General features: G+C 47.3%; 2 protein-coding genes and 1 non-coding gene across 11 annotated transcripts; all 3 read left to right on the top strand.

Annotated features, from left to right (window-relative positions):
* Positions 1-20,675: 20,675 nt before the first annotated feature.
* On the top strand, positions 20,676-179,212 carry LOC144799582 (cathepsin S-like). The gene is made up of 8 exons (XM_078670965.1): positions 20,676-21,127; positions 63,021-63,147; positions 66,785-66,907; positions 69,541-69,690; positions 100,836-101,060; positions 111,573-111,735; positions 161,995-162,097; positions 178,946-179,212. Exons 2-8 carry the CDS (start codon positions 63,022-63,024, stop codon positions 179,043-179,045), a joined length of 990 nt encoding a protein of 329 aa, XP_078527091.1. The 5' UTR covers positions 20,676-21,127; position 63,021; the 3' UTR covers positions 179,046-179,212.
* Positions 179,213-205,885: 26,673 nt separating this feature from the next.
* HORMAD1 (HORMA domain containing 1) lies at positions 205,886-1,125,990 on the top strand. 9 transcript variants are annotated; one of them, XM_078670958.1, is made up of 17 exons: positions 205,995-206,156; positions 209,010-210,107; positions 217,039-217,141; positions 235,072-235,126; positions 269,439-269,583; positions 274,819-274,882; positions 418,523-418,559; positions 483,119-483,139; positions 483,231-483,257; positions 605,811-605,878; positions 632,025-632,176; positions 792,918-793,165; positions 840,651-840,717; positions 955,059-955,141; positions 965,716-965,796; positions 1,032,043-1,032,123; positions 1,125,360-1,125,990. In XM_078670958.1, exons 4-17 carry the CDS (start codon positions 235,094-235,096, stop codon positions 1,125,444-1,125,446), a joined length of 1,194 nt encoding a protein of 397 aa, XP_078527084.1. In that variant the 5' UTR covers positions 205,995-206,156; positions 209,010-210,107; positions 217,039-217,141; positions 235,072-235,093; the 3' UTR covers positions 1,125,447-1,125,990. The 9 variants fall into 9 exon arrangements, with proteins under 9 accessions (XP_078527083.1, XP_078527085.1, XP_078527084.1 ...); XM_078670961.1 differs by having other exon boundaries at positions 235,069-235,126; XM_078670957.1 differs by lacking the exons at positions 205,995-206,156; positions 209,010-210,107 and adding an exon at positions 205,886-205,988.
* Positions 1,069,071-1,069,169, top strand: LOC144801130 (small nucleolar RNA U13). Its single transcript, XR_013605002.1, has one exon. It is a non-coding gene; the product is annotated as a small nucleolar RNA U13 (small nucleolar RNA).
* Positions 1,125,991-1,136,621: the final 10,631 nt, after the last annotated feature.

Below are 1,136,621 nucleotides of genomic sequence, written 5' to 3'. Positions count from 1 at the left end.
TACCACTAAGGTAGCAGATGTGGTATATAAAATGTCTTTTGAAGGTTTGTCAGGGAAAGGGATTAGGCAAAGACCTAGGTGTCCTCCTTGCCAGTTCCTTGAACTTTGCTTTGTTCGTCATCTTCTTATGACGTCTTGTTTCTTAGACAAACCTGTTTGCAATGGTGTCACAGGAGGCATCAGTGCTGTATTTTGGCGGAGTGCACTCTGGGTTGAACAATTGTGAGAGGAGCCTTTTTAGCTCCTTTGATTTTTTGATTTTTCTTACTTTGGGGAAAACTAAGTCATTAAGACTTTTTAATTCTTGATCCAGGATTTTTAGATCCTGTTACCACTTTAAAGGAGGCACTTCAAAGACTAAGTAATGTTTTTAGGATGTTTTTTTTTTGGGTTTGTCCAAAAGGTTCTATTGCTGTGCTTAGGACACGTGCAAGTCTTCTTGGGTATCAGTCGCTTTAACCCTTTGGTGAGTAAGTTGTTTAACAGTTCGTTTCTGTTATTTGATTGTTAAGAGGGGGCTTGATGAGGTGAGAGCGGATAGGCTGAAATACTTCCATTGTCTGCAAGTAGTTTTGTTTGTCACTGTTGCCACAGAAGTACTTCTGATTAGGAGGGTGAAAAGGAAGAGGAAGTGATTGTTGTTCCAGATTATTTCAATACTTTTTTTATTGCAGAGTCCCGTAGAAGCAAACATTACATCAGATGTTTGCCCAGTTGCAGGTGTTTGTCCACATTCACTAGGAGAAGTCAGGGCCTCTAGGTATTCTGTGCTGCATTTCATCTGGGTGGTCATTCAAATCAGGTGTTCAGTTCTACCAAAAAGCACAGGTGGTTTATTATGATCTTTGATGCAGACACTAGTAAGGAATCGGTTAACGTTCTTTGGCCGTCTAATCACCAACAGAAATAACAAGCATCGGCATAGCCAATAGGTCTCGCCTTTGGGACCTTAAACGTGTTTAGCCATGCAGCACATTATCCTGGGTGGTTCAATTTTAGTTAAGTTCCTTAATATGTGCACCGTTATATCAAGCCTAAATTGGATCCTGTGGAAGCTCACGGCATTGGGAGCAATGTCTGGTAGCTTGCAGTGATGTTGGGGCAGCCGAGGAAAGCTTGCAGAAGTGAGGAACATGTGGAAGATCGCGGCGTTGGAAGCGGTATCAGGTAGCTTGCAGTGGTGTAGGTGCAGTTAAGAGAAGCTTGAAGAAGTAGGGAACGTGTGGAAGCTTACTCCATTGGGTGCAGTGTCCGGGAGCTTGAACTGGTGTAGGGACAGCTGAGGGAAGCTTGCAGACTCAGAACTGATGTTCCTTTAACCAGTGCTTTAACTGTTAAGTAGATGTACTACTATGTTCAGTTATGTTTTTGTGTGCAGATATATAGGGTCTTCCCAACATTTTCTTATGTAAGGCACTAACACCCCAGTGGCTTATGTATGTACTACAAGAGAAGTAATAAACTGACATGGCATTGAATACATTGAGACAATAAACCTTAATTCATAAGGTACGGCAAGAAAGGGGGCCTGCAGTAGCGAGACATGAGATGTCTTCAATGGCCCACGTGGGAAGACCTGATAGAGGGCACAACTGATATATATAATGATAATAAAACACCACACACCTCTGTCGTCCTTACACTGCTTTACCGTTCTGTCTGAGCTACACTGCCACTTCTCCAGCAGGCAGCGAATGAAGTATAAAACCAGGGGCCCCATTTTCAAGACAATAGTTTAACAACAGAGCTTAACTCTGAAAGTCTGAGGCCAGCAGTTCAAACTATCGCCCAAGTGGATGACTGGAACCCAAGAGAAGCAGCATGACATAAACTGCTGCCACTTCCTTATATTCTAGAACACAGCTTCGAAAATGTACAGTCCACGTTTCTGGAGTTGGGCATTCAGGAAAATAGATATAGTAGCCATGGCAAGATTAACAAACTGAGCAGAGGCCATTTGTAAATGGTTGGCTCGAGCTCTGCTGGAAACCTCCTATTTAAGGTGATTACTAAAATGAATGGTTTAATTCCTTACGGGATAGCGGACATTCATCTGCAATGAAGATAAAACATTGGCAAAGCCAGAATGTCTGGCTTTAATGTGTTAACACATGGTTGCATTAGTTAATGTCTAAATTTGCATGTGTAAGCTTTTTCAAGTCAGACCTATTGGCTTTGTTGAAGCTTTTTACATGAAAACATCGATGAGTAAGAAATATGGGTAATGGATTGATGGAGAAAACTATTGGAAAAGTCATACAAAGGAAAACAACAAGGGAATAACAATCCATGCACAGTCTGTGTGAAAGGCACAGTTGTTGAAAAAATTAAGGATAAAACAGACAGGGGAAAACATGCACTGAATCTGGACTAAAACATGAAACAAGAGAGAAAAGGGGGGCAAAAGCAGGGCGTGGCTGCGCTTGTTAAAAGGCAGCCTCGGTTCCTCCTCTTGCTTTGAACCAGCAGTCGCCCAAAGTGCTTGAACATCATCCCAGACCCCATGCTTCTTGGCTATGCTAGAAACTACTGAATGGGAGAACTGGAAAGCGCGTGACTTATTTACGTACTGATAAGGGCAGGAAGGTATCTTCATGGGCAAGCAGCGCAAAAACACACAGTTCACAAAAAACAGACCTGTCGACGTAGGGCCAGAAATACAGGCATGAGGCATCCATACACATACAAGCCTAGACCTTTCAGCTTTCTCTCAGAGGCCTTTATACATTGATATTAAATCTCAGACCACCCGTGCCCAGGTTTACTAAAATTTGGTGCGGACAAAGGGGTGCTATGGGACATAAGACAGCGGAAGCAAAAGCGTCAATCAACTTTAGTGTACAAAAGCATTTTTGCTCCAAAATGTCATGCATTAGCAGTGCTGAAGCAGCACTGTGCAGCGCGTTGGAAAACCCCATATAATTTCTGCAAAGTGGGTGTAACATAAGCACAGCACAAACATCCCTAGGATTCCATCCAAAACTAGTTCAACATACTTTGCGCAAATGTGAAACTACCAGACATAAGGAGGCAGTAGCTAGAGAGGGGGAGAGGCAATGGGTGGAAAACGAGAGCAGAAAGGCTGGCGGGGAGTGCGACTTGTCGAAGGAAAATCAAAGAGGTGAAAGAGTGGGAGAAAAGGACGGGGGTGCAAAGAGAGGCTGCGCGGAGGAAGGCGGAACGCGGAGACGGGGAGAGAGAGAGAGAGAGAAGAAGGCTGAACAGGGAGGGTTTTGGAAAACAGAGTGGCGCTGACTGAAAATACAAAGCCCAGGAGTGGCGCGCGCGTGAGAGGGGGAGCAGGAGGTGAGCCCGGGAGTGGTGCGTGCCTGCGCACGCAGTCTGTTCATTTTCAAGCACTGCACTCGTGGCGCATCCCTGCTCGCTCTCGCAAGGTGGATGCCACCACAAGCACAAGTGTGTGCGTCCAAAAAGAGCAGAGCAACGGCTAAAGGTCCTCCTATGCAGCGCATGCGAGCTGCGTAGGTGAGACCTAAAAAGGGGAATGCAGTGGAGAGCGTGCAATTGCAGAGAAGAGATTCCCATTTTATTATGTTGAATTCTCCATGGTTTGAGGTCTTAAAGATGTTTTTGAAGACAACTGCAAAGCCGCCAGCCCTCTTTCTGAAGTAATTTTGGGTCAGGATTCCACATTCACCATGGTTTCACGGTAGAACAGCAATATGCCAACATCTAGCCAGGCTTTTGTGATGAAAAGGAGGTCTGAGATAGTTTCACAAATTTTTAGTGTGTGGAGAAGGAGACAGCTCAGTTGCTGCTAGGCTGACAGACGAGTATGGTTCATGGTAAGGGGAGCGTTGTGAATTAGCAGTGAAGGAGAGAAGTGGTTGCGGTAGAAGTGAAAAGAATGGAGGTTTGCTCTCATGCTCTAGGGTTGAGGTGGTCCTTCACAGATTAGAGGCGGTAGGAAAAGAAGTGAGAAGACGATGGTTATTAAATGGAGTTTAAGTGGTGGTTAAAAGGGTGTGGAAGCGATAGGGCATTTACTATAAGAACAAAGAAGGTGGAAAAAACAGAGGGTGGGGCAGGCAGCGTTAATTAGATGGAGGGGAAAGTGTGATGGGGGAGTGTGATGGATAGGGTGGTTTTTGATGTCTTTTGTTACCTTATTCTCAAGATAGTGAAGGCTGTGTTTGTTAGTTGTGAGATAGGAGGTAGATAAATGCTCAAGTGATGAAAAGGAGACAGGTAGAATTAATGCATCAAGCATGCAAAGTAGGATGGGAAGCATGAAGGGTAAATTAGGAGACCATGTGTGGGGTAAATTAGGAGAGATTTGTATTTTATTTTATTTAGTGCATTTTTATAAAGCGCGGACATTACCCGAAGGTGTCAGGGCGCTGTACAATACAGTGATGTCAATCCCAATGGAAAGGATGGCTCTGTGATCGAAGGATTAAAGAGCGGAGAGTAGTTACCAAAGAATGGGATTGTAAGGAGATAAGCAAGGTCGAGTGGGCTGAATACGTGAGATTCAGTGCGGTTATACTGTAGAAATGACAGAAGCTTACATGAATGAAGAGGGTTGGAAAGGAATGTGTAGTGTGGGGCGAGATGGTGCGAGAGGGCATGAGGATAGAGTTGTGAGGAAGCAATTCAGGTCTGAATTATCCTCCAAGAAAACATGTAAGCATCTGTGCATACTGAAAAATGAGGATGTGCTTTTCTCTGGTGAAAACAACAGGTGATGGACAGAATGCAGAACAATGTCATACATTCACCCCAGTACAGAGATCTGGGCCTAAATCCATCGTTTTTTTGCTCACCATGCCTTTCCAGTTTGAACCCAGCTATATGCAAATCAGTCTTGACCCTGTGCCCCATGGGAACAGTCCAGCCCGAACTGCCAAGCCAGGTCCTCCCTGGACTGGAAACAAGCATCCAAGGACCGGTTTCGGGGTTTCAGCCCTCATCAGCCTGGATAGCTTGATTCCAGTGGCATGGAGAGCACGGGACTCACGTCTGAGTATACCCATCCCACTCAGGGTGACAAAGCAAAAACAACAGGTGATGGACAGAATGCAGAACAATGTCATATATTTACCCCAGTACAGAGATCTGGGCCTAAATCCATCGTTTATTTGCTCACCATGCCTTTCCAATTTGAACCCAGCTATATGGAAATCAGTCTTGACCTTGTGCCCCATGGGAACAGTCCAGCCCGAACTGCCAATCCAGGTCCTCCCTGGACTGGAAACAAGCATCCAAGGACCGGTTTCGGGCTTTCAGCCCTCATCAGCTTGGATAGCTTGATTCCAGTGGCATGGAGAGCACGGGACTCACGTCTGAGCATACCCGTCCCACTCGGGGTGACATAGCAAAAACAACAGGTGATGGACAGAATGCAGAACAATGTCATACATTCACCCCAGTACAGAGATCTGGGCCTAAATCCATAGTTTTTTTGCTCACCATGCCTTTCCAGTTTGAACCCAGCTATATGCAAATCAGTCTTGACCCTGTGCCCCATGGGAACAGTCCAGCCCGAACTGCCAAGCCAGGTCCTCCCTGGACTGGAAACAAGCATCCAAGGACCGGTTTCGGGCTTTCAGCCCTTATCAGCCTGGATAGCTTGATTCCAGAGGCATGGAGAGCACGAGACTCACGTCTGAGCATACCCGTCCCACTCGGGGTGACAAAGCAAAAACAACAGGTGATGGACAGAATGCAGAACAATGTCATACATTCACCCCAGTACAGAGATCTGGGCCTAAATCCATCGTTTATTTGCTCACCATGCCTTTCCAGTTTTAACCCAGCTATATGCAAATCAGTCTTGACCCTGTGCCCCATGGGAACAGTCCAGCCCGAACTGCCAAGCCAGGTCCTCCCTGGACTGGAAACAAGCATCCAAGGACCGGTTTCGGGCTTTCAGCCCTCATCAGCCTGGATAGCTTGATTCCAGTGACATGGAGAGCACGGACTCATGTCTTTTCTCTGGTGTGCATCTTTCGGTTAGCAGGTACTGTAGATCTGATATTCTGGTAGCTTAAGTTCTTCATGTGCAGTGTATTTATTTGACCCCTCTAGACAAACGGCTGATTGGTTTGAGTTTGAACAGAGGTCGATTTCTGGAGCTGTGATAGTTAATAGAAACCATTTATGACTCTGGGACTCGTGTCTGCATTTTGACCTATATGCGCTCAAACAGCATGTCGTGTGGTCTCTGTGTATGCAGGTGTGGTGGTCTTGAGAGTGCTGGTAACGCTGAACCAGAGACATCGTTTACTTCGCATGTGTTACATCACATGCCATTACAACGCGGTTGTTACAAGGACCATTGTTCCATTGCACACGATTACATCGCAAGTTGTTACAACGACTTGCTGTAGGGGGCAGAAGGTGTTGGAATTACAAGCCAACACCTTCCCTGCTGTAGCACAAACTGGAGTAGGAATAGAGAATTATACTATTCCTAAGTCCAGCGCGCCCCCTAGAACAAGTCGTTATAACGACTTGCGATGTAATCGTATGCAAAGTAACAACGGGGTCGTTGCAACAACCGCGTTGTAATGGCATTCGATGTAACGCTGGCATTTGATGTAACCCATGCGTTATAATTACGTATATTCCGCTGAACATGGGGACCTTTGTGCCCAGCTGCCTGTAGGTCTGTGTGCAAATGTATATTGGCCGCTCGCAGCAGGACATTGGATATTGGCGTTTTTCTTCCCTGCCTGGTGCTGAATTAAATCCCTTGCTGTTTGGATTTCCGTGGACACTGGGAGGCTGTGAGTTCCCCGGAGTTGCCTGATCACGAGGAGCCAGAGCGGGAGCCCGGGACTGCGAGGACCAGCATTCCACCTAACACCCACAGCTGGTGCCTCTTCCCGGGCATGCCCCGCCTTCTTTCTCGTATTCAAACGAATTCCCATCGCGCATCGCGGGACTCAGCCCGGGGCTAAGCCCGGGCAAAGGGCGGGCCGTTTGAGGCCGTTCAAGAACGGTCGAGACCGGCACTGGGCCATCCCCCTTGACTTGACTTAATTATTCATTCGAATTCCCTTTCTTGCAAATATTGGATCTAACTCTGTGTGACGATGACCACGAGGGAAACAAGGAGTAAAAGCACTTTGGCAGCAGCGGGAGCTGCCAAAGGTAAATTGGATAATTATTTTGCTAAAGCAGGGTCACAACTGATCGATGAAATTACGGTCTTGGAGAGGCGCATTTCACAAGAAATAGACTGGGTGCGGAGATCCTCTATGGGTCCCTTGGCACAGGCCAAGACTCCTGACAACAGACCTGAGCATATTGAGCATATCGAATTTAACAATGAGATATCTGGTGCTGGCGATTCTCCCGTGAACCTAGATACAATAAACTCGACCTCACATAGTAGTGCAAAGGACCTCAGCGAATATGTCGACCTGAGCATGTTAAATTTGCCACCGATCCAACTCCACCCTATCCCATTCCTTACTCCTGCCCTCGCCCCCGACGTTGATACCATCAATGGCAGAGATGGCAATCGACTGCAGGGGGTAAGGGAAGGAGCTATCCCCAAAAGGAAAAGAGACGCTGAACTTATTTTACCCTTGCCGTTTTCAGAGGAAGGACCACGCCACACCTTGCGGAACCCGCTTCGCGGGTCCCGCTTCGCCGCTGCTGACACCGGAGCCACAGGAGCTGCAGGCATTTTGCTGGGCGAGTGAGCGCGAGACAGGGCTGCGAGCATAGGAACCGGGACTCTCTTTCCCAGGAGTCCCGGCAATCCTCCGGCCGAGTCACCTGGCCCGCTCTCCCTGACCGCCCCGCCCAGCTCATTCACCTCAAGAGACCCTGCCTCCCATTGCTTGTGGGGACGCTGAACTTACTTTACCCTTGCCGTTTTCAGAGGAAGGACCACGCCACACCTTGCGGAACCCGCTTCGCGGGTCCCGCTTCACCGCTGCTGACACCGGAGCCACAGGAGCTGCAGGCATTTTGCTGGGCGAGTGAGCGCGAGACAGGGCTGCGAGCATAGGAACCGGGACTCTCTTTCCCAGGAGTCCCGGCAATCCTCCGGCCGAGTCACCTGGCCCGCTCTCCCTGACCGCCCCGCCCAGCTTAATCCTGATTCACGTTCACGCTCATAAGAAGCAGTGATCTACGCTGCGCGGGAGCGCCCGGGGCTAAGCCCGGGCAAAGGGCGGGCCCTCTGTGGCCCTCAGAGGCCCGAGGAGACTGGACTGGGCCAGAAATCTAGGTCGTGCATTTATAGCATTCAATTTGTCTCTTATTCATCTTGAATACACGGGTTATGTCCTGCCGTGAAACGAGAAGCATGGCTGCTGCAGGAGCTAAAAAGCTTACAGGGACTTTGGACGACTTCATCACCCGTACTCATGCACTTATTGACGAGGGGATAATACTTATGGACAGGAGAGTCTCTCAAAACCTGGCCACGGCCAGGCGTTCTTCCCTTGGCCTTATTGCCCAGGCTCAGACACCAAAAACTGATTCCCGACCAGAAGTACAGGTCTTAGTACATCATCCCGGAGCTGGCAGGGATTTGGATGTTTCAAATATCATCCAGGACCTGGAGGCTTCACCTAACCTCAACATCTTGATTGAGAGTGGAACACAATGTAGTGAGACAAACACTAGTATCTCTACAGCCAATATAAAAGAAAGGGCTCGGATAGAAGGGGCAATCCCTAAACATAATCGCAAAACTAATACCTCAACTGTTGCGATAGGGAAGAAGGCCATTACTTCATCTAGCCTTCTTAACACTGAAAAACCCTCAGTCGGTTTACCTATCCCCATAGAGGGCTCACTTCCCAACAACTCAGGTGTATTGCTGAGCCTCCCAGACGATACCATAATTGACCAAAGTTTGGAAGAAATTCTGCAACTTAGTGGACCTACAAGTAATTCAATAATAACATCACCACAGGAGGAGTCAGGCTCAAGCACAAATAATACAGTAATCCTTAATATGCTTAAAGCTTTATTGGAACCTTTAGAGGTAAGATTACGCTGCTTGGAAACGGTCCTAAAAAATATACATAAGGACATAAGTGCCCCTAGCTTCACTTTAAATAATAAACCCACCCAGGCCATCAATCTACCTAAACCCGCAAAGACCCTAGTGGTACCCAATAAAATGCCGGAGACAAAGGAATCGAGGGCGAAGACACCCAGCAACAACCTAAACCAAGAAGGCTCCAAACCTAAACCCCCTGTTGTAGAGCAAATTAAGAAAACAGTTACCACACTGATCGCTTCTAAAAACAATATAACCCCCCAGTCTACACCCAGTGATGGTCTACCTCAGGCCCACAAACTTGATACACAGGATAAGGCTAAGGATAGGGCGCGCAGAAATATTCATCTCCCCCCGGATGCTGCACCCTATGTGGTTATCCTGACTGGAGTCACTGAAATTCGTTCGCCAGAAGGAGAATCATATCAGGCTCTCAAAAACAAAGTCTGCCACTGGCTAGCGAATAATTATCCCCTTCCACCAAACATGCCCTCTAACATTTTAATGATAGAGAGGGCCCCCTGGGTAGGAGACAACAGAAAAAACTTGCAAGGGGATTGCGTGGTGGTTACTTTCGAGAACTCGGAGGTGGTAGAGTTTATCTGTAACAGCAGGGCCCCAAGATACCAGGCGAGTACGGTGACCGCCAGACCTCTTTCGTATTTCTATCTTCCCCATAATCAATCGGACAACCGTTGGAGCTGGCTTAAAGGGTCACACGATCGCATTCCTAGACAGAGGTTTAACCCCCCCTGGGACATACAAACCCCTGTCAGAGAGGTGGGCTGGGATGGAGGATGGAATTTGGTGGGGACTAGAGGAGGTAGACCACGTCAAGGTGGCCCCTTTCATGGTTCCCATCTCACCCAGCCTTTTTACTACCAGCAGCCGCTAAATGACCCATCGAATCTTTTGCATTTCCCTATAGCAAATCGTTTTGACTGTTTGTCAACTACAGATTGGGTGGACTGACATACTGAGGGCTCGCCAGGGGAACGGAGCGCATGTGCTAGTCCAACCCGTCCTCGCAAGGATGCCGCCATAGCGGACCTGGTCATAGCTAATTCATCTCCCACACCCGGAATTAGCCCGACGTTGAGTGAGATTCGGGGTGTGGGTGCATCGATTGCCCCTGACACAGACTTAGCACCCTGTAAAGTCCTTACCTGGAATGTGGCAGGATTGCATGCAAAGGCTTTAGATCCAATATGGCAAAGATTTATTAAACAGCATCACATCCTAGGCTTACAAGAAACGTGGGATACCACACCCAGTTTCTCTTTGGATGGTTTCTGTAGCTTCTCCATTCCGGCAGTACCAGGTGTAAGAGGGAGAGCTAAGGGTGGTTTGCTCACATTGTGTTCTTTGGATCTAGTAGGGGTTTTTAAACAATCAGATACCGCATTAACAAATACGCTTGCGGTGGAGTGGACCCTCCCTAATTCAAAGACTTTCTTGTTGATTAATTTTTATAATTCAAAGGAGTCCGCCACTGTAAACGAACATCTGATTTCTTTGTTAAATTTTTTGTCAGACTATAGGCTTGATTGCACTACTCTCCCAGAACTGGTTATTCTGGGGGATTTTAACATTCATCCTTTTGAGGGAGGGTGTTTTAACGATAGATATGGGGGTATACCATCTGAAGCCATTCCTCATTTTGAGCATACAACCGAAGGCGAGTACCTGGAGTCACTGTTAGCTAACCTAAACCTCTACGAATTTCCCCAAGCCATTAGCGAGCCTAGAGCCCCAACCTTTGTTGGGAGAGATGCCAACACTGTTATAGATTATATTTTTGTTTCAAATGGGGCCCTGGCAAAGGCACGTGAGTATAGTGTGGTCGATCTTATCTCAAGTGATCATCATCCGGTCCTCCTGACCTTGGACCTAAACTGTTTCCGTACCGGCAGTCCACTATGCGTGACAGCCTCAAAGGATCTGAAGTCTAAAGACCAGGGTAGGCGTCTAAAATGGGAGATGATTGTCCCAGATGAATTCTTTCATTCACTAGCCCAAGAGTCCGAGGCCAATATGGCAGTGTGTTTGGACCCAACTGCCGAGGGCCCCAAGGTTTTGGCTGCATATGAGGAGATCTGTACAAGGATCAGCAAGAACTTGGAAAGAAGGTCAGTTGGGCAAGGGAAAATAAAGACTCATAAATGGTTCAATAAGGAATGCTCAAGGATACATAGTGCCCTGCTGAAAGCCATTAAACATAAACCCAGAGACAGATCATTAGTGGCCAAGCTAAGGAAGGAATATAAAACCGTAATCCATATGCGTAAAACCCAAATCAAGGAGGAAGCCTGGAATAGCCTTTTATCTGTGGATGTCCTGAGAGACAGTAAAAAGTTTTGGGCCATTGTAAATCAGCCCTTTTTTTCTGATAGCGAGACATCGGATTTAGTCTGTGTCATAGAGGATAACAGATGGCTAGACCATTTTGGCAAAATCTATGATTCTACAGTCCTTGCCTCACCTGCTAATACCCATGACCACTCCAACTTGGTCATGGACTTTAACACCATGGAAGTTGAAAGGGCGATCAGAGATACCAGCAAATACAAGGCCCCAGGGCCCGACGGGGTGCCCGCAGATCTCTATATACAGTACCCACAATTTTGGTCAAAGATTTTAACCAACGTCTTCAATGCGATTCCCACAGCTGGCTTCCCACTTTCTTGGTCCACCTCCATAATTGTGCCTATATTTAAGAAAGGGAATAGGGCGGACCCAGCCTGTTACAGACCTATTTCCCTGTTGGACTCTGCCGTTAAGATCTTAGGCAGAGTCATCTTGCACAGACTGGGGGATTGGCTGGAGGAGAGCGGGATCCTTTCAGATTTGCAGTATGGCTTCAGGGCACATAGAGGGACAATCGACCAATGCTTGAATCTTCACCTTATCATTAGTAAATATACTGTGGTGAAGGGGGGGCTTCTTTATTTGGGGTTTATGGATTTATCTTCCGCTTTTGATTTGGTCAATCGTTAAAACTATGGTTTATCTTACGTAATTTGGGTTTGGACACTACCTTGGTTAGTTTTTTGCATGACCTTCACTTAAATTTGTTTGCGTCCGTTAGGGCAACGAGGGATGGAAGGTGTACAGCAAAGTTTAGATCAGGGAGAGGGGTCAGACAAGGGTGCATCCTGGCCCCTCTCCTCTTTACACTGTACATCAATGCTTTGGGTAAATCTTTGAACCCAGCCACCCCGGACATCCCGCGTATGGGGGGGCTACCTATCCCGGTCCTCCTATACGCGGATGACGCTGTTCTTATAGCACGGACTGGCATAGGTTTGCAAAGACTTTTGGACCATTTCGGCCTCTTCATGGAAGCCCTCGACCTAAAAATTAATACTGCCAAATCCCATGTTATGGTCGTAGGCTCGCGAAAGAAAAATATGAAGATTAGATCCTTCAGCACTAACAACTCATTAATTTCGAGGGTGCCTTCCTTTTGCTATCTGGGCGTCACTTTTGACGAGAGAGGAACTTGGAAGCCACAAATGAAACTCAAGGAAAATGGAGTTAGTAGATCCACCACAGCACTTTTGAGCTTCTCTAAAAGATTGGGCTCGAAACCTATGGAAGCAATGACCAGGATTTATAGAGCCAAATGTGTGGCAATCGCAGCTTATGGGGCAGACATATGGGGTTACATCCCAACTCCAGGCATACAAATTGCTGAAAACAATTTTATACGGGCCCTTCTGACACTTCCGAAATCTTCTCCCATACACTCAATACATAATGAATTAGGTATGGGATATGTCTCTGATCTTCTAAAAATGTCCCCAGTGCTTTGCTGGATCAAAACCTGGACAAATGAGGAAATCAGCCTGAATCACTGCATCCTTAAAGATTGTATATCTCTGGACAAAGCCCACACTATACCATGGCTGGCATATGTTAGAGCGGCATGTGCGAGGCTAGGGCGCCCGGAAATGTACTCTCTACCGCAAAATCTTAAAAAAGAGGATGTAAAGTGGGTAAAGCAGCATTTTCGGACCTTGTTGGAATGTGAAAGAGAAACGGTCCAACTCAGTAAACCTACGGTGAGATTACTTTTTCAACTTTCCACAACTACAGCTATGGAACCTTATTTAAAATATGTTACAAAGCCTTACCATCGCTTCTTGCTCACAAGGTTTAGATTCAACTCGATCCATCTTATCCTGGGCTCGTATACAGTATGGGGTACCCCTGACAATCTTCCCCCTTGTACATGTGACTGTTTTTCAACACAGGACACTCTGCACCTGGTCATGTTCTGTGAGCACTACCGGGTGCCGAGGAAAAAATTTCTTGTTCCTATCTTGAAACCCTTGAATTTCGTCCAGGTACGCCCAGCATTATTATACCTCCAGATGTTGAATTCGGTGCCGGTGGCATATGGTGTAGCCTGTTTTTTAGTAGCAGCCGCCAGACTGAATAAACTAAGAGCTGCCGCACCACTTAATCATCAAATCTGACTTTCTGTATAATCTTTGGCAAAAATGTTTTTAACATTGTGTTCTTAGAAGGAGTAGCAATCAATTTTTTCCACTTGTTAAGTGATCTGTTTAATTTTATTTTATGTATCATGCACTGCTTTTATGGTTTTAATTAACCGAATAAAGTTTTTTGACTGACTGACTGAGAAGTTCAAAACAAAGGGAAAAGGAAGGCAAAAACTCCTAAGCTTAACCCCACCCCTGAGGTTAATAGCCCTGGTCCAACCACTACGGTGAACCTGCCCATCGATACAACTGAGGTTACATCAATTGAGATCCAGCGTGTAGAGACAACAGAACACACTAACATGAACCCCTTTGAAACCTCTGGTGAGGATATTACACTTGTAGACATAGGCGTTCTTCTGAGGTCCCTACTAAGTCCTTTAGAAGCGCGGTTAATCAAGATGGAAGCTAGGCTAGTGTCCATAGAGAAATCGACGGTGCAGCTAGCCGATAGCTTAAAAGCAGATATTAAGAGCGGTAGTGGGGGCCCAGAGACAAAGAACAAAAGAGTGCCCCAGCTACCACTAAAATGGATAATAATGTAGCACCTTTTGTCCAAAAGGCTAAATCAACCCCCTCCCAAAGTACGATCATGCAATCTAAGGTCAATGTAGCTAATCCTAATCAACCCACAACCCAACACGCACAACAACCCCCTTCTCAAACTAAGTCCAAGCAGACTAAGGACAACGCCTTTGTTTCCAACCAGCCCCAGAAATTAGCAGTACCAACAGTTGAGGCATTAGGTAATATCAAGAAGTTCAGAGCAGTGAACTTGCCTCCGGAGGCGAGTCCATACACAGTAATTTTAGCAGGGGTTCCAGAGCTGAAAACCACCTTTAAGGAATCCACTGCTTCTTTAAAGAACAAGGTGGTTAGTTGGCTATCTATGTACAGACCTCTCCCCAAGGTATATCCAGCGATGTTCTTATGGTAAGAAGGGTTCCATGGGTAGGCAGTTCAAAAAAATCCATCAATGGAGATTGCGTCCTGATCAATTTCAGAGATCCTAGGACCGTCTCCCATATTTGTGGATGGTTCCCCGATGATCAAGGGAGCAATATCAAGTCCCTACCCCTTTCATTCTTTTACCCCCCGTTGAATTGTGCATGGGAGGAGGAGAGATGGGGCAGCCTCCCGGAGAGGGGGGGGTGGGTGGGATTTCAGTGGGAGAGAAAATGTTAACTTTCCTAGAAGCCAACATCAAGCGAACTTCACAACAAAGTCTGAGGAGGAGGGTTGGGAAATCTATCATGGGAGGGGAGGCGTTTGGGTGGGAAGAAATAGAGGAGACTATCGCCCCAGAGTCCACCAGCCTATATATTTTCCTACATCCAATAGGTACAGCTACTTAGAAATGGTGGATTGACAGTTCAGGCGTAATGGTATGGAGCATTACTATTGTCACAGAGAGGGTATGGAGGCAATTGCCACACCCCCTAGATCCATAAGGGATGCATTGATAGAGACAGGGCAGTCTGATGATCCGCCGCATAGTAGGGAGGTCAACCAAACCATTGTTGAGCCGCCCTGTAGTAACAGGGAACCAGGAGAAGTATTAGGAGATTCGGCTATAAGAATGACGCCCCTGGGTAACTCAAATGATAACGTTCCTTCTCTTACTCCACTCTTGAACACAAGGCCACCATCTTTGAAGATAATATCATGGAACGTGGCTGGCCTGGGCAATACTGGATCAACAGGAATGGACTTCTTTTATTGGCTCCAAAGATATATGCCTCTTTCAAGAAACCTGGGAGAGGGATGAGCATTCTCCCCATGGTTTTGTGGCATTCTCTATTTCTGCGAAATGGGGAGGCAGGGGCCGCCCGTCTGGAGGCCTCTCAATATGGGTGGCAACCCATCTGGGATGTCAGGCTACACGTCTCCCCCTGGTTTCAGAGGACATACTAGTTGTGCTGCTTGAATGGACAAACTCCCGCAGACTTGCCGTGATAAATGTATACTCTAGACCAGTAAACATATCAAGGGAATCGCCTACCATTGAGGAATTGTCAGCTTTCCTTAACGAAATCCCCAATGGGATCCCATTTGTGGTGGGTAGGGACCTGAATTCACACTTTGAGCCTCTTGCAGGCCTCTTGGATGGGTCCTCCCTAGAGGAGGATGCTAGATGGTCAGTACCCCCCACGGTGGCTCCTCCGCCTAGAGCTTGGACCCCACTTGCGCTACAGATTACCGCCCTGACCCTCAAACATGGACTCAGGGCGTGTAATGGGCGTACCAAATCTGATAATCCCAGCAAACATACCTTCAATAGAGTGGGCAGGGAGTCAAGACTAGATTATGTCCTAGTCCTATTGTCCTCGTGGTCGCATATTATTGATTTTAGGGTGTTAGATAGAGTAGATAGCGACCATAACGCCCTAGAATTGGACTATGCTTTCCCTGGCAAGGAGGTAGGGACCATGTCACGGTGGTGGCAAATTCAGGCCTTCTCCTTGAAAACAACAGAAAGAGAATAAGGTGGGAAAAATTGGTTAGTAGTAGAGAGAAGTTACCCAGCCTTTATACGAGACTCATCCCAATATTAGAAAAAGTTGGTTCCCTTAGCGACGAACCCAGTACACGGGAAACTCATAAATTACTGTGGTTGGTACATGAGGAACTCTTTAGGACCTTGGCGACAGATCTCTTCTCCAAGGGTCATAGTAAAGGTGCCGGATTCCACCGCACCACATGGTACAATGCCGCATGTCGCAAGGCAAAGGGCGATCTCCTGTCTTCTATTAAGGACGGCAAAAGCAGACTGGAGATACAGGTTAGAAGACGGGAATACAAGAAATTGGTCACCAATGCCAAGATGGAATGGGATCAAGATAAATGGGAGGAACTAACTAATTCTTTAGCCATTAGGGATTACCGTAAATTCTGGCGAATTGTTAACACGGGGTCTGAGGACCTAGCATCGGCAATAGAACCTAATATTGCACCAAGTGCATGGCAAGAACACTTTCAGTCCCTCTACACAGAGGAAACTGGGGCCACACGTTATTTACCCCCAACCGCTACTAATCATGTAGAGGGGAACCCCTTTACAGAAAAGGAGGTCAGAGCTGTGATTGCGGGCCTGTCATCGGGCAAAGCGCCGGGGCTGGATGGTCTCCCAGGCGACCTGTTCAAACAAGAGCCCGATGTATGGGCCCCCTACCCTTTGGTAATGTTCAATGCTGTCTTAAAGGGCATGGAGGTGCCCTGTACTTAGCTGGCCGCAGAGGTGGTTCCTATATTTAAGAAGGGTTCGCCTCTGCTCCCAGCCAATTACAGGCCCATCAGCCTCATAGACGTGTCTCAGAAGCTTTTTGGGAGGCTTATATTAGATCGGCTTCAGAACTGGCTTGAGGAAACTGCTACTCTGAGCCCATATCAGGTGGGTTTTAGAAGGGGGGTGTCTACAACTGACCAGATATTCCGCCTAAACCTCATTTATTGGAGGACCGCACTAATCGAGGGGGGCAGCATGTACCCGGTGTTCGTGGACCTGCGAGCCGCCTTCGATTTGGTGCCAAGATCAAAATTACGGAGTGTGCTAGCAGATATAGGTGTCCCGGTAGACATTCTTTCTATTCTGATGAAATTACATCAGAATAATTTTGCGCGTGTCAGGTGTGCCAGGAATGGGAACCTCACGGATAGATTCCCCGTTGACAGAGGGGTGAGACAGGGCTGTGGGCTTGCACCGACCCTGTTCTGCCTCTTTGTGAACGGGGTAATCGCCCACCTGACCGGGATCGGTGATATTGACGCCCCTAAATTGGATGGCAGCAGGGTGCCCGCTATCATGTTCGCGGACGACACCCTGCTGCTGTCGAAATCCCCCATGGGAATACAAAGGGTACTGGATGGGTTTTTGGAATTTTGTACGGAGAGGGGACTTGAGATCAACGCTTCTAAAACAAAATATATGATCCTAAACCCCACCCCCTCAACACCCCCTAATCCCCTGCTTGGCTCATTGCGATTAGAGAGGGTCTCTACATTTGAGTACCTAGGGGTAACCCAAACGAGAAAATGACTTGGGGAACACACAAGACCAAGGTTAACATGAAACTGGTGCAGATAGTGGGTGGTATTTCGAGGATGTTGAAGAACTCAACATATCGTCCACTTGGCCCTGTTATCCAAAGAGCCTAGGTCTATTAGAACTTTGGACTGACCCGGCAAATGCAAGTACCAGGATTACACGCAAAGCACTGTCAAAAGCTTATTACGACCTAAAGCTTACTGTTGCTTTGGATGCTATGCGGGTGGGTTCTCTAACGAAACTATTCATTCAAAGTAAAGACTTTTACTCCCTGGAATGTGTTTTGGATGGTATGACCCCTGTGTTATCCGGGAAGTTATTTCTGCAGTGGCGATATGGCACATTACCCCTAAGGTCATTCACTAGTTCCTGGTCTTTGCCCCCGACTACTGAGTGCTGCCCGGCATGCACGCACTTCCAAGAAAATGACTTACATGTGGCACTTTTCTGCAAAGCCTACCAAAAAATCAGGAAATACTGGCTGGTCCCCCTTCTCAAAAATCTGGGCTTCAGACACTTCCTCCCTGCGTACAGAATCCTAAAGACTGATGTGTCCCCCCCCCCCGATAGTGTTTGCAGTGGCAAAGTATTTAACGGCAATGTGGCACGCACGTTCCCGCTTTTTGAAGGCGGAGGTGGACCTTTAATATTTTTAACAAATCTAGTTTGTTAATGGTTTTAAGCATTACTGAGGATAATCTGATTTATACCTTGTAGTCCAATTTTATAATTATTGTTTTATTGGATTGTTCAAATTTCATATGACTTTGATTGTCTGTGTATCTTTTATGATCTTATTGGTCGAAATAAAGATTTCAAACTGCAAACTGCAAATGTATCAATATAACAGTTAGTGAGTAAGGATGTTTGACGGCATGTCTGATAAAGTGTGCAGATAGGTGCATGGGGGTCACCCAGCACGTGTCTGCCCATGCATGTGGCATTTGTAATTTATGTTAATTTGTGGATGAATGTTGTGTACCTCTCTGATCAGCATGACTTGCACAGGGATCTGATGTGAAGCCAAACCTATAAAGTACACAAGTGCCAGTCTGGTGGCTGGCTATTTCAAAGATACCCTAACATAGTGTAATTGTAAAGTGCAAGTTCACCTAGAAGGGTACTTTGGCGCTGAATTACAGATGTTTATTGTTATCCAACTCAATGGTACTCAAGATGACAATTCTAAAGAGGAAACAAAGTATGCTTTGGAACCAACATTACCAAAGGTATGTCGCCTTCTCTAGTTAGAAATATCGAAAACTGGACAGATGATCTCAGTGTCTACAGCTCTGCATTTTCTGGCTTGTAGATAACATCACTTTGCATTTTGACACCTCTTGTTTTGCTTTTTCCACTGCAAACACAATAGCCACACTGCCAGCCGAGATGGGCTGTTGGATAAAAAGCTGGATATGGCTGAAGGTGCCTGCTACACAAGAAATGGCACTGAGGGCATGGGGGCTCCATCTCAATGAGACTGTCTGTTAAGAAATGTTAGTTCTTATATAATTAATACATTTCAGGAGTTTATTTCCAGTATGAGTTGTAGGCAGGGCTTTAAGTGGGCCTTGTCTCACCGGTGCTGAGCACCAGCAGTTTTTTAAAGGGGGCCTCAAAACGGGTCTCTATCGGGCTCTGTTTTGTGCCCTGGCACAGGCGGTCCGTTTTTTTCCAGACTGCAGTGACAGCAGGCAAGTCGATGTGCAAAATATTTTGAAATTCACGGTTAATTGGATGTCCACCAATTCATTAAAGATAAATCCGGACAAAACCGAGGTGTTGCCGATTGCCGTAGCATCCAGCCTCTGGAATGATCTATTCTGGCCTAATGAACTAGGGCCCTTTCCAGAACCAGTAGTGGCTGTGAAAAGTCTGGACATCTATATAGATGGCAAGCTGTCTATGATAAAACAAGTTTCATCAGTCGTTGGCACTTGTGTAGGTCTACTGAGACAACTGCGGAGAATATCCCGACTTCTGACTTCGGCCACCCTTAGACGCGCGGTATCAGCCATGATCCTGTCGTGCCTAGACTATGGCAACTCATATGCTGGCCTCCCCCAACAACTGCTGACTAGACTACAAACAGTTATGAATGACGCAGCTAGACTAATCTTTAAAAAACCTAGACGGGCGCACGTTACACCTCTGCTACGTGAACTCCACTGGCTGCCAATTAGGCAGAGAATAATTTAAGGGCCTTTGCATCACACACAAAGCCCTGCATGGACAAGCGCCAAGATATATCAAGGAGCGCCTAGTTCCCTATGTCCCCAGTAGGACACTCCGATTGGCAGATCCCACCCTCCTAGTTTGCCCCCGTTTCAGACTATCTGCTATGGGAGGGCGTGCTTTTTCCAATGCGATTCCAGGGGCCTGGAATAATTTGCCAATGCACCTGCGCAAGGAACCGAACCTCCTACTCATCAGGAAGATGCTTAAAACCGTGCTCTTCCGGGAGGCTTGGGGCTCGTCCTAATAGCTCCTCGCCCCGTGATCAAACCAGAATATAGTTCTGGACAAGCGCTTAGAGACCTCTGGGTGACAAGGCGCTTTATACATTTAAATAAATAAATAAATAAAATAAAATGTGAGTTCCCTCACTAGTGGAGAAGTTACGGCATGACGTCATGCCAGGGGAATGTTGTAGGGGAATCCTTTAAAGAGAGTCATTTTCTCTCTGGATTTCCCTTCTCTTTTTGAAACTCAGGAGCAGCAACATTGTCGTGGTGTCACCAGGGCTTTAAGTGGAATCTTTTTCAATATTATAAACAAGCCATAGTTGCTGCTTATTTATCTTATTCAACTAACAACCATTGACAAAGCCAATCGTCGTGACGTGTTGTAGGTATGATGTTATTTGTTGTATTATATCTGTATGCAATGACAGAAACCGCAAAATACAAGTCGGGCGGCACACCATGCTAAGCACAGATTTTTAACTTTCGTGTTCTTAAGCCACGTCCCTAATTACATTGGCCACGCCCCTTCGAGAAACCCCCTAGTTTTTATCCCACTTAAAGCCCTGGTTGTAGGTCACCTAAGGCAGGGCACTCACTGTGCCGCACCCCTACTGGCATTTCAGAATCAGCAGCTCCTTTCCCTACCACTTCCAGGACCCAGCCCTTTATTAACTGAGCATCCCGGCAAGTGACTAACTGCCCCAGCCTCCCTGGTCCCTTAAATGCAAGAGTGTGCGACGCATCTGACTCTGCACCAGCCCTCCTGGCCTTTCAGGGCCCACAGTGCCTTACCCAAGGCCTACCAGCCATACAGAGAGTGTATCAAGGCAGAAACGTCTCGAGTGGCAGTTTTCACCCGGCCTCCCCCCGGTGTGCTGCGCCCTAAACCTGAAACGAAACCACAGTCCCACTTCCTCCTTCTCGCCTCATATTCATAATAGGCAGGAGAAAGGACTTTACTTCCCCCTTCTCGTTGATACTCATATTAGGCAGGACAAAGGACCTTTCATCACTGCTCCCAGTGAGCTGCAGTCTCAGGGCAAGGCGAGATTCTCTGCAGCGTCCTCCCGCCCGTTACAGCGCCAAGATCCCAACATCCAGCCCGGTGCACCTGCAGGTGAGTCCGCCCCACGCCCATCTCCTGGCGCTTGTCCGGCATGCGCGCGCCACGCATGGATCCGAACCTCTGCGAGACTGAGCACTCCCGCTCAGTCACCAAGGCTTCCTAATGTACACACTAGAGAGCAGTCTGTGATTTGCAGCGCCTAGGCCTCTGACCTTTAACAAATCCAGATGTGACCTAACGGCAGATCTGCCAACCTTGGACCCGGGGAGCCGAGTTCGAGTCCAGCAGTCGGCTCAGGGTCCCGTGACACTGCGAAAAGCACTCGGGACGATTTAGTTGGGCAAGGGAGCAAACGCAATCAGGGTGAGGTGAGGACTTTACGTCTCCATCCCGCCTTTACTCTGCCCAGAAAATGTAGAGTTTATTACAGGCACTGTAGGGAACTCTGTATGACCCGCTATCATAGTGGTCATCAGGGCTTTAAGTGGGCCGGGTCCCGCCGGTGCTCAGCACCAGCAGTTCTTAAAAGCAGGTCCCTATCGGGCTCGCCATTTTTTACCTTCAGGGTGGGAATAAGAAAAAAAAAAGCTAAACTCTGCAATAGTACCACCTTCACTGCTTTTGATGTAACTTCGAAGAGACTCATTTTTCAATTTGATACAGTGCAGACGTGGAGCAAAGATGAGCACCGTTTACATTACAGAGGGACATATTCATGTTTTGAATCACAGGATGCTGAGCTGCTATGAGGCTCTAACCTGCTTTCTCAGCTCGAAAGTTGGTAGCTGTAGCCTTAGCCACAGCCTAGCCGGGTCGCCCACAAGAACTGAAGCTTTTCAATATTATATACAACAAAGTCATAGTTGCTTATTTATCTTATGCAATTTACAACCACTGACAAAGCCAATAGTGCTGGCTTGTTGTAGGTGTAATGTTACTTGTGTTATATATCTGAATGAACGGACAGAAGCAGAAAAATGCCAGTCGGACGGCACACTATGCTAAGTACAGATTTTTAGCTTAAGTGTCTGAAGCCACGCCCTTAATTACAGCAAACCCCCCCACACTTTTCATCTGACTTAGCACCTTAAATGCGGCGGCAATTCAGCCGCGGTGCAGGGCGTTCCATTGAGTGGGCAGGGCCGTGTCGGTCAGCGGACGTGCGCTGCACTCCGGAGGTACTGCTCGCGACAGCCGTTGGCCGACGGGCGCAAAGAAGGGGTTAAAGCCCTGGTGGTCATACAAAGACTACTAAAAAGTTTGGAGTGCATCTGTCATTGACAACGGACAAGCGCCAAACTTTTTAAAGATTTTATTTTTCGAGAAACAAACTCCCAAAGCTGAAGATTATTTTTGGAAAAGCAAAAACTAATGCCCGCATCACGATGAGAGTTTTCTCCCACTGTGTTGGAGGCAATTTTTTTCTTTTCATTTTTACTGTCTCTCACTGCCAGGATATGCCTGGCGGTGACTAATTTTTTTTTTTTTTAAAGCCACCTTACTACCCAATCTAAATAGGGCAGGCTGTTGGATGGCTTACCTCTGGAGGCCCTTACTCCCTTGTGGCCACGGGAGCACGGTTTACACCAACAGAGTTCGTTTTGCTCTGCGGGGTATACCTGGCTGTCTGCCAGACCAAGAGTTTGACGGACAGGGCACTTTCAGCCTGATTCATCAAGCCGATTTGCGCTCGCAAATGGCCAGAATCTGGCCCTTTGCGAGCGCAATTTTTGCATTTGGGATTCATCATCCCAAATGCAAAAATCGGTAATTGCTAATTCGCTAAATTGCGAGGAATTACATTTAAGGAATCTCTATTTGAGATTCCTTAAATGCAATTCATCAACCATTTTTAAATTGCGAATTCGCAATTTCGGGCCGCTATTTACCGCGAGGTCAAGCCTCGTGGTAAATACCGAAAACTTAGAAAAATGCTTTTAAAAGCATTTTTCTAAGTTGCATGTTGCACACACACATGTCCTTCAGACATGTGTGTGCGCAACACCACTGTAAATTACATTTCAGGGGTGCTATAGGGTGTCCTTTGGACACCCCTAGCACCCTTGAAATCGCTATCTTATTTGCGATTAGCGAATTGCTAATCGCAAATAAGGAATACTCCCCATTCATTCCTATGGGCCTTTAGGCCTATAGGAATGAATGGGGAGTTATTCCTTATTTGCGATTAGCAATTTGCTAATCGCAAATAAGGAATGTGTAGGAATCGCAATTTATTTAGCGATTCCTACATGAATACCGTTTTGCGAGTCTGTAATAGCGATTCCTTATGAATCGCTATTAAAGACTCGCAAAACACGCCGATGATGAATCAGGCTGTTTGTTACTAGTGCAACAGAGTACCTTGGCTGCCAAACTCTAAACCTATCCCTTAATCTACTGGTGTCTAAAAAAAACTGAAAAAAAACCAAACCTGTTTGTCATGCAAAGCGCTCCAGTACCCTTGGGTTATGTTTACGCTGTATGAAAACTGCAAAAAATATTTTTAAAAACGTCTACGATGTAGAGACACATAGAGGGGCTTTCGGTCAGTCTATTTATCCAGTGACCTGTTCAACAGTCATTCACATTTTGTTTCTGCCCACCACACAACATACCATGGAACACTCAGGAACCTGTTTTCAACCACAGCCAGTCTTCATATATATATTAGCCATTTATTTTGCACATTGTACTTGTTTGTAAAGTAAACAAAATAAATTAGATTGCACTGTTGTCAATGTCAGATTCATTGGCTTTGCCGATGCTTGTCCTCACTTGAAAAACCATTCTTTCTCTATGAAATAAAGTTTTTTTTTTTCCTCTACCAGTTCCAGGAAACACTACACTTTTAATGCCCTTTCCAGGACTAGTTTTCTGCGTGCTTTTCCGGTGTAGAAAGTGACCTGGAACATCTGGAACATATTTGTGCCTAGCCTTAAACTTTCTCAGGAATTGACTGAATCCTACCCCCCATCCCTGGCAAGAAACATTCCAGTGTAAATAGCTGCAGATCCGGATTCTTTAACACAAGATCTGCCATTTAAGCCGGCAGGTAACAATTTCACAAACCAAAGTTCTAAATAGGTGTGCAAAAAAGTTTATGTTTAGAGCCAATAGAGGCTATCTACTGTTGAGGTGAACTCCCCAGCGCTAATGCACATTCCATGTCAGAGGTTGGAAATACCTCTCACAAAAACTCATTTAAGGACGGAATATACACTCCCGGTAAAGAAGATTGCACCACAAAGACAATTGATTTATCATGCTTGCCCCTCAATGGACAATTCCTCCGGACCCTCACTGGCTCAGCTAGGGCCTGATTCACAGAACTAACGTAAGACAAACTCCTAAACGTACTGCCATTTTGGTATTTACCAAAGGCACTTACTCATCAATGAGTATCAGGTACATGCATCATTGTTGCCGTTTGCGATTCCTTAATTGCGAAAATTAAGAAATCGCAATTAAGGAATCGCAAACGGCATTGCATCAAAAAATCGCAATTTTTTTAGCGATTCCTTATTATTCCTTAATTGCGATTCACAATTTGCGAATCGCAATTAAGGAATCCCTTCCCATTGATTCCTATGGGCCAAAAGGCCCATAGGAATGAATGGGAAGACACTTTCAATTTGCGATTCGCAATTAGCTAATCGCAAATTGAGATTGCGATTTCAAGGGTGCCTGTTGCACCCCTGAAATCAATCTATGCACATATGTTGTGCACACACATGCCCTAAGGGCATGTGTGTGCACAACATGACAGTTAGAAAAAAGCAAAAAAATGCAATTTTTGTTTTTTCGCAAATTACCATGCGGTCCTACTCATGGTAATTTTTTCCCTCCTAATTGCGAATGCGCAATTGTTAAAGGTGTCATGCATTGCATTTAAGGAATCGCAAATTGCGATTCCTTAAATGCAATCGCATTTTTAGAAATCGCAAAAAATAGAGATTTCTTGTATTTTTGTTTGATGCATCCCAAATAGTGATTTAGGAATCGCAAACGGCCGATTTTTGCGAATCGCACCGTTTGCGATTCCTAAATCGCTTGATGCATGTGGCTGTAAGTGCCTTCTGTGAATCTCAAAATGAGTAAGTAAGTGCCTTCTGTGAATACCAAAATTGGTAGGTGCCTTCTGTGAATATCAAAATGGTAGTAAGTTTAGGATTTTGTCTTATGTTAGTTCTGTGAATAGGGGCCCCTAGAGTATCCATGCCAGGGACTTCGGGGAATGGGAGGACCCTGGTTTCCATCATTTCATCTAAGAGTCCACACAGGGAGTGAAAGATATCCACGGTTCAAAAGATCCCACCCACTAAGAGACAAAGAGTACCTTTGTGCTCAGTCTCGAAAACAAGGAAAACAAAAAGCATGTATATGGTTGTGTAGTTATGAATAGTATAAGATACTCTTGCAGTGCAATGCTGAAGCAATATTTGAAGATAGCTACCATCGCAAAAAAACACTTTGCCACACCCATATGTTTTTAGGGTTCGGCCTCCGCCCACTGAAAGTGGGAGGAGTTTCGAGATCCTAATGTTAAAGGAAAAAAAAAAGTATCTCCTAGGGCTTTGGCGAGACACATTCCACACATTCCTTAGTCTGGTATCTCATCTGGCCAGTGATTCTTCTTCGTTGTGGTGTCGTTTTAATAGGCTTGAAGTGATAGGGTAAATGTAGTTATCCTCCGCCATGTTGGGCATTTTTCGTTCGTGTGCGCGCAAAGAAGTACATTAATTATAATTAGGAGCTGTCAGGGTGCCTCCGTAAGTGAATCCAGATGGCCGGGCGCGTTTACCATTCAGCAGCGCTCAGCGCGCAGCTGCTCCATGCCAGGCCGGGAAAGGGCTTCATTAGTTCAAGAACAAGAGTCTGACGTTCTGTCATGGGCTGTTCTTTTAATCTCAGTTTCATTTTTTTTCTGGAATGGTCCGTGGCCGGTGTGAATGGAATTGTTCTCTCGAGTTTATTATGTGTTTCTTTGCAGCAGCTTTTGTTTTCGGAGCTGAGGTAATGAATAGCAAGCTGGCAGGCAGCGCCTTTTAGAACTGTTTGCTTTCTGTTTGAGACTCCTGACAATGTTTTACAAAATCTTTTTTCTAAAAGCAAGCATCTATCGGAAGTGGGAGATAGGAACCTTTTGACTGGTTTCATATAGTTCAGAGATTCACTTTCATTCCTCTTTAAATATCACTCTTTAGGTGTTCAAGGTTTGTGTATTTTTTTTTACATATCTTAAGACAATCTAAAAGTATTTTTTCAAGATGAAATGCCAAAGCAGCACTATGCAGAGCAATGACATACTACAAGTGGCATACTATAATATTTTTTTAATAAGGGGCAAGACGTTGAAAGCCTAATAGCATTCTCAAAGTTTATGTGTAGTGTTCATAAAAGCAGCAAATCTGGGATAAGCTGGGGGGAACTGTCTTTCGCTCTAAAGGCTGTCTGTCAACAGGTTTCTGCTTTCAGAAGTCTAACTGGAATTCTTCAGGACTGTTTATATGGAGTAGTTGCACTATTGTAGCAGACAGTAAAGCATCTGATTACAGTGGTCTTGGGGGCAGAAAACATGACCGCCTTGCTCCTGTCACACTCACATACGTGTATATGACAATTGTGAGAGTGCAGTTTGAGAGTTGAGAGTGCAGATTGAGAGTTGAGAGTGCAGATTGAGAGTGCAGTTTGAGAGTGCAGTTTGAGAGTGTAGTTTGAGAGTGCAGTTTGAGAGTGCAGTTTGAGAGTGCAGTTTGAGAGTGCAGTTTGAGAGTGCAGTATGAGAGTGCAGTATGAGAGTGCAGTATGAGAGTGCAGTATGAGAGTGCAGATTGAGAGTGGTGTTTGAGAGTGCAGAGTGGAGATTGAGAGTTGAGAGTGCAGTTTGAGAGTGCAGTTTGAGAGTGCAGAGTGGCGGTGCAGAGTGCAGAGTGGCGGTGCAGAGTGGCGGTGCAGAGTGCAGAGTGGCAGTGCAGAGTGCAGAGTGGCGGTGCAGAGTGGCGGTGCAGAGTGCAGAGTGGCAGTGCAGAGTGGCGGTGCAGAGTGGCGGTGCAGAGTGCAGAGTGGCGGTGCAGAGTGGCGGTGCAGAGTGCAGAGTGGCGGTGCAGAGTGGCGGTGCAGAGTGGCGGTGCAGAGTGGCGGTGCAGAGTGGCGGCGCAGAGTTGTGGTGCAGAGTGGCGGTGCAGAGTGGCGGTGCAGAGTGGCGGTGCAGAGTGGCGGTGCGGCGGTGCAGAGTGGCGGTGCAGAGTGGCGGTGCAGAGTGGCGGTGCAGAGTGGCGGTGCAGAGTGGCGGTGCAGCGGTGCAGAGTGGCGGTGCAGAGTGGCGGTGCAGAGTGGCGTTGCGGCGGTGCAGAGTGGCGGTGCAGAGTGGCGGTGCAGAGTGGCGGTGCAGAGTGGCGTTGCGGCGGTGCAGAGTGCAGAGTGGCGGTGCAGAGTGGCGGTGCAGAGTGGCGGTGCAGAGTGCAGAGTGGCGGTGCAGAGTGGCGGTGCAGAGTGCAGAGTGGCGGTGCAGAGTGGCGGTGCAGAGTGGCGGTGCAGAGTGGCGGTGCAGAGTGCAGAGTGGCGGTGCAGAGTGGCGGTGCAGAGTGGCGGTGCAGAGTGGCGGTGCAGAGTGGCGGTGCAGCGGTGCAGAGTGGCGGTGCAGAGTGCAGAGTGGCGGTGCAGAGTGGCGGTGCAGAGTGCAGAGTGGCGGTGCAGAGTGCAGAGTGGCGGTGCAGAGTGCAGAGTGGCGGTGCAGAGTGCAGAGTGGGGGTGCAGAGTGGGGGTGCAGAGTGGCGGTGCAGAGTGCAGAGTGACGGTGCAGAGTGGCGGTGCAGAGTGGCGGTGCAGAGTGGCGGTGCGGCAGTGCAGAGTGGCGGTGCAGAGTGGCGGTGCAGAGTGCAGAGTGGCGGTGCAGAGTGGCGGTGCAGAGTGGCGGTGCAGAGTGCAGAGTGGCGGTGCAGAGTGCAGAGTGGCGGTGCAGAGTGGCGGTGCAGAGTGCAGAGTGGGGGTGCAGAGTGGGGGTGCAGAGGGGGGGTGCAGAGTGCAGAGTGGCGGTGCAGAGTGGGGATGCAGAGTGGCGGTGCGGCGGTGCAGAGTGGCGGTGCAGAGTGGCGGTGCAGAGTGCAGAGTGGCGGTGCAGAGTGCAGAGTGGCGGTGCAGAGTGGCGGTGCAGAGTGGCGGTGCAGAGTGCAGAGTGGCGGTGCAGAGTGCAGAGTGGCGGTGCAGAGTGGTGGTGCAGAGTGGGGGTGCAGAGTGGCGGTGCAGAGTGGCGGCGCAGAGTGGCGGCGCAGAGTGGCGGTGCAGAGTGGCGGTGCAGAGTGGCGGTGCAGAGTGGCGGTGCGGCGGTGCAGAGTGGCGGTGCAGAGTGGCGGTGCAGAGTGGCGGTGCGGCGGTGCAGAGTGGCGGTGCAGAGTGCAGAGTGGCGGTGCAGAGTGGCGGTGCAGAGTGGCGGTGCAGAGTGCAGAGTGGCGGTGCAGAGTGGCGGTGCAGAGTGCAGAGTGGCGGTGCAGAGTGGCGGTGCAGAGTGCAGAGTGGCGGTGCAGAGTGGCGGTGCAAAGTGGCGGTGCAGAGTGGCGGTGCAGAGTGCAGAGTGGCGGTGCAGAGTGCAGAGTGGCGGTGCAGAGTGGCGGTGCAGAGTGGCGGTGCAGAGTGGCGGTGCAGAGTGGCGGTGCAGAGTGCAGAGTGGCGGTGCAGAGTGCAGAGTGGCGGTGCAGAGTGGCGGTGCAGAGTGGCGGTGCAGAGTGCAGAGTGGGGGTGCAGAGTGGGGGTGCAGAGTGGGGGTGCAGAGTGGGGGTGCAGAGTGCAGAGTGGCATGCAGAGTGGCGGTGCAGAGTGCAGCGTGGCGGTGCAGAGTGGCGGTGCAAAGTGGCGGTGCAGAGTGGCGGTGCAGAGTGCAGATTGGCGGTGCAGAGTGGCGGTGCAGAGTGGCGGTGCAGAGTGGCGGTGCAGAGTGGCGGTGCGGCGGTGTAGAGTGGCGGTGCAGAGTGCAGAGTGGCGGTGCAGAGTGGCGGTGCAGAGTGGCGGTGCAGAGTGGCGGTGCAGAGTGGCGGTGCAGAGTGGCGGTGCAGAGTGCAGAGTGGCGGTGCAGAGTGCAGAGTGGCGGTGCAGAGTGGCGGTGCAGAGTGGCGGTGCAGAGTGGCGGTGAGTGCAGAGTGACAGTGAGTGCAGAGTGACAGTGAGTGCAGAGTGACAGTGAGTGCAGAGTGACAGTGAGTGCAGAGTGACAGTGAGTGCAGAGTGACAGTGAGTGCAGAGTGACAGCAGAGTGACAGTGAGTGCAGAGTGACAGCAGAGTGACAGTGAGTGCAGAGTGACAGCAGAGTGACAGTGAGTGCAGAGTGACAGCAGAGTGACAGTGAGTGCAGAGTGACAGTGAGTGCAGAGTGACAGTGAGTGCAGAGTGACTGTAGAGTGCAGAGTGACTGTAGAGTGCAGAGTGACTGTAGAGTGCAGAGTGACTGTAGAGTGCAGAGTGACTGTAGAGTGCAGAGTGACAGCAGAGTGCAGAGTGACAGCAGAGTGCAGAGTGACAGTGAGTGCAGAGTGACAGTGAGTGCAGAGTGACAGTGAGTGCAGAGTGACAGTGAGTGCAGAGTGACAGTGAGTGCAGAGTGACTGCAGAGACAGTGTGTCAGGGTGCACATTGTGTGAGTGTGCAGAATGAGTGTGCAGGGTAAACAGTGTGTGACTATGCAGGGTGACATTAGGAGTGTGCGGGTGAGCAGTGTGTGAATGTTACGGGGCAGTGTGTGAGTGTGCAGAAAACACCACACACACATACACCACACACACATAACGCACACACAAACCACACACCTCAGTCTCTCAACACCACACACTTGTCACCACTCAACACAACACACTCACCACCACACTCACTCCCCAGGCTCACCCCCACAGACTCACCACCACACACTCACCAGCACACAGAAAACAACACACACAACAACACACCCCCAGCCGTCAATGAATGCTTTCACCATGCACAAACACCAACAACCATCATCCATCTGTGCACGCTTTTACCAAGCACACACCCACCAGCCGTCAGTGCACCCTTCCACCAGGCACACACACCTCCAGCCGGCAGTGCACTTTTCCACCAAGCAATCGCAGTATGGTACACTTTACTTTTAAACATATTCATATAAAGCACTGCATGCCACCATTGGTAAAATTACAATTCAACAAACATACTTCCACTACACACCACATGCACACACTCCATACACATGGCAAAAAGACATTGGCATTTACAATGCCATTAGCTCAAACTCAAATAAATCCGAGCCCGATTGCATTTCTAATGCTTGTTAGGGCTCGGCCTCCGCCCACTGAAAGTGGGAGGAGTTTCGAGATCCTAATGTTAAAGGAAAAAAAAAAGTATCTCCTAGGGCTTTGGCGAGACACATTCCACACATTCCTTAGTCTGGTATCTCATCTGGCCAGTGATTCGTCTTCGTTGTGGTGTCGTTTTAATAGGCTTGAAGTGATAGGGTAAATGTAGTTATCCTCCGCCATGTTGGGCATTTTTCGTTCGTGTGCGCGCAAAGAAGTACATTAATTATAATTAGGAGCTGTCAGGGTGCCTCCGTAAGTGAATCCAGATGGCCGGGCGCGTTCACCATTCAGCAGCGCTCAGCGCGCAGCTGCTCCATGCCAGGCCGGGAAAGGGCTTCATTAGTTCAAGAACAAGAGTCTGACGTTCTGTCATGGGCTGTTCTTTTAATCTCAGTTTCATTTTTTTTCTGGAATGGTCCGTGGCCGGTGTGAATGGAATTGTTCTCTCGAGTTTATTATGTGTTTCTTTGCAGCAGCTTTTGTTTTCGGAGCTGAGGTAATGAATAGCAAGCTGGCAGGCAGCGCCTTTTAGAACTGTTTGCTTTCTGATTGAGACTCCTGACAATGTTTTACAAAATCTTTTTTCTAAAAGCAAGCATCTATCGGAAGTGGGAGATAGGAACCTTTTGACTGGTTTCATATAGTTCAGAGATTCACTTTCATTCCTCTTTAAATATCACTCTTTAGGTGTTCAAGGTTTGTGTATTTTTTTTTTACATATCTTAAGACAATCTAAAAGTATTTTTTCAAGATGAAATGCCAAAGCAGCACTATGCAGAGCAATGACATACTACAAGTGGCATACTATAATATTTTTTTAATAAGGGGCAAGACGTTGAAAGCCTAATAGCATTCTCAAAGTTTATGTGTAGTGTTCATAAAAGCAGCAAATCTGGGATAAGCTGGGGGGAACTGTCTTTCGCTCTAAAGGCTGTCTGTCAACAGGTTTCCGCTTTCAGAAGTCTAACTGGAATTCTTCAGGACTGTTTATATGGAGTAGTTGCACTATTGTAGCAGACAGTAAAGCATCTGATTACAGTGGTCTTGGGGGCAGAAAACATGACCGCCTTGCTCCTGTCACACTCACATACGTGTATATGACAATTGTGAGAGTGCAGTTTGAGAGTTGAGAGTGCAGATTGAGAGTTGATAGTGCAGATTGAGAGTGCAGATTGAGAGTGCAGTTTGAGAGTGCAGTTTGAGAGTGTAGTTTGAGAGTGCAGTTTGAGAGTGCAGTTTGAGAGTGCAGTTTGAGAGTGCAGTATGAGAGTGCAGTATGAGAGTGCAGTATGAGAGTGCAGTATGAGAGTGCAGATTGAGAGTGGTGTTTGAGAGTGCAGAGTGGAGATTGAGAGTTGAGAGTGCAGTTTGAGAGTGCAGAGTGGCGGTGCAGAGTGCAGAGTGGCGGTGCAGAGTGGCGGTGCAGAGTGCGGAGTGGCAGTGCAGAGTGCAGAGTGGCGGTGCAGAGTGGCGGTGTAGAGTGCAGAGTGGCGGTGCAGAGTGGCGGTGCAGAGTGGCGGTGCAGAGTGCAGAGTGGCGGTGCAGAGTGGCGGTGCAGAGTGCAGAGTGGCGGTGCAGAGTGGCGGTGCAGAGTGGCGGTGCAGAGTGGCGGTGCAGAGTGGCGGTGCAGAGTGGCGGTGCAGAGTGGCGGTGCAGAGTGGCGTTGCGGCGGTGCAGAGTGGCGGTGCAGAGTGGCGGTGCAGAGTGGCGTTGCGGCGGTGCAGAGTGGCGGTGCAGAGTGCAGAGTGGCGGTGCAGAGTGGCGGTGCAGAGTGCAGAGTGGCGGTGCAGAGTGGCGGTGCAGAGTGCAGAGTGGCGGTGCAGAGTGGCGGTGCAGAGTGCAGAGTGGCGGTGCAAAGTGGCGGTGCAGAGTGGCGGTGCAGAGTGCAGAGTGGCGGTGCAGAGTGGCGGTGCAGAGTGGCGGTGCAGAGTGGCGGTGCAGAGTGGCGGTGCGGCGGTGCAGAGTGGCGGTGCAGAGTGGCGGTGCAGAGTGCAGAGTGGCGGTGCAGAGTGGCGGTGCAGAGTGGCGGTGCAGAGTGCAGAGTGGCGGTGCAGAGTGGCGGTGCAGAGTGGCGGTGCAGAGTGCAGAGTGGGGGTGCAGAGTGGGGGTGCAGAGTGGCGGTGCAGAGTGCAGAGTGGCGGTGCAGAGTGGCGGTGCAGAGTGGCGGTGCAGAGTGGCGGTGCGGAGTGGTGTTGCAGAGTGGCGGTGCAGAGTGCAGAGTGGCGGTGCAGAGTGGCGGTGCAGAGTGGCGGTGCAGAGTGGCGGTGCAGAGTGCAGAGTGGCGGTGCAGAGTGGCGGTGCAGAGTGCAGAGTGGGGGTGCAGAGTGGCGGTGCAGAGTGCAGAGTGGCGGTGCAGAGTGGCGGTGCAGAGTGGCGGTGCAGAGTGGCGGTGCAGAGTGCAGAGTGGCGGTGCAGAGTGGCGGTGCAGAGTGCAGAGTGGTGGTGCAGAGTGGCGGTGCAGAGTGCAGAGTGGCGGTGCAGAGTGGTGGTGCAGAGTGGGGGTGCAGAGTGGCGGTGCAGAGTGGCGGTGCAGAGTGGCGGTGCAGAGTGGCGGCGCAGAGTGGCGGTGCAGAGTGGCGGTGCAGAGTGGCGCTGCAGAGTGGCGGTGCAGAGTGGCGGTGCAGAGTGGCGGTGCAGAGTGGCGGTGCAGAGTGCAGAGTGGCGGTGCAGAGTGGCGGTGCAGAGTGGCGGTGCAGCGGTGCAGAATGGCGGTGCAGAGTGGCGGTGCAGAGTGGCGGTGCGGCGGTGCAGAGTGGCGGTGCAGAGTGGCGGTGCAGAGTGCAGAGTGGCGGTGCAGAGTGGCGGTGCAGTGTGGCGGTGCAGAGTGGCGGTGCAGAGTGCAGAGTGGCGGTGCAGAGTGGCGGTGCAGAGTGCAGAGTGGCGGTGCAGAGTGGCGGTGCAGAGTGCAGAGTGGCGGTGCAAAGTGGCGGTGCAGAGTGGCGGTGCAGAGTGCAGAGTGGCGGTGCAGAGTGGCGGTGCAGAGTGGCGGTGCAGAGTGGCGGTGCGGCGGTGCAGAGTGGCGGTGCAGAGTGGCGGTGCAGAGTGGCGGTGCAGAGTGGCGGTGCAGAGTGCAGAGTGGCGGTGCAGAGTGGCGGTGCAGAGTGAGGGTGCAGAGTGGGGGTGCAGAGTGGCGGTGCAGAGTGCAGAGTGGCGGTGCAGAGTGCAGAGTGGCGGTGCAGAGTGGCGGTGCAAAGTGGCGGTGCAGAGTGGCGGTGCAGAGTGCAGATTGGCGGTGCAGAGTGGCGGTGCAGAGTGGCGGTGCGGCGGTGCAGAGTGGCGGTGCAGAGTGCAGAGTGGCGGTGCAGAGTGGCGGTGCAGAGTGGCGGTGCAGAGTGCAGAGTGGCGGTGCAGAGTGCAGAGTGGCGGTGCAGAGTGCAGAGTGGCGGTGCAGAGTGGCGGTGCAGAGCGGCGGTGCAGAGTGGCGGTGCAGAGTGGCGGTGAGTGCAGAGTGACAGTGAGTGCAGAGTGACAGTGAGTGCAGAGTGACAGTGAGTGCAGAGTGACAGTGAGTGCAGAGTGACAGTGAGTGCAGAGTGACAGCAGAGTGACAGTGAGTGCAGAGTGACAGCAGAGTGACAGTGAGTGCAGAGTGACAGCAGAGTGACAGTGAGTGCAGAGTGACAGCAGAGTGACAGTGAGTGCAGAGTGACAGTGAGTGCAGAGTGACAGTGAGTGCAGAGTGACTGTAGAGTGCAGAGTGACTGTAGAGTGCAGAGTGACTGTAGAGTGCAGAGTGACTGTAGAGTGCAGAGTGACTGTAGAGTGCAGAGTGACTGTAGAGTGCAGAGTGACTGTAGAGTGCAGAGTGACTGTAGAGTGCAGAGTGACTGTAGAGTGCAGAGTGACTGTAGAGTGCAGAGTGACTGTAGAGTGCAGAGTGACAGCAGAGTGCAGAGTGACAGCAGAGTGCAGAGTGACAGTGAGTGCAGAGTGACAGTGAGTGCAGAGTGACAGTGAGTGCAGAGTGACAGTGAGTGCAGAGTGACTGCAGAGACAGTGTGTCAGGGTGCACATTGTGTGAGTGTGCAGAATGAGTGTGCAGGGTAAACAGTGTGTGACTATGCAGGGTGACATTAGGAGTGTGCGGGTGAGCAGTGTGTGAATGTTACGGGGCAGTGTGTGAGTGTGCAGAAAACACCACACACACATACACCACACACACATAACGCACACACAAACCACACACCTCAGTCTCTCAACACCACACACTTGTCACCACTCAACACAACACACTCACCACCACACTCACTCCCCAGGCTCACCCCCACAGACTCACCACCACACACTCACCAGCACACAGAAAACAACACACACAACAACACACCCCCAGCCGTCAATGAATGCTTTCACCATGCACAAACACCAACAACCATCATCCATCTGTGCACGCTTTTACCAAGCACACACCCACCAGCCGTCAGTGCACCCTTCCACCAGGCACACACACCTCCAGCCGGCAGTGCACTTTTCCACCAAGCAATCGCAGTATGGTACACTTTACTTTTAAACATATTCATATAAAGCACAGCATGCCACCATTGGTAAAATTACAATTCAACAAACATACTTCCACTACACACCACATGCACACACTCCATACACATGGCAAAAAGACATTGGCATTTACAATGCCATTAGCTCAAACTCAAATAAATCCGAGCCCGATTGCATTTCTAATGCTTGTTTTAACATGGCACGGATGAATGTTTTATTCATTCTGGTCTTGAATCAAATTTCTATGTCTTATCCAGGTCATGTTTGCCCTTTAGACTATAAGCGCAGTTCATCTGATATGCAACCTTTCCGGTGTGGGTGTAGGGGGAGTCAATCTTTCTTTATTGTGTATTGTCCTTCTGACTATCTTTCCCAGCATGAAAACACACTTCCTTGTTCTGCTTTTTTTTCGGTTCTGTCATCTATAGGCTATTTTCAAAATATTAAATTGGGTATTTCAAACCATTAACTCGGCAGATTTCATATTCCTTTCTGTAAAATATAAAGACACTAAAAACCTCAACGAGAGTAGAGCAGTAACAGGACATCAACCCAAAAAATATGGTTGCTCCATCTATACTGATCTTACTTCCACCTCCCCCTCCGAAATCAGCTAAATCCTTGTGGTGGACTAGTGAGAACGGTGTTGGAGCAGTTGCCTTATTTTAAGTTTCTACGACTTGCTATTAGCCCAAATGTTAATTTTTAAGTGGGTGATAGTGGGTGACTAAGGGTGGGACCACGGGTAAATCTTGTGATTTATCAATCGGATAAATTGTGTATTATGTCGCCTCTGTTACCCCTGACATGCTGCTGAACCGACATCCATATCCATGGAGAGCCCTCCGAAGAATAAAGCGACTCAGCTCAATTGTCGTCTGAATCAGGGTGTCAGGGCCTGGAGCATCATCCATCATATGCAAAAAGAACAAATGATGGACAGAATGCAGAACAATGTCATACATTCACCCCAGTACAGAGATCTGGGACTAAATCCATCGTATTTTTGCTCACCGCGCCATTCCAGTTTGGACCCAGCCATATGCAAATCAGTCTTGACCCTGCGCCCAATGGGAACAGTCCAGCCCGAACTGCCAGGCCATTGGCATATGGCCAGGTCTAAACTGGGGTGGCATGGTGAGCAAAAGAATGATGGATATAACCCAGATTTCTTGACTGGGGGGTGAATGATTTGATGTGTTCTGCATTCCGTCCATCAATTGTGTGTCTTTTGCTTCCTCGCCCTAAGTGCGCCTGGTATGCCCAGATGTGGGTCCTGGGCTCACTGTGCCACTGGATTCAAGCTATCCTAGCTGAAGAGGGGTGAAACCCTAAAACCGGTCCTAGAATGCTTGTTTCTGGTCCAGGGAGGACCTGGCTTAGCAGTTCGGGCTGGACTGTTCCCATGAGGCACAGGGTCAAGACTAATTTGCCTATGGACTGTTCCCTTGAGGCACAGGGTCAAGAAAGATTTGCATATGGCCAGGTCTAAACTGGGGTTGCATGGTGAGCAAAAGAATGATGAATTTAACCCAGATCTCTGGGGGGGCGTGGTTTAGGCGCCGACCGGGATGGCTGCGTGAGCGAGTTGCTCCGCGCCGAGTCCCGTTTCTTATCCTGATCAACTTGGCCCCGAAGCCCCTGGCGGCATAAATCGAGCTCCGGAGGGGTCGCTGACCCAGAGGGGAGAGTCTGAATCCCGTCGGGACCCTGGAAGACGCACACAGCCGGACCTAGCAGCCTGGCCGGCACGACTGGCGAACAGAGTCAAGATGGCGGCGCTGTCAGAACGGGAGCGCTAGAGGCCGAGCACCGGGGAGCACCGAGAGCGCTGGAGGCTCCTGGGAGGCACTAGCAGGGCAGTACGCCGGGGTGAGGATCGTTGGAGCTGATCCGGAGCGGTGGGGGCGATCGGCGACGGAGAATTGGTAGGAGCGGTGCCCCTCCCCCCCTGCTCCCCGGTCCCTGGCTGGAGGGCCTGGCCCTGAACTGGGCGAGTGACGGCGCTGTAGGCCTGTGAGGCCAGCCCATCGTTGGGACTGCTGCTGCTGTAGCTGGGCTGACAGGGTCGGCACTGTTTGGGGGCCCGAGTGCCTGGCTGAGGACCGCTGCGGAGTGGCGGCGTGCAGCAGGTTGGCGGCGTGTTGGGGGTTCAGCCACCCACGGTTCTTGAGTGCCCCGGGGAGCGGACGGACCGGGAAGTGGACGGCGGATCTGACACCGGAGGCAGGATCGGCCCGGAGGGGAACAGTGGTGCACTGGGCTGGTGAAACAGTGAATGGAGGCCGGCGCGTGCTGGGGCCCGCGTGGTGTGCTACTGCTGTGAGCGGTGAGCTCAGTTTGCCCGGAAATACAGAAATATAGCACTACATCTGCCGATCTTTATAGGAGGGGCGCACTGGGCTTGCTCCCCCGGCCATTGCAGATTCTGGAGGCGCCGTGAGCGTGTTGGTGGAACTACGCAGAGCGCACCTATGGAACGGCGGTAGGCGGCTATACGCAGAAGGGGGCCGGTTGGTACTGCGTGGACAAGCTGGATCTGGGACAAGGAGAGCTACACATATCACGATCTGCCATTGGGCGGAATCAGGTGGGGCCGGGGACGGAACGGCCAGTGGGATTGCCACAGTAAGCTGTAATAGGTGGAGGCTGCTCGAGTGGCATGTTCCCCACAACCAAGATGGCCGCGCTGGGAGCTGGCCTCGCCGCACCACCTGTGCAGGGGGACGGGAATGTGTTGGAAATGGGATCCCCGGCTGGCCAGGGCTTTCGCCAAAGTCAGTCAGAGACCACCACACCCAAGTCAGGGCAAGGGAGTTACACGCCAAGATAACCCCTACTCACCCTCTAGGTAACGTGGCGCGAGCAGCAAGGCTAAACTTGGAGGCGATGTAGGCTAAGTATTTGCGCACGCACCCCAGCAACAACACCCAAAGGCCCACCACAAAGGAAACTCCACACAAGGTTATATAAAAATAGCCTTTGTATTACACCAAAACACATCAGATAAAACACACACTTTACAATGTGCCAGAGGCACGGGCAGAATTTACAAGGGATTATTTACAAGACAGGGCCACCTGGACCACTGTCAGGAATCAGAAGTAGCACTTTCAGAAATAGCACTTAGTACATAGAATGTAGCACAAAATAGCACACAACCAGTAATCACTGGTAACCAGGACCTCACTAGCACCACCTGTACTAGGGAGAAAACAACCACCTATGTATTACAATACCTGTAGGGGTGTAAGAGGAAAACACATGATGCAATGCATAACATTCATTCAGAGGTGTAAAGAGGAAAACACATGATGCATCACAATACATTCAGAGGTGTAAGGCACATGACGCATAATCAATACATTCAGAGGTGCAGAACAAATACCAACTTCCCCAAACTCACCAGTCACCACCTGTGACTGTCCCGGTGTCCCAATGTCAGGGCCTAAACGTGGCAGTTGCCCACAAAGTGCTGGGCAACTGGAGCAGGGAAAGTTAGCGCAAAGTTGGAGCCTCTCTGGGCTCAAAGAACCACCACTGTGGCACTGGTGAGCCTCTCTTAGGCTTTCTCACCAGCAAGGGGGGCTGCTGAGCCTCTCAGGGCTCCAGCAACAGGAAGGTACAGCCTCGCTGGGCTGGGGGGTCCCTCGCTCTGGGGACCCAAAGCAATAATGCTGGCCAAGAGCCTCGCAGGCTCTACGTAAAGAAATGCCCCACTGGTTGGGGCGAGCACACAGGGGGGGGGCGGGCACCGACAATATGCCCCGACGCCCCCCTCTCTCGCAAATGGCCGCCGGAGCCCTTCGTGGACTCAATCCAGAATGCCCCCCAAGAGCCCTGCAGGCTCTAAGAACAAATGCCCCGGTGCCGGCAATCGAGCCTCGCAAGGCTTCAACAGAAAATGCCCCCAGAGCCTCTCTCAGGCTCTAAACACGTGGGCGCGAGGTCGCGCTACAGAGAGGGGGCGGGGCGGACACCGGCAATGTGTCCCGACGCTCCCCCCTCCTCTGCAGGCACCTACCGGGTTCGCGCTGGGCTCTCCAGCGGAGGCGGGTCTCTCCCGCTGGTCCCGGGGCTCTCCTCTTCACACGGGAGCCTCGGGGACCCGGCCGGCAGCTTCTCTCTCCCCGGCTCGTCGGAGGAGGCGGGACTTCCGGTCGGCCTTTCCTGGGCCGCGCTGCGATTGGCCGGTCGGCCCTTCACTTCCGGGTCACCGCGGGCAGCGCGGCGGCCCGATTTAGGCAGGCAGGCGGCTTCCCAGATGATCCGAGGAGTGGGCTCCCTCGTAGATCGATAACCACGCAAATATGCGGCGTGGGCAGCCGCTAGAGCAGGCAAAATGCAGGGTGGGCACCTGCCTTACAAAAGCGCTCCCAAGCGCCTCGTGGTCTATATAAAGCGCTCTCAAGCGCTAGGGGGCACAAACCACAGCGCTCCCAGCGCTAGGACGAAACAAAGCGCTTCCAAGCGCTAGGAGGAAAAGCCAAGCGCTCCTAGCGCTATAAATCAGGAAAAGACCCAGCAAAGTCCTTGTAGGCAGGCAAAGGGGCAAAGCTGGGCCCAGAGCCAGCACACTGGGTCTCCAGGCAGGGAGACACCCCAAGTGGCGGTCCTCTGGCCCAGCAGCAACAGCCCCCTCAGGATCCTGGAAGAGAACAAATTCAGTGGGGACACAGCCCCATTTTTATACAGTGCATTCCTTTGTCTGAGGGTGCAGAGTGGGGGCGGAACCAGTCGCAGCTGGTTCTTGAGTACTCTGTTTACCTCAACCACCCTCTCTATTCACTGGCAGGGCTTGGGTCATTAGACACACCACAGGGGGGCGGAGCCAGCATTGTGTGGGGAAAACCCAGCCCATCCAGGACACAGGTACACTCCTCCCACACATCACTCATGCTAATCTCCCACTCACCACCGGGCAGACCCATCCAGACTTCCTGGAGCCTGGCATGCCAGCCAGCTCCAGCCAATCACACGCCAGCACCCTCACAGCACACGTACAGCCATGTCTAGAAATGGCGCTTCGCTACTAGACACATACAAGCCGCACATACCGTTGCGCAGCATTCATTCTCACGAGTTCACACATACCAGACTCAAGCCTGTACACCCCACGCATCAGGAACTACCAGGGACACATACATTCCCCATGCATTCCTATGGGCGCGCAGACCTAGCTCAGCACATGCACTCAGAGTGCGCACGCACTTTCCACTGGGACACAGTGAAAGTGCGCAGAATCCAAAAATCACCATCTCCAGGTCACCATTTCAAGCAAAAAGTCTCGGGGTGAACCTGCCCTAAGGGCCAAAGTCCAACAGAATGCCACGGCCAAAGATGGCGGTACCCCAGCCCCAGTGGAGGCCTCGCTACTGGAACAGAGGCTGAACCTACGCCTCGACGCTATTTTGGACGCGATTACTGCTACGAAAGAAGAGCTGCACCAGGACATTGCGCAGGTGGCGACGGGGCTGGGCCTACTGAGAGCGGACCACGCCAAGCTCTCTGATAGAGTGAAAACGAACGAACAACTGCTTCAGGAGCTGAAACCGGCGGTGGTCACCGCGGAACATAAACTGACAGACATTATTGGCCGACTGGCGTTACTGGAGCGTCGAGCGGAGGACGCGGAAGGACGTAACCGGAGGAACAACGTGAGGGTGGTGGGGCTTCCAGAGAAAATTGAGAAAGGTGATGCGGTGTCCTATATGGAGGACGGTGGTGGCGCCGGAGGGTCTGTCCCCATTCTTCTCTCTGGAAAGAGCACACAGGGTGCCTGCCAAGCCGCCCCTAGAGGGCCGACCGCCTCGGCCGATGGTAGTCAAATTGTTGCACTATAAAGATCGGGATCTGCTGATACAAAGGGCGAGATCACAAGGTCCCTTCCAGGTGGACAACAGTAGGGTCACGATTTTCCCAGACTACACGCAGGAAGTGCAGCGGAGCAGAGCCTCCTTCTTGTCAGTGAAGAAGGAGCTGAGAGAGGAGGGGGTCCAATACTCCTTGCTTTTTCCCGCCAAGCTGCGGGTGATCGGTGATGACAGGACTCACTTTTTCCAAACACCCGACGAGGCATGGTCCTGGCTGGAACTGTATCGTGCGGGGACAGATCGTGCACACAGAGTCAACAGGGATCGGCAACAACCAGTCAAGATCAGGAAATCCCAGCGCATCCGCTCCCGGAATAAGCGCCAACGGGCTGAGCGAGAGGCACAAATGCTGGCCGACAGGAAGAGTGCGTTGGCGGCCACGGCGACCATCACGGGATCGCAGCAGGAGAAAACATCTAGAGGCTCGGCATCGGAAGAGGAAGGAGAGAAGACCGGAGAAGACGACTCGGATGTGGGGGGCGCACAGGGGCCGGAGGTCACCCCACAGACATCGGATGGCATGTTTAACGAGTGAGGTTCGAGGCTAATGAACAATTCCGGGATGCCTGTCGGTATGAACTCTCCAAACTTATATTGGACTGCCAGGTATGGGGCTGCGTAAGCAGTATGGGACTACGGGCGCGGGGTGGTAGCTCTGCCGACCTGGTTCGGGGCTCCATTGCCCTCTTTAGACCCTTAAGGTCTTCTGTGGTGACGACCACAGGTTAGTGTGATGTGTGGGGTGTTTAAGGTTTGGAACGGGGCTGAAGCTGGGTTATTAGGTCCTGTCCTGGGGAGGGGGTTAAAGGGAGTTTTGGGTAAAGTTTTGAAGGGGCTGTACAATTGCTGCAATGCGGGAGTCATTTATTGGCTAGCGCCACTGAGTGGAACAATGCTTTATGGGGACGTTACCTAACTTGAAATGTGTCACATGGAATGTCCGTGGTATTCGAACAATGGTGAAACGCCACAAGGTACATGCCTACTTGGTGAGACGGGGCGTTCAGATTGCAATGCTTCAGGAGACTCACCTGACACAGAAGGAGTGCGGGGCTTTACAGAGGAGGTGGCCAGGTCAGGTATTTGGCACGAGATACTCGGCATTCGCCAGAGGGGTGTTGATATGGATACGGGCGGGCACGCCATTTCAAGTCACGAGTCAGAAAATAGATCCAGAGGGTCGATATGTGGCAGTTGAGGGACGGCTATATGGTAGGGAGGTGGTGCTATGTAACATATATGCCCCCAACTCTGATCAAGCTCATTTCTTTGAGGATTTATCGCGCTCATTGGCGTATTATTTGGCAGGCCCTATCTTGCTGGCGGGGGATTTTAACTCCATCTCTGATGTGCTGTTAGATAGATCACACCCACCTCTAGTAGACTCCCCAGTACGCCGACTAGCAACTCACAGGCGGGAATGGCAGGACAGGTGGGCTTTGGTGGATGTGTGGAGGGCGCAACATCCCGAGATCAGGGATTACTCTTATTTTTCCACGCTGCACGACCTACACGTTAGACTAGACTCAGTATTGTGTAGCAGCTCCTTGGCGAATGTAGTGACTCATTCTGAGTATCTGTCCAGGACCATTTCGGACCATAATCCCCTGTTGCTTTCCATGCAGTGGCAGCTGACGAGATCGGCAGTTCCATCGTGGCGACTGCGTCCGGATACGCTGGAAGATCCGGCATTCAGCGACACGGTCCGCCAGGGCATAGACAGCTATTTTACAGACAATGCAGGCTCAGCAGCGACTAGATCGATCAAATGGGATGCAATGAAAGTGGTGGTGAGAGGGGTGTGCATGGGAAGGTTTCTGACTGTGAGAGGGACAGTGTTGAATGACCTTACGAAAGCAGAGGAAGCGTTGAGAGGGCTGGAACAGCGCAGACCCGAGAGGCCAGAGTTGCAGGAACGACTGCTGCAAGCTAAAGAGGTGGTGGCGACTGAGACGGAAAGACTGCGGTGTTATGACTATAAGATGTATGCTATTAGGGTGCATGAGGAACGGGATAAAGTGGGCACGCTCCTTGCCAAGCTGGCTGATCCAGAACCTAGAGGGTGCCCGATCATGAGTATAAGACGCGAGGATGGGGAAGTGATCTACTCTCAATCGGCGGTCTTGGGGCGCTTCCAGTCCTACTATATGGGACTGTACGCAAGCCACCTCGAGGCAGAGGCTTCGGAGATAGGTGACTACCTAGGTCGGATCCCCTTACCGTCAATGGATAAAGAGGAGGCGAAGGACCTGGGGGGTCCCATCACCTTAGCAGAGATAAGAGGGGCAATTAAACACATGGCACGAAACAAAACACCAGGGGTGGATGGGTTGCCGATTGAGTTCTACGCTAAATTCGTGGATATCTTGGCGCCCAGACTGCTGATAGTGTACGCGGAGGCGAAACAGGTGGGGTGGTTACCTGACTCTATGAGGGAGGCGCTGGTAGTGCCGCTGTTGAAGCCGGGAAGGGACGCGTTAGACGTATCCTCTTACCGTCCATTGTCTATGTTAACGGTGGATTATAAGATCTTGAGTCGTATCCTGGCTACCAGGCTCCTACCGCAGATGGCCACCTTGGTACATAGGGATCAAGCGGGATTCATCCCGACCAGGAGCACCTCGATGAATATCTGTCGATTAGTCAGGGTCATTGATGATGCTGCCACAGCTGAACTGGACCCTGTGGTATTGGCAGTTGATATCGAAAAGGCGTTCGATAGTTTAGAGTGGGATTACCTGGATGGAGTGCTGCTGAAGTTTGGAGTTGGGGAAGGGTTTCGGAGTTGGACGAGAGTGCTTTATTCCTCAGCTAAGGCGCGGGTGCGGCTGGGACCCATGGTCTCTCCGGCTTATCCGGTCTGTAGAGGCACGCGGCAGGGCTGTTCGCTGTCTCCTCTGTTATTTGCCTTGGCAATGGAGCCGCTGGCAGGGCAGGCAAGATCAGGCACCGTATATGACGGGATAGCACAGGGACCTGAATCGCACTATATATCGCTATACGCCGATGATCTGTTACTGTACCTGGCTGATTCTGGGAGGGCTCTAGAAGGCGCGGTGGACATGCTGGGCAGGTTCGGGAGGCTGTCAGGCCTCAGGGTGAATTGGGCCAAGACCTGTGTATTTCCTTTGCGGAAGACTACGCTCTGCCCACAGCTCACAAGAACGGTGGTGTGGGAACCCTCCTGTTTCGTTTATCTGGGGGTGCGCATCTACCACGACGCAGCGGATCTCCTAGAGGGGAACGTGGAGCGCTGTATTCGTGCGCTGAAGGGCTGCATGGATTTCTGGGCCTCTCTCCCACTGTCCGTGTTGGGTCGGGTGGCACTGTTGAAGATGGTGGCACTCCCGCGGCTACTCTATTATTTCCGAACGCTGCCGGTATGGATCCCGCAGAGAATCTTTAGGGAGTTGAAGTCGTTGGTGACCGGCTTCCTCTGGGGCCATGGACGGCGAAGGGTAGCACTGACTACCTTGACACGGCCCAAGAGCGAGGGGGGGATGGCCGTCCCCGACTTTGAGTTATATTATCTAGCAGCGCAACTCCAGGTTTTGACGCAGAACGTGGCCAGAGAATTCAGGGGACCGGATCGCGACCGGGGGATTGGCATCCAGAGACATGTCTTGTCGTCTATCGTAATGCAACAGAAACTGGATGTGAGAGATCTTACGATAGAGGAAAAGACGCTCAGATTGTGTTGGAATAGGAACCTGAAAAGAGCAAAGAAACACCGGCCGTATGCACCGGAGATACCGCTGGGAATGCTAACCGCACTACCGCACGGGGGCGGTTGGTCCCGATTATTGACGTGGGAAGAACTGGGCTTGCAGATGGTGGGAGACCTCTATATGGACGGGACGCTAGTTCCGTACCGGACTTTACAGGAACAATTTGGCTTGCCAAGTGGAACCTTCTTACTACATGCGGCGGTGGTGACAGCGATACAGCGGCATTGGGGGGGAGGGCTGGTGGAGCCAGAGGTGACCATGGCATGCCAGTATGTGGTAATGGCCGCGGGCACCGTCAAGGCTGTGACTTGCCTCCACACCAGAATGCTAAATGAGGGACTAGCGCCCTTGGTGGCGCTGAAGTCGCGATGGGAGGTCAGCATAGGTAAGCAAATACCAGACACTATCTGGGGCCAAGTGTTGCATAGGACCTGGAAGGGAACGAGGAATGCGCGGTTTCAACAGGTGCATTTTTTCATTGTCCATAGGGCGTATTTGACCCCGGAGAGGTTACGACGGCACCTCCAGGTGCTTGACGCCATGTGCCCGAGATGTTTGGAGCCAGAGGTAGATCTAGACCACATGCTGTGGGGATGCCCGAAGTTAGGGGAATACTGGCCGGAAGTGGGAGAACTCCTGAACGCTGTCACGGACAGGGAGATAGACTTTGATATGGCTGCATGTCTGCTCCTCTGGTTCCCGCATACCAGGAAGACTAAAATAACGAGCAAATTCATTGACTTGGGAATAATACTGGCACAGCGTGAAATAACTTGGCATTGGAAGTCTAGGGAAGGCCCGTCAGTAAGGAGATGGAGGAATGAGCTGTTGAAGTGGTCGGGATGTGAGAGTGTGCTTAGGATGCGTCAGGCGACTAGAACTGGCAACGAGAAATGTTTAGAGCTGGCGCGGTCCTGGGAGCTGGTAGTACAGGCATTACGGGACTATATAACAGACGGCGCGGAGGAAGGTTAGAGATAGGAAGGAATTCCATGTGGATTACATGTTTGTCTGAATATCCTGGTGGATGACATGCCTCAGAGCAGGGAAAGATTCTTGGAGCCCGCATTAGCAGCAGTTGTGGGGGGGGGGGGGGGGAGTGTTCGTGGAGTGGGTGGTTTGACACCGCGAGGCAGTTTACCGGACCCGGATGGCCCAGTGAGGACATAGAGTAGATTTGTAGGGAGCGACAGTGGGTGCAGCCTGGGGCTTGGCGGTGCGGGGGGGAGGTTGGGTGTTATGGGGTAAAAGCAGATACTATACGACATAACTGACCTACGGCCCGGACAGGGCACGCACTGAGGTACCTCCCGAAGAATGGTACATTGAAGCGCCGCCCAGCCTCCGGGATGTGGGCTAAATGGCTGTGTATTGCAATTCTATCATGCTAACTGTTGGGAGCCTTAAGTGTGCAGGTTGGCCTATTGCATGGTTTTATTTCTGATTCTGCAATAAAAATATATTAAAAAAAAAAAAGAATTTAACCCAGATCTCTTGACTAGGGGTGAATGTTTTCATTTGTTCTGCATTCCGTCCATCAATTGTGTGTCTTTTGCTTCCTCGCCCTAAGTGTGCCGGGTATGCCCAGATCTGGGTCCAGGGCTCACTGTGCTACTGGATTCAAGCTATCCTGGCTGAAGAGGGGTGAAACCCCGAAACCGGTTCTAGGATGCTTGCTTCCGGTCCAGAGAGGACCTGGCTTAGCAGTCTGGACTGGACTGGACTGTTCCCATGAGGTACATGGTCAAGACTGATTTGCATATGGACTGTTCCCTTGAGGCACAGGGTCAAGACAGATTTGCATTTAGCCAGGTCTAAACTGGGGTGGCATGGTGAGCAAAAGAATCATGGATTTAACACAGATCTCTTGACTGGGGGTGAATTGATTTGTTCTGCATTCTGTCCACCAATTATGTGTCTTTTGCTTCCTCGCATCATCCATCATAGCCATCAAGTTGCACAGTTGGTTTTTGGGACATCTTCAATCAGTCCTAGATTTCGAACCCTCCTCCTCTTGGATTCAGAAACTCATGCATCCATACCTATGTGAGATGCAAAACAACACATCAAGAATAGAACACACTCCTGGCAAAAAATCCACAGTTGCCTGATGGTGTTACACAGGATACAGGGCCACTCAGGGGCTGTAAGAATGCCGAACACGTTTTTGCACGTAAAGGAAAACATTTAAACATCATACACAAAGTACTCAGTGAGTAGCATGTTCAATACTGAACCAGCAATTACTCTACCACACTGACACAACGAACTGATTGAAAAGCAGTAATAGGATGCATGTGCAATGGTGGGCAATTGAATAGGAGAGGAGTACAGAGTAATATGGCGGCCCAAAAAACCCTCCATTACAAACGTACTTTAATGGTTCCATTGCACTTTTTGCACAGCTGTTATCAAGCATTTAATCCCAAATATGGTAGGTCTGGGGTAGAATAATAAATGGACACTCCTGTAGGATAAGTCAGAACCTACTAGCTACAGAATGTGTCAAAACGACGGAGCGCGCAAGATGGCTGAGTCAGCAGTGAGTAGTTTATGTTGTCTTGTTTTTTAAATTCTCGAAATTGCAGATTTGTTATATAATGGGCAACAAAGAATTATAAGACCCAGAATGCAGAGAAGAAGCCACTGGAAGAGCTACGTCACCCTAAGAAGCCTTGAGGGCTTTGAATAGAATCATGGGAAGATGATAACGGGGAAATGCAGTTATGTTGAATCTTGTGTAAATGAGAGATTTCTGTTATGGGAGTCATGACCCTGAACTGATGGAGCATACTTCAATTCCACACCATCAGTGGACACCACTGTGATGTATCCAGTATATACACTCTACAACATCAACAGGCGAGCATAGGAAGTTGAGTCATCCTTGATGACATGGCTCAGTACAGAATAGGGGCTTCTAGATCTCATTGACACTAAATGACCAGCAATCTACAGAGTAAGATCCCGGATCCACTCATAGTTATTTAATCCCAAAGAGCTTCAGTTTTAAGCTTATCCACACAAGTTGTTATTTCTCTCCTCGCTTACTCCAAGCCTTCCAATAAGCAGGATATCAGATGGCTCCTTGACATTATTGACGACATTTCCAATACAGGGATTTTCTTACCAAAGTATTGCACTCTGTAATTCGAGAAAAGCAAGAGTAGACTTCAGGATTAAGGGGTCAAGACTTGCAAAAGACAAGCCCAGCAGGAACTCTTTGGAAGATTATTAATTGTAATAAACTGGGGCGATAAAGTTTGTGATATCTTATGGAAAAGACTCAGTTAAGTGAACACCTCAGAAACGAAACTGCATGACATCAAGCCAATTACAGCTGCTAAGGTAGTTAGTAATTAATCCCTCCAAAGGAAAGTGAGACGAGAAAAAAAGGCACCCAGAGAGTTTCAATGACTCGATGATATTAAGACAACAAATATTCAATGGGGACACAGGTGGAGTAGATAGTTATTAAGAGAGGAATTAGCTCAGTAGAGGATGTGTTGGAGAAGGTGATAAGAAATGCTAGACGTCCCTTTGGGTTACGAGCAGCTAATTGGCTTGATTAAAGGGAGCAATCAGTTACCTTGGGAGATTTCACTGCTAAGCCTTTTTAGGTCTCGCCTGGAATTAGCATCCGAAGGATGCGTCCAGGCTGGAGACTTATAGCTGCCGGTCTCGGGGGAATGAGGGACAAGAGGGTGTTATGAGCTTTTCTGCCGGATTTGGGTGCGCGAACGCGCACGTCGGCTCCGTACACATTCTGAGCAACATGCGTGCGCACACAGCCAGCCACCACACAGACTGAAACACACGCGCGCTGGTTACTTTCACTTTCCATCCCCCCACCAGTCATCGGCTCTTTTTACACATGCACGCATGCATGCATGTATACATACACACACACAGACACACGCGCACACACAGGCACACACGCGCACAAACACACACACAGACACACTCGCACACACACACACGCGCACATATCCCACCCCTCACACCCCACTCACCGAGTTCTTTTCGTGTGTCCCTCTCTCCCTCGGCAGGCAGCGGGTCATCCTCAGCAGCAGGCGGGGCTCTCCACGAGCACGGGAGCCCCGCTAGCTGACACGCAAATCTTCCGGCTGACGGGCACAGGAGCGCTTCAGCACAGGAGCGCGGGGTAGGCTCCCGTCTGCTTCCTGTCTTTTTGCGGCCCCGCCCCCGTCCCAACACAGGTTGCCTGGCTTCCTGTTCAAGCCGGGCTGCGGCGGTGAGTTTTTATTATTTCATTTTCTGTGGAGCATTCGCAAATTTCCTCCTTTTCTCGGACACCGGAGTTCGTCGCGATGGTGCCCACCTTGGCAGCAGGTTTTCCGAAGTTCAAATTTTACATTTGTTGTCCTCCTTCGCTCGCATACTCCTCGGGATCGTTGTTCTTTTCTCCGATCCGACGGAGGCACTTGTAATTGATGTTACTTTCTCGATATTAACCTGTTATTTGCAGTTAGTAAATCACAGTGAACAATTAAATGGATTCACTTCTGGCAGAGGCTGGTAGACCTGAAGCAGAAACATTCCCCAGTGAAGTGGTTTCTTTCTAGTTTTCCTTTCCTCTCCCCTTTGTACCTTTCGTCTGTTGCATATTGATTTCTTCTCGTTCGAGCGCCGCACTGGTTTTGCTTTTATTCTCATGTCTTTTCCCCCACTGCTCCTCCACCCCTTTCTCTCCCGGCCTCCATTTCACTCAGTCACGGGGGGTGTGCTTGTAGTGAGCGTGTTAACAAGGTTCGGTTTCTGGAAAAGTGCAGGCGCCATTCTTTGAAATACTAAATATTCAGGATTCACAATGTACCCATAGACCACGGGTCTTGATGTCGCCTTCACTAAAGGGCCTCTTTTATCTTGATGCCGGTCCAATTTTCTGCCACATGCCTTAACACAGAGTCTATGTCGTTCTCGTCAATTCCAAGCATGTCACAACCACTCCCTCGACAAACAATGGAGCAGCTCTCGAATTTATGTTTAAATGGGCTTCTGCAGGTATGCTGCCCCGCTTCCCTGCTCCGGCCGGCTCCAATTGAAAGCACTGTTTGAAATAGAGTAAACAGCATTCAGGGCATGGCCAGAGGGCCGCAAAGTCATTTTACTCCAATTCAGCTCATTCGGGTCCCCCTTCCACTTCTGTCTGACGTCATGCACTTGACTCTCTCGTTTGCTAGAACTTTACTTTTTGGGGCTGGGAGTAACTGGAGACAACCAGACGGTGGTTCGACTTTTTATTTTTGGGGCCGAATCCCATGTTATTATGTGTGCAGCATTGGCTTCCCGGTTGTTTCTGTCACTGCATCTTCTCAGCTGACATGGACACCACTTTTATAACAGATTATAGAATGGGTTCAGCATGCTCAGCCCTCTCTCTTTGTCTGTGACTCTATGCTTCTCATCGGAACTGCGATGTTGATACTTGTTTTAAGAAGTGCTAAGGAGGCGATAGATCCGATTATTAGATGGCCTTTCCATATAGTGGTATCTTGGTACTTAAATGCTCATAAGAGTTTTGTGCACGCCGATTAAAGTCACTGTCTCATAAAGCGCCCCTGCTGTAGGTACTAATGTTTAGTGTACTTCATCCCTCGATTTCTTTTCTTTGTTCTCTTTTACTGTTACCATCTGTTTCTGCAGCATGATTAACTCTTTTTGTAGTTCAAGTTAAGTGTAGTTTGTAATATTTAAAATGAGGCAATTACAACCCCTCCACTGCTATTATTAAGTTTGTGTCCAGGCGACCTTGCTTTTAACCTCGCAGCTTGACAGGTAGTAGGATTTTTCGTCAGCTGCTGGTTCGTGTAAATAATCAAATCTGGGAAGGTCAACAGCTTCAGGTTTTACCAAAGTTACTGTAAATTTCTATTTATATAGAAGAATAACATTTCTTAAGAACATCCTTTTAGGAACAACCTTTTACGTGCCAGAATGGTCCTGAAAACGTTTGCCCAGCACCTATCCAGCATCGCCAAGCGGTGACATTAGCACCCCGACTCTGTCCCTCGCACATGAAGAAAAAGTTTTTTCCACCAAGACAATAAAGTACCCAGAAGTGTCAGTGTCGTACCCTTTAATGGAAAAAACCCTGGCATTCATTTTAAAGGTGATCCTAGAGTTTCAGCGTCCATCGGCTAAACATGTGCAGTTTGATGACTTCAGCTGGGGATGCTGAATCTATTCAGAATATCTTCTGTACCCTCTGCCCACTCCCCAGGCTCTCACCCCCAAAACAGCTCCTGCACTTGCTCCAGCACACAAGTAAGACATAGTCAAAGCCTACCTTAGCGCCTAAAGATGGCAGCCATATGCTTGCAATAAAAAAAATGCATTTTAAAATAAATTAGCCATTGCATACAAGTTAAATAAACTAGTACGTTTGATAATTAGCTGAGAGGCATACCTGGACGAGGATTAGAAACCCTTTTTAGTTCTTAATGCACTTCATAGGATCATATTCTGCTTATTGCTACAAAGAAAAGGTACTATTGGCTTTGAATGAGTGCATCCGGAAGACATTGTTTCATCACAAGGATGACAAATAAAAAATCAAAATTGAAAAAAAAAGAAGCATAAAGAATGGAAAGAAAAAATTATTGGTGATCTATGAACCCACCAACCCAGTTACTCAAGTGCACTTTGATTCAGGCAGATGTGCACCTAAAGTTGTATGTCCTGTACCACTATTTTAGATTCCATAATTTGTGATTAGCACAGTTTTGCCTAATATGCATCTGTACCAATATTTCAGATTAAAAAATGTTTAAATACATTTTAACGTTTTTTTTTACAATTATCATTTCAGTTTTTTAACGTTTGAAGTTAGTTTTTCCATTGTCTCACCAATAATTTCATTGCAACTCCCTGTTCTCTTATCCTGTGCTAATCGCCTGCTCTCTTCCACCCCACCTCCTTCTTTAACTCCCTGTTCTCTTCTGCTGTGCTGATCTGCTCCTCTCTTCCACCCGCCTCCTTCTCTAACTCCCTGTTCTCTTCTCTTCTCCCGTGCTCATCTGCTGCTCTCTTCCACTCTGCCTCCTTCTCTAACTCCCTGTTCTCTTCTCTTCTCCTGTGCTGATCTGCTGCTCTCTTCCACCCCGCCTTCTTCTTTAACTCCCTGTTTTCTTCTCCTGTGCTAATCTGCAGTTCTCTTCCACCGCCTCTTTCTCTAACTCCCTGTTCTAATCTCCTGTGCCGATCTGCTGTTCTCTTCCACCCGCCTCCTTTTTAACTCCCTGTTCTCTTTTGCTGTGCTGATCTGCTACTCTCTTCTAAGCCGCCTCCTTCTTTAACACCCTGTTCTATTCTCTTCTCCTGTGCTGATCTGCTGCTCTCATCCACCCCACCTCCTTCTTTAACTCCCTGGTCTCTTCTCTTCTCCTGTGCTGATCTGCTGATCTCGTCCACCCCAACTCCTTCTTTAACTCCTTGTTCGCTTCTCTTCTCCTGTGCTGATCTGCTGTTCTCTTTCACCCTGCCTCCTTCTCTAACTCCCTGTTCTCTTCTCATGTGCTAATATATTGTTCTCTTCCACCTGTTATTTGTAATATCAATACATCTAAGTCACGTAAATACAAAACATGTTGCATTACAAATGCTTTAGGTGTCCCATTTGCAAACGTTAAAAGTCTTGGCATTGTAAATGACAAAGCTATTAATTTCGGTATTTTCAAAACCAACACATAAATAAAAAATGTGTCATTTACAAGACCAATAGCTCAAACTTTCCTAATGCGAGACCTATTGCATTGCAAATGCTTGTTCTTTACCTTGTGGTGTCCCGCAAGAGTCTTCATTGAGTCCCACGTTATTTAATATGTACGTGGCCCCACTTTTTAAACTGATTAGGATGTTTGGCTTTTCGACGGTCTTCTATGCTGATGATACCTAAATTGTAATATCTAGTACTAGCAACATAGATGAGATGGACTTGCATTTTAAGAACTGTATGATTGAGATAGTCAACTGGATGAGCTGCCAGTGTTTAAAACTGAATTCAGAAAATGCGAAGGTGCTCCTTATCAGATGGGACCCACCTCCTTTTGAAATAATTCTTGGTGGCCGCAATCCCTCGCCTCTCTTCTACTACGGTATCGAAAGTAACTTGCGTGGGTGAGTGTGAATGCTGTCATTTATAAAGCTCCTTGCACTGTTTTAAGCAGCAAATGTCAGCATATGTCCAGTATTGGGCAGTGGCTTGAATAAATGAATGTTGGAATTCAATAGGGAGGGGGGGCAAAGTCAGAGATTATAATATCAATTGTGGGACGCAAAGGTAAGGGAGTGTCAGAGAGGATTTGGGAGAACAAGATAGCTATGTTTGGTCTTCAAGTTTAGCTTTCCAAGGAGAGTGAGGGGTGAAATGGACTGAGTATTCCGATAAGGAGTTAAAATAGGGTGACCAGGCATCCTGGATTTGCCCGGACAGTCCCAATTGTTCGCCAGCTGTACCGGCAGATTTCAGGAAATTAAGCTCATGTCCCGGTTTTTAGAGAGAGTCTGCTGAAAACGGTGGGAGGTATCTTTTTATGTTTTTCAAAGCAGGGATACTTAGCTCCTGCTATAAGAAAGCAATTTAACTAACAGGCATGCTACTGGCTCTAAAAATGGCATTTTATATATGTTCTTACTGCTTCTGCTTTAATTCTCTGCTAAGGAGTACTGTCATTCTGTGCGCTAGGTTGAAGGAAAATTGTAGTCCTTCTTCTATTTTTGGGAAATGTCCCGGTTTTTGGCTTTAAAATTCTAGTCACCCTAAGTTAAAATCATCAACAAAGGATTAGATCAGTCTGTGTGGATGGTATACTAATATGTGAGCTAGAAGAGAGGATGTACCAGAAGCAATAAGGTGCTTGAGCGAGGGTAGAGGTGTGAAGTTTAAACCGCAGATTGCTCGCATTGTGAATGGATACCAAAGCAGTATCTCCCAAGTTGGTGGGCCTGTGAAATGGCTCAGACTATAAACTACTGCAGGACTGAGTGGGCAAAATGGCCAACTCCACAGACCTGACTGTTGAGGCAGTAGTGCTTTGTGAACTTATGCATTGATGCCTACATAGCTGCCTGGCATATTGCCAGGACAGGCACTCAGTGTGTCAACAAAGTGGCATCAGCTTTGGTGGAGTGAGCCCACAGGCTTTCTGGAGCCAATCTGCAGATCTTAGTGTAGCAGATCTTAATGTAGAGCACTCTCCATTGGGGTCCTTTTCAGCACCGCTCTGCCGTACCTTAGCCCAGAGATCCACACAAATCGCTGATCATTCGCTCATTGTCCTTTGGTACGATAGAAGTAAAAGCTGAATGCTCTCTCGTGGGTCAAACAATGGAGTCTCTATTACTCTTTTGAAGGAGGAGGCAGAGTAAAGAAGGTCAGACGGCTTATCTGATATAAAAAACAGAAGTCTTCACCTTTAGCAGGAATGCTTCTCGAGTCCTGAGCACCAGTTTGAGCAGGAAAAAGGTGGCATAAGGAGCCTGGACCAAGAGGACCTAAAGTTCACCACGCCTGGGTGCAGATTTTATTGCCACCAGGAAGACGCCTTAAGGTGAGATGGTGCATTGATTTGAAAGGGGTACACATCAGAAAAATGAGGTCTACATTCCAGTCTCACTATGGCATTACAAAGGGTGTTGCAACAAACATATGCTGCAAACGTTTTTATAAAACACAGCAAAATTGATGATTTGAACAAGAACGCCTGAACTCACAAACGTAAAAAGGCCAAAAGAGCAGACATATATCCTTTAAATGTGCTCATAGCAAGGCCTTGCTGGACCAAAAACAAAGTGAACAACACTTCTGAAAGTTTCACCTTTAACTGCTGAGAGTACCACATCAAGCCACAAACTTGTCTCAGCGCTCTGCATACACAAATATCATGGAAGGGTGCCTGGTCGCTAAGATAATATCATCAACTTCAGGAGAAAGAGCAAAATAACTTAATTCCGCACCTCAGTCTTCATGTATGCAGATGCAGATTGGCAGGGTAGGGTGCAAGACCCTACTCTGCTGCTGCAAAGGATAGTCTCCACGCAGTGGAAACCTTATTGAAGGGCAGATCTTCAGGCCCAGAAGTTACGGGTATCACACTCTCCTAGCCCATTACAGTGCCACTAGAAGACTAGGGCCCAGTCAGTCCTGATCCATTTCAGAACTCAGGGCAGGAGAGGTTATGACGGGAAGACATACAGGAGTCATGTGACCAACTGTATATGGAATTGTCTCAGAGAGCGATTTCCTGTTTTCTACAACAAACAAAAGTTACAACACTGTACATTCTTGGCGTCTGTGAACGGTTCTAGCCAGGTTCCTCCGCACTGTCGGAAGATGGTCTGTGACACCTCCAGATGTAATTGATATTCATGATCAACTAGGTGTCGCCGACTGAGTTTTTCCACCCTGGCGTTTAGAGATCACACCAGGTGGTTGAACACCACATTGAAGTGATGTTTGTGATAATGTACACCTGTCCTCCTTTGATGGCTATACAAAAGGGGATGATGGACGGAGCGCTTGAGCAAATCAAACACTCACCCCCAGTCAACTGATCTGGGTTTAATCCATCATCATTCTTTAGCTCACTCAGCCACCCCTGTTCAGACATGGCCATATGCAAATCAGTCTGACCCTGTGCCTCATGGGAACAGTTGACTGGGGGTGAGTGTTTGATTTGTTCAAACGCTCCGTCCATCATCCCCTTTTGTATAGCTTTGTTCGCCCTAAGTGTGGCAGGGTATGCTCAGACGTGAGTCCCTTGCTCACTGGGCCACTGGATTCAAGATAGCCTGGCTGATGAGGATTATGAATCCGAAACCGGTCCCAGGATGCTTGTTTCCGGTCCAGGGAAGACATGGCTTGGCAGTTCGGGCTGGACTGTTCCCATGAGGCACTGGGTCAGACTGATTTGCATATGGCCATGTCTGAACTGGGGTGGCTGAGTGGGCTAAAGAATGGTGATGGATTAAACCCAGATCAGTTGACTGGGGGTGAGTGTTTGATTTGTTCAAACGCTCAGTCCATCATCCCCTTTTGTATCGCTTTGTTCGCCCTAAGTGTGGCAGGGTATGCTCAGACGTGAGTCCCTTGCACACTTGGCCACTGGATTCAAGATAGCCTGGCTGATGAGGATTATGAATCCGAAACCGGTCCCAGGATGCTTGTTTCCGGTCCAGGGAAGACATGGCTTGGCAGTTCGGGCTGGACTGTTCCCATGAGGCACTGGGTCAGCCTGATTTGCATATGGCCATGTCTGAACTGGGGTGGCTGAGTGGGCTAAAGAATGGTGATGGATTAAACCCAGATCAGTTGAATGGGGGTGAGTGTTTGATTTGTTCAAACGCTCAGTCCATCATCCCCTTTTGTACTCCTTTGATGGCTGGTGGAAGATATTTAAATGCCAAGCGAAACACTTGCATGTCCCACATACCTGTGTGGAGGCAGGCCTCCGCTTGAGACCTGAGTCCTCTGATCTCCACTTCTCCCAGATGACCTCTTCAATTTGGTTGTGATGTGTCCATCACCACCATCAGTTTTGTGTGGGGTAGGGAAAAGGGTCTGCAGTTGGTATAGCAGCCACCACTGCAGATCTTTTGCATTCTTCATGACACCTGACTTCAGATCAGCGCTTGCATTCCCCATCTGGCATGACCGGTGAGAAGGATGGAGGAGGCTACTAATAGGGTCAGGTGCCTGAGAGCCATCCTCACAGAGAACCAGGACAGAAGCTGAACCATAACCATCATAGTCCGAAAGTCCTGGACTTGCTTTTCTGGAGGACAAGCTTGAAAGCACACTGCATCTGGGATGGTCTTGAGAATGGTAGGTTGGTCAAGAACCCCAATGATGTCAAGAGGTTCGCCATCGTCAGGAGATAGTCTGCTCCCAATTGTGGGATGTACACTATCAGCATCCAGGTAGTAGAAGACTGGTACACCTGACATCCTTCGATGGGTAGTGACCACTGCCATCACTACAAATGGCTTGTTGCCCCCCTTGAATTGAAGGCAGCCCCTGTGGGCCTGCAGGACGGTATGTGAAAAGAAGCATCCTGCAGGCTCAATACCACCATTCAGTCTCCAAAATGCATGGCAGAATGAACCCGGGCCAAAATAAGCATCTTGAATTTGTATGTGCGCAGTGAGGTAAAGACAGGTCAAAGATCTTCCAACAGGATAGTGGCCTCTGGCCTTTTACGACACCAGGAAGTAACAAGAATAACAACCAGTAGCAACTTCTGATGCTGGAACCCTCACTAAGGCTCCTTTCACCAAAAGAGCCTTTACTTCACTGCACAAGCAGTGGGGACTGGTGCTTCCTTTAAGCCAGGCCCTTGGGATTTCCACTAAAGGTGGCAAAATTGTTGTAGGGATTGCAGGACTGGAGCCAAAAGACTTAGTGAACGTGCTGTGGGTTGACTTCCCTTAAATTGGTTTAGGGTACAAGTCCTCCTTTTAGCCAAATAGGTGTCAAAAGGCATGTCCAGTAGAGACACCTGGATGTCTCTGGAGAAGCGTAGCATGGAAGCACCACAATCGTTCCACAGCCCTCCCTAAACAATCTGTGATGTCCAGACCCACGCGGATGACAAATTTGGCTGCATCCCAACCATCTTGAATGGTTTGGGCGATGGAAGCCATTAGTATTCTCGGACTGCAGGTAAGATCTTACTCACTATGTCCCATTGTACATGTGAATAACGCCCAAGGAGACAGCTTTGATATACTAAACCCAACGCAAACCTAGCTGAAGATAACAAGCTTGCCAACCATATCCACTTGTTTTGGCACGCTAATCGGAGGCATGGTTGGAAAAGAGTTAGGGTTCACACTACTGGTAGATCCTTGCACCACCAAACTTAGTCAGGTTTTGTGTCAGAAAATCCAGGTCACCTGGAGCATGCCTTGGCGACAGTAGACTACTTGGATGACTATGGGACCACAGCATAGTTTAGCCCAAATGACCAACAGGGTGTCAGTTAGAGCCTCATTAAGGGGCAAAAGAGGTTCAGTTGATACTTGGCCAGGCGGTAGGTTCTCGTGAGTACATTTGTTTTAACCCCATAGTGGGGCGGTGGAGATCAAAGATATCAGCATCCACATGGTAACAGTTACAAAAGCAGAGCTTTCTTTATCTGCTAGTCCGGTATCGTAGGAACAATCCCAGAGTCGGCCACACTGGCCACCTGTAACACCATGTACCAACTGATTTCATCATAAGGTGATGCAAATTCGTGTCAATTCTCACCACTGTCATCTTGATATGGCTGGTTCTGATGAGAGTTCGAGCCAAAAACCAGATGAAATCTGTGTACATAGCTTCGCCGCAGTGGAATTGTGTCGGAGTCCGATGCATTCAATACAGGTTAATGCATATCAAGACCTAGATTTTGTCAAGGCCTTGGTGAAGCCGAAGATAGTTCGAAGTAGGACAACACAAGTCCTCATCCAGTGCAGGTGGTGTTGATGACTGTGTCAATGTTTGAGGGGCCAATGTGCATTGTGGCTGTAACAGAGCCTGACGCTAGTGTGGAACTGAAGACAGTTCAAGAGGCCCAGACAGCACAGAGGAGGGAATTGCTGGCTGTAACCCAACTACAGGTGGCCCAGGGAATCCTTGCAGCCCAAAGGCAGCCAGAGGAAGCAGGAAGTGTGCCATAAATGTCCAGCACAGCTTCTCGAAAAGCTTTAACTAGCTACAATATCGCCAATGGACCCAGGAACTCAGGCTACATAGGGATGAAATCGGCTCCTCAGTATAATAGGAGCAAGACCCAGACGCACTATGATGCCCTCGCATCTTTTCTAAGAGTAGTGGGAAGGGGCTCAGTCTCATTTGGACTTTTTACATTTAATCTTTGACTCAACAGAAGACTTTGACCTTGTGAAAGATCTGCCTCGGGAACGACTTCAGGACTGGGTGTGATCCGCGCTTTCAATTTTGACTTTGAGAGGGACCTAGGGGAGCTTTCTGGTGCTTCTCTTTGACATGTCTTGCACACTAGAAAAACATTTCTGAAGAAAAATATCTTCACAGAGTGAAGAAAAAGAGGAGCAGAGTTCCTGATCCAAGTCAGAAGGCTGAGAAAGAAAAAAAAACGGATATCAAAGCACAAAGTTGGAACTTATATGTGGCTCCATTTGCCACTTCTTGAGCAGAAAGCTGTGGATGCGCAGAAGCACTGTGGATCCAGACTGGCACCTGGGGATTTCACAATATGAGGAATCTGTGGTCACAACTATGTATCAGAACTTATATTTTTAAAAGAGAGAGAAACAGAGAGAGAGAGAAAGAGAGTGAGAAAGTGAATATATCTTCTGTTTGTGCGAGCACTGTTGCTGCCTGCACTTTATCCATTCTGTGAGTGCAATGGAAGCTTGCACTGATAATGTGCATGTTGTAATGAAGTTTGAGACTATTTTGTGCCGTTGAAAAAAATCATTTACTTGCTTTGAAATTGTTTTAAAGGAGAGCAATAATATCACATGATTAGGAGCGAAATTAGACAAATAAAAGAGAGAAGTTCAAGTTGAAAAACGAAAATAAATTGTATCGTAATTTCGGTGATTACTAAAATCTAGGGGGATAAATGTCTGCAAATCCCAACCTTCCTCTTACGAAGCACATGGCATTTGATAGCGAGAATGATGGGAATGCTGTAGCCAGGCATGGGCTTGGAATTAAATGCATTTTTCCAGTAGCTCCACGTGCACCAATCGAGCAGGGGAGGAGTCTCAAAACCTCATTTTGAGTTTTCAAATATATTGACTAAAAGTCCACAGGTTGTAAAGGCAGTTTGAAACTGCAATTAAGTAACCCTTACACTGCTTCAGCGTCTGGTAAAACATCTAGTAGGAGCGACATTTCTCCGAAACAGTATAGCATGCGTATGCCTAGAAAAAAATGTAATGTTATGTACAAATGTTGGCAAAACTTATAGGACTTGGCATGTTTTGGATGTTCTTATATTTATTTTTTTACAAACAAATGTAATACGCATTAAACTTTTAAAAGTAATAAAAAGTAACAATCCCAACATCTAGATATGGTGTCGAAATGTTTGAAAAAATAAATAATCCCATTGCGGAAGTGTCTCTAAAAAACATGAAATGAAAGCAGAAATGAAAGCAAGTGTTTAGTACAGCAGCCGCAGTACTAAAGTGAAATACTTTAAATGAAAGCAAGTGTTTAGTACAGCAGCCGCAGTACTAAAGTGAAATACTTTTTAGGCAGAAGTATGTATGTGCACTGGAAAATGTCATCACTCACAGTGAAGATAGACAGGAACTGAATTGTGCTGACCCATGGCTCCAAACTGTATGCTGTAGTGGGGAAAATCGAAATGTGAATAACCCTTGAACAGAAAAATGGGTGAGGATGGTCAGAAGCTGGGTGAGGATGGCTGGTCAGAAGCCCTTGTAATTTTAACATGATTTCTTTTTAGAAAACATAAGGTAGGCAAACACCTAAATCTGTCTCTAGGCCAGACCTAAAACTTCCAGCAGGTAGCCAGCCGTGATACAGGAGTCTATCTAATATGATGCACTGAGCACAAATTGATCAAAGCACAAAAAACACGTATGCAGGAAGAAAAACACTGCTTTGAAATAATTGCCAGAACATGATGTTGCATTACAGTCCGTGTGTCATTTACTCGCCTATCAAAATGTATGTGTCAAGAATATAATGCTGTTGGAATTAAAGCTATTAAATGTCAGGTTGTTGCCATCGCATTAAAGAGTATGTCCAAATTTAGTCCAGGGATGCTGCTCAAGTGGCCATTTTAACTTTGTGGTTTTTTCATGTTATATAACAGTAAAAAGTATTGACAGTTGATTTTACCAGAGGGCAATGCAGATTTCTACCTTCAGACTTAGTCACATTTTTGGAGCCTGGATTCTTCCATCTGGTAAAGGTTATAGACTGTCGCCGAAGAGTGATCCACAACGCCAAAAACCTTCTCTGCAAGGTTTCGCTGAATCGTATTTGCTGCTGTGGAGCAGAACGTAGCGGGAGCTACCTGGCTCATTTGCCCAGCAGTGATGCACCACCGACGGATAGGCTTGGCAAGTTGGTCCCCGTCCCCTGTTGGTTTCAGAGAAACAATTTGGCAAAAAGTTTCTAAGTCCCAGGTTTCAAGAAACTTCAGCAGGAGTATACCCTGATTACAGCTGCCAAGGGCCTATGACCTTCGGGGACAGTTCTTGGGGGTCCAGACTCACTCCAGCGCAGGCCAGCAGTAGGCTCCTGTGCAGGTGCAGTTGGAACTCGTCAGCTGGAAATGCAGAAAAATGTCTCTTGGAGCTTGTTGTGTTCATGAAGCCCAAACAGGAGGTCACCCTTATGATCCTTGCATTCCACTTCTTTGTCCTGGGTACAAGAGGGACAGCAGGTACAGTCTTCAATGCTCTTCTTATGCCACAGACAGCAGGTCCAGTCCTCTGCTAATTTTCCAGAAGTGATCTAGGGAATGGGCTGGCAATGCCACATTTATGTCCAGTGCCGGTCTACGTGTGGGCAAAACTTTTGAACACTCCTTAACCAACTGGGCGAAAGTTCCCTTGTGTGAACTGACATACTTTTGCAACATATCCTGTCATACTTTTGCAACATATCCTGTATGGTTTACTATTAATTATCCCAAAGTGCCACTCTCTAACTAACTCCAACATGGCAGAAACTTTATTTCCCTGGTCAGATCTCCCCGTGCCCAACCAGAAGTGTGGCTATGATAATAGGCAAACCCTTACTTGTGGTCATTCCAAACCAGTTCTAGATCAGCCATCATCCCCCTCACTGGGTTTGTAGCCAAGCTGAACAGAAAGACAAAAGGAGGCAGGCCTGGGTGTGAACTGCATCTGCCAGTGACACAGTAGGCACTCTTTGAAGCTCGGGAAAGGGGCTGGCACAACCACACAGGCCATCTTGCTCAAGAAAAGGAAATATCTCTCCACACCTGAACCTCTTGCCCACTGCCTGGGAGCCATATTTATAACACCACAGGACAGCCATTACACGTTATTGTATAACACCGTACTTCCTTATGACATAACACAGTTTTCCTTATGAAAGAGCTAGCCTTGCTACAGTGAGAACAACTTTGGAGGTTTTTCAATGTTAGTACATGAAAAAGGTTAACTATACATATTTACTTTTTAAATATCATGCGCCCAGCCCTATGGACATTTCGAGCCTACCTTAGGGGGAACATATAGTTAATAAAAAAGATGGTTTAGGCCTTGCAAAAGAGTTATTTTCCCTGGTTGAAATAGCGGTTCAAAAACTGCACAACAAGTTGCAGTGAAAGGCCTGAGACATTTTTTAGATGCCTACTTTAGTGGGTGGCAGAATTAGTGTTGCACGCCCCCTTGTAGAATTTAAGTTACAAGCAGTAAATTAATGTGCCAATTAGGTGTATGCCCATTTACCCATGTTTAGAAGGGAGAACACAGGTACTTTTTCTCTGGTTGGCAGCGATGAAGTGCACAGAGTCCTATGGCCAGCAAAAACCGGTTCAGCAAAAGGTGGCAAAAATCTGGGGTATACCATGCAAAAGATGGTCATCTTCACCACGGGTCCACCCCAGCAGAAGTCAGTAAGAACTACCAACCCTATAGGAGTTCTCTTTGCTAAATAAAAAAAACTGGATAGACCATGAGCAATGGTGCGGTCAGTTCCAAGGCGATGTTCTACCATAAAGTCCATACCCAGTGGGGAGATGGACCACCTCAACATTTTAGGATTCTCACCATGCATTTACATTAACCATCTGTGGGTTTGTGGGCTGCTTGAACCCGGAAATGAGTCCCAAATAGGTATGGTCTCAGTTTCCTCAGAGCCCAAACTACTGTAAAGGCCTACCTCTCAACTGCATTCCACCTCTCTTCTCTGTGAAGTAACCTCCTGCTGGTGGAGGCTACAGGTTGGTTTAAGCCCTCATCATTCAACTGTGAGAGAACAGCCCCAATACCATGCTCTGAAGCTTCTGTCTACACGAGAAACTCTTTTGAGAAGTCAGGTGCGCTGAGTACTTGTGCTGTAAACATGGCTTCTATCAGGGTGTCAGAAACTTTTTGGAATACCTCCGCCCAGAGGAAAGCAGGTTTGTCAAGGGGGCAACAATGATGCCATACCTATTGACACATCTCCCATAGTGTTTAGTGGGGCCTACGAAGGCCTTCACTTTAGTTTGGGTTTTTGGAGCCCCCTAGCCAGGATGGTTTGTGTATTGGGCTATAAAGGTTGTACATGGCCTCCATCAACTTGGTGGCCCAAGTACATATAGCCCTTCTGAAATTTTATGATATCCCAATTTATATATATCAATTATCTACCTAGCCACATCTTATCTGTGCGGCCCATATTAAATCATTTTTATAACAGTGGACTGTAACTATGTGTTTTCGATCTTGGTGCTTTCTTTGACTGCATTAGTTACAGATTGTTTTCTGCGGTTCATTTGTTGTGGTCTTGTGCTGACATAGTTCTTTCTTTCTGGGCACCAGGATGAAGATACTGATTTGCACCGCACTAGCTTTTGCTTCAGTTTCTGCAATGTCCCAGCCGGATCCCACTCTTGATCACCACTGGGAGCTATGGAAGAAAGCCTATGAGAAGCAGTACAACAATGAGGTACGAGCATAGCTGACACATGCAGGCGCACACACATGCACCACACACACAGACCACACACACACTCTCTCTCTCTCTCTCTCATGAGAGGTCCCATCTTCACCACAGCCATCACACTATGTTCCTCAACTGCAAGTGGAGTGCATCGCATCCCTGGATGGTTGCTTTCCCACAATAATAACCTGTCACACTCACACTTACTTGTGTTACAGGGCCCATCTATCACATCCAGTCACCTGGTGTGAATACTTGACTTTACATCTTCTAGCAGAACGCTACATGAGCAACAATAAATGGATGCTTTGTCTACGAGATCACGTCACAAGCACACCGGTGTGAAGAGAAGTGCTTTGTCCACCAAACCCATCAGCCACCCACATGCTGAATAATATCCTATCTACAACTCATTTATCACCACCACTCAGACCATTCAGATGCAACTACCTGATGAGTGATGCCTCAACTATAGAAAACATAGCCCACAAGCAAGCTAATATAATATAGTGACTCACTCACTACAACCCATCTCTTCCCACTGCTGAGAAAACAGGTCCTGGTTACTGTCTCACTGACTCGAAGAAGCAAATCCCTTGAACAAAATGTATATATACTATTGTTACATTTATATTGATGCCTTTTTCCAATTGCCATCCATCAATGGGGGGCCGCTATGGTGATTGTATGTGGGTATGCGACCATTTTCTGTATGGTTCCTGGGACAGTCAGTCATTACTTGGCGTTATCCAAGGTGGGCACCACCACTGGTGTGCCCACCTTGTATTGTACCCAAAATAGATCCCCATGCTACCCTCTTTATATACTTCACTCTCCTTATGTAGCAGAGTGAGTAGTCAAACCATACTCCAAGAGGTGGTAAGGGTTTGGAGCACGGCTTTTTTACTATTTGAGCAATTAAACAAAATAAATTTGATGACCAAAAAGAACTACGCTTTTGAAAAATAAAAAATAAAAATGTTTAATTTACAAGTAGCTCTTAAACAGCAACTCATTCTGCACCATTAGCAGATGCCCAGTATTAAGAGGAATACAGATATTCTTGAAAGTCTTTCTGAAACATTGAGTTTACGGTCTCTCTTCACTACATCCAGTTAATAAGGCATGGGTGGCAGGAGAAAGAATGATTTAATGTATCATGTTGATTTATCACATAGAACTGATCTCGGCAATAGTTTTTCAGCAGCCTCGAAGTCAAACAAGAAAACTCAGTGGGTGTAAAACAAGGTGGCTGCGAATCCAGCAAAAATAGCCCACAAATTCTAATGTCTCAAAATGTCACCACTCAAAATGAACAGCAATCTCAGTAAAGTTCATGCAGATCTTTCTAAAGTGCCTTTTGGGACGCCGATTAGACAGTACACACACTATGTGGGTACTAGTTTGCAGGTTTAGCGGTGGCCAATGGTTGGCATTTTTAGCAAAACTCAGTTCAGTGGCTGACCAGTTGACAAGAAGACTGTTGATGTGAAATTTGGGCTTTTTCTCACAAAAGGTCCGCTTTGGGTACTAAAACTTAAAAGTCCTGTAAATCTAAATGTACTACTTATTGTAAAGATTTTCAGATGGTGGGGTGCCCATGATGCGACGGCCCTTAATGGACCCACAGCCTCACCACTCACCAGATGAGACTGAGGAACTGGGATATAGGATTGGGCCCAATCACACATTGTAATGATATTTTCAGAACCGAAGTCTTCAGTAAAAAAGTAAAATCTTCTCTTCCCTCACATGCTGGAAATGAATAGATATGGGCTCCACAATGGCATAGGATCACCGCACTTTAAGAATCTATGCTGTTTGCAGGTCACCCTCTGATTGCAAAAGAAATTCTATGTAGTTTTTAATAGTTGGGCTGGAAAGTCCTGGTGAGTAGGGTGGCTGAGATTATCCCCATGCATGCAAGTTACACTGAAGTGGTTTTTGCCCTTTGTCCACCAGGTGTCTGCACCTCTCCACACACATGGTAGAACAGTTTTCACTTCTTAAAAAGCAAGGGAAAGCATTATGGCTTCATCCGTGTATATGCCTGTTTCTTACTTTGTTGGGTAAACCGAAACAAATAGTTCCTGGTAAACCATTAAAGGCTGGTTGGAGCCAGTATTTCGAGGGCTCTGACAGGAACCAAAGCCAAAACTTTCCAACAAATCCAAACCCTCCTTTCATTCAGGGCGGAGGGCATCACATTGGGCTATTTTTATATCTCTTGGGCTTCCTAGAATAGCATAGGAAAAGTTGTCATCGGCTGGTAAGGATAGGTGAGGTAGCCTTGAACAGCCCAGACACTGTGCGAAAATTGTAGATTGGTGAGTGGTGCTAAACATAGCCTGAAGAAGCGGAAGGAAGTACAGTTCTGTGACAAGACAAAGGCAGAATGTCTGGCAGCATGCAGATGCATATTCCCACAGATAACTAATCATCTAAACATAAGGGAATAGGTTTACACTGCTTACTCCATGCGACACCAGAGATGCTCACAGTCACACAACATGTATGTAAAAGGACACCAATACCAAGCATTTGCAATGCAATAGGTCTCGCAATTGCGAGTTTTTGAGCTATTGGAATTGTAAATGACAATGCTATGTATTTGTGTTTAAAAAATCGGCAATAATAAAAGGCGTTGTCATGTACAATACCAAAAGGACAAAGTTTCTAAAAAACAAGACATATTGCATTTCAAATGCTTGTTGTTTACAAGTGCCCCATGCCACGCTTTCACGTTAATAGAGGCCATGCCCTTTTCTTTAGACAAGCAGTGTCTAAAGAAAGGTCCGTGGCTGCTATTAAAGTAAAAGCGCGGTATGGGGTGCTTTTACCCAAAAAAGTATTTGTTTGTCACGTTTTCAAAGAAATGCTTTTTTGTGGTAAAAGTGCCCAGTGAAAGCACGCATGGCGCGCTGAACGTTGCATAAAAACATGTAGAGCCTGCAGTAGGAGGAACCATTAAGGAAAATAGTGCTTACAGAGTAATTAAAGCCTACCGTGTAACAACCGAAGTAAAAGGGCCAGTCCTCAAAGGAGGTTACAAATAAAGACAAAGTAGTACTAAGGAGGGACTAATAAGCCTATTAACAAATCAGAAGCCAGCATTTACGAAGGATAATGACACAAGCCAATGACAAATATGGGCGGAGAGTGGGCGGGGCTTCAAGTCCATACTCCAATACAGCATGGCCCCCAGAGCAGCGCATCACTGGCCAGGCTCGACCTAAAAACACATACATTTCTTAGAGCGAGCCAGTAATCACCTCCTCCTAGGAGTCTAGGCAAAAAGCCTGTGCCTCTGCAATAGAACTGGCTGATACAAACTTAAGTTTCATTAGAACTGATGAAAGAGGGACACAGCCACCATCAACAGTTAGAATGGGTTTATTCTACTGCCCCTGTCCAGCAACAGATTAAATACATTAGTTTAGGACACAGGACAGTCCTGCCGTTATCAAAAAATTGGCATGGTGGATCAGCTTTACGAGACATGCTAGGACCTTAGTTCCTGCAGCAAGAGAAACGTTCATGAAATTCTGAAAACTGTAATTAGAACATTCCATAATCTAAATCATTCCACTGACACCTTGTTGCCACTTTAACAGGTAAAATTCGATATCTTTTTTCGCTACAGATAGAGCAAGGATGGAGACGTATAATTTGGGAAAAGAACCTGAGGTTTGTGACGCTGCAAAACCTGGAGGCTTCCTTGGGTCTGCATTCCTATGAGTTAGGCATGAACCATCTGGCCGACATGGTAAGTGTCCTCAACGATATTTGAAAGGGCTGGGTTGAGGGAATCGCACACAGTTGCAGCAGATTATCCCTATTGGGCCCATTGTGTGTATTAATTTAACTGAAAATAAGGACTGTTAAGCAGAAGGGAACTGCCCACTTTTTTGGACGATCACTGGCCCACTGCACGAAAGACTGCTGACAGAGATATTTCACATTATAACTTTCGGAAGAAATTAGACCTCGTGGTTAATTAGAGTAAAGTAGAGGTTGCTGTAGTGTAGGGAGCACCATAAGTGCTAAAAATCAGGGTCTGGGGGACGGGCTAGAGACATAAATGTCATGTTCTTTTTATCTGTCATTCCTTCTGCTAATGTCTCAAAGACAAACTAGTGCGTTAAAAATGTTATGAGTCATGGAACAACCTAAAATAGAACATTTATCCAGAGGGCGTTCACAAGAAATATTCTGCATGAAGAAAGATGCTAAAAAAATGTAATCAGCCTTGCTGCCAAGCGCAACATCGCGGCACGGTAGACGAACGCCATTCCTCCGACTGTCACAAAGTGGCGCTGTGGAGTAGACTGGTGTACCCAGCAAGAGAGAGTAGTGTTTGAGGCAAGGGGCAGTCCCCGCAAGCATGGCCATGTGTAGGGGAAGTGGTTGCACCTCTGACTTGCCCTCCCCATGTCCCAGCTCTAGGGAGGCCATAGAGTGCTGACTCACTTATTTATAGAGATGCACAAATTAGCTGGTTGTAATTTGTTTATGTGATGCTAACTGGATGTATGTCAGTACAACGCGATCTAAAAGATCGCGGTACTTGACAACGCGGGCATTACAACGCAAGTCGTTACAACGACTTGCGTTGGAGGGCGCGGATTTTGGAACCTTATAATTTTATATTCCAACACCAGTCCACGTAACAGTAGGAAAGGTGTTGGAATATACAATTACAACATTCCTTGGCCAACAGCGCCATCCAGCGCAAGTCGTAGTAACGACTTGCATTGTAATGGCAGCGTTATAAAGGCACTGCGGTGTAAACACCGCGTTCTAAACGATGTTTCCCATGCTAACTATTCTACATGTGCCTATTTCTGTTAGCCACCTTGTGGCTGCTAAAACCCAATAAAAGTTTTTATCCCCCCAAAAATGGAATCAGTTATGGATAACTTTTAGAAATAACTTTAGGATTGCTAATCTGTTGAATGGGTAACAGCAAGTCTGGAGAGTGGCCACAGACATTATGCAGCTGCGGAGTGGTGAGCATAATAACTACTTTTTGCTTATTTCTGTGTAAGAGTATATTGTGATATTTTCTAATAAAAACTTAATATTTTTAATTGAATGTTCTAATCGTCTTTATGGCAGCAATTACCTATTATACATAAGTAAAATGAGGATTAGATAGTATAACAAGTCAATAAGATTTGCTAAAATTAGATCTGGAGATCTGAAGCAGAGTTACCACTGTCAATTGGTCATTAAGGGTTCCCTACCGGAGATGAAATACTAGAAAGAAATATAAATATAATAGATCGTCACCTGGGAAAAATGATCAGATGCACTACACAGCACACTGGAACATGATAACTTAAAGAAAGTCGCACAATAAATGATCTAGGATTAAATCTAAATACAATACAAAGACAAAGGAACTATTTTAGAACAGAGGTTCTTAACGTGAGGTCTGTGGGCCCTTGGGCACTGCCAAGCCTAATCAGGGAGTCCGTAACTGCTAAGAACATTAAATAATATTAACAGATTGATGTGTATATAAATAAGGAAGCAAGATTTAAAGATGAACATTTTAAAATGTTCTGTAAATGTGAATGATTTAAAATTGGAGGCTAAAATTAAGCTAGTATCCTCAGCTTGATTTGTGGGAACAATGCACGTACATCAAACAGATTATAGTATGGACAATGAGAGGCCTAAATAGAGTTTAGAAAAACTCCACACTTTCCATTAAAAATTAAAAAAAATGATAATATTGCTTTGGTAATTAAATAAAATATAGCATAATTTGTGTATTTGTTTGCTGAAGGCTTCTTTATTTATTGTGTATTGTTTTGTGGCTCAAATCACCGAAAACGCTTAGGCTGCGGTCCCTGGCTTCCATGGGGATCCATGGAATTGAAAGATTCAATAGGGGTGCCTGGGTTCCAGTAATAAATAAGTGGGGGGTCCACAAAAGTTAAGAAACATTGTTATAGAAGAAAACAGTGTTGGGAAAATGTCAGCGAGACAAAAAATACCAGTGAAATGACATGACAAATTGTTACAGAAGCAACTGCGTAAAATCTGTTGAGTTCGTCTAGAATGAAAGGCAAAGTCAACTTAAAAACCCTCGAAAACCTTTCTAGAAGAACTTCTCAACAAGACACAGCTACGAGTGGAAAAGCTCTGGCAGGAAATGTAAATGCAATATAAAATAACAATGGGCGAACGTTCCATGAGCACACTGGAATGCAATGCACTTACTTTTGTTAGTGTTCCGTGCACACAATGGGAACATCTATTTGAGAAATAAAACGAGAAATGCAGCTGGCCATGTGCCAGATCTGTGGGAGTGTTTCAGGCAAATGCGTATGCAGGGAATCAATGTGAATTAAAGCTCCTGCAAAATACACATTGTCTTACTTTATTTAGACCAGTGAAGAAGTCACTTCGATGCTGACTGGGTTTCGTGTCCCCGACCATCAACCCATAAACAGCAGCAGCTATGTAAGGACATGGGGCTCTCTCCCCGTCACAGTGGACTGGAGGCAGAAAGGTTGCGTCACTGATGTCAAGAATCAGGTAAGAAGCTTTTTCAGAGGGCACGCCCCCTTCCACTGCCCTTCTTTAACAAGTTTGATGGCCTCTATACACCCATCCCTTGACATTTCTCAAAGGTTGTTCTATAACTATATTTAAATGTAGCCCAGCTCTGCCAGATGGCGCCCTACACCATCACACTTCACCTCGCACACCCAGGATGTGACCTCATATAAGATGCCAACTAGTGCGCAGGCACCCTGGTTTTTCCCCAGCACCCCTTTAACGTGTGCAGCGAGGAACTGAGAGAACAGTAGTAAGAAATACAGCAAAGTATATGTTCGCATTGCTTGGGATCTTATTAGCCACAACACTAAATCATTGGGGGGGGGAGAGAGATGGTAGTGGGGAATGTCTGGGATACCGCTGATGCTAAACACCGACTAAGCAGAATGTCTGCAGAGGGCTATTGGCTTAAAGGGACAACTGTCAAACTCTATTGAGATTGGGACAGCTATCACATATTTCTCTGCTCGTGTCCCCCTGTGAAACATGTAGGAATCAGGCATGAAAAAGGTTAAATGGCCCCCACATGCAGGGAAAAAGCCCTATTCGCATCATAGCAAATTATGTTTGTTCAGAGAAATACTCCTGCTTTGGGAGTTTGTTTTCTGTGAACACAAAGCCCAGGTGGATGGGAAGACTGTCAATGTCTGAATATGGCCATAAATGTATACTTTACACAATATAAAACATATATAGTAGTATATAATAGTATGTCGGTGTATCCGTGGTCATGTTCCTTCTTTGGAGGTGAGTGGCAATGTGAACCGCTTGTAGAACAGCAATAATATGGCGATGCGTTTCCCTCAGAGTCTCGAAGTATAACTTTATCGTGATGTGAAACGACAGTTAGTGAGACGAGTTTGGGAAAAGGTACGGTAATCAACAAAAACATTTGTAAACTCCAAATTGCTCGGTGAAGTGATTTATACAAAAAGGAACGCACTGCGAAATCAATTACTATAGAAGCGCGAGCTGCAAAACGCGCAGAGAAAGCTATTAAGATGTTTAAAAGCAAAGAAAATAAAGAGAAAGAAACATCTGGCGCGAGCAATGTAAGCAGCACAAACATGCCAGCAGTTAACATGGCTAAACAACTTTTTAATCAGATTGAAAAACTTTATCGAAAAGAAATTAACAAAAGCTGGGAAATCATTGCACTTGAAAATTATATCGAAGTAAGGAGAATACCAAGAGGGCTCAGGATTTTTACTATGCCCACACACCCAGATACCAAAAAGGAACTTATTGAAGACTGGGTAGAAAATAATACAGAATGTTCGTTAAATATGATGAGAATTCTTATTAAACATGCAAAAATTGACATTTCTGAAATCAAGATAAAAATAGACGAACTAGAAGAGAACATCAAACAAATAAACAAAGATGAGGCAATGAAATTACATAAAGACATGGATGATAGACTTGAAAAATATGAAACAGAAATTGAAGAACGAAAAGAACGCAAATATTTAAGAGATGAGAAAGACTATGCACTAGGCAGGATATTAATATTTGCCAAACGGTTTGATCATCTACAAAAAAACTTCCCTGCTAAAACTGCTCCTGAACTTTCAACGAATATAAGTGGATCAGAATTGAGTGAAACTGAAGGCTCAGACAGTGGCGCAAGTAATACTAGCCGGGATTTTTTAGAAGAGGTGCGACTCTGCTCTGGAACCTGGACAAAACTTTATCCAGAGGAAGGGGTCGCGGAAGAGCAATATCGCAAAATAAGAACCGTGGAAGAGGTTCCAATGTAACAGTAGGAAAACAAGGAAAACCAGAAGAGCCAAAAGAAAAAAGAGCATATTACCTAAGGAAAAGAAAATAGAAAATCTGATAATCAATCTCTCTAATCATGTTCTAACACAAGAAGAACAGTCGTTACTCAACAAAGGTCTATAATTTTGCCCTGAAAAACACTTTAATCCTACTGAAGTGCGAATTGATTGGTATAAATATATACGCAAGCTCAAACTGGCTAAATTTCATTCTCGTCAAACCAACCAAATCCCAAGATTGGAAACCGACAAGTCATTTGGAAATAAATCAAACTGGCAAATTGAAGATATCCCTGATTTACAAAACATATTTGGATTACTGTACGAACCAGCGACAGCAGAAATGTCTGGTACTCAATTACTTGAAGATCTAGAAATTAAGACTGACAAAAGGGTTAACAGCGGATTAAAAAAGAAATCGAGATTTTGTCCCACCCTATCACCTGGCAATCGGATTGAGATGTTCTTGGAAGCAGTAATTGAAGAATTAGAAAAATTAACCAATGTTAAAACCAAAGAACAACGCAGAGAAAATCTGACCCTCGGAGAACGGAATGCTATTAAAACATTAAATGAAGACAGCAACCTAATTATCAAGCCAGCGGACAAGGGCGGGAATATCGTCCTAATGAATACAGAAGATTATCTAAGAGAGGCAAATCGTCAGTTAGAAAACACCACGAATTATAGCAAACTACAGACAGATCCCATCAACCAGATGACATTACAACTAAATCGATTAATCGATACATGGCAAAGTGAAGGATTACTAAGTGAAGAAGAGAAAAAATTCTTGAAAACCGAATTCCCATTGATTCCAACTATATATTTTATGCCCAAAATTCATAAAACATTAATTGATCCACCTGGGAGGCCGATTGTCTCCTCATGTGAAAGCTTGTATGAGAATGTTTCTTTATATGTAGACGTTTTTCTTGCACCAATTGCCAAAAGCATGAGTTCCTACATCAAAGACTCGGGAGATTTCTTGAGAATTTTGCAAAACATCGCATGGAATAACAACTATCTATTGATAACAATTGATGCTGTGTCATTGTACACTTCGATAAGACACAACATAGGACTCAATGCTTGCTCTTACTTCCTTAAGCAACGGAATGTAGAGGAGAAAAAACACACTGAAATGTTAATGCAAATGATTAACTTGTGTCTCACCAATAATGTCTTCATATTCAATCATCAACTATACAAGCAAGAGTGCGGGACATCCATGGGCATGTAATTCTCACCAAATTACGCCAACATCACTATGGGTTGGTGGGAGAAGACAATAGCTTGGGATCCCATCAATCCACAGGATCTTGAGAAAATTATCTTATGGGTTCGTTACATCGACGACCTATTTGTAATTTGGAACGGAACAAGATCTGAATTCAATACTTATTTCTCCAAACTTAACAGCAATGATGTGGGTCTGCAATTTACACATACCATCAATAAAAAGAAAATTGATTTCTTAGACCTTACTATATTTATTGAAGACGATCAAATTCAAACTACTCTCTTTAGGAAAAAAACTGCGACTAACAGTATATTGCACGGTACCAGTTTCCATCCTCAACCCCTCATGTCCAGTATACCATATGGCGAATTTATTCGCATGAAGAGGAACTGCACAAAAGAAAGGGATGCAGAAACAAAAATCATGGAGACAACGGCACGTTTAAATTCTCGAGGGTACAAGGATAAAACATTGAAGAAATGCAAAAAGAGAGTGGACCTAAAAACCAGAACAATGATACTAACTCCACAAGTTAAATAGGAGGAGATTCAAGGACCACCTCGTTTTGTCATGACATACAGCAAGGAAAGTGGCATTATAAGAAATACAATCCAAAAGTACTGGCACCTTATATCAGGGGACCCAGATATAGGGAAGCTGGCAGGAAAAGGCCCACTGATCAGCTATAGAAAAACGAAATCACTAAAGAACTGCCTAATACAGAGCCACTTCAAAGGGAAACAATTGATTGACAAGAATAATTGGCTGACAGAGCAACAAAATGGATTTCGCCGATGTAATGTCTGTAAGGCATGTAAAATTGGCCAAAATAAAACCTCGTATGAAGAACCAAATGGAAAATTAACGACAATAGTAGGAAAAAATGTCATGCATATCAACTTATGTTGTATATGTTATACAATGTAAATGTGGATCCAAATACATCGGAAGTACAACATGTGCACTTAAAAAGCGGATTCTTGAACATATCCGGGCGGTGAAAAACAAAGACATGTCATACGCTACCGCCAAGTACATGGCTATCTGTCAAAACAGTAATTGGAAAGCGATGTCATATTATGGCATCTTCACACTTGAAGTACATGAACGAGGAGGGAACAGACTGAGAAAACTACGGCAAATTGAATCAAAACTTATCATTAGACTCAAAACGAAGGTACCGAGGGGGATGAACTTTGATGAGGAGCTTTACGTACATCTAGAATAGTAAAACATATATTGCAAATGAACTGAACTGAACCTAATACAGTTGGGTGATTATAGATTTAAAAGAACTATAGTTACTTACCTGTAAACTGTGGTTCTCCAGTATTGGTGTCTTTCATAGATTCACATGCTTGAATATCCCCCGTCGTCGAAGTGGGAGTCCCACGGTACATAAAAATAGCAGTCATATATGCATGTATACATGAAAATTATAACAAATAAAAATATACATACATATAGTGCAATAAATTGTAAATTCTAAAAGTACCATAGAACATAATAGGCCCATTGAAAAGCCTAAGGGAGAACTCACTTTAGTAGCCTATCAGTGTCATTATGTGTTGGATCACATTCCAGCCAATCAGGCTGTAGCCTCCTCTAGAACCTTCTCCTCAGAAGCCCAAGTCCTCAGATTTTCGTAGCACAGAGTAAGTAAAAGTGCCTGAGGAGAAGAGAGCCTCTGAGGGGAGGATGGGAGGGTCGCATGTGAATCTATGAAAGACACCAATACTGGAGAACCACAGTTTACAGGTAAGTAACTATAGTTCTTCTCCAGTATTAGGGGTGTCTTTCATAGATTCACATGCTTGAATAGAGTAGAAAGCAGTAAATCATCACATGAGTCATAAAGGTAATACATCAAGCAAAGAAGGTAAATATATATAGCAATATGTACTAAATACCAAAACATTATTAGGTAAAAACCTTTATGACTGGAGGCGGGTAGCAACAGAGGCTCACCTTTATTGGAAAAGATTCCGCAGCACCGCTTGACCTACTGCCGCATCCGCGGCGTCTGTTGATTGCAGGCAGTAGTGCTTAGTAAAAGTATGGCTGCTCGACCAAGTTGCAGCTCTGCAGATCTGTCGTAAGGGTACCCCCGCAAAAAGGGCAGCCGAAGTAGACACTGCTCTAGTTGAATGAGCTCGAACTGGAGCAGGAAGGGGCTTTCCAGCCCGTTGGTGGCAGAAGGATATGGTAGAGGATATCCACCTGGTTATAGTCTGTTTGGTAACAGGTTGTCCTTTGCAAGTTGGACCATATGCCACAAACAATTGATCTGACTTTCTGATAGGTGCAGTTCGTTGAATGTAGAATTTGAGACAACGTTTCACATCTAATGAATGCAATGACCGCTCAGCTGGAGTTTGCGGAGCAGGAAAGAAAGTTTTCAGTATTACAGGTTCGTTGAGATGAAAGTCACTGGGAACCTTTGGGATGAACTTAGGATTAGTTCGTAATGTCACAGCCTCGTTGGAGAATTGCAGGAAAGGAGGCTGTATGGTAAACGCCTGGATGTCACTGACACGTCTTGAGGACGTTAAGGCGAGTAAGAGAGCAACTTTCCACGTGAGAAATTTAAGATTTGCAGAGTGAATAGGCTCAAATGGTGGTAGAAGTAGTTGAGACAAGACCAAATTCAAGCGCCAAGCAGGCGGAGGGCGACGGATAGGTGGAAACATCCTAAAAAGGCCCTTGTAAAATTGCTTAATGATCCTTGAAGAACATAGAGATGTGGAACCATCATGGCGGAAACGGGAAATCGCCGCCAGAAACACTTTAAGAGTTGAGTGTGACAGTCCTGATTTTGCCAGGGATAAAAAGAAAGGTAAAATCTGTTCAGGTTTTGCAGTCATTGGGTCCAGATCCTTAGTGCGGCACCAGACACAGAAACGCTTCCACTTTAATTGGTACGTTTTTATGGTGGAGGGTGCGCGAGCCCGCGCTAACACCTCCCTGCAGTCCCTGTCAATATTTAAACGTGCAAATTCATTGTACTCAGGTTCCAGGCATGGAGTTGAAGATATGCCGGATCCGGGTGACAGATTAGTCCCTGCTGCATCGTGAGGAGGTGCGGTAGATGACGAAGTGGTAACGGGTCGGACTGCGAGAAGAGGAGCAGGTCCGTGAACCATGGACGTCTCGGCCATTTGGGTGCGATCAGGATGATGCGACAAGGTTGGAACCTCATCCTGTGTAACAGGCGAGGGATCAGAGGAAGTGGAGGGAAAGCATAGATGAAGTCGTTCGACCAATCGATCGAAAATGCATTCCCGCTCGACTCTCTGTGGGGATGCCGACTTGCAAAGCGTTGGCATTTCCTGTTGACAGCAGTCGCAAAAAGATCCATCTGTGGCCGGCCCCACCACCGGAAGATGAACTCAACCGTCGGCTGGTGGAGTTCCCACTCGTGATTGTCCGACGATGCTCGGCTGAGTGAATCTGCCAGAACATTGGCCACACCTGGCACCTGAATGGCTGTGAGATGAATTTGACGTTGAATCGCCCAATCCCATATTTCTTGTGCCAGTTGAGAAAGTAGAAGAGACCTCGTGCCGCCCTGCTTGTTGAGGTAGTGCATGCTGGTGGTGTTGTCCGTCCTTACCAGCAAAGTGTGTCCCTGCACTAACCTCTGGAAAGATTTTAGGGCTAAGAAAATCGCCAAGAGTTCCAGACGATTGATGTGCCAAGTTCGTTGGATTGCTGTCCACTTCCCTTTCACAGACATGCCGTCGATATGCGCTCCCCAGCCTTCGAGAGACGCGTCTGTTGTAAGCGTTAGAGTTGGAGGTTCGTCCTGGAATGATCGGCCCGCAGATATGTGCGGAGGGTGAGCCCACCACTCCAGCGCTTTCTGGATGCGAGGTGTTAAAAGGACCTTGTCCTCGAATGACCCCGACACCTGTTTCCACTGCCTGTCCAGTTCCTCCTGTAGAGCCCTCATGTGCAATCTGCAATTTGGGATAAGTTGGATGCACGAAGAAGCCATGCCAAGGAATGATTTGAACATTCGGACAGAAACGTACAGTTTTGATTGGAGGAAGCGCACCATCTTTGCCATGCGGTCCTGTCTTTCCTGGGACACGAACACCTTTCCCTGTCGAGAATCTAGCAAGGCTCCGAGAAAATCTCTCCTTTGCGATGGTTGAAAATGTGACTTCTGGCAATTGATTGAAAGCCCCAAGGCGTGGAAGAGGGAGACGCAGACTTGAGTGTGCTGCTCCGTCAGGTGAAAAGTTCTTGCCTTGATGAGGCAGTCGTCCAGGTATGGGTAAAATTGGATACCTTGGAGACGCAGGAAGGCAGCTACCGGGGCCAAGATCTTGGTAAAGACCCTCGGTGCTGATCGGAGGCCGAATGGTAGGACTTTGAATTGGAAGTGTAGCTGGCCGACTGTGAACCGTAGATACTTCCTGTGTCTGGGGTGAATTGGCACATGGAAATAAGCGTCCTGAAGGTCGATTGTTGAATAGAACTCGTTTGGAATGAGAAAATCCAGAATTTGGAGCAGAGTTAACATCTGAAAAGTTTTTGAAATGATAAATTTGTTTAGGGCTCGCAAATCTAAAATTGGTCGCCATTCCCCCGACTTCTTCTTGACTAAGAAAAAGCGGGAATAAAACCCCTTGCCGCGTTGACCTTGCGGCACGATTTCGATGGCTCCTTTTTTGATCAACAATTTCACCTGGGCCAGAAGTTCTTTGAAATGAGGAGGTGGGGGCCCCGAAGGTGGATGAGAGGGTGGAAATTTTGTGAATTCCAGGGTATGTCCTTTGGATATAACGTCCAGGACCCATTGGTCGGAGGTGATTTCGGACCATTTGTAAAAGTACTTCGAGATGGGACCTCCAAGATTTACGGTCGGCAAAAGGAAGGGTCTGAGGCAGTCACTGCTTTTTGTTGCTTGAGCCACCTCTATAAGTGGATTTCCTCTGGTATGGTCTGGAGGTGGATTGACGATTTTGGGGTTGATAGGAACCCCTCTGTCTGTTATCGTTGTAGGTGTTGTAAGAACGATATTGACTTGATCCACGAAAAGTAGAGGAACCTCCGCCTCTACCTCGTGCACCCCGAAAGGGTCGTTTCTTGTACTGTAGGGTAGCCAAGGACTTCGCAGTGTCGATGTCCTTTTTGATCGCCTCAAGGGCATCATCAACATGTTTGCCAAATAATAATTCTCCGTCATATGGCAAGTCTAGGACTCTTGCTTGTACCTCTGGACGGAAGGTGGTAGATCTCAGCCAGCCTTGACGCCTCAAGACTGCAGCCCCAGCCAATTGTCGAAACCCCGTTGAGGAAATATCGAGTGCACAATCAATGATTTCGGATGAAATCAACTCCCCCTCTTGGATAATTGCCTGTGCTTCTGCACGGATTGCATCAGGTAGCTGAGGGATCAATGCAGCAACCTCGGACCACATCTGGCGGTCATAACGGCCCAGAATAGCCAGAGTGTTTGCCGCCCTCACCGTAGTAGCCGCCATAGTTGGGAATTTCTTTCCTATCGAATCCAACTTGCGGCCTTCCTGATCAGGAGGAGACGTGAGTGGCGTAGCAGGATTGCGCGATTTTTTTTGCGCAGCCTGTGTAATTACCGAATTTGCCTTTGGCTGAGACACCAAGCAGGCCGGGGAGGACGCCGGAGCCTTGTATTTCCTGTCCAATCTGGGCAAAACTGCAGGTACAGAATTTGGACGTTCCATCAATTTAAGGCCCTCCTTCCAAATATAATCCACGATAGGTATAGTGTGGGATTGCCTTTGAGATAGGTCTTTAAAGTCATACAAAAAACATTCACTTTCATGCTGTTGTTGTTCGACCTTGAGATGAAAACGTTTGGTAGCACGGATCATCAAATTGTGGAAATGTGCAATGTCCACTGGGGGCGAATGTAGAGGTGAGGTGGGTGGAGTGGAAGGTGTTTGAGCCCTGTAATTGTCCCACTCAGTCATATCGACGCCATTGTCGTCGTCATCAGTATTGTGAGGATCCGGATCCTCGTCGCCAGTGTCAGGACGAGCACCACCCGGTGACGCGGGTGAAGCTGGTGCAGGTGCCTGAGGAAGTTGAGGTTGAGGCTGCGGAGGAGGCAGTGGTGCTGGAGAAGCAGGTGTAGAAGAAGGAAACCTGCGGTTATAATCATCCAGCATGTGTTGAAGGTTCATAATCAAAGATAGAGGTATCTGTGGAGTCGGTTCTGAAGGCATCGGTTCTGACGCATCAACCGGAAACAATTCAGTCCCATCTTCGACATTGTCCACCACATCACCCTCATCACTATATTCCTGGCACTTAATGTGTAAATCCGAAGGGCTGGTAGCCTGTTAAAAAAATTCTTCCACCTCTGAATCGTTTCCGGATTCCTCCTCACCAGACTGGAACAATTGGTCTGGAAGATGAGTGGCGCTCCGCACCGGACTCAGTTGGATGAGTGGTACTGTCCGCAAAGAAGAAGCAGTAACCACTGTATAGACGGCAGCTGTTTTCGGTAAAGGTCGACACGACGTCAACGAGCCCGTTGGCGTAAATGTGGCAGTGTCAGGCAGAACCTGAGGCGGCTGCGTCGTCAACACAGAGACAATCGGCGTAGAAATGGATGTTTTTTTCTTCGTCGACAATGATTTCTTGTCCGTCGACGAAGCCGTCGACGAGAGTGGAGCTTTGGCCGTCGACGAGATTGGAGCCTTGGTCGTCGACGACCACGTAGACGTCGACGGGATGACAGCCGTCGTCGATGCCGTCGACGATGGAATGCTGGTCGTCGGAGGCGCCGTCGACGAGGCAACCGTCGACGGGCCCGTCGACGAGGTGCTGGTAGAAGGCTTGATCTTCGTCGACGGTGTACGCGTCGACGAAGGAAGCGTCGATGACTTCGTCGTCGACGGTCTCTCTTTGACGGTCGTCGACGAGATCTTCACAACCGAAGAGATGGGTCTCATCTTCGTGGTCGTCGTCGACGAGGTGGTCGTCGTCGACGTAGCGCTGGTCGACATAGTGCATGTCGTCTTCGACGTAGAGATGGCAGACACAGATTTCGTCGACGCTGAAGACGTCGACGAGCCAAAACCATATTTTTTACTGGAAGGCAAGGTTTTGGGCGCAGACGTCAGAGAACCAGGTCCCGTAGACGTGCCCTGAAGCAAATCCTGTGGGGAGACAATCCCAGAGGACTCCAACAGTCTACTCTTCTTAAGAAAAGGAGAAGGAACCTCAGTCTCCGACCCACGATTCTGAGAAGTGTAAAAAGTTCAATCGGGTCAGGGACAATCGATATTTGCCCGGCAGTATTGCCTCTGTGACCCTCTAGTTATTTAAATCAATGAAGAGGCAGGCGCTGGAGACTGGAAAGCAGGAAACAAGGGTTTTTATTCTCTCCGGAGGAGAACACAACGAAACGGACAGAAGGTATCGTTCTGAGGTGCTCTAACTGTATTCCTCAGGCCTGGCCTCTTATACACACATTTATGACTTTATTGTAGATTACACATACATGTTAAAGCTTTGATGTACGGAAAAGACATTCTCGGAACTCCCCTTTGGGCCCGTTCCCACACACATTTACAGTTGAAGTCCCCACCCTAGTCACAACAGGTGATGAGCATCGCGCAGCTGGATAATCCGCCGATTCACGGAATGTGGGGGGTTTGATCGGATCTCATGGGGTGGGGGCTTTGATCAACCCGGGGATTCTTTGATGGGGGAAGCTTTCTATTGTACGGGGAGGGGCAAGGATGGTATCGGCAGAGCTGGGTGTCGGCTTGGGAACGGGGAGGACAAAACGGGCACACGGGGAAAAAGGGTTTTGCATCTAAGGGCCGGGGATCATGAAAGGAAAGCAGGGAGGTGTCGCGCTGGGAACAGGATGAGGGCCTGGGGCAGAGCAGCGCCGAAGAGGGGTTTATGACTCAAGGCAGGTGCAAGCAGGGGGTGGATAGCGTGCAGGCTTAGTGAAGGCGAAGGGCTATGTCAGGGGCCAGCGGCATGCAAAAGGGTTCGTTCTGATCGGGGCATCTTAGAAAATGGCGGGCGCGCACGACAAAAGTGTGGCATCGGGAAGAGGCAAGATGGCGCAGATAATGTTCACCAAAACGTACTAATTTTCAACAGTCCTCCCTTTAACATATTCAAGACATCTTGCTGGTTCATTTTCTACTCGGTTCTATTGTGGTGGGCATGAGAAGGAAAATGGTAGGAACCCTAGATAAAAAGAGTTGTAAACGATACATTTTAACTTTTCTAGTTTTCAGGAGGCGGGCCTATTTGATAAACTTTGATAAACTTGTTCAGCAGGAAAGTCATAGGAATGTAATACAAAAACGGCGAGCAGCAAGTACATATCATAACGTGAACTGGCAGGTTAATACATATTTCAGATTCGGATTGGAGCAGGATCAATACAATGGCGGCTGGGAGAGAAATGAGGCATAAAAAAACGGTGATTGAGGATGTCAAATGTTCGAAGTTTTACGAGTTCTCATTGTTCTTTGTGGTCTTTCGTTGGCGCTGTTGAGCACCGGCGGTGGAGCTACAAGTCCAGCTCTGTTCTAAGTTCTGCGTTGCAGGGCACGACCCTTTCCTCGCGTTTCTGGTCGGAAAGGTCCTTTTCGCCCTGTGTCCTTTGAGGTGATTGTCAGAAAGTTCGGATGGAAGAAGAGCGTACAAAACAGTCCATAGGGTAGGTCAGAGGGAAAGGGGGATGGAGCAAGGCCAAATTAGGAACAAACTAGGGGAACGAGAGACTTCAAATAGGCGGGCGTGTGACCGAATTCAGAGAGCGGGGACTTGTCGACAGGCATTGGACATCGAGCAGGGGCATCAGGTCGACCCTTTCTTCTCATGTTGTCGAAAACAGTGCCTCGTCCTGCAGCTCTTTTCAGTCGTGGTCTCGCCTTGGCTAATGTCGCAGGTGTTCCTTAGTCTGCAGTCGGGCCTCGTGCTCCCACATCCGGTCCTTTTCTCCTCCAACAGCGGTACCCTTAAACAAGTTTGAAAAGACAGTCTTTAGAAAATTTGCAGATGAAGATAATCAAAAAGTCTATTTCTCTCCCAGCTCCAGGCAAAGAATGAAAAATGCCCGTTATTTTAGTGTTCACAACTGGCATATGAATGACCGGTGACGGGTTCTGTTGGATTTACTATGACTTTCCTTCATAATTATTTATTACAGGCATGGCAGTTCATCTGATGGTAACCCACCCTTGTGAGACAAATCTGGCGAAGATATGCCGTTCTCTAGAGTTTTACATTTACAAAAGGGTGCAGTGAGTCGTCAACATGGTACTACACAGGTATTTTGCTGAGAGACGAACATGGCTAAACATTTCCTTTCTATCGGTGCATCCTGTTTTGCAACTACTGCGGGGTTCATTTCGATGATTTCTTTACCTTGAACTAGTCTGTTAACCTTGTAAAACATCATTCTGGGTCCTACGTAACCTTTTACAGCCCGATTACTTAATTAGGAAGGACAGGGGTTTTATGGGAAACAACCAGGGACATATACAGGGGAGGTAACGGGGGTGGTCATTTTTCCGGTTTGGGTATTGCGACAATTCGGGGAGGGGAGGGTCGCGTATTCTGAGGTCCTTGTCTTATACTATAGGAGCCGTTGACATGTAGTTCCCTTATTTTCGGGTCAGATCAGGGAACCTCTGTCGTTTTACCTGTCCTTTCCCTTACGGCCCAACCTGGGTTCATTGACTTCTAGCGGAAAAGGAGAGGTAATGACGCGGTCTCAGGGTGATTGTATTAAAGACAAGTTTTTGTGCAAATACTGACGGTATTTGAAGCCAATTAGGTGGGGTGCTAGGGGTGGCAGTCTGCCAATTTCGGGGCTAACCACTCGGAAGAGTGGGAGTGCAAAAATAGAGGGAGAGAGAGAGAGAGAGAGTGCAACGGCAGGCTAAATAGTACACGTGCAACAGAGAGGGTGGCAGTGTATTCAAGAAAGGCTATTTAGTGCATTACACAGTAAAGGGCATTCACGAGTCTGCGTTAGAATCTTGTAATCATGCAGTTTGAGCATTAGACAGGGTAGAGGGGACGTGCCTTGAGAAAAAGGAAAGAAGAAAGGAGGTACCATGTTGTCGCACTTTCTCGCATTCTCGGTCCTTCGACCAGTTGGGCCAACGCCTCAGTCACACATACACACATTCCCTCATAGTTTCGCATCATACGTGACATGGGTTCATTCGTCCGGTCTGGTTTAAGGGTGATCACTTTTTATCAGGTTGTGCTAATTTTTCGGGTTTGTTCGGTACGTGAGTAGTCTGCAGGCGTGCTTAGACACCACCTTGCGGCGCTAGTCCGCTTCGTGTATTAGACGTGGCAAGGCTTCAGATCTTCGCCACACCTCGGCTGTAATCTCTGATGTAACCTGCAGAAGGAGGAAAAAAGGGGGGGTGGGGGAGACAGCATTCGCGCGCATTCAAATACATGGATTCATAAGTCCTTTACTTACCTCTTACTCGTCTTTCCTCCTTGGGGCAGGGTCCCCGGGGATATGGTTTCTGGAGTCGGGGGGGGGGGGTAGTGTGTTCATGTAGGGCGTGTGCGGGGAAACATAAAAAGGAAACCAGAGGTGCCTAGTGCGAGGTATCTAGTCAAAGGATGTATCTCACTATCGGGGTCCTTAAACCTCTTTCAACGCTGTGGCGTTCTAAGGTTCTTTGGTTCTTGGGTCCCTGCTACTTTGGAACGTTGTACTTTATAATATTTACATTATTTCATTTCACCCTCCTTTTACATTCCCTCATTTACACCATTCGTTTTACCCATCCTTGGAAGTCAAGGTCTTCCTCTACGCGAGAGTTCATGAGTCAGACGCGTACCTTGAAGGCGGAGTGTCGTGTTGTCGATCCGATCCGTCCTCCAGGGCTGGGCAACCATCTTCTTTTAACCTTAAAGAGAGAGCAGAGTAGGGTGCACAGAAAAGAACTTTCCCACCCATCCCATATTTTTTTAAAATAAAGCATGCAATACCCGTCCATAGTTTCAAAGACTTTATTTTGCAAAATCATTTCAGCATATGGATTATGAGGGTGCGGTCGTATTTGGCCGGTCGTGGCAATGGCCAAAGCGCGTACAGTGGGGGGTGTCGTTTGCAGCAATAAAAACATCGGAAAGTTTTACTCATTCATTTGTAAGAGACTAAAACGTCTATTAATTGGCTGGGGGTTCGGGGGCATATATTTTCATAATTTAGAAGCATAATCATAACAGTTGTAATCAGATTTCCTATATGCATACCGTACGTGTGCGTCGTAAATGGGGTTTACATCAGTTATAAAAATATAATACACTGTACATTCGTAATCAACATTTGTAACGGGGATCTTTTCATACTGTTCGTCGAGTAAGTTCTCCTTGTCTTTTCTAGCCAAGTGTACAAAGGATCATATAAAATCTCAGAACATCAAGTTTATATTAGTGCGACGGAACACCACGAGGTGTTCGTAAGTTCCGATTGATACCAGCGCCATTTTGGGCGGGGCCGGCTCAGTCCGGAAGCAGCATCAGGGGGAAATGTTTCCATTACTGGCAGTTTGGACCAGAGTCCTTTTCGGCAGTTCTAGAATTCACGCTAACAGAAGGTGTGGCAATGTCATGTTTGTTTCGTTGGCGATCAAGGCAGCCGTCCCTTACCGGAAACCTGCAAAGGCCGAAGGTTCCGCCGGGGACCCTTGTAGGATCTTCAAGGCTGCGGAGATGCTGTCGGAGATGGGGGCTCGTGCTCCAGAGGGCAAATGTTCGAGTTATATTGCTGGTCAAAGTTACTCTAGTGGCCGGGGCCCACCTTCCAGCGGACCCAGACGCCATTTTGAGGCCCTACCGGGGCCACTCTCGTCGAGTTTGCAAGAGTGGAAGAGACCCTTCGGAGTGAAAGGAAGGGGTCCCTGTTTTGTGAAAGCGGGACGTTCGGCTGGGGTGCGGCTGTGATGCCCCCACCTGGGGGCAAGGGAGACTCGTTCGCCTCGTCTCCTTCTCCCGGTGTACTCCATGCCGCTCCTTTTCATCGCCCCGCATGAAGGCCTCTCCACATCCGGTGTTCCCCAAGTGCCACCATTGTACGTTCGGTGCTGCGCAAGTACTGGGGTGCCACCATTGTACGTTCGGTGCTGCGCAAGTACTGGGGTGCCACCATTGTACGTTCGGTGCTGTGGAAGTATTGGCACCATCGCCTGACTGGGGGTGTTCGGCGTCGGGCTGGGGGCTGGGAAACCTCCTACCGGTGGAGGTGGGAGAGGCTCGTCCGCGTCGCCTCTCCCTCCCAGCCCAACTTGGACAAATTGTTGTGGAGGTACGTGCAGGACATCCCGCCGTCCAGGACTGCTGCGGCTGTGACGGAAGAGAAAAGGAAGAGGTGCCTCGTTCTCCTCTGGACATGTGGCGGGACTACCTTAGTCTTTCCAGGCCCGTTGCGGCCGGCCAAGGAGACATGTGGCGGGACTACCTGCAAATGCCCAGGCTGCGGGCTCCTGCCTCTCCTCCGGCTCCCCCATACGTTAAGATTTCCTGACCAAGAGTTGGCGGCCGGGCTCGCCTTATATGGGTTGCCGTTGGTTGGGCGTAGCCGTAACCCTGCCCTACTTTGGAAGGTTCCAGAATGGGGGGGGGGGGCGAATGTTCTGTTTGACTTTCATTTTCTACAGTTTATCGTTATTATTCCTTGTTTGTTGTGTTAAATTAAAAGTTCAAGTTCATTAATGGTCTACGGATTTTGTTTCACCATTTCTTTCTTTCCAGGTTGCTTTTATGCTAAGTTTCTGCTAACAGAGGTCGAGTAACACGGAAACACGTGTAGAGGGATGACGCAGATTTGCACATTACATACACACAAAGTCAGACGGGGGACAGTACAAGTACGACATACAAAGACCCAAGACAAATATAAAAACAGCTATTGGTCATAATTATCTCTTTCCGTCTGTGAATTTTAAACGAGGCTGGGTTCCCGTCTTGACATTGCCCGACCTAGGAGAACGTGAGCATGCCGCTGAGATTTTCCTGGCGAAATCTGTGCCATCGGGCATAATCAAACGTGGTGGTTCTGTCTGGTCTGTCTATGTAAGTCGGGTTCTTATTTGTCTCGCGCCTTTTCTCGTACTGTCGGTCTGTCGTTCTTGTCGGCCCTTTGTCTTTACTCACGCTCAGTAGAGTCGGGCATTGGGCTTTCCAGTGTCCGACATACCTACAAAAAGCGCATTGGTCTGACCCTAAGTCTGGTCGTCCTTTGCATAGTGTCGGGGGATAAGTTGTGGGTAGCGGTGTCCTGGGGTTGTCCTGTCGGTATATTTCCCTACTTGGTTTATCCTCGTCTTTTCTCTGTCGTTTCGTAGCCTCTCTGCGCCACATACCGAGACTGTCGAGCATAATTGGCGTTGTCTTATTATTTCGAAGGGCTATTTCTAACGTTTCTATTTTATCAAGGTCAAAGGATCCTGCCAGTGGCCACTGTTTGTCTTGACTCTCTTCGGTATACCTGTGCCATAATTTATTATAGGCTATGGTGACTAACCCATAGTTTATGAACATGTCCTTATTAGGGGTGCCTTCTAATGGAGCTATATGGTCCACCTCTAATACGCGGTCCGGACTAAACAGGCTATTTATCAGTGGGGAGAAGACAGACATGACGGCTCGTAACGAGGGACTAAAAAGTCAGCACTGCCTATCTTATCACTAGGTGCAAAGACCGTACAGAATATTTCTATTCAACGTTGTTTGCAGGCAGTGAATACCTCATGGATCAAAAAAAAATATAAAACCAAACGACCAATAAATAACAATGGGGAGAATGAGTAGGTCCGCAAAGATCTGCGTTACCTACCCTTTTCACTATCTGCAAAAAGGGTGGTCTCTTCCCTGCTTGCAGACAGGGAATCTCCAGGAAACAATAGTTTGCGAACAACAGTTCAGTTTCAAGCAATTATTGAGTGGGGGAGAAAAAAAATAAGCACGGCTGCTACCCTACCTATCCTCCACTGTTTGCAAAGAGAGAGAGAGCCTGTTGTTTCTCCGTTTGCAGACAGTGAATCTCCAAATAAAAATAAACAGAGCAATACTAGTATTTTTGAACAAACAAACAATCAAGCAAATTTTTCGCAACTTGTCGTGGTAACACGACCTTACCCGGACCGCATGGACAGTTTCTTGTCTTCCGAATCCAGCGCCCGATCGTCCTCTTTTTCTCGTATTTCTCACGGCACTCCTGATGGTTCCCAGTCAGGACCGTAGATCACTCGAGAGAGGTCTGTTCGGAACTAGTGAAGTTCGGATGATCGGCTGCCAGACGAGGGTCTATTGGGCAAGAGCTCTCCCGATCGTTGCAGTCGTTCACTCTGTCGTCGGGACCTCTCCCACTGGATCCACGAGTCGCTGATGGGCCCCACGCTTGGGACGCCAATTGTAAAAAGTTCAATCGGGTCAGGGACAATCGATATTTGCCCGGCAGTATTGCCTCTGTGACCCTCTAGTTATTTAAATCAATGAAGAGGCAGGCGCTGGAGACTGGAAAGCAGGAAACAAGGGTTTTTATTCTCTCCGGAGGAGAACACAACGAAACGGACAGAAGGTATCGTTCTGAGGTGCTCTAACTGTATTCCTCAGGCCTGGCCTCTTATACACACATTTATGACTTTATTGTAGATTACACATACATGTTAAAGCTTTGATGTACGGAAAAGACATTCTCGGAACTCCCCTTTGGGCCCGTTCCCACACACATTTACAGTTGAAGTCCCCACCCTAGTCACAACAGGTGATGAGCATCGCGCAGCTGGATAATCCGCCGATTCACGGAATGTGGGGGGTTTGATCGGATCTCATGGGGTGGGGGCTTTGATCAACCCGGGGATTCTTTGATGGGGGAAGCTTTCTATTGTACGGGGAGGGGCAAGGATGGTATCGGCAGAGCTGGGTGTCGGCTTGGGAACGGGGAGGACAAAACGGGCACACGGGGAAAAAGGGTTTTGCATCTAAGGGCCGGGGATCATGAAAGGAAAGCAGGGAGGTGTCGCGCTGGGAACAGGATGAGGGCCTGGGGCAGAGCAGCGCCGAAGAGGGGTTTATGACTCAAGGCAGGTGCAAGCAGGGGGTGGATAGCGTGCAGGCTTAGTGAAGGCGAAGGGCTATGTCAGGGGCCAGCGGCATGCAAAAGGGTTCGTTCTGATCGGGGCATCTTAGAAAATGGCGGGCGCGCACGACAAAAGTGTGGCATCAGGGGAAGAGGCAAGATGGCGCAGATAATGTTCACCAAAACGTACTAATTTTCAACAGTAGATCTTGAAAAACCAGAAGATAAACTGCCTACCTCAGAAAGTGCAGTGTCCGAAGTTTTCAACCTCTGTAGCCACAGAAGGAGACGGGCCTCTCTGTCCCTCAGAGTCTTAGGAGGGAAAGTACGACAGTACTTACAGTTTTTGACCTCATGGTCTGGGTAGAGACAGTAAATGCATTTACTGTGTGGATCCTCGTGGAAAAGGCGTAATTTACCACAAGAAGGGCAGGCTTTAAACAAAGATTTCTTGTTTGAAGACATTTTCTGAAGAAAAGAACAGTAAAGTTGAAGAAAACTGAGCAGAGCTCAGGGAGACTCCCTTCACACGACGTGCGGTAGAAAATCTGAGGACTTGGGCTTCTGAGGAGAAGGTTCTAGAGGAGGCTACAGCCTGATTGGCTGGAATGTGATCCAACACATAATGACACTGATATGCTACTAAAGTGAGTTCTCCCTTAGGCTTTTCAATGGGCCTATTATGTTCTATGGTACTTTTAGAATTTACAATTTATTGCACTATATGTATGTATATTTTTATTTGTTATAATTTTCATGTATACATGCATATATGACTGCTATTTTTATGTACCGTGGGACTCCCACTTCGACGACGGGGGATATTCAAGCATGTGAATCTATGAAAGACACCCCTAATACTGGAGAAAGGTTACTTACCTGTAAACTATGAAGTCAATTAATTCTTTTGAGGTGCTATATTAATGTGATAAAGCTCTTGTAATATATGTATCAATCAATTATGGTACATAGATAGATTTTGGTTGGGTACTATACCCATACAACATCCCATTCACAATGGCTGTTAGGCTCATAACGATCAGTTCGAGTGATTTTTACATATGTGATATAAGGCAGCGCAAACATCTATAATGTGACAAAATTAATTCGAAAAGTAACCTATGAAATGTAAATACGTTACATACTATATGGATTAATTGTATCAGTGCGTACTGAATGTATTAGGAATCATGTATTATGTTATACATAAACTGATGAACTACAATTCCCAGAAAGCCTCCTAAATGGCTAAGGGAATATATAGTAGACATAGAAGTTAGCTCACTCACCGTGAACAAAGCCTATGCTAGGCTGAAACGCCTTGGTCCGAGCATGGAGTGAATAAAGATACGTTTTACGATAAACCACCTTACCTGTGTGCCGCATCCTTGGAAAAAAAAGTAAAAAAGAAAAAATAGCTATATATATATATATATGTATATATATACTAGCTTACCCGTCGCGCGTTGCTGCGATCTCCGAAGAAAGGAAATTCAAGGAAACTCGTTATGATAACATTCAATTTACATTGTGTCATTTTTATTGAAACGTATTCATTTTAATATGGAAAACATTTCAAAGTGTCGTTTTAATTCTATTTATTTATTCGAGTGCTTATACACGATTTTTTGTTTTTCCGTTTGGTGCGTACATCAGTATTTGAAAGATTATGAGGGCCCTGGGGGGCAGATATTTAAAAAATGTTATGCCAGAAACCTTCGCGGGAGTGTACTCAACAACGTCCCAAAGTTTCCTGGTGATCGGATAAATGGTGTTTTAATTCTATTTATTTATTAGAGTGCTTGTGGATACACGATTTGTTTTTCCGTCTGGTGCGTACATTAGTATTCGAAAGATTATGAGGGTCCTGGGGGGCCGATATTTAAAAAAAATGTATGCCAGAAACCTTCGCGGGAGTGTACTCAACAACTTCCCAAAGTTTCATGGTGATCGGATGAATGGTGTAGTAATGCATAAAGGACAAACAGACAGACAGACATACATTCGTATATATATATATATATATATGTATGTATGTGTTATTTTGGGACTCATTGAGTGGTGCTTGCATAATAACTATTTTACTTTTGGTAAAGACATCTACAGACAATTAAGAGGAGTAGCGATGGGGGCCTGTTTCTCCCCCAGTTACGCGTGCTTGCACGTCGGCTGGTGGGAGGAGCAGGTCCTCGCCGCACTACATTCTACCTGGATGAATAATCATGTAAAATGTTATCTAAGATATATTGATGATATCTTTATTGCATGGAAAGGAACCAAAGATGAGGCACTACTATTTATTGAAAGTATTAATAACAATTCCATGAATCTTAATTTCACAGCACACATTGATAAACAAACTATGCAGTTCTTGGATGTAGAAGTCTATATTGCTAACTCCAAGTTAAATACTACTTTGCATAGGAAGCTTACAGCCGGGAATGCTACCCTCCATGCGGCTAGCATGCACCCTAAACATACTATTGCAGGGATACCGTATGGAGAGATTCTTAGGCTTAAAAGAATATGTAGTTCTCCCTCTGACTATGAAAACTGCCTAAAGGATCTGTTGGCACGTTTGAATGTCAGGGGTTATTCTGATATCATCTTGAACCAGGCAGTTGAGAAGTCTAAACTCAGATCCAGACAGAGGGGCTCATTAGGATGGCGGTTATTCCGCATCCTCCGGGCCGGCCGAAGTGTCCGCCGGCCTGGAGGATGCGGAAAAACCGCAGCGGAGACTCCAAAGACCCACCGCCAAATTAGGATGGCTGGTGGGTCTGGAATTCCGTCCGCCGCTTTTCCGCCGCGGTCGGCTTCCGACCGCGGCGGAAAAGCTATAACATGGCAGGCGGTGTCTATGAGACACCGTCCGCCATATTATGATGTTTGTGTAAATATGCTTTTCCACGGCGGCTTTTCCGCCATGGAAAAGCATACGGACATTCACTTTGGGGGCCCGTTGCGGGACCCCTGGGTAAATGGGGGGTGCACATGGGGGGTACCTATGGTACCCCCCTGCATTTGCGTACACAAAGCAGCAGGCACCGTGCGGTGCCTGCCGCTTTGTGCATGTAAATGCAACACATGCATTTTTAACATTGCGGCGGGTGCAGCTTGAAGCTGCACCCGCCGCAATGTTAAAAATAGAGGATGTGACCGCCACCCTGGCGGTCACATCCTAATTGCCATGGAGGGACCGCCGCTGCCCATGCGGACGGTCCCTCCTACTCAGGGGTGGCGGACGGACGCAAGTCCGTCCGCCATCCTAATCGGCCCCTATGGGGCTCATTAGGATGGCGGTTATTCCGCATCCTCCGGGCCGGCGGAAGTGTCCGCCGGCCTGGAGGATGCGGAAAAACCGCGGCGGAGACTCCAAAGACCCACCGCCAAATTAGGATGGCTGGTGGGTCTGGAATTCCGTCCGCCGCTTTTCCGTCGCGGTCAGCTTCCGACCGCGGCGGAAAAGCTATAACATGGCAGGCGGTGTCTATGAGACACCGTCCGCCATATTATGATGTTTGTGTAAATATGCTTTTCCACGGCGGCTTTTCCGCCATGGAAAAGCATACGGACATTCACTTTGGGGGCCCGTTGCGGGCCCCCTGGGTGAATGGGGGGTGGGGGGTGCACATGGGGGGTACCTATGGTACCCCCCTGCATTTGCGTACACAAAGCAGCAGGCACCGTGCGGTGCCTGCCGCTTTGTGCATGTAAATGCAACACATGCATTTTTAACATTGCGGCGGGTGCAGCTTGAAGCTGCACCCGCCGCAATGTTAAAAATAGAGGATGTGATCGCCACCCTGGCGGTCACATCCTAATTGCCATGAAGGGACCGCCGCTGCCCATGCGGACGGTCCCTCCTACTCAGGGGTGGCGGACGGACGCAAGTCCGTCCGCCATCCTAATCGGCCCCAGAGTCTTTTTCCCGAAACTCGGTCTGAATTAGATCAAGAGATTAGCTCTGGATCTCGAGAAGATTGCCCTCGTATGATTACTGCTTTTAGTAGTGAGGACAGAAAATTGAAAGCAATATTAAACAAGCATTTACAATGCAACGGTTTCGCCTTTAGAAAAGTTAGAGCTATTGGCATTGTAAATGACAAAATTTGTATTTATGTACAAAAAGTGTGAGTCCCGTTGCTCTAGGGCAAACGTAATATACAGTCCCATATCCAATGGTGATTAAGACATCCACTTTCAATAGATTGTGGAACAAAATAGATCTGACCTGACGTGCATAATGCAAAGTTTGAGTTTACAGAGTACCTAAGCTGTAAGATCCATTAATACCGGCCCTCATATATGTACCCCTCTAACATTACTCAGTAATGAGAGCACAGATTCCACTGTTGCGCAAGAGTGGAATGAAGGAGCCAGGAAGGTCCAATTACTTGAAAGTGCCTACCACTGCTCTTATAAGTATCAACAAATGCCACCTTAATGAAGCCACTGAAGGCTATACCCTTCCTTTAATGAACTCTGGTTGGGCTTCTGGGCCTAGACGCAATCTCGATAGCTTGGTATGCACAAGTGAATCGTCATTTCTATCAATAAACATTGATGATCCTTAACCACGCCCTCCATTTCACTTGCTGGTACGATGAAGCACGCAGAATCCACTAATAAATTCAGTGCAACTCTCAAACTTCAAGTAAAGTGACAAACAAAGGAAGTGGGTGTATAAATAAATGGCAAATCACGCAGACCTTTCTCTCCCAGCCACACTTCTGTAAATGTGTTAAAAGTCAGTTCTCTCGGATTCCATGCTCCCTTTCTATAAACACTTTCTTCCAATTGATTCAATGTACACATAATTTAACTGGCAGCGTTCAAATATAGTTATTTCCAGAATTTGTTTAAGGCCATATCACGACCAAATTGCATTCACTTATGAAAAAAAATGCAAATAAAAAGTGTATGTCAAACTGCAGGCACATGACGTGTGAAGCAAAGTAAACAAGTGGCATTCGTCTGCTTAGACTAGCGAAAGCACAGTTTACATTTAAAAAATCCAGTTCCTCACACTGCAAGCAAACGAAACAGCACTCACATGCACAGAAAAGGCAACCCACAACGTGGCCTGGTCACAGGCAAAGATGACAAGGAGCGTGGTACTCAGATCTAGCGCTTGCTTACAGCACGCACATTTGTTTTCACTATGGCCATTGTCTCTTACGCCTGCATGCGCTATACAGTAATACCCCAGCTTGTACACAGATGCCCACCTGAGACACTGACACATGCCCTCAATACTAAGTGAACAATACATCCGGCTACAACGCACCCATTGTCCATCTTATGTAGCTATACATAACATGTCCCTGCGTGCCAATACCTATATGGCGATGTTCTACTTGGTAACTATTGCATAGTTGCAATAAGGTTCATCTAGCATCACAAAAATGTTCGACCTTGAACGTAACAACAGAACGTTAAACTGGATGACATTTTGTGCCACAGCAAGGGAATATAAAACGAACGTCAAATCCTACAAATGACACTAAAGAGGTAGAGCGTGTACACCGGAACTGTCTACTCACCCGGCTGCTCCAGACGCTCAGCTGGCTGCTGGAGATCACGGCAAAGAGCGCGCGCTGCGGGTTGGGCTGCAGCTGGAAAGGCTGCTCCACGCTCCTTAGCGGGCATAGTAGCCGCTTGGGCCACCCGCTCAAGAAGTACATGTCGCCTCTGCAGGCTGGCGGTTCCAGTCCCCGAGTCCAGCGCACTAGTCCCTTGCCGCCACCTCTTCCACGGTGCGGACCTTTTCTCTCCGTTAGGAGTCGGCAGTGGGCTCCAGTTGCGCCTCCACCCCAGGTGCTCCCCGGCTAGCTTTTCTGACGCCGCTCCAGCCGCCCGTGGCCCGCTGCGCCGCCGCCATCTCCTGCATTCCATGCAGTCCAGCGGCAGCCATGGGGGCGGGCCTGTGACACCAGACACCGGGGCGACACGGAGCCCCACCTCCGGCGGCCATCTTAAGACTGTTTTAGCAATCATAACATCGTATTGTTATTATTTGTCATATGTCGCGATACATGTTTATACTTGTGTTTGAGTACAAATACAAACTACAAATACAAACTACATTTACACTTTCCGCTGACATCCCCTGACAGCATCGAACACGGACGGCGGGCGGGAGGGAGGAGGCACGGACAGTGGGCGGGCGGGAGAGAGACGATTAATAAAAACAAGGGAGAGAGGGAGGGCGAGGACAGGGGAATGAATGGACGGGGGTGGGATGGGAGTGCTGTAGGGATTCGGGGGCGTGTTTTTCGCCCTCTCCCCTTCCCATTGGCTGGAAGGTAAAATTCCAGCCAATGGGAAGAGGAGAGGGCGGTACTTAAAAAAATACACGGAAACGCCCCCGAATCGCGTTTTCACGGGGAAAGCGTGATTGACAGCCACTCTCTTCCAATGGCTAGCCTCCATTTATAGAGCTAGCCAATGGAAGAAGGGGCGGATTCAAGTCCCCCATACTGTAAACAAAAGCTTTCGCCTGGTCGGGGCACTGCTTCGCAGTGCTCCGGCCAGGTCGAAACCTAAAAAGAACTGGCCTATTGTTCTAAGTGACCATGTTTTGAACACTAGGTTACCGGCCATCCCCACTTTCAGACGGGCCAGAAACATGGGCTCCGCTTTGGATAAAGCTGCCCCTGAATTAAAATCTAAAATTCCTTGGTTAAAACCGTCTAGGGTTTTTTTCAAGTGTTCTAGCTGCCGTGCATGTAGGTTCGGCATAAATACTTCGCACTACTCCACTCCTTTTGCTGTGGAGCCTAGATCGATCATTGGCAATTTCAATTGCAAGACCGACCATGCTGTTTATGTCCTGACGTGTACCTGTGGGTTAACATATGTGGGGAGCACCAAGCTCCAGGTGCACGTCAGGATTCTGCAGCATCTACGCGCTATCTTGCACAATGACCCGGCCTACCCTGTGGCTCGCCATTTCAAGAGAATTCACAACAATGATCTCTCTTGTTTGAAATATTTTGTGGTTGGAGCCATACCCCATCTTAAAAGAGGTGGGGACCGGGAATTACTATTAAGACAGCTTGAAACCAAAATGATTCTTGAATTGGATAGTCGTTGGCCCAATGGACTGAATAACATTGAGGAAATGCATCATTTTTTATGATGCTTTGTCTCACTATGTTATTCTTTCCTTATAAGAGACTAGTACACTACATTAACTACTCAATTCCTCTTAGTTATGTTCCCTATTTCGAGGTTGAGTTTGTGTCTGGATACTCTTATATTTACTTCTGTTCTCCTACTCCTACATTAAATACATACAGTACTTCTTGTATCTTTGTTTATCGTATATTTATTCCTCTATGGGTGTGTTTTTAGCTATGTATATGTGTATTTATATATCATTTTATGTATTTTTATACATATATATATTGTAATATGAAATGAGACTTGGGTTAATGGTTCGTATTTATTCCTTGATATTTTTCTATTGACTGTATATTTATTGATGGGATGAATTCGTGATTATTTATTAAAATTTTATTCTTAGGTATATATATATCTTATTGCATATGTATATATATTTTTCTATTACCATTCAGGTGTATTTATTGGGCTTTTAATAACTTTTTGATATTTTTATATTATTTATTGTTAAGAGATTAATTGTATTCATGAATGATATACAGTCTACTGATCTCAGGGATCTGAGAAGTTCCTTATATTGTGATGTCTTTATCTCTTTTATGATGAATGGTATTGCACTTTATTTCTCGCACTCTTTGCACATACATTTTACTCTCACTTAGCACTTTATTGTCTACTGCTGTTTTGAGCTAGATTTGCACATAATGTTAAGCCTATGAATTGCAACAGGCTTACTACAATGAGGCTGTATCAATTGGTACATTGCTTATATCCAAGGTATTTCGCATTAATGATTCTGTATTTATACAGTTAATTTTTTTGAGTTTTATGATGTATATATTTACACATCATTATTACCTTTGTAGGATTTATGCCGAATATTTGGATTTATCCAGAAATATGATTTTGTGCTGTTCAAATTGCATTAACATTCAGTGGTAGTATTTTTTCACTGTTTACTTATCACATGATACATGATGTCACTGTGAGGGGGTGTCTCTCTAACACTGCATAAAAAGTATTTCGTCTATTTCCATGTTGCAGCGTGATCAAGGGCATAACTTGCCAGAAACGCGTAGCTGATCTCTGTGGATAAAATAAACTACTTATGCTGATTCGTTTGTGGTCCGTCTCCCTTGTTTGCTGGTGTGCGAGGCTGTGACCTGAGACGCCTAGAAATTCGAGGAGGAGCTACAATGGTATATACACATATATATATATATATATATATATATATATATATATATATATATGTATATTTTTTTTAAACACAAGATCCCACGGGAATGGAGCACTCATGGGTGATAAACAGCTTTATTTCTTCGGCCAGACGCGTTTCAGCAGGAACTGCCTTTCTCAATGGCGATGTTTACAGGACTGTACACTAAGAGGGAGTAATGCAGTAACAAGGAGTGCATGGGCAGCCGAAGGAAAATTGCTCTTAAGGAAAAAGAAAAAATGCATGATGGCATTTCTTAATCCAACTATCTAAAGGGCCTGAAATCCAACAAGGTTTGAACAACTACTGCAGTGATACATGCCTCCACAGATGCCGTCATCAGAATCGCTGGGTACCAACTGAGATGACGTACATGCCGGCACCTTCACACCGTGAAGGTAGAGGTGTTCGACTCTGCCAGTCACGGACGCGCAGCCAATGGGATCGCGGTAGCTCCCATTTAAAGAGCAATATGACTTTCCGCTTCTAATCTCGCCATTGAGAAAGGCAGATCCTGGTGAAACGCGTCTGGCCAAAGAAATAAAGCTGCTTATCACCCGTGAGTGCTCCATTCCTGTGGGATCTTGTGTTAAAAATGAATACATGAGTTGGGCACCATCACGACAGAGGCACCCCTTCTACTGAGTTCGGCAGACAGTGGTCATTTGTTGGTAAATACATTTGCAAACTGCCAGAACAGGAGAAACAGCAGCCCTCATCTTTCTAGACCTGTCAGCCGCTTTCGACACGGTCTGCCACCACACACTACGAACACGCCTCCACGACGCCGGGATCCAAGAGAAGGCCCAGGACTGGACCACCTCCTTCCTCTCCGGTAGAACATGGAGCGTCCGCCTTCCCCCTTTCCGCTCCGAAGCCACCGAGATCACCTGCGGCGTACCCCAGGGCTCATCACTCAGCACAACGCTGTTTAATATCTACATGGCACCACTCGCCCTCGTCGCTCGACTGCACAACCTCACATCATCTCCTATGCCGACAACACCCAGCGGATCCTCTCCCTCACCAAAGACCGCCAAAACCAACCTCCACGAAGGAATGAAGGCCGTAGCCGAATGGATGAGGAACAGCCGACTGAAGCTGAACTCGGAGGTCCTCATCCTCAGACCCACCCCCTCGGCCTGGGATGACTCCTGGTGGCCGACTGCACTGGGAACAGCCCCTACACCCACCGACCACGCACGCAACCTAGGGGGTCATCCTCGACTCCACTCTCTCCATGACTAAACAGGTCAACGCCGTCTCTTCCTCATGCTTCAACACCCTCCGCATGCTTCGCAGGATCTACAAGTGGATCCCCACCGAAACGAGAAGAACGGTCACCCAGGCCCTCGTCAGCAGCAGACTGGACTACGGAAACGCCCTCTATGCAGGAGCCTCGGCCAAACTCCTGAGACGGCTGCAACGCATCCAGAACGCCTCTGCACGCCTGATCCTCGACATCCCTCGCCGCAGCCACATCACACCCCACCTGAGAGACCTGCACTGGCTCCCCGTCAACAAAAGGATAACCTTCAAGCTCCTCACCCACGCACACAAAAGACCCCACAACACCGGACCAGCGTACCTCAACAGACGACTCAGCTTCTACACCCCCACCCGCCAGCTCCGCCGACCTCGCCACAGTCCCCCGCATCCGAAGAACGACCTCCGGCGGCAGATCGTTCTCCCACCTCGCCACCAAGACCTGGAACGCCCTTCCCCGCCCACCTACGGCAGACCCATGACCTGCTGACCTTCAGAAGACTCCTTAAGACCTGGCTCTTCGAGCAGTAGCGGCTCCCCCTACCACCAGCGCCTTCAGACCCTCACGGCTGTGTAGTGCGCTCTACGAATGTCATGATTGATTGATTGATTGAACCGCCGCAGCCCAGTGAATAAGTGCAATACCTGCCGAGAAGGGACATTACTATAATGTAGAAACAAGAGCTACCAAGCGAGTGTTTCCAGGACTGTACATACATTTGTAAACTGCCAGAACTGCTGCAGCCCAGTGAATAAATGCAATAACTGCCGAGAACGGATATTACTATAATGTAGAAACAAGAGCTACCAAGCATGTGTTTCCAGGACTATACACTGAGCAGGAGTAATGCGGTAACGAGGACTGCATGGGCAGCCGAAGGGAAATCGCTCTTACGGAAAAAGAAAAAAGAAAAATTGTGTGGTGGCATGTCATAATTTAACTTCCTATGGGGCTTGAAAGCCACCACGGTTCGAACAACTACTGCAGTGATACATGCCTCCATAGATGCCGTCATCAGAATTGCTGGGTACCAACTGAGATGACGTACATGCCGGCACCTTCACACCGTGAAGGTAAAGGTGTTCGACTCGGCCAGTCACGAACGCGCAGCCAATGGGATCGCGGTAGCTCCCATTTAAAGAGCAATATGACTTTCCGCTTTTAATCTCGCCATTGAGAAAGGCCGATCCTGGTGAAACGCGTCTGGCCAAAGAAATAAAGCTGCTTATCACCCGTGAGTGCTCCATTCCTGTGGGATCTTGTGTTAAAAATTCATGTATGAGTTGGCCACCATCACGACGGAGGCACCCTTTTTACGGAGTTCGGCAGACAGAGGTAATTTCTGGGTAAAAAAAAAAAATATATATATATTTATATTAAGAAGATGGTTACCATAAGAAATAGATTTTTTGTTTTGCTAATAGCTTTGGCGCTGTTTGACACATCTTCACAAACCTTTCCCAAAAAAAGCTTAAATCACCTCAGCAGGAGCCAAAACAAAGGGGTTCCTAAAGCGCAATTATCTTATGCAATTTCAATACTGTGAGAAGTTGGCCTGATGTATGATGTCCACAATTCTGGGGGCACTTTGTATCAGTCCAAACAATCCCTTATTGTGGTGGTTGTAAGTCAACCTTAAAGACAAGCTATCCTAATGGTAGCATGGACTAAGCAGTCTTAGGCTAAACTCAAGAGGGCATGTGAAGCCAGCTGTTTTACCATATGCAATCCTGTAATATCAAATGAAAGGACACCACACAAGTTATAAATTATAAAAATATATGTATTTATTACTAGAATAAACCTCTGTACTCTTTATAAGTGTAGAGGCACAAGCGTTTAAACAAAAGCACAGTTTTACATATGAAAGTTGCACGTTTATGGTGGCCACTCAAACCATATATTAAATAAGTGGTATAAGAAGCGCTTTTCGAACAGTGGTAAGGCCTAGGGCCTTGGGAATCGCTGGGACTATACTGGACTAACAGTAGTTAGGACGGCAGTAGCCCGCGGGATTCGGGTACAGCGCTAAAAGCACACGCATGCACCAATGCAAAGTCAATGGTGCGTAAAAGTTACAAAGTTACTGTTTTAGGAGTCTTCCGACTGGACTAGAACTTAGCCACTTAAAACTAGGACACTTAAGGTATAAACCACTACAGGAGCACCGGCGTTCAATCGTTACCTCACCCACAGGAAGCGGGTGCATAGGTGCCAAAGTGTGTCGGGTTTCGTCGTGGAGTTCTATGGAGCCTGGAGATGAAGATGCTGCAGGCGGCCAGGAGAGAAGAGTCCGGTTGGATCCAAGGGTGGATCGAAGATGTGAAGTACCTGAAAGCAGAGGGGACAGAGTCTGGGTCACTCAGCAGTGACCAGGATGGAACCAGGAAGGAACCAGGCAATGTCGGGCGCAATCAGGTGGTTGTCGAGAAGCTTGTCTCCGTTGCCACGTGGACTCTGGGACAGCTCGTGATTTACTCCAGGTCACAGTGCTATAGCCAAAATGAACGGAATTACACCAAAGTTGGAAAACAGACTAGATATTTAACAAAAAGCATGCTTTTGTGACTTTGTGTAAATTTGCTCAGTAGTTTTTGAGAAATTACGGTTCAAAATGTATTGATATTTGGATGGTTGGGTTTGCAGGTCTCCTGTGTAAATCCCATGGGCAGGCGCCTTAAAAAAAATATCACTATCCAATTGCCAGAGACGTTTTTTTTCCCCAGTCGGCTGCCTCGTTCCAGTAGGATTGAGAGGTTTCAGCGAGTCCCATAAGAGCTTGCGCTCTGATTGACTTATTGCAACCTGAACGAAAATGTTGCTGCTATTACAGGACTCATGACTCGGTCGTCAAGTTCTGAAAATAATAATTTAAAACAATAAGGTATAAGGGGGCTGGATATGAGTACAGTGAACAACTGGATCTTGTGGGTGGGGCCTAGTGGACCACCCTTTGGATCAATTTATTTATTTTTATTTTTTAAGTTGGGGGGGGGGGTGCCCAGCTTGGAGTAGGGCAATTAAAACTCTGCTTTTACATACACCCATCTTGCAGGTCACTTATGCTTCATGTCTGCAATTGATGCTGTGCCAGTAAGATCACTGTGATCCAAACTTAACATCCGGTTTTCTGACTGTAAACTGTTAATAGGTCTGACAAAGTGGCTGTTGCCAAGCATTTTGTCCCCTTTTAAACGTAACCATTTGTTTGGCAGGGTGGCAAGGAGGAACAGATGACTTCCAATTCTAAGACTACTGACAGTGTTTCTCAGAGGGACACTATGTTCATACAAATTGTCCCCCTTTCGATTTATATAAATGAGCATTTGTCTTTAAATGTGGCCCAAGGCCCTCATGGTAGGTCCATTTTTTAACTATAATACTATGCATTTGTCTTCTAGGGCAGCTGTGGTTCATGTTGGGCGTTCAGCGCTGCGGGAGTCCTTGAAGGACAGTTGAAGCTAAAGAAAGGAATTCTGGAGTCCCTCAGCCCTCAGAACCTGGTTGACTGCTCAGGGAGTTATGGCAACCATGGTTGTAACGGGGGGCTACCTTTGTTGGCCTTCATGTATGTCATTGAGAACAAGGGCATTGACTCTGACATTGCATACCCCTACACTGCCAAGGTTTGTAAGTGCATCCAACACGGCTTCCAATTTGCTCCATGTGATGTATGACACTAGCAGGCAGTTCATGTTTGATAGCCAACTGCAAACTACATTCTGCGACTTATAGATTTGATTTTAACATTGTAAATATTTACAGAAAAATCCCATCCCACAAAGTGCTGTAGTCTTAAAGGCCACAACTGCCTTATGCTACAGTGAGATCAACCGGCTCCATATCGCAGGGGACACAAAATGTCAGTGCTTATACTCATTAGGTCCATAGACCGTGAAGATAGGTTTAATCTTTCATTTCTATTCATGGGCTTTCATTTAACAAAACAATGCACTGTTGGATATCAGTCATGGTCCACAATGAAACACACGGGGTTAGCCAGGATGTGGAATTCTGCCAAGCCCGCCCTCTGACCTCTGTCAAGCTTTATGCAGGAACTTTTCAGGTGAAACAAATCATAGGGAGAAAAAAAAAGATGAAAGACAGAAGGAAGGAGAGTGATGTAATTTACATTTTGTGTAATTATTCAAAAGAGATAGAGGTAGTCTTGTCTAAAGTACAGATATTTTGTTTTTAGGAAGTGTATCAATATATAAGAAATTCTTTGGTGCTAGGGATATCTGTCCAAAAAGTGTTTATGTTTTTTCTGATCTTTTTGAAAACAAGCAAGCAAATGTTAAGGGAAGTGAAAAGTGGATTGGCAAAGAACGAACTCAGAGTGAGCCATCTAGATTGGAGGGTCATGAAGGTAGCGTTCGTGATTCGGGAAGTAGAGGTCTAGCCTGGGTGTAAGCATATGATTACTGTGTCATGCCCTCAGTGAGAGGTCTGGGTATGACACTTGAAACACTGTAAAACGTGGCTCATGCTACCCGAGTTAGATTCCCGAAAAACCTCCAAGTGTCAGCTGAAGTAACATCACATACCCTGTGACCTCAATGACATCAGCGGAACTGACATATAAACTATGACCTGGAATACCAACGAAGTAATGCCACAAGACCTTGATCCTTATGACATCATAATAATCCACGTTTCTGAAACCCAGTGTATATCTCAAACAAAAAATGTATTAGTTAGTCACAATGCCGTGCAAAAAGGAGACCTAAAAAACACAATTGTGGTATTTGTAAGAATCATATAATACATCTTAATTATGGTATTGCCTTACTTTACTCCTTACATTGTTAATAAGTTTTAATGTATGACCACGTATAAGGAACTATCACACTTGTAGAGCACTGAGATGATATTTTGAATCATGGAGCGTGGCAACACATCTATACTTTTTTTTAGGTAGTTTAACTTTATTTTATGTTGTGAAGAGTATGTTTTTGATTTGTAAATTAATTTATTACCAAAAAAACAAAAAAAAGGAATCTCCCAGTCGGAGTCTGGGACCCATAGTGGATTACAGGAAAAGGCACGAAACATTTTGAAACTAGAGAAGGTGTAAAGTCATTATACCCCACTGACATCCCACGTCTGTTTTATCTGTACCATGGACGCTGGTTATTAAAGAGGTATCGTAAGCTCAGACATGGGTCCCTTGCTCACTGTGCCACTGGAAGGAGTAGTTTCTGTCCTGTAACTCCAGTTCTGTAGTAGGGGTATCTCTGTTATAGTCATAATCTAGTGAATAGTCCCGCCCATGTGCGCGGACCCCGGAGCAATAAAAAAAAATCTCTTAAGTTGTCCAAACATGCAGAACTGCACAGACACTTAGGAGAGAATTTAAAGACAGATAATGCAGCCTATATCCACAGGCTACACTGTCCAGTACTTCGACTAGAAATTCCACCAAAAATCCACAAACAGCACAGCCTGTCCAGGGTTTTCCTACAGAGAAAACCTTGCCTGCAACAGCAAAACCCTCTGGAATGATAGAGAGGAAGAAGTGGACAGACAAGCCCCATAGGCTGCCATTATGTGGCTCAAAACAGGATACTGTGCCTTTAAGAGAACTTTCCAGAAGCCTCACAGTATCCCAGAATGCACTGCAGGTCCCTTCTACTTTCAGTTCTTTTTGAAGGCGTAACACGCCAGACCTGTAGTATTTCGTACATGAATATCTCTCTCCACCGGGGAGGAGGGCGGGCGCTTATGACTATAACAGAGATACCCCTACTACAGAATTGGAGTTACAGGACAGAAACTACTCCTTCTGTAGTAGGGGATCTCTGTGTATAGTCATAATCTAGTGAATAGAATGGCAAGCCCATCCCCACACCAAAGCGGCGGTGGAGAAAAGAGAAATAACACCACTACAGTGCGAACAGATTTCGCAGCGAAGCCTGCCCAACCCGAGCATCTGCCCTGGCCTCAGTGTCCAGACAGTAATTCTTAACAAGGTATGGACCGACTTCCAAGTGGCCGCCTTGCAGATTTCTGCAATTGGAACACTATGGAGCAAAGCAGTCGTGGCAGCTTTGCCCCCGGTGGAATAAGCCTTAGGTTTACCCCCTAAGGTCTTATCAGCCTTTTGGTAACACAATTGTATACAGGACACAATCCACCTCCAGATGGACTGTTTAGAGGTAGCAACACCGGTCCTGACTGATCCATAATTGATAAACAATTGGTCTGACCTACTAATATCCTCGGTTTTATCCAGATAAAAATGTCAACACCCTCCTAACATCCAGGGAATGCAAAGACCTTTCCGCTGGGGATGAAGGACTCTGAAAAATCGTAGGCAAAGTTATAGTCTGGTTAACATGGAAGTCAGATATAACCTTTGGAAGAACTTTAGGGCGAGTACGCATAACAACCTTAGCAGCATGAAATACTGTATAAGGTTCGTGGCAACACAACGCCTGAATTTCCCTCACCCTGCGGGCCGATGTAATGGCCATGAGGAACGCCGCCTTCCAGTACAGGTGCTGCAATGAAGCTTTATGAATAGGTTCAAAAAGCTACTTCATCCAACTGGACAGCACCACGTTCAATTCCCATGAAGGCGAAGGAAACCCGGCAGGAGGGAACACTTTCTTCGAGCCTTCCAAAAACCTTAAATCACAGGGATCCGAAAGAAGGAAGTCTGTGAAGGCCATTTCCTGTAGGCAGTCAGCGCAACAAGAGGAACCTTAATGGAATGGACATTAAGGCTAGACTGCGCCAGGTGTAGAAGACATGGAAGGATGACATCTTCCTTACACGTCGTTAGGTCATAGTCCCTGAACTTGCACCGGATGCAAAACCTCATCCACTTGTAAGCATAAGAAGTCCTAGTGGAAGGTCGCCCAACCTCCTCCAGCATGTCCATACAAACTTCTGGTACATTCAAATGGCCAAATTGCCCTAACGCAGGAGCCATGTCGCCAAACTCAAAGACGAGAGGTTGGGGTGCAACATCTGCCCCCCCCGAACTTCGTGAGGAGGCCCGGCCTGCACGGCAGCCGTATGTGAGGAAAGAGAGACCGGTGAAGCAGGTCCGTGAACCACCACTGCCTGGGCCATTCCAGGGCAATCAGGATCATCCGTGCCCTGCACTGGGACAGCTTGATGAGTACCGCCGGAAGCAGGGGAACGGGTGGAAAAGCGTACAGAAAGCTGTTCGACCAGTTAATCCATAACGCATACCCCAGCGTCCCCTGCTGGTAGTACCTGGAGGCAAAGTCTCAGCATTTGCTGTTTTCGGTGGTGGAGAACAGATCTACGTCTGGAGTCCCCCACCTTGCGAAGACTTCTCCTAGTACTTCGTCGTTTATGACCCATTCGTGTTTTTCCTGAATCAGGCTGCTCAGTGCGTCCGCCTGAACATTCTGCACACCTAGCAGATGGATAGCCGTGATCGTCAGTCCTCTGGCTAGAAGCCAGCGCCAGATCGCCTGCGCCTCCTGCGACAGAGTGCGCGATCTCGAACCCCCCTACTTGTTGAGGCAAGACATCGTGGTCGCATTGTCCGTCTGTACAAGCAGAGAGTTGGTCTGGAAGGACGTAACAAACGCCTACAGTGCCAAGTAAACAGCTCTGAGTTCCAGGAAATTTAAGTGATACGTGGACTCCATCGGGGACCACGTTCCTTGTATCTGTCAGTCTCCGGAATGCGCCCCCCCCAGCCGTTGAGAGACACATCCGCCACGATAGTCCGTGCAGGAATGTCCTCGTGAAAGGGAACCCCTCCGAAGAGATTCCCCGCCGAACACCACCACTTCAGAGACTGAAGAGCATGCAGAGACAGTCGTATCTTGTCGTCCCAAGAACCATTCCTCTGATCCCACTGATCCTCCACGCACTCCTGCAAAGGTCTCCTGGGCAGCCGTGCATGTGGAAGATACAAGAGGCCATCAACCCCAATAGAGCAGACACCGTCCCACCGTTGTAGATGGAGGGATCATAAGAGCCTGAGCCTTCCGAAGGAGCGAAAATTGTCTCTCCTCCGAAGGAGGCACGCTTGCTGACAGCGTATTGACGGAGGCTTCTCAAGTACTGTATGCACTGGACCGGAATCGGGACAGCCTTGGACATACTGATGCGCAACCCCAGCTCGTTCAAAAGAACGCACGTCTTCTGGAAGCGTGCTTGAGCTTCTGAGAAAGAGGAGGCCTTGATCAACCAAACGTCCAGGTACGGGTAGACAAACACCTCATTTATCCTCAGGCGTGCAGCTACCACTGCCATGCACTTCGAGAATGTTCTGGGCGCAGACGTCAGTCCGACTGGCAGTACTGTGTACTGATAATGATCGGCGCCGACTTGGAATCGCAGGAACTTCCTGTGTATGTGTGCAAAGGGGCACATGGAAGTACTCATCCTGTAGATCTATGGCACAGAGCCAAACTCCCTGTTGCAGCCGAGGAAAAAACATGATGCAACGATAGCATGCGAGATTCCTCTCTCTGCGAATCCACTAGTTTGCTTGTCGCAAATCCAGAATGGGCCTGAACTCGTCCTTGTCCTTCTTACGAACCAGAAAGAACCGGGAGTACAGACCTCTCCCCCTTTGAGACAGAGGTACGTCTCCTCTCGCCCTTTTCCTCAACAGGGAATCGGCTTCCGCCTGTAGCTTGCGCAGCTGAAACCGCGCGCTGACCGGAGGAATTGCTGGAGAAGGACTGATGAACCGAAGACTGACTTAGACCCGGCCGGCCTTTGTTCGCTGAGGACCATCAAGCTCTCCCGTGTACGCGCACAATATACTTGTGAAGTATTTAAAGGCGGCCCGGGACCACAGACAAACCCTGGGAGGAAAAACGCCGCTAGAAAGGGAAGAAGGCCTCAAGCCGTTCTCCACGCCGCAAACCTACAGCCTTCCAAAAGTCTCCGAGGTAGACTTATGCGGACCACACACTACCCTCATGGTAACCCAAAGGTTGCTCAAAGAACGGGAGAGCAGATGCACACTGCTGAGCCGTAGGCTGCAGAGACGCCCGACGAATACAAGTATGGCAACGTAGGACAAACCCACAATACCTGGGGGTCGGCAGGAGAGAAAAAACTCCGCTCCGACACCGATGCTTAGACCTGAAACCATCAGGTCCATAGACTATCTCTTGTAAGGCTTCCCTCCTGTCTCTCGGCAGGGGAACCAGTAACTCGTGAAGAAAACACCCCCACACAGGGATCTTACCACAACGGCCCAGCAACAGCGGGCCACCGCATGACGCCTACATGCCACCACCCCTGCGACCAAGTCAGGAGCACGTTCGAAGCCAGACCCCCTGGCAGGTGGTAGCGGACCAAAGCTAAGTACCGCCAACCCATAAAGAGTCGGAGAGAGACTCCCCGTACTCATGGAAGACGCATCCCTGGCAACAAGGCACGGGGAATAGCAGACTGAGGGGCCAAAGACCCCTGGGGTGGTGGAAGGGAGAGGGAACCGATAAAAATCCGAAACATCCCCGGTGGTCTCACCAGTGGTGGCAGAGCAGGAGGCGACCTAGCCGATGAGTAGGTATGCGCAAACTCAAAACTAAGCAAGAGGACCAACGTCCCTCGCTTACACGTGGTGAGTAGCCACAGACTCCCCATCAGAAGGGTTCCTCAACGCTGATCAACTGCCCGGCGTCGTGGGTGGACGGTGCCGGGAACACAAAGTCCCCTCCCACGCAGAGGGGGCTCACCACGGAGCGAGGCCTGGAACAAGACCCAGGCCGCAAGCACCGGCAAGTAGACTGCGGCTGTAACCCATGACTTCGACCGCACTACGACGTCACCATCACTAAGACAGTGACTGTCTCTACGCCAACACTCCGACGTCAAAATGTCACTACGGTGTAAACACCGAGACACCGAGCCATCCATAAAGGTGACGTCTGTACCCAAAGGCAGACAGCGGAGCCCAAGCGACCAATGCCCCAAAAGGAGCATCACTGCTCCATGACATCGAGCATCACTTCTCCATGACGTCGAGCATCACTTCTCCATGACGTCGAGCATCACTGCTCCAAGACGTCGAGCATCACTGCTCCATGACGTCGAGCATCACTGCTCCATGACGTCGAGCATCACTGCTCCATGACGTCGAGCATCACTGCTCCATGACGTCGAGCATCACTGCTCCATGACGTCGAGCATCACTGCTCCATGACGTCGAGCATCACTGCTCCATGACGTCGAGCATCACTGCTCCATGACGTCGAGCATCACTGCTCCATGACGTCGAGCATCACTGCTCCATGACGTCGAGCATCACTGCTCCATGACGTCGAGCATCACTGCTCCAAGACGTCGAGCATCACTGCTCCAAGACGTCGAGCATCCATAAAGGTGACGTCTGTACCCAAAGGCAGACAGCGGAGCCCAAGCGACCAATGCCCCAAAAGGAGCATCACTGCTCCATGACGTCGAGCATCACTGCTCCATGACGTCGAGCATCACTGCTCCATGACGTCGAGCATCACTGCTCCATGACGTCGAGCATCACTGCTCCATGACGTCGAGCATCACTGCTCCATCGACGTCGAGCATCACTGCTCCATCGACGTCGAGGCACTCCATCGACGTCGAGCATCACTGCTCCATCGACGTTGAGGCACTCCATCGACGTCGAGGCACTCCATCGACGTCGAGGCACTCCATCGACGTCGAGGCACTTCATCGACGTCGAGGCACTCCATCGACGTCGAGGCACTCCATCGACGTCGAGGCATCGAGGCATCTCCACGACGCCGAGGCATCTCCAAACCGCGTCATAGCTCAGACGTGCCCTTACCGGGGAGAACCCCAGAGGTTACAGCATGGGACTCGGTAGAGGACCCACCCTCTCCCTACCCAGAGGCTGAAGATGCCTTCAAACTCCTCTGTTCTAAACCTGGGAGCCGAAGCTTCCCAGAAAAAAAGTCACAGAGAAGACAGGTGTCAAAAGACACAGGCAAACACAGAATACAAACCCGTGAGCTCCAGCTTTGGTCTTTAGTACAGCTGCAGACAAAGCACTTGTCAGACTAGAAGTAGTATAAGACAAGAATACTGCAGAAATTCTGCCAAAAAAAACCAGCAGAATGTAGCTAAAGGCCAAAGACGTCGAGTGAAGCTGTAAAAATCCAAATTTATCACAAAAATAATATAGAAAAAGCTCAAAAAAGAAGAGCTAATGCTCCAGGGTCCTGCTAGCAGGAGCCGGAAAAAAGAACTGAAAGTAGAAGGGACCTGCAGTGCATTCTGGGATACTGTGAGGCTTCTGGAAAGTTCTCTTAAAGGCACAGTATCCTGTTTTGAGCCACATAATGGCAGCCTATGGGGATTGTCTGTCCACTTCTTCCTCTCTATCATTCCAGAGGGTTTTGCTGTTGCAGGCAAGGTTTTCTCTGTAGGAAAACCCTGGACAGGCTGTGCTGTTTGTGGATTTTTGGTGGAATTTCTAGTCGAAGTACTGGACAGTGTAGCCTGTGGATATAGGCTGCATTATCTGTCTTTAAATTCTCCCTTAAGTGTCTGTGCAGTTCTGCATGTTTGGACAACTTAAGAGATTATTTTTGATTGCTCCGGGGTCCGCGCACATGGGCGGGACTATTCACTAGATTATGACTATACACAGAGATCCCCTACTACAGAACTAAGCTGCACCTGGCTGAATGGGCCCAATAGGCAAAAACTGGTCTTGGAACAATTGTGTTCTGGTTCAGTAAGAACCCGGCTTGGCAGTTTGGGCTGGACTGTTCCTTTTGGAGCATCTTCAAGACTAGTTCAATTTCCTCCTCTCGCTCTTCCTTCATGACTTCATCTTCCTTCTCATATATGTCCAATACCTGATCATTATCAGGGTAACCTTCTTCTACCATCCTAATTAGCGCCAAGGTACTAGGTGTCATCTATTTTATCTAGGCACTTGTTAACCTGAAATTCAGTGTCTGCGTTGAAGATTTGATAAGATACTTGTCACTGAGGTTCCAGCGGAGGTGCCAAAGAGGTTTTGGGCAATGTGGTGGAGGTGATGGTGGTCCTGCTGGAGGATCCTGTGTAGTGTAAAGATGCTGCGGTTTAGAAATCAGTCATTGGAAATTTTCCATCATTTGCTGCAGTGTCATTATCAATGCATTTGACACCTGCATTAGAGGAGGCTCATAGTGCTGACGCCTGGGCTCGTATGATGACCCACAGTCTTGTGCACGGCCTCCGGTTAAAAAAAAAAAGTTTGTTAAATTTCTTCATAACCATGCTGAAAGCATGCTCCTCCTTCCTCCTCTTCATAGTCTCCTTCCTCCGATTCTGTAATTTAGTGCACTTCCAATTGCGCTGGACTAGACACAGTATTTGAGGCCTGATAATTGATTGCCGGCCTCAGTGTCTAGGCCAAACCATACACTGGCAACCAAGCAGAGATCTTTAATGGCTGACCTACTCTTCTTAGTCATTAAGCCCTTAATGAGGACTTTGCTGGCAAGACCGTCGTCTGCACTGATGTCTTTGACAATAGCTTCTTTGTCATCGACGGAAGGGACTTCCTCTTCCTCAACAACAGTTTAGTCATGATTACTGATGTCAGTAGAGCTAGACTTTTTGCTCTATTTTATAAGCAGGCTGGTCTTCACCTCTTTTTGACACTTCTTCTGATGAATAATTAGTCTTACTCTTCGGGGAGGTGGATGAAGGCGCTTCAGTGGTGAACTCCAGCTGAAGATGCTGCCTTTGTGGCAGTGCCTGGAGAAACACCTCATGGAATCATCCGCAGAAAAGGGCTCATCCTCTTTAGGAGGGGGCTTTCTTCTTTTCGAGAGGTGGATGTGTTACTAAATAAAAACTGCTTTAGGCCTATGGCCATTTTAACACAGTTTACTGCATTTGAAGGTTACTAGGGGATTCACAGCCTGACAATGAGGATTATTCAAGCATGTGAAGTTATAAAAGGATTTTTATCACACAAGCCCGTTTTTTCTTAAGTTTTAAAAACAAGTCTATTTTTAATAAGATAATTATAAGTTCCAACTTGTAAAATTCATCCCATGCCTTTTGGCTAAAGAGGGGGTACTTTTTTTGAACAAAAACCTAAAAATATGTATACTATACAAATATTACAGCAACTACTACAAACGATAATAACATTAGTCACCACCATTATCGTGTTTAGTTCTGGTGCCAATAATTCCTCTCCTTTTACAAGGAAATAAAAATGTTTATGAGCCAAGAAAGATAGCAAAGACTGATTTTCAGCAACATTTTTCTTTAAACATCTGGGAGCAAAAAACATTTTCCATACCGTGTGGAAGCTGGCGGGGACATGGGTTCCTAATTTCCACCACGTCTTCCCAACAGTATAAAACTGCCGTGCTCTGGTGCACTAGTCACTTTAAAATTGCTGCATTGATTAATCTTTCAAAATTAAATGTTTGCCAATTTTACAACTTCAGTTCGGGGTTTTAGCACGGACAGAGTAAGAGAAAGCTAAACACGGAGCAATTGTATCCCTAAACAAACTGGTAAGATGTTTTCACCTTCATGTGACTGACTTTGGGTGACTAAACCAAGACCCTTTTAGTTAGCATCTCCAGACAAACACAGCAGGCATTTTTTTAAACTCTGCAGCTCAAGCACAGGTCCAGATCCATTTTGTTTGGAATCCAAATTTAAGCGACCTAAATATCAGCTTAATCTCATGGATAGTTTGTTCAGGTGGTTGCAGGTGATGGGCACCAACACTTATTTTAGGCAACCATAACATTTTCATCATCAGATTTTAGTCCAGAGCATGTTAGAGAAATGCAAAAAATGTTGAGAAAGAAAAAGACGGGTAATGGTGATATAGAGAGAAAGCACGGATGAAACAGAACCTGCAACAATGACACTGTGGGGCGGGAAATGTAGAGTGGTAGAAACAAAAGGCATGAGGTGGAATGGAGACTAGGATGCCTAGGTACTCGCAAACCCTGCATTTGCCAGGGCAGGTAGCGGTCTCCTAAGAAAAACGTTGTGGAGAGTTCTGGAAAATTGGTTTGTCCCAAATTTCTCCCAGAGAAAAGATTCAGAACTTGTTAAAAATGGGAAGCAGTGAAGGCAAGGGAATGGAGTGGCAAGGACTTGCTTAGAAATTAATGAATAATGCAATGATCAGTCTTCCCTTGTGCATATTTTTCCAGGATGGTTTCTGCAAATACGATCCTTCCAGGAAGGCTGCCACCAGCACCAGTGCCAAAAAGCTTCCAAGTAGTGAAGCAGCCCTTCAGGAGGCTGTAGCTAACATCGGACCCATCTCAGTGGCTATCGATGCCTCTCGCCCTTCTTTCTTCTTGTACAAGCAGGGTAGGTTTGCATGGTTTTCCATTGGGATGACAGAACGTACTGGGGTATTTGTACATGATGACCAATTCTTTCATTTTATTTCCTCAGACACGTTTATTTGATTGGTCCTAGTCTTTCGTCATATTGCTATTTAGAGTGACAAACACAAATTTCTTACCATCTGGAATACATCAAATAACAGCTGATACTGGAGCACTGCCCCAATGTACCCTTATTTCAAAGAACTTTAAATGCATACTTTACAAACTGAATTGTCTTGTGGCGCAATTAATACACTACAATTGGAAGATGAGGATTGGCCAAGGGTTCTAGAAAAGCAGAGATTTCCCGAAAGAGATGACTGAAGAATAAGTTTCAGATGCGAAGGGAGTGACCTTGAGAAAGTGGCAGATTGAATGCCAAAAGCAGTGTTGCATCAAGCAAATCTAACATTCATGATTTTTTTATTTTAGTTCTCTAACTCTTTCTGCAAATCGATTAACTATCAAACATAAAATCGGAAGAACAAAATGTAAGGGATGTGTAGCATAAGAAAACACTAGAAGTCAATTAATTATTTGAATGCAAGGAAATGGCCAAGTATTGATTTAAAGTATTGTGTATTCATACCATCACTAAATGTTATGCAGAACAGGAAGGTTATGATTGTGTGCAACATTTGTGGAATAGTCCTAGGCTCAAAACTCAACTAAATCCTGTTCAAGAGTTGAGGCCTTGAATTTTCAAATGACCCTTCCCTTTGTGTGACTGTCCACTGTGCTCTCTCTCATGATTTACCCTATTGGCTAACCAGTGGTATGTTGGAGGAGCTGTTTCCTTCAGCTCTGCAACCTGAGTGGGTGTCAGTAAGGTGATTCTGCAACGAAGAGTGAGTATAATAATAATAAGTGAAATATGCATTTAGGGCAAAATGTGGTTTGCTGGTATCTCGCATAACTTTTTTCACTCAAGCATACACTTCAAGTTAAAAATGTCTTGCAAGATACTGGCAGAAGACTATTTCAAGCAAAATTTACCATTCTGCAAGATATGTTCTGCACTCTCTCGCACACACAAATTATGCTAAATCGGGTAATTCAAAACTTCAATTAATTTAACATAACATGAAAATTCAAAAATTAAGCGGATTTCAAAAGCATAATTAAAATTTCTCCCTGGCCTAGTTCAGACTTATCTGTCAAGTTCCCAGAACAAAAGCAGGTCAAATATTTTCAAATATTATTTCCTTTGGGCCATATGTATGAAAATAGTTTTGCGATTCTCAAATTGCGATTTTCAGCGAATCACAATTTGAGAATCACAAATGCAATGTATGTGGGATTTGCTAATAATTTTGTGAATCCCACATATTCCAAATTTGCGAATCACAAATTGAGATTCGCAAATAAGAAATACCTTCCCATGCATTCCTATGGGCTAAGAGGCCTATAGGAATGAATGGGAAGGCATTCTCAATTTGCGATTAGCAAATAGAGAATCGCAAATTGAGAATGCAATTTCAAGGGTGCCAAAGTGTCAAAAGGACACCCTGTTGCACCCCTGAAATGTACATGTGTGCACATGTGGTACACATACATGCCCTAAGGGCATGTATGTGCGCCACATGGCACTTTAAAAAATGCACAATAGTGCATTTTTAAGTGAAATCGCAAATTACCACCAACTTGAAGTTGGTGGTAATTTGCGATTCCTTAAGGCCAAATCACACTTTCTTATGTGCTTCTTACATTGCATTTAAGGAACCGCAATTTGCGATTCCTCAAATGCAATCACAAAATAGGGAATCGCAAAATTTGCGATTCCTTACTTTGCGAGGGGGTGTTTGTGTGCTACATTGCACACTGCTAATTTGCGATCGCAAACACTGAAATTCTGCGAATTTCAGCTTTTGCGATTGCAAATTGGCTTCATGCATATGGCCCTTTGTCCCTTTCACCCAAACACTGATATTTTAGTGGCACCATTCATACAAGTTACATGCAACTTATTCAGAGTGTTTTTAAATGTGGCATGTCCCTAAGGATAGGTTGGTTACCTCAACACTAATAGAGATACATTTGGAATTGTTTTGGTATCAGAAATGTTAAAGTCGGGACACCCCAGCTCTATAGAATGCTTGAAAACTTAAAAGGGATTCCAAGCAGGGTAATTTTCAGACCTGCGGTTTTCAAAAGTCTAATTCTGCAAATAATCCTTCAGCTCTTTCATCTTCATTTCCCCATGCACAGTTTATCTCAGTTCCCAATGAATATTAACACGTTTTTATGGCTGGACAAATGGTACCTCTGTTTCTATAACTGATATCTGAACACTGAAGGCTCAATAGGCCATTAGCTACGAAAGCAATCATGAACTTTAAACAACTATATCTTTTGAACTATTTGTCATCACCAAGAAAGTCTAATGGAAATTTGGGGCTTTTTGGGGGAAGTCTTTTGTTTGCTTTATGGCCATGGAACCCTAGTTAGTGTCTTAAAGTAATGTTAAGTCGACCCAAAATCTACTATCGAAACCAGACCAAAGGCTCAAAGTTTTTGAAGGTAGCGTCTTGCTGATAAAAGGTTCAGGATGGTTTCTGACACATAGGTACGTGTGACCTCACCCCTGGGACAAAGGACTGGCACAGGACAAAACCTCCCAACATCACAGTTCAAGATTTGGGTGTCAGGTCAAATGAGAGCTTGGGTGATGAATTTCGGAAAATACTTCAAGCATAGCACACTCGTGCCTCTGGAACCCATATTCTGTCACCTCAAATATAGGTGCTAACTTTCTGCTCTCCTTAGACCAGGTAGAGGCTGATGGGTATCAGGAATGGATCAAAGTCGGAATAGCACAAGTCATTACAGTGGTTGTGAATAAAGTGGAGCCTGTTTCCTTGCAGAGTCACTGATCCAGCAGACGCACAAGCACTAACGTAGCAGTTGATTGGGAATCCATTTACCACCCTTGCTTGAGGGGTAAAAAAAGTTTTTGGGCTAGTTTACTAGACTCGTTAGGTTGCCTGGAACCTTCCATTTAAGTACAATAGGTAAAGAAAAAACATTTCGGGCCACATCCTAGCCTTTAGATGATGCTTACCTCACAGATCCAACATTCAGAAAATACAAAGGCAAAGTCCATGGACATCTGGCCATGATTTAGCTTCTCAGTAAGCTGTAAGGCATATATATGGAGTTGAGAGCAGTATCCCACTGCTAATCAAATGGAGTGTATCTCCAAAGTGCAAAATCCCAGATAAAAAGGTTAGGCCCAATTTGTAGACTTTTGCTGCTTTGTTTAGGTCGGTGTGGTACTGGGAAGAACAGGCTGGTCCTACTTCGAAAATGCATAGAAGTCTGAGGTGGACACATTAGCATTCAAGAAAAACTCCACTGGTTGAAAACAAGGTTTGTTCCACTTAAGAGGGAGGAGGATGACGGGGGAAGGGGGTAGAAGGAACCAGTGTTTCTGTTAGCGGCAATAAGCCTCCATTTTCAGCTCAAACTTTAAATAAAGATATGTTAGCAAACATTTATGGTTAACCCAAGAAAGTGACTCCGGTAATCATAGCAACTGCTGCCGCTGTACATTTAGTCAGGTGTTTATTAACAGTGCTCTACTTGCAATGGTTCAATGTTCATGATTGTTCTCACAAAAGAACAGTCTTGTAGCTTCCTGTTGTCTCGGCTTCCTCCCTTAGGAGCACAATCAGGGTACCGGGTCTTAGTTGCACTTGCACGGTCTTGGATTGCGGTGTTGAATAGTCCCTGCCCCTGGCTGATGCACGTCTTCTGCAAAACCACTGGAGTCCGTTAAGTAACCGGTGATGGGAATTTGACGGAACTGTCAGCCTCGCCGTTACTGAGAGACAGTAAGGTGTCGGAGGTGTGCAAATGGGCATTCGCAGTGCTAGACGAGAAAGGGTTTGTTTGCACTAAATGTGTCCTGAACATGGGAAGCTCTCTGATTTGCAATAAGCTTTTGGGCTATTGCATTGCTGAAGCCTTGTTAGAAGATCAGACTTTTTTGCAACCTAATTATTACAAGGCAATTGATCTGAACTTTGTTTAATGACTAATATTTACTAATCGCAAGTACATCAATGTTGATTCTTCCCTTCAATGACAGTTACACAAATTATGCCACAGGTGTTGTGGAGTAGTGTGCAGTCACAATCTATGTTTATGAAAACATCAAAGTCGCCAAAGTTAATTAAAGCAGGCAAATACCAGGATTCTATAACAGATGAAATGGCAAAATATATAGAGTTGAAGGACAAGACTAATATTGCACAATGTAACTCAGTTCTGTTCTAGGGGCCAAATGTATCATTCCAAATTTCGATCCCAAATGCCAAAATTCTGTGAATTTCGGCGTTTGCGATCGCAATTGGGCTTAGTGGTATGCATTAAAGAAAAACTGCCTCGCAAAATAAGGAATTGCAAAATTTGTGATTCCCTATTTTGCGATTGCATTTAAGGAATCACAAATTGCGATTCCTTAAATGCAATGTAAGAAGCACAAAAAAATGCAATTTGGCCTTAAGAAATCGCAAATTACCACCAACTTCAAGTTGGTGGTATTTTGTCATTTATTTGAAAAATTCACTTTTTTGCATTTTTCAAAGTGCCCTTAGGGCATGTATGTGTGCACACATGCACATTTCAGGGGTGCAACAGGGTGTCCTTTTGACACCCTGTCACCCTTGAAATTGCATTCTCAATTTGGGATTCTCTAATTGTGAATCAAAAATTGAGAATGTCTTCCCATTGTCTAGGCCCATAGGAATGAATTGGGAGGTATTCCTTAATTGCGAATCGTAATTTGCGATTCGCAATTAAGGAATACGTAGGATTCGCAAAATAATTTGCAAATCCTACATACATAGCGTTTTGCGATTCTCAAATCGCGATTCGCAAAAAATCACAATTTGAGAATCGCAAAAGAACATTGTGATACATATGGCCCTTAGTCATTTATGGCTAAAACTTTTTGTCTGCCTTTCTTATAGTTTCTGTGCCAAACGGTGTGTGGACTGTGGAAAGGTGTAATGTAACTATGTTCTGATGTGGGAAATCCGTCTGAAAGCATAGAGAGCGGGTTTAGTTGACATTTACAGCCCCTCAGCTCATGCTTCTGATCAGAATGACTTTGTTACTTTAAGATATGAATGTGAATGCTACCAGCCCCAAATATCTGCAGTCCAGTCCGATATGAGTGTGCAGAAAAAACCCTGAAGGAATGTTTTGCCTGTGTTTCAATCACATAAAAGAGCACAAAAAGCTGAATAAGGGGAAAAGGAATCGGATACAGTTTAGTGATCTAGCTTTCCTCTCTCAATTCGATGACAGATGCGTCTCAAGTTTCACCACAATTGCAAGATATGAGTGAGGGCAGCCCAATTCAGTGTCTGCCTGAAAATACTGCACTGTTTACCAAGTTGAGAGTTAGCTTGAATAGAACTGAAAATATGGAAGCAAAGTATTTTCTATTATTAGAAGAGATTTTGGGAGAGCTCAAGTGAATGCAACAACATCAAACAGACACTGCAGCCCAGGTTAACGAGTGTCTAAATAAAATGGATGACACAATGGCTCAGAATATGGACAATATGGTCAAGGTCGAGGAAATTGAGCAGTGCATATCGGACTGTGGATAAACTGTTAAAATAACGGACCAAGCTACACAGTCTGAGAAGGAATTAGTTTCCCAATTAGTTTCCCTTCACAATACGCAAGAAGAGGTGAAAATGATTCGAGACTGTCTAATCTTGAGAATGACAGGAGTCCCAGAGCATAAAGAGGAAAACAATGGCCTTGTCTCTTGTTTCGCCATTAAGGGCACATGTTCTCGCAAAATATACCCAAGATCTCACAATACTGCTGCCACGTGTAGTCCCATCACAATTTGTATCATGTGCCAACTATTCCACAACAATTCCGGTTAACTTTTCTGACTAAAGAATTGATACTTTCTAAAGCAGTATTAAGAAAAAGATTTTGAAGTTTCCAATGAGTATTCATCCCGATTTTTTTCAGAGATTACCATAGAAATAGCCCCAGGCGCAGGGAGTTTGAAAACATGCTATCACACTTTTCTGCAGCAGGTACTCAAGTCTCTATATTGCAGCAAGCCAGAATGAAGGCTTTACAGAAGGGGCAGTTTCATTTAGTTACAGGGGCTAAATAAGCACACGCGCTTGTTAATTATGAGGTTATATTGTTGTCTAGGGATGGAGGGATAGAGACTAAAAGGAATAACGGGAGCAACGCCACTTAGTCACCGTGGCAGATGGATTATTCGAAAGTTTAGTTCTTGGGTTGCAGTGGGACGAACTGTCAGAACAGGCTGGATGAAGGTTAAGGGGTTTACGATTTTAAAAATAGGGAGACGTAGGTGATGCTGTCTAATACACTTTGGTGCGGTAATAGATGGACAGTTTGAGATTTACCATAAGGTATTAAGATACATATTTGCATATCCGCACATTTAGCAAACATTCATTTTTTGTTGATGTCAGATCAAGAGAGTTGCTTATATATTTTTTCCCGATCACCATTTTTTAATGAAATGCCCGTAAAGTACCTGGGGGTCTGAGAATAGGAATTTATTTAAGCACTTTTATATAGTCACTTTACAGCTTCAAATTGTTAATTTATATGCAGTATTCTGCACTTTTCCCATTCCACATAATGGATTAATATGCAAATCGCTTGCAGTTATTAATTATTTTTAAGTGAACTAGTACTGTATTCTTTAATGGTTTTACACGAATGGTTTGGCTTGGATTGAGAGGACAGAAACACTTTTCAATAAATGGGAAACAGGCACATATCCCTTCACACTTACCGATTATTATACTAACTGAATCGCCAATTCAAAGTAATTGGTATAGCACCGTAAAAATATTTCAACATGGTAGTAGATCATTTCAATATAATTGAAGGTGAATGGGCTTAATAATAGGCGAAAATTATGGTCACTGATACTTGAGTTCTTGCACACAATACATCGATTCTGGAGGAGACCCACATCCTAATATGTAGAGCGTTGAATTTTGCTAAGAAGGTATTCATATTCATAGCTAAACGTTTTCAATTCGAAATATACTGCTGGTAAAACAATAAAGAAGGCAGCAGAGTCTGGGTTCACTGTTCCATTGGTAACGAGTTATTGACCACTGCATGTTTTAGGCTCTCATAGAAAATAAGCTGAGGTTGTTAAACTGACCTTTTACAATCCCTTACAACACTACATGGTAAGGTAATCTTCGGCAGAAAATTGTATTTTCTGGAACAGTCAGCTTTGGGATCTACATCACCCAATCAAAGGCAGAATCAAATTAAAAAAGCAAAGGTTTTGGCTTTATAGGAGAATGTGCTGGATTTGGTAGACCTATGGATGTCATGTTTTGAGGCTAAAAAAGAATACACCTGCCCTTCAGCAAGACATAACTCCGTGGCATGTGTAAATGTTTTTATATCTTCAGTTTTTGAGTTTGTGGAAATTTGGGACTATCTAAATGGCTTTTCAGACCATTTAATGCTGATATTTTTAAGAGATGTTGTTAGACAAAGGGGTCTCTAGTTGACAGAGGTAGGTACCTTTGACCGAATAGGGACCCTTGCTTCTAGTCAGGGTAAGGGGGATACACTCCTAAAATAACACCTGCTCACCCCCTTGGTATCTTGGCACGAGCAGACAGGCTTATCTCAGAGGCATTTGTGAACACATACAGTAATACAGTGAAAACACTACAAAGGGACACCGCACCAGTTTAGAAAAATAAGTAATCTTTATCTAAACCAAAACAAGACAAACAACAAAAATCCACTATACAGTATTAAAAATGAGGCTGTCAAATTGTAGAAATAGTTCAGTTCAATGCAAGTTGTAAATGCAACACTTCTCTCACAAAGTGCCTTAGATGTGTCACACAAAACAAACAAAATGGCCGCAGGGAAGGTGCTGCGTTGGTTCCTTACATGCAAAGAAGGTGATGCGTCGGTTCCTTGCTTCGGGGGAGGTGATGCGTCGGTTCCTTACGGCAGCGCAGGGGAGGTGATGCGTCGGTCCATTACGACGTGGGGAGGTAATGCGTCTGTTTCCTATTGCATCCCCCAATGATGCGACAGTCTTGGGGCCTCGATGCGATGCGTTGATCCGGTATGATGTGTGGCTTCATGCAGCCACACAGCAGGCTTGCATTGGGATCGGTGCGGTGATCTCAGACTTCGGAGATCGTTGCACCCGATGCGTCGTGCAGTGATTTCTCGAGACGCTGCAGGCGCTGCATCGGAAACAGGTGCAGGGGCGTCATACTTCTTCGATGTTGCGTCGATTTTCCAGCTCCCAGCGACAAACAGTCTCTAGAGGTCCTAAACAGCAGTAGGCGCCTCTTTGCAGTTTGGAATTCCCAGCAAGGAATTCAGGGGAGCTGGTGGTGAAGTCTTTGTGTCCTTGAGACTTCAGAACAGGAGGCAAGCTCAATTTCAAGCCCTTGGGAGATCTTTTCTTTAGGCAGGTGACAAAGCAAACAGCAAAGTCCTTTTCCTCCTTTCATTAGCAACAAGCAGCCACTGCAGGCCAACCCCAGATAGCAAACGCCACAGGGGCAGTATTCCTTCTCAGCTTATCTGGCTCTTCTCCTGGGCAAAGGTTCCTCTTGATTTCCCAGAAGTGATCTTAAAGTTTGAGGTCTGGGTCCCTCTTCTTATATCCAAAAATCCTTTGTTCTCTGAAGGCAGAGAGTGTCTGTACCCAGCCAAAACCAGTTCTGTGGGGCACTTTGCAAGTGCACAACAACCTCCATTGTCAGTGTAAGCCCTGGCTCCAGATACCCCACAGGGGGGGCGGAGCCATCATTGTGGAAGGCAGACACAGCCCTATTCAGGTGAAGGTTCTACTCCTCCCACCACTCCAAATGCAGACCAGGCCTATTCAGCCCAGCCCTGACTCATCAGAATTCTGGAGCCGCTGCCCCTCTCCAGCCCCTGTCATCCAAAAGCCAGACATGCAATACAGAAACCTAGCAGAGGCACACTGGATGATTAGGCAAGAAAATACCTACTTTCTAAAAGTGGCATTTTCAAACACAGAATGTAAAAATCACCCTCACTAAAAGAGGAACTTTAACATTCTGAGCTCAAGCATACTAAACTTTACTTTTCTATCTTGTTCCCAGAGTCAATTATGTTCATAAGATGTTATAAACAAACTCCCAATTCTGTCATATAGGAACAGATAGCCTTGCAATAGTTAAAAAACGAATTTGGCACTACTTCACTATCAGGACATGCCACACACACCAGGGCATGTCCTACCTTTCACATACATTGCAACCTGCCCACAGGGGTACCTTGGGCCTACCTTAGGGGTGACTAATATGTAGAAAAGGGAAGATTTAGGGACTGGCAAGTGTGTGCACTTGCCAAGTCGACATGGAAGTCCCAGACTGCACACAGGCTATGCAATGGCAGGCCTGAGTCACATTTTACAAGCTGCTTCTGTGGGTGGCACAATCAGTGCTGCAAGCCCACCAGCAGCATTTGATGTACAGGCCCTGGGCACACATAGTGCACTGTATTAGGGTCAAATAGCCAATCATGGAAACGCTAAACCATAACACAATTTACAAAAGAGAGCATATGCACGTTAGCACTGATCAGCAGTGGTAACGTGCCCAGTCATAAAACCACCAACAACATGTCAGAAAAAGTGTGTGTTAGGACTTAAATCAATAATATCCAAATTTTTTTCTAGAATGAAGGCAGAGCCAGTGGCTATGTGGTTAGACGCTTTTAAGGCAGCTTTAAGAGCACAAACCATTGCATGACAAATATTCGATCAGCACAAACCAACCTCTATTAAAAATATTTTGGAAAATCAGCTCAAATATCCATATGAAAAATACTGAAATAAAAAGACTGTTTTAAATTGTGTCGTCAGAAAAGGTAAACCAAGACCGCAGTGAATATGATCATAAGGATGTTTATCTAAGAATGCAGCTTATTTTAAATATTACTATAAAAAAGTGAATTTTCAGGGAGGCTTATAGCTCAGAAAAAAATCAGCTCAAACAGCAATATTGTGCCACCCTGGAATTGCACCATTGTGCGCGCACTGTGTGGCATACACAACATGGTGCATGCCACACCATGCTGTAGGTGCTGTCACTGCAGGATGTATGACGTTACAACGCATACTTTTACCACGCATACCATTACAACGCGGTTTTTACCACGCATACCATTACAACGCATAGCGCTTTGGGGTGCTGGATAGTGAATAGTTTAATTTACCATTCCAACTCCAGTCGCCGTGGACACTAGGGAAGGTTATTGGATAGTAAATTAACCTATTCCCTATCCTAGAGTGCCCCCCAGCGCAATGCAATGTAATGGTATGCGTTGTAATGACCGCGTTGTAATGGTAGTGCGTGGTAAAAATTTCGTTGTAAAGGTTGTATACCGTCACTGCAGCAGTATGCTGTTTAGGCTGTCCAATGAGCTTACCATATCTGCCGCCATGACACCGCCGCCACAGCGCCCGCCTGCCCTGGATTAAACTCATAATCTGGCAGGCGGGTTCACCACGAGCTTGGTAGTGTTTCAGGGACTGCCACAGCGACGGTCCTACAGGAAGCCTGACAAACTCGTAATAAGGCCAATTGTATTTGGAGACCTCATACATATGTCTTCAAGATATGAAAATATATATCTTGCATATAAATGTTTTGATAGTGAGTTGATGATAATGATTTTCTAGGAACAGAGGGTCTGATTACGACGGCGGAGGGATCGCCACCACCAGCCGTGGGGTGGCGGTCCCTCCGCCATCTGAATGCCCTTTTCCCCCGCCAGGATGGCGGGGGGTATCGTTTCGCCAGTGCGGCAGGTGCAAAGAGCGCCCACCACGCTTCTGCCGCAGGCAATTCTTGCGATTGCCTGGTGGAGCGGATCAAACCGGGGATATGGTGGCGCTCGCCCCATCACAATGCTGGCGTCAGCCAGCATTTCCATGGCGGTGGAACCACCATGGAAAGGCTGGCGAAGGCGTCTGGCTTCGGGGGAACCGTTACGTGCCCCCTCTGTTGTAGGGGGGCCAGTTGTGCACTGGGGGGTACCCACATTTCAATGCACAAGGTGGCAGGCACTGCCCGGTGCCTGCCACGTTGTGCAGGGAAATGCACAACATGGCCATTTAACATTGCGGCGGGTGCTGCAGCCAGCAACACCCGCCGCAATGTTAAATTGCCAGATGCGACCGCCGCGATGGCATAGTAATTAGGGGTGCGGGACTGCCGCATTATAGGCGGGCGGTCCTGATCCCGCTACAATGGCGGGCGGACTACAGTCCGCCCGCCATCGTAATCGGCCCCATAGATTCAAAATTAAGACATTAACAAATTCACCTAAGAAACATTTGTAAGGGGTTAAATATATATTTTTTTAATCCGAGACAATTTTTTTTGCCTTTCCTAAGTAAAGTGACGATTTCCAGATGGCCAAATCAATGACTTTTATGAACTGTCAGACTTTTAGTCAATTGTGATAAACTTATTGTTAGAAATGGGATCCCTGGCTGGCCAGGGCTTGCGCCAAAGTCAGTCAGAGACCACCACTCCCAAGTCAGGGCAAAGGAGTTACACGCCAAGATAACCCCTGCTCACCCTCTAGGTAACGTGGCGCGAGCAGCAAGGCTAAACTTGGAGGCGATGTGAGTTAAGTATTTGCGCACGCACCCCAGCAACAACCCCCAAGGCCCACCACAAAGGAAACTCCACACAAGGTTATATAAAAATAGCCTTTGTATTACACCAAAACACATTAGATAAAAACACACACTTTACAATGTGCCAACAGGCATGGGCAGAATTTACAGGGGATATGTACAAGACAGGGCCACCTGGACCACTGTCAGGAATCAGCACTTTTAGAAGTAACACTTTTAGAAATAGCACTTAGAACATAAAATCACAGTAACACAAATTAGCACATAAAGTACACAACCAGTAATCACTGGTAACCAGGACCTCACTAGCACCACCTGCACTAGGAGAAAAACAACCACCTATGTATCACAATACCTGTAGGGGTGTAAGCACATAACACATGATGCATAACATACATCCAGCGGTGTAAGAACATGGCACATGACGCATTAAAACACATTCAGAGGTGCAGGGGAGGAAAACACATTAGCGCAAAAATCACACTAGCCACCACCTGTGGCAGTCCCTAGGCCAACTGGCCTCTCTAGGGCTAGGACGCCCTGTGTCCCAGTGTCAGGGGCCTAAACGTGGCAGCTGCCCACAAAGTGCTGGGCAGCTGTGAAACAATGATGGGGCCACAGGCGGGAGCCTCGCAGGCTCTGAAGAAATAAATTGTCCCCCTGAGCCTCTCTGGGCTCTTCAACAACTGTGGGGCCCCCTCTGAGGCTCTCAGGGCTTTAAATACAAAGGTGTGGCTGCCACTGAGCCTCTCGGGGCTCGCAAACACATCGGGCACCTTGAGCCTCTCTCAGGGCTCTACCACAAATAGAAAGGCACTCAAGAGCCTCGGGGCTCTAAAACAATGTGCCCCTTCGTTGGAGCCCCCCTCCTGGGGACTCGAAGCAACTATGGCCCCCCCAGAGCCTCTCAGGGCTCTGAAGCAAGAATGCCCCCATGAGCCTCTGGGGCTCGTAAACAACGTGCTGCCCCCGGAGCCCCTCTGGACTCGAGCGAAAGGGAGGGGCAAGGTGGGAGCGGCCCGCTGCCTTCGGGGCCGCTCTACTGATGAGGAGGCAGGAGGGGCGGACACCGGCAATGTGCCCCGACGCCCTCCTCTTCTGACAATGCACCCCCGGAGGCCGGGCTACTGAGAGGGGAGGGGGCGGACACCGGCAATGTGTCCCGACGCCCCCTCTCCTCTTTGAAAGCACCGGCACTCACCGGGTTCTGGCGGGGATCGTCTCTGGTGCTCCGGCTGCTCCTCAGTTGCCGCGGGCGGGGCTACCCTCGTCCGGGGCCTCACCGGCGGCCGCGCCTCTGCTCCTTTACTCCGGGGCTCTCCCTACACATGGGAGCCCCGGCAGGCAGCTTCCGGCTTCCCCTCTCTCCAGTCAAGTCCCGGGCCGGCAGCCAATCAGAGCGCGGCCCGGGGAACGATGTCACGGGGTGTCCCGTTAGCTTCCTGGTGTCCCGCTCGTCCCGCCCCCGGCCTGCCTGACTTCCGGCCGGGCGGCGGCAGCGATTCTGGCAAAGAAAAAATGCGGCAAGGAGCGGGGCAATGCCGGGTGGGCACCGGCTGAACAAATAAAGCGCTTCCAGCGCTAGTTGAGAAAAATAAAGCGCTCCCAGGCGCACACCATGCCAGTCTATTACAGAGGAGACAAATCAGTCGCTGCCGGCCCCGTGCAACTAAACTACATGCGCGCCGGCCTCGTTTTGGAAACAAATGTTCAAAACACATGACATTGCAATGAAAACTTCGATATAGCGGTCTATCGTGCATACGCCATCTACTGGTGGAGTGTTTTGTTCACTGCTTTAAGATTATTGGTCCTGAGGAGAACTCCGCATTGGGGAGTTCGAAACGCGTCGACCTGTTATTGGTCTCTTCTGTCAAAATTTGAAAAGTTACCTTAAATAGGGTGCATTAAAAGGATTAATTCCTATGAATCATATTAAGTTTCAACCATAGGATGTGCAATTGCATATATGTACATAGGAACCAAAAAAAAATATATTTCGTTTGACATTAGACCCTGAGGATTAGCGCCGTTGTTTTGTATGACTGTGTATGGATGAATGTTTTGGCCAGTGTGAAAGGTGGATGTATTGTAAATTCTGTAATTGTTTTGTATATGATGAATTATTTGTAAATACTCTATTGTAATTTTCTTTGCTCTAATTGTATATACACTATAATTAAGTTGGTGATTCAAGAAAATAAAGTCTTCCACTAGTGTTAAAATAAATAAATAAACTAGTGACGTAAACCAAAAAAATGGACCTTTATGCTTTTTTTCATATAGGTCATTTCTAAAAATAGTGAAGTAGTATCCGGTATTGGCAGTTGTTTTGTTGTTTAGTAAGCTTGGGCTCAGCCTTACTGGTTCGGAGTCACGACCCTGTGTCGTTGTTTCAGGGATGAGAGAGAAGCGCTTCCAGCGCTAAAAGGCAAATACAGCGCTATAAGCAAAATAAAGCGCTCTTAAGCGCTAAAAGGCAATCAAAAGCGCTCCCAAGCGCTAGGGGCCAACAAGCCCAGCAAAAGTTCTCCTGGAAAAAGCAGCAAGATGGGGGGGGGTCAAGGCTGGGCCCAGAGCCAGCTCACTGGGTCTCCAGGCAGGGAGACAATCCAAGTGGCGGTCCTCTGGCCCAGCAGCAGCCCCCTCAGGCAGGATCCTGGAAGAGAACAACCTCTGTGGGGACACAGCCACATTTTTATACATCACATTCCTTTGTCTTTGTGCAGGGTGGGGGAGAAACCAGTCGCAGCTGTTTGGTGAGCACTCTTGATGTGCTCAATCACCCTTTTCATTCACTGGCAGGGCTAGGGTCATCAGTCGCACCACAGGGGGCGGAGCCAGCATTGTCTGGGGAAAACCCAGCCTCATTTAGGACACAGGTACACTCCTCCCCAGCCATCAGCATGCTAATCTCCCACTCACCACCGGGCAGACCCATCCAGCCTTCCTGGAGCCAGGCTCACCAGCCAGCTCCAGCCAATCACACGCCAGGCAAATTTACACTAATATGCCAACTCCTAGAAGTGGCATTTGTACACAAGACACAATCATGCCACATACATCATTGCGAAGCATTCACTCTCACGAGTTCGCACATACCAAATTCGAGCATGCACACCTCACGCATCAGGAACTACCAGGGACACAGACATTCCCCATGCATTCCTATGGGAGGACAGGCCAACCTCACTACACGCACTCAGAGTGCGCACGCACTTTCCACTGGGACACAGTGAAAGTGCGCAGAAACCAAAAATCACCATCACCAATTCACCATTTAAAGCAAAAAGTTTTAGGGGTGAACCTGCCAGAAGGGCCAAGTCCAACACAACCCCCTTCCAGCCAAAACGCAGGGGAGACCAATCACCACCGTGATGGACTTCCCTGCTTGGGGCGATAGAACACGGACGCGGGCCCGCAACTGCAGGGACACCCTCCTGTTCTACGCCACGGTGAACCCATGGGATTCATTCTAAAACCACTGTCTGGACCAACTGGGCTACCCCACTGGTACTCCCAAGCTGTCTGCGGCCAGGACCAGGCCCTGGGCCACCCAGGTGCCACCGGTCCTTGCCTATTTGCAGAGCAGGGGGTAGTAACCCCTGGCACATAGGAGCCATTCTTCACTCTTCCTGTCTGCAAGACAGGACTAGACTGCCACTGGTTCTCCAGCCTAGGGCCTACACCCTCAGGCGGACCAGGAGTCTCGGTGAAGGCTCTCCTCCCCCTACCTCTTCTTCTAGGGTTCCTCCACCTCCGACGAGGGGTACACCTAGAACCCCATTCCAACCCAGGGCTTATCCACTCAGGTTGCACCGGAGTCAGAGGTGGGCTCTCCCACCCTCTGCACCCCCTTCCAGAGGTCTGCCCTCTCCCAACTGGAGAAGTTCCTCTGGAAGAAGAACCGGTCAGGACACTGGTTACAGTTGTCCTACCCTTCAGGTCAGGCTGATCCTGAACCTGGCCTCCCAACCTCTGGTCTAAAACCTTTGGTGGAACAATTGCCTGGCACTCCAGGACTTCTGGGGATTCACACACCATCCCCCTGAGGCTAACAAATGACACATCTGTTGTGTGACTGTCTGTTTGGCGCAGATCTCCCATCCCCTGTCCACCTGACAGTGCGCGAAGATCCCCCAGACCAGAAGTGGCACCACCCGGGTCCCCCCCAAGAAGATCTAGCCCAACTGGCTAGTCCCTGGTCCACTGGTGCATCCACTGGGAAACTCATCCCCCAATCACTCCTCACGCTGGACTCCTGTACCCTCCCTACCGGAGCGGTACTGCCAGACTCTAGAACCACAGGAGCTCTGGTTACAGACGCTCCAGGTCCTCTACTCACTAGGAGATCCTCCTCAACTGGACTAACAGGACAGCCTAGGTCCCCAACCTGGTGTTCCCTACAGAAACCATCCAAGTCCTGAGGCAGGGCTTCAGGCGTCTGGGGACCCTCGGTCTCCCCCTCACTCCTGCTCCACTGAGCCAGGCAGTGAGCCCCTACACCCTCCTCGCTATCCTGGGACCTAGCTGGGCTACACTGAGCCTCTTCCACCATGCTGGGCTGGAAGATACCTGAACCACTACTTTTGGAGTCACTCACCAATGACTCTAGAGAACCTCTTGCGCTCTCCCAGCGGTCCGCTTCCTCTGCAAGCTCATATGCTTCAGACAATCCACACCCCAACAGGTGTTGGCGCAACCCTGGTGAACAACAACTGAGCACCTGCTCTTTGAGAATCATTCCAAACAATTCATCAAAATCATCGTCCGTGCGAACCTGCACCCAAGCCCACAGTGCTCCACAACATTCCTCCTCAAACTCCTCCCAAGACTGGTGAGACAGTTTCTTACTGTCCCTGAACTTCACCATTAACTCCTCCCCTGGGGAAACAGGTACCATACTCTGGGAACTGGGAGTGGGACTGCTCGCACTGGGCTCTATATAGCTGCCACCACTGGACTCAACCCACCCTGGGGAGTCCAGAAAATAAAAACTGCGCGCAGGGGATAGTCTACCCTCCAGAGCTACCTTGCCTCTGGTGGAAGCCCTCTCAGCCTCCTATATCCTTTCTTGCGCTAAGACCCTCTCAGTCTCTAGCTGTTGCTTTCTAACACCCAGCTGTGCCATAGCCTGGGCATGCTCTAACCTGAGCTTTTCTAAAGCCAGCTGGTGCTCCCTTTCCAGGGCTCGACAAATCCACTCGCCCGCTCGCATTTGCGAGGGAGAATGGATGAGGACGAGCTATTTTTAGGTCCTACTCGCCCTTTCTGGTGAGTAGGAAATCAAACTAACTTTTGTCCTCTGTCTTTAAAAACAGAGCAAAAGTGACAAGATTTAAAGGCATTTTTATTGCTCACAAAGGAAATGAGCAATAAACATGCCTTTAAATCTTGTTATCTTGTCACTTTTGCTCCTTTTTCAGAGACGAAGGTCAAGTGGGTTGGAGTCAGGTCGAGGGGATTTTCCATGGTACTAGACATGCAGGACTAGTACCATTTTTCGGATTTGTCGAGCCCTGCTTTCTCTCCTCCTATCTTCCAGCTCCTCTGGGGACAGGAAAAGGGATGAGGCGCTGCCTCCTACGCTGGACCCAGCAAGGGACTCCCTATCTATGGGGTCCTCACTATCTGCTGGCGTCCCTGTGCTGCCATCTTCTCCCTCCTCTTCTGAATCCTCAGGGCTCCCCAAAGACCCACCACCCTCATGGCGTGAGGCCCGGGCCCTTTCCTCACTGCGCTCAAGATCCCACTGACCCTTTTGCCATAGGATCAGGCTGCTCCTAAGTTCGGACTGAGTGTCTGACTCATCCACCCCTATGTCTCTCTCTTCACAGAACCTTACCAACTTTCCCATACTGTATCTAAACAGATCACAGACATCAAAAGCAGGCTCCATTCTGGCGGACGTTCTAGAGAAAAGATTACACAGGGAACCTAGGGGTCTGAGCTAAGACAGGAGTACACAATTCACAAGGTATTCAGCAAGCTCTCTATTCCAGAGAACTCACACTCACTTGTCTAGTGCCACACACCATTCATCCACACACAACCCTCCCCTCGGACTGGTAAGGCAGTTTCTACCACCCCTGATTCCTCAACCTGACCACACGTGACACAGGTACCGACTCTGGGCGCAGGGCGGGGGAACAAATGTACTTGACACAATTACACAATGATACCTTCAGGAGAAGAAAATAATGGAACTTCAAAAAAAACAATCCCCTAAAATCTGGTCATCTAAAATGCAGAGTTTTGTAGTGTGGCCAGTTGCCACTGTGGTACAACGCAAACACAAATCCTTATCCTCTCGCTGCTGCCAATGTTAGAAATGGGATCCCTGGCTGGCCAGGGCTTGCGCCAAAGTCAGTCAGAGACCACCACTCCCAAGTCAGGGCAAGGGAGTTACACGCCAAGATAACCCCTGCTCACCCTCTAGGTAACGTGGCGCGAGCAGCAAGGCTAAACTTGGAGGCGATGTGAGTTAAGTATTTGCGCACGCACCCCAGCAACAACCCCCAAGGCCCACCACAAAGGAAACTCCACACAAGGTTATATAAAAATAGCCTTTGTATTACACCAAAACACATTAGATAAAAACACACACTTTACAATGTGCCAACAGGCACGGGCAGAATTTACAGGGGATATGTACAAGCCAGGGCCACCTGGACCACTGTCCGGAATCAGCACTTTTAGAAGTAACACTTTTAGAAATAGCACTTAGAACATAAAATCACAGTAACACAAATTAGCACATAAAGTACACAACCAGTAGTCACTGGTAACCAGGACCTCACTAGCACCACCTGCACTAGGAGAAAAACAACCACCTATGTATCACAATACCTGTAGGGGTGTAAGCACATAACACATGATGCATAACATACATTCAGCGGTGTAAGAACATGGCACATGACGCATTAAAACACATTCAGAGGTGCAGGGGAGGAAAACACAATAGCGCAAAAATCACAATAGCCACCACCTGTGGCAGTCCCTAGGCCAACTGGCCTCTCTAGGGCTAGGACGCCCTGTGTCCCAGTGTCAGGGGCCTAAACGTGGCAGCTGCCCACAAAGTGCTGGGCAGCTGTGAAACAATGATGGGGCCACAGGCGGGAGCCTCGCAGGCTCTGAAGAAATAAATTGTCCCCCTGAGCCTCTCTGGGCTCTTCAACAACTGTGGGGCCCCCTCTGAGCCTCTCAGGGCTCTAAATACAAAGGTGTGGCTGCCACTGAGCCTCTCGGGGCTCGCAAACACATCGGGCACCTTGAGCCTCTCTCAGGGCTCTACCACAAATAGAAAGGCACTCAAGAGCCTAGGGGCTCTAAAACAATGTGCCCCTTCATTGGAGCCCCCCTCCTGGGGACTCGAAGCAACTATGGCCCCCCCAGAGCCTCTCAGGGCTCTGAAGCAAGAATGCCCCCATGAGCCTCTGGGGCTCGTAAACAACGTGCTGCCCCCGGAGCCCCTCTGGACTCGAGCGAAAGGGAGGGGCAAGGTGGGAGCGGCCCGCTGCCTTCGGGGCCGCTCTACTGATGAGGAGGCAGGAGGGGCGGACACCGGCAATGTGCCCCGACGCCCTCCTCTTCTGACAATGCACCCCCGGAGGCCGGGCTACTGAGAGGGGAGGTGGCGGACACCGGCAATGTGTCCCGACACCCCCTCTCCTCTTTGAAAGCACCGGCACTCACCGGGTTCTGGCGGGGATCGTCTCTGGTGCTCCGGCTGCTCCTCAGTTGCCGCGGGCGGGGCTACCCTCGTCCGGGGCCTCACCGGCGGCCGCGCCTCTGCTCCTTTACTCCGGGGCTCTCCCTTCACATGGGAGCCCCGGCAGGCAGCTTCCGGCTTCCCCTCTCTCCAGTCAATCAGAGCGCGGCCCGGGGAACGATGTCACGGGGTGTCCCGTCAGCTTCCTGGTGTCCCGCTAGTCCCGCCCCCGGCCTGCCTGACTTCCGGCCGGGGGCGGCGATTCTGGCAAAGAAAAAAATGCGGCAAGGAGCGGGGCAATGCCGGGTGGGCACCGGCTGAACAAATAAAGCGATTCCAGCGCTAGTTGAGAAAAATAAAGCGCTCCCAGGCGCTAGGAATGAGTGAGAAGCGCTCCCAGCGCTAAAAGGCAAATACAGCGCTCCCCAAGCGCTATAAGCAAAATAAAGCGCTCTTAAGCGCTAAAAGGCAATCAAAAGCGCTCCCAAGCGCTAGGGGCCAACAAGCCCAGCAAAAGTCCTCCTGGAAAATGCAGCAAGATGGAGGGGGTCAAGGCTGGGCCCAGAGCCAGCTCACTGGGTCTCCAGGCATGGAGACAATCCAAGTGGCGGTCCTCTGGCCCAGCAGCAGCAGCAGCCCCCTCAGGCAGGATCCTGGAAGAGAACAACCTCTGTGGGGACACAGCCACATTTTTATACATCACATTCCTTTGTCTTTGTGCAGGGTGGGGGAGAAACCAGTCGCAGCTGGTTGGTGAGCACTCTTGATGTGCTCAATCACCCTTTTCATTCACTGTCAGGACTAGGGTCATCAGTCGCACCACAGGGGGCGGAGCCAGCATTGTCTGGGGAAAACCCAGCCTCATTCAGGACACAGGTACACTCCTCCCCAGCCATCAGCATGCTAATCTCCCACTCACCACCGGGCAGACCCATCCAGCCTTCCTGGAGCCAGGCTCACCAGCCAGCTCCAACCAATCACACGCCAGGCATATTTTACACTAATATGCCAACTCCTAGAAGTGGCATTTGTACACAAGACACAATCATGCCACATACATCATTGCGAAGCATTCACTCTCACGAGTTCGCACATACCAAATTCGAGCATGCACACCTCACGCATCAGGAACTACCAGGGACACAGACATTCCCCATGCATTCCTATGGGAGGGCAGGCCAACCTCATTCCACACACTCAGAGTGCGCACGCACTTTCCACTGGGACACAGTGAAAGTGCGCAGAAACCAAAAATCACCATCACCAATTCACCATTTAAAGCAAAAAGTTTTAGGGGTGAACCTGCCAGAAGGGCGAAGTCCAACACTTATTTAGAGGGTGGTCGATGTAGTCATACAGTGAACTATATTGGTTACTATTAGGTACTAATCAAGTAAGTTTGGGCTTGAATATGGATTTAAGAATGGATTTAATAGAAAACCTAGGGCTGATGTCAGCTAGCTCTTAAATAACCTATTTGGTTTGTTTAAAGAAAGTTGATATTTTCCCCCAAATTCTCCAGTAAATGGGAAACAGAGGAAAATGTTATTATAACATCAGATATGTAGACAAAACTAATAAGATGTATTTTACTATTTTAAGAGTGGCCAATTACTGCAGAGTGTAATTTATCATACACCAATGTTTCTGAATGATACTAACTCTGAATACCCAGGAAATTGTTTCAAGTGTGATTCTGGGAAAAGGAGAAATTTGTCCCATATTATTTTTTGTTGTCCTGGATAAGGTTATTTTTTTAAATGCCGTTTTCGAACATTGTGAAAACATATTGAAAACGAAATTATTAAATAACGCTACCCCTATGGTTTTACTCCATTGGACTCAGCACCTAACATTTACTAATTAATACGTTTCCATGCTCATTGCCCAATCATTAATATTGCAAAACTGGAAGACTAAATTAATCTCTACCTTTTCGTAATGGTTGGCCAAAATGCCATGAACAATTATATGCAATTTGAATGAGCTACACATTTTTTAGGTGGTGGAAGAATTTTGTTTAAACTATTGTATTAAAAAGTTGATTATGGTGAAATTTAATATATCTTTTATTTTTTCAATGTTCTATGAATTGTGATTTATGAACATCCTATGATAATATTTTTTCACTCCAAAGCTCTAACAATGTGCCTTGGTTGGTAACTTAAAGAAGTATGCTGTAAAAATGGTAAAAGGCTTTGTCACCTTTCCAGTTTGCAATTGATTGCACTAAGCTAATTCTATGCTTATGATTAAAAACTCTGCAAGTAAAACAGACATTTGAGGGAGCAGATTTGGAGTGTCGGTGGTGTTGTAGAGTGTTCCATATAAAAGATCTGCTCTCCACCTATAATAATAATAATAATAATAATAATAATAAAAACGTGGAAACTATAGAGGGCTCCTGCTTTTTGTTTCTTTATTCTTTCTATGTCCAATTAATTTTATATTTATGAAGAACATATGATATTTCTTATGTATGTCAGTGTATTTATTTGTGTATTGATACATCTTTGAATGTAATTGGTAGATTTTACTATAGCTGCCTGGAAGTGAAAAAATAGAAAAGAACGATCTTGGATTTCTTTTCTTAAGAGAGCCAAGCAATCATCCCCTTTGGCATAGCTTGAAACACCAAAAACTGTTCTGGGACTGACACTAGCAAAGACCTACAGAAATAATTTTCAATGGCCTTAATCCCTTGAGACATAGTGCTTCTGAAAACTGGTTAAGGCTCTTCTCTGGCCAATTAGGCATTACGTGTGTGCAAATGTCAGCGATAAAGCCCGACCTAGCCTTTTAACAAGGAGACCTGGATAGATGGCAAGAACTCTCCAGACGTTGCCATTGCCCTACCAATCAGCTACAAATGATTGAGACAGGACAGAATGGGCCGGAAGTGAGGTGGTATAGCCCTGCTTTTTAAGGACTGCTTCACATGCCTCCCTGAAACAGTGGTTTAGCTGTGGAAGCACGAGATCTTAGCATTCCAAATATTAACCGGTGCCCATAAAAAACTCGGGGGGGGCAATTAGCCATAACCCCCTGGTTATAAACCGGATTTCAACGCTCAACTTCTTACTCAGCTGTTTCCCTCATCCTCAAAACACAAGAACTATGTATTAATAGGAGACTTTTATGTTCACTTTGAAGATGCTGTGCCCGTGTCCCTGACCCACGCTGCTGTTCGCGTGTTCGAGGCCCTCCTCCACCCGCCTACGCCTCATCCCTGGTGTCTAGTGGGCTGCTGGTAAGCGTTCCTAGACTCGTGTATTTGTGCCTTGTTTTATTGTGCCTTTCTTTTACTGTGCTGCTACTGCGATCGTTTTACATTTAGTGCCTTTTTTGTGCCATTTTCGCCCCTTGGGCGCTCCCCTTGCCGGCTCTCAGCCTTCCCACCGCTGCGTCCCTGCCCCCCTAGCGCCCCCATTCGCTTCCCCTCCCGCCTCCCAGCTGCTCCTCCCTCCCTCCTCCCTTCTTAATGGGCAGCGGATGCGCACCGCTGGCGCACCGGAGGCGCGCCAGAGGCAAGTCCGTCTGCGCCCGTCCGCGCCTGGACCGCGCCCAGTGCCAGAACCCCTGGACCCCGAAGCCGCCACAACACCAGACTGCACTACGACTCCAGCACCCTCCACGCACTCAACCCCGGACAAGATCACTCCTACTACCGGGCCACCCCGAAGCGCACCCAAGGGCCCTTCACCAGCTGGAACTGCAGCTTCACCAGCACCCGGCCCGCCAAACCATCAGCAAGAGAACCCAACCACCTCTGATGCATTCTCCTCAACACCCGCTCTGCTCGCAAGCACGTCATTGAACTCTGGGACCTCCTAGACTCAACCACCCCCGACGTCGCCTTCCTGACTGAGACCTGGCTGAACACCACCTCGGCACCAGATATCGCCATAGCCATCCCAGAAGGCTACAAGATCTCCCGCAGAGACCGCACCAACGGAGTAGAAGGGGAATCGCCATCATCCACAAGGACACCCTCAGAGTCTCGAACAACACCGACGACACCCTCACGAACGTCGAGCACATGCACTTCCAGATCCACACCGACCCCAACACCACCCTCAGAGGAACACTCGTCTACAGACCACCCGGACCCCGACCACAGTTCAGCGACTCCATCGCCGACCTCATCAGCACGTATGCCCTCGCCTCCACGGACTACATCCTCCTCGGGGACCTGAACTTCCACCTCGAGAACAACAACGACGCCAACTCCACCGCCCTGATCGCCAACCTCGCACTCAAACAACTCATGACGACATCCACCCACGCCGCTGGACACACACTGGACCCTATCTTCTCCGCAAGTCCCCACTTCTCCTTCAACCACACCACCGAACCCCACTGGACAGACCACAGATGCGTCCACTTCACCTTCAGGAAACCCACCACACACCACCGCACCCAACAGATGCCACGCCGCTGCTGGGGCAAGGTCACCGTGGATCAACTGACCACCACCCTCTCCCTGGGACCACCCGCCGACCCCGACACCGCCATCAACCTCAAACAGTGGATCAACGACTGTGCCGACACCCTCGCCCCACTCAAGACCTCCGCCACCAATCACACCAAAAGAAAGCCGCCTGGTTCACCGAAGACCTCCGGACCTCCAAGCGCACCTGTCGGAAGCTGGAGAAGAGCTGGCTCCGCGACCGAACACCAGACAGCTACACAGCCCACAAGAACGCCACCCGCAGACACCACCAACTCATCAGGACCGCCAAGAGGACCGTCTAGACAGCAACGCACACAACAGCAAAGAGCTCTTCAACATCATGAAAGAACTCTCCAACCCCAGGTCCAACACCAACGACATTCCACCATCACAAGACCTGTGCAACTCACTGGCCACCTTCTTTCACCGCAAGGTCACCGACATCCACGACAGCTTCGACACCGCCATCCTCACATCCACCGCCGAGACCCCCCCCCTGCGACTGCCACCCGCACCAGTCGCCTGACCACTTGGTCCAACGTAGGCAACGAAGACACCATCAAGACCATGAACTCCATCCACTCCGGATCCCCATCTGACCCATGCCCTCACCAAGTTTTCAACAAAGCCAGCACAGCCATCGCACCCCATCTCTGAAAAACAATCAACATCTCCTTCGAGACAGCAACCTTCCCAGAGAGCTGGAAGCACGCCGAGATCAGCGCCCTACTGAAGAAACCCAAGGCGGACCCCAACGACCTCAAGAACTCCTGGCCCATCTCCCTGCTCCCTTTCCCGGCGAAGGTCAGGGAGAAGATCGTCAACAGACAGCTAACCCGCTACCTCCAAGACAACAACATCCTTGACCCATCCCAGTCCGGCTTCCACAGCAACCACAGCACCGAGACCGCCCTCATCGCCGACGACATCAGGATCCTCATGGAGAAAGGAGAAACAGCCGCCCTCATCCTTCTGGGCCTATCAGCAGCCTTTGACACGGTCTGCCACTGCACCCTAAGTGCATCCATGACGCCGGAATCACAGAGAAGACCACATCCTTCCTCTCCGGCAGAACCCAGAGCGTCTGCCTCCCACCCTTTCGCTCCAAGACCACCGAGATCATCTGCGACGTTCCACAGGGATCATCCTTCAGCCCGACGCTGTTCAATATCTACATGGCACCACTCGCCCACGTCGCACGACTACATAGCCTCAACATCATCTCCTACGCCGACGACACCCAGCTGATCATGTCCCTCACCGAAGACCCCCACACCGCCAAAGCCAACCTACAAAGAGGAATGAAGGCCGTCGCCGAATGGATGAAGGACAGCAGGCTGAAGCTGAATTCTGACAAGACGGAGGTCCTCATCCTCGGCCCCACCCCCTCAGCCTGGGACGACTCCTGGTTGCCAACATCGCTAGGAACAGCCCCAGAACCCACCGACCACGCACGCAACCTGGGGGTCATCCTCGACTCCGCCCTCTCCATGACCAAGCAGGTCAACGGAGTCTCCGCTTCCTGCTTCAACACCCTCCGAATGCTCTGCAGTATCTTCAAATGGATCCCCTCCGACACGAGAAAAACAGTCACCCAGGCCCTCGTCACCAGCAGACTGGACTACGGGAACGCCCTTCACGCAGGAACAACAACCAAGCTCCTGAGACGGCTGCAACGCATCCAGAACGCCTCGGCACGACTGATCCTCGACGTCCCCCGACGCAGCCACATCACACCACACCTGAGAGGCCTGCATTGGCTCCCCGTCAACAACAGGATCACCTTCAAGCTCCTCATCCACGCACACAAGGCCCTACACAACGCCGGACCAGCATACCTCAACGACCGACTCAGCTTCTACACCCCCACCCGCAGCCTCCGCTCTACCAACCTCGCCCTCGCCACAGTCCCACGCATCCGGAAAACCACAGCCGGCGGCAGATCCTTCTCCTACCTCGCCAAGACCTGGAACACTCTCCCTACCAGCCTACGACAGACCCAGGACCTGCTGGCCTTCAGAAGACTTCTCAAGACCTGGCTTTTCGATCAGTAGCAGCCCCCCTCCTCCTACCCCCCCCCAAGGCCTTGAGACCCTCACGGGTATGTAGCGCGCTTTACAAATGAATGATTGATTGATTGACAGATTTTGCAAATAAAACAGTGGGTTAGGGAACCTACACATATTGCCCGGCACACCTGGACCTTTTGTTTTCCAATATAGAATACACCAACACACTAGAAGTAAGGTCTCTATCGTGGACAGACCACTTCCTTTACCCTTAGCCTACCAGTAAAATTTATCTGCTCTCAAACACCATCAGCAGCGGTAAAAAGAGCCTGGAGGCTAGTATCCCCTGACACATTTGAGCACCATTTCCCTCTAAATGACCCAAATGCACTGATGTCACAGCTTGTACAAATGAGCACAGAAAGCTTCCAAGAAGAAATCTCCAATACGCTGGACCAATGTGCCCCTAGACTAGGGAACAAATCCCAAGGAAGAACAACATCTGAAAAATGGTACTCAATCGATCTTAAAATACTGAAGAGGAAGTGCAAAGAACTAGGCACAAGTGGAGACTATCCAAACAAGACATGGATAGATTGTCATATGAAGCGGAAATGAGAATCTACAATAATGCTATTAAAAACGCCAAAAAAGACCTGCTTTGCAAAGCGTGTAAACGACAATAGCAATTCACCTAAAGAGCTGTACAAAATAGTTAAAGCGCTATGTAGTCCATCTAGCTTGTCCCAAGTCTTGTCCCCCTCAATAGAGGGCTGTGAGGCAATCAGAAAATGTTTTGCTTATAAAATCTCTGTGATTTATTCTTCATACAGAAATGAGCACCCACCAGATGATACAGACTGGGAAACCTTAGACCCTCACTCTGATGCCCAATCCTAGCTCAGTAACATCAACCCTTTTACAGAGGAGCAGGTTGCAAAAGCAATGGCTGAAGTTAAATCAGAGTCCCCACTAGATCCATGCCCTCACTTTAGCTTCTCCCAAATCATACCAACTACATGCCCTTACGTAACCCACATATTTAACCAATCCTTACACACTGCATCATTTCCAGAGATTTGGAAAAAAGCCACTGTAGTTCCCCTAATTAAAAAAAAGCAGGCACAGATGTTCAAAATCCGGCAAACTATCAACCAATATCTCAGCTTTCATACCTATCTAAAGTGATGGAGAAGTTGGTAAATAAACAACTAACCAACTACCTCGAGACCAATGAGCTCCTGGACTAACCCAAACTGGCTTTAGAGCCACCAATAGAACTGAAACCACCTGCCTGGCAGTACTAGATAACATTAGATCCTTGATCGACCAGGGTAAAGCCTACGCCCTGATCCTGCTGGATTTATCGGCAGCTTTCGACACTGTCTCACACGACCTCCTGTTGAAAACCCTTCATGGAAAGGGTATACATTCTAAAGTCCTTTGGTGGCGTTGCTCCTGTTTAAGCAACAGAACACAGACTATACAATTGGAACTTGTTCCTCTAACCCAAAACCCATTAAGTAAGGTGTCCCACAGGGAGCTTTATTGAATCCTACCCTCTTTAATGTCTACGTGTCTTCGCCAGCTAAGATCAGCAAAAAATGAGGAATCAGTATCTGCTCTTACGCAGACAACAGACAACTGGTGATTGCTCTTGATGGACACGAAGATACGAGGATCAGACTAACCAGCTGCCTCTCGAAAATGGCGGCCTGGATGTCTGACCACTGTCTGAAACTAAATGCAGACAAGTCAGAGATTCTAATCTTTGGAGGAGCACATGTAGTCTGGATCGAAACCTGGTGGCCCTCATCACTGGGTAAGGCACCCGCACTCAAAAAGGTTGCAAAAAACCTAGGCATTCTTTTTGACAATGCACTAATCATGCAGGACCATGTCCGTGCGCTTTGGGGGAAAAGCTTTGCAACACTAAAATTGCTAAAAAGAATCTTTCTATGGTTCCCTCTAGAGTGTAGGAAAACCATCATTCAAGCCTTGCTCATAAACAAATGTGTCTATGGGAATGCACTCTTTGTGGGCATGGCTGACTACCTCTTCACTCGACGGCAGATGGTCCAGAATGCAGCTTCCAAGTTGGTGTGCAACAAGAGCAAGTACAGCTCGGCATCAGAATGCATGAGGATGCTCCATTGGCTCCCTATGCGACAAAGGGCTACATTTAAACTGTTCGGTCATGCGCACAAACTCTTATACCATCTCAGCCCCAGAATTCTTCAAGATAGAGTTGAATTCTACGCACCCACACAGAACTTGAGGTCGAGACTCCAGGCAGGGGCAAAAAATATACGCAAGAAGAAGACCAGGGCAGGGGGTCACTCCATTTCACACCTAGCAGCAACTCATTGGAATGAACTACCACTAGAACTTCGGCTTACCAACTACCTGGCATTCAGGAAAAAATTAATAACACATCTGTTTCCTAAGCTCTGATTATTAACCTAGAGACCCCCCCTCGCAGTACCCCACCCTAACTTAGGATGTGCTCTCTTTAGTGCTGTGATATCCATACGGATGAATGTTGCGCTGTATAAATAAATAAATGTTTTTTAAATGTGTCACTAGTTGATATTCTTTGGGTCCCTTAGATTGAGTTGCTCAAAGACAAACTTTGAAAAAAATGCATGACAATTTATGGTGGCAGTGGAAAAAAGCAAACACTAGGAGATGATGGACGGAGCACTGAAACTTTTCAAACACTCACCCCCAGTCACAGAGTCACAGATCTGGGTTGAGTCCATCATCATTCTTTAGCTCACTACGCCACCCCAGTTCAGACCCAGCTATATGCAAATCAGTCTTGACCCTGTGCTTCATGAGAACAGTCCAGCCTGTACTGCCAAGCCAGGTATTCCTTGGACCGGGAACAAGAATCCTGGGACCGGTTTCGGGGTAACACCCCTCATCAGCCAGGCTAGCTTGAATCCAGGGGCAAAATGAGCAAGGGACCCACATTTGGGCATACCCTGCAAACTTAGGGCGAACAAAGCAAACACAAGGAGATTATGGACAGAGTGCTGAAACTTTTCAGACATTCACCCCCAGTCGCAGACCTGGGTTAAATCCATCATCCTTCTTTAGTTCACTTCCCACCCCAGTTCAGACCCAGCTATATGCAAATCAGTCTTGCCCCTCTGCCTCTTGGGTAAAGTCCAGCCTGAACTGGCAAGCCAGGTCTTCCCTCGATTGGAAACAAGTATCCTGGGACCGGTTTTGGGGTAATACCCCTCATCAGCCAGGCTAGCTTAAATCCAGTGGCAAAGTGAGCAAGGGACCCACGTTTGGGCATACCCTGCCAATTTAGGGCGAACAAAGCAAACACAGTGGAAAAATGTCACAATAGGCTTAGGTGCGGTACAGCAGTGGTTGTTCATTCTTAGAGATATTCCTTAGCCAGAATCTGCAAGTTTGAGGCAAAAACGTAACTTGATGAAATGAACAGAATTATATATTATTATGATCCTTGTAGCATTGTATACATTCCTGTTTGCATCTATAAATGTTAGTTCATTCATATTTTGTGTATGTCAGTGGAACTAGTATTTATGTGGTTTGTGTGAGAGCTGTGTAGATGAGCCTGAACTGAATGAATGAAAGAGGGGTGACAGAAGAAGGAAAGAAGTGTATGTATTATAACATATTAGTGTATGGTTTTATTAGTGGTCATAATATATGTATATACGCTGCTGATAACCAACTTGAATAAATAGTAAAATAATCCGAAAAAGGTATGTGGCAGGCTATTGTTTAATTATGAAGCTTGATCCACTTTGAGATTTGTTCTCTTTTTATAGCAAGATATTTCCACTTTACGCAATCAGAGGCAGGTTTTTCCTTTTTGGGTTTATTTAGATAACTTTCCAAAGCTACCATATATATTTAATTATAATTAACATTAATATAATCTAAAATAAAGATAATTCTTTTTCAAATAAAATTAGCATAATTAACATAATAAAAAATATGCTCCTGTGCAGCTGCTTCCATTTTGCCTGGTGTAGGTTCCTAACAGTGTGGAAATAGCACATTGGAGGTGAATCCACTAGACGTCCCATACAAAATGGGCAGCATATACGCACATCATTTGCAATTTGTTTTCATTTTTCGGTGAAAATGTAACACATTTCAGACACAGATTTTGACAACACAAGTCATAGGTCAGTGCCACAAAAAAGACAAATTGAAGATGAACTTATAGTTGTAGCATTTTCAGCTTTGTAATTCATAACAAGCATCTAATATTAATAACATATAAACGTTATATGTGAACCTTAAAGCTATGAGACTCGCCCATAAATGTTTAAATATATTTTCCATTAATTCATTCTAAGATTCAATGATTAGTGGTGTCAAAGTTTTTCAGTGTCTGAAACTGTCTTCTACACTGTCAGACAGCACATGCAGTCATTAGGTTTCTCCATGCTGGACATATTTAAAACAAATTCATACACTAATCTATTGCAAGGAGGCACAGTATCTATTGCACCCATATTAATTGTATTTGTCATAAACTGACCTCATATTTTGTAGCTAATTATTCTTAAGATTTAATTACAGCCACCTTTTCTTCCTGTAGTGGGCTAATTCCTATTCAAGACCTTGTCTAGTGGGTATACATACATTATTTCAGACACCACATCATTCCACATATAATTAAAAGCATCAGAGCATCTCATCACTGTAAATACAGGATTTAAAAAAGGCCATAATACATTTTCCACAACTTTAAATATAATTAATCATTATGCCTTATGAACAAAGATGTTAAATTTCCAAGCATTCATAAAGGAAAGTTTCAATTCCATTAAGGACACAGAGGCGAGGATTATACTCTACTTTCTTTATTTCCATGATCCAGCCCTTCAAAGTATATAGACAAACTCCCTTTCCCATAACATCCAGGGAAAGGGAAACAGAAAACTTCAGCCAATAAACAGTATCTCCTGTCCTCATAATAGGAAACTCCCCCTGCAAAGTCCTCTTTATTTTATGTGACAGAAGAAAATTTCAACTGATCGCTTATTCTCCTTTAGTGGACTCTGAACCTCGAATACGAGAAAAACCTATTGAAACCAGGACTCAGAGTAAAACACTTGTGGCAATATAGCATTCATATGAACTTTCAGGCATTGGTAGAATTCAATACATACAACCACTGACATCTTATTGTATTCCAAAATAGTTTATACTTAGCCTTATGATGAGGGTAGCTAGTAATGCTTGCTTATACAGTGATGCAATATCCAAAGAAAAGGGTGGGCAGGATCCCCAGAAACAGTGTGAGGGAATAATCCTTGCCTTCGTGTCCTAAATAGAATTGAAACTTTCCTTTACGAATGCTTGGAAAATTGTCATTCTATGTCAGGACCGGAGGAGAGGATTATGTTCGTTCTAAGCTTGTCCACTACTAAGGACGCCATATCAAGAACAGGTTTAAAGTCGAACTTCTTAAACATGGAAATCAGATGACCAATCAGCAGTGTTAAGGATATTCTCCAATCTGGCATCCAAGGTAAATGCCTTTGAAGCAATGGCTCCTCTCACCGAGTGAGCACCAACATTCGACACATCAATGCTGCTTCCTGCATAACCTAAGAACCTACCTGGCATGTGTGGGAGAGGACTCAGCTTTTAAAGGTTTCTTAAGGGATAGCAACAATTGTCTCTCACCAGGAGGATGAAACTCCTTCGTCATGTGCTCATATGCTTTAGAAATCCACAGTACACACAATTTGGCCAACTGATCAAAAGCTGAATAAGAAATAGTTCCAGAATTGGACTTTGTTCTGCGTGAGAAATTGAAAGTAACCCCATCCATGGAATAAATTCTGCCGGTGATGTCCAGAGCTCGTACGTCTGAGACCTTTCGACAAGATATCAAGCACAGCAGCATCGCCAGTTTCCCAGAAAGTTCCTTGCGAGATAGAAACTCACAATAGAAACTCATTCATTGCCAGGATTTGAAGAGATTAAGGACCTGATTCACGTCCAACAAAGTAAAATACCTAGCTTATGGAGGCAGAGACAAGCAGGCATCCCTCATCAGCTTGCAAATCGATAGATGTTCACCGACCTGATAATGCTGAATCGGGGGTGTACAGCCAAAATGGCTGACCTGAATGTATTCACTGCCCTATAGGCCAAGCCCTGGGACACCAGAGAGTCCAAAAAATTAATTAGACAACATCGGCCCCCAAGAGATCACAACCGGTCTGTACACACCAACGGACCCATCTTGTCCATGCTGACCTATAACGCTAGGTACCATCTGCCCATGCAGCGGCAAGAAGCTTTTCAGCATCCTCCAAAAGTCCTGTGACTCTCCATCGTTCCCTGTAATCTGCCATGCGATAAGAGGTAGAGGGCCTTGGAGAAGGAGCGGACAAGGATTCCCCAAGGAATCCCTGAGGAGATTGGGATTGTGGGTTAAAAGTGTTGGAGAATCTCAAGAAAGTTCCAGAAGAACTGGAAACCACACTTGCGACCTCCAAAAAGGTGTTATGCAAACCACTCTTGCTTGTTGCGTTCGCACTTAGGTGAACAGGTGCATTATCATAGCGAAAGGGGGAAGGCGTAGTCCTGATTTCCTGACCAGTCCGGAAGGAAGGCATCTGTTGCCAGTGCCAAGGATTCTGGCTTCCAACTGATGTATTGATTCACCTTGTGATCTAGGCAGGACGCATAGAGGTCCACCATGAAAGGGCCCCAACAAGAGTTGATAAGACTGAATATCTCTGGATCCAACTGCCAGACTATTGTCCCGAGCAGCGCTGCACTACCTAGTTGGCCACTCCCAGGAGGCACTCCCCTGTGACTGATATGTTGCTTGACAGGCAAACCATCCAAAACTCCTTGACCAAATCCACCAGGATTTTGGATAACGGACATCTGAGGTGATTTACGTATCGGACTGGCTAGAGGTTGTGTATTTTTAGGACACAACAGTTCACTCTTTCCTTCATCCAACACTAGACAGCAAAGGAACCTACCATTAGTTCCAGGCAGTTGATATGTAGTTGTTGCTCTTCTGTGGACCATTTTCCACCGTTGAAGGAGGCTCCACATTGCGCTTCCCAACTGGAATTGCTAGCATTGGATTCTATTACGAGATATGGATCAGACAAGAAAATGGCTCTGCCATTTCACACGTCCTTGTGCGCAAGCCACCAACACATTTCGTCCTGAAACTCCTCTGTCAGTGGGACCTGTTCACCATATTGAAGCCCCCTGCGGAAGTAGACTGTTCAGAGCCTCGGAAGTGCCCTGTACTGCAACCAGCCCAAAAAGATTGCCCGTATGGAGAACAATAAAAGACTTAAAATTCAGGGTATCTGGCGTAACAAGGTTGTTGGTTTGGCCAAGGTGTGTGGCAGTTCTCTTAAAATCTTCACCATCTTCCGGGATTGAAGGCTGAGGGTTTTCTCGGTGGAACTGATCACAAACCCCAGAGAGGTAGTCTGTCTGGACGGGATGAAAAGGTACTTATTTATGTTTATGACTAAACCCACGCTTAGCAGCAAATGGATTGTCATCTGCAACTGCTTGGACCGTCTGCCCTGACACTGACTGAGTAGAAGGAGATAGTCTAAATAAACAATCAGACAGAAGCCTAGGGCGCGAAGAAATTCCATTGCCTGTTTGAGCACCTTGGTGAAACACCAAGGGGCGGAAGAAAGCCCAAAAGGAATGGTTCTGAATTCATAAACCTGGTCTCCCAAAGGTACTGCAGGAATCTGTGATGAGGTGGAAAAATGGGGATTGTGAGGTACGTGTCTTTGAGATCGAGATGCACCATCTAGTCCTGTAGCTTCAGCAGATCCTGCAACAGATAGATACCTTCTATCTTGGAATAGTGGTAAATCGCCTACCCATTGAACTTGTGGAGATTGATCACAGGTCGTTGACCTCCATCCTGTTTTTCCACAAGGAAAATATTGCTGAGGAAACCATTGGGTGTAGGGTGGACTGGGCAATTGAATGTATGTGCAACAAGTCCGACACCTTGTGATCTATCATGAGGCACTGGTCCTCATAAAAGATTAACGCACGAGGCTTGAACTCATGCACTGGGGAACCGTAGAACTCTATGTGGAACCCCTGTACCGTTTGAAAAACCCATGCATCTGAGGTTAGCTTTTCCCAGTTGTGACGGAAACATGCCAGTCGACCCTCCAGTCAATCAATCAATCAATACTTTATTTCGCATTTAGAAACAAATGCATAAAAAGTTCAGATAAAAATATACAAACATATCAATAAATTATCATAAAAAGCTGATATCTTAAAGTTTAACCTAAAAACCCTTAAAACAGCGTATACATCTCTACACTAATTAATCTGAATCTTAAAACATTTAGATTTCTTCGGGCTGTGCATATTATGCAGTTTTTTTTAGTTCTAGTTGGGAAGAAACAAACTCTCACCTGTTTGGGTTCTGTAGAACTGGCCCGTGTTGGCTCCTTGTGCACTACAAACTCAGTGCGCTCTCTAGGAGAGGAAGAACTCTCCCACTCGTTCCTGCCAATTGTTCTTGCAGTAGCCTTGACCTCGGGGAGGGCCTTGCGTGTAGAAACAGCCGGTCGAACGCCCACTTCCTCGACCAGCCCCGGCAAAACGTTTTGGGTAAAAACACTTTTTGATGGAGGCCTGAGTCTTATCGAGGGACGTAAAGGTTGAGGTGAATTTCCCCAATTCTTTTATAAATGGTTCACCAAAGAGGAGCCCTCTAGGCAATAGGCCCTGTTCAGAGGAAGCCAGGTCCCACAATTTGGAGTCCACGTTAATCAGGAGGGACCTTCTTCGCTCATAAGATAACGTCAAATTCACATTCCTAAGAAATACTACAGCAAGTTGTGCCCATCTGGAGAGGGCCTCAGGCAGTACCGGTTTACCAGTTGCCTTTGCCTCCTTCGTGAAGTCCAAAATCTTAGACAATGGCCCAATGACATCTAAAAGTTTGCCCTGGCATTACCTCCAGGGTCTATCATGGTCCTTTTTGGGACCGTGAATGTATTTCGCCAAAAAAGTGGCCATCCGGCTGACTGCATCAGGGGTTATAGCCACTTTCCCTGCCAATGAAGGCCTTACAGAGGTGGTATATCACGTACTTAGCTATCTTCGCAGACGTGGACCATTCTGCCGACCTAGGATTAATAACATCATCCGGGTCCAACATGTCAGACTGACTCTCAGAGTTATCTTGGGGAGGTATAGGGTCGGTGGCTGGGGAAAGGTGCCACAGTCTGGATGGACCAGCCTCATCACTAGAGTCCGCTTGAGAGTCTTCATCTCCTCCATCAGTAAATGCGGTGTCAAAAGGTTAGTCAGGCATGTGCTCCAATAGCGCCCCTGGGTTGCCTTTAAGACCGGTAGTTCTGGTAAGAAACAGCCTCTTAAAAGCACTCAAAAGCATTCATATCCACTCCTGCGTCCGCTTTGCATTTGGTTGGATGATTGTCCGCCTAATAATGCGAGTTGAGGGGGAACCTCCATACTAGATGGCATTGGGCCTGAGAAGGAGTAAGCAATCCTAATGAGGTGCTTTTCTAAAGGAACAATCACTGATGCCACTGCCTGGTGGATTGATGCATCCACTGCACCACAAAATTCATCATCCAATAGGAGTACCGTTAGGGACTCCTCTTCCATATATTCTATCTCCATTGTAAGGGCAGGGTCTCTGCACCCAGTTTATGAGCACCTCAAAGGGGCTGTAGATGTGGGACAGGGCGGTACTAGTGTTCTGGGCACGCTAAAGCATGTAATTGGGGTTTCCCCTCTAGCAAAACACCCTGTATTGTTAGGTATGGGTTTAAATTGATATGCGCCTGGGGCGAGCCCCTAGCGGCAGCCAATAGCGCTGTGCACGTAGCAGGGAATGAGGAGAAAGGGAAATGTGTTAATACAGACCCATCAGTACTACGGGCTGTAGAGAGCCACCCGGCCTCTATACAACACTGTATCCACTACATACACGCACGCCTTCACCCTCGGGACGGGCACGCCCCGAGGTATTTAATAAAAGTGCGGAAGACCGCTCGGGGTCTTTCCGGCGTACCCTCCAGCTAGTGTGTGTGCGTCCTTTTACTGTTGCACATAGCCACGCGTGAGGCCCTGACCTCGCGCACTACACTGGCGACGAGGCCGGTTCCGCCCCCGCGCGTGCCTGGCCACCTGTTGGAGCTGCTCGCTCCTTGCCTGCTGGCTGCTGCCGGCCGCAACTGCCTAGTGTCATCTCTGGCCGCGGAGCTCGTCCGCCGGCCTGCTGCCCTCGCTCGAAGCCGGCTCCCGCCCACGCGCCTCCAAGGACGGAGCGTGTTCAGCTGGCGGGAGCTGCCTGGTGAGTGCCTCACTCCCCGCGGCCTTGCCCGGCCCCCCCGCGCTGCGTGCGCTGCTGTCTGGGGGCTCGCCCCGCTCTGCGCGCAGCGCGAGCGCGCTTCTTGAGGCGTGCTGCCCCGGCGGGGAGGGGCGAAGTGGGGAGACGCTGCACGTCAGCCCCGAGGCCCGACCACGCGGTGCCTCCAACACCTGCTCTGCCCTCCGCCCTCACACGCTGCAGTCTGCTCTACGGGGACAGCTTGCTCTGGGACTATAATAAAGCATTGGCAAACCCAACTGCTAACTTGCCTGGGGGAGCAGTTCGGGGAGGTTCCCCGCAGCCACGGTCCACGTCTTTTGTGCCAGAGGACGTCAGGGGTGTCCACCCGCCTACACGGTGTGCAAGTCGCCCACGCAGGCGCCAGCCCTGCCCCACACCGAGCAACGCAGCCCGCGCAAGAGGGGTGATCCTGGGAAAAGGCTATCAGCATGACCGACACCGCCACGGGAGGCGCGACCGCAGCGCCTGCCACGAATGCCGCGGTGCCAGGGCCCGCAGGGCCGCCTCAACGTCGCGACGCGGACACACATGTGGTCAGGCCTGCCCACACTGGCGTGGCCCCCATCCCACCGTTCAGCGAGACTGCAGACCCTGCAACGGCGGCGCCACGATGGAAAGCGTGGCTGGGACGTCTAAACCTATACTTTAGAGGTACCCGTGAGATAGATGACACCGTGAAGAGATCACTCTTGATCCTCTATGGAGGCCCGGAAATATACGACCTCTTCGAGTCTCTCCCGAACACTGGAGAGGATGACGACTACGACGCGGCGGTGGCCGCGCTGAATACCCACTTTGACCCCCAAGTGAACACCGACTATGAGAAGTTCAAATTTAAGCGGGTGTGGCAGACCGAGACCGAATCTGTGGACATGTACTATGCGAGGCTGCGCCGGCTGGCCAGCAGCTGCCCATTTTTTGACCCGCGTGAGGAAATCAGAGATCAAATCATTGTAGGATGCAAATCGAAACTACTCCGAAAGCTCATCCTCAGGCAACCGGGAATCACATTGGACGCCATTCTTATCCTCGCTCGCTCACACGAACTGTCGGACTCCAGAGCAGACGAAATGGAGCTGGCGCTCCGGTCCCCCATAGCTCCGCAGGCCGTGCCCAAGATGGCGCCCATCAAGGAGGAAACCGTCGACGCGATACAAAGAAGACCAACGGGCGGTAGAGCACGACAATGGCAACCCCGGGACGCTCAATGTGCATACTGCGGTGGGGACCATGCAGCGACCGCCGTGTGCAACGCGAAAGGAAAGACCTGCTCGAAGTGTGGCAGGCTCAATCATTTTGCCGCTGTGTGCCAAGGAGGAAGGTACAGGCCCAATGCACAGAGATCGCGAGGCGGATATGGGTCTCGGTCGACGACCTCCAGGGTGAGACAAATATCACTAGAGCAAGAACACCCACCTCCAGACACGCATGCCCAGGACCGGAGGCCGTATTATGAAGACGAGGAGGACGATGAGGTGTATGTAATATCCTACGTCAGCCGGATTGCCACCCGGAAGAGGCCACCACCCATGTGCACGATATCCGTGGAAGGCTCTGAAATCAGAGCACTTATTGACACAGGAGCCTCCGTGAACGTCATGGACTCTGACCAGTATGACCAAATGTCGCCTAAACCCACACTTACCCCGTCGAACGCCCGGATATACACCTATGGGGGCACAGAACCCCTGCCGCTACGCGGTGTCATTAGCACCACCATCAGCAATGGAGAGTACACGACAGAGGCCCGGTTCCACATAACCGAAGGAAAGAAAGGAACATTACTCAGCTGCAACACAGCGGAAGATCTGGGATTGGTTTTCTTCGCCAATCAAGTCCACCAATCACACGCCGACAACATGCTAGAAGAATTCCCTGCGCTTTTCAGTGGCCTTGGAAAGCTCAAAGGCAAGAAAGTCAAACTGCACATAGACACCTCCATCCGTCCTGTCGCCCTGCGACACAGAAGAGTGCCATTTAACCTCCGTCCTCAGGTCGAAGAAGAGCTAAAGAAGCTCGAAGACCTTGACGTCATCGAGAAGGTGTCGGGACCGACTCCATGGGTGTCCCCACTGGTGGTAGCCCCCAAACCCAAACAGCCTGGCGCCATCAGGCTGTGCGTCGACATGAGACTGCCAAACACTGCCGTGAAAAGGGAGCGCCACATCACGCCCACCATGGATGACATCGTCGCCGACCTCAACGGGGCGAAGTGGTTCTCTAAACTTGACCTCAATGCGGGTTACCACCAGTTGGAACTTGAACAAAGCAGCCGGTATATCACGACTTTCTCCACCCATGTCGGACTCCGGCGGTACAAGAGGTTAAGCTTCGGAGTGTCATCAGCGGCCGAGGTGTTTCAGAACGCGATTAAGGAAGTTCTGTCTGGGCTGAGTGGGGTCATCAACTTGAGCGATGACATTCTCATCTACTCGAACACGCTGGAGGAACACCACGCACATCTTAGGGCCACCCTACAAAGACTACAGGAGCACGGACTAACCCTCCACAGAGCGAAGTGCTCCTTCTACCAGGAAGCAGTAGACTTCTTTGGCTACAGATTCACGCGCGAAGGACTCCGGGTCGACCCGAAAAAGGCGGAAGCCATCCAGAATGCCAGCACGCCCAGGAACTCTACCGAAGTGAGAAGCTTCCTCGGGATGGCCACGTACTGTGGCCGATTCATACCCAACCTGGCTGACCTGGCCGAGCCCCTTCGCACACTCACAAGACAGGATCAGGAATGGGAATGGACATGCGCGGCGAACCAGGCCTTCCAGGAAATCAAGGCGAGCCTTCTGGACAAGGCCACGATGGCTTACTTCCAACCGCGCAGGAAAACCGAATTGGTCGTGGACGCCAGCCCGGTAGGTCTCGGCGCAGTCTTACTGCAGGAATATGGCCAGAATGAGTGGAAGCCCGTGGCGTATGCGAGCAAGGCCCTCACAGACACCGAAACGCGGTATGCTCAAATCGAGCGGGAGGCGCTAGCCATCAAGTGGGCCTGCCACCATTTTCACTTATATCTCTGCGGCCAACTCTTCACCATCGTAACCGACCACAAGCCACTCCTACCACTGTTCACCGGATCCTCCAGACTTGCCCCCCCCGCGAATTGAACGATGGGCAGTCCAGCTACAAGGCTACAATTTCACCCTGGTCTTCCGGCCGGGCGCCCACAATCCAGCAGACTATCTGTCCAGACACCCGGATGTGACCAGAAAAGCAACCCCGCTGGCGGATGGGCAAGTAGTGGAAGAGTTCGTCCACATGGTGTCCATGGCCGCTTGCCCAGAGACCCTCACCCTGCCGGAGCTGGGAGAAGCCACCGCTGAAGATGAGACTCTGACCCGAGTCAAGAAAGCCTTGGAGAACGGGAGCTGGACTCGGTTTCTGGATGGATCACAAGGACTTCGACCAGAAGTAAGCCATGCCCGACAACAGCTATGGCAGATCCGCCATGAGTTGAGCGTCGGAGATGAGGGCATTATACTACGAGGACATCTCATTGTGGTACCTGCGAGCCTCCAACAACAAATACTCACGATAGCCCACGCGGGCCACCAAGGAACAGCCAAAACGAAGGCCCGCTTACGCAACAAGGTATGGTTTCCAGCCATGGATCGCATGGTGGACGATATGGTGCGCTCCTGTCACGCCTGCACCATCACGGGGTCAGATCCAGCTCCGGCCCCAGTCATCACCGAAGAAGCGGCGACAGCACCCTGGACTCAGCTGAGCATTGACTTCGGGAGCTTCCCGGATGGTCGACACACGCTGGTGGTTGTGGACTCCTTTTCGAAATTCCCCGTCGTGGAATTGCTGTCTTCAACAGCATTCGGACAAGTCCAGAAAGCGCTGGACCATATCTTTGCCACAATGGGACTCCCAGAAGAAGTGAAATCGGACAATGGGCCCCCTTTTCAAGGGCGAGAGTTCCAAGCATACCTGGAAGGACTAAGGATAAAGCACCGAAGAATCACACCGTTGTGGCCGCAAGCGAATGGCGAAGTGGAGAGGCTCATGCGGACTCTCAACAGGGCACTCCGCATCGCCGTCAACGATGGCAAAGACCCAGAAGCCGCGCTGGACCAATTCTTGAGTGCCTACCGACAGACTCTACATAGCACCACACAATGTGCACCCGCACATGTCCTGTTCAAAAGGGCACCAAGGGTTAACATCCCCACGTCTTCTACGTGGACCCCGGAAGAGAGAGACAGTGCCGCCATCCAGTCAAGGAGAACTGTCACAAACCAGAAAGCAAGCGAGGGGAGACATGCAAAACATCCTGGGTTGGGGGCGTGGCCAAGATGGCGTCGGAGTAGGACGCTTTCTCTGTGCCTCTCCGGCGCCGATCCTTCTTAGCGGCTTATAGCTGGTGTCATCAGCCCGGTTCGGCCACCGGACGGTCGGTCGAGATCAGCGGAGTGGTGCGGCGTTCTCCGGTACCACCAGCGGAGCGCTGCGTCGCTCGCGGAGGCGAGGAGGGCAGAGAGAGTGTGTGGCCTTACAATCCCCGGCCTCGAGTATACAGGTGGCCGACCGGATGTTCGGGACTGTCACGCCGGTGGAGGAGGCCGCGGCCGCCGCTCGAGCTCCCCGCAGGCGCCGGCTGCTGGGCGCGAGCCACGCGAGTGGCGGAAGGTGAGCTCCCTACCGGAGGCCGCTGGAGGCTTCCCGGTCTTACGGGCGGAGGGGCCGGCCCTGAAAGCAACGTGGGACCCGGAGGCGCCGCTTTGGAGGTGTAGTGGAGGCTCCGGGCGCTTCCCGCCGGCAGCGCCCTTCTAGGACACGCAGCGGGGGACAGCATCAACTTGTGGAGCTGTGCGCCGGCCGGGTGAGGAGTGCTTTTGGCCGGCGATCCAGGCGGGACGACACAGGGGGGCAGCTCAGCCTCCTGTGGTGCAGAGGGGTCCTGGGGATTGCGCCCGACGCCGGTCTGCATAGCACATGGGCCTCCGGATTTGCCGCCACCTTGCTGTGCCCGGTCATCGAGTGGGGCAAGGGACTCTACCTGTGCTGGCCCCCCTCATGAGCTGTGGGATTGGGAGTACGGTTCGGATTGACGCCTGATGTCATGGAAGAGGTCGGATTTGCAGACGTGCTGCCGCCATTTTGCCTGCCACATCCGGCCTTCTAGGTGCATTACCCCCACGCTTGACTTCCTGGTGTCTGGGTTACCCGCCGCGCCCTTCCTCGGGGGCTTTCATAGCGGTCTGGGTGCTTGTGCATAGCTGTCCCCTGGGGTTGCGGCGCACGGGGGCTCTCGGGGTGCCACCGGCTGGGAGCAGAGTGGTGGGCACCGAGTCGTGTTGCCCGGCTGGACCTTGGAGGTGACTGGCGCCTCGTCCACCCTGGTGTGGGGTGCCTAGCGGTATGGCTAACCAGGCCCGCAAGGGGCGCGTGGTGAAAGACGGAGCATCTAAATCTTCGCAACAGCCGGCTTCCCCGGGGGCGAGTGGGTCACCAAGGATGTCCGATGACGAGGCCCCGGCCACCAAGGCGTTCATGACCGAACTTTTTGCTTCTATTAAGGAGGACATCTCCGAGCTGCGGGCACAGCTGGCCTCTGATCTCCGAGAAGTGCGGAGAGATGTTGATGGGATTGGGGAAAGAGTGGCGACCTTGGAAGACCATGATTTGAACACGGCCAATGATGTCCACTCACTGCAACAGGATATCCTTCGTCTTACAGAACAGAACTTGGATCTACAGGCACACACGGAGGACCTTGAGAACCGTTCCCGTCGGAATAACATTCGCATTAAAGCGGTGCCTTGGGACGGCGAGGCGGGGGACCTACGTGGCTATGTGACGGGCCTGTTTCTACAGATCTTGGCCGAAGACGATGTGAAGGAAATCCAGATGGATAGGGTTCATCGCGTTGGCTTGCCCAGGCGAGGGGGGGGGCCGCCCCCCGACATCCTGGTCTGTGTTCATGACTTTCAAGTAAAAGAGCGCATCCTCCGTAAAGCCAGGGCCATCGCTTCGCTGCAGTTTCGGGATCATCGCCCTCAACTCTTTCAAGACTTGGCGGCCTCTACACTCCAAAAACTGAGGGATTTCAGACCGGTGACCGCTCTTCTGCGGGAGCGCAACATCGCGTATTCTTGGGGACATCCGTTCAGGATCATCTTCAGATGGCAGAACAGATTAGTACAGACACGCTCCCTCCAGGAAGCAAAGGACATCTTGGGCTTGGAGGATGCTACACCGTCCCAGAGATCGAATGAGTCCCCATCCCGGCGGCGTCGACGATCCTCCTCATGGCACAGAGTGGGGGTTTCTCCGGTTCGGGGGCGCCCGGACCGCAGTTCCAGCCAGCAGGAGAGGGGGAGCGCGGTGGCTTCTGTAGCCTCCGCAACGATGCCGGCGTCTCAGGCCAGCTCTGGAGCAGCGTGAGATGACTTGCTTCGCGTGGGTCGGCGCTGGAGGGGGCACGGACCCCCCCGGTCTGGGTGAATGGATGTACTTTTGGAGAAGACTCCCCAGACCGTGAACTTGGGAGGAACCGGGAAGGTCTCCCTGTCCTGTCTCAGGAGTGGCCGGAGCCCCGCGCACTATGGACCACTGGGACTGATGAGTATTGTTTTCAGTTTGTTAATGTTTTGGGTGGTTGGGGATTTGAGGGTTGGGAGAGGGGTGGGGGTTGGGGGGGGGGGTGCTGGGAAGGTGGTGGCGACCGGGTGCTGTGTGTGCGGGATATGGTCTGCGTTTAGTGTGTCCTCCTCTAAGGCTCATTGCGCAGGGCTGCTTTCTGGAGCATTCTTTGCCTCCTATGGGCCTTTTGGCCCCCTAATTGATTTTGGATACGTGCGGGTGGGAGTACAGCGCCTATTGGACGGGTGGGTCCTTATGCCTCTGGGCTGGACACTAGACTGGCTATTGGTGGCGGGATGCCTCGCTGTTCGGTGCCTGGATTGTTTGTTTGGAGGGCCGCCTGGTATGCTTCGTTGTGGGGGAACTGAATGTGCTGCCCTGATGGGGTGGGGGGGACGTGGGGGTGACTGGAGGGGGATGCTTGGAGTTTGGCCTGGATCGGCTGAGTGTGGAATGGCGATGACCCTGGTAGGGGCGGGGGCGGGGTCCTTGCTGCCACGCTTCCAGAGCGCTGAATCCCGACATTGTCATGCCTATTGGTGTAGGGACCTGGAATGTTAAAGGTCTCAACTCCCCGCAAAAGCGTCAAAAGCTCTGGAAGTACCTGTTTGATCATCATCTGGATGTAGTGGCCCTCCAGGAAACCCACCTTGCTAGGAGGGACGAACTTAGGCTTCGTCACAGGCAGTTTCCCCTCATTTACAGGGCATCTGCGTCCACTAAGCATAGAGGTGTGGCCCTAATGTTCAAGGCGTCCCTCCATTTTCAGCCTCTGGAGGTGAGTGGTGATAAGGAGGGCCGTTGGCTCATGGTGAAGGGGTCCCTGTATGGTCGGCAATGTACCTTTGTAGTTGTGTATGTCCCTAATGCTGGCCAAAACGGGTTCTTGCAGGAGCTGTTGGAGAGGGTGGGGAATTTTGTGGAAGGGCACCTATTCCTCCTAGGGGATTTTAATATGGTTTGGGACAAGAGCATGGACAGTTCAGGTGCGCGGCGGGCGGATTCAGGGGTTTTTTCAGTAGAGTCGCAGCGACAAATAGGGGCTTTGGGTCTCGTGGACAGCTGGCGCTTCCTACATCCACAGACTAAGGACTATACGTTCTTTTCCTCAGTGCATCAGTCTTACTCACGTATTGATCACATTTTTATTAGCCAGGCGCTTAGGGGAGATGCCAAATTCTCTGATACCTTTTCGATCTCCCTCTCCGATCATGGCTTGGTGATTCTTGGCTTGCAATGGCGTATGGGTGGGGACGGTTGGCGGAAATGGTACTTTCCGGCGGCACTCACTCGAGATGAGGAGTCTTGTAAAGCACTTCGGAAGGCAGTCGGAGATTACATGGCGCTTAACCCACCCTCGGATACCTCAGTTTATATGACCTGGGACGCGTGCAAGGCCTCCTTGCGGGGCACCTGCCTCGCTCTCACCGCGCACCTCAACAAACTTAGGAGGACGGAGAGAGAGGCCCTGGAAGCGGAGCTTGCCCTCTTGGAGCAGGCGCACAAGTCCAATCCCTCCAGAGTGACTCTCCGGCCATTGACGGCGGTGAGGGGGAAGTTGAAGGCTCACTATAATAATAGGACTGAATTCACTCTCCTCCGCCTCCGCCGCGTCTCCTACTCCCAGGGGAATAAGGTTGGGCGGCACTTGGCGCGGCAGCTCCGCGACAAACGCGAAAAGGACTACATTGGGGGAATCCGCGACCAGGCAGGCTCTGTACACCATGGTGATGCGGACAAAGCTGGCGTCTTTGGCCGTTTTTACGCCGCTCTTTATGCAGGTGACGCCCTCGACTCGGAGGCTCAATCTGCATTCCTGAGGGATCTCCCATTGCCACAGGTCTCCGCGGAGTGGAACGACATGTTGAGTTCCCCGATTACCAGAGAGGAGGTTCTGGCCTCCATTAAGGCGTTGAAGCTCCACAAGGCCCCGGGCCCGGATGGCTACACCGCTCTGTTTTATAAGACGTTTGCGTCTGAGCTCTGCGACTTCCTGGTCTCCCTCTTTAACTCCATGGCATCGGAGGGCAGGACTTCTGCCACGATGGCCGAAGCGTTGATCACGGTTCTCCCCAAACCCGGGAAGGACCGTGCTGAGTGCGCCTCCTACCGACCGATAGCGCTCCTCAACCTGGACGCTAAACTGTACTCTTCTATTCTTGCGGGGAGGTTGCGGGACTTGATGCCGGCTTTGGTGCAGCCGGACCAGTCCGGCTTCATCAAGGGGCGACAGACCCATGACAACTTGCGGCGCGTAGTCCACCTGATCGAAAAGGCTACTAGATTCCGTATTCCAGCGGTCTTAATAGGTCTTGACGCGGAGAAAGCCTTTGACCGCGTCGACTGGGGCTTCCTGCGTCATACTCTCACGGCTTTTGGGTTTGCCCCTCGCTTCCTCTGGATGCTTGAGGCCAATTTTAGCAACCCTATGTCGAGGGTGTTGGTGAATGGCCACAGGTCTGGCAGTTTCCGTCACTCACGGGGTACGCGTCAGGGATGTCCTCTCTCACCACTCCTCTTCGCTTTCAGTATTGAGCCCTTGGCGCTTGCGATCCGGGAACACGAAGGCATCTTGGGCATCCCCTTCGCCGGGGAACAGCATAAGATCTCGCTGTTTGCTGACGACGTGCTGCTCTCCCTTAAAGACCCGGAACTGTCATTGCCCCATGTTCATACGGTACTCTCTGACTTTGAGAAGGTTGCAGGCTTTAAAGTCAATCTTGCCAAATCATATATATTGAACTTGACTCTTCCGCCCGCAGGGGTGCTACGTTTGCGGGCACTTACCCCCTTGTCCTGGTCGACCTCTTCGCTGCTGTATCTAGGAGTACATCTGACGCCTACTATAGGCGCCTTATTTTCGGCCAATTTTACGCCCATGTTGAGTGTGCTTCGCACTGAACTCGAGAGGTGGAAGCCCAAGTTCATTTCATGGCTGGGTAGGATTCATGCCCTCAAGATGGTCCTCCTTCCTAAGCTTCTTTACCTCTTCCAGGCATTACCTATTCCGGTGGAGTTAGACTATTTTCGTCGACTGAAATCTATGATGCTGAAATATGTGTGGCAGGGTGGCAGGGCGCGACTCTCCTATGCTGTGCTCCGCCGTCCGCGTTCGGAAGGGGGGGTGGGGTTCCCGGATATGGTCCTGTATTATAAGGCAGCGCAGTTGAGGGTCCTTGTTGAATGGTCACAGCGGCTCTCGGAAAAACATTGGCTCCATATGGACCGATGTGTGGCCGGCAGATCCATCTGGGACCTGGCATGGAAACCCAAGGCTGACCGCCCCAGGAATGCGTACATTAGCACCCCTACCAGCACGGTGTTGAAGGTCTGGGATACACTTAGTGGAGACGACCGGTGGACCACCTTCCCCTCTCCCTTTACTCCTATTCATTTTAATCCGGCCTTCCCCCCGGCATTGTCGGGCGGCCCGTTTGAGGTTTGGAGGGAGGGCGGCTGCCGAGCTCTTACTCACCTGTTTCACGGGACGGCGCCACTTACTTTTCATAACTGTATGCGAGATTACGGGGTGCCATCCACGGAACGCTTTCGTCATCTTCAACTCTTGCACTGGGCGACTTCGACTACAGTTGGGGACGCCGCTATTAGACCACTGACGAAATTTGAGGCTTTCATCCTCCGCACATCTGAGATGAAGGGGACGATCTCCTTCTTATATAGGATGCTACTTGATACTGCAGATTCCCCCCGTCCTCGCTACATGGACCACTGGGAGGCTACCCTGGGTAGGGATATCTCTGACACCGAGTGGAGGAACCTCTGGCGGGATGTGACGACGCATAACCACTCCACGCACCTCCGCGAGGCTCATTTTAGACTAATGTTTGACTGGTATCTATACCCATCTAAGCTGCATCGGATATTTCCGACTACTTCAGATCGCTGCTGGCGGGGCTGTGGTGGCTTAGGGGACTTTCGCCACATTTGGTGGGACTGTCCCAGCATTCGTCCCTTCTGGTCCGAGATCCTGTCCCATATTAAAGACATATTGGGCTATCCAATTCCGAATTCCATGGACTATGTCCTGCTGGGGCTAAGAGATCCCTTACTGGAACATCAAACGAGGGCTGATAACCGCATGGTGTGGCTGTGTTTGGGGGCGGCCAAATTGACGCTAGCAACTGCCTGGAAGAGCCCGTCTGCTCCGGCCATTTCATTGTGGCATGCATGGCTGTGGAGCCTTTTGAGTATGGAGAGATTGTCTGATATATTTATGGGAAACTTCAAGAACTTCATATTTACCTGGGGTCCCTTGGTGAGGTTCCTCTCTCGGGGTCTCCCCTCTGCAGTCTGCCCCCCGGCACTTCGTGCACTACACCTATTTCAAGTTTAACCATTCCGTGTGGGTGGTCGTGATGTATGGATGTTGGTCGCCACCTCCAGGGGAAGGGTGTGGGTGGGGGGGGGATGTTGGGGGGTTGTGGTTACTCTTGTTGCGACGTGCCTCCATGTGGGAGTGTCCAGTGGCACTCCTATCTGACATCAGCTTGCCTTGGGGACGCCTCTTCGAGCCCGATGGACAATCGTTATGGACTTGCCGCACTCATTGCTTTGGTGACCACGAACATTGACATGTGAGGCAACATATCTTATTGTATGAGGGCGCTATGGCGGGGTTCTTGGCATCCCCTGTGTGGGTATTGTGGCGTTATGTCGCCTGTTCATCTCCTTCTTCTTCCTTTACTTTTCTATCTTCTCTTTCACTCTTGAGCAAATACCAAAAATAAAACTTTTACAAAAAAACATCCTGGGTTACAGGAAGGAGACACCGTGGTGGTGCAAGATCGACACCCCGGATGGAAATTTGAACCAGAAAGATGGATCGTGGAGAAGATTCGGGGAACAATGGTGACTGCCCGTCTCGGCCAACAGACCGTCACCCGCAACGTATCCTGCTTCAAAAGAGTAGGGAGGCAGGAGGTTGCTCCCAAAGACGCTGAGGAATCAACCAATGATGACTCTGGCTGGCAGGAGGATGCCAGACCGGGGAACCAAAGCTCAGTGCCCCTCCCGAACCAGGACAGGCCGAGTGAGGATGGACGTCAACTCATCAGACCCCGAAGTGAGACATCTGAGCATCCACCGTCCGTCCAGAGTGACGAAACAACCCCGGCCGGGGCTGTTAGATCTCCTGTACGGCACACCCACAGATATCACCTGCGGCCCAACCCTGGGCCCAGCCAAAGACTCCGGGACTTTGTGTGGACTTCCCCTTAGCCATATGTAAGAGCAGTCTGGAAGGTGAACTAAATTGAAGGAGGGATGTAGAGAGCCACCCGGCCTCTATACAACACTGTATCCACTACATACACGCACGCCTTCACCCTCGGGACGGGCACGCCCCGAGGTATTTAATAAAAGTGCGGAAGACTGCTCGGGGTCTTTCCGGCGTACCCTCCAGCTAGTGTGTGTGCGTCCTTTTACTGTTGCACATAGCCACGCGTGAGGCCCTGACCTCGCGCACTACACGGGCGTATTGCCGCTTATTAGAAAGAAACTACAGACGCCGCAGAGTGTCTTGGCTTCCAGGCATCTGGAAAAAACTGTCCAGGCATAGGTTTCGCGTGGCAGGCTTCTCGTCCGCGGTCACTGACCGCGCCGGCCGCAGAGCAGCGTGACATGCATAGTGCACACTACTTGTAAGACGTGCCCTCTATGTCACTCTAAGGCCCACTCCACTCATGCGGTTCCTGGGTCAGATGATTAGCCGCAAATGGAGCACTGAATCGTATTCCTGAGGCGGGGTGCTGTGGGAGAAAGGGCAATATTACACCAAATTATGAAGCATCAGAGAAGAAGCACTCCTCTTTTCGCCGGAGTAGAAAAGAAATAGGAAGTTGCAGGGGGACTTTGCCATTATGAGGACAAGATAGACTGTTCATTGGCTGAAGTTTTCTGGTTCCCTTTCCATGGGTGGTATGGGAAAGGTAGTTTTTTATATACTTGAAGTGCTGGAGCACGGAAATAAAGAAAGCAGAGAGTAATCCTTGCCTCCGGTCCTGACCTAGAATGACATATATAACATATCAGGAGGCAATTCTTTTTTCTTCAAATATGTGCTCCAATCTCTTCAAACACCTTTAGGCCATCAGTACTCTTAGTGCAAGATGTACGTACCTTTAGAATAAAGATTTCCAATCTGAATCGCTATTTGGTAATCGGTATTCGGTAGTCTAAATGTATGAAATGTTTATTTCTTAATTTGCAATTCCTAGTGGGTCGCAAATCGACCTACCTCATGAATATAAATGAGGAAGGTCACAATTTGCGACACATTAGGAATCGCAGCGATGGTGGCCTACTGAGGTCAGCAGACCACCATAGCTCTGGTTGCTTTTTTAAAAACATGCAGACCGTTTTCCTTACAGGAAAACGGGATGGGTTTGTTAAGGAGGAAATTAAACTGTTATTTTTAATTTTTTAAGAGTAGGCATTCGTCCATGGGACCACTGCACGCTCTTAAATTATATTTTATCCCATTCTCAAAGGGGAAGGTGTACCAAGGGGAACTCTTCCCATTTGTAAATAGGTTACCACCACTTTTGAAATGGTGGGAAAGCATTTCTGTTTTGCAACCGTAATTTGGCGCCAAAACAGTGACACATACCGTACCGATTCCGAGATGAAACATGAAACAAGCCTTCTTGTCTCTAGTTCCAACACTGTGGAACTCCACTCCTGATCACATTAGTCTGAATTCTACCTTCCTGCTGACCGAAAGGATCTGACAACACGTCCCCGATTATGTCTTCTTTTCTCACTCTTCTCTAATATGTACTTTCATTCTATGTTGATACGGACTTGATTTATCTGTAAAACGCTTTGTTGTCCTTGGGCTCTAAGTAGCGCTATAGAAATATTGCAACTAATGCATAATCAATCATTCTTTCCTCTAACTCCAACAGTAACAAGATTTATTGATTGTAAAAAAGCATGCAGTAAGCATCAAAACCTTTCATTGCTCAGTATTTCAAGAGAAAAATTGTCTTTCAGCTACGTTAATGGATTTATAGAAAAGCACGATAATAAAACATTAAAGTCAGTGCATTCTAGTCAATTATATATTTTTGGTCCTCAAAAAAAAATAACAAATAACGCATGATTTAAAAACAGCACTAGTATCATATGGCTCTGATATTGTGTAAAATATATATTCAGAGTTGAAATAAAAGGAGATTTGTGAACACCACAGAACTCTACGCATACAGGCCAGAAGTTTTACAACCAACAATAATATTTACTCAGAGATAGTGATTTTCTATCAAATGAAGGGAACAAAAAAGTATGGATGTAGGTTCAAATGTTACTTGTGTTAAAATCATGTTTTGTACATGTATCTGTACCCTAGGTGTCTACAATGATCCCTCGTGTAGCCAAGAAGTAAATCATGCTGTCCTTGCGGTCGGTTATGGCACCCTAAATGGGCAGGACTACTGGCTATTAAAGAACAGGTGAGACAACAAGGTCTGGTGAATCTGCACAATCAATGTTATCTTGAAGAGAGAATTCATTTTTTGCAATGCAGTAACCACTTAAATATTAACCCTTTTTGTTGAAGGTAGGTACATGTTTTTATCTGTTTTACTGGGCCAAATCTTAGCTGGCTCTTCAACTTCTTTGCAAGGCATCATTGAGGACTGTCCTTTGTGTGGAGGTAAAAACTCTTGGAAAGATGAACGAAACCACCGTGTCCTTGATAGAATTGAAAATTCTTGGTGCAAATGCTAGCAAATTATTTATTCTACTGCAGGACCGGAGGCTTCAGATTATTGCTCGTTTAACGCTTATCAAATAACACAGTAGTTATATCACTACCGGTTTATAATACAATTGCATAAGCGCTGACTCTGATGACCAATCAGCAGATTTCATAATGCCTTGAATAGTTGAATCCAACATAAAAGTTTTGAATGCCATGGCACCCCGTACAGAATGTGCCCCAAATATCTGGGTATCATTACCAGCTTCTTTCATGACTGACTTTAACCATCTGGCTATCGCAGCCGCAGATACTGGCTTAAACGGTTTTTGCTAAGCAATCAATAGTTGTGTTGAACCCTCTGGTTGCAAGAACCGTGTGCATTCTTCATAGGCTTTAAGGCATTGCACTACACACAACTTAGCATTACTGGGGAAAGCATTATATTCAATACTACGTGACAATGTTTTCGTCTTGCCAGTAATGTTAAAGGAAACCCCTTCCGGAGTGAATACCCTACCTGTAATGTCCAGAGCTCTCACATCTGCAGAACGTCTGCAGGCAGATAAGCACAAACGCATAGCTAGTTTAGCTGATAACTGTTTCCTGGATAACAAAGCATTATTCGGCCATTTGACAAATAGGGATATGACCAGTGATACATCCCACAAACATGAATATTTAGGTTTTGAAGGATTATCCACGCTAATTCCTTCAGGTAACTTACACACCACTGGGTGCATGCCTACTAGTTTTCCGTCCACCTGTGTATGTCCTGCAGATATGGCTGATCTTAAATTGTCTACTGACCGATATGCCAAACCTTCTCAAGCTTTATCGGACAGGAAATTCACAATATGGGATAACTCTGCCCCCACGGGATCCAGGTGCCGTTCCAAGCACCAACGTTCCAAGCGCAACTCATACCCAATAGTATCGGGAACCAGGGTTGCGACTTCCACAGGGGGGTCACCGAAATCACTTCTGCTTGCTGTCGGGCTATCAGGGTCGTCACTCCGGGAATTAGAATGAAGGTAGGAAAAGCATAATTCAGGTTCATTGACCAATTCTGGGAGAAGGAGTCTGTCGCTCTCTCTAATGGGTCCGGCCTCCAGGTGAAGAACATCTGCAGTTGTTGGTTCACTCTGGATGCAAAAAGGTCTATCTTGCAAGGACCCCACACTGTCTGTAACCATTGGAACAGTAGAGGTTGGAGTTGCCAATCGCTGTAATCCTTTTGAAACCTGGAATTTCAATCCGCAACAGTGTTAGACTGTCCTGGAATGTATTCCGCTATCGCCGATATCTGATGACTCAGGCAAAAGTGCCAAAAATCCTTCGCTATCTCCACAAGCAGGGACGACCTCCTACCTCCCACCTTGTTGATATATCTCCCTGCCGAGATATTGTCCATCCTGAGAAGGATGCAACAAGAGACCTGTTTGGGGGAAAGCGTCTGTATCGCAAATGACCCTGCCAACAACTCCAGACAATTGATGTGGAGGGATAGTTCTCGAAGGGACCATCTTCCTCCTCTGGAGATATCTCTGCAGCATGCTCCCCAGCCTCAACGGCTGGCGTCTGATTCTATAATGACTTCTGGTTGAGAGCCGAAGATAGCTCTGCCGATCCACGCCTCTACGTGGCCCAACCACCATTTCATCTTCCTGTGTCAGAGGGACCAGATCCGTATAAGACAGACCCTTTCAAAGGTGTTAGATTTTTAGTCTCTGAAGGGCCCGGTAATGAAGAGGGCCCGGGAAGATAGCCTGCATTGAGGATGCCAGTAACCCCACTATCCTGGCAACTGTCCTGAAGGAGACCGTCTGTTTGCCTAACACTGATGTGATCTCTTTCTTGAGATCTCGTAATTTCGACCGGAGGATGCTCAGCCGAGCTGTCTGTGAGTCTATGACAAAACCTAGGAAGTCCATCGTCTGAGAGGGACATAGGGCCGACTTGAGTTTGTCTGTAGGGACACTGTCATCTGTAAATGAAGGTTGACTAGGGCTTGAGTCTGAGCCATGATAAGTATATTGTCTAGATACACTATCACGTGAATGCCCTGTTTTCGGAGGTGGGCTATCACCTGCTTCATCACTTTGGGGAAACACCATGGAGCCGAAGAAAGCCTGAAAGGAAGGGCCAAATATTCCAACCACCGGTTCATGCATTGAACCTGTAGGAAACGTCGATGGGGAGGAAAAATAGGAATCGTCAGGTACGCATCCTTTAGGTCCAGTCGGACCATCCAATCTCCCTTTTTTAGAAGATCTGCTAAGAGATGGATACCCTCCATCTTGAAGTGCTTGTAAACCATGAAGTAGTTGAGTTCCCTCAGGTTCAAAACCAACTTGTAATCACCACCTTTCTTCTGCACCAAGAAGACATTGCTGCAAAAACCGCGAGCCCTGTTGTTGCAGTAGGCAATTGCGCCCTTCTGCAGCAATTCCTCTATCTCTGCGTCTATAAAAGCACATTCTTGTTGGGAAAAACAGAGTTGTCTCTGGTATACGGCTTGGTGTGGAGTTTGGTAGAATTCTAGATGAAACCCCTGAATGGTCTGTATATCCATGCACCTTGTGACAACACTCTCCAATTGTGTATAAAAAACTGAGTGCGACTCCCCAAAGGTAACTGAGATATTTCGGTAACTCTTACCAGCAGAATTTTAGGCTTGAAATCGCGCTGTGTCCACCTCTATTGAATCTGCGCTTGTTGAACCTCTGTCTCATGGGGTAAAAGGTGCCGTCTCTGGTAGAGTCCCAGTCACCTCAGCCGCGTCCGTAGTGTCCTCTGCGAGGACCTTGGTAATATCGACAGCCTGGCAAGCGTCCCCTGCCTGTTAAAAAGGCCTGCCTGCAACACTCTCTTTATTCCTGATTGGGCCCTGTCCAAAGACGTGAAGGTACCCACGTACTTTGAGACATCCTTAACAAATCTCTCCCCAAAGAGATTGCCCTCTGCAAGGGGACCTGGTTCGGCTGAGGCTAATTCAGTAAGATAAGAGTCCATCCTCATAAGTAGCGACTTGCGTCTCTCTGTAGAGATGGTGCAATTTGCATTCCCCAGGAGGCATATCGCTCGCTGTGTCCAGCCCGCTAAAATGTCTGGATCCACGGGACCAGCTGATTCCTTAGCAGCTAGGGCTATTTCCAGGATCTTGGCAAGGGGACCTGCCACATCAAATAATTTGTCCTAGCATCCACGCCAGGCGTGATCAATACCTTCTTTAGGGCCCTTAGTAAATTTCTTGAAAAAGGTCAAAAGGCTGGCGTCAATATCTGGTGTTTCCGCCACCTTGTCTGGTATATCTGGCCTGGGACTCTCTGACCACAACCTGTTGCGAATTCCTTGTCGAAGCCATCCCTAAGATTTTCATGCAAGTACTACGCTACCTGGGGGGCCCTAGAGGGCGCAAAGCAAGACGGCCGATCCATAGAGCAGCTTGGCCGGCCGAGACACTAAGCCGCCCATTATCCTGGTCACCTGGCGTCCTCGACCCTCCACTTGCTGCAGACGAGTGGCGGAGAGTGGTGGGAAACCTTTGGAGCGCTGAGCTGTCCTGTTTGTGACCGGGGGGGGGGGGGCGAGAGGGGCTGCCGAACTATCGTGCCTGCTGCACCAAAACGGCGGTCCGGGACGGGCCCTAGACACAGAGTCGCTGTGAGTGCTGCGCTGACAAAGGCCTGAGAATAGCGGGGGGTTTTCGCCGCCTGGCCTGGAGGGCCGTGCAGGCTGTTGCAGGCGCCCTGGTGGGCTCGGGCCTGCATGGCACTCCGGCTGCAGGCTGGAGTTCGGCGGCATTACTCTCCTGCCACTTAGCGCTTCGGCTTTGGCCTGTGGTGGTGCGATCGCGGCATACTGCTCTCAGCGGGCTGGCACGCTGGGCGCGCACTGCGGTGTGTGCCTCCTCCATATCGCGGTTTAACCCGCTGCTGCTTTTTGTGGGGCTCCTCTCCTCTGCACCGATTGGGCCCTCGTTCCTGCCGACTCTGTGGCCTGCCATCTGCTCCCCGGACGTGGAGACTCCTGCTGCGTCCTGGTCTACATTCGCCTGAGACTTGCAACGGCTGCCCGATGTGGCGAGTTCCACCTGGTGACTGGTCGTTTCTGACCGACCCTGCTGACTACCTGGGGGCCCCCCATTCACCTCTACTGTGCCGTGGTGTGAGGCAGGATCCTCCCCTGAGAAACACTGCTGAACTCTAGGGCATCTGTGCTCGCCTGCATCTGGTGGCTCTTCCCTGCCCCGTCCACCTGCTGTCACATATTCGGGGATCCTCGCCTCAATCTCCTGCGAACGGCAGCGCACTCCCCTCGCATACTCCGGGCATAGGCTCTGCTGTGCTGATGCGTCTCTCCCTGTGCCCCACTACGAGTCCGCTCGTCGCCATCTGTACTTCCTGGCCTTGACCACTTCAGGGCCTGGGTCTCGGACCGAGTGCTGGTGAACTGTCCCTGCATGCTTGGTAGCACCAGCGGGGGTGGCTGGCTGCTACAGGGACCACACAACAGACTGTGGGGCGCTCTGCAGACCTGCTGACAGCTTCTTGGGCCACTGCTGTGCGTGTCTCCTTGCTTTCCACGTTTTTGTCCTCCCTCCTGCTCTTTGGTCCCGGCTGCAGAGATTTTGGTGCAAGGGACATGCTTCCCCCGCCAACCTGCATCTTGATCCAGGTGCGTCACTATGGGGAAATCTGAGCGCAGCCAACCGCACCTCACCTTCTAGCCCCGCAGATCCACTAAGACCAGCAGCCCGCTTCAGATTTGGAACTTGATTCACCTGGCGATCATTTGTCTAATATTGACAAAACTCTCCTAGCAGCTCAAACCAGTCTGCAGTTCATCAACGGGAAGATTGACAATTTGTATCTCCGCATGGATCATATGTCGCAGAAACTGGATAAACATGTGCTGTGCCTGGGGGAGACAGAAACATGCATATCAGACGCGGGGGTGGCCTACAACAGGTGACATCCATGGAGAAAGTGCTGGCTGTAATACAAGCTCGTAATGAGGACTTGGAGGCCAGGTCAAGATGCAATAATGTGCGCCTCACTGGTCTGCCGGAATCCGCTAACACTGGCCGCCTGGAGACCTACGTGGAGAACCTTCTCTGCGATATATTCGGCACTGAACACCTGTTTCAAGTACTAATTGTGGAGCAAGCTCATAGATCTCTGACTGCTCGCCGCTCCCCGGGGAGCGTGACACCGTGCCCCATCATTGCCCGTCTGCTAAATTGCCGGGACTGAGATGCTGTCCTCCGTATGGCCGATGAGAAAGGCACTATCACCCATGAGGTCAAAACCCTTGCTTTCTATCCTGATTTCAAGGCAGCTGTGCAGGAAGATCGCAGAGAATACCAGCCTGTTAAGAAACTTCTCAACTTGGCACGGATACCCTATGCCATGCTCTAAACTGCGCGGCTGCGCATCGATGATAATGGGAAGCCTAGGATCTTCACCACTCCTAAATCTGTAAGGGACTTTGTAAAGACTCTGACCAGACGCAGCCGTTCCCTCACTCCGGCGGCGGGCGGTGCCAGTGGGACCACTGGAGAGCTAGTAGATGATGACATTATCAGGTCATGTGAGTTGAGGACTGATGCTCACGCCCCATACTGCGATTTGATTTGTTTTGGTGGTACCCCTGCGTACTTGCTGTGGTGAGACTTGACAAGCGGGTTCTAGAACATTAACAGGGGTTCGACCGATTTCAACACACACTTACATCCTACAAGGGACAGGGCAAGTGGCAGAGGTGGTCAATCTCCTAGGGCAGCCCAGGTAATTAATGAGGGAATATCTGAGCTGGGTTTGCTAGACGCCTTGCAGCAGTGGAATTTAGAGAAGCGAGAGGGCACGCATATTTCCACGGCACAAAACAGCTGGTCTTCGCTAGATTACTGGCTCTTGAGTGAGACGGCGGGAGCTTGGGTATCCCGAATAGCAGGGTTGCCTCGCACACTTTCTGACCACAACCCAGTCTGCATGACGCTACAACTTCCAGACATTGAACGCCGTGCGTTCACCTGGTGCCTCCGCACAGAGGCCCTACTTGACCCTCTCTATGCCACAACCATTCGAGATGCCATCACGCAATACTTTACTCACAACAAGGGCTCGGTGGACAATGTGCTGACCCTCTGGGAGGCCTTCAAGGCCACTATCCGGGGCACTTGCATTAGCACTTCCGCTCGTATTTTGCAGGATTTACGAGGACAGCTCACAAAACTTGAAACCGCATTACATGATCTTGAACGTGATTATTGAACGTGATTATGAGGTCTCACCTTACAGACACTGGCGTCGATCAAAGAGGTTGTACTGGAATACACTGAACTAGCTGAGATGGAGGTTAAATATATTTCTCAACATAATGTTCCCCGCGCGTATGGGGAGGGTGGGCGGCCGGGTCGGCACCTAGCTCACAAGATCAGGGATCGCATGAACCAACACACTATTTCTAAGAGCACTGATGCTGCCGGCCATGACCACTACACTACCCCCGAGATCTTAGAACAGTTTCAAACCACATACGCATCACTATACACTACGCAGGGTGCGGCTGACAGCGATGACTTGGATGCATACCTCGCTGATAAAGTCCCGGGCCCTGATGGCTTCCCTAGCGAATTCTATGAAGAATATGCAGAGGAGATAACTCCCCACCTTCTGGAAATGTACGCCGAGGCCTATGACTCTGGCAAATTGCCGCCCACACTTCGGGAAGTTCTGATTAATACATTACTTAAGAAGGATAAACCGCCCCATCGCTGTGACTCATACCGGCCACTTCGCTTATAAATAGAGACGCCAAGATACTGCACATCGGACCCTATATGCATCACTAGGGGGACGCGTCAGGGATGTTCCCTATTGCCTCTTCTGTTGGCACTAACACTTGAGCCTCTTGCCTGCATCATCAGCCAGCGACAGCGGGCTGCGGCCCTTCGCTTTGCCCACCGCCCAGTCAGCATTTCCATATATGCGGACGACATGTTGCTCTTCATACGAGAACCATACAACTTCATGGCACCAGTACTGCGGGAGTATATTCGCGTCTGCTTTTTCTCAGGCCTACATATCAACTGGGCTAAATCCGTGATAATACCACTAACGGAATGCACCTCGCCTCACAAACTAGAATACCCACTTGAGTGTTCCGTGGACCCCGTGAAATACTTTGGGGTTTTGGTACAAAGAGACCCCGACACGGTTATTCGTGAGAATTATGGCCCTGCATGCGTGAAACTGAAGCGGCAGGAGGACTATTGGGTGAAGCTTCCCCTGTCCTTGGCTGACCGTATCGCAATAATTAAGATGGTTGTGCTGCCTCAATTTTTATATCTTTTAACAACATACCGATCCCGCTCGCTAACCATTTTTTTTAAACTGTGCGCTCTATGCTCCTTAAACTCATCTGGCGGGGGGAAACAGGCCCGTGTGAACTGGGACACACTTACTCTAGATTACAAACATGCAGGCTTACCATGCCCGGCTTTTATTTGTATTACTAATGCTCCCATGCACACTATTTGTTTGGCGCGCATGACTTCATCCTGCATGTAGCGGTAGAGGATGGGGATGCCCACCCTGTCCCACAGAGTTCCATGCTGACGCACTCTAAGAGACAGACCCCCGCTCCGAAATCAACACTGTAGGGGCCTGGCAGGCATTAGGTCGCATGACAGGGAAAATACCATTGTACTCCCCTCTTCTGCCTCTCGCGCTATCCATCAGGTAGGGATCGTTAAAATGCTAAATTTGTTTCCTGAAGGCGTTTTTTAATAAGATAGTGATCACAGTTACATACAGAATAAAACGTCACTGTTAACATTCATCCTCCACAGATTAAAGAAAGCGATACAGGCCCACTATCACACTTTCCCTGCGGAACCCTTACCACTACAAACTCTTCACACCATGCTTGTCAGTCCAACACGATGTAAACTTCTCACCAAGCTGTATAGTTCTGCTAGAGAGGAAAAGCCGCAGCCACACAACAAAAGTTTAGAGACATGGAATGCTCGTTTGGTCCCTCCATTGATGCTGCAGGACTGGGAACATTGTTGCCAACTCACAGGGCCCTTACTTCTAATGCTAATCTTCACATAATTAATTCTAAGTATCTACACCAAGCGTACTATACTCCGCATAAACTATTTAAGTATAGGCTTCGTGACTCTGACACATGTAAGAGATGTGGAGCTGCGGATGCCGACTTTTGGCACTTGTCCTGGGAGTGTCACAGAGTGAAGCAGTTTTGGGAGGGAGTCATTCGCGCACTGTCCAAAATGGTTGATCTAGAATTGCAGTGTTTGCCACATGTATGCTTGCTGGGATTAGTGCCTTCTGTGAAGGGGGTCACAGGTAAACTGGTGAAAGTGGCTTTTCTCATGGCCAAGAGGCGTGTGGCAATGACGTGGGAAAGCATAGCTGCACTGACAACTACACAATGGTTCCAGGATCTGGCGGGCTGCCGGGATCAGTTGGTGCTATATGCGGAAGAACTCCCCTCTTCCTCTAGACCCAACGATATATGGGAACCACTATTACAATACCTGCGATCTGTTGTGCAGGCTGAGCCCCAGGTAATGCAGAATGCTGAATGTATAATGGACATTTTGATAAGCATGATACCCTGTTACACTTTGCAGATTACTGTCACACGGTAACTGATTGATATATATGCCATCGCCACGATTTATTAAATTGTTTACTTGATTTATACATGCTCATTGATGATCTTGCTGTACACTGCATATGCTCAATTAAAAATTGAATTTAAAACAAAAGTACTCCGCTACCTCCGGGGCAGGAGCCCAATCTGAGGAGCGGGGTGAACGATGTCTGTTGGGTTAAAGGTGAACGGGGTATTAGGATTCTAGGGTGCCATATTGGGCACGAGAATAATCGTCTTCCTAGTCTTCTTCTTGGGGGGACCTTTGTTATCCGATTTCATAGAGTCAGAGTCTAAGTACACCTTTTGCTTTGCCTTTCCACCTTCTGTGGTAGGTGTGGTGGAATAACCATGCTTGTCCAGGATCCCTGTGGCAAGCTAGCTAATGCACCTGCATGAGGCCACTGCCTCGACTTAGATTTGCTTTTGCCAAAGGGGGCGTCATCTTGGGGTTTGAGAGGATTCTGAAAACCATGGCGCTTTGTGAAGCTTTCAAGCTGTTCGGTTTCAATGCTGCGGCCTAGGCTTGTTGTACTGTGTTTTGCACAGTGCTCTCAATGGCCTTGTTGACCAACTGCTGGACCGAGGCGTACAGGGTGTCAACTATATTATCCTCTAAAACAGTCTCCTGTTGCCCATCATAATAGGGTTCATCCTCCTCATCCTCATATCTAATCCACTCTTCCATCAGGGGGGAGCCAACCCACATGCACTCACAATACTCAATGTTCACTTAGCTCCTCAGCAGAGCTATATTCCGCAATTATTGCATCCCTCAGTCCCAGGTCGTCAAGAGCCGAAAAACTGACTTTTAAGGGCGTGTGCACACGCTCCCAGGGCCGACTGTTGTTGCAGCCGGTCAGGCGTTCGATCACTCTCACAAACTCCATGATTTCTGAGCACCAGTAATGTATTTGGGAAGCATTCGACATGTGTAGCCCAAACCCGTCCAAATGTAGCCCAACTGGGCTATGCACGTCTGGCTGCATAAGGCTCTGTAAATCAAAGTCGGGCCAAATGAGGGGATGCTTCCGACAACTAGTGCGGGAGATAGCGGTCACACCAGCTGTTAACACCGCTTACCTCGGTGTTTCGCTCTACACTCCTGATACGGGAACTCCGTGTCACGCGCTACCGAGCTTTAAAAGCGTACAACAATCGCGCTAGTAAGCGCAGGCAGAACATGTTTTTAAGTCAATAACAAAGCATGTAAGCGTAATAATCATACCAACAAGCGATCGTTCATAATTCAACAACAAAGCATGTAAGCATACCTAACAAGCGATCACAATCGCAAAAAGCATTACACCACATCGGCAGCTCGCGAACGCGTGTGGGAAACAGCTGTCTCCACATATAACAATTACAATCAAAGTAAGGATATGAGGAAATAGCACCTATCTCTGTTGTGAGCCGCAAAGAAAGAGGCTCATGGAAAGGAGATGGCGACTCTTATAGGGTCTGATGGGATATGATTGGTTGCAAGAACATCATGGGAAATGTAGTTTATTTTTATGCTGAAAAGTTTTCATTGGCTGCTGTGATTTTAACAGTAAAGAAAGAGAAGCAATAATCTGAAGCCCTCGGTCCTGTACTAGAATCCGAACCGGGACAGAGAGAACCAAAACCGGCCCAGAACTTGATCAGAGAGTGGTTCCAAGAGAGAGCCTGAAAGGTACCAAGGGGCATAGGTGTGCTGAATGCTGTATGATATGCATATGTTGTGTATATGCTTTTACCTGTCCCTGAGCCCTAAAACTACCCCCTGACGCAGCCCCCTGCCCCACCCTGAACCCTAAACTGCCCCTGTTCCTGGCCCTGAGCCCTAAAACTGCCCAAACCCTGCCGCAGGCCAGCAGCCCCCTTCCCGGTCCCGAACTCTAAAAGACTTCCCCTAGCCCAGAACTCTAAAATCACCCCCCCTCAAGAGCCTTCAGGGTTTATTACCATGCGTCCAACAAACATGCTTTAACCATGTGTTACCTATTTCGTGGTAAAGGCATGTTTGTGTTAAATGCTTTGTGGTGAAGGCATATGCATGGTAAAGGCAGCGTGGTAACGCATGTGTTCTAATGGCATGTGTGGCTGACACAGAGTAGTAAATGCTGTTTCCTGATAAAAAAGATTGAACATATTTCATGGGTCCCAGCACACAACCTTGCTAGCTTGCACATCTACTATACCCACTTATCACCATCTGTACCAACCAAGTTCGTACATGTATTTTCTCACAGGTTAGGTTGTAGCAGTAAATATGGTCAGTAAGGGGCTATCTGACTGGGTGCCCGGAAGGAGAACGAGTCTAACAGCGCTGTAATCACCAGGAAGGCATTTTTTCATAGTCTTTTCCAGATAGGTGACAAGTTGATTCTACACCCAAAAGAATGGACGGAAGACTATACAATCTCTCATAGATTTGAATTCGACCTGCCCACAGCAGACAATAACCTGGATATATCTGGGATACCGATAATGAGGCACTAAGTGGTATGGGTTTGGTATTTATTCTGTTCAAATTGCCTTAATGCTTCACACCCCTTACCGGCCATCTCTTTAACGGAGATTGTTTGACTTGCCTGCTACTGCTCAAACTTTGTTCTTTTAACGCATGTATATAAGTAAGTATTTTTCTATGTTGTGCAAAGGCCATTGAGGCTATATACAGAAATAGAAATGAAAAGAAAATAACTGCTACTTGAGCATTTTACTTATTGAACTGCAGCATTCAAAGTCAGTATTACCTAATACGGTTATGTTCCTCTGAAGAACATTTATGGAAAAAAATGACATCGAGCATTTATCTCAAAGAAAAATTATAAATTAGACGGCTTTGCTGAAAACTGATCACTATACTAAATGAGGATAACAAAGGGTACTGAAAAATAGGCAGCACGCTGTGAAAACTCTGTGTGCTGCTTTTTCAAAACTGTATTTATCGTTCAGAAATAATGTTTCAGTTAGGATTCCCTACTTAGCTAGATGTGTCTAGAGTCTAAAGACACGAGTTTAAAACTTTTAAGGCAATGGTCAAAAGCACAGGGATGAAAACAAAGAATTTTGCTCTTAAACCGACTGCTAGTCGAGTCTATATTAGCTTCTAGTCAGTACTCCATTCAATAGTAAAAAGTAGGGATTTCCTTAGAAGAACTCTTTCCCCACAAAAGGCAATCACGAATTTCCTCAGGCTGTAGCATGTCCACAACCAAGAGATTTGTCTCTAGGGGATGCTCTCCATCTGAGAGGGAGGTTCCTCTGTGTCTTACTGTGCTACTTTCGAGCATGTTAATTACCCTTCTAACCAGTGACTCCTTCAGATTTCTTGTTAACATTAGAACCAAATGTGGGTGGAGTTAAGGCATTTTCTGTTCCTGCTTCACCTCTGGAATGCTTTGCTCCATAACCTTCAGGCCCAATTGTTCATGCAGATTTACAAAAAACTGATATCTTTTCTTCTGCCTGACTAGTCAATACTTTGTTCCGGGCTGCTCAAGAATGTAAAAAAATCTAACTGTTACATAAGGAACAAATGAAATCAAATCAAAATGTGTATTATTTCAACTGATTGCCCACACCCAAAGTTGGTTCCCGACATACTTCAATGACTATGCATTAGTTTCTCAGTAGACAGGCGCGGGAGTGCAGAAAATGCTTAGCCAGGCTGGAGATCTGGAATTTGGAGATACATCACATAAGTTCAGATCAGAAAACAAGAGCTGTCTTGGCTAGAATGGGGAATCTGTAAAGTCTTCTGTAGTCAACAGGCGCATCTAAGAAAACCCCTTTCTCTAAATATTCAGTAAGGAATGACTGGATGTATGACGTTACAACGCATACTTTTACAACGCCTACCTTTACATCGCAAGTTTTACAACGCATACCATTACAACGCATAATGCTTTTGGGCGCTGGATAGTGAATAGTTTAATTTACTATTCCAACTCCAGTCCCCGTGGATAGTAGGGAAGGTGTTTGATAGTACATTAAACCTATTCCCTATCCTAGAGCGCCCCCCAGCGCTATGCGTTGTAATAGTTTGCGTTGTAAAAGTTGCGTCGTAAAGGTAGTGCGATGTAAAAGTTTTGTTGTATAGGCTGTTCACCGAATGATTGAATCATCTAACATTCAGGAGCAGCATGGTGACATTTACTCTATGTAATGTAGCCAATCAACTGCTTTCTTCAGATAAGTGAACAGAGGAAATTTGTTGTTATGAAGCACTTACATCGATAGCTAAACAGTCAGCTAACAAAGGGAATGATTGTGTATCCCACAATTTGTTCAAACAGAACATGTCTCCTGTTTTATGCGTGACAACAAACTCAACTTTACCTGGAAAAGGGGAAGAAATTATGCCAGTCCTAGTAAAATTGTTATAGACTCCAGGCAGTTTGCTTTAGTGTCATTTCTGAGATTTGCCACAATCTTTAGGAGTCTTATACTGGCAGTGGATTTCCCAGCATGCTGAGGGGAGTGAGTTATCACTATAGTTTGGGAAGTAATGGCTGAAAGTATGAACTACTGACGATATTGCATTCTTTGATCTTGGCCGAGGATGGTGGTGTAAAACTCACATTTTCAAATGTGTCCTGAAAACCACATGAATATGAGAGGCGAAGAAGTACTGAGCTTATAAACTCATGTTGTTGGAGGTCTCAACATGAAGTGACCAATTGTGTGCTTCAGAGCCCCTGCATTTCTGGTAGAGAATAGGTTGTTCTCAGGATTTATCAAGCCCTTTAAACTAATGCGAGGTGTTCACCAGGGTTGCATACGTGAGACATTTTTATTTATTCTCTATATCAATCAATTAGAATCTGTTTTCACAGACCCTCAGCTTGATGCCCCTATGGCAGGTGACCGCAAAATCCCTGCTCTGCTTTATGCAGATGACACAGTTTTAATTGCTCGTACTGCTAGGGGGTTACAGAAACCTTTAGACTTATTTATTGATTTAATGAACACCCTTGATCTGTCTTCTAATTTTCTAAATCACACGTGATGAAGTTTGGCCTACCTAAGACAAAGATAATGATATTCATAGTGGATGGCCATCATATTAGCCAGGTTAACAAGTTTTGCTCTAGGGTGTTCAATTAGACTCTGGTCTCAGCTGGCCTCCTTTAATAAATCCTTTAATAAATCATAACGTTGTGGCTTTTAAAAGGGCAATGTTTGGTATTGGTGACTTCTCCCGGCGTTTGGGACGCACTCACATAAAAACAGTCCTCGATATATTCAAAGCCAAGTGCATCCCAAGAGCCTGTTATGGGTGTGGCATTTGGGGGTATGGGCCAGTTACCCCGATTCAAGTGGCGGAAAACAAATTCCCCAGGGGCCTCTTAGGGGTTCCACAAAGTATACCTTCTGAGGTTGTTCATGAAGAGTTGGGCATGGGCCATATGATCGATTTTATTCAGCTCTGCCCTCTGCTGCTTTGACTTTCAGTCTGATGCAAGGAGGAGCTAGAATAGAAGAGAAACATGTTTATAGAGCGTGTAGCTACCCTAAGACATCCCAGCGCTAATAGCGACTGTAGACAGAAGGAGACAGATTACTGGGCGGGGTTTTGGAAGAACCATGTTTTGAGAAGTTTCCGGAAGGCCAGAAGGTTGAACTCATGACGTACATGAGGGGGAAGGGTGCTCCAAAGCTTGGCGACATTATATGAGAACAACGCCCGCCGCTTCTCACCCTTTTTATTTTGGGAACTGAAGCAAGGCGGAGGTTGGTTGAGCAGAGGCGTCTGTTTGGGTGTTACGGAGAGAAATTAGATAGATTGATAGGCGGTCCCTTCCCCTTGAAGGACTTGTGGGCTTAGGCTTCAACAGGTTGATCATGCAAGACTGTATGAACCTGGATAACTTTTCTCTGATCCCCTAGATGACCTATGTTTCCTCCACAATTAAAAGTTTAGGGAGACCAGAACTTTACCATGATCCAAGTGGTATTGCTCAAACTGATAAAAGATGAGTCACAGAAGCGTTCAGAGCTAAGTTGACAGCTGATCGGGAGGCCTCCTTCCAGATCAAGCTTCTAACACATCACCCACTTTTATTGAGCGACTGTTGACTTCTTTCAGGCTTAACCTATTCTCGTGGCTTGTGCCTTTTAATCATGGTTGCTTTGATGACTCTAGGCTCCCTGTATGTGATTGTGACAATGCTTCCATTAATGATAACTATTTTAACTGATTCATATTTTTAATCAAATGTATTGTTTTGTGTTTGACTATTATGATTTGATCTCTTAAAATCGAATAAAGACGATGAATGAATTGATTGATTGAGTGTGACAACGAATGCAACTTTACTTGGAAAAGGGGAAGAAATTATGCAAGTCCCAGTAAAACTGTTATGAACTCCAGGCAGTTTACTTTAGTGTAACTTCTTAGATTGGCTACAATCTTTAAGAGTCTTATACTAGCAGTAGACTTTCCAGCATGCTGACGGGAGTCAGTTTTCACTATAGTTTGGGAAGTAATGGCTGAAAGTATGAACTATTGACAATGTTGCATTCTTTCATTGAGGTTTTTGACCTTGGCCGAGGATGCTGGTGTAAAACTCACATTTTCAAATGTATCATGAGAACCACATGAATGTGAGAGGCCAAGACGTTCTGAGCTTATAAACTCATGTTGTTGAAGGTCTCAATATGAAGTGACCAACTGTGTGCTTCAGAGACTCTGTCTTTCCGTTAGAGAATAGGCTGTTTTCAGGATTTATCAAGCACCTATATACTAATGTCTTCGACTAGGAACTAAATGAGGCTTCTTGTTGTTTATGGATAAACCTAGACAGTGAAAGGTAATGCATACAACAGTTTTTAGACCCTAACGGTAAGGATAAGATGAACATTCATCAGGCATAGATGAAATGCACTATAGAGAGTACCGCGGAGGACACCCTAGGGACAGAGTTGCAGCCCAACAATAGACATTTGAATTGACAAGGCTGACAGACTATGGTAAATCAAAGGAACTACACAAAGACTGCCTTGATAGGATCCTGAATTTAATCAAAGAGGTCTGCAATTGCTTAGTAGTCCTTTTACGGCAATGCCTCCATAACTTGCTCTAGAAGGAACATGTGAAATGTCCTCTTGATAGAAACGGGTTCAAGTCGACAGACCAGAAGAGTCCCATTCTCGTTTTGGAAACAATTCAATAGACCATAAAAGCAGAAGCTTCTGAGGATGCTCTAGAACCTCTGACATTAACATACTAGCCACATTACATGGGGTGGGTTTTCTTACACAGAAGAGAAATACATTTTAATTTACCTTTTTGACAAAATAAAAGTTAACACTACCCAAAAAAGACGCCTCTCCCAGGGAGAATATCCTCACAAATTCTGAAATGCCAGGAGAATACCTTCTCTGAATCACTCCCATAGGTGAAATAGGGTGTAGAACAGGTGTCAATGTATTTGTGTGGGGTGGGACCCCAGCCTGGGGCAAAAGGAATACTACATTTTCTGTAGAACAGTTTTTAGCAAGCTCTCTGTTGTTCATTTGGCCATTCTCAAACAGTTAGGAAGGAGGGAAAGCTTAAGCAAAGAAGCAACTCAAAATTTGTTTACAATACACATTGATGCATAAATGTCCTCGAGATCAGCCACTCAATAAGTCAACCTTCTAATAAATATTTATTCCAATTTATCACAAACGATAGGGACCCAATGACACATCTTTTCCCACCTAACACATTATTAACATTAAAAACTCCCATCATCAACAGCCTGGAGAGCTTTGGATGCCATTCTATAGCTGCAAGCATATAGGGTTTGGGCCCACCCCATAGGAAATCCCAACTATACTTCTTATTATTATTCTTTAAGCACACCCATACCCTAGAAGTAACACCTGACCGATTGTAATTGTAAATACCTAACTGCATTTTTTTTCTTTTCTTAAGCTGGAGTACTTCATTTGGGGATCAAGGGTACGTCATGTTAGCAAGAAACCAAGGAAACCTTTGTGGAATTTCCAACTATGCCTCCTACGCCCTCATGTGATGACACCCCGGAGCAGCAGTGGTATCTGTACAGAGAATATGCTGATTCTGCGATTTTGCTAAATAGGTTTTGATTGGACCACTGTTACTATAAATGCTAGAGAAGTTGAACTATAATGAAAGAAAAATTTTAATGTTTTAATAAAAACTGTTAACCTTTCTTTGAAATAGCAGAATTCAGGACATCTATTTCTATGACCGCAATCACTGAGCGGTAACAGGTAAATTCATCTTTTGACTTACCACTGAACTAGAAGTCACAGATGGTTTGGACCAAAGGAACCTAATTAATAAAAAAGCATTCCTTGCTCTCCAATTGCAGAAACATTACCCGGCAAGAGAGAATCATGGGTGCTGGCAAGTATTTTTGTTGAGCTTGGTGAAAAGCGTTTTGACATCTCCTGCAACTGCACCTCACATGCCCATTTAGTGTGGCTTGCCCCCTTCCATTCAAGCCCCACCTTTCTCATGACATGATAATGAACACCTTGTACTAACTATATTGTACTGTATCTGCATGTAAAATGCACTTCATACCCCTTGACAATGCAGTCAAGCACATACACCAAAGGGTAGCTTGCTACTTTATGGACATGCCTGGATGGAAGAGTTTGGGGCTGTGGTGTGGCCTACGTGTGACGTTTTTTGATGTTGTGCATGAGTAGAGTTGTACTCTTATAGTAGTATTGTTACTGCACCATAGCATGTATTGAAGCAAATGCAGTGAGAGACAGGGTGCTGAAGTGTAAATTAAAACGCTAGTGTAAGGGGAGAGAAATGGTATATGCATGCAGAGAGGCATATGTGAGAAGTGTTTAATGCCTTGTGTGGATGGAATTTGCTGCTCATATTGTGCTGCTATACGTGGGTTACATCCCAGAGTATATCACTGCACTATGACACAACTGGTTTCCTACACCACGTCAGGCTCCATCAGGTCGTAGAATAGTGACATGGAGTAGAGCAAGTGCCAGTAAGCCTTTAAGGTACTGTGAACAAATGTAATTGATTATTGCACTGCAGCAGTCAATTATAGCACAGTTACCTTCTGCAGGATATGGATTCTAGTTTCATCATGCAGCACAGCAGTATACTGTGGCAGAACTAACAATACCTCCACTTAATGGGCATCAGCGCATGCTCGGTCCCACATTGAAATGCACTTTAGCACAGGACGCCTGAACAATAACATGCCCCTGTTCTGTCTACACATACATACCCTGGGATTAGCTCTTACTTGACCACTTTGCAGTGACAGTGAACTGTCATTCCAACTTGAGCATTCCGATAAAGTATGGTAGACCAGATACTAATTTTGAAACGGTACAGTAGGAAACTAACCTTTTTGCTTTTAAAATGTGTGCAAAATCACGGCATAGATGTCTGAAGTACGGAACGGTGGGCAAGCCACCAAACGGGTGTGGTGGCAGAGGGCCACCAAACGGGTGTGGTGGCAGAGACTCTGCTTGTTCTCGTGCTGCGGAAGCCCACATGGCGTATTTATGATTGGACAGTGGGTAATCTTTTGATGAAAAGTGCTTCTGACAACACAGCAGAAGCTTTTCATCAAAAATGTAAAGCCAAGACGGCTGCCAAGTTATAGACACTCGTTATGCATTTTTTGTCCCACGCAGGGGTTTCTTTGAGCAGAAAAAAATAATGGCCCTGGAGGGACTTTGCTGATATCTCTTCCCTTGCGTGGTGGTTAGGGGTCAGGGGAAGAAAAATTTGCATTGGAAGGTCCACCATAAAAAAGGTCGGAATTTCAAAAGTTCATAGACTGGCAGGTATTTGGATGATAGGCTACTGGTAACAGGTTTCTGAGGCTCTAGTGTCGGAAACCTAGCGGTTCACTCATCTTTAACAGCAAGTCTAGAGGAGTGGGAGGAATACCAATCAAATTCTAAATTTGCCCCCTCGTGTACTGAAGCAATGACTGTGGGACAGAAGTCACTAACACTACTATTAGGCCTACTTCCTACTCGTTTGCAGTTTACAGTGTTGCAGCATCTTATAGCACGGCGAGCATGAGTAATGCAGATGGGCATTAATCCCACACATATACTTGCACCTTGGAGTGCAACTGTGACCTTTAGCACAGTTAGCATTAGTACTGCTGCTCGGCCAGGCGACAAGCTGTGCTCCATCCTAATGTGCAGAGGTGATGGGAAACACAGAGAATACTAGTTCTGTGAACTGGACCTCCACACAATGTCCATCTACACTCTGTGATGCAGTGGTAACCTGTAGGCCAACATGCCACTGCTACTAAGCCCTGGCTCCATCATAAAGATTCTATAAAACAAACAGCACTGCCAATATAACAAAGCACCATGTTTTGCAAACTCCCAGAAAAAGGAAATGGAATATTTGTAATTATATTTCAGTCTGTCTTGCTGTGTGTGTACCACAAACAAGTATTTTTTTTTATATTTGATTGCAGATTTTTTTTGCCGTTCCCTGGAACTGATTCACTGGACTACTTTCTGATAGGATTTAAATTCATTGCTTCCAGTGTTTTTGCCTCACTATTACTTTAGTACCCCATTCTCACTTGCACTGCATTGCGTTCTCACATTCTGTTCATATAACAGTAGCAACATTCTCAGTACATTAGCACTCCTAATCGTAAAGCTGTATTCTACTTAACACACAGTATTTGAGAAGAAAAGTTATACATAGTAAACAAAAATGATCTCATTCCTTAAAGGTTGTCTGGAAAATACAATTCAAACAAGAATTTCTAATAGATGGGAGGTGAGTAAGCTCGCCCACTTCGAGTACGGAGAGGGGGCGGAAAGCCAGAACTGACAGAGTCAAGAATCAAATCAAAGAAATAGAAGATGAAGGCTCTAAGTTATTAACAAGTAAAGAGGAGGAGATGGGAGAGATATTTCACGCATACTTTGAAGGGCTATATAAAGATGAAAGTGACTCTGATTTAAAATCTATCCAAGGCTGGCTAAATACTATCGAGCTACCTGCACTGAGTGTAACCCATCAAGGAAGTATGGAGGCAGGAATATCACATGAAGAGGTAAGGAAGGCTCTTTTGGACAGCAGGAAGGGTAAGGCTGCAGGGCCGGATGGCCTTCCGGTGGAGCTATACAAGGATTTGACCGAGGTAGTTACCCCAGTTTTGGCTGAGGTTTTCAATAAAATTCTGTTAGGAGCCCAACCACCGGCTACCTGGAGGGAAGCAAATATCATCCTAATCCTTAAACCAGGTAAACCTTCTATAAACCGCAGCTCATATAGGCTGATATCCTTATTAAATTCCGATTATAAAATCTTTTTAAAAATCTTGGCGGATAGATTAGGGAGTATAGCAGGGGAAGTGCTCCACACTGACCAGAAGGGATTAATCAAGGGGTGAAATCTCTTTGATCTTACACATGATTTCATCGGATTGATTGATTTTGCATCCACCTTTTCTCTACCCCTAGCAGCAATAATTTTGGATGCAACCAAAGCTTTTGATAGGGTGGATTGGAAGTTTTTGGGGGCAGTTTTGGAAATGTTAAAATTTGGGGTAAAATGTTGCCGCACTATCCGCCTTATCTATAACGAACCATCTGCCAGACTGGTTCTAAATGGTAAAACCATCAGACCATTTAAAATTGAAAGGGGTACGAGACAGGGTTGCCCCCTCTCCCCCCTTCTTTTTGACCTATATATAGAGCCGTTTGCCCAGTGTCTTAGAGAGGACCCAGATATAACATCTTTTAAGAGCGGCTCATGGGAGAGGAAGGTAGCCCTATATGCCGATGACATCCTTATTTTGGCATCAGATCCGGACTCTTCTTTCCCTCGAGTGATTGAACTCGCTAGAGATCTCAGCCGGGTCTCTGGAGGTCAACGAAGACAAAACTGAGATAAGGACTTAGAACTTGCCAGTGTCCAGATACCAAACTAAGAAAGAGCTTCGATATTTAGGAATAAGGATTATTCCAGAGATAGACCAAATACCTAAAATTAATTGTAATAACATTTTGAAGGAATCTCAAGCCCTTATGAAATCTTGGCAACATCTACCTCTGTCTATATTGGGCAGAGTAAGTCTTATAAAGATGTCTATCTTGCCGAAAATCACGTTCCTGTTTAATATCAACCCTTTGAACTTTGAGAAAACATTAATTGACAAATTTCAGAAATCCATTAATTCTTTTGTTTGGGCATCCAAAGCTGTGAGAATATCATGGAAGAAGTTGAGACGGAGGAGGGAGAAAGGAGGTCTGGCTCTTCCGGATATCCAATATTATGCATGGGCCTTTCAGTTGTCATATTCTAGAATGCTGCTAAAAAACCCTGATTCATCAGGAAGAGGTAAAATGTTCCTGGCCATGCTAGAACAACTAGGGCTTCCTCAAGAAGGCTTTATGTTTAAATATGGGGACAAAACATTCTTTAAGAAGGTTAGACTGAAGGTCCTAAGTGGTATGGCCAAAATTGGGCCAAGGTAAAGCAATTAATAGGTCTTGATTATTATTCAAGGCTTGCTCCCATGTGGGACAGCCCGGGAACCCCCAGCTGCTTAAAAGATCAGTTGGCAGCCCCTTTAAAAACTTCCGGAGTAGTAGTATGGGGGGGCCTTGCGGTTGGTGGATCGTTACTGCCATGGGCAACCTTAAATGATAAGCTGGTGGGTGGTTTGTCTAGGTTTAAATACCTGCAGTTATTGAGTTGGTCTCAAAATCCGAAGATTCCATTAGGGCAAGGGAACCCCTTGGAAGACCATCTAGTTAACAAACCAGTAGGGAAGAAAGAAATATCCTTTTACTACTGGGCTATTGAAGAGGCTATTGACGGTGAATTCAAGCTGGCCGAGCAATTATAGGGGGAGGCTATTCCGGATACTGATTGGGAGTCCTTCTGGCTGTCTTCATATAACATCCTTTTCTCTACCGTAAAGCCAGCGTGGCTGAGGAGAAATCACTATTTTACAACACATAGGGCTTACTTCTCCCCGGCAAGGCTCTCTAAAATGTCCAAATGCAATCTGGAAAGTGCTCCGGATATACACATGTTTTGGGATTGTCCTTCACTGGTAGAATTTTGGAGCAAAATCGGAGACTCTTTAACATCAATTCTGGGGTATACGATACATAGCTCCCTAGAATCTATTATTTTTGGTATCTGGAGGTATATCACTGGCCCGGTTAGAGACTTCTTATCTTTCGCAATTCTTTTAGCAAGACGTGAAATCTGTAAGTGATGGGCTGAAGTAATATCTCCCACATATCCGGAGTGGTTGTCTTCCTTATATAAAACCTCTAAAATGGATTTGAGTCGGTTGAAAAACTCAAAGAAAAAGATAATTTGGAACAAACTACTAAACTGGTCAGCAGTCTGAATTTTTTTTTTGTGTGTGTTCTATGATTAAGCCTCAAGGAAGCTCTCAGGCAGTGTCTAAGCTTGTGACGATCGGTGACACTATCCCTGGTTTATTCCTGATGAGAGTGCAACCTCCCCCCTTTGTAACAATGTCAGGCAGCAACTAGGATGAAGTGGGTATGTTGGAGGTGAATGAGGAAAAACAAAATGATCTCATTGGATGACTGCTGCCACACCTTGATTCAAACAATGGAGAGAAGCTCTGAGAATGCATCTGTGGCAGAAGGTTGTTGCTCGGAATCTGGAAGTGATTTTTCAGCTGGTGGAGTTCAAACCCATGATCTTCTTCTAGTGATTATGACAACCATGACCATGAAGCTCAGCAAGACAGTTGTGATATCCCTGTGAAGGTGTAACCTGTGCCACTGAGAAAGATTAGCAGTGTACACGGGAAGAGTGCTCACTCGGTAAGCCCCCCCTAAGATTCTAGTCACTAATTCCTCCTTTCACTGGAGAAAGCTGGATATAAGTTCAATACTGAAAATTTGTTGCTTAACTTTTTTTGGATACGTGTTCCTTGAGAAAATTGTGCATGGGAATATTGTGAAAACTGTCAGTACAGCCCTAATGATTTTCTTGTACGTTTTTGGCAACCCCCAGATTCTCATCTGTCATGAGCCAAGATTTTTTTCCTGGAGCGCATGCTGCATTTCAATGATAATTCTGTAAAATTGCCATGGGACCATCCAGACCATGTCAATGGCATGTCGAGGAATACTTCTCTGCCATGTTTCACAAAAAATCATACTACATACAGGCAAGGATACAGCGGTTGACAAGTCTTTGATCCTCTAAAAAAAGATGGCTGATTTTCAGGCAGTATTTACCAAGCAAAAAAGAGCTCAGTAAGGCATGAAGATTTACATGATGTTTGAGAGTGCCACTAATTATACAATCAGCCCAAGAATCGGCGGGGGTCAGCAAAATATCTATGACTAGGTGTTCTCAAACTCCTCCCGATGAAAACCATATAAAATATAGACATATATGTGTGCCTGGTCTATTGCCTGATTCAAGAACGGACTAAACTAGTGACCACATAGAACATTGACTTCATGTGGTGACAATTTTCATTTGATCCTGTAGTATTGCTACAAAGGCCCAGCCACACATGTGGGGTACCATTTTTATGGTAGAAGTGTGGGAACGCTGGGTGTTAGGAATTTGGAGGATTCCTACACATTGTGTGACTTTCCCACCAAGAAATAAGAGGAAAAGCTGTAATGTGGATGAATTTGAAAGCCAACATTGTGCTATGTCCTTTCCTAGTGTGGGGGCTAGGCCCACCTACACAAGTCTGTTGAAGTATTCATTAGGGCCAGTATTTTATAGCATTTATCAACCATTCAGTTTTTCTCTATTTTTCAAAATACAGCCATGTGCATAAAGGACACATTTTTCAAAAAGCCCTTTGAATCATGATATTTTGGTTAACCCCAAAATTCAGAGTCGTACAATTAACTACTGATCTTACACTCATTATTTTGGCCATACTGTAAAAATGCATAGGTGTCCTTTGTGCTCATTTTTCAGTCATTACTTTTAACATACAAATTGATGTATGGTTGGTACAATGAAAAAAACTGTCGATAGCTCGATATATTGCATGTTTAATGACAACTATCCAACACTTTATATCTCTGAGAACAGAATTATCTGACGGATGTATCGGTATTTCACTTTTGCAAATGAGACATAGTAAAAATAAAATCATAATTGAAAACATTTTTCTATTTTTCCTTACGTTTTCATTGCTTCTTGATTCCAGTGATTAGTTCATTTTGGAACACCATGAAAAATATACCCAAAAAACGACAGAATTTAGTGTACTTTTCATGATCGTTCAACTTTCTGGTTTCACACCTGTTTCCACTACAAACTGCAAATAGGTAGCACCCACCACGAAACAAGGAAAAATCGAGTACCACTTTTAATTTTGCAAAAAGCTCTTGTAAAATGTTTACAACTTTGGCAATCTCTGAAAGCTGTTAAGAAAGCGATCTTAGCACAACAAACCGTTTGTTGATGCCATTAGGAAAAGAAAATTGTACATTTCTAGCACAGCATTAAAAAACAAGCATTTGTAATGCAATAGGTCTCGCATTTACGCGAGTTCAAGCTATTGGCATTGTAAAAGACAATGCCTTTTATTTAGGTTTTAAAAACTAAAATAATAATAAAAGGAATTGTCATTTGCAATGTCAATAACTCAAACGCGTAAATGCGAGACCTATTGCATTGCAAATGCTTGTTGAATCTTAGCTGTGAAATTGCCATGTCCAATGAGGGAAACTCTTTTTTTTCATTAGAATCCTTGGAATCTCGAAGTGTTGCCTGGCAGATAGGGGCGAGTACTGGCAATATCTGCTGTACTGTCTCTGTTCTTCCTGTTACGAATGGGCGAGAGAAGTTTATTTTCCAGATAAGTGGTTGTGCATGATAGGAGTAGCTAGACTGAGCGAAGTCCTTTTGAGTGACTGTGATGGGATCGGAGGTGATGTAGAAAATTAGTATAGTAAACAAAAAAGTGATCACCAACACAGGGCTTCTAAATGAACTGCCAGAATAGCTGGAACTCCTGCCAAAGCTTTTCAATGCCTTTACTGATATTCTTGCACAGAATTTGAGAGAGATTTTTGGGATTTTACATATCTCCGGTCTGCAACAGCCTTTTGCCCCGGATGGACTTTAAGCAAGAGCTTTATAAAAGCTTTGAATGGAACGAAGGGGCTGCTAAGATTTAGTGATGTCAAAATTGATATTTGAGATATTGAGCGGTAACAAGTCCCCGCCGGGCCGCCGCGCTGCCCGCGACGACCCGGAAGCGGTTGGGAAGCCGGCCAATCCCAGCGCGGCCCCAACCGGAAGTTCTGCCCCATCGCGGCGAGAGTCAGAGAGAGCTGCCCGAGGAGCCACGAAGGCTCTGCATTGAGTCCCGGTCCCGAGATGGGGGACCGGGTGAAGAGCGGGCGGGCGCATGGGGAAGGCGGGGCTCTCATGTGGTGAGAGAGCCCCGCAAAGCGCTACCGCCACCCGGGAGAAGGAGCCTCCGCCGTGCACCGCCAGAACAGGTAAGTTGAGTGAGAGGAGGGGTGAGTGGGGGTGGGGTGTACGCGTGTGTGTGTGTGTCTGTTTGAGTGTGTTTGTGCGTGCGTCTGTCTGTCTGTGTGCGCGTGTGTATGTTTAAGGGGGGTGCGTGTGTGTATATGCAGTGTGTGTATGGCTGTCTTTGTGCGCATGCGTGAGTGACGACGTGCGCGCTCACGAGGTCGAATCTCGGCCTGCAAATGCGCGTGGCACTTTGCTGTACTCATTCCCTGAAAAGTAACAACATAAGTTGTCTCGCTAGACGCAAAAGCTTCGCTTTTGCTTACTTCTAGCGAGACCTAAAAATAATAACAATAGACGTTTTGTCTATTTCCTTTGTTCCGGCCCGGCGAGTTCATAAACCCTGGATAACTTTAGAATCCCGAACATAGGCATAGGGGAAAAATGCCACAAATTTTAAATCTATACTTTCTGTAAATATAAAAAATATATAAAATTAGCATGAACTGCTCTAAATATTTATTTTGACTGGCTCTGCACAGTGGGAATGATTAGCGCAAGGCCTCGGCACTTGAGGGGTTAATATTTACTGGGCTGGTTTTGAAAAAGTATAAAGAAACCAGCTTTCAAATTCAGACTTAGAGCTTGATTACGAGTTTGGCAATCTTCCTGCGGGCCGCCACACCAGCCCCTCGCAGGAAGACCGCCAAACTCATCAGACCGCCCGCGGATTACGAGTTGAATCCTGGCGGACGATACATGCTATGACGGTCCCACTGCGGTGCCTTTCTATGGCTCAAAGGAGAACTGTGGAAAGCACTGCCACAGGAGAGCCGCAACATGTTCCTGCACAGGGTGAAATACACCATGTCGTGCATTTCTTCCCGTGCAGGAACAAGGGGTGAAGAAATACAGAAGGGCACACCATGTGTCCCCCTGCACACACCCCCATGCATAGAGCCGATAGGGAGCCTCGCTAGGGCCCCCATAGATTCCTCACCACCACCCTTTCCATGGCGGGCTCGTTCCCATGAAAAGGAGGGTGGTGAGGAAACTCGTAACATGCTCGGTGGTGCTGCAGCAGCACACCTCCAGTATTACTTCCTCAGACCCCTGCGCCACCGCCCTGAGATCGCAGATCCCCGGCTGTAGCAGCATTCCAGTGGCGGTCCAACCTGCCAAAGTCACAATCCAATGGATGGACTTCCAGCCTGGCGGTCACTGGAACGCCACTGCGACTATGTCTGACCAATGGAACTCTGTAGTCATAATCAGGCCCTTAATATAGGCTGGCTGATCGGTCATCCACATTATCTGATCAACTGTCATAATTACCTGAATAAGACTTTTGCTACTTTTTATTCCTTTAATACATCATGTAACATAACAAACATAAAGAGAAAAACCCAAAAGACTATAACGAAATCGGTGACCCTTAACACATCTCACTCATATCTGGAACAAGAATATTACACTGCAAGCCACACCGTATGGTGCCAGGGTCCACTTCACCAGTCCGTCACTCTGCATAACCTTTCCAGCCCCTCTACTGTCCAAATCTCTTTCTGATACTTTGGATCATACTGAGTGTCTATACTCATTCCAAATGTCATACAACTACCTCCCTCAATTGGCTGAAAAGGTAAAGAAATGACACACTCTTCTAGATTTCGCTCAATAGATTCTATCCAATTACGTATTTAATGTACATGCTTTCAACCATTCCAAAAGTTTCTGTGTAAGAGGGAACCCGTTCACCCTTGTATCCTAAATATATTTTTATCACTGGTCTCCCTCACTCAGTGTCATAATTTGTAGAATTAATTCGCACCCTCTAAAAGGGAGGCATTTGAAAAGCTCTCAGCTATGTAATTAAGCTGCCCATCCCTTCAAACATCATTACAACTGCTATATTCCATAAGCAAGTCTGTTCAGAAAGGGCCAGCTAGGTCAGAACTTGTATGATTGTTCTCCTCACTTCTTCCAGTCTGTTCTCAAAATGCATTGATGGACTTTAAAAATCTACTTACCCACTCCTCTATGGCGAGTCAGACTTGATCAGGATGAGCTATTGGTAGGGCCTTCTGGCCTGTTTTCTTCTAGCGAGAGAAATCCTGCTTGCAAAGAACAGGTGTTCTGTTCATTCAGAAAGTGAGTAAGCAATAAAAAAGCCTTTAAACCTTTTTTTTATCTTGTCACATTTGCTGTGTGTTTCAAGACCGAGGTGAAATGTCAGCTATGTTTTCTTACCCGTGTATCCTTATTTTACCCAGAAGATTGGGACTTTTCTTACTCTGCCTGCAAAGTTAGAGTATTTTGTAAAGTGAAGTGTCTGACAATCGTGCTGTGGTAAAGAGATTGTGTGTGAAATGAAAGTCTGTAGCTGTGTAGCATGTCAGTATTTTCCTAACACCACATTTAAAGTGCTTGCATGTGAACTGTACAAATAATTTAAAATATATCAGCAGTCATTAAAGCATTTTGTGAAATTCTTAAGTGTGATGGAAACAGATTTTAATAGGATCATTACATATCAGAACACTTTACATGGGTGCATGCAAATGAAAAATATTTGCTGTAATCCGATTTCCACACATTGTCGTTTGTGTTTTATATATATATTGCGTGCACTGTCACCGCCGCCCCCGTGAACATTTGAGCTGCAACTTCGGGGCTGGAGCGGTAAGGGGACATAAGGAGGCATTTGGTTTACATCACGAACAAGACCTGGGATTCCACTCATGCCACCCTGCTTCGCGCCTTACCATTTGGGTGTTATTCCAACGCACTACCTACCTGGAAGCAAACAGGTGCATTCTGGGAGTTGCAGTTCCTGATGATGCCCGGAACTGCAATAGGTTGGCCTACAACATCGGAGGCGGGGCCTAAGTCACTTGGCAATTAAAGGCAGCAGGACACTACTGGGGCGTGATTGGCAGTTTTCCTGGGACACTTGTGGCGCTGAGGAAGGCTAAGATATAGCCGAAATGCATTCGCCTTGTTGGTGTGATTAAAGGCTTCCACACTGTCCCCTGCTGTGGCTTCTACTTTCTTCTAGGCGAAGGAGGTTCGTTTGATATATATATATATATATATATATATATATATATATATATATATATATATATATATATAGTTTTAGCAGTAAAACGGCATGTCAGTGGGAAAGTGTGCAACCGTAACCTACCGCATCATGCTTTAGTAACAGATTTATTAACCCCTTCCAGGCTGATGACGAGCTCAGCTCGTCATGAGCGTAACCTGCCGTGCGCTCATGACGAGTAACGCGGTATTTTTAAAATTACCGCGCACAGCGGGAAAAGCCGCCGCAGCGATGCGGTTAAAAGTGAGAGTTTTTAAACAAGATATGAGAATTATTCTCACCCCAGCCCTGGTGAGGATGATATTAAGTGAAATAACAGGCAAATCTGGAGTCACATGTAAACTAATTGTGACTAGATTCTTGTTATTTATGGAGTAAATATTTAGCATATTAAATAGAAAAAAGAGTTTTTGTACAGCAGACATGCTGACCTCACATATTTGAAGGTGCTCTCATAAGTGATAATGATCAGATTATCAATCAATCAATCAATCATAGCATTTATAGAGCGCGCTACATACCTGTGAGGGTCTCAAGGCACTAGGGGGGAACTGCGACTGTTCGATTAGCCAGGTCTTGAGGAGTCTCCTGAAGGTTAGAAGGTCTTTGGTCTGCCGCAAGTGGATGGGGAGGGTGTTCCATGTGTTGGCGGCGAGGTAGGAAAAAGATCTGCCGCCGGAGGTCACTCTTTGGATGCGGGGGACGGTGGCTAGGGAGCGATCTGCGGAGCGGAGCTGGCAGGTGGGGGTTTAGAGGCTGAGTCGGCTGTTGAGGTACTTTGGTCGGGTGTTGTGGAGTGCCTTGTGTGCGCGGGTGAGGAGTTTGAAGGTTATCCTCTTGTTGACGGGGAGCCAGTGCAGGTCTCTCAGGTGGGGTGTGATGTGGCTGCGCGAGGGATGTCGAGGATCAGGCATGTGGAGGCGTTCTGGATGTGTTGGAGCAGTTTCAGGAGTTTGGCAGGGGATCCTGCGTAGAGTGCGTTTCCGTAGTCCAGTCTACTGCTGACGAGGGCCTAGGTGACCGTCCTTCTAGTTTCGGTGGGGATCCACTTGAAGATCCTGCAAAGCATGCGTAGGGTGTTGAAGCAGGAGGAGGAGACGGCGTTGACCTGCTTCGTCATGGAAAGGGTGGATTCGAGGATGACCCCTAGGTTGCGTGCGTGGTCGGTGGGTGTAGGGGGTGCTCCTAGCGGCGTCGGCCACCAGGAGTCGTCCCAGGCCGAGGGGGTGGATCCGAGGATGAGGACCTCCGTCTTGTCCGAGTTCAGCTTCAGTCGGCTGTTTCTCATCCAGTCGGCAACGGCCTTCAATCCTTCGCGGAGGTTGGTTTTGGCGGTGTGGGGGTCTTTGGTGAGGGAGAGGATCAGCTGGGTGTCGTCGGCATAGGAGATGATGTTGAGGTTGTGCTGTCGTGCGACGTGGGCGAGCGGTGCCATGTAGACGTTGAAGAGCGTTGGGCTAAGGGATGAGCCCTGGGGTAAGCCACAGATGATCTCGGTGGCTTCGGAGGGGGAGGCGGACGCTCTGTGTTCTGCCAGAGAGGAAGGAGGAGGTCCAGTCCAGGGCCATTTCTTGGATTCCGGCATCGTAGAGGCGTGCTCGTAGTGTGCGGTGGCAGACCATGTCGAAGGCGGCTGACAGGTCCAGGAGGATGAGGGTCACGGTTTCTCCGTTGTCAAGCAGGGTCCTGATGTCATCAGTGGCGGCAATGAGGGCAGTTTCGGTGCTGTGGTTGCTGCGGAACCTGGACTGGGACGGTTCCAGGATGCTGTTCTCCTCGAGGAAGCTGGTCAGTTGTTTGTTGACGGCCTTTTCGATGACCTTCGCCGGGAACGGGAGCAGGGAGATGGGTCGGAGGTTTTTGAGGTCCTTGGGGTCTGCCTTGGGTTTTTTGAGTAGGGCGTTGATCTCTGCGTGTTTCCAGCTCTCCGGGAAGGTCGCTGTCTCGAAGGAGATGTTGATGGTTTCCCGAGGATGGGGTGCGATGGTGCTGCTGGCCTTGTTGAAGATGTGGTGTGGGCAGGGGTCTTCCGGGGATCCGGAGTGGATGGTGTTCATGATCTTGATGGTGTCCTTGTCGGTGATGTTGGTCCAGGCGAGCAGGTGGTTGGTGCGGGTGGTGGTCGTGGTCGTGGGAGCTGGGGTTTCTGTGGTAGCCGGTGTGGTGATGGCGTTGAAGCTGTCGTGGATGTCTGCGATCTTGCGGTGGAAGAAGGTGGCCAGCGATGTGCACAGATCTTGCGACGGTGGGATGTCGTTGGAGTTGGAGCTCGGATTGGAGAGTTTCTTCACGATATTGAAGAGCTCTTTGCTGTTGTGTGCGTTGTTGTCTAGGTGGTCTGTGATGGAGGTCCTTTTGGCGGATCTGATGAGGTGGTGGTGTCTGCGGGTGGCGTTCTTGTGGGCTGTGTAGCTTTCCGGTGTTCGTTCACGGGTCCAGATTTTTTCGAGTTTTCAGCAGGTTTGCTTGGAGGTCTTCGGTGAACCAGCTGGCTCTCTTGCTGGTGTGGGTGTTGGAGGGCTTCTTGATCGGGGCGAGGGTGTTGGCGCAGTCATTGATCCACTGTCTGAGGCTACGGGCTGCGGCGTCGGTCGGTTCTGCGGGTGGGCTCTGGGTGAGGGCAGGGGTTAGCTGGTCCTCTGTGATTTTGCTCCAGCGGCGGCGGGGCACCTGCTGGGTGCGGTGGTGTGTGGTGGGTTTCCGGAAGGTGAAGTGGATGCAGCGGTGGTAGGTCCAGTTGAATTTGGTGGTCTGGGTGAAGAAGACGTGGGAGCTTGCTGTGAAGATGGGGTCAAGCGTGTGGCCAGAGGAGTGGGTGAGTGTTGTGACGAGTTGCCTGAGTCCGAGGTTGTCGATCGGGGCGGAATAGTTGGGGTCATTGTTGTTCTCGAGGTGGAAGTTGAGGTCCCCGAGGAGGATGTAGTCCGTGGAGGCGAGGGCATATGTGCTGATGAAGTCGGCGATGGTGTCACTGAACTGCGGTCGGGGTCAGGGGGCCTGTAGACGAGGGTCCCTCTGAGGGTGGTGTTGGGGTCGGTGTGGGTCTGGAAGTGGAGGTGTTCGGCAGTGCTGAGAGTGTCGTCGGAGTTGGTTGAGACTTTGAGAGTGTTCCTGTGGATGATGGTGATTCCTCCTCCTACTGCATTGGTGCGGTCCCTGTGGATAATCTTATAGCCTTCCGGGATGGCTATGGCGATGTCAGGTGGCGAGGAGGGGTTCAGCCAGGACTCCGTCAGCAAGGCGATATCTGGGGTGTTGGAGTCCAGAAGGTCCCAGAGTTCTACGGCATGTTTGCGTGCGGAGCGGGTGTTGAGAAGGATGCATCTGAGGTAGTTGGGTTCTTTGGTAGGTTGGTTGGCTGGCTGGAATCTAGTGTAGCTGCAGTTCCGGCAGGAGAAGAGACCTTGGGTGCGCTTCGGGGTGGCCAAGCAGCAGATACTTGATCGTCCGACGCTGAGTGCGTGGAGGGTGCTGGAATCGTAGCGGAGGCGGGTGTTGTGGAGTTCATGGGATCCAGGGATCCTGGCACTGGGCGCGGTCCAGGCGCAAACGGGCTTGCCTTGGGCGCGCCTGCGGCGGGCCCGCTGCACGCGTCCACTGCGTGGCATTCATGAGGGGAGGTGGGAGGGAGGAGCACCTGGGAGGCAGGAGCGGGGCAGCGAATGGGCAGCAGGGGGGGGGGGATAAGAATTAACAGGGTGGAAGAAGAACGTTAATGGGGAAAAGCACAGCACAGCGGACAAGTACGATGTACAGATTACAGAGATACAGGGCACAGTGGAATAAGAATTAACAAGGGGGAAGAAGAACGTTAATGGGAAAAAGAAAACAGCACAGCGGTGTAGGAAGGTAGATCCCTGACTATGGTTGCCCCCACCTTTTTGCCTGGTAATTTGTTGGTTTTCTGACTTAGTTGACCTGGGGCCCTGCTATTCAGGACCCCAGGCCCACTGCTCTCTCTGTTAAAATGGATTCCATGTACCCTAGGTACATATCTGATTGGATACTGAGTCACCTTATCAGTCCCTGTACAGTATACCTTAGGTATCCAGGGCATATGTGTACCCAGGGCCTACCAGGGGCTGAAGCATGTATTATGCCACCCCTGGCTGGCCATCCAAAACTGACACAACTGGCTGCTTGACAGCTGGGGCAAGGTGGTGTAATCACCCTTTGCTTTAGATATAGTATACCTATATCTAACCCTAAAATGGACACATATATTCCCATCAGTCACTCCTATGGCAGGCCTTATCAATCCTGAAGGCAGAGTGCTTGGAATAATGTGAAATGGTGCTCTGGCATGAGCTGAGCCCGTTTGCAGCTTGCGGAACCAAGTCCTAATAGCTGTTCCATGATAACGCTATACCATATACTCTTAAGTGCATTATGTACCTCGCGGTCATATGCTAACTTTGGTATAACATTATCAAAACATGTCGAGTAAGGTGTCATACGAATTGGAATACTAACCCCTCGCCAATTCTGGCGACGGGGTTAGCATTCCACCCTTCTAGAGGGACACGGCATGTTGGTAACCTGTAACCCCGGTTAAAGTCAGACATAGCCTCAGCTCCACAAAATGGATGCTGCCACCGAGACACAAGTCTGCCCTCCTGCTGCTGGGAGTCCTTCCAGCAACGGAGGCATGGACAAAGGGTTACCTGTCAGGGGCGGTGCCAGCACCATCCCAGACAGGATTTGGTGTATCCCAGGTAGGCAGGGCTTTAGAGGAAGGTGACTGCAAGTGGCACCCCGGTGCTCACTGTGCATAGGCCGGCTCAAACCAGTTCTGGGGGCACACCCGCCCCTGAGCTGGGGAGAGACCGGACAAAGGAGAGGGGTGTAACCACCCCCCTCCTAGTCCCACCCATAGGGCAGGACTTAGTCGCGTGCCAGCCCCTTTTCTCAGGATAAAGGTAGGAGCAGGCCCCCTTCCAAACTAGATCATCTTTGAATCCTGAAACTACTTTCCACGAAAGGAACTCAAGACTCTTCTCAAGATTTCTCCCTTGTGACTAAGGAGTAGTCACCCTGCAGCAGCAGGCACCAACTAAGTATCTTGCGGTTTGCTGCCAGCCTCTCCTACGGATCAAGACTGCCCAGCTCGACGAGACCCGGACTCCCTGCCCTCAACCTACCTCTACAGCACAGCTGAGAAGCGTGGGTGCGACGAGACCAGAGGACCCGGCGACCATCAGAACCAGCACGACACTGACCTAGCACGACCACCGTGGGACCCTCGAGTGGGTGCACTGGGGTAAGAGAAGCCCCAACCCCAAGCAGCACGAGCCCCGAAGTCCAGCCCCCCAGCATCCTCCAGATCTGCGTGGGGCCCTTTTTGCTCCGGCGCTGCTTGCCACGTTGTCCGGTCACTTGCCCGCCGGCTAGTGACCCTCCAGACGACGTCCTACGTTTGTTTCACCGCTGGTCTAGCTCCTCTAGACTGGCCCTTGTCTCCTCTTGAAGGAGAACTTCCTCGGACCCTCCTGGTCCCCTCCAGACGCCATTTTGTGTCTCCACGTGGGCTTGCCTTAGCCAAGGCTTGTTGCCTCCTCCCACGGATCCAGCATCGCCAGCAGCAGACATCCGACGTGGGACAGCTCACAGACCTCCAGACTGGTCGACATCAGCGCCCTGGTCCGTGCAGCAGCAGAATCCAGTGTCACCTCTTCACCTGGCTGAGTGACCTCGTCCGGTGCCATCCTGGTGCCCACCTAATCACTGGCTAGTGATTCAGAACTTGGTCCCCCTGCTTACAGGTACTCTTCTTCAACTGATCCAGTCCTTGGATCAGCCCGGAACATCTTCACTGGTCGCCTGCCAGCAACTTTTACTTCAGGCTCCTGGTTCGTCAACGAGGGTTTCCGACGACACTTGAACCCTATGCAGCCGCAGCCCCTGGGCTAGGTAAACCGAGTACCACGGTGCTCCAGCGTAGAACAACTCTCTAAGTGTCTAGATCCACTTTCGTTTTTGACCTACCTAGTCGGGTTCGCCCGAGAACACTAACTTTTGCTTTTACTAGCCTCCATAGACTTTGTCCCGCATTACGCGTGAGAGTGCACACTCTGCACCCGATCCCCCTAGGCCTCCTGCTAGTAATCTAAAGGTTCAGTAGTACAGTCCTAGCGATCCCAAAGCCTCTGAGAATAGTTACTTATCTGCTAGTAATTCGCATTCCACTTTCATAGTATATGGTTTTTCGTGCCCCTCGGGCATTTGTGTAAATTGTGCGACTTTCAGTATTTCTTTAAGAGTTTTGTATTGTGCTTAGCGCCCTGTCCTCATAAAGAGTCCAGGGTTGTTGTGTTATAAATAAATATACTTTATTTTCATAACAACTTGTGTGGTGTCCTTTCACTTGGTGTTCAAGGGGTAAATGTGATGGTAAAACAGCTGGCTTAACACGCCCTCCAGAGTCTAGCCTTAGACTGCTCTTGTCCATGCTACTAGGATAGCTGGTCTATCAGGTTGACTTACAACCAATCATCAATAAGGGTTGTTTGGACTGATACATAGTGATCACTAGAATAGTGAGCACTGCATATCAGGCCAACTTCTCACATTGGTGAGCAGCGGTTGGGATTTGAGCTTCCTGTTGTTTTACCACACGTATCCTAAGAATATAATTTGAAAGATCACATAAGTACCAAGGTACATATAACTTAACTTAGAATACTCTGAGTTCTACTGAACCAGCTGTTGTAGTTCAACAGGGCCTAGCACACCCTGACTACAACTCTTAGCAAGGGATCAGTAGGCAAACAAATAGTGTAGGTAAGTGCACCACTTACACCTCACTAGAAAAGCATGTCTACCCATGGAGAGTCTTCAGAGACTCCCCTAGTGGCTAGTGACCCTCCACAGGTCATCTCAAGATATGCAGCTCTCAGTTTCCAGGAGATGAGACAAGTGTGTACCTCCAGGAAACTGAAACAGGGGTCTAACCCCACCATTCCCTTTCTGATAGGTCTCTTAGAGACATATGATGCTAGGAAAGCTTCTCATACAGATGGGAATATGCCAGCCTTAGAGGGTACCCTTGGTGATCCAGACCTCCTTGACACTGACAAAGCAGTTGAGGAGGAGGAAGAAGAGGAACTCTCTGGGGATGAGGCAGACAACAGGCCTGAACTAGTCAGCAGACTTACTAGGGCCAACTTAGACCTACTTAGGGAAGGATCTGGGGGACCCCCAGTACTGACCCTAATGAGGCCTAACCTTGGAGTTAGGAGAGATAGATCTCCTTCTAGGGACTCCAATAGATCTCTGCACTCTAATGCCTCCTCTCAGAGGAGAAGGATATCTCCCCAGTGGAGATTGACTTCCCCTCAGAGAAGAGAACATGAAGCAAGGATGAAACAGGCTAATCTAAGGATTGAAAGGGAAGAACTTGCCCTGGCCAAAGAAAAGCTTGCCTTTGCTAGAGAGCAGCAGATGAGTGGGACAGTTCCCACTGGTGGCAGCAATCTCCCTAGAGATAAAGAAAGGAGTTTAGATACTAAACACCTGAGTAAGATAGTGCCCCCCTTTAAACAAGGGGATGACATCCACAAATGGATGGCTGCTTTGGAGAGGGCCTGCACTGTCCAGTGCATCCCCCAAAGTCAGTGGGCAGCTATACTGTGGCTCTCCTTTGAAGGCAAAGGTAGAGATAAGCTCCTCACTACTAGAGTTGAGGATGCTAACAATTACCAAGTCCTGAAAAATACACTGGTTGATGGGTTTGGCTTAACCACTGAGCAGTACAGGTTGCTGTTCAGGGATACCCAGAAAATTCAGTCTCAGGATTGGTCTGACTTCGTGGATTGTGCCACTAAGGCCTTGGAAGGCTGGCTACTGGGTAGTAAAGTTACTGACTTCACAGGATTGTATAATCTTATTATGAGAGAGCAAGTCTTAAATAATTGTCAGAACCAGTTATTACACCAGCACCTGGTAGACTCTGATCTGACCTCTCCACAGGAATTGGGTAGGAGGGCAGACAAATGGGTCAGAACCAGGATTAGGCCCAAGAACCAAGGTGGTGACCAAAAGAAGGAATCAACCAAGCCTCAAGAGAAGGGTGGGAATAAATCTACAGATCAAACCACATCAGGGCCCCAAAAATCCTCTGACAAGGGTGGGTCCCAGACTCTTTCCAATACCCAAAAGAAACCTTATTGTCATACCTGCAAACAGGTAGGCCACTACAAAACTGATAGCAGTTGCCCACAGGCCAACAACAATAAGGAGAACATACCCCCAAGTAAAACTTCCCAGCCTCCTGTTACTACTAGTAGTAATCCCCCAGGTGGTGGGAGTGCCCCTAAGAATTTGGGTGCATTTACTTTGGGAGTTCCTGGGGACTCTGGCCTAACCAGGTCCCCTGACTTAGATACTCTTGTCTGTGAAAATGGCATGGGGTTTGCCAACTTCACTGCTTGTCCCAACACTTTAAGCAAGTACAGACAGGAGCTCCTCATCAGTGGTATAAAAATTGAGGCCTATAGAGATACAGGGGCTAGCATCACCATGGTGACTGAGAGCCTAGTCCCCTCAAGGCAACTTTTACCTGGAGCCACATACCAGGTGACCAATATTGATGGAGTGCAGAGAGATCATCCCATGGCAGTGGTAAATCTCAGCTGGGGAAGTGTCACTAGCCCCAAGAGAGTGGCAGTGTCATCAAACTTGCCTGTAGATTGCCTACTGGGGAATGATTTAGAGATCTCAGCCTGGGCTGAGGTAGAGCAAGAAACCCATTTCAAAATGGTAAACCTCCATGGTAAGGTTAGTGGGGCAGTGATAGCCACAGCCCCAGTCCAAGATGTCCTCCCTGAACAGGTCAGGAGGGCTGTGCCAGTCACAGCCCAATCTCAGACAAATTCCTTCCCAGAACAGGTTGGCAAGGCTGTGATGGTAACAGCCCATGCCCAAACTGAGTCCCCTCCTGAAAAGGTTGGGAGAGTTGTGATGGCCACAGCTCAAACTCAGACAGATAATAGTGTTGTGAAGCCTGAAACTATGGATCACTCCACTCAGACAGAGAGCATTGAGGAGGAAGAGAAATCTCCCTCCCACCAGACTTTAGGAAAGGATCAGCCTCCTCAGGGAACTGATCTGACCCCTTGTGAAGAAACTGCCCCAGAGGTAGTCCGGCCTAGCCTGGCAGAACCCCTGATGTCAGTGGACCCTTCCAAGGTGGGACCCAGTCTGGAGCAGGTAACCTGCCCCTCTCTACCCTGCCTCAGTCAGCCCAGGGCTGTAGAGGTCAGGGAGGCCAGTGGTGGACCCCAAAGGGTCCCCTGTCCAAAAGAATTCCCCAATCAGCAGATTAAGGGCACTGAAGCTAGTAGTCCTAGCCAAGTGAAAATAAAACAAACTCCTGAGGGATCCCCCTTAAAATTAGCTAGGGACCTCCCCCAGATGGACACTGTTGGGCACAGCCAAACCTGGGACCTAAGGGCCCCAAACCTGACCTGTCCCTCCAGTAAGCCAAACAGAGGGACCCAACCTCCAGCTTTAGGTAGCCAGAGGTTGACCCTGAGAGCTCAACACAACTCAGTCTTGGAAAGAAAGGCCTCTATGGTGGATAATGATTGGAGGAAGCTGAGCCCAAAATTAGTGGAGCCTCACTTCAGTACTCCATCTCAGCACCAGCCTTTTACTTTGCCAAAGCACACCCCAGGTAGAGATTCCCTATGGTGGAGACCCTCAGATACCCTTAGGGTGAGGGATTGCTTAGTGGACCATGAGATAGGGGGTAACCATGCCAGTGCTGGTACTTCCTTATATGGCCACTTAGGCAATATAGGCTTACCTGGTCAAGGATAGCCTTATCTCCTTTCGTTGGGGGGGGGGGGGTTATGTAGGAAGGTAGATCCCTGACTATGGTTGCCCCCAACGTTTTGCCTGGTGTTTTGCTGGTTTTCTGACTTAGTTGACCTGGGGCCCTGGTATTCAGGACCCCAGGCCCACTGCTCTCTCTGTTAAAATGGATTCCATGTACCCTAGGTACATATCGGATTGGATACTGAGTCACCTTATCAGTCCCTGTACAGTATACCTTAGGTATCCAGGGCATAGGTGTACCCAGGGCCTACCAGGGGCTGAAGCATGTATTATGCCACCCCTGGCTGGCCATCCAAAACTGACACAACTGGCTGCTTGACAGCTGGGGCAAGGTGGTGTAATCACCCTTTGCTTTAGATATAGTATACCTATATCTAACCCTAAAATGGACACATATATTCCTATCAGTCACTCCTATGGCAGGCCTTATCAATCCTGAAGGCAGAGTGCTTGGAATAATGTGAAATGGTGCTCTGGCATGAGCTGAGCCCGTTTGCAGCTTGCGGAACCAAGTCCTAATAGCTGTTCCATGATAACGCTATACCATATACTCTTAAGTGCATTATGTACCTCGCGGTCATATGCTAACTTTGGTATAACATTATCAAAACATGTCGAGTAAGGTGTCATACGAATTGGAATACTAACCCCTCGCCAATTCTGGCGACGGGGTTAGCATTCTACCCTTCTAGAGGGACACGACATGTTGGGAACCTGTAACCCCGGTTAAAGTCAGACATAGCCTCAGCTCCACAAAATGGATGCTGCCACCGAGACACAAGTCTGCCCTCCTGCTGCTGGGAGTCCTTCCAGCAACGGAGGCATGGACAAAGGGTTTCCTGTCAGGGGCGGTGCCAGCACCATCCCAGACAGGATTTTGTGTATCCCAGGTAGGCAGGGCTTTAGAGGAAGGTGACTGCAAGTGGCACCCCGGTGCTCACTGTGCATAGGCCGGCTCAAACCAGTTCTGGGGGCACACCAGCCCCTGAGCTGGGGAGAGACCGGACAAAGGAGAGGGGTGTAATCACCTCTCTCCTAGTCCCACCCATAGGGCAGGACTTAGTCGCGTGCCAGCCCCTTTTCTCAGGATAAAGGTAGGAGCAGGCCCCCTTCCAAACTAGATCATCTTTGAATCCTGAAACTACTTTCCACGAAAGGAACTCAAGACTCTTCTCAAGATTTCTCCCTTGTGACTAAGGAGTAGTCACCCTGCAGCAGCAGGCACCAACTAAGTATCTTGCGGTTTGCTGCCAGCCTCTCCTACGGATCAAGACTGCCCAGCTCGACGAGACCCGGACTCCCTGCCCTCTCTGACCTCAACCTACCTCTACAGCACAGCCGAGAAGCGTGGGTGCGACGAGACCAGAGGACCCGGCGACCATCAGAACCAGCACGACACTGACCTAGCACGACCACCGAGGGACCCTCGAGTGGGTGCACTGGGGTAAGAGAAGCCCCAACCCCAAGCAGCACGAGCCCCGAAGTCCAGCCCCCCAGCATCCTCCAGATCTGCGTGGGGCCCTTTTTGCTCCGGCGCTGCTTGCCACGTTGTCCGGTCACTTGCCCGCCGGCTAGTGACCCTCCAGACAACGTCCTACGTTTGTTTCACCGCTGGTCTAGCTCCTCTAGACTGGCCCTTGTCTCCTCTTGAAGGAGAACTTCCTCGGACCCTCCTGGTCCCCTCCAGACGTCATTTTGTGTCTCCACGTGGGCTTGTCTTAGCCAAGGCTTGTTGCCTCCTCCCACGGATCCAGCATCGCCAGCAGCAGACATCCGACGTGGGACAGCTCACAGACCTCCAGCCTGGTCGACATCAGCGCCCTGGTCCGTGCAGCAGCAGAATCCAGTGTCACCTCTTCACCTGGCTGAGTGACCTCGTCCGGTGCCATCCTGGTGCCCACCTAATCACTGGCTAGTGATTCAGAACTTGGTCCCCTCTGCTTACAGGTACTCTTCTTCAACTGATCCAGTCCTTGGATCAGCCCGGAACATCTTCACTGGTCGCCTGCCAGCAACTTTTACTTCAGGCTCCTGGTTCGTCAACGAGGGTTTCCGACGACACTTGAACCCTATGCAGCCGCAGCCCCTGGGCTAGGTAAACCGAGTACCACGGTGCTCCAGCGTAGAACAACTCTCTAAGTGTCTAGATCCACTTTCGTTTTTGACCTACCTAGTCGGGTTCGCCCGAGAACACTAACTTTTGCTTTTACTAGCCTCCATAGACTTTGTCCCGCATTACGCGTGAGAGTGCACACTCTGCACCCGATCCCCCTAGGCCTCCTGCTAGTAATCTAAAGGTTCAGTAGTACAGTCCTAGCGATCCCAAAGCCTCTGAGAATAGTTACTTATCTGCTAGTAATTCGCATTCCACTTTCATAGTATATGGTTTTTCGTGCCCCTCGGGCATTTGTGTAAATTGTGCGACTTTCAGTATTTCTTTAAGAGTTTTGTATTGTGCTTAGCGCCCTGTCCTCATAAAGAGTCCAGGGTTGTTGTGTTATAAATAAATATACTTTATTTTCATAACAACTTGTGTGGTGTCCTTTCACTTGGTGTTCAAGGGGTAAATGTGATGGTAAAACAGCTGGCTTAACACGCCCTCTAGAGTCTAGCCTTAGACTGCTCTTCTCCATGCTACTAGGATAGCTGGTCTATCAGGTTGACTTACAACCAATCATCAATAAGGGTTGTTTGGACTGATACATAGTGATCACTAGAATAGTGAGCACTGCATATCAGGCCAACTTCTCACAAGCGGACAAGTACGATTTATAGATTACAATCAATTAGACACAATGCAGTGGCAGAGAGCGGGCAGATACTGACAAGGGCAGCGCAGTAGCGCGGGGAGCGACCTTCCTGGGCTGTAGGGTCATGGGCCACTCCTTTCACGGCTGCGCGGCCTCCATATGACTGGAGGTGGGAGGGAGGAGCACCTGGGAGGCGGGAGAGGGGCATCGAATGGGCAGCGGTGGGCGGGCCACAGGTACACAGTGGCGGGAAGATCGGCGGCAAGGGGTGGCGAAAAACAGGAAGCAGAGATACAGGGCACAGTGGAATAAGAATTAACAAGGGGGAAGAAGAACGTTAATGGGAAAAGAAAACACAGCACAGCGGACAAGTACGATTTATAGATTACAATCAATTAGACACAATGCAGCGGCAGAGAGCGGGCAGATTATGGGCCAAAGTCACTATAATTAGGTCAAGTAGATTAAGCAAATCATTAGACCATATCTGTTGACGCGTTTATGATTTATTGATACCCATATGAGTACTACAAATTCCTTATATGTGATGCATCTATGGGTAAAGTAATGTTTACTTACCCTTGCACACAATTTTTTTTAGAGGATTAAGCAAAACTACAAGTATTACGGGAACACTTGGTTAGTATCTTGTTAAAAATTGACACTAGGCCATAGCTTGGGAACCAACATCAAGCAAGATACCAACAGAGGTAACATTCATGCAGAACATGCCTAGTGGTCTCAACATCAGTCTCACAGGACATTTTCAATTGGAACCAGTCGACTACGGGAATAAAAAACAAAAAGCTTAAAGGTTTAAAAAAAAAAAAAAAAACTAGAAATTACACAAGTCTGTATTAAGTTGATACTGTGCATGCCTGGGCCTAGTCACCGCACAGTAATTTCAGCCAATGTACTGAAAGAAGTCCCAGAGGACACCAGTCACTTATTTTTACAGTAAAGTTATAGGAAACTTGGATATAGGTATTTAGGTGTGGCCACGCCATTGCATAGTTGACGCTGAGGTTACTGGCCTGTCACTGCAGAGTACTAGTTGGGAGCACGGTGGAGCCCAGAACTGCCCTGGAGGAGTAGGTGCAAAACCCGGTGTGAGCTTGACCCAGGGCTTTAAGTGGGTTGGGTCCTGCCATTAAAAAAAGGTACAGAGACAGGTCGCTATGAGGTTCTCCATTTTTGCCCTTACTTTCAGGGTGGGAAAACAAATCTTAACTCTGCAGCAGTACCACCCTTCACTGCCTTTGATGTAACTTCAAGGAGACTTCTTGTTAAAGTGCTTTCACAGTCTCATAATTTCAGAACCGAGGCATTTTCATATTATATAAAATTAATCCATAGTTGTTGCATATTTATCTTATAACAACCATTGACAGAGCCAAAAATGCTGGCTTGTTGTAGGTGTAATGTTACTTGTATTATATATATATCTGGATGTAATGACAGAGACAGAAAAATACTAGTCGGACGGCGCACTATGCTAAGAATAGATTTCTATCTTAACTTTTCTTAACGGATGTATGACGGTACGAGGCGGGCTATTACCACGCGTACCGTTACAACGTGTGTTTTACATCGCAAGTCGTTACCACGACTTGCGCTGTAGGGTGCGGACTTAGGAATAGTTTAATTTACTATTCCAACACCAGTCCCCGTGGATAGTAGGGAAGGTGTTGGAATAGTAAATTAACTATTCCTTGTCCTTGAGCGCCCTCCAGGGCAAGTCGTGGTTACGACTTGCGTTGTTAGAGACGCGTCGTAATGGTAGCGCGGGGTAACATCCGCGTCGTAAAGGATGTTCCCCGTTCTTAACCCATGCCCTTAATGACATCGGCCAGTTTTTCATCCCACTTAACGCCATGACTTGGCCCATATGAGGTAGATACGGCTGCGCAACGCCCCTAAAATGCCTCCCCACCCGTTGTGTGTCTCAACCCGGGATGCAGCAGCTCCACCTGCAACTACCACCTCAAATTGAGCACTGCTACTAAGTCTAATATTGTGATACCTGTACATAAGAGCAGCCTTACCCATTAATATTTTACATAATGTCATTGGGTAAATTAAAACTGTACCTTCAGCTAACAATGGGGTCAGGAGCATTTTTCAGGACTTGCAATGTGAAGCCTAGGAACAGTGTAAAATATACAAAAAATATTTTTGTTTTTTTAAATTATCAGGTTGGTCCAATATGTTTAACTGCACATTTTGTCATTTCTTTTTCCTCATAAAATGGCAACGAGGTTAGCTCTGATCCCATTTTTGGAAATGCTTGTCCTGCTCCATTGCTGGGAGCAGGGCTAGCTTTAGGTTGGGTCCCTCCCCCCCCACCACTCCCCACTTTGGTGGTGGTGGTGGGTAGGGAGAGGGGGGTTGTTCATCCAGCAGTTTTTGGGCAACAATAAAACATTTCAAGACAAATGTAATGAGTATTGTTCCTACTGGTGAGGGATTCATGGAGAAGGAGGTCATTAGGCGCCCAAAAAGACTGTCGCACCTGAGAGCCAGCGCTAGAGCCGGCTGGGAGTGTTCGAGGAGTTGCACCGCTGGCCCTGGGTAGGAAAGTACAGACAGAGCAGCAGCTCCCTCGCACTCACCGTCCTCACAGCACAACGACTGAGCGCGTCGTCCTCATTGTGGCATAAGACGTCATCATGACCCAACGTCATGTGCACCGCCCTCGCGTCGACGCGTCACGTCACTCACAGTGCTCGCGGGATGTGGGTCCAGGGGGTGAGCTTCTTTTACAACAGGTGCTGAGGAGAGTTCCACCGGCACGCGACCACTAGGCGAACACGTAAGGCGGCACGCGGGCGGTAGAGAAGCGGTGCAAGTTGGGAGGAAGTGTTGGGTTCGGGCGGGGATCCCCGTTAGGAGGCCAACGTGACGCAGTTTATATTTCAAGTCGAAAGGGTCACAGTCCCTGGAATTAGTGAGGCGACGGAAGGCTAGTCAACGGCAGCAGGTACATTATCTTCCTCTCCATGTATTATCTATACATGCCAGTTCAGGCGGGAGAAAAATGGCTATATTTTAGCGGTCTCCCGCCTGAAATTGCCCGTTTTACTACAAGTCAGTTGGGAAAACTTTCCTATTCTAAATTGTAGGCATGTATGATTATAAGTTGCCAACGGGCGAGTATGCAATGTGTTTTATTCTTTGAGGAGCTCCATTAGTGCACAATCTTAAATATGATTAATCCATGGTAAATTAAGTTGAAACAAACCAACTATCTAGAAAAAAATTACAGACTTCACGGAAGGCAGGGTACTCTAGTTTCATATTTTTAGCGCCTGATTTCCTGCATCTGCAATGTTGGGCAGCCCTCCAGAGGGAGGAAAGGGATAGGATGGGCTTGCGATTGCTAAGGCTGTAGTTGGCATAAGTCATATAAAGGCTCTTCGTTTTTGGATTCAAAGTTCTAAGAGGACCTAAAGTTGGTCCAGAGTCAGGCGTCTGGCCTGAGCTTTCAGTGGCTTCTCTACCTTTAAGTGTCTAGCCTAGCGCTTTGATCCCGACTAGGACTGCCTCTTTGGTTACAGGGCTTGTTCCTATGTTCCACATCCTTCTCCAAGAGGTGAGGTGGCGAGCTGTTTAACCTGGCCGCTAGTGTGCTCTCTTGGTCCCTGTCCAAGCCCTCCACGTGGTATTGTGTAGAAAGAGCCAATTGCCTACCTGTAGACGTTAGGGCATGCTATGTAACCAGCACTAGGGCCATAGAGCCCACTGTGTATAGCCTTTATTTAGCCTTTTTCAATGGGATCTGGAGCAGTGCATTTAGGTTTGCGGGAGACTGTGCCCAGAATATTAACTGCAGAATCCGCTTCCATGGCTTAAATCCGTACCCAGGAAGCTCCAGTAGCCAGGTGTAGATCTTGTGTGAGATCTGCAGATCCAATAGGGAGCAGATCGTCTAATGATTTTTTGGGATCATTGGTGCAATGTTTGGAACGTATCTCTGGCACGCATATCAATGCTTTTGGCCAATGAGGAATACTAGCCACCTTCTTTGCAGTTGGTTTTGTGGGTAGTCCATTCAGTAGCTCTGCTCTAGCTCAGTGCCGGATGTTTTGTACCATTATTATACCATTACTATGTTGGAAGATGGAATTTGTCCTTTAAATGGAATACTCCACCTTAGCAAAGCACTTTGACCAGTTCTTTTTTCCCTCTGTCTAGACCCAGGTGTGTGTTTTGTTATTAGTACTGGGGAGTGAACTCTTGCTGGTCTCTAAATCTCCTCTGGCCCTCATTTTGTGTTTTCATAATATATCCATCCCAGAAGTTGCAGATTACAGGCTTTTATGAAATTCATGTTTCCCAAAAATAGTGATAGGCAGTATCCTTATTTAGATGCAAGTAGAACCCATGGCAACACTACTTTCTAAAAAAAAAAAAAAGTAAACTCCACCAAGTGTTGTCCCTTACATATTTGGAGACTACCAGTGAAACAGACTAGAAATTGCTGATACTATTATCAGAGCTATAGAAAAAGATTTCAGTGTAAACACCCCACAATTATTAACAAAATTGTTACATAAGTACATTTAGTTTTTTAACATAAAAGAGAGATGCTTTTCCACTTTAGTATGCTTTTTTCTTTTTGAATGTAGTTAATTTGTTGGGCATGTTACGTTGGTTCCGCAAACACATATATCACCTTGTGTATCAGTAGGCCTATGACTTTCTTCAGATCTAATGTATTTTTTACTGATTGTACGCGGAAGAATCACAAAGAAGCTGACTACTTTTAAAACGTTCACAACTAGATGACTTACGGTCACTTGAAACTCAGTCCTTTTAAATACTAAGTTTCTCTTTATCGCTGCCTCTCATTCAGCCTTACCAGCCTAATGTTCTGGATTGTAAACCTGCCATTGTTCACAGTGCTAAATCCCTAGATTTCATTCTTTAACAAGAGACTCAACCGTCAGACACAAATTAATCTGATGTCCAAGAGTGCACACTTGTCACCTGTGACTTTTTAAAGTGTTTCATCGGTTTGTCCAAGAATAAGACCTCAGGACGCATTTTTTTTTATCATACTACTCCTCTGGTGGAAACACTGCAGCACTCCATCAAAGTCAGAGCCCCCTACAACACTGCATGTACTACTGTAAAGCCTTACAGGTTCACCTCTTGATGTGTTAGCTTTGAAGCTAAAAGTATTAAGTGATATCAGATCTTGACAGAGTAGGCAAATGTTAGAAAGCACTCTGTATTCTTCAGAAGCGAATTACTCTTCCAGCCCTCACCACATTCACAAATGACTACACACAGCATAATATGTGAGGCAGATTGTTGAAAAGGTAATGGGATAAAAGAAAAAAACAGACACTGTACATTTCTCTCTGTCTTTTCACTTTTCTGGGCATGGACGGTTTCAGAGTGATATTGATATCTATGGCAAATAAAAACGCTTTTAGTAAATTGACAGAAAACATCCTGATGTTAATTTCAACAGGTAAATATATATCTTTAGGCAATCCCTGCATAGCCAACACAGTTTTTAGTCTGATGCTGACTTTCATAAAAATGAAATTCAACACAATATAAGTGCCCACTGAAATGTCAATTAAATTCCTTCCCATTGGCAAGATAACTTCCTCTGACTTCATACATATGGGCCTTCTTATATTGAGTACCTTAGTTTCTGTTTTGACATGGATGCAACTGAAAAGTATTTACCTGTCATTGGAACTGTGAGTCCTAATTTTGATGACACATGTATGACATACAAACTGTCACTTGTACTTTAGTTGCACATTATATTGCATTTCGTAATCGTGATTTGACATAGTTTATTTTCTTTCCCTAGCAAAAGAAGGCAATAAAAAAAAGACTTATATAGTCTTCAAAGCTTTGGACTACAAATGTTTGAGTCAAGGAACAGTCCAAAAGCTTGGTTTTCCAAACAACTTGGCTTCCAAGACACTTCTTTCTGGAAATGTATGTCTTCTCAGCAACTCTTTAGGAAGATTTTGTTCCTCAACACAACTCACAAGTCCACGAAGCAAGATTGCTGACTACATCAACATAGTAAATCAATATCATGGCATGGATGGTGTAAACCAGGAGGGAAGTTACCCCAGACAACCAAAGATTGCTACTGCTGTGTTTCTAATTCTTGTGAAAGTTTGGGGCTCCTGATAGCTGTAGTTTCTGTTTGGGCGGCATCGTGTAGAGGGGCCTCCACAAGCAAAGAACCTATCACCAGGCTGCACCAACATCCGATGCACACTACCATCCTTCCTGTGTTCGGACAGCACTCTGCGCTCCTGGAACACAGTGTCTTTGCACTCTCATAATGCCCATGTTTAAGCCCTGCATCGTGACAAGGAAACACATCTATTCGTACCTCCTGCTTTCTGAAACAATGTATAACAAAACCACCCTTTTCTGGCAGTTTTAATAGGACTCTGGAATTCTCTAGCACTGTGTTCACGCACCACCTCAATGTCAATCTTCAAAAATGAGTTGAAACTTCTCTTTCAAAAGAACGTCTTGCTTGGCTGACTCTAAAATCATACTTCTCATTGGCTCCTAGACCACACATTTCTTTGCCTCTTAGTCCCCCACCCCTTCCTCCTCTCCATCTCTGTTATTTTCTTAGTTAAATTAGTGCAAATAAAAGTCAAAAGCACAATCAAACCTAACATGGTTCCCAAAGTCCAGCATGGAGGTCAATAGAAAATAAAAGTCCAGACTTGTCTGAATAAAAAAAAGTGCAGCAGTAATGTTTTCGCCTTCAAATCAATGCAATGGCAGATGGTATGCTGTACATCCTCCACCCACTTAATGGCCTCCTCAAATTTCTCCCCAACTGCAGAGATGAGACTTTGATTGGTGAGGGGGAACACGAAATGACACAGCAGTGTTGGGTTGCAAGGGCATCTTCAAACACATTTTTTCCTGGGTAAGCAGTCTCTGGAAGGAGGAATAAACAGTGGTGGCAACCTCATGCTTTGGTGTTTATGGATCCTGGTTAGAGTTCCTGGTGGTCGCTGCTAGCCTCAATAGTGGAAAGTCCTGCTCAGCTGAAGTCCTGCTCTGCTGAAGTCCCAGGTTCTTCCTATCTGTAGGAACGCCATAATGAGACTCCTTGTGGCATGTGGTGTTAAGTGTTACAGCCTGATTATCTGGGTCTATTAGTGTCAGTCTACTGGTGGGCAGGTCTGACCATTGCTCGAGTTATCCACTTCTCCTCAGTGGATAGTATTCTCCCATGTTTGTCTTCATGCTGAGGTCCTTCTCTCTCCTCCAGGGTCCTACCATTCTAGACCTTGGTCCAGGCTGACTGTTATAGATAAGTAGGAAAAGAGTGAAAACCAATGACTTCATTCGTTTACAACTTTGTTAATCAATGAGCATGCTGTCAAATTCCTTTAGACACTGCAACACTCCACAACCCCCTGTAACACTGGATTCATCACACATATTAGTTGCCAGTGAATACATCTGGCCATTAAAGGAGCTGCTGTAGCACATGCAATAGCATGTTGTCTACCTCGCTGTGTACCTTTGTGCAATTTATTGAAGTCGTGCTGCAAATTAGAATGTGCCACTTAGTGAAACTGTGTCATTGTGAGCGACCCTTGACCCCACCAGGTAGGTCGCTCCCCCTCCGCACAGCACCGCCTGTGTGTCCCCTGCCTCAGCTGCTGCTGCTGATTAAGTTTGAGGCCCTGATGCGCGTTTCTTGGATCCCAAGATTCACAATCACATGAGCACTCCTAAAGACTCCATTCATACGGTTTTTAACCCCTTCCATGCTGGGACGATTCCGCCGCTGTGCGGTAAACAAAAGAACAGGGCGGGGCCGTGACGATCCCCAGCCGTCATCAGCACACGAGCATCGTGGAGCGTGACGGCTGGGTTTCGTCATCAGCATGGAAGGGGTTAAATAAAGTTTTCAATAATGTTTTCAAATAAAGTTTTGAATAAGCTGTTGACACTTCTTTTATTTTTCATGAAAAACTTTTTTATATTCTCAGATCTTTCATGGTTATTCAATCCTCATAACTTTTCAACAATGACCAACTGTTCAAAGTGCCCGATGCATTTCGAGCTAACAGCTCTTCCTCAGGGGACAATTTATCTGAAAAAATACATCACATTAATTGTAGATACACGATACATAATCCCGTGTTTCATTACCACATTACCATGGTGTATATCTCATGCGTGTAACTAATTACGGTGTATCACCTTATATCCCTTCATGGTGAATCAACCTTTGCACGACGTTTGTTGATTGCCCCAAGTGATGTTGTGTGTGACACGAGTGCTTCGCATTGCGTTAACGTTAACTGTTCACTAACCTGGACGGTTTCTGTAATGCCTTATCCACTCTGCTGTAAAAACAAATGTCACCCCACATTATACCAAAAGGTGTATAACACCCAAATATTTCAACAAATACTTTGAATGTTAACGGATATATCTAAGATGTTCGTCTCTTACCATGTACATGTGAATTCGCTCCGTCAATCTAAACTTGCTGCGGCGTGCGACGCTCTATCTGTGTACGTCTCTATGTGGTTTGTAGTCCGATCACGTGGTGTGCGAACTACATGAATATGGAAAACAGACTATTCCCGTAGTGTACCCTGTAGTAACGGTGCTGTTATTCTAATGTGAATGTGTTGTAAGGTGTCGGAAAACTTGTGCGGCACCTACGTACGCTAATACATTTATGTACAGATTCGAACTTGAACACATATTGAATCAACAAATATGGCAAAACAACCTGATTCTTTACAAACGGTACATTGACGATATATTTGTCTTATGGAAGGGAACTGCACACACCTTAGAGAAAGCTTTACAACAACTCAATGAAATCAACGAAAGAATTCAATTCACGTCTACTATCAGCAAAGACAAGATATCATTTTTGGATGTAGCAATATCAAACCATGAAGGAGAGTTGATCACCAGCGTGTTCGCAAAGACTACAGACAGGAATAATCTCTTGCACTACAAAAGCTTCCACCAACCGTCGCTCAAAAAACACTTACCGTTTTCACAACTTGTAAGGATAAAAAGGATAGCATCTACTGAAGAATTATATACCAAACACAAAAAAGAAACACTACTCAAATTCAAAAACAGAGGATATCCTGAATCCATTCTGGAAGCCGCAGCTGAAAGAGCAGACAGGTTACAAAGACAACATCTGTTATCCACAAATGCAAAATCAGAGGAGCCAAGAACTGTATTTGTCTCAAAATTCTCAACACGAAGTCACTCCATCAAAAAAGTTATAACAAAACATTGGCCACTGTTGGCACTTGAGGATGATTTCAAAGGTACATTTTCAGTCACCTATATTCGCATATGAGAGGACAAAAAATCTCAAAGAACTAATCAATAAACCCACACAAAAAGAGAGTGGTACTTATAAAGGAACAGTACCTTGCCACAATTGTGGGAATTGTTCAGCTATCATCAAAGGGAATGTTATCAATCATCCCACTAAAGGAACACCAGTCAAATTAAAAGTTTCGGGAACATGTGACAGCAGTATTTATTTTTATTTATTTATTTATTTAATTTGTATAGCGCGTTATAACCACCGGGGTCTCTAAGCGCTGTTTGTCCAGATTACGTAGTGGGGTTCGGTATTTACTTGATCTTAACACAACGCCTAGAGGCTACTCCATGCTTGCTTGAACAATACGGTTTTTAACTTTTTCCTGAAGGATAACAGATTGCATTCCTTCCTTAGTTCTGGGGCCAGTTTGTTCCATAAAGCTGGGAGTGTGTTGGAGAAAGCACGTCCCCCCACCGTGGCCAGTTTAAAACGGGATTGGGACAAGAGGGTAGCGTCTGACGAGCGCAAAGTCCTGCTCGGTGTATATGGGGACAGGCGGGATTTCAAGTATCTTGGTGCATTACCATACAGCGCCTTATGTACGATACACAATCCTTTAAATACAACCCTCTGCCGAATCGGGAGCCAATGTAGCTCCTGCATCATAGGGGAAGAGTGGGCAGTCCTAGGTTTCTTGTAAATCAGCCGGGCTGCGTCGTTCATGACCCCCTGTAGCATATCCAGCAGCCGCTGGGGTAGACCGATATACAGGGAGTTTCCATAGTCCAGCCTAGCCAGGATTGTGGCTGAAACCACGTGTCTCAAGGTGGAAAATGAGAGTAGTGCAGAGATCTTCCTCAATTGTCGCATCAGGCCTATACAGGTGCCCACTACCGTGGTGACTTGTTTTTTCATGGAGAGTTTATCATCCACGTACAGGCCCAAACTTTTGACTGCAGACGCTGGTTCCGGTGGCACACCCAGCTCCACAGGCCAGAATTTCTCGCTCCAGGGGTTGCCCGTGATGGAAATAGGCCCGTGATGGTAATGTCATATACATGTTGAAATGTCCGTGCGGATTAGCATACGTGGGAAAAACACAGAGAAAAATCAAAACCAGACTTGTTGAACACAAAAGTAACATTAGGTTGAAAAACCTGAAATCCACCGTGGCAATACATTTCAACGAAGCTAAACACAACCCCTCTCAATTAAAAATTTATATCTTGGAAACAGTAGCTATATTGCCTGGACGAGACAATAATAATTATTTCTTAAGAGAAACATTTTGGATTAATTTCTTGTGCACCCTTCACCCGAAAGGGTTAAATGAACGGATGGAACTGAGTTGTTTTTTGTGACACAATTATTTATGCATCTAATTAACAACATGTACTCATGATGTATATTGACATGGTCCGATTTGACCTGTACAGCAATATGATTTTCATTAGCACTGTATTTTTATGTACCATTTCTATACCACGTTTTTTGTTTCACCTTGAATCACCCGCAATTGACGTTTTCCGACACCTTACAACACATTCACAATAGAATAACAGCACCGTTACTACAGGGTACACTACGGGAATAGTCTGTTTTCCATATTCATGTAGTTCGCACACCACGTGATCGGACTACAAACCACATAGAGACGTACACAGATAGTGCGTCGCACGCCGCAGCAAGTTTAGATTGACGGAGCGAATTAACATGTACATGGTAAGAGACGAACATCTTAGATATATCGGTTAACATTCAAAGTATTTGTTGAAATATTTGGGCGTTATACACCTTTTGGTATAATGCTGTAGTGTAGTTCCTATTATCCCAATAGGCTCTGCGCATTGGAATAATACCTTCAATAGTATAGGCCTAGACCAGACGTTAACTAGGTCTACTACTGTCGATATTAGACTTAAAGTTTTGGGTTTGCCAGCTAGCTCAGAGTTCACTAGAAACTTTCTCGAATGTTCAGGAAGGAATTAACTTCCCTGATTAGACAAGAAGGGATTTAGTTTCTGACAACCATAGAACATGACAACTTTGCTCTCCCCTAATCAAGAGTGTATCTCGAGAGTCGTGTGAACAAAAGGCAATTTATTTTACTCAGTCAGTACGTGCATTCTTAGTCTCATCAGAATGTAGAGAAAAGGAAGAGACGGTCGTGTTCAATAAAAAGGTGTTATTTATTGATCAGTCTCTTTTCTCGTACAAGAGAAATGGATCGATATTATTGCAATACTTATGGTTAAGTAAAGTGCATACATTAGAAGCAGGAGTATAAAATAATACTGTAAAAACATTGATATGGTTTCTAAGCCATATGAAGGTTTAAAATGAATAAAATATATTACATACACATATACATTTGACTAGACGTACTCAACTGGTGTTTCTAAATACGCCTACCCCGTGTACCTGACCTAAGTCTAATACGTGGGCGGGAATAGAAAGTTACAGTTTAAGTTAAGTTTGTTTTTGCCAAGTGACTGACTAAAGAATTCTCTGTGAGGGGTTATTCAGTTCTGTACCTGGAAGTTAGGATGAATGAGGGATGGTATCTCTCTTCTCTGCTCTCGATATTCCAGGCTGCCTGCGAGGGCTACCCGGAAACGCCGGTGCTGGATTTCTCGGCAGGAGAAAGCAGCGCGTCTCGTTCTCAGCGCGTCAGGAAGGCGGGGCTGCGCCAGCGGGGTCTGCTCTGCTCTGGGCTTCGGCAAGTATGGCTGCTCCGTCTCGTCACCACCGCGTGTGTTTGCATAGGGCAATATCGGTAATATTTATACCTTTAAGGTGCCGAGATTGACGTAAGGATGGACATAGATACGTCAATAAGGATGTCATACGACCAGGTCGTTAGCACATTCTTTTGCTGAAGTTCTCGGTGAAATCAAAACAATGGCCACAGGGTTTTTCCTAGGTTGTCATAGGTTTGATTTGTTATGAGAACTCCGTATGCCTTATCAGGGGCTGGAGGAATATCGCTTGTCTAATTAGATCGCAAGCGTTATGACCTAATCAGATAACACGTTCCTGTGCCGTAGTGTGGCTTCGTCAGATAACGGTATCTGCATCATGGGGGTTTGCTGCCTCATGGGCCGACTGCTAGTTAACTTGTTGGTTTGTTAACCAGAATAGGGTCAGGAATAGGGGGATCGATTCAGAACCTATAGGAATACATCACAATGCGGGGTGACATTTGTTTTTACAGCAGAGTGGATAAGGCATTACAGAAACCGTCCAGGTTAGTGAACAGTTAACGCAATGCGAAGCACTCGTGTCACACACAACATCACTTGGGGCAATCAACAAACGTCTTGCAAAGGTTGAATCACCATGAAGGGATATAAGGTGATACACCGTAATTAGTTACACGCATGAGATATACACCATGGTAATGTGGTAATGAAACACGGGATTATGTATCGTGTATCTACAATTGATGTGATGTATTTTTTCAGATAAAAAGTCCCCTGAGGAAGAGCTGTTAGCTCGAAATGCATCGGGCACTTTGAACAGTTGGTCATTGTTGAAAAGTTATGAGGATTGAATAACCATGAAAGATTGGAGAATATAAAAAAGTTTTTCATGAAAAATAAATGAAACTAACACACTAAGAAGTCTCAACAGCTTATTCAAAACTTTATTTGAAAACATTATTGAAAACTTTATTTAAAAACCGTATGAATGGAGTCTTTAGGAGTGCTCATGTGATTGTGAATCTTGGGATCCAAGAAACGCGCATCAGTATCTATATTTACCCCTGAGGCTTAGAAGGGGATTCACACAAAGCACCAACTACGCTTCTGTGACATCATCAAAAAACGTACAAAAACTGAATTACACAATTGATTACACACGAGTGCGAAGCCACTTTCCAATTGGTTTTGATATTAAGTTTGAGGCCCTCCACCACCTGCAGGCTACCACCTGCGCCTCATCCCTGTTGGCCAGTGGTAGGCCTTAGGTTTGTTTGTCATTGTCATTCCATTGTATTGCACTCTCTTGGTGTCCGTGACTGTTGTCTGTCTACCCTTCGTTGCCTCCGTGATTCTGTGCCTTTTTAGGTTTTGCCTGGCGAAAAGATGCGCTCTGCGCATCTTTTTCGCGCAGGCGAAATCCTGATGAGAACGGTAGTGTGGCTTTGGGTCGGCCCTCGTCATTCATTGGCTGGCTCCATAAATGGAGCCTAGCCATTGGACGAGGGGCCTGTCCGTCAATGCCGGACCAGATTCGGGGGCGTTCCCGAGATTCTTTGGCTTTTGCCGACGTCACGCGACGTCAGCCGAAAGCCGGGAACGCCCCCGAATCTGGTCCGGCCGGGCCGCAGGCAAGCCGGAAGTCCCGCCGCCGGTCTTTCTATGCCAGGTGGTCGCGCAGAGGGGATGTTTCACTGTTGGCTTTTTGTTGGTCTTGTGTGGGTAAGTACAGGTGGGAATGTAAGCTGCAGGTTCTGACGTGTTTCCCTCCCTCCCTCCCTCCTTTTCCTTGTTGCCGTGTTGCCTCTGCCCCGGACGGGCCTCCGCAGAGCTGTGCCGGGCATCGGTCCGTCGCTGCAGAAGCCGTTCAGCGAGTACCTGGAAGCGCAGCGGAAGAAGCTGCACCACACGGCGGAGAGCGGAGCCCCCCAGGTAAGAGCCTGCTTGCGGCTTCCAGAATGGATGAATGAATGGATGGCGAGGCTTGTTCTCAGCGTGGCACCCAAGATGACACAACTAGTGAGTGTATGTGTTTGCTGGTGGTCCGGTATGACGCGCTGTTACGTGCTGCGATACTGTACATTGCAGTGGATAGAAGGTGTGTGTGTGTTCATGTTCTAGTTGGAGGGCTGGGTGCCTCTGTGACTCGCACTGAGACTTCGCAACTGTGGCTGTCGTGCTTTGGTGTGTCTTTGCTGTCCTCCAGTCGCTTTCTAGAGATTGTACTTGGTCTGGTGGTGGAGCTGGTATTGCAAGGTAAGCAGGTGACGACGTATTCGTGTTTCCGAAAGTCTGCGCATATTGTGTGCCTCGAGTTCTGTTCAGGTGTAGCCAACTCAGCCTTTCACCCTTCTGGGGCCAGTGAAAGGAGGAGCGTTTATGAATGTGCAAGATTGAACATAAAAGTACAAGACGTCATGACAGCTCAGCTAGTTGAGCGCGTGCTCGAGGGTGTGAGCGAGGGAGCTTCGAGTCCAAGCGGAGCAGCATCCGCCTTCAGCCTTCCGGTTTGGATAAATGAGACTCTGAGCTGGGAGATGGTGACTTCTGTTGTTATTGTAATCTTCTTTATACCATAGTGTGTTGGGCGGAGCGTTATTGTAAATAGCACTACGTAGGGGTATCTTGGCGCTATGCAGGCACATACATAATATGATGCTGATACCACAAATGTGGATGAATTAGATCAGTGAAAGGCAGAGTGAGTCAGCGGCTCCAAAAATCTGGGTTTTCAAGGATTTTCTGAAGCAGAGTTCTGAGTGAATGAGGCGGAGATGACTCCATGCTTTTACCCCAAGAACCCTTGTGTGGGTTTCAGTAGATTTGCTGACGAGGAGCCAAGAAGGCATGTGGTGAGTCCATGAACAAGTGTTGCTACAAACATGGGGGCTGTGGGGAGCGAGGCTTTTCCATATGTAGAGCTTCCCCAGCGGATGGAAGTGTATGTCTGAGGGGGTCACGCGCCGGCGCCCGCTGGCAGTAAGTGTCCTGGAAGTCCGCTTTTAGGGAAGACCAGTGTACACCTGTGCCGAGACACTTGTCCGACTGAGCGGCGCGTGTGAGGGCAGCTCACGTGACCCGTGGTGGCAGCGGCCCTCCTCCTGCTGCCTTTTCTTTGGCTTGTAATTGTTTCCCATGATTAGCACGCATATAGTGCCGGTTTACTTAAAGGGAGCTACTCCAGCTTGGACATGTAAAGGGCTTTAGGAAACGCCACTAGCGTTTGCTGTACCATTCCTTAATGCATGTTCTTATACACCACTGGCTACTGCCCAACAAACTTGTTTCTCCCTTGTCCCACATTTTCATGCAAATACCTACTGGCTTTTAGGGACATTTGGAGATATTTGGGATACCCAGAAAATAGGGAAGTTTTTAGGGTTCTGGAAAGTGTATAATGTAAGCCAACACTGCTATTATTTAAAAACTCCCGCCCTGACTGACTCCTTCCCCACCCTGCTGTCATTTTAGAGACACCCTCCTGTTGCGCAGCATCTCAGAGGCACCGTCCTGCCTGATATGTGGTAAACTGTAGTTTCATCAGACGCGCTGGTCTGTCGAGTGGGCTGACAATGGACTCACTGCCTGTGGCACCCATGTGTAGAGAAACTTCTCTCATTTCCTGATGTGACTGACAGCGCCCCAGCCCAAGGGCACCTGCGTGTTTGGAAATGTGCAGATCACCTTTCATGTGCCCGACTCCTTCGCAGCCCTGCTGGTCTCTCAGAATCCCTTGTGTGAAGCCCTACCCTAGCCAGAGCTATCCAGATGTCTTCATGACAGATCTCGAGAGTTCTCGGGGGCGGGGCCCCCTCTACCTCGATCAGAGGAAGCACGTGCCTTGCAGTCATCACTTTTTCTTGCAGCGCTTTACCGGCATCCGGCGCTCCTTCGGGGAAAGCCCGCACATTACTCAGCGCGTCACGTAGCGCCGCTGGAAAGGAAGTGCACTGTATCAGCTCAGCACTTAGACAGTCATCAAGGCGCTGAGCTGAGCCGTCACGTGAGCCGCAGTCACAAGAACAGGCCGTCCATTGAGCGCCTCCCCGGATAAGGCACTACCATATGTATTTCCACCTACAAGCACACACTAACACATACACTGACACATCCATGCACGTCTGTTCATACTGTAACACACCCAGACACATAGCAATACATGTAGTAAGACACTCACACAAGCACTTATTAAAACCCTGATACAGCTATAAAATAATGAGAACATTAACGCAGCTCTTTAAGGAGGATGTGGTGGTTTTTTTGTAGAAAAAATGCTCTATTTTCGATAGTAAATGTGCCGAGTCCCAAATTATTTCTGTATCACAGCACTCACATAACTCTATTAATAAACAAGAGGCGGGCAGTGCTGGGCTACCCATTTGTTTTTGCCATTGGACATTTTCCAGATGGGTGGGAACCCTTAGGGTCAGCTTTTGAAGGCAGATGGCTGCTGCTGGCACCTCTCCTACATTTTCCCAGCTCCCCCAGGTTCACTGTAACTGGCACATCTGTATGACAAATCAAGTTAAGATAAAAAGCAAATGCAATGAAACATTGGTTTGAATATTGTGTGGAGGGCTCTGTGTGGCTGTGTGTGTAGGAAGCTTTGTGTGGCTGTGTGTGTGGGGGGCTTTGTGTGGCTGTGTGTGTGGGGGGCTCTGTGTGTGTGTGTGGGGGGGCTCTGTGTGTGTTTGTGTGTGTCATTTGCGAGAGATAAAGCTAGTGGCATTGTAAATGACAATGCCATTTATTTATGTTAAAAAAACATGAATAAAAATAATGTCAAGAGCAATGCCAATAGCTCTAACTTTAACAAAGGCAAAACCATTGCATTGTAAATGCTTGTTTCTCTTTCTGTCCCCTTCGCTGCCGACATGATTCTGTTCCTTTACCTCCTTCTGTCCCCTTCCGTGCCCCCGTGACTCTGTGCCCTTTTCTCCTCCTGTCCCCTTCGCTGCCCCTGTGATTCTGTACTTTTGTCTCCTTCTGTTCCCTCCGTTGCCCCCGGGATTCTGTGCCCTTGCTTCTGTCCTGCCGACTCCGCCATGGCCATCCCAGACGGCTACAAGATCACCCACAGAGACCGCACCAACGGAGTCGGAGGAGAAATCGCCATCGTCCACAAGAACATCATCAAGGTCTCTAGCAACACCGACGACACTCTCAGCACCGCCGAACACATGCACTTCCAGATCCACACAGACCCCAACACCACCCTCAGAGGTACCCTCATATACAGACCCCCCGGACCCCGACCCCAATTCAGCTAATCCATTTCCCACTTCATCAGCATGCACGCCCTGACCTCCACAGACTACATCCTCCTCGGAGACCTGAACTTTCACCTTGAGAACAACGACGACAGCAACTCCACCATCCTGATCGACAACCTCGGCTGAGGCAGCTCGTCACAATGCCTACCCATTCCGCCGGCCACACGCTCGACCCCATCTTCTCCTCAAGCTCCCACGTCTCCTTCAGCCACACCACCGAACTCCTCTGGACCGACCACCGCTGCATCCACTTCACCTTCCAGAAACCCACCACACACCACCGCACCCAACCGATCCCCCGCCGCTGCTGGAGCAAAATCACGGAAGACCAACTACACGCAAACCTCACTCTCAGCCCACCCACCGACACCTCCAACATCGACGACGCCGCCTTCAACTTCAGACGCTAGATCAACGACTGCGCCAACACCCTCGCCCCGCTGAAGAAACCCACCCACAGAGACACCAGCAAGAGAGCTAGCTGATTCACCCCAGAACTCCTAGCCTCCAAGCGAACCTGCCGGAAACTATAGAAGAAACGGCACGATGAAAAGACACCGGACTGCCTCGTAGCCCACAAAGACGCCATCCGCAAACACCATCAGGTCTTCCAAGAGGACCTCCTTCAAAGACTGCCTCGCAACAACGCACACAACAGCAAGGAGCTCTTCAACATCGTAAAGGAACTCTCCAACCCCAACTCCAACGGCATCCCGCCGTCGCAAGCCCTGTGCGACTCCCTCGCCACCTTGCTCCACCGCAAGATCGCTGACATCCACGACAGCTTCAACGCCTAGACAGCCCCAACAGACATCTACACCCCAGACACCCCGCACACCATCGACTACGACCCCCTGCCAGCCTGGGCCAACGTGAACATAGATGACACCATAAAGACCATGAGCACAATCCACTCCGGCTCCCCGTCAGACCCACTCCTGCATCACATCTTCAACAAAGCCAGCAGCTCCATCGCACCCCACCTGCGCAACGTCATCAATCTCTCCTACGAGACCGCGACCTTCCCAGAGAACTGGAAACACGCTGAGATCAACGCCCTACTCAAAAAACCCAAGGCGGACCCGAGAGACCTCAAGAACTTCCGGCCCATCTCCCTGCTTCCGTTCTCAGCCAAGGTCATCGAGAAGATCGTCAACAGACAGCTAACCCGATACCTCGAAGAAAACAGCATCCTGGACCCATCCCAGTCAGGGTTCCGCAGCAACCACAGCACCGAGACTTCTCCAATCGCCGCCACTGACGACATCAGGACCCTGCTGGACAATGGTGAGACCGCGGCCCTCATCCTCCTGGACCTCTCCGCCGCCTTCGACACCGTCTGCCACCGCACACTATGATGCACACGCCTCCACGACGCAGGGATCCGAGACTAGGCCCTGGAATGGACCACCTCCTTTGTCTCCGGCAGAACCCAGAGCGTCCGCCTCCCCATTCCGATCTGAAGTCTCCAAGATCATCTGCGGCGTACCCAGGGATCATCCCTCAGCCCGACACTGTTCAACATCTACATGGCCCCGCTCGCACAAGTCGCCCGACAGCACGACCTCAACATAATCTCCTATGCAGATGACACTCAACTGATCCTCTCCCTCACTAAGGACCCCCTCACCGTCAAATCCAACCTCCACAAAGGAATGAAGGCCGTCGCCGACTGGATGAAGATCAGCCGACTGAAGCTGAACACGGACAAGACGAAGGTCCTCATCCTCAGCTCCAACCCTTCAGCCTGGGACGACTCCTGGTGGCCTACGGCACTGGGAGCAGCCCCGACACCCACCGACCACGCACGCAACCTTGGTGTCATCCTCGACTCAACACTCTCCATGACCAAGCAAGTCAACGCAGTCTCCTCCTCCTGCTTCAAAACCCTCCGCATGCTCCGCAAGATCTACAGGTGGATCCCGACAGATACAAGAAGAACAGTCACCCAGGCCCTCGTCAGTAGCAAACTCGACTATGGACACGCCCTCTACGCGGGAGCCCCGGCCAAGCTCATCAAACGACTGCAACGCATTCAAAACGCCTCTGCACGCCTGATCCTTGATGTACCACGCCACAGCCACATCACCCCTCACCTGAGAAACCTGCACTGGCTCCCCGTCAACAAGAGGATTTCCTTCAAGCTCCTGACCCACGCACACAAGGCACTCCACAAGACCGGCCCTACCTACCTCAACAGACGACTCTTCTTCTACATCTCCAATCGCCAGCTCCGTTCCGCCGACCTCGCCCTCGCCACCGTCCCTCGCATCCGAAGAACAACCACCGGCGGCAGATCCTTCTCCCACCTCGCTGCCAAGACCTGGAACACCCTCCCACTGAACCTACGACAGACCAAAGACCTGCTGACCTTCAGGAGGCTACTCAAGACCTGGCTGTTCGACCAGTAGCGCCCACAACCCTTTTTTCCCCCAGCGCCTTGAGACCCTCACGGGTAAGTAGTGCGCTCTGCAAATTCTTGATTGATTGATACTGCCATGGCCTTATGATGGCACATTGGAATGTAGGCCTAACAAAAGGTTTGCATGATACATCATATAAGCGGCATGCCGACAGTTGGCTTTACAAGCAGCAGTTGCTACTTTTTGTTTAGTTTAAATATTTGTAATTGATTTGAACAAAATGTAATATATGATTCATGACATTCAATGTTGTATTTATTCAGATAAATTTACTGTTTCTCGTTTTCTTTGGTTTGCGTTTCTTATCTAGCTAAACTACATATTGGCTAGACATATGCATGAACTTGGTGTTTTTTCCACATTATGTGAGTAGTTTACAGGTTATGACGTTATGTGCTTAGTGTGGATGATCAGTGTCTACTTTTTGTTTAGTTTAAATATTTGTAATTGATATGAACAAAATGTAATATATGATTCATGACATTCAATGTTGTATTTATTCAGATAAATTTACTGTTTCTCGTTTTCTTTGGTTTGCGTTTCTTATCTAGCTAACCTACATATTGGCTAGACATATGCATGAACTTGGTGTTTTTTCCACATTATGTGAGTAGTTTACAGGTTATGACGTTATGTGCTTAGTGTGGATGATCAGTGTCTAACCAGACTTCTGAATGAATCAATATCATTCTCAACTGATTTTTCCATTGCCTACTTGGAAGGGCTGTCATTACTATAGTTCATGATATGATGATAATGTTACAGTCAAGACGTATTTTGCTAAACACAATCTCCTGTGTATCAGCATATATGGAATTCATATAAACATAAAAATGGAACAAATTTAACAACACATCTCATGTCATTAGGTAACTCCATGGTTATTCTGACTATCGGAGCATTTGATTCTGGGATCATGTCAAATTAGATATCATATATACATATATACATATAGAACTAGCCACATGAACTGGCCAATCATGCAGCATACAGGTATGGGACCTTAATAAATGCACATACTACTTGCTGTTATTTTACTAATGGTGGTCTTCCAGTTTGCAATGGAGGTCTATAGCTGGTCCGTCTTCCCCATCTGTAATGACTTTTGCGCTGTGGGGCTAATTGGACCTTCTAAGTAGGTCCTGGGCCTTGATATGGCCCAGCCCTATAGGGCCTGCCCAACACTTTGGGCCATACATGCATTCTTCACCAGCTGGCTGCATAACCCTTTCCGCCATCATCCCTCCCATAGAGCTTAGGATAATGCTTCTGATCAACTCAATTGCCACCTGGGTGAAGCGGGCCCTATCTTCTCTCTTGCATCAGCCTCTTTTGGGGCATTGGATTAAAACCTAGCTGCAGGATTGAGATGGAATGTGAACCCCTTCAAGGGCTGAAATGCACACTTTAACTATCTAACTTCCCATTTGTCCCAGGTGCCATACATATCCAACTAGACTGCATAGATATACGTAGCTTAGGAGAGTGCTTTGATAAAGTAGGAGAAGGGACACTTTGGGGATGCATGGGTAGCACAATTGATGCCACATGTCACTAACATATCATGTGCCATTTTGAATTAATTTTCTTTTAGAAGTATAATTCTTAAGCACATAGGTTTATATTTACGTATGTCTACTGTAAATCTGCAAATACAAACAATGGGAGATGATGTGTTTGAAGATGGAAGATGGAAATGTTTCTCCAGCGATTAAGGTGGATTTGACTGTTGTGTTGTTTTTCTTGGTGAAATTGCAAGTTATGTTTGTGTGTTCTCTCTGTGTTGTGTTGTGTGTGTGTTTGTGGGACGTGAAAAGTGCCATTTGAATTTGTTTTTAGACTAATGAGTATCAGTTATGTCTTGTTTTTTATTAATTATGTTCATATATATATTTTTCTAAGTATGCCCATCTGTGATGTGTATATTTTTATATTATGCTTTTAATTGGTTTGTTAATTATAAATTATTTATTAAACGCTCGATTACCCAAGCATGTCTTGGCACTAGAAATAGTGTGGCAGGTAACTCCAGAAAGTAAGTAAACATCATTATGGGGAAATAAAAAGTCAGGTTTTAAGGGATTTTCTGGACATCAGATTGGGGGAATCTTTCATACGAAGAGGAAGCTCATTCCATGCTAGAGAGGCACCCCACACATAGCTGCGGCCGCCCCAAGTTGCACGTTTGAATCTGGGTACAAAGACGTTTTAGCAGAAGAGGATCTAAGTGGCCTGTTAGGCAGGTACCAATTAAAGCTGTTTTTAAGAAATAGGGGCCCTTGCTCTTGTCGGGCTTTATGGACAATACATAAAGCCTTGAGAGTAACTTCCTGCCTGAAAGACAGCCAGTGTAACTCTCTCATGGGTTTAACCACCAAATGATATTTAGGGATTTTAAGTAGGAGTAGTGCAGCTACGTTTTGCATAGGTTGTAGGCTATTTAGCACATGTTGGTGAGCAGTTAGATACAGACTAGTGCAATAGTCTAGTCGGGACAGAGCAAGGGCAGGCACAACCGTCTTCTGAAGCTGAGGAGGGATGAAAGGGAGTATCTTCTTTATGAGCCTGTAGGTATGGAGGACCTTGGAAGAGGCTGCATTGACTTTGTCTGTAAAGGACAGCTTGTTGTTAATTAAAACACCTAAGTTATGGGTTTTGTCAACAAGGTACAGGAAGGTACCAAGTCCTGGGGCCACCAGACGGGCGTCCAGAACAAGGGCTGAGCACCAAAGAGCAGGTCCTCTGTCTTTCCAGAGTTAAGCTGGAGGCAGCTCTCTGCCATCCATTGGTTGATGGCTTGCATAGTTGCAGAAATTGGGTCCTATACCTGGTGTATCATTGGCAAGAGAGACTACAATTTGTGTGTTGTCGGCATAGGAGGTAAGCGCAAAGCCGAACGACTTGAGCTCTGCAAGAGGGGTGATGTCGATGTCAAACAACGTCAGACTGAGTGAAGACCCCTGCGGAACCCCACATGGAAGGGGAAAAAAGTAGGAAACTAATTTGTACAATCGGACCGCTTGTTTGCGGTAATGATGGAAAGAGCTAAGGAGTTTCCAGGCAGTGCCAGTGACACCGACACTTGTTAGACGACCCAAAAGCCTATTATGATGCACGAAATCAAATGCAACTGACAGGTCTAGAAGTATCAGGGTGGCTTTGCTGCCCCGATCAAGGGATTCCCTGGCTTCCTCTTTTGCTTTAATTAGTGTAGTTTCCATGCTATGCCTGGAGCGGAAACCGAATTGGGTAGCAACCAGCAGATAGATATCAGAAAGAAACTTTTTTGTAATTTTTTTTTTAATTGAATTTACATCTTACAATCCCAAAAAAACATACATAATACAAAAGAAACAATGAAAGCAGAAATCGCGCACCTTTATACAATTCCATCGCATATAAACGGATATAGGAGTCGATAGTGCAGCGATTACATAACAGTGACAATAATAGAAACAAATTAAACAAAAATAAACAACAAAAAAATAAGAAAAAAAGGACATATCCCTAATGTACCTAATCGATAGTATGGAGTCAAAACAAATCTCAAGTATTGACACATATCGTTACATCTATACTGTACTCGCAGGCCAGCCGGCGCTCAATCCACCGTCTAGTCCGAGTCAGTCCGTTCAGCCTCAGCAGCCCTACTCTGGAGGAACTGTCGCAGAGGCTCCCATATATCTCTTGGACGTGAAACAGCCGGCATTTCCTCTGCATATGTTTCAATATTATCTTTGCAATATATAAGATCTTTGAGCCAGTGATCAACCTTCGGCGGTCGTCTGCTACCCCACGTGATAGCCACCCTTTGTTTCGCCAGAAGCAGTGCCAGCCTCACAAATCTGCCACACACCCCTTTTAACTGCGGAACACAACACAGCAAACAGACCGTCGGGATATACTGCAGTTCTAACCCGGTCATTTCCCCACGATCTCGTACTACTAGTACCCAATATTCAGCCACTTTGCGACATCCCCAAGCAAGATGGATGAAGTCTGCGCCACATTGCCCACATCTCTCACAGCGATCTGAGTCACGTAGGCCATATCTATGCAGCCTCGATGGTGTATAATAAATTTGGTGTATAAATTTAAAGTGAATGATCCGCAGGTTCCCATTCGTGACTAACGTGTCCGTCAGTCCGCATATGTACCTCCAGTCTTTTTCTAATATCGGGGCGGGTAAGCAGGCATTCCATCTCTCCCAGCTCCCAATAGGTATATCCCCACATTCTGACTTTATCATGCTATATAATCTGGAGACTAATTTCTTGTTGGTGGGAACCGCTAGTGCAAACTGTAATGATAGCAACATAGGAGGCCCAAGGGGGTAAGTTACATAATGCGCTCTGATTGCATGCCTAAGTCTATATATCGCGAATCGAAACAGCAAGGTGGGATTGCTTATGCACTGTAAAGTATCTGGTGTGTGGAACGATCCCTCCGGATACAAGTCCTGCATGAGCTGAAGTCCTGCTTCTTTAGGAAGCCTCATTGAAGGCGTCTCATGTGTCACTGACAGTGCAGCATGGTATTCTATATGCAGAGCCGGTGCATAGAGGGGCAATTTATGTGCTAACCGTCCAATCTCCTGCCAGGCCGCAATCAATGCGTCTACCGCATTAATTTCGGGTTTCGAAATTCCACGGCTCGCGTGTGTTACAATACTATGCAGCGTTATGGGGCTGACATTTCCCTCCTCCACTGCAACATGTGGTGTGTAGGCATGCGGTCTCACCCAATAGTATAGATATTGAGCCTGTGTGCTCAAATAGTACACAGAAAAATCTGGGGCCCCAAACCCTCCCCGCTCATACTCGCTAGTAAAGACTGACCAGTTCACCCTGGCATGCTTCCCTCCCCAGACCAGTCGAAGAAGGGCCTTGCGAAGATTAGTGAAGAATACCTTCGCTAGCACAATCGGGATATTCAAAAATTGATATAGAAAACATGGGAGTACCACCATCTTTCTTAAAGCAATACGATCCGCTAGCGATAATGGCAAGGCCACCCAGGTATCCACCCGCCGATCCAATTTAGTGCATGCCCGACCATAGTTCTCACGTATGACCACGTCCGGGTCACGATGAACCCAGACCCCAAGATATTTCACCGGATCGACAGACCATTCAATTGGGTAGTCCATGTCGGGTGGATGTGTAATCTCTGTCAGAGGTATGACAATGGGCTTTTCCCAATTCACCGCCAGTCCCGACATCCGGCCGAATGGATCATATTCTCGTAGTAACTGTGCTAGATATCGCGACGGCTCTCGTACAACAGTACCATGTCATCCGCATATAATGAGATGGCTACCGGGCGATAATTAAAATTCAGAGCTGTCTCTCTATGCTTCATTCTGATGACACGCCAAAGGTTCAAGCGCCATAGCGAAAAGCAGCAGTGACAAGGGACAGCCCTGACGAGTGCCCCTCTGAATAGGGAATTGGTCCAAAGTGAGGCATCCAACTCGCACTCTAGCCGAGGGTTCAGTGTACAGTAATATAACCCATTGTATAAACACTTGTGGAAAGCCCATGTGCCGTAACACAAAAAACATATATTTCCCCACTCTATGGAGTCAAAGGCCTTGGCTGCGTCTAGTAGGACCGCCGCAGCAGGCAAGCTCGGCTCCAGTACATTCAACATAGAAAAAATTGTTCGCAAATTGTGCGAGGAAGAGCGATCAGGGATGAAACCCGACTGTTCCGGTAACACCAAGCACGACGTCAGCGGTTGTAATTTAATGGCTAAAATTTTTGCAAAAATGTTGGCATCAATATTGATCAGCGACAGAGGTCTGTACGACTCACATCTGTCCGGAACCTTATCTTTTTTAAGCAGTGTTATTATCATTGCCTGTCGAAGCGACGGCGGCAGAATCCCAGACTCGTGGGCTTCCGCAAACATCTCCAGTAGGTAGGGGACCACCTGATCCGCGTAAGCTTTACAAAATTCCACCGTAAGCCCATCTGGACCTGTGGCCTTCCCGTTGGATAGAGCTAATATTGCTGTCTTAATGTCTTCAGCATCAATCGGTAAACTCAAGTATTTCCTGTGAACGTCCGATAGCCAGGCACACACCACGTCCTCTAGGTATCCCCCCATTTCCGACTCCGCGGCCTCCCCCCCAGATGTGTAGAGCTCCGCATAAAAAACACGAAACTGTTCGGTAATAGTAAGTGGATGGTATTGTTCCGTTCCCCTTGAGTCAGTAATCTTGTCGATATGAGGTTGCTCCAGACGGTCTCTTATTTTATTCGCCAACGCGCGACCTGGTCTCCCTCCCTCACCATATCTACGAGCAGTGTATCTGCGTGACATATATCTCACTTCATTGTCAGCAATGGTATCAGATTCCCGTTTTAGCTCGTGCATACGGCAGAGAATATCAGCCGAAGGGGTGATGTTATAAGTATGTTCCAAATCACACAGGGCAGTTTCTATTCCAGCTAATTGTGTCCTAAGATCTTTCAGAATTCCCGCCGTGGTACTGACACACACTCCCCTGATAGTCACCTTAAAGGCTTCCCACAATGTAGGGGCACTATCCACAGACCCTCTATTAAGCTAAAAATATTGTGTTATCGCGTCCCTTATCGTGGTCTCATACACTGGATCTAGTAATGCCTCCGATTGCAGTCACCAAGTGAAGGGACAATGTATCAGTTGGGATGTTTATGTCGAGGAACACCGGGTTATGGTCCGAAAGGGTGCGCGGTAACGTAGTAATCTCTGACACCCAATCAGATCCCCCCTCCCCTAGCAACCAATAGTCCAACCTAGACCAACTATTATATAAAGGTGTAGCATGGGTACCCTCTCTCACCAACGCATTGCAAATTCTCCACACATCTCGTAGTCCGAAATCTAGCATATCATTACGCACAGTCTGAGCCACCCTGGGGGTCCGGTTCGACAGTGGATTGGATTTATCCAAATCCGGGTCTAGATATGTGTTAAGGTCCCCTCCCCAAAGTACTACCACATCTGGCCATTCTCTTAGCTTACCACACATCCTCAAGAAACATTCAGGATCATCTACAATCAGACCATTCATGTTCACAATAGTCACCAGGGTGCCTCCCAATTTACCCTGTACCATGGCACAGCGTCCTTCCGCATCAATATGTGTCAGGAGCGGAGTAAACACAAATCCTCTTTTAATCAATACTCCTCTGGCATAGGACAAGTAGGAAGAAGCAAGTCTATAACCCGCCCATCTGCTAGCAACCTCCCGCTCTATGTATTTCGTTAAATGCGTTTCCTGCAGCAGGGCGACATGGATATCATGACGGGATAAGTAGGCTAGGATCTGTCGAATCTTCTTGGGAGAATTTAGGCCAGCACATTCCAAGTCAATAGTCTATACCGATCACCCATCCACCGTGTCAGCATATGTGGCATACAGAGCAACCGGCATAGCCCGGCACAGCAACGCAACAACACTGTACCACAAAACAAGATAATGATAGATCTCGACTCTCGCTTTAAATGTCAATGATATACAAATCAAACAAACAAAAAACAATTCAACATTCTGCACTCTCCCTCCCTGTACCCCCACCCACTCTAACCTCCCAATTAGGTCGAGAACAATTCCCACCCCCTTCCCCTTCACTATCCCCAACACCCATTCAACCCACAAAAGGGGAACACCCGCTCGGGGGGGGGGGGGAGGGAACGGCAGCGTACATTCACCAGGCGGTGAGGGTGCCAGGCTGACGTTATGTAGCCCACCTATGCAACGGCCTTCATTGATTACCGTGGCATCTAAAATGCCACGTATACCCATGTAGAAACATGGTATAACAAGTCATGATAAATGTAACATTGTTTTATATACATGCCAATAGCAATGTATGACATTACAACGCATACTTTTACAATGCATACCTTTACAACACATTTTTTACAACGCAACATCCATTACAACACATTCCATTACAACGCATGCCATTAAAACAAATTTTTAAAAACTACCTTTACAACGCATTCAATTACAACGCATACTACCTTTACAACGCATACCATTACAACGCATAACATTACATTGCATGTATGGTAAGTATTGGATAGTGAAGGGGTAAAAATTACTATTCTAACTCCAGGCGGTGCAACAGTAGGGTAAGTGTTGGATAGTGTAGGGGTCAAAATTACTATTCTAACTCCAGGGGGGGTGCAACCGTAGGGTAAGTGTTGGATAGTGTAGGGGTAAAAATTACTATTCTAACTCCAGGGGCTGCAACAGTAGGGTAAGTGTTGGATAGTGTAAGGGTACTATGCGTTGTAATATTATGCATTGTAATGGTATGCGTTGTAATGACATGCGTTGTAGTGGTATGCGTGGTAGTGTCATGCGTTGTAATGGTTGCGTTGTAATGGCATGCGATGTAATGGATGTTGCGTTGTAAAAGTTGCATTGTAAAGGTTGTTTCCCGCCAATAGCAATGTTAATTGTATGTTCTTTTACTCACAGTGAACCCCCGAAGAAGGACCCCGTTAACGGTCCGAAATGCATTGGGTATTGCACATTGTAAATCTGAGGATGTTTATTGTATTTATTGCGTGCCCAGAAAAAGGCCCGAATGGGCATATCTGAAGCATGAGAAGCAGTTTTAAATGCGATAGCATTATGCGTGTGGAATAACACCTTAAATAAAGTTCAAATGATGGAATTTATTGGAGTACTTTGAATAATTATCCGAACAAATGGACATAACATTGCATATTTTGGAGCTGGCTGTGCTCTGGATTGGAGTGAAACTTCGCTCCATTTTCGATGAGAGTACATTTGAACCTGTTTGGGTTGTAGTACTACTATAGGAAATGTGAGCATAACATTTCTGAATTATGACTGACTTTACTTGCATGCCCCTCCAAGCTCTTCCTCAATTTTCTATGTTTCCTCCCACTTTATAGTAGCTATTCCTCATTTTGCACCACTCATCCTTGCCACTACCCCCTTTACACCTAGAACTACATGTTCCTAGTGCTATACACACTCGGTGAAAAGGTCCACACAAGAGACAGGGCTAAAATAGGCAGAGATCAGTGTCCTCACCTATGTGATTGAATTAATGTGTATGTAAAGTTGCACTTTAGGAGCAGTACACCACTTGCTAATAAAATGCCTTTGTGAGTTCCCCATATGTTCTGTAAACATTAGAAAAGGACCCTAAAATGTCTTGGAATAAACCTACACCTAAGTGTATAATGTTCCTAGTATGAATGTTATTGTGTCTTGTTCCATTCGCCACATTGTCATTCTCGGCCACCAAAGGTTGCAGCTGCCCTCTTAGTCTCCTAGTGCTTGAATTCTCATTACTATATCCGCTTGCTTGCTCACATTATCTCCCAGTGCTTCTCTGCAGGCAAGGTGGTAGAACTCGATAGACAAGAACAGAACAGTGAGCTTTGCTTGAGTTGATGCCGATGACCAGTGTGTAAAAAAAGAAAACACTACCAACAACGAGAAATAAAGTGGGAGGTAAAACTGAAGGAACTGAGAGGATTAGGGTAAACAGTCAAGCAAAACAGTGCACTATGAATCTTTAGCACAATACTCTGTCCAGCAGGTAAGACATGTGAAGAATGTTCCTTAATTAAGCCATAGTGAAGGAGAACATGTTTGCACATATCTGCTTGGCATTTCTCTTAGGGCTTGCATATTTGTTTTCTCTTGACTCTCTACTTTCAGTCAGAAAGATAGTCAAACAATTGAGCTGGGTTGAAGTCAACGACATACGAGGGCATGCTCCATTCACGGCCAGCAAAACAAAGGCCATAAGTCTTGCTCCAGCTGATAAGGTGACAGCACTCTATTGCAGGCAAAGCCCCTCTGCTTGATCCTCTTGCTGTCCATGGCCCAAAGCACAAGTGAGGTAGGGTATGGGATGTAACAGCTGAGCACTTCTTTCGGAGATTTGGTGATTTTATGGCTTTTCCAGACAGTCTCCAAGAGTAAATTGCTATATCCTCAGGGAAGAAAACTAGTAATACATATCATTTCTGCAGATTAGCACCCAACCCTACATCTCAACAAGATGACTAGATGTCTTCTGTGGCGTATGGCAACAAGTCGAAAGTGTCTACATGGGTGGGTTTCTCACCATCTTCCTGACAGCTCCTCTGAGAATGTTTTCTGTTTGTGGCAAGGGAGTTTGCATTTTACTTCTATCTTCGTGAATATCATGGAAGATCTCATTGTTGACCTACAATCCTAGTTCTCACTCTTTTTTTTTTTGCTGCAGTATTATGTAGCACAAATTTGACCCAAAGGTATTGGAATGCCTTACATTAACACCAGTTAAATTACACTAGGAACAATTCTTTCAACAGGTCCAAAGTCGGCAGTTGAGGCCGTAATGCCACATTCGCTCTCATGGAAATCTGTGAACAACTCCCACCTTCCCTGGGAAGAAGAGAGATTGTTCAGAAATGCAGATGGGACGCACAGGGCCTAAGATGTTTTTATGAAGTACGCAATAACTTTTCAGCAATTTGTCCCGACAGAAAGTAACATTTAGGATTGTTTTAATTCGAACTTGGCCCTGATTGATTGGACTAGGTGACTGCCAAATGTCAGTCCTGATGAAGACCCCTGATGATTGCTCTAATTAGGGGTCGAAACCGTTGACATTTCATAGGCCCACCCATATCATTCACTGTTGGATACTAAAACTCAAATGCTCATATCAGTGTGTTTATAATCGTTTCAGTCTTAAAATCCATGGGTATTGGCCATTTGTAGATATTGTAAATACTTATCTCTCCTTGCTCTTTTTCCATTATTTATTAAGGCTCACTGATTTTCACTTCTCACTGCGTCGTCACTTGGACCACCTTTAGTTTGACTACAGCATGATGATCAGTCTCTTGAATCCAGTGCTTCAAATGCAAAACTGTAACATCTGCATCTCTGGTTGTATGTGTTTCTTTAGTTGATTCAAAAACATTTGTATTCTTTCGTTTCTTTGAAACATATGACTGAACCTCTTTGTAGGGCACTTGTTTATTCGTTGTTCACCATCTCATGGCATTGATCATGTTATGTTCCCAAAAGTGTGACAATTTATCATGAAAATTCACACACAAAAACAAACTTATCACAAGCATAAGCTCAATTGTAAGTAGTAAGTCCAATTTTTAAATCGAGGTAATCAGACATTGGCTTATTTGATTATAATACTTTTTGTATACCTTGTACTAGCCTTCAGGCAGACCCCTCTTATAGTGTCTGATTCGCACTAGCAGATCTCTGCAACCAGCAATTTCATGCTAGTTATAATATTCCCATACGTTAGAGAAGTTGAGGTGGCTTCTAGGAATAAGGGAGGCTTCTATTCCAGTGTTAGTCGTGGTCCCAAATGTAAATTCCTGTTTCTGTCACATATTAACCAACTTGAAATTTCGACGCTTCACAACAGTGTTAATAATTTACAGTGCTCTCATCAGGACAGAGAATGACTTAGATAATAGAATGTAGTGGAAGACATTATACTTGAAAATATGTAAATGGCTACGATTGTCCACTTTGTACTACACTTGATCGCGCAGATTGTCATGTGGAAGGACGTATCAATAATGGTAGGGTCTGCATCTGCTTGCCGATTTTGTCTGCATGATGTTCAGGTGACTGGTAGTCCCTGTGTGTGTGTTGAGGCATTTGTGAAGAAGCTGAGCAGTAGAAATGTGCAAAGCCTTTATGGATTGTAGCTCATTTTCAGGTATATATATATATATATATATATATATATATATATATATATATATATATATATATAATCATTACTGCTTATTTATTTAGCTTTTTCCACCCAGTGGCATTTCAACACGAGCACATTGTGCAAAGTTGGAATCTACAAGCGTTTAAGATTTACACGACTACTCCAGAGATTCGTTATGAATCCAAAAATCAAAATTTCCCACAAGTTCAGACCTAAACTTAAATACGTCGATTACTTTTCCCTACCTGTACTTCAAGAACTTGGCCATGTGTATCTTGTTTAAGTGTAGTCTGATGTGTGACCCCAGTAAGTTAATGTGTTCTTTCATTCTGACGAAAGCAAACATGCACTTTTTTTGTTAAGACATTTTGCTATTTGATATGAAGATTATGGTGTTCAATAATGATTTAGTTGTGTTTGTTTTTGTGAAGCAGGACTAAGAAAAACCGGTTTGCCATGGCGACTGCCCAGATGCAAAGGAATGCTGTGGTATGGTATTGTACATAATGGTTTTAATCACTAATATTGTTAGGCTACGTACAAAGAGTTTTTGTATTTGTTAGAATTGTAACTCTTTACTTGAATGCCAAATAGAATAGGAAATGCAGTGTGGCAAACTACAGTTCTTAGGCTAAAGTTTTATCTTTGCTGAAAACCATTCTACTTCCCTGCATGTTGCCTAACGAAGGTTCTCTAGCCTTGCTTCTTTTATTAACCTGCAAATATTCCTGTAATCATTATACATTTTAACACAGGTTTGGATCTGTTGGTATCATTAACCATAAGCACTAGTTGTCACAACGTTTTACTACGTTTACAAAACATACAGCTAGATTCATGAAGCCAAATTGCGATCGCAATAGCTGTGAATTCGCAATTGCGATCGCAATTTGACGGAAAGGAATTCAAGAAACAGAAAACACCCAATTTGCGTATTTGCTAAATAAAAATTGCGAGTTCGCAAATAAATTCGCAGAATCCTGGAGGATGGGCATTTGCGAATCTGAAATAGCGAAAATCCATGGATTCTGCGAAATCAATTGCGAATTCGCAAATCAGTCGCAATCGCCATTCATGAAAAATCGCTAAATGGGAAAAACGAGAAAATCGCAAATAGCGACGCGCAAATTAAGAAGAACTCAAATCAGGTGGTAACCAGTACCGAAAAAAAAATATTTTCGAAAAACAGTTAAGTTACTCCCAACAGGTGCAGGGCTGACCAAACACATTTAAGGACATGCAGCTGGAGCCTGGGGATTCCCACAATGCCTGGACTCTACATGCTGCTGAGGCGGCGTAGGCTGCAGCGAGCTGCACGCAACAGACGGAGGATACAGGAGCGGATATTCCGCCAGCGAGTCACACTTCTGGGCCAAACCAGGGAGCAAATCTATGCTAAGTACCGCCTGAGTGGGGCAATGATAATCAAGCTCATCCAGGACCTAGACCCCCTGATGCAGCACCCTACAAGGAGGACCAATGCCGTGCCCACACATGTGCAGGTATTGTGCTGCCTGCACCTCCTGGCCTCCGGAAGCTTCCAGGGGATGGTCGCTGTTGCAGGGGGGATATCCCAGCCCACCATGTCCCGCTGCCTAAGGAGTTTCCTGGAGGCTAGGCTGACCCGGCTACACCACTATATATCATTCCCCACCAGCCAACAGGACCTCAATGAGACCAAGCTGCAATTTTACAATGTAGCTCAATTCCCACATGTCATTGGATGTATTGACTGTACGCACATCCACATTTGCCCACCTGCTGAAACGGAGTACATGTACCGCAACCGGAAAAGCTACCACTCCCTCAACATCCAGATGGTGTGCAATGCAAAAACATTCATCACGGACATTGTGGCACAGTACCCGGGGAGCACACATGACTCCTTCATCTTCTGGCACAGCGGCATCCACACATGACTGGCCAGGGGCGACTTTGGGGAAGGACACCTCCTAGGTAAGTACACATGCCTAAAAAATTTACACTGTGACCATGTAGCTGCGCAGAATAGGCACTCACCCTCTGCTCCTTTCATTCAGGTGACAGCGGCTATGCTCTCCGTGAGTACCTCCTCACCCCATACCTCAACCCTGCCACAGCAACGGCGATTTAATGCATCACACATACGCACAAGGAATTGTATTGAGAGGACATTTTGCCTGTTGAAAAGCAGGTTCCACATACTGCACAAGACAGGTGGGGCCATCAAATACGATCCGGAGGTCTGCTGCCGCATCGTGGCCGTGTGTGCTATCCTTCACAACATTGCTACCAAGCACAGGATCCCTGTTGACATCTCTGGCAGTGAGTCGGAAGGGGACAACCAACCACCTGCTCATATGCGTCACGCACGCGGGGAGAATCCTGCAGAAGGACACAGGCGCCGTAACGAAATCTGCATGAACCATTTCTAATGCACCCACAACCATTACTTGACTCATGCATGAGAACATTAATAATGACATGAGTCGGATTAAGGTAGTCAGAACATCTGTATTGTTACAGCACAATAAACTTTGCATTCTGCTAACTTGTACATGAATGTTATATTCCGTCATATGTCTGTTCTTCAGGAGGGGATGCTTGTAGCAGCAGCATGGCCCCTCTTTTAAATGTTTGATTGTTCAATGCCGCCTCCGGGCAGATGCTCCCAGCCTCCTTTCCCCATCGTCCTCCTGAATAGGCCGTGAGGCAGCTGAGGGCCTGCTGCTGCGGCGGGGTGCTACCACCGGAGGTATTGACTGGGTGCTATGGCTGGATGTAGCCTCACTTGTGTCGTCAGCCCCCCCCACCCCTCCCCCCCCGGCCATGGTCGCCAACCTGCATGCCCTGGACTGCAGTAGCCACATGCTCCAGAGCTCTCGCGACGCCCTGGCAGCACTGGACCATTTGGACCTGCATTGCCAAGGAGCGTCGCGAGAGCTGGGAGGTAGCGTTACCTATAATGTAGTTCGACCGCGTGTACGCCGACAGGCGGGTCAGCAGTTGGTGGTGTCTGCGGCGATTGAGATCCTGCTGCCTGTTAATGGCCTGTGTGTTGGCCTCCATGGCAGCTGTCATCCGCTCAGACATCACTGCAACATTTCGGGCGGTCTTGTCCAGTTGCAGGTGGATGGCCCCGAGATGACGTGCCTGTGTCTGATGCACATGGAGCATCCTGCGCTCGATGGATAGCCCACCTGCCTGCACATTACGTCCCCTACCAGCACGGGAATTATTTGTGCGCTGACCCCTCACCAGTCCGCTGGACTGGCTCCTCACAGCCGCAGGGCGGCGGGTTGGTTGGCGTACTGGAGCTGGTGTTGCATGTCCCACTGGGGACTGTGTGACGGGCAGTGCTACTGCAGCGCGTGCTGGCACAGGGGTGCACTGGCCACAGGGGCAGGTGGTGTGATGAGCGCTGGTGCGGCAGCTTGCACAGATGGTCCGGGCTGTGGGCAGAGATTTTTTGTCTCCCTCTGTGTCCTCCGTGATGTCCATGACCAGGCCATCGCTGTCTGTGCTTGGGACTTCGACGCCACCTGTGATGTAAAGTGGACGTTGATTAGTGACATGTTACTTTCACATTTAGGCTTCCTACATGCATGCAGATTACCATTCCCTGAGTCGCTGCAGGATTGACTCTCACTAAACATGTATGGCTTAATGGGGCAAGATGGTAATTGTGGTCAGACTACATGTCCCACAATGCAATAGCGCTTTAGTGGTGTGCTTTGGCTGCATGACTGGGGTTTGATAAGGGAGGCTCTGGAGTCATGGACATTGTTAGGGGTCAGGGGGTCGCAGTCGCATGGCACTTACCTGGTGTGTCTTGTGTGGGTCGGGAGGAGTCAAGCTGTGTCACACCCACGCATGCCTGTGGATTTATTGTGTCCTCCACTCGGTCCTCCAGTGGTGTATTCGGTGGGACAGTGGGCTCCTCTCCACCTGTCGCCACACGCTCCCCCAGCCTCTCCGCTATCTTCTCCTTTGACCTCCCTCTGAGGTCATACCAGTGTTTTTTAAGTTCGTCCACGGAGCGCTGGGTCACCCCCACAGAGTTAACTTTTGCGCGGATGCGCAACCATAGCCGCCTCTTATCGGCCTCGGGCACCCTCCTCGAATCTTTCCCAAACAGCCGATTGTAGTCCTTGCAGACTCCTTCTATCAAGAATTCTAGCTCTTGCTCCGAAAATTTGATTTTTCTTTTCCGCCCACTAGCAGATCCAGCTGCAGCTTCCTCAGTCATGCTTGCCACTGGGGTGTATCCTGCACAACTCCTGTAGGCACACTGGAGGGGACCTCTGAGTGTGATGCTTCCTGTTCAGGCTCTCACTGCTGAATGAGGGTGGAACCTGCCTACTTCCTGGTTGTGATGTCATCACTGTGCTCAAAATGCAACTTCCCGTTTTTGCGATCTCGCACTTAGCGAGATCTCAATTTGCGATCTCGCTATTTGCGAAATCGCAATTTCTTAACGGGTATCGGCCGATTATGCGAATATTTACTGATTTTCGGAAACTCGCAATCGGCGATTGCAGCCGACTGCGAATCACTTTTTTTTCCCGCAAATATTCATGAATGCCAATCTGCGATTCCTTAATTGCGATTCGCTTTTTATCGCAATTTAGGATTCGCAGATTGGGACATTGATGAATCTAGCTGTTAATGCCTGTCAGCAACATTACATGTTTTTTGTCAATAAGTCACCTTGCAAATAAAATGAAATCCCAGGTTTTATATTAAAAAAACTTGAAAGTGCCTCCCTTCCGATAAAAGAATAGCTGGCTTGCCCTCCACTTAATTCAGCAGGTATGCTATTTTAGGATGTATTTGTGGGGATTAGAAATTATTCATGGCACACTCACAAGCCATAAATAGAATTATTTATTATGGATGAAGCAAGTCGAGCATCCAACCACATAGTTAGTTGGCAGTGTTGATTACAAGAAATCCATTCTAAATTATAATACTTTCCAGGGAATAAAAGAAAATATGTACTTGCTCATAGGACACTATGGATTAGAAATCTATTTGTCCCATTAAAAAACACCTGTAGGAAGCTGGGTGTTACTGTTGCAGTACCCCCCCCCCCCCACACCTTTGTAAGACTACAGATGCACAGTGGCCAGGGAAGGCCTCTAAGGGCTGCAACACTTATTGTGCCACCCTTAGAGGCCATAGACCTTTACACACACACACACACACACACACACTGCCTTGCAGGCTGCGTGTTTTGATGCAGAACAAAGTGAAGAGTCGACATGGCACACTTCCCTGTGTGCCACGCCTACAACCCACTGCCCTGGCATAAGTCAGTAACCCCTCTAGCTGGGTACACTATACCAGTGGTGAGGGTACAGGTGCATGCGCCCTGTGCCCCTACAGTGTCTAAGCCAATTCTTAGACATTGTAATTGCAGTAATGTCATTAGGAGTATATGGAACTGGTAGGTTGTCATTACGAACTTCACAGCCCCATGATGGCTTTACTGAAAACTGAGAAGTTTGGTATCAAACGTCTCAGCACATTATACTCACACTGATGCATGTGTGAGATTTAATGAGAAATGCACTCAGAGGGCATCTTAAAAATGTGAGCTCCTTACACTCCTGGCCCCCTATTTAACTGCAGCTGCTTCACTAATGATAACTGTGACCCTGAGATGGAGGCTAACTCCTCTTCTTCTTTCACCCCTTCCACACCATTACTTCAATTTTGAAACGGGCTGTCTGTCCCTTTCCAAAAAGAAAGGAGCTCCTGGATTTTGTCCCCCTCCTTATTTGCGGCCAGGGTTCCCTCTGTTGTAATGCTAGCAAGAATAATGAGCACCCATGCCCCCTATTCAAAGTAAGACCTTCATAATTGTGATGCAGTGGGCCCCAATTCCACTGCAGCTGCTGTACTAATGATAGCTACTGCCACGCAAATCAGGCTATCTCTGCCATCTCGCTCTCAATCTCTCATGTGTTTGATGCCCAAACCAAGGTGTCTCCTTTGCTTCAATGTCCCACTCCTTTGGACTATTGCTCTAAGGCCCAAAGCAATACTGGCTCATCAAGTATTCCCTGGCCCCCTAATGCAAGAAAGGACGGATAGTAAAACAGCCCTAATTTTGCAGCTGCAGCACCAATTCTACCTACAGCTTTACTCATTTTCGAGTCCTTCACACCTAGGCCTGATGCCCAAAGCAGGCTCTATGTTATATATAAAAAGAAATCCCACCACCACCACCCTGTTGCGTAGGCCGTGTTCCAGGTGCCGCATGGGTCGTAATGCTAGCAAGGAAAATTGCACCACGCCCTTTTTCATAGTAGGGCAGGTTGGAGGTGCTCCTGTGATGTGAAACTGAGAGATGGTTAAAAAGTTAAAGAAGACGCATGCCTTCTCACCAGGGTGCCTGCTACCTGACAGAAATGGAAATGTGTGCAATTCGGTAATTTCCCAGTATAAAGGCTGCTTGGGAGCCAGTATAGACTTTAATTGATGGAGTCAAATGAATCTTCATGGTGAGAAATATTTATTCATGTTGAGAGATAGTATAAAGGTGGTATCAGCGGAGTTCTCTCAAGGGAGAGGGTAGGTTGTGGCTTGCGGCCGTGGACGATGAGCAGACACTGAATGAGCTCTCCGCTGGCTGCCCTGTTATTGCTGTTTCCTGATCGCCTGGCGTCCAGAGGGAGCAGCGCAGGGGCAAGCGAGAGGTGCTGCAACACTCTGGATTCAAGCAGGCCCCGAGCGAGATGGTGGGAGGACCGGGACAGCTTCCTGTGGAGATCTGTGGGTCCATGACCAGAAGGGTGGTGCCACACATGCCCAGGGGGAGCCACAGAGAATGCAGCGACCCTCTGAGCAGGCTCACAGTGACACTGTGGCAGCCCCGCTAAGCCAGCGAGAATAGAGGCCCCACCTCCCTCTGATGCTGCACAGGGGCTGTGGCCCTAGCATGATGGAGCAGGCGTGTGTAGACCTACAAGAGAACCCAATCTGAGGTAGCCTTAGCCAGTACGGAGGGCGCTGCTGATGAGACTGTGCTGCAGCACAGCTGGGGTTAACCCCACACCAGATTGGCCACATGAGGAGGTAGCTGCAGTTTATGATCCTGGCTGGTATTGTGAGGGGGGGCAGGCTGCAAAAGATCCATTGCATTGGAGATCTTTGCCGGCGCGCCTGGCATTCAGGACCCTGTTTGCCCTTCCGTATATGGCGGTGACCCCCCTGCCCTGAGGGTCAGTAGAGACTGTGATGATGAGACTGCAGCATCTGCAAGGCTGTGACGCTTGAGGAGGCCTTAGAGTCTGGCTTGATGGAGCCTGCTACCCCACCGAGATCAGTGGCGGCATCTGCCCCTGTGATTGGTCTGCTCTAGAACACAAAAGGAGTCTGCGTTGGGCTCCAGATCCGACCTGGAGTTCACCTCACTGCAGGGCGAACCACTGACCGGGTCAGCAGGAGGCGCTGAGGGGCCCACCCCTGGGGAGCATGAGGCACTAGCCTGGTGCAGATGTTGGAGGCAATTAACAAGTCCAAGGACTTTTTGGAGCACAAAAGTGAGTCGCTTGTGGTGGACGGTGGGATTCTCAGAGATGATCATCGTAAGCTGGAGTGGCTGAGACGGAGGTTTCAGTGGTCCTGAGGAGACTAGAGGCGTTGGAGACCCATGTGCGTGACCTTACTAAGAGGGTGGACACCCTGGATCGTTGAGCAGAGGATGCGGAGGGACGCAGCCAGCAAAACAATGTGCGCATAGTGGGGCTGCCAGAAAAGGTGAAGGGCCTGGACATGATCCAATACCGTCAGACAAGGCGTGAGATGGAGGTGGCCCCGCAGGGTGTGTCTTAATTTTTTGCTTTAGATAGGGTGCACCAGTGGTGGCGTGCCTCCTGCACTATTGTGCTAGAGACCTTATCCTGCAACGCTCCAGAGAACCTGGAGGATTTCAAGTTGAAAATGTGTCAGTGTCCATCTACCCGGATTACACTATGACGGTGCAAAGCGCAGGGCCTCGTTTATGGAAGCGAAGAAGGCACTATATGTTGCGGTTCCCTGCCTGACCTAAACTCATTGTGAACAATAACTCCTTCTTCTTAGATAATCCTGCACCTGTTTGGGAGTGGCTCGAAATGCATGGGGCAGGCGCGACTGATGCGCCGTGGCAGACGCCCCTGGGACCAAAGAGGAAGAGATGACGGAGCTGTAGCTGGCTGCGAGTGGTGGGGCCCTCAGAGGACATGGCCACACATGGCATACTGGAGGCGCTCAAGATGGCCAACTTCTTTGCAGCACTGAGACCATCTGGCGCCAATGGAAGCACGTCTGGGTCTAGCTGGGCTGTTTCGGACACAGAAGGAGACTGGGATGTAGACTTAGCCCCGCCGATGATTACGCTGCACTTGGCTGATGATCTCTAGGTGACTATGCAGTGAGGATTTCCCCTGTGTACTGCCCTGAACTGTGGACTACGTGCCCAGTTTGTGCTACTTACTGACAAATGCGGTAGTTCTCTAGAGCTGCAGACTGGTGATTTAAAGCACCCTATGGACGGCCTAATGCTGCTCCCTGATGCTGATTTTGCAAGTACATGTTTCCCATTGTGCTGTGACAGGGGCAAGGCGGCGGGTGGAGGACGGGTGGTTGGGTGGCGGCAAACTGACCCCCCACCAACTACTTCCTCATGGTGGAGATAATTGCACGTCTGCATAGTTATGATATGCTTGCGATTAGTTTGCTGGGTCTGGATGGGGAGGCTATTGCCTTATTGTCCTGGTGTTGGAGAGATGAAAATGTTTTGACTGCAGGGACTGGGTTTACTGTCACACACTGGACCTGGCATCTGCTGCGTAGCATGAAAGTTCTGCTGGGGAGGGAACCCGGGAGGGGAGGAGGGAGAGCATACAGCATTGCCATGCCGTGAAGCACAACATACACCGCAGTTAGCTGGAATGTGTGGGGCACCGTGGGATATGCTTCAAAAAGGAACAAAATCTTCTCGTATTTACGGCGCGGGGTGGACATAGAGACTAAGATGGAGGAGTAGGGTATTCGCCAAAACTTTATCCTCCTATGCCTGTGGCGCCCTGATCTGGGTAAGTTTGGGAAAGCTCCTGGACGTAGCATCTGAACATATTGACAAGGCAGGGAGATGTGCACCTCAGTTGGATTGAGGTGGTGCTGGATAGCGTGTACGCACCAAATGTTCACCAAACATCTTTTTATGACTCTGACTCCACTTTTGGTATTCGCTCCGGACACACCAACGCTTCGGGTGGGGGGGTATTATGTCATTGCCAACCCGAATCTGGACTGGTCTACCCCGCCCCTGCCAGACTCCCCAACATTGAGATTGGCAGTGGACTTTCAGGGGTGGTGTGCCAACTGGTGGTTTCTAGACACATGGCAGGAGAGACATAGGCACCTGCAGTAATACACATATTACTCGCTGGTTAATGATCTGCAGGTCCGCCTGGATGGCTGGCTGTGTAGCCCGGTGGTCCACAGGGCCGTAGTCTGGGTAGAGCATCTACCGTGCACTCTTTCTGACCACAACCTGGTGCACCTTGACCTAACGCGGGGGAGATACATCTCGGCAATACCAACATAGAATTTGAAAGCCTCCTCCCTACTGGAGCTCACTTTTCGAGAGCCTTTAGCGACTAACATAGAAGACTATTTTAATAAGAATGCAGGCTCCATGGGGAATAGAGCCTTTGAATGGGAAGCGTTCAAGTTAGTGGTGTGGGGATTCCACATAGGCCAGTTGGCTGGACGGCACAGGTCACTCAGACCGGCTAACAGCCTTGGAAACTGAGCTAACAAATGTTAAGCGTTCCCTACCCATGGCTCCAGCGGTTCACCTCAGACTGCTGAAATTGAGGAAGGAGATTGCGCAGATCATTGAACCATTGCTCTCCGTCCCCTGGAGAGAATACCTAGATAACTCGCACACGATGGGAGGGCGGGCGGATAGGCTACTGGCCTGGCTGATCTGCTAGGACCAGCACAGTCATGCTAAAACACAAATAAAAACAGCCAGGACCATTTTGTGTTTTCACAGTCTGACCTACTGGATGTCTTTACATCCTACTACAAAGATCTTTATGGAGCACAACCGGAGCCCACAGCAGCGGTGCTAGATAGGTTCCTGGGTAGAGCGCAGGGAGTGGATGATTAGGAGGCACTTGGGGGCCCCCATCTTGGAGGCTCTATGTGCCCATTTGTGGGAGGTGGAGCGCCTGTCAGACACTACACGGGAGGCCCTTATTGTGTCGGTGCCCAAGACAGGTGGGGAGCACACTAAGGTGCACGTAGACCTCTATCAATGTTAAACATTTACTAAAAGATACTAAGTAAAGTCTTAGCGGGGAGGTTGCATGGTCACTTTCAGCACTGGTCCACCGGGAACAGAATGGCTTTATACCTCTTATAAAATATATTCCAACTGTCTTGTTTCATGGCTGAGACACCAGATGAATAAAACTGGGAAGCCATGGACCTGCCCAAGGCCTTTAACATGCTGGGATGGACCTACCTACAGGAGATAATGCGTAGGATGAACTTAAGACCCTGTGGTGCTGGTGGATGGCCCTCCACTATGCAGACGCACAAGCCTTTCCGAATCCTTTGGTGTCTTAAGGGGTACGCAGCAGGGCTATTTTTTCCCCAGGTGGTGGAGCCTTTCACCTGTATAATGCAGTCCAAGGGGGTTCCGTGGGGGATACTGGTGAGGGATGTAGTGCATGTGGTTTCCCTATATGTGGGTGATCTATTTCAGCGCCCTGACCAGGGAGTACCATCGTGGATGTCCGTACTAGGGGATCTGAGTGCCGCCTTATGACTTACAACTATTTTGGGGAAGGCTTATCCCTTTCCCCTGTTCCCGGACTGGCCGGATGCACCTCTTGCCATATTAGATCATCTTATTCAGTGGGCACCGACTCAGCTGAAATACCTGGGGGTGCATATTCCCCATTATGCGGAAGACACGCAGGAAGCCAACCTGGGGACGGTACTGCGGGCACTTAGGGACAGTGTCAAATCATATCGCTCCCTGAGACTCCTTATTACGACAAGGATGGCCCTTACCAAGATGGTGGTCCTGCTGAGGGTTTTATATTTCTTCACTATTTTGCCAATTTGGATCCCTCTGTCCTGATTCTGGGTGATGGACGCCGTACTCAGTAGCTGATATGGGACAGGGGGCATAATAGGGTGCCACTAGCTACTCTTAGTTGGCATACTAGAAGTGGTGGCATGGGTGTCCGTGGCATGGAACTGCAATTCCTTTCAGTTCAATTACAATGGTGACCTGTTGGTTGGCGGGTAGAGATATGCACATTTTGGGCGGGGGTTTGCAGATCCCCAGCATAAGGAGTGCACTTGTGGCCTGGATACTGGGTCAGGTCACGGGGACGCACTGCCTTCCCAACTCTTGACTTTTGCAGTGCGGTGCTGAAGGACCCTGACTGCAAGACCGCGTCATCTGGTATTTTATGCCCCAGCGATACAACTGGTGGGCAAACCCTACGGAGTACTTAATGGAGCAGTGGCTGGAGGCGGGTATGCAGACAGTCAGGGATTGTTATGAGGAGGGTACTATGTGCACACTGGACTCCATGATAATGGATGGTGGCTTCTCGAGCGCCCAGTTCCTTATATATGGGGCTGTTGGAACGGCCCTGCAGCAATTATGGGCCGGACGTGAGACAGAACCTAGGACGCATGAGTTTCTGCAGACTATCCTGACGTAAGGCCAGGGGTGTCAACTGGTGTCCTGGTTGTACCAGTCCGCTTTGGTAATGGACGCAAATGGCTTGCAGAGTAGACATGAGTGGTGGGTGGCTGCTCTGGGCAGAGGGCTCCAGGATAGGAAATAGAACATAGCGATAGAGTAAGTGCATAAGGTCTTGAGGAATACTCTGTTCAAATTCATGCAATTTAACTACCTTCATACCACCTACTTGACCCCTCAGCAGGATTTATGTAATGCAACAGTCTGAACACATGCAATGTCCCCAATGTACTTTTGGGAGGTGCTGGGTTCCTGCATACAGTTTTGGAAAGACATGATAGCTGATGTGTAGCGGACACTGGGCAGGGGAGATGTGGGAGACATGGCCGAGATGGGACCATGCATATTCACTGACACGCATCCTTGGAGCAGTGGGCCAAAGCTGAGGCTTCAGTGTTGCACAATGAAGAAAGGCGAGGGGTGCAGAGACAGCCTATAGCGGGGTTATGGGTAGAGGTGGTGGAGGCTTTTCATAATGCTGATGGGGGTGCGGCATGCACCCGGGACCATCATAGTGCTTGAGAGTCACAAAGCGGGGTTAGCAAAGACTAGGACTGTAAGTGTTCACGCTTATCAGGTCTGTCAGGTTAATGTTGGGATACGGGGAGTCAGTGAAAGGACCTTAATGCCCCCCCTCCTGACCTTTTTCAGGTGGGTTTCATTGTTTCGTACCACCTTGTTTGCTGAGTTAAGAGTATGAACTGCAACAAGAACCGAAGAAATATGCCTGGTTTTGAGTCATTGTTTACATGTTCATCTTTGCGTTTTTTCTTTCTTTTTTTGTTTTGCATGTACGGATTTTTGTGTGTGAAGAAGTGGTGTGAGTGGTGATGTTTAAAAATATCTCTATCAGATGGATAATTCTCTAGGACTATATTTATGTGTCTGAATTATCCTATAGTCCTAGAGAATTATCTATCTGATATTTGAACCATACCCTGGGCCACTAAGGATAAAGTTTGGCATAGTGAGTCCCCCAGAGGTATTTTTAAACATCACCACTCGCACCACTTCATCACACACAAAAAAGCATCTCCACTGTAATCAGGTGGCCCTCCACTATGCAGACGCACAAGCCTTTCCGAATCCTTTGGTGTCTTAACGGGCACGCAGCAGGGCTATTTTTTTCCCCAGGTGGTGAAGCCTTTAACCTGTATAATGCAGTCCAAGGGGGTTCCGTGGGGGATACCGGTGTGGGATGTAGTGCATGTGGTTTCCCTATATGTGGGTGATCTATTGGAGCGCCCTGACCAGGGAGTACCATCGTGGATGTCCGTACTAGGGGATCTGAGTGCCGCATTATGACTTACAACTATTTTGGGGAAAGCTTATCCCTTTCCCCTGTTCCCGGACTGGCCGGATGCACCTCTTGTCATATTAGATCATCTTATTCAGTGGGCACCGACTCAACTGAAATACTTGGGGGTGCATATTCCCCATTATGCGGAAGACACGCAGGAAGCCAACCTGGGGACGGTACTGCGGGCACTGAGGGACAGTATCAAATCATATCGCTCCCTGAGACTCCTTATTACGACAAGGATGGCCCTTACCAAGATGGTGGTCCTGCTGAGGGTTTTATACTTCTTCACTATTTTGCCAATTTGGATCCCTCTGTCCTGATTCTGGGTGATGGACGCCGTACTCAGTAGCTGATATGGGACAGGGGGCATAATAGGGTGCCACTAGCCACTCTTAGTTGGCATACTAGAAGTGGTCAAATTATGGCGAGTGGTGGCCCACCTAATCATGCACTGTTCACAAAGTGCAATGCACTTTAAATCAAACTCAAAATGTTTTACCACAATAAAATTTGTTTATGGTAAATGGTTGTCACATTTATTAAACAATTTTTTCAAGATAAATTCTCAATAGTGCAATTGTTTGTTATTGTATCATCATAACAATTCACAAATGTATATGCTATTCAATTGTAAAAGCAAAATATACATCATATTAACTACATTTTACATTTCAAATAATTGACATAGAGCCCAATGCATTTCGGCACGCAGACGGTGCCTTCATCAGGGGCAGTTCTAAAGGAAAGAGAAAGGAATGTATGTCAGTATCTGCGTATAATGGGAGACATGGGGGTATGTGAATGTGTTGAATGTAATCATACCTTAATGTTCAACTGTAGATGGTCTAATGTCGATGAAAGCCAATTCTACAACCAAGAAATTATATGTGGTTGGTAACGCTGTGATGTGCTCATTAAATAAATAACCAGCAGTGATTTTTATACAACATACCTGGTGATCTGGTTATCAATAGCTGTAATGATAAACATTAAATATACCTCAGTGTTAAACAATAAATATAACCGGACATGATGATATCATGTACTGTTGGATAATAATGGTGGCCCTACCTTATCTTCGTAATGATGATAATACTGCCCGGAAATAAATAATAATGATAATGAGGCACTATGTAGTTGCCAAATATATAATGAAAAACCTAAACGATGTTATGCGTGATAAGGACAGGTGACGGTCATTTACCTGACTCCAAAATACGGGACGTCTATCTCACAGATTCGCTGCTGATCTCTCGGATCACGTTCACCGGTCTACTAACAAACTCCATTAAAATGTAGCGTGGTACACATGGTAGTGTGGCCCTAAACATAGAAAACGGACTATGGGAATAACAGACTCTGTGGATAACGAAGAGATAGAAGGCTCATGCGCGCCATCTTAGACAGGGGAAATAATATCGTCGTCCCGTGTATATTATGTTACTCAATTATTCACAACATTAAAGATCTATGTGCAAGCTATGCCTGTTGCACCGAAGTTATATGCACGCGCTAAAAATCATCAAAATTGTATCCTGAAATACCCGTAGGTGAATGCGGTATAGGCACAAAGAATAGCGCGAAGTATTATCATCTCAATCCCAAAAGACCGGCAGACAGTTAGATGAGTAAAGCTCTATTTTGAATGGTAAAGAGTGTCCGTCTATATAATGTTGTTAACCTCGCTCGGGCTTTGCCTAACGGCTAGTGAGTGTGTATTCACGTGATGGGTGGTGCATCCTGGGTTATGTGGTGCATATAAATAAAGATTCCATTGTGGAGTGGTTGCTATGCGTGCTGGTGAAAACTTGAAAAAGTGTTATCAGTGTGGATCGTATTGCAACTCAATGTACAATGATAACAAATAAGAGCTATATAACTCGTACATGAGATGTCAACAAAACATGATAAATACCAAAAGTGATGTCAATGTGCATCAGTAATAAGTTTGTCAATCATCAACAGTAATACACAAGATGATCTATTAATGTGAAATAAAAAACATGAATTAAAGATATTTCTTGGTTGTAGAATTGGCTTTCATCGACATTAGACCATCTACAGTTGAACATTAAGGTATGATTACATTCAACACATTCACATACCCCCATGTCTCCCATTATACGCAGATACTGACATACATTCCTTTCTCTTTCCTTTAGAACTGCCCCTGATGAAGGCACCGTCTGCGTGCCGAAATGCATTGGGCTCTATGTCAATTATTTGAAATGTAAAATGTAGTTAATATGATGTATATTTGTTATGCTTTTACAATTGAATAGCATATACATTTGTGAATTGTTATGATGATACAATAACAAACAATTGCACTATTGAGAATTTATCTTGAAAAAATTGTTTAATAAATGTGACAACCATTTACCATAAACAAATTTTATTGTGGTAAAACATTTTGAGTTTGATTTAAAGTGCATTGCACTTTGTGAACAGTGCATGATTAGGTGGGCCACCACTCACCATAATTTGACTATTTAGCACCCAGGATTGACTCCCCTGAGGAATCATAGCACCAGTAAAAGAACTTATATACTTGGTGATAATTATTTTGTTTAAATCGGAGTGCTCCCCACAACCCCCATTACTAATACTAGAAGTGGTGGCATGGGTGTCCCTGGCATGGAACTATAAATTGAAACTGAACCTTCTCGCACTCAAAGTTATTAGTTCAAGTGAAACGGTAATAAAAAGTGGTTAGGTGCTACCTGAGTGCCTTCTTCTGAGCCTTAGAGGAAGAAATAATGCTAGATAGCGTCATCCCAGTCGGGGATGACGTCCCCAGATGCACACTGTGGTGAAAAATTTCCTTTGTACACATCTTGCTTTCAGAATAAAGTTTTATTGAAACATTCAGTTTATCCGGTTGTGATCCTTAATTTTTCACGTAATTTCATAAATCAAGATTATATTTGGCCCAATGCATTTCGGGCAATAATGCCCTTCATCAGGGGAATTGCTTGTCTGTTAAGAAAATGAAACACAACTGTTATCTATTCGTTCTCATGTTAATTCTGGTGGTTACATCCTTCTAAACACATCATTCGAATCTATACATTGATAATAGGGTGAAAATACCATGGAGATAAACGAGCATTTACCAGCATTTGTATACAAACATAAAATCTCTTAGATAAATAAGGTTAATGATATGAAACAGCCTGTACACTTTTAGTCCATGTTGTGATTCAGCACATGTGTGTTATATACACAGCGTAAAAAAGAAGGTGCAATGAACAAAAACAGACACGTACCTTCCACACTGTTGGAAGTTTTTTTTCCCCCAAAAACATATGTTTGAGTAAATTCGATACTCATGATAGTTTAGCCTAAAACGAATAGAAAAGTTTTCAGTCTAGTGCGTGTTGATAACGTGTGATCTTTAGAAACTACATTGATTTACAACGAACGTTCGTACCTGAAAAATTTAAAACGCCACCATCAGGCTTGGAACGTGGGCGGTGTCAATTGCGGTTCACCGACCGTTTTCTGAAAAAAAGAACCCGACAGGTTCAGTGGCGGACTCGCAGCGTTGTGGTGATTACAACACTCACCTAATATCTGAATTTTCGTCATGCGTTTGACTAATCCTGTCGTGGGTTCGGAATAATGTTAGACGGTGTTTTCACCGGCGTCGGATGTATACCACTCCCGACCCGGAAGTAATAAGCAGGGTGACTAACGACATGAAAAACGGACGGTGTGTAGTTTCTAATGAAAAAATGGTACACGTGGTGACTAACAACATAAAAAGCGGACGGTGTGCGGTATCTCTTGGAAGAATGGCAAATTCAGTATAAACTGTTGAACTTAAAAAACGCTGTGTAAACAATTGTGTAGATGAGAGTGTTTAACAGGCAAATCTAAATACAGTGAAAAAAACTGTGAAAAAAACGTAATACATGTCTGGGTCATTGCATGTCAAGTACTAATAATCAATCTGTACACAATACGTGTTACTCTAGAAAAATGACGGAATGTCAATCATAATTCAATATATAAACTGGTCTGGCATGGAACTGTAATTCCTTTCAGTTCAATTACAATGGTGACCTGTTGGTTGGCGGGTAGAGATATGCACGATTTGGGGGGGTTTGCAGATCCCCAGCATAGGAGTGCACTTGTGGCCTGGATACTGGGTCAGGTCTCGGGGACGCACTGCCTTCCCAACTCTTGACTTTTGCAGTGCGGTGCTGGAGGACCCTGACTGCAAGACAGCGTCATCTGGTATTTTATGCCCTAGCGATACAACTGGTGGGCAAACCTACGGAGTACTTAATGGAGCAGTGGCTGGAGGCGGATATGCAGACAGTCAAGAATTGTTATGAGGAGGGTACTATGTGCACACTGGACTCCATGATAATGGATGGTGGCTTCTCGAGCGCCCAGTGCCTTATATATGGGGCTGTTGGAGCGACCCTGCAGCAATTATGGGCCGGACGTGAGACAGAACCTAGGACGCATGAGTTTCTGCAGACTATCCTGACGTAAGGCCAGGGGTTTCAGCTGGTGTCATGGTTGTACCAGTCCGCTTTAGTAATGGACGCGAATGGCTTGCAAAGTAGACATGAGTGGTGGGAGGCTGCTCTGGGCAGAGGGCTCCAGGATAGGGAATAGAACATAGCGATAGAGTAAGTGCATAAGGTCTTGAGGAATACTCTGTTCAAATTCATGCAATTTAACTACTTTCATACCACCTACTTGACCCCTCAGCAGGATTTATGTAATGCAACAGTCTGAACACATGCAATGTCCCCAATGTACTTTTGGGAGGTGCTGGGTTCCTGTATACAGTTTTGGAAAGACATGATAGCTGATGTGTAGCGGACACTGGGCAGGGGAGATATGGGAGACATGGCCGAGATGGGACCATGCCTATTCACTGACATGCATCCTTGGAGCAGTGGGCCAAAGCTGAGGCTGCAGTGTTGCACGATGAAGAAAGGCGAGGGGTGCAGAGACAGCCTATAGCGGGGTTATGGGTAGAGGTGGTGGAGGCTTTTCATAATGCTGATGGGGGTGCGGCATGCACCCGGGACCATCATAGTGCTTGAGAGTCACAAAGCGGGGCTAGTAAAGACTGGGACTGTAGATGTTCACGCTTATCAGGTCTGTCAGGTTAATGTTGGGATACGGGGAGTCAGTGAATGGACCTTAATGCCCCCCTCCTGACCTTTTTCAGGTGGGTTTCATTGTTTGGTACCACCTTGTTTGCTGAGTTAAGAGTATGAACTGCAACAAGAACCGAAGAAATATGCCTGGTTTTGAGTCATGGTTTACATGTTCATCTCTGCGGTTTTTCTTTCTTTTTTTGCTTTGCATGTACGGATTTTTGTGTGTGAAGAAGTGGTGCTAGTGACCTAAGAGTACATTTCCCATCCGTTAGTTAAACTTGCATTTAATGTGTCTGCCAGTTAATTGAAAAGCAAAAAGAAGAAATGATGGACGGAATGCTGAACAAATCAAACATTCACTCCCAGTCTCAGATCTGAGTTTAACCCATTGTGATTTTTGCTCACCACAACACACCCAGTTTGGACCCAGCCACATGCAGATCAGTCTTTTTTTTGTTTTGTTTCTTTTTATTGAAAAAATATATAACAAGCAAGGCAAAGAAATATATTCCACAAAGTACCAATTCAAACGGGGAAAGAAAGACAATACAAAAATCAGCAATCAATGTATGGATGGGGAGGGGGGGAGGACAGGGCAAAATCAATGCACATACAATAGAGTAGTCAGAATGTGGAGTCAGGGGGAAGGTGGGACATCAGTGTTTTCTATTATGGGTGGTGCACATATATCGCCACAATAACCATTCCAAGGTCCCCACACTCTACACCACTTTCGGGGCCGACCCCGGGCCAAATACACTGTTTTTTCCCTAAACATGCACCAGTCCATGTTCTCCTTCCATGCTTCAACCGTAGGTGGACTGTGGGATCCCCACAATTGAGCAATGTCTCGCTTGGCAATCATGGCCCCCAGGGTCGCCCACTGTGTCTGAGCTACTGTATAATCCGTGGGTTCCCAAACATTCAACAAACATCGTCTGGCTTCCGGCAAAAGGGCAACCCCGTCACTTCCCTCATTACATCATGCACCCCGCTCCAGAAGGCAGCAACCCCATGACATTCCCAAATAATATGGAGAAATGTCCCTATCTGCCCACATCCTCTCTTACACAAACCCTGCTCAGAAAAGCCCATGTGAACCAAACGGGGGCCCGTGACGTATACTCTATGAAGAATCTTTTATTTTTTATTTTTTTATTAGAAACCTTTATTTGCAAGAAATAAAATACAGATATATGCCTACAACCCACTGGGCCGGCTAGTGCAGTATCGCAAAACAATGTAATGTTACACAGCTCATCAGCCGACAACCAGGGGTCCGGCAGCCATGATGCACGATATCGGTCAATTCCAGAACGACAGGATATAGAAAGGCTTCATTTTTAAACAACCAAACAAAGAAAAAACGAAGTAAAGAAAAACAAGGCCATGCCCTAATTATTATGTCTGTTCCATATGATGCGGGGAGAGACAGTCCAAAGACAATATGAAAAAACAGGAGAACCTTCAGGAGAATAAAAAGGGGGGGGGAAGGAGGGGGACCCAGAGCCAGTGAACTATCGATAACACAGTACAGGAAGGAGTCGAAACGTACAGTCAAGGGGAACAAGGAGTGTCAGGAGGATCAACGAAAGGGGGGTCGCATATATCCCCACGGAATGAGTTCCATTGGTCCCATACCCTACCCCATTTTTTGGGCCTGCCACGGGAAATATAAACAATCTTCTCCCTGAACATGCACCAGTCCATATTGTCTTCCCACCTGGAGATTGATGGAGCCCTCTGAGATCCCCACAATTGTGCAATGTCCCTCTTCGCAACCATGTTCCCCAGTGTCACCCATTGAGTCTGCGCAACATTACAATCATTCGGTTCCCATACATTCAAGAGACAGCGCCTGGCTTCAGGTAGCAGCTGAACATTCGTAACTTCACTCATCACCGCATGTATTCCATTCCAAAAGGACACAACCTCCGGACACTCCCACACTATGTGGAGGAAGGTAGCAAGCATACCACAGCCCCGCCGACACAGTCCATCCTCAGAGAAACCCATATGCATCAATCGGGGACCTGTGACATAGACCCGGTGCAGAATTTTCAGCTGAACGAGTCGCAAACGCGCCGGAATCGCAACCTCTTTAGGAGAGGATATCGCGGCCTGCCAATCCTCATCATCCAGCTCCAACCCATCGTTAGTCCAGGTACTACGTAGGTTAACAAGCAAGTCCGATCGAGTATTAATAAGCTTCTTATAAATAAGGGAGATAGTGCTGTCTGGAACATGACCGTCCAGCACCCTGTCTTCCAGGGGGGAGCTCTCCGGGATGTCAGAACCGGCCGGAAAAACCGACCCAATGGCATGACGAACCTGAAGGTATCGAAAAAATTCCGAATCATTCAATCCATATTCCTGCTGTAATTCAGCAAAGGTCTTAACTCTATCCTTAACCCAGAAGTCACCCAACTTACTGATCCCGATGAGGACCCATCTATCAAACCCTTTTGAAGTCAATAGTTCACCCAGCCTCTCCGCGGCAAAAAGAGGGGTCGCTCTGTTCAGCCTATCTGTCCATCCAGTAGCCGCGGTCGCGCTGCCCCACACCCGCACCGCCACTCCAGTGGGTCCCGTCAAATTCTTCCTAGCACCTCGAGAATAGAATGCCCTGTAGTAGTCCCCCCCCCGGGTAAGAGCAACTTGTCCATTTCGAAAGCAGGATTAGGAACTGGACCGTACATAGCATGGTTTACCGCACTCAATTGAGATGCCCAATAATATCGTCGTATATCAGGTAACGCAATGCCCCCATCGTACCAGGGCAACGTGAGCTTAGCCAATGCAATACGGGGTCGGCCAGCCCACACTAGCTTCCTCTGGAGGCACTCGATTTCGCGAAAGTAGCTAGCCGGCACTAGATCAAGAGTGTTTTGCACGGCATACAAGAACCGGGGAAGAGACATCATCTTAAACAAGGCCGCCCGTCCCAGGGGGGATAAGGGCAGATTACACCAAGCCGCGACGTCGACCGAAGCCGGGCGAGCGGGGGCAACAAGTTCTCAAGTTCTGGTCATAGCGCAACACAGGGTCAAGTGAAACATAAATCCCCAAATACTTAAAACCTTCAGTACGAACCGGGATCGGGCATACTCGGGGCAAAGAGAGAGGGTCACCGGTGAGCGGGAAGATACAGGATTTGGACCAATTGATAACCAACCCGGAGTTACGTCCAAAGGAGCGCAGAACATCAAAGAGAACTCCCAGTGACTTACGGGGGGACGTCAAATACAACAAAATGTCATCGGCATATAACGATACACGGTCCTCGAAATCAGGGGACCACCGAATACCTTTTAGGGAGGGTTCCCATCGAAGCCAGGCGGCCAGCGGCTCGAGCGCAAGTGCGAACAACAGCGGCGACAAAGGACATCCCTGCCTCGTGCCTCGCCCAAGAGCGAAGGGCTCCGAAGCTCTACCATTTACCACCACCTGCGCCAACGGCTGTTCATACAGGAGTTTAACCCATGCAATCAATCAATCAATCAATCACAGACATTTATAGAGCGCACTACTCACCCGTAGGGTCTCAAGGCGCTTGGGGGGGGGGGGCGTCCCGTTACTGCTCGAACAGCCAGGTCTTGAGCTTCTTCCTGAAGGAGAGGTGGTCCTGGGTCAAGCGCAGGTCGGCCGGGAGGGAGTTCCAGGTCTTGGCGGCCAGGTAGGAGAAGGACCTTCCTCCTGTTGTCGCTCTTCGGATGCGTGGGACGGCGGCGAGGGCGTGGCTGGCTGATCGGAGGTGGCGTTTGGGAGCGTAGAAGTTGATTCGGTTGTTGAGGTAGCTCGGGCCTAGATCGTGTAGGGCTTTGTGTGCGTGGGTGAGGAGACGGAAGGTGATTCTTTTGTTGACGGGAAGCCAATGGAGGTCTCTCAGGTGTCCGGAGATGTGGCTGTTTCGTGGGATGTCGAGGATGAGTCTGGCTGAGGCGTTCTGGATCCGCTGGAGTCTCTTCTGGAGCTTGGCGGTGGTTCCGGCGTAGAGGGCGTTGCCATAGTCCAGTCGGCTGGTGACGAGGGCCTGGGTGACGGTCTTCCTGGTCTCCGTGGGGATCCACCAGAAGATCTTCCGTAGCATGCGCAGGATGTTGAAGCACGACGAGGAGACGGCGTTGACTTGTCTGGTCATGGAGAGGGAGGAGTCCAGGATGAAGCCCAGGTTGCGTGCGTGGTCCGTCGGTTTGGGTGCGGTGCCCAGGGCGGGGGGCCACCAGGAGTCGTCCCAGGCGGAGGGCGAGGAGCCCAGGATGAGGACCTCCGTCTTGTCTGAGTTCAGTTTCAGGCGGCTGGTCGTCATCCACTCGGCTACATCTTTCATCCCTTCGTGCAGGTTGGCTCTGGCGGCGGCGGGGTCGTTGGTCAGGGAGAGGATCAGCTGGGTGTCGGCGTAGGAGATTATGTTGAGGTTGTGTTGGCGTGCGATGGCCGCGAGGGGGCTCATGTAGACGTTGAAGAGGGTGGGGCTCAGTGAGGATCCTTGAGGGACGCCGCAGATGACTTCGGTGGCCTCTGACTTGTACGGTGGTAGGCGGACTCTCTGTGTTCTTCCGTCGAGGAAGGAGATGATCCATTCCAGTGCCTTCTCCTGGATTCCGACGTTGCTGAGGCGCTGCACTAGGGTGCGGTGGCAGACAGTGTCGAATGCCGCGGAGAGGTCTAGGAGGATGAGGGCCGCTGTTTCCCCGTTGTCCATCAGGGCTCGGATGTCGTCGGTGGCGGCGATGAGGGCGGTCTCGGTGCTGTGGTTGGCTCGGAAGCCAGACTGTGAGGGGTCGAGGGATCCGTTCGTCTCGAGGAAGGCGGCCAGCTGTTTGTTGACGGTCTTCTCGATGACTTTGGCTGGGAACGGGAGGAGCGAGATTGGGCGGTAATTCTTGAGTTCGGTGGGGTCCGCTGTAGGTTTCTTGAGTAGAGCGCTGAGTTCGGCGTGCTTCCAGCTCTCGGGGAAGGTGGCGGTGTCGAAGGAGGTGTTGATAATGTCCCGTAGGTGGGGTGCGATGACAGCGTCGGCCTTGTTGAAGACGTGGTGAGGGCAGGGGTCGGTCGGGGATCCGGAGTGGACGGAGTTCATCATGCGGACGGTGTCTTCGGTGCTGATCTGAGTCCAGGCGCGGATGGTGGTGGTGGGCGGCGTTGCTGAGGTTGTGGCGTGCGTCGGTTGGATGCTGAAGCTGTTGTGTATGTCCGCGATCTTGTTGTGGAAGTAGGAGGCGAGGGAGTTGCAGAGGTCTTGCGATGGGGTGATGTCGTTGTTTCCGGCGTTGGGGTTGGAGAGCTCTTTCACGATGTTGAAGAGTTCCTTGCAGTTGTGTGCGTTGTTGTCCAGCCGGTCTTTGAATGCAGTTTTCTTGGCGGCGCGGATCAGTTGGTGGTGCTTCCGGGTGGCATGCTTGAGGGTGGTCAGGTTGTCCGGTGTTGGTTCCCTTCTCCAGACTTTCTCGAGGGCTCTGCAGTTCTTCTTGGAGCTCTTGAGTTCGTCGGTGAACCATGGGGCCTTCATGCTGCCGGGTCTGCTGGGCGGGGTCCTCAGTGGGGCGAGTTCGTCCGCGCATTTGCTGATCCACTTCGTGAGGTTGTCGGCGGCCTGGCTGGGGTTCGCTGAGCTGGCAGGGGGGTGCTGGCTCAGGGAAGCGGCGAGCTGGTCGGCTGTGATCTTGTTCCAGCTTCTTCGGGCAACCTTTGGCTGGTGGTGGTGGATCGTGGTTCTTTTAAAGGTGAAGTGGACGCAGCTGTGGTCCGTCCAGTGGAGTCCTGTGGCGTGGCTGAAGGCGATGTCTTTGCTGGATGAGAAGATGGCGTCGAGTGTGTGTCCGGCGAGGTGGGTGGGGGTGGACACCAGTTGCTTGAGTCCGAGGTTGGCGAGGTTGTCGAGCAGGGTGATGGTGTTGCGGTCGCTGTTGTTTTCCAGGTGGAACCAAGCCGAAGCCGAACTTGGCGAGAGTGGCCCACAAATATGGCCACTCGACCGTATCAAAGGCCATCGAAGCATCAAGAGAAACCAAGATGGCCGGTTCACGAAGAGATCCCGCCCTCGCGAGGACGCCATGCAGACGACGAAGATTGAGTGCAGTATTACGCTGGGGGATAAAACCGGACTGATCAGGGTGAACCAGTCCGCTAATCACCGTGGCCAGTCGATTCGCCAGTATTTTCGCCAATATCTTGAGTTCAGCGTTCAAAAGGGAAATCGGGCGATACGATGAGCAGCGCTCGCGGGGCTTGCCGCCTTTATGAATGACTACAATAGAGGCCAGCCTCTGGTCCCTGGGGAGAAATCCAAGGTCTCGCGACGCCGCAAACATACGTAGCAGATACGGCGCCATTTTGTCTGGGCATAACTTGTACAGCTCAACCGGTATACCGTTAGGGCCCGAAGCCTTCCCTGAACGAAGAGAGCGAATAGCGAGCGCAACCTCATCGATGGAGAAATCAGCCTCCATCAACACCCCGTCCGATTCCGAGAGACTGGGCAACTCAAGATCACGAAGTAGCAAACGCGAGTCCTCCTCCGGCAAGCCCGAAACCGGCGCGTACACGACCCAAAAGTGCTGGGCAAACACCTCGACTATCCCAACCGGGTCTACGACTTGCGCTCCATCAACACTCTCAACCACAGGCACCACACGATTCAATCTATCTCGCCTATCCAGCCAAGCAAGCAACTTCCCCGCTTTATCTCCCACATCATAGAGACGCCCCTGCTGCATACGATGCATTGCCTCAGCCGAGGCAGTCACCAAAGCTCTGTAATCGGATTGCTTGAGAGCCAAAACATGCAGCGTCTCAGGCGTAACCCCAGCCTCCAACCGTTCCTCCAACCCAGTAATCTCAGACTCCAAGCGTACCACCTCTTCTTGTTTACGCCGCTTCTCATCAGCAACCAGGGACAAAGTCTGACCACGGATCACAGTTTTATAGGCCTCCCATAGGGAGACTGGGGAAGATACCGACCCCTCATTTTCGGCAAAATAAAAATTCATGCATTTGACCACCTCAGATCTGATTTTGGGATTCTGAAAGTGCCATGGGTTGATCGGGGCAATTCGGCCCCCAGTCCCCAAACAGATATCTAAGTGGAGCCAAATCGGGGAGTGGTCTGAGATCCCTCTAGCCAAGTGTTTAATTTCACGCACAGAGATCAACTGCACCATCGGCACGAGGATATAGTCAAGTCTCGAGAGACTTCCATGGGCTCCCGAGTGGAAAGTGTACTGAAGCCGGCCAGGGTGCAGTTGTCTCCAACAGTCGGCCAACCCAAAGGCATCCAAGAATTTCCCCAACCATAACTGCGATGTAGGGAGGAGCCTGGGGGGGCTACGATCACTCTCTCCATTCGCCACAGAGTTAAAGTCTCCACCCAACACCAGCAAGCCATCGGGTAAACCCAGAATGAACTCACCCAAGTCGGCGAATGTGGTAGATTGCAGCCCAGGCGGAACATAAATAGACAGTATGGAAATCAATTTCCCTTCCCATCTCCCCGTAATGCCGGCATAGCGGCCTCTGTCATCCAACACTGTACTATCCAATTCCAGGGGAAGGGAGTTCCTGACCAGGATACCAGCCCCTCTCGATCCCGAGGTAAAGCCGGAATGCGCCACCAAACGATAGCCTCTTCTGTTCAGTGCATGACATGTATTGCCCACCAAATGGGTCTCCTGGAGCAAGACCACATCCAGGGAACATCTCTTCAAGTATTGTAGCACAATCCCACGTTTTATTCTGTCCCCAAGACCGTTAACATTCCAGCTCAACACCCTAAGCCCCCCACCCCCCATCCCGGAAGGAGACTGACCGCCCTCCCCATCTCGAAACAGTCACATGAAAGCAAATGTAAAGCAAAGCACAGCCTCGGAACAAGCAAAAAGAAAAGAACCCCCCCACCACCCCCAGTGAACCCCTCAAATTCAAACCCCCCTCCCTGCACCCCTGCGGTAGACCTAAGAGCCACCCCAACTTGCAGTGTGCCTGTCGCCCCATTGAACTAACCTACAGAAAGAGAGAAAAGTCCCCAGAGGAGGAAGATCCCCTGAACCCCCCCCACCCCCGGGCATTCACACCATGCTTGAAACATAGTCTCTAAGCCACTGCAACGGATTCTGGCTCGCCGACATAGACTCACTGCTCCTGGCCCTCCACGCCTCCCTCAGCGCCTCTCGAGTCCTCTGGGCCCTCATGACGCGACGATAAAGTGTCCAACCAGTCACTAACCACCTCAAGGCGGTCAAAGAAGAACGCACGATCAGCATGCTCGATTCTCAGGCGGGCCGGGAAAAGCATAGCATATTTCAGTCCCAGGTCTCTGAGTCGCTTTTTCACACCCGTAAAGCCCATCCTTTGTTTCTGTACTGCCTGGGTGAAGTCCGGGTAAAAACTAATTGAAACGTTCTCAAATTTAGTGGGCCCATTGGTTCGCGAAGCTTGCAAGATACCGTCTCTATCACGAAAATTGAAGAGTCTAGCAATTATGGGCCGCGGAGCGGCCCCCAACCTTGGCTTGCCACCCGGGACACGGTGGGCCCGTTCCACAGCGAAGAATTTACTTAGGCCTTTCGGTACCAGATGCTTCAGCACGAGGTCCTCCACCAGGACATCAACAGGCAGGTCGGCAGAATTCTCCGGGACACCCACAATGCGGACGTTATTGCGTCTGGCCCGGCCCTCAAAATCTTCCAACCGATTGGAAAACAAGTCACAAGTAGACCGAAGATGGCGGACCGTGGTCTGGAGTTCCGAGACATCCGTGGTCAAACTAGCAGTCTTGAGGTCGAGAGATTTGACACGCTCGTTTGTTTTCCCAAGGTCCGCTCTGATGAGGGAGACATCAATCGCCACCGTATCTATCTTAGCCGCCAGAGTTTCATATTGCTGGCCCATGGCGGATTGGACACTCGCAATAGCGCCCATAACGTCTTTCAGCGTTGGCTCCTCGTCATCAGGAGTACCGTCCCCAGCTTCCTCCAGGGCACAACTCGATCCGCCCGGGGAGCCCCTTGGTCGAGTAAATCGATCAATGGTCTGAGATTGGGCGACCCCCCCTCGGGACGAACCTCTAGTGCCGCGTCTCTCAACGACTGTTCTGCCCGTCATGACGTATAAGGAGCCCCAACGGGAATCATAGAATCCAGTCAAAACGATCTTCTCGTGGCAGGCTCGGAATTGCGAGTGGATAGGGACACAGCACTAGCAACAAGCTGGCAGCGATAGCAGAATCGGAACTCCGATCTGGAACTGGGCGTTCACAACAAGGATCAGAAACGAAACCGAAAGTACACCAGGGGCAGAGGGCGTGGCTTATCGGCCGTTGTTGTTCGATTGCCACCTGGGTACCTCGGGGACGCAAGCCCCCGGCTGGCATACGATGTAGGCCTCAAAGTCCAGGGTGCAGTAAGTCCAGCATCCGACGGCCAAATCGATTTTTGAAAGGAACGCTGGCATCAGCAGGGCATCAATAAAAGTACCCGTCGTCATAATCAGGATCATTCACAGGATAGTCGCGGGAGGCGGAAGGGGTCTCGGGAGCCCTTAGCTCACGCGTCCATCTTGGAATCGCGCGAAGCTCCTCCCCCCCTCTATGTAGAATCTTAAGCTGAACCAGTCGTAGTCGAGCTGGAATCGCGACCTCCTTGGGAGAGGAGATCGCCCACTGCCAGTCCTCGTCATCCAGCTCAAGGCCGTCACGGGTCCACAAGTCCCGAAGATGCAAAAGGAGGTCCGACCTATCGTTTATTAATTTTTTATAGACTAGGGAGATAGTACTGTCTGGCACATAACCGTCCAACAGTCTATCTTCGAGCGGGGATGACTCCGGAATTACCTCCCCCACCGGGAAAACCGACCTCAAAGAATGGCGAACTTGAACATAACGGAAGTACTCTGAATCACTTAAATCAAACTCCTTCTTCAACACCTCAAACGATTTTACCTGACCCTTGACCCAGAGGTCTCCTACCTTACTAATACCAATGAGGTCCCATTTATCGAACCCCTTGGTCTTCCACAGTTTACCAAGTTTATCGGAACCAAAAAGCGGGGTCGCTCGAGCCAAGCGGTCCTTCCATCCCATCGAACTAGTTGCGTCCTGCCTCAGACGTACTGCTGTCCTGGTTGGTCCCGACAAATCCTTAAGGACCGTTTTAGAGTACAGCGCCCTGTAGTAGTTACCCCCAGGTAACCGCCATCTATCCATGGCAAAGGCGGGGTTCAATTCGGGACCATACATACCATGATTAATGGCTCCCAATTGAGACGCCCAATAGTAACGTTTTATATCAGGGAGAGCGATACTCCCGTCGTACCACGGGAGCTTCAGTTTAGCAAGCGCAATACGAGGTCTGCCGTCCCATATCAGCTTCCTTTGAAGATCCTCGACCGCACGAAAATAGCTAGCCGGGACTATATCAAGAGTGTTTTGAAGAGCGTAGAGAAAACGAGGCAGAGACATCATTTTAAAGAGGGCCGCACGACCAAGCGGCGAAAGCGGAAGTTTACGCCAACCCGCGACGTCCTGCTTTAATCTAGCTAAGGGTGGGAGGAGATTCTGTTCATACCGAATTGCGGGGTCTAATGAAATATAGATACCGAGATATTTAAACCCCGTTTGCGCAATCTGTATGGGACAATTATTTGGAAGAAGAGGGACGTCACCTGAAAGGACGTATAGATAGGATTTTGTCCAGTTAATAATTAGGCCTGAGTTCCTACCTAACGAGTTCAAACATCGCACAGAACTATCATTGACTTCCGGGGCGAGGTCAAGTACAGTAAGATATCATCTGCATAAAGCGAGATGCGATCTTCAAACTCAGAGGACCACCGAATACCCCTCATCGAGGGCTCCCACCGGATCCAGGCGGCAAGGGGTTCGAGAGCTAGGGCGAACAGGAGCGGCGACAAAGGACAACCCTGACGAGTTCTCCTCCCAAGACCAAACGAAGCAGAGACTCGGCCATTCACAACAATTTGCGCGAGGGGGTCCTCATAGAGAAGCCTCACCCAGCTAATAAAACCGGGTCCAAACCCGAACTTAGCCAACGCGGCCCATTAATACGGCCATTCAGCGGTGTCGAAGGACATCGTGGCATCCAACGACGCCAAGATGGCCGGCTCACTCAACGTCGCGTCTCTCGCGAGAACACCATGCAGATGCCTAAGATTCAGAGCGGTGTTTCTATGCGGGATAAAACCGGATTGATCCGGATGTATCAACTCACTGATAACAGTGATCAATCGGTTAGCTAGCTCTTTCGCAAGAATCTTAGGCTCGGCATTCAAAAGAGATATCGGTCGATACGACGCACATCTATCTCTCGGCTTCCCTTCCTTGTGAATCACCACAATGGTGATCGCGGGGGAGAAAGCCACACTCCAAAGACTCCAAAAACATATCCCGTAGATAGGGAGCCATCTTGTCCGGCCGCAACTTGTAAAGTTCAATAGGCAGGCCGTTGAGACCCACTGCTTTCCCCGAACGCAGGGAACGAATCGCAAGAGCTACCTCATCAGCTGTTATTACGGCGTCCATTTGCTCCCTATCAACATCAGAGAGATGTGGTAAAGCAATATCACGCAACAATAGATGTGAGTCTTCTTCCGGTCTGTCCGACACAGAAGAGTACACTGTTCGGAAGTGATCCGCGAAACACTGAACAATCTCTTTGGGGTCTGAAACCCGAGCACCACCAGCTGTCTCGATCACAGGCACCACCCGACTAGCTCTATCTTTTTTTATCCAGCCACGCAATCAATATACCAGCTTTATCTCCCACATCATAGAGACGTCCCTGCTGTTCCCTACTCATGGCCTTAGCTGCGTCAGTAACCAATGCCCTGTACTCAAGTTGTTTTAGTCGCAGAACATGTGTCTTAGCACGGGTGACCTCCTGCTCCAGGTCAAGCTCCAAATCTGCAATCTCCGTCTCGATCTTAACCACCTCCTCATACCTCCGTTTCTTGACACCCGCAATTAACAACAGGGCCTGATCCCAAAGCGATACCGCGGCCGACACGGAACCCTCGTTTCCCAAAAAATACAGGTCAAGCGATTTTACCAGGACAGCACGAGTTGTAGGATTTCGAAGATACCAAGGGTTAATCGGAGCAATTCGTCCCTCGGTCCCAGAATCCAACTCCACCCGAAGCCACAACGGAGAGTGATCAGAAATTCCCAAAGCCAAATGCTTAACCTCAACGATAGAAAAAGCCTGAGCAGCCGGTACCAAGATATAATCAATCCTAGAGAGGCTACCGTGAGCGCCAGAATGGAACGTATACTGCCGCTGAGCAGGATGTAACAATCTCCAGCAATCTACCAGACCCAAAGTGTCGAGGAAATCATGAAGCCAGTTCTGTGCTCCCCTGAGATCCCTGGGTGGGTGTCGATCAATCATACCGGAAACCACCGCATTAAAATCACCACCTAAAAACAGTGACCCCTCGGGTAGAGCGAGGATAACTCGCCCCAAATCCATGAAAGTAGCCGACTGCAGGCCAGGGGGGACATATTCAGAGATCAGGGAAAGGTACCGGCCCTCCCACCTACCCGTAAGAGCGACATAGCGACCTCTATCATCAAGGACCGTGTTGTCAATCTCCAGCGGGAGAGAATTCTTAATGAGGATACCAACCCCTCTGGAGCCAGAGGAAAACCCAGCATGCGCGACCAAACGATACCCCTTCCTATTCATAGCATGACAAGTATTGCCAATCAAGTGCGTCTCCTGAAGAAGGACCACATCAGGAGCGAAACGCTTCAACAGTTGCAGCACCACCCCACGTTTTATCCTATCCCCCAGCCCATTCACATTCCAACTCATTAGTTTCAGCCCTCTACCCCCCATCCCGAAAAAGAAAGAGGATCCAGCCCCAGGAAGAACTCAGCACTTCGATCAAACGATCTAAGAACACGTTGCCTTGCAAAGAAACAAACACACACCCCAACAAAAACCCCCATCCCCCCACCAAAATCCCGTTACAAAACCCCCCACCCTGCACCCCTGCGTAAGACTAAAAAAACACCCAAACTTGCAGTGTGCCTGTCGCCCCCACATCTAACTAAGCTACAAAAAGAAACTCAGAGGAGGAATAAGACCCTCCAATGGCCCCGCAACCCCCCAAATGTACATCAAATCACATGTCAGGATTATCGAACCACAGTTCGAGGCCTTCAAGAGACCCCAGAAGCCAAGCAGCCGGTGCCTATTCCTGTTCCGTAGGTCCGCCTTCCGCATCGCCAGACCGTTCCTCCGATGGATGCTGGTTCGGCAGAGTGTCCAGCTAGTCGACCACCGCCTCCGGTCGATCAAAAAAATAAGTCCGCTGCGCATGTTCGATCCTCAACTTGGCCGGGAAAAGCATGGCGTATTTAAGGACCATATCACGCAGTCGTCTCTTCACCCCCTGGAAACCAAGTCTTTGCTTCTGGACCGATTGAGTGAAGTCCGGGTAGAAGGTGATAGTAGTGTTCTCAAACTTTGTAGGTCCACCCATCCATGAGGCCTGAAGGATAGCGTCTCTATCACCAAAATTGAAAATTCTCGCGATTATAGGCCGCGGTGGGGCGCCCAACTTCGGTTTACCGCCCAGTACTCTATGAGCCCGTTCGACCGTAAATAACTTACTCAGTCCCTTAGGTGCAAGGGGGCTAACAATGAGATTCTCGACAAAGAGGTCAGCAGCTGGGTCCTCCGCCTTCTCCGGGACCCCTATGATACGAACATTGTTCCGCCTAGCCCTTCCTTCATAATCCTCCAGACGTCGTGTAAGGAGAGCACTGGTAGACCTCAGGTGACGGACCTTCGTCTGTAGGTCAGTGACATCACCCGTCAGGCTGGAAGTCTTAAGGTCCAAAGACTTGACTTTCTCATTAGTTTTCCCCAGGTCCGTACGGATCAGGTTGACCTCAATCGCCACAGTATTGAGCTTATGGGCGAGAGTCTCCATTTGTTGCCCCAGTGAGGATTTAATCCCGTCAATAGCAGCCATAACATCCTGCAAGGCCAGCTCCATCGCCGAAGTCGGTGGATCTTTCATGTCCTCCTGCGACCTACCCGATCCACCGGGAGATCCCCTGGCCTGAGCATATCGATCCATGATGTTAGCCTGGGTATAGCCACCCCGCCGAGTGGGCTTACTTTTCTGCTTTTCACCCTCCGGTTTCCCCGCCATTGCGGGAGATAGGTGGACTTGGATCGATAAGTCGAAGCAGAAGATGGCGGCCTCTGGTCCCCACGGGCGGAGGCAGCCCCAACTAGAGGGCACAGGCCGAATGTCCTCCAGATCCGGCAAGGCAATGAAAAATTACACTCGTGGGTGACACAGGGCGGCAGTCCTCAGGCTCGGGGGCTGGCACGTTCACAGTCACGGGTCTCTCTGAAAGCAAAACCGAAAGTGAAAGCAACCGGACCGGTCGTCCCAGCCCCCACAGGCCGATGTTGTTCAACTACAGCTCGGGCACCATACCAACTCCACAGCCGGGCATCACGGAGACGTAGGCCGCAATCTTCTAAGCACCATAACACCGGCTCCCGGGGTCCGAGTCAAAATCTAAATGCAGGTTTCGCCTCACTCGTGGTTCCCCTTCACGAAGACGTCGATGAGGGACAGGGTGAACGACAGGATAGGTGCGGGAGGTTACGAGGGCCTCGGGAGCCCTAAGCTCACGCGGCCATCTTGGTTGCGCGCGAAGATCCTCCCTGTGCAGATCAGTCTTGACCCTGCTCCCATTGGGAACAGCTCAACCCAAACTGCCTGGCCATGTCCTCCATGGACCGGAAACAAGCATCTTGGGACCGGTTTTGGGGTATGAGGTAACATGATACTTGTTTCTGGTCCAGGGAGGACCTGGCTTGGCAGTTTGGGGTGGACTGTTCCCATGGGGAGCAGAATCATGACTGATTTGCGTATGGCTGGGCCCAAACTGGAGTGGCATGGCAAGAAAAATAATTATGGATTTAACCCAGATCTGTGACTGAGGGTGAATGTTTGATTTGTTCAGCATTCAGTCCACAAAGTGTTCTGTTTGCATTTGTTATTTCAGGTCAGTTAACTGAAGATGAAAACAACAGCCAAATGTAGAATATTTTGTTTTTCTTAGCCACCTCTTTGACCCTGTCTCCACACTCACTGACCCTGCCCCCACAACACGTAATAACAAGTAATACAGTGCCACACTTTCTTTTAACACCTCAACTGCTTGTAAGTGAAGAAAGTCTGAAAGCGCGCCTCCAGGCTGCCTTCATTGTGTGGCATGTGTGAGCCAAGCAGCCACACTAGAGGAGGAGACAGATCCCCTTAACCATTTTGTCACGTCACTTTTCCGGATTGTGTTGGGAGACTTCTAGTGGTATCTGTAAGCCTGAAGAAGGTGGTGGATCAGCCTATACCACCGAAATGCGTCTCTTTGTGTTGATTACCTGGTTCAATTAGGAGAAAAGAATTTGGAGGGACATCAACTCTAGTGTATATGTATTTGAGGTGCTAACTTGATTTAATACGTTTGTGATTTCTTTATTTTGACATACTCTCCCAGGTCGTTTTTAATCTATGTTTTTAATCAATGTGAATATTCAAAGTGTATTGACGATGCATATGATGTTTTGAAACCCGCTTTTTTAAACATTCTTTTTATATTTTGAATCTGATATGGATCCTAAACAATAAAAAATATATTACAATGTTTATATTATTTTTTTTGTTTTTATTTGGTGTTTGTGACTTGGATAGTACATGTATGATATTAATATGTATGCATGACAGCAGTGTGGACGTATATGCTTAAAAGGAGCCCAAAGTGATCTTACTTTTGACAGAAGTGTCTAATCTCCGTGCCCTGTCCCTTTGGTGAGTAGGACCCCTCTCTTATAATTTGGGATCTACTGTTCTTCAACATCTCATTCTTCTATGCTCTTTGAGTTACCCTGATCCTAATGCAGACATTTGCCCAGCTTTAATGGAATATAAAGTCATCATCCATGGACAACTCAATGGACTCCAGGACAGATTTCATCAGTAGTTACTTTTTGGACTGAAAGAGGCTCAAAATCAAATTACTCTAACACACACTAGCTCTAAATACATGCCTTGAAAAAGCTTGCAGTCTTTTGCAACGGTATCAAAACAATCACCCCTACACTCCCATGTGTAGAGTCCGTATTGGATTCTAATTCCTTTTGTATTTTCTTAATTGAAAAGAAAATGTTTGACAGAAAAAGGAAAAAAATTAATACAATTTTGGATCATCTTTTCAATTAATGTAGTAAAGATTGTTAATTTCTCTTCACTTCACAAATGCATTGTATGACTGGGAAGTAGGGTCATTGCCAGTAAAGTCTAAACATCTCCTTAGAAAGAATTTCTGCAAAATCAATTCTTGGGTATTTCTGTAATTCTGTTGTTGAATAAGACTACTGATATTCCTCAGTGTGCAAATGTATTGTAACTCAAAAAATGGAGGACTGGGATTTTGAGTAATTCATTTCCCTTATTTTTAAGGGTAACATTTTTGCTTTCTCCAGTGTCCATGATTTGAAATTAAAATCTGAACGCTAATGCTGCAAATAATGTATTCTTTTTTTCTTTGTTGTATTTCAGAGTGCAGTCACATTTCCAAACAAGGTATCTACACATCAGCAATCCTTAGTTTTAGTCAAAAGACTCTTAGCTGTTTCCGTATCCTGCATAACATATCTCAGAGGACTCTTTCCTGAATGTGCCTACGGCAGTAGATATTTAGACGGTAACATGAAATTCTTTCTTACTTTTGTTGAATGTCATTTACTTATGTCTTATTTCAAGCTGCAGAGGATCTCATTTATGTTTTGATAAATGTACTATTAATAAGTCTCCTGTCATTTATGTTTGAATGAGCTTCGTTTGAATGAACTGGAAACATTAAGTGTCATGTCGGAGGAAGGTTATATGGTGATTCATTTCTATTCCTTGAATAATTATTGAGACGGTGCAAATTGTAATGTTGTCAGCTATACCAAAAATGTATTACCTTCCAAATGAACCAGTTCTAATTTTTAGCCGTTTTTCTCTGAAAACTTTAAAGAAAGTTAGAAGTAAATTATGTGAATACCTTCCACCACAACTCACTACCTAACTATTACAAGAAGAAGCAGAAACAGCCAGTTGTGATGATATTAATAATTATGTTTATCTATCATCATACCTCTGCAAACATGTAGGAACTCCAAATTACTTTTTATTTTATATTTCTTGTGAGAAAAAGCAATAAATAACTGATGGAACATTGGGGAGGAGCTTGCACTCACCCTCCTCATTATCCCTGATATTTCCAGGTTTGAATCTAGTCAGGAGCCTCAGTTTTTTCATCACTAACTTTACTACTCCTGAAAAATTGAGTTTTGAAGTATTCCTTTTTAAGGCATTTGACATCAGGGCACTTAACATCGGTGAGGTCTAGAACTTCACATTCACTCATGAGTACTCTTTGCATTGAAATTCTTCTTGATGTCAGCCGCCTTGGCATCTAGAGGACAGTTTACCAGAGAGAGCAGTTAGCTACTGCTAATTTTAACATTCTGTACCTGATAGGCACATCTGGGATAATGTTTAACTTTGTCAATGTTTATAACACTGACATTTGAGGCAATAACTTTTCTGTGGCATTGTTCTGCCTAAAACGATATTGTTGACCTGAGAAAAAAAAGTTACATTTACAAAAGTATGCAAGATTTAAAGTCGGAGATGGAGATCTTAATGCTCCAGTCACAGAGGATGCGGCTGCTCATGTAGGTAACAACTAGCTTTCAAATCTGGCATCAACACCCCCAGAGTAGTTGGGAATCCCTGTTCGCTCTAAACAGGATTACTTTAAACAGAGAAGCTGGGAGTTGTAATTAGTAGATGCAATTCCGAATGACCGCCTGCTCCTATATTTTGAAACACTTTGGTGCTGTGATAAACATTATGTCTTCATCATTGAGGCATGGTACGTTTCCAGATATTGGAGCAGGACCATGATCCCTAGATTATATTCCTAAAAAAAGGGAATGACTGGCAGGCAGTTTTCAACTCCTATTCTTCTGTCATGGTGCGTTGAGATATCCCCACTTGCCTGGCAGGGATCTATAAATATGCCAGGTATCCTCTACCAGGGGAGAGTTGTGATAATTATCGCATCCCCAGTATTTTTTCCTGACATATTTTGGCATTCCAAACCTACGGAAATTTATCAGGGAAAAAGACACATAAAAATCAAGGCTTATCTAATTTGGTGCTTTAAATACCTCCCATTCATCCAACCCATTTGAAGTCATGATGTTAGGGCCTCATTATGAGTTTTTCAAACTTCAACCAATCTAATAGAGTATTTTTTCAAGTATTGTTCAACACACCACAGGTTGTTATGGCCTTCAGAGGCCCCAAAGTCTATTTAACATTTTTAAATAACATCAAGAATGACTATTAAACCATGTTGTGTTTGTCCACTGTGTTTAGGGGTACCAGTGAATTCTGCCTGTTGATATTTTTTTAACAGAAAAAATTTAATAAAATTAAATTAATTTTGTAGGAAATGGGGGTTACCCAGATCTCCAAAGGGGTAGCATGGCATCAAGCGGGCAGGCCAAACTTCGAGGACATGTGAAGCACTCACGCAGTACCCTCAGTCAACACACCAGGCACACCACAAAAGAGGCAGGACACCAGTTTGAGTTGGAAAAAGATACGTAGTTTAGTAGGGTTTCCAACCTGCAAGGCAAAAGAATGCAAAACAGTAGTGTCACAACAGGACGCCGAATGGCGCCAGAGCCAAGCGAATATTGGGGGGAATTATTTACATAGGAAGTAGTCCATGCTGAAAGGAAGAAAAAGGATGGGATCAAAATGTAATTAGATCTGGGGCCAATCTGGCGGGGCCAACTCAGACTCTCATCCTAAAGGGAAGGCTGTAATTGCAAAATTCTACATTAACATAGAAATACATCATGCACATTAACACCAACCCACCCCTGTTAGGGAAAAACATTAGGGCATCACGGCATAACATGGACAGGAACACCTGTAATAAATTAGCCTGTCTGGCCCATTAATCTGGTACATAAACAAGGGCCTGGAATAACACATCAGGCCAACCCATTGACCAACCTAGGCGGAACATACATCGCCCAGCATAGATATCAGGTAGGGGCCCTTTTCATAAATCAGGAACACCTGTCAGGATTCAACTAGGCTCCCTCTACCATCAAACTAGGGGTATCGAACATCAGGGTGTACACAACAGCCCACCCTTATTAGGCCCCTGACGTCCCAATCCCAAGTAGGGGACGCAGCACGCTAGGCACTATGCTTTAGCATAAGGCTCAGCCCTAACTAGGGAGAACAGGCAGATAGCAGTCACCTAACCACTAGGCCCGTATTGCCTTGAACCTAATGGGGGCCAGCCTCTGGGCCTAAGAACCTCAACCTAGGGCAAACCCTCCTCGGGGCCTACATATATAGGTGGGACACTTCAGGGAAAATTAGGCAACAGGCAAAAAGGTGCATTTCAATGATCCCGGCAACTTATCACCATGAACATTCCACGAAGCCCGCCCCTGCAAGGAATGCCATAAAGAGGTGCTCAATTAACATTTCCTGGCACCAGCACCTGCAAAACATTTCACTAGTCATGAATCAACCAACAGGCAGGGAGCATCCGGTAAGTAGTCACCTTCCCTTACTTACATATTTACAAGCACCAAGCTTCGGGCAACCTTTCTTTAGGCCAGGACACCCACTTCCTCATGACAGGGTACACATTCCCCTAATCAAGAAGAACATTTCCATGGGCATTAGATGAGGACATCGGCACTAACTCATGGGTGGACAGAAGGTGAACCTGGGCGTATGACCACTAAGCCTAACTTAGAGCATCTAGCCTGAAGACATGCTCATCCTGTCCCAGTTCAGGGGGGGGGGGGTTCCTTCTATCCAGGCCCTTACAGTCCTGATTAGTCCCACCACAGGGTTAGTCCGGGCCACCACCGTGGTATCTGGGGCCAACGGGGCCCAACTACAAATGTCCAAGCTAAGGGGAGGGGGGGCGAGCACCGACCCTGTGCCCCGTTGCCCTCTTCACCCCCTCCCCACACAGTTTGCCCAAAGCCCCACTCACCGGGCTCCTGATGCCTCTCCGGCGTCTTCAGGGCTCTTGACGGCACCGCAGCCAATCGCAGGGCGGCGGGCCTCCCAGGCCTAACGTGGCCTTCCTGGGGGCCGCAGCGAGTGGAGGACACCTTCTCCTGCGGGCGGAGGCGGGGTAGGCTCCCGCCCTCCGCTCTCTCCTGACCCAGCGGCGCTCCCAGCCTCCTGCAGGTCCTGACCGGCGGGGTGGCCTCTCGGACCGGTCACTCTGCACAGGGACCCGGGACTTCGGTCCTCCGCTCCTTCCCGGGCTGTCGGGCCGACAACTAATCGCTGCGCGGTCTTCTCGGGGGCTCGGCCGCGCAGCCAATCCGTACGCGGTGTGGCGGGGGCGTGGCCAATGACGCCACCAGGCGCCCCCGTCACATGACACGGGCCTGGACGGCTTCAGGGCCTAGCGCGGCCCTCTCTCACTTCGGCGGCCCCCTCCTGGCATCGGGGGCTGCCGCAACGTTGCACACCCCAGCAGGGGGGTCTCCTCAAGGCGGCGCCTGGCCGCGGCGGTGATTTTCGGCACTGCCACACAGCACGAGGCCAGGACAAGGGGTAGGCTCCCTTTCTTGTTACGAAGTCCCCTCACAGTCTCCTCAGCGCCCGGGCTGCGACGGTGATCTCCGGCTGTGACAAGGGGTAAGCTCCCTTTTATTATTTATTAATCAGGTAGCAAGCGCGCCACAACAAGGGTAGGCTCCTCCAGCGCTACTTCCCCTCACAGTCTCCTCAGCACTATGGCGCTATTCACAGCGCACTGCTTGTAAGGCAGTCCAGGGGCCGGTTGACTGAGGCAGGTCAGCAAGACACAGTTCCTCGCGGGCACAATCCTCCCCGGGCAGCTCCTCCCAGTCCAGCGCTTCCACGGGGGCCACAACTTCCCAAGGGAGCGGACAGTCCCAGTACAGATCCTCAGGGGCACACTCCTCACCTCCTGGGCGCTTCTTCACACAGCGCTGGCGTGATACTCGGTCAAACAGCGTCAGTGACCTGGATAGGGGCCCTCCCTTGTCAGGGGCCCATGGGGACAGCAGAGGGGGGGGGGTCTAGGGGTGCAGGGCCCAGCTCACAGGCCCATGTGGCGGTCGCACCTCACAGCAGGTCCCCTCTCTTCCTTGTCCCAGCGCTGACTGACTCTCTGGTGGCACTTCCCCTTACTTATACCCTCCTCCCAGGCAGTGCCAGGACCTTCTAGAATGTTGGCAAAACTGGCCCAAACTGGCTCAAGGGGAGGGGGTGAGCACCCTGGGTGCCAGGCTTTCCCTCCAAAAGCTAGGGGTAGCTGGGTAATATTATCTAGACCGCTGACCTATGGCAGTCCAGTGGCAAAACCCATGACCATGGCATCCATTTTAAATACAATACTTTTCAGTCAGGTGCAGTTCTAAAATGGGGAAATTTACAAGTGCTCACATTATTACATGTCATTACATTTTCAACAAGGTGTCTCACACCACTCATGGCCTATACAGGTTTAATCCCATGGGGGAGACATCCTAGACAAGGGGGTCAAAAGCGAAAAATTTGGGGGGAAAAGGCCAAGTCCAACAAATTTTAACTTTAGAACCCAGATAACTCTTATGTTGGGGTCATTAGAAAATTCTCATAGTGGCAACATGTATTGGAGAATTGTTTACTGTCTTGCTTTTATCACCTGTATACACATGATGTTTAGTGCCTTATAAATCTCCCTTTATTTCGACTCGATTTCCAGACTTCTGTTTAAAGTGCAGCATCGGTCATTAAATGCCAGAGGTGCTTCTGTCTATAACAGTTGTGATATTTACCTATGATAATTTACAGAAAAGTGATTTTGTTTTTGATTTAGGCCTTTGCATTAAAATTTTGAGAGAAGACAAAAGCTCTCCTGGCTCCACTCAGCTTGTTAAATGGTACGTACTACCCTTTAAATTGGATAAAAGATAGTAATAATTTTCGAGGACAATAATAGTAAATTTTTAATATGGCACAGGCAGAGTGCATATATGTAAAATGTGTAGATGTTGGTTAGTAATATTTATTCCAAAGTATCAGATTGCACAGGTACTGCAATAAATACACTGCTGAATTTGAATTTAGTGATGTAGGTTTTTGATGCATGTACCAATCCTTTGAGTGTCCAGCCCTTTGATTTGTTGATTGTTGAGCCCAATGCTTCATGTACTAGATCTTGGTGTCTTGAGCAAATGAAGCGTAGAAGACTGATCTGCAGGGTGAGATATTATGTGAGGAATGAGAACTGTTTGATATTGCTATGCTCCTTAAAAATACTTATTCAATATTTGATCCTTTATTGTGCTTAATCACCCCAAAGGAGCAAGTAGTCATTCAGGCAGTCCTCTATTATGTCTTTGGAAATAGAGGTGGTTCTTGCTGCTAACACCATAAAACCGTCCGAGTAATATGGTCTGATTTCCCTATGCAAGATGGTGATCCTGCTACTACTTAAAAGAAGCGTACTAACTTAATAGCTGCTGAGACCAATACAGAGGCTTGCCCGGTTTTATCAGAGACGATGCCATGCTCTCATTTCAAAATTCAGAACAAAGTTTCACAGAAAGCAGGAAAATAAAAAGCAAAGGGTAAAAGTGATTATGCTAAGTTGATGTGGATTTGACATGGTTGTCGTTTTCATGAGTTCTACTGCTGCAATAGGCATGTTGGGTACTGTTATTTGTAGAATTAGGTGAACACGTAAGGATAGGGCTTTTGCCATTGGTAGTAAATTCCAGTAATTTAGGTAGCATAAATATGAGGAAATAGTGAATTTAAGGTGGCAATTTAAAGTGGGCGCTGCATTCTTGGTATGAAAATTAGTGCAGGTTATTTTGCTCACCAGTCTTTACAGGAACCTCTTGTCAATTTGTGAGTCCATTGGCCAATCTCCCATTTGACCTGGAGAGGATAGCAACCAACTTGAGTTGGGCTGTGCATCAAAGATGCCATATGCTATCTTTCTACCACAACTTTTTTAAACATGGCACCCCAGAATCCCATCCCAGACCAGGCCTTATCCTCACTCTTAAGACCCCTCAGTTTTCCAAGACAGGTGGTGGTAAGCAGCACAAACCATTCGAGAGATCTGGATGAAAAAAGCAGGTTCCCATGTTTGGTCCCCTGGCCCATACCCCTTCCAATGAGTGAGATACTGTAGCAGTCCACAAATCTGTATGCACATGTATCCACAATAGCAAGGTCTTCATTCTCAAGGATATCACTCATAATTTCCAGAGGTGAGAGACCGAAGCCCAGAATGAAGAGAAAGGTAGGAGCTTTAGCAAAGACGCATATAAAACAGGATGAATTTGCAAGTGAGAAGTATGGTCACTGGACCGATGCCCTTTTCAACAAACGAGCCAACAAAAAGAGGTTTAAACTTCGTATGATATCCAGGCATATTTACATACTGGATGGATAGGCAGTTTACTCCAGTATTGGAACATTCATAGATTCACATGCTTGAATCATTCCCCTTCGTCATGATGGTAGTCCTCGGTACTTTAAATAGTAGTAGTAGTAGTAATAGTACAATGATAGGTATAGACTAGAAAAAGCCTAGGCCTCTCAGTTTATTAATCTATCATAGTCCTTATCAAAAAAGGAATCAACGTTTTGCCTTAACCAGTCAGCATGAATCACCCTCTAGAACAGCTCAGTACCTCAGATTTTCTACCGCACGTGTTCTTCTCCCCTGAGCTCTGCTCAGCTTCCCCATTGGAGGAACATTTCTGGATTTCTTTGCTCAGGAAAGTACTTTCATTGTATTATATATTCATAGACAGATATTTTATCCATCTTGTATATCTATTGGTGGTTACCAAATCTGAGTGGATTATAGCTGATAGGCTTTCGAAAGCTCTCTTCAGGGAGTGTGCCACTTGTTTGTAGAAGAGATTGTATATAGAGGACCCTCATAAAGACTGCATTTATTGTCTGTATCCATCTCAAAAGGCGTCAGACTGCAAGAAATGTCGCACTTTTTGTAACAATAATCCTTAGAGGCCGGGAAGGACGTCTTCTTATCTGACTCCAGAAAATAAAAACCAGGTCTGACCCTGTATCAGACTTTGAGAGTGAGCAGTCCACTTCTTCAAAAATGTCTAAAATTTCTTCAAAGAGGGTGAGAGAATCTTCACGTTGAGATAAAGAGCCTTTTCAGAAAATGTGCTAAGAAGTCCTCTCATTAATTTTCCTCTGAGCACAAAAAAGGTTCTCACAAAATAGAACAGCCATCCAAAGCTGTTTCTAAGCCTAAAAACACCACCTAAAGAGCTCAAATTAATATTCAGAAAGCCTGCTTCTGACAAGCCGTCGGCGAGCTCTCTGTCAGTGAAGAGAAGTGTTTCAGCACTGACGATGACCAGAGGCTGCACTTCAGGTACATCGACAACTTGTTCTATGTCCCTCTCATCTTCGTCGACATCTTTATCATCGTCAACGCAAGGTCCAATCTCCTCAACCATTACTTTCACATCATCATCTAAGGAGGCGGAGCACTCGTCAACGAAGCACTCGTCGTTGCCTTTGAAATTGAAGTTGACAACGGCATAATTCGCATCGGAAAAAGTGCCATCGGCGAAGTCGTCGTCGACAGAGAAGTCGACAAGGTTACATCGGTCGACGACAGCTCAGACACCAGCGTCGGCAAAATCTTTGTCGTCAACGAAGACGTTGTCGCCGACAAAGCCACAGTCAATGACGAGGTCGTCTTCGCCGACAACGTCGCCATCGACGACGAAGTTGAAGGTAGCGGAAGAGAAGACCTTATAGTAGACAAAAATTGTGTCATCGAAGGTCCTTTCACCGGCAAAGACACCGGCAACAGAGATTACTCCAGAACATACCTCACCCAGTAAAATTACACCTCTTTTGCCCACTCATCTTTTGGAGGAGGGAAAGTCTGAAGAAGAGGGAGGCCTTTTCGGGGATGCGTATAGTCCTTCCAAATTGCACATTAACACCTTTGGTGCTCATGACAGCTCCCGGCGTCATTAGTCAGAGTAGGCGGGTGCTCATGAGGGCCGAGAGCCGTCCGAACGATGCCACTCCGCCCATGCACTATTAATTCCCCGCCTGTGCTGGGAATTAATCAGTGGGCGGAGTTCTGACAGATCTCGGCCGCCATGAGCACACACCCACCGTGATTTCTGATGGCCGGGAGCCATCATAAGCACCGCAGCGCCACGACCACCCCTAGACCCGCCCGCACCACGGCAAAATTAACACTGCAGCGAAGGGTTTAAGTGTCAGTCAGATGGTGACGAGGATGAAGATCAACAGTACTACGGTCAGGCATATTTTGTTCGACCTGAACAACAACACCAGCAGTATCAGGAAGATATAGTCAGAATGCCCTCTGCGTTACTATCAGATCTGCAGTTCATGTTACAAGATTACCGGAAGTGCTTCCCGCCTTCAGAACCAGCTACTAGAACTCAGCCTCTTCAGGTGGCATCACCAGTACGAGTGAATATTCCTACACTACTTTCTGTACCAAATACTCTGCAATTTGTTGATCTCCAGGAACCGGTCTCTTCACATGTAGAGGGAGAACGTCATGATACGGCCTCGGAATGGGACGATTACTGAATGTCTGTGCCTGCCTCACCTACACCTCTTCTGGTAGATTCCCCACCAGAGGATATTGGGGGATTTCACAATTTATTGGAGCATGCAGCAAAAAGATTTGTTCTACCAATGCCTTGCAAGCAACCTGACTGTTTCTTATACGATTTTAAAGAGACATTGTGTAAGTCTGTCAGAGCTATTCCCGTAATTAATTATACCTGGGATGAAGGTATTAGGATCATGAAAAACCCAGCCTAGGTGCCGGCGGTGCGTCCACGTCTTGATAATACATATAGAACACAAATGATGCCCCAGAGTGCCTCACAGGCCACCCAAAACTGGACTAGTCGTCATGCAGGCCGCTAAAAGCCGCTCAAAATATCCTGAGGCACCTCTTTCTGCAACTCTGGATAAAGAGGGCAGACGTCTTGATTCCATCAGTAAAAGATTCTCAGCAATGTCAGCACTGACAGTGAAGGTAGCAAACTCCTTGGCGATCTTAGGATGATAGGATCGCCAAATGTGTTCAAACATTGCTTATTAACCAACTGCCGGAAGAGGGTCAAGAAGAAGCAAATAAGATCTTGCATGAAGGGGAGTGAGCATCCAATGAAATAATAGATTTGGCCATGGATGTCGCTGTTACAGGGTTCAGACACCTACCCAGAGCAGCGGTTTTGCGAAGACATGGATGGCTCAAAGCCATTCCATTCCGTCCAGAGGTTCAAAATAAGATGTTGGACCTTCCGTATGATGGGAAAGTTCTTTTTGGCAGCCATGTGGAGGAGGCCTTAAGACCATCAAGGCACATATACCGCTAAGTCATTAGGGATGTTGCAGTTCAAGAAAACTCCTTTTTGAGGATCAAAAGTTAGAGGACATCCATCTTATAGAGGAGGCTATCAGAAATACTGATACCCTGTCTATTCTTCGGGGGTTCCAGTCTTAGCGACCTCAATTTTAGCAGAGACAACCACCTCGTACATCCTATGTCAGAACAAATCGAGGAAAAACGCCACAGGCTGGCAAAGAAACTAGCCGCCAACAATGATATTGCACAGGCTCCGAATTCAACTCTTCTTTCCCCACATTCATCTCATTCGCAAACCCATCCATCCCGCTTGGGAGGCAACATATCCTACTACCTCCACCAATGGCAAACCATTACTACAGGCCAGTAGGTTCAACACCTAGTACAATTTGGACACACACTAGAATTTATCCGAAAACCACCTGCAACCCCTCCTCAAGCCTTTCTCACAGGCATCTCAATGCTCTTCAACAAGAGGTCAAAAACATGCTTCACAAAGTAGCGATAGAGAACCTTTCATTGCCCAGCAGGGGCACAGGTTTCTACTCCCGTTTCTTTTTGATCAGAAAGAAGTTAAGGCAGTGGCGACCAATTTTGGACCTCCAGAACCTCAATCTGTATTTGAAAAAGCAATAATTTCAGATGATAACATTGCAGGAGGTACTGAAGCTCCTAAACCAGCGAGACTTCATGACAACACTAGTCCTCTAGGATGCCTATTTCCATATTCCTATTCACCCAAAACACAGAAAATATATGAGATTTGTGGTAGCCGGATGCCACTAACAATTCAGAGTATTCCCCTTTGGACTCAGATCTGCACCCAGGATTTTTACAAAGTGCCTGGCTCCGGTTGCAGTATTTCTCAGACAACAGCAACATCAAATGTTCCCATATCTGGACGACTGGCTGATCAAGACACCTTCCGTGACAGCAGCAAGAACGTCCAGAATGGCCTGCACAACTCTCTTCAAGAGGTCTTCCTAGGAGCCCAGTTAGACACAGTTTGCTTAAAAGCCTATCCTACACAGGAACACCAGCGGCGGCTTCTCACTCTGGTAAATGCCATCAAAAGAAAAAAGACTCTTTCGGTCCGACTTTACTAATCCCTCTTGGGAATGAGCCCTGGAGTGGTGGATAGAGAAAAGCCATCTGTCAGTAGGCACGTCCCTGCAGCAAGAGGCGGCACCACTAGTAATTGCAATGGATGCTTCCTTAGAAGGATGGGGAGCTTACCTCCAAGAGCTCCAAGTAAGTGGCAAGTGGTATCCGGCTCAGATTCAATCCCACATACCTTTTCTGGAATGGAAGGCGGTGCATCTGACACTACAGGCTTTTCTTCCCAGAATATGAGGTTCATCAGTGCTAGTCCGTATGGACAATACTACAACAATGCTCTATATAAACAAACAGGGCGGCACAAGATCTCGGCATCTTTCCAGGGAAGCCCAGAATTTGTGGGAATAGGTCATAAGTCACAGTATCTGCCTCCTAGCAGAACCTGTTCCGGGACGTCAGAACATGATTGCGGACACTCTCACTGCCACAAATGGGAGCGGCACCAGCAAACACTGCAGAGCATATTCTTACGCTGGGCCACACCAGAATTGGACCTGTTAGCAACTCCCCAGGACCGCAAGTCCCGGTACTATGCAAGTTGGCATCCCCAACAGGGGTCATGGGGGAATACCTTTTCAATTGCATGGTCCGGCATCTTTGCTTTCGCTTTCCCCCCCATTCCTCTTCTTCCAAGAATCCTGAGAAAGATGAAGATAGAACCATGCAAACTAATCCTCATGGCTCCAGCGTGGCCAGGTCAACACTGGTCCACAGAACTGCTGCTTCTGTCACAGGTTCCACACTTCCGACTTCCAGTGGTTCCCAGTCTTCTGCCTATGAACCGGGGCGGATCCTACACCCAAATCCCAGGAACCGACACCTATTGGCAAAGCTCCTGAATTCAAGAGTTCCAGCACTTGAACATTTCTGCTGAGTTTCGAGATATCTTGGCGAGAGCTAGGGCAGACAGTACCAACAAGACGTACCGCCTCAAATGGAAGCGTTTCTGCATCTGGTGCCATCAAGCGGGTATACATCCGCTGTCCTGCTCTCCTGAGCAGGTCTTACCTTACCTTTTGTAGCTAGCAAAATCAGGCTTGGCACATAGCTCGATAAAGGTTCCCTTAGCGGCAATTTCCCATTATAGACAATCACTTTCCACTCCACCTTTGTGGTCTTCTAGAATAATTAAAGAGTTCCTCAAAGGGCTGTTTCATATGTTCCCCCCTATAAGGCCTCCGCCTCCAGCATGGCAGTTGATGAAACCCCCTTTTGAACCAAATCACACAGTAGAGATCAAGTTCCTGTCATGGAATTTGGCATTACTTCTTGCCTTGACCTCAGGTAGACCGGTCAGTGAAATTCAGGCCTTTGTAATAGAGAAACCCTTCTTGCAATTCAAAACGAACGGAATGCTACTCTGCACAAATCCAAAATTCATACCCAAGGTTCCATCTGATTTCCACCTTAATGAGCCTGTGGTACTAAAGACTTTCTTCCCGAATCCAAAAAACAGCTGCAGAGAGGGCTCTTCACTCATTGGATGTCAAGCGTTGCCTAAAGTTTTATCTGCATAGGACTCAACCTTTTTGCAAGATTTCCCAATTATTTGCTGTATACAGTGCGCCAAGGAAAGGTTTCCCGCTCTCCAATCAGAGTATTTATAGATGGATCGTAAGTGCCATAAATGTTGCATTTCAAAGCAGGCAGACCTCTGTTTTCCCGAGTCCGAGCTCATTCCGCAAGAACTGTTTTGTTTGCGGTAGTGTCATTTCCTGAGATTTGTCGTGCAGCAACGTGGAAGAATAGACACACATTTACTCGGCACTACTGCCTGGACTCTGCAGTCCAAAATAACACGGCGGTGGGGCAAACAATACTTCGGCACCTGTTTCATTAAGGTGAGCCACCCCTGTCTACCCCCTGGTTATATCAGACCAAAGTGGGATCTACAACCGGGTCCATATTAAGATAAAAATAGACATTTGGGAGACGCATCGGATTAGGCAGCAGAGCACCTGGGGCCGGGACTGCAAGGCCCACACAGCAGCGGGGCTTCCAGCGGAGAAGCAGCCCCTCCCTCCTTCATCCCAGGGGCATATTAACTTCTCGCGTCTCCCGCTCCGCGGGAGAGGCATCGGATTAGGCAGCAGAGCACCTGGGGCCGGGACTGCAAGGCCCACACAGCAGCGGGGCTTCCAGCGGAGAAGCAGCCCCTCCCTCCTTCATCCCGGGGGCATATTAACTTCTCGCATCTCCCGCTCCGCGGGAGACGCATCGGATTAGGCAGCAGAGCACCTGGGGCCGGGACTGCAAGGACCACACAGCAGCGGGGCTTCCAGCGGAGAAGCAGCCCCTCCCTCCTTCATCCCGGGGGCATATTAACTTCTCGCGTCTCCCGCTCCGCGGGAGACGCATCGGATTAGGCAGCTGAGCACCTGGGGCCGGGACTGCAAGGCCCACACAGCAGCAGGGCTTCCAGCGGAGAAGCAGCCCCTCCCTCCTTCATCCCGGGGGCATATTGACTTCTCGCGTCTCCCGCTCCGCGGGAGACGCATCGGATTAGGCAGCAGAGCACCTGGGGCCGGGACTGCAAGGCCCACACAGCAGCGGGGCTTCCAGCGGAGAAGCAGCCCCTCCCTCATTCAACCCGGGGCTATTTAATTACCCATATAGCACCGCGACGCGGGAACCGCGCGCGGGCCGGCGCCGGGCGAAGCCCGGGCAAAGGGCGGGCCCTCTGTGGCCCTCAGAGGAGGTCGGGTCGGGCAACCTCTCTTGGTTTTGCGGGGCAAAGGATACGTCCTAAGGTATACGCACCTAGAGACTACCTACGAACTCTTTTGGTTTCCTTACAGGGACTAAATACTGGTAACTAAGATACCCACCTGACTATCTCACTGTGTATTGCTCAATAGTCAGTTGCACCATGTCTTTTAAAGGGGCCGCCAAACAACTTTTGTCTCAGAACGGTTCAATCAAGGGGACTTTGGACCACCATCTAACCAGGGTATCATCGGCAATAGAGAAAGCAGAACATAGTCTTGCCACAGAAACTTCACCCAGTATGCGACCCCCCACGATGCCAACAGATTTAGCTAACACCTCCTTAATGAGGGAACTAAATGAAATCTGTAACAGCAGGTACACCTTAATAGAACAGGAAAAGGAGCAATCTGGTGCTCCGGCAAGCCCCATGGAGAATAGAAGCCCCCAGTTTAGTGCATCACCTCAATTAAATAAAAGTCCCCTGGAATTCCACCTCCCAATAACAGACAAAGTTAACAAACAACTGATAGTACTCCCTCAGGTCCCTCTTGTCTACAGAAAGCGTAAAGGTGCGGAAGATACAGGGAGGCTAGCGAAACAACAGAAAATAAACCCAAGTCCCCCACTGGTCATTGCCTCCACTCCAGAAATATCTAAGGCATGTCCAACATTGGAGACTCCTGTATCTATTTTACCATCCGAACTACTGGCCCAGCTCGAACGACTGGTTAAAACCTTAATATCCCCGCTGATAGTAAGGATGGATAGAATAGGGGAAAAGGGCACGATGATAGAACAATCCATCAAGGTAAACATGCTAACAAATAGAATGTCTGAGCATAAGCAAACTCAGAACTTAGCTGCCTCCAATATGCCTAGCAAAATGGCCCAATCCCGACCAGTCGCTACTAGATTATTAGCTTCAAAAGCCAAGGAAGTACCCAAAGAATCAACAAAAGTACTGAGTTCTGCTCCTAGAGCAAGACTGATTAACGCAGCTACGTTTTCTGAGGGTTTTTTTTGCTAATCAGGGTAATAGGCAAAGAAAAATCAATTGTATAAACCTACCTCCAGAGGCAGCACATTTTGTGTGTGTCCTTTTGGGAGTGCCCGAGCTTACAATCGGGAACGTTGAAGGTTATCAGGACCTTAAAAACAAGGTATCATTTTGGTTACCAAAAATAGACCCCTTCCACCAAATATTGATGGTAGTATCCTAAATGTTAGAAGGGTGGGGTGGGTAGGATCCCGTCCCAAGGACTTAGCTGGAGACCTGGTAATTGTAAATTTCAGGGATAACCAGGTCGTCCCATTCCTTTGTAGGTGGCAGCCACAAACAGGAGACGGGCCAATAGCAACAAGGGAACTGTGCGATTTGTATCCCAGAATCGCTTACCCGCCACCCTCAAGATGGAGTGTAGAGGAAAACTACTTAAAGGGTGGGAGAGGTCCCGTACCGAGCAGTTACAGGATACCTACCTTCAACCGTTATGACTTACTCTATGGCTTACACATGCTGAACTGATAGGATAAGGATATCGCCCCAATTACTATCCTTAAAGCACAGACACTTTTTCCCGTATGAAGTACTTCATAGCGATGCCAAATCCAATGAACTCGAATTCTAACTGATGTTGACTTAAAAAAAATTTTTTTTTTACTGTTTTTAAATTGTCAAATTTCTTTTGTTGGATCGATTTCTTATTGCTTGTTCACAAGGAAACCTGATTTGGATAGGGAATTATGTGTAAAAATACGTTATATATGAAATTTTATGCTGTATGCTTTTATGGTTATTAATTTTAACCAAATAAAGTAGAGTAAAGTAAATACATTTGGCATCAGGCCATTTTTCACTGGTTTCAGGAATTGTGTGACTGAGCTTAGGCTGTCTCCATCATATGGTCAGCAGCCAGCACCTTTAAGACCTCCTCATTTTACAGTTCCATTGGAGAACACATTACAGGCTCTATTTAAACCTTGTTTCATTCCATCTGTTCCGGTATTTAAGCCTGTCTTAGTATCATATATCACCAGTAAGGAAGATAATCTTCTACTCCAAGGCATTCACGGTTTTCAGTTCCAACTTTGCTTACACCTCCATCCACTTTTGCTCTGTATGCATGCATAGGACTTGAATTTTGATCAGTGTCCACGTAGCAGTCTACAACATTGGTCTTTGTTACAGCTGATCATGCTAAAGCCGGATACCAAGCTGAATGTTTTTGGCTCAGATCTATTTCACTAACACAGTCAAGAAGAGATTCAGAGGATTTTATATGAGGGGAAGTCATTGAAGGCTGTTGCCTTAGAAGAGAAAGAAAAGTTCCTCAAGACTTAATTAATTATCCACATCAGTTGATTCAGTCCCCTTTGTTGTTTGACAAGCTGCAGCAGCAACAGAAGTTAGAGTCAAAGGTATATGTGTTATCAGAGATGCAGAGCTAAAAGTTCTCCATTATTAGGGTGTCTTTCATAGATTCACATGCCGGAATCATTTCCCGTCATCGGAGTGGGAGTCCCACGGTATATAATAAGCAGTAATATGCAATAATTTCCTTAGAAAAACTTGGTAATCACCAACCAGGAAGTAAAGTAGCCCAAGCTACAAGAGTAAAAACTACCACACTCATGACTATCCTAGTCATTTTGTATAGACCAAACTGCAGCCAATCAGGCGACAGCACCCACCAGAATGTTCTCCCCAGAGGCTCAGGCTCTCAGATTTTCTACCGCACGTCATGTGAAGGGAGTCTCCCTGAGCTCTGCTCAGTTTTCTTCAATTTTCTTCATTTTTCTTCAATTCTTTCTTCATAATATTACAGTTTTGTAATGTCTTCTTACATGAAGTCTACCTTCAGACCCTGCGTCACTTGTGGGAAGCTGAGACCTTTTCCTGTGAACCCTCATGAAGAGTATATGGACCAGCACTCTGCCTGTCTCTGACATGGTAGGAGGAGAAGGGGTTGTTCTTGTGCTTAGACTATACCCCCCTTCTGATGTGGGAGGATTTTTTCGTTTGTCCTGCACATTAAGGTTTTAAAGTGATGTTTCTCCTCTACTTCACCAGCTGAAGTAACATCACAATTAAGGGGTCTCTGGCCTTCTTTGAGTCTGTGCCTCCCACATCTACGCCCACGAGATTTACTCTCAGGCGTCTAGACTCACTCTGTGCACTTTTCTACATAAAAATGTGCCAGCTTGTCGACGATAAGGTTGATGTACTCTCTGACGACAATCTCTGCTGTAAATGTAAATGTAAATGTAAATGTATTTCGATTTATATAGCGCACGAATCACCCAGGGGTCTCAAGGCGCTTGCTTAGGGAACCCGTCCTGGTATTCCCCTGCGAGATACCCCGGCAGGGAATTCACAAGGTGAAAGCCAGGCATCCCACCGCGAGGGGCCGTAGTGGAGATTAAGCAAGCTATTGCCCAGAGTCGCAGAGTGTGACCCCGTGAGTCAAGTAGGCACCGGAGCGAGAATTATCGAGTCCGTGGAATTTTTTGAGCCCGAGACCCGCCGAGGCGGGGAATCAAACCCTGGTCCACGGCTGATCTCAGCTTCCGGGTCTGCCGCCTCTAACCACTGAGCCACGCTTCTCCACACTAGCTGTCACTAGTGCTCTGCAACGACAACGCCTCCTGGCATTCTTTGACGACAGTGAGGACAGTGCCCTCTTGTCGACTGCAGGCTCGTCGACCACTGGGAGTTTCGTCGATGGCAAATTTCTTTCACAGTTGGCCTCGTCGACGGTAGGCTCGTCGACGGTAGGCTCGTCGACGGTAGGCTCGTCGACGGTAGGCTCGTCGACGGTAGGCTCGTCGACGATAGGCTTGTCGACGGTGGCCTCGTCGACGGTAGGCTCGTCGACGGTGGCCTCGTCGACGGTAGGCTCGTCGACGGTAGGCTCGTCGACGGTAGGCTCGTCGACGGTAGCTCCGTAGACGGTGAGCTCCGTAGACGGTGAGCTCCGTAGACGGTGAGCTCCGTAGACGGTGAGCTCCGTAGATGGTGAGCTCCGTAGATGGTGAGCTCCATAGACTGGGGGCTCCGTAGACTGTGAGCCGCGTAGACTGTGAGCTCTGTAGACGGTGGTCTCTGTAGACGGTGGTCTCTGTAGACGGTGGGCTCGGTAGACGGTGGGCTCCGTAGACGGTGAGCTCCGTAGACGGTGAGCTCCGTAGACGGTGAGCTCCGTAGACGGTGAGCTCCGTACCGTAGACGGTGAGCTCTGTAGCCGGTGAGCTCTGTAGACGGTGAGCTCTGTAAACTGTGAGCTCTGTAAACTGTGAGCTCTGTAAACTGTGAGCTCTGTAAACTGTGAGCTCTGTAAACTGTGAGCTCTGTAAACGGTGAGCTCTGTAAACTGTGAGCTCCGTAGACGGTGAGCTCCGTAGACGGTGAGCTTCGTCAACATTCAGCTTCAACGCCAGTTGACTTCGTTGACGGATGACCCGTTGACAGTTGGTTTCACACACTGTTGACTTTTATGCACAGTGCTTTTGTAGACGATTTATTTCGTTGACGGCAGCTTTCCTCTACATACACGTGATGGCGTGAGGGCTTTTTACTTCCGCCATTATTCTTCTTGGACAGCACATAGCCGTATGAGCATGTATTTTCTTCAGATCAGAATTATGTATTTCTGAAAGCAAGGCTGCCACGGCCTGTACCATGGGGGGATTACGTCTTCTCTTACAACTGGAGTTCTATTGCATTCACCTTCGGTGAATATTGGAGTTTTCCCCTCCCTATGAATAGAGCGGCAAATCGTTTTCCCCTTTCCCCTCGTCCTGGGGAAACCACAGAAACAAGTTCGTTCAGTTCCTATCATAGACTTTATTTAGAAAGAAGGTGTAAAACTCATGCAAGGCCAAACTCTGTGCCGGCGTTTTTTCCACGCCTCGACAAGAAATGTGAAGCTCCCCACTATTCACCTGCTTTTCTAGCCTCTCAGCCTACCCTGACTCAGTCATTACTCAGGCGGCACAGCGATTGTCTTGCAAGCCAGTTGGGTAGGTATGCCGCCAGATGTGCCCTGACATGTTGGCGCTAGTAGAACTTATTCCAGAATCCTCCAAGCCTCACGCTTTGAAGATCCTGCAGGAGGGAGAGAGAGAGAGAAGTGCATCAGAAATAATACACTGTGCAGCGGACATTGCGTGTACAGGTTTTCGACAGCTCGCAATAGGGGCAGTCTGGCAAAGACATTTTTGCTTCATTGCTACGTCTTTCGCAAGGAGGTTCAGACTTCAATACTTCACTTGCCTTTTGATTGAGGATAACCTTCTGGCCAGCATGTTGATGAGGCACTGCAGACCATCTTAAAGGACACAGATACTGCCCGCACCCTCTGGATATAGAATCGCAGCCTTTTCGTGGTGCTGAGGACGTAGATCCACGTCCTTTTTTTCAAGGGAGTTCCATCCAGTATTGGCTCCTACAATCAGAACCAACTGCGTTACTCAAATCAAGCGCAGTCACATGGGCAAGGTACCAACAGGTCCTACATAGAAAATCATCGTACAGCCGAGGCAACTCTTCTAAGAAACAATGCATTACCTTGAACCCACCTTTATTCCCTCCAAAGATGTCGGAGGTCTAATATCTCACTTTTATTCCAATTGGTCAAAGGTGACAGAGGACCGTTGGGTTTTTAAACGTCATGCCCAAGGGCACACTCTAGAATTTGTCAAATTCCCTCTTTCTACACCTCCAAAGGGACCTCCACCTTCTCATCTACGAGAGTCGTTTGCACAAGTGTCTATATGGATACAAACAGGGACCGTTGGAGTGGTTCCGAATCTCCAACAGCGTTAGGGTTTACTCTCAGTTCCTCATCAACAAGCAAATCAGGAAAGTAGTGCATGATTTTGGATCTTTGCGCAAACTTTACAAATGTTGTACCTCAAGAAAGTCCTAAAGTTCTTATGCTAGAACGACTTTATAACTACTCTCAACCTCCAGGATGTCTATTTTCATGTGCCAATCCTTCCTAAGCACAGGAAGTGGCTACGCTTTGCAATAGGTACAAAACATTTTCAATTAAAGTCCTACCTTTTGGATTTAGGTCCGCTTCACATGTCTTTACGTAGATCCTGGCACCAGTGGCAGCCTATCTACGTCTGCAAGGCATACAAATTTATCATTACTGAGACAACTGTATAATAAGGGCTCGCTCTTATTTACAAGCAGTCCAGCACACCCAGACTTGTCAGTCACTGTTTCAAAACCTGGTTTTCAATAAATCATGACAAGTCCCAACTAGTACTAGCTCCGCTATGAACGTTTCTCGGAGCAACAATCAATACAAACCTAGCAAGGGTTTTTGTCCCACCGAACGACGGGCCTGCAGCTCCCACTTGGTGGTTCTTCTACGTAAAAAAAGTCTGTTTCTCCAGTATTTGGGGTGTCTTTCATAGATTCACATGCCTGAATCATTCCCCGTCGTCGGAGTAGGAGTCCCACGGTATATAAAAAAGCAGTAATAAGCCATTTGTACATAGCAAATAACAGTTACAATAAACCAGGAAGTGAAGTAGCCTCAGCTACCAATGAAAAAACTTCCACATTAGTGACCATCCAAGTCATTATGTTAGACCAAACTGCAGCCAATCAGGCCACAGCTCCCACCTAGGTATTCTCCCCAGAGACCCAGGCTGTCAGATTTTTTACCGCACGTCGTGTGATAGGGAGTCTCTCTGAGCTCTGCTCAGTTTTTTCTTCTTCTACTTTGAAATTTGAAAGTTTGTTCTTTCCAACATGTCCACATCTAAGTCCCTTTTCAGGGCTTGTGACTCTTGTGGCAAGGCAAGGCTCTTCAAGGAAGACCCTCATTCTCTCTGCATTTACTGCTTGTATCCAGACCATCAGGCTAAGGAATGCAAGATTTGTCGCACTTTTCCAACTAAAACCCTCAGGGACAGAGAGGGTCGCCTCCTACTATGGATACAACGGAATAAGGACAAGGACTTGCCACTCTCTGAGGTAGGAAGTTTGGCCTCTATGTCTTCTATGGGATCTAGGAAGAGAATAGCTGAGGGTACAGTAACTACCCCCAAGGCTAAGGTGGCGAAACAGGCCCAGCACGCTGCTGAGGAACCTTCAACTTCTAAGGTGAAGAAAGCCTGTCAAAAATCTGTCAAACAGCCTGTCATTAAAAAGACTGTCCCTTTATTGTCACCTCAGAGGCCTACAACCAAGGCAGCACCTTCTCTGCCGGTTTCCTGTCAGACTGCCACTACAGTCACTTCTACTGTGACCTACTCCTCACCAAAACCCTCTTTAGTGGTGTCCTCGGTGTCCTCACCTACTTATGTGCATGTTCAAATTCGTCCCATCTCGTCGACGAAGAAAATTTCACCTACCGTCGACGAGCCTCCGTCGACGAAGCCCTCCTCAGCGTCGAAAAATCCCATCCCGTCGACGACGACACTACCGTCGACGAAGAAAGCCTTGCCGTCGACGGCTTCACCGTCGCCGAAGCACCCGTCGACGGACTCATCGTCGACGAGGAAGACTCCGTCGACGATCCAACCGTCGACGAAGAAGACACCGTCGACGGCCCCGTCGACGAAGTCGTCGTCGACGACGGCCTCGTCGACGAAGAAGATAACGCCGTCGACGGCCCCGTCGACGGTCCCGTCGACGGCCCCGTCGACGAAGAAAATTGTTCCGTCGACGACGAAAGTTGTTCCGTCGACGACAACGTCGTCGACATCGAAAAATGGATCGTCGACGAGACCTCTCCAGCCACAGTCGTCGACGACGGCGAGTTCGTCCCTCACAGCAAAGTCAATGCCACAGGACTTCTCGATGGCCCAAGGGAATCCAATGACGCCAAAACTGTCAACTTGCACAGATCTTCAAGTATGGTCTGCAAAGAGCAGCACCATATCGTTGCCTTCTCCAGCCACCACTGCGGCGATTTCACAACGCCCATCAGAGTCTACATGTATGTCGCCACTCACGATGCCAGACAGGCTGTTGGATTCCGACGAGGACTCTGGTGGAGACTTGTTTCCGGCGGCTACAAGTCCATCTGACTTGCTCATACACGTTAAGGAACAGGAGGAAGAAGAGCAGGTGACGCAACACACAGGGTTGGATCCTGCACCCCCGTCAGGGACACAAATGCCCATGGAATTATTTAGAAATTTGATGTCCATGTTGGATGATTATTATCAACGATTTCCGCCCTCGGAATCGGGCGAATCACACATCACTTCCCCCCCGCCTAGAGGTACTCCGCATTCGGTCCCTCCTAACAGGGAAGAATCGGTACATGCCCCATCCATGCCGGTACCATCTACTCAACCGGTGGACGACAACTCTGAAGAGGAGGCTCAGGAAGAAGGAGAATTGGATGACTCGGATTCGTCGGAGTATGAAGATTATCAGGCTGACTCCCCTGCTCCAGATGAACAGCCGAAGGCTGAATCACCACCGGTGGATATTGCAAATTTCCATAGAATTATGGATAACGCTACCAAACGATTTCTCATTACCATGGAGACAAAACAGGATGATTGTTTCCTGTATGATTTCAAGAATCTCTCCCAAAGACAGAGCTGGTCGATACCGATCATAGAGTTTATTTGGAAAGAAGGTCTAAAGATCATGGCCACTCCAAACTCTTTACCTCCAGTTTTGCCACGAGTGGATAAAAAATACAGAGCGCCTGCTTCTTCACCGGCTTGCCTGATTGGACAGGCCAAGACAGACTCAGTCATTGCGCAAGCAGCTCAAAAGAGGGCGAAAAACCCATCATCTCAAATCTCCACGCCTACAGATAGAGACGGAAGACGACTCGATACCATTGGCAAAAAAGTCTCCACGATTGCAGCAACCACAGTCAGAGTTGCTAATTCTATGGCGATTCTTGGCCGATACGATAGGCAAATGTGGTCTGACATTTCGCCTTATATTAAGAAACTGCCTGAACCGGACCGGTCTGAGGCGATCAAAATTCTACAAGAAGGGGAGTGTGCATCGTCAGAGATCATTGACGCCGCAGTGGATGTAGCAGCTACAGGCTTCAGACAATTGGCAGGAGCCGCAGTCCTTCGGAGAGAGGGATGGTTGAAATCTACATCTTTTAGACACGAAGTACAGTCCAAGGTCTTAAATATGCCTTATGATGGCGAGTTCCTATTCGGCTCGCACGTGGATGAAGCTTTGCAGGCCATCAAAAAGGATACTGAAACTGCACGATCTTTGGGCACTCTGCAGTTTCATAAATCTTCCTTTCGTGGCGCAAGAGGAAGGGGAAATTTCTCCAATAGGGGAGGATATTACCAACAGCGTAACTACACCACTTCTCAAAACACACAGAGGTACCAGCCATATAAGCAACAGCCTTATGGCCAAAGACGTAACTCTTACACACAGCCCCGAGGAAAACCAACATATCGTGGAAGAGATAACACCAACAAGAAGTGAAGTTCACTTCCTGCCGCCAAAGTGTCCCCGCCAAAAACAAATTGGAGGAAGAATATCCCAACATTACTCAAAATGGTCCAAGATTACTACAGACAAATGGGTGCTGGATGTGGTATCCAAGGGACACATTTTAGAATTTGTAAAAACCCCTCCAAATTCTCCTCCAAAAGGGCCGCCCCCAGCACATCTCAAGGAACTCTTCATCCAAATCAATTCCATGATTCGAAAAGGGGCAATCGAGAGAGTACCTCGACACCAGAGAGGGACAGGTTTCTACTCTCGTTTTTTCTTGATACGCAAAAAATCAGGGGAATGGCGCCCAATCCTCGATTTGCGTGCCCTGAACAAATTCATAAAAAAATTGACGTTCAGAATGTTAACACTCCAGGAGATCCTACAGTTTTTGGCAGAAGGGGACCACTTGGCAACACTCGACCTTCAGGATGCCTACTTCCACGTCCCTATCTTCCCCAGACACAGGAAGTTCCTAAGGTTCAGAGTAGCTGGCAGGGATTTCCAATTCAAGGTGCTTCCCTTTGGACTACGTTCAGCCCCGAGAGTATTCACGAAAATGCTTGCACCCGTAGCGGCGCACCTACGATTACAGGGAATTCAAATATACCCTTATCTGGACGATTGCCTTATCAAGGCCAATTCCTACGCCACAGCAAACGACCATGTCCAAAAATGCCTTTGCCTCTTTCAAAGCCTGGGGTTTTCAGTGAACTTCGAGAAGTCAGATCTAATTCCATCTCAAAGAAAGTCCTTCTTAGGAGCAACACTGGATTCCAAGCTCGCCCAGGTCTTCATTTCAAACGAAAGGCAGCAAAAGATCAGAACGATGGCAACCACACTCCTCAGAAAAGAGTACGTTTCTGTTCGGAGATTCAAATCTTTCCTAGGGATGATCTCTTCGTGCATCCCTCTCACTCCAAACTGTCGTCTGAGGATGAGACCATTACAAGAGGAACTCAGTCACCAATGGGTGCAGGTATCGGGGTCCTTCGAGGATCTCATTACACTGACGCCTCGAATGAAGGACACAATCCTGTGGTGGAGTCAGGCACGCAACCTACAAATCGGCTGTGCCTTCCTCGCAGAAGTCCCAAGATTCATCTTGACCACGGATGCCTCCCTAGAAGGTTGGGGCGCTCACCTTCAAGGGATGACGATCAGCGGCAAATGGGACGCTCAACAGAAGAAATGGCACATCAATCTGCTGGAGTTACGAGCCATTTTCCTCGCCCTAAAATCCTTTCTGGCAATCCTACAAGGCTCCACAGTGTTGATTCGAACAGACAACACAACGAGCATGCATTACCTGAACAAGCAGGGGGGCACAAGATCAGCCCGGTTGTCTCAACAGGCTCAAGAGATCTGGACTTGGGCTCTGGATCACGACATCAACTTGTCAGCGGTGCATGTTCCGGGAGTAGCCAATGTATTGGCAGATTCGCTGAGCAGATCCAAGAACAGCACTCACGAATGGGAACTGCATCAGCCGGCGCTGGATCGGATCTTCCAGAGATGGGGTCTCCCCGATCTGGACCTGTTTGCAACTTATCAGAACAAGAAATGTACTCACTTTGCGAGCTGGATTCCCCACAGGGACTCTTGCGGGGACGCTCTCTCACTCAATTGGGAACGGATCTTTGCCTACGCCTTCCCGCCAATTCCGCTCATACCCAAAGTCATCAAGAAAATGAGAAAGCAACCGTGTCGACTTATCCTGATTGCTCCACGGTGGCCACGACAATATTGGTTCACGCAGCTTCTCCTTCTATCAGAATGCGAGCCAATTCAACTGCCCAGAATTCCACACCTTCTAACAATCCAAGAAGGCAAGGTGTTTCATCCAGACCCTCAATCTCTGAAATTATCGGCTTGGCTCCTCAACACCACGAGTTTGCGCACTTGAACATTCCACAAGACTGTCAGGAAGTCCTAGCCAATGCTAGGGCGCCTTCCACAATCAAAACTTACAAACTAAAGTGGAAACGTTTCTGTGTTTGGTGCCAAACTATGAATTTGCATCCAATGACTGCGAAGCCAGAAGCGATATTACCCTTCTTTTTGCAGCTCGCTAAATCAGGTTTGGCGCACTCAACACTTAAAGTGTTCTTGGCCGCCATATCACGTTACCGTCAAGACGGTAAGACTTCTCTATACTCCTCAAGGATAATACAACAATTCTTTAAAGGCTTATTTCGTATGTTTCCACCTGTACGCCGGCCACCTCCATCTTGGCATTTAAATATAGTCCTAGCACAGCTTCTTCGCCATCCCTTTGAGCCTATTCATAAGGTCGATCTCAAGTTCATCACTTGGAAGGTTGCATTGCTGCTGGCACTAACATCGGCCAGACGAGTGAGTGACATGCAAGCATTCACCATTAAGCCACCATTCTTGCAATTCACACCTGACTCTGTGATACTACGCACCAACCCGAAGTACATGCCCAAAGTACCATCGGATTTTCATCTCAATGAGCCTGTGATACTTAAGACATTTTTTCCCAATCCGCAGTCACCAGCTGAGCGGACTTTACACACATTAGACATTAAGAGATGCCTTAAATTTTATCTTTCAAGAACAGCTGCCATCAGGAAGACGGATCAGCTATTTGTGGCATATGGCAGACCAAGACAAGGGTGTGCTGTTTCAAAACAGACTATCGCCAGGTGGGTCTCATCCACGATAGGGTTATGCCATCAACAAGCAGGTAAACCCTTACAGACCTTACCTAGAGCCCATTCTACAAGAGCAGTCTCCTCTTCAACTGCGTTATTTGCTGGTGTGCCTCTCCCGCATATTTGCAGAGCAGCAACATGGTCCAGCAGGCACACATTCACGAGGCATTACTGTCTGGATTCTTCAAGCGACACCGATGCCTCGGTGGGGAGAGCAGTCCTGCGAAATCTGTTTCAGTAAGGTGAGCCTCTGGTGTTCTCTCCCACCTCCTTTCCACTCTTTACGCTTTCTTATGATGTTGCATTGCTTTTTGTTTATGCATGATAACTATGTTTTGGCGTATAAGAGCGAGATATTGTATTACTGCTAACTACTCGGATTCAGGCATGTGAATCTATGAAAGACACCCCAAATACTGGAGAAGAACAATAGTTACTTACCTGTAATCTGTGGTTCTCCAGTATTGGTGTCTTTCATAGATTCACATGCACCCACCCACCTCCCCTCAGAGTCTCACCCAGACTGTTATGATATAGCTGTATATACTCTGGTACACTCCAGTGCTACAAAAATCTGACAGCCTGGGTCTCTGGGGAGAATACCTAGGTGGGAGCTGTGGCCTGATTGGCTGCAGTTTGGTCTAACATAATGACTTGGATGGTCACTAATGTGGAAGTTTTTTCATTGGTAGCTGAGGCTACTTCACTTCCTGGTTTATTGTAACTGTTATTTGCTATGTACAAATGGCTTATTACTGCTTTTTTATATACCGTGGGACTCCTACTCCGACGACGGGGAATGATTCAGGCATGTGAATCTATGAAAGACACCAATACTGGAGAACCACAGATTACAGGTAAGTAACTATTGTTCTTCAGTAGATCCTCAAAGACATTCCTGGCCACAGCCTCCACCTGCATCCCGTTGGTTCCCAACTACAGATTACACATGAGAAAGTTGCTAGAGGAGCTAGACAAGCAGTGGTTGCAGGTCTCCAGTTCAATCGAAGATCTCATTCAAATCACTCCTCGGATGCAAGAGGCCTTTTTGTTTGGTGGGTCCAAGAAAGAAATTTGTAGAAGGTGTGTGCGTTTCCTTCAAGAAGCGCCAAATTACACAATCACCACAGACGCATCCCTCGAGGGTTGGGGAGCATATCTTCAAGGGCTGAAGGTCAGAGGGAAATGGAACCCTCAACAAAAGGCTTGGCACATCAATCTGCTAGAGCTAGGTGCCATCTTCTTATCCCTCAAATCCTTTCGTGCAATCATTCAAGGGGCCACAGTATTGGTTCGCACAGACAATACTTCAAGTATGCATTACTTAAACAAACAGGGAAGAACGAGGTTGGTTCTTCTATCTCAGGAAGCCCATGAGATATGGGCTTGAGGATTACGACACAGGATTAATCTCTTGGCTGTTCATGTGCCGTGAGTTGCAAATGTGCTGGCGGACACCCTCAGCAGGTCAACGGTGTCCAACCACGAATAGGAACTGCATCAGCCAACGGCGGATCGAATCTTCCAGCAGTGGGGTCATCCCGATCTGGACCTCTTTGCGACAAAAAAGAACAACAAATGCCTGTTTCTTTGTAAGCTGGCATCCCCACAGGGACTCGCAAGGGAAGAGCATTTTCGATAAACTGGTCTCAAATATATGCTTACGCCTTTTCTCCGATACCGGTGGTTCCGAGAGTTCTCCTGAAGATGAAGAAAGAGCTGTGTCGCTTGATTCTCATCGCCCCCAGGTGGCCTCGCCAATACTGGTTCACCGAACTTCTTCTCCTCTCAGAGTGCGATCCAATACAGTTTCGACCAATACCGAATCTCCTCTCTATTCAGAATGGTCAAATTTGCCATCCGGATCCGGCTTCTCTAAAATTAGCAGCTTGGCGTCTGAGCACCTTGAATTAGCTCATCTGAATATCTCGGTGGATTTTGAAGAGGTACTGGCTTACGTGAGAGCACCTACTTAAATAAAGACATACAGACTTTAATGGAAAATAATCTGCATTTGGCGTTAATCTGCTGGGGTTCACCCATTTCATGCAACGCCGGACCAGATATTACCTTTTTTCTTGCACTTGGCAAGATCAGGCTTATTTCATGCAACGTTGAAGGTCTTTTTGGCAGCCATTTCAAGGTGACGTCAGGATGGGTCCACCTCTCTTTATTCTTCAAGAATACAACAGTTTTTTAAGGGACTATTCAGAATGTTTCCTCCTGTACGTCGTACGCCTGCATCATGGCATTTTAATGTAGTATTAGCGCAGCTCATGCGCCACCCATTTGAGCTAATTCACAGGGTGTATTTCAAATTCCTAGCATAGAACGTTTCTCTTTTGCTAGCATTAACTTCATCTAGAAGAGTCAGTGATGTTCAAACTTTCACCGTCAATTCACCTTTCTTACAATTCATGTCCTATTCTGTGGTGCTACGTACAAACCCAAGGTTTATGCCTAAGGTGCCTTCGGATTTTCACCTGAGCGAACCAGTCATCTTAAAGACGTTTTTTCCTAATCCGCAATCCCCTGCGGAGAGGGCATTACATACCCATGACATCGGAAGAAGTTTAAAATTCTAATTGCAAAGGACCTCTGCCATTCGCAAATCCGATCAACTGTTTATTGCCTATGGAAAGATACGGCAAGGACAAGCAGTGTCTAAACAAACCATAGCTAGATGGATTTCTGCAGCTATTGACTTTTGCCATCTTCAAGCTGGAAGACCTTTACAGACAATTCCAAGAGCTCACTCTGCAAGAGCTGTTTCTTCCTCGACTGCTCTTTTCGCTGGAGTTCCTGGTCAGCAAATCTGCAGAGCAGCGCCTTGGTCCAGCAGACATACTTTCACCAGGCATTATTGTTTGGACGCTGCCAGTGAGGCTGATACGTCAGTGGGTCAAGCGGTTTCTACGCAATCTTTTCATATAAGATGAGCCTCTGTTTTCCCTCCTCCTCTGTACTGCTTTCCAGACGCTTATTCCATGCCTAATTTGGGTGTATTCTCATGTGATTGCAAGTTTTTTCATGCATATATGAATGTTGGCATTTTATTATGTGAATGTATATACTTGCTATGTACAAACTTATGTTACAAATAGCGTCTTCCAAGCATTATTTCGGTACTGCTATCTACTCTGATTCAGGCATGTGAATCTATGAAAGACACCCTAATACTGGAGAAGAATCTGTGGTTCTCCAGTATTTGTGTTTTTCATAGATTCACATGCCTGAATCATTCCCCGTCGTCGGAGTGGGAGTCCCACGGTATATAAAAAGCAGTAATATGCAATAATTTCCTTAGAAAAACTTGGTAATAACCAACCAGGAAGTAAAGTAGCCCAAGCTACAAGAGTAAAAACTACCACACTCATGACTATCCTAGTCATTTTGTATAGACCAAACTGCAGCCAATCAGGTGACAGCACCCACCAGAATGTTCTCCCCAGAGGCTCAGGCTCTCAGATTTTCTCGCACAGGAGTGAAGCTAAAAACATCCTAGCCTAAAGAGCCTCAGAGGGGAGGTGGGCGGGTTGCGTGTGAATCTATGAAAGACATCAATACTGGAGAACCACAGATTACAGGTAAGTAACTATTGTTACAGGTAAGTAACTATTGTTCATATGTGTTATTGAAGTAGACCTTAGTCTCTTTTTTTGTTTAAATCTTTTTATTAGGGTTTTACATTTCCAAAAATCCCTTGTGGGACAGAAGACAGGTCACATATCAATCAGCATATATGCAAACATTACATAACAAATGCAATCATGGTTCGATAACAACAGATTGGCTCCAGTCTTTTGAGTGTGGCAGTTGTGTAATTTGTCCCCTGAATCCGTTAGTGGGCTATCTCGTCGCAGGATGCCGTGTCTGAGTGTGCCTGATCCCTCGGGTGATATGATTATGGGGCCGGGTGAAACTGCTACCCCTCCGTCAGTGTACTACCCTACTTGATGTGTGCAGGCGTCAACGTTTATGTAAATGCGTCGGACTTCAACCTGCCGACTAAAAACTGAACTGGTAACCACGAGAGGGGATGCCTCCCGAGGAAAGGAGAAGAAGGGGGGAGTGGGGGGGGGGGGGGTTACGGAAAGGGGAGGGACTCGCAGCTGTGGCAGATGATCAAACTGGCAGGATTGACTACCCGTGGCACATCAACCTCCCTCCAGGGGCGCTATTAGACCTTAGTCTCGGTTGTTCTCAATCCAGCTATCAATGACTCTTTTGTCCTCCAACCCATTGTTTCATTCCAGTGGAGGGCTCTTTAACCATTTAAAAGAGTAGTAAAACATCTCGGCCAACTGATGGTTGCCAACAATCGTCAAAATGGCTACTCGCTTTCCTTTAAGGCACTTCCATCTTCAATTCCACTGGAGTGGATGTCATAGTATTATCTAGACAGTTTTCGCAAGGAATCAGCATCCCTACTCCACACTACTGGTAGCATAGAAGCACAGGAAGATTTAGCCTTTTATGATGCGGCACTAATTTACTTGTACGCTGAGCTACCCTTTGGCATGAAGTGTGCACTTTTCACCTTTCTCAAAAGTATTTCAGTAGTTGCAGCCCATGTTCGTTGCCAAATAATTCTTTACTTCTACAACTTGCTTGTAAAGGTATACTGCTTAGAGAAAGCGAAGACAAGAATGATGTTGTGGCTTGGCCCCTTATCAAAGGCTGGGCGGGCTTGAACCTTCTGTAAACAGTTGATGAAGGCTGCTGAGCTGCATAGTCTATTTGGTGGTGTACTCTTGTACAAGCAAAGATTCTCTTGGGATTGCCTGGCCTGTATCAAATGCAACAGGGCACAGTAGGTGGTGATAAGTTGACCTATGAAGGGGACAGTTTTTATCCAACACCCAACTGTGATGCTAAAACAGAGTAGGGGGTGAGACTCATCAGGAGGGAACATATGCAATGTTTTAACTCATTGAGAGAAGCAAGATATGCCAACAGTTCATTGTCTGGTAAGAATTTGATGAACTGTATGGTACCCCTTAATTGAACTAGGTGGTTGGCAGCCAAAGTGCTAACAACCTTATTGTCACGCAAGCATAATACCTTGCATTTGTTTTAGAAAATGCGCGTTTTCGGAATTTCCATCTTTCTGTGATGTAGTTCATTATGGCTGTCAAGCACGGACCTCTTTTCTGATTTCCAGATTACCACAGAAGAGAAGGACTACACTCTGAAGTGAATCAGAATGGAGGTGTTAGGCCCTCATGAGTGTAGTACTAGAGTTTGTCAAATAAATGAAGGTAAAATGAGTTTTTAATCTAAGTGCAAGAAAGACCACAAGGAAAGAAAGTGCTCTAGTTTCTGAATTGAAATGTGCAGTATCTCCTCTTTTCGCAAGGAGGGCTTTGAGAGCGACTCAGGCCGTACATCATCGTCAACAAGTTTTAACATGTTGTTTAAGCTTGATATTTTATTTTTTGTTTGATTAACTAACACTAAGTACTGTGTTATTGTTTCCAAACTGTCGTTCTACTTCAAAGGAGGACCAAATATTGCAGATAGTTATCTTTCTCAAAAGCCAAGGTGCTTTTATTCCCAGAGAAATATGGGAAAATACTTTTGACTTTTACCTGACACCATCAAAGATGAGAAGCTCTCCACAGCCAAGAAAGTGTTTCACTGCCCAGTCTCGAGATTTGTTGCAGAAACCTTTTTATGTGCATATGGAGGAAATTATTATGGGCTGTAGAGTGGGGGAGCCTAGGGATTTGTAGGAAATGTCAGTAAAACGTTTGAACAGCATTTTGGGGCTCACATTAATGTGGTACTAGATAGACAAAACTTCTGTGCAGAACAATGGAAACTGGAACAGTGGGGATTTGTTTGGTCAAACTAAAAATATGGCCAGAACTCGTGAATTTTGTGTTTTAACTTAGTAAATACAAATATAAATAATCCAGTAATAAAATAGAACCTTTGGCTGAGTGTCTACATTTGAAAGACGGCATGGCCATAATAGAGAGGATAAAATACACTTCAGTATGAGTGAAAGAGCTGAGAAATTAAGACGTTGGAGTTGCAGAAATTGCCAGAGTGAAACTGTTTAGAAGTGATGATACCTTTAAATTGAAAACAGTTGTAACTGAACCACAAAAACTTTGGGAGGAAGTAGGTAGAGATGCTACAGATGTGGTAGTGAGTTTATTGCCAAGTTAAAAAAGCCTCAACTGCTGTGCTAAAACCTCTACATGCAGGAAATCCGGAAAAGGGAGACTATACAAGAGCGTATAATAGCATGGGTAGCAGGGAAGAGTGACAGTGAAATGATGCAGTAACTTGAAGTTGCCCCAGAGGGTATGAAGACGATTGTTTTGTCGATCACACAAGTATGTGGGGTGAAAGAAAAATTTGACAAGAAATTTTCAATGTATTGAGTGTAAAATTATGAAGGGTAACAGGGAAGTTATTGTACTGGCTGATTTATGGTTACCCCGTACCCGTATTGGTCATGAAATTTGGGAGAGGGTGTTTAGAGACTGTAGAGTAGTCCTGCAGGAGCAGATATCATTCCTTTTGAATACGGAAAAAACTGAATCAACCTGATCAAGTTCTGTTGCTATGAGGATTGCATTTAGAGGCAGAGAGACTGCGAGCAAAGTTTGTGTCACGAAGATGAGAGATAACCTGCTTGGTTGGCGATAACATCGGACTCCGGGGAGCATGTTGAATCCGAGACCACGGAGCAGGTTGTGGTGGTCACACAACTGATTGAGGCTAAAGACCCTGAAATGTTTGGTGACAAACTTGATCTGCTCAAAGACTTTGACCACAGAATTCTCTTGAAAAATGAGTGAGTGCCTTGAAGTAATGAAAGAGATGTAAAAATTGTCAAATCAGGGTCTCCATTAGACCTCATTCCAGCTAAAACGGCCTCCATACTATCCAAACAACTAGCCAGCCCTATCTGTTCTATCTTAAACAGCTCCATGAAGGAAGGCACTCTCCCACTAGAATGGAAAGCCGCACATATTCTCCCAATTAGGAAAAATCCCAAAGTCCCCATGGAAGATGTAACCAATTACCGCCCTATCTCTCTGCTTCCCTTGCAAAGCAAACTTTTGGAAAAGCACATCAACAAGCACTTGTCCGAATTTGTTAATCCTCGATCTGTTTGGATTCCTCTCAATCCAGATTGCGATCCAGACATAGTACATAGTCTGCGTTGGTGGTAGTCACTGATAACATCAGATTGCTGTTGGATAATGGTCAAGCAGTACTTTTGGTGCTGCTTGACCTGTCCGCAGCATTCGATACCATCTCCCACCAGACTCTACTCAGGAGACTCGGGGACATTGGCCTTAAAGGGAATGCCTTGAAGTGGATGGCTAACTTTCTGTCTGACAGAACTCAGGCCATTAACCTGGGCCCCTTTCGCTCGCAGACCACCAGGGTGTCCCAAGGGAGTACCACAGGGCTCATGTTTGAGCCCTACTTTATTCAACATTTATGTAACTCCTTTGGCCAGATTGCTGAGAAAGTTAGCCTTTATTCATATATCCTACGCTGATGACACCCAACTTCTACTCTCCTTCGACAAAGCCAATTCCAGCATTCAGTCCACCTTTTCGGAGGGTATGAAATTCATCGCAGACTGGATGAAAGATCATTTTCTTCAGCTAAATGCAGGAAAGTCAGAGATAATGCTTTTTGGAGAAGCAACAGTAAAGTGGTCCCCTAGCTGGTGGCCAGAGGAACTAGGTTCTGCCCTAAGTCCGAAACAGGTGGTAAAAAACCTTGGAGTCCTAATAGACCACAAACTTACATTGGGGGAGCATAGCACCTCTACCGCTGGAACATGCTTCCACAGCCTTAGTCTTCTCAGAAGAGTCTTCCCATTCTTACCACTTTCCACATGGAAATCCTTGATTCAGGCATTAGTACTAAGTCATCTGGATTACTGCAACACTTTGCTGATTTGGACGTCCTGACTGGCTCAGAAGCGGTTGCTCCCTGGTATCGTAGCGCTTCACTGCGTGTGCTCCTCAGACCTGAATTGTATTTTTAACCCTTCAGCTATTAGCTCAGTTTCACCGTAGCGCTTCTCTGCTTGTGCATCGGAATATCTAATTGCAGTTTGTTTTGACCGTAGCGCTTCTCTGCTTGTGCACAGGAATATTTTAATTGCAGCTTGTTTGGACCGTAGCGCTTCTCTGCTTGTGCACAGGAATAATTGATTGCAGCTTGATTTGATCGTAGCGCCTCTCTGCTCGTGCATATAAACATTAAAGTGCAGCCTGATTTGTTCGTAGCGCTTCTCTGCTCCTAACTGCCCACTCTGCTTAACTTGTTTTAGTAACTGCATTTGAAGCTAGCGCTGACTGTAAAGACCTCATTGTTTGTTTATTCCTGCATAGCCCTGCTTGTGTTGTTGCTGCTGTTGTTTTCGTGGTCGAGCTTTTGCTGCCACCATTTTGTTGTTCTGCCTCTCAGCCCCTCTTCCCACCCCGCCCCCGCCTCCCAGCTGACCCCACCTCGCCCCTCCCCCGTATCCATCATCCATATAAGTCAAACACCTTAACGCGCAGCGGTTACGCGCAGCGATCGCGCCCCATGCGCGCCGAAGGTGCGCCAAAGGTAAGCCCGTCTGCGCCCGTCCGCGCCTGGATCGCGTCCAGCGCCTATCCCCCTGGTCCACACCGCTCCCATCCCTCTAGAATCACCTATGATGCCTCTACTCTCCTTGCCCTCAATCCCGGACGTATACCACTCTGCTGCGAAGCTACTCCTAGACGCACTCACGGCCCTTTCGCCTGCCTTTCCTGCAAGTTCAATTGCTTCAGGACCCTCTCCAAATCCACTCCCTCCAAACATAGCTCCGACTCTAACCGACTGAAATGCATCCTGCTCAACACACGCTCGGTCCACAGACACGCAACGGAACTCTGGGACCTAATCGATTCTGCGTCACCTGACATCGCCTTCCTTACTGAAACATGGATGAACACATCATCAGCCCCCGACATCGCCATAGCCATACCAGACACTTACAAGATTATCCGAAAAGACCGCACCAATCAAACAGGAGGAGGCATCGCCGTCATCCACAGGAACACCATCAAAATCACAACCAGCTCCGACGACAATCTTGCTACCACCGAACATCTCCACTTTCAGATCCACACCGACCCCAGGACCACACTGAGAGGCACCCTCATCTACAGGCCTCCAGGCTCCCGCACCCAATTCAGCGACGACATCACGGACTTCATCAGCCCACACGCCCTAGCCTCCGAGAACTACATTCTTCTAGGAGACCTCAACTACCACCTTGAAAACAAACACGACAGCAACTCCAACACCATCCTGGACAACCTGGCCAACCTCGGACTCAAACAACTTGTGGACACCCCCACCCATGTAGCCGGACACACGCTCGACCCTATCTTCACATCCAGCAAGCACATCTCCTTCGATCGCACCACAACTCTCCACTGGACGGACAACAGCTGTGTACACTTCAGCTACAAAACCTCCCTTACCCACAATCGTCCTCAACCTATTCCTCGGAGAAACTGGAACAAAATCACCTCCGACCAACTCCTCACATCACTCAACAAAAACCCTCCCACCCTCTCATTGGACCCAGACCAAGTGGCCACCAAACTCAAGCAATGGATCACCCACAGCGCTGACGAATTAGCACCCCTGAAAAAGCACCAGATCAATTCAGCCAGCAAAAAGGCTCCCTGGTTCAATGACGACCTTAAAAATTCCAAGAAGCTATGCCGCACTCTGGAGAAGATATGGAGAAAAAACCCAACCTCAGACAACATGGCCTCCCTCAAGTCAGCCACCCGCAAACACCACCAACTGATTCAATCTGCTAAGAAATCAGCATTCAAGGACCGTCTAGACAACAACACTCACAACAGCAAGGAACTCTTCAACATCGTCAAAGAATTTACCAACCCCACCGCAGCATCTAACGACATCACCCCCTCCCAAGACCTCTGCGACGCGTTATCCTCCTTCTTCTACAACAAAATTGCCGACATCCACAATAGCTTCGAGAATTCTCCCAACGATCAACCCTCCCCACCCCCCCCAGATCCTACTCCGCCAACTAACATCCTCAGCGCCTGGAACCCAATTACCACTGAAGACACCATTCGCCTCATGAACTCAATCCACTCTGGATCACCCACTGACCCCTGCCCCCACCACATCTTCAACAAAGCTGACTCCATCATCGCACCCCATCTCCGTGATGTCATCAACTGCTCGTTCAACTCCGTCACCTTTCCAGAAAGCTGGAAACGCGCCGAACTCAGCGCCCTTCTAAAGAAACCCACAGCAGACCCCTCTGAACTTAAAAACTACAGACCCATATCCCTCCTCCCATTCCCGGCCAAAGTCATCGAGAAAACCGTCAACAGCCAACTCGCCGCCTTCCTTGAATCCAACAACTCCCTTGATCCATCTCAATCTGGATTCCGAGCCAAACACAGCACCGAAACCGCCCTCATTGCAGCGACCGACGACATCCAAACACTCCTGGACAACGGAGAAACAGTGGCCCTCATCCTACTCGACCTATCCGCCGCTTTCGACACAGTCTGCCACAGCACCCTCATACATCGCCTCAGCAGCATCGGCATAAAAGAAAAAGCCTTGAACTGGATCACCTCATTCCTTGCTGGGAGAACTCAAAGAGTCCGACTTCCCCCATTCTACTCAGAGGCCACCGAAGTAATCTGCGGCGTACCTCAAGGATCCTCACTCAGCCCCACCCTCTTCAACGTCTACATGAGTCCTCTCGCCTCCATCGCGCGTCAACACAACCTCAACATCATCTCTTATGCCGACGACACCCAGTTAATCCTCTCCCTCACCAAAGACCCCAACACCGTCAAAACCAATCTTCACGAAGGCATGAAAGAAGTAGCCGATTGGATGAAACTTAGCCGCCTAAAACTCAACTCAGACAAGACGGAGGTACTCATCCTGGGATCTTCCCCCTCGGCTTGGGACGACTCCTGGTGGCCTTCCGCGCTGGGCACAGCACCCACACCCACTGACAATGCTCGTAACCTTGGCTTCATCCTGGACTCCTCTCTCTCGATGTCCAGACAAGTCAACGCCGTCTCGTCCTCCTGCTTCAACGTACTTCGCATTCTCAAAAAGATCTTCCGCTGGATCCCCCTTGAGACAAGAAAGACTGTCACCCACGCACTGGTCACGAGTCGACTGGATTATGGCAACACACTTTACGCCGGAATCACAGCAAAATTACAGAAAAAACTCCAGCGCATCCAAAATGCGTCAGCGAGGCTCACATTAGACATCCCACGCCAAGATCACATCACCGAACATCTAAAAGACCTCCATTGGCTCCCCGTTAACAAAAGAATTACTTTCCGCCTTCTCACCCATGCACACAAGGCCCTCTACAATCTAGGTCCCGAATGCCTCAACACTCGACTGTCCTTCTACAAACCCACCCGCCAACTTAGATCGTCCAATCATGCCCTCGCCGCAGTCCCGCGCATCGGGAAATCCACCATGGGTGGCAGATCCTTCTCCTTCCTGGCCGCCAAGACCTGGAACTCACTCCCCACCTACCTCCGCCTTATTCAGAACCACATCTCTTTCAGAAAAGAACTCAAAACCTGGCTCTTCGACAAATAGCGAACCCCTTCCCATAGCGCCTTGAGACCCTCTGGGTGAGTAGTGCGCTCTACAAATGCCTGAACTTGAACTTGAACTTGAATTCAGCTAATGAAAGCTCCATAAACAAATTGCAGGTAGTCCAGAACACGGCGGCTCACCCTATGGCCAATTCCCCCCATAACCGCATTTCTCCCCTTCTTCAAAAACTGCAGTGGTTACTGGTGCGGAAGAGGTTCAAATTTAAGATCTGTTGTAATGTTTATAAATCTATAAACAACTTAGGCTCCAGCTACCTAAACAACAAAGTCATCAGTTATCTGCCTTCCAGGCCCCTCCGTTCTGGAGCTAAAACACTTCTCCAAGTCCGCGTTTAAAAAAAAACCCGTGTGGGCGGCAAAGCCTTTTACCACCTAGCCCACGCTACTGAAATCAACTACCCATCCACTACAATCAATATACAGACTACCTGGGGGTTAGAAACTTGCTAAATACTACACTGTTCTGATTTATCCATCCTTGGTTGATTTTGGCAGTCTTAGTGCGGAGATACCCTGATGGGGTGATTCTTGCGCTTCATAAATAAATAAATAAAGGTGAGGAGGGTCTCACATCTGATGTTATAACTGTTGAAAGCCAAACTCCTAAAGCTGAAAGAGTTGGGGGGGGGGATAACTGAGGAGATAGAGCACTCTGAGTGGATTGCCCCCACAGTTCTAGCCCCAAAATATGAAGACTAGAGTATCCAATATATGTGGCTTCCAAGACATGTGCTGGTAAATCTGGAACAACAGACAGTCATTGCCTAATATTGCAGAGGGGATATAAATTCTTAGTGGGGCACCAGTGTGCAGCACAATAGATTTGTCCTCAGTATATCCTCAGGTAATGTTTCTGTCTACCAAAATACCATTCAGACTAGTGTATTCTGTGGCATGTTTCCTGCGTATGATGAAGTTATTGGAATGTGTCAAACATGTAGTATTTTTCAGGATGACATACTGTTTTCAGCAAAGAAAGGAAGGTGCATAAGGTACTGTTAGAGTTTTGGAAAAACAACTGGTAGTTGTCTGGTAATCACAGGAGAGAAGCATCCATTTGGAGTTGCAACAGTATTGTTCCTGGGATACATAGTCTGGGGAAGGTATATCTCATAAGACAGATTTGACGTAGTCGATATTGAAAGAATTGGTACTTGAATAAGTACCAATAGCGTTCCTTACTTGGGGAGCTGAATTCTATTGGATGTTTATCAGGAACATTGGCAGTCGAATCCACCCCTTGGGAGCACTTGTGGAAAAAAGTGAGACAGTTGTATGGACAGATGATTGATGCTTTTTGCTTAGGTAAAGATCTTGCATGGAAGTTGGCATATTTTGGGGCATTTTAAAGTGCATCACACGATGGTATTGGCAACGGATGTCAATCTAATGGACCTGGATGCTCAGTTATCCTAGGTGGGGAATGGAGAGGAAAGAGCTGTGGTATTCACCTCCCAATTACAAAACAATCTAGAGGCGAGCTATTCAGTCATTGAACTTGAAGCGATAGCATGCACATGGGTAATACAACATTGACGTTTTTTATGGAGTTTACCAGTCTTAGTTAGGAGTGATCATAACATTTGTTTTTGTGCAACCATAGTGACAGAGCAACTCTACTGGAAATTACATTACCAAATACAGTACCTTCCTGTTTGCAAGAATGATGCAGTCGATTGCCTGTCCTGAATTCCCAAAGCCATGGGCCAGGATGGTGCTAAACCTTTGTTATGTAGGTTCCTTAAAGTGGTGTGGTGAGATAGAAATTGGAAGTCGTGGAGGCCGTGGATTTGGTGTTGAGGTAGTAAGGTAGTATGTACTCCTTGGTGGGCCCCACACGAGTTCCCTCTTTGATGCGGAGAAACTGTATTTGGTTGTTAGGGATGAATTGTTCCAGGAGGGCAAGTCGATAAGCAGATTCCACCAGAGGAGGATCATGATAGACACTTAGGCAGGAACCCGACAAAGGCTAGGGAGCAGCATAGCTGGCCCAACATGGGTATGATGGTGGAGGGCGTTGTGAAAGACTGTCTCCTGTGTGCATGCTATGTTATTAGTAAAGAGGTGTGGAAGTCTACTTTGTCCACGGTAGAGCTGCCTGCTGAATCTTGGCACAAATTAGGTATAGACACTCTTTTGATGTATTATAACTAGGGCTCCTGGTTTTACTGTATTTATTTTGTTAACAATTCCATCTGTATTTATCCATATTTATGTTTTGCCAGTCTTGTCAGTATTTATCCATATTTATTTTGTATTCCCTGAATAGATGAAGTTCTAATATGGTATATTTCTACATTTATTTCCTTATAAATATGAAAACACAACTTTGTACCCGAGCAATTATGCACAATATTTGAAAAAGAAATTTCAGTCCAAGAAGAATCCTCCAGATAATGCCATTCCAATGAAAAAGTCTTTATTTTCTTTTTAGATAAGCAGATTCCAATAGTTGATCCAGTATAGTTGAGATCATCCAATGTAGCCAAACAAACAAACAGCCAACACGTGTTTCGTCTTAGGGTCCAATTACCCAATGACTTCCTCAGGGCCAATAGCTTCTATAGAGTTCTCATCATAGGGGCTTCAATGTATGTAATACAGTCCCAAGATATCAATAGTCTAAAAAAACACTACGTTTTTTACCTACTGACGGCGTTCGAATGATGGCGGGAGTACTCTCCAGGACCTGAACTAGAACTTGTTATACCATCGTTCAGACTGTGGGCCTGTAATTCCAGTCCACTAAAGATTTAAATGAATTTGGTCTGATAAATTGATTGGACCTGAACAAATTAGTCCATTTTAAGAATTTCCGTTGGATCTGTTTAGGCGCTACTTGAAACATTACATGTACGACGGAATCTTAGTCTTAGTCTTAGCCTGTCGTGTTTTAGCAAACTAAGCCGCCAAATATAACATAACAATACCACCAATGGTAAGTATTGACATTCTACTACAAATGGATGTTGACATATGTCGATATTTAATTAAACCTCGTCCTGTTTTTAACTCTCCATGCCATCTAACTGTTCAGCTGTTAGGCCGGAATTAATGAAAGACAGTATGGAAAGGCTCTCAAAAGAAGCCCAATTTCATTTATTTTTCAATTTATTTTTAAATAAATGCAGACCGGAGGCAAACTGTTTTCTGTCTGTATTTATCTGTAAAAATCAGTAAAAACGATTAACTGGGAGCCCTAATTATAACGTGGAAAGATATGGTTTTTTTTAGGTTTTTTTTTTACTTTATTCACAGCTGCAGAATCTTACATTGCACATTACAATACATTGCATCAATTGTCAGCTGGTGTTTTGTATTTTCACCCCATGCAGGTCCCCAACTTTTCGGTACAACATCACAACCAAGAGTCAGCAGCATCAGTACTAAACATTACTGTTGTATGTCAGCCTCACGAGATTAGACAGGGATAATATCTAAACTTCCATCTCCCACCCACCTCCCCCCACCCTCTGTTGTAAATAAACTTCCCATCTCCCGGCGGTAAAGCACTTCTCCTATCTAAAGTGTGACCGGGCGCTTCCGGCTGGCGCATACGGCAGTGTATGTTGCAACATGGGGTAATATAGTTACATGGCGAGAAGAGGCTGGGGCCCACCATCACTCCCTTTATTCCGTGTGACTCTCCCCGTCTAGGTCCCCGGCCCGGCACTCGCTCCCTGTGTTAGGTCCTCACTCTCCAGTGTAATGAGCATAGCCTCCCACTCTTGGGAGATGGGGACTTTACGGAGACCACGTGTTTCCTCCCTCCTAAGTGTTGTCCCCTCTGCCCTCCCCCATTTGAGTACTTCTGCCTGCCAGAGGTGCAACCCAGGCGATCTAGAGGACTTCCATCTCATTGTGATTGTCCTGAGTGCCCACCCCTTTTGTGTGTACAATATAGGCCTTCGGGGGTTCGGGGTGGCAGAGTCTAAACTTATCTGACCCTCGCCCCTCTTTTGTGATTGAATGCCAATAGCAGTGCCAGGTCTAACAGTTTCAATTGGGCCTTCAGTGCCTTAGGCCTCCTGCGCAGTCCCAGCAGACAGTACAACGCCTCCTCTGGTACCGGCAGGTTCGTGACTGTCCGCAGTGTCTGGCACACCCCTAGCCAGTATTCCTGAAGTCGTGGACACAACCACAGCATATGTAAGAACCCGGCCTGTTCCTCACCACAGCGCGAACAATTATGGGGAGAATTCGGGAACATCCTATGGAGCCTCATAGGGGTCAGGTATGCCCTGTGTAAGATCATCCATTGTATAAATCTAAACCGGACATTACGAGACACCCGCCTGGGATGTTCCAGTATCGTGGCCCAGTCCTTTTCGGACAGCTCTTGGCTCGTGTCATGCGCCCACGTGTGCTGAAGCGCGGTGAGTGAAACTGCTGCATGCGCCCTGACCCACGTGTACAACCATCTCACTAAGTGTCCTCCCGGTCCCATGTAGTACAGTAAGTGTACTAGTTCATGTTGTGGGGGTTGTAGGCGTTGGGGCGCCCACCTGTGCTGTATGTAGTGCGCGACAGCGACGTGTAATAGGAATAGTCTGGGGGGGCACCAGTGGCCCGTACAAAGGCCTCATGAGTAAGAAGGTGGTCATCTCCAAAAAAATCTCCATCTTTTCCCACGCCCGCCTCCCGCCATGGGTGAAGCGCTCTTTCCGTAAGCCTGCCTTGTGACGTCGGAACACCCAGCAAGGGAATGTTAGCTGCGTACGCCTCCGCTGATGACGTATATGCTAAAGCTTTCCGCCAACAGCACAGAGCCGTGCGCAGGAGCGGGTGGCACTCCGCGGGTATGCGGCACTTCGGGAGTAGCAGGGCATGCAGCTCTCCCCGCCTTAGTCTGTCAGTTGTATATTCTATTTCGTGCAGGTTCCGTCCTGCCGTCCAATAGGACAGCCATTGAAGTTGGCTGGCATAATAGTAGCCCCTAAAATCTGGGGCCCCCAGCCCGCCGGCCCTGGTACCCAGTTGTAACTTAAGGAGTCCAATCCGTCGTCTTCCCGTCCCCCAGATCAGAGTAGTCAGGAGCGAATTGAGGGTGTCAAAGATAGATTGTGGCAGAATTACCGGTATATTAACGAAGAAATAGAGCAAGCGGGGGAGCATGACTATTTTGGAAAGTGCGATTCTTCCCATGGTCAAAAGTGGCAGCGTCGTCTAAAATCCCACCGAGGCGCGGAGACGTGATATAGCTTTTGTAATATTTCCCTCTATTTGGTCCTCCTATCGCCTATAAACCTGAATCCCCAGGTATTTAAATGTGGCGGGAGCCACCGGGATGCGGTGAGCCCCAAATGATATGGATCCGGGATTCGGAGTGTCTCGGAAGTAGAAACCTATGGACTTTTCAGGGTTAATGGCCAGGCCCGAGATTGCGGAGAAGTTCTCGAAGATCTCATATATATCCTCATGGTCCGCCTCCAGGTCGCGGAGGAACAACATTATATCTTCCGCGTATGTCGAAATCAAGTGCAGGACTCCACTGCTTGGGATACCCCTCCGTTCCATCCTGGACCGTAGGGCCACGGCCAGAGGCTCCAGGGCGAGGACAAAGAGCAGTGGGGACAAGGGGCAGCCTTGCCCAGTGCCGCGATGGATCTCATACGCGTCGGAGATGTGTCTCCCAGTACGTGCCCTCGCTGACGGAGCAGTATAAAGCAATCTGATCCACGCCAAGAGGGGGGCAGGGAGCCCAAATTAATCCAGAGCCGGAAACATATACGACCAGGCCAGTGAGTCAAAGGCCTAACGGAGATCTAAGGCTATACAACCTGCTCTAGGAAGGGCCGGCGGGGTGGATGCCATGAGTGCATGCAATCGTCTAGTGTTCATGGAGGTGCTCCTTCCCGGAAGGAACCCGCATTGGTCCCTGTGGATCAGGGTGGGAAGATGTGGCTGCAACCTCAAAGCTATCGCCTTGCTGAGTATTTTGTATTCCGAAGAGAGCATCGACAACGGCCTGTAATTTGCCGTATCTAATGCATCTCTCCCGGGTTTAGGCAGCGAGACAACTAGTGCTTGCATCGTGGTTTCAGGTAAGCGGCCTTTCGCCAGTGCCTCGCGGTAGATTTTCTCTAGGACAGGCACCAGAATATCTGAATAGGTCGCATAGAACTCCACTGGGAGTCCATCCATGCCCATCGTCTTTCCGCGGTTCAGAGATTTGATGGCCACCCGTATTTCATGTTGCGTAATAGGCCCCCCCAAGGTCCTTTTGGGCCTCGGCGGGCAGTACTGGGAATTGGAGCCCAGACAAAAAGGCAGAAATCCGATCTGGGTCGACGCGTGTAGGCTGCTCGTATAATGCCGTCAGGTGGTCGTGGAACGCCCTGTTGATACCAGTTTGCGTGTCCACCAGGTGGCCGTCCCGCGTCCTAATCTTAGTTATCACCGGGAAGTCCGGGTGCTCCCGGACCAAATGGGCCAGCAGTGCACCCGATCTGTCCGCCTCCGCGTGTTGCCGACGGAGGTAGTCTTTATGGTCAATGACGCGTAACGTGTCGAGGGTATCCGCGTGTTCTATGTTTACTAGTTGTAGGTCCTCCCTCTTGGTGGGATCAACCCCCACCTCTCGCTCCAACCGTTTAAGCCTGTCCTCTATGAAGTGGAAAGATATGTTATTTTATTAGTGCCTTATCCCACCAAGTAGAATGCTGCCAAATATGTGATTTCTGTAACAACCTGTACTGTGTGGAATAGCTGACCTTGCCAGAGAAGGAATGCTGAAGTTTCTACTGATAATGAGGTGCAGTTTGGATCACATGAGATGCGTGAAATCCTCAATAATACAGTAATCACCCGGCTTGGCCCTGTATCTAGCCCAAGCAAGTTGATTGGTTATGTGTATAATAGACTGGTCAAGATTCGTCTGTGATAGGTAGTGCAGCTGAAGTGTACAATGAGAAAAGCATTTTAGGCCCATAGAACCACACATCTCAGTGTGACTTGGGTGTCACCTTTTCAAAGTTTGAGGGAATACTTATCTCTGCCAAAACTGAATCCATTGTGGTTGAAATTAAGTGTGGGCAAATGTGTTTCTTGAGAAATCTAGTGTGAGTCAGAGAATTGGGGAACATCAGGAGAAATTTAAAGAATGATATATCGGTTACATGTGGTCAGGAAGAGAGACTGGATCACTGGTGTTGAGGTTTAGGAGAAAAAAAAACTATCAACATGAAGGAAGGGTCCTCAAGTGTAGGGAAAATTAAAGGAATGCTGTTGTGGTGGACCCAGGGGATATTGAAGTATGCCCAGCTTGGCGAAGTACATGCTTAGAGATTTGCAGGGTAATAGTGCCGGTGGTTGCAGCTGTGAGGTTTCCCCACTACTGAGGAGTTTGAGAAACCTATGTAAACCTGGTTCAGAGCTAATTTGCCTATAACTGAGTATAATCATCAGCCTATGGTCACATCGACAATCATACATGCACTCTCATAGAGAGGCCAAGAGTCGTCCTGCTCATTAAATGTCTATATCTATATCTGTGCATTGTGGTAGAGAGTAACAGCTGATTCATTTGCATTTGGTTGCCTCTTTAGTAGGCACTAAAAGTCGTAATTTGACGTCAAACACCGATTTCTTTTTATCTAGAGGTGCCTGCTAGTTGCTCTGACAGTTGTCAGTAAAATAAACCTGTGAGATATGATGAGACATGTCAAGACAGACTGGCTAAGGGACAGAGAAAATATTAGGCATGGGGTTGTCAATTTTCAGTTTACAAGTCATCTTCCTATGAAAACGAGAGATACATTTCTACAAATGGTCAAGGAGATTCTTTTGCTGTCTAACCAAGTTATACATTTGGATCTCTGTTATCATGAACTTGCCCTAAGATGCTCTGCTTGACTGAATGCTGTATGTCTTAATCCAGAGAAACAGATTAGGATCTTAATTACTGTTTTGTTGGCTCAGCTTTCTTTGTTTTTCTAGTAGATGTAGAAACAAAGGATTTTTGGAAGTTCATTGGTTACATCATTTAAAAAATGTATGGGGTAGCTCTAGAGTTGGGGGGACTGGGTTCTCTGTCTCAAACGCAACAGAGTTGCTAGTCTGCCCACCCTAATTAGGATCCAGAGGATTGCCTGCTTCCTGTTTAATGGAGCCGTTTATTGTTCTGTCCGTAGAAGCTGTCCTCAAATGGCCCGCGTATAAGCTGACGGAGGAAGCCATTTCACCACCTGTCCTAACTATGGTGGACAGTGTGGTATCCTTTGTTCCTTCTATCACCAGCAGGTAAAACCTGGCAGTGAGAGACAGAAAAAAAACACCAACCCCCAGGGGAAAAAAACTGTCTTGATGTGGGGGTCATTCGTTTTTTGGTTTTCATTAACAAACTCCCACTTTGGGAGTTTGTTTTACATAAATGAGCATAACTATGCTTAATTTTATGTGAACCGATATATTTATTTTCCTTCTTATATATTCATATATTGCACAGAGGTCAGAAGTATTACATGTTATGCCCGTAGTTACCAGAGTGATTCAGGTCTATCTTCTTCACGTGCTTTAACACTTGTATTACCCAATTTTGTATTTCATTAGACTGGATTAGAAGGTATGCATACACCTATAATTATGTTGTGTTTGTAGGTATGTGTATTTTGCAAGAATTTATATTTCTCCACTATTGGATATTTCATACAGTCACATGCTTGAATCATTCGCCGTCGTTGAAGTGGGAGTTCCACAGTAACATAGTAAGCAGTACATAACATTACCGTAGGCTATAATGAAAACACAGATATTTTGCAAAAAGAGAGCTTGTCATAGAGCTTTCTCCGGCTCCGCACCACTGATCTGGAACTCTCTCCCTCCTGAAATTCACAGACTCACCGTCACGGTTGCCTTCAAAATGGAAGTAAAACGATTCCTTATGTGCAAGTTCTTACCCTAATTGGGTTCTGATCATTTGCTCGAAGATACTGGACTTACACCCTCATCTCTTGTGCTGATGTATTATATCCCCTTACCTAATCTTTTCTTCTCCCAGTCCCGATATTTTTTTCAACTATTGTGATGCTGTGTTGCACCCTTTGTAACTGTTTCCATTGATATGTATTTGACGCCTGCCTAACCCTGACCATCCTTAATTGTGAAGCGCTCTGATATCCTTCGGTATCATGTTTGCGCTATATAAAACTTTATAAATAAGTAAATAAAATGAAACACTCACTTTAATATCTTATCCATAGCATTTAAAAGGATCCAAACTCCAGCTAGTCAAAAGAAAGAACCCTCTGGTGTACTCCCCACAGAAACTGATTCTCTCAGATTTTCTACCGCACATCGTTGAAAGGGAGTCCACCTGAGTTCTGGGAAGTTTTTCTCAACCAGTTTGGAAAACATGTATCAATTTATACTACCATGTCAGTCATTTAAGAAAGGCCTTTTCAAGCCTGTGGGAAGAAAAGACTTCATTCTGAAAACCCCCACTAGGACTGTATCTACTGCCTCTACCCTGCACACAAGGTAAAATACTGCAAGATCTGTTGTACCTTTTCTACTAAGACCCTAAAGGATAGGGGTGGGAGGCCTCTTCTTTGGCTTCAAAAATTTACATCTAAACAGTCTTGTCTTTCTGAGGACAGTGACACCTAATTAGCCTCTTACAAAAGGTCTCACAGGAGGGAAAGATCAGCGACTATCGGACAGCAGAGGAGTCTAAGAAGGCCTTGAGGAAGACTCACCATGAGTCTGTCAGAGACAGTTCCCAAAAGGAGAAAAAAAGAGAAAATCTCCTCAGCAACTTTAAGGTCTGACCCCACCACTCCATCCGCTAAGTTTGGAGTGCGTCCAGAGAAGTCCTCCTCAGCACCGTCGATGATGAAGCCTAAGATCGCTTTGAAAATCTTGACCTCGCTGTCGAGAACACCAGCGTCAATGATGATAGTAACTCCAGTGACACTGACATTGACGATGGCTACATCATCTACACCATCCATTTCCTCGTAGGCATCGATACCGTCTACAAAGGTATTGTCGACAAAAGCTCCATCTACCCCACCTGAACAGCAGTCGAAAACTACACAACAGGATTAGTTTGTCGATGATGAAGGTCACGAAAAAGCCATTGCAACTGCAAATGACGATGACACCGTCGATGAGAGTAAAAAGTGCAAAAATATTTCTCGTACCTGAACATACTTCCCCAAGCAAAGTATCTCCTCTCTCAAAGTCTCCTTCTTGATGTTGAAGTCAGATGATGATGGCATGTTCGGTGTTCCACGTCAAATATCAGGTTGAGGATGATGACCAGTACTATGACGAACTTTATGATCCTCAGGAGGCAAGCATTTCCACCATTGTGGCCAATCTCCTTCACAATAAGTATGGTGCAGGTACCTTTGACCTTGTTTCAATACCTCCAAGGGATGTTGCAGGGCACTATTAAAGGTTTCCAGAGCCCACTAAACATCCACCACCAAAGCAGCCTAGTGCTCTCCCTCCGAAGACACAGAGGCCTATTCTGTGACTCTTGACACCCAGGATGACCCCTACATCTAATATGCACCTCCTAAGGATGATCCCTCATCATCAGACGATAACAGAGAGGACAGAGAAATAGCAGATAATCTGTCCATACTAAAAAAAGGGAAGCAGAGAGAGCAGCAAAGATTTCAACTGCCAATGACAGTGTGAGAAGTTGGCCTGATGTGCAGTGGTCACTATTCTAGTGATCACTATATATCAGTCCAAACAACCCTTATTGATGATTGGTTGTAAGTCAACCTTATAGACCAGCTATCCTAGTAGCATGGATACGAGCAGTCTAAGGCTAAGACTCTAGAGGGCGTGTTAAGCCAGCTGTTTTACCATCACATTACCCCTTGAACACCCAGTGAAAGGACACCACACAAGTGTTATGAAAATAAACAATGTATTTATTAGAATCACAACAACCCTGTACTCTTTATGAGGACAGGGTGCTAAGCACACAACAAAACTCTTATGAAAATACTTAAGTTAGCACGTTATACACAAATGCCAGAGGGGCACGAAAAACCATATACTTAAAAGTGGAATGCGAATTACTAGCAGGTAAGTAACGATTCTCAGAGGCTTTGGGATCGCTAGGACTGGACTACTGAACCTTTAGATTACTAGCAGGAGGCCTAGGGAACTCGGGTGCAGAGTGTGCACTCTCACGCGGGATGCGGGACAAAGTCTATGGAAGCTAGAATTCACAAAGTTAGTGTTCACGGGCGAACCCGACCTGATAGGGAGAAAACGACAGTGGATCCTGACCCTTGGATAGTGAGGCTATGCTGGGGCACCGAAATGCCGAAGTTACCTAGCCCAGGGGCTGCAGCTGCATAGGTCTGAAAAGACGTCGGGAATCCTCGTGCCGGACCAGGAGCCTGGAAGAAGGAAGTTGCTGGCAGGCGACCAGTGAAGAAAAGTTTGATGGATCCAAGCCTGGATCAAGGAAGAAGAAAACCTGAAAGCAGAGGGGACCAAGTTCTTGAATCACTAGCCAGTGATTAAGTGGGCACCAGGATGGCACCGGGCGAAGTCACCGCAGTCAGGTGAGTGGGCGCTGCTGGGCTCTGCAGTCTCTCGGACCAGGAGGCGTTGTCGGCGACCAGGATGGAGGTGCGAGCTGTCCCACGAAGGTTCTTGCTGTCGACGTCGCTGGACCCAGGATTGGGCAACAAGTCTTGGCAAATGCAAGGCCCACGCGGTGGACCTAAAATGGCGTCTTAACCGGACCAGGAGGGTCCAGGGTACTCCTCCGATGGAGGGAAGCAAGGGCCAGTCTGGAGCAACCAGACTAGCAGCAGTATTGTCGTCGGGCGTCGTTCGGAAGGCCACAAGCCGGCGGGCTAGTAGCCAAACAACGCGGTGAGCAGCAACAAGCAGAAGGGCCCCACGCCGATCGTGGAGATGCTGGGGGGCTGCTCTTCGGTGCTGGAGCTGCTCAGGGTGGGGGCTTCTCGGACCCCAAAGCACTCACCAGGAAATTACTCGGTGGGCTTGCTGTGCAGAGTCGTGCAGTCTTGGCGATGGCCGGTCCCTCGAGGTCTCGTCGCACCCACGGTTCTCAGCTGTGCTGTAGAGGTGGGTAGAGGTCAGAGGTGCCAGGGAAGCCGGGTCTCGTCGAGCTGGGCAGTCGGATTCCGGAGGAAGGACGTGCAGCAGACCGCAGTGTTCTTAGATGGTGCCTGCGGATGCAGGGTGACTACTCCTTAGCCACAAGGGAGAATCTTGAAGAAGAAATCGTGAAGTCCTTTCGTGGAAAGTGGTATCTTGATTCCAAAGATGATCTGATTTGGAAGGGGGCCAGTCCCTACCTTTATCTGGGAAAAGGGGGCTGGCACGCGACTAAGTCCTGCCCTAGGGGTGGGACCAGGAGGGGGGTGGTTACACCCACTTCCTTGGCGGGCTTTTCCCCAGCACAGGGTCTGGAGTGTCCCTGGAACTGGTTCAAGCCAGCCTATGCACAATGAGCACCGGGGTGCCACGTGCAGTCACCTTCCTCTGAAGCCCTGCCTACCTACAATACACAAAATCCTGTCTGGGACGGTGCTGGCACCGCCCCTGGCAGGAAACCCTTTGTCCTTATCTCCTGCTCTGGGAGGACTCCCAGCAGCAGGAGGGCAGACTTGTGTCTCGGTGGCAGCATCCATTTTGTGGAGCTGAGGCTCTGTTTGACTTTAACCGGGGTTACAGGTTACATACATGTCGTGTCCCTCTAGAAGGGTGGAATGCTAACCCCGTCGCCAGAATTGGCGAGGGGTTAGTATTCCAATTCGTATGACACCTTACTCGACATGTTTTGATAAAGCGATACCAGAGTTGGCATATAACCGCGAGGATTATAATGCACTTAAGAGTATATGGTATGCGATATCATGGAAACGGCTAAGGGATGGATCCCGAAAGCCGCAGACAGGCTCAGCTCATGCCAGAGCACTATCTCACACGATTCCAAGCACTCTGCCTTCAGGATTGTCAAGGCCTGCCATAGGAGTGACTGATAGGAGATCTGTGTGTCCATTTTAGGGTTAGATATAGGTATACTATATCTAAAGCAAAGGGTGATTACACCACCTTGCCCCAGCTGTCGTGCAGCCAGTTGTGTCAGATTTGGATGGCCAGCCAGGGGTGGCATAATACATGCTGCAGCCCCTGGTAGGCCCTGGGTACACCTATGCCCTGGGTACCTAAGGTACACTGTACAGGGACTGATAAGGTGACTCAGTATCCAATTAGATATGTACCTAGGGTACATGGAATCCATTTTACAGAGAGAGCAGTAGGCCTGAGGTCCTGAATAGCAGGGCCTCAGGTCAACTAAGTCAGAAAACCAGCAAAACACCAGGCAAAAAGTTGGGGGCAACCATAGTCAGGGATCTACCTTCCTACATAACCCCCCCCCAAACGAAAGGAGATAAGGCTAGCCTTGCCAGGTAAGCCTATATTGCCTGAGTGGCCATATAAGGAAGTACCAGCACTGGCATGGTTACCCCCTATCTCATGGTCCACTAAGCAATCCCTCACCCTAAGGGTGTCTGAGGGTCTTCACCATAGGGAATCTCTACCTGTGGTGTGTTTTGTCAAAGAAAAAGGCTGGTGCTGAGATGGAGTACTGAAGTGAGGCTCCACTAATTTTGGGCTCAGCTTCCTCCAATCATCATCCACCAAAGAGGCCTTTCTTTCCAAGACTGAGTTGTTTTGGGCTCTCAGGGTCAACCTCTGGCTACCTACAGCTGGAGGTTGGGTCCCTCTGTTTGGCTTACTGGAGGGACAGGTCAGGTCTGGGGCCCTCAGGTCCCAAGTTTGGCTGTGCCCAGCAGTGTCCATCTGGGGGAGGTCCCTAACTAATTTTAAGGGGGATCCCTCAGGAGTGTGTTTTATTTTCACTTGGCTAGGACTACTAGCTTCAGTGCCCTTAATCTGTTGATTGGGAGATTCTTTTGGACAGGGGGCCCTTTGGGGTCCAACACTGGCCTCCCTGACCTCTACAGCCCTGGGCTGACTGAGGCAGGGGAGAGAGGGGCAGGTTACCTGCTCCAGACTGGGTCCCATCTTGGAAGGGTCCACTGACATCAGGGGTTCTGCCAGGCTAGGCCTGACTACCTCTGTGGCAGTTTCTTCACAAGGGGTCAGATCAGTTCCCTGAGGAGGCTGATCTTTTCCTAAAGTCTGGTGGGAGGGAGATTTCTCTTCCTCCTCAATGCTCTCTGTCTGAGTGGAGTGATCCATAGTTTCAGGCTTCACAACACTATCATCTGTCTGAGTTTGAGCTGTGGCCATCACAACTCTCCCAACCTTTTCAGGAGGGGGCTCAGTTTGGGTGTGGGCTGTGACCATGACAGCCTTGACAACCTGTTCTGGGAAGGAAGTTGTCTGAGATTGGGTTGTGACTGGCACAACCCTCCTGACCTGTTCAGGGAGGACATCTTGGACTGGGGCTGTGGCTATCACTGCCCCACTAACCTTACCATGGGTGTTTACCATTCTAGAATGGGTTTCTTGCTCTACCTCAGCCCAGGCTGAGGTCTCTAAATCATTCCCCAGTAGGAAATCTACAGGCAAGTTGGATGACACTGCCACTCTCTTGGGGCCAGTGACACTTCCCCAGCTGAGATTTACTACTGCCATGGGATGAGTTTTCTTCACTCCATCAATGTTTACCACCTGGTATGTGGCACCAGGTAAAAGTTGCCTTGAGGGGACTAGACTCTCAGTCACCATGGTGATGCTAGCCCCTGTATCTCTATAGGCCTCAACTTTCATTCCATTGATGAGGGGCTCCTGTCTGTACTTGCCCAAAGTGTTGGGACAAGTTGTGAAGTTGGCAAACCCCATGCCAGTCTCACAGACAAGAGTATCTGAGTTTGGGGACCTGGTTAGGCCAGAGTCCCCAGGAACTCCCAAAGTAAATGCACCCAAATTCTTGGGGGCACTCCCACCACCTGGGGGATTACTACTAGTAGTAACAGGAGGTTTGGGAATGTTTCCTGGGGGTATGTTCTCCTTATTGTTATTCTTTGGGCAACTGCTGTCAGTTTTTAAATGACCCACCTGTTTACAGGGATAACAATAAGGTTTCTTCTGGTTATTAGAAGGATTCTGGGACCCACCCCCCTCAGAGGATTTTTGGGGCCCTGATGTGGTTTGATCTGGAGATTTATTCCCACCCTTCTCTTGAGGCTTGGTTGATTCCTTTTTTTGGTCACCACCTGGGTTCTTGGGCCTAATCCTGGTTCTGACCCATTTGTCTGCCCTCTTACCCAATTCTTGTGGAGAGGTCAGATCAGAGTCTACCAGGTGCTGGTGTAATAACTGGTTCTGACAATTATTTAAGACTTGCTCTCTCATAATAAGATTATACAATCCTGTGAAGTCAGTAACCTTGCTACCCAGTAGCCAGCCTTCCAAAGCCTTAGTGGCACAATCAACAAAGTCAGACCAGTCCTGAGACTGAGTTTTCTGGGTGTCTCTGAACAGCAACCTGTACTGCTCAGTGGTTAAGCCAAACCCATCAACCAGTGCATTTTTCAGGACCTGGTAATTGTTAGCATCCTCAACTCTAGTAGTGAGGAGCTTATCTCTACCTTTGCCATCAAAGGAGAGCCACAGTATAGCTGCCCACTGACTTCGGGGAATGCACTGCACAGTGCAGGCCCTCTCCAAAGCAGCCATCCATTTCTGGATATCATCCCCTTGCTTAAAGGGGGGCACTATTTTAGTCAGGTGTTTAGTATCTAAACCCTTCTCTCTATCTCTTGGGAGATTGCTGCCACCAGTGGGAGCTAACCCACTCATCTGCTGCTCTCTTGCCAGGGCAAGCTTCTCTTTGGCCAGGGCAATTTCTTCCCTTTCAATCCTCAGAGTAGCCTGTCTCATCCTAGCTTCATGCTCCATTCTCTGAGGGGAAGTCAATCTCCTCTGGGGAGAGTTCCTTCTCCTCTGAGAAGAGGCATTAGAGTGCAGAGATCTGTTGGAGTCCCTAGAAAGAGATCTATCTCTCCCAACTCCAAGGTTAGGCCTACTTAGGGTCAGTACTGGGGGCCCCACAGATCCTAGCCCAAGCAAGTCTAAGTTGGCCCTAGTTAGCCTTCTGACTACCTCAAGACCTTTGTCTACCTCGTCCCCAGAGAGTTCCCCCTGATCCTCCTCCTCAACTGCATTGGCAATGTTGGGGAGGTCTGGATCCTCAGAGGTTCCCTCTAAGGCTGGCATGTTCTCATGTAACTGAGAAAGCTTTCTGGCATCATATGTCTCTAAGAGACCTATCAGAAAGGGAGTGGTGGGGTTAGACCCCTGCTTCAGTTTCCTGGAGACACAGATTTGTCTCATCTCCTGAAAACTGAGAGCTGCATATCTTGAAGTGACCTGTGGAGGGTCAACACTGACCAGGGGAGTCTCAGTAGATTCTCCCTGGGTAGACATGCTTTTCTAGTGAGGTGTAAGTGGTGCACTTACCTACACTATATGTTTGCCTACTGATCCCTTGCTAGAGTTGTAGTTTAGGGTGTGCTAGGCCCTAGGAGCTACAACAGCTGGTTCAGTAGAACTCAGAGTATTCTAAGCTAAGTTATATGTACCTTTAGTACTTATGTGATCTTTCACAAGATATTCTTAGGGCATGTGTGGTAAAACAACAGCAAGCTCAAATCCCAACCGCTGCTCACCAATGTGAGAAGTTGGCCTGATGTGCAGTGGTCACTATTCTAGTGATCACTATATATCAGTCCAAACAACCCTTATTGATGATTGGTTGTAAGTCAACCTTATAGACCAGCTATCCTAGTAGCATGGATACGAGCAGTCTAAGGCTAAGACTCTAGATAGAGGGCGTGTTAAGCCAGCTGTTTTACCATCACATTACCCCTTGAACACCCAGTGAAAGGACACCACACAAGTGTTATGAAAATAAACAATGTATTTATTAGAATCACAACAACCCTGTACTCTTTATGAGGACAGGGTGCTAAGCACACAACAAAACTCTTATGAAAATACTTAAGTTAGCACGTTATACACAAATGCCCGAGGGGCACGAAAAACCATATACTCTAAAAGTGGAATGCGAATTACTAGCAGGTAAGTAACGATTCTCAGAGGCTTTGGGATCGCTAGGACTGGACTACTGAACCTTTAGATTACTAGCAGGAGGCCTAGGGAACTCGGGTGCAGAGTGTGCACTCTCACGCGGGATGCGGGACAAAGTCTATGGAAGCTAGAATTCACAAAGTTAGTGTTCACGGGCGAACCCGACCTGATAGGGAGAAAACGACAGTGGATCCTGACCCTTGGATAGTGAGGCTATGCTGGGGCACCGAAATGCCGAAGTTACCTAGCCCAGGGGCTGCAGCTGCATAGGTCTGAAAAGACGTCGGGAATCCTCGTGCCGGACCAGGAGCCTGGAAGAAGGAAGTTGCTGGCAGGCGACCAGTGAAGAAAAGTTTGATGGATCCAAGCCTGGATCAAGGAAGAAGAAAACCTGAAAGCAGAGGGGACCAAGTTCTTGAATCACTAGCCAGTGATTAAGTGGGCACCAGGATGGCACCGGGCGAAGTCACCGCAGTCAGGTGAGTGGGCGCTGCTGGGCTCTGCAGTCTCTCGGACCAGGAGGCGTTGTCGGCGACCAGGATGGAGGTGCGAGCTGTCCCACGAAGGTTCTTGCTGTCGACGTCGCTGGACCCAGGATTGGGCAACAAGTCTTGGCAAATGCAAGGCCCACGCGGTGGACCTAAAATGGCGTCTTAACCGGACCAGGAGGGTCCAGGGTACTCCTCCGATGGAGGGAAGCAAGGGCCAGTCTGGAGCAACCAGACTAGCAGCAGTATTGTCGTCGGGCGTCGTTCGGAAGGCCACAAGCCGGCGGGCTAGTAGCCAAACAACGCGGTGAGCAGCAACAAGCAGAAGGGCCCCACGCCGATCGTGGAGATGCTGGGGGGCTGCTCTTCGGTGCTGGAGCTGCTCAGGGTGGGGGCTTCTCGGACCCCAAAGCACTCACCAGGAAATTACTCGGTGGGCTTGCTGTGCAGAGTCGTGCAGTCTTGGCGATGGCCGGTCCCTCGAGGTCTCGTCGCACCCACGGTTCTCAGCTGTGCTGTAGAGGTGGGTAGAGGTCAGAGGTGCCAGGGAAGCCGGGTCTCGTCGAGCTGGGCAGTCGGATTCCGGAGGAAGGACGTGCAGCAGACCGCAGTGTTCTTAGATGGTGCCTGCGGATGCAGGGTGACTACTCCTTAGCCACAAGGGAGAATCTTGAAGAAGAAATCGTGAAGTCCTTTCGTGGAAAGTGGTATCTTGATTCCAAAGATGATCTGATTTGGAAGGGGGCCAGTCCCTACCTTTATCTGGGAAAAGGGGGCTGGCACGCGACTAAGTCCTGCCCTAGGGGTGGGACCAGGAGGGGGGTGGTTACACCCACTTCCTTGGCGGGCTTTTCCCCAGCACAGGGTCTGGAGTGTCCCTGGAACTGGTTCAAGCCAGCCTATGCACAGTGAGCACCGGGGTGCCACGTGCAGTCACCTTCCTCTGAAGCCCTGCCTACCTACAATACACAAAATCCTGTCTGGGACGGTGCTGGCACCGCCCCTGGCAGGAAACCCTTTGTCCTTATCTCCTGCTCTGGGAGGACTCCCAGCAGCAGGAGGGCAGACTTGTGTCTCGGTGGCAGCATCCATTTTGTGGAGCTGAGGCTCTGTTTGACTTTAACCGGGGTTACAGGTTACATACATGTCGTGTCCCTCTAGAAGGGTGGAATGCTAACCCCGTCGCCAGAATTGGCGAGGGGTTAGTATTCCAATTCGTATGACACCTTACTCGACATGTTTTGATAAAGCGATACCAGAGTTGGCATATAACCGCGAGGATTATAATGCACTTAAGAGTATATGGTATGCGATATCATGGAAACGGCTAAGGGATGGATCCCGAAAGCCGCAGACAGGCTCAGCTCATGCCAGAGCACTATCTCACACGATTCCAAGCACTCTGCCTTCAGGATTGTCAAGGCCTGCCATAGGAGTGACTGATAGGAGATCTGTGTGTCCATTTTAGGGTTAGATATAGGTATACTATATCTAAAGCAAAGGGTGATTACACCACCTTGCCCCAGCTGTCGTGCAGCCAGTTGTGTCAGAATTGGATGGCCAGCCAGGGGTGGCATAATACATGCTGCAGCCCCTGGTAGGCCCTGGGTACACCTATGCCCTGGGTACCTAAGGTACACTGTACAGGGACTGATAAGGTGACTCAGTATCCAATTAGATATGTACCTAGGGTACATGGAATCCATTTTACAGAGAGAGCAGTAGGCCTGAGGTCCTGAATAGCAGGGCCTCAGGTCAACTAAGTCAGAAAACCAGCAAAACACCAGGCAAAAAGTTGGGGGCAACCATAGTCAGGGATCTACCTTCCTACAGACAGTTAAACAGTTAAACTGTTTTCTCTACGATTTCAAAGAGCCTGCCAAAAGATCTGTGCGAGCAATCCCAATAGTGGATTACATCTGGGAAGAAGACACAAAGATCTTGAAGTTTCCTACAACCATCGCAGCCGTTTTACCACGGATTGACAAAAAATACATGGTGCCAGAAGATTCACCTCCTTGTTTAGGGGGGCACCCCAAGCCAAACTCAGTCATCTACTAGATGGCTCATCACTGGTCCAATACTCCATCCACACCTATCTCTGCTCCACCGAATAGGGAAGGCAGGCGCCTTGACAACATCGGTAAAAGATTCTCCTCTGTCACCAAACACGAGTTGTGCTGACCTTTCCCTGCCTATATTGGGCCGGTACGACCGGCAAATGTGGTCTGACATTAGTGCTTTCATAGATCTCGTGCCAAAAGACAAAAAAGCCGAAGTAAAGATAATCCTACAAGAGGGGGAAGAACATCTTCAAAGATCATTGATTGTGCTATGGATATGGCCACCCCTGGATTTCGCCAGTTGGCAGAAGCTGCAGTTTTAAGATGGCAGCAATGGTTGAAGGCAACGCCTTTCCAGCCTGAAGTATAGAGTAAAATTCTGGGCCTGTGTTATGATGGGAAAGCTCTCTTTGGAAAGTACATGGATGCCTTGCAGGCCGTTAAAGCAGATACCAGCACTGCGAAATCACTGGGCACTCTGCAGTTTCGTAAAGTGCCCTTTCGAGGAGCAAGAGGAAGTGGTTTTATATCCTACAGAGGAAGTTATCAGCATTTTTATCAATATCAACCTTACCAGCAACAGTATAAGTCATCCTACCAGGAGCAATCCTATTAAACACCACCTGCGGCGACCTATGCCAAGCAGGGGCCTAAGCGAAAGCAGATTCCCCAGGGAACAGTCACTAACAGAAAACAGTGACCACCCTCAAGTGCTGGTTACTCCCAATACTACCCTACCTGTGGGAGCAAATATGTCCAACGTCTCCCACCTATAGCGGGAAATAACATCAGACAGATGGGCATTGGACCTCATCACCTAAAGTCATACTCTGGAATTCATCAAGAGACCGCCTAGCACTCCACCAAAAGGACTGCACCCACCTCGTCTTCACTTACTTCGGAAAGAAGCCCTCACCATGTTAAACAAAAGGGCAATAGAAAACGTTCCTCATTCCTAAAAGAGAATGGGTTTCTACTTCCAGTTTTTCCTCGCAAAAAAAGGGGAGTGGAACCCTTTTTGGATCTCGGAAAATTGAACAAATATCTACAAAAGCAATCCTTTCGCATGGTAACCCTTCCAGATATCCTGCATCTCTTCAACCACGGAGGTTACATGACAACCCTGGGCATGCAGGATGCATATTTGCATGTCCCATTATATCCCATGCATCGTAAATGTCTCAGAATCACTTTAGCCGGCTCCCACTATCAGTTCAACGTCCTCCTATTCAGTCTCAAATAATCTCCCTGCATCTTCACAAAATGCCTAGCTCCTGTGGCGATACCAAAGGGGAGGATGGACGGAGCGTTGGAGCAAATCAAACACTCACCCCCAGTCAACTGATCTGGGTTTAATCCATCATCATTCTTTAGCTCACTCCACCACCCCAGTTCAGACATGGCCATATGCAAATCAGTCTGACCCTGTGCCTCATGGGAACAGTCCAGCCCGAACTGCCAAGCCATGTCTTCCCTGGACCAGAAACAAGCATGCTGGGACCAGTTTCTGTGGCAGCATCCCTAAGAAAAGAGGGTTACCAGGTATTACCATACCTTGACAACTAGTTGATAAAAGCACCAACGGCCCATTAAGAGCCACAGGAGCTTGCCTAGCATTGTTCAACTACCTAGGGCTCGCCTTGTGCAGCTCAACATTCATCATTGGTCTTACTTTGACGACATTGGTCAAAATGGATAATACAGATTCGGCACTGTGCCTCAAGAAATGTGGTCATGAGGGAGACTTTTTTCATATGATATGGAGCTGCCTAGCACTCAAATGATATTGGGAGGCTGTTATTGATTGTCTTAATAGTGTCTGTGGGAGTGACATGGTACCATCAGCGAAATGGTACCTCCTAACTCTCCAGTATTGGATCTTTCATAGATTCACATGCTTGAATCATCCCTGCTGTCGTAGGGGGAGTCCCATGGTATACTTATAAAAGCAGTAGTTAATGCTACCATAGGCTACCATGCAATGAACAGTCACTGCAATAGCCGACCCATTTTCTTTTGTTAAAAAAAAAGCAAACTCAAGAAGGTGCCAGTCAGTATCCTGTAGAACACTCCCAAGAGAGGCTAGGTTCCTCAGATTTTCTACCGCACGTCGCATGAAAGGGAGTCTCCCTGAGCTATGCTCAGTTTCTTCTTCAGTTTACCAGATTTCTACTCAAAATGTCGGATTTTTCAAAGAAAGGTCTCTTCAGGTCGTGTGGAACATGCGGTAAGAAGAGAATGCATGCTGAAGATCCCCATAAGAACTGTATCTGCCCCCAACATAAGGTAAACGACTGCAAGATTTGTAGGACTTTTTCAACCAAAACCCTTAAAGATAGAGAGGGTAGATTTTTTATTTGGCTTCAAAGACTGAAAAATACATCTGATGTCATCTCTGAGAATGAGGAGAGCTCTACCTCACAGACTTCTCAGGAAATATCTAAAAGGAGAGAAAGATCCCATGAATCTCCTGAAGTTTCCAAGAAAAAGGCTTCCAAAAAGTCTTGTCATAAAAGTGCAGGCACCTCACAAAAAGGAAACCATTCATTTCCTACTGAGGAGAAAAGCCACCTGTCGTCTAAACAAGAAAAACAATCTTCAGAACCATCCATGAAGATTAGAGTCTCTAAGAAGCTTATATCATCGATGCAAAAATCACCATCTGAACACATTTCTCCTGTGTCGTCATCGAAAACTGCATTGTTGCTTCCGAATACGACTGCGCCGTTGACGGCTTCCAGTGACGTCGAAGACTCCAACACCACCGACGACTTCCCTGTCGACAATGACTCGAACCACAACAACTACTTCCTCGTCAACAACTTTGGTTCCGTCAACGACCTCTTCTTCGTCATCTTCGACCGCGTCAGCATAGTTGATGATAGTGACGACAATTTCTACATCTGCTCCTATCATGTTCTCGTTGACGACACGGACACTGCTGCCGTCGACGAAGCTGACGACGCTGTATCCCACGCCTGGCCGTAAATGACCGTCGACGTTGCTACTAACGCCTTTATGTCCCATCTACGACATTCTCGTTGACGACACCGTCGATGAGGCGTTTTTTCCAGAATCCTGCAGTTGTCTCACCTTTGCCACCTTCAATATTTTTGGAGGAATCTGATGATGATGGAATGTTTAGTCCTGCTCATAGTCCCTCTCAGCTTCATGTCAAATAACAGGACGATGATGAGGATGACTATTAAAGTTACTATCATCTCGAATATCACCCTCCACATGCAAAAATGCAATACATGGAGCTTGTTGGTGAGCCCATGGTCCACCTTCCTCTGGCTTTTGTTCAAGAATTACAATATATGCTACATGATTACAGCACTCGCTTTCCTTCATCAAGTGCTCCTCAGCTGCCTCCATCACTGGCATCTCCTCCACGTAGGTCTGAGCCCTCTCCTACAACATCCCCTAATCAATACCACCCCATCTTCAATTGCTAAAGAAGGAGGCATTGATCATGCTCCAGAAAGGAGCAATAGAATGTGTGCCACACTCTCAGAGAGGAAGGGGCTTCTAATCCCGTTTTTACCTTGTAAAGAAAAAATCGGGAGAATGACACCCCATTCTGGACCTCAGAAAGCTCAACAAATACCTGCAGAAAAACATCCTTTTGCATGGTAACTCTCCAGGAGATATTACAGCTTCTGAACCATTCGGGTTTTCTGGCCAGCCTAGATTTGCAGGATGCATATTTCCATATCCCTATCCACCCCAAACATAGAAAATGTCTCTGTTTCACTGTGGTAGACGCGCACTGTCAATTCAAAGTGCGTCACTTCGGGCTCCGCTCAGCTCCTCTGGTTTTTACCAAGTGTCTTGCTCCCATGGCGGCATACCTACGATTAGGAGGCCTGCAGATCTTTTCATATCTCGACGATTGGTTAGTGAAGGCTCCTTCTCTTCATCAAGCTTCGGAGGTCATCCCCCTCTCCCTACACGTGTTCTGCTCTCTATGGCGTGCAGTCAATTATCAAAAGTCCATTCTCACACCTTCACAGTTAATGATGTTTCACGGAGCAACATTGGATATACCTTCCAAAACTAAGCATTCTTATCCACAGAAAGGCAGGACACCATACTATCTCTGTCTCACAATCTCTACAAAAGAGAGTGTGCTTCCGTTCAACTCCATAAGGGCTGTTATAGCCCCAACGCTCCTTTCTTTGCCCTCACCTGCAGTCCGTAGCGGGGACTCCAACGCTCGCCATCCAAGGCCCCTACCCAGCATCAAGTCGGCCTCTAGCACCCTCGTCTCGACCGTGCATTGCTGGGGAGGGACTTGGTTCCCCAGCAGACTGCGCACGACGCGGAAGCTGACGTTTCCCTTCCGGCACCTTAATCACCTGCGCACTCCCGCAGCGTGGGACACCACAAGGGCTGTTCTAGCCACAATGCTGGCTAGAACACTGCATTGTTGCTTCCGGATACACTGCGCTGTTGACGGCTTCCAGCAACGTTGAAGACTCCAACACCGCCGCCGCCGACATCCTTGTCGACGATGACTCGAACGACAACAACTACTTCCTCATCGACAACGTTGGTTCTGTCAACGACCTCTTCTTCGTCATCTTCGACCGTGTCGTCAATCGCTTCAGCATAGTCGATGATAGTGAAGTCGATTTCTACATCTGCTCCTATCATGTCCTCGTTGACGACACAGACACTGCTGCCGTTGACGAAGCTGGCGACGCTGTATCCCACGCCTGGCCGTAAATGACCGTCGACGTTGCAACTAACGCCTTTATGCCCATCTACGACATTCTCGTTGACGACACCGTAGATGAGGCGTTTTTACCAGAATCCTGCAGTGGTCTCACCTTTGCCACCTTCAACATTTTTGGAGGAATCTGATGAGGAAATGTTTAGTACTGCTCATAGTCCCTCCCAGCTTCATGTCAAATACCAGGACGATGATGAGGATGACTATGAAAGTTACTATCATCAAGAATATCACCCTCCACATGCAAAAATGCAATACATGGCACCTGTTGGTGAGCCCATGGTCCACCTTCCTCTGGCTTTTGTTCAAGAATTACAAGATATGCTACATGACTACAGCACTCGCTTTCCTTCATCAAGTGCTCCTCGGCTGCCTCCATCACTGGCATCTCCTCCAAGTTGGTCTGAGCCCTCTCCTACAACATCCCCTATGACCGATACTGTTTTGCCATCACAACAACATGATTCTTCTGATGATGGAGAAATTGAGGAGGGTGAACCTCAGAGCGAAAGGCAACCAGGTAATGAATGGGAAGATTATGTTATTTCAACGCCTGCTTCTCCATCTCCTCAAACTGCGTATCCTCTGCTGGAAGACATTGGCGGCTTCCATGAATTAATGGAAAGGGCAGCTTCTTGCTTTCAATTGTCAGTCAGTCAGTCAAATTCACTTTATTCTGTTAATTAAAACCATAAAAGCATACTACAAAAATACATAAAATATTACAATTACACAACATCAAAAGGTACAGAGGAGAAATGGTGTGATCATATACAAAACACGTCATGATAAAAAAAGTAAAACCTTTCTCAAGGCTAAAAATGATGTAATTCCTAGTAATCCTTTTTTTCTTTATTCTGACCGCTGCAGTCAGAAAACTAGCAATGTTGAAAATTTCCCACACATTTGTCAGCATCTGTAAATACATAAAAGCGGGTCTAGCCTGTAAAAATCCTTTGCCCCTTAAAATAGGTAAAACAAACCACCTCCGGATATGGATAAAGTGTTCACAAAATAAGGTACAATGCAGAGTCCTGGGTCGAAAAACTATCGCATGAACAAACACCCAGGTCCTCAAACTTTTTCCATCCCTTCGGTTCGGCCAGAAGTAAATGTCAATGACAGTCAAGCAGTCTGACTGTTTTCTTTATGATTTCAAGGATCTATCTAGAAAGACTGTGAGAGCGATACCCATTATAGATCACATCTGGGAGGAAGGTGTGAAAGTTAGGAAGACACCATCCACGATTATCCCAGTCTTGCCCAGGGTTGACAAGAAATATATTACTCCTGATGGTGCTACTACTTGTCTGGTAGGGCATCCTAAGCCAGATTCTGTTATCTCTCAGGCTGCCCAAAGAAGATCAAGAAATCCTTCAGCTCATATCACTGCACCACATGACAAGGAAGGAAGGCACCTTGATCAAATTAGCAAGAGATTTACCAACACCTCAGGTACTACTGTACGCGCGACTAATGCTCCAGCGATATTAGCAAGATACCACCCCTAAATGTGGACCGATATTGCTCCGTATATGAATATCCTACTGGAGGACAAAAGACTAGAAGCAAGAAAGATTATTTTTGGGGGAGAAAGATCTACTTCTGAGATAATAGGTACTTCAATAGATGTGGCTTCCCTATCCTTTCGTCAGCTCATTGGAGCTGCTGTCCTTAGGCGTCAGGGGCGGATAAAGGCAACAACATTCCGCCCTAAAGTGCAAAGCAAAATACTGGATATGCCGTTTGATGGTGATGCGCTTCTTGGCAAACATATTGGTGACGCCTTACAAACCATTATGGCGGACACCGAAACAGCTAAAGCTTTGGGCATGCTCCTATACAGGAAGAACCCCTTTCGTTGATCACTTGATAGAGGTGCCTATTCTTTTCGTGGTGGGTCCCCGAAGTACCAACCTCAGGCTTACACCTCATTTCACCCTTCCTACCAGCAGCAGCAACAATATCATTCACCACCGCAGGCTGCTTACTCCAGACAGCCCAGGCAGAAATAACAAGGTCACTCCAGGGATACTGTCAGAAAACAGTGACGAGGTCTTGCCACCTGTCACTCTTACCACAATTATTTCATCCAAGAAAACTCCTCTTTCTCGTTATCTAGGTCAATAGCAGAAAATAACCACAGACAGATGGGTTCTGAATCTAATAAAATATGGCCATACCCTAGAGTTTGTCACAACATCACCACCTCATCCGCCTAAAAAATCAATACCACCCCATCTTCAATTGCTAAAGAAGGAGGCATTGATCATGCTCCAGAAAGGAGCAATAGAATGTGTGCCACACTCTCAGAGAGGAAGGGGCTTCTACTCCCGTTTTTTTCTTGTGAAGAAAAAATCGGGAGAATGACACCCAATTCTGGACCTCAGAAAGCTCAGCAAATACCTGCAGAAAAAATCCTTTTGCATGGTAACTCTCCAGGAGATATTACAGCTTCTGAACCATTCGGGTTTTCTGGCCAGCCTAGATTTGCAGGATGCATATTTCCCTATCCCTGTCCACCCCAAGCATAGAAAATGTCTCTGTTTCACTGTGGTAGACGCGCACTGTCAATTCAAAGTGCGTCACTTCGGGCTCCGCTCAGCTCCTCTGGTTTTTACCAAGTGTCTTGCTCCCATGGCAGCATACCTACGATTAAGAGGCCTGCAGATCTTCCCATATTTTGACGATTGGTTAGTAAAGGCTCCTTCTCTTCATCAAGCTTCGGAGGTCATCCCCCTCTGCCTACACGTGTTCTGCTCTCTTTGGCTTGCAGTCAATTATCAAAAGTCCATTCTCACACCTTCACAGTTGATGATGTTTCACGGAGCAACATTGGATATACCCTCCTAAACAAAGCATTCTTATCCACAGAAAGGCAGGACACCATAATATCTCTGTCTCACAATCTCTACAAAAGAGTTTGCTTCCGTTCAACTCCATAAGGCAAAGCATTCTTAGCCACAGAAAGACAGGACACCATAATATCTCTGTCTCACAATCTCTACAAAAGAGAGTTTGCTTCCGTTCAACTCCATAAGGGCTGTTATAGCCCCAACGCTGCTTTCTTTGCCCTCATCTGCAGTCCGTAGCGGGGACTCCAACGCAGGCCATCCAAGGCCCCTACCCAGCATCAAGGCGGCCTCTAGCACACTGGTCTCATCTTTGCATTGCTGGGGGGGAACTTGGTTCCCCAGCAGGCTGCGCACGACGCGGGAGCTAACGTTTCCCTTCCGGCACCTAAATCACCTGTGCACTCCCGCAGCGCGGGACACCACAAGGGCTGTTCTAGCCACAACGCTGCTTTATTTGCCCTCACCTACAGTCCGGAGTGGGGACTCCAAAGCGGGCCGTCCGAGGCCCCTGGCCAGAATCAAGGTGGCCTCTAGCACCCTCGTCTCTTCAGTGCATCGCTGGGGTAGGACCCTGCGCACGACGCGGGAGGTGACGTTTCCCTCCTGGCGCCTAAATCATCTGCTCACTAACACAGCGCGGGACACCACAAGGGCTGTTCTAGCCCCAACGCTGCTTTCTTTGCCCTTCACCTGCAGTCCGGACCGGGGACTCCAGCACGGGCCATCCGAGGCCCCTGCCCAGAATGAAAGCGGCCTCTAGCACCCTCGTCTCCTTGGTGCATCGCTGGGGGGGACTCTGCCCTCCAACAGACGTTGTGCACAGCGCAGGAGGTGACGTTTCCCTCCCAGCTCCTAAATCACCTGCGCACTCCAGTGGCAGAGCCCGGGCCAAGGGTGGGCCCATCTGCGCCCGAATGAGGCTGGGTTGGGTCACCCCTCTTGGTTTTACGATTCAGGTACTACCTAGACATCTTCTGTCCCTGCTACATTAATGCTCTGGGCCCCGGCAAAACATACAGAAATCATTGCAAGCAATAGTAAGGCAAGGACCAAAAGTGATTAGCGGAATAATGGTGCAGAAGAAAGTAAATCAAGACTGAACTATTGCTTTTGAAATACATACGGTAAGAGGACGGTGGCAGTGTTCCCCGACCCGCTGACGCTGTATGCTGCGAGCGATTGATGCAATATATCAATTTTAAAATTGTAACTCTTGAATGACTTTTTAAAGAGCCGTATTTTAATAGGCTTGTAGCAAAATCTCTGTGTACTAGCGCTACAATCGGGCTCACACGCTTTAAGTAAATTTACTGTTGACACAGCCTGGGCTCGATCTCTCGTCCTGCCCGCCCCGGTCCGACTCGGCAACCAGTGCCGTTGAGCGGAGGGCGGGGCAGGCAGAGCCAGGTGACTTCCGCCCACTCTGAGCGGTCAGCGCTCTAGCTGCTGCACACAGAGGGGTATTTAGGCAGCGAGGAGCAGGCGGCGAATGCGGTAAGAGGACGGTGGCAGTGTTCCCCGACCCGCTGACGCTGTAGGCTGCGAGCGATTGATGCAATATATCAATTTTAAAATTGTAACTCTTGAATGACTTTTTAAAGCGCCGTATTTTAATAGGCTTGTAGCAAAATCTCTGTGTACTAGCGCTACAATCAGGGGCTTGTAGCAAAATCTCTGTGTACTAGCGCTACAATCAGGGGCTCACACGCTTTAAGTAAATTTACTGTTGACACAGCCTGGGCTCGATCTCTCGTCCTGCCCGCCCCGGTCCGACTCGGCAACCAGTGCCGTTGAGCGGAGGGCGGGGCAGGCAGAGCCAGGTGACTTCCGCCCACTCTGAGCGGTCAGCGCTCTAGCTGCTGCACACAGAGGGGTATTTAGGCAGCGAGGAGCAGGCGGCGAATGCGGTAAGAGGACGGTGGCAGTGTTCCCCGACCCGCTGACGCTGTAGGCTGCGAGCGATTGATGCAATATATCAATTTTAAAATTGTAACTCTTGAATGACTTTTTAAAGCGCCGTATTTTAATAGGCTTGTAGCAAAATCTCTGTGTACTAGCGCTACAATCAGGGGCTCACACACTTTAAGTAAATTTACTGTTGACACAGCCTGGGCTCGATCTCTCGTCCTGCCCGCCCCGGTCCGACTCGGCAACCAGTGCCGTTGAGCGGAGGGCGGGTCAGGCAGAGCCAGGTGACTTCCGCCCACTCTGAGCGGTCAGCGCTCTAGCTGCTGCACACAGAGGGGTATTTAGGCAGCGAGGAGCAGGCGGCGAATGCGGTAAGAGGACGGTGGCAGTGTTCCCCGACCCGCTGACGCTGTATGCTGCGAGCGATTGATGCAATATATCAATTTTAAAATTGTAACTCTTGAATGACTTTTTAAAGCGCCGTATTTTAATAGGCTTGTAGCAAAATCTCTGTGTACTAGCGCTACAATCAGGGGCTCACACGCTTTAAGTAAATTTACTGTTGACACAGCCTGGGCTCGATCTCTCGTCCTGCCCGCCCCGGTCCGACTCGGCAACCAGTGCCGTTGAGCGGAGGGCGGGTCAGGCAGAGCCAGGTGACTTCCGCCCACTCTGAGCGGTCAGCGCTCTAGCTGCTGCACACAGAGGGGTATTTAGCCCCCTCGTCACAGAAAGCGCACAGCGGTTGCGTGCAGCGAAGCGCCTGAGACGCGCCAGAGAGAAGCCCGTCTGCGCCCGTCCGCGTCCGGACGAGGCCAGGGGCCATGGCAGTAAACTCCGGGGATCTAAAGGTATTTAGGACGATCTACTCTTCACGAGCTTTAAAGTGTTTACGCTTTAACCCTTTTACAAACAATAATACTTGTAAGTATTCACACAATTTTGCACCTGAAGGACCTTTTTCGTGTATATCTTGCCATACGCAATTTCAGATAGAAAAAGATACATCCCCCCAACAACAACACACTGTTAATATCTCCACGGTCACAGCCCAGGGTGGAAAGAACCTACTATGTAATATAAGATTGTGAGAAGTTGGCCTGATGTGCAGTGTTCACTATTCTAGTGATCACTATATATCAGTCCAAACAACCCTTATTGATGATTGGTTGTAAGTCAACCTTATAGACCAGCTATCCTAGTAGCATGGATACGAGCAGTCTAAGGCTAAGACTCTAGAGGGCGTGTTAAGCCAGCTGTTTTACCATCACATTACCCCTTGAACACCCAGTGAAACGACACCACACAAGTGTTATGAAAATAAACAGTGTATTTATTAGAATCACAACAACCCTGTACTCTTTATGAGGACAGGGTGCTAGGCACACAACAAAACTCTTACGAAAATACTTAAGTTAGCACGGTATACACAAATGCCCGAGGGGCACGAAAAACCATATACTTTAAAAGTGGAATGCGAAATTACTAGCAGGTAAGTACAGTACTAATAGGCTTTGGAATCGCTAGGACTTGACTAGAGAATCGTTAGATTACTTCTAGGAGACCTAGGGGACTCGGGTGCAGAGTGTGCACTCTCACGCGGGATGCGGGACAAAGTCTATGGAAGCTAGTAACGCTAAAGTTAGTGTTCACGGGCGAACCCGACCTGGTAGGGAGAAAACGACAGTGGATCCTGACCCTTGGATAGTGAGGCTATGCTGGGGCACCGAAATGCCGAAGTTACCTAGCCCAGGGGCTGCAGCTGCATAGGTCTCAAAAGACGTCGGGAATCCTCGTTGCCGGACCAGGAGCCTGGAAGAAAGATGCTGGCAGGCGACCAGTGAAGATTGTTCGAAGTGATCCAAGCCTGGATCTGGAAGATGGATGACACTTGAAAGCAGAGGGGACCAAGTTCGTGACTACTAGCCAGTAGTCAGTGGGCACCAGGAGGGCACCGGATGGTAGTCACCTCGACTAGGTGAGTGGGCGACGCTGGCTCTGCAGATCTCACGGACCAGGAGGCGTTGTCGGCGACCAGGATGGAGAGGCGAGCTGTCCCACGATGGATGAAGCTGTCGGCGTCGAAGAACCCAGGATTGGGCAACAAAGCCTTGGCTAATTCAAGCCCACGCGGTGGACTCAAAATGGCGTCTTGAGTGGACCAGGAGGGTCCGGGGTGCTCCTCTTCTGGAAGGGAGCAAGGGCCAGTCTGGAGCAACCAGACCAGCAGCAGTGATGTCGTCGGGCGTCGTTCAGAAGGCCACAAGCCAGCGGGCTAGTAGCCAAACAACGCGGTGAGCAGCAAAAAGCAGAAGGGCCCCACGCCGATCGTGGAGATGCTGGGGGGCTGATCTTCGGTGCTGGAGCTGCTCAGGGTCGGGGCTTCTCGGACCCCAAAGCACTCACCAGGAAATTACTCGGCGGGCTTGCTGTGCAGAAGTCGTGCAGTCTTGGCAATAGTCGGTCCCTTGAGGTCTCGTCGCACTCACGGTTCTCAGCTTGGCTGTAGAGGTGAGTAGAGGTCGGAGGTGCCAGGGAAGCCGGGTCTTGTCGAGCTGGGCAGTCGGATTCCGGAGGAAGGACTTACAGCAGACCGCAGTGTTCTTGCGATGGTGCCTGCGGATGCAGGGTGACTACTCCTTAGTCACAAGGGAGAATCTTGAAGAAGGAAATCTTGAAGTCCTTTCGCAGAAAGTCGTATCTTGATTCCAAAGATGATCTAATTTGGAAGGGGGCCTGCTCCTACCTTTATCTGAGAAAAGGGGGCTGGCACGCGACTAAGTCCTGCCCTATGGGTGGGACCAGGAGGGGGGTGGTTACACCCACTTCCTTGGCGGGCTTTTCCCCAGCTCAGGGTCTGGAGTGTCCCTGGAACTGGTTCAAGCCGGCCTATGCATAGTGAGCACCGGGGTGCCACTTGCAGTCACCTTCCTCTGAAGCCCTGCCTACCTAGGATACACAAAATCCTGTCTGGGACGGTGCTGGCACCGCCCCTGGCAGGAAACCCTTTGTCCTTATCTCCTGCTCTGGGAGGACTCCCAGCAGCAGGAGGGCAGACTTGTGTCTCGGTGGCAGCATCCATTTTGTGGAGCTGAGGCTCTGTTGGACTTTAACCGGGGTTAGGGGTTACATACATGTCGTGTCCCTCTAGAAGGGTGGAATGCTAACCCCGTCGCCAGAATTGGCGAGGGGTTAGTATTCCAATTCGTATGACACCTTACTCGACATGTTTTGATAAAGCGATACCAGAGTTGGCATATAACCGCGAGGATTATAATGCACTTAAGAGTATATGGTATGCGATATCATGGAAACGGCTAAGGGATAGATCCCGAAAGCCGCAGACAGGCTCAGCTCATGCCAGAGCACCATCTCACACGATTCCAAGCACTCTGCCTTCAGGATTGTTAAGGCCTGCCATAGGAGTGACTGATAGGAGATCTGTGTGTCCATTTTAGGGTTAGATATAGGTATACTATATCTAAAGCAAAGGGTGATTACACCACCTTGCCCCAGCTGTCAAGCAGCCAGTTGTGTCAGATTTGGATGGCCAGCCAGGGGTGGCATAATACATGCTGCAGCCCCTGGTAGGCCCTGGGTACACCTATGCCCTGGGTACCTAAGGTACACTGTACAGGGACTGATAAGGTGACTCAGTATCCAATTTAGATATGTACCTAAGGTACATGGAATCCATTTTACAGAGAGAGCAGTAGGCCTGGGGCCCTGAATAGCAGGGTCCCAGGTCAACTAAGTCAGAAAACCAGCAAAACACCAGGCAAAAAGTTGGGGGCAACCATAGTCAGGGATCTACCTTCCTACATAACCCCCCCCCCCCAAACGAAAGGAGATAAGGCTAGCCTTGCCAGGTAAGCCTATATTGCCTGAGTGGCCATATAAGGAAGTACCAGCACTGGCATGGTTACCCCCTATCTCATGGTCCACTAAGCAATCCCTCACCCTAAGGGTGTCTGAGGGTCTCCACCATAGGGAATCTCTACCTGTGGTGTGTTTTGGCAAAGTAAAAGGCTGGTGCTGAAATGGAGTACTGAAGTGAGGCTCCACTAATTTTGGGCTCAGCTTCCTCCAATCATTTTCCACCATAGAGGCCTTTCTTTCCAAGACTGAGTTGTTTTGGGCTCTCAGGGTCAACCTCTGGCTACCTACAGCTGGAGGTTGGGTCCCTCTGTTTGGCTTACTGGAGGGACAGGTCAGGTTTGGGGCCCTCAGGTCCCAGGTTTGGCTGTGCCCAACAGTGTCCTTCTGTGGGAGGTCCCTAACTAAATTTAAGGGGGATCCCTCAGGAGTTGGTTTTATTTTCACTTGGCTAGGACTACTAGCTTCAGTGCCCTTAATCTGCTGATTGGGGAATTCTTTTGGACAGGGGGCCCTTTGGGGTCCACCACTGGCCTCCCTGACCTCTACAGCCCTGGGCTGACTGAGGCAGGGTAGAGAGGGGCAGGTTACCTGCTCCAGACTGGGTCCCATCTTGGAAGGGTCCACTGACATCAGGGGTTCTGCCAGGCTAGGCCTGACTACCTCTGTGGCAGTTTCTTCACAAGGGGTCAGATCAGTTCCCTGAGGAGGCTGATCTTTTCCTAAAGTCTGGTGGGAGGGAGATTTCTCTTCCTCCTCAATGCTCTCCGTCTGAGTGGAGTGATCCATAGTTTCAGGCTTCACAACACTATCATCTGTCTGAGTTTGAGCTGTGGCCATCACAACTCTCCCAACCTTTTCAGGAGGGGGCTCAGTTTGGGTGTGGGCTGTTACCATGACAGCCTTGACAACCTGTTCTGGGAAGGAAGTTGTCTGAGATTGGGTTGTGACTGGCACAACCCTCCTGACCTGTTCAGGGAGGACATCTTGGACTGGGGATGTGGCTATCACTGCCCCACTAACCGTACCATGGGTATTTACCTTTTTAGAATGGGTTTCTTGCTCAACTTCAGCCCAGGCTGAGAGCTCTAAATCATTCCCCAGTAGGCAATCTACAGGCAAGTTTGGTGACACTGCCACTCTCTTGTGGCCAGTGACACCTCCCCAGCTGAGATTGACCACTGCCATGGGATGATCTCTCTGTACTCCATCAATATTGGTCACCTGGTATGTGGCACCAGGTAAAAGTTGCCTTGAGGGGACTAGACTCTCAGTCACCATAGTGATGCTAGCCCCTGTATCTCTATAGGCCTCAACTTTTATACCATTGATGAGGGGCTCCTGTCTGTACTTGCCCAAAGTGTTGGGACAAGTTGTGAAGTTGGCAAACCCCATGCCAGTCTCACAGACAAGAGTATCTAAGTCAGGGGACCTGGTTAGGCCAGAGTCCCCAGGAACTCCCAAAGTAAATGCACCCAAATTCTTGGGGGCACTCCCACCACCTGGGGGATTACTACTAGTAGTAACAGGAGGTTTGGGAATGTTACTTGGGGGTATGTTTTCCTTATTGTTATTCTTTGGGCAACTGCTGTCAGTTTTTAAATGACCCACCTGTTTACAGGGATAACAATAAGGTTTCTTCTGGTTGTTGGAAGGATTCTGGGACCCACCCCCCTCAGAGGATTTTTTGGGGCCCTGATGTGGTTTGATCTGTAGATTTATTCCCACCCTTCTCTTGAGGCTTGGTTGATTCCTTTTTCTGGTCACCACCTTGGTTCTTGGGCCTAATCCTGGTTCTGACCCATTTGTCTGCCCTCTTACCCAATTCTTGTGGAGAGGTCAGATCAGAGTCTACCAGGTGCTGGTGTAATAACTGGTTCTGACAATTATTTAAGACTTGCTCTCTCATAATAAGAATCCTGTGAAGTCAGTAACCTTGCTACCCAGTAGCCAGCCTTCCAAAGCCTTAGTGGCACAATCAACAAAGTCAGACCAGTCCTGAGACTGAGTTTTCTGGGTGTCTCTGAACAGCAACCTGTACTGCTCAGTGGTTAAGCCAAACCCATCAACCAGTGCATTTTTCAGGACCTGGTAATCATTAGCATCCTCCACTCTTGTAGTGAGGAGCTTATCTCTACCTTTACCATCAAAGGAGAGCCACAGTATAGCTGCCCACTGACTTTGGGGAATGCCCTGCACAGTGCAGGCCCTCTCCAAAGCAGCCATCCATTTCTGGATGTCATCCCCTTGCTTAAAGGGGGGCACTATTTTTGTCAGGTGTTTAGTGTCTAAACCCTTCTCTCTATCTCTTGGGAGATTGCTGCCACCAGTGGGAGCTAACCCACTCATCTGCTGCTCTCTAGCAAATGCAAGCTTTTCCTTGGCCAGGGCAAGTTCTTCCCTTTCAATCCTCAGTCTAGCTTGTCTCATCCTTGCTTCATGCTCTCTTCTCTGAGGGGAAGTCAATCTCCTCTGGGGAGAGTTCCTTCTCCCCTGAGAAGAGGCATTAGAGTGCAGAGATCTAATGGAGTCCCTAGAAGGAGATCTATCTCTCCTAACTCCAAGGTTAGGCCTCATTAGGGTCAGTACTGGGGGTCCCCCAGATCCTTCCCCAAGTAGGTCTAAGTTGGCCCTAGTTAGCCTTCTGACTACCTCAAGACCTTTGTCTACCTCATCCCCAGAGAGTTCCTCTTGATCCTCCTCCTCAACTACAGTAGCAGTGTTGGGGAGGTCTGGATCCCCAGAGGTTCCCTCTAAGGCTGGCATATTCTCATGTAACTGAGAAATCTTTCTGGCATCATATGTCTCTAAGAGACCTATCAGAAAGGGAATGGTGGGGTTAGACCCCTGCTTCAGTTTCCTGGAGGTACAGACTTGTCTCATCTCCTGGAAACTGAGAGCTGCATATCTGGAAGTGACCTGTGGAGGGTCAACACTTACCAGGGGAGTCTCAGTGGACTCTCCATGGTTAGACATGCTTTTCTAGTGAGGTGTAAGTGGTGCACTTACCTACACTATGTGTTTGCCTACTGATCCCTTGCTAGAGTTGTAGTTTAGGGTGTGCTAGGCCCTAGGAGCTACAACAGCTGGTTCAGTAGAACTCAGAGTATTCTAAGCTAAGTTATATGTACCTTTAGTACTTATGTGATCTTTCACAAGATATTCTTAGGGCATGTGTGGTAAAACAACAGCAAGCTCAAATCCCAACCGCTGCTCACCAATGTGAGAAGTTGGCCTGATGTGCAGTGTTCACTATTCTAGTGATCACTATATATCAGTCCAAACAACCCTTATTGATGATTGGTTGTAAGTCAACCTTATAGACCAGCTATCCTAGTAGCATGGATACGAGCAGTCTAAGGCTAAGACTCTAGAGGGCGTGTTAAGCCAGCTGTTTTACCATCACATTACCCCTTGAACACCCAGTAAAAGGACACCACACAAGTGTTATGAAAATAAACAGTGTATTTATTAGAATCACAACAACCCTGTACTCTTTATGAGAACAGGGTGCTAGGCACACAACAAAACTCTTACGAAAATATTTAAGTTAGCACGGTATACACAAATGCCCGAGGGGCACGAAAAACCATATACTTTAAAAGTGGAATGCGAAATTACTAGCAGGTAAGTACAGTACTAATAGGCTTTGGAATCGCTAGGACTTGACTAGGGAATCGTTAGATTACTTCTAGGAGACCTAGGGGACTCGGGTGCAGAGTGTGCACTCTCACGCGGGATGCGGGACAAAGTCTATGGAAGCTAATAACGCTAAAGTTAGTGTTCACGGGCGAACCCGACCTGGTAGGGAGAAAACGACAGTGGATCCTGACCCTTGGATAGTGAGGCTATGCTGGGGCACCGAAATGCCGAAGTTACCTAGCCCAGGGGCTGCAGCTGCATAGGTCTCAAAAGACGTCGGGAATCCTCGTTGCCGGACCAGGAGCCTGGAAGAAAGATGCTGGCAGGCGACCAGTGAAGATTGTTCGAAGTGATCCAATCCTGGATCTGGAAGATGGATGACACCTGAAAGCAGAGGGGACCAAGTTCGTGACTACTAGCCAGTAGTCAGTGGGCACCAGGAGGGCACCGGATGGTAGTCACCTCGACTAGGTGAGTGGGCGACGCTGGCTCTGCAGATCTCACGGACCAGGAGGCGTTGTCGGCGACCAGGATGGAGAGGCGAGCTGTCCCACGATGGATGAAGCTGTCGGCGTCGAAGAACCCAGGATTGGGCAACAAAGCCTTGGCTAATTCAAGCCCACGCGGTGGACTCAAAATGGCGTCTTGAGTGGACCAGGAGGGTCCGGGGTGCTCCTCTTCTGGAAGGGAGCAAGGGCCAGTCTGGAGCAACAAGACCAGCAGCAGTGATGTCGTCGGGCGTCGTTCAGAAGGCCACAAGCCAGCGGGCTAGTAGCCAAACAACGCGGTGAGCAGCAAAAAGCAGAAGGGCCCCACGCCGATCGTGGAGATGCTGGGGGGCTGATCTTCGGTGCTGGAGCTGCTCAGGGTCGGGGCTTCTTGGACCCCAAAGCACTCACCAGGAAATTACTCGGCGGGCTTGCTGTGCAGAAGTCGTGCAGTCTTGGCAATAGTCGGTCCCTTGAGGTCTCGTCGCACTCACGGTTCTCAGCTTGGCTGTAGAGGTGAGTAGAGGTCGGAGGTGCCAGGGAAGCCGGGTCTTGTCGAGCTGGGCAGTCGGATTCCGGAGGAAGGACTTACAGCAGACCGCAGTGTTCTTGCGATGGTGCCTGCGGATGCAGGGTGACTACTCCTTAGTCACAAGGGAGAATCTTGAAGAAGGAAATCTTGAAGTCCTTTCGCAGAAAGTCGTATCTTGATTCCAAAGATGATCTAATTTGGAAGGGGGCCTGCTCCTACCTTTATCTGAGAAAAGGGGGCTGGCACGCGACTAAGTCCTGCCCTATGGGTGGGACCAGGAGGGGGGTGGTTACACCCACTTCCTTGGCGGGCTTTTCCCCAGCTCAGGGTCTGGAGTGTCCCTGGAACTGGTTCAAGCCGGCCTATGCATAGTGAGCACCGGGGTGCCACTTGCAGTCACCTTCCTCTGAAGCCCTGCCTACCTAGGATACACAAAATCCTGTCTGGGACGGTGCTGGCACCGCCCCTGGCAGGAAACCCTTTGTCCTTATCTCCTGCTCTGGGAGGACTCCCAGCAGCAGGAGGGCAGACTTGTGTCTCGGTGGCAGCATCCATTTTGTGGAGCTGAGGCTCTGTTGGACTTTAACCGGGGTTAGGGGTTACATACATGTCGTGTCCCTCTAGAAGGGTGGAATGCTAACCCCGTCGCCAGAATTGGCGAGGGGTTAGTATTCCAATTCGTATGACACCTTACTCGACATGTTTTGATAAAGCGATACCAGAGTTGGCATATAACCGCGAGGATTATAATGCACTTAAGAGTATATGGTATGCGATATCATGGAAACGGCTAAGGGATAGATCCCGAAAGCCGCAGACAGGCTCAGCTCATGCCAGAGCACCATCTCACACGATTCCAAGCACTCTGCCTTCAGGATTGTTAAGGCCTGCCATAGGAGTGACTGATAGGAGATCTGTGTGTCCATTTTAGGGTTAGATATAGGTATACTATATCTAAAGCAAAGGGTGATTACACCACCTTGCCCCAGCTGTCAAGCAGCCAGTTGTGTCAGATTTGGATGGCCAGCCAGGGGTGGCATAATACATGCTGCAGCCCCTGGTAGGCCCTGGGTACACCTATGCCCTGGGTACCTAAGGTACACTGTACAGGGACTGATAAGGTGACTCAGTATCCAATTTAGATATGTACCTAAGGTACATGGAATCCATTTTACAGAGAGAGCAGTAGGCCTGGGGCCCTGAATAGCAGGGTCCCAGGTCAACTAAGTCAGAAAACCAGCAAAACACCAGGCAAAAAGTTGGGGGCAACCATAGTCAGGGATCTACCTTCCTCCAAAGATCCTTAGCAAAACATCATACTGAAGTCTGGGATCTTATCTCTACATATAAACCCGATCTGTGTTTCCTAACAGAGACATGGCTTAAGCCTCATTCCATTCCAGCTATCACCCTTGGTATACCGGAGGGTTATAAGATTGTTAGAATGGATCGACCCAAAAAAGTTGGTGGGGGAATAGCTATTGTATTTAAAGATAGCATTTCGGTTTCGGTTCTTGATCAATGTTGTCATCCAGATCTCGAAATATTGATCTTTAGGATCGGTTTTTCAGCTAAACATAGTAGAAGAGGAGCTCTGGTTTATCGCCCTCCAGGCCCCATAAAAGGTATTTCTAAACTGTTAGTGGAAACATTAGCACCTCATGTACGTCCACACAGTGATTTTTTGTTGCTTGGTGATTTTAACATTCATAGCGAGGAAAAAAAAATAGTGAGGTACAATTCTTCTTGGCAGATCTATCCTTATTAGGACTAAAACAATGTAATACGGGACCTACACATCAAGCAGGACACACTTTGGATATGATAATATCCAATTTTTCTGGTATCAAATGTTATGCACCTAAACAGTACCACTGGACAGACCATTTTGTGCTTGAGTTTTCTATGCCGGAGGAAAATGCATATGCTATTCCTCCTGCTCAAATTCCATCTAAACGAAGACAATGGCATAAAATTATGAATACTAATTTTGAACAGGAATATGTTTCCCCTCTTATTTTGCTTACAGATGATATCAATACTGCTCTTTCCAAATGGGATTTAGCCATAAACAATGCGGTTCAACAAATTGCTCCACTAAAAACTTTTAAAAAATTCCCTGCAAGGAAACAAGAGGTTTGGTTTTCGGAAGAACTGCGCAGTCTCAAACGCAGGGCTAGAAAGTCCGAAAAGATTTGGAGAAAGACCCACATAGAGGAAGATAAAACTAACTACCATAAGGCTCTTAATATATATCACAAAGCTATAAGATCTGCACGTAAGAACCATGTTACTGTACAGTTAGAGGCAGCTGGTAACGATTCTAAGGTATTGTACCAGATTGTCAATACTTTTTTAAAACCTACAGCATGTGAAAGCGCAGATATGGCATCACAACACCTTTGCGATAGTATTTCAACCTTCTTTATTGATAAAATTGATGCCATTTATGAAAAGATAGAGGCATCTATTCCAACTTTGACAAGCCTAGATAATCAAACTATGGTACAACCTACGTCTACCAACTTCCACTCCTTTAATGATTTCCCTCAAATTTCCTTATTAGAGGTCCAGAAGCTGCTTACTGACATCAAAAGTGGGAGCCCAGCTGATTCTCTCCCAGCCAGGCTTATGGGTCCTTTAGGGAGAACACTTGGTCCCGACATTCAGAGATTGGTGAATCTCTCTCTTACAACAGCTAATGTCCCTCAGAAATGGAAAACGGCCCTAGTTAGACCTATTAGGAAAAATACATCATCTCCTTGGACCAACATGTCTAATCTTAGGCCGATATCCTTGTTACCATTTGTGGGGAAAATTATTGAGAAGCATACCAATAAACATCTCTCCAGCTACTTTGAACATTCAGGCAGCCTTGATCCATCACAGTCAGGTTTCAGGCCAAAATACAGCACCGAAGCGGCCTTGCTGTCGATAACAGACGATCTACGTATGTACCAGGACGATGGTTATTCCGTCATCATGGTACTGCTGGATTTATCGGCAGCGTTCGATACCATCTCTCATAACATCTTGATCGAACGACTGTCTGTGAGTGGAATCGGCGGTAGGGCACTGGACTGGATCAAAAGCTTCCTCTCCAACCGCACCCAATGTGTCACCATGGGTGAGTTTAGGTCGGAAGAGGTTAAGATTACCAAGGGGGTCCCGCAGGGATCGTGTTTGAGCCCGACCCTGTTTAACACCTATGTGGCTCCCTTGGCAGAAATAACTAGAGCATTTGGTTTCTGTCCAGTGTCCTATGCTGACGATACACAGCTGCTCTTCCCTTTTAAACAACTAACATCGGAGATTATACAATCTTTCTCCGATGGGATGAAGGCAAACGCGAGTTGGATGTCTTCCAACTTTCTTCAATGTAATGTTGGAAAGACCGAGGTGATGCTTTTTGGCAAAGCCAATGTCCAATGGTCCCCTGACTGGTGGCCATTGGACTTAGGCCCAGTTCCTGAACCTACATCAATAGTCAAGAACCTGGGGGTTCGGTTGGAACCGGAGTTGACCATGAAACAGCATGTTAATATTACTGTGGGATATTGTTTTCATGTGATAGGTCTCCTTCGCAGGATTTTTCCATTTCTTCCTGACACCCATAGGAGAACCTTAGTTCAGGCTCTGGTGATCAGCCGCCTTGACTATTGTAATGGGCTCCTGGCAGGTGCAAATGATGAGGTTTTAGATCGTCTGCAGGTAGTGCAGAATACAGCAGCCAGGTTGGTGCTAAATGCCCCCCCTAGATCTCCATCGAAACCTTTATTACACAAACTTCATTGGCTGCCTATACGTCTTCGAGTAAAGTTTAAGACCTGCTGTGTCATTCATAAGGGTCTCCATGATTTGGGACCAGAATACTTGGCAAGAAAATTTGTTCCATATGTTCCTGCCCGTTCCCTTAGGTCCAGTGAACAGCTGCTTCTGAATGTACCTAAAATTAGCAAAACTAGGTTAGGTGGCAGGGCCTTGTCTGTGTTGGGCCCTCTTGTTTGGAATGCGCCCCCACTTTATTTAAGACAATGTCCCAACCACCTTCGCTTTAGAAAGGACCTGAAATCTTTTCTGTTTAGTCTATTTTAGCTAATCTCCTTATTCCGGATCTTGATCATTTATTTATTGCAAATAATAAAAAATAAAACAGAAACTAATACTTTTATTACTCGCATCACTCTGTAATGCAGCTGTCATAAGCGCGGAGATACTCCTCCGGGAGTTTATTCATAGCGCTATACAAACCAGCAAATAAATAAAATAAATAAAATAAATAAATACTATTGCACATGCAACTAGGTGGACTTGAACCTGGGATGACCCGAACTTCTAACCAATTTTATTTAGATATACCTTAATAATGATATTTTATTACAAACAAACTCTCTAAAGTTCAACTAAATCAATTTGGTTTTAACAATTGAATTATTTTATTGGATTTGTTTTATTAGCATTTACTAGCACTTATTAACACTTACCAACACTTTGTACCTAGCCCATGCACCTTGCACTTTGAGTCTAACTCCTTATATTTTGCACTTGGTACTTTGTGCCCCAATTCATCCTAATTTTATTCTAAATAATTTACCTGGCTGTCCGCTATCCTAAGATACTTCTGGGTAAGACTTTATATATCAGTTAAGGGTCGAAATCAGTTTAGCACAAGATGCAAAAATCTGAAACCAACAATCGACGCATTATCATCGACTCTTTCTTAGTAAGAGCGGTTAGTGCGATTAATGAAAAAATAGAACAGAACGCCATCTATCCATGGGACCAGGCATGGTAATAGAAGGGCTGGCAGGTGATGGTAGCAGATTAGCACATGAAGGGAGTGCACGATTAAGGGAAATAACTGATACTGAGCAACAAAGACCCCCTAGGACTACTGAAATTATAATAGAATGTGTCCCAGAACTCCACATACAAACTGACCCCACTTGCATGCATACACCTATGGATCACCAGCCCGAAAAGAAAGAGAGGGTGTAAGAAGAGTCACGCAATGGTGGGGAGTAACAAAGTCAGTAATAGAGTGAGAAAAGGACCTCTGCAGAACCTAATAGACCAAACCCGTGATAGCCCAATAGAACAAGGCAGTCTCATAAATACACAAACTAAACAAAGTTTAGCTCTTATAGCAACTAAGGTTGAGGAGTTACTAATGCCGCTTCGCAACAAACTTGATACATTGACAAGTGAAGTGTCCAAGATTAGTGGCCTGTTTATGAATACAAACACCAGCGTTGGGGCAAAGAGGGATACAGTAAAGAGGGGGCCAATCGAACGTCAGCTCCAGGTAAAAACTACCATTTATTTATTTATAAAGTTTTATATAGCGAGATCTTGATCCCAAGGGATATCAAAGCGCTTTACAATTTGAGGGTTAAGGAAGGTAATAGTTCAGTACATGAGTCAAATGGGAATATAAAACAGACAGTGAATCAAATAGGGCTCACATAATAAGGCAAGTTACAAATCCTAGGGGTCAGCAAAGAATGGGCTAGTAACTGATCCATAGCGACATAGGGGGGAGCAAATGATTCAACAAGAGAAGAAGAAGAGAAAAAAAATACATAATTAGCATCCAGCTCTAGGCTTAAAGAAGTAACTCCAATGCATTAGAGCAGACGATCGCGCACCCTATTAAGGTAAGAACTTGTTCATGAGGAATCTTTTTACTTCCAATTTGAAAGAGTTCCAGATTATCGGTGGAGAGCCGGAGAAAGCTCGTTGGCATGTTCTCTTTTTGAGAAAGATCTAAGGTTTCAGGAGGAGAGAGTTAGCACTCCTAGACGGTCTACCCCTTCTGGATAGTTCTAGCTATCTAGTAAGTTCCTTTTGTTGTGGTAAACGTTTACACTGAGGTAATGAAAGGTTTCAAAATTGCAGAGGAGGCGCCCTGCTCCCGGTTCCTCTCTATGCTCCAGCTCAAACCAGCGTAAAGGGAAGATACAAGACTTAACCCAGTTCACCTTGAGGCCTGCTATCACTCCAAAGAGATCAAGCTGGTCATAGATGGACGGTAGTGAGCGAGTATGGCCTCTTAGAAACACTAACACATCGTCTGCATATAGTGACACAGTGTGCCAGTCCAGTCCCACCTTGATACTTCAGACATGGGCCTTGGTGCGCAGGATGGCAGTGAATATCTCCATAGCAAGCGTGAAGATCACTGGTGATAAAGAGCACCCTTGGTGGTTCCCTCTATCTATAGAGAAAGAACACAAAATCCAAAGGTCAGTGCGGACCCATGCCGACGGGACAGCATACAAGAGCTTGACCCAACCCAGAAAGTTTGGACCCCGCCTAACCAACGCCAATACCTGTAGCAGATAAGACCAACTAAGCATGCTGAAGCTATTTTGAAAATAAAGGATACCTTGAGAAGGTAACAAGCAAGGAGTTAGGTAGTGCTCTACCTGGGGGATCCCATAACATGGTAAATGCAGGTAGTAATAATGTAAGTAGCAAGTTAGTAAATTCAATCCCTCCTAGACAACAGCCCCCGCTTAATCAATTCCATCAAACCTGAGGGGATGGGCCTGAGTTGGGCCAACCAACTGTGAAATACAGGAAGCTGAAGGAGCCTTCACTAACACTAAGCTAAGAGATAACATGGCTAACGAGGGAAAAGTTGATGTATACATACATTTACCACCTCAATGCTGCCCATATGTTGCAGCAAACACAACAATGATGGACAGAATGTGGATCAATGTCACACATTCACCCCAGTCCAAAGATCTGGGCCCAAATCCATCGTTTTTCCACTCCACACCACCCTGGGTTAGACAATGGCGATATGCAAATCAGCGCTGACCCTGTGCCCCATGGGAACAGTCCAGTCCGAACTACAAAAGCCATGTCCTTCCCAGAACGGAAACAAGCATCCGAGGACCGGCCCGGTTTCGAGGTAACACCTCTCTTCAGCCCGGCTAGCTTGATTCCAGTGGTGTGGAGTGCCTGGGACTCACGTCTGAGCATCCCCAGTACACTTAGAGCGGTAACTGCAAACACAACAATGATGGACAGAATGTGGATCAATGTCACACATTCACCCCAGTCCAAAGATCTGGGCCCAAATCCATCGTTTTTCCACTCCACACCACCCTGGGTTAGACAATGGCGATATGCAAATCAGCGCTGACCCTGTGCCCCATGGGAACAGTCCAGTCCGAACTACAAAAGCCATGTCCTTCCCAGAACGGAAACAAGCATCCGAGGACTGGCCCGGTTTCGAGGTAACACCTCTCTTCAGCCCGGCTAGCTTGATTCCATATGTTGCAGGCCTGGTTAATGTGCCCCACCTACAGCCTGGCCAAAATGAGACACATGATACCCTAAAAAACAAAGTGGTACATTGACTAGCTAATAACTGTGGTTATCCGGTTGTAGGAGCAAGTCAGATACTCCTAATGAGAAGAGTGAGCTGGATCGACCCCTTACCTAAGAGCCTCCAAGGAGATTCCATAATTATTAATTTTAGATATCCAAGCTGGTCCAGAATTACCCTGGATAGAGCGTCCCCACCATTGCAATTTGATCAGAATATGTCTTTACAACCACTTAGTTTTTTCTATAGACATCTAAGGCCGACACATCAAAGGGAAGTTGATCCAGGCCATTTTTGTACAATCCCCAACCTGGCAACCTACCCCCAATACGCATTATCAGTGTTGAATAGATACCAAACCTTGAGTACTCTACAAGATAATGATTGACAATTGGGTGCACGTCCCTCCAGCATGGAGCCCCTTTTTACTGGAGACGAGATAGTTGATTATGGAGCTGGGGGACAAATTGCTATTAATCTACTAGAAAATGAACCACACGTTGTCAAAAGCATCGAGAGCATGTATGTAGAGACCCCATATAAAAGCACAGATAAAGCAAGTAAATGTGAGTACCTTAGTGTCAATCCAGGACAGATGCTGGAAAATGGGTATACAATTGCAACCTGGAGCATCGCCGGCTTAGTGAGCAAACAGGACTCACTTGGATGTTTAGATTTTATTAACGAACATGACATAAATCTGTATGCAAGAAACCTGGTGTACTGATCCTGTTTATGTAGAAGGGTTTACATCATACTGGCTCCAGCAAGTGCCATCCCCTGCAGGAAGAGCGAAAGGGGGGCGAAAGGGGGGCTCCTGATCCTTATTTCAAATAAGCTTCCAGCTGTTGTTAAAAGAGTTGTTACAATTGGAGCACACTCAGATTGTGGTTGCATTGGAAAGATGGCAGGGATGTAGATATTTTAACTACTATAATAATGTGTTTGATCTTACTCGCAGTAATATTGTATTTGAGCTGGACAAAGGGCTTGATAACTTGTTAAACACGATCAACACTAACATCGCAATCATATGGGTTGGAGATTTTAATAAGCAAACATGTCCATTATCTATGACCAAAGTTTGTGGACATAGGAACGATGAGGACGATGATTGTGTACATTTCCCACATAAAGACTATGGAGGAGCTTTAAACTTTATGATGGCTAAATAAAACCTTGAATTGCTACAATGTGCCTGTGACACTAGTGGTGGTTTAATACCGACTTTTATAGGTAGGAATTCCTGCATCCGTTATTGATCATGTCTTAATTTCAACAAGTATAAATCATATGTGTTTCACTCCAAGGATCGCCCAGTTAGCACTTAGCGACCACAACTGCATTATTATGTCAGCACTCGTCTGGGGCCCAAAAGCTGTATTACCCTAAAACATTATACCAACATTGCCCCTATTAGACCGAATGGGACACAAATCAAATGGGAGGGGATGGATCCGACAAAAGTATTGCATGAAATTGTTACTAAATGTGGTGTAGAGATTTCCTACTGCCTTAACGAGGATGTTGGCCCGCCTCAGTTGTTAGCAAATTTCAGTAAAATTAACAACGTTATTGAAGGTGTATATTGACTGCCCCTCTCAGGGATAAAAGTAAACAGCATAGGGGCTGGTTTGATCACACCTGTAACCAGGCTTCAAAACAACTGAAACGGGTCTTACATAACAAAGCTAGAAATAATCAATTAATTGAAAATGTAAATTTTAACTACAAATCTGCCCTGAGAGGAAGGAAAAGGCAGTTACAGGAGTCAGCGTGGGGCAAGTTATCCATGGCAGCAGATACAGCTAACAGTCAGTTATTTTGGGAAACTGTGAACTCGCTGTTTGGAAAGTGGGACTCATTCCCTGAATTACTATCCCATATTAATTGCGAAGCATGGGTGATACAATTTTCAAGTATTTTTAATCCTTCGGACTATGAAGTACCTAGGCCCCAAAGTCCAACACAGAGAAGGTGGCCGGTTTTACCTCTAAATATTTCAATAGACGAGGTTCAGGTAGGATTGACCAGAAGCAAGGGAGGGAAAGAACCGGGTCCAGATGGGGTCCCAGTAGACGTCTTTAAAGCAGTAACAGATTTATGGGTCCCCATCCTTGGCAGAGTTTTCAAGACTGCAGTGACAGAATCTATACCATCGACATGGGGTCAGCCAGTTATATTCCCTGTTTTTAAAAAAGGCAATAAATCGCAAGCTAAAAAATATTGCCTCATTTCGCTCCTTGACTCATCAGTAAAGGTGATGAGTAAAGTATTACTGGTGAAACTAGAAGAGTAGGCCAATGACAATGAGATACTCTCCTCAGTGCAATATGGTTTTAGGAAAGGGCTAGGAACAGTAGAGAAATGTTTTAATGTAGAACTTTTAATAGGTAAATATACCTGTGCAATGCAGGGGAGATTATATTTATGCTTTGCAGATCTTATCAGTGCCTTTGATCTTGTTGATCATACTATTTTGTGGCCAATCATGCTTAACCTTGGAGCACCCAAACCTATCATTTTCTTTTTCGCAAGGTTATATGAAACACTGTCATGTAAAGTCCAATACGGGTAGCGTGGTGAGCGTACACCAAACTGTGCAGTCAAATGAGGTATCCGCCAGGGCTGCGTCTTAGCACTATTGCTTTTTTCATTATTTATAAATGAGGTCGACAAAGCCCTTCATGTGGTGCAGGCGGATGCCCCTCAAATTGCTGACACACCGATACAGTTTCTGCTTTACGCAAATGATGCTGTGTTACTCTCTAGAACCCCTGTTAGCCTACAACGATTAATAGACAAGTTTAGGACTTTTATTGCTAGTAGGAAATTGCTAATTAATAAAACAAAAACTTTTACTATGGTGTGTGGGCCAAAACCCAAGAAATACAAACATTTTTACATCGTAACACCCCAGTGGAAATCGTTAATAATTTGACTGGACGCATAAATTAACTAACGTGTGTTAAAAAATTATTAAGAGTGCACATGGGAATTTTCGATTTGCATCAAAGCTAGGCGACCGCCGTACAAAAGTTATGGTAGATTTATATAAGGCAAGAAGAGTCGCCACTGCTTTGTACGGTGCAGGTGTTTGGGGGTCACAATTGTAGCAAGATTTTACAACAAAAAGAAAACTCTTTTTTAAAACGTCTTTTAAGTTTACCTTCCTCTGCATCTACTGAAATAATTCATCAAGAAGTATGTATAGATTAGTTATCCGATCTGATTGCTATGCTACCACTATTGTTATGGAGATCAATTTGGGTCAAACTATTATTAAGGACTGCCTTCTCCTGGATAGAAGTTTACATATACCCTGGTTAAAATATATTATTGATTCCTATAGTGAAAATTCAGGCCAGGTGATAAATCTATCTAAACATAAAGCAGCTTGTTTTACCAGATCAGAACCTCCTCAATAACCAAATGAAAGGAAAACCACGCAAGAGATATATAAAATATATGTATTTATTACTAAACACTCTCTACTAACCTCTATACGAATTTAGAGCACAAGGCACACATTCCTTAATCAATAGAATGACAGTAAATAGCACAATACACAGTGGGCTCCAGGGGGAGACCGAACCATATACTAAAGAAATGGTATAACAACAACGACTTGACTAGACATTGCCTAGAGCACGTAGAATCGCTGGAAGCCCATGGAACCACCCAAAGTAGTGACACAGGGGACTCACGGAGGACGGGTGCAGTGTGAGAACACAGGCGCGAGCTCCGTAGAACTCTATGGGAAAGTCGCGGTTGGAAAATTACAGTTTAAGGACACTTGGGGGAGGACATCAAGCAAACCCTTTGGAACAAAGAAGGTTCCAAGGCCAGCACCCGTGTTACCTATCCTAGGGGAGCCGGGTGCATAGGTGTCAAGTGGTGTCGGAAACCTTTGTCATTTTCAATGGCGTGACTCAAAGAAGTGCTGCTGCCGAGAAGATGAAAGTGTCTGGGGGAATTCAAGCCTGGATCCGAGGTGAGAAGAGCCTGAAAGCAGAGGGGACAGAGTCTGGGTCACTTCAGGGAGACTTGGGGCTCGATAGACGAATGCCCACCAATGTCGGATGCTTCAGGTGAGATGACTGGATGCTTGACTCTGCAGCCACGGGGACCGGGAGACGTCGATGATGACCAAAGTCCGGAGCTGAGCTGTCCCACGAAGGATGTTGAGTGCTGAGGAGTCAGTGTCTGGATTGAACACCAACAAGCCATGGCAAATGCAACCCACGCGGGCAGAGGAAACCAGTCACGGTGAGGACCAGCAAGGTCCTGGAGACTCTCCAAGTTATGCGGAGTCAGGGCACGTCTGGAGCAACCAGGGAAGCCCGAGAGAAATGAAAGTTACCTTCACCGGGACCCACAGGCCAACAGACCAGGGATCGAGAAGGAATCTCGAGCTGAATCACGAAGTACAGGCCCACGGAGCACTTGTGGAGTGGAGGCTGGAAATCTTTGGTGGAAATACTGCTCGGGGTCAGGACTACACCTAGCCCGAAGCACAGCCTCAGCGATCACCAAAAAGCATATGCTGATGCAAAAGTACATGGTGCACAGGGGTTCGGGTTACACGGTCCCCACGAGGGATACTGGTCTCAGAATTGCTGAGAGCAGATCGACCTCAGAGATGCTTAGCAACCAATCTACTGTGTTTCAGAAATCTTCGAAGTCCTCAGGAGCTCGGGAGATGCAAACCGGTCAGATGCGTTAAGGTGCCTGCTTGAGCAGGGGATTAACTCCTTTACTCAAAGTGAGATTCTTCTGTTGTCTAGCGTAGTGTAGATCGTCAAAGTACTTGGTTTATGCTTGCAGAGTTTAGTCCAGGTAAAATCTAAAGTCCTGTAGTCAAGTTTCCTACTTTATACCCAAGGAAGGGGTTGGATAAACTCTGGGGACCCACCGATGGGAGGGTCAGGACACCAATGTCCATTGTCCAGATTCACGCCAGAGCAGGAGCAAATGGCTCCTGCAACCAGTATGAGCTGGACTATGCACAGGGTCACCAAATGTGCCCTCAGTGAGGACTTTCAGGCACTCTCGGAATACACCCACCCAGCCCCAATACACTAAATCCTGTCTGGGAGGTGGTTACACCTCCCTGTGACAGGAAACCTATTGTCAAGCCTTCCCCTGCTCAAGCTCTGCTCAGCAGCAGGATGGCAGACGCGTGTCTGTGGTTGGCAGCATCCATTTTGTGATGCCCAGGTCGAGAAAGCTGGTACCGGGTAGACCCGTGACCCACATTTCGTGGTTCTACAAGGGAGGAATCATACCTCCCACACCAGTTACTGGTGTGGAGGTATAATTCCAAGGTGTTTGGCACCAAACACAACATGTTTCTAAGCAGCCGTTTTAAAGTTAGCATTTACCGCGAAGTTATAATGCACTTAAGTATATATGGTTTGGCTGCATCACAGACAACCCCAGGGAATAGATTCGGAAGGCTGCAGAGTGGCTCTGCTCATGTAGGGGCACCTTCTCACACAAAACCCAGCATCCTGCCTTCAGGCTTGATAAGGCCTGCCATAGGGGTGACTGGTAGGTTTATATGTGCAGCATAGGGCGTCCCTGCGTAGTGTAGTTCCTATATTCCCATTAGGCTCTGCGCATTGGAATAATATATCCTATAGATACGACGTAGGACTTAGGTCAGTAGGTCTCTATCGAATTTACTAAACTTAATAGTGAGTGCCAGCTAGCTCAGAGGTCACTAGAAACTTTCTTGAATTCACAAGAAGGGATTAGTTTCTGACAACCACATAAACATGACAACTTTGTTTCCCTAGGACTGGAATAACTATCTTCAGAGTCGTGGAAACAATAGATAAGTATTTCACTAAGTCAATCGTGCATGCTTCGTTTCTACAGAGTGGTACAAAAGGGGGTGGTGATGGACGGAGCATCTGACCCAATCAAACACTCACACCCAGTCAACAGATCTGGGTTTAATCCAACACCGTTCTTTAGCCCACTCTGCCAGCCCAGTTCAGATATATCTCAGTATAATGTGTACAGCTAGAATAATATTATAAAATAATACTGTAATCGCATTGTATGGTTTCCAAGCCATAGAAAAATACATGCATAAATAACACAGGCTAAAATACTCAACTGGTGCTTCTAAAATACGCCTACCCCAATGTACCTAACCTAGGTCTAGTACAAGGGAAGAAGTAAGTATGGTCTTTTGCATAGGTTTAGTTTTGCTAATAATCTACCAAAGGTTTCTCTAGGTTCTTATCAGCTCCATACCTTAGAATGAAGGAGGTCTGGTATCTCTGTCTCGGAACTTGATTTCCCAACACCCCGCAAGGGGAGTCAGAAACATTGGAGCTGAATTTCTCTCGGGAGAGGATGGCAGCTTCCTGATCAGTGCGTCAGCTGGAGAGTCGGCTACCTTCGGCACTTGCTGTAGCGAGCTGCGTCGGGCAAGTAGGTCGTCAAACTACTCTGAACCACTATGCTTTGCCATAGCAAGTGAAGGTATATTTATACCTTGAAGGTTTTTAGGAATGCCATGTTTGACATAAAGTTGGGCATATGAACGTCATGAATGTACCCCTGGGGAATAGTTGTTCATTGTAAAGTAACTGAGTTCTTGGAGAAATCAATATTCAAGCAAGGGGAAGTCCCTAACGGCTTAAGCTGGTTTTCCAAGAAATGGTTGTGACGTTTGGTGAACGGAGGGAAGTAGCCCTGCCTGTATTTGAGTTGCATGGGCTACGCCTAAATAAGGGCTTGATTTCTATGCCTATATAAGGGCAACGTGAATTGTACCTATATAAGGGAATGAATCGGGAAAATCCATTCGGAATCTAAAATGCCATACAACACCCACTCCACTTTCTTTTGTACGACTTTTACTAAATACTAAGTTCTAAACATGTATAAACGTATCTAAAAACTATCTATACAAGTGTTTAAAACCCACCCAAAATACATAAAAATGCAATGGTACTGGTTGTACACGAAAAGAGCATTTGTGCTGAATGCATTTAAAGCAATGTTTCATTCAAATCATATAGTTGACATTCGAAAATGCTGTCTGAATGAATCACGAAAATACATTGATGAAGTGGCTCGTAAATACAGAAAAGAAAAGGTGCCAAAACCATTTCATGTCATAGTACATATAACTGTTGGTATGAGGACAAGGTCAAATATTGTCTCTTGTTTCAAAGAATTCTAGTTCTCTGAATAGTTCTACTTTAAGCAGATTACTGTGTGCCAAAAAACAAAAAATACAAATTTGGAAAAATAATAATCATAGGAAAAAAAAGAATTCCAAAGTTAGAACTTTGTTTTGAAAAAAATGAAGATCGAATTCAGGGTCTCTCAGAACACTGAGTGCCAAATCAAAAGTCAGTGTTATTGTTTGGAGAAAACATCAACTGGCTAATGCATCAACGTAGCCTTTTGCTATTCCTAAATAGCGATTTTTAAGGAATCACTATTTAGGAATAGCAAAAGCCTATGCATGTAGGAATCGCTATTAAAATAGCGATTCCTTAACATTCCTTAATTGCTACTCGCAAATTGCTAGTCGCAATTAAGGAATGCTGTCCCATTCATTCCTATTGGCCTACAGGCCCATAGGAATGTATTGGAGATTGCATGAGCAATTAGCGAGTACCAGTAGGTACTCGCAAATTGCTCATGCAATTTCAAGGCTGCAAGGGTGTCAAAATGACACCCTGTTTTACCCCTGAAATTGATCTATGCACATATGTTGCACACACACATGCCCTAAGGGCATGTGTGTGTGCAACATGAAACTTTGAAAAATGCACAAAAGTGCTTTTTTCAAAGTTTTAGCAAATTACCATGAAGTCCAACTTCATGGTAATTTGCTCCCCCTATTAGCGAATTCGCTATTTTTTTTACTTTCATGCATTGCATTTAAGGAATCTCAATTTGGGATTCCTTAAATGCAATCGCAATTTAAGGAATCTCAATTTAAAGATTCCTTAAATTGCGATTTTTGCATTTGGGATGATGCATCCCAAATGCAAAAATACCGGGAGCAAAGGTGTAGATTCTGAGAATCTGCCCATTTGCTCCCGGTATTTACTTTGATGCATCTGCCAGCAAATCTTCTAAGTCTGTAAAAAAGTCATCTACCATTGTAGGTGAGAGTTGGATTACCTCCTTAAGAAGATCAACCGCACATAGATGTGAGGCATCGCCGTCAGCATTGGTCTCATTAGCAATGTTCGTATTAGATGGTACCTGTGTGCCTGTTGTTTCTCGTACCTCAGCAGTAGCATTTTGCATCTGTGAGATCTCAATGAATGCCGTCATCAGAATTGGTAGCCGCTGGGGACAACACAGTGCATGGGCCGTTACTGGTTCAAGCAAAGTATCAACATCATTTGGCATGACTGATGGGAGTGTTAGACAGGTGTCTAGCACGCATTCTTCTCCGCATAGCAGGCATCGCAGAACAGGTCAAATGCAATCTTGCCAAATTGGTCTGAATGATGGAAACCATGTGGTATTTAATTCTCTTAGACGAGGTAGTCCTAAAATTTGGACGATGCTCTCACGACACTTCATCGCCAGTAGAGTTGTCTCCGTGGTGAACTGGGTGTCACCTGTGGATTGACTTGCCATATCGCAGCAATAGGAGCAAAAATAGTATCCCTGCAGAGAGTCCCAAAATTAGAGGCAATCCGCCAAACACGAAGTTTGGAAATATTCCTCGGACTGCTTCAAAAGGTGCTTACAGACCTGAAAAAACTGTCTTAAATACATGTACAATACCACTCGTATCAGACATGTTTAAGATACGACTTAACATTTCCGAGAAATGTATAGGGCAATTTGTAGTTAAGAGGGCATGTATCTCTGCAGAAGTCCTTGCGACTTGCAGATCATACTTTTCTTTGGCCGAGGTCAGTGGCACAGTGTTTTGTAAAAGAATGGCTTACATTCTGCTTAAAGTATCAATTCGTATAGAAGAGATGTTCAGTGAAGGCCATAACGGCGACTCCCGGTCTATCTTGGTTTTTGGAAACAATACTTGCATACAGCAAGTGACCCTGACTGACACAGTTACTAGATAGGGTAAACCTGGCAACATGCCACAGCAGCTGTGATCGTTCAACATGAGGTAACTTCCATTTGAAAGTTGTCCAAAAATTGGATCAATCACCGAAGCTGGTGATCCTTGCAGGTGACAGGATAAGTTTTTAGAGGAACCATCGCAGGCCCGTGTAAATTAATACCCTGACAAAGGAGGGAACAGTTTAGTGCGTTTTCACAGTTTTTCTCACTAAGAAACACTTCACGACCCCCACTCCAACATCTGTAAGTGTATGGTACTTCCCAGGATGTCTTGATGTATTCTTTACTCAACCTTTCATATGTGCCTGCTGGTATGTGTTTTAGGCAATACTGAAAATGGAAAATTGTAACCGGCAGAGTGATTGTTCCATTTATAATCCATTCTGTAGCTGGTTTTTCAGCGACAGTAAATGGCAATCTTTCCAGTTTTTCAATGCTCAGCACCGTATAGTCTGCTCCCCTCTGTGCCAGTTAAATATGTTTATCAGTGAGATTAAATTCTGAAAACAGTGACGTAGTATTGATTAAACGCCAAGGCACATAGCCTGAACGAAGGTTTTATAACATCCAGCCTAATATCATTATAGAACTTAATTGCGACTGATCATGTTGCAACATGACCAAGTCCTGTTCAATGATTTCTATGGCAGAGGATACTATGCTGTCCAAAGAATATATCTTGGACGACAGAGTCGTTAACCCATTGTCAACAGAGAGAGATTTCTCTAAGTTAATACGATCAATTTCTCGTATTCTTTCTGCAGTCTCTGCTTGTGTAATCTTCCATATTTCATTATATGCAGCATATATACCAGCATATAGAAAACGTTTATTACGCGGTGTTCTTGGTCCTAATTCCCTAAGATCAGCGCCATCTTTAAGTAAAGATAAGTGTTATTTTACATCCTTGAGTGTAGATCTTTGTAACCATTCAAGGCACAGTTTCCCTACACTGTATGTTGTTAGTATTCCTGGATGCTGTCTCTGAACATATCTCGGATCTGGCCTGTTGAATTTGTACCCTGTGTTTTATTCAGGAATCTATCTTGACAGGTGTTTGTGTCTGTGGGCCAGATTAACCATTTTTTACAATCTGGATCTGTTCTTTTGTGATTCAAAATAGTATGTACGTCAACCTCCCCCTCCGAAGTGTTATCACTAATTTGTGTAGGTGCAGGTATGGACAGTTTGTTTAGTTCCTTTTTCTTGGCTAACCCAAGACAAGATATCTGTTGGAGAGTGTCATTCAAAAACATAATTTGCTCAGGGATGATACAGGCTCTAAATAAAGCTTCTATCCCCTGTACTTGCCAATCTTTTGTGCCCCAGACAGATTTTGTCTCAATGTTGTCTTTCCAAAAGTCAAAACCTAGTGAAGACAGCTGAGCATAAAAGGTTGCAGAATAAATTTGCTTGTGATTTGTCAACATACTTTTCATTCCTGTCCTATTAACATTTTTAAAGTAAAATGATTCTGTGTTGGATACAAAACCTGAAAAGTATGGAAATTTTCCCAAAAATGTTTTCATGCTACCCTTTGGTGGCATAGGACAATGCTCCCATTGGTTATACATCAATACATTTCTAGGGTTTGCAGATGTGTGCAAGAAATGATGACCATAGTGATTATAACAATACATTGGTTCATAATCTGATGAACCTTCTAAGTATTCATGATTTGTAAATACAGCAGACAGTTCTAAGTCTGACATCATATTATTAACAGTCTCGAAGTCCCAATGTTAAGAAAAGGTACTAGATGAAACAAAGTAATTCAAGGAAATCTTGAACTGGTTTGGAATCTTCCACAGCTCCGCAGAGCTAAAAATTTCATAAACAGTTCTGTCCCAATCTTTACCCCCCCGGTATAGGAACGGCTGTGATGTTCAGGGATGACAAGTCTCTTTGTTCACGATGAGATGATTTGTGTGGCTTGAGTAGTAAGTTGATGTTCTTACTTGCTGTGTCCTTTTGAACATATCTTCCATTTATCAGCATACCCAAAGTTATTACCAAAGTCAACCAAAGTAGAAGAAAAAGCACACCAACACAATTCAAAGTTCAATCCACGGTGAAACCAGATAAGTCTTTTCCAGGTGATGAAAATGTTCTGTTGCTTGTTCTTTCAAAGTTCTTTTTACTGGCGTTGTTTCAGGTTCGCTGGGATCCTCGGAAAACGTGTCAAAGTTAATGAAATAGCCAGAGGCCGTTCTGTCAATTGTAGGGATTCATCAGGATTCGTTGAAATCGCTGGAACCACTTGATCACGTGTTACATTTGTGTAGTCAGATGCTACTTCATTGTAGACAGGTGTTTCTTGACGAACTGTTATTTGTGTCTCAAGAGGTACAAGATCCATAGCTTTATTGCCTAGCCCTTTTTGCACTGCAGATTCTTCAAAGGTGATGAGTCTCTCAGTTTGAACCTCTTGGATAGTAGCCAGATTAGGGCATCTGCTATATTGGCGGAGTCCACTTGGCCTACTGCTTATGATTAGCCACATGATATGGTTTGACCAGGTCGATGGACACAAACCTGTACTCCTTTTTACCAGCAAGGGGCGGCAGTAATACTGTTCTTGATCCGTGGATTGGTAGGACAGGTACTGGTTGTCTGTAAGAAGGCCCAAATTCCTTCTTGATCGCGATCTTCTCTCTGACTAGATCCCTAATCTTTGGGATCCAGACAGGCCTTGCTGGGACGGTCGGTTTTTCTTCAGTGGTGGTTGGCTTCAGGAACACGTTACTTTGTTTTGTTCTTATTTCATTTAAGTCCTGTAAAACAGCCAAACGATCTTTGATATCAAAGGGTTTTTGGTCTACTACTGAAGTCTGACAATCGAGATCCGCTATTATCATTCTGGTCCCAAAAAGGACTTCATATGGAGTGATACCCCCTAGAGAACTTCTTGGCAGATTGTTAAGATTACGTTGGACTTTTACTAGATGTTTGACCCACCCGTCACCCAAATCTAATACCCTAGCTGGTATAGATTGCTTTATATCCCGTTTTTTTCTCTCCACTACCAAATTTCCCTCAGGATGTAATGGACTAGACTACTGCAATGCAACGCCCAAAGCTCGAGAGCTAAACGCAGGACCCTGGTCAGACTGTAGCGTGCCGACTGCGTATGTGCCGATAGAGACTCACAAATCTTTTATAACAGTTCGAGCGTCAGCCGAGCGCTGAGGCCACATCCAAATGAATCTTGTCTTAATAGTTGTGGGACCGCATTTGTCCACAAGGACGTCGGCGTGTAGATAGTCTAATGCTGTGTAACAATGGTGTCTGTACTGGGGTGGCTATTACATAGTCAGGTATCTGGCAGCGTTCTGTGCTGTGATCCCTATTGCAGTCTATACAGTCAATGACAAACATGTGAATGTGAGCATTCATTCCTGGTCACCAGTACGTCTCTTTAACAGTTAATATTGTTTTAGAGATTCCTTGATGTATCAGACCCTCTCCCAAATGTGCTTATTATGTCAAAGCTACTCTACGTTTCCTGTTTGGAATCACACTACCCCCACTTCAGGAATTCGAGCAAAAGGAACGGAGTTTGCATCAATTATATATGAGTATTCAAGTGGAAACTTATTAGGTAACGCTGCACCACTGCCTTTGCATGAAGCATTAACAGCTAGCATTATTTCGCCATCTATTTTCGTTTTTGAACGAGTGATTGCAGCTACGGAAACCGTTTGCACAGCAGCCTTTGCGGCTTCATCAGCCAATTAATTCCTTGCAACGTGAACGCCATTACGTTGATGACTCAGTGTATGTATCATGTGAGTCTTTTGTAGTCCTTGTCGTAACTGAACTACTTTTTCCCAAAGCAACTTATGCTTGATTGTGCCACCTTTTACATCTTTGTAACCGTTTTGAATCCAGTTCTGCAAGTATTCATTGTAAGATTGAACACAATAATACGAATCACACACTATGAGTGTGGGGAATTCGCGATCTGTATTTTCAAGCGCCATCTTGAATGCTTGTAGTTCAGCTCGCTGAGCTGTACAAATTTCCTAGAGATTGAGTTTTAGTGACCATTGGTCGGAATTTGCCATCACGCCAACAACCTTTAACGATCGCGCACGCCGCACTATAGGCTTGTTTACCCCCGTAGCGGGTTGAGCTGATCTGTCAGTATAAATTATACATTCATACTGCTCTAGAGGCAGAATTTCAGTAGGCAGAGGACATTCTTCTTTGTATTGTGGAAATGCTTGTCTTTTCAAATATGGATCAAAAACGTATTCAACGTCTGTTGCAGCAACAGAATTAACCCATTGTATCCATCTTGGATGTAAAGCTTTAGCATTTGGAATGCTCGCTTTTGTCACTGCCTCTAAGAGGGGTACAGGTGTAACGACCATAATACGCTTACCTTGTGCGAATGCTCTCTCTTTTGCTACAGCAGTTTGAACCTCTGTCAGTATTTTTTCTGTTGAAGTAAACTTTATTTCTGCTTGTGTATACAAGTGTGATTTGTAAGCTATTGGTACTTTTTCACCTTCATTAAAAGTTAAGTACGTGAATGCGCATTGTCCTGGAATGATTCGGATCACTAAGTTGAGTACGTTTACGCGTGTTTGCAAATGTTTTGTTGCTAACATGTCTGTTTGTATTGAACGCAAAATTTCTGTGTGTTTTGGTGTCCAAGTAACTGTTTAAATTCGTAGAGGGGTTTAACCGTTTCTGCGTAATTTAGAACGTATGTTCTTCCGAAATTTAGGAAACCTAGAATCGACTGTAAGGTTTTCAGTGTTTTTGGAGGTTGGAGCAGCGCACACTTCTCTAAAAAGTTCGCTGCCAGGCTTTTGACTTCACTTGATAGTTCATATCCCAGAAAAAGGACGTTGAGGTGGGCAATTCTCTATTTCTTAAAATTGAATTTATACCCTTCAGAGGCGAAGCCAAGTATGATGGTGTTCACCCTGTTCAAGTGCCTGTCCAAGTCATCATCTGTTAGATAGATGTCATCTACATATGACAAGGCTTCATCATCATATGTCTGTAGTAACTCTGTTACTCTAGCTGAAAATAACCCTGGACTATTTCTGAATCCCTGAGGGAGACGACAGAATTGACGCTGTGTCCCCATAATTGAGAAAGCGGTCAAATACCTACTTTCTGTTGCAATGTTTTGAGTGAAAAAAACGTTAGAAATATCTAATGTGGTTTTGTATTTTTTACGCTCAATGTTATTCATTAATGCTGCACTATGTGCATTTTGTACTGCAAAAGTTTTGCAACAAGAGCTTAAATGTCTGTAATCCAATACTAGACGATATGTATTGCCTGGTTTGGAGACAGGAAATAAAGGATTGTTCATGGACGAGGTACATGTTTCAATCACCCCTTGGTATTCAAGTTGATCTAAGATCTTCCTGACCTATTTGTTAGCTTCTTGCTTAACTGGGTACTGCCTTTGTGCAGTTGGTTGATTTTTTAATTGGATTTTATGGTGAGGAGAATCCTCATCCCATCCTACATGATTTTTATATAATGCAGGAGCCTGGGGTACTGCCCATTTCCTGTGATACGTATATTTTAAATGAATTGGAATGTGGTTGGAGAATGCTGGCATAATGATTTCTACGCCATGTGGGCACTCCCTGACATATTCTGGTGGCCAGTCTTTTTCAGCTAGAAAAATGTCATAACCCTTAGAAAGTCGCTCCCAAAAGAGTGCTCTCACTTTTCTTGGTGTGTCCCCCTCCATCCGGAGTGTTACTTCATATAACTTATGTGGACAACTAACCCTGGTTTCTGCAGTTTCAACTTGAATGAATTCATTCAAGTCCACTGTCTCGAGATGATCCTTCAAGTTCCTGCGAGCTATGGTGACTTCTGCTGCGCTGTCCAACATCGTCTGAGCCCATTCCCTGTTCTTGAGTTGTGTCCTCAAGATCCTCGGCATGTCTGATTTTTAGACCTGCTACCTTCTTTTTGGTGAATTGAGGTTTCTTGTTTTTCTGAACGTGTTGATCGTCTTCGAACTTCACGCGTTCTTTCTTGTGTTCTAACTGTCCTCTTCTTTCGGATTTCTGTGACGAAGTCTAAAAGGTACGAGAGGAACGTGTATCAGTATCTTGATATCTATCAGGTTTTTTCAAATTATCCCTATTCCTGAGGTTGTACCTCCTTTCAGAGGGCTCCTTTTGAGGAGACCTAGCCCTGGAATGAGAACGCTTCTCTTTAGAAGTCTGTTTGCTATTTTCCTACTTCTTTTTAGGAGGAGGAGGAGGAGGAGGAGTGTTTTTAGTAAAGACCTTTAACTGTGTAATTCTATTAAATTTTGTATATTACTAAGTAATTGTTCATCCATATTGATTCAATGTCTGGGTCAGGTCTGTAGTTGGCTAAAGCTAGCCATGTTGCTCCCGGTCTACCTAGTGGACCGAGCCTTGTAATGTGATTTATATGTTTTAGGGCGCCTTTAAACCAGAGCGCATGCTCCTGGTATGTGAGTGAAATTTCAATATCCTCGAAAGGAATATATTCCCTTGGTGGTTCATCTTCTTTGTAGAAGTGAAACACATGTGTTACTGGATTTGCTTCAGGGAAGATTATCAATGAGTAGAATACCTCTGTCTGGTGATATTCATGTGCCTCTCTCACAAAAACTATTCTACCACCTCTCGATGTTAGGCCATGTTTTATAAGTTTTATAGTGATGGCTTTCCTTAAATTCATAGGAATGCATATAGTATCCTCGTCGGTTTCTTGGAAACCTGTTATGTTAAAAGCTGCTGGATCAGCTGCAGCTCCACCGTTCTCTGTGCTGTTGTCGCTATCCGGCATTTTGTTGATTGAAAGTTTGCAGAGCAAGTTTCAAGGAAACAAAGATAAGGTGTGTGAGAAGTTGGCCTGATGTGCAGTGTTCACTATTCTAGTGATCACTATATATCAGTCCAAACAACCCTTATTGATGATTGGTTGTAAGTCAACCTTATAGACCAGCTATCCTAGTAGCATGGATACGAGCAGTCTAAGGCTAAGACTCTAGAGGGCGTGTTAAGCCAGCTGTTTTACCATCACATTACCCCTTGAACACCCAGTGAAAGGACACCACACAAGTGTTATGAAAATAAACAATGTATTTATTAGAATCACAACAACCCTGTACTCTTTATGAGGACAGAGTGCTAAGCACACAACAAAACTCTTATGAAAATACTTAAGTTAGCACGTTATACACAAATGCCCGAGGGGCACGAAAAACCATATACTCTAAAAGTGGAATGCGAATTACTAGCAGGTAAGTAACGATTCTCAGAGGCTTTGGGATCGCTAGGACTGGACTACTGAACCTTTAGATTACTAGCAGGAGGCCTAGGGAACTCGGGTGCAGAGTGTGCACTCTCACGCGGGATGCGGGACAAAGTCTATGGAAGCTAGAATTCACAAAGTTAGTGTTCACGGGCGAACCCGACCTGGTAGGGAGAAAACGACAGTGGATCCTGACCCTTGGATAGTGAGGCTATGCTGGGGCACCGAAATGCCGAAGTTACCTAGCCCAGGGGCTGCAGCTGCATAGGTCTGAAAAGACGTCGGGAATCCTCGTGCCGGACCAGGAGCCTGGAAGAAGGAAGTTGCTGGCAGGCGACCAGTGAAGAAAAGTTCGATGGATCCAAGCCTGGATCAAGGAAGAAGAAAACCTGAAAGCAGAGGGGACCAAGTTCTTGAATCACTAGCCAGTGATTAAGTGGGCACCAGGATGGCACCGGGCGAAGTCACCGCAGTCAGGTGAGTGGGCGCTGCTGGGCTCTGCAGTCTCTCGGACCAGGAGGCGTTGTCGGCGACCAGGATGGAGGTGCGAGCTGTCCCACGAAGGTTCTTGCTGTCGACGTCGCTGGACCCAGGATTGGGCAACAAGTCTTGGCAAATGCAAGGCCCACGCGGTGGACCTAAAATGACGTCTTAGCCGGACCAGGAGGGTCCAGGGTACTTCTCCGATGGAGGGAAGCAAGGGCCAGTCTGGAGCAACCAGACCAGCAGCAGTGTTGTCGTCGGGCGTCGTTCGGAAGGCCACAAGCCAGCGGGCTAGTAGCCAAACAACGCGGTGAGCAGCAAAAAGCTGAAGGGCCCCACGCCGATCGTGGAGATGCTGGGGGGCTGCTCTTCGGTGCTGGAGCTGCTCAGGGTGGGGGCTTCTCGGACCCCAAAGCACTCACCAGGAAATTACTCGGTGGGCTTGCTGTGCAGAAGTCGTGCAGTCTTGGCGATGGCCGGTCCCTCGAGGTCTCGTCGCACCCACGGTTCTCAGCTGTGCTGTAGAGGTGGGTAGAGGTCAGAGGTGCCAGGGAAGCCGGGTCTCGTCGAGCTGGGCAGTCGGATTCCGGAGGAAGGACGTGCAGCAGACCGCAGTGTTCTTGGATGGTGCCTGCGGATGCAGGGTGTGAGAAGTTGGCCTGATGTGCAGTGCTCACTATTCTAGTGATCACTATATATCAGTCCAAACAACCCTTATTGATGATTGGTTGTAAGTCAACCTTATAGACCAGCTATCCTAGTAGCATGGATACGAGCAGTCTAAGGCTAAGACTCTAGAGGGCGTGTTAAGCCAGCTGTTTTACCATCACATTACCCCTTGAACACCCAGTGAAAGGACACCACACAAGTGTTATGAAAATAAACAATGTATTTATTAGAATCACAACAACCCTGTACTCTTTATGAGGACAGGGTGCTAAGCACACAACAAAACTCTTACGAAAATACTTTTAAGTTAGCACGTTACACAAATGCCCGAGGGGCACGAAAAACCATATACACTAAAAGTGGAATGCGAATTACTAGCAGGTAAGTAACAGTTCTAATAGGCTTTGGAATCGCTAGGACTGGACTAGGGAATCGTTAGATTACTACTAGGAGGCCTAGGGGACTCGGGTGCAGAGTGTGCACTCTCACGCGGGATGCGGGACAAAGTCTATGGAAGCTAGAATTCACAAAGTTAGTGTTCACGGGCGAACCCGACCTGGTAGGAAGAAAATGACAGTGGATCCTGACCCTTGGATAGTGAGGCTATGCTGGGACACCGGAGTGCCGAAGTTACCTAGCCCAGGGGCTGCAGCTGCATAGGTCTGAAAAGACGTCGGGGATCTCGTTGCCGGACCGGGAGCCTGGAAGGAAGAAGTTGCTGGCAGGCGACCAGTGAAGGAAAGTTCGATGGATCCAAGCCTGGATCAAGGAAGAAGAAACCTGAAAGCAGAGGGGACCAAGTTCTTGAATCACTAGCCAGTGATTAAGTGGGCACCAGGATGGCACCGGGCGAAGTCACCGCAGTCAGGTGAGTGGGCGCTGCTGGGCTCTGCAGTCTCTCGGACCAGGAGGCGTTGTCGGCGACCAGGATGGAGGTGCGAGCTGTCCCACGGAGGATGAAGTCGTTGGCGTCGAAGTTACCCAGGATTGGGCAACAAGCCTTGGCTAATTCAAGCCCACGCGGTGGACTCAAAATGGCGTCTTGAGTGGACCAGGAGGGTCCGGGGTGCTCCTCTTCTGGAAGGGAGCAAGGGCCAGTCTGGAGCAACCAGACCAGCAGCAGAAATGTCGTCGGGCGTCGTCAGGAAGGCCACAAGCCAACGGGCTAGTAGCCAAACAACGCGGTGAGCAGCGGAAAGCAGAAGGGCCCCACGCAGATCGTGGAGATGCTGGGGGGCTGCACTTCGGAGCTGGAGCTGCTCAGAGTCGGGGCTTCTCGGACCCCAAAGCACTCACCAGTAGATTACTCGGCGGGCTTGCTGGAAAGAAGTCGTGCAGTCTTGCAGATGGCCGGTCCCTTGAGGTCTCGTCGCACCCACGGTTCTCAGCTGGGCTGTAGAGGTGGGTAGAGGTCAGAGGTGCCAGGGAAGCCGGTTCTCGTCGAGCTGGGCAGTCGGATTCCGGAGGAAGGACTTACAGCAGACCGCAGTGTTCTTAGATGGTGCCTGCGGATGCAGGGTGACTACTCCTTAGTCACAAGGGAGAATCTTGAGGAAGAAATCGTGAAGTCCTTTCGTGGAAAGTGGTATCTTGATTCCAAAGATGATCTGATTTGGAAGGGGGCCAGTCTCTACCTTTATCTGGGAAAAAGGGGCTGGCACGCGACTAGGTCCTGCCCTATGGGTGGGACCAGGAGGGGGGTGGTTACACCCACTTCCTTGGCGGGCTTTTCCCCAGCACAGGGTCTGGAGTGACCCTGGAACTGGTTCCAGCCAGCCTATGCACAGTGAGCACCGGGGTGCCACGTGCAGTCACCTTCCTCTAAAGCCCTGCCTACCTACAATACACAAAACCCTGTCTGGGACGGTGCTGGCACCGCCCCTGGCAGGAAACCCTTTGTCCTTGTCTCCTGCTCTGGGAGGACTCCCAGCAGCAGGAGGGCAGACTTGTGTCTCGGTGGCAGCATCCATTTTGTGGATGCTAAGGCTCTGTCTGACTTTTAACCGGGTTATAGGTTACAGGCATGTCGTGTCCCTCTAGAAGGGTGGAATGCTAACCCCGTCGCCAGAATTGGCGAGGGGTTAGTATTCCAATTCGTATGACACCTTACTCGACATGTTTTGATAAAGCGATACCAGAGTTGGCACATAACCGCGAGGATTATAATGCACTTAAGAGTATATGGTATGCGATATCATGGAAACGGCTAAGGGATAGATCCCGAAAGCCGCAGACAGGCTCAGCTCATGCCAGAGCACCCTCTCACACGATTCCAAGCACTCTGCCTTCAGGATTGTTAAGGCCTGCCATAGGAGTGACTGATAGGAGATCTGTGTGTCCATTTTAGGGTTAGATATAGGTATACTATATCTAAAGCAAAGGGTGAGTACACCACCTTGCCCCAGCTGTCGTGCAGCCAGTTGTGTCAGTTTTAGTTAGTCAATCCAGGGGTGGCATAATACATGCTTCAGCCCCTGGGAGACTTCTGGGTACACCTCAGCCCTGGGTACAGGGACTTGGAGAGGGCCCAGTGCCAATTCAGTACCTGAGTACAATTTGGATAGAGAGAACAGCTAGGCTGTGGGTCTGATTAGCAGGCCCACAGCCAGGGAAAGTCGTAAACCAGTGCAGCAAAACGCAAAAATCTGGGTGATCATAGGATTGCAGACCCTACTCTCCTACATGACCCCCCCCAAACTTTGGGACAATAAACTAACCTTGACCAGGTGAGTCTTCTTGCTCTAAGTGGAAATACCTGGAGAGCCCATCAGCATTGCTGTGATCAGTCCCAGGTCTATGCTCCACTGTAAAATCCATCCCCTGTAGGGAAATGGACCACCTAAGCAGTTTGGGGTTTTCACCCTTCATCTGATTTAGCCACAAGAGGGGCTTATGGTCTGTCTGAATGGTGAAGTGAGTGCCAAACAAGTAGGCCCTCAGCTTCTTCAGGGCCCAGACCACAGCAAAGGCCTCCCTCTCAATAGCTGACCAATTTTTCTCTCTGGGTGTCAACCTCCTGCTAATGAAAGCAATAGGCTGATCATTACCATCAAAATTCAGTTGAGACAGAACAGCTCCCACACCCAACTCAGAAGCATCTGTTTGGACAATGAATGGCTTGGAGTAATCTGGACTCTTGAGGATAGGTGCTGTGCACATGGCCTGCTTTAGGTCATTGAATGCTTTCTGACAGCTTGCTGTCCACTGAACTTTCTTTGGCATCTTTTTGCTTGTCAGGTCATTAAGGGGGGTCACTATGGACCCATAATTTCTGACAAACTTCCTATAGTACCCAGTCAGGCCCAAGAAAGCTCGAACCTGAGTCTGGGTGATTGGAGGAGTCCAGTCCTTGATGGCCTGTATCTTACTCTCCAGTGGCTGAACCTGGCCTCCACCTACAAGGTGGCCCAGGTATACAACCTGTGACTGCCCTATCTGGCACTTGGTGGCCTTGATAGTGAGGCCTGCCTTTTGCAGGGCCTCTAACACTTTCCTCAGGTGGACCAGGTGATCCTCCCAGGTGGAGCTAAAGACAGCAATATCGTCAAGATAAGCTGCACAGAAGTCATCCAGCCCAGTGAGGACTTGATTCACCAACCTTTGGAAGGTGGCAGGTGCATTTTTCAGTCCAAAGGGCATTACCACAAATTGATAATGCCCTCCAGGGGTAGAAAATGCTGTCTTAGGTTTGGCTTCCTCAGCTAACCTGATTTGCCAATACCCAGCTGTCAAATCAAATGTGCTTAAGAAGTTGGCAGAAGCCAATCTATCTATAAGCTCATCTGCTCTTGGTATTGGGTGGGCATCAGTCTTAGTGACTGCATTGAGGCCTCTGTAGTCTACGCAAAACCTCATCTCTCTCTTACCACCCTGGGTGTGAGGCTTTGGCACTAGAACTACTGGGCTAGCCCAAGGGCTATCTGAGGGCTCAATGACTCCCAGTTCCAACATTTTCTGCACTTCAGTTTTTATGCAGTCTCTAACATGATCAGGCTGTCTGTAGATTTTACTCTTGACAGGCAGACTGTCTCCAGTGTCAACATCATGGGTACACCAATCAGTTTGGCTGGGTGTCAGAGAGAACATATGTCGAAAGGATTGCAGAACTTGCCTGCAATCCTGTTGCTGATGTTCAGTGAGGCTGCCACAAAAGACAACACCATCAACTGACCCATCATCAGGATTCTGAGTGAGCAGGTCTGGGAGAGGGTCACTCTCTTCCTCCTGTCCCTCATCTGTGGCCATGAGCAAGCTCATGTCCTTCCTGTCAACATATGCTTTGAGCCTGTTAACATGGAGCACTCTGAGAGGGCTCCTGGGAGTTCCAAGGTCCACCAAGTAGGTAACCTCTCCCTTTTGCTCAATGATGGTGTGGGGCCCAGACCATTTGTCTTTCAGAGCTGCTGGGGCCACTGGCTCCAGCACCCACACCTTCTGTCCTGGCTGGTACACAGTCAGTACAGCCTTTTGGTCATGCCAAGCTTTTTGAAGTTCCTGGCTGGCCTCAAGGTTTTTAGATGCCTTTGCCATATACTCAGCCATCCTGGAGCGGAGACCAAGTACATAGTCCACTATGTTGGTTGCAGGCTTTTTGAGAGGTCTCTCCCATCCTTCCTTCACCAAACACAGGGGTCCTCTTACAGGATGCCCATACAGAAGCTCAAAAGGGCTGTAGCCAACCCCCTTCTGTGGGACCTCTCTGTAAGCAAACAAGAGGCAGGGGATCAGGACATCCCATCTTCTCCTAAGAGGTTCAGGTAGTCCATGAATCATCCCTTTCAGGGTCCTGTTGAATCTCTCAACAAGCCCATTGCATTGTGGATGATAGGGTGTGGTGAACTTGTAGTTCACACCACACTCTTTCCACATGGCAGTCAGATATCCTGACATGAAGTTTGTACCTCTGTCAGAAACGACCTCCTTAGGGAAACCCACTCTGGAGAACACTCCAACTAGGGCTCTTGCCACTACAGGGGCTGTAGTGGTCCTAAGGGGAATAGCCTCAGGATACCTGGTGGCATGGTCCACCACCACCAGTATAAACTTGTGTCCTGATGCTGTCTGGGGTTCCATTGGACCAACAATGTCAATCCCCACTCTTTCAAAGGGAACCCCCACCACAGGTAGTGGTATGAGGGGGGCCTTTGTTGTGCCACCTGACTTACCACTGGCTTGGCAAGTGACACATGAGCGACAAAACTCCTTGGTATTCTCATTCATATGTGGCCAGTGAAAGTGTGAGACAAGCCTGTCCCAAGTCTTTGTCTGACCTAAATGACCTGCAAGGGGAATCTCATGGGCCAAGGTGAGAAGGAAACCTCTCAGAGACAAGGGGATGACCAGCCTCCTGGTTGCACCAGGCTTGGGGTCTCTTGACTCAGAGTACAGGAGTCCATCTTCCCAGTATACCCTGTGGGCACCTGTGGCATTCCCTGCAGCCTCAGCAGCAGCCTGCTGTCTGAGGGGTTCAAGGGAAGGGCAGCTCAACTGTTCCTTCCCCAGGTCTGCTCTGGAGGGTCCCCCTGAGCCCAGAAACTCAACTTGATCAAGTTCAAGCTCTTTAGGCTCAGTTTCCCTCAGCTCTGCTAGATCAGCCTCCTCAGAGACTTGATCCTCAACCTGGGGCAAGGGGGAAGGCAAAGCCTTACCCTTACTGCTCTTCTTCTTGGGAGGTGTCTGGTCCATAATTTCAGGATCCAGCACCTGTTCAGTGGGGCATCTTCTGGCCTGTGACCTAGTCACAGCAAGCACATGTGCTGGCAAGCCTAACATCTCCATGTGAGTCCTCTGCTCCACTTCTGACCATTGTGATGACTCCAAATCATTGCCCAACAAACAATCAACTGGGAGGTCTGAACTGACTACAACTTTCTTTTGTCCCTTCACTCCACCCCAGGAGAAAGCTACAATTGCCACACTATGACTAGTAGTGACATTGCTGGCATTGGTCACCAGGAAATCAGTACCTGGCATGATCTGTCCAGGGTCCACAAAGTTAGGTGTCACCATGGTGACACTGGCACAAGTGTCCCTATAGGCCTGAGCCATTTTGCCATTAATCAAAGGTGTCTGCCTGTATTTGCCCAAAGTATTGGGACTTATTTCAGGGGACATATCCACATCCCCTGTACAGACAAGGACAGCCTGAGTGAGTGTGCCAACTAAGTTGTCAGACCCCTCAGTACCCAAGGTTAACCCAACTAATGCCTTGGGAGCGACACTACCACTACTGACTGTACTAGGGGGTGCAGTTGCTTTAGGAGCTGTAGTGGTAGGAGTTTGTCCTCCTCCTCTTTTGGTGCACTCACTAAACCAGTGAGATTTACTTTTGCAGTACTGGCACCACCTTTTTGACTGGCCTTCCTGAGTCTTCTTTTTCTGGGAAGCCTGACCCCCACCCTCTTTGGTTTGTTGGGGACCTGGTGAAGACTTCTGGTCATTTTGCTCATTCTTAACATTACCCTTCTGGTCTGCTTTCTTCTGACCACCCTGGTTCTGGTTCTGGTTCTGCTTGATCCTTGTCCTGACCCATTTGTCTGCCTTCTTTCCCAATTCTTGGGGAGAGGTCAGATCTGAATCAACAAGGTGCTGGTGCAGCAACTGGTTCTGACAATTGTTTAAAATTTGTTCTCTCATCATTAGATTATACAATCCTGTGTAATCTGTAACCTTGCTACCCAGCAACCAGCCCTCCAAAGCCTTAGTGGCACAATCCACAAAATCAGACCAGTCCTGAGACTGAGTTTTCTGGGTGTCTCTGAACAGCAACCTGTACTGCTCAGTGGTTAAACCAAACCCATCAACCAGTGTATTCTTCAGGACCTGGTAATTGTTAGCATCCTCCACTCTTGTAGTGAGGAGCTTATCTCTACCTTTACCATCAAAGGAGAGCCACAGTATAGCTGCCCACTGACTCTGGGGAATGTTCTGCACAGTGCAGGCCCTCTCCAGAGCAGCCATCCATTTCTGGATGTCATCCCCTTGCTTAAAGGGGGGCACTATTTTAGTCAGGTGTTTAGTATCTAAACCCTTCTCTCTATCTCTTGGGAGATTGCTGCCACCAGTGGGAGCTAGCCCACTCATCTGCTGCTCTCTTGCCAGGGCAAGCTTCTCTTTGGCCAGGGCAATTTCTTCCCTTTCAATCCTCAGTTCAGCTTGTCTCATCCTAGCCTCATGCTCCCTTCTCTGAGGGGAAGTAAATCTCCTCTGTGGAGGATTCCTTCTCCCCTGAGAAGAGGCATTAGAGTGCAGAGATCTATTGGAGTCCCTAGAAAGAGATCTATCTCTCCTAACTCCAAGGTTAGGCCCACTTCGGGTTAGTACTGGGGGGCCCCCAGATCCTAGCCCAAGTAAGTCTAAGTTGGTCCTAGTTAGCCTTCTGACTACCTCAAGACCCTTGTCTACCTCATCCCCAGAGAGTACCTCCTCATCCTCCTCCTCAACTGCTGAATCAGTGTTGGGGAGGTCTGGATCCCCAGAGGTTCCCTCTAAGGCTGGCATGCTCTCATGTAACTGAGAGAGCTTTCTGGCATCATATGTCTCTAAGAGACCTATCAGAAAGGGAAGGGTGGGGTTAGACCCCTGCTTCAGTTTCCTGGAGACACAGAGTTGCCTCATCTCCTGAAAATTGAGAGCTGCATATCTTGAAGTGACCTGTGGAGGGTCAACACTGACCAGGGGAGTCTCAGTAGAGTCCCCCTGAGTCGACATGCTTTTCTAGTGAGGTGTAAGTGGTGCACTTACCTACACTATATGTTTGCCTACTGATCCCTTGCTAGAGTTGTAGTTTAGGGTGTGCTAGGCCCTAGGAGCTACAACAGCTGGTTCAGTAGAACTCAGAGTATTCTAAGCTAAGTTATATGTACCTTTAGTACTTATGTGATCTTTCACAAGATATTCTTAGGGCATGTGTGGTAAAACAACAGCAAGCTCAAATCCCAACCGCTGCTCACCAATGTGAGAAGTTGGCCTGATGTGCAGTGCTCACTATTCTAGTGATCACTATATATCAGTCCAAACAACCCTTATTGATGATTGGTTGTAAGTCAACCTTATAGACCAGCTATCCTAGTAGCATGGATACGAGCAGTCTAAGGCTAAGACTCTAGAGGGCGTGTTAAGCCAGCTGTTTTACCATCACATTACCCCTTGAACACCCAGTGAAAGGACACCACACAAGTGTTATGAAAATAAACAATGTATTTATTAGAATCACAACAACCCTGTACTCTTTATGAGGACAGGGTGCTAAGCACACAACAAAACTCTTACGAAAATACTTTTAAGTTAGCACGTTACACAAATGCCCGAGGGGCACGAAAAACCATATACACTAAAAGTGGAATGCGAATTACTAGCAGGTAAGTAACAGTTCTAATAGGCTTTGGAATCGCTAGGACTGGACTAGGGAATCGTTAGATTACTACTAGGAGGCCTAGGGGACTCGGGTGCAGAGTGTGCACTCTCACGCGGGATGCGGGACAAAGTCTATGGAAGCTAGAATTCACAAAGTTAGTGTTCACGGGCGAACCCGACCTGGTAGGAAGAAAATGACAGTGGATCCTGACCCTTGGATAGTGAGGCTATGCTGGGACACCGGAGTGCCGAAGTTACCTAGCCCAGGGGCTGCAGCTGCATAGGTCTGAAAAGACGTCGGGGATCTCGTTGCCGGACCGGGAGCCTGGAAGGAAGAAGTTGCTGGCAGGCGACCAGTGAAGGAAAGTTCGATGGATCCAAGCCTGGATCAAGGAAGAAGAAACCTGAAAGCAGAGGGGACCAAGTTCTTGAATCACTAGCCAGTGATTAAGTGGGCACCAGGATGGCACCGGGCGAAGTCACCGCAGTCAGGTGAGTGGGCGCTGCTGGGCTCTGCAGTCTCTCGGACCAGGAGGCGTTGTCGGCGACCAGGATGGAGGTGCGAGCTGTCCCACGGAGGATGAAGTCGTTGGCGTCGAAGTTACCCAGGATTGGGCAACAAGCCTTGGCTAATTCAAGCCCACGCGGTGGACTCAAAATGGCGTCTTGAGTGGACCAGGAGGGTCCGGGGTGCTCCTCTTCTGGAAGGGAGCAAGGGCCAGTCTGGAGCAACCAGACCAGCAGCAGAAATGTCGTCGGGCGTCGTCAGGAAGGCCACAAGCCAACGGGCTAGTAGCCAAACAACGCGGTGAGCAGCGGAAAGCAGAAGGGCCCCACGCAGATCGTGGAGATGCTGGGGGGCTGCACTTCGGAGCTGGAGCTGCTCAGAGTCGGGGCTTCTCGGACCCCAAAGCACTCACCAGTAGATTACTCGGCGGGCTTGCTGGAAAGAAGTCGTGCAGTCTTGCAGATGGCCGGTCCCTTGAGGTCTCGTCGCACCCACGGTTCTCAGCTGGGCTGTAGAGGTGGGTAGAGGTCAGAGGTGCCAGGGAAGCCGGTTCTCGTCGAGCTGGGCAGTCGGATTCCGGAGGAAGGACTTACAGCAGACCGCAGTGTTCTTAGATGGTGCCTGCGGATGCAGGGTGACTACTCCTTAGTCACAAGGGAGAATCTTGAGGAAGAAATCGTGAAGTCCTTTCGTGGAAAGTGGTATCTTGATTCCAAAGATGATCTGATTTGGAAGGGGGCCAGTCTCTACCTTTATCTGGGAAAAAGGGGCTGGCACGCGACTAGGTCCTGCCCTATGGGTGGGACCAGGAGGGGGGTGGTTACACCCACTTCCTTGGCGGGCTTTTCCCCAGCACAGGGTCTGGAGTGACCCTGGAACTGGTTCCAGCCAGCCTATGCACAGTGAGCACCGGGGTGCCACGTGCAGTCACCTTCCTCTAAAGCCCTGCCTACCTACAATACACAAAACCCTGTCTGGGACGGTGCTGGCACCGCCCCTGGCAGGAAACCCTTTGTCCTTGTCTCCTGCTCTGGGAGGACTCCCAGCAGCAGGAGGGCAGACTTGTGTCTCGGTGGCAGCATCCATTTTGTGGATGCTAAGGCTCTGTCTGACTTTTAACCGGGTTATAGGTTACAGGCATGTCGTGTCCCTCTAGAAGGGTGGAATGCTAACCCCGTCGCCAGAATTGGCGAGGGGTTAGTATTCCAATTCGTATGACACCTTACTCGACATGTTTTGATAAAGCGATACCAGAGTTGGCACATAACCGCGAGGATTATAATGCACTTAAGAGTATATGGTATGCGATATCATGGAAACGGCTAAGGGATAGATCCCGAAAGCCGCAGACAGGCTCAGCTCATGCCAGAGCACCCTCTCACACGATTCCAAGCACTCTGCCTTCAGGATTGTTAAGGCCTGCCATAGGAGTGACTGATAGGAGATCTGTGTGTCCATTTTAGGGTTAGATATAGGTATACTATATCTAAAGCAAAGGGTGAGTACACCACCTTGCCCCAGCTGTCGTGCAGCCAGTTGTGTCAGTTTTAGTTAGTCAATCCAGGGGTGGCATAATACATGCTTCAGCCCCTGGGAGACTTCTGGGTACACCTCAGCCCTGGGTACAGGGACTTGGAGAGGGCCCAGTGCCAATTCAGTACCTGAGTACAATTTGGATAGAGAGAACAGCTAGGCTGTGGGTCTGATTAGCAGGCCCACAGCCAGGGAAAGTCGTAAACCAGTGCAGCAAAACGCAAAAATCTGGGTGATCATAGGATTGCAGACCCTACTCTCCTACACAGGGTGACTACTCCTTAGCCACAAGGGAGAATCTTGAGGAAGAAATCGTGAAGTCCTTTCGTGGAAAGTGGTATCTTGATTCCAAAGATGATCTGATTTGGAAGGGGGCCAGTCCCTACCTTTATCTGGGAAAAGGGGGCTGGCACGCGACTAAGTCCTGCCCTAGGGGTGGGACCAGGAGGGGGGTGGTTACACCCACTTCCTTGGCGGGCTTTCTCCAGGCCAGGGGCTGGAGTGCCCCTGGAACTGGTTTCAGCCGGCCTATGCACAGTGAGCACCGGGGTGCCACTTGCAGTCACCTTCCTCTGTAGCCCTGCCTACCTGGAATACACAAAACCCTGTCTGGGACGGTGCTGGCACCGCCCCTGGCAGGAAACCCTTTGTCCTTGCCTCCTGCTCTGGGAGGACTCCCAGCAGCAGGAGGGCAGACTTGTGTCTCGGTGGCAGCATCCATTTTGTGGAGCTGAGGCTATGTCTGACTTTAACCGGGGTTACAGGTTACATACATGTCGTGTCCCTCTAGAAGGGTGGAATGCTAACCCCGTCGCCAGAATTGGCGAGGGGTTAGTATTCCAATTCGTATGACACCTTACTCGACATGTTTTGATAAAGCGATACCAGAGTTGGCATATAACCGCGAGGATTATAATGCACTTAAGAGTATATGGTATGCGATATCCTGGAAACGGCTAAGGGATAGATCCCGAAAGCCGCAGACAGGCTCAGCTCATGCCAGAGCACCATCTAACACGATTCCAAGCACTCTGCCTTCAGGATTGTTAAGGCCTGCCATAGGAGTGACTGATAGGAGATCTGTGTGTCCATTTTAGGGTTAGATATAGGTATACTATATCTAAAGCAAAGGGTGATTACACCACCTTGCCCCAGCTGTCAAGCAGCCAGTTGTGTCAGATTTGGATGGCCAGCCAGGGGTGGCATAATACATGCTGCAGCCCCTGGTAGGCCCTGGGTACACCTATGCCCTGGGTACCTAAGGTACAATGTACAGGGACTGATAAGGTGACTCAGTATCCAATTTAGATATGTACCTAAGGTACATGGAATCCATTTTACAGAGAGAGCAGTAGGCCTGGGGCCCTGAATAGCAGGGTCCCAGGTCAACTAAGTCAGAAAACCAGCAAAACACCAGGCAAAAAGTTGGGGGCAACCATAGTCAGGGATCTACCTTCCTACATAACCCCCCCCCAAACGAAAGGAGATAAGGCTAGCCTTGCCAGGTAAGCCTATATTGCCTGAGTGGCCATATAAGGAAGTACCAGCACTGGCATGGTTACCCCCTATCTCATGGTCCACTAAGCAATCCCTCACCCTAAGGGTGTCTGAGGGTCTCCACCATAGGGAATCTCTACCTGTGGTGTGTTTTGGCAAAGTAAAAGGCTGGTGCTGAAATGGAGTACTGAAGTGAGGCTCCACTAATTTTGGGCTCAGCTTCCTCCAATCATTTTCCACCATAGAGGCCTTTCTTTCCAAGACTGAGTTGTTTTGGGCTCTCAGGGTCAACCTCTGGCTACCTACAGCTGGAGGATGGGTCCCTCTGTTTGGCTTACTGGAGGGACAGGTCAGGTTTGGGGCCCTCAGGTCCCAGGTTTGGCTGTGCCCAACAGTGTCCATCTGTGGGAGGTCCCTAACTAAATTTAAGGGGGATCCCTCAGGAGTTGGTTTTATTTTCACTTGGCTAGGACTACTAGCTTCAGTGCCCTTAATCTGCTGATTGGGGAATTCTTTTGGACAGGGGGCCCATTGGGGTCCACCACTGGCCTCCCTGACCTCTACAGCCCTGGGCTGACTGAGGCAGGGTAGAGAGGGGCAGTTTACCTGCTCCAGACTGGGTCCCATCTTGGAAGGGTCCACTGACATCAGGGGTTCTGCCAGGCTAGGCCTGACTACCTCTGTGGCAGTTTCTTCACAAGGGGTCAGATCAGTTCCCTGAGGAGGCTGATCTTTTCCTAAAGTCTGGTGGGAGGGAGATTTCTCTTCCTCCTCAATGCTCTCTGTCTGGGTGGAGTGATCCATAGTTTCAGGCTTCACAACACTATCATCTGTCTGAGTTTGAGCTGTGGCCATCACAACTCTCCCAACCTTTTCAGGAGGGGGCTCAGTTTGGGTGTGGGCTGTTACCATGACAGCCTTGACAACCTGTTCTGGGAAGGAAGTTGTCTGAGATTGGGTTGTGACTGGCACAACCCTCCTGACCTGTTCAGGGAGGACATCTTGGACTGGGACTGTGGCTATCACTGCCCCACTAACCTTACCATGGGTATTTACCATTTTAGAATGGGTTTCTTGCTCAACTTCAGCCCAGGCTGAGAGCTCTAAATCATTCCCCAGTAGGCAATCTACAGGCAAGTTTGGTGACACTGCCACTCTCTTGTGGCCAGTGACACCTCCCCAGCTGAGATTGACCACTGCCATGGGATGATCTCTCTGTATTCCATCAATATTGGTCACCTGGTATGTGGCACCAGGTAAAAGTTGCCTTGAGGGGACTAGACTCTCAGTCACCATAGTGATGCTAGCCCCTGTATCTCTATAGGCCTCAACTTTTATACCATTGATGAGGGGCTCCTGTCTGTACTTGCCCAAAGTGTTGGGACAAGTTGTGAAGTTTGGCAAACCCCATGCCAGTCTCACAGACAAGAGTTTCTAAGTCAGGGGACCTGGTTAGGCCAGAGTCCCCAGGAACTCCCAAAGTAAATGCACCCAAATTCTTGGGGGCACTCCCACCACCTGGGGGATTACTACTAGTAGTAACAGGAGGTTTGGGAATGTTACTTGGGGGTATGTTTTCCTTATTGTTATTCTTTGGGCAACTGCTGTCAGTTTTTAAATGACCCACCTGTTTACAGGGATAACAATAAGGTTTCTTCTGGTTGTTGGAAGGATTCTGGGACCCACCCCCCTCAGAGGATTTTTGGGGCCCTGATGTGGTTTGATCTGTAGATTTATTCCCACCCTTCTCTTGAGGCTTGGTTGATTCCTTTTTCTGGTCACCACCTTGGTTCTTGGGCCTAATCCTGGTTCTGACCCATTTGTCTGCCCTCTTACCCAATTCTTGTGGAGAGGTCAGATCAGAGTCTACCAGGTGCTGGTGTAATAACTGGTTCTGACAATTATTTAAGACTTGCTCTCTCATAATAAGATTATACAATCCTGTGAAGTCAGTAACCTTGCTACCCAGTAGCCAGCCTTCCAAAGCCTTAGTGGCACCATCAACAAAGTCAGACCAGTCCTGAGACTGAGTTTTCTGGGTGTCTCTGAACAGCAACCTGTACTGCTCAGTGGTTAAGCCAAACCCATCAACCAGTGCATTTTTCAGGACCTGGTAATCATTAGCATCCTCCACTCTTGTAGTGAGGAGCTTATCTCTACCTTTACCATCAAAGGAGAGCCACAGTATAGCTGCCCACTGACTCTGGGGAATGCACTGCACAGTGCAGGCCCTCTCCAAAGCAGCCATCCATTTCTGGATGTCATCTCCTTGTTTAAAGGGGGGCACTATCTTAGTCAGGTGTTTAGTATCTAAACCCTTCTCTCTATCTCTTGGGAGATTGCTGCCACCAGTGGGAGCTAACCCTCTCATCTGCTGCTCTCTTGCCAGGGCAAGCTTCTCTTTGGCCAGGGCAATTTCTTCCCTTTCAATCCTCAGAGTAGCCTGTCTCATCCTAGCTTCATGCTCCATTCTCTGAGGGGAAGTCAATCTCCTCTGGGGAGAGTTCCTTCTCCTCTGAGAAGAGGCATTAGAGTGCAGAGATCTATTGGAGTCCCTAGAAAGAGATCTATCTCTCCTAACTCCAAGGTTAGGCCTACTTAGGGTCAGTACTGGGGGTCCCCCAGATCCTAGCCCAAGCAAGTCTAAGTTGGCCCTAGTTAGCCTTCTGACTTCCTTTAAGACCTTTGTCTACCTCGTCCCCAGAGAGTTCCCCTTGATCCTCCTCCTCAACTGCAGTAGCAATGTTGGGGAGATCTGGATCCTCAGAGGTTCCCTCTAAGGCTGGCATGTTCTCATGTAACTGAGAAAGCTTTCTGGCATCATATGTCTCTAAGAGACCTATCAGAAAGGGAGTGGTGGGGTTAGACCCCTGCTTCAGTTTCCTGGAGACACAGATTTGTCTCATCTCCTGAAAACTGAGAGCTGCATATCTTGAAGTGACCTGTGGAGGGTCAACACTGACCAGGGGAGTCTCAGTAGATTCTCCCTGGGTAGACATGCTTTTCTAGTGAGGTGTAAGTGGTGCACTTACCTACACTATATGTTTGCCTACTGATCCCTTGCTAGAGTTGTAGTTTAGGGTGTGCTAGGCCCTAGGAGCTACAACAGCTGGTTCAGTAGAACTCAGAGTATTCTAAGCTAAGTTATATGTACCTTTAGTACTTATGTGATCTTTCACAAGATATTCTTAGGGCATGTGTGGTAAAACAACAGCAAGCTCAAATCCCACCGCTGCCACCAATGTGAGAAGTTGGCCTGATGTGCAGTGTTCACTATTCTAGTGATCACTATATATCAGTCCAAACAACCCTTATTGATGATTGGTTGTAAGTCAACCTTATAGACCAGCTATCCTAGTAGCATGGATACGAGCAGTCTAAGGCTAAGACTCTAGAGGGCGTGTTAAGCCAGCTGTTTTACCATCACATTACCCCTTGAACACCCAGTGAAAGGACACCACACAAGTGTTATGAAAATAAACAATGTATTTATTAGAATCACAACAACCCTGTACTCTTTATGAGGACAGGGTGCTAAGCACACAACAAAACTCTTATGAAAATACTTAAGTTAGCACGTTATACACAAATGCCCGAGGGGCACGAAAAACCATATACTCTAAAAGTGGAATGCGAATTACTAGCAGGTAAGTAACGATTCGCAGAGGCTTTGGGATCGCTAGGACTGGACTACTGAACCTTTAGATTACTAGCAGGAGGCCTAGGGAACTCGGGTGCAGAGTGTGCACTCTCACGCGGGATGCGGGACAAAGTCTATGGAAGCTAGAATTCACAAAGTTAGTGTTCACGGGCGAACCCGACCTGGTAGGGAGAAAACGACAGTGGATCCTGACCCTTGGATAGTGAGGCTATGCTGGGGCACCGAAATGCCGAAGTTACCTAGCCCAGGGGCTGCAGCTGCATAGGTCTGAAAAGACGTCGGGAATCCTCGTGCCGGACCAGGAGCCTGGAAGAAGGAAGTTGCTGGCAGGCGACCAGTGAAGAAAAGTTCGATGGATCCAAGCCTGGATCAAGGAAGAAGAAAACCTGAAAGCAGAGGGGACCAAGTTCTTGAATCACTAGCCAGTGATTAAGTGGGCACCAGGATGGCACCGGGCGAAGTCACCGCAGTCAGGTGAGTGGGCGCTGCTGGGCTCTGCAGTCTCTCGGACCAGGAGGCGTTGTCGGCGACCAGGATGGAGGTGCGAGCTGTCCCATGAAGGTTCTTGCTGTCGACGTCGCTGGACCCAGGATTGGGCAACAAGTCTTGGCAAATGCAAGGCCCACGCGGTGGACCTAAAATGGCGTCTTAGCCGGACCAGGAGGGTCCAGGGTACTTCTCCGATGGAGGGAAGCAAGGGCCAGTCTGGAGCAACCAGACCAGCAGCAGTGTTGTCGTCGGGCGTCGTTCGGAAGGCCACAAGCCAGCGGGCTAGTAGCCAAACAACGCGGTGAGCAGCAAAAAGTAGAAGGGCCCCACGCCGATCGTGGAGATGCTGGGGGGCTGCTCTTCGGTGCTGGAGCTGCTCAGGGTGGGGGCTTCTCGGACCCCAAAGCACTCACCAGGAAATTACTCGGTGGGCTTGCTGTGCAGAAGTCGTGCAGTCTTGGCGATGGCCGGTCCCTCGAGGTCTCGTCGCACCCACGGTTCTCAGCTGTGCTGTAGAGGTGGGTAGAGGTCAGAGGTGCCAGGGAAGCCGGGTCTCGTCGAGCTGGGCAGTCGGATTCCGGAGGAAGGACGTGCAGCAGACCGCAGTGTTCTTGGATGGTGCCTGCGGATGCAGGGTGACTACTCCTTAGCCACAAGGGAGAATCTTGAGGAAGAAATCGTGAAGTCCTTTCGTGGAAAGTGGTATCTTGATTCCAAAGATGATCTGATTTGGAAGGGGGCCAGTCCCTACCTTTATCTGGGAAAAGGGGGCTGGCACGCGACTAAGTCCTGCCCTAGGGGTGGGACCAGGAGGGGGGTGGTTACACCCACTTCCTTGGCGGGCTTTCTCCAGGCCAGGGGCTGGAGTGCCCCTGGAACTGGTTTCAGCCGGCCTATGCACAGTGAGCACCGGGGTGCCACTTGCAGTCACCTTCCTCTGTAGCCCTGCCTACCTGGAATACACAAAACCCTGTCTGGGACGGTGCTGGCACCGCCCCTGGCAGGAAACCCTTTGTCCTTGCCTCCTGCTCTGGGAGGACTCCCAGCAGCAGGAGGGCAGACTTGTGTCTCGGTGGCAGCATCCATTTTGTGGAGCTGAGGCTATGTCTGACTTTAACCGATGTTACAGGTTACACACATGTCGTGTCCCTCTAGAAGGGTGGAATGCTAACCCCGTCGCCAGAATTGGCGAGGGGTTAGTATTCCAATTCGTATGACACCTTACTCGACATGTTTTGATAAAGCGATACCAGAGTTGGCATATAACCGCGAGGATTATAATGCACTTAAGAGTATATGGTATGCGATATCCTGGAAACGGCTAAGGGATAGATCCCGAAAGCCGCAGACAGGCTCAGCTCATGCCAGAGCACCATCTCACACGATTCCAAGCACTCTGCCTTCAGGATTGTTAAGGCCTGCCATAGGAGTGACTGATAGGAGATCTGTGTGTCCATTTTAGGGTTAGATATAGGTATACTATATCTAAAGCAAAGGGTGATTACACCACCTTGCCCCAGCTGTCAAGCAGCCAGTTGTGTCAGATTTGGATGGCCAGCCAGGGGTGGCATAATACATGCTGCAGCCCCTGGTAGGCCCTGGGTACACCTATGCCCTGGGTACCTAAGGTACACTGTACAGGGACTGATAAGGTGACTCAGTATCCAATTTAGATATGTACCTAAGGTACATGGAATCCATTTTACAGAGAGAGCAGTAGGCCTGGGGCCCTGAATAGCAGGGTCCCAGGTCAACTAAGTCAGAAAACCAGCAAAACACCAGGCAAAAAGTTGGGGGCAACCATAGTCAGGGATCTACCTTCCTACAAGGTGCACAATATTTTGGAACACTGTATCCTTCAACGTTGAACAAACCAAAAAGCTAATACATAGTTTTTTTCGTCCTACTCAGCTATGGTGGATATTATCCCTTTACCCACTCCAGACGTCTATTGGAGTTTTTACGGAAAAAGGGGTCTCTGAGAAAAGCACAACTGAGTTACTTTAGTATCTGGCATTAAATTAGTGCCTTACCAAATGTTGGGCGACATGTAGTGTAGTTCCTATATTCCCAATAGGCTCTGCGCATTGGAATAATATATCAATCAATCAATCAGGACACTTGTAAAGCGCACTACCCACCCTTGAGGGGGGGGTGAACGCTGCTACTGATCGAAGAGCCAGGTTTTGAGTAGTCTTCTGAAGGCCAGTAGGTCTTGGGTCTGCCGTAGGTTGGTGGGGAGGGTGTTCCAGGTCTTGGTGGCGAGCTGGGAGAAGGATCTGCCTCCGGCTGTCGTTCTTCGGATGCGGAGGACAGCAGCGAGGGCGAGGTCGGCAGAGCGGAGCTTGCGGGTGGGGGTGTAGAAGCTGAATCGTCTTTTGAGGTACGCTGGGCCAGTGTCGTGGAGGGTATTGTGCGCGTGAAGGTCGAGGATCAGACGTGTCGAGGCGTTTTGGATACGTTACAGCCGTCTTAGGAGTTTGGCCAATGCTCCTGCATAGAGGGCGTTACCGTAGTCCACAATGCTGGTGACGAGTTCCTGGGTGACTGTTCTTCTTGTTTCAATGGGGATCCATTTGAAGATCCTGCGTAGCATTTGGAGGGTGTTGAAGCAGGAGGAGGAGATGGCGTTGACCTGCTTAGTCATGGTGAGGGTGGAGTTGAGGTCGACCCCCAGGTTATGTGAGTGGTCTGTGGGAGTCGGAGCGGTTCCCAGTGCTGTCGGCCACCAGGAGTCATCCCAGGCTGAAGGGGTGGACCCAAGGATGAGGACCTCCGTCTTGTCCGAGTTCAACTTCAGTCGACTGATCCTCATCCAGTCGGCGACGGCCTTCATTCCTTCGTGGATTTGGTTTTGGCTGTGTTAGGGTCTTTGGTGAGGGAGATGATCAGCTGGGTGTCGTCGGAGTAGGAGATGATGTTGAGGTCATGTTGACGGGCGACGTGGGCGAGGGGTGCCATGTAGATGTTGAACAGCGTCGGGCTGAGGGACGAGCCCTGGGATACGCCGCAGATGATCTTGGTGGCATTGGAGCGGAAGAGGGGGAGGCGGATGCTCTGGGTTCTGCCGGAGAGGAAGGATGTGGTCCAGTCCAGGGCCTTCCCTTGGATTCCGGCGTTGTGTAGGCGTGTGCATAGGGTGCGGTGGCAGACTGTGTCGAAGGCAGCTGATAGGTCCAGGAGGGTGAGGGCTGCTGTTTCTCCGTTGTCTAGCAGGGTCCTGATGTCATCCGTGGCGGCGATGAGGGCGGTTTCGGTGCTGTGGTTGCTGCGAAAACTGGACTGGGATGGGTCCAGGATGTTGTTGTCTTTGAGGTAGCGGGTCAGCTGTTTGTTGACTATTTTCTCTGTGACCTTAGCCGGAAATGGGAGCAGGGAGATGGGCCGGAAGTTCTTGAGGTCCTTGGGGTCCGCCTTTGGTTTCTTGAGCAAGGCGTTGATCTTGGCGTGTTTCCAGCTTTCCGGGAAGGTTTCTGTCTCGAAGGAGATGTTGATGGCCTTGCTGAGATGGGGTGCGATGGATGCGCTGGATTTGTTGAAGAAGTGGTGGGGGCATGGGTCTAGCGTTGAGCCGGAGTGGATGGTCTTCATGATATCGCTGGTGTCCTTGACGTTGACGCTTGTCCAGGAGAGTAGATGGTTGGTGCGTGTGGTGGTGGTGGGGGCAGTGGTCGTCGGGGCGGTCGTGGCGTTGAAGCTGTCGTGGATGTCTGTGATCTTGCGGTGGAAGAAGGTAGCCAGAGAGTCGCATAGGTCTTGTGACGGCGGGATGTCGTTGGCGTTGGAGAGTTCCTTCACGATGTTGAAGAGCTCCTTGCTATTGTGTGCTTTGTTGTCTAGGCGGTCCTTGAATGAGGCCCTCTTGGCGACTCTAATGAGTTGGTGATGTCTGCGGGTGGCGTTCTTGTGGGCGGTGTAACTGTCTGGTGATCGTTCGCGGAGGCAGTTCTTCTCCAGTTTTCGGCATGTTCTTTTGGAGGCCTGGAGGTCTTTGGTGAACCAGGTGGCTTTCTTGCTGGTGTGGCTGTTGGAGGGTGTCTTGAGCAGGGCGAGAGTGTTGGCGCAGTCGTCGATCCGTTGTCTGAGGTTGCCGGCGGCGGGGTCGGTGGTGTCGGCGGGTGGGTTCTGGGCGAGGGCGGTGGTGAGCTGTTCATCGGTGACTTTGCTCCAGCCTCGTCGAGGCAGTAGTTGGGTGCGGTGCTGCTTGGTGGGCTTCCTGAAGGTGAAGTGGATGCAGTAGTGGTCGGTCCAGTGGGGTTCGGTGGTGTGGTTGAAGGAGACGTGGGGGCTTGCGGTGAAGATGGAGTCGAGCGTGTGGCTGGCGATGTGGGTGGGTGTTGTCACGAGCTGTCTGAGGTCAAGATTGTCGAACAGGGTGGTGGGGTTGGTGTCGTTGTTGTTCTCGAGATGAAAGTTCAGGTCTCCTAGGAGGATGTAGTCCGTGGAGGCGAGGGCGTGCATGCTGATAAAGTCTGTGATGGAGTCACTGAACTGTGGTCAGGGTCCGGGGGGTCTGTAGATGAGGGTTCCTCTGAGGGTGGTGTTGGGATCGGTGTGGATCTGGAAGTGCATGTGTTCGGCGGTGTTGAGGGTGTCGTCAGTGTTGGTCGATACTTTGAGGGTGTTCCTGTGGACGATGGCGATTCCTCCTGTTCCGTTGGTGCGGTCCCTACTCGTGATCTTGTTTCTTTCCGGGATGACGATGTCGGGTGTGGAGGCAGAGTTCAGCCAGGTCTCTGTCAGGAAGGCAACGTCAGGGGAGGTGGAGTCGAGGAGGTCCCAGAGCTCGACAGCGTGTTTGCGGGCGGAGGAAACCAGTCACGGTGAGGACCAGCAAGGTCCTGGAGACTCTCCAAGCTATGGGGAGTCAGGGCACGGCCCGAGAGAAATCAAAGTTACCTTCACAGGGACCCACAGGCCAACAGACCGGGGATCGAGAAGGGACCTCGAGCGGACTCACGAAGTACAGGCCCACGGAGCACTTGTGGAGTGGAGGCTGGAAATCTTTGTTGGAAATACTGCTCGGGGTCAGGACTTCACCTAGCCCGAAGCACAGCCTCAGCGATCACCAAAAAGCATTTGCTGCTGTAAAAGGACACGGTGCACAGGGGTTCGGGTTACACCGTCCCCACGAGGGATACTGGTCTCAGAATTTATGAGAGAGCAGATGGACCTCAGAGACGCTCAGGAACCCATCTCCTGTGTTGCAGAAATCTTCAAAGTCCTCAGGAGCTCGGGAGATGCAAACCGGTCAGATGCGTTAAGGTGCCTGCTTGAGCAGGGGAGTAACTCCTTTACTCCAAGTGAGATTCTTCTGTCGTCTAGCGTAGTGTAGATCGTCGAAGTACTTGGTTTATGCTTGCAGAGTTTGGTCCAGGTAAAATCTAAAGTCCTGTAGTCAAGTTTCCTACTTTATACCCAAGGAAGGGGTTGGATAAACTCTAAGGACCCACCGATGGGAGGGTCAGGACAAAGGGGTGGTTACACCCATATCCATTGTTCAGTTTCACGCCAGAGCAGGAGCAAATGGCTCCTGCAACTGGTCTGAGCTGGACTATACACAGGGACACCAAATGTGCCCCCAGTGCAGACTTTCAGGCACTCTGTGAGTGCACCCACCGAGCCCCAATGCACTAAATCCTGTCTGGGAGGTGGTTACACCTCCCTGCGACAGGAAACCTATTGTCAAGCCTTCCCCTGCTCAAGCTCAGCTCAGCAGCAGGAGGGCAGACGCATATCTGTGGCTGGCAGCATCCATTTTGTGATGCCCAGGTCGAGAAAGCTGGTACCGGATAGACCCGTGACCCACAGTAGTGGTTCTACAAGGGAGGAATCATACCTCCCACACCAGTTACTGGTGTTGAGGTATGATTCCAAGGTGTTTCACACCAAACATAACATGTTTCTAAGCAGCCGTTTTAAAGTTAGCATTTACCATGAGTTTATAATGCACTTAAGTATATATGGTTTGGCTGCATCACAGACAACCCCGGGGAATAGATTCCGAAGGCTGCAGAGGGGCTCTGCTCATGTAGGGGCACCTTCTCACACAAAACCCAGCACCCTGCCTTCAGGCTTGATAAGGCCTGCCATAGGGGTGACTGGTAGGTTTATATGTGCAGTATAGGGCGTCCCTGTGTAGTGTAGTTCCTATATTCCCATTAGGCTCTGCGCATTGGAATAATATATCCTATAGCTATGATGTAGGACTTAGGTCAGTAGGTCTCTATCGAATATACTAAACTTAATAGTGAGTGCCAGCTAGCTCAGAGGTCACTAGAAAGTTTCTTGAATTCAAAAGAAGGGATTAATAATAATAATAATAATAAGACATTTTTAAAGCGCCTGGCTGCACAAAACAGTGTCCCCGCGCTAAATGCTACTAAATCGTCGAGAGGCAGTGGTAGGGGGAGAGGCCAAGGCCTTAGCAGAAGAAATTAAGTATGAGGGAAGAGGAGCGTTTTAAGTTTACCGCGGAATCTGGCTTCCGAGGGTTCCATACGGAGATCCAACGGGAGCGCATTCCAATGTTTGGAAGCCAAATGCCTAAACGAACGCCCGCCCATCCTGGCACGTGTAATACGAGGGGGCTTGAACAGCATTGTTCCGGACGATCTCAGGTTCCGGATGGGACGGTGGATAACAAGAAGGTTTTGCAGATAGCCTGGGCATTTGCCATAGGCTATGCGATGCGCAAAGCAGAGAACCTTGAATTTAATGCGCTCCCTAACTGGGAGCCAGTGAAGTTTGGTTAGAGCAGTCTTCCCAGAGCCACTGCGTGGAAGGTTGAGCACCAAGCGTGCAGCTGCGTTTTGAACGCATTGCAGTTGGTGGAGGTGCTTTTGACTCAGGCCCGCTAGTGTAACATTACCGTAGTCAAGATGGGGTGTGACTAGGGCATGAACAATAGTCAGATTAGTTTCTGACAACCGCATAAACATGACAACTTTGTTTCCCTAGGAACGGAATAACTATCTTCAGAGTCGTGGAAACAATATATAAGTATTTCACTCAGTCAATCGTGCATGCTTCGTTTCTACAGAGTTGCAGAGAAATAGAGAGACGGGCGTTTTCAATAAAAGGTTTATTGAACAGTCTTCTTTTTCGTGCGAGAGAGGTGAATTGCTACAATCGTTAGACAGAATGCAAAGTATAATGTGTACAGCGAGAATAGAATTATAAAATAAAACTGTTCGAGGCATGTGGGCTGCTGAATTCATATCTATAGCATAGATCGCCGCCTAGTGTTGGGTCCGGATGATTGCACATTGTTGTCCTGGAAGAGTCTTCGAAGTATCACGAGATAGGTGGCTCCTCCCCTGGTCTACAGTGCGCATGGGCATCTACTCCATCCCCAGATTGTTTTTTTCCGCCATTGGGTTCGGATGTATATTCGACATCTCCAGTTCGGAATCGATATAGACTTTTCTTAAGGCCTGAAGGCCTTTGCTTATACCGTCGGTATTGTTTGCGTTCGGTGCCCAGCCCTGTTCCGGCTCAGTTCCCGAGTCGGACGTCCAGAGGAGTCGCGTGGCTCTTCGGTGCTCGAGGCCCAGTCGACGCAGCAAGACTTTCGACGACACATCATGGAACGGAGTCCGTTCAAGAAATATCCCGTGTGCGGATCTAAGTACCCCCACATCGACGTCCACCCGGTGTGCAACAAGTGCCTGTCGCCTGACCACGATGAAGCCAACTGTATGGCTTGTTCCAGGTTTCGATTGTAGGAAGGTGGCTACCTGACTATGGTTACCCCAGATTTTTTGCCTGTGTTTAGCTGTTTTTTTTGACTTAGTTGACCTGGTTCCCTGCTAATCAGGGCCCCAGGCCATCTGCTCTCTCTGTAAAATGGATTCCATGTACCCTAGGTACATACCACAATTGGAAATGGACTCCTTGTCAGCCCCTGTATAATGCACTATAGGTGCCCAGGGCATAGGAGCCACCAAGGCCTACCAGGGGCTGCAGCATATCTTTTGCCACCCCTGGCTGGTTCTTAAATTGACACAACTGGCTGATCACTCAGCTGGGGTAAGGTGGTGTAATCACCCCTTGCTTAGATATAGTATACCTATATCTAAACCTATATCTGGACACATATTAACCTGTGAGCCACTCCTATGGAAAGGCCTCATCAATCCTGGAGGCTGAGTGCGTGGTTTTATGTGAGATGGAGCTCTAGCATGAGCTGAGCCTGTCTGCAGCTGTCGGGAACAACTCCCTAGGCTGTTTCAGGATAATGCCATACCATATACTCTAAAGTGCCTTATAATCCTCGCGGTTAAATAGCAACTTTGGTTTGGCTTTATCAAAACATGTCGTGTAAGGTGTCATACGATTTGGAATACCATCCCCTCGCCAGTTCTGGCGACGGGGATGGCATTCCACCCCTCTAGAGGGGTAAGACATTTTCCTTTACTAAATGCGGTTAATTTCTCCAAAGACCTTAAGATCCACAAAATGGATGCCTCTGCCACAGACAAATGTCTGGACCCCTGCAGTTGACCGAAACTCGACCAAATGGGTCCTGGACAAAGGGTTTCCTGTCACAGGAGGGTGTCACCGCCCTCCAGACAGGAGATAGTGTATTGTAGCAGGGAGGTTTGAAAGAAACCAGACAGTGCCTGGGGAGCACAAGGCTTCCCCTTGCATAATCCGGTCAAACCGGTTCTGGGGCAGCCCAGCCCCAGCTCCAGTGAGACCTGGACAAAGGAAAGGGGGTGTAACCACCCCCCTTCCTGGTCCCACCCATAGGGAGGGACCTAGCAGGAGATCCACCCCTCAGATTGGAATAAGAGTGGGAGCAGTGCCCTAGCACAGCAGATCATCCTGAAATCACCTTTAAACTAAGAAGACGACTGGACTTCGACATTCTGATGATAGAAGACTGAAGAGAATCTCCCTTGTGGCCTAGGAGGGGCCACCCTGTGAACACAGGCACCACCCAGCACCTCGACGTCTGCTTTGCCGCCGCCTCCCGCCGGAGCCCGAGTGCAGAGCCTGACAAGACCCAGTTTCCCAGACTTCTCCCAGCCCGATCCACAGTCCCTGCAAAGAAGGGACCCGTGGAGGCACCGAGAGACGTGGGAGCGGACATCTTGAAAGACCCCCGAGACGCTGACTGCGCAGCACCCGAGGCACCCTCGACTCTGTGCTTTGGGGTTTGAGAAGCCCCACAATCGAGCAGCATTTGCACCAAAGATCAGCCCTCCAGCATCTCCACGATCTGCGTGGGGCCCTTTTGCTTTGTGCCACTCGACTCGCCATCCCGGCCGCTTGTCACGTGGTCAGCGGCCATCTTGGCGACGAAACCTACGATTTACACTGTGGGTCTGGTTGCTCCAGACCTGCCCTCGCTCCTGTAGAAAGGAGTACCCGCTCTGACCTTGCTGGTCCGAGTAATAAGCCTTTTTCACTTTCCCCGTGGCTTGCATTAGCCAAGGCTTGTTTGCTTCAATCGAGTTGCCGACACCGCCATCAGCTAGAGCCTTCGAGGGACAGCTCGTGATCGACTCCTGGACGTCCTTGACCTCTTCGTGTCCACGTGGCTGCAGAGAGAAGCAACCCCTCATCACCTGTTTGCACCCGACTTTGCCTGGTTCCAATCTGGTTCCACGGTGGTCACTGGCCAGTGACTTTGAACACTGTCCCCTCTGCTTTCAGGTCTTCACCACTTCAGATCCACCCTTGGATCCACCGGACACTTCTCCTTCACATCGCCTGCAGCGTCTTCAGCTTCAAGCGCCAAGAACCTGCGTGTCAAAACCCGACGCCACTTCGACCCTGTGCACCCGCTTCCTGTGGGTGAGGTAACTTTGCTCCGCCGGTGTTCCCACACTGGTGCACACCTCTAGGGTCTGTGTGTTAAGTTTTGTTCCTCTAGGTTCAGCGGAAGTGTCCTTAAACTTTAACTTTATGACTTTTACGCACCATTGGTTAACATTGGTGCATGCGTGCGCTTTCCGCACATCTCCCGAATCCCGAGGGCCATTCCCGACTTCAGCATTGCTTGTCCTGACTGCTCCCAGCGATTCCCTAGGCCCTAGGCCTAACCACTGTTCGAGTGGCCTCTCTTATACCACTTGTTTAGTATATGGTTTGAGTGGCCACCCGCCCTCATCCATAATTGTGCAACTTGTATGTTTAAACAGTGCTTTTGATTTAACGCTTGTGCCCCTTTATTCATAAAGAATACTGGGGATTGTTTTTAGTAATAAATACATATATTTTTATAATATATGCTTGTGTGGTGTCCTTTCATTTGATATTACAGGATTGTATGTGGTAAAACAGCTCGCTTAACACGACCTCTTAAGTTAAGCCTTTAGGCTGCTTAGTCCATGCTACCCCTAGGATAGCTTGTCTAATAAGGTTGACTTACAACCAGACACCATAAGGGATTGTTTGGTCAGGTAGTAGGTGGTTCCAGAATTGGAAACATCCCCTACCAGGCCAACTTCTCACATCGATCAAAGAAGACGATTCGACTTCGGCGCGGGGCGCGTCAGGAGGCCCGGCAGTCGGCCCCGGCACCGGTGGACATCTTCGACAGAGAAGAAGCAGACGAACAAGAAGTTCAGATTTCCCCTCCGGCGGAGGAGACCGACTACGAATACGACACGGACGTCGAGGTGGTCGATGCAGAAGAAGTCATCGACGAGGTAGGAGACGACAATAAGGCCTATGGGGCCACGGAAGATAGCTCATGTGAAGAGCTAAGCCCCAATCACACAATCACTACGGCTCAGGTCGAGGGATCGCCACATGGCCTTACCCAAGACCTTCCACCCAGATCCACGGCCTCGCCTACGGGCCCGGCTACGGACACTTCTGCGGAGCCGCCGTTGGTCAAACCGAAACCGAAACTGAAACCTTCGGTGTCGACGAAAACGAAAGTGATGGAGACGCCGTCGAAACAGAAGACGTCTGCCCCTTCGACCGCCTCCTCGTCTTCCAATATGTCGGGGCAGCCGAAGAAGGCTGTCGACCCGGGGAAGTCTACCAAGGGCGCCGAGCCGAAGTCGGTCAAGGGCGCCGAGTCAAAGTCGGTCAAGGGCGTCGAGTCAAAATCAACCAAGGGCGTCGAACCAAAGACTGGGACTCCACACCCGGTAGTCAAGGCCCCCGACAGGAAAACGTCGGCGCCGAAGGCCGTCGACACGAAAGAAGGGCACAGCGCGCCGAAAAGGGCTGATCCTGTACCTCAGCCAGACAAGAACAAGGCATCGACGCTCGAGTCTTCACTCGCTGGTGGACCGAAAACGTCTGTCGGGTCGACGAAACCGACCGCTTCCTTTACGAAGCAGGTCTCTGACTCTCTACAACGCATCAGGAACAAGGCTTCCGCGGCCGCTCCGAAGGATGCTTCCGCGCCGAAGCCGGCTGCTGCAACGCCAAAGTCTTCGACGCCACTCCTGTTTACGTTGCCGCCGAAGGTGGCACCGAAGGCCTTCGCACCACGCTCGGTCGCCGAAGCGCCCGTGCCAGTGTCTACAGCGTCAAAGCATTCTCAGCCGCTTGGGAGCTTAAAGCATCGACAACCCTCAGTGGAGGAGCAGTCGGAACACTTTATCGACGCCGACACTGGGAAACTTACCCTCTACAAGAGGAAAATCACGGCAACCCAGCCTCTAGAGTCCTACACGATTCCTTTGAAGCGCAAAAAACCTGCTACAGACTCCCCAATTCTAATGGAGCCGCTTGCTCCGCGGACCCCAAGAGTGGCTACACCCTCACCCACTTATTCAGAGGTGGAGGGTGGAGAAGGTGATGACGAGGAGTATAACTTTCCTGCCAACACTGATCCTGAGGATCAGCAAGACTCATGGGCAGATGCAGGTGACCCAGTGGATCAGCATACTGCCCAGGACCCTCAGGTCTACAATGTCAAGCCCTCTCCTACTGAGGATTCAGCTGCATTTAATGCTCTAATTGAGAGGGCGGCTAAAAACCACGACGTGGAGCTCCACGCTGACCCTATCGAAGTGGACTTCCTCTTTGATACCTTTTCAACAGCAGAGAAGACTGTCAAGACTCTCCCAATGCTGAAAGGGATTCTGAAACATGCTGCAGACATTTTTAAGGAACCCACACGGGCCAGGGTGATCAATCCTAGGATTGAAAAGAAATATAAGCCGGCACCTGGCGACCCTACCTACATCAAGGGCCAGTTGCCATTGGACTCTCTGGTAGTTTCTAATGCCCGGAAGAGGGCGAACTCCCAGACCACTGGTGATGCTCCTCCCCCTGACAAGGAATCTAAAGTGCTGGAGGCATCAGGGAAGAGGGTGGCGGCTCAAGCGGCCAATATCTGGCGTATTTCGAACACTCAAGCACTCCTAGCCAGATATGACAGGGCCCACTATGACACGCTAGAGACCCTGTTACAACATCTTCCAGACCAGTATAAAGAGGCAGCTGAGATGCTTATTCAGGAAGGGAAGCTTATCTCCAACGCTTCTATTAAATGTGCACTGGACGTGGCGGACACCGCGGCCAGAGCCATTAACACCAGTGTCATGTTGAGACGTCAGGCCTGGCTCAGAATCTCCGGTTTCAAGCCGGAGATACAAACCACCATCCTCAACCAGCCAGTAAACCCAGATAGGTTATTTGGTCCACAGGTGGATACCACCTTAGAAAAGATAAAGAAGGATACCGAGACTGCGAAGTCCATGGGGGCTCTACAGTCCCAGCAGTTTCGGGGCAGTACTTTTCGTCGCTCAGGCAATAGAGGTGTTTCCAGAGGCCAGATGTCCCAGCAAACGCAATACAATAAAGGTGGGGCGCAGTCCTCTTACTCCAAGCAGAGTAGAGGCGGCTATCGAGGCAACGGTGCCAAGGGCAGAGGTCGCGGAAACAACAACTCCCGCTCCTCCGCCACCAACAAACAGTGACGCCCTGTCACTGCCCCCCGACCATCCTACGCCTGTCGGGGGGAGACTCCAGCAGTTCCTGCCAGTCTGGAAATCCATCACCACAGACAGGTGGGTCAGGAAACTTATCCGCTTCGGTTATTGTCTGGAGTTAACATCCACTCCACCCAACATGCCACCAAAACACCCTTCTATGTCCACAGAGCATTTGCACTTATTGCAGCAGGAGGTACTCGTCATGCTGCAAAAAGGGGCAATCGAGCTCGTGCCGGTGGAGGAAGAAGGCACGGGAGTGTACTCCCTGTACTTCTTAATCCCAAAGAAGGACGGGTCCCTCAGACCCATACTGGACCTCAGACCCCTGAATCAGTACATTCTATCAGAACACTTTCATATGCTCACACTGCAGCAGGTTCTACCGTTGCTCAATCAGGGAGACTTCCTCGCAACCTTGGATCTCAAGGATGCCTATTTCCACATTCCACTGCATCCATCACACAGGAAATACCTCAGGTTCACCATTCAGGGTCGGCATTATCAGTTCAAGGTCCTCCCTTTCGGGGTGACCACAGCGCCCAGGGTGTTCACGAAATGCCTGGCGACGGTGGCGGCGCACCTCAGGAGGCAGAACGTTCACGTTTACCCTTATCTGGACGACTGGCTTGTCCAAGCAAAGTCGGCCCAGCAGTGCGCCGCCAACATGTCCCACACCATTCACCTTCTTCACAACCTGGGATTCTTACTAAATTACCCGAAGTCGCACCTTCAGCCAGCCCATGTGCGGCAGTACCTGGGCGCGACTATAAATACTCTGGCAGCCACGGCTCAGCCAAATCCTGTGAGGATCTACAGCATTCAGTCACTGATCCAAAGGTTCAGACCGCAACACTCGCTTCCAGCAAGAGTGTTCATGCAGTTGATAGGCATGATGGCCTCCTGCATCTTCATAGTCCCGCACGCGAGGCTACATATGCGTCCGCTCCAAGAATGCTTGGCTCATCAGTGGACTCAGGCTCAAGGACAGTTGAACTACCTAGTGTTGGTGACCGGTCGGGCATACAACTCTCTGCATTGGTGGAATCCACACAACCTTTGCAAGGGCCGACCGTTCCAAGAGCCTGTGCCGCAGATTATCCTGACGACGGACGCATCTCTCCAGGGATGGGGAGCTCATGTACTCCACTACACGGTGCAGGGACTGTGGACAACGCAGCAAAAGAAGATGCACATCAACTACCTAGAACTGATGGCAATCTTCATGGCATTGAAGTCATTCAAAGTACATCTGTGCAACAAAGTCGTGTTGATCCGGACGGACAACATGACGGCCATGTACTACATTCAAAAGCAGGGAGGAACACACTCTCCACAGTTGTCTCATCTGGCTCAGAGCATGTGGAAGTGGGCCTTTCAGAGGAACATCTTCCTCATGGCGGAACACCTCCCGGGCAAGGACAATCAGATGGCGGATCTGCTCAGCAGATACAGCCACCAAATGCACGAGTGGGAGATACACCCATCAGTACTCCACCCGTACTTCCAGCAGTGGGGTAATCCGGAGATAGACCTGTTTGCCACAAGGGAAAACGCAAAATGCCAAAGCTTTGCCGCCAGGTTCCCTCACCCACAGTCGCAGGGCAATGCGATATGGATGAACTGGTCAGGCAGATTTGCGTACGCTTTTCCCCCAGCACCTCTCATACCGCTGGTGGCACGAAAGCTAAAGCAACACTCGATGACACTCATTCTAGTTGCTCCAACGTGGGCACGCCAACCATGGTACACCACGTTTCTAGAACTATTCGTGGTACCGCATCAAAGGCTGCACCTCACACCCAGGCTTTTGACGCAGAACCGTGGCGACATTCAGCATCCAGATCGCAACAGCTCAACCTGGCGATCTGGCTCCTGAAGTCTTAGAGTTTGGCTACCTTGACTTGCCTCCTGAATGCATGGATATCATACGGGAAGCGAGAAAGCCCACCACCAGAGCTTGCTATGCAGCAAAATGGAAGCGGTTTGTCATTTACTGTACTGAACACAACATCAACCCGCTAGATGCATCCACTCCCAACATCATCTGTTATTTGTTACATCTTTACAAATGCAACCTAGCATATGCTTCCATTCGGATACACTTATCCGCCATAGCGGCTTATCTCCAAAACAGGCAGCATCTCTCCGTTTTCAGAGTGCCTGCCATTAAAGCCTTCCTAGAAGGACTGAAGCGGGTCATCCCTCCCAGGACCCCGCCAGCTCCTGTATGGAACCTCAATGTGGTCCTCACCAGGTTGATGGGCCCACCTTTTGAGCCTCTACATTCATGTGAGATTCAGTTCTTAACGTGGAAAGTGGCTTTTCTCATTGCCATTACGTCTCTACGACGTGTTAGTAAGCTACAGGCGCTCACTGTACAAGAGCCATTCATTCAAATTCACTCCAACAGGGTGGTTCTGCGCACTAACCCTAAATTTCTTCCTAAAGTGGTTTCGCAGTTCCATGTCAATCAGGCCATTGAACTGCCCGCGTTCTTTCAAAACCCGGAGACAGTAGCCGAAAGAATGCTCCACACTCTTGATGTCAAACGAGCTTTGATGTACTACATCGATAGGACCAAAGAATTTAGGAAGACACAACAACTCTTTGTTGCCTTTTCAGCCCAGCACAAGGGCAACCCCATTTCCAAAGCAGGTATAGCCAGGTGGATCGTTAAGTGTATTCAGATTTGCTATCACAAAGCTAAGCGCACTTTAACGGTCCCCCCCAGAGCCCACTCCACCCGCAAGTTGGGGGCCTCCATGGCTTTCCTTGATAATATCCCTTTGGAAGATATTTGTAGAGCAGCCACATGGTCTACACCACACACATTTACTAAACACTACTGTGTAGATGTGCACTCCAAGCAGCAAGCAGCTGTAGGGCAGGCTGTTCTTAAGACACTTTTTCAAACGTCTGCAGCTGGCACAGGCGGCCGCCGTTAATGGAGGGACTGCTATTTATTCTATGCTATAGATATGAACTCAGCAGCCCACATGCCTCGAACTGAATATGCTACTTACCAGTATGCATCTGTTCTTGGCATGTAGGGCTGCTGACATTCATATCGCCCGCCCTCCTCCCCGGCACCTGTAGCGGCTGCAGAATTTACACTTACTCTTAGCATGGTCATCGCTCACACTGTTACACTCCATCTTCGCCACAATGGCTAAAAACAATCTGGGGATGGAGTCGATGCCCATGCGCACTGTAGTCCAGGGGAGGAGCCACCTATCTCGTGATACTTCGAAGACTCTTCCAGGACAACAATGTGCAATCATCCGGACCCAACACTAGGCGGCGATCTATGCTATAGATATGAATGTCAGCAGCCCTACATGCCAAGAACAGATGCATACAGGTAAGTAGCATATTCAGTAATAGCATTGTATGGTTTCTAAGACATAAAAATACATACATAAATAACACAGGCTAAAATACTCAACTGGTGCTTCTAAAATATGCCTACCCCAATGTACCTAACCTAGGCCTAGTACGAGGGAAGAAGTAAGTATGGTCTTTTGCATAGGTTTAGTTTTGCCAAGAATCTACCAAAGATTTCTCTAGGTTCTTATCAGCTCCATACCTTAGAATGAAGGAGGTCTGGTATCTCTGTCTTGGGACTCGATGTCCCAACACCCCGCAAGAGGAGTCAGAAACACTGGAGCTGGATTTCTCTCGGGAGATGAGGGCAGCTTCCTGATCAGTGCATCAGCTGGAGAGTCGGCTTCCTTCGGCACTTGCTGTAGCGAGCTGCATCGGGCAAGAAGGTCGTCAAACTGCTCCGAACCACCGTGCTTTGCCATAGCAAGTGAAGGTATATTTATACCTTGGTGTTTAGGAATGCCATGTTTGATGTAAAGTCGGGCATATGAACGTCATGAATGAACCCCTGGGGAATAGTTGTTCTTTGTAAAGTAACTGCATTCTTGGAGAAATCAATATTCAAGCAAGGGGAAGTCCCTAACGGCTTAAGCTGGTTTTCCAAGAAATCGTTGTGACGTTTGGTGAACGGATGGAAGTAGCCATGCCGGTATTTGGGTTGCATGGGCTATGCCTAAATAAGGGCTTGATTTCTATGCCTATATAAGGGCAACGTGAATTGTACCTATATAAGGGCATGAATCTGGAAAATCCATTTGAATCTAAAACGCCATACAACACCTGATAAGCTAGATAAATTGTCTATTCTGAGAGTCAAAGAGAAGCAAATAACCAAGTCTTCAAAAAATGTCTGTGCTAAAGTTCATTATTGATAATAACAAGGGATATGGGGAAGCTTTTGCTGCTAAAAAGGAGATCCTCCTCCCTTTCTTTTATGTTTAAAAGTTGGCAACTTTCAAATCACGACCTTACTGTTTCTTAATGAAGGCTTGCTCACACCCATTAAGGCTGCTTGGAACTAAATGTCCACTTCCTCAGCCTGTTGGTTGCTGGGTGCTCTCATCCAAAAAGCTACCTCCCTCAGTTAAGAAAATGTTCTCCCTACTCTAGAGAATCCTTGGTGATATCGATCACAATTTGGGTGTCATAAGCATATGATCACTCCTTGCTGATCACAAATCACTGTGCACATATTTTCACAAATAGCCCAGAATGCCACAGCTCCGTTACTACTGGAGTACCCAGTTGTCAGCTTGTTGTGCAGGAGCTGAAGAATTTACACTAGGTAGAGGTTCATCAGCATATGATGATACCCTAAAATTGTAGGAGTACACTATCTCTGCCAACTGAACCATATACAGGTTAAAAAGTGTTGGGCTAGGTACAGAACCCTGATGAACACCACAGGGAAGTACAGATGATTGCCACTTAAATGTTGTTCAAATCTCTGATTGTATTCTTCCTGTAAGGAAAGAGGACAGGAGCCTAACAGCTTGATCTTTTATGGACAACTTAGAGAGTCATGCCACTATCACAAAGTGTGCTACGGTGTCAAAAGCCTCAGATAAGTCTAGTAGAATTAGGGCCATCGCTGCTCCAATATCTAGAATGTTTTTAATCTCCTTCGAAACAGATATCTACTCCATGTTGTGTCCCCTTCTGAAGCCCGCCTGTGAACTATCCAACAAATTATGGCTTTCCATCCTTAGCACTAGTTCTCAGTTAAGTGCTTTCTCCAATATTTTTGCTGGTAGTCGTAAAAGTGGGATAGGTCTATAGTTTTTCAACGTCTTAAGGTCAGCATTAGTTTTTTTTTCTCGAGTGGAATGGTGGTTGTTTCTTTCTTTAATTTAGGAAAGGGGGTGACTCAATGGCCAGATTGCAAAGTAGTGTGAGGTTTTTAACAACAATATCCAGCACTAACGGCAAGATATGTGGAGGGCATGGAATTGATGGAAAACCAGAATTAGAAGTGATGGGGAGCTCTTTCACTAAAGTCTCTGCTCAAAGGTCAGAATTTACATGAAACCACGCTCCGCTTTGCTAGAATCTCCATTAGAAAATCTTAGTAGATATCTTTTTTTAAAATTTATGTTTATTGCGGAAACCAGGAATATGAGAAAGAAACATATACCAGTCCCCTCCATAACACAGGCAGTTCGATTCAGATTTGACCAAAATCAACAATCAGGAGAAGACACAGCCTTTTGGCCCACATCCCGGAGGTCGGGCGGCGTTACACGGAGGGATGGCACAAACAAAGAAGGAAAAACACAATCAATTATATGGGCACGCCAGGAGTTCTAACAACTACGGAGACCGTTTTTGATTTTCCTGTATTATCCCTCCTCATTCGCATCATTCATTCCCTTGTCTATGTCTTCCACATAGCCCAGCTACCACCCATCTGCACAGGTGGTTGCGATACGGACCTTAACAAACACTCAATAACTAAACACTCCCCCCCCAAAACGCGGCATCATCAGAAGAGTACAAGTAACAGTCAGGTAATGTACGTATGGCCCTATAGGGTGCAGACCCTTCACTCCCTGTCATGTCTCTGGGACATAGGACCACTTGTATGGTCACAATATACGGAACGTACGTGCGCGTCTATCAGGGCACTACCCCAATGCAGGTCCCCCCCGTCGTGCCTCTCACAACATCTCCCGCGGAATCAGAGCCCTCAGGGGTGAATAGTTCGGCGCTAGTGGCATCCGAATCATTATCCAGTAGCCCTTCAGTACACATCCCTCTCCAGGCCAGGAGGTCGTCTTGAAGTTTCACATCTTGTCTCGTGCGCATCATGTGCGTTTCTTCGGCCAGGGACCACTCGCGGACATCTTTAAGCCATAGGGACAGTGTAGGGGCCCTCTGCCCCATCCAGGTGATAGCCACGCATCGTCGAGCCAGCACCAGCAGCAGCTGCAGGAACTTGTAGGACAAGTTCCTGTGTTTGGGCTTGGGGACCAGCGCCACAAGACAATGAAGCGGTTCGAGGCTAATCCGGAGGCCCGTGACACGGCCTATGTGTTCCACTACCTCCGTCCAAAAGCGCCTTATTTGTGGGCATTCCCATGCCAGGTGAAAGAACCCAGCCCTTAGCGTCCCACATCTAGGGCAGTCATCTCGCCTGTCTGCAGAAATACGCTGCAAGGATGTCGGGGTCATGTAGGTGCGATGCATAAAGTTGAAGTGGATCAACTTGAACCGCGCGTTACACGAGACCTTCCGGGTCAAAAGCCCGATACGCCTGCGCTGCCCCGGGTCCAAAGCCCTCCCCAGATCCACCTCCCATGCCGCCCAGGAAGGCGCCGTTGGTGGAGCTTAGTCTCTCCGCATGGCAGAATACAGTAGGGATATCAATCTCTTGCCCCTACCACAGGAGAGGAGAATATTAAGGGTGTGCTTCAGCGGGGGCGCCTCCGGGAACTGGGGCCAGGTTGTCCTCGCTACCTCCTGGAGTCCCCTATTTTTTTTTGAAAATCTGTTTTTATTGCCACATGTCACAAAAGAAGACGTAGTACATCTCATTGCATTTTGTCACAAGTAATTCACATTCCTTGTACATATCTGTATCATATGAGGATATAACATTTTCTCTTTAATTTGAACAACCCTACGAACATCCCCCCCTCCCCGTACCTCCCCCCTTCCGGCACTTCTAATTCCTGCACTCCAAACATTCGTAAATAAATCAAAAAGAAAACCTGGTCTATCCCATAACGGTCAGCATACATTGTGTGTTTATCGCATCCGCCCTGGGAGCCACATTGAAGTCCCTGCTAGTAAGATCGTCACACTGTGTACCTAGAACTACATATGCCCCCCTAGACATGAGGCAGTGCCTTCTAAACTGCGCGTCACTCTCAACCATCAGGGCACATCACATCTTAAGTGGCAGTCATCGAGTCATCAGATGTGTATCCTTCCCCGGACTCAAAGGACCCCAGCAGTGTGTTCCACTCCAAAGATATCAGGTTTTTCCTAAGTCCCTTGCGTTCCTCGCGCTGCAATGTCGCGCCTTCAGCCTTCCCCCATCGTATCATCTCCGCCCTCTATACTTCCGGGTCTGGTGGTCTAGCGGATTTCCACTTCATTGTGATGGTGCGTTTAGCAAGTAGCAGTGCCAGGCCAATGAAACGTGTGGTCACACTCTTCTTACGTTCCGCTGGTCCCAATCCCAGTATGACATATTCCCATGCTGCGTGGGGCTTGGAGGGGGCCAGCTTAGTTAAAGTATCCTGCACCGACTTCCAATAATATCCTAGTTTTTGGCAATCCCACATCATATGTAGCAAGCGCGCAGCCTCCACTCCACAGCGGGGCACGTGTCAGCTGTGTTGGGAAACATGGCGTGTAAGCGATGCGGTGTCAGGTACGCTCTATGTAATAGCATAAGCTGTATAAATTTAAATTTGGGGTTTTTCGACACTGCCTTCGGGAATTTAAGAATCCTCTCCCATTGCTTGTCCCTGAGTGGTCTCCCCAGATCTTCCTCCCACCTATCTTGTAACGGTCGTAATGTTATCGCTCTCCCTTCTCTAATGCCACTCGTGAGCCACTTAGTCAGGTGACTGCCAGCGGCCATCAGATATTGCATTGTCAGGAGCGGGTTCGTATCAGGTTCCTCCCCCTGTGGCGCCCAGGTCAGTTCTATATAACGGCATATCTTTGCATGCGTTTAAAACGTCCCCCTTGGGGTGTGGTGCATGTTTCTAAAGTCGTCAAAGGACATAACACAACCCTCTGCGAAGAAGTCCCCTATAATGCGACACCCCTGCCTCATGCCACGCGGTGAGTGCCCTGCTTGATAGCGTTCCCGATCTTAGGGGGAGTCCCAGAAGCGGTATCGTAGGTGCATAGGAAGTCGCAGACGAGGTGTACCTCACTGCTTTCTTCCAATGGGCGATCGCTAGTTTCAGCAGTGGGGGTGCTGCATCTGGCACCTCCGCCCTCGGCAGCAACAAAGTATGAACCTTTCCTTTATTCCATTCCACCTCTGACATGTCAATTTCATGTAAATTGCGGCCCGCCAACCAGTACGCCAGCCACTGTAGTTGACAAGCGTAGCTGTACGCCCGCATGTCCGGGACCCCCATTCCACCCGCCGACGTGGGAAGCTGCAGCTTCGCTAGGCTAATTCGTCGCCTCCCCGTGCCCCACACCAGTTCCGTTAGCAAAGTATTTAACCTCGTTAACAATGAGGCCGGTACCCTGAATGGCAAGCTTGTAAAATAATAAATAAGGCGGGGTAGGACCACCATTTTAGAGATGGCCACTCTGCCCGCCACTGACAGTGGCAACGCAGTCCAGAACTGTATTTGCGACTTCAGTGTCGATATTGCCCTACCCAGGTTCCCGTCTATCATGTCCCTCTCCTCCCTGTACACTTGGATGCCCAGGTAGCGGAACGTTGTCTCTGCCATCTGGAAGGCGTGTGGCTCGAAGGGCAGTTGGGTGTTCGCTCCAGAGGCGGCGAAACAGAACCCGTATGATTTACTCTGATTAATGGTGAGACCCGACAGTGCCCTAAAGCTTTCAAATAGTGCAGGTATGGGATGCAGATCTCCTCTTAAGTCATGCAGGTAAAGAATGATATCATCCGCATATGCCGATACAACGTGACTTGTCCCAGCCCTACGGATGCCTCTATGTTGTGCCGAGTTGCGGAGTTTGCATAGCAGTGGCTCTAGTGCTAGAATAAACAATAGCGGAGACAGCGGACATCCCTGCCTCGTCCCTTTCGCTATGTCCAACGATTCTGAAATGCATCTGTTTGTACGGACCCGGGCCGCCGGTCGGGTATAGAGTAACCGGACCCATGTGATGAACTCGGGTGGAATACCAAATTTCCGGAACGTCGCTAGCATATCCCATCTAAGGGAGTCAAATGCCTGCCTCAAATCCAGAGAGATACAGCCCTCCGTACCGGACTGTACCCGCTCGCCTAGCATGAGTTGGCTAAGCCTCCGCAGGTTCATAGCCGTACTCCTGCCGGGCACAAAGCCACATTGGTCAGGGTGAATCAGTTGTGGGATATACTGAGCCAGTCTCGCCGCAAGAATTTTACTCAAAATCTTAAAATCCGTGTTGAGCAATGACAGGGGCCTATAGTTTGCAAGGTGCATGCCGTTCCTTCCCGGCTTCAACATTGAGACTATTAGGGCCTGCAACGTCGTTTCTCTTCCAGGGGATACTCATTAATAGTCATAAGCACTGAATTATCTCCGCCCATGAGCGGGAACCCGGAACACTTAACAATATACATATATATGTGTAAATATATCAAAAAGTACATAGTACTAAACTAATTATACACATATACATGTATAATAACCATAATATGCAGCCTAACATATATACATAGGCTAATAAAGCCAACATTACACACGTTCTGAAGCATGAAAATATGCTGTATATAAATGCAATAAACAGGCATGAGCCCAAAATGCATTTCATAACCATGAAAAAACTTTTATTTTCATCAAAGAACCTGTTGTAAACAGTTATTAGCCTAAAAGGCTGCATATGAAAAATTGTCTGTGTGCAGAAAATCAGACTGGCACCCTGCCTTTAAGGCCCCAGAGAATCTGCACACTTTGCCTTTAAGGCCTCTAGGAGAACTCTGTTCCCATCATGCACCACAGGTGACAGTTAGGTCAGTTCTTTTTTCCGGCTTGTTCTGTGAGGAACCTGGAACTTGAGCTCTGCTCATTTGTAGTATTTTTCTGTCAGAAGTTGGTTTTTCTTACCTTTTTTTGGCAAAAGATTGTTTTGGTGGTGTTTAATATATTGTTCTGACTAACTGTTGGTGATTTCTTAGTCAGAATGCCACCTTTATTTTTACAAATGTCCTTCCTGTGGGAAGAAAATGTCAAAAACGGATCCACAGTCTGTTTGTGTGGTGTGTCTTCCAGCTTCTCATAAGGTGGAAGATTGTTATCACTGCCTCAACCTTTCTAGTAGAACTTTAAGAGAAAGAGAGAAAATGAAGTTGCTGGGCCTTCTGGAGAGAGAAAACCGTGGTGAGAAGAGTTCCAAGGGCTTATTATCATCTGCTAAGCCATCTTCTTATCCTAAACGTCGAAGATCGGCGTCTCCAGAAGGTAGAACTAAGAAAAATCGACTCCAGGGAGCGTCGCCGTCAAAAAAGGTGCGGTCGACGTCGAGATCCAGATCGCCGTCAGCATTGTCAGCGTCGAAGAGGGCTCCGTCGACGTCGAGAACTTCGCCGGTGAGGCAAGGTTCAGCGTCTCGACATTCGCCATCGAAATCCTTCTCGACGTCGAGACATCTGGTGTCGGTTGCGGTAAAGACGACGTCGGGGGCGCCACGTTCGACGTCGAAGACTCGTGAGAAATCGACGTCGAGGGAAGAGAGGCGCCCGACGTCGAAGGATGGTGTGTCGACGTCGAAGGATGGTGTTTCGACGTCGAAGAAAGTGTCGACGTCGAAGGATAGACCGAGGTCAAAAGAGAGACTTACGTCGTCGTCGAAGAAGAGGTCGACGTTGAGAGAAAGGACGGCGTCAAAGGATTCGATGTCGAGACCTAAAAAGAGAAGATCAAGGTCTCCATCGCGACATAAGTCGATGTCGAAGCTTGCTTCGGGCTCGAAGCATGGAGTGTCTAGGTCTCCCCCACCTGAACACAGGTCGGCGTCAAGACTATCAAGACCGGCCTCTCGGACCTCAATTAGGTCTTTGTCGAGGTCAGACATCAGTCCAGAACATATGTCTTCTCCGCGAGACCAGCAAGACGACAGGTCTGCGGTGGAGCAAGAGATAGTGCACCAGGACTCTTCTGTGGTGGCTCATTCGGGCTCAACCTCAGGGCAGGTGTCGGATGACAGACAATTGGTGCCCAGACAACGGACTCCATCTGGCTCATTGGTTTCTGAGCACAGTGTAGTTTCCAGAGCCTCCAAGTCTTCCACAGGACTGAATATTGTGCAGGTGTCACCTGAGGCTTCACCTGAGCGTGTAGGGCGGCCTATTAACTTGTCACCGAGGTGGCTGGAAAGCCTGAGACATTGGAAGATGCGTCCAGATGCCGGACTGATGGGGATGAGGGCTCCGGTCCCTCAGACGGAGCTTCATCGAAGGTCACGCTCGAGGTCCTTAGTGAGAGAGAAATCACGTTCAAGGGAACGAAGGAGGCAGCGATCGGCAACTCCTAGGTGGAGTAGAACTCCTTCACCATCTTCTACGTCATCTAAGTCTTCTTTAAGATCTTCATATAGAGACTATTCGCCCACTATTTCATCTGCTCCTCCGTCCAGAGTGTCTCCAGTGGATGATTTGGGCACATTTAATGATGTGTTGTGTCGTGGGGCGAATAAGTTCAAGATCAAGATGGCAGTTCCCCAAATAGCAACGTCAGTCATCTTTGAAACCCTGCATCACAAGACGACTGGTAGGCCTCTTCTGCCATTAGTGCCCGGGTTGATAGAACCAGCAATGAGAACATTCTTAACTCCGGCCACAGTGGGTTCAGGTCCTTCTAGGATTGCAAAGAAGTACAGGGCTCCAGCAGAAGATCATTTGTTTTTGCGTTCTGACCCTCCTCCAGATTCACTTATTGTGGCGGCAGTCAGAAAAGCACATTCTGCAGCATCTACCTCTTCTGCTCCACCTGAAAAGGATAGTAAGAGTATTGATTCCTTGGGGAGAAGAATGTGCAACACCTCAGGTTCGGTCATGAGAGTGGCCAGTGCGTCAGCCTTATTGGGCCGCTATGATCGTCTGCTCTGGGACTCAGTGGCTCGTTTTGCAGATAAACTCCCTAAGGAGGATCAGAAAGACTTCCTGGAAATAGTGGAAGAAGGAGGATTGGTGGCTAACCAGAGTATTAGTGCGGCTGCTGATGCGGCGGATCTGTCAGCTCATGGTTATGCACATGGTGTTTGTGCTAGACGTACGGCTTGGCTTCGCCTTACGGGGCTAAAGCCGGAGGCTCAGAGGAAAATGGTAAATTTACCTTTTAATGGTTCGACTCTGTTTGGATCTCACGCCGACGACGAAATGTCTAAAATGAAAGTGGAGTTGGACACTCTGAAGGCCGTCGGTCTTGAAAAGAAAAAAGAATTTAGACGTCGGGGTAATTTTCGTCCCTTTGACAAAAGATCTTTTCAGCAGAGGGGCCAACAGACGAATTGGTCCTCGCAAAATCAAGGCCAGAATCAACAGAGGTCGCAATTCCAACAGCGGCGACCTGGACGAGGCAGAGGCAATGGAAGCAGGCAGCAATCATCTGCTACCAAGCAGCCTCAAAAACAATGAACGGATGCTTCCTCCACAACCGTGTGCCACTCCGGTTGGAGGAAGTATTGTGTGGTATCTGGACGAGTGGAAGCAGATCACAAAGGACAGATGGGTGCTGAGTATCATTCAGAGCGGGTACCTTTTGAGATTCAAGAAGCCACCTCCTGTCATACGTCCTCTAAAGATGGTTCAGTGGAATATAAAGCGATTGCATCAGGAAGCGAACGTCCTTCTGAAGAAGAACGCCATAGAACCAGTACCATCTCAGCAAAGATGTCAAGGCCTGTACTCTCGATTTTTTCTCGTAAAGAAAAAAAGTCCAGCTACGGAGTTCAGACCCATTCTGGATTTGAGACGATTGAACAAATTCATTCGGAAGGAGAGATTTCGAATGCTGGCTCTTCATCAGATCTTCCCTCAATTACACCAAGGGGATTGGATGTGCTCCATCGATCTGAAAGATGCTTACTTTCATATTCCGGTATCCAGAAAACAACGCAAGTTCCTCAGGTTCCAAGTAGGGGCTCATCATTACCAGTACTCAGTACTCCCTTTTGGCCTGAGATCAGCTCCCAGAACATTTTCAAAATGTATGGCGGTAGTTGCGGCTTGTCTTCGAAAGAGACGGATTTTCATATATCCGTACTTAGACGACTGGCTTCTGAAGAGTTCATCCCCATCGCTACCAGTACTCAGTACTCCCTTTTGGCCTGAGATCAGCTCCCAGAACATTTTCAAAATGTATGGCGGTAGTTGCGGCTTGTCTTCGAAAGAGACGGATTTTCATATATCCGTACTTAGACGACTGGCTTCTGAAGAGTTCATCCCCATCGCTACTAGAAGAGCATCTATCGATATGCCTCCAACTCATGTGTAAGTTGGGTCTGCAAGTCAACTACAAGAAGTCCATAATGAATCCCACCCAGAAGATCCACTACCTGGGTGCACAACTGGACACAGAAAAAGAAAACGTGTGTCCTTCGGAGGAGAGATGGTCATCTATCAAGGCGAAGTGCGTGCTTCTCCTCCAGTATGCACGTCCGACAGTTCGGCAAGTATCCTCTCTCCTGGGGTCCATGGCATCGTGCATATTCGTCGTGCCAAACGCACGTTTGCAGATGCGTCCTCTGCAGCAGTGTCTGGAAGACCAGCGGAAACAGAGGACGGGATGCTGGGAGGATCGAATTCATCTCCAACAGTCGGCAAGAGATTCCATTCGGTGGTGGATGAAGAAGGCACACTTAATGAAGGGAGTTCCTTTTCACCAGGACCCACCAACGCAGACTCTAATTACAGATGCCTCTCTCCAAGGTTGGGGGGCACATATGGGCCCTCTACAGGTACAAGGGCTATGGTCAGACTTCGAGAAAGGATATCACATCAATCTACTCGAACTCAGAGCGGTCCATCTTGCTCTCAAGTCCCTGGCTCCATCTCTACAGACTCGGTCCCTCCTGGTGCAAACAGACAATACAACTACCATGTATTACCTAAACAAGCAGGGGGGTACCAGATCCAGGACTCTGTCCATAGAAGCCCAGACCATCTGGCATTGGTTACTTGCACGAAACCTGTCCATAACAGCAGTTCACCTACCAGGGAGTCTCAACTCAGAGGCGGACGGCCTCAGCAGAGACTTCGTCGAAGCGCACGACTGGGTTCTCAACAAAGACGTCGCGCACAGCATTTTCCAGGCTTGGGGAACACCAGACATCGATCTGTTCGCAGACGCGGCAAACACAAAATGCCCCGTCTTCGCGTCCAGGTTCTCCCAGAAAGGGTCTCAAGGGAATGCCCTTTTGATAGACTGGTGTCAAAATTTGCTGTACGCCTTTCCACCGACACCGTTGATACCAGCAGTGATCAACCGGATGTACAAGACCGACTCCAGAATGATACTGATTTGCCCGGAGTGGCCACGCCAGTGGTGGTTCCCAGATCTCCTCCAGTTGTCAATCAGGCCACACAGGAGATTGCCTTGTCGCCCGGATCTTCTGTCCAAACAGGAGGGGCGAGTGTTTCATCCCAATCTGCCCTCCCTGCGCTTGGCAGCATGGCTCCTGAAGTCATCCAGTACGGGCATTTACAGCTGAATCCGGAATGTATGAACATTCTTAAGGAGGCAAAGCGGCCTTCTACAAGACAATCCTACGGATTTAAGTGGAAACGCTTTTACCTTTGGTGTCAGAGTAAAGGTCTTGACCCTATTCATGGTCAAGAACAGGTGATCTTGCCTTATCTTCTTTACCTTGCTGAGTCTGGTTTGCAGTTTAGTTCTATCAAAGTCCATCTTGCTGCAATAACTGCTTATAGAAAATCGCCAACACAGATATCGTTTTTTCGGATGCCTGTGGTGAAGGATTTTCTAGAGGGGTTAAGGAAGGTGTTTCCTCCAGTCAGGTCTCCTTCTCCACCTTGGGAGCTTAATGTGGTGTTGACTAAGTTGATGGGTCCACCCTTTGAGCCCATACATAAAGCGTCTTTGCAACACTTATCTTGGAAAGTAGCATTCCTGGTGGCCATCACTTCTGCTCGTAGAGTGAGCGAAATTCAGGCTCTGTGTTGCAAGGAACCGTACATAGTTTTTCATGGAAACCGAGTGGTGCTCAGGACTCATCCTGCTTTTCTGCCTAAGGTGGTGTCGGATTTTCATATTAACCAATCCATAACATTGCCTACTTTCTTTCCAAACCCTTCGAGTCCGGCTGAGCGGACTTTGCATTCATTAGATCTAAAGAGGGTTTTGAAATTTTACTTAGATAAAACGAAGTCGTTGAGACACACGGACCGTTTGTTTGTGATCTATGGTCCTACAAATACTGGTTTGGCAGCATCCAAGAGATTCATTTCTAGATGGATAGTGTCATGTATCTTACTGGCTTATCAGCTAGCCCACAAGTCTTTATCAGGTAGACCTAGGGCTCATTCTACGAGAGGGAAAGCTTCTACCACAGCTCTCCTTAGGAATGTGGCTATGTCAGAGATATGTAAAGCAGCTACTTGGCGTTCAGTGCATACGTTTACATGCCATTACTGCTTGGATTCTGATGCGCAGACTGATGCACAAGTGGGACAAGCATCACTCAGAAATTTGTTTGCTGTTTCTAGTTAAACACTGTATTTTTAAAAGTGCAGCTATGCATTTATCTGTTCGCCCGCTTCTAGTGGGTATGAGCTTGCTACTCTATTGAGTGCTTATGACTATTAATGAGTATCCCCTGGAAGAGAAGGATTAGTTACTTACCTGTAATCCTAGTTCTCTTCCAGGGGTATACTCATTAAAGTCATAACCACCCTCCCGCCTCCCCGGGCGAGCAGTAGCATTTTTTCAATATGTATTATGAAGTTTTTAAGTGCAGATTCCTGCTAATAGTTTACTGTACCGTACAAAAGAACTGACCTAACTGTCACCTGTGGTGCATGATGGGAACAGAGTTCTCCTAGAGGCCTTAAAGGCAAAGTGTGCAGATTCTCTGGGGCCTTAAAGGCAGGGTGCCAGTCTGATTTTCTGTACACAGACAATTTTTCATATGCAGCCTTTTAGGCTAATAACTGTTCACAACAGGTTCTTTGATGAAAATAAAAGTTTTTTCATGGTTATGAAATGCATTTTGGGCTCATGCCTGTTTATTGCATTTATATACAGCATATTTTCATGCTTCAGAACGTGTGTAATGTTGGCTTTATCAGCATATTATGGTTAGTATACATGTATATGTGTATAATTAGTTTAGTACTATGTACTTTTTGATATATTTACACATATATATGTATATTGTTATGTGTTCCGGGTTCCCGCTCATGGGCGGAGATAATTCAGTGCTTATGACTTTAATGAGTATACCCCTGGAAGAGAACTAGGATTACAGGTAAGTAACTAATCCTTGTGGTAGACCCCCCGACTTCAGTGCTTCCTGATACATTACCTGTAAACGTGGGGCTAGCAAATCAATATAGGCCCCGTAGGCCATCTGTCCCAGGGGTTTTAGTACGTGGGAGTGCAGTCATGGCCTGACGTATCTCCGCAATGGAGATAGGGCGCGCTAGTTCTTTACTCTGTTGTTCCTTAAGCCTCAGTATATTTAGCCCCTCCATGAACTCTTCAAATTCTGGTTCAGATAGTGGTGGATGTGGGCCATACAGTGTTGCATAATAATCCCTGAAGGCATTAATAATGTCTAGTTGTGTCTCAACATGTGCTCCCTCTTTATCAAGAACCTCCATAATAGGCACCGGTACCGGGTCGTCCCGAACCATCCGGGCTAGTAGGGGTCCCGACCTCTCCGCCTGCGCATGCTGTCTGCTCGTGTATTCTCTATAGTCCAGCACCCTCAGCTCTTCCAGCAATTCAGCGTGCTGTATGTGCGCCTGCTGTAGTGGTGTAAAGGGTATGTTCGTACCTGCAGCTTCGTTTTCAAGCAGTGCCAGACGCCCCTCTATGTCTCGAAGCCTGTCCATCACAATATGTCTCATGCCCACTTTAGTGCTCATTGCTTCCCCTCTGATGTACACCTTGAAGGCGTCCCACTCTATTTGTCTTGAGCTCGCTGTGCCTGCATTTGAGTGAAAATAATTCGTGATTGCGTCAGCTATGGATGTTCGGAATACCGGGTCCTCCAGCAGCTCCGGCTGGATTCGCCATGTCGGGATAGGTGTCGGGCCTTCCCCCACTGTAGTGTAACCTCTACCGGATTGTGATCCGAAAGAGTCTTGCCCATATGCTCCGCTAGTTCTATTGCCCCAAGTGGTGGTGTAGTACAGAAGACGTGATCAATTCTGATGTGCAGTCTATGGGGTGGGGAGTAGAGTGTGTATTCCCTATTCCTCAGATGTTTGCAGCGCCAAGCATCCACCAAGTCCCACCCCTCCGACCACCTCGCAAGCGCTTCTGCCTGCCTTCTGCTCTCAGTGTTGTGCATAGGTGGGTGCGATCTGTCTATAGAAACGTCCAACACTGCATTGAAGTCCCCGCTTATAATCCAACGGTAATCAATCCAATCCGCCAAAACCCCATTTATTACAGTCAGAAAGTCTGATTGGCCCGTGTTCGGGGCATAAACACTACCAATTACCACGGGGGAGCCATCCAGCAACCCGTACACAAATGCATATCTGCCGTTTTTGTCCAACCTCTCCTCCAACAACTTAAACGGTACTGAGTTCCTGATCCATACCGCCGCCCCTCTAGAGAATACAGAGTAAGAGGTAGCAAACAGCTGTCTCTTCCATTTCTTAAGGAGTTTTGTACCCTCTGCACTGTTCAGGTGGGTTTCCTGGAGGCAGGCTATCATTACGTTCCTCCTGTTGAGCTGTGCTAAAATCCTGTGCCTCTTATGTATTGACCCCATACCCCGGACATTCCAGGTGCACAGTTTGTATTTGTTAAGCGTCCCCATTGCGGTCTGCGGGAATTACATGTGTTGGGCGCCAGACCAGTACTTAAGTGTTTTGGAAAGCCGGTAACTGTAGTGCCTGAACTATTCGCAACCCCTTAACATCAAGGTCCCCAAGTGTAACCTCTTGAGGTCCAAACAGTAGTGCCCAACAGGGGCTCCTGGAGTCCCCTATAGTGTAGAAACTGTCCCCTGCTTAGGCCAAATGCCTCAGTGGCTCTCTCAAAGGATACGAAGGAGTCATCCGGATAAAGGTCTGCCAAAGTCTCACAGCCTCCATCCCTCCACTCCCGGAAGGACACACTTTTCTCCATCAGCAACACTGGGGCTAATATCCACAGCGGCATCTCTCTATGAAAGGGGGCCCGTTTCAAGATTTTTTCTACAAATCGCTGCCAGATTCCCGCCGTGTGGCGTACTACATAGGGTACTTAATAGATATCTTTGATTTTTTTCTTGAAAGAAATCAGCTAATTCATTGCACATCTCCTGAGGCGACGAATGGTTCAGCTTTGCATTGGGTGGCTACAATTGTTGATGACTTCAAATAGCTCTTTCGTTGTGTTTTTCGAGCTTTCTACAATCTGAGAGTAATAGGTTGCTTTCTTTGAAAATTGCCCTTTTATAATCTCAAATGGATTTTTTGTATACCACTTTATCATCCTCTAGATTTTGTTTCCTCCATATCTGTTCTAGCCATCTTGATTTCTGCCCCAGAAACCCCACCGACTTCATTGAGGATTCCAGCAATGCAGAACTACAATTACAAGTAAGTAACATTTCCTTCTGCATCCTTGAATCCTCATTGATAGTCATAAACTTAGAATATTTCCCCCAGTGTGTGGGGATATTCAACATTTGATACAGAATTATAACAATGCAGAGCTGGAATTAGAGGTAAGTAAAATTGCCCTTCTTGAGTTCAGTAACAATCTTTTTGCTGGAAACTATTCTTGCAGACTCCTCTCTGATCCGGCCACTTCCTCATTCTGAAGGAGGGTCATAGTTTCTGATACAAATAAAGATCCAGCATAGATTTTTACACTGCACATCCACATTTGATCTTTTGCTAATCCTCAGCTCTGCTTCTAAGGGTTCAGATGAAAAAAGTCAGAGGAACTCATGTTAGTGTGCCGAGATGGCACTGTTTTGCTACAGTGATTTGACACCTCACTGCTTTGTGTGCTAACACAGAGCTAGCGCCACTTGCCAGTGGAGAGCTGTAACAAAAGTTTTCAGAAGCAGTCTGGCACCTGGGGTTATGCAAAAGATGAGGAATCTGCAGATAGATTATTCCCAGGAAGATTCTTATTAAAGTTAAGTAACTATTTCATCTACGTCACAGGTTACTTTTTAAAGTCATTGGAAGTTCAAATGTTGCTGGGTTCCATGGTATTCTTCCAAGGATCAATGGAGTAACTGTCAGTACAAGGCATTATGAGATTTGGAATCCTGTGTATTCATAAAGGATCAGTTTTTTCAGCCTGTCAATGATCGCTACCTGTGCTTCTCTCCATTGTGTACTTGTTTTGTCTCATTTTCCCTCATCAGCAAAATTGTAGTTTCAGGCTGTAGTGTGGATTGGTGTACGTTGCTTGTTGTAAGTGGAACATTTGAAAAATGGTTGGATAAATGTGGCAGCTGTTTGATGAAAGGCCACAGATGTACCATTTAACTTAAGGTGTATGAACTGCAGAATTGTTGTGTGCATGCAGGCAGTAGCATACTTCTGTGTATGACTTTTATGAAGATTCCTTTGATGTAGAAATAGAATTAAATGTAGGTATCCTTTCCTTTTAAGATATGCTATAAATTAAATGTTCAGTAATATTAGTTTGTTCCTTATATGGATGAGTACTTTCAAATATTTGTATTGTACTTAATTTCATGCATACTTGCTTATAAATTACTGTGTTAGCTTGCTAACATGCATTATGTTAGTAAGGAAGTGATTTGATTGAGAATAACTTAGACAAACATTCTTATACCAGGTAAAATACTATTGGTTGTTTCAGGATGCTTGGATGCTACGATGCTTTGCAGAAGAAATATGTAAGTCAAACTATTATAAACAAGTAGAAAGATTGCATTTTATGTTTAATGGCTAACAAATCCCATGTTTATGTCACCATTACTGAGTACCACTAATTGATAATAATGTTAAAACTCAGGAGTTATCTACATAGCAATGCTCTGCTAAAAAATATTACCTAAATCAAAGAAATCATTACAATGGTGGTAAAAACACAGATCTTATTGTTACGACGTGTCCCTGCAAAATTAAGGAGGACCTTCAACACTGGTTTTGTCTCTCCCACAGAAATAAGCTTGTATTCAAAACTGATGGAATTCATATCTGTCCAACTTGCTCTGGAAGCCTTTCTTGTGCTAATTCCGATAGGCGAGTTGACAGCAGTACACCAGGGAAACAGGGAACAGATGGATGAGGTATCAGTCTCTGTCCAGTGACATACTGTCGGCTTGAAAATGGGTTCCTCAGCATTATATCAGTTTCAACCAACCATGTCAAGATTAATGACACCACCAAAGGCGGAATCAAGATCTCCACAAGCCTTGTGAAGTCCTATGAGTCAATGGGACTATTTTTCAGAGGTCCTGCTCGCAGAAGAGCATAGAGAAATACTATCCAATACCATGGGCCTGTTTTGGACCTTGCTTGATGATCAAGTGCCCACTCAGAGAAACCGCACCAATACCTCAGTGAACACCATTTACATATTGAGACTCCTTGGAATGTTACATTTTGGACTTCTGATATTTAGGGTGTCAAAATTGAAGAAATCAGCACACCAGCATAGCGTGTAATATCATTTTTAGGTCTCGCCTAGCGACACAGCTCATGCGGTGCTCGCCTTGGCGAGACCTATTGTCGACGGTTTGGTGGGCAAAGGGGGACAGCCGATGTGCACGCTCACGGCGTCTCTATCAGCTTGCCCCCGGACAGCAGATGGGCACGCGCAGGCCGTCTCTTCACTTTCGAGCGCTCCCACCGAGGGCTTTCACTTTTGCGCGCTCGAGCTCACGGCGTCTCTATCAGCTTGCCCCGACAGCAGATGGGCACGCGCACAGCTTCACTTTCGAACACTCCCACCACGCGCTTTCACTTTAAGCTTTTTCACCTGGCGCCTGGCTGCACCTCCCGGGATGAGCCATGGGGTTTTGCAGCGCCTGGTGCGCGCTTGTCTTCCTCTGCAGCATGCAGCTGGTAAGTGACACCCCCATGCTATCCCTCGCTGTGTTTGAAAGTATGCCCTTTGAACAGGGAGCCGGAAAAACAGGTACATCTTGCTGCAAACTGCATGTTTTAATACGCAGCTTTCCTAAAGTTACATCATGTACCTCTACCTTCCCAATTCACAAAGCACTTCTCCGTGGCCACTCGAGTATGCTGAAAATGTTAGCTTTACTCAAATACGTCCCCTCTCTCACATGCACTATTTTACTAAGAGGTGTGGCGCCGCGGCTAGGGCGACTGACTCTGGAATTTGGGGATCACGGTTCGATCCCCGGCACCAGCGGCAGATTAGCCCAACACCATGTGACTCTGGGCAATAGCTTGCTTAATCTTCCCGCCGTCCCCCAGCGCCTAGAGACCCTTACGGGTGATTGTGCACTTTACAAATGTGGATTATTATTATATTATCTGAAAGAAACACGTTAGTTAGATTCCTTACCTTAGAATTACCCCCAGGCGTCAGACTGGATCCGGAAAATTATGCGTAGCAGTACCCTTGCACGTCAGTAGGCTTCGTCTGCGGCTCCGCGTCCGTCGTTGGCGCTGGGATGACGTCGTCGGAGTACTTAGATGCCGCCTTTGCGCGCTGACGTCAGTTCTTCTTTTTTCCTCGCCAGCAAGCGCAGGTCCGGTGAAAGCAGTACCTTAGTCATTTTTTGACTAAACTTTTTTGATCTCTTCTCGAGTCGTTTCGACTCTACGGTGTCGGTAGGGATGCCCGGTTTCAAGCACTGTTCCAGCTGCAACCGACTGATGTCGGTCACCGATCCCCATCGCCGGTGTCTGTATTGCCTTGGGGTCGACCATGATGACCGGTCGTGCCCCGACTGCCGGGCTTTGACGTTGAAGGCTAGGCGGGAGCGGTCCCGTAAGTGCCTCGAGCTCCGGCAGTCGGCCCCGCGCCGTTCGAGGTCCCGGTCCAGGAGGGGGTCGAGGGACCAGTCGCGGGGCCACAGTCATCGAAGCTCGACGAGTCGACACCATTCGTCGGGCTCCAAGTCCTCAGGTAAGAGGCACAAGAAGTCGAAGAGACAACATCGCTCTTCCGACTCGCCCTGACGCTCGTGCGATGCGGCCGGGGGTTCGGGCGACACCGGCTCCGCTGGAGCCGCAGGCGCCGCAGCCAGCTCCACACCCGCCGGGCCCTGGGCTGAACGCGACGCCGGAGGAGATCGAGGCCTTCCTCATGGCCATGAGGTCCCTCCCTCCTCCGTCGGGTCCCGCGGAAGCGCCTCCCGGTCCCGCAGCCCCGACTGGGAGTCCTAGCGGGCCGGGTGCTTCGGCCCCGGCGCCGTCGGCGACTTCAGTCCCAACGCCGCAGGCCCCTGCCGGATCCGGGTCGCCGCTGGTCGACTTTACGACCCCGCCGGCGTTGACTCCGATGGTGTCGCTCCCGGCGCCGTCTCCGCACTACGCCGTCCCCGATCCCTCCCTCGGTCCGGATCCGGAGTCGGATCGGCGTCGTCTGACGCCACATTCGACGTCGGCCAAAGTACCTTACTTCTTTGATCCGGCTCCATCCTTTGAACCTGACTGTCAGGAGATGGAGGACGAGGGGGGTTGGGAGGGATCTGAGGACCCTCTGACATGGGAGTGTTAATCCTATCAGGACTGGGTGGAGGATCTAGGGGAGGCCAGTGATCTCGATACATCATCGTAGGGGGCTGCTTATAGTGTGGTGCTGATGCGGGCAGCCAAGGCCCTGGCGCTTACGCTCCCTGGCGCTACCGTGAGGTCTAACATCCTCAGTGAGGTCCTTAGACCGTAGACAGGCTCCCCGGACCCATTGCTGCCTTTTAATGAGGCTCTCATGGACGTCCTGTCGGGCACCTGGTCCAGGCCCGCTACAGGTCCCCCTGTAGATAGGCACGTTGCAAGGCGCCACCGCCTTGCTGCGGGCGACCCTAGTTTTCTCTCCACCCACCCCACCCCCGAGAGCCTGGTAATCCAGGCCTCTACCTCCCAATCTGCATTCCCGACTGTACCCCCAGATCGGGAATCCAAGAGCTATGAACAGTTTGGGAAGAAGCTGTTCTCGTCCCTTAGCTGCTGACTGCGGTCAGTCAACACCGCTTGCCTCTTGGGCTGTTATACCCACTCTCTGTGGGATACGGTGGCGGACGTGCTGCCAGAGTGCCCGGAGGGGGCCCGGGCGAAACTCGCTCAAGCCCTCGCAGAGGGAAGAGATGCGGTGTGTTATTCCATTCGATGTGGACTGGATACCACAGACTCGCTGGGCAGGGCGATGCCGACGACAGTGGCGGTTCGCCGCCACGCCTGGCTGAGGTCTGCCAATTTCTCGCCCGATGTCCAGAACACCCTCATGGACATGCCGTTTGATGGCAGCCACCTCTTTTGTGGCAATCAGATCATGCGCTTGAACGTTTCAAGGACTCCAGGGCTACGGCCAAGTACTTGGGGCTCTCGGGCCCACGTCAGCAGCAGACTGCCTTTCGCTCCTTTCGTGGCCAAGGAAGGGGCGCCCCCACACGTTCTGCCAGCCACTGGACGCAGACTAACATTCAGCATGGTGGCGGACGTGGTAACCGCCGTGGTGGTGCCCGCGGACAGCGGCGAGGCCAGTCCACATCCACCCCTGTAGCATCCGCCTCAAAGCCCTCCTAGTCCAAGCTTTCAGGCCCATTTAACGCCAGTGGGGGCAGGGTCCGCCATCACCTCCTTATCTGGCGCAACATCACATCGGACAGGTGAGTGCTGCAGATCGTCCGAAGGGGCTACTCCCTCCCTTTCGAGGTGATCCCTCCAGCCATGCCACCGCAATACCACCGCGTGTCGGGGGATTACTTGAATCTTCTGCGGGAGAAAGTTGCAGCCCTCTTGGCCAAGGGGGCCATCGAGCGCGTTCCTGGGCCAGAAGTAGGGTGTGGCTGCTATTCCCACTACTTTTCGGTTCCCAAGAAGGGCAAAGGGGGCCTACACCCTATCTTTGACCTCCGGAACGTCAACGGCTTCCTCCCGAAGAAGTTCAAGATGCTGACGTTGGCTCAGGTCTTGGCTGCCCTACCCCCGGGAGACTGGATGGTAGCGTTGGACTTGCAGGATGCGTATTTCCACATCCCCGCCCTGCCGGCCCACCGGCGCTACCTGCGGTTCACGGTATGCCACGAGCACCTTCAGTTTACCGTGCTCCCCTTCGGCCTTACCAGCGCCCCTCGGGTATTCACGAAAGTGATGGCGGTGATCGCAGCTCATCTGCGTAGGTTAGGGGTTTCAGTCTTCCCCTACCTCGACGACTGGTTGTTGAAGGCGGGCTCACCCCAGACAGTCGTCAGCCACCTCCAGACTACGGCCGACCTTCTGCACCAGCTGGGGTTTCCCATCAATGTGCCGAAGTCGCACCTGTGTCCCTCTCAGAAGCTCCTCTTCATCGGAGCGGTTCTAGGCTCGGCGCAGTTTCGGGTTTATCCTCCCCAACAGCGGGTTCGGGATATTCAGGCTCTGATTCCGATTTTTCAGCCGTTATCCCAAGTCTTGGTCAGGTTGACGCTGCGGCTTCTGGGGCTGATGGCCTCCTGCATCCTTCTGGTGCATCACGCCAGGTGGCGGATGCGGGCTCTGCAGTGGGACCTGAAGTTTCAGTGGGCCCAGCATCAGGGTAATTTGTCCGACCATGTCTTGATCTCGGAGGGCACTGCAAGACAGTTGCAGTAGTGGCTCACGGACCGCGATTGGGCCGGCGGCAGATCCCTCTCCCTTCCCCAGCCGGAACACGTAGTTGTGACAGACTCGTCCCTCCTGGGCTGGGGGGGGCCACATGGGAGAGGCTGAGATCAGAGGCCTCTGGTCTCCGGCAGAGTCCCGGCTCCACATCAACCTGCTGGAGTTGCGGGCGATCCGTCTTGCACTGAAGGCATTCCTTCCCTCTGTCCGGGGAAGTTTAGTGCAGGTGTTCACGGACAACACCACCGCCATGTGGTATTGCAACAAACAGGGCGGGTGGGGTCATGGACCCTTTGCCAGGAGGCTCTGCGCCTCTGGCAATGACTGGAACATCAGGGCATGTCCCTGGTGGTTCAACACCTGGCAGGTTCTCTGAACGCCAGGGCGGACGAACTCAGCCGTCGGTGTATGATGGATCACGAATGGCGTCTGAACTCGGACGTGGCGGAAGGCCTCTTTCAGCAGTGGGAAAAGCCTTGGTTAGATCTATTCGCCACCGAAGAGAACGCGCAATGTCATCAGTTCTGCACGTTGGAATTTCCAAGGCGGCACTCGCTCAGAGACGCTTTTCGTCGCGAGTGGAGTTGCGGTCTGTTGGACGCCTTTCCGCCTATACCACTTCTGCCCAGAGTGCTGAAGAAGATCAGGCGCGACCGGGCCCAAGTTATTCTTGTGACTTCGGACTGGGCACGAAGATACTGGTATCCCGAGCTACTCAGCATGTCAGTCGATCCCCGGATTCGTCTGCCTCTACAGGAGGACCTTCTGTCGCAGCAGCAGGGGACGGTCCTCCACCCGAACCTGTCCAGTCTCCACCTCCATGCGCGGAGTTTGAGCGGCGACAGTGGAGGCCATTTGACTTGTCTCCTGAAGTCTGCGATGTGATTCTGTCAGCCAGGCGTCCCTCCTCAAAATCGGTATACGCCTGCAGGTGGAACAAATTTGTGGCATGGTGCACAGCAAAGGCTGTGGATCCTCTCTCTGCCCCTCTTTCTGAGGTTCTCCTCTTTCTCCTTTCTCTTGCCTAGCAGGGCTCTGCTCTGGGCACTATCAAGGGCTACCTCTCTGCCATTTCCGCCTTCTTAAGGCTACCTGATCAGCCCTCTCTTTTCAAGTCCCCGGTTGTAAATAGGTTCTTGAAGGGCATCACTCATATGTTTCCTCCTGTCCCTTTCGTGATGCCTCAGTGGGACTTGAACCTTGTTCTTACTTATTTGATGTGCGCTCCTTTCGAGCCACTTCACAACTGTCCTCTTCATCTTCTTACTCTTAAGACTGCCTTCCTGGTTGCCATCACCTCTGCCAGGAGAGTGAGTGAGCTCCAGGCTCTTTCTTCAAAACCTCCTTTCCTTTCTGTCCATCCGGACAAGGTTGTGTTGCGTACACGCCCCTCTTTCCTGCTCAAGGTAATCACAGCCTTCCACATCGGGCAGTCTATCACCTTGCCCACCTTCTTTCCGCCTCCGCATCCCTCGAAAGAGGAAGAGAGGCTCCACCGTCTGGATCCAAAACGTGCGCTCTTCTTCTATCTTGATCGCACACGCCAATTCCGGGTGGATGACCAACTCTATGTTGGTTACGTGGGCGCTAAGAAGGGTCGGGGGGGACACAAACGGACCATCTCTCGGTGGGTCGTGTTGTGAATCAAGGCCTGCTACTCTTTGGCTAAAAAGGAGCCTCCTGTTGGGCTGAGGGCCCATTCTACTCAGGCCACGGCGGCTACTACTGCCCTGGGTCGGGGAGTCCCCTTGCAGGACATTTGTCAGGCAGCTACGTGGGCCTCGCTGCACACGTTCGCACGACACTACTGCCTGGACAGCCAAGTCCGGAGAGATGGCTTATTTGGCTGTTCCGTTCTCCAGGACTTTCTGGTGTGATCTTTGTGAGAAGTTGGCCTGGTATATGATGTTCACTATTCTAGTGAACACCTTGCACCAGTCCAATCAACCCTTATGGTGATGGTTGTAAAGTCAACCTTATAGATCAGCTATCCTAGAGGTAGTGTGGACAGAACAGTCTTAGGCTAAAAGACTCTTGAGGGCGTGTAAAGCCAGCTGTTTTACCATATGTAACCCCTTGAATACCAAATGAAAGGACACCACACAGGATATATATAAAATATATATGTATTTATTCACTAACACACTCCTCTGAACTCTTTATGAGATCAGAGGCAAAAGCACATAACAAGTTACACTTAGAAATACTTTAAATAGCACAATTTACAGTTAGGCCCTAGGGGCGCGTAAAACCATATACTAAGTAAGTGGTATAAGAACCACGACTTAAGAAAGGAGAAGGCCTAGGGCCTAGGAAATCGCTGGGGCTACACTATCTGACCCTTAGGTTAGGAGTGGGAGGCCCACAGACGGCGTGTGCAGTGTCAGTACACTCACGCGAGAGTCAATAGAAAGTCAATGGGAACTTTAAAGGTAAGTAATCGAAGATTTAGGACACTTCCGGTCTAACTAGGAACTAACAAAACTAGACACTAGGATAGTCAATCCCTACAGGAGCACCGAAGTACTCGCGTTACCTCACCCACGGGCTGCGGGTGCATAGGTGTCAAAGTGTGTCGGGTTTTCTCGTTGATTCCTATGGAGCCTTGGAAGAAGATGCTGCAGGCGACCAGGAGGAAAATGTCCGGGTGGATCCAAGGGTGGATCTAGGATGAAGAGGACCTGAAAGCAGAGGGGACAGAGTCTGGGTCACTAGCCAGTTACCGGGTGGAACCAGGGAGGAACCAAACGTCGTTGAGGAGCAATCAGGTGCGGATGTGAAGCTTGTCGTTGCAGCCACGCGGTCCAGGAGGCTTTGAGGACGACCAGGTGCTGGAGAGGAGCTGTCCCAGGAAGGTTCTCGCAGATGGAGGGGTCGACTTCAAGATTAGAGCCAACAAGCCTAAGCAAAGGCAACCCACACAGGATACACAAGGAGCTTCTGGTGCAGACCAGGAGGGTCTGGGATACTTCACCTCTGCAGGGAAGCAAGTGCCAGTCTGGAGCAACCAGACCAGCGATGGATTTTCAAAGGAATCGTCGTCATAGGGCTACTAGCCAACTGGACAGCAACCGGGACAACGCGTCGAGCAGAACACAAGCAGAAGGGCCCCACGCAGATCTCGTGGAGTGTGGAGGGCTGGTCTTCGGTGCAAGTATAGCTCGGTGTCGGGGTGTCTCAGTCCCCAGTGCACAACTTCGAGGATGCCTCAGGAGCTGCGCTGTTAGCAAGTTGAAGACTTTCCAAGTTGCCTGGTTCCACGGATTCCGACGCCTTCCACGGAGCTCAGCTGGGCTGGAGTCGTGCAGTGGGGTCAGAGGAGTCCTGGAGTCGCGGTCTTATCAAGCTCTGCGCTCGAGTACCGGCGGGAACGGGGACAAAGCAAGCCGTCGAGTCACTGGATGGTGCCTGGTTTCCCAGGGTTGTCACTCCTTGGCCACAAGGGAGATTCTTCAGTCTTCAAGTCGGTTGAATGTCGAAGGGTCCAGAGTTTCGTTTCAAGTTTCAGTTCAGGATCAAATCTTAAGTCTCCTGTGTCAGCTCCTATCTTTATACTACAAAAGGGGGCTGGGTTACTCACTAGGTCCCTCCTATGGGTGGGACCAGGAAGGGGGTGGTTACACTGCCTTTCCTTTGTGCAGTTTCGTGCCAGAGCTGGGGCTGGAGTGCCCCAGCAACCGGTTTGAACTGGGGTATGCATGGAGCACCTAGTGTGCCCCAGGCATGTCTCATTCTATTCAGCCCTCCCTGTCCCAATACACAAAATCCTGTCTGGGGTGGTGCTCGCACCTCTCCAGGCAGGAAACCTATTGTCCAGGCCTCCCTCGCTGGAAGGACTCCCAGCAGCAGGAGGTCAGACTTGTGTCTGTGGCAGCAGCATCCATTTTGTGACGCTGGGGCTCTGGTTAACTTTAACCGGGATAGTCAGCAACAACATGTCTTCTCCCTCTAGAAGGGTGGAATGCTGCCCCCATCGCCAGAATTGGCGAGGGGATAGTATTCCAAAGCGTATGACACCTTACACGACATGTTTAGATAAAGCCAAACCAAAGTTAGCATTCAACCGCGAGGATTATAATGCACTTAAGAGTATATGGTATGGCAATATCATAGAACAGCTATAAGGACATGGTTCCGAAAGCTGCAGACAGGCTCAGCTCATGCTAGAGCACCATCTCACACATAACCAAGCACTCTGCCTCCAGGATTGTTAAGGCCTGCCATAGGAGTGACTTATAGGTTACTGTGTGTCTATATTTAAGGGTAGATATAGGAATACTATACTTAAGCAAGGGGTGATTACACGACCTTGCCCCAGCTGAGTGATCAGCCAGTTGTGTCGGTTAAAGTGGCCGGCCAGGGGTGGCATAATACATGCTGCAGCCCCTGGTAGGCCTTGGTTACAGCTATGCCCTGAGTACCTAGGGTACACTTCTACAGGGGCTGATAGGGTGAGCCAATTCCCAATTGTGGATGTACGTATGGTACATGGTGTGAATTTAGAGCGAGTGCATCTGGGCTGTGGGTCTGATTGGCAGGCCCACAGCCACATCTAAGTCGAAAACCAGTAAAGCAAAAGCAAAAAGTGGGGGTGACCATAGGAAGCAGACCCATCTCTCCTACAATCTTGGTTCACAGACCCACCACCGGGGTTGGTATTGCTGGGGTATCTATTCTAAGGTAAGGAATCTAACTAACGTGTTTCTTTCAGATGAACAAGTTACTTACCTTCGGTAACGATATATCTGTAAGAAACATTAGTTAGTTAGATTCCTTACCGCCCCACCCATCCTCCCCTTTCTGCGAACCGATATCTAGGGTTAAGGACATTCCTTTCAGGGCCCTAGTTTCATGGCACCAGTGTTGGTTTTTATCATGGCTCTGTGTTTCTGGTGCGGAAAAGCTGTGTATAAGAACTGACGTCAGCGTGCGAAGGCGGCGTCTAAGTACTCCGACGCCGATGACGGACGCGGAGCCGCAGACGACACCTACCGGCGCGCAAGGGTACTGCTAAGCAAAATTTTCCGGATCCAGTCTGACGCCTGGGGGTAATTCTAAGGTAAGGAATCTAACTAACTAATGTTTCTTACAGATATATTGTTACCGAAGGTAAGTAACTTGTTCATGACTACATCATGATAGAGTGTAATGAGCTTTCACTCACGCAAACCTCACATGCACCCCTCTGTCAAGACGAATGGGACTGCTGCACAGTGCGCGAGAAATTATGCATTGAAAAGGAAGAGTCGGAAAGCTGAATACTAGTTCTGCACTTCTGAATATAATTACAAAAGTACAATTGATTTTTATCATTTAACTTTCTTTGGTGATGGAAACCAAGTGGTTAAATAGAGTTACATGCTCTTGAACAATCCACTTACGCCCTGTATTGTTTATTTTGCAACTTAGTTGCCCACCTGTCTTCCTTGTTAAAGAACGTGGTTGAGTGATGTCTTGAGCAGAATGAATATCAATGATATTGTGCCTGGTAAGACAATGGCGATGTCGTAACTGTTGACAAGTGCAGAGGAACTGTTATTTAAGTAAACTCCAGTCGGGTCCACTGATGCTACGAAGCACCACACATTGGCAGGCGTCAGCCTCGTCCTTCAAGGAATGACGTCAACGCCATACTCCACATTTTCCCTCGTCTGTTAATAGACTTTTCTTTGTTTGACATGTGCCTCCCGGTGTTTTTAGGTCTCGCCTGGTCATTTTCAGGGTCACACACATTTTACACTTTTTTTTTTTTTTTTTTAAAACCTTTATTATCACGTTCAATGAAAATACAAGCTTGGGCCTACAACCACTTGGGCCGGCCGCTAGACAACAAAACGAGCAACTACGTCATGGCATAGCACCGCTCATCAGCCGACGACCCATGGTCCGGCAGCGAATCAGGATGATACTTGTATCGGAACGCATAATTCAGTCACAGGATGAGACAGAGGTTTCATTTTATAATATTAAATGAACGGATCAGGTGCCATATAATCAGACAAAATAGTACGAAGGACAGGTCGAGAAGCAGGATATACATCGTAAAAACTGCTATCACCGGGACGCTGGCGCTAATGCATATGCATCAATACAGACAGCAACACAGTGTATATTCTACGTTATGCGCCAGTTCTCTGGGCCCGCCCACCGAAAGTAAGATGATATAGAAAGCAGAGGCACTAAATACCATAGAATGATAAGAATCAGGATGATTAGTCAACAACACTGATCCAAGAGGAAAGAAAAAGAAGGAAAGAAGAAAAAAAAAGAAAGGGCCATAGAAATTAATAAAGACAAAATAACCCCCCCCCCCCCTCCTACCCCCCACCCTGCACCCCTGCAGATGGCTACAGCCTAATCAGACTAGCAGCGTGCCTGTCGCCCCAACGAAACTAAAACCCTAATAGTAGGAAAAATGGAGGAGGGCATCTCCATACATGCCCCCAGTCTCTCCCCCCCCCCGCCAGAACCAAGAATCCCCAAATATGGTCAAAAAACTATTGGTACAAAATACGTAATGCTACAGGGGAAACTTAAAAAACATCGCCCAGCCTTCCGGTAATGGTATACTAGCAAACCCCATGCCCAGCAAGACTCGGTGCCGTCGACGGTTACTCCATCTCATCCTTGACCCTACCGCACTGATATACGAACCCCTTCCGGACGAGTCATCACTTCCGCAGGATAATCAGAACACCGCAGAGCCATAGCAGAGTTCGAACCAAAACTTAGTAGGGAGATGAAATGCAGAAAACGCCATCAGGTGCAGAGATACAGTCCCCCACTATAGTCTCACAATGGTGTGTCACCAACCATCTTGGTGGTATCGATGTGTGGGGGAGATCTGCAGTCCCCCGCAAGTCGCAGTTCCCATCGAAAGGCTCCGGAAAGGGAGTATCCAGTGTTCTTCCCACAATAATCGACGATCGTGGGCCGAACGAACAAAATGTGGCACCAAGCTCACTACTGTCACACCAAACTCTTGTTAGGGGTTTCGAAACTTCCCACAGTGCGGAATCTGCTTCCTCCATCGATGCGGCCATCTTGTGTGTCACAAGTCTGTCCCCTTCTCTTAGTGGAGCAGGGTCCGGCCTGACTTGCACAAATTCGGGCAGTCTGTCCATCACACCTTGAAAGCGGGCTTCCAGACAAACATGAAGCGATCGTAAAGCCGCCAGTACAGTTCTTAGTGACGGTTCGGTCTCGGTCTGTTCCACCATGTCTTGATCGGTCTCAGGCCAATTCACGTCCCCCGAGAGCATGGTCTCCCCGTGGGAAACAGGTAACTGTGGAACGGAGCACTGTCGAGAGGGACTAAGCATTTGTGACTGTGGGTTTCCGGGCGTCGCCACAGCAAATCAGAGATCCCAGCCCAGCAAGCACCAGTGGGGGCCGTTCCGGGCCACCGGGCCAGGGACCTCCGTCCACCACTCCAGTTGTGTACCGTCACCCCTCCGTTGATAGTCGCCAAGAATACAGACCGTCAATCACAATGATGCGACATTTTTTTTTGCTTCAGCAGACCGGACCCCGCCACCCCACCACAGCCGATGTTGTCCAACTGAACCCTGGCTGGGCCAGTAATTGAGACCCAGGCTTCAAAGTTGGATTAGGCCACAAACTTCCACACACCGTATCTTTGTACTCCGAACCGGTAGAAAGCTCGGGATAGCAGCGTTCCGTTCTAGACCGGTTCATAGACGCGAAGGCAGGGCGAGAAATCAGGATTAAAGACAGGATCTTCAGGCTGGAATCGGAGGTCGGAGGAGCCGGGAGCCTATGCGGCCATCTTGGTTGCTAGCGTAGCTCCTCCATTTTACACTTTTTTAAAGAGAAAACCTTTTTTTGTTTCCTAAGTTAGGTTATTTCATGTCTTCATGCTAATGGCGTTTTGCAAAGTTATCAATACATTAGGATCGCAGTGACATAATGGGGCGGAAGAGTAAGGCAGCTGCTTACTCTTCTATCAGTACAAAGTCCCTGTCCCACCCATTTACTTTTTTTCTTTAGGAAAATTTCTCTTTCTTAACATTCTATGTGCAACCGGCGCCAGCGCAGTAACTCCTAACTCTTCAGCCTACGCTTTATGCAGCTTTATTGCATTAATATTGATTTACTTTAAATTTATTTTCTCAATTTATATGTTATGAGTTTATGAAATATTAGGTACCACAGTGGCAGTTCTTCAGACTGAAGTCCTATATAGACAGAAAGACAAACGAGCCCTCGCCCGCAAAACGGGTAAACACTGAGAGAAGCGTAAGCCAAATCCGCACACAGAAACAGAGAAACACGTATAAATCCTGCACAAGTTTCACTCACACATACAGCAAAAACAGCTGTAGATGCAGAATTGCAAGCTACACTGTCATCGAAGAATGCATCAGCAGAGCAAGCTTTCTTTACACACCAAAAAGATACTATGCCATGGGCTGCAGCTGCGCAAGGCATTGTCATTAGCAATGCTAATAGTTTAAACTCTCGCTAATGCGAGACCTATTGCATTTCCAATGCTTGTTTAAAACTTGTTTACAAAACTTGTTTGAATTGCATCTCTTACATTAACCTTGTTTTCTCATATATACACCCCCAAAATATATTTATACAGGACTGGAGATCTGGAAGGTGTACAACAGACTTTGTGACTGCTCACACCTTCGCTTTAGGTTTAGAGTTGTGATAAGGGATTGAGTTGTGATAAGGGATTGAGGTCGTTTTTTAGGTCTCGCCTTGCGACGCAGCGCATGCGCTGCTTTACCTTTGCGAGACCTATTGTCGTCGGTTTGTGTTTGGAAGGGAGACAGGAGCTGTGCATGCGCCCGGACAGGGGATGTGCACGTGTCCCGGCATGCGGCGTTTCAGTATAACGAGCACTTTCACTTTCCTCCCCCCAAATAGACCTAAAAACTGCAGGGCTATCCCAGCAGAGCTGGCAGGGGATCCCGGGCCGCAATGTGTGCAGCAGCAGCATCCCCTGTCGCCGCCTCCTGAATGCCTGCAATAAGATGCAGCAGGTGGCAGTGTGGGCGGAAGAGCACTCTCATCCCTCCCTGATCCCTCTTCCTCTCCACAGATCATGCCGTGAGCTGCCGATCGCACTCTTGATCATGATGCCCCCAATGAGTCTCCATGCACGGCTGCAGCACGCTCGGCCCTTTGTCCCCAAGCACTGCCCGTGCCTCGGCAGCCCCGGCTTCGGCTCAGTGCCCCGCGGGCCTGCGCAGACGGCGATCGGCTGCAGAATGAATGACTGGGCTGCAGCAGGCCAGGGCCTAGTTCTGCCGGCTTAGACACTGGAGCCTTTACTGGCTCAGGGGGTAGAGCTGGATACCGGGGCCTGAGGGCTCAGCTGCCGGGGCCTGACCTCGCCTCCCCCGAGCCGGGCCTTTCCCGCGCCAGTAGCTGATTGTCGCACGTTCCGGTGCGATGCTTTCAGATTAATGCTTTCTTTTCTAAGCTCTCAAATTCAGTCGAAATCTAGCAGATTTTACCTTTGGTCTTAGAGAAGGGGGGGTGGGGGTCTCTTTCATTGTTTTAACACTGGGATCCGATAAATACTCCTCAAGTAGACTGTATGCCATTGTTGTGCACTGTATGGCTAAACTTCTTGGGTCACACCGAGTACCCCTTTATAATTTACCTACTCGTGTTTTTGCACCCATTCCAACCTACTCCGTAAATGGATTTATGTGGGGGGTTTAAGCTCCAAAGAAACCAGCCAGGCAGTCTTAAAATTGCCTTCTAGCGTTAAACATTTGTACAGTGTTTTGAAAATGATCTGCACACATTCCTTGTGCACGCAGACTTGTGTGCTGCCATGCTACTAACTTTGCTGTCTGTGGTAGGGGCCAGCATTTTCCATGTAGCATGAATTTACGTTCCTTTGCATGGGATATGTTTCTGCTGAGCAGCGGGGATAGCCGGGAAGCTTGGGGACATCATTTTAAATAAGGAGCCTGGCCGGTTTGCTTTTCTGGTAGTGTTTTCTCGTTCTTCAAAGAGGTACTTTCAGTTTCAAAAGTTTCTTCAAAAAAATCTTGTAGGAAGTACTGCTGATAGTAGAGTGTGATGAAACCACAGAGTAGCAACAGTAAACTTACAAAAGTATAGCTGGAAAATAAAGGGCGGGGTGGTGGATGGACCAGAGCTGCTCATTGAAAAGGGGCCATGGGTTGGGAGAGGTGGAATTATCATTCACAGCGCTGCCCCAGAAGTTAGACCTTTCAAAGTGTTTTACGTTTTTTACGTGAGCTTCTTGCCTCATTGGAAAAGGAACACAGTTTGACTTGAGTGCTTTTAGTTGGGAACTGATCAGATATGTTCAACAACCCTTAAGTTAGTGGTTTACTTTATGTTAAGTCAGCTTTGCTAACAGTACCCATCATAAATGGTATAGTGTGCTGGAAATTCAAAATAAATGTTCCAAAAATCAGTAGCTCTTGTTTTTCTTTCCAAATATACTTTGGAAGTGGCAGAGGAGGGAGACAGGAGTTACCTAGCAATTTCATAAAAGCCCACCAGGTCCAGTCAGTCTTGCAGTTTAATTGTGTACGAGAGAGCCCATTGAGTTTAATTAAGTTCTGCTAAGTCTTGTTCATCCCCCTGGGGGGTGGTGCGGGGGACTATAAATTTGTTAACATTAAGTTTCAAGACTTAGGCCCTCATTGTGAACATCCAGTTAATTGTATTATGCATGGTAGCTACTATTCTTATCCATCATTGGTGTTTTGGGATAAATATAGGTGAAAACCAAGCATATTTTATTTAGGGGTGGCTGGATATTTACTGGAGCGTGCAGATTGTTATGTGGACGTGTGTGTTATTCCCCCATACCTCGTAATCAAGTGATGTTCATCGCACCTGATACATTTCAACTCCGCAGATGCTGATTTTATCTGGTGCAATACATATCACACTAATTTTTGGTAATGAGAACTTTAGTCTTTGGTTATAGCTTAGATCTAACTACCCTTATTTTGAGCAAAGCAAACAACTACTCTTGTGCTACTACACTTATCGCAAGCCTCACATTCTGAAGCAGCCCAACTGAGCGAAGGGGCTATCCTGGAACTTAAGGCAATATTGTTTCCATTAAGTGTCCTTTTGGCTGGAGTATTTTTATTGGTAACAGTGTATCTTCGAGCTGGATCTTTTGGGTGGTTGTCTGGATAAATATTCTTTTAGACCATGGTTCTCCAACCTTTTCTGTAATAAGAGCTACTTATGTTCAGTAAAATTCCTCCCAAGCTAATATTACTAGAGGTGTATTGTTGCCTCATGTGGTTACTATTGCAATAGTGGCCACCAAATGCACAATTACCATTAGTGATTACTTCAGTGCATCAGGCTTGGTTGCCAGAAGTAATGTAAAAAGTATTTGTCTATGTACAATGCAACTACATTGGTAATGCATAATAGCCACATCTGCAATGCCCCCACACCAAGCTAATATTAATAGTAAGTCTCCCCAAAACCATATGATTTTTATCACTCCAATACTAGCTTTAAATATATTTTGGAAATCCAACTATTTTTCCCTCAAAGATCAACCTATGATTCCTGAAGATACACATCAAATATATGTTTTTCAATATTGCCGTATAAAGTTGGAGAAGCATGTTTTAGGCTAAATGCCTTTTGAGATCACCGGGGTATTCGCAAGTGTTAGATGTTTTTGGTCTTCTAAAAGGCACATTGTCTCTTTTATTATTTTCTGTGTGCTACGATTTTTACCTAAATATTTTTCGATGGCAAAATATTTTTTAGGTCTCATCCATACTGGTCTTTTGTCTAGAGACCTATTGTATACAGTAACAATACTGAGAGTGGGCTTTGTGTCAACTTGTTGCTCATCATTGAACAGTTTTCTTGGCAATCTGATTTTCTTACTTCCTATTGGTTTGCTTTCCTTCCATTGCAGTCCCCTGGAGGTTAGTTTCCTTACCATCCTTTAGAGTGGATGCATTTTTTCTCTTCCAGGGGATACTCATCAATAGTCATAAGCACTGAATAGTCCCGCCCACGTGCGGGGACCCTGAAGCAATAGCCAATAATATGCATATATCTACATATCTACATATCTATATATACATATATATATATATATCTATATATCTATATATATATATATATATATATATATATATATATATATATATATATATATATATATATATATATATATATATATATATATATACATATACATATATATATATATATATATATATATATATATATATATATATATATATACATATATATATATATATGCAGACCAGGCTCCCTTCAGGTAAGAACAGAGTGCGACACAGCTCCGGGATAAACTGGAAATGGCTTTATTGAAATTAAAACGCTCTAAGTGCAAAGTCCAAAGAAACGCTCGGCAGACGCGTTTCTGCTTTCTGTTTAGCTTCATCAGTGCCTGTTTCTGTGGATTTTTCATTTTCTTGGGGGGGTCAGTTGATTTATAGATGTTTGCTTATGACCGCTTTCCATCAGGTGATTTCTTGCCCCTCCTCCATCTTTAGGGACTACTAGGCACTTCGCGCTCCTCCCTCCAAGCTGCTGCATTGTGGGTGTTAGAGTCCACTGTGAGAGCCCATTCAGTGACGGGGGCCTCTCAGCACACCAAGTGATGTCTCAAACCAAGCTGGCAGCTTCCCCCACACCCCACCGTTGCTTAGCAAAAATGAATTTGAATTCCTAAAGACTGATTACCCCGTCACAGCGCAACTGTATCTGATCCCCAAGATACACAAGAATGAAAACATACCACCCGGAAGACCAATAATTTCGGCAATAGGGAGCCTATTCGAGAACACAAGTGTGTTCATTGATCATTTCCTTCAACCAGAGGTCAGAAAATTACCGGCGTACATAAAGGACACAGGAGACTTCTTGAGAATGATCTATGACACAAAGTGGAAAGAGAACTACATTTTTTTGACTCTTGATGTCCAAGCTCTTTACACCAGCATTAGGCATAAGGACGGTCTCAATGCCATAAAATATTTCTTGGGAAAAAGACCTATAAACCAATATGAACACACTAAAATGCTGTTGGAGATGTGTGAGTGGTGCCTTACGAATAATACATTTATATTCGACAAACTGTTTTACAAACAAATCCAAGGTTCGGCGATGGGCACTTGCTTCTCTCCCAGCTATGCAAATCTGCATATGGGCTGGTGGGAGGAGCAGGTGCTACTGAAACTATATGGACAAACAATGAACCACAATGTTGTTATCTATAAACGTTTCATTGACGACATCTTTATTTTGTGGGAGGGCAGTGAGGAGAGTGCGAGGAGTTTCACTGAACAGTTGAACGAAAATTCATTGAATCTCAAATTTACCTGTAATGCAAACAAAGAAAGTATACAATTCCTGGATGTAGAACTGTTTGTTATGAAAGACACAATACAGACACGCACGTACAGAAAGCCCACTGCGGGCAATACAATCCTCCATGCTAACAGTTTCCACCCGACACCTCTAAAACAGTCTATCCCATACGCAGAATGTCTTAGGATGACTCGAAACTGCAGTACCAAGGAAGGGTTAACTGAAGCAAAAACCAATCTCTTTACGAGATTAAAGCACAGAGGGTACACTGATAAAACATGCAAAATTGCGGAAGTCAAATGTAGCGCCAAAAACAGACGGGAGCTACTATTCCCTGATGTGACAAAATCTGGACCCAATCAACAGGAAAGGCAACCCCCGAGGCTAATTACGGGCTACAATCGCCACCATGCCAACCTTCGAAGAATACTCAGAAGGCACTGGCCATTGATCCGTAATGACGCAATCATAGGGGATAAAGTGGGTGACAAACCATTGGTATCCTTCAGGAAGGCCCGATCAATGCGTCAACAGTTGGTCAACAATGCCCCAGCCATCCAAAAACAGAAAAACTGGTTCCAGTCGCAAAAGGGTTTCAAAAAATGTCCCAAATGTAAAGCTTGTACCCATGGGAAAAACACTACAAGTGTCATAGTACCCTTTCGCAAGCAACCCTATGTCATTAGGCAACACTTCACGTGCAAAACGGAATACGCCGTTTATGTACTTGTATGTGAATGTGGTAAACAATATGTAGGGTCGACTATACATCAAGTGCATGTAAGAATCTTACAACACCTGAGAGCTATCACCAACAAGGACCCAGCCTACCCAGTAGCGAGACATATCCATGAGATGCATGGAGGGGACGCAAAAGGTCTGACATACTTCGTCATAGACAGCATCCCAAGAAATGTAAGAGGCGGCAATCGCAAGCTTGCGCTACGCCGTCTGGAATCCAGATACATTATTCTGTTGAATTCCAAGATCCCCGCAGGGCTGAACGCTGATGAAGCCCTCAGTGTACACATTTAAATAGCCTACCCTTACAGTACCTGAGTACCTATGTAACAAAGACCCAGATGGCGCGATCAGTATACTAATTTCAGTACAAGTCACATGGAATCCGCACCCACTTACCACACCAAAAACTTCACTTCATATTGTAAGTTTAATACCCGTAAAATATGTGAAATCGGTTGAACCTTAACGTAGTGTGATATGCACAATACCGAACACATAGGGTGCGCACTAGCGCGTAATCTGCCGCTCATTGAGGCTAACATGAATATGTGCGCTCACAATAAGAATGTGAACGCGGATAATCACACGCTTCACTTACCAGACGCACGAGGAGGGACTGGGAAGGCTGTAACATGTTCTGACTCTGCCACCAGGCCAGCAAACCGATCCCCGGTGTTACCGAGCCCCTTTGTAGGTCTTCGCACAAAAACCAATCACCGGCCTGGGCAGTGACACACACCCCTCCATCAATCACGCCCAAGAGCTGTGACGGAATCAAAGGAATTTAACGAAGGGCGCAATTTTGAATGCCTCAACGCAATGTGGTGAATTAAATAAGTTTAACACAGGGTTTTTTGATTATATGAAATACGAAGCAATGTCAGCATATTGTTTAAACATGACGATAATGTTTAGTCAAACATGATCATATGTATGCTGTTGTGTAATAGCAATGTTATATTCGTGGAAGTGGTCACGTAGACATGTGGGTGTAACCAGAATCACCATGGCAACACTAAACCAATTAGAAAATTACAATTATGACTCATGTGATTGTGTAACATGTGTATGTGTATATATAGCGCAGATTCAATGGGTCTGATGTTAGTGAGCAAGGCGGGAAGAGCCGCCGAAACGCGTCTGAGCAGAAGCTGTTGTAACAAATAAACCCTTGAACTGAGATACACGGAGTCAGCGCCTCTTTTGATGATGAAAGTTTGGTTGGTGGTAATATATATATATATATATATATATATATATATATATATATATATATATATACATATACATATATATATATATATATATATATATATATATATATATATATATACATATATATATATATATGCAGACCAGGCTCCCTTCAGGTAAGAACAGAGTGCGACACAGCTCCGGGATAAACTGGAAATGGCTTTATTGAAATTAAAACGCTCTAAGTGCAAAGTCCAAAGAAACGCTCGGCAGACGCGTTTCTGCTTTCTGTTTAGCTTCATCAGTGCCTGTTTCTGTGGATTTTTCATTTTCTTGGGGGGGTCAGTTGATTTATAGATGTTTGCTTATGACCGCTTTCCATCAGGTGATTTCTTGCCCCTCCTCCATCTTTAGGGACTACTAGGCACTTCGCGCTCCTCCCTCCAAGCTGCTGCATTGTGGGTGTTAGAGTCCACTGTGAGAGCCCATTCAGTGACGGGGGCCTCTCAGCACACCAAGTGATGTCTCAAACCAAGCTGGCAGCTTCCCCCACACCCCACCGTTGCTTGGGGGGGTTTCTAAGCCACTTCCAGTCTCCCTTCTTAGGCAATTCGATATTGCCTCCTCTCTCCCCATGTGCCAATTACCTCCATATGGAAATCAGTAGCACCAGGGGGGGCGACGCGTTTGCAGACAGTGCTCCGACCAAACGATGCAGGTATCCCGCGTAGCTCCAAACCGAGAGGACGTGTCGCTTAGCCAGCACCTGCAGGCTGGCAAAACCTGCAGACCAGGCTCCCTTCAGGTAAGAACAGAGTGCGACACAGCTCCGGGATAAACTGGAAATGGCTTTATTGAAATTAAAACGCTCTATGTGCAAAGTCCAAAGAAACGCTCGGCAGACGCGTTTCTGCTTTCTGTTTAGCTTCATCAGTGCCTGTTTCTGTGGATTTTTCATTTTCTTGGGGGGTCAGTGGATTTATAGATGTTTGGTTATGACCGCTTCCCATCAGGTGATTTCTTGCCCCTCCTCCATCTTTAGGGACTACTAGGCACTTCGCGCTCCTCCCTCCAAGCTGCTGCATTGTGGGTGTTGGAGTCCTCTGTGAGAGCCCATTCAGTGACTGGGGCCTCTCAGCACACCAAGTGATGTCCCAAACCAAGCTGGCAGCTTCCCCCACACCCCGCCATTGCTTGGGAAGGTTTCTAAGCCACTTCCAGTCTCCCTTCTCAGGCAATTCGATATTGCCTCCTCTCTTCCCATGTGCCAATTACCTCCATGTGGAAATCAGTATCACCGGGGGGGCGACGCGTTTGCAGACAGTGCAAATATATAGATAATATGCATAAACATATACATATGCAGCCTGAAAACATTACTAGGCTCAAAAACTGCCATCATTGCATGTAAATCTTTTACATTTGAAAAAATAAAGACATATAAGTCATAATATACATATGATATATATATAAAGAATACTGCCCTGAGTTTGCTTTGAAACATACAACCTTTATTTTCAAAGGTAAAAAGGCAAGATCATAGAGGAAGATTAGCCTAGAAAGGCTGCATAGAAAACAATTGGAAAATTGGTGCCATGCCTTTAAGACCTTAAGGAACCCCCAGGTTCCCATCATGCACCACAGGTGACAGTTAGGTCAGTTCTTTTTTCCGGCTCCTTCTGTGAGGATCCTGGAGCATTGAGCTCGCCGGTTAGTGATTTTTTATCATTTTTTTCTGGTTTAAAGTGAATTTTGTTTTGTTTCACTTGACGTCCCTAGTACTTAGCTTACTAATACTACTATTTTTTCTGACTTTTGGCTATTTTTTCCTGTCAAAATGCCAGCCTTATTTAATAAGTGCCCGGCCTGTGGACAAAAGATGGCTAAGTCAGACCTTCACTCGGTCTCTATTGCTTGTCTACCTTCATCTCACAAGCCAGACCAGTGTTACCACTGCAGCAAGTTTTCAAAAAGAACCCTTAGGGAAAGGGAGAAGATTAAGCTGCACCCCATGCAGGAAAGAGGAAAAGAAACAGTAAGTGGGCGAGAAGAACATCCCTCAAGGAAGCTCTCCTCTCAATCAAGTTTGGAGCGCAAAGAAAAAGGTGAGAAAAGGAGTAATTGGTCTAATACGCCGTCGAGGAACAGATCAACATCAAAAATACCTTTGTGCTTCCGAGTCGGCGTCGAAATTGACGTCGAGAAGTCCTTCGTCGTCAAGACAAGGTGAGAAGACCCATAAGACATCAACGCTTAGGCGGTCCAAGTGTGGCTCGCCTACGACGTCAAGAGGCCAGGGCTCAACATCAACACATCAGGGCCGAAGCCCGCCGCCGAGAGGGACCGCGGCGACGTCGAGATCGCCTCCGACGTTGAGAGGTCCAGTTGCATCTACGTCGAGCGAACACCTAGGGCTTTGACACTGGAGAGACACAGGCATTCGACGTCGAGACACATGACGTTGACACATCCGGCGCCGAGGAGGTCGACGTCGAGGAGGTCGCCGTCGAGGAGATTCACGTCGAGTTCTCGAAAAACGTCTAGAAGAAGATCGCGATCTAGGTCGACGCCGAGGAGATCACACTCAATTCATGGGTCTCCGCCTGCAAAGAGACCTAGGGCGACATTGAGGGATCAATCGGCGCGGGACGCCCAGGTGGTGATTTCAAGGAGTGCTTCTTCATCCCCATGACTACAGATAAAGCAAGTCACTCCTGAACCCTCACCAGTACCATCTCCAGCCCCGCCAACTAATATCTCACCGAGATGGCTAGGGGACATAGAGATGTGATCAGCAGGATTACAAGATTGCCATATTTCCCTATAACATCCAGCTCACCTATAATTCAGTCAGTACACTCTTCTGAAAGACACGAGCGACATGCCACTCCACAAAGATCCCTATCTTTAAGAAGGTGCTCATCACGTTCTCCCAGGAGTCGGCATCAAGATCTCGACACCGCTCTCCTGGAGGACGGAGCCATAGATCTTCTTCATGGCCTTCCGACTCGAAGGCTATTATTCTCCTACTCTGTCTTCCTCTCCTCCGAGTAGAATATCGCCCATTGTTGATATCCTGACTTTCAATGAGGTTCTCTGTCGAGGGGCTGCGAAACTTCACATTGAAATTCCTGTCTCCACTACCAAGACATCAGTCATCTTTGAAACACTACACCAAAGTTTTTCCTCTTGACCATTGCTTCCCCTAGTGCCTGGCTTGCTGGAGCCTGCTCTGAAAAAATTCCTTACTCCAGCATCGGTGGGGGCGGCCCTATCTTCGAACACTAAAAAGTATAAGGCTCCTGAGAACGACCCCTTCTTTCTGAGGGCTGGCCCTCCACCGGACCCGGTTATTGTTTCAGCGGCACAGAAGAATCAGATGGGGGCAGCATCGTCTGTGGTACCCCCAGATAGAGACAGTAAGGCCATGGATTCTGTTGGCAAGAGAATGTGTACTACCTCAGCCTCTTACATGAAGGTAGCCAGTGCTTTGGCCTTACTGGGTCGGTATGACTGTTCTTTGTGGGACTCTCTTCCACGCTTCACTGAGAAGCTCCCAAAAGAAGACAAGCAAGATGTCCTAGAAATCCTGCATGAAGGTGGCTTGGTAGCCAATCAAGTTAATAGTGCAGCGGCTGATGCCTCTGATCTTGCTGCCCATGGTTATGCACATGGGATTTGTGCCTGTCGCTCTGCCTGGCTAAGATGGACGGGTTTGAAGCCAGAGGCGCAACATCGCATTCCCAATCTCCCCTTAAATGGCACATTGCTCTTCGGCTCTCATGCTGATGACGAAATGTCCAGGGTGAAGACCGAACTGGACACAGTGAAGGCGGTTGGGCTAGAGAAGAGCAAGGACTTCAAGCTTCGCCACTGCCCTTACGATTGACGACAATACTAGCAGAGGGTTCAAACCCCTCAGTGGTTCTCCCAGCAAAATCAAGAAGATCTCAATCCTACCAGCGTCGTCCTGGTATAGGACGAGGAGGGAACTCCAGACAGTCCACACCTGCTGCTAAGCAACAATATAAGCAGTGAGTTCTTGCTTCTCCTAACTCCGTTACCCACTCCGGTGGGGGGAAGTGTCCGTTTCTACCTGGAAGAGTGGACCAAAATTACAGTAGAAAGTGGGTGCTGAATATTGTAAAGAATGGGTATTCCATCAGGTTCAAGTCCCCTCCACCTTTTATTCCTCCTCAAAAGACTGTCATCCATCCCATAAATCTTCTGAGTGAAGAGTTGTCCGCTCTACTCTTAAAGGAGGCCACCAAAGAGGTCCCAAGGCATCAACTTCGGCAGGGGATCTACTCCCGATATTTTTTGGTCCCAAAGAAAAGTCCAAACAAGGAGTTCAGGCTTATACTAGATCTCATGCATCTCAACAAGTTCATTCTGAGAAAGAGGTTCAGAATAATGGCATTACATCAAATAATCCTGCATCTACATCAAGGGGACTGGATGTGTTCCATAGATCTTCAAGATGCCTATTTCCACATCCCAATCTCTCCAAAGCATGGGAAGTTTCTACGGTTTTGCATCCAGTCAGACCACTTCCAGTTTACTGTCTTGCCCTTGAGTCTGAAGTTGGCTCCTCGCACTTTCTCAAAGTGCATGGCAGTAGTAGCTGCTTTTTGATGAAAAAGCAAATTTCCGTCTACCTTTACCTAGTCTACTGGCTTCTCAAGAGTTCGTCTCCAATTCTTCTACAGCTGCACCCCTCGTACTGCATTCAACAACTACATCGGCTCGGTCTGCACGTAAATTTAAAAAAATCCATCCTCAATCCAACACAGAGGATACACTACCTGGGTGCAACTTTGGACACAGTAAACGCAAGAGCTTATCCTTCGGAGGAGAGACTATCATCCATTCTCCACAAGTGTCAAACTCTCCTGAAGATACCTCAGCCCACGGCCAGGCAGATCTCATCTCTGCTGGGTTTGATGGCCTCATGCATTTTTCTAGTTCCAAACACCACATGAGACCTCTACAGCAGACTCTGGAGGATCAGTGGTCCCAAATCTCCAATCGTTGGGAGGACATTTTAACTCTACCTGTCTGTCTGGCTCTACATCAAATGGTGGATGCGACGGACTCATCTCATCGTAGGAGGCCCTTTTCAACAGGAACTGCCCAAGCAGACTCTGGTGACGGATGCGTCCCTTCAGGGCTGAGGCGCTCATATGGGACCAGTACAGATCCAAGGAATGTGGTCAGAGAAAGAGCAACTATACCACATAAACATGCTGGAACTCAGAGCGGTACATCTAGCGCTCAAGGCGTTTTTTTCCTTCCATCAAATCGACTACTCTGCTTGTTCAGACGGACACTATAACAACGATGTACTACCTGAACAAGCAGGGGGGCACCAGGTCCAGACCCCTGTCACTGGAAGCACGGGCGATTTGGAAGTGGCTTCTGGCACGAGACATGAAAATCTCTGCAATTCACTGACCTGGCGTCCTCAACGTCCAAGCGGACGGTCTAAGCTGGCATTTCGCAGAAGCACACGACTGGGTGCTAAAACAAGAAGTGGCGCAAGACATCTTCCACAACTGGGGAACACCAGACATTGATCTCTTCGTGGATGCAGAAAACGCAAAATGCTGCTTCTTTGCCTCCAGGTACCCGCAACCAGGTTCCAGGGGGAATGCTCTGTTGATAGACTGGTCAGAGACATTACTCTACGCCTTTACACCAATTCCCCTCATTCCCATGGAGAACAGGAAACTGTACAATTCCAAGACAGAGATGATCCTGGGCGCTCCTGAGTGGCATTGCCAGTGGTGGTACCCGGACCTTCTTCACCTGTCCAAGCTACCGCACAGGAGGCTGCCATGTCATCCGGATCTGCTGACCAGGGCGGGCCGCAAGGTGTTCCATCCCAACCTGCTCTCCCTGAGGTTAGCAGCATGGCTCCTGAGTTCATCCACGATGGACATTGAAGTCTCTCTCAAGACTGCATGCAGATCTTGAAGGTGGCTAGGAGACCTTCTACAAGGAACTCTTACGCTTTTAAGTGGAAGCGTTTTTACATGTGGTGTACTGTTGAAGGCCATGACCCTATTCGAGGTCAGGACAGGTACTGTTACCATACTTACTGTATTTGGCCAAAGCAGGTTTGCAATACTCCTCCATAAAGGTTCACCTGGCAGCGATACCATCATATAGAAAGTCTCCCACTCAGGCTTCGTTCTTTCAAATTCCAGTTGTTAAGGATTTCCTGGAGGGTCTCAAGAAAGTCTATCATCCCGTTAGGGCTCCATCTCCTCCCTGAGAGCTGAATGTAGTCCTCTCTAAACTAATGGGTCCCCCATTCAAACCCATTCACAAAGCTTCCCTTCAGCATCTTTCCTGGAAGACTGCTTTTCTCGTGGCTATCACATCTGCTCGCAGGGTAAGCGATATACAAGCCTTATGCTCCACAGAGCCTTATCTCGTTTTACACGTGAACAGAGTGGTGTTACGTACTCACCCAAGGTTCCTTCCTAAGGTGGTCTTGGATTTTCACATCAACCAGTCAGTTACTCTTCCTACTTTCTTTGCAAACCCTGTTACTCCTGCTGAGAGAGCTCTGCACTCTCTAGATCTGAAAAGAGTGTTAAAATTCTATCTTGATAAAACAAAAAATATACGAAGGTCTGACCAACTGTTTGTGAATTATGTTCCGCTAAACACTGGTTTCCCTGCCTCTAAAAGGTCAATTTCTAGATGGATAGTGTAATTTATCATGTTATCTTATCAACTGGCACATAAGCAGCTCCTGGGCCAGCCAAGAGCGCATTCTACAAGAGGCAAAGCTGCTACGATAGCGATGCTTAGGAATGTACCTATTCAAGAAATTTGTAAAGCAGCCACATGGCGTTCGGTTCATACTTTCGCACGCCATTACTGCCTTGATTCTGACACTCAAGCGAATGCTCAGAACGGTCAAGCATTCTTGAGAAATTTGTTTGGGTAATATATGTTGGTAAAATGGTTTTGATATGCTGGTATTCGTCCACAGGGTACGGGGATGGGCTTGCTACTCTATTCAGTGCTTATGACTATTGATGATTATCCCCTGGAAGAGAAGGATAAGTTACTTACCTGTAATCCTAGTTCTCTTCCAGGGGTATACTCATCAAAGTCTAAAGCCACTCCCTCCTCCCCGGACGAATACCATGCCCATATTTATGTACCTGTTTCCCATACTGTGATTGCACTGTTATACGCCGTCCAAAAAGAACTGACCTAACTGTCACCTGTGGTGCATGATGGGAGCTTGGGGGTTCCTGGAGGTCTTAAAGGCATGGCGCCAATTTTCCAATTTTTCTCTATGCAGCCTTTCTAGGCTAATCTGCCTCTATGATCTTGCCTTTTTACATTTGAAAATAAAGGTTGTGTGTTTCAAAGCAAACTCAAGGCAGTTTTCTTTATAAATATCATATGTATATTATGACTTATGTCTTTATTTTTTCAAATGTAAAAGATTTATATGCAATGATGGCAGTTTTTGAGCCTAGTAATATGTTTTCAGGCTGCATATTTGTATGTTTATGCATATTATCTATATATATGGGTATTTATGTATATATATATATGTAGATATATGCATATTATTGGCTATTGCTCCAGGGCCCCCGCACGTGGGCAGGACTTTTCAGTGCTTATGACTATTGAGGAGTATACCCCTGGAAGAGAACTAGGTTTACAGGTAAGTAACTTATCTATCTGTCCCCTGCTTACATTCAAGGAACTGCTTTTTAGGTCGAGCCTAAGGGCAGCGTGCATGCGCTGCTCGCTCTTGCAGGCATGCTGTACTGGAGTATGCTATTGAAGCCCCTCCAATTCTCCACCCATATTTGTCATTGGCTTATGTCATTGCCCTTCGTAACGTCTGGCTTCTGGTTCGTACATAGGCTTGTTAGTCTGTCCTTAGTACCACCTTGTCTTCACTTGAAACCTCCCATGAGGACTGGCTTGTTTACTACAGTTGTTACACGGTACGCTTTATAAGTTGGTGAGCACTATTTTCTTTAATGCTCTTTCCCATTTCACCCATTGCATCGGAGCACCCGCCCGCTTTGATGTCAATTGTAATTTAGTTTATTTAAATTGCAGTGTGGTCCGTTTTATAGCGGCCACGCTTATTTAATATACAGCACTGTTCACATTCACTTTAGCGGCCGCTCCTATTTCATAATTTAATCTGCAGCGTCGGATGCTTTCACTTTAGCGGCCGCTCCTATTTCATAATTTAATCTGCATCGTCGGATGCTTTCACTTTAGCGGGCGCTACAAAGTTTTTTAATATACTTTTATTTAATATAAACTTGCGGTGAAAGCACCGTACGTGCTTTCGAGCTAATGGTGAGCAGGCCCCTTTGTTTAGACGCTGCTCACGGTAACCTGAACAGGGGAGGAGCATCTAAAAAAGGGGCGTGGTCACCATTATAGTGTTCTCGCATTTGCGAGAGTTTGAGCTCTTGGCATTAAAAACTACAATGCCTTTTATATGTATTCCTTTTAAAAACACATAAATAAAAGGCATTTGCCGTTTCAATGCCAATAGCTTAAACACCTGCAAATGCGAGACCTGTTGCATTGAAAAGGCTTGTTTTGTTTGCGCTTCGATGTTAATTTTGACTTACTGAAGGTCTTCCAGTGAATAGTTGACCACTTGCGGGCATGTTCTTCAGAACGGGATCAAGTCTGCAAATTGGTGAAAGACTTCTGTGAAGACACCAACTTTTTCTTGTGTTCAGTGACATGCAATTTTGCCTCACGGTCCCAGAGTGCTTTTCAGTCATGTGGGCACATTTATCGTGCTCATTTGAGTCGTGACCCAAGCCCAGACACCAGAGAAGTACCTCATGTGAGTGAATGACCAACATCTGTTTCCTGCTTTTGCGGCATGATGTGAAACCTGTTGTTTTTCGTGGGGATATTGTTCCGTAGCACACTAAAATTTGTTTCTTGAGTTGTGGCAAACTGAACAAGATTGGCAGCAGAGCTCCAGCTCCCTGTCAGAAGGAGCAGAAAGAGAAGAACGGACGCCAGCGCAATGTTAATATGCAGCCGTACTTTGTTACTTCAAGGGCAGTGTGAAGCAAGTGCAGAGCCCTTGCCACCACCTAGTGACATGCGAGAGCCCTGCTGAAGAAAAGTTTCCATATCCAGGTTGGACCTGGGCAGTATTCCCAGGGGAGGAATCTGTAGTTAGACGTATTCGTCAAAATAAGATACATACAGTAGACTTGCCCTACTTTTAGCCAGATCTATGTGCCTGTGGAGATACTAATGTCCATGCTACAGTTCATCCTGCAAGCATTTCATGTATGCCTTCGTTTCACTTCCCTCAATCTTTGATCTTTTTTTTTTGTTTTTTGTTTTTTGGTTCTCATTTTCCACTATGATTTCAAGAGTTGAAGCCAACAGAGAGCGACACGCTGCCACAGAAATCCTGGTAGGGACCGCTAGATAGCATAAGCGACTCCCAACAGCAATGTCAATTTCTCCAAGCCCCACACTCAAAAGAAACCACAAAAATGTGAAGTTACTGCCATCGTAGTCCAGCCTCAAGAGATCGGATCGGAACACCAGACAAAGCAGGGAAATTAAAACCACAGCAGTAAAATCATTGAACCATGGGGGGGGGGAACCCCACAGTCAATGTCCTTGTTGATCCCATTTTAACAAGTTCCAGAAAGCTCTTTTCTCCCGGTTTCTAGACCTAACCAAGTCCAATTTTGACACCTTTAACACGGAGACGCGCCAGTCCAGGAGGGAAGGTGGTATTGGATCCTTCCACTTTTTACAAATTTCCCTTCTAGCCAGTAGAATGGAATAAAAAAGAAGATTTTTGGCTGGACATCGGGCCTCCCCCGTGACCCCAAAGATAACAAGAGGGAGGCTAATCGAAACTTGAAAACCCAAAGAGGCCGTAAGTAGAGCTCCAATATCGTCCCAAAATGAGGACAAAAAGGGACACTCAAAACATATGGACATCAGAGGCGGCTATCAAACCACATCTGGCGCATGCAACTGGGGAGTCTTTGGAAAATTTAGATAGTCTAAGAGGAGAATAGTAGGCTCTATGAAGAGTGAAGATATGATTCCTCCGAAGCCAAGCGGGCTTGACAATATCCCACAACACCTTGCATGATGCAACCCACTGATTTTCTGGGTTATAGCCATCCACTTCATCAAGGATGAAGTTGTACCATAAAGAAATCTCCTTTCTAACCGGTGGTTTATCGAGTAGTAGGGACTTAAGCTGACTAACCCCTCCCGAGGGGAGGCTGCTCCTAAGTGAGGTGTATGAATGAGCCCAACTAGCAATCTGGAGATATTTAAACCTAGAAAGGTTTAAGCCAGCTTTATCCTTTAGAGATTCCCATGGTAACAAGATACCTTCCATAAACAGGTCCCCCCAAACTTCCAATCCTACCACTCTCAAGGGCGCAACCAGCCCATCAGCCAGCCACCCTGGGGCTCTAGGGGAATCCCATAATGGTGACCTGCTGGAAAAATACCCCAATTTTATGAAGCCCCTGAGTTTGGCCCATGTTTTTGCCAGCCCCTGCAATACCTTCAGCTTAACTTTTTTAAAGAATTTGGGGTCACCAAATTTAAACAGGAAGCCGGTATGTGCTACATTCTCCCCCCTCAGCAATGCTGAAAACATACATCCAATACCAAGGTCTGTAGGAATCTTTAATAACATTCGGGCATGAGATAGTTGAAATGCCCTTGCATATAATTGTAGGTCTGGAGCTGCTAGGCCACCCTCGGCGCCTAAGTTTTTTCCAGGCAATTCTTGGGATGTGTTTATCCCAAATAAAAGCACTAATATCACTCTGTAATTTTGATAAAAGTAATGGTTCAAAATAAAGAGGGATGGTATTAAACAAAAAAGAAACCTTAGGTAAAATAGTCATTTTAATCAGATTTATTCTTCCCAAAATAGACAAAGGAAGCTGTGCCCACGATCGCATTAATCTACGGCAATCCTTTGCTACATTAGAAAAGTTAATGGAAGCAATATTATTTATGTCCTTAACAATATTAAGTCCGAGGTAACGAAGATTTAGGCTAGGCTGGACCCCTGTCCCAAGATCGTTATCGTTCCAAACCATCATCTCCGTTTTTGAGGCATTAACCTCGTAACCAGAAACCTCCCCGAAATCCAAGGCTAACTTAATCACAGCAGGGAGGGCTGTACCTATTTCTGAGGAGAAAATTAAGATGTCATCAGCGTACAGGGCCACCTTCTCTCAACCCCTATACCTGAAAGACTTGATGTTACTATCCTCCCTCAATCGTTGGTCGAAAGGTTCAATATATAAGTCGAATAGAAGAGGGGAGAGAGGGCATGACCAATTCACCCTGTCGAAGGCCTTGGTAGCGTCGAGCGTCAGAACAGCTAAAGGGAGAGCATCGGTTGTTGCCATATCAGTAGCCCCTATCAAATCATAAGAAAATTCATAAAGCTGCCGGCCCTTGATAAACCCTTTCTGATCTTGATGTAGAATATCAGTTGCTACTCCCCCTAATCTTTTTGCCAAGATAGTCGCAAAGATCTTATAATCGACATTTAAGATCGAAATTGGTCTATATGACCCACAACACGAGGCTGGTTTACCTGGATTTAATATCAGAGTTATGGATGTACTATCCCAAGAAGTAGGGGGTGACAAACCTTCCTGAAAAATCTGATTGATCAATGTGGTGAGAAAGGGGACAATTGCCGGTTGCAGAGCTCTATAAATTTCGGCTGGGAGACCATCGGGTCCAGCTGCCTTCCCCTTCTTGCTACTTAAGATAGCTACTCTGACCTCCTCTTCCGTAATGATTTTATCAAGAGAGGTACGTTGTTTTACGGTCAATGAGGGGAGGGTAATCGCACTCAGCCAATCCTCAATACGGGCTGATTCTATTTGCTTATCTTCACGATAGATGGTTTGAAAGAATTCTTGAAAAATTCTTCTAATGTCAACTCCTGCAGTGTAAGGCACATTATTATAAGTAATTGAATCTATGTTGTTTCGGACCTGGTCAGTTTTGGCCTTCCAGGCCAATAACTTCCCCGCCCCTTCACCATACTGAAAGTGGGCTATTTTACTAGCCTCCCACTTTTCGAGAATACGAGCATTCAGGACTGAGCCCAACTGCCCCTTTAATGAGAGTAATTTGTTCTGCCAAACCTGATGGACATCAGAGGACGAGGTTGTATTCAGATCGATTTCAGCTTGTATTTTAGTCAATTCCGCCTCAATGGATGCTACATCTTCTCCATAAAGTTTCCTCCTGTATGAAACTTTATTGGTGATAAGGGCCCTTAAGAAGGCCGTAAATGCATCCCATACACTCCCTGATGGGGCAGATCCGATATCTGTAAGACCCAGTCACATAGAAGGTATACTATAAATCGAGCATTATTATTGGAGCAAAATATAATCGATAGGTTGAAAGCAGAAACTAAAGAGTTTTTTTATCTAAACTTAAATACCGCATCAATTCAAACTGTATGTGATACATATAAAGCAGTTCTGAGGGGGGTTTTAACAAGTATATCCTGGGCACAAGCAAAGAAAATAAAAGAGGAGACCAAAAAAAATGGAAAACGAGATACAAAGACTGTCTAATAGTTTGGAGGGGGACAGGGAGAATTTGATTATTAGAAACAACTTAACATCCGCTAAATATAAAATAGATAACTATCTAGAAGCTATACTTAAAAAAAATGGGATGCCAGTAAACTGGCACTCCATGAGTACGGTGAAGGGTGTAGCAAGCTTCTTGCGTGGAAAACAAAGACAGAACAAACGAGAAACTCGATAAAAGACCTACGACTTCCTAATAATGGTAGGGTAGTCACAGAAAGTAATGAAATTGAAGAAGCTTTTGTCCAGTTTTTTAACAAACTGTATACAGAAGAGGAGATCATAGATGAAGCCTGCATGGAAGAATTTCTATCAGAGATGGATCTCCCCACTCTCCGACAAGTAGACAGGGATGTTATAAATGGTCCCTTTACAATGGAGGAAATACACCAAGTAATTAACTCCTTAAAAAAGGGGAAAGCTGCTGGCCCAGACTCTATCCCAAATTAGATCTATAAGATCTTAAAGGATGAATTAACACCTTTCCTAGTACAATTATTTCACTCCTCTTTCATAGAAGGAAATGGCCCCTCAGTATCTTGGGAGGAAGCAACAATAATAATCCTTTTAAAACCTAACAAAAATCCGCGAGACTGTGAATCTTACCGTCCAATCTCGCTGTTGAACTGCGACCATGAAATCTACACGCAGGCTATAACACAACGATTAAATAAAGTGTTAGGGTCACTTATACATTCGGTCAAAAAGGATTTATGAAGGGGAGACAATTAAGCGAGTTGACTCAGGAGCTATAGATGTGTCACAAACGTATAAGTCCCCTCTGGCGGTAATGACATTCGATGCCGCCAAGGCTTTTGATCGAGTTAATTGGAACTTTTTATTTAAAGTAATACAGCGTTTTGATTTGGGGGAAAATTGCTTAGCAACAATTAAAGACATCTACAAAAACCCCTCCGCTAAAATCCTGGTTAATGGTAATTTGACTCGAGCAATACAAATTAAAAGAGGGACCAGACAGGGGTGTCCTCTTTCCCCGTTACTTTTTAACATGTATATTGAGCCCTTAGCTCAGTGGTTCCCAACCTTTTTTGACCTGTGGCTCCCCTGACCTAATCGGCAGTTGGCCGTAGCTCCCCACCATTTTTTTTACCGGTGGGTGGGTGGGTGGTGTGTACCTCCTGTTATCTTCCTTAAAGTATTTGGGACGCAAGGAAGGTATTATATTGGTTGGAATGCTTGAATTATTAATCTCATCCACTGGCAATCACTTTGGCTGCATCCCAATCCATCGTTTTTTTCCCCAACAGAGTGCCTGGTCCCAAACCCTTATTTATGCCAGCTGCTGCTTTCAGTAGCTTTTGGTACTGAGACCTGCTCTGAGAAAATTGAAAATTGAGTTTGGTCTGTCATAATCAGTATCCCCAGCCTTATTTTTACACTAAAAAGGTCTGTCCTTCCATCTGTGTGCCCATCTATATCCAAACATATTCAACCATTTGCACACCTATCCACCATATATCCTTCCGTCCATCATTTCACTCATCCATCCCTCCATCCACCCTTTCACTCACCCATCCATTATTCATCTACCCACCCTTTCACCCCATCCATCTGTACAATCATCCATGCATCCACTCTTCCACCCAGCCATCCATTCACTTACTCATCCATCCACCCATTCACTTACTCATCCATTCACCCAGTCATTTATCCTTCCACCCATTCACCCTTTCAGTCATTCATCCTCCCTTTCTCTCTCCATCCCCCTTTCACTTATCCATCCATCTACCCACCCATTCGCTCATCCATTCATGAATCCATCCATTGATCCTATTACTTATCCATTCTTTCACTCATCCAACCATCCGTTCACTCATCCAGCCATCTGTTCTCTCATCCATCCACCCTGTCACTTCACTCATCTATCCATCCTTTTGTCCATCTACCCCCTTTCACTAACTCATCAATCCTTACATCCACCCTTTCACTCATCCATCCATTCACCATTTCACTTATCAATTCATCCATCCACCCATTCACTTGCCCATCATCTACCCTTTCATTCATCCACCCATCCATCCTTTCACACACCCATCCACCAATTTACTCGCCCATCAGCTGTCCTTTCACTCATCCATCCATCCTTTCACACACCCATCCACACTTTTACCCATCCATCTACCCTTCCACCCATACATCTACCATTCCACCCATACATCCATCTATTTACCTTTTCTCTCATCCATACTTCCATTCATTCACTCATCCATCCATCCTTTCATTATCTATCCATTCCCCCTTTCATTCATGCATGCATCCTTTCAGTAATCCATCCAGCCATTCAGACATTCCTTCACTTATTTACTCACCCACATTTTCACATTATGAGCTGAGCCTTTGTTTGCAGGCAGAAGAGTCCCATCAAGAACGAACTACAGCAAGGGGTGGGGTGCGGTGGGGGAGAGTTCACTATGCCCCTGCACATAGACAGACTGAAAACGTAGAAGTCATGCATGATGCACAGTGCCAGGATGTGAGGTGACTGTAACATGGTGTTGTTTCCAGGGCTTTAAGCAGTGTAAAAAACTGGGGGGTCTCTTCAAAGGGGGTGTTGGATGTAATTAAGAGCGCAGCTTAAAACACCTAGGCTAAAAATCTGCGCTTAGCATAGTGTTGCGCCCGACTGGTGTTATGTTGTTTCTGTCATTGCATCCAGATATATAATACAGCAAGTATCATTACACCAACAACAGGCCAGGACTATTGGCTTTGTCAATGGTTGCTAGTTCCTTAAAAAAAAAATAGGAGCAACCATGGCTTTGTTGAATACAATATTGAAAATACTTCAGTTCTAAAATGACAGGACAGTGAGAGAACGATAACCTGTTCTTTTAAACTTATTTTACAGGCTTCTTTGAATGAAGTGTTTTCTAACGTTGCAGCTGGGCGTTTTACTTTTTATCGTACAGAATACCCTTCTGTATACTGAGGCAGGAGGAGGCTGCCACATGGTGTCACACCCCCAGACTGCCCCATTGTCATTCAGTAAGTGGCAATCAGCGGCATACTGAATGACAATGGGCGGGAGGGGCTGCTCTTGTGCTCGAGGAAGCGTGCGAGGCGCCTCCAGCAGCGGGGGTGAGGCCTCTCACAGGGGAGCAGCGCTGCTCCCTGTGATGGCCAGAATGACAGATAAAAGGCCCGTGGAATTTACGGACGGTTGGTCACCCTAGTGTGCGCGGCGCCCCTGGCACCTCATTACGGCGCACCAGGGCGCCGCGGCGCACAGTTTGGGAACCACAGCCTTAGCTTATAATTTAAGAACAACGCAGAAAATCATCCAGTTTAGTTATAACGGATGGGAAAAAAAATAGGGTTGTATGCTGACGACCTTATGGTATACACTGGGAATATAGAAAAATCTTACCCAGAAATATGGCTGGAGATAGAGAGGTTCGGAAAGGTCTCAGGATATCTGTTAAACCAACAAAAAACAGAGTTAATGAAATGGAATACAGAGTTCGTAAGCACCTATGAAAAGAAAGAGATAAGATACCTGGGAATTCAAATAACCCAAAACGTAGATAAAATTGCGCAAGTTAATTTCGACAAGGTTACAAAAAAAGTAAGCTCACTCCTAAAATCTTGGGGGGCTATATCTCTTTCTTTTCTGGGCAAATCCAATTTAAAAAAATGTCAATTCTCCCTAAATACACCTTTTTATTTAAAACTATTCCCCTTGAGTTCCCAAAAATTTGGTTTAAGAAGGCGCAGGGTCTTTTTACAAAGTTTATATGGGGAAATAAGAGTCCTAGTATTTCCCAGAAAAAACTTAAAAAGAAAAAAGAGTACGGTGGGATTGCTAGCCCGGATCTTTATTTGTATATGTTTGCATTTCAGTTAAAAAATTTCCGACTATTAATGCTGGAACACAGTGCATTTTCACCCCTTTTTAAAGCACTTACACGGGCATTATTTCAACAAGCCGATGGTTTTCTTCTAAAATTTGGCAAACCTAAATTTTAAAAAAAAGTTACATTGAAGATTCTGCTGACATCTGTGAAAAACTTTGGTTGCAAGTAAGCCGCCTCTTAAAAATTCCATATTATAATGATATTACCCCGATCTGGAATTCTCCGGGGATACCAGCGTGTTTGACAGACGCATTGCGTTACCTCTGAGAAACTGTGGAATTTTCTCTTGGGGCCAATTGTTAACTGACGGAGATCTTATATCTTGGCCGCATTTATCAGTTGTAACTGGAAACTTGATCTCAAAGTTTAAATATTACCAATTAACAAGCTGGACAAAAGCAGTTCGAAAAGATCTGAAAGGGAATTCGTATTTACCATTAAAAATTTGCTCTAAAAGCAATAAGGGAAAGGAGGTGGCGGATTGGTACTGGCTATTGGTACAAAATGGGAAAGAGGAGCAGGCCTCATTTATGGAAATTTGGAAGAAGGACCTGCCAGATGAAGATCTCGAATCTATGGTGCGAGTATCAATGTCACTTCTTTGGTCATGTATAAATGCCACACCATTAAAAAAGAATCACCTTTTTACAGCTCATAAAGCATATTGGACCCCGCCGAGAATCTCAAAGATGGGAAATCGTGAGATCAAGAAATGCCCTAAATGTGGAGAAGATAACGCTAACGAGGTCCATATGTTTTGGAGCTATCCGGTAATATATGAATTCTGGAACAAAGTGGGTAAGACCATATCAGATGTTATGGGGACGGAAATAAAATTAACTTCTAAATCAGTAATTTTTGGGATACCTCCTTGGGGGGGGGGGGGATTTAATACTAACAAAGAAGCATAAAGCTTTGTTTTTTACCCTGATTCTCCTAGTTCTAAGGGAATTTTGTATTAAATGGATATTAGCATGCCCTCCCACAGAGAACGAATGGATTTATTCCATTCAGAGGACAGCACGTCTAGACCAAGCAGGCAATTTCACAAAGAAGACCAAATATTGGGAAATCGGGGATAATTGGGTTGAGACAGCGGCTCGACATATACTATGAGGAACTGGGTTTTAAAGATTCTAGTTTATTGGTTTACGTTTCTTTAATTGTTATGTAGATCTTGGTGTTTCTGGGTCCTATGATTAATAATATGCTTCAGACACGGTCCTGGGGACTAGTCTGAAAAGGGCCACTCACTGGTAAGTGAGAATATATGGGCCGCTTTCCTTTTCAAGATTGTGGTTTTGAAACCCTAAAGAAGTGGTCGAAGGTGCGGCTCTGGAGATACATAGTATCCTTTCTCCTCTGTGGGGGTGAAACCGGACCGGTAATCAAAAGTTCATCCTTCAGACACTAGAAGGGGTCAGAAAAGAACCATCTTTCTTGTTTCTTTTTATGGAAGGATATTATCTTTAAATGAGGACGCAAACCCCCCCCCCAAAAAAACAATTATATGAAATGCGCATAGTATAAAAATATATTAAAAAGTAAAATCATCATCACTAGAAGGAAAACTGTGCCCTAAGAACCTGGATGCCATATGGCGTATGGACCATTCGCCTGGTCATCCAATGCTTTATTCAATTTCTCATGTTGCCGTACACTTGAATGAGTGTATCCATAGGATTAAAACCCTGTCAACTTTAACAACTCCCATAAATGTATTATACTTCACTCAAATAACTAATGCACTTGTGTTAACCATATTACTTAGTAGTGGTTAGTGACTTAGTCCTAATGTGACTTGTGTAAAAGCAAGTATCTAGTTAAAGCGAACACTAGCCATTTTGTGTGTCTTATCTTAACATTCGCAAAGCTTCTGCAGGTTGCATGAAGGATAGAAGACGATATGCCAGGATTATTCACTTTGTCTTAACCTGAACATAAATGGGACAAAAAAAGATAAAATGGTCTACAGTTTCAGGACTGAAGTCAAAATGTTCATTCACACTCCTTAACATTTACAAGTAGGCTAGATAATAGAAACATTCCCAACAGTGTTATACCACTGCCTGCTGTCAGATTCCATAAAAGAGTTGCAGAGTTATCATGTAACTGAGTGGCTTCAGAAAACTTTTCAATAGCTCTGGCATGGCGGCAGGTGGCACCATCAGCCTACATCGTCACTCTCTCCTACTTCCAGACATGACAACATGGAGCCACCCATAGGTGCCAGCTCTGCACACTGGCATCAGTTTACTTAGTAACCATTTTCTTATCCCTCAGATGAGGTGCATGTCTGGCAAATTGAGAATTTACTGTCAGTTAAAGTTAAATTCCCTTTGGAAATGTTTACAAAACCTAGTTACAATTTATCTACCATTCATACTAGATTATAATTAATATCACCAAGGGTGGTGTGCCGACTTAACAGGTGAAAAGCCAAGTTTTTACGGCTTTTCTGAAATACAAAAGCGAAGGCCTGCATTTTATCGTGATAGGGAGGAGGTTCCAGTTTTTGGCTGTCTGCAACAGAAAGCTTCTCCCTCCCCACCTCACCTGCTTAAACTTAGGAACTTGTAGAAGTTTTGTGTGGGCTGATCTCAAACTTCTAGCCGGCACATACCATTTCAGGTGTGTTCTCAGAAACTGTGGTCCTGAACCATTCAGGGCCTTATAAGCCAGGCACAGTGATTTAAACATAATCCTTTTTTCCAGCGGTAACCAGTGGAGGGCCCTCAGTCTGGGTGCAACTGGCTCTGATCTAGGAATCTCCAGCAATAACCTTGCAGCCGCATTCTGCAGACGCTGGAGTTTTGATAAATGTTGAACTTGAATACCTACATACTGGGCTATGCGGTAATCCATTCTGGACAGGGCCAATGCGGTAACCAACGTTTTACGTGAATCAAGGGGAATAAATGGGCATACTCTTGTAATCATTTTTAAACTGTACCAGATGGTCGAAGAGAGGTTGTTTATCTGAGCGTTAAAAGTCAATTTATCGTCAAATATGACTCCCAGGTTTTTAACTTTGCCCACTGGTTTTGGACAGTCGCCCAAACTTGCTGGCCACCATTTAGGAGACCAAAAGTCTGCGTCTGAACCCAATAGCATAACTTCGGTTTCATCACCGTTCAGCTTCAAGCAGTTAAGCTGCATCCATTGATCAACTTGCGTCATACAGTCATCAAAGCGCTCAGCTGTTTCCTCTACATTGCTTGCAACTGACACCACTATTTGGGTATCATCCGCATACGATACCGGCAGAAACCCACAGTGCCTGATAATCGCTGCCAGCGGAGCAACATAAACATTAAAAATCGTGGGGCTCAGGCAGGAGCGCTGAGGCACTCCACAAGGTGATTTGAAAGATTTAGATGTAAATTCTCCCAGTTTGACCGAAAAGGATCTGTCCATTAAAAAAGATGCCATCAACTTGAGTGCAGAATCTTGGACCCCCAATTCTGCTAAACGAGTGTAAAGTATCTTGTGATTCACAGTGTCCAAAGCCGCCGAAAGATCCAATAGAAACAGAGCGGCCTTCCCTCCTGCATCTATCAATCAATCAATCAGGGGTTTATATAGCGTGCTACTCACCCGTGAGGGTCTCAAAGCGCTGGGGGGAGGGGGAGAGCTCCGGATCAGTCGAAGAGCCACGTCTTGAGGTCCTTCCTCTAATAAGGGTTGGAAAGCATCCTATGGTCAGGGGAAGCTCATTCCAGGTCTTGGCTGCGATGTGGGAGAAGGCTCTCCTGCCTGTTGTTCTACTTCTGTGTATGCTGGGGACCTCTCCCAGCGTGAGGTCGGTGGAGCAGAGGTTCCTCCTGGGTACCTGGAAGGATAGTTTCTCTTAGAGGTATTTCTGCAGTGGGGGGGATCCATTTGAAGGTCTTTCGGAGGATGTGCAGGCAGTTGAAGCTGGTGGAAGCGACGGCGTTGACCTGTCGGTTCATGGAGAGGGAAGAGTTGAGGATGATGCCGAGGTTGTGTGTGTGGTCTGTAGGAGTGGGTGGGTTCCCGAGGGTGGGAGGCCACCAGGTGTTGTCCCAGGTGGAGTTGCAGGGTCCGAGGAGGAGGACATCGGTCTTCTCTGAGTTGAGCTTAAGTCAGCTGTTGTTCATCCAGGTTAACACGTTCTTCATTCCCTCTTGGAAGCTGTCTGGTGTCTCCGGATGAGTTGAGTGTCATCTGCGTAGGATACGATGCTGAGCCCATGCTGTCTGACGATGGCGGCAAGGGAGGCCATGTAGATGTTGAAGAGCATGGGGCTTAGTGATGAACCTTGGGGCACTCCGCAGTTGATTTTGGTGGGTTCGGAGAGGAAGGGAGGGAGTCTGATCCTGTGGGTTCTGCAGAAGAGAAAGGATCGGATCCAGTCGAGGGTAGCTCCTTGTATCCCGGCGTCATGAAGTCTGGCTGCAAAGGTGCGATGGGAGACGGTGTCAAGTGACGGTGATCTAGTATCTAGGATCAAAGTTCAATATATAATTTTATTCTTTCGTTAGCAACCAGTTAAAAATGATCAAATATACAAATTGTACATTTAATATGACAATAAAAATATATACAGCAAATCTTGGGCCAGATGTAGGTGGCCATTTACCGGCCGGTAACGGCCGATTTTGGCCGTTATCGACCGGTAGATGGGTTTTTGGGATGTAGGGGGCCAATTTTACCGATTCTGTAAATTTACCGATTCGGTAAAATACCGAATCGGTATTTTTACTGATTCGGTAACTTCTAGATGTAGGTGGGACTCTTCTGAGTCCCAAAGGCCTTTCATATTCGGTATTTTACCACCCAATCCAATTGGGTGGTAAAATACCGAATCCAGGTGTGCTTGCACATGTGTGCATGCACACCTATGCCATGTGACAGACAGACATGCCCTTAGGGCATGTCTGTGTGCCACATGGCACAAATGCCTGTATTTGGGGTGCTAGAGGGTGTCAAAGTGACACCCCCTGCACCCTTGCTGGAATCGGTATTTACAGAATCTGTAAATACCGATTCGGTAATGCCCATTGATTCCTATGGGCTTCAATGCCCATAGGAATCAATGGGCATTACCGAATCGGTATTTACAGAATCGGTAAATACCGAATCTTAACGATTCGGTATTTACAGAATCTGTAATACCTACATCCCCCCCTCTATTTTACCACTTCTTAAATACCGAATCGGTAAAATTCGGTATTTAAGAAGTGGTAAAATAAAATTACCTACATCTAGGCCCTTGTTCTTAACAACCTCAAATACCACACCAATCAATCATTCCAAGAACTTGAAAAGTTCATGTTGCAAAAAAGGGGAGAATATCATAGAAATAAATAATTTGTCATTATAGGGCACTATTCAAACCCAACAATCCTTGGTCAAACCACTATGATGAAAAAAATCTCTTTGTTCAATAAAAGCTAAGTAGATTTAATGCTTTAGTAATTCGGCATTGACGCATTTCGGTGGGTTTTAGTGATCCAACCACCTTCTTCAGGAACACGGATAGATGTCTCCCAAAACTTCAAATCAGCAATACTTATTCCTCCATATAAAACTACTACGTTCTCCATGTCGTTTTTTAAACCATACTGGATTGAAATATAAATGGAGAGAGTGAAAAGAAAAAGTACATTTTGGAAGGGTCATTTTTTAAATTATGTTGTATCTTCCTTAAATCGAAATCTGGACAGGAGCCCAGCGATGCAGGAGTTTTTTGTCTCATTCATTAGCTTGTTGAAGTTGATAAATGTCATTTTTTCCAAGTCCTTCATTACTCGAATTCCTAGGTATCTGATTTCTTTTTTATCTATGTAATTGAGGGTGGGTCTGTTCCAGGTCATAGTCTCTGTTTTGTCTTTGTTGACTAAATAGCCCGAGGTTTTCCCAAAATGTACCGCCACTTCTATTATTACCGGCAGGGACACCATGAGGTCGCCTATATAAATATTTAAATCATCTGCATATAGAGCTTCTTTTTTAGATCAACACGCATAACAAAATGGGGGAATTCTTTGTTCTACTCCGATTTTCCTCACCAAGGGTTCTATATATACAGATTTAAATAGTAGAGGTGAGAGAGGGCAACCTGCCGTCTACCTCTGTTTACACGAAATCTTGAGGTTAGTGCGCCATTGACCAATATCCTTGCCGTAGGGATGGAGTATATGCTTCTAATTACCATAAGGAAATTACCTCTCAAACCATTCTGTTCCATTACTTCGTACAAATAAGGCCAGCTGACTCTATCAAAGGCCTTAGCGGGGTCTACCATTATTATAGATAAAGGGACTCCCGTCACAGTGACTGCATCTATTGCACAGATCAAGTCCGGAGTCAAATCGGAGAGCTATCTTCCCTTCATAAAGCCTTTCTGATTTTCTTGTATGATCTCACCCAAAACCTTGTCCAGCCTTTTGGCAAGGATCTGTTGTATATTTTATAATCTGAGTTAAGCAGGGATATCGGTCTGTACGGTTCACATTTTTTAGGGTCTTTCTCAGGTTTGAGTATTAGAGTTAGGACTGCCCAATTCCATGATAGGGGAGGATGTATGTGATTTGTAAATATATTGTTCAATAGCTTACCCAGAAAGGGAGTGAATTCCTCCCTCAAGGCCATATACACTTCAGTAGGTAAACCATCGGGACCTGGAGCATTTCCATTTTTCAGATTTTCAATAATATTCTCTATTTCCAGGATGATAATCTCTTGGTTAAGGGATGCCTGCTGATCTATATCCAGGCAGGGGAGTTTATGCTGTTGTAGCCACTTCCTAATTTCTGATTGTGTAGTTGTTGTATCATCAGTTTATAGATCTTAACAAAAAACAAAAAAAATGCCTCCCCAATCATCCGATCTTCTGTGCATCTGGTTTTTGTTGTATTATTTACCACTTCCTTAATTTCATTCCTAACATAATCTTGCCTCACCTCCCAAGCTGTAACTGCAAACACAACAATGATGGACAGAATGTGGATCAATGTCACACATTCACCCCAGTCCAAAGATCTGGGCCCAAATCCATCGTTTTTCCACTCCACACCACCCTGGGTTAGACAATGGCGATATGCAAATCAGCGCTGACCCTGTGCCCCATGGGAACAGTCCAGTCCAAACTACAAAAGCCATGTCTTTCCCAGAACGGAAACAAGCATCCGAGGACCGGCCCGGTTTCGAGGTAACACCTCTCTTCAGCCCGGCTAGCTTGAATCCAGTGGTGTGGAGTGCCTGGGACTCACGTCTGAGCATCCCCAGTACACTTAGAGCGGTAACTGCAAACACAACAATGATGCCGTCAGTCACCTCCCAAGCTAGCATCTTCCCACACCCTTCACCATACTCGTAATGTGCCAACTTGCTAGCCTCCCATCTCTTTTTAACATTCCCTTCTAGATAGTCTAATACAGTCTCCTTCACCTCTCTGTGTACTATGAAGTGCGTCATTTGTAGACTCTTGCACATGGAGACCATTTGTTATCTCCTCCTGTAGTTCCTTAGTAATCGTTTCATGTTTTCTTAATTTGTTCTTCCCTACCCTTCTTTTATAGGCTACAAGGCTGATTAATTTTCCACTGATAGGATCTTTGTATGCATCCCATACAGTATGCGGGGCTGACAATTATTTTTTTTTAAAAACGAGCACAGTGTCAGCTTTTAAGGCCCTCACAACATGTGGATCTCCTAGGAGGGTTCTATCTGAAGTCCATCTATTTTGCAAGGGAAGATTCTCTAAGGAGGTATTTAAATCTTTAATAAAATTCCTTGTTAAGACCAGGATGATCCTTATCGCACCAGAGTGGGCTTGCGAGTAGTGGTATCCCGAACTTCTTCACCAATCTGAGACCCAACGCAGGAAGTTGCCATGTCATCCGGATCTAGTCTTCAAACTCAAGAGGAGGGTGTTCCACCCCATCCTCCCCTACCTGAGCTTGGTGGCATGGCTCCTGGGCTCGGTGGCATGGCTCCTGAGCTCCTCGAATATGGACATCTAAGTTTTTCACCAGACTTAACATTCTGAAAGAATCGAGGAGGCCTTCAAATTAAAGTGTTTCTACTTGTGGTGGACCAGCAACAACCGTTATGCCATCCTAGGGCACAAACAGGTTATCCTTCTCTACTTATTGTATTTGACTAAATCTGGTCTTCAGTTTGCCTCGATAAAGGTTCACCTAGCGACCATTACAGCATATCGGAAATCACTCTTGCATGTTTCCTTTTTTGAATGCCTGTATTTAAAGACTTCCTTGAAGGGTTGAAGCAGGTCTACCCCCCGGTTAGGTCTCCCTCCCTTGTTGGGAGCTTAATGTAGTCCTTTCTAAATGGATGTGTCCTCCCTCGAAACCCATATGTCAAGCGTCCCTGCAGCACCTGGCTTGGAAGGCCGCTTTTTTAGTGGCAATTACCTCTGCTCACAGGGTTAGCAAGATCCAGGCTCTGGGTTCTAAGGAGCCTTATCTGATTTTCCAGTCCCAAAGGGTGGTCCTGAAAACACACCCTAGTTTTTTACCAAAGGTTATTTCATATTATTCAGTCAATTACCCTTCCTACTTTCCTTCCGAACCCGTCTGCCCCTCCAGAGAGGGCACTGCATTCTCAAAAGGGTTTCCTAAATTTCATCTTGATAATGCCAAAGACATAAGAAAATCGGACCGTTTATTTGTAAATTATGGTCCTATGCACACTGGTTTCTCTTCCTCTAAACTAACCATCTCTAGAAGGAGAGTCTCTTGCCTTTACTTCGTTTACCTGTTAGCTAACAAACAACTCCTTGGTAAGCCACAGGCTCAGTCCACAAGGGAAATGGCTTTCACTACGGCTCTTCTCAGAAATGTACCCATTGCAGAAAGCTGTAAAGCTGCCACATGGCGATCAGTACACAACTTTGCTCACCAGTATTGCTTAGATTTTGACACACTGGCAGATGCCCAGTTTGCGCAAACCTCGTTAAGGAACCTGTTTGGGTAAATTTGCCTTAGGGTGTGTTAACTGTTCTGGTGTTCGTCTGCAGGATTCTGGGGATGGGTTTGCTATTCTGTTCAGCACTAATGACTATTGATGAGTACCCCCTGGAAGAGAAGGATAAATTACTTACCTGTAATCCTAATTCTCTTCCAGGGGAATACTCATCAAAGTCATAAGGAACCCACCCGCCTCCCCTGACAAATACTATTTACAGTAGCACTCGCATTCCTTACTATCATTCTACATTTTGATACATAGTAAAAAAGATCTGACCTAACTGTCACCTGTGAGGGCATGATAAGAGCATGAAGGTCTTGGAGGTCTTAAAGGCACAGCACCAGTTTTATACTGTTGTGGTTTATCCTTGCAGCCTATGGGCTAACATGCCTTCTATTACTTTGCCTTTTCTTTGAAAATAAAGGCTATGTCTAAACAGTTAAAGCATGGATGTTCTATGTTACAGAAATGCTTTCACCAATGTATAGTTAAGGGTACTTCATATTTTTATTTCCTTAAACATATATATATATGTGTAATGTGTGTGTATATATGCATTTTTGTATGCTCCGGGGTCCGCGCACGTGGGCAGGACTAGTCAGTGCTTATGACTTTGAGTATACCCCTGGAAGAGAACTAGGATTACAGGTAAGTAACTTTTTGTAATGAAACGAACATCATGCTCAAATTTGAGAAGGTGTAGTCAAAATTATTTAAAAAATAGCAAATCAGACTATATTTCTGTATTGACAAGGTTTTTTAGGTCTCGCACCTGTGACGCATCGCGAAGCGATGTCGCAGCGAGACCTATAGTCGTGGAGTGAGCTTCCCAGGAGACAAGAGGTGGGCACGCGCAGCATGCCGGAATCGGATCAGGTCGCGCGCGTGAACACGCGCTCCGATTCCGGCATGCTGTTGACACAATGGATCAGGACGCGCAGACACACGCACACACAGACACACACGCGCACACACAGACACACTCGCACACACACAGACACACGCGCACAGACACACGTGCACACACCACCTCCCCCCCACTCACCGGGCTCTTTCCGCTACAGGCTCCGTCACTCCGCCACATCACCTGAGCGTCTCTGCGAGAGGGCTCCATGCCTCCATCGAACGGGCTACAACACGCGGGCGCCCTCAGCTCACGGGAGCCCCGGACACTGCCGCGCGCTCCATGCCCCAGGCAAAGTTGGCTGCACGCATGTGCAGTGCATAAGGACTGTGTGTGTATTCCTGTGAGGTTGCATGCTTTCGCTTTCACTTTCCTTACCCCCTTTGGCTAAACCCGTCTTCTGTTCCTGTCTCTAAAGAACACTCATCTCCACCCTCAGTGCTCCAAGCTTCTCAACACGACCCACAAGCTTGTTTTATAGGGAAGTACTGGTTTTCTTAATTTACTGGGAGTTCAATTAGCATTATGTTATATAACAAATACCTCGAGAGGGGCAAACAGCAGTCAAAATAGCGGCTGACATGGGGCAGGGGGTTGTTGGTGTGAGGCTGAAGACCAGGGACCTACACCTGTCCCTTAGCCCATTTCTTGAGGAACTCATCATAAATGTATTATTTCAAGGGGTACAACTTTGCAGGCGTTAAACATTTCCTAGCAGACACGCCTGTCCTCCCTTTATTCAGATGTCACCCCTGGCCCGTCTGTAGCACCCTGACACGTTGTTTTCTCAGAAGCCGCGCCCCGAGGCCGTTAAATTAGCAGTGTGAGCTATATCTCCCGGCACTGAAGTAGTTTCACGCCCGGGAAGGAGCCCTCCCTGCAGGTGACTGAGAGAGAGCCTTTCATATGTTCAAATCCGGGGACTCAAAGGACTTTTGTTAGTTTACTCCCGGGGAACCCATCCCCCCCCCCCCACTCCGGGGAGGGGGGGCGTGGCACGTTCGCGGACCGGGTTGCCACGCCACCGTCTCCTTACCCCGCCCTCCTCACACACCTTACCGGTCTACCTCTGAGACTCTACATCCTGCAGCTGAAATATCTTTGGCTGTGCAGTTGTTCTCCGATGGGATGTGACTATCCTTAGTTGGGTGAGCAGGGAATGTTGGATATTGCGGTTCTTTTTTGCTAAAAGTACTCCTTTTGCGGTGCCTGCCGTAAATATATGTTAAGGCTTTGATTGGCTCTACCCCTAACATCACTGCTATCACAGAACCCCACGTGCCCCTTTGCTGTATACTCGCTATCACTACTATCACACTACTACACCGTGCCCCTCACCTCTACCCTCGCCATCACTGCTATCACATCACAACACCGTACCCGTCTGCGTTATCCCCGCCATTACTGCTAACACAGTAGGACCCCGTGCCAATTTGCTCTACTATTTAATCTTATCAGTTACACTTTATACTAATTTAAATGAACAAACTAACGTGAGGAACACACTATATATGCATTGCTTTGTTATTGTTGCTTTGCCACTCACACAAGCAATGCTTTTTTGTCCTTTAAATGTCTCAATAAAGTTTTTCAGGACAATACAAAGTAGTTTAATTACTGTTTTCATAACTTCCCAAGATTTACTTGCTTTGCATCTATTTACCAGTTTCATAAACTTTGTTTAGACGTACTTTGTTTACCTTGCACGCCCGATATTTTTAACTGCTTATTCATAACATTTCATGTAGTTACTGCGCAAAACATGGTAGTTAGCACATAATTCTAGCTTCTACAGTACATCATTTGAATAATACTGCACAGTATAGCTTACACCAAGATTGTGTTTAAATATTTTTTTAACAATATGCTAAATACATATAAATAGTATGTGCATGTTTTATGCTTTATTAATAAAAAAACGAGAATGTTAAGGTGTACACTCACTATTACTACTATCACAGTACCACACTGTGCCCCTCCGTTGTATCCTTGCCATCACTGCTATCACACTACTACACCATGCCCCTCAGCTCTACTCAGATCATTACTATTATTATACTACAACACCATGTCCCTCCGCTGTATTCCCACTGTCACTGCTATCACACTACGACCACGTGCCCCTCTGCTGTGTCCCCGTTATCACTGCTATTACAGTGCAACACTGTGCCTCTTCGCTCTACCCTGCCATCACTGCTATTACACTACAACACCGTGCTCTCCGCTGTACCTCCGCCATCACTACTATTACACTATAACATCGTGCCCCTTTGCTCTACCCTTAGCTCTATATTATGTCATCACTGGCATGTACAAATATAGAAATTAACGTGCTCCGTAGTTGCCAAGACTGCTGCTTTGTGGTGCCTGCCGTAGTGGTCATAAAGACGGCTAGCATCTAGTGTTAAACAACAGCACGTGTTTAATTGGCGCCTGGCGCCATGCCGCGTTAATTAGCTTCTTGCTTTGTTATTTAACAATTGGGGTGTTTACAACTCCCAATAGTGGACATGTGATATGTTAAAGCTTCATTTTGTCTACTTTATTAATACATTAAGCAAATTTACAGTGTTGTCCGTATTGTTGGTGCTTGTTTTATTAGTCATTATTTTGTGAACAAAAAAAAGTGCCTGTGTTCATATTATTTTGAAGCTTAATGCAATGTATTCAGCTTCACAGATTCTCTTCCTTTTGTCAGGTTATGTTATGGAGGGCACATAAAGTATACACAATGTGGCTTTAATCTAAATAAAAATATTGTTACAATATCGGCTAAACTACAACTAAATACTGGCTTTGTTACATCTGCTAGCAGAGATCTTATTAGGAGCATGGGCATAGTTTAGAGTTCAGATTGAAGCGTATGGATTAGTGGCGCAGAAGGTGCAGTGACACCAAGGCACAAAGGACAGAGTGGTCTGCCAAACAGTGTACATATGCATTTTAAGTACCAGCCCAACACCTACAGTCGAATTAGACTACTGCGCTCCTTGAAACATGTTATTACCAGATTTATTTATGCATTTTTATAAAGCGCAGACTTTACCCAAAGGTGTCAGAGCGCTGTCCTTTCCTAGGGCTTAATTTGAAACACATCTATTGCCCTCTATCTATCGCCCTCACCCTATCGCCCTCGCTCTATCTGTCTATCGCCCTCTATCTATCTATCTATCTATCTATCTATCTATCTATCTATCTATCTATCTATCTATCTATCTATCTATCTATAGTCCTCACTCTATCTATAGCCCTCACTCTATCTATGACCCTCACTCTATCTATGGCCCTCACTCTATCTATGGCCCTCAATCTATCTATGGCCCTCACTCTATAGCCCTCACTCTATCTTTAACCCTCACTCTATCTTTAGCCCTCACTCTATCTTTAGCCCTCACTCTATCTTTAGCCCTCACTCTATCTATCGCCCTCACTCTATCTATAGCCCTCTATCTATCTATCTATCGCCCTCACTCTATCGCCTCACTCTATCTATCTATCTGTCTATCTATCTATCGCACTCACTCTATCCTATCTGTCTATCTATCTCCCTCACTCTATCTATCTGTCTATCTATCGCCCTCACTCTATCTGTCTATCTATCGCCCTCACTCTATCTATCGCCCTCACTCTATCTATCGCCCTCACTCTATCTATCACACTCACTCTATCTCTCGCCCTCACTCTATCTGTCTATCTATCGCACTCACTCTATCTATCGCCCTCTATCGTCCTCACTCTATCTATCTATCGACCTCCCTCTATCTGTCGCCCTCACTCTATCTATCTATCTATCGCATCACCACAGCATCACTCAGCACCACCACAGCATCCCTCAAGGGCACCACAACATCACTATGCGCTACCACAACATCACTGAACGCCACAGCATGACTCGTCGCCACCAACACATCACTCGTCGCCACCACAACATCACTCAGCGCCACCACATCACTCAGAGCCACCACAGCATCAATCTGTGCAACCATTCAACAACAACTGGTTCAAATATGTTCTCTCAATGTTTCAAGCTTTATTACAAATGTCACAAAAAGATGTTAATATTTCACTTCTGTTCTTGGATTTTCGTCACAATAAAATACACTGAACATAATCTTCACAAAAGTTATTTACAAAAGTTTAAGCTATTGCCATTATAAATTACAATAACTCTTATTTATGTATTAATTATTTAAAAAAATTAAAAGCCATTGGTATTTGTAATATCAATACATCTAAGTCACGTAAATACAACACATATTGCATTACAAATGCTATAGGTGTCACATTTGCGAAAGTTAAAACTATTGGCATTGTAAATGACAAAGCTATTAATTTTGCTATTTTCAAAACCCAACACATACATAAAAAAAAGTGTCATTTACAATACCAATAGCTCAAACGTTCCTAATGCGAGACCTATTGCATTGCAAATGCTTGTTTTATTAAAGTTAAACTAAAAGGCAAGTCAGTTGTTATGTGTGCATTTAAAGGTGTTCTAATGAACCAAATGAACAAAAAAGAGGCACTGTGAAATAAAGTATTTGCCTAGGATTTGGTCAAGCAGAGAAACTGGGATTGATCCCAAATTTTCCAGTTTCATTGTGTGCAATTCAGCCACCAGTTGGGTATCTCTTTGAGCCATGAAAGGTTAATGAATGTCCCTTAATTCTTTCTGAATACGATTAGAGCATCAGTGATCGGCTGAATCTATATTATAATTTTGAGAGAGTTAAACAGCACAAACCTTGGTCAAGGATATAAGAATCACCAAATTAAAGAGAGTGGCTCCTTATAGACCCAAAGGGAATAGAGCTCAAATACTGCAAATAAACAACAAAGGTTCCCTTGGGGTGTACTTACTATTCAAATACTGAAATGCTCGACACTTTCCTCATACATACTTCACATGACACCAGTGGTAACAACTATAATGAAACTTTTGCAAAGGTAGACATAAGCTCAACAATATGTTATGTTATGTTATGGGTGTCTTATATAGCGCTCGGCTACTCCGAAGAGTGTCCCGGCGCTTTCTAACCCACAACAAACTGCAGAGGGCAAGCACGAAGGAGAAAGAGAGCAAACAAATTACTGACCATAGAGCCACGTCTTCAGACCCTTTCTGAAGGCCAGCAGATTAGATGTACTGCGAAGCGGCAAAGGCAGGGCATTCCAAAGCTGGGGCGCCAAACGTTTAAAGGAGCGTCCCCCCACCTTGCTTTCCTGACAGCAGGGACAACGGCAAGGCAGAGAGATTCCGATCTTAAGGCTCTAACCGGTTTGTAGAAGGGAAGCCGTTTCTGAATATATTCAGCTCCCACAGCATGAAATGCTTTATGCGCCAGCGTAAGTGCTTTAAAAACAATCCGCTTCCGAATAGGCAGCCAATGTAAAGAATGTAAAAGGTCCAAAACTCTCGCTCGGCGATGCAGGCCATAAATGGCCCGAGCCGCCGAGTTCTGGACCACCTGTAGTCTTTGGAGAAGGTATTCGGGCAAACCCAAATATAAGACGTTTGAATAGTCCAGCCTCGAACCAATGAGGGCCTGGACCGTAATTTCCTATGCGCCATCGGGAGCAGGAGGAGGAACTTACGTAACATTTTAAGGTGGCCATAACAGGTGCCGGCCAATCCAAGGATCTGGGACTTAAGCGTCAAGCCGTTGTCAATCTTGACCCCCAAGTTCTTGGCAATCAGAGAAGATGACATGGGAGGGAACATATTCACCGGCCACCACTCCTGCTAGCTCGGGTCAGACTGACACCCGAAGAAGAGCACCTCCGATTTATCTGGGTTGCACTTGAGGCTGTTTCGCTGAAACCATTCGAAAACAGCCCCAAGACACCCACGGATGCTCTCTTCGTCAAACTCAGTCCCCTTCCCACAAATGAGATATAGAATTATATAAAAAACGACTGTTTTATTAATGAAAAAAGACAATAAAATCACACTAATTTAGTGCATGACGTACATCACATGTATATAAGAACAATTAATAAAAAACCCATGTGCATACAATTTGTGAACAAAGGTACAGGAGAGATATGTAAACAAAGACAGCCCCCTATGTCTTTTGGATAGTCAATTCATAAACGTTTGGATCAACTGGGAGTTAGAGTATCCTATTTCTCCGGAAAAGTTGACCAATCAGAATTTGACTTAGCGAAAAGAGCGTCGACGCGTTTCGGCAGTATAGTTCACTTAATAACCGCCTTCTTCAGGACATAAACGAATGAATTTCTCCTTGCAATTAAAAACAGCATCACCTATTGTGAAAAAAACATCATTTTATAAAACTATTCATAATACATAATTTAAAACAGTTGAGAATATACAATTGATAAACAGCAAAAACTCGAAATCTATATATGGCCACCAAAGTACATCTATATTGCTATCTTAGTCACCCATTGTTTTTAAACTCTACTATAAACCACCCTCGATGATATGGTGACTAAATATCCATTTATGACACATTTAAAAAAAAAAAGAATTTTACAAAAAGGGAAGATGACAACCTAATCACATTTGCAACTGTTTCATCATAGTTCTAAAAAACTATCATTCCTCATGCACACTGTAACATTCATACGCCTTCAAACATGATATAGAGGTCTCACCTATGCCTCAGCATATGGATGAAGAGAATTTTAATGCTTGTGCAGCGCTCGCTTTAATGATTCAGAGCTGCTGGAGTACACTGTCAATATCAGAGAGATTATTGAAACTTAAATGGAGGAAAAACCTCCAAAGTTGGCACACTAAATTCTTCAAATGAGTGCCAAAAAGGCTAATAATTCTACTAATTGTAGAGTTATGTAACACATACCTGCTGAGCTTGGTATTCAGTTTGCTAGCTCGCGTTCTGGAAAAACGCACTCTCACACTTCTGGGATCGTGTAACTTCTAAAATGCCTAAAAGGACATATATATATCTATTTGGTATAGTCCCTCTGGTTTCTCATCACTTTATTTAGTTAATCGGTAATCACATATATACCTTAGATTTGTTCTTGGGATCTTTCCCTGCTTCTGTTTCCTAGCCGTAATGTTTAGATCACTGCTCCTAATCAAAGTTCTTGGTAGCTAATGGATAATAAAAAGATATTGTATTTATTCAGAAAGAGTTTTATGTGAAGGCTAGATCATAACATATCTCTCTGTCAAGTACTCTTAAGCTCTGTGTGTAGTATTCCACACAGAGATAGGTGTTAAACGAACTCTCACCTTATGATTCTTGTTCCAAGAAGATTTTGAGGTGTGCAAGCCTCAGCCTGGGGTAAGTTTGCTCGTAGCTACATGTTACCACCCATCACAACAGGCACATGGAAAAGAAGTGGGAAGATAGTTTCAGAAAAAAACTTTTTAATTACATGTGTTTATTTAATCCATATTTCCCTGTTATCTTATAAACCTCTCTCTACCATTAGGTTTACCAAGTCATTTATCATGCTTTGTGTTGTCGCCAAATTCACGTAGAGGCCCGAATCAGAAGAGAAGATACTGATAGCCTCTGCTATTTGAAGCTAAACCCACATGCCCTTCAAGGGGGCTACGATTTATACATTCACAGACTCGTATATATTCACGAGTGTTTGAACAATATTATATTTAAAGAAGTATCCATTTTTAAGACACTTATCTTTAGCAGAAGCGTTATTCTTAATAGACGCTCGCAGTCGCTAAAACAAAGTCTCTGTTATCACCCACTGGTTTAATTTAAGGTCTGGGTGACCCATATGCAATACTGTCCTTCCACTATCCTGGCGCCGCATAAATCTAGCGTACTGTCACCCATTTAAGTCTAATCCGCATAGAGAATGTGTGATTATCCTATCAAATGTGACCCGTACCTTTTAAAGTCTGACGAAAAGCTTCCCCACAAGGCGTTCCTCGGCACTAGTTCCGCGATACAATCTTCGGAAACCAACAAAGGACTAGATTTGATGCACCGGCTCTTTTAAAGCGCATCATATCCATGACGTCAATATTGCGGGCCCATGTTCCCTAGGAAACGTCTTAGTAAACCGCATCGGCAACTTTTTTTCTTATTAAAGAGAGTTTCTCGAAAAAACTTTACGTTTAAAGTAAATAGTTGACACTACCTGCCGGTAATCTAGCCAAGACCTTTAATTATACATAGATGGCAGGCGGGCATGATTGTGTTCTCAAAACTAAAAGAAGGGCGTTATTGCACTGGGTTTGAATGACCCTCGGTGCTATTAAAGCTTACAGTGCTTTCTGCTTCATGTTTCAGAAAGCCGTAGTAAAGACTCGTTGCGACTCATTAGGAAACACCAAGACTACGATTAACGTAGTTAAACATTGATATTTTAAACATTCATGGTGCAACCTGCATAGTGTATAATTTTAGTAACGGGCGCCGTCACACTGATTTTAGATGGCTTGAGTACTATTAAAATCGCAAGGATTTCTACGAGATGTTAAAAATGTTGTCCTAAACAATCGTTCCGACTGACATAAGTGGACCAACACTACAATATGCAATAAGGTGTTAAGGTTATACACATCAGTGGTGCAGCCTGCATAATGTTTAAATCATTTAGATAGTCGTGGTCACATATGATGATCTACCCCTATGGTATATAATCACTCCAAGCAATAAGCTATGTATTAACATTTTAGTTGTTTAATGGAACACCACAGCACAAGAGGGATTCCATTACTTTTCTATCTTCACTAAATAGTTACTCAATTACAGCTTGTACAGAAAGATGTATCCTTCCACTAGCTTAATACTAGACAGCTCAATACTAGGCATCATCACAGGGTTATTCTCATCCATTCCTCTTTGTTATTCAGTCCCCTATTTACAGTATCTAGCTTAGATATATACCACTGTTCTCTGTTCTTACGTTTCATCTCTATGTTACCTCCTCTCCTTGATCATGAGATTTTCTCAATCACGAACCAGATGAACTCCTCTGGTTTGTGCTTAAGTTTGCTGTAATGATCGACCAGGCGTGCATTGATTGTACCCGTTCTTAATGCTGACTTGTGCTCAAGCAGGCGCAGTCGCAATTCTCGACCGGTCTCGCCAACATAAGCAAGTCCGCATGGGCAACGGATAAGATATACCACATTGCTACTTCTACAGTTGTTTAGGGTTCTAGCCATAATGTGATAGTTGTTGTGAGCAAAAGTTTTTGCCACACAGCAATTTTCACAGATAGAGCAGTTTCCACATTTATAGTTCCCCACTGCTTTGGTACCCGTAATGGTTTTTTGGGTGGTAGGTTCAAGTTCCCTATAGGTATGTACCAGATTGTTACGTATATTCTCATTCCGCCTAAATGCAAAGATGGGTCTAGGCATTTTCACCCCTCTGTCCTCATTCAGAATATTCCAATTTGCATGGATTACATTTTTGAGTTTGTTGCTGATATTCGAAAATTGACTCACAAATACCAGTTGTTGATCTACCTTGGTTTTGGTTGTTCTGGTCGCCTGGTTAAAATCTAACATGCTGTCACGGTTATAGAACCGTGCACGTGTCCAAGAATTTCTGATTAACTTCTTGGGATAGCCTCTGTCGGCCAATCCGATTTTTAGTATTTCAGCGCGTTTTAAATAGTCATCCATCTGGGTGCAGTTCCTTCTTAATCGAAGAAACTGTCCGAAAGGAACATTATCTCGTTGGGACTTAGGATGGTAGCTTTTGTAGTGCAAAAAGGTGTTCTTATCGGTCTTTTTAGTATATAGCTCCACCTGCAACACTCCATCTGTATCTTTAATCGTAATGTCCAAGAAATGTACAGAGTGGACATTATATTCAGCTGTGAATCTCAGATTCTCATCCCCCAAATTTAACCATAGTAGGAATTCTTCTAGGGTCTCCAGATTTCCTTCCCAGATATAGAAGATATCATCAATGAAGCGACGCCATAATTTGATGTTTCCGGAAAATGGCGCGGCCTCATTGAAGACATGCCTCTCCTCAAATTTGGCAACGTAAAGGCATGCCAAGCTTGGGGCACAAGTGGCTCCCATGCTGGTACCCTTGTGTTGAATGAACAATTCATCTTTAAACAAAAACATATTGTTTTTGAGGACTAATTTGATACATTGCAGTATAAATATTTGACTCGCTCCCTTCAAGTCAGCAGACTCAAGGATCTCCTCAATAACTCCTATCGTACTGTCTTGAGGTATGTTTGTGTACAATGCCTCTATGTCGAGGGTCACCAGAATCTGGCTGTCAGCATGGTATGGTATTCCCTCTATCATAGAGATAATGTGGGCTGCGTCGCGAACAAACGATTTCTGAAGGGTTACTAATGGTTTAAGAAAATGTGTCAGCGTACTGACTGAGTGGCTCTAATAGAGACCCAATACAGCTGACAATAGGTCTCATGGGGGGGGGTCTTTTGGATTTTTATGAACTTTTGGAAGGCCATAAATGGCTGGTATCCTAGCATTATCATTATAGAGAAATTTCTGTTCTGCCTGGCAGATCCATCCTTCCTCAAAAGCCTTATTAATTTTTTTGTAATACTTCTCTCTTTAATCCCTCCAGTTTGACAAAAGATACTTTTAAATAGTGCTCTTTGACTTCCAATAAAGAATACATTTTCTTGTCATAATCCCCTGTGTTGAATACAACCACCCCACCGCCTTTGTCTGCGGGCTTGATGGTTAGGGCCAAGTTGTTCGTAAGGCCTATCATGGCTTCCCTCATCTCTTTCGACATGTTGTTAGTGTCTTGGTGGGCTACTCTAGTGATGTGTCGTATTTTGGATTCTACCACCCGTTCAAAAATTTCTATGTTTTTACTGACTTGTATGATGGCTGGGGTAAAGGTAGATTTTTCACGAAGACCTGATATATTTTCTGTTGGAGTGTACTCCCTGTTTTCAAAGAAGTATTTAAGTCTAATCTTGCAAAAGAATGCTTTCAAATCTTTTTCTAGGTTAAATTTGTTAACACTGGTGGTTGGGGCGAAGGTGAACCCCTTTTCTAATACTTCTAGTTCTATTTGGCTAAGAGTATAGGAGGACAACTTAATAATGGGAAATGTATAAGTCTCAACTGTGTCTATCGTCGGTACCCTTTGCTCCGCGTGTTTGGATACTCCTGAGGTGCTTGGTTGTGCTGGTAGTTCCCTCTCTGACCTGATTGATATTCTTGATGCTGGTTTCTCTGATATTGACCCCTGTATTGATATGGCGTCCGATCCTGTCTGCCTCCTCTTTTCGGGCGGTTCTCTAAAAAAGCGGATGAAGAAGCCTGTGGGCCACCATGTCCCCCTGTCTGTATTCCACCACTTAAATGGGTGACAGTACGCTAGATTTATGCTGCGCCAGGATAGTGGAAGGACAGTATTGCATATGGGTCACCCATACCTTAATTTAAGTCACTGGGTGATAACAGAGACTTTGTTTTAGCGACTGCGAGTGTCTATTAAGAATAACGCTTCTGCTAAAGATAAGTGTCTAAAAAATGGATACTTCTTTAAATATAATATTGTTCAAACACTCGTGAATATATACGAGTCTGTGAATGTATAAATCGTAGCCCCCTTGAAGGGCATGTGAGTTTAGCTTCAAATAGTAGAGGCTATCAGTATCTTCCCTTCTGATTCGGGCCTCTACGTGAATATGGCGACAACACAAAGCATGATAAATGACTTGGTAAACCTAATGGTAGAGAGAGGTTTATAAGATAACAGGGAAATACGGATTAAATAAACACATGTAATTAAAAAGTTTTTTTCTGAAACTATCTTCCCACTTCTTTTCCATGTGCCTGTTGTGATGGGTGGTAACATGTAGCTACGAGCAAACTTACCCCAGGCTGAGGCTTGCACACCTCAAAATCTTCTTGGAACAAGAATCATAAGGTGAGAATTCGTTTAACACCTATCTCTGTGTGGAATACTACACACAGAGCTTAAGAGTACTTGACAGAGAGATATGTTATGATCTAGCCTTCACATAAAACTCTTTCTGAATAAATACAATATCTTTTTAATATCCATTAGCTACCAAGAAATTTGATTAGGAGCAGTGATCTAAACATTACGGCTAGGAAACAGAAGCAGGGAAAGATCCCAAGAACAAATCTAAGGTATATATGTGACTACCGATTAACTAAATAAAGTGATGAGAAACCAGAGGGACTATACCAAATAGATATATATATGTCCTTTCAGGCATTTTAGAAGTTACACTATCCCAGAAGTGTGAGAGTGCATTTTTCCAGAACGCGAGCTCGCAAACTGAATACCAAGCTCAGCAGGTATGTGTTACATAACTCTACAATTAGTAGAATTATTAGCCTTTTTGGCACTCATTTGAAGAATTTAGTGTGCCAACTTTGGAGGTTTTTCCTCCATTTAAGTTTCAATAATCTCTCTGATATTGACAGTGTACTCCAGCAGCTCTGAATCATTGAAGCGAGCGCTGCACAAGCATTAAAATTCTCTTCATCCATATGCTGAGGCATAGGTGAGACCTCTATATCATGTTTGAAGGCGTATGCATGTTACAGTGTGCATGAGGAATGATAGTTTTTTAGAACTATGATGAAACAGTTGCAAATGTGATTAGGTTGTCATCTTCCCTTTTTGTAAAATTCTTTTTTTTTTTATTTGTCATAAATGGATATTTAGTCACCATATCATCGAGGGTGGTTTATAGTAGAGTTTAAAAACAATGGGTGACTAAGATAGCAATATAGATGTGCTTTGGTGGCCATATATAGATTTCGAGTTTTTGCTGTTTATCAATTGTATATTCTCAACTGTTTTAAATTATGTATTATGAATAGTTTTATAAAATGATGTTTTTTTCACAATAGGTGATGCTGTTTTTAATTGCAAGGAGAAATTCATTCGTTTATGTCCTGAAGAAGGCGGTTATTAAGTGAACTATACTGCCGAAACGCGTCGACGCTCTTTTCGCTAAGTCAAATTCTGATTGGTCAACTTTTCCGGAGAAATAGGATACTCTAACTCCCAGTTGATCCAAACGTTTATGAATTGACTATCCAAAAGACATAGGGGGCTGTCTTTAAAATCCACATTTGTAAAGCGCACAATCACCCGTAAGGGTCTCTAGGCGCTGGGGGCCGTCGGGAAGATTAAGCAAGCTATTGCCCAGAGTCACATGGTGCTGGGCTAACCTGCCGCCGGTGCCGGGGATCGAACCGTGATCCCCAGATTCCGGAGTCAGTCGCCCTGGCCGCGGCGCCACACCTCTTCCTCGTTTGTTTACATATTTCTCCTGTACCTTTGTTCACAAATTTTCTGCACATGGGTTTTTTATTAATTGTTCTTATACACATGTGATGTACGTCATGCACTAAATTAGTGTGGTGTTATTGTCTTTTTTCATGAATAAAACAGGCGTTTTTTATATAATTCTATATTGTTGAGCTTATGTCTACCTTTGCAAAAGTTTCATTATAGTTGTTACCACTGGTGTCATGTGAAGTATGTATAAGGAAAGTGTCGAGCATTTCAGTATTTGAATAGTAAGTACACCCCAAGGGACCCTTTGTTGTTTACTTGCAAGGATATAAGAACACTTCACAACAGACACCGACTACGTTAGCCTTTTTTTCGACAAGGAGATTTACCAAGTTTTACAGGATGCTCAGATAAGGGCATATTGCATCCGGTGAAACTCGACTTGTTTTGAGGTCAATCGTCCAAGAGGACCCCGAGCTGTGCCAGAGCCACGCTTCTGGCTTAAGCTTTTGGTGCCCCCCCCCCCAAGGCGAACTGTAATAAATACAACAAGCATTTACAATGCAATAGGTCTCGCAACTGTGAGTTTTGGAGTTATTGGCATTGTAAATGGCACTGCCTTTTGCCAATGTTATGTACAATACCAAAAGCAACACCTATTGCTTTGCGTAGCACGGTGTCCGTGAAGACGGCCCGGGCTCATTAAAGTGAAAAAAAGAAAGAAAAACAAGTATTCTTTGATGCCAAGCTATTTGCTGTAACACTGTTTATATAAGAGCAACTCCTCCATCAACCTGCACAGTCTATGGTGTTCTACAGACGTAAATAAAAAACAATAACATCAGAAAAAATGCCAATTCTATACATGCTGACCGGACCCAGGGGCCTAAAATGGGAGTTATCTCCTCGAAATGTCGGTGGGGAGTGGAGACGTTAGCATGTGTTCACTGCTGTGAGAGAAACACGAAATACTCTTTCACATTTTGCCTTTAAAACCTGCAAGAAAATCTTACAGCTGGGGAAACTCCATGCTTTTCACGGAGGTGTGCAAATGACCCATTCACATTGCTGTGGGCCAAGATGAAAAGGAGCCATTTAAACAGTTTGCTGGCTTTACAGCACAATGGCACCTTCACAGAAGTCTGAAAGTGCCCCTGCTCAGCTGTTCCGGTTTTATATGTGCTTCTTCCACGTGGCAGCTTTACAAACCCACCTGGGAGGACAGCGCTTGACCTATGACCTTGTGACTCTGGCTCTAGAGCGGACCTGTTGACCTGGTTCTCTGGCTCTAAAGCAGCTCTGCTGACCTGGTTCTTTGGCGCTAGAGCAGCTCTGATGACCTGGTTCCCTGGCTCTACAACGGATCTGCTGACCTGGTTCTCTGGCTCTACAGCAGCTCTGCTGACCTGGTTCCATGGCTCTACAACGGCTCTGCTGGTTTTCTGGTTCTACCGCGGCTCTGCTGACCTGGTTTTCTGGCTCTAAAGCAGCTCTGGGGACCTGGTTCTCTGGCTCTACTGCAGCTCTGCTGACCGGGTTCTGTGGCTCTACAGCGGCTGCTGACCTTGTTTTCTGGCTCTGAAGCAGCTCTGCTGACCTGGTTCTCTGGCTCTAGAGCGGCTCTGCTGACCTGGTTCTCTGGCTCTAGAGCAGCTCTGCTGACGTGGTTCTTTGGCTTTGAAGCAGCTCTGCTGACCCGGTTCTCCGGCTCTACAGCAGCTCTGCTGATCTTGTTCTCTGGCTCTTGAGCGGCTATGCTGACCTGGTTCTCTGGTTCTAGAGCTCTCTGCTGACCTGGTTCTCTGGCTCTAAAGCAGATCTGCTGACCTGGTTCTCTGGCTCTAGAGTGGCTCTGCTGACCTGGTTCTCTATCTCTGGGGTGGTCTTTCAGAGGGTAGTTCGCTAGGTTGTTTTAGGGGGTTAATACAATGTAAATAAGTTTATACTAAAATGGCTGATAGAAATGCAGGTGTTCAAGTAGAATTTTGATGGAAAGCATGTACAAAATACTAATAAAAAGCATTTGGTAAACAAAAGGTGAGTCAGAACTTTATGGCAGGAAGGTATACATGAAATGTAAAAGTCAGATAGGTGGTGTGTGCCGATAATTTAATTTGGTTTCGATTTACGGACCTCGTAGCAAACATTCAGTGTCTCATAAAGATGCGTGAGAAAGCAAAAACTGCCTTGCCTTGTCAAGAGTTCTGAGCAAAATGGTTAACTACCTTTTCTCAGCTTGCTGCATCTTGAAATATGACAATCCTCTAGACTGATGATGACATTACGCAAATTTGAATCTGGCTTGGGCTCTGTATAGTGTGCTCCGAGGGGGTGGGCTGCCCGTGCAAAACACAGAGTCTGCCGGGATCCCCCTGTCCTTCCCGTGACCCTGTGCGCCTCTGCGCTCCGTGCCTGCTTCACAGCTGTCCTGACGACTTTTCTTATCTGCTTGTTAAATAAACCAACAGATAAGAAAAGTCTTCGAGGCAGCCGCAAAGCAGGCGATGGTGTCCGGAGGGGCCGTCCAAAAAACGGACAGGGCGGCAACCAAAAACACTGTTTTCCAATGGGAAGCCAGCGTTTATCATAAATGCTGACGCTACCCAATGGAAAAGAGATGGGGGGGGCTTAGAGTCCCCTTTAGAATTTTTTTTCTAACAATATCTCTCGCAGAGCGCTTTGCGCTCCAATGCCCACGAGACCTAAAAATTAACTAGTAAGACAGGAAGCACTACATATAGTATTGTGGAGTTTTTTTTTCTTTTTTATCCCATGCAAGCCTTTGAGGAAGTGGAAACACTTGAAGTAGTGGGGGGTAGTTAGTCTTATTTTTTGTAATTGGCAAACTATTATAAAATGAGATGATCACTACCGCTGCATCTTTCATTAATTTTCAATGAATTGTTGCAGTTTGATGTAGGCTGTGGCTAACTCTGAGACAGCTGATGATATGAGTGCAGCAGTTTTTTATCACAGTGTTTTGAAAACTTTACTTTGAAATAATTAAGGCAACATTGCTTTCAAGCACGGACCAAAGATGTTTCAATAAGTATATTTACTTTTAGCGGTTTTTTAGAGGTGTGGTAACAAGACATTTGCAAAAATCACAATTTCCCATATTCATTCCTTGTAGTTCAACGTCCTCATTAAGTGGCATGGGACCTCCTAAGTTTCTAATGACAGAGCCTCAGCCAGCAATGCATTTGGAAACACCTTGTCAGCAGTTGTAAAATAATTTTTAAAAAAGGGGCACCCCAGATTTAGATAGTAGGAAGGGGATTCAAAGACAAACGATTAGAAGCCGTAACAATAAATAATATGTGGTCTGTAACAAAATACATTACATAGCTTGAGCACAGCTCGTTTTCAATACCTCGAATGGGAAATGAACACCATCAGCAGCCACTTATTTCATCATATTTTATTTTAATCACGATTTGTCTTTCTTTTTTTATTGCGTGTGTATGTGTGTGTGTAAGTGCAATATTGGGAGAGGGGTATCACGACATGCTACTGTAGATGTAACTAAATATAGTGGTTTATATTTTTTCCTAAATGTTTTTGCAAATGCTAACTTTTAAAAATAACATTGTAGATCTGCATCTATTGGCGGTGTTAATTTGTCATTTGCGGTTTTGAAGCTAAGCTGCATTTGAGCTATGTAGTGGATTATGTTACAGACCACACCGTTTTATCTGGTTAGCTGCTGCAGGACCACATCTCCACGATGTTGGAAGCCACACCCAAATTAAGATAGAGCTTCCCCCACTGTTTCTCCTTCTTGGACATTCTATGTAGGCTGTGGTGGGCCCAAGCTGGAAATATATAGCGATGGCAACACTTTTCTCTTTTGGGGCTTGTTCCTGATAAATAAACAAATGCAGACCCAGCCAACTTGCCTGGAGGAAATGGCATTGACCATTTTGACCTAAGGTGCTCCCAGTTTGTCAAGCAGAACAATCTTAGACAAAATAATCCCATCTGATGGAGATCTTTATTTATGGTAAATAGGTAATTGCACGGCCGCGGAGATAGCCCTCCTCCATCACAACAGTTTGGCCTCCAGATCCTAAAAGGGTGTCCTTAATCCTTAAGACCCTTTGGTCAAACTACTGTCTATCCATTCTCACCATGATGATATTTCCATAATGCATGTCCACTTATAGGCACAGAAGAGTAGAACTGGGTTTACTAGGCGTTTCTAGATGTGTTGGGACTGGAACTGCGTGTAATGAGGGTGTGTGTGTGTGTGTGCTCTCGTGCGTGTGAATAAAAAATGACACTGGCCCTAAAATACTCTCCAATGTTTGGACAACCTATGCACATGAGTGAAGTGGCTGAAGAAGCAAGAGTGAGTGAAGTGGCTGAAGAAGCAAGAGTATAGGATTTATGGGGAGCAAACCTTTTGGTAACTTTTGGTAACTCGGTGGGTTATCCTCACTCGATCCGTAATCTGACTAGCCATGGGATTATGCTAGGCAATACATCACATAGAATTTAAAGAGTTTTAAGTTTTAATGCCAATGTTTGGACAACCTATGCACATGAGTGAAGTGGCTGATGAAGCAAGAGTGAGTGAAGTGGCTGAAGAAGCAAGAGTATAGGATTTATGGGGAGCAAACCTTTTGGTAACTTTTGGTAACTCGGTGGGTTATCCTCACTCGATCCGTAATCTGACTACCCATGGGATTATGCTAGGCAATACATCACATAGAATGTAAAGAGTTTTAATGTAAAAAAAAATATTTGTAATGAAAATTAAAACCTTTCCATTATTCTTTTGTGTTGTCATAGCTCCGGATGGTTGTTTTGGCGGTAAGTGTGCTTAAAATGCTTGATTCAGAACATTTTTCCAAAATATTGAATTAGCTAGCACTAATAATCAAATTCCCTTTAAAACTATTAGATATACACCAATCCAGAAGATCCACAGGTATGCATTCATTCTTTGAATATATGAATATATTGAGGCCTGTATATTGTTTTTCTTACATTCATGAATTGCTTTTGTCAAACCTGTTGTTTTGTAAGCACCGATTTTGTAAAGAACATGTCATATGTTTATCTAGAACATTTTTTTTTTTATGTGAGTAGATATGCAATTTTAGCATACTATTGTTTACGAAAAATTAGAACTAGGCTATGTTGCTAAATTCTACTAAGACTTTTGTGCTTCCTGTTTGAGAAAGGTAGTTTTTGATTAAATTGGTCTATTTGGCACAACCATGCATCCAAATACTGCAACATAAGCAGGATGTTCTCTTCTAAGACCATGAAAGAGGGCCACCGCCTCATATGGGGATGTATGTCATTACAACGCATACTTTTACAACGCATGCCATTACAACGAAACTTTTACAGCGCATCATCCATTACAACGCATTCCATTACAACGCATGCCATTACAACGCATTTCACAAAACTACCATTACAACGCATTCCATTACGACGCATACTACCTTTACAACGCATACCATTACAACGCATACCATTACATAGCATGTATGGTAAGTATTGGATAGTGTAGGGGTAACATTTACTATTCTAACTCCAGGGGGTGCAACAGTAGGGTAAGTGTTGAATAGTGTAGGGGTAACATTTACTATTCTAACTCCAGGGGGTGCAACAGTAGGGTAAGTGTTGGATAGTGTAGGGGTAGAAATTACTATTCTAACTCCAGGGGGTGCAACAGTAGGGTAAGTGTTGGATAGTGTAGGGGTAAAAATTACTATTCTAACTCCAGGGGGTGCAACAGTAGGGTAAGTGTTGGATAGTGTAAGGGTACTATGCGTTGTAATGGTATGCGTTGGGATGACTGCGTTGTAATGACATGCGTTGTAGTGGTATGCGTTGTAGTGTCATGCGTTGTAATGGTTGCGTTGTAATGGCATGCATTGTAATGGATGTTGCGTTGTAAAAGTTTCGTTGTAATGGTAGTGCGTTGTAAAAGTTGCGTTGTAAAGGTTGTTTCCCTCATATGGGTGCAAAGGGCCAAGGCCATGGGAACAAGACTATTACAATTCTCCGATGATGAGAAGATACTGCTCTTTCAGCTTTCTATAAAAGGTGCACTAAAAAAGAACATTCATATTTAACAAAGGTGTTAGATACTGCACTTTTCTCCTGACATGATCTAAACAATGTAGTGGTTCCAACAAGAATGAATCATCATTGATGGCTGCATCAAGAGCTAAAACATTGTCAATCTTTGCATCTACCTTGTCAACTTGAACAGCGGTGTCTTTGCAAAGTTGGCCACTTAAACACCATTGACAAAGAAACAATCAGTGACACCCCTGCCAGTGACCTTTACAGGATAGATTGTTCCGCCGGCAGATAATTAGCATTAGTGGCAGTTTCTCATCGATTGCCCAAATATCCATAGTCAATGCTGGCTGCTCCTTGACCGTGATGCCGTCAGAAGCACCTTCATAACTGATAGTTCGGTCGATAAATACACTATTGACAGCACCTTCAGAAAAGTCCCTCAAGACCAGAATCACTTTTGTGTTCACCAAGAGCATTAATATAGTTGTGTTGCCACAACTGACTTCACTGAGAATGGTATCATCTCAACCACTGCCAAAAATCTCCAACTCTGAACCTACAGCCTGACACAGCTGAGGACCAAATGCCAAGAGGCTGTTGAAGAAGAGACAAAACCCATCCGAGGCCTTCAAGACAAAGATTATCAAGAGATCACCAAATGACTGATCTTCAATGTCCATACTACGAGCATGAAGAGGGTAACAGATGTTAGTATACCCATCCCCATTATGATTGTTATTATGATCCTTACTTTGATGATGATACAACTGCCTGTGCTTTAGATTTCCCCTATCTTGTAGAGGACTTTCAACAAATCACTTGTACTCCAGGTTTCCCTGTCAGCCTTGACCAGTGGTCCAGGTTACTCTACCGCTGCCACCACTACCACTGCAAAAAGTACCCCTGCTCCACAGCTGTCCCCATGTTAGCCACAGCAACCTCAACTGAAGCAAACCCCCCAATCATAGCTACCTCAACAACTGCTGTCATTGACTCATGGCCTCTCAATGTGACTATCAGAAGACATGATGGAAGAAGATAAGGAGAAATTAAAAATGGATTGTGAAGTTCTGCATTACTTTGCTTGCAGGTTTGGTGGAGAATAGAACGACTGTGTCTTTCCATTGACCATCCCCTTTGTCCGCGCTACTAATGTACTTGGCACCGGATGACCTCACAGAGTTTCATTCATTAGTTGAAGTGGCTTCTGAAAGTTTAAAACTGCCATTGGCAAACAGAGGCAGATTTATTTTTGTATGATATTTACAAATCACCAAACAAAATTAACTGAGAGTGATTCCGATCATTGATCTTGCATTCTGGCGATGGTGGTCACAATGGTCCTGTGGCTAGGCAAGAAGCAGATTGCCTCCCCCCCACCTTCCCCTGAAGCAAACACACAACACTTTCCCTATCTCATTGGTCATCCTAGAGCAGATCCACTAATGACCTAGTCGGCACACTAGGGATCGCTTTTCTTGCAATCTACCTTCCTGGAATTTTCCAGTACACACTATAACTTTATTTCATGTAGTTACCAACTGAGAAGCCAAAAATCATCACGTGCCATGTTCTACGCTGAAGCAATTAAAGCTAGTTCCAATCCCACTAAATGTATTTTTAAAATTGTTCAGGAGCTCAAGAGAAACAGAGCCACTGCATCCAGTATAACATCTGTTCAACAGTGTGAGGAACTCGCGATTTTCTTTGTGGAAAAAGTGCAAACAATCTACAAGTCCTTTCCGCAGTGTCCCCCAGGCTTATCTGCCCCTGTTAGCACTAAGGCTGGCGGTTCCATCTTGGCAGCTATACCAGAGATCTCTGGTGAAGAGTTGGCCAGACTGTGCAGGAAAGTCAAATCTGTCTCTCCGTCGGACCCTATGAGGCTGGCACAATTCATCGAGTCTCTGGCGCTTTTTCAGCAGCCTCTAGGTCATATGCTCAACCTGTCTTTTTCCATGGCCAGAGTTCCTATGGCCTGGAAGCAGGCGTGGGTATCCCCCATCATCAAAAAACCCATGCTGGACCCATCAAAGTCAGAAAACTTCAGACCAATCTCCCTTCTCCCGTGGGTAGCGAAGATTGCGGAGGCTCATGTAAACAATGTTCTATCTCAATACATGAACCTTAATGATATTCTAGATCCGTCCCAAAATGGCTTCAGACTAGGCCACAGCACCGAGTCCGCCCTACTAGCCACAACTGAACATCTACGGACGATCCTTGACGCCGGTCAGAGTGCAGCGCTGATCTTATTAGATCTTAGCACTGCCTTTGATACGGTGTCTCATGACATCCTTCTGTATCGTCTGGAGACAGTAGGAATCACGGGAACCGCCTTAGAGTGCTTCAGATCTTTTCTGCAGGATAGATCTTTCCGGGTATCGGCGCCGCCGTTCCTTTCTCAATCCCATCCCATCGGTCAGGGGGTTCCTCAAGGCTCTGCACTAAGCCTGTCTCTGTTTAATCTATATGTGCAGCCTCTCGTGGCTGTGGCAAAGGCATGGGACCTAACGTTGGTATCATATGCTGACGATACCCAGCTTGTTATCACCTTAGCTGAAGGGCCATCCACATCGGCCACGAGGTTCAGAGACGGGATGGCTGCAGTAGCCCAATGGATGGCTGACAACTGTCTACAGCTTAATGCAAGCAAAACCGAGGTCCTACTGGCAGGGAAGAACATCTCCCTTTGGAACGAGCATTGGTGGCCGGCCTCGCTCGGTACTATGCCTGTGCCAAAGACTCTTGTTAAGAACTTAGGAGTCTGGATGGATTCATCACTTAGCTCTCAGACCCACACGAAGAGAGTGGCAGCCACATGTGTCGGCCTGCTTAGAGGCTTAAATCTTCTTCTGAAGTTCTTTGATTCAGCAGTTTGGCAGCTTATTGTCCAATCCACGATACTATCGCGTCTGGACCATGCCAGTGTGTTTCTCTTGGGGGCTAATAAAGCCGAGATACAGCGACTCCAACGAGTCCAAAATTCGGCTGCCAGAACCTTGGTAGGACTTCCTCGCCGGCGTTCTGTTAGAGCCACGATCAGTAGGCTGCACTGGCTTCCGATTAATTCTCGGATCCAGTTTAAAGCTCTCTGTCTGGCGTTTAAGATCTTAAAATCCGGGGGCCCGGAACTATTGCGCCCACTTCTGATCCCGTATGCTCCCAAGCGTAGCCTGCGCTCGCTGGGACAGCATCTGGTGATCGTACCACGGACTAAACTCTGCCGTATTGGCGGTCGCTCTACCCGGGTCATGGCAGCCAAGCTATGGAACTCCTTACCGGTCCATATCCGTGGAATGGAGGATCTGCTGGCATTCCGGAAAGCCATTAAAACCTTCCTCTTTCCGTTATCATAGGGCTTGCGACTATGGTGGGCTGGCTCTTAATTGAATCTGTATCGTTTAGATCTAGTAGATTCCTCTTTCCATCGGCGGCAGAAGCCTGGAAAAACTCTACCATATTGCCTCTGACTACTGCGCATAAATATTCCTTTACACCTGAGGCGGAAGCCGGGTGATAGCCTGTTCGTGTTTTTAAAAATTATTGTGTTATTGATTGCTTTTTTTTGCGGCGCAATTTGTGTTTTAATACTGCCCATTTGTTAAATCACATACCGCATTGACAGCGCGTGTCCCTCCGAGCTCACAGACGATTAGGTGCTGTGGCCGGAGACGCGTGATCAGCCCCCTCACGTTTTCAGGTCAGAACTACAAGTCCCAGCGCCCTTGCGCTATCGAAGGGACTACAAAGGAAGATGGCCACTGCGTCGCGCAGCGACCGCGAGCAGCGACCGCGCCATAGTCGCGCCGGAGTCGAGCCAGAGTCCAGCCCGACTGCGCTCGTCCGTGCCGAGGACGGGCCAAGGGCCAACCACTATGCACAGGTGACTCATCTATCTAGAGATACTATCTTAGCCTTGAACAAATCTTATACCAACTGCAATCATGTTCTCAACGTAGATAAGTGGGCAGGCCCCATTAGCTGTCCTGCCTGTAAACACACATTAAAACCCTACGATCCCATTGGTAAGCAAGAGAAACCCATCTATCTGAAAGGCGGTCTGATAAATGCACGCTTAATGTGCAAAAACTCTCTTCATATATTTGATCTGGTCAACGAAAATGAGTTAGATTGCCTATTTATCACAGAAACTTGGCTTCGTGAGTGGTCTAACCCAGACATAGTTCATGCTGTACCCCGTGGTTATTCTATCTGCAGACAAGATCGTGTAGAACAGCGTGGAGGTGGTCTGGCCATCATTTATAGAGACACCTTTAAATGTTCAATTAGGGAACTTCCAGACATTGAAGAAGCTGAGAGCCTATATTTTTGCATACAAGTGCATGACACCTTTACCTTTTCGGGAGCATTGCTTTATCGTCCTCCCCGCCAACCCACTCAGTTTCTTGCTAGCGTGGGGGAAGTGTTGAGTGACCTGATCCTCAGATACGCCAACTTTACTATTGTTGGTGATCTGAACCTCCATTTAGACGACCCCAATGACAATTACGCCTCTAGTTTCAAAGAAAACTTGCAAGTGCTGGGATTAACGCTCAGGACTTTTGAAGCTACTCACAAGGCGGGACACTCCCTTGACTGTATAAGTTCCAATCTAGATAAAATGACGGTAAATAACCCCATACCACAGACTTGGACGGACCATTACTTTATAGAATTTAATATTGAATTAACAGGGAGTCAAATTATGTCAAAGGAGGTAGCAAATAAAGGGAAAACTTTACCTAGTTTGGGGAAAAATTATGAAACATCCTGATCTTAGTAGCTGGGCCAAGGAAAGTAAACCTACCCTTTCAGGGAACACTACCATAGACTACCAAAGGTTTTTAGAAATAGATGACAAGAGATCGGAAATAAAATTAGAAATCCTGAAAGAACTAGAGATTCCATAGGAAAAAGGAGATTTTCCGCTCCCTGGTTCCTAGACACACTAAAAGAACAATTGGTAGAAGTTAAACTTTTAGAACATAAATGACGACGGAACTATGAGAATGACGCAAAGGAGAGATATAAGAAGGCTAGGAGATCATATCATGCTTCTATTAAAGCTGCAAAAATTAAGTACTTCACTTCTCGCATTGAAGCAGCTAACAACAAACAAAAAGAAATTTTTAAAATTGTTAATAGCTTCACTAAGCCTAAAACCGTAACCCAAGAGATTCCCCCGTCTCAGACTTTGTGTAACGACATAGCCAACTACTTCACCCAAAAAATAGATACGCTCACAAAAGACTTTCCCCAATTCGTGAAAGTAGAGTCTGCAAGCGAAATTGACCTGAACCCCCATCATCCCAGATGGGAAAAATTTGGCCATATTAGTCTAGATGAATCTCTTCAGGGAATCTCTGCCCTGCAATCTGGATCCCCTTCGGACCCTTGCCCCCCTACGCTCCTTCAATCCATAATACAGGAGGTTAACCCTTGTATTAATTCCATCATTAACCCTTGCCCCCCTACGCTCCTTCAATCCATAATACAGGAGGTTAACCCTTGTATTAATTCCATCATTAATTCGTCCCTCCAATCAGGGGAGATTCCCCCACAGTGGAAGGTAGCGATGGTGAAACCGTTACAGAAAAAGACGCTACCAGACCCCACAACTTTGTCCAACCTACGTCCCATCTCTCTTCTCCCTGCCATTTGCAAGATTACAGAATCCTATGCTAACAAACAACTGATGGCATTTCTAGAAGAAAACGACATTCTGCATCCCTGTCAAGCAGGTTTCAGGACCCACCATTCCACCGAATCTGCACTCCTGTCATCCACCGAAACCATCCGTGCTGCATTGGATCAGGGCAAACTGGTTGTCCTGATCCTGTTAGATCTTTCTGCAGCATTCGACACGGTATCCCATGCTATCCTTTTACATCGCCTTGCCAATGCAGGCATAGCAGGAACCATGCTCGAATGGTTTAAAAACTACCTGGCACATAGGCGCCAGATTGTTATGTTGGGCGACTTCTCTTCAGAAGAAAAAACTATTAAAACAGGGGTTCCGCAGGGCTCTAGTTTGAGCCCCACTCTATTCAACCTATATATGGTTCCCCTACTAAAACTAATCTCTTCCTACAACATCAGTACTATCGCCTACGCTGATGATACCCAGCTTGTTCTGACCCTTGATAAAAATCAATCCAATGCAGAACTAACACTGAAAGAATGCCTGTCAGCAACTTTTAAGTGGATGTCACACAACCATCTAAAATGCAACTCGGCAAAAACTGAGATTATCCCTTTTGGTCCTAATAACTGTTTCTCGCCACAAGATTGGTGGCCCGAAAAAGTAGAAGCCCCCCCAAGGACCATCAATGCTGCTCGAAATTTAGGCATTAAGTTTGACAATACCCTGTCATTCAACCAACAAGCCAAAGAAGTAGCAGGGGTATGTTTTGGTATCATCAAGAGCCTCAGGAAATTTTTGGATCTTCTCCCTCTGAGTGCCAGACGTACGGTAGCTGTAGCTCTAATAACATCCAGGCTGGACTATTGTAACAGTCTGTATGCAGGGCTAAATAAATCAGCCCTGCACCGACTTCAAATGGTCCAGCTTGCAGCCGCCAGGCTGGTCCTTAGACTGCCTAGGAAATCTTCGGCCTCTACAGCTTTGGATGCCTTACATTGGCTCCCAGTACAAAAGCGCATCCTGTTCAAGGTTCTTACCATCACATACAGAGCCTTCCACCATCATGGCCCACTGTATCTGGCAAAGTACTTCAGACAATATCATCCGTCACGAGCACTCAAGTCCTCCACAGCTAACTTGCTCTGTGTCCCCAGGTTCAAAATGACGACTAGAGGAGGGAAATCCATTGCAGTCATTGGAGCGAAGGCATGGAATAAGTTACCTCCATTCCTGCGTCAATCTGCAACTGAGCAAAAATTTAGAAAATCATTAAAAACATGGATTTATTCCCTGCCAAACTCCGAATGCATGGGGTTCCTATGATCCTCCATGTAGACAGGTAGTCTGACCACAATGCCTTACTGCTTATCCAGTATTATGGGTGTCTTTCATAGATTCACATGCCTGAATCATTCCCCGTCGTCGAGATGGGAGCCCCGGTAATAGAAAAGTAATGTCCTATAGACATACATAGAGAAAAGTAGGCCTAAGAGTCTTGCCTTAGTAGCCTATCTATGTCCTTTTGTAAAAAGGACCAAAATCCTGAAGGTAGCCAATCAGCTACCACCTCCCTCTAGAACCTTCCTGCCAGGAGCCTCAGTCTCTCAGATTTTCTACCGCACCTTGTGCTAGGGAGTCCCCACCTGAGCTCTCCTCAGGTTTCTTGGATTTATCACTTTTCAACTGAAAATTTGGATTATTCACTTCTACTATGGCTGAACAACAGAAAAAAGGACTATTTCGAGCCTGCTCCTCTTGTGGCAAGAAGAGACTGCACAATGATGACAAGCATGAGACTTGTCTCTACTGCCTTTATCCGGATCATTCTGTCAAGGAATGTAGGATTTGTAGAACATTCTCTACCAAAACTCTTAAGGATAGAGAAGGAAGACTGCTCCTCTGGTTAAACAGGCTTAAGACCAGAGATGATGATGTGCTTTCCTCGGCAGGCAGTGACATGGCTTCAGTTTCTTCGAAACTGTCCTTGAAGAGGCCAAGGGAGGCTTCCCCTGGCCATTCAGACGTCCCTCACAAAAAGACTACTTCCAAGTCTTCTGAGGTAAGATTAGACACGTCTGTGAAGGAACCGGCAACCTTCAAAAAGCCATCGCAGTCTTCGTCGACGACTTCGTCGACGTTTTCTTCAAGAACAACTACATATGTCTCCACGTCGACGACGACGGTTTCAACGACGATGGCATCGTCCGCCTTTGCTTCAATGACGACGACCACCCAATCGTCGACGATGGGTAAGCCACTGTCGTCAATTGTACTGATTAAAAAGCAACAGTCATTTGTTAAAGCTTCGTCGACGTCGCCATCGACGACGACGACATCGACGACGACGACGATTAAACAAAAGTCGACGACGCCTTTACCGTCGACGATGAAATCGCCACCGACGTCGAAAACACCGTCGACGACTAAAACATCGTCGTCGGCGAAAGCATCCTCGACGACGAAAGTACCGTCGACGACCGCATCGACGACGGCGAAGATTGCGCCGACGGCCACACCGTCGACGACCACATCGCCGACGACAGCGACGACGACAAAAGAACAGTCGACGCTCGACAAAAGACCGTCATCAATACCGTCGACGACAGCGTCGACGACCTCATCGTCGACGACAACATCGTCGACACCATGGAAAAAAGCGGAGTTGATTCACTCAAAAATAATCACCAAACTCCCTATAACACAGGCTTTACCATCACCCAGTAGGGTTCAAAAACTACCACCAGCTTGCTTATTCCAAACTGATGAATCTGATGACGACCACTTTGAACAGGCTACCAGTCCATCGGACCTCAATGTCAAATGCCAGTGTACTGACGATGACGGAGATGATGTCATCTTTACGGAGGAAACTACGCACGTGCAAGAACATACTCGAGTAACTCCGATGATATGCCTACCAGCTGAAATAGTCTCTGATTTACAACTCTTAATCACAGACTACAAAAAACGATTCCCAGAACCACCAGAGGCCTCTTCCAAAGAGAAGCCTTACGAGTCATCCAGACCGCAACACTCCCCAAAGGCACGACCACCACCTTTGGTTCTTCCACATGGAAGTGAAGCGGTACATAACATTCAATCTTCTGAGGAAGAAGAAGAGGAAGGAGAGGTTCGAGACGACCTTTCACATAACAGAGATGGCGAGGATTACGTCGCTCATTCTCCAGCCACGCCAGAACCCAACACTTCAGACTCTCCACCAGTGGATATCGGCGGATTCCACAATTTGATTGAGAGAGCGGCCATCAGATTCCACATGACCATGGAATCTCAGGAAACGGATTGTTTTCTCTACGACTTTAAGGATCATATAAAAAAGTCGACGAGGTCAGTTCCCATAATAGACTACATCTGGGAACAAGGTCAACAGCTCATGAAAACGCCTGCTTCTGTTTCAATAGTGGTGCCTAGATTGGATAAAAAGTATAAGGCACCAACATCTGCACCTATTTGCCTTAATACGCATCCCAAGCCGGATTCTGTAGTCACTCAAGCCGCCCAAAAGAATTCCAGAAATCCATCCTCTCCACTGTCAGCACCACCAGACAAGGAGGGCAGAAAATTGGATGGCATCGGCAAACGCTTTTCCACAACGTCAGCCATGACTGTAAAGGTGGCCAACGCCATTGCTCTGCTAGGCAGATACAATAGACAATTATGGGAAGATATCGTTCCATATCTGGCGGAGGTACCCGAAGATCTGAAGGATGAAGTCCAGTCACTCCTTAAAGAAGGACAGATGTCCGCCTCGGAGATAATTGATTCAGCTGTGGATGTCGCCATGACAGGCTTTAGACAGCTGGCTGGCGCAGCTGTTTTGCGCAGACAAGGATGGCTCAAAGCGACGTCCTTCCGTCAAGAGGTCCAAACCAAGGTTTTGGACATGCCCTACGACGGACAACATCTATTTGGGGCAAAAATAGATGAAGCCTTGCAGACGATCAAAAAGGACACTGACACTGCAAGAGCTCTCGGGACTTTACAATTCAAAAATCAGTCCTTTCGAGGGCACAGAGGACGAGGTCAATCCACATACAGAGGATCATATCAGGGAAAATCCTCTTACTCCTACGGTCAAAATCGCTCACAATACCAACAACGACAGCAACAACAAGGTCGTCAGACCTCCTACGGGAGAGCGAACTTCAGGGGCAAATCCCAGAAGAAAACGACCGGTGGACGACAATGACCACTTCCCGCAGACACTCCCCACATCGTTGTGTCCTCTCAGGATTGGAGGAAAATTGACACACTTCCTCTACAACTGGCGATCGATAACGACGGATCGGTGGGTTCTGCAATTAATCCAGCACGGTCACACATTGGAATTCAACTCCATTCCACCATTAACTCCTCCTCGCAAACTTCCACACAGGCACCTTCGTTTGCTTCTACAAGAAATCTCTTGTATGCTGAAGAAGGGAGCAATAGAACGAGTTCCATCCGCCCAGAAAGGGAAGGGATTTTATTCCCGCTTCTTTTTGATTCAGCAGAAAAAGAAGAAATGGAGGCCCATTCTCGATCTCAGGGCACTCAATGCCTTTCTAAAGAGCCAATCGTTCCGAATGGTGACGATCCAGGAAATCTTAGGATCCTTAGAGGAAGGAGACAATATGACGTCTTTGGACCTACAAGACGCATATTACCATATCCCAATTCACAATCGCCACAAAAAAATTCTTCGCTTCGAAGTGGCAGGTCAACACTACCAATTCTGTGTCCTACCGTTTGGCCTCAAATCAGCGCCTCGCATTTTTACCTGGCTCCGGTGGCAGCTTTTCTGAGACAGCAGAATCACCAGGTCTTCCCCTACCTAGACGACTGGCTGGTGAAAGCACCATCTCTCACAGACGCGCAGCTGTCTTCAACCGCCTGTCTCGATATTTTCAAGCACCTAGGTTCAACTCTCAACTTAGAGAAGTCAACCTTACAACCCACCAGAATTTTAACATTCCTGGGGGCAACTCTAAACACAGTTTCTTCAAAAGCCTTCCCATCTCAGGAACGAAAACAAAAACTGATGGCTCTGGCTACCGCAGTGTCTTCAAAAAAGTCCATCAAAGTCAGAACTTTCAAATCCCTTCTAGGGATAATGTCTTCTTGCATTCTTCTCATCCCTCACTGTCGGCTCAGAATGCGCCCCCTTCAGGAGGCTCTGAACAAACAATGGACCCAATATACAGGCTCTTTCGAGGATCACATAGTCATCACTCGACAAATAACAGAGGCTTTGCTGTGGTGGACGACGAACAAAAACGTATCCAAAGGTCTAACGTTCTTGATACCAACAACTCCTCACGTCATAACAACAGACGCTTCTCTGGAGGGATGGTGTGCAGTCCTGCAGGATCTGAAAACCAGTGGCAAATGGACAGACAGAGAGAAGACTCTACATATCAACCTCCTAGAACTGAGAGCAGTTCTTCACTCTCTTCAGGCATTCCTCCCTCGCATAAAAAACTCAGCAGTGCTTGTGCGAACGGACAACACAACCACAATGCACTACTTGAACAAGCAGGGAGGGACGCGTTCACTGACACTGTCTCGAGAATCGCAAACCATCTGGAACTGGCTACTGCTCAACAACATCACATTATCAGCAGAGTATGTCCCAGGAAAGGACAACGTAATAGCCGACGCTCTCAGCAGACAGAAATCTCTGTCCCACGAATGGGAACTGGATCAACAAGTTCTCAACGACATCTTCTCGGCATGGGGGAAACCACGCATAGACCTCTTTGCCACCAGGGAGAACGCAAAATGCCACAGCTTCGCAAGCTGGCATCCCCAACCGAGGTCACTAGGAAATGCATTTTCCATCGCATGGCGCAACGTGTTTGCGTACGCATTTCCGCCATTTCCCCTGATCACCAGAGTCATTCGGAAAATGAAAATGGAACACTGCACCCTGATTCTCATTGCCCCATACTGGCCGAGACAACATTGGTTTACGGACCTCAGTCGCCTGTCTGTTCGACCATCAATCCAACTACGTCAACATCCAACTCTTCTCTCAATGTACAAAGGCCAAGTACTCCACCCAAATCTGAAATCTCTCAGATTATCGGCATGGCTCCTGAGTACAGAGAATTCTGTCACCTAAACATCCCGCAGGAGTGCAAGGATGTCTTGGCTAAAGCAAGAGCTGCCAGTACAAACAAAACATATTCCTTGAAATGGAAACGCTTTTGTGTTTGGTGTTCAGACAACAATATCCATCCTTTCAGAATAACTCCAGAGCAAATACTACCTTATTTACTACATCTGGCACAAACAGGGCTTGCACATGCCTCCATTAGAGTCCATCTAGCAGCAATCTCACGCTTTACGAGGACTTCAAGAGGCCCCTCACTATGGTCCAACAGGCTGATAAAACAATTCCTTAAAGGACTCTATAGATCCTTTCCAAGGCCAAGACGTATACCACCAACGTGGCACCTTAATATAGTACTCAACCAATTGATGAAGCATCCATTTGAGCCCATACATAGGGCTGATCTAAAATACATCTCATGGAAAACTGCACTTCTTTTGGCCTTAACATCAGCAAGAAGGGTCAGTGAGTTACAAGCACTTTCTATACAAGAGCCTTTCATGCAATTCAGAGAGGACAGAGTCATTCTAAGAACCAATCCTCGCTTCATTCCTAAAGTCCCCTCGGACTTCCATCTCAATGAACCACTTGTTCTTCGCTCATTCTTCCCGAACCCCAGTACGGTGGCTGAAAGATCTCTCCATTCTTTAGACCTCAAAAGATGTCTAAAATTTTATCTGGACAAAACGAAGCATTTTAGAAAAACAAATCAACTTTTCATTGCCTTCAGCAGACCTAGAAAAGGCATGCCAATCTCTAAGCAAAGCATTTCCCGATGGATATCAGCGGCAATTGCCTTTTGCCACGACAAAGCCGGACGCCCATTGCATTCCACGGTCCGAGCACATTCCACGAGGGCTGTGTCCACATCGGCAGCATTATTCGCTGGAGTACCGATTCTGGACATTTGCAGAGCAGTGACCTGGAAATCGCCGCATACCTTTACCAGGCACTACTGCCTGGATACGGAACTGATGCAGGATGCAGCTGTGGGCCAGGCTGTACTTCGCCATCTATTCCAGTGAGATGAGCCTTCCTTCTTCCTACCGTCCTACAATGGTATGCACATTTATTTCCTTTATTTATTGTATTGCTGATGGTATATAGTCGCATGATATGTTTCATCTCAGACTACTTCTTATCTTCCATCGCAAATGTGCATAATGTATTGCTTGCTATTCTGATTCAGGCATGTGAATCTATGAAAGACACCCATAATACTGGATAAGAAATGCGTTACTTACCTGTAACAGCAGTTATCCAGTATTGGTGTCTTTCATAGATTCACATGCAACCCTCCCACCTCCCCAGGAAGTACTCATCTCTCAATACAGCACATATATTACGTCTACCTAGCTTGGTGCGTACGAAAATCTGAGAGACTGAGGCTCCTGGCAGGAAGGTTCTAGAGGGAGGTGGTAGCTGATTGGCTACCTTCAGGATTTTGGTCCTTTTTACAAAAGGACATAGATAGGCTACTAAGACAAGACTCTTAGGCCTACTTTTCTCTATGTATGTCTATAGGACATTACTTTTCTATTACCGGGGCTCCCATCTCGATGACGGGGAATGATTCAGGCATGTGAATCTATGAAAGACACCAATACTGGATAACTGCTGTTACAGGTAAGTAACGCATTTCCTACTGTCACTCAGGAATCTAAGCGCCAAGATACTCCCTGGAGTGGTAGCGCACTATACAAGTGCCCTCTCACATCACATCACATCACATCTAGTAGCGCCGGGACGCCTCTTGGCTGGGGCAGCTGTGCGCTTAGAAATCATTTAACATAACATAACATAACATAACATAACATTACTCATTCTATTAACTTCTCAGTAATATTTGATACAGTTATAAAAAACCTTAGAAATTCTTGTCTTTCTGTTTGTTGCAGGACTACTTGACCCTACAATACACATATTTTTGGCTTCCTATAAAGACTAGTATAGGGGATTCTGTCTAATATATATACATCTGTGTTATCAGATCATTGCTTTTTGTGCGATTCATCGCCACTGGATCCACTGAGTTTTGACTTAATAATCCATAAGGGACCATTTCAGCCATTGAAAGTGGGTGAAGGATTGAGGAGGTGGTACTTTCGTGTACTTCTACCTAAAACCACACAAAGGGCTTTCCACCTGCTTAATTAAATTAAATAAACTGTTATGTCTGCAAAAATCTTTTGCATTTGGACAGTTGATCTTTTTGGTTTTTTCTCCGAAGGTTACATTATTTTCCCAATTACAAAACTCCTTCTTCCTACACCCTCACCAGTTTTTGAAGTTTTCCAGTCCCAAACTAGACCGAGGTTTAATTCTGCCCATGACATAAGTAACTCTCACTGTTTCCAGGGTGGAAAATATTGATTGAATAAATGCTCACAGACTCACTAGTTAGTGGTTATTCCCAAAGTTTGAGGTGATCCCAGTTCTGGAATGTCCCTCCAAGCCCCTGCAGTAGGATTTACGTAGGCATCATATTACACCTCCATCTGGTATATAATGTATGTGTAAGTTCCTTCAGATATGCAAAGTTGAGTTTGTGAATATCAAACATAGATTTGTGCTTTTAAAAAAAGCCTAACCTCTAAGTTAGACTTACACGTGGAAATGTTTGAAACATTTGAGAATTTCACCCCAGTCTCTAGCAAGATGAATACCCCATTCAGTTGTGCCAGATCCAGGGCTGCGGCTTTCAGTAGAGTAGAGTCTCCCTGCCTGCCAGGAGAAGCAAAACTGAGCATATTAAGACCTGCCGAATACTTGATATGGATGAGTGTAGGAGAGTAGGGTCTGCAATCCTATGATCACCCAGATTTTTGCTTTTTGCTGCACTGGTTTACGACTTTCCCTGGCTGTGGGCCTGCTAATCAGACCCACAGCCTAGCTGTTCTCTCTATCCAAATTGTACTCAGGTACTGAATTGGCACTGGGCCCTCTCCAAGTCCCTGTACCCAGGGCTGAGGTGTACCCAGAAGTCTCCCAGGGGCTGAAGCATGTATTATGCCACCCCTGGGCTGACTAACTAAACTGACACAACTGGCTGCACGACAGCTGGGGCAAGGTGGTGTACTCACCCTTTGCTTTAGATATAGTATACCTATATCTAACCCTAAAATGGACACACAGATCTCCTATCAGTCACTCCTATGGCAGGCCTTAACAATCCTGAAGGCAGAGTGCTTGGAATCGTGTGAGATGGTGCTCTGGCATGAGCTGAGCCTGTCTGCGGCTTTCGGGATCCATCCCTTAGCCGTTTCCATGATATCGCATACCATATACTCTTAAGTGCATTATAATCCTCGCGGTTATATGCCAACTCTGGTATCGCTTTATCAAAACATGTCGAGTAAGGTGTCATACGAATTGGAATACTAACCCCTCGCCAATTCTGGCGACGGGGTTAGCATTCCACCCTTCTAGAGGGACACGACATGTATGTAACCCCTAACCCCGGTTAAAGTCAAACAGAGCCTCAGCTCCACAAAATGGATGCTGCCACCGAGACACAAGTCTGCCCTCCTGCTGCTGGGAGTCCTCCCAGAGCAGGAGATAAGGACAAAGGGTTTCCTGCCAGGGGCGGTGCCAGCACCGTCCCAGACAGGGTTTTGTGTATTGTAGGTAGGCAGGGCTTTAGAGGAAGGTGACTGCACGTGGCACCCCGGTGCTCACTGTGCATAGGCTGGCTGGAACCAGTTCCAGGGTCACTCCAGACCCTGTGCTGGGGAAAAGCCCGCCAAGGAAGTGGGTGTAACCACCCCCCTCCTAGTCCCACCCCTAGGGCAGGACTTAGTCGCGTGCCAGCCCCTTTTTACAGGATAAAGGTAGGAACTGGCCGCCTTCCAAATTAGATCATCTTTGAATCCTGAAACTACTTTCCACGAAAGGAACTCAAGACTTCTTCCTAAGATTTCTCCCTTGTGACTAAGGAGTAGTCACCCTGCATCCGCAGGCACCATCTAAAGAACACTGCGGTCTGCTGCAAGTCCTTCCTCCGGAATCCGACTGCCCAGCTCGACGAGAACCGGCTTCCCTGGCACCTCTGACCTCTACCCACCTCTACAGCCCAGCTGAGAACCGTGGGTGCGACGAGACCTCGAGGGACCGGCCATCGCCAAGACTGCACGACTTCTGCACAGCAAGCCCACCGAGTAATTTCCTGGTGAGTGCTTTGGGGTCCGAGAAGCCCCCACCCTGAGCAGCTCCAGCACCGAAGAGCAGCCCCCCAGCATCTCCACGATCGGCGTGGGGCCCTTCTGCTTTTTGCTGCTCACCGCGTTGTTTGGCTACTAGCCCGCTGGCTTGTGGCCTTCCGAACGACGCCCGACGACAATACTGCTGCTAGTCTGGTTGCTCCAGACTGGCCCTTGCTTCCCTCCATCAGAGAAGTACCCTGGACCCTCCTGGTCCGGCTAAGACGCCATTTTAGGTCCACCGCGTGGGCCTTGCATTTGCCAAGACTTGTTGCCCAATCCTGGGTCCAGCGACGTCGACAGCAAGAACCTTCGTGGGACAGCTCGCACCTCCATCCTGGTCGCCGACAACGCCTCCTGGTCCGAGAGACTGCAGAGCCCAGCAGCGCCCACTCACCTGACTGCGGTGACTTCGCCCGGTGCCATCCTGGTGCCCACTTAATCACTGGCTAGTGATTCAAGAACTTGGTCCCCTCTGCTTTCAGGTTTTCTTCTTCCTTGATCCAGGCTTGGATCCATCGAACTTTCCTTCACTGGTCGCCTGCCAGCAACTTCCTTCTTCCAGGCTCCTGGTCCGGCAACGAGATTCCCGACGTCTTTTCAGACCTATGCAGCTGCAGCCCCTGGGCTAGGTAACTTCGGCACTTCGGTGTCCCAGCATAGCCTCACTATCCTAGGGTCAGGATCCACTGTCGTTTTCTTCCTACCAGGTCGGGTTCGCCCGTAAACACTAACTTTGTGAAATCTAGCTTCCATAGACTTTGTCCCGCATCCCGCGTGAGAGTGCACACTCTGCACCCGAGTCCCCTAGGCCTCCTAGAAGTAATCTAACGATTCTATAGTCAAGTCCTAGCGATTCCAAAGCCTATTAGTACTGTACTTACCTGCTAGTAATTTCGCATTCCACTTTTAGAGTATATGGTTTTTCGTGCCTCTCGGGCATTTGTGTATAACGTGCTAACTTAAGTATTTTCGTAAGAGTTTTGTTGTGTGCCTAGCACCCTGTCCTCATAAAGAGTACAGGGTTGTTGTGATTCTAATAAATACACTGTTTATTTTCATAACACTTGTGTGGTGTCCTTTCACTGGGTGTTCAAGGGGTAATGTGATGGTAAAACAGCTGGCTTAACACGCCCTCTAGAGTCTTAGCCTTAGACTGCTCGTATCCATGCTACTAGGATAGCTGGTCTATAAGGTTGACTTACAACCAATCATCAATAAGGGTTGTTTGGACTGATATATAGTGATCACTAGAATAGTGAACACTGCACATCAGGCCAACTTCTCACATTGGTGAGCAGCGGTTGGGATTTGAGCTTGCTGTTGTTTTACCACACATGCCCTAAGAATATCTTGTGAAAGATCACATAAGTACTAAAGGTACATATAACTTAGCTTAGAATACTCTGAGTTCTACTGAACCAGCTGTTGTAGCTCCTAGGGCCTAGCACACCCTAAACTACAACTCTAGCAAGGGATCAGTAGGCCAACATATAGTGTAGGTAAGTGCACCACTTACACCTCACTAGAAAAGCATGTCTACCCAGGGAGAATCTACTGAGACTCCCCTGGTCAGTGTTGACCCTCCACAGGTCACTTCAAGATATGCAGCTCTCAGTTTCCAGGAGATGAGACAAATCTGTGTCTCCAGAAAACTGAAGCAGGGGTCTAACCCCACCATTCCCTTTCTGATAGGTCTCTTAGAGACATATCATGCCAGAAAGCTTTCTCAGTTACATGAGAACATGCCAGCCTTAGAGGGAACCTCTGGGGATCCAGATCTCCCCAACATTGCTACTGCAGTTGAGGAGGAGGATCAAGAGGAACTCTCTGGGGATGAGGTAGACAAAGGTCTTGAGGTAGTCAGAAGGCTAACCAGGGCCAACTTAGACTTACTTGGGCTAGGATCTGGGGGACCCCCAGTACTAACCCGAAGTGGGCCTAACCTTGGAGTTAGGAGAGATAGATCTCTTTCTAGGGACTCCAATAGATCTCTGCACTCTAATGCCTCTTCTCAGGGGAGAAGGAATCCTCCACAGAGGAGATTTACTTCCCCTCAGAGAAGGGAGCATGAAGCTAGGATGAGACAAGCTGAACTGAGGATTGAAAGGGAAGAAATTGCCCTGGCCAAAGAGAAGCTTGCCCTGGCAAGAGAGCAGCAGATGAGTGGGTTAGCTCCCACTGGTGGCAGCAATCTCCCAAGAGATAGAGAGAAGGGTTTAGATACTAAACACCTGACTAAAATAGTGCTCCCCTTTAAGCAAGGGGATGATATCCAGAAATGGATGGCTGCTCTGGAGAGGGCCTGCACTGTGCAGTGCATTCCCCAGAGTCAGTGGGCAGCTATACTGTGGCTCTCCTTTGATGGTAAAGGTAGAGATAAGCTCCTCACTACAAGAGTAGAGGATGCTAACAATTACCAGGTCCTGAAGAATACACTGGTTGATGGGTTTGGTTAAACCACTGAGCAGTACAGGTTGCTGTTCAGAGACACCCAGAAAACTCAGTCTCAGGACTGGTCTGACTTTGTGGATTGTGCCACTAAGGCTTTGGAGGGCTGGTTGCTGGGTAGCAAGGTTACAGATTACACAGGATTGTATAATCTAATGATGAGAGAACAAATTTTAAACAATTGTCAGAACCAGTTGTTGCACCAGCACCTTGTTGATTCAGATCTGACCTCTCCCCAAGAATTGGGAAAGAAGGCAGACAAATGGGTCAGGACAAGGATCAAGCAGAACCAGAACCAGGGTGGTCAGAAGAAAGCAGACCAGAAGGGTAATGTTAAGAATGAGCAAAATGACCAGAAGTCTTCACCAGGTCCCCAACAAACCAAAGAGGGTGGGGGTCAGGCTTCCCAGAAGAAGAAGACTCAAGAAGGCCAGTCAAAAAGGTGGTGCCAGTACTGTAAAAGTAAATCTCACTGGTTTAGTGAGTGCACCAAAAGAGGAGGACAAACTCCTGCCACTACAGCCCCTAAGGCAACTGCACCCCCTAGTACAGTCAGTAGTGGTAGTGTACCTCCCAAGGCATTAGTTGGGTTAACCTTGGGTACTGAGGGGTCTGATAACTTAGTTGGCACACTCACTCAGGCTGTCCTTGTCTGTACAGGGGATATGGATATGTCCCCTGAAATAAGTCCCAATACTTTGGGCAAATACAGGCAGACACCTTTGATAAATGGCAAAATGGCTCAGGCCTATAGGGACACTTGTGCCAGTGTCACCATGGTGACACCTAACTTTGTGGACCCTGGACAGATCATGCCAGGTACTGATTTCCTGGTGACCAATGCCAGCAATGTCACTACTAGTCATAGTGTGGCAATTGTGGCTTTCTCCTGGGGTGGAGTGAAGGGACAAAAGAAAGTTGTAGTCAGTTCAGACCTCCCAGTTGATTGTTTGTTGGGCAATGATTTGGAGTCATCACAATGGTCAGAAGTGGAGCAGAGGACTCACATGGAAATGTTAGGCTTGCCAGCACATGTGCTTGCTGTGACTAGGTCACAGGCCAGAAAATGCCCCACTGAACAGGTGCTGGATCCTGAAATGATGGACCAGACACCTTCCAAGAAGAAGAGCAGTAAGGGTAAGGCTTTGCCTTCCCCCTTACCCCAGGTTGAGGATCAAGTCTCTGAGGAGGCTGATCTGAGAGAACTGAGGGAAACTGAGCCTAAAGAGTTTGAACTTGATCAAGTTGAGTTTCTGGGCTCAGGGGGACCCTCCAGAGCAGACCTGGGGAAGGAACAGTTGAGCTGCCCTTCCCTTGAACCCCTCAGACAGCAGGCTGCTGCTGAGGCTGCAGGGAATGCCACAGGTGCCCACAGGGTATACTGGGAAGATGGACTCCTGTACTCTGAGTCAAGAGACCCCAAGCCTGGTGCAACCAGGAGGCTGGTCATCCCCTTGTCTCTGAGAGGTTTCCTTCTCACCTTGGCCCATGAGATTCCCCTTGCAGGTCACTTAGGTCAGACAAAGACTTGGGACAGGCTTGTCTCACACTTTCACTGGCCCCATATGAATGAGAATACCAAGGAGTTTTGTCGCTCCTGTGTCACTTGCCAAGCCAGTGGTAAGTCAGGTGGCACAACAAAGGCCCCCCTCATACCACTACCTGTGGTGGGGGTTCCCTTTGAAAGAGTGGGGATTGACATTGTTGGTCCAATGGAACCCCAGACAGCATCAGGGCACAAGTTTATACTGGTGGTGGTGGATCATGCCACCAGGTATCCTGAAGCTATTCCCCTTAGGACCACTACAGCACCTGTAGTGGCAAGAGCCCTAGTTGGAGTATTCTCCAGAGTGGGTTTCCCTAAGGAGGTCGTTTCTGACAGAGGTACAAACTTCATGTCAGGATATCTGACTGCAATGTGGAAGGAGTGTGGTGTGAACTACAAGTTCACCACACCCTACCACCCACAATGCAATGGGCTTGTTGAGAGATTCAACAGGACCCTGAAAGGGATGATTCATGGACTACCTGAAACTCTTAGGAGAAGATGGGATGTCCTGATCCCCTGCCTCTTGTTTGCTTACAGAGAGGTCCCACAGAAGGGGGTTGGCTACAGCCCTTTTGAGCTTCTGTATAGGCATCCTGTAAGAGGACCCCTGTGTTTGGTGAAGGAAGGATGGGAGAGACCTCTCAAAAAGCCTGCAACCAACATAGTGGACTATGTACTTGGTCTCCGCTCCAGGATGGCCGAGTACATGGAAAAGGCATCTAAAAACCTTGAGGCCAGCCAGGAACTTCAAAAAGCTTGGCATGACCAAAAGGCTGTTCTGACTGTGTACCAGCCAGGGCAGAAGGTGTGGGTGCTGGAGCCAGTGGCCCCAGCAGCTCTGAAAGACAAATGGTCTGGGCCCCACACCATCATTGAGCAAAAGGGAGAGGTTACCTACTTGGTGGACCTTGGAACTCCCAGGAGCCCTCTCAGAGTGCTCCATGTTAACAGGCTCAAGGCATATGTTGACAGGAAGGACATGAGCTTGCTCATGGCCACAGATGAGGGACAGGAGGAAGAGAGTGACCCTCTCCCAGACCTGCTCACTCAGAATCCTGATGATGGATCAGTTGATGGTGTTGTCTTTTGTGGCAGCCTCACTGAACATCAGCAACAGGATTGCAGGCAAGTTCTGCAATCCTTCAGACATATGTTCTCTCTGACACCCAGCCAAACTGATTGGTGTACCCATGATGTTGACACTGGGGACAGTCTGCCTGTCAAGAGTAAAATCTACAGACAGCCTGATCATGTTAGAGACTGCATCAAAACTGAAGTGCAGAAAATGTTGGAGCTGGGAGTCATTGAGCCCTCAGATAGCCCTTGGGCTAGCCCAGTAGTTCTAGTGCCAAAACCTCACACCCAGGGTGGTAAGAAAGAGATGAGGTTTTGCGTAGACTACAGAGGCCTCAATGCAGTCACTAAGACTGATGCCCACCCAATACCAAGAGCAGATGAACTTATAGATAAATTGGCTTCTGCCAACTTCTTAAGTACATTTGATTTGACAGCTGGGTATTGGCAAATCAGGTTAGCTGAGGAGGCCAAACCCAAGACAGCATTTTCTACCCCTGGAGGGCATTATCAATTTGTGGTAATGCCCTTTGGACTGAAAAATGCACCTGCCACCTTCCAAAGGTTGGTGAATCAAGTCCTCACTGGGCTGGATGACTTCTGTGCAGCATATCTAGACGATATTGCTGTCTTTAGCTCCACCTGGGAGGATCACCTGGTCCACCTGAGGAAAGTGTTAGAGGCCCTGCAAAAGGCAGGCCTCACTATCAAGGCCACCAAGTGCCAGATAGGGCAGACACAGGTTGTATACCTGGGCCACCTTGTAGGTGGAGGCAAGGTTCAGCCACTGGAGAGTAAGATACAGGCCATCAAGGACTGGACTCCTCCAATCACCCAGACTCAGGTTCGAGCTTTCTTGGGCCTGACTGGGTACTATAGGAAGTTTGTCAGAAATTATGGGTCCATAGTGACCCCTCTTAATGACCTGACAAGCAAAAAGATGCCAAAGAAAGTTCAGTGGACAGCAAGCTGTCAGAAAGCATTCAATGACCTAAAGCAGGCCATGTGCACAGCACCTATCCTAAAGAGTCCAGATTACTCCAAGCCATTCATTGTCCAAACAGATGCTTCTGAGTTGGGTGTGGGGGCTGTTCTGTCTCAACTGAATTTTGATGGTAATGATCAGCCTATTGCTTTCATTAGTAGAAGGTTGACACCCAGAGAGAAAAATTGGTCAGCTATTGAGAGGGAGGCCTTTGCTGTGGTCTGGGCCCTGAAGAAGCTGAGGGCCTACTTGTTTGGCACTCACTTCACCATTCAGACAGACCATAAGCCCCTCTTGTGGCTAAATCAGATGAAGGGTGAAAACCCCAAACTGCTTAGGTGGTCCATTTCCCTACAGGGGATGGATTTTACAGTGGAGCATAGACCTGGTACTGATCACAGCAATGCTGATGGGCTCTCCAGGTATTTCCACTTAGAGCAAGAAGACTCACCTGGTCAAGGTTAGTTTATTGTCCCAAAGTTTGGGGGGGGGTCATGTAGGAGAGTAGGGTCTGCAATCCTATGATCACCCAGATTTTTGCTTTTTGCTGCACTGGTTTACGACTTTCCCTGGCTGTGGGCCTGCTAATCAGACCCACAGCCTAGCTGTTCTCTCTATCCAAATTGTACTCAGGTACTGAATTGGCACTGGGCCCTCTCCAAGTCCCTGTACCCAGGGCTGAGGTGTACCCAGAAGTCTCCCAGGGGCTGAAGCATGTATTATGCCACCCCTGGGCTGACTAACTAAACTGACACAACTGGCTGCACGACAGCTGGGGCAAGGTGGTGTACTCACCCTTTGCTTTAGATATAGTATACCTATATCTAACCCTAAAATGGACACACAGATCTCCTATCAGTCACTCCTATGGCAGGCCTTAACAATCCTGAAGGCAGAGTGCTTGGAATCGTGTGAGATGGTGCTCTGGCATGAGCTGAGCCTGTCTGCGGCTTTCGGGATCCATCCCTTAGCCGTTTCCATGATATCGCATACCATATACTCTTAAGTGCATTATAATCCTCGCGGTTATATGCCAACTCTGGTATCGCTTTATCAAAACATGTCGAGTAAGGTGTCATACGAATTGGAATACTAACCCCTCGCCAATTCTGGCGACGGGGTTAGCATTCCACCCTTCTAGAGGGACACGACATGTATGTAACCCCTAACCCCGGTTAAAGTCAAACAGAGCCTCAGCTCCACAAAATGGATGCTGCCACCGAGACACAAGTCTGCCCTCCTGCTGCTGGGAGTCCTCCCAGAGCAGGAGATAAGGACAAAGGGTTTCCTGCCAGGGGCGGTGCCAGCACCGTCCCAGACAGGGTTTTGTGTATTGTAGGTAGGCAGGGCTTTAGAGGAAGGTGACTGCACGTGGCACCCCGGTGCTCACTGTGCATAGGCTGGCTGGAACCAGTTCCAGGGTCACTCCAGACCCTGTGCTGGGGAAAAGCCCGCCAAGGAAGTGGGTGTAACCACCCCCCTCCTAGTCCCACCCCTAGGGCAGGACTTAGTCGCGTGCCAGCCCCTTTTTACAGGATAAAGGTAGGAACTGGCCCCCTTCCAAATTAGATCATCTTTGAATCCTGAAACTACTTTCCACGAAAGGAACTCAAGACTTCTTCCTAAGATTTCTCCCTTGTGACTAAGGAGTAGTCACCCTGCATCCGCAGGCACCATCTAAAGAACACTGCGGTCTGCTGCAAGTCCTTCCTCCGGAATCCGACTGCCCAGCTCGACGAGAACCGGCTTCCCTGGCACCTCTGACCTCTACCCACCTCTACAGCCCAGCTGAGAACCGTGGGTGCGACGAGACCTCGAGGGACCGGCCATCGCCAAGACTGCACGACTTCTGCACAGCAAGCCCACCGAGTAATTTCCTGGTGAGTGCTTTGGGGTCCGAGAAGCCCCCACCCTGAGCAGCTCCAGCACCGAAGAGCAGCCCCCCAGCATCTCCACGATCGGCGTGGGGCCCTTCTGCTTTTTGCTGCTCACCGCGTTGTTTGGCTACTAGCCCGCTGGCTTGTGGCCTTCCGAACGACGCCCGACGACAATACTGCTGCTAGTCTGGTTGCTCCAGACTGGCCCTTGCTTCCCTCCATCAGAGAAGTACCCTGGACCCTCCTGGTCCGGCTAAGACGCCATTTTAGGTCCACCGCGTGGGCCTTGCATTTGCCAAGACTTGTTGCCCAATCCTGGGTCCAGCGACGTCGACAGCAAGAACCTTCGTGGGACAGCTCGCACCTCCATCCTGGTCGCCGACAACGCCTCCTGGTCCGAGAGACTGCAGAGCCCAGCAGCGCCCACTCACCTGACTGCGGTGACTTCGCCCGGTGCCATCCTGGTGCCCACTTAATCACTGGCTAGTGATTCAAGAACTTGGTCCCCTCTGCTTTCAGGTTTTCTTCTTCCTTGATCCAGGCTTGGATCCATCGAACTTTCCTTCACTGGTCGCCTGCCAGCAACTTCCTTCTTCCAGGCTCCTGGTCCGGCAACGAGATTCCCGACGTCTTTTCAGACCTATGCAGCTGCAGCCCCTGGGCTAGGTAACTTCGGCACTTCGGTGTCCCAGCATAGCCTCACTATCCTAGGGTCAGGATCCACTGTCGTTTTCTTCCTACCAGGTCGGGTTCGCCCGTAAACACTAACTTTGTGAAATCTAGCTTCCATAGACTTTGTCCCGCATCCCGCGTGAGAGTGCACACTCTGCACCCGAGTCCCCTAGGCCTCCTAGAAGTAATCTAACGATTCTATAGTCAAGTCCTAGCGATTCCAAAGCCTATTAGTACTGTACTTACCTGCTAGTAATTTCGCATTCCACTTTTAGAGTATATGGTTTTTCGTGCCCCTCGGGCATTTGTGTTTAACGTGCTAACTGAAGTATTTTCGTAAGAGTTTTGTTGTGTGCCTAGCACCCTGTCCTCATAAAGAGTACAGGGTTGTTGTGATTCTAATAAATACACTGTTTATTTTCATAACACTTGTGTGGTGTCCTTTCACTGGGTGTTCAAGGGGTAATGTGATGGTAAAACAGCTGGCTTAACACGCCCTCTAGAGTCTTAGCCTTAGACTGCTCGTATCCATGCTACTAGGATAGCTGGTCTATAAGGTTGACTTACAACCAATCATCAATAAGGGTTGTTTGGACTGATATATAGTGATCACTAGAATAGTGAACACTGCACATCAGGCCAACTTCTCACAATGAGAAAAATGTCTAAGAAATATTAATCTTTGTTGTGGTGCTGCAACTCTGCCAGTTTTTGTCAAACCAACATTATGCAATTTATAACTACAATTATGTCAAGATGGCCTGCAGATGGGTGTCACTATGGACACTACTGTCCACTGGGCCCTTGGCACACGTAGTACTATACACTAGGGACTTATAGGTAAGTTAAAGGTGCCAATCAAGTGGGCACCAGTTTCATCATGTTTAAAAGATACGCACAGGCATTTGACCACTGTTTATCAGGGGTAAAGTGCATTGTTCTAAGGTCAACAAAACCAGTTAAAGCAAAAATCCATTAGACTACCACACAAAAGATGGTCATTTCCAACAGACAGCATTGAGTTGGCCTTTTTCAGCCTCCAAACAAACGAGGCTAAGCAGGGCCAGGACAGGTGACAAATTCCAAGAGACTGCTGGATGGGTCCTGCATATATATATATACATCTATGGGCCATAGTGTCCCTGGGAATTTATATTTGTTTTACAGAAACAAGTCTATTAAGCTGAGATTTCTTCCTGCAAATCACAAAACGGGGCCCCTGATGAGCAGTAATTTTCCTTTCTTAGCTTCGTCAGAGACTGCTTTTTCTTGTTCCCAATAGTCTTACCTATGATCGCACTCACAATATAGTAAAACGTGTATGTGGGCTGCCAACCCTAAATAGGGCACAAATCCCATCTCTGTGTGCTGTAAGTCCAGAGGCAGATGGGACAAAGGATTCTAAGGCTCTTCCTTAGGAAACTGTCATGACCCAGGAATGGTGGGAGACGTGAAAGAAACTGGCTCCAGTACAAATCAACCTCTCAACCAACAAGCATTTGCAATGCAATAGGTCTCGCATTAATTAAGTTTGAGCTATTGGCATTGCTAAATATTCTAACATCAATTGCAACAAAAGTCTATAAATTGTAGGCCAAAAAAATGTGTTTGTATTTTTGTAGCAATGGTGGCATGCTGCGCTTTAGATGAATATGTTTAAAAGTAAAGTGCTCCATACTGCGATTGCTACAATAGTAAATTGTGTATGTGTTAACAATTGATGTATGTACTGATGGCTGGTGGTGTGTGTGCCTGTAGAAATTGTGCACTGATGGCTGGTGGTGTGTGTGCCTGGTGGAAGTGTGCACTGCCGGCTGGTGGTGTGTGTGCCTGGTGGAAGTGTGCACTGCCGGCTGGTGGTGTGTGTGCCTGGTGGAAGCGTGCACTGACGGCTGGTGGTGTGTGTGCCTGATGGAAGTGTGCACTCCCGGCTGGTGGTGTGTGTGCCTGGTGGAAGTGTGCACTGCCAGCTGGTGGTGTGTGTGCCTGGTGGAAGCATGCACTGACGGCTGGTGGTGTTTGTGCCCGGTGAAAGCGTGCACTGATGGTGTCTGTGCCTGGTGAAAGTGTGCACTGATGGTGTGGTTGTGTGTGTGTTTGTGAGTGTGGGGTTGTGTGTGTGTCTGGGTGTGTGTGGTTGTGTGTGTGTGGTTGTGTGGTGTGTGTGTGGTTGTGGTTGTGTGTGTGTGGTTGTGTGTGTGTGTGTGGGTGTATGTGTTGCTAGATCCATTCTTGCACTGGTGCATGCAATGCTTCAGGTCAGGCACTTCTTGTCTGCAGGCTCTACATTGGTCAGGCTCTTTGCTACCCGTTGTGGGGTGTGTTCTAGCCCTGTCTCAGCTTTAGAGGGAAAACAGAAAGGAGAGGGGGGCAGTTTATACACCATTAGCAGGACACTGGTGGGAACACTCCTGTTCTAATTCAACCGTTCTAATAGTGACTGAAGGATGCCATTAATTGGTTTGTATAGTCAAGCTATAAATACACCCTTAACTATATAAGCAAATTATTGTCTGTGGCATTAGAATTTTTTGCACTTAATACACATTTACAGTAACCACATTATGTTTCTCCAATAAATACAGCATGTGATGTTTATATCGCACAAACTAAAAGGCCTAGGAGCACAAGACAAGGTAGACGGCAGAGGCCACCAGTGAGTGATAGGTGCTGAGAAGGCCTGCGCTGTTTACGGCTTAACCTCGTATCTTTTGAAACACCAGGTTACTGTATGATGCTGTGTCACAATTGTGAAGCCTTATGCCAGCCTAAGGATTGAAGAACCTTGATCGAGTTTCAGCAATAGCCTCACCACCGTGTGACTCTGGGCAAATCTATTAATTTTAACATTCCTGTGCCAAGAAAAATCAACGTGTCCTGTAATGTAATGTAATAGTGCTCGTGTAGAGCGCTCCAATACCTTTGTGTCCAGTGCAAGCTATGTAAAGATAGCAACAACAAGAGAAAAGGAGCAAGGAAGATCTGGCCCTGGAAACGCTCCCTGCTGTTTTTGTTTTTTTTGCAGAGGATGTGGTGGGGGAAGGGAGACCTAGAAGCATACATCAGAGCCATTTACAAGTTTAAGAACTAGAAGGTTATACGAACGAACTGTGAAATGGCAGACACGACTAAAACGCCTCAGTTCATGAAGCCAACAATACTTCTCCAGTATTAGGGGTGTCTTTCATAGATTCACATGCCTGAATCATTCCCCGTCGTCTGAGTAGGAGTCCCACGGTACATAAAAAAGCAATAATATGCTATAAATACATAGTAAATACCAATAGAAAACAAACCAGTAAGTAAAGTAGCCACAGCTACAGTAGAAAAAAACTTCCACACCTATGACTATCCTAGTCATTTTGTAAAGTCCAAAATACAGCCAATCAGGTGCCAGCACCCACCAGAAGGTTCTCCCCAGAGGCTCAGGCTCTCAGATTTTCTACCGCACGTCGTGTGAAGGGAGTCTCCCTGAGCTCTGCTCAGTTTTCTACTCTTTCTTCCTTTTGGATCCTTTCTTCAAGGATGTCTTCAAAGAAATCTCTGTTTAGAGCCTGTGATTCTTGTGGTAAGCTCCGGCTTTTTAAAGAGGACCCCCCACAAAAAATGTATTTATTGCCTGTACCCAGATCACCAAGTCAAGGACTGTAAGATCTGCAGAACTTTTCCTCAGAAGACTCTCAGAGATAGAGAGGGTCGGTTGCTTTTGTGGCTACAAAAGCTTAAGGATTCTGATAATCCTGTCTCTGAGGTTGGCAGTATTGCCTCTGGTTCCACTTCAGCGTCTAAAAAGAGGCCTGCGTCTGAGGTAAAGCCATCTCCTGGAGCTACGGTTGCTAAAAAACATCAACCTTCTAAGGGATCTGACAAGCCTTCCACTTCTAAGGCTACCTCCACAGGCAAGGACATGGAGGGTTCTTCTGCACCTCAAAAAACGGTCCACCAAAAGATTGCCTCAGACAGTTGTCAAAGTTTCACCTCAAGCTGTTCCTTTATCGTCGACGACGCAATCTACTGTCTCATCGTCGACGAAGACCTCCCGTCGACGCTGCATCTACGTCGACAGTGACATTCTCATCTCCCAAGCCCCAGATGATCATGTCGACGGCAGCTTCTTCACCAACTATGGTCTATGTATCTGTTAGACCTCTCTCGTCGACGAATCCCATCGTTGAAGCCTCGTCGTCGACTCCTGAAAGCTCTACCGTCAACGAAAAAGACGACACCGTCGACGAAGGCATCGACGAATACCGTCGACGACGATCCTACCGTCGACGAAGCCCAATCCATCGACGACTGCCATCCCGTCGACGAAGCCTGTCCCGTCGACGATGTCTATACCGTCGACGAAGCCTGTACCGTCGACGAAGCTCGTTCCGTCGACGAAGCCTATTTCGTCGACGAAGTCCATTCCGTCGACGAAGCCGGTACCGTCGACGAAGCCTATTTCGTCGTCGAAGTCTATGCCGTCAACGACGGAACCATTGACGTCTGCTCCGTCGACGCCGCAATTGTCAACTTGCACTGCGTTGCAGGTCTGGTCACCGTCTACGGTGTTCTTGACACCAAAGCAATCGTTAGTTCAAAGGCGTGAACCAGCTCTCCAGCTCTCACCCCTACATATTTCACCTCAGAAGTCGCCGTCGCAGGTTCCTGACCAGCTTTTAGACTCTGACAGTGAGGATGAAGTGGTTCAAAGGACATTCGGAGCAGCCACTAGTCCTTCTGAGTTAAATATAAAGTTTCAAGAAGAGGAACAGGAGGATATGCAATCACATGTACGAATGGAGTCCCCTGTAAGCAGTGTCCCTGTCTCGCCGGTGCCAATTGCTTTACTTACCAACCTACAGTATATGTTGGATGATTATTATAGAAGGTTTCCGCCATCTGAATCTACAGGCTCGGTGCCTGTTACTCCGGCTACTGAAGCGCCTTTACCAGTTTTTCAACCAGCAAATCCTTCTTCACCTACACCGCTCAATCAACCTGCGGATCCTCAGTCTTCGGATGAAGATGATCAAAGAGAAGAAGGAGAGGTGCAGGATGAGTCGGAGTGGGATGAATACCAGGTGCAAACTCCTTCTCCTTCACCTCAGACTGTCTCAATTCCACCGCCGGTAGACGTGGGCAGCTTCCACCTTTTGATGGAGCGTGCAACTAAACGCTTCCATATTGATATGGAACATATGGAACAAGACTGTTTTCTATATGACTTTAAAGATCAGCCCAGAAAACAGATCAAGTCTATACCCATCATTGACATTATTTGGCAAGAGGGAATAAAGGTCATGGCAACCCCGGCATCCATTCCTCCGGTCCTGCCACGAATGGAGAAAAAGTACAGGGCACCGGACAAATCACCTGCGTGCCTCATTGGACAGCCGAAGCTTGACTCTGTAATTGTCCAAGCAGCCCAAAAGAGGGCTAGAAACCCTTCCTTTCCCGTTACAGCCCCGCCGGACAGAGATGGCAAACGCCTAGATTCTATTGGGAAGCGCGTCTCCACCATGGCGGCTACGACTGTCCGAGCGGCTAATTCATTGGCCATCTTAGGAAGATATGACCGACAGATGTGGTCAGACATCGCACCGTTCTTTGACCTCCTTCCTGAGCCTTCCAAGGCTGAGGCGCTGAAGATCCTACAAGAAGGCCAAAGAATCTCAGAAGAGATTATTGATTCAGCAGTGGATGTTGCCTCAACTGGCTTTCGACAACTAGCGGGCGCTGCGGTTCTCCGTAGGCAGGGGTGGCTACATTCCACTTCCTTCAGACAAGAGGTCCAGAATAAGGTATTGGACATGCCATATGATGGTGAATATCTGTTTGGCCCCCAAGTGGAGGAAGCCTTGCAGACGATTAAAAAGGATACGGAAACAGCGAAATCCTTGGGCAGCCTTCAATTCCGCAAGCCGTCCTTTCGAGGAGCGAGAGGACGGGGATCGTCCTCCAACAGAGGTGGATACAACCAGCAATCCTCCTACAGACAAGGCAATCAGCGTTTTCACACCCAGCGCTACCAATTTTATGGCCAGAGAAAGTCTACTTATACCCAGAACAGGAGAAAGACAAATTACCGTGGAAAGGATAAGCGCCAATGAGACATTTCACCTGCCACCACCACAGCCCCACTCTCGAGAAAAAATTGGAGGACGAATATCAAAATTTTACTCAAATTGGCTGTCGATAACGTCAGACAAATGGGTCCTGGAGATCGTGGCCAGGGGCCATGCCCTAGAATTCGAGAAATTTCCTCCAAATGTCCCACCGAAAAGACCACCTCCAGCTCACCTGAAGGTTTGCCCAAATCAAATTGATGATTCAAAAAGGAGCGATCGAGAGCGTACCTCAGAAGATGAGGGGAATGGGGTTTTACTCCAGATTTTTCCTAATAAAGAAGAAAAACGTAGAGTGGCGCCCGATCCTAGATCTTCGCGCTCTAAACAAGTATTTAGAGAAGTTAACGTTCAGGATGTCATTGCTTCAGGAAATATTACATCTTTTGGCAGCAGGAGATTACATGGTCACCTTAGATCTCCAAGATGCATATTTCCATATCCCCATTCTATCTCAGCACAGGAAATTCCTGCGCTTCAGGTTGGCTGGCAGGGATTACCAATTCAAAGTCCTACCTTTCGGACTATGGTCAGCGCCAAGAGTATTTACGAAAGTTTTGGCCCCGGTGGCGGCGCACCTCCGGCTGGAGGGAATTCAAATTTTCCCATATTTAGACGACTGCCTTATAAAGGCCAGTTCTCGCGAGGTTACACATTATCATCTACAACAGTGTCTACACCTGTTTCAGTCTCTGGGTCTGTCCGTCAACCTCGACAAATCCCAAATGAAACCTTCTCAAAGACGAGCTTTCTTAGGAGCAACATTGGACACCCAAAAGCTCCAAGCCTTTGTCTCGGAGGAGAGGCAAATGAAGATAAAACACATGGCGCAGAATCTGCTATCAAGAAGATTAGTTTCAGTTCGACTGTACAAGTCTTTTCTGGGGATGATATCTTCTTGCATCCCATTAATACCAAACTGCCGCCTCAGGATGAGACCGCTTCAGGAAGAACTGAGCCTACAGTGGCTACAGGTCTTCGGCACCTTCGAAGATCTCATCAGGATCACACCGCTCATGCGGAATTCTCTCCTCTGGTGGACACAAAAGTGACATCTCCAGCAGGGGTGCGCATTCCTTCAAGAGGCACCAAGCCTTACCATCACTACAGATGCGTCTCTCGAGGGCTGGGGAGCGCATCTTCAAGGCCTTACAATCAGCGGCAAGTGGACTGCTCAACAAAGGCGGGGGCACATCAACCGTCTGGAACTCAGAGCCATTTTTCTTGCACTCAAGGCGTTTTGTGCAATCATTCAGGATGCCAATGTGTTGGTGAGAACAGACAACACAACAAGCATGCACTACGTCAACAAGCAGGGAGGAACTCGATCACTTCTCCTGTCCCAAGAAGCACAAGACCTATGGGCATGGGCTTTAAAGCACAACATAAATCTTCAAGCAGTGCATGTTCCGGGAACAGAGAACGTCCTGGCAGACGCACTCAGCAGGACGACGGTCTCCACTCACGAGCGGGAACTGCATCAGCAGACAGTGGAGCGCATCTTTCACATGTGGGGTCGACCAGACCTAGACCTATTTGTGACAAAGACCAACAGCAAATGCCAATTCTTCGCAAGCTGGCATCCCCACAAAGACTCTCAGGGGAATGCATTATCGATAGATTGTTCTCTGACATAAGCGTACGCTTTTCCACCAATTCCACTAGTCCCAAAGGTCCTGCAGAAAAGGAAGAGGGAACCATGCCGCCTGATTCTCATTGCTCCCAGATGGCTACGCCAGTATTGGTTTACAGAGCTCCTTCTTCTGTCGGTGTGCGAACCGATTCAGCTAAATCCAATCCCGAACTTACTCAGCATTCAGAACGGACAGGTTTACCATCCGGATCCAACATCATTGAGATTAGCGGCCTGGCGCCTGAGTACCGTGAGTTCGCCCACCTAAACATCCCGGAAGACTGCAAAGAGGTTCTGGCCAAGGCAAGGGCGCCCGCTACCATAAAGACATACAGTCTTAAATGGAAGCGTTTTTGCATCTGGTGTCGCTCAACCGGGGTTCACCCTTTTTCAGCAAGGCTGGAGGAGATTCTGCCTTTCTTCCTGCAATTAGCAAGATCAGGCCTGTCTCACGCAACCTTGAAGGTCTTTCTGGCTGCGATCTCAAGGTATCGACAGGATGGGACCAATTCCCTTTATTCTGCGAGGATTATACAACAATTCTTTAAGGGCCTCTTTAGAATGTTCCCTCCAGTACGCCGTCCACCTCCGGCGTGGCATCTAAATGTGGTCCTGGCACAACTCATGCGTCACCCATTCGAACCCATCCACAAGGCAGACCTGAAATATCTCTCGTGGAAGGTATCATTGCTGCTGGCTTTAACATCCTCCAGGAGAGTCAGTGATATTCAGGCTTTCACTGTTCACCATCCTTTCCTTCAGTTTACAAGTGACTCTGTAATGCTCCGCACTAATCCGAAGTATATCCCCAAAGTACCTTCGGATTTTCACCTCAACAAACCTATAATTCTAAAGTCATTCTTTCCTAACCCGCAAACGCCGGCGGAAAGAACGTTGCATACGCTGGACGTTAAAAGGTGTCTTAAATTTTATCTGCAGAGAACATCCGCTTTGCGCAGTTCTGACCAACTATTTATCACCTACGGTTCAATTCGTAGGGGGCCGGCAGTTTCTTAACAGACTATTGCAAGATGGATATCTTCTGCCATTGCCTTTTGCCATGCACAAGCAGGACGACCGTTGCAAGCAGCTCTTAGAGCGCACTATACAAGAGCAATGTCGTCATCTACGGCTTTATTTGCTGGAGTTCCCCTTCAGCAGATCTGCAGGGCGGCTACTAGGGCCAGTCGCCATACATTTACCAGACATTATTGTCTGGAGGCAACCAGCGAAGCTGATACTTCTGTGGGTCGAGCAGTTCTACGGAATCTTTTCCACTAAGGTGAACCTCTGTTTCCCACCTCCTTTTACTGCTGTCAGACGCTTCCTATGTTTTATTTGTTACACATGCTTGCATGATTGCACTCTGCTATGCTTAAAATGATATGTGTATTTTCAGTTTGCACTGTTATATGACTTATATGCTGACAAGCTTGACTACAGTTGGCGTCTGCCTAGCACGGATGTGTACTGCTAGCTACTCTGATTCAGGCATGTGAATCTATGAAAGACACCCCTAATACTGGAGAAGAACAAAAGTTACTTACCTGTAATCTGTGGTTCTCCAGTATTGGTGTCTTTCATAGATTCACATGCAACCCGCCCACCTCCCCTCAGAGGCTTTTAGGCTATATTGGTTTACCTTCACTCCTTGCGAGAAAATCTGAGAGCCTGAGCCTCTGGGGAGAACCTTCTAGTGGGTGCTGGCGCCTGATTGGCTGTATTTTGGACTATACAAAATGACTAGGATAGTCATAGGTGTGGAAGTTTTTTCTACTGTGGCTACTGTACTTCCTGGTTTGTTTTCTATTGGTATTTACTATGTATTTATAGCATATTATTGCTTTTTTATGTACCGTGGGACTCCCACTCCGACGGCGGGGAATGATTCAGGCATGTGAATCTATGAAAGACACCAATACTGGAGAACCACAGATTACAGGTAAGTAACTATTGTTCTTATTTTTTAATCTTCACGAATTCTACTTACTGCATTTCCACAAGACGAAATAATGGGTCAAATCTAGTAAAGCAATTTGCTTTGTGATAGATAGATTTAGTGTAATTCTGTGAAAAACGATTTCATGTAGTAAAGAGCAGTGTCTGGTGAAATTCTTCAATTATAAACAAAATCCACCCACGTAGACAATTCACTCTGGGAATTATTTCTGTTTGTTCATAAATCTGTTCTGCTGGACGAATGTCATGCTTTTCACGCAATGCCATCCACTTCTCTGTAGTGTAAAAGAAAATGCCCAGGCCTAGTAAACAGCATTCGTACCAAGTGTATCTGATAATATGCACTTTTAAAACTGCCCTAACTAACCAGCACTTCATTAACTTATATATATATACTTCACACATGGACCTGGGAATCTTTTCACCATTGGACACTGTATCCCATTGGCTTTCTTTTACGAAGTCGGTCCATTCCAAGAGTTGTTATCTTGGCTCAGATCAATTGAAACCTTCGGGAAAGAACACACCTGCAAATGATGATTACTTAAACAAAAGCCCATGACTGGAAACATATTCCATGAACTTGGAGCCAAATGGTAACCCTATTCTGGACTGTCTTCTGAGCATACCCAGCGATTCACATGACATAGAGATGTGACGTGTGAAGTCCAGATTCCAGGCCCGAGGCTGCCCTAACAGGAGAAGACAGCACCCTAGTAGACGGTAGCACAGGCGTGCACCGCCGGCTTCTGTCTGCCTCAGAAGGTGAGCAGCCGACTTTTGTCCAGGGCCCATTTTCAAGACTTGTGGTAAGGGTTAGTAAATATTAACTTTTTTCACAAGCTTTGTAAATATTGGCACAGGAGATTAGAATATTATCAAGATCTGCTTCCTGAACGGCAGGCAAAGTTAACTTCAGAATGTATTACCAACAACTCGAGCATTCTGAAATGCCGGTGGGGCTGGGAAAGAAACAATCATACCACAAACTGCATTAATAACGCGATGAACGCTTATGGCCGGGCCCACTGGGACCTTCCGTCATTCATTGACCACCTAAAGTTTTGATGGTTACTTTGGTACTAGGTTTTACAAAGTGAATACCAAACATGCTGATTGCTGAGTGAATGCTCATTGGCACAAATGCTGCCTTCTAGTGGAAAATCAGTTTGGTCAATTTAAGTGATTCTGCTGCAATTATGCAGCATACGAGTTTTGGACATGGGCTTCATGTATCCAACGAAAATAAAGTAAAGTATACTGGGTAAACAATAAACACCAAATACAGCCAGCAGGTAACGCTAAAGATAACAAAACAATGATTACAATTAGTAACCAGTTCCAAACTTTTGGAAACTTTTTTTTCGCAGTTTAGTAAATGTCTGAAGCTTGTATACATGAACAAAATGATACTTCCTTAGAGAAGCAACTGATCTTGGGGTCCATGTCAACTCACGTCAGGCCTGACATAGATGCGTGTTAAACAATCAGGAAGTGGGATAAGGGTGGGGGTGGCAAATGGTGAGCAATTTCGCAGCCGCTTTGATTTTCTCAGTGGCCGCGCGGCTGACTGAGAACATCAAAGCGGCAGCGAAATTGCTCCCAAAAGCTGTAGGCAGACAAATGGTGCACGCGCCTGGCGCACATGCACTGTGCCCGATCCGCCTGCAGACTGGCAGCATTTTTAAAAGCCCCTTACTATACTCTCGCTGAACAACGCATGCGCGTTGGTTCAGCCGAGACCTAAAAAGGAGCTCAGTGCTGGGATGTGAGTGAATTCATGCCTACAAATTCTTGTGAAGGAGAGATGGGAATAGGGAGATAAGAAAAACACACTGGAGGTTGGTAAATTGTGTTGCAGTAGTACAGGTTGGTACACATCTCTCTCTTGAAATGTGACAAAGTGACAGCACATGCAAGTAGATTTGTTGGCCTTACAATAAAGACAAATCTACACAGTTATGCAGTGTAACCGGTATGTATGTACAACAGCACAACCCACTTCCCATTCCTGTTTAATTCACCTGAAGCTTAATAAAAGGTAGCTGTTAACGAACCCAGAATGTACCAGTGGAGACCATTCCCGAGCTCAGGAACACCAGGAGACACAGAGGAACGAGTGTGGCGTCAGTATGAAATCAGATGTTGAACATTCAAAGTAAAAGCGGGAGCCTTCAATAAAAATACAAAGCAAAGAGCGGTAGAAAAGGCAAGCGAATTTTGGAAGATACAAGGTGAATGGAACAGAATTATGGTGAATGAAGTGAGCATATGAGAGCCAAACAATTACGCTTTTACATGGCAGCTTCTTCCCACTAACTGGATGCTTTTATCGTCATGGAGTAGAGCCATAAGGAAGTTGAAAATTGACTTGAGCTGGGGAGGTGATGAGTTAAGGAGAGAAATATGGCATGGAGAGTGTGGGGTTTCGGGAGGGTTATCGAATAGATCCACAGACACTTGGATAGAGGGTAAAGCCGGTTTTATTGTTTTATACAATCTCCTCTGTTGTACAGGGATGCGATAGAAGGGAAGAGGATTTGCTGCGTCTTCCGTTGCCTCCCGTTCCAGTCCTCGCCTTCTTAGCTCCCGGTGTCTTCTGGGAGTCGTAGTCTTGGCTTCCGCCGTTGTGGCACACGAGCCGGGTTCCGATGGAAAGTAAAGAAAAAAAAGGGAGACCAATATTATTGGGCTGTCCGCTATTTGGTTTGCCACACAAAGGGGGGGGGGGGTCAGTGAGGGAACACTCGTGCGATTAAGTACCCTGATATCCTGGAGGTGTAAAGTGAGGGAATCAGGGGTTAGCAGTGCACGGTTATGGTCACTGGTGGGTGTCCCGCCTTCGCCCCGCCCAACCCAGGAAACGTGACCGTACCTGTCCTAGCCACACTTCCCGAGAAGCGTGGCTGGGCGATCCGCCTTCCTGTTGGCCTCCTGGCTTGTCGCGGGTGTCTCTCTCCGGCTCCTCCGCTCCTTCTCTTGGTCTCTGACCTTCGTGGTCCGTCGGGTCTCCTCTCCTGCTCCGCTCCTCCGCTCCTCTCCGCTCGCCTGCGTCCTCCTTCTTCTTCCCGTCCTCTTCTTCGCCGTCCTCTCGATATCTCCACTCCTCTCCTTCCTCGCTCGACCTCCACTCCGCTCCGCCTTCGTTCTCCAGTCTCCACTCGCCTCCTCCGGGTGTAACACACACCTGTCTGGATTCCTGGGGGTGTTTTACCATGTCCAAGGGGGCCGGTCTTGCATCCGGAGCCGCCCACTTAAAGAAACAGTCCTCCTCGGTGTCCGCCACTGGACTGCATACGATGTCGGCTGTCTTCCACGCTTCCGTGTGCTGTGTAGAGAGAGGAGATACATGAGTAGGTACATCGGGGGGGCCCGAGTCAGGGTCCCCCCCATCACAGAGAGTAAGGTAGGAAGCAAGAACAATTCACAAAGGTGGAAACAAGAGGTGGTACATAGAGAAAGAGGTTGAGAGAAGGTTTTACTGTGAGAGGGAAAGCGATTTGATATACAGAAGAAAATAAGGGAGAAGGGGTTAGGCACTCAGAAGTGCAGTGGAGTAAGGTACGGTAAAGAGTGGTGAAGTGGAGTGAGGAATGGGAGGAGAGGTAAAGTGAGGTATAGAGATCAAGAGGTTGAGGTTGGTAGTGACAGAAGTATAGAAAGACACATGGGACAGGTATGGTGGAGGGCTAACATGAAAAGAGGTATATAAAGACAGATGAGGTAAAGATAGCGAAGCATGAAAGAAGATAGATAAATGCAAAGGGTAGCAAAAATGAGGTGTAGAGAGTAAAGAGGTTAGGTAAAGAAGCAGAGATGACTTTTTATTTATATTGATTGGGAAATTTAGAAAAATACAACAAACAGAAATGAAGGAAATCGTCTATGATTACTTGGGAAATGAAAAATTAAAAAGAACAAACAGATCAAATAAAACTGTAAATCTATTGAACTAAAACAGGAAGCATAGCATCTTAATATAAAATACCCCTTAATTTGTCATAAATATTACTTGTGATTGTGACAAATAAAGCGTATTCAAATTTACGAATCTTAGGCATTTTATTATGCCATTGACCAACCGTGGGCAGGAGAGAGGGTTCTAGTGAGTAGTTATTAACCCCTTCGACGCTCATGACAAGCTCATCTCGTCATGAGTTACGCCTCTCGTACGCTCATGACGAGCTGAGCTCGTCATGAACCGCGGGTTTTTGCAAAAGTCAGCGCACAGCGGGAAAACGCGTAGCACGCATGGGGTTAATGATCAAGTGATCAAAAGTCAAATAAAAACATAACTTGTCCATATTTTGTTAACAAGTTTTCATCAAGACCAGTGAAGATTCTTTTTGGAGATGGTGTAAGTTGAACCCCAGGTTGCAGACTTGAGAAGCAAAAAATGTTGTCCCAGAATGTAACTAGATGAGGGCATTCAAAGAGCCCATTGTGGTGATGTTCCACCTATATATCTCTCGGCACTCTAGAACAGGAATGCATTGTAGGAGGAGCACAACCGAAGTGCTAGCAAACTACTTGTAGGCAAGTCGTAAACTATTTCACATAATTTGAATTCAAACATTCCAAAATGAGAACTACATTCTACACAGACATGACGACTTAGGCAAAACAGGCCACAACATGAAAGATACAGGCCACAACACATATGTTTCCAGTCTCCTAAGTGGCTGTTAACACATCTAAGGCAAGCTACAGAAAACCGGTAAGAGAATTGTTTGAGTTCCTAAAGATATTTGTTGAAAAATGCCACACAATGGAAGTTAGAACTGCTAAGTGCACAGTAGGTGAAGTTATTCATTTTGGAGGATTCAGCATCATTGAGAATTTTTCCTTTTGAATTGATCTTTTTCCTTTAAAATAGGTAATTTCAGAGTGTATAACCGACTAGTTATTTCTGTAGTTTGTGTAATGAAGGGAATCTGAAATTGTTTATGAAGTTGGGTCTACCTCATTTTTGGGAAGACTCGACCCAGCTGGTATCACCTTCAAGGAAACTGCTAAAATCCACTTTTTGGTCTTATACCCAAAAAAGTTTGTTGCATAGTCCACTAGGGGGACACTAACAACTAGGTTCCTCCTTTTTAAAGATGTTTCAAATTTTGGCCTTTCATGGACGAGGTGCACCCACAACTAGCTAAATCTCTATATATGAAGTTTAGATATGGTGTGCTACAAACAAACGTTAATAAATCTAGATGGACTAGTAACCACGAAAGAGAAAACAATGAATTGTGTGTACTATGTCAAAGTTAGACTAAAGAAAACAATTTGCATGTACTATTTTTCTGCCCATTGTATGATAAACCCAGGAAGAAATGGATGAAACACATTTTTAAAAATATGAATACCAGGTTCTGCAAAGAGGCAGAAAGAATTCTGAAAACAGATCCATCACAACCAATTGTCTTTAGTGTGAGCAGATACTTATTTAATGTAAGCCTTATAAGAGCTAAAGTTGGGCTAAAGCTTTGATAGCCAATATTATGGGCGCTAGATTGGTAAGGCTGCTGCTGCTAAAACATTTTTAAACATTTACTTTTAAGAGAACGATTGAGGTTTTCTTTTATTCACCTGTTCCTCGCTTCTTTGCACTGCCGCCGACTTTGAGTGTAGGGCATTTCAGGAAGCAGGCGGACGAATCGCTGTGCACATCCGGTTTGCAGGAGGGCGGAGCCAGGCTCCTGCGCTCTCCAATACTTCAGTCAGGGGTGCCAGTGGTCGCGCAGCGCTAGATTGGTAAGGCTGCTGCTGCTACAAACATTTTTTTACATTTGCTTTTAAGAGAACGATTGAGATTTTCTTTTATTCACCTGTTCCTCGCTTCTTCTTTTTTTTTGCAGAGTTTTATATAGCGCAAACTTGACCTGAATCGGCTATCAGAGCGCTTTACATAGCACCAGTTACGTTACATGAGGACACACATTCATTTTTGCTAGGCAAGGGGAGATTAAGTGATTTGCCCAGAATCACAGGAAGTTTAGCGTCATTACCGAGACTCGAACCCAGTTCCTCCAGGTCCGAGGTCGAGCGCCCTAGCCGCCGACTTCCCCGCCCTGGTCCACCGCGGCTGTGTGCTGTTTGAGTGGATGGCATTTCAGGAAGCAGGCAGACGAATCGCTGTGCACTTCTGGTTTGCGCTCTCTCCACGCCACTACTTAAACCAATGTGCCAGCGGTCTCGCAGCAGACCTAAGGCGTGCCCGTCCACGGTAGGCCGGGGCCAGGGGCCAGAACCCCGGCATGTAACAAACCAGCCCCTCACACCACTTTTAGGTACACACGACATGAACTGTTAGCACTCTCGCATAACAGATGTTATAACTACACAAGGTGTGCCGTAGCGCAACCCGGTCACACGTATGAACCGATCTCCTACCGTGTTTGCAAATGGTGTAGCCTGGGACGAAGTCCAACAGATAGGCAGGCCGCCTTAGAACCCAACAAACTGTACTGCATCTAGCTCAAAGCAAGAACAGTTCCGAGGCACTCCCTCGACATCTGGGACCGTCTCAATGAAAGGAACCCGACCTTGTCTTCATTAACGAAACTTGGTTGGATGATAACTCCCCAGACGTCACTAACACATTACCGGCCAACTACAAAATTGTCAAACAAGACAGGTATGGCCGAAAGGGAGGGGGGGTAGCAATTATCTTTAAAGACCATCTGACCTGCCAGCCAGTTCAAGTGGCACCACAGAATGAGCATGAAATATTACCCTTCCAATTACTTCATGATGGTCTTATTATTCTAGTGTAGAGGAAACAGGAGTGAAAACCCATCAACCTGGTTGGGATTGGGGTAAGAAGATATATACAAATAACAATATCCCAACTGGTATTATTTATAGACGATTAGATAGGATATCTATACAGTATTATCCAAAAGGAAACAAGGAGACTCAATTAAGTTATCATATGTGTTTAAAACATCATTTATATCAGCGTATCAAAACAATTTGAATGTAGGACAAACGCAATTACAGTTAGTAACAGCACTGCAATTAATCAATAACAGGTAACAGCCCAAAGTTGTACTAGGTGCACGAGTGCAAAGGTGGGTGGCACTACGGCGACGCAAGTGACAGTGAAAAACAGCGTGGACGGCGCAAGGTGAAATGTGAAAAATTATCGCAGCGATAATTTAGGCGCCCCTTATCCAGTGGCTGTCAGAAAACAGAAAATTTGAAAAATTGAATTGTTTGAATATTATGCTGTTTACATGCACTGTATATAATTCTTCAAATTTTACCCCAATCAGTAGAAGCTTGCGAAAAATAAGCCACTTCTTTTCAGATAAAGTCAGTAAGATCTACTCCACCTTCAGTCCCACCACAAAAACTGACATAACTTATCGGGACTTTTTGACTCCGCACCCAGAAGCCCCATTAGCAATGAGCAACTTCACCCGCCTTAAAGAAATTGAGGTTCTAAAGGCAATGGGCAAAGTGAAGTCTGGTTCCCCCCTAGACTCCTGCCCCCATTTTATTTTTGCTCAGACTGCCTCCATCCTCTGTCCATATGTTACCCAGTTGCTTAACAACTCCCTCAGGACTGCCACCTTTCCGATAAATGGAAACAGGCCGTAGTAATCCCCTTGCTGAAAAAGGCTGGATCCGATGTTCTCAACCCCGAGAACTATCACCCAATTTCCCAACTACCTTATCTCTCCAAAGTTTTGGAGAGACTGGTAAATAGACAATTATCAAGTCACCTAGAAACTTACAACCTACTAGACTCCTCACAGACGGGTTTCAGGGCCACCAACAGCACGGAGGCTACGCTGCTGGCAGTGCTGGATAACATCAGAATGTGCACTGATCAAGGTGGAGCAGTGGCTCTGATATTGTTGGACCTGTCGGCAGCATTCGACACGGTCTCATACAATAGAATGCTGGAAATCCTCTATGAAAAAGGCATTTATTCTAACGCCTTGAAATGGCTCAGCTCATTTCTAAGTAACTGAACTCGATCGGTTCGCCTGGGTCAATTTCAATCTAAATCCAGCACCATCAGCTGCGGTGTCCCGCAGGGGGCATCGCTAAGCCCCACTCTATTCAATGCCGATGTTTCATCTCTGGCCAAAATCAGCAGGAAGTGGGTTATCGGCATATGCTCCAATGCTGATGACACGCAGTTGATGGTAGCGGTGGAAGAAAGGCCTGAGGTTATTAAATTACAACTACACAACTGCCTGACTGAAATGGCACAATGGATGCACAAGCACTGCTTAAAGCTGAATGCGGGGAAATCCGAGATCTTGCTTTTCGGAGGTGCAAAGTCTGTCTGGGACGTCACGTGGTGGCCACAAACACTCGGCACTGCTCCTACTCCCAAACAAAGCGCAAAAAACTTGGGTATCATTATCGATGACACCTTATCTATGAAGGACCATGTGCGGATCCTTTGTGGTAAGGGTTTTGCGATGCTGAAATTATTAGCCAGACTCTTCCCATGGATTCCCCTAGATTACAGGAGATCAGTCACGCAGGCCCTGCTGCTAAGTCAGCTCGACTACGGGAACACATTATTTGTAGGCATGACCGAGCTCCTGTTCACGAGGCTACAAGTACTCCAAAACGCCGCTGTCCAACTTGTCTGCAACAAAAGCAGCCTAAGTTCAGCCTCAATGTGCATGAAGAAATTGCACTGGCTACCCATGTGTCAACGAGCTGTATTTAAGTTACTCAGCCATGCACATAAAGCACTGTATCAAAGCGGCCTTAGAATACTCCAAGAGAAAATGGAGTTCTATATTCCAGCACGGAGCCTGCGGTCATCACATCAAGAGCTGGCTGGAACAAAGCGCATCAAGAAAGTCCGGACTGGAGGGCGTTCCTTTTCATACATGGCAGCCAAGAAATGGAACGAACTGCCTCTGGATCTACGGCTCACATCCAACTACCTGTTATGCCGGAAAAAGCTAAAAACTCACTTGTTCCCCAAATATTAAGACCCATCTGTGTCTTTCCCCCCAGCAGTCCAACCAATGTATTCGCTATTAGCGCCTTGGGATGTATGACGTTACAACGCATACTTTTACATCGCATGCCTTTACAACGCGGTATTTACAACGAATACCTTTACAACGCATAATGCTTTTGGGCGCTGGATAGTGAATAGTTTAATTTACTATTCCAACTCCAGTCCCCGTGGATAGTAGGGAAGGTGTTGGATAGTACATTAAACCTATTCCCTATCCTAGAGCGCCCCCCAGCGCAATGCGTTGTAATGGTTTGCGTTGTAAAAGTTGCGTCGTAAAGGCACTGCGTGGTAAAAGTTGCGTTGTAAAGGTTGTTCACCGCGCCTTGATATCCCTCGGGATGAGTGTTGAGCTCTATAAATAAATAAATAAATGGTTATCCAGTATTGGGGTATCTTTCATAGATTCACATGCCTGAATCATTCCCCGTCGTCGAGGCGGGAGTTCCACGGTAAAAATATATACAATAGCAGTTCCTTAAAAATTTCTTGTAGTAGGCTGGAAAACTTAGCAGCCTATCTACATCATTATGTAAAAAGACCTGAAATAGTAGCCTCAGCCAATCAGCTGTCCTCACCCTCTAGAACCTTCCCAGCCCAGGCAGTTCTCCTCAGATTTTCAGCGCACTTCGTGTGTAAGGGAGTCTCCCTGAGTGCCTACTCAGTTTTTTGGCTTTTTTTTGGCTTTTTTCCTCAGAAAAATGTCTGAAAAGAAGGCTCTTTTCAAGGCTTGTGTAACCTGCTTTAAGAAGAGGGTCCATGTGGATGACCAGCACTCTGACTGCATTTATTGTCTGCACCCATCACATGTTGTGAAGGGCTGTAGAATTTGCCGTACCTTCCCTTCAAAAACAATCAGGGATAGGGAGGCAAGGGTTCTTTTGTGGTTGAAATCTTCTCCCACTGATGATGAGGACAAGGCCTCTACCTCCAGCAAGAGAGCCTGATCCAGAGAAAGCTCTTCTCCTGAGAGAAAGAAGAAACTTAAATCCTCTAATAGAGCCTCAGAACCCTCAAAGAGTGCATCTTCTCCTCGGACGACAACTGTGAGTGCAGCCCAGGCTAAAACTGTTTCTCTGGTGTCTGCTCATACTACTACTTTGACTTCTACTTCTACAACTACTTCTACGGTCACCACTTCAGCTATTTCCTCACCTCTGATGTCTATAACAATTTTGTCATCATCTGTGAAGTCTTCGACGACGAAAACCAAGTTACCAACTGTCCCGTCGTCGACGTCTCCGTCGACGACGGCCCCGTATACCAAAACTTCCGGTCCGTCGACGACAATCCCGTCGACGAAACCATCATCGTCGTCGACGAAGGTCTCTTCGACGAAGACACCAACGACGCACTCGTCGACGAAGGACACGTCGACCAAGAAACCATCGACGGCCTCGTCAACGAAGGACCCGTCGACGAAGACACCATCGACGGCCTCGTCGACGAAGGACTCGTCGACGAAGACACCATCGACGGCCTCGTCGACGAAGGGTTCGTCGACGAAGACACCATTGACGACCCCGTCGACCGCAAAATCATTAGTTCCGTCTACGGACAAGCCATCGACGGTTCCGTCGACGGAGAATCCGATTACAATGGCGTCATCGACGACAGCAGTGGCATCTGCTCATCTGTTGCCCAGTTCTACCCCAACGAAAGTCCAGTATACACATTTTCAAATGAAAACGTATCAGCGAGATTATTCCCATATTTCTCCGCTCTTACCATCAAATATTTTGGAGACATATATGGAAGATTCAGATGACGGTGAGGAGGATGAGGGTCCTTTTGGGGTTGCCCGTCACCCGTCTCAATTAAATATCAAATATCAGGAGGACGATGAGGATGATGACCATGGTCATTATGAGCATGAGGATTTGTCAACGCCATATCAATCACCCCATGCCAGACCTCAACAATCGGAGGACACTACTCAATTGCCATCTACTTTAATTCAGGATTTACAAGCAATGTTGTCCGACTATCGCCAGAGATTTCCTCCAACTCCGGTTGCACCTGTAGTGCCGGCTACCCCAGTTAACTTGCCAAGGCCTCCGTCACCGCGGACATCATTGTCTCCAAGACAAGATACTGGTCCTGCACCTCAAAATGACACGGATACTTCTTCTCATGATGACGATGATGACAGGGAAGAGGGCGAATTGCCAGATAATACACCTATAGATCCATGGGAGGATTACGTCATTCCTATGCCTTCACCGCCTGCGCCCCGCCCTTCAGATTCTCCACCTGAGGATATCGGCGGCTTTCATAATATTATGCAACGTGTAGCTAATAGATTTGAATTGACCGTCACAGTGGAGCAGTCTGATTGCTTTTTGCATGACTTTAAAGAGGGATATCGCAGAGTTACCAGGGCTATCCCCATTATTGAATATATATGGAAGGAAGGCCTCAACATCATGAAAACGCCTGCTTCCATTCCTGCAGTCCTTCCACGAATAGAGAAAAAGTATCGAGCACCATCGGATATTCCATCTTGTTTAATAGGTCACCCTCGACCAGACTCTGTCATATCCCAGGCTGCACAGCAGAAGTCCAAGAATCCTTCTGTTCCCATTTCCACACCACCTGACAAGGAAGGCAGGAGACTGGATGCCATTGGAAAGAAGTTCTCTGCAAATGCAGCAGCCTCCATTAAAGCTGCTAATTCGTTAGCTATCCTGGCCCGTTACGATTGGCAGATGTGGTCCGATCTGTCTGAATACCTTGAGTTGATCCCTGAGGATCAGCAACAAGAGGTGCGCAGGATCGTACTGGAGGGAGAAAGGGCAGCTTCGGAAATCATTGATTGCGCCCTTGATATTTCTAACACCAACTTCAGACAATTGGCAGGAGCAGCTGTACTTAGGCGTCAAGGTTGGTTCCGGGCTACCACCTTCAGGCCTGAGGTCCAAACAAAAATCTTGGACATTGCGAATGATGGAGATTCACTGTTTGGTAAACACATTGATGACGCTTTGCTGGCAATAAAGTCAGATACAGAAACAGCTAAATCCCTTGGTACCCTACAATACAAGAGAGGATCCTTTAGAGGAGCAAGAGGCCGTGGTTACTCCTCCAGGGGAACCTATTCCAACCAGCAAAATCGCCAATACCAATCTCAGTACAAACAACCGTACTATCAAAGCTCTTACAGACAGCCTGCCTCTGGTTGTTTCTCTCGTCAGGGAGGGAAACGACGCTCAAACAATCAAGGGCGTGATTCCAACAAGCGCCAATGAGCTTTGCCGGACGTCAGCCATTCATCCTCCCCTTCCCGTGGGCGCCAAAATTTCCGCCTTTTACCAACAATGGCGGACAATAACTTCGGATCAGTGGGTCCTGGATCTTGTCAGGAACGGACACACTTTGGAGTTTTTACAGAAGCCACCAACAACGCCGCCCAGGGGTCCCCCTCCCCCTCGTCTTCACTTACTCTTCAAAGAAGCCTTAAAGATGCTACACAAGAATGCGATAGAACGAGTTCCTCCTTCTCAGAAAGGGAAAGGATTTTATTCTTGCTTCTTCCTCGTAGAGAAAACTTCAGAAGAGTGGCGTCCAATACTAGATCTGCGCAAACTCAACAAATATCTAAAGAAACAGAGTTTTCGCATGGTAACGTTGACGGACATTCTGAATTGTCTCAACAAAGGGGACTTTATGGCTTCTCTGGATCTGCAAGACGCCTACTTCCACATCCCTATTCACCCAAAACACCGCAAATACCTAAGGTTTCAAGTGGCTGGCGTCCACTTCCAGTTCAAAGTACTTCCATTTGGCCTCAAATCGGCCCCCAGTATCTTCACCAAATGTTTAGCCCCAGTGGCAGCAATGTTGAGGTCCCAGGGAATACAAGTCTTCCCATACCTCGACGACTGGCTGTTAAAAGGACCATCGAGAAACTCCACAATGGAGGCGGTCAGGAGTTCCCTCTCCCTTTTTTCGAATCTGGGTCTGACTCTCAATTCGAACAAATCTCAGCTTCAACCTCGTCAGGAGTTGACCTTTCTGGGAGCGGTCTTGAACACATGCCAGTGCAAGGCGTTCTTGACTCAGGAGCGGCAGAACAAACTGTTGAAACTAGCAAAACAAATATTTGCAAGAAGGTCACTTTCAGTTCGGACATTTGCTTCCCTTCTAGGGATGTGCTCCTCTGCAATCAGCCTCATCCCTATGGCGAGATTCAGAATGAGACCGTTACAGGAGGAGTTACTTCGTCAGTGGAGGCAAGTCGACGGATCGTTCGACGACCGCATCAAAGTAACTACCAAAATGAAGCAAGCCCTTCTTTGGTGGTCGAAGGCGCCCAATTTGTCACCAGGCCTCACCTTTCTACAAGACATTCCAGCGTTCACCCTGACTACGGACGCTTCCATGGAAGGTTGGGGAGGTCACCTTCAGGACCTTCAGATCCAGGGACGATGGCCTCGTCGGTACCGACGGAAACACATTAACAGCCTAGAGCTGAGGGCCATTTTTCTGTCCCTGCAAGCCTTCCTTCCCAGGATTGCGAATTCGTCCGTGCTTGTGCGTACGGACAATACCACCAGCATGTACTATATCAACAAACAGGGAGGAACAAAATCTCTCACCCTGTCGCTAGAGGCTAAGGAGATGTGGGAATGGGCCATACGCCACGGCATATCCCTCAGAGCGGAACATGTGCAAGGCGTCCAGAACTTTCTAGCCGACAACCTCAGCAGAGCTTTCACAGGCTGTCACGAATGGGAGCTCGAACACCATCAAGTAGAAAGGATCTTTCAAACTTGGGGAACACCAACGCTGGATTTGTTCGCCACGCAGCAGAACAGCAAATGCCTATTTTATGCCAGCAGGTTTCCTCAACAGGGGTCAAGGGGAAATGCCCTTTTGATGAGATGGTCCGGAATATTTGCGTACGCTTATCCTCCGATTCCGCTCATTCCGAAGGTACTGCAGAAGATGAAGAGGGAACATTGCACTCTCATCCTCATTGCTCCCCGTTGGCCAAGACAGTTTTGGTTTCAGGAACTCCTGCTCTCTCAGCAGCCTCCACTTCGTCTCAAACCGACAGTGTCAATGTTAACAAGAGAGGGAGGCCAGGTCCAACATCCGGATCCTCAATCACTGCACTTGCACGCTTGGCTCCTGACTTCCTAGAGTTCAAGGATCTTAACATCTCCTCAGACTGCAGGGCGATCTTATCACAGGCCCGTGCGCAAAGTACCATCAAGACATATCGTATTAAGTGGAAACGATTCTGCTCATGGTGTGGAGACAATAATATTCATCCACTTCAAGCTCCTCCTGAAGACATCCTTCCATATCTGCTGTCTTTAGCTAGGGCTGGACTCGTTTTTTCGTCCATTAAAGTGCATCTGGCGGCGATATCCAGGTTCAGGAAGAGTTCCAACAAACCATCCTTATGCTCATCATCTTTGATCAAACAATTCCTTAGGGGGCTATTCCGAGCTTTTCCACCAGTTTGTCCTCCTCCCCCTGAATGGGATCTTAATATTGTTCTGTCTCAACTTCTAAAAAGGCCTTTTGAACCTATTCACAAGGCGGAGCTAAAGTTTTTAACTTGGAAAGTGGCTATATTACTGGCTCTCACTTCAGCCCGCAGAGTCAGTGAGATACAGGCCTTCACTATTGCACAGCTTTTCTTACAATTCTCTAAAGACTTTGTCACACTTAGAACTAACCCAAGATTCATTCCAAAAGTACCAACTCAATTCCACATCAATCAACCGGTCAAACTCAAAACTTTTTTCCCGGATCCTAAAACTTCAGCGGAGAAGGTTTTACATTCTCTGGATGTGAAACGGTGCCTGAGGTTTTATCTTCAAAAAACAAAGGACATCCGCAAATCCAATCAACTTTTTGTTGCTTATGGTCAAGCCACCTTGGGTCAAGCTGTAACGAAAGCAACTATAGCTAGATGGTTGTCTTCTACGATTATCTTCTGTCATGATAAAGCCAACAAACCTTTAACAAGAAAGGTCAAAGCGCATTCCACCAGAACAATGTCCGCGTCAACGGCCCTTTTCGCTGGAGTGACGCTGGAGAACATTTGCCGAGCTGCTACGTGGAAAAGTGTGCACACTTTTACCAAACATTACTGTCTGCAGTCGGCAGTTCATGATGATACAGCAGTTGGAGAAGCGGTACTGCAGCATCTTCTACACTAAGGTTAGACTTTTTACAGTCTTTTATTCTTCATTTGCCTGTTTTAAGCATATCTTTTCATTATGATGTTTTCGCATTTTCAAATGCGGTCATATATCTAATGTACTTATGAAGGTTTTGGTGCATATGTTATGTTAACAAGTTTGTGCTCTATTACCTTCCTGGTTATGTGGGGATGTTTATAGTTTATTTTGTCTCCCACCTTCCTCTAACGACAGACATGATGTCACTGCTTGCTACTCTGATTCAGGCATCTGAATCTATGAAAGATACCCCAATACTGGATAAGAAAACCAGTTACTTACCTGTAACTACGGTTATCCAGTATTGGTATCTTTCATGGATTCACATGAACCCACCCTCCTCCCCAGCACGGCAGTTCTGTTTTATGGATACTCATTCTCACTTGTGCTGGGAAAATCTGAGGAGAACTGCCTGGGCTGGGAAGGTTCTAGAGGGTGAGGACAGCTGATTGGCTGAGGCTACTATTTCAGGTCTTTTTACATAATGATGTAGATAGGCTGCTAAGTTTTGAGGCCTAGTTAGGCCTTTAGGCTTTTCCAGCCTACTACAAGAAATTTTTAGGCACTGCTATTGTATATATTTTTACCGTGGGACTCCCGCCTCGACGACGGGGAATGATTCAGGCATGTGAATCTATGAAAGATACCAATACTGGATAACCGTAGTTACAGGTAAGTAACTGGTTTTCTTATCAAAGGTTTAATCCCAACAAAATTTGCACACGCACTTTTTGACTCTGCACCCAGCACTTTATGATTTTGCACATAGCGCTCTGAGGCTCATATATGTACTCTATGATCAATTCTGGAACATGGGAACTGCGATCTTGAACCTGTATTGATGAAATTTGTAGCATCCTGAAGTCATATAGGAATCCCGTGAGGAAGTATAAATAACGGGTGTAGAGGCTAATGGTTTGGACATAAATGATTTTACAATTACCTAATGATTACATTTTGGGGGCGATTCCGATTCGGGAAAAACCTTCCGAATAGCCGTACGGAGCGTTTTTCCCGTACGAATCAAACCCTGCAGCCTCCCCCGTATGTACGATGAAGTACGATTCGTACCAGGAGCAGGACTCCTTACGAATCGTACAAAGACCGTACGACTCTAATCTCCGTACGATTCTCCCTCTGAGCCCGCTGTACGCGACATCCGTACGGTTCGTAGCAGGTTTGCCCGACCCAGCAAGTACGATTCGTGTCGGGTACGCACCGTACGATGCTTTTTTTACGGGAGCCCAGAACGTCCGGAGAAATAGAGTACGCTTCGAAACAGGTACGGAACGGCCCCCCCGGGTACGGTACGTACACCCCATGTCTGCAGGGGTACGGTTCGTACTCCTGCGATCAAGGGGTGTACGCACTATACCCCACGATCATGGGGTGTACGCACCGTAACCCATGATCGCAGGGTGTATGGTGCGTACACCCTGTGATCATGGGGTGCAGTGCATACACCCCATGATCACAGGGGTATGCACCGTACGTACCCCTGCGATCATGGGGTGTACGCACCTTACGGTGTGTATGTGATTATGTGGGTGTCCGCACGAATCGCCCTTACCTGACGTGGACCTTACGAATCGCGTCCTCATACCCCGGTCCGGATCGTACTCGTCGGGTCGTACGGCATGTTTACGAATCGTATGGTTCACTGTGAGGGTCCGTGTCGTACGGTTTCAGCCTTGCAATTCATACGGTTCGTGACAATTCGGACGGATTGACGAGATACGGATCGTACTACGCGATTCGGACGGACGTGTACGATTCATACGGAGAGGGCTCCGGATACGATTCGGACGGATGCTTTTTTCCCGAATCGGAATCGGCCCCTTTATGTATTTATTGTATAGTATATTGTTTTAACAGCGATAGTGGGGATATGTCTCATCGTTGAAAATGTATTTTCCTAAAATGTCCTTATCATGGATGCATAGCAAATGTAATTACCATCAACTGTACTTGAATAATTGAAAAATGATTTTATATGTATCTTTTATGATTCTAACTGGATCGAAATAAAGAATATTTGAATTTGAAATTGTTTAATGTAATGAGTTAATTATGCTTAATCAAAATTGAGCTAACCAGCCTCCACCATCTCAACTGTTGGATAGCCGAGATTCTCTAGCATTGGATCTTTAGAATCTACTTGCTTGAATCATCCTCTGTCATCAAGCTGGGAGTCTTTCAGTAATTTGTAGTAAGGAGTACAATACCAAATTGAGCTTGGAAAAGAGTATCATTTCCATATTGTTAACCTATTCACATTATATAAAAAGAACCAAACTTCAGCCAATCAGGACAGATCAGTGAACACTATTCCTATCAAGGGCCACCATATCTCAGTTTTCTTACTCTATCAAGGGATTCTCCCAGAACTCTGCTCAGTGTTTTGTCTCTTAAAAAGAGAATGATCTCCATTTTATCTTCAAATTGACTTCAGGGATGCTCAAACTAAGATATGTGGAAACCTTTGAAGAACAATCTGCCTATGAACACTTTAAAGAGGGCTACCATTACCAGCCAGAATCTTTGATGCAGGTTTTGTAATAAAGATTCCCAAAACAACCTATCCATTACAGCCACACTAGCATCGCCTCGGACCCAGCCTTCGACACTGCCACTTGACACCTCAGACCCGCAGATGGTATTGTCTCTAAAGACTCCAATAATAACTGTAACATTTATTGAGCCTCCTCCATGACCTTTTGTCCGTCCAACACATGAGGGCCTGTACTCTCATGAGGGCCAGGTGGAATGTGAGATTTCTGATTATACTCCTCAAGATGCATGCTCCGAATAGGACAATTATGTGACACACAATCAGCTCCTACTACTCCACCTGCACAAGCTTGAGAGTGTTTAATTCTTTACTTGAGAGTGCATCTAGGAGGTTTGGTTTACCTCTTCCCATAAAAAGTCAGAATATTTTAATATGAATTTAGGGAATCATATCACAAGTCGGTCAAGGTAATTTTGATCATAGATTTCATCTGGGTGGAGTGTTTGAAAATAATGAAGAACACAGCAACTGCAGCAGCTATTATCCCTTGTCTACGATTCTCCTGATAGCTCCTCTGCTTGTCACCTGAGCCATCCTAGACCGGATTCTGTGCTTCTCCAGAATTGTATCTTTCATAGATTCACATGCTTGAATCATCCTCGTTGTCGAACTGGGAGTCCCACTGAAACATCTCAGTTGCAGTAGTCTGTTAATTTAATTATAAAGCTGAAACAAAGGATGTTTAGTAGCCTAGTGTAGGAAGGTTGATCCCTGACTATGGTTGCCCCCAACTTTTTGCCTGGTGTTTTGCTGGTTTTCTGACTTAGTTGACCTGGGGCCCTGCTATTCAGGACCTCAGGCCTACTGCTCTCTCTGTAAAATGGATTCCATGTACCCTAGGTACATATCTAATTGGATACTGAGTCACCTTATCAGTCCCTGTACAGTGTACCTTAGGTACCCAGGGCATAGGTGTACCCAGGGCCTACCAGGGGCTGCAGCATGTATTATGCCACCCCTGGCTGGCCATCCAAATCTGACACAACTGGCTGCACGACAGCTGGGGCAAGGTGGTGTAATCACCCTTTGCTTTAGATATAGTATTCCTATATCTAACCCTAAAATGGACACACAGATCTCCTATCAGTCACTCCTATGGCAGGCCTTAACAATCCTGAAGGCAGAGTGCTTGGAATCGTGTGAGATGGTGCTCTGGCATGAGCTGAGCCTGTCTGCGGCTTTCGGGATCCATCCCTTAGCCGTTTCCATGATATCGCATACCATATACTCTTAAGTGCATTATAATCCTCGCGGTTATGTGCCAACTCTGGTATCGCTTTATCAAAACATGTCGAGTAAGGTGTCATACGAATTGGAATACTAACCCCTCGCCAATTCTGGCGACGGGGTTAGCATTCCACCCTTCTAGAGGGACACGACATGTATGTAACCCCTAACCCCGGTTAAAGTCAGACAGAGCCTTAGCATCCACAAAATGGATGCTGCCACCGAGACACAAGTCTGCCCTCCTGCTGCTGGGAGTCCTCCCAGAGCAGGAGATAAGGACAAAGGGTTTCCTGCCAGGGGCGGTGCCAGCACCGTCCCAGACAGGGTTTTGTGTATTGTAGGTAGGCAGGGCTTTAGAGGAAGGTGACTGCACGTGGCACCCCGGTGCTCACTGTGCATAGGCTGGCTGGAACCAGTTCCAGGGTCACTCCAGACCCTGTGCTGGGGAAAAGCCCGCCAAGGAAGTGGGTGTAACCACCCCCCTCCTAGTCCCACCCATAGGGCAGGACTTAGTCGCGTGCCAGCCCCCTTTTACAGGATAAAGGTAGAGACTGGCCCCCTTCCAAATCAGATCATCTTTGAATCCTGAAACTACTTTCCACGAAAGGAACTCAAGACTTCTTCCTAAGATTTCTCCCTTGTGACTAAGGAGTAGTCACCCTGCATCCGCAGGCACCATCTAAGAACACTGCGGTCTGCTGCAAGTCCTTCCTCCGGAATCCGACTGCCCAGCTCGACGAGAACCGGCTTCCCTGGCACCTCTGACCTCTACCCACCTCTACAGCCCAGCTGAGAACCGTGGGTGCGACGAGACCTCAAGGGACCGGCCATCTGCAAGACTGCACGACTTCTTTCCAGCAAGCCCGCCGAGTGAATTCCTGGTGAGTGCTTTGGGGTCCGAGAAGCCCCGACTCTGAGCAGCTCCAGCTCCGAAGTGCAGCCCCCCAGCATCTCCACGATCTGCGTGGGGCCCTTCTGCTTTCCGCTGCTCACCGCGTTGTTTGGCTACTAGCCCGTTGGCTTGTGGCCTTCCTGACGACGCCCGACGACATTTCTGCTGCTGGTCTGGTTGCTCCAGACTGGCCCTTGCTCCCTTCCAGAAGAGGAGCACCCCGGACCCTCCTGGTCCACTCAAGACGCCATTTTGAGTCCACCGCGTGGGCTTGAATTAGCCAAGGCTTGTTGCCCACTCCTGGGTAACTTCGACGCCGACGACTTCATCCTTCGTGGGACAGCTCGCACCTCCATCCTGGTCGCCGACAACGCCTCCTGGTCCGAGAGACTGCAGAGCCCAGCAGCGCCCACTCACCTGACTGCGGTGACTTCGCCCGGTGCCATCCTGGTGCCCACTTAATCACTGGCTAGTGATTCAAGAACTTGGTCCCCTCTGCTTTCAGGTTTTCTTCTTCCTTGATCCAGGCTTGGATCCATCGAACTTTTCCTCACTGGTCGCCTGCCAGCAACTTCTTCCTTCCAGGCTCCTGGTCCGGCAACGAGATCCCCGACGTCTTTTCAGACCTATGCAGCTGCAGCCCCTGGGCTAGGTAACTTCGGCACTCCGGTGTCCCAGCATAGCCTCACTATCCAAGGGTCAGGATCCACTGTCGTTTTCTCCCTACCAGGTCGGGCTCGCCCGTGAACACTAACTTTGTGAATTCTAGCTTCCATAGACTTTGTCCCGCATCCCGCGTGAGAGTGCACACTCTGCACCCGAGTCCCCTGGGCCTCCTAGTAGTAATCTAACGATTCCCTAGTCCAGTCCTAGCGATTCCAAAGCCTATTAGAACTGTTACTTACCTGCTAGTAATTCGCATTCCACTTTTAAAGTATATGGTTTTCCGTGCCCCTCGGGCATTTGTGTATAACGTGCTAACTTAAAGTATTTTCGTAAGAGTTTTGTTGTGTGCTTAGCTCCCTGTCTCATAAAGAGCCAGGGTAGTCTTGTTATAAATAAATACACTGTTTATTTTCATAACAACTTGTGTGGTGTCCTTTCACTGGGTGTTCAAGGGGTAATGTGATGGTAAAACAGCTGGCTTAACACGCCCTCTAGAGTCTTAGCCTTAGACTGCTCGTATCCATGCTACTAGGATAGCTGGTCTATAAGGTTGACTTACAACCAATCATCAATAAGGGTTGTTTGGACTGATATATAGTGATCACTAGAATAGTGAGCACTGCACATCAGGCCAACTTCTCACATTGGTGAGCAGCGGTTGGGATTTGAGCTTGCTGTTGTTTTACCACACATATCCTAAGAATATCTTGTGAAAGATCACATAAGTACTAAAGGTACATATAACTTAGCTTAGAATACTCTGAGTTCTACTGAACCAGCTGTTGTAGCTCCTAGGGCCTAGCACACCCTAAACTACAACTCTAGCAAGGGATCAGTAGGCAAACATATAGTGTAGGTAAGTGCACCACTTACACCTCACTAGAAAAGCATGTCGACTCAGGGGGACTCTACTGAGACTCCCCTGGTCAGTGTTGACCCTCCACAGGTCACTTCAAGATATGCAGCTCTCAGTTTCCATGAGATGAGACAGATCTGTGTCTCCAGAAAACTGAAGCAGGGGTCTAACCCCACCACTTCCTTTCTGATAGGTCTCTTAGAGACATATGATGCCAGAAAGCTTTCTCAGTTACATGAGAACATGCCAGCCTTAGAGGGAACCTCTGGGGATCCAGATCTCCACAACACTGATTCAGCAGTTGAGGAGGAGGATCAGGAGGTACTCTCTGGGGATGAGGTAGACAAAGGTCTTGAGGTAGTCAGAAGGCTAACTAGGACCAACTTAGACTTACTTGGGCTAGGATCTGGGGGCCCCCCAGTACTGACCCGAAGTGGGCCTAACCTTGGAGTTAGGAGAGATAGATCTCTTTCTAGGGACTCCAATAGATCTCTGCACTCTAATGCCTCTTCTCAGGGGAGAAGGAATCCTCCACAGAGGAGATTTACTTCCCCTCAGAGAAAGGAGCATGAAGCTAGGATGAGACAAGCTGAACTGAGGATTGAAAGGGAAGAAATTGCCCTGGCCAAAGAGAAGCTTGCCCTGGCAAGAGAGCAGCAGATGAGTGGGCTAGCTCCCAATGGTGGCAGCAATCTCCCAAGAGATAGAGAGAAGGGTTTAGATACTAAACACCTGACTAAAATAGTGCCCCCCTTTAAGCAAGGGGATGACATCCAGAAATGGATGGCTGCTTTGGAGAGGGCCTGCACTGTGCAGTGCATTCCCCAAAGTCAGTGGGCAGCTATACTGTGGCTCTCCTTTGATGGCAAAGGTAGAGATAAGCTCCTCACTACTAGAGTTGAGGATGCTAACAATTACCAGGTCCTGAAAAATGCACTGGTTGATGGGTTTGGTTTAACCACTGAGCAGTACAGGTTGCTGTTCAGAGACACCCAGAAAACTCAGTCTCAGGACTGGTCTGACTTTGTTGATTGTGCCACTAAGGCTTTAGAAGGCTGGCTACTGGGTAGTAAGGTTACTGATTTCAAGGGATTGTATAATCTAATTATGAGAGAGCAAGTCTTAAATAATTGTCAGAACCAGTTATTACACCAGCACCTGGTAGACTCTGATCTGACCTCTCCACAAGAATTGGGTAAGAGGGCAGACAAATGGGTCAGAACCAGGATTAGGCCCAAGAACCAAGGTGGTGACCAGAAAAAGGAATCAACCAAGCCTCAAGAGAAGGGTGGGAATAAATCTACAGATCAAACCACATCAGGGCCCCAAAAATCCTCTGAGGGGGGTGGGTCCCAGAATCCTTCCAACAACCAGAAGAAACCTTATTGTTATCCCTGTAAACAGGTGGGTCACTTAAAAACTGACAGCAGTTGCCCAAAGAATAACAATAAGGAAAACATACCCCCAAGTAACATTCCCAAACCTCCTGTTACTACTAGTAGTAATCCCCCAGGTGGTGGGAGTGCCCCCAAGAATTTGGGTGCATTTACTTTGGGAGTTCCTGGGGACTCTGGCCTAACCAGGTCCCCAAACTTAGATACTCTTGTCTGTGAGACTGGCATGGGGTTTGCCAACTTCACAACTTGTCCCAACACTTTGGGCAAGTACAGACAGGAGCCCCTCATCAATGGTATAAAAGTTGAGGCCTATAGAGATACAGGGGCTAGCATCACTATGGTGACTGAGAGTCTAGTCCCCTCAAGGCAACTTTTACCTGGTGCCACATACCAGGTGACCAATATTGATGGAGTACAGAGAGATCATCCCATGGCAGTGGTCAATCTCAGCTGGGGAGGTGTCACTGGCCACAAGAGAGTGGCAGTATCACCAAACTTGCCTGTAGATTGCCTACTGGGGAATGATTTAGAGCTCTCAGCCTGGGCTGAAGTTGAGCAAGAAACCCATTCTAAAATGGTAAATAACCATGGTAAGGTTAGTGGGGCAGTGATAGCCACAGCCCCAGTCCAAGATGTCCTCCCTGAACAGGTCAGGAGGGTTGTGCCAGTCACAACCCAATCTCAGACAACTTCCTTCCCAGAACAGGTTGTCAAGGCTGTGATGGTCACAGCCCACACCCAAACTGAGCCCCCTCCTGAAAAGGTTGGGAGAGTTGTGATGGCCACAGCTCAAACTCAGACAGATGATAGTGTTGTGAAGCCTGAAACTATGGATCACTCCACTCAGACAGAGAGTATTGAGGAGGAAGAGAAATCTCCCTCCCCCCAGACTTTAGGAAAGGATCAGCCTCCTCAGGGAACTGATCTGACCCCTTGTGAAGAAACTGCCACAGAGGTAGTCAGGCCTAGCCTGGCAGAACCCCTGATGTCAGTGGACCCTTCCAAGGTGGGACCCAGTCTGGAGCAGGTAACCTGCCCCTCTCTACCCTGCCTCAGTCAGCCCAGGGCTGTAGAGGTCAGGGAGGCCAGTGCTGGACCCCAAAGGGCCCCCTGTCCAAAAGAATTCCCCAATCAGCAGATTGAGGGCACTGAAGCTAGTAGTCCTAGCCAAGTGAAAATAAAACATACTCCTGAGGGATCCCCCTTAAAATTAGGTAGGGACCTCCCACAGATGGACACTGTTGGGCACAGCCAAACTTGGGACCTGAGGGCCCCAGACCTGACCTGTCCCTCCAGTAAGCCAAACAGAGGGACCCAACCTCCAGCTGTAGGTAGCCAGAGGTTGACCCTGAGAGCCCAAAACAACTCAGTCTTGGAAAGAAAGGCCTCTATGGTGGAAAATGATTGGAGGAAGCTGAGCCCAAAATTAGTGGAGCCTCACTTCAGTACTCCATTTCAGCACCAGCCTTTTTCTTTGACAAAACACACCACAGGTAGAGATTCCCTATGGTGGAGACCCTCAGACACCCTTAGGGTGAGGGGTTGCTTAGTGGACCATGACATAGGGGGTAACCATGCCAGTGCTGGTACTTCCTTAAATGGCCACTTAGGCAATATAGGCTTACCTGGACAAGGATAGCCTTATCTCCTTTCGTTTGGGGGGGGTTATGTAGGAAGGTTGATCCCTGACTATGGTTGCCCCCAACTTTTTGCCTGGTGTTTTGCTGGTTTTCTGACTTAGTTGACCTGGGGCCCTGCTATTCAGGACCTCAGGCCTACTGCTCTCTCTGTAAAATGGATTCCATGTACCCTAGGTACATATCTAATTGGATACTGAGTCACCTTATCAGTCCCTGTACAGTGTACCTTAGGTACCCAGGGCATAGGTGTACCCAGGGCCTACCAGGGGCTGCAGCATGTATTATGCCACCCCTGGCTGGCCATCCAAATCTGACACAACTGGCTGCACGACAGCTGGGGCAAGGTGGTGTAATCACCCTTTGCTTTAGATATAGTATTCCTATATCTAACCCTAAAATGGACACACAGATCTCCTATCAGTCACTCCTATGGCAGGCCTTAACAATCCTGAAGGCAGAGTGCTTGGAATCGTGTGAGATGGTGCTCTGGCATGAGCTGAGCCTGTCTGCGGCTTTCGGGATCCATCCCTTAGCCGTTTCCATGATATCGCATACCATATACTCTTAAGTGCATTATAATCCTCGCGGTTATGTGCCAACTCTGGTATCGCTTTATCAAAACATGTCGAGTAAGGTGTCATACGAATTGGAATACTAACCCCTCGCCAATTCTGGCGACGGGGTTAGAATTCCACCCTTCTAGAGGGACACGACATGTATGTAACCCCTAACCCCGGTTAAAGTCAGACAGAGCCTTAGCATCCACAAAATGGATGCTGCCACCGAGACACAAGTCTGCCCTCCTGCTGCTGGGAGTCCTCCCAGAGCAGGAGATAAGGACAAAGGGTTTCCTGCCAGGGGCGGTGCCAGCACCGTCCCAGACAGGGTTTTGTGTATTGTAGGTAGGCAGGGCTTTAGAGGAAGGTGACTGCACGTGGCACCCCGGTGCTCACTGTGCATAGGCTGGCTGGAACCAGTTCCAGGGTCACTCCAGACCCTGTGCTGGGGAAAAGCCCGCCAAGGAAGTGGGTGTAACCACCCCCCTCCTAGTCCCACCCATAGGGCAGGACTTAGTCGCGTGCCAGCCCCCTTTTACAGGATAAAGGTAGAGACTGGCCCCCTTCCAAATCAGATCATCTTTGAATCCTGAAACTACTTTCCACGAAAGGAACTCAAGACTTCTTCCTAAGATTTCTCCCTTGTGACTAAGGAGTAGTCACCCTGCATCCGCAGGCACCATCTAAGAACACTGCGGTCTGCTGCAAGTCCTTCCTCCGGAATCCGACTGCCCAGCTCGACGAGAACCGGCTTCCCTGGCACCTCTGACCTCTACCCACCTCTACAGCCCAGCTGAGAACCGTGGGTGCGACGAGACCTCAAGGGACCGGCCATCTGCAAGACTGCACGACTTCTTTCCAGCAAGCCCGCCGAGTGAATTCCTGGTGAGTGCTTTGGGGTCCGAGAAGCCCCGACTCTGAGCAGCTCCAGCTCCGAAGTGCAGCCCCCCAGCATCTCCACGATCTGCGTGGGGCCCTTCTGCTTTCCGCTGCTCACCGCGTTGTTTGGCTACTAGCCCGTTGGCTTGTGGCCTTCCTGACGACGCCCGACGACATTTCTGCTGCTGGTCTGGTTGCTCCAGACTGGCCCTTGCTCCCTTCCAGAAGAGGAGCACCCCGGACCCTCCTGGTCCACTCAAGACGCCATTTTGAGTCCACCGCGTGGGCTTGAATTAGCCAAGGCTTGTTGCCCACTCCTGGGTAACTTCGACGCCGACGACTTCATCCTTCGTGGGACAGCTCGCACCTCCATCCTGGTCGCCGACAACGCCTCCTGGTCCGAGAGACTGCAGAGCCCAGCAGCGCCCACTCACCTGACTGCGGTGACTTCGCCCGGTGCCATCCTGGTGCCCACTTAATCACTGGCTAGTGATTCAAGAACTTGGTCCCCTCTGCTTTCAGGTTTTCTTCTTCCTTGATCCAGGCTTGGATCCATCGAACTTTTCCTCACTGGTCGCCTGCCAGCAACTTCTTCCTTCCAGGCTCCTGGTCCGGCAACGAGATCCCCGACGTCTTTTCAGACCTATGCAGCTGCAGCCCCTGGGCTAGGTAACTTCGGCACTCCGGTGTCCCAGCATAGCCTCACTATCCAAGGGTCAGGATCCACTGTCGTTTTCTCCCTACCAGGTCGGGCTCGCCCGTGAACACTAACTTTGTGAATTCTAGCTTCCATAGACTTTGTCCCGCATCCCGCGTGAGAGTGCACACTCTGCACCCGAGTCCCCTGGGCCTCCTAGTAGTAATCTAACGATTCCCTAGTCCAGTCCTAGCGATTCCAAAGCCTATTAGAACTGTTACTTACCTGCTAGTAATTCGCATTCCACTTTTAAAGTATATGGTTTTCCGTGCCCCTCGGGCATTTGTGTATAACGTGCTAACTTAAAGTATTTTCGTAAGAGTTTTGTTGTGTGCTTAGCTCCCTGTCTCATAAAGAGCCAGGGTAGTCTTGTTATAAATAAATACACTGTTTATTTTCATAACAACTTGTGTGGTGTCCTTTCACTGGGTGTTCAAGGGGTAATGTGATGGTAAAACAGCTGGCTTAACACGCCCTCTAGAGTCTTAGCCTTAGACTGCTCGTATCCATGCTACTAGGATAGCTGGTCTATAAGGTTGACTTACAACCAATCATCAATAAGGGTTGTTTGGACTGATATATAGTGATCACTAGAATAGTGAGCACTGCACATCAGGCCAACTTCTCACACCTAGTAACACACTTTTGAAAATAATCAAATTCCAACCAGTCAAAGACAATCAGCCTGATGACCACATCTTGAGATGCCACCATCCTTCCTTTTTCTTTTACCTTTAGTGGGAAGTAATTTCAGCATTACGGGAGCCTCTGAGAGGGAGGCGTCTAGGTTACATGTAAGTCTATGAAAGATACCAATTCTGGAGAATCACAATTGCTTGAGTCAGACTGGCAAGCAATTACATAAGATAGTACCTAAACATGAGGAAGGTAGGAAAGTAATTTAAGAGGACTTACCCTATTGAAAGAGATGGAGCAGAACCGCTTATCCAGCCGCAGCATCTTTTTGTACTGTCTTCTCAAGGCACTAATGATAGGGTTCTTCCAGGTTGCTGCACGTCAAATGTCCTCAAATGGCACCCCAGTGAACTAACTGTGAGATTGACACACTTGTGGTGAGTAAGTAAAGTAAATTGTTTTGTTTTTCTTTTTTAAAGTAATCTTGAAAAAGCAGCCAATTTTCACAGTGCCTAGTCGGGTCCAACATTTATCCATGTTGGAGTTGTTACTGTTAAAAATACCTGTAGTGAAGTCTCAGCATGAAAAATGAGAATCTGAAGCAATGTATGAAGCCAAGTTTTATTCTTAATAAGAAAGTGAGAAGTCTTATAGTGTACTATTTTCGTTACTTACCCCTACTGGATAAGCAAAGAAAGCATAAACATATCAATTTGTTTAGGCATGTGTCTCTCTTTAACATTGTCATACAGATCCGTATTAAATCTTCTAATTTGGATTGCTGCAGAAGCCAAATGATATAAGCGAAGTTTGGGGAGGGCTACCGCTCCCTCATCCTTGGAAAGTTTAAGAATTTTCATTGAAAATCTATTTCTTTTGTGACCCAGAAAGGTGGGGAAAATTATCAATGTTAATAAAAAACATACATTAAACAACAACAAAAAGTTTAAAAACAAAAGAACAAAAACTGGTAAACAGACATTTCTTATAAGTTTTACCTGATAGAGACTTCTTGATGCAGATTCCTTACCTTAGAATTATCCCCAGGTGGCAGACTGTATCCAGACATTTTTCTTGACCATACCCATGGGCACCGATAGGTGGCATAGCTTGGCTCCGCGTAGCGTCATCCACGCCGGAAGTGATGTGCGCGGTGCCTGTATAGGCACCATCCCAGCACACTGAGATCAGTTCTTCTCCAGTATTAGGGGTGTCTTTCATAGATTCACATGCCTGAATCATTCCCCGTCGTCGGAGTGGGACTCCCACGGTATATAAAAAAGCAATAATATGCTATAAATACATAGTAAATACCAATAAAAAACAAACCAGGAAGTAAAGTAGCCAAGCTACAGTAGAAAAAACTTCCACATTAGTGACTATCCCTGTCATTTTGTATAGCCCAAACTGCAGCCAATCAGGCGACAGCACCCACTAGAAGGTTCCCCCCAGAGGCTCAGGCTGTCAGATTTTTTACCGCACGTCGTGTGCAGGGAGTCTCCCTGAGCTCTGCTCAGTTTCTTTATTTATTTCATATATATTTTAAATTTTGTGATGTTTTTCTCACATGAAGTCTATTTGTTGACCCTGTGTCACTGGTGGAAAGCTGAGACCGTTTCAGGTTATCTTCACGAATACATGGATCATTTTGTCTGCCTGTCGCTGACATGGTAGGATAAGAAGGGGATGTTCTTGTGATTTGGCTACCCCCTTCTGATGTGGGAGGATTTTCTTTATTTATATGGCGCCTTTATGTTGCACTGATGTTTTGGCTTCACTTCTCCAAGCTGAGGTTGCTTCAAAAAAGGGTCATTGACCTACTCTGAGTCTGCCTCCCACATCTACGCCCACGAGATTTTCTCTCAGGCGTTTAGACTCGTTCTGCGCACTTTTCTTCTGAGAACGTGCCAGATTGTTGACAAGACGCTCTTGGTATTCTACGACGGCAATCTCTGCCGTCGCTGGTGCTCTACGGTGTCACAGGGCTACAGGATCCTGTTGACAGTGCCCTCTTATGCACTGGTTGTAAGTCGCAGGGAGCTGCGCAGCCGACAAAGAGCTTCGTCGACCAACAGCCTTATAACCGAGTGCAAATTTGCCTCGTCTATGATGAGCCTCGTCGACGACGAGTTTCGCCGCGTCGACGACAAGCCACGTCGATGGTGATGGTGGCGTCGTCGACGGAAAGCATCGTCGTCGACGAAGGGGCTTCGTCGACGACAAGCCACTTCAATGGTGATGGTGGCGTCGTCGACGGGAAGCATCGTCGAAGACGAGGGGGCCTCGTCGACGACGAGCCTCGTCGACGGAGCTCCGTCGACGGCGACCGCGTTGATGGTGAGCCTCGTCGACGGTGAGCCCGTCGACGGTGAGCCTCGTCGACGGTGAAGAGTGTCCCTCGCTGACGCTGGAAAGCAACCGTCGACGGTGAGGAGCCTCGTCGACGGTGGGGTACCTCGTTGACGGGACAGGGTGTACCTCGTCGACGCTGAAGAGCAATCATCGACGGTGAGGAGCCTCGTCGATGGCGAGGTGCCTCGTCGACGGTGAAGAGTCTCGTCGGCGTTCGAGAGCCTATTCAGCTGACAGAGTTAACTGAAAGCTTTGACGACGGTTGGCTCAATACCAGTGGGCCACAGACAGTGGCCCTTTCTGACATGTGATCCATCGGCAGTTGGCCATTGGCAGTGGGCCCGGCATCTCTAGGCTGTCACCAGTGGGCCTATACACAGTGCAGTTGGGGCCATTAACAGTGCGCACATCGGCAGTTGGCACGCAGGCTTTAGGTCCGTAAACAGTTGGCCCATTGACGACAGTTCAGCTTAGTCACTAGCAGGCTCGTCGACGACATTCTAAGTCGACAAGATACTCGATTCATCAATCATCCTCCGTGATGGTGAGTTTTATTGTGGAATGTTGGCCAAGTTAAGGGTCAGTTTCGTTGACGTCAAAAAGTACGTCTACGGAGGGTTTATAGACTGACAGCGTCAGCGGTCACCTCCATAGTAGTTTAAGTCTGAAACAATTTTCCTATGCGGACACTGAGGGTCATTTTCTTTTGTTGACCTCTCTGATGCTGGACCCAGTCCATGGTCAGGTTCGTAGACGCTTGATCCAGTTGGGCTTATGTACAGTGTTCCTTTAGCCTACTTATTAGTCGTAGCCTCCTTTCAGCAAGATCCTCCGGATGGAGTGATGTCTTTTTACTCGACGCCATATTTTCTTAGAATGGCTTAAGACTTAACCAGACTCTTAGCCTTGGTTTCTTTGGGGATGCCATGTCCTGTCCTTTGACGAGATCTTGCATGAATCTTTATTATTCTATCCTCCGGCGGAGGTTGACGGATTTACCCTCCTCATGTAAGGAGCGGTGACGCGCTTTCGTCAAGCCCTTGTCACCAGGATAGAGGCGGAAGTTTTTTTTCTCTTTAAATATTGTATTGGCAGAGATTTTGAGCTCTGCTTAAGCCAAAAGCTCGGCGCTGGTGTCTCTCTGGCAATCTTTTAGCTCTCTAGACAGGATCGATTTTGACATAGGGGCACAGAATGTGCGTATCCTTCAATACCCCTACACTGACGCTTCTAGAATTTTTAACAAAAAGGATAGAAAAAGATAATCATCCACAAAACACCGTGCAGTGCACATTACATCCCCAAGTTTTGCAGGATTGTGTTGCGGAGTTGGGGTTGGAAGAACCCTTGGTTCCTCGCCCACAAGTTCAAACTGAGATAATGGCCGTACCTTTTTTATAGTTGTTACTTCTGGGCCATCAAATTGACCAGACAATACCGCGCCTTCGATTCTCTACAGTACGGGTTTCAACCCTTTCGGGGTGCCCGAGGACAGTTTTTTCACATTTTAATCCAAGAAGTTCCACCCAGTATCTGGTATGCAACTGTATGATTCGACTCTAAATCGTATACACGAAGTCGTTTTTTCCAAGAAACTACGACTTACTTTAAAGCCCATCATTACTCCATTCCAAGTGGGATAAGGGTGGAATATCTCTGGGATTTAATTTGGTCACCAATGCCATTTATCTGTGGGGAATTCTAATTGTGATGTCAAAAGAGCATGCTCTAGAATTTGGCAATTTCCTTTCTGCTACGCCTTCAGGGTGACCGCATTCACCTCATTTGCGCGAGTCATTCACAAATTGACTTATGGATACATCAGGGACCGTCGGAGTGGTTCTGAATCTAATAAGGTGTTAGGTTTTTTCTCTCAGATCCTCATCAACTAGCTGGTCAGAAATGTAGCGCCGGATTTTTCTCATCTCTGCGCAAATTTTTTTTCAAAGATTGTACCTCAAGAAGGTTTTTCAAATGTTACTGCCAGAGGACCTGACAGGTGCACTCGACCTCCAGAGTGCCAAGATTCAGGTGCCAATCCTTCCACAGTACAGGAAGTGGCTGATCTATACTCTAAGTTATAATCATTTTCTATCACAGGCCTATCTTTTTAGGACTCTCGGTCCACTCCACGTGATTCTTACCTAGATTCTGGCAGCCTATCTGTGTCTGCAATACATACGCATTCATCATTTCTGAGACAAGTTTATTTACGAAGGATCACTCTTCTTAATAAGCAATCCAGTACATCCAGACTTTGCAGTCACTGTTTCAATGCCTGGTTTTTATCAATATACCATGTCAAGTCCTAATTATTCCTAGTTACGACACAGGATTTTCTAGGAACAACAATCAATGCAAATTCAGCAAGGGTGTTTGTCTCTTGCGAATGAGAAGCCTGCAGCTCTTTCTTGCTGTTTATTTTACGTCCATTAGTCTATTTCATTAGAATCTCCAAATTTCAACTGGCCATGACCTCCACCGGCTTCCTGTGGGTGTCCTTCTGCACAGGATAAAGCTGCTAAAGCAACTGCATAAGCAGTGGTTTCAGGTCTCTGATTCATTTGAAGATCTCATTACAATCACTCCTCGATGCAAGAGGTTTTTTCTTGGGTGAATCCAAGACAGAATTTGTACACAAGGTGTGTTTTTTCCCTCAAAAAGGTATCAAGTTGCACAATCACCATAGACGCATCCCTCAGGAATTGGGGAGCACTATTTTAGGGGCTGAAGGTCTACGGGAAATGGAGCCCTCATATGGGGCTTGGTACATCATTCTGCTGAGCTAATAGCCATCTTCCTTGCCCTCCAATTTTGTTGCGCAATAATTTCAAGGAGACAACTGTATTGTGGCGCATAGACAATACAACTGGTGTGCACTATGTCACTAAACACAAAGGGCTAGATCAGCTTTGTTGCCTCAGGAAGCCGGTGATCTATGTGCATGAGCGATACAACGCACACAACTTTCTGGCGATTCCATGTTCCTGGTACAAGAAACAGTCTGGCAGGCACTCTCAGCAGGACGACAACTTCCACTCTCGAGTGAGTTTTCTTCTACGGACTGTGGATTCAAATTTCGGCAGAGGGGTGCATCCAGATCTGGTCTTTTCGCGACCAAGAAGAACAGCACATACTGGTGCATTTCAAGTTTGCATCCCCACAAGGATTTACAGGGAAATGCGTTTGTCGTCCAACTGATCTCAATCTAATTCCATTTTCCACCGATACCTTTGGGTCTCAAAGTTCACCAGAAGAACAAGATAGAGTGGTGTCGAGGGTTCCTCTGTACCCCTGATGGCTTCGCCAAGACTGGTTTACTGAGTTTCTCTTTTCTTACAGTCGGAGTGCGAATCAATTCGGACGTGTCCACCTCCGGATCTACTTTTCTTCCAGAGCCGCCAGGTTTATCACCCGGAACAGCCATCTTTGAGATCAGTGGCCTAGCCCCTGATTACCTTTGGTTCGCCTATCTAAACATCCCTGCGGTTTGCAAGGGAGTGTTAGCCATAACAGGGACAAGGTCTCAAATGCAAATGTTTTTGCGGTATCTGATATTGTTCGGCTAGACTTCATCCTTTTACTCTTAAAACAGAAAGGATCTTCCAGTTTGTTTTCATTTAGCTGGCAAGTTCAGGATTGCCTCATGCAACTCTACTAGTTCCTTAACTGGCAGCAGCTCCAGATGCCGACGAGATGGGATCACATCTTTTTAGTCCTCAAAAATATATAAATCAATCCTTCAAAGGAATTTTCAAAATGTTTTTTCTCCGCCAGTTCGTCCATTACCATCGAGACATCTCAATGTGGTAATAGCGCAGTTCATAAGATGACTTAGAAAGGTGTCATTTTCTTTTTATTGGCTTTGACAGTCCTCTATTAGAGTCAGTTAGGTTCAGGTCTTTTCGATTCTCTAGCCTTTTCATACAGTACACTATAACTCTGTGGTGGTTCGAGTTACTCCGGAATTCATACTTACCGTGCCTCCGGAATTTCTTTCGGATCGAGCCTGTAAATTTAAAGGCATCTTTTCCTCCACCACTATCAACAAAAGGGTTTTTACATACACTTGATAATAGGAGGAGTTTCAAATGTTCTATTTACAAGGGATAGTTCGGTTTTCGCAGATCTGATCAATTTATTATTATTAATTAGGGTACGATTAGTTCAAACCCAACGGGGTCTGGGCGAACAGTTGCGTTATTGATCTTTTGCTCCGATCGATATTTTGCCATGCACAAGTTGAACAGCTTTGCTAGCAGCCCCTAGAGCGCACTCTACCAGGGCAATGTCTTCCTCAACTGCTCTGTTTGCTGGAGTTCTTCTCCAGCACTTCGGCAGAGCGGCAACCTAGGTTAGCAGCCTTGCTTTCACCAATCACTACTGTTGGCTGCAGCCAGTAAGACCGATGTTTCCATGGGTCAAGCAGTTCTATGTACTCTTTTCAGCTAAGGTGAGCCTCTGTTCCCACCTCCTTTTTTCCTGCAGTCAGACGCTTCTGATACCGTTTTCAGAGTGAACGTTCTTCACTAGATGCATTTTATCATGCTTCAGGCTATGTTAATGCATTTTATATTTTCATGATAATGTGCACAGTTTGACAAGCTGGGTTACTATGGCGTCTGCCTAGCAAGGATATTTACTGCTATCTACTCTGATTCAGGCATGTGAATCTATGAAAGACACCCCTAATACTGGAGAAGAACAATAGTTACTTACCTGTAATCTGTGGTTCTCCAGTATTGGTGTCTTTCATAGATTCACATGCACCCGCCCACCTCCCCTTCAGAGGCTCTTAGGATACTTTGGTTTACTATCACTCCGTGCGACAAAATCTGACAGCCTGAGCCTCTGGGGGGAACCTTCTAGTGGGTGCTGTCGCCCGATTGGCTGCAGTTTGGGCTATACAAAATGACAGGGATAGTCACTAATGTGGAAGTTTTTTCTACTGTAGCTTTGGCTACTTTACTTCCTGGTTTGTTTTTTATTGGTATTTACTATGTATTTATAACATATTATTGCTTTTTTATATACCGTGGGACTCCCACTCCGACGACGGGGAATGATTCAGGCATGTGAATCTATGAAAGACACCAATACTGGAGAACCACAGATTACAGGTAAGTAACTATTGTTCTTTTCTTTAGCACCAGTCAGCGCAGATCTGGAGAGAGGTATGCCCATTCAGTTTTTGCCGACTCTTTTTCAACTTTTTTTAACGATTTTTCAAGATCTTTTCTCTTGGTGTGGCAGGTAGGTCAGCTAGAAAAGCCGTCTTCAAGCTCTGTGGCGACTGTCACTGGCAGATGTCGGAGACAGGTCCACATCTTGTTTGCCTCTGAGGCCTTAAGCGCGACCATGAGACGAAGACCTACGTCAACTGCCTCGTCATGTACTTCAAGACCTCTCAAGCTCCCTGCCGCCTAACGTGCGATGCTGCGACGATCTGGTCGAGAGGAAGGTCCCAGAATCGGTTATGGAGCCCTAGGTCCTCGTCGCTCTCGAAGTCATTTTCGGGTAAGTCCTACAAAAAGAAGAGCAAGAAGTTGAAGAGGTCTTCGATTTTGCTCTGAAGCCATACAACGAGACAAGGAAGCGTTGTCATTCAAGGTCTGACTCCACGGTAGACCCTGTGCCTGGGCTGGCTCCACACCTCCCAGAGTTTCTAGGAAGCGACACAACCCCTGCCTAACTTTGCAAATTTTATGAGGCCATGCAGCTCAAATTTGGGCGGCCTGTCCTCACTGACATGCCTTCAGGCCCCGTGGGTTTGGGGGAGATCACATGCACCAGTCGGGCCCCTTGGATCCACAGATGGGTCTTCCCTGGTCTCAATGTCGTCTCCGTCGTTGCCATCACCATTCTCGACCCCACTCTGACATGGAGCTGGAGGGGCCTCGTTCGCATATTCTGGCGCTGACTGGAGCCATGCCCTCCAGGCCAGAGACTGAGCCCTAATCCTATGCGCTAGTACTTGGGGAAGATTGGGAGGGGCCACTGGTCCCTGAAGAATACCAGACCTAGACCGTAACATGCACTGGTGTGAGGAAGTGGCGGACACTAGTGGATTGGACACCTCCCCAGATACTTGCATGGTCCCTCCTCCTACCGTAGCTACGGAAGAGAGAACATTTTTTGCTTTGGTGGTGAGAAGGGTACTCGAGGTCCTGGACCTTAGCCTGCCCTCAGTGGCAGCCAAAACTAACGTCTTGACAGAGGTGCTTCCACCGGGAATGACCCCCTTCGAACCTCTTCTCCCACTTAATGAAGCCCTTACAGACTTCCTACTTGGGAGCTGGTCCAAAACCTGCACACGGGCTCATGTGAACAGGACGATTGCCCACTACCTTCTCCCCATCCTAGGAGACCCAGTTCCCTCACACAACACCCTACCCTGGAGAGCTTGGTGGTCCAAGCCTCCATTTTCCATGTAAATCGTCATATTCCCTACCACCCACAAGGGAAGCCAAAAGGCTGGACACCTTAGTAAAGAAAATGTTTTCTTCTACCAGCCTGGCACTGCTGTCCCTGAGCACTGTAGGATTCGGTTGCACAGGTGCTGCCCATGGACCCGGAAGAGGCCTGGGCCATACTCTCCCAAGCTATGGCAGACGGGAGGGATGATGTGAGCTGGATACAACCAACTTGCTAGGCAGAGTGGTTTCTTCGTCAGTGGCCGCACGGTGCCACGCATGGCGAAGGAAGACTGGTTTAGCTTATGGTCATTCCATTTGATGGCTCCTGTCTCTTCGGAGACCAGGCTTACTCAGCACTGGATCGCTTCAAGGACAGCAGGGCTACGACCAGGTCCTTCGGCCTTTCCAAGGCCCCCGCCAACCCCAGTCCTCATTTTGTGGCTACAGAAGGGACTTCTTAGCCTCGTTCTTACCCTCCCAGCCACCATGACACTCAATCTTCCCAGCCTTTGCGTGGCAAAGGACGTGGTACCAACAGACCCCGTGCACTGGGCAGCCAGAGGTCTCGCCTTCCCAACTGCCTCCCATACACCCCCTACCCTCATCGGCAGCCGCAGTCTCCACAATTCTTTAGTTTGCCAGGGGTGTGGAATTTAATCAAATATCTACTTGTCCATGGGGCAGGTTGCTTCATAAATCTACTTGTCCTGTAACAAAATCCACTTGTCCCTTTTGTGCAATGTAATGGGGCGACAAATTATGGCAGCAATCTCATTATATAAACGCTCTGAAATGGGCTTATACCATAGTAGGGTTTGAATACTAGCAATTCTCTTATGTTGCCACGTTTCTGCAGATCTACATACTGGGGCTGAAGGTACTAGTAAGCAACATTTCCAGGGTTTGAATGCCCTTTTGAGTCTGTGCAAACCTACTAACTTGCATGTTACTTAAAATTTTACAGTAGTTTAGCGATATTTTTTTGCATTTTTTTGTAAGCTTTTTATTTTGAAAGCAACGAATCATCAAACTTGCTTTCAAGCTTCTGCAAATATTTGCACCTAATTAGAGAGCATTCTGGGAGCATTATACATAGTCTCGTATTGCTAAACATTGAAACGAGTGTGTACACATTTGTATAATGGAACCACTGTCAGTAGTGCAGTCTGAGCTTACAACATTTACTTAGAGCGCTCACCCTTATAATAAAGGCTTTGCATTAATGAACCATACATACAAGTTTGAACAGTATTAACAAATGGACACAAATATTACTTTAATTGCAGGCAATGCCTTTCCCTGATCCATAATGTTTTATTGTAAACTGCAGCCAAAGGCTTTGTGCTGTAGGGGGCTGGGTCTACTTGTCCCAAAAACAAAATACACATGGAAAAGTGTTGCCCTTGACCCCAAACAATATGTCCTAGGTAGGTTAGGGAAGGGATTACCCAACTAGGAAGCTTCTTTACCGCAAATTGATTGAAAAGCTTCTCAGAGCTTCGCAATGACTATAACATCGGCAATAGGTATTTTTTCAAATACTTACAGGTTAGGGATTTTTTGTCAAGGAAAATGGGGGGGACGATGCAAATTTCAAAATGTTGCAGCCATAGATAATTTGTGTTTGGAAAATACTCCTAAAATCGGGGAAATTTACAAAGAGTTTAATAGCACTCTTCCGGATGATTTAGATAAACATCTCGCTAGGTGGCAGACTAACCTAGTGGTGCAGCAAGCAACACCTGCTCGTGCACTAGAGCTTGCACAAACATGGCTAATGTCAAGTAAATTACAAGCACAATTCTACAAAACATTCTTTTCCCTTTACTACACACCGTATAAAATGACCAAATGGGCCAGCGGTCTGGGAACTGCCTGCCCACGTTGTTAATTGGCTGCAGCCAACGATATTCACATGTTCGCTACGTGCTCAGCACTTACCAATCTTAGGACAGAACTATCCAACTTCATATCGGATATATTTCAGGTAGAAATCACTATTTCCACTGAAGAAATAATCCTAGGAGTGGCTGTAACTGAGCGGCCAACAAACCAACAGGAGCTGATCTTTGTAGCCATGGCGGCTCTTAGACTATGTATAGCCTCCGCATGGCTCGACTCTCATCCGCCGTGCTTCTCACAATGGAGGGCTAGGTTACTTGCAATATGTAGTGTGGAGGTGGCCATATATAAAAATAAGGGCATAAAAAAGAAACAAAGAGGGATGGTTATCTGGGAACCACTGATACTTTGGATACAAGCTCACAAACTTAAAGGAAATATAGCAAAGGGGGTATCCCGTAGGAGAAAGATAGAATGTGAATCTCTCTCTTGTTTCTTTTTTTTTTTTTGGGCTGCCAAATCTTGTTAGTTTATGTATGATCTAATTTGCTCTGGAAACTTGTTTCTTTTACTTATACATTTCAGGTGGTTTAACCGAATTTGTTTCTTGACCTTGGTCTTCAAGTGGGGGGAGGGGGGAAAGGTACTGTATTAAATGTTAAAATGTCAATAAAAACTTTTTTTTTTAAATGAATATTTTGGGGAAATACTAGAATACATCAACACATTTTTACTAAATGATGCTACAAAGAAATGTTACTTAAAATTTTACAGTAGTTTAGCGATATTTTTTTGCATTTTTTTGTAAACTTTTTATTTTTAAAGCAACGAATCATCAAACTTGCTTTCAAGCTTCTGCAAATATTTGCACCTAATTAGAGAGCATTCTGGGAGCATTATACATAGCCTCGTATTGCTAAACATTGAAACGAGTGTGTACACATTTGTATACTGGAACCACTGTCAGTAGTGCAGTCTGAGCTTACAACATTTACTTAGAGCGCTCACCCTTATAATAAAGGCTTTGCATTAATGAACCATACATACAAGTTTGAACAGTATTAACAAATGGACATAAATATTACTTTAATTGCAGGCAATGCCTTTCCCTGATCCATAATGTTTTACTGTAAACTGCAGCCAAAGGGTTTGTGCTGTAGGGGGCTGGGTCTACTTGTCCCAAAGACAAAATACACATGAAAACGTGTTGCCCTTGACCTTAAACAGTATGTCCTGGGCGTCGGGCTACAGGAATTCTAAATCCCTGGTTTGCACTCAAACCATTGTGGGCACCCTCTGAGAGGTAGGATTCACCCTCACCTGCAAAACTGGAAGTCAATGACATCAGACTGCTGGGTTCTCCAGATTGTCCGAAGGGGCTACTTCCTCCCTTTCATGACTCCTCCTCCACCCATGCCACCCACTTAGGACAGGCTGACGGGGACCATCACTCCTTACTTGGCCAAGGGAGCCATAGAGAGGGTGCCGAGGCCAGAAGTAGGTTGTGGTTGTTATTCCTGCTACTTTCTGGTGCCTAGAAAGGACAGAGGCCTTCGTCCTATGCTAGACTGCGCCCTCTCAATTTGCATTAGCCAAGAAGCAACCCCTTAAGGGCTTGCGTGTTCATTCCACCAGAGCTAAGGCTGCAACCACTGCGTTAGCACACGGAGTTTCGACTCTCAACATCTGCCTTGCAACAACATAGGCTTCTCTAAACGTGTTCACAAAGCATTACTTCCTGGACAGTCGGGGCGGGCTATTGGGTTGTCCGATCCTGCAGGACTTTCTAGTGTGAAACAGTTTTGTAGACTCACCTCCCGGGTGGTATCGCTTTAGTTTCTACTCTAAGGTAAGGAATTTGTGACTAGAAGTCTCTATCAGATGAATAAGTTACTTACCTTTGGTAACCTTTTATTTGGCAAACTATCTAGTGGCAGATTCCTTACCGACCCACCCATCCTCCCCACTCTTCGAACGGATTTCCGGGGACAGGTCTGCTCCCCTTTCAGGTCTGTAGTTCTCCACATTAGTGGTTAGTGCTCTTTGTGACTCCTTACTCCTGGTGTGGAAAGTCGTAAAAAGTAACTGAGATCAGTTCACTGGGGAGGCACTTATATAGGCACCGTACACATCACTTCATGTACGGACAACTTCGATGATGTCACGCGTAGTTGAACAATGCCACCATCTGGCGCGCAGGGATACTACTAACGAGAAAAAAAATCGGATCCATTCTGACGCGTGGGGATAATTCTGCTGCTAGATGGAGTCTCTACCCGATAAGGCGTTTCCAAAGGTAAGTAATTTGTTTTTGAATTGGAGAAGGACAACCAATTAAATAAACTGTGAAATTATCCCATTTCAAAAGTAGCCCTTAAATCTTTCCCCTGAATGGGACATAATAATTATTGTAAAGAGCATTGAAGGATTCTGTAAAAATATATCCCAAAATACCTTTCAGGGCTTGAATTGTAGTGACTTTGAATTATACAGTTTAGAATTTCTGTTTAGTTATTAAAAAATTCTTTAGTTTTGATATCATTAATGCGGTACTTTTCAACTTAGTGTATTGTCTGATGGCTGACTGTGCATAACAAATATTGTCAGATCCTGCTGCTAAACCTACGTACAGGGCTATGTCATTGGCATACAGTTTCATAATGGGGAAGTCTGTCTCTGGGGGATGAAGGAAAATCACAAATAAATATTGCTAAGTTTCAATAAACAATGCAGAAAGCACTAGAAAAATAGGGCAATCCTAACACGTGCCTCTTTTGGGTATTAAAATACCACTAGATTTACTAATGATAACTGGGTTAGCCCTTTTGTAACGAGGCTATCACCCTGAGTAGTGAACTCAAATGTCGGATAATTAGAAATAAAAAAAACTACTAGGTCAAAAATGTTTTCGGCATTGAGTAAAACAGTCGCAGCTAGAATATAATTAATTTTGAAATAATCTGAATCTCCAACAAGAAAATATGTGTGCGCTGTTATATTGCGTTCTGGTAGGAAGCCGATTCAATCACAGTATATTAACATAGGGGTTACCTGTAATAATTGATTAGTACTAACTTTGACCAGAGTTTTATCAAATTAATTTAGTAGTATAATTGGACAATATGACCCGAGTTCTAAGGGTCTTACCCTGGGTTTCAGAAGACTTACAGTGAGATCAAAAGAGAAAGAAATGTCTCCTTCAGAGAATATATGATTCACAAATAGTGTAAAGAAAGCAATTAGCTTAGAAGCAAAGATGTTATTAAGCTCAATACTAAACCCATCTTCTCTAGGGTATTTTTTAATAGCACTTGTAATATAGCGGTTTTAATCTTAGAGATTTAGCTAGTCAAATAGAATCAGAAGAAGAAATAAATGGCAGTGCGAGATGAAATGCGTGTCCTTTTTCATAAATTTACTTTCTGTGATGTAGGAAAAAAGAAAATGTTTCTCGGGTTTTATTATGTGGGTAGTTAATTAATGTTATTAGTGTTTTACTCTCTTTTTCTCTTCTCAAAGAGCCCAAAAATACGCAAATTTTTTCACCTTCCTTATAGGCTCTTGCATTGTATGTCTATGCCTTTATTAGGGCGTTTGCTTCTTTGGTGGATATGCTAATGGAACTCAATTCAACTAGAGTGGCAGCCAAAGTCCATTTTGTGTGATGATAAAGGGACAGAATGTCTGTCCCGGCTTTGCCAAGAGCCTTTGTGAAGGACTGAAACACTTTCGTGGGAGTGAACTTAGATTGAACACACCCAGGATTAGAGAAATCTAGTCAGAGGCCGAAATTTAAATCTCCTTCTATACAAACCCAGCCGGGTAGCTGACCTGGTTGCCAACCTAACTTCTGTAGGGATGGATAATCATCTGATAGTGTCTGTAAATAAGATACAACATTAATCTTTTGATAAACAATTTTTGATGGAACTGTAAAACACTTGGCCTGGATGTCTTTTTTAACAGTTACCTAGTCTGTATTTTTGTATATTAACCCGTTGCGTGCTAATGATGAGCTCAGCTACCATAAATGATCTGTTTAGCAAGGAAAACATATGGGCAATCCGACTAATAGACACAAAAAGGAATTCTGCACCCCTATTTTCTCCTCCCCTTTTCAAACCCACAATTCGAAAGAAACACGTTAGTTGTAGATTCCTTACCTTAGAATTACAGACTGGATCCGGAAGGTGCTTTGTCAGCAGTACCTCTGCATGTCAGTAGGTGGTGTTGATCGGCTCCACGTTCGTCATAGGCATTGTGTCGCTGGAATGCCGTCACAGTAGCTACTTATTTTTATTTTTTATATGGAAAGTTTTATAGAGCGCGAACAAGATCCTCACAGATATCAGAGCGCTTTACAAAAATATGGGATATAAAGACAAAAGAATACTTAACAAGGCGTTTTGTGCAAAAAAGAGCAGAAGGTTATCAATAGAGAACAATGCAAGGTAACAAAGGTGCATAGGAGGTCAGGCCAGTCCTTGTAGTAAAGGAAAAATAACTGGTCCAAGATTTCATCAGCCTATGTTCATGTGAATTTAGCCAAGAGGATCGATTTTACTTCTTTTTTGAAGGATGCCGTGGATGAGATAAGTCTGGTTTCTGGAGGGAGGGCATTCCAGATCCTGTGTGCCATCCCTGAGAAGGAGCGTTTATATGTTTTTTTCTTGTGGATTCTTTGTGGTTTCAAAAGAAGATTTTCTGTGCTTCTTGTGGCTCTTGAGCCACCCGAAATTGTCAATTTCTGAGCGAGGTGAATGGGCGAGTTGTGGTGTATAGCCTTGTGTGTCATGCCCGCGATTTTCAGGTGTATTCTAGCTTCGTATTGCAGCCAATTCAAGGATTTTAAGTCAGGAGAGATGTGTGAGCGTTTTTTTGATCCAGTGATGAGTCTCGCTGCAGCATTAATAGAGGCTCTTAGGGGTGCGGTTATCGATATGGAGAGGCCACAGAGGGCGACACTTCCATAATCTACCCGAGGGATAACTAGGGCTTGGACTGCGGTCCTGTATTCATTGGCTGGGAGGAAGGGTTTCAACTTTCTCAAGGTATTGATTTGGAAATTAGCTCCCTTCGTTGCATTGCTGATATGATGTTGCATATTGAGATTGCAGTTGAGGGTTATGCCTAAAGATTTTGCTGAATCCACGATGATAGGTTGAATGTTGAGTGCAGTGAGATGTTTAAGCCAAGCCTGAGCGATGGGGACTTTGGCGGGAGGTGGTATTAGGAGGAATTCCGTTTTTAGAGCATTCAGTTTGAGATGATTCTCTGCCAGCCATGTCTGTGTATTCCTAAGCGTTGTGTTGAGTAGTTTGATGTCTTCAGGGGTTTGTATTTTAAGGTAGAGTTGGGTATCGTCTGCGTACATGTGAAATTGCACATTAGATGCTTGAAGCAGTGCGGTATGTGGTTCCATGACTAGATTGAACAATGTTGGGGATAGGGAGGATCCTTGTGGGACACCTTGTGTTACTGGAACGGGTGTGGACATAGTGTTGTTAATCTTGAATTTCTGAGTCCGGTTATGAAGAAAGGAGGTAAACCACTTGAGTACTGTCCCTTATAGACCCATTCTGATATTTAACAGATCGAGTAAGTTCTCGCGTTTGACCGTGTCAAAGGCTGATGAGAGGTCGAGTAGGATGAGGAGGCAAGTACCGTTCTGATCAAGAATTTGAAGCGTGTCATCAATTATGTGTGTCATGGCTGATTCCGTGCTGTGGCCTGCTCGGAAGCCTGATTGGTGTGAGTTGAGGAGGTCAAAGTGCTCGATGTGTTTGTCAGTTGGAGGTGTACACATTCTTCTAACAATTTGGCCAAGGTAGGGATATTGGAGATATGGTTCTCTTCCAGGGGATCCTCATCAATAGTCATAAGCATTAGAATATTCCCGCCCATGCGCGGGACCCCGGAAACAATATATTATATGTGCCCCACATATATATAGACATATATATATAAATATATATATATATAAAAATAAGCAATTGCAGCCAAATAAACAATAGAGCTGGAATATGCAGTGAAGAATTTCCACAATACAGTGCATTTTGCATTAGAAACATGAGAAACAACACCAATGCTTGTTTAGAAACTGTTTTAATGCTTAGAAAACAGTAGAAATTCTCATAACACACTGTAAGCATATACAGCTCCCAGGCTGCATTGCAAAATCCCAGTCTAAAAAGACTGAAAAGCTAACCTGTAGCTGAATGTACTAAAACTGACGCTGTGCCTTAAAGGCACCTCAGCCCCTAGCTTCCCATCATGCCTCAGGGGTTACAGTTAGGTCAGTTGTTCTTTCCGGCTCCTTCAGGAAGGACCCTGGATACTCTGCTCCACATTTTTCTGCCTTTTTCAGTCAGAAAATTTTCAAAAGAACAATTTTTTGATTTACTTTGACTTTTCACATCATAGTCAAGTAAATAACTGCTTAGCAGTCAATTTTTTTTGAGGTTTTCCTTTCAGGATGCCCTCATTATTTGATGATTGCCCTTCTTGTGGCCACAAGAAGGCAAAAACGGACTCTCATGAGGTCTGTATTTTATGCTTGCCAGAGGATCATGATCCTAAAGACTGTTCTCATTGTAAAAAACTGTCTGACAGAACACTTAAAGACAGAGAGAGGAACAGGCTCTATGGTCTGGCCCAGAGATCCATGAGAGGAAGATCTGCAGAGAGGAAGAGTTCAAAGAGACCCAGAACTCCCTCCAAAGGCAAGTCAGAGCGTCCATCAACCTCAGCACCGGGCTCGGCGCTGAAAAAACGACATCTGATGGACAGTTCGAGAGAAAAAGCTCCGTCGACGTCGAGATCGGCGTCGATGAGGAAATCGTCGTCGAAAAGAGGTTCGCCGTCGTCGAAGAAAGCTCCGCCGTCGTCAACTAGGCGACGATCGGCGTCGAGAGAAGCCACGAGATCGCCGTCGACGAGAGGTTCGGCGTCAAGACATAGGTCAACTCCGCCGCCGTCAACCAGGCGACGGTCGGCGTCGAGAGACAGATCACACTCGCCGTCGTCTCGACGTCGGCAGGCTTCGAAGAGTGTAACACCTCCGTCGACGTCTCCACGGAGGCGCTCGGCGTCGAGGAGCAAGAGCCCCCTCGGACGATCGTCGTCGAGGAAGGGATCATCTAAGGCACGTCGGCGCTCGTCGTCGAGGATGTCCGATCCTCCGCCGTCGCCACATGCCAGGTCGATGACATCTCCGTCGCCGACAGATCAACGTCGGCCGACGTCGAGAGCTCCGTCGACGGCAGGACTAGGCCGTTCGACGTCGAGACCTCCGTCGACGGCAGGACTAGGCCGTTCGACGTCGAGACCTCCGTCGACGGCAGGACAACGCCGTTCGACGTCGAGACCTCCGTCGACGGCAGGACAACGCCGTTCGACGTCGAGGGAGATGACTCCGCCGTCGGCGCATCATCACCGATCGACGTCGAGGGACCACAGATTATCGTCAAAGCATTCAACGCCGAAGGTTATCGCCCCGTCGACGCCGCAGAGGCGTTCGACGTCGAGGGAAAGGCTTTTGAGACATCCTCCAACACCGGTGAGACGGAGATCGCCTTCGGTACCTTCGACAGTCCTAGTGACACAATCTGCTTCGCTCCATTCCTCCTCAAGTGCCTCGGGTTCAACGGGATCATCTTCTAGGAGTAGGAGTCCAGTTCAGAAGAATCCCCAGCGGGGTTACACTTCACATATAAGACTCTCGCCAAGATGGTATGCTCCTTTGAGTAATTGGAAGGATTCTAAGGCACCAGAGAGACTTCAAAGGTACTTGAGTCCAGTCCACGGGTCTCCTCTTCAGCAAGCAGAAGAGGCAGAGGGACAGAGTCCTGCCATTCACCGATCACGCTCACGAGAGAGAAGAGCGGACAGGTCGCATGCCCCTAGGGTCTCCCGATCGCCAAGGAGGGAGCAACCCAAATCTCGAACACCGAGAAAGGAGGTACGGACTGAGAGATCGAGATCTCCAGTACATCAGAGATCACGTTCTCCTCGAAGGGAGGAACGACCTAGGAGATCACCGGTGAGGAAGGAGCATTTTCACCACAGGAGTAGAAGAACTCCATCATCCTCCCCTCCATCTTCGCCTAGATCTTCTAAAGGAGACTACTCTCCGACGCTGGCAGACAGCCCTCGCTCAAGAGCTTCCCCTCTGGACGACGTCAACACGTATCTGGACGTTTTGCAAAGGGGTGCTCACAAGCTGAATATAGAAATGACCACTCCAGAGGTGTCCACTACTGTGATTTTTGAGACTCTTCATCACAAATCATATGCCCGGCCATTGCTCCCATTAGTCCCAGGAATAATGGACCCAATCAAAGAGGTTTTCCTCACGCCAGCAACGATCAGAGCAGTACCGGCACGTATCCAGAAAAAATATAGGCCGGCTGACTCAGATCCTATCTTTGTTAAAGGTGAGCCTGCAGCGGACTCAGTTATTGTAGCCTCAGCTAGGAAGAATCACACAGTCGCTCCTTCTTCGTCAGTTCCTCCTGACAAAGACAGCAAGACGCAAGATTCTTGGGGACGCAAGGTATGCAGCACAGCAGCTTCATCTCTAAAAGTCTCTAGTGCATCAGCCCTTCTGGGAAGGTACGATAGAGCCCTATGGGACTCCATGGAACGATTCAAAGGGAAATTGCCCAAGGAGGACCAGAAGGACTTTGAGGAGACCGTGACGGAGGGCTGTTTGGTGGCAAACCAAATGATTAGTTCATCAGCAGATAACGCCCTTCTAGCTGGTCATAACTACTCACATGGGATATGTGCGAGGAGATCCTCTTGGCTGCGTTTAACTGGGCTCAAGCCAGATGCCCAGCAGCGCATCCTCAATCTGTCTTTTTCCGGATCTTCACTCTTCGGGGAGCATGCCGATCAGGAAATGGCCCGTATGAAGACTGAGTTAGACACAGTAAAGGCAGTAGGTCTGGAGAAACAGAAAGCACCGTTCAAACGACGCTTCAAGACCAACAAGAACCGGGGAGGCCAACAGAGGGTTCAAACCCCTCAATGGTCTCAAAACAAGCCGCAAGAAAAGCCACAATACAGAGGAGGAAGGTCAAGCAGAGGTAGAGGCGGACATCATCAGTCCTCTACCACACCTAGAGGAGGCAAGGCCTGAGCAGTGGCTTCCTCTGTCGCCGTTACCCACTCCAGTGGGAGGAAGTGCTGCACAACATCTGGCAGAGTGGGTCAGCATCACGAAAGATCGGTGGGTGCTGAATATACTGCGCAATGGATATGCGCTACGTTTCAGGAAGAAACCACAACCGGCTCCTCCAAAAAAGTCTCGCTCGTACCAACTAGAGCTCCTCAAAAAGGAAGTGAGCGTCCTCTTAAAGAAAAACGCAATCGAAGTGGTACCCCTATCCCAAAGGGGGAAAGGAGTGTACTCAAGATATTTCCTTGTCCCCAAAAAAGACCAAGAAGGCAAATTCAGACCAATTTTGGATCTTCGACGCCTCAACAAAGTGGTGGTCAAAGAGAAGTTTCGCATGTTGGCACTCCACCAAATATGTCCTCATCTACAGATCGGAGATTGGATGTGTTCGGTGGATTTACAAGACGCGTACTTCCACATTCCTATTACACCAGGTCATCGAAAGTACTTGAGGTTCCTGGTAGGGTCCAAGCATTACCAGTTCAAAGTGCTTCCTTTCGGACTCAAATCCGCACCAAGGGTCTTCACCAAGTGCATGGCAGTGGTAGCGGCGTGTCTACACAAAAAAGGTCTCTTTGTGTACCCATATCTAGACGACTGGCTCCTGAAGAGTCGTCGCCTCGACAAGCCACCAAAGACTGTCACCTGTGTCTCCAACAGCTACACAGGCTCGGCCTCCATGTAAACTCAGAAAAATCGATCCTGCAGCCCACACAAACTATCCAGTATCTGGGAGCAGTTCTAGACACAAAGTTAGGAAGAGCGTTTCCTTCGCAAGAGAGACTTTCTTCCATTGGACAAAAATGCAAAAAGTTACTTCAGGTTCCTCGTCCAAAGGTGCGAGACGTAGCATCTCTGTTGGGCTCCATGGCGTCCTGCATCTTCCTAATACCGAACGCCAGGTTGAGGATGAGGCCTCTACAAGAGTCGGTGGAGGATCAGTGGGACCAAGCGACTGGAGATTGGGAAGATCGAATCATCCTGTCTCAAGCAGCACTGACCTCAATACAGTGGTGGACTCGCCCTCGGAATGTCCTGCAGGGAGTCCCTTTTCAGCAACCTCTTCCTTCGCTGTCTGTGGTAACGGACGCATCTCTAGAAGGCTGGGGTGCTCACATGGGTTATCTTCAGATTCAGGGTCGCTGGTCGACCAACCTTCAGACATACCACATCAACATGCTGGAACTTCGAGCAGTTCATCTGGCGCTCAAAGCGTTCTTTCCAGCAATAACAACGGACAAAGTCCTGGTTCAGACGGACAACACTACAACTATGTTCTATCTGAACAAGCAGGGAGGAACTCGATCTCGCTCTCTGTCTCTGGAGGCCCAGACAATCTGGCACTGGCTTCTGGCTCGGGGACTGTCGGTGGTGGCAGTGCACCTTCCAGGCGAGCTAAACACAAAAGCAGACGCACTCAGCAGGCACTTCGAAGATCAGCCAGACTGGGTGCTAAACGACGAAGTGGTCGAAGAACTCTTCCGTTGCTGGGGTCGTCCAGACATAGACTTATTTGCGGACGACGAAAACGCCAAATGCCACGCCTTCGCGTCCAGGTTCCACCGGCCAGGGACGCAAGGGAACGCTCTCCTGCTGGAGTGGACAGGAATGTTCGCTTATGCTTTTCCCCCTCTGACACTGATTCCGAAGGTGGTGGCCAAGCTCATCAGATCGAGCATGGACATGATCCTAATTGCTCCGGATTGGCCGCGACAATGGTGGTATCCAGATCTGTTACATCTGTCGCTGTGTCCACACAGACGTCTGCCGTGCAGGCCAGACCTGCTGAGCAAGATGGACGGGAGGATCCTGCATCCCAACCTCCCGTCGCTGAACCTGACTGCATGGCTCCTGAGGTCTTGCAATATGGACACTTAAATCTGCCTCCGGAATGTATGAATATTTTAAGAGAGGCAAAGAGACCTTCCACAAGGACGTCTTATGCGTTCAAGTGGAAAAGATTTTTCATTTGGTGTAAGGACCATGGCTTTGATCCCACCAAAGGGCAAGAAGAGGTAGTCCTGCCATACCTCCTATACTTAGCGACATCAGGGTTGAAATACGCTTCTATTAGGGTTCATTTATCCGCCATAGTAGCGTACAGAAAATCACCTACACAAACATCGTTTTTTCAGGTCCCAGTGGTGAAGGATTTCCTTCAGGGATTAAAGAAGGTCTATCCCCCTGTGAGAAATCCTTCTCCTCCCTGGGAGTTGAACCTGGTTCTCTCCAGACTGATGTCTACACCGTTTGAGCCTATACACAAGGCCTCCTTGCAGCATCTCACTTGGAATGCGGCCTTCTTGGTGGCAATAACCTCTGCGCGCAGGGTTAGCGAGATACAAGCACTCTGCACCAAGGAACCTTACACTGTGTTTCACCACAACAGAGTGGTAATGAGGGCTCACCCATCTTTCCTTCCAAAGGTGGTATCGGATTTTCATATAAATCAAACGATTACCCTTCCTTCGTTCTTTCCTAACCCATCGACCCCAGCTGAGAGGTCGTTGCACTCGTTAGATCTTAAACGGGTGCTAAAGTTTTACCTAGAGAGAACGAAGGACACCAGAAAGACAGACCAACTCTTTGTCAATTATGGTGCAATGAGGACCGGGTTTGCAGCGGCCAAAAGATCCATCTCCAGATGGATTGTCTCTTGTATCAAACTAGCATACCAGCTGGCTGGCAAACCTTTGTTGCAATCACCCAAAGCTCATTCCACTAGAGGGAAAGCAGCCACAATAGCTTTTTTGCATGACATTCCTATGTCAGAAATATGCAAGGCTGCGACATGGAAATCAGTCCATACCTTTACAAGGCATTATTGCCTAGAGTCTGATTCCAGAGCGGATTCTCAAGTAGGGCAAGCCTCCTTGAGAAACCTTTTTGGGTAGAATAAGGCCTGTTCTTGGGCCTACGGATATGAATGTTATCTGTTGATTCCTTTGCCCGCAGGGATGAGGTGAGGCTCGCTACTCTATTCTAATGCTTATGACTATTGATGAGGATCCCCTGGAAGAGAAGGATTAGTTACTTACCTGTAATCCTAGTTCTCTTCCAGGGGTATCCTCATCAAAGTCATAAGCAACCCTCCCGCCTCCCCGGGCAAAGGACTTTGTTTATTACATAGGAGATGTTTTTTAACCTGTTATTACCATGGTTTGGTTTTCAGTCTCCGAAAAGAACAACTGACCTAACTGTAACCCCTGAGGCATGATGGGAAGCTAGGGGCTGAGGTGCCTTAAAGGCACAGCGTCAGTTTTAGTACATTCAGCTACAGGTTAGCTTTTCAGTCTTTTTAGACTGGGATTTTGCAATGCAGCCTGGGAGCTGTATATGCTTACAGTGTGTTATGAGAATTTCTACTGTTTTCTAAGCATTAAAACAGTTTCTAAACAAGCATTGGTGTTGTTTCTCATGTTTCTAATGCAAAATGCACTGTATTGTGGAAATTCTTCACTGCATATTCCAGCTCTATTGTTTATTTGGCTGCAATTGCTTATTTTTATATATATATATATATTTATATATATATGTCTATATATATGTGGGGCACATATAATATATTGTTTCCGGGGTCCCGCGCATGGGCGGGAATATTCTAATGCTTATGACTTTGATGAGGATACCCCTGGAAGAGAACTAGGATTACAGGTAAGTAACTAATCCTGATAGTTGTTTAGGTCAGTAGGGTCTGCTGTGGGTTTCTTTAGTATGGGCGATACTTGTCCCACTTTGAGGGAGTCCGGGATGCATCCTTGTTGAAGTAAGCTGTTAATGATTTTGGTCCAAAGCGGGAGAGGCAATGGGATAAATTCCTTTGCAGCGTTTGCAGTTAGAGGATCAGTGAGGTGATTGGAGGGCTTCAGGGTACTGAGAATCTTGCCTATAGTTTCTTCCATGTAAGTATCAAAGGACGACCATGTAGCTTTGTTTTTCAGTTCAATAGGTGTTTTGCTGAGGGGGCTGGAGTATAGGCTTAGATCAGTGAGGAGATCTTTCCTGATGTTATCTGTCTTTAGGTTAAAGAAAGTAGAGAATTCTTCACAGGATGTTCAGTTCTATCTTTTTCCGCGCCAGCCAGCGCAGATCCGGAGAGAGCAGTACCTCCAGTTATTTTTTGACTGAACTTTTTGAGCGACTTTTTGTCGACGTCTTTTGAGTCTACAACTCCTGGTGCCCGTAGGGATGCCCAGCTTCAAGGCTTGTTAATCCTGTTCCCGACTGATGTCGGTTACGGATCCGCACCGCGTGTGCCTCTTTTGCCTGGATCACGACCACAACCCCAAGTCGTGCTTTGACTGCGGGTCCATGGCGCCGAAGGCTTTGTGGGAGCAGTCCCGAAAGCTTCTTGAGTGTCGGTAGTCAGCTCTGTGCCGTTCAGGGTCCCGGTCGAGAGGGGGGTTGAGGGACCAGTCGCCATCACCATTCGTCCAAGTCAGCAAAGTCTTCGCACTCGGGTCAGGTAAGTCGAAGCACAAGAAGTAGTCGAAGAAGCATTGTCGCTCTTCAGCTTCTCCTCGTCAGTCGGCCGACCCGATGAGGGATGCGGGTGGTGCCCCGCCGGGGCTCCCGTTTCCCTCCCTTCCCAGGACCCGGAGCGACTCCAGCCCAGCTTTGTATGTTCTACGAGGTGATGCATGCCATCTTTGGGCAGCCTCAACCCGCCAGTGCGTCTTCGGGCCTCGTGGACTCGGTTGGGGGCTAGGCCTTCTCCGCCTATGGCTCCGGTGCCTCAGGCCCCCCTTGGATCCAAGCCTGATCCAAATCGGTGCTGGTTGACCTGATTACGCCTCCCCCTGCGCCGCTTCCTCCTGCACCACTACCGCATTCGACACCGGTCGGCCCCTTGGCCGGCGTCGACCCCGGCATTCATCCTGATGTGGACCCTGATCCGGACCGCTGTCGGCCGACGCCAGACCCGGTGCCGAGAGGGGTTTTTGTGCCCCCTGTTCACTCCTGGGGTCCCTTTTCAGACAGATTGGCACCCAGAGGAGGAGGAGGAGGACTGGGATGGGTCAGGTGACCCTCTGACTGCCCAGTTGGATAGTGAACAGGACTGGAGAGAGGAACTGGGGTATGCCAGTGGTCTGGACACCTCCCCTGACCATGGCATGTTGTCTATTCCTACCGTGGCTACGGAGGAGTAAGCCTCATACGCAGTGGTAGGGCGGCCGAAGCTCTCAACCTCGAACTCCCTACAGTGGCAGTCAGGACTAACTTCAGCTGGCTGCAAGCTTTTCGAAGCCTCAGCTTCCTTTCAATGAGGCCCTTAATGACGTCCTTTTGGGCACCTGGTCCAGGCCAACACAGAGGCTCCCGTGGATAGGATGATTGCCTGACGCCACCGCCCGGCTCCGGGCGACTACACTTTTCTCTCCCAACACACCACCCCTGAGAGCGTGGTGGTGCAAGCCTCTACTTCCAAGAGCGCATTCCCTACCGCTGCACCGTAAAGGGAATCCAAGAAGCTGGCTCATCCTGGGAAGAAGATTTTCTCTTCCGCCAGCTTGGGACTGCGGTCGGTAAACACCGCATGTCTATTGGGTCGTTACTCCCACTCTGTGTGGGACTCGGTTGCGCAGGTGCTGCCTCTGTCCGGTGGAGGCCCAGACAATGCTCTCCCAGGCTATTGCTGCCGGGAGGGATGCGGTACAAAAGGGGGTGGTGATGGACGGAGCATCTGAACCAATTGATTGGCTCAAACGCTCCGTCCATCATCCCTTTTTGTATCGCTTTGTTCGCCCTTAGTGTGGCAGGGTATGCTCAGACGTGAGTCCCTTGCTCACTTGGCCACTGGATTCAAGATAGCCTGGCTGATGAGGATTATGAATCCGAAACCGGTCCCAGGATGCTTGTTTCCGGTCCATGGAAGACATGGCTTGGCAGTTCGGGCTGGACTGTTCCCATGAGGCACAGGGTCAGACTGATTTGCATATAGCCATGTCTGAAATGGGGTGGCTGAGTGGGCTAAAGAATGGTGATGGATTAAACCCAGATCAGTTGACTGGTGGTGAGTGTTTGATTGGCTCAAACGCTCCGTCCATCATCCCCTTTTGTATCGCTTTGTTCGCCCCAAGTGTGGCAGGGTATGCTCAGACGTGAGTCCCTTGCTCACTTGGCCACTGGATTCAAGGTAGCCTGGCTGATGAGGATTATGAATCCGAAACCGGTCCCAGGATGCTTGTTTCCGGTCCATGGAAGACATGGCTTGGCAGTTCGGGCTGGACTGTTCCCATGAGGCACAGGGTCAGACTGATTTGCATATAGCCATGTCTGAAATGGGGTGGCTGAGTGGGCTAAAGAATGGTGATGGATTAAACCCAGATCAGTTGACTGGGGGTGAGTGTTTGATTGGCTCAAACGCTCCGTCCATCATCCCCTTTTGTATCGCTTTGTTCGCCCTAAGTGTGGCAGGGTATGCTCAGACGTGAGTCCCTTGCTCACTTGGCCACTGGATTCAAGATAGCCTGGCTGATGAGGATTATGAATCCGAAACCGGTCCCAGGATGCTTGTTTCCGGTCCATGGAAGACATGGCTTGGCAGTTCGGGCTGGACTGTTCCCATGAGGCACAGGGTCAGACTGATTTGCATATAGCCATGTCTGAAATGAGGTGGCTGAGTGGGCTAAAGAATGGTGATGGATTAAACCCAGATCAGTTGACTGGGGGTGAGTGTTTGATTGGCGCAAACGCTCCGTCCATCATCCCCTTTTGTATCGCTTTGTTCGCCCTAAGTGTGGCAGGGTATGCTCAGACGTGACTCCCTTGCTCACTTGGCCACTGAATTCAAGATAGCCTGGCTGATGAGGATTATGAATCCGAAACCGGTCCCAGGATGCTTGTTTCCGGTCCATGGAAGACATGGCTTGGCAGTTCGGGCTGGACTGTTCCCATGAGGCACAGGGTCAGACTGATTTGCATATAGCCATGTCTGAAATGGGGTGGCTGAGTGGGCTAAAGAATGGTGATGGATTAAACCCAGATCAGTTGACTGGGGGTGAGTGTTTGATTGGCTCAAACGCTCCGTCCATCATCCCCTTTTGTATCGCTTTGTTCGCCCTAAGTGTGGCAGGGTATGCTCAGACGTGAGTCCCTTGCTCACTTGGCCACTGGATTCAAGATAGCCTGGCTGATGAGGATTATGAATCTGAAACCGGTCCCAGGATGCTTGTTTCCGGTACATGGAAGACATGGCTTGGCAGTTCAGGCTGGACTGTTCCCATGAGGCACAGGGTCAGACTAATTTGCATATAGCCATGTCTGAAATGGGGTGGCTGAGTGGGCTAAAGAATGGTGATGGATTAAACCCAGATCAGTTGACTGGGGGTGAGTGTTTGATTGGCTCAAACGCTCCGTCCATCATCCCCTTTTGTATCGCTTTGTTCGCCCTAAGTGTGGCAGGGTATGCTCAGACGTGAGTCCCTTGCTCACTTGGCCACTGGATTCAAGATAGCCTGGCTGATGAGGATTATGAATCCGAAACCGGTCCCAGGATGCTTGTTTCCGGTCCATGGAAGACATGGCTTGGCAGTTCGGGCTGGACTGTTCCCATGAGGCACAGGGTCAGACTGATTTGCATATAGCCATGTCTGAAATGGGGTGGCTGAGTGGGCTAAAGAATGGTGATGGATTAAACCCAGATCAGTTGACTGGAGGTGAGTGTTTGATTGGCTCAAACGCTCCGTCCATCATCCCCTTTTGTATCGCCGGGAGGGATGCGGCGAAGTTTACCATCCTTTGTGGGCAGGATACCGCCGAGACTCTGGGCAGGACGATTTCCATGTCGGTAGCTCTTTGACTCTACGCTTGGATGAGATCGACTGGCTTTTATGGGGATGTCCAGAATACCCTCATGGACATGCCCTTTGATGGCCGTCGCCTTTTCGGCGACAAAGCAGACTACGCTTTAGAGCGGTTCAAGGACTCACGATATACGGCCAAGTCCTTGGGCCTCTTCAGCCGCCCTGTGTAGTCTGCTTTTCACCCCTTTTGTGGCTAAAGAAGGGGTGCCACGCTACATCCCGCCCAGAGCCACAGGCTGCAACAAGTTACCCAACCTTTGTTCGGCCGGGGACGCGGGAACAACCGCTGTGGTTCTGGGGGCCAGTGGGCGGGCCAGTCCACCAACTCCCCCCTCTGCAGTAGATTTCCAAACCTTCCTAGCCCGACATTTCAGGCCTATCAAACACCAGTGGGCGGCATGATTCGCCACCCTCCCCCCCCCACACACTGGCGCACCATCACATCGGACAGGTGGGCCTTGCAGATAGTCCGAAGGGGCTACTCCATCCCCTTCGAGGCTACCCCTCCAGCCATGCCACGCAATACCACTGCATGTTGGAGGATCACCTGGCACTTTTCCAGCAGGAAGTTACGGCTCTCTAGGCCAAGAGAGCCATCAAGCGCATTCCTGTCCCAGAAGTAGGTTTTGGTTGTTATTCCCACTACGTTCTGGTCCACAAGAAGGACAAGGCCCTGCGTCCTATCTTGGGTCTCAGGAACGTCAACCGCTTCCTCCGGAAGGAGAAGTTCAAGATGTTGACGCTTGCTCAGGTCTTGTCTGCTTTGACCCGGAAGACTGGATGGTAGCGTTGGACCTGCAGGACGCTTTTTTTCACATCCCCATCCTGCCGCCCCACCAGCATTACCAGCGGTTCACGGTAGGCCACGAGCATTTTTAATTTACTGTGCTCCCCTTTGGCCTTACAGGTGCCCTTTGGGTGTTAAAAGTGATGGCAGTAGTCGCAGCTTATCTGCGCAGATATGGGGTTTCAGTCTTCCCCTATCTCGACGACTAGCTGTTAAAGGCGGGCTTGCCCCAGGCAGTCATCTCCCACCTCCAGACTACGGCCGACCTCCTGCATTTGCTGGGGTTCTCTATCAATGTGCCGAAGTCACACCTGATTCCCTCTAAGAAGCTCTTGGTCATCGGAGCGGTTCTGGACATGATGCGGTTTTGGGTCTATCCTCCCGAACAGCGCGTCTGAGATATTCTGGCTATGATTCTGATCTTTCAGCCTCTATCCCGGGTTTCGGTCAGAATGACCCTGAGGCTGCTGAACCTCATGGCCTCCTGCATCCTGCTGGTCGATCATGCCAGGTGGCATATGCAGGCCCTGCAGTGGGATCTGAAGTTCCAGTGGGCGCAGCATCAGGAGAATCTGTCCGATTGCCTCCATATCTCAGATGACACTGCACAACAATTGCAGTGGTGGCTCACGAACCAGGATTGGGTCAGCGGCAGATCCCTCTCCCTTCCCCAACCAGAATACATGGTGGTGACGGACGCATCCCTTCTGGGATGGGGCGGCCACATGGGAGAGGAGGAGATCAGAAGCCCGTGGTCTTTGGCGGAGTCCGGGTTCCATATCAACCATCTGGAGCACAAGGGGATCTGTCTTACACTCCAGGCATTCTTTCCCTCTGTCCGGGGAAGAGTAGTGCAGGTGTTCACGGACAACACCACTGCCATGTGGTACTGCAACAAACAAGGCAGGGTGGAGTCGTGGACCCTATGTCAGGAGGCCCTCTGCCTCTGGACATGGCTGGAACATCAGGGCGTATTTCTGGTGGTTCAACTGTAGTGTAGTTCCTATAGTCCCAATAGGCTCTGCGCATTGGAATAATATCTTCAGTAGTGTAGACGTAGGACTGAGGTTAACTAGGTCTCTACTGACTATATTAGACTTAAGTGTTTGCCAGCTAGCTCAGAGTTCACTAGAAACGTTCTCGAATAAGCGAGGTGGAGTTTAACCTCCCTGGATAGACAAGAAGGGATTTAGTTTCTGACAACCATAAAACATGACAACTTTGCTCTCCCTGAATAAGAGTATATCTCTAGAGTCGTGTGAAAACAAAAGACAGCTATTTCACTCAGTCAAAGGTGCGTACTTAGTTTCACCAGATTGCAGAGAAAAAGAGAGACGGGCGTTTTCAATAAAAGGTGTTATTTATTGAGCAGTCTCTTTCCTCATACAAGAGAAATGAATTGCTACAATTGCATTACTTGTAGTAAAGTAAAGTGCATATAGTAAAAGCAGGATTATGAAATAATACTGTAAAAGCATTGATATGGTTTCTTAGCCATATGATACTTTAAAATGGATAAAATAGATACATACATATATACATTGACTAATCGTACTCAACTGGTGCTTCTAACTATGCCTACCCCGGTGTACCTGACCTAAGCCTAATACGTGGGAAGGAGTAAGTAAGTAGCAGTTTAAGTTAAGTTTGTTTTGCCAAGAATCTGACTCAAGAATTCTCTGTAAGGGTTTAGTCAGTTCAGTACCTGGGTAATAGAAGGCAGGAGGGCTGGTATCTCTCTCTCAGGACTCGGTATCCCAGTCACCCGCAAGGGTAGGCTGGAAACGGCGGAGGCTGGATTTCTCGGCAAGAGAAAAGACAGCGTCTTTCTCAGCGCGTCAAAAGGGAGGGGCAGCGTCCGTGGGCTCTCGCATCAGCTGGGCTCTCGGGCAAGTAGTAGCTGCTCCAGATTCATCACCACCGTGTGTTTGCTTAAGGCAGCGTTGGTATATTTATACCTGAAAGGTGCCGGGTTTGACGTAAGGATGGACATAAGACGTCAATAAAGATGTCACTAAGAACTGGTCGTTCTTACAGTGCTTTACAGGAGTTCTCGGACGAAATCAAAACAATAGCAGCGGGGATTTCCCAGGTTGCTGGAGGCTTGGATTTGTTTAAGAACTCGGTGTGCTTTCTAGGGGGCTGGAGGAATAGGCTTGCTTAATGTGACAGCATGCGCTATGACTGAATTATGAAAAGGGTTTCTATGCCGTTGTAGGGATATTATTGATTTATAACCGGACAAGGGCAGAGAATAGGAATATCGATTCAGGTACCTAGATAAACACACTACACCCACTCCACGAATTCATGTCCATAATTACTAAACTAAGCAATAGTAAACATATCTAACGGTGCATGTGTATACCGATCCACCCCAAAATACATTTTTGCATCTGAAATGGCATATGCGAAATACACGAAAAATGAGTATAGGTATAGTATTTCAAGCAGAGTAATCATTCATAAAATAGGATGCATATATATCAGCGGAATGGTTTTGCGAAAATTACACATGAAATGGCTCTTAATACAGAAAAGAAAATTCGAGACCACTTCATCACATATAAATACAGTTATTTGTAAATATGCTAGAGGCTGAGGTAATGTTTTTGTCTCTAGAGTTCCTAAAATTAGAAGCTCTGTTCTCTAAGAATAGTTCTACTTCAAGCAGAGGATGAGTGCCAAAAAAAAAGTAAATCTTTTTGGAATCGGGGAAAAAATAATTTCGTTTTTCAGGGGGAAAAGTCAAAACAGTTCCAAATATTTCCAGTAGCTTTTGTTTTTCAAAGCTGAAGGCCAAATTCAGAGTTCAGGGAACGCTGTGTGCTCGTATGCTTAAAGTTATTCTTTTTGTTCGGGGGAAAACATCATTTCAGACAGACTTTCAAAAAAGCAGTTTACCGCTTCAAGTGAAAGTTCGACCAAGTTGGAAAATGCCGCAACTGTGCAGTCGTGAGAATGATTGCTATCATCGATGTATTGATCAGCATTGCTCACAGAAGGTCGTACTTGGTTGATGCTGCTCTCATCTTGTACTTCACTACCCTTTAATCGCAGTGGTGAAGTTTCCACAAATGCCGTCATCAGGATAGGTAACCGCTGGGGACAACACGATGCATGAGCCGTTACTGGACCTAGCAAAGTATCTGTATCCATTGGTACTTCTGATTGTAGTGTAAGACAGATGTCCAACACGCATTCTTCTCCGCACAGCATACATCTTAACACAGGTAAGATACAATTCTGCCAGATGGGTCTGAATGAAAGAAACCAGGTCATATTTAGATCTCTTAGCCGGGCTAATCCAAGGACTTTAGTTATGCGGTCCCGATAGCGTATAGCTAGGATCGTTTCTTCCATTGTTGCAGGAGTCTTGTCTGTGACATGGCTTGCCATAACGAAGCAGGAGTATCAAAAATAAAATGCCTGCTACGAGTCCCAACAGGAGTGGAAGACCGCCAAAGATCGAATGGACAAAATTAGGAAAAATGCCCAGGACTGCTTTGAAGGGTGTTAACAGTCCCGAAAAAATTGTCTTAAATACACTTGGGATACCATTCGTATCAGAAATGTTTAAGATTTGGTTTAGCATTGCTGCGAAGTGTAGGGGGCAATTTGTTGATAATAATGCATGTATCTCTGTCGTTGTCCTTGCAACTTGGAGATCATACGTTTCTTTCGATGACGTCAAGGGCACTGGCGTCTGTAGAAGAACAGACTTCATTCTGCTTAAAGTATCAATTCGAATAGAAGAGATTTTCAGACTGGGCCAAATTCTTCCCTCCCTGTCTGGAGTGTCGTTTGGATACAATACTTGCATACAACAAGTGACCATGGACGAAACGCTTACGAGATAAGCTTTTCCTGGCACCAAGCCACAACATCTGTGGTCCACAATTAGAATTTAGCTCCCGTTAGAAAGCCGTCTAAAGAATGGCTCTATTCGAGTTGCAGGTGTGCCAAGCTGGTGACATGAAAGGTTATTTGAAGTCCCCTCACAGGCCCCATGTAGATTTATACCCTGACACAGAAGTATACCACTTAGTGATTTTTCACAATTATCACCACTAAGAAATACATTCTGTCCTTTTTCACTGTAACATGTGTGTGTGTAAGGTAATTTCCATGATGACTTAATGTATCCTTTACCCAACCTTTCATACTGGCCTGCCTGTATATACTTTTGGCAGTATCGAAATTGGAAAGTTGTTATCGGAATAATTATGATTCCGTGTATTATCCATTCAATGACAGGTCGTTCTGACATTGTCAATGGTAATCTCTCAAGTTTTTCAATGCTCAGAATTGTATATCCTGCTCCTTTTTGTGCCAAGCTGATTTGTGTATCAGTAAGGTTAAAGATAGAGAACAGTGACGTTGTGTTGATTAAACGCCAAGGCACGTAGCCTGAACGCAGATTTTGTAACGTCCAGCCAAGCTGTACAATAGAACGCAATTGGGACTGACCATGTTGTAACATTAGTAAGTCCTGCTCTATTATATCGATTGCAGATGATACAATACTGTCCAGTGAATATATTCTGGAAGACAGAGTCATTAACCCATTGTCCACAACAGAAAGCGATTTTTCCAAATTAATACGGTCAATTTCCCGTATTTTCTCTGCCGTTTCAATTTGAGTTACTTTCCAAGCTTCGTTATAAGCTGCATATATAGAGGCCGCTACGAAACGTTTTTGATGCTGTTTGCGCGGTCCCATTATAAAATCACGCAAGTCAGCACCTTCTTTAAGTAAAGTCAAGTGTTGCTTAATTTCTGCCAGTGTGGATGTCTGTAGCCAATCGAGGCAGAGTTTTCCTACACTGTATGTTGTTACTATCCCTGGATGTTGTCTCTGGGAGTATCTAGGGTCCGGCCTGGTCAATTTGAACCCCTGTATTTTGTTCAGGAATCTATCTTGACAGTTATTTGTGTCTGTGGGCCAGATCAACCATTTTTTCCAATCAGGATGTGTTCTGTTTTGGTTTAAAATATGGGATACGTCTATCTCAACATCTGTAGTGCTATTATCGTCAGGTGTTGGTTTCGGAATAGACGGTTTGTTTAAGTCTTTAATTTTGGCTAGGCCAAAACAGGATGTTTGTTGAATTGTGTCATTCCAAAATATAATTTGTTCTGGGATCATGCAGGCTCTGAATAATGATTCTATACCTTGGACTTGCCAATCTCTGGTACCCCAGATTGTTTTCGTTTCAATGTTCTTGTTCCAAAAATCAAAACCAAATGTGTTCATGTTTTCAAAAAATGATTCTGAATAGATTAATTTTGTATTTGTCAGCATGGTTTTCATCCCTGTCTTATTTAACAGTTTGAAATAAAATGTTTCTGCTTCACTTGTGTTAAACCCTGAGAAGTATGGGAATTTCTCATAAAATGTTTTGGAACTACCTTTTGGTGGTGTTGCACAATGTTCCCATTGATTATAATTTAAAACATTTCTAGGTTGAGCAGATTTATGCAAATAATGGTTAGCATAATGGTTGTAGCAGTACATCTGTTCATAATTTGATGAACCCTGTAAATAATCATGTTCTGTAAATTTTGCTGACATAACTAAGTCTGACATCATATCATTAATACTTTCAAAGTCCCAATCATCAGAGAATGTGCTCGGTTTTACAAAGTCACTTAATGAAACCTTAAATTGATGAGGATACTTCAAGAGCTCGACCGGGCCATATATATCGTAATCTGTTTTGTCCCAAGCTACCCCACCGGGTATCGGATTGGCTGTGAAGTTTACTGAAGAAAGTTCTCTTTTCTCGATGTGTGAAGACTTGTGTGGCTTTAGGACCAAGTTGATATTCTGACTTGCTGTGTCCAATGTAATATATTTTCCCTCAATGAAATGTCCCAAGCATAGTACCATGATGAGCTAAAGCAGGAGAAAAAATACACCTAGCACCACCCAAAATTCAATCCATGGGGAAATCAGATAGGTTTCTTGTAGTTGATGAAAGAGTTCTTTGGCTTTGTCTTTAAGAGTCTTTGTTGTTGTTGGCTGTTCCTCAGGTTCGCTCGGATCCTCAGAAAAGTCATCGAAATTGATGAAGTAGCCTGATGCAGTTCTGTCAATTGTTGGAATTGCTTCTGGATTTGTTTTTGTTTTATTAGCATAGTCTGTGGCTACATCGTTGTAGACAGGTGTTTCTTGATGAACTTTTGCAATTTGGGTTTGAAGAGGCATAAGTTCCATGGCTTTGTTGCATAGTCCTTGTTGAATCACTGTAGGTTTATCAATTGTGATTAGTCTCTCAGTTTCAACCTCTTGATTTGTAGCAAATTTTGGTGTTCTGCTATTTCTTGGGAGTCCACTTGGCCTACTACTTATTATTGGCCACATGATTGTGGTTTAACCAGGTCGATTGATACAACTCGGTTCTCCTTTTTACCAGCAAGGGGCGGTAGTACAACTGATCTTGTTCCGTTGACAGCTAAGACAGGTACTGCTTTTCTGTAAGAAGGCCCAAATTCCTTCTTCACCGCGATTTTCTCTCTGACCAGATCCCCAATCTTTGGAATCCAGACAGGCCTTGCTGGGACAGGTGGTTTCTCTTCAGTGGCTGTTGGCTGTTGTTTCAACTTTATGTTGCTCAGGTCTTTTCTTGTTTCATTTAAGTCCTGTAAAATAGCCAAACGATCTTTGATATCAAAGCATTTTCCTTCTACCACTGAAGTTTGACTATCGAGATCCTGGATATGCATTCTAGTCCCGAACAATAGTTCGTACGGACTGAAACCTTTTAGAGAATTTCTTGGCAGATTATTAAGACTACGTTGGACACTTGTTAAATGTTTGACCCACCCAACCCCCGAACCTAATACCTTTGCCGTTATAGATTGCTTTATGTCTCGGTTTTTTCTTTCCACAAGCCCGTTTCCCTCAGGATGGAAGGGACAAGAATACCGCAATGCAATGCCCATGCTGGTCATGGCCTCCTTATAAGCTCGGGAGCTAAAAGCAGGACCCTGGTCAGAGTGTAGCATGCCAATTGCGTATGTGCCGATAAAGACTCGCAAATCTTTTATAACAGTTCTGGCGTCAGCCGAGAGCTGGGGTCTACATTTTAAATGAAACTAGTCTCTTTATGTTAATTTGACGCATTGCATATAGATAGCATTGTCCTATCTAAGCGAAGGGCCATGGCAATACACCGGCCGGTTCGCCACTGCGATCTCTGTTGCAGTTTGGTCAGTTTTTTTGCGAATTTGTGATGTTGCAGGCTCATTCGTGGCCACCAGTATATTGATTGTAATTCTGTCAGAGATTCCTTAATTTTAAGGTGTCTTAGACCCTCACCCATATGTGCGTCTGCTATTAACAAGTTTCTCCTGTTCGTGTTTGGAATTACCCTATCCCCCACTCCAGGGATTTGAGCAAAAGGAACGGAGTTTGCATCGATTACGTATGTATAATTGAGTGGATAGTTGACGGGTAGCGCTGCACAGTCGCCTTTTGATGACGTTTTTACCGCCAGCATCGTTTCCCCGTCTATGTATTTTCCTGAACGCTTTTTTGTAGCTACGGAAGCCGGTTTAGTCGCTTCCACTGTGGCTGTCTCAGCCAATGAATTCCCTGTAACGTGAACGCCATCACGTTCATGACTCAGTGAATGTATCACGTGAGTCTTTGGTAGTTCTTTCTGTAAAAGAACTACTTGTTCCCAAAGCGATTTTTGCTTTATTGTGGCACCTGTGTCATCTTTGTAACCGTTTTGAACCCATTTCTGCAAGTCGTTATTGTATGATTTGACGCAGTAATATGAATCGCACACTATTAGTGTCGGGAATTCGCGATCGGCATTATCTAGCGCCATTTTTAACGCTATTATTTCAGTTTGTTGTTCTGAATTGTTCTCTACAGAGTGTGATATTGTTACCAGAGGTCTCAATTTACCTCCGCGCCACACGTTTTTAACAATTTCGCATGTGGCGTTATAGGCTTGTTCTCCCCAAACTGAGGGTTGTGCATATCCGTCTGTATATATTACACAGGCGTACTGTCGTATGGGCAGAATGTCGATTGGCAGAGGATATTCTCTTTCATATTCTAGATTTTTTAATCTTTTCAAATTTGGACCAAAATAGTATTTCACTTTGTCTGTAGCAAGAGAATTTTCCCATTGTATCCATTTTGGATTTAATGCCACGGTAGTTAAATTACACGGGCTTGTTAATGCCTCAAAGGCTGATTCTGCTGTTATAACAGTAATCTGTCTGCCTTTAGCTTGGTCTCTTTCTTTTGCTACAGCTGTTTGGACCGCATGTACAATGTTTTCCTTAATACTGAATGTTTTTTCAGCTTCCGTGTACAAATGTGATTTGTATGCTATTGGTACCGTTTCTCCCTCATTAGAGGTTAGGTATGTGAATCCGCATCTTCCTGGGATGACCCGGATCACAAGGTTGCGTGTGTTATCGCGTGTTTGCAATTTTGTTTTAGCTAACATGTCTGTTCGCAATGATCTCAAACTCTCTGTGTGTTTTTGAGTCCAATTGATTGTTTTAAAATCTGGTTTGATTAGTTCATAGAGAGGTTTAACCCTCTCTGCCTAATTTAGAATGTAAGTTCTTCCGAAATTCAGGAAACCTAAAATTGATTGTAAGTTTTTCAGCGTTCTTGGTGCTTGGATTACAACACATTTCTCTAAGAAATTGTCTGCCAGGCTTTTGCCTTCACTTGATAATTCATATCCTAAAAACAGGACAGTTAGATGGGCAATTCGTGACTTTTTAAAGTTGAATTTGTAACCCTCTGCTGCGAACCCAAGTATTATGGTGTTCACTCTTTTCAAGTGAGTATCCAAGTCATCATCTGTTAGATAGATGTCATCGACATAAGATAATGCCTCATCATCATACATTTGTAGTAACTCTGTTACTCTTGCTGAGAATAATCCTGGGCTGTTCTTGAAATACCTGCTTTCAGGTGCTATGTTTTGACAAAAGAATCCATTAGAGATGTCTAATGTTGTTTTGTATTTTTTGCGCACGATGTTATTCATTAGTGCTGCACTATGTGAGTTTTGTACTGCAAACGTTTTGCAACATGAGTTAAGGTGTCTGTAGTCCAAAACTAGACGATATGAATCGTCTGGCTTGGAGACAGGAAACAAAGGATTGTTCATTTGTGAGGTGCAAGTTTCAATCACCCCCTGGTATTCAAGTTGATCTAAGATCTCCCTGACCTGTTTTTTAGCTTCTTGCTTAATTGGGTACTGCCTCTGTGCAGTTGGTTAAGATTTTAACTGGATTTTGTGAGGAGGAGAGTCCTCATCCCATCCAACATGGTTTTTATATAATGCAGGAGCTTGGGCTACTGCCCACTTTCTTGCAAGTGTATATTTTTTATGAATTGGAATATGATTTGAGAAGGCAGGCATAATCATTTCTTCACCATGAGGGCACTCCCTGACAAACTCCGGTGGCCAGTCTTTTTCAGCTAAAAGGATGTCATAGCCTTTGGAGAGGTTATCCCAAAATAGACCCCTTATTTTCCTAGTCTTATCTCCCTCTATACGTAATGTTATTTCGTATATTTTATGAGGTTTGCTAACTCTGGTATCTGCAGTTTCCACCTGAATGTATTCATTCGTGTCCACTGTCTCCAGATGATTCATCAGGATCTTGCGAGCTATGCTCACTTCTGCTGCGCTGTCTAGCATTGTCTGAGCCCACTCTCCGTTTTTCAGCTGTGTCCTCAGTATCCTCTGCATGTTTGATTACTTTAATACTGGCTACCTTCTTTTTTGGAAATTGTAATTTTTTACTTTGATGAGCAGGTTCCTTGTCTTTCGACTTGACGTGCTCTTCCCTGTGTTCTGACCATCCTCTTCTTTCCGATTTCTGCGAGGAAGTCTGAAAAGATCGAGAGGGACGTGTATCAATATCTTGATATCTATCAGGTTTCTTCAAATTATCCCTATTACTAAGATTGTATCTTTTCTCAGAGGGCTCCCTCTGGGGAGATTTGTGTCCTTGGTCCGGAGATCTTTCTCTCCGCCCAGGAGACTTTCCTCTGGACTGGAATCTTTTTTCTATGGGAGTGGATTGTTTATTTCCATCCCAGCTCTTTTTTGGAGTGTTTAGATTATTTTTAATAAATAATTTTTCAGGATTTTCAGTTAGTTGGGGTTTTACTGGTTTCCCACCCAAACTATCTCTTCCTAGTTCTTCATAGGACTTTTCTATGATTCTGGCAAGTTCAAATGGTTGTTCTGCTATATCTGTTTCTTTCAATTTCTGGAGGAAAGTTATATCCTCTGTTGCCAATTGAACTAACTCTCTATATGCCTGTGTTAATTCTTTTATTTTAACTAAGAGTTCTTCGCTTGACATTTTATTAATGTCAGGATGTGGTGTGTAGCTGGCTAGAACCGGCCACGTTGCTCCTGGTCTACCTAGTGGACCGAGCCTGGTGATGTGATTATTATGTTTTAGGGCGCCTTTAAACCAGAGCAGGTGCTCCTGGTATTTTAATGGGATTTTCACCTCCTCGAAAGGAGTGTAGTCATCCGGAGGTTCCTCTATTTTGTAATAGTGGAACTCAGGTGTGACAGCGTTTGCTGCTGGAAAGTTTATCCATGAATAGAATACCTCTGTCTGCCGATATTCATGTGCCTCAATTACGAATATGACTGTACCACCTCTCGATGTTAGTCCATATTCTATAAAATTAATAGTTATAGTTTTTCTTATGTTGACCGGGAGGAGTATTGCATCCGGGTCAGTCTGTAGGAGACTTGTGTCATCCGCTAGGAGTTGAGCTGCTATTCTAGCTGCCTCCCTTTCTTCTTCACTTTCTGACATATTACTGACAGGAAGGTCTTTGTTGCAGATCAAGTTTCAAGGAAACAAAGATTAGGTGCACAATATTTTGGAACACTGTATCCTTCAACGTTGAATAAACCAAAAACTATACATAGAAATCTCTTCCTACTAAGTTCCGGCGGATTTTTTAACCTTTGACCCACTCCAGACGTCTTTGGAGTATTTACGGGAGAAAGGGTCTGTGTGAAAAAGCACGACTGAGTTACTCTAATGTCTTGCGTTAGATTTATCGCCTTACCAAACGTTGGGCGCCATGTAGTGTAGTTCCTATAGTCCCAATAGGCTCTGCGCATTGGAATAATATCTTCAGTAGTGTAGACGTAGGACTGAGGTTAACTAGGTCTCTACTGACTATATTAGACTTAAGTGTTTGCCAGCTAGCTCAGAGTTCACTAGAAACTTTCTCGAATAAGCGAGGAGGAGTTTAACCTCCCTGGATAGACAAGAAGGGATTTAGTTTCTGACAACCATAAAACATGACAACTTTGCTCTCCCTGAATAAGAGTATATCTCTAGAGTCGTGTGAAAACAAAAGACAGCTATTTCACTCAGTCAAAGGTGCGTACTTAGTTTCAAGAAACAAGAAATTTGAGAAGGGTCAAAGGAGATATATTTAAAGACCTATCATCCCATCTCCAACATCAATCACTTATATACCAAGGAGGATGAGAGGTCTAGAATGGGTGGTGACACAAGAAAACTATGAAACAAGTGGATAGTAGAGTGGCAGTTGGCTGAGATATTCCCATCAAACCACCCTAACTTGGCGGAGTTTCATCATATGGGATATTTGTAGGAACACCCGACTCTACCGCCCAAACCATCAGCTAATGGTGCGGGAGTGGATGAAGATCTTACACTCGTGCCAAACTGTCACTCTTAGAATGGTGATGAAAGTGTACGTGCAGTGCTGTGGTGAAAAAATGTTAAAATTAGAGACTCAGACAGGAACAGGTTTATTAAAGAGAGTCTGAGTGTTAATGTTAAAAACACGCCAGGTAGTTGGAACTAATGACTACACTGTGGCGCTGTGCAGGTGGTCAACATGTTTCAGCCTAGAGGACGTGTCGTCAGGCTTTCGTCAGGACCAAGAGGTAGAGCTACTGCCACTGAAGGTGATTTACAACAAAGTGAAGTGAAAACATACATAGAATGCAATTAGCTACCATGAACTTGGAGCCCCAATGTCCATATGTAGGGAGTAATTTCCTTTCACAATCCTGAAATATAAACAAGATTATGTACATTACAAATATATACCACAAGTTCATAGCCAAACATGTGTGTACCACACCCTAAACGAGATCAAGAGATATCCCGTCCAACAATAAAGTCTACTTACTCATTCACAGAACATAATTCTTATGTCTGTAAATACTCACCAAGCTTTGCGAGGAAGTGGACCTCACCTCACCCGGCAACCGCTCGGGAATATGAGGCCCCGCTCTACAGTACATAAGAAAGCAAAGTGTCCATAAGAATTATAAGCTTTCTACCACTAGTAACAACAACTGTTATCCAACACCCATTAACTGTGAACTTGATTAATAGAGACCATAACACAACTTTAAGAGAGCTGGACATAAATAATGATGAGCTCTGGCCAAAAGACTTTTGCCAGGAGGACTGAGACAAAGTAGAGACTAACAGAGGTCAGCAAAGCGCTGCCATATGATAGCAGAGAACTACGAAGTAAGCATCCAATGTAATTTGATGCTGCACACATTTAACACATTTAACATGGAGGCTCGCCTTACCTGTCCGTCGGTACCTCTCTCAGGCGTCCGAGAGGAAGTGGAGGTACCGACCGGAACAGGAAGCCTTTCTTAAATACTACCGTCAATTGGTAGTTGAATCGCTAATTAGCGCTCATCATTGTTAGGGAACCGCGTCTTCATTCACAGCGCGCTTGCGCGTAGAAGACACACTGTAGTGGTGTTTTGGGAAAGCATGCGCCGTGATACCGGCGTCAGAAAGCTCACTATCCATGCGCGCATGCGCAATAGAGAGAAAGAACTAGTCATGCGAGCCTGCGCTGTGTGTATTAAAGCGCATTCTGTCAAATTGAACAACGGAGGCACATAAATAGAGACGCGCTGTGTGCACGATCATAGTTGATTCATCTGGAAAAGTGGGTGAACGCAATCATCAGGTTTATTTAAAAATATGTAAATGGACGAAAACGTTACCAATTACCAAAAATAAGATACACATAGGGCGGAAGTTTCCCCTCCTGCCTAAAGCCAAATAGTGTATGTACAACAAAGTCATGGAAAAGGAAGGTGGGCAGGCAAAAGCAGAGGCATGCTAGAGAAAATATTAATAAATGTCTCACCGCCTAATCCTGGCCAGGGTGATGGACAGAATAATCCAACCAAACTACAGATGTTCCTATGCCAAATACATGACTACTAGAGAGTCCTAGTTGATGGTGGAGTGTATCATGTCTAGATCCCTCATGGATATCTAAACAGTGGATGCAGGCACATATTTTAGCTTAGATAGAGATCCACGGAATGGAATCATTCAACCCTCTGCTGTCACTTCGGAGCCTGAACACCCATTTCTGCTCTTTCACAAACAGAAACTTTGATTTGTCATTAATATGGGGTGGAATATATGGATGTTCTAAAATCACCCACTTTAGATCTTCTACTCTATGTTTCTTTTCCAAAAAGTGGTTGGTGAGGCAGGTCGATTGCTTGTGGCAGCGAATGGTACTCTTATGCTCACTTATTCGTACTTTCATTTTTCTAGTAGTGTGTCCTATGTACTGTAAGGAACACGGACAAGTGATCAAATATATAACACCTTCTGTGTTACAGTTCGTGTGTTTGCGGAGTATCCAGGGTTTGCCTGTGCCTATGTCGACCTGGTCTGTTTTATAGGTCTGTGGACAGGCACTGCAGGACCCACATGGAAAATGCCCACGTACTGGCTGGGTGTTCCAGAGTGTGTTATGGTGTTCAGTTTTCTTCATTCAGTCAAAGGTGCGTACTTAGTTTCACCAGATTGCAGAGAAAAAGAGAGACTGGCGTTTTCAATAAAAGGTGTTCTTTTTTGAGCAGTCTCTTTCCTCATACAAGAGAAATGAATTGCTACAATTGCAATACTTGTAGTAAAGTAAAGTGCATATAGTAAAAGCAGGATTATGAAATAATACTGTAAAAGCATTGATATGGTTTCTTAGCTATATGATACTTTAAAATGGATAAAATAGATACATACATATATACATTGACTAATCGTACTCAACTGGTGCTTCTAACTATGCCTACCCCGGTGTACCTGACCTAAGCCTAATACGTGGGAAGGAGTAAGTAAGTAGCAGTTTAAGTTAAGTTTGTTTTGCCAAGAATATGACTCAAGAATTCTCTGTATGGGTTTAGTCAGTTCAGTACCTGGGTAATAGAAGGCAGGAGGGCTGGTATCTCTCTCTCAGGACTCGGTATCCCAGTCACCCGCAAGGGTAGGCTGGAAACGGCGGAGGCTGGATTTCTCGGCAAGAGAAAAGACAGCGTCTTTCTCAGCGCGTCAAAAGGGAGGGGCAGCGTCCGTGGGCTCTCGCATCAGCTGGGCTCTCGGGCAAGTAGTAGCTGCTCCAGATTCATCACCACCGTGTGTTTGCTTAAGGCAGCGTTGGTATATTTATACCTGAAAGGTGCCGGGTTTGACGTAAGGATGGACATAAGACGTCAATAAAGATGTTACTAAGAACTGGTCGTTCTTACAGTGCTTTACAGGACGAAATCAAAACAATAGCAGCGGGGATTTCCCAGGTTGCTGGAGGCTTGGATTTGTTTAAGAACTCGGTGTGCTTTCTAGGGGGCTGGAGGAATAGGCTTGCTTAATGTGACAGCATGCGCTATGACTGAATTATGAAAAGGGTTTCTATGCCGTTGTAGGGATATTATTGATTTATAACCGGACAAGGGCAGAGAATAGGAATATCGATTCAGGTACCTAGATAAACACACTACACAACACCTGGCTGGTTCACTGAATGCAAGGGCTCACAAACTCAGCCGCAGGTGCATGATGGATCACGAATGGCGTCTTCTCTTGGAGGTGGTGCAAGGTCTCTTTCGACAGTGGGGAGAGCCTTGGTTAGATCTATTTGCCACCAAAGAGAATGCGCAATGTCAGCAATTCTGCACTTTGGAATTTCCAATACGGCACTCGCTAGGTGACGCCTTTCGTCGCAAGTGGAGTAGCAGTCTGTTGTACGCCTTTCCGCCTATACCACTTCTGCCCAGAGTGCTGAAGAAGATCAGGCGCAACTGGGTCCCAATAATCCTTGTGGCTCCGGATTGGGCACAAAGAGTCTGGTATCCAGAGCTGCTCAACATTACAATTGATCCTCCGACCCGTCTGCCTCTTCGGGAGGATCTCCTGTCTCAGCAACAGGGGACGGTCCTCCACTCGAACCTGTCCAGTCTCCACCTCCCTGCGTGGAGATTGAGCGGCGGCAGTTGACGTCGTTTGACCTGCCTCCCGAAGTATGCAATGTAATCTTGGCAGCCCGGCATCCCTCCACTAAGACAGTATACGCCTGTTGGTGGAACACATTTGTGGCATGGTGCAAAGGCTGTGCTTCCCCTCTCTGCCCCTCTTTCTGAGGTTCTCTTGTTCCTCCTTTCTTTGGCCCAGCAGGGCTCTGCTCTGGGCACTATCAAGGGCTATCTCTCGGCCATCTCTGCCTTCCTTCGGCTTTAAGATCAGCCGTCTCTTTTCAAGTCCCCGGTTGTCAATCTTTCCTTGAAAGGCATAACTCATCTCTTTCCTCCTATTCCTTTCATTGTGCCTTCGTTATGCCTCACTGGAACTTGAATCTAGTTTTAACTTATTTAATGTGCGCTTCCTTTGAGCCACTTCACAACTGTCCTTTGAGACTTCTGACGATTAAAACTGCATTCCTAATTGCCACCATATCTGCTATGCTGTGCGGGAGCTCCAGGCTCTTTCATCTAAGCCTTCTTTCCTGTCTGTCCATCCGGACAAGGTAGTTCTCAGAACTTGTCCATCCTTCCTGCACAAGGTTGTCACTGCCTTTTACATCGGGCAGACCATCACTTTGCCCTCCTTCTTTCCGCCTCCGCATCCTTTTCGAAAGAGGAAGAGAGGCTCCACCGTCTGGGCCCAAAACATGCGCTTTCCTTTTTATCTTGAGCGCACCAAACAGTTCTGGGTGGATGACCAGCTCTTTGTTGAGTACGTCGGGGCAAAGAAAGTTCGGGGCCTTACACAAGCGGACTATCTCCTGATGGGTCGTTTTGTGTATCAAACCCTGCTATTCTCTGGCGAAGAAGTGGGGCTACGTGCCCATTCCACTAGGGCGACTGCAGAAACCACTGCTTTGGGACGCTGAATGAAATCTGTCAGGCAGCTACGTGGGCTTCGTTGCACACTTTTACAAAACACTACTGTCTTGACAGTCAAGTCTGGAGAGATGGCTGCTTTGGCCGTTCTGTTCTCCAGGACTTTCTGGTGTGATCTTGGTTCGCAGACCCACCTCCGGGGTTGGTATTGCTGGGTGTCTATTCTAAGTTAAGGAATCTATAACTAACGTGTTTCTTTCAGATGAACAAGTTACTTACCTTCGGTAATGATATATCTGTCAGAAACAATAATTAGCTATAGATTCCTTACCACCCCACCCATCCTCCCCGCTCTGCAAACTGATTTCTAGGGTTAAGGAAATCCTTTCAGGGCCCTAGTTTTGTGTACCAGTGGTCAGTGTCTTGCATGGCTCTGCGTTTCAGCTGCAGAAAGTCGTGTATAGAACTGGCGTCAGCGCGCGAGGGCAGCGTCTAAGTAGCTACTGCAACATCATCCCGCCGACATGACGCCAACGACAAACGCGGAGCCGACTGACGTCACCTTCCGACGCGCAGAGGTACTGCTGGTGAAAAACTTTCCGGATCCAGTCTGACACCTTGGGGGGTAATTCTAAGGTAAAGAATCTATAACTAACTAATGTTTCTTACAGATATATTGTTACTGAAGGTAAGTAGCTTGTTCAACATAGCCTAGTTTTGCTCTCAATAAGAGTGTGCAAACTTCCCCCACAGCCATCGTAAATATGAAAAAACTGAAAGAAAAAGAACCATCCTAGTGCCCAAACATTCCACTATAGGAATGCCTCCCTATCATAGCACGGTTTGATTATTTGATGTTACGCCAGCTCAAGGGACTAACCCTAACCCAGAAAGAGATACATGTTGCTATTGTTTTTAAAACAACACTTGCAGGCAAAAAAACTGCTAAACTATAAGAATATGTTAGGGCTATGAACGTTGAGAAAGGATTTCAGTTCTTCTGGTATTTCCCTGTTTAGAGATTGAATTGTCAGATTTGAGCTGACAGAGAGTGGACAGATGAGGTTTCTGAGTGAACGTGGGAAAAATTGGCTCAATTCTTTTAGGCCTGGTTGGTTTCAAAAGGTATGCCTTTGTGCCACTGTTCCTAACATTTCCAGTACATTGCTTCAACTCTCATCCTCTTCTGGATATGTTGCAGGAGATATCACAGGTGATTGAGAAGCAGTACTCATTATCAACCTAGGTTATGTTTTGTCCTCCCTCTTTCCCATCAGAACCCCAGTCAATTCGAATTTTTGTTCTCTGTGGGTGATTTTCGAGGTCTTCAAACTTTAAGACTAGATACCTACTTTTTAAGTAAAGAAATCTGGGTTTGTGAAAGACCATGGCTATATTCCAATACAGAAAGCTTTGACTCCAAAACTACAACGTGGCGAGAGAAGACTTAAGTCTAACTTTTATTGTTATTAAATTGTAGATCCCTCCCTAGGCATGCTGAGGACATCTGGCTGTTATTGGTGGACTCTGAGTGGGACGCCTTATTTCTTACAGAAACTTGGCTGACTGAAGAAAATATGGCCTCCATTTCGCTGGCTGTCCCGCCGGGCTTCAAAATGAGCTTCTCGAATAGAGAAAAGGACAGAAGGGGTGGCGGGGTAGCTATTATCTTTAAGAACAAATACACATTGGCGTCCTCAACACCTACCACTATTCCTGGCATAGAGGGGCTACATTTTTGCCTCCAAATCAACCCCCAACTGTCTTTAGCCGGTCTAATTATCTACAGACCCCCGGTTTGTTCCTCAACAAACACTTGTGAACTTATGGACTTTATAGTCCAAAGCTCTCTAGCTCACTCACTTTTTATTGTAGTTGGCGATTTTAATGTTCATGTAGATAGGCCGGGATGCCCCCTGGCCACTCAACTTATCACAATGCTGAAAGCTGCTAATCTAACTCAAATTATTTCGGGACCGACGCATAAGGCAGGTCATATGTTGGATTTAATTTTTTCCAACATACTGGACACGACAGCCAAACACCCGCAGCCATTGCTCTGGACGGATCACTTTTTAATTCCCTTCTCTTTTTCTCTCCCTCCCCACTACCAGACAAATGGGAGACGTTCATATATACGTAGAAAATGGGATAATATATCAGCAGACACCCTTTGCCCTGCTCTTGCAGTGGCCCCCCCAGCTCTGACCACAGACGTGAACAAGGATGCGGTGGCGCTGAACCGCTGGATAGGAAACACGGTGGATACTATTGCTCCTGCAAAAGTCGCCACATCACGCAGAGAATCCCCCTCCGCCCCATGGTTCTCTACTGAGCTGATGGCTGAAAAAAGCCACTGCAAAAGGCTAGAGCGACTATGGCGGGCAAACTATTGTGACTCTGCAAAAATTTGCTACAAAGAAGCCCTCCGAGGTCTCCATCAATCTATAAAAAAAGCAAAAAAAACTATTCATTGTGTCTTCCATTCAGAAAGCGGAGCAATCAAGTAAAGAAGTTTTTAAGATTGTTCAATCTTTTTTTTAAACCTAGGGCTATTGAGACTGAAGTGACTCAGTCGGAGAGACTTTGCGAGGACATCTGGGACTTTTTTGAAAAAAAAATTGTGAAAGTCTATGATGCCTTCACTAGTCTCGAGCCCACAGTAATGACGGACATGGCTGATAATGTGCTGCCCTCCCCTCCCCTCCCTTAGCTCAATTCCATCCTATTTCCCTTCCCGAGGCCCTGAAGGAAATACAAAAATGTAAATCAGGGGCCCCTGATGACCCCTGCCCGCCTAAGCTTTGGAAAATGATGTCGGACTCTATTGTTCTACCACTCTTACACATCTGGAATACGTCCATTGCAACAGGTATTTTCCCTGAGTACTGGAAACACGCCACACTCCTTCCTTTGAAAAAGAAGCCCAATGGCGCCCCAGACGATCTAAGTAATCTCCGTCCAATCTCCCTACTAGCAGCTCCGGGCAAAATGCTCGAAAAACTGATACAACGACAACTGAACAGATTTATTGAGGAAAAAGAGATTCTGCATGAAACTCAGTCAGGTTTTAGATCAGGTTTCAGCACTGAGACCGCCCTCATTGAGGTGGCTGAGTCGATTAGGTGGTCCTTAGATTCAGGGGCATCAGCTATGCTGGTGCTCCTGGATCTATCAGCCGCATTTGTTACGGTGGATCACGGCAGACTGCTGCTACGGCTGAAGGACATAGGTCTGGAAGACAAGGCACTGAGTTGGCTCCATTCCTATCTTACAGATCGTTCCCAGAAAGTAGCCTTGGGCACCGTCTCTTCCAAACCAAAACGCCTCTGGTGTGGCGTCCCCCAGGGGTCGGCACTCAGCCCCTTACTTTTTAATGTTTATCTAGCCCCACTTTTCACCCTGATTGCAAAATAGGGGGTTAAGGCGATTTCGTATGCAGATGATACGCAATTAGTCTTCCCCTTCTCTGATGTGTCGGAGGTAGCTTTTAGTAAAATGAGGAGCTGTCTCCGAGATGTGGCCAGCTGGATGAATGCCAACAAATTAAAATTGAATGCAGGCAAAACGGAGGTCGTCTTCTTTGGCAAACACACTTGCCCCCCTCAGACCTGTGGTGGCCTCCTGAAATGGGTCCACCCCCTCTACCTAGTACCAATGCGAAGAATTTGGGAGTAAGATGGGACGAGAGTCTCTCCTTTTCTTCACATATACAGCAGGTCACAACTGGGTGCCTTTACAAACTCAGGAACCTCCGTAAGTTTCTCTCTCTTTTGCCAGAAGACTGTCGCAAAACGGTAGTCCATGCAACAGTTACATCCAGATTGGACTACGCGAACGGCCTTTACCTTGGTCTACCTAAATATTTGGTGCAACGCCTGCAGATCGTGCAGAATGCGTCTGCGAGTCTGATAAAACACATCCCTTTCAGACAGCATGTCTCTCCGCATCTGCGTGAACTGCACTGGCTCCCTGTGGCTAGCAGAATAAAATTCAAAGCTCTAACTCTGGCGTTTAGAGCACTAAAGGGGTCCTGTCCCAATTACTTAAAACTCAGACTCCCCCGATATCATCAGGAGAGATGCCTACGATCCAACTCCCTGCTTCAGCTACTCGTCCCACGAGCCAGGAAAGCTAGACTTGGTGGCAGGACCTGTTCTGCAGGCACGGCGAGACTTTGGAACGCCCTGCCGGCCTCCATCCAATCTGCCACGACAGAATCTAGCTTTAAGAAGCAACTAAAGACCTGGCTCTTTATCCAGAAAACCTAAGCACTCTCCCCCCTCTCGCTTCTGCCTAAAAATGCTTAGCTAGCGCCGGGCCACCTCCTTGCGAGGTAGCTGTTCGCGCTCTATAAATATCAGTATTATTATTATTATTATTATTATTATTATTATTATTATCTTGGTTTGTTTTAATGAAAAAGTTGTAGCTTGAGTTATTTAATCTCCTGCGCTTCTTGAAACAGCAGACGAACCAGCTGAAATATCTGAGCATTAGTCAGACTTCCCCAAACTAGTCACTGATTTGTTTTCATGGTTGGCATTACAAGATAGTCCCTCTAGGGTTTCTAGAGATGTCTCCCTTATTTTTCTGTTGACAAGCTGGTGTGTGAGGATGCCTATAGTAAGTACATTTGATGAGACCTCTAGCATCAAAGGTTTTTGTGAAGTCAGTGTTACAATTTCCCAAGAGGTCCAATCCAAAGCATCTTATAACGAAATTGCTTGATGAAAGACAGGATAATAATCTGATGCCTATACGGAGTAGGCTCAATTAGATTTGATCCTTGTGCCATTAGAGGCCAGAAACCTTGACTGACCATTTTTTGTTAATGCAATAATTGTCGTGGCTCAAACTACTCATCTGGCAATATTTCTCCTTACTGTTTATGTAGTTCAATCATCAGTTAATTTAAAAGGGGATTTTTTCGTAAGCTGCATGGTCAATTTAGCTCTTTGCTGCTTTCAACCCGTAGCCGTGTGGGAGTCCCCGCACTCGGGTCAGAATCCCTACAATGGTACTCCCGCACAACTGCGAGGCCTCTGCGACATGTCTGGAGGCCCTTTTTGAAACAGGCCCACAGTATCTGACAAGGAAATGTCACTTAAGGATCAGATTGATTCCATTTCAATAAGGCTCAGTTCTCTAGTGTGTTCTGTCCTTTTCTTGAGACGGGGGGAGCATGTGTAACACGAGTCATTTGTTAGATTGAACAGGCCACTTTGTGAGGGCGCTTCATTGGGCTGCATTTACACTTTGGACTTCATAGAGGAGAGAGTCACAGCTCTATGGGAGTGTTGTGACCCGCTTATAAACTTTGAATAAAATTCACATAACCCCAAGAAGGATCTTAGTTTATCTTTATTTGCGTCAATGGGTGAATTGACTATAGTTGTAACATGACTCGGTTTAACACCCTTACCGTTGATGACATGGCCTAAAAAAGTTACCTCTTACTTTTAAAAAAACATACATTTGTCTTATTGAAGAGTTAATCCACTGGACTGTATGCATGTGAGTACTCTCAAAATTTGTAGGTGACATTTTCACTTTCATTGGACAAAAGTAATACATCATCTTGGAAGGCTTTTACCCCCTGCATTCCATCTAATAGTTTGTTGAATTTTTGGGGGAAAACGGCTGACGCTGAACTAAGGCATGTGGCAAAACCTAAATTATCCAAAAGGTGTTATGAAAGACGTGAGATAGAGAGAATCCTTATGTATTAACACCTGACGATATGCTGTAGTGAAATCTAATATGGAAAATATCTTTGCATTGCCAAGAGTTGCAACCAATTCATGGACGTTAGCCATGGGTTGTGTTTCAACAATTATTTGTTGATTGAGCTGCCTCAAGTTTATGCATAATCTCATTTCACCAGATTTGTTTTTGCAATGACGACTGGGGATAGCCATGACAATGCATCTACTGGTTTGATTATCTCTTCCTTTACCAACTCATCTCAGATGCTTTTAACATCTACTCTCACTGATAGAGGAATATTTTGTACTTTCTGTTTAACAGGGACTGCATTGACTTTAAGTTTGATCATATGTTGAAATCTTTTTAGATGTCCCAATTTTTACTTGAATACCAGTTCAAATGATTGTGGAAATTCTTCAGGATGCTTGTCTGCTATAGCGAATGCATAAGGAGCTATGCACTATGCAAGGTTAGATTTTCATGCGTGATTGGGTTTGCTCAGACCATCCTAGAATGTTCACACCTTGGTTGACTGCATATACTTTTGTTTTTGTTATTGTTTCTTCTAATCTGATAAACGCTTCAAAAAGTCCTAGATGTTGTGTCTTCCATCAGCTCCTGGTGTAATTTTACCAGGTTGTAATGTTCTTTTATAAGAAATGTTGTTGTATTCTTTTGTTGAAGTTATAGTAATGCGATATCCAGTATCAACTAAAATTTCCAGAGGTTGTTCATTTATTTGTATAGATCATCTTGGTTGGCCGTGATCCGATTTATTGAGAAGAGCTACCATTAGAACTAAATCAATAGAATTCAGTTATTTTTATTTAGACCAGAAACAACCATAAAAGCACTTACAGATACAATCAAGAACATAATACATTAAAAACCAGGCATCATTGTACAAAACAATAATTAAACCCACAGTTGACAAAAATATGAGTCATATCAAAAAGTATATAAAATGGTGTAAGTTGCATGCAAATAGTACTAAAACAGCTACAAGTTACGAAGTCTAACAGCAGATTTTAAAAATAGGCCCATTCTAATGCATGTTTCCTGCTTATGTACAGATTGCAAATACATTTGAGCGGCTCTAGAATTTGTAATCTATAACTTTTGGATCGCGTTGACAATTCTTTCTAAAATCTGCAAAAAAAATACAAAGTGCAACAAGATTTGGTCAGCTGTTTCGTCACAGGGGCTGCAGCTGATGGTGGTAACATCATATTTACCAATAGGGAAACATAGTTTCCATCTGACTGAGCCAAAGCAGAATCTAGAGAGAAGTGATCTCTCCGAAGGGTAATTAACCCATTCCAAGTATGGCTCAATCCCAGGGCATGTTTGGATTGTCGCATAACTTCTAAGGGTAACTGAGATGGACATTGCTAGATCCCTATCCCTGGCCTGCTTCCTCAAAAAAATTTCCTTTACCCACAATTTATCTTCCTTAATGAAGGTTGGGTCGGTGAAGAGGCTAGGTCTCCTTAAACTACAGAGGTTTGACTGGATGTGCCAGAACCAGATTATTAAAGATCCCAGAGCACACGCCAAACAATCCTCAGTTACATCTTTGTTGAGGGAGACCCGAACATTACACCAATTGGAATACCAGAGTAAAAAGGGGCCGGTTTAATACAGTCTTTCACATAATCTAAACCAAGCTCCTCATGCACCATAGGATTATGGCTGCTGGGAGCAACACCTAATAATCTACGAAGCATCCTACTTTCTTCAATCTGTAAATTATCAGATTTACAACAACCCCAGATCCCAGCACCATATGTAAAGACAGGGGCTCACCTTGGCCTGTAGATCCCACCGAGCAGGCAAATAGGCTTATTCCTGTTGCAAGCCAAGGCATTAAAAATAGCGCCAGTGGCACGTGAGAAGCAAATACTCCTATTTACCATGCATGTAGTTTTCCTCAAAAGTAACACCTTAGTAGGGAAAAGATCACACTCTCTCAATACACTTGCCCTTGATTCTAAGAGTTTGAGTCTTCACGATCTTGTGGCCACTACCCATAACAAAGGTTTTGGACCTTTTGGTTTCCTAATTAAGACTCTCCATAAAGAGCACAGAATTGTCAATGAGATATCCTTAAGTCAAAAAGAATGCTGTCACTCGAGCTTCCTCATCCCCCTTAGGATTTGCATGGCGTCTGGGTGCCAGGCCTACAGAGGCTATCCTTAAGGTTTATAAGGCCAAGTGCTTGGCTATTGCAGCCTATGGATCCTCTATATGGGGCTATAAACATCAGGCCTGCATACAGATAGCTGAAAACAAATTTTTAAGGAGTCTTTTGTCCGTCCCTCAATCAACTCCGTTGTACGCCATACATCAGGAGCTAGGGCTAGGTTATGTTACCAATATTTTGAGAACAGCCCCATTGCTTTGCTGGCTCAAAACCTGGTTGAATCCCGAATTAACCTTGAACCACCTGATTTTACGAGACTGTACTGCGCTGGATAAGTCTGTAAAAATCAAAGGGTTTGCGTACGTTAAAAGTATGTTTTCTAAATTAGGACGACCAGAGCTCTATGAGGAACCTGATAAGATTCGCAAGGAGGACGTATTGTGGGTAAAACTGAATTTTAAGAACCTCTTGTCTGTGGGGCGAGAAGAACAGGAGTAATGCAAACCCTCTGTTAGGGCCCATTATTTGTTAAAAACATCTATTAACATTGAACCTTATCTGTTAATTGTTAACAAGTCGTACCATCGATGGCTCCTAACTAGGTTGCGTTTTAATTTGATTCATTTAACATTGGGGGAGTTTCAAGGATGGTTTAATCCTGAAGATGCTGAACCTTGCCAATGTGATAATTTCTCGCCCCAGGACAGGTTACATTTTATGATGTTTTGTGACTTTTTTTCCCATATTCGCATGAGATTTTTGTTACCTATCCTGAGAGGAAGGGGTTTCACCCAGGTTAGACCAGCACTAGTTTTTCTTCAATCTTTGTGTAACCCTGTGATATTTTAAATATTGCATCCTTTCTGGTAGCAGCAGTGAGGATTAAGAATAAGAGAACGTTGAGGACTTTACCATCTTAAGTTGCTGCTTGTGGTCCTCTGCTAGTCTCAGGTCAAGGGGTCGGAAGGGGTGATAGGGTTTTATAATGATTTGAAATATTGCCTATGTATTTTAACTGTTATGCCTAAAGATTTGTAATATTGTTGTCTGTGTTCCGTTTTTGTACTTTTATGATTTTAAGTAATCGAATAAAGTGGATTGACTGACTGACTGACTGAAGTCTATTAGTGGTTCTGACTAACAAAATGGCATCATCAGCGTAGAGGGGCGCAGGCAATGATCTGCTCTTAAGTACTGGGACATCGGCTCCGATACCGTGAAAATCAGACTCTATCTTGTTAATAAAGAATAAGAAAAGGATTGGGCCAGCACACGCCCCTGGCGGACACCTCGCTGGAGGCTAAAGGGGTCTGAACATTTGCCGTTCCCATATCTCACTGTAGCAGAGAGATTAGAGTGCAACACTCTCACAAAATCTGCAATAAATCCTTTCTCCACCCCGATGGCGGTCATGAGATGCCAAAACTTGGATCTGTTAACACTGTCAAACGTGCTAGACAGATCTATGAAAGTGAGATTGATTGCACTGCGCTTGAGCAATTCATACTTACTAATCGTAAAATGAAGATTGAGACATTGTTCAACAGTCGCAATCCAGATCGAAAACCATACTGAGCCCCAGAGAGGACATTATTATGACTGAATAAGAGAACCAGCCTATCGAGGCTAAGGGGGGAAAGAACTGGTAGCAGATCGGGTCATGCCTATCCCCCTTTTTAAAAAAAAAAACTGGGATGACAATTGCAGACCTCCAAGACTCTGGGAACACAGCCATTCAGGAGGAGTTTAAAAAGTTCATGAGCAAGGGAGCCCAAAAATCGATATTACCCATGTACAGGTCCGTTGGGACTAAATCATCCAAATGCTCCTCAAGACTGCTGTGTATATAGTCATCTTCCTGTATAGTTCGATCCTTTGAAGGCGAGAACCAGAAGAACAGACTTTGGAAAAGTGGTCCTTCATACCACATTTGCGGCAATCCTTACCTAAAGCTGGACAGCTTTTGCATGATACTAAATGAATGACTGTTTAATCCACAACAGTAGCATTTCGTCTTTATGTGCGCATTTAGTTTCTCTGTTGGTAATTCTGTTTTGCCCATTGTGCGCAGAATTTCCTCTTTCACATTTTTCTGTGTACGAACGAAATTCATCTCATTAGTCGTTTCGGCTCTCCTTAACATTTTAATACCTTTTGCTGAACGTTCGCAACTTTTTATAGCACTTATGACCTTATTCAACATTGTTTCTTTTTGGCATAACAGGTTCTTCAGTGCCTTAATGCACATTGTACGCATTACTAATTGATCCCGGATCATTTCATCTGGATTCTGTAAGGCACATGATGAAGCAAGCATCCGTAAGGTGGCAGAATGCGCCTCAACAGATTCACCATGGGCTTGGTATCTGTAATAGAATGTATGTGTCTCCATTCTGATGCCAAGAGTAGTACCAAATCCCATTATTTTCTGTTGTGCTGTATATAAGTTTCAGACTTCTTCTCCTTCAGGTTTTTCAGCTGGGCTCACATTATCAAACAACCGCCTACCTCAGTACCAAGACTATTGTACTCCAGTGCTGTTTTTCGTTCAGCACTGTATTCCAATTCAGCACATGCAACCAAATACATCTCAAAACGTTTAATCCTTTAGCCCCATCTCTCCCTGGGAGCACCCGTTACATCCGGGGTTTTCGGTTGTGTGGGAACTGCATTCAGTGTGCTGCGAAATACGGGAATCAGAGGCACTGTGCTAAAGAGTTATTCCTACACCTTATTTTGACTGGTGAGGTACTGCAACTTTAACTTGCTGCAGAAGCTACCTCAATTGAAGAGGTGTGTGGGATTAACATAGATGATCCTTTACACTTAGTTTAATGGAGAGTGGTCTTTATGACACTATGATTTGGGATAAAACACTTTCCACTACAAAGGAAATGTAGTAGTTTCTGCATAAACACTATGCAGTAACAGAAGATGCTGGGAGGGGGTGTAGCGTGTGGCTGAACTACCAGGGAAGGCGAGCCAGGGCAGAGATTTTGTGCCACAACTCTGACAGAAAAGCTGGCCAAATGACAACGGAGACGGAGCTATGTGAAACACAGGGCTGGGTGAAGACTCGTGTCGCAGGTCAAGATGAAAGGATACGCCCAGCTGCCAGAGTGCTGAGTCATGCTGTTAGAGAGGACCCCAAAGGTAATGACAAATAGCTTTGAGCACTCCTGGCAAGGACGGTAAAACCAACAGGGGCAGTAATAACTAGGGTGACCAACTGGTATGGCTGCAAATTCAGGACGGTAAGTGTAAAAATTCAGGAGAAAGGGTCAAAATTAAGGACAAAAATTCAGGACAGAAGGTCAAAATCAAGGACAAAACTTCGGTACAAAAGGTACGTTTTACAGACACTTCAGAGGAAGTGTTGCGATAGTATAAAAGTAAGTAAATAGACAACCACTTAAGCAGAAGTCAAAATAAGTGTATGTTAGTTTGAGACAATCGTGCACTTCACGGTTTTTCGGTATGCGCGCAGCTTTGAGCAACTGTGCAGGTCTTTTTGTGGTATTTCATATGATAATAATCTATTTATACAGTTGCTGCACTGGGTTGTCCAGTCTGATATTTTATGTACAACTCATGGTCCTGAGCAGGCATGCTTGGTGAGAGAAGTGGTCAGGAAGATCTAGACTTTGTTACTAACATCTTATATATGAGTGCCATTTTGAGATGTAAAGCGGAACGCATAGGTGAACTAAGGGGGCTTCGCAGAGAGTTGCACTAGCTGACGGAAGTCACAAAGGTGCTTTTCCCTGCAGCTTTCTTAAAGAAGGCTCTGTTGATACACTATAACATAGTTTATTTATGACGCCTTGCCTATTGCTACAAACACAATATACATCTCAAGCACAGCTCATGGCACTATGAGGCTCTCCCTAAAAGCTTGCACCTAAAACAAAACATGCAAACCTTTACAATTACTAGTGTTACATTCAAGAAGCAGTTGGGTGTCACTCAAAATGTCATATGTATGATGTAGAGATCCCACACATTAGCACACAACAAATACAGAATAGTAACACATAGATAAGGGAGTAGCCAGAACATCCAAATACCTTCCACTTTGAACTAAAGCTCTTATGGAACCAAGACAGCAAAGCAAGTCATCACAACCCTTCCCAGGAGAGCTGTCTTGTCCAAGGATCTAGCCATTCATTCTTCCATCAAACCCCTGATATCCACCATTTCAAATGTACATTCAGTCATCTATTAATTCTTCCATCCATCATTCAGTCTTTCAGCATTCATTCTGTCCTTCCATCTGTGTGCCCATCCATATCCAAACCTTTTCAACCATTTGCAAACCTATCCATCATCCATCCTTCCATCCATTATTTCAATTAATCTTCCATCATCCATCCACCCTTTCACCCAATCCATCCTTTTACTCATCCATCCACTCTTCTACCCATCCATTCACTCATCCATCCAACCATTTACCCTTTCATTCAGCCATCCTTTCACTTACTCATCCATCCACCCAGTCACTCATCCGTCCACACATTCAACCTTTCACTTCATCCATCCTTTCTTTCAGCTTTCCACCCCGTTTTCACTCATGTACGCATTCTTTCATTCATCCATCTTTACATTCTTCTTTTAACTCATCCATGCACCCATTCGGCCAATCATTCATCCATGCTTTCATTCATTCATCCACCCATTCATCCTCCCTTTGTCTTTCCATTCACCTTTCACTTAGCCACCCATCCACCCACTCATCCATTTACTCATTCATTCATGAATCCATCCATTGACCCTATCACTTATCCATGCTTTCTCTCATCCATCCACCCTTTTCACTCATCCATCCACCCTTTTCACTCATCTAGCCATCCTTTTGTCCATCTACCCTACCTTTCACTCACTCGTCCTTCCTTACATCCACCCTTTCACTCATCCATCCATGCATTTACTCTTTCACTTATCAATTCATCAATCTATCCATATTTTCTCTCATCCATCCACCCATTCACTCACCCATCATCCACCATTTCACTCATCCATCTATTTACCCTCATCCATCCTTCCACTCACTCATCCATCCATCCTTTCTCTCATTATCCATCCATTCACCCTTTCACACATCCATTCATCCTTGCACTAATCCATCCAGCCATTTTATGAGCTGAGCCTTTGTCTACTGAGTTGCAGACAGAAGAGGCCCATCAAGAACTTCACCCTTGCTGTATTTGCTAAAGCAAGGGGTGGGGTGAGGGAGGGTTCACTATGCCCCTGCATATAGGTAATCTGAAAACTTGAAAGTCATGAGTCATGCATGATGCACAGTGCCAGGACGTGAGGTGACTGTGATGCTGTTTCCAGGGCTTTAAGTGGGATGAATAAACTGAGGCTCTCTCCAAGGGGCGTGTCTGATGTAATTAAGGGCATGGCTTAAAACACCTAACCTAAAAATATATGCTGAGCATAATGTGCCGCCCGACTGGTATTTTGCTGTTTCTATCATTGCATCCAGTAACATTAGACCTACAACAAGCCATGACTATTGGTTTTGTCAATGGATGTTAGTTGCATAAAATAAATAAAGCAGCAACAATGGCTACGTTGTATATAAAAATGATTCAGCTCTGCAATGATGACACTGTAAGAATATAATTTTAACTTCTTTCGCCAGCTTCTTTTCATGAACTGGCACATAGCACAGCATGGGCGTTTTTTTACATATTTGTTTTGTACATTTCTTCCATCTAACTGTAACCGAATGCCCTGCCCTAGAACGAGGCAGAAGGAGGCCACCACAAGCTTTAAAAGCCCATTGTCGTTCGGTATGTGACAATCAGCCGCATACAGAATGACAAAGGGCTGGGTGGGGCTGCACTTGTGCTCCAAGGATGAGTGCGAGGCGGCCCCATAAGGGGCTGAGGCATCTCGCAGTGGAACAATCTTCTCCCTGCAAGGCCCAAAATTACAAACAAAAGGCGTCCGTAAAAGGGATCCTCACGCACAATGGGCGTGAGGTCCAAATAACGGACGGTCCATGAAATTTACAGACGGTTGGTCACCCTACTATGGACTGGTCCGCTATTTTAGCGGCCAGAGTTCTGAAGGTATAACGTCACCCCGCACTAGTCGCCAATTTTCCTTGTGTAGTGATGACAGGATGCAAGGTAACAAAACCAATCTTTATTCATTCTTCATCATCGTTTTCCCACTGAATGACTGCCACCCTGCGCCCAAATTGTCAAAACGTCCCTCAGCATTCTATCAACACGCGTAAGCCCATGCGCTTCCTAATAGGGGTGGTTAAGGGAGAAGGAAGATCAGGAACTTAACAAAAGTTAAGTAGTAGAGAGACTGGAGGTAGAGGAGGGAGGTGGAGATGTGAGATAGCAAATAAATGTTTGAGTAAACTGAGATATTTGGTAGTGAGAGTGAGATAAAATAGTGAAAGAAGAAGGCTAAAAATTAGACTGAGAGATTAAACAAATGATGTTGAGAGAGGTACAGAAGATGAAGCAGGACAGCAAAGTGAGATAAAAATTAATAGTGAGGTGCCAAGAGAGGGCGGTGAGTTTTGAGTGAAGGGGAGAGAGACAGAGATGTTGAGCTAGGCACAGAGCGTTGTAGAGAGAGTTGAAGATGTGAGAAAGGTAGATTGGAGATTGTATTAAGAAAAGGGGAGGTGTCAGGTGATGTAGAGAGTTGAGAAAGATGGTAGTAGCTGAGATAGGTAGAGAGGGCAATAAAAAGTATTTGGTCAGGGAGAGGAGGTGAAATAAAAGGACATGGGACACACAAATAATGTTTTTAGTTAGTCAACGCTAACTACCAGAGAACGCAAGGGTTATGGTTAGGCAAGCCAGCTGTCAGATTAAAACATACATTGTTATTTATCACATAGTTAAGGCTGTGTGACTTCTAAATGTCCTAATCACTTGACGCGTGGGCTCTTGGAAGGCGGGTCTCCTAGCAATTGCCCATTCTTTAAAAAGATTTTCGTACTCCTGAAAGAAAATACAAGCCTGTAAAGTTCTGTTGTCTAATCTGGCTTTACAATGAGCTACACCGGACAGTGCCCACTTGGTTGCACTGCCAATGCTCACAGTTGCAGCAGTAATTTGTTTCTGAACAAAACGTTGAATATACACCTATCCTTATGTAGGACCCTAAGATTCATGAGCGTTCGAAAATCTTTCTAAGATAGGAGTGGGGACAGAGTGCTTGCAGAAGCAGATATGTGGAAACGTCATGTCCCGTGACAGCACAAGCAAACATAATACACAGTCTGAGAAATCAAATTTTCATTTTTATTTTATTTTAAGTCGATTTGAAGACTTTTGGTAGCAAATATGCGTGTGGATTTATAAAAGTTCCAATGCTCAAGAACTGTTCTTAAAGGTAAATAATCACTTGAGGTGTGCAGGGAAATGCCATTGTTTTTTAGCACAGTTAACAAAAAAATGAAGTCCATGTAGTATTAAGGAAAAAAGGAGCATGTTTTTTGCATATATAGATAAATTGTGAAAAATGTACACCATTATGACGTGTGGTAACGAGATGATCTTTTGTTTAGACGATTACAGAATGCTATCAGTTCAAGTTCAAATATACCAGCAGCGGGCCTGTGATGGACTTTTCAAGGTTAATATTGTCTTTGATTTTTTTTTCCTCTTAACGTACTTCTTTTTAAACTATAGCTCTACAGACTAATCAATTCTTATTTATGCAGCAGTTCTTGACACAATATGCATTTTACTGGCCTTTTCTGTACAAGACCGGCTTTCTTAAATGGGACACAGTGGTATTTATACAGACTGTCAGCGGTATTATTCAGAATACAATTAGAACCATTACCAATGTGGAGTTTTTATCTATTCTCATATATACAATATAGTGATATTGTTCATAGAGCACTTTATGTAAAAAAAACTGTTGCATTTCTTTGCATCATTGTAGAGAACTATCAGTTATAATATTTTTTAAGCTTTGCACATAGTAAAATCTTTATCTGTCTTGCAGGTCTCATGGTTTAAAAAAACAAATCATCCGAAAAAGACATGCACATATACCCACACGGGCTTTCAGTCAGCACTCTTCATTCAGTAGTGTTTTAATATATCGTTCCCACCTTACGCCCATCACACCATACAGACTTTCATTCAGTCCTCTTCATTCATTGGTATATTGACATGTCATGCTCACCTTACGCCCATCAGACCATACAATGTCAGCCCACTTAATCCATTGGTTGTCTTGTACTGTAAGTGATGGCATTTTGCCTCATCACATGGGCACACCCGTCTAAGAAGGAATACACTTCAGTACCCTATCTCGTGTCCCTGGGCTCCAGGTCCACTTCTTTTTTCTTTTTTTCAAATGTTCGCCATTTATGTATTTTTCATATTGAAATTGTTTGCAGAAAATGCACCTTCATCAGGACCACACTTGTTGGTTTTTTGTTGTAATTGTTTTTGCAATCTGGTTAAATTCTCCATCCTGGCATTGTTTCTGATATTTAGAAATGTTGGAATATTAAGGCTCATGTGCTGGGTCATGGAGTCCATTTTTAAATAAAAATGTTTTCAAATTAGAAGCAAAGTTAACAGGAAACATGCATATCAAGGGAAACATTTTCTGTCTTGTGTCTTTTAACTCTATCTTCCAAGTTGAACATACACTGTAAAGTTGATGAAATCAAAGAATAAGAAAGTAGGAAATGTTCCTACACTTAAATTGGTTGAATGCTGTAGACCTGTCCTGCCACTTGGAGAACTTCAAATTCAGCCATTGTCCAATAATGACCAGCATGGAATCAGTCAAACAATGAACTTGGTTCAAACAATTCCTTGTGTTTTTGATTGAAAAGGGGAATTTTCCTTGCTAGAGTGATGACGGAATTAAGGATTTTATTAAAGACAATGGGGTATGTATAATATGCAGCATCTATGTAATTTATTTTTCCTGACAGTAGCAGTGAGAGGTGACATAAAGGCAGTGATGTGACGGGCACGATATAAGAATCTGTACTGAAGCGTCCTCTTATTGCAAGACAAAACCGAAGAACAGTGCAAACTTGAAGAAACAGTAGTTAGTTCGAACCACAACAAGATGGAGGACATATGACATCGGGATTCAGTTAGAAAATAAAACAGGACTGCTAGTGTTGTGATCAAGCTGAACCTCATAAAGATGCCCGGGTGCAGGCCGATGCATCAGTGCAGTAAGTACTACATGAAATGTGATCATAAAAAGCATTAGTATAGTCAGTATCTCTGACATTCTTGATCTATTCGCTAAGCCAATGTGCTACCCAGCAAAGGGGAAAATATTCCATCCACGCGGTCATTGTGGTGGTCGCATGCATTACCAATACTGCGGAAGCCTACATAATGATGCAAGCGCCCTTGTCTTTCTTTTTTTTATTGACTGATCCAAGATGCCAGACACCTCCAAGATTGGGAGATTAAATGGATTTTTAAGTGCATGAAAGGGCCTTTCTTGCAGGAGTTTCCAGCAGCAAATGGCAGCTGCAAGGCTCTCCAAAATTGCAAGTTAAATTCCAGACGCCAGACCAAACACTCCAGAGCGGTGGGAAGCTGCAGGGCAACAAGGGATACAGCTAAATGCACAGACAAATCAGGCTATTGTGGAGTTACAGTTGTGACCGTGTCTTGATCAGACGCAGTAGGAGCATGAAATATAGATGCATTGTGCTGCCAGATCATGTCATAGGCAGAATCACTTTGACGCAATACGTCCATAACCTGTATATAAAGAACAGACCGCTATATAGACAACCAGGATGCGGTTAACATGTAATGTATTTCCCATCAATGAAAAAATGTAACACAGCTATGCCAACATGCACTGAATGTGACATATAATGCCGAGACTGTAAATTTCCCCATCTGTCTTTATCACCTAATGTTAATGTCAAGAATATGGTTGTACTTTGTTTTGTATTCTTCCCCTCACCCTCTTTTTTCCCTTTTACTTTAAAATGATTGTCTTGTACTGATTATTCAAAAATGTTCAATATATAAAAACATTTTTTTTTTTTTAAAAAGAAATGTAAATGCCTGCAAGGAATGGGGGAGCTATGGCATGCCAGCGTGAGGAAGAGCTATAAAACAAATGAAAAGCTGGGTGTGTGGAAAAGGGATTAAATGGAGGGGGAAGCAGCATACCAGGGAGAGAGCAATACAGGCTTTATGGGGAGAAGCACACAAGAAGTAGAGAGCAGCACACGAAGGAAAGGGCAACACATAGCATGGTCGGATATTTGGTGTGGGGAGACGCACATGAGGAAGAGAGAGCTAGAAAACCAATTCATTCTCATGGAGTGCCTAATAAAGGGCAGTGGAAGAATGCAAGTCAGCAAATCAAAAGGATGGTAAAAAGGCCAATCTCCAGGGGAGGGACAAACTTAGGAAGGCGAAGAAAAACCATTAAATGAGAAGCAAGCAAATGAGTGACAATAAAGCAATCATTGGAAGCAGGGGTGGACTCTATGCCTACTATAAATTGGTATAGCCCACAAAAGATGCTTCGCAACCAGATAGCTAAAAACCTTTTGTTAGGCGAGACCAAAAAAAGGCAGTAGCATGGAGATAATACATGAACCTGGCTTGTAAACTGTATCAAAATGAAGACATTAGATGCTAATTCGAAATACGTATCCTTGTGAGGGGGGGAAATATATTGATCATGTTTTATTGACCTTAATAAAATCTTACATTTCCTCATCACTGAAGCTAGGAAAATCCCCATTTTATCACACGAAGATGGTAAAATGCATAGCTTTAAATCCTGGAAAGGACTTGGATCACAATGTGTTCAGCTGGAGTAAAGTAAAGGATTTTAAAAGTTACAGCTCAAGACCAGTTTGTAGAGCTAAGGATGTTCTTGAGCCTGAAACCAGCGAAAAGCCTTAGAAGACAAAACCCCGCAAGTAGATTGATCTCCAGAGGAGGAGGTGTCCGAACTCACAGTGGGCATTTTCAAACTGACACATGAGCTGGAGATGGCTTATGAAACAGATTGGGTGACTCGAAAGATAAAAGAAGCTGGTCTGAAGACTGGAGATGGTAAGTGCTAAAGATGTACTCCTAAAGTCAGGAGATTAACACAAAGAGCAGGGAAAGCTTAAAGTAAGGACCAGTCGGGAGGCTTTCTCGGTTTAATGCCGAAATGTATCACATGAACCTGTCCAGAGACAGATGGAGGTCTGTCGCGAAATGGGGTCTGAGGTCCAAGACCCTTCTGAAAGAAATGAGACAAAGTAGTGATCCCAAGTGTGGTGATAGAGCCTTCAAAAATAGGAAGAGAGAAGAATTTGGGAACTTGGACAAAAGGAAGGAAAGAATGGCTGAGACGTTCCAGGACGAATACTCTTTATAAGTGTGCAGTTAAGGGGGTGGTTGCCTTTGGAGATATAATTAAGCAGAGGAAGATCGGCTACAGTAGTGGTCGATGTTGATGGTCCTGTATGAAATGGATAACTTTGGAAAAGTATTTTGAGAGAAAATTGGACAAGATCAGTAAAGAGGAAGCAAGGAGGTCCTGTTGTTGTGCCTAGCACCAACAAGTCAAGGTTTTCCAGGCAGTATTGTAGGCTCATTTAGTCCCTGGAACCCAGGATTTGTCGGCCAGAAGAGCAGTGATATCTGAAAGGTCTTGCCATTGTGAAGATTCCCAGATATTTCCCACACCAAAAGTTGAAGGTGGCACTGTAAAAAAGTGGTTGTGAGTATGGCCTTCTTCGTCCAGAAGGAGAGAGCTGGAGGAGGCGATGAATGACCGTGGCTAGAACCAAGAGGTGAGAAAACAAGGCCTGAGCGTGTCAGTGGGGGGTGATCATGACCATCTTGCATGGGAAGTGTTAAGTAAACAAAATAACCATGGAGAGAATACTTAATTAGGGGAACACATAGATACAGAAGTACAACTAGTCCTGTGGAAATGTATTTGTTGCCCAAACTTCAGAGTCGAAATGCCAACTCAAGAAGCTGAGAAGCTAGCAATTCAAGTGGGAATCAAGGAAGACTATGTCCACGGGACCCCAAATAAGACACAAAGAAAGGAAAATGGATGGATTTAGTCTTGAGTTGCTGCTGTCTCCAAGTTGTATGGAGAAACAATCTACAGTATATTTGAGGCAGTGTTTCCAGAGATTTTGTGAGAGACCAGCTAGAGACTTGGATCTTGGCCTCCGCACTTGCTGACATATTTTGTCCTAGATAGGTTGTTAATGAAGAGCAGAATGAAACAGTAGGACCTGTTTTTGGTGAGGGTTTTTATGGCAGAGGTTTCGGGAAGGAACTGCTGTGGAGACCCTTTCCCGCTCGAGACCATAGCCCACTGTGACCAAAACGGCTGAGACAGTGGTGGTTTCCAAGTTTTCTCCACCTATCTGTGAAATCACACAGGGGACCTCCATGCAACCTGAATCTTCTGTCCATATTACTTGGGGCGGCGGGGAAATGTTCCAACCCAGTGTGACGTCCTTCAATTTGGAAGCATGGCGCCTGCATTAATCCAAATTAGTCACTTAAATTTGACTTAGCCCAGTACCAACATCTTAAAACCCCATTACAAGAACATTCTAGGCTTTTAAATGAAAAAGATTCTACCTGCTGTGCCCTCATCAAGGCTTTAACGTAATCTACTGTCAAGAAGTTATCCTGCAATATTTTCTTCACCTAGCTAAGTCAAGATGACAGATTGCTTTAATGAATGTAAAACTAGCAATAATTATGGCTAGGGCTCCCGGTTTTATGGTATTTATGTTTTTTGCCATCTCCGTCTGTATTTATCCATTTTTATTTTATTATGGGGTTTGTGGAAAAATTAAGCTGAAATTAGTACAGTTCCAAATTTATTTAACCGATAAATATGCACTAATGCTTGAGTGTCTGCCAGGTTTCAGTGCTGTGAATACCTACAGAAGATAAATCAGTGCACTTATATTAAAATATGCAAAATTCAGTATCAACCTTCTGCATATATACTGCTGTTAAATCCTCTTTATTAAAATTCCTTTCTTTTTTAACCCCCTTATCTATTAATCCACACATCTATTGGCCTGGCAGTCATGGCAGACAGTACTTAGAATTACTGAAAATGAGGATCACATACCCCCTCTACAGTTACCCACTCCAGTGGGGGAGAGGTACAGTCTCATTAGGAAGAGTGGACAAAAATAACAACAGACAAATGGGCCCCAAATATTATTCAGAACATCTATGCTCTACATTTCCCCAGCGCCCCACCACCAGCCCCTCCACAACAAACCATAAGGGCCCATTTGCACGATTTCAAACTAGAAACATCTGTACTACTGCACAAGAAGACCATACATGAAAGGGACAAAAGAGTCTATATGAGCTACTTTTTGGTCCAGAAGAAAAATCACCTACACCATTTTTGGGCAATCCTGGACCTCAGTTTCCTCAACAAATTTATAAAGAGAGAGAAGTTCAGAATGCTTTCACTGCACCATATTTTCCCGCATTTGAGGAAGAACAATTGGCTCTGTGCTGTAGAGCTACAGGACGCGTATTTTCATATTCCAATACTTCCGTGTCACATATCATTTCTTATATTTCTTGTGGGCTCTCACCACTATCCATATGTGGTGCTACCTTTCAGGCTCAAATCAACGCCACAAACCTTATCCAAATGTATGGAAGTGGTTGCGGCTCAACTAAGAAAATAAGGTATTTTGGGATAACCAAACTGGGACGATCGGCTCATCGGAGCAGTCTTTTCACAAAGGAAAGGATGACTAACCCACTGCACCGTATCTCCTGGCAAGATTATGTCTCTAGTTAAATCAACAGAAATCCATCGCAACACCGGTGCAGTGCTTCACATTTTTTGGAGCTCCTCTGGACATTCCAAAAGAAGGCGTGTATCCTTCGGAGGAGGGAGTGTTTGAAATTCAAACAAAATGCTCCTAAATTCTACAACAGACCAGGCCCACTGTTCGCAAGGTAGCGTCTCTCCTAGGATCAGTGGCGTCCTGCATCAATATTGTGGCAAGCACACTCTGTACATGACACCGCTACAGGCATGTCGGGAAGATCAATGGTCTCAAAGAGCAGGCTTTTTGGAAGATCGGATCCTCCTGACATACAATGCACGCCAATCCCTTGCATGGTGGACCAAGTCCAGCAATCTGCTGTCAGGAGTTCCTTTTAAAAAATCAAACAACCCCATCTCAGGCGATTGTCACAGATACATCTCTAACAGGATGGGGTGCCCACATGAACAATTTGACTATCCAAGGACTATCGTCCCAAAAAGAAAAAACACATAAACCTCATTGAACTGAATGCAATGTTACTGGCCCTCAAAGCATCTTTTCTATCTCCGCAATCAAAGGACCTCATGATTGTAGCAGACAACACCACCACAATGTTTTACATCAGCAAACAGGGTGGAACAAGGTCCAGACAGTTGTATTACCAGGCTCAAACACTATGGCAGTGGGCTCTAGAGAGAGGATTCTCCATTACAGCCTTTCACACCCCACTAGTTCTAAACATGGAAGCAAATTTCCTCAGCCACTTCAACGAAGAAAACAACGACTGGGTCGTCAACGACGAAGTCGTAGATGCTAGCTTCCAAGATGGGGCACCCCAACACTAGATCTGTTACCTACCTACCTAAACTCAAAATGCCAAGACGTCCCATCCAGAATTCCTGAACAAAAGTCTCTGAGCATTGCCCTTTTGATAGACTGGTAGGCTTTATTTGTGTACGCCTTTCCGCCAATTTCACTAATTCAGCAGGTGATCCAAAAGCTACTGAGATCATGCATCACAATGATCGTCATCACTCCAGATTGGCCAAGACAATGGTGGTACACGGACCTACTCAACATATTCATAACCCACCAAAAGCGTATCCCGCTCAGACCTGCTCTCAAAACATCAGGGCAGAATTCTCCATCCCGCGATCCAACCATTGAATTTGACAGCACAGCGCCTGAGATCATCCAGTATGGACATCTAAGTCTTCCAAAAGATTATGTGATTCTTAAAGAAGCAAATCGCCCTTCAACAAGGGCTTGCTGCGCTTTAAGTTGAAACACTTAGGCATTTGGTGTCGTTCAAAGAACTATGATCCCATCACAGTACAGGAAGACATCATTCTACCTTGTTTGCTACACCTAGCCAAGTCTGGCCTACATCTGTCCTCCATAAAAGTTCACTTAGCAGCTATCACTGCATATCATAAATCTCCAACGCAAGAATCGTTTTTCAAGATTCCAGTTGTTAATGACTTTCTGGAAGGCCTAACAAAGGTTTTTCCTCTCTGCAGAAACCCCTCTCCTCCTTGGGAGTTAAATATAGTACTATCCAAATGATAGGATCCCCTAATAATTATTACTGAAGAAGGCCGAGTGCCGAAAGCGCGTTCTTGAATACATTTTGTGCGTATACCCTTGGAGTGCTGCTATCTCTTTTTTCGCGTGACAGCGGTTTGAGAACTTTCTGAGCAGATATTACGTGTCGGGCACACCCCCGACAAAGCAGCACCAGCCCACGAGTGCGGGAGGCAGGTGTACACGGAGCGGGAATATATATATATATATATATATATATATATATATATATATTCCAAATACGTGTGCTCCGCACTTGAGGATGCACACGCGTAGACCTCAATCCAATATTTTGGGCAGTCGTGGCACTTTAACCTCATAAGTTATATCCTGACGCGTTTCGGATCACTCCTTAATCATGGGCTTACTCCATTATTTTTTGCATGTCAGCTGACTCTTTATTCAAAATGCTCCAATGAGCTGTTGATTGCTTGCCCCAATGCTTTCTGGGATTCGTAGTGACATGCCGCTGCTTTGAGGTAAGTAAATGTTCCTTCAGCGCTGGATGCGCTGTGATGTGCCAGTTCTGCCACTCTCAAAGTTAGTCTCGCCACATACAGCAACGTCATGTATTGCGTGCCATGGCCCCCTTTGGCAATCCTGGGGTGGTGCTTTCCTCCTACGCCTAGAGCGTCGAAGTGCCACGACTGCCCAAAATATTGGATTGAGGTCTGCGCGTGTGCATCCTCAAGTGCGGAGCACACGTATTTGGATATATATATATATATATATATATATATCTGACAGACGTTTTACTGAGTTTGATTAGCTTGCTCTTCTATTCGAGGTTTGTGACCAATAATGAAGATCCTACGATGCAGAAGGAAAAGTGTCGTACCTGTAGGTATAGTTCTGCAGCGTAGTGTTGTAAGTTTGCAGTTCCTGCCTCCTGTAGTCTCTACCAGCATTCTCCAGGAAAATACAACCCTGACAGTCTACGCTGCAAATGAATAGAAAATGTCTTTCAGTGATGAACACTATACAGATCTTTTTCCTGGATATTCTACATGAATGGAATAATGTGCTCTTGGGTCCGCGCAGGCAGCACAGGATTATTCAAGGTTTATGACTTACATGAAGATACCTACAATGTAGAACTATACCCACAGGTGTGTAACTTTTCCTTTTCCTTCCGTTTTGGAAGCTTTCCCCTCCTTGTGAATGAAGATCTCTTTATTGGTGGCTATCACATCAGCCAGGGGTGTGAGCAAGGTTCAGGCTTTCTCTGTTTCAGAACCTCACACAGTTTCTCATCGTCATAGAGTGGTTATGAGAACATATCCCTTTAATTTAACAAAAACTTGAGACATTCATATCAACCAGTCAATTTCTCTGTGGTCTCTCTTTGGTAACCCCAACACTCTGTTAGAGAAGCCATGAAATCTAGCCAGCTCTTTGTCAGCTTTGGCCTCATTTGCACAGGGTTAGTCATATTAAAACAGTCCCTGTCTAGTTGGATGGTTTAATGAATTATGCTAAGGACTCTGCAATTAAATAAACCTATACCTGATAACCCAAAGTGCTGATCCTTGTTGGAGAAATGTTCCTAATATACACATATGCAGTGCAGGTTCTTTGAAATCTTTACGTGCAAGAGCAGACACTGCAGTTGGTCCATCTGCTCCATCGAACTTTTTCAGTGAAGTTTTCTTTTTGGCAATAGCCATGCTAGTATTCTCCCTTCTCTACTTGAACAGAGAGGATAGGGTAAAAAAAGGATGTGCTTGCTATTCTTATCACATATGGCTTTAATGAAGATCCTTTCATGCATCATACGGATCATCATTGAAGTCATATGTGATGCCCCATTTCCCTAGAACCTAGAGTTTGTGTGGCTATAGTATTTACAAGATATGGGTGCTATGTCATTGTCTTAATAACTGAACATCTTTGGTTACTTCCAGTAGAAACCATGATGGGATATGGAAGCTATTGGCTCCTTAAAGTGACAGTGCATAATTTTACCGTTTAAAAAAACAATTATGTTTATTGACATTAATTGATATTGACCAACCAGCAAAGACACAGTATATTAGTACATGATCAGTACACTTCCAGGAGGCCACCGCTGTATCAACATCAGTAAACAATGCAATGCATAACATGCAACAACCCTCCTTCCACCGACAGCACCCCAGTCCAGATCGCAGTTGAGGAGAAAGATAAAGGTAGTTTGTGAAACACAATCACACAGCTACCGATATCTGGACAGTCACCCCTCAGTCATCACTCTGTCATGCGCTTCCTCCCACCACAGGCTTTCTAGAGAGTGGTGGGAGATCCATTTACTCCAAATTTTTTGGGCAGCCCCTCTTGAGGTACATAACCCTCAGCCATCATGTATATATCCATGGCAGTTCTCCATTCCTGGGCCATAGGGCTTTCTGCCGATCCCCAGTGGCGGGCAATATCCCTTTTGACTACCACCAAAGTCAGGTTACAGAATAGAAGCTGGGTTCGCGGCAGATCAACATTTCACGGGATTCCCAGGATAATAAACTTAGGGTCCATAGGGAGGGGAGTGCCAATCACTGCAGATAATTCCCTCGTGATAATTACCCAGTACAGTTGGATTCTGGAACAGTTCCGGACTGTGTGCAGTTAGGAGCCTGCCTTAGCAGCACAATGTAGGCAGGAAGAATCAGGGTCTCTCCCCATGGCGTCAAGGAAGACGCTTCTATCATAATAAGCTCTATGCAGGATTTTAAATTGGATCAGGCGGAGTCGTGCCTTTATTGCTAATTCGCGGGTATACATCAAGGCTCCTTCCCAATCAATATCTTCTAGTTCTCCTACAGCTCTTTCTCACTTTCCTCTTAGGACTTTCAATTTATCAGGTTTGTTATTAAGGAGGGTTTGTTACGCAGAGGAGATTGCCCCCTCCTCAGGGCCTCTGTGAGCTTCCTTCCCTCAAGCGGTGCAAATTCCGGGATTCTCTCCCTAGGAAGCCCCTTAGCTGACCATGCATGTCTAAGCTGTGCATATTTAAATAATTGAGAGTTGTGCATGCTGTACTCGTGCTTCAGTGAGTCAAATATCATAAGGTCGCCCACTTCCAGCTGGTCTCCTATCTTTGTAATCCCAACTAGTTCCCAAGGCTTAAATCCCTTTAGTTTACCAATGTCAGCCAACCATGTCCCCTCCCATATTGGTGTTTCGTGCTCGGCTTCCCATACCATCCCATGGCTTTTGTAGCTGTGAACCAACTTTCAAATGCCACTCTAGTTGCTGAAAGTAGGCTTGAAGTTTGAAGGACGGGTCCCTCTAGGGCCACGCGGGTTCCTTACAACCAGCTGCTATGCCTTCCCAAGAATGAAGAGTCGGTCAGACAGTAGAGAAAACAAACTTACTTTATTCAGTATATACTCTGCAGAGGAGCCCAGTCAGGGCTTCACCCTAAGATGTCTGCCAAGGGGGACTGACGCACCAAGGTATGCTAATACATAAACCCTTCTGGAGACTTTGGCCACACCTCTAATGGAAAGTTACCAGCTTGAGCCAGGGATGAACAAAGGATATACAGAGAGAGGAGCTAACACCTGCCAGATGGGTGCACTATCAGTAATCCACGGCCACTGTGCCGAGTCTCAGCATCTCCTAACGTGAAAGCAGAGCTACACATCAGGAATGGAATGCAGAGAAAGAACATCAGTTCATTAGCAAGTTGAGTTACAACCCTGAACAGAGAGAAAATAATAACTGAGTACAGTGTTTTGCTAAGGCAAGCGAAATGAGAAATAAGGCCTAATATGAGCACAGCCCAAGCAGTTTTCTAGTGATTGCAAAATACAAAATGGAGTCACACAAAATAAAATTAACTTAGCGTACATGCTGCGAGGATAACTCCGTGAGTTACATAATGTGAATACAAATAGCGTCTATTTAGCCACATAATGCTAACCTAACATAGCATGTGTAAGTGCACAACAGGAACAGGGAGTTTCAAACCTAACAGACACGCCTTTTAGCATATGTGGCTAAAAGCTTTATTGCTATCCGGCAGGGTCTTTACAATTCTAAGTGGGAAGAGGAAAGTTACATAATCATTCATATTGCAAACCGACTTCAAAGCAAATGGAAACTTGAAAGAAACGTCATTTAGTATTCGAATATACCCTCATCTATCAACATAATTTACTGAATTCCGTTTGATCAATATCGTCGGTATTAACAACTCTTTTAACTCAGTGCACAGAAAACATTCCTACGGTGCAACCTATGATCTTTGTGGTAAGTGGACGGTGCAAGGTAAACAGGAGGCAGAAGGAAGGAGAAATAACACCAGCCAGACCACCCCCTAGGGAGCCAAGTATAAGCTTGTTCCCCGCAGATGAAATATACATTCTGGGGTGTCAGCATGGGTGGACTACTAGTTGTATTCAATTGGTAGGTATAGTTACAATGCCTCTGTCCTACGGAAACATTCCCTCACCCTTGAACACAGACACCAGCTGTTGCATTTATCACAGGAACGGGCATAGCGTTATCTTCAGTGATATTGCGCTCTTGGAAACATATAAAATACTCAGTGTCATTGAATCCTTGGAAGACTAGTACTTAATTTTGTAACTAGGTGACATTTTCGTGAACGGTGAAGACATTCATACAAGCGTCAGGGTGTAGAGTACCCTACTTTCCATCTGCCCCAGGTGTATATCCTTGATGTACCACTATATAATCTAAAACTGCCTCATAGTCAGCCCGTGTCATTTTAATCGCATCTGCATAGTAATGTATATAAACCATAGATAGTAGTTGAAACCAAGCTTCACGGCTACCTAAAAAAGACAAGGGCATCGATATCAGTAGGTCATTTTTGTGCATAACTGAGGGGAGCAGTCCACATACCCAAAACTTTGTGGCATTAGTAGTGCTATGTACCTGATGAAGCATTTGGATGAATGCATTCTGAATTTAAGTTTGTCTATGTCTTTCTTTTTTTAAAATTTTTTTTATTGAAAATTAACAAAAAACACAACAAACATCACAAGGCTTGATGACAATTGATCGGTTAGTCATGGGTCCGTGCAGAAGGCGCACCAGCGTAACTGCATATATCAGACAGTCAGTATCCATAATAAGGGGGGGGCAGCGAGGAGACAAGCGATAATACATGAAACGTCAATATGTGGAATGTCAATCATGGGGACAAAGTGACATCGGGAAGCAAAGCATGCGGGGGGGTGCAAACATTTCCACGATAGGAGTTCCACTGCGACCAAATTCTACTCCATTTCTTGGGTCGACCCCGTGACAGATAAACAGTTTTCTCCCTAAACATGCACCAGTCCATGTTTTCCTTCCAGGACGATACAGTTGGCGGCCTATCAGAACCCCACAGCTGTGCGATGTCTCTTTTTGCAATCATGTTGCCCAGGGTCGCCCAGGTGATCTGAGTCGTGTTGTAGTCATTAGGTTCCCAGACGTTAAGGAGACAACGCCTGGCTTCGGGAGATAATGGAACTCCAGTCACCCTTTCCATTACAGCATGTACACGGGACCAAAAGTCACACACCGCCGGGCATTCCCAAAGAATATGGAGGAAGGTGCCAGTCATGCCGCATCCACGCTTACACTGATCATCCATAGAATAGCCCATGCGAACCAGCCTCGGACCAGTGACGTACACACGATGGAGGATCTTAAGTTGAACGAAGCGAAGGCGAGCTGGTATGGCGACCTCCTTAGGCGAGGACAAGGCGGATTGCCAGTCCTCATCGTCCAACTCTAGACCATCAGCGGTCCACGAAGCCCTGAGGCGCACAAGCAGATCAGCTCTATTATTTATGAGCTTCTTGTAAATCAGCGAAATTGTGCTATCGGGTACATGTCCGTCAAGGATACGATCCTCTAGGGGGGAGGATTCAGGCATTTCGGTACCCGCGCTGAAAACCGATAACAGGGCATGTCGGACCTGGGCGTATCGGAAATATTCTCTGTCCCCAAGTTCGTACTCAGCCTGTAGCACCGCAAAGGACTTAACATCTCCCTTGGACCAGAGATCCTCAACCTTGCTGATACCAATCATGTCCCATTTATCAAATCCTTTTGTTCACCACTGATTACCCAAACATTCATAATCATACAGGGGGGTCGCACGGGTGAGTCTGTCATTCCATCCAAGAGCCGCATTTGCATCACGCCACACTCGTACCGCGATACCAGTGGGTCCTGTCCGTGATCTACAGAGCTTCCGGGAATAAAGCGCCCTGTTGAAATTTCCCCCCGGCAGAAGATGTTTATCCATCGCAAAGGCCGGGGCCGGACCGGGGGCATACGTTGCATGGTTAACCGCACTCAGCTGGGAAGCCCAATTGTAGCGCCTAATGTCAGGGAGGGCGATACCTCCGTCGTACCACGGTAATGTGAGTTTAGACAGAGCAATGCGCGCTCGCCCATCCCAGATCAGTCGCCTCTGTAGACCCTCCACCTCACGAAAGTACCGAGAGGGAACAAAGTCAAACGAGTTCTGGAGAGCATACAGAAATCTGGGCAGCGACATCATTTTGAAAAGAGCCGCGCGACCCAGAGGGGACAACGGCAATTGACGCCAGCGAGCGACATCCAACTTCAGCCTTTGAAGAGGAGGTAGCAAATTACGGTCATAACGCACGGTGGCATCCAAGGAGACGTAGATCCCCAAGTATTTAAAGCCGGTCTCAGTCACTTGAATTGGAAATCTACGAGGCAGTGGGGGAAGTCCTCCAGCCAAAACGTAGACACAAGATTTAGTCCAGTTAATAACGAGACCCGAGTTCTTTCCGAAAGAGGTCAGAACATCGAAAAGCACATTAAGAGATTTCCGAGGGGAGGTAAGGTACAGATGGATGTCATCCGCGTAGAGCGAGATACGGTCCTCAAAATCGGGAGTCCACCGGATGCCCTTCATGGAAGGTTCCCAACATAGCCACTCAGCCAGCGGTTCCAAAGCGAGGGCGAAGAGCAATGGAGACAGCGGGCAGCCCTGCCGGGTACCCCGCCCGAGCGTAAAGGCCCCGGACACCTTACCATTAACCACCACCTGAGCCAGGGGCTTCTCATAAAGAAGTTGAACCCAAGCGATGAACCCCGGGCCGAACCCAAACTTCGAGAGGGCCGCCCAAAGGTAGGGCCACTCAATGGTATCGAAAGCCATCGTAGCATCAAGGGAAACTAAAATGGCCGACTCAGTGAGAGTCGCAGCCCTCGCGAGAACTCCATGGAGTCTCCGCAGATTAAGGGCGGTGTTACGATGAGGAATGAAACCGGACTGATCCGGATGGACCAAGTCCCCGATCACCGTAATCAAGCGATTAGCCAACAGTTTGGCAAGAATTTTGGGTTCGGCGTTGAGCAAGGAAATGGGCCTATACGAGGCACAGCGATCACGAGGCTTACCCTCCTTGTGGAGAACCACAATGGTAGCAAGCCGCTGATCCGCGGGCAGAGAACCAGAGTCCAAAGCCTCCAGGAACATCCCCTTCTGAAAGGGTGCCAAGGTGTCGGGTCGTAACTTATACAATTCAATGGGCAAGCCATTGGGGCCCATTGCCTTACCAGAGCGGAGGGAACGGATAGCACCCGCGATCTCGTCTACCGTGATGGGCGCATCCATGAGGTCTCTGTCGTCCTCTGAAAGACAGGGCAACGCAATGTCCCGAAGAAGGAACCGGGAGTCATCCTCGTCCCTAACAGAGACCGAGGCATACACAGTTTGAAAGTGGTCAACAAAGCAATCAACGATCCCAACTGGCTCAGTAACACGCACACCATCCAACCTCTCAATCACAGGGACAACATGATTCTCTCTCTCTTTCTTATCCAACCACGCAATCAATTTACCAGCTTTGTCCCCCATGTCATACAGCCGTCCCTGCTGCTCACTGTACATCACCTTAGCCGCATCAGTAACGAGGGCTTTGTAATCAGCCTGCTTCAAACTGAGGGAATGCAATGCCAAACGGGACCCCCCCAGAACCGAGATCATTCTCAAGTGTAGTGATATCAGTTTCAACCCGCACAATTTCCTCATTCTTAGCCTTCTTTGCAGCAGCAATAAGTGACAGTGACTGCCCACGGATAACCGTCTTGAAAGCCTCCCACAGCGAAACAGAAGAAGAAACTGACCCCACATTGTCATTGAAGTAATGGTCAATAGCTTTAACAAGTTCAGAACGGGTCCTAGGATTACGGAAATACCAAGGGTTGATGGGGGCAATCCTACCCGCACTGCCAACTCCAAACCGAAGCCACAAAGGAGAATGGTCCGATATACCCCTGGGGAGATGACGAACCTCAGCAATGAGGGAAGATTGGGCCGAGGGCATCAGAAAATAATCAAGCCTAGAGAGACTACCATGTGCCCCAGAGTGGAAGGTGTACTGAAGCTGTGTGGGATGCATCAGTCTCCAGCTATCAATGAACCCAAAAGTTTCCAGCAGATCACTGAGCCACATCTGAGATCTGACCAACTCCCGGGGCGGAAAACGGTCAGCAGTGCCAGAGACAACGGAATAAAGTCCCCTCCAAGGATAAGAAAACCCTCGGGCAACCCTAACACAACCTTACCCACGTCAGCATAAGTAGGGGCATGTAGGCCCGGAGGGACATAGATCAAGAGAATGGAGAGAGCCTTCCCCTCCCATCTACCCGTGAGTGCAGCATAGCGCCCCCTATCATCAAGTATCACCTCATCGATCTTGAAAGGGAGAGATGACCGGATGAGAATGCCCGCCCCCCCGGGAGCCAGAAGTGAAAACTAAGTGAGCGACCAAGTGATAACCACGCCTATTCAAGGCCTGACAGACGTTACCAATCAGGTGTGTCTCCTGTAGGAGAACAACATCGGGAGAGTGGCGTCTGAGGAACTGCAAGACCACCCCCCGTTTTAGTCTGTCTCCCAACCCATTAACATTCCAGGACAACAGTTTCAACTCACCACCCCCCATCCCCGAGAACGAGGCAGGGCACCCCACACATGAACCCAAATGACACGAGCAGAAAGAAAAATCAATACGAAGCCTTGTGACAAGAAAGAAACACACACAGTCACCCCCCAACTGAAACCCGTTACAACGCCCCCCATCCTGCACCCCTGCATATGACTCAAAAGCCACCCCAACTTGCAGTGTGCCTGTCGCCCCATAGTGAAACTACTCTACACAAAGAACCCAGGAGGAGAAAGAGTCCCCAGTAACCCCCACCGCCCTCAGGCCCAAGCAATGAAATAAAAACAAAAGAACCAAAGTCCAGACTCAGCCGAGAAAGTAGAAAAGTTCAGACGCCAGGGCCCACGGCCTCATTCCTGCTCCGACAAGCCACCTTCAGCGCCACCAGGGTGCTCAGTTCGATCATCACTTTTGGGCAAAGAGTCAAGCCAGTCACTGACACTGTCCGGGCGATCAAAGAAAAACGTTCGTTCACCACGTTCCACACGAACTCTGGCCGGAAACAGCATGGCATATTTGAGTCCCAGGTCCCGCAACGGTCTCTTAACTCCCTGAAACCCCATCCTCTGCCGCTGTACAAACGGAGTATTGTCGGGATAGAAGTTCACAGTAGAATTTTCGAACTTCACCGGGCCTTTGTCCCGAGAGGCTTGCAGGATAGCGTCCCTGTCCCTGAAGTGGAACAATCTGGCAACAATGGGTCTCGGGGGAGCCCCGGGCTGTGCCTTCCCTCCCGGAACTCTGTGGGCTCGCTCAACCGCAAAGAATTTGGTAAGCCCGGGGGGAGCAAGATAATTCGAGACCAGATCTTCCACCAGGAGGTCAGTAGCAGAGGGCTCGGGAGTCTCTGGAACACCAATAATGCGCACGTTATTGCGACGGGACCGATTTTCGTAATCCTCCAGACGACGTGCCATCACGTCACGAGAGGAACGCAGGTTCCCGATCTCCGTTTGGATCTCCGTAACATCAGAAGTAAGACTGGAAGTCTTCAAATTTAACTCCTTAACCCTCTCATTGGTCTTCGCCAAGTCCGCTCTGATCAGCGTAACATCCACAGCCACCGTGTCTATCTTGGAGGCAAGCGCCTCATATTGCTGTCCCATGGAGGTCTGAAGGCCGGTGATGGCGCCCATGACATCATGCAACAATAGGTCCGGTACAGCCTTAGGATCACCAGGCGAACGTCCAGCACTGCCAGGGGATCCCTTTAGTTGAGAATAATGGTCCATAATATTAGTCTGGGATGGGCCCCCACGAAGCGGTGCCTTGGTCTTACGTTTCTCCGGCTCTTGTCTAGTGGCCATACTGGAATAGGGACCCCGAGGGGACCCACGCGACCTGGTGAAAATGGCCGAATGCGATGAGGCCAAAAAGCCACGAAACTGGACCAAACGGGCGCAAACGTCGACAACGGTGAGGACACGGTGGACAAATGGGATGGCTGGAAACAGTGCAGCAAGACCAGGCTGAAGCAGGAGTCAATCTGAGCCGTAGTACAGGCAATCCGCGCCGGGAATAGAAAACTAAACCGAAAGTTAAACAGAGGCCGCCCAGGGGAGAAACCCCTCCGGCCGATGTTGTTCAACTACTCCCCGGCCAGCAAATCAACTGAGCCTCCGGTGTCGCCTCGGGGCGGGCCGAGAAAGATCCAGGCGATGTTAAAATGGACCCGAGCGTCCGATTTCGATTTTTCGAAGAATGTTGAAATCAGCCAGAGTCTGCCTTCAAAAGCCCATCAATAAAATCAGGATGTAGAAAGGATAGATGCGAAGGGCGGCGCGGGTCTCGGGAGCTCCTCACTCACGCGACCATCTTGGATGCCCGCAAAGCTCCTCCTCATCTATGTCTTTCTTTATGCGGGCCAATGTAATTATTGAGTGCTCAACTGGAACCGGAGTAGTCCCTATCAAAATGTGCACTGGGTGTTGTTCCTCTAAATACCAGACTACTCCAAATAATGTTATCATCACCAGGAGAATGAATACCACCATCACTACCCTACTTTCAGTAGACCAGCTAGACCACCCAGGACCATTCTCCTGCATCGGAGACTGCTTCTCTCTCATTTTTGCACGACCAAACCGGTACATAGAAAATACTCTTAAGAATTGGAACCACAAATACAGGGGGTATTCTTCTTTCCTGTGTCCGTTATGAGCCTCACAGGCAAGCTCCTATTGTTCATCAAGCACTTCCACGGAGGACCTGCACGATCGCAGCCCTTGCTAGAAAGCAATATGCGGCTCATACTAAGAAACAAATACTCCTTCTTTAAGGATAGGGCAACCTCCTTCTTGGGCAAATACCCTCAACGATCCTGTCCAGTGTCCAGGGCAGTGCACCAGTGTTCTTCACTCTCACCTATACCCTAAACCCAAGCCCTTCCCTAACTCCTGGATTGTTCTTGGCGCACTGTCCTTTAGTCGGTGCGCAGGTTGTACCTGGTACGCTCAGGCACTTCCTCACCCACAAACAGAGTCAGGAATTTACATTCAGTTGGGCCTTGGGACTCAGGTGTTGGTGCACCAGGAGCTGGAGCATCCGGTGCGGCCCTTATCTCAGGGGGAATCGCCTCGAATAGGGCCCCGTCACTCTCCTCATCGTCTGCGCCCCTCTCAAACACTCGTCAGAGAAAGGGAAAAAACGAGGCACCAGCTCACCTTCCTGGTCGGCGATCCCGTACCGAACCCAGGCATCGTATGGTAGAGGTAGCAGCACCTTTTTAACATGGTAGGCATGCACCCAATGTTTCCGGCCTTCTAGCTTGACAGCTGTGTGGGTGGCCAGCAACACCTGGGCAGGTCCCTTCCACCTCGGCTCCTAACAATTCTTGTGCTAGAAATGTCGAACGATCACATAGTCCCCAGGCTGTAGTCGATGCCCGGGCCCCTCTGGTATTGGTTGCAGAGTGGTGTGCATCTGTTGGCGAACAAAACGAAGGTCTTTAGACAATTGGTACAAGTAGTTATCAAAAGGGGGTACTCTATCTCAGAGAAACTTTGGGTCTTGGAACGCCCCAGACATTAGCAGGGCGCCCGACGACAACTTCATAGGGTGACAGCCCAGGCCTAGAATGAGCTGTCACTCTTGTGGACAACAATGCCAAGGGTAACGCATCAGGCCATTGCAATCCTGTACTTTCATGAATTTTTGCAAGCTTCAGCTTGAGAGTACCAATGTATTTCTCAACAAGGCCTGCTGATTGGGGGTGGTTTGTTCCATGGAATTTCTGTGTGATTTGTAAGCGCGTGCATTCCCAAATCAATGACTTTGGCATTGAAATTGCTCCCAATGTCATTCAAGATCACACGTGGCAATCCGTAGCGTGGGAAGTACTCCTTTAAAAGTGCCTTTGCCGTTGCCATGCCCGTATTCTCCTTAGTGGGGTACACCTCAATCCATTTACTGAATGCACAGATCACCACTAGTACATATTTCATATTATTTACTTGTCCCATTTCAATATAATCCATCTGGAGAACCTTGAAAGAGAAGGAAGGGGGTGCAAATTACCAGCGGGTGTAGGGGTACCCTTCCCAAGATTGTGCTTTAGACAGATAATACCTGTGCTTCACCAAACGCGCGACAACCTTAGGGATATTATCATTCTGCCATACTGGGTCCTGTAGTTTCCATATGCCTTTGGCACTAATGTGCACCGGACCATAGGCCATGGCGATCACAGGGAGAACAAAAGCATTAGGCAACAACCATCTGCTTTCCTGACAAGTCAGTCCAACACCCATCCTTGTCCAAGCGTCCGGTCCTTTCCTCCCACATTTCCAGTTCATCTACAGTCGCCTCCCTCTGTATTTCCTTTCCACTTTCCACTGTATCCTCGAACATCCCATTGTCTGGTACCCATCTAGCAGGATCTGCCACAAACATCTTTTTCATCTTTGAGCTAGCTGTCTCCTTGGCTGTTTGGTCTGCCAACGCATTACCCCTCCCAACATCGTCCGTGATAGACTTATGGGCCCTGCATTTTATTATAGTCAGCTTATCAGGAAGTGCCAATGCTGGGAACAATCTAAGTATTAGTGGACCATGCTATATCCTCTACCCATGCGAGGTCGGGAACCCTCTCTCTGCCCAATGGCGCCCCAAATTATGGGCCACCCCAAATGCTTACTGGCTGTCAGTGTAGACATTAACAGCCAGTCCTTCACTCAATTCACAGGCCCTCAGGAAGACAACTAGCTCTGCTACTTGGGCCGACTGGTATGGAATGTGAGATGTCTCAACTACAGTATGTAATGTGGTGATTGCATAGGCTGCATTAGTAGTGCCATCTGGCAATTTGAAAAAAGAGCCATCGACATATAGTTCCCCTTAGAGGTCAGATAAGGGAACATCAGTCAGGTCTACCCTTCCCTTCGTTTCCTCCTCGGTCTGAAATAAACAGTCATGGACATCACTGTCTTTTTCTTCCGATGGGAGGGGTAATAACGTGGCTGGGTTCAAAGTAGCGCATCTTTTGATGATAATGTGTGGAGCAAATAATGTTAGCTCATATCCAGTGAGACTCACACTGGTGAGGTGCTGCGTCTTTGACTTGTTCAAAAGCGTGTCCACAGCATGAGGTACCAAAACTGTGAGGTCAGTATCAAGGACGAGCCCTGCCAATTGCCTGATTGATACTGCCACCACCACGTCAGCTCTCAGGCAGCTCGGGAGCGCTCGAGCGGCATTATCAAGGATAGCGGAGAAGTAAGCGCAGGGTCTCTGCTTACCACCGAAACCCTGTGTTAGGACAGAAAGCGCGCAACTGTCTGCCTCATGTACATAGAGCACAAAAGGCTTCTGGTAGTTAGGAGAACCAAGTACAGGAGCAGAACAAAGCCAACCTTTAATTGTTCAAAAGCTTGCTGGCATGCAGATGTCCAAGGTAGGGGTTCATGCACATCCTTGGTAGTGAGGTAAAGGACCGGTTTTGTTAGTAAGGAGAAGTCCGGGATCCTGTGCCGACATTACGAAGTTATCCCCAGTAATGTGCGCACCTCGCTTTGAGTCTTAGGAACAGGCATATTAGTAATAGCAGCTATGCGCTCAGGTGTTAGTTTGCGACCCTCCTTCAACAGTAGGTGACCCCCCTGGCGACAGTATTGGAATTTAGATAAGGACACCTTGTGTCCATGATGTGCCAAATGTAGTAGTAACTTAACTGTGGTCTCTTTACTTCCTTTTCCAGTGTCAGAGGCCACAAGAAGATCGTCAACATATTGCAGCAACACATTACCAGGGGGAAGTATCAAAGAATCCAATTTCGTTTTCAAAGCCGGACTATAAATTCTTGGGCTTTCTATATAGCCTTGTGGAGCACCACAGAATCTACAGCTCTGACCGGCCATTGCAAATCCAAACAGATTGGAATGCTAAAGAAAGCATTTTTCAAATATATCACTGAAAAGAATTTGACTGATGGGGGAATCATTGTTAGGATTGTGGTAATGTAGGGGACACCAGGATACCGGGGTACCTCAATTTTATTTACCTCTCGGAGGTCAATGACGAAACGATAAACATCAGGGTGAGCATCAGAAGAGTCCACGGGTGCCTTTTTTTTAGGATACGGAGAATAGGACTATTGCACACATTCCCTGCTGTCTCTTCAACCACACCAGATTTAATCAATGCCTGTATTATTTGCAACAAGGCTCTCTCTCCTGCCTGGGATATCTTGTATATGGGAATTCAGGGCAATCTGGCATTATCCTTGACCTGTATAGAGACTGGCGGAATCTGAAGCAACCTTACATCGGTATCACCTGTAGCCCAGAGCGTAAGTGGCACATCTCGGAACTCGGGAGGAAGGGTAACATCTTTGGCCAGACATTGTTTAGCGCAAGCCAAGAGTCATGTAAACACCGTCTGAGGATCAATACATTGTCGCATGCAAGAGTTTTAACAAATCCAGTCCTAGTAAGTTCTCTCCACAATTTGATTTCAACAGCAATGGTGAGTCAACCGTGAAAGGGCCAATAGTCAAGGCAAGGGGTACCCTCCAGAGGTGCAGGCTGGCTCTCTTCCAACCGAGCATCGGTAGAATAACATCAACATCCAAAACATCCTAATTTACTTAAATAAGGCATCTTAATATAAGACACACACACTGTCCCTGACGGACAACAACAGCAACAACTGAAAATATGAAAAAATAGAGTCGCTCAAAACATCAAAACCAACTGTTCAGAGAACATAGTCTCTACTCAATTTTAACAATTTCAAAGTCTTTATTTCGATTTTTAGAAGAATCATAAAAGACATCAGCATAAAAAGACAGTTTATAACATATTTAAAACAGAATAAGCCAGCATTATTTAGAAAAGATAAAAACTGTTTAAAACAGGAGAACAAAATTTAAAATATATACAAGACAGCAGGTTTCCTAAAGGGAGGGATAGAGGGGGGCATTTCAAGAGAGAGCTAATGGGAAAGACTCAACTTATTAGCTCTTATCACCCAGGCCCATCTCAAGAACTTTGCCACTGCTATCACAATAGCTTGTTCCGTATCGGTCCTAAGAACCCTCAGAGCTGCCATGGCTACCCTGAAACTCAAATGTTTGCAAATAGGGTTCAACCATTTTAATCTGGAGTTTCTATAGGATGGGCATATTAAAAAGAAGTGTGCAGTTGTTTCCAACACCTCAGGGCATAATGGACAATGGCCTCCACATCCCCATTTCCAACTAAGCATATGGAACCCCAAAGGTAGGGAACCCACCCTAAACTGGTGATACAGTTTTCTTTCCAGAGTGCTTGTAATAATATCCCAATATGGCTCTAAAGTCAAAGTCATTTTGAACTCTAGGAATCCAATGGTTAGGGAGTTCTTACTCTGGGATAGTCGCCGTTGCTCTATATGGTTCCAATAAGCTTCTTTTAGTATCTCCTTAGAAGGAAAAATCACTGAGGATGGAGATTCCCATAAGCTCTTCATGCCCATAGCTACTAAAGTTAACTTGAGCTTCCTGAACCACGGGATCTTATCTGAGGTGTTCATGGACTTGATTTCGCTCAAGGCCTGTGCATACTGTGCCAGCTCGGGAGTCGTCCGTAGTCGGCGCCAGTAGGCTATAGGGCGAAATCGAGCCTGGTCCCTGATATTCCTACTACCCGTGTCAAGATACTCACTCAATCAAGCATTTCACCAGCACCATCATCTGCCTCGGTCCACAATCCACGCAGCACCCAAACATGCAAGCGAATCACATGTCAGCCCAGAGACTGCATCACGCTCAAGACGACAGTCTAAATACCATACTGAGTTCGAGAGGACAGGCTTTTAGCCCCAGACCTTTTTTTCAAAACACAAGCCAAATTACCGATTGGTCCATCATACTGTTTGCAAACACTCTGTGTCCTTTACAAGGGTCCGCAAACCCACCAAGTACAAACCAAAACGGTATTAAACCGCACCAAGACACAGCCCGTCGACTCGTGTCGTTCAAACAAGGCAGTTCAGAAACGATATAAGTATTTTAGAGTTCTCATACCTCATATCAGTGAGTTTGTGACCTTCAGCCAGAATCATATCCCTATCTCGATAATTCAGAAATTGGGCTATGATCATTCTGGATGTGGCTCCAGGAGACGGGGGTCTACCCGGGGTCCGGTGAGCCCTTTCTATGATATAGCAGGAAGAGAACTTGACTTGTGAAATGAGAGAGCGAAGCTATTTATCAAGGAACTTCACTACGTCCGTGCCTTCAGCACCCTCGGGGAATTCTAAGAAGCAAAGATTCTTTCCTGCGGGCCAGTTTTCTGAGTCTTCCTGCTGCCATATTATGTCCTTGATGGTTACCCAGGCTTCTGTGACTTCCTTTTTGCAGAGTGGCGACAGTGCCTTTGAGTTCATATATTCGTGACTCTGCCGTAGTGACTCGCTCCGCCGTATTGTGGAGGTCCTAGCGCAGTAGAGTGACCTCTGACCATGCTTCACCCACTCTGTCCTCCAGGGTCGTCCAGGAAGACTGTATAGCCAAGAGGAGGGCTGCAATGTCAGGCATAGGCTGCACCTCAGACCCCGAAGGGAAGGGGGCATCCACCACTCTCGCAAAATGGTTGAGTCGTCCCAGTCTTGGGGGCTTGGGGTCTTTATTCTTTGCCATCTCCTTGGTGTTGGTGAGTTGTCGGACCACGGCCACCAACTCGCAGGCATTGGGCATGTGTTCCACCTCCCTCCTAGCAGCCAGGCAGTCTAAATGTTCCCGTATTGGTATGATCAGGGCACACTACCGCCGCCCCGGAGTCCAGTGTCGCCCCACTCAGGGTCCAGGTACTGGAGACAGCTGGCCCCCGTGGGGGGGAGGGGGGGGCGCACGATTTCACCAACCAGGATCCTTTGCACTGTGGAGGAAGGGAGAGAGGCACGCCAAATCCAGCAGATCCCTGTCGGCAGGGGCCACAGACTAGGGCTCCCAATGCCCAGGCCAGCTGCTCCGACCTAATGCCAGCTTCCTCCGCCCGGTGTATGTGGGTGGCTCAGAGCCTATTGGACCTGTATCTCCGTGGGTCCAACCGCCTCATGGTCCGTCCAAGCTTGTCCTCGGTCCCCCAGGCTCCCGTCCGCCTCCACCGTCTCACCAGGCCGAACGCGGGGCCGGAGGCGCGGGTCGCTGCAATATTTATCAGACAGTCTTCAGTCTGCAAGAAAGCCCCGGGGGCCAGGACGGGTTGCCCGCCCTTACGGCTTCTCCAACTTTCTCCACCGTCAGGCCTCTGCGGAGCCAGACTCACCTCAGCCGCTTCCCAGGCCTCAGTGCTCCAGACGCGATCAGCCCCTCCGCTCCTGTCCTATGCCCTGCAGGTGTGCTCCTCCGGAGGCGGGTAGAGAGGGGATCGATGCAGTCGTCAGACTGTGCAGGGCCATGATAGGGCCGTTCTCCTGGCCCTCGGGCTCGGCCGTCCAGGACACTGGCGAACGGCCATAGCGGTTCTCTGGCACATCAGGTCGCTGCTATATTGTCAGTGGGCCTCAGCTTCCCGTGGACCAAACAGCGTCTTACATCAGCGGTCCGTTAAGAATCACACCTGCCCGGCCAATCCACCATACATCAGTAGTATACTGTCAGCATTTGCGTAGGTCGATTACATTCAGGGGCACAGGATTATTGCAGGATATCCCAGGGCCTGGCTGGAGCTCCGCATCAACTCGTCTAGCCCGCCATCTTTCTGACTATGCACCCTTGATTTAACAGCTTTTTAATCTCGACTGCCTAATAGGTTCTCTTGTTTGCTGAATTACTGATTTTACAGGTTAGTCACTTATTCCTTTGATGTTGGCCAGTGGCCCGTTCTTATTCACACCCACTCAAATTGAGTGAAAAACTTAACCTAATGCTCATATTCACATTTGGTTGTAAAGGTAAAATACAATAAATAAATGGCACTAGAATGTTTATAAAATAATAAATAATTGACCGTGCTTTAATATAATTTTTTATTCTGAATTTTCTTTGCAGTAATTGCAACAAGCGAGACACCAGTGTGACATGTAATGATCTGAAAAAATCAAGTATCCTTCTTATTCGCAAACTCTATGTTCTTATGCAAAACCTTGGTCCCTTGCCCAATAACGTCTGTTTGACCATGAAACTTTTCTACTTCGATGAAGGTACAACCCATCAAACTTTAAAAAAAAAATTCTTCATTGAAGTGATGTGTGAACAGTGTAGTGTATTTTTCGGTGTTCAAATTAACATTCTTAAACTGTAGTTTTTCTAATGTAAAACCTTCTGATAATTGACCTTTGTGCTTAAGTTTTCTGTAAAATTGATATTTTGGTTTATATTCATGCTTTAAATGTTTTGAGGGGAATGTCAACAAAATGATGTGTCATCTGTGGATTACAAACTAGGAAGGAGTGTGTTAGAAGTGGAGGAGGATGAAGGTGGTTAAATTCACAGTACATTAAGAATTAAGATTTGCTCAAGTTCTGTTAAAAATTAGTGAAACACTCAATTGTAACTTAGTGCTTCAGTCGTATTGTATCGTTTCAAAAACTTTATTTCGGCTACAGACAGTAACCATAAAAGCAAAACTCATTCACATTACACGAATAAATCAAATACAAATGATAAGCTAACAGCAATTCATAATTCAAAATACAATGGCAGGCCCATGATAATGCATCAGGTAAATAAACTAACAAGAACACATTATAAAGTGTAGAAAGGCCTCAGCTACACCCCTCCTGAGCAGAAATATAATTAAACAGGCTAAAAAAATATGAAGAGCACTTTAGTATACAGATAGAGCTCACGAATGAGTACGACCTTCCAAGTTAAACTTTGAAAGCCAGTCCCATCGAGAACGTTACAGGACAAAGGTATCTCTCAGACCGGTTCCTGCATAAAATAACATCAATTTCTTCCTTGCGATGGAGCATTTAAAAAAGGTGCAGATATTTACACAGAGCGAGTGAGAAAGAGTTGAATTATTGTAAATAGACCAGGGCATCACCTCCTCTTCTGATGCCACTCAGTGTTAAAATTGGAATTAAAAACTTTTTTGTAAAAGCTTTATAAAATTGACAATAAAAATATAACACAGCGGGGCGGGGTGAGACTCATCACAAGAGCAGAGTAAAACCTTAGCAGGATCGAAGTAGCCAAGTGGAAAGCCAAGGTGCCCCCTTTTAAAACCTAATCTGAATCTGGTCAGAAGCAGTTTTCCCAAGGGCTGTCTGCCATTCTAAGTATAATTCCAACACAGGGGAGGTTTGAAGCTTAACGGTACTTTTTGCCATCTCAAATTCCTCTCTTGTGTACCGGCACCTGGCCATGGAGACTTCTTGACCCAAGCCAAGTCCCATTTAGTCATTTAGTCATACTGGAGTGGGCTAGAAAAGACGTCAGATCTCCCTAGTTTAAGTTAATTCCGACTTAATTTATTGAAACCAAGGAATTTCAGGGCCCTCACACTTGATAAGCAGTCAAGGATAACCTCTCTGTTAAAATCGGCATGTGGGTTCTCCCAGATATCACACTGCAGGGTGAGGGGGGCCACTTAGGGCAATCTCCTTCACATACTCCACCCTAGGCGCTTGCTAAACAGTAAGCTGCTTCTTGTGGCTTAGTGGACACATGCATACTCTGGCATAAGCTTTTGGAAAAAAAATACCATCTGCTCTCCTAAACCAGTTAATACTCCTCTACACAAAAACGTGGGTTCAAGTCAAACTAGGAGATGGCAGGGTTGTGTTCCGGAAAATTCCAGCAACCATGGGGCTCAAACAGGGGTGCGTCTTGGCGCCGACACGTTTTAACTTGTACATGTCTGATTTATTGTCAGAACTAGACACTTGTAATTCGCATGCACCAAACATAGGAGGGTTGCCACTCTTTAATCTCCTGTATGCAGACAACCGTGTGCTTCTGAGTCGAACCCCCATTGGCCTTCAACATCTACTAGATACAACTAGTAGATATTCAGCAAATAATGGTTTAACCATCAACTATGACTAAATAAAGGTAATGAGGATTCTATGTCAGGACTGGAAGCGAGGATTATGCCTTCTCTCTTCACTTTATTTAACAGCAGCCATTAAACAACAACGACTACATTTCACATGAACCTTAGGGAAAAATGTAGTCAACAAAAAAAGTCCAATAGGAGCAGTTCCTCGTCATCAGTATAGGCTGGCCCCAACATAGCCTGCTCTCACTGTCCCTTCCTCCTCTTTCTTCGCTGCTCAGCAGCCGAGATAAGTTCTTTCCCCGTTTACACTGTTCTCTAGTGTTTGTTGCATGGGTTTTTCTGCGCTTTGCTATGTGCGCTTCATTGTGCTCGCTGTTAAGCTACGCTTGTTGTAATTATTGCCTTTAATAGCTCTTCGCGCTTTACCCGTTTTCATTGTGCTTTCTGAGGACTTGGTGACCGAGGAGGTTTCCTCTCTTCTTCACAAAGGAGCGATTATACCAGCCCCTCTCCATCCAGACGGTTTTGTCAGCAATTTGTTTCTGGTAGACAAATCGGACAGGGGCAAACGTCCATTTATCAATCTGAGCGAGTTCACCGAGTGGCTCGTCTATCGCCACTTAAAAATGGAGGGAATCCACCTCCTCAGGGATGTCTTGTGTCCGGCGGACTAGATGGCGCGGCTAGACTTAAAAGACGCCTACCTGGTCATTCCTGTCTTTCCTCCTCACCGGCGGTTTCTCCAGTTTTGTTTGCAGGGCCAGACTTAGAAGTTTGTCTCCCTCCCGTTTGGCCTATCCGCGGCCCCTTGGTGCTTTACCAAGGTCCTCAAACCTAGGGTGGAATGGCTGCGAGCTCGGACATTCGGATGATCGTCTATCTCAGCGATCTCCTCTTTATGGATGCATGCCCCCGACAACTTCACCTTCATCTTCAGATGGCGGTGAATCTGCCTCAGTCTCTGGGTTTCGTCATCGAGACAAAGTCTATTCTCTCCCCCTCTCAGACAATAACGTTTCTTGGCTTTGTGATCAACTCAAGGTCATCCACTCTCAGCCTCCCGTCGTGGAAAATAACGAAAATCCAGCACGACCTCCGGCGGACTCTGTCCAGGAATCTTATATCCCTCTGAGGTCTGGCGCAGATAGTGGGTCTGCTTTCAGCCTCTATCCAAGCGATTTTTCCGGGGCTCCTGCACTACTGTGCGTTGCAGAGCCTCGAGGCCTTTTACCTCCAAAAGGGTTTTCCTTATTCACGTAAAGTGAGTCTGTCAATGGATGCCCGGAGGAGATTCACTGGTGGCTCCAACACATGGAGGCCTGGAACGGTCAGGCTATCTTCGGGTCTGTTCCCGACTTGGTCATCGAATCGGACGCCAGCACTCTGGGTTGGGGAGCCAGGTGCAGCGACTTTGCTACTGGAGGGCTGTGGTCTCCAGACGAGCGCAAGTTACATATCAATTGTCTGGAACTCCTGGCAGGTTCTTTTGCGGTGCGATGCTGGACGAGAGAATCTATTCAGTCCTCGCTTCTGTTTTTAATGGACAACGTTTCGATGGTCCGTTATATCAACCACCTGGAAGGAGCAAGATCCAAAGCCCTCTCTGATCTTGCCGCCAGCTTCTGGCAGTACTGCCTCGACCACCATGTATCGGTGACAGCAGAGTACCTTCCAGGGTTGAGACAACTTAGTGTCGGACTTCCAGTCTTGCCAGTTCAGGTACTCCAGCCTGTGGCGGTTGGACTCAACGGTTTTTCGGACGTTGGTCACGTGCTGGGGTCCTTTCTCAGTGGACCTGTTTGCTTACAGACTGGATTACCAGTTACCTCGGTTTTTCAGTTGGAGGCCGGACCCCCTGGCGGCAGCAACGGATGCTTTCCTTCAGGACTGGAGCTTGGAGAGGGGCTATGATTTTCCTCCCTTCGCGATGATCCCTCGGGTCGGCCCAGGTCAGGAGACAAGAAGCGGAAATAGTTTTCCTATCCCCTCTTTGGAGGTCTCAAGTGGGGTTTCCAGTTCTTCTGGATCTTTCCTGGGATTCTCCAATCCTATTCCCCCTCTTTCCGAATCTTCTGCTGAATCCCGACGGGTTCCTCATCCTCTAGTCCTTCAGAACTCGTTGCGATTTGTAGCATGGAGGATTACCGGCATCGCTGGGAAGTCCCAGGCCTTTCGTCAAAGGCTGAGGAACACATGTTGCGAGCTTGGGCGGACAGTACGGTCAAACGTTACAGATCCGCTTGGGGCAGATGGTCCCGTTGGTTTCTGCGTCGGGGTATCCATCCCTTGGACACAGACGTGGTGCGCATCTTGAATTTCTTGGCCCATCTGGCATCCAAGGGTCTGGCCTATTGGTCTATTAAGAACTTTAGCACCGCCATATTGGCCGGACATTTGCCGATTGATAATTAACCAGTGGGGGAACATCCTCTTATTTGCAAGCTTCTTCGAGGCATCTGCCTTTCCTTGCCTCCAGAACCACGCTATTCAGCGCTCTGGGACGTGAATCAGGTCCTCAACCTGTTTCTATCTTGGCAGCTGTGACGGCGCAGAAGGACCAAGACGCAAACTGGCTCTGGGTAAGTAGGGCTTTATTTTCTTTACAGTTCGTTTGTGTCTACTGGTCAGTCTATCAGCTGCAAAGCTTGTGGGATCCGTGGTGACAGGAGGTTTCCAGTTCTTCTATACAGCTATCTGGTTAGGTCTCGAACTTCCTTCAGTCCGGAGAACGTATGGTAGCCCCAAAACATAAAAGAAAATAAAGGATAAGATCACTCTGCTGCTATCTGATACACAAATTCCCACAAGGGGCTGGGAGTGGGGAAACACCTATGGCACTTGTGAATTTGTGCACTCTATGTACAAAAACGGCGATTTGGTTAGGGCGTGCCGTGTCTTACACGAGGGTACGGGGTGTGAGGGAAACTGAAGAGGTTTGACGGGTGCCCAGAATCTAATACACCGAGTAGCGGTCTACGGGTGGCCCTGCCCCCCTACCAAGCCTAAGATACGCTCACGTACCTGGGAAAGCCACGCTCTCCCGTGAGCGTGACTCGGGAATAGATGGGGTCGTTGGCCTCCTGGCTTTACTCCTGCGGGTGCTGTGTCTCCTCCACAGAATGGCTCCACGCTGCGTCCGAAAGGTGCTCCACTCCTCCTCGCTCCGGTCGCAGCTATCCAGCTCTCTTCTTCCGTGTCGGTGACGTCACACGCCTGGAGTTGGGCTTCCGGCGTTATATCCAGTCTTTGTCTGGCGGGACTCCCTTGGGGCGGAGTCTCGTCACAGAAGAGAGACCAGTTAAAGGAACCTTGGTCTTTTCCGTCTTCGTTGTCCTGTTCGGCATTCCATGCCCAGGTCTCCTGTTGAGAGAGAGAGAGAGGGACGGAGGTAAGGCAGTCCACCAGTCCTTTGGGGCTTCCAGTGACCCCTGGGCCCGGTCTGCCCGGTCACAGCAGCCCAACAGGTTCTTGTCACGCAAACAACTGTCAATGAAATTGCCGATGTTATTGTATCTTATTATCTGCCGTCGTGTCTCAGATGTCAGAGCTCTGGACATCACCTCCAGGATGTTTTCCCCCTCGGGAGTCACTTTTACTCTGCATAGACACACTAAGTGCCATACCGGGGTTATCTCTTACCCGGAATTTCCTGATTCCCCGAAGTTGCGTGTGGTTCGTTGCTTGAAAGCCCATGAGGAGATGTCGGAGATAGTTCAGGCCTCCGGGCGAACGCCAGTTGCTCATTTCCCTTCGCAAACCCTACAAGGCAGTTTAATCCCCTACCATAACCCGTTGGGTTACATGGGTCACACAGGAAGTACGCATCAGCCTCAAAGACTTCGGCGTTCACTCGGCTCGAGGAGCGATGGCTTCTAAAGCATTAAAAGGTTTTATTTCAAGCCTGTGCTAGACATGGCTCACCTTGTGTTGAGCAAGCTTTGAACTAGCATAATCCTCGCCTCCAGTCCTGACATAGAATGAAAAATGTCCTAGCTATCGTAACGGAAAGTTTCAATTCTATTATGGACTCGGAGGCGAGGATTATCCCACCCTAGGGATTACTTGTGGATCTCCCGCCCGTATGGTAGTAAGTAATACAGATTTAATCTGATTTCTGATTTAATGTGTGACTGTTGGGGTCGGGTTATGCCATGTTACTGTTTGCTTGCTGTATTCATGCACTCAAGTGATGCTCTGTTGTTTCAGCAGAATGATGTTTAGCATGCATTCTAATGTCATATTTGCTGTCATGGGATTCTTTTCCGTGAATGGATTTTTCCCTGTACTCCCATAGGTTCTGATGCGAGTAAACAGGACACTTAACTATGGACCTCCGGCTGCCTTCGCGTAAAGAAAGAGGAGGAAGGGACAGTGAGAGCAGACTATGTTGGGGCCAGCCTATCCTGATTGGATGACGAGGGACTGCTCCTATTGGACTTTTTTTGTTGATTACATTTTTCCCTAAGGTTCATGGGAAATGTAGTCTTGTTGTTTAATGGCTGCTGTTAAATAAAGTGAAGAGAGAAGGCATAATCCTTGCCTCTGAGTCCTTAATAGAATTGAAACTTTCCGTTACGATAGGTAGAACATTTTTCATTCATCCAAGAAAGGAAACCTCTAAGTTTCGCTGGCACCTGGCCAACTCTACAATTGCAGTAGTGGACCAATACAAATACTTAGGAATGATAATAGACAATAACGGCACATTTAACACACAAAAAGAAGTCATCAAAAGAAGAGGCAACTCTATCGCTGCAGCAATGAAATCCATTAAGCATTGAACAACCGGCCCAAATTTTACTCCACTATTACGAGTCTGGCAAGCAAAGCTCATTCCGACAATCACTTATGGGAGCGAGTGCATGAGGGGAAGAGACACAGCCACACTAGACAGCACTGTCTCAAGAGTGGCCAGAATGATTTTCAGTCTACCTAAGTATGTTTCTCCGGCTCAAATAAGGTTGGAATTTGGCATGCAAAGCCAAGAATTAGCTCGTAAAGGAGCCTACGCCAAGAGCTGGTACAGGATCAAAAGGGCTGAAGCAGGAACACTGAATTCTTCCCTATGGCTCGAAATACAACAAAAGAGGAACTGTGCAGCCATGAACTATCTGACCGCATCAAAAGAGCGTCTGGGACTGGAGGAACTTTGGGCAGCATCGGGGTCTTACCATTTTTTCAAACAAATTGTAAATAAGACAGTTAAGAAACTATCACTACTAGAAGACAAGGCGGCACTCACAGAAAGAACCCATGGATGGTTTGTTGTGCAAAGCTACCTCAAGCCCTCCCCGCAATCCTACCTAGGTGTATTCTTCAACAGGAGGAAGAAAGAAAAATATCTTCATCTCCGAATGGGCATTCTACCATCATTGCAGCACCTTCCCTTTTGGAAACGATCGCCAGGTCAGACAACATGCCGTCTATGCAAGGAAGCTAACGAAAGTATAATACACCTTTTGTGCATCTGCAGAGAATTACTAGCTGAACGATGCCAATTACTGAAGCCACAGTTTGTAAGCGATTGGATAAGAACCTGTAGACAAACAGTGATGGCATGCCTCGGAGGAGGGAATGTTCAGCTGGTGTGTCGCTTTGTGCAATTCATGGAAGCGGCTTGGGAGAAACTCTGCCGATAAACCACTGGTATCCTCCATCACTGCATCATTCTTCTGTTTTTGCTTTCATAGCAAACAACACATACTCAGTTTTCATTTCTTCTGGACAACACATGCCCCAGCATAACTGTCAACAGCAACCTACCTCTGCCGCTGTTCAGAAAGTAACTGTTTTATTGTACATTTACTTCTCTATTCAAACTGAGCATTTGTTTTATTAAAATTTTAATCTTTTAGAATCTTATTTCCCTCCCACAAAATGCTCAGGTTCTGAAAACCCGTCAAGATATTGAACGATCAAACCTCTTACTAATGTACTGTATTAGACACAATCATGGACAGTTATACTAATGATGTTAATACAATGCATGAATGTTTTATGAAATGATATTATTGAGAAGTTTTAAACCATGAACTTTGCTGCTGTAACTTTTGTTACTTTCTTTTTAAAGAGAAATTGTAAAGGTTTTAATTGACCAGACAATAAACTATTACTTACTTACTTAGTGGACTCAGGTTTACACTGTAGGAGCCTGTGTTTGAATTCATGGTCACAGGATCAAATCCCGGCGGGTCCACTCAGCCTTTCATCCTTCTGAGATCGATAAAATGAGTGTCATTGAGTTGGGTACCAATAGACATCAGTTATTTAGTACATGATGCCCTTCTGGGTGAACGTGCACTTGGTATGGTACATATATTTATAGCGCGCACGGATACTCATGAGTGTCCCGGCGCGAAGCCAAAGGGGTATGGAGAGAGAGACTATCAGGCAAAGAAGTGAGTCTTCAATTTCCTTTTAAACACAGCTGGATCCTGAATAGACTGCAGGGCAGGAGGGAGGGCATACCAGGCCACAGCAGCCTTCACAGCAAAGGAGCTGCCCCCTAGCCTCTAATACGTAAAGCGAGGGACCTGGGCAAAGCGAAGGGCTCTCGAAGGGACATTAAAAGAAAAGCGTCTCTGCAGATAGAGAGGGCCGCACCCGTGGAGAGCACGATGGGCCAGAACCAATGATTTAAATTTAACTCTGTCTGCCACGGGGAGCCAATGGAGAGATCGCAGCTGATGGTAAACACTGTTCCTCGCCGAAATGCCCAATAGCAGGTCTGGCTGCAGTATTCGGAACCACCTGTAGCTCTTTCAACAGGTAGCCAGGAATACCAGCATAAAGGGCATTGGCGTGATCCAGCCGCGACAGAATCATAGCACACATAACTGTTTCCCCCGCCGCCTGAGGTAGAAGAGGAAATAACATTCTGAGAGTCTTGAGAAGGCGGAAACAGCCGCCGGCCAGTTTCTTGGTATGTGTTGAGAAAGAGAGACTCTCATCGAACTATACTCCAAAGTTTTGAACGGGCTTTCCTGTGGTGCAGGGCAGTGGAAAGTTAGGCAGCCACAGCTGCTCTCGGAAATTGGAATGGAATTTACCAAATAACAGGATCTCAGACTTCTGTTCATTACACTTGAGCTGTGCATCCGCCAGCCATTTAAAAATAGACGCTAAGCAATGTTGCGCCACCGAAACAGAGTCCGTTACTTTGTCCCAGGTAAAGAGCAGCTGGGTATCATCCACATAGGCCTACACCTTGGCCCCAAGCTCCTCTGCCAGATATATCAATGGAGTGCCATAGATATTAAAAAGGAGAGGGCTAAGGGAGGAACCCTGTGGAACTCCAGTAATTACTGACTGAGGGAAGGAGGAGGACGGAGGGAGCCAAATCTGCTCAGCACGCTCCTCCAGGAAAGACCTAATCCAACTCCAGACGGCGCCCGACACACCAATCCCTGCCAGTCGTGCCAGAAGAAGTGCATGAGGGATCGTGTCGAACGCCTCCGAGAGATCCACCAAAATTATTGCCGCTCTCCCGCCGGCATCAAGACACTCCCGAATGGCCTCCGACACCTCCACTAAAACAGACTCAGTGCTATGAGAAGCTCGAAACCTTGATTGAGCTGGGTGCAGGAGTGCCTCTCTTTCCACAAACTCTGTAACCTGTTTATTGACCACCTTCTCGCATACCTTGGCCAGAGCCTGAAGGAGGGAGATAGGCCAGTAGTTCCCTGGGCTAAGGGGGTCCAAAGAAGGCTTTTTAAAGAGTGGCAGGATCTTCGCCTGCTTCTAAACCTGAGGTACAACAGCTGTCTTGAGAGACATGTTGATAATTGCGTTCACTTATAGGTTCATGCTCTCTGCCACTGCTGCCAGGAGCCTGGCTGAACAAGCGTCCGAGGGCGAACCAGACTTAAGCCCCTTGAAAATCTTGAGAGACTCCAAAGGGTCAACCGGTCTGAATACCGATAGTGAGTGAACGGAAGCAGCAGGTTGCACGACCGGTTATCCCCCACTACAACCGTCGCAGGGTGGGAACGCCGCCTGGATAGCCTGAATCTTATCCCTAAAGAAGCAGGAGAGAGTGTTATACCAGGCAGGTGAAGATGGAGTCACACTCGCTTGGGCCAACGGGGACGTGAAGCTCTGAACTATGGCAAAAATTTCTTTGGAGTTGTTAATGGCAGGCAGCATAGAATTGCCCTTTAGTCAGTACGATGGCTTCATAATATATTTTTTGCATGTCTCTGAGCTTCCGTTTGGCTGCTGGGCAATAACCGCTCCTGCGCCAAGCCCGCTCAAGAATCTTACAATCATGCTTCGCAGCTTTAAGGGCCAAATTAAACCAGGGTTTAGAGGGAGATTCCCTAGCCAGCCTGACGGGCCGATGGGAGGCCACTGTGTTAACCGCCCACTTTACAAATACACGTTAGAAAATGCACATGTTATAAAGGTTTAGCAGGACAGAAGTGGGCCTCAGCACCCTATGTTGCTCTAGTTTCGAGTACCCCAAAGTCCCGCCCTATAAGTGAAAATAGGGAGACATTTGCTTCTGTGCACCTCCAACAGGCCAGCCATCGGTTTGCTCCCAATACGTGAGCTTAAACTGTAGAAAAACCCCTCAGCATTTGCGTAGCTATGGGAAGCTTTGGCATCAAAAGAACACCCAAGTAGGAACATTCTTGGATGGAGGCGATAGCGATAGGGTGTTCTTGTTGGTATACACTGAACATCATGCGTGGCTTTGGGCCACAAGTCAGTAAAGCAGCATAGTTTGCATAGAGTAAATTAGGGACCATTTTCTTCCAAATGAGAGGGACATCCATGTTTTTTTTGTAAGGGCTGATTCTAATCCATTTATGTATAAAAGGAATAAAATCTGTGGTAGACCTGGATCCCCCTCAACCAAAAGATTGTGGATCTCGTACAGAAATTATTTTCTGTGCGCAACAACTTTTGCCTTGTGTGGTTCACCTGTACCAGTCTTGGGAAACGGCCTGAACAACGATTTTTAACCAACGAGTGGCCTTAACAACGACTCATATACAATGACCTGGGACTGAACTATGACCTCCTTAACGACTACTTCATTAAACAACGAGTGGCCTTAACAGCGACTCCAACCTTTAAACATAAAAAAAATGTAATTTATTTAAAGTACACTTCAAACGTATACTAATTTTAATAAACATCTAATCATAGTCCGTTTTAATTTACCTGGTTTTAATTACCCAGTAGATGGCACTGTAGGATTGTTTTCAGGCAGGAGGACCCTGGGCACGGATCATGAGGATCTGTGTTTTGTTTTGTCTTAAAGCAGATGGAACCTCTGATTTGAGATCACAGACCTGCATTGTGTGACATGTTGCTTTTCAGCGGGGGTCTGCAGCACACCACAAGGCTTATCTGTCTCTCGGCGCCCCCTCCGCCATGGGACACTTTGACTTGTGCACTTAGGTTGGGGGCGTGGAGGCTGTGGCGCAGTGTGGAATTGCACCCCTTGAGAGGGTGAGGCACAGTACACCCTGCTGCGAGGCGAGAACTGCAGAGGGGAAGTGTGTTGCAGCAATCCCTGCTGGATGCAGTGGGGCCCCAGAGAGAGGTGCTAGTGCACCCCTTCTGTAGAGACTTTGCGGAGTGAAGTCAACCGCTGGGACCATGGTGCCTTCTGCCCATCACCTTATGCTGCTCTTGGGAATTCTTCTTAGGTAACAAGTGTAATATAAGAGATATGGAAACATGACTTATTTATTGGACCATGTATAGTTTTTCCTCAAACAGCGCTTATTTATAGTCTGTTTATTTATTATAGTACCACGTAACCGCTGATTTTGAGTGTGGCACAAAAACACTCTCGCAGCTGAACCCGCACCTTTTAATAGTGTTACTCCGTAAATTGTTTTTATAACGTTTATGCAGCCCTAATCAGACTCGAAGCACTGAGAGAGAACAGGAGAGACATAGTAGTAGATTTGGTTTATATGTAATGGAATTTATTTGGTAGTTCAGTGAGTCGTGGTTCAAAACATAGTGGTTGGGATTTGGTCGTTGTTTAGCCTTCGTGGTTTAGGCACTCGTGATTCAAGAGGTAGTTAAATCATACAACCACCAATCTTTCCTAGGACTCACATCTTCCTCTATTCCACCAAGACCATCCTGCCTCCTTCATCTTATTTACTTCAATTTTATTTGATTTTTTTAAAGCATTATTAAATAAGTTACAATGGCTTTGGAAACATGAAAGTGGTTATGGCAAGATGAAATATAGAACATATGAAAGAACCCAGTGGTCCTGAACTGATTGATTATCTGGCAGGAACAGACAGTAAACTGGGAATTCCTGCTGTCATACATAAGGACGAAAACAATAATGAATGGCAAGATTACTCCAGTATTGGAACTTTCATAGATTCACATGCTTGAATCATTCCCTGTCGTCGAGATGGGAGTCCCCGGTACATTTAAAAAGTAATGTCCCAATAGACATAGAACCTAAAGGCCTAAGGCCTCATTATTTAGTAACATATATGTGTCCTTATTTAAAAAAGGGCCAAACTTAGAAAACAACCAAACAGATCACTCCACCCTATAGAACTTTCCTGAGAGTAGCTCCAGTCCCTCTGATTTTCTACCACACGTCATCCTAGGGATCCTCCACTTAGCTCTGCTCAGTTTCTTCTCACACCTCTTTGGCATTACCTTTCTACAAGTTTTTTTTCTTTTTCTTGACTAAAGATATATATATATTATACAGATCTCTGTATCTGTTCTTAGGTGAAGTAAACTGACGCTTCCATGTCAGAAACACCTAAAAAAAGACCTCTCCAGGAAGAAGAGACTACATATCGGCGATGTGTGTTATGTTATGTTATGTTAAACAATTTGTACCGCGCACGTACACCGAGACGGTTTCTTGGCGCTCATAACAGACATGACGAGCCGGGGTGGCAGTACTACTCAAGAGCCGACTTAAAAAGGTGAGTTTTCAAGGTTTTTCGGAACAGTGCGTAGGTGGGACAATGGCGAAAGGAAGAAGGGAGGGAATTCCAGAAAGTGGGGCCTAAAAAAGAGAAACGGAGACCGCCGTGTTTTTTGCGGCGGGTCAATGGAATGCAGAGAAGATTGTCGGCAGAGGATCGGAGATTGCGAGATGGGAGATAGTGCTTGAGTTTAGAGGAGATGAACCCAGGGGCGAGATTGTGAAGGGACTTGAATAAGGTACATCCGAGTTTGAAGAAACACCGTTTAGCCACCGGGAGCCAATGGAGGCTCCTCAGGAGGGGGGAAACATGCTGGTGTTTGGGTTGGTGAAACACCAGGCGGGCCGCCTGGTTCTGAATTAGCTGAAGTTTTTGAAGCTGGTAGGCAGGAATCCCCACATACAGGATGTTAGCGAAATCGACCCTGGAGATGACCAAAGCCAATATTGCTAATATGAGTGCCTCTCTGGTTAGGAATCTACAGATCTTGCGGATCCTGCGCAGCTGGAAAAAGCAGGAAGATGTTACTGCTGAGATCTGAGGTTTCATAGATAGATCCTCAGAGATGATCACTCCTAGGCATTTCACGGTGCTGGCCGGGCGAGGGGGAGAGCCAAGGGAAGAGGGCCAGAAGTTGTCATCCCAGGGGTTGGTAGGGCCGCCCACCAGAACAAGTTCCGTTTTAGACGGATTCAACTTGAGTTGGCTATGAGCCATCCAATCGGAGATGAGCAGCATTGTGGTTTGGATGTTAAGGCGGGAAGAGGGTGAGGTGTCCAGAGGAAAAATTAATTGCAGATCGTCTGCGTAGTTGTATATAGTGGCTGGGGAGTGACGAAGGGATGCCATTAGCGGTTGCATATATAGGTTGAAGAGAAGAGGGGAAAGAGCTGAACCCTGGGGAACACCACAAGTGAGGGGGGTAAAAGGGGCAGAGAAGGTAGAGAGGTGGACTGCCTGGGAACGGCCATGCAAGAAGGAACGAACCCAATCCAGGGCGACGCCGCAAATGCCGGCGTTGTTGACACGGTCGATCAAGATGGTATGATCGACCGTGTCAAAAGCCGCCGACAAATCTAACAGTACAAGGGCTTGGGGAATATTATTGTCGGCACCGGTTCTCAGTGAGTCCATTACTGCCGCAATCACCATCTCTGTGGAATGGAGTGGGCGAAAGCCAGCCTGATGAGGGTCAAGGAAAGAAGAAGTTTCCATAAAGGTACTCAGACACTTGGTTACATATGTCTCCAAGATCTTTCCTAAGAAAGGGAGGAGGGAAATGGGTCTGTAATTACTCATCACAAGAGGGTCTGCGCTAGGCTTTTTCAAGATAGGTAACACTATGGCCTGCTTAAAAGCCTCTGGAACAACTCCTGATGTTAAGGAGGAGTTGAGAAGAGCCAGGGCGGGGTCAGGGCAGAGCCTAAAGATTTCTTTGAAAATTTGTGGGGGGCAGCAGTCCCTAGGGGAGCCAGAACTGACTTTATGGAGAAGGCTGTGAAATTCAGTAATGGATATGGAAGGGAAGGTATGAAATTTGTGGGCATTTCCAGAAGGGAGAGGAAATGATTTGGAAGGGGAAGGTGGAGAAATATTGTTTTTAATTGTGAGAATTTTATCCTGAAAAAACGCATTGAGCTCATCACACAAAGCCTGGGTGGGAACAGGCGGGAGGGTAATACGATCAGGAAGGGAGAGCTCATTGACAATTAAAAAGATGTCCTTGGCTTTTGAAGCCGACTCCAGGATTTTGCGTGAAAAGAAGGAGGTCTTAGCCTCTAGAATGGAGGATTTATATTTATTTAGTAGATTCATAAATTCAATCTTAAGTGCAGGGTCATACTTCTGACGCCAGCGACGTTCCGCCTGGCGGAGGGCTAGCTTATCAAGTTTCAGCTGGTCAGTAAACCATCGCTGGGCGTCATGGGGGCGTGAGATTTTACACCCCCATAAGGATTGCCTTTATTGTATCTAACCAGACCACAGACCTAAGGATTGCAAAGTATGCCGCACGTTTTCCACCAAGACCCTAAAAGTGTCAGATCCACGTTTGCTTCCTGGATTCGGTATGATGCACAAAGGGGTCCACCTCCCGACGTCCCCAACTCTGGATGGAACTCAGAGTAATGAGGCAATCAGGTGAGGGAAAAAAGAAGAGAAGGTATAGGCCGGAACCGCTGGAAAGGGGAAGCCTGTAAGAAAGAACACAGTATAAATACCCAGCTGAAAACAGTCTACTCTCGTAATGTCTCACTAGGGCTGAACTAATACCTGTGGTCTAGCTGCCGAAGCCTTTTGGTCCTCAAGATTCCAACTAAAGATCACCAACAGAGATACTTCTCTCCACGAAACAACAATTCTACAACAGATAATGCAGGAAAACATTATTCTCACTATCATAACGTTTGTCAGCCAAAAACACTCGATGTACACTCATACATACCAATAAGATGACCCTAGATGCTGCAAGGAATGGTCTACTCATAAACAGAAAATAACCCCCACTGTAGGTAGGGGCTGCAGCAATAGGTATCAGGCAGGAATAGTTCCAGATAGTTTTTCCAGCGGTATTAAACAAAACAATAAACTCAGTCATTAGAAACCCCCAGAAGGAATACTCCCAGCGCCAGTCCACAGCGCGAGTAAACCCCGGGTCCTTTACTCCCCACGCCAGGCAATAGCGTCTATAAGCAAGTTGAAGTATTTCCAGCGCTTCTACACAGCGCAAGTAACCAGAAAGAATATGGAGCTTACCTGAGCTCGACTCGGCTCAGTAATCCACGAACCTCGCCGCTTACGTCAGCGGGAGGAAACAAGGAATCCACAGTCAGCTTAATTGTCTGGACAGACAGCCCCGATTTCTGTTCGACTCTCTAACGCTTCCACCAGCGTGAGAGGAACATAAAGCTGTCCGGACAAAAGGCCCCGAGTTCTGTTCGACTCTCTAACGCTTCCGACAGCGTGAGAGGAACATAAGGGGGGGGGGTCCGAATGTCAGGGTTTAGCCTTGCGCCTGCCCAGACTACAGTTCCCAGGGCGAACGGGCTTGAAACTACCTTTCCCATGAGCCTCTGCCGCCGACAGGATTTAGCGCGGCCAGGCTGAATGGGCGGTGCTCGTGATTCGTTCTGCTAGCGGGAGCGGCTGCTCTCGTTCTCCTTGGAGCCTTCGTTTGGAGAGTTTGCTGTGAGGAGGATTCCAGAGTCTGGCAAACGGCTTGGGTATCGTTTACTGTGAGACTTTTTGACTAGCCCATTAGTATTAGTAGTGGAGCGCTGTGCGCTCGTGTTGCATGGGCTTTGCTACATTTGTCGAGTTCCCTTTGGAACTGTGTTCCGTTTTGATTCATCCCTGGCTAGGGTCGGATCGGATTTTGGTTCTTTCTTGCTCCTGGAGTAAAGGGGCGTCTGAGGCAAGTGGCGGAATGCAGGGGGAGTTCCCCGCATTACCGTCACGAAGAAGTAACAGTTGTGTAAATACCTTTCTTTGGATTACAAGTGCCAAGGCGGGCGGTCGTGGCTTGTAAGCTACACCTCACCGTATTTGGCTTCTTATCGTTTGTACTGTGGAGGATTGGGAACGAAGGCTTTTGTGAATGTGTAGATGACGCAATCTACATAAACTGCTCTGACCTAGGATCTCAATCCTTAAAGCACTATTTCTTGCTCACATTCCCATACTGTGCTATAGAGGAAGCAGAGTACAGGACAGTATTCAAGGAATAATGAGATACATTACTGCGAGTGTTTTTCACTCTGGGGGTATGTTGTGTAGAAGTATAGCACATACATAGGTTGGTGTGTGAAAATAGCATGGTATGCTAATTGTGCTTCTTGTGTTATCTAGGGAACAGATGGAAGGGGGAGTACCATCGTTTGGAGATTGATTCATAGACTGTGCAGGTGATAATCCACTTTAGAGAGATCTTACTGAGAGTAGACTTAGAAAGTGTACTAATCTGTTCTATTTGTTTTACAGCTTCCTTTCCCTGCTGCCCCTTCCTTCCCTCCCTGGGTTTTCCCCTGTTGGGGTTTTTCCCTCACCGTATCGCTCGAATACCTTGTGGTTTTACAGTCAAGGTGTTTGGGAGGTCCGGAGGTGGAGGTTATTACTGCAAGCAGATCCTGTGGAGCGCTTAACCTGACACAGAAGGCCACACTACAAAAACGCGGCTCCAACGTGAGTCCTAGCGTTTGTAAATGTACGAACCCAGCGGGACACTGCTGTGAGCTGCTTCTTCTTCCGCAGCCCGACTTCCCAAACGAACAATGGGCCAGAACAGGAACAAACAACACCGGGGGTGGGGGGTGTCAAGGATTCCTGAAACACCAACAGAAAGGTCCCGAGGACAAACCAGCCTGTTTGTCTCCTAGTAGAACGGAATTACGCGCACTTCCTGTGCGTTCTAGCTGACCTATATCGAGTATGCTCCTCCCTTGACTAAGAGCATGCTGGGAGGTGTAGTCCAGGATTATGTAGGCGCAATTATCGACTCCTGACAGTACGCCCTCCTCCCAAGCGCCTCCTAGAACCAGGCTTATCCGGGTGAGCGGCGTGGAAATCTCTCACAGCCCTGGGAGCATGGACGTTCGAGGAAGGCTCCCAGGAGTCGTCCTCTGCCGAATAGCCCTTCCAGGCGATGAGATACCACAACCGCCCGCGGCGGTACTTGGAGTCCAACACCTTCCGCACCTCGTATTCCAGCTGTCCATCCCGGACCAACGGAGGAACCGCCGCCCTCCGGGATCTCCCTGCAGGCTTCAACAAGCTACAGTGGAACACCGGATGAATACGAAGGGAAGCAGGCAACTTCAGCTTATAGGCGACAGACCCGACAGGGCGAACCACCTCATAAGGACCAATGAACCTGGGATGGAAAATGCTGCGGAAGCGAAAACGGATGTTTCTGGTTGACAACCACACCCGATCTCCCACAGAATAAGAGGGTCCCTCCTGGCGACGACGATCGGCCCAAGATTTGTACAGAGTCTTCGCCCGGACAAGATTCCTTTGGATCTTCCGATGCATCTCCTGCAGGATCCTCAGTTGTGAGGCCACGGTAGGCTGCTCCGCCACATCACAAGGAATAGTCACCTGAAGGAATTTAGCATGGAACCCATGATTGGCCCTGAAAGGCGACTCCTTGATAGAGCTTTGCCAGGTGTTATTATAGGACAGCTCTGCCAGCCATAACAAAGAAACCCATGACTCACTGGCTTCCCTTGCATAGCACAGCAAATATGTTTTCAGAGTCTGATTCAGCCTCTCCGTCTGACCATCCGTCTGAGGATGAAAGCTGGTGGATGTCGCCGCCTCTATCTTAAGCGTCTTGCACCACATCTTCCAAAAGCGTGCGATGAACTGCGGCCCCCTGTCCGAGATGATAACAATTGGGAGACCATGCAGTTTGATCACATGGGTCAGTAACAATTGAGCCGTCTGACCTGCAGTGGGGAGGTTCTTGCACGGGATGAAATGGCCCATCTTAGTGAGGCTTTCCACTACGACCATGATGGCATCACAACCCCGGTCCATCTGTAGGCCTACAACAAAGTCCAGGCTGATGGTGTGCCACGGCTGAGAAGGGGTGGGCATGATGACCAACTTGCCTTTTGCTTTGGACTGCTCGTTCTTTGCTTGAGCACATACATCACATTGCTTCACCCACAGACCAATATCCTTATTCATGTGTTCCCACCAAAACTGTCTTTGCATCAAACAGAGCGTCTTGTTACATCCTGAATGACCTGCCAGAACAGAGTCATGACACCAATTGAACGCCTTGAGAAGAAGCTCCAAGGAAGGTAGGTACAACCGGTTGTGAGAGAAAGGGATTCCATGCTTGAGTGATCGTTGAGGAGCTTGGCTCGCCCACTCCTTCCACCTCTCCGAATCCTTATGTGTCTGTACCTCTTCCAGAAAGTTCTCAATCGTGATGGCACACAATACTTTCTCAGGTGAAATGATGGCTTCAGGAACACTTTGTCTGATTTCATGGATGTCTTCCTGTCTCGACAAGGAATCAGCCTTCTGGTTCTCGGACCCTGGCCGAAATGTAACTACAAAGTCGAACTCCGCAAAAAACAGCATCCATCTCATTTGCCGTTGGGTGAGGTGCCTGGCTGTTTTCATGTATTGTAAGTTCCGATGATCGGTGTACACAGTAATTGGATGTTTCGCTCCCCAGAGATGATGTCTCCACTCCTGAAAGGCCTTCTTGATGTCCAATAATTCCTTTTCTGCCACTGTATAGTTGAGCTCAGCAGGACTCAACTTCTTCGATAGGAAGGCGATGGGATGTAATTGCCCAGTATGACGGTCTCGTTGAGACAGAACAGCCCCCACTGCTATGTCAGTCGCATCCGCCTCCACTATATATGGTACTTCACTCTGTTGATGCTGCAGTATAGGCGCTGAGGTAAAGGCCCGTTTGAGATACATAAAGGCATTCATGGCCTCCACAGGCCAACAAAAAGGATTCCCCTTCCTTAAAAGACGAGTTAAAGGAGAAACGAGCTGGGAAAAGTGAGAGATGAATCTCCTGTAAAAGTTGGAGAATCCCAGGAAACACTGCACATCTCTCACGTTCTTTGGAGTAGGCTATTCCTGCACTGCCAGCACTTTTCTGTCCGACATGCTCAACCCTGATAGACTCAGAATCACACCCAGAAATTCAACCTCATGCACATGAAACTCACACTTGGATAGCTTGCAAAACAATCCATGTTCTAATAACCTCTGTAAAATGAGAGACACATGCCTAACATGCACCTCCGGATTGTTCGAATAAATCAGAATGTCGTCTATGTAAACGACCACGAATTTGTCCACATATTCCTTTAGAGCAGTGGTTCCCAAACTTTTGACTCCTGAGGACCCCCATTGAGTCACCACTGGAAGCCGGGGACTCCCAAGTAATTTGTAGGAGTTAAATTCCAAACATTAAAACAGTAATTCGAAAAAAATACACACGTGTGCACACAAAACAAATACTCAAAGTACTAAGGATTTTGGGGCCAGATGTACAACCATTTAATTTAGCGCCTCGCAATTGGCGACTCATAGCGAGTGGCAAATTGCGAGTTGCTAAATGAAATGTACAACAGTGTGTTTAACACTGTTTGGGATTCCCAATGGGGTCGCAAATTGCGAGGTTCATTAATATTAATGAGCCTCTCGCAATTTGTGAGCCCATTGGGAATGCCAGCCCTCTCAGGGATGATGGCCTGCTAGGCTCTGCAGGCCACCATGTCTCGGACTGCTTTTAAATAAAGCAGTTAAAAAAAATGCAGTCTGTTTACCATGCATTTAAAAAAAAAAGAAAATGAAACGTTTTCGTTTCATTTTCTAAGGGTGAGGCAGAGGTCCCTGGGACCACTGCCTGCCCTTAAAAAATAATTTTGCATACATTTGCAAAGAGGAAAGGGTCCCCTGGGGACCCCATCCCATTTGCGAATGCATTACCATCTACTTGAAGTAGGTTGTAATTGCGATTGTTTTGCGACCGCAAAACATTTGTACATGGTTTTGAGACTCGCTATTTGGAAGGGAATGCTATTTGGAAGGGACTTGCTAAAAATGTAGCGAGTCGCAAACAAATTGCGACTCGCGATATAGGCTATGTACATGGCCCAATAGGTTTTTGCATGCGCAAACGGGTTCGCAAACCCGTTCGCGCATATAAAAACAGATCGTACATCTGGCCCGTAGTATTTTATATTGAAGTAATAGCCCCTCTGTCACATGTATTTCATTTGTTTTATAGCATCTCTCATACCATTGTAGGATGTCGGAGCACTTTACATCACACACATATAGAGACATTGATTCATACATGTAAATCAGTGTGTATATAAAATGTTTAAAGAGTGCTTGGTCTGGAAAAGCACAAACTCAGGATTCAGAACATAACACAGTGGCTAGCACTGACTTTAACATTAAAAATGTATTTCTACCCAAATAAATCTTTTTAGCAGCATCAGGATAATGGATAACTGGGGAAAAATATAAGTTACTAACTGGTACCATGCAGTTTGCAAGCAGCTCTTTGATGACAGTTTATAGGTCCCTCTGCTAGATTACGATTGTCACTTATGAAGTGCACAGTAACAAAAGAATCTCTGTGACAAAAGCAGTAACCACAAACCTATGCACATAAAATACTGCTTTTTAAGATGCATGTTACACGTTCTTTGCAGTCGCCACATTAACCCTCTGTGCTATATTAGTTAAATCAAAGCTGCCACTGAACAAAACTCTTCTCACGCTCCAGCAGGTACATTAATCACTGGCATTCTCTTGACACTTTTATTGTTGCTGGAAAGCTGTTAATTATACAAAAAACGTTTCTGTGCTTTTAAAACTGTTGCCTACGGACCCCCAGGGAATGTGTCACGGACCCCTGGGGGTCCGCGGACCACAGTTTGGGAAACACTGCTTTAGAGCATCATTCACGAAGAACTGACTGGCCGCGGGGGCATTACACAGCCCAAACGGCATTACGAGATACTCGAACAATCCGTAACGCGTTTTAAAAGCCGTCTTCCACTCATCCCCCTCTCTCATCCTTACCAGGTGATAGGCCCCTCTCAAATCAAGTCGGGTGTAAATGACTGCTTCCCTCATCTGGTCCAGCAAGACGGGGATGAGTGGAAGAGGGTATCGTTTCCTAATGGTATTCTTATTCAACACTCTAAAGTCTATACAGGTCCTCAATTCCCCATTGGCTTTCTTTATGAAAAATAAAGGAGAAGCCGCCGGCGAACGGGATGGTCGAATGAACCCTATACGGACATAATGCTCTAAGTACTCTCGTAAGTGTTGTGTTTCGGGTTCTGATGGCGCATAAACCCGACAAGAAGGCAACACTGCCCCAGGTATGAGGTCTATTTGACAGTCATAACTGCGGTGTGGTGGCAGGGACTCAGCCTTACTCTCACTAAATACCTCTCGGAACTGGGCATACTCAGGCGGAACTTCCATGTCTTTTTCAGCCGCAGTCGCCACCTGATAACCATGAGACAGAGCCAATGCATGAGTAACAGACGAATGATTACACGTATTCCGACATATCTCTGAATCAAAAATCACAACCTTCTCAGTCCAATCTACCGTGGGGTTATGATACCATAACCAAGGCATACCTAGGATTATTTCATATTGTGGTGCCTCAATGATGTTCAGTGTGATTTTCTCAATATGATCTGAGTGTTCCCCCTGTCTAACCAACTCCAATTCCTCTGTCATTTCTGTGATAGGACCAGATTTCAGGGGTTTCCCATCCACCGCCAACACCATTTCTGGTGTTTCTCTAGGTATGCGCTTCAGTGGCACCGGAATCCACCATAACCCCTGCTTGATGCGTTTGCTGATGATCCGTTAGGAACATGGAAAGCACAATGTGCGTTACCGATGTTGTTTCTGTAACTCCCGCCAAAGACGGCAGTTGCAACCCAGGCGAAGGGGTTCCTACCTTATACTCTAACGTCTCCGTAGGGTTGGGACTAGAGTTGGGAACGGCAGTAACCGCCACCTTCTTGGTAACGCCAAACTTGACTGTTCTCTTGGGTTTCGTGGGACAGTCCTTCACATAATGGCCCTTCTTCCCACAATACATACATAGACCCATTATTCTACGGTTCTCCCTCTCTGTCCTAGACAAGGGAGCTCTCATAGCTCCCACCTCCATGGGCTCTGACAGTGGTTCCGCTGAAGGGTGTCTAGTGCCTTTCTCGGTCTTTTCCGTAGGGGCGTAAGACCTTTCACCCCTTCTTTCGGCTAACCTATGATCCAAACGGAGCGTGAGGTTCATTAAATCGGTGTACGTTGTGGGCTGGGGATCTATCTGGGCAAGGACGTCTTTCATCTCGTCTCTCAACCCCTGATAATATAGAGACATCCTTTTGTCTTCCGGCCATGCTGTCTCTGCAATCAGACGGTTGAATTTAGTTAAATAGGTAACCAAATCCTGCTTTCCCTGTCTAAGTCCTAGCAATTCTCGATCAGCAGACAAGGTTGTGGCTCTCCTGTCAAAAACCCTTTCGAACTCACGTCGAAACGAATCCCAATCCGTAAGGAGAGAATCGTCGTATTTGACTAATGGAACAGCCCAATTGGCTGCATCTCCAGTCATATAGGAAATTGCGAACGCTACCCTGGAATGATTAGTTGGAAAGGAGGCAGGTTTACAAGAGAAGTGAAGCATAATTTGTGTTAAAAAAGTCAGGATCTTCAAGGGATCCCCTGAAAACCTCTCAGGACTAGCCATTGGAATTGGAGGTGGTACATTTACTTGTATCTGTGACGTTGCCTGGAAGGCATCGAAGGGGTTTCTGGTCTGTCTATCTACTCTTTCTCTAAGAGCTGCTGTTTCTGCCTTAGAGGCAGCCAATTCCTGTTGGACCAGTACTAACGCCTGCAAAACGTCGTCTAAGGACGCCATTTGTGCGCCTCATACAGAACCGAGGAAGCGATATATCGTGGGCGCGTAATTCTGTCAGATCCACGTTTGCTTCCTGGATTCGGTATGATGCACAAAGGGATCCACCTCCCGACGTCCCCAACTCTGGATGGAACTCAGAGTAATGAGGCAATCAGGTGAGGGAAAAAAGAAGAGACAGTATAGACCGGAACCGCTGGAAAGGGGAAGCCTGTAAGAAAGAACACAGTATAAATACCCAGCATAAAACAGTCTACTCTCGTAATGTCTCACTAGGGCTGAACTAATACCTGTGGTCTAGCTGCCGAAGCCTTTTGGTCCTCAAGATTCCAACTAAAGATCACAAACAGAGATACTTCTCTCCACGAAACAACAATTCTACAACAGATAATGCAGGAAAACATTATTCTCACTATCATAACGTTTGTCAGCCAAAAACACTCGATGTACACTCATACATACCAATAAGATGACCTTAGATGCTGCAAGGAATGGTCTACTCATAAACAGAAAATAACCCCCACTGTAGGTAGGGGCTGCAGCAATAGGTATCAGGCAGGAATAGTTCCAGGTAGTTTTTCCAGCGGTATTAAACAAAACAATAAACTCTGAGTCATTAGAAACCCCCAGAAGGAATACTCCCAGCGCCAGTCCACAGCGCGAGTAAACCCCGGGTCCTTTACTCCCCACGCCAGGCAATAGCGTGTATAAGCAAGTTGAAGTATTTCCAGCGCTTCTACACAGCGCAAGTAACCAGAAAGAATATGGAGCTTACCTGAGCTCGACTCGGCTCAGTAATCCACGAACCTCGCCGCTTACGTCAGCAGGAGGAAACAAGCAATCCACAGTCAGCTTAATTGTCTGGACAGACAGCCCCGAGTTCTGTTCGACTCTCTAACGCTTCCACCAGCGTGAGAGGAACATAAAGCTGTCCGGACAAAAGGCCCCGAGTTCTGTTTGACTCTCTAACGCTTCCGACAGCGTGAGAGGAACATAAGGGGGGGGTCCGAAGGCCACACTACAAAAACGCGGCTCCAACGTGAGTCCTAGCGTTTGTAAATGTACGAACCCAGCGGGACACTGCTGTGAGCTGCTTCTTCCGCAGCGCGACTTCCCAAACGAACAATGGATCCGGGCCAGAACAGGAACAAACCACCGGGGAGGGGGGGGTGTGTCAAGGATTCCTGAAACACCAACAGAAGGGTCCCGAGGACAAACCAGCCTGTTTGTCTCCTAGTAGAACAGAATTACGTGCACTTCCTGTGCGTTCTAGCTGACCTATATCTAGTATGCTCCTCCCTTGACTAAGAGCATGCTGGGAGGTGTAGTCCAGGATTACGTAGGCGCAATTATCGACTCCTGACAAAAAGATCGTGAAGGGAGGATTTTATTGTGGCTGCAGAGGCTTAAGGACAGAGATGATCGTGTTTCTCATGAGAAGAGGGATGTTTCTTCAAGGTCCTCTTCGAAATGCCTCCAAAAAGACTGCTTCATGACTTTACAGGTCCTTCTCCTCAGCAACCTCCAAAGAAGGCTCACAAAAAGTCTTCAGAAGGTTCCCAAAAACATGCCACCCTTTCTAAGTTGCCTCCTCAATACCAACAAGATAAAGATCCAGTTTCTTCCAAAAAATCATCTCAGAAACTGGGCTCAGAACCTTCTTCTCCTCCTGTGAAGGTTAAACTTACTTTCAAAAAGCCTGCCTCAGCTCCCTTTGTTATCGATGGTAAAGATCACTATGTCTTCCAAGTCATAGTCAACGACGCATCTGACATCGACGTTGATTCCAGCGTCAACGACGAACCTACCGTCGGAGGCGGACCTCTCGTCGACGATCTCATCCATCATCCCGTCAACTGCTGCGTCGCCGGTGGATATGTCGTCGACGGGTATACTAACGTCCACACCTTTATCAACTGTGGTGCCCCCATTGTCATTGTCGAGGCAGCTTGCGGTCGCCTACGGCTGATCGTCGTCGACAACAGTCTCTTCCAGAAGCCAGTCAGATGTACCAGTGACGACAACTGCATCGACAACCTCGTCAATTACCCCAACATCAAAAACAACAAATAGTTTTTTTACCAAAAAGTGAGGCAAAAAACACTAACTCCTTCTTTGACATCACCGAGTAGAGTTTAGTTTTTGTTGCCAACACATCTGTTGGATGATGATGAATATTCTGAGGATGACAGTCTCTTTGGGGCAGCTCAAAGCCCATCAGAGCTTAACATGAAGTACCACGAAGACTCCGATGAACAAGAATATTATGGCCAACAATATTATTACTCTGACCAATGCCATCAGCAAAAACTTCAACAAGATATGGTATGTCTTCCCTCCACTGTTGTTACAGACTTACAGTCCATGTTAGCGGATTACAAAAAGAGATGTACGCCAACATCGCTGTCTCCTTCACAAGCACCTCAACAGAAGTACTTTTACAACAACTATCATCCTCTGAGGACGCAGAAGAGCAGGAGGAAGGTGAGATGCAACAATGTGACAAATGGGACGATTACATAATTCCTCCACCAGTGTCGCCGTCTCCACCACAAACTGATTCACCTCCAGAGGACATAGGACGTTTCCATAACCTCTCGGAGAGAGCTGCCAGTCGTTTTGAGTTACCAATGCCTGTGCATCAGCAGGACTGTTTCCTTTATGATTTCAAGGAGCCTTTTAGGAAATCAGTCAGATCCATGCCCATTATCGATTATATTTGGGAACAAGGTTTGAAAATAATGCGGAATCCAGCAACTGTGCCTCCAGTATTACCAAGACTTAATACAAAGTATAAGGCTCCTGATGACGCCTGCTTGTCTCATGTATCATCCAAGACCAGGCTCGGTGGTATCACAAGCAGGGCAACGTAAATCAAAAAATCCTTTGGCACCATTATCAGCACCATTGGACAAGGAAGGTAGAAGGCTTGATAGCATAGGCAAGCGCTTCTTGGCAATGGCAGCATTAAGGGTCAGAGCCTCTAATTCCCTGGTGTTATTAGGCCATTACAATAGGCAAATGTGGTCAGATATTGCCATTTATATTAATAACGTACCAGCAGATGTCAGAGAAGAAGCCAGGAAAATACTGCTGGAGCGTGAACATCCGCCTCAGTGATCATAGATTGTGCGATGGACATCGCTTTCACCGGTTTACGGCAACTGGCCGGGGGGGGGGGGGCAGTTTTAGGGATTAGGGATAGCTGAAAGCTACAAGAGTCAGGCCTAAAGTTCAGACCAAGATTTTAAATATGCCTTATGACGGGGAGGAACGTTTTTGAAAACACTTCGATGAAGTGTTACAAGGAATAAAGAAAGATACAGTCACTGCTAAGGCCCTTGGCACTCTGCAGTATAGAAAGATGCCTTTTCGTGGTGCATGGGGCAAGGGTCAGTCATCCTCCAGAGGAGGGTACCAACAGTATCAGTATCCCGCTTTTACCTCTTCCAGCCAACATTATAGGCCACAATTTTCCCAACAACAACCACATGGAGCTGGCTACAACAAGTCCTTTTTCAGTGGGAAAACAGGACAACAGGGCAGGGCAGTGATACTAAACGTCGCCAATGACCTTCTAATACTGCCAGCTACTATTTCTCCAATTCCTTCCAAAGTTTGAGGTCAAATTTCCTGTTACCTGTAAAATTGGAAACAAATTAGAACAGATCAATGGGTCTTAGACCTAATACATTTTGGTAATTCTCTGGAATATAGAGAAACCCCACCCCTAACCCCACCACAACCTCTTGTTCACAAACATGTACACCTCTTAAAGTTAGAGGTTGTTTCCATGATTCACAAAGGAGCAAATTGAAAGCATTCCATTTCACCAGAGGGGGCAAATATTATACTCCCGTTTCTTCTTGGTTCACAACAAGTCAAAAAAGTGGAGACCAATTCTAGATTTGAGAAGTCTCAACAAATTCCTCAAGAAACAGTTGTTCCACATGATCACCATCCAGGATGTGTTGCAGTTTCTCAACGGAAACAACTACATGCCGGGACACATATTTCCACATACCCATACACAAATACACAAGAAACACAAAAGGTTTTTCATATTCTGAGTGTTACCTTTCGAGCTCAAATCAGCCCCTCACATTTTTACGAAATACTTTGCGCAAGTAGCAGCATAACTCTGGCAACATCATCACCAAATCTTTCCCTACCTCGGCGACTGGCTAGACAAGGCTCCTACCTACAGGGCTGAAAGAGCATCAACCAAGGCCTGTCTGTACCTCTTCCATCAGCTAGACCTCACCTTAAATCTGGGAAAATCAGTCCTCCAACCCTCCCGGCGACTAAGTTTCTAAGGAGCCATACTGGATACTGCCTTAAACAAGGCTTATCCCACATTAGAAAGACAGCAGAGGTTAATAACTTTGTCGAAATGCACAGAAAAAAAGGTTCTTTCTGTATGCCTTTACAAAACTCTCCTGGGTGTGATATCCTCTTGTATTCTTCTCATCCCTCACTGTCGCCTGCACATGCGTCCTCTCCAGGAAGCTCTAAACACCCAGTGGGTGCCAGTCAAGGGAACATTCAATGACTTAATTTGAATAACTCCACCCATGGTTTCCTCTCTACTCTGGTGGACACAACCTTATCATCTGTCGCAAGACTTACCATTCCTGCCTCAAGCCTCTCCCCTCATGATAACAACAGATGCTTCCTTGGAAGGCTGGGGAGCTTTTCTACAAGAACTTCAGATCAGTGGCAAGTGGCCACCATCTCATCTGAATCTTCATATAAAACTTCTCGAACTAGGAGCAGTGTCCTTTGCTCTATAAGCTTTCCCGGAATAAGGATTTTTTCGGTGTCAGGACAGACGATACTACGACAATGCACTACTTAAACAAGCAAGGGGGAACATGATCTCTTCCTTTGTCTCAAGAAGCTCAACTGATCTGGAACTGGGCAATTCAACACAAGGTGTCACTGACAGCAGAGTATGTACCAGGCAAACCGAACACCATAGCAGACACGCTAAGCAGGATACAAATATCCTGCCACGAGTGGGAGTTGAATCAATGCACTCTCAACAGCATAATCTCCTGGTGGGGCAAACCAAACATGGACCTGTTTCCAACTTACGACAACGCCAAATGACAGTACTTCGCAAGCTGGCATCCCTAGCAGGGATCATGGGGTAATACCTTTTCAATAGCATGGTCCAGCGTATTTGCCTATGCTTTTCCTCCCATTCCTCTCCTAAGGGGGATATAGAAGATAAAGGGGGAGCCCTGCAAAATCATCTTAATAGCCCCAGAGTGGACCTGCCAACAGTGATACACAGAATTTTATCTTCTTTCACTGCAACCTTTGATTCCCCTCAAACCGATTCTATCTCAATTAACAATGAACCAGGGAAAACTACAACCTCCAGACCTCAGTTCTCTGAGGTTATCCGCCTGGCTCCTCAGTCCCAGGAGTTTCAACCCTTAAAGATTCCACCAGAATGCAGAGTAGTCCTATCTCGGGCTTGAACGGACAGTACCCACACAGCATACTCTTTAAAATGGAAAAGATTCTGTATTTGGTACAGATCAGCTAAGGTGCACCCTCTTTGGTCATCTCTAGAAGAGATTTTGCCATACCTCCTGCATCTAGCATGTACAGGTTTGCCTCATGCTTCCTTCAAAGTACACTTATCGGCTATCTCTTGTTTCCTGAGATCATCTGAGATTCCATCTTGGTGGTCCAGCAGACTGGTAAACCAGTACCTTAAAGGATTATTCAGGACTTTTCCACCTGTGAGAGCTCCAGCTCCTACATGGCAGCTTAACACTATTGGATAGCGGAGGGGTTAAAATTACTATTCCCACTCCAGTTAGTGCAACAGTAGGGAACCTATTGGATAGCAGAGAAACAAAAAATGACTATTAACAATTAAAACATTTTTTTTTCAATAATCTTAAAAATAAACAAACAATATTTCAAAAATATACAATTACCGCCATCCCCGCGGTGTTGGGACCGGCTGCCAGACATGCGGCGGTCCCGCACCGCGAATAAGGATGCGACTGCCACCATGGCGGTCGCATTCTGCAATTTGATATTGCAGCAGGTGCTGCTGACAGCAGCACCCGCCGCAATGTAAAAATCGTATGTCTGGCATTTCACTGCACCACATGGCAGGCACCACACAGTGCCTGCCACTTGGTGCAGCAAAATGTTAGGGGGTACCATAGGTACCCCCCAAGTGTACCCCACCTCCGTCCACTCCACAAAATCCTGCCGTATCCTCGAGAAAGCCTGGCGCCACAACCAGTCAACACAAAATATGACAGCCCTCAAGAACGCCATCCGCAAATACCACCAGCTGATTCGCACCACCAAAAGGACTGCATTTAGAGAACGATTGGACAACAACACCCACAACAGCAAGTAACTCTTCAACATCGTTAAAGAGCTCTCCAACCCCAGCGCCAGCAACAACGACATCAAGCCCTCACAAGAACTCTGCGACGCACTCGCCTCATTCTTCCACCACAAGATCGCCAACATACACAACAGCTTCAGCGCCCACACCACGCAACCTACCACCGAACCCACGTCCCCCACCACCATCCTCTACGCCTGGACCCCGGTCAGCACTGAAGACACCACCCTCATGATGAACACCATTCACTCCGGCTCCCCTGCCGACCCCTGTCCACACCACATCTTCAACAAAGCCGACACCATCATCGCACCCCAACTCCGGAACATCATCGCCACCTTTCCCGAGAGCTGGAAACATGCGGAGATCAGCGCCCTCCTGAAGAAACCCACCGCAGACCCCACGGACCTCAAGAACTTCCGCCCCATCTCGCTCCTCCCTTTCCCCGCTAAAGTCATCGAGAAGACCGTCAACAAACAGCTAACCTACTTCCTCGAGACTAACGGATCCCTCGACCCTTCGCAGTCCGGATTCCGAGCAAACCACAGCACCGAGACCGCCCTCATCGCAGCCACCGACGACATCAGGGCCCTGCTCGACAATGGGGAAACTGCTGCCCTCATCCTCCTCAACCTATCGGCCGCATTCGACACAGTCTGCCACCGCACCCTAACAAGCCGCCTCCACCACGCCGGGATCCAAGGAATGGCCCTGGAATGGATCACCTCCTTCCTCTCCGACAGAACTCAACGAGTTCGCCTCGCTCCCTTCCGCTCAGCGGCCACCAAGATCATCTGCGGCGTACCTCAAGGCTCCTCGCTCAGCCCCACCCTCTTCAACATCTACATGACCCCCCTCGCAGCCATCGCACGCCAACACAACCTAAACATCATCTCCTATGCCGACGACACCCAGCTGATCCTCTCCCTCACCAACGATCCTGCCACCGCCAGAGTCAGCCTCCAGGAAGGAATGAAAGCAGATGGAACCTCTGATTTGAGATCACAGGCCTGCATTGTGTGACATGTTGCTTTTCAGCGGGGGTCTGCAGCACACCACAAGGCTTATCTGTTTCTCGGCGCCCCCTCCGCCATGGGACACTTTGACTTGTGCACTTAGGTTTGGGCCGTGGAGGCTGTGGCGCAGTGTGGAATTGCACTCCTTGAGAGGGTGAGGCACAGTATACCCTGCTGCAAGGCGAGAACTGCAGAGGGGAAGTGTGGTGCAGCAATCCCTGCTGGATGCAGTGGGGCCCCAGAGAGAGGTGCTAGTGCACCTCTTCTGTAGAGACTTTGCGGAGTGAAATCGACCGCTGGGACCATGGTGCCTTCTGCCCATCACCTTATGCTGCTCTTGGGAATTCTTGTTAGGTAACAAGTGTAATTAAGAGATATGGAAACATGACTTATTTATTAGACCATGTATAGTTTTTCCTCAAACAGCGCTTATTTATTGTCTGTTTATTTATTATAGTACCACGTAACCGCTAATTTTGAGTGTGGCACAAAAACACTCTCGCAGCTGAACCCGCACCTTTTAATAGTGTTACTCCGTAAATTGTTTTTATAACGTTTATGCAGCCCTAATCAGACTCGAAGCACTGAGAGAGAACAGGAGAGACATAGTAGTAGATTTGGTTTATATGTAATGGAATTTATTTGGTAGTTCAGTGAGTCGTGGTTCAAAACATAGTGGTTGGGATTTGGTCGTTGTTTAGCCTTCGTGGTTTAGGCACTCGTGATTCAAGAGGTAGTTAAATCATACAACCACCAGTCTTTCCTAGGACTCACATCTTCCCCTATTCCACCAAGACCATCCTGCCTCCTTCATCTTATTTACTTCAATTTATTTTATTTTTTAAATCATTATTAAACAAGTTACAATGGCTTTGGAAACATGAAAGTGGTTATGGCAAGATGAAATATAGAACATATGAAAGAACCCAGTGGTCCTGAACTGATTGATTATCTGCAGGAACAGACAGTAAACTGGCAATTCCTGCTGTCATACATAATGACGAAAACAATAATGAATGGCAATATTACTCCAGTATTGGAACTTTCATAGATTCACATGCTTTAATCATTCCCTGTTGTCGAGATGGGAGTCCCCGGTACATTTAAAAAGTAATGTCCCAATAGACATAGAACCTAAAGGCCTAAGGCCTCATTATTTAGTAACATATATGTGTCCTTATTTAAAAAAGGGCCAAACTTAGAAAACAACCAAACAGATCACTCCACCCTATAGAACCTTCCTGAGAGTAGCTCCAGTCCCTCTGATTTTCTACCACACGTCATCCTAGGGATCCTCCACTTAGCTCTGCTCAGTTTCTTCTCACACCTCTTTGGCATTACCTTTCTACAAGTTTTTTTCTTTTTCTTGACTAAAGATATATATATATTATACAGATCTCTGTATCTGTTCTTAGGTGAAGTAAACTGACGCTTCCATGTCAGAAACACCTAAAAAGACCTCTCCAGGAAGAAGAGACTACATATCGGCTATCCCCATAAGGATTGCCTTTATTGTATCTAACCAGACCACAGACCTAAGGATTGCAAAGTATGCCGCTCGTTTTCCACCAAGACCCTAAAAGATCGTGAAGGGAGGATTTTATTGTGGCTGCAGAGGCTTAAGGACATGTTTCTCATGAGAAGAGTGATGTTTCTTCAAGGTCCTCTTCGAAATGCCTCCAAAAAGACTGCTTCATGACTCTGCAAGTCATTCTCCTCAGCAACCTCCAAAGAAGGCTCACAAAAAGTCTTCAGAATGTTCCCAAAAACATGCCACCCTTTCTAAGTTGCCTCCTCAATACCAACAAGATAAAGATCCAGTTTCTTCCAAAAAATCATCTCAGAAACTGGGCTCAGAACCTTCTACTCCTCCTGTGAAGGTTAAACTTACTTTCAAAAAGCCTGCCTCAGCTCCCTTTGTTATCGACAGTAAAGATCACTATGTCTTCCAAGTCATAGTCAACGACGCATCTGACATCGACGTTGATTCCATGCGTCAACGACGAACCTACCGTCGGAGGCGGACCTCTCGTTGACGATCTCATCCATCATCCCGTCAACTGCTGCGTCGCCGGTGGATATGTCGTCGACGGCTATACTAACGTCCACACCTTTATCAACTGTGGTGCCCCCATTGTCATTGTCAAGGCAGCTTGCGGTCGCCTACGGCTCATCGTCGTCGACAACAGTCTCTTCCTGAAGCCAGTCAGATGTACCAGTGACGACAACTGCATCGACAACCTCGTCAATTACCCCAACATCAATAACAAGAAATTGTGTTTTTACCAAAAAGTGAGGCAAAAAACACTAACTCCTTCTTTGACATCACCGAGTAGAGTTTAGTTTTTGTTGCCAACACATCTGTTGGATGATGATGAATATTCTGAGGATGACAGTCTCTTTGGGGCAGCAAAAAGCCCATCAGAGCTTAACATGAAGTACCACGAAGACTCCGATGAACAAGAATATTATGGCCAACAATATTATTACTCTGACTAATGCCATCAGCAACAACTTCAACAAGATATGGTATGTCTTCCCTCCACTGTTGTTACAGACTTACAGTCCATGTTAGCGGATTACAAAAAGAGATTTACGCCAACATCGCTGTCTCCTTCACAAGGACCTCTTCCACCTCCTGTGGTGCAAAGTCAACCTCCAACTTCTCAACAGAAGTACTTTTACAACAACTATGTTGTTATGTTATGTTATGCTTTCTTGTATAGCGCAACGACTCACCGTGAGGCTTCTCAGCGCTTTCTTAGAACACAACCCAAGAAGAAAAAAACCCAGAAAAGAAGGGGCCCTAATAAAGGAAAGCTTTTAGATGTTTCCTAAACATTTGATAAGATGGAATTTCTCGCAGGGAGATAGGAAGACTGTTCCAGTAGACAGGAGCTAGGTACGAAAAGGCCAAGCCCCCTAACCTGTGACATCTGATTCGGGGGACATGTAGTAATAGTTGCGAGCTAGATCTAAGAGTTTGGTTCGGGATATGTTTTACCAACTTATGTTGCAGGTATCTTGGGCCTTGACCCTGGTGGGCATTAAATGTCAAACAACAGACTTTAAAGATGGATCTTTGCTTTACAGGTAGCCAGTGTAGCTTTCTCAGTAGTGGTAACGAGGAGGATCTAGCGGGCATGTTCAAAACCAGCCTGGCCGCTGTGTTTTGAATCACCTCTAATTTTTTAAGGGAAGTCAGCCCAACTTCTGCTAAAAGGGCATTGCCGTAGTCCAAACGGCTAATAACCATGGCTTGAGTCAGGGTTCTACGATGTTCTAATGGAATAAAAGGAAAGATCTTCCTAAGCAATCTTAGCCTGAAATAACAGGACCCAGCAACGGCCGCCACATGGTCCTGCATTGAAACAGAGTGATTGATTTTGACACCTAAGTTATTAACACACTCTTTCGGTATGGGAGAGGCACCCAACTGTGAGGGCCACCAGTCCTTGGACCAGATAGCCGCTGCCTTACCCAGCAACATGACTTCCGTCTTTCCTGGGTTCAACTGGAAGGAATTGTTGGTCATCCAGTTAGAGATTTCCAGGATCCCCGTGGAAAAGTGTAGTCTGTCCGCCTCCTGATTGGGGCTGATGTTAAACAGCAGTTGTGTGTCGTCGGCGTATGAAATAGTTTCGAACCCCAGGGCTTCCACTACCTTAGCCAGCGGTGCCATGTATATATTAAAGAGGGTAGGGCCAAGGCAGGAGCCCTGGGGAACGCCTTTATCCAACGACATTTTCTCTGCCTGATAAGAACCCATGATGACCGTCTGGGATCTATCCATCAGAACTTTTTGTAGCCATTTAAGGGCTAACCCCTGGATACCAATAGCTCTTAACCTCTCCAGCAGCCTAACGTGTGAGATGGTATCAAAGGCCGTGGAGAGGTCAAGAAGAATCAAAATTGCCGATCCTCCGGCGTCCACCGTCATCCGCAGGGAGTCAGTTACAGCTAGAAGTGCTGTTTCAGTACTGAAACCCCTACGGAAACCGGACTGTGAGACATCCAAGATGCAATTTGATTCCAAGTAGAGGTTCAATTGTTGATTGATCATGCTCTCGAGTGCTTTACCCAGGAGGGGGAGCAGCGATATCGGCCGATAGTTACTCAGCTCTAATGGGTTCGCCGCTGGTTTTTTTAGTATAGGGTGGACAAAAGCTTCCTTCCAGGGGGCCGGGATTTCACCCTCCGAGATTGATAAGTTGAAGATTTTCTCAATAGTGGGTGCAAGTGAGTGAGACAAGAGTGCCATAACTCTTGGGGGGCAGAGGTCCGCCGGAGAGCCCGACTTCGCATACTCAAGCGCTTTGTGAGTTTCAGCTAGAGTGATTGGTCTAAAACCTGTAAGAGAGCAGTCCGTCCGTACAAATTGATTGTCTAAATGAGGAAGAATGGGGGCAGGATGTGAGAATTTGGAATAGATATTTTCGATTTTATCCTGGAAAAACCTAGCAAGTGAATCGCATAGGTCCTGGGATTCTATGGACGGCTGCTTACATGCCGCTGGGGACACAAACTCATTCACAATGTCAAATAGCACTTTAGGTGAATTGTTAGCGTTCGCAATTTGATTCGCTATAAACGTACTTCTTGCTGCCCTCAAGTTAAGGTGATAGGCTTTCTGTGAGGCTTTAAAAAGAGCTCTCGACTGGGGGGATTTGCTTCGACGCCAAAGTCTCTCCAGTCGATTACAGGCAGTTTTTTCCAGTTTTAATTCGGGGTATACCACTGTGCTGAGCGACGGTTCAGCAAGGGTCTGGATTTCATTTTTGCTGGGATGATTGTGTCCAAAGTTCTCCCCAACTCAATAGTGAAGGTCGACAAGGCTTTGGCTACCTCCCTTTCCTCTGTTATTGAGGGTGCCACGAACACTTCCTCAAAAGCCTGGGGAGTTAGCTTTTTCCAAGGGCGCAGAAGGCGTTGGTCTCTGCCAGCGTGCTGTCCCATAGGTGTCGGCAAGCTAGATGGGCTCGTAAATGTAATCATAAAGTTGTCCGACCATATAAGAGGCAATGCAGTGTCATATATGAGGGAGGTAATATTCGTGAACAGTAGATCAAGAGTTTGCCCCCCCTTATGGGTAGGTCCTTGGATTTTTTGTGAAAGTCCCAGGTGCGCCATGTCTGTGACGAGTTTATTCACATCCGGGGACGCGTGTAGTTCATGGAAATTAAAATCGCCTAATAATAAGAATTTACTAGAAGACAGAGCATGAGTAGCTATGAGATCATCTGTGAAGTTCGTCCTAGGGCCAGGGGGCCGGTAGACTAAAGCCCCCGTCCAACTTTCCGACGGTGAAAGATTTACTTTAAAAAGGCCTAGCTCACAGCTTCTATCAGAGAATGTTTCAACCCAAGCTACTTTAAGATGTTTTTTAAAAGCTATGGCAATACCCCCCCCCCCCCGGTTTTCCCCTTCCTATCCAACTGTATAAGTCTGTAGTTATCAGGTATAGCCAAGTGTATCAGCGGTAGATTGGCGGGGTTCAGCCAGGTTTCCGTCAGGAAATATAACTCTGGGGCATGGGAGTGAATCATGTCCCAAATTTCCAAAGGATCATCCTCTGAGGACGCAGAAGAGCAGGAGGAAGGTGAGATGCAACAATGTGACAAATGGTACGATTACATAATTCCTCCACCAGTGTCGCCGTCTCCACCACAAACTGATTCACCTCCAGAGGACATAGGAGGTTTCCATAACCTCTCGGAGAGAGCTGCCAGTCGTTTTGAGTTACCAATGCCTGTGCATCAGCAGGACTGTTTCCTTTATGATTTCAAGGAGCCTTTTAGGAAATCAGTTTGATCCATGCCCATTATCGATTGTATTTGGGACCAAGGTTTGAAAATAATGCAGAATCCAGCAACTGTGCCTCCAGTATTACCAAGACTTAATACAAAGTATAAGGCTCCTGATGATGCCTGCTTGTCTCATGTATCATCCAAGACCAGGCTCGGTGTATCACAAGCGGGGCAACGTAGATCAAAAAATCCTTTGGCACCATTATCAGCACCCTTGGACAAGGAAGGTAGAAGGCTTGATGGCATAGGCAAGCGCTTCTTGGCAATGGCAGCATTAAGGGTCAGAGCCTCTAATTCCCTGGCGTTATTAGGCCATTACAATAGGCAAATGTGGTTAGATATTGCCATTTATATTATTAACCTACCAGCAGACATCAGAGAAGAAGCCAGGAAAATACTGCTGGAGCGTGAACATCCGCCTCAGAGATCATAGATTGTGCGATGGACATCGCTTTCACCGGTTTACGGCAACTGGCCGGGTGGGGCAGCTTTAAGTCGTTAGGGATGGCTGAAAGCTATAAGAGTCAGGCCTGAAGTTCAGACCAAGATTTTAAATCTGCCTTATGACGGGGAGGAACGTTTTGGAAAACACTTTGATGAAGTGTTACAAGGAATAAAGAAAGATACAGTCACTGCTAAGGCCCTTGGCACTCTGCAGTATAGAAAGATGCCTTTTCGTAGTGCATGGGGCAAGGGTCAGTCATCCTCCAGAAGAGGTTACCAACAGTATCAGTATCCCGCTTATACCTCTTCCAGCCAACAATATAGGCCTCAATTTGCCCAACAACAACCACCTGGAGCTGGCTACAACAAGTCCTTTTTCAGTGGGAATACAGGACAACAGGGCAGGGCAGAGATACTAAACGTCGCCAATGACCTTCTAATACTGCCAGCTACTATTTCTCCAATTCCTTCCAAAGTTTGAGGTCAAATTTCCTGTTACCTGTAAAATTGGAAACAAATTAGAACAGATCAATGGGTCTTAGACCTAATACATTTTGGTAATTCTCTGGAATATAGAGAAACCCCACCCCTAACCCCACCACAACCTCTTGTTCACAGACATTTACACCTCTTAAAGTTAGAGGTTGTTTCCATGATTCACAAGGGAGCAAATAGAAAGCATTCCATTTCACCAGAGGGGGGAAATATTATACTCCTGTTTCTTCTTGGTTCACAACAAGTCAAAAAAGTGGAGACCAATTCTAGATTTGAGAAGTCTCAACAAATTCCTCAAGAAACAGTTGTTCCACAGGATCACCATCCAGGATGTGTTGCAGTTTCTCAACGGAAACAACTACATGCCGGGACACATATTTCCACATACCCATACACAAATACACAAGAAACACAAAAAGTTTTTCATATTCTGAGTGTTACCTTTCGAGCTCAAATCAGCCCCTCACATTTTTACGAAATGCCTTGCGCAAGTAGCAGCATAACTCTGGCAACATCATCACCAAATCTTTCCCTACCTCGACGACTGGCTAGACAAGGCTTCTACCTTTAGGGCTGAAAGAGCATCAACCAAGGCCTGTCTGCACCTCTTCCACCAGCTAGACCTCACCTTAAATCTGGGAAAATCAGTCCTCCAACCCTCCTGGCGACTAACTTCCTTAGGAGCCATACTGGATACTGCCTTAAACAAGGCTTATCCCACATTGGAAAGACAGCAGAGATTAATAACTTTGTCGAAACGCACAGAAAAAAAGGTTCTTTCTGTATGCCTTTACAAAACTCTCCCGGGTGTAATATCCTCTTATATTCTTCTCATCCCTCACTGTCGCCTGCACATGCGTCCTCTCCAGGAAGCTCTAAACATCCAGTGGGTGCCAGTCAAGGGAACATTCGATGACTTAATTTGAATAACATGAAGTAGTGCCTTCCTCAGAAGAGGTGGAGGCATCCCTTTTTGCACTGCTATATAATCCTACTGGGAATTGCCCAGTGTTCCTCACAAAATTCACTAATAGGTTTGAAAGTTCATATTCATCGTTTATTTCATATAATTTCCTTTTCTTTCAATTTAAACGTTTTGATGGTACATATCTTTATATTAGGTCAGTCCAATGCATTTCGGTCGTTAAGACCTTCATCTGGGACCATATGAGCTGAAAACAAGGCATAATAATGATTCTGTGTCAATACATGTCGTAATTAATATAACAACTGCAAACACACATGGTTTTCAATGTTTACACAGTGACATGCAAAAACAACATGCTCCAATATTTAATATCCCCCCAGGTAAAATAACGTGCTGTGTTCTAAAATAAAACCAAAAAACGCCAGTGCGACTGCACATTTAACATTGTCTTCATGTTATTCATTAAAGCCAACATATCGCTGTTCAAAAAAGCAAAGAGCAACCCTCAATGTCAATGGACGCTTAAGCTTAAAACTTTTACAGCTCCGACACCTACTAACTGTTTTCATATACCAAGTTACTTACTTTATACACGTTACCCGTGTCTTCTTCTGACTACTCACTCTTCCGTAGTTAATGATGCCGGCATAAGCGCGATTCCCACCCTCTTACTGCTTATTAAACAACCTCTCTTGTAAGCATTTGTGTGTCCACCGCTCTCATTGGCTGCGCTCCCGATCACATGGTCGGGGCCACAGCCAATGGGTGCGACCGAATCCTCGCTATTGCTGTGTGTTCGTGTATGCGGCAATACGGATAATAAAGTCTTCAAGCTGGCTCTTAAGAAAAAAATAAAAGTGAAATAAAAGGATAACAAAACAGTGCCCGTTTTATACTAATGGTGACACGTGATACAGTCTAGCAAATATAAAACAACGGAGTAAATAAAATGTAACTGAGCAGAGACCCTGCTCTTTCTATGTGTAAATAATCCTGGATGACTCATGCATCCCATCCTGCAGGGAATGCAATTTGAATAACTCCACCCATGGTTTCCTCACTACTCTGGTGGACACAACCTTATCATCTGTCGCAAGACTTACCATTCCTGCCTCAAGCCTCTCCCCTCATGATAACAACAGATGCTTCCTTGGAAGGCTGGGGAGCTTTTCTACAAGAACTTCAGATCAGTGGCAAGTGGCCACCATCTCATCTGAATCTTCATATAAAACTTCTTGAACTAGGAGCAGTGTCCTTTGCTCTATAAGCTTTCTTACCCGGAATAAGGATTTCTTCGGTGTTGTTGGACACGGCCTCGTGGCGTGGTCCGACCCCTCACGCATGGTGGGCCCAGGACGACCTCGGCCTTCCATCAACCTACTAACAACCCCCCTGATACGAACATTCACGAACCCTCGGCGAGAGCAGCCTCCCCGGCAACCTACGGCTCTCCCCCTTCCTGGTACCCCGGCGGTCCCCGCTCAACAACGCTGCCGGACGGTCGCCCATGCCAGGCCACCATGTCTGGCCCGACGCCATCTTGGGGCCATCACGTCCCGAGCACGTGGCCGCAGCCTTCCCTGGGCCCGGCCCAGCAAGCCCCGACATCGAGGCACCAAGGTCCTCCCAGGTGGTTGATTGGCCACTTGGCGGATCCCGGAGAAGGGGAGTTTCGATGGGCCTCCAGCCGTCCCCAGACGCCTGGTAGCAATCGCCCTCCAGCCTTCCTGGGCGCTGGCTCCACCCCCCTGCTGGGTGTCTGAACACCTTCATCCCGGCCCCTCTGACCCCCAGGCGCGAGGGTCCGGACATCAAAGGACTCCCGTCCTATATCTGGGCCAGCCCCGGATTAGGGCTTCAGTTGTATCTTGGAGTCGAAGCCCTGCTGACCTCGTCGCGGCTGATCCTGATCCGAACTCTTGCACCTGGAACCTTCGAGGCCCTGCTGACGCTGTCGCGGCCTGACCAAGCTGAACCACCTTCAAGGCCCTGCTGACGCTGTCGCGGCCTGACCGAACTGAACCACCTTCGAGGCCCTGCTGACGCTGTCGCGGCCTGACCAAGCTGAACCACCTTCGAGGCCCTGCTGACGCTGTCGCGGCCTGACCGAACTGAACCACCTTCGAGGCCCTGCTGACGCTTTCGCGGCCTGACCAAGTTGAACCACCTTCGAGGCCCTGCTGACGCTGTCGCGGCCTGACCAAGCTGAACCACCTTCGAGGCCCTGCTGACGCTGTCGCGGCCTGACCCCTTGAACCATCCACGCACCAGTTGGTGCCGAGACTGTCCCGCTACCCCCTATCCCCGAAACCAAGACTTACGGATCCCTCGATCCCTGCCTGCTATCCTGCCAAGAACTTGCCTTAATTACTTATATAAAGATTCTTGTGAATACTCCCCCTGTGTGGTGTCCATCTGTAAGTAGTGTGATTGCTCTGCTGTTACGATTGTAGGAGAGGAACCTCACCAAGGGGGCCTCCCTACGGCGCTCGGCCTATTCTATACCGAGAGGTGGGTCTCGGGGCGGGCAGTCAGACACCTTCTGTCTCCCCTGGGATCGCCTTTCCAACATTGGTGGCAAGCGACGGGATCCGAGCCCGCGCAAATCGTACAGCGAGTAACACGTCACTACTAACAGAGACCCACAACCACGATGACTACTAAGGAAGCCGGAACGACCACAGAATTCCAGAAGGAACGATTAGAGGAATACACCCATAAAGAACTTAAACAATTTTGCAAAGACTTGGGTATCGCTACCACCGGACTAAACACGAAAGACGATTTCAAAGGAGCGCTGCAAGCCTGGGTGGAGACCGGAGCGGCCACCCCCCAAACGAACAATGACATTGTCCTAGAAGTACCCGTGAGTACCGTCATAGCCCCCGTAGGAGAAAGAACCGACAACAGAGAACCGGGCCTCTCCCACGAAGACGCCCGGGAGCGAGAGAGGAGTCGGCTCCATGAACTAGAGCTCGCCCGACTTCGGCTGGACGGAGAACTCCAATTAGCAGAGAAGAAAATGGCCCTTGAACAACTGCGATTAGAGGGAGATCTGGAACAAAGGCGAAGGCAAAGGGAATTGGAAGAAAAAAAGCTCACGTACGAACACGAGCGTGGCCTCAAAGAACTAGAGATCAAAGCCAAGATCGAAGAGGCTGGCGCCGCGGTAGCCCGTAACCCTCCACCTCCTGCCGACCCGAAGGTCCACATCCCGAAGGATATCGTCAAGGAATACTACAAGAATGACGATATCCAGCAATGGTTCAAGGCGTACGAAGTTGCCATGACCGCGCACCGCATCCCGTGAAAAGACTGGGGTGCCGGCTTATGGGGGAGATTCGTCAGCGAAGGAAGAGACACCCTGCTAGAGCTGGCCGAGGACGTGATGTCCTCCTATGACCACATGAAGGACGCCCTGCTCGTCCGGTATGGCCTCACCCCCGAGATGTACCGGCAGAGATTCAGAGACTGCAAGAAAATCCCCGGTACAACGTGGGTCGAGTATGTGAACTTTTATAGCAGGGCCCTGGAAGGATGGATAAAGGGCAGCAAAGTGTCCACCTACGAGCAGCTGTTCGACCTCATCGTTTGGGAGCACCTCTCCAACAACTGCTTCATCGAGCTCAGACAGCATCTACTCGACAGCAAGCTGACCGAGCCCCGAAAACTCGCCGTCGAGGCTGATCGATGGGTGAGCACCCGGGTCCCCCGGACCCCGATAGGAGAAACAGGACCGAACGGCCGGGGGCACCCCCGCCAGCGAGGCGGCGGAGGAGGCCAGAACCGGAGCCGAGACTTTCCACCGGCACCGGGCCGGAGTCCACCTCGGGGGTCCCCCCAGAATAACACTTCACCGTCCCTGATCAGAAGAGGGACCCCCCCAGCACGGCCGGGGCCCCGCCCGAACATTACTTGCCACAGATGCCAGCGGCCAGGTCACTATGCCAGTGACCCCCTCTGCCCCATGAACCAGCGTCCCGGCACCACTGGGCCTCCGACCCGCCAGTTCGCTGCTGCAGCCCTGGGAGAAGGGGGAGAAGAGGACGAAGAGGTCTACGGGGAAGATCAGATAGAATATGAACCGGCCGCCATGGCCCTAGCCTGCCTGGGCCAAAGAGACATGGTCCCCCAGGCCCCACTACCGAGCAACACTCGAAAGTACCGTCAGTGGGTCCACATCAATGGACGGCGGACCGAAGCCATCCGAGACACGGGAGCCAGTGTGACGGCCGTCCGCTGCCACCTGGTGACCCCCGAACAGATCAAACCAAACGTACGATGCCCCGTGAGGGCCGCCGACAACTCCGAAACTCTATGCCAGATGGCCCGAATCCCCTTCGAGTGGGGGGGAGTGTCGGGTACCCTCCAGGTGACCGTCCGGGACGACGCCCCCGTGGACTGCCTACTTGGAAACGACCTCGAGAGCTCTCCCTGGGCCCAAGTCGAGCGGAGAGAGCACCTCGGGATGATGGGACTACCAGAGTGGGTCTGCGCGACCACCTGATCTATGGCGGCCCGAGCCCCGGCGGCGACCGAGGCCGCCCCAACCGAAGAGCCGGAGTGGCCCGAGCCACCACCACCCGCAGAAGGCGAAGAATCCAACTCCGAGCCCCGACCGTCGGAGCCCGATCGCGGAAACAGCCCCGAGCTCAGCGACATACCCGAACTAGCCCAATGGCGCCAAGAGGGTGGTCCCACCCGAGAACAGTTCCGGCAGGAACAGAAGACCTGCCCTTCCCTCGAGGGGACCCGGCAGCAAGCCACTGCCCAAGCTACCGGGGACACCTCGGGGTCCCACTGGGTCTACTGGGACCACGGCCTCCTATACAGTGAACAAAAAATTGCCGAGCTGGGGGCCAGCCGAGTGTTAGTGGTCCCCCTACGATTCAGAGACTTCCTTTTGAACCTGGCACACGATGTGCCCCTCGCCGGGCACCTGGGGCAGGACAAAACCTACAGTCGCCTGGTGACCCACTTCTATTGGCCCAAAATGCGCAACGATGTGCACAACCACTGCCGCACCTGCCCGACATGCCAAGCCAGCGGAAAGAGCGGGGGGAAGGTGAAGGCCCCGCTCCAACCCTTTCCAGTAGTGACCACCCCCTTCGAGCGAGTGGGGATTGACATTGTGGGGCCTCTGGACCCCCAAACATCGCAGGGGCATCGCTTCATCCTTGTCCTGGTGGACCACGCCACCCGCTATCCAGAAGCCATCCCCCTCCGAACCATCACGGCTCCCGTGGTGGGCCGAGCCCTGATGGGGATCTTCTCCAGAGTGGGGTTCCCCCGAGAGGTCTTGAGCGATCGGGGCACGAACTTTATCTCAAAATATATGCGGTCCCTGTGGCAACAATGCGGGGTCACATATAAGTTCACCACCCCGTATCACCCCCAGGGGAATGGACTTGTGGAGCGGTTTAACCGAACACTCAAGGGGATGATCCAGGGCCTAGAAGAGCCACTCCGCCGCAAATGGGACGTTCTGCTGCCGTGCCTCTTGTTTGCCTATCGGGAGGTACCGCAGAAGTCTCTGGGGTTCAGCCCCTTTGAGCTCTTGTACAGGCACCCTGTTCGAGGTCCTCTCAGCCTGGTCAAGGAAGGCTGGGAAACTACAGTCCAAGACGCACCGCCGGATGTCTACCGGTACCTCCTGACCCTCCGAAACCAAACTCGGAAGTTCCGGGCCCTTGCGGAGGCCAACCTGGAGGCCAGTCAGGAGGACATGAAACGCTGGTATGACCAGAACTCCTCATCCATCGAGTTCGAGCCGGGCCAGCAGGTCTGGGTCATGTCCCCGGTCGAACCTTGTGCCCTCCAGGACAAATGGTCGGGCCCCTTCAAAGTGATCGAGCGCAAGAGCCCCGTCACCTCCCTCGTGGACCTGGAGTCTCCCCGGAACCCCCTCCGGGTTCTGCACGCCAACCGGCTCAAGCCTCACTTCGCCCGCACAGAACTAAGCCTGCTGCTAGCTACCGACGATGGGACCGAAGACGACTCCGAGCCCTTGCCCGACCTCCTAACGTGCGCTGAGAAAGACGGTTCCGTCGAGGGGATCTCTCTCTCCCCCGACCTAACCCCCGCACAGCGCAGAGATTGCCAAGAACTGTTGGGACAATTCACGGACCTGTTCTCCCTCACCCCCGGGGTTACCCAGTGGTGTGTCCACGATGTCGACACCGGGGACAGTCAGCCAGTACGACACCGGGCCTACCGAGTCCCCGACCGAGTTTGGGCCTGCATCCAAACAGAAGTTACCAAGATGCTGGCCCTGGGGGTGGTCAAACCCTCAGATAGTCCCTGAGCCAGCCCAGTTGTCCTGGTCCCCAAGGCCGCCGCACCTGGCAAACCGCCAGAACTCCGGTTTTGCGTCGACTACCGGGTACTGAATTCTGTTACCAGAACCGACGCACATCCCATCCCCCGGGCCGACGAACTAATCGACCGCCTGGGAGCCGCCAAGTACCTCAGTACCTTCGACCTCACAGCTGGGTATTGGCAGATCGGCCTCACCCCTGGCGCCCAGGAGCGATCAGCCTTCTCCACACCCGATGGTCACTTTCAGTTCAAAGTGATGCCCTTCGGCATGAAAAACGCCCCGGCCACCTTCCAGAGACTAGTAAACAAGGTGCTGGCGGGACTGGAAGAATTCAGTGCCGCCTACCTAGACGACATTGCGGTGTACAGCCTCCACTGGGCCGAGCACCTGAAGCACCTCTGGGAGGTCCTGACGGCCCTCCGACGGGCCGGACTAACTGTGAAGGCAAGCAAATGCCAGATAGGCCAAGGGTCCGTGACCTATCTGGGACACCAAGTGGGGAGCGGCCAAGTGGCTCCCCTCCGACCTAAGATTGACGCCATCGTAGCCTGGGAGCCCCCAGTAACCCAGACCGCCGTCCGAGCCTTCCTGGGGCTCACTGGATATTATCGGCGCTTCATCAAAAACTATGGGAGCATTGTGGGGCCCCTCACTGAACTGACCTCGAAGAACCGGCCACAGAAAGTACAATGGACACCTGTGTGTCAGGTGGCCTTCGAGACATTGAAAACAGCCATGTGCACCGCCCCTGTGCTCCAAGCCCCTGACTACAGCCGGGAGTTCGTAGTCCAGACCGACGCCTCGGAGCACGGCATCGGGCGGTCCTATCTCAGATTGACCCCGAGGGGGTTGACCATCCTGTGGCCTTCATCAGCCGGCGGCTGCTGGCCAGAGAACAACGATGGAGCACCATCGAAAGAGAGGCCTTCGCCGTCGTATGTGGTATACACAAAGGGTTAGACCCAGTAAAGTCAAGGGACCTGGGTGGTTAAGTAGTATACAAGAGAGGGGTCCCAGACAGAGAACTAATAGTTACAGTTTTGTACAAATATTACAAAGAAAACAGATAAATGAATGCAAAAAGATTTATTTCAAATTTGCATTGTTACCATTCATTGGTTGAAATTTCATCAGCAATCTTACTACAAAATTTTCCATATATGTGCCCACATACACAACATGGAGGGGGGGGGGTGAAGTGAGGGAAAGTGCCAAGATTAAAGAAGGAATAGGGAAATAGTCAGAATCATTTGTGATAGGTATTCATCAAAACTCAAAAACAATGTTCATGTGATTCCTTGATCCAAGGTCCACGGTATTGTGCTCTTATAGAGTCCAGAATTTGATTGGTGTAGACCACCTAGCTCGCCTTCAGCTGCTTTAGTCTAGCTTGGGGGTAGGAGTTGGTGAAGATATTAACGTCTACGTTTCGACCCACAAGACGCGTAGGATATTAGTCCTTACAACGGGGTCTTCTTCAGGACGGAATGGTTGTGGGTGGGCAACCTCCTAAAAAAAAAACAGTTAAAAAATTATTTAGTACACAGCTACCTTGTTGATACATACAAGGCAGGTGGTTAGTTAAAAAAAGGGGAAGGGGGAGGACGTGTTGTCTTCTATCCACACAACATATAGAGTGTGGAACACTACAGTTGGAGATGACCTCCAGAGTCATTAAAGTATAGTGTGAACTCACCTATCACACAGAGGGAGATGAACCAAAAATAGATTGTTGATCCTGATGGTTCCCAGAACTTATGGTTTTATTCCTGAGTAGAGATCACAAAAGAAACCGTAATCATTAACAGGTCTTGCACAAAGGCCCAGAGCTTTTATTTGACCTCTCTTAGGTTTGCTTAAACGTAAATACTACCAGCGGGGTTCTAACAGCTAGAATTACCAACCTACCCATTAGTAAACTGTTCCAGTATGGATGAGATACGCCAACCAGGTGCGTGTGTCTAAACTTGGAAAAGGAGTATAATTCAACCGAGGGGGCTTCGACGTCTTGTTCAACAACCTATTGTGAAGTATGATTCAGAAAATGAAAAAATCATACTGCATCTATATACACAGTAATGTCACCAATATGCTTTTATTACCGGGATATTAACGTGACCATAAACAACGAGATGATCATACCTCGAGTATCCAATTTGACTTATAAGCTTCCTTTGCTTTACTGAAAGGGTGGACTATATCGCTCACAATTAGGGTAGAATCGTTATAGCAGGCTCGCTAGAGTGCCTGCTTATTCAAAAAACATACTTGTGTTATTATATATACTCATGGTTGCTAGAGAGAACCTCTAATATGCATTTCTAGCTTGAAAAGCCAAAACATATCACACCTGGAGTTCAAAAAATTGTATTGTCTTGTGTCTTCCTCTTTGTTGTAAACAGTGCCCCGCTAAAACAAAGACAAATTCAAATTCAGGCTACTATTACTCTATTGCTGAAAAGCGTTATAATCATTAATTGGGTGAACCTGGAATACCTAGGGGTCTCACCTGGAAAACAGGTCAGAAAAATATTTCAGTTAGCGCATAGGCTGCATTATCATTGGGTCCCCGTGTTGTATGATTCTGAAAAATTAAGAAATCGAGATAATAAGATTGGGGGTAAACTATTAATGCCAAATGGATCGTGATAACCATAGCGTATTCAAAAATGCATTAGGTGTGCAGCTCACCTTAATTCAATTGCCACAAGTACAAAGGGTATCGACGGTGACCATCTGCAAAGAAAACAAATACCGCCCGAGTTATTATCGGGCTCATACCGCTTGGTATCATAATTGCTGGACCGATTTGTTTAAGCCTCTCACCTGACACCGCCGGTGCAGGGCTCGGTACGATTCAACTACCCGTCTTAGTCGCGTTGTCACTAGCGTTCGCTCAGTCGGGAAAGAAACTTCCTGGTTGGAAAGAGTGGGGCGGGGCCTTCACCCGGGATTTTTAAAAGAAATGGAAAACAGATTTGTCTCCAATAGCACGGCATGTAAATGAATCAGCGACATGGTATTTGGACACAGATTCAAAGGCATTATTTCTTGTTTGGGCAAAGATATTTGAAGGGACCCTGGAAGTGAGTTTCACGACAGGTTACCATAATTATCATGCTTAAAATAACGTTTCCCAAGAACACAATAGACAGACAGTTTAGCGCATAGGCTGCATTATCATTGGTTCCCCGTGTTGTATGATTCTGAAAATTAAGAAATCGAGACAACAGGAGTGGGGGTAAACTATTAATGCCAAATGGATCGTGATAACCGTAGCGTTACCAAGAACACATTAGATATATAAAAATTCATACAGTAGCACCCTTGGCATTTGAATTTCTGCGGACCAAATCACATGGTATTCAAAATACATAAACAGCATAGAGGCAGCACAGTGTATCATTATCACAGCGGTGGATGCACGGGGGTGACCATTGAGTATTGTATACACTTCCAAGTGCTTGGCGATTGGAAAATAGCCCCAAACGTATTAAATTCTTAAAAACTGAATCACATGATATTCATAATATAGAGACATCACAGTGTCAATGTTACAGCAGTGGTTGACACAGAGGTAACCATCAGGTAATGCGCACAAAACTCACAGGTTAGTGAAAGGCACTACACCACACGGTTACAAAAACCCATGATTAACACAGGAACATAAAGAACTTTCCAATTTATAGGTTAGCCAACTGTGCGAAGCTGCTTTCGGATTCATTTAAACCATCAGATACAGAATTAAAAATATGAGTCCACTTCAATTCTCTGACATTCAATACACTAGATACATCGCCACCCCTGGGGCCCAATGTCACATGCTCAAGAACTGCCCATTTAAGTGTTTCAGGGAGATGGTTTTCTCTTTGACAATGATCGACTAGTGGTGCTCCCGGTGTTTTGCATCTTATGCGGCTGCAATGTGTAAGAAATCTAGCTTTCACCCGTTGTTGGGTTTGGCCTACGTATATCAAATTACACGGGCAGATTATCCCATAAATAACATTTTTGGTGTTACAGTTAGTGTGGGTCTTGTAAGTATGATGGTGGTTTTTGAACGTGAAGTCCTTTGATTGGATGGTTGAGGGACAAGCTTTACAGCTACCACATCTAAAATGTCCGACTATAGGGGATTGTTTCCAACATGAGGCCAGGGTGGGAGCCATTGGACATTCCAAAAAGGATGAAACTACGTAGTCCTTCAGACATCTAGCCTTTTTAAAGGCATGCATGGGTACCTCAGGGATTTCCAATTCATTGCCGACTAAACCCCAGTGTTTATTGATTGTTTTTTTTATTTCTTGACTTTTTGTAGAGAATGTGGTAACACATATCATGCGTTTTCCTTTTTGATCCAAGCGTGAAGAGGGTTCGAGAAGTGTCTCACGATGGCTAAACCAAGCCCTTTTCCTTGAACGTTTGATTAGCCGCTTGGGATAGCCTCTTTCTATTAGGCGTGTCATCAATACATCCGATTGTGCCATGTAGTCTTCCTTCCTACTACAATTCCTCCTGACCCGGAGGAACTGCCCATGTGGTAAATTGTCACGTAAACTACGTGGATGATGGCTTGAATACAGTAACAACGAGTTGCGTTCGGCAGGCTTCCTGTAGAGTGTGGTGTTCGCCGTCGTATGGGCTCTCAAGAAACTCAGGCCCTACCTCTTCGGCACCCACTTCCGGGTGCAGACCGACCACCGGCCCCTACGGTGGCTGATGCACATGCGGGGCGAAAACCCGAAGCTGTTGCGATGGTCCATCTCCCTCCAAGGGATGGATTTCACTGTGGAGCATCGCCCTGGCAACGACCATGCCAACGCTGATGGCCTGTCCCGGTTTTTCCGCCTCGACGAAGAGAGTCCCCAGGAAGATGGATGACTCTCCCCGCCTTCAGCTGGAGGGTACGTGTGTTGGACACGGCCTCGTGGCGTGGTCCGACCCCTCACGCATGGTGGGCCCAGGACGACCTCGGCCCTCCATCAACCTACTATCAACCCCCCTGATACGAACATTCACGAACCCTCGGCGAGAGCAGCCTCCCCGGCAACCTACGGCTCTCCCCCTTCCTGGTACCCCGGCGGTCCCCGCTCAACAACGCTGCCGGACGGTCGCCCATGCCAGGCCACCATGTCCGGCCCGACGCCATCTTGGGGCCATCACGTCCCGAGCACGTGGCCACAGCCTTCCCTGGGCCCGGCCCAGCAAGCCCCGACATCGAGGCACCAAGGTCCTCCCAGGTGGTTGATTGGCCACTTGGCGGATCCCGGAGAAGGGGAGTTTCGATGGGCCTCCAGCCGTTCCCGGACGCCTGGTAGCAATCGCCCTCCAGCCTCCCTGGGCGCTGGCTCCACCCCCCTGCTGGGTGTCTGGACACCTTCATCCCGGCCCCTCTGACCCCCAGGCGCGAGGGTCCGGACATCAAAGGACTCCCGTCCTATATCTGGGCCAGCCCCGGATTAGGGCTTCAGTTGTATCTTGGAGTCGAAGCCCTGCTGACCTCGTCGCGGCTGATCCTGATCCGAACTCTTGCACCTGGAACCTTCGAGGCCCTGCTGACGCTGTCGCGGCCTGACCAAGCTGAACCACCTTCGAGGCCCTGCTGACGCTGTCGCGGCCTGACCGAACTGAACCACCTTCGAGGCCCTGCTGACGCTGTCGCGGCCTGACCAAGCTGAACCACCTTCGAGGCCCTGCTGACGCTGTCGCGGCCTGACCGAACTGAACCACCTTCGAGGCCCTGCTGACGCTGTCGCGGCCTGACCAAGTTGAACCACCTTCGAGGCCCTGCTGACGCTGTCGCGGCCTGACCAAGCTGAACTACCTTCGAGGCCCTGCTGACGCTGTCGCGGCCTGACCCCTTGAACCATCCACGCACCAGTTGGTGCCGAGACTGTCCCGCTACCCCCTATCCCCGAAACCAAGACTTATGGATCCCTCGATCCCTGCCTGCTATCCTGCCAAGAACTTGCCTTAATTACTTATATAAAGATTCTTGTGAATACTCCCCCTGTGTGGTGTCCATCTGTAAGTAGTGTGATTGCTCTGCTGTTACGATTGTAGGAGAGGAACCTCACCAAGGGGGCCTCCCTACGGCGCTCGGCCTATTCTATACCGAGAGGTGGGTCTCGGGGCGGGCAGTCAGACACCTTCTGTCTCCCCTGGGATTGCCTTTCCAACAGGTGTTTGTCAGGACAGACGATACTACGACAATGCACTACTTAAACAAGCAAGGGGGAACATGATCTCTTCCTTTGTCTCAAGAAGCTCAACTGATCTGGAACTGGGCAATTCAACACAAGGTGTCACTGACAGCAGAGTATGTACCAGGCAAACCGAACTCCATAGCAGACACGCTAAGCAGGATACAAATATCCTGCCACGAGTGGGAGTTGAATCAATGCACTCTGAACAGCATAATCTCCTGGTGGGGCAAACCAAACATGGACCTGTTTCCAACTTACGACAACGCCAAATGACAGTACTTCGCAAGCTGGCATCCCCATCAGGGATCATGGGGTAATACCTTTTCAATAGCATAGTCCAGCGTATTTGCCTATGCTTTTCCTCCCATTCCTCTCCTTCTAAGGGGGCTATAGAAGATAAAGGGGGAGCCCTGCAAAATCATCTTAATAGCCCCAGCGTGGACCTGCCAACAGTGATACACAGAATGTTATCTTCTTTCACTGCAACCTCTGATTCCCCTCAAACCGATTCTATCTCAATAAACAATGAACCAGGGAAAACTACAACATCCAGACCTCAGTTCTCTGAGGTTATCCGCCTGGCTCCGGAGTCCCAGGAGTTTCAACCCTTAAAGATTCCACCAGAATGCAGAGAAGTCCTATCTCGGGCTTGAACGGACAGTACCCACAAAGCATACTCTTTAAAATGGAAAAGATTCTGTATTTGGTACAGATCAGCTAAGGTGCACCCTCTTTGGTCATCTCTAGAAGAGATTTTGCCACACCTCCTGCATCTAGCATGTACAGGTTTGCCTCATGCTCCCTTCAAAGTACACTTTTGTAAACATAGTTTTTATTGGCATTCTTCATCAAAGGGAACTTCCTGTTTCACATTACAGGTATACTTGTCAGTCCCATAGTACAACACCATTAGTAATATTCATGCCTTTTATGCAATAAACTCTTAATACCCACCCCCCAACGGCCCTCCTCACCCCTGTCAGTGCGCCCCGTTCAGCTCACACAGATGTAATAACCATGAGTACCCTCCTTTGAACTATGTGCTCCATCTTATCCACTAGTATTAGGGGGACATCGTCCGCGGACGCCCGCCCGTCCTGTGCTAAGAACTAATCCGCTGCATAAGCCGGCTACCTATCCAGCCCCCCGCTCTACAGTACATCCTCCTCTTCTTCACTCGAACCATTCACCGGTCGCTGCAGCTCTGTCACCAATGCCTCCCATGCCCTAGCCACCTCCATCGCCTTGTCGTTATCTAGTCGCCTGGCCTGTTGCAGCCTGAGAGAGCTCTCAGCACGCGCCCAGCGCAGGAAGCCCGCCTTCCATCGCGCATAACTAGGGCCACGGCGCGATTTCCAATGCAAGGTGAGTTCTCGTTTGGCCAGAATTAAGCCCAAATCACAAAACTTACTAGTGACTTTCCTCCGGGGGGTGTGTGGAAACCAGAGCAACAAGCAAGTCCCCATGTCTACTTCTATCCGCCGATCCGTGACAGCGTTCAAACAAGCTACCACCGCGGACCAGTAATCCGCCAGCATTACGCATGACCAAAACATGTGGGTGAAGTCAGCCCCGTCCGTACCGCATCTTGGGCAGAGGGACGTGGCGCCCTCAAAATATTGTGAAATCTTGACCGTTGTCAGATGCGCTCTGTGAAGCGTGAAAAACTGGACCAATTGGAACCTGGCGTTCCGCGTGCCCTTCCAGGCGCGCCGAACCAATTGAGGCCACGTCGTCTCAGGGATGGGCCTCCCAAGATCCAGCTCCCATCTGCCATTCAGCCCGTCCAAAGGTAGCATGGCCTCTGTCGAAAGCCTCCGGTATAGACAGGTAACGGCTTTGAAAGTGCCAGCCGCCATGACCACATACTGGCAACCCAGAGAGGTCGGTGGCTCGGCGAGGCCCCCACTCCAGTGCTTCTGGATACTGGCCACCAGGGCGGCGTGTAACAAGTAATCCCCCCGCGGGAGACCATAAGCGTCATGCAGCTCCTGAAAGGTCAGCAGCGCCCCATCTCGATATAGGTCTCCACGCATGTGCAACCCAAGGTCCTCCCAGGTTGCCAGTGCCGACCAATCCCCACCGTTTGGGAGGGCTGTGCACATCCCTAAAGGAATCTCCGGGGCATATGGGCGAGAGGTGCCCGCGCGCCTGTGACTCCGGAGCCAACATAGGCGAATAGTGCGCTCCTCGAGGGTGAGGTGGCCGAGTTCGAGCTTCTGACCCAGTACTATGAAAGAAATGATGTGTCTCGGAAATAACCTGCCCTGCGGCCCCTCCGGACCGCGAAATTCATGGGCCACTGCTTGGGTAAGCCATTGGAGTTGCGCCGCCAGATAGTACCACTCAAAGTCTGGGACCGCCAACCCCCCATCAGCTCTGGGACGCATCAAAGTTGTTAGAGCGACCGGACGCCTGCCTGACCCCCATATAAATCCCGTAGTCAAGAAGCGAAGTTTACGAAAGATCGACGCCGGCACCCACACCGGCAGGGTGCGAAACAAGTATAATAGACGAGGAAGAGCAATCATCTTCAGCAACGCCACTCGACCTGCTACTGATAGTGGCAGAGCTCGCCAGAACCCCATGGAACCCTGTAGATTCCTGATCGCTCTGTTGATGTTGCCCTCCAGCAGATCTAATTGAGTGTGATAAATCTGAGTGCCCAGATAGGGGAGGCAACGGTGCTCCCAGCGAAGGTTCCCCTCCATCTGGGATTCACAGTCCCTCGGTGCCCCCGGGAAGAGGCACGATTTCCCCCAATTAACCCGCAGCCCCGAGAGACCGCCAAAGCGAAGAAGGAGGCGCTTAGCCCCACGAAGGGAACCGCCGGTGTCTGGCAAAAACATCAACAGATCATCCGCATACAAAGAGATGAAGTGAGTGTCGCCCCTCAGTGCCAGGCCCTCATAGGTTCGCCCCATCCGAGCATGAGCCGCCAGCGGTTCAATGGCCAGCGCGAATAGCAATGGGGACAGGGAACAGCTCTGGCGAGTTCCCCGGCCAACCGGATACGCCGCCGATATCGTAGCTCCCGTCTTCACTCTGGCCGTGGCCGCATTGTACAGCAAAGCCGTCCATTTCACGAATCGCTTTCCCAACCCAAACACCTCTAAGACCCGAAACATGTATGGCCACTCCACACTGTCGAAGGCCTTTTCGATATCAATCGAGAGCACTGCGGCCTCCGGGAGCTCTCCGAAATCACCCCCCATGACCCGCAATAAGCGGCGCACATAGGTGGCCGTGGTGCGCTGGGGAATGAAGCCCGCCTGGTCTGGATGGACCAAAGTGCACATATGGGCCAGCAGTCGCGTTGCGAGGACCCTGTCGTGAGCATAGACAGGGGGCCGTAGGACCGGCAAGAGCCGGCGTCTCCCCCTCGCTTTAAGAGGGGGATGATGATGGCCTCCAGGGACGTTGTGGGAAGAACGCCAGCGTCCCAGGCCTCCTTATAAACAGCGTGCAGCCGTGGGGCCAAGAAGTCGATATAAGCCATCTGCGCCAGGGGTCTTGCGGCGAGCCATGTGCTTGATGGCCGCGCGTATTTCCCCCTCAGAGATCTCGTCGCCTAGCCTGTCCCTATGTCCCGGCTCAAGGCGTGGTAACTGTGCAGTGGTCAGGAAGTCATCCAGTTCCTCAGGCGCACTGGGCATCGTGCTCTGGTACAAACGAGCATAGTAATGAAAGAACTGATCATTGATGCCGTTCTGGGTGTATACCAAACTCCCCTCCGCCGTGGTTAATGCCAAGATCGGGGTGCCTCGGGCCGCCGGGTTGGCCAGCCAAGCCAGCAGTGAGCCCACCTTATCGCGCTCAGCGTGCGCCCTAACAAGATATTCCTTATGATCGAAGCAGCGGAGCCTTTCCATCTGCACCGCGACTTCCTCACGGGCGTCTACGACGGCCCCGTGAGCCTCGGGATCGTCGTGGCCAACTCGCTCTGCCACACGCAACCGATCTTCGCTGTGCGTGAGGTCTTGCAGTAGGGTCTTGCGGGCCCCCGCCGTGGCCGAGATACAGGCACCTCGAATCACCGCCTTGAAGGCGTCCCATTCAAGGGCCCTACTCGACGCTGTACCCTCGTTCGCACTGAAATAGCCCTCTATACTGTCTCGCACCGAGGCCTTAAAGGCCGAGTCCACCAACGTCAGCGGGTTCAACCTCCACGTAGGAACAGCCTTGCGCTGCCGGAGCTACAGAACCATCACCAAGCAAGGGTTATGGTCAGAGATTGTTCTCGCCAAATACTCGCTGTGGCGGACGAGACCCTGAACATCCGGTGAGCAGAGGATACTATCAAGCCGGACATGTAGATTGTGCGGGGGGGAATAGAAGGAATAATCCCTCTCGGCGGGGTGTTGCGTCCGCCAGGCATCGACCAACCCCCACGTAGATTGCCACTCCCGTCTTCCCTTCGCCAACCTATGAACCACCGATTGCTCAAGCGGTGGGTGCGACCTGTCCAACTCCACATCAGTTACTGAATTAAAATCCCCTCCAAGGAGGACCGTGCGCGCCAAGACAGTTGCCAATTTCCCCGACAATCGCGCAAAGAAAGCCGCCTGCTCTACATTCGGGGCATAAACACTGCAAAGCGTCAAATCCCTTCCGTCCAGCCTGCCCTGCACTGCCACATATCTCCCATCAGGATCATCTAACGTCTCTAGGGGCTGGAATGGGACTCCCGCCCTCACCCAGATTAAAACACCCCCTGCAAAGGCCGAATAAGTAGTATAGAACAGCTGGCCCGCCACCTGCGCTGCAAGGCCCGCCCTTCGGATTGGGCAACATGCGTCTCCTGCAGGAAGGCCACTTGGATCCCCCTGCGGACCAGGTAGGCATGCACCTTGTGTTGTTTCAACATTGAATTCAGTCCCCGAACATTCCACGTTACACATTTCACTTCAGGTAGGGTCCCCATTCAAAAGTACATACATATCACGAACTATCGGTAGAACCCCAGGAGCACTGACAGTACCCTTGAGTCCCCAGCTCAACCCCGCCCTACCCAACCTAGTGGGCACGTTAATAGACCCCCCAATTCAGAACAACCCCAACAAGCCCCCAGTCCACCCTCCCCCAGAACAGGTGCCAAACCAATGTTACCCATCCAAACCCAAACCCCCGTTAACGGGGCACTCTGGTAGCTACCAGAGACTCACAAGGTATGTGAGGTAGAGGGGGTGACCCTGCACCAATCGAGCCGGACAGCAAGCAGCTCACCCCCGCGCCTCAGTCCAATCTTGCATACATCAACCTCCCCATCCTAGCAGTAGCCCGCCCCACGCGCGCGCCCCTCCCTCAAGCCCCCCCCCCCAGCGCACCCCACATCAGGAGAAAGGCAAGCCCCCCCTGGTCCAGCAAATTTCCCCCTAGTCGCCCTAGGCGTCTCCGTGCCATATCCTCAGCATGCCCCCTTACTGTTCAGTACGCAGCAACCCAAAGGGTCACTCGTCCAGCAGGTCATCAGCAGTTCGGGGGGTAACCTGAGGCATGTCACTGGGAACCTCCTCCGAGCCCCCGGATTCCTCCTCGTCCGATCCCTGCCGTGATCCAGAGTCCGCCAGTGAGGCCGCCGTGACTGCTCCGGAAATGACAGACACCGCCTGCAGGGCCGCTGACCGCTCTAGCTCCGTTTGTGATGCAGATGGGGACCGTTTGGTCGACGTGCGTTTCCGGTTGCGTCGGCTCCTGCGGGGCTGCGGACGTGCCTCGGCAGTCTTGTCCCATTTGCCAGGGCCGTCCGCGCCCGCACGGTACTGCGCCAACCACTGCCAGGCGTCCTCCGGTGTGTCACAGAAAGACGTCACACCGTCCACCATTACCTTCAAGCGTGCCGGGAACAATAACGAATACTGCACCCCTTCATCCCGGATGGCATTCTTGACCGCCAAGAAGGAGAAGCGGTTCCGCTGAACCTCCTGGGAGTAGTCAGGGTAAAGAGAGACGGATGCATTGTCCACCTTGTACGGGCCAGATGCCCGGGCCTGACGCAAGATGAAATCCCGGTCTTTAAAACGCAGCAGGCGCGCAACCACAGGACTAGGTGGGGGGGGGGGGGCCGGCGCCGGCGGTCGGGCCGGTACTCGATGCGCCCTTTCCAGGGTGTAAAAGTGCGTTAGGCCCTCAGGGGCAACCACATCCCTCAACCACGCTTCCAGGTAGGCGACCATGTCATTCCCCTCAACTTTTTCAGGCAGCCCGACCACCCGAACGTTGTTGCGCCTATTGCGCCCTTCCGCGTTCTCAGCTCTCTTTTCCAGCTGCTGCACTCATCGCAATAGGTCGCCCATCGTCGCATCTGTCGCCTTTTGGGCGGACTCCAGTCGTTCCAGCACCAGCTCGGTGTTTTTGACACGATCTACCAACTTGTCATGGTCCGCCTTTAGCAATCCTAGGCTAGTCGCCACCTGTGCGATATCTTGATGTAGCGCAGTTCGTGTGTCCGAGATGGCCTTAAGGATCTGGTCCATCTGCTGCTGTTGCAGTCCTGTGGTCTGGCTTCCGGGCAAGCCCTGCTCTCGAAGTTCCTGGGAGTCTTCAACCTGATCAGTCGTCGCCGTCCCCGGCACCTTGCGGGGCTTCCCCATTGCGCTGCCCCCGGGCCAAGTGTACGGATCAATATCCAAGCCCCGGCACCGCCAGACGCTCGTCTCAGGAACAGGGGGCGTTCCCTTGGCTCCCTCGGTATAGTCGTGGTGTGGGCGAGCAGGAGGGCCACCCCGCCAGCCCTCTATGCCGGCTGATCCGGGTATTAGGAACTCCCCGTCGCGAGAAGTCTGCAGGGCCTGCAATCGTCCTCAGTGGGAGAGCACCACCGCTGTCTCCACTCTCTCCCGAAGAGGCCCACACTAGGCGCGCAGGATCTAGTCCAACTGGGCCCCGCGACAGTCCCCAATCAAGTCCCGGCTCTTTCCCGCCAGTCGGGTACAACAGAGAAACAGTCGAAGTCGTCGCGGTGCAAGAAGGCTAGTCCACTCTCCCTGGGCTCCGCACCCCTCCGTCGCGCGGCCGGACGCCAAGTCCCCAACTCCCATCCACAAATGAAAGCCGCTACCTGTTATGCCCTCTCGCTACAAGTCGAGGACTCCCACTGCGCCAGTTGACTGAATTCGGAGTGCGCAGTATTGCATCCGAGGCAGGGCCGCCATGATGCACCTTCTTCCCGGGCGGCCTCCCAGCAGCGGCACCAGGCCCCTCCAGAGCACCGTCAGTCGCCACCGCTAGTCCAGGGCAAGACACCTGCCGGGCTTCAATCGCCTTCCGCAGCCAAGGGGTGGTTTCAATGTGCAATGCGCCATGCAGTGGGGCCAGCGTCGCACTCCGCACCGACCCGCGAAGTCTCCATGGGCGTTATGGGCCTAGCCTTGCTCCCCAGGTGCACAATCCTCAGTGGGGATAGTTATATTGTCGGAGGGAGAGCCAAGGCGGCATCCAAGGGACGTCCGCAACAGCCGACAGTCGGATTGCAGAGACTGCGCCGACTGAGCACTGCTCCCGCCCCACAAGCTCTTCCACGTAGGCCCCCAAGACAGCTGCGCACCCCGCAGCAATCCGGGTCGTGCCCAGGGGCCCACTCTCGCGAGGGCCGCCGGTCGCTACAATCCGCTCACCACCAACGGCCCGTCCGCCTGATATGTGGGCGTCGCCCGGGCCTCAGCCGGCTCCGTTTCAGGTCCGTCCCAGGGCGTCCGCCTCGTGAAAAGTTCGCTTCGCTGCTGTGGGGCGGAAGGGGCGCAGTCCGCTGTGAAATGTTGAACGGGCAGCCCGGCCCGCCGCAGTGAGCCCCTCCGGGTAGCCTCCCTGCCGCTTCCGGTAGGGCGTTCAGGCCGCTCTTGCCGGGGGGAAGCTCCAGGCGCCCCCAGGACGTTGCTCTGTTCTGTCGGCCTCAGGGCACACTCTAGGCCGGGGATGAAAGGCCCGATGTAGGCCTCGATCAAGATGGCCGGGGTCCCCAGGGAGGGCTCCGCTGTCTGCTACTCCGACATCTGCCAGAACCCTCCTCCGGCTCCAGTCGTGCGCTCGGGTGGTACACCGCTTCAGGGAGCACGCACAGGTCTACGAGCACCACCAGGGGATTCCTTAATCAGGATAATTGGCGAGATCGGACCGGAGCTCACAGCTCAGGCGTCCATTCTCGTGGGCGCTCAAGCCACGCCCCCTCCTTCAAAGTACACTTATCGGCTATCTCTTGTTTCCTGACATCATCTGAGATTCCATCTTGGTGGTCCAGCAGACTGGTAAACCAGTTCCTTAAAGGATTATTCAGGACTTTTCCACCTGTGAGAGCTCCAGCTCCTACATGGCAGCTTAACACTATTGGATAGCTGAGGGGTTAAAATTACTATTCCCACTCCAGTGAGTGCAACAGTAGGGAACCTATTGGATAGCAGAGAAACAAAAATAACTATTACCAATTAAAAAAATTTTTTTTTAATAAACTTAAAAATAAACAAACAATATTTCAAAAATATACAATTACCGCCATCCCCGCAATGTTTGGGACCGTCTGCCAGACATGCGGCGGTCCCGCACCGCGAATTAGGATGCGACTGCCACCATGGCGGTCGCATTCTGCAATTTGATATTGCAGCAAGTGCTGCTGACAGCGGTACAAAAAGGGGGTGGAGATGGACGGAGCATCAGAACCAATCAAACACTCACAACTTTGATCCATCAGCGTTCTTTAGCCCTCTCTGCCACCCCAGTTCAGACATGGCTATATGCAAATCAGTCTGACCCTGTGCCTTATGGGAACAGTCCAGCCTGAACTCCCACCCCCTTTTCCACCACCCCCTTTTGTACCGCTTTGGCCGCCATAAGTGTGGCAGGGTATGCTCAGACGTGAGTCCCTTGCTCACTTTGCCACTGGATTCAAGCAAGCCAGGCTGAAGACGGCTGGAATGCCAGAAACCGGTCCTCGGAAGCTTGTTTCCGGTCCAGGGAAGGCATGGCTTGGCAGTTCGGGCTGGACTGTTCCCATGAGACACAGGGTCAGACTGATTTGCATATAGCCATGTCTGAACTGGGATGGCAGAGTGGGCTAAAGAACGGTGATGGATCAAACCCTGATCTTTTGACTGGGTGTGAGTGTTTGATTGGTTCTGATGCTCCGTCCATCACCACCCCCTTTTGTACCGCTTTGGCCGCCATAAGTGTGGCAGGGTATGCTCAGACGTGAGTCCCTTGCTCACTTTCCCACTGGATTCAAGCAAGCCGGGCTGAAGATGGCTGGAATGCCAGAAACTGGTCCTCGGAAGCTTGTTTCCGGTCCAGGGAAGGCATGGCTTGGCAGTTCGGGCTGGACTGTTCCCATGAGGCACAGGGTCAGACTGATTTGCATATAGTCATGCCTGAACTGGGGTGGCAGAGTGGGCTAAAGAACGGTGATGGATCAAACCCAGATCTTTTGACTGGGTGTGAGTGTTTGATTGGTTCTGATGCTCCGTCCATCACCCCCCCTTTTGTACCGCTGACAGCAGCACCCACCGCAATGTAAAAATCGTATGTCTGGCATTTCACTGCACCACATGGCAGGCACCACACAGTGCCTGCCACTTGGTGCAGCAAAATGTGTATTCCACCTCCCCCCACTCCAAAAAATCCTGCAGTACCCTCGAGAAAGCCTGGCGCCACGACCAGTCAACAGAAAACATGACAGCCCTCAAAAACGCCATCCGCAAACACCACCAGCTGATCCGCACCACCAAAAGGACTGCATTTAGAGAACGACTGGACAACAACACCCACAACAGCAAGGAACTCTTCAACATCGTTAAAGAGCTCTCCAACCCCAGCGCCAGCAACAACGACATCAAGCCCTCACAAGACCTCTGCGACGCACTCGCCTCGTTCTTCCACCACAAGATCGCCATCATACACAACAGCTTCAGCGCCCACACCACGCACCCTACCACCGAACCAACGTCCCCCACCACCATCCTCTACGCCTGGACCCCGGTCAGCACTGAAGACACCACCCTCATGATGAACACCATTCACTCCGGCTCCCCTGCTGACCCCTGGCCACACCACATCTTCGACAAAGCCGACACCATCATCGCACCCCAACTCCGGAACATCATTAACAACTCCTTCGAATCCGCCACCTTTCCGGAGAGCTGGAAACATGCGGAGATCAGCGCCCTCCGGAAGAAACTCACCGCAGACCCCACGGACCTCAAGAACTTCCGCCCCATCTCGCTCCTCCCGTTCCCCGCTAAAGTCATCGAGAAGACCGTCAACAAACAGCTAACCTCCTTCCTCGAAACTAACGGATCCCTCGACCCTTCGCAGTCTGGATTCCGAGCAAACCACAGCACCGAGACCACCCTCATCGCAGCCACCGACGACATCAGGGCCCTGCTCGACAACGGGGAAACTGCTGCCCTCATCCTCCTCAACCTATCGTCCGCATTCGACACAGTCTGCCGCCGCACCCTAACAAGCCGCCTCCACCACGCCGGAATCCAAGGAATGGCCCTGGAATGGATCACCTCCTTCCTCTCTGACAGAACTCAACGAGTTAGCCTCCCTCCCTTCCGCTCAGCGGCCACCAAGATCATCTGCGGCGTACCTCAAGGCTCCTCGCTCAGCCCCACCCTCTTCAACATCTACATGACCCCCTCGCAGCCATCGCACACCAACACAACCTAAACATCATCTCCTACGCCGACGACACCCAGCTGATCCTCTCCCTCACCAACGATCCCGCCAGAGCCAGCCTCCAGGAAGGAATGAAAGACGTCGCGGAATGGATGAAGCTCAGCCGGCTGAAACTGAACTCAGACAAGACGGAAGTCCTCATCCTGGGACCATCCCCCTCTGCCTCGGACGACTCCTGGTGGCCCCCTGCACTGGGCACCGCCCCCAAGCCCACGGACCATGCACGCAACCTAGGCTTCATCCTGGACTCCTCCCTCGTGATGGCCAAGCAAGTCAACGCCGTCTCATCATCCTGTTTCAACACCCTCCACCTGCTCCGAAAGATCTTCCGGTGGATCCCCACCAACAGCAGAAAGACGGTCACCCAGGCCCTCGTCACCAGCCGACTGGACTACGGGAACGCCCTCTACGCCGGAACCACAGCCAAACTACAGAAAAGACTCCAACGCATACAGAAAGCTTCTGCACGACTCATCCTGGACATACCCCGACACAGCCACATCTCTGCCCACCTGAGAGACCTGCACTGGCTCCCCGTCAGCAAAAGGATCACGTTCTGGCTCCTCACCCACGCTCACAAGGCTCTCCATGACACTGGCCCCGAATACCTCAACAGCCGCCTCACGTTCTACACACCCACCCGTCAACTCCGCTCCGCCAGCCTCGCCCTCGCCACCATCCCACGGATTCGCAGAACCACCACCGGAGGAAGATCCTTCTCCTATCTGGCTGCCAAGACGTGGAACTCCCTCCCCACCCACCTACGACTGACCCAAGACCACAAGTGGGGCCGCAGAGGGCCCCCAAAACGAATCCTCGCCAGCCTTTCCATGGCGGCATCAGCTGTTCAGTCCCCACATCCTAATATGGCGGACGGTGCCTGCTAGGCACTGCCCACATATTAGTGCCCCTGCTCCGCCCGGCAGGCAACCGTAAAGATTGCCACCGGCGGTAAACCAGCAGACGGACTTTGCGTCCGCCGCGATACCCAAATCCATCCTAATATGGCTGTGGGTAAATCTCATTACGATGGCGGAATGATCGCCACATTTTATCTTTCATTTTCTGTTGTACTGGAACGATATTTAGTTTCCATCTCTCATCTCAAAACTCACAATATCTATTGTTGGTAGTGATGCCCTATTTAAAATGATCACCTTACCACAGTCATTATATATATTGCACAACTACCCATACACACTTCTTCCCACTTTTTCGAAATTCTACAATCACATCTGACCTATGGGATGGAGCTCCCCTGAAGGTAAGGTAGGGAAAACAGGCTTTTTGCAGGTTCACCCCCACCTTTTGTATCCATTTTGACTACTGGGTACTAGTGTAATGACTCTGATATGCCCGAGCCTCGCTAAGCAGGACTTACTGCATGGATTCTGAACCTTAAAAGGGAGTCTGTTTAATATAAATAAGCTTCTTAGCACACAGAAAGTTCCCAAAGATTTAGGAAGATTTCCCAGAAATAAAATAACTGCTGCAAGCACGTACCTGTCATGTACCTTTAACAGTTTGAATTGACTTTGTCAAGAGACCGTTATGTTCAGAGCAATTCCTGATATCACTCGGACACCAACACAAACAACATATACATATATAAAAGCTCGTGAATCAAGAAACCATTACTTGCAGACTGCATATAGTGTCTTGAGGATATGCATTGTGGATCTGTATTAGTTTTTGAAGCGAGGATAACTGGCTCAAGAGTTATGTATGCTGGGATATAATGAGCTGAACATGAAATAAGGAACAAAAAATGAGATTTAGTTTCAATGTAGTTGATCTTATCCCTACCCTCTCAAGAGCTTCCCTTACCCAATATAAAATAAGTGGAGGTGCTTTCAACATCACTGAAGAAAGAGACAAGAGCAGAGGTCAAATGACCGCAATTGGAAAATAAACCTCATTCTGATGGATATTTCTAACCGCAGATCACTCATATTTTTAATAACCCCTAGACAACTTTTAAAGCAGTTCTCATGCGCTGCCCTAGGTGACATTGTGCGGCTCCTCTTCAGAGCTGTTTCACTCTGGAAATTGCATTTATAGCTGGACATAAGCACCACTTTGCGCTCTGTTGCCAGTTTCTTAATTTCTATGCTTTCAGATGTGGATCTGGAGCTTCTCCTTGGTCTTCGATTAGACTTTTTCGACAAAAGATCTCGCCACCTAAACCCACAGGATTTAAAACTTTGCAGGGACTTTATGCAAAAAGATGTCGTTGGCTGAACCTCAGAAAGTAATGACTCTAACGCCTGCGGTGACTACACTCAGAAGAATCCAAAGGCCATACAGGACAATGAGCCCAAACTCTACATCGCCAAACGCAAGAACATTCCAGTCAAAGTCAAAAGGAAGGTCCCATTCCTGCTCCCTAAGTCATTCCCACAGCAGACCATCGTTGTGGTCAAAATCTTTGTGCAGGTCACAGAAAAAATACCTGCAAATTAAAGCAGGAAACAGCCACTTCCTGCCACTCTGGAAGAGAGGGTGCGAGGGAATCACTGTGCGTCCCGGTGTTGTTCCCGATCTCCTTTGGAGCCGATTTTGAGTTTGGTCCAGATGCACCCCAAGTTCCCAGGTCCATCTGCAACATAGAAGGCTTCGGGGAGGCTTTGTTGCTTATATTTGGGGCCTTACTGATCCCTCTGTTTTGCATTCCGGTCCCAAAGATCCGCAGGGTGCTCCAGTTGGACTTCTGTCATCAGGTCCGCCCATGGCACCCAGTTTGCCTCTGAGACCCGAATCAGGTTTAGCACTGACTCTGGTGCCTGCTTCGGTTCCAGAACCATCCCCTGTGCTGTTTCCACTTTCATCAATGCCGTTGACACTAGAAGACTATCTACAGCCCATAGTGCTATCTGACTCCAAGCTGAATTCTCAACGAAAGCCGTGCCCAGCGTTGACACGGGTGTAGCCCCTTGGCATTCCCTCGGATTCTGATACCTTGCCCTTGCAAAATAAGATCAGGATTGACTGGTTTATTGATACGTGCCATGGATAACAGTGTGGGTCTTCATCGCAATGCTTGGATGAGGTATTCAGGCTTCTGTGGGGATATTCTGGCATCTTTATTGTATATACTGTTTGATGACTCACTTTTTGCTGACAAAGCAGCTCGGCCTTGGAACAGTTCAAGGAGAGCAGAGTCAAAGCTTGTTTTTAGGTCTTTTTGCTCTCACAAGACAATTTCATAAATAATTTCGCCCTCTCCATGGCTACAGTTGAGGTTCCCCAATTTATTGATGCTATGCTCTGCCAGCCCAACAGGCTTTTCATCCCATTATTGGGAGAGGCTATGGTTCTCAGAGACAACAAGGACATACTGGACAGCTTGCAGTTCAGCCTCCTGCCCCTCCACTGCCTATAGCCCCAAAACCGCTTTAGTGTGTCCTTGCTGACATACCGCCACCCTGTCGGTGGTAGTATCCGATATTTCCTCCAAGACTGGCCAGCCATCACAACAGACAATTGAATCCTCCAAATTCTACCCCGGAGCTATGCCCTTCCATTCCTTTCTACCCCACTGCACCTTCCACCGCCTTGAAGAAAGATCATCTGTCTATCTTATGCCATGAATTGCAGGCCCTTTTGGCCAGAGCGGCCATGGACAGGTTTCCTGCCTCATAGTAGGAACTTGCGGTTACTCCTGCTACTTCCTTGTACCAAAATTGGACTGAGGCTTTCGTCCTATTTTAGATCTTTGCCTTGTCAACCCCTTCCTATGGAAAGAATGGTTCACACTAGCTGAGGCCTTGCTGTCTTAGACCCTAGAGACTGGATGGCGGTGTTAGATCTGGAGAACTCTTCTTTCTACATCCCTGTCCTGTAGGCTCACAGGTGCTGCCTGCAGTTCATGGTGGGCCAGGAGCATTTTCAGTTCACAGTGCTCCCCCTTGGCCACAGCAGTGTCCCTTGGGTTTTCACAAATTGATGGTGGGTGTCATATCACATCTTCAGAGGTCAGGGATCTCAGTATTTCGGATCACTGACATAATATAGAATGAAAACATATAGACTTACCAAAATATAGTCACCAAAATATAGAATGCCAAAATATCGAATTCCTATCTACAAACAGGTAAGTACAAAAATATCGAATCCAAAATATAGTCTGTAAAAAATATAGTCAGTCAAAATATCGATTTTTTTTAAATGTCTTAAAAGTAATTTAAAATTAATGAAATAATATATATAATTAACTAAAACATACTTAAAAATACTCAAATAACCTTAAAATTAAGATATAATTAATTTAAGTTATTAATAAAAAATGTGCAATATTTTACCGTAGGATAGCAGGAGGGTAACATTTAATATTACCACTCCAGTGAGTGCAACAGTAGGGAAAGTGTTGGATAGCGTAGGGGTAAAAAATACTATTTCCACTCCAGTGAGTGCAACAGTAGGGAAAGCGTTGGATAGCGTAGGGGTAAAAAATACTATTCCCACTCCAGAGAGTGCAACAGTAGGGAAAGCGTTGGATAGCGTAAGGGTAAAAATTACTATTCCAACTCCAGAGAGTACAACAGTAGGGAAAGCGTTGGATAGCGTAGGGGTAAAAAATACTATTCCCACTCCAGTGAGTGCAACAGTAGGGAAAGCGTTCGATAGCGTAAGGGTAAAAATTACTATTCCCACTCCAGAGAGTGCAACAGTAGGGAAAGCGTTGGATAGCGGGAGGGTAAAAAATACTATTCCCACTCCAGTGAGTGCAACAGTAGGGAAAGCGTTGGATAGCGTAGGGGTAAAAAATACTATTCCCACTCCAGAGAGTGCAACAGTAGGGAAAGCGTTGGATAGCGTAGGGGTAAAAATTACTATTCCCACTCCAGAGAGTGCAACATTAGGGAAAGCGTTGGATAGCGTAGGGGTAAAAAATACTATTCCCACTCCAGTGAGTGCAACAGTAGGGAAAGCGTTGGATAGCATAAGAGTAAAAATTACTATTCCAACTCCAAAGCGTGCAACAGTAGGGAAAGCGTTGGATAGCGTAGGGGTAAAAATTACTATTCCCACTCCAGAGAGTGCAACAGTAGGGAAAGCGTTGGATATTGGAAGGGTAAAAATTACTATTTCCACTCCAGAGAGTACAACAGTAGGGAAAGCATTGGATAGCGTAGGGGTAAAAATTACTATTCCCACTCCAGAGAGTGCAACAGTAGGGAAAGCGTTGGATAGCGTAGGGGTAAAAAATACTATTCCCACTCCAGAGAGTGCAACAGTAGGGAAAGCGTTGGATAGCGGGAGTGTGAAAATTACTATTCCCACTCCAGATAGTGCAACAGTAGGGAAAGCTTTGGATAGCGTAGGGGTAAAAATGACTATTCCCACTCCAGAGAGTGCAACAGTAGGGAAAGCGTTGGATAGCGTAGGGGTAAAAAATACTATTCCCACTCCAGAGAGTGCAACAGTAGGGAAAGCGTTGGATAGCGGGAGGGTGAAAATTACTATTCCCACTCCAGTGAGTTTAACAGTAGGGAAAGTAATGATTTAATATATTATTAAAAATAAATTAAATATCAATACCAATAAAACATTAATTGAAATTAATAACCAATTTAATATTATGTAATAATTAATTAGAAATACAACTACATATTAGTTATTAAAAATTAATAACCTATTCATAATTATTTAACAACTAATTAATTTTCAATAACAAAAACTAATTAATAATAAAAATTAATACCAATTAAAAATTAACAGTAAATTAATTATCAATACACAAAAAGTATTTTTAATATGTAATTAATTTCAATTACATTACTTCCCACCCTATTCCCCTATAAACCCACATCTCACTACAGAAAATACATTAATACAATTATCATAATTATCAAATATTTAATTAATACAAAATAATTATCAATTAATAAAAATTAATTGCCAATTAATAGAAATTAATTACCAATTAAAAATTAATTAACAATACATATAAAATCAATACCAATAAATGAAAAAAAAGTATTTACTTAATTACAATTAAATTACTTCCCACCCTATTCCCCTATAAACCCACAACCCGCTACAGAAAATACATTTAGAAAATTAACATAATTAACAATTAATCAATTAATACAAATTAATTGGTAATTAATAAAAATTGATTACAAATTAAAAAATAACAATAAATTCAAAATGAATACCAATAAATAAATAAAAATATTTAATTAATTACAATAAAATTACTTCCCACCCTATTCCCCTATAAACCCACAACCCGCTACAGAACTAAAAAGCAAAATGTAATTAAAAGTTAATAATAATTGCTAAAAATTAATATTTAATTTAATATAATTAAATTACTTCCCACCCTATTCCCCGATAAACCCACAACCCGCTACAGAATTAAATTACGCAAAAATTAAATAACATAAAATTCATTACTTAAAATACATTAAACATACACTACAAAAATTAATATACACTTTTCACACATATACTAACATACAAAACACTTTAAAAAATTGATATTATTAAAAAATCGATATATTTAATGCCTATATTGTATACTTCGATATTTTGACTTCTATATTTTGAAAATCGATATTACTTACCTTAAATTCGATATTTTTAACCACTATATTGTGTCCATTCGATATTTTGTCCATTCTATATTTTTACTTCGATGTTATGTCCATTCTATATTTTGGAATCGATATTATGACTGTTTACCCAGTATTTCCCTACCTTAACGACTGTGTGTGAAAAGCAGGCTCACTATAGGCAGTCATCAACAACCTCCAGATGACGGTTAACCTTCTAGCATCATTGGAGTTCACTATCGATGAGCCAAAGTCACACCTGACTCCTTTGTAGGTGCTTTCTTTTCTTTGGAGTCATTCTAGATATGGTACGGTTTAGGGCCTTTCCCGCTGAATGGAGAGTCCCGAACATTCGGGCTATGATCCCCATGTTTCGGCCTCTGTCCTGGATCTCTGTGTGAATGACTCTGAGGCTGCTAGGATTGCTGGGCTTCTGCATCCTGCTGTTGACTCATGCCAGATGGCACATGCTGGCTCTGCAGTGGGTCCTAAAATCCCAGTGGCAGAAAATCAGAGAAATCTGGCGGTTTTTATAAAGATTGCAGAGGTGACTGGAAAAGATCTACAGTGGTGACTACTGGACCGTGATTGGATCAGTGGTAGGCCCCCCTCCGTACCCCACCCAGAGCTGATGGTCACAAGTGCATCACTGCTAGGGTGGGGAGATCATCAGGAAGAGTTTGAGATCAAAGGGCTCTGCGGAGACTCAACTCCATATCAATCTGTTGGAGTTGAGGGTGATTCGCTTGCCATTGAAGGCCTCCCTGCCCACCATCAAAAGCAGGATCATGCAGGTGCTCATGGGGTTTTCCAACCCACCCTGCAACAAGCAGGGTGGGGTTGTGAGCCCTTTCCGAGGAGACACTTTGCCTCTGAAAATGGCTGGGTAGTCTAGAGATTTCTCTGGTGGTGAACCGCCTTGCGGGATATTTAAATGCTAGTGCGAATGAACACAGCTACAGACATCTAGCGGATCATGAATGAAAATTGCACTTGGAGGTGCTACATGCCACCTTCCAGCAATGGGGAGAACTGTGGCTCTATCTTTTCGCAACTGCCAAGAATGTGCAATGTCTACATTTCTGCACACTGGAATCTCTCACTCTGATACACCTTTCGTTTCAAGTCGAGATCATGACTCCTATATGCCTTCCTGCCACTGCCGCCTGCTCTAAGCTCTGCAGATCAGGATCAACAAGGCCCAAGTCATTGTTGTGGCATCCGATTGGGTCAGGAGAGTGTGGTACCCAGAATTCTTGGGAATGAGCATCTGTCCTTCTATCAAGTTGCCATTTCAGCAGGATATTCTGTTGCAGAAGTGGGGCAGGTTGTAGCTCCCAGACATACACACATTGCACCTCCATGCTTGGAGATGGAACAGCAACAGGTGACGTCCATCGACCTGCACCCTGAGGTCATTGGTGTCATTATGGCTGCGAGGCATCCTTCCACAAAATTATTATAACAAAGCTGAGGATTGGTGTGGTACCCAACAAATTGATCCCTTAAAGGCAAAGTTGTCCGAAGTTTAATGATTTGTTCTGTCTCTAGCCAGCAAGGACTTGCTTTGGCCACAGTTAAGAGCTATTTATCAGCACTTTTGGCTTTCTTGCGGTTACCGGAACAGCCTTCATTATTCAAATCATCCGATTTATTAAAGGTTTTCAACATTTGTTCATTCTAAAACCCTCTGTCATGCCCCAATAGGACTTGATCTTAGTCCTCACATTCTTGATGTGCACCACATTTGAGCTGTTGCAGTTTGCCCTTGAGGCTTCTGACCTTGGAGACATTCTTTCTCATTGTCCTAACACTATGGTGGTGGTGTTGTATGTGAGCACCTGCACCAGCCTCACCCTGGTGAATGGATGAAAGAAGGCTCTCAATACCAAGCAGATGGCCCTAGGCTCCAGAAGGTTGATATGGAACTGGGACGCAGCCAAAGACTAGAGGCCTCTGATCTCCACCTCTCCCAGATAGCCACCCCAACCCAAAAGCTATGCATCAGTCACCACTGTCAGTTCTGGGTGGGGTGGGTACAGGGGTCTGCTGCTGACCCACTCGTGGTTCAGTAACCACCAGCGCAAATCCTTTGCAGGCTCAAGAAATCTGAATGTGGTCACAGAGGTCCGCTTGATGTTGGGCCCACTAAACCTTTAAATTCCACGTAGAGCCTGCATATGCCACCTGGTGTGCTCGACCAGCAGGATGCAGGAGGCCATCAGTCCCAGCAGCCTACGCAGCCCCACTGCAAGCCACAAGCCTTCCCCTTGCGTCGGGGACTGCTGCAAGGATTCTTGAGCCCGATGGGTAGAGCAGATGGAAACACCTCTTGTACACAAGTTTATTACTGCGCCAGGTAAGTGTGCTGATGGCAAACCCTTTTACTGCATTTTATTGTCTTGCAATATTTATACATCCCTTACTTCCCCTTTGTCAGGTGCCGTAGCAGGTGCCTACATGGGTCAAACGCTACATTATGTAGGGTGTTTGGTTGGAAATGTGTTGTATTTGTTTTGATCCTGTGTGGGACGTGTTTCCATGTTGTGCGTGAGGAACACTGAGGTGCTGTTAACATGTTATGGGATGCAGCGCTTAGCAGTGTGATGGATGAAGAAATGTGACAGATAAGTGCGCAGTTTATGGTTTTAAGGAAGCTAGCAGGTTTAAGCAGCTCTGCAGGTCTCTTTTTGGTATTTCCAATGGTTCTGAGATATTTTGTTTAAGGTTTATGGTCCTGAGCAGGCATAGATTAAAGAGAGAAGCGGTGGAGAGATCTGTTGGGATGGACTTTGTTAATATCATCCTAAATCTGATAATCATTGTTAAATGCCAGGATGTGGCCTTCACGACCTGCAGTGTGGGACTACATTAGAGTCCTCCGTTGGCTAGCGGTGTTTATCAGATCTCTGTAGTTATACTGTGCCTGTTATGGTTTTTATTAACTGAAATAAATATACTTTGACCTCTGTGCCTGTTCATTTAGTAATGGGTGGTATATTGCTGTGGACTGGTACAGTAGTGGGTGGGGGATATGACCCTGAGCAGTTTTGTTTTAATGTGAGTGTAAGAGTTTCAAGCAGTAAAAGAATGTTATGCTCCCTGTATGAGCCACAATGAACCAATTCAATCAATCTCAGCCTTGGCCCTTCCGAACCATCATGCGAACCCCTCCCGGTAGGACCACCACTTCTACAGGAGAATCAAAGTGCAGAAAGAGTCAGAAAAAATTCAATTCAAAACAAATCAAAGTCAGTGATTCCTCAAGAACTCCATCAGCACAGAAACGCTTCCTCATGGACGGATAGTCCCAATGTTGTTTTCTCCACGATCGTACGATCACCAAAGAGGGAAAGGATGAAACAGAAGTCCAAGAACAATCAGCAACAGGAGTCTCCGGGAAGGGAACGCCAATTGATTCTCCCAAAGTCAGCATTGATGGTAGGCGTAGTAATACGTTCGATACACCGGGTTCATGATTCTCCAGAGTACCGACCGAGGGCTTCGGCGCCTCGTGTCGCACGGGGTCCTCGTTCGGAATCAAAATGGTCGTCATGTAAATCTTAGCTGGCAGCAGTTCCTGCAGAGGAGCAGGGTCCGGTTCCACACACTCCTTCTCAGATAGGCCCGTAATCATTTTGTGAATCAGGGCATCCATATGTAAATTAAATGCCCCGATGGCTGTCAATACTGTCTTCAGCGACGGCTCACGCTCCGTCCGGTCCGTTTCTCCTCGCTCAGTACCGATCATATTCACTTCCCCCAAAGAGCCCGGTTTCTCCGGGGGAACAGACAGGGGGGTACAGACAGGAGCGTAGCTGGAGGTATTTTCACCTCCAGCAAACACATCTCCTTCGATCACACCACAGCTCCATTGGACAGACCACAACTGCGTTCACTTCAGCTACAAAAAGACCACGACCCACAACCCCTCACAACATTCCTGAAGAAACTGGAACAAAATCACCACCGATCAACTCTTCACATCGCTAAACCAAAACCCTCCTGCCATATCATCGGACCCAAACCAAGCTGCCACCAAACTCACACAATGGATCACACACAGCGCTGACGTATTAGCACCTTTGAAAAACCATCAGATCAAACAATGTAACAAAAAGGCCCCCTGGTTCAACGATGACCCTAAGAAATCCAAGAAGTTATGTCGTACTCTCGAGAAAACCTGGAGAAAAAACTCAACCTCTGATAACCTGACCGCCTTCAAGGACGCCACCCGCAAACACCACCAATTGATCCGATCCACCAAAAAATCAGCATTCAAGGATCGACTGGACAACAACGCCCACAACAGTAAGGAACTATTCAACATCGTCAAAGAATTCACCAACCCCACCGCCGGCACCAACGACATCACTCCCTCCCAAGACCTCTGCGACTCTTTATCCTCTTTCTTCCACAACTAAATCACGGACATTCATAACAGCTTTGAAAATCTACCCGAAGAACAGCCCACTCCACCCACCTCCGAACCAAAACAGCACTCTCACAACCTTTTCGCCTGGAACCCAATCACCACTGAAGACACCATCCGCCTGATGAACTCCATTCACTCAGGATCGCCAACCGACCCATGTCCTCACCACATCTTCAACAAAGCAGACTCCATCTTCGCACCCCATCTCCGCGATGTCATCAACTGCTCCTTCAACTCCGCTACCTTCCCGGAAAGCTGGAAACATGCCGAACTCTGCGCCCTTCTGAAGAAACCCACAGCAGACCCCTCTGAACTTAAGAACTACCGCCCCATCTCACTCCTCCCATTCCCTGCCAAAGTCATTGAGAAAGCCGTCAATAGTCAGCTCGCCACCTTCCTTGAATCCAACAATTCCCTCGCCCCTTCTCAGTCCGGCTTTCGAGCCAAACACAGCACCGAAACCGCCCTCATCGCAGCTACAGACGACATCCGAATGCTACTGGACAACAGAGAAACAGTGGCCCTCATCCTACTCGACCTCTCCGCCGCCTTCGACACAGTATGTCACAACTCACTCATACAACGCCTCAACAACATCGGAATACAAGGAAAAGCTCTGGATTGGATCATCTCGTTCCTCGCCGGAAGAACCCAGAGAGTCCGCCTCCCCCCATTCAAATCAGAGGCCGCCGAAGTCATCTGTGGTGTACCACAAGGATCTTCACTCAGCCCCACCCTCTTCAACGTATACATGAGTCCCCTCGCAACCATCGCGTGACAACACAACCTCAACATCATCTCCTACGCTGACGACACCCAGCTGATCCTCTCCCTCACCAAAGACCCTAACACCGCCAAAACAAATCTACACGAAGGAATGAAAGAAGTAGCTGAATGGATGAAGAACAGCCGTTTAAAACTTAACTCGGACAAAACTGAAGTCCTCATCTTAGGATCATCCCCCTCTGCCTGGGACGACTCATGGTGGCCACCGGCCCTGGGCACAGCACCCATACTTACAGATCACGCACGTAACCTGGGCTTCATCCTAGACTCCTCCCTCTCGATGACCAGACAAGTCAACGCCGTCTCGTCTTCATGCTTCAATATCCTACGCATGCTCAAAAAAATCTTCTGCTGGATACCCCCCGACACAAGAAAGACAGTCACCCACGCACTGGTCACCAGCCGACTGGACTATGGTAATACCCTTTACGCCGGGACTACAGCCAAACTACAGAAAAAACTCCAACGCATCCAAAATGCCTCAGCCAGACTCATACTGGACATTCCCCACCATGCTCACATTTCCGGTCACTTGAAGGATCTCCACTGGCTCCCCGTCAACAAGAGAATAATGTTTCGTCTCCTTACCCACGCACACAAGGCCCTCTACGACCTAGGACCCGAATGCCTCAATGCACGACTGTCCTTCTACACACCCGCTCGCCAACTACGATCATCCAATCAAGCCCTCGCCGCAATTCCGCGCATCCACAGATCCACCATGGGAGGAAGATCCTTCTCCTACTTACCGGCCAAAACATGGAATTCTCTCCCCACTCACCTCCGAATTACACAGAACCACCTCTCCTTCAGAAAGCAACTTAAAACCTGGCTATTCGATAAGTAATGCACCCACCATTCCTCAAGCGCCTTGAGACCCTCTGGGTGAGTAGTGCGCTATACAAATTCCTGAACTTGAACTTGAGCGGAACGGACGGCGTCGGAGGGTGACTGATCGGTTTCTGCGGCAGCAATCTGCACTCCGCTGCCGCGAGGGAAGACACCGAGCCCCGGCGGTGGCAAAACGGGTCCGCGGGACAGGGACCTCCACCCACAGCCACTGTCGTGCCACGTCACTGATCCCTCGATGTTAGTCAATCAGAATGACCACCGTCAAAATCGGGCAAAAAAGACCTCCACTGCGGTAGATCGGACCCTGCTTGATTCTCACGGCCGATGTTGTTCAACTGCAACCCGGCTGGGTCAAAACTCGAGGCCCCGGCTCTCCTGCTGGACTAGGCCGCAAACTTCAACTCGACACAACTCCGTCAATCAAGCCGATTAAGTTTTCGGGATTGCACCATCGGAGTGTGCATCTGTTCATCCACACGGAGGTCGGGCGTAAAAACAGGATTATCGACAGGATCATCTGGCAGGATACGGAGGTCGGCGGAGCCGGGAGCCTAAGCAGCCATCTTGTTTGCTAGCGTAGCTCCTCCTCCAGCATTTTATTTTTGACAATTTTCTTAAATAGCACAACCCTTGTTTCCACTTAAACTTGGGCCCAGTTTACGAAAAAAAATGTATGTAAATAAAGTACAATAAAGCAGAAGGACGTTTCCAAGCAATGATCTTACTCCAGTGAGCAACATAATCCACTGTGTCAACGTCTGCCTTAAAATACACAAAGTGGAGTTATGAAGCACCACCCATGCACTTTTTGGCCAAAACCTACAATTGGTGAAGTGTACTCATCCCAGGCGAAAAGAAAGAAAGCTAGTTCAACAAGTACTAATTTATTGTCTTTAGCCCAAAACAGCAATACCTGGTAGAAAATATGCAAAAAGATACCTAACCTTTTTGCCCCTGCACCTCTGAAGTTTTCTTTTTTTACAGAAAGGCTTTATTATATCTCCTTTCAGCCAAAAGCAGATCACATAATTGACTAGTAAGGACAAAATTGTAGCCCTCTACTTAGGTGATTTCCTACCCAGGACACGTTTGAACTTTTGTTTGTTTAAGAATTCATCTGTTTCTAGTGCTTCAGCTAAAACATCTGAATTCTTTGTGCAATAAAGGTTAAATAGATGTCTAGTTCAGCCTTTCGTGGATATGGTTATTGGTAGTGCTCAAACATTTCCAAGTCACTTTGACTACAAGAAGCTCAAACCCATTAAAATAATTTCCCTGGATTGGTGCCATCCATATACAGATGCTTCGTGTTCCTTATTCCAACTGGAATATCTTCACCTTTGGAAAATCTCCAGACACCAGAATGGATCTGAAGGATTTTACAGCAATGTGCCATGGTGCACCAGGAGGTGGCACTGTATGTCTCGTTGTGACACCCCCCCCCCCAAAAGATCATACCCCATTAGTGACATCTGACTCTTATTTTGTCCTGTAGCTCGTCCTAATGCGCCCCCTGATTCCTTATGACATAGTGGAATCCGCAGCAAATTGCAGCCTTCAAGGAGACCATGCTGGAGCTCTTTCAGATGGTTCTGGCTCTCTCTAGCGCGCCTTTAGGCCAAATGGAGATGCAAAGGGTTCCAGTTGCACTTACTCTGGTGGGCTACCCCTCAGCACCAACTGACAGTGTGGGACTGTTCTGAGGCCAATTAACCCCACCACCCCCCAGCCGCTGTATGACGGTCCATCTGTGCTGGCTCCACTGCCGACTCTACTAGTACTTGGTTGGTCCCAATTATGACTCCAGCCTCTGAACACAAGCCGCTATCAGCCTGCCCTAGGCTTGTGTTGCACTACAAGATTGCAAAAGTGCAACCTGACAATTAACAGCCAGATTAATCCTTGGCCTCTGTCTCGATGCCAATACTATCAGAGGCTAGGTGCCCTTATTCGGATCCGGATATGGTGAAGTTTACGGTGCGCAGAATGTTCCCCGCAACACTGATGATAATTAGGAGTTGGACAATCTACCCCCCTCATTATGCTGTTGATGGGCTATACCTTGATTTACAAGAGGTCTGTGGGCAAGGCATGCTGCCAGAAGCTGAGCAGGACTAACCACTTGGGCCACTAGAGGAAGAAAGTGCCACTTTGCAGTAGTTCAGCAAATAGCAGCATAAGTGCTAGCTTTACAGTTTCCTACTGTTAAACCAAAGTTAACTTTTTCCAGGCATCCCTCAACCAGGTCCTTCATCTTCTGAGCCACCGTTGCCATTCAAGGAGGGACTCACTGACTCTCTCATGGCCACCTGAACCTGATGTAAGCTGTGCTCGAGCCTCCAGCGAGTGGTCCTGAAGTAGACCAGACTCTGAAGATCCCAGTTGTTTGACAAAGCATACTATGTGTGAAAGCCTGGTGATACATTCATCAACAAGTAAAGTCACTCCTTGCCTTTCTGATCAGTCACCAGAATGGAGAGTCATAACATAATGATGTCTTCAGAAACGGAGTGTCCTTTTCGGACTCTTTAACAAAGTGACCTTTCTGGGCAGGTACAGCCACTCTTTATGGGACTTGGCCAGCAAGCTCTTGCCTACCATGCCTAAAGACCCCAGAATCTTGCTGGCTCAAACGATACATGATTGCCAGGACTCTGAAAGTATTCCTTACATGCTGACTTAGGCACCACAGTCTGTGTTTGCATAGCTATTGGCACCAGTGTCATACTCAGAAGGGATGCCTGGATGAATACAATCATTTTTTTCAGGAGGTATCAAAGTGTCTTTGATTGGCATGCCCTTTAATGGCTCTAGAATGTTTTCACAGTGGTACAATGAAGAACTGTCATAGTGCTCCATACCAAATGACCCATATTATGGCTTCCAGATGCCTCAGTTGGTTTAAGACAATCAATGAAGGATTGCACAACATCCATGTCTGAGAAGAGAGATTCTGTTTCTGCATGTCACACCTTTAGCATCACTGGGTTTCCCACAACTATGCCTACTCCCAAGTCTAACCGCTCCTTGTGACGGCTTCAATCTGATGTCTCTCATTTTGTGCAATGTTTTCACAATCTGGGGAGAGAAGTACTCTTGGGTCACACACTTGTAGGGAGTCCCATGATGAAGCTGGTGCCTGCAAACTTGGTGCCCTGAGGTCCATCCTTGACACTGTTAGAGGAAGTACCTAAGCACAATGCCTTAACAGGATGCCTATAGATTTTTAGCACCAGCTCTCCATTGACATCCTATACAGAACCCAGCTGCTTCATAAAGAAAGAAAAAAAAAGGCATACACTACTTCAGTCATGGAGATGAGAGGAACCACTGTGGTGGGGAATCCAGGATGCGAAGACTTGGTAGTCTTCTCTCCTTTACAAGCTTTATAATTTATTCTGGCAGAATTTTTGCATATGTCACAGTGGTTCTACAGTCGCTTCGTTTCCATATCAGAGACTCAACTGCGTCTCCCTTACTTTTGAATTAAAGCACCCTTGTTTTCCACCAATTGGACAACTGTATCTATGCTAGCAACAACATGCTCCATTTTCTCGAGCCATATTTCCATTATGGAAGCGGATTGTTTTACCTCTTATAGTTTTTTATTATGGTTTCCAGAGTATCCAGCTTCTCACCCTGACCCATAGATAAGTCATTTAGAGAGGGCTTCTCCGTAGCTTCTTCCCAAGAAACCTCTGTCACCCAGGACAGTAAAAGTAATTTTTATCCCTCTTCTGTGCCTTGCCAGCCATTCTGACTCAGTTCACATGGTGGCGTAGACCTTTTCTCTGCTCAGTAAGAGATACTGTTGTCTGAGGGTCCCTGCCCGACTCCACTTCATCCACAATAAAAGTAATGACGGAGCTCATCCGTTACGGTTCCCAATGCACACAAAGGTTTGCTAACTTTTCTGGTTTACTGTTTCTCGCTTTCAATGCTACAGGAGGGGATGTGCTCCTCTCACCTGGATCACCGGTCCGCAATAGGCCACTTCTCTCTTCCTCCCCCATCTTGTTGACATCGTGTGCCAGGGCCTGGATCCTCCAACGCCTCTTTTGCCACTGTGGCTGCACCCAAAATCTCAGCATGCCTAGGGCCTCTACTATGCTTCTCTTCCAAGTTGCCCTCAACCAAATCAACAAGCTGCATCCATGATCGGAGCTAGCTATCTAGCCTGGCCAGAGGAGTTCTGATGGAAGGTGGACATACTCTTCACTTCCTGTCTCCACCTCTCCCTAGAGTACAGTTGTGTTAATGTCAAACATATTTGCAGGTGCTAGTAATGAACCCATGGCAGAATATGTATTTTGTAAGGTCAACAAATTAGCTAGGTAAGATGCTTGTTTCGGGACACTGCAGATGTTATGAAGATATGATGGATAAGGTGATGGTTGCTGGGCCTGATTCTCTTGCTGATTTGATCGACTTATTTTGCTAATCTTAAGGTGTCCCCTGCATCTATCAAAGACCCTGTGCACATTTTAGATAATAGGTTGATCCTGTCTTATGAGGAAAAGCTAGAAGATGTTACATAGATTATGTCTTTATTCTGAAAAAAATGAACATGTTATTTATTGCGCCTTGTAAAAGTTTACACTCTGACCCATCTTCATCATTAACATAACCATTCCTGCTAAGTTTTTATACCCTATTCAGTTAGATTTTGTATTCATGATAGTAGCTTCTGGCAAATACAGTGTGTTAGTCAAGCCATATTGAAACAGGAATCCAATTTGACTCTTAGGAATGAACACTGGATAGTCTGGGTCAAATGAAAACCGAACATAGATTATTTCATGTTACACAAGCTATGTTTTTATTGTGACTAAATGGGGCATATTATTTGTCTACAGTGTAACATCTACTGAACTGTTTCACCTTCACCCTTAAGCAGAACTAATCTTGCTTTCTCTTCTATTCATGTTTAACAAATATTATGCATATGGGTTTGGATTCCGGACCTCCTGGCGTATATATGGAAATATATATGAAAAAGAAATCTAATTTATGGTTTAAATCTTTTATTGAGTTTTCACAAAAATCCATACAATATAGCCATGTGCTGTTAAACAGGTCTAGCCAGGCCAATGTCAATGCAAGAGAGATGAATACAATCGTCGCCCGCTGGTGCAGGACTTCAATGCAGGCCGCATATGTCCATGTAAACAATTGAGTGTGTCCCACCCCCCCCCCCCTCCCCCCTCGTCCACCTAACAAAAAGGAACAAGCATTTGCAATGCAATAGGTCTCGCATTAGGAAAGTTTGAGCTATTGGTATTGTAAATGACACATTTTTTATATGTGTTGGTTTTGAAAATAGCGAAATTAATAGCTTTGTCATTTACAATGCCAATAGTTTTAACTTTCGCAAACGTGACACCTATAGCATTTGTAATGCAATATGTGTTGTATTTGCGTGACTTACATGTATTGATATTACACCAGTCTGATAAAGGATCGCGCATCCATTCATCCTTCCGAGGTCGGAAAAACGTTAGTACCAGTTTTTGTGGGTGGCAACTACTGTGCCACTGTAAATCACACAGACACCTACGACAAGGTATGTAACTATACAGAAGTAAAATCAAACAAAGCAATAAAGAACAGTACGATGTTGCAGCATGTCGGTGTGTGTAGGGATGGCTCTCAGTCCTTTTTGCCCCCTCCCGTATAGATTTACTTTCTTCGCTGCACAAGCAGGACTACAGTATCCAGTATGCACCTTCACAAATATGACTGGATGATCTCTTCACTGTCCCGCAAGCTCCCCAGCGCTCTCCCCTCCCCCGACCCTGTCACCGGCTGCACACAAACACTCACCAGCATCCCCATCACATCGGTCCAGAGCCTGGAAAAGCCATCGGACATGCCCGTCTCCTCCTGGGGCTCTGGACAAGCCGCTTGGTCCTCCTCTTCCATGGCTGCTCCCCCACTTCAGCAGTGTTTCAGCCTGGCAGTGTCAACAACCCTTTGCCCCGGGCTGTACCTAGGGGTGCTGCGTTTTTCAAATACTTCTCCGCGGTCCCGGGGCAGCTTCACCATGCTCTTCAATCTCTGCTTAATCCACCCCACAGGGGAGCCGCTGAATTGTCCCTTGGAACAGCGGGCAATGGGCAGGTCGCGTCCCGCTCCCTCTTTGCGAATCCCCCCGGGGTCTCCAGGTTCCTGCCGGTTGCCGAGCACTGGACGGTGGAGTTGACATTCCTTCGAAAACTTTTCCTAGCTAGACGAGGCTGCTACAGGCACACTCCAGCTGAAGGCTGGACTGCACCACAGAGGGGCGCACCAGAGGAGTCTTTAATGTTGAGCACATGACTCATTCTCCTGGAAGGCTTCGCAAAACGTAACACCCCATACAAAAATATATATTTCAAAATAGTCGGGTTTGCGCAAGGAGTTCTAGCGAGGTGAAAGCTAAGAGGTAGCAAGAAGCATAGAGGATCACTTACAGACTCCCCTTACTCCTGAAATGGACTCTCCCGAATTCACATAACTGCTCACACTGTCTGTGGGGGCTGCCTGCGCATGCGCGCCATCCTTAAGTTTCGTTTTAGTAGCAAGCCCAAGAGTGAAAACGAAGTGCCGCATCTGAAGTCCCGGGTCCCAGGAGGGGGCCCGGGTGAAGACCAGCGGGGAGACTACGGGGCTCCCATGCCTAAGGGGAGAGCCCCGCTTCGTGCTGGCCTGGCAGAGGAGCTCGAGTGCCCGGCATGTTCCAGATGGTGCGAGCCCGGTAAGGGAGGGGTAGGGGTGTATGCCTGCGTGTGTGTGCATGCGCGTGTGTGTGTGAGTGTGTGGAAAGATGTCATCCTTATTTGCTAAAATATCACTAGTTGTTGAAATGGCATTTTTAATTGAATCGAAAGTCTGAAAATATTACGCATATGCACTTTAAACATTAGCAGGCGCATGAATGTGTTTGGACATGGTGTCAGGCTTTCATCAGCACTCGCCTGAGCTTAATGGCACGTTGTGCGTTCAGTTAGTATTCTTAATCTAGTAATATTGCTGGTGTTGCAAAACGTTGTTCGTTATGTTTGTGTCATCTTCATTGTTTGTAAAGGCAAAGATGTCATCCTTATTTGCTAAAATATCATTAGCTGTTGAAATGGCATTTTTTATTAAATCGAAGGTCTGAAAATATTACGCATACGAACTTTAAACATTAGCAGGCGCATGAATGTGTTTGGACATGGTGTCAGGCCTTTATCAGCACTCGCCTGCAGCGAAAGGGAAACTGACACCGCACACACAGCAAGCAGCCAGCAGCGCGCTCCCGCGGACAAAACTGACACTGGAAAAGCGCGCGTCCGACTCGTGTCTACATTCCCAGAAACAGGCTACAATAGTTGTCGAGCAGACAGCAAGCAATGCTTCGCATTGCTTGCACGTCTAGGCTCGACCTAACAAAGAGCAAGCAACCAAAGAGGGCCATTGTAGTAAAAAAGGGAATAGGGAGGATGGAATGAGCATCAACACTTGCGATGTCGTGCGCCCTTGGGTGTCTTCTGTTCCGGGATGGGAGTGTCAGCCGGCCTGAGAAGGCGTAAGTATCTGGGACAACTCAATTCACGGAACTCCCCTGTAAGCAACGTTAAGAAGGGGCGCCACAATTCGGGGAATTCGTCTCCCCGTCCAGCCTGTACCAGGGACAGCTTTTCCATGCTAAGCACCATCCATAACCTGTGCAACCAGCCGGTGTGTGGTGGGGCTTGTTGGGTTCTCCAGTGTGCTAGGATATTTTGTGTGGCCGCCCCGAATGCAATCGCTAATAGGCGGCCCCTCCCGGACTTCAGGGGATACATCAGGGTGTTAGGGAGCCCCAACAGGATGTAAGCAGAGAACCGGGGGAGTTGGGTGTCCAAGTGGGAGTCTATATCATTTATGATCGTGTCCCCCAGTATCCCTGTATGCGGTCACAGCTCCAAAGTAGGTGTTCCAGTGTGCCCAGTGCCCCGCACCCTCTCCAACAACGGTCGCTAATGTGGGGGTTAGCTTGATGAAGGCGTTCGGGCGTGAGGTACCAATACGTGGCCACCTTGGTGAGGGTTTCCGTCAGCCCAGTGTGGTATGCGGAATGTCGTGCCCTGTGATATACCCCACTCCATTCTTTGTGTGTGAGTGTCCTGCCAAGTTCCCGCTCCCAGCGACATCTGCCTGCGTTATATGTGTGTATGTTTGTGAGAAGGAGGTGCTGATACAAGTCCGAGATCAGTTTCTTCTCGAGGGTACGGGTAACAAGCCATTGCTCATAAGGGGTGCGGTGCCGTTGCGCTCCGGGTTTGATGTCAGGGTGAAGTGCCCAGTGTCGAACCTGCAGATAAGCTAATCTGTCTTCTTCTGGAATGCTGTAATCCTCTTTCAGCTGTGGAAAGGACAGGATTCCTTCCAGATTGAACAGGTGTCCAAGCGCCCTGCAGGGCGAGCAGCGCCAGCTCGCAAATGCTTTCGGGTCGAGGCCCGGGGTAAAGTCGGGGTTATCAAAGAGCGGTGTCAGAGGGGAGGGGAAGGAAGACAGGTCATATTTGGTTGCTACGCGGTCCCACACTTCCATAACCGTGCCTGTGATATAGGAGGCATAGAGGTTGGGCGGCCGGTGGCGTCTGGGGAGGAAGGGGATCCCTTGTAAGGGCCGACCCGCCACTGCTTGATCCTGGAAGAGCCAGTGTTTGCTGGATTCCAGCTGATACCATTCCACCAGCCTTCGGAGCTGTGCCGCGTAAAAGTAGAGTTGGAGATCTGGGACCCCCACCCCACCGTGTCCCGGTGGGAGGACTGCAATGTCTTGTTTGAAGCGCGGTCGACGACCTTGCCATAGGTAGCGCGCCAGCTCTGACTGCATCTGTTGGATCCAGCCCCTCGGTGGTCGCAGGGGGGGGGTTTGGAACAGATAAAGAATCTGCGGTAGCAGGGTCATTTTAGTGGCGGCTATCCTCCCTAACCAAGAGAGGCAATGTCGCTTCCATCGTCGGAGTTCCTCTCGAACCTGTGTACGGAGTCTGGCATGATTCCCTTCTACCGTAGCCGGAATAGTGGGGCCCAGGAGGACTCCTAAATAGGGGACCGTGGAGTCGGACCACTGCACATCGTGCTCTTCTCGTACTTTGGAGAAGGTATCAGGCGATAGAGAGATATTAAGGGCGATTGATTTCTCCGTGTTGATTTTGAACCCAGAGGCAAGCGCAAAGTCCTGGAGTTCAATAAAAAGCGCCCGTAGTGATTGCACCGGCTCGGTAAGGGAGAGCAAAACGTCGTCCGCATAGAGACTAATTTTGTGGATATCCCCACCAAACTTAATGCCCTTGATGAGGGCGTGCTGCCTGACCCTTTGCGCTAGCGGTTCCATGTAGAGGGCAAACAAAATGGGGGAGAGGGGGCACCCCTGCCTGGTCCCCCTTCCAATCGGGAATCGTGAGGAGGTATGCCCATTGACGCGCACCGTGGCGTTAGGCTGTCCATAGCAGTTCAAAATGCGGGTACAAAGGACCTCCCCAAGGCCAAAATGCCATAGGACCTGTTCCAAGTAGGGCCAGTGTACCCTATCAAACGCTTTTTCAGCGTCGATCGTGAGTAGCATACAGTCCGAACGGGCGCGGGATCCTGCATCGATGAGGTGAAGGACGCGTCTGGTATTATCACTGGTCTGTCGCCTGGGTATAATCCCCGCTTGGTCCGGTTCCACTACTTGTTGCATGTAGGGGGCCAGTCTACTTGCCAGTATACCTGTGTAGAGTTTGAAATCGATATTTAATAGCGAGATCGGATGATACGATCCGCAACGGGTGGTGTCTCTGCCTGGCTTTGGGATGACAGAGATTGACGCCTCTAGGAGTTCCGTGGGGATCGCACCAAGCTTGTCAAAGGAATTGAAAAGATCCCATAAGAGAGGGGCCACTTGATGGCAGAACTTCTTGTAAAAGCTGGCCGGGTAGCCATCCGGACCCGGGGATTTCCCAAGTTTCAGGCGGGAGATCGCCGATATCACCTCCTCCAGGCCAATGGGTCTGTCTAGGAAGTCTGCCTGAGTCGAAGTCAAGGATGGGAGACATGCCCCTTGTAAGTAAGCCTGACCTGCCTGTAGGTCGAGGGTGTCCCCAGTATAGAGGGATTTGTAGAATTCCCCAAAGGCCTCCGCTATCGCCGCGTCGTCAGCAACGAGGTCTCCCTTCTCAGTCTGTATGGCCTGCACCCCTTGCCGTTGACGCTGTTCACGCAGTCTGGTCGCTAGGAGCCGACCACAACGGTCCCCTCCCGAGTAATACACCTGCTTAAGGCGTAGGGCGGCATATTCCGCGGCGTCCTGGTCTAAAGCAGCCAGCATTTTTCTCTCGGCGCATAATTGCCGCCATGCCCGTGCTGCCCCGGTGCGCTGGTACATTTGCTCCAGTTCCGACACTCGTTGTGTAATTTCGGCCCTTTTCCGCGCTCTTTCCCTATTATTAGCCACGGCTATAGAGATAAATTTACCTCGCAGGACCGCTTTCAAGGTCTCCCACTGGGTGACCCGCGAGGTGTCTGTATTGTGATTGTGGGTCAGGAATTGCGTGATAGTGGCTTTAATCCGTTCCACCAAAGAGGGGGCCTCTCGGAGGCGCCATTGTCGTCGCGGAGAGGGTGTTGCCGGTAAGAGGAATGTGGCCGCCACCGGGGAATGGTCGGATAGCGAAGCCGGCATAATGTCCACCTCCAGCGCTTGCGCTACTAATGGGGAGGTGCATAAGAAGTAGTCTAGCCTAGCATATGACTTGTGGGCCCCGGAGTGGTAGGTATAGGCGGTGCTGCGTGGGTGGATATGTCTCCATAGGTCAGTAAGGCCGAGATCATGGAGGTAAGCTTGTCCGGCCTTAGAGAGGGCCCCAACCTGACCCCAGCGCTGGCATGAGCGATCTGCTATGTTATGAAAAACTAAGTTAAGGTCGCCCCCCAATAGGAGCCGGCGCTCCGAGTTTGCAGTGGCTGCTGCTAACGCTGCCTTGAGAAATGTTTCCTGCCCTTCATTAGGCGCATAGACTGAGCCCACTATGAGTGTCTGACCTGCTATTAGGAAGCGGTGTACCAGCAGCCTCCCCTTAAGTTCTGCCTCCCGCTGTAGGACTTTGCCTGTAAACGACCTGGACACCAATATGGCTACCCCTGCTACTTTCTTAGAGGAGAATGAAAAAAGCTGTGTAGGAAAAGCACGGGATTTAAGTCGGTGTTGGTCCTTGGGAAGGAGGTGTGTCTCCTGTAAGAGGCAAATGTCAGCTGCTGAGTGCTCCAAGAGGGATAAAACCGCCCGGCGCTTAATGGGGTTGTTGAGGCCCCTCACGTTCAAGGAGAGAATTTTAAGCTTGGTGTGTGGCATCGGTAATCAGGGTGGCTTCTGAAGCTGTGAGTGACATACAAATGATAAAAAGGAAAAATGGAAGGCAACAGTAATAGGTGGACAAGGGGTGCCCTCCCACAACAACCCTCCCCCCAACCCCAACTCCCAAAAAGAACCCCAAGAACCCCCAACCCCCATGTATCCCACCCCCTCCTTCCCCCCTCCCCTCGCCCCCACCCACCCTCCCCGTCCCACCCCTCCCAACCTCCCAACACCATCCCTCTCCTCTCCCCCTGCCCCTCTCCCTCAACAACACCCTCCCTAACCCCAACTGTGAACACCCAACTGGCAATCATAGTCCCAGGCCTATTCAACACAGTCTAGGCCCGTGATAGAGTCACGAATTTGAGGAGGAAATGGCCAAGGTGACCCCTTCGGCCCCCCGTCCCGTCCCCCAGCCCTTATGCAAAGGTAATGCAAAAGACACCCCCACACTTGCTGTGTCTATCGCCAGGTCAGGCCTCTGCTGCTGTGTCTTTGGAGACATCATGGACCGCCGATGCCTGCTCCTGCGCCATCGTTGTCGGGTCCGGTTTATGAGACGTTTTGGGGGAACGCCTGCGGCGCACTCGCTGCCAGCCATCCCGCGATGCGTGGGGTGTGCTATTTTGTGAGGATCGTGGAGCTGCCTCATTGGTCAAAGCATCCTCGCCTGGATCAATGCCCAACAATGTTCACTGAATGTACCACCACTAGAAGCACTGTTCACTATTTATGGATTCTGTCCTCTTAACTTGCAGAATTTGCCGTTTGTTTTGTTCCTTGTGAACAATTTCCAGCTGCCCCTGGATTGGAAAAATAATTTTTTGTAAGTAGTGAGCATGTAGTGATTTGGAGATGCATGCGGGGCGCATGGATTATCGTGAGGTTTTGTTGCCATTAGTAGCGGTGAGCCACACGTGATAGCGACTCTTTTAACAGCATGTGACATTGGTGATTTGGTCACTCCAGCCTTTGTTATGCATAAATCACCCATAGTGAATGGATATGGTCCTAGGACCTCTACCCACTTTCCACACCTGCCGGTGGCAGGATGATAGGTCTTATTACACACGAAAACCCTCCTATTTAGTTTCCCCTTTAGTTTCTCCTCTGGGCACGATGACTACCGGGCACGGATTTTGTTGATTGGTGTGGAGGGCACAGAGTTTGTGAATGGATTCCTAAAATGTTTTTTGATGTTGGATTCTATGTATTCTTAGGTGGATTATCACCCTGTCCTGAAGAGGCCAGATTTCTTGGAAGGCCGAAACGCGACCGCGTCGACACTTTCATATTGGAGGAGTGTTTATGATTACAATTAATTTGGGAACTTGTAGCCTTTGTGACACAGTTTTTGGATTAAGGTTCGGCAATTTGGGTTTTCGAACCATCTGTGCCATATTACCTCCAAGTGCACCTCCTAGAGTGAATGGGAGGGCACTCAGCCTTTGCTGAAATATTTTGTAGGGTGTAAATCGTACAAGTCTTTGTGTTTTTGTATTATGATTTTGTTCTTTGGTCAATTTATTGTGAATGTGTTGTATATAGGTGTGTGTATATAGCGTTGTATATGATGGTATATGTTGTACAAAAAGCTTGTGTATAGAATTATTTGTTGATGTTTGTTACAAAGAAAAAAAGAACAAAGAGATATGAGTTTAGTGATTACAAAAAATTAAAAATGTGTAATCAAGTCCCTGTGTATGAGTGATGGGGTGGTATAAACTGGATAGTTTCCTAAATGTACTAAATGGCATAGAAATAGGTGAATTAATTGTCTCCTATTTAGATAAGTTGCAGTAGATCTATTCCTCCTTTTTCCATTGTTTTTTACTTGCAACAATGTGCACGTGTCCCGGAATGACCTGAGTTATTGTAGTGTCCCGTTCCACTTGAAGATTAGCCTGAAAGGATGTCCCCAGGAATAGGGGATCCCTTTGTCCCTCAGGAACATGATGACCGGTTTGAAGGTCTTCCTCTTTTGCAGAGTAATCGCCGACAGATCTTGGTACAGCGCCACTGGGACGCCCCGGTAGTGGAAGGACTGTTTCTGGCGTGCCTCTAGTAGGATTCTTTCTTTTAGGGGAAAGTCTGGCCGAAATGCTAGGATATCTGGTGGGGGGGCCGAGGCTCGGCGCGCTTGGCCTACCCTGCGCGCCCTGTCAATGCGGATGAGAAAATCGTACTGTTCTCCCAAGAGCTCCCGAAACAGACCTTGTAGGAAGAGCAAGATGTCAGGCCCCTCCGTTCGGGATGGCACGCCCCGGACCCGTATGTTATTTCTGCGGGAGCGGTTCTCTAAGTCCTCTGCGTGCGCCTGCAGGTCGACTTGTTGCTCACGAAGGTGGATCACCTCTTGTTGAAGTTGCACGTCTCTGGTTTGGTCCGCCTTCTCCACCGCAGCCACACGTTCTCCAAGCCCATCTACCTCTCTGCGCACTTCTCGAAATTCACCTGCCATTTCTTGTTTAAGCGTGTGAATGTCTTCCCTGAGGGAGTTGAAAAGGCCCTCCAAGAATGCCTTTGTGATGGAAGCTCCCCCGTCTTCCAGCCCCACCGGGTCATTCATCGTTGCAGAAGAGGGCGAGCTCTTCTCGTTTTTAGGGGCGCCTTTTGTTAGCAAGTCTGTTATCGTGCGGCCTCCTCTGCGCGCCCCGGCCGCCATGTTGTGGCCTGTACAGGTCTCCCCCCCCTAGCGTCCTGGGTGGCCTATCTTTAGCTCGGGTGGCTCGGGTGACTCCGTGTCTCAGGGTAGCTCTCCGTGCGACCTCTTCGGCGTCGCTTGCGTTGTCCCCACTCGGCGCCCCCTCCAGCTGGTATCCCAGCGATCCCAAGCTAGCCCGCCAGCGCACGCCTCAATAAGTGTGGGCCGGGCCTCCACGTGTCCCGCTCAGGGGGCCTGGGCTCGTGCTGCAGCTGCGTCGACACCCGCCCTGGTGCTTGACTGTCTGGCCTTCCGAGGCCTCTGTCTGCAAACGCTGGGGTGCCTGTCCGTCACTTCTCGGCGCTATTTTCCTCAAGGCTTTGGTTGTGCCGCTTCCGGTGGTGCCAATTATCGCCGCCCTTCTCAGGGGTCCGGTTCTGCGTGATGGGGGCCGGGCGGGGCACGCGGTGATCGAGTCTGGGCCGGGACTCAAGCCGCCACCGCCACTGTAGGTGTCCTTCGGGCCTTCTTGCAGGCCGCCGCATGAGCTTGAGGCGGCAGGCCTCCCGCCCACTAGAGGTGCTAGGCCCCGCGCCCGGGGCTCAGTCTGGTGCTAGCTGTGGACCGCCGCCCCCTCCCGGCACCCCTCAGCTCCTCCGCAGATCTCCGCAACCCCGCGTTGGCTCAGCGGGGCGGCTGTGCCGCAGTGGTGGCTCCGGTCCCCGCCCCGGGGCGCTGGTGCTCTCTGATGTAGGCCCGGGGTAGGCCAGGAGCCCGGGCCTCGATTTGCCGCTTACCGGGTCACGCTGCGAGCACCTACCAAGCGCCTCCCGCTCACCGCTGCATGCCGTGGGCTCCTCCGGTCGGCCAGATCTGGTGTGGTGGCTCCGGGTCAGGACTCCGCCAGGGCACGACACCCGGTCGCCCGCCGCCAGGTGGTCTAGCGATCACCGTCCGCAGGCGTCGCCGCCATGTTCCGGAGTTATGCTGCAACGGGCAATCTCTGGGAGGGGTCTTCCGAGGCGGCCGCTCAGCCTTCCCGACTTATAGACGCTCCGGGGAGGACCCTCTCTGTTGCTGGACCAAGTGTTGTCCCGCTGGGGGGTTCACCAAGCTATAGCACGGGCATACAGGGCTTCGGGACGGGGAGCCTCCGGACCACACGTCTGCTCAGGCCGCCATTCAAGCCACGCCCCCAAGAAATCTAATTTAGAAGGTAACGTGGTTTTCTAGATGTGGAAAAAAATAATATGGCTTCATCTGTGGATAGGCCTCCTATCATTGCCTGGTTTTATGTGATGCCATAGTAGTAGTATTCCTATGGTGCCATAGAAGTATTATTCCTTTGCATTTTTTATGGATCAGATACAACACATCTTTAAATATGCCTGCATAATCTTTGTTAGGGTGGGCCACCAGAATAAAAAGGAAATGAAATCCTCAGTTCACCGCCAAACATTAATGGAGTATCACTACCTGTGGATTTTTAGTGGGAAAATATAGCTTACCCGTCTGGCATAGAAAGTGATAAATCAGTGTCCAACTTGGGCTTCCTTATTGAGCCTTTTGTAGTTCTTGCAAGCATGTGTCTGGAAAAGCTGAAGTAACCATTGCGACTGTTAAAATCTTTGGAGCTTGTATCTTATTTCTGAACTGGTGACTTTTCAACATGATATCTGCTTTGTCTCATCAGTTACCTCGGCAATAACTGATAACAAAAGTGAAATGAGAACACATTATATCCATTGGGCATGGTAATGATTTTTCACCTTCCTCCGCGTCTAAAAGCCCAGCTATTTATGGTCCAGCCGCACCTGTACTTGATGATTATTCCTATCAGGAAAGTCACCAATGCCCAAATTCGGCCTTTTTTGGCTAACAGCTCACAATAATATATGGTAAAATGTTCCATAGTAGTCAAGGTGCAAGAGAAATAAAAATAAGTGGATGTTATTCTTCCATCTCTTCATCTCAATGCAAAGGATCACCCCAACCTCTGTAACTGAAGCATCAGTTTCTAAAACAAATGGGAAACAAACAGTGGGATAATGAAGAACCGGGACCCCATTTAATACATTAAAGGCTTCTTGTTGTTTTAGTCCCCAATGAAAGATCACTGCCTTCTTGGGCATCTGAGTGACAGGTGCAGTGAAGGTGCAAAATGAGTGTAGAAACTATTGGTAAAAAATATTAAAGATAGAAAGCCACAGATCTAGTTCAAATTAGTTACTGCTGCAAAGGTTTCCTCTTAACTTGATCAATGCTTACGACAGATGTTCTGAGATTGTGGTGGGGGAAATCTAGATGTCATCGAGACATCACTACGTGTTGGTATTATATGTCATATCATTAATGATGGTGCAGATTTTAAAAAAAATATCATGCAGTGCAGCTATTAAATTAACGGTGCTGCGCTACATTGCTTCAAGGGGAAAACTGCATTGATCCGTATCCTTTAAGATTGGCCTCCTTCTGTCATCCCCTGCGTTGATGCTCTAGTTAGGCTGCCTTGTGCAACGCATAGCCTAGCACCAAGGTGAGTAGGGGAATGAGTGCTGTCAAGCATAGATACTTTTTGCACTAAGGGATGGGCATGTTTCCAGCTCAAAGTACCTTTTGTGCTACAAAGTAAATACCAATGCGTCATTGTGTGACAGTGCTTAGCCTTAATAAATCTGGGCGAAGTGTTAGAATGTTGCAGTGGCTTTACAAAGACCAAAAAGCATGACCAAATAACCATAGTTTGCCAAATTTAATGTTAATTGCTGGCTTCCAATCATGCCTTCTCAATTTCGTAAAACATTGTAACCAACCGTCCGAGTGAGTTAGGTAAACCACTTTGCTATACACAACTGGTCTCGAATGACATATGAGTGGAAGATTATATCTATTCCATATGGTTCTCTTGTAGGGTAGTTTCCATTATAGTCATAAGCACTGAATAATCTCACCTGCTTTTAAGTATCGACTTTCGCCTTTCTTCTGGAAGGTTTGCACAGACACTTAAAAAAGTGACAGATTGGTATGATGAAGACCACAGGTTTGTGTTGTTTTTATAATTTCTTGTTTGTTGGGGGCTCAGGCTTATATTGTATGGGTACATTGGACGTTAGTAAATGATTGGCAGTTGGAATACAGAATACAGACGAAGGAGAAAAGTGTACCTGAATATACACTATGGAATGCGCCGAGTACTGGTGGGAAAGCTGTGTTTGATCTTTAGCTACATAACAATCTTAGCTTATGGTAATGTTGTGATGAGCCTCATCAGTTGTTAATCTTTGAAAATGCAGAAAAAAGATTTTGACAAAAGAAAGTGACTGACTATGCAGCCTATAGGCTAATTCTGCGTCATGAAGTCATAAAAGGGCCAAAAAGAAACAGGTGGCAGTGGCTTCAGTTCTTTTTTCCGGCTTCTGCTAACAGGGCCATGGCGCATTGAGCCTGTTTTGTTTAGGCTTTTTCTCATCAGAATTCTCCATTACAAATTGGTCACAGCACCTTTATTCAACGTTTTTCTTCTCTCCCTGCCTTTTTCAGTTTTTTTCTGACAGAAAAGTGAGATGTTTTGTCAAATAAAATGCCTTCATTATTTAGCAAGTGCTCAAAATATGGCAGGAAGAAGGCCCAAACAGACCCTCACGAAGTCTATATCATCTGCCTTCCACCATCTCATGTTCCTGCCGCATGTCATCATAGCAGGAACTTTATACAGTGCACCTTACGTGAAAGGGAGAAAATTCACCTTCATGGGACTGAAGAGAGACAGCTGCAGCAAGCACAGCCTGAAGGTGGGACCTCAGAGCAAGGGAAAGGCCAGTCTTCCACCAGGGCTCATTCTTCAACCTCTAGAGGATGTGGGAGATCTGAAAAGAGGTGTCAGGGCAAAAACGACATCAGTCGACATCAAGAGTATTGATGTCGATGCAAGGTACAGCTCCGACTTGTTCGCTGTCAAGAGCAGGATTGATGTTGAGGCATCCCCAGTCGACATCAAAAGACCATACACCACCGACTCACAAACTGCATTCATCATTGAGGAGTGCCTCATCGTCAGGAAGGAGAGGCTCGATGTCGAGACGTCAAGGGAGGTCAACATCGAGGAGTGAAACGACTTCAAAGCGTCCATGAGTTTCTCAACATCGAGGGGGCAACAGGAGACAAGGAAGAAGAGGAGAAGAATGTATTCATCTCCATTTGAGGTACCATCATCTCCGTCACCGCCGACATCACCTGCTGCACCTTTTCCTTCACCACCGGCACTACCTCTTCAACCACTACCTCCACCAATAGCGCCTCCTCCAGTGGTTCCAGTTCCACCTAGAGACACTCCAGGTCCAAGGAATAGGTCGTGCTCTCAAATGCACCACAGCTCTCGCCATCATACACTTCATAGACCTAGGCGCTCATCAGTATCTTCACACCATTCTCATAGACGACATAGATCGGACTATACAAGATCTACTCAAGATCTAATCATAGATGTACAGTTACTTCCTCCAGGTCTAAAGGAGGATATTCTCCAACATTATTGGTCTGTCCCCAGCCTCGTATCTCCCCAGTGGATGACAATACAACCTTTCAAGAGGTCCTGGTACAAACTGAATATACAAATGTTGGTTCCAACACCTTCCACATCTTTGAAATTCGAGACACTACACAAACGTGCAGCTTCAAACCTTTATTACCACTGGTCCCTGGCCTCCGAGAACCTGCCACGGAGCTGTTTTTGACACCGATCATACTTAAGCCTGCTCTGTTGAGGCTACAAAAGAAATACTGGCCTCCGGATCATGACCCTCTGTTCCTCGACTCTGATCCTCCATCAGACTCTGTCGTAATATTAGCTGCTAAGAAGTACCACTCCACTTTTCCATCATCAATTGCTCCTCCGGATAAAGAGTAGAAAACTGGACTCACCAGGCCGCAAAGTCTAAAGCACTGCAGCAGCATCAATGAAGGCAGCCAGTGCAACAGCTCTCTTGGGCAGATATGACAGAGCTCTCTGAGGCTCCATCTAGAATTTCACTGAACATCTTCCAAGAGAAAAGAGAGAAGACTTCATTAAGATAGTCAACGAGGGAGCAATGGTATCTAATTAGGTGATTAGTGCAGCGGTGGATTCTTTCCTGCTAACTGCACGTGGATACTGTCATGGAGTGACCTTAAGGAGACAAGCTTGGTTCCGGTTGACGTCCCTCAAGCTGGAGTCTCAACAACACATACAGAACTTGCTAGTCTTAGGTTCCACACTCTTTGTAAGTCACAATGACGATGAAATGTCGAGAATGAAAAGCAAAATGGAGAATCTAAAAGCGGTGGGTCTAGACTAGAGAGACCAAAAGAACATAGAAAATTGTTCAGACCCTACCAACGTTATTCTCAGAGGGTTCAAACCCCTCAGTGGTACACAGGTAGATCTCAGCAACAGCACCAAAGATCGTACCAGCAACTGCAAAAACGAGAGGACGCTCTACCCATCAGCCTGCTCAAGGATGTAAACCGGCAACAGCTTCCAGGCCATGTGTCTTTTCTTCCCCCTCTTCCGTTACACACTCCGGTATGGGAAAGCATTTCTCATTATCTGGCAGAGAGGCTAAACATCACAAAAGACGTCTGGATTCTGAATATCATGCAAAATGGATATTGTCTCAGGTTTACCACCTCGCCTCTGTCCATTACATCAAAACTGTCCATTTTCCATCTCACATTGCTACTGTCGGAAGTCAATATCCTCTTGAAAAGTAGACAGTGGAAGCCGTTCCCCAGAGACAGTGGAGGACAGGCATTTACTCCAGGTACTTCCTGGTGAAAAAGAAGGACAAAAACAAATCCAGACACATACTTGATCTCAAAATAGCCAACAAGTGGATTCGGCAAGAGAAGTTCGGATGCTGGCATTACATCAAATCTTTCCCCAATTGCACCAGGAAGATTGGCTTTGATCCATCGACATTCACAATGCATACTTTCATATTCCGATCGCCAGAAAGCATCAAAGGGTTCGTTGTGGGGCAGGACCAGTATCAGTACACAGTACTTCCATTTGGCCTAAAGTCAACACCCAGAACATTCTCAAAGTGCATGGCAGTGGTGGCAGCCCATCTAAAAAAGCACTGAATTTTCGTCTACTCATACCTAAATGATTGGCGGCTCATAAAGGCGTCAACTTCTCAGGAAGCCCATCTTCATTTCAACTGGATCTGCTTTTTCCTACAACAGCTGTGGCTTCATGTCAACCTCAACAAGTCCCCACCAACTCTGGTTCAGACTTTGCATTACTTGGGAGCCTCCATCGACACCAGACAGGTAAAAGTGTGTCCTTCAAAGGAGCAATGCTTATTGATCCTTCAGAAATGTCACACTCTCGTGAAGATATCTCATCCAACTGTTGGAGCAGTATCAACTCTTCTCGGATCAATGGCCTCATGCATCTTCCTCACCCCAAATGCTCGCCTCCTCAAGGCGCTTCTCCAAGAATGTCTCGCGGACCAGTAGGACCAACTAACGAGCAACTGGGAGGACAAGATCAAGCTATCCATACACGCAAAACACTCCCTGAATTGGTGGTGCTCTCCAGCTAATCTCTTGCAAGGGATGCTGTTCCACCAACAAGTCCCCTCTTAGACCATAGTGACAGATAAATCGCTACTAGGATGGGGAGCCCACATGACTCACCTCCAGATTCAGGACACATGGTCTCAGAGAGAGATGACTTATCACATCATTCTCTTAGAGCTCCGCACAGTTCATCTTACACTCAAGGCTTTTCACCCATCATTCACGACCACAACTCTGCTTGTTCAGATGGACAATACAACCACCTTGTACTACCGCAACAAGCCGGGGAACGATGAGGTCCAGAGCCTTGTCACTAGAGACCCAGGTGATATAGAGGTGGCTCTTGGCCAGAAACCTGTCACGTTTCAGGTGCTTAGTTATGGACTACATCTCCCAGAATGCCTGCTGTGTAGTCTGTCCTCTCTTTTCCTCTGACTCCTGCTCCTGCTTTCTATATCTGCCCCTCTCAGTAAGCCCTCGGTGCTTGTCACCTGTGGGGTTGCCCTTCGCTAGTGCTTATCTGACCTGGAACCTTGTTAACGGAGTACTGTTTTACTCTGCTTTGGATATTACATAAACAATTGGATCCGCGCTGTGGAGCAGCGTTAGTGAGTTGAGCCTTTCGTTTTCTGTTTACGCGGTGTTTGGTGAACTTTGACCCCATCTTGGAGCCGCGCTGTGAGAGCCGAGTGAGAGGCTCTCTGCTACCGCGGACGCATATACTTTGAACTTGGTAATTTTTACCGCGAATAATCATAGAAGTATCGGACATATGGTAGCGGAGCGCTAGCATGTAGAGCATGCCCACTGCTCTTCTATTTTTGTTTATTTGTATTTATTTTTGGGGCTCGGCATTTTGCTGAACATTTTGGCTTACCTCAGAGCTGGTGAGAAGCTCGAATTTGTTCTTTGGAGACCAACGGAAGCAAGAGTCATTGCCTTTCCTGTTCTACGCAGCTGAGCAGGAAGAGACTACATTCGTGAAGCTAAGTAGCTTTTCACACATATGACTGTGCACCATTACAGACAAAGGACCTTTAGCTTTCCAGAACCGTGGTTCTTGGGCAGCTCCTGTTTCGTTTGCATTTGCTTTATTTTTTCCTTTTTTGCCCTTTTCTACTTGGATGATTGTGGCAGCTTTATTAAGTAAGTGAGTTCCCACACATATATGTATAACTGATATTGTAGTCCGAGGAGGAGTGCATTTATTTGTGTCCCTTGTGTCTCTATGCAGGAACCAGAACACAGATCTAACGTATGGTGTCTCTCCTGTCGTCGCGCCCTGTAGATGGTTTCTGGCTGCCAGTCCTTTATGTTTTATTTCTCCACTTTTCCCCTTCCCTGGGTGAGGTCCGCATAGGGGATCGTTCATGTATACGACTCGCTTGAGGTGCCGTTCCTAGGGAGGAGAGAAACTAGCAACTGCATCGCTCCTGCTGTACCTGATGCTTAAGGTTAGTCAATCTGCCTTACTTTGTGACAGAGTGACAAGCCCACGTACTATCACGGCCTGAGCGATGGACACCAATACCGTCCTGACATCTGTGTTAGACGCTCTTACAGCTTTAAGGGTGGAAGTAGACGCAGTCAGAGGGGAGAATCACGAAATGAGGAACGAAATGAGTACCCTTCGGCGTGAGGTTGCTGGAATAGCCCGGTCCAGTCCCAACAGTTCTAGAGGAGCCCATTACATCAGGGAGGCTACTTTACCACCTCCCGGACAAACTCATTCCCCCATAACTCAGGGAGTGCAAGGTCCTTCTACCATTCACGTTATTCAACCAGTGCAATTACCATTGGCACCACCAGAAAGGTTCTTAGGGGATCCTAAGAAATTCGGTACATTTCTGGGACAGTGCAAGCTGCACTTCATGTGTAAACCTACTGTCTTTCCTGACGATCATTCTAAGACGGCGTTTATGTTGTCGTATTTAGGAGGCAACGCGGCAAGTTGGTCGTTTCCTCTGATCGATAGAAATGATCCAATGCTAGCTAATTTTGACGAGTTTTGCGAGGAAATGCGGAAATTATTTGACCGCAAGGCTCATATGCCTTCCCTGAGAGGTGTTACCTCGAAACCGGGCCGGTCCTCGGATGCTTGTTTCCGTTCTGGGAAGGACATGGCTTTTGTAGTTCGGACTGGACTGTTCCCATGGGGCACAGGGTCAGCGCTGATTTGCATATCGCCATTGTCTAACCCAGGGTGGTGTGGAGTGGAAAAACGATGGATTTGGGCCCAGATCTTTGGACTGGGGTGAATGTGTGACATTGATCCACATTCTGTCCATCACTGTTGTGTTTGCAATTACTTCCCTAGATAAGGAACTTATCACGCTCAAACAGGGCTCACAAGATCTTCTGTCCTATATAACTAATTTTAACCGTTTTGTTGTTGAAACTGATTGGCCATCCGAAAAGAGAGTCTCCTTGTTCTACCAAGGATTGAGAGGGGAGTTGAAGGATGTTCTGGCCCAGGTGGTGAATATGCCTACTTCGTGTGAGGAGCTGATAGATCTTACGGTACAGCTGGATCACAGACTGCAGGAACGAAAAGGCGATAAACATCGATATGAGATGCGTTTTCCAACATCCAAACCTAGAGCTAGTTTGGAGGGTGCTTCATCTACCGATACTACCGAACCTATGCAAATAGGAGGAATAAGGGGTCCTTTGAGTCTTGAAGAGCGAACTCGGAGACGCAATCAGAAACTCTGCATGTATTGCGGAAAGTCTGGGCACTTTATCAAAGACTGTAGAGCAAAAACCCAAAGTGCAAGAAACATACCTGCAGTTGAATATCCCTTAGTGCTTCGGGAAACGAGAATGCTCAAACAAGCTAGAGACCCCTTGTTTGAGCCAAGGCATGGAGAAAGAGGTCTACCACGCTGTAGCGAACACGATGCAACCGTCTGTGCCCCATATGAACTTGTGTGTTACCATAAAATGGCCAGGAGAAACACCCGTCATGGTACACGCAATGCTGGATAGCGGAGCTACGGGCAATTTCATAGACCTTCAATACGCCAAGAGATTGGGAGTCCCGGGCATTCAGAAGGAAACGCCTGAAGCCGTGAAAGCTGTAAATGGGTCAGATTTAACATCGGGCCGGTATGTTATCATACACGCCAGTTGGTCATGCAAGTAGGACAAAACCATTATGAACACATTTCCTTTGATTTAATCGATGCTCCTCAGTTCAAACTAATCTTGGGAATGCCGTGGTTAACGCAACACGATCCCGTAGTGAAATGGGCTGCTCGTACGATCACCCTCAGTTCGGATTACTGTGCTGACCATTGTACCCTTCTCTGCATTCATGAGGAAATTCGGATGGAAACCCCTGCAAGCACTCTGGCAAGCGGAGGGAGTACTTTGAGTGTTAACGCTGTCACTACCCTTCCAGAGGTCTATAGGAGGTACCAGGATGTCTTCAGCGAGAAAGAAGCCAGCAAGTTACCCCCACACAGGGATTATGACTGTGTAATAGAGTTGGAACCAGGGGCCAGTATTCCCTGTAGCAGGTTATACGCCCTTACAGAGGCGGAGAATATCTATCTTCAACAATACCTGAAGAAACTATTGGAGTCAGGATTCATACGTCCCCTGCATCCTCACCTCTATTTTTCATCCCAAAGAAGGAAGGGGGGTTGCGAACATGCATTGATTATAGAGCCATTAATAGGGTAACCAGAAAAAACAGGTACCCTCTCCCTTTGATACCAGTCCTGTTGGACCAGTTGAAGGACGCAAGAATTTTCACCAAGCTTGACCTGCGGGGTGCGTATCATCTTGTGAGAGTCCGCCGTGGAGATGAATGGAAGACCGCCTTCCGCACCAAATACGGGCTCTATGAGTACCAGGTCATGCCCTTCGGCCTGTGCAACGCCCCTGCGGCATTTCAATTCTTAATGGATGAGGTGTTGAGGGGCTTGCTGGACGTCTCATTCATCGTCTATATCGACGACATTTTGATTTACTCTCCTACACAAGAAGACCATGTTAAGCATGTGATGGAAGTGTTGGAACGGTTGCAACGCCATGAGCTATTTGCCAAACTGGAGAAGTGCTTGTTTCATACCACAGAAGTGGAATTTCTAGGATACGTCATCGGCCCGAATGGGTTACGGATGGATCACCAGAAGATACAAGCAATTATTCAATGGGAATCTCCCTCTAGTGTGAAAGCTTTGCAAAGCTTCCTAGGCTTTGCAAACTTTTACCGAAGATTCATTAAAGACTTCTCCAGGATCATCCAGCCCTTAGCCCATCTACTGAAGAAGGGAGCGGTCTTCAAGTGGACTGACCCTGCCGAACGTGCTTTCCAGGCTCTGAAGACCCGCTTCATCACAGCACCCATCTTACGGCATCCAGATGCCAGTCAGCCCTTCGTGATGGAGACTGATGCCTCCTATAGCATTATGCTATAGGAGGCATTCTATTGCAAAGAAACCCCGACACTGGCCAACTCCATCCTGTGGCATACTTTTCCAGGAAATTGTCCTCCAGTGAAATAAACTATAGTATCACGGATAAAGAGTTGCTGGCCATAAAGCGGGCATGCGAGGAATGGCGACATCATCTTCTGGGGGCCAGACACACTGTTGAAATCTTCACTGATCACCGAAATCTCCTCTTCCTGAAAAGTGCGAAAGCATTAACACCACGCCAGTTACCGTATGTCTTTGTTTTTCTCGGATTTTGACTTTGTGATAAAATACCGTCCAGGCCCACAAAACGACAAGGCAGATGCCCTTTCAAGACCGAAATCAGTATTGAGGGATCAAACATCAGATGTCGAAGACCCTCCCATCATTCTACACAAGGCTTCCTTCAATCCATCTGCTTCAGCCATCACATGTTCCTCAGATTTCCTGAAGCAAGTTGAAGAGGAATTCGAAGCTGTGGATGCGCAATCCTGGATAGCCAAAGAACCTTTACAGAGAATATTGAGAGGCAAGTTACTCTTCAGAGACAAGCAATTGTACCTGCCTGAGAAAGAGTTACAGATTCAAGTCCTACAATGGACACATGATTCCTCCTTGAGTGGACACATGGGAGTACACAAGACGTTACAGACCACTTCCAGATACTTTTGGTGGGAGACGATGCGGGAGGACATCGAAGAGTACGTTGCCAGATGCCCCATATGCACTCAAGCTAAAGCACAGCATCAACGAAGCAGCGGATTACTACGTCCCATACCGATACCTCCAGCACCATGGCACACGGTATCCATGGATTTCATCGTGGAAATGCCTCTCAGTTTCAGCAACAACACCATCCGAGTGGTTATAGACCATCTAACCAAAATGGGTCATTTTATTGCACTGACTAAGTTGCCCACGCCAGGAGAATTAGCCATAGTCTTCTTGCAAAACGTGGTACGCTTACACGGTGTTCCCTCTGTTCTCATTACGGATAGAGGAACACAGTTCACCTCCAAATTCTGGAAGGCTCTGTGTGACATTATGAAAATCGATGCTCGTTTGTCAACAAGCTATCATCCGCAGACGGACGGCAAAACAGAAAGACTTAACCAAACGCTAGAGCAGTATCTAAGGTGTTTTACCCTCCAGCAGGATGAGGAATGAAGAACGTTGTTGTGGATGGCGGAGTTCGCCTACAACAACGCAACTCATTCTTCTTTGGGATGTTCGCCCTTCTTTTGCCTTAACGGTTATCACCCCAATTCACTACCTTTTGATCAACCATGTCTTTCTTCCCAGCCTACCATTCAACAACACCATGATCACCTTCTTTCCGTTTTGCAGGATTGCAAAGAGCATCTGGCGGCAGCCAGAAACCGCGATAAAACACAGGCCGACAGAAGGAGAACTCCTGAGCCAGCATACTCATTGGGAGATAAGGTGAGGTTGAGTACCAAACACTTGAAATTTAAGGGGAATACATCGTTACAACCTAAGTTTGTGGGTCCGTATCCCATCGTTGTGGTGGTTAATCCAGTAGCCATGAAATTGAATCTTCCCTTGTCTTGGCACATCCACCCTGTGTTCCATGTGTCCCTACTGAAACCATATGTACAGGGTGCCAGAGCTGCAGCAAGGCCTCGGCCTTTGGAAATCGAAGGGGATGTTGAGTATGAGGGGAGGGCAGTGCTTGATTCCAGACGAGTGAGGGGTGTCTTACAGTATCTGATTGACTGGAAGGGGTATGGGCCTGAGGAACGCTCCTGGGAACCGCTCGCTAATCTACATTGTCCTGGGCCTTTAAGGCATTTCCACACCTTGTACCCTTCTAAGCCTGATGGACCGCCGAGACGTCAGTCGTTGAGAGGGGGTTCTGTCACGTTTTACGTGCTTAGTTATGGACTACATCTTCCAGAATGCCTGCTGTGTAGTCTGTCCTCTCTTTTCCTCTGACTCCTTCTCCTGCTTTCTATATCTGCCCCTCTCAGTAAGCCCTCGGTGCTTGTCACCTGTGGTGTTGCCCTTCGCTAGTGCTTATCTGACCTGGAACTTTGTTAACGGAGTACTGTTTTACTCTGCTTTGGATATTACATAAACAATTGGATCCGCGCTGTGGAGCAGCGTTAGAGAGTTGAGCCTTTCGCTTTCTGTTTCCGTGGTGTTTGGTGAACTTAGACCCCATCTTGGAGCCGCGCTGTGAGAGCCGAGTGAGAGGCTCTCTGCTACCGCGGACGCATATACTTTGAACTTGGTAATTTTTACCGCGAATAATTATAGAAGTATCGGACATATGGTAGTGGAGCGCTAGCATGTAGAGCATGCCCACTGCTCTTCTATTTTTGTTTATTTGTATTTATTTTTGGGGCTCGGCATTTTGCTGAACATTTTGGTTTACCTCAGAGCTGGTGAGAAGTTCGGATTTGTTCTTTGGAGACCAACGGAAGCAAGAGTCATTGCCTTTCGTGTTCTACGCAGCTGAGCAGGAAGAGACTACATTCGTGAAGCTAAGTAGCTTTTCACACATATGACTGTGCACCATTACAGACAAAGGACCTTTAGCTTTCCAGAACCGTGGTTCTTGGGCAGCTCCTGTTTCGTTTGCATTTGCTTTATTTTTTCCTTTTTTGATCTTTTCTACTTGGATGATTGTGGCAGCTTCATTAAGTAAGTGAGTTCCCACACATATATGTATAACTGATATTGTAATCCGAGGAGGAGTGCATTTATTTGTGTCCCTTGTGTCTCTATGCAGGAACCAGAACACAGATCTAACGTATGGTGTCTCTCCTGTCGTCGCGCCCTGTAGATGGTTTCTGGCTGCCAGTCCTTTATGTTTTATTTCTCCACTTTTCCCCTTCCCTGGGTGAGGTCCTCATAGGGGAGTGTTCATGTATACGACTCTCTTGAGGTGCCGTTCCTAGGGAGGAGAGAAACTAGCAACTACATCGCTCCTGCTGTACCTGATGCTTAAGGTTAGTCAATCTGCCTTACTTTGTGACAAAACCTGAAGATCACGACAACTCACTTCCCAGGTGTCCAAAATGTTCTGGCAGACTCTCTCAGCAGACGTCACACCGAAAACCACAAATGGGTCTCGCACTATGATGTCGTACAAAGTATCTTCCAAATGTGGGGCACCCCAACTATCGACTTGTTCGCTACCACAGAAAACAAAAAAAGATGCGGCTTCGCCTCAAGGTGCTTCCATCCAGAGACACTGGGGAATACCCTATAAAACAGCTGGTCCAACAAATTTCTTTACACCTTTCCACTGATTCCCCTGATCCCTGCAGTCCTAATCAAGCTGTCCCGCTTGAGAGCCAAGATGATACTGATAGCTCCAGAGTGACCACGTCAGTGGTGGTTCATGGACCTGTTTCACCAGTCACAGCATCCACATCTCAAGCTACCATGCAGACCAGACCTGCTAACAAAATTTGGAGGCACACGACTGCATGGAGATCTACAAGAGGCTAAGCTGACTTCCACCCGTTTATGCCTTCAAGTGGAGGAGATTTTGCATTTGATGCTCCTGAGGAACGTGGACCCTACCTCTTGCCAAGAAGATGTACCATACCTACTACACTTAGCTAAATCTGGCTTCCAATTCTCTTCTATAAAGGTTCACCTGGCAGCTCTTACTGCCTAAAGAAAAGGAAATGTCCTTCACAAACCTCTTTTTTCAAAATCCCTGTGATAAAGGACTTTTAGGAAGGGTTGAAGAAGATTTCCCTCCTATTAGGCGTCCTTCACCTTTCTGGGAACTTAGCATAGTACTTTCACGTCCTATGCAGGCTCCCTGCAACACCTTTCTTGGAAGACAGCTTTCCATGTAGCAATATCATCAACTCGCAGGGTTAGCACGATCCAAGCACTATGTTCTCACGAACCATTCACAGTCTTCCACTCTAACAAAGTGGTCATGAGCACTCACCCAAAATTCTTCCCTACGGTTATTTCGGACTTCCTTGTCAACCAGACCATCTCATTACCAACATTCTTTCAGAATCCCTCTACTCAAGATGAATGAGCTCTTCATTCCCTGGATGTGATGAAAGTTTTGAAATGTTATCTCGATAAGACACTGGACATCTGCAGATCGAACCAATTGTTTTTCAACTATGATCCGTTTCCATCGGGGTTTGCCACTTCCAAGCAATCCATTTCCCGATGGATAGTTTCCTGTATCCTATTGTGCTATGAAAAAGTTAACAAGACAGTCTCAACTAAACCTAAAGCACACTCCACTAGAGGTAAATCAGCTTCTGCTCCTTTATTGAGGAATTTCCATATACCAGATGTTTACAAAGCAGCCACGTGAAAATCTGTTTATACATTCATCAAGCACTATTACCTTGACTCTGATGCTAGAGCTGACGCTCAAGTTTGACATGCTTCTCTCTGAAATCTATTTGCGTGAAGGCTATCTGTCTTCTCCACCGCTCTTAGCGGGGATGGGCTTGCTACTCTATTCAGTGCTTATGACTTTAAATGGAAATCCCCTAAGAGAACAAGTAGTTTCTTACCTTTAACTCCTGTTCTGTCGTATGGGAATTTCCATAATCGTCATAAGCAACCCTCACTCCTCCCTGGTGGAATAGACAAAGGTAACCACGGAATCTAAATATTATCATTCATTGCCTTAAAAAATAACTAAAGCAACTGCCCCCTACTGAGCATGATGGGATACTGTCGCTCTCTGGGTTTTTATAGGCACAGTCTCTATTTTTAGCCATATATTGATAACCTATGAAGCTACACTGTGCTTCTCTCCTTCATCTCTATCATAAAAAAGGGTTTGTGGGGGAGATGTATGCTGTTTGCTTAATCATCGTACAATTATTTACAAATACTTCTTTCTCACCCTTTTTTCACTTCATTATGAAGAACTGGGCCCTTCTAGCCTATGTCTATAGGCTGCATAATCTGTCTCTTTCTTAAATGTGTATGCAGGCCTTCCCGAAGAAAGGCAAAAGTCTACACTTAAGAAGATATATATTGAAGAAGTGCTCCGGGGTCCCCGCACATGGGAGGGACTATTCAGTGCTTATGACTATAATGGAGATTCCTCTACGGGAGAACAGAAGTTACAGGTAAGAAACCATTCCTTACCCATTGGAGTCCACACTTGGTCATAGTTCACCATTACCTGTTGGCACAGATAAGATGGGAGCTCAGGTGGGGGGACAACGAGGTGTAGATTAAATTTGGGTCAGGTTTCTTAGATGTACTGTTTGTGTTTTTCTCCTCTATCTATGGTAGAGCATACATCTTAGCATTCTGAAGCAAGTGATGGAAAAATCATAGGACCTGTGATTTGGTGATGGGGTCATGGGCAATCAGAAATAGTCTCAAAAAACCTTCAAAATCAGGCACCACAAGTTATTTTATAGTTAACTTGATCAATAGTATTTGTCATGATTAGCAGTAGAGCTTCTAACCATTATTGTAGAGGCAAATGTACTCGACTGCATGCTAAGATAGAGGGAAACAGTGTTTTAAGCAATGAATGGAAGAGAAACAAATGGTTCCTTCCATTCAGTTGATGCACAGGTTATGTTGTCATAAGCTTGTGAGTGCTAAAATAATGAAAAATGCAGAGGCATCAATCTCATTGAATATGGTGGTTTCTTTTTAAGAAGGTTATATCAATGCCATTGTTTACTGAGTCATAGATCCTGAATTGTGGTGCTTTCCACTTATGGCCTGTGTGAGCTCTGAATGACCCTTCTCCCTTAACTAAATAGTCAAATTTTGAGCATATCATGTATTCGTAAAACACCTGAAGCTCTGAAATCCAGCAGTGCATTAACCCAACAGGGGCCTTCTGGCAATGATAGACTCATGTCCTGTAAGACGTGCATTGTTTTCAACTGGACTTAATGCAAATCGAATTTTCCATAATTTTGGACACTCCCTCAGAAAGTGGCACCCTTTTACAAACTACGTGCATAAGTTTTTCTTACATCTGCGATTCTTCACTGCTGCATTTTATTTCTTCCTAACTGTTCTAATTTGGTTGGTTGCATGGATGATCCCTGATTTGCCATCACAAAACTAAATCTGGTCCCTCTCCTCTCTTGTAATGTCGTTAATGTGGAAATTGTTTATCAAAATTAAGTCAGTCAATCCAGTGGTAGTAGGGGATCGATTAACCACTGTTGGGACTATTGCCCAGATTTAAAGTGAGGCAGCTGTGCCGCTGTCTGACTAGGTGGCAGAGGTAGTTCCTCCTCGATCATGGCCGATATATTTAGAGATCTCTACTGCCCTGTGGAGATCTGTGTGCCTTCAGAGGGATAATTTTTCTAATTTTTTCAGTTTGAGACTACCAGAGTTTCACTGCTAATTCCAAAGAGAAAAAAGGACATCATGCGGATTCTCTGTTGTACCTCTACTGATGGCGCCCAACTCCTTTGGGCCGTCGGTGTAGGGTTTCTAATTAAGAAACATGTGGGGTTCTCACCATCAGAATAATACCTATCTGCACAACCCAATTGGGCAGAAGGTCAGTCATTTTGGTGGACAGGCCACTCCACCCCATTTTGGTGTGGAGTACCGTATCTGCAATACTCTAAATCTGGCCCAGAATCTTTAACTTTCTTCCATAGGCCATTATAGAAGGCGGAGGCCACCACTTCATCCGTCAGTGCTGCCTTAGCACGCAGCCTTTGGAAGGCTGTTACATAAGGAACAAATACTTATTTACCTTGTTGTAGTGTCAAAAGACCCATATGTGCTTCCTGCGCAATTTGCCCGCTCTCAAACATAGCCCTAAATTGGGCAAGGAAAGTATCATACTTAGAAATGGTTAGGCCAGTTCATGAAATTCAATTGGCTTTGGACAAGTAATGCTAAGAAGTGTTTGGCATCACTCAAAAAGTCCTCTGGGGGTGCCACTCACATGATGCTGTTTGCTAGTGACTGGAAGTGTAGCTCTAATAGAAGATAGCACCCCTTTAGATCACATTTGGGTGCTCCAAACCAGATGGATTAGCTACCTTAGTGCTAGGAGAATTATTTGACAATGCAAGTGATTTAATCTACCAAACACATTTCTCCTTTCTATCCTAGCAGTATGTAATATCCTCAGAAATTCTTTAGTTGTCAGGGACATATTTGTTCATGACATCTTTCACCCCAACCAAGTAAGAAAGGCCGAAATGATAAAAAAGCGAAAGATAGGAAACAATGACAAAGGGAGAAATGTTGGATGAAAAAAAAACTACATATGTGAGATAAAGAGACTGGAAGTGTTGGGTGGTGGACAAAGACAAATGAGGTGGAATCAAAACAGAGCAAATTTGGCGCTTTGTGGCACCGGTGGCATGCACCTAAGTAAGACTTTTTGTAGGTATTTTTTTTACAAATGAAGCACTGGCTAAGACTCAAGCTGACAAATGAGCTGAAGCAAATGTCTGCAGAGCTGTTGAGGAATGAACATACCATATTGGATAATGCATCCCCAAACCCACATGAATGTTATTACGTTATTGAAGATTTGCAGCTATGAAAGTAAAGGTTATAATTTAAATTGGAGCACTTGGCCACTGTCACTGATGGTTACCTTTAAACATCCTGCTCACACCACCTTTCCTCTCTTACCCCCCTCCTTCCACTCTCCACTATGCCGCCAATCCTTTGTACACATTTTTCCAATTTTAACCACATCCTCCCGAATCTAGTTAATTTCTTATGTCCATCATATTTCAATCCTCACGACCGGTTTGACTCCCCTACCTTTGACAGGAGTCAGCAGGCCATTAGACCATTCCCAGTCTCCTTAGCCTTTTTTTCTCTTCCTAGGTTGTCACCCACAAACACGGCACCTTCATTGTCCGAAATATTTTCTTTGTTCCTTAATAGGACCAGAAATGGCCTCCCACGATCTCTTTTGAGGTGAACTACCACAAGTGGACTGTATGGAGGACATTAGGTCATGTTTTAAAAATGTGAGGACATATGTATTTGAGTAGGTTACTGAATCGGCACTCCTTGGTTTTTCTAATTGTATGTTTGAAAATATATTAATAAAAAAAAAATTACAAAAATGTGGAATTGGCCAAGCCCGAAGATGGCCGCTCTCTGAGTGAGCTCCTTCAGCCGCGTAACAAATCCTTCATCATCTTGTGTCATACAGGCACAAAAACCGTGCCACTCACCTACATTGTATGGCCAAAAGCCGGTAGCACCGGGGGAGTGCCTTAGACACAGGAAGCGAGGCTGTGTGCGCTGATCGTGCTGCTCGCAGCTTCGACAGCGAGGTGAGGCCTGGCAACTGTGGGCGGAAGGAGTGGGGCCTTCTGCCGGGGCTGGCAACAGCCGATGGTGAGAGGGAACCGTTCTCGCCACAAGGACCCTTGAATGCTGCCTGGGGGTGCACGACTCGTGGACTGCTACGCCCGCGGTGACCTGCCATTGCGGGGCTGTAGAGAGCACGGCGACAAGACTGCGGGCGGACCCGCACCGGGCCGAAGAGACTTTGCTCTAGTTTTTGCGTCAGACTGAGGCCACACTGAGTGCCGGGCGGGGACCTGACGCCTTCACGCCCATTCCTGGACACAGTAGAATGATTGGGACTGAGTAGACGGGCGCGGGCACATGGAACGCAACTGCAGCAGAGAAAAGGCCCAGAGATCCCGGATACGCCCTGACTGCCGGAGCAGAAATGTTGGCCTGATCCTCCGGCGCCCTTGACTACAGCGGCAACCGGAGGAAACGATACTGGTACGCTGCCTCAGTGCGGGCCAGCACGGAAGGGTCCGTTCCTGGTGAGGCCCATGCTGAGACGAGACACAACGCCGGTGGGCAAATATCAACGGGATACTGCCCTGGTGAGTCTGCAGGATTGGCAGAGCTGCAGCCTGATTTCGGCCAACTCGTACAGCGATGCACCGGGGATCCTCCTGCTGCGGCACCCGAATCAGAATTGGGCGGGACGAAAGAGAACAGGGAAGTTTCCATGTGGGTAAAATAGACACGTATGGCCCTCTTGCATAGTCTAACTGTAAACCCCGGTGACATAGCAATACAACGCATCGCGCGGGCACAAAGGGAAAAATAACTGCAAATAGATCAACTGGGCCCAGGATTGGTACTTGAACTGGGCTACTCGACCTCTAAGTGGCCACTGTGACGAAGTGGGAAAAAAGAACTGTACATGTGGCTGGGTGCCCCTTTGCTTCTGCACCACTAACAGGCTCATCCCTGTGGACAGTCGCTTAGACTCCTGACTGTCGCCCCATAAAACATGGGAAAAGCAGATAAAATGCAGTCCAAACTGCAAATTGACCAACGTAAAAATTGGACCGCGCTCCGATCACCAAGAAGCCGCAGGCACTGCCACATCCTCCCAAGGTACAGAGATGAGCGGTGATCTAATACAGATTTGAACAACCATGAAAACCACCCTAACTAACATAGATGGCAAAATAGACGCCTTAACAGATCGAGTGGACCGCATGTCGGAGCGCATAGAAAACACACAGAACGCATAGATATGGTGGAGTGTCCGACACTGAAGATACCCAACAGCTGGTCATTACCAAACAGGAGAAATTGGAGAAAGTCCTGACCGTTCTTCAAGCCAAGACGGAAGACCTAGAGGCGCAATCCCGCCGGAATAATCTTAGGATAATGGAGATTGCGGAGACAACCAGTACAGACAACATGGAAAAATATATAGAAAAGCTCATTGACGATCTACTGGGTAGAGAGATCTTTTTGGATTTGTTCATAGTAGAGCGAGTGCATAGGTCCCTGGCACCCCCCTGCCCTCGCCTCGGGGGTCTAGACCACGGCCCATCATAGCAAGGTTGCTCAGCTACAGAGACCGAGATACTGCGCTGTGCCAAGGAACTGCAGACTTTGAGACACGAAGGCACAGAAGTCTCCCTATATCCAGATTTCACAACCCAGGTGCAAGAGGCGAGAAAGAAATACATGACGGTGAAAAAGCAGCTCCAAGATCTAAAAATACCATACGCAATGCTATATCCAGCCCGTCTCAAGCTCACTGTGGAAGGCAAGACCAACATTTTTAATGACCCTAAAGCACTGTAACAATATCTACAGCGGCAGGGATAACAGGGCACACGCAGGAAGTCGCCAAGTGGCGGAGCAGATGATCAAGAACAAACTTCAGGACTGGAAGACTCTGAATAACGGCCCTATCTGAGACGGCGGCGATGCATTTACTCACGGTGATATCAGATAAGTGAACCTACAGCCACCGATAAGTGGCACTGCAGTATCTAGATATATGAACACTGCTATTAAGTTAAATTTAGGCCATCAGTTGTTATCAAGAGCGTAGGGATAAATCATGATTGTCACAGTGACAACAATGCTCTATAGTTATGAATGATATTATGTTGAAACAAGCGCATACTAGAAACATGCGCCCCCGCCGGAAATCCCACCACTAGGGTCACTGGCTGGTCGCTCCTGCTCACATCTGTACACCACAACAAGTTTACTTAGTTGAACGGGGAATGTTTGGGGGGAGGGGGAACCGGGTTTTGGGGATTGTCTCTGCTGCATTTGGGGCAACGGAGTGGGCGGGCTAGGCATCACAATTGCCGGTATAAGTGGGTCACCTCAACTAGAGGATAGACACAGAGTGACCATAACAAACGGCTGGCATCATTTCACACAAGGTTAGACCTTTAACGCTGCTAACATGGAACAAGCAAGGCCTAAACAATCCACGGAAGACAAGAAAGGTACTAGCCTACCTCGACCAACATGGGGTGGAAGTGGCCTATCTCCAGGAAACTCATCTTACTAACTCTTCAGAAGTAAGAATGGGTGCTCATTGGGCATCCACTCGGATAGCGTCCTCCTACTTTACATACGCTAAGGAGTGATAATACTTGTTAGGCGTGGCATCCCATTCACATTGCTGCACTCCCTCCCGGATAATCAGGGCCACTACATTATAGTACAAGGGAACTTTGGAGGCACTATATTAACTCTAGTTAATACATATGGACCGAACACTGATGATCCAGCTTTTTTTTTTAACTATTCTGGGCAAAACTACGGATACTAGGGCCACAGAAATAATTTGGGGAGGAGACTTTAACAGATGCTTAGACACAGCAGTGGATAGATTCACATGTAACGACCAATATGGCAAACAAGCAGCCAAGATGCTCCGAGACGGTATGGCGGAATGGGGGATGGTAGACCTATGGCGGCTGCGGAATCCAGAGTGCAGAGAGGGAACCTGTATTTCCACAACTTATAATACATGGTCTAGAATTGAGAATAGACTACTAGATAACAACTTGCGCAGTTAGCACATGGACAAATTCCATAGACCATATGCCCAAGACATTATCTGATCATGCACCTGTTCGCCTAGTGCTGGTGATAGAGCACGCAGGTCACCCGACCAACAATTTTACCATATGCACACTTGGGCCCATAAATTTAAATTTACCATATTTATTAATCGGGTAACCTACACTCTACTATCAGTAACCCTTGTTTGTTCCTACCTATTTCCTATATACCCAACTTACCAATCCTGGTCATAGGTATCTATGATCACACTGGATCAGGGAGCTAGCTGAAAAAGATAAGCAGTCCCCAAAATACAATACCATTTATAATATTTGCACTCTTTATAATAACCACAGACTCAAGAAGTTTGAAAACCTTTATCTAGTTCTCATCACTGTCAGAAAGCATTATATTTACAGTACGCAAACTATCAATAACTAAAATCATGAAGAGTGTATAACCATGTAGAAAATAGATTATGCCAACCATTTAGAACTCTAAAGGGAAGGTAAGAACAGGGAACATACTAAAGAAAAAATAAACGTATAGGAATCAGACTTAGAATGGATACTTTCTAAAGGATGGGAAAATAAGGAACATACTAGAATGTCACAATTTTATTGTTTCCCTATGGGATGGGAAAGGAAAGGAACATGAAACTATAATAACGAAACTGAATTTATCATGTAGCTATAGGAAGGGTAAAAATTAGAACACGCTAATAATTCAGAATGATCTCTTCAGTTCAGTAAAGGGAGGGTAAAGAAAAGGAACATCTATTTATTCAGAGACAGTATTTTATTTATCCCACTATAAGGTAAGGGGAAAAATGGAGCATGCTAATAAAACACACCTTCACGACTTCAGTATTTTGTCACCGGGGAAAAGAAAAATAGGAACATATGCAATTATAACTTTTAGCAAGATTTCAGGAAAGGGTAAAGAAAGATTACGCAAATGTATTTCCCTCACAGATTTATATTTACCTAGAACGGTGTGGAGACCAACCCTGGCCACGGGTCAGTGAAGGACAGGAGAAACCCCAAGGAAAAGATTTGCCAGTAGGCCAGCAGGTGCAGTATAGAAACCAGGACAGGAAAACCAGATTAGGATCAGGACAGGACCACCAAAGTTGAGAACTGCACCCGCAGTTCAGTTGCAACGCCTGCGCTACACCCTCTCTGCAACTATCAGTCAAAACCCTGAATGGGTTATCGAATTCCCCAGCAAAGTGCTTCGCCAGCACTTAAGGTTCTCAAAAACCCCGAATGGGTCTGTGAGTCTGTCTGACAGAGTGCTCCGCAGCACCTCTGTTTCTGGATCAGCTATTGAGTGCGTTGGGTCAGTGACAGGTCAGCTATTCGGACAAGTCGGACTATTTCTCTAGCTAAAACTAGGCTAGTTATACTGTTTTTGGGTCAGTGTAACACCCCCCAAATGTTGCAAGTGTAAGAATCCCCAATTTCGATTGGACAAAAGAAAGGACAGGTCATCACACCACCTAGGATTTGACTTTCTCTAGCCCATAATTTACATTTTCTGGGCACGCCTATCGAACTTCAGGTTCTCATGATGTGTTCAATGTGCGAAACAATGGACAGTCTATTGATTTATACATTGTAGTCTTTTGACTTCTTCTTAGTGGGGTCAGACGAATATTCCCAGGCACATCTTGGCTGGTGCTTCCATCTGGCTTGGTTTCAAGAACACCGAGTTCATCCCCTGGCTGAAGACTGTCATGGGCAGAAGGGATTTTCAAAATGGAGTATTCCCGTCCCTCATACCCCAAAAGATTACGATACATGAAAAGTAAATAGAAACAGCTTTCGAATACAGAAAAAATGATTACACTGTATACCATGAATCCTTACACTACTCCCCTTACTTTATAATAACTATAGCTCTAATGATTAATGCAGAACGGACAGCATAGCAAAAGCAGCCCTGCAAGCTTCAGGCATGTGAGAACGTAAAGCAGCCATCTTAGTTCTAATGCGCAAGTGCAAAGTGTTTCCCACCAGAACTGCGAGTACGTCACGTCACATGGGTATGACCGACGCATGCGCAGAAGAAATTCCTGCGTAGCAGCAGCCATTTTAAGTAGCAAGCGTATTAGGATTAGTAAACACATAAGCAAGCTTCACTGGGACACCCAAAATGTCGGAATAAAGGGGTAAATTAGTAAGACAAACAGATTGAATAATTAATTAGGGTTATTCAAGGTTGATGATTACAAGCAAGTCGCTTTACGCGCGAATCCTTGCTCCATCAATCCCCTCTTTGATGATATTTTATATCATCACAAATTAATGGAACCAGATGCCAACTTTTCACATTTTACCCAGTTCAATCTCTTCAAACATTCTGTTCAGCTTTTTCTCAGTATCTTTGTTAGGATGAGAAATGTTCACCCTTTTATAAATTTGATTATTTAATTCTTCTAATTCAAGCTCATCAACATTTCTCTTCACTCTTCGCTTGCTCACAGTATACTTCTTTTTGTGTTTTCGACATTTGCAGCAAATTATTATGATGAAAACTAATAAACCTATTCCCGCTATTGGCATCAGTATTTTGCTCACAAGACTTTTACCTAGGTTAGACAACCAACTACCTACAGCGGAGAGACCATCTGTAAGTCTCTTCCAAGCACTGTCAACCTCCAGTGGTTTAAGCTCTTTTTCCAAATTCGTAATGTTCCTTACATACCCTTTTATTTCCACACTTTTGTCAGGTATGTAAGTGCAACAATGTTGCGCTTTCAACATTCTGCAGACTCCGACCTCTTTTGCCAATAATGTATCAAGAGCAAGTCTGTTTTGTAAAACCATCTGATCGCAACCATTTCAGTATTGACCATCAGGAAACCTCCAGCAGTGTCAGTTGATAACCGATCTACTACTGTTGACAATTTGCAAATTCTGTGTGTATTCAGAGCCACTCCCACTGTAGGTATCAATGCACTAAAAATATCACCTACTATTTCACCAACACTTTCTCTTTTGGTACGTACTAATTCATTAATCTTTTCAGTGCTTCCAGTGATTTTCCCCACATGGTATATCTTTGGAAAGACAATACCAAAGTAACAGCTTCCGTACCAATGATCGGGCAATTTGAAGTAAGCCTTGTTCCCACATATATAATAAATTCCAGGAAGCATAGGCTCTGACCCATCTTTGAAACCCCAACCCCCGATTACCTTGTAATTGTGTTCGCATTCACTGGAACCAATGAATATATTGTTATGATAACTGGTTCTTTCTCTCTGAAGACAAAGTTTCCCTTTCTTTTCGAAATCCAGCAACATAGCAGCATTAGCCCCACCATGTGAGGTGCTCTCTATGCTTTTAGCCCATTTAGGAATTTTCTGATTCTTGTGTTTGGCTTTCTTTTGGAAACGTTCTCTTCTTTTCTCTACCATATTCAGAAACATTTTCTCTTTTTCGTGTAATGAACAGGTTAAGTTATCTTTGGGTGCGTCATCTAAATTTATTTTACCTAGTTAAAAAGTAGTCACTCATGTATTTAGCTACATTTCTAGTTGTATGTACAGGGTTTAGGTTTCTTCGCACAGGAAGTTCAGAAAATATCACATCCAGGTTTGAGTAATAATACTGTAAAGGTCCTCTCCTATAAAATAAACTAGTTAGAATACTACAGGAGATTCCATAGGTTAGTGGCAGATGGTGGTACGTCACACCTTCAGCAACCGAAGTGGGTAGCTTCATGCAGACATAACAGTCGTCTATTTCCATGGCTTCTACATAATGTACTAACAGGTTTGCGAACACATTTAAATGGGTTTTGTTCTTGATTTTGCTATAATGTAATCCTTCCTCATCTGGTGCTTCTGAGTCTATCTTTGTTTGTTTCAGACTAAGTGTCTTCTCTGGTGCATCTACTCTTTATGGATGTATTTCTAGTGTGTGTTTCTACAGTGTCTTCTGGTAGGTGATTATTTGGGTACAGGTTCGGGTCTTTACTCATCATAGAAGGAATAGCTATTGTTATTCCTATCCAAAGTATCAGTACTATTGCTACACTACATAAACATACTTGGTAGCATGTTTTTGAACAACCTCGTCTCGGTCTCCCATTCACAGAAGAATCAGACATTTTGGCTCAAAAGAAGCTTCAACCCCTCTTTGTAACTCTGCACAGCTTGCTTACTCGAGCAACTTTTCAGGTTGGTTTCGATTCTTCTTCGGCCTGGTCAATAATCAATTCTTCATCACTTTCGTCACTTATTTCCAAATTTTCAAATTCTTCCAATACAAAGTAAGTCCACTCAGGGCTTTGATACTTGTTATTCAGTTTCTTTATACAGGCACTTCTTCTCTTGGCTTTTATCACAGCTGGATCAGTTTGACTCGAGACTTCATTTATTTGCTCAGGTTCTTCGTTTATTGTCTTTAGTCGCAGTCTCAGTCTTTTTACAAATCTAGGTACTGAGTCACCTTTTCTGAGTCTTTTAACTGGCACTGTGTCTTGGCTTTCCTCAAACGCTCTTTTGTTGTCGTTCAGTTGTGGCACATTGGTTTCAAAATCGTCTTCAGTATTTCTCCCTAACTGACTAGGTCCAGGTCTTTCACCAGTTTCTTCTGCCTGGTCACTAAACCGGCCTTGTTCAGGTGTATGCTGAATTTGGCTTTCATCTGTTTCGATTTCTTCTTCCTGAACACGATTGTCTAGTCCTATCTGATCCTGTTCAAGCACTTCGAACCCTTGATTTTCTTCCGCTTGAACCTTCTCCCTAATCTCTATCTGTCCCTCTTCTGGCTCAGGAGTTCTTGGTGGAGTGTCAATTACCTGTTCTTTCCCTATCTGGTCCTCCTCAGAATCAGATTTGATTTGGATTTCGATGATCTGATTATCTTCTTCTATACCTGTCTCGTCCTCACTATCCCACAGTCTATCTAAATAGATCTGTCTTCTGGTTCGTATAGGATCGATAGTCAGGTCGATTATTGGGACCCAATCATCTTGACTGGAGCTCGGTTGTTCTTCTTCAGCTACTTCAGGACCGATTTCTTGGGACCCCTCAGCTGCACAACCTTCAGCCTTAGTTTCTTCAGGTTCAGTCACTTTCTTCGTATGGCTGGCATGGATCCAGCGAGGTAGTCCTGTTCAAGCACTTCGAACCCTTGATTTTCTTCCGCTTGAGCCTTCTCCCTAATCTCTATCTGTCCCTCTTCTGGCTCAGGAGTTCTTGGTGGAGTGTCAATTACCTGTTCTTTCCCTATCTGGTCCTCCTCAGTAGCAGATTTGATTTGGATTTCGATGATCTGATTATCTTCTTCTATACCTGTCTCGTCCTCACTATCCCACAGTCTATCTAAATAGATCTGTCTTCTGGTTCGTATAGGATCGATAGTCAGGTCGATTATTGGGACCCAATCATCTTGACTGGAGCTCAGTTGTTCTTCTTCAGCTACTTCAGGACCGATTTCTTGGGACCCCTCAGCTGCACAACCTTCAGCCTTAGTTTCTTCAGGTTCAGTCACTTTCTTCGTATGGCTGGCTTGGATCCAGCGAGGTAGTCCTGAACACTTTACAGCCGAGGTGGTTACCAGAATTACCTGGCGTGCCTTACCCCACCTTGGTGCAAGACAATTTTTCCCAGTATGTTTCTTAATCACGACCCAGTCACCTGGATTCAGGTCATGTGCTGGAGTCGTTGGCCTGGCGACAGCGTCTTCTCCAACCTGGTGAGAGATAGAACGTACTTGGTCAGCCAGTTACACCAAATCATCAGATATGCTTATCAGTTTGTATCCTAGTACCCATGCTTGCCGCATTGCTCTTCCCATCAATATCTCGTGGGGACTCAAGCCCGTGTTCCGGTCTGGAATACTTCTGAGCCCCATCAACACAAGTGGCAAAGCATCAGGCCATTCGAATTGAGTGTATTCACACATTTTTCCCAATCTTGCTTTGATTGTGCCATTCAGTTGTTCTACCACTCCAGAAGCCTCTGGACGATACGCACAGTGCAGTTTTTGCGTGATTTTGAATGCTTCACAAATCTGTTTTATTATTTCATTCTGGAAATGCCCTCCTCTTTCTGATTCAATTGTGACTGGAAAACCGTACCTAGGTATGAGTTCCCTAAGTAATAGTTTGGCTACCGTGATGCTGTCATTTCTACGTGCAGGGTAAGCTTCCATCCATTTTGAAAACAGGCAGACAATGACAAGTAGGTATTTCATTCCTCGACAAGGGGGTAACTGGATAAAGTCAAGTTGCAATCGAATAAGAGGGCCCTCTGCTTTTTCAATCTTTCCTGGCAACACTACAGTTTTCTTTCCTGGGTTAAATTGCTGACAGATCAGACACCTTTGGCAGAGTGCTTCTGCTACGTTTCTGAATCTCGAATTGAACCATGTCTGTCGGAACATGCGAATCATGGCGCCTCTGCCTAAATGTGTATCCCCATGTATCACCCTAGCCATAGGAGCAAGCAAACAGTCTGGCAGCACAGGCATACCATCAAGGTAAACAATGACACCATCTTCATCTCTCCTTTGACACCCAAATTTCCTCCACCTTTCTTTTTCCTTTTCCTCTGCTGCATCCTGTAAGTCTCTCACCTCCTCCCATGTGTTTATTCCTTCTAGCATCATAAGTTGGCAGCTGTTTCTGTTTCCCCCAACCTTTTTATTGATAGCCGTTTTGTATTTTGCCCAATGTTGGGCTAACTGGTCAGCATATCGGTTACCTGCTGTCACTGTGTCATTTCCAGATTTGTGAGCAGCACATTTGACCACAGCCAATTCTTTTGGTAACTGGATAGACTCCAGTAAATCCTGTACATATTTTCCATTTCTGATAGGGGTGCCTGAAGAAGTCAGGAACTCCCCTTGCATCCATAATTGGCCAAAGTCATGCACAACCCCATAACCATACTGGCTATCAGTGTATATGGTTATTTTCGAGTTCTTCCCAAATTTGCAAGCTCTTGTCAAAGCAACCAATTCAGCTATTTGTGCAGACTTGACTCCATGCAAATAGGATGCTTCCACTGGACCTCCCACTGTGCATACTGAATAAGCAGCGCTTAGGCCTCCCTCTTCAGGTCTCAGACACGAGCCATCTACAAATAGCTCATAATCTTCGTCAGTTAAGGGTGTTTCCTTTATGTCTGGGTGTGGTTTTGTACTAAACTCGGTCAAATCAATGCAGTCATGTTCAATTTCCTCCCTCACTTCTGCTGCAAATGAACTAGGCAGTAAGGTAGCTGGATTCAGAATATTACATCTAGCAATGGTTACATTTCCTGCACCTACAAGGATTCTCTCATACTTAGTCAGCCGACTAGGTGTGAGATACTGGGTTTTCGTTCTTGTCAGCAAAATCACAACAGAATGTGGAACATACACAGTTACTGGATGTCCCATAACAATGGACTCACTCTGCTCTAAACTCATGCATGTTGCAGCTACAGCTTTCAGGCATCCGGGCAATCCAGCTGCTACTGGGTCCAATGTGGAAGAAAGATATGCCACTGGACGTCTGGTCAAACCATGAATTTGGGTCAAAACTGAAAGTGCACAATTGTCTCGTGTGTCACAAAACAATGCAAACTCCTAGTCCGGCATTCCCAATGCAGGAGCGGTACACAGACATTCCCGCAATTTTACAAAAGCAGTCATGCTTTCGTCATCCCATTCTACTGGATCTTTTGCTCCTTTCTTTGTCATTTTTATCAATGGTCTTGCTAGGACTGCAAATCCCACAATCCACTGCCTGCAGTATCCTACAACTCCAAGAAACATTCTGATTTCTTTCTGGGTATTGGGCAATTCCATGTTGCGAATTATTCTAATTCTTTCTGTGGTAACTTTCCTGACACCTCTCTCTATCCGGTGCCCCAGATATTGTACTGATGAGGTGCAAAACTGCAGCTTGTCTGATGATACTTTATGTCCTCCCTCACCTAAATGGTGCAGCAAGGCAATTGTGTCAGTAACACAGTCTTTTCGACTCTTAGACGCCACCAAGAGGTCGTCTATATATTGCACCAGGACTGATTTTCCGGGCAATATCAGAGTTTCAAGGCATTTTTTCAGAATCTAATTAAAAATCGAAGGGCTTACCGTGTACCCCTGAGGAACACGATTCCAGACGTATCCATGGCTGTCGAATTCAAATGAGAAAAGAAATTTGCTGTCTGGATGCAATGGAATTGAAAAGAATGCATGACATAGGTCAATGACGGTAAACCATCCAGCATTCCATGGTATTTGGTATAGAATCACTGCAGGGTTTGGCACGACAGGACAGCAAGGAACGACAATTTTATTAACCTTGCGCAGGTCCTGTACGACCCTGTACTTACCACTAGGTTTCTTTATGCCAATTATCGGTGAGTTACAAGGACTGCTCAATACTTCTTGCAATATACCTGCTTCTAGTAATCGTTTGATTTCAATAGCAACTTCTGCTTTCACTTCTGCACTCATTTTATACTGTTTGGTATTTGGGTGGACTGCATCCTCTTTTATGGCTATTTTTATGGGGTCAACATTTGCCTTTAATCCTACATCTTTTCCAGTAAAATCCCATACTTCCGGTTTCACTGTCTGTTGGAGTTCTTCCGGTAAGTCTTGTATTGTCAGTCTTTTAATTTCTGAGTCGGGTCTTGCTAACATTAATTTGTAAATTCCATCTTCATCTGGGGTCTGAATTTCGAACCCTTTTGGAGTGCAAAAGATAGTGCAGTTCATTTTGCACAGCAAATCTTGTCCTAGTAGGTTCACAGGACTGGAATCACAAACAACAAATCTGTGCATTTCTTCAAAATTTCCCAATTTTAATCTCCATAGGTTCTGTAACTGGGGTACTAATTAGCTGATTAGAAACGCCCACTACTTGGATCGCTTCTCCCAAGAGGGGTAGGTTTGGAACGTCTGCTGTTCTCACAGTAGAACGGGTAGCACCAGTGTCCAACAGAAAGGGGATGTCATTTCCTTCAACCTTTCCTTCAATGTATGGCCCTGACTGGTCCACCGGCAAGGAGGCGCCAAGCACACACTCCTCGTCCTCCCCCCTCAGGCACCGTCAGTAGGTGTGGTCACAGAGAAATGTGTCATTTATCAAAAAATTTTAAGATTTCTATCCTCCCTTCCTTCCCAAACTTCGGTGTCTTCACCCAGTTGTGCTTTGCTCCTATAATTTGGCCTAGGTACACGAGGCAACTGATTCTGTTTTACCTGCTGCTGGGTTTTCCGTGGTGTCTCATTCTGCGTCTGTGGATTTAAATCAATAATTTGCACATTACCATTCTGCACAGCCTTGCATTCGTCTCTCCAGTGTCCTATCTTTCCGCCCCCGTGACAGGGTAATTTCTTCCTTGCCTCTTCTCGGCTCATTTTTACTCTGGGCTTTCCCCTACCCCCAGTGCCCTGACTTTGATTATTAGTCATTTTATTCAGCTGCTGTTCCTGGTGCTCTGCTAATTTTACCTGTGCCCACATGACCTTTTCCTTTAACTCTTTCTGTTTATCTTCCAGCTCATCTTCGCAATATTTAGCATACTTCAGAACTTCATCAATTGGTTTAGCCTGCCAGCAAATTTTATTGTCTTTGATCCACTGTGAAATCTCAGGCCTTAACCCTAGCACAAATCGATAAATGAAGTGAGTCATGTCCTTCATCTCAATGTTATTCAGACAACTGTATGTCTTGAACACCTGTAACAGTCGTTCATAGTATGAATGTACAGTTTCATCTCGATTCTGGGTAGTTCTATCTATTTGAGTCCAATCAGTTTCCTTTGCAGGCACCTTTCCTTTCAGATACAACATTACCTGGTTGTACTTCCTCATCACATCCCCTGAAGGAGCCCCTGTCTTTGGGTCTCTCGGGAATTCTTCACTAGGCCAATCAACAGCAATTTTACATTCTGTCCATAAATCTACAGGAACTACAATGTCAAAGAAACCATCTAGATCTTTCAGGAGACATTTTTGAACTTTCACAAATCTCTCGACCTGTCTGTACCATTCTACAGGTTTTACTCGTAATTTTGGGAAGTCATTTCTAAAGGACACAACATCCTGTCGGGACCATGGAACATGTACATATCCTCCACCTGGCACTTCTCGCATAGGATATAATTTTTCCATCTTTTCTGTTTCTTTTAAAACATATTCAGATGTCATTTGCTTTGATCTACTATCTTCCTTTTTCTTGGCCCACCTGGCTTTCCATTTCTCTAAATCTCCCCATCTTTGTAACAGGTTTAATAATTCTCTTATCTGCACCCTTTTCCCTGACATGTACATGTTTTCCAAATCTTTGTCTGAAAATTCTGCTCTGTAGGGTTTTTGCAACACTTTAGATCGACTAATGTCTATTCCCATGCTAGCTGCGGTGTCCACTAATTTTTCATGGTACACTCTGGTATTTCGAGTAAGGCTTTTGCAAATGAATAACAACTCCTCTTCGCTAAGGGTGTTTAGTCTATCTGAAAGAAACAGGTTAGTATTAGATTCCTTACCTTAGAATATCCCCAGGCGTCAGTCTGGATCCGGAAACTTTTGCGTAGCAGCACCCCTGCGCGTCGGTAGGCGTCGTCTGCAGGCGTCCCCTGCGGCTCCGCGTCGTCGGCGTCGTGCGCCGTGATGACGTCGCTGGAGTATATAGACGCCGCCTCCGCGCGCTGACGTCAGTTCTTCTTTTTTCCGCGCCAGTTAGCGCAGATCCGAAGAGCAGTACTCCGGTCTTTTGACCAAGTTTTTGTTAACTCTAACTCTTTCTTCAGGTGCCGGTAGGATGCCCGGGTTTAAGAGTTGCGACGGGTGCGACCGCATGATGTCGGTCACCGACCACCATCGACTCTGCCTCCGGTGTCTGGGCGCGGACCACGACGTGGAGTCCTGCGTCGACTGCCGGGCCTTGACTAGTAAAGCTAGACGGGAACGGTCCCGCAAGCTGCTCGAGCTCCGAGTGTCGGCCCCGCGTCGAGAGCGGTCCCGGTCCGGTCGGAGGCCGAGGGAGCGGTCGAGGGAACGATCGCGGAGCCGCCATGAGCGCTCCGGGAGTCGCCACCATTCTTCCGGTTCATCAGGTAAGCGACACAAGAAGTCGGGGCGTCGTCATCGTACCCCCGACTCCCCCCGACGCCCGCGTGATGCGGCCGGGGGTTCGGGTGGCCCCGCGGCCCCGCGTGGGTCGCCGACGCCGTCTGCCCCATACCCGTCGGTCCCTGGGGAAGGCGCGTCGCGCGAGGAGATTGAGGAGTTCCTCATGGCTATGAGGGCGATGTCTCCTCCGGCGGGGCCTACGGCGCCTGCGGGGCCGTCGGTCCCGTCTGGGGGCCCGAGCGGTTCGGGTGCACCTGCTCCGACGCCGCCGGGTGCTCCGGCCCCGGCGCCGCCGGCGGCTCCGGCCCCGGCGCCGCTGGGCCCTTCAGGGTCGTCGCCGGCTGGTCCACCGGCCTCTCCGGCGCCGATTCCATTGGGGCAACCCGTGGTGCCGCCTCCGCGCGGCGCCGTGACTCCGCCGTCGGTTCCGGCCGGCGTCGCGGCGCCGGCGCCACGCGGCGCCACCCCCGTTCCCTCTCTGACTCCTGACGCGGAGTCGGACCGGCATCGTCCGACGCCGAGTCCGGCGCCGTTGGGGCCCATTGGCGCCGAGGAGCCGGTCTATATCGTCGACTCGAACTATGGCGATGAGGACGATTATGGAGAGGGTTGGGAGGGGTCTGAGGACCCTTTGTCACGAGCCTGCCAGTATGAAGTGGACTGGGTAGGTGACTTAGGTGATGCCAGTGGTCTGGACGAGTCGCCCAACCCTGGGTTTGTCTCGCCTTCCCCTGTGGCGTCGGAGGCGGGGGCTGCCTATTCGGTGGTCCTGATGAGGGCTGCCAAGGCCTTGAGCCTTGAGCTCCCCGTCGCTAAGGTGAAACCTAACATCCTCACCGAAGTATTTAAACCGCAGTCATGCCCACAGGAGCCTCTGCTGCCGTTTAATGAGGCACTGACGGATGTCCTTTTGGGCACCTGGTCCAGGCCCGCTTCCGGTGCACCGGTTGACCGAAACGTTGCCAGGCGTCACCGTCCATGTTCGGACGACCCTGCCTTCCTCTCCACCCATCCCTCCCCGGAGAGTCTGGTGATCCAGGCCTCCACTTCCCAGTCCGCATTCCCGTCGGCCCCGCCCGATCGGGAATCGAAACGATATGACCAATTTGGCAAGAAGGTCTTTTCGTCTTTGAGTGCTGGACTGCGGTCTTGCAATACCGCATGCCTCTTGGGCCGCTACACCCACTCTCTGTGGGATACGGTCGCGGAGTGTCTGCCGCAATGCCCGCAGGAGGTGCGGGACAAGCTCAACCAGGCCTTGGTTGAAGGCCGGGACGCGGCGAGGTATTCGATAAGGTGTGGTCTTGACACGACCGACTCGCTGGGACGGGCTATGTCCACGACGGTGGCGATTCGTCGCCATGCCTGGCTGAGATCCGCCAACTTCTCGCCGGATGTCCAGAATGCCCTCATGGACATGCCTTTCGATGGCAGTCGCCTGTTCGGTGACAAGGCGGACAACGCGCTTGAGCGCTTCAAGGACTCCAGGGTCACGGCCAAGTCCTTGGGTCTTTCGACCCAGCGCCAGCAAACGGGTTCGTTTCGCCCCTTTCGTGGCCAAGGAAGGGGCGGTCCCACACGTGCTGCCAGCCACGCGCCGCAGAACGCTCCCCAGCGCGGTGGCGGCCGTGGATTCCGCCGTGGGGGCGGTAGAGGACAGCGGCGAGGTCAGTCCACACCTCCCCCCGCAGCAGCCTCCAAATCTTCCTAGTCCGAGCTTTCGGGCCCATGTGACGCCAGTGGGTGGCAGGGTTCGCCATCACCACTCCCGCTGGCGCGCGATTACATCGGACAGGTGGGTGCTGCAGCTCGTCCGAAGGGGCTACTCCCTCCCCTTCGAGTCCACTCCTCCAGCCATGCCACCGCAGAACCACCGTGTGTCGGGGGACCACTTGACACTTCTGCAGGAGGAAGTTACGGCCCTCTTGGCCAAGGGGGCCATCGAGCGCGTTCCTGGGCCAGAAGTAGGGTGTGGTTGCTACTCCCACTACTTTCTGGTGCCCAAGAAGGACAAAGGAGGCCTGCGTCCTATCTTGGACCTACGGAACGTCAACGGCTTCCTCCGGAAGGAGAAGTTCAAGATGTTGACTTTGGCTCAGGTCTTGGCTGCTCTAGACCCACAAGACTGGATGGTAGCGTTGGACTTGCAGGATGCGTATTTTCACATCCCCGTCCTGCCGGCTCACCGGCGTTACCTGCGGTTCACGGTAGGCCACGAGCACTTTCAGTTTATCGTGCTCCCATTCGGCCTTACCAGCGCCCCACGGGTGTTCACGAAAGTGATGGCGGTGGTCGCAGCTCATCTGCGCCGGTTAGGGGTTTCAGTCTTCCCCTACCTCGACGACTGGTTGTTGAAGGCGGGCTCGCCCCAAACAGTCGTCCACCACCTTCAGATGACGGCAGACCTCCTGCACGAGCTGGGGTTTTCCATCAATGTGCCGAAATCACACCTGTGTCCCTCTCAAAAGCTCCTTTTCATCGGAGCGGTTCTCGACTCGGCGCAGTTTCGGGTTTATCCTCCGGAACGGCGGGTCCGGGATATTCAGGCTCTGATTCCCATCTTTCAGCCGTTATCCCGGGTTTCGGTCAGGTTGACGCTGCGGCTTCTGGGGCTGATGGCCTCCTGCATCCTACTGGTGCATCACGCCAGGTGGCGGATGCGGGCTCTGCAGTGGGACCTGAAGTTTCAGTGGGCCCAGCATCAGGGCAACCTATCCGACCATGTCCTGATCTCGGAGGGCGCTGCGAGACAGTTGCAGTGGTGACTTACGGACCGCGATTGGGTCAGAGGCAGATCCCTCTCCCTTCCCCAACCGGAGCACGTAGTTGTGACGGACGCGTCCCTCCAGGGCTGGGGTGGCCACTTGGGAGAGGCGGAGATCAGAGGCATCTGGTCTCCGGCGGAGTCCCGGCTCCATATCAACATGTTGGAGCTGCGGGCGATTCGCCTAGCACTGAAGGCATTCCTCCCCTTTGTCAACGGGAGTGTAGTGCAGGTGTTCACGGACAACACCACCGCCATGTGGTACTGCAACAAACAGGGCGGTGTGGGGTCGTGGACCCTTTGCCAGGAGTCTCTGCGCCTCTGGCAATGGCTGGAACGTCAGGGCGTGACTCTGACGGTTCAACACCTGGCAGGTTCTCTGAACGCCAGGGCGGACGAACTCAGCCGTCTGTGCTCGGTGGATCACGAATGGCGTCTGAACTCGGGCGTGGCGAACAGCCTCTTTCAGCAATGGGGAGAGCCTTGGTTAGATCTATTCGCCACAGAAGAGAACGCGCAATGTCATCAGTTTTGCGCGTTGGAGTTTCCAAGACGGCACTCGCTCGGCGACGCCTTTCGGCGCGAGTGGAGTTGCGGTCTGTTGTACGCCTTTCCGCCTATACCACTTCTGCCCAGAGTGCTGAAGAAGATCAGGCGCGACCGGGCCCAAGTTATCCTTGTGGCTCCGGACTGGGCTCGAAGATACTGGTATCCCGAGCTACTCAGTATGTCAGTCGGTCCCTCGATCCGCCTGCCTCTTCAGGAGGACCTTCTGTCGCAGCAGCAGGGGACGGTCCTCCACCCGAACCTGTCCAGCCTCCACCTCCATGCGTGGAGATTGAGCGGCGACAGTTGAGGCCATTCGACTTGCCTCCTGAAGTCTTAGATGTGATTCTGGCAGCCAGGCGTCCCTCCACAAAGTCGGTATACGCCTGCCGGTGGAACAGATTTGTGGCATGGTGCACAGCAAAGGCTGTGGATCCCCTTTCTGCCCCTCTTTCCGAGGTTCTCCTCTTCCTTCTTTCTCTTGCCCAGCAGGGCTCTGCTCTGGGCACTATCAAGGGCTACCTTTCTGCCCTTTCCGCCTTCTTAAGGCTACCTGATCAGCCATCTTTATTCAAGTCCCCTATTGTACTGAGATTCTTGAAAGGCATCACGCACATGTATCCACCTGTTCCGTTCGTGATGCCTCAGTGGGACTTGAAACTGGTTCTGACATTCTTGATGTGTGCTCCCTTTGAGCCGCTTCATTCCTGTCCTCTCCGTCTTCTCACTTTAAAGACGGCCTTCCTGGTTGCCATCACCTCTGCCAGGAGAGCGAGTGAGCTCCAGGCTCTTTCTGTCAAACCTCCTTTCATGTCCGTCCATCCTGACAAGGTGGTTCTTAGGACTAGACCTTCTTTCCTGCCCAAAGTAGTTTCTGCTTTTCACATCGGGCAGTCCATCACCTTACCCTCCTTCTTCCCGCCTCCGCATCCTTCAAAAGATGAGGAGCGGCTCCATCGTCTGGACCCAAAACGTGCGCTTTCATTTTATATGGATCGCACACGCCAGTTCCGGGTGGATGACCAACTGTTTGTTGGCTACGTGGGTGAGAAGAAGGGAAGGGCGGTACAGAAACGAACCATCTCTCGGTGGGTCGTCCTGTGCATCAAAGCATGCTACTCTTTGGCTCGGAAGGAGCCTCCTGTTGGGCTGAGGGCCCATTCCACTCGGGCCACGGCGGCTACTACTGCCCTGGGCCGGGGAGTCCCTTTGCAGGACATTTGCCAGGCGGCTACGTGGGCCTCGCTGCACACCTTTGCGAGGCACTACTGCCTGGACAGTCAAGTCCGGAGGGATGGCTTCTTTGGCCGTTCGGTCCTCCAGGACTTTCTGGTGTAGGTTTGTATTGGTTCGCAGACCCACCACCGGGGTTGGTATTGCTGGGGTATCTATTCTAAGGTAAGGAATCTAATACTAACCTGTTTCTTTCAGATGAACAAGTTACTTACCTTCGGTAACGATATATCTGTAAGAAACAGTAGTTAGTATTAGATTCCTTACCGCCCCACCCATCCTCCCCGTTCTGCGAACTGATACCTAGGGTTAAGGACATCCCTTTCAGGGCCCTAGTTTCAAATGGCACCAGTGTTAGTTCTCACATGGCTCTGCGTGTTCTGGCGCGGAAAAGCTGTGTGCAAAGAACTGACGTCAGCGCGCGGAGGCGGCGTCTATATACTCCAGCGACGTCATCACGGCGCACGACGCCGACGACGCGGAGCCGCAGGGGACGCCTGCAGACGACGCCTACCGACGCGCAGGGGTACTGCTACGCAAAAGTTTCCGGATCCAGACTGACGCCTGGGGATATTCTAAGGTAAGGAATCTAATACTAACTACTGTTTCTTACAGATATATCGTTACCGAAGGTAAGTAACTTGTTCGTCCAATCCCACATTTCCAGCTATCAGTTCCTCCAATTCTATTCTCAGTTTATATATATATCCAATGGTTTTGGCTGGTGATTAGGTTTATCTAATTCTTGGGTCCATCTGTCTATTTCTTCAGGAGTCACTACCGTGGCACTTCTAGTACCCGAAGATGACTCAATCTGAACTTCTCTCGAAGTGAAAGGAGTGTTCTTTCTCTGTGAACTACCTTCTGGTTCCCTTATCGGTAAATCCATCAAAGAGATCACAGATTCACATTCGCTTGCCTGGTCGTCTACTATCAAGGGCTCTTTTCTCGGCTGTACTACAGATGGGGTTATAATTGGAGTTTTCGGACTACTTTGCTTATCCCCGTACAAAGGAACAACTGGGCCAATAGTTACTGGAATTGTCAGAGCTTCAGAACTGGTATTTAATTGGGAAATTTTCTGAATTAGTTCTGTTCTTTGTTTAACTAAAGCCTCTCGTTCTCTATCCTGAAGTACCTTATCCATGGAGGTTTCATGTACTATCTGCGGAATTAAAGGAGGGTTATAATTCGGGGCACTTTGATTTGTCATACTCGGTCCCTCACCATAATTAGGTTTCAGGAATGGATTTCTCGTACTTAGGGATCTGGGTTCCTCATTATAAGGTGGTGGATTCTTCATTAACCAATCCTCCAGATAATCATCGTCTGAATCACCACTGGTCATTAAATGCTTTGTTTTCTCTGTCCTTTTCCCTCCCATGGGCTCTTCTACCGTTAATACAGGGTATAGTCCTTCTACCATCATGTTCTGTCTCCATTCTTTCATTCTTTTTTCTCGGGTTTCTTTCTGTACAGTCGGATAAAATTTTGCTAACCCTTTGTCAATTCTGGGTCTGTCTCGCTCAAAAGCCTCTATTTCCCATTCTTCTAAGGCCTCATATTGCGTTTGTCTGGGTCTGGGATGTAAATCATTCATTCAGGTTCTCAGGTTGAACAAAATTCTGCCATTAAAGGTACCTTCTAAGGGGAATGCTAAAATTCCGTCATCTTTAGTGTATTCCACCCAATTTTCCAACCATACGCAAGCATGGTAACCCCTGTCAAATAACATAAATGATGCGGGAGTATTAGGTATTATCTATTCTTTTGTTTAGCTTCTTCTACTCCTCACACTATTTGAATCTGCCCTGACTCTTCTTCTGCACTTCTAGGATAAGTGTGAACCTATCTGTTCTACATCCTCTTTCTCTCCATATCCTCTAAATCATGCTGCCCCCCACTCTTCCCCACTCGATCTCAAACCCACCCATCTCTAAACTAGGCCCTAACTCTTGGTCCATCCTCTACCCCTTCCATCTCTCTAAACACGGCCGGAAAAATTTCAAACATAAACTTCTCTGTCTTCACCCTGAAACCTTATTTGCTGATCATCACAATAGCCTAAACTCCGCACTCATTACTAACTTCATCTTCTTCACCAAACGCCCTTCTAAAAAAGAAAAATAGAAAAGCCTATTTCTAAACCACCTCCCTATCTCTAATTCACGTAACATCCCTTACGGCCTAAAACTCTCCACCACGCCTTCTCCTTCTTTTCCGGGTGAAATAGATATCTCCATCTTCAAATCCGGAACCATCCTCATACAAGCTTCTGAAAAACACCTCGATATCTTTGAACAACACTTTGCTGCTATATCCCAATCCCTCACACAATCCTTGAACCCTGCCCTCTCTCCTCCTCAACCCCCTGTCACTCCTCCCCCCATTCCATCCTTGGCACCCATGTCTAGTATATTTGACCTAACACAAGCTCTATTGTCGCCTTCTCCTATCATTTCTCCTACCCCCCTATCGCCGCTCCCCGACTTACCCTCCTCCGCACCTACTCCCAACACCATTATCTTTTCCCATCAGCCACTGACCTCTCCCACTCGCATCACTACTATGAGCACTGATGCCCCTAATCAACCTCCCGCTTTATCCCTTCTCAAGACCTCTCCCTCCCCATCCTCAACCAATCTTGCGGGTTACTCCCAATCTCTACTTACCTCCCTCGCTCTCAACATTATAACCTGTTATGACTCCCTTGTCTCACAACATCCTATTAGACATACCTTCCTTCCATCCTCCTCCAACAATGACTCGCCCCTCCCTCCTCATGAATCCTATACATTATATAATTCCCCTGTCAACCACTTGCCTATTCTTTCCTCCCCTCTATCACCGAATTCTCCACGCTCCTCTACACATTCCGCTCCTTTCGATCTCCTCTACAACACTACTCCCCCGTCCTCCACACTAGGCAACCATGGAACGATACTTACAGCACACCCCACTTTCCCCCTAGTCTCCCTTGACTCTAACAATACACTCCCGCCTTTGCTCCTCCCTCCCCTCGACGCCCTGATCTCTTCTCCCTCTGCCTATGACCCCCTGGCATCCTCCCTTTCCAATAATGCACTCTCTTCTATGCCCCTCCCTCCCCTTGTATCCCACCTCACCTCCCTCTCTGCTAACGACCACCTATCACCCCCCCTTTCTAATAATACATTCTCTGGTATCCACCTCCCTCCCCCTGACTCCCTCTCCACTTCTCCCTTCGACTCTCTTCGACCTCTCCCACCATGCTCCTATATCCCTCTCACCCATGTGTTAGAACCCATACTTCCTCAACCTTTACCCCACTCTTACCCTCCCTTGCCATATTCAACAACCCACAATCTATCAGGTAACATAACTACTTCTGCCCCTACACCTCTTACACATAACTGTCTGATCAATAATAAGGCCTTTCCCTCTTCCCCCACCTATACGCATCCGCTTTCAAATACCCACCTGCGTGCAAATAACGATCCTCCCCCTCACTATAATTACAACCCCCTCCCCCCTCCTGGTTTCCCTCCACTTCCTACTCACCTTATCCGACCCCTAGACAACCCTAAATACGGACCCACCACACTCATCAATCCACTCACTGCCACCCCTTAACATCGAACGTCTCCTTTCGTCCCTCGTTTCTGAAATCTCCGAACTCAGAAGCGACATCGCACTCCTTACAAAAGCAATCTCCACAGTCCCCTCTCAATACGCCTTATCGCCACACTTCAACACCCATCTCAATCCTTCAACCCACTGCTCGAATATGGACATCACCAACACCATCACTCCCCCACTTAACCATAACTTTACTTCTTGTTCCTTACCCGCTCAACCTCCTTTAATTGTCCCACCACAAAATCCCAAAGCATCCCTCCTGCCACAACACGGTACTTGCCCATCATCCCCGGCTAGTCATTATCCCACGAACTTACCTATCTCTCCCTCTCCATCCTCATCTACTATCCACCCTACTCATCAGTTTACTATTCCAGTTCTCTTAGGAACGAACAGACTCCCCCCTTCTTCCCACCTCCCCAACAACTTAGACCTATCCCACCCTGTCCCCCCACCCAACTACCCGATCCCACCCCACTCTCTTGCTTGCTGATCAACTGCCGTTCCGCCTCCTGCCACGCTACAGAGATTGCAGAAACCATTCTCAGTGATAACATTGACATCGCATTCCTAACTGAAACCTGGCTCACCGCCCACTCCACCCCGATCCTCGACCTACTCATTCCCCCCGGCTATGCTATCATTAGGAAAGATAGAATAGAGCAAACTGGAGGAGGCCTTGCCCTAATCTTTAAAACTGAACTGAACATCTCGCCTGTCCATCTACAAGACCCGTCATCTTTTGAATACCTTTGCGCTGATCTCATTATACACGGCTCCCCCACCATTCGATTTCACACTATTTACCACCCCCCTGGGAATTCCATCCCCTTTACTGAAGAGATGTCCGATCTTATTATTCAAGCATCGCTCTCAACATCCAAGAATATCTTCCTTGGAGACTACAACATCCACTGGAATAAACCTGAAGACCCCTCTGTTATACTATTTAAGGCAGCCATGGATATCACCAACATGACGCAACTCTGCCTCTCCCCCACCCATAACAAAGGGCCACCCTTGATGCTATTATGACTAGCAATGATCTGGCCTCCCTCTCGAATATACTCCCGGTAGACTGGTCTGATCACTACCTTATACTCTTCACCTTGAATCAATTCACTACACGCCCCACTCCCATCAACTCCCCACCTATGAAACCCTCTCGCAACCTCCACCGTATTCCACCTGGCGAACTGGAATCCACAATTAAAACCCGCTTACGTCTTCCTCCTCTCTCTGACTGCACAATTGACTTAACTAACTACTATAACAATTCTATTCTTGAAGCCCTCAACCAAATTGCTCCAGTTAAACCCAAAAAACAAAAAAACATTCCTCCCAAGTCCTGGTTCAATACTGAACTCAATAATGAAAGACGAGCCCTTAGACACTCTGAACGTGTTTGGAGGAACCAGCCCACCGCTTATAATCTGGTTCTCCTTAGAACTGCGAGAGCCCAATATAAAAAACACATCTTCAACGAAAAAGCCTCTTTTCTCCGATCATAACTTGACCAGGCCAAAAACCGCCCTAGAGAACTTTTTAACATTGTTAAAAAACAAACCTCCACTGGCCCTCCAAAAATATTAGCATCTACTGACAGATGCAATGAAATTGCTAGCTTCTTTACCAATAAAGTCAACAAGATCGAACTATCCTTCTCCTGCCTCCCCATCCCACTCCACCCTCCCCTCATCCAACAGACTCCCCCCAACACTCCTGATACACTTACGCCCACTTCTCCCTCTCTGCATGATCCTTCTCTACCCCCCCTGAATATCCCCCTTCCAAACCCCTCTACCAAGGACCTCCTAACTAAAACCAAAGCTTCATGGAGCGAATTTAGTCTAATATCAGAATCCTCGATCATCAACATCATTACCAAACTGAAACCTTCCTCCCACTCCAAAGATCCTATTCCCGCACATTTGGTTCAAGAACTCAAATATACCATCGCCCCTACATGGACTAATATCATCAACTCCTCCCTGTCCACTGGTTGTGTCCCTGCATCCCTCCAACTTGGCCAAATCTCACCGATTCTGAAAAACTCCTCTGCCGACCCAAATGATCTTAACAACCTTCGCCCTATCTCTAACCTTCCCTTTCTCTCTAAAGCTCTTGAAAAATGTGTATTATCACAATTAGAGAAGCACATCGTCTCCTTCAATCTCCTTGACGCTTTCCAATCCGGCTTCAGAAAGGGGTGTAGTACTGAAACAGCTATGTTAAACATTACTGCAGGCGCGGTGCGTCCATTGGGGCGTAGGGGCGTAGCCCCACGCCCCACTAAGCCCCACTAAAATTATTTTTATAATTATAATTATTATAAATTATATTATATTATATTATTATTATAATAATTATTTTTTGTAAAATAAAAATTGATCGCGAGCGTTACAGGAGGCACGGCACCTGACTTTTCCGGAGTGCGCAGGGGGAGGGGTTGGGGGGGGGCTGGGCCTGCTGCAGCTTGAGTGACAGTCCACTCAGCTGCAGCAGTACTGCGCAAGTAAATTTCAGTCTAGCACCTAGCGCAAGCATGCGCAGATGCAGCCCCTGCTGAAGTTCCCCTACAGAGAGTACCAGGGGGCGGGCCGCAGCCCCCGGGGTTTCAAAGGGAGAAAGGGCGAGCATTCTGGTGCCCTCCTAGCCGCCAGGATTGGCTGGTCCAGTGCAGGCCAATCACTGTCTGACTTTGACTCCCGCCCCTGTGACGTTAGCCTGGCGTGCGCAGGCAGCAGCAGACCGTGTGTGACTCCCCCCGCCTCACCGTCACCGGCGTCACACTAGTACAGGTAAGGAAAGTTTACATTTTGTCTCTTTCCATGTTGTGTACAGTGTAAATTAAATAATTCATATGCCAGCCTCAGCCTGGGTTTCAGGACAAACCCCCGTGGCCCGTTCACACCACAGGCCGGTAAGAAAGTCTCGGCGATCAGAATCATGTCTGTGACAGTGTTCCAGAATCCAGAGTCAAAACCGTCATGGTAGACTGCAAGCACGTGGATATAATGCAGGGTATAAATATGACATAGCCTCCGGAGCACCACATTTGCATGAAGTTTTAACGTTTGCACAGTCCTGATTCTTGCTTGTTGGGGGCGCAGCTTATGCCAGGGAAGTAAGTGCAACAGACATGTGCGCTCTGAAGCCCATCCATGCTAGTGCAGCTGATGCCTTCTGGGCTAAGTTGGCATGATGCATGTATTCACCTTTTAGGGCCCCTTCATCGACACCCCAGGCCCTGAGTGCAGGCGCCGCCTCCCTTTGAATGTTCAGGGCTCAGGAGGGGTCCTTGCAGGGCAGATACCAAATGCCATCCATGTCCGTGGGCGCCACAGGAGTCTCCGGCCGCCTAGACCAGGGAGAGGGGCTCTATCCTGGCAATGAAGAAAACAGAGTCAGAGGGAAACTGGACAAACGTGTTCTGACCAGCCCCTCGTCCTGCTTTAGTCATGTGCCACAATGACTGCGTCACCTTTTCAAGCCGGGCATGTTCTCCTCGCTGCTTTTGAGGCCATAATGATATCATGCATGTTTAGCCTGATGCATGGTGTGACAACCCGTTAGGGCGAGCATCGAAATGGAAAACAGCAGTTTCCTGTTTTCTGCGCCTACAATTGTTCACATTAGAATTTCAGCGCATCAGAGTCCTTCTCTAGTGAGCAAAGTATTAAAACAAGACACTTGTGACAGCAGCATTTGTGACTGCAGTGCTGATAGGCAAGTGCCCTTTTCAACCTTGCAACAATTTCTTTTGGGAAATTAATCTCTGACTTCGAAACATCTTGAGTTTTCATTCATAGGACAAAAGGAGTTTATTTTCTGGGGGCAACAAACATTCTTGCCTGGGCTTGCCGATTGTCGGCAGCGGTTTTGAATCGGATTGCAATTGCACTATATCGTGCACTGTTATGCATCCATCCGACCATTGGTTCAACAGCGCAGTATGTACACTACCGGGACCATTGACGCAGGAATATTCACGGTGCTCCTTAAACTAGCACTTGGAAAAGTTCTCCTACTGTGATGTAGGTCTCACCGTCTGATTTTCACACAATTATTTTGAAAGTAACTCGTATTGTTGTTGCCAATGGGCGCTCAATAAATAATTATGTGATTTAAGAGAGAGGGCAGTGAGAAATATAAATCCTATTTAACGTAAAGATTAATAGAGAAGAAATATGAAACTAGATGAGAGATGCTAGGGGTAGTAAGGGGGGGATTTGTGGTGGGAAATGTGCAAAGGATATGAAGGAATGGTTTTAGGAGCTCGTTCAAATAAGTGTTGTGACAGCTACCACATGACATCCCCCAAAAGCCACACAGGTAAAAAGAGATACTGAATGAGGACCAATAAACCATCCAATCCTTTGTAACAGACGCCTTGTACTTCAGGCCTGCTGGCCTCTTCAGTTTGAATTGGATCTATCTTACTCGTGAGCTGGCTGCACATCACCTTACGAATCAGCAAGTGATTAGTGACCATGACCTTGCGCTTTTCAGTCTCTGGTTCAGGGACAAGCAAAACGTCATCTGATGAGGCTTGTCAGGCAGGACTTTAAGTGGGATGAAAAACGGGTCTCTCAAAGCAGTGTGGCTGATGTAATTAATTGTGTGCTTTAAAAACATGAAAGCTAAACATCTGTGCTTAGCATAGTGTGCTGCCCAACTGGTATTTTGCTGGTTCTGTCATTGTATCCAGATATATAGTGCAACAAGTTACATTACGCCTACAACAAGCTATTGGCTTTGTCAATTGAAAAATGCATTGTTTTGGCCTTTCGTTTTCCAAATTTTTCCCAACTCCCTTAGCAGTGGTCTGCTTGCTCGGTGCTCTTGCTCGTTATGCTCCTTATGGGGGCTGGTCTGCCAAAATTTGCCAGGGCTGCTTTCAGTTCCCAGTCCGGCCCTGGTGCACAGTTCATGGTGTGTGAAGAAATATGTCAGCAGTTTTAACCTCAGATCCATAATGTTGCAAAAAGATGGAAGTTTGCACTATGTGCTTTATTATGTGGAGGCTCAGTGGGTTAATGCACGTACTCAAATGGTCTGTGTTTGACCTCATGGTCACAGGTTCCAATCCTGGGTCTCCAGTCAGCCTTTCATCCTCCAGAGGTCCGCAAAATGAGTACCATTGAATTGGGTAACTTTAATCATCTGTTATTTCAGCTCCAAGATACCCTTCCGTTACGTTACCACGAGGTGTAGATTGATTAGACTAAATGTATAACAGCACTAATATAACGAAGTTGAGGGGGGTCATTGTTCACACCAAGGAAACAAACAAAGTTGATGGTTATTATAATCCTGAAAGAGCGAGGGGGAGTGGGAGTCGGTTGGCACGCCCACTTGCATTGTCAGCATATAAACCCCCACCCCCTTCCCAAAACTGCAGCCCCTGTTCCTCTTCTCTGCATTAGGAGAGTACACAAGGGAGATTGAAGTCCGAGCGGGTCATATTTTGAGGTGTAGGATGATGAGTGTGCCAGACTGGGACCTTCTGTGTTCAGGTATCAGGATAGAAACACGCGGGAAACATCATTTACCACGAAGGCATTACCACTACTCACGTTTACCACGTGACACTTACCACGCAGGGTGCCTTCCACGCAGGGTACCTTCCACGACGTCTTTACCACGGGCTAGGGGGGAGACGTGGTATTCCTTCAAGTCGATCTGCGTGGGCATGGGGGGGCAGAGGGAGGGGGGGGGGTCGGAGGGGGGCAGACCCCCCCCAAAAATAACAAGCAGGTTACTTTAACAAAAAAACGAACATAAATTTAAAAGAAAGAGGAAAGAGCCTCCCCCAAAGACGTGCCGTGTACGTCAAAAAAGCAGTCCTTTTTTTATTTTGGTATACGTGTTTTGACGCTTGTTTCAAAGGAGGATGGAAGTAAGGGCTCGTGGAGAAAGACGTGAAGGTAAGACGTTGCAACGCGTAGTAAAATGCTACGTTGTAAATACCAGCGTGGTAAAGCCACTTGCGAGGTAAAATTCGCGTGGTAAAGCCATGCGTGGTAACTGAAATCGTGGTATAATCATATATTCAAACACGCAACACGTGAAATGGAAAATTACACCAGAGACTGGGGCCACACAAAAATATATGATCAGCAAAATAATCAGCGAGTTAACGTTGCATTTTTTTTTATTTGCCCTTGCACAATCGACATGACAAAACCTTGCTCTCCAATGTGCATGAATTCCAAAAAACAACCTCCCTGATTTTCCACAAACGTGTGCCTCTGCTAGACTTAATTATTATTCCTTTTAGTAATACAGGGTCCTATTTGAGGGAGTGTAGGACCAAGGGAATGCAGCCTTGTATTGTGGGGGATGCAGCAGGGCTTTATTTAAAGACCGCTGTGGAAGGGGATTGGCGGAGGGAGTGATTGGAGGTATGTGTTGGTGGGATAGGTCTCTAGGAGGGCTTTGTAGGGCTTGGCGGGATGTATATAGAGGGGATTTGGATGGGGTTTGGGCAGTGGAGCTATAAGAAATGTGTTGGGGGCGGGGGGAAGGATTGGCTAGGGATGTGTTTGAAGCGTGCTGTGGAAGTACTGGGTTGACAGAATTTGCGTTCTGGGAGAGTTTTATTGAGAGGTGTTGGTGCTATGGGAGGGATTTGTTCACAGGGTAGATTATGGGACGGTTGATGCAGGAGACCTGTACAGGGCAGAGTGGACACTGAAGTATTCTTTTTGAGAGGAGCTAAGGATTTTGTAGCCGACGGCATATAGTCAACAAGGAAAAGCGGGGATGTTTTTACTTTTTTTAATCCATTGTTTAATGTATACATTTAGAGAGGAAAATGACTTTTTTATTCTCGAAAGGAGTAGAAGAGGGCAATGGATTTGTCAATGGTTTAGTGTCTTGTCCAGAGCATTCAGAGATAGATGCCACGTTTGCACACTGTACAAGACACTTAAGTGAATGTTTTATGGATCCTTTACCCATCATAAGGACTTGGAATGTGCATTCCGTGGCTCACAAGGGGTAGTGGAAGTGACCTGCCACCCTTTGACCCCTAATGACTTGGAAGGATTGATTCTGCTCTCTGCCATCAGCCAGCAAAAGCCTACTCTTTGCTTGAGGAAGGAATGGAAACCATAGAAGAGCATGCGGGGTACTTGAAGTCCTGTTTACTTCGGTTTCGCCTGAGACAAGGCATGCACTGTTGCCGAAATATTTTGTTAACAAAAAAAAACTTTAAAACCGTCTTTTTGCTCCCTTATTACTCACCATTGATTGGCTTCCACTTTCCCGTGCTGCTGTGCAACATTCTTTCAGTTGAAAAAAACACAATGACTCCAACTCTGGCCTAGTCATAGCATCTTTTTAGGTCAAGCCTCTATTCAAGTATGGCGTTGAAGCTCTGCCCACTCTCTGCCCATATTTTTCATTGGCTTGTCATTGTCCTTTGTAAATGCTGGCTTCAGATTCGTTAATAGGCTTGTTAGTCCCTCCAGTACCGCCTTGTCTTCATTTTTAACCTCCCATGAGGACTGACCCTTTTACTTCTTTTACACAGTACGTCTTATTTAGTCTGTAAGGACTATTTTCTTTAATGAGTTTCTCCTACTGCAGGCACGACCTAGCCTCCTGCAACATTCAGAGCGCCATGCGCGCTTTCACTTTCCAAGCAGCCCGGCACAACGGCAGCCGCTTCTTTGAAATTAAATATGTCTCACATTTGCAAAAATTTGAGCTATTGGCATTGTAAATGACAATGGCTTTTATTTATGTGTCAATTATCAAAACAGATAAATAAAAAGCATTGTCATTTACAATGCCAACAGCTTAAACTCTCGCCAATGCAAGACCTATTGCATTACAATTGCTTGTTTTTTCTTGACCTCAAGCCATGTTGCACAGCAGCTATGCAACCAGCCTAAATAAAAAATGAGGTTAGATCTTGCATAGGTGAGACATATTGGCTTTGCCAATGCCTGTTCTGCTGCTTTCATTTTGCCAGGAACCAGGGGTAGCATTGGCACTGAGGAGTAACCAAGGGCACACTGGGCTGCGTACATGGCAACATTTTGAAGCTGTAAAGTGGGAGTGTTTGGGAAAAAGAGGGATGCATTTTCCACACTGACCTATTGAAGCAAAGGCAATTTTAGGCAGGAGACGCTAAAATAAGGAGTTGTGCATTTGAGGTGGCTGGAAGTCATTAGGTCACTTTCTGCAGCTTGGATCGTGAGAATAACGTGTGCTGGTCCTGTTTCTAGCTACATCTTACAGCAGTGGTGGTTTTGACTGTTGCTGGTGGCGCGCAGCTTGCCCCCACTGTTAGTGGTCTGCACATTATGCCAAGTCACCTGTTGGCTTATGTTATATTTACATATCGATAAAAGGCAGTTTGAAAACTGTAAGGAATGCATCAAAATAATTGGTTCAATGTCATTTGCGAAACCATGCATCCAACTGCATTGTCACGCAGGTCAGACTTGGGAACGAATGTCCAATTCAAATTGACATGGTTTGCGTTCAGGAGTCCTCGGTGTTCTGCATGTTTTTTCAAGGGAAATATCGTTGCTTATATTTCCGAGTGTTAATGCAAAGAATGACAGCACCTCGCAGCGAGCACCCAAGAGTATTGGGTAAATATGCACGCACGATCTGTGATGGTATTGAAAATGATTTGTCCTTTTTTCCTGCAACTACTTCTGCAGTTTCACATACTGGTGTTTTTCATTGCCTCACATCACGATTCACTTCATGCTGAGGAGTGCACTACATCATGCTCACTCATGCAACCAGACAGACGCATTCTGAACAATTCCCATCTGCAGAATGGATTTGCATTTGTGTTTGGACGTCTGCGGGCTATTGATGAATCTTTCAGCCGTTGATCGGTTTATTTGTGTGTGTTGGTTGCTACTGACTTTCAGCTGGAAAGTAAACAGCAGCCGCAGCTTGCATCAATTATCTGCGCAGATTGTTTACTCTCCATAGAGGACAGGGTTATGGGAACAACTTTGAATTTCCCTTTAATCTACATTATACCTCTGGCTGTGTGTGTGAATGCGTGTATGCATGTGAGTGTAGATTCTGTTTTTTATTTTTATATATTTGTATTAAAACACCCCATGTACCCTTCCAAACACCCCTCTCCTGTCCCGTACCCTTGCCTGCTTCAGACTAGTTTTGTAATTTGCATCTAGTAATAATTCCAGTGGCCCTGGCTATAGCACAGTGCAAAGTCATCCAGGAGATGGATTCTTGGGAGACAATATATCCAATTAATTGGTGGGTCTGACACGCGCTTTTGATTAAATGCTGAATCCAAAAATGTGTCTTATACCATGCAAGGTAATTATTGTGCATAATGTACTGTGTTTACGGTTGAAAAGGCTGTCTTTTGTTCCCCTAGGAGGTGCTTTTAGTGTTTGGCTTGTTTTTGTCCCATGGGCCTTCCATTTGGCCACATAGGTTCCCCAGGGTGGCCCTTTGGCAGCTCTAAGCCCCATCTGCCTGACACTCTTGCAGTTTTGACTCAGTCATAAATTGACTCCAACACAAGGCCCAGGTTACTCCCTGCGATCATTTAGTTAACAGCGTGGAACTAGGAAGACTGAGAGAGCCCTGTATTATTATTATTATTATTAATGATTTTTATTGGGCGCAGACATATCACCCTGTTGGATCTCATGGCGCTGTTATGTATGACATTGATTGTTGGAATAAATTTGGAATGAATGACAACAAATGGTTCAGGACGGCATTTGTTTTAGCACTTTGTGAAAGCTGATAATCTAAATCATTGCGACTGACATGCCTTTATTTAATTGCCTCAAGCTGTGCATGGTGCGAGCGTGAGCCACACTGTTAAAACATGGTATTTCAAGCTGGTATTTATTTTCGAGGTGGACTCGGTGTGCCCATAACTTTTAGCGTGATCTTTGTGTGCACCATGTAGCCGGTTCTTGCCACCGAGATACACATATTTAATGCAAGTGGGTGTCTTTGCCATTCAGGAGTCAGACATCACTTAAGAGGAAGTTGGCAGGTTTTGGAGGTTTTTCCAGCAGCATACATAAAATATTTGCTTCCTTTGACTCTGGTGACAGACTGCTGAGCAATGTTAAATAAATGCTTGGACTTAGGGGTTCACTTTGATGTTACGAAACTAGTGCTCATGTAAAGCCTATGTTATGCCATCTATTAATGTAATAACTGCACTTTCACAATTGCTTTATTAACCTTCCTGCTTTCTCAAATTTGCTTGAAAATGCACGTTTTTTCTTCTTTTTTTTCAAAATTTTCTTGGGGGGGGTTATCCCCCCAAACACCCCTTATGGGGTTCGGGCTCGCTCGCTACGCTCACTCGCTACGGTGCTGTATGAAAATCAATGCGCCCCACCACTTTCAAATGTCACCCACCGCCCCTGCATTACTGACGACATACATCGCTCCCTAGACAAAGGTGAATCTTCTCTACTTATCCTCCTTGACCTTTCCGCTGCATTTGATACTGTGCACCATACCACTCTTCTCAACACTCTCAAAGATCGATTTGGCTTGAAAGGCTCTGTTTACAAATGGTTCTCCTCATTCCTTCAAAACAGATCTCAGCAAATCAAGCTTAACCACTTCCTCTGTAAACCTCAACCTGTCTCTCTCGGTGTCCCTCAAGGATCCATCCTCTCCCCTACCCTATTCAATCTTTTCATGGAACCACTCACCCTCATCCTGAAACAAGCTAAAATCAGCTACCACCTCTATGCCGACGATACACAATTATACTACAAGATCAAATCCCACAAAGACATTCTTCACCTCAATGACACCTTGACTAGAGTTCAAGCCTGGTTCCACCTGAACCACCTCAAACTGAATCCGAAAAAAACTGAAATCATCCTCTTCACCCCCAAAAACAATCCCCTTCCCATCCAACTCTGGATCAATGATATCAAAGCACTTAATTGCTCCCTCTCCACCTCTAATTCTGTCAAATCCCTAGGCATCAGCATCGACCAAAATCTTAACCTCATCTCACACATTAAAAATGCAGCCAAAAGCGCGCTCTTCACCCTTCTCCACCTCAAAAAAATAAAACCTTTCATCCCAGCGGATGACTTCAAAATCGTTGTCCAATCGCTTGTCCTCTCTAGGATTGACTATGGCAACGCCACACTTGCCGGCACCCCTAAAGTACATCTCACTCCAATTAAATCTGTTCTCAACCTAGCTGCCAGACTTATCTCTGACTGTAAAAGGTGTGATCACATCTCACCCCTCCTTAAAAATCTCAAGTGGCTCCCAATAGAAGGAAGATCCACCTACAAGATTGCCTGCATCACACACAAAGCTCTTCACCAAAACACCCCCTCTTACCTTGCAAATAAACTGCAAAAAGCAGGTTGCTCTAGGTCTCTGAGAAGTACTAACTCCCTTGTCCTGATCCCTCCCAGACTAAAATGCCAAAAGACCCAAGCCCGTGCTTTCTCTGGGAATGCTCCTACGATCTGGAACACTCTCCCCAAAAATCTTCGCTGCAACCCCTCCTACTCTCTCTTCAAAAAAGAACTCAAAATTCTTCTCCTCAACAAATATTGGGGTATCTAGGGTTATTGTCCTTGATCATGTTCACTCTTTTCTCTTCTCTGTTCCACACCTCTCCTCACCCCATCCTAATTCCTCTCATATTCTCACTCACCCTCTACACTTTTTTCTCTCCCTCAACTCTCAGTATACATCTTCCCATGAATGCACATCCCTGTTTCTCTACCCCCTAGCTCCTCCCAATACAAATTTGTATCCCCTATGATCGTCCTTCATTCTATCAATTATATCCTATTCTTGCTTTCTCGCATGTATAATGATCTGATTGTAATACTATATCTCTTGCATTTTCTGCACAATGTTAACTTCTTCGTTTTATGTCTACCTTCGCTGTAAAGCGCTCTGATACTCTCGGGTCCAGCAGCGCTATATAAAACTTTTGAAATAAATAAAATAAATAGGTGGTGGAATACTTACTCCTTCTCTAGTTTTGATAGGCTTATCTTTCTTGAAGTAGTTCTTTACTTTGTCTACAAATGTCATTTTCCTCTTGCTTCCGTACATAATGTTATGTCTAGCTGTTCTCCACTGATCCCTCACAAAACCTTGATATCTTGGATCAGGTCGAGTCTGGGGATGAGTCGGATACCACATATACGTTTTGCAAATTACTTTGTTTACAAAATCACTTCCAATACAATTGCGTCTTTTAATTTTCTGCAACCAATCACATGCGCGATTTCAAACAATTTTAACCAATGGGTGCGCGGCTTTTCTCGTGAGACAAGTTCCCACGCTCCTGTACTCACCCCTCCTTTACAATTCTGTCTCAGCTACACGCCCGCTGTCTCAACCAATACCAGCGCGGCACTGAGTGACGTCAGCGCAGCTCCGCAACTGACTCTCTCCTTCACAAGGTAACGGAAAACTCAATTTCTACCTTTTAAAGTGCAAGTGCTCTGTTTAATTAATGACGCAAAACATTTGCCACTGTACTCGAGTGTCTAGAAAGAAAAGATTTGTTTCACTGCAAGTAAATCTCTTCCGTTTACGTTTCATATACTGCGAGTAGATCCCTACTACCTACTCTTCACACAAGCATTAGCGAACCTGCTACTCCTTCGACTCATCCACTCTGGGATATATACTAAGCCAAAAGTTTCACCAGTGAACCCCTTTGCTATCAATCAAGCTCAGACGAACCTGCTACTCCTTCCGTGTGACCCTTACTAGGTGATATCACAATAGAAGTTTTGCCAGCGAACTCTTTGCTATCATTTATTCATACATTCATACAGAAAACCCTAATTAGTGCTTCCAGTTCTGCCCAACCCGCACCAATTTTCCTCGAGCAACTGACCTCACTGTGATGTGGCTTCTATTCTACCACTCGCTATTCTGCCCCCGGGGATTCCAGACAAACATGTAACAATCACTAACGAGTTTGGTTAGAACAATAAATCAGTATAGCAGCATTTCAGAGAACAAATTCAAACATTTCATAACATTTCAAAAGTCCTTTGCATTTGATCGATCAATACTTTTAGCAGCAATAAAATGTTCATAGTTAGCAGCAGTTTACCTATCTACCTATCTTAACTAGTCCCTACCTACCTTTAACTAGTCCCTAACCATCCTCTGCTACCAGAAAAATTACTGATAGAGCGCGCAGGTCACCCGACCAACAATATTACCATATGCACACTTGGGCCCATACATTTAAATTTACCATATTTATTAATCGGGTAACCTACACTCTAATATCAGTAACCCTTGTTTGTTCCTACCTATTTCCTATATACCCAACTTACCAAGCCTGGTCATAGGTATCTATGATCACACTGGATCAGGGAGCTAGCTGAAAAAGATAAGCAGTCACCAAAATACAATACCATTTATAATATTTGCACTCTTTATAATAACCACAGACTCAAGAAGTTTGAAAACCTTTATCTAGTTCTCATCACTGTCAGAAAGCATTAGATTTACAGTAAGCAAACTATCAATAACTAAAATCATGAAGAGTGTATAACCATGTAGAAAATAGATTATGCCAACCATTTAGAACTCTAAAGGGAAGGTAAGAACAGGGAACATACTAAAGAAAAAATAAACGTATAGGAATCAAACTTAGAATGGATACTTTCTAAAGGATGGGAAAATAAGGAACATACTAGAATGTCACAATTTTATTGTTTCCCTATGGGATGGGAAAGGAAAGGAACATGAAACTATAATAACGAAACTGAATTTATCATGTAGCTATAGGATGGGTAAAAATTGGAACACGCTAATAATTCAGAATGATCTCTTCAGTTCAGTAAAGGGAGGGTAAAGAAAAGGAACATCTATTTATTCAGAGACAGTATTTTATTTATCCCACTATAAGGTAAGGGGAAAAATGGAACATGCTAATAAAACACACCTTCACGACTTCAGTATTTTGTCACCAGGGAAAAGAAAAATAGGAACATATGCAATTATAACTTTTAGCAAGATTTCAGGAAAGGGTAAAGAAAGATTACGCAAATGTATTTCCCTCACAGATTTATATTTACCTAGAATGGCGTGTAGACCAACCCTGGCTGCGGGTCAGTTAAGGACAGTAGAAACCCCAAGGAAAAGATTTGCCAGTAGGCCAGCAGGTGCAGTATAGAAACCAGGACAGGAAAACCAGATTAGGATCAGGACAGGACCACCAAAGTTGAAACCTGCACCCGCAGTTCAGTTGCAACGCCTGCGCTACACCCTCTCTGCAGCTATCAGTCAAAACCCCGAATGGGTTATCGAATTCCCCAGCAAAGTGCTTCACCAGCACTTAAGGTTCTCAAAAACCCCGAATGGGTCTGTGAGTCTGTCTGACAGAGTGCTCCGCAGCACCTCTGTTTCTCGATCAGCTACTGAGTGCGTTGGGTCAGTGACAGGTCAGCTATTCGGACAAGTCGGACAATTTCTCTAGCTAAGACTAGGCTAGTTATATTGTTTTGGGTCAGTGTAACACCCCCCAAATGTTGCAAGTGTAAGAATCCCCAATTTCGATTGGACAAAAGAAAGGACAGGTCATCACACCACCTAGGATTTGACTTTCTCTAGCCCATAATTTACATTTTCTGGGCACGCCTATCGAACTTCAGGTTCTCATGATGTGTTCAATGTGCGAAACAATGGGCAGTCTATTGATTTATACATTGTAGTCTTTTGACTTCTTAGTGGGGTCAGACGAATATTCCCAGGCACATCTTGGCTGGTGCTTCCATCTGGCTTGGTTTCAAGAACACCGAGTTCATCCCCTGGCTGAAGCCTGTCATGCGCAGAAGGGATTTTCAAAATGGAGTATTCCCGTCCCTCATACCCCAAATATTACGATACATGAAAAGTAAATAGAAACAGCTTTAGAATACAGAAAAAAATGATTACACTGTATACCATGAATCCTTACACTACTCCCCTTACTTTATAATAACTATAGCTCTAATGATTAATGGAGAAGGGACAGCATTGCAAAAACAGCACTGCAAGCTTCAGGCATGTGAGAACGTAAAGCAGCCATCTTAGTTCTACTGCGCAAGTGCAAAGTGTTTCCCACTAGAACTGCGAGTACGTCACGTCACATGGGTATGACCGACGCATGCGCAGAAGAAATTCCCGCGTAGCAGCAGCCATCTTAAGTAGCAAGCGTATTAGGATTAGTAAACACATAAGCAAGCTTCACTGGGACACCCAAAATGTCGGAATAAAGGGGTAAATTAGTAAGACAAACAGATTGATTAATTAATTAGGGTTATTCGAGGTTCATGATTACAAGCAAGTCGCTTTACGTGCAAATCCTTGCCCCATCACTGGCACTCCCTACGCATACTCCTAGACTGTTTGCGTGGCGCCTTCAGACATCTGCAATGCTAGATCAAGTGTTTAAAACAGCTGAGACAGGCCATAACTGAGTACTTAGTACATAATACAGGAACAGTTGATAGTGCCAGAGTATTTTGGGAGGCTTTTAAGGTGACTATCCGGGGGTTCTGTGTAGGTAAACACGTGGTGATACCAAAGGACATACAGCAGCAATTGAACAGAGTAGAGAAAGATATTAAGACACTAGAAAACGAATATGCACAAACTCTGAACCCTACACTGCTTGCAGAAATTAAATGAACACATACCATAGTTTGCAGACAGTGAGGTGAAACACATATCACATAGGTATACAGCACATAACTATGGGGAAGGAGGACGCCCAGGCCGTACGCTAGCGGGTAGGATACAAATATCACGGTCCCCCTCACATATTACACAGAACACAGATTCGAGAGGTACACCGCACTATGACACACCCTCTTTCACAGACCGATTCTCGGACATCTATGCGCAACTGAATTCCACACAACTGTCTGCTTCTGAAGAAGACATAAATGAATACCTAAACGACATAGCCCTAGCTTGGCTCTCTGACGAGCATTTGGAATACTTCAGCCATCTGATAACTGAAGATGAGCTAAAAGAAGCCATCAGGTCCCTCCCTAATAACGAAGCCCCAGGAACAGACGGACTCCCAGGTGAATTCTACAAAGAATACATCGACTTGTTCATCACCCCTCTAACAGCTATGTACTCGGAAGCATATGAAAAGGGGACTTTACCACCGGGAGGAATTATTAATCACACTACTCAAACCGATAAGGACCTTACTCAGTGTGACTCCTACCATTTACTGTCCCTTAACAACTCAGATGCCAAAATACTAGCAAAAATAATAGCCTTTCGATTACAACCCCTAATGCAGAAGCTAGTGTTACCGGACCAATCTGGATTCATTCCAACACGCTCAACGACTCATAACTTGCGAACCATCTTTGCACTGTTCCACCAATTACAAACAGACTTCCCAGCAGCTGCTGCCCTTGTGGACACAGCTAAAGCATTGGATTCAGTGGAATGGCTATTCATGTTTTCTCTCCTACGAAAGATGGGATTCCCGCACCCATTCCTGCGCTGGATCAAATTGCTCTATACAGATCCATGTGCAAGGCTCAGGATTAACGGCATTACAGCCGCTCCCTTACACATTTATAGAGGAACGCGACAAGGGTGCCCACTTTCACCACTATTATTTACCTTGGCACTTGAACCACAGGCGTGCAAAATCCGGCAAAACCAGCACTGCAGTTCCACCTGCGACCCGTCAGCGTATTGCTTTATGCAGACAATATGGTCTTATATACATGGCACCCGGAAGATAATTTAAATTCACTAATGAGAGAATATACATGATTTGAACATTACTCAGGATTTAGTATAAATTGGACTAAATCCCTAGTGATTCCGCTGACACCTGGTATGGAACAACCCCCATTAGATTATCCTCTACAGTGGTGGTTAGAGCTGGTTAAATACTTAGGGGTCTGGATACATCAAGACCCTGAATTGGTAACACGCGAAAACTAAAGTACTGCCCTCACAAAATTAAAATGTCAGGTGGCCAGATGGATTTGATTGCCACTCTCAATACCTGACAGAATTGCTATACAGAAAATGGTGGTGCTGCCCCACTTCCTTTATATATCCACAAACATACCAGTTGCACTCACACAACAGTTTTTCTCAAGACTGTATTCATGCATGACCACCCTTACGTGGGCAGGTAAACAGCCTAGGGTAGGGTGGAAGTAACTAACCCGGCCATACACACAAGGAGGGTTCAGGGCGCCAGATCTACAGTTCTATTATTAATGCACCCAAGCACAGCATGCACATTATTGGATACACTTGCATGCATATCTGCCGCATATGGCAGTGGAGAGCGATAATGCTCATCCAACACTCCTAGCCGCTTTCTTATCGGAACCGAAGCAGTACACTCCACGTGCTAAAATTAACCCCGTGCGTAACACAACTGCAGCATGGTACGCACTGACAAGACGAGCTAACAAATTCCCGGTGTATGCGCCGGCCCTGCCACTAAGACATCATCCTAACGCAAGAGAATAAAATGCAAACACTCCTGGACGATATGGGAATGCGTACAATGGGTGATATTTCCCAATGGCCAGTTTATATCACAAACAGATGTCATGTCAGCTGCTCACCGCACACCACTAATGCTATTTGCCTAACTCAGACTAAGAGCAACGCTGAGAGATATCTATCCCACTTTTCCTCATGAGCCGCCAACACACAATGCCCTACAAACATTGCTCACATCACCCACACATCAACGTCTCATTGCTAAACTGTACAATGCAGCCAAACGGGAGCAATTCCGAGAACATGAGCTGGCTTTAGAAAGATGGGAAAACACACTAGACGGTCCTCTATGTAAAGAAGACTGGTGATATCGCTGTGAATTTACACAGGCACTTACACCTAACTGTAATCTCAGGATTATTCACTTAAAATCTTTGCAGCAGATATATTATAAACCAGCACAACTATATAAATACGGCCTCCGTGAGGATTATAGATGCTCACGCTGCAGCACTACACAAACAAACTTCATACATGTTGCCTGGGCATGCCCCCAAATCCAAACCTACTGGCAGAAAGTGACAAATGCCCTGGGAATAATGCTGGCAGAACCAATACCCAGTACATCGCAAGTCTGCCTTTTAGGACTATACGTGAATCAGGCCGGAGGCGTAAAGTACTAGCTGTAGCTCAACTGCTGGCAAAAGGCGAGTTGCTATGAAGTGGGGAAGTAAACAGGTGCCACAACTAGGAAATTGGATCATGGACATGACATATTGTAGGGAGCAGTTGAAAGTCTATGCAGAAGAGCTACCAGAAGCCTCTCGCCGTGAAGATTTTTGGGACCAGCTCATACAGTACTAAGGGTCTGATCAAACAGAGTGATAGACACTAAGTGCGGAATAAGGTGCACTGGACCATTATAATACCTCAACAATTAATGTAACTGTTGTAGATATTGAAAATCGAGACCTCTGCTGCGTTTACATGTATTCTGTTATGCCAGCATTCTAAAATGTTACTTGTCAACAGGCTTGCGTTACTTGTGTGTCCTAGACGTAAGTCATATTGACTTTGTACATTGTGTAATTGACCCGTGATGTGATTTGTGGGCTCTGTTATGTGTTTGATCATCAATAAAAACAATTTTAAAAAAATGTGGAATTCTGAACCTGAGGAAGAGACTGTGCAAAACCTTGGTTTTCCATTATCCATTATCCTTGACTGATTTGTTTATGGTTGCTAACATGAAACCGTTTCAAACAATATTACCAACTATATCCTGCCAGCTCAAGTCATTGGATAGAAAGCTATACAATTAAACTTTATGGATGTTTGTGCGGCGTATTCCCAAAGGTAAATTTACATGTGTAGATTTACTCATTTTTATATTTACTCTTACATCTAATAGTAACTTTACACTTATTTGCTTTCCACCACCGAGTGTAAAGTTACTTCTAGGGGTAAACTTACATGTCTCCACCCCTGAAACCAGTGGCTGAAGACAGCTAAAACAGAATTTCCAATTGTAAAGTTATGTATAATAGAGCATCGGAGAAAAATAAAGGTTATTCAACTTAAAAAATAGTGCAAATATTTTAATATAAAATTATTATAAATATGAATCTCAAGTTTAGAATGAATAATTTTTTTTACTGCACATTAACGTAAATGTGTATTAAATAATTAATTAAATGTATTTAATCCATTTATAAATTCTATTTGTAATAATTAATTTTTAAAATGACACCTATAGTAAAAATTGTATTTAATAGGTTAAAATTTCCTTAACGTTATGTTTTGAACAAATTTAAAGAAGTGATATTTATTTATTTTTTTGCCAAAGTTTAATTTAATTTTACATTTTAAATATTACGTTTGGATTATAATAATAATTATATATTAATTATATAAATGTTTTAACATTAAACAAAGACATGTTATTTTATATTAGAAATAATTGTATTTAATTAACATTTTGTTCCTGTGAGATTGTATTTTAAATCCTACCCTCCGTTATTCTCTATGGGAGTGTGGTAGTGTCCCTATGAGTGGCCAAGTATGGTGCTGGACTTACTCCAAAGCTGAGTTGGAGCACTTTTGCTCCCTTTTTGGCTCTACTAACGTTAGAAGTGTAAATGGTGATTAAGAGTGATTACTCTTTTGTGGGTTTGTGTTGTCCCTCTATAACCCCTTCTATTTAGGTGCATTGTATTTCTCATTTTCCAGCCACATCCACATTTACCACTAAAATGTATAATTACATATGCCGAAATTTCTGCATAGAAAAAGATAAAAGATAGGAGAGATGCCAGTTTCTACCCTTTGGTTTGTGAGTAGCATTTTGTAGTAGGTTTACAGTAATAGTTCATTACTCCCTAATATACTACAAAGTGCAGTTTGTGAATAGAATACTTGTTACTGTTTTTCATTGGAGTTGGCTAATTTTACACTTTGTTTAAGTGAGCTTTCATTATGTGCAAACGTTTTGATCAGTTCCACAGAGTTAAATAATGAGATGGAAACTTGAAGGAAATGATTTCTTCACATATGTTGAAGAAAGGAAATGTGTTTTAAAGTATATTTTTTGTGTTCCGGTTAGAAAGTATTGAGTTTAATAATTTTCCAGATTTACTTTAACCCAATTTTTCTAAAATGTGTTAGGCCACTGCTATAAACTTACACATGGTTTATAATTTGTCATAGTGACTGACTGAACTTTAGTTTCAGCAAAAGGACATTAATTTCGCCTTATACAGCCCCGGTTAATTACACAAATTGCTGAACTTAACACATTATCAGTCTTAAAGCCCAAGTGGCAAACTGCCTGACTTCAAGAGCAGACAACACACAAGTCTGCTTTAAGGGCCAATCCTTTATCATGAATTTATCTCCTATCGAATGGGGCCATAACTCTTGCCCGCTTTGTAAAGCAGGATCTTCGAATCGCATCAAATCCCTTCACAGCACCTCTGACCTCGAGGTGGGGGATTTTCTTTGATCCTTTGGCTGCATGAATGATCAGAGACCAGGGTGGAAGATGAGGAGAGGGTTGGCGGGAGGAAGGTGTTAATAGACAAAATTGCATAGTAGGTGCACCATCCTTTTTGGATTGATTTATATCCGTGTTTTGTATGAAAAATGTTCTGATTTCTGGGTGCTCCTAAAGGAGACGTCTTCCGACCACTGGCGTCTTAATAGGTAAGATATGTGCCGTTCAACATAAACCGCATCCCTCTAGGGCACACACAATTCTCCTCTTATTCAAAAAAAGGATTCCAACTTAAGTTCCATCTTATTGTTCAATTGAATTTTATTTCATTCATTGTTTGAAATGTATTTCTTCATATTTAATTCTTTAACCATTAAGTTCAAATGTCATCATACAGATTCCATTCTCCTAAGCACCCTCCAAAGTGAGCTCATGGAAAAAATCACCGTCCGCGTCAATATCGTCTTATCGGAATCAATCAGCCTTCACAAGGGGAGTACATAAAACTACGATGATTCAAACCTAAAGTGGTGTGGCTCTGGCGTTCCCCACGCATGCAACCCCCTCAACTGGGAATCCGGTAACTTATTTTTACTGTGAATGCAGGTAATGAAATCTCCTCAATCCACCTCTATTCTCCTCTATACGCCATGGCCGCCAGAAATGCCGCCCAATGTACTCCCCTTGTGAAGGCTGATTGATTCCGATGCGACGATATTGACGCGGACGGTGTTTTTTTCCATAAGCTCACTTTGGAGGGTGCTCTACCACACTGAGTGGGAGTGCCTCTCCCTGAGGAAGGGCTCCAATGCCCGAAATGCATAGGAGAATGGAATCTGTATGATGTCATTTGAACTTAATGGTTAAAGAATTAAATATGAAGAAATAAATTTCAAACAATGAATGAAATAAAAATCAATTGAACAATCAGATGGAACTTAAGTTGGAATCTTTTTTTTGAATAAGAGGAGAATTGTGTGTGCCCTAGAGGGATGCAATTTATGTTGAACGGCACATATCTTACCTATTGGGAGGAAGGTGTTGACATAATTTTGTCCATGAAAGAAGGAGTGCTTGAATACAGTTGCATCAAAGCACCTTTCTCAAACAGGATCTGAGTCGTTGTTGTAAGTATCAGGCTGTGTAACTGTGTGACATTTAGTTCAAATTGTTTGGGGTTGCCATCAAGCACTGGCTAATTTAGCCTTTTAAAATAGTTCTAATTGAAAGCCATTAGGAATAGAAAAAGAAAAGAAGACATTTCAGTGAAGAATTCCTATCTACTTGATAGAGAAATGTGCAACAAATTTAGTTTCAAGCTGTATATTCAATCTTTCAGACTGGAAATGTGCCCCAAAGTGCTAAGGATGATAACCCTGGCTGCCACACAATGGACAAGATGTTCTAGGAGAGCTTGCTTGCATTTTGTAAATTCTCTGCTGGAGTGGAGTGCGTAGTGTCCTAGAGGTCTACAAATTTGCATCCATCAGGAAAAAATATGAAGATGAGTAGTATCTTGACAGTTATTCAGGTGCCCCGTAGGACATTTCTTATTGGAGTATGGACCTGAACTTGGACTTGTGGGGAGACTTTCTAAAACCTGAACCCATGGACATGTGTCAGTGACATTTTATTTTCTGGTCAATTACCTTGAGAGATAAAATAAACACAAATATTGGCCAGCCGTGAAAGGTGCATTTGGTGTGGTCCTCATAACTTGCGAATGAGGTGAAATGACAGCCTGTATGCAACTACACACAGTCGCTGGTCAGTCTTGAAGGGTGCCTTGGTCCAACTGAACCATGCAATAACTTTAAATTGATATATCTGACTTTGTTTTTTTTTTTTTAAATGGTTGAGCATGTTATGGCAAAGCCCAGAGGCCAATAATATGCATCATCTATTTTGGTGCCTCATACACAGCAGCAATAAGAACTTAGAATTAGAACAACAACTAACATTCCAGAACCTTAAAGCATGCGTATAATCACTGAATGCGCAGCCATATTCCTTCTTTTATTGCTGCTTATGAACAGATAAGTACCTTTTATAAGTAGCTTGATTCATTGTATGAGATGGAGGTTTGAGGGTTTTATGAGTGTATTGAGGCGTATTTCAGGGTTGACCCATATGTGTGGAAACAATGAGTATGCCGGGAGATTCCTGTAGGGTGAAGACAGGTTTCAGTGGTAGTCGCATTGGGAGGATAGCCTGTACATGTGGGCTTTATGTGTCTTGGGCATGTTAATAAAGGCAGCGTTGTGGAGTTTCCAGTTGGAATTCGTAAGGTTGTATCGGCGGATTGGGCGATTGTGGGAGATGGCTGTTTGTGGGCTCTTCGGGTGTTTACTGTAATTATTTAATAAATTCATTCAGGGTCATATTGTGGTTAGTTTGTTCAAGATGCAAAAGTGTTTGCCGTTCTTCGGACGCGTTGGTCGGGGAGCAGCGATAAGCGTGGGCAGCGTGGTAGTTAAAGCCAGTAGTTTATTTTTTTTTAAAGTGCTTACAGTGGCTTCGGAGCCCTTGTGTCTCCTCATGGCGTTGAAGGGCAGTAGCGATTGGTACACGTCTTCACTTTCTGGTTACTAGGCTCATATTCGAGGCCAGTGGCGGGGCAAGCGCGGGTCGTGGTTTTAGACGGCTTGCGCACAAGAATTGTTTTTATGACCCAAGAGAGAGACCTATGCGACTGCGTGCGGTGGCCATTTTGTATGATTGGGCAAGTTGACTTTCCACAGTATTATGGCATAGGAAGACATATTTTGGGATAGGAGGTCATTGCTATGAAGCAGTTTTATCGTAACTGTCATTGCAATCAGCTGTAAAGAAAGGGGCAGCATCAGAGTGGTTTTTCTGTGAGAGGATTTTTTTCATTCATTGTTTCTCTTAGTAAGGTGGATTTGCAGAATGAGTTCAGTCGGGATGAAGATTTGAATAATAGGGTAAAGGCCCAAAATCGACCCAAGGCCCTGTTCAAAGTTGTAAAAGATCTTGCAGGCATGTCTTCTGTACCTAAAGACCCCTGCTTGGACACGGAACAATGTAACGCCCTGGCAAACTTTTTTCTGGAGAAAATAGATAAAATATACGCTAATTTTTGCGCCCCTTCCACTTATTCCCCCACTCTTGATTCTCTATTGCCCAGCTCGTGCTCCGTCGATGCATCTAGCCTAACTTCTACTGCTCCACATCTCCACTCTTGGGAGCTGATCTCGCCTGTGCTTTTTCAAAAATATTTACACGAAATTAAAACTGGTTCTCCCCTTGATTCTATGCCTCCACAAATACTGTCCACTCTCGATCCATCTATACTTCAGATCATTCTTGATCTCCTGAATGCTTCATTGGTTGAAGCCACGGTTCCCAAAGAACGGAAACATGCGATGGTGGTTCCATTGATAAAAAAGGCCAACGCGGACCCAAATAACACCTTCCAACTTCCGTCCCATCTCTCTGCTTTCATGCTATTCTAAAATTCTTGAAAAGCATGTTAATTCTCTTCTGGCTTCTTATGTTGAATCTTGTGGTTTTCTTCACTGCTCTCAATCCGGTTTCAGAGCTGGCTTCTCCACTGAGTCCACGCTTCTTGGTGTGTCCGAGACCATCAGAAGACAAGTGGACAACGGGGAGACAGTGGCACTCATTCTGCTAGACCTGAGTGCCGCATTTGACACCGTCTCCCATCCCATCCTGTTGTCCACTCTGAAATCTGCGGGTATAGACGGCCCTGCCCTGGCCTGGATTGCTAGTTTTATTTCTAATCGCACTTTTTAAGTCTTTTCCTCTACCTCTGTCTCTTCCATCTTCACCTCCCCTCATGGTGTTCCCCAGGGTTCTATTCTTAGTCCCCTTTTCTTTAATCTTTATGTGAGTCCTCTAGCTTTTTTGGCGGAGCAAGCAGGTCTCACGATCTATTCTTATGCGGACGATACGCAAATCGTCTACTCTTTATCCTCAAATAAACATCTCCCCACGTCTTCCCTGCAGTCTGGTCTGGAACAAATTTCCAATTGGATGCATAGACATAAATTAAAACTTAATGGGGATAAAACGGAGCTGCTTTTATTTGGCCCAAATTCATCGCTTTGGGGCCCTCAACATTGGCCTCATCAGATGGGCCCTATTCCCACCCCTTCAGCCACAGCCCGCAACCTTGGGGTCCTTCTTGACAACCAGCTGTCAATGAAGCAACATGTTGTAAAAGTCTCAGCCACCTGCATCACCATCGTAAGGTGGCTGAGAAAAATTACGTGGATGCTTCCAGCTGACACCCTGAGGTAGTCCAGTCCCTTGTCACCTCACGGATGGACTACAGGAACATTCTTCTCCTGGGGGCCTGTAAGGAGGTTATAAAGAAACTGCAGGTGGTTCAGAACATGGCAGTTCGCCTTATCTGTAACTTGCCTGCCAGGTCCTCGGCCGCTGTTCATCTGCGTAAGCTGCACTGGCTGCGCATTGAGAGCCGAGTGAAATTTAAAGCTCTCTGCATAATGCACCACATCAATATTGGCAAAGCCCCGAAATACGTGTCCTCTTTAGTACAGCACTATGTTCCTTCACGTACTCTGAGATCCTCCACGCAAAACAAGTTTCAGATCCCTCGCTTCAATAAAGCCAAAATGGGCGGTCGCTCATTTGCACTACTTGCACCCTCCCTATGGAACTCCATGCCTCAATCCCTGCGATCTGAAATCTGCTACCTGAAATTCCGTAAAGGAATTAAGTCCTGGCTTTTTAATTTTTAAAATGCGTGCTCATTCCTTCTCTACTTAGCTCATCCTCTGTTTGCCTTTAGCGCCGGGAAACCTCCGGGTAGCTGTGCGCTCAATAAATGCAATTATAAGAATAATAATAATAATAATAATAAAGGAATACATGGAGAAAATGTTTGGGGATTTAGCAGATAGAATGAGAAAGAAAATTGACAGTTGTGTACGGAAGCACATTAGAGAGAAAATGGCTATTAAGGTGGTAGAGGATGAACGTTATTGGTCTGTAGAGAAGGTGGAGCCGGGTACTATCGACTCAAAAGACGGAGAAAAAAAAGAGTACATATAAAAGAAAGTATACAGAGATGCATAAAGGGAGTTAAGAATCTGGACATAAAGCTCCAGAGTTGGATGTGGCTGTAGAGGCAAAAGTAAGGGTCTATAAAGCCAGATGGGAAGAGTCCTATGTGGTGGCATTCGAGGAGTGGGAATGTGGAGTTGACCTGCTCTTTAGAGTTTGATTAAACTGAACAGGAAGGTGAGAGGTGTAACAGGATGAGGAAATATAATAAAAGGATTAAGTTGGAACAGTGTGACTTTGTAGACCCGTTAGAGGAGGTGATGTTTGATTCCCTGTTAATACAGCATACACTCTCTCCTCAGTGGTCACCAGCAGAGCATGTGGCTCAGGATATTTCATATTGGATACAAAGAGAAATAACTAAGGAAGTACATACTCGTTTGCGTTTAGACTGTCTGAGACCCACACTGGAGTCAAAAGTGGCTTATATCCCAGAGTCAGGCCCAAGATGCTGAGCTTCTTTAATAAGTCCGGACGTGAGCCTTGGAAGGGGTTGGACAAAGGATTGAAAGGTTGCTAGATCTCCTTGGACCCCTTACGAAGATGTTTGACTTGTGCGAGGAGGCACAAATTATTTATACTGGAATGGATGTGATAGAGTTATGGCAATAGGTCCAGAGGGCGATTTCTATTCTGGAAAATATCAATGTTGCCTTGTGCATGAAAAGGCGTAAGAGTATATTAATGAAAATCAATCTCTAACTGGCGGAGCTGGCCAGCAAAGAGTTAGGGATGGAGAGCAATGGAATGTTGTTCGGTGAGGAATTTGTCAGAGATATGTCTAAATACGTGGGCACTTTTAATTCCCTACAGAAGGTCTAAAATTTTATGTGAAAGGATTTTTGGCGGTTGTCAGGAGAATGCGTAGGCGATTCCCCGGCCATGGACGAGGGATTACTCGTGGGTCCTTCTCACAGGGAAACAGGCCCTATGGATATGGGTATGGATATGGTTATAGCTCAGAGCAGGGTGGGTTTTTTGTTTTTGAAAATCTTTTTTATTAAACATGTAATCTATCCACCATTACAGTCAAAGATCATCAAGTAGATGTATTTTTTGCAACATCCGGACCAGGAGATACGATGTTGCATACATTTAGGAAGGAACACAGACATAACACTTGATACAGCTTACAATTATTTCTCAAGTGCTCCTTTTCTTTTGTCCCCCCACCCTGCTAGGTCCTATATTTCTCCCATGGTTTCCCAACTTTTCCCTATTTTTTGTGTTAACCTCTACTTTTATATTCAGCTCTTTCTGCCAATCGGCACCAATCCAGGTCCTGCTTCCAACTGGAGAGCTTCCGTGTATCGTGTGCTACCCACAGACTTGCTATATTTCGCTTTGCCACACCTGAGGCCAATATGAGCTAAGTTTTTGGATGTGTGGGCCACCTGGTCTCCCCCATGACTCCCAGTAAATGCCAGCGTGTGTCTAGGTGTATGTGTCGACCTAGCACTTCGGACATCACCCCAGACACCCCTGCCCAGTAGTACTGAATTTTTGGACACTCCCAAATAATGTGAAAGAAGGTGCCTGTCTCCCCACATCCCCTAGCACAGTGGTCTGTGTCTGATCTACCTAGTCTGTGGTAGAGCGTTCGGGGAGTGTACGATCTGTGCAGGACTCTAAGCTGGATTAGTCTGAATCTTGCCTGTCTAGAAACCTCCCTGGGGCGCTGGATCGCTTTCTGACAGTCGTCATCTTCCAACAGTCCCAGACCTGATTCCCAAGCTGCTCTCATTGGGCCGAAGGGGTCGTGCAGGTTGTTCATTAACTACCGATATGTGAGGGAGACCGCTTTGTTAATCATGGGATCGAGTAGCAGTCTATCCTCCAGCGGGGAGTAGTCGGGCAACGATTCGCCTTCTGGCACGTGACGTTGTAGGACATGTCTCAGTTGTAAGTAACGAAACTATTCTCTCTCAGTCATTAGATATTCTGTCTGAAGTTCCTTAAAGGTGATCATGTTCCCACTCCGCCATATATCCCTGAGGGTGTCTATGCCAATGAGGCTCCATCTACGGAATCCGAGCAGGGTGGATTTTATCCACAAAGACAAAGGGCAAGGTCACGCAGATCACAAAGTGAGAGAAGAGGAAGAGGAGCTGCATGTAAAGCTGGGCAGCAGACTAACTTGGTTTGTTACAAGGTGGAGAGAAGTTATGCAAGACCCGTGAGTTTTGAGGATGGTACAAGGTTATCCTATAGATTTTATGGGAGTCACAAGGCATAAGGGATGTCCAAATATTCTAAGATTTGCCAGACATCAGGAAGAGTTGGTTACTCAAGACGTAAATGCACTTTTGGAGAAGGGCTAAATAAAGAGTGTAATGGAGAGCCCAGGATGTTTTGTGAGCTACATTGTCCTATTCGGAGAAAAGTACAAGGGGATGAGACTGTAATCAATCTGAGGGAATTGAACAATTGGATGTGTTACAATCACTTCAAAATGGAGGGGATTTACATGTTAAGAGATTTGTACGGGAAGGAAGGCTGGTTGACGAGATTGGACTTGAAGGATGCATTTTTCACGATCCCAGTGTGTCTGGTGCACAGGGACTTTCAGGTGGAATGGGTACCGTTGGCGGTTCAAGAGTCAGTCGTTCGGGCTGACGTCAACGCCAGGGTGTTTTACCAAGGTCATGAGACCAGTGATGGCGTGGTTCCGGTCACAGGGGGTCCGGCTGATTGTTTATCTGGACGATTTGCTGATTATGGCATCGCGAGAACGTTGGCCTTGTACGGATGTTGGAAGAGTTAGGTTTTGTAGTAAACAGAGACAAGTCTTGCTTAGTACCGGCAAAAGAGATGACATTTTTGGCTTTCCAGATACAGTCCTTGGTGGGCGTGTTGAAATTACCTATGGAAAAGGTGGAGAGGATTTATTTGCAAGGAGTTGAGAAGAGTGAGGGATTCAGAATGGATTTCGTTGTGCCAGTTAGCGAGGCTTTTGGGTCTGCTGTCCACGTCCATACAGGCAATACTTCCGCACCCCTGCATTACAGGGCCCTGGAAAGATGGAAGGCTTATCATTTGCAATTAGGGGTGAAGTATTCACAGAAAGTGAGAATGACTCAAGATACGTTGAAGGAACTTGATTGGTGGCTGCTGAACATGGAGGCATGGAATGCAAGGGCAATTTTTGGGAGAAGTATTATACAGAGAGGGAGATGCATATCAATTGTCTGGAGCTCCTGGCGGATTGTGTCAGCAGTGCAGTATGTCAACAAGTTGCGGGGTCCTCGTTTGAGAGGTTTGGCAGAGATGGGGGAAGAATTTTGGAGGTTTTGTTTAGAGAGGGAGATCATGGCTTAATATATTCCAGGAAAAAGCAATTTGGAGGTGGGCTGGAATTCAAGGAATATAACAGATCCACGCAATTGGAGGTTGGGCAGAGGAGTGTTCAGGAGTTTGGAGAAAAGGTGGGGGACCTTTGGAGGTGGATCTTTTTGCAGGCAGATCGGATGCTCAGTTGCCGAAGTTTTACAGTTGGAGACCAGATCTGGAGGCATTGGGAGTTGATGCTTTTCTGCAAGATTGGAGGAGAGAAAGGATAAATGCTTTTCATCCATTTTCAATGATACAGAAAGTACTCATGAAGGTCAGGAGAGACGGAAAGGAGTTGGGTGTTGATCACTTCGTTTTGGTAGTCTCAGGTGTGATATCCGGATGTGAAGAGTTTATTGCGGGACAATCCAGTGCTGTTACCATGTTTCCCTCAAGTACTGATGGATGTCCAAGGAAAAATGTCACGAGATGATTGTGGAAGGGCAGTTGATGATGATAGGTTGGTTGTTTTTAGGAGAGTGTGGCAAGTGTCTGGGTTATCAAAGGAGGCTATGGAGCTTATTATGGAGTCCTGGGCCCCAGGGACACCTAAGGCGTACAGGTCGGTGTGAGGGAGAAGGTGTAGTTAGTGTGTGGCAAGGGCTTTTTTTGGATCGCATATCAACACCCGTACTAGAAGTAGTGAATCATTTTAAAGAACTGTTCAGGAAAGGTCAGGCATACAATTCTGTTAATTTAAGTAGATTTGCATTTCCAGCAGGGCATGAGTTGGTGGACAGGATTCCGGTCGAACAGCATGCTTTGGTGAAAAGGATAGTTAAGAGAGTGCATATGGAGATTCCTCCCAAAGCTAAGTGTGCTATTTTATGGGATGTTTCTCAAGTGTTGAGGGAAGTTGGAAGTTTGGGAGGAAATAAATGTTTGACGCTAAAGATGTTGTCTTGGAAGATGGCGATTTTGCTATGCTTAGTGTCTTTTAGGAGAGTTTCTGATATTAGAGCTTTGGACGATGTCTAGAACTAGTTTTTATCCAAAAATGGAGGGACATGATCATTTGTGTGTGGGCTGTTACTGAAGAAATATGAGAAAAGGACAGAGAGGTTGAGAGGGCAAGGATGTTTGCAATTGTTGATTTCGTTTAGACAACCTGTTAAAGCTGAGTCTGCATTTACGCTGGCTAGGTGGGTTAAGGAGACGATGAAAATGGTAGGTAAGTGTTTTTGGAGCATATCCAACCGGGGGGAAGTGGGGGGGGTTGTGATGGCTAGTAAGGATTTTTTTTATCAGGTTCTAGTCTAAGTACTAATATTAAGGCTGCAGATTGGTCTAGTGATTCAATGTTTGAAATGTTCTACTTTAAACCTGTAGAAAATGCTGTACAAAGAGGATTGGATGAGCTTTGAACATGCATAATATTGGCCTCAAGGCCTTGACATAAAATGCAGATTTTCCACAATTTTAATGGGAAGAAAATAATGATTTTATTAAACGCACAGATGCAAATATTATCCCTCCCTGATTTATGCTCAACCCGTCTGATGTGTTTAATTTTGTGTTTTGGGACAAAACTGAGAGAACGGTTACGGTGGAGATTCGGAAGGACTTTATGGATATAGACAAGTTGCTTCTGGTGGTTTTGCTGTATTTTTGGAATGGACTTGCATTCAGTGATGATATGTATGTTCTAAGGTTCAGGAATGTTGGTTGTTCTAATTCTCTGTTCTTGTTGCTGCTGTGTATGAGGCAATAAAAGAGATGATGCATAATATTAGCCTCCATGACTATATTAAAATAATGATTTTCTTCCCATTAAAACATTTGAAAATCTGCATTTTAAATCATTTATTTATTAACTGTACTGCTGTTTTGGTATTTCTGCAAATGTACTATGTACATTTTTTGGGCGGAAGTACCCACTTGTCCAGCTACTAAGGGTGAGTACAATTCCTCAAAGAATCAAACTTTTCTAGTTGGAAACACTTTCACTTTGTAGCAGATCAATATGTATAAAGAGTGTGAACTTTTTACACACAGTTTCACAATCCAGTTTCCTTAATGTGTACATTGTCAGTTTTAAAGCACAGTTTATTGGTATGTCCTTCAGTAGCAGTGCACCTATGCACTAAGAGGAGAGACGATTGGGCTGAGAATAACAGTCATTATAAAGGACACTTAATATGTGTTCCAATCACACCGTCTCATTCTTCATACCCAGTTGTTTTCAATTCACTTACAGTGTGTACACAGTTATTATCAAATGTTACAGATTGCATTATATTATGCTTCAGATGAAATTTTTTCTTCCAACAGTGACACCACCAGATTACCAACCTCCTGGTTTTAAAGAAGGCAATGCAGAAGGGATGATGTTTGAGGGGGAACCGATGCATCTGAATGTTGGGGAAGTTGCCACCCCCTTCCATGTTCTGAAAGTGAAAGTTACGACTGAGAGAGAACGAATGGAAAATCTTGAGAAAACCATATTAAATGAAGGCCATCAAGTACAGGCTATTGATTTGGATAAAGAAGACTTTGAAGGGCAAGACAATCAAATGAATGTAAGTCAGTGGCATATGGCTATTAGGCAGATTCAGTCACAATTAAATTGAATGTCTAATATATGTGATTGTCTGCTGAAGGAAAACAAATTTCCTTCATTAAAGTGATTAAATATTCATGGAGTGGATAGAGAGATCAGGGAGTGCTGTTGGCGTAAAAGATATTCAAATATTGTGTGATATGGGTGGCAAAACCCAAGGTTCAAATATGGACAGGAAATGTTACACCCTAGACTTGCCTGGCTTGCCGTACCTTATGAGCTCATTTGCAGTCAAGGGTTGTAAACCTTTACACTTTCCTCCCATCTCAGACTATTCTGTATAGGCATTTTCAAAGAAAATACTAAATTCAGTGAATATTTTTCCTCACTTAGCAGTCCAGGTCCGGCCATATCATATTTATGACACTTAGGAGTTTTGCTTTTCTGACAACTACCACATTTACTTTTAATTGAATATCCATGTGCCCTACAATTTTTACCACAACATAGAAACACTTTATTAGCTTGTTTGCAAATTTGTGCATCATGAGAGAATAATTTGCACTTTATCTTTATTCTTTGTTCAAGTGACCCAAGAGAATAGCATATTTATATTAATATGTTTTAGGCAATGCCTGTTTTAGTTCTGACCCTGTGTGCCTGAACAGAGTGAAACATTTTCATTGCATTGTATTACTGGATAGATAAAGAACTGTTATGCTTGGGGTAAAAAGTTTCATAGTTTGGCTGCTTGAACAGAGAAGGATGTGCCACCTATGTTTTTTTCTTGTATTTATTTATTTATTTGAGGGTTTGTATAGCGCCAACATCGACTCCGAGGAGTATCTCTGCGCTTTTGTGGAAGCGATACAAATGTACAGATTCGGTATTTTAGAATCGGTAAATGATATGTAGATAATGATTCGGTAAATTTTACCGAATCGGTAAAATTCGGTAAATACCGATTTGGTATTTACCGAATCGGTATTCCCCATTCATTCCTATGGGCCTGGAGGCCTACAAGGGTGGCAGGGTGTCACATTGACACCCTATTGCACCCCTGTATAGTGCATGGGTGCACATGTGGCACACATACATGCCCTAAGGGCATGTATGTCTGCCACATGGCACTGTTAAAAAAGCACAAAATTGCTTTTCTAACGGTTTTTCGTTATTTACCACCAACTTGTATTTGGTGGTAAATAACAAATCCTTACAAGTTAAAAGCACTCACTTGAGTGCTTCCTACATTAAGGAATCGGTAATTTACCGAATCGGTATTTAAGAATTTGGTAATTTACCGATTCCTTAAATTGCTGAATCCTTAAATTAGGCCCCTACATCCCAAAAGCCTAATACCGGTTGGTAACGGCCGAAATTCGCTAATTTCGTCCGTTACCGACCGGTATTAGGCTTCCTACATCTGGCCCTAAATGATTAGAGCATTCTCTTAAAGAGAGGGGAAGTTCATTCCAGCATTTTGGTCCGAGGTATGATAGAGATTTTCCTCCTAATCTCACTCTCTTAATTCTAGAGACAGACAGAAGATGGTGAGTGCTGGACCTCAAAGATCTCGATGGATGATAGGGGATACATTTTTCTGCCAAATATCCGGGGCCAAGGATAAATAGAGCTTTGTGAACGATACGGTATGGTGTGATTTTGAAACAAGATGCTAATCTAGAGCGGAGGGTCCTTTGTTGAATGTATTTGGTGATTTTATTCCTGAAGAAGAGCGTTCCTGTGCCATGTATCGCTTTGTGGGTGATACAAAGCTGCTCGATTGTGGATCATCTGGCAACCGGTAACTAATGTAGGGCTTTCAAGGCAGGAGAGATGGTGGCTTGTGACTTTATATGTAAAAGTAGTCTGGCAGCAGAGTTCTGAATCTGTTGTAGTCTTTTCATAGTTGTTAAAGATTAGCCATGGTAGAGACTATTGGCGTAATCAAGTTTAGACAGAACAAGAGAGATAGAAGCCTGGACCTTGTGTGGAAATCCCAGGTGGGGGAAGATGCATTGCTGAGTTTTTATAGTAATGAAGCTTGATCTTGCTACTTTGTCCACTTGGGCATTTATTGACAGCTTGGAGACCATGGAAATTCTGAGGTTTCTTACTTCCTTTGATACTTTAGGTGGTGTTCCCAAATCATCAGGCCAGGAGGCAAGTGGGCCATCATTTTCCAATTGCCACAGGAGTATTTCCGTTTTGGAAGCATTCAATTTGAGATGGCTCCTTGTCATCCATTGATTCACGGCTCTGAGACAACTGAACATTTGTGAGTTTTTAATGTCTTTATGGCTTTACAGTTTAAGGAGTATTTGTGTGTCATATGAATAGTTATAGCATGTGAGGTGAAATTGATCGATCAGTGCTGGTAATGACTTCAGGTAAATGTTGCAAAGCAAGGGTGAGATGATAGATCCTTGAGCGACCCCTGCATTTGTGAATTACGGTTTTTTACGGAATTACGGGGGACACTTTCCACGCACCTTGCTGTTGAAGGAGGAGCGCGTTACACCAGCTGCCCAGCGGACCTGCCTTTAACCCCACGACTCGCCGGACCCGCTCCGCGGGTCCCGCAGCGCGTCGTCCACCAAAGGATTGACCAGAATTACGGGGGACACTTTCCACGCACCTTGCTGTTGAAGGAGGAGCGCGTTACACCAGCTGCCCAGCGGACCTGCCTTTAACCCCACGACTCGCCGGACCCGCTCCGCGGGTCCCGCAGCGCGTCGTCCACCAAAGGATTGACCAGAAGGAGCCAAGGAGGAGTGCGGGGGTAGGTAAGAGAACCAGCGGGGCTGCGAGCTAGCAGGGGACTCCAGCGACCAGGAGCCCCTGCACGCCCAATTAGCAACACCTGGGCTGCTCTCCCCGCTGGCCACGCCCCCCCGCCAACGGAGCCTAAAGCTGCTGTTGTCCCTGTGTTTGTGGGACACTTTCCACGCACCTTGCTGTTGAAGGAGGAGCGCGTTACACCAGCTGCCCAGCGGACCTGCCTTTAACCCCACGACTCGCCGGACCCGCTCCGCGGGTCCCGCAGCGCGTCGTCCACCAAAGGATTGACCAGAAGGAGCCAAGGAGGAGTGCGGGGGTAGGTAAGAGAACCAGCGGGGCTGCGAGCTAGCAGGGGACTCCAGCGACCAGGAGCCCCTGCACGCCCAATTAGCAACACCTGGGCTGCTCTCCCCGCTGGCCACGCCCCCCCGCCAACGGAGCCTAAAGCTGCTGTTGTCCCTGTGTTTGTGGGACACTTTCCACGCACCTTGCTGTTGAAGGAGGAGCGCGTTACACCAGCTGCCCAGCGGACCTGCCTTTAACCCCACGACTCGCCGGACCCGCTCCGCGGGTCCCGCAGCGCGTCGTCCACCAAAGGATTGACCAGAAGGAGCCAAGGAGGAGTGCGGGGGTAGGTAAGAGAACCAGCGGGGCTGCGAGCTAGCAGGGGACTCCAGCGACCAGGAGCCCCTGCACGCCCAATTAGCAACACCTGGGCTGCTCTCCCCGCTGGCCACGCCCCCCCCGCCTATCACATAGCTACAACACCTAAAGGTGGGCCGAACCCCCGCTGCGCGGGAGCGCGCGGGAGCGTCCGGGAGAAGCCCGGGACAAGGGCGGGACCGTCTGTGGCCGTCCGGGGCCGGAGGAGGCCGGGCTGGGCCTGCTCTCTTTCGCTTGCAGTCCGGAGGACATTGTTCATCATATAATGGATAAGGCAACAGAGGAAGAAACCCCGGGGAAAAAATCAAGGTTACGCAATGGATCCCTGGAGAACTATTTTCCCAAGAGGAGCGAGGGAGAAAAGGACTCCACCCTAGCGGAGCGTAGGGCAGAGCGGCGTCGCTCTGTTGAAAATATGAAACACAGACCCCTCACTGATAGCCTACTTGAACTAAATCGTGAAGGTGATATGACTGGCCTAAGTGAAGATAATGTAAGTCAAGATGGAGTCCCACTATTGTTTCGTGACTTTGTAGCTACTCCTTGTCTGCCTGCAGATAATAATAATGTTATAACTGTTTCACCCACCCCTAGTGGTAGTTGTATGGCCGATAAAGCCAAAGCTAGGAAGCAGGAAGTTAATATTTTTCCTGCAGCTCAGATCCACCGCCCGCCCCCAAGTAAAAAAAGAAGGAAACAAAGGGTGGTAGCAGGTAAAGCAAAAACATTGCACACTGATTTTGGTAAAGGGATAATAATCCCGGTTACAACTGAGACTCCTATAGTAATAGGCCAGGAACATACTCCACAGGTAGTTGATTCACCGGGTCATAGTCCATCTTCAGTAACCATACAAGTTGAGGCTCTCGATAAGAACACTAGAGTCGCCCCACCTATCACTTCACCTGCACTTCCTTCTTCAGTATCAGGGAATCTGGAATTCTTGCTAAGATCTCTCCTTCTACCCATTAATGAGTCAATTAAAAAGGTGGAAATTAGACTAACCATATTGGAAGCCGCCATAACTAGTATGTCTACTCATACCAAAAATAAAGGAAGTGTGGCGGTACATCCCAAACCCCCTTCTACCGGACTTCAAAGTAAATCTAGAATGCCTCCTGTCCCTGTTCCGGCTAAGCAAAATTGCCAGCTGCCGGGGGGAGCTGTGCCCCCAACCCATAATACACCGCAGCCTAAACAACCTAAAGCCCCAGCTACAGGGTTGGGAGCGGACCCCTCCAACCCATCTCTAAAGGCCCCGACGAGTAGCAATCAGAGTGCACAGGGGGATGATGGGAAAAGCAGAATGCCTCAGAAAAGGGTTCCACCAATAGAGATCCCCCCTGAAGCTGTGCCCTATGTGGCGATCCTAACTGGGGTCCCGCAGCTAACTGAAAATAAGAAGGAGGGATTTGTCGACCTTAAAAATAAAATTATCCATTGGTTGCGGTTGCACAGGCCGATAGCACCTAACATAGATGGGGACATAGTTCATGTTAGACGGACCAATTGGCTGGGGAGTAGAACTAAAGATATTGAGGGGGACCTAGTGGTGGTCAACTTTAGAGACCCTCGGGCAGTTGATTACATCCTAAACTGGCCACCTGGGAGGGGGGAAACCTGTGTTATCCCACGGGCTTTAACATACTTTTACCCCAGGGCAAAAATTAATAACTCTAAATATTTAAACAGACCACAACTTTATAGGCCTCCCTTTATTCCGCCCTATATTAATAATCAACCTCAGTATGGTCATCAGCTGACTAGGGTGCCTGATCTACACTCCGCCTGGTCCATAGTCCCTCATGGACATAGGCAGAACCAAGGTCCCAGCATGAACCATTTGATGCCCTTTACCCCATTGGACACCTATAATCGGTTTTCACAGCTGTCAGGGCTGGAAGATTGCGATTGAAGGTGGGGCCATGGGGGGGGGGAAACTGACAACGAATCTCTAGGGGTGGAGGATCTTCGTCCAATCAGGGGTAGCACTGTTACTGAAGAAGCTATTCTACCTACAGACCATATGGTGACCACCACTGTCATTAATGAGGATTTTAGGCCAACTGGGCCCGTGATGAGTACGGTTGACTGTTCTGCAGCCGTGACTTCATTGGCCCAGGAGGGGGGGTGCCCTTTGACTAGGGTTGTTAATGAGAGGTTGCCAATGGGGGATTATACTTCCATGCCCAGAGGAAGGAGGGTAATAAACCTCCTCTCTTGGAATATTGCTGGGCTAAAGAGGAAGTTAGATATTCCAGAGTGGCATATACAAATTGAGCAGTTTGATGTCTGCCTGTTCCAGGAGACATGGAGTTTAGTTCCATTACATAAATCGGGGTATACCACCCACTGTGTGCCCGCAGTAAGTAAGGGCAAGGGCAGACCATCGGGCGGGCTCATTATCTGGATAAAAATAGATTTGAATTGGGTGGTTACAAGACATATCGTGGAGTGTAATGATATACTCCACCTCTCGGCAAAAGGAGGGGAGGTTGTTGAAAGGTTTGACCTTTTTAATGTTTATGCAAGAGGGACACAGGGTGACTCCCCCTCTTTGACCCTAACATCCCTGGACTTGGCCTTAGCCAATTGCCCCAGCTTAGCTAAAATTCTGGTGGGGGGTGATTTTAATTGTACCTTTGAGCCCCTTCTCGGAGACGACCCCTTAGGAATCGAAGAGGAGGACTCAAAATGGTCTATTCCAACTCTTTCCTTGTCCCCTGTTAGGAAGTGGTCGTCTAGGGCCATACAAATTAATGCACTGACAAGGGACCATAAACTAAGAGCCCTTAATGGCAGGACCTTATCAGATCAGTCAGGGGCTTGGACCTTTAATAGACTTTCCGGTCCGTCCCGAATCGATTACATCCTAATGGATGTTGGATTCTGGCCGGACCTAATTGATATGGAGGTCGTCCCAAGCCAGGATAGTGACCACAACCCCTTGTGTTGTAAATTCCATTGGGGCATTCGGAATGACAGGTGTGCAATGGTCACCCTAAAAACAACAAAAGAAGTTATCCCATTTAATAACAACCGTAGATTGAAATGGGATAAGGCTAAGCTTAATGAGGGCGACATAGGGAGCATCAAAGAAATGGTTGAGGGTTTCTCTTCCACCTTAGAAATATGGGCTGGTGAAAATAGGACCGTTGGTTCCCAATACCCCTCCCTTGACTCTGCCTATAAATCCACAATAGACCAAGTTGGGAAATTTTTTATCTCGAAGGGGAAAAGTAATAGGGCTCCTGCTATACCCTCTACTCTTAGCAAAGTTTGGTATAATGAACTTTGTAAAAGCAAAAGGAAAAAATTGACAGAAGCTCTACTTTCAGGGGACCCTCCACTGGTTAGAGCGGCCAGGAAGGATTACCTGAAAGAACTGTCATTGGCCAAACGGGAGTGGGAGGAACAGCATTGGCAGGATCTTTCCAATGCAGTGAGTGGTAGGAATCCAAACCTCTTTTGGGAACTAGTTAATAGATCAAGGCAGAGAAAATCGCAACCATTGTCTGATCATATAACTTGCCAGCAATGGTTTACACACTTCTCATCCCTATATGGAGACTCGGAAGAAACAACTAGTCCTGGGGTGAATAGCCTGGGTGAAGGGGCCCCCGTGGATGATACCGAGCTTCTGTTTTCAACGGGAGAGGTAGTATTGGCTATTAGACACCTAACCCCCAAAAAAGCCGCTGGGCAGGATGGGATCCCAGGGGATCTATTGTTGGTGGAGCCTGAGGCCTGGGCTAAACTAATCGCGATTATAATGAACCTGATTATGAGGGGACACCAGGTTCCAGACTCCTGGAAAGGGGCCGAGGTAGTTACCGTGTACAAGAAGGGGGCTAGAGATGACCCTGCAAATTACAGACCCATCAGTCTGATAGACATAATCCAGAAAGTGGTCGGCAGGGTCATCATTTCAAGAGTAGGCGATTGGATAGAGGAGGTTAGTATTCTCTCCCATTTACAAGCGGGGTTCAGAAGGAAGGTAGGTACGATGGACCAGGTCTTTCGACTATATGCCATCTATTGGAAGGCGGTTACTATCATGAAGGGTAGTTTGTATATGGCCTTCATTGATCTTAAAACCGCCTTCGACCTGGTCCCTCGTACTAAACTTTGGGGAATTCTAGGAGAGATGGGTATTCCCAGTGGTCTTCTGAGCCTAATCGTCAAGCTGCACGAAGGGAATTATGCGAGGGTGAGATGGGGATCCCAGGGTCAACTTACTGATAGGATCCCTGTGCGAAGAGGAGTGCGTCAGGGCTGTGTCATGGCTCCGACCCTCTTCTCCCTATTCGTAAATGGAGTGGTTGACCATTTGATGGGGGAGGAGTCGGATGCCCCATCCCTGGCGGGGGAGAAAATCCCCACACTTCTCTTCGCTGACGACACCCTATTAATCTCTAAATCCCCGGTGGGCTTGCAGAAACTCTTAAATCGATTTAGCTCCTTTTGTACCAATCGAGGTCTAACTATCAATACATCGAAAACCAAACTGATGGCTTTTGCACCCTCAAGAAGATTTAGAAATAATTTTGTGCTTAATAGCGCCCCCCTTGAGCTGGTCGAGTCTTTTGACTATCTTGGTGTCCGAATTAACAGTCACATGACTTGGAAGGATCATTTGTCTAAGATGCTATTAAACCATCATAGAGTATCCGGGGTGACGTTGAAGGAGATTCGGGAGTCAACCAGCAAACCGGTCTCCCCAGCTATGACCATCTACGAGGGCCAGATCCTTCCAGCAGCACTCTATGGCTCTGAATTGTGGGGATTTGAAGGGGTTTCTGCCTTGATGAGAGCGGAAAACAATTTTTTTAGGAATGTGGTAGCTCTCCCCACTTCCACCCCTATGATCCCTCTTAGATTAGATCTGGGCAGGAAAACTGTAAAGGATTTAGTGAGGCTTCGCCCATTGTTATTCTGGTCCCGACTGAGAAGAACTGAGGAGCTCGCAAAGTACGCAGAAGGGCTGGATGAACTGCTACTATTGGATACCTGTAAAAAAATAAGATGGTTAAACAAATTGAAAGAATTGGTTTTTAGCTTGGGTCTTAGAGAGGCATGGGAGTCGCAGTCACCACCACCAAAAGATGTTTTAAAAAAACTGTACTGGGATTGGGTACAGAATAATACTATGAGGTCTATGAATTTGGGTTCACTCACTGACCAGTTTTTGTCTATTAAGTCTGTGCGTAAACTGGAACCTTTTTTAGACTTAATAACCAAACCATTGGACCGAGCGCTGTACCGTAAACTGCGATATGGGACGCTCCCGGTGAATGAGTTTACGGTGAGATGGCTGAATACAGATGTTTGCTCCCATGGTTGCCCGGGCTGTGCGGCCCCTAAGGAATCGGTGGCTCACTTGTTTTTTGCCTGCCCAGCTTACAAAGGGGCACGGAAATTTTGGTTGAAACCTGTCTGCAGGGAAATGGGGCTGAGGTGCCACAGCCAGGCACTACGTGTCCTTTCTACAGATTCCTCATCTGCCAGTATGATCTGTGGGGTGGCTAAGTTTTTAGGAAGTGCGTGGTTGACACGTTCCCGGTTATTGAAACTACAAACTGAAGATATTACTAGCTGAGGATGATTTTTACTGATTGCCATATGATGAATGATGTGTCCATGTTTTTACTGTATTTTATAATCTTTTATCGGTATGAAATGTTTATGTATGTGCATTCTTTTATGGTGGAAAATTGCCGAATAAAGATATTCAAAAAAAAAAAAAAAAGAATTACGGTTTGGATGAGAAAGGGAGAGGTATGGATGACATTAGTTCTGATGTGAAGTTAGAATGTGATCAAATCAAGAGCAGTCCCCTCTATGCCAACTTCGTAGAGTCTTTGTATTAAAGTGTCAAGAGCAACTGTCAAAGGCAGCTGAGAGGTCCAAGAGAAGTAGGTCAGCCACCTCATTCCGGTCAACTGTGTTCTTAAGGAACCCCCTAAATGGCAATGAGGGCAGATTGTGTGCCTCTTCCTGGACTGTTTGTAATCTGAAAGTATGCAATTATCTTCAATTAATTGTGACATCTGGGCGAATTGCGCTCTTTCTATCAGAAAGGTCCATTTGCATGCAATCCCAAGCTTTCTACACATCCCTAATTTTTGAACAACTATCTACCCTTTAAATATTGCTGGAAATAAAAGAATATTGAGTTAAGCTCATCAAAGATTATGTGTCTATCAGAGATCGCATTTCTAGAATAGTGAAGAAATGGGGGGCTTATTGTCCTTTCAGATCAAGGCCAAGAATAGTGGGGGCCCTACTTCAAGTATAAAGGACTCAGCAGGGGTTCTGATTACCGATCAAAGGGCCTTAAGGGGTAACTTTCATCAGTAAGACTCTACTTTGGATACAGAAGATTGCAGAGCTACAGATGCTCAGGTAAATGATTATTTGAAAACAATTTATATACAAGAATTATCAGCACTGTAACAAGAGGCACTGGAGATACCAATTACTATGCAGGCGATAACAATCTCAATCTCTTGAAATGGCAGCTGGAAAACTGCAGGTCCGGATTCCATTCAGATTTAATTTGATTAAACAAATTCCACAATTCTAATCCACTTGCTATATTATTAGACCTGCATCCTTGGTGTGGTTTCCCCTGTCGTCTGATCTCTTGTTTTGATGACTTCATTTTTGCTGGCTTTAGGATTCTGGGCTATTTACCACCGGTAACCAGTGCTAAAGTGCAGATACTTTGTTCTCTAAACATGGTAACATTGGCTTGCCCCAGTATTGGAACGTTCATAGATTCCCATGCTTTTGTATCATTCCCCGTCGTCGGAATGGGAGTCTCGGTAACAAAAATAACATAGCAGTTGGTACAAAAGAGAAAGAAAAAGGCCTAGGCCTCATTCCCTTTTGTAGCATATCCCCCTCTTTGTGTAAAAGAGACCAAACTAGGCATCAGCCAATCAGAAGAGCCTCACCCCTCCTGAAGGAACCTCAGAGCCTCAGATTTTCTACCGCACGTTGTGCTAGGGAGTGTCCTTTGAGCTCTGCTCAACATCTACTCTTCAGAAGTTTTCCTTCAGGTTTTTTCTTCAGGTTTTTCTTCACATTGTTGGCTGATCCTACCAGGGTGTCTGACAAGGGAAAGAAGAAGGCCCTTTTCAAGCCATGTTCCACCTGTGGCAAGAAAAGACTATTCATTGAGGATAAGCATAACGACTGCATCTATTGCCTCTATCCTGATCACAAGGCTGCACCTTTTCCACCAAGACCCTCCGGGACCGTGAGGGTAGGCTTCTGACATGGCTCCAGAAGTTGAAATCCAGGAAGGATATTGTCTCCAGTGACAGTGAGGACTCTGCATCTGCGTCTTCGACAAGAAGGTCAGTCAAAAGGGGTAGGGGTTCCCCTTCTCCTTCTGTGGAGCATCCTTCTAAGGCCTCAAAAAAGACCCCCAGAGAGTCTAAGAGCCAGGGTCCAGGCAAATCTCCTCACCATGGTGAAAAGGAGAGGGTAGGACTGTCTACGCCTTCTAAGGGTTTGAAGACTGATCCAGCCTTCAAGAAACCCTCTTCCCAATATTCTGGGAAGTCTGACTGAAGTTCCAAGTCGTCGACGATGAAGGCGTCGTCGACGGAGGCTCCGTCGACGAAGAAACTGAAACCTACACTGAAACTGGTTCCGTCGACGGGACAATCGACGACGACGGGATCGTCGACGAGGATAGAATTGTCGACAACAGCTACAACAGCGTCGTCGACGACAGAGGCATCGACGACGAGGTCGATGACGAAGAGTTCGTTGACGGTGGCGGCGACGACAGTGTGGTTGTCGACGACAAAATTGACAACGACGCCGGTTGGGATGACGACAGTCTCGTCGTCGACGGCATCGACAACGCCCATCTCGTCGTCGAGTGTTCTTGTGTCGACGATGCATATTCCGTTGACGAAGCCAACGACGGCTGCATTTTCAGTACCATCCTCGACGCGACCGTCGATGATTTTGGCATCGGAGAAGAGAATCACTATTTCAATGACCAGAATTACACCGGACATGACATCTCCCAGGAGGGTAACCCCCTTGCCACCAGCTCTGCTGTTTGATGAAGATGAGTCAGAAGAAGATGATCAGGACTCATATGGCTACGCTGACAGTCCCTCTCAACTTCTGGTCAAGTGCCAGGAGACGGATTCTGAAGGAGGGTATGATCAAGAAGGTGGTTATCATCATCATTCTGCCCAACAACAGCAATATTCAGGTCAAGTCATGGTTTCGGTACCATCTTCTTTCCTGCAGGACCTGCACAGGATGCTGCAGGATTACAAATCTAAAGCTGCAGAGCCTGCTCCGGCTCCAGTTGCGCAAGCCATGCCTGTCCCGGTGCCTGCCTCAACGGCTGTTCCTGAAGTACCAGCTCAGGTGTCCCCTCAGCCACAGGCATCAATTCCACAAGAGCCTTCCAGACCAGCAGACACCCATGATTATTCCTCGGATGAGGATCATAATTCGGATGATGGAGCTGATCAAGCTTCTGAATGGGATGAATACATCATTCCGGACCCTCCATCTCCATGTCCGGATCCGGTGGATTCCGCGCCAGCGGATATAGGAGGATTTCATCAGCTGATGGAAAGAGCGACTGGCAGATTCAAGTTGGCAATGCCTGCGGTGGCCTCTGAATGTTTCTTGTATGATTTCAAGGAACCTTATAGGAAGACGACAAGGTCCATACCAATAGTGCAGCATGTGTGGGATGAAGGCCTTAAGGCAATGAAAAATCCAGCGACGGTGGTCCCTGTACTACCGCGTCTAGATAAAAAGTACAAAGCGCCTGAGGATGGTCCAGCTGCCTTGACGGGCCACCCCAGACCGGACTCAGTAATTTCTCAAGCGGCGCAGAGAAAATCCCGCAACCCCTCTGCTCCTTTAACAACTCCTCCAGACAAGGAAGGAAGCAGATTGGACAATGCCGGGAAGAGATTCTCTTCAATGGCGAGTCTTCTGGTGCGGGCAGCTAATGCCCTAGCAATATTGGGCAGATACGCCCGCCAACTATGGTGTGATGTCGCACCGTTCCTGGAGCAGCTTCCTCCAGAATCGAAAGCGGAAGTAAAAAAGGTCTTACAAGAAGGTGAGGCAACATCAATGGAGGTCATTGACTGTGCCATGGACATTACCATGACGGCGTTTCGTTCATTGGCTGGAGCTGCGGTCCTTCGTCGCCAGGGGTGGCTGAAGGCAACCTGGTTTCGACCCGAGATCCAAAATAAGATCCTGGATCTTCCTTTTGATGGAGAAGCACTATTTGGGAAATTGATTGACCACACTCTCCAAGGCATCAAAAAGGACACTGAGACCGCCAGATCTTTGGCTACGCTTCAGTACCGCAAAACTCCTTTTAAAGGGTTCAGAGGCAAAAGTACAAACTACAGAGGATCTTACCAACAACAGAGATACTCATCCTACGGCTCAGGTTCGCAACAATACCGCCAGCCTTATCAACAAAGGCAGGGCCCATCCTCCAATTACTCCAGGCCTAACAACAGTGGAAAGCAGGGTCGCCAGGGACGTGATACGTCCAAGCGACAATTGCGGCCTCTTGGCTCTTCCTACTGTACCCTCATCCAAGAAGTCATCAGTGGGAGGCAGGGTATCCCAATACCTTCAGAATTGGTCCAAGATAACATCGGACCGTTTGGGTGCTCAACATCATTCGAAAGGGCCATACCTTAGAATTCGCTCAAATCCCACCACCCAAGCCCCCTGCAGCCATTCCTTCAAAACACCTGCGTCTTCTGCGGCTCGAGGTTCATCAAATGCTCCTGAAGGGGGCTATAGAGCCGGGTCCCTCCAAACAAAAAGGACAGGGATTCTATTCCAGGTTCTTCCTGGTAAGGAAGACGCTAGAGAAATGGCGCCCCATTTTAGATCTCAGGGAGCTCAACACCTATCTCATCTCCCTGTCTTTCCGGATGGTCTCTCTTCAAGACATCTTGCGGCTGATCAATCCGGGGGATTTCTTGGCCACGCTCGATCTCGAGGATGCGTACTTTCATGTACCGATTCACCCAGCACACAGAAGGTTTCTACGATTTACAGTAGCCAAGAGCCACTTTCAATTCAAGGTTTTACCCTTTGGTCTTCGCTCAGCCCCGAGGATCTTCATAAAGGTGCTGGCGCCAGTAGCGGCATTCCTGCGAAGGAATAATTTTCAAGTCTTCCCTTACCTGGACGACTGGTTGCTGAAGGCCCCGTCCAGGGAAGCAGCGCGGGACGCTGTTCAGGCATGTACAAACCTGTTTCAAAATCTAGGATTCACTTTGAACAAAGACAAATCATCTCTGGTCCCATCCAGGATGGCACGTTTTCTGGGAGCCATCCTGAACTCAAAACTCTCAAAAGCTTTTCCAACCCTAGAAAGGCGGGAAAAACTGCAGACCATGGCTCTGGACTTAAAAGAAAGTGTCTTTCCATACGCCGCTACAAATCTCTGAGGGGGTTATTTAATCATGCATACCTCTGATTCCTCACTGCAGACTGCGAATGCGTCCTCTTCAGGAGCAACTGGACATCCAATGGAAACAGATTCACGGATCATTCAACGACAAGGTGACCGTCACTCCGACAATGAAAAGAGCGGCCCTGGGGTGGACAGACCAGAGAAACTTGTCCCAAGGTCTATCCTTTGTAAGCGATCCGTCTCCTCAAGTAGTGACAACGGATGCGTCGTTGAATGGTTGGGGAGTGGTGATGCAAGACCTGCATGTCAGTGGCCATTGGTCTCCTCACGATCGTCAGCTCCACATCAATCTCTTGGAGCTAAGATTAATAAAACTGGCTCTACAAGCCTTTCTCCCTCGCCTAAGAGGTTCACAAGTTCTCATCAGGACGGACAACACCACGGCCATGCATTACGTGAACAAGGAAGGAGGAACCAGGTCTCTCCCGTTGTCGCAGGAAGCTCAAGAGATCTGGGAATGGGCGATCCTTCACGGGATGTTGCTGCAGGCAGAACACTTGCCAGGAATTCTAAACGAGAATGCCGACAGACTGAGCAGGTTATCCTCGGTCAGTCACGAGTGGGAGCTAAACCGGCGAGTTCTAGAAGAGGTCTTCCGCCAGTGGGGCAGACCTGCAATAGATCTCTTTGCCACGCCGACCAACAAGAAATGCCAGTCTTATGCAAGCAGGCTTCACCACCGAGGATCATTGGGGAATGCGCTTTCGATAGCCTGGTCAAGGACATTTGTCTACACCTTTCCCGCCATTCCACTGATCCCGAGGCTTATCAGGAAGATCAAAGTGGAACCATGCAGGATGATCTTGATAGGCCCTGCTTGGCCAAGACTGTTCTGGTACACAGAGCTCCATCTGTTGTCGCTAGCTCCTCCTCTCCCCTTGAGGACTATTCCAGACTTTCTCACAATGTCCGAAGGACAGATTTGGCATCCAGATCCACAGTCATTACACCTGACAGTATGGCTCCTGAGCAGCGAGAATTTATGAATCTCCCCATCTCGAACGAAATTAAAGAAGTCCTCTCCCAGGCGAGAGCTCCTTCCACGAACAAGACTTACCGCCTCAAATAGAAGAGATTTTGCATTTGGTGCACGAGAGAGAAAATTGACCCATTTTTTTCAAAACCTCATCAGCTTCTGCCTTATCTCTTGTCCTTGGCTAAGTCGGGGCTGGCCCATTCATCTATAAAAGTTCATTTGGCGGCAATTTCAAGGTACAGACGGTCTGAGTCTGGACCTTCGTTGTGGTCTTCCAGGATTGTTAAGCAATTTCTAAAAGGCTTGTTCCGGGTCTATCCACCAGTGAGGCCTCCGCCTCCTACTTGACACCTGAATCTAGTCCTCACTCAACTCATGAAAAGCCCATTTGAACCAATTCATCGATCAGACATGAAGTTCCTTTCATGGAAATTGGCTCTCCTTCTTGCCCTCACATCGGCAAGACGTAATGGGGAATTGCAGGCTCTCACAATCCAAGAGCCTTTTCTTGAATTCAAAAGGAACACAGTTATCTTGAGAACTAACCCAAAGTTCATACCCAAAGTACCCTCGGACTTCCACTTGAACAAGCCAGTTATTCTTAAGGCTTTCTTTCCTCACCCGGCTACACCAGAGAAGAGGTTACTACATTCTCTAGATGTACAACGATGTTTAAAATTCTATTTGGATCGCACCAAAGGATTTCGGAAATCCTCCCAATTGTTCGTTGCTTTTGGTGGTCCGAGCAAAGGCCTCCCTCTGTCAAAGCAGGGGATTGCAAGATGGATTACCAGTGCCATTCTACATTGCCATACTGCAGCAGGTAAACCACTGACTGGCAGGGTTCGAGCACATTCCACAAGATCAGTGGCTTCTTCAACAGCCCTCTTCGCAGGTGTGCAGATTAAGGACATTTGCAGAGCTGCTACCTGGAGCAGCGTCCACACCTTTACTAAGCATTACTGCTTGGAATCCTTACAACAAGAAGATACGGCAGTGGGCCAAGCAGTCCTGAGGAACCTCTTCCACTAATTGGTGAGCTTTCCTTTCTATCCCACCTGCCGTTATTTTGCACATTTTGTATCTTTATGTCATGTTGGCTATTGCAATGTATGTTATGACACAAAATGTGTTTTTTATTGCTTACTGCTTGCTACTCTGATACAAAAGCATGGGAATCTATGAAAGTTCCAATACGCGGGCAAGAAAACAAGTTACTTACCTGTAACTTTAGGTCCCCAGTATTGGTAATTTCATAGATTCCCATGCGCCCACCCACCTCCCCGGGGAAAGCTCAGCCTTCAGCAGATATGGTAACTGTTACACAACGGCTACGAAAATCTGAGGCTATGAGGTTCCTTCAGGAGGGTTCTAAGGGGTGAGGCTCTTCTGATTGGCTGATGCCTAGTTTGATCTCTTTTACACAAAGAGGTGGATATGCTACGAAAGGGAATGAGGCCTAGGCCTTTTTCTTTCTCTTTTGTACCAACTGCTATGTTATTTTTGTTACCGAGACTCCCATTCCGACGACGGGGAACGATACAAAAGCATGGAAATTTATGAAAGTTACCAATACTGGGGAACTAAAGTTACAGGCATGTAACTTGTTTTCTTATCCACAGTTGGCTTATTTAATTTACTATATGTCCCTAGTAAAGTGCACTGCCTGTAAATTAAATGCTCCTAGTGGGTTTGCAGCACTGATTATGCCACCCACTTCAGTAGCCCTTTTAAACATGGCTCAGTCCTGCCAATGCAGAGCCTGTTTGTGCAGTTATAACTGCCATTTCGACCTGGCAAGTTAACCCTCTTTCCCGGCCCAACCCCTCCTTTCTAATCCATATGTCACCCCTAAGGTATGCGCAGGCAGCCCCAAGGGCAGGGTGCAGTGTATTTAGGAAGCTGGAGACATGTCCTGGTATTGAAATACTCGTAAATTCGTTTTTTCACTACTGCAAGGCCTATCTCTCCCATAGGTTAACATGGGGACTGCCTTATAACATTTTATATGTGTAGTTGTCTATTAGGACTAGATAGGAAACATTTGGTGTCTCTAGACTCACAATTTCAAAACACTACTCATGGTGAAGTTGGTTTTTAAATTGCAGTTCTGAAAATGCCACTTTTAGGAAGTTGGCATTTTCTTACTTAACCCATTTGGTGCCTTCTGCTTGTCCCTGGAATGCACGTCTGGGGTGGGTGACAACTGGCTTCCTGCCTTCCCTCTAGACAGCCACACACAAAGGCAGAGTAGGTGTGACTGAGCAGCCATCTGCATGTTGATGGGTCATCCTGAGGCAGGATGAGATGGAGGAGCTGATACTTGCACCTTAATAGGGCTGTGCCTGTCTCCACCCAAAGGGTTGCATACCCCTTTAGTGAGTCTGGGGCCAGGGCAGGAAAGGCAGGGCTTTGTGCACTTTAAAGAATCTCTTTGAAGACTCCCTACTTCAGAGACCAAATTGGGTATAAGTTCTGGTCCTCTGACACTAAGAAATCAGAACTTTGCTGGAACCAAGGACATTGTATTGCTTCACACTCCCAGATATTAGAAAATTCCGCCCTCCCACACGGAGCGCAAACACGACAAAGCAATGAAAACAAAACAACAACACCTGTAAAGGGATTTCACTTTTATAAAAATGAAACACATCAGAGACTGTTTTCAGAATAAGGCATGGGGTTTTATTTGTGCAATTCTCTCCTTACCCAGATGTCATATGAACAACATTCAAATGTATGTAACGATATATATGTATAAATGCAAGCAATAATAACACACTTATAAGTAAATGCGTGGATAATAATATGAAATGAAGTACAAGCAGATAATACTGGACGTCCTGCAAGAAATCAGAAAGATATATATACTAAATACATCAGATGATTATAACCACCGAAGACTTGGATGTGCACACAGACACTCACTCATCACAATGAAAACACATCAGATGATTATAACCACTGGAGGCTTGAATGTGCACCCAGACACACACACATCACAATGTCAATAATCAAAAATAAAACACTTCACCGGTCGTTCACTCGACATCCTTGCCAACTCAAGCTGGCGGAGCCCTTTTGACATCCCAGGCAGGATTCTCAATCGGGACCCAAGTTCCCTTGTGACAACACGTCTTCCCCAGAGGCGAGCTCCTATCTGGGTGCCAAGATACTACACCTGTAATACTGCTACTCAACCTGAGGCGAAGGTCGAGAAAAATCGCCCCCATTCTTCTGTTACAAAAAACTGAGCTGACCGTACTGGTCTGTGTCAAGGTCAAGACAGAAGCTGGCCTGGCCCCTGTATTTTGACTCCAAGACAGAGCTGTACATTCCACACATTTCTCTGGCAACAACAATCTCTGCTCTGAAAGGTACCAAGCACATATCCACACATTATCCTAGCGAGTGCTACGAAAGCCTAAAACAACCTTGAACATGAATAGCCTAAACAACATCAGTAATCTGGGGCCTGCCTGTATGCGCAAAAGCTCAAGCTAGCTGACAGATTTCAAGATGGCATGAGGGCATGTCAAAGTCAATAGTAAGAACTTCATAATACTTCCCAATGTACAACACAATGCACATTTGTGCACCACTGCCTACAGCACTGCACACTTCATCTCCCAATGTATAACATAATGCACATTTGAGCACCACTGCTTATAACACTGCACTTCTGATAGATACATCTGCCTTGTGGATTCCTCACCTTGTGAATATCCCCCTTGCGTCAGCAACGTTCGGAAAATTCTTTGTAGCACGCCGGCGTGGACGACGTCATAGGAGCACGGCATCGCAAACGACTCCGTCTGACGTCACCGACTCCTTATTAGTCCCACGTCGGCGTGATGACGTCAGTTCCCTTTTTTCCGCGTCGCCGACGCTAACGGTTTCTGGGATCTTCTGTGATTCAGATAGTAACTTGTTGCTATTTTGTGTTACTGTTTCTCTGTTGAGTGTCTCTTCTGCGCCGAGGATGATGTCGAGGAAGACGGGGTTCAAGCAGTGCGGATTGTGTGCCCGAATGATGTCAATTACCGATCCGCATGACGATTGTTTGTGGTGTCTTGGATCGGACCATGATGTTAAAAACTGTCAATCCTGCTTCAAGATGAACCCTAAGACTTTACGAGAGCGGGAGGCTAAGCTTCTGCTTGCGAAGGTGAAAGAAAGAGAGGCTGGAAGGTTCTTCGAGGTCGACGTCTAGACGTTCGCGGTCGAGGCAGAAGTCGCGATCGAGGTCGAGGTCCGGATCCAAGTCGGCTTCGGGACATGCTTCGGGCTCCTCGAAGAAGAAGCACAAGAGGAGGAAGCATAGCTCTAGACATCACTCTGGCAAAGAGTCTTCGGATTCGAAGAGGAAGTCTCGAAAACATCATAAAGACTTCGTGTCTCCTTCTCCTTTGCAGTCTCTTGGAGGTTCCTCGGTTCCGGAGCAAGAACCGGATCCGGAGTCGCACCATTCTTCGGAGCATGAAGGAGATGAGGAGATTCCTCGGGCTCCGACTCCGGTGATTCCGGTGGAAGACCCTGAGAATGAAGAGGGCCAGAATGAACCGATGCCGGAGCAGCCTCCTTCAGAGCCGCCGATGGGTTCGTACCCTCCCTTTCCTGGTCCTTGACAGGACCCCTCGCATTTCCTTAATGCTATGTTTGGCGTTTATGCGAAGGCAATGTACCCCACTGGTGTACCGGCTGGTCCCATGGGTCCATTGTCTTATAACTTGGGCGTCCCTCAAGCTTACGCTCCGGCACCTTTTATGCCGTTCATGCCGACGCCTTATACACCTTGGCTCGGTACGGCGCCGCCGAGGTCGTCGACTCCGCATATGGCTTCGCCGACTCTGGAACGACCTCGTGAGTTGGTTCGAGGTGCCACGCCGGTTCGTGAGTCTCGTCCTCCAGGTGCCCCGGCTCCTCATTCGACGCCGGTTCCGGCTCCGTCTGAGTCTTTACCGGATCCGTCGACTTCGGTTCGTTTGGAGTGGTCGAGGCGCAGGGCTCAGCGCCTCTTGGAGGAAAAGGAGTATGAAGATCCTGAAGTAGAGGAAGGAGAACTTCTGGATCAAGGGGACTGTTTTGAGGACCTGCATAGTGCTAGTGGCCTGTAACTCTCTCCTGAGTGGGGTTTGCCATCAGTTTCTGATGCACCATCTAAGGATGTGGCACCCTACCATGTTGTAATTAGGAAGGCTGCGGATCTGCTCAATCTGACTTTGCCTACTGTTGAGTACAAGCCTAACATCCTCACGGAGGTTTTACACTCGCCTTCATCTATTATAAAGCCTACACTCCCATTCACTGAGGCTTTGACTGAGCCAATAATGGAGGTCTGGAAGAGACCTTTGACTGCTCCTGCGGTTTCCAGGTCAGTGGCAAGACGTTACAGGGTGGCACCTGGTGACCCTGAGTTTCTCTCTTCACATCCTTCTCCGGAAAGTCTGGTTGTGCAGGCCGCTTGTTCCAACAGGTCTGCAGGTTCTTTTCCTCAGGTGCCAGCGGATAAAGACTCTAAAAAATTAGTTCAGTCTGCAAAAAAGATTTTCTCCTCGAGTAGCATGGCTCTAAAATCTACCAATGCTACTTGCCTGCTAGGGAGATATGTTCATGCATTGATGGACTCTGTGAAACAGTTGTCAACTAAGCTTCCAGAGGAAGATAGAAAGAACTTCAATGAGGTAGTCTCTGATACTCAGGCTGCAGCCCGCTTGGTAATTCAGAGTGGCATGGACACGGCGGACACTGTGGCCAGGATTATGGGCTCTACTGTTGCCACCAGAAGGGCCGCATGGCTGAAATCATCTGATTTTTCAGCAGATGTACAATCTACTTTAATGGACTTGCCATTTGACGGAACAGGCCTCTTTGGGGAAAAAAGCGGATGTAGCCTTGGAGAGGTTCAAAGATAGCCGGGCTACAGCAAGGTCTTTGGGCCTGGAGGCTAGAGGTTCTGCCACTAGGAGGTTTAGGGGATTTGGTAGATCCACTTTTCGTCCCTATAAACAAGGCCAGGAGCAGCAGCAGCAGAACCCTTTGTATAGATCATACAGGGGTAAACAAAGGGGTCGTGCTCGTGGACGCCAAGCCTCCTCCTCCTCTACTTCCTCCTCTAACAATCAACCCCCACCCTCAGCAGCAAAGCAGCCCTAGATCCGCCATTCCGGATCATGCGGGTCCGGTAGGGGGTTGGCTTACTCATTTTCTACGGGATTGGGTATCGATTACATCAGATCTTTGGGTTCTCAATCTCGTATAAAATGGGTATGCACTTCCTTTTCAGGAGTTCCCTCCCAATTACCCTCCTTGCCAAGGTTATTGTTCGGAGGACCACCAGCTTCTCCTGCAGGAAGAAGTCCTGGCACTGTTCCGAAAAGGTGCGATAGAGGTGGTTCCAGAGCAGGAAAGGGGTCAGGGGTGCTACTCCCGGTATTTCCTGATCCCCAAGAAAGATGGCAGGTTACGTCCAATCCTGGACCTCAAGATTTTGAACCTCTATCTCAAGCAGGAGAAGTTCAAAATGCTCACTCTTGCACAGGTTCTTCAGGCGCTGATGGAAGAAGACTGGATGGTGTCGATCGACTTGCAGGATGCGTATTTTCATATCCCCATTCTGAAGTCGCACAGAAAGCATCTCCGTTTTACGGTGGGATCGCAGCACTACCAGTTTGCGGTCCTTCCGTTTGGGCTTACTACTGCGCCTCGAGTTTTCACCAAGGTGATGGCAGTGGTGGCTGCGCATCTCAGAAGGTCGGGGGTTCCTGTGTTCCCCTATCTGGACGACTGGCTGATCAAAGCAAAGTCGCCGGAGAAGGTGCTCCATCATCTGCAAGAGACAACTCAGTTGTTGAACAGGTTGGGTTTTTCGATAAATGTACCCAAGTCTCACCTGGTGCCCTCCCAGCGCAACCTGTTCATAGGTGCGGTACTGGACACTTCTGTATGTCGTGCATTCCCTCCTCCTCAAAGGATTCGCGATATACAGGAAATGATTCCTTTATTCTACAATGGAGCGGTTGTTCCAGTCCTGAAGGTCCTTCGTCTGCTTGCTCTGATGGCTTCTTGCATTCTGTTGGTCAACCATGCACGCTGGCACATGAGGGCGCTCCAGTGGTGCCTCCGCAGGCAGTGGTATCAGCACAACGGAGATCTCAGGGAGTCAGTGAGGATCTCCAGAGAAACTGCGGCGGATCTGTCATGGTGGAGCGTGGAAGGCAATCTGTCTCAAGGAAAGCCTTTCCAGCTACCTCCATCGGTTGCCACAGTGATAACGGATGCATCCACTCTCGGGTGGGGTGCTCATCGGGGGGATCTGGAGATCAAAGGTCTTTGGGCTCCAGAGGAAAGGTTGCTTCATATCAACCTTCTAGAGTTGCGGGCGATACGTCTGGCGCTCAAGGCCTTCCTCCCTTCCCTTCGCGGTCAGTTGGTTCAAGTCCTGACGGACAACACGACCGCGGTATGGTATATCAACAAGCAGGGAGGAGTGGGGTTGCAGTGTCTCTGCAGGGAGGCTCTGCGTCTCTGGTCCTGGGTTCAGGACCATCAGATTTGTCTGATGGCAAATCATCTGGCCGGAGTTCTGAACGTTCGTGTAGACGTTCTCAGTCGGCAGTTTTCTGCCGATCACGAGTGGAGGCTCCATCCGGAGGTTGTTCACGACATCTTTCAGATGTGGGGGACTCCTCGGGTGGACCTGTTCGCCACTCGAGGGAATGCTCACTGCCCGTCATTCTGCAGTCTCCAGTATCCGATGCAAGGAGCCTTGGGGGACGCGTTTCAGTTGAGTTGGGCAAATCATCTCCTTTACGCGTTTCCTCCCATACCCTTGATTCCTCGGGTTCTGAGGAAGATTCGCCAGGACCGGGCCAAAGTCATATTGGTCGCCTTGGATTGGCCAAGAAGGGTGTGGTACATGGACCTTCTCCACCTCTCCTCTCACCCGCCGCTCCGTCTCCCTCTCAGGGCAGACCTCCTCTCTCAGATGGAAGGGCAAGTTCTACACCCCCACCTCCAGACATTACACCTTCATGCCTGGAGATTGAACGGGGCAACTTGAATTCCTTTTCTCTCCCTCACGATGTGGTGGATGTCATTCTTTCTGCCAGGCGTGACTCCACTAAGTCCATCTATTCTTATAGGTGGTCTAAATTTGTCTCTTGGTGTGGGGAGAGGGATGTTGTCCCTTTGAAGGCTCATTTGTCTGACATTTTACAGTTTTTTCTTTCTCTGGCGCAGCAAGGTTTTGCTGTTGCCACAGTCAAGGGGTATCTTTCGGCCTTATCAGCATTTCTCTGTTTGCCGGATCAGCCTTCTCTTTTTAAGTCTCCTGTGGTTTTAAGATTTTTGAAGGGTCTCACTAATAAGTTCCCTCCTACTCCTTTTGTTGTTCCTCATTGGGATTTGAATCTTGTGTTAACCTATTTGATGGGTTCTTCCTTCGAACCCTTGCACAAGTGTCCCATGAGGCTTCTTTCATTTAAAACGGTCTTCTTGGTTGCAATTTCCTCGCAAGGAGGGTAAGTGAGCTTCAGGCTCTTAGTTCCAAGCCCCCATTCTTGACCATTCATCCTGAAAGAATGGTTCTTAGGACCAGGGCTGCTTTTTTTCCTAAGGTGGTAACTCCCTTCCATCTAGGACAATCCATTACCCTTCCTACCTTTTATCCTCCCCCTCACCCTTCCAAGGAGGAGGAGAGGCTTCATCGCTTGGACCCAAAGAGAGCAGTCAGTTTCTATTTCGATAGGACTAGAGACTATCGTGTTGATGATCAGCTCTTCGTGGGTTTTGCTGGCTTCAAAAAGGGCAGAGCGGTGCACAAGCGCACACTTTCCAGATGGATAATCCTGTGCATCAAGATTTGCTACTCTCTGGTGGGTAAGGACCCTCCTGAGGGTATTAGAGCACATTCAACTAGAGCAAAGTCTGCAACATCCGCTTTGTCTAGAGGTGTTACTGTAGAGGACATTTGCAGAGCCGCGACTTGGGCCTCCCTCCACACTTTCGCGAAGCACTACTGCTTGGATACCGAGGTGAGGAGGGACGGCCACTTCGCGCGCTCTGTCCTCCAAGATTTCCTGGTATAGCAGAGTGGACACCCTCCTCCGGGAGTGGGGACTGCTGTGGGACTCTATTCACAAGGTGAGGAATCCACAAGGCAGATGTATCTATCAGAAGAACAAGTTACTTACCTTCGGTAATGCTTTTTCTGGTAGATACAGTATCTGCCTGTGGATTCCTCACTGACCCACCCGCCTCCCCGTTGTCCGCTCTGCTATACCTGGGTTTATGTAATTATGTATTTATATTTCTGGTTTTTGATACCTTTGCTACGCACTTTGTGTGCAGTTTTGATTTGTATGTACTATGTACACTGTATATATGTATATTTACTGTTGTTGGTCCGTCCGGGTGCCTCGAAGGCACGGAAAAAAGGGCGGAACTGACGTCATCACGCCGACGTGGGTCTAATAAGGAGTCGGTGACGTCAGACGGAGTTGCGCGCGATGCCGTGCTCCTATGACGTCGTCCACGCCGGCGTGCTACAAAGAATTTTCCGAACGTTGCTGACGCAAGGGGGATATTCACAAGGTGAGGAATCCACAGGCAGATACTGTATCTACCAGAAAAAGCGTTACCGAAGGTAAGTAACTTGTTCTTCAAGTAGAAATAGCGTGTACATCGCCTGCGCTACAACGCATGCGATTACAACGGGGTTGTTGCAATGACTGCATTGTTACAACGCAAGCCATTACATCGCAAGTTGTTTCTACGACTTGCTGTAGAGGGTGCGCTAAAATAAGGAATAGTATAATTTACAAATTCCAACATCCTCCCTGCTGTTGCACACGCTGGAGTTGGAATAGTAAATTATACTATTCCCGAGACCAGTGCGCCCCCTACAGCAAGTCGTAGAAACGACTTGCGATGTAATGGTTTGCGTTGTGACTGCGTTGTAATCGCATGCGTTGAAGCGCATGCGATGTAACATCGCATAGTCGACTTCGAGACCAAGAAGTACATTCCACACCTCTCTCTCTCTCTCTCTCTCTCTCTCTCTCATGCTTTCAAATGCACATCCCACACGTTCTGTTCCTGGCAAGGCTGTTCTACTCTGTGAAAGCTCCCACTCTAAAACTACAAAGAGACACAAAAGAAATCTTCAACGTGCACATGCAGGACATTCAAGTTAGGGTAAAATAAAACACCAAAAGTCAATTAAAACAATAGTATTCAACGGTCATCACGTGGTTTCAGTACATAGGAGTGCCTCTAGCACTACAGACATTCTACCTGGAAGAATAGCTGCTATGCTGCAGGAGGGACTGCCACTTTGCTAACTGCTTTGTGGTGTGGCCTGCTGATTGCTGTGCTGCAGGAGGGACTGTCTCTTTGCTGTGTTGACCTGCTGCCTGCTGCTTCTTGCCTGGGAGTGAGAAGGATTGGACCTGCTCTCTACATCCTTTAACCCAAGTTTCTTCAAGGGCTTGCTGGCAGGCCCCCTGTTTTGAAGTCTCTGGGCCGTCAAAGACTTCCATCCACCATGCTTCAGCTCCTGGAGTCTGCCAACTGTGCGTATTGCCCTGCCAAGACGTGCCAATCCAGTCCTGGGCCTTGAAAGTGGGTTCTGCAGCTGTTTTTCTTCAAAAATCAACAATGTTAAGACTTTGTGCCGGTCAGAACCGGCGCAGTGCCCTTCGAAGCCAACGCAGTGCTGATCTGAAGACATCCCTGCTCTGCTCGATGATGAAGCGGGACCCGACTGAGAGGTTCGACAACGATGCAGCGGTGATCCGAGGTTCCAACTGTGAGGCTCCACGCAACGCCAAGCCGAGGTCCAGATTGTGAGGCCGACAACAACTCAGCACCTTCATCGTAAGGGACTCGACTTCGACGCATCGACCCAACTGCATGAATCGGAGCCGACGCATCGAGTCTTTGACGCTGGCTCCATCCAAAGGACTTTTCAGCAGGCCCGCGTGGGTTCTGTAGCCGGCCTGCCCTCCATCGCGGTCGGCCTGAAACTTTGGATTTGCCAGTCTAGAGTGACTTCAAGTAATCCCTAAGCACTATTGACCTGAAGCTCTATATTGCAGTTTATTAGTTACAAATTCATATCTAAGTTCTACTTATTGGATTTTTGTTGTTTTGATCTTGTTTAGATAAATATTCTCTATTTCTCTAAACTGGGCTGTAGTCTTTTTGTGGCGTTTTCACTGTATAGCTGTAATTAAAGTGTGCACAAATACTTTACACATTGCCTCTTAAATTAAGCCTGACTGCTCTGTGTCAAGCTACTAGAGGGTCGCACAGGTTAATTTGGGTTGTGAATCTGATTTACCCTGACTAGGATTGCGTTCCCTACTTTGACTGGGTGCAAAATGTTGCCAATTGGAGACCCAATTCTAACATATATGATCATTTTATTGCTGCAACGTTTAGGGATCCTCTGCAACCTTCATGGAGGAAAATATGTATAGCAATATTTTTAAAGAAAAATAAGGATCAGTGACTCTTATCTGCCAATCTTGCTGATTGATGTTGTCTCCAAAATATATATTAGTATATTGTCCAATTATTTGGCTACATTCATTACCAGTCTTGTTGATCCTATACATCATGGATTTATTCCGAATAAGGACACATCCTCCCATGTTAATAGTGCTATAACAGCACTTGAGGTGATGGGTAAGTCCTACGGGCAAGCACTATAGTTTGACCATTTTTCAGACCAGATAAAGGATTTGAGAGCTGCAATGAAGAAGAATGCCAGCTTTGTATGGACTGAAGGTTATGAGACAGCATGCCTACAGATCAGTATGTGTACAAGTAGAGCTGTGTGTTTTTATGTTTTTGGTGCCAGTGCCAAACACAGCGCCATTATAACCACTGGTGCAAGTGCTGATGGCCTAGTTGTGTTAATGCAGAGGAAAGGTGGAATTAAAAGGGTTGTGGCGTTTGCATCACAGATGTATAAAGTGACAGAAAGCTTGCTCACTGTGATCGCGGAGGAAGCAGTAGCAGTGGGGTATGCGGTGAAGCATTTTATGTCATTTGTGGGGGGAACAATTTTCGAGTTGCGGAGTGACCTTATATTGCATACAGACATATTTTCCATGAAGGGGAGTGTAAAAGATATGGCGCAATTAACCGAGTGGGTGTGTTATGTGCAAGAGGTTTCATTTAATATGTGTTTCTGTTGTCATAACATCAATGTCTCCTGTTTGTTCCATTTGCTGGTAGAAAGACCAAAGGACGAGGAGAGTTATGTAATGGAGACTGACTTACAGACTGTGGATGAAAGTTATCAGGGAGTAATTAGCGAAGAAGAATAGAAAAGAGTTACTGAAAAGACAAAGAACGTAAAGAGGGCATGGAATGGATCAAGTTGGCAGAGGAGAAAAAGACATGGAAGTGCTGCTGGATCCTTATAAAATGGTATGGTCGGAATAAATGGCAAAGAAAGGAATTGTATGTTGTGGAGTTAAGTTGGCATTCCCCGATGAAATAAGCAGGCAGCCTTATTGTGATTTGACATGAGAGTTATGGTGGCATGTCCGTCATAAAATGTAGGACCCATTGCAACTTTTCTTGGTCAGGGGGGCGTGGTTACGGCGTGTTGCGAGATGGCTGCCTGCTGAAGGAGCTCCGCAGGCCAGGCTCCGCCATCCTTCAATTACCAACGTAAAAACCCACCTGCGCTCGCTGAAATCGAACGTACCATCAGCCGGAACTGTCTGGAGCTCTCAACTGCGATATGGTGGCTCGAAATGTAATAATTCTTTTTAATCTTGTAATGTTGATGAGTATTTTTAAAATACTTTTTTGGTTTTTAATAATAACCGAATAAAGTAATTTTGACTGACTGACTGACTGGCTCGACATCAGCGGAAAACCGATGTAATTAGAAAAGGCGAAGAGCGGCAGTGACTGTGAGAAAATGGCCGCCAGAGAAAACGCTGAGGCTGACTGATCTGTGCCTGCTGCAAGGGGTGATGGCTACTGCTACGCCACTGAATGATTGTGCAGAGCCACGCTAAGCTGGGGAGGACTGCAGGGACAGGGGACTTGCCCACAAGTATCCTGGTGGCGAAAAACGGGGCGGAGCACCGGATCGCCCAGTCGGACGGTGGGCGGTATCTGAGACACGTCGCTGGAGACTCGTGGCGCCTTACTACCCTGTGGATTGCTGCAGAGAGACATGCAGATGGGAAGAGAGGGCGGCGGCACTTGTTGGTGCGTTTGATGGCCCACAGAGCGAACTGGAGACGAGGTAAGTGTGGTGGGGCCTGGTCTTGGGGCTGGGTTGACATGTTTAGCGCGGCCTAGGCCTCGCCTGGCATTTCTGCCTTGCGGGGCTTGGGACTAGCGTCGTGAGCTGGCTGGCCTCTGCTGGGATCCTGGGCTTCACCTGCTCCCTCCATCCAGAGCGATCCTTACTGTTCGGTCCAGTGCGGGGGGGGCGCCTGAAGGTGAGCTGCGGGCAGCGCCTGGCTTTCCCTTAGCAATGGAAGCAGGGGATTGCTTTGGCGGTGTGTGGGCCTGCCGGGTCTCCCCTCCTTGGCTCTACGGGTCGGAGTGGATCCTCTGTGTCATCGTACTGGACAATTGGAGACTGCTGTGGGGCCGAGAGGTGCACTGCAATGCTGGTCACTCTGATGGAAGAGATATAGTCAGACATCCATAGCGCACAATGCAGGTGCAAGTTGAACGCCACATGCCATCTACCACTGACGGTGGTTAATTGTTGAGTGTAATTGAGGTGCAGTCCAACGCTGCTGCTGCCCCCTATTGTTGTGTCACAGACTCACCGTCCTGCTCTCATAATTGACAACAGAGGGGTGTGTTAGGGGCATTCACACTTGTGTTGCTCTGGCTGCTGCATCGATTGCTTCTGCGAAGAAAGGAGTGGGTGCCCTATCTCACCCAGGGTATAATCGCGCTTGCCTGGTATTCCAGAGTCCACCGACCAGAAAGAGACCTGGGCTTGTACACGACGTTGTAGTTTGGAACAATGAACCATAGTGCACGGACAGGCACGGCCGTCTGCGCCGCTACTATTTCTAGATCATGGGCAAGGCAAACGCCAAACAACCCAAGATTCCATTCGAGAGCAAGCGCCAAACACGCAACATGGACCCATCGTCGGAGCTGCGTGCTGCTCACAGCCCAATCGACGCTGTGGACAATGCTGAGGAGGACATGAGGTCTATATTACTAGAGGTATGGTCCGGTCTTAAAACAATCAATAGTAAGATTGATGCCCTTACATCCAGCCTTGATGCAGTAAAGAACAAGCATTTACAATGCAATAGGGCTCGCAGCATTAAAGTTTGAGTTATTGGCATTGTGTATGACAATGAGTTGCATACATTTTCCGAAAACTCTGAATTGGTGTATAAAGATGATTTGCAAACTGTCATATGTTGCTCAATAATAAGGAGAGTTGGGAATAATTATGCTATGCTATCATTTGCTATCCTGTGCTTTTTTATTATGCTGTGCTGTGTTTTGTTATGCTATGCTGTGTGTTGTTATGCTATGTTTTGTTATGCTATGCTGGTGAGGGTGTTTGAGGGTGAGTGAGGGTGTGTGAGGGTGAGAGAGGGTGTGTGAGGGTGTGAGGTTGTGGGGGTGAGGGGGTGGGGGGTGTGAGGGTGTAGGGGGGTTTGAGGGTGAAGGGGGGGTGAGGGGGTGCGAAGGTGAGGGGGTATGAGGGTGAGGGTGTGTGTGAGAGTGAGGGGGGTGAGGGTGAGGGCGTCTGAGGGTGTAAGGGTGAGTGAGGGTGTGTAAGTTTGAGAGGGTGTGAGGGGGTGTGAGGGTGAGGGGGTTTGAGGGTAAGGGTGTTTGAGGGTGAGGAGGTGTGAGGGTGAAGAGTGAAGCATTGTGCAGCGTGCAAATAGTAAGTGTGTGAGTGGGTGTGAGGGTGAGGGGGTGTGAGGGTGAGGGGGTGTGTGGGGGTGTGAGGGTGAGTGAGGGGGTGTAAGTTTGAGGGGGTGTGAGGGAGGGTGAGGGTGTTTGAGGGTGAGGAGGTGTGAGGGTGAAGAGTGAAGCATTGTGCAGCGTGCACATAGTAAGTGTGTGTGCAGGCAGTGTATGTTTTTGGAAATAGCACAGCACTTTTAGTAATTTTTGAACAATTTACGCTAGAAAATTCTTTTATTTTGTTAAAATTGCAGATTATTCAGCAGATGGTCGATTATGTGGCAAATGCAGCAAGTCTATCATTATGCGAAAATTGAAGCAGACACACAATCGTATCTTTTCATTGGGCCTGGCTATTACTAATGCGCTCCATTTACAAAAATAGTTTTTTTCTCAAGCCCAAGCCCTCTCAATTGATATTTTGAGTGAAAGTAAAGGTCAAATGGCGTGTGCTGTCACTTCCTCTACCCCTCACATTTTGGTGAATTAACGTCTCTGCTACGCACCCCCTCCCCCAAGTATTATTTGCTTTGAAGTGTCTGCAGCGAGTGCTCAAGTCGCAGTGGCGGAGGTCGCTAGGGTAGTTGAGGTGTGCAGTTGCTGGAGTGGTGGTGCCTGTTTTTGTCTGTTGCACTGTCCCTGGGTGAGATTGGGGCGGAGTATGTCAAGTTGTTTTGGTGAATGGGAGGAGGAAGAACCTGTAGTGATCAGCACAAATTGTTGGATAGGGTAATGAGGAGAGGGTGTGGCCTAATGGCCAGAGCTGCCGACTTTGGAGCTGGGGAGCTACGTTCCTAGCATCCTGTGATTCTGGGCCAATCACTTAACTCCCTGATCATACGAACAATGAATGTGTCTTTGTATAACATAACTGGTGCGCAGGCAAAACACTCCAATACCCTCGGGTCGAATTCGCGCGAAATAAATCTGCAATAAGAAAACAAAATGGGGACTCTGCTGTTTGGAGCTGTGCTGTTAGTGTTTTGGGGCGGCAGCTGCCTTTCTGGTTCTATATAAACAGGTGTTTATAAAACCAAGCAATTTATTATAAATCAATAAAACAATGTTTATACAGTACTAGTACCCAAGGTTGTATACAATATATAATATAAAAACAAATATTTTAAAAAACTGTTACACAATGTACAAATTATTCACAGAATAATAATTGTTGTAGATGTCGACGCAGCGTTTCGGTGTACCAACGATATCACCTTCTTCAGGACAAACAATTCTAGGTAAAAGAACATCACAATTAAATTCATGCCATGGAGCATCATGTTATTATCTATTTACATTTTTATTTACTAATCGCACATTTGTTACAAAACCTGGGGCCTGAGGTGATATACACTCAACATGGTTACTTTTCTGGGTTGACAAAGGATCTAGGGTTATGATGTTTTTTCTGAAGAAGCATTTGAGATATAGTCGGCTATACCCAGGGGCTCAAAGGATGGTAACAAGTAGTTACCAATTGTCTATCTGAGAAAAACTCTCAGGGAACATACCTGTGGAATGTTGACTTTTTACACAAAACCTCTCTTTCAATTTATTGGGGTTTTGTGGTTCCAATTTGTTCAGGTGTTTAGATCATCTGGTGTCTTTACTTCCAGATTTGCTGACCTTAAGGAATGAAATCAATCTCATCACTCGTTCATTTTCAATTAAAAAAACACAAAAGACTGGGTATTGAGTTTCGAGTTGTTTACCCCGTTTACCTTATTCAGTCAGGAAATTTCTGACTGAATAAGGTAAACGGGGTAAACAACTCGAAACTCAATACCCAGTCTTTTGTGTTTTTTTAATTGAAAATGAACGAGTGATGAGATTGATTTCATCTACAACAATTATTATTCTGTGAATAATTTGTACATTGTGTAACAGTTTTTTAAAATATTTGTTTTTATATTATATATTGTATACAACCTTGGGTACTAGTACTATATAAACATTGTTTTATTGATTTATAATAAATTGCTTGGTTTTATATACACATGGTTTATGATTATTGTTATTGTTTTTGGCCCTTAGATTGAAAAAGGATTTGTTCTATGTTTGTGCAGCTATTTGAGATATACGGCATACACACTATGGGGTTGACCACACACGAGTGAATTTCTGGGACCTGTCCTAGTTCTTTCAGTACTCTCTCCTTGTCCCATATCCAAAAGGAGGCCTCCCTCTTTCTTTATATATCTATATAAACAGGGACATTACTGATGATTGCGGCGCAGCTCGAGACACCAGGCAAGCGGGCGGAGAGTCACCTTTTGCTGTTTGCTATTTATGTGGCGTTTGCGGCTCAAATGATAATGGGGAAATGTGGAGATAAATGGATCGTTGGTCGGATTACCGGAGCAGCAAGGGACGCTGCATGCAGACGACATCTCCGTATATATTATCCGCCGGCAGCAGACAGCGGCCTGGGTTTAAACGATAGGATTTGAATATTACGGGGGTGCCAACCAAATAAGGCTTAGGCGAGGTCTGAATTGTTCTTTCTTAATCTGCGGGAGAAGAGTCCTTTCTGGCATTTCAGCCGTCGTCGGCCCGGCTTGCTTGAATCCTGATGGTGCAATGAGCAAGGGACTCACATCTGAGTATACCCTTCCACGCTTAGGGTGGACAAAATATTTAACAACAAGGGGTGGTGATGGACAGAGTTTCTGAATTAAGCAGAATACTCTCACCCAGTCAAGAGATCAGTATTTTCTGAATTCAGAGTTTCTGAATTAAGCAGAATACTCTCACCCAGACGACGGCTGAAATGCCAGAAACCGGTCCCCGGAAGCTTGTTTCCTTCCCAGTGTAAGAATTGGCTTGGTAGTTTGGTCAGCCCTGTTCCCATGATGCACTGGGCCAGGGACAGACTAATTTGCATATAGCCAGGTTCTGAGCTGGGATGGGGCAGTGAGCTAAATAACGGTGATGGATCAAGCCCTGATCTTTGGACTGGGTAAGCGTGGTCTGCTTAATTCAGACACTCTGTTCATCACCACCCCCTTTTCTGAATCGTTTTTGGCCACTATAGGTGTGGCAGGGTATACTCGGACATGAGTCCCTTGCTCACTGCTCCATCAGGATTCAAGCAAGCCGGGCCGACGACGGCTGTAATGCCAGAAACCGGTCCCCGGAAGCTTGCCTCCTTTCTGGTGAAGAATTGGCTTGGTAGTTTGGTCTGCCCTGTTCCCATGATGCACTGGGCCAGGGACAGACTAATTTGCATATAGCCAGGTTCTGAGCTGGGATGGGGCAGTGAGCTAAATAACGGTGATGGATCAAGCCCTGATCTTTGGACTGGGTAAGCGTGGTCTGCTTAATTCAGACACTCTGTTCATCACCACCCCCTTTTCTGAATCGTTTTTGGCCACTATAGGTGTGGCAGGGTATACTCGGACATGAGTCCCTTGCTCACTGCTCCATCAGGATTCAAGCAAGCCGGGCCGACGACGGCTGTAATGCCAGAAACCGGTCCCCGGAAGCTTGCCTCCTTTCTGGTGAAGAATTGGCTTGGTAGTTTGGTCTGCCCTGTTCCCATGATGCACTGGGCCAGGGACAGACTAATTTGCATATAGCCAGGTTCTGAGCTGGGATGGGGCAGTGAGCTAAATAACGGTGATGGATCAAGCCCTGATCTTTGAACTGGGTAAGAGTGGTCTGCTTAATTCAGACACTCTGTTCATCACCACCCCCTTTTCTGAATCCCTCTCCTAAAAAGCAGACTCGCTGACAATAGAGTCTCTGGCGAGACCGCGCTTCGCGCGGTTAACGCCACGAGCCCTAAAAAGGTGGATATCCATGAAACCCGGCTTCACGTGCTGGAGAACAGGCTGTCTGATACCCAGGATTCTCAAGCTGAATCTAGGACGCAGATCCTCAGTATGGAGAAGGTGCTGGAGGTCATAAGGGCGAAAAATGAAGATTTGGAAGCCAGTTCCCGACGGAACAACCTTCGAATACTTGGCCTTCTGGAATTGATAGCCATCTCGAAGATGAAGCCCTTCATTGAAAATCTGTTGCGTGAGCTGTTTGGTTTGGTGCTTTCCCTGGTCATGATCGTGGAGAGGGCTCACCGGTCGCTTGGACCCAGACCGGTACCGGGTGCGCCACCGCGCCCGATCATTGCACGCCTCCTCAATTATGCAGAGAGGGACGCTATCCTCCGAGAGGCAAGGGCCAAGAGCCCCATCACTCATTTGGGTAACAATCTGTCCGTCTTCCCGGATTATACCCTAGTAGTACAGGCTGCACGTAAGGAATTTGTGCCAGTAAAAAGGCTTTTACAGTCTGCCTCTGTTCCCTATGCAATGTTATACCCTGCCAAATTGAAAATCACTCATGATGGACAAGCACACTTCTTTACAGACTCCAAGTTGGCTCTGAAATTCACGAAACACATATGTCCTCGCAAACTCCTCAGGTCACTTCAAAAAGTTCAACGATGTCTCCGACTCTTAGTGATACTGACTACCAGCTGATTATTTTGATGGCTTATGTTGTTGCTAGATTCAAGCTAGCCTGGCTGATGACGGCTGATTAGCCAGAAATCGGTCCCAGGATGCTTGTTTCCGGTCCAGGGAAGACATGGCTTGGCAGTTCGGACTGGACTTTTCCCATGAGGCACAGGGTCAGACTGATTTGCATATGGCCATGTCTGAACTGGGGTGGTGGAGTGAGCTAAAGAATGATGATGGATTAAACCCAGATCTGTTGACTGCGGGTGAGTGCTTGCAATGTTGAACACTCCGTCCATCATCCCCTTTGGTTTTGCTTTGTTCGCCCTAGGTTGGCAGGGTATGCCCAGACGTGGGTCCCTTGCTCACTTTGCCACTGGATTCAAGCTAGTCTAGCTGATGACGGCTGATTAGCCAGAAACCGGTCCCAGGATGCTTCTTTCCGGTCCAGGGAAGACATGGCTTGGCAGTTCGGACTGGACTGTTCCCATGAGGCACAGGGTCAGACTGATTTGCATATGGCCATGTCTGAACTAGGGTGGTGGAGTGAGCTAAAGAATGATGATGGATTAAACCCAGATCTGTTGACTGGGGGTGAGTGCTTGCAATGTTCAACACTCCGTCCATCACCCCCTTTTTTTTGCTATGTTGTCGCTTATCCACATAACTGTATACATGGACACAATAGAATATATCACTAAATGGGAGCCCGCTGATTAGTCGCGTCGATGTGGTAACAGAAATATGTCGATAGTATATTATATCTATGTTACAGTTAGGGCTTTGGTACATTTACTCTATCAAAATCAAAGAGCTGGTGTGGGTTTCTTGTTAAAGCAGCCTGGCCACCCTGCCGCTTGGTAGGTGTTTCCTGTCGTTCCTTCCCCCCAGAGGGTGATCCCCCATTAGTCTGAATTTTCAAATTGGGTTTGGGGTGAATTTTGGGAGGGTGGGGGCTTGTATTCTTGACCTAATTGGGAGGTTGTAGTGGGAGGGTTGTGGGCAGAAGGGTTCAAAGCATTTGAAGTTAGCCAATGCTTAGATGTAGTAATCAAGAGGATTGTTCATTGTGATTGTGTTGACACCAGGAATGGAGATTGCATTTTTAATGTAGTATACTATGACTGCCAGCTGCTTGATTCATATGGGATGAAAAGCACTAGAGCGACCAATGGGTGAAGGCCACAGATATCTAACGTGGAACATTAGAGGGCTGAACTCTCCGAAGAAAATCTGCCACGTCTTTGCATACCCGATCCGACATGGCACTCAAACTGCCTTTTTGCAAGAAACGCACATGACCAAGACTACCGAAGCGAAAATTGCATTTAAATGGGCTGGGTTCAAGCTAGCCTCATCATACTCCTCTTATGCTAGGGGGGTTCTCATATTGATTAGGAAGGGCATCTCGTTTACACCACTCAAGACTCACATAGATGAAGAGGGTCGCTGCGCTATGGTTCAGGGTAAATTAGGGAACTCATTAATCACTCTCATAAATATGTATGGTCCTATAGCAGATGAGCCAGAAGTGTTTCAGCGAATGTATAATATACTGAGAGAATGGCCCGAGACTGCCACTGTGTGGGGGGTCTTAATACATATTTGGATCCCATTCTGGACAAATCTAACTCACAAAGCATTTGCACGCCTAAAGTGGCCCAAAATGGCCCAAAGTATTAATCATGCCATGCTGGAATTTGAGTTGGTGTACGTTTGGAGGCTGCGTAATGCCACAGCGAATGATGGAACACATGCCACGCCAGCGCATAATAGCTGGTCTAGTTTAGATTATTGCCTCCTGAGTGAGGGCGCTACCGAATGGGTGACTGCTATCACTACTTATCCACGTACTTTTTCCAACCACAATCCAGCGCAACTGGTACTTCATATTCCCACCATAATTCATTGTTCATTCACATGGCGTTTTCGTTCAGAAGCTTTGCTGGGACCCATTTATAATGACACCATTCTCAGGGCAATAGAACACTACTTTGAGGTTAATAAAGGAACGGTTGACAGTGCTGCCACACTATGGGAGGCATTTAAGGTGACAATTCGGGGTGTCTGCATTAGCACTACAGCCAGTATTCTGAAATATATTAGAGCCCACCTCACCACGAAAGGGACCACGCTGCAAACCCTAGAGAGTGCCTACACAGATAACCCATCCCCTGACACGCTTTCACGTATTCATGAGTTAGTTTGGGAATATGACGGTTCACGTCAGAGTTGCTCTCTATCGCCACTGTTGTTCGCTATTGCAATTGAGCCTCTAGCATGTGTGATATGTCAAAGACACAGAGAAACGGCTCTGAATTTTAATCACCGTCCAGTTGGTATATCTCTTTATGCCGATGACATGGTGCTTTTTATTAGAGAACCCGCTCGGTATTTGGCGCAGGTGTTAAGAGAATACATCCGATTTGGACTGCTCTCTGGCCTTAATATTAACTGGGATAAGTCAATTATCATCCCTCTGACGGCAGCCACCCCTCCACCACCTATGGAATATCCGATAGTTTGGACCGCAGATCCGGTCAAATACCTAGGGGTCTGGATTCATCGGGACCCCGACGTTGTTATAAGGGAAAACTATGGGCGAGCATGTGTTTCATTGGACCAACAAATTGATAAATGGATGGCATTGCCGTTGTCCTTAGCGGACCGCATGGCAATTATAAAAATGGTGGTATTACCGCATTTTCTATATCTCTTTTCCAACATTCCAATAAAACTGACACAGGTTTTTTTTAATGCTGTGCGAACGTCATTGCTTCGATTAATTTGGGGAGGTAAACATGCCCGGGTGGGTAGGACTACCCTCCCGTATGACTATGCCAGAGGGGGATTCAGTACACTGGACCCCTATATCTACTATTTAAGTGCTCAAGCACAATAAGCATATTTCTGGTTTAATCCACTTTTCATCCAGGGGATACTCATCAATAGTCATAATCTATGAATAATCCCCGCCCATGTGCGGGATCCCGGAGCATATAGAAAATACATATAAATATATATGTATATATATGTGAAAACATATATTTGCAGCCTAAACATCTCACAACTGGCATAACCGCCGCAAAATTACAGAAATTAGCATAAACACAGTAGTACTCTCACAACCCCTAAGGAAGAGAAAGAGAGCAGTAAACATTTGCACACAACAATGCTTTATTACCATAGGCTGCAGTAGAGTATAAAGAAACAAAGAAAAACTGACACCTTGCCTTTAAGGCATTAGAGTAGGGGTACCGTGCCTTTACGACCTGAAGGCGACCCCCTGCTCCCATGGTGCACCACAGGTGGCAGTTGGGTCAGTTCTTTTTTCCGGCTCCTTCTCTGAGGATCCTGGAGCTTGAGCTCTTCAGTTTTTGACTGAAATTATTGTTTTTTGTGAGGTTTTCTCAGAAATTCTAAATTTTTGGTTTGTTAAGGCTTCTGCTTTATTTTTTGTGGTGGTTCACAAAAAAATTCCTGTCAGAATGCCTCCTCTTTTCCGAAAATGTCCTTCTTGTGACAAGAAGTTGGCTCTAGCTGACCCACACTCTGTGTGCATTGTGTGCCTTCCAGCTTCACACGACCCTGACCAGTGCCATCACTGTCAGAAGTTCCCTAGGAGAACTCTTCGCAATAGAGAGCGCATCAGACTTCATGCTCTCTTGGAGATGGAGGCCCCTGACCGTCTTCTTCAAGCAAGCATCCTCAAAAACGGCGACGTTCTACATCTCCTGCCTCCAGAAAAAGGAAGGAAGGAAGGAAGAAAAACTACGTCGAAGTCGCCGTCGAAGAGACCCAGGCACTCTTCTGGATCACCATCAGGACGTCGAAGATCTCCGTCGCAGCCAAGTAAGTCGACGTTGAGACGCCACACTTCGGGCTCGAAGTCTGTGGCTGCTGCTGTTTCAAAGTCTCCGTCGACCTCGAGACACTCTCCGCCACCCCGGATGGGGTCAGCTTCGAGAGTCATGATGGCTCCCTCATTGCCGCTGGCTGGCGTGCCGCCGTCGAGAGGATCGTCTAGATCCCACCACTCGACGTCGAGGAGGTCCACTACAAGACGACGTCGAGAGCAATCTCCTTCGTCACGACGTCGAAGGTCGCCGTCGACACGACGTCGAGGAAGATCGACGTCGAGGGGACGACATGATGGGTTCACCTTCCACTCGACGTCAAGGTCACCGACTCGACGCCGAAGATCGCAGTCGAGGTCGCTGGGGCATGGACGATCGGCGCCGAGAACACCTCGTTCGACGCCATTGGTCACACAGACGTCTTCTTCGTCTCTCGACGTCGAGGGAACAGGTAGCTGTGATTGTGCAGTCCCCTGGCTCCAAGTCATCAGGGGACAGATCTTCATCTCCTGGATTGAATATCGTGGAGATCTCGCCAGAAGCGTCCCCCAGATCTACGGATTATTCCCGCACGTACTGCTCCGAGGACAAGTACTCCGGTCAGGCCTGCGAAGACTCCTCCACCAAGGCCAAGCCCTACACCACGACCGAGATCTCCCAACAGATTACGCTCTCCGGTAAGGCCCAGGACGCCTGCTAAGCCAAGACGTTCTCCCAAACCGAGATCTCATTCTAGACATCGGTCTAGATCCAGGGGTCGGCACAGCCATCGAGACAGGTCTCATCACAGAGGACGCACCAGGTCTCCGACTTGGTCCTATTCCACGAGGTCGACGGTCCGGGACTACTCTCCGACCTTCTCCTCTACTCCTCCGTCAAGAGTCTCGCCTATTGATGACATTGCAACCTTTACAGATGTGCTGGGTAGGGGAGCAAAGAAATTGAACATCTCGTTGCATACTCCTGTGGTCCCAACATTTATGATTTTCGACACACTTCATCATCGCACAGCGCCTAGACCGCTGTTGCCTCTGGTTCCCGGCTTCCTTGAACCTGCGATGGCGACCTTCCTCATGCCTGCAGTGGTAGGTTCTGTTCCATCAAGACTTGCCAAGAAGTATAAGGCTCCCGCAGAGGACCCCTTATTCCTCAGATCTGACCCCCCGGCTGATTCAGTGATCGTGGCGGCTGCCATGAAGTCTCATTCAGCCTCTACTTCTTCTTCGGTGCCCCCAGAGAAGGACAGCAAAGTGATGGATTCTTTTGGCAGAAAGGTATGCAGCACCTCTGCTTCTTATATGAAGGTGGCCAGTGCTTCTGCTCTACTGGGGAGGTACGACAGGTCCCTCTGGGACTCCCTTACTCGCTTCACAGAGAAGCTCCCAAAAGAAGATAGACAGGATTTTGTCGAAATCCTACAGGAGGAAGGACTTGTAGCCAACCAGGTCATCAGTGCCGCTGCAAACGCCTCTGACCTTGCGGACCATGGCTACTCCCATGGAATCTGCTCTCGTCGTTCGGCGTGGCTCCGCCTCACGGGCCTGAAATCGGATGCCCAGAAAAAGATTTTGAATCTCCCTTTCAGTGGTTCTTCTCTTTTTGGTCCACACGCCGATGATGAAATGACCAAAATGAAATCCGAAATGGACACTGCGAAGGCTGTGGGCTTGGAGAAGCGCAAGGAATTTAAAAAGCGCTTTCGTCAAGGGGATAAGCGTTCTTACCAGCAGAGGGTTCAAACCCCTCAATGGTCTTCCCAGTCTCAACAGAAAACCCAGTTTCAGCAAAGACGTCCTGGCAGAGGCAGAGGCAACAATAATAACAAGCAGCAGTCTGCCTCCAAACAGCCTCCCAAACCCTGAGCTGTTGCTTCCTCCGCAACTGTTCGCCACTCCGGTGGGAGGGAGTGTGTCACATCATCTGGAAGAGTGGAGAGCCATAACAAAGGACAGATGGGTGCTCAGTATTGTGCAGCATGGTTACTTGCTGAGGTTCAAGTCACCTCCTCTGCAAGTTTTTCCTCAAACAAAGCTACTTCCCCGTTTCCACAGTCAGTTGCTGCAGGACGAAGTCTCTACCCTCCTCAAGAAGAAAGCCAAAGAGAGAGTGCCTTCCATGCAAATGAAGCAAGGAGTGTTCTCCCATTACTTTCTAGTCCAAAAAAGAGGAGAAGTCAAAGAATACAGGCCGATTCTAGACCTATGACTACTAAACAAGTTCATCCAGAAAGAAAAGTTCTGCATGCTAGCCCTGCATCAGATCTTTCCCCATCTCCATATGGGGGACTGGATGTGTGCCATCGACATGCAGGACGCTTACTTCCACATACCTGTCTCAGTAAAGCACAGAATGTTTCTCAGGTTTCAGATTGGACGCCAGCACTACCAGTATCGAGTGCTCCCGTTTGGCCTCAAATCAGTGCCAAGGACATTCTCAAAATGCATGGCGGTAGTGGCTGCTTTTCTTCCCAAAAGGAAGATCTTCGTCTATCCTTATCTAGACGATTGGCTGCTGAAAAGCTCCTCTCCGGCTCTGCTTCAAGACCATCTTTCCTTCTGTCTCAACCTGATGAACTCATTGGGGTTGCAGGTCAACTTCAAGAAATCAGTGCTCAATCCTTCCCAACGGATTCATTACCTGGGCGCTTCCCTGGACTCCGCTCAAGCAAGCGTGTGTCCTTTGGAGGAGAGACTGTCATCCATGCTTCTGAAGTGTCATCTTCTACTGGACAGTCACAGTTCCACAGCTCGGCAAGTGTCCTCTCTCCTAGGATCGATGGCCTTTTGCATCTACACCGTGCCCAATGCACGCCTTCACATGAGGCCTCTGCAGCAGGCTTTAGAGGACCAATGGTCTCAGAGGTCAGGTCACTGGGAGGACCGTGTCTTTCTTCCACAAGGTGCCAAATCTCGATCAAATGGTGGCTGAAACGCTCCAACCTTCTCCGGGGGCTTCCATTCCATCTTCCTCCTCCGTCGCAGTCAGTGATTACGGATGCCTCTCTTCAAAGCTGGGGTGCTCACATGGACCAACTTCAGGTTCAAGGCCTTTGGTCTGAGGGAGAGCGAGGCTACCACATCAACTTCCTCGAGCTTCGAGCCGTTCATCTGGCTCTGAAATCCCTGTATCCGTCACTGCGCACCAACTACATCCAAGTTCAGACGGACAACACGACAACAATGTTCTATCTGAACAAACAGGGAGGTACCAGGTCAAGAGTGCTATCCCTGGAAGCGCAATTCATCTGGCACTGGCTACTGGCAAGAGGCCTATCCATTGTGGCAGTCCATCTGCCAGGAATACAAAATGTCCAAGCAGACTGCCTAAGCAGAGACTTCGTAGAAGCGCACGACTGGGTGCTCAACGAAGAAGTCGCGCAGGAGATCTTTTGTCTATGGGGCGTACCAGACATAGACTTGTTCGCAGACGCCGCAAATACAAAATGCCCCGTCTTCGCATCCAGGTTCCTCCAAAGAGGCTCACGGGGGGAATGCACTTTTGATCGACTGGTCGCAGACATTACTGTACGCCTTTCCTCCCCTGCCTCTGATCCCGGCGGTGATTCAGAAGTTCTACAGGACCAACACCAGGATGACCCTGATAGCGCCGGAGTGGCCACGCAGTGGTGGTACCCGGATCTCCTCCAGCTGTCGGAAGTCCCGCACCGGCGACTTCCTTGCCGTCCAGACTTGTTGACCAAGGACCAGGGGAAGGTGTTTCATCTCAACCTTCCTTCCCTTCGCTTGACGGCATGGCTCCTGAGGTCATACAGTATGGACATTTAGATCTCCCAGCAGACTGCATGACCATTCTCAAAGAAGCCAAGAGACCTTCTACTAGGAAGTCCTATGCCTTCAAGTGGAAGAGGTTCTTCTTATGGTGTCTTGACTACTCTCTTGACCCTATTAAAGGTCAGGAACAGGTTATTCTGCCCTATCTGTTACATTTGGCAAGGTCAGGCCTCAAGTACCCCTCCATCAGGGTCCATTTAGCGGCTATCACGGCTTATAGGAAGTCACCTTCCCAGGCATCTTTCTTCCTTATGCCTGTGTTTAAAGATTTCTTAGAGGGGCTTAAGAAAGTGTTTCCTCCAGTGAGGTCCCCCTCTCCTCCCTGGGAGTTGAACATCGTACTCACTAAGATGATGGGTGCTCCTTTCGAGCCGATAAATAAGGCTACTTTGCAGCACTTGACCTGGAAGGCTGCCTTTTTAGTGGCAATTACCTCTGCCCGCAGAGTTAGCGAAATCCAGGCCCTGTGTTGTAAGGAACCGTACACAGTGTTTCACGCCAACAGAGTAGTACTGAGGACACACCCAGGTTTTCTACCTAAGGTAGTCTCAGACTTTCATGTCAACCAGTCTATCACCCTGCCTACTTTTTTTCCTCAACCTACCACTCCCCCGAAGAGGTCTTTACACTCTGTAGATCTCCGGAGTGTTCTGAAGTTTTACCTGGCTAAAACCCTGCCTCTTAGGTAGTCTGACTGGCTTTTTGTTAATTATGGAAACACTAATACCGGTCTGTCAGCCTCAAAAAAGATCCATTTCTCGCAGGATAGTCTCCTGTATAGCTCTGTCTTATCATCTAGCTAACAAAGCTTTGCAGGGTAGACCTCATGCGCATTCTACAAGACGGAAAGCTTCTACTACTGCTCTCCTTCGTAATGTCCCCATTTCTGAAATTTGAAAGGTGGCTACATGGCGGTCTGTGCATACCTTTACACGCCATTATTGCCTAGATTTAGATGCACAGGCCGATGCCCAAGTGGAACAGGCCTTTTTGAGGAATCTATTTGCATAAAGTTGTATGTAAAATGGGCACATTTTCAATGTCTCTGTATAGACTTTGCTCATCCGCGAGGCTTTGGGTATGAGCTTGCTATTCTTTTTATAGATTATGACTATTGATGAGTATCCCACGGATGAGAAGGATTAGTTACTTACCTGTAATCCTAGTTCTCATCCAGGGGTATACTCATCAAAGTCATAAGCTCCCACCCACCTCCTCGGACGAGCATGTTCTTAAAGTTATGATATGTTACTAAGGATCTACTCAGGTGTTATGCACCTCCAAAAAGAACTGACCCAACTGCCACCTGTGGTGCACCATGGGAGCAGGGGGTCGCCTTCATGTCTTAAAGGCACGGTACCCCTACTCTAATGCCTTAAAGGCAAGGTGTCAGTTTTTGTTTGTTTCTTTATACTCTACTGCAGCCTACTGGCAAATGCCTGCAATTACAGGTTTTTCCTATGGCAATAAAGCATTGTTGTGTGCAAATGTTTACTGCTCTCTTTCTCTTCCTTAGGGGTTGTGAGAGTACTACTGTGTTTATGCTAATTCCTGTAATTTTGCGGCAGTTATGCCAGTTGTGAGATGTTTAGGCTGCAAATGTATATTTTCACATATATATACACATATATATTTATATGTATTTTCTATATGCTCCGGGATCCTGCACATGGGCGGGGATTATTCATAGATTATGACTTTGATGCGTATACCCCTGGATGAGAACTAGGATTACAGGTAAGTAACTAATCCATGCCTACACTCCACATGTGGCGGCGGAAGATTGCGATGCCTCTCCGACCCACCTACATAGTCTCATCACTCACACACGGCGAGGTACCCCAAAAACGGAAATAAATACAATAGATACTACAATAGCAGCGTGGCAGTCTATAGGGCAGCTCGCCAACAAAGTACCTATATGTGACCCAGTGATGCCCCTGGCACATCATGTGGCGTTATCGGTGACACAGGAGGCTGGCCCAATGCAAATGTTTAGGGAGGCGGGAATGAGAGCCATGCAGGACCTTTATCCGGATGGCACTTTACTCACCCCTGAAGCTCTACAGTATATTACTAACCCTACACTGCTCTTTCAGTTCGCTGTTCACAGATTGAGGCACGCTATTAAATCACATTATGATACATACCCGGGCGAGCCTCCAGTTCAACAATCCCTACAGTTATTATTGACTACTCCCACACGAAAAAGGTTAATAACTAATCTATGCCGGGCAATACGAGCTGAGAAAATGAGTGGGTCAGATAGGAGCCTTAATCGTTGGAATGACAAATTGACCCCCTCATATCCTCCCTTGAGACTAGTGGAATGGGAACATGTCTGCAGTCTCACAAGTAAGCTTACCCCTAACAGAAATCTCTGCATCATACATTTTAAATATTTACATCAGACATATCACACGCCCCTTCGGTTACACTGCTATGGCTTGCGGGATTCTAGTAGATGTAGACGGTGTGGCCAATCGGAAGCTGATTTTATGCATCTTGCTTGGGACTGTGAGAGGGTGGTGTGCTACTGGAGGAAGATGGTGCAGAGTATATAGGACATGTCTGGGTCAGAATTACAATGTACACCGCTGGTATGTCTTCTACGTTATGTTCCACATGTGAAAGGGGTCCTGGGTAAATTTATACGCATTGCCTTGCTAATGGCCAAACGTAGAATTGCTATAACATGGGAAGGAACACAAATGCCGAAAATTGTACACTGGCTTAAAGACACAACTTGTTTCTGGTTGGTTTGATAAGGAAGCTACTTTGCATGGTAGTATTGCTGATTATTTTGGAAATGCAATAAAAAGATTTTTTTTTTTACTTTTCATGGCCAGGAATGGAAAGGCCGATGAGAGATCATAAATTGCCTACCTTTTACCAATAGCGTAGAGTATCTTAAAGCTAAAGAAACACCAGTTTTTCCCAACTGGCAAAGGGTTTGAGTAGATATTTGTGGTCCATTCTCAGGAAGGGGATCATCAGAGATATACCACTTTTTAATTATTGATTATTCTGGCCCAAGGTAGAGTTTGTTAATGAGATTAAGGCAAAAACTGTAAAGGAACTTATGGTAACTATTATTTCAAGAGAAAGATGGCCTGAAGAGGTGGAAAGATTCATTTGGGAATTGGTCATGCAGAGTGGGTTGGAGTGGAGAGGTGAAATAAAATAGATGTAGATCAATGGGACCATCCCGAATTCCAAAACAAGTGTGTGTTTATTTTTTATTGTTATGGGGGAAGGATTACATGTACAAACGTAAGTCTATGCTGGATAAAGAAGTAATGATCGAAATGGCGTAACATGGAATTTATCGTGGACAGGTTCAGTACCAAGCAGAGAAACATTGTGTGCAGAAGCATTTGCGAACAGTCTGCTAGTCAGGGAGGTTCAAGGAAAAAGACCGTGTGTATATATTTAGATGTGGTGAAATGAAACATGGTTTGAAGTAGTTAGAGCCAAAAAGGGTGATAAAGGTTTTTGATAACCCCGTTGTAATGAAGAACGGTGGCAGGTGGAATGTTCTAAAGTTTACCTGATGCAACCCTTACAAGGTTAGGCAAGAGTTAAAAGTGAAAGCACGGACGAATGAAGATTTGGAAGTTAGGGTATGAATGAAGAGGAAAAGCTGGAGTGAAAAGAGAAAACGCCATGCTCATTCAAGATTCAAGGACTAAGTGTTGGGGCATAGTAGTTGATTATGTTAGTTTCACACGTGTGGAAATGTAACTTTTACACTTAACATTAACCAGTCCCTGCCTAAAACCAATCTGGTACATTTGTTTGCTATTGTATATACCATGTTCTTTTCATAGTTTTATCTTTTTTGTTGGTTTGTAAGAAAGGCAGATGTGTTACATCTTGCATATTGTTGTTACTATTGTGGTTATAATGCTGAAAGAACATGACAGAGGAACGTCAAAAGGTTGTATGGTTTGTATCACTTAACACGGGCCAGAGCAGCTCAACGTACAGTTGCTGCTAGATTGGTGATCAGTAAACCGTGTTGATGTAGTATGATGTGTCACCTAGAGCCCCCAAAACTTGATCCAGCCAGTTGTGTAGCAACTGTGGCCTGATGTATTTAAGGCAGATGATAGCGCCAAGACGAAGAAAACAGCAGAACAACTCTTATCTTACAACTTCAACAGCTACTCCTTACAATCAATACAGGTGTCCCCGTCTCCCCATGAACCGATTCCGGATTGGTATTCAGAATGGAGGGAATTTTCATACAGATATATACCTGAACCTGACCAGTGCAAACTGTCTCAACTTTTTTATCTAGGGATGACAGGGTAGAGATCATTCTCTAGTTTCCAGGAAGATCAAGGATATTAGTTGGGTTTTTTCAGCAATGGTATCACATGTCCTGCTTTAAGACACAGGAGGCTATCCCTATACTAGATGAAGTGTATCTCCAGCAAGTGCCTTGATCTTCTCTTTAACGAATAGAGCATGAAAAACATAATACATTGATCCCAAAAGGTTCAAACTTGTTACTACTTCTACAAGATCCTGTAACAAAATCGAAGTAAAGTGGTACATTGCAGCCACTACGGCAGTAAGTGCATAACTTATGTTCCAAATGTGCAAATCAGAGTTTCTCAATTTTCTTTGGTCCCACTCGCTGGAGAGATGTTTTAAGGTATAGGCAAAGTGGGCAATTGCCCAGGTCCCCCACCTTCCAAATGGCCCTCTGGGAAATTGAATTTTCTCTCTCTTTTCTCTATCTAAACCTATTTCCCTCTCTGTCTACCTCTACCTCTGACTCTCTCTCTCTATCATGTATCATTATAAAGACGTTGGTGTCCAGAGAAAGAAATTTTTCAACTTATTTGTGTGACTGTGGTAAAGTTTAATAAATATTGTAATATTATTTGGCTTTTTGGAGGTTTTAATTAGCATGAAATGGGTATTAAAATTAAAATTTCTTCCGGACCGGAGCCCCTAAATATGTTTTGCCCATGGCCCCAAAAATCCTTAAGATGACACGGACTCCTACCACGTAAAGTAACCCGCAGGGGTCATTCTTTGAAAGCAAGAAAGAAGGAAACAACTTGAAGCAGCGTATCAATTTCAATGTTAAGAGACTGTCCAGAATATGAAAACGCAAATGCAGGGTCTTGGAAACAAAACTGTTTCAGCAGCAAAAGAGCACAACTTATGCTCCCCTTAATCCAATCAGTCTTTCTTTTTACATTCGCCCTGCACTCTGGTTTCTGAACGCTCCTCCTAAGTTCAATCATGAGAAGGAGAAAAGACGACAAGAGTGCACAGGAGCAGCTCAGGCTTCCAGGTAAAGGGAAAGCGTCATTATTATTAAAGCACGAATGCAGTGTCCTCTTGATTAACAGCGTCCCTGTTGATTTAAATCCGAACACTGGTAGAAATGAATTATTCAATTTGCGGTAGAAACCTTGGAAGTGAAATTTACTTGAGTCAAATGTTCCATTTTGAAATGTTATTGCAAACATTTGTACTTTAATTTTTTTTTTAAATATGAAATCCAACATTTTATATTATTTATAGGAGGATGTGGGCTCAGAATGTAAGTTGGAGAAGATGACAAAGGGAACTGAAGATTTCAGATTGGAAGGTAAAACATGTAAGCAATTTAGGATTGTGAACAATATTTGTAGGACTGTCGAAGAGATGTGCAACATTCACATTAAAATAAGACTAGTCCGGAATGCTTCAGATATTAAGTACATCAGGACTTCCTAGTTCAGCGCGGCCAGTCCATTCACTGCCCTGTTTCCTCCTTTATGGCCCCAAGGCCTCACAAATCCACTGAAAACTCCCCTTGTGCGATCATTCCTCTCTGATTGTACTCTCTGGCATCGTAGCATATACATACATACCTTTGATATCAGGAGAGACCTAAAACTGAGAATGCACCTACGTCTAAACAGCTTTTCTCTAACTGTCAATTTGTGTTTGGCTAGCATTGGCAAATTAAATCCTAGCCTGATGGGTAGCTCTTGTGTTATTTATTGCTGTTTATCAGGAGCCTAGCAGACCTCTTCTGTGGAGGTCCCAGGCTCACTTCACAACAGAGAAAATATTAGCTGCATATCTTATAAGGAATATCCCTGCGAGTAAGATTTGCCTAGTGGCCACCTAGATATTAATTCATACCCGTGAAAGAAAAAGCTGATGCTATCCTGACAACAAAATTGACATTCTTGTGTGTCATGTTTCTCTGTGCAACATGTTTTATGGTTAGGGTTGTCACGATCCTAACTGTCTTGCATTCAGATTGACGGAATGGGCTGCTATGTCAATAATCAAGTCAAAAAGTGTTATCTTCATACGACTTAAGGTATGAAAACGTACACAATTTTTCGTAAATGATGGTTCTGTTCACATTGATTTAGCATCCTAAAAGTACTGCTAGCCAGATGCATAGTATCATGATTAATCGTTTGCTATCAGATGACCAACATGAGTCTCCTGGTTAGGTCCAAGGCTCATTCCACAAGATCAGAGGCAGCACTGTTGCTTGTTGGAAAAATGTCCCAATCTCTTTGAAGGGGTCTTCAGTGATAGTCAGAATGGCACGTAGACATAATATCGAAATTTTAATATCGATGTGACATAATATCGATGTTTAAATATCGATGGTAAAAAATATCGGAAGTATATATATCGACAACAAAAATATCGAATATCGGAATTAGAAATATCTAAGTAAAAATATCGTTGTAGTTAAATATCGATTATGTGTTAAAATATCGATAAATTAATTATTGTAATATGTATAATTTTTGTTTTATATATATACTGAATTTACAAATGTAAATTTTTTTTACAAAATTTAAAATATTAATTTAAATTTGAAAATGTTTTAAAATAATTAAAAAAATATTTTGAATATATTTAATTAAAAAATTAAAATTTAGATTTACATTTTTAAAAAGAAATTAAATTAAATAAATATTTCTAATTATTAAGTATATTTTGGTTTACAAAATTTAAAAAAATGAAATTATAAAAATTTTAAAATTGGAAATATAATGAAATAATGTAAAAAAAAATAATAGAATATATAAATATATTTATAATTTCTAAATTTAAATCAAAATTTTGCAAAAAATGTAACATAAAAAAAATTGGGAAAATATTTCAAATAATTCACAAAAAATAATCAAATTAAAGTAAAAATTATAATTATGTTGCAACATTTATAAAATTGTAAAAGATTTAAAATAATATTTTTAACATGTATTTGATATTTAACAAATATGATTGAGTAGAATTGTTTATAGAGTGTAAGGAGTGAGTTATTTTGTTAAAAATCTATAGTGATGTAAATTGCATATTATGCTCAATTTAAAATTTAACTTTAAAATATAATAATTAAAACAATAACAATTGGATACAGTAGTATTGTATATAGTGTTTATTTGTTTATTTGTTTATTTTTTTATCAAAACATATATTATAGGCACCTACATCAAATTAATGTACATTGGAGTGGGATTAGAAAATTATATGTAATTAGTGTCCAGCAACTACCCATAATTAATGTAGATTTGAGTGGGAATAGTAATTTATATTTTATTAGTGTCCAGCACTTACCCATAATTAATGTAGACTGGAGTGGGAATAGTAAATTATATGTAATTAGTGTCCAGCACCTACCCCAAATTAATGTAGACTAGAGTGGGAATAGTAATTTATATGTAATTAGTGCCCAGCGCCTACCCAAAATTAATGTAGACTGGAGTGTGACTAGTAAATTATATGTAATTAGTGTCAAGCAACTACCCCAAATTAATGTAGACTGGAGTGGGAATAGTATTTTATATGTAATTAGTGTCCAGCACCTACCACAAGTTGATGTAGACTGGAGTGGAAATAGTAAATTAGATGTAATTAGTGTCCAGCACCTACCCCAAATTAATGTAGATTGGAGTGGGAATAGTAAATTATATGTAATTAGTGTCCACCACCTACCCCAAATTGATGTAGACTGGAGTGGGAATAGTAAATTATATGTAATTAGTGTCCAGTAACTACCACAAATTAATGTAGACTGGAGTGGGAATAGTAAATTATATGTAATTAGTGTCCAGCAACTAGCCCAAATTGATGTAGACTGGAGTAGGAATAGTTAATTATATGTAATTAGTGTCCAGCACCTACCCCACATTAATGTAGACTGGAGTGGGAATAGTAAATTATATAATTATATTTAATTAGTGTCCAGCATCTACCACAAATTATTGTAGACTGGAGTGGGAATAGTAAATTATATTTAATTAGTGGCCAGCACCTACCACAAATTAATGTAGACTGGAGTGGGAATAGTAAAATATATTTAATTAGTGTACAGCACCTACCACAAATTAATGTAGATTTGAGTGGGAATATTAAATTAATGTAAATTGAAATGTCATTATAAAATTATTTATGTAAATTAAAACATTCCATACAGTTTGTGTTGTTGAAAATTTTTATTTTTTTATTAACATCACAAATAATAACATTAAACATTAGTATGACATTTTTATTTTTTACAAATATATTTATTTATATATTTGTATAATTATGTTATTTTTCATTTAACATTTCAAAATAGTTTTAAAATATTCCTTGTTTCTAAGAAAACATATTTAATAGACATAAGTATTGTTAGAAGTAAATAAAAAATACTGTTTGAAAAATAAATATACAATGTATATATTGAAATACATGTTGTTTGTACACAATAGTTTTCTATTCATATTCATATAAAAATATTAATATTAATATTTTAAACAAACATTTTAAATGAAGAAAATATTGTATTACAGCTTTATTTATATACATTTTCTATAAAAAAAGTAAACATTTTTAAACAACATTTCAAGATTTTTACAATTATAATAATAAATATTATTTATTTTATAATATTTATTTTTATAATTTTACAAAATGTGTACATTTTGGTAAGTAATTTAATACAAATAAAAAAAAAATTTTTTTAATAGTATTCCTTGGTTTATTTACTTAACTAATAATTTGTTTACATTAAATAATAAGTTTGTCATTTCTATCTTTTTATTTAGTTTTGGGTCGTTTATTTTGTAACCGCTTTAGGTCGTTTTGTGTCATTTGGAAGAAGTTCAGCTCGCAGTTGGGAAACACTTCACGTCTCTGAAGGTAAGGTTTATTTTATATGTTTTAAGTGTGTTTTAATTTAATTTTGAGAGTCGTTTGGTAGTATTTAGTGTTGTTAGAAGTAACTTTGTTGTATTAGCCATTATGATATGTTGTATTTGCGGATGTTGATTTGACGTACTTTGTAGTGTTGTATTGGCTTGTGTGTAGAGTTAGTGTTTCGATGTTTAAAGTTTAAGAATAGAAATAATATGTTAGTTTTACTTTTAGTAGGACTTTATGTGTTATTTTATGTGGGCGGGAATATTTGCTTTATGTTTTTCTGTTGCAGGAGTTCGTGATGTCAGAGGGAAGCGTTTTTTTTTTTAGAAGTGTTTGTTAGTTTTATTAGCTAATCGTTTTTAGACACTTCTTCAAAATTTTCGGTTTTCCTGGAGCGTTTTTTCTATATTTTTAAATTTTTCGGGTTTTGTATGGTATTTCGAACGACCTTCGTGGAATGGATTTATCTGTTTTGGGACAGTTGTATTTTTTCATTTTTTTGTGGGTAACTGTTTTTCTAAACTGGATTGTTTTGCTGGAAATGGATTCTACAGCATTTAGAATATCTTTGGTAAGTGTTTTAAATGTTACTAATTGTGGGTGGGTAATGTTTTAAAGAATATTGTTTTGTTTTATTTATTTCAAAGATTATTAATGTGTGTATATATATTTTATAATATAATATATATTGCATACATTAATTATTTTCGAGATAAAATGTATGATTGTCATTATATTGTATTTTTACATTTTTCTAAAGTAATTGTTTGTGGCTTAGAGTAGTTTAGAGTAGTGTTTTGGCTATTATATTGAGGTATTCTATGCCTGTTGTGCTAGGGTATAGCTTTACTTGTTGCTCTAGGTATTTGTGCATTTGCTTTGTTTGTTTGGATGTTTTTGGAGTTAGTTCAGTAATGGATTGCTCCATTCTGAATTCCTGATAACTTTGCTCTTTCTGGAGGCATTTAATACATTGTTCTAATGTTGGTTTAGTTCTGCCTGTTGATTGGAGGAAGGCATTGTGCCAACCTTCAACTGCGTTGTTGGTTTTAGATTCTCCATTTAAGGTGCTTCTGTAAACATTCCACCAGGGTATTAAGAATGTTGGATTTCTCCTGTGGCCAGATCTATGGAGTCTACCTATCCAAGTGTCCTCAAAGTAGTCTAAGAGAGGGCTTAATTTTGCTTCATTTTGTTTGTAAAATGGGTTGTCTATTAAAAGGTTGTAGTGTTCGGCCACATCTGTTTCAGGAACGTAAGCTAGTGCTATCAGTTTTTTTATTTGATACGCAAAAGATGAGCTTGTTGCATATTCTATGCTTAGGGTTGTTTTTTGTAAATGCCTCCAAAGACACTGATTAAAATGATAATAGCAGCCTTGGATACAGGTATGGGGGTGTATTTTTAAAATAGCAGAGAGCATTGCTTGTTCAAAATCCAATATTATTTTTTCAGGGGAATAGTCATTTGTTTTTTGTTTGATAATGTTTAATAATTCCATATATGTTGAATTAGTTTTATTTGGAAGCAGTGCATACAGTAGAGGTATATTACAGTTTTGATATAAGCCATGTATTGTGTAAAGTTGGTAGCAAGGTCTGGGACAGATGTTAAAAGTACCGTCCATCATCCAATATTGGCATTGTTGGAGTTTTATTAGGTTTAGGGCTGTACCAAAGATTATTAGTCTTTTCTCGTTGTTTTCATTGTCGTAAATTATAAAAGGTATTTCGCTATATGTTTTAGGAGGTGGAGTGGTAGTAGTAGTTGTTTTTTTGGTACGTGATATTGTTCTTTTGAGAGAAATTATATTAGGCATTTGGGTAGTGGTTGTTTTAGGGATTTGTGGAATTTGTTCTTTTAAGATTAGGCTTGTTGGTTTTTGGGAACCTGTACTTGCTTCTTTAATGTTTTCTAATGCTGTTCTGACTTCTATTTCTGTTACATTTTGTGGGTGGTTGTGTTCCCTGGTGTAAAGGACAGTTGCTTCTCTAGTTGTTGCTCTTCCATAACATTTGTTGGAGTAATATTTGCAACATTTCCAATTTACTTTCATCCCAAATTGTTTCTCTTGGGTATAAGTGTAACCCATGTAGCAGAGTAATAGTTTCCCTTTTTGGCTGGTAACAAATTCTGCTCCTTCTGTCATTTTGCTCTTTTTTAATCTATAAGAAATATATGTTATAGTTATTTTAATTATAGTTATATGTATTTTAAGTTGGAATTATAAACATTTATATTGTGCATGCTTACCTTTGGTAGAAGTTTAGTCTGTGATTTTGATGTTCTTTACTCTTTTAGTTGTGGTCTGTATTTTCTGGGTTTTCTTTATCTGGGAAAAAAAACATTTATTTGTGTTAATTGTTCAGGTATATTTTTTTGGGTTGCTTTTACAGGTTTTGCTATAGGTTTTAGCTTTTACTTATTTTAGCTTTTTGAAAAGTCTTTGGATATACTTACTTTGTTAGTTGTATCTCCGTTTGTTGAATTCAGTTCTTTGATATTTGTTGGTAGAGTGTGTTGGAGTGGTGCTACAAAATAAAAAGGACATATGCATTAATTATTAAAATATGTTAGTAATTTTTATGTTCGTAGCAGTTAGTTTTAGTCACATCATTTTATTGACTTACTTTTTATTAGTTGATTTTTATGTTGAGTTTTAATGTTCTTGTAGGTGTAGTCCAATCTGTCCAATTTTCAGTTGTGGCCTGTAATTTCTTTGGTTTCTTTCTCTGTAAAAAAATAATATTTATGTTCAATGTTTAGAAAAATATTTTAGGTTGCAGTTATGTTTTTTGCTTAACTTATTTAATGTAGTTCGAGAAATATATGAACATGCTTACTTTGTTAGTTGTTTTTTAGTTTTCTTCGTTGTTTTTTCTGTTCTTTAGTTGTGAAGTTTTCTGTAGTGGTTGGAGATAATACACAATAAATATGTATAAGTTAATTGTCCTTTTTATTTATTTTTTAATTTTAGCAGTTACTTTACTTAAGTTAATTTTAGTTACTTACTTTTAATCCTCTGATTTGTAGGTTGAATCTTGATGCTCTTGTAGGTCTTGTCGAATGTATCCACAGTAATCTCTCCTGTCTTCTATTTTTGTCAGGTAGTTTGTTTGTCGGATTTAATTGTTTATATAGTGTTTTGGAGTTAGTAATTAGTTATCTATTGGTTAATTTATGTTAGGAGTGTTTTTATTGGTTCGTTTGTATTTTTGAAAAACTGTTTGTGTAATTATTTACCATATAAGGTTAACGCTAATTAATGTATTTTATTTTAATTGTGAAAATAATGATATATTTAGTTTGTTGTGAAATGTTTATTTTAGTGTTTATAGTATTTTTTTAATGTTAAAAAGTGTTATAGAATATTAATAAATATGTTCGATATTTCTCAAAATACGATATTATTGTTGCCAATATTTTTACACTCGATATTTTTAACGTGTTGTTTATATTTTTTAATAATCGATAAATAAATATTGCGATATATATGTTGTCGATATTATTGATATCGATATTTATGTAGTGCGATATTTATGTTCCGATATTTGTGTATGTTTTTAAATAAGTATAGGATGTCGATATTTTTGATGTCGATATATTTGTGTCGATAATGTTGTACAACGATCTTGTGTCTTTCGATATTATGTCATAGATTCAGTCAGAATCACTGAAAATTGCCATGTGTGCCAGGGATCGTCGACCACATATTATAAAACATATACATATTTTGAAAATAAAAATTTATTTAGCATATATTCTAGCTTTGAGGATCCCATTTTGTTTATTTTTTTTCGGGAGCATGTGCATAATTTCAAGAGATCAATACGATGGATGCTCTGCTCCAAGGCTCCTGTTGCTGGGAGCGAGTCTAGGGGGGGGGGGGGGGGGGGTCATGCAGCCCGAAGGCAATAATTATGTACATTCCTCACCACGACCTATTGCAGAGAGTCAGTCTGGTGGGAGGGACGGTAGAGCCAGGGGCAAGCAAAGGAGGGTAAACAAGATGGAATCTCTCCTCGAAGCTCCTGTTGCTGGGAGTGACCTCTTAATTAGCCGAGGGGCCTAAGACACTGCCAAAAACCCCATAGCATGGATTTTAAGTGCAAAGGTAATAGTGAATCAAGTAAGGTCCTCTAAGAGGGAACAGGAATGTAAGAGAAGTGGTAAAGATGGAGAGAGAGGGCACCATGTACCTTATAATGAATCCAACGTTTCGAGCATCTCCTTCGCCTGGTGCGAACAGTGAGAGTAGCGGCCTGGGACCACAACAGGCACACTGAGAAGTGGAAATCTTCCAACGGTTGGTGGTACCAACGTAACCTGGGCCATTGTAGCTGCCCATTTGAGAAGTACGCCAATAAAGTTAATGGGGTAACCCAGTAACCCTCAGTGGCTCTGTCGGGAAGCTCACATTATTTGCACAATGTATTAAATACATACAAGAAAATGCTTAAGTCATATAACCAGGTGACACATGTAGAAGGACAACTTATATATGCGAAAAAATGATTTTCTTTACTTTGCATTTATATAGGCAAATCAATTACAAGACTCTCCGTGACACAGAAAAACACATACAGCGAAAAAACAATTAACTGTAGTGTACAGTTAGTGACTGATGATGATCTGTGACATAGTGCTGTACAAAAGTGACATAAATAACATATACATGACGCAGGGGGATATTTATCTTGTGAAGTCCCAACAATAGGTATGATTTTATGTTCAGGTTTGGGAAACTCCGTGGACTAATTGAGAGTGTAACGTCGATGTTTCGACCCTTAACAATAGTGCAGCTTTTTAGGCATCAGAGGCTTGTCTTCATCAGGACAGGGTGGACAAAGCAACAAGTGACTGCCTGTTGAATAATAAATATTTGGGTCAGAATGGGGTGTACCTGGTGCGAAACAAGCAAGAGAAGCACTAGCGACATCATGCTTACCAATGCTTTGGGATCCTAAAATATGGGCATCCAACTTGAAGCCATATTCATAGAGGTATCAGCCGACACCTCCGACTTACATCTGTGGGTTGGGGTCTGAAGTTAATTCGAAGAATTTATCAGATGTGGTACTGAGTCCTGTGCCACAGTACATTACAATAAAGGTGTATTATTTTAGGAGGAGGCCCAGTGATGGGCCTACATACCTGAATAGAAACTTAAACAAGGTCTTCACCAGCCGGTGGGAGTAATTACTCTGAAGTTGTCAATGCGATCATTATCTCTAAAGGGGCAAAACAAGTGAGGGGGAATCAGTATAAAGATAGAGGGTGGTGGACTTCCGAGATATTTTTTTTAAAACCCTTTGGAGTGCCTCTAGTCTACAACTATTTAAAAACAAAGGGGGATTCAAAGCAACAAGCCATGAGCTGAATCCGTAATGATGACTGTGTTCGACATCTACGCAGACTAAGAGCGATACATGGCATGCTCTTGGCAGGGTGCAACAGAGAAAGAAATGCCACCGGAGACAATCTAGATGGATATCTGTCGAGCGGTTCGTAATGCAGAGTGCGATAACAGCCGTTCAAGAATTAGTGCCCGAAGTCTGTCTGTGATTGAAAACGAAAATGCAGGAAGAAGCGCGGTGGAGCATGAATACATGACATCCACACTCATAAAAATTAGGGTTGCGCTGCTGAGTGGCAGTGAACGTCAGCCGGCTTACTTGATTACATGGTATCCACATTCATAAGAACAAGGGTTACGCTGCAAGGGGGCAGTGGAAGTCTGCCAGCTTACTTGGATACATTTTGAAAAGGACGTCCTCATCCGTCCAGGTCTGCTCCGCTGTGCGCGCGCATGACTGAGAGAATGTCAGTATATGACATTTCTCATCAGGCCGCTTACATCCCTCAGTGCTCAATGCCCACCGGTGCAGCAGCTACAGTGTGTTGTGAGAGGCGAGTGCAAAAACCTGGCAGGGATTCCATGGGTATAGGTGCAGGCAACGGGATGATATCTCCACTATTAAACCTTATATCTTATAGTTAAAAGCAATATACATACATAGCTATATGAAATATTCATTTTACACTTGGACTTATTAACATGTACTTGCAATATAAACCACCAAATCGCCAATGCGTTGTATCAGGAGAATGCAAAACCAGGCAAGGAATCCAGACACCTCGTTAGTTTCTCCATACGGACCTTAATACATTGAAGTGCGAGGGTGAATTAGTGTACTTACATATGCTAATAAATTAATCATTGTCCACTTGAACTTAATAACACATGTACTAGCAGTATGTATTCAGTCGCTAAGTATGTTACCAGTAAATTATATTGTAAATTCACAACATGTATTGTTTAAAATTGGCGTGCATTCCAACATATACAAAGAACTTTTTACAGAAACTTTACACTGACCGAGACGGTATATGGAGGTACATTAATACATATAGATAGATCAAAGTTTTAATGATGAGGTGTAAGCGTTTAGTACGGAGAAGAGTACACGAGCAGACAGGTGGCATTCTCATACAGCTTCATGTATTAAGCTATATAACATAGCATTCCCCTCTAATATACATGTATTCTCATGTTTGTGGCTGCCCAGATGAAATAGGGAGGTGGGAATTATCAGAAACCAGGGTATTTCACGATATGGGCTATGGGTGCCAGGCTATAGCCTACCCATCTGTTTAAATGTTTCTTCATGTTCGTTGAGACCCCAGCTCACAGCATCCAAGATGTGGATCCAACAACCTTCTTTATAGTTCAGGGTGGTGGTAATGCTGCCACCCCTAGGGTGTAGGGTGATTCTTTCTAGGACCCACCATTCAAGATTATCAGCAGGGTGTCCCGCACTTGAGTAGTGTTCGACCAATGGGACTCCGCACTTGAGTAGTGTTCGACCAATGGGACTCCATGGACTTTGCATTTGATTCTGCTTGTATGTTGTAAAATCCTGTTTTAACTTTTTGTGTTGTCTGCCCCTCGTAGATCTTTTGGCAGGGGCATCTGATAGCATAAATGACATTCTGACTGTTACAGTTCATGAATTGAGAAAGAAATGTCATATGTTTTTCCATGGTGCGTGAATGAGTATCCTGTCAGGGTAAGTTTGCATGCTTTACAATGGCTGCATCTGTGGTGGCCAATCACCAGTGGTAAGCCCAATTGCTGTCTGATGTCCGGTACAGGTGGCGTTTCTAAATAGGATGAGACCACATAGTCCTTAACATTTTTTGCATGCTTAAAGGAGAACATGGGTGCTTCTGTCAAGTTAATTTCGGTTCCAACCAGATTCCAGTATTTTTTTACTACTTTTTTGATGTCATGACTTCTGGTATTGAAGGTGGTCAAACATATTAGTTTATCCAATTTTTCATCTCAGGTTTGTACTTTCAGGAGTGGTTCTCGTGGTCTATACCACGCCCTTTTCCTTGCTCTGTTGAGCAGTCCCTTTGAATATCCTCTTGCCTTCATTTTAGAAATGAAGATATCGGTTTCCTTAAAGAAATCAGCTTATCTAGAGCAATTGCTCTGAGATTTCTCGGGTGATGTGAAACGTATTTAAGGATAGTATTACGGTCTGATGGTTTTTTGTACAAGTTCATCACAATTTTGTCTTCTTCGATTTCAAGTGTTAGGTCCAGGAAAGGTATTGACTCCCTATTGTAAGACATTGTAAATTGGATATCCTGTGAACGTGCATTTAGCCATGTTACAAGCTTTGTCAGATGATCTTCTGTGCCTGTCTATATCATCAAAATATCGTTTATATAGCGCTTCCATATAGTGATACTGTCAAGGAAGGGGTTCAGGTCAGTATAGATGTTAAGGTCTTCAAAACTGTCCATAAACAGATTTGCCAGACTCGGGGCAAACCCTGCTCCCATCGCTACTCCTTTACATTGATAGAAGAAAGTGTTTTTAAAGATGAAATAATTTTTTGTCCTGGTGATTTGCAGAAGCTGTAATACAAAATCAGTCGGTATCCAACGTGAAGATGGACGTTTTTCGAGGACGTTCTTGATAACCTCCATTGCTTCTCCTTGTGGTATGCTGGTGTACAGAGAACCTACGTCAAGTGTCACAAGGAACTGAGAAGATCGGTCGAAGGGCTGATTCTCAATCAGTTGGATAATGTACATGGTGTCACGGAGGAAAGACCTAGGGCCAGATGTAGGTAATTCGTATTTACCGATTCTTAAATACCGAATTTTACCGATTCGGTATTTATGAATCGGTAAATATGAAGGGGTGAGATGTAGGTAATTTCCGAATTGGAAATACCGAATCGGAAACATTCGGTATTTACCGATTCGGTAAATACCGAATCGGTATTCCCTATTGATTCCTATGGGCTGTGAAGCCCATAGGAATCAATGGGCAGTATGAGCTCCCTAAACAGCGCAGAGAAGACCTTGAAGCACTTTAAGGCAACCCCACACAGCTGTGGGCTGCACATGGACAGCGTCGAGAACCCCCGCACACTGGTTCCAGCACCCTGCATTAACAGCATAACAACATCACCTGGGGGCGAACATACAGGAGCCTCACAACCCTTGAGTGGGGTCCCTATTCAACCCCAGGCCAATGAACGAATATCTGCGAGCTACTGGAGAATATGAGCCCCTCCTGACATTCTGCATGGGGTGATCAGCTGCGTCACACCGCCGCTCCTATTTTTATATATGTATGCATTTTTATATAGCGCGGACTTTACCCGAAGGCGTCGGAGCGCTTCACAATAGGAACAGTAATGATACATGAGGAGAAAATTACAAGTGAACAAATTACAAAAGCAGACGTTAAGTTACATGAGGCAAAAGTGACAATTGTGAGCAAACAAAATACAAAAGGTAGAAAACGGTGCATTACAGGAGGAAAAAGTGACAAGTGTGCAGGTTACAAGAGAAAACAAAGTACAATTAGAGGTATAATACTGCAATATATGGCAGACACTCGGGCACAAGAACAAATGTTACGTAGGCAATGGTGGGACCTTTGCAAGTATCAAAAGCCAACAAAATGTGAGAGGTAGCAAACAGTGTGTTACAAGAGAAAAGTGGCGTGTGCATGTTACAAAAGAGTCTTTTCAAGCAGGTATAATGACACTAATAGGAACTGAGAAAATCTACCAAGTTCCAGTTCCCTCACTGCCCACATTGTATTCCACTGTCCTGCCACTCGCAGCTTGTTTAATGCTAGGCAGACATTGTCCAAAGCAGGAGGCCCTCTCAAGGCTAGGCCCCGCTCCACATCTCTTGCCCAACAGTATCAGGATGTACAGTCCTTGCTCCCCCATCACTTATTCATATCTTCCCTCCTCAAGATGTCTTTGACAGGGTGCCCAATGAAGGCCGAAGGAAAAATGGCACATTCCCTGTTTACTCCTATTGAGACTGGACAAGGGAGCTAGTCATTCTACATAATATGTATTATTCCAAAATGGTATAGTGCCTCGGATGTTATGAGTGCTTTACCAGATACTTCAATCATGCTATATGAGGGCTCCTATTCAAAGTCTCGACAAACCACAGTATGTACCATGCTATTTATTTTTGAGTGTGCTGCCTGTTCTAAGCTAACAACCTGCTCATTTGCTACACACTCCGATAACCTACCTACAATACCACTACTTAGTATTACATAATGCTTTCAAAATTATGTTATTACCAATATTATTAATTCTCCAGATAAACCTTGAATACCTAACACTGAAGACCTATTTGAACATTTTCTCCATCCACTGGCGCATGATCTCCCTCTACCTCACTTATTCTCTACTTTAAATTGCCTCTTGCACATTAGACACAATTCTCTCCTCTTCTGCAACCTGCACCTCACATAGTTCTATCCACTCCCCATCTCTTCAAACAGAAATCCTGGTGTATTTTATAAACCCTTTGATGCACGTGGAATGATTTATTACTTTAAGCACAACAGCAGTACGCTACCACGTAATGAACATTAGAAAAATGCACTCATGTCTCCTAATTATATTGCACTAAAGCAATAATTCAGTGGTACTTAATAAAATGCGCTAATGAAACAGCCTGATTTTGAGCCACCCCGCCATCTCTTCTACCCACAGAACAATGTGTTTAACGTTGCTACCAGACACTTGTTTAACTTGTCTACACATACTACCCCCCCTTTTCTCCCATGGTTGTTCTTTTTAAACTTTATTTCCAATTTTATAGGTGTATTATACGTAGGCAATGGTGGCACTTGTGCAAGTATCAAAAGCTAACAAAATGTGAAAGGTAGCAAACAGTGTGTTACAAGAGAAAAGTGACGTGTGCATGTTACAAAAGAGTACCAAACACAGGTACAAGGATAATACTGCAATAAATAAATGGCAAACACACCAACCACAAGAATACACTGGGAAGGCATTTCCATAGTCATGGAGTCAGACGAAGGTTGCCACATACTTGGTTGGGCGCCGTCAAGCGGCCCCTGGCAGCGCCCACTGGGGGCTCTGGACGTACAATTCAGCCTCACCTTGTACTGGATGTCCGGTATAACCGCTGCAGCCGAGAACTGAATGATTGACGCCCCTCTGGTCTGGAGGACTCTGAGCGAGGCTGGGCGGGAGGGAGGGGAGGGGGGCAACAACCACAACGGTCAGAGCCGGAGGACGTCACTAACGCGGCGCGGGACTTAGGCCGCGCCCGCGCTGCAGCCTGCCCACCCCTGACCTGCTTGTAAGTTTTTTTTTTACACTGCAGCAGGCACAGTGCAAATGCGGGCGGCGGCCGCGGCACTGGAGGCCCGTTGCGGCCGCGGCCGCCTTAATAATTTATGTGGGACACTGCACCTTGTCGTTCCCCCAAGAATCCCAAATAAATTATAAAGGCCGCCGCAGCCGCAACGGGCCTCCAGTGCCGCGCGACCGCAACCGCCTCAGAAATGGTGCCGCCTGGGGCGGACCGCCCCCCCCCCCCTAGCTACGCGGGTGGTTCCGGTTACGATGTGACAAGATGGTGCCTCGATGCGTGGCGACGATCCGGTGCGATGCGACAAAATGGTGACGCAAAGCGACGGTCTGGTAAGATGCGTGATCTTTTGCAGCCGCACGGCAGGTGCTGCGACAGTTTTCTCAGTGATGCGTCGGGCCCCAGTGTGGATGCGACACGCTTCTTCCTCATTGCGTTGATCTTCCAGCTCCCAGCGACAAACAGTCTCTAGAGGTCCTAAACAGCAGCAGGCACCTCTTTGCAAGTTAGAATTCCCAGAAAGGAAATTCAGGGGAGCTGGTGGTGAAGTCTTTGTGTCCCTGAGATTTCAGAACAGGAAGCAAGCTCAGTTTCAAGCCCTTGGAGATCTTCCTCAAGATGACAAAGCAACAACAACGTCCTTTTCTCCTTTACTTGGCAGCAAGTAGCCACTGCAGGCCAACCCCAAACAGCAAACTGCCCAGGGGCAGTAATCTTAATCAGCTTCTCCGTGGCAAAGGGACCTCTTGATTTCCCAGAAGTGATCTAAAATTCTGGGGTCTGGGTCCCCCTTTTTATACACACAAATCCTTTGTTCTCTGAAGGCAGAGTGTGTCTGTACCCAGCCAAAACCAGTTATGTCCTCACTGGTGCTGCTTCCTGGCAGGAGGTGGAGACAGCATTGTTGAAAACAGACCTGGCCCAGGCAGGTAAAAGAAAATCTCCTCCCCCTACTCTAATTCAACCCAGGTCCATTCAGCCCAGCCCTGACTCATCAGACTGCTGGAGCCGCAGCCCTCTTCCAGCCCCTTTCACTCACAAGCCAGATATGCAATACACAAACCTAGCAGAGGCACGCTGGATGGTTAGGCCAGAAAATACCTACTTTCTAAAAGTGGTATTTTCAAACACAGAATGTAAAAATCACCCACACTAAAAGGTGCACTTTACATTCAGAGGTCAGGCATACTAAACTTGATTTTCCAATCTTGTTCCCAGGGTCAGTTATGTTTATAAGATGTTATAATCAAACTGCCCATTCTGGCCTATGGGAACAGATAGCCTTGCAATAGTGAAAAACGAAATTGGCAGTATTTCACTATCAGGACATGCCACACACATCAGGGCATGTCCTACCTTTTACATACAATGCACAGTGCCTACAGGAGTACCTTGGGCCTGCCTTAGGGGTGACTAACATGCAAAAAAGAGAAGGTTTAGGGTCTAGCAAGTGTGTGCACTGGCTAAGACGATATGGCAGTCCCAGACTGCGCACAGGCTCTGCAATGGCAGGCCTGAGTAACATTTTACAGGCTGCTTCTGTGGGTGGCACAATCAGTGCTGCAAGCCCAGCAGCAGCATTTCATTTACAGGCCCTGACCGCACATGGTGCACTGTACTAGGGTCTGACAAGTAAATCAAATCACCCAAACATGGAAACACTAATGCATTACATCAATTTACAAAAGGGAGCACTTGCACTTTGGCACTGAACAACAGTGGCAAAGTGTCCAAAGCATCTAGACCAGCAAAAACAAATGAGGCAACAGCAAAAGAATGGAAGGGAGACCCACGCCAATGGTGCCAAGTCTAACAGTACCGCTTGCAGATATGGCAAGTGTACCCTATCAATGGCTTTTTCTGCGTCCACTGACAGGACCATAGTCGGCGTCTGTGTGCACTGTGATTTGTCTAGGATATGGCAGAGTCTCTTTGTACCATCACTGCAGCTCCTCTCCGGGATGAACCCCTACTGATCCGGGTCTATGAGGCCTTGAATATACGGAGCCAGACGCGCCACCAGTATACTAGTAAATATTTTCAGGTCAACGTTTAGCAGGGAGATGGGCCTAAACGATGCACATCTCTTGGAGTCCTTTCCTGGCTTTGGGAGGACCATAATGGAAGCCATTTGCATAGTAGAAGTAAGGCTACCTATCTCACTAAACGAGTTGTAAAGGTGAGCAAGAAGGGGAGTAAGATCCAATGCGAATGTTTTATAGAATTCAGGGGTAAAGCCATCGTCACCATGGGCCTTGTCTGAGGGTGAGCTCCAGATGGCCCGAGATATTTCGCCCAGGGTAATGTCGACATCCATCCCGATTTCTCCAGCATTGGGAGTGGAGCCACTGGAGCTCCACCTACATTATTTACAGCCTCTCCTCCACCCACACACCCCAGCAGCTGCAGCCTCCAAACCTTCCTAATCTGCCTACTTATCATCATAGGTACCCAGTTTGTGACAGTATTCGCCATCACCTGCCCCATTGGCAGTCCATAACATCCGTCAAGTGGATTGCAAATCGTCTAAAGGACCTACTCCCTTCCCTTTGTGACAACCCCTCCCTCCATGCCACCACCTCACAACAGGCTGACGGAGGATCATCTATCCCTTCACCGCAAGGAAGCCACAGCTATTTTGGCCAAGAGAGCCATAGAGAGGATTCCGAAGCAAGAAGTGGGTCAAGGTTGCTATTCCTGCTACTTCCTAGTTCTCAAAAAGGATGGAGGCCTTCATCCTATTCTATGCTCAACTATATCCTAGTAGTTGAAAATGCTCACCTTAGCTCAAGTCCTGTCTGCTCTGGACCCAAGAGACTGGATGGTTATGTTAGACTTGTAGGATACCTATTTCCACATTCCGTTCCTGCCTGCCTATCGGCCTTGCCTGAGGTTTACGATTGGCCAAGAGCATTTTCAGTTCACCCTGCTCCCTTTTGGCCTTACCTGCACTCCTTGGGATTCACTAAGGTGATGGCAGTGGTTCAAGCGCACCTGCGGAGATCAGGGGTACCAGTCTTCCCCTATTGCGACGACTGGCTTTTAAAGGCTGGCTCACCCCCAGCTGTCCCCAAGCTGTCATCTCCCACTTCCAGACTACGGCAAACGTCCTACACTCGCTGGGCTTTGCTACTACGGAAGTAACACCTGACTCCCTCTCAGCTCCCTTTCATCAGAGCTATTCTGTACACAGTGCAGTTTTGGCCTTAGCCTCCTGAGCGGTGAGTCCAGGATATTCTGGCTATGAAACCGATGTTTCCGTTTCTATCCTGGATTTTGTTGAGACATATTCTGAAACTGTTGGGGCTCATGGTCTCCTGCATCCTTCTGATAACTTATGGCTGATTGTATATCAGGGCTCTGCAGTGGGACCTGAATTTCCAGTGGGTGCAGCTTCAGGGGAACCTGTTCGACAAGGTCCAGATCTCGGAGGGAACTTCAAAAGATCTGCAGTGGTGGCTAACAAACCATGACTGTGTCAGAGGCAGACCCCTCTCCCTTCCACAACCAGATCTCACAGTAGTGACAGATGTGTCACTACCGGGATGTGGCAGCCATCAGGGATAGGTGAAAATCATAGGACTCTGGTCTCCGGCGGAATCTGGCCTCCACATCAACCTGTTGGAGCTCTGTGCGATCTGACTGGCAATAAAAGCAAGTGTTCATGGACAACACCCCCGCCATGTGGTGCTGCAACAAACAGGGTGTGGTGGGTTGTGGACCCTTTGTCAAGAGGCCCTGCGTCTCTGGACATGGCTGGAACAACAGGGCATATCCCTTGCGGTTCAACACCTCGCAGGCTCTCGATGCCTTGTGGATTATGAAGGGTGTCTCCACCCGGAGGTAGTGCAAGGTCTCTTGCAACATTGAGAAGAGCCTTGGTTAGATCTGTTCGCCTCTGCTGAGAATGCGCAATGTCAGCAATTTTGCACACTGGAGTTTCCAAGACGGCTCTCGCTCGGAGACACTTTTTGCCTTGAGTGTAGCACAGGTGACCTGTATGCCTTTCCTCCCATACCACTCCTGCCCAGAGTTCTCAATAAGACAAAAAATATCCGGGCCCAAGGCATCCTTGCCGCTCCAAACTGGGCATGGAGAGTTTGGTATCCCGAGCTACTGAGCATGGCCATTGATCCTCTTATGAGGTTTCCCATTTGGGAGGCTCTTTTGTCGCACAGCCGGGAAGTATCCCTACCCCCCCCCCCCCCGAACCTGTCCAGTCTCAGCCTTGTTGCGTGCATTGATCTGCTCTATGCCCCCTCTTCCTGAAGTTCTACTTTTCATTCTCTCACTTACCCAGCAGGGCTATGCTCTTGGCACTCTTAAGGGCTATCTTTCTGCCTTTTTGCGTTTGTATGACCAACCCTCCCTTTTCAAATCCCGTATTTTACATAGGTTTCGGAAAGGTCTTTATTCATGTTTTCCCTCCTTTACCATTTATCGTGCCTCAGTGGGACCTTAATCTGGTCTTAACATTCTTGATGTGTGCTCCTTTCAAGTTTCTCCATATTGGTCCCCTCAGGCTTAAACAGCTTTCCTTCTGGCTGTTACATCTGCCTGAAGAGTAAGTGAGCTGCTGCTATACTCTCGATCTTTCCTGACCAAATGGTACTTCCCACAAGAGCCTCCTTCCTCCTAAAAGTGGTCAATCCCTTTCACGTAGGCCAATTTTTCACACTGCCTACTTTTTACGATGAAGAGGAGCAACTCCACCGCCTGGACCCAAAAATAGCACTATTCTACCTTGACAGCACTTGAGAGTTCTGGGTGGACAACCAACTCTTCGTGGGATATGTTGGTGCAAAGAAATGTGGGGCCCACAGCCCGACCTTTCTTCTGCACAAGAAGCGGACCATCTCCAGATGGGTCATGCTCTGCATTAAAATCTGCTATACATTGGCCAAGAAGCAACCTCCTGAAGGCTTTCGAGGTCACTCCACCAGAGTTAAAAGTGCGGCCACTGCATTAGTCTGCGGAGTTGCAATCCTGGATATCTGCCAGGCAGCAATATGGGCTTTCCTGCACACATTCACCAGTCATTACCACCTGGACAGTCTAGTCCGTAGAGATGGCCATTTTGCCCCTTATGTCCTGCAGGCTTCCTTGTTTGAAATTGGTACGCAGACCAACCACTGGGGAGGTTATTGCTTGGGTATCTATTCTAAGGTAAGGAATCTGCAGCTAGAAGTCTCTATCAGTTGAAGACGTTATTTACCTTCAGTAACACTGTATCTGGTAGAGACTCTATTTCGCCGCAGATGGGAAACAGCTGTTACAACGCGGTCATAACCACGCATGACCATTACCAGGAAGCCATTACTATGCATATGCCTTTTCCACGCATGCCTTTAGCACGCCTGCCGTTACCACAAATTTGCCTTTTCCACACATGCCTGTACAACCAATTTTGTTCTAAAGGCATGAATGATAAAGCAATATGCGAGGTCAAGGTTTTAAAAGTATTCTTTATTTTAATTTCGTAAAGGCATGAATGGTAAAGGCATATGCATTTTAAAGGTTTTACAGGCAAGAACAGGCAAGTATTAAGTATTATTATTTAGGCCCCCTGTTTTTAGGTTTCGACCTAGTGCTCCGCTCAGGGCGAAATCTTATGTCTTACACTGTGTGCTTTAGTTCAGCCTCTCTCTTCCATTGGCTAGCTCCATAAATGGAGGCTAGCCATTGGAAGAGAGAACTGTCCGTCATTTCCCGAGGCGATTGGTGGGCGTTCCCGCCGATTCTTTCCCTCTCCACAACGTCATGAAGACGTGGCCACTGTGGGCGTGTACTTTTTTTTTTTTTTACCACCGATGTTTTTGTTCATTGTCCGTCTTGTCCCTGTCCCACTGGCTGTTTCCTGATCACCCTCCCGCTGTCCGTGTGCCTGCCCGCCCCCCTCCCGCTGTCCGTGTGCCTGCCCCCCCCCCTCCCGCTGTCCGTGTGCCTGCCCGCCCCCCTCCCGCTGTCCATGTGCCTGCCCGCCCCGCTCCCGCTGTCCGTGTGCCTGCCTGCCCCCCTCCCGCTGTCCGTGAGCCTGCGTGACATTATTCCCTGTCGCCTGCATGACTGAAGGACAATGACTGTTTCTATAAGAAGATGAGAGAATAGCGGAAAACGAACTCTTTAAGAATGAAAGAGAAATGAGAATCTAAAATCACTAATGCGGTCTTGCATAAAATGTTTCCCTTAAAATAAAAACATGCGTAACCAAGGAAAAAGTGAAATGGTGAGCTCTAATTTTCTTTTAATTTTCCAGAGGAGAAATTGCACAATTTTAACAATTTCTCTTCCAAGACCTGCAGCCATGCGGGCCGTCAAACCAATGTGTTGCTTCACATTTGAGCCCCTACTGTAACTGCAACAAAAACGCATAGCCTGGCCCCTGGCTCGTCCCCCGAGGAAGTCCAGCACATCCTCTGCGTGCACGTCTCCAGGCCTGCAAGCACTGTGAACGCGCCTTGGGTCAGCATCAACCCCAGCTTACATTTAGCCATTTGACAGAGAACGTTTTGTGTTTAATATTTTTAATGACCCATATTGCAAATATGTCAAGTAAACGTTTACGTAAGTTTTCTACAATTCTGATTGTTCTGTTTATATGATGTTTTCACGTAGTTTTGCTGGATAACGCTGTCCGTGTGCCTGCCCGCCCCGCTCCCGCTGTCCGTGTGCCTGCCTGCCTCCCTCCCGCTGTCCGTGAGCCTGCCCGCCCCCCTCCCGCTGTCCGTGTGCCTGCCCGCCCCCCTCCCGCTGTCCGTGAGCCTGCCCGCCCCCCTCCCGCTGTCCGTGTGCCTGCCGGCGGGAATGGCCTTGCCTTCTCGTGGCAGGGTCACACGCGTTCAGAGCTGGCAGTGAAATGAGATCCCACATCCCCTGGTACAAGCCTCCTAACTATTCAATACTTTAGACAGACTTTTACATACATTTTTCTAAGGAAAAGCTGTGAGCACTACATATACGATGTTACATATTTTAGAAAGAAGTTTCTCTATCATTGTTCATTTATTTATTTAATTAGTGCATTTTTATATAGCGCGGACCCAAAGGTGTCAGAGCGCTTCACAATAGAACCAAGTACATTACCTGAGGAGAATTGTACATATTTACACGTTACAGATACAAACGAGAAAGAAGAAAAAGTAAAATAAAAAAATCGATGGCAGTCACACAAAAAACACATTTGGATGAAGGTTGTAGATTATAGAGGTAAACGTGCATCAAAACCTCCCTGCCCGCTTGTTGGAGATACTCGGGTGCGGATGTGGTTAATTCCATGTCACACTCCGAAACATCCACTTTTCATTAGCTTATATTAGATTTGCATATTGCCTCAATTCTTTGGTTGATACATTTCTACCTGCACCCATTCTAGGACACTGGTGCATACTAATGATGGTTTTGTATTGCCGTGTCCATAAAAAGCCCCTAAGCTTTTTCTATGGACACTTGAGTATCTATTCAGATTATTCATGGTTGGGTGTGAGTTTATTGTGTAGCAAAGTGTGCAATGTTGGTTGCCGCACTGGGGATTCTTAGGTGCCCTCCAGTGTCTCGAACTTGGCTTGTATAATCTCTCGTGCATGAAAGTGATGCACGAAAAGATTTGGAGAAGGTTGCAACCTGCGGGGAAAAAGAACTCCCCCGATGCATATTATGAATGAAGAAGTTTGAAAGAGCTAAGGGTATTTTTGATCAGTGATTTCTCCTGTGGGGGTAGATTCAGATCGAAGGAAGAACAGACTTGAGCTATAGTGACACTCACATAGCGCAACACACAAACACTTATGTACAGCTCTGTGCACTAGTTGCTCTAGCTACATAGTCATCGTGGTTTGCCTCTAAAGTAAATTGAAAAGAAGATGGAAGTAAATAGTTAGTCATTTCATAAGGGAGTAATTACACATAATTTGAAGAGAAAAACTAAAGTAGCTACCACAGTGGAACAACTGATAAAAAACCGATTTTTAATGTGTTTTTTTGGAGTGCTTTCTAGCTGGTCACAAAAGCATATGCTTGAGTTGAAGTCTTTTGATGTGGGATTTAAATAATATAATGCTTTATTCACTTGATCTGATCACAATATGCATTGGAGAGTAAATAGTCCATAAATTGGCACACACAGCAAATGTTGCTTCAGAGATGGCTTTAGATAAATAAATGTATGTGGTCTCTGAAAACTAGAAACTTGATTCACTGAAAGAAAGCTGAATTTCATGTTATTGATTTTATCCGCCACACAAAACATTCTGCTTTTTGCAGGAAGAAGAGTTCATATTTATATTTTTGGGCTGTTTTTTCCATCAGTGGCTGCATAGTCAGCCACATGATACTCCGAGGGTTGGCAGTGCCCTTTATAAATTTCAATAATAATATTGAGCCGGACCTCATTTGACTTCAAGCTTTTTCTGGTGAACGTATGCAATAAAAGCTTTTTCTGGTGAACGTATGCTACTTATCAACACCACCCATTTTCCTATTTCTCTCCTTACAGCTGAACACTATCTACTCTGTTTAGACCCTTTAAGGTCTTCTGAAACTTATGTTTACTTGTAAATTGAGGCATGAATATTCATCTGTTGTGTGCTTTACGCTTATAATTCTTATTGATGTCACTGCAAACACGCAATAAATAATGGGGTTCGGGAAGTTTTATGGAGCTCATAAAGTGTGATCCTGCAGCCTTTGTTTACAAAAGAGATCACATTGAGAGCGCTATGAAAGTGGAGGTCCAGCACATATAAAAAAAGTTATATTTATTGATATTTTCAGTTAAAGCTTCAATGCAGGATTGCCTGAACTATATCTGCTATTACACCATTAATCTCCAATTTTCGGATGGCTAACTCTTCCTCCAGGTTCCTCTCCTCATGAAACTTATGTCAGACGGAATTCAGAAAAGTTGAAATAGTTCTCCTGCACTTGTATGTGATGCCATGGCCCCAACTCGGCCCCAGTGCCTTCACATATGTGACTTGAGGAGGACACATATATGACGTTACCCCAGAGCTCTCATGCCATTTCCTTTTTTTCATGCTGTTTGACATGGCTCCGCTGTTGATCCTTGTTGAAATTAGTTCACAAAACGTGCTTTGCACTGCTTTCAGGGCAGTGTCCCTAATAAGGAGGTCTGGCAGTAAAATATGTTGGTCTGTCCTCTCTTGAACGTCCTCTCTGGGCCTTCTACTGCTCTTGAGGTTTTGATTGTGCATACATCTTCAGGTCTGCTTCCAACCATGGCCCGGAGAGATGTTCTTTCACTTCTAGAGACTGCAATAACAGATTCTGCAGTTCATCTTGTCCTGATATGAGAGAGGTTGAATCATAGGACAGGTTCGTTGGTGAATGGGTAAATTCCCCTTCATCTGACCTAAAAGTCCTCAGAAATGTCTGCTGCTTGGTTCCCCTTCGGCTCTCTGCCCTGTGGTGCTGGATCAGCTGCAAACTTTTCTGGCCCCATGGGCTGACATAATCTGCCCCGCCCCCAGCTCCTTAAAACCCGAGAAGGCATTCTGGACCTTTGACAATGCTACGTCGGAGGCCTTTACTCCAGGGTTGGTGAACTCTGGTGAGACTACCAACACTGTCCTGACTTCAACAGCCTCTGGTTTGCCACTGAAGGCCTTGCTTTTTGTTTCAACGCTTATGCCCTGTCATCTACAATGTCCATTCCATTTATGTCTTACACTGTGTGCTTTAGTTCAGCCTCTCTCTTCCATTGGCTAGCTCCATAAATGGAGGCTAGCCATTGGAAGAGAGAACTGTCCGTCATTTCCCGAGGCGATTGGTGGGCGTTCCTGCCGATTCTTTCCCTCTCCACAACGTCATGAAGAAGTGGCCACTGTGGGCGTGTACTTTTTTTTTTTACCACCGATGTTTGTGTTCATTGTCTGTCTTGTCCCTGTCCCGCTGGCTGTTTCCTGATCACCCTCCCGCTGTCCGTGTGCCTGCCCGCCCCCCTCCCGCTGTCCGTGTGCCTGCCCGCCCCCCTCCCGCTGTCCGTGAGCCTGCCCGCCCCCCTCCCGCTGTCCGTGTGCCTGCCCGCCCCCCCTCCCACTGTACCGTGGCGCTGTGGGGTCACCATCATTTATTGTGGGTCTAGAGAATCACTTTGGAGTAACTCACATTTTTTACTTTGTATGACTGTGACAGTATGAGTTTGTCAGCCCTTGTCTCGTGGGTCGCAAAGGTTGGGGTAGTAGTAATTTGTTATACTCTTCGCTTGCGGCAGCACCCTGCCGTAGCTTTGTGTATTTTGTCTTTATTCCTCATTTTCGATTCAATTTCCTTTGTTGTTGTCACTTGAGTAGCATAGAAACAGGAACGTGTTATGTGCTTTTTTCGAGTGTTTAGGGCAGAATGCGCTGAGAGTCTGTTTTCTACCTTCCCGAGTTCCCGGAGATTTGAATACTTTGTGAAGGGCAGAGACTAGTCGCTGGCTGTTTCCTGATCACCCTCCCGCTGTCCGTGTGCCTGCCCGCCCCCCTCCCGCTGTCCGTGTGCCTGCCCGCCCCCCTCCCGCTGTCCGTGAGCCTGCTCGCCCCCCCTCCCGCTGTCCGTGAGCCTGCCCGCCCCCTCCCGCTGTCCTTGAGCCTGCCCGCCCCCCTCCCGCTGTCCGTGTGCCTGCCCGCCCCCCTCCCGCTGTCCGTGTGCCTGCCCGCCCCCCTCCCGCTGTCCGTGTGCATGCCTGAAATTAGATGTATTTCAATTAGGAAACACCATCACCCATGAGATAGATACCCACCACCACAGCCCTCTCTCTGCAAGGCCGGTCTCCTTGTTAAGCCAGTAACAGGGGTTAATGGGAATATAAGGAAAGCGGGAATACCGCACCTCTACTGTTTCCCATTAGGACACTTCCTCCATTAAAAGTAAGTGAAGGTCACGGGCAGGAAAGCGGTGGAAAACGCAAAATGATTACAGCATTCATGTGATAACTCTCATTTGGCACGATCCACTCAGAGTCTCTTTCGAAGTGCAGTGGTACTCCCACATCTGGAAATGACACTGTTATCCACAGTAACAATAATTCTAGGTGCAGGAATACTGCATCCGTGTTTCTGCCACTCTCATGATGAGGGCCAAAGTCTGGACACTGCATGTGTCTGTGTCAGTTACTGCACAAGGCGATCCTTTAATGGCATTGTGTCTCTTAATGCATGTATTTGTGTCAACGACTTCGTGTGCGCTCTTTAGCTGGTCATTTTTTAATTCAAAAGCTTTCTTTACAGTGTGCAGCTGCCTGCAAATGTGTACTCATTACAGAGCGTTGGTGCACAGTCCTCAACTTATTTTCTGCTCTGTGTGTGTTGGGGCTCTGTGTGTGTTGGGGCTCTGTCTGTGTGGCTAGCTTTTTTTGTAGGTGGCTCTATGTGTGGGTGGCTCTGTGTGTGTGGCTCTCTATGTGTGTGCGCGTGTGGATGCAAATGCAATAGGTCTCGCATTTGCGAGAGATTAAGCTATTGGCGTTGTAAATGACAATGCCATTTATTTATAGGTTTTCAATCAAAACCAACACATAAATAAAAAAAATTGTCATTTACAATGCCAATAGCTCTAACTTTTACAAAGGCGAAACCGTTGCATTGTAAATGCTTGTTATAAATAGAAACTGAAAAATTCTGACATTTAACTATATGCTGTCTATACTGGCAGAAGAATGCGGGGTGAAGTATGCTATGTCGCTCCGCCACAAGAAGAGGGGTGCATGAACCCGGCGCACAACGTGCCCTCCTTCGCACGAGTTAGTGAGACCCAAATCTGCACCTAAGGAGGAAAACAATCCCAGCGAAACTGAAAGCATCACACTCCTGGTACCTCTGTGCTCCTCTGGAAAAGTATGTCTGAGGTTCATAGGGGCTGCTGAGAGAAATCTGAAAGCACTGCCGTCAAACTGCTGCTCTGGAAAGGGGTGCACTAGTGCAGCCAGGAGCGCCGTGCCTACAGAGACCCTCCAGCACCCCTCACCGCGAATGTGAGAAGTTGGCCTGATGTGCAGTGTTCACTATTCTAGTGATCACTATATATCAGTCCAAACAACCCTTATTGATGATTGGTTGTAAGTCAACCTTATAGACCAGCTATCCTAGTAGCATGGATACGAGCAGTCTAAGGCTAAGACTCTAGAGGGCGTGTTAAGCCAGCTGTTTTACCATCACATTACCCCTTGAACACCCAGTGAAAGGACACCACACAAGTGTTATGAAAATAAACAATGTATTTATTAGAATCACAACAACCCTGTACTCTTTATGAGGACAGGGTGCTAGGCACACAACAAAACTCTTACGAAAATACTTAAGTTAGCACGTTATACACAAATGCCCGAGGGGCACGAAAAACCATATAATCTAAAAGTGGAATGCGAAATTACTAGCAGGTAAGTACAGTACTAATAGGCTTTGGAATCGCTAGGACTTGACTATAGGATCGTTAGATTACTTCTAGGAGGCCTAGGGGACTCGGGTGCAGAGTGTGCACTCTCACGCGGGATGCGGGACAAAGTCTATGGAAGCTAGTAAAGGCAAAGTTAGTGTTCACGGGCGAACCCGACCTGGTAGGAAGAAAACGACAGTGGATCCTGACCCTAGGATAGTGAGGCTATGCTGGGACACCGAAGTGCCGAAGTTACCTAGCCCAGGGGCTGCAGCTGCATAGGTCTGAAAAGACGTCGGGGATCTCGTTGCCGGACCAGGAGCCTGGAAGAAGGAAGTTGCTGGCAGGCGACCAGTGAAGGAAAGTTCGTTGGATCCAAGCCTGGATCGAGGAAGAAGAAACCTGAAAGCAGAGGGGACCAAGTTCTTGAATCACTAGCCAGTGATTAAGTGGGCACCAGGATGGCACCGGGCGAAGTCACCTCGACTAGGTGAGTGGGCGACGCTGGCTCTGCAGATCTCACGGACCAGGAGGCGTTGTCGGCGACCAGGATGGAGAGGCGAGCTGTCCCACGATGGATGAAGCTGTCGGCGTCGAAGTTACCCAGGGTTGGGCAACAAGCCTTGGCTAATTCAAGCCCACGCGGTGGACTCAAAATGGCGTCTTGAGTGGACCAGGAGGGTCCGGGGGGCTCCTCTTTTGGAAGGGAGCAAGGGCCAGCCTGGAGCAACCAGACCAGCAGCAGAAATGTCGTCGGGCGTCGTTCAGAAGGCCACAAGCCAGCGGGCTAGTAGCCAAACAACGCGGTGAGCAGCAAAAAGCAGAAGGGCCCCACGCAGATCGTGGAGATGCTGGGAGGCTGCACTTCGGTGCTGGAGCTGCTCAGGGTCGGGGCTTCTCGGACCCCAAAGCACTCACCAGGAAATTACTCGGCGGGCTTGCTGGAAAGAAGTCGTGCAGTCTTGAAGATGGCCGGTCCCTCGAGGTCTCGTCACACCCACGAATCTCAGCGTGACTGATGATGCAGGTAGAGGTCAGAGGTGCCAGGGAAGCCGGTTCTCGTCGAGCTGGGCAGTCTTGATCCGGAGGAGAGACTTGCAGCAGACCGCAGTGTTCTTAAGATGGTGCCTGCGGATGCAGGGTGACTACTCCTTAGTCACAAGGGAGAAATCTTAGGAAGAAGTCTTGAGTTCCTTTCGTGGAAAGTAGTTTCAGGATTCAAAGATGATCTGATTTGGAAGGGGGCCAGTTCCTACCTTTATCCTGTAAAATGGGGCTGGCACGCGACTAAGTCCTGCCCTAGGGGTGGGACTAGGAGGGGGGGTGGTTACACCCACTTCCTTGGCGGGCTTTTCCCCAGCACAGGGTCTGGAGTGACCCTGGAACTGGTTCCAGCCAGCCTATGCACAGTGAGCACCGGGGTGCCACGTGCAGTCACCTTCCTCTAAAGCCCTGCCTACCTACAATACACAAAACCCTGTCTGGGACGGTGCTGGCACCGCCCCTGGCAGGAAACCCTTTGTCCTTATCTCCTGCTCTGGGAGGACTCCCAGCAGCAGGAGGGCAGACTTGTGTCTCGGTGGCAGCATCCATTTTGTGGAGCTGAGGCTCTGTTTGACTTTAACCGGGGTTAGGGGTTACATACATGTCGTGTCCCTCTAGAAGGGTGGAATGCTAACCCCGTCGCCAGAATTGGCGAGGGGTTAGTATTCCAATTCGTATGACACCTTACTCGACATGTTTTGATAAAGCGATACCAGAGTTGGCATATAACCGCGAGGATTATAATGCACTTAAGAGTATATGGTATGCGATATCATGGAAACGGCTAAGGGATGGATCCCGAAAGCCGCAGACAGGCTCAGCTCATGCCAGAGCACCATCTCACACGATTCCAAGCACTCTGCCTTCAGGATTGTTAAGGCCTGCCATAGGAGTGACTGATAGGAGATCTGTGTGTCCATTTTTAGGGTTAGATATAGGTATACTATATCTAAAGCAAAGGGTGAGTACACCACCTTGCCCCAGCTGTCGTGCAGCCAGTTGTGTCAGTTTAGTTAGTCAGCCCAGGGGTGGCATAATACATGCTTCAGCCCCTGGGAGACTTCTGGGTACACCTCAGCCCTGGGTACAGGGACTTGGAGAGGGCCCAGTGCCAATTCAGTACCTGAGTACAATTTGGATAGAGAGAACAGCTAGGCTGTGGGTCTGATTAGCAGGCCCACAGCCAGGGAAAGTCGTAAACCAGTGCAGCAAAAAGCAAAAATCTGGGTGATCATAGGATTGCAGACCCTACTCTCCTACAGCGAAGCTTCCCTCAAAAGATAGTGAAGAAGCCAGGGGCCCTTAGTCACATCAGGGCCACAGAACCCCCCACCCCCGTGATGCCCAAACCCGCAAATAACACACAGACACAAGTGTTACGTTTGGGAAAATTTTGCTGCAGGTTTATTACATACAACATATGTAATGATGGTGGGTTATCTTACGGGCGATCCAAGGGCAGGCCGCATTCTCGCCACCTGCCCGCCTGTTGAGCCAATCAGCACAGTTGCGAACCACCCAACTGCTGCACAATTATTATAATTATACTACACACGCCCCTTGCAGGGCGTGACTAGGCAAACCCCCGGCTGCACAGGCCCACAACCGCCCAAAGGACTACTGGGGCGCCGACACGAGTTCCTGCACCTCCCATGAGGTTACAGGTTAGGCTCTGGCACCCTTATGTGCCCGCTGAAGTACAGTGTTTGCACCTCTCTTCTTCCGGATCGCCCAGTAACTCCGCCTGCAACGAAAAAGGAACACATTAAAGCTCCCCCCGGAGCCCCTCTCAAGCAGACACTCTGGGTTCGAGGAAGGGCGGGAAAAGAGTGTCCCGAAGCTGTAGCGCGACGTCCGGAGCGGCAAAGAGGCCTCCACAATGGTGCAAGGGAGTAATGTACCCCCTGAGGCTCCTCCTAGCCGCCCCGGACGTGCGTCAGCGACCCGCCTACCTCCTACTGGGCGATACCTGCCCAGGTGAGGAGTGGCTGGCCACAAGGTGGGCGGGGGCAGCCCTCCGTGACTAGGAGCCCGCCCTCTTGATGGCCACTGCGTGGCCTCGGGCAAGCGCATAGTCACATCAGGGCCACAGAACCCCCCGCCCCCGTGATGCCCAAACCCGCAAATAACACACAGACACAAGTGTTAAGTTTGGGAAAATTTTGCTGCAGGTTTATTACATACAACATATGTAATGATGGTGGGTTATCTTACGGGCGATCCAAGGGCAGGCCGCATTCTCGCCACCTGCCCGCCTGTTGAGCCAATCAGCACAGTGGCGAACCACCCAACTGCTGCACAATTATTATAATTATACTACACACGCCCCTTGCAGGGCGTGACTAGGCAAACCCCCGGATGCACAGGCCCACAACCGCCCGAAGGACTACTGGGGCGCCGACACGAGTTCCTGCACCTCCCATGAGGTTACAGGTTAGGCTCTGGCACCCTTATGTGCCCGCTGAAGTACAGTGTTTGCACCTATCTTCTTCCGGATCGCCCAGTAACTCCGCCACAGCCCGTGCGGTGGTTCCCGCTGCCGCACGGGCCCCCCACCACTGCTACTATTCTTTACCTGCAACCTTTGCTCAGAAGTGCTTCCATCAGATAGAGGAGGAACAGGTCTAAGCCTACAGGCGTGAGATGAACACCATCTGCCACAAATAACCCTTGACCTACAACGTTAGCTCAGCCGAGCTTCTCGTCAGTCCAAGGAACAAGACCAAACGACAGGTGCGGGGACCCTTTCCACCTCAAGAGACCATAGCTCCTGACATGACATTACAGGCCTGAAGGAATGAAAGGCCCCTCTGCCACTAATGTGCAGATCCCCCGGGTCCTACACATTAACCCCTTTAGAGAAACCATCCCCGGTCGAGAGGCCATACTAACAGGAAAGGACCTAGGGTGAGGAGGGGCCCCTACTGCTGAACGCCCTCCGTATCATAAATAGGCGTTCCAGCACATACCACTGGAACTCAACCACACAACCTCACACAGAGCGTTAGAAGACTACACCCAGGTGTAGTTACAGCTACTGCTCCAACGCCGTCCTCTGCATAATCATCGAGAAAGTGTGCTTACGTGAACGCTTGTGCTGCTATACTCAAAAGAGCACAGGGGCATTGGAGGGATCGATACATAATATACTATATAACTTGGGCGATGTCCCATCCTATGCTAAAGCCAGGATATAACAGGTATTACTGCAGGCATCACCTGCCCTCTTGGGTTTTAGTCTGGAAGCAGCTAGGCCATGCTACCACTAAGATAGCTTGTCTGTAGGTTGACTTACGACCACCACCAAGGGTTTGCTGTGACTGAAACCAAGTGCCCCTTTAAGATCCTGACCTGCATCAAGACACGCTGCAGAAACCAATGCCCCTCTGACAGTAATCAGCCTATACCCCCGGGTGCAATCCCACTACAGCAATAGTGTAGACTATCCAAGGTTTGTGAGGTCATATCCCTGGAAAAAGACCAGGTGATGAGAGGGCCACCCCTGCTGGTATCCCTCCCTAATCATTCAATAGGAGAACCGGCACCTGTCACTGAGACCTACTACACACCTTCACCCAAAGCATCAGCAGACTACACCCAGTGATGTGCGACTTCTGCCGAAGCACAGTTCTCAAAATTCAACTGTAGACTTGTGCTTTGTTTACGCTTGTGCAACTATACTCATGAAGAGTACAGAGGGATATTTCAGTGCGCCATGCATCAATTGGTATATAACTTGCGTGGTGGACTTAAATTTGATATACAGGATTGCCAAAGTAAACATCTGGTATCACATGCCCCCTAGTTTAGTCTGGAGGCTGCTTAGTCCATGCTACCTCAAGGGTAGCTTGTCTTAAGGTAGACTCACGACCCCCCTAAGATGATATATTAAACTGAACCAAGGGGGGGGGGCCCAAAATAGGTGACATGAAACGTCAGGCCAGCTTCTCACTTCGGGAGGGGCAAAAGGGGAACCAAAGGTTACTCAGGTACATTCACGCGGCTGCTAAACACAAGCCAAGGGAGCCCCACCCTACTAACCGTGATAGCGAAGCCTTGTGTCCACCCTGATAGGAGCCCATCGAGCAAAGCCACCACCCATAATAGAGAAAAGAGCAATGGGGTGATAAGATACCAGGTAGATCATTCTATATTGAGTCTTCTAGGGGCCCACTTCCTAGGTATTCTTGGCAGTCCAGGCGCAGGCTGGGCTGAGATTGCAACAGTTGTTCCACTTGTACGTGAAATGGGTGTAACACTGCAGGCTGTAGACCCTACATTCTACTGAGAGGCAGCGAGAGCTCCCGAACTGATGGCGCAGCGGGTGGGCTGCCTTCAGATTCTATAGCCTAGGATGAACAGACAGACATCTGCAGTATTATGGAAGGGCAAAATGACTATTGTCATGTGACCTTACCTTCTTGTAGGTCAAGTTAACACAGCGCAGGTCCCGGGATTGAACATATAACAGGTCTAACTACACCTCTTGGTTAAGGCCCCCAGGAGATAGTATGCGCAATGGTTATTATGATCCTATTAGCTTAGGGCTAGGCCTAGCACTTGCTAATTATCCTACTTTTGGCACGTTCTAGCCGGTCTTCCATACAGACAGACCTTGCCAAGACCGACAGTCAGATACCCAGAAGAGAGGGCCCCTCCCAATAGTGCGCCACAAAAGTAAGCACAGCAGCAAAACTGTAATATGTATGATATAAAGGTGCCAATACAAATTTCCACACCGCCGTATACGAGTCACATGACGCGGCTCGGGGCTCCCCCTAGCACACTAGACGTGAAATCCTATGGAGGGCCCGTTCTACTGTATTAGAACAGACCCCAAAGACGCCAAATACATGAAAAGTGACTGAAAATTAACACCTTTGGCACACTGATTCCACACTGTTGTGGTCTACGTACATACTGTTCTGACAGTCGCAGCACTATCTTGTTTGAGATAATGTTAGATGGAGTCCCGATAACGCTCCAAATGGCCTTACGGGTGCGCAAGGGCAGGTGTCCATTCACATGCATGTACACTGAGCGCACAACGCCGCGCCTCTCCTGGACCGAGCAATCATTCATAAGTCTGCTATTCACCCATGACCCAATGCTCGGCACCTCACTTGCGGGTGACAAGCGCTCATACACATGCACGCTGCGCACCACATCCCCTATACACCAGCAATCAGTTGTGTGTGCAAATTGTCCACACTATGCAGTAGCATTTGCTTGGCTGGTGTATCGCATATGTCCTAGAATTGGATACTCGGTCACCTATACATGCTGATCACCTCATGCATAGCTGGCTTACCGTTTGTCTGAGTAACACAACTCTCTAACATGGGCACACAGTTACACGTACACATAAGTCACCACATACCGTTCTAGCTTGCTGCATGCCTGATGTATCACACCTTCTGCACAGGGGCAGCCAGTCACACGTACACATTAGCGGCCTTATATAGTGCGCACTAGCTGAAGGCCTGGTGTGCCGCACCACAAAATGCAGGTACTCTAACCCGTAAATATACTGAGTATATCATCTCAACTCATATGCAGGCACCCAGGATGTACCGGCTGCGCAATGCACCACTTCTCTAGTGTGAGTCATAAGCCGCGTTCCCAAAACGCGTTGACCTACCCCTTACGCGGGACCCTTCAATATAAAATCAGGAGCCCTCTAGCTTCTCCCTAGTTCAGTGCCCTATGGGGAGCCGATCTGATAATGAATTGGCGGTGAAGCCCCAAGGCCACCGACTAATTTACCCCAATTATGCCCCAGGGAATTCTATGATATAAGTGCTGTGCCTTCAGGCCAGGAGCCCCATACGATGTGTGGTCCTTTAACCCCTGCTGCCCTGCAAACCCCGATTCAGACCCAAGTAGGCCTGGAGTGGCAGCGAAATTATGTCCGTGGAGACAAGTCCCTGAACTGGCACTGAGGAGTGCCGTGAAGCACCGGGGAACTGAGCGCTCACCTCGCACCAGATCCGATACCCCAGTACACACCTACTGACACCGGGATGACGAGTCATTTGCCCTGAATTTTTTTAATCACAATTATGTATGGCGCGAACCTACCCAAAGGACGGCCCCGGGGCGCGACCCCATGTCTACCGCGCCAAAATCGGCGGACCTCCCCTAATTTGATGCAAACGTGAGGGTCCTGTTCTAATCTTGTGCCAGGAATGTAGAGAATATCTGGGTGCAGGCCGTCCCCATGCCTGTTCGTATGGGCGCTACCCCCAGGTTTATTACCACTCGGGCAACGTGGGAGATGCGGACGCTTGTGTTCCATGGAGGGGGAAGCACTCGCTACCAAAAGTTGTCAATGCGTTAAGGCGCCTCCCAACCGCTACGCCGCGTGGGGAAAACAACCCTGCCCACCAGCAGCGCTGCGGGGGGAAGCTGCCACCAGGGAAGCCAAACGCTCTGGGGGGGAACTGCCATATGATCCTGGTGCCGTGAGGGGAACGGCTGTAAACCTACTTACTTTTGCCAGCAACCCGACCGCCGCGAGGGCAAGGGACTACATCCCCCAGGTGCCCCGGCGGTCGGGTGACGTCAGCGGAGCGCGGGACAAAAGCAGGAGAGCCGAGCGCTGCTGGCGAGCGCTGCGGGGGGAAGCTGCCACCAGGGAAGCCAAACGCTCTGGGGAGGAACTGCCATATGATCCTGGTGCCGTGAGGGGAACGGCTGTAAACCTACTTACTTTTGCCAGCAACCCGACCGCCGCGAGGGCAAGGGACTACATCCCCCAGGTGCCCCGGCGGTCGGGTGACGTCAGCGGAGCGCCCGGAGGCGCGGGACAAAAGCAGGAGAACCTCTCGCACCGCGAGTCGCGCGCGGGAGCGGCCGGGCTAAGGGCGGGACCATCTAAGGCCATCATAGGCCAGGGGAGGCCGGGTCGGGCCACCCCCCCCTGGCCGTGTAACCTAAATAGGTAAGACCTCTTGTGCTAAGGCATTCCCAGTCCCTGTAGGTGCCTGCTGCTATTTACAACATGTCTTGTAAATGTAAATGTACAGGAATTTATATAGCGCAAATCACCGAGCGGTTTCTAAGCGCTTGCTTAGGGAACCCGTCCTGGTATTCCCCTGTGAGATAACCCCAGCAGGGTATCCGCAAGGTGAAAGCCAGGCATCCCGCCGCGAGGGGCCGTTGTGGAGATTAAGCAAGCTATTGCCCAGAGTCGTAGAGTGTGAACCCGTGAATCAAGTAGGCACCGGAGCGAGAATTGTCGAGTCCATGGACATTTTAGGACCCAAGACCCCGCCGAGCTGGGAATTGAACCCTGGTCCCGGGCTGACCTCTGCTTCCAGGTCTGCCTCCTCTAACCAGTGAGCCACACTTCTCCACGGGGCCTCGAAAATTCCTACTGTGACTAGGGACCTGGCCAAGGGGACGATGGTTCACTACTTAATCAAGACAACACCGTCTACTGCCCAACAACCTGCAAGAACAGCTCGAGAACGATTGTCTACCGACCATTCCTATAGTGATATCACTTCCCCTCAGTCTGCCGTCGCATCACCAAATCTATCTTTTCTGAGGGAACTTAATAGTTTATGCAAAACCGAGTATGCGGTCGTTAAGTCAACATCAGAGCATATTAATGCCTCCTTTTGTCCTACAGTCACCACAAGCCCCCATCCTAGTACATCATCCCCACCCTATGGAAACCTCCTGGGTACTTCCCTCTGCCCACCTGTAATGGGTAACACGAACCCCATAATGTTTTTTCAGGACCTTTCTGGTGAAAGAAAACGATCAGCCGACCAACAAACAGGCACCCAAGCTAAGGAGAATAAATTGCCTGCACTCCCTATTTCACCATCTCTTTTGGCTCAGATTCAAATTATGTTTAACGCCACAATACACCCATTAATAGAAAGAATGAACGATCTTGGGGACAGGATCGCGGCAATAGACGAAATGATTAAGACAAACTCGAGACTCCTAAAAAATACGGCAGACCCCAACCAATCACAGCCTTTACGCGATACGGTAAAGCTTTTTAACAACTTCACAAAGTAGTGTTCTTCAGATCCGACAGGCAACACCAGGCATGCTAACTCAACCTAGCGAGAAAGTTCCCACCAAAATAAAAACAGCACACTGCTGTTCCTTTAAAACGGGGTTGAACAAAGTAACCACTCCATCTAAAAGGCCACCTCCCAAGATAAGGAACATGCAAAGTAAAACAAATCACATCCATTTACCACCAGAGGCTGCCCCGTTTGTGGGTGTCCTCTCTGGGGTGTCTGAACTCACAAAGGGAAAAACTGAAAGTGAACAGGAGCTGAGAAATAAGGCACTATTTTGGCTAACAAAGAATAGACCCCTACCCCCCGACATTGACGGTAGAATACAATGTGTTAGAAGGGTGGGATGGTTAGGTCCGCTTCGAAAAGAGAGATCCGGTGATCTGGTGCTGATAAAGTTTATAAACAGTAACGTTGTCCCTTACCTCCAGTCTTGGAAACCACAGATAGGAGATGGACCTATACACACCTGGGGACTATCTGATTTTTATCCCAGAGAATCACTTTACCCCCATACAAGATCACTGAAGAGACTAACTTTTGGTTGGGCCAAAACGGCTCCGGGGTGAGGGGCTTTTAATACCCAGCCTCTGACTTGATATACAATGGATTGTTTTGGTACCTGACCTTTCTTAAAGATTCCATGCTATAATGTTATTTATTGTGATAGGATTTGAAATGTAACTGTGTATATATTTTTGCTATGTGCTTTTATGATTTTATATCTAAAAATCGAATAAAGCTAAAGTTACTTACTTACTTACTTTACCCTGCCCACCAGCTGGTGGCCGAGCGTCTGACTCAGAGAGGCCCGAGACCCCAGAGGCAGAAGCCCTAACCTCTGAGCTACCGCTCCAATATGCAGGTATGGATGGGCCTCTAGCGCTGCAGGGAGGAGGCTGAAGATTCTACGTATTGAGATGCGATGCACCTCCGAGCCGCACGGCGCTACCAGAGAGGCCTGACCCTCCGAAGGGGGCCACCATCTAGACATGATAAGCACTACCTGGGCCAGGTCCCACTATAAGGCTAAGGCGGGGAACCAAAGCACGCTCCCTCGTGAGGATCTTGGCGCTGAATAACATGCTTTACTGTTACCCAACCCGATGGGACTCGTTTTATCGACCTCAGAAGGATGGAAGACTGATTGACCCGCCGAGATATGAACCTGTGCCACGAGGTCGAACACTGGCACCATACAGTAGACGCATAAGTCCACTGAGCCACCAGGCCTGGCCAGAAATCTTGCTCTAGATGTGTAGGCACGGGGGGGGGGGGTATGACCAGGACAACCCATGTAACGCCGAGGCCGACCCAGTTCCCAAATGAACAGTGCTGGTCAGTACTCAATGTCCTATCCCCGGGATACTAACCCTAGACAACATCGCAGGTCCGCAGGGACCCACCACACCGTGGGACTAAATCGTTGCCCGCCCATTGATAACCATGATCACCGCCTACGCGGGACCACTTGGTGGCTGGCAGCGGCGGGGAGGGGGGAGGAATCATCTCCATCTCGGCATGCCTCCTCGCGATCTACCCCTGAACACAGGCTGAGGAGGGCAGACACCACCAGGCCAGGCCACTACACCCTGCCCTTCCCGCGTCCCGCAACTATCTACCGGGGGAGACCACTCTCTAATCGTTGACGGCAGGCGTGCCTACGATCCAGTGGGGGCAGAGCTAACCCGTATCCTCCCGAGCAAAAGGCACTGTGCTGCCATACTGCGCTTGTAAGTATTCTCGGTGTTGCCTTCGTGCTGGGAGTCCACGTTATATATATTTCTTTTGCCAAATAATTTTACATGAGGAGGGGAAGACGCACAAGGACGCGCATCGCCCGCGATGTGCCAGTGAGAAACTGGCAAGCGAAACAGAAAAGGACGGCCACAACTGGCGAGTACTCCTGTCCACGAACATGGAAATGCGCATAGAACCTCGCAATCGGACGCCTGTCCATGCAGCATGTAAATGCGCAGAAGAACCCTGCATTATGGTAACAGAGGCAACCTAGGATTTATGGGCAACGATATACCCATTCCACATAAATTCGCCTCCAAAAACCGTACAAGAGATACACTTTTACTTCTGAACGTCTGTTTGTCCTTACAAATCTGAACTGAAAGCACTCATCACTTATCAATACACCCTTCCATGACGCAGATCGAGCCGCAACACCGATATGCCTGAATACCCGAACGTGATTGTGTGGTTGCCAAACCCACACCGCGACACGGGCCTCGAAATACTAAGGCCTAACGATACTATACACAATATTTACATAAGGACAGTAAGAACAAAATAGCGCACGAAATCGGCTTACCCCTCGTGCCGAAAATATGCAATGCCACGTGTTATAATAAACAAGTCACTCGATTGGGCCTCGTGATACTATGGCCCACTGATACTATACACCAATCGTAAAACGCCTCAAATTAATGCACGAGAAACAATCACATTATAGAGCAGGAGAGACCACTGTGCACGAGCATACTTCCTTGGGAAAAGTCCACTCCAAAGTAACCACCAGCGTAAAATTAAATAAAGGTCCCCGTCCGGCAAAATAGTCGAAGACACGATCCCATGAGACAAGATGACCGCAGAGAGGGGGGGTGGGGTTGCTAAAGAGCATGGCCGCCGCGCAAAGTGCCATTACAACCCCGCCGAACACTGGGAAAATGGCCTCTTACTGTCCGGCCCCGGCTGCTTCCTGCAACCCAACTCCAGATACCCACCTCTACCGAGGCAGTCTAACCAATAGTACACCCTATGCTAAACACATCGCATAGAAATATTGGACACGGAGGCGAAAACATGGAAACAGCAACATACCCGCTGCAGGGTACCCCGGCCGTGCCATTGAGCCCGTCCTTCACCCAGCCAAGACGGGCCAGCGCGACAAGGATCCCGCTGCGACTGCGCTCAAGCGAGGCCCAGAGATTGAAACCCCTGGAGCCTCGCAGAACAACTTGCCAAACGCAGACGAATCCCGGCATGGAGCCGTGGCGCTAGGGTGAGGAACATGGGGTTAGGGATGGGGGTATTATTATGAAAGCTGGTGAAACATAAGCGATGAGAGAAAGCCATAGCTGCAGGCCACGTGCACCCCAGAAACAATACATCCCCCGCCGAATCCTGTGCCCCGGCATGCAACCATGACATTGCGGCACCCCAAGGCCTGCCCCCTAAAATGGCGGCACCCCCACCACGTGGCAGCGCAAGGAAAAGCATTAGGCATCAAATAAAGTGCTCGGGGACCAGCGTTATGCCTTCTCATCAATACTCGGAAACAACAAGCATAGCATACAAAACGATGCAACCTCATACATATCTTCCCCGTACAAGAATGACGCCCACAACACATGATATGCAAACAATTGAATGAGCGATCGCATATCGGGTTGATCCCTAAATAAACAATAGCGTGCTTGATGTCCGTACAGATTCGCAAATCAAAATGGCTGATCACTCACATATCCCCCCCATCAACAGAGCAATACTTAATATGAAAACGTTTTTTGCGTTCGCATGATAGGCCGCGCGCGAAAATTGTATGCGGTAAGCCTTTACACAAAATTACCCTAACACAAAGGGTGAATCACATGAGATACCACACGCTATAGCCGCATGGGATTTGAAATACATACTGCAACGTTATCATACTGGAGAGCTCAGCACATTGGCTCGCACGTGGTCACATGGGGAGGCGCTAAGGACAAATCCGAAGCCATCTCACGATCGCAACCCTGCCCGATTGAACGAAGAGAAAAACGTCCAGCTCGGTGCCCGGGCCGAGACGATAAGATGCACCAAGTTTAAAATACATCCATGCAACGTTAACACACAAGAGAGCTCCGCACTTTGGTTCGCACATGGGCCCACTGGGGGGGGGGCGTTTAGTACGAAACCGAAGCCATCCCACGAGCCCAACCCTGCCCCAGTGAACGGAAAGAAAAACTGTAGGATGCGCTCTAGTCTATGAGCGTGAACGCGATGACGCGTCACGCCATAGACAGGAGCGCGAAGGGCGCGCATGCGCAGTAGGCGCCAGATTGAAGGCGCGAAAGCGGGGAGAACGGAGTTGGCGACCGGAGCAGTCGTGTTAGACGCTCGGCGCCCTTTAGCTCGAATTTGCATATCATAATTGTAATAAAGACAAGCAAACTCACCTACCTGGACTCTGTGCATATGTGGGGAACAAGGAAACATTACATTGGCGACGAGGCTGGGACCACGAACACCAGGCACTTCAGGGTCAGGAGCAGACCCCCCATGACAGCCCCATATTTACAGCAGTAGGACACAGCAACAGAAAATCCAGGAATAAACGAGCAGAGGGCGTGGCAGCAGCTGAAACAACCACGGGAATCCACCTGAGCCGGCTCCAACAACCAGGTCAGTGCTGGGCTAGGAAAAGGGAGCATAGCCAGCACCCTGGCAGCCAAGGGCATTGACCCCAAGTCAGAGGAAGGGGCGCAAACGGACGACCCCACACAGACTAGAAGGGATAGCACGCCTGGCAGTCCCAGAGGGCAAGGGAACACGGCAGAGAGTGCGGGAGCATCCGGTGGACTCAGTCAACACAGTGCCCAGGGGGTAGACCCCAGAGGTGAAGCCAGAATGGCAAATCAAGCGTCTGCTCTGATGGCCCCAGTCCCATTCCTGCCTAGACCGGGCGAACCGCAGTTAAAATGGGAGGACTGGAAGGATTATTTTCAAAACTATATTGAGGCACTCGAAGATGAGAATGAAGGGGAATTCACCTCGGAAAGGAAGAAGAGACTATTGCTCCACAACCTGGGCCCGGAAGGGGTGAGAGTGTTCAAGAATCTGGTGCCCAAGGAGAGGGGAGTGAATGAGACAGATGTCTTCAAAAACGCCCTGGATGACCTGGACAGCCACTACCGCCCAGCGGTTTGTGTCTCCATAGACAGGTATAATTTCCAGCAGCGGAAGCAGGAGGCTGGTGAGTCGATTGATGATTACGTGGCAGCGCTCCGACGCTTGGCCATCACGTGCCAGTATGGAGGGCTTCAGGAAGAATATATAAAAGACCAAATTGTTATGCACACCACGTGCAGGTCGGTCCAGGACAAACTGTGGGCGCAGAGTGAGACGTCCCTTAAAGAAGTGGTGGCGATGGTCAAAAAGGCTGAGATGTCACGACGCGGTGCGGAGGCAGCAAAACGGGAGAACGCGCCGAGGCAAATGGTGAACAAGATAGAAGATGCACCCCAGCCTGGGAGAGCCAAGGGAGGATATGGAGATCAGAGGAAGGACTTGAGATGGACAGGGAAGCAGGCAGGCCGCCCTAGTACAGACAACAAGTTTGCGTGTTATAGATGTGGCAGCACGGCACATTCGGCGCAGGATAAACGCTGTCCCGCGTTTCGCGCCAGATGCTCATTTTGCGGCCTGGTCGGCCATTTTGAGAAAGTCTGCCGCAAGAAGGGGAAGAAATCCACGGTCAAGTGCGTCGATGCGGCCGCAGCCGACGTCAGCGAGGAGGACGATTTGGATGACGACGACTTGGTGTTGTGCATCGAGGACCAGGTACTTGAGGTGACGGGAAAGCGAAGAGACAAGCCCCGCACGGACATGCTGATAGGGGGAGTGAAGGTACACGTGGCCGTCGACTCAGGATCTCCTTGGACCATCGTGCAAAGGTCCATATGGGAGGAAGACTTTGTGCCTGTGGTGGGGCCAGATCTATGGCCGCCGGACATCAGACCCATCTCGTACACGGAAAATGCCATTCCTTTGGTGGGGTGCCGAGACTTCGACTTCGAATTTAGAGGGAGGTCAGCCACGTGCACCCTGTACATAGCGGAGAGAGGACCTTCAGTGCTGGGGTGGAGAGATGCAGGCGATCTGGGGATCATACTCAACCCGGGAGGTAAAGAACAGATTCTCTTGACAGACGAGTGGCCCCTCACGAGAGAGGAAGATTGGAAATCAGCATACCCCAAAGTTTTTGACGGATCAGTGGGAAAACTGGACAAGTTCGTTCACAAAATGGTCCTCAAGGAGGGTGCAGTACCGGTGGTGCATAAAGTCAGGAACATTCCCATATCCACCAGCGGAGCAGTACAACAGGAACTCCGGAGGCTAGAAGAGCAAGGTGTCATAGAGCCGGTGGATAGTGCAGAGTGGCTATCCCCCTTGGTCGTGGTCAAGAAGCCAAATGGGCAGGTCCGGCTCTGCGTTGACCTCCGCGAGCTCAACAAAAGTCTCATCGTGGAAAAGTTTCCCCTTCCCAGAATCGAGGAGATGCTCGCCAAGACTAAAGGTGTGACTCACTTTTCCACTATAGATCTCACGTCTGCGTACTACCAGATAGAGCTGCACCCGTCGAGCAGGAAGTACACCGCTTTCATCACTCCATTTGGGTGCTACCAGTTCCGGAGGATGCCCTTTGGCCTGGCATCCGCAGCGGCTGTTTTTCAGAAGCTGATGCACCGCTTGTTCAAGGACATTCCTGGAGTACAATACTTTCAGGACGACATCTTGGTGATGGGCTCGTCAAAAGGTGATCACGACAGGAAGTTGCGGAGCGTGCTGGAAGTGTTGCAGAACAAAGGGCTAACGGCGGAATGGAGTAAGTGCAAGATAGGGACCCATTCGGTGACATACTTGGGGCATGAGATCAGCACGAGCGGAATTTCACCCAAAGAACGAAATGTGACGGCCATAAAGGAGGCGAAGGCACCCAGCTCCAAGGAGGAGGTGAGGTCGTTCCTGGGAATGGCCGAGTATTATAGTAGGTTTGTGAGACACTTTGCCACCCGGACATACAGAATGCGACAACTCATCAGAGACAAGACCAAGTTTGAGTGGGACGCAGAGGCACAAGAGGAGTTTGACACCATCAAAACCTGCATTAGTCAAGCTATTCCGTTGCAAGGGTTCGTCCCATCGGGCCAGACCGTGGTAACCACAGATGCCAGTGACAAGGGCTTAGGGGCGGTCCTGGCTCAAGTGAGGGATGATGGGGCCACTGAGACGATCTGCTTTGCGTCCCGTGCGCTGTCTCCGACGGAGCAACGATACAGCGTAATTGAAAAAGAGATGCTGGCAGTCACCTGGGCTTTAGGCAGATTCAGACAGTTCGTTTGGGGTACGAGATTCAAACTGCAAACGGATCATAAACCCCTCATCAAGGTCTTGACCTCCTCGGGGCATGAGACAGCGACCCCAAGAATAGCCAAAATGACTCTGAAGCTACTCGATTACACCTACGATGTTGAATATCTGCCGGGGACACAGAACAGGGTAGCGGATTATCTCAGCAGGGCTGCGGCGATGGAAGCGGCGCCAGAGGAAGCCCTGGATAAGGAAGAGATGGTGGCAAGCATGGAGGACTATGAGAGTTCAATAAGTGCCCAAGAATGGGAGTCCGCCTATGATGTGGACATGGAAAAAGGGGAGATCAAGAGATACTTAACATCAGGCTGGCCTGACAAAAGGAAGCTCACTGATGGAGTACGAAAATTCTATGAAATTAGGGAAGAACTGTCCCTGAGTGACTCTGGGGTGTTTATCTATCGGGGCGAAAGAGTTGTGCCGCCGGATTCTCTGATACCCAGATTACTAACTCTACTACATGAGGGCCACCTAGGTATTGTAAAGACCAAGGCACGCGTCAAGCAGATGTATTGGTGGCCGGGCATGGACGTCCACATTGAAAGGCAAGTGAGGGAGTGTGGCCAATGCCAGGGCGCTGACAAAGTGCTGAGGCCTCTCCGACCGGCCATGGGGAAGTTCGACACGCCACAGGGACCTTGGGAGAATGTGGCAATTGACATATTGGGACCGGTCCTGGATAGCAAAGGTGTGAACAAGTACTTGTGTGTAGTGATGGACAAGTACTCAAAATGGCCTGAGGTGGACATTCAAGAATCCATGGACACTGACACGATTTTGAGATTCCTGACCTCAGTTTTCTTAAGGGAAGGCATCCCCAAAACCATCCTTAGTGACAATGGCCCGCAGTTTGTCTCGGACAAATGGACTAGGTTCATGAGAAGGAATGGTATCGAATCCAAACACACGGCTGTGTATCATCCCGCATGCAACGGTCAGGTGGAGCGGTTCAACCGTGTGCTGATGGGCTCCATACAGGCGGCCATCATGCAGGGAAAGGATTGGGAGATTGAGGTAATGAGCATGCTGTGGTCTTACAGGATCACCCCCACGGCGGTGGGGTACAGTCCGTTTCAAGTATTGAGAGGACGGCATCCGTTCACACGAGACAATGTTGTGTGGAGGGAGAAGACCATTACCAGTAAATGGTCCCCTGCGGTGGTTCAACACAACTTGGAAAAAGCCCAAAAGATTTATGCTGCGAATTATGACAAACGTCGGAATGTGAAAGGAACAGAGCTGGAGGAGGGAGAGTGGGTTAGGGTTAAACTCCCTACCCTTCAAAAGAAAGGCGACAGCAAATATAGTCAGCCTCTACAAGTCAAGGAGGTGAGAGGCAGAGCAGCCCTCCTCAGCGATGGCAGAGTGTGGTCCCAAGACCGCATGGCCAGAGTAAACAGGATTGTTGTATGGCCCAAGCTGGAAGAGACAGAGGCACAGAAGGACTTCCACGAGAGCACGCCTCGACTGGAGCAGGCTGATGAAGTGTTGCCCGAGGAAACAGGAGAGAACAGTGAGATAGACATTCCCGGCGCAGGGCGCGCAGTCAGAGATGTCACTCCGGCTGGAGTAACTCAGAGTGGAGATTGGAGAGATGGTGCGAGACCAGGCGGAGACAGAGAGGTGGAAGAGAACATGCCGGTAAGACACACCCGTAGTGGCCGGGCAGTTACAGTGCCCTCAAGATATAGAGACTATGAAATGGGTGGACATTAATGATAAGTTGGCACCCTGGCTGCCAGCCAGAGAACATTGGGACACCTAGTGCAACTTGGTGGAGGTTGAATAGTTAATTTTGTTTACTGTTAAAAAGGGGAGATATGTAGGATGCGCTCTAGTCTATGAGCGTGAACGCGATGACGCGTCACGCCATAGACAGGAGCGCGAAGGGCGCGCATGCGCAGTAGGCGCCAGATTGAAGGCGCGAAAGCGGGGAGAACGGAGTTGGCGACCGGAGCAGTCGTGTTAGACGCTCGGCGCCCTTTAGCTCGAATTTGCATATCATAATTGTAATAAAGACAAGCAAACTCACCTACCTGGACTCTGTGCATATGTGGGGAACAAGGAAACATTACAAAAACGTCCAGCTCAGGGCCCGGGCCGAGGCAATTAGATGCGCTTTGACAAACCTACCCCCGCCTAGCCCCTCGCGCCCACAACCGTCGGCAACCCACATTCCCCTTCAAGCTGCCCCCGCAGAGGGGGGGGAAGAGTGTCCCGAAGCTGTAGCGCGACGTCCGGACCGGCAAAGAGGCCTCCACAATGGTGCAAGGGAGTAATGTACCCCCTGAGGCTCCTCCTAGCCGCCCCGGACGTGTGTCAGCGACCCGCCTACCTCCTACTGGGCGATACCTGCCCAGGTGAGGAGTGGCTGGCCACAAGGTGGGCGGGGGCAGCCCTCCGTGACTAGGAGCCCGCCCTCTTGATGGCCACTGCGTGGCCTCGGGCAAGCGCATTCTACCCAGGGGTCAATCAGGCGCGCAATACCCATTGAACTCACCGGGCTTCAGCTCCCCCAGACCCCCCCCCCCCCCCCCCCCCCCCCCCGTCGTGTGTGGCAGCCCGGGATGAGACAGATCCCGGGCACACACACAGCCACACCCGAACGTTTCACAGGTCTTTAAAAGACCATTTGAATGTTAATTAGGCCTTGCTGTTCTTTCACCCCTTGTTGGAGGCCCTGCAGCTCCACTCTGCCAACTGATTAAAGGTTCTGCCCCCCCCCCTCCCCTCCTCCGAAATTTGGCTCTAGTTGCGCCTCTGGGGTCAATCCATCCCTGGCAGCGAGCACTAACGGAAACAGCTCCTACTTTCACAGAAGGCTGGCGTGTATAAATATTCCAAGGCACACCGATCCACATGATAATATCTGCCTCCAAAAAACCATAAGAGAAGGAAGAAGTGAACACATCAGGCTAAAATACAGTCTTTTTGAAAATCCATGCATATTCCAGAGGCTGGTTATTTGCACATCAAAGGTTCTGGTGCAGAGGTGTTCAGCATCGATCACTATATTCCGAAGATGGTTTCCTTAGCCCTTGGTGCCCAATCAGACTTGTGTTCTTTCCACCTGCAGGGTGCCGACTGCGTTGAGGTGAAAGGTGTATTTACAGTCAACTGTAAGGTGCCCAGGGGGCGTCCATAGTAACACCCGCAGGGCTATGAATCTTTTGATGTGCTGGAAATTCCTTGTTATGAAGGTCTTGGATTGACCTCTGACCTGCCCCCCATAACCCTGCCTACCTGCCCCTTAGTTCCTTTGACCCAATTGTGGTCAGATCCATGCGCCATTGTGTGGGAGTGTCAACACTTCTTCTGTCCCATACCTTTTTGCCCTTTCTTTTTTATGGCTCACCCCCTACCTACTCCTTTTTACCTGCACTGTGACCTGCGGCCACCATCGACCCACTCTGATTGAGGAAAGACGCCTCCCTGATGCCACATGTGCTCTTGGTCCTCTGACTTGCTGTCTGTTTTCCTCCCCTCGACTGAGCTCTGTCCCAGCCCCCCAGCCGGTTCAAAGCCAAACGTATGTTCCTTGAGCAATATACCTGCTGCACAGGGATGGATTGTTGTTGTACCTGTTTCCCTTTGCCATCTGGCTAGTATTTTGGAGCATCTCTTATTGCATCCAGATATTGGAGGTGGGGTAGCAACTGAAAACTCAGGCCTGAAGCCTGGCTCAGCTCAAGGTCCTGTTGGAACCTCAAGCCCAGGCATAGGAGGCTTCTTCCTGACAGCCTCCCTCTTCCCATGGTGTGGCGTTAAGGGCGGCCAGTGTATGGCAACTTTTGTAACTGGGGAAAACAGGCTCAAGTCTCTGCATCGGCTCACCATCCTGTGATTCTGGGCAAATCACGTAATTTCTCGATGCTTCTTAAAATAAAAGTGACCTCGTGTAATTTAAACTGGTGCTCGTTTAAAGCGCTGCAATACCATTGGTGCCAGCTTGCCCTATACAAAACCGTGAAAAAATGCACGAGGTAAAAAAAAGCCTTACCCCTTGGTGTGGTGTTAAAGACAGTCAGTGAATACCAAATTTTGTAACTGGGAGAGCTGTTCACCATCCCGCGATTCTGGGCAGATTGCTTAATTTGACAGAGATCACCCCCGTAAGGGGCCTCAAGGGCTGGCACAACAGCCACCAGGGACCCGAAAATCCGGTTTAAGCCATCATAGCAGCAAACAATGAGGGGGGAGGTGTCCGGCTCACTCCCATGGGAAGAAAAAAGCGTGCCAAGGTTGGCGAAAACACCAGGCTAGTGGGTGACCAGGTAATGTTTGGAACCTCCCCTTTGGGGGGGTACACCAATTCACCTCAGCAGTGGAAGGCAAAAAGGATGGTGAGGTCTCTGCAGAAAGTACACTCGTGAAACAGGAGCAGCACACAGGAAATTGTTCGTACCTTCTTTTGTCGAGGAGGCCGTGATACTGCCATACCGAGCATCCCTGCCAGTCCTGTGGGCACGATATCATTGTTGCTCCCCGGGTCTTGGTTGGCGCCTGAGTAAATGGATCACTGCATCGAGCAGCGAGGTTCGGGGAGGGCAGCAGAGGCTGTTGTTGAGGTCACGACGAGTAGCAGAAGAGACTTCGGGGAGTGGCATCGGCAGTGGCAGCTCTTCCACCAAGGCGGAGGAGCGTCTTCCCACTGCTCTGCGAGCAGTAGTTACAGAAAAACTCAAATATTAATAACCAGCGTTATTATCTTTTTAGTTTTCTGTTTCCTGGTTTGGGGCGGAGCTATACTGCCAGAGCAGGGGCCAGGAGGAGGAGTGGTAGCTCCACTCTAAAGTGTGCATAAGCCAAGCAGTCATGCACACTTTGCATTTTCTGCACCCAGCTGCATTACAGCCTGGGTGCAGAACATGCCCAGACCCCGATTCCTCGTTTGAGCGCCAAACCATGGCGCTCTGACCAATCACAACACTGCATTGCAGTGTTGTGATTGGCTAGGGGAGTCAGGACCCTGGGTGCTTCCTGGTTCCTGCTTCTGATGAGCGAGAGTCAGCGGCTAGCGGAATGAGAAGCGGGGGCCGACCGGGTGGCCGGCCTAAAGGTAAGAGTTTTTTTATTAATTATTTTCATTTACAACCTCGCCCCTCCTCTCCTCACCTTGCCACCCCAGTAAATAGCGGCCGCCACTGAATCGGCCTGTTAAGGGGAGTGTGGGCAGGAAGTGTGAAGGCTCCTGTGGCCGCAAAATGTATCGGATGGTGGGGGACCATTATATCCTGAGGTTATTTCCGGCCAGCTCTAATATTCATTTATTCATGCATGGGTAATAATATTCTCCCCTGCTCCACTTCTGCAAGGCGACTCTGTAGAGATGGCAAAAGACAGAATGCCCATTGAAAAACCCAACGCCCTCACATTAAGAGATAAAATAATGACTAAAAGTGTGCAACATCTCTCTTGAAGGTTTCAAACACCAGTTTGTGATTATCTTGAGAAACTAAGAAACCTCCCACCTCAACCAGACTAGTTTTGGGGCTCTCATGAAGCAGGAACGTGTAATATATAATACCAATATAAGACAATAAGGAAATGCACCAGAGAGAGCCATGGGACCAGGGGTCTGCTGGGCTCTAAAGGGCCAAAGCACGGCCGACTCATTACAAGTTTGGCACATAAACTACACAGCCAATGTGGAAACTGGTAACTCGTTAAAAGGTAAAACGCTTACTCCTTGAACTTTTAGGTTTCGTTTTCATACAATAGATTATTATACTGCATTGACTGCCTACCATAGATCATTTATATCGGCTGGGGCTATTGGTTTGTGCAATCAGGTGTATGCACGGACCTTTTCTATTTCATCGCGCCGCGCTTGGATGCCAGCAAATCGGATCAGCTGATAGGAGAAAAGGGAGGCTGACAATAATGGGAGAATTGTATCAGTGGAGTCCCTGCAGAAGGGAGGCATTTCATTGGAGTGAAAGAAGCATAACTGCACCCTTGCCAAAAAAGATGAGAGAGACGTATATGACTTGTGGGGAAAACAAATATTTCAGTTCACAACCTTCCTCCAGTATAAGGGTAAAAGTATGATGACTATTTACAGTTAACGCACATTTGTGGCTGTTTTATACATAAAATGTGTACCGAGCTATGTGTGTTATATTTAAGCTGGCAGTAGAGAAGGGAAGTGTACACAAAAGCTCCAAGTGCCGAGACTGTGGTGGCATGTCATACAATGCAGTGACCCCACCCCCAACACCTCCCCCACATAGGTGGTCTGATCTTCACATGACCCCTCTAGCCAAAGGGACAAACTGGTCGCACTCCCGTGGTCGTTTTTGCAATTTTTCTTTTTTCTTTTCTTACATTTCTTAATGCAGCAAAGGGCAAAGGATCTACGCGTTTCAGTATAACATATACCGTGAGCAAGGTATATGTTATACTGAAACGCGTAGATCCTTTGCTGGATTAAGAAATGTAAGAAAATAAAAAAGAAAAATTGCAAAAACGACCAAGGGAGTGCGACCCGTTTGTCCCTCTGGCTAAAGGGGTTGTGTGAAGATTAATAGCAGCGTGGTTCAGCTGCAGGGGACCGCACCGGATTGAGCGCTGCTGCAGCGATGTCTGGAACCCCCCCCCCTCTCTATTTCTTCCTTTTTCTTTTTTTTCTCCTCTCCTTCTCGGAGAACACGAAGGCGAAGCATACCACATTTTGTACTGTATATCAGAAAGCCAGATGTATATTCTACGTTTTTTTTTTATATTTTAATAAAAAGTTTTAAATTAAAAAAAAAAGAAAGAAAAGGCTTTTTTTGTTTTGCCAATAACTTTGGCACCGTTTGACAAATCTTTGCAAAATTCTCCAAGAAAAGGACTATCCAGGTCAGCTCCTATCCTGAAAGTTTGGCAGTATTTTGTCAAGTGGGGGCTGAGAAAAAAAGGGGGTCCCAAAAAGTGTTTTCTCCATGTTAATTTCCATAGGAAATTTTAGCCAAGGCTACAGCCCGAACCGCTGAACGGAATTACACGAATTTTGACCAAAAGGTAGCTCTTGGTTTAGAAAGCAACCTTTTTAAAAATGGAGTAAATCCGTTCAGTAGTTGCTGAGAAATTGAAAAAAAACAAATATCGATATTTATGACCGCGGTGGATCCGCGAACCCTCCCGACCACAAGCTTCATTTTAAGTGGCTGCCAACACTCCAAACCAGGAAGTGTTGGCAGCCATCTTGTGACTCGGTTGCACAAAGCAGGTACTGTGGCACCGAAAGGAAATATGTTGTGGTGTCTCTCTTCCAAAATTCTAAGCATATTGCTTTTCCATACGGGATCTGCATGTTAGCAGCTCCCCATGTGGAAAAACCATGCTGGATCATGCAGGACGCGGGGAGCCGGCGGCACCGTTGGGGAATTGGGGTCCCCAGCGCATAGGGCCGGCCCTGGGGGATGGGGGCCCAGGGGCTAGAAGTGGGGAGGAGGGCCAAACAGTCCACCTCCCAAAGTAAATAAAAAAAATAAAATAAACAATAAAGGCTGGCCCCGGGGAATGGGGTCCCCGGGGCAAATTGACCCCTTAAAGGTCGGGGGGAACGCGGCACTCCTCCTGTTTCTGCTTTAAAAAAAAAACAAGAACATGTGGACATGCCTCGGGGGATGGGGTCCCTGAGGCAAATGTAAATTAGTGAAAGTGAACGATTTTTTAGGTCGAGCGACCTATCTCAATGCGCATGCGCATTGAGAGCGGGAGCTCGATATAAAGGGGCTTAAACAGAGCTTACCGAGATCGGGCGATTCCATGAAGTGCCCGTGAAAGCTCGCTCAATGCGCATGTGCATTGCCATAAAAAGCTCGTGCACAGACACCAGCCCCCCTCCCACAGTCATCCCCCAGCGTGCGCTGTGCCAACAAGCCTTTGAAGTGAAGCTTAGCTTCACTTCAAAGGTATCCGCTACCCCCGCCCCCTGCTTCACACGTTTCTCGATCTCCTCCCTCCCTCGCCGCCTTCGCCCTTCAGCGTGCCTTCAGCCTCCATCCTTTCTTTCCCTCTTCCTTGTTCTTTTCAAGCAGTGCCTCTACCGCCCTCCAAGCCCCCCCCCCCTATTAGTCATAGCCATCTCTCCCTTCCTCCCTGTCCCTCCAGTGAGCCCTTCTTGGCAGCCTCAGTTGCCCTCTCACCCCCAGGCTCCTGGAAGGAAGCATTCACGCCGCATGGGGATGCGACTCACACGGCTGCTGAGTGCAGATGAAATGCACCACCGGAGCCGAAGGGTTAACTCTCGCAGCAGGAGGGACTCTCACGCACAGGCATGTTAAAATAGGCCTTTCTCTCAGCCCTACCCCCCCCCCCACGCGCCTCTCCCTGGGCCCCCACCCTTGCACTGACCTATCATACACTCTCTCCATCGGGCCCGCCCTCACCTCAAACACTCTCAGCCTGTCTCTCTTCCACATACAGCGCCCTCTCGCTCACCATTCCCATTAAAGCTATAGCGCTTTCCCCATCTATCTGCACCCTCTCTAGTGGGCTTACCCTCGCCCCCCATAAGCACACTCACCATGTCTCTCATTCACATATTATAGCGCCCACTCGCTCTGCATTCCCATTAAGCTATAGCGCTTTACTCAATTACACTATCTCTTTAGTAAGCCTCCACTCACTCCTCAATACCCGCTCATAGCCGTCTCACCCCCTCACACTGCACCATCAGCCCTCCTCCGTTTCATTCCTGCCCTCTGCCTCCTGCTCCCCCTGTGCCCTCTCCACGCCGCGCGCTCCGGCCTCTTCCATGCTGTTGTTACTGCCCCCTCTTTCCGTCTGCCCCCTCTTTATCCAGACCCATATGGCTGCTGCAGGAGGCGGCTCAGCTGGCGAGACACTGATATCCCCATGGAGGGCGGCCTCCGCCCCCGCCTTGCATGTGCCCTCCTGCGGACACCAGCAACGCCTCCTGCCGCCTCCATTGGCAGAAATCAGAGACAGCTGAACAGGGAGCAGTCCATTCGGAACTATGCGCCTGCCCGAGGCCACGCAGTGGCCATCAAGAGGGCGGGTACCTAGTCAAGGAGGGCGGTCCCGCCCCCCCACTGTAATGTCCGGCACCTCCGCCTCACCGGTTGGAGGAGGCGGCCGGCCGAGAATCTCGTCCGGGCGGCGGGGAAGGGCTTATGGTGTACTTATGCTGCGGCGCCCCTTCCTCGAATCCTCTTTGCCGCCCGGACGCCGTCGCGACCTCGCTGAACACTCTTTTGTCGTCTTTCGTCGTTTCAAGGTGAGCGGGGCCTCGGGCCTTTTGTTGCCTCCACCCCCCAGTCCCTGCTTGGCCGCCTGCCCCCTCGAGGTGAGGTGAGAGCTGGCGAGGTGGCCCGTGAAGGCGGGCTGCTGTGGGGGGTGGGGGACGTCCGGGGCCGTTGCGGTCCTTGTCCCTGGCGGATGCGGGTTGCGGCGGGTACTTTACGGGCCCCACAGCGGTTCCCCGAGCAGCTGACCGTCGTCAACGGGATGGGGCCGGGGTGATTTGTGCGGCCTGGTGGGATTGGGCCTGTATTTACGGGGGGTTTGTCGACCTTCGCTCGCTTTCCCCGCCTATCTTTCTCCCGTCGGGGTGGCCATTTTGTGTCCTGATCGGCGGGTTATTTGTGGGGGGGCCTGCCCGCGTGGGTGAGGTATGATGTTGCTGGATCGCGTGTGCTGTTCCCCCTTTGCCTGCCAGTCGCGCATGGGATGCTTGCCGCTCGAAATGTATTTAACCTTTTCCTTCATGTATAGGCAGATCTTTCCATGCTCGAAGTTTCGAATCCTTTCGGTTTGCATCTGTTGTACATGCTTAAGTAAATGCCGTATCCACTTTAATGCAGCTGTTTTCGATTATTGATGCTTTGTGTTACGTTGCTTGATGGCGCGGGGCATGTTTTCGAGGGGTTGCAGGGAACCAATTTACAGCTTGCGGGCTCATTTATGTCTGTTTTGGCCAACTTTACGATTATGCTCAAGTCAATACATGTGTTAGTTAGTAGTTTCACTATGCTGGAGGGCTGGGTGTGTTATGGTGCGGCGGATGTTCTCCTAATGTTGCCTTATAAAATGTTTCAATGTTTGTGACGTGATGGCGCGGCGGATGTATTCGGAATGTTGATTTATAACGCTTTTGTGTTTGTAGCGTCGTCCCCCCTGTGGTCGCACGCATGCTGGAGTTCAATATGCGATTTGCTATGTTTTCTGAGTGTGGGGAGGTGGGCAGAACACGACGTGTTCGACGCTGCTTTGGCTTGGCGCATCGTTTGGCTCAAATGTTTCTTTCACCGCGATCAAGGTGAGGGACCTGGCGGCCGCCCGCCATTTCGTATGCCCCTCCCCGGGGGTGCGGAGTGTTTACACTGCCGGAGGTAGGGGGGGGCCTGCGTCCTGGGATCCCGGGCCTACAGGGGCTTGGCTGCCGGGCGCATGCCTTTCAAATTGGCGTAATTTTCTAATCATTGGTTTCTCTTACAGAAGACGTGTGGAGGTTGCGCATGGGTCTCATCTTGGTTGGCGCGTGCGCACGCTTTGCGGCTCCGGTGGGGCCTCGTTGTTCACATGCCTCTTTCCCTTTGTCTTTTAGAGTCCGGCCGTTTGCGCGCAGTCGCTTCCGCGCCTAGCCCTTCCGTGGTTACCGGATATCGGGACATCTTGTCGCACCTTCTGCCGCACGCCTTATTTTGCGCACACGCTTACGCAGGGGAAGCGCAAGGTACGTTTTCACACGCGCGTGATTGATGTGTTTGTAGAGAGTCTCACGCATCCTGAATGTTTGTGCACGCTTTCACGTTGGGCGTTTACCGGCGTTTTACGATCATGGTGCTCTGTGGATCCCGGCATGGGCATTTGATGTGGTGATTCAGGCGTTTCACAGCCCATTCTGTTGTTTCAGGTACATTATTCGTGTGGGGGACTGCATTGGTGCGTTACTTCCGAGTCACAAGGATCTTGCTGAGGTATGTTTATGGCGACTGGGCCTCCCTGTGTGGAATCTGCCCGCGTGACAGGAGTTTCGCCCCCCCCCCTTTTGGTCTAGTGTCGTGGGGTGCTTCGGGGGAGAGCTTTCGGGGGTGTATGGTGTCTTGTGGTTTATTCAAAGTCGTGTGTATACGTCCTCACGGTCCTCTCTTTTCCAGGATACTTTCGACTGCGGCATGGAGAGTCAGGGGTCCCCCGCCCTTTTCACACAGACTTCCCTGGTTGAGGACTCTGGGCTAGGACCGTCGCAAGACCCCCAGATGAAAGCCCTTTTGGATGCGATAAAGACTAATGGGGTGGCGTGGGCGAGTGGACTTTTACTTGCCAACCCCCCTAGAGCAACGGGGCCGCCCCCTGCCCCACTCATAACTGAAATTGAGGCGGCAGAGGACACAACCACAGGGAGGTCCAAGCGCACTAGGAAGCCAACAGTCAAAGACTTCCCACCGGAGCCCCCCGCAAAGTCCAGGGCGGCTGAACCGATCAGAAACGTGATAGTACATGCCCCGGCATCCCCCCCGGCGGTGGTCCGGGTGTGCCCCCCCTCTCCTCCACGCTTGGCGGTCCCGAGTGCGGAATTCGCTACCCGGGCGGACCTGGGTAAGATTACTGACTCGCTGGCCTCTTTTATGTCCGAAATAAGAGCCAGTTTGTGCCCTGCCCAGTCCGGATCATCTGTTTCTGCTTTACCTGTGATTCTGCCATCTTCGCCAGTGGCCCCTTTGTCTTCTGCCGGGGAGGCAGATGTTGCTCAAGTGTGGGGTGGTGCTCCCGCACAAGGGGGGTTTGTTGTGGGTCCCGGCGCTTTACCTATTGTCCAGACGGTCAGCGTGTTAGACAGTCAGGTGCCGGGTGCTTTTCCTCCTCAGGTTTCGTCGCCAATGCAGGGTGTGCCCCAGGTGGCCCCTTTGCCGGCGGTTGTCGCTGCCCAGCCTCTAGCGCGGCTATCGGCCACTCCCCCCCCTTTGCCGACCACGAGTGTGGTGGCTCCACCGACATCATTGGTGCCCATCCCTGCGCCCGCTGCCCTCATGACCATGGCGCCCCTTCTATCAGGCAAATGCTCCCTGGCCTGGCAGGTTCCCCAGGCGGCGAAGGAAGGCATTTGGAGGAGGGAGTTCATTGACATTTTCTCGCTCCTCATGTTGGGGGCGGATGGGGTAGATGTGCGTAGGATGGGGTCTAAAGATGAGGAGAAGAAAGCTCGCTTCCAGTCCTGGCCCGAGAAGTCTATTAGAAACTGGCGTCAGGCCTTCGCCATCCTGGCAGCAGTCATAACTGAACGTTTTCCGGACCAAGCACAGGGTCTTTTTCAATACAATAGCATCATAGTTAATGAAGCGGAAGCAACAACTGGGATGGGGTGGTATTCCTATGACTGCGAGTTCCGAAAAAAGATGTCTGTCTGCCCCGAGCTGGAGTGGGATCAGGTTGAGGTCAGACTGTGGATTGCTCATATGGGTAAAAGTAAAGTAGAAAGTGTTAACAGTGTTGTCCAGGCCAGGAAGTCAGATAATGAGAAGCTGTTCACCCAGAAGAGGAGTAATTTTCGCCAGTCCTTTCGTGGGGGGCGAGGGGGGGGCGGTTCTAACAAGCAATTCGCCTAGAAATATGCTCCTGCCACCTGCAGGATGTTTAATGCGGGAAACTGCACTTGGGGGAAAGCCTGCAAGTTCTCCCATGCGTGCAGCAAGTGCGGTGGCCCCCACCCTGAGTCCTCTTGCGAGAAGAGATCCCCTGCCCCCAATGCTGCCAACAAAGACAAGTAGTACTCCCAGGGTCCTTCCCACCCCCCCTACCCCAGTTCCCGTGGTCTCCCAGCTGCGCGAGCCTCTCAGCCCTCCCCATCGTCCACCTGTGGTGCCGGTCTGGGATTGCCCCAATCGCGGGACCAAAGGTCCATCGCCAATCAATTTGCCCAGGTTACTTGCCCTCCTTCATAAATACCCCAATGTGAAAGATAGGGATACCCTGTCCCATGGTTTCCTCGAAGGTTTCCAGATCCCCTATCAGGGCCCCAAAGTCAGCAGAGAGGCTGATAACCAAAAATCAGTAAGGGAGCTCGCAGAGGTCGTAGACATAAAGATCAACAAGGAGGTAGCATTGGGGAGGGTGGCTGGGCCTTTCCTGTCTCCCCCCCTCCACGACTTTGTTGTGTCCCCTTTGGGTGTGGTCCCCAAAAAAGATCCTGGGGCCTTCAGATTGATTCACAATTTGTCCTTCCCAGAGGGGGACTCTGTTAATTCATGGTTGCCTGAAGAAGCTTGTTCGGTCTCCTATTGTTCCCTGGACATGGCCATAGATTTGGTGAGGAGGGCAGGGGTAGGAGCTTGGCTGGCCAAAGCAGATATTGAGGCGGCTTTCCGCTTGCTACCGGTCCATCCTGACAGTCAGCACCTCTTGGGATTCAAATGGAAAGGGGGGTACTACTTTGACAAATGTATGCCCATGGGGTGCGCTGTCTCGTGTGCTTTCTTTGAGGCATTCAGCACCTTTCTGCAGTGGGCCCTCGTGGAGGAATACAATGTGTCTGCGGTGTCTCACTACCTGGATGATTTCCTGTTCATTGGGAGGGAGGGCACGCAGGAGTGCCAGGAGGGCTTGGACTGTTTTGTGGAGCTGGCTGGCCGCTTGGGGGTGCCCTTAGCGCCGGGTAAGACCGAAGGCCCTGCTCAGGTGCTGACTTTCCTGGGGATTGAGCTTGACACTGTACAGGGGGTGTCCCGTTTGCCGGCAGAGAAGGTGGGGGCCTTGAGGGGGGACATCCAGGCCTTGCTGGGAAAAGACAAGGCGCCGCTGGGGGTCATTCAGAGCCTCTTGGGTAAGCTAAACTTTGCTGCGAGAGTGATTCCGGTGGGGCGCGTCTTTGCTAGGCGCCTGGCCAAAGCCACTGCGAAAATTAACAAACAGTACCATTTTGTCAGGTTGACCTCCGGTCTCAAGAAGGATTTGAGGATGTGGGATGTTTTCTTGGCGGAATTTAATGGGACTGTGAAGTGGAGGTCCCCTTGGGTGGGGAGTCCAGAGTTAAACATGTACACTGACGCCTCAGGCCGCGAGGGCTTTGGGGCCATTTTGGGAGATGAGTGGTGCGCGCAGCGTTGGCCCAACTCTTGGCGCAAACGCGGCATTACTTCCAATATTGCTGTCCTGGAACTATTTCCGATTGTCATTTCCTTACACCTGTGGCCGGAGGCCTTGTCCCACAGGAAAGTCTTGTTCTGGTCAGATAACATGGCAGTGGTGCAGGCGATCAATGGGTTGTCCGCCAACTGCCCCATGGTGCTGTCTCTGCTCCGGGAACTGGCTAGCAGGTGCCTGTTTTGCAATGTCGATTTTAGAGCCAGACACATTGTGGGGGTCACCAATGTCGCAGCTGACGCTCTCTCTCGTTTTCAGCTGGACCGTTTCCGGGCAGCCTGCCCTCAGGCGAGAGAGGAGATGACCCCCTTTGCGCCAAGGCTTTGGCACATCTTGGAGTGGAGCAGCACATGAGGGAACTGGGCGAAAAATCATTAGCTCTGAGTACACGTAAGCGCTACGCAAGCCATCGTGCTACGTTCACTAAAGTGATCTCGGACTTGGGTCTGCAAACATTGCCATTAGAGAAGAAAGTTCATGCTTTTATAGTGTGGGCTAAACGGCAGTTGAAATCGCACTCTTGGGTGTGCGGCCACCTAGCGGCAATTGGGCACGAGGCTAGATTGTGTGGGGGACTTGACCCCACCTCTTCATTTGCAATTAGGGCTGCCTTGAAGGGTTGGGCCAGGGAGGATCCTAGGGCCCCAGATGACAGGTCCCCCATTGATTTCCCTTCCCTCCAGGCCATGTTGCAGAGGTTGCAAGCTGTTGTGCACTCCAGGTACGAGGAGTCTCTCTTCGCGGCGGCTTTCGCCCTAGCTTTCTTTGGTGCATTCAGGAGTAGTGAGCTGGTGGCGCGCTCTAAGTCCGATACCTCTATGGATGCCCTGGGTGTGGCGGATATCAATCTCGAGGGTGGGTTGTCTGTTAAGCTGAGAAGATCCAAAACTGACCAGTCTGGGAGGGGGTCCCTGATTAGACTTTCACCCCTTGGTGATCCCCGCTACTGCCCCGTGGCATTGCTGCAAGCCTTCCTGGCATTACGCCCGTCGGGGCCTGGTTACCTCTTAGTGCATGCCGATTCCTGCCCTTTAACAAAATATCAACTGGACAAGATTATGTTGGCTTGCCTTGACAGGGCTGGCTTGTTGGTTGTAGGGAAGAAGTTCTCGAGTCACTCATTCCGCATAGGGGCGGCCACTTCAGCTTTCCGCGCGGGGATGTCCCCAGGGCAGGTGCAGTCGGTGGGACGTTGGGAATCTGCCTGTTATAGGCGTTATGTCAGGCCTTGACCTCTCCCCCCCCCCCCCTCTTTTTCAGTGTTGTTGATTTGTTTGCTGTGCTTCACAATTTCGTTTGCTGTGCTTCACATTTGTATAACATGTGTCTCGAATAAACACCCTTGAACATATCGCGTCTTTCTTTGACAGGTACTCGCGTGTGGGTCTTGGGGCATTCTATGGTCAGCAGATTGGCGCGCTGGGCTGCCATCCGACAGTGGACTGGTACCTTCGCAGAAATAGAGTGTGTGTGGTGGGGGTTCCCCGGTATGCGCTGGCATAGCCTGCTATTTCGATTGAAGGAGATCCTTTCCCGGGGGGGGCCTCTTCCTCAGCATTTAATAATCCATTTGGGTGGCAATGACATTACCTCAGTGGGGAAGTCAGCTCTGCTTCTCAGGATGAAAACGGACCTGGGTATCATTGGTAGCATGCTGCGCGAATGCGAGGTCTGGTGGTCTGAATTAGTGCCCAGGAGGCACTGGCGGGGTGCTCTGTCCAGTGAGGCAATCGAGAGGACTAGAAGACGCGTAAATGCGGCCATGAAAAAGTTCACACAGCACAGAGGGCTTGGTTTCATTCAACATGGCTTGATTCAGGAAAGGGTCAAGGGGTACTTCGAGGAGGATGGTGTCCACCTCACGCCTGTGGGCTTAGACCTCTTTTTGTTGGACTTGAAGGAGGCACTCATGAGCAGAGGATGCAGGTAGTATAGGTGACATTGGTGGGGGGCCTGTGCGGCAGCGGTTACCACCGCACAGGCTGTGGCGGAGTTACGGGGCGATCCGGAAGAAGAGAGGTGCAAATGATGTACTTCAGCGGGCACATAGGGGTGCCAGAGCCTACCTGTAACCTCATGGGAGGTGCAGGAATCCGTGTCGGCACCCCAGTAGTCCTTCGGGCGGTTGTGGGCCTGTGCAGCCGGGGGTTTGCCTAGGCACGCCCAGCAAATGGGTGTGTCAGTATTTTATTATGTTATACAGCAGTTGGGTGGTTCGCCACTGTGCTGTTTGGCTCAATCAGGCGGACAGGTGGCGAGAATGCGGCCTGTCCTGGATCGCCCGTAAGCTAACCCACCATCTTTACATATGTTGTATGTAAATAAATCCTGCAGCAGTTTTTACCCAAACTTATAATTGTCTGTGTTTCCTTTGCGGGTTTGGGTATGTGGGGCGGGGGAATGTTATGTCGCCCTGAGTTGACTATGCGCCTGCCCGAGGCCACGCAGTGGCCATCAAGAGGGCGGGTACCTAGTCAAGGAGGGCGGTCCCGCCCCCCCACTGTAATGTCCGGCACCTCCGCCTCACCGGTTGGAGGAGGCGGCCGGCCGAGAATCTCGTCCGGGCGGCGGGGAAGGGCTTATGGTGTACTTATGCTGCGGCGCCCCTTCCTCGAATCCTCTTTGCCGCCCGGACGCCGTCGCGACCTCGCTGAACACTCTTTTCCCTCCCTTCCGCTTACCCAGAGTGTTAATGGTAAGGGTTGGGGCGTTTTGTAATGTGTTTGTTTATCGTTGCAGGCGGAGTTACGGGGCGATCCGGAAGAAGAGAGGTGCAAATGATGTACTTCAGCGGGCACATAGGGGTGCCAGAGCCTACCTGTAACCTCATGGGAGGTGCAGGAATCCGTGTCGGCACCCCAGTAGTCCTTCGGGCGGTTGTGGGCCTGTGCAGCCGGGGGTTTGCCTAGGCACGCCCAGCAAATGGGTGTGTCAGTATTTTATTATGTTATACAGCAGTTGGGTGGTTCGCCACTGTGCTGTTTGGCTCAATCAGGCGGACAGGTGGCGAGAATGCGGCCTGTCCTGGATCGCCCGTAAGCTAACCCACCATCTTTACATATGTTGTATGTAAATAAATCCTGCAGCAGTTTTTACCCAAACTTATAATTGTCTGTGTTTCCTTTGCGGGTTTGGGTATGTGGGGCGGGGGAATGTTATGTCGCCCTGAGTTGACTATGCAAGCCTAGTGCCAGCCTGACTCGAGGGTTGCGCCACCTACCCCACCACCGAAAAGAGAAACTAGGTGATTCAACAATGTTTATATAGCGCCATCACCAATAGTTGATATTATAGCGCTGTGCAGCACGAAACTACAGATGACAATATCAGACAAGAAGCACTGCAGGATAAAAGGTTGTTTCTTTCTATATGATGTGGGTGTTATCCGATGCTTCTGTTGTGCTACCTTTGCTACATGCTTTTGTTGTGTTGTGCTTCTTATGTTATATTCTTCTGTTAGGCTGTCCTGTTCTGTCACTGCTAGAAACACCACTGTGACTGGTGACCTCACAGTGCGCCTGTGAACACAAACACATACATACAAATACATCTGCTCAGACATAATTAAGTCCTGGACAACCACACGCCAGTCAAGTCCTGGACCACCACAAGTATAAATACAGGCACACACACACACACAAATGAACATAAACAGACAGGCATACATACAAACACGAAGACATTCATGCACATGCACAATAAAGACAAAGTACATACACACAGTAATTACTAAGATTCAAATATTCAACATATTATACGCCACCCGTATTATAATATAGTGTTTCAGACAATGCGGTCACGTGGCATGCCATACCATAGCAACGCACAACATAGTATACCACGGGCTGCTATTACTTGTCATGCCATACTCTAACATATTAGAACAAGCCATAAGGTAACTTAGTATATAATACTAACTACACTGTGTTATAGTGCAGCATACCACGCCATACAATAACATAGCATGACACACTATAATATGATAAACCGTGCAATATGATACTACTGTGCCACACTACAATAAAACAAGAGTTAGCAATGCAATAGGTCTCACATTTATGCAAGTTTGAGCTATTGGCATTAAAAATAACAATGCCTTTTATTTTTGTTTTTGTTTTAAAAACATAAATAAAAGGCATAGTCATTTACAATGCCAATAGCTTAAACTTGTTAAGGGCAGTGGATGCATTAGTCCACTGAGGACTTTTAACACTGTCGATACCTCGCCTGGCCGAGCCACGCGGTCCCCAGACAGTCTAAACTCGAACACCGAATCAACTGATTGAGGGTCACGAGCCCCTGCGGTGTGCCGTAGTCTGTCATCAAATTCTCAAGGAGGGTTAATCTCCTGCCAATGGGGATGTTATTGTAACTCTGTTAATTGCGAGGAGGCGCAGGGTGGAAGCAGCATTCTGACCGGAAGGCCTGAACACAAACAGCATAAATTGAGAGGTACGGCAAGAAAGACATGCAGTGCCAAGAAGTTATTAGGCAGCGCCACTGCTACAGCATCCCAGAAATAACACACAAAGAAGTGTACATTTCAAGGTAATTCATTTGCACTTTCATTTTTTTTAAAACACACAGGAACTTAGTTCTTGGTCTGTTATATAATAGTCAGTAAAAACAATTTCCGTTTCTGTAGGTGCTTTTACCTCCCGAACAACATACTCGGGACGAAATTGAGATGGTTTTAGTGCCCGACAGCTTTTTCTTCGCTTGTGTCTAGTTTGGTTATCCAAGTGCACTTCAATGTGTTTGTGTGTGTGCGCGTCACCTCCCAAAAGCGACACTCTCAGCCTTTTTCAGTTAAAACGTCTCTGGGATGAAATTGAGGTGTTTTTAATGCATGTTATTTTTTAATTTGACTCTTGTGTCTAATTGAGTTATCCGAGTGCACTTCAATGTGTTTGTGTGTGAGCGCATCTGAGCAGTCTGATGAAAGCAGGTTGTCACATTTACAATGCAATAGGTCTCGCATTTGCGAGAGTTTATCCTATTGGCATTGTAAATGACAATGCCTTTTATTTATTTGTTTAAAAAACCAGCACATTAATAAAAGGTATTGTAGTCTACAATGCCAATAGCTCAAACTCTAGTAAATGCGAGACCTATTGCATTTTCAATGCTTGTTTTTAATTGGAGTCGCGACCCTAGCGCGGCTTTCAGCGTGGCCCCCAGTGTGAACACGAAGGGTGCGCGGTTCTCAGCGCGGCCTCCTAGTGTAAACGCGATGAGTGTGCAGCTCTCAGCGCGGCCTGCCCGTGTGAAAGCGATGGGTGCGTGGCTCTCAGCGCACCTCCCCCCCCCCTCTCCCCGTGTGAACGTGATGGGTGCGCGGCTCTCAGCGCGGCCCCCTGTGTGAATGCAATGGGTGCGCGGCTTTAAGTCGCACAGGGTGCGGGACTCCAAGCAAGGAAAAAAAATATATATTTTTTCAAAAACTAAATTATATGTTGGGTTATTAGGTGGCCCTTGTATTAAGGAGACTACAGTATCTCCCTTGCTTCTAAACATTTATTTAGGTTTTCCTAAACTTTTCCTCTAACAATTACATCTAGTCTGTGAGGATAAATGTATGTTTTGCTCTTTCATGACTTCATTTACGCTTTGTGAAGCAACCTGACCGCATCCTTATCAAAAATTGTTTTTAAACAATGACGTTCTGATCTTAGTGTATAGCTCATAGTAAACATCTTTTACACCGACTGCGTTATAACGCATGTCCTTACCCCGCATTCTTTACTCCGCAGCAACTTTTACAATGCAGGGGTTTACACCACAAACCATTATAATGCGTTCCCCATTACAACGCCCGAGTGGAGTTAGACTAGTAAATTGCGTTGTAATGGACAATGCATTGTAATGACTTGCAGTGTAAAGCCTTACGTTGTGAAAGTTATTGCGGAGTAAAAAATGCAGGGTAATGGCACATTTTGTAAACATGTGCGGAGTAAAGTGTCATATTCCAGCATTTGTAAAATATTTTATACTTTACTAATTACGCCAAAATCGCGACCCCCCGTGACTTTTCAAAATGGCTACCGGAATGCGCGCAGCCATCGTGTAGGGTGCGCGAAGGGTGCATGACGTCTATATAATATTTAACATTAAAAAAAGAATATAGTTTTCCAAACTAAAAGTTTTACAACTTAAAAAAAAATATATACATATATATGTATACATATAATGAACATTAAAAAAAAGTGTAGAATTGAGGCATATTAGACTTACATATTTTCATTTAAAAAACCTTTGAAATTCACTGAAAAAACCATAGGTTTCAGGCACGTTATAGTTAGAAATTAGCATTTAAAAAACCTTTGAAATTCACTGAAAAAACGATAGGTTTCAGGCACGTTCTAGTTGGAAATTAGCATTTACAAAACCTTTGAAATTCACTGAAAAAAACATAGGTTTCAGGCACGTTATAGTTATTTGGATATTTCATTCGTACAAAACCATAAAAATTCCAGCATTAAAGTTAGTTCAGCTAATGCACTGCTGATGACATCACATATTACATCATTCATGACATGGTCAGTGATATCACTGATGACATCTCAAATGATATCACTGATGACATCTCAAATGATATCACTGATGACATCATCCACGTGAAAATCTGATACATCTCCTCACACACTAATTTAACCTATCATACACCCACTCTAAAATATACACAACCATTTTCGAAACCATACACACACCAATACCAGTTACTACATACACACTGACTGATTTATAGATGTACACACACATCCAGTCATTCACCCATACAGTCACTCATACATGCAGTCACTCATCAATACAACACTATGATACACACTCATACAGATATGCAGACACTCACACACCACCACTCATTCAGAGTTACTCACACACCTAGTCAGTCATGCAACTGACTCCCTCGCCTATACAATTATACTCACCTATACAATTATACACACACCACCTCACTTATTCATACAGAAACTAATCCATACTTACTCTCTTCTACAATCACTCATACAAGTACACATTCAGCCATAACGCCACTTTCCCAATCACTTACTCTCACATATAGTTATTTAAATACACCTTCACTGACATATACTGCCTTTTACATATGTAGTTACTCACACATTTACCACTAAGTGTAGGAGAGTAGGGTCTGCTATCCTATGGTCACCCCAATTTTTTGCTTTTTGCTTCACTGGTTTTCGACTTAATGTCGCTGTGGGCCTGCTAATCAGACCCACAGCCTGCTGTTCTCTCTTTAAATTACTATCCATGTACTATAGGTACATCACCAATTTGGTACTGGACACCTATCAGCCCCTGTACCATGCACAATAGGTGCCCAGGGCATAGGTGCATCCAAGGCCTACCAGGGGCTGCAGCATATCTTTTGCCACCTCTGGCTGGCCATTCAAATCGACACAACTGGCTGATCCCTCAGCTGGGGCAAGGTGGTGTAATCACCCCGTTCTTAGATATAGTATACCTGTAGCTAAACCTATATCTGGACACATATATACCTATCAGTCACTCCTATGGCAGGCCTTAACAATCCTGGAGGCAGAGCGCTTGGTTTTATGTGAGATGGTACTCTAGCATAAGCCGAGCCTGTCTGCAGAGGTCGGAACCATTTCCTTACTGCTGTTCCAGGATATTGCCATACCATATACTCTTAAGTGCATTATAATCCTCGCGGTTATTGCTAACTTTGGTTTGGCTTTATCAAAACATGTCGTGTAAGGTGTCATACACTTTGGAATACTACCCCCTCGCCAGTTCTGGCGATGGGGGTAGCATTCCACCCTTCAAGAGGGAGAAGACATGTTACTTTACTTAAAACGCGGTTAATCCTAACCAGAGCCTCAGCATCACAAAATGGATGCTGCTGCCCCGACACAAGTCTGACCTCCTGCTGCTGACCGAAACTTGGCAGGGGAGGCCTGGACAAAAGGTTTCCTGTCACAGGGAGGTGCTACACCACCCCAGACAGGAGATAGTGGATTGGAGCAGGGAGGGTTGAAAGAAACTAGACACTGCCTGGGGCACACAAGGTGTCCCATGCAAAATCCAGCCAAACCGGTTCTGGTGCACTCCAGCCCCAGTCCTGGCGCGAAACTGGACTAAGGGAAAGGGGTGTAATCACCCCCTTCCTGGGTCCCAACCATAGGAGGTACCTAGCAGGTAATCCAGCCCCTTGATTAGAAATAAAGGTAGGAGCTGTGCCAATGCACATCAGATTATCCTGACTGAAACTTATGAAACGAAACTCTGGACCCTTCGACATCCCACTCGACGTGGAAGACTGAAGAATCTCCCTTGTGGTCAAGGAGTGACCACCCTGTGCACACAGGTACCATCCAGCGCCTCACCGTTTGCTTTGTGGCAGTTCCCGCCGGAACTCGAGCGACAGAGATCGACAAGACCCAGCTTTCCTGCCTTCCAACAGCCCGATCCACAGTCCCAGCGAATCTGAGACCCGTGGAGGCGACCTGAAGCGTGGGGCCGGCCATCTTGGAAAAACTACGAAGTGCTGACCGTGCAGCTCCCGAGGCTCCCTCGAAGCTGTGCATTGGGGTTTGAGAAGCCCCAGCCCCAGCTCTTGCACCGAAGATCTCCCCTCCACACTCATCGAGTGCTGCGTGGGGCCCTTTTGCATTTTTCTGCTCGACGCGTTGGTCCGGTCGCTTGCCCGTTGGCTAGTGGCCCCAGTACCGACGAACCAAAGAATTTACACTGCTAGTCTGGATACTCCAGACTGGCCCTCGCTCCCCTGAAAGGAGCACCCGCTCTGACCTTGCTGGTCCGAGTAAGAAGCGATCTTCGAATCCTGCGTGGGTTGCCCTTGCCAAGGCTTGTTAACTCCGATCCGGAAGCCGACACCGCCGACAGCGAGAGCCTTTGTGGGACAGCTCGTGATCCACTCCTGGACATCCTCGGTGCCCCAGAGTCCACGTGGCAGCGGAGACAAGCTTCACGACAACCACCTGATTGCGCCCGACATCGCCTGGTTCCTTCCTGGTTCCTTCCTGGTCACTGGCTAGTGACCCAGACTCTGTCCCCTCTGCTTTCAGGTACTTTGCATCTTCGATCCACCCTTGGATCTAACCGGACTCTTCTCCTGGCCGCCTGCAGCATCTTCATCTCCAGGCCCCATAGATCTACACGACGAAACCCGGACCGCTTTTGCACCTATGCACCCGCTTCCTGTGGGTGAGGTAACTCATGAACGGCGGTGCTCCTGTAGTGATTTACACCTCTAGTGTCTAAGTTTAAAGTGTGGTCCTTCCTAGTCCAGTCGGAAGACTCCTAAAACTGTAACTCGATAACTTTTACGTACCATTGACTTGCATTGGTGCATGCGTGTGCTTTTAGCGCTGCACACGAATCCCGCGGGCTACACCCGTCCTAACTGCAGGTTAGTCCAGTGTAGTCCCAGCGATTCCCAAGGCCCTAGGCCTTACCACTGTTCGTAAAGTGATACTTATACCACTTTTTTGATATATGGTTTGAGTGGCCACCGGCCTCATCCATAAACGTGCAACTTTCATATGTTAAACTGTGCTTTTGTTTAAACGCTTGTGCTTCTATACTCATAAAGAGTACAGGGGAATATTCTGAGAATAAATACATATATTTTTATAATATATAACTTGTGTGGTGTCCTTTCATTTGATATTACAGGATTGCATATGGTAAAACAGCTGGCTTCACATGCCCTCTTGAGTTTAGCCTGAAGGCTGCTTAGTCCATGCTACCGTTAGGATAGCTTGTCTTTTAAGGTTGACTTACAACCACCACCATAAGGGATTGTTTGGACTGATACAAGGTGCCCACAGAATTGTGGACATCATACATCAGGCCAACTTCTCACATTGGTGTGCAGCGGTTGGGATTTGAGCTTGCTGTTGTTTTACCATTGCAATCTTTTTATCAAATTGAAAGATCACATTAAGTACCATAGGTACATATAAACAAAGCTTACATATTTAAGTTCTACTGAACTTAGTAGTTGTAGATCAAAGTGCTTAGCACACCCTGACTTCAACTCACTAGCAAGGTTCCAGTAGGAAAACACTTAGTGTAGGTAAGTGCACCACTTACACCTCACTAGAGTCATGTCTGGCACAGGTGAAGCTTCCAGCTCTCTGCCTGTGGTAGGTGACCTGACCAAGGCACCTTCCAGCTATGACAAACTCAGCCACAAGGACTTGAGTGTCTTGTGCACAACAAGGAGGCTGAAAAAGGGTCACAACCCTACCATTCCTGTCATGATAGCCATCCTAGAGAAGGATGACCTAGAGGAAACTAGTGCAGTTCCCTCAGGTGATTCAGGAGAAGGAGTGAACCCCCCAGATACTGAGAACACCACCCCAGAGGCAGAAGATGAGGAGGTGGACCCTGAATCAGAAGGTGAAGAGTCAGATCAGGATTAAAGGGATATCCAGGTACCAGTTGGAAGGCTTAACCAAGCCAACTTGGACCTACATGGGAATGGAGAGGGCCAGCACCTCCCCAGGTCCCATAATATAATTCTCCCAGGCAATAGAAGAGAGAGATCTCCTTCCAGGGAAACTCACTTTTCTAGTGCCTCAAGGGAATCTAAAAGGGGAATGACTTCCCCCCCCCCGAGAAAAGAGCATAAGGCCAGGATGAGAGCTGTCAAACTCCAGATAGAGAGGGAAGAGATAGCCCTGGCCCAAGCTAAACTTGCTTTAGCAAGGGAACAAAGACTGTGTGGGGAGATACCCACTGGTGGCAGCATTATTCCTAAAGAGAAAGACAGGTCCTATGATAATAGAAACCTGACAAAGATTGTGCCCCCCTACAAGGAAGGGGATGACATCCACAAATGGATGACTGCTCTGGAGAGAGCCTTCATGGTACAGCAGGTTCCTCAAGAACAGTGGGCAGCAATCGTATGGTACTCCTTTTCTGAGAAAGGGAGAGACAAGCTCCTCACTGTTAGACCTGAGGATGCTAAAAACTACTCTGTCCTGAAGAGTGCTCTTATTGATGGGTTTGGCCTAACCACTGAGCAATACAGGTTGTTGTTCAGAGATACCCAAAAAGCTCAGACTCAGGACTGGACTGATTTTGTTGATTGTGCCACTAAGGCTCTGGAGGGTTGGCTGCAGGGAAGTAAAGTCTCAGACTAAACAGGATTGTACAATCTAATAATGAGAGAACAGATCCTTAATAACTGTCAGAACCAGCTATTGCATCAACACCTTATTGACTCAGATCTGACCTCTCCCCAAGAATTGGGAAAGAAGGCAGACAAATGGGTCATAACAAGGGTTAAGCAGAAACCCCAGAACCAAGGAGGTGATCAAAAGAAGGTAGACCAGAAGGGTGGGGATAAGAAAGAAAAAGAAAAAGACCAGAAGTCTTCTTCAGGCCCCCAAAATAATTCCAATAAGGAGGGTGGTTCCCAAACTGGAAACAAGAAGAAGAAGAATGATGGTCCAAAGAAACCTTGGTGCAATTACTGTAAATCCACCTCTCACTGGGGTAGTGAATGCACCAATAAAACCCAGTCCCTACCACTGCAGCCCCTAAGGCCCCTGCACCCCCTAGTACAGTCAGCAGTGGTGGTACACAACCCAAGGGTATAGTTGGGTTAACCCTGGGTACTGAGATGGAGTCTGAAGATGGAGTCTGGCCTAGTCAGAATCCCTACTCAGGCAGTTCTGCTATATGATGTGGACATGACTGTGTCCACTCCTATGAGTTCCAATACTTTGGGCAAATATAGGCAGACGCCTTTGATTAATGAGAAACTGGCTCAGGCCAACAGGGACACATGTGCCAGTGTCACTATGGTGACACCTAACTTTGTGGACCCTGGACAAATCATACTAGGTGAGAACTACCTAGTGACCAATGCTAGCAATGCCACTACTACACATAGTGTGGCTGTTGTTAAATTCTCCTGGGGAGGGGTAACTGGCCTCAAGAAAGTTGTTGTGAGTGCAGACCTCCCAGTTGACTGTATTTTGGGCAATGATCTAGAGGAATCCTTATGGTCAGAAGTGGAGTATAGGACTCATGCAGAAATGCTAGGGATTTCAGCACACGTCCTTGCTGTAATCAGGTCCCAGGCCAAGAAGTGCCTACCTGAACCTGTGGTGGATCTTGAAACTATAGACCAACCACAATCCAAGAGGAAGAGCAAGAGGGTTAAGGCAGTGTCTTCCCACTTGCCCCAGGTTGAGGATCAGCCCTCTAAGGAGGCTGATTCTGTGATCCAAGAGGAGACTGTCCTGGAAGAGCTTGAACCTGATCAGGTTGAGTTTCTGGGGACAGGGGGACCCTCAAGGGCAGATCTGGGGCAGGCTCAGTTAACTTGCCCTTCTCTTGAACCCCTCAGACAGCAAGCTGCTGCTGAGGCTGCTGGGAATGCTCAAGGTACCCATAGAGTGTATTGGGATGATGGGCTCCTTTATTCAGAGGCTAGAGACCCTAAGCCTGGTGCTACCAGGAGGTTGGTTATACCTCTGCAATTTAGGGGCTTCCTTCTCACCTTGGCCCATGATATTCCCCTCGCAGGACACTTAAGCCAGAACAAGACTTGGAACAGGCTTGTCCCTCACTTTCACTGGCCTCACATGTCAGAGGATACCAAGGAGTTTTGTCGCTCCTGTGACACCTGTCAAGCCAGTGGCAAGTCAGGTGGTACCACAAAGGCCTCGCTAATACCACTACCTGTGGTGGGGGTGCCCTTTGAGAGAGTTGGGATAGACATTGTTGGACCAATGGATCCCCATCTGGGCACAGATTTATCCTGGTGGTAGTGGATCATGCCACCAGGTACCCAGAGGCAATTCCCCTGAGGACCACATCAGCTCCTGTTGTGGCAAGGGCCCTGCTTGGAGTATTCTACAGAGTGGGCTTTCCAAAGGAGGTCCTTTCAGACAGAGGTACCAACTTCATGTCTGGATACTTAAAAGCAATGTGGAAAGAGTGTGGAGTAAACTATAAGTTTACCACACCCTACCATCCACAGTGCAATGGGCTTGTTGAAAGGTTCAACAAGACCCTAAAGGGAATGATAAAAGGGTTACCTGAAAAGCTTAGGCGAAGATGGGACATCCTTTTACCCTGCTTGCTCTTTGCTTACAGAGAGGTCCCACAGAAGGGGGTTGGCTACAGCCCTTTTGAACTTTTGTTTGGCCACCCTGTGAGGGGTCCATTGTGTCTTGTGAAGGAAGGATGGGAGTTACCTCTCAAAAAGCCTAAGCTTGATATTGTGGACTATGTACTTGGTCTCCGCTCCAGGATGGCTGAGTACATGGAGAGAACATCCAAAAACCTGGAGGCCAGCCAAGAATTACAGAAAGCTTGGCATGACCAAAAGGCTGTTCTGACTGAGTACCAGCCAGGGCAGAAGGTGTGGGTGTTGGAGCCAGTGGCCCCAGCAGCTCTCCAAGACAAATGGTCTGGACCCCACACCATACTTGAGAAAAAGGGAGAGGTCTCCTACTTGGTGGACCTTGGCACCCCTATGAGCCCCCACAGGGTGCTCCATGTAAACAGATTGAAGGCATATGTGGACAGGGCAGACATGGGTTTACTCATGGCTACAGATGGGGAACAGGAGGAAGAGAGTGACCCTCTCCCAGACTTGTTATCCCAGAACCCTGATGATGGTTCAGTGGATGGAGTAGCCTTGGCAGGCAGCCTCTCTGAACAGCAGCAATGGGACTGCAAACAAGTGTTGCAGGCTCATAGACATATGTTTTCTCTTACACCCAGTCAAACTAACTGGTGCACCCATGAGGTGGACACTGGTGACAGTCTGCCTGTGAAGAATAAAATCTACAGGCAACCTGACCATGTCAGGGATTGTATAAAGGCTGAGGTGCAGAAAATGCTTGAACTTGGCGTTATTGAGCCATCAGAGAGCCCCTGGGCCAGCCCAGTAGGCCTTGTGCCAAAACCTCATACCAAAGATGGAAAGGGAGAAATTAGGTTTTGTGTGGACTATAGAGGTCTCAATGCTGTCACTAGGACAGATGTTCATCCTATTCCAAGGGCAGATGAGCTCATAGATAAGTTGGCTTCTGCCAAATTTCTGAGCACATTTGATCTTACAGCTGGCTATTGGCAAATCAGGTTAGCTGAGGAGTCCAAGGCCAAAACAGCATTTTCAACCCCTAGTGGACATTATCAGTTTGTGGTAATGCCCTTTGGTTTGAAGAATGCACCTGCCACTTTCCAAAGGTTGGTGAATCAAGTCCTTGCTGGGTTGGATGACTTTTGTGCAGCATATCTAGATGATATTTCTGTCTTCAGCTCCACCTGGGAGGATCACCTGATCCACTTGAAGAAAGTCCTGGAGGCCCTGCAAAAGGCAGGCCTGACTATCAAGGCTACGAAGTGCCAGATAGGGCAGAGCAAGGTTGTGTACCTGGGCCACCTAGTAGGTGGGGGTCAGATTCAACCATTGGAGAGCAAGATACAGGCCATACAGGACTGGGCTCCTCCAACTACCCAGACACAAGTCAGAGCCTTCTTGGGCCTGACTGGGTATTACAGGAAATTTGTGAAGAACTATGGGTCCATTGTGACACCATTAAATGACTTGACATCCAAGAAGATGCCAAAAAAGGTTCAGTGGACAGTTAGCTGTCAAAAGGCATTTGATGACCTGAAGAAGGCCATGTGCTCTGCACCTATCCTGAAGAGTCCTGACTACTCTAAAGAGTTCATTGTCCAAACAGATGCTTCTGAGTTGGGGGTGGGAGCTGTGCTTTCACAACTTAATGTAGATGGTCAAGACCAGTCCATTGCTTTCATTAGCAGAAGGCTGACCCCTAGAGAGAAACGTTGGTCAGCCATTGAGAGGGAGGCCTTTGCTGTGGTTTGGGCCCTGAAGAAGTTGAGACCATACTTGTTTGGCACTCACTTCAAGATTCAGACAGACCATAAGCCCCTCTTGTGGCTAAATCAGATGAAGGGTGAAAATCCCAAACTGCTCAGGTGGTCCATTTCCCTACAGGGGATGGACTTTACAGTGGAGCACAGACCAGGGACTGACCATGGCAATGCAGATGGTCTCTCCAGGTATTTCCACTTAGAACATGAAGACCTATCTGGTGAAGGTTAAGTTTAATGTCCCTGCGTTTGGGGGGGGGGGGGGTTATGTAGGAGAGTAGGGTCTGCTATCCTATGGTCACCCCAATTTTTTGCTTTTTGCTTCACTGGTTTTCGACTTAATGTGGCTGTGGGCCTGCTAATCAGACCCACAGCCTGCTGTTCTCTCTCTAAATTACTATCCATGTACTATAGGTACATCACCAATTTGGTACTGGACACCTTATCAGCCCCTGTACCATGCACAATAGGTGCCCAGGGCATAGGTGCGTCCAAGGCCTACCAGGGGCTGCAGCATATCTTTTGCCACCTCTGGCTGGCCATTCAAATCGACACAACTGGCTGATCCCTCAGCTGGGGCAAGGTGGTGTAATCACCCCTTGCTTAGATGTAGTATACCTGTATCTAAACCTATATCTGGACACATATATACCTATCAGTCACTCCTATGGCAGGCCTTAACAATCCTGGAGGCAGAGTGATTCGTTTTATGTGAGATGGTGCTCTAGCATGAGCAGAGCCTGTCTGCAGAGGTCGGAACCATTTCCTTACTGCTGTTCCAGGATATTGCCATACCATATACTCTTAAGTTCATTATAATCCTCGCGGTTACTGCTAACTTTGGTTTGGCTTTATCAAAACATGTCGTGTAAGGTGTCATACACTTTGGAATACTTCCCCCTCGCCAGTTCTGGCGACGGGGGTAGCATTCCACCCTTCTAGAGGGAGAAGACATGTTACTTTACTTAAAACGCGGTTAATCCTAACCAGAGCCTCAGCATCACAAAATGGATGCTGCTGCCCCGACACAAGTCTGACCTCCTGCTGCTGACCGAAACTTGGCAGGGGAGGCCTGGACAAAAGGTTTCCTGTCACAGGGAGGTGCTACACCACCCCAGACAGGAGATAGTGGATTGGAGCAGGGAGGGTTGAAAGAAACTAGACACTGCCTGGGGCACACAAGGTGTCTCATGCAAAATCCAGCCAAACCGGTTCTGGGGCACTCCAGCCCCAGTCCTGGTGCAAAACTGGACAAAGGAAAAGGGGTGTAACCACCCCCTTCCTGGGTCCCACCCATAGGAGGGACCTAGCAGGTAATCCAGCCCCTTGATTAGAAATAAAGGTAGGAGCTGTGCCAATGCACATCAGATTATCCTGACTGAAACTTATGAAACGAAACTCTGGACCCTTCGACATCCCACTCGACGTGGAAGACTGAAGAATCTCCCTGTGGTCAAGGAGTGACCACCCTGTGCATACAGGTACCATCCAGCGCCTCACCGTTTGCTTTGTTGCAGTTCCCGCCGGAACTCGAGCGACAGAGATCGACAAGACCCAGCTTTCCTGCCTTCCAACAGCCCGATCCACAGTCCCAGCGAATCTGAGACCCGTGGAGGCGACCTGAAGCGTGGGGCCGGCCATCTTGGAAAAACTACGAAGTGCTGACCGTGCAGCTCCCGAGGCTCCCTCGAAGCTTTGCATTGGGGGTTAAGAAGCCCCAGCCCCGAGCAGCTCTTGCACCGAAGATCTCCCCTCCACACTCATCGAGTGCTGCGTGGGGCCCTTTTGCATTTTTCTGCTCGACGCGTTGGTCCGGTCGCTTGCCCGTTGGCTAGTGGCCCCAGTACTGACGAACCAAAGAATTTACACTGCTAGTCTGGATGCTCCAGGCTGGCCCTCGCTCCCCTGAAAAGGAGCACCTGCTCTGACCTTGCTGGTCCGAGTAAGAAGCGATCTTCGAATCCTGCGTGGGTTGTCCTTGCCAACGCTTGTTAACTCCGATCCGGAAGCCGACAGCGAGAGCCTTCGTGTGACAGCTCGTGATCCACTCCTGGACATCCTCGGTGCCCCAGAGTCCACGTGGCAGCGGAGACAAGCTTCACGACAACCACCTGATTGCGCCCGACATTGCCTGGTTCCTTCCTGGTTTCTTCCTGGTCACTGGCTAGTGACCCAGACTCTGTCTCCTCTGCTTTCAGGTACTTTGCATCTTCGATCCACCCTTGGATCCAACCGGACTCTTCTCTCCTGGCCGCCTGCAGCATCTTCATCTCCAGGCCCCATAGATCTACACGACGAAACCCGACACGCTTTTGCACCTATGCACCCGCTTCCTGTGGGTGAGGTACCTCATGAACGCCGGTGCTCCTGTAGTGGTTTACACCTCTAGTGTCTAAGTGTAAAGTGTGGTCCTTCTAGTCCAGTCGGAAGACTTCTAAAACTGTAACTCGATAACTTTTACGCACCATTGACTTGCATTGGTGCATGCGTGTGCTTTTAGCGCTGCACCCGAATCCCGCGGGCTACTCCCTTTCTAACTGCTGTTAGTCCAGTGTAGTCCCAGCGATTCCCAAGGCCCCAGGCCTTACCACTGTTCGTAAAGTGATACTTATACCACTTTTTTGATATATGGTTTGAGTGGCCACCGGCCTCATCCATAAACGTGCAACTCTCATATGTTAAACTGTGCTTTTGTTTAAACGCTTGTGCTTCTATACTCATAAAGAGTACAGGGATTATTCTGAGAATAAATACATATATTTTTATAATATATAACTTGTGTGGTGTCCTTTCATTTGATATTACAGGATTGCATATGGTAAAACAGCTGGCTTCACAAGCCCTCTTGAGTTTAGCCTGAAGGCTGCTTAGTCCATGCTACCCTTAGGATAGCTTGTCTTTTAAGGTTGACTTACAACCACCACCATAAGGGATTGTTTGGACTGATACAAGGTGCCCACAGAATTGTGGGCATCATACATCAGGCCAACTTCTCACACTAAGACATCCATTTACTCACCAACACACCCTTACACGCACTCACCCACCCATACAGCTGTTTCCTCATACAGTCTTGAACCTATGCACCCAGTGAATTAACCACTCACACATCTCTGCAGAGAGTCACGCACCTACCACCCACCCATACACTGAGGCACCCATACAAATACCCAGGTAACCAAACAATAACTGATATAAACATTCATGTAGCTACTCACCAACCCATGCACACACTTACACACCAAGTAACACACTGATACAGAGATTCACACACGGGGCCGGACTGAGAACTGAAAGCAGCCCTGGTCAAATTTGCCAGACCAGCCCCCGTCCGGCGCGTAGCGAGTGAGCACAGCTAGCGAGCCCGACTGCTGCAAGGGGGCTTTGGGGGGTTCTCCCCCCAAGAATATTTAAAAAAATAACAGACCAAAATGGTGAATTTTAAAGCACATTTTTCATTACATATTCAATTGTATCAACTTTCAAAGCACAGTAAATAGTAGATGATGACCTTAAAGAGCACCAGGTTACCCATTGTGGTCCCCTGACCCACGAAAACGTCTGGCATGCCTGAGAATCTGTGCATTTTTGAAGGCCTCTACATGTTGGTGCATGCAGATAGAAAAAATGCAGAGCTGCTGTGCAGTTGCGGTTGACATGCATGATTCGCTAATATTTAAATAAAAATATTAAGAGGACTGCATGCAAGAGATTGCGAAATACCTTGCTGTGCGTGCCAGAAGTTGTGCTCAAGTTGTAACTACGATGCACACGTTCTGAAAATTTCAATTGGAAACAACAGCAAATAAATATTTGCAAGTATGTGTACAAAAAAGCGACCACAGCAGAGAAAACACCAATGCCACATGCTTTTGGGTTGTATATTGGTTTCAGTGGCATCAGTGAACACCAAAACAAAACCTTTAGCTTAATTGTTCAGACAGTCCCTTTATAGCAGGCCCCGGGAGCTCTGGGTTCATTAGCTCTCAATACTTCTTCACTCTCTGACCACACTTCCACCCTGGAGGAATCGCGTTAGCACTCAGAGGCTGCAGAACATCGATCTCCTCCAGAGATCTGAAGCATCTGCCAGTCATCTTGAAAAAGGAGGACTGTCTCCCACATGAGGGAAGCTTATTGACTGGAGACACTTTAAAGGGTGGTTCGTCATTTTCTTGCCTTGGAGAGATACTATGAAACACAGTAGCATCAAATTCCTCATAAGAGGAATTATTTATTTTCTCTGGGATTAGAGCGAAGGTGGTATGTGTAGAACCACAGCACCCCCCTTTAGAAAGGTTTTCACCTCTTTCTTATATTTTTTGCCCGAAAGGAATATGTTCTGATGTCAATCGTGAAGACTATTTTGATTTAGACGCTTTCCTCTTTAATTTCATCAGGGGTGTGGCGGAGTAGTTTCATGTGTCCTGCGGTAGCAAAGCACCTCTGCTGCGTACCCCAATACTGATTGCCTAATACTGTAAACAAGGGCACAAGCTTGCACACCATTGTACAGTATTTACCAAAGACTTGGGCTCAGGATCATTTTCCGGACATTTGGAGCACAGTTTTGAGAAAGGCGCAATCGCCTATAGTGATTGCTCAGGTTCAGTTAGACATGAATAGGCCATCGGATAACATTAAACCAGAACTTGGGAGGAGGTATGGTGAAGGGGGGGGGGTACGATATTTACTAACAAGAGGATGCTCCCAGAGGTTTTGCTCTGAATCATTAAGTAGAAAGCCCTGAAACATGTGGAAGCTACCTTCTTAAAGGGCCAGACGTGTTTACGGCTATGTGACTGTCCCTAGTATAGAGTCTTCTTACATTGCAAGTTCTTGGAAGATGCAATCAACAACAGAAATGCCATTTACAGAGTACTCTTTTGAAGCCTGAAGTATAACAAAAGAAAAAATTAGTTCCACTCTGTGAGAAGTTGGCCTGATGTGCAGTGTTCACTATTCTAGTGATCACTATATATCAGTCCAAACAACCCTTATTGATGATTGGTTGTAAGTCAACCTTATAGACCAGCTATCCTAGTAGCATGGATACGAGCAGTCTAAGGCTAAGACTCTAGAGGGCGTGTTAAGCCAGCTGTTTTACCATCACATTACCCCTTGAACACCCAGTGAAAGGACACCACACAAGTGTTATGAAAATAAACAATGTATTTATTAGAATCACAACAACCCTGTACTCTTTATGAGGACAGGGTGCTAAGCACACAACAAAACTCTTATGAAAATACTTAAGTTAGCACGTTATACACAAATGCCCGAGGGGCATGAAAAACCATATACTTTAAAAGTGGAATGCGAAATTACTAGCAGGTAAGTACAGTACTAATAGGCTTTGGAATCGCTAGGACTTGACTATAGAATCGTTAGATTACTTCTAGGAGACCTAGGGGACTCGGGTGCAGAGTGTGCACTCTCACGCGGGATGCGGGACAAAGTCTATGGAAGCTAGTAAAGGCAAAGTTAGTGTTCACGGGCGAACCCGACCTGGTAGGAGGAAAACGACAGTGGATCCTGACCCTTGGATAGTGAGGCTATGCTGGGACACCGAAGTGCCGAAGTTACCTAGCCCAGGGGCTGCAGCTGCATAGGTCTGAAAAGACGTCGGGAATCTCGTTGCCGGACCAGGAGCCTGGAAGAAGGAAGTTGCTGGCAGGCGACCAGTGAAGAAAAGTTCGATGGATCCAAGCCTGGATCAAGGAAGAAGGAAACCTGAAAGCAGAGGGGACCAAGTTCTTGAATCACTAGCCAGTGATTGAGTGGGCACCAGGATGGCACCGGGCGAAGTCACCGCAGTCAGGTGAGTGGGCGCTGCTGGGCTCTGCAGTCTCTCGGACCAGGAGGCGTTGTCGGCGACCAGGATGGAGGTGCGAGCTGTCCCACGAAGGTTCTTGCTGTCGACGTCGCTGGACCCAGGATGGGGCAACAAGTCTTGGCAAATGCAAGGCCCACGCGGTGGACCTAAAATGGCGTCTTAGCCGGACCAGGAGGGTCCAGGGTACTTCTCCGATGGAGGGAAGCAAGGGCCAGTCTGGAGCAACCAGACCAGCAGCAGTGTTGTCGTCGGGCGTCGTTCGGAAGGCCACAAGCCAGCGGGCTAGTAGCCAAACAACGCGGTGAGCAGCAAAAAGCAGAAGGGCCCCACGCCGATCGTGGAGATGCTGGGGGGCTGCTCTTCGGTGCTGGAGCTGCTCAGGGTCGGGGCTTCTCTTACCCCAAAGCACTCAGTCGAGGGTCCCTCGGGAGTCGTGCTGGGCAAGCGTCGTGCAGTCTTGAAGATGGCCGGTCCCTCGAGGTCTCGTCACACCCACGAATCTCAGCGTGACTGATGATGTAGGTAGAGGTCAGAGGTGCCAGGGAAGCCGGTTCTCGTCGAGCTGGGCAGTCTTGATCCGGAGGAGAGACTTGCAGCAGACCGCAGTGTTCTTAAGATGGTGCCTGCGGATGCAGGGTGACTACTCCTTAGTCACAAGGGAGAAATCTTAGGAAGAAGTCTTGAGTTCCTTTCGTGGAAAGTAGTTTCAGGATTCAAAGATGATCTGATTTGGAAGGGGGCCAGTCTCTACCTTTATCTTGGAAAAGGGGGCTGGCACGCGACTAAGTCCTGCCCTAGGGGTGGGACCAGGAGGGGGGTGGTTACACCCACTTCCTTGGCGGGCTTTTCCCCAGCACAGGGTCTGGAGTGTCCCTGGAACTGGTTTAAGCCAGCCTATGCACAGTGAGCACCGGGGTGCCACGTGCAGTCACCTTCCTCTGAAGCCCTGCCTACCTACAATACACAAAAACCCTGTCTGGGACGGTGCTGGCACCGCCCCTGGCAGGAAACCCTTTGTCCTTATCTCCTGCTCTGGGAGGACTCCCAGCAGCAGGAGGGCAGACTTGTGTCTCGGTGGCAGCATCCATTTTGTGGATGCTAAGGCTCTGTCTGACTTTTAACCGGGTTATAGGTTACATGCATGTCGTGTCCCTCTAGAAGGGTGGAATGCTAACCCCGTCGCCAGAATTGGCGAGGGGTTAGTATTCCAATTCGTATGACACCTTACTCGACATGTTTTGATAAAGCGATACCAGAGTTGGCATATAACCGCGAGGATTATAATGCACTTAAGAGTATATGGTATGCGATATCATGGAAACGGCTAAGGGATGGATCCCGAAAGCCGCAGACAGGCTCAGCTCATGCCAGAGCACCATCTCACACGATTCCCAGCACTCTGCCTTCAGGATTGTTAAGGCCTGCCATAGGAGTGACTGATAGGAGATCTGTGTGTCCATTTTAGGGTTAGATATAGGTATCCTATATCTAAAGCAAAGGGTGAGTACACCATCTTGCCCCAGCTGTCGTGCAGCCAGTTGTGTCAGTTTAGTTAGTCAGCCCAGGGGTGGCATAATGCATGCTTCAGCCCCTGGGAGACTTCTGGGTACACCTCAGCCCTGGGTACAGGGACTTGGAGAGGGCCCAGTGCCAATTCAGTACCTGAGTACAATTTGCATAGAGAGAACAGCTAGGCTGTGGGTCTGATTAGCAGGCCCACAGCCAGGGAAAGTCGTAAACCAGTGCAGCAAAAAGCAAAAATCTGGGTGATCATAGGATTGCAGACCCTACTCTCCTACACACTCAAAGCGAGGGATCACTGGAGAAGCCAATCACTATGTACTGATCAATCGATGGAGAAAGTGGTGAAGTGGCGGGTGACACATGACTAGGACGCAAAGCTCAATTGTTAAAGGGGACTTGCACTTTGAGGGCACATTTTTTTTTCAAATTAACAGTGTTCATTATGGGGATTTTTTTTTCAAGCCCAGTCTGTTATTGCTGGTTTTGACCACACAACTTTGAGCTTCTCGGTTATTGTTTTGTCTACATATGACTCTAAGTGAATCACTAGTCCAGTTCTTTACATCACTCTTCTAATTAAAGTACCACTCAGCCCTTTTACAATGTTCCTATCATCCACACTGTGCACATGCACATAGATATGTATATAGACCTATTTCCAATCACAGAATGTCCCAAATACACTTAAAACTGGAAGCACAAGCCATTTGTCTGTGATCCATGGAGATTCTGTTATCAGCACTTCTCCCTTTTTCCACAAGAGCAGTTCAAATGGGAAAACTATCCTAGTTTGCAAAAGTTTTCTATATAATTATGACTCTGCCATATTTGCCACATAATACAACATCTGCTACATTATCTGACAATTTTAACTAATAAATTGTTTTTAGCTCAAACGGATCAAAAGTTACTAAAAAATGTGACTTGTGCTGCTGCGAAGTGGACAGCCCTTTGCAAAGGTTGACTGATCACCTTTCTCACTGCTGTATTTGTATGTTACACTGGTACTAATAAGGCAAAGTCTTTCCAGATATTGTTAGCATGTGTAAAAATGTCAAAATAATAAAGTGTCAGAAAATATACTGCATTACGTTGCAGCCTTTTTTTGCTGCATAATTTAGTCAACATTGCGGTGTAATTTTGTCTTCTTTTGCTGCATAATTCCCGTGTTCCCAAAGCAGGCAGCACATCTTAAAAGTGCTTGTGCATGAAGCAGAGAGAATGTGAAGTTTGTGAACTTAATTTAGTGTGCGTGCAAATCCTGTATTGCCAATCACTGGTGTCCAGCTACTACTGCTGAAACAAGGCCAATAGCGATAGCAATGGGTGAGGCAGACTGGCCTCAAGGGCAGGGCTGGCTTTAGCGCTGGTGATGCCCTGTGCAACAGTGTTTGTTGGTGCCCCCCAATGACCACCTCCGCCACAGAGTCCCTCAATTCCACCCTTTAACAGTGCCCCTCAAGTCTCCATAACCACACTCTCAGATGCATTTATTTTGATTTACTGCGCCACTGAATCCAGTGTAGGGTTTCAGAGCACTTTACATCACACAGACTACACAGAGACAATCAATTATACATGTGTAAATCACTGTATAGGAAATGTTACATAAGAAAAAGTACTAAAAGGTGTAGAAGTCACATGCCAACCATACTAGTGGGCAGTATAGTTTAATAGTGATTGGTCTGGACAAACACAAACTCAGAATTTAAACCGTAATACCATGGCTGGGGGTTCTCTTTAGTAATCAGAATTGATTTCTATCCAAATGAACACTTTTTGCAACATTAGGATAATCAAAGACTGGGGGGAAAAAGATAATGCTCTAATTTGTACCTTCCAGTTTGCATGTAGCTCTTAGATGACAATAGCTCACTGTTCTATGTTAGGATTTTAACTTCTAAACTACAAGCAACCAAAGATCTGTCTTTCCAAATCAGTAACCCACTGACCTATTTACATTATTTGCACTTTGTGATCTGCATAGTACATGTTCCTTGCAGCAGGCACATTAACTTTCTGCGCAACCTTTCCAGGAATCAAAACTTTCACTAGACAAAACTCCGATCTCTCTCTAGGAAGAACATTAATGAACGAGTGGTTATCATAACATTTTTATTGTTGCCAAAAATTGCTGGAGGCCAGGAGGGAGGCAGCAAGCACTTTTAAAACCATAATATACTTGCCACCCAAAGTCAGCACCCGGTGCAAACACACCGGTCGCACCGCCCTAGAGCTGGCACTTCTCAAGGGTCCTGTGACCTCAGTGACAGAGTCACTGTTGCTCTAGGGTGTGCTGCTTCATAAGCCTGCCCACAAAACTTGAGGTGAACTTCAGTATGGATTGTGGTGGACAGGCCTCCAAGGTTAATCCACACTTGCCCCCACTAGAGTAAACCTGCTGGTGCTAAGGCTTCTATGGCCTTGCGGGGCCTTCTTAGGCCTAGCATGAGATTGTGCTCCCTCAGGAGAGTGGTCTGGGGGACTGGTCATGAAGGCTGAACCTGGTTTCTCAGTTCCAAAACCACAAGCTCTGACCATAGTGGCACATCCTCTCTCCCACTGAACACCATACTGCCCCACTGAGAGAAACTCGCACTGCCTTCAGCTACAACCTAATTGTGCCCTGCTAAAAATACCTGGATGTGATTCAGTTCAAATTACGCACTAGACACAAGCAATATGCTGCCTAAAAAAAGTAACAACATCCGGAAAAAAGAAAACACCCATAAGGAATGCAAGATTAAGTAAAGCATGTAAAATGTAAGCAGGAACAACATGGATAACTTAAAGCATTTACACTCACTATTCAGAAATCAGTGTGCGCTTGTGCCTGAAAAGTTAAGGACATGACTACAGGGCCCGGAAGGGACCTGCTTCAATGTCCATTGCTTATAGCCTTACAAAACGCAAGCAGTATGGTTTAAAAAGACCACATCCATGACCACCAAGCCGCGGTACGCATTTTGTTTTCCAATCCACCCATCAATCCGACATTGCAGTATCTCCAGGAGTCTTGCACTTCCGCATTCAAGGAAAACAATGCTGTTCAAAGAAAAGATAAAACAAAAGTAGCACTTCACTGGCAAACTCTGTATAGTGGCGCTAATGTGTTTGGGTGTGAATAAAATCAATCTGGCCACTTTGTGAATACTGTCTTGCTTTATTTAGTTATTTATTTATTTTTCATAGTTGAACCTTTTATTTATTTCACTCCTGAGGCTGTGCTTTGGAATAGAATAAAGTCAGAAAAAGACAACATTTGCAGCAAAAGTATTTTTCGTTTTTGGATCCATTTCACAGTGAAACAAATAAACGAAAGGAGGAAAGAGAGGGTGAGAAGTAGGCCAGCCAAGCCACCACCTCGCTCCCTGCTACAAGTGACACACAACAAACAAAAGTCACTGCTCTGCTGAACTGTGCCGGGGCCTACGCCCTCCTTGCCCCTTCCTTAGGCCCGGCCCTTTTTCTTTTGATTCTGGCCCGGCCCAGTTGCGATTCCCCCGGCCACAGACAGCACCACTGCCACCAGTCACCCACAAATCAGATCTGGCAACGCCACGGCCGGGAACAAATGGCACACACCTGCAGACAGGGAGAATTAAATCACGGGGTGCCGTTCTCTTTCCATGTTCCTGACTGTCTCCCTCTGGCCTCTGAATGACTGCCTCGACCTCGCCTCAGAGTCACGTCACGTCACCCGACCATGATGATGTTGTAGACGTGTGCAGCGTGACAGGTCAGTTGGTGTGGGGTGGGGGGTAATAAATTATAATGAGTAGGGCGGCAGCTGGTCATAATAGTAGCCTGCCTGTACACGCGTCACAGCACTGCAGCAGAGAATCCTTGTTCTGCTCCCACCAGGCCTCAGTTAGACAGGCTTTATGTAAGCACTGTGTTCTGTTGTTGGGGCCGATTTGGACGTCACGGTCGGTCCAAATGGGCCCCAACAACAGAACCGGCCCCCAGTCACAAACAGGCCCCCACCCCATCCAGCCTGCCGGGGGATTGCCCGGTGCCCGGAAGGACCAGTCCGGGCCTGTTCACACAGTTAAGTCACTAACCCAATCATTGAGTAAGACATGTTTAATCACTCACTCATACAGTCATTCACACACCCACAAAATCATCCATACAGACACTCATACACCCATTCATTACTCAATACACCGTGGCATTTATATATGTAAAGCTTATTAAACTTTACAGAAGCACACAGTCACTGGATGATATCAATGATATCATTTGAGATGTCATCAGTGATGTTACTTACCATGTCATGAATGATGTAATATGTGATGTCATCAGCAGTGCATTGCGGGGGCGAGAGTTATAGTTAGCTGAACTAACTATAACGCCGGAATTTCTATGGTTTGGTACGAATGAAATGTCAGACTAACTATAACATGCTAGAAACCTATGGTTTTTTCAGTGAATTTCAAAGGTTTTTTAAATACTAATTTCTAACTATAACGTGCCTGAAACCTATGGTTTTTTCAGTGAATATATATAAGGAGTGCTGGGTATCAAAGGCACTTTTATTCCATGAGATCTCCTCCGACCGGCAACCCAGAAACCTGTATCGGCTGTCACAGCAGCCTTCCTCAGTCCGATACTCTCCATTATTTAAAATTCTTTTATACTCTGTCACATGAATAGACATAGAAAACACATTGCTCAAACATTTAAAAAGACACGCACATATGTAGATTACTAAGTGTAACTGAATGTTTAAAGCTGAATAAATACAACTACAGGGCGCGCAGAAACCTTCATGTGAAAATGCAATACGACAGAATAGTGGTCATAATATTAAAATAATCGTAACACTGACACTTGAAAAATAACAATGTTTAGGGATATTTGGCAGATTATCAAGGCTCGGGGGGGGTTCTCTTCTGAAGTCGCAATTTGGTCTCGGTGAGTGTCCCGCTACAAACCTGAATTGGTCCCCCGTAGTCCCAGCTGGACTAAGGGGGGACCACATATCCTTAAACATTGGTATTTTTCAAGTGTCAGTGAGTATGGCGACACTTACACCACACACCTTAGCATGTGTGTAGGTACCGCACAGGTTTCACGTGGCATCCTTCACCTTTGCCACTCACTAATCACTCACCTGGTCCTGACGAAAGCCCTTTCACTTTTTATATGGGCTGAAACATGTAGACCGCCAAACATAGTCAACTAACAGTAATAAATCCTAAATAGTTGCACTACACATATTGTTTTTAACCATACCCTGAGTCCCCAATATTAAAATTGGAGGCAAGGATTCTCAGAGATATTTTTAACTTCAGTAATTCACTTCACATCACATATCTGCACAACACCAGCTCCGCTGTAATCAGGCGTCATAGCACAACCGGGGGGCTCGGCTGCCCGGTTGGGACCCCAATGATGAAGCCTGAAACCAACTAGGATGGTGTGTGAGGGGTCTTTTAAGATCACCTAATGGGTCCTTGTTCATACTACACACAGTGATTGTAATAGGTACACATAGTGGGTCCGCCCACATTGTTTAAGTCAAGTATCTATTTGGGGAATAGGACGAACCCCTGTTCTATCCCTTGCTCTCCCCCTGATTTTTTCCGCCCTAAATAAATCACCTGAACTGAGGAAGCCACAAAGCCAAGTGTGCTAGTTCTCCGAAGAAGCATCTGTCCACATTTGGCCCACAGCTGTTTCTTTTATAGTCAGATTTATCATCTCCATCGTAAAGCTGAGCAGGCTTCCTTAGAATCCACTGTGACTAAAAGGACTGCCGACCTTTGGGAATCATATTCCAGAATGAGGATCACCAAATGCAAATGAGATTTTAGCATGATCACAGACTGCACCCCTCAGATCTTGTCATCTCAAGTAGATAATGTTCTCTTCCAGGGAATCCTTATCAATAGTCATAAGCACTGAATATTCCCGCCCATGTGCGGGGACCCCGGAAATAATATAAAAATTATATATGGGAAACATATATGTACATTATATATATATATATATATCTGAAAGAGACACGTTAGTGATAGATTCCTTACCTTAGAATATCCCCAGGCGTCAGACTGGATCCGGAAATTTTGCGTAGCAATACCCCTGCGCGTCGGTAGGCGTCGTCTGCGGCTCCGCGTCCGTTGTCGGCGTCGTTAGCGCCGGAATGACGTCGTCGGAGTACTTAGACGCCGCCCATGCGCGCTGACGTCAGTTCTTCTTTTTTCCGCGCCAGCTAGCGCAGATCCGGAGAAGCTCTACCCCTAGTCGTTTTTTGACTAAACTTTTTGATCTTTTTCGATCCTTTCTTTCTTGAGTCCTCGACTCTATCGGTGCCGGTAGGGATGCCCGGGTTCAAGCCCTGTTCGAAGTGCAACCGACTGATGTCGGTTACGGACCCCCATCGCCGGTGCCTGAAGTGCTTAGGCCTCGACCACGACGACCGCACCTGCTCCGACTGCCGGGCCCTGACGTCGAAGGCTAGGCGGGAGCGGTCCCGCAAGCGACTCGAGCTCCGGCAGTCGGCCCCACGCCGTTCCAGGTCCCGGTCCCACGGGAGGTCGAGGGACCGGTCGCGGGGTCGGAGTCCTCGCAGCTCCGGGAGTGGACATCGGTCCTCGGGATCCAAGTCCTCAGGTAAGAGGCATGAGAGGTCGGAGCGGCATCATCGCTCCTCCGACCCACCCCGAAGCTCGCACAATGCGGCCGGGGGTTCGGGCGACACCGCCCACGCGGCTCCGCAAGAGTCTCAAGCGTCGCCGCCTGCCCCACACCTTCGGGTCCTTGGGCACGGCGCGACGCCGGAGGAGGTCTAGCGGTACCTCATGGCCATGAAGTCCCTCCCTCCTCGGCCGGGCCCCACGGCGCCTCCGGGCCCAGCGGTCCCGGCTGGAGGTCCTAGCGGGTCGGGCGCTTCGGCCCCGGCGCCGCCGGCGACTTCGGTCCCGGCGCCGCGGGACCTCACCTGATCCGCTTCCGGATCCGGGTCGTCGCCGGTCGACCTCACGACCTCACCGGCGCCGGCCCCGAGGGTGTCGCCCCCGGCGCCCATTGTGGACGCCGTCCCCAATCTTCCCTTCGGTCCGACTCTGGCGCCGGAACGGCGCCGTTGGGCGCCGCTTCAGACGGCCTTTGGAGATTTCTATTTCCATGAGGAGGTCCAGTCTGTTGACCCTGGGTTACAGGAGACTGATGACGGAGGTGATTGGGAGGGGTCTGAGGACCCTCTGGCACAGGATTGCCAGTCACAGGAGGACTGGACATATGAGCTTGGGGAGGCCAGTGGTATTGACACCTCGCCAGACACTGGATTTGTCTCCCCTCCCACCGTGGCTACGGAGGAGGGGGCTGCTTACAGCGTAGTGTTGATGAGGGCAGCCAAGGCCTTGGGCCTGGAGCTCCCCGTCGCGGCCGTGAGGACTAACCTCCTCACTGAGGTTCTTAAACCGCAGGCAAGCTCCAGCGAGCCTCTGCTGCCATTTAATGAAGCCCTATGTGACGTTCTTGTGGGCACTTGGTCCAAGCCCGCCACAGGCCCGCCTGTGGATAGGAACGTGGCCAGACGCTACCGCCCGGCCCCGGGCGACCCTTGCTTTTTGTCCACCCACCCCACCCCCGAGAGCCTGGTTATCCAGGCCTCCACTTCCCAGACCGTATTCCCGACGGCCCCGCCCGATCGGGAATCCAAGAGATACGAACAGTTCGGAAAGAAAGTGTTCTCGTCCCTGAGTTTAGGACTGCGGTCTGTCAACACCGCGTGTCTCTTGGGCCGCTACACCCACACCCTGTGGGACACGGTCGCGGACGTGCTGCCACAATGCCCGGAGGAGGTCCGGGCTAAACTCGCCCAAGCCCTTGTGGAGGGTCGAGATGCGGCACGATACTCTATCCGGTGTGGACTGGATACCACGGACTCACTGGGCAGGGCGATGGCAACGACGGTGGCGGTTCGACGCCATGCCTGGTTGAGGTCCGCCAATTTCTCGGCCGATGTCCAGACCACCCTCCTGGATATGCCGTTCGATGGCCGTCGCCTTTTTGGCGACAAGGCAGACCATGCGCTGGAGCGCTTTAAGGACTCCAGGGCTACGGCCAAGTCCTTAGGTCTCTCGACCACGCGCCAGCAATCGGGTGCCTTTCGCTCCTTTCGTGGCCACGGAAGGGGCGTCCTCACACGTGCTGCCAGCCACGCACCGCAGAATACACAGCAGCGCGGTGGCAGCCGTGGAAACCGCCGTGGCGGCGGCAGTCGGGGTCAGCGGCGAGGCCAGTCCACACCTCCCTCCGCAGCACCTGCCTCCAAACCTTCCTAGTCCGAGCTTTCAGGCCCATGTGACGCCTGTGGGAGGCAGGGTTCGCCATCACCACTTCCACTGGCGCACTGTCACATCGGACAAGTGGGTGCTGCAAATCGTCCGAAGGGGCTACTCCCTCCCCTTCGAGGCGACCCCTCCAGCCATGCCACCGCAATTCCACCGCGTGTCGGGGATCACTTGCAACTTCTGCAAGAGGAAGTCACGGCCCTCTTGGCCAAGGGGGCCATCGAGCGCGTTCCTGGGCCAGAAGTAGGGTGTGGATGTTACTCCCACTACTTTCTGGTGCCCAAGAAGGGCAAGGGGGGCCTGCGCCCGATCTTGGACCTACGGAACGTCAACGGCTTCCTCCGTCAAGAGAAGTTCAAGATGCTGACTTTGGCTCAGGTCTTAGCTGCCCTGGACCCCGGAGACTGGATGGTAGCGTTGGACTTGCAGGACGCTTATTTTCACATCCCCGTCCTGCCGGCCCACCGGCGTTACCTGCGGTTCACGGTTGGCCACAAGCACTTTGAGTTTACCGTGCTCCCCTTTGGCCTTACCAGCGCCCCACGGGTGTTCACGAAGGTGATGGCAGTGGTCACAGCTCATCTGCCCAGGTTAGGGGTGTCAGTCTTCCCCTACCTCGACGACTGGTTGTTGACGGCGGGCTCGCCCCAAACAGTCGTCAGCCACCTCCAGACTACGGCCAACCTCCTGCATTTGCTGGGGTTCTCCATCAATGTGCCGAAGTCGCACCTGTGTCCCTCTCAGAAGCTCCTTGTAGGAAGGTAGATCCCTGACTATGGTTGCCCCCAACTTTTTGCCTGGTGTTTTGCTGGTTTTCTGACTTAGTTGACCTGGGGCCCTGCCATTCAGGACCCCAGGCCCACTGCTCTCTCTGTTAAAATGGATTCCATGTACCCTAGGTACATATCTGATTGGATACTGAGTCACCTTATCAGTCCCTGTACAGTATACCTTAGGTATCCAGGGCATAGGTGTACCCAGGGCCTGCCAGGGGCTGAAGCATGTAATATGCCACCCCTGGCTGGCCATCCAAAACTGACACAACTGGCTGCTTGACAGCTGGGGCAAGGTGGTGTACACACCCTTTGCTTTAGATATAGTATTCCTATATCTAACCCTAAAATGGACACATATATTCCTATCAGTCACTCCTATGGCAGGCCTTATCAATCCTGAAGGCAGAGTGCTTGGAATAATGTGAAATGGTGCTCTGGCATGAGCTGAGCCCGTTTGCAGCTTGCGGAACCAAGTCTTAATAGCTGTTCCATGATAACGCTATACCATATACTCTTAAGTGCATTATGTACCTCGCGGTCATATGCTAGCTTTGGTATAGCATTATCAAAACATGTTGAGTAAGGTGTCATACGAATTGGAATACTAACCCCTCGCCAATTCTGGCGACGGGGTTAGCATTCCACCCTTCTAGAGGGCCACGACATGTATGTAACCTGTAACCCCGGTTAAAGTCAGACATAGCCTCAGCTCCACAAAATGGATGCTGCCACCGAGACACAAGTCTGCCCTCCTGCTGCTGGGAGTCCTTCCAGCGCGGGAGGCAAGGACAAAGGGTTTCCTGCCAGGGGCGGTGCCAGCACCGTCCCAGACAGGATTTTGTGTATCCCAGGTAGGCAGGGCTATAGAGGAAAGTGACTGCAAGTGGCACCCCGGTGCTCACTGTGCATAGGCCGGCTAGAACAAGTTCCAGGGGCACACCAGCCCCTGAGCTGGGGAAAGCCCGGCATGGGAGAGGGGTGTAACCACCCCCCTTCCTAGTCCCACCCCTAGGGCAGGACTTAGTCGCGTGCCAGCCCCCTTTTGCAGGATAAAGGCAGGAGCAGGCCCCCTTCCAAACTAGATCATCTTTGAATCCTGAAACTACTTTCCACGAAAGGAACTCAAGACTTCTTCCTAAGATTTCTCCCTTGTGACTAAGGAGTAGTCACCCTGCAGCAGCAGGCACCATCCAAGCATCGCGGTCTGCTGTAAGTCTCTCCTCCGGATCAAGACTGCCCAGCTCGACGAGAACCGGCTCCCCTGGCACCTCTGACCTCTACCTACATCTTCAGCCCAGCTGAGACCCGTGGGTGCGACGAGACCTCGAGGGACCGGCCATCTTCAGGACTGCACGACGCTTGCCCAGCACGACCACCGAGTGACCCTCGACCAAGTGCTTTGGGGTAAGAGAAGCCCCGACCCTGAGCAGCTCCAGCACCGAAGTCCAGCCCCCTTGCATCCACGAGATCTGCGTGGGGCCCTTCTGCTCTTTGCCGCTCACCGCGTTGTCCAGGTCACTTGCCCGTTGGCTAGTGACCCTCTGACGACGAACTTCGACGACAAACACCGCTGGTCTGGTTGCTCCAGACTGGCCCTTGCTCCCCTCCAACAGAGGAGCACCCCGGACCCTCCTGGTCCACTCCAGACGCCATTTTAAGTCCACCGCGTGGGCTTGCATTTGCCAAGACTTGTTGCCCCAATCCTGGGTCCAGCGACGTCGACAGCAGATACCTTCGTGGGACAGCTCGCACCTCCATCCTGGTCGCCGACAACGCCTCCTGGTCCGAGAGACTGCAGACCCCAGCAGCGCCCACTCACCTGGTCGAGGTGACTTCGTCCGGTGCCATCCTGGTGCCCACTTAATCACTGGCTAGTGATTCAGAACTTGGTCCCCTCTGCTTACAGGTCTTCCTCTTCCTCGATCCAGGCTTGGATCACCACGAACTTCTTCACTGGTCGCCTGCCAGCAACTTCTTTCTTCAGGCTCCTGGTTCATCAACGAAGAAACCCGACGACACTTGAACCCTATGCAGCTGCAACCCCATGGCTAGGTAAACCGAGTACTCCGGTGCTCCAGCGTAGACCAACTCTCTAAGTGTCTAGATCCACTTTCGTTGTTGACCTACCTTGTCGGGTTCGCCCGAAAACACTAACTTTTGCATTTACTAGGATCCATAGACTTTGTCCCGCCTTACGCGTGAGAGTTCCCACTCTGCACACGACGTCCCTAGGACTCCTGCTTCTAATCTAAGGGTTCAGCATTGTAGGTCTAGCGTTTCTAAAGTCTATGAGAATAGTTACTTACCTGCTAGTATTTCGCATTCCACTTTTGTAGTATATGGTTTTTCGTGCCCCTCGGGCATTTGTGTAAATTGTGCGACTTAAAGTATTTTCGTAAGAGTTTTGTTATGTGCTTAGCTCCCTGACTCATAAAGAGATCAGGGTAGACTTGTTATAAATAAATATCTGTTTATTTTCATAACAACTTGTGTGGTGTCCTTTCACTTGGTGTTCAAGGGGTAAATGTGATGGTAAAACAGCTGGCTTAACACGCCCTCTAGAGTTTAGCCTAAAGACTGCACGTGTCCATGCTACTAGGATAGCTGGTCTATCAGGTTGACTTGCAACCAAACATCAATAAGGGTTGTTTGGACTGATACATAGTGATCACTAGAATAGTGAGCACTGCATATCAGGCCAACTTCTCACATTGGTGAGCAGCGGTTGGGATTTGAGCTTGCTGTTGTTTTACCACACGTATCCTAAGAATATCATTTGAAAGATCACATAAGTACCAAGGTACATATAACTTAGCTTAGAATACTCTGAGTTCTACTGAACCAGCTGTTGTAGCACCTAGGGCTTAGCACACCCTAAACTACAACTCTTAGCAAGGGGTCAGTAGGCAAACAAATAGTGTAGGTAAGTGCACCACTTACACCTCACTAGAAAAGCATGTCTACCCATGGAGAGTCTTCAGAGACTCCCCTAGTGGCTAGTGAACCTCCACAGGTCATCTCAAGATATGCAGCTCTCAGTTTCCAGGAGATGAGACAAGTGTGTACCTCCAGGAAACTGAAACAGGGGTCTAACCCCACCATTCCCTTTCTGATAGGTCTCTTAGAGACATATGATGCTAAGAAAGCCTCTCATATAGATGGGAATATGCCAGCCTTAGAGGGTACCATTGGTGATCCAGACCTCCTTGACACTGACAAAGCAGTTGAGGAGGAGGAAGAAGAGGAACTCTCTGGGGATGAGACAGACAGGCCTGAACTAGTCAGCAGACTTACTAGGGCCAACTTAGACCTACTTAGGGAAGGATCTGGGGGACCCCCATTACTGACCCTAATGAGGCCTAACCTTGGAGTTAGGAGAGATAGATCTCCTTCTAGGGACTCCAATAGATCTCTGCACTCTAATGCCTCCTCTCAGAGGAGAAGGATTTCTCCCCAGAGAAGAGAACATGAAGCAAGGATGAAACAGGCTAATCTAAGGATTGAAAGGGAAGAACTTGCCCTGGCCAAAGAGAAGCTTGCCTTTGCTAGAGAGCAGCAGATGAGTGGGGTAGGCCCCACTGGTGGCAGCAATCTCCCAAGAGATAAAGAAAGGAGTTTAGATACTAAACACCTGAGTAAGATAGTGCCCCCCTTTAAACAAGAGGATGACATCCACAAATGGATGGCTGCTTTGGAGAGGGCCTGCACTGTCCAGTGCATCCCCCAAAGTCAGTGGGCAGCTATACTGTGGCTCTCCTTTGAAGGCAAAGGTAGAGATAAGCTCCTCACTACTAGAGTTGAGGATGCTAACAATTACCAAGTCCTGAAAAATACACTGGTTGATGGGTTTGGCTTAACCACTGAGCAGTACAGGTTGCTGTTCAGGGATACCCAGAAAACTCAGTCTCAGGATTGGGCTGACTTCATTGATTGTGCCACTAAGGCTTTTGAAGGCTGGATACTGGGTAGTAAGGTTACTGATTTCAAAGGATTGTATAATCTAATTATGAGAGAGCAAGTCTTAAATAATTGTCAGAACCAGTTATTACACCAGCACCTGGTAGACTCTGATCTGACCTCTCCACAGGAATTGGGTAAGAGGGCAGACAAATGGGTCAGAACTATGTAGGAAGGTAGATCCCTGACTATAGTTGCCCCCAACTTTTTGCCTGGTGTGCTGGTTTTCTGACTTAGTTGACCTGGGGCCCTGCCATTCAGGACCCCAGGCCCACTGCTCTCTCTGTTAAAATGGATTCCATGTACCCTAGGTACATATCTGATTGGATACTGAGTCACCTTATCAGTCCCTGTACAGTATACCTTAGGTATCCAGGGCATAGGTGTATCCAGGGCCTACCAAGGGCTGAAGCATGTATTATGCCACCCCTGGCTGGCCATCCAAAACTGACACAACTGGCTGCTTGACAGCTGGGGCAAGGTGGTGTACACACCCTTTGCTTTAGATATAGTATTCCTATATCTAACCCTAAAATGGACACATATATTCCTATCAGTCACTCCTATGGCAGGCCTTATCAATCCTGAAGGCAGAGTGCTTGGAATAATGTGAAATGGTGCTCTGGCATGAGCTGAGCCCGTTTGCAGCTTGCGGAACCAAGTCCTAATAGCTGTTCCATGATAACGCTATACCATATACTCTTAAGTGCATTATGTACCTCGCGGTCATATGCTAACTTTGGTATAGCATTATCAAAACATGTCGAGTAAGGTGTCATACGAATTGGAATACTAACCCCTCGCCAATTCTGGCGACGGGGTTAGCATTCCACCCTTCTAGAGGGCCACGACATGTATGTAACCTGTAACCTCGGTTAAAGTCAGACATAGCCTCAGCTCCACAAAATGGATGCTGCCACCGAGACACAAGTCTGCCCTCCTGCTGCTGGGAGTCCTTCCAGCGCGGGAGGCAAGGACAAAGGGTTTCCTGCCAGGGGCGGTGCCAGCACCGTCCCAGACAGGATTTTGTGTATCCCAGGTAGGCAGGGCTATAGAGGAAGGTGACTGCAAGTGGCACCCCGGTGCTCACTGTGCATAGGCCGGCTAGAACCAGTTCCAGGGGCACACCAGCCCCTGAGCTGGGGAAAGCCCGGCATGGGAGAGGGGTGTAACCACCCCCCTTCCTAGTCCCACCCCTAGGGCAGGACTTAGTCGCGTGCCAGCCCCCTTTTGCAGGATAAAGGCAGGAGCAGGCCCCCTTCCAAACTAGATCATCTTTGAATCCTGAAACTACTTTCCACGAAAGGAACTCAAGACTTCTTCCTAAGATTTCTCCCTTGTGACTAAGGAGTAGTCACCCTGCAGCAGCAGGCACCATCCAAGCATCGCGGTCTGCTGTAAGTCTCTCCTCCGGATCAAGACTGCCCAGCTCGACGAGAACCGGCTCCCCTGGCACCTCTGACCTCTACCTACATCTTCAGCCCAGCTGAGACCCGTGGGTGCGACGAGACCTCGAGGGACCGGCCATCTTCAGGACTGCACGACGCTTGCCCAGCACGACCACCGAGTGACCCTCGACCAAGTGCTTTGGGGTAAGAGAAGTCCCGACCCTGAGCAGCTCCAGCACCGAAGTCCAGCCCCCTTGCATCCACGAGATCTGCGTGGGGCCCTTCTGCTCTTTGCTGCTCACCGCGTTGTCCAGGTCACTTGCCCGTTGGCTAGTGACCCTCTGACGACGAACTTCGACGGCAAACACCGCTGGTCTGGTTGCTCCAGACTGGCCCTTGCTCCCCTCCAACAGAGGAGCACCCCGGACCCTCCTGGTCCACTCCAGACGCCATTTTAAGTCCACCGCGTGGGCTTGCATTTGCCAAGACTTGTTGCCCCAATCCTGGGTCCAGCGACGTCGACAGCAGATACCTTCGTGGGACAGCTCGCACCTCCATCCTGGTCGCCGACAACGCCTCCTGGTCCGAGAGACTGCAGAGCCCAGCAGTGCCCACTCACCTGGTCGAGGTGACTGTCAGAAGTTGGCCTGATATGCAGTGCTCACTATTCTAGTGATCACTATGTATCAGTCCAAACAACCCTTATTGATGTTTGGTTGTAAGTCAACCTGATAGACCAGCTATCCTAGTAGCATGGACACTTGCAGTCTTTAGGCTAAACTCTAGAGGGCGTGTTAAGCCAGCTGTTTTACCATCACATTTACCCCTTGAACACCAAGTGAAAGGGCACCACACAAGTTGTTATGAAAATAAACAGATATTTATTTATAACAAGTCTACCCTGATCTCTTTATGAGTCAGGGAGCTAAGCACATAACAAAACTCTTATAAAAAATACTTAAAGTCGCACAATTTACACAAATGCCCGAGGGGCACGAAAAACCATATACACAAGAAGTGGAATGCGAAATTACTAGCCGGTAAGTACTACTCTCATAGGCTTTGGGATCGCTAGGACTGTACTACTGAACCTTTAGATTACTAGCAGGAGTCCTAGGGAGATCGGGTGCAGAGTGTGCACTCTCACGCGGGATGCGGAACAAAGTCTATGGAGGCTCTTAAATGCAAAGTTAGTGTTCTCGGGTGACCCCGACTAGGTAGGTCAAAAACGAAAGTGGATCTAGACACTTAGAGAGTTGGTCTACGCTGGAGCACCGGAGTACTCGGTTTACCTAGCCCAGGGGCTGCGGCTGCATAGGGTTCAAGTGGCGTCGGGAATCCTCGTTGACGACTCAAGAGCCTGAAGAAAGAAGTTGCTGGCAGGCGACCAGTGAAGAAGTTCGTGGTGATCCAAGCCTGGATCGGGGAAGAGGAAGACCTGTAAGCAGAGGGGACCAAGTTCTGAATCACTAGCCAGTGATTAAGTGGGCACCAGGATGGCACCGGACGAAGTCACCTCGACCAGGTGAGTGGGCGCTGCTGGGCTCTGCAGTCTCTCGGACCAGGAGGCGTTGTCGGCGACCAGGATGGAGGTGCGAGCTGTCCCACGAAGGTATCTGCTGTCGACGTCGCTGGACCCAGGATTGGGGCAACAAGTCTTGGCAAATGCAAGCCCACGCGGTGGACTTAAAATGGCGTCTGGAGTGGACCAGGAGGGTCCGGGGTGCTCCTCTGTTGGAGGGGAGCAAGGGCCAGTCTGGAGCAACCAGACCAGCGGTGTTTGTCGTCGAAGTTCGTCGTCAGAGGGTCACTAGCCAACGGGCAAGTGACCTGGACAACGCGGTGAGCAGCAAAGAGCAGAAGGGCCCCACGCAGATCTCGTGGATGCAAGGGGGCTGGACTTCGGTGCTGGAGCTGCTCAGGGTCGGGGCTTCTCTTACCCCAAAGCACTTGGTCGAGGGTCACTCGGTGGTCGTGCTGGGCAAGCGTCGTGCAGTCCTGAAGATGGCCGGTCCCTCGAGGTCTCGTCACACCCACGGGTCTCAGCTGGGCTGAAGATGCAGGTAGAGGTCAGAGGTGCCAGGGACGCCGGTTCTCGTCGAGCTGGGCAGTCTTGATCCGGAGGAGAGACTTACAGCAGACCGCAATGCTTGGATGGTGCCTGCTGCTGCAGGGTGACTACTCCTTAGTCACAATTGAGAAATCTTAGGAAGAGTCTTGAGTTCCTTTCGTAGAAAGTCGGTTCAGGATTCAAAGATGATCTAATTTGGAAGGGGGCCTGCTCCTGCCTTTATCCTGCAAAAGGGGGCTGGCACGCGACTAAGTCCTGCCCTATGGGTGGGACTAGGAAGGGGGGTGGTTACACCCCTCTCCCATGCCGGGCTTTCCCCAGCTCAGGGGCTGGTGTGCCCCTGGAACTGGTTCTAGCCGGCCTATGCACAGTGAGCACCGGGGTGCCACTTGCAGTCACCTTCCTCTATAGCCCTGCCTACCTGGGATACACAAAATCCTGTCTGGGACGGTGCTGGCACCGCCCCTGGCAGGAAACCCTTTGTCCTTGCCTCCCGCGCTGGAAGGACTCCCAGCAGCAGGAGGGCAGACTTGTGTCTCGGTGGCAGCATCCATCTTGTGGAGCTGAGGCTATGTTCGACTTTAACCTGGGTTACAGGTTACCAACATGTCTTCTCCCTCTAGAGGGGTGGAATGCTACCCCCGTCGCCAGAATTGGCGAGGGGGTAGTATTCCAAAGCGTATGACACCTTACACGACATGTTTTGATAATGGTATACCAAAGTTAGCATTTGACCGCGAGGTACATAATGCACTTAAGAGTATATGGTATAGCGTTATCATGGAACAGCTATTAGGACTTGGTTCCGCAAGCTGCAAACGGGCTCATCTCATGCCAGAGCACCATTTCACATTATTCCAAGCACTCTGCCTTCAGGATTGTTAAGGCCTGCCATAGGAGTGACTGATAGGAATATATGTGTCCATTTTAGGGTTAGATATAGGAATACTATATCTAAAGCAAAGGGTGATTACAGCACCTTGCCACAGCTGTAAAGCAGCCAGTTGTGTCAGTTTTGGATGGCCAGCCAGGGGTGGCATAATACATGCTTCAGCCCCTGGTAGGCCCTGGGTGCACCTATGCCCTGGGTACCTAAGGTACACTGTACAGGGGCTGATAAGGTGACTCAGTATCCAATTAGGTATGTACCTAGGGTACATGGAATCCATTTTACAGAGAGAGCAGTGGGCCTGGGGTCCTGAATAGCAGGGCCCCAGGTCAACTAAGTCAGAAAACCAGCAAAACACCAGGCAAAAAGTTGGGGGCAACCATAGTCAGGGATCTACCTTCCTACAGTGACTTCGTCCGGTGCCATCCTGGTGCCCACTTAATCACTGGCTAGTGATTCAGAACTTGGTCCCCTCTGCTTACAGGTCTTCCTCTTCCCCGATCCAGGCTTGGATCACCACGAACTTCTTCACTGGTCGCCTGCCAGCAACTTCTTTCTTCAGGCTCCTGGTTCATCAACGAAGAAACCCGACGACACTTGAACCCTATGCAGCCGCAGCCCCTGGGCTAGGTAAACCGAGTACTCCGGTGCTCCAGCGTAGACCGACTCTCAAAGTGTCTAGATCCACTTTCGTTGTTGACCTACCTAGTCGGGTTCGCCCGAAAACACTAACTTTTGCATTTACTAGGATCCATAGACTTTGTCCCGCCTTACGCGTGAGAGTTCCCACTCTGCACACGACGTCCCTAGGCCTCCTGCTTCTAATCTAAGGGTTCAGCATTGTAGGTCTAGCGTTTCTAAAGTCTATGAGAATAGTTACTTACCTGCTAGTATTTCACATTCCACTTTTGTAGTATATGGTTTTTCGTGCCCCTCGGGCATTTGTGTAAATTGTGCGACTTAAAGTATTTTCGTAAGAGTTTTGTTATGTGCTTAGCTCCCTGACTCATAAAGAGATCAGGGTAGACTTGTTATAAATAAATATCTGTTTATTTTCATAACAACTTGTGTGGTGTCCTTTCACTTGGTGTTCAAGGGGTAAATGTGATGGTAAAACAGCTGGCTTAACACGCCCTCTAGAGTTAAGCCTAAAGACTGCACGTGTCCATGCTACTAGGATAGCTGGTCTATCAGGTTGACTTGCAACCAAACATCAATAAGGGTTGTTTGGACTGATACATAGTGATCAGTAGAATAGTGAGCACTGCATATCAGGCCAACTTCTCACACTCCTCTTCATCGGAGCGGTTCTAGACTCGGCGCAGTTTCGGGGTTACCCTCCCGAACAGCGGGTTCGAGATATTCAGGCTCTGATTCCCATCTTTCAGCCTTTATCCCGAGTCTCGGTCAGGTTGACGCTGCGGCTTCTGTGGCTGATGGCCTCCTGCATCCTTCTGGTGCGTCACGCCCGGTGGCGGATCGGGCTCTGCAGTGGGACCTGAAGTTTCAGTGGGCCCAGCATCAGGGCAACTTGTCCGATCACGTCTTGATCTCGGAGGGCACTGCAAGACAGTTGCAGTGGTGGCTCACGGACCGCGATTGGGTCAGTGGCAGGTCCCTCTCCCTACCCCACCCGGAGCACGTAGTTGTGACGGACGCGTCCCTCCAGGGCTGGGGTGGCCACATGGGAGAGGCGGAGATCAGAGGACTCTGGTCTCCGGCGGAGGCCCGGCTCCACATCAACCTGTTGGAGTTACGGGCGATTCGTCTAGCGCTGAAGGCATTCCTCCCCTCTGTCCGGGGGAGTGTAGTGCAGGTGTTCACGGACAACACCACCGCCATGTGGTACTGCAACAAACAGGGAGGGGTGGGGTCGTGGACCCTATGCCAGGAGGCTCTGCGCCTCTGGCAGTGGCTGGAAAATCAGGGTGTGACCCTGGTGGTTCAACACCTGGCAGGTTCTCTGAATGCCAGGGCGGACAAACTCAGCCGTCGGTGCATGATGGATCACGAATGGCGTCTGAACTCGGACGTGGCGCAAGGCCTCTTTCAGCGATGGGGAGAGCCTTGGTTAGATCTATTCGCCACCGAAGAGAACGCGCAATGTCATCAATTCTGCGCGTTGGAATTTCCAAGACGGCACTCGCTCGGAGACGCTTTTCGTCGCGAGTGGAGCTGCGGTCTGTTGTACGCCTTTCCGCCTATACCACTTCTGCCCAGAGTGCTGAAGAAGATCAGGCGCGACCGGGCCCAAGTCATCCTTGTGGCTCCGGACTGGGCACGAAGATACTGGTATCCCGAGCTACTCAGCATGTCAGTAGATCCCCCGATTCGTCTGCCCCTTCGGGAGGACCTTCTGTCGCAGCAGCAGGGGACGGTCCTGCACCCGAACCTGTCCAGTCTCCACCTACAAGCTTGGAGATTGAGCGGCGACAGTTGAGGCCATTTGACTTGCCTCCCGAAGTCTGTAATGTCATTCTGGCAGCCAGGCGTCCCTCCACAAAGTCGGTATACGCCTGCAGGTGGATCAGATTTGTGGCATGGGGCACAGCAAAGGCTGTGGATCCACTCTCTGCGCCCATTTCTGAGGTTCTCCTCTTCCTTCTTTCTCTTGCCCAGCAGGGCTCTGCTCTGGGCACTGTCAAGGGCTACCTTTCTGCCTTCTTAAGGCTACCTGATCAGCCTTCTTTGTTCAAGTCCCCTATTGTAAATCGTTTTCTTAAGGGCATCACGCACATGTTCCCTCCTACTCCCTTCGTGATGCCCCAGTGGGACTTGAACCTTGTTCTTACCTTCCTGATGTGCGCTCCCTTTGAGCCACTTCACAACTGTCCTCTTCGTCTTCTGACTCTAAAGACTGCTTTCCTGGTTGCCATCACCTCTGCCAGGAGAGTGAGTGAGCTCCAGGCCCTTTCTTGTACTCCACCTTTCCTTTCTGTCCATCCGGACAAGGTTGTGTTGCGTACCAAGCCATCCTTCCTGCCCAAGGTTGTCTCAGCCTTCCACATTGGGCAGTCCATCACCTTGCCGACCTTCTTTCCGCCTCCGCATCCCTCTAAAGAGGAAGAGCGGCTCCAGCGTCTGGACCCAAAACGTGCGCTCTCATTCTATTTGGATCGCACACGCCAGTTCCGGGTGGATGACCAACTCTTTGTTGGCTACGTGGGTGCTAAGAAGGGGAAGGCGGTACACAAGCGGACCATCTCCCGGTGGATCATCTTGTGTATCCAGGCATGATACTCCTTGGCGAAGAAGGAGCCCCCTGTTGGATTGAGGGCTCATTCCACCCGGGCCACGGCGACTACAATTGCCTTGGGCCGGGGAGTGCCCTTACAGGACATTTGCCAGGCAGCTACGTGGGCCTCGCTGCACACGTTCGCACGACACTACTGCCTGGACAGTCAAGTCCGGAGGGATGGCTTCTTTGGCCGTTCAGTCCTCCAGGACTTTCTGGTGTGATTATTGGTTCGCAGACCCACCACCGGGGTTGGTATTGCTGGGGTATCTATTCTAAGGTAAGGAATCTATCACTAACGTGTCTCTTTCAGATGCACAAGTTGGCCACGAGCACTTTCAGTTTACCGTGCTCCCCTTTGGCCTTACCAGCGCCCCACGGGTGTTCACGAAGGTGATGGCGGTGGTCGCTACTCATCTGCGCAGGTTAGGGGTGTCAGTCTTCCCCTACCTCGACGACTGGTTGTTGACGGCGGGCTCGCCCCAAACAGTCGTCAGCCACCTCCAGACTATGGCCGATCTCCTGCATTTACTGGGGTTCTCCATCAATGTGCCGAAGTCGCACCTGTGTCCCTCTCAGAAGCTCCTCTTCATCGGAGCGGTTCTAGACTCGGCGCAGTTTCGGGGTTACCCTCCCAAACAGCGGGTTCGGGATATTCAGGCTCTGATTCCCATCTTTCAGCCTTTATCCCGAGTCTCGGTCAGGTTGACGCTGCGGCTTCTGGGGCTGATGGCCTCCTGCATCCTTCTGGTGCGTCACGCCCGGTGGCGGATGCGGGCTCTGCAGTGGGACCTGAAGTTTCAGTGGGCCCAGCATCAGGGCAACTTGTCCGATCACGTCTTGATCTCGGAGGGCACTGCAAGACAGTTGCAGTGGTGGCTCACGGACCGCGATTGGGTCAGTGGCAGGTCCCTCTCCCTACCCCACCCGGAGCACGTAGTTGTGACGGACGCGTCCCTCCAGGGCTGGGGTGGCCACATGGGAGAGGCGGAGATCAGAGGACTCTGGTCTCCGGCGGAGGCCCGGCTCCACATCAACCTGTTGGAGTTACGGGCGATTCGTCTAGCGCTGAAGGCATTCCTCCCCTCTGTCTGGGGGAGTGTAGTGCAGGTGTTCACGGACAACACCACCGCCATGTGGTACTGCAACAAACAGGGCGGGGTGGGGTCGTGGACCCTATGCCAGGAGGCTCTGCGCCTCTGGCAGTGGCTGGAAAATCAGGGTGTGACCCTGGTGGTTCAACACCTGGCAGGTTCTCTGAATGCCAGGGCGGACGAACTCAGCCGTCGGTGCATGATGAATCACGAATGGCGTCTGAACTCGGACGTGGCGCAAGGCCTCTTTCAGCGATGGGGAGAGCCTTGGTTAGATCTATTCGCCACCGAAGAGAACGCGCAAAGTCATCAATTCTGCGCGTTGGAATTTCCAAGGCGGCACTCGCTCGGAGACGCTTTTCATCGCGAGTGGAGCTGCGGTCTGTTGTACGCCTTTCCGCCTATACCACTTCTGCCCAGAGTGCTGAAGAAGATCAGGCGCGACCGGGCCCAAGTCATCCTTGTGGCTCCGGACTGGGCATGAAGATACTGGTATCCCGAGCTACTCAGCATGTCAGTAGATCCCCCGATTCGTCTGCCCCTTCGGGAGGACCTTCTGTCGCAGCAGCAGGGGACGGTCCTGCACCCGAACCTGTCCAGTCTCCACCTACAAGCTTGGAGATTGAGCGGCGACAGTTGAGGCTATTTGACTTGCCTCCCGAAGTCTGTAATGTCATTCTGGCAGCCAGGCGTCCCTCCACAAAGTCGGTATAAGCCTGCAGGTGGAACAGATTTGTGGCATGGTGCACAGCAAAGGCTGTGGATCCACTCTCTGCCCCCCTTTCTGAGGTTCTCCTCTTCCTTCTTTCTCTTGCCCAGCAGGGCTCTGCTCTGGGCACTGTCAAGGGCTACCTTTCTGCCCTTTCTGCCTTCTTAAGGCTACCTGATCAGCCTTCTTTGTTCAAGTCCCCTATTGTAAATCGTTTTCTTAAGGGCATCACGCACATGTTCCCTCCTGTTCCCTTCGTGATGCCCCAGTGGGACTTGAACCTTGTTCTTGTTAAGAAATCCTTGATGAGGGGGATTCTAAAAAAAAAGAGGTTTGCGAAGAACATTTCCTTAGCAGTAAGAGCTGCCAAGTGAACTTTTATGGAAGAGAATTGCAGACCAGATTTTGCAAGATGTAATAAGTATATAAGAATGACATCATCTTGGCAAGTTGTATGGTCCACATTTTTGGAGGAACACCAGATGCAAAATCTCTTCCACTTCAAGGCATATTCTGACCGGGTGAACTGTTGCTTGGCCTCCTTCAGGATCTCCAGGCAGTCTTGTGGCAGGTTCAAATGTCCATACTGCACTGGCTCAGGAGCCATGCAGCCACACAAGGAGGAGCAAATGGGGTGTATCAACTGGCCTCCGAATTTCGTCAACATGTCTGGTCTGCATGGGAGCTTGAGATGTGGACGCTGTGACTGATGAGGCAGGTCCAGGAACCTCCATTGGCGTGGCCACTCTGGAGCTTAGAGGATCATCTTTGCTTTGGAGTAGAACAGCTTGATTAGAACCGTGGGGATCAGGTGACTTCGTGGAAAAGCGTAAAGAAATTTGCAGGACCAGTCTATCCATAGGGAATTCACTGGTGTCCCTGGTTGGTAGTACCTAGAGGAAAAAGTTGCAGTATTTTTTGTTTTGGGCGGTGTCGAACAAGTGGATGAAGGATGTGCCCCACAGTTCGAAGATGTGCTGAACGATGTTGTCGTGCAAGACCCTACACTTAAGAAGATATATTTTGAAGAAGTGCTCCAGGGTCCCAGCACGTGGGCAGGACTATTCAGTGATTATGACAATCATGGAAATTCCCCTACGGTACGAGAGAACAGGAGTAATCAGTAAGAAACCATTCCTTACTTTTTTTAACCCTTCATAGTTGAGTACCGAGTACCATGTAGTTGATCAGTCCTCTGGATGTGTGTAATCTGATGAACTTGGTGGTGGGAAAAGACACACAATTGATGGACGGAATGCAGAACAAATCATAACATTCACCCCAGTTAAGAGATCTGGGTTAAATCCATCATTCTTTTGCTCACCATGCCACCCCAGTGTAGACCTGGCCATATGCAAATCAGTCTTGACCCTGTGCCTCATGGGAACAATCCAGCCAAACTGCCAAGCCAGGTCCTCCCTGGACCGGAAACAAGCATCCTAGGACCGGTTTCGGGGTTTCATCCATCTTCAGCCAGGCGAGCTTGATTCCAGTGGCACAGTGAGCCCAGGACCCACGACTAGTCATACCTGGCGCACTTAGGGCGAGAAAGCAAAAGACACACAATTGATGAATGGAATGCAGAACAAATCACAACATTTACCCTCAGTCAGGACATCTGGGTTAAATCCATCATTCTTTTGCTCACCATGCCACACCAGCTTAGAGCTGGCCATATGCAAATCAGTCTTGGCCCTGTGCCTCATGGGAGCAGTCCAGCCCGAACTGCCAAGCCAGGTCCTCCCTGGACCGGTTTCCGGGTTTCACCCCTCTGCAGCCAGGATAGCTTTATTCCAGTGTTCCAGGATCGACGTCTAGACATACCTGGCTGATGAGGACTGAAAGCCCGAAACCGGTCCTAGGATGCTTGTTTCCAGTCCAGGGAGGACCTGGCCTGGCAGTTCGGGCTGGACTGTTCCCATTGGGCGCAGGGTCAAGACTGATTTGCATATGGCTGGGTCCAAACTGGAATGGCATGGTGTGCAAAGAAACAATGGATTTAGGTCCAGATCTCTGCACTGGGGTGAATGTATGACATTGTTCTGCATTCTGTCCATCAATTGTTCTTTTTGAACTTGGTTGTGGGGCCCTCTGACAGTGGTGGTGAATAAAGATTCCAGTAATAGGGATGAGTGAAAGAAAACACTGAGGTTCTGGCAGAAGAGGCAAAGCCAGTGAGTTAGGAGAGGAGTGGAATCAATTTAGTGATGACTTAGGGGCAGATGAGGAAGGAAAGAAGAAGGCCTCTGTTTTGGATGTGTTCCACATGACAGAATATAGAGTCATCCATTGGGGAGTAGCAATGAGACAATTTAGATTGGGAGAGAGAGAGTAGGAAATGAAAAAAGATGAGGGTGTCATCAGTATATCGAGGGCAAGAGTAATGAGACAAAGAGATGGTGTGTGAGAAGTTGGCCTGATGTATGATGTCTCCAATTCTGGGGACACCTTGTATCAGTCCAAACAATCCCTTATGGTGGTGGTTGTAAAGTCAACCTTATAGACAAGCTGTCCTAGTGGTAGCATGGACTAAGCAGTCTTAGGCTAAACTCAAGAGGGCATGTGAAGCCAGCTGTTTTACCATATGCAATCCTGTAATATCAAATGAAAGGACACCACACTAGTTATATATTATAAAAATATATGTATTTATTCTCAGAATAATCCCCTGTACTCTTTATGAGTATAGAAGCACAAGCGTTTAAACAAAAGCACAGTTTAACATATGAAAGTTGCACGTTTATGGATGAGGCCGGTGGCCACTCAAACCATATATCAAAAAAGTGGTATAAGTATCACTTTACGAACAGTGGTAAGGCCTGGGGCCTTGGGAATCGCTGGGACTACACTGGGCTAACAGCAGTTAGGACGGGAGTAGCCCGCGGGATTCGGGTGCAGCGCTAAAAGCACACGCATGCACCAATGCAAAGTCAATGGTGCGTAAAAGTTATCGAGTTACAGTTTTAGGAGTCTTCCGACTGGAATAGAATTACCACACTTTAAACTTAGACACTAGAGGTGTAAACCACTACAGGAGCACCGGCGTTCATGAGTTACCTCACCCACAGGAAGCGGGTGCATAGGTGCCAAAGCGTGTCGGGTGTCGTCGTGTAGATCTATGGAGCCTGGAGATGAAGATGCTGCAGGCGGCCAGGAGAGAAGAGTCCGGTGTGATCCAAGGGTGGATCGAATATGTAGAGTACCTGAAAGCAGAGGGGACAGAGTCTGGGTCACTAGCCAGTGACCAGGAAGGAACCAGGAAGGAACCAGGCGATGTCGGGCGCAATCAGGTGGTTGTCGAGAAGCTTGTCTCCGCTGCCACGTGGACTCTGGGGCACCGAGGATGGCCTGCAGTGAATCACGAGCTGACCCACGAAGGCTCTCTCTGTCGGCGGTGTCGGCTTCCGGATCGGAGTTAACAAGCCTTGGCAAGAGCAACCCACGCAGGATTCGAAGATCGCTTCTTTCTCGGACCAGCAAGGTCAGAGAGGTTGCTCCTTTTCGGGGGAGCGAGGGCCAGTCTGGAGCAACCAGACTAGCAGAGCAAATTCTTTGGTTCGTCGGTACTGGGGCCACTAGCCAACGGGCAAGTGACCGGACCAACGCGTCGAGCAGAAAAATGCAAAAGGGCCCCACGCAACACTCGGTGAGTGTGGAGGGGAGATCTTCGATGCAAAAGCTGCTCGGGGCTGGGGCTTCTCAAACCCCAATGCACAGCTTCGAGGGAGCCTCGGGAGCTGCACGGTCAGCACTTCGTAGTTTTTCCAAGATGCCCGGCTCCACGCTTCACGTCGCCTCCCCAGGTCTCAGATTCGCTGGGACTGTGGATCGGGCTGCTGGAAGTCAGGGAAGCTGGGTCTTGCCGATCTCTGTCACTCGAGTTCCTGCGGGAACTGCAACAAAGCAAACCGTTGGGCGCTGGATGGTGCCTGTTTGCACAGGGTGGTCACTCCTTGACCACAAGGGAGATTCTTCAGTCTTCCACGTCGAGTGGGATGTCGAAGGGTCCAGAGTTATGTATCAAAGTTTCAGTCAGGATAATCTGAGGTGCATTGGCACAGCTCCTACCTTTATTCCAAATCAAGGGGATGGATTACCTGCTAGGTCCCTCCTATGGGTGGGGCCCAGAAAGGGGGTGGTTACACCCCTCCACTTTGTCCAGTTTCGCGCCAGAGCTGGGGCTGGAGTGCCCCAGAACTGGTTTGACTGGATTTTGCATGGGACACCTTGTGTGCCCCAGGCAGTGTCTAGTTTCTTTCAACCCTCCCTGCTCCAATCCACTATCTCCTGTCTGGGGTGGTGTTGCACCTCCCTGTGACAGGAAACTCTTTGTCCAAGCCTCCCCTGCCAGGTTTCGGTCAGCAGTAGGAGGCCAGACTTGTGTCGGGGCAGCAGCATCCATTTTGTGATGCTGAGGCTCTGGTTAGGATTAATAGCGTTTTAAGTAAAGTAACATGTCTTCTCCTTCTAGAAGGGTGGAATGCTACCCCCGTCGCCAGAACTGGCAAGGGGGGGTAGTATTCCAAAGTGTATGACACCTTACACGACATGTTTTGATAAAGCCAAACCAAAGTTAGCAATAACTGCAAGGATTATAATGCACTTAAGAGTATATGGTATGGCAATACCATGGAACAGCAGTAAGGAAATGGTTCCGAACTCTGCAGACAGGCTCAGCTCATGCTAGAGCACCATCTCACATAAAACCAAGCACTCTGCCTCCAGGATTGTTAAGGCCTGCCATAGGAGTGACTTATAGGTATATATGTGTCCAGATATAGGTTTAGATAGAGGTATACTATATCCAAGCAAGGGCTGATTACACGACCTTGCCCCAGCTGAGTGATCAGCCAGTTGTGTCAGTTTGGATAGCCAGCCAGGGGTGGCAAAAAATATGCTGTAGCCCCTGGTAGGCCTTGGATGCACCTATGCCCTGGGTACCTATAGTACACTGTACAGGGGCTGATAAGGTGACCCAATCCAATTTAGTTATGCACCTAGGATACATGGAGTCCTTTTTAAAGAGAGAGCAGATAGCCTGGGACCCTGATTAGCAGGATCCCAGGCTAACTAAGTCGAAAACCAGCTAAACACAAGGCAAAAAATCTGGGGTAACCATAGTCAGGTATCCACCTTCCTACATGGTGTCACCAACGGAAATGGTGAGTGAGAAAAGAGAAGAGCTCAGGACTGATCGTTGATGGAAATCGGAGGTAGTAATGTGGATGATGATATCTTGGTGTATACCGTTGCTGAACAAGAGAAGTCAGTGAAATAGGAAGGGAACCAGTTGAGATCTTTACTTATGATTGCTGAGTTCTTGTGGGTTTCAAGTGAAATTTATTTATTTATTTATTTATTTTATATTCTTATAAAGCGCCAGACTAGACTCCCGAAGGGGTATCTCTGCGCTATTGCTGTACCACGAGATTGTGCTAGTTACGAGAGCATGACTAATATCGGGTGCAGAAACTGAAAAGTAATTTATTTATCGGGATACAAATAAGTCTTTAAATTCTTCCGGAAACACAGATGACTGGAAATTGATCTGAGTTCTGGAGGCAAGGAATTCCAGAGTGTTGGGCCGGCATAGGCTAATGCACGGCCACCTTGTCTGGTCTTTTTTACTCTTGGTATCTGCAGGAACTGCTGATGACTGGAGCGCAGAGATCGCCCCGGGATGTAGGGCTGAAAGATCTTAATCATGTACTTCGGGCCCTCCCCTATCATGCTCTTATGAATAGTGCATAGAGTCTTAAATTGGACTCGCTTCCTTACTGGAAGCCAGTGGAGTCTTTTCAGCAGGGGACTGGAAGGAGTCCTAGCTGGAACATTCAGGACAATCCTTGCTGCAGTGTTTTGGATTACTTGCAATTTACTGAGCTGCTCCTCGTTAGCTCCGAGGAGCAGCCCATTGCAGTAATCCACCCTGCTGATGACCAAAGCCTGCACGAGCGTCTTTCTATGATGGTCTGGTATATAGGGGAAGACTCGTCTCAACATCCCGATAGCCCGGAAGCAGGTACCAGCAACCTGATTGACATGTCCCCTGAAAGTAAGTTGCTGATCAAAGAGCACTCCCAGGTTCCTAACAGAACTCTTGGGAGTGGGGACAGGGCCAAGCTCCACGGGCCTCCAGTCAGATGACCAATATGTTGCCGCTTGTCCAAAACACATGACCTCCGTTTTCCCCACATTGCACTGCAGACAGTTAGTTGACATCCAGTCTGCAATGGCTCTCATGCCATCTGCAAAAGATCTTTTTATGGCAGATGTGAGAGTTTTAAAAGGGAAAAGGAGTTGGGTGTCGTCAGCATACGACACCGGGGTGAACCCGAAAGATCTGGCTAAGTTGGCTAGGGGTGCCACATACACATTGAAAAGTGTAGGGCTAAGGCATGAGCCTTGTGGCACTCCCTTATTGAGCTCCCTTAGCGTGGATTTGTGGGAGCCCAGCCTAACTTCTTGGACACGGCCAGTCAGAAAGCTCTTCAACCAAGTCAGAGCCTCTCCCTCCACACCCACCTCACCTAGGCGGTCAAGGAGCACCGTGTGAGACACCGTATCGAAAGCGGCGGAAAGGTCCAACAGCACCAGAATCAGGGAGCTGCCCTCATCCAGTGCCATTCTGATGTTATTGGTCACTGTTTGAAGGGCTGATTCTGTGCTGTGGTTAGGCCTGAAACCAGATTGTGAGTAGTCCAGGCCTTCCGTCGCTTCCAGATGTTGAGAGAGATAGGTGTTCACGTGTCTCTCTGTAACCTTACCCAGGTGAGGCAGGAGGGAGATAGGTCGTAGATTGGAGAGGTCTGTCCAAGGAGAAGATGCCTTTTTCCTGATCGGGTTCACCACCGCCCTTTTCCAATCTGCAGGGACCTGGCCTTTAGTTAGGGAGATGTTAATCACATCCAGCATGTGCGGGCCCAGAATGGGAATCATGGGGCCGACCATTTTAGTTGGAATAAGGTCATTAGGCGACCCAGATTTAATGTGGCTGCAGAGGGAAAGGAGCTCTGTGTTGGTAATCGGAGGAAAAGATGAAAGGGTGGGTTTATTACCAGATACCGATATTTGAGGATGGGGATGGCCTATATTGGAGATTTTTATAGCATCATTGGCTGCCACTATTTTTTCATAGATGTTCTGTATTTTATCCTCAAAATATCTCGAGACTTCATCACATAGGTCTTGTGAAAAGTCCTCAGAGCTGTCACAAGCAGTCGGCTTAATAAAATTCTGCAAAATGTTAAAAAGCTCCTTAGAGCAGTTGCCGGCCTGTGCAATCTGCTGTGTTAAATGTTGCTTCCTGGCTTGCTTGATTTTTTTGTAGTACTTGGATTGAGTATCTAAAAAAGCTACTCTACTGCTCTCGGTCTTCCCTTTCCTCCAAGCTTTCTCGGCTCGTCTGCAGTTTTGCTTAGCTACCCTCAATTCATGGGTATACCAGCTGTCTAGTTTAGACACTGGATATTGTTTGTGCTTTTTCAATGGGGCTACAATGTCAATAGCTTGCTTTATTGAGACATTAAGCTTAGTTAAGGCCATATCAGCGGTGTCGGTTGCTGAGATTTCTGGATTTATCCAGAATTCCTGGATTTTATTGGCCGTGACTTTATGCCACTCTCTTCGCCAAATAGGGGGAAGAGGAACACTCTTAACAGTATTTACAGGGGTAACCAAAAGGAATTCAAGCATGGAGTGATCTGTCCATGCTATTTCTTTTGCCGGGGAACAATTAACATTAGCACAATTGCAAAAGAGTAGATCTAACGTGTGTCCTCCTTTATGGGTGGGTCCGTGATTCTGTAATTCCAGACCTAAGTTGGCAAGGTCTGTAATCAGGGCAGTGGCATCAGAGTGAGTGGGTAGATCAACATGTGTATTGAAGTCTCCCAGAAGAAGAAAGTCTTCTTTAGATTTGATGTGAGGGGCCAGGATTTCTTGAAGAAGAAGAGCAAAATTCGTGTTAGTGCCTGAGGGTCGGTATACCAAAGCACCTTTCCAGGTAATATGATTGGTGAGAGTGAATTTAAAAATCATTATTTCTAACTGAGGGTGCATGTGCTGTTCACTTATAGTAACTTTTATACAGTCCTTATGTATAATAGCAAGGCCGCCTCCGGTTTTTATTTCTCGGTCTAGATGTTTAATTTTATACCCAGCAGGGATCCCCATGGCAATGGCAGGAACTGTATGTGGCTTTAGCCATGTTTCAGCCAGGAAGCAGATATCTGGTTGCATAGAATAGATTAGATCCCACACTTGATGTTGGTGCTTAGGTAATGACCGTACATTAAGAAAAAAACTCCTGAGACCCGTAGGAGGGGGTTTAGGAACTGAGGGGGGAATACTATTTCGAGATAGACGCCGGCATTGCAGACAGGAGAAACCTCCCTCTACCCGGTGCCATGGAATGTTCGTGCTACATGACCGTGATGGTCTAAGGGTCAGAAGCGTTTGGGCCGAGTAGCTAATTGTCTGTATACCCTTACCGGTCAGGCCTCGTTGGGTAGGGTCAGAGTCCATCGCCCCTCGCCCCGTCCTGTCGCGGACGGGCGCAGACTGGCTTTTCTTCGGCGCTTCTTAGGCGCGCTCGAAGGCGCCCCCTGCGCGCAACCGCTGCACGCTTATGGGAAGGGCGTGGCTAAATAGCCCGGAGTGAGGTAGCCACTAGAGCGCTAACCTCAACTCCGGGGAAACCGGAAGTGCAGTCTGCCTGGCTCTTGCCTGTCCGCCCTCCGCACAATGGCACTATTGCCGGGTCGGAACGAGGCGGGCAGGCGGGAAAATCGAGCCCAGGAGATTTAGAGGGAGAGGAGCTGTTTTACAATGAACACGTGAGTCTGTCAAGGTAAAAACACAATACTACAGATTAAAATGTAACAGACTCTAAAATCAGTCCGTTTCTTTGAGCGCTTCTCGCAGCCCCCTATAATTACCACTTCTCGTAAAAGTTAGGACGCTCTCTAGCACAGCAGCGGGTCTGGGAGACACTGCCACCGTCTCCCTACCGCGCTGGCTCGAGGGTCAGGACGGCCTAAATAGCCCGGAGTGAGGTAGCCACTAGAGCGCTAACCTCAACTCCGGGGAAACCGGAAGTGCAGTCTGCCTGGCTCTTGCCTGTCCGCCCTCCGCACAACGGCACTATTGCCGGGTCGGAACGAGGCGGGCAGGCGGGAAAATCGAGCCCAGGAGATTTAGAGGGAGAGGAGCTGTTTTACAATGAACACGTGAGTCTGTCCAGGTAAAAACACAATACTACAGATTAAAATGTAACAGACTCTAAAATCAGTCCGTTTCTTTGAGCGCTTCTCGCAGCCCCCTATAATTACCACTTCTCGTAAAAGTTAGGACGCTCTCTAGCACAGCAGCGGGTCTGGGAGACACTGCCACCGTCTCCCTACCGCGCTGGCTCGAGGGTCAGGACGGCCTAAATAGACCGGAGTGAGGTAGCCACTAGAGCGCTAACCTCAACTCCGGGGAAACCGGAAGTGCAGTCTGCCTGGCTCTTGCCTGTCCGCCCTCCGCACAACGGCACTATTGCCGGGTCGGAACGAGGCGGGCAGGCGGGAAAATCGAGCCCAGGAGATTTAGAGGGAGAGGAGCTGTTTTACAATGAACACGTGAGTCTGTCAAGGTAAAAACACAATACTACAGATTAAAATGTAACAGACTCTAAAATCAGTCCGTTTCTTTGAGCGCTTCTCGCAGCCCCCTATAATTACCACTTCTCGTAAAAGTTAGGACGCTCTCTAGCACAGCAGCGGGTCTGGGAGACACTGCCACCGTCTCCCTACCGCGCTGGCTCGAGGGTCAGGACGGCCTAAATAGCCCGGAGTGAGGTAGCCACTAGAGCGCTAACCTCAACTCCGGGGAAACCGGAAGTGCAGTCTGCCTGGCTCTTGCCTGTCCGCCCTCCGCACAACGGCACTATTGCCGGGTCGGAACGAGGCGGGCAGGCGGGAAAATCGAGCCCAGGAGATTTAGAGGGAGAGGAGCTGTTTTACAATGAACACGTGAGTCTGTCAAGGTAAAAACACAATACTACAGATTAAAATGTAACAGACTCTAAAATCAGTCCGTTTCTTTGAGCGCTTCTCGCAGCCCCCTATAATTACCACTTCTCGTAAAAGTTAGGACGCTCTCTAGCACAGCAGCGGGTCTGGGAGACACTGCCACAGTCTCCCTACCGCGCTGGCTCAAGGGTCAGGACGGCCTAAATAGCCCGGAGTGAGGTAGCCACTAGAGCGCTAACCTCAACTCCGGGGAAACCGGAAGTGCAGTCTGCCTGGCTCTTGCCTGTCCGCCCTCCGCACAACGGCACTATTGCCAGGTCGGAACGAGGCGGGCAGGCGGGAAAATCGAGCCCAGGAGATTTAGAGGGAGAGGAGCTGTTTGAGTGATCTATAGCAAGAATGCTATAGAAAGTGTAAGGGGTACAAAGATAGAAGAGGATGATTGGATGAGGTTATGTGATGAAGTTTGTGACATGAACATTTATTTATTTATTTATTTTGAACGTTTTATAGAGCGCGAACAAGATCCTTGCGGATATCAGAGCGCTTTACACACAAATGGGATAACAACAGATAAAAAGCTAAACAAGATATAGAACAAAGTCGAACAAAAACAAATTGATCAAATGTAAACAAGGAGGGGTGGCAACAGTATAAAGGAGGGCAACTGTACAGAAATAAAGGAATGAAAGCTAAACAAAATATATCAAGTAAATATGAGCAAACAAATTAGGCAAATGTAAAACAGGTGAGGTAGCAATGGTGTAAAGGTGGGCCAACGTTCAGCAAATATGTCCAGCATAGATGCGCAAAACAAATTAAGCAGATGAAACAAGGTGAAGGTTGCAGCGGTGTATGGGAGATCAACTCTGCAAAGTTTTTTGGAGGAGACATAATGAGAACGAAGGAATATTAGACTAAATTCATGTGAATTTAGCTAAGAGTAGGGATTTTACTTCTTTCTTGAAGGAAGCCGAGGATGGGATAAGTCTGATTTCTGGAGGAAGGGAATTCCATATCCTGGGGGCCATCCCAGAGAAGGAGCGTTTGTATGTCTTCATCTTGTGGAATCTTTGTGGTTTCAGAAGAAGGTTCTTTGCGCTTCTTGCATCTCTTGTGCCACCCGAGATTGTCAGTTTCTGAGCAAGATAACTGGGCGAGTTGTGGTATATGGCCTTGTGAGTCATGCACGCTATTTTCAGGTGTATTCTAGCTTCGTATGGTAGCCAGTTTAGGGATCTGAGGTCGGGAGAGATGTGTGACCGTTTTTTTGAGCCTGTGATAAGTCTGGCTGCAGCATTGATAGAGGCTTTTAGTGGTGCGGTAGTCGAAAGGGGGAGGCCACAGAGGGCAACGCTTCCATAGTCCACTTGAGGGATTACTAGGGCTTGGACTGCAGTTCTGAAGTCATTTGATGCTTGAAGCAGTGCGGTGAGTGGTTCCAAGACTAGATTGAACAAGGTAGGGGAAAGGGAGGATCCTTGAGGGACACCTAGAGTTACAGGAACTGGGGTAGACATATTGTTGTTAATCTTGAATTTCTGAGTCCGGTTATGTAGAAAAGAGGTGAACCATTTGACTACTGTCCCTGAGATACCCATTCTGAGATTTAGCAAGTCGAGTAAGTTCTCATGTTTGACAGTATCGAATGCTGATGAAAGGTCGAGAAGGATGAGAAGGCAGGTGCCATTCCGATCAAGAATTTGCAGTGCATCATCAATTATGTGTGTCATAGCTGATTCCGTGCTGTGACCTGCTCGGAATCCTGATTGGTGTGAATTGAGGAGTTGAAAGTGCTCGATGTGTTTTGTCAGTTGGAGATGTACACATTTTCTAGGAGTTTGGCCAAAGTAGGAATATTGGTGATAGGACGATTGTTAGACAACTCGGAGGGGTTTGCTGAAGGTTTCTTCAGTATGGGCGAAACCTGTCCTATTTTGAGTGGGTCCGGGATGCATCCTTGTTGCAGAGAGCTGTTAATGATTTTGGTCCAAAGCGGGAGAAGCAATGGGATAAAGTCATGTACCGCGTTAGCGGGTAGAGGGTCAGATAGGTGATTGGAGGGCTTCAGAGTACTTAGAATCTTGCCGATAGAGTCTTCAGTGTAGGTTTCGAAGGATGCCCAAGAAGCATTGTTTTTTAGAGCAAGGGGCATTTTGCTGTGAGGGTTAGAATAAAGTCTTAGATCAGAGAGGAGATCTTTCCTGATCGTGTCTGTCTTTAGATTAAAGAAAGAAGAGAATTCTTCACAGGACGGTAGTGTACTTGAGGTGTTTTGAGGTCTTTGAGGTCCTTCTCTGGATTGAGTTTTGATTAACTCAGATAACTTCTTAGGTCGGTTTCTGGCCTGGTCAAGTTGGCGACTGAAGAAGGAAGCTTTCGTGCGTTTGATTTTTCTAAAGTAAGCGTTTCTTTTTCTCTTTAGTGTTTTGAGGTGCAGAGCTGAGGGGACTGATCGCCAGTTGCGTTCCGCAAGTCTCATGGCTCGTCTATCTTCGTTAAGCAGTCCGTCATACCATGGTTTTGAATTCTTACATGTAGCTCTCTTTAACTGAAGGGGGGCAACTTCATTGATAATACTGTTGATAAAACTGAGCAGCTGCGTATGGGTATGTAACTGTGTCCTACTCTGTTTCTGTTATAAATGTCAAACCACTACCTTTCAAAATAATGAATTGATTTTAGTGTTGTTGAATTTTGCCAATTTTAATATTGTATCGACATTTCGCAGAACCGAGTTTAGCTTGTGAGGAGGATGTAACAATGAAGTCCGAAGAGAGCCACAAGTCTTCAGATTCCGAATGTCATTTTCAGGTACAACTTCTTTTGTTTCAAAATGCTTTTTTCAAAATAAGTGACTTTGCCATGGCTCCCGTCTCCTGCTAACCAACCAAATAGTTATTAGATTGGAAATTACTTCTTAAATCAGTTCATGAGAAGACCTCTGCCAACCCTTCTGACTGACAGGCAGCCCCAAAACATATTACTGACCCCTATGTTTGAGTGTATCTTTTACTTGAGCTGTTTTGCAGACTGCTGGTAAATATATTATTTTATACAAGATAAATCCCTTTTATTGTCCTTTGATCTCAGCCAAATGCCTTTCCACATCCTGTTTCCCAAATCACCATGCCAGTTTTCTTCAATCAATAGCATTCTCATACAAGAAGTATTATTTAAAGAGGAGCACGAGCAAGTTCGTAAAAGAGGAGTACGGTTTGTCTGGAGATGCCATACACAAGACTAAGACAAGGAGGGAGCCCATCAAAGAGGCAAACAGAGAGACTTATTCTTTATCATCTAAGTCGTTGTCGATGATAAGGCCCTTATCATCTAAGAGAAATTCTGAATCCTTGGTGTTCCTAAAGACAATTTTCAGATCATCGAAGAGGATTAGGACTATTCTTTTTTTTCACCAAAGACAGTGGACTCCTCTGTTTCGGAGCTTTACCCATCCCATGAACAGATGACAATATACAGTTTCCACAGGAGTCAGCAGGATGGCCACCTTGGAAGCAGTGTAAGCTCCAGTTGATGTATGTTCTTCATATGTGTGTCCTACCTAAACTTTGATTCTCTCATAGGGGATTTCCATTTATAGTCATGAGCACTGAATAGTCCCGCCCATTTGCAGAGACCCCAGAGCACTTCAGTATATCTTCTCAAGTTTAGACTTTTGCCTTTCTTGAGGAAGGCCTGCAAAGACACTTAAGATAGAAACAGATTATGCAGACTTATTTTACTACACAGAAAATACAAAATGGATGGATGTTTCCAGCACCTCAGTCAATGATAGATTGCGGAATTGATATACTGGTCAACAACATATCATTTATTGTTTTCCCAAATTACTTTAAGTAGTGATGAGGCCCTGAGGCCTTCAAATCAATAGAAGGACAATGCAGGAGCCGGTACTTGGAAAGAAGCACATTTTTATATCTTCCTTGCCACCCTTAACACTCCCAAAAGGCTTCCGAGGTTCTGAAAAAAGTAATAGATTTTAAAAGTGCAGGGCAACTACATGTGAAATATAAACAACTGGGAGGTTTTTTAGAGTATTCCAGAATTACAAGGCGCACAGCCAGAGTATCCGTAAAGTTGGAGGTAGCAATGAAGGTTATTCAAAGGTTAGTACAGGCAATAGGGCGAACGGTAAATCCTCAACACCGCTCAAAGATGGACCAAAGCATTGGTACATACAAGAACAAAAGAAAACCACAATGCCCCTGCACTAGTACAGAAAAATTATTATAGGGTGAATGGTAGCTACAAAGTCACTCTGCTAAGTATGAAGAATGGATCGAACAACACCCCATTCATACAAATAGTTCCATAGTAGGTGATTCTCTCAAGACAAAATAGAGAAAGAAGTTTAGGATGTAATCCGTTGCTGGTACGAAAAAGTTCCGTTTATTGTTCCTTAAGGTAGGCCTTTCTCTATTTTGTCTTGAGAGAATCACCTACTGTGGAACTATTTGTATGAATGGGGTGTTGTTCGATCCATTCTTCATACTTAGCAGAGTGACTTTGTAGCTACCATTCACCCTATAATAATTTTTCTGTACTAGTGCAGGGGCATTGTGGTTTTCAACTACATGTGAGTTGGAACCCTACTAGGAGTAGTGTTTTCCAGTAAAGAGCACAGCTTTTCCTTGGAGGTTGGATGTGGTATTGTCCAATATAATGGGGTGAACTGTTGAAAGATCTGAAACACTTAAATGTATGTACTTCTCTAATAGTGCTAATGAGTGTTTGCTCTAAATACTTACTGCATGCTTCCACAAGAGCAGTACTGTAGTTTACCATATTATGGTGCCATTGAAAATGCAACTGTCTCTTCTCACACAAAATCATTTCAGATTTCCACATGAGCTAGGCAGTTTTATTAATGCAATTCTCTGCAAATGAGAGATCTCCACAGCAGAGAGACCTCTTCAGATTGTGGGCACAAACAAGAACCTTCACTTATTATTCAGAACATAAAGGTTCTCTTCCAGGGGATCCACACTAATAGTCATAAGCACTGAATATTCCAGCCCATGTGCGGGGACCCCGTAAATAATAAAAATTATATATGAAAAACATAAATATATATATATATATATATATATATATATATATATATATATATATATATATATATATATATATACATTGTTCTTATACCAATGCAGCACCCATATAGGAGGCTAAATAATGCTATAATAAGATAAATACTTGTGCAAACACATAATGAGTATATGAACCACAGTAGGGCAAGTATTTCTCAAACTCCTTTTAATGAGTACAACTCATGAAAACTTGAAAAAGAGCAGGCATTGTTAGCCTACAGGCTGTATTGTAAGCCAATAGCATAGAACATGAAAGCAATTGTACAAAAACTGGCAAGTGCCTTTAAGGCAGTCATGACCCCTAGCTTCCAATCATGCCTCAGGGGTAACAGTTAGGTCAGTTGTTCTTTCCGGCTACTTCTGTCAGGACCCTGGATTCCACAGCTCTGTCCTTTTTGACTTTTTTGTCAAAATTATCTACACTTTTTGAAATTTTCTACATTTCACTGGACGTCTTTTTTTCTTTGGAGTGAAATGTGACAATTTTTTTGTCAGAAAGTGTTTTTATTTCTGTCAGAGTGCCTTCACTTTTTGACCCTTGCCCCTCCTGTGGCAAGAAGAAGGCCAAGACTGACACACATTCTGTGTGTATCCTCTGACTCTCACTCTCCAGAGAACTGTTCACATTGTAAAAAATTGTCCAGAGGAACTCTCAAGGATAGAGGGAGAATTTGGTTATATGGACTCTCTGAAAGAGGTATGTCTCCTATGAGTCAGAAGAAAAAGAGACCACGTTTGATGTCGAGGAGCAAGATACCGATCTCTTCACCATCGGGATCGGCGTCCAATCGTCCACCGGCAAATCATCGTCGAAGTCTTCAGCGGTGCACTCGCATTGTTCAACTTCAAGATCGAAGACGGCGGCTTCAACGTTGAGTCAGTTAAAAGATCCTCCGTTGGCATCAACCAGGCGACGACCAACGTCGAGAAACAGGTCTCCGTCGACGTTGGCCAAACGTTCGACGTCGAGACAGGACACTCCGTCTCCGCACATTCTTGAGAGGTCGTCATCGAGGCACAAGTCTCCGTCAAGATCTGTACATAGATCATCAACGTCGAGCCATAAAATTGCGCCGAAGGAGAGGACTCTGTCAGCTTCATCCCACAGAAGATCGACGTCGAGACACCAGTCTTTGACGCACAGGATTTCAACGTCGAGGCAGAGGTCTCTGTCGATGTCAGCGCAGAGACACTCGTCGTTGAGACAGAAGACTCCGACGACAACAAGACGGTCGACGTCGAGGCAGAGGTCTCCGTCAAGGTCATCCCGAAGATGGTCGAGCCAGAGGAGTCCGTCGACAATACCACAAAGACGTTCACCATCAAGACAAAGGACTTCATCGGCGTTCAGGCTCGGACTTTCGACGTCGAGGCACAGATCTGTTACAGGCTCACACTCAGTGGGTTGTTCTCCGTCGCCATCACCGACGTCGAGAGCAGAATCTCACCGCATGTTGTCAAGCCGATCTTCTTTCTCTTCCTCAAGATCACCTGTGGTCATTTCAACGTCCAGAAACACTCGAAATGTGGTATTAATCCTAGGCTATTGGTGCCTCTGGGTGGAGATAAAACACCTAGATTATATTAAGACAATTATATGGGACGGGGCTGAAAGGTGTAGAGAACCACTAAACTCTACAAATTTTGAGCCTCAACTCAGTATACAAATTACTTCACTTCCCAGCACACGTCAAATTTTCATAAAGGTTTCCCTATTATGGTCAGGAACAGTTCAGTGTATTATAATCATTCAGGTAAATAATCAACAATTCCATTCGGTTGTTCGTTGCTTTATTTCCTCGTTGTTGCCTTTCTAGTAGTCAAAGCAGCCACAGCCAACACGTGTTTCGTCGCTATTGGGGGGTCTGTTCCCATGACTTCCTCAAGGCTAATGCTTCAAATCGTTAATCTTTGAAATGTAGTGATAACTACTAGAAAGACAACAACGAGGAAATAAAGCGACGAACAACCGAATGGAATTGTCATTTCAACGTCGCATAGCCAGGCTTCTTCACCTGTACGAACCCATCCAGCTGAGGATCCTGGAAGAATAGAGAAGCAAAAATCTCCATCTGCACACAGCTTGCACTCGCAGGAAGCTCCTGCTCGGGAAGAGAGGAGAAAATCTCTGTCAGTACAACTCTCTCCCAGATGGTTGTTATCTCTACATAACTGGTGTTAAGCTGACGCTCCACAAACGGGAGGTGCTTAGGACTATTCCAGTCCTTTACACAGGCCTCCTCTTGCCCATCTTGTGCAAGCAGTGGATCTCTCTCCTACTACTCCATTGAGGGGTAGAGATCGCATACATACTCCCGCTTGCTCTTCAAGAAGAATATCCAGGTCTCGAGAGCAAATGAGAAGACACAGGTCTCCAACAAGTTCACCCTCTTCCACACATTCTTCGATGAGGGACTACTCCCCGACTGTTAGACAGCCCACGGTCAGGAATCTCTCCGGTGGACGACGTTGTTACTTTTCACGATGTCCTCTCCAGAGGAGCAAACAAGTTAAACATCTCTATGCCTACTCAGCAAAGCTTGTCCTCAATCATATTCAAGACTTTGAATCAGAGATCGGCAGCCAAGCCATTGCTACCTCTGGTCCAGGGTCTGCTCCAGCCCTGTAATGGACATATATCTAACGCCAGCGACTCTCAACCCAGCACCAGCGAGAATCGTGAAAAAATACAGGCCGCCTGAAGATCTGATCCTCCACCAGATTCCGTTATTATAGCTGCGGCCAAAAAGACACACGCAGTAGCCTCCTCATCTACAGTTCCACCGGATAAGGAGAGCAGAGCACAGGATGCATGGGGGAGAAAGGTCTGTGGCACGTCAGCCTCCATGATGAAAGTCTCCAGCGCTTCAGCCCTGTTGGGGCGTTATGACAGATCTCTGTGGGACTCTCTGCAGAGGTTCACAGAGAAGCTACCAAGGGAAGACCGCATAGATTTTGAGGAAATTGTGCAAGAAGGCAGTTTGGTGGCAAACCAAGAGATCAGCGCCGCAGCTGATGGCGCAACGCTGTCTGCGCATGCCTATGCTCATGGAATCAGCTCCAGAAGATCATCATGGCTCCGTCTTACTGCACTTAAACCGGAAGCGCAGTCCCGGATTCTCAATCTTCCTTTCACAGGCTCATCCTTGTTTCGCACTCACACTGATGAAGAAATGTCAAGGGTGAAGTAAGAACTTGATACCCTGAAGCCGGTTGGGCTTCAGAAGAAGAAAGATTTCCGGCGCCGTTACAGGCCCTATGATTGGCGAACCTTCCGTCAGAGGGTTCACACCCTTCATTGGCAGAGGCAACAGCAGCAGCAGGGTCAATCGAAGGCCCAGTTCCAGGGTCGTTTGTTCCCCCAGAGGAAGAGGAACCCCTTGTCAGTCATGTACATCAGCAAACACACCAACTAAACAATGAGTGTCTGCTTCCTCCATCACTGTTTTCCACTCCAGTAGGGGGAAGTATTGCCAATCATCTGGAGGAGTGGCAGAGTATTACACAAGACCATTGGGTGTTGACTATGCTGCAAAATGGGTACTCTCTACGTTTTCAACATCGGCCTCCCTCGATCCCACCAGCGAAAACAACATGCCACCAGATAAAACTACTGCAGCAGGAGGTATCTGTCCTTCTAAGAAAGTCAGCCATTGAGAATGTCCCTGCATCACAACGAGGTCAAGGAGTATACTCAATATACTTCCTAGTAAAGAAAAAGGGTCTAAAAAGTCAGATTTCAGACCTATTCAAGACCTTCGAACACTCAACAAGTCCATCAGAAAAGAAAGGTTTCGCATGTTGGCTCTTCTTCAAATATATCCACATCTACAACAGGGAGATTGGATGTGTTCGCTGGATCTGCAAGATACATACTTTCATGTCCCAATCAGTCCTCATCACAGGAAGTTCCTGCGTTTCCTGGTGGGGTCCTCCCATTTCCAGTTCAAGGTACTGCCCTCCGGGTTGAAGTCAGCTTCCAGAGTGTTCACGAAGTGCATGGCAGTAGTAGCAGCCGCTTTATGACACAGGGGCATCTTTGTGTATACCTATCTCAGCTTCTGAAAGGTCCCTCTCCCCAGAGTGTGAGGAACAATTTTCAACAATGTCTAGACGTTTGCCAGCAGCTGGGTCTCCACGTAAACTTCGAAAAATCGACTCAGCAACCCACGCAGAGAATTCATTATGTGGGGACAACAATAGACTCCGCAATAGGAAAAGCGTTTTCTTCGGAGGAGAAACTGTTTTCAATCACACTAAAGGGCAAGCAGATCCTACACAACAACATACCTTCGGTCCGCCAGATTGCATCTCTTCTAGGATCAATGGCATCCTGCGTCTTTCTGGTACCCAATACCAGACTGAGAATGCGTCCCTTACAACAAGATCTGGAGGATAAGTGGGATCAAAGAACGGCTCGGTGGGAAGACAGGATACAACTGTCGCACACAGCCAGAGCATCAATACCATGGTGGGTGAGACAAAAAATCTTCTGGTAGGAGTTCCATTCTATCAGGCTCCTCCCTCCCAATCTTTGATCACGGGTGCCACCCTACAGGGTTGGGGAGTTCACATGGGGTCTCTCCTGACACAAGGTCAATGGTCAACAAAAGAACAGTTGTACCACATCAGCATGCTGGAGTTGAGAGCAGTGCATCTGGCTCTCAAGGCTTTCCTCCCTTTGATTGAGAGCAATTCCATTCTAGTACAGACGGACAATACGACCACCATGTATTCCCTGAACAAACAGGTAGGGACTCGATCGAGGCTCTGTCGTTGGAAGCTCAGGCCCTCTGGCATTGGCTCTTAGCGAGAAATCTATCGTTTACAGCAGTGCACCTACCGGGAGATCAGAATTCACGGGCAAACGCTCTCAGTCGGCACTTCGAGGACCAGCAGGGCTGGGTTCTAAACGACAAAGTTGTCAAGGGCATTTTCTAAGAATGGGGTCGTCCAAGCATCGATCTGTTCGCGGACGACACAAACAAAAAATGCTGAGACTTCGCCTCAGGGTTCTACCGACCTGGGTCGAAGGGGAATGCCCTTTTGATCAGCTGGTCAGGGGCATTTGTGTATGCCTTTCCACCTTTTCCACTCATCCCAAAGGTGGTGACCAAACTCACACTCAGACACGCGGATGATTCTGATTGCTCTGGATTGGCCCAGGCAATGGTTGACCTTCTGCACCTGTCAGAATACCAAAACTGGAGATTGCCGTGCAGACCGGACTTGCTGTCCAAGATGAACGGGAGGATTCATCACCCCAACCTTCCCTCACTGAACTTGGCAGCATGGCTCCTGAGGTCCTCCAGTATGGTCATTTAGGACTTCCTAAAGACTGCATGACCACCTTGAAAGAAGCTAGGAGGCCCTCCACAAGGCAATCCTATGCTTGTAAATGGAAATGCTTTTTCTTATGGTGTGTACAAAATAATTGTAATCCTACCAATGGATAGGAGGTAGTCGTTTTACCATATCTGCTTCATTTAGTTAAGGCAGGCCTTAAATTTGCCTTCATTAAGGTGCACCCGGCTGCCATTATGGCATACAGGCGTTCTCCTTCTCAACCATCCTTTTTTCAGCTACAGGTAGTGAAGGATTTTTTACAAGGTCTAAAGAAGGTCTATCCTCCTGTTCGGTCTCCTTCTCCCCCCTGGGAATTGAGCTTAGTTCTGTTTAAATTGATGGGTCCCCCATTGAGCCTATCCACAAAGCAACCCTTCAACACCTTACTTGGAAGGTAGATTTCCTAGTGGCTATTACCTAAGCTCGCAGGGTGAGCGAGATTCAAGCTCTCTGCTCAAAAGAGCCTTACCCAGTGTTCCACTTAAATAGAGTGGTTTTAAGAACTTACCCCTTCCTTCCTTCCGAAGGTGGTGTCAGATTTTCATGTCAACCAAACTATTTCATTACCAACCTTTTTTCCTAACCCCTGTACTCCAGCTGAAAGGTCACTCCACTCATTGGACCTGAAGAGGGTTTTAAAATTCTATTTGGAAAAGGTCCAAAATGAGAAGAACATCTGATCAACTATTCATTAATTACGGTTTGATCAGAACAGGTTTTCCAGCCTCCAAACGTTCCATCTCCAGGTGGATAGTGTCATGTATCTACTTGGCTTACCAGTTAGCACAGAAGCCTCTTGGGGCTACCCCCAAGGCTCATTCCACTAGAGGAAAAGCGGCTACAACTGCTTTCCTCAATAATGTTCCAATCTCTGAAATCTGTAAAGCAGCTATCTGGAGATCTGTACACACATTTACAAGACATTATTGTCTTGATTCAGATACCAGAACAGACACCCAAGTAGGCCAGGCCTCCTTGAGGAATCTGTTCAATTATTAATGATTATGGTTGTCTGTTGGGTTATTCCGTCTCATTTGCCCGCAGGTGGAAGATGGGCTTGCTGTTCTATTCAGTGCTTATGACTATTGATGAGGATCCCCTGGAAGAGAAGGATAAGTTACTTACCTGTAATCAAAGTTCTCTTCCAGGGGTATCCTCACCAAAGTCATAAGCAACCCACCCGCCTCCCCAGGCAAATGAGACTGTTTTTTCCTGGTTTGGTTAAGCTTTATGTTTGTATCCTAATCTCTGGCGTCCGCAAAGAACAACTGAGCTAACCGTCACCCCTGAGGCATGATGGGAAGCTAGGGGTCATGGATGCCTTAAAGGCACGGTGCCAGTTTTTGTACAATTGCTTTCATTTTCTAAGCTATTGCTTACGATGCAGCCTGTATGCTAACAATGCCTGCTCTTTTTGCTGTTTTCATGGGTTGTACTCATTAAAAGGAGTTCAAGTAATACTTGCCCTACTGTGGTTCATATATTCATTATGTGTTTGCACAAGAATTTATCATAATATTGCATTGTTTAGCCTCCTACATGGGGGCTGCATTGGTATGAGAAAAAATGATTGATATATATATATATATATATATATCTGTATATATGTTTTTCATATATATATTTTTTTTATTTCCCGGGCCCCCGCACATGGGCGGGAATATTCAGCGCTTATGACTTTGATGAGGATACCCCTGGAAGAGAACTAGGATTACAGGTAAGTAACTTATTCACATAAGTAAATCAAACAATTAGTTGTGAAATGTAGGTATATATACATTGATTTAATTTCTTCAAAGCAAGTTGTTGCTAGATGTATAATATCCTTCGTACACACATACCACCAGAACACCAACAGACCCCCTTTCAGGTAACTACCAAACTCATTCCATAAGTATCAGTGCTGCCTCAGCAGCGCTATTGAGAAAAATCTACTTTTCATACATATGTAAATCAGCTATCTAGATATAATTCTATAACTTTGCCATGGTCAAACCGCCTTGTGAGCTTGATTCCTTAAAGGTGTGCAGATTGATTGCTTAAATGATGATCCTCTGTGGTGGTCTTTGGGATGGGCCTGCTAACTTAGTGTAGTTTTAACTAAGGGCAAGGAAAATACTAGGACGAACAAGGAAAGAGAACTTACCTGTAATACGAATAGTCCATCTTGGACATTATTTTTTAATTCATGAACGTCCCACCCTCCTACCCATAAAGACCATAATGATGGTTACAAAGGATCTCTGTGTCTTGCCTTTAATTCACTGGCAAACTGACCTTGCAGTGCATTGTGGGACATTGTGGCTTTTGGACTCTGTAAAGAGTTTGAGATGGGAAGTTAAATGCTGGCTTTTTTTCTTGTTTGTGAAAATATATAGAGGAGAAACTGACAGACAATCAGCAAAACAAACTGTATGTGCAAAAAAAAAGAATTTGAAACGTTTAGCTTATAACTTTGCATTTTCGTTTTCGAACAAGGAAAATCTTATCCATGTCAAAGAAGTCCCACACATGAGCAGAGGTGTTCGACTATTCATGTAGCAGATGCCATGATGGCGTATCTGCCTACAGGTTTGGAATAGAAGCAAGGCAAAGCAAGAGAAGATTAAAGTTGCATTTACTCCATTACTCGTAACCCATACATTTTCTCCTATTACAATATTCTTCCAGCATAGCCATCTGACATTGGTCCTTATCATTATGCCCTTATTAATGAAACTAGCAAGTGTTGTTATGTGGCACAGTACCCCACGGGGTAGGTTTACAGGAAAACTAAGGGATAGAATTAGTAACAAAATCCCAATAAATGTAACACTCTGCATTTTGCTTAAGGATAGTAACTTTGATGTCTTAATTATTTACCATCTGCAGAATATCTGTGGTTTGTATATTCAATAAACATTTGACAATATTCCTACATGTCTCTTTTAGGTTGAACAGTTGGTAAATCAAACATCTCAACTCGAGGTCTCTGGAGCCAGAACAAGAAGTGGGAAGATATTTCAAAACCTGGTTAGTATGTCTATCTATCAACTGCTTGGCTTAAAAAGCTAATAAATTGGCATTTTAGTGGCACAAAGTGCACTGTTCCATGACTCATGTATCCATCTGCTGTAAGGATGTCTCTAAGTTGTCATTAACTTTCATACTGTTTGCTGGTGGTGGCTAAATAATGTTCTATGATCATCATTTATACTAACCAAGTGGTGGAAAGTGAGCATCTTTGTGATCTTCGGCAGGACTGACCTCATCATGAACCTTCCCTCCAGCAGCTCTCACGTGGCACTAGCACAGAATTTGTGTTCTGGAAGTAAATGATACCTATGCTGAAGATTACTGATCTTAGCTGACTGGGTTCTAGATAATGCTAGCGCACTCTCCAATTTGCTGCTGCTTGCTAGATCGATTAGCGTGTGCATGTTGGATGATCCAATCATTTTCCGTGTGGTTCCAGTCAAAGAATCTGCTGAAAGGAGTTTCCCTTCACTAGGATACCCCAACACAAATAGTCATGGATGCTTCCTGTAGGAGAGTAGGGTCTGCAATCCTATGATCACCCAGATTTTTGCTTTTTGCTGCACTGGTTTACGACTTTCCCTGGCTGTGGGCCTGCTAATCAGACCCACAGCCTAGCTGTTCTCTCTATCCAAATTGTACTCAGGTACTGAATTGGCACTGGGCCCTCTCCAAGTCCCTGTACCCAGGGCTGAGGTGTACCCAGAAGTCTCCCAGGGGCTGAAGCATGTATTATGCCACCCCTGGGCTGACTAACTAAACTGACACAACTGGCTGCACGACAGCTGGGGCAAGGTGGTGTACTCACCCTTTGCTTTAGATATAGTATACCTATATCTAACCCTAAAATGGACACACAGATCTCCTATCAGTCACTCCTATGGCAGGCCTTAACAATCCTGAAGGCAGAGTGCTTGGAATCGTGTGAGATGGTGCTCTGGCATGAGCTGAGCCTGTCTGCGGCTTTCGGGATCCATCCCTTAGCCGTTTCCATGATATCGCATACCATATACTCTTAAGTGCATTATAATCCTCGCGGTTATATGCCAACTCTGGTATCGCTTTATCAAAACATGTCGAGTAAGGTGTCATACGAATTGGAATACTAACCCCTCGCCAATTCTGGCGACGGAGTTAGCATTCCACCCTTCTAGAGGGACACGACATGTATGTAACCTCTAACCCCGGGTAAAGTCAAACAGAGCCTCAGCTCCACAAAATGGATGCTGCCACCGAGACACAAGTCTGCCCTCCTGCTGCTGGGAGTCCTCCCAGAGCAGGAGATAAGGACAAAGGGTTTCCTGCCAGGGGCGGTGCCAGCACCGTCCCAGACAGGATTTTGTGTATCCTAGGTAGGCAGGGCTTCAGAGGAAGGTGACTGCAAGTGGCACCCCGGTGCTCACTGTGCATAGGCCGGCTGAAACCAGTTCCAGGGGCACTCCAGCCCCTGGCCTGGGGAAAGCCCGCCAAAGGAGAGGGGTGTAACCACCCCCCTCCTGGTCCCACCCATAGGGCAGGACTTAGTCGCGTGCCAGCCCCCTTTTCCCAGATAAAGGTAGGAGCAGGCCCCCTTCCAAATTAGATCATCTTTGGAATCAAGACACGACTTTCTACGAAAGGACATCAAGATTTCTTCTTCAAGATTCTCCCTTGTGACTAAGGAGTAGTCACCCTGCATCCGCAGGCACCATCCGAAGAACACTGCGGTCTGCTGTAAGTCCTTCCTCCGGAATCCGACTGCCCAGCTCGACAAGACCCGGCTTCCCTGGCACCTCCGACCTCTACTCACCTCTACAGCCAAGCTGAGAACCGTGAGTGCGACGAGACCTCAAGGGACCGACTATTGCCAAGACTGCACGACTTCTGCACAGCAAGCCCGCCGAGTAATCTCCTGGCGAGTGCTTTGGGGTCCGAGAAGCCCCAACCCTGAGCAGCTCCAGCACCGAAGAGCAGCCCCCCAGCATCTCCACGATCGGCGTGGGGCCCTTCTGCTTTTTGCTGCTCACCGCGTTGTTTGGCTACTAGCCCGCTGGCTTGTGGCCTTCTGAACGACGCCCAACGACATCACTGCTGCTAGTCTGGTTGCTCCAGACTGGCCCTTGCTCCCTTCCAGAAGAGGAGCACCCCGGACCCTCCTGGTCCACTCAAGACGCCATTTTGAGTCCACCGCGTGGGCTTGAATTAGCCAAGGCTTTGTTGCCCAATTCTGGGTTCTTCGACGCTGACAGCTTCATCCATCGTGGGACAGCTCGCCTCTCCATCCTGGTCGCCGACAACGCCTCCTGGTCCGTGAGATCTGCAGAGCACAGCGTCGCCCACTCACCTAGCCGAGGTGACTACCATCCGGTGCCCTCCTGGTGCCACCTGACTACTGGCTAGTAGTCACGAACTTGGTCCCCTCTGCTTTCAGGTGTCATCCATCTTCAAGATCCAGGCTTGGATCAACTCGAACTCTCTTCACTGGTCGCCTGCCAGCATCTTTCTTCCAGGCTCCTGGTTCGTCGACGAGGATTCCCGACGTCTTTTGAGACCTATGCAGCTGCAGCCCCTGGGCTAGGTAACTTCGGCATTTCGGTGCCCCAGCATAGCCTCACTATCCAAGGGTCAGGATCCACTGTCGTTTTCTCCCTACCAGGTCGGGTTCGCCCGTGAACACTAACTTTAACTTTACTAGCTATCATAGACTTTGTCCCGCATCCCGCGTGAGAGTGCACACTCTGCACCCGAGTCCCCTGGAAGTAGTCTAACGATTCCATAGTCAAGTCCTAGCGATTCCAAAGCCTATTAGTACTGTACTTACCTGCTAGTAATTTCGCATTCCACTTTTGGAGTATATGGTTTTCCGTGCCCCTCGGGCATTTGTATATACTGTGCTAACTTAAGTATTTTCGTAAGAGTTTTGTTGTATGCCTAGCACCCTGTCCTCATAAAGAGTACAGGGCTGTTGTGATTCTAATAAATACACTGTTTATTTTCATAACACTTGTGTGGTGTCCTTTCACTGGGTGTTCAAGGGGTAATGTGATGGTAAAACAGCTGGCTTAACACGCCCTCTAGAGTCTTAGCCTTAGACTGCTCGTATCCATGCTACTAGGATAGCTGGTCTATAAGGTTGACTTACAACCAATCATCAATAAGGGTTGTTTGGACTGATATATAGTGATCACTAGAATAGTGAGCACTGCACATCAGGCCAACTTCTCACACTTCCCTTCAGGAATGGGGCACACATTGATCATCTAAACGTTCAGGGGACAGGGTTGAAGAAGGAAAATACCTTCAATATCAACCTTTTGGAATTGACAGTTGTCCATCTCTCTCTAAAGTAATTACTTTCATTTTTTAAGACAAAGTTCCTAATTGTTAATGGCACCACAAAGTAATGGTACTTATACAAGAAGAGAAAGACTTATCCAAACTACTGTGCCTGAAAGCGCAAACAATCTGGAGGTGGCTTACCGCAAGGGACTTACACATCATACTGATGTGTCTGTCAGGGATTCAGAATGAAGAACTGGACTTCAGCTGATCTTTCCAAGATAACCAGAAGTGGGTTCTCATGGATGAAGTTCTAAAAAGCATCTTCCAGGACTGACAATATCCTCAAATAAGCTTGTTCACAGACCCAGGTACACACAAAATGGCCATCCTAGTACCTGAGAAGCACTGTTCATGCTGGGTTGGAAGCACATTTTTTCAGAATAATGAACTTTTCTTCTGCGTGCCCCTTCCATAAGGATTATAGGGCTTTAACCTCTTTGTCATCTTTTTTTAAAGATTTGTTAGGCTTCTTTTTTGTTTGGCATCTAAAGCTTTGTGTTTCCTGAGAATAATGAAGACTTTATGGAAATAATTAATTGTGTTATGTTTTTCGAACAAGACATACTGGTGTCTGAAAGAACATATAGAGAATCATAATATGACGTTGAGACACATTTCTGCAGGCTGAGCTAGAGTGGCCTCACTCGGAAGAGAAAGTTGTGCAAGTTCAGAGTAAGAGTAGTACCCTATTTGAGAGACACAGTATTGGGTAATGGCATTAGTCCTAAGCTAGAGTTAACAGACACAGTTCTGAAGACACCTGCCATCTGTTACGAGAACTAGGGGCCAGATGTACGACCCTTTTTGCAGTCGCAAACGGGAGATTGGCTCGTTTGCGACAGCAAAAAAGGGTCCAGGCATGTACAAACGCTATTTTGCGAGTCACTCACTCGCAAAATAGCATTTGCAACTCTCGCTATTAGGAAGGGGCATCCCTTCCTAATTGCGAGCCTCAATGCCATGTACTTTTGTTTTGCGACTGGATTTGCAGTTGCAAAACACTTGCAGTTTGCCACCTACTTCAAGTAGGTGGTAAACCACTCGCAAACGGGAAGTGGTCCCCAGGGGACCCCTTCCCATTTGTGATTGTGTGCGGAAATATTTTTTAATAGCAGGCAGTGGTCCCAGGGATCACTGCCTGCACTTAAAAAATGAAACTGAACAGTAACATTTTTCTCCAGTATTAGGGTGTCTTTCATAGATTCACGTGCTTGAATATTCCCCGTCGTCGAAGTGGGAGCCCCACGGGAAATAAAATAGCAATAAAATCCCAATAAAATATGTATGTAAAAACATAACACATAGAAATACACACTAGAAATAGTTGGAAATACCAGGTCATAATTCCCACATAGGAATACATGGAGCGAGAGAAAACTTTTGCAACATATCCCTGTCATTATGTTAGTCCAAACTACAGCCAATCAGGCGCAAGCAAACCTCCAGAACCTTCTCCGACGAGGCTCAGGCCCTCAGATTTTCTGCCGCACGTCGTGTGAAGGGAGTCTCTCTGAGCTCTGCTCAGTGTTTCTACTTTTTTCTGGTTTCCAGTACTTTCTACAATGTCTTCAAGTAAGAAGTCTTTGTTTAGACCTTGTTCTTTTTGTGGGAAGTTGAGACTTTATTCTGAGGACCCCCACAAGAAATGTATATACTGCCTATATCCTGACCATGAGGTAGGCAAATGTAAAATCTGTAGGACTTTTTCCACCAAGACCTTAAAGGATAGGGAGGGTTGCCTCCTCCTCCTCTGGTTACAAAGGCTGAAAGACAAGGATTCAGCACTTTCTGACGCAGAAAGCCTGATGTCAGGTACTTCTAAGGCCGCCTCAAAGCGTAGCAGTGTGCAGGATGTACCTTCTCCCTTCTTGAAGAAGACGAAACTCTCACTCTTGAAGGCTCCTGGGGTGTCCTCACCTCCTCCTGCTACGCGATGCACCCGAGATCTGACTCTCAGGCGTCTACGGCTTCTTCTAAGCACGTTTCCACCTCAAACCGTGTAAAATCGTCGACGGGAGCGCCGACGATCATTTCGATGACGAGATCTGCCGTCTCCGGCTCGTCGACGACAACAGTGACGACGACTTTGGCTTCTGGTTCGTCGACGGCGGCTGCGTCGACGGCATCCATGTCGACGAAGGTATGCCTCAGTTTTAAGACTGTCTCGTCGACGATTCTTATCGCCTCGACGTCGAAGAAGGGTCTATCATCGTCATCAGGATTTACGTCGACGAGGATTGTGAAGAAAGCCTCCTCGTCGTCGGCTGCTCCGTCGACCAATGTTCCATTGGCGGCGGTTTTGTCTACGACAACTCCGTCGACGGTGGCTCCGTCGGCGGTGGCTCCGTCGATGTCTGTTCTGTCGTCGGCAGCGGATTCGACGATGAGTTCGTCGACGGTGGTGCCATCATCCTACGCATCCTTGCCTCTGGTGCCGATTTCTTCACCCGGGTCTGTTGTTTCCTCCGCCGACCCTTTGCACCAACATCGCCAAGTGCCTCTGGAACAGCTTGACATTCCACGTGACATGCAGTCCCCGTCATACCTATTTGCGACAGGTTCTGAACAGGACTCTGGTTCTGAGGAAGATGGGGATGATCATTTCCGGGCAGCACGAAGCCCTTCTGAACTAATCATAAAGTGTCAAGACTATGAGGATGATCACGAGGACTCGTCTTTTCAGAAGAAGGAACCGTCCACTCAGGTTCCCACGGCAGCACTTCCTCTTTCCCTCATTTACAATCTCCAGTATATGCTGGAGGATTGCAGCAGGCATTTTCCGTCATCTCGCCATGGTTCGCCTCTGCCTACGGCACCTGCACCTGCAACAGCTCCTGCAGCTGTTCCGCCGCCTCAACTGGCACCGCCGCCTGCTCTGGTTAAGACCTCTATTCAGGTCCATGCTACGGTGTACGAGGACGAGGATGATAATATGCGCCCAGACAGAGAGGATGGTGAGCTGCCGGGCGATGATACTGATGGCGATGGCGATATGCAAAATTGGGACGATTTCCAAATTCAGACACCGTCCCCACCTCCTGCAACTCCTGGGGATTCCCCTCCTGTGGACATTGCAGGTTTTCACCAACTCATGGATAGAGCGGCGCTCCGCTTTAAACTACCTATGGTTCAAAGGGAAGAAGATTGCTTTCTTTACGACTTTAAGAGTCAACCTTTCAAGCAAGTTCGGACAGTCCCAATCATTGACTTCATTTGGAATGAAGGAGGCAAGTTGATGCACACGCCGAATTCCATCCCTGCACAGCTACCTCGATTGGAGAAAAAATATAAGGCGCCCCAGGGTTCTTCTTCTTCTTTTCGCCAGGAAGTTCAGGCGAAAATTGCCCTACGACGGCGAGTCTCTCTTCGGTCAACATGTTGATGAGGCGCTGCAGACGATGAAGAAAGATACTGAAACAACTTGTTCCTTGGGCACTTTACAGTTCCGCAAACAGCCCTTTCGGGGTGTGCGCGGCCGCGGCACCACCTCTTCTTTTCGTGGCGGATCTAAATAATACCGCTCCTATGGCCAGGGAAATCAACCGTATTCCAACCAGCCGCAGCAGACCTCTCGCCAGCAATCTTCCAAATCCTATTGTGGAAAGTCTTCCTATAGAGGTTCCACTTCCAAAAGGCAATGACTTACCTTTCCTGCGCAAGGTTGGAGGTCGAATCTCCCTGTTCTTTTTTCAATGGTCCTCAATCACCTCAGACCGTTGGGTGCTGGATATTGTATCAAAGGGCCTTGGAGTTCGTAAAGTTTCCTCCTCAGACTCCTCCGACTGGTCCGCCTCCTGCGCACCTCAAAGAACTTTTCCAGCCGATTCGCATCATGATTCAAAAAGGTGCCATCGAAGTGGTTCCCAAGTCTCAGAGGGGGATGGGATTTTATTCCCGGTTTTTCCTCATCCTCAAAAAGACAGGCGACTGTTGTCCAATCCTCTATTTACAGGCACTGAACAAATACCTGAAGTGCCAGTCCTTTCGCAAGATCACGCTGATGGAGATCCTACGTGTACTCTGCAAGGACGACTTCATGACCACCATCGACCTCCAGGATGCTTATTTCCATGTGCCAATTCTTCCTCGTCACCGGAAGTACTTGCGTTTCCGGGTGGGGCAGAGAGACTTTCAATTCAGGGTGCTGCCTTTTGGCCTGCGCTCCGCCCCTCGTGTCTTCACAAAGGTTTTGGCTCCAGTGGTGGCTTACCTACGTCTACAGGGTGTCAAAATGTTTCCATACCTAGACGATTGTCTCATCAAGTCGCAGTCTCACAGCCAGCTGTCTCGACACACACAACTCTATCAAACCTTATTTCGCACCCTCGGTCTTTCCATCAATGCCGAGAAATCTCAGGTCGAACCAGCTCACTGCAGGACTTTTCTAGGCGCCACTCTGGATACGTCACTAGCCAAAGCATTCGTGTCTCACGAACGTCAGCTGCGGATTCTACGCCTGGTGGCTCTCCTTTGTTCAAAAGAGTCAGTTTCCATTCGTATATTGAAGTCTTTTCTGGGAATGGCGTCCTCCTGCATCTCTCTGATCCCAAATTGCAGGCTCAGGAGTCGCCCCATTCAGGAAGAATTGGACGCTCAGTGGCGTCAGGTCACCGGCTCTTACAACGATCTCGTTCGTGTGACCGCCCGGATGAGATCGGCTCTCCAGTGGTGAGCGCAGCAGTCCAGTGTGGCTGCTGGGACCTCATTCCTCACCACAGCTCCGGAACTCATTCTGACCACGGATGCCTCCTTGGAAGGGTGGGGCGCACACCTTCAAGGGCTATCCATCAAGGGCAAATGGACTCAGTCTCAACGCTCCTGGCACATCAACAGGTTGGAGTTGATGGCCATCTTCCTGGCTCTCAAATCGTTCCATATTCTGATCCAGAGAGAATCGGTGCTCATCCAAACGGACAATACCACCAGTATGCACTATGTGAACAAGCAGGGCGGCACCAAATCTCCTCTCCTATCTCGACTGGCACAGACTATCTGGGATTGGGCGCTTCGGCACCACATTACCCTGACAGCGGTTCATCTACCGGGCATCTCGAACATCCTAGCGGATGCCCTCAGCCGGTCCGCATCCTCAACTCACGAGTGGGAGCTACATCAGCCGACTCTGGACTTCATCTTTCGACGTTGGGGTCATCCACAAATAGATCTCTTTGCGAGCCCAGTGAACCGCAAATGCCCGTCCTTTGCAAGTTGGCTTCCCCATCCAGAATAGTCCGGGAATGCCCTTTTGATTGATTGGTGCGGTCTATTCGCCTATGCCTTTCCGCCAATTCCACTGGTTCCTCGAGTGTTGTGGAAGATGCGGAGACAGCCGTGCCACATTCTCCTGATCTCTCCCAGATGGCCTCGACAAGCGTGGTTCTCGGAACTGCTGCTTCTGTCTCAGTGGGAACCCATTCTCCTTCATCCTCGAGCGGATCTTCTCACGATGGACGAGGGTCTGATTTGTCATCCGGACCCCTCCTCTCTCAAATTATCGGCCTGGAACCTGAGCACCTTGAATTTGCCCATTTGAACATCCCGCCAGCATGCAGGGACATTCTTGCCAAAGCCAGAGCTCCATCTACAATAAAGACTTATAAACTAAAGTGGAAAAGATTCTGTCACTGGTGCGCAACTGCCAACATTCATCCTGTTCATTCTACTCCAGCTCAGTTACTACCATTCTTTCTAGAGCTGGCACAGTCAGGACTTTCCCACGCCACTTAGAAGGTTTTCTTGGCGGCGATTTCTCGCTTCCGGTCGGATGGCTCCTCCTCTCTCTGCTCTATCAGAATCATTTGTCAGTTTTTCAAGGGATTGTTCAGGAAGTTCCCGCCCATTAGGCGTCCTCCTCCAACCTGGCATCTCAACATTGTTTTGGCACAATTAATGAAGGCACCATTCGAGCCTATCCACAAAGCAGATTTTAAATTTTTTACTTGGAAAGTGACCCTTCTCCTTGCTTTAACCTCTTCACGTCGCGTGAGTGATATTCACGCATTTACCATTAAGCCTCCTTTTCTCCAATTCAAATCGGACTGTGTAGTGCTTCGCACCAATCCGGCTTTCATGCCTAAGGTGCCCAGTGACTCACCTCAATGAACCTGTTTTCTTAAAGACTTTCTTTCCCAATCCTCAATCCCCAGTGGAGCAACGTTTACATTCGCTGGACGTTAAGCGATGCCGTAAATTTTACATCAATAGGACGACACCCTTTCGCAAATAGGATCAGCTGTTCGTGGCCTACGGACGCATGTGCAAGGGGCGTTCTGTCACCAAGCCAACAATTGCACGTTGGATTTCTTCAGCAGTTTCCTTCTGTCATCAGAAGGCTGGCAAGCCTCTTCAATCATTGGTGAGAGCTCATTCCACCAGGGCGATGTCATCCTCTACTGCCCTGTTTGCTGGTGTGCCGATTCACCAAATTTGCCGAGCAGCTACGTGGTCCAGCAGGCACACTTTCACGAGGCATTACTGCCTTGAAATGATCAACTAAGCCGTTAGGGCAGTGGGACAAGCGGTGCTTCGCAATCTTTTTAACTAAGGTGAGCCTCTGCTTTCTACCCTCCGCCTATATGGTTTGTGTAATGATATTGTTATATTATTATTATCATTCCTACCTGGCTATGCTTGCTAGTTTGCATTTTCATGCCTATGCATTGCTGTTTTTGCTCTTGCTGCCAGCTATTACTGCTCACTATTCTATTCAAGCATGTGAATCTATGAAAGACACCCTAATACTGGAGAAGAACAATTGTTACTTACCTGTAAACAGGTGGTTCTCCAGTATTGGTGTCTTTCATAGATTCACATGCGACCCACCCGCCTCCCCTCAGAGGCTCGCTTCTCCTCCTAGACTCTTTTTGTCACTCTGTGCTACGAAAATCTGTGGGCCTGAGCCTCTGAGGAGAAGGTTCTGGAGGGGTGCTTGCACCTGATTGGCTGTAGTTTGGACTAACATAATGGCAGGGATATGTTGCAAAAGTTTTCTCTCTCTCTCCATGTATTCCTATGTGGGAATTATGACCTGGTATTTGTAACTATTTCTAGTGTGTATTTCTATGTGTTATGTTTTTACATACATATTTTATTGGGATTTTATTGCTATTTTATTTACAGTGGGGCTCCCACTTCGACGACGGGGAATATTCAAGCATGTGAATCTATGAAAGACACCAATATTGGAGAACCACCTGTTTACAGGTAAGTAACAATTGTTCTTCTTTTTTAAATGCATCCTGTTTTCCTTCAAGGAATACGGGCTGCCTTTAAAAAACAAGCATTTGCAATGCAATAGGTCTCGCATTAGGAACGTTTGAGCTATTGGTATTGTAAATGGCAAAGTTTTTATTTATGTTTCTTTTTTTTAAATAGCTAAATTAATAGCTATAATAGTTGACCAAATAGCTACCCTTGAGGCGGAAGCCGGGGGTTTTGCTCCTTAATTTTAAAATTGTATTGTTTCTTTGCACATTGTAGAGTTGATTTTACAAACCTATTTCTTGTGTGATATTGTGTTTGCCACTCGAGCGCTGCTGTGGGAAGGGCCAATTCCCTGACACACCTCCCACGTGATACGAGGCCACGCCCCTTTTTAAGTAGCCACGCCCCCTCCCGGAGGCTTAAATCACCACGCTGAGTCGCAGCCGGTGTTGACCAAATAGCTACCCTTGAGGCGGAAGCCGGGGGTTTTGCTCCTTAATTTTAAAATTGTATTGTTTCTTTGCACATTGTAGAGTTGATTTTACAAACCTATTTCTTGTGTGATATTGTGTTTGCCACTCGAGCGCTGCTGTGGGAAGGGCCAATTCCCTGACAGCATCACCTCCCACGTGATACGAGGCCATGCCCCTTTTTAAGTAGCCACGCCCCCTCCTCCTCCTTATTACCATGCACACCCCTCGGAAGCGCAGCGGACGAGCGCAGCGGGCACACCTTCGACACGCCGAAGACACGCCAAAGACGAGCCCGTCTGCGCCCGTCCGTGCCAGTACGGGACACGGGGCTAGTCATTATACTCCTCTACCCAGGCTCTCTAAGGTAATGTCGTCTGACCTATTAAAATCTTTGCGCCCCGTCCAACATGAACATTGCACCTTGCTTGAAATTCCTCATTTGGGCGCTGTTTCCTGCCCATTTTGTAGCTACACAATTAGATCCTATCAGCCCTACCCCCCTCGTAGAACTAGACGGAGTAAGCAGGTGAAGCCGGCACACCCTACTCACAAAAATCATCTATTCTACAGTTTAAATTGTCGATCCCTACCTATGCATAAGGCCGAGATTTTTGACTTGCTTATGGACGACAAACCTAGCGCCCTCTTCCTCACTGAGACTTGGCTACATGAAGGTTCAGGGTCCGATATAGCTACGGCCCTCCCTTCCAATTATGCGATCACCAGATTGGACAGAATTCATAAAACCGGAGGTGGAATCGCGATTGTTTATAATAAGCAATTTACTTGCACTTTTGAATCGATAATTATACCTGATAGTGAGGCAGCATCTTTTAAACTATGTCTTAATCCAAACTTCACGATGTCCGGTATTCTTATGTACCGACCTCCTGGAAATGGCACCAAATGGGCTACAGAACTAGTAAATCATATTACCCCTTTTATATTAACATCCAAAAACTTCTCTATTATCGGAGATTTAAATCTGCATTTAGAAGATAAATCGAATACAACATGCACAAACTTGCTGGATGATCTTTTAGCTACAAACATTCATCTTATTAACTCAGGGCCTACCCACAGGGCAGGACACCTACTTGACCCGATACTGTCTAACCTTCCCTCCCTTAGCTGGATAGAAAATATCCCTGTATGCTGGTCAGACCATTTTCTAGTTAAAGTCGATCTTACCTTACCCAGCACCTCAACAGACCTAAGCAGGTCAATGCCTTCTCTGAGGAAAAACTGGAAAGCTCTAGACATCTCCAAGCTTAATGAGAACTTAAATTCACATCCCCCAAATAAAAATTACAATATGGAAAGCATTGCCATAGCTACTCAACAATGGCTCACCAATGCGGCAGATGCCTGTTTAATCCAGACTAAGACCAAGGGGAACTTTCATCATCCCCCGGCTCCCTGGTTTACTGACTCTCTTAAGGAAGGAAAAACTAAATGTAAGGCACTTGAGAGAGATTGGCGCAGAGATTTCGATCCTGATAAAAAAACTAGATATCATACAGCTAGAAATCTCTACCATACTGCTTGTAGAAAAGCTCGCACGATATATGTAGCCACAACCATAATGGAAGCTGCGAATAAATCAAAAACGCTGTTTAATACAGTTAAAGATCTCGCAGGGGCTCAAACTGCTGCTCCTACGCGGCCCCTAAACAAGAAGCAATGTCAGGATTTAGCTACATTTTTCTCTGACAAAATTGACAATCTGATTGTCGAGATAGACAAAAACACTGTGGCAACCGCTCCTAAGGAATATTGGGAATGTACTCCGGCTATAAATCAGACCCTTCAAAAATGGCCCCGATTACGACTGATGCTCTTATCTCAATTATGAAGACGTTAAAATCTGGTTCTCCACAGGATCCTATCCCTATCAAGATAATTAAACTACTTGATACACCTGCCCTTAAAATCATTGCGGACACCCTAAATTCTTCTTTAGAGCTTTCCACAGTGCCAAAGATATGGAAACATGCTATAGTAACACCCTTGTTGAAAAAACCTACAGCAGATCCGGATAAATTGGCCAATTACAGGCCTATCTCACTCCTTCCTGCTTTTTCCAAATGCCTGGAAAGGCATGTGCATTCAGCACTGACGCTTTTTTCAGATGAAAATGCCCTACTTCACTCCACCCAGTCAGGTTTCCGAGCGGGTTTCTCTACAGAAACGGCCCTTTTGGGTGTTTCTGAAGCTATGAGGAAACTACTCGATGATGGTCAAACGGTTGCGCTTATTTTACTTGACTTAAGCGCAGCCTTTGACACCGTATCGCATAAAAGGCTAATCGCTTTACTGGAAAAAAGTGGAATAGGCGGAAACGCGCTGCAATGGATTAGATCATTCTTGAGTCATCGGACCTTTCAAATATCATCGGCAGCGGCATGCTCGGGAACTTTCAATTCCCCTCATGGAGTACCGCAGGGCTCCATCCTTAGCCCGCTCTTTTTCAACTTATATCTCAGACCCCTAGCGGATCTAGTGGCAAAAGCGGGTCTAACCTTCATGTCGTATGCCGATGATTCTCAGATTGTGTTCTCACTATCTGAACCCCAAACTTCTTCTCCATCTCTCCTTAAAACTGGCCTGTTATCCATTTTCAACTGGATGTCAACAAACCAGTTAAAATTAAATGGAGATAAAGCGGAGATTCTCCTTCTGGGTAGACAACCAGAGCTTTGGAACTCATTACATTGGCCTGCCCAGATGGGAAATCTCCCGACACCAGTGCCGCAGGCTAGAAATCTGGGGGTAATCCTGGACAACTCTTTGTCCATGAAACAGCAAGTCAACAAAGTAGTGAGCATCTGCTTTACCATCTTGAGATGGCTCAAGAAGATCCTGTGGATGCTGCCTAGCCCTATGCAGAAAACGGTGGTCAATGCCTTAATTACATCTCGGCTTGACTACGGGAACATCCTGTATCTAGGTGCAAACAAAGCAGTCACAAAAAGACTGCAGATTGTTCAAAATGCGGCTGCTCGTCTACTTTGTGGCATACCTAAAAACAGCAGCGTGTCCCCTTACCTGCGTGAACTGCACTGGTTGAGGGTGGAGTATCGCATTAGGTTTAAAGCCCTAAACTACATGTTTAAAATCAAAGCACGTACCGCTCCAAAATATTTGCATGCTCTAGCTTCCCCTTACATCCCCAATAGGAATTTACGATCTAAAGCAGCAGAAAAATTCTGTGTCCCCAGATTTAAGCTGGCCAGGATAGGAGGCAAATCCTTCGCCTACCTGGGTCCTGTCATGTGGAATACACTCCCAATTCAAATACGCAAAGAGCAAAACCCTCTCAGGTTTCGAAAGGAGATAAAAACCTGGTTGTTTAATCAGTAATCTGATCCCTTTGCTGTCTTCACGTTCTACCAGGCTGTGGTTAGGCGCCGGGAAACCCTTTTTGGGTAGCTGTTGCGCCATATAAATTGATAAAATAAATAAATAATAAAAATAAATAGCTTCGTCATTTACAATGCCAATAGTTATAACTTTCGCAAATGTGATACCTATAGCATTTGTAATGCAATATGTTTTGTATTTACAAACCGCGAGAGGACAAAAAAAAGCTCCGGACCACTGCCTCCTCCCAGGCCTTCAAAAGGGACCTCAAAGTTCTCCTCCTCCAGAGACACCTCCAAAAGTAATTCACGTCCTCTTGCTATTTGTGAGTAAGACTTCCCACTACTGATAATTTCTACTTTCCATGACCATGGAAGTGCCTTCCCAGTGTATGCCTGTGATTGGAGGGTCTGCCTTTTTGCAGTATTTTTCATGTACTGGTGTTCGGTGCCCTTTTGTAAAATGCACACACCACTCTGCCCTTGCAACACACGGCTGCTACCTCTCACATGTCTTTACCTTTGATACTTGCACAAGTGCCACCTTGCCCATGTAGGACTATACCTCTAATTATGCTCTGTTTTCTCTTATAACTGCACACTTGTCACTTTCATTTCCTCTTGTGCACTTTTGACTACCTCATGTATTTTGGTTGCTCACAATTTTTACTCAAGTATTTTGTTTGCTCACGATTGTCACTATTACCTTTACTACCTCATGTATTGTGGTTGCTCACAATTTTTCCTCTTGTGCACTTTTGACTACCTCATGTATTTTGGTTGCTCACAATTTTTACTCAAGTATTTTGTTTGCTCACCATTGTCACTATTACCTTTACTACCTCATGTATTTTTGGTTGCTTATAGTTTTTACTACCTCATGTATTTTGTTTGCTCACAATTGTCACTATTACCTTATGTAAGTAACGTATGTTTTTGCAACCTGTTCTTTTGTAATGTTTCTCATTATGTTTCATTTCTGTTCCTAATGTGAAGCGCTCTGACGCCTTCGGGTAAAGTCCGCGCTATATAAAAATGCATAAATACATGAATAAATAAATACCGCCTTCGGGTAAAGTCCGCGCTATATAAAAATGCATAAATACATAAATAAATAAATACCGCCTTCGGGTAAAGTCCGCGCTATATAAAAATGCATAAATACATAAATAAATAAACACCGCCTTCGGGTAAAGTCCGCGCTATATAAAAATGCATAAGTAACTAAATAAATAAATACCGCAAATCACCGCTGTCACTCTGCCGGCCTGCGACCAGGAAGTCAGGCAGGCCGGCGCGACAACAGGAAACAGGAAGTAGGAGGGCGGGAGCCTACCCCGCCTCCCACGGAAGAGCCGCAATTGGAGCCGTGTTTGGAGCACCGGAGCAGGCAGGAGCCTACCCTGCGCCCCGGTGCCGAAGGAGGGAAGAAGAGTCCTGCTGCCGGGCCCTGCAGCTGAGGAGAGCGCCGCACGAAGGAAGCCGGTGAGGGGGTTGCTGAGCGGGGAGCGGGGCGGGAAGCGGGGGGAGCATGTGTGCGCGCGAGTGCGGGGGGGTGCGGGGGCGGGCGGGCTGTGTATGTGCGTGCGTGTATGTGTCTTGGAGTGCGTGTGTGTGACTGTGGGGGAGGGGTGTGTGTGTGAGCGAGTGTCTGTGTGCCGTGTGCCTGTATGTGTGCCGTGTGCCTGTATGTGTGTGCCTGCGTGTGCATGCGCTCGCCTGTGTGTGCGTGCGTGCATGCAGAGGGGTGGGGGCTGCCTGCGTCTGTGTGAGCAAGGGCTGTTACTCTGCGCATGCGCGGGTCAGACGCGCGCGCTCCCGCGGTGAAAACTGCGAAGGAAACGCTCGTGTCAGATTGGTGTCCACATTCCCAATAACGGGCAGCATTAGTCGTCGAGCAGACACTCTCAATGCTCACGCATTGAGAGTACGTCTGCTCGACCTAAAAAAACTGCTGTATTTAACAAGCATTGGCATAGCCAATAGGTCTCGCCTTTGGGACCTTATAAGTGTTTAGCTATGCAACACTTGATGTTGTTGCACAAAGGATATTATTCTGGATAACTAAATACTTATAAGGTCCCAAAAGAGAGACCTACAGGCTATGCCATTGCTTGTCAAAGGCATACCTCCTATTAGGAGACGAAATAGGACTACACAAGAGGAGAGGACAAAGGATACCACGCATGAGGAGACAAAGGAGCCCCACAAGAGGAGAGGAAAATGGCATGCCTCACAGAGACGAAGGAAACACCTCACAACGACAAACAGCAGACCTTCCATGAGGAAAGAAACGAGCCCCATACAAGTGCAAAGAACAAATGCATACCTTCCAGAGACAAAGGCATACATTCAAGAGACAAAGGTGTACCTTCCATTGGACGAAAAAGCAGCCACACACAAGGAGAGAGGACAAAGGATGCCTCACAGAAACAAAGGTGTACCTCCCATGAGGACACAAAGGAGCCCCGTCCAAGGGGAGAGGACTAAGGCAACCCAATGCATTCTGGGAGTTCTAATCCTGGCTAAATCAGCCACGTTAAAGTTCTACGCTTCAATTGTTAAAAGTAGGAAACAGTACACTGGAAGGTGACGTTCTTGTTAACCAGGGCTTTAATTGGGATGACAAAACTGGGGGGGGGGGTCTTTCAAAGGGGCGTGACCAATGTAATTATGGGCATGGCCTAAAACCCAAAAGCTAAAAATCTGTGCTTAGCATAGTGTGCCGCCCGACTTGTATTTTGTCGTTTCTGTCATTGCATCCAGATATATGATACAACAAGTAACATCATACCTACAACAAGTCAGGACTATTGGCTTTGTCAATGGTTGTTAGTTGCATAAGATAAATAAGCAGCAACTATGGCTTGTATATAATTTTTAAAAAACGTACACTTAAAGCTCTGGTGACACCACAACAATGTTACTGCACCTGAGTTTCAATAAAAGAAGGAAAATCCAGAGAGAAAATGACTCTTTTAAGGATTTCCCTTCTCCTACAACGCTCACCTGGCATGACTTCATGCCGTAACTTCTCCACTAGTGAGAAGTGAGTAGCGCACATCGATGTGCCTGCTGTAACTACAGTCTGGGAAAAAAAGACCAGCTATGCCAGGGCACAAAACAGAGCCTTATAAAGACCCGTTTCAAGGCCCCCTTTAAAAAACCTGGCCCACTTAAATCCTTGCTGATAACTAGGGCTCACCTAGAACATTTAATCCAAGTAGCAGAAAGCCGGAAAACACTTGAGGCCACAAAGCAGAGCCACTCGGACAGAGAAGCATCATTCATGCGAGTGGGCGGGGGAGTGAGGTGCCAGAAATGACAGATGGGGAGAAAAGAAGCAAAAATTTACAAGAGACAACAAAATATTTAAAAACTCAAATCAGGTTTTAGGTAAAACAGGGTTAGGGCTACTGTGCTGAAGGAAGGAAAAGCAAGGGTCTGCTTCAGAAAAGCAACACAAAACCAAAGAACGCGCCACCCACAGCTCCAACAATCTTACATAAGAAATACACGGGGGATGGACGGGGCTATGAATAGTAGGCTGTTCCCCAAAATGTGCTTTTAGGGACTCTTCCTTCTTCGGCAGGTAAACAAAGAAACACCTTACTCTATTTTATTGCTTGTGTTGTGCTTAAATTCTTGTTTGTTAACTGGTCCCAGACAGGGCACTATATAATAATAAAGTTATCCCTCAGGCTACTCATGGCTTATGACAAGCCCTGGCTTGTAAACAACAACACACATCTTAAAACCGATTACATAAAATCTGAAAAAATACCACGCACACAGCTCTGCATCAGAAGTACCCACCTAGACTGTAACACTTATTTAGAAAATATTCACGACATACTGTCTGCATCAACTTAAGATACTCTCAGAATGAAGTGACAAAATAACTCTGAGAAAGAAAGCGCTATGATCGTAAAGGAAAGGTTGAAAGCGCTATATATATGCACCTATAGTAGGAGAACATATACAAGAGGGGATGTGGCCAAAAGGCCAGAGCCGCTGACTTTAGAGCTGAGGAACGATGTTAAGCACCCTGTGATTCTGGGCAAATCACTTATACTACCAGTGCCTACCAAAAACATGGTGCTCGTGCAAAGCGCTTGTATACCTTCGGGTCGAGTTTGTGCTATAATAAAATCGAGAAAGAAGAAAAGAGTGAGTGAGTGTGTGTGTGTCGCACGTGCGCCCGACTGAAGCAGCACAGCTGGGCTGTGACTTGTGAGCCGCTGACTGCTCTGGCCTCCGCCCCAGCCTGCTCCATGAACTGGGAGGACACTTCACCCCCGAGGGGAGAGCGGCGAGACTTCCGACCGAGGAACAACACACTGCCCGCCAGATTATGAGGGGGAAATTCCCCTGAGCTTGTGAGCCCTCCTTCCGAGCCACAGTGAAAGGGTGCAAGCTGGAACGGTATCAATGAAAGCCCGTGGAGGGGATAAATAACAGCCAATAAAATAAACGGAAAATCCCTCGGATGTGTCTAGGATGACAAACCATGACACAGTTTGCACTGCCGTGGGCTGAACCATACCATTTTATTTTTCAATTAGACTTTAAAAACACACACAACAAGCATTGGCCGTGCTGCCGGGCCCTCAAAGACATAATTGGGGGAAAAAACGTGAATTGTGCGCCCGCGCGACGAAAAAGGTGCTGTGCACGTCACGCGCGTGCTTGTGCGCGCAATAGTAGGCTGGTCGCCAGGAAAGTAGCACTTTCCCAAGCAGTCTACAAAAGTCTCGGCCAGACCAGCGCATGCGCTGAATCAGGCCGAGACCTAAAAAGCAGTCACAGACATGGTGGTCTGCTGACCCCAGCAGGCCATCATTCCTGTGAGTGCTAGCCATTCCCAATGGGATCGCAAATTGCGCTTGCCTCGTTAATTTTGATGAGGCTTGCAATTTGCGACCCCAACGGGAATCGCAAACAGTGTCTGAGACACTGTTGTAAATTCACTTTAGCGAGTCGCAAATTGCGAGTCGCATTTCGGAGCAGTTTTCGACTCCCTAAAGTGAATGGTCGTACATCTGGCCCTAGGTCAGGTCTTTCTTAGGCCTGGCCAAGTGTTGCTCAAAATTTGTGCATAGTTTTGATGGTGTGTTTTATAGCATGTGAGGAGCTTGCAGAAGAAAGGTGTAAGATTCTCTTGTAGGGAATGTAATGGAGGAGATTTGAAAGATTCCTATTTTGGTACATTTCAGTTTCACCAAAATGTCAGTTGTGGCTATTGGTGCCAGCATGATGGTGATAGGAGGATTTAGGAGCAGTTTTCCCAAACCAGTGAATGTGAAAGAGTAAGTGGTCACAATCACATCACATTCGCTCAAGGGGTTCGAAGAGCGATACTTGGTTATTGAACACATGGCCCTTGCATGTTCTTGGGCTCTTCAACATTTCAATGTTTTCCTGTGGGCCCTCACCTTTATAGATAGGACTGATCACAGACCTTTGCTGCATATTTGTATTTTCAGAGGTGGTGATGCCCAGAATCAAAAGATGGATTAAAGGACTGGTGTAGTTCAAGTTAATTTGGAATGGCTTCCTGGGTTAGAAATGTTGCTGCTATTGGCCTACACAGAAGTTGATAATGTAGCGTGAACATGTCCTGTATGTACCGATTGTTGAATAACTAATAAACAGAATTTGAGTAAAAAAATGAAATGTTGCTGCTGACAGTTTGTTGTGGTTGCCCTTGGGGAAGTCTGAGTTGACGGAGGAAAATCCCATGGTTAGGTGCAATAGAGAAGAATGGAGTACAGTCCAAAACAAAGAGGAAGTCCAGTAGAGAGCAGAAGAATGGAAAAGCAAAGCTGATCAGGACGTGGTGCTCCACCAGGTTGAAAGGTACGTAGTTGTAGGGTGGCCTAGCGTTGCTGAGTTGCCTGAACTTCTGAAGGAATACTGTAATGTGAGGAGTGAGCTTAATCTTAGTTTGAATGAGTTATGGAAAGGTGACAGGTTGATAGCCCTGGTGCTCCAGAGGGGAGGAATGTAACTTGGCTCACGAGAGGCATTAATCTCCGATGGCAAAGGTGAGGGAGAGATACTGGTATCCCAAAGCGGACAAGGACATGGAAAAGGTGGTTAAGAACTGTATCATGTGGGCTGGTAATGACAAGATAAGGTTTGTGAGAAAAGCTCAGTTGTCATCAGTGTTAGTTCCCAAGATGATTTAAGAAACACAGGGGAAGTTCCCAACAAGCATTTGGAAGCTGTATGGAATACCGTTAGAGACTGTTTCCAAGTATTATTACCTTGGTGTTACCTTTACCTGGATATGTCTTTTAAAACCCATGTTATTTCAACCATAACATACGCAGGAAAGGTTGGATGTGCACTGCCAAGAATTGATGCAGCCCCAGGTTTTTGGTCTACTGAACTATCGTAACCTCTGAGTTTGAGTTAAAAATGTGGTGTATACTTCTGTATCTCTGGGTACAACTAGATTGTAACTCATTGTGTACACCCCTTTAGGCAGTTATGAAAATATGGAAAAGGGGGCATATATTTCCTAATCATCTTGTGCCTCTCGTTTAAGACTGGAATTTAGTAGATTATCATATTGTTTGAATACTATACAAGAGTCTTGTCAACGATTCAGTGTATTTGTTTTGCAGAAAATAGTTTTTTAAGATTTTTGATAAAGGATTACCTGGATAACTACGCATGTTGGTTATGGACAAAGATTCGCAATACAGTCTTCAATAGACTTGGACTGAAGATGGCAGGGTTAACATCTAAACTAAGTTATCCAAGCTGCAAAAACATATTAAGACACTGTCAGGACAGGAGAATACCCTTTTGGATGTGGGGTTTTGCAATGGTCATATGAAATATGAGCATATAGGAAAACAATCAGTTTGGGCAGACCTCCCTTATATTTATCAAGTGCTCGGTTTAGAGAAGCACAGCATTTGATCTAGAGCTTAAGGCCTGGGTGACAGTAAGGAAATAACATAGTAAATGAAAAGCTAACCAAAGAACTGACTTAATGTGACACCTGTGTCAGAGGCCGTCTGGTTCAATCATGTGATCTTATTCTGCAAAACCATACATAAACACCAAAAAGGTTTAATACTGCCATTATTCAGAAAATCTCAAATGTATGAACTGCACAAACATTTTATTTATGTGATTGAATAAAAAAAAACAATTCTGTTTAAATTGTGATACATTTCTTTCAAATTATTTTGCGATTTGATTAATAAGAAGGAACAGCTGTGAACTATGTATTTAACTTAATATTTTTTAATCTTTTAAATGTTTTTAAATGTTAGGATTGTCAATGATGGCATAAAGAAAACAAAATTTCATTCATTCAGTGTGCATAAAAAAGGGTTTAGAAGTTCAGAAAAGTACAGTTTGGTCACTGGTCACATTACCCTGGCTAACAACCTCACGATGGGGAAAATCAAGAAGAACCTGGCTGGACTATTACTCCTGCCAGGAGATCTAACTTTGGTGTATATTGTTCCAACATATATTTTTTCATTACCTGCACAAGACTTAAATCTCTTCCTTCCTTAATACTGGTTTCCCAAGTCTCCAGTATCTTTTTGATTGCCACTCTCAGTGCTCTAAACAAGTTCACCCTGGTTTCTAGGCTAAGGTAGTTCTTTTATTGCTGTTCTTTTGTTCATTGGCACTTGGTTTTCTGTTTTATCTTTATTTCAGGTCGTTTTTGTGCTCTGTACATTGGAATAATTTTTTTAAAAAATGTATGTGCCATTGCATTATCTTTGTGTGATGCCTTTATTGAAAGTGATGGAGTGAATACAATAAATACAAATACAATTGTGACTGAGTGTGGGAAATGCTATATTTGTATTTTACCAGAAATCTCCATGTCTTAGGAGGCTAGCAGGCCCACTGTTGAGTTTAAACATAAAATAGCCTAATCTCCTAAAGATAACACACATCCAGTCATTCCAGCCATAAGTACTGTTAGACAAATACACGTTATAAGACCCAATCAAAGGAATGTTGACCTTTTTGTATAGCTTCAACTGTGGTATCTATCCTCATGTTTGCCATCTCCCCCATTATGTCACATTATACCATATGAAGCTGATGATCATGTGTGCACCTTAAAAGCTGATGTGCATTTGCCAAAATACAATTTGTTCATTGTTAACACTAATACCTTTTGACTTTTTCATCCTGCAAAATGTATTTGTTTATCGCTTTACTCAATTTCTGTTCATTACAAAACTAATGGCTTGTAGAAATGTGCAATAACAAAAGTAAGATGAACATGAAAGACGGTGTGTGAGCAGAAAGTCATGGCAAGCAGATATTACTAACTGAACAACTCAGATCTGCTTTTCTCGGTTCCTGTTTCTGTAGAGATGGTAGTGTTTTTGTCAGACTTTCAATCACAATTGTATGCAGTAGGACTGTCTTAACATTGTACAAAGTAATGTTCTTACATCCTATATTTTGCACAATAAATTCAGACTGCATGCCAGCAGAATTGATGGTAGCTATATAATGCTAAAACAAAAACTTTTTGAGTTTCAGAAAACTTCTTAAAACCTGGCTTGTCACTTGCGCTTTGTGAGAGGTAAGTACAATGAGTTTCCACCCTTAATCCCCTGTTTTATCAGTATGGTAGGCAGGGCCGGACTGGCTACCGGGCAGTTTGGAATGCTGCTGAGCTGGGGGCTGATTTCGTTAATGGGGACCTGCGTGAGCTAAATGGAATTAGTTTTGCTTTCAGTATTTTGTAGCACACGCAGGTCTCCTTGAACGAAATCAGCCCCCACTGCAGTAAAATCAGCCAGCAGCTTGGCAGCATTCCAAACTGCCCCGTAGCCAGTCAGGCCCTGATGGTAGGCACTAGCGCCAAAACGCCACTGGCATTCGCACGTTTTAGAAAACATATCAATATGTATAATGATGAGTAATGATGCCCATGCTACTTCACCTGGAATATGCTTGATGAAAACTACTCTACTGCTGTCTTTGGTACCAGCATCACAATTGAATGTGTTGCTCTGTTCTAAAGTCACCGAGCTGTTGACTGAAGTCACAAGTGGTGCCTGAGAGTGGCCATCTGCGAAGAGAAACGGAAATAATAGTTAATGCAGGGTCTGCATGATATACACCTATGCACGTTGCTCCTACATGACTGAAGAGTGAAGAGCACTTACGCAAGTCTCATCTTATTTGGTGGAGGTTTTGACTGCTCAGTTCTGGGACTTGTGAAATCTGCTTCTAGCAGAGCTATTTATCCCTGAGGAAAACACAACTCCAAACTTTTTATACCAGAGGAGAACACAGCTCTTAAACTATTCAAACTAGAGAATATCACAGATCCATGCGAAGATAAATGGTAAAAATAGATAGATTCTGATGCACCATCAACTTAGGCAAACATTTTAAATATGCAAATAGAGCAACATTTGTGTTTGGTGCAATTTACAGCCTTGAGACGGTATTATTATGACCTTTGCAGATGAAGTTGACTGGGAAGACAGAGTGGTTTAAAAAAGTACAAGGACCCATCATCGCATTTCTTTAAAAGTGCAACTGCTAGAAGAAAGGGTTCATTTTGGAATAAACTTGTATGTGAGAATGAGACATAGTATACATTGTAAATCACACAGCTGCTCTCTACCAAAATGCTGGAATTTAAGTGGCTCCTAGTCAGTCGATATTTACCAAGGACATTCATAGCTAATATCCGCAATCAGTCTCATTCTGTATCAATCCATATATCTCTATGTCTTCTTCCACTAACAGCTGCCAGTGAAGATCACATAGTTTTTAGAACTAGGTGTTCTCCCAACTCACAGAATTTGTCTGCACAGGGAGACTTGCTGCAGGAGCACAGTGCTCTAGAGTCATTCAATTGCCTGTACAGAAGGTTGAATGTGTACACAAAAATGCTTCTCATTTCTGTTGTTACAAGTTCCTGGACTAGAGTGCCCAATATCTAGGAAGAAAGAGAGTTTGATGACAGACATTGTTCTCCGTCGCTGTTACAACGGAGTGCCCAAGTCACCAAACTCTAAATTGGGCCAAAAGTATTTTCAAATACTAGCAACTGGTTTACTGGAAGTTTGTCAACTTCAAACATTTTGTCAAGATCCACTTTTTCAGTGTTTAGAATCTGTTCTTCCTCCAGCTCTTTGATGGTACCTTAGCAAGCAATATATATTATGTTTTAAAATAAAATATATAATATCTGCAGTGTACTGTCATTGTATTGTCGCATTTTTCACAAATCATTTTTAGCACCAATTTATGTTACTATTCTGCCACTATTGTAGTGTACTGCTTGATACTATGTAGAACTTTTCTGATGGATACTTATAACTGCAGATTCCTCACCTTGTGAATATTCCTTAAGCATCAGACTGGAATCTTGTAGAGCATTTCTAATGCACGGCTCCGTGCCAGTGTTGTTCTGCTCTGGAAGCAAAGAGCAAAGCTGCATATATGTGCCACCAATACGTGCTGATTTAAGTTTCTTTCTTTCTGCGCCATCAAATGCCAATCTGGAGCTTATCCCTGGTCTTTCAACCAGCTTCGTACCCTTCATTTTTCCAGAAGGGAAGGTGTCACACCCTAAAACAACAGGGTTCAACAGTGCAGGGACTGTTGCAAACAAATGTCTGGGACGGACTTTCTCAAAGCCAGTTTATGGCTTGAGCACGGCTCCTGGGACTGCGATGACTGTGCCCAGGTGAATGTGAAGGCAATACTGGACCGTAATGCCAATATCTACATCGAAAAACACACGAAGACCCTACGGTGTGACCAGTTGAAGTCGAAAGGAAGGTAATGTTCCCTTGGCAGATCACTGTCACGGTCAAAGTGTTTGGGTAAGTTGAATAAAAAAAGAAAGCAAAATAGGAAACCAACCCTTCCCATCACTCTTGAACTCCAGAGATGATGCAAGAGCGTCAGCGTGTCTCCCAGTCATGCTCCTGGTGTCCATAGGAGCCAACTCTAAGAGTTTGGTCCGGAAGCTACCCGAGTTTCCAGGCCCATTGGCAATGTCACAAAAAGTTGAAGCCTTCATGGAGGCCATGCTGCATATATTTTGCATTTTCCCAGCTCCCTCAGGTTTGTCTTCAAGCCCAAGGATCTGCACGGGATCCAGTTCGACTTCCACTAGTGGGTCCACCCAGCGGGTCGAACCTTTGTGTCATCTGCGACCTTGCACCTGCATCGTCTTTCAGCACTGACTCTGGTGCCTGCTTCAGTGCCATCTCCAGCACCAGTTCCACTTTTATTAATGTTGATGCCGGCTGAGGATGTACAGCCCTTAGCGCTTTCCGATTGCAAGCTCTATCCACCATGACCTCGAGTGAAGTCGCATCTTGCACTGACTGGCAGGCATCCACTTGGCAGTTCCTATGAATTATATACTTTGCCATTATCTCACAGTGGGGCCCTGAACTTCTCCAGTATTAGGGGTGTCTTTCATAGATTCACATGCCTGAATCATTCCCCGTCGTCGGAGTAGGAGTCCCACGGTATATAAAAAGCAATAATATGCCATAAAATATATAGCAAATATCAGAAATACCAAACCAGGAAGTAAAGTAGCACCAGCTACAGTAGAAAAAACTTCCACACTCGTGACTATCTTAGTCATTATGTGTTAGTCCAAACTGCAGCCAATCAGGCGACAGCACCCACCAGAATGTTCTCCCCAGAGGCTCAGGCTCTCAGATTTTCTACCGCACGTCGTGTGAAGGGAGTCTCCCTGAGCTCTGCTCAGTTTTTCTTCAAGATTAGTTAGTTTCTTCAAGATTTTTCAAATGTCTACTTCTAAATCCCTGTTCAGGGCCTGTGATTCTTGTGGGAAGCTTAGGCTATTCAAAGAAGATCCCCACAAAAAATGTTTATATTGCCTTTATCCTGACCATAAGGCAAAGGAGTGCAAGATCTGCCGGACCTTCCCCCCTAAGACTATCAGGGACAGAGAAGGACGACTGCTGTTGTGGCTTAACAGACTCAAGGACAAGGACGACTGTGAGAAGTTGGCCTGATGTGCAGTGTTCACTATTCTAGTGATCACTATATATCAGTCCAAACAACCCTTATTGATGATTGGTTGTAAGTCAACCTTATAGACCAGCTATCCTAGTAGCATGGATACGAGCAGTCTAAGGCTAAGACTCTAGAGGGCGTGTTAAGCCAGCTGTTTTACCATCACATTACCCCTTGAACACCCAGTGAAAGGACACCACACAAGTGTTATGAAAATAAACAATATATTTATTAGAATCACAACAACCCTGTACTCTTTATGAGGACAGGGTGCTAAGCACACAACAAAACTCTTACGAAAATACTTAAGTTAGCACGGTATACACAAATGCCCGAGGGGCACGAAAAACCATATACTTTAAAAGTGGAATGCGAAATTACTAGCAGGTAAGTACAGTACTAATAGGCTTTGGAATCGCTAGGACTTGACTAGGGAATCGTTAGATTACTTCTAGGAGGCCTAGGGGACTCGGGTGCAGAGTGTGCACTCTCACGCGGGATGCGGGACAAAGTCTATGGAAGCTAGTAACGCTAAAGTTAGTGTTCACGGGCGAACCCGACCTGGTAGGGAGAAAACGACAGTGGATCCTGACCCTTGGATAGTGAGGCTATGCTGGGGCACCGAAATGCCGAAGTTACCTAGCCCAGGGGCTGCAGCTGCATAGGTCTCAAAAGACGTCGGGAATCCTCGTTGCCGGACCAGGAGCCTGGAAGAAAGATGCTGGCAGGCGACCAGTGAAGATAGTTCGAGTTGATCCAAGCCTGGATCTGGAAGATGGATGACACCTGAAAGCAGAGGGGACCAAGTTCGTGACTACTAGCCAGTAGTCAGTGGGCACCAGGAGGGCACCGGATGGTAGTCACCTCGACTAGGTGAGTGGGCGACGCTGGCTCTGCAGATCTCACGGACCAGGAGGCGTTGTCGGCGACCAGGATGGAGAGGCGAGCTGTCCCACGGTGGATGAAGCTGTCGGCGTCGAAGTTACCCAGGATTGGGCAACAAGCCTTGGCTAATTCAAGCCCACGCGGTGGACTCAAAAATGGCGTCTTGAGTGGACCAGGAGGGTCCGGGGTGCTCCTCTTCGGAAAGGGAGCAAGGGCCAGTCTGGAGCAACCAGACTAGCAGCAGTGATGTCGTCGGGCGTCGTTCAGAAGGCCACAAGCCAACGGGCTAGTAGCCAAACAACGCGGTGAGCAGCAAAAAGCAGAAGGGCCCCACGCAGATCGTGGAGATGCTGGGAGGCTGCACTTCGGTGCTGGAGCTGCTCAGGGTCGGGGCTTCTCGGACCCCAAAGCACTCACCAGGGAATTACTCGGCGGGCTTGCTGTGCAGAAGTCGTGCAGTCTTGCAGATGGCCGGTCCCTCGAGGTCTCGTCGCACCCACGGTTCTCAACTGGGCTGTAGAGGTGGGTAGAGGTCAGAGGTGCCAGGGAAGCCGGTTCTCGTCGAGCTGGGCAGTCGGATTCCGGAGGAAGGACTTGCAGCAGACCGCAGTGTTCTTTAGATGGTGCCTGCGGATGCAGGGTGACTACTCCTTAGTCACAAGGGAGAAATCTTAGGAAGAGTCTTGAGTTCCTTTCGTGGAAAGTAGTTTCAGGATTCAAAGATGATCTAATTTGGAAGGGGGCCTGCTCCTACCTTTATCTGGGAAAAGGGGGCTGGCACGCGACTAAGTCCTGCCCTAGGGGTGGGACCAGGAGGGGGGTGGTTACACCCACTTCCTTGGCGGGCTTTTCCCCAGCACAGGGTCTGGAGTGTCCCTGGAACTGGTTCAAGCCAGCCTATGCACAGTGAGCACCGGGGTGCCACGTGCAGTCACCTTCCTCTGAAGCCCTGCCTACCTACAGTACACAAAATCCTGTCTGGGACGGTGCTGGCACCGCCCCTGGCAGGAAACCCTTTGTCCTTATCTCCTGCTCTGGGAGGACTCCCAGCAGCAGGAGGGCAGACTTGTGTCTCGGTGGCAGCATCCATTTTGTGGATGCTAAGGCTCTGTCTGACTTTAACCGGGGTTAGGGGTTACATACATGTCGTGTCCCTCTAGAAGGGTGGAATGCTAACCCCGTCGCCAGAATTGGCGAGGGGTTAGTATTCCAATTCGTATGACACCTTACTCGACATGTTTTGATAAAGCGATACCAGAGTTGGCATATAACCGCGAGGATTATAATGCACTTAAGAGTATATGGTATGCGATATCATGGAAACGGCTAAGGGATGGATCCCGAAAGCCGCAGACAGGCTCAGCTCGTGCCAGAGCACCATCTCACACGATTCCAAGCACTCTGCCTTCAGGATTGTTAAGGCCTGCCATAGGAGTGACTGATAGGAGATCTGTGTGTCCATTTTAGGGTTAGATATAGGTATACTATATCTACAGCAAAGGGTGAGTACACCACCTTGCCCCAGCTGTCGTGCAGCCAGTTGTGTCAGTTTAGTTAGTCAGCCCAGGGGTGGCATAATACATGCTTCAGCCCCTGGGAGACTTCTGGGTACACCTCAGCCCTGGGTACAGGGACTTGGAGAGGGCCCAGTGCCAATTCAGTACCTGAGTACAATTTGGATAGAGAGAACAGCTAGGCTGTGGGTCTGATTAGCAGGCCCACAGCCAGGGAAAGTCGTAAACCAGTGCAGCAAAAAGCAAAAATCTGGGTGATCATAGGATTGCAGACCCTACTCTCCTACAACGACCCTTTGTCTGAGGTAGGAAGCATTGCCTCTAGTTCTTCTCGTGTTTCCATTAAGAGGAAGGCTGAAACTGATGTTTCATCTCCCAGGGCGAAGGTGGCAAAAGAGGCCCAATCTTCTTTGGATTCTTCTGGGCCTAGTGTTTCAAAAAAGCCTCTTCCACCTGTTAAGATGGATAGTGCGTCCTCTAAGAAGTCTGGGAAATCTACAGTTCCCAAGAAATCTTCACAGTCTGTGCCTCCTCAGTTGCCACCTTTGACAATGTCAACGTCAAAAAAGGAGTGTGTTTCCTCTCATGTGACCACGTCTACCACCTGCACGATGACTTTCTCCTCACCTAAACCAGCTCTAGGGATGTCTTCGGCTTCTTCTCCTACGCTGGTCCATGTACAGATCAGGCCTATCTCGTCGTCGAAGGTAGTCCAGTCGACGATGGCTAAAGTACCGTCGACGAGCTCCTCGTCTACGAATCTGATGTCGACGGGTGGCTCCCCGTCGACGATGAAAATTGTGCCGTCGACGATGCTCTCGTCGACGAAGTTCTCGTCGACGACGTTACCGTCGACGATGAAATCCTCGTCGACGGCGAAATCCGCGTCGACGAAGCTACCGTCGACGACGCCGTCGACGAAGTTATCGTCGACGACCTCGTCGACGATGATATCATCCAAACAGTCATCGACGACGACGATAGATCAACCGTCGACGATGGTGCAGTCGACGAAGCAAAAGATTCAGCATCAAAAAGCAGGCTCGTCGGCGACGGAGGTGAACCCGTCGACGCCACCACTGTCAAGCTGCACTGCCTTACAAGTCTGGTCAGCACAGCCATCTGGAATACTGTTGCCCTCACCTGCAACTACAGCTACGCTGTTAAAGAAACGGGCTACTAATGAGGTGATTCCTTCTACACTAGTAGTGCCAGAGAAACTTTTGGATTCTGATGAGGAGGGATCCTACGAGGATGAGAACTGTGGAGTGGCCAGAAGTCCGTCTGACCTCCGGATTAAGATTCAGGACGGTGATACGGAAGAAGATATACAAGAAACGGAGCCCTTGTCACAGGAGAACAGGCCTGTTTCCGGCATGCAAATGCCTGAGGAATTATTTCACAATTTGCAATACATGCTCAACGACTACTATAGGCGTTTTCCGCCTTCAGAGTCAGGTGACTCTCGGGTATCTACGCCAAGACCTAAAACAGCGACGCCGCTTTCAAAGCAGGCACAACCAGTTGGTTCTGTGCCACTGGAGGAAGGGCGTACAACATTGCCTGCGTCAGAAGTCATAGCTCCTCAAACTGGGGATGATGAGTACTCAGATAATGAGGAGCAGGAAGAAGGAGAATTGGACAATAAGTCGGAATCGTCGGAGTATGAGGATTACAATGCAAACACACCCTCTCCGGCAGAGCCTACATCGTCAGAGTCACCTCCTGTGGACTTTGCCTCATTCCACAAGATCATGGATAGGGCAACAAAGAGATTCCTGATAACTATGGAGTCGAAACAAGAAGATTGCTTCTTGTATGACTTCAAGTCTTCGCAACAGAAACAGAGTTGGACCATTCCAATCATTGAGTTCATATGGAAGGAAGGACTGTGTGAGAAGTTGGCCTGATATGCAGTGCTCACTATTCTAGTGATCACTATGTATCAGTCCAAACAACCCTTATTGATGATTGGTTGTAAGTCAACCTTATAGACCAGCTATCCTAGTAGCATGGATACGAGCAGTCTAAGGGTAAGACTCTAGAGGGCGTGTTAAGCCAGCTGTTTTACCATCACATTACCCCTTGAACACCAAGTGAAAGGACACCACACAAGTTGTTATCAAAAAATAAAGTATATTTATTTATAACAGGACTACCCTGGCTCTTTATGAGACAGGGAGCTAAGCACACAAAAAAACTCTTACGAAAATACTTTAAGTCGCACAATTTACACAGATGCCCTAGGGGCACGAAAAACCATATACTCAGTAAGTGGAATGCGAACTTGCTAGCAGGTAAGTAATACTTTTCTAGACTCAGGAATCGCTAGGCCTACAAGTCTAAACACTGGGATTAGATGCAGGGGGCCTGTGGACGTCGTGTGCAGAGTGGGAACTCTCACGCGTAAGGCGGAAAAAGTCTATGGAGGCTAGCAGTTGCAAAGTTACTGTTCTCGGGTGAACCCGACTAGGTGGGTCGAAAACGGGAGTGGATCCGAACACTTAGGGTGTTGGACTATGCTGGAGCACCGGAGTACTCAGGTTACCTAGCCCAGGGGCTGCGGCTGCATAGGGTTGAAGTTGCGTCGGAAACCCTCGTTGAAGAACCAGGAGCCTGAAGAAAGAAGTTGCTGGCAGGCGGCCAGTGAAGAAAGTTCGTGGAGATCCAAGCCTGGATCAGGGAAGAAGAAACCTGTAAGCAGAGGGGACCAAGTTCTGAATCACTAGCCAGTGATTTAGGTGGGCACCAGGATGGCACCGGACGAAGTCACCTCAGCCAGGTGAGTGGGCGCTGCTGGGCTCTGCAGTCTCTCGGACCAGGAGGCGTTGTCGGCGACCAGGATGGAGGTGCGAGCTGTCCCACGAAGGTACTTGCTGTCGACGTCGCTGGACCCAGGATTGGGGCAACAAGTCTTGGCAAATGCAAGGCCCACGCGGTGGACCTAAAATGGCGTCTTGAGTGGACCAGGAGGGTCCAGGGTGCTTCTCTGAAGAAGGGAAGCAAGGGCCAGTCTGGAGCAACCAGACCAGCAGTGGTTGTCGTCGTGGAGCGTCGTAAAAGGGCCACTAGCCAACGGGCAAGTGACCGGGACAACGCGGTGAGCAGCAAAAAGCAGAAGGGCCCCACGCAGATCTCGTGGATGCAGGGGGGCTGAACTTCGGTGCTGGAGCTGCTCTGGGTCGGGGCTTCTCTTACCCCAAAGCACTCAGTCGAGGGTCACTCGGTGGTCGTGCTGGACAAGCGTCGTGCAGTTCTGAAGATGGCCGGTCCCTCGAGGTCTCGTCACACCCACGAATCTCAGCGTAACTGATGATGTAGGTAGAGGTCAGAGGTGCCAGGGAAGCCGGTTCTCGTCGTGCTGGAGCAGTCTTGATCCGAAGGAGAGACTGGCAACAAACCGCGATGCTTGGTTGGTGCCTGCTGCTGCAGGGTGACTACTCCTTAGCCACAAGGGAGAAATCTTGGGAAGAGTCTTGAGTTCTTCTTGAAGAAGGTCGGTTCAGGATTCAAAGATTGATCTAATTGGGAAGGGGGCCAGTTCCTACCTTTATCCTGCAAAAAGGGGCTGGCACGCGACTAAGTCCTGCCCTATGGGTGGGACTAGGAGGGGGGTGGTTACACCCCTCTCCTTTGGCAGGCTTTCCCCAGCTCAGGGTCTGGTGTGCTCCTGGAACTGGTTCAAGCCGGCCTATGCACAGTGAGCACCGGGGTGTCACTTGCAGTCACCTTCCTCTAACGCCCTGCCTACCTAGAATACACAAAACCCTGTCTGGGACGGTGCTGGCACCGCCCCTGGCAGGAAACCCTTTGTCCTTGCCTCCTGCTCTGGGAGGACTCCCAGCAGCAGGAGGGCAGACTTGTGTCTCGGTGGCAGCATCCATTTTGTGGAGCTAAGGCTCTGTCTGACTTTAACCGGGGTTATAGGTTACATACATGTCGTGTCCCTCTAGAAGGGTGGAATGCTAACCCCGTCGCCAGAATTGGCGAGGGGTTAGTATTCCAATTCGTATGACACCTTACTCGACATGTTTTGATAAAGCGATACCAGAGTTGGCATATAACCGCGAGGATTATAATGCACTTAAGAGTATATGGTATGCGATATCATGGAAACGGCTAAGGGATAGATCCCGAAAGCCGCAGACAGGCTTAGCTCATGCCAGAGCACCATCTCACACGATTCCAAGCACTCTGTCTTCAGGATTGTCAAGGCCTGCCATAGGAGTGACTGATAGGAGATCTGTGTGCCCATTTAGGTTTAGATATAGGTATACTATATCTAAAGCAAAGGGTGATTACACCACCTTGCCCCAGCTGTCAAGCAGCCAGTTGTGTCAGATTTGGATGGCCAGCCAGGGGTGGCATAATACATGCTGCAGCCCCTGGTAGGCCCTGGGTACACCTATGCCCTGGGTACCTAAGGTACACTGTACAGGGACTGATAAGGTGACTCAGTATCCAATTAGATATGTACCTAAGGTACATGGAATCCATTTTAACAGAGAGAGCAGTGGGCCTGGGGTCCTGAATAGCAGGGCCCCAGGTCAACTAAGTCAGAAAACCAGCAAAACACCAGGCAAAAAGTTGGGGGCAACCATAGTCAGGGATCTACCTTCCTACATAACCCCCCCCCCCCCCAAACGAAAGGAGATAAGGCTATCCTTGCCAGGTAAGCCTATATTGCCTGAGTGGCCATATAAGTAAGTACCAGCCCTGGCATGGTTACCCCCTATCTCATGGTCCACTAAGCAATCCCTCACCCTAAAGGTGTCTGAGGGTCTCCACCATAGGGAATCTCTACCTGTGGTGTGTTTTGGCAAAGTAAAAGGCTGGTGCTGAAATGGAGTACTGAAGTGAGGCTCCACTAATTTTGGGCTCAGCTTCCTCCAATCATTATCCACCATAGAGGCCTTTCCCTCCAAGACTGAGTTGTTTTGGGCTCTCAGGGTCAACCTCTGGCTACCTACAGCTGGAGGTTGGGTCCCTCTGTTTGGCTTACTGGAGGGACAGGTCAGGTCTGGGGCCCTCAGGTTCAAGTTTGGCTGTGCCCAGCAGTGTCCATCTGGGGGAGGTCCCTAACTAATTTTAAGGGGGATCCCTCAGGAGTGTGTTTTATTTTCACTTGGCTAGGTCTGCTAGCTTCAGTGCCCTTAATCTGCTGATTGGGAAATTCTTTTGGACAGGGGGCCCTTTGGGGTCCAACACTGGCCTCCCTGACCTCTACAGCCCTGGGCTGACTGAGGCAGGGTAGAGAGGGGCAGGTTACCTGCTCCAGACTGGGTCCCACCTTGGAAGGGTCCACTGACATCAGGGGTTCTGCCAGGCTAGGCCTGACTACCTCTGTGGCAGTTTCTTCACAAGGGGTCAGCTCAGTTCCCTGAGGAGGCTGATCCTTTCCTAAAGTCTGGTGGGAGGGAGATTTCTCTTCCTCCTCAATGCTCTCTGTCTGAGTGGAGTGATCCATAGTTTCAGGCTTCACTACACTATTATCTGTCTGAGTTTGAGCTGTGGCCATCACAACTCTCCCAACCTTTTCAGGAGGGGGCTCAGTTTGGGTGTGAGCTGTTACCATTACAGCCTTGACAACCTGTTCTGGGAAGGAAGTTGTCTGAGATTGGGTTGTGACTGGCACAACCCTCCTGACCTGTTCAGGGAGGACATCTTGGACTGGGGCTGTGGCTATCACTGCCCCACTAACCTTACCATGGATGTTTACCATTTTAGAATGGGTTTCTTGCTCTACTTCAGCCCAGGCTGAGAGCTCTAAATCATTCCCCAGTAGGCAATCTACAGGCAAGTTTGGTGACACTGCCACTCTCTTGTGGCCAGTGACACCTCCCCAACTGAGATTAACCACTGCCATGGGATGATCTCTCTGTACTCCATCAATATTGGTCGCCTGGTATGTGGCACCAGGTAAAAGTTGCCTTGAGGGGACTAGACTCTCAGTCACCATGGTGATGCTAGCCCCTGTATCTCTATAGGCCTCAACTTTTATACCATTGATGAGGGGCTCCTGTCTGTACTTGCCCAAAGTGTTGGGACGAGTTGTGAAGTTGGCAAACCCCATGCCAGTCTCACAGACAAGAGTATCTAAGTTTGGGGACCTGGTTAGGCCAGAGTCCTCAGGAACTCCCAAAGTAAATGCACCCAAATTCTTGGGGGCACTCCCACCACCTGGGGGATTACTACTAGTAGTAACAGGAGGTTTGGGAATGTTACTTGGGGGTATGTTCTCCTTATTGTTGTTCTTTGGGCAACTGTTGTCAGTTTTTAAATGACCCACCTGTTTACAGGGATAACAATAAGGTTTCTTCTGGTTATTAGAAGGATTCTGGGACCCACCCCCCTCAGAGGATTTTTGGGGCCCTGATGTGGTTTGATCTGTAGATTTATTCCCACCCTTCTCTTGAGGCTTGGTTGATTCCTTTTTCTGGTCACCACCTTGGTTCTTGGGCCTAATCCTGGTTCTGACCCATTTGTCTGCCCTCTTACCCAATTCTTGTGGAGAGGTCAGATCAGAGTCTACCAGGTGCTGGTGTAATAACTGGTTCTGACAATTATTTAAGACTTGCTCTCTCATAATAAGATTATACAATCCTGTGAAGTCAGTAACCTTGCTACCCAGTAGCCAGCCTTCCAAAGCCTTAGTGGCACCATCAACAAAGTCAGACCAGTCCTGAGACTGAGTTTTCTGGGTGTCTCTGAACAGCAACCTGTACTGCTCAGTGGTTAAGCCAAACCCATCAACCAGTGCATTTTTCAGGACCTGGTAATTGTTAGCATCCTCAACTCTAGTAGTGAGGAGCTTATCTCTACCTTTGCCATCAAAGGAGAGCCACAGTATAGCTGCCCACTGACTCTGGGGAATGCACTGCACAGTGCAGGCCCTCTCCAAAGCAGCCATCCATTTCTGGATGTCATCCCCTTGCTTAAAGGGGGGCACTATCTTTGTCAGGTGTTTAGTATCTAAACCCTTCTCTTTTTCTCTTGGGAGATTGCTGCCACCAGTGGGAACTATCCCACTCATCTGCTGCTCTCTAGCAAAGGCAAGCTTCTCTTTGGCCAGGGCAAGTTCTTCCCTTTCAATCCTCAGTTTAGCTTGTCTCATCCTTGCTTCATGCTCTCTTCTCTGAGGGGAAGTCAATCTCCTCTGGGGAGAGTTCCTTCTCCCCTGAGAAGAGGCATTAGAGTGCAGAGATCTAATGGAGTCCCTAGAAGGAGATCTATCTCTCCTAACTCCAATGTTAGGCCTGATTAGGGTCAGTACTGGGGGGCCCCCAGCTCCTTTCCCAAGCAGGTCTAAGTTGGCCCTAGTGAGTCTGCTGACTAGTTCAGGCCTGTCTGCCTCATCCCCAGAGAGTTCCTCTTGATCCTCTTCCTCAACTGCATCTGCAGTGTTGAGGCGGTCTGGATCTCCAGAGGTACCCTCTAAGGCTGGCATATTCCTATCTCCCTGAGATGCTTTCCTAGCATCATAAGTGTCTAAGAGACCTATCAGAAAGGGAATGGTGGGGTTAGACCCCTGTTTCAGTTTCCTGAAGGTACACACTTGTCTCATCTCCTGGAAACTGAGAGCTGCATATCTTGATTTGACCTGTGGAGGGTCAATAACCACAAGGGGGGTCTCAGTAGACTCTCCTTGGGTAGACATGCTTTTCTAGTGAGGTGTAAGTGGTGCACTTACCTACACTATATGTTTGCCTACTGATCCCTTGCTAGAGTTGTAGTTTAGGGTGTGCTAGGCCCTAGGAGCTACAACAGCTGGTTCAGTAGAACTCAGAGTATTCTAAGCTAAGTTATATGTACCTCAGTACTTATGTGATCTTTCAAATGATATTCTTAGGATATGTGTGGTAACACAACAGCAAGCTCAAATCCCAACCGCTGCTCACCAATGTGAGAAGTTGGCCTGATATGCAGTGCTCACTATTCTAGTGATCACTATGTATCAGTCCAAACAACCCTTATTGATGATTGGTTGTAAGTCAACCTTATAGACCAGCTATCCTAGTAGCATGGATACGAGCAGTCTAAGGCTAAGACTCTAGAGGGCGTGTTAAGCCAGCTGTTTTACCATCACATTACCCCTTGAACACCAAGTGAAAGGACACCACACAAGTTGTTATCAAAAAATAAAGTATATTTATTTATAACAGGACTACCCTGGCTCTTTATGAGACAGGGAGCTAAGCACACAACAAAACTCTTACGAAAATACTTTAAGTCGCACAATTTACACAGATGCCCTAGGGGCACGAAAAACCATATACTCAGTAAGTGGAATGCGAACTTGCTAGCAGGTAAGTAATACTTTTCTAGACTCAGGAATCGCTAGGCCTACAAGTCTAAACACTGGGATTAGATGCAGGGGGCCTGTGGACGTCGTGTGCAGAGTGGGAACTCTCACGCGTAAGGCGGGAAAAAGTCTATGGAGGCTAGCAGTTGCAAAGTTACTGTTCTCGGGCGAACCCGACTAGGTGGGTCGAAAACGGGAGTGGATCCGAACACTTAGGGTGTTGGACTATGCTGGAGCACCGGAGTACTCAGGTTACCTAGCCCAGGGGCTGCGGCTGCATAGGGTTGAAGTTGCGTCGGAAACCCTCGTTGAAGAACCAGGAGCCTGAAGAAAGAAGTTGCTGGCAGGCGGCCAGTGAAGAAAGTTCGTGGAGATCCAAGCCTGGATCAGGGAAGAAGAAACCTGTAAGCAGAGGGGACCAAGTTCTGAATCACTAGCCAGTGATTTAGGTGGGCACCAGGATGGCACCGGACGAAGTCACCTCAGCCAGGTGAGTGGGCGCTGCTGGGCTCTGCAGTCTCTCGCACCAGGAGGTGTTGTCGGCGACCAGGATGGAGGTGCGAGCTGTCCCACGAAGGTACTTGCTGTCGACGTCGCTGGACCCAGGATTGGGGCAACAAGTCTTGGCAAATGCAAGGCCCACGCTGTGGACCTAAAATGGCGTCTTGAGTGGACCAGGAGGGTCCAGGGTGCTTCTCTGAAGAAGGGAAGCAAGGGCCAGTCTGGAGCAACCAGACCAGCAGTGGTTGTTGTCGTGGAGCGTCGTAAAAGGGCCACTAGCCAACGGGCAAGTGACCGGGACAACGCGGTGAGCAGCAAAAAGCAGAAGGGCCCCACGCAGATCTCGTGGATGCAGGGGGGCTGAACTTCGGTGCTGGAGCTGCTCAGGGTCGGGGCTTCTCTTACCCCAAAGCACTCAGTCGAGGGTCACTCGGTGGTCGTGCTGGACAAGCGTTGTGCAGTTCTGAAGATGGCCGGTCCCTCGAGGTCTCGTCACACCCACGAATCTCAGCGTAACTGATGATGTAGGTAGAGGTCAGAGGTGCCAGGGAAGCCGGTTCTCGTCGTGCTGGAGCAGTCTTGATCCGAAGGAGAGACTGGCAACAAACCGCGATGCTTGGTTGGTGCCTGCTGCTGCAGGGTGGCTACTCCTTAGCCACAAGGGAGAAATCTTGGGAAGAGTCTTGAGTTCTTCTTGAAGAAGGTCGGTTCAGGATTCAAAGATTGATCTAATTGGGAAGGGGGCCAGTTCCTACCTTTATCCTGCAAAAAGGGGCTGGCACGCGACTAAGTCCTTCCCTATGGGTGGGACTAGGAGGGGGGTGGTTACACCCCTCTCCTTTGGCGGGCTTTCCCCAGCTCAGGGTCTGGTGTGCCCCTGGAACTGGTTCAAGCCGGCCTATGCACAGTGAGCACCGGCGTGTCACTTGCAGTCACCTTCCTCTAACGCCCTGCCTACCTAGAATACACAAAACCCTGTCTGGGATGGTGCTGGCACCGCCCCTGGCAGGAAACCCTTTGTCCTTGCCTCCTGCTCTGGGAGGACTCCCAGCAGCAGGAGGGCAGACTTGTGTCTCGGTGGCAGCATCCATTTTGTGGAGCTAAGGCTCTGTCTGACTTTAACCGGGGTTATAGGTTACATACATGTCGTGTCCCTCTAGAAGGGTGGAATGCTAACCCCGTCGCCAGAATTGGCGAGGGGTTAGTATTCCAATTCGTATGACACCTTACTCGACATGTTTTGATAAAGCGATACCAGAGTTGGCATATAACCGCGAGGATTATAATGCACTTAAGAGTATATGGTATGCGATATCATGGAAACGGCTAAGGGATAGATCCCGAAAGCCGCAGACAGGCTTAGCTCATGCCAGAGCACCATCTCACACGATTCCAAGCACTCTGCCTTCAGGATTGTCAAGGCCTGCCATAGGAGTGACTGATAGGAGATCTGTGTGCCCATTTAGGTTTAGATATAGGTATACTATATCTAAAGCAAAGGGTGATTACACCACCTTGCCCCAGCTGTCAAGCAGCCAGTTGTGTCAGATTTGGATGGCCAGCCAGGTGTGGCATAATACATGCTGCAGCCCCTGGTAGGCCCTGGGTACCTAAGGTACACTGTACAGGGACTGATAAGGTGACTCAGTATCCAATTAGATATGTACCTAAGGTACATGGAATCCATTTTAACAGAGAGAGCAGTGGGCCTGGGGTCCTGAATAGCAGGGCCCCAGGTCAACTAAGTCAGAAAACCAGCAAAACACCAGGCAAAAAGTTGGGGGCAACCATAGTCAGGGATCTACCTTCCTACAGACTGAAGATCATGTCCAAACCAAATTCTTTGCCAGCAGTGCTCCCGAGAGTGGATAAAAAATATAGGGCGCCAAATTCATCTCCAGCGTGCCTCATTGGGCAAGCGAAAGCAGACTCTGTGGTAGCACAGGCAGCGCAAAAGAGATCTACTAACCCAGCAGCTCAGGTCTCTGTTCCGCCAGACAAAGACGGGCGACGTCTAGATTCAATCGGGAAAAAGGTTTCTACAATTGCGGCTACGACTATTAAAGTCGCTAACTCTCTGGCCATATTAGGGAGATATGAGAGACAGATGTGGTCGGACATCTTGCCGTATGTGGACAAACTTCCCGAGCCAGATAGAGCGGAAGCGAAGAAGATCCTTCAAGAAGGAGAGTGCGTCTCATCTGAGATGATTGATGCTGCAGTGGACGTTGCTGCCACAGGTTTTCGGCAGCTAGCAGGTGCAGCTGTCCTCAGGAGGCAAGGATGGTTGAGGGCAACATCTTTTAGACAAGAGGTCCAAACAAAGATTATAGATATGGCTTATGATGGAGAGTATTTATTTGGAAAGCATGTAGACGATGCGCTGGAAGCCATCAAGAAGGATACTGAGACAGCACGTTCGCTGGGCACTTTACAATACAGGAAGTCTTCCTTTCGTGGAGCAAGAGGGAATTTCTCTAATAGAGGAGGCTATAACCAACAGCGCTCCTATACTTCCGCCCAGGGAAACCAAAGATACCAGCCATATCGTCAACAGACTTACGGACAAAAAAGGGGAAATTTTTCTCAGTCTCGAGGAAAATCCAACTATCGCGGAAGAGACAATAAAAAGTGAGAAACGCATCCTGCCGCCACTTTGCCCCAACCCGAACCAAATTGGAGGAAAAATATCCCAAAATTACTTAAATTGGTCCAAGATTACCACGGACAAATGGGTTTTGGATGTGGTGGCCAGAGGTCACATTTTGGAATACGTAAAAACTCCTCCAAATTTCCCCCCAAGAGGGCCACCTCCAGCACATCACAAAGAGCTGTTTGCCCAGATCAACATTATGATTCGAAAAGGAGCAATAGAGAGGGTACCTCATCATCAAAAAGGAAAAGGTTTTTACTCAAGATTTTTCCTTATTCGCAAGAAGTCGGGGGAATGGCGACCCATCCTCGACCTGCGTGCCCTCAACAAATTTCTCAAAAAACTGTCATTCAGGATGCTGACACTTCAAGAAATCCTCCATTTTCTTTCGGCGGGAGAGTATATGGCAACACTCGACCTTCAGGATGCATACTTCCATGTTCCAATTTTTCCCAGGCACCGGAAGTTTCTAAGGTTCAGAGTGGCTGGCAGGGACTTCCAGTTCAAGGTTCTTCCCTTTGGACTGCGCTCAGCCCCCAGAGTGTTCACAAAGATGCTGGCCCCGGTAGCAGCCCACCTTCGATTGCAGTCAATACAGATATATCCATATCTAGTCGATTGCCTTATCAAGGCCAGTTCTTTCAACATGGTAAAAACTCACATTCAAAAGACTCTGTCACAGATGCAAGGCCTGGGTTTCACAGTGAACTTCCAGAAATCACACCTAATGCCAGCAAGGAGAACAACTTTCTTGGGAGCGACACTAGACACCAAGCTCGCCCAAGTATTTATCTCAAAGGAGAGACAGGAAAAGATACAACGGCTGGCTGCTGCACTGTTGTTAAAAAGCTGCATTTCAGTACGCATGTTCAAGTCCTTCATAGGGATGATTTCTTCCTGTATTCTTCTCACCCCCAACTGTTGTCTTCGGATGAGGCCCCTGCAGGAGGAGCTGTCGCCAGTGGATACAGGTGTCGGGGTCCTTCGAGGACATCATAAACATAACACCACAAATGCAAGAAGCGATCCAATGGTGGAGTCAAGGTTGCAACATACAAGTGGGAGGCTCTTTCCTCACGGAAGTGCCCAGGTTCATAGTGACGACAGACGCTTCAATGACAGGCTGGGGTGCACACCTCCAAGGCATGACGGTCAGCGGGAAATGGGACGAAATCCAGATGAAATGGCACATAAACAGGCTCGAATTGCACGCCATCTTTCTAGCCCTGAAGTCCTTTCAGGCGACCCTAGAAGGTGCCACAGTCTTGATCCGGACAGACAACACCACCTGCATGCATTATCTAAACAAGCAGGGGGGCACAAGATCAGCCCGGCTGTCGCATCAGGCACTAGAGATTTGGAGTTGGGCCCTGACTCACAATATCCATCTGTCAGCTGTCCATGTCCCGGGAATCGCGAATGTGTTAGCGGACTCTCTCAGCAGATCCTCAGGTTGCACTCACGAGTGGGAACTACATCAACCATCTCTAGACCGCATCTTTCAGACATGGGGGCATCCGGATCTGGAGTTGTTTGCGACGCATCAGAACCGGAAATGCCCATACTTTGCAAGCTGGGTTCCCCACAAGGACTCATGCGGGGATGCCCTTTCGATGAGTTGGTATCAAATATTCGCTTACGCTTGTCCACCGATACCGCTGATCCCGAAAGTCATCAAGAAGATGAAGAAGCAACCATGCCGGTTGATCCTGATTGCTCCACGATGGCCCCGGCAATACTGGTTCACCGAGCTGCTCCTTCTCTCGGAATGCAACCCGATCCAACTTCCTCGCATTCCGAATCTTCTCTCTACCCACAAGGGCAAGGTGTATCATCCGGACCCGAACTCGCTGAAATTGTCGGCTTGGCTCCTCAGCACATGGAATTTGCACACTTAAACATTCCGCAGGATTGCCAAGAGGTACTGGCGAAGGCCAGAGCTCCATCTACGATCAAAACCTACAAACTTAAGTGGAGGCGTTTCTGTGCATGGTGTCAGTCTAATGGTCTTCATCCCATTCATGCCAAGCCAGAGCAAATTCTACCCTTCTTTTTGCACTTGGCCACATTGGGTCTGGCACATTCTACTCTTAGGGTCTTCCTGGCTGCCATTTCCAGATTTCGTCAGGATGGATCCAATTCTTTGTTTTCTGTACGGATTATACAACAATTTTTCAAAGGATTGTTTCGTATCTTTCCGCCTGTGCGGAAACCTCCTCCTACATGGCATCTGAATGTCGTACTAACTCAGCTCATGCGTCACCCTTTCGAGCCGATCCATAAGGTGGACCTGAAATTTGTAACATGGAAAGTGTCATTGTTACTAGCTTTAGCATCTGCTAGAAGGGTTAGCGATATTCAGGCATTCACATCTAGATCGCCTTTCATCCAATTTACCACTGACTCGGTAGTACTACGTACTAATCCAACGTACATGCCAAAAGTGCCTTTGGATTTTCTTTTAAATGAGCCGGTTGTCCTCAAGACATTTTTTCCAACCCCGCAGTCTCCGGCTGAACGAGCACTGCATTCGTTGGATATTAGGAGATGCCTCAAATTTTACTTATCAAGAACATCTACCATCCGCAAGACAGACCAGCTGTTCGTGGCTTATGGGCGGCAGCGCCAGGGCTGTGCAGTTTCAAAACAGACCATTGCTAGATGGATCTCCTCCACAATTGGACTTTGTCATCAGCAGGCCGGTAGGCCCTTACAGGCCTTGCCAAGAGCACATTCTACAAGGGCGGTTAGCTCTTCCACTGCCCTTTTTGCTGGTGTGCCTCTTCTACAGATCTGCAGAGCTGCTACGTGGTCTAGCAGGCACACCTTTACTAGACATTACTGTCTAGATTCAGCAGACGACGCAGATGTTTCGGTTGGAAGAGCAGTGCTGCGCAATCTTTTCAAATAAGGTGAGCCTCTGTTTCCACCTCCTCATTTACGCTCTTTAGAAGTTTTGTCAGATGTTTATGATTTTTGTTATACATGTATACTGTATATATATATATATATATATATATATATATGATACTATGACGTCTACGAGCGTTATGCTGGAAGTATTGCTTACTATTCTGATTCAGGCATGTGAATCTATGAAAGACACCCCTAATACTGGAGAAGAACAATAGTTACTTACCTGTAAACAGGTGGTTCTCCAGTATTGGTGTCTTTCATAGATTCACATGCAACCCGCTCACCTCCCCCCAGAGACTCACTCAGGCATTATGGGGTTTCACTCCTGTGGGAGAAAATCTGAGAGCCTGAGCCTTTGGGGCGAACATTCTGGTGGGTGCTGTCGCCTGATTGGCTGCAGTTTGGACTAACACATAATGACTAAGATAGTCACGAGTGTGGAAGTTTTTTCTACTGTAGCTGGTGCTACTTTACTTCCTGGTTTGGTATTTCTGATATTTGCTATATATTTTATGGCATATTATTGCTTTTTATATACCGTGGGACTCCTACTCCGACGACAGGGAATGATTCAGGCATGTGAATCTATGAAAGACACCAATACTGGAGAACCACCTGTTTACAGGTAAGTAACTATTGTTCTTATACAGTCTATGATGCAGTGGACAATTATGTTATCCAGTATTGGGGTATCTTTGAAAGATTCTCATGCCTGAATCATTCCCCGTCGTCAAGATGGGAGTCACACGGTATTATAATCAAGCAGTAGCCAAATAATGCCATAGTCTATAATGACCATGAGCCATGTTAATATAGCCTATCCATGTCCTTTTTAAAAAGGACCAAATGTTGAATGCAGCCAATCAGCTGTTAGCACCCTCTAGAACCTTTCCAGCAGAGGCAGTTTCCCTCAGATTTTCACTGCGCATCTTGTGTGAAGGGAGTCTCCCTTAGTTCTACTCAGTTTTTTCTAACCTTTCAGGTTTTTTCTTTAAAAAATGCTACTCATCATGTTTGGGAAGAAAGGCCTCTTTAGTCCCTGCAAGACCTGTGGCAAGAAAAGAGTTCATGTAGATGACCCTCACAAGGACTGAGTCTACTGCCTCCATCCAGCCTATGAGGTAAAACAGTGCAAAATCTGTCGCACCTTCTCTTCTTAAACATTAAGAGACAGAGAGGGGAGGTTGCTTCTGTGGTTGCAGTCCATTAAGCACTTCAAGTCATTGGAGGAGGACAGTGATGGTTCACCTAGACCTCAAAAAAGAGCAAGGTCTGAGGAGAAAGGCTCTGAAGAGGGCAGGAAACCTTAACCCCTCTCCCAAAAGCAAGTGCTCAAGAAAGGAGAAGCATTCTAAAGTCTCCTGTGAGCTTTCGTCTTCTGTTTCTCCTACCCCTTTGAGAAAAGAAAAGAAGCAACACAAAGCCTCTTCATCTGATCCTGGAAAGAGCAGGATTGAACAACCACATCGACGACGACACCGTCGAGGACAGCCACTGGACCATTGATGACGGCAAGTTTCACTGTTACATTGTCGGCATCATCGACATCAAACACAATGACGACCATGGCCATCTCCGGGCCCATACCATCGACTAAGATATCGTCAGCACAGTCATCACCGACGTCTGCCCTGTCTTTGCAGTCAGTGAGAATTTCAGTGATGAAGCTGTCGAAGATACAGTCGAAGCCCACACCGTTGACACCACTTCTGTCTCTGACTACGACACCGTCGACTGACATCTCCGTCGACGATGATACTGTTGACGATGATTCCGCCAACAAAGTTTCTGTCGAAACGACCACAGGATTTTCAGCAGCTTTAACCAGAAGCCCATCGACGCCACGGTCGACGATGATTAGGGTGACCAAGAAATATTTTCATCCTGAAATGTCGGCTTATAGTAAGACCTCTTCATTACCTCCATCGCTCCTGATGATGCTGAAGAAGATGATGGTATGTATGTAGCAGCACACAGTCCTTTTGAGCTGCACATGAAATGCCAGGATTTTGACGATGACTACGAAGACCAGCAATACTACCAACCATATCTGGCACCGCCACATCATTATCAACACTTCAAATACCAAGAACAACACTCTAGAGAGATGGCTCGTCTGCCGCCAACCTTAATTCAAGATCTTCAAGCTATGCTAGCAAATTACAAGCAAAGATTTCCATCTCAAGGCTTTCCCAAGGAACTACCAGCACAAACGCAAATCCATGACAAACCTAGTTCACCAGCAACATCTACAGTACCACGAGAGGTTGATCAGGTCGACCCTTCCTCTTCGGACGAAGAGCGAGAAGAAGGCGAAATCCCAGGTCCAGCTGCCGATCCATGGGTAGTCTATATTATTCCTTCTCCTTCACCTCCGTCACACGATCCAGCGGATTCCCCGCCAGAAGACATAGGGGGTTTCCACAACTTAATGGAGATGGCTTCTAATAGATTCCATCTCACCATGGAAATTAAACATGCAGACTGCTTCCTGTATGACTTTAAAGAGGAAGCCAAAAAGTCAATGTGCAAAAATCCGAATTATTGACTACATTTGGCAAGAGAGTGTAAAGATTAAGATGACCCCGGCAACAATACAACCTGTGCTCTCTCGCATAGAGAAAACTTACAGAACCCCAGAAAATTCTCCTTCTTGTCTGACTGGCGATCCTAAACCGGATTCTGTTATTTCACAGGCGATACAAAAGGGGATGATGGACGGAGCGTTTGAGCAAATCAAACACTCACCCCCAGTCAACTGATCTGGGTTTAATCCATCACCATTCTTTAGCCCACTCAGCCACCCCAGTTCAGACATGGCCATATGCAAATCAGTCTGACCCTGTGCCTCATGGGAACAGTCCAGCCCGAACTGCCAAGCCATGTCTTCCCTGGACTGGAAACGAGCATCCTGGGACCGGTTTCGGATTCATAATCCTCATCAGCCAGGCTATCTTGAATCCAGTGGCCAAGTGAGCAAGGGACTCACGTCTGAGCATACCCTGCCACACTTAGGGCGAACAAAGCGATACAAAAGGGAATGATGGACGGAGCGTTTGAGCAAATCAAACACTCACCCCCAGTCAACTGATCTGGGTTTAATCCATCACCATTCTTTAGCCCACTCAGCCACCCCAGTTCAGACATGGCCATATGCAAATCAGTCTGACCCTGTGCCTCATGGGAACAGTCCAGCCCGAACTGCCAAGCCATGTCTTCCCTGGACTGGAAACAAGCATCCTGGGACCGGTTTCGGATTCATAATCCTCATCAGCCAGGCTATCTTGAATCCAGTGGCCAAGTGAGCAAGGGACTCACGTCTGAGCATACCCTGCCACACTTAGGGCGAACAAAGCGATACAAAAGGGGATGATGGACGGAACGTTTGAGCAAATCAAACACTCACCCCCAGTCAACTGATCTGGGTTTAATCCATCACCATTCTTTAGCCCACTCAGCCACTCCAGTTCAGACATGGCCATATGCAAATCAGTCTGACCCTGTGCCTCATGGGAACAGTCCAGCCCGAACTGCCAAGCCATGTCTTCCCTGGACCGGAAACAAGCATCCTGGGACCGGTTTCGGATTCATAATCCTCATCAGCCAGGCTATCTTGAATCCAGTGGCCAAGTGAGCAAGGGACTCACGTCTGACCTTACCCTGCCACACTTAGGGCGAACAAAGCAATACAAAAGGGGATGATGGACGGAGCGTTTGAGCAAATCAAACACTCACCCCCAGTCATTGAATCTGGGTTTAATCCATCCCCATTCCACTGGATTCAAGGAAGCCGGGCTGAAGACGGCTGTAATGCCAGAAACCGGTCCTCGAAAGCTTGTTTCCGGTCCAGGGAAGGCATGGCTTGGCAGTTCGGGCTGGACTGTTCCCATGAGGCACAGGGTCAGACTGATTTGCATATAGCCATGTCTGAACTCGGGTGGCAGAGTGGGCTAAAGAACGGTGATGGATTAAACCCAGATCTTTTGACTGGGTGTGAGTGTTTGATTGGTTCAGATGCTCCGTCCATCACCATCCCCTATTGTACCGCTTTTGGCCACCATAGGTGTGGCAGGGCATGCTCAGACGTGAGTCCCTTGCTCACTTTGCCACTGGATTCAAGCAAGCCGGGCTGAAGACGGCTGTAATGCCAGAAACCGGTCCTCGGAAGCTTGTTTCCGGTCCAGGGAAGGCATGACTTGGCAGTTCGGGCTGGACTGTTCCCATGAGGCACAGGGTCAGACTGATTTGCATATAGCAATGTCTGAACTGGGGTGGCAGAGTGGGCTAAAGAACGGTGATGGATTAAACCCATATCTTTTGACTGGGTGTGAGTGTTTGATTGGTTCAGATGCTCCGTCCATCACCACCCCCTATTGTACCGCTTTTGGCCACCATAAGTGTGGCAGGGTATGCTCAGACGTGAGTCCCTTGCTCACTTTGCCACTGGATTCAAGCAAGCCGGGCTGAAGACGGCTGTAATGCCAGAAACCGGTCCTCGGAAGCTTGTTTCCGGTCCAGGGAAGGCATGGCTTGGCAGTTCGGGCTGGACTGTTCCCATGAGGCACAGGGTCAGACTGATTTGCATATAGCCATGTCTGAACTGGGGTGGCAGAGTGGGCTAAAGAACGGTGATGGATTAAACCCAGATCTTTTGACTGGGTGTGAGTGTTTGATTGGTTCAGATGCTCCGTCCATCACCACCCCCTATTGTACCGCTTTTGGCCACCATAAATGTGGCAGGGTATGCTCAGACGTGAGTACCTTGCTCACTTTGCCACTGGATTCAAGCAAGCCGGGCTGAAGACGGCTGTAATGCCAGAAACCGGTCCTCGGAAGCTTGTTTCCGGTCCAGGGAAGGCATGGCTTGGCAGTTCGGGCTGGACTGTTCCCATGAGGCACAGGGTCAGACTGATTTGCATATAGCCATGTCTGAACTCGGGTGGCAGAGTGGGCTAAAGAACGGTGATGGATTAAACCCAGATCTTTTGACTGGGTGTGAGTGTTTGATTGGTTCAGATGCTCCGTCCATCACCACCGCCTATTGTACCGCTTTTGGCCACCATAAGTGTGGCAGGGTATGCTCAGACGTGAGTCCCTTGCTCACTTTGCCACTGGATTCAAGCAAGCCGGGCTGAAGACGGCTGTAATGCCAGAAACCGGTCCTCGGAAGCTTGTTTCCGGTCCAGGGAAAGCATGGCTTGGCAGTTCGGGCTGGACTGTTCCCATGAGGCACAGGGTCAGACTGATTTGCTTATAGCCATGTCTGAACTTGGGTGGCAGAGTGGGCTAAAGAACGGTGATGGATTAAACCCAGATCTTTTGACTGGGTGTGGGTGTTTGATTGGTTCAGATGCTCCGTCCATCACCACCCCCTATTCTACCGTTATTTCACAGGCAGCACAAAGGAGATCTAAAAACCCGGCCACCCCAATCTCCACTCCTACGGACAAAGAAGGGCGTAAGCTTGACATTATGGGAAAGCGTTTCTCCACCATGTCTGCGACTTCTATTAAGGCAGCCACCGCTTTGGCTATCATCAGACGATATGACAGACAAATTTGGTCTGATATGGCTTCTCTACTAGACCTTATTCCTGAGAACAGAAAGCCAGAAAGATCCTCATAGAAGGAGAACCGGCAGCCTCAGAAACAATCGATTGTGCTATGGACATAGCCAACACGGGGTTCCGCCAACTGGCAGGAGCGGCTATATTGAGATGCCAGGTGTGCTTAAATGCAACCACATTTAGACCAGAGGTCCAGTCAAAAATTCTGGATATGGTGTTTGATGGAGACGCCTTTTTCGGCAAACATATAGTTGGGGCACTTCTTTACATCAAAAAGGACACAGCTACTGCTAAAGCCTTAAGTTCTCTCCAATACAGAAAGATACCATTCAGAGGGGTAAAATGACGTGGTTTTTCCACTTACAGAGGAAACTACCAAAGGGCGCAACAATACCAGCCCTACCAAACGGAATATAGGCAATCCTATCAACCTGCTGCCTACTGTCAACCGGCTACAGCTGGTTTCTCTCGCCAAGGGGGCCGAAAGAGAACATCGTCCCTTGGCAGAGACAATGGAAGAAAACTGTGATTTTACCAGGGTACCAGCTTCCCCCTCATCTTTCCCTCCCATGGGTGCAAATATATCCAGTTTCCTCCAGCAATGGGAGAGTATAACATCGGACCGTTTGGTATTGGATTTAATCGCCTTCGGTCACACACTGGAGTTCATACAAAAACCTCCAACTACGCCACCCAGGGGAACTCCTCCCTCTCATCTTCTGGTGGCTCAGTGGACTAAAGCAGCCACTGCAGGGGCTTGTGTTTGACCTCATGGTCACAGGTTCAAATCCCGGCAGGTTCATTCAGCCTTTCATCCATCTGAGGTCGATAAAATGAGTACCATTGATTTGGGTAACAATAAACATCTGTTATTCAGCGCCAGGATACCTACGTGTAATCGTGCGCTTTACAAATACACGTTATGTTATTGCAGAAGGAAACAAAGATTAGGCTTGTAAAAGGAACCATAGAGAAATTTCCAGCTCTTCAAAGAGGGGAAGATTTCTATACCCGTTTCTTCTTGATTATGAAAACGTCAGGGGAATGGAGACCAATTTTGGATCTCAGAAAGTTAAACAAATTCCTAAGGAAACAAACTTTCAGAATGGAAACTTTGACTGAGATCTTACGACGTCTCAACAAAGGAGATTTCAAGACCCCCCAACCCCCTCCCCCCCTCCCCCTCGACTTGGAAGATGCATATTTCTACATCACCATTCATCGGAAGCATCCAAAATTCCTAAGATTCGTGGTGGCTGGTACCCACTACCAATTCAAGGTTCTCCCTTTCAGCCTCAAATCGGCACCCAGGATATTTACAAAATGCCTGGCAGCTGTGGCTGCAGCTTTATGTTCTCAAGGCCATCAAGTATTTCCATACTTGGACGACTGGCTGTAAAAGGCTTCTACAGCAAAACAGGCTTCCAGAACCATCAACGCTTGTTTACAACCGTTCAGCAAACTAGCGTTGACAGTCAACGTCACAAAGTCCTCTTTCATTCACAGTCAAATAGTACCATTCCTGGGAGCCAGATTGGACACAATCCAATGCAAAGCATTCTTGTCGGAAGAACGTCGAACCCGACTACGTCTTTTGGCGATGGCCATATCAAGAAAAAAGTCTGTTTCAGTAAGGAAATACAAGTCACTGCTAGGGATGTGCTCTTCAGCGATCAACTTGGTTCCCTTGGCCAGACTCAAAATGAGACCACTCCAGGAAGAATTACAATAACAATGGCTTCAAACATCGATATCTTTTGAAGACATCATTCATGTTACTCCAGCCATGGAGATAGCAATGAAATGGTGTTACTACACCCCAAACCTTTCTAAAGGGTTGACTTTCTTACAAGACATACCAGATTTCATCCTAGCAATGGATGCCTCCATGGACGGCTGGGGAGGTCATTTGCAGGACCTTCAAATTCAAGGCAAATGGTGCAATTCTCAAAAACAAAGACATATCAACAGCCTGGAGTTGAAGGCCATATTCCTCTTTACAGGCTTTCCTACCGAAGATAGCAGGCGCCTCTGTACTGGTCCGTAGATACAACACGGCCAGTATGTTCTACATAAACAAACAGGGAGGAACAAAATGTCATGCTTTCTCTAGAAGCGCAGGAACAGTGGAGCTGGGCAACAGGGCACGAGCTCTCTCTCAAAGCCAAGCATGTTCCAGGTCTACACAACACACTGGCTGATGCTCTCAGCAGAGCTACAGACTATTGCCACGAATGGAAACTATCAATTGCAGTTGGACGGAGTATTTGCTCTATGGGGAAACCAGCTCAGGACCTGTTTGCCACAAACATCAACACCAAATGCCGGTCCTATGCAAGCAGATACCCCCTCCCAGGGTCTCAGGGCAATGCCCTTTCGATGCGATGGTCAGGGATATATGCCTATGCTTTTCCCCCATCCCATTGATCCCCAGAGTACTGACCAAAATGAAGCTGAAAGGATGTTGCCTGATTCCCATCGCACCCAGGTGGCCCAGGTAACATTGGTTTCTGGTTTCCGGAACTTCTTCACCTCTCAGAAACGAGACCCATTCACCTGCAGCTGTATTCTCCTCTTTTATCCAGGGACAACTGTCAAGTGCACCATCCGAATCCGGAGTCTCTACATTTACACGCCTGGCCCCTGAATTCTGGAGTTCAAAGACATGAGCATTTCTCAAGAGTGTAGAGATATTCTCTCAATATCTAGAGCAGACAGCACCAACAAGACATACAAACTTAAATGGAAGAGATTCTGTGTCTGGTGCCAATGAAATGACCTGCATCCATTTCAAATATCCCCACAACAGATTTTACCATATCTTCTTTCGTTGGCAAAATCAAGTTTAACCTTCACTCCGGTTAAGGTGCATCTGGCTTCCATCTCTCGCTATAGAAGAGCTTCCAGTGGATCTTCTCTTTATGCCTCAAGCCTTATCAAACAATTCATGAAGGGGCTGTTCCGTGCTTTCCCTCCAGTGCGAGCACCCCCACCGGAATGGAATTTAAACGTGGTTCTTGCTCAACTCATGAAAAGACGATTGGAACCCATTCATAAAGCTGAATTGAAATACCTCACTTGGAAAGTTTCCCACCTTCTGGCCTTGACCTCGGTGAGGAAGGTAAGCGATATCCAGTCTTTCAGAATCAAGAAAAATGTTTTAACGTTTAAGGAGAATGCTGTGATTGTAAGAACTAATCCCACGTTTAGCCCTAAAGTACCTGCTCAGTCCACCTCAATGAGCCGATTATACTCCGGTCCTATTTTCCGCAACCATCTACGCCTGCTGAGCAGGCACTACAAACACTTGATGTAAAACGCTGCCTCAACTTCTATCTTCAGAGAACAAAGGACCTTCGAAAAACTGATCTATTACTTGTTGCCTATGAACAGGGCATAAAAGGGACTGCAATAACAAAAGACACTATCCCAATATGGATATAGACTTCGATCCAATTCTGTCATATCAAAGCGAGCAAGCCTTTGAAAAGAATAGCAAAGCCTCCCTCCACCAGAGCGGTAGCAACTTCTGTGGCCCTCTTCGCAGGGGTAACGTTAGAGAAGATCTGTCTTGCTGCAACCTGGAGTACCGCTCATACTTTGAATAGAAAAAGAATAAAATGTAGAACATATCTACATAAAGTATACTATATGTTACATAAGTGATGTTTTACCATGCTTTTAAGAGTATATTCTTTGCATCCATTCACATTAATTTCACACAGGTTTAGCCCTCAGGGGTTTTGTTCTTGTTACCTAAGATTTTTTGGGTTCAACACAAGTTAAAGTCTCCCAGCATCCGCAACAGACAAACTGAAAGATTGGATGTCACTGCTGGCTATTCTGATTCAGGCATGTGAATCCATGAAAGATACCCCAATACTGGATAAGAAAATAAGTTACTTACCTGTAACTATGGTTATCCAGTATTGGTATCTTTCATAGATTCATATACAACCACCCTCCTCCCCGCAGAGGCTGTTTCCTTAATATATTAAGACACTCACTTCTCACTTGTGCAGGGAAAATCTGAGGGAAACTGCCTCTGCTGGGAAGGTTCTAGAGGGTGCTAACAGCTGATTGTCTGTATTCAACATTTGGTCCTTTTTTTAAAAGGGCATAGATAGGCTATATTAGCATGGCTCAGGGCCATTATAGCCTATGACCTTATTTGGATACTGCTTGATTACCAGCCGCACCAGCAAGAAAGCCACCTGGTTCACCGAAGAGCTCCAGACCTCCAAACGAGCATGCCGGAAATTGGATAAAAAATGGCTCCATGAATGAACACCGAACAGTCACGCAGCCCATGAGGACGCCACCCGCAGACATCACCATCTCATCAGATTGGCCAAGAGATCGTCCTTCAAAGCCCACCTGGACAACAACGCACACGATAGCAAAGAGCTCTTCAGCATCGTGAAGGAACTCGCTGGCCACCTTCTTCTCCAGTATTAGGGGTGTCTTTCATAGATTCACATGCTTAAATATTCCCCGTCGTCGAAGTGGGAGTCCCACGGTAAATAAAATAGCAATAATGCTAACTATATATAAATATATATAACCATAATACAAGAAAAAGAAAGGAAATACAACTGAAATCCTCTAAAAACGATTCCTACATAGGAATGCAAGGCAAAGAGAAAAAACTATTTGTAACACATTAGTGTCATTATGTTAGTCCAAACTACAGCCAATCAGGCGCCAGCACCCTCTAGAACCTTCTCCTCAGAAGCTCAAGCCCTCAGATTTTCTACCGCACGTCGTGTGAAGGGAGTCTCCCTGAGCTCTGCTCAGTTTTCATCTCTATTCTTCTAGTTCCAGAAATGTCTTCAACATGTCAAGTAAGAAGTCTTTATTCAGACCCTGCTCTTCTTGTGGGAAGCTGCGCCTTTTTGAAAAGGACCCCCACCAGAAGTGTATTTATTGTTTGTACCCGGATCATGAGGCTGGCAGCTGCAAGTTTTGTAGAACCTTTTCTACCAAGACTCTTAAGGACAGGGAAGGCCGTCTGCTCCTTTGGCTACAACGTCTTAAGGACAAGGAGTCTGTACTGTCCGACGCAGAAAGTTTACGTTCTGGTTTCTCTTCAGCAGCCTCAAAACGTGGTAGTGTTCAGGAGGTTCCTTCTCCTTTCCTCAAAAAGCCTAAATTAGCCTTGTCTGTGGCTCCTGTGGTGTCTTCTGCCACTCCTACCACCTCTACGCCCACGAGACCTGGCTCTCAGACGTCTTTGGCTGCCTCTAAGGGTGTTTTCACACCTCTTAAAGTTCCGCCGTCGACGGGAGCGTCGTCAAGCGCTCCGACGACGATAACAGCATTGCCTGCAGCCTCGACGTCGACAAGGGTTTCGTTGCCGTCTAAACCTGTCTCGTCGACGATTCATATCTCGTCGACGAAGAAGAGGGAATCCTCGTTGACGAAAGACCCGAAGACATCGTCGTCGTCGGCGACACCGTCGACTAAAGCCTCGTCGGCGAAGACACCGTCGACCAAGATCTCGTCGACGAAGACAGGCCCGTCGACGAAGACTCCGCCTACGGAGTCGGTGCCAGCATTGACGACGACCCCGTCGACGGCTTCATCTACAGTGGATCGCCCGTCGACAGCGACACCGTCGACGACCCCGTCGACGACCACTCCGTCGACGAAGGTTTCTTCAAAATTACCGTTGACAACAGCTAAATCAGCATTGTCGACGTTACCGGCGACGGCTCCGTCGACGGCGGCACCTATTTCGTTTGCATCTTTGCCGTTATTGCCATTGAAGACCTCTAGATCTTCACAGCCTCGCACTACAGTACCCTGCCAACAGATCTCTGATCCAGAGCCTCAACCACCTTCTCCGATGTTCGCAACTACATCTGAGCATGATACGGACTCGGAGCATGAAGAGGACGCGTTTGGGGCAGCACGTAGTCCCTTTGATTTAATAATTAAACGTCAGGACACAGACTCTGACGGTGGCGGTGACCCCGAATTTCAACATGAAGAGCATTTTACTCAAGCTCCTGTCGCCACCATTCCTTTGACCTTAATTTCTAATCTCCAACATATGCTGGACGATTACAACCGCCGTTTTCCTGCAACACCGCAGACTGCACCTGCGCAATCTCCCGCTCCTGTGGTACTACCTCCACCTTCATTGCCGCTTATCGTACCACCTGCGCCTCAGGTTCATAGATCAATTAGCATCCATACCACGGTATACCCGCGGGATGCGGATGATGAGGAGGAGGTCGCAGAACGGGAGGACGGTGAAGTCCCAGACAACACGGATGATGAGGCAGGCGACCAGGATCTGGCCGAATGGGAGGATTATCGGGCCCAGACGCCCTCTCCTCAACCTGGTACCTCGAGTGAGTCGTCACCAGTAGACATCGCCAGTTTCCATCTTTTAATGGATAAGGCGGCTCAGCGTTTCAAACTTCCACGATCACAACGCGAAGAGGATTGTTTTCTTTATGACTTTGAAGAATAAGATAAACCTTATAAGCATGTTCACACAATTCCTATTATTGATTTCGTTTGGAAAGAGGGCATTAAACTAATGAATACTCCAAACTCCTTACCTGCTCAGATTCCGCGCCTTGAGATTTCTCATCCCAAACCGGTCTCTGTTGTGACTCAGGCCGCACAGCGTAGAGCACGTAATCCAGCGTCCCAAATCACAGCCCCTCCGGATAGAGAGGGTTGACGCTTAGATGCCGCAAGTTCTCAACGATGGCTTCAGCATCTGTCCGGGCCGCCAATGCCTTAGCCATCTTGCATCGTTACGACCGGCAGATGTGGTCAGACATTGCAGATTACATGGCACTCATCCCTGACGCTTCCAAAGCTGACGCACAACAGATTCTCCGCGATGGTCAAAGGGCATCGGAAGAAATCATCGACTGTGCAGTCGATATTGCTAACACAGGTTTCCGCCTCCTGGCCAGTGCGGCTGCACTCCGACGACAAGGCTGGCTGAAGTCCACCTCCTTCAGGCAAGAAGTCCAAGCCAGGATACTGGATATACCATATGATGGGGAATCATTATTTGGATCCCATATCGATAATGCCCTTGAGTCTATCAAGAAGGACACCGATACGGCAAAGTCCTTGGGCACGCTGCAATTTCGGAAGCAGTCCTTTCGAGGTGCACGCGGACGCGGCACTTCTTCCAACTTTCGAGGTGGGCAACAATACCGCTCCTACAATCAGAGCGGCCAACGTTACACGCCCAATCAGCAGTCTCGTCAACAACCCTCCAAATCATATCGAGGAAAGGCGTCCTATCGTGGCGCCAATCAGAAACGCCAATGCCTTTTGCCACTCTCAAAGTGTTGGAGGACGAATCTCTCTGTTTTATTCCCAATGGTCCTCGATCACCTCGGACCGCTGGGTTTTGGACATTGTCAAACGGGGTCATACCCTGGAGTTTACAGAGAGATTCCTCCTTGCACTCCTCCTCGTGGCCCACCTCCTCCACATCTCGAGGAGCTTTACCATCAGGTCCGTCTTCTTGTGTTAAAGGGTGCAGTCGAAGTGGTCCCGAAACATCAAAGAGGGAAGGGTTTTTACTCTCGATTCTTCCTCATACTCAAGAAGAATGGAGATTGGCGGCCCATTCTGGATTTGAGGGCTCTCAACCAGTTCCTGAAGTCTCAAACATTCCGTATGCTGACGCTACTGGAAGTCCTGCGTCTTCTATCCAGCGAGGATTTTATGACCACCATAGATCTTCAAGGCGCATACTTTCATGTTCCGATAATCGAACAACATCACCAGTACCTGCGTTTCAAAGTGGGACCAATGCATTTTCAGTTCAAAGTTCTACCCTTCGGACTGCGTTCAGCTCCTCGTGTGTTCACAAAGGTACTGGCCCCAGTGGTGGCTCACCTGCGTCTACAAGGAGTTCAGATCTTTCCCTATTTAGACGATTGCCTTCTCAAGTCTCAATGCCACCATCAGCTGGGTCGGGACACGCACCTTTGCCAGCAAGTGTTTCGCTCTCTGGGGTTGACCATCAACATCGAGAAGTCACAGTTTGCACCTCTGCAGACCAGATCCTTCCTGGGAGCGATCCTAGACACGCAGTTTTCAAAAGCGTTTGTCTCAGAAGAGCGGCGTCTCAAGATCCTTCATCTGGACTCACTCATTCGGCGAAAACAGTCCGTTTCTGTTCGGACGTTAAAATCCTTCTTGGGAATGGCATAATCTTGTATCGCACTGATCCCAAATTGCAGGCTGCGCACCCGTCCTATTCAGGAAGAACTGGACTTACAATGGCGTCAGGTCTCCGGATCCTTCAACGACCTAGTTGCCTTCACAGCCCGCATGAAAATGAGCCTGTTTTGGTGGGCGCAGCCCGCAAATCTGGAAATGGGTGTGTCCTTCCTCGATAATGCTCCAGACCTTATGCTGACAACGGACGCCTCCTTAGAGGGGTGGGGCGCTCATCTCCAGGGTCTCTCCATCAAGGGCAAGTGGTCGCCGACGCAGCGCACGTGGCATATCAACAGGCTAGAATTGATGGCGATCTTTCTAGCGCTCAAGTCCTTCCTCCCAGTTGTTCACGGGGAGTCAGTGCTAATCCAAACAGACAACACCACCAGTATGCACTACGTGAACAAGCAGGGAGGGACCAGGTCTCCACCTCTGTCCCGCTTGGCCCAGTCGATCTGGGATTGGGCTCTTCGCCATCACATCACCTTGACAGCTGTCCACCTTCCGGGCGTATCCAACCTCCTGGCGGACTCTTTGAGCAGGTCCACTTCCTCAACACACGAATGGGAACTGCACCAACCGACTCTGGATCGTGTGTTCCGCTAATGGGGTCACCCAGATCGGGATCTCTTTGCAACACCGGAGAATCGGAAATGCCCGTCTTATGCAAGTTGGCATCCCCACCCAGGGTCCTGCGGGAATGCCCTTTTGATCAACTGGTGCGATCTATTCGCTCTCTCATGCTACACTGAGAGTTTTCTTAGCTGCAATATCCCGTTTCCGACATGATGGCTCTTCATCCCTCTGTTTATCACGGATTATACGCCAATTCTTTAAAGGGCTCTTCCGCAAGTTTCCACCTGTGCGTCGCCCTCCTCCAGCTTGGCACCTCAATGTGGTACTATCCCAACTTATGAAGACGCCATTTGAGCCTATCCATAGGGCGGATATTAAATTCATCACCTGGAAGGTTGCACTTCTTCTGGCTTTGACCTCATCTCGTCGCGTGAGTGACCTTCACGCTTTTACTGTCAAACCGCCTTATCTACAGTTCAAACCTAATGGAGTGGCACTTCGTACCAACCCCTCTTTCCTACCTAAAGTACCTACGGATTTTCATTTGAATGAGCCTGTGTTCCTCAAGACTTTCTTTCCGGACCCAAAATCTCCGGCGGAGCAGCGCTTACATTCTCTGGACATCAAACGATGTCTTAAATTTTACATTGCCAGAACTGCCCCCTTCCGCAAGTCCGACCAACTGTTCATTGCCTACGGACGACTGCGCAGGGGACATCCAGTTTCCAAGCCGACTATTGCCCGGTGGCTTTCCTCAGCCATTGCCTTCTGCCACCAACAAGCGGGCAAACCATTGCAGTCTTCAGTGAGGGCTCATTCTACGAGGGCGATGTCTTCATCCACCGCCTTGTTTGCTGGTGTGCCACTTCATCAGATCTGCCGTGCAGCGACATGGTCCAGCAGGCACACCTTCACCAAACATTACTGTTTGGATGCCATCAATGAAGCGGATACCGCAGTGGGACAGGCAGTGCTTCGCCATCTTTTTCAGTAAGGTGAGCCTCTGTTCCCTCCTCCTTAGTGTTTCCTGTGATTGCTATGATGTGTTATATGACTGTATTATTATTATTAGTACTGTCTTGATTTCTCCTTCATATGCTTAGCAATCTCAGTTTTAGGAGGTTACTGCTTTCTATTCTATTCAAGCATGTGAATCTATGAAAGACACCCCTAATACTGGAGAAGAACAATTGTTACTTACCTGTAAACAGGTGGTTCTCCAGTATTGGTGTCTTTCATAGATTCACATGCGACCCACCCTCCTCCCCTCAGAGGCTCTCTTCTCCTCATACACTCTTGGTACTTTGTGCTACGAAAATCTGAGGGCTTGAGCTTCTGATGAGAAGGTTCTAGAGGGTGCTGGCGCCTGATTGGCTGTAGTTTGGACTAACATAATGACCCTAATGTGTTACAAATAGTTTTTTCTCTTTGCCTTGCATTCCTATGTAGGAATCGTTTTTAGAGGATTTCAGTTGTATTTCCTTTCTTTTTCTTGTATTATGGTTATATATATTTATATATATTTAGCATTATTGCTATTTTATTTACCGTGGGACTCCCACTTCGACGACGGGGAATATTCAAGCATGTGAATCTATGAAAGACACCAATACTGGAGAACCACCTGTTTACAGGTAAGTAACAATTGTTCTTCCACCGCAAGATCGCTGACATCCACAACAGCTTCAACACCACCACGACCACCCCGACAACGTCAGACTCCACCCACCCTACGAACACCACCCGCACCAACCGCCTGACCTCCTGGACCCACGTCGAAACACGCAAGATCATGAACTCCATCCACTCAGCATCACCGTCAGACCCCTGCCCACACCACATATTCAACAAAGCAGACGTAGCCATCGCACCCCAACTGCGGAAAGTAATCAACATCTCCTTTGAGACAGCTACATTCCCGGAAAGCTGGAAGCACGCCGAAATCAATGCCCTTCTCAAGAAGCCCAAGGCGGACCTCAAGAATATCCGGCCCATCTCCCTGCTCCCGGTCCCGGCGAAGGTTATTGAGAAAATTGTCAACACGCAACTGACCCGCTGCCTCGAGGACAACAACATACTAGACCCATCCCAGTCCGGATTCCGAAGAAACCACAGCACCGAGACAGCCTTCATCGCCGCCACAGACAACATCGGGATCCAACTAAACAACGGTGAAACATCAGCCCTCATCCTCCTGGACCTGTCAGCCGCATTCGACACGGTCTGCCACCGCACACTAAAGACACGCCTCCAGGACACCGAAATCCAAGAGAAGGCCCTGGATTGGACCACATCCTTCCTCTCCGGCAGAACCCAGAGCGTCCGCCTCCCCCCCCCCCCTTCCGCTCCGAAGCCACCAACATCATTTGCGGCGTACCCCAGAGATCATCCCTCAGCCCAACGCTGTTCAACGTCTACATGGCCCCCCTCGCTCACGTCACCTGCCAGCACGGCCTCAATATCATCTCCTACGCCGACGACGCCCAACTCATCCTCTCCCTCACCAAGGACCCGCACACCGCCAAAACCAACCTCCACAAGGGAATGAAGGCCGTCGCCGAATGGATGAGAGGCAGCCGACTGAAGCTGAACTCGGACAAGATGGAGGTCCTCTTACTCGGATCCATCCCCTCAGCCTGGAACGACTCATGGTGGCCGACCATGCTGGGAACAGCACCGACACCCACCGACCACGCACGCAACCTAGGAATCATCCTCGACTCCTCCCTCTCCATGTCGAAGCAGATCAACGCCGTCTCCTCCTGCTACAACACCCTCTGCATGCTCCGCAGGATTTACAAGTGGATCCCCACCAAAACAAAAAGAACTGTGACACAGGCCCTCGTCAGCAGCAGCTTGGACTACGGCAATGCACTCTACGCAGGAATCCCGGCCCTACACCTGCGACGACTGCAACGCATCCAAAATGCCTCTGCCCGACTGATCCTCAACGTCCCTCGCCGCAGCCACATCACCCCCACCTGAGAGACCTACACTGGCTCCCCATCAACAAGAGGATCACCTTCAAGCTACTCACCCATGCACACAAAGCACTCCACAACACCGGACCAGCCTACCTCAACAGCAGACTCAGCTTCTACACCCCCACCCGCCAGCTCCGCTCCGCCACCCTCGCCCTAGCCGCTGTCCTCCGGCGGCATATCCTTCTCCTTCCTCGCCGCCAAAACCTGGAACACCCTCCCTACCCACCTCCGGCAGACCCAAGACCTGCTCACCTTCAGAAGACTCCTCAAGACCTGGCTCTTCGAGCAGTAGCGGCACCCCCCCCTCTCAGCGCCTTAAGACCCTCACGGGTAAGTAGCGCGCTTTATAAGTACAATGATTGATTGATTGATATACTGTGGGACTCCCATCTTGATGACGCGGAATGATTCAGGCATGTGAAAGATACATACACACTAACCTCAGCAGATGCCAAGGGTGGGAACCAGAGGCTCGGGGCTAAGGGGCAAGTCAGCCTCCACTCTACTATGAATCCACAAAAGAAGACTGCCCCTAGATTGTGTTCCTAAAGGTATCTACAGAGTTAGGGGGAGATGTGTTGCCGATGGGGGCATCTCATAAAAAGTGATCAAAGGTATGGTAGTTAAAAGAAGTGGTCTCCCCGTCGATGGGTAGGGTACCTTCGTGTACCTCTTTTTCCTACCTGGGTGTCTACTTGGATCATCAGCTGAACTGGGCCTCACTCTTGAATAAAAAAAGGGGAGAAGTTACAAGGGCTAATGCAGCGCTCTTTGATTTCTCTGCGAGAATGGGCAATAGACCAGTGGGGGCCATGCTGAAGGTTTATCGTGCAAAGAGCATCTTGATAGCTAGCTATGGAAGCGAACTATGGGTATACTGTAACCTAGAGGGCCTCCAGGTGGTCGAAAATAAATTCCTAAAACAGCTCCTGTGTGTCCCACAGGGGACATCGAATATGTCTGTGCATGAAGAGACTGGTATGCCTTTTATTAGTGACACCCTGTCCTTGCGTCCCCTTATTTTTTGGCTACAATGCTGGCTCAATAAACAGCTTGGCTTAACTCATAGTCTCTTAAAAGAGACATTGAGCCTAGATTGTATGACCAAGATTCCCTGGATGAAATACCTTAAAACTAGTTTCGGGAAGGAAGGACGCTTGGGCTTGTTTTCAAACCCGGAGGGAATCACTAGAAATGATGTAGCATATATTAAACAGTCCTTCACTACACGAAAAATAATGGAAATGCATGAAAAGGACCTGTTGAAGCCCAACGTGCGTCTCCATATGATGCTCAAACCCTCGCCTGGCGAGGAACCATATCTACTCTGGCCACTAACAGCTCATGAGCGTTTTTTATTAATTAGGTTTAGGTTTATTTTGTTTCACTTTTTATTAGAATTAGCAGTCCCAAGGGCGTGTCATAGAGGGACAGTGCTAGCACCCTGTGGCTGCGACAATTTGTCTCCACAGGATTTGCTGCACTTTATGTTTTTTTGTAAATATTATGAATTCCCCAGGGCTTTTTATCTTAAACCTATTTTAAAAAGATTTCATTTTGCACAAGCTTGTCCTGCCCTACTGTACTTACAACTGTTAAAATCCGATTGTATACCCCACGTGACCGGCTTTAAAAAAGCTCAATGAAGTATAGAAAATGTCTGGATACATAGAATTGTATAAGTAAATCCCCCGAATGATGCTCTTTCCAACGTGCAATAGATGGATTTTAATGCTATGAAAAATGTGTTTTAACCACTGTATATTTTAACATGCTTTTTAACTTAAAGCTTGAAATATATCTTGTCTTATGAACTTTTATGGTTTTGTAAAAAAAAAAACGAATAAAGTACTTTTGAATTGTGAATTGGGTAGAAAATGCAGCCTGCCACCAGGTGCCGGGAAGTGGACCTCTAGGTAATAACCTCCCTTTTGGTCCTGAAGAATGCTACATACCCTTCGGGGACACTTTAGCAAAAACATTTATAACACGGTGAAGGGAAATTAATGTCCCATATCACCGACCACTTCCGTTAACTACCATACCTTTGATCCCTGAATAAACTTAGGATATGGACAAGGGTAATGGTTTTTAATACACTTTTTCACTCCCCCGATGGCCATCACTTAGATTTAGAAGTGCATTCTTGTCCCCATGTGTATGCCCGCCCTCTATCAAACCAAGTTTTTAGAGGGCGAGGACAGCCGATGATGAAGCATGACACCGGAAGGTGTGTGAGGCCAGTCCGTAACTTTTTATGAGATGCCCCCACTGGCAACGCATCTCCCCCTAACTCTGTAGATACCTTTAGGAACACAATCTAGGGGCAGTCTTCTTTTGTGGATTCAATCTATGAAAGATACCAATACTGGATAACCGTAGTTACAGGTAAGTAACTTATTTTGTTCTTCAGTATGACAAGGAGAACTGGTGCGAAGAGTTTCAAGGTGCTGGTGGGTTTGACACTTCACCTGAAAGTGGTCATATGTCCCCACAGGCTTCCCATTTTGCCAGTGCCTTACATTTTCATCCAGGCCACCATTCCTTTCATCCCTTTCGTAGCATGAGCTGCGGTTCTCAGAGACAACAAGGACAGCAAGGACACTGTTCTGCACCCCTTAAAAGATTGAGCTGCAAAACCAGTGTGTCCTTGCCGGCACACAGCCATCCTGCAGGAGACAAGATCTGATATTTCCATCAAGAGTGGCAGACAATCACAAAAGACAAGTGGGTCCTCCAAATTATGCATTGAGGCAATGTCCTTCCATTCTTTTCTACCCTGTGGGCACCTTCCACAGCCTACAGGGAGGCTGACGGAGGGACATTTGGGTAGGAATTGCAATCCATTTTGTCCAAAGGGGCCATAGAGCAGGCCCACACACTCAGAAGTAGGAAGTGAGGGTTACTCTTGATACTTCCTTTTACTGAAGAAGGACATGAGCCTTTGTGCTGTTTTAGATCTTTGTCCTCTCAATGCTTTTCTGTGGAAGGACAAATTCAGGATGCTCATGCTAGCCCAGGTCACGTCTGCCTTAAGCATTGGAGACTGGATGGTGGTGTTGGACCTGCATGATACTTACGTTCAGATTCAGGCCCACAGGCTCTATCTGAGGTTCTCAGTAGGCCAGGAGTATTTGGAGTTCTCAGTGCTTCCTTTTGGACTCACCAGTGCCTCTCGGGTGTTTGTGAAAGTGATGGCAGTGGTCACAACACACCATTGGAGATCAGGGATATCAGTCTAGCTGTTGAAGGAGCGCTACCCCCATGAAGTTGCCAACCAACTTCAGATGACGGTAAACCTTCAAATGTTGGGGTTCATTATTAAGGTGCCGACTCATAAAAGCCTCTTTGCAGACGCTCCTGTTTATTGGAGTTTTTATAGGTACGTTATGGTTTTGTGCCTTTCCCTGGATCAGAGAGTTAAAACATTGGGCTATGATCTCAATGTTTCAGCCTCAGCCCTCGATCTCAGTGGTGATGAATCTAAAGCTTCTGAGGTTGTTGGCCTCCTACATACTGCTGGTGAATTGAAACAGATGGCACATGCAGAATCTGCAGTGGGACTTTAAATGCTAGTGTCGTTAAAATTTCCCCTTATTGCACCAGGGTCGAAACGTCAACGGTTGTGTACCCCCTTGTTTTGAGGCCTGGACCGTAGTACCTTTGTCCCTGTCCCTTCCCTGTATGATAAATCAATGTATATACATTTGTATGGGTAGGCCTCCTTGCTTGTCCAACTAGAAGAATTGCAATTTTAGTTGTACATAAATTTTGAACCTTGTCTTTTGAACTATTTTTCCTTTCCAATTCACTTGTGCACCCCTTTTTATTCTTACTGCAATCTGCAGTTTCTTCATCAATTCAATTTGTTTTATAAGTGTTGAAAATAAACGTGAAATATATTGACTGATCAAATAGATTGGTTGTTTTTGATTAGTAGTTGTTGAGTACGACACATTGATATCTAATTCTGGCTTTGTAAAGAATTATATCTCCTATTCTGTTTTGGATTAATTCCCTAAATATATAAATAATAAGTGTTGCATCAATAGGTGCTATAAGATATGTCTAGGACCATTTTTGTTGTTTTATACTAATTGATACCCAGGTCCTTTGACTTATTGGGTTAACCCCATTGAATTAATGCTACTATATTCAGCATTTATGACTATCAAGGAAGATCCTACGATGCAGAAGGAAAAATTACATAGCTGTAGTCCTAGCTCTGCATTGTAGGTATCTTCATTGAAGTCATAATTGACTCTCCCTCCTCCCCGGGTGTCAGAACAAATGTATTGTGTACTTCACGTAAGAAAGAACTGCCGCTGACAGGCAGACTACACCCTACTGTGCATTGTGGGAAACGGTGCTTCTGAGGTTCTTACAGGTACAAACTTCTTTTTTAGCTTCTACCAGTAGTAGCCTATCAGGCTGCATTTTCTCCTCATGCTGTTTGTACACAGGCAGACTATTTTTCATGACAAAGGGTTGATAATGTAAAGGCTATTTAGAGTTTTTTCAACAATTCTTCTACAACATTCAGAAGGGAAATACATCGCTGACAGACAACACTGAGTTTATGGGAAATTATTGTCAGTGATGAACATTCTTCAATTTTATTTTCCTAAAGTTTATATAGAAAAATTAAAGAAGGTGTTCCGGGGTCCTTGCAGCCTGCAGGGAATTATTCAACGTTTATGACTTCAAGGAAGATACCTACAATGCAGAACTAGAACTACCGTAAGTTTTCCTTAACACCAAACCCCAGTATGATGTCTCAGTGGGACTTGAACGTAGCCCTCTCCTTTGACCAGCTGTGCAGTTGTCCCTTGAGACATATGACCTTGAAGACTTTGATTTCCGTAACATTGGCTAGATGTGTGATTGAGCTTCAGGCTCTTTCTGTCAGTCCACTTCATACCACCACCTTCCACAATAAGTTGGTTTTGAGGACCTGAGCAGCCAGAGAAGAACTAAATTAAAGGTTTCCAGATCCAGTGTGACACCTTCGGAATACTCACAATATGCATAATCTGAGGTTAGATAGAGTATCCACCAGAAAGATTATCATCGAAGGTAAGTTACTTGTTCTTCTGGATGAAATGGGTCACAATAAAATAAATTCAAACATGAAAAGGGCAAGGATATTCATGATTAACATCCATGGCTACAGAAAGCATTCCTTCTACATATAACCAAAGTTCCGATTTCATAGATGGGGCGTAAAAAGTTTCACAAGTGTCACAACCAGATGGTGGAATAAGCTACCAATATAGCTAAAAAACTCCCCCGATCTACTTTCCTTTAGGAAAGGACTTAAAAGCTGGCTATATACCTTATAACCTTCCTAAAAGTAATAGAGACGCAACATCTCTCTAGTGCCCCTTGTGTGCTGAGCTGCAAGCGCCTAGATGCCCTTGGGTAGTAGTGCGCTACATAAATATATAAATAAATAAATAATGGTGGTAGTCAATTTTACTGTCCAATACTCTCACATCTGAAGGGGTGTTTAAGCATCACCTAAAGACCACTGTTCCAATCTCAGTGATTGACCTTCAGAATAATTTTGTACTTATTGGTGTTGTGTTAGGATAGTGTGTGCTACCATGAGATGGAAATGGCATTATTGTTTGAAAAAATTGGGAGTAACTTGATATTGTTTCTGATGGAGGGGGTTTTAGTATGTTACTGAGAATGTAGACTAACGTTTTATTTTATGTCCAAATAATTGTAGCTTTATTTATTTTTCTCTTTGAAGGCTGATCCAACTGAAGCTCCAAAATCTGAAGCAAAAACAACTTTTACAGAAAACAGAAAGAGAACTCGATCTATCAAATCTGTAAGTTGCCAAGCTTAGAAACAAGTACTTGGTGGCTAATTAAGAGTTCCACAGTGCAGATGTGACAAAATGAAATGCATACAATTGCGAGTATCGGTCTCCGGAATGCGGAATGACTGGACAGACCTAAAAATTCTGGATTCTTTTTCACATGGTTCTCACCAAATTCCGGGAATTTTCCATTCCTGCCTACCAGCTGCTCCGAGCAGGTGGTAAGTAGAAACTGGTGGTCGATGGAGGGGGAATCAGTTTGCGGTTGGGGTAGTCTTCCCCGCTTACTGGTGGGGAGTATTCATTTTAGAGGGTCACAGCTAGGGGTGGACCCCACAAGGGGGAAAACCTTTTAGGAATCCATTGTTGATTGTTCCTTGAAGATGTTTGATTGTTGATTGAAGATGTAGTAGACTTTTGGTTGATTGAAGATGTAGACTGTTGATAAAATCAGGAAGTCCCCAACCTCCCTGTGATATGAGGTAGAAGAAATAGAAGTCCACAGTCGGAAGATCAACAAGAATGTTGATCCAAACTGCTTGAGGAAATATTATTGTAGTAAAAAATAGTAAGAAAGACAGTGGATGAAAGTGGTTAATTCTGAATTAATAATCTTATCTGCTGAGAAAAATCTGGGATAAAAATAGATTGCAAGTGGGTGAACAGCTCAACGAAAAATCAAGAATATGCACATTCCCGTTCATCTTGCCTTTTCAAATACCAGCTTTTATATTTCTTAACAGGAACTGACCTTATAGCAGGGGAAAGTTCCAATATCTCAATGGAGATCACCATCATAGATCAGATATTTGCCCCAGATGAAAATGCGTGGTGTCTGTGCTTGCAAAATTAAGCCCACCTTTGAAGTTTCGCCCCATGTGGTTCTCTGGAGGTCTTCTGCTGCCAGCTACTTGTATGAGACCCATCCAGGTCTCCATGGGGGTGGAGGAACTGGAAAGACTCCCAAGAATAGCATACCCTGAGCTCAACATGGGAAGGCTGCAGCAGTGTTCCGAACCGTAATACTTAGAAAACCTTTTTCCTTTTTCAAACTGCAGGAAGTTGGGTATGCTCTGATCTTTAGCTCAGTTCTGGACATTATTGTGACACAGTGCGGTGCCTGTGCCAGCAGTCCCTTCCCCAGAGTCCCAGGAGATTTTTACTGGGTATGATACCCTGTAAAATTGGGCCTTGTGTTCTTGCACATGGTCACTTCGGGTTGAGGAACACTGGCAACTTAGAATTGGGCAGAGCTGCATCCCATAACGAGATTCTGCTCTGGCAGATATATAATGGGCCTTTACGTTGGAGTGACAAACTGACGTTTCTTAAATTCATTACTTCCCGGTTTATGGCTGCGTCTTAATTAGCTTTGCCGATATATTTTTCTTTGTTTATAAATTATGAGAAAATCATGAATTCCTAATGATCATGGCAGCAAAGTATCTAAATGGCTTTTTAAAACTTAGAAATCCTACTCTAAGTAAACCGGTTTATGGGAGCACGCATTTCAAATGAGTTTAATGTAAATGTGTGTAAGAGGTCATACTAAAATAAGTGCCAGAGACAATATTTCTGTTAAGTATTTAACATGGAAGGGAGTGATGTTGAACGAAAGGTAAACAACAGCAGAACATATACATGGACATTCTAAGCTAACTTTTGTTATAAAGATAATTCATTTAAAATTACATAACTTTAATGTGGAGTAAACCGTTTTGTCCAGTAGACTATACCATAGGACACATGGGTACATATACATATGAACAATGGCTGTGACCAAGGGCAGGGTACGGCGAAAGGGGCACACCGTAGCAAAAAGATTGTCTACCTACCAGCCTATCCCTAGCATCACTGTCCTCCATAGTCATCCCTCGCATCCAGTGTCCTATTCTGCCAGATAAGACAAGACCAAGCAATAGTATCTGATTGGACAAAGGTTGTCTGGTTTTCAATTCACACCCTGAGGGTTTTGGTTCCACTGGCGGCTGGTCGTATGGAGCTGTGTCAATCCGTAAGGAAATACATTTTGTACTGATTGGCTAATTGGCCATTGGCAACAGTACTGTATAATAACTGGCACCTTTGACTTATCACTTTTCCCTGGGAATGCTCTGCACACTGCTGGGGAGGACCCTAGGACTAGAGACATTAATCTTGGCTGTGTTCCCTGGAAACACATAGGCCTTCTCTCCCAGGTTAATAAATATTCTGAAGTATGTTGGCTAACATGAAGCAACATAGGTCCTCTCCCTTTAGGTTGGGGTTGCTTGTAGTTGATTTTAAGATTGTTGGTGAACACACAGGCACGCTCTTTATTTCATGGTGAATATCAGAAGTAGACCCTCCAGGGTGATGACATGTGGAGGCAAAGGCAGTCACACAGAGTTGCAGTTGCTTGTAGAGGCTTTCATGGAAACCGTGGAGTATGGAGCTCACAGCTCCCTAGCCATCAGCCTGGGCCTTCCTGATTGGCCCTGTAGCACCCAAGCAACCATGAACCCTCCCCCTAAGGTGACTCTTTGAATTGAACTCTTGGTTTCTGTGCAATCGATACTGTTTAAACTGTTATTTTTCTACCAGTGACTGTTTGAGATGTTGTCCTATTTTACCCTACACTGTCTTTAGGCGTGCAAGGGCAACCCCCCCTCCTTTATTCTTTTAACTTGGCTGCTAAGGGGTTTTCCCCTCCTGCGCTGAGCTTTGATGTTTCCCATTATACATGACGAGTTGACCTTGTCATGAGCACAGCTCCAGTGTGCCTCATGACGAGTTCACCTTGTCATTAGCATGCAAGTGGTTAAAAGTTAAAAAGGCAAACTACATCCCCGGAAGCTAAGTAGAATGTGCTTATGAGACTGCTGAGTCTGCTTTAAGGTATAAACTGTGTTTGGAAAGTCTATATAGCCTTGTTTTTGGCTAGAAAAGAACAATTTGTTAAAGTGCTAGGAAAGCAGTATTTAAGTGGCTTAGATTTGGGATTCCTAAGCCAGGACTAGCAAAGTGTAGAGTGAGCCTGTCTGTATCCAAGGAGATTCCGATCTTCAGGAGCAGCTTACTGCCCACTGGCCATCAGCCTGGGCCTTCCTGATTGGCCCTCTAGCTTGCAAACAATCCTGACACATTCCCAGGGGGTCCGCAAGCAACAGTTTCAAAAGCACTTCAAAGTTCCTTGAATAAGCTGTAGTTTTCGGGCAACTATAAAAGTGTCAAGATAGCATCCAGTGATTAATGTACCTGCTGGAGAGGGATGAGTGTTTTGTTCAGTATCAGGTTTGACTCAACTAAGGTAGCACAGAGGGTTAATATGCCTGCTGCAAATAATGTGCAACATGCATTTAAAAACCAGTAGTTTATGTGCATAGCTCAATGGGTTACTGCTTTTGTCACAGAGATTCTTTTGTTATTGTGCAGTTTATGAGTTCCAATTATAATCTAGTACCTGAAGCTATGACCTGCCATCAAACAGCAGCATGTAAACTGCATGGTACAAGTTAGTATGCTATCTTTTTTCCCCAGTCTTTCATAATCCTCATTTTGCCAAAAAGGTTTGTTTGGGTAGAATTAAACTGTTATAATTAAAGTCAAAGCTAACCCCTATGTTACATTCTGTGTCAAGATTTTGTGCTTCTCCAGACCAATCACTCTTAAAAAATGCTCACCGGTATGGATGACATGTGAATCCTACACCTTGAAGTCCCCGTTGCCTTATATAACATAACATTTTCTATACACCAATTTACACACGTACGATTCATTGTCTCTGTATGTGTGTGATGTAAAGTGCTCTGACACCCTACACTTGTATGAGAGATGCCATAAAATAAATGAAATACATGTGACAGAGGGGCTATTGAGAGAAGAGAGGCACTGTTAGAGAGTGATAGTGAGGGATTCACAAAAGAGCCCCAAAAAGATTGTTGTATTGGTGTATAGTAAGGTCATCATTTACTATGCTTTAAAAGCAAAATTAATTCAATATATAATGACAAATGTGTTGCAGAATGCCCCATTTTTTCCCAAATTTCCTTGGTGGGAGAGCCCCCCAAAGTTTGCTTTGCAGTGGCCAGGCTCACTCACTGCACTTAGTACTGGGACTGGTCTGACAACATTTGCCATGGCGGCTTTGGGTTTTTAGTCTGACCGTGGCAGGAGCCTCATACTGAGAAATAGAACCAAATATTGAAAAAGGTAGTTGCCGAGATGCAGCACTAACCATCCCATTAAAAGATTTCGATTTTGATAATTCTTTCTATATAAAATATTGAAATCTTTAGTGATTCGAGTATTTGTTTGGTGTGCACAAGTGTGTGTTTATTTTTTTCAAACTACTGTTTTAATGTTTGAAATTTAAATCGTACAAATTGTTTAGGAGTCCTTGACTTCCAATAGTGACTCAATAGGGGTCCTCAGGAGTCAAAAGTCTGGGAACCACTGCTATAAACAAACCACTAATCTCAGCAACTTCCAGAAAACTCCACATACACCATTCTACCCCAACTACCACACAATAGCACCTCCACTCAGACACAAAACAACACTCTATCCTATACTTCTAACAAATCCACATATCGCCAACACAATACAAATACACACTATACATAACTATATTCCATCCAGACATACACCCCCTGATCGTACAAAGCACCTGCTCAACTATCTGCTTGCTCTTAACAGAACCCTTCCTGTCACCACCAAACTAATCTCAATCATCCATCATTTCATCCACCAACACCCTTCTCCTTTGTTTTACAAAAAAGACTACCACACAACCCTTACACTCCACTCTATCACACATATTACCTCTTTCATCGATCAAATCTAACACAAACACTCTTAACTCTTGTTAATCCCCTCTCACACACCACAATCACTCTTTTCCAAAACACATCAACACCTCTTTTACCATTCAGCTTCCACTCACTGACAATTCATTACATACAAATGCGTTTCAGAAAACAACTACATCATCTCCTCTCGCTACTCCTCAAAATCGAAACATAGCACTCACACTAGCACAACAAAATCTCCCTCACACACACACTACCTCATAATATGTTCCTTCACAAACTAGAAACATACACCCACTCTCAACCTACTGACTACACAAATAATACACAACTCTACTGCCAAGCTTTCTCTCTTCCCCCATACCTGACACATATACAGCTACACAACAACTCTTCCAACCACTCTTTATTTGGAGCCTTGCACCACGACCCACATGCCGCACGACCACCCCAACACATACACCTTCCACCCTAAACCAATGCAAACAAAATAAACAACATACCACTCATCTCAACTTCGCACCGCCATGTCTATGGCACAAGGCTACTCTAAAAAAAAGAACACAGCTTACCAACGCACTCTTAACCACCATCTTAATCACCTACACACCCAGACCCATCAAAATGCCTTCTTAGCCTGCTGGACGCGGAATACGATATAGAAAAGCTACACTATTGCTATCCTCAGACAGCTAATACCAGCACTAAGGACACACCTGCTACCAGTCCTCAAAATACTGCTCACTCTTCTACAAAACAAAGTCAAACTATCGCCAAAACACAATCTCTAAACTGCCTACTAATGAATACTCAATAGCTCTCTAAAAACAAGCATTACATCTACAACCTTCTCACTGACACACAACCTGACTTACTCTTCATAACTGAATCATGGTTAGGAGATGACATGGCTCCAGAGCTGCATGAAGTCATTCTTCTAGGTTATCAAATTATCACACAGAATCGTATATGCAAAAGAGGAGGTGGCCTAGCTGTTGTATTCAAGCAAAGTTTAAACATCACTAAAGCAGACAACGTCTCCATACAAGGTTGTGCCGCCCTCTTCACCAGATGCAACCCTATACTATCTTCCTCCTGTAACATCCTACTACTTTACAGACCTCCACCTAGCAGTGCAACATTCCTAGACACCCTTCTAGACATAGTTTCAAACCAAATAACACTATACTCCAACCTATGTATTCTTGGTGACCTAAACATTTGGTTTGACTAACCCAATATGCCCCATTCTAAAACAATCAGCACTGGCCTAGACATGTTGAACATACATCAGATCAACCACAAACCCACATTCATCGCTGTGCACATCCTAGATGTCCTTTTTGCAATTACAGAACTAGTTACCTTCTAAACGAGAACTCCAGTGCCATAATCAGACCACCATTTGCTAGCTTTCTAACATAAAATACCACAAACCAACACACCTAAAATCACCTTTCATGCATCCGCCTATTGACATTGGAAAAAACTCTATATTGAACACTTAGAAACACAACTAACATCCAATACAGAGCTAGACACAATAAATCCAGATAAAAAACTATATGAGTGGCTACAGGAAGTTTTTGATATCCTAATACCACTCAGAACAACAATACAGGACAAAAGAAAACAGTCACCTTGGAGAAATACAGAGCTAAAAGAGCTTAAAACAAACAGCAATCAAGACAAACTTCACCTAGAGAAACTAAACAGATTATACAAGTCCACAATCATAAAAGCTAAAAAAAGATACTGTTCAGACAGAATTCAAAATGCTGAATGTGCAAATAAAGAATTGTATATAATTCTCACAAAATTCGTAAACCAAAATGTCTAGAAGGAACTCATTCCATTACTCAAGAATTCACAGACAAACTGGCAAATGATTGCACAACCAAAGCAGACAAATGGGACTCCTATTTAAAACAAACAAAAACTTCCAGCACCGACCCCTTTCCAGAAAACTTTCCCAAGAGTAGGTTAACCCAGCCTCTGCATTCCTTTCAACAAATATCACAAAGTCAATATATGGATCTGGCCAAAGCAAGCAGGCCTGCCAACAGCCCTGCCAGCAGCCCTTCTAACCCATGTCCACTACAAACCTTCAAGAAAATTCTTCTGACTACCTCTGCTGCAACACCAGTAAGAAGAATTATCAATACTTCCTTAACTACAGGATTAGTTCCAGCAGACCTAAAAAAGTCGTACATATGCCCATTGTTAAAGAAAACAATGCTGGACCCGCTTAACCACTACAGATACAGACCAATTACAAATGGACCTTTCCTGGGCAAACTGATTGAAAGAGCAGCATTTTCCCCAAACCTCACAATTTATTGAAAATAACTCTATATTTTCAGACTTTCAAACATGATTCCTTCCAGGAAGAGGCACAGAATCTGCCCTCATTGCCATCTGGGATGACCTTAAGAACAAGTAGACAGGAACAGGGTTGCTGTACTACTTCTCTTGTACCTCACAGCTGCCTTTGACACAGTTGACCATGACACTCTAATTCAAAGAATCTATGAAGCCGTCATAAAGGGGACTGTCCTCGACTAGATCACATCCTTTCTTCAGAACAGAACAAATGTCATCCATACCCCCCTTTCTCATCCAAACCCTACTTCATAAAAGCAGGGCTCCCTCAAGGCTCTATCATCTCACCCATGCTTTTCAACATTACATGCAGTCATTACTGGCACTGATCAATGAGTGTCACCTCACATGCTGTAACTACGCAGATGACACACAAATACTCCTTAAACTGGAATGCCTCAAAGACATTGGAAACTCAAAACATTTCAGTGGATGACTTGGAGCTATCTCAATTTAAATGCTTCCAAAACTGAAATACTTACATGTGGTGATTAGAATAATTATGACCCACGCACCGCCTGGCCTGATAATCTGGGAACACTGCCTAAAGTATCTAACGAAGTAAGAAACCTTGGAATTACCATGGACGCTAAGCTATCAATAAAATGCTCAAGTGGATGAATTAGCGAGATCAAATTTCATTACTTTAAAAACTCTGAGACGCATCTTCCCCCACCTGGGATTCCCACACAAAGTCCACACACAAGGTTCAGGCTACAATCTCTCTCGTACTGTCTAAACTCGATTATGTCAATGGCCTCTACCACGGATCAGCTTTATCAACTATGAAAAGACTACTTCAGAATCAGAACTATGCTGCCATACTACTCCTTCATGTTAAACCACAATTCCACATCTCCCCTGCCTTGAGGGCCCTACATTGGTTACCGGTTGCCAGAAGATCCACACTCAAGCTGCTTTGTATCACCCACAAAGCAATACATTGAACAGGGTCGCTCTTCGTTTGGAATAAAATCACCAAATACATTCAACAAAGGAACTTCGCCTCAGATTGGTACCTCCCCCCAAAATCCCACCATATAAAAAAAAACATAGGTGGCACATCCTTCTCTGTTCAAGCAGCCAAACTATGAAACTCATTACCCCCAAATATAAGATCCATGGATAACTATCTTATCTTCAGAAGACTACTTAAGAGTTGGCTCTTCCCTACATAACCACTGCACTCAAACATAGATGTACAGCACATCCCTGTGTATATAAGCACTTAATTTGATTATATGTATGTATCTAGAAATGTGTATTCCTTAGTATAAATGTGTATTGTAATTATGTTTATAAATATATAGATATTCCTTGGGTTTACTTAACAAAAGTACATATTACTTATGGTTATAATATTCTATGCCTAACGTGTATATGTCACTGCATAATTTTCATATAAGTTATTTGATTAGATGCATATGGTTTCCCGTTTATTTTTCTATCACAATATGTACATTTTTATCATACCTATTTATCTACTTTAAAATAAATATATATCTATGTATATATATATATATATACATATATGTATATATGTAAACATTCAAATAAATTCGCATAAAGTACAACACTTGAAAGTCTGAGTTTATTAAATACAACTTAAATCTTGATATATTACCTTTGTTATACATATATACCTTCCATGTACTAATGTACCTATATATTTAATATTTTACTCCTGCTGTTAAAACAATTAAGCCTATCCTTTGCGCTACCCTATATCAATCTCAATATATCCTCTACCTTCACTCTGTGACTCATCCCACACCTCGTTCTACTACGATGATCCCCAGAATAACCCTTTCTAGACGACTCTATCCACCTCTATCCATCCTTGTATCATCTCAAACCTCTTTTTACTATTCAGATCTCCCAAACAAGCCTTTCTAAACCCTTCCCTCATGTATTCCTCCTAGAATCATCTGATACGCCAATCTTTCCCTAATCCACTTCTAGAGACTCTCCCTTCCCTCTATCTCTCCTTTACTCATCTAGACCTACTGCTATGATTTCCAAATAAACAGTTTCTAGATCATTCCCTCCTCTATCCCTCCACTATCCTTTTCAATCTAACTAACAAACTCACATGTCCACCTCTCAAATTAATTTATTTTTGCCTATACTAACTCACCTATAATCCTTTTTGGATTGTGGAGTAGAGCGCTACTTGCTGAAACGCCTTATCTGAAAGAGACACGTTAGTGATAGATTCCTTACCTTAGAATATCCCCAGGCGTCAGACTGGATCCGGAAATTTTTGCGTAGCAGTACCCTTGCGCGTCGGTAGGCGTCGTCTGCGGCTCCGCGTCCGTCGTGGGCGCCGTGATGACGTCGTCGGAGTACTTCGACGCCGCCTCTGCGTGCTGACGTCAGTTCTTCTTTTTTCCGCGCCAGCAGCGCAGATCCGGAAAAAGTGGTACCGTAGTCACTTTTTGACTAATACTTTTTGATCTTTTTTATCTTCCTTTTCGAGTCTTCGACTCCGAAACGGTGCCGGTAGGGATGCCTGGTTTTAAGCCCTGTGAGGATTGCGACCGGCTGATGTCGGTCACGGACCCTCACCGTTGGTGTCTCCACTGTCTCGGCGTCGACCACGACGACAAGACCTGTTCCAACTGCCGGGCCCTGACTTCGAAGGCTAGACGGGAGCGGGTACGGACCAAACTCGGCCAAGCCCTTGTGGAGGGCCGGTATGCAGCCAGATATTCTATCCGGTGTGGGCTGGATACCACCGACTCACTAGGTAGAGCAATGGCAACGACAGTGGCGGTCAGACGCCACGCCTGGTTGAGGTCTGCCAACTTTTCGGCCGGTGTCCAAAACACGCTGATGGACATGCCGTTTGATGGCCGTCGCCTTTTTAGCGACAAGGCAGACCATGCGCTTGAACGCTTTAAGGACTCCAGGGCTACGGCCAAGTCCTTGGGGCTCTCGGCCCCGCGCCAGCAATCGGCTGCCTTTCACTCCTTTCGTGGCCACGGAAGGGGTGTACCCACACGTGCTGCCAGCCACGCTCCGCAGGGTAATACCCAACGCGGTGGCGGCCGTGGAAAACGCCGTGGCGGCGGTCGGGGTCAACGGCGAGGTCAGTCCACACCTTCCCCCGCAGCATCCGCCTCAAAACCCTCCTAGTCCGTGCTTTCAGGCCCATGTGACGCCAGTGGGGGGCAGGGTTCGCCATCACCACCTCCACTGGCGCACTGTGACGTCGGACAGGTGGGTGCTGCAGATCGTCCGAAGGGGCTACTCCCTCCCCTTCAAGGCAACTCCTCCAGCCATGCCACCGCAGAACCACCGTGTATCGGGGGATCATTTGCGACTTCTGCAGGAGGAAGTTACGGCCGTTCCTGGGCCAGAAGTAGGGTGTGGTTGCTACTCCCACTACTTTCTGGTACCCAAGAAGGGCAAAGGGGGCCTACGCCCTATCTCGGACCTACGGAACGTCTGTCACAATTTAGGCGCTCTTAGTTGAAGACTACATCTCCCAGAATGCTTGCTCTGTAGTCTGTTGTTTGTGTCCTTCGCTCTTACTTCCTTTCTGTTCCCTATATCCATTCTCTCAAGGCTGAGCTCGGTGCTTGTCACCTGATTGCCTACCTGATTCTGTGTTACCGGAGAACGAGGATTCTGGAGCCATTTTTGATAGCAGAGAAGCTTGGGAGCCGCGCTGAGGTTCAGCGCGTGAGAACTCTGTGAAGTACTGTCCGTGTTGGCGGTATTGACCCCTATTGACCTCAGGAGCCGCGCTGACTAGCAGTGTTGTTTGTTCAGCGAGGGAGAGCTCTGGAAGCGCTTGTGTGAACAGTTAAAGCGCCCCTTCAGAAACAGCATCTCGCTGGGGAAGTGCCCTGGCATTAGTAAGAAACGAAGACAGCCAGTCTTTGGTGGTGGTGGAACTTTGATTTTGTTTGAATCTGCATGAAACCCTAGAGCTGTTGAGAGGCTCGGATTAAGTACTGTACCTGTCATTTGGAATTCAAGAAGTATTGTTTCCAGACAAGTCCTCGAGGCTTTTGGACACATAAAACAGGCGGAAGTAACGTCATGTTTTGAGCTAAGTAGCTTCATCATTCTTTGATAAGACTTACACCGAGTTTCAAGGACTCTTGGAGAGAGCTTGTGTTTCTTTTGTCTTTTTACTTTATTTTTTGCCTTTTAACTCTGAAATCTTTTCTATGGGAGATTGTGGCAGCATATTGCAGTAAGTTATTCTCCTATCCATTTACTTACGTAACTGCATATATCATACCGGAGTGTATTTATGTGTGTTCTTTGTATTCTTATGCAGGAACCCGAATGCAGACTTAACGTATGATATCTCTCCTGTCGCCGAGCATTGTAGATGGTTTCTGGCTGCCAGTCCTTTATGTTTTATTTCTCCACTTTTCCCCTTCCCTGGGTGGGGTCCTCATATGAGAGTTGTATTTATATATGAACTCACTTTGGGTGCCGCTCCTAGGGAGGAGTGAAATCAGCTACTATATCGCTCCTGCTGTATCTGATTATTAAGGTTAGTCAATCTGCAATTAACTGTGACAACGTCAACGGCTTCCTCCGGAAGGAGAAGTTCAAAATGCTGACACTGGCTCAGGTCTTAGCTGCCCTGGACCCAGGAGACTGGATGGTAGCGTTGGACTTGCAGGACGCTTATTTCCACATCCCCGTCCTGCCGGCCCACCGGCGCTACCTGCGGTTCACGGTTGGCCACGAGCACTTTCAGTATACCGTGCTCCCCTTCGGCCTTACCAGCCCCACGGGTGTTCACCAAGGTGATGGCGGTGGTCGCAGCTCATCTGCGCAGGTTAGGGGTTTCAGTCTTCCCCTACCTCGACGACTGGTTGTTGAAGGCGGGCTCGCCCCAGACAGTCGTCAGCCACCTCCAGACTACGGCAGATCTCCTGCACCAGCTGGGGTTCTTCATCAATGTGCCGAGTCACACCTGTGCCCCTCTCAAAAGCTCCTCTTCATCGGAGCGGTTCTCGACTCGGCGCGGTTCCGGGTTTATCCACCCGAACAGCGGGTCCGGGATATTCAGGCTCTGATTCCCATCTTTCAGCCGTTATCCCGGGTCTCGGTCAGGTTGCCGCTGCGGCTTCTGGGGCTGATGGCCTCCTGCATCCTACTGGTGCATCACGCCAGGTGGCGGATGCGGGCTCTACAGTGGGACCTGAAGTTTCAGTGGGCCCAGCATCAGGGCAACCTATCCGACCACATCCTGATCTCGGAGGGCACTGCGAGACAGCTGCAGTGGTGGCTCACGGACCGCGATTGGGTCAGCGGCAGATCCCTCACCCTTCCCCAACCGGAGCACGTAGTTGTGACGAACGCGTTCCTCCAGGGCTGGGGAGGCCACATGGGAGAGGCGGAGATCAGAGGCCTCTGGTCTCCGGCGGAGGCCCGGTTCCACATCAACCTGTTGGAGTTACGGGCGATTCGTCTAGCACTGAAGGCATTCCTACCCTCTGTCCGGGGGAGTGTAGTGCAGGTGTTCACAGACAACACCACCGCCATGTGGTACTGCAACAAACAGGGCGGGGTGGGGTCGTGGACCCTTTGCCAGGAGGCTCTGCGCCTTTGGCAGTGGCTGGAACGCCAGGGCGTGACCCTGGTGGCTCAACACCGTTCTCTGAACGCCAGGGCGGACGAGCTCAGCCGTCGGTGCATGACGGATCACAAATGGCGTCTGAACTCGGACGAGGCGCAAGGACTCTTTCAACAATGGAGAGAGCCTTGGTAAGATCTATTCGCCACCGAAGAGAACGCGCAATGTCATCAGTTCTGCACGTTGGAATTTCCAAGGTGGCACTCGCTCGGAGACGCTTTTCGTCGCGAGTGGAGTTGCGGTCTATTGTACGCCTTTCCGCCTATACCACTTCTGCCCAGAGTGCTGAAGAAGATCAAGCGCGACCGGGCCCAAGTCATCCTTGTGGCTCCGGACTGGGCACGAAGGTACTGGTATCCAGAGCTACTCAGTATGTCAGTCGATCCCCCGGTTCGTCTGCCTCTTCGGGAGGACCTTCTGTTGCAGCAGCAGGGGACGGTCCTCCACCCGAACCTGTCCAGTCTCCACCTCCATGCTTGGAGATTGAGCGGCGACAGTTGAGGCCATTTGACTTGCCTCCTGAAGTCTGTAATATCATTCTGGCAGCCAGGCGTCCCTCCACAAAGTCGGTATACGCCTGCAGGTGGAACAGATTTGTGGCATGGTGCACAGCAAAGGCTGTGGACCCTCTCTCTGCCCCTCTCTCTGAGGTTCTCCTCTTCCTTCTTTCTCTTGCCCAGCAGGGCTCTGCTCTGGGCACTATCAAGGGCTACCTTTCTGCCCTTTCAGCCTTTTTGAGGCTGCCTGATCAACCTTCTTTGTTCAAGTCCCCTATTGTAAATAGATTTCTAAAGGGCATCACACACACATTCCCTCCTGTTCCGTTTGTGATGCCTCAGTGGGACTTGAACCTTGTTCTTACGTTTCTGATGTGCGCTCGCTTTGAGCCACTTCACAACTGTCCTCTCCGCCTTCTTACTCTGAAGACTGCTTTCCTGGTTGCCATCACCTCTGCCAGGAGAGTGAGTGAGCTCCAGGCCCTTTCTTGTACTCCACCTTTCCTTTCTGTCCATCCGGACAAAGTGGTGTTGCGTACCAAGCCATCTTTCCTGCCCAAGGTTGTCACAGCCTTCCACATCGGGCAGTCCATCACTTTGCCAACCTTCTTTCCGCCACCGCACCCCTCTAAAGAGGAAGAGCGGCTCCACCATCTGGACCCAAAACGTGCGCTCTCATTCTACTTGGATCGCACACTCCAGTTCCGGGTGGATGACCAACTCTTTGTTGGCTACGTGGGCGCTAAGAAGGGGAAAGCGGTACACAAGAGGACCATCTCCCGTTGGATCATCTTGTGTATCCAGGCATGCTACTCCTTGTCTAGAAAGGAGCCCCCTGTTGGATTGCGGGCTCACTCCACCCGAGCCACGGCGACTTCAACTGCCCTGGGCCGGGGAGTGCCCTTACAAGACATCTGTCAGGCAGCTACGTGGGCATCGCTGCACACATTTGCAAGACACTACTGCCTGGACAGCCAAGTCTGGAGGGATGGCTTCTTTGGCCGTTCTGTCCTCCAGGACTTTCTGGTGTGATTATTGGTTCGCAGACCCACCACCGGGGCTGGCATTGCTGGGGTATCTATTCTAAGGTAAGGAATCTATCACTAACGTGTCTCTTTCAGATGCACAAGTTACTACTTGTGTAACAATATATCTGTTAGAGACATTAGTTAGTGATAGATTCCTTACCGACCCGCCCATCCTCCCCGTTCTGCGAACCGATATCTAGGGTTAGGGTTACTCCCTTTCAGGGCCCTAGTTTCAATGGCACCAGTGTTGGTTTTTGGCATGGCTCAGCGCTTCTGGCGCGGAAAAGCTGTGTCTAAGAACTGACGTCAGCACGCGGAGGCGGCGTCTAAGTACTCCGACGACGTCATCACGGCGCCCACGACCCCGACGACGAGCCGCAGACGACGCCTACCGACGCGCAAGGGTACTGCTACGCAAAAATTTTCCGGATCCAGTCTGACGCCTGGGGATATTCTAAGGTAAGGAATCTATCACTAACTAATGTCTCTTACAGATATATCGTTACACAAGTAGTAACTTATGCGTCAGAGGTATTAAGTGCTATATAAATAGAATTACAATACATTTACATGCTTGAAACATTCCCCGTTGGCTAAGAAGGAGTCCCATGGTGTCATTAGAAAGCAGTAAAAAATGATACATATAGCATATAATGGCTATAAAGCATTCATTTCAGTAACTTATCCACATCATTCATTAAGAACCCACACTTCAGACAATCATGCGACAGCACTCTCTAGAACACTCCCCACAGAGGCCTCACTCGCTCAGATTTATTACTTCACAGCATGTGATGGGAGTCTTCCCTGAGCTCTGCTCAGGTTGTTACAAGTCTAATCCTTTTATAAATACTTTTCATCAGGAAAACATTCATACTGTACCTGCCAAGATCTGACTATTAAAGATGTCAGAATCAGTAAAGAAAGGACTTTTCAGACCATGAAGAACATGTGGGAAGAACAGGCTTCACTCAAGAGACCCACACTAGGAGTGTATTTGCTGTTGCCATCCTTCACTTAAGGTAAAGGACTGTAAGATATGTCGTACCTTTTCATCTAAGACTCTGAAGGCAAGAGTGGGGAGGCTTAAAAGACTCCAAAAACAAAACTCAAAAGAGGCTTTAGTTTCTTAGAAAGGCAGAGAAGATTCCTAAATAACAGAGAGGTCCTAAAAAAGAGACAAATCACATGAGCAACTATATTCAGGATTACCCAAAAAGGCATTCGGATCGTCAGGAGAGCTTAGAACATCAGGAGAGCTCTCTCACAAACAAATCAAGCATTTGTAATGCAATAGGACTCACATTTTTTTAAGTTAGAGCTATTGGCGTTGTAAATGACAATGGGACATATGTAGGTAATCTCTATTTACCTATTCTTAAATACCAAATTTTACCGATTCGGTATTTAAGAATAGGTAAATAGAATGTAGGTAATTATTCGGTAAATTTTACCGAATCGGTAAAATTCGGTATTACCGATTCGGTATTTACCAAATCGGTAATTCCCATTCATTCCTACAGGCCTGGAGGACCATAGGAATGAATGGGAAGCCATTCACTATTACTGATTCGGTAAATACCGAATCGGTAATAGGGGGAACACATTCAAGGGTGGTAGGGTGTAACATTGACACCCTGTTGCACCCCTGAATCGTGCATGTGTGCACATGTGGCATGTATGTAAGGGCATGTATGTCTGCCACATGGCACTTTTAAAAAAGCACAAAATAGCTTTTTTAAAGGTTTTCGATATTTACCACCAACTTGTAGTTGGTGGTAAATAACGAATCCTTGAATGAGAAATGCACTCACTTGAGTGCTCCCTACATTACGGATTCGGTAATTTACCGATTCCTTAAATTACCAATTCGGTAAAGTACCGAATCCTTTAATTTGGCCCCTACATCTCAAATGCCCAATACCGGTATTGGGCTATCTACATATGGCCCAAGGTCTTTTACCCAGGTGTTCTGGTTTGGAGTGGAGTGGATGTATTTGGCGTGGAGTGGAATTATGTGGGTTGGATCAGAATTGTTCGCTGTTGAATTGTTAGCTGTGAAGCGGACTTGTGTAGTGGAATTATGTGGCATGGTATGTAGTGGAATTATGTGGATAGTAATTATGTAGTATTGAGTGTACTGGAATTATGTGGAGTCAGATTGTGTGTCATTATGTGAAATGGTATTTTAGGTTGTGGAGTGGTATGTAGTGGAGTTTACTTATGTGGTGTGCTGTTGAATTTTGTAGCTTGATGTGGTATTCTGTGTTGTGGTTTGGATGTATGTGATGTGTAATTGTGTTGAGTTGAATTATGGGGTTTGTTGTTGAAATATGTAGTGTGGAATGGAAATGAGTAGAGTTGAATTGTGTGGTGTGGAAGTGTGTGACGTTGAGTGAAATTATGCTGATTAGAATTACGTGAGTGCAACAAACAGGGGCAGCCCTGTAACCCAAACCTGGGGCTAATAAACAATGTAAATGCAACAATGGTTCCGGTAGTAATTTAGAAAAGAAAATAACAATTATAGCTTTTGATCCATTCAAAGAAACACACAAATAAGTGATAAAGTACCCTCAAATATATATCAAAAACAATTTCTGTTAATAAACAAATATAACATATTCAAATTTACAATAATACAGTGGTGCTTACAAGGTTACACATGCATATATAAAATAATGAGAGAAACAAGTGTAAACAAACAATGGCAATGGAAAAATTCAAAAATAAGTTTGTCAGATGACAAAAACAAAGTACCGTCAACTGTTTTTTCATAACCAAACAAGTGTGCTACACATGAAATGCCACTGTGGCTCGGTTGACAATTGAGTTACAGATTTATGACTGACTACTTCTGTTCGAGCCCAGTAGGATCACTGATTGGTGATTGCCCTTGTAATAAATAGATAAAAAATGATTTTAGATTGTATATATCAGCGGCTATTGTTCTATTTCTAAGAACTCTAATTGTACAGAACCGGAGCAATAATTTATCTTGTATTTTGATGTCGGATATATGACGGTACCACGCGTACTTTTACAATGCGTACCGTTACAACGCTACTTTTACCACGCAAGTCGTTACAACGACTTGCGTGGAGGGGCGCTGGATAGTAAATTTTTTAATTTACTATTCCAACTCCAGTCCCCGTGGACTCTAGGGAAAGGAGTTGGATAGTAAATTAATCTATTTACTATCCTGGAGCGCCCCCCAGCGCAAGTCGTGGTAACGACTTGCGTGGTAAAAGTAGCGTGGTAACGGTACCGCGTTGTAAAAAATGCGTGGTTACCGTTGTATACCTTTGATGTCTGATATGTTGTTTGAATTGTCTGTGTGATTCGTCCAGGGTAGTACATATTATAAGTGTTGTTTCTCTGTGGTATGTAATGTAATTAGTTCATTGAATTGTTTCTAATTGGGGATCCATTAAGTTGTATGAGACATTTTTTTAAATTGTAAAAATAGTATAATAAGGAAAAGAACCATTTTGAATAAATAATCAAATGATCATAACAATTGAGGTGTGTGATCACCAGGTCTGAATGGAAGGCTGAATGATTATCAGTATTGGCATTTGTTTGATGTTTATAGATTACATATAGCCTAGCCTTACTGATTGTGGGCCAAACCCTATGTAGGTTATGTTAAGAGAGATAAAACCCAATGTCCGTGAAGCAGCTGCCACACTAACTAAGTCAATCAAAACATGATCCTCTTACCTTCTTTTTCTGAAACCAGCTCCAGAATGGAGTCACAAATGGGCTAGTAAAGTAGAGATTGTACCAGCTTTCTTTTGAAAAGAGCCATTTTGAATAGATGACCAAAAGATTAGCATGGCAGTAAAGATTGCGGTGGTAGGGCTTGGCATGAAATGCATGGAGCTAGTGGCGCAGAGTTTGCAGAACTGCCCTTGGAGGTGGGCACGGCACCGGAAGCAGGGGCTCCCAGACCGCGTGTTGATTTCTCCAGTAGGGGCTTGCAGAGGACCATGGTGGGAATAGGTGCCGGGTGACCATGGATCTGGGGTCTTAAGAGAGGCAGCAGAGCTGTGTGCAGAGTGTGTGTGAGAGCGAGGTGGAAGGGAGAGCGTGCTCGCAAAATGTCAAAGATGGTGCAAGATCAGCCTGGAAAGTTAAGACCTAAATTTAAACACAAACTACTAAATATAAAATAAAGAAAGAACTTACTTTCCATTGCCCCTCGGTCGGCTTCTGCCCCGGTCATTGGGTTTCACCTGCCGAAGGCTGCGCTCTGCGCAGCTTTTCGGCGCAGGTGAAATCCTATGTTGACCATAAGGACTTCGGGAACGTCCCCCGGCTCTCATTGGCTAGCTCCATAAATGGAGGCTAGCCATTGAGTGCCGGATCTGTCCGTCAAGGCCGGACCAGATTCGGGGGCGTTCCCGAGATTTTTTCCCAGGGCGGAGTTACGTTTTTTCCCGTTCCCTCCCCTTTCACTGAAAGTCTGTCCATTCCCGCCCCCTCCGTGTGCCTTTCCGCCCCCCCCTCGCTGTCCTGTGCACGTTTCCCGCCGTCCGTGTCCTCTCCCGCCCCCTCCCGCCGTCCGTGTCCTCTCCCGCCGTCCGTGTCCTCTCCCGCCCCCTCCCGCCGTCCGTGTCCTCTCCCGCCCCCTCCTGCCGTCCGTGTCCTCTCCCGCCCCCTCCCGCCGTCCGTGTCCTCTCCCGCCCCCTCCCGCCGTCCGTGTCCTCTCCCGCCCCCTCCCGCCGTCCGTGTCCTCTCCCGCCCCCTCCCGCCGTCCGTGTCCTCTCCCGCCCCCTGTGTCCTCGTAGGTGCTTGTTCCCTTTATGTTCGTGCGGCCCGAGAGAGCCTGACACATTTACAGCCGCGTTCACTTCGGTGTCCGTAGGAGAGGAAGGGGAAGCCTCCCCCAGCAGCTGAGGTGAGCCGCAAAAATGATAACAAGCAATGTTTCAAGAGGCCCTGTTTTGGTGAAGTCTCTTAAACCGTGTACGGATATTTGTGGACTTTAAGCGATGGGGGGTGGGACAGGAGTGGGGAGTCTTGAGAAAAACGCGTGCATCTTCCTGCATCTGTGTTTCCTTTCTACTCCCCTCCCGCCATCCTGGGCTCTCCGTTTGTGCTGCGTGTGTGTTTTGTTTCCGTCGGTTTTCCGGCCCTTCTCGGCCGCCGTTCGCAGCGTGTCCGATGCGGTTTTGTCGGTTGTGCGTCTGTGTGTGCGTGTGGGGAGCGGTTTGAAAGTTTTTCGCCCACCCATGGGGAGGGTGGTTGGGTTGGCGGTGGTTTCGCTGCCGTCGTCGGTTGGCTCTTTCCCCACCTCCCTTCTCCCCGTGACTCCCTCCCCCTCCCGGGGGCGCTTTATTTTTTTCCTGCTTCCTCTCCCGGCAGACCTGTGCTCGCCACCCTCTGTGAATTACCCTTTCCGTGGGCTCGGAGAGCCAACTGCTGTTTCCCGTACTCGCCTTTTTTGAAAAAAACAAAGCAAACACATTTCTAACGTTTCCCCTTTGGAATGTCAGCGATTTGCAGATAACACACCGTCTCCTGGCAGAGACCCTTCTGCCTGTACACGGTCCAAACTGTTAAGTTTTAGCGCTCCCAGTTCGTTTCCTGCATCAAGCACCGACTATAAAACATTACCTATGAAAATGCTGGTGCCCAGGGGTCTCGTCTCCTGGCTAGAGCTATCTGGGGGTGTGAGTTGTTTTAATGTGCAAGGTAAGCAAGCCTGAAAGACCTCTGAAAACTCCCTGCCTTCCAACCAGCTACAAGGACACCCCTCCCCCTCGCTCTCTTTCTCTCTCTCTCTCACACACACAGTTCTAGTGATTAATTTTAAAACTGAATTATTATTTGCTTACATGGTAGCCTAGCCTCTGAAGTCTTTTCTGTTATGAGATGTGTTTTTTTTAAGTGAAGCCTCGCCTCCTCCTCGGGTTTCTCCTGCCGGTTTCCTTCAGCCCGTACTGTCTCAAGGGGCCATGTATGGGATGGGCGCGGGGGCTTGGTTTGTCGCAGGTGTTATAGCGATTTGCGCGAAATCACACGGTGCGGCAAGTTGGAAACTAGTGGGCAAAGTTCTTATAGTCTCAAAGTCGGCGCTGTGATGCGACAAGAGTGATGCTCCTGGGCCAGCTGAACCAAGAGGTCAAGCATCCGAGGGATGTCTGCCCAGCAGAGAGGAGGATAGCACTAGAAAGGGCCGGTGGGCTGGTGCACGGCCAGCCGAGGTGTGTGCGCAACTGAATCCCAGAAACCGACATTGGCTTTGACTTTTATACACTTGGAAATAGACACTAGAAGCTGAGGTCGATAATACACCTTTGTTGATAGCGCCAAGAAGTTGCTCGATGGTGACAGCGAGCGCTATGCACACAGCACGTTTATATTACTAGAAACTCAGAGTCCGGACAGAGTGAAGGCAGGTCACAGGGCGAGAAGGGTCAGGGGTCAAGCAGTCAGTGAGCGCACTCACACTGGACAGACAGGCCGTTACAATTCTGCAAAAACATTACGCAAACTTTACAATTTATCTGGCACCGCAGCTATGTACTGGTGTTTTAAATACCTGCTGTTATTAACAAAGAAAAGATCCGTACAACCAGTGCATTAACCTACCGAGCTACCAAACCTATAGATGTGTCCCTCTATATCACCCACTGAGTTACCCAAAGCTCCTGAACTTAAAATAGAAAAATATGTTGCAGAAACTACCTTCCAGCCACATGTTATGTTATGCTGGGTTGTGTTGTGTTATGCGTAGTGCGCCAACAGCTTCTGGAGTGGTTTTAACGCACAGACTGTTCAAAAGCAAAGGAAGGATGTGAAGTTCGACCGAAGGCACACGTGCCCTTGAGGTGTGCGTGTGGCCCACACAAATCCACTGACTGAGGTGTTGGCAGCTGCAGCACTGAGCGCCATCTTGGGGTATCATTGTGCCTGCTTCGGCAGTGACACCTTGTACGGCTCTTTTCTACTTTAATTCAGACTAGCCATTGACTAATCCAGGGATTTCATACACTTTAATATAAATTGGCATATGGTGGTACTGCTAAGCGTCCGACTGACTCTTGTCCTGAGGAAGAACCTGTGTACATTGCCCCAAGGGGTCGAAACATCAATGTAATATTTGTTTTGGGCTGATTTTCCATAATTGGATTTTTCCAGAGAGTAGACAATATAATTTGTTGTGCTGTCTGAGGTATTTCATGTCTAAACAGCCAGACCCCCAGTGTTGTTTTTGTTAATTTGTTTTTCACTCATCATTCGTTCACAACAAGTTGTGCATCGCCTCGCACTATTTACATAACACCTTGAAACTATATATATTTTTTTGTCTGTGTTCTACATTCATTTTGCCAAAAAGTTCCCTTTGGGCTTCATATTATTTTCCCCCAGACGTTTACCACTTCTTCAAATAATACACTTTTTATATGACAGCTATGTTCACGGTTGATTCAAACATTGATCCCCCCACTTCAGCGGTGACACTGGCCCGAAGATATGGAGAGGTGACCTCCCGCTATACCATGGATTAGGTGTTGCTGCTGGGCCTCTTCTGGCTGCAGACGCAATGTTACAAATAACAATGTGAGGGAAGCTCACGAGAGAGGGGGTGGGAGGGGGGCTGGCGAGCACAGCAAAGGAACAGAGAATGAGAGGATGAATGGTGGAACAGAGGGTCACACTAGGGGGGTGGGGGGGAGGGAGGAGGGGAGTGAGCATGAGAAAGGTTAAAAAGAAATGTATGGATGAGACAAATGATGGGCAGATAGAAAGAGGAAAGTGGAGCGAGAAAAGAAGGAAGGAAGAGAAGGCGTCTGATTGCAAAAGGCCTACTGTGTGCCTACAACCTGTCCATTGCTTACCATTGGTTGTGTTTTTTGTCAATCTCATTTATTTGCTTCTTATTCGATGACTTTTTTTTGTCTCGGATTGTACTCCGTGAGAGTGCATAGGTTTATCAGCTCTTTTCTTCTGTCCCCAGTGTGATCCCCACAAAATTTCCACCCCCCCCCCTATGTTCAATGTTTCTCTCTCAGAGCTGTTGGCAATGTAAATAACAATGCCATTTATTTATAAGTAAAAAAAAAAAAGGAATTTCATGAGCAATGCCAATAGCTCAAACTTTTCCAAAGGCGAAACCATTGCATTGTAAATGCTTGTTTTTGCAGTTGTCAGTACCTTCACTGTACGCACAGAAGTGGTTGCCTGCTTTGCCCCGGAGAACACTACTGAGTGCGTGATGATCGGGAAGCAATCAAATCGCTCCCTGATTGGTCCGGGGGAACTGTTGCTGATCGCACAGTATGAATGCTTTTTGAAGCATGTCAAACATTGCAATCAGAATGAACATATAAATCCCTTTTCCAGTCCAATAATTATTTATGCACCACTTTAAAAAAACAAAAAAAAACACTGCCTTTTCAAGCAACGAAAAAAATTAAACCCTCAAAGCCCGCCATGCATGAACAGTGAGTCCTCAAGTGGCCGTTGTGACTAATAATGGATCAAAAAATACCCTGAAAGAAAAAAATACATGCCATGGCAAAGAGGGCAGGAGTAATAGGAGGGGAGTAGTAGAAATAGTACCTTCATCAAAGCGGAGGGCCACAAATCAAGGCAAATTATTCTGTAGTTGAACTGTGCTCCTCAGCAAGAAAACAGAAGTGATGTATTTGGTCGGAAACCAATTAGGACGCAGCAAAGAAGAGCGACGCTGGAGTTAACCTATAGTTAGCAGCAGGCGTGATTAAAAGTGAATACAGCATGTCTTGCAGACAGTGTATGTAAACTGACAGGCTCAACCTAAAAAGGAAAACTTCTCTTCAGAAATAATAAGATCTGAGCCTACCACTCCTTCATCTAGAATGGCAATACATTTGAAGAAGCCCTTCTCAGCACTGTAGACAGAAAAATCTGTCACAACATTGACTGGCAAGGCACACTAGAAATTGTCGTCGATGGCGGTACCGTCATCAACATCAATACTGACGAGGAAGTCCACATCAACTCTAATGATTTTTTTAAAGCATATTTTATTGCCTTTTGTATTCCTCATGTAATTTGAACAATCAACTCTAATTATAACGACAGTTACACAGACAACACTGTCGACTTCAGTACCATTGACAACAACACCGTCAAGGTTGGCACCATCAATGAAGAAACACTCGCAGATGACACCGTCAACATTGCCAATGAAGAAACCATCGCAGACAATAAGGATTATAATTGGGTCATCGTCTTTGACAACGTCAACAAAAGGTAAAATGTTGTCTGATATTTTAAAGCCCAAACACACCTCCTCAAGTAAAGTCTCTCCTCTTCCACCCTCTTACTTATTGGATGAGGAGGAGTCGAAAGATAAGGTAACATCAGCGCATAGCCCTTCAGAACTAAATGTTAAATATCAGGTGGAAGATGACGAGGAATACATTGAAGATTTTTATTGTTCAAGACCACAATAATATCTCAAATAACCTGCTCCATATATAAACTAATACCAGTATTACCAGACATTTTGATTGGAACAGCCTGTAACCAAACATTCAGCTCTTAATATTGCTAGTTGGAATGTTGCAGGAGTTGAATCCAAGGTGATGGATCCTGAATGGTTAAATTGATCAAATGATATGATGTAATATTACTTCAAGTAACCTGGGCTTACAAACCATTTACTGTGGATGGGTAAGAGTTTTTTCTGTGCCTGCAAAAGTTGTCGCTGGGCGTAGAGCCCAAGCAGGATGTGCTATCTTGATCTGTATATCAAAATTGTTTAAAATAATAGATATCCCTGTTAGACACGGGGGCAATCAGGTTTTATGGGTTGTGGTATCATGCAATTTTAGCTTTTATTGGGCTAATTCTTAGAATTCTGTGATCAAAATGGGTTGTCAAATTACAGTATTATTCATGGTGGTGAATATTTTGGAGTCCAGGGATCTCCATTTGCTGCAGAACTTCAATATTGCAATTGGTGGTGACTTTAATGGCAAGATAGGTCAGCCCTGTCTGGATGAGGACCCATTTGAGAGGGAAGTGTGCCCTAACCCCCCTCAGAGGTTGATGAAAGAGGTCGGAGGCTGATAGGAGCCCTAGTCCAGACACATTTAATACACCAAGAATCATTATTATGGTCTTAGCCATAAACCCACCTTTATAGGATGGGGTAGGCAAGAACAATCAATTTTGTATTCCGCTCAAGGCCAATATGAGCGCTGGTTCAATCAGGAAATGTCCTATACTCTTGTTATAGTGATCATAACCCCATATTGTTCAAATCATGATACCACTGGGAGAAGTAAGAGCAAGGAACCCAGGCCTGATCGGTTTGAGCACTAAAGATAAGGGGCTCAGAATCAGATGAAGCAACATATTGATCCATGTGTTATTCAAGTCCTTGGTTAGCACCAACCTTAGCAGGGCTTATGGGCCCACTGCCTATGATTTACCCTTCTCCTGAGTAGGCCTTGGAGGCCTTTGGTACCCTTAACTACTCAGTCAACCAGATTATGAAGGACCTTTCTGCCTCAGGGAGACAGGATAAAACTGGGAGGTTTGGATTGCATGATAACGTAGAGTGGTTCTTAATGGCGAGCCAAAAATTAAAGACAATGTTACCCGTGCTAGAGCAAACAATAGGTTGGCCCTAAAGCTTATGAAGCAAAATCTGAAGGAAGAGACATGAGACAGTTTAATGAATGCTTGCACCAAGATTGGTTCCAGGGGTTTCTGGGAGATAGTCAAGGGTAAGAACTCACTGATCGATGTTCCTGAGGACATAGGTACAACTATTTCACCTGAGCAGTGATCAACTTATTTCTCTGCTATCTACTCAGCAGACCCCAGCTGACCCTTTGGAAACAAAGTGAATACACTTAAGTTCCCCTTTGTTATCAGTTTTGGGATGGAGATGATACTTTCCAGTGGACTCAGGTTCCCATCATCAGCACATCCATACCGTAAAGAAAAATAAGGACAAACAATATGTAATAGTGATGGCAAAGTGCACGTGTGCAATAGTACCAGTAGTGAGTGTACTAATTGCGTGTACTAAAGTGATACTATGAACACTGAAACTGACCCCATAAAGAAGATCCTATCAAATAGGGACCCCTTTATGTTATTAAAAACGAGCTACAACCAACACTAGCTAGCCACCTTTATTCTCTGCTGTGGGTTTGCTCACATTAAAAGGACACTCTGTTGCCTCCTTGTATCATAAAGGGCCAACATGTTTCATTGCCGGTAGATTTAAAGGCAATTTCTTCAGGGCATGGGTCAGTCCCACCACTCTTTTTTTCTTTCACAATCGTGTATATAACTAGGGAACAAATGTAAAAATACAGACAACACAGTTAAAATCACACACTGGCAAATCTCCTGTGGTACAGATGAGATACTGGACCATTGGACATTCAACCATATACCCCATATTTACCGCTTGGGTGCTCATTCTAAGCATACCGATGATCTCCTTTTTCTTTAGTGTCACTATTGCGGATCGTTCCCCTGTTACTGAGTGGAGAAGTGTGGCTCAATGGTTAGAGCGGCAGACCCTGATGCAGAGGTCTAGCCTGGGACCAGGGTTCAATTCCCTGCCTCGGCGGGTCTTGAGCTCAAAAATTCCACGGACCTGATAATTCTCGCCTCGGTGCCTATTCTAATCATGGAGTCCCACTCTGCAACTCTGGGCAATAGCTTGCTTAATCTCCACAACGGCCCCCACAACGCTAAGGATGCCTGGCCTCCACCTTGGGGGTGCCCAGGAGTGGGCACCTCACAGAGAAAGTCAGGATGGGTTCCACAGCGGTATTCGTACAAGCGCCTTGAGACCCTTGCGGGTGAGTAGTGCGCTATACAAGTATCAATTTACATTACTGTAGTTAGCCTGCGGGGAAAAAAACGTATATATATGAGTTTCGTTATGTCCATGTCCGGAGTTGGCAATGTGCCCCCATTGAAAACCTAAAAGATGTGTTTTTGCATTGGACTGATTGGCCTGCCGAACATGATAGACTCAATTCTACACCCGGTCGTGGGCCCCTATTCTGCGCTCACTCAAGGATGTAGTTACGTGAGTGTTCGCAGACCTATGTTCCTATGGGCCTTCCTCGTCTCTATGCAATCAACGGGAGAGTAAGGGTTTGAGAGGCCACTCTTCAACCCCTGTTTAACACATTACAAAAACACAAGAGTGCCTATTACTACAGACTATGAATATGCAAGTGACAGTGTCCCTACTTCCTAAAAACCACAATATGGAAAGAAATGTGCTTACAAATAAGGTCAACAGACTGGAAAAGAAGGGAAGAAAAAAACTCATTTCTTAGAAGAACCCTCACTCACCCTAGTGGTGATATGCTTCATCATGGGGGTCCCAAAGGAGGGACCGAATGCCCCCCCTGTGTGCTGCGACGCCTGCAATTGCAGCAGAGCGGGTTATTTTTGAAGATGTGTTTCAATAAAGAGAGTGTTTAGTGATGTGAGTGAATGTTAAAAGATCACAGCTGGACCCCAAAAAACTTTAATAGTGGACCAGCTGCTCACATTAAAAACAATGAGGCCACATAGTGGTTTTTATTAGAACCACAGTGTCCTTGTGTAGGTGGTCAACATGTTTCTGCTGTTTGGTGCGTATTAAGCTCAGCTTTCTTCAGGACCAGTGAATAAAAAAGGAGAAAGTCCCCCGGGGGTCCACGCACACTAGGGCGTGTCCACTCCGTGGGGACACAAATGTGAAAAACAAGGAGGAAACTCTTTCCTTATTTGACTCACAGTTTTACCCGCAGCAAGTACTCCTGGAATTAGCCTGGAGACTATCTATGAATCAACACAAAAACACACATAAACATTATGTACTTAACAAACAGTCTCATCAACCAGAGGTGTCAGAACCTTATGAATTTGGGGATACCCATCTCTTCTAGGTCTCCTTCTTCCATAATGCACACTGAAATTGACTATGTTGTAGTCGCTATCTACAGGTAGGCCTTTACATATTAGAGGTCTTGTAAACTCATAAACGTACATCCTGAATTCATGGTAGTAATTCACCCCTGTATCTATCAAGGAGTCGTATTTTCAGATTAAAATCAATGCAATACCCCAATAAAAACGGATCAAGTACCCTCTTCAAAGGGCCCAATGATCCGCAGTCATAGACAAATCACAGGCATAGGTATAAGTCAAACATACACTTACATCGCTCACAGTTTAAGCATACCACATGGACTGTCAGTGCGGCAATTTCTTCACGTTGTGCTCCTTCTGGAAAAGAGCAAAACAGATGGCCGGTATCAGTGTAACTACGCTACCAGGCCCTATCGAAGTACCCTTCAGTTTTACTACAAAAACATGCACTTACTTCGGGCACAACGACTCGCCACCAGCAACCTAGATTTCGGGCCCCTGCAGTCCGGATGTTGCCCGTAATACAAACGCTACAGCATTTCATCGGAAAGAACCGGGTCACGTGTCCCATCCGGGTATCACGTGGTTGGGGTCACAGTATGCTGGGGCGAGTGCAACAAACAGTCCGTCCGTAACGCTAACATTATTTATAAAATTCCAAGATAAACAATGATGTTAAGGAAGAAACAATATGACACCAGAATGCTAATTGTAAAATAAACACTCAGTGGCAAACCAGTGTATCGGCAAAAAAGCTCACTTCCGGTTACCGATCAAGCGGCACTAGACCGTTAACCTAACCTCGCTAGTGATCAAAGCGCAAAGCTTTATTAGTCCACTGCCATGCATTAGACAAGGAACAACCTCAGCTGTTATGCCCATGTTTTAGAGGAAACAAAATTCTTAATAGACCTACATTTTATAGAAAGATAAAGCCGAACGTCGGTGACAATATTTAATTAGTAACAATTTATTAGTAATAACTTGTGTAAATTATCACAACTTGCCACCAGTTCACCGAAAAGTATTCAGCTTTCAAAGGGCAGTTCTCTCGGGTATCTACTGTCCCCTGTTATTATCTACAACAGCACAACAGAGAGAAGTCAGACCCTTAGGTTAGGTTAGACGTTAGGGACCATTCGGTCTATCCCAATTAACCCAGGGTTCCAACTCAAGGAGTTAAGACATCATCATTAGGTCCAGACTGGTGTTTGAGGTTATATTCTGGGCCGTAGCTGTAAATCAAGCACTATCATGGAAAAATTATGGTTTATCAATGTCTCAGGACACTCCCCCAAGGAATGTCATCATTGAGACCCTCAAGATGGGTCGACAGACGATGCACCCACCTCTGTTCCTTTTCAAAGAGTCTATTTTCAGTACCATGCTGTAAGTGCTCAATCACTGTCCAGTGGATCTGATCTGGGGAATGCCTATGTTCTAAAAAGTGTGTGGTCATTTTCGTATTGTTCTTGCCACATCTTATGCTGCTCCTATGTTCACAAATGCGGAGTTTGACCATCCTTTTAGTCATCCCCACATATCTTAACCCGCAGGGACAGGTTATTAAATACACGACATTGCTTGTGTTGCAATTCGTGTGGTTTCTTTGCTCCCAAATTTTGCTGGGTTCCAAATCCAATGTTTTAGAGCTTGAGGTAAATGGACACACACTACAATTACCACAAGGGTAGTGGCCCACCACAGGTGGTAAACCCCAGGCATTCAGAACACTTCAGGGCGTTTCTTGTGATTTTTGTGGGCGTGTGTGTACCAGAGAGTCCTTAAGACTCCGAGCTCTCTTATAGGAGAACAAAGGTTTCTCCCAGTTACAATTGTTCGATGTCAAAATCCTCCAATGCTTCTTAATACTCCGGCTCACTATGTTGGATGCTGCGTTAAAGGTAGTAACGCAGGTTAATGGGATCTCATTGGTGGTATTCTTTGGAAGCTCTTCTAAAAGGGAATCGCGATTTTGATTGCGAGCCCTTTTATAGCTTTTTGTCAGAAGGTGTCTGGGATAACCCCTATTGTGCAGTTTGTATGTCAGATTACTAGAGTGTTCCTTATAATCTTTGACATCACTGCAGTTCCTCCTAATCCAGAGGTACTGCCCAAACGGTAGGTTTTCCCTGAGTGGTTGGGGATGAAAACTCGTGTAGTGCAAAAGGTTGTTTTTTGTGGTAGGTTTATAGTAGGTCTTGGTTTTCAATTGATTGCCTACACGTGTAATAGTCACGTCCAGAAACACTACTTCCAAACAATTGAATCCATGGGTAAACTTAAGGTGTGGATCCCGTTCATTCACCCAAACGAAAAAGGAACCTAATGACTCCTCATCACCCTTCCAAATGAGCAGCACGTCGTCTATGTATCTTTGCCACAGAATGATATTAGCAAAGTACGGGTTAGTGGGTGGTAAAATGTGAGTAGATTTAAAATGAAACACGTATAACCCTGCCACACTAGGGGCAAATGTGCTGCCCATAGATGTACCGGTTGCCTGTAAGAAAAGTTGGTTCTCGTACTGAAAAAGTTTCGTTTCAAGGCTAGGGTGGCACAGTCCACCACAAAGGATTTGGATGTATTGTAATCCCAGGGATTAGCCTCCAAAGTTTGAGAGATCACGTCAATTGTTGCATCTTGGGGTATGCAAGTATAGAGGCTCTCGATGTCTAATGTTGCCAGAAGACAAGGTTCCTCCGGTAACTCAATGGTTTTCAACATAGCAAGCAGGCTCTTGGTATCTTTTATATAAGTGCTTGTTGCCTCTACTAGGGGTCTTAAAAAGAAGTCACAATACTTCGACAAAGGTTCGAGTAATGAGCCTAACCCCGAAACGATGGGTGTCCCTGGTGGAGGTAGGATTCCCTTGTGCGTTTTGGGGAGGGTGTAAAAATACGGATTTTTACCCTCTGAAACTGTCAAGAAATCTGCTTCTTGTTTAGTGATGTTCCCTTCATGCTCAGCTGTCATTACAAGATCAATTATTTCTGATTTTAGACTTTCCGAAGGGTCTTCCCTGAGCACTACATAGTTGATGTTGTTACTCAGTAGACGCCTGCATTCGTGGTCATAGGCACCCTTGTCTTGGATGACTAAGCCACCCCCTTTGTCCGCACTTTTTATAAAGATATCAGAGTTGTTCTGGAACGTCTGTATCGCTCTAAATTCGCCTGCTGTAAGATTTTTAAAAGGGGTATGGGTCTCAATAGACTCAATTTCCTTAATAACAGCCTGCTCAAAAGCCAATATTTGAGGTGGAATACTGTGCGGAGGCGGGATGAAAGTTGACTTCAGTCTAAAACTGGTGTCACCCTGTGGCCTCTGTGTGGATTCTGTCACTTGTTTCTCAAAGAAATTTTTTAATCTTAGCTTCCGGAAAAATTTCGTCAGCTCACAGCGTAGTTTGAATTTATCAAGATTAAGGGTAGGTACGAACCCAAGGCCCTTTTCCAAGACCCTGGTTTCATCATCCGTTAGAATGACCTTAGACAGGTTGGTAATCAGACTCTCTGGTTGCTTGGGCCCGCTCTCTGCTCCGCGGTCTTGCTCCTCGTATTGTCGCCGACAGAATCGTTCGGCTCCCAATGAACTTGATTGGACCCTTTTCGTTTGCCCCTCGGTCCACGACCCCTCTCTAAAAAAGAAGGTTGGAACATGGGGGGTTGATAGAAGTGTGGTTGCAGGGGGCCAAAAGGTTGATTCCAACCCATCATGGGTGGAAACGGTAGTTGTGGTTGATACGCGTTTTGAAAACACGGTTCTGTTGGTAAGGCTGCCAATTGGGGTTATAAAAACACCGGCCTCTCCCACGCCCTCTGTTCTTTTTGCCTGAACCTCCAGTACTGGAGCCACTAGATTGGGAATCTTCAGAGTTATCCGAGTTATAACCTGATTTGGTTGGTGGAGTGTAGTCAGGACTCGAATAAGGATACACTTTCTCATATGACCATTTTTTCAGATCTTTTTGAAATTTCTGGCCCTTCGACTGGGCTAAATTCTCCTTATAATCATTAAGTTCTCTGTTCAGGTCATCCAATCTTTTCTTATAGCCTGTAAGAGTGGCTTTGAAATGGGCCTCTGTTACTTGGATCTCTATTTGGAGGGCCTCCGAGAGTCGTAGCACGGTTTTTATGATTAAAATTGCACAGTCTCGGGTGCAGTGCCAGGCGATCTGGGCCCATTCCTTCCTGAACACTGCATCCTCGAGGAAAATTCTGGGAGCATTAGTGACCAAAAGACCTTTAGGGGCTGTATTCTTTAGCAAATATTGTTTTAGCATAGTGCCATGTAAAATGGCTCTAATGCGGCTTCTCTTTAGTTCTCCCAGCTTGTCCCACTCCGTGGTCTGGGAGATGGTCTGGGATATTGAGGGATCGGCAAATAGTGACGGATCTCCCTGGAGTGCATCAACTTCCTCCCTACTGTATGAAAGATCTAAATCCTCCATGATGTCTGGACGGGGTTCGCACGGATAGGGGATAAGAAAATCACTCTCGCAGCTGCACACTGCCAAGTATATGCAAATGAAAATATTGTCATAGAGGTTCGGCTTTATCTTTCTATAAAATGTAGGTCTATTAAGAATTTTGTTTCCTCTAAAACATGGGCATAACAGCTGAGGTTGTTCCTTGTCTAATGCATGGCAGTGGACTAATAAAGCTTTGCGCTTTGATCACTAGCGAGGTTAGGTGAACGGTCTAGTGCCGCTTGATCGGTAACCGGAAGTGAGCTTTTTTGCCGATACACTGGTTTGCCACTGAGTGTTTATTTTACAGTTAGCATTCTGGTGTCATATTGTCTCTTCCTTAACATCATTGTTTATCTTGGAATTTTATAAATAATGTTAGCGTTACGGACGGACTGTTTGTTGCACTCGCCCCAGCATACTGTGACCCCAACCACGTGATACCCGGATGGGACACGTGACCCGGTTCTTTCCGATAAAATGCTGTAGCGTTTGTATTACGGGTAACATCCGGACTGCAGGGGCCCGAAATCTAGGTTGCTGGTGGCGAGTCGTTGAGCCCGAAGTAAGTGCACGTTTTTGTAGTAAAACTGAAGGGTACTTCGATAGTGTCATGCCCTGAATTCCCTACAACACTGTACCCTTAAATGGTACCGCTATTTAAGCCACCAAGACTCACGGAGCAACGCTTTACGTTCTTGCGTCTAGCTCCGTTTGTTCTGGTGTTCCGTCCTGTCCCTGTTTGCCTGACTTCCTGTTTTGTGATTCCGGCTCCGATAACGCTGTGGGAGTGTTTCCTGCCCTCGCGCTCTTGTGCGGGCTCCGGTTTTCCTTCTCCCCTCAGTGTTCTGGTGTTTAGCGGGCGTCTCTGTCCCTGACGCCCGCTTTCGTTTTGTTGCAGTTTACTCTGTAACGCGGACGAACCCCTTCCTTGAGTCCCGCCCGGCGGCCGGGTTCTTCCCCGCCATCCGGCTGGGCTCAGCCTCAGTCCTACAGTCATCCTTGTTGCTCCGCCCGGCGGCCGGGCTTGGTCTCCGCCGTCCGGCTGGGCTCCTCCTCTGTTCTCCCCCTTACCTGGGTCGCTCCTCTCCGCCGTCCGGCTGGGTAGCACTTAGGCCCCCTAGCTAGTTAGGTTCCTTTCCATCTCCTTTAAGTTACACACTGGTGCTTCGCCCGGCGGCCGGGTTCTTCTCCGCCATCCGGTTGGGCACATCTTCATTTTATACCCGTTCCTTGGCCAGCTTTACATGTGTTCTGGGGTTCTTGCGTGGACCTGAGTGGGGCGCAGATATCAGCCATCTCGACTTAGAATCGCGGTAACAGCGCTTTTGCGCTGCATACATATATGTTTGCTAATGTTATGAATCTAATAGAAACCTGAATGTATGTCTTGTTTCATAGATTTCCATGCAACGATCAGTGGTGTTGGTACCAGCGCATTGTCATATTCATCAGAATAGTGGATGTTTCCCAGTAGTCTTCTACAACATACAGAGTGAGAGTTTAACACGTCAGATTCTTGACACTTATCTGTACAGGGTTAGAAGAAAGTGCTTATTATTGTTTTTCTGTCATCTTTGTAACAGCTCAAGACAAACCCCTTAAATTATCCCACATATCAGTTCTGCGACATAGACAAAACATGTGGTATGTAGTGATCATATACATAATATTAACAGGGTGTATATGTGTATTGTGTTTAACCTAGATAGATTGTATATGTACCTTTCTTTACAGCCCACCTGTTGCCAAGTGTCCATTCTGAGTTGCCACGCATCCACTCTGAAGACCACCGTCAAGCTCTTTTATTTCTCCCCCAACCTTTCCTTGTTTTGTCTCCCTGTTTTCCCCTGGCGAGCCTTTCGATACTCTAGTGTTTGATAGAGTCGAAAGACCGTAGGGGAAGGCTGTGGAATATTCTTCGGATTCCTGACGCTCCTGCGGAACCTGCTTGGAATTCATTACAGATAGGGCCTGGTAGCGTAGTTACACTGATACCGGCCATCTGTTTTGCTCTTTTCCAGAAGGAGCACAACGTGAAGAAATTGCCGCACTGACAGTCCATGTGGTATGCTTAAACTGTGAGCGATGTAAGTGTATGTTTGACTTATACCTATGCCTGTGATTTGTCTATGACTGCGGATCATTGGGCCCTTTGAAGAGGGTACTTGATCCGTTTTTAATGGGGTATTGCATTGATTTTAATCTGAAAATACGACTCCTTGATAGATACAGGGGTGAATTACTACCATGAATTCAGGATGTACGTTTATGAGTTTACAAGACCTCTAATATGTAAAGGCCTACCTGTAGATAGCGACTACAACATAGTCAATTTCAGTGTGCATTATGGAAGAAGGAGACCTTGAAGAGATGGGTACTCCCCAAATTCATAAGGTTCTGACACCTCTGGTTGATGAGACTGTTTGTTAAGTACATAATGTTTATGTGTGTTTTTGTGTTGATTCACAGATAGTCGCCAGGCGAATTCCAGGAGTACTTGCTGCGGGTAAAACCGTGAGTCAAATAAGGAAAGAGTTTCCTCCTTGTTTTTCACATTTATGTCCCCACGGAGTGGACACGCCTTAGTGTGCGTGGACCCCCGGGGGACTTTCTTCTTTTTTATTCACTGGTCCTGAAGAAAGCTGAGCTTAATACGCACCAAACAGCAGAAACATGTTGACCACCTACACCAGGACACTGTGGTTCTAATAAAAACCACTATGTGGCCTCACTGTTTTTAATGTGAGCAGCTGGTCCACTATTAAAGTTTTTTTGGGTCCAGCTGTGATCTTTTAACATTCACTCACATCACTAAACACTCTCTTTATTGAAACACATCTTCAAAAATAACCCGCTCCGCTGCAATTTCAGGCGTCGCAGCACACAGGGGGGGCATTCGGTCCCTCCTGTGGGAACCCCATGATGAAGCATGTCACCACTAGGGTGAGTGAGGGTTCTTTTAAGAAATTAGTTTTTTTCTTCCCCTCTTTTCCAGTCTGTTGACCTTATTTGTAAGCCCATTTCTTTCCATATTGTGGTTTTTATGAAGTAGGGACACTGTCACTTGCGTATTCATAGTCCGTAGTAATAGGCACTCTTGTGTTGTTGTAATGCCTTCCTCGTCTCTCCCATGTCCCTACGGGATTGTCGGCGAAAATATTTAATATTGAGGGTTAGAGGCCGGTGGTTCAAACGGGTGAAGACCTTTTTTTGTTGTTATTGTTACCCGATGAGCTCGGCTGCTATTAAAATGCCGATATCCCACCCGCTACTCCTTACCCGAGGCGCACTGGTGCTGCGCAGTCGCTCGTCCAAACTGTCGCGGCCACTGTTGCGTCAATCCAGCACTAGGGGCGGCTCCTGCGCTAACACATAGGAGTGTCGCCCCACTGAGCAGGTCAAAAAAGAAAATGATAATAACTCATTGTTATTATCATTATATTTTTCCGTTGTTGATCAGCTGGGTGGGGACGGGGCTGGACTCTCACTGAGGAGTGGTTCGCACTCTCTTAAGGGCGCATGATGGTTTGGCCGGCCAAACCTTCATGTGCACTTTGCATGTTCTCAACCCAGGCTGCGTTACAGCCTTGGTGGAGAACATGCCCTGGCTCCCTGGCTCCCTGTCCCCGTCTGAGTGCCGAACCACGAAGCTCAGACAGCGATGTAATTGGCTTAGGGGAGCCTGGAAGCCTGGGTGCTTTCTGTTCCTGCTTGGAACCTGGAAGTGGGTGAAGAGGACCGATAGGCAACAGTGGCACACAGGTAAGTGAATGTTTTTTTTTTTTCATTCCCTCTCCCTTCTGCCCCAGCCACCCACCCGACCCCCCACCGCCGTTAAATAGCAGCTGCCACTGTCCAGCACCACACTTTGTTGTAGCCTTTGGTGACGCCTATTTTAAGTAACGTAGCTTACTTGTGTGTAGGTCCTAGAGACATAGAATTAGGTACAGAGTGATAATGAGTAAGCTATGGAGTCACTGAGCTCATTGCTTTAATACAAAATAAAACCTTATTACTTTTCACTGAATAACACAGCTTAACATTATATTTAATGTTATACTTGTGCTAGTTGAACCAAGCATTCCACCCCATTTCACCCTACAACAGTAAGCATGAATTAACTGTTCGACCTTTTTGGGTCTCGCCTAGCATCGCAGCGCATGTGCTGCTCGCTCTGCGAGATCTATTCTCGTTGGGTTGCCTTCGGAAGTGGGGTGAAAGCTCTGCCTCTGCTCTTCATTGGTGCTCGTCATACTGTATGTAAAACGCTCACATTTGATTTGGTGTGAGGCTTTTTGGTTCCCTCCCTGTCTCCTTTCCGGCTCGCCCAGCTGGACTGAATATTTAGCTTGGAAACGGCGTCTCTTGTGCTCACGCACGGCGTTTCTTCCACTTGTTTTTACTTTAAAACTGAGTATGGCGCCGCTTTATAGACCCCGTACTCGGTTTATTTATGTATTTCTTAACTTTAACAGTGAGCGTAGTGCCCGTTTCAAGGCTACCGCGCTCAGTGTTAAAGTAAAAAAAAAAAAAACGAGCGCCGTGCTCAGTTTTAAACTGAAGCATTTGCAATGCAATCTGACCTATTGCATTGCAAATGCTTGTTTTGACTATCCTACAAGGACATGGACCTTTGAGGACAATCAGCTCAGCGCGAGCACTGCTGTGTAAACAATACACCGCAGTTGACTGTACCCTGCAAACTTGTTCATCCTACCACAGCTACGCACTTTGAGCACCTCGTTCAATGCCGAGCACTGGCGGGAAACAGTGCGGTCGTTAAGCGGAGCCATTTACAGGCCGGTCCATATTTCCAAAACTTGAGTACTGCACTGAAAGCTCCAAATTCTTTGCACGGAGACACGGCAGGGACTGCACGCCCTTAGCTGGAATATTTATATTTCAGCCCATGTTTCTAGAGCTTGGCCATCACACTCAGTCAGCTAGCTCCTCACTCACACCTGAAGACACTGTCCTATTCTAGCCCCTTGCACCCAAAGTGCAGTGCGCACCAATGGAAAGGGATATTCACAAACCTTCTAGTCTAGCTTCCACGACCTTCAGCTTCTTGCGGTAAAGTGTCATCCACTGAAAATAAAATGAAATCCAGCTCCCGCTACTTCATACTGCACCACTGAAAGACACCACCAAGAAGAATTTGAGAATTTCCATTTGTTTGATGACGTCTGACTGGCTTATAACAATTACTGCTATGTCACTTAAGTGGGCTTCATGAGAGGATCGCATTCTCTGGTGTTACTCCGTAGGCATGAATTTTCGATCCTTCTTGTTCTTGCAAATGATGAATGTATTTTCATGCATATGCGTGACGTGTGCCATCCCCTCCTTGTTACGACAGTGCACATTATCCTTCTGAGCTAGAACTGGAGGTTCATTGTAATAAAGGAGTATAAATTGTGTTAAAGTAAGTGTTTAATCAGTGTGAAAATCTGATCGGTGCTTAAGTTCATAATCTACAAATTTCAGGTTAGAAACTGGTTTAGTAGCTGATGTGGTTAATATACTTATTGCAGCAATGTAATGTCCTGAGAACTGATTGTAAAAAGCCTGCTAGATCTGTATCATATTTGATTGGGTACTGCATGTTTTTTTTAACACAAGCACCAAACACAGTAAAATAGATCAGTTGGTTACGCACCTGCTGCAAACATCATCACGTAAATTGCAAGGGATATGCCTGAATCCTAGCAAATTTTAACTCATTATTTTGATCTTTTGGTTTGGACTGTGTTCTATAAAAATATTCATGTTTGTGTTGTGAAAAAGCAGCTTTTCTCCTAAGACCACCAATGCTGCTTGGCGCAAAACACCTTTAATTCACCTTACGGTTATCTATCAAAATAATGAGGCAGGCGCTGGAAACTGGAAGGCAAGAAGAGGGGAGAGGAGTTGGCCTAACGGCTAGGGTGCTCGACCTCGGACCTGGGGATCTGGGTTCGAGTCTCGGTAACGACGCCAAAACCTCCTGTGATTCTGGGCAAATTACTTCATCTCCTCGTGCCTAAAATGAATGTGTGTCCGTCCTCATGTAACGTAACGTAACTGGTACTATGTAAAGCGCTCTGATACCTGATTCGGTTCGGGTCTAGTTCGCGCTATATAAAACAAAAAAAAAATAATAATAATAAAGAAGTAGATTTATTACTCCAGAGGAGAGCACATCAACTCAGACACCGGGATGCCTTCGGGAGGTACTCTAACTGCCTCTCCGTGGCTCTGCCTTTTATACAGTTTTTGGTGCATTGCATAAGTTTATTGGCATGTTAAAACATCCTTGGAATCCCCACCTCCGGCAGGTTCCCACACAAACCCAGTAGCAATCGTCCCCCCACCCAGATCTAACAGATGATCGCTATCTCGCAGCTGGACATTCCGACAGGATCTATAAACACGTGGGATCGGCCGGATCTAAGGGCCTGTGCCAATGATTAAATCATGCCCCTTTGTTAGTGAAACAAGTCCTGCCGTGTGTGGGTAATAAACCATGTCCGCAAGGGTCGGTTAGTGCCTGGATTGAGCAGCCAGGTGCGGGGAGGGAGGTTATCAAAAGGGCTTGCCTGCGCATGGAGGATGAAAGGACGAACGGGTTTGGGGCGGGAAGTGACTCCGGGGTTTTGTCATGATGACAACGTTTTACAGCCCCGGTACATAGTTCAGGCTTAGCCAGCGCGCTGGGGGATGATAGTGAGGTCAGGGTGAAACATAGGTGACCAGCAGAGTATGAAAAGGCCGCGGTGTCTAAAATGGTTGCCACTTACGCGCACGTAGAGGCCCTTGCTAAGCAAGATGGCGCCGGCAATGTTCATGTTTGTCGTTTTCATATCCACAGTGTGTTTATATTTCATATATCAACCTAACTAAATGCAGCACTTTAAATTTACATTTTATAAGAAATTGCACATGTTTGGCTGTTCCCAGTATGTATTTCTTTGGACTGCACGTTGAGAGATCACCATATGGATTACCACTGCATGCGTTTCCTTTAAAAACAAGAATTTGCAATCCAATAGGTCTTGGATGTGCACATGATTAACTATTGGCATTGTAAATGACAATGCCTTTTGTTTTTGTTTTAAAACATAAATAAAAGGCTTTGTCATTTACAATGCCAGTAGCTTAATCTCGCGTAAATGCAAGACCAATTGAAAACTAAAGTTTAAAGCAGAGTTACTAGTAGATAATTCCAATGGGCCCAAGCACAATGACATAACTTGTCCGAACGAGATCTTCATCCCCGCACCTCATGTTAATTGGTCTAACGTGCTCATTTTATGGGTTTTGAATGAGCATAAGTCTTTCACCGATCCCATCCATGGGAGCATTGCTCCTAAAGATAGTAAATGAAGAAGGCGTAGACTTGTTCTCAAAAGCCATGAAACTGGACTAAAGAATAGAGCTATTTCAAGAGTAGAAATGCCAAAACAATTGAGTCCCTTATGAGTTTAATTGTATGGACTCATATTTGCATTAGTCCAAGGGTCATAAAATGTATTGAACATTGGTTGTAAAAATCTAGAAAACATTTTGCATTTTTAACGTGCCACCAAATGTGCACACTCAAAGTAGACTTGATATAATTTCACCAACAAAGCTTTTAATTTCTTAGTTATATCATTACTGGTATGCAGACAAAATATCGAAATTTAAATATCGATATACACTAATATCGATGTTTAAATATCGAAGGGACATAATATAGAAGGTAAGTAATATCGATAGATTTTAATATCGATATTAGTAATATCGATGTTTTAAATATCGATGTTAGTATTATCGATGTTAATAATTTCGATGTTACTAATATGGATTTTTATATTTTTTTGTATATTATTATGTGTTTATTATGTTTTTAATTAATTTTTATGTAATTTAATTAATTTGTGTATTTTAGTACTGTAGCGGGTTGTGGGTTTATAGGGGAATAGGGTGAGAAGTAATTTTATTATATTTGATTAATTATTAGGAATTATAAATTAATTTTAATTAATTGGTAATTAATTTTTATTAATTGATTAATTGATAATTATGTTCTGTAGCGGGTTGTGGGTTAATAGGGTAATAGGGTGGGAAGTAATTTAATTATACTAAATTAATTATTAATTAGTAGGAATTATAAATTTATTTTAATTAATTGGTAATAAATTTTAATTAATTGGTAATTAATTTATATTAATTGATAATTGATAATTATGTTTTGTAGCGGGTTGTGGGTTTATAGGGGAATAGGGTGGGAAGTAATTTAATTATACTAAATTAATTATTAATTATTAGGAAATATACATTAATGTTAATTAATTGGTAATTAATTTTTATTAATTGGTAATTAATTTTTAATAATTGATTAATTGATAAATATGTAATGTAGCGGGTTGTGGGTTTATAAGAGAATAGGGTGGGAAGTAATTTAAATGTAATTAAGTAATAATGTTTTTTTATTAATATTTTGTTAATTACATAATTGTTAATTAATTATTAATTGGTAATTAAATATTATTAAATGTTATTTTTATTAATTTGTTTAGTTAATTATTTATTGCTAATCATGTTTTTAATAATTATGTATTGGTATTTGTAAATGGTTTATATTTATTTAATTGTTACTTTTTTTATTATTTAAACATTTTTTATTTATTTATAAGTACGTTATTTTTACGTCTACGCTATTCAACACTTTCCCTACTGTTGCACTCTTTGGAGTGGGAATAGTAATTTTTACCCCTACGCTATCCAACACTTTCCCTACTGTTGCACTCTCTGGAGTGGGAATAGTAATTTTTACCCCTACGATATCCAACACTTTCCCTACTGTTGCACTGTCTGGAGTTGGAATGGTATTTTTTACCCCTACGCTATCCAACACTTTCCCTACTGTTGCACTCTCTGGAGTGGGAATAGTAATTGTTACCCCTACGCTATCCAACATTTTCCCTACTGTTGCATTCTCTGGAGTTGGAATAGTAATTGTTACCCCTACGCTATCCAACACTTTCCCTACTGTTGCACTCTCTGGAGTTGGAATAGTCATTGTTATCCCTACGCTATCCAACACTTTCCCTACTGGTGCACTCTCTGGAGTTGGAATAGTAATTGTGACCCCTACGCTATCCAACACTTTCCCTACTGTTGCACTCTCTGGAGTGGGAATAGTAATTGTTACCCCTAAGCTATCCAACACTATCCCTACTGTTGCACTCTCTGGAGTGGGAATAGTAATTGTTACCCCTACGATATCCAACACTTTCCCTACTGTTGCACTCTCTGGAGTTGGAATAGTAATTGTTACCCCTACGCTATCCAACACTTTCCCTACTGTTGCAGTCTTTGGAGTGGGAATAGTAATTTTTACCCCTACGCTATCCAACATTGACTTACTTTTTTTAATTTGTTTTACATTTTAACTACTTGTTATTTATATTATTATTTTATGTATATAAATGTATTTGTAATTTATTATATTTTCATTTATTTATAAGTTATTAAAATACATTTTTTAGAGTTAATATTAATGAAGAATATACTATGTATTATGGGGCCGATTAGGATGGCGGACGGACTTGCGTCCGTCCGCCACCCTTGAGGAGGAGGGAACGTCCGCAGGGGCTGCGGCGTTCCCTCCGTGCTGATTAGGATGTGACCGCCAGGGTGGCGGTCACATCCTCTATATTTAACATTGCGGCGGGTGCAGCTTCAAGCTGCACCCGCCGCAATGTTAAAAAAGCATGTTTTACATTTACATGCACAAAGCGGCCGGCACCGCACGGTGCCTGCTGCTTTGTGCACGCAAATGCAGGGGGGTACCATAGGTACCCCCCATGTGCACCCCCCACCCCCCATTCACCCAGGGGGCCCGCAACGGGCCCCCAAAGTGAATGTCCGTATGCTTTTCCATGGCGGAAAAGCCGCCGTGGAAAAGCATGTATTTACGAACATCCTAATATGGCGGACGGTGTCTCATAGACACCGCCTGCCATGTTATAGCTTTTCCGCCGCGGTCGGAAGCCGACCGCGGCGGAAAAGCGGCGGACGGAATTCCAGACCCACCAGCCATCCTAATTTGGCGGTGGGTCTTTGGAGGCTCCGCAGCGGTTTTTCCGCATCCTCCAGGCCGGCGGACACTTCCGCCGGCCCGGAGGATGCGGAAAAACCGCCATCCTAATCGGCCCCTATATCTTTATTATTAGTTGTTTTTATTACATAATTTATTAATTTTAAATATTAGAATATATTTTAACTATGTTTATTACATTTATAAGTATTATTTTATTAATATTAAATTTCTTTATTAAAAAACGATATTTTGTTTTAAACTATATTTTTGACATCTATATATTTTTTTCGATATTTTTGTACTTACCTTGTTAGAGATAGGATGTCGATATTGTTGTAATCGATATTTTTGTTGCGATATTTTTGTATGTAGATATTTTTGTATTCGATATTTTGTCATAGATTCATCATTACTTGACTTGATAGTTTTACTCCCCACATTTTAACCAAGTAAAATGTGGTGACATCTGAGCAGCCCAAAAAATACACCCTTCTGATTTTTCGCATGGAAAACATGCAGTATTACTTTTTGGCTACATCTGAATGTACATAACTGAAAATAATGCGATAATATAGCACCCAGTAAATACTGCACTCTGTAGTTGTGATATTTCGCCTGTGTGGTACTACAGCACCTAAAGACCACAAAAAGGGAAGTCTTCTCATCCCCTCTTTAATGGGAGCAATTGGAGCGTGCGGGCTAGAAAGTTAAAGAAAAGAAGCCTATTCAGAAAGGTAAAATGACATGCAAATTTACTCACATGTACATCTGTTGCTGCGCCTAGGTGTAAATCTAAACTTTTTTGCTATTCACCATTTTCGAGTGTAGATTTACACCTAAGTGTAGACTTACATGGCTCCAACCCCTGGGAGAGTCTCCCACTTAAGGAAATATGAGTGTAAAGTTTCTGATAGTGGCAAGATTTCCCCATGGAAAAGTATTAGGAAAATGATTAAAGAATATTGGGCCAGATGTAGGTGGCCAATTACCGGTCGGTAACGGCCGAATTCGGCCGTTACCGACCGGTAATTGGATTTCGAGATGTAGGGCATGCATTTACAGAATCGGTATTTTACCGATTCTGTATTTACCGATTCGGTAAAATTACCGAATCGGTAAATACAGACTCGGTAAAATACAGATTCTGTAAATGCAGATGTAGTTGGCACATGTCAGAGTGCCACAGGGCTTTAAGAATCGGTATTTTACCACCCAATCCAATTGGGTGGTAAAATACCGAATCCAGGTGTGCATGCACACCTGTGCCATGTGACACACAGACATGCCCTTAGGGCATGTCTGTGTGCCACATGGCGCACATGCCTATATTTGGGGTGCCAGAGGGTGTCAAAGTGACACCCCCTGCACCCTTGCTAAAATCGGTATCCCTTAGGGCATGTCTGTGTGCCACATGGCGCACATGCCTATATTTGGGGTGCCAGAGGGTGTCAAAGTGACACCCCCTGCACCCTTGCTAAAATCGGTATTTACCGATTCTGTAATTACAGAATCGGTATTGCCCATTGATTCCTATGGGCTGCAAGGCCCATAGGAATCAATGGGCAATACCGAATCGGTATTTACAGAATCGGTAAATACCGAATCTTAACATTTCTCTTCCAGGAGATCCTCATCAATAGTCATAAGCATTAGAATATTCCCGCCGATGCGCGGGACCCCGGAAACAATATATTATATGTGCCCCACATATATATAGACATATATATATAAATATATATTGTAGGAGAGTAGGGTCTGCAATCCTATGATCACCCAGATTTTTGCTTTTTGCTGCACTGGTTTACGACTTTCCCTGGCTGTGGGCCTGCTAATCAGACCCACAGCCTAGCTGTTCTCTCTATCCAAATTGTACTCAGGTACTGAATTGGCACTGGGCCCTCTCCAAGTCCCTGTACCCAGGGCTGAGGTGTACCCAGAAGTCTCCCAGGGGCTGAAGCATGTATTATGCCACCCCTGGGCTGACTAACTAAACTGACACAACTGGCTGCACGACAGCTGGGGCAAGGTGGTGTAATCACCCTTTGCTTTAGATATAGTATACCTATATCTAACCCTAAGAATGGACACACAGATCTCCTATCAGTCACTCCTATGGCAGGCCTTAACAATCCTGAAGGCAGAGTGCTTGGAATCGTGTGAGATGGTGCTCTGGCATGAGCTGAGCCTGTCTGCGGCTTTCGGGATCCATCCCTTAGCCGTTTCCATGATATCGCATACCATATACTCTTAAGTGCATTATAATCCTCGCGGTTATATGCCAACTCTGGTATCGCTTTATCAAAACATGTCGAGTAAGGTGTCATACGAATTGGAATACTAACCCCTCGCCAATTCTGGCGACGGGGTTAGCATTCCACCCTTCTAGAGGGACACGACATGTATGTAACCCCTAACCCCGGTTAAAGTCAAACAGAGCCTCAGCTCCACAAAATGGATGCTGCCACCGAGACACAAGTCTGCCCTCCTGCTGCTGGGAGTCCTCCCAGAGCAGGAGATAAGGACAAAGGGTTTCCTGCCAGGGGCGGTGCCAGCACCGTCCCAGACAGGGTTTTGTGTATTGTAGGGAGGCAGGGCTTTAGAGGAAGGTGACTGCACGTGGCACCCCGGTGCTCACTGTGCATAGGCTGGCTGGAACCAGTTCCAGGGTCACTCCAGACCCTGTGCTGGGGAAAAGCCCGCCAAGGAAGTGGGTGTAACCACCCCCCTCCTAGTCCCACCCCTAGGGCAGGACTTAGTCGCGTGCCAGCCCCTTTTTACAGGATAAAGGTAGGAACTGGCCCCCTTCCAAATCAGATCATCTTTGAATCCTGAAACTACTTTCCACGAAAGGAACTCAAGACTTCTTCCTAAGATTTCTCCCTTGTGACTAAGGAGTAGTCACTCTGCATCCGCAGGCACCATCTTAAGAACACTGCGGTCTGCTGCAAGTCTCTCCTCCGGATCAAGACTGCCCAGCTCGACGAGAACCGGCTTCCCTGGCACCTCTGACCTCTACCTGCATCATCAGTCACGCTGAGATTCGTGGGTGTGACGAGACCTAGAGGGACCGGCCATCTTCAAGACTGCACGACTTCTTTCCAGCAAGCCCGCCGAGTAATTTCCTGGTGAGTGCTTTGGGGTCCGAGAAGCCCCGACCCTGAGCAGCTCCAGCACCGAAGTGCAGCCTCCCAGCATCTCCACGATCTGCGTGGGGCCCTTCTGCTTTTTGCTGCTCACCGCGTTGTTTGGCTACTAGCCCGCTGGCTTGTGGCCTTCTGAACGACGCCCGACGACATTTCTGCTGCTGGTCTGGTTGCTCCAGGCTGGCCCTTGCTCCCTTCCAAAAGAGGAGCCCCCCGGACCCTCCTGGTCCACTCAAGACGCCATTTTGAGTCCACCGCGTGGGCTTGAATTAGCCAAGGCTTGTTGCCCAATCCTGGGTAACTTCGACGCCGACAGCTTCATCCATCGTGGGACAGCTCGCCTCTCCATCCTGGTCGCCGACAACGCCTCCTGGACCGTGAGATCTGCAGAGCCAGCGTCGCCCACTCACCTAGTCGAGGTGACTTCGCCCGGTGCCATCCTGGTGCCCACTTAATCACTGGCTAGTGATTCAAGAACTTGGTCCCCTCTGCTTTCAGGTTTTCTTCTTCCTTGATCCAGGCTTGGACCCATCGAACTTTTCTTCACTGGTCGCCTGCCAGCAACTTCCTTCTTCCAGGCTCCTGGTCCGGCAACGAGATCCCCGACGTCTTTTCAGACCTATGCAGCTGCAGCCCCTGGGCTAGGTAACTTCGGCACTTCGGTGTCCCAGCATAGCCTCACTATCCTAGGGTCAGGATCCACTGTCGTTTTCTTCCTACCAGGTCGGGTTCGCCCGTGAACACTAACTTTGCCTTTACTAGCTTCCATAGACTTTGTCCCGCATCCCGCGTGAGAGTGCACACTCTGCACCCGAGTCCCCTAGGTCTCCTAGAAGTAATCTAACGATTCTATAAGTCCAAAGCCTATTAGTACTGTACTTACCTGCTAGTAATTTCGCATTCCACTTTTAAAGTATATGGTTTTTCGTGCCCCTCGGGCATTTGTGTATAACGTGCTAACTTAAGTATTTTCGTAAGAGTTTTGTTGTGTGCCTAGCACCCTGTCCTCATAAAGGGTTGTTGTGATTCTAATAAATACACTGTTTATTTTCATAACACTTGTGTGGTGTCCTTTCACTGGGTGTTCAAGGGGTAATGTGATGGTAAAACAGCTGGCTTAACACGCCCTCTAGAGTCTTAGCCTTAGACTGCTCTTATCCATGCTACTAGGATAGCTGGTCTATAAGGTTGACTTACAACCAATCATCAATAAGGGTTGTTTGGACTGATATATAGTGATCACTAGAATAGTGAACACTGCACATCAGGCCAACTTCTCACATTGGTGAGCAGCGGTTGGGATTTGAGCTTGCTGTTGTTTTACCACACATGCCCTAAGAATATCTTGTGAAAGATCACATAAGTACTAAAGGTACATATAACTTAGCTTAGAATACTCTGAGTTCTACTGAACCAGCTGTTGTAGCTCCTAGGGCCTAGCACACCCTAAACTACAACTCTAGCAAGGGATCAGTAGGCAAACATATAGTGTAGGTAAGTGCACCACTTACACCTCACTAGAAAAGCATGTCTACCCAGGGAGATTCTACTGAGACTCCCCTGGTCAGTGTTGACCCTCCACAGGTCACTTCAAGATATGCAGCTCTCAGTTTCCAGGAGATGAGACAGATCTGTGTCTCCAGAAAACTGAAGCAGGGGTCTAACCCCACCATTCCCTTTCTGATAGGTCTCTTAGAGACATATGATGCCAGAAAGCTTTCTCAGTTACATGAGAACATGCCAGCCTTAGAGGGAACCTCTGGGGATCCAGACCTCCCCAACACTGCTACTGCAGTTGAGGAGGAGGTGGATCAGGAGGAACTCTCTGGGGATGAGGTAGACAAAGGTCTTGAGGTAGTCAGAAGGCTAACCAGGACCAACTTAGACTTACTTGGGCTAGGATCTGGGGGACCCCCAGTACTAACCCGAAGTGGGCCTAACCTTGGAGTTAGGAGAGATAGATCTCTTTCTAGGGACTCCAATAGATCTCTGCACTCTAATGCCTCTTCTCAGGGGAGAAGGAATCCTCCACAGAGGAGATTTACTTCCCCTCAGAGAAAAGAGCATGAAGCTAGAATGAGACAAGCTGAACTGAGGATTGAAAGGGAAGAACTTGCCCTGGCCAAAGAGAAGCTTGCCTTTGCTAGAGAGCAGCAGATGAGTGGGCTAGCTCCCACTGGTGGCAGCAATCTCCCAAGAGATAGAGAGAAGGGTTTAGATTAACCCTGGGCGAAGAACTACGCTCCGTTCGCGGAGCTTGCGGAGTTTTGGCAACTCCGCGTTCTACGGAGAACGCGAAGCTGTCGATTACTCCGCGATCCGGTGCGTAGCGTAGTTCTCGCGCGCTGAATAACATTATCGCGTGCGCCGGGGTAAGTTCGCGCGATATTTGACGCGATCACGCACTTTGGCAGTGCGAACGAGAAGATGAGTTCCCCAACATGTCTAACACACAGCTATCTCGAGCATGCAGGCAGCGCCCCGAACACGCGCACCGCGCTCCCGAAGACGAAAAACGGCGCGCGAACGGGTCTAGCAAGCTACTACGCATGTCCGCGGAGCTACGTGAAGGTCGCGGAGTGCAACTGCGTCTTCGCGTAGCTCCGCGGAGTGCGGCTCCGCGAACTACGCCCAGGGTTAGTTTAGATACTAAACACCTGACTAAGATAGTGCCCCCCTTTAAGCAAGGGGATGATATCCAGAAATGGATGGCTGCTCTGGAGAGGGCCTGCACTGTGCAGTGCATTCCCCAGAGTCAGTGGGCAGCTATACTGTGGCTCTCCTTTGATGGTAAAGGTAGAGATAAGCTCCTCACTACAAGAGTAGAGGATGCTAACAATTACCAGGTCCTGAAGAATACACTGGTTGATGGGTTTGGTTTAACCACTGAGCAGTACAGGTTGCTGTTCAGAGACACCCAGAAAACTCAGTCTCAGGACTGGTCTGACTTTGTGGATTGTGCCACTAAGGCTTTGGAGGGCTGGTTGCTGGGTAGCAAGGTTACAGATTACACAGGATTGTATAATCTAATGATGAGAGAACAAATTTTAAACAATTGTCAGAACCAGTTGTTGCACCAGCACCTTGTTGATTCAGATCTGACCTCTCCCCAAGAATTGGGAAAGAAGGCAGACAAATGGGTCAGGACAAGGATCAAGCAGAACCAGAACCAGAACCAGGGTGGTCAGAAGAAAGCAGACCAGAAGGGTAATGTTAAGAATGAGCAAAATGACCAGAAGTCTTCACCAGGTCCCCAACAAACCAAAGAGGGTGGGGGTCAGGCTTCCCAGAAGAAGAAGACTCAAGAAGGCCAGTCAAAAAGGTGGTGCCAGTACTGTAAAAGTAAATCTCACTGGTTTAGTGAGTGCACCAAAAGAGGAGGACAAACTCCTGCCACTACAGCCCCTAAGGCAACTGCACCCCCTAGTACAGTCAGTAGTGGTAGTGTACCTCCCAAGGCATTAGTTGGGTTAACCTTGGGTACTGAGGGGTCTGACAACTTAGTTGGCACACTCACTCAGTCTGTCCTTGTCTGTACAGGGGATATGGATATGTCCCCTGAAATAAGTCCCAATACTTTGGGCAAATACAGGCAGACACCTTTGATTAATGGCAAAATGGCTCAGGCCTATAGGGACACTTGTGCCAGTGTCACCATGGTGACACCTAACTTTGTGGACCCTGGACAGATCATGCCAGGTACTGATTTCCTGGTGACCAATGCCAGCAATGTCACTACTAGTCATAGTGTGGCAATTGTGGCTTTCTCCTGGGGTGGAGTGAAGGGACAAAAGAAAGTTGTAGTCAGTTCAGACCTCCCAGTTGATTGTTTGTTGGGCAATGATTTGGAGTCATCACAATGGTCAGAAGTGGAGCAGAGGACTCACATGGAAATGTTAGGCTTGCCAGCACATGTGCTTGCTGTGACTAGGTCACAGGCCAGAAAATGCCCCACTGAACAGGTGCTGGATCCTGAAATGATGGACCAGACACCTTCCAAGAAGAAGAGCAGTAAGGGTAAGGCTTTGCCTTCCCCCTTACCCCAGGTTGAGGATCAAGTCTCTGAGGAGGCTGATCTGAGAGAACTGAGGGAAACTGAGCCTAAAGAGCTTGAACTTGATCAAGTTGAGTTTCTGGGCTCAGGGGGACCCTCCAGAGCAGACCTGGGGAAGGAACAGTTGAGCTGCCCTTCCCTTGAACCCCTCAGACAGCAGGCTGCTGCTGAGGCTGCAGGGAATGCCACAGGTGCCCACAGGGTATACTGGGAAGATGGACTCCTGTACTCTGAGTCAAGAGACCCCAAGCCTGGTGCAACCAGGAGGCTGGTCATCCCCTTGTCTCTGAGAGGGTTCCTTCTCACCTTGGCCCATGAAATTCCCCTTGCAGGTCACTTAGGTCAGACAAAGACTTGGGACAGGCTTGTCTCACACTTTCACTGGCCCCATATGAATGAGAATACCAAGGAGTTTTGTCGCTCCTGTGTCACTTGCCAAGCCAGTGGTAAGTCAGGTGGCACAACAAAGGCCCCCCTCATACCACTACCTGTGGTGGGGGTTCCCTTTGAAAGAGTGGGGATTGACATTGTTGGTCCAATGGAACCCCAGACAGCATCAGGGCACAAGTTTATACTGGTGGTAGTGGATCATGCCACCAGGTATCCTGAAGCTATTCCCCTTAGGACCACTACAGCACCTGTAGTGGCAAGAGCCCTAGTTGGAGTGTTCTCCAGAGTGGGTTTCCCTAAGGAGGTCGTTTCTGACAGAGGTACAAACTTCATGTCAGGATATCTGACTGCAATGTGGAAGGAGTGTGGTGTGAACTACAAGTTCACCACACCCTACCACCCACAATGCAATGGGCTTGTTGAGAGATTCAACAGGACCCTCAAAGGGATGATTCATGGGCTACCTGAAACTCTTAGGAGAAGATGGGATGTCCTGATCCCCTGCCTCTTGTTTGCTTACAGAGAGGTCCCACAGAAGGGGGTTGGCTACAGCCCTTTTGAGCTTCTGTATGGGCATCCTGTAAGAGGACCCCTGTGTTTGGTGAAGGAAGGATGGGAGAGACCTCTCAAAAAGCCTGCAACCAACATAGTGGACTATGTACTTGGTCTCCGCTCCAGGATGGCTGAGTATATGGAAAAGGCATCCAAAAACCTTGAGGCCAGCCAAGAACTTCAAAAAGCTTGGCATGACCAAAAGGCTGTTCTGACTGTGTACCAGCCAGGACAGAAGGTGTGGGTGCTGGAGCCAGTGGCCCCAGCAGCTCTGAAAGACAAATGGTCTGGGCCCCACACCATCATTGAGCAAAAGGGAGAGGTTACCTACTTGGTGGACCTTGGAACTCCCAGGAGCCCTCTCAGAGTGCTCCATGTTAACAGGCTCAAAGCATATGTTGACAGGAAGGACATGAGCTTGCTCATGGCCACAGATGAGGGACAGGAGGAAGAGAGTGACCCTCTCCCAGACCTGCTCACTCAGAATCCTGATGATGTATCAGTTGATGGTGTTGTCTTTTGTGGCAGCCTCACTGAACATCAGCAACAGGATTGCAGGCAAGTCTTGCAATCCTTCAGACATATGTTCTCTCTGACACCCAGCCAAACTGATTGGTGTACCCATGATGTTGACACTGGAGACAGTCTGCCTGTCAAGAGTAAAATCTACAGACAGCCTGATCATGTTAGAGACTGCATCAAAACTGAAGTGCAGAAAATGTTGGAGCTGGGAGTCATTGAGCCCTCAGATAGCCCTTGGGCTAGCCCAGTAGTTCTAGTGCCAAAACCTCACACCCAGGGTGGTAAGAGAGAGATGAGGTTTTGCGTAGACTACAGAGGCCTCAATGCAGTCACTAAGACTGATGCCCACCCAATACCAAGAGCAGATGAACTTATAGATAAATTGGCTTCTGCCAACTTCTTAAGTACATTTGATTTGACAGCTGGGTATTGGCAAATCAGGTTAGCTGAGGAGGCCAAACCCAAGACAGCATTTTCTACCCCTGGAGGGCATTATCAATTTGTGGTAATGCCCTTTGGACTGAAAAATGCACCTGCCACCTTCCAAAGGTTGGTGAATCAAGTCCTCACTGGGCTGGATGACTTCTGTGCAGCTTATCTTGATGATATTGCTGTCTTTAGCTCCACCTGGGAGGATCACCTGGTCCACCTGAGGAAAGTGTTAGAGGCCCTGCAAAAGGCAGGCCTCACTATCAAGGCCACAAAGTGCCAGATAGGGCAGACACAGGTTGTATACCTGGGCCACCTTGTAGGTGGAGGCCAGGTTCAGCCACTGGAGAGTAAGATACAGGCCATCAAGGACTGGACTCCTCCAATCACCCAGACTCAGGTTTGAGCTTTCTTGGGCCTGACTGGGTACTATAGGAAGTTTGTCAGAAATTATGGGTCCATAGTGACCCCTCTTAATGACCTGACAAGCAAAAAGATGCCAAAGAAAGTTCAGTGGACAGCAAGCTGTCAGAAAGCATTCAATGACCTAAAGCAGGCCATGTGCACAGCACCTATCCTAAAGAGTCCAGATTACTCCAAGCCATTCATTGTCCAAGCAGATGCTTCTGAGTTGGGTGTGGGGGCTGTTCTGTCTCAACTGAATTTTGATGGTAATGATCAGCCTATTGCTTTCATTAGTAGGAGGTTGACACCCAGAGAGAAAAATTGGTCAGCTATTGAGAGGGAGGCCTTTGCTGTGGTCTGGGCCCTGAAGAAGCTGAGGGCCTACTTGTTTGGCACTCACTTCACCATTCAGACAGACCATAAGCCCCTCTTGTGGCTAAATCAGATGAAGGGTGAAAACCCCAAACTGCTTAGGTGGTCCATTTCCCTACAGGGGATGGATTTTACAGTGGAGCATAGACCTGGTACTGATCACAGCAATGCTGATGGACTCTCCAGGTATTTCCACTTAGAGCAAGAAGACTCACCTGGTCAAGGTTAGTTTATTGTCCCAAAGTTTGGGGGGGGGTCATGTAGGAGAGTAGGGTCTGCAATCCTATGATCACCCAGATTTTTGCTTTTTGCTGCACTGGTTTACGACTTTCCCTGGCTGTGGGCCTGCTAATCAGACCCACAGCCTAGCTGTTCTCTCTATCCAAATTGTACTCAGGTACTGAATTGGCACTGGGCCCTCTCCAAGTCCCTGTACCCAGGGCTGAGGTGTACCCAGAAGTCTCCCAGGGGCTGAAGCATGTATTATGCCACCCCTGGGCTGACTAACTAAACTGACACAACTGGCTGCACGACAGCTGGGGCAAGGTGGTGTAATCACCCTTTGCTTTAGATATAGTATACCTATATCTAACCCTAAGAATGGACACACAGATCTCCTATCAGTCACTCCTATGGCAGGCCTTAACAATCCTGAAGGCAGAGTGCTTGGAATCGTGTGAGATGGTGCTCTGGCATGAGCTGAGCCTGTCTGCGGCTTTCGGGATCCATCCCTTAGCCGTTTCCATGATATCGCATACCATATACTCTTAAGTGCATTATAATCCTCGCGGTTATATGCCAACTCTGGTTTCGCTTTATCAAAACATGTCGAGTAAGGTGTCATACGAATTGGAATACTAACCCCTCGCCAATTCTTGCGACGGGGTTAGCATTCCACCCTTCTAGAGGGACACGACATGTATGTAACCCCTAACCCCGGTTAAAGTCAAACAGAGCCTCAGCTCCACAAAATGGATGCTGCCACCGAGACACAAGTCTGCCCTCCTGCTGCTGGGAGTCCTCCCAGAGCAGGAGATAAGGACAAAGGGTTTCCTGCCAGGGGCGGTGCCAGCACCGTCCCAGACAGGGTTTTGTGTATTGTAGGGAGGCAGGGCTTTAGAGGAAGGTGACTGCACGTGGCACCCCGGTGCTCACTGTGCATAGGCTGGCTGGAACCAGTTCCAGGGTCACTCCAGACCCTGTGCTGGGGAAAAGCCCGCCAAGGAAGTGGGTGTAACCACCCCCCTCCTAGTCCCACCCCTAGGGCAGGACTTAGTCGCGTGCCAGCCCCTTTTTACAGGATAAAGGTAGGAACTGGCCCCCTTCCAAATCAGATCATCTTTGAATCCTGAAACTACTTTCCACGAAAGGAACTCAAGACTTCTTCCTAAGATTTCTCCCTTGTGACTAAGGAGTAGTCACCCTGCATCCGCAGGCACCATCTTAAGAACACTGCGGTCTGCTGCAAGTCTCTCCTCCGGATCAAGACTGCCCAGCTCGACGAGAACCGGCTTCCCTGGCACCTCTGACCTCTACCTGCATCATCAGTCACGCTGAGATTCGTGGGTGTGACGAGACCTCGAGGGACCGGCCATCTTCAAGACTGCACGACTTCTTTCCAGCAAGCCGCCGAGTAATTTCCTGGTGAGTGCTTTGGGGTCCGAGAAGCCCCGACCCTGAGCAGCTCCAGCACCGAAGTGCAGCCTCCCAGCATCTCCACGATCTGCGTGGGGCCCTTCTGCTTTTTGCTGCTCACCGCGTTGTTTGGCTACTAGCCCGCTGGCTTGTGGCCTTCTGAACGACGCCCGACGACATTTCTGCTGCTGGTCTGGTTGCTCCAGGCTGGCCCTTGCTCCCTTCCAAAAGAGGAGCCCCCCGGACCCTCCTGGTCCACTCAAGACGCCATTTTGAGTCCACCGCGTGGGCTTGAATTAGCCAAGGCTTGTTGCCCAATCCTGGGTAACTTCGACGCCGACAGCTTCATCCATCGTGGGACAGCTCGCCTCTCCATCCTGGTCGCCGACAACGCCTCCTGGACCGTGAGATCTGCAGAGCCAGCGTCGCCCACTCACCTAGTCGAGGTGACTTCGCCCGGTGCCATCCTGGTGCCCACTTAATCACTGGCTAGTGATTCAAGAACTTGGTCCCCTCTGCTTTCAGGTTTTCTTCTTCCTTGATCCAGGCTTGGACCCATCGAACTTTTCTTCACTGGTCACCTGCCAGCAACTTCCTTCTTCCAGGCTCCTGGTCCGGCAACGAGATCCCCGACGTCTTTTCAGACCTATGCAGCTGCAGCCCCTGGGCTAGGTAACTTCGGCACTTCGGTGTCCCAGCATAGCCTCACTATCCTAGGGTCAGGATCCACTGTCGTTTTCTTCCTACCAGGTCGGGTTCGCCCGTGAACACTAACTTTGCCTTACTAGCTTCCATAGACTTTGTCCCGCATCCCGCGTGAGAGTGCACACTCTGCACCCGAGTCCCCTAGGTCTCCTAGAAGTAATCTAACGATTCTATAGTCAAGTCCTAGCGAGTCCAAAGCCTATTAGTACTGTACTTACCTGCTAGTAATTTCGCATTCCACTTTTAAAGTGTATGGTTTTTCGTGCCCCTCGGGCATTTGTGTATAACGTGCTAACTTAAGTATTTTCGTAAGAGTTTTGTTGTGTGCCTAGCACCCTGTCCTCATAAAGAGTACAGGGTTGTTGTGATTCTAATAAATACACTGTTTATTTTCATAACACTTGTGTGGTGTCCTTTCACTGGGTGTTCAAGGGGTAATGTGATGGTAAAACAGCTGGCTTAACACGCCCTCTAGAGTCTTAGCCTTAGACTGCTCGTATCCATGCTACTAGGATAGCTGGTCTATAAGGTTGACTTACAACCAATCATCAATAAGGGTTGTTTGGACTGATATATAGTGATCACTAGAATAGTGAACACTGCACATCAGGCCAACTTCTCACATATATATATATAAAAATAAGCAATTGCAGCCAAATAAAACAATAGAGCTGGAATATGCAGTGAAGAATTTCCACAATACAGTGTATTTTGCATTAGAAACATGAGAAACAACACCAATGCTTGTTTAAAAACTGTTTTAATGCTTGGAAAACAGTAGAAATTCTCATAACACACTGTAAGCATATACAGCACCAGGCTGCATTGCAAAATCCCAGTCTAAAAAGACTGAAAAGCTAACCTGTAGCTGAATGTACTAAAACTGACGCTGTGCCTTTAAGGCACCTCAGCCCCTAGCTTCCCATCATGCCTCAGGGGTTACAGTTAGGTCAGTTGTTCTTTCCGGCTCCTTCAGGAAGGACCCTGGATACACAGCTCCACACTTTTCTGCCTTTTTCAGTCAGAAAATCTTCAAAAGAACAATTTTTTGATTTACTTTGACTTTTCACATCAGAGTCAAGTAAATAACTGCTTAGCAGTCAATTTTTTGTGAGGTTTTCCTTTCAGGATGCCCTCATTATTTGATGATTGCCCTTCTTGTGGCCACAAGAAGGCAAAAACGGACTCTCATGAGGTCTGTATTTTATGCTTGCCAGAGGATCATGATCCTAAAGACTGTTCTCATTGTACAAATCTGTCTGACAGAACTCTTAAAGACAGAGAGAGGAACAGGCTCTATGGTCTGGCCCAGAGATCCATGAGAGGAAGATCTGCAGAGAGGAAGAGTTCAAAGAGACCCAGAACTCCCTCCAAAGGCAAGTCAGAGCGTCCATCAACCTCAGCACCGGGCTCGGCGCTGAAAAAACGACATCTGATGGACAGTTCGAGAGAAAAAGCTCCGTCGACGTCGAGATCGGCGTCGATGAGGAAATCGTCGTCGAAAAAAGGTTCGCCGTCGTCGAAGAAAGCTCCGCCGTCGTCAACTAGGCGACGATCGGCGTCGAGAGAAGCCACGAGATCGCCGTCGACGAGAGGTTCCACGTCAAGACATAAGTCAACTCCGCCGCCGTCAACCAGGCGACGGTCGGCGTCGAGAGACAGATCACACTCGCTGTCATCTCGACGTCGACAGGCTTCGAAGAGTGTGACACCTCCGCCGACGTCTCCACGGAGGCGCTCGGCGTCGAGGAGCAAGAGCCCCCTTGGACGATCGTCGTCGAGGAAGGGATCATCGAAGGCACGTCGGCGCTCGTCGTCGAGGATGTCCGATCCTCCGCCGTCGCCACATGCCAGGTCGAGGACATCTCCGTCGCCGACAGATCAACGTCGGCCGACGTCGAGAGCTCCGTCGACGGCAGGGCTATGCCGTTCGACGTCGAGACCTCCGTCGACGGCAGGACAACGCCGTTCGGCGTCGAGGGAGAAGACTCCGTCGTCGGTGCATCATCACCGATCGACGTCGAGGGACCGCAGATCATCGTCAAAGCATTCAACGCCGAAGGTTATCACCCCGTCGACGCCGCAGAGGCGTTCGACGTCGAGGGAAAGGCTTTTGAGACGTCCTCCAACACCGGTGAGACGGAGATCTCCTTCGGTGCCTTCGACAGTCCTAGTGACACAATCTGCTTCACTCCATTCCTCCTCAAGTGCCTCGGGTTCAACGGGGTCATCTTCTAGGAGTAGGAGTCCGGTTCAGAAGAATCCCCAGCGGGGTTACACTTCACATATAAGACTCTCGCCAAGATGGTATGCTCCTTTGAGTAATTGGAAGGATTCTAAGGCACCAGAGAGACTTCAAAGGTACTTGAGTCCAGTCCACGGGTCTCCTCTTCAGCAAGCAGAAGAGGCAGATGGACAGAGTCCTGCCATTCACTGATCACGCTCACGAGAGAGAAGAGCGGACAGGTCGCATGCCCCTAGGGTCTCCCGATCGCCAAGGAGGGAGCAACCCAAATCTCGAACACCGAGAAAGGAGGTACGGACTGAGAGATCGAGATCTCCAGTACATCAGAGGGTATCACGTTCTCCTCGAAGGGAGGAACGACCTAGGAGATCACCGGTGAGGAAGGAGCATTTTCACCACAGGAGAAGAAGAACTCCATCATCCTCTCCTCCATCTTCGCCTAGATCTTCTAAAGGGGACTACTCTCCGACGCTGGCAGACAGCCCTCGCTCAAGAGCTTCCCCTCTTGACGACGTCAGCACGTATCTGGACGTTTTGCAAAGGGGTGCTCACAAGCTGAATATAGAAATGACCACTCCAGAGGTGTCCACTACTGTGATTTTTGAGACTCTTCATCACAAATCATATACACGGCCGTTGCTCTAATTAGTTCCAGGAATAATGGACCCAATCAAAGAGGTTTTCCTCACGCCAGCAACGATCAGGGCAGTACCGGCACGTATCCAGAAAAAATATAGGCCGGCTGACTCAGATCCTATCTTTGTTAAAGGTGAGCCTGCGGCGGACTCAGTTATTGTAGCCTCAGCTAGGAAGAATCACACAGTCGCTCCTTCTTCATCAGTTCCTCCTGACAAAGACAGCAAGACGCAAGATTCTTGGGGACGCAAGGTATGCAGCACAGCAGCTTCATCCCTGAAAGTCTCTAGTGCATCAGCCCTTGTGGGAAGGTACGATAGAGCCCTATGGGACTCCATGGAACGATTCAAAGGGAAATTGCCCAAGGAGGACCAGAAGGACTTTGAGGAGACCGTGATGGAGGGCTGTTTGGTGGCAAACCAAATGATTAGTTCATCAGCAGATAACGCCCTTCTAGCTGGACATAACTATTCACATGGGATATGTGCGAGGAGATCCTCTTGGCTGCGTTTAACTGGGCTCAAACCAGATGCACAGCAGCGCATTCTCAATCTGCCTTTTTCCGGATCTTCACTCTTCGGGGAGCATGCCGATCAGGAAATGGCCCGTATGAAGACTGAGTTAGACACAGTAAAGGCAGTAGGTCTGGAAAAACAGAAAGCACCGTTCAAACGACGCTTCAAGACCAACAAGAACCGGGGAGGCCAACAGAGGGTTCAAACCCCTCAATGGTCTCAAAACAAGCCACAAGGAAAGCCACAATACAGAGGTGGAAGGTCGAGCAGAGGTAGAGGCGGACATCATCAGTCCTCTACCACACCTAGAGGAGGCAAGGCCTGAGCAGTGGCTTCCTCTGACACCGTTACCCACTCCAGTGGGAGGAAGTGCTGCACAACATCTGGCAGAGTGGGTCAGCATCACGAAAGATCGGTGGGTGCTGAATATACTGCGCAATGGATATGCGCTACGTTTCAGGAAGAAACCACAACCGACTCCTCCAAAAAAGTCTCGCTCGTACCAACTAGAGCTCCTCAAAAGGGAAGTGAGCGTCCTCTTACAGAAAAACGCAATCGAAGAGGTACCCCTATCCCAAAGGGGGAAAGGAGTGTACTCAAGATATTTCCTTGTCCCCAAAAAAGACCAAGAAGGAAAATTCAGACCGATTTTGGATCTTCGACTCCTCAACAAAGTGGTGGTCAAAGAGAAGTTTCGCATGTTGGCACTCCACCAAATATGTCCGCATCTACAAATCGGAGATTGGATGTGTTCGGTGGATTTACAAGACGCGTACTTCCACATTCCTATTACACCAGGTCATCGAAAATACTTGAGGTTCCTGGTAGGGACCAAGCATTACCAGTTCAAAGTGCTTCCTTTCGGGCTCAAATCCGCACCAAGGGTCTTCACCAAGTGCATGGCAGTGGTAGCGGCGTGTCTACACAAAAAAGGTCTCTTTGTGTACCCATATCTAGACGACTGGCTCCTGAAGAGTCCGTCCCCTCGTCAAGCCACCAAAGACTGTCACCTGTGTCTCCAACAACTACACAGGCTCGGCCTCCACGTGAACACAGAAAAATCAGTCCTGCAGCCCACGCAAACTATCCACTATCTGGGTGCAGTTCTGGACACAAAGTTAGGAAGAGCGTTTCCTTCGCAGGAGAGACTGTCTTCCATGGGGCAAAAATGCAAAAAGTTACTTCAGTCTCCTCGTCCAAAGGTGCGAGAAGTAGCGTCTCTTTTGGGCTCCATGGTGTCCTGCATCTTCCTAATACCGAACGCCAGGTTGAGGATGCGGCCTCTACAAGAGTCTGTGGAGGATCAGTGGGACCAAGCGACTGGAGATTGGGAGGACCGAATCATCCTGTCTCAATCAGCACTGACCTCAATAAAGTGGTGGACTCGCCCTCGGAATGTCCTGCAGGGAGTCCCTTTTCAGCAACCTCTTCCTTCGCTGTCTGTGGTAACGGACGCATCTCTAGAAGGCTGGGGTGCTCACATGGGTCATCTTCAGATTCAGGGTCGCTGGTCGACCAACCTTCAGACATACCACATCAACATGCTGGAACTTCGAGCAGTTCATCTGGCGCTCAAAGCGTTCTTTCCAGCAATATCAACGGACAAAATCCTAGTTCAGACGGACAACACTACAACTATGTTCTATCTGAACAAGCAGGGAGGAACTCGATCTCGCCCTCTGTCTCTGGAGGCCCAGACAATCTGGCACTGGCTTCTGGCTCGGGGACTGTCGGTGGTGGCAGTGCACCTTCCAGGCGAGCTAAACACAAAAGCGGACGCACTCAGCAGGCACTTCGAAGATCAGCCAGACTGGGTGCTACACGACGAAGTAGTCGAAGAACTTTTCCGTTGCTGGGGTCGTCCAGACATAGACTTATTTGCGGACGACGAAAACGCCAAATGCCACGCCTTCGCGTCCAGGTTCCACCGGCCAGGGACGCAAGGGAAGGCTCTCCTGCTGGAGTGGACAGGAATGTTCGCTTATGCTTTTCCCCCTCTGGCACTGATTCCGAAGGTGGTGGCCAAGCTCATCAGATCGAGCATGGACATGATCCTAATTGCTCCGGATTGGCCGCGACAATGGTGGTATCCAGACCTGTTACATCTGTCGCTGTGTCACACAGACGTCTTCCGTGCAGGCCAGACCTGCTGAGCAAGATGAACGGGAGGATCCTGCATCCCAACCTCCCGTCGCTGAACCTGACTGCATGGCTCCTGAGGTCTTGCAATATGGACACTTAAATCTGCCTCCGGAATGTATGAATATTTTAAGAGAGGCAAAGAGACCTTCCACAAGGGCGTCTTATGCGTTCAAGTGGAAACGTTTTTTCATTTGGTGTAAGGACCATGGCTTTGATCCCACCAAAGGACGAGAAGAGGTAGTTCTTCCATACCTCCTATACTTAGCGACATCAGGGTTGAAATACGCTTCTATTAGGGTTCATCTATCCGCCATAGTAGCGTACAGAAAATCACCTGCACAAACATCGTTTTTTCAGGTCCCAGTGGTGAAAGATTTCCTTCAGGGATTAAAGAAGGTCTATCCCCCTGTGAGAAATCCTTCTCCTCCCTGGGAGTTGAACCTGGTTCTCTCCAGGCTGATGTCTACACCGTTTGAGCCTATACACAAGGCCTCCTTGCAGCATCTCACTTGGAAGGCGGCAATAACCTCTGCGCGCAGGGTTAGCGAGATACAAGCACTCTGCACCAAGGAACCTTACACTGTGTTTCACCACAACAGAGTAGTAATGAGGGCTCACCCATCTTTTCTGCCAAAGGTGGTATCGGATTTTCATATAAATCAAACGATTACCCTTCCTTCGTTCTTTCCTAACCCATCGACCCCAGCTGAGAGGTCGTTGCACTCGTTAGATCTTAAACGGGTGCTAAAGTTTTACCTAGAAAAAACTAAGGACACCAGAAAGACAGACCAACTCTTTGTCAATTATGGTGCTATGAGGACCGGGTTTGCAGCAGCCAAAAGATCCATCTCCAGATGGATTGTCTCTTGTATCAAACTAGCATACCAGCTGGCTGGCAAACCTTTGTTACAATCACCCAAAGCTCATTCCACTAGAGGGAAAGCAGCCACAATAGCTTTTTTGCATGACATTCCTATGTCAGAAATATGCAAGGCTGCGACATGGAAATCAGTCCATACCTTTACAAGGCATTATTGCCTAGAGTCTGATTCCAGAGCGGATTCTCAAGTAGGGCAAGCCTCCTTGAGAAACCTATTTGGGTAGAATAAGGCCTATTTTTGGGCCTACGGATATGAATGTTATCTGTTGATTCCTTTGCCCGCAGGGATGAGGTGAGGCTCGCTACTCTATTCTAATGCTTATGACTATTGATGAGGATCCCCTGGAAGAGAAGGATTAGTTACTTACCTGTAATCCTAGTTCTCTTCCAGGGGTATCCTCATCAAAGTCATAAGCAACCCTCCCGCCTCCCCGGGCAAAGGACTTTGTTTATTACATAGGAGATGGTTTTTAACCTGTTATTACCATGGTTTGGTTTTCAGTCTCCGAAAAGAACAACTGACCTAACTGTAACCCCTGAGGCATGATGGGAAGCTAGGGGCTGAGGTGCCTTAAAGGCACAGCGTCAGTTTTAGTACATTCAGCTACAGGTTATCTTTTCAGTCTTTTTAGACTGGGATTTTGCAATGCAGCCTGGGAGCTGTATATGCTTACAGTGTGTTATGAGAATTTCTACTGTTTTCCAAGCATTAAAACAGTTTCTAAACAAGCATTGGTGTTGTTTCTCATGTTTCTAATGCAAAATACACTGTATTGTGGAAATTCTTCACTGCATATTCCAGCTCTATTGTTTTATTTGGCTGCAATTGCTTATTTTTATATATATATATATTTATATATATATGTCTATATATATGTGGGGCACATATAATATATTGTTTCCGGGGTCCCGCGCATGGGCGGGAATATTCTAATGCTTATGACTTTGATGAGGATACCCCTGGAAGAGAACTAGGATTACAGGTAAGTAACTAATCCTTACTAACATGTTTTCACCTTTAGTAATGTAGTAACATTAGAAGTATAGTTTGTCAATAGCAATAGGCTTACTCTTTTGTGTGCTGGTGTTTGTGGGGGCCTGTTCCTCCCTGTCCCCTACTCACTTTTCCATAAAGACCTCCCACTTTGTATTAAGTATTCCCCATTTTCCAGCCACATCTCGTGTCACTTCAACTACCACGAAAACTTAGATATACAAATGCAGGGATCTCAGACAGCGTGGAGATGTCCACAAAGAAAAGATGGGAGATGTCGAAATCTCTGCCTCTAGAGTATTAAATAGCATTTTGTATTGCATGAGTAGTACTACTGTGGTACTACATGTACTGCAAAATACAGCTTGTGAATAGAGCCCTAAGTATTTTGACATATTGTAATTTTTGTGAAACCTATGCCCTCATTGGCAAAATCTAGTTGGAACTAAGGGGTCCATTAGGATGGCGGGCGGATTGCACCCGCCAGGCAGGCGGTAGCCACCGCCGGCCTGGCGGGGGCAATCCGCCCGCCATCCTGACTAAAAACACCCCCGCCATATTATCATGGCATGGTTGGCCGCGGCGGACGGAAAGACCGTCCGCCACTTTTCCGCCCCGGTCGCCTTGCGCCCGGGGCGGAAAAGGGTTTATATGGTGGCGGTGTCTATTAGACACCGCCAGCCATATTAGGATATGCATTTGGGAATGCCTTTCCGTGGCGGCAATGCCGCCACGCAAAGGCATGCGGAGTCCCCCTGCAGGGGCCCGTTGCGGGCCCCCAGGGACTCCGTGGGGGTGGGGGGTGCACATGGGGGGTACCTATGGTACCCCCCTGCATTTCAATGCACAACATGACAGGCACCTCGCGTTGCCTGTCATGTTGTGCATTGAAATGCACGACGTGCATTTTTAGCATTGCGGCGGGCGGTGCTTTCAGCACCGCCCGCCGCAATGTTAAAAATGCGGGAAGCGCCCGCCACTGTGGCGGGCGCATCTTAATATGTACAACGGGACCCCCGCCCTTATGGCGGGTGGTCCCATTCACCGGTAGGATGACGGGCGGACAAAGTCCGCCCGTCATCCTAATGGACCCCTAAATGTTTCATTTGCACAGGAAATTGAATGAGTTGGTGAGCACAAGAATTATAGTTAGGGGGCCAGATGTACGACCAGTTGTGTGTACGCAAATGGGCTTGAGACCCGTTTGCGCACGCAAAAACCTACATGGCCATGTACAAACACTATTTTGTGACTCGCAAAAAATTCCGACTCGCAAAATAGTGTTTTACGACTGGCTATTAGGAAGGGGCGTTCCCTTCCTAATAGCGACTCTCTAGCCGTGTATCAATGTTTTGCAACCGCAACACTCGCAATTTACCGCCCTCTTCAAGAGGGTGGTAATGGAGTTGCAAATGTGAAGTGTTCCCCAGGGGACCCCTTACCCTTTGTGACTGGCATTGAAAATATTTTTTAAGGGCAGGCAGTGGTCCCACGAACCCGATTGGGAATCGCAATCATTTTCTCTGGCACCTACTTTTTACACAAGGATGTAACTGGTCAATTTATCCAGCTTAAAACATCCACCACACTGCTTTTAAACTATGCCTGATCTTCCATAAATAAAAAAAGAAATCTGGATAAAATCAAGGCATTTGTAATTTTTTTCACCATCACCTTTCACACTCCCAATACCAAAAAACCTGCTCCGCTGTAATCAGGCGTTTGCAGCACACCAGGGAGGCACTCTGCCTCTCTGGTGGGAACCCAATTATGAAGCATGTCACCAACCAGGATGGTGAGTGAGGGTTCTTCTAAAAAACAAGAGTGACTCCTCTTGCTGGCTCTTCGTTATTCTGGCCCTACTCTTCAGTTGTTTATTTGTTCTCTAGGCTCCTAACCAAGTCTAATTAGATATTTACATGGTGCTGCACACAATATTGCAGATGACCTTTTTTTACTGGTTTTACATGGATTTGAGTAGGACCCTTAAATACATGATGACAGTGTGAATTTTGACATATTTAGACTATATGATATTCATATTTTAATATTGTACAACTGTCCTGATTCTTTTTTGGTTTTAACATGGTATAAACCAAACAAAGTTAATTGAATTGAAGCGATATATTTTGCATTTGTTGATGTTTGAAAAGAATATATGACAGCACAACCCATGCCATCACAATTTATGCCATCACAACGCATGCCATTACAACGCAGTTGTCACAATGCAAGTGCTGGTACAAAGCGTTACCATTACAACGCAAACTTTTACCATGCATATGCCTTTACAATGCATGCCTTTACAACTAATTTTGTTGTAATAGCATGATGGGTAAAGGCATATGCATGATTAAAGGTAAGTTTGAAAATATAATTATTTTACAGCTAAGTATAAATTATATATATATATATATATTTGTGATGTACACTTTCTTTTTATACAGTTGGTGGTTTTAAAAATAGTATTTTGTAAATAATGGTGACACTTGGTGTTTGCTCGCAGCTATAACTACAGGATATAATAGATGAACTTATTTTTTCTATGTTGATGATGACGTGCACTTAATTAAAACGAAAAAATAAAGATGGAGTGGTTTGCACTTTGAAAAAGGCTCTGGACTAAACGCGTCAGTATGTCCTTGTTGAATAAGCTTCTTTAATCATGTCCTGGAGTGCCTGCTGTTTATTCAGTCGTCTTGCCGAGGTTTGGAGCATATGTATATATATATATATTCACTTAAAAAAACATAGGTTTCAGCCACGTTATAGTTAGAAATTAGCATTTAAAAACCTTAGAAATTCACTGTAAAAAACATAGGTTTCACACATGTTATAGTTAGCTGGACATTTCACTCATACAAAACCAGTGAAATTCCCCCGTTATAGTTAGTTCAGCTAACTATAACTCGCGCGCCCGCAATGCACTGCTGATGACGTCGCATATTACATCACTCATGACATGGTCAGTGACATCACTCATGACATCACTGATGACATCTCAAATGACATCACTGATGACATCATCCAGTGAATGTGTGTCTTTCTGATAAATAAATATGTTTTATATATGTATAGCTGAAGTTCGATGGAAGAATAAATGGGTAAATAAGTGTCTAATTGGATTTTTTTGTAAAAATGATTGTATAACTGACTTATTAAGTGTATCACAGTAAATACATGTATAAGCGAGTAATGTTTAAATATGTAAATATCTGTATCAGTGTCTCACTTTGTGTATAAGTGGCTGCATGGGTTGGTGAGTAGCTACATGAGTGTCTATATGGGTTATTAGTTTGTTTTTTGAGTATCAGAATGAGTGTCTGTATGGTTTGGTGAGGGGTATTACTTAGCGCATTGATGCATGAATGAGTGACTCACTATGTGTTTTGAAGACAGCATGTGTGCATGACTGTATGGGTGGATAAGTGTGTGTATGAGTGTTAGTGAGTGAATGACTGTCTCAATAGTACCTTTATGAGTAACTACATATGTTTTAAACTAGTATATGTGAGTACTGATGTATATAAGTGAGTATATGTGAGAGTGAGAGATTGGAAGAGTTCCTGTATAAATAAGTATATGTTTCTATAAGTAATTGTTTAAGAGAGTAAGTATGTGTATGTTTCTGTATAAGTGTAGTGGTGTGTGTATAGCTGTATATGCAAGTAAATGGATGTTTGATAGTTTATTTGCATGTGTGAGTATGTGTGTGAGTAACTCTGTGGATGAGTGTCGGTGTGTAACAGGATGTATAGGTGTATGAGTACATATGATGAGTGAGTACATGTATGAGTGACTATATAGAACTGTTGGTGAATGAGTGGATGTGTATGTAGATGTTGGAATTACTGAATAGGTAGTTGTAACTAGTATTGGTATCTCCAATTTTTTTGATTTTTTAATTTTTCTTTTTAATGTGTGTATCAAAGGTTATCTTACAGTGAGAGGAGGTCTGCCACTCTTTCATAAGGATGATGTCATCAGTGATGTCATGAGTGATGTCATTGACCATGTCATGAGTGATGTAATGTGTGACATCATCAGCAGTGCATTGCGGGTGCACGAGTTATAGTTAGCTGAACTAACTATAACGGGGGAATTTCAATGGTTTTGTATGAGTGAAATGTCCAGCTAACTATAACGCGTGAAACCTATGGTTTTTTCAGTGAATTTCTAAGGTTTTTTAAATGCTAATTCCTAACTATAACGTGGCTGAAACATATGTTTTTTTCAGTGCATTTCAAAGGTTTTGTAAATGATAATTTTTAAATGTATTAATTGTTATATTTTTTATACTGATTCACTACATTGTTTTAAACTATTTATTTTTAGATATGTTACTTTTTAATTTACATTACATATTTTTAATATAAATTGAAAAAAAATGTTTTTAAAAAATATCGAAATTGTAATATTTGTTTTTTTATTTTATATTTTTTTAATTTATATATATTTTATATAGCAGGCAATGATATCCTATGGAATGAAATTCAAGTTACTGGTAAGTACGGTTAAAATTACTTTTCAGGATCAGTACTGGGCTGAAAGATGCGGCACTGAGGTCTCCTGATAACAGGTGAGTAAATCGGAATTCATAGTTCGGCTGATTTTATGGGAATATTTTAAAGTTCCAAAACTCCACACATAGAAGAATTTCCAAGTGAAACCAGTCAATGTTAGCCTATGGAAGAACATTCAAGTTACTGTAAGTACAGTTTGAATTACTTTTCAGGATCAGTAGTGAGCTGAAAGATGCAGCACTGAGGTCTCTCCTGATAACAGGTGAGTAAATCGAAATTCGTTGTTCAGCTGATTTTAGAGGAATTTTTTAAAGTTCCAAAACTCCACACTTAAAAGAATTTCCAAGTGAAACCAGTCAATGTTGCCCTATGGAATGAAATTCACTTAGCAGGTAAGTAGTGTTATCGTTACTTTTTCTTACTCAGTGGTGGATCCTCTATCCAGCACTGGTGCATCTCCTGTAAACAGTTGAAAGAATGCGTTTAAGTCATACAGGCGATTTTTTAGGGATATTTGTAGTTTGTGAAAATAGACTGCAACTATTCTGGTGAAAACTAGACAATGGATTCCTATGGAAGGAAATACAAGTTACTGGTAAGTATGTTTAGAATTACTTTTCAGGGTCAGTGCTGAGCTAAAAGATGCAGCATTAGGTTATCTCCTGATAACAGGTGAGTAAATTGGAATTCGTTGTTCAGATGATTTTAGGTGAATATTTTAAATTTGCAAAACTCCACACTTAGAAGAATTTACAAGTGAAACCAGTCAATGTTAGCCTGTGGTAGGAAATTCAAGTTACTGGTAAGTATGGTTAGAATTACTTTTTAGGATCAGTACTGGGCTCAAAGATGCTGCACTGAGGTCTCTCCTGATAACAGGTGAGGAAATCGGAATTCGTAGTACATCCAGTAAGTGCCACAGAGCTGCGTAGCAGAAAGATGTAAAATGGGGCACGACCTTCACCACCTCTCTGCAACGCAGCGCAGTGGCCCTTCCTGGAAGCACCTGGTGGGCTACTTGGCCCCTATGGTCCCTCAGGTTCGAAGTGGATTTGTTTCCTCAATTTAAAGCGCGGCACAGGGCGTGTTTGCACACATCACGTCAGGCCCCTCCCCTCCCTTCACCACTGTGTAAACGCGCCCTGTCACCGTTCTAAGTTGAGAGATTAAGTTCCCTTCAATCCTAAGGGTCCCTAGGGTCAAACTAGCCCACTAGTTACCTCGAGTAAGTGCCACAGAGCTGCGTTGCAGCGAGGTGTAAAAAGGGGAGTGGCCTCTGAACACCTGTCTGCAACGCAGCTCCCTGACGCATACTGGAGATACCTGTTGGCCTGTTTGACCCTCAGTATTGAAAGAGAATTAATTTCCCAACTTAAAACGCGCCACAGGGCGCTTTTGCACAGTGGTGAAGGAAGGAGGCGTGACCTCTGGTGATATCTCTGCAAGCACACCCTGTGGCGCGTTTTAAGTCAGAGAATTAATTCCTCCTCAATCCTGTGGTGTCCTGGGGGCCAACTAGCCCACCAGGTCCCTCCAGTATGCGCCAGGAGGCAGCTTTGCAGAGAGGTGTTCAGAGTCCACGCCCCTTTTTACAACACTCTGCAACGCAGCTCCTTGGCGCTTACTAGAGGTACCTGGTGGGCTAGTTGGCCCCCAGGGACCCTCAGTATTGACAAGGAATTAATTCCCCAACTTAAACCGCACCACAGGGCGTGTTTGCACACATATGAACTCAGGCCCACCCCCTCCCTTCACCACTGTGCAAACGCGCCCCATGGCGTGTTTTAAGTTGGAGAATTAGGTCCCTTTGAATCCTGGGGGTCCCTGGGGACCAACTAGCCCACCAGGTACCTCAAGTAAGCTCCACAAGGCTGCGTTACAGAGAGGTGTAAAAAGGAGGGTGGCCTCAGAACACCTCTCTGCAATGCAGCCCCCTGGCGCATACTGGAGGTTCCTGGTGGGCTAGTTGGCCCCCAGGGACCCCCAGTATTCAAGGGGAATTCTTTCCCCCTCTGCAAACGCGACAGGGAGCGCGTTTGCAGAGTGGTGAAAGGAGGGGGCGTGGCCTCCGGCGCGATGCCGGTCTTTATTTATTTTATTTTTTTAAGAAGGGGGGCTGTGTAGCCCTCCTACTTTTTCAATTTTTTCCCTCAGGGCCTGCCCCCAATTGGCCTTTAAAAAAAAAAAATTATTAGGGGGGGGGGCTGCCTTGCCCCCTCCTGTGGCCACTTTTGGCCCCGGGGACCCCATCCCCCGGGACCGGCCATTTTTTTTGGGGAGGGGGCCGCGTGGCCCCCCTCCCGGCCACTTGTGGCCCTGGGGACCCCATTCCCCGGGGCTGGCCCACTCTGTAGGGGACCGTGGGTTGGTCCCCAATCCCCCCACGGTCCCTGCCGGCTCCCCGCGTTCTGCGGGAGCCGGCATTGCTTTTCTGCATGGGGAGCAGCTAACATGCTGCTCCCCATGTAGAAAAGCAATCGTCTTTGGTTTTCTTCCAAAAACCAAAGCATTTAGCAAACTACAGTGTCCGGGGTAGGCACCCCGTGACACTGCCGGAGCCGGCCCTGGGTGGTGGCGGTCCCCAGGGACACCACAAGGCTCCAGGAGGGGGCCGCGTGGCCCCCCTCCCAACATTTAAAAGGTGGTCCCCGGGGCTGGGGGGCCCGCAAGGGACCCCAAATTTTAAAATGTAGTGCCCCGGGAGGTGGCGGTCCCGGGGGCGTGTGGGGGGCTTGAGCCCCCCACACAGGTTTTTTTTTTATTTAAAAAAAAGGAAGCCCCGGGGGGTGGCGGTCCCTGGGGCTGCGGGGGGGCCGTGAGCCCCCCCCCCCGCATACATAATGTTTAAGCCCCAGGGGTGGCGGTCCCCAGGGCCCCTCTGGACCCCCCATTATTATATAAAAAGAGAAGCCCCAGGGGTGGCGGTCCCCGGGGCTGCGGGGGGGCCGCGAGCCCCCCACATACGTATTGTTAAAGCCCCGTGTGTGGCGGTCCCCAATAAATCACATTACCCCCGGGACTTGGCCCCCCCCACGGGGCTAATTACCACTAAAGCGGGCTTCGTTTTTTTGGGGGGTTTTCACGGGATACGCGTATCTGGTGATTTTGTTGGGGGGGAATCTTTTTATTAACCTTGCTCACAGGTACATAAAAAACATTGCAGCGTTCATTTAGCAGGAGACAATCTGCGGTCTCTGATACATACAGTAGGCTGGGCAAAACTCTCCCAAAAACCTCCCCACGCTTCACACCCCACCCGACTCCCCCCCATGTTCCTCGGTATTTTCGCCTTGGGCTCCAGACCTTCCTCCACTTCTTCACACACCCCCTCGCTTTGTAAATTGTCTCCACCGCCCTCTGGCACCGGTACAAGTCTCGCCTCCATTGATCCCATTGTGGAACCTCCTGCGCCCCCAGCCCTGGGCAATATTCCTCTTCGCCACTCCTGCTGCCAAGGCCAGCCAGATCTCCTTGTATCTCGTCCAGTCAGTCGGACCTTTAATCATTAATAAAAGCCACCTCTGCTCCACCGGAACTGGAGATCCCACTACTATCTCCATGGTGCGAGCACCTTAGACCACAGGGTGCCACCCTCGGACAGTCCCATAAGATATGAAAGAACGTACCCTCCTCATTGCAGCCTCTCGCGCACAAGGGAGATTGAACCCTACCCCAGGAGAATAGGTGTGTGCGTGGGTAGTAGACCCGATGCAGGATCTTCAATTGGACCAGGCGAAACTGGACCCGTATTGCTATCTCGCGCGGGCTCTGCAGGGCGTCTTGCCAGTCATTATCCTCTAGGGTGCCAATGTCCCCCTCCCACCTCACCTGCAGTGATACCAGGGGATCAGGCATATTATTGATCAATTTGCGATAGATAGTGGCCGTGGGCTTTTCTAAAATAGGGTCCAGCAAGAGCCTGTCCTCCATTGGCGCGTACTCTGGTACTGAAGTCCCCACCGGTATGTGAGAGCGCAATGCATGTGTAATACGTAAGTAGTGGTAGTGCTGTGAGGCATGCATTCGGTATTTCTTCCTCAGGTATTCAAAGGACCTAGGTGCCTCCCCCCTCCAGACGTCCCCAAGGTATTCGATCCCAATCAACTTCCAGCCCTTAAAGCCAGTGAGCTTCCTGACCTCCGGCAACTGGTCTCCACACCAAAGCGGGGTCCTGCCGGTTACGGCATTAGCCCAACCAAGGAACCTGTTAGCCTCCCTCCAGCATTGCAACACTACCCCTGTGTGCGAGGGCAAGTACCTCCGGAGCTTTTTTGAGTAGAGAAGAGGCTCACAACCACCCTCCTGCATAACGTGCCTATCCACCCTATAGGCCGGTTCCGAATCTGCCGCATAGACCCAATCGTTAATGACCTGAAGCTAAGACGCCCAATAATACAGCCTAACATCCGGCAAGGCCAGCCCTCCGTCGTACACACCCCTGGTAAGCTTTGTCAACGCAATCCTCAGGTTGCCCCCGTCCCATAGCAGCGTCCTCACGGCCTGGAATATGCGCCGGAACATCCCATCTGGCACCGGATAGGGCCAGTTTTGCAGGATGTACAGGAGGCGCGGTAATGCCAACATCTTAAATAACGCGGCGCGCCCCATCAGCGAGAGGGGCAGGGACCGCCAATGCGCAACGTCGGACGCCAATCTAACCAGAAGCGGCTCCAGATTCCTGGCGAAGAACTCCGCCCTGTCCCTCGTAACGTACACTCCGAGGTATTTAAACCCCGCAGAGACAACCACGGCCGGACAACTCGACGGGACTTATGGAGGGCCCCCAGAGAGGGGGTAAATCAATGACTTGGACTAATTGATCCTATAGCCCGAGTGTAGGAGAGTAGGGTCTGCAATCCTATGATCACCCAGATTTTTGCTTTTTGCTGCACTGGTTTACGACTTTCCCTGGCTGTGGGCCTGCTAATCAGACCCACAGCCTAGCTGTTCTCTCTCTCCAAATTGTACTCAGGTACTGAATTGGCACTGGGCCCTCTCCAAGTCCCTGTACCCAGGGCTGAGGTGCACCCAGAAGTCTCCCAGGGGCTGAAGCATGTATTATGCCACCCCTGGATTGACTAACTAAAACTGACACAACTGGCTGCACGACAGCTGGGGCAAGGTGGTGTACTCACCCTTTGCTTTAGATATAGTATACCTATATCTAACCCTAAAATGGACACACAGATCTCCTATCAGTCACTCCTATGGCAGGCCTTAACAATCCTGAAGGCAGAGTGCTTGGAATCGTGTGAGATGGTGCTCTGGCATGAGCTGAGCCTGTCTGCGGCTTTCGGGACCCATCCCTTAGCCGTTTCCATGATATCGCATACCATATACTCTTAAGTGCATTATAATCCTCGCGGTTAAATGCCAACTCTGGTATCGCTTTATCAAAACATGTCGAGTAAGGTGTCATACGAATTGGAATACTAACCCCTCGCCAATTCTGGCGACGGGGTTAGCATTCCACCCTTCTAGAGGGACACGACATGCATGTAACCTATAACCCGGTTAAAAGTCAGACAGAGCCTTAGCATCCACAAAATGGATGCTGCCACCGAGACACAAGTCTGCCCTCCTGCTGCTGGGAGTCCTCCCAGAGCAGGAGATAAGGACAAAGGGTTTCCTGCCAGGGGCGGTGCCAGCACCGTCCCAAACAGGGTTTTGTGTATTGTAGGTAGGCAGGGCTTTAGAGGAAGGTGACTGCACGTGGCACCCCGGTGCTCACTGTGCATAGGCTGGCTGGAACCAGTTCCAGGGTCACTCCAGACCCTGTGCTGGGGAAAAGCCCGCCAAGGAAGTGGGTGTAACCACCCCCCTCCTAGTCCCACCCCTAGGGCAGGACTTAGTCGCGTGCCAGCCCCCTTTTACAGGATAAAGGTAGGAACTGGCCCCCTTCCAAATCAGATCATCTTTGAATCCTGAAACTACTTTCCACGAAAGGAACTCAAGACTTCTTCCTAAGATTTCTCCCTTGTGACTAAGGAGTAGTCACCCTGCATCCGCAGGCACCATCTAAGAACACTGCGGTCTGCTGCAAGTCCTTCCTCCGGAATCCGACTGCCCAGCTCGACGAGAACCGGCTTCCCTGGCACCTCTGACCTCTACCTACATCATCAGTCACGCTGAGATTCGTGGGTGTGACGAGACCTCGAGGGACCGGCCATCTTCAAGACTGCACGACTTCTTTTCAGCAAGCCCGCCGAGTGAATTCCTGGTGAGTGCTTTGGGGTCCGAGAAGCCCCGACCCTGAGCAGCTCCAGCACCGAAGTGCAGCCCCCCAGCATCTCCACGATCTGCGTGGGGCCCTTCTGCTTTTTGCTGCTCACCGCGTTGTTTGGCTACTAGCCCGTTGGCTTGTGGCCTTCCTGACGACGCCCGACGACATTTCTGCTGCTGGTCTGGTTGCTCCAGACTGGCCCTTGCTTCCCTCCATCGGAGAAGTACCCTGGACCCTCCTGGTCCGCCCAAGACGCCATTTTAGGTCCACCGCGTGGGCCTTGCATTTGCCAAGACTTGTTGCCCAATCCTGGGTCCAGCGACGTCGACAGCAAGAACCTTCGTGGGACAGCTCGCACCTCCATCCTGGTCGCCGACAACGCCTCCTGGTCCGAGAGACTGCAGAGCCCAGCAGCGCCCACTCACCTGACTGCGGTGACTTCGCCCGGTGCCATCCTGGTGCCCACTTAATCACTGGCTAGTGATTCAAGAACTTGGTCCCCTCTGCTTTCAGGTTTTCTTCTTCCTTGATCCAGGCTTGGATCCATCGAACTTTTCTTCACTGGTCGCCTGCCAGCAACTTCTTCCTTCCAGGCTCCTGGTCCGGCAACGAGATCCCCGACGTCTTTTCAGACCTATGCAGCTGCAGCCCCTGGGCTAGGTAACTTCGGCACTTCGGTGTCCCAGCATAGCCTCACTATCCAAGGGTCAGGATCCACTGTCGTTTTCTCCCTACCAGGTCGGGTTCGCCCGTGAACACTAACTTTGTGAATTCTAGCTTCCATAGACTTTGTCCCGCATCCCGCGTGAGAGTGCACACTCTGCACCCGAGTCCCCTGGGCCTCCTAGTAGTAATCTAACGATTCCCTAGTCCAGTCCTAGCGATCCCAAAGCCTATTAGAACTGTTACTTACCTGCTAGTAATTCGCATTCCACTTTTAGAGTATATGGTTTTTCGTGTCCCTCGGGCATTTGTGTATAACGTGCTAACTTAAGTATTTTCGTAAGAGTTTTGTTGTGTGCTTAGCTCCCTGTCTCATAAAGAGCCAGGGTAGTCTTGTTATAAATAAATACACTGTTTATTTTCATAACAACTTGTGTGGTGTCCTTTCACTGGGTGTTCAAGGGGTAATGTGATGGTAAAACAGCTGGCTTAACACGCCCTCTAGAGTCCTAGCCTTAGACTGCTCGTATCCATGCTACTAGGATAGCTGGTCTATAAGGTTGACTTACAACCAATCATCAATAAGGGTTGTTTGGACTGATATATAGTGATCACTAGAATAGTGAGCACTGCACATCAGGCCAACTTCTCACATTGGTGAGCAGCGGTTGGGATTTGAGCTTGCTGTTGTTTTACCACACATGCCCTAAGAATATCTTGTGAAAGATCACATAAGTACTAAAGGTACATATAACTTAGCTTAGAATACTCTGAGTTCTACTGAACCAGCTGTTGTAGCTCCTAGGGCCTAGCACACCCTAAACTACAACTCTAGCAAGGGATCAGTAGGCAAACATATAGTGTAGGTAAGTGCACCACTTACACCTCACTAGAAAAGCATGTCGACTCAGGGGGACTCTACTGAGACTCCCCTGGTCAGTGTTGACCCTCCACAGGTCACTTCAAGATATGCAGCTCTCAGTTTCCAGGAGATGAGACAAATCTGTGTCTCCAGGAAACTGAAGCAGGGGTCTAACCCCACCACTCCCTTTCTGATAGGTCTCTTAGAGACATATGATGCCAGAAAGCTTTCTCAGTTACATGAGAACATGCCAGCCTTAGAGGGAACCTCTGGGGATCCAGACCTCCCCAACACTGATTCAGCAGTTGAGGAGGGGGATCAGGAGGAACTCTCTGGGGATGAGGTAGACAAAGGTCTTGAGGTAGTCAGAAGGCTAACTAGGACCAACTTAGACTTACTTGGGCTAGGATCTGGGGGACCCCCAGTACTAACCCGAAGTGGGCCTAACCTTGGAGTTAGGAGAGATAGATCTCTTTCTAGGGACTCCAATAGATCTCTGCACTCTAATGCCTCTTCTCAGGGGAGAAGGAATCCTCCACAGAGGAGATTAACTTCCCCTCAGAGAAGGGAGCATGAAGCTAGGATGAGACAAGCTGAACTGAGGATTGAAAGGGAAGAACTTGCCCTGGCCAAAGAGAAGCTTGCCTTTGCTAGAGAGCAGCAGATGAGTGGGTTAGCACCCACTGGTGGCAGCAATCTCCCAAGAGATAGAGAGAAGGGTTTAGATACTAAACACCTGACTAAAATAGTGCCCCCCTTTAGGCAAGGGGATGATATCCAGAAATGGATGGCTGCTCTGGAGAGGGCCTGCACTGTGCAGTGCATTCCCCAGAGTCAGTGGGCAGCTATACTGTGGCTCTCCTTTGATGGTAAAGGTAGAGATAAGCTCCTCACTACAAGAGTGGAGGATGCTAACAATTACCAGGTCCTGAAGAATACACTGGTTGATGGGTTTGGTTTAACCACTGAGCAGTACAGGTTGCTGTTCAGAGACACCCAGAAAACTCAGTCTCAGGACTGGTCTGATTTTGTGGATTGTGCCACTAAGGCTTTGGAGGGCTGGTTGCTGGGTAGCAAGGTTACAGATTACACAGGATTGTATAATCTAATGATGAGAGAACAAATTTTAAACAATTGTCAGAACCAGTTGCTGCACCAGCACCTTGTTGATTCAGATCTGACCTCTCCCCAAGAATTGGGAAAGAAGGCAGACAAATGGGTCAGGACAAGGATCAAGCAGAACCAGAACCAGGGTGGTCAGAAGAAAGCAGACCAGAAGGGTAATGTTAAGAATGAGCAAAATGACCAGAAGTCTTCACCAGGTCCCCAACAAACCAAAGAGGGTGGGGGTCAGGCTTCCCAGAAGAAGAAGACTCAAGAAGGCCAGTCAAAAAGGTGGTGCCAGTACTGCAAAAGTAAATCTCACTGGTTTAGTGAGTGCACCAAAAGAGGAGGACAAACTCCTGCCACTACAGCTCCTAAAGCAACTGCACCCCCTAGTACAGTCAGTAGTGGTAGTGTACCTCCCAAGGCATTAGTTGGGTTAACCTTGGGTACTGAGGGGTCTGACAACTTAGTTGGCACACTCACTCAGGCTGTCCTTGTCTGTACAGGGGATATGGATATGTCCCCTGAAATAAGTCCCAATACTTTGGGCAAATACAGGCAGACACCTTTGATAAATGGCAAAATGGCTCAGGCCTATAGGGACACTTGTGCCAGTGTCACCATGGTGACACCTAACTTTGTGGACCCTGGACAGATCATGCCAGGTACTGATTTCCTGGTGACCAATGCCAGAAATGTCACTACTAGTCATAGTGTGGCAATTGTGGCTTTCTCCTGGGGTGGAGTGAAGGGACAAAAGAAAGTTGTAGTCAGTTCAGACCTCCCAGTTGATTGTTTGTTGGGCAATGATTTGGAGTCATCACAATGGTCAGAAGTGGAGCAGAGGACTCACATGGAGATGTTAGGCTTGCCAGCACATGTGCTTGCTGTGACTAGGTCACAGGCCAGAAGATGCCCCACTGAACAGGTGCTGGATCCTGAAATTATGGACCAGACACCTTCCAAGAAGAAGAGCAGTAAGGGTAAGGCTTTGCCTTCCCCCTTGCCCCAGGTTGAGGATCAAGTCTCTGAGGAGGCTGATCTAGAAGAGCTGAGGGAAACTGAGCCTAAAGAGCTTGAACTTGATCAAGTTGAGTTTCTGGGCTCAGGGGGACCCTCCAGAGCAGACCTGGGGAAGGAACAGTTGAGCTGCCCTTCCCTTGAACCCCTCAGACAGCAGGCTGCTGCTGAGGCTGCAGGGAATGCCACAGGTGCCCACAGGGTATACTGGGAAGATGGACTCCTGTACTCTGAGTCAAGAGACCCCAAGCCTGGTGCAACCAGGAGGCTGGTCATTCCCTTGTCTCTGAGAGGTTTCCTTCTCACCTTGGCCCATGAGATTCCCCTTGCAGGTCATTTAGGTCAGACAAAGACTTGGGACAGGCTTGTCTCACACTTTCACTGGCCCCATATGAATGAGAATACCAAGGAGTTTTGTCGCTCATGTGTCACTTGCCAAGCCAGTGGTAAGTCAGGTGGCACAACAAAGGCCCCCCTCATACCACTACCTGTGGTGGGGGTTCCCTTTGAAAGAGTGGGGATTGACATTGTTGGTCCAATGGAACCCCAGACAGCATCAGGACACAAGTTTATACTGGTGGTGGTGGACCATGCCACCAGGTATCCTGAGGCTATTCCCCTTAGGACCACTACAGCCCCTGTAGTGGCAAGAGCCCTAGTTGGAGTGTTCTCCAGAGTGGGTTTCCCTAAGGAGGTCGTTTCTGACAGAGGTACAAACTTCATGTCAGGATATCTGACTGCCATGTGGAAAGAGTGTGGTGTGAACTACAAGTTCACCACACCCTATCATCCACAATGCAATGGGCTTGTTGAGAGATTCAACAGGACCCTGAAAGGGATGATTCATGGACTACCTGAACCTCTTAGGAGAAGATGGGATGTCCTGATCCCCTGCCTCTTGTTTGCTTACAGAGAGGTCCCACAGAAGGGGGTTGGCTACAGCCCTTTTGAGCTTCTGTATGGGCATCCTGTAAGAGGACCCCTGTGTTTGGTGAAGGAAGGATGGGAGAGACCTCTCAAAAAGCCTGCAACCAACATAGTGGACTATGTACTTGGTCTCCGCTCCAGGATGGCTGAGTATATGGAGAAGGCATCTAAAAACCTGGAGGCCAGCCAAGAACTTCAAAAAGCTTGGCATGACCAAAAGGCTGTACTGACTGTATACCAGCCAGGACAGAAGGTGTGGGTGCTGGAGCCAGTGGCCCCAGCAGCTCTGAAAGACAAATGGTCTGGGCCCCACACCATCATTGAGCAAAAGGGAGAGGTTACCTACTTGGTGGACCTTGGAACTCCCAGGAGCCCTCTCAGAGTGCTCCATGTTAACAGGCTCAAGGCATATGTTGACAGGAAGGACATGAGCTTGCTCATGGCCACAGATGAGGGTCAGGATGAAGAGAGTGACCCTCTCCCAGACCTGCTCACTCAGAATCCTGATGATGGGTCAGTTGATGGTGTTGTCTTTTGTGGCAGCCTCACTGAACATCAGCAACAGGATTGCAGGCAAGTCCTGCAATCCTTCAGACATATGTTCTCTCTGACACCCAGCCAAACTGATTGGTGTACCCATGATGTTGACACTGGAGACAGTCTGCCTGTCAAGAGTGAAATCTACAGACAGCCTGATCATGTTAGAGACTGCATCAAAACTAAAGTGCAGAAAATGTTGGAACTGGGAGTCATTGAGCCCTCAGATAGCCCTTGGGCTAGCCCAGTAGTTCTAGTGCCAAAGCCTCACACCCAGGGTGGTAAGAGAGAGATGAGGTTTTGCGTAGACTACAGAGGCCTCAATGCAGTCACTAAGACTGATGCCCACCCAATACCAAGAGCAGATGAGCTTATAGATAGATTGGCTTCTGCCAACTTCTTAAGCACATTTGATTTGACAGCTGGGTATTGGCAAATCAGGTTAGCTGAGGAAGCCAAACCCAAGACAGCATTTTCTACCCCTGGAGGGCATTATCAATTTGTGGTAATGCCCTTTGGACTGAAAAATGCACCTGCCACCTTCCAAAGGTTGGTGAATCAAGTCCTCACTGGGCTGGATGACTTCTGTGCAGCATATCTGGACGATATTGCTGTCTTTAGCTCCACCTGGGAGGATCACCTGGTCCACCTGAGGAAAGTGTTAGAGGCTCTGCAAAAGGCAGGCCTCACTATCAAGGCCACAAAGTGCCAGATAGGGCAGACACAGGTTGTATACCTGGGCCACCTTGTAGGTGGAGGCCAGGTTCAGCCACTGGAGAGTAAGATACAGGCCATCAAGGACTGGACTCCTCCAATCACCCAGACTCAGGTTCGAGCTTTCTTGGGCCTGACTGGGTACTATAGGAAGTTTGTCAGAAATTATGGGTCCATAGTGACCCCCCTTAATGACCTGACAAGCAAGAAGATGCCAAAGAAAGTTCAGTGGACAGCAAGCTGTCAGAAAGCATTCAATGACCTAAAGCAGGCCATGTGCACAGCACCTATCCTCAAGAGTCCAGATTACTCCAAGCCATTCATTGTCCAAACAGATGCTTCTGAGTTGGGTGTGGGAGCTGTTCTGTCTCAACTGAATTTTGATGGTAATGATCAGCCTATTGCTTTCATTAGTAGAAGGTTGACACCCAGAGAGAAAAATTGGTCAGCTATTGAGAGGGAGGCCTTTGCTGTGGTCTGGGCCCTGAAGAAGCTGAGGGCCTACTTGTTTGGCACTCACTTCACCATTCAGACAGACCATAAGCCCCTCTTGTGGCTAAATCAGATGAAGGGTGAAAACCCCAAACTGCTTAGGTGGTCCATTTCCCTACAGGGGATGGATTTTACAGTGGAGCATAGACCTGGGACTGATCACAGCAATGCTGATGGGCTCTCCAGGTATTTCCACTTAGAGCAAGAAGACTCACCTGGTCAAGGTTAGTTTATTGTCCCAAAGTTTGGGGGGGGGTCATGTAGGAGAGTAGGGTCTGCAATCCTATGATCACCCAGATTTTTGCTTTTTGCTGCACTGGTTTACGACTTTCCCTGGCTGTGGGCCTGCTAATCAGACCCACAGCCTAGCTGTTCTCTCTCTCCAAATTGTACTCAGGTACTGAATTGGCACTGGGCCCTCTCCAAGTCCCTGTACCCAGGGCTGAGGTGCACCCAGAAGTCTCCCAGGGGCTGAAGCATGTATTATGCCACCCCTGGATTGACTAACTAAAACTGACACAACTGGCTGCACGACAGCTGGGGCAAGGTGGTGTACTCACCCTTTGCTTTAGATATAGTATACCTATATCTAACCCTAAAATGGACACACAGATCTCCTATCAGTCACTCCTATGGCAGGCCTTAACAATCCTGAAGGCAGAGTGCTTGGAATCGTGTGAGATGGTGCTCTGGCATGAGCTGAGCCTGTCTGCGGCTTTCGGGACCCATCCCTTAGCCGTTTCCATGATATCGCATACCATATACTCTTAAGTGCATTATAATCCTCGCGGTTAAATGCCAACTCTGGTATCGCTTTATCAAAACATGTCGAGTAAGGTGTCATACGAATTGGAATACTAACCCCTCGCCAATTCTGGCGACGGGGTTAGCATTCCACCCTTCTAGAGGGACACGACATGCATGTAACCTATAACCCGGTTAAAAGTCAGACAGAGCCTTAGCATCCACAAAATGGATGCTGCCACCGAGACACAAGTCTGCCCTCCTGCTGCTGGGAGTCCTCCCAGAGCAGGAGATAAGGACAAAGGGTTTCCTGCCAGGGGCGGTGCCAGCACCGTCCCAGACAGGGTTTTGTGTATTGTAGGTAGGCAGGGCTTTAGAGGAAGGTGACTGCACGTGGCACCCCGGTGCTCACTGTGCATAGGCTGGCTGGAACCAGTTCCAGGGTCACTCCAGACCCTGTGCTGGGGAAAAGCCCGCCAAGGAAGTGGGTGTAACCACCCCCCTCCTAGTCCCACCCCTAGGGCAGGACTTAGTCGCGTGCCAGCCCCCTTTTACAGGATAAAGGTAGGAACTGGCCCCCTTCCAAATCAGATCATCTTTGAATCCTGAAACTACTTTCCACGAAAGGAACTCAAGACTTCTTCCTAAGATTTCTCCCTTGTGACTAAGGAGTAGTCACCCTGCATCCGCAGGCACCATCTAAGAACACTGCGGTCTGCTGCAAGTCCTTCCTCCGGAATCCGACTGCCCAGCTCGACGAGAACCGGCTTCCCTGGCACCTCTGACCTCTACCTACATCATCAGTCACGCTGAGATTCGTGGGTGTGACGAGACCTCGAGGGACCGGCCATCTTCAAGACTGCACGACTTCTTTTCAGCAAGCCCGCCGAGTGAATTCCTGGTGAGTGCTTTGGGGTCCGAGAAGCCCCGACCCTGAGCAGCTCCAGCACCGAAGTGCAGCCCCCCAGCATCTCCACGATCTGCGTGGGGCCCTTCTGCTTTTTGCTGCTCACCGCGTTGTTTGGCTACTAGCCCGTTGGCTTGTGGCCTTCCTGACGACGCCCGACAACATTTCTGCTGCTGGTCTGGTTGCTCCAGACTGGCCCTTGCTTCCCTCCATCGGAGAAGTACCCTGGACCCTCCTGGTCCGCCCAAGACGCCATTTTAGGTCCACCGCGTGGGCCTTGCATTTGCCAAGACTTGTTGCCCAATCCTGGGTCCAGCGACGTCGACAGCAAGAACCTTCGTGGGACAGCTCGCACCTCCATCCTGGTCGCCGACAACGCCTCCTGGTCCGAGAGACTGCAGAGCCCAGCAGCGCCCACTCACCTGACTGCGGTGACTTCGCCCGGTGCCATCCTGGTGCCCACTTAATCACTGGCTAGTGATTCAAGAACTTGGTCCCCTCTGCTTTCAGGTTTTCTTCTTCCTTGATCCAGGCTTGGATCCATCGAACTTTTCTTCACTGGTCGCCTGCCAGCAACTTCTTCCTTCCAGGCTCCTGGTCCGGCAACGAGATCCCCGACGTCTTTTCAGACCTATGCAGCTGCAGCCCCTGGGCTAGGTAACTTCGGCACTTCGGTGTCCCAGCATAGCCTCACTATCCAAGGGTCAGGATCCACTGTCGTTTTCTCCCTACCAGGTCGGGTTCGCCCGTGAACACTAACTTTGTGAATTCTAGCTTCCATAGACTTTGTCCCGCATCCCGCGTGAGAGTGCACACTCTGCACCCGAGTCCCCTGGGCCTCCTAGTAGTAATCTAACGATTCCCTAGTCCAGTCCTAGCGATCCCAAAGCCTATTAGAACTGTTACTTACCTGCTAGTAATTCGCATTCCACTTTTAGAGTATATGGTTTTTCGTGCCCCTCGGGCATTTGTGTATAACGTGCTAACTTAAGTATTTTCGTAAGAGTTTTGTTGTGTGCTTAGCTCCCTGTCTCATAAAGAGCCAGGGTAGTCTTGTTATAAATAAATACACTGTTTATTTTCATAACAACTTGTGTGGTGTCCTTTCACTGGGTGTTCAAGGGGTAATGTGATGGTAAAACAGCTGGCTTAACACGCCCTCTAGAGTCCTAGCCTTAGACTGCTCGTATCCATGCTACTAGGATAGCTGGTCTATAAGGTTGACTTACAACCAATCATCAATAAGGGTTGTTTGGACTGATATATAGTGATCACTAGAATAGTGAGCACTGCACATCAGGCCAACTTCTCACACCGAGTAGCTGCCAAATAGTTCAAAAGGGTGAAGCGCCTGTGCCATGGAAAGGCTGTGCGGACTAGAATTCCCACCCCCCTCGGGCCTGATCAAAACCCGGAGTGGGCCATTAGCTTGTACCCAAACCGGTCTAGCGCCTTGCAAGTATTCCCTCTCAGGTGAGTCTCCTGCAGGAGAACTACGTCCGGGCCGTGGCGTTTTAAATGCTGCAGGATTAGTGTGCGCTTAATTTTATTGCCCAGCCCATTGACGTTCCATGACCAAAATTCTCAATTTTGAATGATTACCCATTGAAGAATAGGGCGCTAGCACGTGCCGTATCCTCGTCAAACCCCTGCTGAAACCCAAGGACCACCCGCCATAGCTGCCTCACACACATACCTGGAGCAGAACAAAAACAGAACCCCAACAACCCTCCCCTCCCCCCCAACCATACCCCCCACCCTGCCTCCCTGCTCAGTGGGCGCCCAACCACCCACCATCATAATGCGCAGAGTGCCTGTCGCCCCATAACCCCGCAACAAACAATTAAGGTGTTGGACAGGCCGCATGTTCGAGCTGTCCCCCCTCCCCGCAATGGGACCAGGGCCCTGGCTCTCCCTGCATCCCCAGCCAGAGTCCACCAACGACCACCCGAAGTACCCTGCAATCCCTCCACTACAAGACACCAGCTCCGGACCCAGCTGGCCCGGGTCACCATCTACCCCACGACATCGACCCGGCCGCCATCTTGGGGCACTGCAGCACGAGGCCGCGTGGCCTCAACTCGACCCTAACCCCGGGCCCGGCCGGCCCCGACATCGAGGCCCCACCATCCTCCCAGGAGGCAGAGTGACCACTTGGCGAGTCAATGGGAGAAGGAATCGTCAACGGCTCTCCTCCGCCAGGTGTCGATCACCCCAGGCCGCCTGGGCGCTGGCTCCACCCCCCTGCTGGGTGTCTGGACTCCCTCATCCCGGACCTCCCGGCCCCCAGGCGCGAGGGTCCGGACATCAAAGGGGACCAGACCTATAACTGGGGCAGGACCAGACCAGGAAGGCAGTTGTATCCTGGAGTCGAGAGACCCGCGAAGAACTCATCCGTGACTTGGCCTGCTGGCGCTGCCGCGGCCCTCTGCCCCGTGAAACCATCGACTTGGCCTGCTGGCGCTGCCGCGGCCCTCTGCCCCGTGAAACCATCGACTTGGCCTGCTGGCGCTGCCGCGGCCCTCTGCCTCGTGAAACCATCGTCTTGGCCGGCTGGCGCTGCCGCGGCCCTCTGCTTTATGAGACTATCACCTTGGCCTGCTGGCGCTGCCGCGGCCCGATCCACAGACACTCCAGCTCGAGGATTGTGAGCTCGCCTTTTTACCCCTACCTGTACCGATCCGGTACCAAGACTGTCCCGCTACCCCCTTTCCCTACAGAGACTAGAAGTGAGAGGACCCCCGGGTCCAAGATATCCTGTATCGCTGATATCCTTGCCTTAAGAACCTTATATAAAGCCTTGAACTCGACTTGGTGTGGTGCCTGTTTGTGGGGAGGGAGGTAACTTGTCTGTACGATCGCCGGAGACGGTCCCCCCCCCCCCCGGGGATCTCTCCCTCGGTATCCGGCCGACCCTCAGGGTCCCCGTCTAACATTGGTGGCCAGCGACGGGATCCGAACCTACGCATAATCGTACAGAAAGTCACTCGCCCCACCACACACAACAACCATGTCAATAGAGAGCGGAACAACGGAAAAATTTCAGATGGAAAAATTGGAAGACTACAACCACCGGGAACTGAAGCAATATTGCATAGAACTTGGACTTCCAACCACAGGTCTTAGCACAAAGGAAGACTTCAAACGAGCCCTAGAAGCTTGGGCAGAAACGGGTACGGCCGTACCCCGAACACAAACAACCGAAACGAGCCCCGCACCAACTAAAGAAAGAGCGGATCTCTCCCTGGAAGAGATCCGAGAAAGAGAAAAAAACAGACTCCACGAATTAGAACTTGCCCGACTTCGCTTGGATGGGGAACTCAAGCTGGCAGAACAAAAAATAACCCTGGAACACTTACGGCTCAGGGAAGAGCGGGAAGACAAGCAAAGACAGAGGGAGCTAGAGGAAAAGAGACTAGAGTACGAACATGAGCGCAATCTCAAAGCACTGGAGATCCAGAAACAGAATAAAGACCTCGGGCTCCCCGAACGACCGACCCCGTCTGCCTCGACCGAACCCAAGGTTCACATCCCCAAAGATGTCATCCGGGAATACCACAAGAACGATGATATCCAGCAGTGGTTTAAAGCCTATGAGGTGGCAATGACCTCCCACCGGATTCCCCGAAGCGATTGGGGAGCCGGATTATGGGGGAGGTTTGTCAACGAAGGGCGGGACGCCCTGCTGCAACTCCCGGACCAGCTGATGACCTCCTACGACCACATGAAGGCCGCCCTCCTCACTCGATACGGGCTCACACCTGAGATGTACCGCCAACGGTTCCGCGACTGCAAACGGATTCCGGGTACAACTTGGGTGGAGTACGTGAACTTTTTTAGCCGAGCCTTCGAGGGGTGGATCAAGGGCAACAAAGTAACCACCTACGAACAACTCTTTGACCTTATCGTATGGGAACACCTGTCGAACAACTGCTTCGTGGAGCTCCGGCAACACCTCCTGGACAGCAAGCTAACCGACCCTCGACAACTCGCCGCCGAAGCCGACCGGTGGGAAAGCACCCGAGTTGGCCGGAGCGCACCCAGCGAAGTATCCAGATCGTATCGCCCCCGAGGGGGAGGAGGAAGTCAGGGTCGGGGGAGAGACCCCGGCCCCTCGTCACCCCCCAGAAACCCCTCGACCCTCGAACAGCCCAAGGACACCGGTTCATCCTGGTCCTTGTAGACCACGCCACCCGCTATCCCGAGGCCATCCCTCTTCGGACTGTGACGGCCCCCGTGGTGGGCCGGGCCCTGATGGGGATCTTCTCCCGGGTGGGGTTCCCCCGGGAGGTCGTCAGTGACAGGGGCACGAACTTTATCTCCAGATATATGAAGTCCCTCTGGCAGCAATGCGGGGTCACCTACAAATTCACGACCCCCTATCACCCGCAAGGAAACGGACTGGTCGAGAGATTCAACCGCACCCTCAAGGGGATGATTATGGGTCTAGAAGAACCCCTTCGACGCCAGTGGGACGTACTGCTGCCATGCCTCCTGTTTGCCTATCGGGAGGTCCCGCAGAAGTCCCTCGGCTTCAGCCCCTTTGAACTACTGTACGGACACCCCGTCCGGGGCCCCCTCAGCCTAGTCAAGGAAGGTTGGGAGCAGCCTCCCCAGAAAACTCCCCCGGACATCTACCGGTATCTCCTGGCTCTCCGCAACCAGACCCGGCGGTTCCGAGACACCGCCAAAGCCAACCTCGAGGCCAGTCAGGAGGACATGAAGAGGTGGTACGATCAGCACACGTCCTCCATTGAGTTCGAACCTGGACAACAGGTCTGGGTGATGTCCCCGGTTGAGCCCTGTGCCCTCCAAGACAGATGGTCCGGGCCCTTCAAGGTAATCGAACGCAAGGGGCCCGTCACCTATTTAATCGACATGGAGACTGCCCGGAACCCCCTACGGGTCCTCCATGCCAACAGGCTCAAACCCCATTTTGTGCGATCCGAACTCAGCCTCCTAATGGCTACCGATACTGGGACAGAAGAAGACTCCGAACCCCTTCCGGACTTACTGAGGGCCCTCGAGCAGGATGGCTCAGTGGAAGGGGTCCAGCTCTCCGAGGCCCTGTCCCCGGAGCAACGCCAAGACTGCCAAACGCTCCTGAGGCAGTTCGCCTCCCTGTTCTCCCTCACCCCCGGAGTCACCCCCTGGTGCCTCCACGATGTGGACACCGGGGACAGCCCTCCTATTCGACACCGAGCATACCGCGTACCAGACCGGGTACGAGCCTGCATCCAGACCGAGGTGTCCAAGATGCTGACCCTAGGAGTGATCGAACCCTCAGACAGTCCCTGGGCGAGCCCAGTCGTCCTGGTTCCCAAGGCAGCTGCCCCGGGCGTTGCCCCTGAGCTCCGGTTCTGCGTGGACTATCGAGGGCTGAATGCAGTTACCCGGACCGACGCTCATCCCATCCCCCGGGCAGACGAGCTAATTGACCGGATGGGGGCCGCCCGCTACCTGAGCATCTTCGACCTAACAGCGGGCTACTGGCAGATCGGCCTCACCCCTAGGGCCCAAGAACGATCCGCCTTCTCTACCCCAGACGGGCACTACCACTTTAAAGTCATGCCCTTCGGCATGAAAAACGCCCCGGCAACGTTCCAACGGCTGGTAAACCAGGTACTGGCGGGCCTGGAAGACTTCAGCGCCGCCTACCTGGACGACATTGCTGTGTACAGCCACCAGTGGACCGACCACCTCCGCCACCTGCGGGAGGTTCTACACGCCCTCCAGCAAGCCGGGCTCACCATCAAGGCCAGCAAGTGCCAAGTTGGCCAAGGGTCCGTGACCTACCTGGGACACCAAGTGGGAAGCGGGCTGGTGGCCCCTCTCCAACTCAAGATTGCTGCCATCCAGGCCTGGCAACCCCCTACGAGCCAAACGGAGGTCCGGGCCTTCCTGGGGCTCACCGGATACTACCGGCGGTTCGTGAAGGACTATGGCAGCATCGTGGGGCCCCTCACAGAGCTCACCTCCAAAAAGAGCCCCAAAACCGTCAACTGGACCCCGGACTGCCAATCAGCCTTCGAGAAGCTAAAGACCGCCATGTGCACGGCCCCCGTGCTCCAGGCTCCCGACTACAGCCGGGAATTCATTGTGCAGACGGACGCCTCCGATCATGGTGTGGGGGCCGTCCTCTCCCAACTCAACGCCGAAGGGGTCGACCATCCGGTGGTCTTCATCAGCAGACGCCTCTTGCCCCGAGAACAGCGCTGGAGCACCATTGAGAGGGAGGCCTTCGCCGTAGTCTGGGCACTCAAGAAGCTCCGGCCATACCTCTTCGGCACCCACTTCCGGGTGCAAACAGACCACCGACCCCTGCAATGGCTGATGCAAATGCGGGGGGAGAACCCGAAGCTGTTGCGCTGGTCCATCTCCCTGCAGGGGATGGACTTCACGGTGGAACATCGTCCAGGCCAGGACCACGCCAACGCCGACGGCCTGTCACGCTTTTTCCGCCTCAGCGAGGAGAGTCCCCAGGAAGATGGCTGACTCTCCCCGCCTTCAGCTGGGGGGGACGCATGTTGGACAGGCCGCATGTTCGAGCTGTCCCCCCTCCCCGCAATGGGACCAGGGCCCTGGCTCTCCCTGCATCCCCAGCCAGAGTCCACCAACGACCACCCGAAGTACCCTGCAATCCCTCCACTACAAGACACCAGCTCCGGACCCAGCTGGCCCGGGTCACCATCTACCCCACGACATCGACCCGGCCGCCATCTTGGGGCACTGCAGCACGAGGCCGCGTGGCCTCAACTCGACCCTAACCCCGGGCCCGGCCGGCCCCGACATCGAGGCCCCACCATCCTCCCAGGAGGCAGAGTGACCACTTGGCGAGTCAATGGGAGAAGGAATCGTCAACGGCTCTCCTCCGCCAGGTGTCGATCACCCCAGGCCGCCTGGGCGCTGGCTCCACCCCCCTGCTGGGTGTCTGGACTCCCTCATCCCGGACCTCCCGGCCCCCAGGCGCGAGGGTCCGGACATCAAAGGGGACCAGACCTATAACTGGGGCAGGACCAGACCAGGAAGGCAGTTGTATCCTGGAGTCGAGAGACCCGCGAAGAACTCATCCGTGACTTGGCCTGCTGGCGCTGCCGCGGCCCTCTGCCCCGTGAAACCATCGACTTGGCCTGCTGGCGCTGCCGCGGCCCTCTGCCCCGTGAAACCATCGACTTGGCCTGCTGGCGCTGCCGCGGCCCTCTGCCTCGTGAAACCATCGTCTTGGCCTGCTGGCGCTGCCGCGGCCCTCTGCCTCGTGAAACCATCGTCTTGGCCTGCTGGCGCTGCCGCGGCCCTCTGCCTCGTGAAACCATCGTCTTGGCCTGCTGGCGCTGCCGCGGCCCTCTGCCTCGTGAAACCATCGTCTTGGCCGGCTGGCGCTGCCGCGGCCCTCTGCTTTATGAGACTATCACCTTGGCCTGCTGGCGCTGCCGCGGCCCGATCCACAGACACTCCAGCTCGAGGATTGTGAGCTCGCCTTTTTACCCCTACCTGTACCGATCCGGTACCAAGACTGTCCCGCTACCCCCTTTCCCTACAGAGACTAGAAGTGAGAGGACCCCCGGGTCCAAGATATCCTGTATCGCTGATATCCTTGCCTTAAGAACCTTATATAAAGCCTTGAACTCGACTTGGTGTGGTGCCTGTTTGTGGGGAGGGAGGTAACTTGTCTGTACGATCGCCGGAGACGGTCCCCCCCCCCCCGGGGATCTCTCCCTCGGTATCCGGCCGACCCTCAGGGTCCCCGTCTAACATAAGGGAACACGAGGCTACAGCCGCCGAAGAAGTCAGAATGGAGAAACGGAGTACACACCCCCCTGGAAAGTTCTGCAAGACAAACCCCCTTCCCCCCCCCCCTCCCCCCCCCCCCCATCACCCGCAACTTTAGACCCTGCACCGTAATCTCTGAAAGACAGTCATGTGGCTCAGCAACAGTTCTAGGCCACCAAATGTGCAGTCCTCCACGATCTTCAGCCCGTACCCCCTAGACATCGGGAGGCCAGGAACCCCTGAGCCAGCCGCCCTCTTACCTTCAGTGTCCAGGCCCCTCTCACACAATGCCGCTCAGTACTATTACTTTAGAGGAGAATGTCCCGTCTGAGGAAGGTCCTGTGAGGGGGTAATGCCAGACCGGGCCCCCTGGTCCTTGTTGTGCTGGGACGAGCGTTGCGACCCGCCTCGGCAGCCCACGGTCCACCATCCCTCCAACCTGTTGCTCGCCTCCTGTGGTGACTCAAAGAAGTACGCCTTCTCCCCATCGATGACCTTTAGGCGTGCCGGAAACAGCATCATGTACTTCACGCCAAGATCTCTAAGGGCCCGTTTCACACCGCTGAATGACCTGCGTTGGAGCTACACTTGCAACGTGAAGTCCAGGAAGAAACGGACGGTGGCATTCTCGAGCCGCAGGTGGCCGGACACCCTCGATGCCTGCAGGATAGCATCGCGGTCGCAGTAGTTCAGGATCCGCGCTATAATGGTACGCGGTGGGGCCCCGGCTTTGGCCTACCCCCCAGCGCACGGTGGGCGCGCTCAACCGAGAAAAAATTAGAGAGGCGCTTCGGCTTAAGGTGGTTGAGTATCAGGTCCTCCACAAAGTAGTCAATGGAGGGGCCTTCGACTCTCTCCGGGACCCCCACGATTCGAAGAGTGTTGTGTCTCACCCGGCCTTCCTGATCCTCGAGGCGGACGGCGAGGTCGGCCTGATTCTTCGTGAGGGCGGCCACCTGTTCCTTGAGCCGCTTCGTCTTTGATTGTAGGCTGCCTATACCGCTCTCCGACCTCTTGTCAGACATTTTGCTAAAGTCCGCCTGCAGCAGGTTGACTTCTTCCGTCACTGAGCCAAGTTTGAGTTCCATCGTACCCCTCATGTCCTTCAGGGATACACGCATCTCTTGGATAGCAAGCATGATGTCCTTAAGTGAGGGGTCCGACTCACCCCCCGCCCCCTCGGTCTGCATGCGTTCACTCTGCAGGGCCTCCTCTCTGCCCACATTAACGGTATAGTTATCCATGGAGTTGGATTGACTCTGCGTTGCAGGGCGATTGCGGCCCATAGTACGGTCACTCACTGCGCCACACTCTATCACCAGCCAAGCTCCACACCACGGCCCGCACCCAGGATTTTCCGCCTGGCCCCACCAAGCTGACACCTCGAAAGCCGAAAGCAGCCACCGCGGGCCACCGCTGCACCAGCGGAGTACACTGATGCCACTCCAGCCACCGGGCCCCGACCAGGCCCCTCTGTCTCCCGCTCCCAGGAGAGCCCCGGGGACCAGGCTGTAAGCAGTTGGATTTACAGGAGAACAGCAGCACTCCCGTGTTATGCAGATGAAAGATTAAATCTTTTAATATGAATGAACATCTGTCTCCTTCTTCATGAGGGTTTGCAAATACTGCATTGCGTAGTTTACACAGGCCCACACTCCTGGCCCCTCGCAGTCCGCGGGCCATGAATCACTCGCTGCAGGCCCCACGCACACCGCCACAGCCCTGGTCGTTCCAGGCCCACTCACGTCGTGGGCCCTCTGTTGTAGTGCCTGAGGCCCTGCCAGGTCACCAGCCTCCAATCGTTGCCGATCCGCCCGGCTTCCTCTGTCTCAAGCTGTTTGGCGCCACTCCGGCGTGCACTGATCTTCAAGGGGGGGGCGCACACCCCACCATGCTACACAGCCTCGCAGCAAGACCAGAAGCCCAACAGGGAGGGCCCCGCACAGGGGCAGAGTTAAGTTACCCCAGCAATCGCCGCTGCCGAGGTCCACGCGGGAGCAGCCGCTCCTCTCCAGGCTGCGTATGTCCCGCTGCCCCCTGTCGCCCTGCTGCCACTCTTCAAGCCGCCCCGCCAGGCATCGGATAATTAGCGCGGTCACCGCCGCCGCACTCACTGCGCTCAGGTGCAGAAGCGCAGGCACTCTCGCCAGCGGCCGTCACCTCCCTGCACACTTGCGGTGCGGGCTCTCAAGCTCCGAGCTCGGCAGCAGCCATCTTGCTGCCACCGGGCCCACAAGCCGCTGACGAACATAGTCACAAACGGAGCCAAAAGCAGGGGTCTCGCTGCCAGCAAACACCGCCAGCCGCCGCCCTGCCTCTTCCGACAGCGGCGTGTGTCCTCAGGATATACGGATGATGCCGGATTAGGGGTGGTCGGTAAGGATATCACTCGCTACTCGCTCGGTGTGCGGCCATCTTCCTCGGATGCAGACCACGCCCCCTATCCCGTGATTTAAAAAAAAAAAAATGTTGGGGGGGCCTTGGGAGTCCTTGTAGGGCCCCCCTAAAACAGGCCTAGGGGGTCAGGGTGTTTCTACCCTGCCCCTTTTGCGTCTTTAGCGCACTTGTTTTTCAGTTTTCTTGTGCCTCGGTTCTACAGAGACACAAAATGGCTGCCAACACTTCCTGGTTTGGAGTGTTGACAGACAGTTGACAGCCAATTAGCATGCAGCTCGTGCTCGTTAAGGGTACGTGTATGATCCTCGGAGAATACGCGTACCTTACTTCGTCCATAGATATATCTATGATTTTACTTTTGATTTTCTCAGGAACTACTGCACGGATTTACACCATTTAACAAAAAAAGTGATCTGCGAACTAAACTGTACCTTTTTTCCAAATTTGGTGTAATTCCGTTCAGCAGCTCAGGCTATAGCCGCGGCTAAATGTCCCTATGTAAAATTGCATGGGGAAACCACGTTTTGGGACCCCCCTTTTTTCTCAGCCCCCGCTTGACGAATCAGCCCGAACCTTTCAGGATCGGAGCGGAGTGGGCCATCTTCTTTGAGAATTTCGCAAAGATTTGTCAACCGGCGACAAAGTTATTCCAAATAGAATGTTGCAGATTACCTATGGAAACTAGGTCCTAACTATAACTACCTACTGGCGACTGCCAGTAGGTAATATATATATATATATATATATATATATATATATATATATATATATATATATATATATATATATATATATACTACACTAATGTATATATTTTTATATATGTTTTCATATATTTCCACATATATATATATATATATATATATATATATATATATATATATATATATATCTCCACAGTTTCTGTTTCTCCGTCGAGGCTGCCCACTACTAGGGCCTGCCCCAAACAGCACAGACACGGACCTCAATTCCAGTGCAATTCTTTATTTGTTAATTTGCGTGCTAGTCACCATAACGTTTCGACTCAACCCTGAGCCCTGCTCGTTTATTTGCTCTTTCTTCCATTTTGTATTAATTATTTTCCTTTCTGCACAAATGTTACTGATTTCCACCAAATACTGTTCTTGTGGTCGGGGAAACGTTAAATTACGTCTCTTGAACCCTTAAGGATTGAGCGCGTTTATTTTCGCTGTACCGGTCACTGACTATTATTTTGTATTCTGCCGGTTTAACTTTCATTCAATAGCTTCGCAAGCCGAGACCCTGCTGGGCGTTTCCGTCAAAGTAAACAAACACACGCTAAGCGCTCTCACCTTCTTTTTCACTCGCGAGGCGCCGCGTCTTGTGTTTTCTTGTCCTTTCCTTAGTGGCGGAATGCCTCTGGCAGTTTCCTCGGTTACCAATATCCAAATGCCCAAATGCTTGTCTTCTCGCTTTCTTTACCTCGTCACGATAAATCCGTGGCGCTGCACTTACTCTGCGAGGCGTTTGTCAGTTTCACTTCTTCCAAGCCGGGTTTTTCCGAAGACGGTCTGGTGCAACTTGCCTTTTCATAGATTATCCACCAAATTGTTCATTTGCAAGTGCACACTTTACACGGCCGGTGCCGGACAGCGGAGAAGAACGTCCCCACAATTAATTTTCCACCAAGTGATAGCATTTTACTGATAAATGTTTTATTCTTTGTTTAAATCGCCTTTCAACCCATACAATGGTTAAAATAGGAAATTCCTATAGTGATAAGCGACTATAACAACAAGGTTGTAAATTGTACAATTGAGAATTATCAATCACTCTAATGTTGACAGCTTTAACTGGATATTACGTATGATCCACTCTGCAAAACAAATGTTTTATTTTTCCATTTGTAAATTTAAAACTACCTCACCCATAATGCACCATTATATGCTATTGGATATGAAGGTATATAAACTAAAAAGTGATGATGGACCAGTGGTAACACTGTGATCAAGACCTGCGGTCGAAACGCTTAGGTGTAGGGGATTGTTTGCAGTCTCTTGTTAAATAAACCCAATTCAATGGATTGAGCGAGTGCGGACATTAATCTTTTTCTTGGTGGAAATATATATATATATATATACACATACACACACACACACACACACATTTCCTCAAAGTCCTACAACACCTCAACCCATACCCACCCTAAACCCTAAAATTTCCCTTCCCACCCCAAAACCCATACCCGCCCTAAAACCTAAAATCACCCTTGCCATCCCAAAGCCCATACCCACCCTAAACCCTAAAGTTACCCTTGCCACCCCAAATCCCATACCCACCCTATACCCTAAAATGACCCTTGCCACCCCTAAATCCATACCCACCCTGAACCCTAAAATTACCCTTGCCACCCCAAAAACCATACCAACCCACCCTAAAATTATCCTTGCCACCCCAAAACACATACCCACCCTAAAATTACCATTGCCACCCCAAAGCCCATACCCCCTGAACCCTAAAATTACCCTTGCCACACCAAAACGCATACCCACCAAGAACACTAAAATGACCCTTGCCACTCCAAAACCTATACCCACCCTGAACCCTAAAATTACTCTTCCCACCCCAAAACCCATACCCATCCTAAACCATAAATGCGTACCTTATACTTTCATGTAAAACAGATTTACCATTACCATACATGCCTTTACAACTAAATTCGTTGTAAAGGCATGCGTTGTGATGGCAGTGCGTTGTAATGGCATGTGTGGTGATGGCGTGCTATCTAATAGCATGTGTTTTGATAGATGTGTTGTAATGGATGTTTCCCATTATGCCTTTAGACACTTACTAGCAAGAAGTAAAATACCTGGTTCTAATTAGTGGTGAGACTACCAGAATGATTATCTGAAGCTGATAGCTTGGGAACAGTTAAAATGCTCTGATAGTGATCATATCACTTAGCACAGTAGTGTAAATTATGTTTTAACAGAAACAATGAATTCATTATTGGAATTATTTGTTTTATTCATAGATCCAAAATTTGGACATTCCATGTAGCCAAGACGAAGACCCTGCCGTGAAAAGAAAGAAATTTAGTGAGCCAAAAGACCCATATTAAATATGCTTAAATTGCCTTGCAAGATTTAGTACCTTTTAAAATGTTATATTTAAAGTAAATATACATATCAAAAGTAAACCCTATATTCTGAATTGTATTGTTTTTGGCTATATGAAAAGGGGTTCTTGTCATGCCATTCTTTCAAAGGTAGCGGTTGAATTAAAAGAACCAATTCTGGTCTCACTACAGTATGCAGTGAATTGTGTTCTAGCAGACTGGCACGAACGAATCGAGCACAATGCTTAAAACAGCATATGTAACTGTTAAGGTTCCAGCTTATGTTTTTAGGTTTTTTACTCACTCACATTTTTATGTGGTCGTTTGTATCAACAGATTCTCAGACCCTGATAAGGATAGGCTTATTTATTAAAATCTAAGATTACAAAGCTTGGTAATTAATGCATTTTAATACACAAGATAGTTTAGGAACTGAATGTTTTTTTTCTCAAGTAACAATTTTAAATATGAATGTCAGTACAGTTTCATTGTGGCAAGGCTAGTCCCATAAATGTATGTCACGAATAAACAGTCAACACACAAAACATTTTTGTGGTTTTACTCTTTATTTCCTGCGGCTTGCACCACCCATTGCCAAAGTGAGGGATTTCTCAAAGCCACATTTAGCGTCTGGATAGGTTTCCTTTGTCTGATTTAATATGTGGGGTGTTTGAAAATAGATAACACTTGTGCGCTGTCTCTGCCCACCCATTTTATTCTTATGAGTTGTCATCGATAGAACCTGAAGCACAGCACTCGTTATACATGGATAGAGGAGTGTTTTCTTTATTGTAGGTTGTTATAGGTTTGAAGCTTATTGGCATATTACCTATATTCTGTCGTTTTCATTTCATTTTGCTGACAGAATCGGTGTATTTTCTTGACATCGTGCTCTATATGAATTTATTGTTAATTTCCAATAGTTATCCAGGTAATGACAGGTGCCCCCAAATTGAGGCAATTACCTAATTGCTGTCCCAGTTAAATTTGTATTCTCCAGTATTTGGGGTGTCTTTCATAGATTCACATGCCTGAATCATTCCCCGTCGTCGGAGTGGGAGTCCCACGTTACATAATATGCACCTAGTAACCAGAAAAACTTGGTAATAAACAACCAGGAAGTAAAGTAGTCCTAGGCTTCCAGAGTAAAAACTTCCACACTTGTGACTATCATAGTCATTTTTACAGTCCAAACTGCAGCCAATCAGGCTACAGCACCCACCAGAATGTTCTCCCCAGAGGCTCAGGCTCTCAGATTTTCTACTGCACGTTGTGTGATGGGAGTCTCCCTGAGCTCTGCTCAGTACTTCACTTTTCTGACTGGATTTCTATCCTTTAGGATGTCATCTACTAAAAAATCTCTCTTCAGGCCTTGTGAATCTTGTGGGAAGCTCCGGCTTTTTTCAGAAGATCCCCACAAAAAGTGCATCTACTGCCTTTATCCTGATCATGAGGTGAGAGATTGTAAGATCTGCAGGACCTTCCCTCAGAAGATCCTCAGAGATAGGGAAGGACGCCTACTTCTGTGGCTGCAGAAGATTAAAGACCAGGATAACCCTTTATCTGAGGTGGGAAGTGTGGCTTCAGGGTCATCTGTATCCTCCAGAAAGAGGATCGCTGAGGAAGATCTATCTTCTCCTGGGGCTAAGGTGTTGAGGAAAGTTCAGTTCTCTTAGGGCTCTGGCTTGCCGTCTACAAAAAAGGCTTCTCCACCTTCTGGATTGTCATCTGTATCACCCCCTAAAAAGACTGTCAAGTCAAGTCAAAACAAGCTTTATTCGATTGTTAAAATCATAAAAGCAGGAGTCAGTAAAATAACAATGTCACATTTCATCAGTTTAAAAAATATTTAATCAGTTTAAAAAACATACAAACATTCGTGATAATAATAATACAATTAAGAATTATTAAAAGTGGGCATACTAAAAAATTGTTAAAAAGCAGTAAGAGAGAACACAGTGTATTCAATCGCCCCACCTAATTATTCGGGGATAGCTTCCTGGTCTTAATACGCATGGCAGCTACCAGGAAGCTAGCAACCCCGAAAATTACTTTTGTGGTTCCTAATAGTTGTAAATAAAACAAAGCTGGGCGTACTTGTGAAAAGCCCGCTTCTCTCAGAATTGGGGTTAAGAACCGCCTTCTGGCCTCCTTGAAGTGCTCGCAGAACATGACGAAATGCATGAGCGACTGCTCTGAAAAATTGTCACAACTACAAGGGCTCAATGAATCAGGTACCCCCCGCACTGGGAAGTCACCCAGGGAGTATTGGATAATGTTGAGCCTGAATCTAATGAGGAGGTGGCGATGGAATGGTTTACTTACGATATTTAAGTAAGGTTCTAGAGAGGGAGTGGTTAAGAGCAAAAAATTTGCTCTAACTTTTGGCTTTATTAATTCCTCCTCCTCCCTAGCCTGATACGCCCTGGCCAAGAAGTTTTCCTTGATCCATTTTATGTCCCCTTTGACTATGTTGGTCGGGTGTTTGTAAAGATCTGGCCTGCCCATTTTATTCACTGTATTCTTAATGTATAATAGCCAGGGAATTTTAGATGCTTTGTCTAACGCCATGCAATCTTTGAGGATGCAATGGTTCAGGGGGATATCCTTATTTAACCAAGTTTTTGCCCAATAAACTAAAGGGGCCAGTTGTAGCTCATCAGTAACATAGCCTATGCCTAACTCAGTATGCAGGGAAAAAACTGGTCTTGATTGTGGGACTCCAAGCAATGTTCTAAGGAAGGTATTTTCTGCAATTTGTATTTTACCTTGTGGCGAGAAGCCCCATAGGGGAGCACCATACTTGGCTATGGACAGACATTTTGTTTTGTATCACCCCCTAAAAAGACTGGAAAGTCTCTGGTGTCTAAAAAGCTTCCTGAGAAGGTTTTTCCTCTGAAGAAGAAGAAGACCCCGCCGTTGACGGAGTCGTCGACGGCTCCTTCGTCGACGATTATCATCGTCGACGCTACTTCAACGTCTAAAGTCACCTTCTCATCACCGAAGCCAAAGATGATAATGTCGTCAGCCTATTCTCCGTCGACGCTGGTCTCTGTTTCAGTAAGACCTATCTCGTTGACGAAGGTAATGCCATCTATCGTCGACGCTCCGTTGTCGGCGACGAAGGGAAGAAAGATCTCGTCGACCAGTTCTCCGTCCACGAAGACCACCTCGGCAACGGCTACATCGTCGACGAAAACTACCCCATCGATGGCTTCCTCGTCGGCGAAGACTGGCTCGACGTCGACGACCCCACCGTCGACGAAGACTACCTCGTCGTCGACGAAAAATGTCTCGTTGACGAAGACATCGTAGACGAAAGAGGCCTCGTCGTCGAATGTATAGTCGACGAAGATTACACCACCAACGAAGTTAAATGTCTCGGCGGCACCATCTCCATCGACGACGGCAACATCTCTTCTGTCAACTTGCACTGAGCTGCAAGTATGGTCCTCCACACCGTCTACGGCCTCCTTTGCCCCACCGGCTACGACGGCTTCTTTGCTTACAAGACGTGGCTCGTCATTGCAAGCCCTATCACCATCTAAATTGCCTGACCAATTGCTGGATTCTGATGACGACGAGGAGCAATCTGATGTAGACGACAGGTTCCACACTGCTATGAGTCCGTCTGAATTGCTCATTAAATATCAGGAGGAAGATCAAGACGAGGAACAGTTCTCTGAGCCTGTGGATCAAGCTCCTGCCACGATGCCCACAGCACAGATGCTTTTGGCCCTTCGCAATAATTTGCATTTCATGTTAGATTATTACTATCGTCGTTTCCCTCCATCTGAGTCGTCAGGGTCTCTCCCATCAACTCCCATGCCTCAGGCCTCTGCATCTTCTTTGATATCTCCAAGACCACCTACTCCAGCGCCATCTCACCATTCTCAGGAGGCTAACACCACGGATGAAGCTAGAGAGGAAGGAGAGGTGGATGACAAATCTGTTCTGTCGGAGTGGGATAAGTACCAAATTCAGACGCCATCACCCTCTGCTCCAGCTACGGCTAACTCCCCTCCAGTAGACACCGTAGGCTTCCATCTCCTGATGGAGAGAGCTACTAAAAGATTTCTAATCCCAATGGAAACAAAGACGATTGCTTTCTTTATGATTTTAAAGACCAACCGTGAAGGCAAGTCAAAACTATTCCCATCATGGACTTCATATGGAAGGAAGGTTTAAAAATTATGGCAACACCCAATACTCTTCCTGCTATCTTGCCCCGGTTAGACAAGAAGTATAAGGCACCGGACAACTCTCCTGCATGCCTAATAGGACAACCTAAGGCTGATTCGGTCGTCGCCCAAGCGGCACAAAGATGGGCCAGGAACCCCCCTTCGCCTATATCTGCTCCGCCAGATAGAAATGGCAGACGATTGGATTCCATTGGGAATAAGGTCTCCACGATGGCAGCAACAACTGTATGTGCCGCGAACTCCCTAGCGATATTAGGGAGATACGACAGGCAAATGTGGTCCGACATCTCCCCTACGTAGAAATGTTGCCAGAACCTGCGAGATCGGAGGCAAAGCAGATATTGCGAGAAGGTGAAATTACTTCAGCAGAAATGATCGATGCAGCAGTAGATGTGGCGTCTTCAGGATTCAGGCAGCTAGCAGGTGCAGCTGTGTTGAGAAGGCAGGGATAGCTGAAATCCACATCTTTTCGCCAAGAGGTCCAAACCAAAATAGTTGACTTGCCATTTGATGGCGAGTTTCTTTTTGGCCAGCATGTTGACGAGGCCCTACAGGCTATCAAGAAGGACACGAGACGGCGAGATCTTTGGGTAGCCTTCAGTTTCGCAGGTCGTCCTTTCGTGGTGCTAAGGGGCGTGGATCCTTTTCCAACAGAGCAAACTATAATCAGCAGAGGACATACCAAACCTCTCAAACTAACCAGAGATACCAGGCCTACAAACAACAGTCTTACAGACAGCGAGGTAACTCCTACACGCAGTCAAGAAGAAAATCCTCCTACCGTGGAAGAGATTCCAATAAGAAGCGATGAGACACGCTACCTGCCACCATCTCTAACCTCCCCCCAGATAAAAGTTGGAGGAAAAATATCCCGATTCTACTCGAACTGGTCCGCAATTACTACAGACAAGTGGGTCCTGGATATAGTGGCCAGGGGCCACAATTTAGAATTCATCAAGATCCCTCCAAATTCTCCTCCCAAGGGCCCACCTCCAGCTCATATCAAGGATTTGTTCACCCAAATAAAGTTGATGATACTGAATGGAGCGATCGAGATGTTTCCTTACTTGCAAAAAGGAACAGGTTTTTACTCAAGATTTTTTCTCATACGGAAGAAATTGTGGCAATGGCACCCCATCTTCGACCTGCTCGCCCTCAACAAATACTTCAAAAAGTTGTCCTTTCGGATGTTAACGCTTCAAGAAATCCTCCAGCTTCTTTCAATGGGGGATCACATGGCCACCCTCGACCTTCAAGACGCTTATTTTCATGTGCCGATCCTCCCCAGACACAGAAAATTCTTACGATTCAGAGTGGCTGGCAGGGATTTTCAGTTCAAAGTACTCCCCTATGGACTTCGGTCAGCACCCCGTGTTTTCACAAAAGTTCTAGCTCCGTGGCAGCACAGCTTCGCTTAGAGGGCATTCAAATCTTCCCATACTTGGACGATTGCCTTATCAAGGCGAGTTCTTTTGCAAAGGCAAGCGCACACGTTTAAAGATGCCTATCACTATTCCAGTCTCTGGGTCTCGCCATCAACTTCGAGAAATCCCATCTCATTCCGTCACAAAGAAAGTCCTTCTTGGGAGCCACACTGAACACCCAACTCACGCAGGCTTTTGTCTCAAAAGAAAGACAACACAAGATCTGCAAGCTAGCTCACCTTTTGCCAGAAAAAGAGTACGTTTCAGTTCGGATGTTCAAATCTTTCCTAGGGATGATTTCATCCTGCATCCCTCTGATACCCAACTGTCGTCTCAGAATGAGACCTTTACAAGAGGAACTCAACCTCCAATGGTTGCAGGTTTCGGGGTCATTCGACGACATCATTCACATAACTCCTCGGATGCAAGAAGCTTTTCTCTGGTGGACTCAGATAAAGAATTTACAGGAAGGATGTGCATTCATGGCGGAAGAACCAAATTTCACCATCACCACGGATGCCTCTCTCGAGGGATGGGGAGCACACCTTCAGGGAATGACGGTCAACGGAAAGTGGAATGTGCAATAAAAGAAATAGCACATCAATCTCCTGGACCTGCGAGCCATTTTCTGAGCCTTGAAATCCTTTCGAACAGTCATCCAAGGGGCCTCGGTACTAATTCGGACAGACAATACAACAAGTATGCATTACTTAAACAAACAGGGCAGTACAAAGTCGGCCCTGCTCTCTCAACAAGCCCAGGAGATCTGGGACTGGGCATTGGGTCAAGGGATCAGCATCCCAGCTGTCCATGTTCCGGGGATCTCCAATGTTCTAGCGGATACCCTCAGCAGATCTTCAATTTCCAATCAAGAATGGGAGATCCATCAACCAACGTTGGACCGAGTCTGTCTGGAGTGGAGCCACCCCAATCTGGACCTGTTTGCAACAAGTCAGAACCGCAAATGCCCACACTTCGCAAGCTGGCTTCCCCACAAAGACTCGTTCGGTAATGCGCTTTCGATGAACTGGTCTCAGATATATGCATACGCCTTTCCTCCGATTCCGTTGGTTCCCAGAGTCATCCGCAAGATGAAGAAACAGCCTTGTTGCCTCATTCTCATTGATCCCAGATGGCCTCGCCAATACTGGTTCACCGAACTTCTCCTCCTTTCGGAGTGCGATCCCATTCAGTTTCCACCAATACCGAACCTTCTGTCCATTCAGGAGGGTCAAATCTGTCACCCGGATCCAGCCTCCTTGAGATTAGCAGCTTGGCTCCTCAACACCTTGAGTTCGCACACTTAGATATCCCTGCGGATTGTCAAGAAGTTTTAGCCAATGCTAGAGCACCTGCCACGATTAAGACATACAAATTCAAATGGAAAAGATTCTGCACCTGGTGTCAATCTGCCAATTTGCATCCAATTCATGCCAGACCAGAACAAATCTTACCGTCGTTTCATCAATTGTCAAAATCACGTTTATCTCATTCCACGTTGAAAGTGTTCTTGGCAGCTATCTCAAGGTTCCTTCCGGATGGCGCTAACTCTCTCTACTCTACTAGAGTAATTCAGCAATTTTTTAAAGGACTATTTCGAATGTTTCCTCCTATTCGGCGTCCGCCTCCATCCTGGCATTTGAATGTGGTGCTCGCTCAACTCATGCGTCACCCCTTTGAACCTATTCATAAAGTGGATCTTAAGTTCTTTTCTTGGAAGGTATCTCTGCTTTTGCCGCTGACATCAGCTAGGAGGGTCAGCGACATTCAAGCATTTACAGTTAAGTCACCGTTTCTATGGTTCACTTCCAATTCAGTAGTGCTTCGTACCAATCCCAGCTTCATGCCTAAGGTGCCTACGGATTTTCACCTTAATGAACCGATCATTTTGAAGGTTTTCTTTCCAAATACTCAAACAGCGGCCGAAAGGGCCTTACATTCCCTTGATGTCAAGAGGTGTCTCAAGTTCTATCTTCAACGAACTGCTGCAATTCGGAAATCAGGTCAGCTATTTATAGCTTATGGAAGATTACGTCAAAGTTATTCTGTATCCAAGCAGACCATAGCACGTTGGATGACTGCGGCGATTAGTCTGTGTCATCAGCAAGCGGGAAGGCCTTTACAGACAAACCCGTGGGCGCATTCGACGAGAACAATTTCCGCATCTACCGCGCTCTTTGCTGGTGTGCCTCTTCATCAGACCTGCAGAGCGGCAACCTGGTCCAGCAGACACACTTTTACTAAACATTACTGTTTGGACGCTTCAAGTGATGCAGATACGTCAGTTGGACGAGCTGTTCTCCGCAATCTTTTTAAATAAGGTGAGCCTCTGTTCCCCCTCCTCCACTTGCTCTTTTTAGATGCTTATTTACATGCTGTTATATATCCTGATCTAGTATGCATATGTTAGCAATAATGCATTTATATATGTTTATGATATTACTTATGCCTCTTTATTATATGTATACTGTGACACAAGGAGCGTCTAATGAGCATTATGTTATGTACTGCTGTCTACTCTGATTCAGGCATGTGAATCTATGAAATACACCCCAAATACTGGAGAAGAACAATACCTGTAATCTGTGGTTCTCCAGTATTGGTGTCTTTCATAGATTCACATGCAACCCGCCCACCTCCCCTCAGAGGCTGTTTAGGCTATAATGTTTTGTTTCACTCCTGTGCGAGAAAATCTGAGAGCCTGAGCCTCTGGGAAGAACATTCTGGTGGGTGCTGTAGCCTGATTGGCTGCAGTTTGGACTGTACAAAATGACCATGATAGTCACAAGTGTGGACGTTTTTTCTCTTGTAGCCTAGGGCTACTTTACTTCCTGGTTGTTTATTACCAAGTTTTTCTGGTTACTAAGTGCATATTATTGCTTTTTTATGTACCGTGGGACTCCCACTCCGACAACGGGGAACGATTCAGGCAGCTTCAGAAGGACCACGCTCCACCACCACCAGCTACAGGTTCCCCGCAGAAGCTGGAACAAGATCACAGCCGACCAGCTCGCGACCTCCCTGAGCAAGAAGCCTCCCACCAGCACAACGAACCCCAGCCAAGCGGCCACCAACCTCACGAAATGGATCAGCGACTGCGCAGACGACCTCGCCCCTCTGAAAACCCCACCGAGCAGACCCAGCAGCAAGAAAGCCCCATGGTTTAACGACGAACTCAAGAGCTCCAAGAAGAACTGCAGAGCAATCGAGAAAACCTGGCGCAGAGACCCAACACCGGACAACATGACTGCCCTCAAGCTCGCCACCCGAAAACACCACCAACTGATCCACGCCACCAAGAAAACCGCATTCAAGGAACGACTGGACAACAACGCACACAACAGCAAGGAACTCTTCTACATCGTGAAAGAGCTCTCCAACCCCAACACCGGAAACAACGACATCACCCCTTCGCAAGACCTCTGCAACTCCCTCGCCTCCTACTTCCACAACAAGATCGCGGACATCCACAACAGCTTCAGCACTCAACCGACGCACGCAACGACAGAACCACCGTCCCCCACCACCACCCTCCGCGCCTGGACCCCGATCAGCATCGAAGACACCACCCGCACGATGAACTCCATCCACTCCGGGTCTCCGACAGACCCCTGCCCTCACCACGTCTTCAACAAGGCCGACACTGTCATCGCACCCCACCTGCGGGACATCATCAACACCTCCTTCGACACCGCCACCTTCCTGGAGAGCTGGAAGCACGCCGAACTCAGCGCTCTACTCAAGAAACCATCAGCCGACCCCACCGACCTTAAGAACTACCGCCCCATCTCGCTGCTCCCGTTTCCGGCTAAAGTCATCGAGAAGACCGTCAACAAGCAACTGGCCGCCTTCCTCGAGACGAACGGCTCCCTCGACCTCTCGCAGTCTGGCTTCCGGGCCAACCACAGCACCGAGACCGCCCTGATCGCAGCTACCGATGACATCCGAGCCCTGCTCGACAACTGAGAAACGGCGGCCCTCATCCTCCTGGACCTCTCCGCGGCCTTCGACACCGTCTGCCACCGTACCCTAGTACAGCGCCTCAGCAACGTCGGAATCCAGGAGAAGGCACTGGAGTGGATCATCTCCTTCCTCGCCGGAAGGACACAGAGAGTCCGCCTCCCCCCGTTCAGATCGGAGGCCACCGAAGTCATCTGCGGCGTTCCTCAAGGCTCCTCGCTCAGCCCAACACTCTTCAACGTCTACATGAGCCCCCTCGCAGCCATCGCACGCCAGCACAACCTGAACATCATCTCCTACGCCGACGACACCCAGCTGATCCTCTCCCTCACCAACGACCCCGCCACCGCCAGAGCCAACCTACACGAAGGGATGACAGACGTAGCCAAATGGATGTCGAACAGCCGCCTGAAACTGAACTCGGACAAGAAGGAAGTCCTCATCCTAGGATCCTCACCCTCCGCCTGGGACGACTCCTGGTGGCCCCCCGCCCTGGGCAGCGCACCCAAACCAACAGACCACGCACGCAACCTGGGCTTCATCCTGGACTCCTCCCTCTCCATGACCAGACAAGTCAACGCCGTCTCCTCGTCGTGCTTCAACATCCTGCGCATGCTACGCAAGATCTTCCGTTGGATCCCTTCCGAGACCAGGAAGACAGTCACCCAGGCCCTCGTCACCAGCCGTCTGGACTACGGCAACTCCCTCTACGCCGGAACCACAGCCAAACTCCAGAAGAGACTCCAGCGGATCCAGAACACCTCAGCACGACTCATCCTGGACATCCCCCGCCGCAGCCACATCTCCGGACACCTGAGAGACCTGCACTGGCTCCCGGTCAACAAGAGAATCACCTTCCGGCTCCTCACCCACGCACACAAAGCCCTACACAACCAAGGCCCAGGATACCTCAACAGCCGCCTCAACTTCTACGCTCCCAAACGCCAGCTTCGATCGACCAGCCACGCCCTCGCCGCCGTCCCCGGCATCCGAAGAGCCACCACAGGAGGAAGGTCCTTCTCCTACCTGGCCGCCAAGACTTGGAACTCCCTTCCGACCCGCCTCCGCCTGACCCAAGACCACCTCGCCTTCAGGAAGCAGCTCAAGACCTGGCTGTTCGAGCAGTAGCGGACCCCCCCCCCCAGCGCCTTGAGACCCTCCGGGTGAGTAGCGCGCTATATAAATGCTTTGATTGATTGATTGATTGATTGAAAGACACCAATACTGGAGAACCACAGATTACAGGTAAGTAACTATTGTTCATATGCGTCATGACAGTAACCCCTCATTATCTAAGTGTTAGAGATTGGAAGGTGTGCCTGAGGGTGTTAGTGATGCCTGCTTGTGCAGGTGAATGGTGAGGGCAGGTCACTCTATGTACGTAGACCCAGGTTTGGTGGATGCTTTTTAGGGTTGTTTGGTCGTAAAGTCAGATATCTCTTCCTTTAAGTATGTCCTTCTGTATTGATTTCTCCACTGCCTCCCCCAATGACGTAACCACTGCAAGCTAGGTGTTCAGTGTCTGATTCTGAAATAATAACCACAAAAATGGAGCACCAATAATTATTTCAGTTCTGTTAAACAAGCAGGGC

The sequence above is a fragment of the Lissotriton helveticus genome, chromosome 12, assembly GCF_964261635.1.
Source record: "Lissotriton helveticus chromosome 12, aLisHel1.1, whole genome shotgun sequence".
In the NCBI taxonomy this organism is placed as follows: Eukaryota; Metazoa; Chordata; class Amphibia; order Caudata; family Salamandridae; genus Lissotriton; species Lissotriton helveticus.
This window is presented reverse-complemented; position numbering and strand designations above follow the sequence as displayed.

Bases quoted from the DNA above. Each gene is read 5' to 3' on its own strand.
- LOC144799582 (XM_078670965.1), top strand. From the start codon at position 63,022: ATGAAGATACTGATTTGCACCGCACTAGCTTTTGCTTCAGTTTCTGCA. The intron at 66,908-69,540 runs GTAAGTGTCCTC...TACTTTATTTAG, and splicing joins TGAACCATCTGGCCGACATG to ACCAGTGAAGAAGTCACTTC. The intron at 101,061-111,572 runs GTTTGTAAGTGC...ATATTTTTCCAG, and splicing joins CATACCCCTACACTGCCAAG to GATGGTTTCTGCAAATACGA.
- HORMAD1 (XM_078670957.1), top strand. From the start codon at position 235,094: ATGGCGACTGCCCAGATGCAAAGGAATGCTGTG. The intron at 840,718-955,058 runs GTAAAACATGTA...GACATTTCGCAG, and splicing joins TGAAGATTTCAGATTGGAAG to AACCGAGTTTAGCTTGTGAG. The intron at 955,142-965,715 runs GTACAACTTCTT...TGTCTCTTTTAG, and splicing joins ATTCCGAATGTCATTTTCAG to GTTGAACAGTTGGTAAATCA.